The 1153433-nt window shown below is 35.7% G+C and overlaps 14 protein-coding genes and 6 non-coding genes across 47 annotated transcripts in view; 12 read left to right on the top strand and 8 right to left on the bottom strand.

Moving 5' to 3' along the window:
* The window catches only part of Sdb (SAXO downstream of blistered), a 288577-nt gene extending 191465 nt beyond the window's left edge, over positions 1 to 97112 (top strand). Inside the window, exons 1-4 of one of the 2 annotated variants that reach the window (XM_069816200.1) lie at positions 9176 to 9408; positions 69070 to 69312; positions 76586 to 79028; positions 82251 to 97112. In XM_069816200.1, coding sequence (XP_069672301.1) covers positions 9191 to 9408; positions 69070 to 69312; positions 76586 to 79028; positions 82251 to 95393 — 16047 coding nt within the window. In that variant the 5' untranslated portion in view covers positions 9176 to 9190 and the 3' untranslated portion in view covers positions 95394 to 97112. Of the gene's footprint in view, positions 1 to 9175; positions 9409 to 69069; positions 69313 to 76585; positions 79029 to 82250 lie in introns of those variants that run through there. The other variant, XM_069816199.1, reaches the window with a different exon arrangement.
* Positions 9953 to 10029, bottom strand: TRNAC-GCA (transfer RNA cysteine (anticodon GCA)). Its single transcript has one exon. It is a non-coding gene; the product is annotated as a tRNA-Cys (tRNA).
* Positions 97113 to 111893: 14781 nt separating the features above from the next.
* LOC138692705 (proton-coupled zinc antiporter SLC30A5-like) lies at positions 111894 to 162093 on the bottom strand. Of its 5 annotated transcripts, none has more exons than XM_069815851.1 (14): positions 161947 to 162093; positions 161487 to 161748; positions 132757 to 132974; positions 129906 to 130060; positions 128668 to 128835; positions 127712 to 127815; positions 127383 to 127570; positions 125192 to 125401; positions 123701 to 123857; positions 120832 to 121014; positions 119722 to 119828; positions 117951 to 118177; positions 115123 to 115251; positions 111894 to 112180 (listed from the first exon to the last, which is right to left on the bottom strand). In XM_069815851.1, the coding sequence occupies exons 2-14, from the start codon at positions 161675 to 161677 to the stop codon at positions 112019 to 112021; spliced, it is 2199 nt and encodes a 732-aa protein (XP_069671952.1). In that variant the 5' UTR covers positions 161678 to 161748; positions 161947 to 162093; the 3' UTR covers positions 111894 to 112018. The 5 variants fall into 5 exon arrangements, with proteins under 5 accessions (XP_069671952.1, XP_069671953.1, XP_069671954.1 ...); XM_069815852.1 differs by having other exon boundaries at positions 161886 to 162063; XM_069815853.1 differs by lacking the exon at positions 128668 to 128835.
* A 20811-nt stretch (positions 162094 to 182904) lies between these two features.
* On the bottom strand, positions 182905 to 391543 carry Crtc (CREB-regulated transcription coactivator). Of its 5 annotated transcripts, none has more exons than XM_069815533.1 (13): positions 391073 to 391539; positions 367176 to 367277; positions 264175 to 264445; positions 257232 to 257358; positions 255048 to 255198; positions 252722 to 252952; positions 242600 to 242653; positions 239161 to 239520; positions 232641 to 232727; positions 226529 to 226714; positions 196661 to 196729; positions 194207 to 194411; positions 182905 to 191236 (listed from the first exon to the last, which is right to left on the bottom strand). In XM_069815533.1, exons 1-13 carry the CDS (start codon positions 391184 to 391186, stop codon positions 191010 to 191012), a joined length of 2184 nt encoding a protein of 727 aa, XP_069671634.1. In that variant the 5' UTR covers positions 391187 to 391539; the 3' UTR covers positions 182905 to 191009. The 5 variants fall into 5 exon arrangements, with proteins under 5 accessions (XP_069671634.1, XP_069671635.1, XP_069671637.1 ...); XM_069815534.1 differs by having other exon boundaries at positions 252722 to 252931; positions 391073 to 391537; XM_069815536.1 differs by lacking the exon at positions 232641 to 232727 and having other exon boundaries at positions 391073 to 391543.
* A 13500-nt stretch (positions 391544 to 405043) lies between these two features.
* Positions 405044 to 491746, bottom strand: LOC138692804 (zinc finger protein 501-like). 5 transcript variants are annotated; one of them, XR_011330135.1, is made up of 6 exons: positions 491572 to 491745; positions 482491 to 482716; positions 476815 to 477023; positions 472036 to 472418; positions 409491 to 409625; positions 405044 to 406353 (listed from the first exon to the last, which is right to left on the bottom strand). XR_011330135.1 is itself a non-coding variant. In XM_069816024.1 (5 exons), exons 2-5 carry the CDS (start codon positions 482675 to 482677, stop codon positions 456477 to 456479), a joined length of 1047 nt encoding a protein of 348 aa, XP_069672125.1. In that variant the 5' UTR covers positions 482678 to 482716; positions 491273 to 491744; the 3' UTR covers positions 449302 to 456476. The 5 variants fall into 5 exon arrangements, 4 of the variants coding, with proteins under 4 accessions (XP_069672126.1, XP_069672125.1, XP_069672124.1 ...); XM_069816024.1 differs by lacking the exons at positions 405044 to 406353; positions 409491 to 409625 and adding an exon at positions 449302 to 456744 and having other exon boundaries at positions 491273 to 491744; XM_069816023.1 differs by lacking the exons at positions 405044 to 406353; positions 409491 to 409625 and adding an exon at positions 449302 to 456744 and having other exon boundaries at positions 491572 to 491743.
* On the top strand, positions 421468 to 445075 carry LOC138692803 (coiled-coil domain-containing protein 112-like). Of its 3 annotated transcripts, none has more exons than XM_069816021.1 (11): positions 421468 to 421605; positions 423176 to 423493; positions 426287 to 426390; positions 427782 to 427857; positions 429142 to 429301; positions 430238 to 430385; positions 433600 to 433820; positions 434024 to 434119; positions 436529 to 436671; positions 441042 to 441284; positions 444858 to 445075. In XM_069816021.1, exons 2-11 carry the CDS (start codon positions 423282 to 423284, stop codon positions 444889 to 444891), a joined length of 1437 nt encoding a protein of 478 aa, XP_069672122.1. In that variant the 5' UTR covers positions 421468 to 421605; positions 423176 to 423281; the 3' UTR covers positions 444892 to 445075. The 3 variants fall into 3 exon arrangements, with proteins under 3 accessions (XP_069672122.1, XP_069672123.1, XP_069672121.1); XM_069816020.1 differs by lacking the exon at positions 421468 to 421605 and adding an exon at positions 421635 to 421951; XM_069816022.1 differs by lacking the exons at positions 421468 to 421605; positions 441042 to 441284 and adding an exon at positions 421632 to 421951.
* Positions 491747 to 492068: 322 nt separating the features above from the next.
* Positions 492069 to 530602, top strand: Fcp1 (RNA polymerase II subunit A C-terminal domain phosphatase Fcp1). Of its 2 annotated transcripts, none has more exons than XM_069816281.1 (9): positions 492069 to 492302; positions 498795 to 498951; positions 501806 to 501931; positions 504015 to 504259; positions 508507 to 508700; positions 511937 to 512834; positions 520225 to 520553; positions 527131 to 527428; positions 528738 to 530602. In XM_069816281.1, the coding sequence occupies exons 1-8, from the start codon at positions 492082 to 492084 to the stop codon at positions 527406 to 527408; spliced, it is 2448 nt and encodes an 815-aa protein (XP_069672382.1). In that variant the 5' UTR covers positions 492069 to 492081; the 3' UTR covers positions 527409 to 527428; positions 528738 to 530602. The 2 variants fall into 2 exon arrangements, with proteins under 2 accessions (XP_069672382.1, XP_069672383.1); XM_069816282.1 differs by having other exon boundaries at positions 508555 to 508700; positions 528738 to 528874.
* A 4895-nt stretch (positions 530603 to 535497) lies between these two features.
* Positions 535498 to 543618, top strand: LOC138693134 (ras-like GTP-binding protein RHO). Its single transcript, XM_069816788.1, has 2 exons — positions 535498 to 536683; positions 543455 to 543618. Exon 1 carries the CDS (start codon positions 535551 to 535553, stop codon positions 536133 to 536135), a length of 585 nt encoding a protein of 194 aa, XP_069672889.1. The 5' UTR covers positions 535498 to 535550; the 3' UTR covers positions 536136 to 536683; positions 543455 to 543618.
* An 11738-nt stretch (positions 543619 to 555356) lies between these two features.
* On the bottom strand, positions 555357 to 560047 carry mRpS17 (mitochondrial ribosomal protein S17). The gene is made up of 3 exons (XM_069817458.1): positions 559780 to 560047; positions 557587 to 557780; positions 555357 to 555593 (listed from the first exon to the last, which is right to left on the bottom strand). Exons 1-3 carry the CDS (start codon positions 559897 to 559899, stop codon positions 555425 to 555427), a joined length of 483 nt encoding a protein of 160 aa, XP_069673559.1. The 5' UTR covers positions 559900 to 560047; the 3' UTR covers positions 555357 to 555424.
* Positions 560048 to 560336: 289 nt separating this feature from the next.
* On the top strand, positions 560337 to 564291 carry LOC138693471 (ras-like GTP-binding protein Rho1). The gene has a single exon (XM_069817457.1). The coding sequence runs from the start codon at positions 560446 to 560448 to the stop codon at positions 561022 to 561024; it is 579 nt and encodes a 192-aa protein (XP_069673558.1). The 5' UTR covers positions 560337 to 560445; the 3' UTR covers positions 561025 to 564291.
* Positions 564292 to 567091: 2800 nt separating this feature from the next.
* LOC138693469 (trans-1,2-dihydrobenzene-1,2-diol dehydrogenase-like) lies at positions 567092 to 583960 on the bottom strand. Of its 5 annotated transcripts, none has more exons than XM_069817455.1 (6): positions 583827 to 583960; positions 579856 to 580058; positions 576462 to 576753; positions 573731 to 573980; positions 569686 to 569836; positions 567092 to 567282 (listed from the first exon to the last, which is right to left on the bottom strand). In XM_069817455.1, exons 2-6 carry the CDS (start codon positions 580055 to 580057, stop codon positions 567176 to 567178), a joined length of 1002 nt encoding a protein of 333 aa, XP_069673556.1. In that variant the 5' UTR covers position 580058; positions 583827 to 583960; the 3' UTR covers positions 567092 to 567175. The 5 variants fall into 5 exon arrangements, with proteins under 5 accessions (XP_069673556.1, XP_069673553.1, XP_069673555.1 ...); XM_069817452.1 differs by having other exon boundaries at positions 579856 to 580097; positions 583827 to 583940; XM_069817454.1 differs by lacking the exon at positions 583827 to 583960 and adding an exon at positions 581807 to 582005.
* A 2604-nt stretch (positions 583961 to 586564) lies between these two features.
* On the bottom strand, positions 586565 to 598230 carry LOC138693470 (trans-1,2-dihydrobenzene-1,2-diol dehydrogenase-like). Its single transcript, XM_069817456.1, has 6 exons — positions 598110 to 598230; positions 594615 to 594816; positions 593613 to 593904; positions 591583 to 591832; positions 587240 to 587390; positions 586565 to 587036 (listed from the first exon to the last, which is right to left on the bottom strand). The coding sequence occupies exons 2-6, from the start codon at positions 594814 to 594816 to the stop codon at positions 586933 to 586935; spliced, it is 999 nt and encodes a 332-aa protein (XP_069673557.1). The 5' UTR covers positions 598110 to 598230; the 3' UTR covers positions 586565 to 586932.
* A 10144-nt stretch (positions 598231 to 608374) lies between these two features.
* Positions 608375 to 624930, bottom strand: LOC138692916 (trans-1,2-dihydrobenzene-1,2-diol dehydrogenase-like). Of its 2 annotated transcripts, none has more exons than XM_069816268.1 (6): positions 624797 to 624930; positions 620760 to 620961; positions 616281 to 616572; positions 612420 to 612669; positions 612192 to 612342; positions 608375 to 609561 (listed from the first exon to the last, which is right to left on the bottom strand). In XM_069816268.1, the coding sequence occupies exons 2-6, from the start codon at positions 620959 to 620961 to the stop codon at positions 609458 to 609460; spliced, it is 999 nt and encodes a 332-aa protein (XP_069672369.1). In that variant the 5' UTR covers positions 624797 to 624930; the 3' UTR covers positions 608375 to 609457. The 2 variants fall into 2 exon arrangements, with proteins under 2 accessions (XP_069672369.1, XP_069672370.1); XM_069816269.1 differs by lacking the exon at positions 624797 to 624930 and adding an exon at positions 622873 to 623013.
* On the top strand, positions 624892 to 812167 carry Arf6 (ADP-ribosylation factor 6). Of its 4 annotated transcripts, XR_011330160.1 has the most exons (6): positions 724882 to 724974; positions 779406 to 779512; positions 780292 to 780395; positions 780491 to 780689; positions 788932 to 806669; positions 807262 to 812167. XR_011330160.1 is itself a non-coding variant. In XM_069816271.1 (5 exons), exons 2-5 carry the CDS (start codon positions 779431 to 779433, stop codon positions 789072 to 789074), a joined length of 528 nt encoding a protein of 175 aa, XP_069672372.1. In that variant the 5' UTR covers positions 624892 to 625025; positions 779406 to 779430; the 3' UTR covers positions 789075 to 812167. The 4 variants fall into 4 exon arrangements, 3 of the variants coding, with proteins under 3 accessions (XP_069672372.1, XP_069672371.1, XP_069672373.1); XM_069816271.1 differs by lacking the exon at positions 724882 to 724974 and adding an exon at positions 624892 to 625025 and having other exon boundaries at positions 788932 to 812167; XM_069816270.1 differs by having other exon boundaries at positions 788932 to 812167.
* TRNAC-GCA (transfer RNA cysteine (anticodon GCA)) lies at positions 730828 to 730900 on the top strand. The gene has a single exon. It is a non-coding gene; the product is annotated as a tRNA-Cys (tRNA).
* A 15871-nt stretch (positions 812168 to 828038) lies between the features above and the next one.
* LOC138692920 (uncharacterized) lies at positions 828039 to 1101860 on the top strand. Of its 4 annotated transcripts, none has more exons than XM_069816276.1 (13): positions 828039 to 828197; positions 1028538 to 1028629; positions 1068469 to 1068748; positions 1072302 to 1072492; positions 1075008 to 1075242; positions 1076360 to 1076583; positions 1081181 to 1081574; positions 1083189 to 1083551; positions 1085143 to 1085483; positions 1088183 to 1088776; positions 1090524 to 1090808; positions 1096199 to 1096322; positions 1097548 to 1101860. In XM_069816276.1, the coding sequence occupies exons 3-13, from the start codon at positions 1068497 to 1068499 to the stop codon at positions 1097671 to 1097673; spliced, it is 3129 nt and encodes a 1042-aa protein (XP_069672377.1). In that variant the 5' UTR covers positions 828039 to 828197; positions 1028538 to 1028629; positions 1068469 to 1068496; the 3' UTR covers positions 1097674 to 1101860. The 4 variants fall into 4 exon arrangements, 3 of the variants coding, with proteins under 3 accessions (XP_069672377.1, XP_069672375.1, XP_069672376.1); XR_011330161.1 differs by lacking the exon at positions 1097548 to 1101860 and adding an exon at positions 1094414 to 1094499 and having other exon boundaries at positions 828040 to 828197; positions 1088174 to 1088776; XM_069816274.1 differs by having other exon boundaries at positions 828040 to 828197; positions 1088174 to 1088776.
* Positions 901005 to 901145, top strand: LOC138693541 (U4 spliceosomal RNA). The gene has a single exon (XR_011330370.1). It is a non-coding gene; the product is annotated as a U4 spliceosomal RNA (small nuclear RNA).
* A 30775-nt stretch (positions 1101861 to 1132635) lies between the features above and the next one.
* Positions 1132636 to 1132707, top strand: TRNAD-GUC (transfer RNA aspartic acid (anticodon GUC)). Its single transcript has one exon. It is a non-coding gene; the product is annotated as a tRNA-Asp (tRNA).
* A 212-nt stretch (positions 1132708 to 1132919) lies between these two features.
* Positions 1132920 to 1132991, top strand: TRNAD-GUC (transfer RNA aspartic acid (anticodon GUC)). The gene has a single exon. It is a non-coding gene; the product is annotated as a tRNA-Asp (tRNA).
* A 213-nt stretch (positions 1132992 to 1133204) lies between these two features.
* On the top strand, positions 1133205 to 1133276 carry TRNAD-GUC (transfer RNA aspartic acid (anticodon GUC)). The gene has a single exon. It is a non-coding gene; the product is annotated as a tRNA-Asp (tRNA).
* The last annotated feature ends 20157 nt before the right edge of the window (positions 1133277 to 1153433 follow it).

The following is a 1153433-nucleotide window of genomic DNA, read 5'->3' as shown; positions in this document are numbered from 1 at the left end:
CCTGCATACTCAGGAGGCCCTTGCCTTTCACGGGATTTCGCGGCTACTTTTCCTTCATGGTAGTAGAATTTTTTGTTGTACTCTATCAAAGGAATAAGCTGTTAAAAATCCGCATAGTTACATTGCGTCCACTCTGTATGCAAATGCATGTTTTGTTTGCTCTCACCCATGATATTCAAAATGGGACTAAAGTGTGTTTCACGATCTAAATCCGTATGTGAAGTTTCTCAGTATATGTTTCGACTGTTGTGGCATATTACAGGAATACGGCTTAAACATGCATTTTTAAAAATAAATATGAACAAACATATTTTAACACATTGCCTTTCGATAGCATCTAGTTTGTGAGATCATAAACATAGGGCGAACATTGCGTCACCACCCTACCATGTATTGTCTGGATCAGCTTAGAAGCGAGCTATCAGCGTGAGTGTAGGTCTAAGCGTAAAGGAGGCCACTAATTCCAGTCGCAAAGTGCCAGATCGGAAATATGTCTGTATTAATTTGAATTTATATTAAATAAGCAACACTGGAATTGCTTCTAATCCAAAAGATCAAGATGACATCACAAGGACAAGTATGCGTCAAGAAGAAATTTGCAGAACAGTAGCTGCTAGATGAAAAATATGTCACATATCATTTTACCTAGAAGAAGCTTTAGATATGACTTTGCTAGAAGGAAGGCAGTCGCCCGCGCACTATGAAATTACTGGATAACTCACTTGAAAGGTTGGCACCCCTGTGGTCAGCAAAATTGAATGTAAATACTACAAGTGTCAGTTTCGTACCAACTTTATCTTCTTGTCACATGTGAAAGATTTTTGTATATTTTGTTCTCTCATATTGATTAACATGAATCATTACGTTAGCAGTTTCAATTACATTCATCCCTACAGTAACATTACTTACTTACTTACTTACTGGCTTTTAAGGAACCCTTAATATTTTAGGAGAAAAATTCGCTCCGGGGCCGGGGATCGAACCCGAGTCCTTGGTTCTACGTACCAAGCGCTCTGACCACTGAGCTACGCCGAATTCAATCCACAGCACCGGATCGAATCCTCCTCCTTCGCTATTCCCTTTGTGGCCTACTCCAAGGCATATATATGTTGACGTGTATCCAATGTCAACTGCCATTATACTAGGAGCGCACTCAGCTGAGTGACTTGTTGGCCGGGAATCCGCAGTTGTTATGCACTGCTAGCTGAGAGAATATTATAGATATATTAATATGTCCTACAGAGTTGTCATTCTTTCGGTTCCAGTGGTCAGAATGATAACCACCAAACAACGGATAATCGTTATTTAGCACAATTATCTTTTTGTTTGACTCATCATTAGCCAGATGTCGTTCCTGTTAATAGACTAAATTATATCTGGGATTAATACGTAAAGACAAGGACTAACAGATATATTCTGTAGGACCAAAATTAATCTTTACGTAGACCAGGACTAACAAACTGACAGCACTTTAGCTGTATGTCTCATGTTGCTTTCTATCGGAGTATCCTTCCATTAGAAGGCTAAAATTTAGGACCAGACGGTATTTCGGTACTCTTTTCTCATTGCAAATGAATTAAGAGATTTAACAGGACTTGAGAATTGATCAGATACACGAGAATTAGTTGCTAGGCGTCAGTTGAAGAGGATAGTTCATGGAACTGCTTGAGTTGATTGATAACAAGGAGATCAGCGGAAATGTTGAGGTCTGTAATGAGTAATAGCATTTTGCCACGAACACTTACAAAGAATCTAGCAGCTTAACAAAGGTGAATGACAAGATGCGGTATCGCGCGAGTTCATGCAATAATATTGCAGTGTGTTCTCGTTTCAGTAATATTTTACTCAATTATTATTTCATGTTATATACAGGGTTAACTAAATAAAAGTGTGACATATTTGCACACGAAGCAATATTGGCCAAAAGTAGAAGAAAAGTTCCTCATGAACATATGTCCGGAAACAAATACATGTTCAGCTATGGGCAGGGTTGCCAGACGTTCTGGATTTTCCAGGATTGTTCTGGATTTTAATGGTGTGTCCTGTATTGAGTTATATTTGTCCCGGAATATTAAAAAGAATTGGACAAATACTACAATTTTTTGCTCATTTCTATAACATTATTTTAAAAATTCCCTATTCATTTTTTCAAAACCCTGTTCAACCTACATTAAACGTCGTCGTCAACATCATCTGGCGCCTCCTATCGGATTGCATTGAAATAAAAATGATAACGCTATACTATTATGTATTAGGTATTATACAGTAACTTTATTCTGGACTCTCTTTGGAAGTTGGTTTATAATTAATAGAACTTACACACTGTATCATGCATTTCTTCTGTATAGATCAGGCTGTAATATGACAATTTTTTCAGACTTTATTAATACGAGTATTTTAAAGGACATTTCATAATCTAGGAAAAATGTAATAAAGTTAAACGTTTAGGCCATATATAAATAGTTATAGTTGAAATGCATAAATACATTAAATACATAACGAATAAAATCAGTTGTAGTTACGTTAAGGTATGCAGTATCATCACCTGTCCTGGATTCCTGATGAGAGAATCTGGCAAAACTTGCTATGGGCCATATTGTATTGTAGCCTATTATCCTTTCTGTTGAGTAGTCACTATAGGAGGTGATGCTCTATGTACTAGCTATCACGCATGTCGCATATTCTTCAGCCCTATGTCTCAGAAAATCATGTACTCTTGCAAACACATTGGGCTGCTCTCGGATTTCTGACATGCATTGTAGACACGCCCTGCAATGTTTGTACCTTGTCGATGTGTGTGACACATGTCTTTGTCTCCATAGCCAAAAATCCAAAGGATTAAGGTAAGGTGATCGGGGAGGTCATGCTACTGGACCTCCTCGATCAATCCATCGGTCATTAAATGTATGAGTTAGGAATTGTCGCACAATGTGTAGAAAATGGGGTGGTGCCGTATCATATATGAACCACACCCGTTAGTGCACGGCAGAGGTAAACACAAGCAGTAAGAAAAGGATTAATAAACTCACGCAGAAAGACAGCGTACACTACTAAATATTTTACACGAGGAAGAAGTTATTTTGGAAGATAGTATATTAAATTTGGGCCCCATGTTTACGAGACTGTTTACTTTTGTTGAGGAATGCTGCCCACCCTCAAAACATACGAATCTTTGTTTTGTGTTTTTAAACTAATAGCCCACAATAAAGAATGGACTATATCTCAACAGATATTTGTTTTTGGATATTTTATGTTCATGGGAACTTTTAATCTTGCTTTGGCCAGTATTACCTGCTATCAAATATGCCATACTTTCATTTAAACACTTGGTATATGGAGTTTTATGAATATAATTAAACATATAGGCTAATTATGTTTCTTTACATATTTTGCTTCCCCTATTTTACCCATTTGGAAACCTATGCGGGGAAGGGGAGGGAGAATATTTTCTATGAATTGGCACTAGAAATATCCACACATTGCGAGCCTCCCTGGATGTGAGATTGGCACAAAACAGAGCCACTGCAGAGACATCATAGGACAATCACAAGACAGCTTACAACCACGCAGTCCCGTAGACGGAAGATAAATTTCTTGCACTGCCCACGGACCACTTGGAAGGACAGTATGTACGCTACTGAAGGGTTCAAGGATTTATAATTTTACTAACTTACAACTTACGGATTTGAATTTTGAGTGAAGAATACAAAATGATAGCTGGACTACCTGATACTACGGGTTACGCCATTTATGCATACGGAAGGCAGAGCTGTCACCTTTGTTAGCATAGGTATTGAAAGGAGATGTTTCTCATCACCACATTCAGGCCACCTTTACCCCTATAAACTCAATTTTATAAGAGTCTTAGTTACTCTGAGAAGTTCTGTAAGTTATGTCGGGATGAAAATCCTACCTCCATATGGCATTTAACCCGGGATTTTGTTATCTGTAGACTGTTGCTCTAACGACAGACACTCTGTTTATTGGTATAGTTAGACAAAAATAAGCACTCTAGGTTACCATGTTTTCATTATATACGAAATTCACGGGTTTAAGTCCTGACGATAGCAATGAATTCATAAGAGAGAATGAAAATCCTTAGCATTACTTTCTACGTGATTTCGTTTTCTAGATTTTCGGCATGTGAAACAATCCTAAACTCTGCCCTTGAATGAAAACTGTCCAGGCAAAATTTACCGACCAACTGTTTCTCGCATCTCCAAGTTCACTACTGTGTTAAAGCCTAGATCATATATACCCAGATTGCTCGGGTTTTGACGGTAACAACTTCTATCAGGTTTACTATGCTGCCATCTAGCTGTTACATAAGGAGTCACGTCATAACTCCCATTTGAATTGCATTAGCAACTGTACTGCCATCTCGTGTTCGTTTACGGCGGACGGGTGGCGAACCTGGCGGTTGTTCTCTTCAAAGTGCTACTGATTTTAACATTGGGATAAGCAATCTGTTACATATATGATGTAGGGTTAAAGCGGCAGATGTCCATCATAAGTGTCACTATATTTTTCAATAGAAAATCATGGACCTGACTGGGACTTGAACTAGAACCATCTTCGTAACAGTCTGATGGTCTGTTTTCTAGACTCTAGACCTTACAGCCACTGCAGGAGCTATTAGCACTTACAATGGACTGATGAGTTAACAGCAGTGCAAGCAGATAATGTGTACGAAACTCCATGTTCGTATTGTAATGGACATAATTTATTCGTCTGGACGCTTCAAATCAATTGTCCGACGCGATGCAGTGAAGTCCTACTGACCGTGTGATTGCAGATTGTTATCCGCGTACAAGTGATCATGGACTGATATATACGTAAGTGTATTGAGCTGCAGCCAGTTTTATATTTGAATACACATCCAGAATCTCATTTATTTAGAACTGTATTAAATATTGATTTGTCAGGAGTTTTCAGAATTATCATTCCAGAGAGAGAAGCTTTTTTCTGTTATCTGTTTGCTTATGTATTTATTTTATATTGTACGCCATTTTGGAAAACAAACAAATGAAGACGTCCATCAGACTTCATAATACAATATCAAAATAATTGTTTTAGTGCATGTGAATATCGGAGCCTTCTGTCCCATCAAAAAAAGATATCATATTTAATGTTTCATATTTCAGCGGTGTATTTCTAGATAATTCAACATCGATACCAGACTACATAAGCACATTATACAGCCTATGCAAAAGTTCGTAGAGTTTTTTCGCTGTGACGAAAGCTTTTGTTTGAGATGAATAGAAGACAGAATTTAATCAGTAATACATTCTCCTACATTATCTATGACTCTCTGCCAATGCTGGGATAGTTTTTCTATTCCGCATCTGAAAAACTCTGCTGGGTTGAAGTTAAAAATTTCATAAAGCTAAGTTTGTAAAGCTTCTTCGTCATCAAAGAAGTTACCTTGAAGGCTGTTGAATAGAGAACGGAAAAGATGGACATCTGAGGGCGCAAGATCGGGAGAAATTAGGGGCTGTGCAATGTTAGCGAAGTGCGGGCATCGTATTGCAGTAGCACTTGAGGCAGTCTTTCTGGTCGTTTTTCTTCAATTGCGGCCGCAATGCTTCTGAGTTGTTTGACAGTCAATGTCAGTAGTTATGGTTACATTCTTTGGAAGCAATTCCTAGTATATGATGCCTTCTTTTCTGCGCTAGACGTATACCATTATCTTCTGTGGATGGACACTAATTTTTGTAAGGAATACAAATCTGGCTTTCAGATAGAAGCTCCCTGTGAAGCAGGCTTGAATAATTTCAAGTGAAAAATTATTCCGATGCCGTGTATCGATCCCGGGACCCTTCGCTTAGTGCACGAATGCTCTACCGACTGAGCTACCCCAGGAACTATACACCGTCACAATTCTTCCTTTTATATCCACACAACTCAAATGGGCTGACAAGACGCCAGAAACCCAACTTTGAGTGCACACAATTCTGTGTGACTTAAATTGTGGCTTTCTGTTAACGTGCCTACAGTAACGAATATATTATACATATATGGTACGTTAACAGCCACAATTTAAGTCACACAGAATTGTGTGCATTCAAAGTTGGGTTTCTGGCGTCTTGTCAGCCCATTTGAGTTGTGTGGATATAAAGGGAAGAATTGTGACGGTGTCGTGTATAGCCTAGTTCCTTGGGTAGCTCAGTCGGTAGAGCATTCATGCGCTAAGCGAAGGGTCCCGGGATCGATTCCCTTGAAATTATTTTGTAAGGAATGTTGTATGTTGAAATGACAGAACCATTTTCTTGTAGTGCTTTCTCTGATGGCATTCTCTCAGTACAGGGCACAAATGTTTCGAGCCGCCTCCGCTGCCTTTGCTCCTTCTTTAAACTCAAAAAGAAGAATATGGCGTGTGGCGGTATAACGATGAGTCTCAGATCCCATGTTGTCTGACAAAATATTTGCCTTGACCTCCCCAATTATCTCTCATAGTTTGCGTATTATTCTGAACTACCCTGTGTATTTTAGTCTACAAAATAACGATATTATTCAGAGTGAAGTAGATAATTATGAAACGCAACGATTTTATAATGCGATATTCCTTCATAATTAAGGAACCAGATTATAGTGTATGGTTGGCTGTATCGTTGTGAACACTTTGCTGAGAAGCCCATCATTGAAAAATATTCACACGCAAGATAGTCCGTCGCTCTTGCTCGAGGCAGCTTCTGAAGGATACCTGCATTGAATCAGGTCATTACCACACTTTATTCAAGGTCATGACGCATATGTTTGCGAGATGTTGTTAGTTTTCATAAAAATCCTCGACAAGTAACTTCCATTAAATAGTTCTACTTGTTAGTGTGCATTGCAATTTCCTTATACCAATACTATTACGTAATTATATACCGTCCCATTATACCCCGATATACGTGACTGAAGACCATATAAATGGATTTAACGTACGAAAATTTAAATTATGGTTTATTTAACGACGCTCGCAACTGCCGAGATTATATCAGCACACTTAAATGCCATCGACTTGTGCCGGGATCGAACCCGCAACCTCGAACACAGAAGGACAGCGCTATACCGACTACGCTACCCAGGCCGACTTAACGTACGAATATAACATATAGTTAGGTTTTCCTGAAATAATCTTCAATTATTTCGACGTACGTTTTCATTCACAAATGCATTGAATTATCGTGTAAAACTGTAATAAAGTACAACCATTGAATATTGTTTCAAGAACTTTTTAATAGGCATTTCAAGGCATTACTTGACACGAATCACAGTTAGAAAATATGAAATTTTACCACACACAACATCATCAGTACCATTATCATTATCATTATCATCATCATCAATATTATTATTATTATTATTATTATTATTATTATTATTATTATCATCATTATCATCATCATCATTATTAGGCCTACTTCTGAACGAATTTCTAGCTGCTAACAAACAGAGGTTTAGGACTTTATAAAATCCAATTTAGGACTTTTAGGAGTTTATGTAGTAGGCCTACAATTAACAATTAATAACTTTAATAATTTTAGTAGGCCCTAAATATTCCATTTCAGGTGGAATTTATGAACTGAAGAATGAAATTCTATCAGTGAAAGAGATTGATTGCTGATTGGCCAGTTTCATTTCGCACGATGGGGGTTCATTGACACGAAAACTAATTTGTAAGCTATCGCCTAACCTAAACACCTCTTGTATGCTAGGATGGACTCTTCCAAACGAAATTCGGTTCCAGGTAATTAGGTAAAATCTTTTTCCCTCACCTTCCTAAGACCAATATGGAACGAAATTTCCAGACCAGTACTTGTAAGATTTTTTTTTTTAATTCCATTTTCGTAGTCTTTTGGCAATTTTTAATTTGGTATTTTTATTTTAAATATACGCAAAATACTAAAACGGCGCTTTTGAAACACGAACATAGTTTTTAGGCATGTATACGAGTTTATGGTTCATTTAAGCGTTTTAGATCTGTAGAATTTTAATAGGGGGATCCTGTGTACATTAAACATAGATATAGCTTGATAACATATAGGCTACGACTATGACAAAAACAAAATAGCGGAACTATGTAAAAACCTATTCCCTATTTATTACTATTATATTACCATTATCATTAGTATTATTATTCTTATTATTATATTATTATTATTATTATTATCATTATTATTATTATTATTACTGATGCTTTTAGCTCCTGCACATCTTTATTCACATTCCTAACATTATAAATAAAATTATAAGCCAAGCCAGGTATTCAGAGTATGTAGTTAGCATGGTGCAGAGTCATTGCTTGAAACCATATGACCTTATGACAAACGACATAGACTATAGGGTGCTATTCACAGACATTTCGCTAGCCCTCACTACGAGCGTGCTAAACTAGCCCCGGCTATCGACTGGTTACTTGTGCAGGATTCATATCATATCATATCATATCATATCATATCGCTAACACTGGTTTATGAATACGAAAAACGTTAGTTCGCTGATCATCCACCGGAAGACCGCGCTAAGAATATCTGTGAATACGGCCCTTAATGTTTTAGGACGAAAGACAAAATATATGTACAGCCTCGGTCCGCTAAATTTGTTATTCGTCATGCTCTCCCTGCAAATGAGGAAAGTGTTTCAATCTGCAAGGATTTTCAAATTTTTTTCTTATTTTTTATTTACTGCATTTACTTATTTGTGTTCTACTTGATCAAGATTAAAAGATTGATCTATTATAAAAGAATAGGCCTACTAGCAGAAAATGAAATGCATATAGTTTAATTAAGTTATTTTCGTCAATTCTCCGTGCTTTTAAAATAGCCATTTGTGTGAAAACACGGAAGACACGTTGTTAATAGTCACAAAACACGCGGTGGCATGTCTACGATTTAAAGTTTAAAAATTCACGCACTTCCCACCTCCTCGTTTGAGATTCTGATCATTACAAGCGCGTTGCCATTGTTTTGTGTAAGCCTGTAGAGAGACTTGAAGAGTCTTTGCTGCGGGGTAAACCGGGAATATCACAGCTGTTCGCATGGGGGCCGCAGCCCCCCAGTACGCAGGCCCGGTATCGATAGAGCGGGGCCCACCGCACATCCTCGCAGCTCTTGTGTCCAGTCTTCCCTGCCGGCAAGAGGACATACCTCGCAGTCCATAGAAGCCACTGCAGTGGGAAATAGCTCCCGGCCCGGACAGGCCAATGGCGCTGGTGTGCACGACCTCGTCAGCCGCGGGCCATCCTCCACGGTTTGTCCACCATCTCTTCTCGGTGTCTCCTGAGAATGGACCCACGACCATCGTGACGGTAGCGGAGAACTGTTACTTGTACGATTGTTATCCTGGTGTGCCAACCGCGATGCCGCCTCTAGTGGAGGTGCGACGCATTCCTCAACATCGATCTTCCAACGCTAGTCAGTGGTGAGCCATGCTAACATTTTTTCCCTTCCCAAGTGCACGCAAAGAACTTATCACGTGTTATAAGCGGCATGAAAATATATTTATATTACACGATTTTAGATCTTAACCGGGTCAAGGCCGTAATGTGGAAACCACGTGGAAATGTCGATTCATGTGACAGTTACGTTCTTTTAACTTGTAAGTCGGTACAGTGCGTATGAAAAATTAATCTGTTCATGTTTCATTATGTATATGAGCAATGGCAGTTCTGGATTTGGTTTATTTTTAACCAGTCATTTTCAACGGCTTATTCTATAACACAGTAATTTTCCTTCTGTCTTCTTTATCATATTTTACCTCCTACTTTTGTACCAATTTACACATTCATGAGTTGTAAGGGAGGATATAACTTGGTTTGTTTAATTACATATATATATATATATATATATATATATATATATATATATATCAAATATGAATGAGGTCTCGCCCACCTCATTGAATATTACACGACTAGTCTTAACTAGTCAGTTGTATTATTACTGATAAATACGAGAAAAATTCGTACCGGCACCGGGAATCGAACCCAGGACCTCTCAGCTTTGCGCGCTGAGCGCTCTTTACCAACTGAGCCATGCCGGGACACGATATATATACATACATGCAGGATGAACAGTAAGTAATATCATTCATTTCAGGGGGTTATTCTTTGACATATTTTAAACAAAAAAGTTTAATACAATTTTGCTCGTTTTTGCTTCCTTTCCAAGATAAAAATTGTTTTATATGAAACATTTCATAGCGTGTTTTGCGAAATCCATTGATTTAATTCCGAATATGCTCAGTCAATTTAAGAGATCAGTGTGTAATGATAATAAATGTATAAAAGAATTTTAGTTTTGTCCTTTAAATATGCAGAAATCTTATCCGAACAAATGTAATATTTTAAAATTATTTTTCAGAACGAAAAGTTACATTTATTGGGATAAAATTTCTGCACATTTAAAGGACAGAACTAAAATTCTTTCATCATTTATCATCATAATACGCTGCTGTCTTAAATTGACCAAGCATATTGGAAATTAAATAAAAAAAATACGCTATGAAATGTTTCATATAAAACAATTTTTGTCTCAAAAAGGAAGCAAAAACGAACAAAAATGTATTAAACAGTTTTGTTTGAAATATATCGAAGAATAACCCTCTGAAATTAATGACTTTACTTACGGTTCATCGTATATATATATATATATATATATATATATATATATATATATATATATATATATACATACATATATACATATATATATACACACACACACACACACACACACACACACACACACAAAATCAAATGTTAGAGAAAAGCCCTTCCATACCGAAATGAGTTGGATTGATTTTCTTACATTCAGAACTGTGTAGTGCTCGGGAAAAGTGGCACAAGTCAAAAATGTTAATTTTACAAAAGAAGGAAAAAAACTGTCTTCACAGTGGTTTATGTCGATTTTATTTTCTTCTGTATGAATTATTATAATGGGAGAAATACTTATGTCTCTTTTCCCAAGCGAGCAGATGTTCCGTAAGTTGTCAAATTAATAAAAAATGTTTGTGGAAACTGAATTATGCCACTTTTCCCAAGCACTGCAGAACTTTTAATACCGAAAGTACAGTGATTAAAAAATAAATCCGATATAGTTATTTGTTAAGAGTATTGTGCTTCATTGTAAAATGGTAATTATTGATAACTAGCTTTGAATATCTGCCTACCAATAGCTTCAGATCCGTAACGAATTAACTATTCAACAAAAGATTTTCAAAAGATCGTGCGACTTCCTTGGTCTTTGTTAAAAGAAGTATAAAAATACACTGCTAACAGAATTTTCATATAGGCCTATTATTGTTTTGCGTTATATAAAATACCGGTAATTAAATTCATCTACAGAGGAATAGTGTTGCTTATTTTTAGTATAGCCTATGTTCCCACACGTGTTACTATAGCCAGGCCCGGCCCTAGGAATTGCGGGGCCCAATTCTAAAAATTATTTGGGGGCCCCATGTTCACACTCAAGGTCTGCAGAATCTATACCGGTAAACGTAGTTCAATACAGACTTATGTCTTTATTATACAAAGAAATGAATTAAGATATGCATTTAGAAAGTATATGCGATTTAATGCAAAGTATACGTACAAAATAACTACGTTGATTAGGCCTATCTTTAGATAGTGCAAATAGATAGTAATTCGTATGTTTTATTGACTATATAGTTATTTACATCGCTGTCTACGCTCCATGCATCGCTTCGTCTCTCCATGGGTTAAATTAAAGCCACCTAGTTGATGTTAGCTACTCTTGGGATAAGGGTTGTAAGAATGATCAAACTAGCGGTGGAATAGTCGCGCGCACCCTACTTTCTGGTGACGTAATTTATGTATTACCGAAATTTAAAATTGTTCCTGTTCTCCGTGAAACGACAATATTATGGTGTTAGGTGTAGGTGTAGATTGAAGTAGTTATCCCGACTGAGACAAATCGGCCCGATCAGCTTAAAGCCGACCCTGACTGCAGCCTAAGAAAAGTACTATTAGAAAAGTAGACGGAGTTTTACAGCGGCCATATGATAGTTTCATGCATTTAACGCTTTACTCGTAAGGAGCTAGCTCAAATATTTTGAGTTCCATCCAAAAGCTTGCAGCAAAATTTTAAGAAATCGGTTCGGCTACAGAAATGAGTACCGTACTAGAAACATTTACGGCTGACATCCCTACTGTTACTCAGTTCCCATTGTCTCATGAGGTGGGATTCGTAACATTCCTCTATCCTAAGGGGTTTTCGGGACCTCTAGTGAGATAGCTTTGTCATTGGTTCTGTTACTGATGCAAATAAATCAGAAGATCTCCAAAGTGGTGAATTTTTGCTCGTAGATTTTCACACATATAATATATGCGTGTAAAAACCATTACCTTTCCTAATAGGCATGTAAAACTATTTATTTTCCTAAACAGAAACTGATAAAACACAGTTCAATAACACTTAACATTTTAGGAGAAAAATTCGCTCCGGCGCCGGGCATCGAACCCGGGTCCTTGGTTCTACGTACCAAGCGCTCTGACCACTGAGCTAATATACAGTTCATTAAACTTTAGCATGTGGTTTCGAACAAACTCATTATTGTGACAACTTTAAATTGATTATTTAGCGACACTGTGACTCCCACTTTGAGAGAGGAACAGAGATTAAGGGTGTTTTAAATTAGGTTTTTAGGAAAATATTTGGTGCTAAAAGGGATGAAGTTACAGGAGAATGGAGAAAGTTACACAACGCAGAACTGCATGCATTGTATTCTTCACCTGATATAATTAAGAACATTAAATCCAGACGTTTGAGATGGGCAGGGCATGTAGCACGTATGGGCGAATCAGAAATGCATATAGAATATTAGTTGGGAGGCCGGAGGGAAAAAGACCTTTGGGGAGGCCGAGACGTAGATGGGGGGATATTATTAAAACGGATTTGAGGGAGGTGGGTTATGATGCTAGAGACTGGATTAATCTTGCACAGGATAGGAACCGATGGCGGGCTTATATGAGTTCGGCAATGAACCTGCGGGTTCCTTAAAAACCATCTGTAAGTAAGTAAGTAAGTAAGCGACACTGTATCAATTGCTATGTTATTTAGCGTCGGAGAAATTCGTAATAGCGTATTTTGATAAGATGAGATGGTGGATCCACCATGGATTATCTAACGTTCTCCCTACAGTTAGGAAAAATCTAGGAAAAACGCAGCCAAGTAATCAGCTCAAACGGGATTTGAACCCATGTCCGAGCATAATCTTGGATTACGAGACCGATCCCTTACTTCTGAATTACATCGGGTGCTCTATGACAATTAAATATTACATTTGAAGGAAATCCAGGTTTTCAAGATCGCATGTAATTTTGTAAATATTTCCAGTATATTCCTCTTGCAACATGTTTTCTATTCTTACATTAAATTTAACATGTTAATTTCTGTTATATTACTGTATTTCTCACTCTGTGTATAAAGCAACGCCATACAATACGCATCAAATTACGAGCCAATAACGGGGAGTTCATTGCCCAACCCGGCCACGGATCGAATTGTTGCCAGCAAGCTTTTGTCGATAACGCTCAAGGACATGTTCTTCCTAGGAAACAGCTCAAATCACTACTGACAACTTATCTTGTTGGATAAGAACTCTTAGTAAGGTCAGGCCCAAGCAATATAAATGCAATAATTAAACATTTACTAAAATTTATTTATGGTATCTAAGGGACTCCTTGGGGAAAGGCGAATCCATCGCACTACGACCATCCCACCTGGAAACTGAATTGTGTTAACCCTCTTAGCTAGGCGTATTCTCATTCACACCAGCTGACTACACTAAGGTCTGCTGCGTATCCAGGTCCTGTGTAGGCAGCCCCACACGGCCTTAGGCCACCCCTTCCATGCGTCGCCAGTCGGCGATTGAAGAATGCTATGAAATTGGAACAAAGTCGACAGTTGAATGAATGACAGGAAGAACATTAAAGACGTACGCGAAAACGCGTCCTTTGGCAAGGGAGTTTGGAGCTGAGAAAACTGAATATGTAAGCTCCAAACCTGTTGGCCACTTGTCTCACTGCGAGTTTCGCTGTTTCACTGAAAGAACTCTAGAGAATTTTGAAGAGGAAAGCCGAAAATTGACGTAATCTAATAGTTACCACATAAGGGGGGAGAGGAGAGAAGCATGATAGAACAGCATCAGGACAAGGAACGCCGAAAGATGTAAAAAGCCTGCACATTGAAAGGTTTGGAGGCCTTTCACTGTGCGATTGGAACTCGAGTAAACTCGCCCAAAAAGTGAAGGCAATATGCGAAATCCAACGCTCCTATTTCGAAGGCTTTAATTTGGAAAAATGCTCAACTTTTGTGGGGAGAAGGATGTAGGTTCGAGGCCCAATTCTTTTAGGGCTTATCCCGACATTTTTCTTAGCGCCTTAGGAAAACCATGGAAAAATCATAGGCAGGATGAGTTGTCTCAATTTAGGAGAATAGCCAATTGGTTCTTTGGTGAGTTTACTGAACTAGGTTTCAATCGACCCTTGGGGCATTAATTGGAAATTGTAGGTGTTCTTATAGAATGATGTGAATGCTTATAGCCTATACTGAGGAAACGGGAGAGCCGCAAGGAAAATTCGAACTGCGGTCTTGTCCGCCACAAGTGTGACAGGCCGAAAGTCTGGCACTAAGCCATCGCGGAGATGAAAGGACTCTCCTTTTGAATGTGTTTTCTACATATTGTTATTATTGTTTGTATGGCTTCGTATACAAATACTCTAGTGGCATCGATACCAATTTCAGGCATCCTCACTGCTTATCGCGTGTTTCCTAAAAGTATTTTTATTAAATTCTTTTGCTGGTTGATAACTAAGGTGGGGCGTCGTCGTGCTCAAAGATAACGTCTTCAATGTCATGATTCTCTAATTCTGGTATCTCAATCTATTCTAGTAAAGTGCATTAATCGCTACTGTAACTCTATGCCAGTCCTTAATTCCTTTAAGAAGTACGGTCCCATGATAAAATATGATGAGAAACCTCACGAAACAGTAACTTTCACACCATGGAGTCCATGTTGAACGACAGTATTCGGATCCTGAAGTTACGGGTATTAGCATCTGTGTATAATTCTAAATGCACCTCGCCGTTCACAGTATCTCATATTACCCTATTTCTGCTAATGTTTATAAAGCGATGTTGATCGGTATCGCTTTGCCGGTCGTCTGCAAGTGGTTTACATATACCTTCGAGGGCTAAAAAAATAATACATTTTCTTATATTCATTTAATATAAGAATTGTAAGATATCTATAAAATTGGCCAATTTAGGCTATGCATTAAAATGTTCTACAATGAATTGACTTCAGCTCCAACATCTGTAAGTTTGTTGCTCGTTTACTCTAAACTACATTATTCTAACTTCAATCCATATTAACTTCGCCAATTTTTAACATATCTACACGAAACTTCGCATGCTTGTTTCTTTGGATATTATAAAGGAGATGACCAAAATCATGCTCATAATATCGTTAGTTAAAAAGAAACTAATTATATACATTGAACATTTCATGTAGGCCTATCAGAAAATAAATTTCATGGTCATTTCTGGTGGAGCTACAAGAAGCTAGTATGCCATCCTTTTCATGTGCAAGATAGCTACTAATTAAAAAAGAATTCTTAAAAAATATTTCAAAGTTGTAGAATTCTGAAGGATTAACTATTTTTAGGATATTGCGTGCAGTCTATATATATATATATATATATATATATATATATATATATATATATATATATAGAGACACACACACAGTATAGTAACTCTTTCTAAAATATGAATGTGTTCTTGATCAGAAAGAAACAAATGTAATCTATGCATAATGTCAGATAAAATTGACTTAATGGTGATGAGAGAAAAATAACTTTTGCATAATTTTATGCTATAATGTGCCCTTCTGTGCAAAACATTGTCACTTCATAAAGATACGGTTTCAGCTACCGTACCATTTTTGCATTACATATCGGTATTTCATATTCGTAATTTTCTGAACTTCTTATATAATTATCACAGAACTTACATTGTGTTACATAGATTTTGTGTGCCAAAATGTTTTTCTAGTCACAGAACAAATTTCCGAAATGATGTTCGATTACGATTTCAGATCCCAAACATGTACGAGTACCCACAGTTGTAAATTTTCTCAATACTGATTAAAATGAGTTTTAATAATTATTTTGAGGAACAACAACAACAACAATAATAATAATAATAATAATAATAATAATAATAACAATAATAATAACACATTTCACGTTATCTAATCTTCGTTGAACGTAAAAATTAATTTGTAACACTGTCTGTTCTCCGGGACTGAGAGTAGGAAAGGAAACGCCTTAATAGGAAGCACCGTTAATCATATTATGTTAAAATACACAATTGAGGACGTCCGTGGAATAAGAGTGTAACCAAAAAATGTATAATACATGTTTCAGGCGACAGGAAAATAATTTCAGGAGCATATTTAGTTAAGATTATATTTACTAACAGAACCATTCTACTAATCAAGAATACAAGTTTATTCAGGTATTGCGCGCAATCATTTATTGTCGTAAATAAATGCTTGAAAATTACTTTTTTGCGTGATTTTTTTACAGCCATTGTTGTTAGAATTCCCACATAGAAACTTGTTGCTAGGGAAACCATTCTTCATAACAAACCTATACTGAAATGGATCCATTACAGTGCACTTATTGTTAGTACTTATTTACCATTACAATATACTTTGCGAAGGTTTCGGAATAATATTGCTCTAAATTTTCAATGCAAAATATATTGTATTTGCAATTTTAAAAATATGATCCTGCAAAAACTGTTGTACAGTACACGTTTGTGAAGTGCATTACAAAACTGAGGAAAAGTTCGTAAAAAAACACTTTCCAACCTTGTATCGTAATATACCATTTCCACCTAAGTCACATAATTATTTCATTAATTTGATGTTACATCCGTTTTCCGGAGAGATCTTCAATTGTAGGCTACACATACACAAAATAAATACTAAATACCTCCTTCGAACACCAGGGCACAATAGATCACTTCAAAACAAGCATAAACAAATTGTAACTCACCCTACACCTTAGTTTTCCCACATGTCATACAGGGAAACTTGGACTTTGCTAGTAACAAAGAAGTAGGCACGGTTTAAGTTCATACTGTACGTCTCACACATCCTCGCCGACTGTACCACTCCAAAAGCACTCTCTCGTACCTCGAAGCACCATGCACGAGTATAGGGCATATCGACCCCTGCGGTGACTACGTGGTTTAGAGTTTTTCCAGAACATCAGTCTGTCATGCAGGTGATCCGGGTTCGAAACCCAGTCAGGCCTGGAACTTTTTCTTTAAAAAATCCAGAGTGACTTTGGCGGATTAGGTCACAAGTAGGATTTTTCCCTGGGTTCCACAACAAAAGCATCGACATCATTCCGTCAATTTCCCTCCATTCTATTATATTCATCATTATTTCTTTGATCAACAATCGGCAAAGTGAGGAGGATGCTGTTCAGGAGCATGTGAGGAGCATCGTTTCAAAACGTATTAAGTCCCCCAGTGGACGAAATTAAATTTGTTACTTTGTATTTATTTATCTTTCATGCTGTGAAGTCTGATGGTTCCAAGTCGTCATATTTGTAAACTGTGAAACCAGTACTTAAAAATGGTTTTGTGTAGTGTTTTGAAAACTTGTCCGGTTTACGAGTAATCCAGTTTTTCGTCGTTCGTGTAAAAAAATTGTAAGTTGCACATAATACGTTTTGAAACGATGCTCCTCATGTAAAATTGCCTGCAATGCATCCTGGACACGACAAACCTTAGGACTGTCGACCGGTGTGGATGAGAATGCATCTAGCCGAGGTTTAGTACTGTAATGGACCAGAGAATGGTCTAAATGATGAATCGTCATAATTCCACCCATGTATTTCAATCAATCACTTAATCCATCGAGAATATATGCAGAAGGATGGTGACGGTAACTCACCACACAGAATATTGTTCTTTGTCAGCAGAATCGCCTGTTCTGTTGTATTTCCTTCAGAGTTCAAGCTTCTTACCTCATTCGAGTGAGCTGGATATTCACATTATCTCATAATTATCTTCAGTTTCATATTGCTGTGTCCATCATGATATACAAGTTGAACCGTAAGTAATATCATTAATTTCAGAGGGTTATTCTTTAAGATATTTCAAACAAAAAAATTTAATACAATTTTATTCGCTTTTGCTTTCTTTTCGAGAAGAAATTGTTTTATACGAAACATTTCATAGCGGGTTTGGGGAAAGACTTTGAATTAATTTCCAATATGCTTAGTCAGTTTAAGAGAGCAGTGTATTATCACAGTCTAGTATATACAGTCACGAAGCTTGAGTTGTGAGGTTGCTAGGAACAATTGACTGTGCCAGTACTATTTCGCATTGTCTGTAATGAAGCGATATTAACGACCCTAGTGGTTAGCAACTATCCATGTATTCATATTTACTACGTATTGAGCTTCGTGACTGTACATACTAGACTGTGGTATTATGATAACTGATTGAAAGAATTTTAATTTTGTCCTTCAAATTTCTGTACATCTAAAGGATAAAACTAAAATTCTTTCAATCATTTTATTAACATAATACATTGCTCTCTTAAATTGACTAAGTATGTTGGGAATTAAATCAATGGCTTTCCCAGTAAACGCTATCAAATGTTTCTTATAAAACAATTTTTATCACGAAAAGGAAGCAAAGCGAGAAAATTGTATTAAACCTTTTTGTTTGAAGTAACTTAAAGAATAACCCCTTAACATTAATTGCATTACTTACGGTTCACTCTACATATTATAGATATATACACACACGCACCCACGCATACACACACGGATTTAATCGGCCATATTGAATTTAGCGGTTAAGACAACATTTTACACTGCTACAAGAAACTTCATTGTAATAAAATGTACGCGTTATTCATCGTTTATGTAGTGATGCATAATCGTGTTAATTCCACGATACAGTAGTTCCAAGATTGTTTTTCTGTAATGTTGGAAGATTTTCAAAAACAAGTACCAAGTTTGAGACGAAATAACGACAAGGCGAGTGAGTGAGTGAGTGAGTGAGTGAGTGAGTGAGTGAGTGAGTGAGTGAGTGAGTGAGTGAGTGAGTTACAGTAATTATATCGTTTCGGTCCTCGTTCTCGAAGATAAAATGAACATGAACCTCCTTCTGTTTTCGAGATAATGAAATCAGCGAGCTATAGCTATCTCCCCAGTTTGGGTCTCCATTTTTTCAATTTTAGATAAGACTTAAAAGACGTGGAACAGCTTGTGGATTTTCAGGTTGTTTCTAAAATATGAATTGATGACATTTTTTTTTATTTCTGGAGCCTGTACATTCTTCAGCCCTCGATACAATGCAGACTATTAATAATTGCACATCTTGATTACACAACTTTTAACACTATATCACTTACACTACACATTAGAAATTGAAAACCCACAACAACAACACACATACACAACACATCCAATCACCCAACACAACACAAACAAGCTGCATTCAGAACAATGGTACACAGACTACTCAACATACCAATGAATCGACATGATTACAAAGAAGAGCTAAACAGAATAAAATACATAGCACAATAAAACGGATACAACCCCAACATAATAGACAACATAATACGAAAAGCAAAACATAATCACAAAAAAATAAGAATACAACACAAACAGAAGAACACAAGAAATACATCACACTAACATACGAAAACAAAAGCACACACAAGATTGCAACATCATTCAAGAAATTAAATTACAACATCGGATACAGAAGAAATAATACTCTACAAAAACATCTCAACACACAAACAACACAAACAAACAAATACAACAACACAGGCGGTATACAAACTCAAATGTAACACCTGCAACCAGGCAGATCATTTCAAACACGTTACAAAGAACACATCACAGCCATAATAAAATTACAAAACACTTCCACATATGCAGAACACATCACAAATGCTAACCACACCTACAGAGATATCAACAAAGACATGGAAATTCTACACATCCAACCAAAAAGCCAGAAACTAAACACACTAGAACAATACGAAATATACAAACACACAAAAACACATCCAAATGAAATTCTCAACACACAACTCAATTTCAGAACACACACACTCTTTGACTCCACATTACACTACACAAACACACCCCACAGGAAACAAAACAAAAAAGGCGCCAAGACCAGCAACAACCAGTTCTGAAGATGGCAATAGCAGGCCGAAACATGTTAACAAGTTAACATAACATTTAACACGTGAAAGGCATAATACGTTTTCCGAAATATTAACAATTCTGCCCGCCACTACATTTTATATTTTTTCTCTTTTCTGCCTGTCAGAGACCCCTGCAGTCTCACAAGACGATGTCCTCCAGATACCAATGCAATCTCAATTGACATAGTCCTAAGAGACGTTTATCCATAAAGAAGAAAGCTGATGTGTCGATAAACGTTTGGCCAAAATTTTACCTCAACTCCTTTTATTCAGGAATAATGCTCTTTTGGCTCCCCATGAATCGTACGAAACGCAAGACTGGCTTTACTTCTCTTCCGTTGAAGCCATTTTAAGGATTTTGTTTGTCCATAAAAAAATTAATGCTTGGCAAATCCCTGTTTCACTGGCAGGCATGATAATTACTAGACCTCCAAGAATGAACTATCTCATTGTGTAATACTAGGAAAATTAAGAGACAGGACATTTAAATTCACGTTAAAACATCATCATTGTTTGCGGAAATTCAGACATCCAAATGACACAAAAATCATCGTGCTGTGAGGTCTACTATTTGTGGCTGTAGCATGTAGTAGCCGAACAGCTTGGAGACCTATATAATATGTTCATGACATGAAACCAACCAGTATCCATGAATGACTAAGCTTATTGTTTATTTATATGTTGATGGCCTTCAGATAATCAATAGAACACGTCAAAATAGATTCAGCTGACATCTGTCAAACCCTTCTATCAAGGTTAACGCACTCGATCGCCATAAATACAACTAAATGGAGAAGAACAATCTTCAGCTTTTATCGAATTAAAGTTCCTTCAGGATTAATTTGGCAAAATACCAAGTTAATTTCAGTCATATGATGATGTGCATGACAAATAACCAATCACCTCCAACTACTTCTGAATCACGATGTCCTACTCATTGCAACTTCGAAACTGAACATTGGCTTGTCAGTAACGAAGCAGCTTTCCTGGTATAAACCATTTTAAAACGAGCTATTTTAGCAAGATTATGAAGTAATTTGTCTTTAATTTAGACCCGGTATATTGATCGACATGCTGTTATTCTACTCAATTACGTGGTAGGGCACGTGATGCTTAAAACTGTCTAATACTCATTTAACAGGCTGAGTGAGCTCCGGAAATTATTAGAAAGAGAAAAATTGCTTTCTTGCTTTCTTTCAGTATTAATCTGAACCATGACAGTACATATTCCACCAGCTCGGACTCATTATTATTATTATTATACAAGTAGTAACGTTTCCGCCTGTAAATCCAGTGGATCTCCAAAGGGCTTTGGGCAATGAAGAACAAGACTCCGATATGTCAGCTGAGGTAAATCCTAAACGGGTCATTCCATGGGGGGGGAAAAAAAAAAAAAAAAAAAGGTATGTTTTTAAACCATGATGTCTCAAAAGTTAAAAATATTATAGGAGGTTATTTTGTATGTTCTAAATATGAATTTCAAGCAATACTATATTAATATTGCATCCTTCATACTTTGGCAGATCAGAATTTAAAATATTGGTTTAACAAAGAACACGGTTTCATTCATTGAAGATGGAAAAATGATTCCAATGCAATTCGAAAAAGGAGAGCCTTATTTATAAATGTCCTCAAAATGAAAAAAATATATAATTTTTTAATTAGTTACCCACCGTAAAATAATTTTAAAAAATATAGAACACAAAATGCAATTCATTTTTACAGACAAAAAACATGTGTTTAATTCTATAGGGCATATTGATTCCACTGTGAAAATTTCATAATGTTGACTTAAATATCATGTCAGTTTTTAATAAAAATAACTCACCGGAACAAAGGAGCTCAGCAGGTAGGCTCTCCCGTCGTACAGAATGTTGCGCGATCAAGGCCAGGGAGACAGAAGTTTGAGGTTACTCATCGTTATGAAGTCTTGCGAACGCTTCAACCGCCGCACATAGCAAGCGATTTTCAACTGTCGGAACAAAAATTAATTATTTTATTAATTTAATTATTCACAGGTTTTTTTAGATAACGTCATAAAACTCGGGAAATGGATTAGGAATAAGATTTTCTTTAATATGAATGAAATTCGCATGAATTTAATTTCTTGCATTCGAATATAGAACTATTTATTTTTTTCAATGAGATGTTTTTATGATAATTCCTTAATATTATTTCGGATTAGCCTTTAAGGTATTAAAATATGGTTATTCAGGTTTACAACGACGTCTGTTTAGTTTTTGTTGACACTTCATATAGGGTGTCTAGAATATTTTAAATGATGGATAACATGTAACTGCAACTCATTTTTCAGTCATCCGTATGACTAAAATATTAATGATATGGCGGTCATAGTTGGCAGTTCAATTTATTTTCATAATAACATTATTATATTAAAAGCCCAAAAAAAAATCATGACATAGCTGACACATTCTTAAAATTTTGTATTGAATGGACCAAATATTAACACAGTAAAGAAGATGGAAATTTAATCAATGATATATAAGTGTTAAAAGTGTATATAGAAAAATGAAGAAGATTTTTATGTTCTTGTCGGCGTATTTATTCGCATTTGTGACCCGATTTTAGTCAGAAATTTTAATGCTATTTTCCACGTCTTCATCCAGTCAAAATCCTCATCAATTTAAATATCACGTATAGGCTCCATAAATCAAATTAACTAATAATAGGCTTTAGGCTATACTTTGCGAATTTGACGTAAATTTAAACTTGTATTAATTAACATTAATTCCTGAATTATGGCCACTAACCAACACGAGCTGCATTGCACTTCCTTGACCTACTTTCCTTGCGTAACTTTATTGACTGCATTTATTCATGTCCACCAGGCCGGACAGAAGTAGCACACACTTCTGATCTGATAAATCTCATGCTCAGAGCTCAGTCCTGTCGTCCCGTCAGAGATCTGAATTGCAAATGAGCCGTGCAATCCGGCACGACAACAAACCTGACTATGACCACAGAAACAATTTCTAATTAAAACCCAATGTAACGGCAGATTTGTTTCCTAATTACTATTCTGACACATACAACATAGAATTATTATAGGATTTTCATAAAGACATACGAAAAATTGACATATGAGTTTCTGCATTCTTAAATTTCGCGTATTTCTCCCTTAAATTCGAGAGACTAGTAATCACTAAGAAATAGTAATGGTAATTTCTAATGTTCTCATTAACCTGCTCTACACAGGGTAAAAATTGGTAATACTGTAATACGAGTAATATTGTGATAGTTCTTTTTCAGAATTTCTTACAATTTTACTGAGCGAGAGAAGAACCGGTTTTGTGCAGCAACTTGTCCACGAACATTCCCTTAATACGTTGAAGCCAAAAAAAAATCTTCCTCTCGCTCAGTAAAATTGTAACAAATTCTCAAAAAGAACTATCACAATACTACTCGTATCACAGTATTACCAAACTTTATTCTATTTGGGCAGATGGCATAGCTAATTTTGCTAATCGCCCAGCAAGCGATTTGTAATTCAGTGTCGTTTTTAACTTACCTTTATAGATAATATTAACGAACAGAGCGATGTGGCTCAGTAGTAAAACACTGGACTCGTTTTCGGAAGGTCTCGGAATCAGATCCGGAGTGAGTCAATCTTTTCGGGGTTTTTAGTGGTTTCCTAGATCATAAAATAAGTAGCAGGGTCCAGTTTCACTACAAACAAAGATACCGATACTGAGTATTGCACATGGTGGATGTTTGCAAATATGGGCACTAGATGACAATATCTATGTAGGGTGGCCAGACGTTCTCTTTTTCGCAAAGAGGTCCTCATTTTTCCTTCTCGGTGCTCTGTCCGCGAACCAGTTTTTAATTTTGCAAAATGTCCTCCTTTTTGTTCTCTAAACATAGCACCATCAAAATATGTGTGTGTATTCTGTACTGACGCCTTCGCAGTTTATAATAATTCCATAACAATTCTTTCGGTTCTTTTCGATGTACAGTAGTGGCAAAGAAAACCGGCCCAACCCTTGTAGCTGATTTCAGAGCCTTGTTCACTCCAGAGCACGATAGACTAGTAACTAAGACTTTCATGGTTCGAATCCTGCCTGGGAAGGAAACTTTTTTTTTGTTCCTTATTCAAATTTATTCTTAATACTTTTCGATTGCTGGTAAAATTCATGGTCTGGGAATAATAAGTTCATTAAGTAGTAAAATATCGCTGCAATCGAAAAGTATTGGGAATAAATTTGAATAAGGAACAAAAAAAAAAGTTTCCTTGCCAGACAGGATTCGAACCACGAAAGCTTTAGATACCAGTCTGTCGTGCTCTGAGTGAACAAGGCTCTGAAATCAGCTACAAGGATCGGTCCGTTTTTTTTTTTACCACCACTGTACAACACTACTGTTGATAACAGAATCTGTAAAATTATTCTATTGCTGGTAAATATAATTCTAAGCAATTTTCATGTAAATTATTTTGTAAGTATCTATCAGAGAAACCTAAACTCTTACAAGGTATATCGTTCTCAGGGAAGTTTCAATGAACTTGGTACCTTTTGTTGTTTTTTTTTATATTCGTAAAATGTCCAGAGTGCTTAAAATCATTGCATTATTATTGTCCATATACTGTATTTTGATATTGCTAAATGATATTATTTTGTTATCATATCTACTTCGTCATTACTTCCATTACGTTGGTCCTCCTACTATCCTCTTTTCCACATGAGAGCATAATCTCGTCACCCATTAAATTTTATTATTTCAGACTTATACGAGTATGTGAATGATTTTTATACTATTTCTTTGGCAATAGTTTGATTTACTTCTTACTAGTCGTACTCTTTTTGATTTTGTTCGCGGACGGAACGGTAGATGCCAGCAACCTAATGTACCATTGCATATGACAGTCGTAATATGACAATAATAAATCTAAAATAAAAACTATATGTAATCTTTCAGGGCCGGCGTCAATGGGGTGAGAGTTTCCAGACTAAGAGGCGGTATTCTACTGGCGATGTTACGTTCAGACGTTTCGTCTACAAGTTTACAGATTTATCCCGGATGACTCTCATCCCAGTGTACGAAATATTAGGGAATAGGTTACCCCTTCAGGAATATAAAAACCTTCCACTGAAAGGTTGTTTATGAACACGAAAATTCAATTCGAGCACTACTTATCGTCGCTTTCAGACGGCCCCAAGGGAACTTACTTTCTGGGGGGTCCTCGTAATAAAATTGTGCTCGAATGGCCAACATTTGTATAAGCATTTGTTATGATATTATTAACATGCTTGAAGAAAAAAAATTTCTTATCTGCCCCCATTAGAATGAAGTTTTTTTATCGAATTATATAGACGTGGACCATAATTTGTCGTTTTGTATTAAAATCATGTGGTTGAGCTACAAAATTAATTCGATTTGTATAATAAAATTTCATTAAAGAGTGCTAGTATTTATAAATTTGGTCAATGCTAAAAACATTAAATTTGGAATAGAACAAACTTGGTGAACAATCCAGTCGTCTTTTCAAACAACTTTTGATTATACGTTTTTGTAACAGAAAATATAGAGCTTCAGATCTCCAGATCATTATAATGATATTGGTCCTCATTTCAAACTTTGTTTTTGCTCTACTCAAAACTTTCAATTTATCACTTATACCCTTTAAACCGCGCACCATATCATCCATTTATGTGTCTATATCTTACTCGTTATGTATGACGTAGTTTATAGAGTTTTCTGTTCGCTGCCTTCCCCAGCTGTATATGCAATTTTTCTCCCATAATCTGTATATTTATGTGCATTTGGAGCTTGAATTTTTCCAGACGGCTTTTCTATCGGGACGGAAACAAAGGTATTGAGAAGCACACCGTGGCATGCATACATACATAGTACACTCCAATGGCGCTCCTATGCACTATTGATATGGCTCAATCCCCCCGCTCGTATATGCCAACCTGCAGATATTCCCTTGAAAATAGAATCTGAAGGGGCGAAGCGTAAAGTGGATGTCGTCCCCTGTTACAGTTCATCCCAAGAAAACTGACGTCGATATGTACCGCAAACTACAGTCTTGTTGCGAGTTTGACGCCACAATGCACATTTCTCTTAGATATTTAGGGACATTGTAGTTATGATTGTGGATTTAGTGGCTGTTCACAACTTCGGTAAATCACGTTGACTCGAAATGTGGGAAATTAAGAAGTGAAAAAAGGAAAATGGGAAAGACAAGACGGATGATAGATAAATATGTGAATGAAATAAATTTGTAATTAGATAGGTGAGTAAGTAGCTGGATAAAGTAAGGTGAAAAATGTCATCATCATCATCATCATCATCCTTCACGAATTAGGCCTCTGTAGACCTGTTTCGGCCCCATCTAGCAGTCTTCTTAACGGTCTTCCTGGTCGACGATGTCCTCTAGGTTTATATTGCATCATAATTTTTGGGATTCTTGAATTTTCCATTCTTCTTACATGATCTAGCCAATTGAATTTGTATCTGGTGATTTTTTCTTCTACTGACTCTATTTCTAATTGTTCTAAAATTTCTTCATTCCTTTTTCGGTCTAAAAGAGTATATCCTGCTGTTCTCCTGAAAAATTTCATTTCCGTTGCTTTGATTCTGTTCATGTCTTTTTTCTTTAATGTCCAAATCTCGCTTCCGTATAGAAGGGTGGGTAATGCTAGTGTATTATATATTTTTATTCTTGTAGATTTTTGTACTAATTTAGCTTTTAATGTATTGTTTATTATTCCTAGAATTTGTGTAAATTTGGTAATTTTCTTGTTCACATCTTTTTCATTTTGATAAGATATTTCACAACCCAGATAATTGAAATTTTGCACTTGTTCGAGGCATTGGTTATTGTGTATTATCTTACTTCTCACTGGGTCTTGTCCTAAAAATGCCATTACTTTTGATTTTTGTGCTGAAATTTCCATCCCAAAATCTTTTAATATTTCATTTAATGTATACAATCCTCTTTGTAAATTATCCTCTGAATTGGAAATTATGACATGATCATCGGCATAGAATAAGGTATTTAATGTTAGAGCACTGGTTATTTTGATTCCTGATGTGTAGATTTGGTTCCATTTTAAAATAATTTCATTTATATAAATATTAAATAAAGTTGGTGATAGTGGACAACCTTGTCGAACTCCATTATTAACTAATTTTCTTTCGGATATACAGTTATTTATTTTGACACTTATTTTGCTGTCCGTGTAGATTTCTATGTACAAAGACAAATTTATACCGAATCGTGCTTTCAGCGCATGCATGACTTTAAAAAAAAAGCAGGAAAAAGGTCACGGCGCAAAAAAAAAAATATTAGTTACAAGAAATTGACACGTCTTTTTTATTATACTTTTCGTAGGTTTGACAACAGTTGAGTTCCTTTGTCATTATGGCTAATATTATTGTCATTTATAGCTATATTCTTTATTTTTTATTCGAAAGTCACCATTGACCATGCATGTGGATAAGTTTAATTTTCGTATTCTGGATTATGCACAAGAAAGGAATTATTTATAAATCCAAAACAAAGACATTAATTTTGATTTAATTGATGCAGTGCACGGTGGAAATGGATAAAATGTAACTTTTTTTGCACGATCGTGTTTTTGCTGTATTTACAGCTGTTGTTGTCAGGCCTTGAGAGTCAGAATTCCCACACAGAAACTTGTTGCTAGGAAAACCTTTCTTCATAACATAAAACTATACTGAAATAGACTCATTACAGTGCACGTCTTATTATTACTTAGTTACCATTACAGTGCAATTTTGCGAAGGCTTTTGAATAATATTGCTCTAAATTTTCAATGCACTATATACAATGTTGTATAATACAAATTTGTGAAGTGCATTACAAAATCTCGGAAATTGAAAAACTCGCTCTGCTCGTTTTTCAAACTTATCCTCGATTTTGTAAAAGCGTGTCGTAATACAGTATTTCACAAGTTTACATGAAAGAGCTGTACGTAAGCTGTAATCATTTATAATATTCTTATATGTATGAAACTCTGCTTCAAAAGTGGTTCGCTCACGAGTACTAAAAAATATTTTCACAAGGAATCTAATGTGCAACAATGATACGCTCGTCCACTAAAGATAATGAGATGACTATACCTGGCTTTGCCTGATGTGGCGTGGGGATTAATAAATTTCGCAACGAAAAATAAAAAGGGATATACCAGCACGTAGAATATGCCACCCAGTTCCGGGAATAAGACACTACAGTTGTGTTGGTTTGAACATTGCATTCTTGTTTCGGTTTACAAATGAAGAGTATGAGTCTATAGTAGAGAAATAATTAATGAAGGACATACAGTATATTTTGTCTTCATATGAAGCGACATTCCGAATTTAATGCCAGCTAACACAACACATTTTTCACCATAATTCAGTCAAAGTGCCGTGTGTGTCTATTATCACTTTAATATTGCATAATGCAGAACTAGTGATTATAAATCAAAGGAGTATTTGCGTAGATCTATAGCTGCTCTCGCTGCCGAGATATGACAGAGAGTTAGAGCGGCACGGCAAATTTTATATGCAGCTTCGGCGCCCTCGTCCGTAGCGAAGGGAGGTGGAGTCATCGAACGTAGTCACACAAGTTACATTGTTCATGGGTTAAGTACTAGTAACATATGAAATTGTTTTTTCATTCACCATTGATCCCAGAACAGGTGCCTATACTGTATACGGGCAAAGTCTTATACAACATCAAAAGGAACATCCAGTAGAGATTTATCATTTGTAATGATACCAACGAGTAGAATATCCCTTCCTTTTTCATTTAAAGACGAAGATAAGAACCAATCTTCGAAACATCGTGTCTCTGTATATCACTATCAGTTAAAACACTGAATCACTGAATCCTTGTTCTATAGGCATGCTATAGAGTTTTTTTGGAAACTCTCCGATAAACTACATGATGAGACGTTATGAAGGCGCATCCAAGCAGGGAGGAAGATCTCCATGCACTCGTGAACTCAGCACTAACGCTCCGACCGCCTTTTTACCCTGTATTCAATTTGGTAGGTGGCTAAGTGAACCTATTCTGGAAGTTCGGTGACGAAAAAATTTTCGTCACCATTCGGAATCGACACAGTTGAAGGTTTCCCAAAATCTAGATCTCGACTTAGGCAGAGAATAAGATAAATAATGTAAAACTTCAGCCCGAATAACTGAGCTGGATATTAAACTTCACAACTTTGAAATTATGAAGATTTAACACTTGTTTTTGATGTCTTAAGAGGTCTTTAAATATCGAGAGACGGCAATCGTATTAGGTTCCAAGTTTGCTCACTTACCTAGTAGTTTAATAGTTATATCACTCCCTTATATAGCAGTCTGAGGCAGTTTGCTTGCAGGTTTCTGTAGGAAACTTCGATCCACGCTACATTATCACAGCCTGCTTTACGGTGAGCGAAGTACACTCGTACCTTCTCTGTAATGTAATTTCTTGAACTCTTTATAGTACGATATTTTGTATGTATCAAATAATCGACTAGAAACGACGAGAACATGACCAAAGCAAAGCAACATATTATATTGAACTTAAAATGAAGAGAAATATTTTAATGTAATATGTTTATCGGCAACCAGGCTATGTTCAGTGAAACTGAAGACGTACGCCAAATGGCTTCCGACTTAACAAGGAAGGTTCACCAAGTGATAATGGATTTTCAGACCGATTTTTCCCCCATACGTTTCATTTGTAATAAGAGACCTCCCTATTCATTTCTACACCCTGAGAAGACCTAGTCTTCGAGATACCGTATAATTTTTCAAAATAATCGCTTGACACTCATAAGTAAGTCTCATATTCCATTGCCATCGTGAAGAAGAAAATGTTTAAGGCCCCAAATGTTTATGTATTGCCCTCAAAATGAGGGAAGCTTATGAAAACTCACCTCTCAAGTTGTTTCAAAAGTATACTTTCCAATTTTGTCAGTGATCATAGCATTCTTTTTGTAGACTCGTGGACCAGAAGATAAAACCACAGTCACGAAGCTCAATACGAAGGGAATATGCATCCATAGATAGTTACTAACCACTAGGATCGCTACTATCGCCTCATCACAGACAATGCGAAATAATACCGGCATAGTCTATTGTTTCTAGTACCCTCAACAACTCAAGCTTCGTGACTGTATATACTAGACTGTGGTAAAACTGTAAAATATTAACAATTTCAAAGCACACAACTCCGATTGTTCAGCCTCTTTAGGCGTTGGAAGAATTTCATTCGGAAGTTCTCTGATAGTATTTTGTTACTTGGCACGAATATTATGTTACTTCAGAAACATAATGTGATAAAATTGCAGTCCGTAACACATAATCAGTTTTCATCTCCTAGATATATGAATATGTTTAAATAACTTACGGCTAGCATAAAGCTGGGCGCCTTGGCAAAAAAAAACCCGATAAATTCGTCACTACTGTAGAATTCTGTTTTCATTTCACGTTGATATGCAGAACTACTCTAAAGCTGACTGTGAGAAACTTGTTTTTCTTAAATGTTCGCGGTGCAAAGTTCCACGGTTTTTTCAGTATTTTTACAACGATTTCCATTACTATGATCAGTACAGTGAGTAACTTCAGGTACGCTTACATTTCCTTATCATTTCTTCATAGACTATTCTAAAGTAAATTTCATGAATATTATAATCTGATGTTATTTTCATAACTTATACTATTTAAGGAGATTTTGATAGTATGGTATGCAGCTAGATGACATTTATTGCCTGATTGTCTAGCACATAGAACTGTTGTATTAACTGTTATAGCTCCCGATTGAAAATTTAAAAAAAAAAAATCATCTCGAAAACTAGGCCTCCAGGAGTAGAAATTTAGAGCAAGGTTTCTCACTTCAAATAGAACATATGGAAGGGAAATCGTTGTGAAAATTCATTATCACTTGGCGAGTCTTTCTTGTTAGTCTGGAAAAATGTATTCCTGCGATAGGCTCTTTCGAAACGAAACCCATGGCAATTCAAAGAACAAACAATTCGCTTTACACTGTAAATTGTCACAAAATAAAATTATTGAGCACTTCCTCAACTTCAACTGTTTGTAACACAATTTGGCGGTTTCACCACCAATGTTAGGTAGATTTCTCTTGACTGATGTTACTTAATAGCCGTCAATTTTATGACAGTTAAAATCAACGTCAGTCAACAAATATTCGATAACCCGTCAGTTCTATGATTCCTTGGTACAAACATAGAGTACTTAAGAATGTCATTCATTTTCTGTAGTAGCAAAGGTTATGATACGAAAACTGTCCTAATTCGTCAATTGAAGAAACGTCTTCATATCATATTTATTGGAAATAGATCCTTAATTTTTGTCAACAACACGACTGTGAAAATGATTATGATTAAAAAAAACATAAATATGAGATATAAAGGAAAAGCGATATAATTTCAAGCTTGAATTCGACAGCAATAAAAAAAATAATGTAAAATAAAAGAACTGATTGTGAAACAGTTAAATACAAGCAACATGGACGGAAAGACGTTGGACCCGGATTCATTTCGCTGGTATTATCACCTCCATCTCACTCAGACGCTAGGTAACCATAGCAGTTGATAAAGCGTCGTCAAATAAAGAAAAAAATCCTCTAAATTATAGCACAGACCACCATTGACTATAACTATGAAATATAAATTAAATTGTATATAGAGTGATGAACTTAAAAATAAAAAACAGCGTCGTAATACGACTGAAATTCCCAATGATGACCTACAGCTGTCAGAATTGTTCGATGAATGGAAACAATAGCAGATCTTCTTCTTCTTTGTTTTCTTCCAGCCAAATATCAGACCAAGTGATCCGTTACGGGCTTATGTCACCTCTTAACCGGACAGCCAATAGAATGATACCGCAGAATGTTCTCGGGGGTTCTTCCTCTATCCATTCTCTCTATGTGGTCCTCCAATGTTTTCTTAATTTCCCAATGTACTGTAGATCCGGTTGTCTTTATTTCTTTCACGATGTCCTTGTTCCTCTTGAGAATAGCAGAATATTGTACTTCTTTCAGAATCATGAGAACAGTGTAGAAACTTTAGAAACGAATTGAACATTTTCAACGCCACTGGGAAAATATGAGCTACAAAGCTAAATGGTTCAAGATTAAGGATGCTATTCATAGACATTTCGCAGCACGCGCTACGAGCGTACTAAGCTAGCCCCGGCTATCCACTGGTTACTAGTACAGAATTCAAATCATATCCTATCGCTAACACTGGTTTATGAATACGAAAAACGCTGATCATCCACTCGGAAGCCCGCGCTAAAAATGTCTATGAATACGGCCCAAAGTTACTACTCACTAAAGGACGGAGATGAGATAATAGAACTCTCCTGAACCTGCTCTCTTGTTATTAATTGTATCGTAAATTACTGTAATAAATAGGGAGCGGATTTTTATGTGCTACAAAATTTAAATATATTTATTTTCTATGTGCTGAAAAGTACGAAAATATTTGCTAAAAATAAAAAAAATAAAAACATTTTTTTTTTAAATATGACAAAATACTTTACTTAGTTTGAAAAAAAAATGTTACTAGGTACTCACCAACCACACTTGAGTGCTAGTAGTTGGCCGAGAATTGCAGTGAACAACAAAGGTCATCTCCAAATTCTCCATCACAAATGCATGCCGATTATCTCTGAACAACGACTTATACTGTGAAAACGATCTTTACACATCACTGGACGTCAGACTTGCATATTTAAAGAGAGGAATGTCACAAACACAAATACCGTCAACTTCACCTACAGGCATATCCTCCAATACTTGAGCAACTTCACACATTTTTTATATCCACTGTTTTTCCCAAACACATTCTGGAATTTGTCCTTTAGTAATTGTGCTTCTGAACCTGATAGCGAGTCTAGTTTAATTTCCACGGCACGCACCTCCCTGTTTCAGACAACAGGTTTTTGGATGTTTCGAGTTTTTTTATGGTGTCACACAAAAAGCTTAAATTTGCTAATAGGAAAGCCAAATCGTTTTTTAAATAACCATCTTTCAGTATATCTTGAAGGATATCGATTGGCGAAGCCCGATAACAGGGAATCACAACAAGCTACTGCCTTACTTGAGGGACATGAGCGAGAGGCGAGAGATTTGTTTAAATTAAATAATGTTCATACCCAGCTCTTATCTGTTGTGTTTCACAAACAAAGCGTGGAATGAAATCATCTTCAGCAACAATAAACATTCCTAATTATGTGTTACAAGATCTCTCCTTGTCCATGTTAATTTATTCTCTAATAATAACACTGATATTCTGCCTAGCAGTTCTCAGAACTTGTGGCGATACTATTACGAAAATGAATTGCGGATACATCACACAGCGCTTAGAAACACGAAACAACCAAGAATTCTTAAAAAAGATAACGTACTTATGAGTGATATAATTGATTTAGTTTTAAAATATTTAAAAGTTCTTGTAAAAATTATTTAAGTAAAAAAAACTCCAAGATTAATGTGTTTATAATAGATTTCCTGAAAATATGTATTTACATAATTTTTGTGAAAATATGTGTTTTTATGTGAAATAAAATTCGGGTTTTAAACTTGAAACTTCATGTTCGGAATTTTTAACTTTGTTGATTGTGTTTTATCACGCGCAAAAGGAATATTTAATTGCATAGGAATCCGCTCCTTAGTAATAAATTATAGCGAAAACATGTTCTGCATTAGTAATTGAAGAGGTGAGAATGATATAGTCCTAATCCACACAGACAAAATTTTACAGGAGAGCGTATTGAAAGTCTAGAGTTCAATGCTATTAGATGTGGTTTCAGGATTTCTTCGGCGTATACTTACGTCATTTGTTGAGTGATTTTTATAATATCTTACTAATAGCTGCCTCATATGCAATAAGAAGTGAATTCGCACAAAAAAAAAAAAAAACATTTTTGTTAAAATTGTGGCTTTGGGCTATCTCATTTTCACCCCTTCAATTGTTAAAACAAATATATAGCTCGACAAAATTGAGCTCTTTTTGCGGTAATACGCCTCTATACTCCGGGTCAGCTTACTTAATACGCTAAGGGTGAAACCTAACCATTTTTTCCCTATTATTACATACGCTAGTGGATTACAGTGATTTTTAGCTCTCAGGTTGAATTTTCTTTTACCAACCTCGTTTCGAATTTCGGATACTGACAAATGCTCTGGCAGTTATTTTCTAACTGTTATGTTGGCATCAATATGTTATGTTGGCAGTAAAGTAAATTGTTGAGAATGCAAATACTTAGGCTTGTGAATTAATAATTAATTAGTAATACCGGTATTAATATTAATATCAATACACAACTCAGTTCTGTTTCGTAGTGATTCCAATTCAACTCTATATTCAGCTAAGTGTAATTAAATAAGAAATAACTTATGGACCTACTTGGTATGAAATATGCATGTAAATATATTGACATTTTAATGAAATTCTTTCGTGTTTAGATTTTTATTAAAATATCCAAGAGAGGAAATAGCATGTTGGCGACTTCTCCAAGAAAGAAAGTGCTTGAAAGTACTTTAAGTAAGCTATACTTTTTAAAGTGGTGTTCTGTTTTCTTAATTCGTACCAATCATTTCACGTAATCAAACTACATTTTTAGGTTAGGTCTCGTGAATCGTAAACTGTTTAGTGAAAACAATGAATTTCATGTTGCCAGACAAAATAAATTTTAATATTAGATCATACTAATCCTAATTACCAATATAATATGCAACAATTCCAGAAGGAAAATATACTATTTCATAAATTATTGAATCATGTAGAAAACACCTCGCAACATAATGATGAGATGTGGTATATAAATAAGTAAGACATGTAGTTATTGTTAATTACTGTATTATTATTATTATTATTATTAGGTTATATTATTATTACTATTATTATTATTATTATTATTATTATTATTATTATTATTATTATTATTATTATTATTACAGTACGTAGCATTGTGATTTTTCCCTCTTTGGTGATAACTGCTATTAGTTGGCAACACTGAAGAGACGGCCAAATTAGACTTTTAGGGCCGTATTCATAGACATTTTTAGCGTGGGTTTCCGGTGGATGATCAGCGTTTTTCGTATTCATAAACCAGTTGTTAGCGATAGGATATGATTTGAATTCTGTACAAGTAACCAGTGGATAACCGGGGCTAGCTTAGTACTCTCGTAGCGCGTGCTGCGAAATGTCTATGAATAGCACCCTAGGAACTACACTTACGTGATCCTACTATATACTTCGCATACTTTTACTTCCGTTAATGATTTCTTCACCCTAACATTTTCCAGAACTGCATCCTTGTAATCAGGACATGACTGTACATCCAGCGGGCGTACTCTCCGCCAAAATACGAGTATATTCTCTCAATTTTCGAGATCCTGTACGACCTTGACCCGCAGCACTGCAAAATGGCAGTTTCTGCCGCGTCAGAGTGTAGACAGAGGAGAGGGTTTCTACACACTAATTACACCTCCTATTAAGGCAAATGTTCTGCTGCAATGTTGCACAGAAGTCAGTAAAGGAAATTAAAATACTCCGCAAGAGTACAAAGTATAGTTCAATTAAACATGGCGCCGTCCGCAGTGCGTAATCCTTAGCCAGTTTTTAGGCAAATAACAGCTGTAAACTGTAGGCCTGAATGTGTTTAAAATGTTTCCACACTACAATTATTTAATATAAACTTTTGTATTATAAAATTGTTTAAAATAGTTTCTGATCTCAACGAACGTCTTAATTCTGTGGTGTTCGGATAAAGGGGGATAAGTCGTTTCTTTGTGCAGATGGAATTTTATTCCCCAGATGAACACAAATTATACAAGTGAAACTGCAAAAATCAAAAGAATACTAACAGTTGTGTTTTATTTGTGTAGAAAATTATATGCAATAAGAGTTCCAAATTTAATTTTCATTTATCTCCAAACTCGTTTTTATGACTTACCTCCCTTTACCCAAACAACACAGAATTTTGAACTTACTTCTTACCGGAAAATATAGCCCATACTGCAGTAAACAAAAAAATATTTTAGAGAATTGTACACAGTTCATTGAAAGTGTACAAATTTTCAACTGTAAAATCAGATATGACTATTTTAATTACATACGAGTGAAATAACTCGATACATTTTATTAAGCTAGCTATTAACAAACACAAAGTCACCGGCGTAATTCACGCGGTAGCGCGTTTGCCTACTGATCGGGAGTTGCGTTTGGGCATGGGTTCGATTCCCACTTGGGTTGATTACTTGGTTGGGTTTTTCCCGAGGTTTTACCAACCGTAAGGCAAATGTCGGGTTATCTTTGTCGAATCCTCGGCCTCATCTCGCCAAATGCCATCTTGCTATCATCAATTCCATCGACGCTAAATAACCTAGCAGTTGATACAGCGTCGTTAAATAACCAAGTTAAAAAAAACACACAAACTAACCTACCCAGATATAACTAAATATTATTAATCTAATTCAACCCAACCAGAAAAAAGAGTAAAAATAAGGCAGTATAAGGTAATAGCTGCACCAGTTTAATTATATAGCAACGATAGCAGTTATATTATCATCATCATCATCATCATTATTATTATTATTATTATTATTATTATTATTATTATTATTATTATTATTATTATTATTACAATATCTAGGAAAACATAGACTAAACCGTAAAGTCGAAACAGACAACATACCTATCCACGAAGCGAAGAATAAATAGAATGCAATTCCACAAGCGCCCTACCTGTCTGTCTTGTACGATAAGATTTAAAATCTATACGCCCGTACCATGGTACAAGATGGTTCGCTGTCAAAGTGAAGGTTTCGGGCGTCTATTAATTTATACATATCACAATTTTATGTTAAATGGTTACAAAAGTAATGTATCTGAGTGAGCCAGATATTCCAAATGCCTGTGGCTCTACGCTGAAAAAATAAACATGTCTGCAAAAATTAATTAAATCGTTTCCTCCACACCATTGTTCCTGTTCTGTTGTCCGTGAAGGTCGTTTAAGTGGTCGGCAGCTACTTATCGGGCAATAAAAATGTAATACTGAAGGTTAGTAATTTTACGAGAGAATTAAACTTTAAGTTTAAAAGTAAACGATAGAAAAACGCTGAAAAAATATTACCTTTATCCTTACTCATAGTCAAATCATTGTTCATTTATCTTCTATAGTACTGTATGTGTGTTATTGTTTGTATACATCTGAAGTCTCATTGATAATTGATCCTACCATAAGGATTGAAACGGGGAGTAGCCAGCCGGAGGATGTCAATCAAGAAAAGATCAATATTTATCTACCAACAGTTGATTACTTCAAAGCAAAATACGAGCTTGAAAACATTGAGGTGATTGTTCTTCTTATTGGAGCTCGTGGTGTGATTCCTAAGATCTTTGAAAGCTTCAGGAAGACTTTTGAACTACCACAGACACTTACTACTGACATCATAAATTCAGTTTTGAAAAGCTCTTGCCAAATTCTGAGTCATCATATTCACTCTGTTTAATTTATTTTTCTTCACTTTATAATTCATATTCAACAAATTTATGTAAACATTTAATACTGTAAAATTCATATAGGAGAGTATGCTGAGCCCTTCTGTGCTACCTCCAATGGGAGGCAGTTAACAATTTAAATTTTATATAGTGAATCAGCGATGTAGGGGAAGTCCATACCTGTGGAGTAACGGTCAGCGCGTCTGGCCGCGAAACCAGGTAGCCCGGGTTCGATTCCCGGTCGGGGCAAGTTACTTGGTTGAGGCTTTTTCCGGGGTTTTCCCTCAACCCAAGATGAGCAAATGCTGGGTAACTTTCGGTGCTGGACCCCGGACTCAATTCACCGGCATTATCACCTTCATCTCATTCAGACGCTAAATAACCTAGATGTTGATACAGCGTCGTAAAATAACCCAATAAAATATAAAAAAAAATGTAGGGGAAAAGGAACTGGCCACCCTACTCCATTATCTCCTGGCCTAGTTGCCTCATGAGTGATGACTTGTGGGGTCCAGACCTGTCTTCGGACAGTTGACTAAACAAGAACAGTATGTGTGTTAATCTATTCGGCGACCTAGCTTTGATTCTCATTCTATACAAGAACACTCCACATGTCAACACGTAACACAAAATCCTTCCTGGTCCAATCACTGAGTGGTCCTATATTCGCGCCGGAAAATGAGGCACGCCCGACAACGTGTGGAGCAATGGCAGATTACGTGAATTAACATACATAACTATTTTAAACCAACACTCTAATCATGAAGCAACGAATGCATGCGGGATTTGTGCAAGAATGTGCTTACATTTTGAAGCATCAACTTCAGGTAACGGATTGCTTCTTACGGATTAAGAACTGGGGACGTGCACGTGATTACCGCGGCCGATCTATCATTCGAGGAATGTTAAGATTTAGATGTTGTGTTATAGCCAGTGCCAGCGTTTTTGGCGCGTGTCCTTGAGTAAAAAGCCAGTCAGTGAGCACTTGTTGCCAGTGCAGCTGAGAACGGTACTACTCAACACGTCACGTCAGCAATCTGCCCACTGCGTCAAGGGCAAGACACTCGTACGTCGCGTTTCTGGGATGTTTCCTTGAGTACACTGTCCAGTCATTGGCATCTGTTCCACTTCAGCTGAGAGTGGTACCACCTCCTAAATAGGTGTGACATCAGCAATCTGCCAATCATAGTTGTCAGCTTTCTCGCCCACATTTCGTTGCAAAGATAAGATACTCGCTCTCAGCGTTCCCATTACTTATTTCATACGCCAGAAACGGTGGCACTGGCTGTACCTGACGGCTAAAATGCACAGAAGCTCCGACTTGAAACACAGTGAGCTCTATACTGTTTCTCTACATCCATTACGAATAGTGCTGCCCTCACACGATATCAGAAGAGCGACATGTACTATTCCTTTGTATGTAGCCAATAGTAGCCTACCTAGCAATTTGTCGTTCTTTCTTGCAATTTATAAGGCTTATACGTAATATTCAAACAGCTGTATATGCACACTAATTGAAAATTGGACACATGTTTATATGAAATAAGTTACTCAGAATAGTCCATATTGCCACTCCCTTAATATATTTACCATTCCTCCTGAATCACTCTGTATTTTCTACCCTCTTCATGTGAAATACCAATTATTAAGATTTCTTTTTTGACATCAGAATGAGATATTCAGAACTATAACGCTATATCATTTATTCTGTTATTTGTTGCTTTCATTTTGAATGTCACTAGATTACTTCTTTGCTACTACTGTTTCTTTTCTCGACTGAAAAAACTTGACGTGATGAAGGAAAATAAAATTATACACCGCGAGAGTTATTCGAAATAGAAGTTCAAAATGCTTAACACGCCACATCTGTCAAAAAGTGAAAGGTAACAAACGCATGGCAGAGACGCAAGACAACCAATTTGCTGTAACTGCTGATCGACACAGCATATTGTATGACTGACTAAACAATGCCGTGCAATAATCATCATTCGTGAGGTGCCATTCAAACTGCGTGGGCAGTTGAATGCTTCCTGGGTCGACGGCCACCTCTAAGGATTGTATTGTTCGCATTTCATTCAGACTACAGCATTTGTAATCCTGAGAGTCTTATTCTTTATATACCCTAATTGTATTAAATATGGTATCATATCATTATCAACTTTACGGACTAAATATTTCAATTTGTACCAATCTCACAATTGAATTATAATTAAATACTCAGAATTTTCTTACGAGTTTCAGGATTTTGCTTTGTATTACGGTCCGGAAATGACCGAGTCGAAAGTTACAAGCAAAAATAGTTCTGTGGAAATGAAATAATTTTATTCCTCTGTACACCTTATTTATGTGTATTTATCTGTACATCTTACACATACTGTATTCATCTGACGTTGTTTACGTCATCTACTTACAGTATTCCATTCAATGCGCTGTCTGAGGGATGGGGACAGGAAACTACACTAAAGCAATGCAGATAGCGGAATGTGTAACGGACATGGTCGGTCCTGATATGCACGTCTGTAGACAGCAGTGTATGTGTACAAGTTGCAGTGTCCAGTCGATCAGTCCTAGTGAAATGAAGAGCGGAATAAGCAGACCTGATTTTCGAATACGGATGAGCCAATGGGAACAGTAGACAAGCTCACAGATTGTAACGGGACAAGTATCCACGTAGGAAACATTCGGCCCATACCATTTTTCCACGACTGTTCAAAAAGTTAAGGGAAGGAGGGCACGTGGTGCCAAATTACAATTCCATTTCCACACAACTATTTTTGCTTATAACTTTCGACTCAGTCGTTTCCGGACCATGGTTCCTTATCTCAAATTGATACATGTGCCCTTCGCCATCATCCCTGAAAGTTTGTAACACTACCTCGGAAACACCCTGTATATGTGATGTCAAAATTTACATCCCTATAATGTGGGCCACACAATTTTGTATCCGGTGCCACTATTACATTCATTACAGATGTACTTTTTGTAGACGCTCTTATAATTTAGATTCATATCTCTTACTTACATTCCCTCGTTATTGTAACCTCGTCTTTCCCTTACACTCATTCATATTTACTACAATCTCTTATTTTTGTCCTCATCTAAATTGATCAGTATTCCCACCTTTAAAATCTAACGACTTACTTTAGATCATTCAAAATTGATACTTTTACAACTCCTTTCTTGATTTCCAGGTCACTTATATCGAACACACTCTGTTTCTAATAAAGATGGGTAGAAAAAGCTGAAACAGTTTATTTGAAACTGTTTCACAACAAACTGTTTCGTATCGAAACAGTGTCGTGATATAACCTGTTCCAACTGTTCCAGAGTGTTACACTAGTCCAGTGATCACTTCAACGTTCCACATTGTTCCAAGAGATAAACAGTTCAATTTCTAAACAGTTTTCGTCTTCTTTGTGTCTGCAAAGGTCACGTGTAGCGCTATCATTAACCGCCAATCGAAAGTAGATATACTATTATCCATATTCCACACTGCCTTCGTGCAACAGTAGCTTATATAGCATCGCGCAATTTAATTGTACGAATCAAATTCCCTAAGGCCTAATAAATATATTATTAATTATTAGCTGTCCATTGATGGAGAATATGTTCATGGTACCCTAACATAATGTTAATTATTAATATACCGCGAAAATTATCATCGGCTAATGTCATCGTTATTAAACTCTCCTAGGGCTATATGCGTTATTTTTACTAAAATCTATTTATTTTGAATTGTAGTTATTTACTGTACACTTAACAGTAACCTACGAAAAAGGCTTTCGTTCTCATAATACACTGAACAGCTGATTTTTTTATTATCCAATTTAATAAGCCCTATTTCACCCTGAGGTATACTAGGGTTATAGTTGGCATCAAATACCTATTTTACAACCAATAAACAATAGTAAAGTTGTAATATAAAATAGTGGTCACAGTTACAATTCACATGATTTAAAGGTGATTCAAGGCCTTTGAAACAAGTTCCCGAAGCAGATCAGAGGTTGAAACCAAAACGTCTTTGATTGAAACAGTTGGCACTCATGTTGTAAGAATATTCTTATAAAACTGTTATTTTGGAACAGCTTCGTTCATGAAACAGTTACAGTCGAAACTATTTCTTAAAAAGAACAGTTTATCCCATCTCTAGTTTCTAATAATACTTATCCCTAATCCTTCCTACGTCACTATCCATTCGGACCGTTATTATGTCTATTTCTTCAGTGCATTGCATTTTCTATATCATTTATTTTCTATATGCTATGTCTCACTATCCTGGCCAGCCTCCGCCACCATCCTCCTCGCCTATTTTCATTTCCTCTACCTTCTAACTTATCTTCCTACTAAACTTCTCAAATGTATTATTTAATCTACATACTCTCTTCAATCATCACTGGACCAGACACATTCACTTCACCCACTTCCGTCATTCATCTTCTTTTTCCTTCTCTTCACATATTCTTTATTCTATGCTATAAAGTAAATGTAAGAATATTATGGAACGAATAAATCTATCTATCTATCTATCTATCTATCTATCTATCTATCTATCTATCTATCTATCTATCTATCTATCTATCTATCTATCTATCTATCTATCTATCTATCTATCTATCTATCTATCTATCTATCTAATTACCTACCTACCTAATTACCTATCTATCTATCTATCTATCTATCTATCTATCTATCTATCTATCTATCTATCTATCTATCTATCTATCTATCTATCTATCTATCTATCTATCTATCTATCTATCTATCTATCTATCTATCTATCTATCTATCTATCTATCTATCTGTCTATTTATCTATCTATCTAATTACCTACCTACCTAATTACCTACCTATCTATCTATCTATCTATCTATCTATCTATCTATCTATCTATCTATCTATCTATCTATCTATCTATCTCCCCATTTCAGCCCTTGCACTCAGAGAAACACTTTCACTTCCCCTCTCGGCACTGACCTTCCTTCCCCCTAAGCTAGTTAATTCACTTCTCCAATTACTTGAATTTTTGCTCGTGTCACCAAACTTCATTGCACTTGTAGTACTTAATCCGCTCTTATTTGATTTCTTCACATATGGTTTCTTCTTACGTATTCTTGATCTCAGCATTTCCTGGTACTGTGTTGCTTCCTCCGGCACAAAGTGGGTATTCTGAAATTCAGCAAATTCTCCGTCGTCTATACATATCTCGTCAACGGTCTTGTTATGATAGTTACTGACTAGTGTAATATATACATAGTTTGTCGGCGATGTATGCACTGGAGAGAAAAAAAACTGGCCATCCTACCCCATATCTCTTGGTCTAGTTGCCTTATAAGTGGTGCCTTCTTGGTATCACTTGTGAAATTCAGACCTGTCTTGGGACAGTTGACTAAACAAAAATTTAATAATTATTTAAATATACGAAAATCAAAGGTCATTGTGTTTAAAAAGAAAAGGTGTAAAACTTAGGAAAGAAGAAAACTGGTTCTTAGGTAAAGGTTGTGTGATGAATCTTTTCTCACTGTGAAAAGAGAGAGAAAGGAGATATATCTTACTCCGTCTGTGTCGTTATGGCGATGGGGTAGTGGAGCGGTGCTGTCTATCCATCCAGTGGCGGAAGGGACTAGTTGATACATTCTGTAGCGCAATATAAAATTACAAAATATCTCTCTTCGCACTGTGTAGTTCCGTCACTGAGCTTGTCTTTCAAGAAACTGAGTTCCGGTAGCCTGTACAATGACAAGGTTTTGAAAGGAATCCTGAAAATTTACAACCCTCCTATAATCTCCACCCTCATTTGAAGGGACTTGGTTTTATTGCTACTGAGACAAGATAAACCTTACCAGGTATAGTATTGCTTTGGAATGTGTAAATTAAATCAATTATTTAGCCGGGAGTAATACCTGATTCACAGGGGAAATGAAATGAAATGAACAACTCCATAAAGCAACTTTGAACAGTGATCATGCATTGTTATCAATAAATATGTGCCTAATAAAACACCAAACCTCGAAATAAAAACTATCAATAACATATAAAGTTCACTGATAGAATCCAGAATGTTCTGCGGCATTGAGATATAGGGGCACTAAAATAGTAGTGGGGAGAAAATTTATCAAGGCCATATCATAAGCAAATCTTATGCATTGTATTCTTTTTTTTCTACTATCTCATGTTCTGAAAACAGTTCTTCACTAAATTTTCTACGCATAACAATTCTCCAAGTAGATGTTGAACAGGGTAGATGATAAGGGGAATTCTTGTCGTACTCCTCTCCCTATTTCACTTGCTTTAGACATTTCTTCTCCTATCCTTACTTTGACTCGTCGTTTCATATAAAGATTACTGAATTGAATTGAATTGAATTGAATTGAATTGAATTGAATTGAATTGAAAGAGGAGAATTTGGAGGACAAATTTAAAAGGTACGCAAAACGCGTCCTTGCAAGGGGTTCGGGGCTGTAAGAAACTAAATATGTGAGCTCCAAGTCTGTTGGCCACTAGTCTCACTCCGGGTTACGCTGCTCCACTGAAGGAGTTCTAGAAAATTTTGAAGGGGGAAAAACCGAAAATGGACGTAACCTCTTAGGTACCACATACGCGAGGGGACGGAAATGTGATCGAAGTGATCACGGGACGGACGAGGAAGAAATGGCTGGTGTAAATCTGCAAATTGAAATGAACTGTGTCATTTCGCAGTGCAGGAGGAGTCGAGAAGACTCTGTCGTCTGTTGTTCGATGACAAGGCAGGTGAAGACCTCCTCTCTTTTCAATCCACACCTATTTTCTTCAGGCATAACTAATTGTTCTTGATCTATAATAAGTATTAGAGTTTATTATTATCATTATCATTATTATTATTATTATTATTATTATTATCTCATCATTTTCAGAAAATATCATATACTTACATGGAGTCTTAAGAAAATACAGTAGCTACGTGTTTTTTAGCAACAGAGAACAAAATTAAATGAAAACAAGATCCCTTATGCATTTTGGCATGTCTCGTAATGCATTTATGCGTTGCAAAATTCCGAATTTTTAGCATAATTAGTATTTTATTTGTTTAGCGAAACAGCTTGAATAATCCAAAGATTAACGATTTCTGAGTAACGCCTTCAAGAGGATGGTAGTGAAGAGAACGGTAGAAGAGTTGTAATTGTCCCCGAATATGACCATCTTGGTCTCTTACTATACAGAAAAATAAATCAATAAGACTTGAGTGTAAGTTTAAGAATTCCATAAATCAGAAAGTAAAGACCACTACTTCTTTCTGAGGGTAGTTTAAGCTTGTAGGTGTTTAAATGTTGTATTACAAAGAAAAAAAACATGCATATTAATGTACGATCCATTGAACTAAAAGAATTGCATAGGCGTTTTCATTCAGTACCATATTCATTCCATATGTCACCTGCAACTATATTTGTTCTTAATTCCAAACTCTCTGTATGTAAAATATCAACTAACAGAGTACTTATTTAAATAATTATTGTACTACAATCATAAGTACTCCCCACTGTGATTTTATGTGTGAGAAAGTGAAAATGTTATACTGTACTATTGATTTTAACGTCCCCTCTTTGAATGCGACCACTTTACAAAAGGTTCTCTCTCTCCGCGTGGGGAAAGAGTTCACCTTGGTACAGAGCTGTTCGGCGCAAGTTTCTAAAGTGTTTCCAACGGGGGAAATATTTTACAAATCATAATATTTATGTCTGCATTTCCATTTACTTCAGCCCCATTTCCTCCTATGAAACGGAATTTTGCTAACATATATATGAGGAAGCATTTAGATAGCTTATGAAGCAAAATTATCGGATTTATTAAATTATGACTCTAGAAGAACAGTAAATTTTAAATACGAAGTTTTATCGCGCCGCCCAGTATCTCTCGGTTTTTGCAGTACATGGCGTTTGGTAACATGCCAGAACCTTGGCTCACGCCTCGGATAGTTCTATTGTCTCCACTGTGAATGAGTGGAAACAGGTCGACCGCATTTATGGACAACTGAAGACGCAGGAGGCAACCCACATTTTAATTAACACATCTGTAAACGTGACTTATAAGGCATATGGCTAAAGCACACTAGAGTCAAGCAGAGTGAAATGTAGATCTGTAAAGTCATAACACCGAAAACGTTCAATCTTTATAAGGAACTCTGATTGAAATGTCAGAATCCTGCTTGCTTTGACACATGCGTTAACATTTCGTCTTGTCTGGTGATCCTGTAGACTTCAGAACTTTACTGTTATAGCGACTTTCCTTATAACGACATCCAGTTTTCAGATAAATATTTGAATATCACTTCTTTTCTTCCTTGAAAATTCGCTTTTCCAAGTTATTGAAGCAAACGTTCGAAGTCATATCTGAGCACAAAAGAAATTAGGCAGTGTAAAATGGCTTCTAGAGAACAAAATCAGATGTGTGCTACTATTGTATATGTTATACAGTGTGTTCGCTTCCCCCTGATGAACAGAAAGCACGCGGAGCAGCAATAATACAGCCTACCAACGTGCTGCCACCCGTGCTTAAGAATCACTAAACAACTGTAAATCATTTTGCAGTCAGCTGATCTAATTGCGTTCTATTTCCACACATACTTTACTGAAGCGCTTTAAAAAAACGCCTCCAGGCCACGCGTGGTGGTTTCCGTGAGCAATCAGTTTACGCTTGTAAATTTTATCAGAAGATGTCAAGAATGCATCAATGCAGATGGACACCACTTTCAGCATCTTTTGTAGCAAGGTTAGCACTCAAGTGATAACAATAAATGAGTAGGATAAGCTTGAGGATTGATACACGTCGCTAACTAATGCTCCGCGCTTGCTGGACGGCCGCAGGGGGAAGCGAACGCACTGTATAATGTGGTCCAACAATGAATTTGGAATCGTTTTAGGAGTCCACTTAAAAACCATTTATTTAGAGACGTATTTTTTGGTAATAGCGATACGCGAGAAATTTTGCACGATTACTTTCATTGTTACATTTACCTTATATGGCATATTTAAGTAAAACAAGCTCGCGAAATTTGGATTACTGTGCGAAATATACCCCATCTATCGCAAAAATTACGAAATATGAACCAAAATGTTATTCACTGTTGTTAAAAAACATGTTTGTTACTTTTGTTTCAGTCAACTTGTCAATCGTTAGGTAACGCCAAAATTTTTGTAGTTCTCTATGGATACTGTGTGTACTTATTTTTATTATCTCTATGGCTACCGAAAGAACATCGATTTCTGTTATCGACATACAACATTCTTCAATCTTTGCTGCAGTACACTGCCTGCTGGATCGCATCCTATAGCTGCGTAAGGCGAATGACAGTTAATCTATGGCGAAATCTCGGCTCATGTCGCCAAATACCATCTCACTATCACCAATTCCATGGACGCTAAATAACCCAGTAGTTGATATAGCGACGTTAAAATAACGAAGTACAAAAATATTAGACATTACAGCATAATCTTGTAAACAAAATAATCTGATATAGCCAGCATGAAATAGGTAAAAGACGATACATTGGAATATGTGCATGTGCATGTATTATACAGAATTTCGTGGAATTTTCCGCTTTGCTTGTTCCCTTGAACGTATCTGTTGGAAAGCTATGTGAGTTATCTAAACAAATAGTCTTGTTACATTACTGTACGCAAATACGAATGATTCCAAACAAGGCACTCATTGCACATGTGCTAGGTACTGTATATGTTTGTCTACTGTCACTCGCTTCATTTTACACTGAAGCTGACAGCTTAAGTTAAAGCTCCACTATATAGGCTACATTATGTCTTCATTATACCACTTTTCATGCGACCTAGTTCATGGAGGTCGTGCCTTTTTAGCCGCCCAGAACAACACAAGCGATTCGAGCTTAAGCAATGTTGCCTAGTTGTAATGTTAAGATTCAGTCGCTGTTACTTATGGCAAGTTAAATATTGCATGCACCGAGATAAAATATTGTAACCACGAAGAAGATGAGAAGTATGAAAAACATTATAGAAAACCAAAACAAAATCAGGAACACACAAACAAGTTAAAAGGAAATTAAATTAAGAGTCGCCCGAAAACAAAAACCTTTTAACCGTAGGCCTACAATATGTCGCAAATAAAGCGTAGGTTAATAAAAAAAATACTGATACAGATGTTATATTTATTCCCATTAACTCTTCAAAACTGACATAGTGCTAATATTATTTCTATTTTACTGGTTCTCGAATGCTCCAACATTGCTTTTTGTAATTGTAAGCAATTTTATCAACAGTAATCTCACTAGAGGTTTCGATTTATCTAGAGAAAATGAAAACTCGAGTGGGATTTAATTGATATTACATGATTAGAAGAAAGTATATAAAGATCGGATAAACTCATGCCGAACCCTCGGATTGACCTCGTAAACACTTCGCTATCAATTTCACCGAGGCTTATTACCTCACAAGTGTTAGGATCGTTAAATAACCGATTAAATAATAATAATAATAATAATAATAATAATAATAATAATTGTCCTTGCAGGTATTAGGCCTAGTGGCCTGTTACGGTCTCCGTCCATCTTTTCAGGGTCCGTCCCAAAGATCGTCTTCCATGTGGTATATAGCGGAGAATTTGTCTTGGGAGTCTGGAACGGTCCATCCTATTGACATGGTTAAGCCATTTTTGTCTATAGTGGTTGAGATGTTCATAAATAGGTGTAATTTTCAATTACAAACAACTTTCAATATAATAATAATAATAATAATAATAATAATAATAATAACAATAATAATAATAATCAGGGAAAGGATTTATATGTAAATACATATTTACTTATAAAGCTAATATAATTTATATTTTGCATTATCTTTATGTTTCACAATGTGTAGGGTTGAAAAATCCTACTTTTATTTTCCATATTTTTCCATATTTTAGAGTTTAGTACATATTTTCGTTAATTTCCATATATTTTCCATATTTCATATAAAACAGTCCATATTATATTAGGTTTAACAATAAAACAAAACAAAATTCCATTAACTTTTAAAAATACATTTCAACAATAGAGATTTAAACACATGTTCAGTAATCCCTTTAACATCAGAGTTATTTGAAAATTAGCAGTCCTATCAACAATGGGAAAGTAAGTTACAAAACTGTATTAATTTAATTTAAAATTTTTAACAGACTTCAGTTGTGCAGCTCAACAGTTAAATGCCAGTCAGAGTACACATAGGTTCAGTTTTGTAAATCATACTATAAAGACGGTAAATATGCCAAAAGTACGTCATTCAGTCAATTTAAAATCAAAACTAACAAGTTACATTTCAGAATTTAAAGAAGATGGTTTATCAACTGACAATAAAATATTATTTTGTAATTTGTGTCAGTGTGCAGTATCATCTACACAAAAGTTCCTGGTGCAACAACACATTACAACTAGTAAACATCAGGCCAACAAACAACTAAATTCCAAGCAGAGACAATTGTTTTTAACACAACCAACAACATCGAATGTAAGATCTGAGTTTAACATCGACCTGTGCCGTTCTCTCATCTCTGCTGATATTCCTCTCTACAAACTAAAGAATAAGGTCTTCAGGGAATTCCTTGAAAAATATACTCAACATACAATCCCGGATGAGTCAACACTTAGGAAGACGTATGCTCCATCCATCTACGATGAGACAATACAGAAGATAAGAGATGAAATTAAAGATAGTTCAATTTGGGTTTCCATTGATGAGACTCCCGACAAAGAAGGTAGACTTGTTGGTAATGTAGTTATCGGTTTGTTAAGTGAACAATATTCTGAACGAATTCTTTTACATTGTGATGTTCTAGAAAAGTGCAATAACAAAACTATAGTTAAACTGTTCAACGAAGCTATGGGTATCCTGTGGCCAAAGGGTATTATGTACGATAATGTGTTATTCTTTATTAGCGATGCTGCCCCTTATATGGTCAAAGCTGGACAAGCATTATCTGTTGTATATCCTAAATTGACTCATTTTACTTGTGTGGCGCATGCATTTCATCGTGTGGCAGAAGTGGTCAGAGACAATTTCCCTAAAGTAGATTTGTTGATTTCATCAGTGAAAAAAGTATTTCTCAAAGCTCCCAGTAGAGTTAACGTGTTGAAAGAAATGTACCCTGAAATTCCATTGCCACCAAAGCCAATTTTAACTAGATGGGGTACATGGCTAGAAGCAGTTGAATATTATGCTGAACATATAGACTCTATTAACAATGTTCTCCTTGCATTGGACTCTGAAGATGCAGTCTCAATTGATACTGCGAAAACAGTTACCTGTGACCTAAGTGTGAAGAATGACTTAGCTCACATTCAGCATACATTTTCATGCATCATAAAAACGCTCAAAAGTCTCCAAAATAGGCACCTTTCACTATCTGAAAGTTTTGAAATTATAAATAGTACTGTGGAACAACTGAATCGTGGTAGAGGTAAAGTTGCAGATGCAGTAAGAGCTAAGGTGGACACTGTACTTTCAAAAAACCCTGGATATGAAGAACTACAAAAGGTTGTTGCTGTGATGAGTGGTGAATCAACAGTGAAGATTAACTTGGACTTATCCCCAGCAGACATTGTGAAATTGAATTATGTACCAGTTACTTCTTGTGACGTCGAACGCTCTTTTAGTCAGTATAAATCTATCCTCAGAGACAATAGAAGAAGATTCACTTTTCAGCACTTGAAAGAAATGTTTGTAACCTATTGTTATGGTAACAGACAATAAAAATTGTGTTTTGTTGAAACTACATTGGAAGATAAGGTACGTCCATTATATTTTTTGTTTAGTTTGATTAAAATGTACCAATATTTAACGTACATAGTCATTTTTTTATAATTTTAAGTCCATATTTAATTCCATATTTTGGTAAAAATCCATATTTAATTCCATATTTTGGTAAAAATAACTACATATATATTTACATATTTCATATATTTTTAGTCCATATAAATCCGTTCCCTGATAATAATAATAAATTAAGTACGAGTAGTAACTAGACTAGACGGCATTTCGGAAGGCGGTCGGCTGATATATGCGCCGTAGCATTTCTGGCATGTGAAGTCACAAGTTTGTATAGTAGAAGCAATCGGAATCAGTCTGTAACTAGTACTTCCCGAGTTCGTTTGTTCACGTGTGAGTGCTTCAATACATTGAATAAGTAAAACTAACATTTACTATGTGGTGTGTAAGATAAATAAATGGAAGGAGAGACTTAAAAAGACAAGTACTGCACAGGCAGGGATAGAAAATAGTGTTTAAAGTGTATAATTATTTTAAAAAACGTTGACGAGCAGAACGCTGCCGGCCATCTTGATGCTGGCTGCAACGTTGTCAACGCGCAAGAAACGACTGTAGAAGCATGTGGTGTGGGATTGAGAACCATGCAAAGAATATTGTTAGTGAAGGAAAGAGGGTTTGTTTGGTGTCATGCTTACAGTAATCAACGGCTAAGGTCATTACTGTCTTTTGATCATTTAAATTCTCTCCTACGCTATTTTTATTGCACGTGCGCGTGAAATACGATATGGCAATGTTGTACGCTGCCTTGCTCCCACTATCTGTCTCTCTCGACGCAAACGCTAGAAGACTACCGCCTTCCAAATTGCCGTAGACTCTAGAAATGTAAAAACAATGCGCAACTGAAGATGGATCAGAGAGTAACTTGTGCAAGAAGTGTAAGCCTACAATATAAGATATCCAGAAAATAATATTTTGATATCTGACAATATTCGAAATTTATTATAATTCAAGTATGACAATTAAGGCCGGTTCACAATAAGCCGGGAAAGGAAACGACAACGAGAACGAGAACGAAAATAATGTAAATGCATTTATTTTAACAATATTTTCGTTCTCGTTTTCGTTCCCGGTTTATTGTGAATAATGTTAAATACATTTATTTTAAAAATATTTCCGTTCTCGTTCTCGTTGTCGTTTTCGTTCTCGGTTTATTGTGAATCAGCCTTTAAACTGAAATTTTCCCCCAAAAATCTCTGTTAAATATTTACTGTTGTTTACCACATTATACGTATTATCTATGCAAAACATTAAAAAATGGATTGTATACTGGAATAGAAGTACTGTACATAATAAGTATATATGTATTGACAGGCGAAGCAGACAAGATATTGAAGTTTTGGGATAAACTCGACGAAATGACACGTAGCATAAAAATGTTTTAGATAAATAGAATCCAGAAAGCAACAAATGCATACCGCACTAAAATATCCAAATACAGCGACGAAATTATACGTGAATGAAAAATGGCCAACGAATGTTGCTGCAGCCCTGCATTAGCTCCTTTTCGTGCTGTAAATATTTTACATGGATCTCCAAGGTTTACTTTACCCCCGCAGAAGTCATGCTAAATATTTTATCGCCCTTTAAATCGCTGATTCAATGATTTATTGAAACCCGTGAACTTAGGATGTGTTAAGAGTCAAAAGAGTGTCAACTAATAGTGATAATAATAATAATAATAATAATAATAATAATAATAATAATAATAATAACCAAATTCAGTAATTTATTTCTTTATAACATATTAAATATTTGAAGGAGGAACACAATTTAACGAAGGTCAATTTACTTCCAGATTTCTATGTCCCCATCTTTGCCCTGCACTAATCATATTAACAATCCTCTCAGCAATAACTGATTAACAAGGAACCCAGATTACTTTAAATCACGATTATCAGCTACTACAAATGAGGGGTATTTATGAGAAATATAAGAATGGATTCGAAATGGAATTTCTATGGCGATTCCTTTATTAGTGCATTAAAGACAACTTCGTTTCAAAATGTTCTTGTCGTTAATGTGAAATAACTATGTTTTAATGTCATTCTTGTCGCGTTTTATAGTAACGAAATAAAAACTTGTGTCTCCAAACATGGAATTATCAACATTTTAACAAGTATCGTTCTAGAAGTCCTTGGTTTTAACTGCCGCCCTAAATGATTCGAGTAGGCTATCCATTGCTTTAGATTTTCTGGTATACGCTTTCTCTATAAAGGGCATTAAAGCATAAAATAATGTAGACTACCTCTCAAACATTTATAGTTTATTGAATTTATTTTACTGCAAGTGCTGTTTTCGTACAATGTTCTCCTTCAAACCAAAACCTCATTCTCATTTCTATTACGTCATAACCTAATCGATGTCGTAGGTAGTAGAATTGAACATATCTATATGCGTCTTCTCTGAGTTCGTTTTCAAAGGCTAGTAGGCCTACTTCTTGAAAATGCTTTTATCAGATTTCGTGGCAAGCTGCACTTATAGAGGTGCTTTCATATGTATGGCTTGTAATGTCTGCTTCCTAGTGACAGCATAATTTATGTGAAGGTTAGTCATCTCCAACTTGGAATCGATTTCTTTGTCTTGTACGACACTAAACTCTAGGACTTGTAGAACACGACAGAAGAAAGCAATTCCTGAAGTTAGCTCACTGTATTTGAGTGTCGTCCTCTGTGACTGTAAAGGTAGCGTTTTCAGTAGCGTTTTGTTCGGTTTTCGTCAGTATTCTCCTGGTACTGTATTTGTTTGTGTTATCTTGAACGGTGGCCTTAAGATTTACAGACCGCATGCCCAGTGAGCCCACTAACGTATGAATGCTTTATAGCAAAACTCTCACTAATTAGGAACTAAACCTGCAAAAGACACAGGAGAAAATAGCAATACAAGTTAATATGAGAAATGGACAGAAAAAAATTACAAAAATCTTACCTTGTAACGCTGCAGTAAATATCCTTGGAAAGAAACTTAAAACACGTAATTCTGATATACTCTTGTGTGATTGTTCCGACTTCACTCTTTCTTTCAGTTTTCCGCCGTTGCAACACACCAATCATTTTCACATTAGTGTATTCTTGGAATTCAACTAAAGGTTTACGTAGCGCACAAACTGAAGGATTATTGTGACTATTACTACGACATACTACTTTTGACCAATAAAACGGTACGAAAGGCCGACCTGGATGGCTCTATCGCTTGGTCCAAAAGGTTGTGGGTTCGAGTCCCGCCTTGGGCATGGGTGTTGTGTACGTACTAGTTTAAGAAAGCGGGAAAACAGAAAAAGAGAAACGAAAAAAAAAGAAAGAAAATAAGAAAAAGAAAAAAAATATATATATTAAAAAAATTAATAAAGGATGTGTTTCAACCAATCATGGCTGTTTATCGCTACAACTTTATCACTTCCCTACCATTTGTTTATTTTTATCACTTCCCTAGCTTGCGTTTATTTTTATTACTTCCCTAGCATTTGTTTCTTTGTTTGCCAACATTTCAAACTGCAAATTCTTTACGGTACTATAAAACATGATTTGCGATCGTCATTTGTTTCCCGCATAGATAGTCAACTGAAAATGGTGAAGCTAACATTAGTGAAATATAATTTTATTAAGTTAATTAATATATATTTTGTTGTATTACAGTACTTTATTTCTTCTAACCTTTATATACTCGTACTTTCCTCTGTTTTTTATCATTGCCCCATCATTTGTTTCTTTGTTTGCCAACTTTGCTTCAACTGATTTAGCGGGCACACTGAGACACGGGAGAGTGAAGGGGGACATAACCGGTTACAGCAGCGCAGCGCAAGGCCAAGCAAATCCCCGCCAACCGGCCACGCGTCCAAATGAAGTCACTGTACATTAAGGGCCTTATTCATAGACATTCTTAGCGCGGGCTTCCGGTGGATGATCAACGAACTAACGTTTTTCGTATTCATAAACCAGTGTTAGCGATATGATATGATATGATATGATATGATATGATATGATATGATATGATATGATATGATATGATATGATATATGATATGATATATGATATGATATGATATGATATATGATATATGATATATGATATATGATATATGATATATGATATGATATGATATGATATGATATGATATGATATGATATATGATATGATATGAATCCCGTACAAGTAACCAGTCGATAGCCGGGGCTAGTTTAGCACTCTCATGGCTAGCGCGGGCTAGCGAAATGTCTATGAATAGCACCCTTATTGTCGAAATGTTATGTTTTATTTAACGACGCTCGCAACTGCTGAGGTCATATCAGTGTCGCCAGTGTTCCGCAATTTTGTCCGCTGGAGTTCTTTTACATGCCAGTAAATCTAATGATATGAGCCTGTCGCATTTAAACACACTTAAATGCCATCGACCTCACCCGGGATAGAACCTGCAACCTCGGGCATAGAATGCCAGCGCTATACCAACTGAGCTAACCAGGCCGACTTTATTGTCGATATAATACAGAAAAATAAAGTATGGTTGAACACTTATTAGGTTACAAAAGCACCAAGAATTTCATGATGTAAAAATGGCGAACCAGAGATTAATTTCAAACATAAACCGTCCTGGATTCGTTGCTTTTATATTCACTTTGCAAGCAATAGGAACAATTTAGCGGTACGACTGTGCGAAGTGAAATCTGCGTGTTCTAACTTCCACACAAGGAAATACATGTTCTATGCCCTTATGTGCTGCGAGTTCAAAATCTAATATACCTGTCCATATATTTGCGTAGCAGCCCGCAGTGTTTGTAAGTAACAAACAAGAAATGAGTGTAAACATTTGTTATCCTTGAAGACATGAATTGTTACATTTGTTAAGAAAAATCCTGAGCAGCCATAAAACTAGCCTTGTCCTAAAACATATTTTTGCATATAATTTCCACTTATTTTCACATGTAAAGTCAACTGTATTATTTGCTCCAATATGACAAAATTAATTTAACCTCCGATATTGCTACGCACCACACACGGAACTGATGTCTAATTTACGTTGCATTATTTCATAATAAAATGAAACTGAGATATGGTAAAACTTTACAAATACAGGGTGAATCGTAACACTAGTCTCATTAATTTCAGGAGGTTATTCTTTGAGATATTTCAAACAGAAAAGTTCAGTTAAATTTTGCTCGTTTTTTTTTTTGCATCCTTTTCGAGATAAAAATTGTTTTACATTAAACATTTCATACGTGTTCTGGGAAAAACAATTTATTTAATGCCCAAGTTGCTCAGTCAATTTAAGAGTGCAGTGTATTATGATAATAAATGACTGAAATAATTTTAGTTTTTGTCCTTTAAAGTGCAGAAATTTGATCCGAACAAATGTAACTTTTAGTTCTGCAAATTAATTTTACAATGTTACACTTGTTCGGATCAAATTTCTTTACATTTCGCGAGTTTGGTTTGACAAGGTTCTAACTGACAAAATCGGTGAAATTGAGATTATGTACTCATAACCTTTCATTCAATCAGATCTTTATAGGAAACTGACTTTTATTGTTATCTGTTAACAAACAAAGAAATTAGTACTGTGCCATAGTTCTATCTGCAGCGAAATTGGTTATTTTTTTAATCTGACAAGGTTGTAACTACAAAACCATAGCTCATTTTTTTGGTCTGCAGTTTTGGCGGTTTAAAAGCGCATTCCTGTTACTGAAACGTTCTTGGTTATCTACTCATTGTTGGATACTCGTATAAATTTTGAAAGACAAAACTAGAATTATTTTAATCATTTATTATCATAATACACTGCTGTCTTAAATTGACTGAGCATATTGGAAATTAAATCAATAATGGTTTTCCCAAAACACGCTATGAAATGTTACATATAAAACAATTTTTATCTTGAAAAGGAAGCAAAAACGATAAAAATTGTATTAAGCCTTTTTTAACTATATCTCAAATAGTAACCCTGGAATTAATGACATTACTTACCTGTGTACATATACCTGTAATAATAAATTATGCTAGTTAGTTTCCGTGAGGTCAAGAATCAGTGACAAGTTACATTTGCTTTGTTCAGACTTTTGATACTCGTATGCTTTGCATATTTGGTGCACAAAGAGATTTACACTGGATCTAAAAAAAGGAATGCTTTCCCGCACAGTGCATAATAATGGTGGTACCATTGGGTTACGTGATGATTTCGTGTGAAAATTTCTGAAAAATCATTGGTCGGTTATTTAAGAAATGAATGTTTTTGGGGGCGGATTGGGTAGGTTTATAGCTTTCGCAGTAATTTTGAGGTTATTTTCAATTTTATTTAAGTAGGTTTTTCCTTCCATGTGTGGTGCATAGCGGAATCGATGATTCTTCCAAAATTGTTCACCCGTATTAATCACTGCACTAAGACTATTTAATTGAAGTATAGGTTCTTCAGTGGTTTTGGGATCAGGAGGAAGAGATTCCCTTACGTTTTCCGTAAATGTTTTTACAGAAAGTTCTAAGTTACTAGGGTGTCACAGATTCGTTTTTTTTTCTTCCCCCCCCCCCTCAATTCATTTCTAATGTCCCCCCCTCCCCGAAAATGAATCTTTGACCTTACGCGTGCACTTTTGTACGTGAATAATGCCATATTTTTATTGCACTCTGAATTTTGTCTCCACTATTGTGAGTACCTTTTGTTTCGACATTTTCTTTTAACCTTGTGGTATGCCTTAATCGTTGTCTTACAATTTTTAACGATAAGCATCACCATGAAATGTCACTACACCTTAATGACTACTGTTTCCGATATTTAAAGTTATTGTAAAAGTGTAATCATTTTTTTATTCGTTGAAAAATTCATAAAATCAAATTTCACAAACAAATGTAAATGTAAATGTCCGATTATATTAAGGAGTCCTCTGAAGTTAAATATTTAGGCATAATTTAGGACTCAACACATTAATTACCTTTGTAATTACGTAAAATAATATTTTATTTTATTTTATTGAGGAATTACTTGTCAATAAGTTTTTTACGCACAATATAATTAACTTCATTTGAATCGATAATTATGTATGGAATTATAGGATGGGGTAGCTTATTTAAAACCAATTTTAATCCACTTTATTTATTACAGAAGAAAATAATTAAAATATGTCTTCATAAACCTATTGATTTTCCACATCAAAAATTGCTTTCAGGCTAATGTTCTTAATATAAAACAAATTTATTATATTGTATTAATAAAATTCATACATAAAAATCGAAATAATTTTGAATTGTATTCTCATACAGTAGTTATGAAACGAAAGGTATGAATTCTTTAAGCTTGTTTGAACCAAAATGCAACACTGCTACAGTATTTAATCATAGTAGTAATTTAGGTCCAAGAAAATATAACAAATTCATATTTATATCTTAATCTTGTCAATTCTAATAGTTTTAGTATTAAATTAAAAAGTTATGGATTTTATAAATAATGAAAAATTGTAAATTTATATTTATATATTCTTATTGTGTAATAGACATAAGACAAATAGTATTATATACTTAATTTAAATTCAGGAATCCGCCCCTGACCACGAGTTCCACTCTTTCAGGGGTGAGCTGAAGTTTTATCTGTTTATATTATATTTTATGTTACAATTATTAGCAAAATAAATACGAATAAAAATACAAGAAAATAATCTTAGAAATACCAATCCTACAAAAAAAAAATAGTATTAAAATGAAAGGTTAAAAATATGAAGTAAGACATTTACTCACCTCCGATCGGTACAAGTCACTAGGTTAAAAAAAATGGTTTGCTGCTACGAGATACGATTACTGTCTGCCTGGTAGGAGACAGTTATTGAGTTTTATGCAGTGTTGCCACGTCCGTTCCCTTCTCGAGCTAGCAGACGGTTTGAGATTTTTGTCAACTGTCCTGGTTTATATGGATTTTTACATTTGTGTGTGTGTGTGTTTTTTATATGGGCGTTACAGTAACTTTTACCCTCAAGAAAGAACCGGTACTCAATTTGACAGGAAGCCGAGTGGGCCCCAGAACCGTTCTGGAAGTTTTGACAAGAAAAATCCTGCCTCAACCCGGGATTGAATCCGGAACCTTCTAATCCGTACCCAGTTGCTCTACCAATTGAGATAGCCAGTCGCCAATATTAGTACGTAGTACGAAATTTTTAGGTTACTACACTGTCATAGATGTAGAAACAGCCAGCATTTCGGGGCTACATATCGACTAGAATTAAGTCCAGTAAACATTATTATCAATGCCTAGGATAAATTAGTGAATCAAGAATACAAATGGTCATTCTGCTTTAGTATGTGCAGAAACAATACTGGGTGTTCATTTCAAAGTGTGTCATGACGTCACTGTTGTTGGGTCACCGATTTGAAGCGAGTTTCAGTTTATATGTTAGAGAAGTTGCCTATTATTTAAGGCGTTCTTCAATCTGAACTTGAGAACGTGTACGCTGTACGGTATAACTTGAACGTCGTAGCAACAGATGGCGGTCTGTACGGTCTGTGTGCTACCATAACCTCTTTCGAACTGTGTTTTGCGCCGGCAAGTCGTACGCAGGGTATTTGTTATCATCGGTTGCGTACGGTAACATTCCACAACACAAATCAAATGCTCCGTGTCCATGTTGACCGTCGAAGTTAATGTCAACAAATACGTAAGTAATCTTCTTAACCCTCTCCCCATATCCCGACAGTACGTATTTCCAAACAGTTCACATTCCTGCCACTACCGGCGTTACCGTACGAATCGGCACGTACTCTTCAGAATGAACGCCGTACTTGCTAGCCAACTTCTCTGCCTCTTAGATTATACACCTGAGCTGCGGAAGTGTAGGAAGATTGAATTCTCTAGGCTCATCAGCTAGCCACATGACGGCATACAGCGAGCCAAGACACATTTTGAACTGAACACCCAGTATTGCCCATACTGTACGTATATTAGTGCTGAGGTCATAACTAGCGTGTGTCAGCATTCTAGACGATGTTCTCCACAGCCCACATCAATTTCACCTTCACCTACTTACGGTCAGTTCAGCTCTAGCGATAATAATCGGCCTCCAAGTTAAGAAAGAGAAATGTTAAAAAACAGGAGTATGAAGTCTTAAAGACTTCTGTTTTATTGTTGCTTTTAATTTTAACCAACTTCTTGTACGAAATAGAGGTGCGTGTTTGTGGATACAATAAAAAAAAAGCTTTAATAGCAGTGAATGAGCACATTAGAGACGAAGACAGAGTTCAGATCCCGGTTGATCCAAGTATAATTTGCAGTGGATAGAGATGATGGGAGACTTTTTCTCGCGGTACTCCATTTTTTCCTGTCATACTACATCGCATCTTTACAATTCATCATTATCTGTCTTGTCATTGCAGAAATCAAAGGCAAACTAGTGCTCCGTATCATCCACCAAGGCGATCAACTACTACAAGTGGAGCCTCTAGGGGAATTTTCTTGAAATAATAACCGCACAAAAGAAAACTCATCTTACCCGTCTGTCCTCCTCCACACTCTATACAAGGAATGAAAGTGCAGCTAAACTTTTTTCAGAACAATATCGTTTCTCTTCACTTTGTCGTAATGTTCATAAGTCTACCCCATACAAAGCACTTCACTAGTCTCTTCCATTGTTCTTTTTCCAAAGGTACGCAGAAGATGCTCCTTTTTCTATTTAAAGTTTCCATTATCATTACTATCCTTCTTTTGACTTCCAGATAGCAGCCCATTTTACTAATTACAGTACACCCCAAGTATTTGAAGCTGTCCACTTGTTCCACTGCCTCATTTTGAATTCGCACGTTTACTTCTTTATGTTTCTTCCAATAACCATGGTGTTTGTCTTGTTTGCATTTATCTTCATCTCATACTGCTCACAGCTATCACTTAGCTCCAGTACCATATCCCTTAGTATCGTCTCCTCTTCTGCTAACGCCATATCATAAATAAATCTTATGTACAATAATTATTCTTGTCCACACCTGTGGAGTAACGGTTAGCGTGTCTGGCCGCGAAACCAGGTGGCCCGGGTTCGATTCCCGGTCGGGGAAAGTTACCTGGTTGAGGTTTTCTCCGGGGTTTTCCCTCAACCCAATATGAGCAAATGCTGGGTAACTTTCGGTGCTGGACCCCGGAACATGAGCATTAACATACACTCACCCCTAGTACACAACATAACTCTCCACAGATATACATAATGCATAACGTGGCCCGTCGAAGTGGTGTGCAATTTGAAAATGTGTCACAGTCCTGCCATCTATCCACAGTATGCGGAACTCGAATCATGCAAAGTGAATTGGATAGGCATTAGATACACATATTATTAAAATATGTTCATTTGCGTGACTATTAATCGCTACATTTCAAATTAAATCGCTTTAAACCACAAACATACCACAACTGAAGCGGATTCTAATCGGTAAGAAGAGAGACGGTGCAATAAAAAGCCTTTAATAACCTCATCTTGTAACAGGTGTAGTCTAAGTATAACTTATAACTGTCTTCACGGGCTCGATGGTTCACTTGGCCCTCAAAAATGGGGACTAATCCACTAGTTATTCACGGCGAAAACAGCAAAACAATCACAAAGACTAACTGCTTTACTGCCGGAGCACGATACGGTATCACGTCACGCGATTCAGAACTTCACTCAAGTTTTCGCATCAGGCAAATACAAGCGCGGCTCTGCACGACGAAAGGGTCCATTGATATGCACCATGTCACAGTGGAATCTCTATTCTGTTGTTAGTGTTTAGTTGGTATCTGTTTAAAACTGTGAAGATTTGTCAGAAATCGTGAAGTGGTGAAACGAAAATAATGGAACATTGGTAGAGTGAGAATGGCAGGGAAAAAATGCTAAGTAGCCTATAGGGCAATGATGTCAAAGCAAGCGTATTTTTCTGACCTTGACGTCGTGCGCGGGTATCAAGCGCCGGTATGGCATAGTTGCGCCCCGAAGAAATCAGGTAGCAGATGGGACATGGCATAGTTGCGCCCCGAAGAAATCAGGTAGCAGGATGGACATGGCATAGTTGCGCCCCGATGGGCATAGTACACACGAAAGTGATTGTCATAAAATAAATAAATTACTTAAAAATATTACAGTGATAGCTGCATTGAAATCAGGTAGGCCTAGCGTATGATCAATTTTGTTATTTAAAATAACACTTTTTTATTGATCACACACAATAAATGAACTGCATTTTTTGTTTGTACATCGATATCTTAACCCTACGGTACAGGGTTTCGAAAATTGAAACTAAGAACCATTATCAATTAACTCTTCACCCTTTTCACTAAACTTAACATTCATTTTAAATTAACCTCACTATACGCCACAGACAGTGTGAAAATCACTAATAAAATATCAAGACTGCTAAGGCCCCATATTCCAACGGCTCACTCATTTGAATATGTCAGTTAATAAAGTACTGCCAATTTCATGGTGTTCATTTTAACGGTAGGCTATCGATAATCACTGCATAAAGAGTAGAAAAACAATTAATAAAGTACTGCCAACTTCATGGTGTTCATTTTAACGGTAGGCTATCGATAATCACTGCATAAACAGTAGAAAAACAGTTAATAAAATACTGCCAACTCCATGGTGTTCATTTTAACGGTACCGATAATGAATATAAATCGAATAAGAAATCAATAAGGTTAGTTGATTACGAGGCTCGAGTTTCCGTTGTGTCTTTTTCTCTACCTGTTTCATCGGGGCGCAACTATGCCATGCCTTTTTCTCTACCTGATGGGAACGGGGCGCAATTATGCCCACAAAACAGGGACCCTTTTTTATATGCTGCATTTTATCTGACCGTGTGGCGCAACTATGCCCTGCCCTCAAGGCTAGGTATGGAAGGAGCAAGGTTTGTGTGTATGAGTAAGAAGCCTGTTGGATTAAGAAAACAGTGGTGTACAAACTTCAAACAGAACGTCAAATTTTATGTCGTTATTTTATATGGTTATTGCTGTTTGATATTATCTATATTGTCTGTAAAACAAGTACTAAGACCAGTTTCTTAGTATTGCAGTTAATAACATATTAAAGAGTTAAGAAGGAATATTCACACAAATTTCATAGTAGTAAAACTATACTATATTAAGTGAATGAAACATCATTCATAAAAAGTGATATCCCAAAGAAAGAGATTGAGTATGACATGATAAGTTTGAATTGATATTGATGATATCTTTAGCCTCATAAAAGTAATCAAGGAACTAATAAAAACAATATTATAGTACAAAGGAAAGTTACCTACAGTAGGTATATGTTTCAACTGTAACTAATATTACGTAACAAAACTCTTATCGCATTATGCTTTTAAGGTGATATTGGTGAGCAACTTCCTATCTTCAGATTATTAAATTATTTTCTCAAAATCTGCTGAAGCTATAGAGCTCACGTTTTTACAACACATGGGCACGTATCGTTTATTTATGATGTAACAGTAGTTGCTTTGTTAATTCATTTTCTTACAGACATTTTCCATGCGAATATTTTCAAAATTTCCAATACGTATCTTCAGTAATACATATTTACGATATATTAGATTTACGAAAACATTGTTTCAGTACCTGTAAGGCTATTAAATAAACACATCAGAAAATTTCACCTTTCTGTAAAAAGTTGAGAAAATACTGCTTTTGAATAAAAAGGAAATTCGTGAAAAATGAGCATTAATATTGAAACTTAAATTCTTATAATGCACTTATACTTCTCAGACAAATCTAAAAATTAACATGGGTACAGTTTCAATAAGTTCTCTTTCCTTTATCCATTGAATCAATGCTGGCCATCCCTGTATATAGCTCGACCAAGCGGCATATACTACCTCTTTCGTCTGTCTCTTTCCGTTTCCCTGTAAAGCGTTTGGGCTCTCCTGAGCTCTAAAGCGCGCACTTGCGCTTATAGGCATCTTTTGACATGACTGCTATAAGGATATAATTTGCTCCACGGCAGAATTTATTGTGCTCAGCACAAATATGACAACATCCGTCAGAGATCTAAGCACAGGTGTGGGAAACTCGTATTGTAAACAGAGTAGTCAGCATGAGTATCAGTGCTCGTAGGGAAAGGATAATTCTTTAGGATTACACACGAGACATGGACAATGTAGGAATTCCCCTGGTGAGGGATCAACTTGACGCAAGGATCACCTCCTAAAGACAACACGAACCCCTATATAGACAACGGACAGAAGGTTGGGGGTAGATGGAAATTAAATTCAAATTCGGCATTGAAAAAAAAAACTCACACTCAGATTGGCTGGCCTTGGGATTTGAACTCGGACCTTCCGAATTCGAGACCATACCGCCTCGACCATCCCGCTCGGTGTCTGAAAATTAAGGACTTGAAATACAGGTATTGCCAGAATGAACATATAACGGGAGGTTATTACGCTGTGCAACGGAGCGCGTATGAAATGCAAGGCAGACGCTGATAAGCTACCGGCGAATGCCGCACGAGCCGTGAGTGAAATCCCGCAGTACGATAATCTCCCTGTATTTTACAAAAGAATGCTTGTATTTTATATACGCAGAGATAATATGGGGCTCTCAGACGATCAATATTAGTCAAAATTGCAATATTGTCACTATTATTGAAAGTGTGCTGAAGTAGATTGACCGGTTTAGTGAAATGACCTTTCACTATAACTGGTTCTCAGTGGCGATTCCTCGGGGGAGGGAAGGGAGGAACGTCCTCCTCACATTTTTCTTTTTTTGAAAGTAAATACCAAATGAAATATATGCCTTGAAATTCGAGGAAGATTCGATAATTTTTAAGTTCACAGCTATGAGAAAACCTCGATTGATCGAGTTTTAAACCACGCGCACTCATGTGCTGCTAGAAAACTGTGAGAAGGATGCGAGATTGTTTGTGTGGAGGAAAGTCAATCCATTCCTCCTTTGCTGTAGGTAACACACATAGACAACAGCGCGCTAGCGGCCAGAGAAAGAAAGAGGGTTTTAAAGCAAGTAAATGAACGGATAGGGAGGAGACCCACCTCTGAATCAGCGCATGGCGGGAAATAGAAACCGACTGGTCGTGCAGCAAGCTCGCTACCGCTGCCATCTAACGATGCTGCATTCAACCAGACTATAACACGGCATCTAGGAGGAGACACAATAAAAACAGTTTTAACGCAAAGCTATGAAAGACACCATATAAACTTTTTTTTTTAATTATAAATAAAAATATATTATTCATTCCACTTTATATAAGCTATATTCATGGTTTGAAACTTTCGAGGATATCTGAAAGTTGAAGTTGGATTTATATAAAACAAAAAGGAAGTAGTTAGTTCTACGTTAGTATCGCAGATCTTTTCGGCCTCTGAAATTCACTTCCATTCATTGTCTACTAGGACAACAGCCAAGTTGTCAATTTGTACAAATACATTTGAAATTGAAGGTACTGCAAACTACATTATTTTAACATAAAAAATTAATCGGCCAAGGGCAGCTTTGAACAATAATGGTAGTATGACTTTACAAGAACTGACATTCTTCAAAAGCATGTGATACTGAACTTGTAAAATGTACACAGACTCGTAGTGGGTGCAGTGTTCTCGCTTTTCTAACAGATTATTTCCCATTCCCATTGACATTCTTCAAAAGGATGTGATACTGAACTTGTAAAATGTACATGTGGCAACACAACCATGTGAGTGGGTGCAGTGTTCTCGCTTTCCTAACAGATATTTCTCATTCCCATTTCCGTAAAACGGTTCCGGTTACGTGTTAGTGGCTGTTCTTTTCCAACACGTGTGATGCTGTAGTGTGTGCGAAAAATGCTGCGAGGTTGTGAATTTCCTTGTAATTGTTAATTTGTGCAATTATTCAACAATGAATGGAATTGAAAACATTATTATATTTTGGACAATTTAGGAAACTCAGTTTACAAAAACAGATTATTGCTATACAAAAGGGAAGGCCAACCCTAACACTACCTGTTCTTACATGTATGCATGTACCTAGGCTAATTTGTAGCTTGTTTCTCTCAAGAAGGTGTCATTTTGCGCTGTTAGCCGCCACTGCTGGTTCTACTATACTTAGTTCCGTAATGTCTGACAGAAGACGTAAACATTTCGGCAGAGAGAGGGAGAAGTATATTTGCCGAGATCTCATTCCACGCTTATCTTGAAGTTGGGTGGTCTGAAGCGTTCTACCCCCGCCCAACATCGAGACAAGCGTGGACTGAGACTTTTGCCATTGGTTGAATACAGTGCTGTCATGGTAATTTTTTTTCTTGGCCATACGCCCCAACCCGTGTTTTCTCCTTTGAAATATATTTTACTCTCCTCTCTCTATCTCTCCGACTGTCATTTAATGATGTTTTAATATTAAAGAAATAAATTGTTTTGCTTTACATTATTGTACAACAAGTTTTATTTAAAGAATATATCATGTAGCACCACCATAGATGCACACTTGTCTCGATAAGTCTTGGAGTGTGTATTTGTAGCACTTCTTGTTTTTCAACCATTATTTTATATGATTCTGGATTCCAGTGCTGCAGAGGTGGACAATTTTTGTTTATGAACATGAAACAAAATGCATGAGGAACAGCAAGAAATGATCTTAAGAACTGTACAGATCTCCGCTTACAAAACTTAGGTACCCATATGCCGTATGGGTCCATACGGACAAAATTTTCTTTTCCCCATATGATTAATTAAAAAAATTGTAATTTCCCATACGATGTATGGCCCCTTATGACCTCTATGACAGCATTGGTGAATAGCAATTGTACAGGGACATCATTTTATTTTTACTAACATTTTTAATATTAACCTGGCTATACCTTTGGTTGAGAACCGGAAACACCGTTTGCTACCCCCTTCCACGACTGGAGTTCCATGACGCTGGCGTAAAATACAAACAAATCACTTTACTAAGTACAGGAGGGAAGAAAAGTAGTTCATCCATTTACTAAACTAGGAAATATCGCAATTTTGAGTTTGATAATTTTCATTAGGTTTTTGGTTAATCAAAATACAGTACAGTATTAACAATAAGTGTTTTTACTCACGAACTGAGTTATCTATGCGAACGTATTCATTATGCAGTGTATATTATACTGTGTACAGCACATTAGCGTACGATATAGAGAATGAAGTTAAATTGAAAAATAATGATAATATGGATATTTAAACACTTTTTGAAAATGGTGGCCGTTCATTTCGATACAGGCTTCAGTTCTTTTGTCCATATTATCGTACTATAGACTATTGCATCTAATTCCAATTACCAGTTTCGTCCTTCGTACTAGTAACTCGTGTTGAAATAATTCTGTACCTACTCTATAAAAGAGTACCTTACGTACTATAAATTCAGCCTTCACTTCTGCCCGACCCGCACAGATAAAATTACTCAGACATGCTATCTACTCTCCGTCCAAGTGGTTATGTCGCAGGGTCGTAGAACGGGGGCAAATCACGTAATCAGTTAATTACTTAACGAGGCCCTTTTATTTAAGTTATTTTAAACAGTTGTATAATATTACGTATACATCCAATTCCTAACAGAAATTAATGTTTTCAGAAAAGAGCTAAGAGAGCCCAGCCACTAGCCTTTACAGAGGGGCGAGCAGAAGCAGGTGGGGGAGATCGGGATGCGACTTAGGTGAACGGACAACAATATCTGTGCGAAAATATGATTCAATATTGAAAGCTCTTTCGTCACTGGAAAACGCGAACATATTTCTGGAACATACTATACTCACTAACTCAGTACTGTTTACTATATGCGGCCTTGGTTCTGTGTGGAGAACAGTTGGAACTTCATTAGTAGAAGGGGTAGAAGTGAAGTACATTCGAAAACTCAGGTACAATAAAAATTGAAGTAAAAATAAAATGATGTCCCTGTACTTTTCTCCTCTGCCGGCAATATTTACTTTGCCTGTCAGACATTATGGAACGAAGTATAAGTCTAACAGTTCTTTGAAACACGTGCTAGTCATGCGAAAATAACTTGAGAATGTTTGGAGTGGTTATACGAACTTCTTTTAAGAAATTGACGTGGGGAAAGGTGTTTCTCCTTTAAACCAGTCCCTACTTCATACTCTGTTTTTTTTTTCTTTGGTAATTTTAATGCTAAATCCAAAACAAAAACTGCACAATCTTTCTTTTGATCTAATACTGTTGAATTCCAGCCAGAAACTAAATAATCTATACTAATAATAAATCTGTAGCCGAAATTTTTCTGGTAATTTTCGATTTTCCAAAAATAATTCGTCCTAACATATATAATTAACCACCCTGAAACCGAAAATCGCTTTTTTGAAATTTTTGTTTGTTTGTATGTCTGTCTGTCTGTCTGTATGTTTGTTACCTTTTCAGGCGATAATGGCTGAACGGATTTCGATGAAAATTGGAATATAAATTAAGTTCGTTGTAACTTAGATTTTAGGCTATATGGCATTCAAAATACATTATTTAAAAGGGGGAGGGTTATAAGGGGGCCTGAATTAAATAAATCGAAATATCTCGCTTATTCTTGATTTTTGTGAAAAATGTTACATAACAAAAGTTTCTTTAAAAATAATTTGCGGTAAGTTTTATTCCTTGAAAAATTTTGATAGGACTGATATTTAATGAGATAAATGAGTTTTAAAATTAAAATAACTGCCATCTAAGGCAGTGTAATGAATTAAAAAACAAATGACTTCGTCTATAAGGGGCCTTGGACAGCAACAATCGAAAGCTATGAAAGATACCCTACAGAGAATGTTTCTGTGTTTGTATGAAGTAATATCGGAAGCTAAATTAACCGATTTGTATAATTAATTATTATTTCACCATTGGAAAGTGTAGTTTCTCTAGATGGACATAAGGCTATAATGTTATTACAGTAACAGTATAATATAATATAATTTATAATGTAATGTAATATTATATAATATAATTTAAGTTATTTGAAGGGTTCAGAACCATAGTGGGCCAAGCGCCATTTACTGAATACGTAGAAAACAAGGGTTAAAATGAAGTTATTACCATAATTAAATGGAAACATATAACAAGTAAAATAAATATACACATTAAATCTAAATGATGTCAATGTTCATTAAACTATGATTGCATGTAATAAAAATTAAGAAACATGTTAAAGGAATTGTCACTGCACCAAATGAGTGATCTCTGGACAAAAATGATCGCATTTTAATTATTTGGATGCAATTTAAATTAAGTAACATAGGCTATTAAACGATTTATCCTTCTATCAAACACGAATGTTCACTGGATCAAATGTTCTATTTTAATTATGTAATTACTTTATATTTATTTCTAACGGGTGCAGCGGAGCGCACGGGTACGGCTAGTATTATCAATAAAGATATTGATCGTATGAGGCCAATGCAGTTTGTCAATATTCATTAACTGCATTGACAATATTGATCGTCTGATAGTCCCTTAAGACTATTTTCGTGGTAATTCATTGCCTCATAGAAGGAATTCACTGCATAATAATTATTTACGTCATCTGCTAGATTGACAAGTGTACTTATATTGATGCTCGTACTTACTTTGCAGCCGCCATCGATGTACGCACCGACAACAAGCACAGGGCGCACCCTTCGACGTGCAGTCAGACGCCGGGCTGAGTGGAATAACATCCCAGTCACATGCCGCGTACCACGCGTACTCCCCAGACGAGGTGCAGCGCCCCAAACTGCATCGTCTACACACCGCTCTGGACTTGCCCGACGGACAAATTGATACTGTGTCCGCCTATCGGGCAGATTATGACGAGAAGCATGCGGAGAGACAGACCAGGTACGTCTGCAATGCAAAGCGCATAGCCTACTTTAATTAAGAATAATTCTGAAACAAAATAGTGCGACAATTAAAAGGTTCCCTTTTTTTTATTAACATAAACTCGTTCTTCATTCTATATTTTGTGCATCTGTGTTTGTGTATATTATTTAGCTTATTCTTAAATCATCTAAATATATAATTTGAACTGGTAATGGAAATTACGGGAAAACGGCTGAACGGATTTTAATAAATGTTCCCTCATTTTGAAGCTTGGAACACAAAGTTTTTCAGAAAAATAGTAGTTTTCAGTGAAATGTCAATTTTTCAACATAATTTTCCTATTTTCCAAAATCCATCTGTCGTCAGTTTTGAGAACTAGCTAATTGCATTTCAGAATAAAACAAAACACACACTACAGTAAACAATATTACACGAAGGCCATGATCTGCAAGAATGCTGACATATTTAGAGCTCAAATTAAATTGGTTATTAAAAACTTAACTTACTAAAAATCATTTACAGGTCCGATTCTGTGGTGTGTAATTTTCTGGGTACAGCTATGTATTGGATATTAAAAACTACAAAATTTGAGGTGGTTTGATGACATTATTACCGTTAGAAATGAAATATTATTGTAGTTAATGCCGTGATGTCACTATTTTTCATTAATTATACATATTAATGCTATATTGATGATATGAAAATGAAACGTTTTGGGGTTATATAAGTAGATGTAGAGAATATCTTAAATTAGATTTTTCATTTCTATATTTTACCGAGTGGCGGCTGTATTATATATATATATATATATATATATATATATATATATATATATATATATATATATATATATATAGTATATGTTACTGAAAGCTATAAAACTTACGTAAGATGATAATATTATTAAAAATCAAATATTTTTATAGTTATTAATCAAGTGGAGTTGGGTCTTTTTCATATATTTAATGGCGGTGTGGTGTAGATATTTAAATGCGTGGTTCTCTTCAGTATTGGCTCGAGAGTATCTTTCATTATTATGGAAGCAAATAACTTTTAGAATGTCTGGTATTCTTCATTGAAAATAAATCTGAAAAATGTTTATTTGAACGTCTAATGAACTTAGTTTGCAGCATTTGCTGCACAAGCCACTAGTCTAAATATATAATTTGAACTGGTATTGGAAATTACGGGAAAACGGCTGAACGGATTTTAATGAAAGACCTGTCATTTTGAAGCTTGGCATCCAAGGATTTTCAGAAAAATAGCAACTTTCAGTGAAGTATTAGTTTTCCTACATAATTTTCCTATTTTCCAAAATCCATCTTTCGTCAGTTTTGAGAACTAATTATTTGCATTTCAGTATAAAACAAAACACAAACTACAGTAAACAATAGGCTATTACACAATTACACGAAGGCCATGACCTGCAGGATTGCTGACATATTTAGAGTTAAAATTTAATTTTAAAATTTCAAGACTTGCTAAAAGTAATTTACAGGTCTGATTCTGCGGTGTGTAATTTTCTGAGTACAGCTATTATGACTTTGTTGTATTTGAGGCTATAAAATCTTTTGTTTTAAACTAGGATTATTGGATATTAAAATCTACAAAACCTGAGGTGGTTTGATTACATTATTACGATTAGAAATGAAATATTATTACAGTTAATGTCATGACGTGACTATTTTTCATTAATTATACATATTAATGCTATATTGATGATATGAAAGTGAAACGTTTTGGGGTTATGTAAGTAGATGCAGATAATATCTTAAATTAAATCTTCATTTCTATAATTTACTGAGTGGCGGCCATATATATGTACTGTATATAAAACTACAAAACGTACGTAAGATAATAATATTGCTATTAAAAATCAAATATTTTTATAGTTATTAATCAAGTGGCATTGGGTCTTTTTCATATATTTAATGGCGGTGTGGTGTAGATATTTAAATGCGTCATTCTCTTCAATATTGGCTCGAGAGAGCGCAAAAATTACAGTTCTTAAGGAAAGACCAAAAGGTATTAGTTACTGATAAAATAAGAAGCCTACAAAATTATGTAGTCTCCCGATCATTTCAGCAAGATATCTTAGCAGGATAAAATGATTTTACCCTCTGCATTTCAAGCTCTACATGCAGCAGCTAAGCCAAGATTCTATGTGTATTGTTCGAAAGCATAGCAAACCTGACTTTTTTTAACTTTCCCCTATAATCCACAATGACCTGAAATAGCTATTGCTTTACTCCCACATGAAAAACCCACTGATCGTCCTGACATTGTTACTTGCGTTTTCGCGTTGAAACTCAAAAACTGAAGATGGATAGGTTGAAGAAAAAGTATTTGGCATAAAAAAAACATTCAGAGGGAGTATGTTTCATTATTGCGACAGCAAATAACTTTCAAAATGTCTGGTATTCTTAAAAAAAAATAAGTCTGAAAAATTTTTATTTGAACGTCTGACGAACTTAGTATGCAGCATTTGCTGCACAAGCCACTAATTTCCTATAATTTCGTTACTCATTTGTTTTATTCTAATGAAACTTGTATGTCTAATAACAAATGAATCCTATAGTTCCAAAACCTGCCTTCTCCTCAGAAATCAGAAAATGAGTTAGCAATGCTAGTGCATTCCATATTATAATATCTGATCCGATTTAAAATTGTGATGAAAAATTTAGTTTTATTCCACCAGATGCCTTATCCTCAATAGAATTTTTCCAAACTTGCCTACTCCAGGCTCATTTCAAAGCTCCCTCATTTCCATAAATGTTGGCCTTAACTCCGCCAGAGTAAGTAAATAAATAAATAAATAAATAAATAAATAAATAAATAAATCAGTAAATAGGTAAATAAGTAAGGGATATATTCATAGACATTCTTAGCGCGGGCATCCGGTGGATGATCAGCGAACTAACGTTTTTCGTATTCATAAACCAGTGTTAGTGATATGATAGGGCTAGCGAAATGTCTATGCATAGCACCCTAAATAACTAAGTAAGTACATAAGTAAATAAATAAATAAGTAAATAAATAAATAAATAAATAAGTAAATAAATAAATCCGCAGATTACTATGCTACATATACATGAGGAGTTACCGCCACTTACGGAGCATATTTCCAAAGTTATTTTGAGCATAAAACGTCATATAAACATGGGTCCTGTTCTTAATATTTTCAAAATTACCGGTACAAAAATTTGAAGTTGTTTGTAAAACACCATTTTTCTTCAGTTTTAAGAGTAAATGAATATTACAAATACAGAATGAACTATTCACAAGTATAATTTCTTTAATTGGCTAGTGTTTTGAAACTAAAAGCGTGTCGCTAATTCCATAGTTGCTTCTTACATTTTTTTTTATTTTTATTTTTAACTAAAAAAATTACAATTTTCTTACGGACTTATCACGACAATTGTTACAAATCATACCAGTTTTATAAATTCTTTAAGACTGTACATTAGAATGCAAAATTGAACTGTAAAGAATCAAATTTCTAGAAGTCGTATGATTTGTAATAATTGTTGTGATAAGTGCGTAAGAATAATGTAATTTTGTAGTTAAAAACTGGTAAAAAAAATCTGTACGAAGCTACTAAGGAATTGAGTTGAGAGCTGAGGCTTGACAGGGTCTTTTATACTACAGAGAAAACGGAAACTTCCCAATGAAGTTCGGTCAGAGATGATATCAGATTGACCTTATAAAGTCGGATATGCCATGTATTCTATAATAACGACCTTTTCAGATAGATTCCTTAATCATTTCTTGTAGATGATTTTCGCGTACTGAGTTTTTCAGCAGTTTGTTGTACTGTGGGTTAATTGAGCCGTTCAGAGCAAAAGTGGTGTAAGTCATTGTTGGGTAATGAGGTTTAAAGTAAACATTCTGTAAAATACAGCGCAAAGTAGCAATTAATATGTCCTTCTTGCTATCCACTGACTACTAATGGTTTAAATAAATTGAATATTAATTGTTACTTTGCGCTGTATTTTACAGAATGTTTACTTTAACCCTCATTACCCATTTTCGACTTACATCACTTTTGCTCTGAACGGCTCAATTGTTACTCGCAAAAGTTAGGCCTACACACAAAAGTCTCGGTCAACCCCGAGTCATGGTATTTTTATTATACTGTTCTCCTTATGGATACCAGTTTTAACCTTCTAGTTTTAATCGTAAGTTCCTACATCAGTTCCAAAACTTTCCAAATCCTGATGTGTTTATTCAAAATGTTGTGTTATCCAATAGTCCATTCCAAAATATGTCTTCTCCATATTTAATTTCTATCGTATGTCTACATTATTGATATTACCCGCATTTTTACTTACAAAATAATATTTGTTTTTAATATTACATCTTTCAAAACAACAAAGTCCTTTATTAAGGTTCAGCAGAAAATATGGCTAAACAGTTTTTTTAATACCTGAAAAATTGAAAAAGTGGACAAGGCAGGTTTTGGAACTCTAGGACTCAAATTTCTTGTTTCTACTGCCCTCCTTATCTCTTCCTTCACATGCCTGAATACCTTACATTTGATTATTATTAGGCTTGTAATGTTGGTGACCGATAGGGTGCGTTACGATGGTTTCCAGTTGTCTATCCGTTCACCAGTCAGTCTTCAGCATGCATAAACAGTTTATCTGCTGAATACTCTGTTCGCCAGTCACTACCGTAGCATGCGTAAACAATGTACCTGCTGAATAATAATGCCGAAGTTTGAAGGTTCTCAGTCGAATATTTTTGCAGTGGAATTTGGCGAGTGTTTTGAAGTGAATGACGGGAACATTACATGTAAATTATGTAATATAAACTTACGAGGTGACAAGCGATATTATATACAGAGACATTGTAGCACAAGAAAAGAAAAAAGGAAGCTCAAACCTATGAATAATTATATGATAATTCTTCTGCACATAACGAAAGGTACGTAAAAATATATTTGTAATGCTATGTAGCGTATATTTACTTTCAGAGCTGCCCAGATTTATTTATGAAGATTGATAATACTGTGATACGCGTAATATTGTGATAGTTCTGTTTGAGAATTTATTACAATTTTACTGAGTGAGAAAATGGCTGGTTTTGTGCAGCAGCTTCTCCATGAATATTCTCTTAATACGTTGACGCAAAAAAAAAATCGATCTTCCTCTCGCTCAGTAAAATTGTAATAAATTCTCAGCAAGAATTATCACAATATTACTCACATCACAATATTACCAATCTTTACCCTATGTGCACCTTGATATTCGCGTAATCGATCGCAGAACCAAGTCAATGTCCTCGTACTAGCTCACGACCCCGGCCTATGAACCGTGCTGCAGTCATCTTGTGTAATCGGTCCCCAATATTACAAGCCTAGTGATTATATTATACTGCTGTCTTAGGAACTCGATCGTATGCCATGCTCTATGTTCTTTCCAGACAAAATATTTTTCCCTCACATTTCAAATACAGTTCTTTTTTATTACGTAGACTAACGGTCGTCAATATCTGATAGGGTACCGTCATTTTAATTAAATATACAGTATATTATTATATTGCCTCTATGATTATGACTAGACTTCGTGGAATTCCCACGAGAATCGTAAGGTTTACTACGCACTCGGTATAGACTGTATGAGAAGGAGACGTGCAACGGATGGAGTATGCCTCTGATGTAAACACTGAGCAGTATACTGCGGTTACAATAAAACCTGTATCCTGCATTCAAGAAATATATGGAATGATCTTTGAAGTAGGAAATGTCTAAACATGTAAATACACAATTATTTTATAGTGAGATATATTAACTCTTAAAATGTAATGTAATATACTCACATCATCCTTGAATATGTGCATTGCAGTGAAGAGTTACGTACATTTTGAGCGACTGCAAAGTGAACCTCCTCCGATGGTCACTCAAACAGTTCTTATTTTGGGAAAATGTACGTTCAACATCACACGATATAATAGGTGCATATTTGAAGAACGGAAATCACTACTTTTTAGTACACCAACTTCAGACGTCTTGTCGTGACCTGATAGTACATAATTTATAATACGAAGTTGTGAATAGGCAGAATTTTTACCAATAATGTTTTTCTCAACTTATATTTTACTTTTTCTGAAATTAGTGAATTGTTATTTTGGATAACGGCTTGTGATACTTTATACATTATATTAAGGGCTTCTGAGAGTTGTAGTTTAGACGATTCTAGCAGGGTGATGCTTTTGGACACGATTGTAAAATTAGAATCAATGAACAGAGTATCTTCCAATAGCTGTTTAGAACGCAATGATTTTACAGCTGCAACAGCGGAACTGTCTGTGCTATCCAAAGCATCAATTACCTCCATTATTTTGCCGTAATAGTCTGCATCATAATTAACAGCATCAAACCACGTTTCCCAACGGGTCAGGACTGGCTGCGGGGGTAAGGATATTCCAGGGGCAATTGTTTGGAACAGCAACACTCTCATTGTAGTATGTTTGATTGAATTCTTGTCTGCACTGAACAACCACAGTAATGCAAAAACAAGTGCTTACATAGGTATACATTAGCTGTAGCTGCTCCATCTATTTGAACCGGTCACAACTCTTAATATGAACTGCTTATACTACGAGACCGGGCGGTCGCTCACCTCCTCTATACTACCGTACATCGGCAACCTGATTGCATGCTGCGTGTGGCAATTCAACGAAGTCTAATTATGACGATAATAATAATCACCATCACCGCTACTTCGAGCCGTTCCGATCCCCAGTCTTGCGAGAAATATGCCTCAAGAAATGATAGTCGTAAGTGGGACATGAATCCAACATGGTGCAAGGCTGATAAATGACGTATATCGCCCAGTACAGTTAAAACTGTAAAAACTTGTATTTCTCTGCAGAAAATAAAACCCGGGTACTTATATGAGATTTTTTTTTTATTTTACATTAAAATAAGTTAACTCTTAAGGCTGATTCACAATAAACCGAGAACGAAAACGAGAACGAGAACGGAAATATTTTTAAAATAAATGTATTTAACATTATTCAGAATAAACCGGGAACGAAAACGAGAACGAGCATATTGTTAAAATAAATGTATTTACACTATTTTCGTTCTCGTTCTCGTTCTCGTTGTCGTTTCCTTTCCCGGTTTATTGTGAACCGGCCTTTACTCTCCTCGTTTCATATTTCGTATACCTTCCGTCTGATTCCTTGCCATTTTAATGCTGGAAATTACTTTAATTGTATTTCTTATCAGTAAGTAATATTGTGTTTGAAATGCATCGGAAGTTAATTTTATTATAATTTGTTTTAGGTACAGGTACGAAGACCATCTTCATCTGGAAGGAGATTTCCAAGGTTCTCCTCACACTAGAGAGGACTTCAAACCAGTAAGAGGAGAAAGAGCTCCAGTGGTTAGACACGAAGACCATCTGAAGCTTGAAGGCGAATTTAGCGGTCAGAGTCATCTTCGAGAAGAATTTCAAGTAGTGCGTGGTGAAAGGGCTGAGATTCGTCGTCATGAAGACCATCTCCGTCTAGAAGGGGAATTCCAGGCTTCACCTCACACTAGAGAAGATTTCAAACCAGTACGAGGGGAAAGAGCACCTATAGTCAGGCATGAAGACCATTTGAAACTTGAAGGTGACTTCACTGGTCAAAGCCACCTTCGAGAAGAGTTTCAGGTAGTGCGTGGTGAAAGAGCAGAGATTCGTCGCCATGAGGACCACCTTCGCCTAGAAGGAGAATTTCAAGCATCTCCCCACACAAGAGAAGACTACAAGCCTGTGAGAGGAGAAAGGGCTCCCATAGTGAAGCATGAAGATCACCTGAAACTCGAAGGCGACTTCACTGGTCAAAGTCGTCTTCAAGAAGAATTTCAAGTTGTTAAGGGAGAAAGGGCTGAGATTCGACGTCATGAGGACCATCTGCGCTTAGAGGGTGAATTCACGGGTCAGAGTCACAACAAGGAAGAATACAAAATTGTACGAGGAGAACGGGCAGATGTGACTAGACGTTCAGACAACTTGAAACTGGAAGGCGAGTTTACAGGTCAGAGAAGGAATGAGTTCAATGCAGTACGAGGCGAGCGGGCTGAGATCAGAAAACATGAAGATCATCTTAAATTGGATGGAGAATTTATTGGGGAGAGACGAGATGAATACACTGTGATTCGAGGAGAACGTGCCGAAATCAGGAAACATGAGGATCACCTGAGGCTGGAAGGTGACTTCACAGGAGTGAGGCGAGATGAATACACAGCTATGATAGGTGAACGAGCCCCTATTAAGAAACCAGAGGACAATCTAAGACCAGAAGGCGATTTTACAGGAAAGAAAAAAGATGACTTTCCTGTGGTGAGAGGAGAAAGATCACCCATGAGAAAACCGGAAGATAATCTCAAGCCAGAAGGAGATTTCGAGAGGCCTCATCCTTCAAAATACGGCCCAGGAGAGAGAGCTGACATTGTTAAGCACCCAGACAACTTGAAACTCGATGGTGACTTCGACAGACCACAACCTACACCATATGGACCAGGAGAAAGGGCTGATATCATCAAACATCCTGATAACCTTAAGTTGGAAGGTGATTTCGACAGACCGCAATTATCAAAGTTTGGTCCTGGTGAAAGAGTAGAGGTAAAAAAGCCAAGAGATAATCTGAAACCCGAAGGAGATTTCGAAGGATCTCCACGGTCTAGAGACGACTTCAAGCCCACTAAAGGAGATCGAGCAAGTGTTAAAAAGCCACAAGACAACCTTAGGCCTGAAGGTGAATTTGAAGGAAGCCCTAAATCTAGAGATGACTTTCAGCCAACTAGAGGCGACAGAGCAGACGTTAAAAAACCTAAGGACAATCTTCGTCCTGAAGGAGAATTCGAAGGAAAACCCAGATCCAGGGACGATTATCAACCTTCCACAATCCAGCGCCCTACAGCTACAAAACCTAAGGACAACCTTCGTCCTGAAGGGGATTTCGAAGGCACTCCTAAATCTAAAGATGATTTCAAGCCGTTTAGGGGTGAACGTGCTGATGTTAAGAAACCAAAAGATAATTTGCGCCCCGAAGGTGAATTTCAAGGCAGTCCTAAATCAAAAGATGATTACCAACCAACTCGTGGTGACAGAGTTGATGTTAAGAAACCTAAAGATAATCTTAAGCCTGAAGGAGATTTTATAGGACAAAAGAGAGAAGAATTCACTGCCGTAAAAGGTGAAAGAGCAACAATAAAGAAACCAGAAGATAACTTAAAACCGGAAGGAGATTTTACAGGAAAGAAAAAAGACGAATTTACAGCAACAGTGGGAGAAAGGGCACCAATAAGAAAACCTGAAGATAACTTGAAACCAGAAGGAGAATTCATAGGGCGAAAGCGTGACGAATTCACAGCCACAAAAGGTGAACGATCGCCCATCAAAAAACCAGAAGATAATTTAAAACCAGAAGGAGATTTCATCGGAGAAAGAAAGAATGAATTCACTGTTGTTAAAGGAGACAGAGCCGATATTAAAAAACCAGATGACAACTTGAAACCTGGTGGTGAATTTACTGGTCAACGCAAGACTGTTACTGAGTTTACTGGTGAACCAGGTGAGCGCCCACCACTTATAAGGCGCAACACTTGGACAAAACTGGAGGGAGAAATGTTTTCAGAGACCACAAGCCGCAGCGAATTTCGGGAATTCCAGGTTGTAGAACGCACTGAAAAGGTTCGTCGGCGCAGTGACAACCTCATTGTTGGTGGAGGAGAATTTCAGGTAAGTCATGTAATTGAAACAGAAATAAGAATACTGCAATATCCCATGATTTCATCACTAGTCCTAATTATGAGTAATTTCCTTTCTAATAAAGTAAAAAACTTGTTACAGGAAACATAACCGAATTAAATAAAAAAAATATTCATAAACTTAAGCTAGCGGTAGTAACATTTCATCATATTAATAGTAAAGACTGTAATTCTAGTTTCAATAAAACATTAAATTCGTTTATTAACAACAAAAGCCGCCCTAAATAAGGGTTCATAGATCGGCCTACTAATCCATTCACAATGAACAATGGTTAAAAACAATTACATTGAATAAATTATTTCATCACACAGTTACTCTGAAATGACTGAAAACAACTCAGTGCCTGAAAACATCTCATTGCCTTCTTGAAGTAGCTGCAATTATTTTTATTGTCTTGTTAAATTCATATACTTCTACTAGTTACATTCTTGATTTCCCAGGTATAAGTTATAATCTAAACTATAAGTAATTAATATTAATTTGTGATTGTGATGTCGAACCTTAATTAATAAGATTATATTTTTAATCCTAGAGTCGCGTCGCTATTATTTCCGCCGTGGCTCCTTCTCTTTGCTTACGCCTTAGGAAGTGAAGACTCTGTAAAGACTAAGTAGGTATTGTCGTTCGCCATTTTAATTCCTTCGTTGCCAGAAGAGGACGCTATTTGCCGCACCGTTAAACATTATCATGTCGTAGCTCCTATGATGATAAATCAATCGCACTGTAATTTTTAGTATTCATAGATAAATGTCTAAGGAAATCATAGAAACAAATTCGAAATCAAAATCTTTTTTGGAAAGTGAGAAAAAAATACTAACTTCGAAGTGACCTGTTCTAAATATACATTGGCACCCTCAAAAGTTTATAAGCGACAAACTTTTTTCACTTTAGATGGGGGGGGGGGGGGTCAAAGCGAGAAAAATGTTTACAAAAAGAATGAAAATTACTTTTAAATGTGGTTTCTATTCGGAATCTATACTAGTTTTCGAGTTACTGCGAGTTAAACAAATGCAAGTTTGTGTATAGCGGACTTACGTATGCAGAGTGGCAACTTTTGTCTGGTAGAACTGCGGATTCTTATAGAAATCATCGCGGCGATTTCAAATTTGTTTTCAAAATGTTTCCATTGCTTAAGATTTTCGATTTAATCGTGAGTTTGAAATTTAATTATAATATTTCTGTTACATAATTAACATTTATGCCGATTAAACACAAGTATGACATACTTTGAAATTCAGAAAAATTAAAAGAATAGTAGTCATAGTAGTCTTTAAATTTATTGGTATTACTATCAACATTATTATTATTATCATCATCATCATCATCATCATCATCATTTCATGGGATGAAGCTCTCTTGTTTCACTTTCCTTACCTAGCAGAAGAGCTAATCCACTCCAAACTGATAAAGATTTGGCATTGTTATCTCCGACTTTCTTTTTTAACTTTTTTGGACACGTTTAACACTTTACTGAGTCTTCGGCTCAGATGAAAGGTAAAAATATATTTATTAATATGGGATTAATATCCAATAGAATATGGAAATATGACTGCATTTATTCGGCAGCGTTAAGTGTTTCTGGGTTTCTCTTTCACTCAGTCAGATTTACAATAAATACAATACAGAAGTTATAATAATAATAATAATAATAATAATAATAATAATAATAATGCCAGATAAAGTCAAATTAAGTGCTTGTGACCTTCTCTTCCACTCAAATTATTATTATTATTATTATTATTATTATTATTATTATTATTATTATTATACTTGTATTTTTTGTAGATCTGGTTGAGTGAAATGTTAAATGTTATGGTTTATTTAACGACGCTCGCAACTGCCAAGATTATATCAGCGTCGCAGGTGTGCCGGAATTTTGTCCCACAGGAGTTCTTTTATATGCCAGTAAATCTACTGACATGAGCCTGTCACATTTAAGCACACTTAAATGGCATCGACCTGGCCTGGGATCGAACCCGCAACCTCGGGTATAGAAGGCCAGCGCTGTACCAACTGCGCAAACTAGGTCGACTGGTTGAGTGAAAGGGAAGGCCACAGGCACTTAACGCTGCCGAATAAATGCATACATATTCCTATATTTTTGTTGTATATAAATCCCCATATTAATAAATATGCTGTATTTTTACCTTTCGTCTGAGCCCAAGACTCAGTAAAGTGTCAAACGTATTCGAAAAAGTTAAAAGAAAGAAAGTCGGAGATAACAATGTCAAATCTTGATCAGTTTAGAGTGGATTATCTCTTCTGCTAGGGAAGGAAAGTAAAACAAGAGAAGTTCATTCCATGAAATAATAATAATAATAATAATAATAATAATAATAATAATAATAGTGACAGTAATACCAATAATAAATTTAAAGACTAGCCTACTATGACATACTTTTCATTTCTTTGAATACTAGTATTTAATTAGTATAGATGTTATTTATTTCATAGAAATATTTTAATTAAAATTCAAAATTCATGATCAACTCGAAAATCTTAAGTAATATAAACACTTAGAAAACTAATTTTAAATCTCCGCGATGATTTCTTTGAGAGTCCGCAGTTCTAATAGACAGAAGTTGTAACTCTGCATACGGAGGTCCGTCAGGCAAAAACTGCTTAACTCGCAGTGACTCGGAAACGAGTAAATATTTTGAGTAGCAGCCACTTTTAAAAGTAATTTCCATTCTTTCTAAATATTTTTCTCGCTTTAACCCGATCTAACGTGAAAAATAAAAAAAAAACTTTGTCTCTTATTAACTTTTAAGGGTGTCAATATCTATTTTGAATGGGTAACTTCGAAGTTAGTATTTCTTTTCTCATTTTCCAAAAAAAAGATTTTGATTTCGAATTTGTTTCTGTGCTTTCATAAGACATTTATCTATGAACCCTAAAAATTACAGTCCGATTGATTCACTCTCATAGGAGCTACAACATGATAATATTTAACGGTGCGGAAAATAGTGTCCTCGTCTGTTTGCTGCGAATGACGAAACAACCAAAATGGCAGACAATTTATTATATCCAGTATTTATCGATCCTTAGGAAGTGCATAACGTCATCAACAAGACACACGCGTTTAAATGAAGCCGATCTGCAACGTGATTGGCTGCCGGAAATAAGAGCGACGCGACTATAAAAACTATTACCAACAAAGTTAATATATAACATTACCTAAATGTTTTATAGGGAACCTCCCACATAAAAGAAGATTTCAAGGCTGTGACTCCTGATAAGGCAGTCATAAAACGACATCCTGACAACCTGCATGTCCCAGAAGGAGAGTTTGTGAGCTCTACCCGAAACCGTGATGACTATCCCGAACGATGGGCCGTCAAGCCCGAACAACCTCGCCGACATCGAGACAATCTTATAACCACTGGAGGTGATTTCCAGGGAGTGTCCAGTTCCAAAGAGGCTTATCAAGCTCACCAAGTTACCTCTAGAGCTGAAGTGAAAAAACAAGTTGACAATTTAACTACTGAAGGCACTATGATGTTTGAATCTTCCTCTAAAGCAGAATTTACTGAGAAGACTGGCAGACGAGAGAAATCTGAACGTCGTCGCACGTGGACAAAACAAGATGGAGAGATGTATTTTGAGACGACTAATACAGAGGAATATCAAAAGCCAACAACTCGTGAAGAAATTCAACGTGTAATCCACAGAGATAATTTACGTGTGGATGAAGGGACCTTTGAAGATCGCGTCACCACTTCTCAGGAAGTTTATCGTACGTTTCACGATCAGGATGTAAGACAAATACAAAAGCGTTACAGAGACAATCTAACCATCGAAGGAACGTTCGAAGGCACTCCAAAATCAAAAGAAGATTTCCAGCCCCTAAAAGCTGAGAAGGTGACTGTAAAGAAACCGAAAGATAATCTGAAACCGGAAGGAGATTTTGAAGGAAAGCCTCGATCTAGAGACGATTTCAAACCGACAGTCGGAGATCGACCAACTCCCACCAAACCAAAAGATAACTTAAAACCTGAAGGTGATTTCGAAGGATCTCCAAGATCAAGAGATGATTTCCAACCAACTAAAGGTGAGAGAGCAGACGTTAAAAAGCCAAAAGACAATTTACGACCAGAAGGCAATTTCCAAGGTTCTCCAAGTTCAAGAGATGATTTTCAACCCACTAAGGGCGATCGAGCACCAGTAAAAAAGCCCAAAGATAACTTACGACCCGAAGGAGAGTTTGAAAAACCCCACAAGAAGAAGTATCAACCAGGCGATCGTGCAGAAATTGTTAAACACCCAGACAATCTGAAGCTCGAAGGTGATTTTGATAGACCACAGACATCCTCAGTCGGTCCGGGAGAGCGCTCACCTGTCAAGAAACCAAAAGATAATCTGAAACCTGAGGGTGATTTCGAAGGATCGCCAAGATCAAGAGACGATTATAAACCATGCAAAGGAGAGCGGTCGGACGTTAGGAAACCAGAAGACAATTTAAGGCCTGAAGGAGAATTTGAAGGGAGACCCAAGTCACGTGACGATTACAAACCAACAACAGGAGAAAGAGCTGATGTTAAAAAACCTCAGGATAATCTCAGGCCGGAAGGGAACTTTGAAGGTAGACCGAGATCAAGAGATGATTTTAAACCTACGAAAGGAGACCGCGCAGATGTAAAGAAACCGAAAGATAATCTTAGAACTGAGGGTGATTTCGAAGGTATCCCACGATCAAAGGATGATTATCAACCTACAAAAGGCGACCGTGCCGATGTCAAGAAACCAAGAGACAATCTTCGACCCGAAGGCGATTTCGAGGGTACACCGAGATCACGAGATGATTTCCGACCGGCAAGAGGAGAAAGAGCGGATGTCAAGAAACCTAAGGATAATTTACGACCAGAAGGAGAATTTGAAAGACCTCAACCCGAGAAATACGGGCCAGGTGAAAGAGCCGATATTGTCAAACATCCAGATAACATCAGACTGGAAGGTGATTTTGATCGACCGGAGAAACGGAAATTCCAACCAGCAGAACGCCCCGATGTTAAGAAACCACAAGATAATCTCAAACCGGAAGGAGATTTCGAAGGTAGACCGAAATCAAGGGAAGACTACAGACCCACAAAGGGAGAACGTGCTGATGTCAAGAAACCTACGGACAACCTCCGCCCTGAAGGTGACTTTGAAGGAACTCCTAGATCAAGAGATGATTACCAACCAACTAGAGGTGAAAGGGCTGATGTCAAAAAACCGAAAGATAATCTGAGACCCGAAGGTGAATTTGAAGGTACACCTAGAACGCGAGACGATTTCAAACCTGCAAAGGGAGACCGTGCTGATGTTAGAAAACCGAAAGATAACCTTCGTCCGGAAGGTGAATTTGAGGGTACCCCGAGATCCAGAGATGATTTCCAACCCACGAAAGGAGATCGAGCCGACATCAAGAAACCTAAGGATAACTTACGACCAGAAGGTGAATTTGAGAGGCCACAACCGCACAAATACGGTCCTGGTGAAAGAGCAGATATTGTTAAACATCCAGACAATATTAAACTGGAGGGTGACTTTGATCGTCCAGAGAAACCTAAGTTCCAACCCGGGGAGCGCCCAGACGTCAGAAAACCACAAGATAATCTCAGACCTGAAGGAGATTTTGAAGCTTCGCCAAAATCAAGAGACGACTACAGACCCGCCAAAGGAGATCGTGCAGACGTACGTAAGCCCGTAGATAATTTACGTCCGGAGGGAGAATTCGAAGGAACGCCAAGATCAAGAGATGACTATCAACCCACCAGAGGAGACAGAGCAGACGTTAAGAGGCCACAAGATAATCTCCGAACTGAGGGAGAATTTGAAGGTACGCCCAGAACTCGAGACGACTATAGACCAACTAAAGGAGACAGAGCAGATGTTAGAAAACCTAAAGACAATCTTAGACCTGAAGGTGAATTCGAAGGCACACCAAGGTCCAAAGACGATTTCCGCCCTACCAGAGGAGAACGAGCAGATATCAAGAAACCTCAGGATAATTTACGTCCTGAAGGAGAATTTGAAAGACCTCAGCCCCAAAAGTACGGTCCTGGTGAGAGGCCAGATATTGTTAGGCATCCAGATAATATCAGACTAGACGGTGATTTCGATCGTCCCGAGAAACGGAAATTCCAACCAGCAGAACGTCCAGACGTCAAGAAACCACAAGACAATCTGCGCCCGGAAGGTGAGTTTGAAGGGAGACCGAAATCTAGGGACGATTACAGACCCACAAGAGGTGATCGCGCTGATGTCAAGAAACCTACTGATAACCTACGCCCTGAAGGGGAATTTGAAGGAACTCCGAGATCGAGGGACGATTATCAACCTGCCAGAGGAGAAAGAGCTGATGTTAGGAGACCACAAGATAATCTAAGACCGGAAGGTGAGTTCGAAGGTACACCCAGAACGCGAGACGACTACAAACCCACTAAGGGAGACCGTGCGGACGTTAGAAAACCTAAAGACAATCTTCGACCCGAAGGCGATTTCGAGGGCACACCAAGATCACGAGATGATTTCCGACCGGCAAGAGGAGAAAGAGCGGATGTCAAGAAACCTAAGGATAATTTACGACCAGAAGGAGAGTTTGAAAGACCTCAACCCGAGAAGTACGGGCCAGGTGAAAGAGCCGATATTGTCAAACATCCAGATAACATCAGACTGGAAGGTGATTTTGATCGACCGGAGAAACGGAAATTCCAACCAGCAGAACGCCCCGATGTTAAGAAACCACAAGATAATCTCAAACCGGAAGGAGATTTCGAAGGTAGACCGAAATCAAGGGAAGACTACAGACCCACAAAGGGAGAACGTGCTGATGTCAAGAAACCTACGGACAACCTCCGCCCTGAAGGTGACTTTGAAGGAACTCCTAGATCAAGAGATGATTACCAACCAACTAGAGGTGAAAGGGCTGATGTCAAAAAACCGAAAGATAATCTGAGACCCGAAGGTGAATTTGAAGGTACACCTAGAACGCGAGACGATTTCAAACCTGCAAAGGGAGACCGTGCTGATGTTAGAAAACCGAAAGATAACCTTCGTCCGGAAGGTGAATTTGAGGGTACCCCGAGATCCAGAGATGATTTCCAACCCACGAAAGGAGATCGAGCCGACATCAAGAAACCTAAGGATAACTTACGACCAGAAGGTGAATTTGAGAGGCCACAACCGCACAAATACGGTCCTGGTGAAAGAGCAGATATTGTTAAACATCCAGACAATATTAAACTGGAGGGTGACTTTGATCGTCCAGAGAAACCTAAGTTCCAACCCGGGGAGCGCCCAGACGTCAGAAAACCACAAGATAATCTCAGACCTGAAGGAGATTTTGAAGCTACGCCAAAATCAAGAGACGACTACAGACCCACCAAAGGAGATCGTGCAGACGTACGTAAGCCCGTAGATAATTTACGTCCGGAGGGAGAATTCGAAGGAACGCCAAGATCAAGAGATGACTATCAACCCACCAGAGGAGACAGAGCAGACGTTAAGAGGCCACAAGATAATCTCCGAACTGAGGGAGAATTTGAAGGTACGCCCAGAACTCGAGACGACTATAGACCAACTAAAGGAGACAGAGCAGATGTTAGAAAACCTAAAGACAATCTTAGACCTGAAGGTGAATTCGAAGGCACACCAAGGTCCAAAGACGATTTCCGCCCTACCAGAGGAGAACGAGCAGATATCAAGAAACCTCAGGATAATTTACGTCCTGAAGGAGAATTTGAAAGACCTCAGCCCCAAAAGTACGGTCCTGGTGAGAGGCCAGATATTGTTAGGCATCCAGATAATATCAGACTAGACGGTGATTTCGATCGTCCCGAGAAACGGAAATTCCAACCAGCAGAACGTCCAGACGTCAAGAAACCACAAGACAATCTGCGCCCGGAAGGTGAGTTTGAAGGGAGACCGAAATCTAGGGACGATTACAGACCCACAAGAGGTGATCGCGTTGATGTCAAGAAACCTACTGATAACCTACGCCCTGAAGGGGAATTTGAAGGAACTCCGAGATCGAGGGACGATTATCAACATGCCAGAGGAGAAAGAGCTGATGTTAGGAGACCACAAGATAATCTAAGACCGGAAGGTGAGTTCGAAGGTACACCCAGAACGCGGGACGACTACAAACCCACTAAGGGAGACCGTGCGGACGTTAGAAAACCTAAAGACAATCTTCGACCCGAAGGCGATTTCGAGGGCACACCAAGATCACGAGATGATTTCCGACCGGCAAGAGGAGAAAGAGCGGATGTCAAGAAACCTAAGGATAATTTACGACCAGAAGGAGAGTTTGAAAGACCTCAACCCGAGAAGTACGGGCCAGGTGAAAGAGCCGATATTGTCAAACATCCAGATAACATCAGACTGGAAGGTGATTTTGATCGACCGGAGAAACGGAAATTCCAACCAGCAGAACGCCCCGATGTTAAGAAACCACAAGATAATCTCAAACCGGAAGGAGATTTCGAAGGTAGACCGAAATCAAGGGAAGACTACAGACCCACAAAGGGAGAACGTGCTGATGTCAAGAAACCTACGGACAACCTCCGCCCTGAAGGTGACTTTGAAGGAACTCCTAGATCAAGAGATGATTACCAACCAACTAGAGGTGAAAGGGCTGATGTCAAAAAACCGAAAGATAATCTGAGACCCGAAGGTGAATTTGAAGGTACACCTAGAACGCGAGACGATTTCAAACCTGCAAAGGGAGACCGTGCTGATGTTAGAAAACCGAAAGATAACCTTCGTCCGGAAGGTGAATTTGAGGGTACCCCGAGATCCAGAGATGATTTCCAACCCACGAAAGGAGATCGAGCCGACATCAAGAAACCTAAGGATAACTTACGACCAGAAGGTGAATTTGAGAGGCCACAACCGCACAAATACGGTCCTGGTGAAAGAGCAGATATTGTTAAACATCCAGACAATATTAAACTGGAGGGTGACTTTGATCGTCCAGAGAAACCTAAGTTCCAACCCGGGGAGCGCCCAGACGTCAGAAAACCACAAGATAATCTCAGACCTGAAGGAGATTTTGAAGCTACGCCAAAATCAAGAGACGACTACAGACCCACCAAAGGAGATCGTGCAGACGTACGTAAGCCCGTAGATAATTTACGTCCGGAGGGAGAATTCGAAGGAACGCCAAGATCAAGAGATGACTATCAACCCACCAGAGGAGACAGAGCAGACGTTAAGAGGCCACAAGATAATCTCCGAACTGAGGGAGAATTTGAAGGTACGCCCAGAACTCGAGACGACTATAGACCAACTAAAGGAGACAGAGCAGATGTTAGAAAACCTAAAGACAATCTTAGACCTGAAGGTGAATTCGAAGGCACACCAAGGTCCAAAGACGATTTCCGCCCTACCAGAGGAGAACGAGCAGATATCAAGAAACCTCAGGATAATTTACGTCCTGAAGGAGAATTTGAAAGACCTCAGCCCCAAAAGTACGGTCCTGGTGAGAGGCCAGATATTGTTAGGCATCCAGATAATATCAGACTAGACGGTGATTTCGATCGTCCCGAGAAACGGAAATTCCAACCAGCAGAACGTCCAGACGTCAAGAAACCACAAGACAATCTGCGCCCGGAAGGTGAGTTTGAAGGGAGACCGAAATCTAGGGACGATTACAGACCCACAAGAGGTGATCGCGCTGATGTCAAGAAACCTACTGATAACCTACGCCCTGAAGGGGAATTTGAAGGAACTCCGAGATCGAGGGACGATTATCAACCTGCCAGAGGAGAAAGAGCTGATGTTAGGAGACCACAAGATAATCTAAGACCGGAAGGTGAGTTCGAAGGTACACCCAGAACGCGGGACGACTACAAACCCACTAAGGGAGACCGTGCGGACGTTAGAAAACCTAAAGACAATCTTCGACCCGAAGGCGATTTCGAGGGCACACCAAGATCACGAGATGATTTCCGACCGGCAAGAGGAGAAAGAGCGGATGTCAAGAAACCTAAGGATAATTTACGACCAGAAGGAGAGTTTGAAAGACCTCAACCCGAGAAGTACGGGCCAGGTGAAAGAGCCGATATTGTCAAACATCCAGATAACATCAGACTGGAAGGTGATTTTGATCGACCGGAGAAACGGAAATTCCAACCAGCAGAACGCCCCGATGTTAAGAAACCACAAGATAATCTCAAACCGGAAGGAGATTTCGAAGGTAGACCGAAATCAAGGGAAGACTACAGACCCACAAAGGGAGATCGTGCTGATGTCAAGAAACCTACGGACAACCTCCGCCCTGAAGGTGACTTTGAAGGAACTCCTAGATCAAGAGATGATTACCAACCAACTAGAGGTGAAAGGGCTGATGTCAAAAAACCGAAAGATAATCTGAGACCCGAAGGTGAATTTGAAGGTACACCTAGAACGCGAGACGATTTCAAACCTGCAAAGGGAGACCGTGCTGATGTTAGAAAACCGAAAGATAACCTTCGTCCGGAAGGTGAATTTGAGGGTACCCCGAGATCCAGAGATGATTTCCAACCCACGAAAGGAGATCGAGCCGACATCAAGAAACCTAAGGATAACTTACGACCAGAAGGTGAATTTGAGAGGCCACAACCGCACAAATACGGTCCTGGTGAAAGAGCAGATATTGTTAAACATCCAGACAATATTAAACTGGAGGGTGACTTTGATCGCCCAGAGAAACCTAAGTTCCAACCCGGAGAGCGCCCAGACGTCAGAAAACCACAAGATAATCTCAGACCTGAAGGAGATTTTGAAGCTTCGCCAAAATCAAGAGACGACTACAGACCCACCAAAGGAGATCGTGCAGACGTACGTAAGCCTGTGGATAATTTACGTCCTGAAGGCGAATTTGAGAGACCTCAACCTGGTAAATACGGTCCTGGTGAACGAGCAGATATTGTAAAACATCCAGATAACTTGAAATTAGAAGGTGATTTTGATCGTCCATTGAAAAATCGATTTAGTCCTGCAGATCGTGTTGACGTGAAGAAGCCGAAAGATAATCTAAGACCGGAAGGGGAGTTTGGAGGATCACCAAGAAGCAGAGATGATTTTAAACCTACGAGAGGTGAACGCGCTGACGTCAAAAAACCAATTGATAATTTGAAACCAGAGGGCGAGTTTGATAACCGAAGATCCAGAGATGACTTCACGCCAGTTAAAGGTGAACGTGCTCCTATTAAGAAGCATGTCGATAATCTAATTATCGAAGGCGATTTTGTTGACAGTAGGAGCAGAGATGACTTTAGAATTGTTAAAGGCGAACGTGCAGAAATTCGTAAGCAGAATGACAACTTGCGGTTGGAAGGAGATGTAGAAATTTATCGCTCAAGAGATGACTATTCTGCTACCAACACTGAACGTGTTGAAATTAAGCGCTATGAAGATAATCTGAAGCTGGAGGGTGAATTTGTTGACATGAGGACAAGAGATGATTACAAAGTTGTGGTCGGTGAAAAGTCAGAACTAAAGAAATATGTTGATAATCTTAAGCCAGAAGGTGAGTTTGGTGGCCCACGCTCAAGAGATGACTTTTCTCCCGTGAAAGGTGAAAGACCTAGGCAAGTCCGCCATCCGGACAATCTAAAACTGGAAGGTGATTTCAGTGATCAACACCCTCGAGAGGACTTCAGGCCAGTAAGAGGTGAGAGGGCGGAAATTGTAAAACATAAAGACAACCTCAAACTTGAAGGTGAATTTATAGACAACCGATCAAGAAACGAATATAATACAACAATTATTGAGAGAACTCAAATCACTAAACATGAAGACAATTTGAAAATGGAAGGAGAGTTCCATGTGGAAAGATCACGAGATGACTTTACAGGAGTTAAAGGAGAAAGAGCACCGGTTAATGTCCATAAAGACAATCTCAAAGTCGAAGGGGACTTTGTAGAATACCGAACTCGTGATGACTACAAAGCTGTGACAGGAGAACGTGCAGAAATAGTTAAACATGAAGACAATTTGAAACTCACAGACTCAGAGTTCATACGAATAAGAACTAGAGATGACTATCAGGCTGTGCCTATTGAACGCGTTCAACCGAAGAAGCACCCAGATAATCTTAAAGTTGAAGGTGACTTCGAAGGTAGTCCGCGATCGAAAGAAGATTTTAGACCAGTACGAGGTGAACGAGCAGAGATAACCAAGCATGAAGACCATCTCAAAATGGAGGGAGAGTGGGAAATGCGAAGGTCTCGTGATGATTACACAGTCGTGAGAGGTGAAAGGTTTGAAGTGAAGAGACACGAAGACAACCTTCGTGTAGAAGGTGAATTCGTTGATCGTCGAACTAGGGATGATTTCAAGCCTGTGAGAGGCGAACGTCCGGAAGTTAAAAAGTATCCTGATAATCTTAAACCGGAAGGTGATTTTGTAGGTTCTCGCACGAGCGATGATTTCCAACCCAGAAGGAGTGAGCGTGTGACACCAGTAAAACATCCAGATAACTTGAAGATTGAAGGGGAATTTACAAGGCCAGAAGAAAAGAAACCAGTCAAAGGAGAGAGAGCTGAAATTAAAAAACATCCAGATAATTTGAAACCAGAAGGTGACTTTGGAGGTCCACGATCACGTGAAGATTTTACCCCCAGTAAAGGAGAAAGACCTTCGCCAATTAGACATCCGGACAATTTGAAACTCGAAGGAACGTTTGAAAGACCTCTGCATGAGAAGATAGGACCCGGCGACAGAGCTGATATAGTAAAACACCCAGATAACTTGAAGCCCGAGGGAGATTTCGGAGGTCGAAGATCTCGTGATGATTTCACACCTGGAAAAGGCGAGAGACCTTCTCCTGTTAAACATCCTGACAATTTGAAACTAGAAGGAGACTTTGAAAGACCATCAGAACAAAGAGTTAGTCCAGGTGAACGTGCCAGCATTGTTAAACATCCTGATAATTTAAAACTAGAAGGAGAGTTTGAAAGACGTCCAAAACAAAGAGTTGGACCAGGTGAACGTGCGAGTATCGTTAAACATCCAGATAATTTGAAACTGGAAGGTACATTTGAAAAACGACCAGAACAAAGAGTTGGACCAGGTGAACGTGCGAGTATTGTTAAACATCCAGATAACTTGAAACTGGAAGGCGATTTTGAAAGACCTTCAGAACAGAGAGTTGGTCCAGGGGAACGTGCCAGCATTGTTAAACATCCTGATAACTTGAAACTTGAAGGAGAGTTTGAAAGACGTCCAGAACAAAGAGTTGGCCCAGGTGAACGCGCGAGCATTGTTAAACATCCAGATAATCTTAAACCTGAGGGTGAATTCGCAGGTCGTCGAAGCAGGGACGATTTCACTCCTACTAAAGGTGAGAGACCAAAGCAGGTCAGACATCCTGACAATTTGAAACTGGATGGCGATTTCGATAGACCCGTTGGTGCGAAACCAGGACCTGGAGACCGTGCTGATGTTGTTAAACACCCAGATAATCTTAAACTTGAAGGAGAATTTGGTGGCCCCAGAACAAGGGATGATTTTCAGCCAAAGAGAGCTGAAAAACAAAGTCCCGTGAAACCAACCGATAATCTTAAGATGGAAGGTGAGTTCAGTGATCATCGTCCACGTAATGATTTCAAACCATTGAAAGGAGAACGGACACCAGTCATTAGACACGAAGATAATCTTAAAGTACAAGGAGAATTCAAAGGAAGTCCTACATCGAAAGATGACTTCAAATCTGTTCGTGGTGAGCGTAGTGAGATAAAGAGATATGAAGACAATTTGAAAATTGAAGGCACATTTGACGATAGGAGGTCCCGAGATGATTATACTGTTGTAAAAGGTGAAAGAGTGGAGATTAAACGACATGAGGACAATCTGAAGATGGAAGGCAACTTTGAAGATTACAGATCCAGAAATGATTATACTGTAGTGAAAGGGGAACGGGCAGACATAAAGAAGCATAAAGATAACCTCATAGTTGAAGGTGATATTGTTTATTCTAGGTCAAGAGATGACTACGTCACGACAAGAGGAGAAAGGACAGAAATAACTAAACATGAAGATAACCTAAAAATGGAGGGAAGATTTGAAGATATGACCATCAAAAATGACTACACTGTAGTGAAAGGTGAAAGAGCCGAAATAAAACGTTATGAAGACAACTTGAAAATTGAAGGCACTTTTGAAGACAGGCGAAGTAGAGATGACTTCACTGTAGTAAAAGGGGAGAGAGTTACGATAAAGAAACACGAAGACAATCTTAAAGTAGGAGGTACATTCGAAGGTAAGAGGACTCGGGATGATTACAAAGTAACGCGAGGGGAGAGAGCTGAGATCAAGAAACATGTTGATAATCTCAAGATAGAAGGGAGCTTTGATGGCAGTCCTAGATCTAAAGACGACTACAAACCAACGAAAGGAGAACGAGCAGAAGTCAAAAAGCATCAAGATAACCTTAAAGTTGAAGGTAATATAGAAGTACACAGATCTAGGGATGATTATCGTGCTGTGACTGGAGAAAAGATGGAAATTAAAAAGTATGAAGATAATCTTAAGATAGAAGGTGATTTCATAGACAGTCGCTCAAGGGACGACTATAAGTCTTCTGGAGTGGGCGATAGATTACCTATCAAGAAACATCCTGATAACTTGAAAGTCGAAGGTGACTTCGGTGGCCCACGTTCTCGAGATGACTACCAACCAGGTAAAGGAGAGAGACCAGGAATGAAGAAACATCCTGATAACCTACGAGTTGAGGGCGAATTTCAAGGAAGTCCTAGATCCAAAGAGGATTTCAAACCTGGAAGGGGAGAAAGAGCAAATATGAAGAAACCTCAAGATAATCTTAAAATTGGAGGTGACTTTCAGGGCGTCTCATCGCAGAAGACACAATTCAAGGAAGTTAAGGGTGAAAGAGCAGAAATTAAGAAACATACTGATACTCTGACTACAGGAAGTGGCACAATGGAAATAAAAACTACCAACAAGGACATGTTCCAGCCACAGAAAAAGGATTCTTCACCTGCAGCAGGAAGATCAACTGGTACATTCAATAGGAGACGGCACATGGAGTCCCAGATATCCCTCGGAGATGATAAAATCGCCATGACAACCACAAGTAAGAAAAATTTCAATGCTGTTAGTACATCATCACAAGAAGATAGGAACCGTAAGCAGAGTCAAGATACAAAGAAGTCAACTGTTACCACGAAGGAAACAAAAACACTTGCTGATGGAACTATAGTGACAGTCACTAGAGAGGTGACCAATGTCGCTACAGGACAAGAGACAAAGACAACTGGATCTAAATCTCTTCAACAACAAAAAGTTACTCAATCTACGAGTGATACATCATCCAAACAAATTGCCTCTGGGACTATGATATGCGATTCAAAGAAATCAGATGTGACTTCGAAACAAATTAACATCGCTGACTCTTCAAAATCAAGTCAGATTTCAACGGCTGATTTCTCCCAGAAAAATATTCATTCAAGTCAACTGCATACTTCTGTTGATTCAAAAAGCCAGTCTACAAACATACAATCTGCCACATTTGACAGAAAGCATTCAAAAACTCATGCTAGCAGTAGCGAATTCCGGCAAGCCATGAGTGGTGACAGTGTTGTGCAAACTACCGTCACTGACTCTGGAACCAAGTCTGGTACCCACCACAGAAAGAGTGTTATAACTTCTTCATCTGCAGACGTAAGTAATGCCGTTCTTCACCGAAAGAGTGTGACAACCTCAACGGAGGCTTTGCATACGATTTCTTCAGCCGCATCAGCTCAAAGGAAAAGCATTTCAAATCTCTGTGAGACAGGTCAATACATCAGCAACTCTTCACAGAGTCATGATAGAAGAAGTCTGAGTGCATTACATAGACAAGGTGTCTCTCCTGGAGAAGTGGCATACCAGCAACGAAGCGGTCATGACATGTCCACAATCTTATCTTCATCTGATCATCATCAGAGTCATCAGGGAGCAGTTCGAAGAAGTTCAGCATGGTCATCTTCATCCATTCAGCAGCAGCAGCAACAACAGCAACAGCAGCAGCATTCGCGCACGGAGAGAATTGTGAGAAGAGACAATCTGTCTGTTGGAGGTGGAACATTCCATGGTCAGAGTGAAGCAAAAGCATATGGTAACTTCCACTCAAGCACAGCTAAAACTGAGCATGTTACGCACACTCGACGTTCCAACGCATCTCATATAATGCTTGGAGATCATTCCACTTCCTCTACCCAAACTGCTTCCTCCTACAAAAAAGAATTTGTTCCGAGAGTCACAGGACCCTGCCCAGCAACATTACTTGAAGCAAAGGAGCCTCCATTTAAACATACAAGAGACACACAAAAACATCGTTTCTATCTGCCTGTTGTCTCGAACTGAACTATTTTAAAGCTGCCCAAACATAATATATAGAGCCTAGTTTCTCTTGTAGAATTCTTAAATTTACGCTCTCATATCATAACATATTATACTTAATTTTTATAGTTGTAAACTAATCCTTGTATCAGGCATACGAAAAATAAATTCCCTTTTACTCACAGCATCGGTAAGCTACAAGGGAATATTACAGCAAGACTTCCAAACTTGCAAATGATTAAATTTCTTAATACTGGCCTAAATGCAGCTTCATCTAGACATTGTAATACTTTAGACTGAATTACAATACGGTGGTTCCCAAGTCTTATGTAATTTGCAGAACACACAAATGCCAAGATGTTTTCCACAGCTAAAACTATTATTACCCAGTACATTAACATAAACAATATTAGTAGTCACAACATTGTAAGCTGCAGTTAGAATTCATAGCATAATTGCACGCGACCGAAAATAAACAACAAAATTTTTAAAAATGTGAAGAAGAAGAAGTAAATTCAATAACTGCTGTTCTTACACTGTGATTGGTTGTTTTATACAGTTCCAGGAAATGTAACAATTCTCCTCGTCACATAAATTAATTCATCTCATAGAAAATAAATTATTTGCAAAATTTCTTCTAATAAATTCAACTTATGATTTAAAAAATACAAACAACAATGGTAACACTATTGCAGGCGTCCGAACACTAATAATATAGAACTGATAGCTTTTTCAAGTTTAAGATATTTTAACCTCGTTTTTCTTGTGAAAGGAGGAAGATATACTGCCATTTGAGAGTCTGGAAATCTGTGTGTTCTGCTAGTGCACAAATTGGGTTCCACATGTTATATTACCTAATGTGATGAAGTTGTTATCTGTTTAAGTATAACAGTATGTTTGCTAGAAACTTGGACTGTTTCCCTTTCATTTCATAAAAATCGGTATATTTCCCTCATTGATGCCTGATACCTTCAATTGTCTATAAAACCCATGGTAAATCTGTGATAGAAAGCATACCGTCCCTTGTGTTTTGTTTGATATATGCCTTGAATTTTAGACAATGTTAAAGATGTTATAAATTCGAAATATGATGTATGTAGTGAAATTTTTATCCTTACAACAATGAAAGCAATATATTTTAATAACAAAAGGTAAAGTTGGTTGTGGGGGGAGGGGGGGAATAATATTAAGACGCTTTTGAAACTTTACACCTGTAGGATTCGATTTGTAGCGTATGTGTGGGGTTGAGTGATTTCTATACAAATTTGTAAGGTAAATATGTTCCTGAATTTAGCATGAAAATTTTTTATACATAATTATATATTATTATGCTTGAAATCATGTAAGAATTACACAGAGACTTTCAATTATTATATTAACTGGACATGGATTCTATTCTGTGACAGAAGAAATCTGTTTTATAAAAAACACAAAAACAACAATTTACTGGATATATACTCAGACCCACGATTTTATATCGTGCAAATAACACTGTGTAATTCTTTCACTAATATTATTAGTCCATTTTGTTACTCACCATTTATACACAGTTCTGTTTTATTATTTATGCTTCAGGTGACTGTTTTGATACTGTGCACTTTTATGTTAACAATTTAATTTTAAACATTTTTATCAGTTTTGCAAAATTTCAATGTAAAGCACTCACTACTAATGTTTACACCATTATATATCTGCTTCCATAGTGCCTGAGACTGTTAAAATGAAATAAAGTAACGTAAATTATGTTATTGTTTTTATTTCTAATCCTTTGGTTATATATCACCTAGATATCACTCAGTATCCATGTACTGTACCACATTTATGCTTCTTTAATCTATGCACACGTGCACTATTTTATTGTAAGTTTTTAACCACACAAGGCATACAAATAGAAAGATTCCAATTACCATCTCACCTCATCTGACCTACTACGTTCTATGAAAGTAGAACTTACGTCAGGTCTTTACAATTGTACGCAATGATACTCAACATTGAAAATTACATCCATGACTCTCAGTTACATCATCTTCTGTATTACTATGATCTTTTTTTTTATTACAGAGTAATGGCAGGGCCCGTGACAGTTTTTACATTTAATTTATTTGATAGTGGTGGCATTAATGCTTTAGTTTAGGCTTATTTACAATGTTACTCTCCAGGATCAAAGTGGTAACACAAAGTTACTGGTATCTAATTATTAAATTAACTTCTATATAAAAAGTACTGGTAGGGTTATTTTACATACATCCTTATTCTTATTGCTAGCATTACGCAAACATACATACTAATATGAAATTATGTACTTAGTTCATTATTTCATATAAATTATGTAGGAATTCAGTTTTTACTTTCATCATACCTGAGATGTTAACTGAATAAATTTGTTACTTTTATCGATTCAAAATCGCTCATATCAGTATGGCACTGATACTCCACACTCATTAAGGACAAATATACGATTAAAACCTAAGAATATGATATCCTGACATTTCAACATATCTTTAAAAGAGGAAAAGACCTTCGTAATTTGTTGAATGTAATGCAATTTTTAAATGATTTGTTAAAATCACCGAAATCTCAAATTCAACTTCAATGATTGAATTCCCTCGATCACAATAAGATGAATGCTTCTCATTCTTTTGAATTATATACCAGTACCCAACTTTCTATATATAAAATCTACACTGACCATTCCACACTGTTAATGATGAACATACATATGGAAATAACTATTTTTCTGACTAAACTTAGGTCTAACATTACAGTTTTTAATATATTTTTAAATAAAACACATTCTTAGCAGAATATATCTTTTGAATCTCAATAATTACCAGTACCGGTACCATACTTATTTAATGAAGTCACATTTGTGGTCCATAATGTACATGGAAATTGTCTGTTTTATTAGTACATATCATGTACGGTATATATGCTAAAATGTACCGGTACTGTGGATGAGCTGTATTTCATTTTGTATACAATCCTTTCACTTTGGCTGTAATTTTCAGAACTCATTAGTGCCACCACACCAATAGTAAAGCAATTTAAAGACTGTTACTTGCTTATTATTGCTTTTCAAATAACTGAGAGACAAAATTGAAATTAAAGCATGACACTTCCCAGTAAGATCAAATGCTTACAGGTAAAGTGTATGCAGCCGGTTTGCTCGACTTAATATACTCTTACATAAAAAGAAAATCAATACCGGTAGCCTACATTACCTCAAGTGTTGAAACCATGTGTTGATACTTATGGTTCCTCTTTTATGTAATTAATACAATACGACATACAGGTCTCAAAGAGAAGAAAAAAATATGGTCTTTGTATCACATTGTACTTAATATATTACCGGTATGTAGGCCTATTACCTAAGACACCAATTACACTCAATCAGGGGCGTCATTTCAGGTTTCGCTTGGAGAGAAGCAAGAATTTTTAGGCAAGACGTTATGGGATTATTGTGTGGTGTTCTCTCTCACTATTTCCCCTGAAATGAACTACTGTACTTTTCATATTTGATAAAAAAAAATTAAATCAAGATATCAAATACTGCTCTGAACATATTTTTAAAGTTCATTATTTTTTCTCCATTTCGTAAATATTTTTTTAATTAGTAGCCTATATTTTAAGCCACAAATAGGGTTGACATCATGGCTTATTTTTTTAGCCTCTTATCCTACTTACAATACTTACATACATAGTGTTCTGTCCAAGGACAGGTATTTCACTGCAAACCCAGCAATCTCCAATCTTTCCTATTTCCTGCCTTATGATCTCCGCATATGATCCATATATCTTAATATCGTCTATCATCTGATATCTTCTTCTGCCCCTAACTCTTCTCCCGTTCATCATTCCTTCCAGTGCATCCTTCAGTAGCCAGTTTCTTCTCAGCCAGTGACCCAACCAATTCCTTTTTCTCTTTCTGATTAGTTTCAGCATCATTCTTTCTTCACCCCCTCTTTCCAACACAGCTTCATTTCTTATTCTGTCTGTCCATTTCACATGCTCCATTCTTCTCAATATCCACATTTCAAATGCTTCTATTTGCTTCTCTTCACTTCGTCGTAATGCCCATGTTTCTGCCCCATATAATTTCACACAAAGCACTTCACTAATCTCTTCCTTAATTATTTTTCCAGTGGTCCACAGAAGACACTCCTTTTCCTATTAAAAGCTTCCTTTGTCATTGCTATCCTCCTTTCGACTTCCTGGCAGCATGTTACTACTTATAGTACACCCCAAGTATTTTAAGCTGTCCACTTTTATCCTACTTCTACGTACGTAATTTACGTACACTTTCTGTTAGTATGATATAGGTGCTAACAAATTAACACAAATTTTATTGACAAATAAATTTCGATTTCAATTACTGGAAATAAACAAGTTATATTTTTATTGACAGTAGGTTACAATCACTAATATAGGAAAGGCTTCATTTGAGGAAAGTCATTAGTTTTGTCTTTTATTTCCTAGGTGTGTATAAAAGTGAATATTGAAATATTAAAAGTAACCTATGTTTTCTTTAATAGTAATTACTACTCAATTACCATATTTCAGTTTTGTAATCTTAAACTCAAAGGTGGGAGATAAATTTCAAAGTGAGGGTGGCTGGGGAGTAAAATCTGAAATGCAATTAAGCCTGGTTTCAGACTTACCCCGCAATATCTAAATTGACGTGTTTTTTTGTTTAAATTGAATTCAATTTAAATAATTTGTTATTTAGACTCGGAAGTTTTGAAATGGAAGCCCTGTATATAATATACAGTATAGGAGCATTATGTTATACTCTAACGTCTTTCATTATAATTTGTGTGTCATGGTACATCAACACCAAGTTACATGCTACGGTTAGTAAAAGCACTTTTTCTCACACTGAAGCACTTCTACAAGCTCAGAATATTAGCACTGCAGTTCACAGCAACAGCTTCATCTGGACACATACGTTTACCAGAGCATTTTGTGTTACAGAGACATGGATTTTCCACTTGCATTTTCAACACAATAAGTCAGCTACTGCTTATGATTAGTTTAAATATTTTGTAACTAGGATTCTCATCCATACCGCTCCACTGTAACCAAATGTTTCAGTAACCAATTGCTCACATTTGGGAATATTACACCCTTAAGTACCGATATCTGAATGCCCAGGTTATGAACATAGGCCTATGATATATTGTATTGTCAGACCATCGGATGTATGCCCCTTCAGCGCTGTCGTCGTTCTTGGAAAAGTTAATGCCTCTACTCACCCCATTCCACCCATTTCTCTCCCACTACGTCAAACAGCAGGCCACGAACCTTGCCGAATAGGGATGTTGCCAAACTTCCGTCAAACACTGTCATGTCTCTTGAATATTGCTTATAATACTGTAAGGTTAATTATTACTTATTCATAATTTAATTTGAGTAGGTCTAATGACGCTGATTGACTTATGCAAAGTGCTGTTACTTGCTTAAAATATTTCTTTCACCACTCCGTGCTACAGTATGCATGTTGAGTTGACAACACTGGACTGCAAGTGCAAATAAACTGTCCCGCAAGAAAGCTCAAAATTGTGAGTAGTGAGGGGCAGAAAGGGAGAGGGATAGAAAAGAGAGAAATAGGAATACAGAGGGAGAAATGAATTGCCGAGGCTGAAAAGGAATTAAGGTTCAGTTCGCATATCTTACGGGGGCACAGATCCGATGGTCAGACTATAGTAACATTTTTTTCCCAGAATCCTCTGTTTAGGTCTATATTTCTCGTGAAGTACTTTGTTCAGTATTGCCTTACAAATAATATTTTCATTAGCTTAATATTCAGAATTTTATCGCTCAAGACTATCATGACAGCAGTTCGTAGCTTCCATTACCTCCTTATTGAAGCTACTAAATTATCGGTACAAAGGAAAAATTCCGTAACAAAATCCACATGAAATGAAAAACTATTCTTGGGTATCAAATAATTGAATAGTTAGTTAATGTCAGTACATTACAAGATAATGATGGGCAGAGTTGCCAGACATCCTGGATTTCCCAGGTTTGTTTTGGATTTTAATGGTGTGTCTTGTGTCCTGGATTGAGTTTATTTGTCCTGGAATTTAAAAAAATGGGAAAATGCAATCTTTTACTCATTTCTATAAAATTATTTTTAAAATTCCTTATTATTTTTTTAAGATCCTGTCCAGCCTATGTTGAATGTCATCATCACCGACTGGTGCCTATCAGCCTCCATTGAAATAAAATTGATACTATCATAGTATGTATTAGATGTTACCGCATACAGTACTTTTTATTCTTTACTATCTTTCGAAGTTGATTTATTGTTGATAGTATTTAAAGACTGTATTGTCGCACATTTTTTCTGTAATATGGTATTATTTTTCCAGACTATATAAAAAATTCAAACGAAATTTCATAATCTAGCAAAAATGTAACAAAATTAAAACCTTACGCCCCATATAAATTAGTTTAAATACATAAAATCAGTTGTATTGCAAATTTAACTATTAATTCAAATGTTTAGTGACGATAAAGTACGCAGAATCATCATCTGTCCTGAATTCCTGATGAGAGAATCTAGCAACCCTGATGATGAAGAGAGAAAAGCAAGCATTTTCCATATAAAATATGGTGACCAGATTCCCAAAATAAAAAAACGGGACACTTATTAAAGTTGACATGAATCAACATTTTGTCTAAATATTCATTATTATTTGTGTTTATATAAGGTCATGAGCAATAAGGTCCAGTTTTATTTATTTTAAAGTAATAAATACTACACTGTTTACAATAACTAGGATATAGGCCTAATAATTATACATAATAGAGTAGCATGGATACTTAACTTAAATCATTGTTAACCATTTTTTATACTGCAACTAGTTTGGATTAGTTAGGTTAACTTATCTGTTCAAAAATATTTCAGGTTAATTGGACCTTACATTATAACCATGTCACTGTATTCTGAACTTGTTTCATAACAAAATTTTTGCCTCATATTACCTTTTAACTACTGTATTTTAACATTCTACATGAAGATGAACTGTACAATCAGCATCATATTTCTTTGATGAGTGAATTTGCCCTAGAAGTGTTGGCCTTTCCTTCAGGAAACTATAAAAGTCCATGCAAAACACATTTTATGATTAACATGGTCTTTACTGAATTCATTACAGTGACATCTGATGGGAACAATATAGAATTAATCAATGTTTTACGTGATTATTTAATAAAATAAAAGAAAAAGAAATATTTCAACAATAATTTAAGGAAACGGGATTCCATTTAAAAAACGGGACATTTGGCATCCCGAGCATACTTTTCTTGGGACATGGGACAAGAGAGTGAAAAAAGGAACAATTCCGTTAAAAACGGTCACTCTAATATAAAATCAAATTTGGAAATCATTTACATGTGTTTCTCAAGCCACAGTGTGAATCTTCGTTCCACTGTTCAGGTGCGGTATAGTCTGAATACTATATAACACAAGACAATATTAAAGGACAGACTTTGAAGCACAAACTTTGATTGCATTTCAGTCAATGACACTAGAGACCAAATCTACCAACGGACAGATGGAAAGTTCTCACATGTTTGTGACTGGAACCAGAAAAGAGTTGTTGTTTTCTAATGTCAGGCATTTGACAATAAAGTCATTTGGCTCTTGCACTCCAATATTTTTCAAAGATATTGTCATGGTCAGCCACTGAAGCAAAGATTTTGAGGTGTTCCGAATCCATTTCTTGATTTGAATTGCACAATGGTCTGATATATTCCAATTCTATGCAGGTGTTTGGCCAAACAATCATGGCCTGTTGCCAATCTAAATGCAACTACAGTCGATTTTCGTGGTAAATCGGGAATTAACTGTGGATTATGATTTAGAGAGTTCCATTTCTTCCCTTGAGATTGTGTTATCAAATTTTGTTTGTTGAAGTCTAAGTATGTAAATTTAATAAATCTTTTCACAGAGTAATACGTAGATTTAGTAACAGGTCTGTAAGTAGCAATGCTGCCCTTCTTTGCTAAAGCATCCGCATTCTCGTTTTCCAGGATTCCACAATGGGATGGTATCCATTGGAATACAATTCTTTTATTGAGTGTTATTAACTGAGAGGGCATTTTAGTTATTTCTACTGTTTGAGATGAAGGTGTGTGTCTAGAGACTAGAGACTGTTGACAGAATAGAATAGCTTTGGAGTCTGACAATATAACTGCATTCTTAAATTTATTGATGTGGCATAGAAGATTTCTGAGACTTTCACTTATTGCAGTGATTTCTCCATCAAAACTTGTTGTTCCATATCCAAGAGATCTTAAAGTGAGAAGAGACACCACGTAACACCTGCACCTGCTCCTTGTTCCCTGGACATCAAGGATCCGTTGGTGTATAAATGAAGCCAGTTTTGTGGAGGGTACCTAATATGAATTGTTTCTAAAGACAATTGTTTCATTATTTCATTGCTTACTTCTGATTTCAGTTTTTCTTCTGTTAAATTTAGATAATACTCTATATTTAATAGAGTTAAAGAGTTTGGTTTAATTTGTAAGTTTTCTCTTAAATTCGGAATGTTGATTTTCTGTTTTAATTCTTGAACGATGAATATGAAACTTTTTTGAGTTTTTAATCTATAGAGTGGACTGTATGAATGCCAATTGTTTCCTGGTAATCTGATAAGTTTTTCATATTGGATCAGTGCTTTTTCTTCTATTGTCATTTTGATGCTGGTAATATTAGTGAGGAATCTCATAGAGTCTATTGGAGTTGTTTTGATTTCATCAGTAACAAAGTTAGATGAAGGGGATTATTAGGTAGATTATAGGCACTGTAAATTTTTAAATGTTGTTGATTTTTCCATACTTCAATTCTTATTAGTTCTAATTTGTCTAATTTGTCTTTTATGATTTGGAAATTTGTAATTAATTTCTTTGATATACCTGCGAGAATTCCACTACTGATCTGTTTACCTTTGGGTAAGAGTTTCATACTAAAACCTTTAAAATCAAAATATTTTAATTGGTCAGCATTAATTAAGGTTTGCTTCTTGAATAATGAAGATGTCTACATTATTATCTGAAAGTATATAGGCTAGTTCAGTCTTCTTAGCTGATGTTATACCACCAGCATTCCATTATAAGATGTTTAGTTGATTCTGTACCATTAAAGTAGTCCCCGCCCAGAGATCCGATTGGGGGACTATTTTACCTCCGGATAATTTTACCTTAATGGTACTCATTTCATATTGGAGTGGTTAAATGGCAAGTTGTAGCCGATTTAAGTGAACACCATATTTTAACGTTTTGGTGGCTACTTCATCCACACATAATCCCCAGAATATCTGGAGGACCACACCTGCTCTTGGTCGACGGGTCTACTAGACTTAGTTGGGAGATCTTGTTGATCACCAGCTTTCCCTACTTAAGCCACTGGAGAACGATTTTAGTGCCATAGCAGGTCAGCACTAGGAACAGAAAAGTAGAAAGGGTAGGAAGGAAAGTGAAATGAATACCATCCTCGAATGCTCTAATACCATCGGGGTCGAAGAAAGTAAGAGTTCAGTCAGAGGACTGGATAGGAAAGGGTAAAGAGGGAATTAGATATTGAATGGAGGAAAATTATACCAAATTCGGTCATTAACTCATCAAGCTGACCAGTGCTAATTGATGAGTAGCCCCTCCTTTTAGTTCAGCTTGTAAAATTATGCTTACTAACAGCTGCACCACGGGAAGGTAAGGATGGGACATTGGGTATTTGTCCAGGTTGGTTCCTTAAAGCCTTCAATGGAAAGGAATAATGGCTCTGCTCCCTGTATTCGACAAATACCCTTTTGCAGCCAGAAAGAGTTAATTCTACTTTCCTTGCATGGGATGGTTGCATGTACCAAATATTCAAAGAAATTTACATACAAGGTTTGAGATATTAACGGAGGTTTGATTGCAATATACCGGTACCATAGTTTCTTGTCATTATACTATCTCATGCATTTTGGGAAGTGCTACTAGTTCCATCATAAAACCATTGCACAGAGTAATCTAGTTAGTGTAACATTAAACTAATGGAACAATGTCTATGTAGTTTATAAATATTTATTTGTAAATAAGTCATCCAGCATTTCCAATATAGGAACTCTTTTATCATATCATATGGTGAATACAGTGGTTGTGCCAGTCTTTTTAATTTGGAAGGAAGTGAGCATTCGAAAGATCAGAACTTATTCAAGGTGAGCATCCCTCTGTTCTTTTGCTCCTTACCATTGAAATTGTTTCAGTGTAGGCTGGATCATGATTATTACCGATCAAGGCAAATGTGTCTAATATCAGTATTAGTAATGATTAATATAAGATTAATTTTCCATTTAAATATCGTACTAAAAAGACAGAGAAACAAAGATCAGAAAGCTAAAATAACGAGTGACCCAAAAGTTGGTATAAAGTTAGAAGCCAGACAGTATGTAGGCCTACTTGTCTGTCTGCATTTTTCATATAGTCTGTAGGCAGTAGGCATAGACAGACAGAGGCAGTGATGTTGAACCACTTGTTAAATTTGTCGCAGTTCACACAGAACTGGTTGTTAAATTTAATATAAGTTTAAGGCTCAACTCACACGGACCACAGCACAACCACACCACAACCACAAAATAGTGGTACACTTGTGGGTGGTCAGGAATTAGTGGGGAATTAATATGGAAACATATGATGATAACTCATACGGACCACAAACTGAAGTCATTGTCGACGTCTGTGCTCGTGAGTGATCGGTATCACCCACAAAACAACATCAGAATTGTCGCTGTCAGTGGTCGAGCGCAAATCACACAGTGCACCAGATCGACCACTCGCTGCCGACACTGTACCTTTGGAAATGACAGATGCTTTACACCGTATCCTTGGAAATGCTTTCTTGGCAAAGAGGCTTAATTCATACGGACCACAACTTTACGATTATTTTGCAATTTTGTGCTGTGAGAGGTTAATAATTAATATGGAAACAGATAATAGTAACACACGGACCAGAAACTGAAGTCATTGTCGACGTCTGTCGCAATGAGTGGTCGGTATCACCCACAGAGCAACCACACAAAAACTGTAAAATAATCGCAAATTTGTGGTCCGTGTGAGTTGAGCCTACATATTAGCTTTTTACCGAACAAAATCCACTCGCAAAACCTGCACCTAGAAACTGGATCACCTGGTCTTAATTTATGCGTCACTATAACTTTATAGGGTTTTAGTTTTAATAATTTTGTTATTTTCTGAACCGAAATGTAGGAAATTCCTTTTTGTTAAGAAAGCTGACTAAGATTTTTAGCAGAATTATCCAGTCCAAATGCAATGTTATCTAAAGTTTCCCCAATAACCATTCGAGGCATAAAATTGAGTCTTTTGTCTATAACACTTCTTGTTTACCGAAGTTTGTCAAATAAACTATGAACATTTGAATGACTTGAAACATCAACACCAGAAAACTGTCTCTCAAAACGCCTTAATATTTCTCAAGCAGACTAACTTGCACTGAAGGGAGACAAACACGCTCTACTAATTGAAAATTATCTTAATCGGTTTGCTGATGTAGGCCAGGCACGAAAGATTATTAGAACGTAATTGGTGTGGCTCAAACAAAGATTATTTGTTATCTGCCACACACAGCTATTTTTCAGATGTCGCCCAATACATGGAAGATGACAACATGTGTATCGAGAGCAAAAGCACTGTGTTGTGGACCAGGTCCTGGCTGAATTCCTATACATTTACTTATGTATATCTATTTTCATTGATAATTCACATGGTGATTGAATTTGAGTCATTTCCTAAGTAATGAGCAGCCAGGTTACATGAGTCATTAAATGCCAGGGCTAAGTGGCAAAGAAATAGAGGAATTATATATTGTAAGAATACTACGGCATAATTTCTACTGTGGTACATGACAGGACATATCGTAAGGTTTCAATCAATACAACGTTATGAACTACAATACCATAACAAAAATTTTGGATTCCATTACACAGTACATGACCAAAGAAAGAATTAAGGCATTCTGAAAGCAATGCTATGATACAATTTAAACATTATGAAACAGAACTATTTATTCCTTATTACTCTTCTCATTTATGAAAATGAACTCTCAAATTTTTACAGTTTTAAAAGCGGAGTACAAATTTACTAGATCTTTCTTTGGAGATCGTCATAGTTTTACAATAATATAGCAATCTTTGGTACTCCGTTTATCTGACTAATAAGTTGCCAATCAGTGGTCTGCGAATCTAGGAAGGTTGTCATCAATTCAAGAAGGACACGAAGAAAAGCAACAATGAATATTATAGTTGTGAACCTAAAAATGTAATTTTCCCCCTTAAATAAGATAGGAATTATTAGTGCTCCATTTGTCTGTAACAAAAAATTGCGCAATAGAGCATATTTCCTATCCTAGTTATGGTTACATTCACTTGGTAAATCATAAGCTTATATCTGTCATTTTACTAACAATGTATTTCGTAATAAGGAAGATATACTTCAGAGATGGATTCATGATTTATATAATATTTTCCTCAATATCGCTTTATCTCCAAGTTAGATATGTTTCTGTGTTCCATAAATCATATGCTTCATTTTTTACAAAGTGCTCAAAATGAGTTCCTTGCACCTTTACACAAGCCCTGTGATGCCTCATCTTTGACTATCTAATCTGTTAAAAAATTACTGATGTCATATTCACTGACAACCTTATTCAATATGCTATTGAAGCATTTCAATGCTCTCTGTTGGTGTTGAGGCTAAATGATGTGTCCTCCACGACCAACTCTATTCTGGCTGGGAGATTCAATGTTTAAGATAAAATATTAATGACTTGCTGAACGAAATACCACTTGGTGCACATAATTTATAAAGGGTGATTCACAAAGATCGTACAATACTCTAAGGACTGATTTCTGACAAAATTGTGATGAAAAAGTTCATAGTAAAACCTTGGTTTGCGAGTGTTTTGCAAAACGAGTGAATAATGAGGAAACATTTTTGTTTGATAAACGAGCTATGTTTTGCAATACGAGCAGCACGATTTGTACGTAGCCACCAACGTGCTGATGGATCTGCATTGCGAGCAACAAGAGGCAATGGAGGGGATCTTGTCTGAGGAGGAAGAGGAGAAAAGAGCAGACGAATTCCTCACTTCAAATGAGACTAAAGAGGTGTGTGAAAGGTGGGAAGCAGTATACAAAATTTTGTTCAAATTCACCACCCTGATAACATTTTAGCAGTGTGTGATAAATCTGTTTAATGACAACGCTTCCGCAAAATCCTCAAAACGAGGCAAAAACAGATGTCATTGGATAGTTTCTTAGTCAAAGTAAAAGATTCCAGTCAGTCAAGAAGTCAGAAGTGATTCCGTTAGTAATAGTGAAAATATTTGCTTTACATGTTCAAGAAGTTTACTAAGCAGTAAAACAGGTGAAAGATAAACAAAATACAGTAAAGTATTTTGTGTTGAACTATTGTATTGAATTTTACCTAAATTATACTGTATTTTATATCAAATCAGCCCCATTCCCAGGGTTATTTTGAAGTTTTATAACAAGTTGTTTTTTATGGTGATGGGTTGTTAGCCTTCGCCCAAGCCCCAAGTTGGAGGATCATCCCTCATAGGCTGTCTGTGACTGCTTATTCAATATATTCGCAGCTACCCTCCATATCTGGAGGCCATCTTCTCCCAAAAAACCTGAAAGTTAGAATTTATATAACAGTTATATTACTGGTTGTTCTTTATGGTTGTGAAACTAGGACTCTCACTTTGAGAGAGGAACAGAGGTTAAGGGTGTTTGAGAAAAAGGTGCTTAGGAAAATATTTGTAGCTAAGAGAGATGAAGTTACAGGAGAATGGAGAAAGTTACACAATGCAGAACTGCATGCATTGTATTTTTCACCTGACATAATTAGGAACATTAAACCCAGAAGTCTGAGATGGACAGGGCATGTAGCACGTATGGGCGAATCCAGAAATGCATATAGAGTGTTAGTTGGGAGGCCGGAGGGAAAAAGACCTTCGGGGAAGCCAAGACGTAGATGGGAGGATAGAATTAAAATGAATTTGAAGGAGGTGGGATATGATTGTAGAGACTGGATTAATCTTGCACAGGATAGGAACCGATGGTGGGCTTATGTGAAGGTGGCAATGAAACTTCGGCTTCCTTAAAAGCCATAAGTAAGTATAAGTATTTTATATCAAATAAAAGGTTGTGAAACGAATTAATTTGAGTTTGCATTGTTTTTACAGAGAAAGTCGCTTTGATATGCGAGTGTTTTGAAAAGAGCACATTTTCGAAATTAATTATGCTTGTAATCCAAGGTTTTACTACATATCATAATTTTAAAACTGAACTGAAATTTGAACATGGACGTGGAAGTTATGAAGGTATGAGTACAGTTACCAAATAATCATGAGAAAAAATGACAAATTTGTTAAAAAGCAGGACACAAAAAACATTTGTAAAGGTCCTAAATCTTACAACTTTTTAAAAATAAAACAGCCACATTAAGATGCAAAATTGGCATTACATGTTGTTTTATGTAGGCTTATAATAAATACTTATCTGTAAAACAAAAGAAATTTATAAAAACACAGTTAACACAAAAATCAGTACAAATTACAATACTTGTACAACACCTTTTAGTGCCAGCATTGTAGGAAGAAGCAATCAATGAGAATTTCAAGATATTTTCTTTTAAAAAATTTTACATATAATTAACAAAACTATTTCACTATCAGATTTTTTCTGACAGATAACTAATAAAAATTCTGAGGCCTTCATTATACTCGGAAGATAATTTTTTTTTTTTTCCACATTTTAACTGCTAATAAAAAAATTGAAATTGTAGCTAATATAAACCCTGGCACTATACAGGTTAATTGACTGACATAAAATCATTCATAGTTTGAAAGTCACTGTTGTTTTGCGCCTATCTCTAGATATTAATATATTCAAGGACTAATTATACTAAATTGCTAACTTGTTACTGTGTCTAAATCTTCAAGATCTTAGATTCTATGATTAGTACTTTTCATAAAAATACGGAGTTTTCAAAAATAAACATGGACAGAGGACAGACCTTCAAAATATGAGCATGTCCTGCTAAATACGAATGTCTGGTAACCCAGGGTATAAGCATTTAAGTATCGACAAAAATGGTAATGGATTGTTTATAAAGTACATTCACATTATTGCTCACCAGAAAAATTTATATTAAAGCTGGTTTTCAAAGATCCCACCTTCTACAGTTATGCACGTAGTCATCCAAGAGTGAACTGTGCGCGTCAATGTAGTAAGTACACAAGTAATAATTCAAACAAAATTGTCAACAATGGATCCAATTCGCAGTTCGTTGTGAATTTTTACGGAATATTCTGTCCATTTTTCCAAGCAGTGTGAGTTGTTCACAGTACAGTATAATTACTTCTAAATGCTCGAGGGAAGTTCACAAGAATCTACAATACAGAAACACGAACATGATTATTTCCGAAACTATTCAAAATGGGACACATGTATATATGAACTTTTTTCTTCACAATGATATCAGGAATCTATTCCTAGAATATTGCACGATCTTCTTTAATCACCCTGTATACACCTTGGTACTGTTGTTTGTTGTTTAGTCAACTGTCCAAAGATAGGTTGGAACCTCATAAGTGATACCAATTAGGCATCATTCATGAGGCAACTAAGCCAGAAGATAGAGTAGGGTGACCTGTTCCTTTCTCCCTCCATACCATGATACTACTACTCATTATTTTAGTTGGGCTACTAGAGATTTTTTTAATAAGTGACACCTAAATAAATGGACTGAGTTGTTGTTGTTTAGTCAACTGTCCGAAGACAGGTTTGAACCTCATAAGTGACACCAATAAGGCAACTAAGCAAGGAGATAATGGGGTAGAGTGGCTAGTTCTTTTCTCCCTATGGACTGAAGGAGATTTTATTAACTTTCCTCCACGCACCGCGGACTTCAATCCACTTCACTTTTACTTGAAGGGTCATCTTAAATCTATTGTTTATGCAAAACCAATTGAGGACCGTGAAATGGTGCAACAACATGTTGAACAATGTTGCTAATGAATTTGACAAACATCTGGGAATTACTGAACAGGTGAGGAGATTTATGATGAAACGTTGCAGGACTTACACATTTCGGGAATAAGTTATAAGTTTCTGTCTGTTTAGTTAGTTTCTGAATCAGTCTCTGAAGAGAACCCATGTTATGAAAACACAATGTGCCTGTCGTGTGAGAGAGAGAGAAAGTGATTGAATGGGTATTGAGTGAGTGAGTTTTATATTCATGAAAAATTTAACTATGGTATGAGTCGTGGTTATAATCATTATCATCAGCATCATCATCAAACAAATCAAGGACATATTATAATCATGTGACACCATATTTCCAGCAGTACATAAATGACTTTTTATACATATTCTGCATATATTAACTAAAAAAGTACTCTGCATAGGTGTCACTAGTTGATAACAATGTGTGATGTAGAAACTAGAGTAAGACTTTATATTGTAAAAAAATGTTTATTACTTCTTGTGTAGTAAAGACAATAAAGAATAAGTTGATATAATACATTCATAAATATTACACAACAAAAATTATTCCACAGTCCTTGTTGCAAATACATATCAAATGGCCTTCACCATTATCAAAGAATTTCTTCCTTCAACACTAAACCCAAAATCTGCCTTTAACTGAGAACTCAGTCCTGTCATATGTGTGAAATACTGCTCTTTCTCCACCTGGACGTTGAACTGGTAGAAGCCAATCTCTTTGAAGATTGCCGTTACCTGAAATAATACTGTCAGGTAAGTGTTTCATATGAATCCACTGATCACAATAAACTGTATGCATATTATATCATCAAAAAAAAAAATATGAAATATGTAGAACAGTGTATGCCTTTAACAATAATATTATAACTATAATATATTTTGTCTGACGCTTTTCCAATTTGCCACAGGCTAAAGCAATTCACCTTTACTTTTTAACTTTTCTCTAGAATATATCATTAGGAAAGTCCAGGAAAACGAGGAGGGTTTGGAATTGAACGGGTTACATCAGCTGCTTGTTTATGAGGATGACGTGAATGTTTGGAGAAAATCCACAAACAATTAGGGAATTTTACTTGAAGCAAGTAAGGAGCTAGGTTTGGAAATAAACCCTGAAAAAATAAAGTATATGAATATGTCTCGTAACCAGAACATAGTACGAAATGTAAATATAAAAATTGGAAATTTATCCTTTTGTAAAGGTGGAAAAATTCAAGTATCTTGAAGCAACAATACAAAATAAATGAACTCGAGGGAAAATTAAATGCAGAATAAACATGGGAAATGCCTGTTATTATTCGGTTATCATCCAGTCTGCTCACGAAATATCTAAACGTTAGAATTTATAAAACTGTTATATTACTGGTTGTTCTGTATGGCTGTGAAACTTGGGACTCTCACTTTGAGAGAGGAATAGAGGTTAAGGGTATTCGAGAATAAGGTGCTTAGGAAAATATTTGGGGTTATGGGGGATGAAGTTACAAGAGAATGGAGAAAGTTACACAACGTAGAACTGCATGCATTGTATTCTTCACCTGAAATAATTAAGAACATTAAATCCAGACGTTTCAAATGGGCAGGGCATGTAGTAGCTATTTATGGGTGACTCTAGGAATGCATATAGAGTGTTACTTGGAAGACCTGAGGGAAAAAGACTTTTGGGGAGGCCAAGGCGTAGATGGGAGGATAATATTTAAATAGATTTGAGGGAGGTGGGATATGATAGTAGAGACTGGATTGATCTTGCTCAGGATAGGGACCGATGGCGGGCTTATGTGAGGGTGGCAATGAACCTCCAGGTTCTTTAAAAGCCATTTGTAAGTAAGTATAATATTTCATTATCGTCACTACTATTCCAAGGGTAATGTTTCGATCTGTTCTATCTGCAAATAATTTTAAATTTGATCATATCATCATTTCTTGGGTTATCCTACTAATCTTTCACCTTTCTGGGGCAAAGTAATATGCAGCTATGGTTTTACATATATTATGCATATATTTTAATTACTTTTTGCATTTTAGTTCTTTTCTAACAGCTTCACTTCTTCTCCTGTCCATATAATTTGCTATATACCCAGTGATTTAGTTGAAAAAATATATTTACAGGAATTTACCTTAGCAATTCAGCAATCATGAAATTCACTCCTACTGGGTATCAAGTTCAACATCCTTATGTTTCCGACATGCATACATTTTTATTTTCTGGAACAGCATTCCGATACATTCCGGTCCAGCTAAACCATTGTATACACCTCAAGAATTTTATTTCTACCAGTAAGCTTACAATTCTTTCTTGTTCTTTTGTTAATATACTTCAGTTTCAATTGTATATAATAAAGTCATCATCTTATACAAATTCAGCACGGTTTTCTTACGAACCTTTCTTTCTAACGTAAAGATTAAAGGTATTCAATTTATTTTCTACATAATCCAAATACATGAATGCATTTACTTGCTCTCAAATTTCCATATGTATTTCAATATTAAATCTTGGCTGGTGGCATCCGAGAACAGGGCTGCCAACTGTCAGTGTTTTCTAAGGTTTGTCAACTTGTCAGTGTGCAGTACCTGTTTATCAGGTTTTTTCACAAGTGTTGTGCCAATCTCTATTTTGTATTATTCGATTTATTTCAATTTTCAATTTACATTTTTATAGACACGACAAAATAAAACTCAATTTCGTTCCTCAATGAAGATAGACAGAATTCTCTCTTCTATTGTTTGTTGCAAATTAAACTATGAGGGAAATGCCATGAACAAATGTTTGATGAAAAATATTTTAATAAAGCCAGACATACCACTAAAGAGTATAATAAAAGTAATTCATAGTAATCTGGCTGTATTTATTGTGTTTTCACATTTTCAAAGCTGAATAACTTATTATTGTATGTATGGTAATGTAATTTATAATTTTATCTTACAAAAATAATAATTAGTGATGTCAGTTTATTTTTGTTGTTAGCTTTCTTGAACACGAATACCAGCTTATTCCAGAATTTTAATTTGGCAGCCCTGCGAGAAACATAATTGTTTTTGTTTCATCTATAAATATTTTCGTATTAAAATTAACTTGTTAATTTAATTTAAACAAACTAATTAATTTTCTCTTCAATTAATAACCACTTCATCGCCCATAAATAATAATAAACTTGTGAAAATTATCGATAAAAGAGGGAGCAAGCATTGGTGCGTTGTTAATACAAGGTATAGACCAGCGTGTCAGACAGAGACTAAACGGAGCGGAGCGCTCCACTAGACCGGTTGCGTGCTCCAGTGTTTCCACAGACATAAGCAAGTTCACGCTCCGATCTAGCTCCACAACTGGTTTTGGAGCTTACAACTCTGACACTACTGGTATAGACAGTACTTTTTCCATTGTTGTTAATGAATGATTAACAAGGAATTCATAACGTTTCGAAGATTGGCTCTATCTTTGACTTTAGGCGAAAAAGAGGGGATAGGAGGTGAAGAGGTATGAAGATGTAGCCAATCTTCGAAACATGTGAATTCCTTATTGAATAACAACAGTAGAAAACATTCTACCTATACCTTCTCGTAGTAAAAAATATGTAGTTAATATTAAATTGTTTTATTGTTTTCAACTAAATTTAAGCAATTTCATGTGTATTTATGAATTAAAAAAAAAAGGCGAACGAGAACTCCCACTCTTCAGCACATACCTCCTGAATAATTTTCTGTTCGCTGGCTTCTGGTAAAGCCTGCACATGAATAGAACCAATGATCATGTCTGAGGAATGTTGCCAAAAATGCGGCTGACGAATTCCAATAACACCTTCCAGTGCAGACACCTACAAAAACAAAATAAACTCCCACTTAGACAAATCTTTACTCTAAAACAGTTTGAATCAACAATTCTGCAAATTCATGAAACTATAATTTCTACAGAGAAAAGTACAAGTTCCAACACCCAGTAGAATACTCAAAATCCACTGAGAGATAATAGTACATTATGCAATTAGTAATTAAGACGCTCGTATGAAAATTATGAAACTCACGCTCGTTTCATAAACATACTCGCGTCTTAGTTACTACCATTAAAGGCAAGTTTCATACGACTTTTTTTGCTCGACCATATTTCTAACTTGAAATTATTCATAAGTATTCATGTTATTCTTATCTGACTGGGGGGCAGAACTGACCTTGTGCAATATCTCGTAAATTGTGAGATGTGCGCAGACGCGAAAGTATTGATTTTTTCCGAGACACAAATGTCATTGACCTTGATATAATCTAGAGAGTAAAATAAACATTAATCTTGATACAACCTTGAAAATGATTTAGACATTGAAAAACGAGATGACAAATTGAATTTATTTGAATATTATTTACAATTAACGCTAATTATTATAGTAACAGAACATAACCTTCTGCAGCAGTATTGGATTTCCAGCCTCCGTGACGTGTCGCTGGTTGTCTTTCGATTGCATATCCGAGAATAATTTATTATAATTATAATAATAAGCGATATTTGCGCTTTCATATTGCTACAATGGTGCTTTCTGATTGGTGGAACACCTAAGCTTTAATGAATAGGTGTACTTTAATGAGGTCCATTAAAGGGCTGCTACCAGGTGTATAATTACTACATTTCGGCATGGTCGAGCATAAAAGAAAATATGAAACTAGAAATATCTCCATCTGAAAAATGTTATTATAATTGTACGTAATTCATAAATATCAGAGTATGTTATCTGTCAGTGACATATTCAGAAATAATATGATTTTTATTCATACAATAATTGTTATGGTTTATTTTTCTCATTTGTTTTTGTTTTTTCTAAACACAACTTTTTTCATAGGAGTCAAATGTTATTTTTAAATTGCTGGATAAAATTAAAAATAATATTGTATTAAAGAAATACTGATGTGCAACATACAATAGAAACAAATCGTAAATACAACAGATGTGAAAGTCATTTACACAGTGTTGTAAAGTTGTGACGACATATTTAAAACTGGTTAGCTATTGTTTGATGTTATGTAGACCACGTTACATCTGTCTGATGAATGTAATAAAAATATGAAATAGCAAAGTCCTTAAACATAAATATTTAGAACACATTTGATTAGAGTTAATAATTAGCAAGCCACTGTACTGTCTATATCTAATGTAGGCTTGGACAAAACTAAACACTTCACCATATAAATTTAATTACTTTTGCATATTTATAATGGTGTAACTAACACAGTCAAGTACTCGCCATTCCAGTGAAGAAAAATGTAAAGACTAAAGAGGTAATGTAGAGACTCTTTCTTATCAGTCTATCAGAGCAAAGTCATTTTATATGCCGTAAATCTATGAAATGGATCTCCCAGCAGAAAGCCATGCTAAGGTTTTATCACCCTTTAAAATCCATTGCCCTCCACTAAGTTTGAACTCGCTATTATAGGACCACCAAGGACGACACAATTTATTGTCAAAATTTTAAACACAGTGAAACCTCTCCTTACGGACACCCCCAAGATACGGACACTCCTCAAATATGGACAGATTTTTATGTTTTAACTGAAATAATATAGAAATAATGATAAATTTAACTCTCCTTCACGGACACTCTCAGACACGGGCAAGGACAGCTGTTTCACAGTCCTAAAGCCTCTTGACTGCGGACAGACCTTGGTTTTCAAGACCTAATGTGTTACAAAAATGGAAAATTTAGTTTTGAGAACTGTACAGAAATTCCTTAACATGAAAGAAGACAATAAGGGTCTCGTAGGCTACCACTAACCCAGCCGGCTACCCCTTGTTAACTGGAAGTGATGGATAAACAGAGTCATAAAATTTAACCTGTCTGATGGGTCTAAGATTCCCGCTATCGTGAAATTGTATTCGACACATGATTGGGTTAGTAGGACTTTTCTTTTCTCTTCAATCAGTTGTTCGGTTTCGAGAGACATGGCACCTGAATGTAAAGGTTAAGTTGAAAACTGTAAATTACAGTACTGCATAACTGTAGACATAGAATAAAATTGCATGGCACAGTACTGTATTTTCCTCTTTCAATCTTATCTACTGTAGTTCAAAGTTACTGTAGTATACTGCATTTAGAATTAAACTACAGTAATACAGTTCATTTAAAACGTGAAGGGATACATAATGCATATTATAAATTTACTGTTAGAATGGGGAGCCTCCCTCCCAATAAAGGACACCTCCCAGATGCGGACAGATTGTTACATCCCTTCGATATCCGTAAATGAGAGGTTTCACTGTAAACGTGTCTATCCCTATTAAGTTCAGGTTCAGCCTGGCTTACTGTTGAGACAGGTTCTTTAGATCCGTAAACAACCTGTAGTACTTAGTAGGGATATTCACTGCATTAGCTTTTAGCTCCTACCCCTGCAATGCAGCACCTTTGAACGTAGTAAGTTTTATTTTGGAGCTATGAGGCTCACCATGAATGAGAAATTGAAATAAGGCTGGCTGTTCACACATACGGGACCACTGAGAAGTTTCAGTGACACAATACATATTACAGTATACAACCTTGCTTAGAGCTGCTGGTAGTCTGTCTTGCACTCTCAGAGGCGTTCGTAGCAGAAGTACAAGTGCCGAATTCTTCAGGAGAGGCAGTACACTCATAAATATCAAGATGGCTATAAACATGGAACACAATGGATCTGCTATATACCAGCCAAACTGTTCAATAAGGATAGATGATACGATAACTCCAACACTGCCCAATGTATCAGCCATTACATGAAGAAAAACACCTGTAACAATAACGAGTATTAGGTTGGTGCATAAGTTCGTAGCGTTTTTTCTGTACTTTCATTCATTTAATGACACAGCTACCATAGCGACGAAATGCTGCACCAACCTAATATATTGTACTATTTTGGTAGGTTATTTAAAGATAATAATATCAACTGACTGTGAGGTTATCTAGCATTGGTGGAATTGAAGAGATGGAGTCCATTTTCTCTAAAAATGTAGATGATCGGGTTTGATACTGGGATACTCATATATTATTATTTCCGTTACGGAAAATATATGCCAACATTGCCTTCATACGTACTTATTTAATTCTTAGTAACCACACACTAAATAGACAATATACGAGGCGCGTTCATAAAGTAACTTTCCCACTCGTCCCACAGCTAGCAAACCATATGTTGCGCGAAGCAACTGCATGTACGTGATAGAGTAATGTCCTGGGATGGCGCATGCGCTAGCGGAACTTCCCAAGTGTTCTCAGTAGCTTCGTTTCATTGGTTGAAGATGGACGTTCCTATTCCAGCTCCCGCCGAGTATGAAGTGTGCTCAGTGGAATGCACAGGGCATAGCGCTGATTGAAATTTATCGTCAGCTGTGCCAGGTCTATGGGCCTAACGTCATGAGCAAGCAGATGGTGCCTTGCTCCACAAGGTCGTCTGTGATGATGGTTGGCCTCCCACTGCGCTCCTCGTCATGCACATTTTGGCGTCCTGCAGCAGCAACGCACCATCTGCTTGCTCATGACGTTAGACCCATAGACCTGGCACAGATGATAAATTTCAATCAGCGCTATGCCCTGTGCATTCAAAAACTTTATCACTTAGCGCACTTCACATATGGGAGCTAGAACAGGAACGTCCATCTTCAACCAATGAAACGAAGCTCTGAGAGCACTCGGGAAGTTCCGCTAGCGCATGCACCATGCTAGGACATTACTCTATCACGTACACGCAGTCGCTTCGCGCAACATATGGTTTGCTAGCTGTGGGACAAGTGGGAAAGTTACTTTATGGACGCGCCTCATATTATGTAACAGACCACTTAAATACTGTAGTTTCTAGAAGAGGAAGCCACTGGAATGATTTTAGTATGGAGTAATGAGGAGGGCTTCTTTCCTGAGCTTTCAGGTTCGAAATTCGCTTGGGAAAATTTCCTGGTTAGGATTTTCCTCACTTATTCAATTTCAAAGCAAATATCAAATGGTACCATGGCGAATGACCAGACTATTTTGTTACCACTAATTACATAGACACTAGATAGCATCGAGATGATACAGCTTCGCCAAAAAACTGATTAAGAATAGCAGGTAAGAACCTGATTTCTTTATGTTTTATATAAAACAGAATTTTAAATGCTTATGCATTGACGGTTCAAATAAAATTATATGGAACTTCTCTAAAGAAAAGGAATCATAATTAGACAGTATATAGAGAATAATAAAAAGTAAGATAAGTACATTATACATACATTTCAATAACACATACTGATACTATTTTAATCAAGAAACTTATAATAATTTAAGGATGACGATTTACTTTACCTTCCATGTTTGCATTGTGTGAATGCCCGTGTGCTCCTACAGAATGACTGTGGCCGTAACTAGGACCATGTTCATGACTGTGATTATGCCCATGACTATGACTGTGCCTAGAACAAGTAGTATGCGAGAATTATATGAACACTCTGGTACACTTGGAGTTACAATCGTTCGTCTTTATGTGTGTGATACATGGAAAGTAAGAAAACAAGTATAAAAAAAAAGCTACATTCATTTGTAAACAAATTTCTTCCTCCTTCAGTGAAGCTATTTTCTTCCTGTCCCACAACCAATATTTTCCACATAACCTATGGGTCGAGTGGCATTCTCAAGCACACTTCATTCACATATGGTACTTGTCATGTAAGAATTGTTTTATGTTGTTGTTTTCTAATGCCAGGCGTTTGACAATAAAGTCATTTGACCTCTTGCACTTCAATATTTTTCAAAGATATTATCATGGCCAGCCACTGAAGCACAGATTTTGAGGTGTTCCGAATCCATTTCTTGGTTTGAGTTGCACAATGGGCAAAAATTTTAAATTTTTTTTCAAAACGAAAAGTTACATATTTTGTTCAGATCAAATTTCTGCACATTTAAAGGATAAACATAAAATTCTTTCAATCATTTATTATTATAATACACTGCTCTTTTAAAGTGACTGAGCATATTGGGAATTAAATCAATGGCTTTCCCAAAATATGCTATGTAATGTTTCATATAAAACAATTTTTATCTCGAAAAGGAAGGAATTGTATTAAACTTTTTGTTTGAAATATCGCAAAGAATAACCCCCCTGAAATTAATGACATTACTTACGGTTTACCCAGTATACAGCATAATTATATTTTTTAACAATTACCTATTGCCTTCTTTGCAAATATGAATTATATTAAGAAGACTTTTCTTTTAAGTGAGTGAGTTGTACAGCGTATACATTAGAGATTGCTAGAAGTTCTCCTTCACCAATTTCGATCTTAAACAAATGCTACATGTTGTGGAGGGGAGGAACTTAACAGAAATTTTTGTCCCAAATCCATCATTGTACTGTGAATAGCTTTTTGTTGCACTATTAAGAGGATACAGGATAACTGAAATATTTAAATTACATACCTAAATGCTAGAATTCCGACTAGATTAACACATAATCCACCAACTGAAACCACCAACAATCTTTGTGTGCTGATATGAGGAGGATCCAATAAACGGCTCACAGCTTCAGAGAAAACAAATAATGAAATTACCATCAAGAAGAGACCATTAACGAATCCAGACAAGTCTTCTACTCGACCATACCTACAAAGACAATGAAATATGTAAATAATTTTGTAACATTTTTATCAACACAAAAATTAATTTTCAGTATTTCATAAATCAAAGAACCAGCCTTTAATTATTATTTATTCTTTTAATTATTTACTTCCTATTATGATAATAAAACTAATGTTCATGGAGACTATTAAAAGCCAAAATGTAAAATAAAAATTATTAATTACACTTTTCAATATTGTGGGTGTAGTAATTGTACGTGGAACATTTTCAAAATGTAATTATAATAGGAAGTCTACTTATAGTCTCTCAGACCTTTTCAGAAAAGCATATGAATATACTAAAACATTTGAAAATTAACGGCAACACCATAATTTTTTTAAAGTTAAATCCACTAGAAAGATTTTAACACTTCAGAACTTAAATGTAGTCTTCTGCCATGTCAAAGACACGTTGACAAACATGTGGAAGACAGCATAGGCCTATTCATCTGCTCCATCATTTTGTGATAGTTATTTCACAGACTGCTCTAAAGCTGTTGGGATTTCTCTTTAAAACCATGTGTCCCACTGTGTTTCTTTAATTTTTGGTAATCACATGGACTCACGTCCGGTGAATATGATGGATGTTCAAGAACTTTCCAATTCCACTTTTCCAACAGACTGGTCACTGAGATAATATGAACATCCTGTTTGTATCTACTGGATGCCCTTCCTTTTTGAAAGACGTTCTCTCATCTGGTAACAATCCAGTACGGCAGAGCTTCCTTCAGACAAGTTTCTTTCATGTATTTTTGCCATGAGCAAAAACACCACTGTTTGTACTTATTAAATATTCCTTTAAAGCAGTACTAATTACTGTGTTTAAGAAAATCTCTACCATAAAATTTATGACATTTTGCATATAACTTCTGTGTTCAACAATGATTGCTCTATCACATACTATAAGTTTCTGATGGTCAAAAGTAGAATACGGTAACAGATTCTTAGCAATAAGCCAATAATTTTCAAATGCTTTACAGCAGTGGTCGACAAAGATTACGTCATATAAAATGCAGCCCGCAATATACAGCAAAGGGGAAGGTGGGAGGGGGAGGATACCCAAACTGCCAAATTGCTTAACTTTGAATGAACAAGTGATGGCTAAAGGGAGGGAGATCATAACTTACCCTTACGCCCTGCTTGTGTATTGAAGGGTTGACTCGCGAGTCAAGAAATGCTGACCACTGCTCTGCAGTCTATATAAAACTAGAAAGGTACTGAAGTTCAGTGGCTTCAAGGCGTCACCATGGTAACCGCTCAAACCAGCCAATCAGAGTCCATGCTGACTGGTCGGCATTGCCGAAAGTTTCACAGCAAGCACGTGGTAGCAAGATGATATTTTAAGAGACAAAGATCGGCCTCTTATTTCCGTACAACAGGTGATAAACTGAACTGTAGAGACATTCAAAATAGAAAAGATCACCGTTGTCAAAACAGGAAAGGAGAAATTCAAGTTGAATGAAGAAAAGAATGAGCTTTCCCGATTTGAAACCTCGGGAAAGAAAAGGTCAAACGACAAATTTAGATTCTATCCAGGAGGAAGAAATTCGATGGCATGCATATTTATATTACGACAGGAGGATCCTACATTTGAAAAAGCTGCGAGATGCAGATCTCTTCCATAAGGTGTTAAATGAAGAAAACTGACATTGTCTTTGCTACTTCTTGCCATTCCTCGTGATTCTGTAAAACAAGCTTCCACTTGAGTATAAATTAACTAGGAAAGACAATATATTGCCTGCGTGAATTTTTTAAATTACTGTTCATATTTTTAGGAATATAACTTCATTTAATGATATGATCATGAAGGGACTCATTTATTATCCATCTTTTAGGATCGTCATCTTTTGCCCTATTTTCGTCATCAGGATGAACTGAACTAGGCCTAATTGTTTCCACGACATTATTACTGATACAACTATCTGAAACACCTGGCTCAGTTAAACCACATGCCCCGCCGCATATTTTCTGTACTGTTCGCCACATTATGACACTCTGATGTATGTAGGCCCAACATTTCTCTACAATACATTATAGTCCATGGGACTAAAAACTGCATCTTTCCTTTATAACTTTAAATTTATTAACATGAAATCTGGATTGTGGTTTATACTATATATTTCTTGCACACTATATACCATATTTGCATTCACTCATACTTTTATTATTATTATTATTATTATTATTATTATTATTATTATTATTATTATTATTATTATTATTATTATTATTATTTAGTTGGTTATTTAACGACGCTGTATGAACTACTAGGTTATTTAGCGTCGATGGTATTTGGCGAGATGAGGCCGAGGATTCGCCATAGATTACCTGGCATTCACCTTATGGTTGGGGAAAACTTCGGAAAAAACCCAACCAGGTAATCAGCCCAAGCGGGGACCGAACTCGCGCCCGAGCGTATTATTATTATTATTATTATTATTAGTCTAGTCAAAGAGTACCATATGATACATATTTACAAGTTTACCGAGTTTGTGACAGCTGCTCAGTTCCGACACCGCAAGCAGCCGATGCAAACAGATACACCACACAACTTTATAACGTTGCTCCCTTCCCTGTATGAGAAAGAGAACTTTCAATACCTTTCTAGTTTTATATAGACTATAGTAATAAATATTTTTTTTTTTACATAAAAGATTTTATAGACTTCTTACCCATATGAGAAAGTTTTGGAAGGCTTCCAGCGTGCCATGACAGAGGCAAGTAGACCCATAATTAGAGCAGAACAATCAAATAGCATATGGAAACCATCTGATATAAGACCGAGGCTATTGGTCCATATGCCATATAGGAACTCTATGGCCGTGAAACCTGTTGAAATTCCAGATTTCATAAAACAATAACATCTCAATTTTTTTAATTCAAAACACTTTGTGTAAAAAATTAACCGAGAAAACAAGGAAGGAATCACAAATAATACTGTATTTTATAAGACTATGGCAGTAGCAATATTGTTGCTGTACGCAAGAGAGATTTTAACAGCGAACTTCTTATTAAATGGATAAATAGGTCCCTAAAAATGCATATATAAAAGAAAAACACGGATAATTGGAAATACATAAATTTATCAGTAATTGACACTTCCATTAAGAAGGGAAATACACACTGCATTACATTTAATACTCAGTTTGCTTTTGCTTTCAATTTATATTCGCTCTTATAACTGTTCTCAAAATTATCATCATCATCATCATATCCCTCACGTATTAGACCCTACAGGATCTGTTACGGTCTCATGCAATTATAAGATTTTTATTTGCAGTAAATCATAATTCTGTTGTTGATTTCAGTCAGTCAGTCAGTGAATAAATAAATGAATCAATCGATCAACCAATAAATCATAAAAATCTTTGTCTTGCTGCTTCAATCAAGTTTCCCTTTCCTCTGTTCTTTGAAATGCTTCATTCTATTGAGCATGTCTTTGATCAAACAAACACATATTAATTATTTCCAAAAATGATCAGATAAATTGGCTAGCACACACTGAATATGAACATTAATAAAAATATGAACTCATATATGGAAAATACATAAACTGGATAATTTGGACACAGATAACCGAAAACATTGTCGTTGTCATCAATATCATCATCATCCCCATCGTCATCACCATCAACATCCTCACTGTCACTATCCCACCACTCACTACGTTAGTGTCTGCCTGAGTGGTTATGTCGCATCTCTGTTTCCCCACCCATTTCTGTTGCGCTGTGTAGGTTTGTGGCTGGGCTGTCTTAGCTATTTACTGAAAATATTTGCTGTTCGCAAGTGAGACTTCTACATAATATTACACAACTGTTTAAAATAGCTTAAAGAAAAGGGCCCCTTGCAAAGAATTACCGCTGATAGGATGGAAAGAGGGATGCAGATAGATAAAGAAAGAGACGAAAAAGAGGAACAATATTTTTGTACAAATCCTGAAAAGTGGAATTAATATAATAAAACCAGTTTTGAAAATATGTAATGATCTACTCAAGACTGAACTTAATATTCTTATACACGTACCAAAAACAATATTCATTCTGTGTTGCAGAAATTAGAAGCAATAAATATAATAACATCCAAAAAGTATTCAAAGGTTATTAAAATCTTACATAACATAGACAATTAATATATAAAAGAATGCAATTAGTATTTTAACTTACTCAAATTTAAGCAAAGGAAGTAGAAGATCCGTCTGCTGTTATGGTCCATCAGTATCTGTTTCAAGAATGAACTCGCCACCATTAAAACTGATCGCGAGGTTTGGTGCAAAGCACTGTTGGTAAAATTGTACAAAGGAAGACCTGTGGCAGAATAACCTATAAATGAACCTCTTGCTCCTCCTTTTGTAGTAGATGTAAGACCTAGAGAAGCTAAACAGAATATAAATGTGACAACGTAGTCCATTAGTATTCGTTTTATAAAGAATGAGAACATGAGATCTAGAAGAAATATATTTCTTAATTTATCATGTTTATAGTTTTATATTTACAACAAAGATGAATGAAACATTACATAAACATGAAATTAATACTGAGTAATCCAGTCAGTAAATCGACCACCATGAATATAGGTTAATATATGCTAGCAACGCAAATTTCTCATTATTGTTAATGCACTGCAACAGCATCTGATTTCATATGTACAGATACTTGCCCCAGATAAGCAAGTAGATGCTAAAAGCATCGATCCTCTTGTTCTAGACATTTTTAGCATCAGGAAATGAAACTAAGCATCAGTTGCTGTAGTTCATTTGAGAAATTATTATGATGAACATCTCGATCCAGGGGCGTAATTACAGGGTGGGTGGACTGGCAAATATCCAGAGGCCTACAAGGTGAAGGAGGCCATTCTATTATTATTATGTGAATAAATGTGCGATTGCTTCTTGAACTTTGCTTCTGTCAAGCCAAAGTATGCATCATTAGACAAATATGAGTGCCCAGATACAAAGTGCTAAGTGAGGTAAGACTTGCTTCACTTGTCATCACACAAAATGATAATCTGTTTCAGTATTCTGGTAAAGTGCTGTCATCTATTGTCAAACCATAAAATAATAGATTCATTTAATTATTCATTTAGAAAGATCTTACACTGCTATACCTATTAAATCTTAAATTTGCAAATGTTTAATTTTTGGACTTGCACCACTTATATTTCCAGCACCTCATAAATACAGAGTGAATAAAAAATACTGGGACAAACTTTGGAGGTGGGTTCCTCATACCAAAACAAGGAAAAAAAGTCATATAAACATATGTCCGGAATAGCCTGGTTTATGAGTTATGATTGAAAAATTACGTTTCGAGGTACACACCAACAACATACAGACCCAGAAACAAAATTTGGGCCACCTGAATTTTAATTCTGGGTCTGTCCATTGGTTACAATTATGTATGGACTGGTAATGTAGATGACTGTCTGATAGATCCATATGTTCTGCCATAACATCTCAGAGGCGATGTCTACAGGGATTTAATTGTGAACATTCTTCCAGACCTAATACAGAATGTGCCCATGGCAACACGAGCAAACATGTGGTTTATGCATGATGGGGCTCCACCACATTTTAGTTGCATTGTTCAAGCTCCACTTGCTAATATCTATCATGACCGATGGATTGGTAAGGGAGGATCAGTTCCATGACCTGCATGTTTGTTCAATCTGAATCCTTTGGAATTTTATCTGTAGGGACACCTCAAAGTCCCAGTGTATGCAACGGACATTCACAATAAAGAGAGACACTTCATCGACGTGTTGTACAAGCCTGCGACACCATTCTACACGTAATGGGATCTTTGAAAGGGTAAGACAGTCCATGTTTCGACGTGTCCATGCATTTGTAGAAGCAGGTGGAGCACATTTTGAACATTTCCTGAGTTGACAATGTTTCATTGTATGTAAATGTAGTCCATATGAAACACTATACTTTGTACTTTGAATAACTCATAAACTGGGCATTTCCCGACATATATTTATATGACATTTTTTCTCATTTTGATGTGAGGAACCCGCCCATAATGTTTGTCCCAGTATTTTTTATTCATCCTGTATGACCACTGGCTGAGAAGAAACTGCCTACTGAAGGATGCACTGGAAGGAATGGTGAACGGGAGAAGAGTTTGAGGCAGAAGATATCAAATGATAGACAACATTAAGATATATGGATCATATGAGGAGACAAAGAGGAAGGCAGGAAATAGGAAGGATTGAAGAATGCTAGGTTTGCAGTGAAAGACCTGCCCTTGGGTAGAACAATGAATGAATGAATATATGCATATATACATTTCTGCATTCCCATATGGTTGTCAAGGAAATACAGTATTTACTTTTTCTCGATACAGTCCAACTTACCTAGAATGAACAGTCCACATGCAAAAATGCTTCCTCCAGACATTGTATGTTCCTCTATTGGAGTAGAAAACAAATCTTCGTCGATATCATTTCTTTGAAAAGACAACGATTGCCACAACATTGCGGCTATCAAAGCCCATATAAACAGTGAAATAGAACCAATTCTTGCAACTCGGGGCACATCCAGCCTACAGGGAAGGTAGAAAAAATGTAATTCTAATCTTCACACTATCAATTCCGTAATGTTGTCCAGATTCAATTTTCAACTGGATAAAATTCACGGAATCTAAACAAAATCATATTATATCTTGATTAGGCATTAATCTTACCTTTGAATGCATACAACATCCACGTAGTAATTGATTACAAATATTAATGTAGCAACTATAAGAAAGTGAAAAATCATTGATGGAAAGGACATAGTTCCTTTTACCTGTAAAAATAAATACCCTTATAATTATATTAGCATTTTGAAAAAACTAACAAAAAAAATAAATTATATATGCAAGTGCCAACAATTTTTAAGTGGAAAAGACTAAAATACTGAATTTAAATTTGTTTTTCAAATACTCAAAAATAACCATGTGAATTTCCAATATAAAAAGCGAACACGTTTTCACGTTGTTACAAGTACAGTATTTATTTATATAATCTTACAATCTAACTAAATGTATGTTATAGTATTGGTCATTCGCATTACGAAAACTAAAGCTAAACCCTATAAACATTTGCTTATGGTACTGTCATCATTTACTTCTAATGACAAATAGATTCCAGTTTAGGAGTTTACGAGTGAAGTAACTGTGGTTCTGCAGATGAATTGTGAAGTTCATGGATTTTTGTAGTTGAACAACTATGAATACGGATATATATTCTAGTTCTCATTGTGAGTATATTGTACTTTCCAACCATCTCTGCCCTTTTCGCGCTGTGTACAATGCTACAATCAGTCGCATATTTACAGTATCTCGAGTAATACTATAGATTAGACTAGATTAGACTAGACTAGACTAGACTAGACTAGACTAGATTAGACTAGATTGCATTAAATTACATCTTTATTAACAGATAGGCCTAGAATTATAAGCATTTATGGCATTGTATAGATATAAGTGACAGTGAAAGTTTCTGATCATTTACTATATTATCAGTATCATTATAGTACAATGATGTTTAAAATTAAATATATCGTGATTGTACTCATAATATCTTTTTGAATTCATCTGCACAAATCTGCCTGGTAGTAATTTTATTATAACAGAAATGTTCGTATCTATATTCTCACCTGAGTGAATACTATTATAATCATCCATGGGAAAAGTAATAATCCTTCAAACAATGTTACAAGAGAATGTAGTCTCTTCAGACCTCCAACATCTGCTGCAATACGCTTTCCAATAGCATTCACACCAACTTGTATGAACAGTAAGAGAAACAGCAACATCACGCCAAGCTATACAAAAGTGGAATAAAGTGTGAAGCAACATTTTAGTACAGTATTTGAATTCTGTAAAGCAGCTACAAACAGTGGTTCAATAGACATGTTGCTGGTACAATATTTTATACTTTATGACGGAAAGTAGCAAGTGCAAAGTTCTGAATTGATTGTAATACACGATTAAGAAGAAAAACATTTATTCATTCTATTGAAACAAATAAATGAAGCTGCTTGTGATCAACAAGTTGCTTTAAGACACAGCTGACATGTACGTACCTAAATGCCCACAACTTACCAATTGTTATAAGTGTCAGATAAGTGTACAACCAATCTGTGCCTTTCCGACTTTAAGGACATATCAGATAATAGGCATTTTTTCTTTTACTTCTAGACTAGGGTGTTATTTTAAAATCATAAGCCTATAAAATAAATGTGAAAATCACTTCAAATGGCAAATGTAATCAGATTCTTCAATTAATATATCTACAAGGGCTATCCGGAAACTAACTTCTATTCTCATGTGGCACGCCAACTTTTGTCAATTGTTCTACTTCTACGTCACAGGTGCTATGGTAGACAGGAACTGGACTAAAGAAAATCAGACTCAAAGACATGCAATAACCCGCTTCGCGATACATGGTTTTCACCATAAGTTGTGCAAGATAAAAAGTTACCACGAACCGTGTGAAAGTTGTGTATGTGAATTGTGCAATTTAAAATGTGAAAGATACCATCTAACAAAGTGCAAGAATAACGATAAGACGCTAAATGAATATGCTAAGAACTGACCTAAACAAGATCTCAAATGCCTTATCAGGCGCACCTTTATTATTATTATTATTATTATTATTATTATTATTATTATTATTATATTTATAAAACACTGCGATAAATGTCTCAATTTGTCCCGACATTATATTGAAAAACAACTTGATGTTGTAGTTTCAAATTTTGTAAAATAAAAAGTCTGCAACTGCACTGATGTCTTTTAATGACGTAAAGAATGTTACTTTCTGGATAGTCTTTGTATTATTTAAAAAAATAGAATGTTAAGTTAGAGATTTCAGATATGAAGGTAACATTACTTTATGATCTGCAAAACCCAACCAAGAGCTGATACTGGAAAATAAATGACTGTCCCCTGGATGCTGTTGTCCTTCATCATGATCAATGAACAGCAGCGATACAACAGCACAAAGAAATAACATGGTTCCACGGTACACAGCTGGAGAACCCAGACCTGAAAACAATAACGCTTAAAATAAGAAAATTTTTAATTTGAAACTTTCACTATTATAATTTCTTATATTTTCTGAGTAATTGTATGTACAAACTTGCACATAAATATACTTTAATATTAAAACTTTGAGTAAAATAAAAAAATTGCAAATATAATATTTCAATAGAATACTATTTAAGTTTATACATTTTCTACTTTCATTATCATATTATTCGACATCCTGGAAGGTACAGGTTACCAGCATAGCTCAGACAGCTTGTGCATTTGTCTGTTGAACCAGAGTTGCATTCGGGTATTTGTTTGATTCCAGCTTGGGCTGATTATCTGGTTAGGTTTTTTCCTCAGTTTTCTCCAACCATGAGCCAAATGCCAAGTAATCTATGGTGAATGCTCGGCTCATCTCACCCAATAACATCTTGCTATCACCAATTCTATCAATGCTAAACAACCTAGTAGTTGATAGTGTCCGTAAATAACCAATTCAAAAAATCCTTGAAGGTAAATTGATTGTTATGCTAGTCATTAGAGCTGAAGTTTACAGTTGTTGACCTGGGCGAGGATGATTGGATTTTTAAGACACAATAAGAGTCCTCTGAATGGCTTACTTCATAGAGGAAGTTAAGATTGGGAGGGAGTGTCATAGATTTACTGTGAGTAAAAAGAACGTTACACCTAACTGAGAGATACAAGCACAATAAAGAGGCATTTACTAAAAGAGTAGACGTCACATTTTTTGCTAATTTAACTTTTTACTGAGTTGTGGAACTTTACATCATTCATTCAGCTTTCTCCAATCTTTCCTATTTTCTGCCTTCCTCTTTGTTTCTTTATATGATCCATATATCTTAATGTCATCTATCATCTGATATCTTCTTCTACCCCGAACTCTTCTCCCGTTCACCATTCCTTCCAGTGCATCCTTCAGTAGGCAGTTTCTTCTCAGCCAGTGACCCAACCAATTCCTTTTCCTCTTCCTGATCAGTTCAGCATCATTCTTTCTTCACCCACTCCTTCCAACACAGCTTCATTACTTATTCTATCTGTACACTTCACATGTTCCATTCTTCTCCATATCTACATTTCAAATACTTCTATTCACTTCTCTTCACTTCGTCGTAATGTCCATGTTTCTGCCCCATACAATCCCACATTCCATACAAAGCACCTCACTAGTCTCTTCCTTAATTATTTTTCCAGAGGTCCGCAGAAGATGCTCCTTTTTCTATTAAAAGCTTCCTTGGTCATTGCTATCCTCCTTTTTTACTTCCTGGCAGCAGCTCATGTTACTGCTTATAGTACACCCCAAGTATTTGAAGCTGTCCACTTGCTCTACTGCCTCATTTAGAATTCGCAAGTTTATCTTCTGTATTTTTCTTTCTATGACCATGCTTTTCGTCTTATTTGCATTTATCTTCATCCCATACTGCTCATAGCTGTCATTTAGCTCCAGTAGCATATCCTTTAGCATCATTTCCTCTTCTGCTAACAACGCCAATCTTATGCAGTTCATTCTTCTTCCTCCTACTAACACTCCTCCCATGATAGCCATGTCATTTATTAAAAGTATAGTGAAGCATTCATTCAATTTGAGTACCTATAATACCAAACCAACAACTTAATCTACCTGAGTCTGTGCCCAATTCTTCTGGTAAGATACCTCTAAATCTAAAGATTGCAAAAGCAAATGATATTCTTAAGATTATTTAGCATGTTTCAGAAATCAGTCAGGAATTTTATGATGACATTCCAGGAGGGACCTCTGATCTTACAAAAAAAGACATTGATTGAAATAAAAAAACTCCATGTTTGCATGACTTCAAGTTTTCCAGTCATTGATTCCCGCAAAACTATCACTAAGCTCCATACTATATTATTTTTTTTTAAGTTTACATGTGTTATTGTAAACAATAAAATAGTTTGTTTGTACATTTGAGGTAAAACAATAAAACACTGTTTGAATGTAAATAAATTTGAATATTTCGTTGAAAAATTGTTAAAAGAACACATGTCCACAGGTTTCAATACTTATCAGTATTACATTAGTGTATTATTTTGCATTTTATAAGAGATTTTACTTTGAAAGCTGCAAATGTCAACAACAATGTCATTATTTGCAACAGAAAATTAGAGAAGACACATAATTATAATTTGAAAGGAAAGCAGTTTTTTGTTAATTCCCTAAAGTTCACTCACATAAACATTTATCCTTTTAATAAACAGGCTATCTATTATTTATCGTTCTTTTCCTCACAAATTTCTTTCCTTTTCAGGCTAGATCTCTGACAGGTAAAACAGGAAACAGGTCTCAACAAAAAATGGCAAAAATTCGTAGAATCCCAGTAATTGCATGAAATGTTTAAGTGATTGATGCTTGTGTGATTGTGTAGATTTGGATGTTTGTAGGTTATGATGTATTTGAAATAAATTAAAGATGTATGTTACATTATTAAGTTATTTAATTTATGTCCTTTATACTATGTTGCGGATTACATCAGCCTGGTCCTTCTGCTGCTAAGGAAAAATGATATGTTGCAGGTTCAGTAGCACACTCTTGCTAAGGAGCAAGATGAACGTAGAGTATTGCAGAAATGATACCGGTAACATATTTTTCCCAAATAGGTTCCCACTTAAACATTCCACATTAAAGAATAAGTTCCTCTCTAAAGCAGTGTAAATTTACATGCTAAAATACGTACCAGAGAACAAAGTTCCAATGCCAGCTACAACTGCAAAATCGTAGTGCTGAGTGATGAGGATAGTACGAAATGGCCCACACAGGCTTAAACCATAGAACCACAATATGCTTTGCACTGTTCTTAAAACAGAAAATTGTAGTACTCGAAACCATTGTGCTTGTGATACCGTATGTCCAACTGAGAATGGTTTTTGAATGTACATAAGAATACCACCAGCTCTGAAATTTTAAAATAAATTGGAAAGGATCAATTATTTATTGTAATACATAAAAATATGCAGCAAAAAATAATTCTCACGAAATTTAACAAAATACACTAACAAGGAACAGTTGCCACACTGATGTCACAGATATGTTTAGGAATTTTTTTAGTGGACATGTAGGCCTACTGGTTTTCTCTTCCATAAGATCTGGCTCTCCAGAGAGAAAAAAAAGGGGGTAAATTTTTCGATTTTTAAGCACATTGAAAATGGTACATCCTTTAATTCTTGGAGATTGTTTTGCATAACAGTGCATTAAAAAGTTAGTTACAGTGACCACAGTTTGTTTTGCATAATAGTGCATTAAAAATTACAGGTTAGTTACAGTGACCACAGTTTGTTTGCATAATAGTGAATTAAAAATTACAGATTAGTTACAGTGACCTCAGTTAATGCAACACTTTGGTTACAGTGATAGTCATTAAGTAGTACTTTTTTTTCTGTATTACACGAATGTGATGTATAATTTTTATAAAAATTAATTTTTAAAAAGTACAGTAACTTTTTATAGCAACCATTTTCAGTTACTGTGATGAAACCATTTTACGAACCAAGAACTGGAATTCTAAGAAAAGAGAGTGGAGTGTGAGGTAGGTCATACTCGTTCTTCTGTCTGGAAATAACCCTTTAAGAACAATAGCAGGCCCAATTGTGTACTGAACTATAATCCAGATATTCAAATCAGACTCAAAACTTCAAGCATTCAGTTTGCAAACAGGCGTCACATACAGGTCAATGATGCAATATCCTAAGAAAATAAAAGTTCTAAGTTACTTACTTAAAAATGGCTTTTATAGAACCCGGAGGTTCATTGCCACCCTCACATAAGCCTGTCATTGGTCCCTATCCTGAAAAAAATTAATCCAGTCCCTACCATCACATCCCACCTCCATCAAATCAATTTTAATATTATCCTCACAACTAAGTCTCGGCCTCCCCAAAGGTCTTTCTCTCTCAAGTCTCCCAACTAACACTCTATATGCATTTCTGGATTCACCCATACGTGCTACATGTCCTGCCCATCTCAAACATCTAGATTTAACATTCCTAATTATATTAGGTGACGGATACAATGCATACAGTTCTGCGTTATGTAACTTTTTCCATTCTCCTGTAACTTCATTCCTCTTAGCTCCAAATATTTCCCTAAGCACCTTATTCTCGAACACCCTTAACCTCTATTCCTCTCTCAAAGTGAGAGTCCAAGTTTCACAACCATACAGGACAACTGGTAGTAGGCCTATAACTGTTTTATAAATTCTAACTTTCAGTTTTTTTACATCTATTGGTAATATGTCATTCCCATTTAACCTAACCTCCTTTAGTCTCACAAAGCCTATTTTATATCTAACTAGTTCTTTTGCTACTAATGTTACCGGTACCCCTCATGTTCTATGAAGACTTGTGACATTCAAGTACCAAATATAAAAGTTCTAAGTGTAAAAGATAATGTTATAAAAAATCGAGAATAATAGGAAGAAAGCTGATGTGTGTCGTAAACTTGGTTTGATTAAAGAAGAATTTTACTGAGAATGATTTACAGATGCAGTATTTTGCAAAACTGAAGCAGAAAAAAAAATAGATTTCTTCAACCTTACTATGTATTTCGCTATTTTCTGCAATCCATTAAAGTACTTTTCAATATATAACAAAACCAGCAAAATGGCGTAAAGTACTGTCTTTATTCGAATATAATACGCACATCCATTTTTTAATCCTAAAATCCACAAAAAGAAATATTGGCGAATATAATACGCACCTGTGCTAAAAACCACTAAAGATTAAAATTATAATTCTATTTCAAAATAAATTATAAAGACACTTTATCTCTAGACGTAAGTCACAATCATCTTCACTGTTTTGCAGTATCAGAACTGAAACTTCCGGCCAACAATTCTAGGTTGATGTCAGAACGTAACTAACAATGACTAATGCCATGCCACCCTTTCATCAGTAATTATTGATAAATTTGTTTGGTTTATTTAAAGAGGCGCTATTGTTAAAAGTTATATGTATACATAAAACCTCAGAAAAAAAAAGTGTCATTGCCGTAGTTTAAAATAAGATTCGAATTAATAATGATTGTTGTCAAAAACTGAAATGAAATTACGAATGAAAAGTGCGCAAAAGACGAGAAAACACGAGCCTGCAATGGCAGTTTCTGTCAGTGGTTTCCCAGCAACTATCTCGTAGCATAGTTTTAATTTAAATTTGAGTTTGAATGTTTGCATGCGAACAAAATACGCACCCCAATTTTCAAGTTGACAACTCCTAAATATAAATAAATATACAGAGTGAACAATAAGTATGGAATATTGCTAATAACTTCTTAAACTTTAATTTTACAAGAAAAAAAAGTTTTATACAAAAGCTCTTGGAGATGAACCATACAATATGATACCACTGTTCGAAAAAAAATTAGTTATTCAGTTATACAGAGTGAAAGTGGCTGGTCTCTTGAGCAGTGAAAATTTTCTAAGTCACTTCGGGTGACAGTGGCGTAGCGTCAATGTAAGCTAAAAAGCTCAGCTTCCCCAGTTAATAATAATTTCATAACGAACCTGCAGTTTATGAACAAAATTATTTATTAATTTTAATACAATTTTTATTTACGCGTTAAATATTGTGATGCGGCAGCTCAGGATGATTTGTGATGCAGCAGTAAACATGAAGCCTGCACACATCAGCTTCCAATCCCCTCATTTTTCTGTGTAACCCACCCCGCAGATTTTCCATCTCTTTCTAACAAACTACCCTGGTTGCAAGGCTCGCAAGAAGCTAGCTTTAACATGGAAAAGAATTTAGTTTCCGAGTTATCCCTTTCGTGAGTTGTGTTTAGTTAAAGTATTAGTGTGCATTGTGGCTGATATAATAAATAATGAGTGAAATAACTGTTGCTGACACTAATTTACTTGAATTTTTAGGACAATTCTATTGTCAAGACTGACTTATGAACAAAAGTGTGATTTAAAAAACAAACAACCGACTCCCTTGCTGTCAGTGAAGGACACAACCAAGACAGACGCATACTTACGTAGTTACTAACTGTATTTATTGACCGTTAATATTGTGATTTCTCTAAATATGACAGAGAGTGAGCTAGTGTTAAATTATACCTATATGTGTCTATTTGTTAGAGATATGTGTAAACCATGAAATCATAATTTACTACATACCATTTGAGGTGATGTCTTATTGGTGTTACTTACGAGGTTCCAACCAATCTTCGGACTGCTGACTTGATATTGACTACTATTTACTTTAAGACTATATTTTTCCAATACGTTATTTCATATGTACGTGGAAGACAATTTGAGTTAGCTTCCCCTGCTCAAAATTTCATGCTACACCACTGTTGGGTGAACGTGCAGTTCACTACCATAAACCTCCATGTGCCACTTTAGTTAACTCCATAATACAAGGCACTGATTTAGGCTACCTCCACAGCATGCTTCGAATCTCCGTAGAGAATTTTTTGTTTTGTCCCTTCTTCTATTTTTTATAACTCCTTTTAGTATAATATAATCAAATAATTTTGCTTATGTTAATTCATATTACTTACAGATAATTACAAAATTGGTGAAAATTTGTGGTTATATTCCAGGAAATCAGAATATATTTTGTCATCAGAATTATGGTTTTTCTTCTTGTTTACAATTACTACGTTTAGGCCCTGATGATTACAGATTTTAGTATAATAAGCATATTCCCTATAGCACAACTTGCAAATTAATTATTGCCAATTATTTAACTGTCAACATTTTTACTGAATGTTCCTTAGGCAATAGAGTGTAGAGCAGCAGGGATTAATAAAATAATTAACCTCCACAGCATGCTTGGCGTGGAGCAGTGGTTAAGCTAATTAATTTCTATGCAGACAGTTCGAGTTCGAATCTCTGTACCAAATTTTTTGTTTTGTCCTTTCTTTTATTTTTTACAATTCCTTTTAGTGTAGCCTAATATAATCAAATAACTTTACTTATGTTAATTCATGTTACTTACAGATAATTACAAAATTGGTGAAAATTTGTGGTTATGATTCCAGGAAATCAGGATATATTTTGTCATCAGAATTATGGTTTTTCTTCTTGTTTACAATTACTACCAGTACGTTTAGGCCCTGACGATTACAGATTTAGATTAGTATACTAATCATATTCCCTGTAGCACAACTTGCAAATTAATTATTGCCAATTATTTAATCGTCAAAATATTTACTGAATGTTCCTTAGGCAATAGAGTGTAAAGCAGCAGGGATTAATAAAATAATTAACCTCCACAGCCTGCTTGGCGTGGAGCAGTGGTTAAGCTGCTTAACTTTTATGCAGACAGTTCGAGTTCGAATCTCTGTAGTGAATTTTTTGTTTTGTCCTTTCTTTTATTTTTTTATAACTCTTTTTAATGTAATATAATCAAATAATTTTGCTTATGTTAATTCATGTTACTTACAGATAATTATAAAATTGGTGAAAATTTGTGGTTATACAGTAATTTCAGGAAATCAGGATATATTCTGTCATCAGAATTATGGTTTTTCTTCTTGTTTACAATTACAATGTTTAGGTCCTCATGATTACGGATTTAGATTAGTACAATAATCATATTCCCTGCAGCACAACTTGCAAATTAATTATTGCCAATTATTTAACCATCAACATATTTACTGAATGTTCCTTAGGCAATAGAGTGTAAAGCAGCAGGGATTAATAAAATAATTAACATAGCATTTTACTATGAAAACCCCTAATTGTCGTCTTTAGTGTTACTTCCATCTAGCATCAAAAGTTTCTATTAACACGAAAAAAATAATAAAGTGAAAAGTATTCTAAGGATTAAAAAAATAACGAAAACCTGTTATATTTTCACTGATGCATTTAAAAGGCAAAAAAAAAAAAAAAAAAAAGTTTAGTAACTCCACGAAGATTTGAACTTGCAATCTCACGAACTCTTAGCTAATGCTCTACCAACTACGCTAACAGTTTTACTGCAGTCAGAATGCCATTGTAACGAGTAATGGTCGTATTCCACTTGAGAACCTGTTATACAGTATATAGTGTTTGTATTATAATATTCACTGTTTAAACACTCTGATGATCTGTCTGTTTTAAATCTCGTATATGAATTATTTTCTCGGAAGATTTTAGTCATTAACAATTGTGTTCTCCTCTGAACAAAGCTTGGCTGTCCCGAGTCCTCATGGAAATATCCGATTCGAACTTAGTCTCTCAGACACCGGCCATTTTCATTCTGACCAAGTGTACAGTAAATTTTATTTTTTAAATGGGACCCTATATTAAAATTTACATATTCTGAGTCTCCATTAAATTTTACGTATGGGTGTGTAGAAATTTTACCCATTCACCCGTTTCATGTCTTTTAACTATTTATTAAACTTGTTTTGTGGACATCAAACTTGAGACAAATAAGTATGTAAAATCATATTGAGTAGGTCATAAAAGTAAACAAAACACTATGACTAACCAAGCCTTAACATAGATGCTCAAAATGATAACCATTCACAGCCAAACAATGTCCCAGTCTATCACAAAAACAGTCTACTGTAGATATGAGATGGAACAGGTCAGTCATGTAACTGTGAGAAAGACAATGGACAGTGATTCGTCCGTCAGATGGGGACGTTAAGCCTGGTGGCACCCTTAGTGCTATTCAACAGGAGTAGGCTATGTGCCAGCACAGGGTTTCCCCTTCTCTCTTCCTCACCTTCATCATCATCCTCACCCATCCCCTACACTACACTTACAGGAACACATACACTCACCTAGTACACCTGGGCTAAACGTGTGATGGTTCTTTTCTCTCGATATGTAAGTTTTCATGGGCGACTAGATCTTTGCTTGTTTCGTGTGGATCCTTGTTCTCTGTGTTTATGTATTATAGATCTTACAATAAAGAAGCTTATAGAAAGTATTCTACCTATCTCTCTGTAACTTTTTCCTTGTGAGTGCAGTAACACAACTTTATCTCGAACAGAGGATGAATTTCACCTTTCTTCAGTCACATGTTGACAGTACTGAGCACTACCACACCATACAACTGACTGGTAAATAACCCTTAGTGAAGGTACAGAAACATGACCTTGTTTTTAATGCAATTTAAATGACAGAAACATACAATTATGCCACTGTGCCAATAATTTTTTGGTGATTCTAATATTGTATTTTAATTTCTAGAAAGTTTATCCTGTCATTGAATAATTTCGTAATTAAAATCGTTTAACTAACTTAACTTTGTCCATATATATACAGACGTGGACAAATTATTAGACTAAATTAATTATATGTACAACAAAGCTGTATTTATCGGCAGAAATAATGAACAAAAATGTATTTTGCACAGAAAAAATGGACAGAAAATTTAATCTGAAGATTACTAATATTTTGTGAACATTCCCTTATTCTTTATTAACACGTTGATTTTGATACAGACGCTGGAAACCAAAGTTTGACACTTTCTTTGAATATCAGCATCATTTAGCCAGATATCAGACAGTGCTTAAATGAGTCCATGTTTTGTTGTAAGCCTCTTTTTGTTCACTTTCTTCTTCGGTATAGATCACAGATTTTCATTTTTGTTCATGTCCGATCTTCTTGCAGGCCGTGGAAGAACACACAGTTGAATATCTTCTGCAGTATATAATTAAAACATCAGTAGTACCAACACAGCCAGGCAAGAGGGATAATTTGTAGAAACAAAAGCCGCCCTAAATAAGGGTTCGATAGATCAGCCTACTAATCAATTCATAAGGAATAATAAGTAAACAAAACAATTTTGTGACACTTGGAAAGAAAAAGAAAAAACATTAAGATAAGAAAACGTAGGAAATCATTTACAATAAAAATTTTGTTGGGTACAAATGATTACTAATTATAGCTAAGGATGATTTTAACACGAGAGATCCTATGGCATCAATCGTTGCATCAGAAATTTTATATTGTTTAAGTTGATTTAAAGTTTCACGTGGGATTGTGCCACGGGCACAGAACATGAGCCCACAAACTGTCCAATGTGTAATGTGGTATTGTGCTCCAAGATGCTGACAACAAGGCTCATATATGACTTGTTTTTCACGACACACCTCTTGTGGCTGTTGCTCATGCATCTCAAAATGGATTGTGGGATCAAGAATGACACCCTTATCCTTCTGCCGATCAATTATGATGATATCAGCCTGTCTAGTAGAGCCATCAGAAGAGACGCAACCAACCTCCTCATAAACCTCATAGGAAGCATTCTGACGGATTGAAGCTGCGATGAGAGAACGAACCGTATTATGTCTGTTGATTCGGAGCAATTCTCCATGACAGCAAAAACCCAAGACGTGAGGAAGCGTTTCTTGCTCGTCGCATCTTCTGCAACGGGTTGAGTCAAGAGTTCTACCAGGGAGAGTACGTACTTAACCATTGAAAAAATATACTAGAATATGTAAACAATCATGTTTACAACAATAGAGACTCTGTGAATTATACTGATAGTTGATATGACGAATTATATTATGTTTCCGAGAAAAATGTTTTAGTCTAATAATTTGTCCACGTCTGTATGTATATATATATATATATATATATATATATATATATATATATATTGCATTTTCAATTGTCTTAAATTGAACCCAGTACTACAACAAAATGGGGTGTGTTAATAGTTTTTCGAGCCTGTGGTTAATGAAGTTTGTTCAATTACATTGTGTAGTTAATTTTTATTTTCAATTTTTTTATATCTAATACAGCTTGGAACTTGAACTTCGTAAGTGGCCATTCTCTTAAAACATACAATGTGTAAAATATATGGATTGAAATAATAACAGTAAGTAAACATAGTAAGTAACAAAAAAAAAAAAAAATCTGTATCAAAAGTGTTTTGCAAGTGCTTCACATTATCAGTTATATAGCAAAGAAAAAGTATTGAGATTCAGCAGAAATTAAATTTCGAAACGTGTTTTTGAAAATGCCATCCAATTGTTTATCTATTCATCATCTATTCACTGATGTACAGTGATTTCTCCTAACTATTTGACGAATTTTGCTCATATTCAGCATATATCGGACAATTTAGCTGAGAATGATGGGCATGAAATATTTTTCTTAAAAATTAAGAGGTGTCTATTTGAAATCAAAAGCACAAAATCACGAACTCAAAATTGGTTCTAATGATTTTATTTATATTTTGATTCCTGCATAAGAAGACATAAAATAAGCTTCCATTATGTCCCCAGACACATGTTTCAGAGGAAGTAATTATTTCTATTTTTCATTGTGAATATTGTCAGAGTCAAACTGGGTAGTCACTACCCTTCATGAAGGGCATCCCATTGTTATAGGATTAAGGGATTAAGTACAGCTTACAGCAGTAAAATTTTGGAAATATTCAACATTTTTTTCCTCCATTACTGTATCTTGTACAATAATGAAAATTAGTATGTGTAAAACACTGTCCTTCTGCTATACGAAAAAAAAAAAAAATATTTTTACGATTTAAAAAAATTATCTACATTTCATTTTTCAAAATTCAGTTCACTGTGCAGTGATAGATCATGTCATATCTACAATATGATGCAAGATCATTTCTCTACCTTTGATAGATTGTCTGATAAAAAAAATTCATTTTAAAAAATGATCAAATATCAGTATTTCCTTCTAACACAAAATAAAAAAAATATGATTTATTAAGGAATGTAGTGGAAAGAGCATGATATTGTAAACAAGAGTTTCAACAATAAAATAAAAAAGGTAGAACATGAAAAAGTTAACAAGTTTGTGAGTTATGAGGGAAACGCTTCATCAATGCACAGAAAATTGGCATCATTTTTAATTTTGAAAATATATATATAATTTTTCTTTAAATCGTAAAAATATTTTTTTTCGTACAGCAGAAGGGCAGTGTTTTGCACATACCAATTTTCATTATTGTACAAGATACAGTAATGGAGGAAAAAAATGTCAAATATTTCCAAAAATTTTATTGCTGTAAGCTATACATAACCCCTTAATGCATTTGTTACATGTGAGTAAACAAAAGCAAAGTCTAAATGTATTTAAATGTTAATAACACTTTTAACCCAATCAATACATATTTAAATTTCCTACACTAAGATTTAAATGCCTGGACTGTGGATGACTGTACAGTGTGCTGTAAAAAATTTATAAAAAAATAAATATACAAGATTTTGATAATGAATTTATCACAAGCTACACTTAAAGTATATACTTACTGAGTCTTATTAAGATTCTTTGGTGTGATATTGCACAACCACAACTTGACAAGTGAGGTGATTGGGTCAAATGACATTTTTAATAAGCATAAAAATATTATTATAAATAATTAAAATACATGTATATGTAGAATTATTTTACGTAAATGTGTATACTTAAATCGTAAAGTCAAATGTCTTAATTTTGGAACTACAGCGAATGAATTTTCTGTCAAAGTAAGAGAAGAAAAGTTTATCTTCTTATTTGTTTACATATTAAACGGCTTCATTTAAATATGTTTCTTGAATAATAATAGGTCATAAAAATGAACTATAAACAGCAATCATTCACAACATAAACAGAAGTGAATTGTTTAAAAACGTGTAAAATATATAAGGAAAGTTTTTATATTTTATGCTCTTCTTTTCCACAATTTAATATAATTCACTACGAATTCAGTCACTTTATGTCTCAAGAAAACAATGGGATAGCAAGATAACTAGTTTCTAAATAATGGTCCTCAAACTGTTTTGTAGAATATTTCTATGAAAGATTCCATCGTCTATAGGAATTTTTCCGTTACAATCAAACTGCTGGAACAAAAAATAAAAAAAAAAGATATATATATATATATATACTTACCACATTTACTCACATAATTTCACTTCTTTTTCCTAAATATTCTGAGACGAAAAATCAAGGAGAGAAAATTATGCGAGGACTAGAAATATCGAGAATAATCTAAATAACAACAAACAATTTATGCGCTAATGAAATCATTGTTTAGTACTAAATTTCTACAAATATGTACATATACAATTTGAGTAATTATGAACAATTTTGAACTTTTCTTTGTTCTAGTGTATGTCGGTTCTATGCAATTAGCTGACCTTGACTAATCTCAGATCATCCTGTTAAACTTTGTGCGTAAAATTTTATAAAAATTAATTTACTATGTAAAGAAAATAAAAGTTCAATTATTTTACACTCCACTACTTTCAATAGACAATAAATCCAGATCATCATCGACGTCGTCAGCAGTGTTGCCAGACTAGCAACACAAAAATTCACCCACATAACAACCAAATACCACACACGGCTTTAGAATAATTTTTTGTGTACTATAATCCTGCAGACTATATACACATTTTAATTAATTTACTGTACTTACAAAGCTTTCTGCAGCCAATGCTGGCTTAGTGTTCCTTCAACATTCACACTATTATTGTTACAGTATTGTATAAAAGTTGTTTAGTGTTTAAATTTATGCATGTATTATGCATATAGTTATCTATTTATAATTTGTTTAAATACAGTGTATATTAAGCAATTTAATCTTAGGTAACAGAAAATATATTTGTTAAGGGTAGTACATGGAGCAGATTAGAGAGAGAGAGGGAAAACCAGACAAGTGATTGAGCTTATTGTTATTTTCTCCCCCAACCTCTCAATATGACCCATAGCCACTACAATCGTGATCTAATAGAGATTGAGAAGGCCACTGTCCATAGAGGTAAAAATTTGTTCTCCAAGCCGACACCATCTCCCTCAAGTTCACTGTCAGGCAGTTTCAGCACAGTCCTTGACCAGTGTCCAGTATTTCCTTATCACTCAAAACTTTGAAACCCGGGAGAAAGTCCATTAAAAAAGTCAAAAACCTTCAAATAGAATGCCAAAATCTAAACTACCCCTACAAATTAAGGGCGATTTAGATAATCCACTCATGACTCTTTGAGAGTTAACTGTACTGGAAGTTTTATGTGCACATTTATTTGTTTAGTTAACTCAAAAATTTAGTGGGCCTAGCTGTGAAAATTCCACATTCTACACAATTCTCCACACAGCAACCAAAATTTCACACATTTTGTGGAATTCAACACAGTTTGGCAATAGTGGTTGTCAGAGCAATCACAGACTTTTCATTATAAAAGGGATGAATAATGACCTTGGGTTTCCCCATCATTTTTTCGATATTTTGAATCTTCTAAGATGCTCCTGAAGAGAAAAGGATCCAATTTTGTTTAATATCGGGGGGGGGGGGGGAGAAATCTATGTATTGTGAGTCCCTATCAGCATGGCATGGCACGACCTCAGTTGCGGATAGAGGTGACTGTCTCGTGGAGTGTATCTGCGAATATATTGAAAAAGCAGTCGCAGACAGCTAATAAGGGTGGTCCTCCAGCTTGTGGGTTGGACGAAGGGCTAAAAGTCCATCACTATAAAAAAGAGCTTGTTATAAAACCCCAACATAAACCTCAGAATGGGACTGATTCATTACCGTGACAACAGCAAAGGGATAAGGTTATGTGATTTGGTACTTGGAATGCCATGAGTCCTTACAAAACAGAAGAAGCAAAAGAACTTGCTACACAGAATAGACTTTGTGGGAGTACAGGAGGTTAGGTTAGATGGGAATGGCATATCACCAGTAGGAGATTACTTGTACTATGGGGAAGGAAACAATCACCAATTAGGAACAGGACCCCTTATTCATAATAGAATAAAATCAGCAGTAAAAAAGGTCGAATTTATCAGTGACAGGTTATCGTATTTAGTACTTAAGGGTAAATAGTGCGATATCATAGTTATACATGCTCACACCAATACAAAAGAGAAAGACGATCATATAAACATAGCTTCTATGAGGAACTGGAACACACTTTTGATCAGTTAGCTAGATATCACATGACAATTTTATTGGGGGATTTCAATGCTAAAGTAAGACAAGAGGATATTTTGAAATTGAATATTGGAAAAAAGAGCTTACATGTAACTAGTAATAATAATGGAGTTAGGTTAGTCAAATTCAATTGTGAAAAGTACAACATTCCCGCATTAGGCTTCTCCAAATGTATTGACACACATAGTTACACAATGCAGAACTGCATACACCTTGTATTCTTCACTTAACATAATTAGGAACATTAAATTCAGATGTTCGAGATGGGCAGGGCATGTAGTATGTATGGGTGAATCCAGAAATGTTAGTTGGAAGATCTGGGGAAAAAAGACCTTTGAAGAGGCCAAAACGTAGATGAGAGGAAAACATTAAAATGGATTTGAGAGAGATGGGATATGATGCTAGGGACTGAATTAATCTTGCACAAGATAGGAACTGGCGGACTTATGTAAGGGCGGCAATGAACCCCTGGGTTCTTTAAAAGCCATTTGTAAGTAAGGGGAGAAATTATTTTTGTATTTTGTATTTATTTATTTAACCTGGTAGAGATAAGGCCGTCAGGCCTTCTCTGCCCCTCTACCAGGGGATTACAACTATAACATGAACAATAAGAAATTATGCGAGGAAAATAAAATTCTGAAAAACATGTCCTAAAAATCTTGGGAGATTAAGAGTGGAGAATTACTCGATGGAGGAAATTATGTAAGTAAACATGGTGTAAGTTATTGTTTAATTGTACTTGTGAGAAGCAGAAGCAACACTGTTAGTTTACAAACATCAATGCAAGCAGTTTATGACCCGAACAGAATACAGGTCTATTATAGGAGAACACAACACAAAAATAGAAACTGAATCAGTCATACATTAATGGTGATATTAATTAAGAGACATTTAGTGAAAATGCAGCCCTGTTCGATTCAAAACACACTTGTAAACAAAAGACAACTGCAACAATGATGTCACTGAGCCTGTCTATTAGTTATTAATGACTGTGATACAGATGACTGTTGTCATGGAAAGTGCAACTAGCAAAACTAGTGACATCAAACCTCATCAGTTTGAACCTGAGAAATAATAATTTAATAATTAATAATTTATTTATTTAATCTGGCAGAGCTAAGGCCAGTAGGCCTTCTCTTCCGCCCACCCAGACTCTAATTCTAATTGAATACAATTGGTTACATAGAAAGACAGTTTTATTAACAATGAGAGTGAAAATGATTTTGAAATCATAGTAATAGATAGGGCAGGTAAAAAATCTTGGTGTAAATGTTCACACTATGGGGAAATGAATTCTGATACAGTGTGTGTACAGTTTTCTTCCTTCATCAACCTGTTTAGTAATTTATCACATATAGATCTCCCTAACTCACCCTTTATCATACATACCCTTTTGCACTAGTTGAAAGCCCACTATAGCACCTATATGCAAATCCAAGGCACAGTACGTCATATACTTGACAGAATACTAGGGTGAGTCATACTGTCCATTCCCTGCTAACCAAATATCATTCCCAGAATTCTTCATACATTCTCTTTTTCCTTTTCTGTCATTTATCTACAGATGCTTAATTACTGAAGCAGAGAACTTATTTAAAATCTGATCAAATACTGTTCCAGAAATCATTGTCATGTTAATAGACCTACAGAAAGATCAAAATGATGTAAAAAGAATACCAGAAAGCAGCAATGCAGATGCAATAAATGTATTTCCTTCCATTGTTTGCCCTTCATGAGCTGAGACATAAAAGCATAAATATTACCATATTCACAAAAAGTTTTAACATGCAGCATTGTACCCCTCGTATAATGCTTTAGCCTACAGTTTTAATGTTATGCCTACATACAGTACAACACAAATCTCGAACAGTACTATCAGACTACTCCAATTCATGATAAAATAATCATGTAATGCCACAGTTTCATTTCTTCATTACTTGGTACATAATCATTATCTAAATTCGTCTCGTTTGTAACTGAATCACTGTAAGGCACTGAGAATGGAAATTCTGCTTAATAGTGAAACTCATTTCACACTGTATTTCTGTTCGACACACACACAGCAGGGAGTTCATCTATGTCTTCTATAGTTTTTTCTTCGTTATCTAAAATCTGTTGGACTAACTCCATTCTCTGCTTTATTTTATATTTCTCAGATCGCATCTGTTTTGTTCATGATCCATCACAACGATTTGAAGCAGTGTATAGACCCAGATTTTAGTCCAGGACTATACAGTTTTTCATCTTTCATTAATTTCATTTTTAATAATCGGGACTGGTCAAAGTCATTTTCTGTTAAATGTAACGAACATTATCTACCTCCAGGGCCAGGATTAAAATTTTTCTTTTTGCAGTATTCCCTCCATTTTCGAAACCATGTTGGTGAGGAATTACAATTAGGACATCTATGAAGGAATATTCCCAGCTGTTTTCTTATCAGGGCTGTTGGTATTATAACAATCAAAAGCACTACAAGAAGGCATATTAAATTAATACTAATTCTAACTTAATGAAATTAAACTCTCGGTAATAAAAAAATTCTGAATTAATACACTCACACACGTGCATATGGTAAACAAGCAATAATGATAGCCATAGACTATTAGCTCAATGATGTCACACAAACATTTTTATAGCTGATTGCAAAAGAACGTGGTGGAAGAAGAAAGAAATGGAGTCATTTTGAATATATTTAACAGGAAACTTTCATTTAATAATAGGATGTTATTTTGTGTCATGTTCCTCTTTAAGGGAACTCTTGCATAGCAATTATTAGGTGTGGAGAAAAGAAGTACTACTCCTTTGATGCCAAACCTGAAACTGTTGAAGTTTTATTAAATTAAATATTTTTGAGTAAAGAATTCTTGAGAATTACTACTCTGTGCTGTATTATTATTTTTCATTATAATTAGAACTGGCATACAAATTTTTAAAATTATATTATAAGCCAATGTACATAGGTACATCATTTTTAAAAAGTGCATATGATACACAATTTATTCCATGAGGTGGTACATTTTTTGTAATTTAATATTGTTCAGTTTTTTAATTCACGTTGATTAAATCATAACCAAAGAAAATTAATCACTACAATAACATTTTTATAAGAAAGGGATACGTGTATAATAGTGTGAAAGTGGTCTCAGTAAAATTTACAAAACTGTGTTCTTCGATCTGTGTAATTACAAATGAAATTCTGTTCAATTTACAATATTTTAGTGTATTATATCATACTTCCATACTATTTACAATGTTCACTGCAACATCAACACTATACACTTTTTCAATTCAATCACTGTTTAATTGTGAGTCTTTGATATCTTTCAGTAATTGCAATTACATTTTCTTACAGAAATGTGTAATTTGTAATAAAATTATATTCTACAGACGACAAGAATAGAATGAAAAGCTATGTATAAGTAAAAACATTAACTGTAAAGTCTTCCAGTAGCCCCACCAGAAATAGGTTTACATTACACCATATGAATGTGTGCATATTTTCAACGTTCACAAAATTAACAAAAGAATATACAGCCTTTGAAAAACAATTTAACTTGTTTCACATATATGTCCATCAATAAACAATAGTAACACAAAAAGGAAAGTCTTACTGTTCTATATGAGACTGTCTTTCATATAAAAATAATATGAAAGCCTATTTATCACTTTTACACTGTATTTCACAGATGCCAAATCCTAAATGAGCCTTAAAATGTATAATAGCACCTCTTACAAACCTCCAGTAGAACTCGTAGGGCCGTATTCATAGACATTTTTAGCACAGGTTTTCGGTGGATTATCAGCGTTTTTCGTATTCTTAAACCAGTGTTAGCGATAGGATATGATTTGAATTCTGTACTAGTAACCAGTGGATAGCCGGGGCTAGTTTAGTACGCTCGTAGCGCGTGCTGCAAAATGTCTATGAATACCACCCTTAATTTCCTATCGTTAGTTAGCCTACATCTGCTTATTCAGACTTGCCTATACGTCACTGTCTAAATCACGAATCTTAAAAGGCTCACGTAGACTGTGTGTCATTACTCTGACCATCTCCTTTTGCTGCGACTAACAGGGCTTCTATGAGTGTCTGAACGGAACTGTTGTTAGTATCACCACCCGCTCCTCCATCATCCGTCAACATAATGCTTATCACTTTAGAAGGCTCCTCATCTTCTTCATTAACATACTGCACAGTTGCACTATCACCTTCTCCTGCAGATGCAATGGCATCTTGTACTTCTACCACCTGTTCTTGGATATCTGTTGAACAATCCATCACTGTAGCAGCTTCTGAGTCACTTAAACCAGATTCTGGGAAGTCCTGTGTCTCGATGACAATAGACTGTTGATCTTGTGGTTCTTCAGCTTCTACAATCTGAAGCACATTGTGAGAACTTACAACATGAAGCAGGTTTGGTGCGAGTTGTCGCAACCTTGGCTGTACTTGTGAAATAGCCTGCAAATTACTGCTTTCTGTTGTAGAACCATCAAACTGAATTACAACTGCTTCTATACCACCTCCCTCAGCCTGGTTGACTACTCTGGTGTAAGATGGAACATTTCCCGTTATTTTGGGTCTTCCTATTTTCATCAAATTCGATAAATTTAAATTTTTAACGCTGATTAACTTTATTCCCTCCTGTTTCGAAATGTTATTAACAAATGGTAATGTAACATCGGAGTTGATCACGTCTTCCACCACATTATCCTTGTTCTCCACAGACTTGACAGCAGTGGTGGCTGCAGCACAGTCTTGACTAGGATCATCGACAGCGGCTTCATCTTCCACAAGTAATGTTTTGGTTAAGGTTCTCAAACGATCTTCACCTTCGTCTTCTTCTCCTATTCTTTCAATATTATTTTCATCTAAGTCCAAACCTCCAGGAACTGGATGGATGAACCTTACATGATTTTCCCAGTACTCACGCTTTCCAAATTTGAAACCGCACACTCCACACACATAAAATAGTTTCTTATCATGATTCATAAGATGCCACCGAAGATTTTTCTTATCTCCAAAAGCCCGCTGGCAACGGCAACACTTAAAAGGTTTCTGTTTATTATGCACAATACGTACATGGCGTTCAACATCACCTTTTCTTGTAAACCTTGCCTCACAAACTTCACATCCAAAGGGTTTTTCTCCAGTATGTGTTCGTAAATGCTGCCGAAATGAAGAAGGCTTCAACAGTTTATGACACTCATTACACTCAATTTTATCATCTGGGCTTAATTGACTCAATTTTTGAATTGCATCTTGACTTAGACGACCCTTTTTGTACCTGCGCTTCAATTTCAGCAAGGTTGCATCTTTATCCAACCCATCTCGATCATCCTCATAAACAACTTCTTCATCAATGTCCCCATGCACACTCACGTCCATCTGCACCTCTAATCCTTCCTCAGTATCTGACTCAGGTTCCAGATGAATCCCATCTTCGGGTAAGTTCTCTTTCTCTCCTTCTGGTAGAGATGTTACTTCTTCTTCTTGCAAACCCGTTATCTCATCTGCAGCAAGTACAGTTTCCAGTTTGATTCGTTTTACTATACAATCCACATTTGCAACTTCTTCTTCACAGGCTACAGTCATGACAGGTTCATTTTTTGAACAGATTTCTCCCACAGCCTTCGTTGTTTCTGTACCTTCTAAGAAATCAGCTTTAAATCTCTTAACAACTCTCCTATCTTTTAAATCCATAAGTCTAATGGAAGGATCCGAAAAATCCGGTTCTTGATTCTGGTTCGTATGAATTTTTTTTGGCCTACCACGTGGTCTTCTTTCTGTACACACATTAATCTTCGTATCAGGCTTTCCAGTTGCATCTACCAGTTCAGTCACCACAACCATGTGCTCCTTTACTGGTTTAGAAGTAGGAGGCTCCAAATGGGTACCAATTTTAGAAAAGTAATACTCAAAATCCTCATCCAATCTTTTCTTTGCTATTTTTCTACGAAGACCATAACCTCCGTTAGATCGTTTCTGTCTGGAACTCATGGTACAGTAAGCCTGCCTGATCCTTAGCTCCCTTCACAACCTACAATCAAAGAAAGAGAGCTGATTCAATATAAGTATCGATATAAACAAGTAAACACATACTTTGAAACATTAAATTTCGCCCTACAACACATACAAATGATTGTATGTTTTTTTATGTAAAAGAAGTTATATAAAAATCATATGGCAAATTAATAAAAGTGCCGACTTGTTAACTGTTGAAATTTGAACTGTTTACAGACAACTGTTTTCATGAAAGTACAGTCCTACCCTGACAAATATGTATATCAGACACACAAAACGTTAACACTGTTTAATATATAAAAAAAGTTTTACTCGTGTTTCATTTGTTAATGAATTGAAAATATAATCAAAATACGAAACAAATTACAATGAGATTCGAGACACAAAAATCTAGATAATTCTCGAAAGGAAAGGGAATTCAGGATATTGGGTAAAAAAAAAAGTTGCATTGATTTCAAAATATTCCTAACCATACATTATCCTGAATTATTCGAAATATGCCTATGTACTGTATATAAAACACGTCGGAAAAGAGTAGTGAAGTCCAGTTACTGGAGTACACAGTCCACTAGATGTTCTATCAACATTCAACAATGTAATCTGTAAACATTATGAACAAAAATTTGAATCAACTCCCTTTCTCCTGCGGTTGATAAGTTATGTTCTTCTACCATGTATTAGGGAACAACTCTAAATACTAATACAATCTATAATAATAAAATCACATCATAAATAATGTTCTGTAACCACTTGCTTATAATTACAACTGGTATGTATTATGATGATATTGTTGCACCAGCCAAATTTTTATTACAAGAATGAAATAATTAACAACACATAAAACACTGAAGTGATAATTTATTTGATAGGTATTTATGATTCTATATTTTCAAGTTTAAAGGAATGGATAAATGATAAACTACTGGTACAATCTACGAAATATACTAAATAATAATTTGGACACAAGCGCAATCAATATATTGGAAACATGGTTCATCAATCCCCTAACTCGAAGCATGTAAGAAATAAATTATGTATGTAACGATGCCGATCTTCTCCAAGATGTATATTTTCAAAACATAACTACATTATGAGTACATGATTAAAAGAGAAATAAATTGCATCAATTTAACATACATCATATCAGTAGGCCTACTCTTTAGACTGGCAAAAAAAATAATAAAATCTGCTCCATCAACAGACTCTAATAACGACAATTAGAGAGATCAATAATATTATCGATGATGGTGTCATCATAACATACCAACAAAATAATAAGCCATTTAAGATACTGAAAAACACACGAAAATTAAAAAATTATGTTCACACTATGCCAATTTTTCTCAATTAATCCCCCCCTCCCTTTTGATTATAATAATAAGTGAAAAAACTATTACGTTCATAGATTTCATATTAATTTTAATTTTCAGAAACTGATTCGAAAAGAACAATTTACTAGCTGCTCAAGAAATTAAATATGCCTACTGCTACGAAGCATCAAAATTCTAGTGCCCTATTACAGTAAACCTTCAATTATTATTGTTAATTTGCTGTACAAAACTGAGGCGATTATTGATATGACAATAATTGAATCATTTAAACTCATTATAGCAACTATTCATTCATTCATAAAATCTTGCCACATATAAACGTCTTTTTTTTTTGGTTAAACTCTGAACAAAACTGTTTATTACAAGATAATCACAGTGATTTAATTTATTAAAACATTATTACTCTTCCATGTGGAAATGAAATCTGGACTTCAAAACGAAGCAAATCAATAATTACAACAGCAGAAATATCATCTAAGAAAAGAGCTATATACACATGGCAGGATCACAACACTATGAAGATAACTGCAAAAAACTAAAAACCGAATCCATATTGAAAACAAATGTAGAAATACAGACATAACTGTACCCAACAAAATACGCATGGAGAACAGACAGAAGCACAATTCCATATTTAATTCTCAAATATGTGCCATAGGATAGAAGAAGTCAAAGGCCTCTAAAAAGACTTCTGAATGACAGGCCAAAACAGGTCACATGGCCCTACTCCATAACAGTATGATGATGATGATGATGATGATGATGATGATGATGATGATGATGATGATGATGATGCAGAAGAAGAAGACGACGATAATGATGGTGAAAAAAATTGATGAATTCATCACATCTCATATATAAAACTTCAACACAAAAAATGTAATAAATGTTGTAACATTAAATCAACACCAAAATGCTTGCTTGCCGAGAAATTAAAATTAACAGCTGACACTCTCTTAAATGTCTAAGTCATTAGTACAAGGGACCTAGAACATTCGGGAAAGTGTCTAAATGCTCGAGTTAGTGCAAATCTTAATTAACAAGGAGAAATATACTGGTATATGATCCAGCAAAAACGATTTCTAAAATTTTGATGATAATCAAATTTAACTGTATTAAATATCGAACAACTTTTCGCATAAACAATGAATAACTGAATCTCCACTGCATATTATACTTCACATCATCACTTGTGTTGGGCCTTGGCATCTTCAACAGTCCTCTTCCAAGAATCCTGTTCCTGAGTTTTCCATCTCCAATTTCGAATACCTATTTTGTTCAAATCAACCGTTATACCAACTAACCATCTCAATTTTGGTTGTGCAGGTTTTCGTTGGCCCCACATCTCACTGAACAAGAGTCTTGGGAATATCTCTTTTGTTCATCCTCACTGTGTCCCAACCATCTTAAGTATTAATTTCTTTAATCTGACAGAATTAAGGCCATATGGCCTACTCTTCCATTCTACCAGATAGCACATTGAAATACAAAAAATACAAACACTGACAAAAATAATACAAATTAAATTAAAGCTTTATACAGAGTCGACAGGATCAAAGAACATTATCGAGCACTAAAGCTAATACAAGAAAAAAATAGTTAAAATAACAGTAATAGCAATGAGATGATGATGATGATGATGATGATGATGAGGGTAAAATTGAAAACAGCATAGTTACAGTATTTATCATATGTTATGGATTAAGCCAAAGTTGCAAAACCTGACAGGTGTTTAACAAGCAATTTCATGAACTATAATGTGATTAATTTAAATTTGAATTTTGATATTGTCCGACAATCTCTGGCAAGGTCAGGGAGAGAATTCCAGAGGTGTAGAATCGATATGCTGAAAGATGATGAGCAGAAGAATGTTCTGTGCAGAGGAATAGAGAGAAATACATGTTCCGAGTTCAAGGTAGTGAAAGGTAAACAAAATGAGATGCTAGGTAAGAAGGTGTGGATGATTTTAAATAGTTATAAGAGGGAGTTGAAGAGTCTTCTTTCTATAAGTGGATTCCAAGACAACAGTTCTAGTGACGGTGTTACATGATCAAATTGTCTAATGTTACACGAAACGAACGCAAATATTGTGAACATGCTGTAGTCTGTAAATAAAACGAGATGCTAGGTAAGAAGATGTGGAGGTGTGGAAGATTTTAAACAGTAATAAGAGGGAATTTAAGAGCCTTCTTTCTATAAGTGGATTCCAAGACATCAGTTCTAGTGATGGTGTTACATGATCAAAATTTCTAATGTTACAAACGAAACAAACGCAGATATTGTAAACACGCTGTAGTCTGTGAGCAAGATCAATATTTAGATTCGTGAATAGAGAATCGAATAATTGAAGTGGAACATCACTAAAGTTTGAATGAGATTCTTTTTGAAGCTAAGAGGTAATGGGGAATTTATGGCAGCAACTAGACCTATATTATATTCATTACACATATAATATTATAGTACAACTCATTATTATAGCTCCTTTTCCATATGCCATTTTCTTCCACTTTGAACATAGTCTAAGTTCTGCATATACATATGAGTACATTCAAGAGAAACATTCGTCATTATTACGAAACAACATGTCTTCTTCAAGTTCAACCATCGCTTCTCACGATCACTGAGCAAGAAAGGATATAGTTGCATGTTAAATATTTTAAGATTGCCTCAAGAATTTGTATAACACAGCATTTTTACTTCAAATAATGCCATTACATTATCTCAAACAGAGTGTCAAAAAATCTTTCAGAATAAATGTTTATTATTTTCAAACATATTTGTAGAAATATTCTCAAGAGAATCTTCTGCAGGTCTAAACTAAGTTGTGTTGAAATGAGTTCAGAAAAATTAAATTATGTAAAAGATTAAACTGGGATAGGCAATTGCAAATGTACGAATGTAGCCTCACATCTATGTCCCTTTTGAAAGTAGCATGAAAAATAAACAGAGTACAGACAAGACACAGGTCGGTATAGTTTGACTATGATGCAAGTTCCTTTCTGTGGTACAGTTAATCGGGAGAATTACTAACAAGACAACAGAACTATCTAATTTTATATGGTTTACCTAATTCACAGATTTTTTTTCCGCATCCTTTCTCGTCTGCAATAGTTCTTCTTCTACTACACTATTGCAACCAATTGTTGGAAAGTTACAATTTTTCAGAATAAAGAAAGACAGGCCTATATTTTTTTTCCTCAATACTATGAAAAACAAAAAATCTTATAATACCAGTTAAACTTTTAGCAAACCAGCAAAATCTTTGTTTACTGAATATCTTCACATAGACATTCATACAGTTCTGAGCTACATTTTGCTGCAATGAAGTTTTACCGAAGTACTAAAACATATGAAGGGTTCACAGAAAGAACATGCAAAGTCATTTGTCTTAAATTTTTCAGGGAAGCATTTCTTAACTTTAATACACTGCTAAAACATTATTAATTTACATATAATTTAGTTTAAGTTACCATGTCACAATGCAGGGTTTTTGCCATTCTGATTTCCCAGGAAATAAAAAGTGATTTAGCATGTTCTTTCTGTGGACCCTTCATATGTCTAATCTTACATTTAGATTTATCACCGAAGAATAATCGTGGATAAAAATTATGTACCTTATTTAGATTCAGTGTAATGAAAAATAATATGGTTTCAATATTTCTGTCTCTGACTTATTTATTATAATGTGAAGCAAAAAATTATTTTGTTAATGCATTTCAAATAAATAAGTCGGAGGCAGAAGTATTGAGGCCATATTATTTTTCATTGTCATCATCATCATCATCATCATCTTCATCACGGCATAAGTCTTGTGGCTCGTTCCGTCTTCAAGAAAACTGATCCGACCATCTCATCCTTGGCCTGCCGTCATTTCTTCTGCCTACAGGTTTATACTAATACTAATTTTCTAATTAACTGACCAGCCTCATGGTCTAGTGGTCAGAGCTTCTGGCTATAGTTCATGAGGTCCCGGGTTCGATTCCCGGTTAGAGCACAGGAATTTTTCCTTAAAGGGGATTATTCCTGTGTTCGTCCATGATCTGGAATTTAGGTTAAGTTTAGATTTAAGACCTCTCCTGGCACCACATTATCATAATCATCCTATCACATCATCGGGGTACTGTAACTCCGCCTTCCAGGTGCCCCAACCTCAGAAGTGGGTTACAACTAAGCCATGGCCAGGAGAGAAGACCAGAAATGTCGAAAAGACAACCTGGTGGCATTGGATAAAAAAAAAAAAAAAAAAAAAAAAAACATTTAGATAGTTACATATTAAATGCAGCATACTTTTCAGAGCTGTAAGTTTACTGATTGATACATGAATTCGACTTGTTAAAACTCATAATTTAAATTTAATGGTATGGTAATTCTTTACAATTGCGTTACCAAAGGAAAGTAAATATCCATATCCATATCCACCTACCGACCAAAATGCGTATATGCATGGCAGATCAAAAGCCTAAACTAATCAGACCTAACGTGTCACTGATACTCGACCTTACGAAAACTTGTTACCTATGTACAGTACAAGGAAAAAAGTAATGGCCGAATCTTGATAGCAGTCCTTCTGTATGTACACATTAAATTTCGCAAGACTGTCCACAAGTAGTATATACTGGGTAAACCGTAAGTAATGTTTCAGGGGTTATTCTTTGAGTCATTTCAAGCAAAAAAGTTTAATAGAATTTTTCTTGTTTTTGGTTCCTTTTCGGGATAAAAATTGTTTTATGTGAAACATTTCACAGTGTGTTATGAGAAAGCCATTGACTGAATTCCCAATATGCTCAGTCAATTTGAGAGAGCAGTGTATTATGTTAATAAATTATTGAAAAAAATTTATTTTTGTCCTTGAAATGTGCAGAAATTTAATCCAAACAAATGTAACTTTTAGTTCTGCAAAGGAATTTTAAAATGTTGCTTTGTTCAGATGAAATTTCTGCACATTCAAAGGATAAAACTAAAATTCTTTCAATAATTTATTAATTATTATCATAATACACTGCTTTCTTAAATTGACTGAGAATATTTGGAATTATATCAATGGCTTTCCCAAACATGCTATGAAATGTGTCCTATAAAACAATTTTTATTTCGAAAAGAAGCAAAAACAGCAAAATTCTATTACTATCATGTACCAAAGTACATTTGATATTTTCGTGCAGGAATTCTGCATTGCCATGTGGTGAAGAATAGGTAGAACAGAGAAAAATTCCTTCGGGCATCAGGATTCGAACCCAGGTTTTCAGCTCTATGTGCTGACGCTTTATCTACTAAGCCACACCGGATTCAAATTCCGATACCGGATTGAATTCTTCTCAGTTTTTTAATATCATTATGTACTTCGGTACAGTGAACCTCTATACATAGTGTTGGACATTGTGCCACTGACACATACTCTGTAAAACAGTACCTACATGAAGGTAGGCCACCAAAGGGGAACAGAGAGGTAGAACTTAAAAAATGAGAAAGATTCAATCCGGCATCGAAATTTGAATCTGGTGTGGCTTAGTATATAAAGTGTCAGCACATACAGCTGAAAACCCGAGTTCGAATCCCGGTGCCGGAGAGATTTTTTCTCGGTTCTACCCATTCTTCACCACAGAGCAAATTCTATTACTTTTTTTGTTTGAAATGTCTCGAAGAATAACCCCCTGAAATTAGTGACAGTACTTACGATTCACTCTAAATATTTGTTTACTGCACATTGCACTGCGTTGTGCTTGGAACTTACTACAATTTGGTAGCCCATCTCTGGAAATGTACCTACCAAGAAGTTTACATGCAAGGTATCCAATCCTGCCGGCTGCCACGTTCGCAGCAACTTTTCACCCTTATTCCAGTGTGAAATTTATCAATGTCTTTCATTTACAGTATGACTGACTCGACTAGAAGTAGGGTTGCTAGGTGTCCAGTTTTCACAGATCTTGGGCAAACATACTTTTGTCCTGCCTATACAGAGCTTGAAAGACTGCAATTGCAACCTTCCCACCACTGAGCTACCAGCCACAGACATGTGTAGTTCCACAAGAAATGGAAGAATAATGTCGCAAAGAACACAAATGAATCGAATGGTTTTCGCCTCAACAATATAAACGAATACAGTGCTGACAACGCGCCTGTGAATTATAGCAAGAACAATTACGTTTTTAAGTTACTTAAAAAGGAAAATCCGTTCTGAAAGAAAACTGCAACTGCCACATAATCAACAACACCATCCATTGTGACTCAAAAGATCTGATACTGAAGAGTTTGGGTTGTCAGTATCAAATGTTTAATTGCTGAAAAATGTTCTTGACTTTGTCAATATGGAGTTCAAGGGAATACTCGACACGTCCATACATGATGGTTGTCTCTGCTTCCTGCAATCAGGAGAATTATACACTGCTGGTTTACCATCAAATCATACTTTTTGTAAAAGGGTGAAGAAGACTGTTCAAGATTAATCTGGCAATTTGTAGTGCCAAATGGAGAACATGAACATTTCCTGTAGCACATCTTGCCTCTGAAACAGCTGTTAGAAAACTTGAACTTGAGATCAAAGTGAACTTTTCTGAAAGTTGCGTTGAATTTTTCAATTTTCTTCAAGAAAAAACTGTGAAAAGGACCGATATCAAACATTTTACATCTAATATAAAATCACTGTGCAGAACGACGTTCAAGACAGAGAGATTTGAAGAAAAATAAATTGTCTGGCCTTAATTAAGAATGATCACTAGGATCCAGAAATTAATAGCAAATAAAATGAATTAAAGATGAATATTGTTATAAAAATAAATTGTAATAATTAAGCACCACTGATATCAACTAGCCTATAAAATAAAATCTCAAAAGATAACCTTAAAATTAAACTTATAAATAAAAGATTTTAGTTAAAATTAGCATATGGTATATCGGGAATTTTAAAGATATGATGGAAAAGTATGATGTTATGGAAGAGAGAGGGGCCAATGTCTGATTTAAGTTTCTTTATGAGCTAGATGGGTTAATTGAGGGGATATCTAAGTGACATTAAGTCGAGGAATGTGACAAGGTTAGTGGGTCAGTTGAGGGGAATATTAAAGTGATATGAGGCCAAAGAATTGTATGACATCATAAATTTCCACCGTATCTTTAAAATTACCGGTATATCCTTAATTAAGACCTTCTGAGTGGTATAAATGAAATTGTATAATCTTCAGGGAATCTAAGAATTTGGATGATGATTTTTTAATTTGAAAATATGGTATTGATAATTGTTGTAAAAAAATTATATGCAAATTTTGGTAAAGAACCCCGAGCACCAAAAAGTAAAGTAAACCTGTTACTGGCCAATTGAAGAGAGGGAAGTTATCTTGGCACTAAGGTAGGGAATGCAAGACTCATAAGGCATTGTGTTTGGTGGAGGGAAATAATATTTTGTGAGGAGGGAGATGAGTAAGTATGGATTCAATATAGGCTATGCTGAAAACTGAAAAAATTACATAACTTATGTTAATTTGTTATTCCAGGGAATGCCTCAATTCTAAATATACATACATGGAAACACAAAAGTTGTTGTTTTCTAATGCCAGGCATTTGACAACAAAGACATTCGACCTCTTGCACTCCAATATTTTTCAAAGATATTGTCATGGTTAGCCACTGACGCACAGATTTTGAGATGTTCTGAATCCATTTCCTGATTTGAGTTGCACAATGGACAGTTAGGAGACTGATATATTCCAATTCTATGCAGATGCTTGACCAAACAGTCATGGCCTGTTGCCAATCTAGGAAACACAAAAGTGAGTGAGTATATAACAACATTTTCTTAGTAGATATTCTTATTTTTACATTAACTCTATTGACTGAAGTTATTAATAATAACACTTTAAAATTACTTTCATGTTTAAGAGGGAAATCCTGAACTGTCTTATTGATTGTTTTGACTTGTGAGATCGCATAAAGTAGACTGAATTTAAAAAAAATTTGTTTATTCCTTGGTCCTTGTGGATGAGAGGTTTGTCCAGCCCAGCAGTCATTTCTACCTTTCAATGGTAACGCAACTGTAAAGAAACCTTTTATAATGATTTAATAACCTTTTATAAGTGATTAAGTTTAAGTATACTCCATTATAGAATTTAAACATTTTAATATTCATATGACTCAGGTACTGGAGCAGGTGGTAACTTGCAAATTGTTTTCGGTGATGTCGGAAGTCAAAATCCGCCATTACACTACCTTATTACAGACCAATACTGACATCACAAAACAAAAAAATCACCAGCCTTTGCCCAAAGGTAGAAAATCCTCCACAGATTCGTATATGCAAGGCATAACAAAAGTCAAGTTTAAACTAACCTAATCTGCTACAGATTCGTAGAGACACAGCGTGAGTGTACACTAGCGTGAAACTTTGTTATGTCACCAAAGTCCCTGGTATGACTGAAGAGAGAGCTCTAAGCACTTGAAGATGTATAAGCGAAATATGTTAGTACGAAGGGAACTAACTCAGCACTAGTTTAGCCAATCTGTGTCCTGATCCAAGAGTACAAACGAAAAGGAACGACACAGAATTAATCTCAATCATCATTGAGATTAATTCTGTGTCGTTACCCTTCAATGGATCCCCTCACATTGTGGAATTTCTAGCAATGAAACTGCAAACATGCTTGCCAAAAAAGGATCTCTTATTAATCAACAACAAAAAACGATAATTAGCAAGAGATCGCTGGTTACAAGGTATATGTGACAAAGTTAGCGCGTTAGTTGTGGGGATTTCTACTGTAAGTGACGTGAGGCCGAGGAATATGTGAAAAGATTTCAATTATCTTAATTCCTTGATTTCACGTCACTTAGATATCCCCTCAACTAACCCACTAACCTTGCCACATAACTCTTAAAATTACCAAAAAAAAAACAATCCATGTGACTTACACCTCAATTAAACGACATAAAATTGAAGAATGAGTTCAAAATAAAGTATTCCATGTAAATTAGCAGTTAGATTATCTACTGGACATGACTGTCTTGCCAAGCGTCTCCATAGAATTTATATCTTCCCTTTTCCCATTCTTTGTAACCACTCTAGAGAAGAAATGCACGAACAACACCTTGAAGTCTGTGCAGAAGTTGAAAGAGAAACACAGCACACACAATATAATACTCATTTTCCTTTCAATTAGGAGCTTCTTACCTCACAACCCTTTCAACAAATTATGTAAGCCTATGAACTATGGTAATTTTTAATACATGTGTAGGCTATACTTACATGAACTTGAGCAGACATACAAGTGGAACAATATTTGCAACATTCAGCAAGTCATATGCCACGAAAATTCCCACACACAGCAAAGCTTTGCAGCATATGAGAAGAGAAATGTACCATGTCTGCTTTGATGATGGATAAATGGCTCTTGATGTAGTAGTATCATTTATGTATCTTGCAGGAATGCCTTTCATAATCTAATGTTATGAATGACAAATGTTTATGTTACACACTTCAAAATTACAACTCCGCACAGTACCGAAATCTGAAAACAAAGTTTAAAATTAAAAGTGAATTCACTATCATCGGCCGGCATTGAGTAAATCTTAAATATGCGTAATAGTAATATAACAACATATTTAACATGCAGATTTATGTCTAGAATTTCACTGTTATAAGTACCTCTTAAAAATATGAAATTACTCAGTGTGAGTCAACGTTAATGTTATGTAAAAGTACTCACATAATTTGAACAAAATAAAATCAGATATACAATAATTTTATTACAAATATCATTTCATAGATTTCATATGACCTCACAACGCATGACCGCCATCTTGCTGCATGCTTGTATTACATTATAAACATTAAATATGGCGGAATTGCGTTTTTTTTTCGTTTCGAACATTTCCTAAAATTTTCACAAATAGTGTTGAATTACAAATTCTCTCTTTTTCTTTGTTATGAGGTTGTGACATCTTACAAAAGTACATCGTTGCATGATATTCAGGAATATATTATACAAACAAGGAAGTAAAAAAAAAAGAAGATAAACGAAGTACAGCAGTGCTGCCAGATGGAGGGAAATTTCTCACATTCCGGGGAAAAACTGATGTCATGGGTGAAAACTACAACGTCTTTGGTGAAAAGGGGGGGGGGAATTGTGTTAAATAGGGAATTTCTAGCATTTTAGCAATGTCGAGTTTCATCTTGATCACAATTGATCATTTAGCAATATTTTATTTATTTTTTAGCATTTCCCAACTAGACTTCAGAATTACTGTCTTCGCGCTACGAGTTGGCGCGGGGAGTAGAGATAGGCGGGACGGGGGAACTTTACGCTACACTCTGACCTGAAAACTTCGTCCACTTACTTGGCTACAAGGGAACGGAGTCAGACATAAAAGATTCCGCATCTTCGGTGCTGTCGCTATGACTATCATCACATTTTTCAAAATTTCTGGAGTATGATCTGTCCATGATAATCGTCTGTTTATGTTCCAGCCGTGTATATTAATTCGAATCTCTCAACAAAGCCATCAGCCCCACCGCCCCCATCCTCATGGACAACAATGAGTGTTCTGGACACATTTACGGTAGTCAAAACTCCCGTAACATTTTTATCGTGCCAGAACTAGGGAAACGTTAAATTGGTAGGCCTATCTATTCGCATTTAGTCCAGATATAAAATCGGTTTTTCCATTTTCCTAAGCTTTCTTATTTGCTGTAGATATCTTCACGTATTCTAATTTACAGTGTTTTCCTCAATTTTTTTTGCTGCACACTTCTTCCACCTGAAATCCTTTTTCTTCAGTATTCGTCTTAATGTTGTCTTTCATTTCAAATCAATTTTCTCTTGTAAAAGGGTAGACGTTTGTTGCAGCTTGGTACTATTTTTTTACTTATTATTTAACGACACTGTAATAACTACTAGCTTCTTCAGTGTCGATTGAATTGATGATGGCGAGATGGTATTTGACGAAATGAAACCAAGGATTCGCCATAGATTACCTGACATTCGCCTTCCGCTTGGGAAAACCTCGGAAAAAACCCAACCAGGTAGTCAGCGCAAACGGGAATCGAACTCACTCCTGAGCACAACTGCAGATCAGTAGGCAAACGCGCTACCTCCTGAGCTACGCCGGTGGCCCTCTTTCTTTCTCAAATAAAAATTCTCAATTATATCTTTTTTGTCAATCTCCCGTCGAAGTCATCTACATTTGCGTTTCGGTAGTCTGGACGTTTACATTTTTTTTCTCCCTCAGGTGTCGACAACGCACTTTCTTCTATGCAGTCTTTCATTTCATTCCTTATACGCTGTATTGTTCTTGTGGATAGATTAGAGTACTTTTCTACCTTTGCTGTAGGTTTCGTAAGAGGAATGCAAAGGCACTGTTGTTCTTTTCTTCATCACAGAATTATTTTGCACTTCTAATAATATTCCTTTCTTCGCTATAGATTGTCAATCCTTGTTTCCTCTTTGTCGACATATTTACAATAAACAAAAAACTGCTATAAACCTAAATAACAGTATATAATAACATAAATTCTATTAACTATATTATTATAAACACTATTAACACGAAAAGCAAAGGATAACTAAAGCAATACAAGATTTGTGGTATACTGAAAACAATAGTCTTGTTAAAACTAATAAAACACTACAGTAAAAACCCCACTATTATTTTCACAAAATCGCAAAGATTCATAGACACGTGCAGTAGATGTTTGTGAAACAGGAATGTTGCAGTGAACAGCGCGGTGCGCACGCGCGACTGTTTCCCCTCCGCCCCGTCTAAGTACTTCAGCCGCCTTCTCCTGGCGTGACAACAGTAGTATCAATATTGAACCACAGTCTACTATACACAGTCACGAAGGTTGAGTTTTGAGGGTGCTAGAAACAATAGACTGTGACGGTACTACTTTGCATTGCCTGTAATGAGGCGATATTAGCGATCCTAGTGGTAAGCAACTACCTAATGTTTGCATATTTACTACGTATTGAGCTCGCAACTGTATATATACTAGACTGTGATTGAACATTGTGTGATCTACATAAAGATTAATTTTTGGTCCTACAGAATGTATCTGTTTTGGTAACAATGATTATTAGAGGAGAAAAAATCGCCCTGGCGCCGGGATCGAACCCGGGTTCTTGGTTTTTTATGTACCAAATGCTCTAACCATTGAGCTACGCTGAAGTTCAATTCATAGCACCGGATCGAATCCCCCTCCTCTAGTAGTGTTTTTCCCTTTGTGGGCTGACTCCAAGTTCGACATATATGTTAAGTCGACTGTCATTATACAAGGAGCGCACTCAATTGAGAGACTTGGTGGCCGGGATTCCACAGTAATATGGACTGTTGGGCGAAGAATCTACGTAAAGATTAATTTTTGGTCCTACAGAATATATCTGTTATGGTAACAATGATTGTTACCAAGGGTCCGGGTTCGATTCCTGGCGAAAGAGCGGATATAAGGCAGTCAGAGTGCGGTATCACCTCATTCTAGTGCAGAGGGCTAGAATGTCGGCGGAATTGTGGTTTAAACCCTTCCCCTTTTTTTCTCGAAAATCAGAAAGTGTTCGCGATTGCCATTTTGATGCTATCGTGTAAGAAGATCTTGAAAACATGGAGCTCTATCTCCATAGTTCCTGTACTCCCTCATGGAGTGCAAGGGGACATACAAAATGTTTCTATACAGAATTCATATTTTTCTCTTCTTATTGTTCTTCCATTATAAGTTCTTTCCATCACTGGAAAATTTACCTTAAATAAACATGTTAACATGTTAAGAATCTATAAAAAAACAAACTTGAAAATTCGCCATCTACAAGCTGTATAAGCATGTAAGAAATTTCAAAAGTTGAAATCCACTTAGGCCTACAAATATAAGAAAATTATTAAGAAATTCTGATCTTTTACAACTCCTTCCATTAAAATCCACATTACACCAATAAAAATGCCAAAGTACGACTCATGTCAATTACAGGACTTATTGTCAACATCCACCATGGTTTATGCAGTGTTTTTCTTCTTCTTCTATCTTTTATTTGGTTGATATATCGGTTATTTAGCATTGCTGGGATTCGCCATAGATTACCTAACATTTGCCTTACGGTTGGGGAAACCTCGGAAAAAATCCAACCAGATAATCAGCCCAATCAGGAATCGAACCTACACCTGAGCGCAACTCCAGATCAGCAGGCAAGCGCCTTAGCTGATCGGGTTATGCCAGTAACTGAGTTTCTTCTTGTTAATATGGTATTTCCTTTATGCAAATCATTGGATAATGTTTGCATTTGCAATTATAATTTCAGTCCTTACTACTGAAAAGTACTTCCAACACAACTTTAATTTTGTGAAAAATATTAACACAAAGACTGGCAGCATGCTGCATCAGATATCCTGAGACAATGTATGATGCAGTATGCTGCCGGCCTTAGAAGTACAGTCGAAAGCGTATATAGCGACATTGCTTTTCACGACGTATTGGCTGTAACAGCAAAACCTGTCCCGTCTGAATCCTATATAAACACTGCAGGTATTTAAAAAATCGCTTATTACAAATCATCGTATAAAACGACGTATTTTTATCACATTTTCGGAGAAATTTATCGGGTGTAATGTACAATGTTGATTTTTGTTTGTTACTTATTTGGGGATTATTGACAACAATGTAACGCTTATTTTCAAACCCTTGCTTTCAGTTAGATTATAGATTTCAAATCAGTATGTCTGTTAAACAGTCAAGGCAAGCATCGCTGGGAAAATGTCGCAAAAGAAAAGATAGCCAACTGGCTGTAAATTCATCCCAAATACCTTCGTTTCTTGTATACCCAACGGATAATTTTCTCAGACAATAATGACTTTAATGACAAAACCCAGTGGTACCACTGTCATTTTGCATCATGCAAGACAGCAAATCACTTTCTATCTATCTACTGTAAGTACCAAAAAGCGTATAGCCTATACTTGTATAAAGCATACCAAAAGCTGAACAAACCAAACCTAACCTGTCACTGATCCTCAATCTTAAGAATACTCGCGCCTTGTAACCTTCACACAAAGCAGGTTCTTCTTAGATAGCCACTCGTCTGTTCACCTTTAAATTTCAGTGTCTTATCTGAGGTCATATTGTAAAACAAGCCAGTTTCATCTGCGTTGAATATATCATCTGTGTTCAAAAAGAGACTATTTTCTCTCTATTCTTCCAAATTGTAGAAATCGTTTAGTGTGATATACCCAATTTCTTCGCGATCCTGACATTTGTTTCCCTATTTTCTAATTGCCATATTATGTGTGACTTTTCATTAACAATGGAAGTGTGCAGCCTAAAATTTACAGACTGAAATTAAAAAAAAAAAAAAAAACAGTTTGTGTGACTATCGCTATAATGACCGTGAACTGGCGGTCCCTTCAGAGTCGTTATAACTGGTTTTGACTGTATTACAAATGTCCCTGAACAGTTTAGCCTAACAAGTGACTAGGCCTATAACTTCATAGGTGACTTCTCCTTCAACTACACTGACTCTCTGTTTATTTCAAGTTTTAAGATATGTTACCACCAAATCTACATAATGACAGATATGGAATTTATTGAAATATCATGTACAGTTTACCATTAAAAGTCAAGGTACATCCATGTAGTAACATTTGGATCATGCCTTAAACTACCTCGTAACGACCACGATTATTTAGAATTAAGAAAATAAATTTGATGTAATATGTTTAATTGGTAGTCTTCAGAATATGGTAACAATACATGTTGGGTATAACAAAATGCACAGATGATAAAATATGGTCATAATAAATATTTATAATTGACCATTCGTAAAATTGGAGACATAAAAGGAAGAGATGGACGTTTGACAATATTGATTAGTACTTCAGTTGTTTTTGGAATATCCATAACATATTGAATTATGTTATTATATACATAATATCCCTATAGACACATTCAGCAGGAAGTTAAAATATTATGGAACAGGATGAGACTGAAAAGATTTCATACCTGCCAAAAGCAATAATTCGTATAAATTTCAATTATGATAATAAAAACATAACCGACTCAAATTCTACAGAAATTTTTCAAATCTTACAAGGTGAAAGGACATCTCCCTTGAGGAGTAGCAACCTAAGACCGAATTATTAATGGTGGAAGAATTTTATTACTTTATGTACCGGTACTCTTTTTAAATTCATTTATACAGGTATAATACACTAATATTCTGGACGAAAATTACCGGTATATTAATATAGCGAAGTTGTTCCTGCAATAACTCCTATGTGACATACTTATCGATTTTCAGATTTTTGTTCTATTAAATAACTTAAATAATGATACAACAAATAATAAAATCTCCTATATGTAATTATATTTCTTTCTTTCGAAAATGTAAGAATTCACAATCTCCTATGTACCACTGTCATAGAATGAATAAATGTGTTTTTGCTTCCTACTGAAAAACTTTATATTTTGCACATAGGAGTTATTGCAGGAACGACGACTATATGCTTTGTTTCAAAACCATTACAGTAACAGCCAACAGTACCATCAGTATTACTTACCATATACAGTATTCTTCCACATTGTGATTGTTTGTACACAACAGGTCCCAAAAGCGAGTGATTTTGTTGGTTCTGAATATATTCCAGTTTTGTTCCACTTCATATTCAATGGAAGTATTTATGTTATAACGAAACCACATTCGCTTTTTTTTCAATCTACAGAGAGAAATGCATGGAAGTCCTTCCACACTTTGACCATCCACGAACCTATTTAGAAGAGAAAAGTGATGACAATTTTCTAGGTGTAGACTTGTAGCCCAGAGATAAGCTGTCATCAGATCATTTATTCAGTGAGTCTTGCCAATGATGGGCATCTCTGGCTAGCACCAGTACATGATTATCAGCATTACACAAATTGTAATCTAGCTACTATTACCTTACCGTCGCGAGGGGTGACTTTGTGCCATTTGCGAAAAACTTATGGAAGTATTCTTTAAGACCGTGACAAGGTTTTAAAGTCTACTTCCTTACGTTTAGTAGTCTTTAAAACCTTGTGACGGTTTTAAAGACTACTTCCTTACGTCTTTTTATGAAATGCGCGAATGGCACAAAGTCACCCCGCTCGACGGTACGTCATACTTTTCTGGTTAATGCAGCAGTAATTATATCACGCTAATAATGTTTTCAATTTAAACTGGAAAAGAAATATAAAGAACTTCCTGAATTCCAATTGAAATTAGTTACTTCATCACTTTCTATCACTTTGCAGATTACATTTGAATCCTGAATTGTAATATGAATCTATTATTTATTTTATAAATTCATTAAAGAACTTTATTAAATTTAAGTACTGCCTGAGATTTTAAAGCTCAGAATTGCCCAACAGTAATATCCAAACATTTATATCCTTTATGAAACTCTACAAAGCAGCAGGCAGAATATATCAGGACCAGACTGACCAATTTTATACCTTGTTACTAAAGTCACATCAAAAACTTTTTTCTTGCATTTTTAACTATGTCCTGATTGTACCATGGCAGTGTAAAATATTACCATGGCAAGAAAAACTTACGATTAAGCAAAGCTTGCATGGTATACGGTAATAAAAAAAACAAGGTGCAATAAAAATGTAAGGAAACAAATTGCTGCTGCTGCTATAAATAGACACTGAAAAATCACTTCTAAGATTTTGCTTTTGTTTTTTTCAATAGGCCTATATAGGACTGAAGCTATTTAAGTGCATCTGATTTTATAAATGATAACTTCCCTGTCATAACTTTCATCATTTTCCAAACTAATGCCTTCACAAATTGGTGCTTTGGTTTTTGCATGTCACCTTGGAAACTTCTGGCTTACTTCCACTTGCTTACAGTAGTCTAAGGAACTGAAGCAACTCTCAACCGCAACCCAACTCTACTTCAACGTGACTACAGTTGCTATTAATACAGCGATGCGAACAAGATGCATACATTCCACTCTTTCGATCTCAACTCAAGTGCGATTTCAGTTCATCAACTGAGTTGTTAGCACTGGGTGTGTTGTGTATTTTGGTGACTGTAGTTGACAATTGTTGTTTGTATGTACAAAATGTCATGCTCACAAGCTAAAAATGATATCGAATTTGCAGTCACTAAACTCGAAGTTGCTCTTGTGCTATCAGACATGAATCTTCAACACAATTAAGCTGCAACTACAACTCAATTTCTATTTATTTGTAGTTGACAGTTACTCCAGTGAGAAACCTCCCTTAGGGCTTGTGAGCCCTGGACTAATGAGGAAAGCAATGTATTTAAGTCCCTCACTCAATTCTAAATAATATCATAGATCAGTGGTTCCAAAACTTTTTGAAGGTGCGACCCACTCTTGGGCGAGACTTTTGTATGCGACCCCCACTACCAAACTGGTAGAGTACTTAATCCCAATAGAAAAATACAAATCCTTGTAAAATCGAAAACAACGATGTTACTCAAAATTAATGGATACCACCCAAAGAGCGACTAAACAGAACATAATGCAATAATGACACGAAATATTACATGAACATCATTTCTAGTAGCCTACTTTGCTGATATTTTCGAACACTTCAACAGTAGTTTGCAAGGCCAACATGTTTGAATATGCAATTTAGTTTGCACAATTCTAAACAACAGTTTTTTTTAGTATATTCAGAAAGATACTCAAAACAATACCACAGATACATACTATATCCATTTTTAGATATTTGTGTTCAACTGGCTGGGGGGAAAAAAAAGAAAAAGGAAAAATTAATTTAAATATGTACGTACCTATTAATAGAATGTTGAAAGTAGGGTTTTCCGCAATGTAGACTAGTTTTGGATCAAAAGAATTCATGAATACCTATAGCTTGCAAAAGAAGCTCTTAAATTTTTTTTATAATATTTGCAACCTCATATTTATGCAAAATATGCTTCTCGTCTATGATTGTCACCAAAACAAAGACGAGAAATCTTGTTGAACTTCAAAGTGATCCATTATGTGTGTATTGAACACAAAATCCAGATTTGAGAGCTACTTTTTGAAGAAGAGGCACATTTGTCACATTAATAAAATTATTTTTTACTTCAGTGTATTACTGAAACTTTTTTTAAATTTTTGTGTTAAATGTTGTTTATGTATACGATACATACATAAATGTTTGTTAATAAGGCATTTTTTGTTTTATTTTGGAAATCACCTCGCGACCCCTCTCAGCTACGAACCACTGTCTTAGATGATTGCCCTGCAGCTGTTAAACCATATTTCTGATAGTGCTCCTTATGTGCTACTTATTAGGTCACGTCCATTTTTGGCTATTTTTTTTATAAAATTTCTTCAATGAAATGGCAATGAACAGATTTAAGATAAGTGGCCTACCAGCTTGGAACTCACATAGTTTCTTCTCTATAAACCCAAAACCTCTTACAATGATACACAATTTCATACCTTTTTATTGGTTTTCTTCCCTTTATCCTCATCTCATTTGACTGAAATAATTCTTCAGAATGAAGAGAGGCACTGATGTCTCTAATGGTGAAGCCAATGTTCGTCCTAACATCAGAAAAATATAACTATTGACTGTAGGACATGAGACAAATTTATTGAAAAAAAAAATATATTTTATTGGGTATTTAGAATGATTGTTTTTTTTCAGCATTTCCTGGTAGGATCAACAAAGACATTCCTGGAGTCTGGTAGTCTGGCAATGTCAATAATTCCATATTTGAGAATGAGCTAACACCTTATGATAGAATACTGACTGGTGTAATTGTTTTTTTCGTCGACAGAAATGGCAAGTAAACTTTGCCTACAGATGCCTTATTCAGAATTCTCTTCTTTACTATGAATTTCTACTGTCCTTAAAATCTCGTCACATTTGACTATATTCAGGGAGAGCAAGCATCCAGTTTTTGGACATGTCCTCCACGCATTTAAAATTTTGACAAAATGTCTGAGATTTTATAAAATATGACTATTATTAAAAACTTAACTCTTCGTAACTCGGTTATTTGTTGCTTTAAACATGGTACTAATTTATTTCGTGGTGGATATGTATAATGTTCTATAGAAGTTGTCTATATGTCAAAGAATATTCTTCAAATTTTGTTTTGATCTCCATTGGTAATATTGTCCCAGAACTTCCATTTTGTATGGCAATGTTCAGTATTCTTGCCCATGAAAGTCAATTACTTAGCAGAATTAGAAGATAATGGTCAGACAGAAGGTTGTAAATCTTTTGTTCACGAGATATTGGCAATATATACAGTAAATCTTGTATTAATTACTTGGATAAATGGGCAATACATTTGCAAAAATTCTGTATTAAGTGGATAATATTTTTTTTTAAATTGAGAATCGAGATATATTATCAGATCAAAAATAGATCTTTGGCAACATTTATGAGGACATCTTGTCCTCCAAAGGCATTTCTGGTCACCCTGGTCATGTTTGAACTTCCAAAGCTCTGACCTAATGGTAATCAACCACTTGACCACTGAAGAAGACTATTTAGACATGATTTAATTCGAACTTCGTGATATTTTTCCTGAAATAAAAACGAGAGTTACATATGGCCATATTCTCCTAGCACATGGCTAAAGCCAATGGGTGCTATTCATAGACAATTCGCTAGACCGGGCTACGAGCGTGCTAAACTAGCCCCAGCTATCGACTGGTTACTTGTACAGGATTCATATGATATCATATTGCTAACAATGATTTATGAATACGGAAAATGTTAGTTCGCTGATCATCCACCGGAAAACCGCACTAAGAATGTCAATGAATATGGCCCAATGTGTTTAAAAATAATAAATACTGATGAGAAGTGTCATTGCTATCCTCATTTAGGTTAACAGTAAGGTAAATATAAGAGTAATTACCTAATGGAAGACAGAACAATGCTAATGAGTTGGTTATTATCATTATAATTTTGTGTTTCGTTCAATTGATAAAATCACAGTATGATAGTATGAGTTAAGTTTTTATCTTGTCTGACTATAGTCTATTGTAAGTTATACTTAATGAACTCAAATACCTTCCCATTTTCATATCTGTTATACAATTGTTTCACTACATTTGCAAACTAAATAAGGTGTTACATGACTTCTATTCGCACTGTAGGTTGAATTTAATGCAATATTATTTTTAATAGGAATTCGGATTTTTATTTCATTAAGTGATTGTGGTCATTCATAATATTTAAATAAACTCCTTCTTCAATAGATCAAAGAAATCAAAATATGGATAATATAATAATTATAGTACATACACAACCCTCCAAATTAAAATTCTATTTTTGAGCACCACAACAGCTTGCAAGTAGGCAGTGTACCAGCAAAGATCATTGCTCCACTTGCAAAACATGGTTGTATAACTGTTGAAGAAATACAGACAAGGTTTTTTTTTACCCCTTAAGATGAGACAGGGGATCTATCAAATCCCTATAATTGCGTTAAAAGTTTATGCTGTTCGGGACTGTTATTGTGAGAATGGTTGGGATTGTAAGGATGTTCGGGATTTGAAATAAAATTTTGATATTTCATTTCATTTTTGTCTTTATACTACCAATATTTGAATTTAACAAGCTGGTGCCTTCTCGTTAATTACTTCATAATTGCTTCCTCATTCCACGAGGTTAGTCCCGACACAACAATTAGGGTTGCTGGTATTCCAATTTAGGCAGGATTCTCCCAATTTCCCTTGTAGAATCCTGATTAAAACTAGTCACGATGGGTAAAAACCCCAAATTTTACAGATATTGAAACATATTTAAACAAATCAGCCTGTATTTCCAATTCTCCAATATTTTGATTTATATTCATAGTGTTCTGTCCAAGGGCAAGTTTTCACTGCAAACCCAGCATTCTCCAATCTTTCCTATTTTCTGCCTTCCTCGTAGATTCCACATACAATCCATGCATCTTAATGTAAAAATTTGAGTTATTATTTCTAGTAACAGTAGGCCTATAAGTTCGTAATAACAACGTATCTTAACACTTAGTTGCACTTCAATCTTTCCATATATTAAGTTTACTGTTGGCAGTCATTCCAGTATGGAGAGAGCAGTGCAAGCTGCGAGGCTTGTAACATAAGCCTCTGAAGGCATGGCTACAACCTTGACTTGCAAGCTTGAGGGGGGGACTGGGGAGGGGGTATTGATTTGGTACATCTCTGTACGAAACAAGGCTAACCTCCTGTTACAATATTACGTCCCGCTATATTGGTGTTCTCTGAAAGCACTGCGTTGAGTTTAGTTAAATCAAAAGTGCATGTGCGTGTGCGTTACATATTAATTTTACGTAAAATGGATCATATTGAGAAAGCATTGTCTTTATTTGTAGAAATAAAAGGAGAAACCGTTTTTAAGTTGGACATATAAAACAAAATGGGCTTACAAAGATAGGAGATCGACATCACATTTGCATATTAAAATAGCGAATGGAGGAAGACAAAACAGAAATTTTCAATTTTCATGGTATAAGAAATATCCTTGGCTAACAGGGTGCTCTGAGACAAATAAGTTAGAATGTTTTACCTGTATTCTGTTTGGGGGTGAAAATGACTGCTGATCATTTTCTTGTGGGGTCTGTGTCACAAAAAATTTTGTGAGAAAAGCCGATAAACATATGCTCTATAAAAAGATACAACGTAAGCAGATTTTTTTCAGACTACCCAGTATTTACACCTTACCTTTATCACTGATCTGATATGATATATTTTTCTGCCCCGAACTTTTCTTCTGTTCACCATTCCTTCGAAAGCATCCTTAAGTAGGCAGTTTCTTCTTAGCCAGTGACCTGGCCAATTAATTTTTTTCTTTCTGATCAGTTTCAGCTTTATTCTTTCTTTATCCACTCTTTCTAGCACAGCTTCATTTCTTATTCTGTTTATCCATTTCACACACTCCATACTTCTCCATAGCCATATTTCTAATGCTTCTAGTCATTTCCCTTCACTTCGTCGTAATGTCCATGTTTCTGTTCCATACAACTTCACACTCCATACAAGCACTTCACTAGTCTCTTCCTTGGTTCTTTTTCCAGAGGTCCACAGAAGATGCTCCTTTTTCTATTAAAAGCTTCCTTTGTCATTGATATCCTCCTTTTGACTTCCTGGCAGTAGCTCATGTTACACCCCAAGTATTTGAAGCTGTCCACTTGTTCCACTGCCTCATTTCGAATTTGCATGTTTACCTACTTCAGTCCTCTTCCGATAACCATGGTCTTCATCTTCTTTGCATTTATCTTCATCCCATACTGACCATAGCGGTTATTTATCTCCAGTAGCATATCCCTTAGTATCGTCTCCTCTTCTGCTAACAAAGCCATATAGCAAATCTTGTGCACTTTATTCATCTTCCTCCTACGATCACCCTCCCATGTTCTGTAAACAGTTCTTCACTAAATCCTCCAAGTAGATGCTGAACAGGGTAGGTGATAAAGGGCATCCTTGTTGTACTTCTCTCCCCATTTCTTTATTCCACTTCCCTTTGATATTTATTCTCCTAACCTGACTTTGACTTGTTATTTCATATAAAGATTACATGATAGCTTCTTCTCTTTCCAATCCACACCTATTTTCTTCAGGATCCCCTTAAGTTTATTCCACTCAAATGGTAACATTGGAAGAGAGGTACAGTAAACATTACATCGTTGCCTTTGACTTTAAATATAAAGATTTCTTCTATTATATGGTGACATTGGATTTGACACTGATAAGATACAGCAATTTAGTTAAGCAATCCTACTTGCAAGACAATACTTCCCCAAGTTCTATCGCAGTGATGGTTGAAACCATTTCAGAACTAGTATCTAATTGCTGTTCTCCCAGTTAATAAACAGTGTGTATTTTAAGTGCGTTCAGTGGCAAAAATGATAGCGTTTTTGACAAACATTACATATTACTTGTGTTTTACAGTTTAATTAACTATTTTTAATCATGGATTCTTCATGAGATAGTGGAACTACTGCAATGCCAATTCCGAAAAAGAAACAAAAGTTGCAAAGTAAATTTAATAGTGAATGGGAAGGGAAGAAGCTAGTGAAGAGGTTGTAAAGCGAGCAGAAGTAGCAATAAGGTGAGCTTGACTTCTGTTTCATCTCTATATGTTTCTTCTTTTAAAAATTATTATAATACTGTGATTATGACTTCACTTTTTGTCATCTTAAAGGAAGCTTATTATTGTGTGGGCTAACACTGCTTAAAAGAAGACGACTAGAACTCATATCATAAAATCTTGATAATTTCTTAACATAACTTCTATCTCGATTTTGCTCAATTGATAGTCAAAATGATTCACACACCAATATGACGCCAATAAGTTGTTTGAAGTTGTAATTAATAATAATTATATATCATTACAGAGAATTGGATTAATTTGGAAATTAATAAAACTGTTAAATATAGAATGGCAAATAATTTAATGACCACATTTAAATATAAAGTTTCGTGTGTACTAACTTTTTTCTTTTCTTTTTTTTTTTCTCAAGTAAATATGAAGATCAATCACTGTTAAATTTATTGAAGTAACATGGAAATGTGGAATGCACAATAGCGAGCAGCAATAATTGAAATTTTATTTTGCTAACAATTACTCAATCATAGCTGCTCAAAAAAGGTTCCATGCTATGTTTGCCAGGAGTGTATATCCTTCTCAAAAATCAATTTTGCAATTTGTTGAATTTCACAGAAACAGTGGAAATGTAACCGATACTAAATGTATGGATAGGCAGAGATTAGTACACAATGAAGAAACCATTGAAAGAGTGAGAACTGCAATCACTTAGAGCACAATGAAATCTGCAAGAAGGTTATCATAAGAACTTGATAAAAACTTCAGATGTACCAGAAGTTGAAACCAGCAGATTGGCAAAGTTCAATGTCATTTGGTGCTATGTCACACTATGATTGAATTCAGACTGCTAATCCAAATTTTGAAGAGAGTTTCATAAGGTCTGATGAAGTACACTTCCACTTATCTGGGTGATGAATAAACAAAATGTGCGAATATGGACTGGAATATATCCATGTGAAATTTATGAATGTCCTTTCCATAGTGCGTAAGTTACTGAACCTTCTTTGAGCAGTGATGATTGAATAATTGTTAGCAAAATAAAATTTTATTATTGCTGCTTGCTGATGAACTGAAAAAAAATCAGTACACATGAAATTTCAAATTTAAATGTGGTTATTAATTAATACTTGTCACTCTGTACTTTAGATTTAGACAATGTTAAATTAACTATTTCGTCTTTATACTCCGCACATTTATTGATCACCCACATTTGTGTATAAATAATAATTTTTGGTTAAATTAAAATTAGGTTGAATATATTTTTTTTAACCAATGCCACCAGATTGAGTTAAGCTTTTACATTTACTGTACAGACCCAGAAACAAAATTTGGACCACCATATAACTGGAACTTGGAAAATTCAGGTGACCTAATTTTTTTTTCTGTGTCTGTACATACTCCGGTCTGAGTAGAACAGGATGACTCTTATCATTTCCATGATGTATTGTGCTTAGTTGATGTCATTATAATAACAGAAAATTATCAGATTTCTCTAATTTCTCTAATGTCAAGTCCATAAAAGTTCCACATTAAAATTGCCTGCAAGAAATGTTCTCTACCTGCATTTAAGCATAACTTGCTACATTTTGGTTTTGGTAGAATTCTATATGTCGTCATGTTGAGATGTAACGATATCAGAGAATTTTCTCTTAAAAATTCTTTTTTCTCTCTCCAGTGATTCAGTTTTCACATGAGGGTCATACATAATATGTGCCATACTGAAACAATGTTTGCCTGGAGAAGAAGTTGACGTGACATTTATTTTTCTGAAGCAGGTTGAACTTCTGCTCTTGAATTGATGCCTGCCTATGCTGGCATATTACACTAAACCAGTGGTGACCAACTCAGCTGCTCTTATGAAACACTTTATGTGCTCACGAGCAAAAAAGAGCAATGTTGGTATTGCAAGCATTAGGATGATATGCTCTTGCATACTGCTCGTGTACAGCAAAGAGTGCTCTTGCATAAAGAGCATGGGTTGGTCATCACTGCACTAAACCAAACCTAGGTGTATTTCTCACCCACACTGGCTTACTGCACTAAGGCATGCTATGAATCCGGTTCCACATGGAGGTGACTTCACATACCGTCTGGAACACTCTTCTCTGCACATCAACTGATGATTGGAAAAATGCTAATGAAATGGAGTGAAAAAATGTTGACAGAAAAATGTCGAGCCTATATATGGGAAATAGCCACCATGGTGGTCTAGTGGCTAGAGCACTGGACTTACAATCTTGTGGAGCTGGATTCGATCTCCAGCATATCCTCGATTTGTAACTTGTGTTGGGCAAGTCCATGGTCCAGGTAACACAGGAATTTCTCCAGGACCTCTGATTCCCCTGCAGCATCCCAACAAATCTCCATCATCTCATCTCAACATGGGTGTAGCATAGACCAGTCTCCTATGACGCACCCTGGACAACAACTCTGTCAGTAACTTGGTCTACACAACTGACTTCATAAGAGTGAATGACAGAGTGTCAAGTGCCCGTCATTATAAAAAAAAATTTTGGGAAATGGGAGAATGCCAAGAAAAATCTGAACTGCAACCTAGTCTGCCATGGGTGTCACTATGGATTTTTCAATGAAAAATTCCGGGCTTGACTGAGGCTCGAACCTAGACTGCCTGAGCAATAGGCCAAATGTCTAGAACACACAGCCACTGCAGGTGCTTAACAATGTGCTGATTTTTCTGAGAAGTATGATTCAGATATGTTTTACTACCTAAAGGTAGCAGCATGTTTCCTGGAGAGAGGGAGAGTCTCCACTGCTATGTGGTCTGCTTGCAGGCTGTGTTTCAGCTTAATAGTGGCACGTACGAGGGTGGACCCAAAAGTAACCAGAACTGAACTGTTGCGTGTGCATGCTTTGTAGTTACGAGTTGTGCTGTTAGGTGGTGTTAGTTTGCAGTCTCCCGCGACCGTTAGTGAGGTGGCGTCAGTCTGAGTTAAGTGGTTTGTTTGTGGTGCTGTGTTGTTTGCGTTCCTGTTTCAACTGTTTGGCGATTAGTGAGATGGCCGACCACAAGGAACAAAGAGTGTGTGTGAAATTTTGTTTTCTGTTAGGGAAAACTGCAGCCGATACTGTTGGGATGCTTCGGCAAGCCTTTAATGATGATGCTTTGGGGAAATCACAGGTCTACGAGTGGTTTTCCCATTTCAAATCTGTCAACATGTCAACTGAAGACGTGCCACGCCCCGGGCACCCTTCAACAGGAAGAAATGACGAACATTGCCAAAATCAAACGTGCAATTGATGAAGATCGTCGAAAGACCATTGACGAAGTTTTTGAGGAAATGAACCTGTCATGGAGCATGGTCCTGCGAATTTTAACCGAAGATATGCACATGAGACGGGTGTCTGCAAACTTTGTTCCTCGCTTGGTCACAGATGACCAAAGAGAAAACCACGTGAGAGTTTGCTGTGACTTGAAGAGTGAAGTGCAGAATGATCCAAATTTTCTTAAAAGAATTGTGACTGGGGATGAGTCTTGGTGTTATGGGTGCGATCCAAAATCAAAGCAAGCATCGAGCCAGTGGAAAACTCCGAATTCACCACGATCCAAGAAAGCACGTCAAGTGTGATCCAATGTTGATTTGTTTTTTTGATGTGAATGGTGTTGTCCACAAAGAGTTCGTTCTGCCAGGACAAACAGTGAACCAACATTTCTACTTGGATGTGTTATGAAGATTACAAGAGAGTGTGCGACGAAAACGGCCCAAAATGTGGAGAAATAGGACCTGGTTGCTTCACCACGACAATGCTCTAGCCCACACAGCTCTGAAAGTCCGACAGTTTTTGACGAACAACAACATGGTGTTTGTGCCTCATCCACCCTACTCACCTGATCTGGCTCTGTCGGACTTTTTTTTTTTTTGTTTCCACAGATGAAGAAATGTCTGAAAGGAAAGTGTACAGTGATGTGGATGACGTCAATGAAAACACGCTAATGGCTTTGAACAGTATCCTGCCTCAAGAGTTCCAGCACTGTTTTCAGCAGTGGAAAAAGCGTTGGGACAAGTGCATTAATGCACATGGACAATACTTTGAAGGGGACTAAAGTACTGTGAATGTAGAGTTCAATTTAAAAAAAAAAATCTGGTTATTTTTGGATCCTCCCTCGTATTTTCTTTAATTCCTTAAAACTATATCACCTAGTTAGACTGGTCTTAGATATATTCAAGCATTACCTCTTTTTAAATAATACTACAATATCCCAGATGTTAGACTATTAAGGTTAAAAACTGTACTCAAGATTTACCAGAAAAATCATTTAATGAAAATGGTATAGTAATAGTCTGTGTGGATGATAGGTAAATATGTTCCATTATGAGCAGCACACTTAACAATACTGTACAAAGTTAGAACAATATCAGACTGTACAAATCAGTTAAGGGGGGGAAGATAAGGTTATTCCAGCAAAATACATTGAGAAGTACTGCACTGGTTTCCTACTAACTACACAGCCCAAGTAGCCACAAAGAAACAAGAGTTGTTAGTAGCTAACAAAATTAGTATTTTATCATGTAACGACTGTAAAAAGATCTAGTAAAATGTATCAAATATATTGAAATTGTGCAATTACTTGAAATTGTAAAGAACAGGAAACTCTGCCCAGCGACAGTTTTAATGCCTTAATAATAATGATGATTTAGTGCTTACAAAGTACAAGTGAACAAGCCCATCCAGTTGGTCATGCCACTTACTTGTGGAAAAATATTGTTATCTATTTGTGACTAGTGCTTAGGCCCTCCAAGTTTTGGAATAAAAAAAATGCATTAAATATAACTGCACCCAGGTTAGATATGAAATTATAAACTTTCTAATTATTGATACATACTAATCCCAGTTATTACGGGAGATGAAGCAGCTACATACAATGGAGTATTGATATATTGAACCACTCAGATGTGTCTGAAATTAAAATTTAAATCTGATTCTCATTTACAACAACCTTGTACTGGCTAGTTTAATTTACTGTGAAATATAAAAATTGTAACAATAATACAATATTAATTTTTTTAAGCTGATCAACTTGTTAACCCACTGGAACACTATGCAAAGTTTTGACGTCACAATTCTGAATGTATTTCAGAAAATAATCATTGAACACTTTTCAACGCATATTTATCCAAATATATATAATGGGTATAGTATTTACAGTCTTGAACAAGTGATACTGAAATATTTTGAGAAACACAATCAAATCTTCCATTAAATGTAAATCTTCAAGAGGTGGAGAAAAAATGTGTGTACATCAAGAAAAATGTAAATTAAAGATTAAAGGAAAGTTAAGTGAAGAGCAACTTTTTGAGAGGAGTTTGGATTGAGCTTTTTTCTTCAGCTATAGATTTCACGACATTTAAAATGTTGCAACTACTTTCGTCTTCAAGTAAAAAAACACAGGGAGAATGAGTAGAATATTTCCTCCTCCTCCTCCTCCTCCTCATCCGAAGACGAAGTAGATTCAATTTGAAATATCGTGATCTCTATATGTTACTATGGTCCATCCAAAATGATTACCGCTCTTAATGTAAACAAATGCGCATGCTACAGTCAATCGTGATTGGTTGCAGTCCTAAGTTCAACTGCTGGTTGTCATATGCGTGAAAGTAAACATTTACACTAAAATTAAATTGAATTCTTAGTTTTAAACAAGTTTTGCATAAAATAAATAAACGAATAAATGAACAAGACAGAAAGCTTTGTATCCTCTGTGACTTATTCCCATGACAGAAAGGCATCAATGTTAAGTATCTTTCCAGGAGTATGATACAAAGATAAGCAGAGAAAAAGAGACATTCTGGAGCATATGTGACAGAACTATGCGTGATAAAATGAAACCAGAACAGCCACAACATTACTCAAATTCGTGTACACAAATTCACCTTTTAAACATTGTGGGACAAAAACATTCAATCTTCAAGTACAAGTGACTATAAACAAAATGATATGACTGGTGTACGCGAATTTTTACATTGTGTGAATTTTTCTGGGCTGATATAAAACTTTTTTTTGTCACTTGTAGGCAACCCTTTGTGAAACAATCCTCAGTCCTGGATGAGGGGGGAAATATTGTGACCTATGTTGCAGTTATTTGTGAGATTTTCAAGTACCTGAAGGATTTTTAGATAAACTCATTACCACTACTGTTGTATGTGATAGAAATTTACAATAGAAATAGATTATTTAGTGAATGATTATTTGAGCACATTGTCTGTAACAGCTGACTTGAAGTGGAATAACAAAGAAGGTATTACATAAGAATAACTCAACCATAAATTTATTAATGCGCAATAATACTAAATTTCTTTGTTGAACTTGAGGGCGGTAGTAATTTTTCGAGACAATAGCAATGGGAAAAGTTTAATCCAAATCCCATTTGAAAAATCAATCAAAGCTTCTTCTTACATTCAAAACAAATAGCTTTCTTGGTAATTCTATAAATACACATAATCTCTGAGAGCATATATGAATTACAAGAAATTAAAATTCTGAATATGATGGGGAACGCAAATATTATCTATTCATTGCTATGTAGAATACTAAATGGACATCAAAGTGCACTAATGGGTTAATCTCACTGATTTAACTGCTATTATAATTATTTGCGTTTAAAACCAGGTTGTCCTACAGAAATTTCCAACCATTAATTGAAATGGATATTATATCACTGATATGTAAGTGAAAATATCTCTTACAGGAAATCAAGGTGTGCATTTCAATTTTTAATTTAATGATCTTTTATATGATGAATATTCTTATGAAAACTTAAATCAGTAAGTACAAGGATGTAAGGATATATGTAGTGTTGTTTCAAGTTTCTGGTAGATCTAAGTAACTACTTGAAAACATAAACAGTGAAAAAACTCCTCCAAAGTATCATTCAAGGTAATATTATTTTAAAAACTTTCTTAACTTTTGTACTCACACATCGTACGAAACATAAAAAAATTGTCATTATGCACAATACCTAACAATATAATCTACACACTATCATTTTAATCAACCAAACATTTGGTGGAGGTGTGACTTTCGTGAATAGTTAGGTGTATGGAGAGTGGTTTTGAAAATGATCATGATTACAGTGACATGTTAGTGATGATGATGATGATGATGATGATGATGATGATGATGATGATGATGATGATGATGATCCTTTAGAGGAAAAAAAAAACATTTTTGCCTGGCTGACTATATTGTATATGGACCCTTATGGTTTGCACAAGCCCTTTTACAAAATTAGATTCAAATAAAAGACTAAAAACAACAACAATGGCTTCATTAAAGCATGCTATGTGACATATCCAATTAAATTCACAAGGTCTATAATATATTTATATGTATATATATATATATATAGTTCTGTAAAAATTGTACAACTAAATATTCATTTAACTAATATGTACAATAAGAATGGGTGTCTTTTCACCTTTAATAACAACAGCTAGGAGTAACATTTTTATGTACCCATCAAACACCCTGGCCCAATCATGCATGCACAACATTCACTCCGTGTGAACAAGAAACAATTTCTCTTTAAAGCATTTGAACCATGTAGTAACACGTACTTTCTGTGAAGTACTATGCTGATAGAGACTGAATGAAGACAAAGTCTAATTAACAATTCATATTATGCCAAATGGTTTAACATCATTGTAACAATTGAGATCTGATGCTTTCCTTTAATCGGTTCACATGCCTAAACACTGGAAGTATAGACACTATTTCTTCTGAAAGAATTATGTTGACATGTAAGTGATGAGCAACATTAACAAAAAATAAACAAGTTTCGTAACAAATTTTAAAAACCTTTATAGTGACAAATAATGGGAATGTAAACAAGGGAGAAAAAAATGCTGCCATTGCCACTTTGTAATATTCAAAATCGTGTTGATTATTTTTCCAAATGGCAATAACATCAAGAATACATACATAAAAGAAATGGAAAACTGAAATTCAAAGACAAATGGAAGGGTGTTACATCACTGTTTTGTCAACATTACCTTACAAGAAGAAGAAATAGATAAATTTAAATATTCTCAGTTACGTTGTTAAATGTACATAATAAATAAGACTTCTTTACTGGTAAAAAAGATAGGGAAATGACGAAAGAAACTATTCAATACAAGTAACAGAGAGCAATAATAATGCTTTCTTTAAACTATTTCTTATATATCAGATTTGTACAATTCTATCAACCTCAAATATATTTAATACAATAATTTTAAAAAAAAATCACAACACTGCCAATTTATTCCTCTTGAACCAGCCACAGAGACGTCACGAACCAGTCGATATTGAACTATGACTGTGGTCAACAAGCAACACTTGAAAGTTGCAAGGGAAGGCTATTCAAGATATGCTAAGAACCTGTGCTGTTCTAATATCTCGATAAAGGTTCTTTCATAAGTATTTCATAATAACATAATTTATGGTGGTATCCTGCTCAACATTAAAATTTATTAAAAATTTAACATTTCTTTCAATAAAATATGTCCAAATACAACACACATAAAACTCAACTTGAAAACAACATAACAAAACTTATGAAGTGGAGGAGGGGGAAGTGGCACCAAGTTTCAACTAACTATTAATGAAAAAATATCCCTGAACAAATGAAGGGAATACAAGCCTGTAACAATATCCTTTCAGTAAATAATATACTTAAGCCAAAGTCTCAAATATTTGTTTACAGAGATGTTTGTCATTCATTGTGAATATTCGATTTAAACCAAATTAAATTTATTTGTAAATGTACAAACCGTACTATGATGCCTCATTAAGAACTGTCAATTTGAACAGTTCAATTTTGTAATATAAGTTAAAAGTGTAAAATTCCACAGATATGGAGTAATTTCAGCATATATAAAAAAAATGAATTAAGTATTTTTAATATTTCCATACTTATTTTATATGTATATATGTACATATGCACTTACACTGCATGTACATATATTTCTTTCTAAGAACTTATCAAAAACATTTAGCACTCATGGCTTTATTTATAAATTAGAATCTCTCTTTAAATCTTGCAATTATCTCCACATGTATCTGAATACTATAGCTTACAGGTAATAGAGACTATATTTTATGCAATATACTTTATATAACAGTTATAAAGTAGTTAAATTTGTGCGTTCTTTGTATGTATGTGACTACAGCCTATTGCACATTACTTTCGGGACATTAATAATAAAAGAGTTCCATTGCCAGTCACAAAACATATATAGAATCTCTCAAAAAAGTGTGCGGCTGTTAGAAAGATTTGAACTTCTCTCATGTTTACAGAAAGAAGCATAGTTAAAATCCATGTAACTGGGGGGAGGGTCTTAGCTTTCCACATCATATATATTCTAATTAACTTACAACCCACCAAGCAACAGCGATCACAAAGTTCTTGCAACAAATACTGCACATCCTTACAATTCTTTGACACACACTTATTAAGTACTGATGGATCTACCATCTTTACATGCTACTAATTTCTCTCCTTCCCCTGCAACATTAGACTTTATTCGTCTCCCTCCCCCTCACTCTGTATCACGGCAGTGCACTAGAAATGTCAGATGACCAGAATATCATAATAGGTAGTGTTATAGGATATAAAGTAACAGTAGTTCTTTAGAACATGAACAGCAAACTTAAGAAAGAGTACCACTAAAATTAAATTATTTAGAAGGTGATACACTACTACAATTATTCTTCCATTAACATTCCCCTAAATCCACTCGTGGGATGTATGATTCATCCAGCAGGCACCATTATTATGTATAACAAAGTCAGTCACAATAGTTTTTTTTAAGACAGTAAATTTTGGGACAGAGGTAGTGAAACAAAAGTTAAAATATTCTGTTGTTAGAAATAAATTAACTATACGAGAAATTAATGATATTCTGAATGTGCGTTGTTTGCCAGATTAAGCAAAACTACAAAGTAAATGTTACTGTTATGGGCTCACAGAGTTGGACAATTTGCTACAAGCAGTAATGTACTCCACTAATACTCGTAAATAAATTACAAAAGATGCAGTCTTATGGCTGAATGACTTGGTAATCCGTTTATCAATGAAAATTACATTGAAAATAAAAATTTAAGTACAGTATTCAAATTAGAGCATTTTGTGTGAATATGTGATTTGATTTCGGAATGTTTTTCAGAAATTACCATAAAACTAAATTAAAATTGTAATGTAGCATATTGCTGCCAGAATGACGAGAAAAATCTCCGTTCAAATCCCAGCGATTGTAAAGGGAAATTTTTTATGAATAAAGTGTATTGGGGTATTTTATCATAGTATTTTCATTACTCTCATCAATACTCCAACATAACTTTGCTAACACCACCGAAAATAATCATTACCATATCTACGAATTATAGAAACCAAAACTGATAAACCCAAAGCACCTCCATCTGATGATTCATTTATTATTAAGATTCAGTTAATAAAACCATTTGTTGAAATACTTTCAATTATGATGGGTATAAATCTGTAATTTGCTCTGCAGATTTCAGAACATTGACCATATAATATATCAGGTCGATTAATTAAAAATCTCACTTGGAGATGTGTTCAGTCCTGACAGCCAGCGCACTGTATTATCAGACTTATAAATGAGCATCATTTATGACTAGCTCACTTCAATTTAATATAAATTTAAGAGAGAAATATAAAAATCATGGAATAAATGATAAAAAATGAAATCTAAGTAAATAATTGATCAGAAAAATAAATTATAGTCAGAAAATCAAAACTGACTAGAAAGAGAGGTGGCCAAGAATAAATGACATTGCCACAGTAACTTCCTAACATTATCCATCAAATTAGAACATTTTTGGCTCTACTACATTTTCATCTATATATTGTAGTATCTGTAAGCAGTAACAGACCATTTCAACATACAAAATGTTATGAAATAATGTAATGTTGGTTGGTTGGTTGGTAGCCAATGCTCTGGTATTATGGCAATGAAGCCATCAGCCGTCTTGCAGTCCAGTATATGTAATGTAAAATATATCATCTTCGAAAATTTACTTCAGCTCACACTTTCATTTTCATTATAGAAAACAATGAAATTGGCGTGACTTTATCACAGTTTTTATGAAACATTTAACTGAATTTATGCACTACCGACAAGAATCATCCTCATTTCATTTTATAGTGACCATAGAAAGTAAAATTAACACAGAAACGTGCATACTGTATTTAATTACAAATATGTTTTCATATCTTGACAATATTTCAGAGTAATAATCATGTCTTTTTATCTGAAGTCTGATTAGTGTAGTATGTTACTAGTCAGTGATGTATGCAAGAGAGGGAAAGGAACTGGCCAAGCTACTCCATTATCTCCTGACTTAGTTGCCTCATGAGTGATTTCTTATTGATATTACTTATGAGTTGCCAACTTTTTTTTAAGAAAATACGGGAGATAAGGAATCTACAAAATTTCATATAGAAAATAAACAAATTATTCGGTTCAGTTACTGAAAAACAACTTTATTCTACACTTCGGCAGCTAGGCTTAAATTAGGAGTATTTTGAGACGGATTTTGCCTCGCATAATAGTCGAAGTTGACTGTAGTTTGCAGCTCTGGTTTGATTAGATGTGTTGTGCTCCTATTTCGAACATCTATTCAATTATTATTCATGAGATGAAACGTCCTCTTTGTACGAGCATTACTAGTTGGTATGCTTAGAACAAAAGTAGTAAGTTTATCCAAATTTATAATATTAACATGGTTTGATTTTAAATGGGTGAGCACTAAAACCTATTTCCGCCAAGCATTACTTTCTATAAAGGCTGCAGATTTTAATGCATTTCTTGAGCAACAAAATTCAATGTATAAATCATCACCATTCACGGCAAAATTAAATGTTTACAATTACAATTTTTACACTATGCAAAAATAAGGGAGAAAAATGCTCGAAGAGAAGAAAAATACGAGAGCCTAGAGTCTGTTAAAAATTGGAGACAAATACAGGAGAACACGGGATATACAGAAGAGTTGGCAACCCTACTTATGAGGTTCAAACATGTCTTCGGACAGTTGGCTAAATAATGTCTTTAATATGATATGTCAACCAATTTGTGACAATCTTATTATGACAAAAACGACAAAAATCGAAGCTGTGCTATATAGCCTTACTCAACAGTTTTCAAAGTATGTATGTATGTATGTATGTATGTATGTATGTATGTATGTATGTATGTATGTATGTATGTATGTATGTATGTATGTATGTATGTATGCATGCATGCATGCATGCATGCATGCATTATTTCAAATTAAGTAATACACTCTTCGAAATAACATATATCACCAACAAAAGTAACAATTATAAGAATCTGTGACAAGTTTGAAGTCGATGGAACAGTGCAAGATGTGAAGAATGGATAATACTGAAGAAAGAGAACTTTGATGACAAAGAAAGTGTTGTTGTAATGATGCACACTTTCACATGATAGAGAAATCTGTGAGGCAATATTCTCATGAAACTAGTATCAATAAAGCCAGTGTTAAAATAATTTTTCAGCCTCAGAAATGGAAGCCTAACATTCCGAGATTTCTCCAAAACTACATGAAAACAACCCAGACAGGCGACTTCAATTCTGTTCGTGATTCATCAACATGTGTGAAACAAGGGAAGGTTCTCAAGATTCAATTGTTTGGACAAATGAATTCACGTTTAAACTTAATGAAACAATTAACCGATATAACTGCGTATACTGGGCTAACAAAGCCCACACATCATTGAAGAAGAGCACATTAATCTACCAGGACTATCAGTATAGTGTGGTCTGTCTTTTAGAGGGATGATTGGGCTGTACTTCTTCAAAGTGACTGCCACAGTTGTCTCTTACCTACAAATGTTGCAAACCATCGTTCCTGGCCTTAATGACCTTTTTAACAATGAAGATACATATTACTTTAAACAGGATGGGGTACCACCTCACTTTCAACTCAATGTGAGGAATTTTATCAATCGTGCATTCCCTGAGAGATGGATAGGATGAAAAGGGAGTGCTGTGAAGTACCCACCTCAATCTTCGAATTTAACCCCCATGGACTTTTACTCTAGGGGGGTTGTAAAAAACCAGTGTACACCGTAAAACCACGAACACTGCAGGACCTGAGAGAACAAATTGAACATGCCTATAATGCTATTCCATTAGCAACAATACTGTCAGTATGTTACTTTGTTCTCCGTTTCCATCAACAATGCATTGGAGCAGAAGGTGGCCATTTTGAACATTCAGTCTTAAGGTACACAACACCACAGAAACTGTATATCTACTTGTTTAATTAACGAAATATATTGTTTCAAAGAGTGTATATATTAATTTGAGACAGCTGGTATATTGTTGGAGTCTGATTACAAATTTGGAGCCTCTGATTACAAATTATTTTATTTTATTCTTTTCCTCAATTTTTGTCTGTCTGGGCATAATTTCAGTTTTTCTGTTTCCCTCCATAATTGATGTATAAATTTCCTTTATCCAAATGTCAAGTGGTCTTCCCTTTTTCCTTCGTTCAAGTAGTATCCATTCTATGATTCTCTTTGGTGACTTTTCATCTATCATCCTTTTTCTGTACTCATACAATTATAACTGTTTTTGTTGAATAAAATCAATAATTGAATTTTGAACACTCGTCTTTTTATTTTTTTCCTGTTGAGATATTCTTGCAGAACATCTCCAAAAGTCTATCTGTTCTGTCATTAATTTTTCTATTAACTGTGATTTCATATTCCATACTTCTAATCCGTATATTTAACTTTTACGTGATAATAAACGAGGGATCTTACCCTGATAAGTCCATAACATAGAACTATGTATTATTTGTTATGGAAAGTATCCTCTTCACAAATTTGTCATTGATAAATTAAAACTCTGTTGTCCGTTTGATTTTATTTGATTTCCAATGATACCAAATTTGTGCTTTTAAACCATATACCCTATGGCACGTATATATAAAGATGTGAGATATCCTGCAACTCTATAATTTAAATACTTGTCTACTTAAATGCCTCTTTGTTTTAGAAAAGAAGGCACACTTTGTAATGAAATTAATGATTTCATGGTCTCTAGGATATGACGACATTATAAAGTTTAGATCATTCTCAGCAGGGGATTTAATCCCCATGGACTTTTACTCTAGGGGAGAAATAAAAATGTAAAGTAGTAGTAGTAGTAATAATAATAATAATAATAATAATAATAATAATAATAATAATAATAATAATAATAATTTAGAAACTCTATAAACATTAATTATGTCTATATGAAAGTAATCTGACAATTAAGCAGCAACAAAATTTTAATACTTCTTTACTTCAATTGAAATGTTTATCACGGTTTATGTTGCTTAATTATCGACTCTTCGAGAAAAAAGGACTTTATTACTTACTACAGCCAACTGAATGAATTCTGAAAGGAGAGCTGAATCTTGTAAGATCGAGGTTTCAGCGATTTGCTTAATTTTTTTTTTTTTTTTTTTTTTCCTGTTATTGAGATGTAAAATGATACTGGTAACATCATTTGCCTCCATACACTGCATCTTTTCTGTACTGCATAACAATTGTAATGCACACAGTTTAAGAATCTTTACTCCAATTTGTCCCAAACTGTAAACCTACTTATGGATACAGTAAATACAATTCCAAATGATATATCTGAATCATTGAGAACTTTGAGCATATTGTAAAATTATAATGAGAGTGCTCAATGAGAGTTCGTTCTAGATGTGGAAATTATGTCAATAATTAATTCGTGATGAAACAAGGTAACTTGCTCTAACTAAAACTGTAAGCCAATAATTATTGTCTCATTTACAATTCAAATCTGAGTTAGAGAATATTAAGTATTCAAAACTAAACAAAATTCTACAACAAATACTTAACAAAGTTCCTCTTACAACGGGAACTATTAGTACATTAAATGATTCGTAATGTATTATTCTTGATAAGAATTGCATTGTATTTAGGTACTTTTTTGGTGACATGCTTTGATTTTAAATTACCACTTCTCTGCTTCTAAAGCATTACAATTATCAGTCGTCATTATCTTAAAAAAAAATTAAAAGTCCTACTATCAAGCAAACAACCACATGTTGGCACACACAGCAGAACCCATTTCAGTAGGAACATCAATCAGAAACCAATTTACATTCTTCTTTATATTACAATGAACTTATTAAAACACACCTTATGATTTGAAAATGGAGAAAAAATACTCCATGTGTTGTACATACACAGAAAATGTTAAAACAAACCCCCGACGAGTGGTTTATAATTCTTTTGTTTTAACAAAGGACAGGCTTCTTGGAAAAAAAAAATCATGGTATACATAGAAAGTACACAAAATATGTGCCTTAAAATACTGCCATAAGGCATTGCAAGACAAAGTTGGTGGTGGTTTAAGGAAAGGAATGTTAATATCAAAAAGTGGATGAATTTTTTTTGTTTTCTTTTTTTATTTCCATGCTGTATACTCAAAAATATGCGCTGAACGGCTCTTCGACTTGAAGGGTCCGTAATTCTAGGCATGGCAGCAGGTGCTTTCCAGTTCATCCAGACTTGTGGGCAACAAACACTATGAATGGCACACAATGGAACTGCACTCACCATGGACACACAACACTCTTGTTGGCTGGTTGGTCTGGTCATGGGGCAAACAAACCTTGACTTGGTCCGGCACTCTGGCCGTCATGTTGCTACTACAACTTATCTAAGCGAAAATTGTCTTCTGTTGCAGGGTCTGTTATAACATTCATCTCCGGGTCTGTCAACATCTGCAGACCATCAAAGTCGATAGGATCGAGACCCTCCCTCAGCATTTCATCTGAAGGGAGGAGGTCAGTGTCAAATGAGCCTGACATTGCTGAACCCAAGTCTTTGACAAATTCATGCCGTGAAAGGTCTTCTCCCGTGCTTGAAGAGAAATCTGAAATTCCAAAACAAAACATATTACAAAAGATGAGGGTCTCTTTTCTCACTGTCTTTACAGTAATCTGGCCAGACTAAAATAGCAAGAAGTAAGAATAACTTTTTATAAGATAATATATTTCTTGATGTCGGCAAGGCATTTGAAAACATTGGTCACCTGCATATTCAGAAGACACTTGAACATGCTTCTATGTCACAACAGCTTAGACATATAATAATGGCTCTACAAATGGGCAACTCAACAGTCATAAAATGTAATGGTCAGCAAACTGCACTAATTGAATTTAAGAGGAGAGTAATGCAGATTGCACCACTATTAGCAGTAATCTATAATATAGTGACGGATTTTATTTTGGAGCTATCACAGCTATAGAGCTGTGACGGAGATATCACAAAATATGGTCGCCAAAAAGTACGATTATCAACTGGTTAAAGATCTACCTAACTTACAGTGCTTGGATGATCTCGTTATCCTTGCAAATAACATTGAAAATGTATTGCTACTTATTGACACAGCCCTCCAACGTTTAAAAGAATTTGGCTTAACATTGAATGCCTTTGAGTCAGTTGCCTTAAATATAATTAATGGAAAACTTGATGGTTCCACCTTTGTCCATTAACGCTAATTGTGAAATCCACTCCCTACAACATAATGACACAGTTCGATATTTGGAGTAAACTTCTCTGACCAAATAATATTTAACGAACACAAAACAGCATATGAACTAAAATGAAGTCTGAATCTTCTTGTCAGTAGCCCTCTACTTAAACCAGAACAAAAAATTACAGTCATTCATCAGTTCATTACACCATCTCTGATCTATCGCTTTCAAAATTATAACAAACTGAAAATACCATAAGCGTTCCTAATTACTCTTGACAAGATGATAAAGAGTTCTATAACAGAAATTTTGCACATTCCAACAGATACACCATATGCCATGCTTTACTCTTCAAAAAAGATCAAAGACCTCTGAGTTTACAGAACTCAATGGGAAGCTGTATGTTGTGATTCCTTTATTATGCTCCTTGCGAGGCTGCCTCAACTCTTCCTTATTCTCTAATTTCGCCCGCCACATGGTAAATCTTAGAGAGCTGCCTTCTACCCTCGCCGCCCTTGTTGAGCAAGGGGAGTACGGCCGGCCACCCAGGAAGAAGAAACACATTACTCGTAATGACCGGCTACCTTTTCCCCCACCGATATTGCATCACCCTGCCAGTGCAGCCCACACAAGTAGTTCACTTTAAATCCGCAAGAGAGCAGTCAGGCGAGACAAGTATCGTAAGTGGAGAAAATGCGCCAATGTGACGTCACTAGTCACGTGACTGGGGGAGGGGAGAGCCATCCAAGTCACTACTATAAAAGCTCGTGTCTACCGCGCTAGAGATCAGAGTTCCTCTCATCTTCAAACCAACAACTTCTCTTCTCTCCTGATCGCTTCAATCCCTCACAATTCTCTCCTACACTATTCCTGGCTTCGACTCTTTACACTCACCCTGGCTTGCTCAACCCTAGTCCTTCTTTCAAACCCCATGCAGCGGTTGGAGTTGCAAGCTCGATAGGTGAAGGTACCTAGTTCACACCTCCCTCTTACTCGTCATAGTCTTTCTTTCGAGCAAGTTTCGTTTCAGACACTCCTGTTACCTCTAACTTCTTATATCTACCGTCCTTGCTCCATTGACTTCGAAAAAAAAAACCATACATGAACCAACAATATCATACTTCCAACAAAAATATAACAATGACAACTTCTCCGTCATTGGGTTGATGACTGGAAGCCATGGCACCATTGCAAGACAGTTTTTAAATTTCAATAAAAATTTCTCCATTCCAAAGAAAATTTGTTTAGATGTAGCCCTTCTTGCTTTGAAAGGTTCTACAGAAATATTAAACAAACATTTATACAATATGAACTGAAGACCAAATTATAGTCCTATTATCATCATTTTTCTCATAATATCATGTATTGCCGTAAGTATTGAACCTTTGTTACTGTTACAACTTTGTGTCAAGAAATTAAAATTTGTACAGTATTCTTTGTCATTTAGGCAGTCTGCTATCGTAAGAGGAATGTTCATATATACAACATTATATTTAAATAAGTGAACTAGTCTTCAGTACTTTTAAATTCAATCTAACAAAAATGGTGTCATGATATGAAAGTACTATAAAACAGAACTGTTGATATAATAATGCAAATTTATATCAAGAAAATAAAATAGATTAACGTTATACATCTTGATTACACACGTTTTACACATTGTATCACTTCTTAAGAATATAAGGTTAATAACAAATTTTCACGTGTTAAAATGAAAACTAAATTGTAAATTACCTAGTTGACTAGTTTTCATTTTAACACGTGAAAGTTTGTTATTAATCACAGGAATTTTTCTTTAAAAGGGGAATGTTCCTGTGTTTGTTCATGATCTGGAAATTAGGTTAAGCTTAGGTTTAAGATCTCTCTTGGCACTTCAGAATAATCTTACTGTAATATCATCGGGGCAGCGTAACTCCGCTTTCCAGGCACTCCAACCTCAGAAGTGGGTTACAAATAAGCCATTGCCAGGAGAGACCAGAAATGTCAAATGTCAACCTGGTGGCATTGGGGGGGGGGGGAAGTTTGTTATTAATACTACATATTCTTCTTCTTCTTCTTCTTCTTCTTAAGGCACTACAACTTCAAAATTGAATGTCTTGATCTTCTCAACAATTTTTCTTCCAGGAACTTCTATTTTGTACGACCATCATCCAATCCATGATTCTTAGCTTCCTCAAATCATTCACAATATCATCTTCCCAGCGGCTTTCTGGTCTATCCACTGCTCTAGTTCGCAGGAGTTCTTAAGATTAACATTATCTTAAATTTCAGACCTCAGAATTTTCCATAATTTTATATAAACATAGACGAAATAAAATCACAATTTCCACTTCCTGTATATTCTAATATGCAAAAGACAACAATACCTGTAAGAATGATGTCTGGAATACTGGAGGGAGTGTTGGGAGTTTGCGGAGTCGTCTGCTGTGTGCTGCCTCCACTGGGATTGATGCTCACTGGACGGTTGTACTGCAGCTGTGATGGGGATTGGCTATAGTAACCTGGGTCCGTTGACAACTCCTGAGTTCCAACTTGGGATAATCCATCCTCTGGACTGCCATGACTAACAGCCTATAACAATGAAGGACTCTACATTACAGAGATCCCAACAGGGACACAGTTAACCTACCTCAGATTATGGTCTTCTACTAAGGAATATAGAGCAGACATTGGCAAAAATGTAATCATGATCTCTGGCAATAGTGATGTCGCAGGGCAGCACAGTAGACTATCTTGTTTCACACCCTCCCTTCCATCCAACTCCCCTATAACTCCAGTACACAAGCATCTATCAGTGGCAGGTTATCTGCTTAGATTTAAATGGCTTCTTTCTCAAAACCTACAACATCTGTTCGAAAACGTATGTTTAAGAAAGAGTTGGAGATATAGTATTTGTTATGCACATGGTGACAATTGCAATGCCTCATGTATTCTAAAATTATAATAGGCACTTGTTAATCAAACATAGGATGACATCATAACACATGCCATAATGATTATCACGAAATCATAGATACACATGAGCATATCCAATCTAATTGTTAATGGGAATATATGTAATAGAAAATAAGGATAAAAATAATTTTCTTTTCGTAGAGCTGGATAGGGCAAAGCAATTGCAACATTTAAAAAAACAACATTTAAATAATAATGCCAGTACTAAAATATGATGAAACAAGATTTGGGTGTAAGAAAAGTCCATAAAAGTTATGTTATTGCTTTGAAAATCCCAAAATTATTGAAGTGCAATAATGGAGAGTTCATTCAAACATGCCTGAAATAACTTGCTAATATTATTTGACCAGAATAATTTGATGTTTTTAAAAGTATGAAATTATCCACACAGACAATACAAAGGAGGGTAAGGAACACAAACACTAGCTGAACGAGAAATAAAATCAAAGATATATCAATTTGTGGTTTATTCTCTCGCTTTAAATAAAAACACAGATATTGATACAGTAGAAATGGTAATTTTCATCTATGGAGCTGCGAAGGATCTCTCCATATAAGAGTATTTGCTCGATATCCTTCCACTTAAAGGAAATACAACAGGAGAGTTATTTCACGCATGAAGAAAATGTGTAGAATAAAAGAATCTAAATACAAAGCAATGTGTATCTTAGTAACAGACAGATCTCGAAATATGCCTTCAAAATGTCTGCTAGGTGGACTGAGGTGTTATTTGAGATAGCTGGAAATAAGTGAGAACATAAAATGATTCCACTGTATAACACATCAGACTGAGTTAGATTTATTTAAAATGCTCTTCATAGAAAAATATCTATAGGCGTATCTTATGTCACCTGCCGCTACTTGTTCTACATTGAATATATTTCCGAACATTTTCTAAACGAAAACTTATAAAATCTAAACAAAGATCATGACTAACAGACGAAAATTTACGAATTATATTACGAGTAGTAAATTGTTACGTATTTTCCTAGGTTGTGGCAGAGTATAAATTAGGGTGAAAAAAAAATAATTTGTCCATCTATAAATCATTAATGTGTAGTCTATGTCAGATGCTCGTGTTCAGAGTCTGCCACTGGGGTCCAAACGGAGTGCTCTATACTCCTCTATTGATAATACATCATTTGTATTGTGGCTTGCATCCAGTGACGTCATCGTGAGTGCAAATTTGCCGATGGTTGATCCAAAGACTGAATGCTAGTATTTCTATGTGCTTTGTGGTGAACAAATTCGCTATTTTTCATTTTATACAAGTATTGCTTGTGTCATTCCATTGCGTGGTCTAGTGGTTACTATGCTCGTTGTTAGATCCAAAGTCGTGGATCCAAATCCTATAGAAAACAATGAATATGTAACCAATGCTAAAAATCCTTTGGAGGTGAAGTAACATTGGAGGTTCTGTATCATAGATTCGTAACATATAAAGGACAATGTTCCAGATTGAAAGGACTCCAAGCAGAAATATCAGTCAGCTATTTCCTACCCTACATGTGTTGTGACCAAACATTTCTATGTTTTCATGTTTTGATTAGTCTGTAGGTATCTTTGGAGAACAATGTCTTGCAAGAATGCGGAGATCTCAAAGAAACCACGAAAGAAGTAGAAAATATAATGGCAGGTACAATAAACCAACACGCTGCAGTGAACCAAGGGATAAATAGTATATTGACTCTTAAAATATGATAAAGAACTCATTGCACCAAAACTTCCTTATACTCATCTATAGCTTTCATAGTATTACCAAACAAAGAATTAACTTCATACCACTTTGTTGATACGGTAGCCATAAAGCATGAAAAGAGCACACAATGCAAATGAATATAATATTTTCAAAATGTGTTACTTACTTGTGAATAGTGTGTAGCATTATTTTGTGAACCTATGTAATTCATACTTGTAGACACTGGGTTGTCCATCTGTAAAAAAAAAAAAAATAATACTAAAGTATTCTATCCATAAAATTTATCTCCGATTCAATGTCTTTATTAAATTGAATTGAAAAACAATAATTGTTTAGAAAATAAAAATAACACGTTCGCTACCATAGCTGGCCATGGTCAAATCTTCCCACCAGTTGGCTCCAATGTCCAACTAATTGTCAAGAAGACTGACGATCTCTGTTTTGTAAATGCCACATTGTCCTTACAAGAACCAACGTAAGTTAGTTTCTATTGCAGTTTAAACTACAAACGCAATGTCTAAACACTAATTAGAATTTCGTAACAGGTAGCTTTAAATAATTATCTTCCTCACTGAACTGCAAAACAATGGCAATTCCAGATGTGAAATTGTAGTGTACTCAGCTTGAAATACAGTAATCAATGAAGTCTGATAAAATTATCCATATATTATCTAAACTCCCTCTTTAATTGTAATTTGATGTTAATTTATGTTTCATATAATTAATGTTTAACACAAGTCTTCAAAAACTTACTAACTAAACGAAGCCCAAAATTTTGAGTGGATTCAGAAAAAAGGCTGGGAGAAATCCCCTTCCTACACTTATTAACTGGAGTTACCACTGATTAAGAGGTGCTTTGTGCAAGTGCAAGGAAGCGAACATGTTTGGCCAATTTAATAATCTAACTGTTGTATCCTGAGATTTAAAATTTGTTTAAATTCACTTCATATTTATACATGACAATTATAATAAAAGTACTGAAAATAATATAAAGTAAATAATTACATCACATAATACAAGGAGAGGTGGATTTCAATCAGGCTGGGTGTAGGCAATACTATGTGTTCGACCTCACACATACCAACTTCCTAAAGAAAAGTAATTCCAAAACTTTTACCAATAAAAATATAAAAACCATGCTTTCTGCCACATTCAAAACAACTTAGGGCTAATTTGTACTAGAACAACTTCTTCACATCAGTAACTACCATTCAAGTAGTACATGCTGTATTTGTCTGCAACTGAACATATTTTTCAAATGTCCAAATTAAAATTGTTAAAAAATTTTCTAAGAGTAATTATATTTGTATAATATAAATAAGCACTGGAAATTAGTATATGTATACAATATTCTGATATATGTACAAAGATAATATAGGTTAAACCATAAATTATGATACACTAAGTTAAAAACAGATGCTACAATTACAATTATTATTATTAGAGCCATGGATGATCCTGTAAGAAAGTTACAATAAAACTGAAAGAATGGTGGATTTCGAATACAAAAAACCATTAAGATATATCATTTATAGGACATAAAATAATTCTGGTGTAAAAAAGAGAGAGAGAGAACTTGAAAAGGAAATTGGGAAAGGACGATGTGATTTGTATAAAAAATCGATTCAACACGAAGGATCTCGAGTAAAATAACTAGTAAAAAGAATATTAACTTAACATATACTGATTTCAATTGTGATTTATTAATAAGTAAAATATTTCGAATTTGTGTAAAGCAGGCATTATTCTTTTTTTGGACAATTCTTTTACACGAATTTGATAACAGTAAAGAGACTAATGGCTGCTAGTGATTTTATTGCTATTCTAAGGTGGACAGTTTGAAGAAGAGCAGTTTCGTTTCAGGAAGGGAAAAGGTACGAGAGATGCAAATTGGACTGCCATGAACAATCAGCAAAAGATACCTCGAAAAGAATAAAGAAGTATGTATATGGGATTTGTGGACCTAGAAAAGGCATTTGACAGAGTGGATTTGAATAAGCTGATGAGAATTCTGAAGAAAATTGGTGTGGATTAGAAAGAGAGAAGGCTGTTTTGTAACCTTATGTAACAATGAGTGAAAGTCGGAACAGAAGAAGAAATGTCGGAAGGAAGTGACAAGGATTCAGTGAAGAACTGTTTTCAGAACATGGGAGAGGTGATAGTAGGAGGAAGACGACTAAAGTGCATTGAATTTGCTGATGATATGGTGTTGTTAACAGAAGAAGAAACGATACTAAGGGATATGCTATTGGAGCTAAATGACAGCTGTGAGCAGTATTGGGTGAAGATAAATGCAAACAACATGAAGACCATGGTTATCGGAAAAAAAAATAAAGGAGATATAAACATGCGAATTCGAAACAAGGCAGTGGAACAAGTGGACAGCTTCAAATACCTGGAGTGTACTATAAGCAGTAATATGAGCTGCTGACAGGAAGAGCAATGGTAAAGGTAGCTCTTAATAGAAAAAGAAGCATCTTCTGGAAAAAATACTAAGGAAGAGACTAGTGAAGCACTAGTGTGGAATGTGGCATGGCACAGGGCACAAACATGGACATGGACATTACGATGAAGTGGAGAGAAGAGCCTAGAAGCATTTGAAATGTGGATATGGAGAAGAATGGAGTGTGGGAAATGGACAGACAGAATAAGAAATGAAGCTGTGCTGGAAAGAGTGGGTGAAGAAAGAATGGTGCTGAAACTGACCAGGAAGAGAAAAAGGAAATGGTTGGGTCACTGGCTGAGAAGAAACTGTCTACTGAAGGATGCAATGGAAGGAATGGTGAACGGGAGAAGAAGATATCAAATGACAGACCACATTAAGATATATGGATCATATGTGGAGACAAAGAGATAGACAGAAAATATGAAAAATTGGAAAATGCTGCATTTGCAGTGAAAGACCTGCCCTTGGGCACAAAATTATGAATGAATGAATGAATATATGTACCTTTAATTATTAAAATTTCCCTCACATACAATATGAAATCTGGTAATTTATAGTTTGTTTCTAACATTGAATATGAATAGTAGTTTGAAATATAGGATCCACTCTTACATAATGTGTCTGTTTTCACACCATCAACAGAGTCAATTTTCCAGTACGAACATAGCACAAATATTTCTGTACAGAACTACAAACAATGGTTAACTATAATTTTATTGTTCTTGTAAATGAATCACTATTCTTTATGAATGTAATATATTAAGATGAAAGGTGTCCATATACACAACACTGAGGTGCAAGGCAGATAGAGCTCCCATGCTTTTTTTTTTTCCGACCTCGAAACTAGAAAATAAAAGTAGCCAGCACCTTGCCTGCTCCAGACACTTTTTACTCTAGGGAAGAGTTGATATTCAATTTTATGGGGATGAGTGGAACCTAGAGTCTTGTGGAAGTTATGAGATGAACAGTGTAAGATAGTAAGATCGGAACTTCTGTTTCAAGTCAGCTGTCTACAACACTTAGTTTATATAGAGAATTGCTGTAACTGACAATTGCAAGACCAATGTAACATGACAACTGTGATGCAGAAGACGTATTGAGGATGAATGTCTGAGGTCAAAAGCAGTACCTGTATGTCTATGAAACTTATTTTATGTCGAATATACTAATTCTGCTCTTGAGAACATAGGACTATTAATAGTTACAAAACGGTTTATCTTAATGATTTATTTTGTACATGTAAGTTTGCTAAAAGTTCTCAGGGTAAGATATTTTCTGAAACTGAAAACATAAGCTAGTGATCCAAAAACTTCAGCATAACACAAATGCTATAATGATTAAGGAAAACAATGTCGAAATTTTTATAAAAATAAATGATTATACAGTGCTTGGAAAGAAAAGAGCAAAGGGATAATGCTTATGCTTTCTTTATACGAAATTATGCAATATCTCATATTGCAGGTTCACACAATACATGTTATTTTAATGGGTCTTTTTAAGTGGGTATCATAGAACACCCTAAAAATCTCGTCAGTGATTCTACACCATTCTAAGTTACTCCAGAAACTTCGACTCTGCTATAAATTCTGGTTGAAGTAAAATTAAGTTGAAAGTATAATGTTCAGCAACAAAAAATACGTGGACATGATCTTCATTTACAGGGAGATACAATGGAATGCAGTGAAAGTATCGCAATTAATTCTCACAATACATTACTCCATCATTACACATGTTCAAACACAAACACACAACTTTACCATTTTAGTTTGTTAGATGCAATATGCTAGAGAGGTGTTGTAAATGCATTGCGGAATGAGACCAGTATTTTGAGGGTGTGTTATAAACTGGTTGTACTTTCAACACCAACACTTTATAATACCAATACTTATAAATATATAAATAGTTAGAAGATGTATTATAAATGGTTGTACTTTCAACGCTATTACCTTAAATACTTATAAAAAAAATAAAAACAAAAAGTAGGAGAGAAAAGGTTGTACTGGGAACTAGAAAAGAACATAATGCAAACGTCAAAATACTTTTCATTAGAAACAGACATTTTGACTGACAGACTGACAGACAGACAGACAGACACAGACAGACAGACACAGACAGACAGACAGACAGACAGACAGACAAAATAAAATTATTAAGCCACATGAGAACCATTTCAATCCTAATATTTCAGAATACCATGGGTAATATGCACAACCAATATTTATCATGTACAGTACCAGAAAAAAGTAATGGACCAACACTTGGAAGTCATTTCATAGTGCTATTCACACAATAGCATCTGTAAGGAGATCGACATGCCTCTCAGGAGTATTGCCTTTTGTTTCATCTCAGTAGCTTAGATGACTACCTGTGTGCCTGTCATGCAGAAGGAAGTGAGTTTCAGCCTCATCCCAGCGAGTTTTTTTTTTTTTTTGTTTTAATTTCCTGAATAACGTTAAAATGGAGTTTTACAATCTTGGGGCTGGTATTTTAATTCCTTTAATTACTGCCCAACTCGTATGGGTTATTATTAAAAATGCCACTTTCGGAGATATATTTAGGTTTAGGGTGTAGATTATGTGGAGAGTGCTATTACATGTCTGGTGAGGACAAAGTAGTTTTCCTGGAAGGAAAGAACAAATCAAATTATATAGTGTTTAAAAAATTGGACTGAAACTAATGGAACTCTTAGGAAAATTTTAGCTAAGAACGGTCAGTGGTTGAACTGTACTGTAACTTTCCCGAAAATCTGTTAAATGCAATTAGACCTTGTAAAATAACAGTATCTTATCCTGAATTGATACCTGGTCCCAGCAGAGAAACGTCCTAGGGAACTGTTTGAGGAGAGCAGCAAGAATTCTAAGAGACTAAAAGCGGAGGCATTATTAGTAGGTATGAACAGACTGAAACTAACTTATTCTGATTGGAATAGCGTTAAAGTGGAGTTTAAGAGAACTTCTTTTTTGTTGTTTTGTTTGAGGAAGATAAACTATCTTCCAATGAATAGTTTTTTTTTTGCCAGGTCAAGCCTAACAATAACTTATAGCATTGGGTAGTAACTATTCCACTTTTTGTTAAAAAAAATTAACGTTATTCGGAGGGGGGAGGGGGGAATTCACTGGAATAAGGCTAGAACCCACTACCCTATGCATGACACAGAGACGTGAGTTATTTGAGCTATTGAGATGAGACAGAAGGCCTCACTTCTGCACGGCATGGTAATATTGTCATGAAGGTCCAAATTTCGATTTTACTGCACGATTTATACAATATATTTATCTATTATTTACAACAAATTCATTTTCTTCGTATTTTTTCAAGTGTGTTTCAGAACAGGCCATAACAACACTCGAAGTAGAACGAATGCAATAACTCCATTAGCAATAGTTTGTATATCTGTGCTCTAGGACTTAGAATATTCAAGCAGCCCATTACATTTTTCTGATACTGTACATGATATGTTACTAAGAAACTGTGTTAGATCAAGATGTTAAAATATTTAGTTGAGAAGAGGTGGAAGGATGATTTTTAAAACCTGAATACATGTTTAAGATTAATTATTGCAAAATTACAAAATCAAATTGTTTGCAATTGAGTACTTACATTATTACAATAAATATTACAAAACAAATAAATAAAATACCAATATGTTACGGGATGATTATTAACCTATAGGAATATTTATTTGTAACTTTTTCCGCTGCTCAACTGCACCAACCTGAAAAGGAGTGCAGCAGTGATATTCTTTTGTTACACAAACATTTTAAATGCTTCCATAACTACATATACTATATGAATCCACTTTCTTACCAAACCAGATGCTTGGCAGACCAAAGATAGGAAAGTACAGCTCATTCATACAACGTTCTATTTAAGCTTAAATTAGCAGGTATTGAATGTCCTTTCCTTGCTCTAGTAGAGAACTCATAATTCCAGTAATTAAAAATGTGGTATGTCAAGTGTTAACTGATTTTATGACAGACATTTTATTTACTCTTTTATAAAAATTTCACGCATTTATAATAGAGTTAGACACATGGTTTAGCTGAGTGGCTAAAGCATTGGCTTTCAACATTCGTAACCCTGGTTCGATTCCTGATGGGTCCAAGTGAAATTTGTGGTGGACAAAGGCGGTGTTTGGTGGTAGGTTTTCGCGGGGTACACATATTTGAAGGTTCAGAACCATAGTGGGCCAAGCGCCATTTGCTAAAATCTAGAAAACAAGGGTTAAAATGAAGTTATTACCATAATTTAATGGAAACATATAGCAAGTAAAATAAAGTATGCACATTAAAACTAATTGGCCCACTATGGCTCTGAACCCTTAATTTCCTCTACCAGCAATCCACTATTGCTCCATTAATTATAATCATGCATTGTTATGTAATTTGTCTCTCAAGGTGCACCAAAGCAATGCCATCAGCAGCTAAAAAAACTACAGCTTTGGTGCGTCACCTAGTGTGCAAAAAATGACCAATAAGTGGACAAAATTGATTTTTTTGACTTATCAAATTCAGTATATAATGTCACAAACTGTACGAAGCATTACGAAAAGATAGTGAGAGATCATTTTCTCGAGATTTTATTGGTTAAACATTGTCATTGCCATATGTTCGTGATTGTGATCTCACTGCTCAGTAGTAGTGGTGAGTGCATTCTTTCAAGTGGTGTTAGTGGTTAACTGTTTGTGATGTTTCTCATTAGGTATGAAATTTGAAGGTATACATTTTAATATTTTTCTTCATTTGTTTTTATAAGTATATTAACATCGTACTATGCAGTTAATACATTAAGAAAGAAATGTCGCATATTTTAAAAAATCACGAATTTTAAACACACTTATAAAATGAGTTTTGCTGGTCATGAAACTGTTTTCTTCTTTTGTTATATTGCGATATCAATACCGTTGATAAATTCAGTTTAAGTTGTCGCAAAAGTTTGTGAATGTAACTGATATTAATTATTATTTTCAGTGACATGGCTTTCAATTTTCCGGCAGCAACTTCCCCCCCCCACCCCCCCAGAGGAAAACAGAGTCACGAAACTACGAACTTTCCAATTTATTTTCAGAGTGTTAGAATATAAAGATGTTCCAAGTGATATATTGAGCATAAAATTAAAACAGTCTGAGATATTATCTTACAATATCACAGGGATATGGACAAAATACGAAAGGAATAAAAGCAGGTTCCAAAACAATAATGCCAACTGGCTTAGTCATGAATTTCATCTTCCAGAAGAAGTTAACAATATTTTGTTCCTGTGTCTGAAGATGAGGTAAATGGTTCGAACAGAGATGGTAAAAAAAAAAATAAATAAAAATAAAAAAAGAGTGAAAGTAGCAGGTAGAAGTAAGGAAAGATAACTTCAAAATTTACTGAAAACTATTAGTTGTAGAAAATTTCGTTTGCGGTGAAGACAACTTTGTGTGCTGCAGGAAAAAGAGATGCAGCGGATCTTGCAAAAGAGCTAACAGAGGAATCTGCACAATAAGCTACAAGAATTAAGGCAGCTAGACAAGCTCTGTCTTTTTTTTTTTTTCAGCCTACACTATATACTGATGAAGAACCTCTTTCCTCCCCCAGACATGGGAATTACTATTCTATTCACCAGTACAAATCGATGTAATTGGAAGCCAAAAAAAATGAAGTAAAATAAATTTTCACATTTATCCACTCTATCATAAACCTCAAAATTTAAACGCTACGTTATCCATCTTCTGACGCTATTTTTGTAACAGAAATATAAACAGAAGTGATGCTAAAGCAACTTTTAGACCACACTACTCAGTGCATTGCCAAAGTCCAGGTTTGGTTTATAGAGATAAACAGACGAACAGTAAATATGCAGACTCATTAAATAATAATTATTATTCAAAGGAAAATATATGTTAGTTTGCCTTATAAGAGAGAGCCCAAATAACTTCCTAGTGTATTAATATAATGTGTAAGTTATTTTCATTCTTATAAATTAATGTTGCAGCAAAAATAAGTTACTTGAAAAATAACAGTTATTGGCTTTAAGCAACCAGTTACTTTCCACAAAAATGGTTAAAATAAGCACATAGGCTATCTATAAATTAATTTATATATATACACAATTGGTCAGACCGTGAATTTCAATATTACATTTAGGCTCATAGTATCAAGTACGTCAAAAAATTGAATTGAAAAGAATGGAGTTATGATAGGATTCAAAAGTTCATTATGAATAAATTACAGACCTGAGAGGGGGGGGGGGATAGCCAAATGGAAATAGAATCAATAATAGGAGCAGCAACAGGCCATTGTGTCTGAAGCTTTAAGAAGAAGAATCTAAATATGTTGAAACCAGCTAATTCTCATAAAACAAAAAATACTTAATTGCTTTATAGTTGTGAACTCACATCAATTTTTTGTCGCAATATATTCTAGTGGTAAAGAAAATAGTTATTATACCCTTATCTTTAGAGAGTGATATCAGATTTACATAAAAATTGAAAATCCTCCACGATATAATTATTTTGAATCTAACAAGTAATTTTCGCTTAATATGTACAGTTCCCCAAAGAAAGGGTGGGCTGACTCTTTGTAGTGAAAAGTCTATGGTTATAGTGTGATTCACACAATAATATTCTTCAGTATTTCAGGATGGCACCTGCCTGTGGCGAGACCAAAAGATTGGATAAATGCTTGTTTCTCCATTTAGATCTCCATTGCAACCAATTTTTTTAACATTTAGGTAGAAATATTTTTTTCGAAGTAATGCTAGTGTCTTAAAAAAAAAAGTGGAAGAAAATCGAATAATTTATGCCCAAAAACTGTGGGTTATTAACCCAATTGCCTCGTTTGATGAGCTGTGGTCGTGCGAGATTTACCACTGCAAAATATCTTAGTAAGACATTGTAATCAGTAAGCACATATTTTCGTCACAGCCTCTGATAAATTGTGCATCGAAAATCTTGCGTAGCTACTTTTTTGTCAATTTTTTACAGCACATTGCATATTTATCCCCAAATTGAACATTTAAATCTGAGCATACGGAATTTCAAAATTTAAATACGAGTCCATTGGGTTAAGAGATTCAACCTAAAGAAAAATGAAGTTAAATTTTTCCTTTCTCAAAACAAAATAAAGAGAAACAAAAACACTAATGCAAAAGAAAGAAAGGAAGAAAAAATGAGATCTGTGAACCTAATATCTCATCCACATGCCACCAGCCTCTATGAAAGCCCTGATTCGATCAGGCACAGAGACTACAAAATTGCAGAAAAAGTTCCAATCCTCGAAGAGATCCTCCTAAGTTTCTAGAACTTGAGCCCACAATTCATCTCGGTCTCTAGGGCTTTTTCTTTGCTCAAATTGGGTTCTACGCATCATTTTCAATTACGTCCATGCATATTCTTTAAGACTGCAATCAGGTGACTTCATAGGCCAGTGAATGAGTTCGAACTCAGGCCTCCTCTGAAACAATGTTTGAACACTACTGGCATGGGTACATAGATGGTTATCCTGCTGGAACAGTATCATTCCTTTGAGATAATATTCTTGTGTGAAAGGAAGGAATATATTTTCGAGAAAGTATTCTTATGTTTATGCATTAAACCGGACATTGATGTATTCTAGAAATCTGCGCCTTCTTAAGACATCTACCCTTAACACGAGATACTAAAGTGATCCGATCTTGTATGTCAGTTCACAAAGCGAGCATCATATTGGAGGCCATCCTCACGACATACATTGACAGGACCTTTGTAATCATTCGAGATGGTTGTTTCGTCTCTACAAGTCCTAAATGCAGCTCCTCAAATGACTGCTCAGAGTTTGTAAACTCAAGCTAGACGCAACCTTAGACTAATCACAGTTTGTGAACACAAGCTAGACGCAACCTTCGATCGATCACAGTTTGTGAACTCAAGCTAGACGCAACCTTCGATTGATCACAGTTTGTGAACTCAAGCTAGACGCAACCTTAGACTAATCACAGTTTGTGAACACAAGCTAGACACAACCTCGATTGATCACAGTTTGTGAACTCAAGCTAGACGCAACCTTCGATTGATCACAGTTTGTGAACTCAAGCTATACGCAACCTTCAACTCATATGCATTCCTAAAGGGGTCCCTCGGAAAGCTCTGAATAAGGCAGTGTCTTCTCTTGGTGAAGAAATCTGTGGACTTCCAGGAATAGGGCAAATCCTGATCTCATCAAGATTTACGAAACAATTAGCCCATCTCTTGGCCATGGTCAGAGGTACTCCAACCAACATCCCAAACCCGAAGTATATATTCCTTAACAAAAAATGATCCTTCTGCATGGCATAATAATGAATTCTAATTTTTTACCAATTTAATGCAAAAATAGTAGAAATATGTTAGAACTATACTGCTCATTATTTTTTATTTATACCATGAATATGTGGGTACCAGAATATGTTTTCCACGCCAGAGAACTGGATTCCATTTTCAATAAGTCCTAGTAGAATTTGTGGTGGACAAAGAAAGTGCTAAGCACATTTTGTCGAGACATTTCCATTTCACAAATTTTCCATCAGTATCAGGCATAATATGAAAGAAATCATATTGTCACTATCTTGTGTTTCTAGATCTGATGGTTGATTGTAAGAACAGTACCTATTTCTATTATTGTTATTGTTATTATTATTATTATTATTATTATTATTATTATTATTACAAGAGAGATAAGCCCTTTTTCTTTTTACAAATGTTGTTGTTTGTTGTTGTTTTCTAATGCCAGGCATTTGACAACAAAGTCATTTGACCTCTTGCACTCCAATATTTTTCAAAGATATTATCATGACCAGCCACTGAAGCACAGATTCTGAGGTGTTCCGAATCCATTTCTTGGTTTGAGTTGCACAATGGACAGTTAGGGGACTGATATATTCCAATTCTATGCAGGTATTTGGCCAAACAATCATGGCCTGTTGCCAATCTAAATGCAGCTACAGACGATTTTTGTGGTACATCGGGAATTAACTGTGGATTTTGATGCAGAGAGTTCCATTTTTTCCCTTGGGATTGAGTTATCAAATTTTGTTTGTTGAAGTCTAAGTATGTAGATTTAATAAATCTCTTCACAGAGTAATATGTAGATTTAGTAACAGGTCTGTAAGTAGCAGTGCTGCCCTTCTTTGCTAAAGCACCCGCATTCTCGTTTCCCAGGATTCCACAATGGGATGGCATCCATTGGAATACAATTCTTTTATTGAATGATATTAATTGAGAGAGCATTTTAGTTATTTCTGCTGTTTGAGATGAAGGTGTGTGTTTGGAGACGATTGATAGAATAGCTGCTTTGGAGTCTGACAATATAACTGTATTCCTAAATTTATTGATGTGGCATAGAAGATTCCTGAGGCATTCACTTATTGCAATGATTTCACCATCAAAACTTGTTGTTCCATATCCAAGAGATCTATAAAGTGAGACGAGACAGCAAGTAAAACACCTGCACCGGCATCTTGTTCTCTGGAGATCAAGGATCCGTCGGTGTATAAATGAAGCCAGTTTTGTGGAGGGTACCTAATATTAATTGTCTCTAAAGACAATTGTTTCAGTATTTCAGTGTTTACTTCTGATTTCAGTATTTCTTCTGTTAAATTTAGATTATATTCTATATTTAATAGAGTTAAAGGGTTTGGTTTAATTTGTAAGTTTTCTTTTAAATTCGGGATATAGAGTTTCTGTTGTAATTCTTGAACAATGGATAGGAAACTTTTTTGAGTTTTCAATCTACAGAGAGGACTGTATGAATCCCAATTGTTTCCTGGTAATCTGATAAGTTTTTCATATTTCATTACAAATGTATGATAGGGTTAACAGATACAAATAACTAAACAGGACAGTCGATAGTCTTCCTTAGATTGAAGAATATTACTCCCTACAAAGTCTTAAAAATATCGGAGGTAAATTTGTGACACTCTTTTAAGCAACATTTTTTTTTAGGAATACTTTTATTATTGGTGGTGTGAAAGTTACATTAACATGCTGAAATGGGTTTCTAGGTTTCTAGCCTTCTTGAGTTCTTGTAATGGACATTCAAATACGAAGTATGTGGTCAATTGCTTGTATGGGGTGCTCACATGGACATGAAGAGCCTTCTGGTAAATCAATTTTGAAACATTCAAAATATAAATTGAATTTTCCGTGTCCAGTCACAAATTGTGTGAATATGTATGATGGTTTAGAGTTCAAATTATTAAGGTCACTAATGGACTTAATACACTGTGGGAGTAGTTTCCTAGAAAACCCGCGAACACAGGAAACGTAAATAGGCCTACACATCCAATGGTCCAAAGAGAAAAAAAAAGGTAGCAAGATTCCTCCAGGACACTATTCACTATTTACTTTTGATACTTATCACCATAAATTCGTTATTTCGTGTACCATTCCTGTATAACAGTACATTATGCAACGAGCCTATAATGATAGTAATTAAGACGCAAGTATGGTTATTTATGAAACGAGCACAAGCGAGTTTCATAATATTCATATGAGCATCTTAATTACCATTATAGGCAAGTTTCATACGACTTTTTATGCTCGACCATATTTCTAACTTGAAATTATTCAGATGTATACATTTTATTTGTATCTGACAAGATCAGAAGTGACCTTGTTCTAGGTCGTGAATTGTGAGATGTGCGCAGACACGAAAGTACTGATTTTTTCCGAGAAACAATAATGTCATTGACCTTGATGTAATCCCGTTAAACTTGATATAACCTTGATTATTGAATTCGACATTGAAAAACGAGATAAGAAATTGAATTTATTTGAATATTATTTACAATTAACGCTGATTATTATAGTAACAGAACATAACCCTCTGCGACAGTATTGGATTTCCAGCCTCCATGACTTTTCGCTAATTCTCTTTCGATTGCATATCCGAGAATAATCAATACTTGCGGTTTTATAACGGTACAAAGCTGACTTGTCATTGGCTGAACACCTGTACTTTAATGAGTAGGTGTACTTTAATGACATGCATTAAAGGACTGCTACCAGGTGTATAATTACTACATTTCGGCATGGTCGAACATAAATGTATTTTATGTACTTTTACAACGAAAATAGTAGCTACATAATAGTCTCTCTCATTACTCATGCACACGCAAACATACACATATTACAAAAAAGACTGATCACAGCCTTGTTTTGCTAACACGCACACTTGCAATATGTCTCGATAGCATTAATTACAATAATAATAAACAATAGCACACACTGCAAATTATGGATTAAAAGACGCTCGAAAACACTTGTTAATACAAGAGTCGTGAAAACAATGAAACAATCTCTGTAACGTTGCATGATAAGTGTCATGTGGGATTGTATGAGTCAAATTCAACTTTTGTAAAATCTAAATATTTGCTCTATCCGAAAAAAATATATGTATGTAACTTTCGGTCAATTAAAAAGATAGTAGTAATTACTCCAGCAAGTACTGGAAGTGATAATCACAATAAGAATAATGCTGTAATAATACTTTCCCTGCTGAGTATGGCTGTAAATAGCCACAAGATGGACTTCCCATGAATGAACGATCCCACAAACATGGAACACGCGAATAGCTAGGATTGACTGTCTTGTAACATCCATAACCATGAATGTAGTCTTTTAAAGAAAGAGGCCAGGAAACAAAATGAAATTCTGCACTTGTGTGTGCTTTGATAAAAAGCAGCTCTTCTACACATTACAGTTTCTTGATATTCTGCCTTGGCTGTGTACTTTGTATGTATAATGTATTAAGATAGTTAAGTACAATATCAAATTGCTTAAAAAAAAAGTATTACGAAATATTATTATTATGATGTTGAAAAAAAATTTCAGAATATTATCTAGCACTGGAAATATGAGAGACGATTGTTCAAAGGGAGTTATTTACATTATATATGGACTCAACGTAGGCAGAGAGAAAAGGAAAACTTACAATGTACAGAAATAAAAATAGTTCTGTTTAATATCACAACAATGGGAACAAGGAAATGTAATAGCAAAATCAAATGATAGTGCTCTTTACAACTATATAAAATATTTACACAACAGTAACACAAAGAGAATGAGCTCCCACTTAGAAGCAAAATTATCTCAAAACAATTATTCTAACTGAATAATTTTAAACTATCTATACAGAAATTCAGTTTTGAGTAATATGGTTTTAAGTGGGATTATTTACTGAATTCAGAATACTAAAAGTTGACTTGCAGAAAAAGAAAGTCTTCCATAGCACAAAGCAGTCTCAAAATTTTTACAATAGAAATCAAGCTGAATCCTAACATACAGACAAATAACGTTTTCAAATACAGCCCTCTCTCTATATTAACAAGTAAGCAGATAATACGTTCATTGACCTTTTCTTTATCCAGTCTACAATTTTGTGAACATATCAGAATTTCCTATCCTCAATGTATGGCTTTAAAAAAGTTTTGAGATTTTTTTTTTTTTTTTTTTTTTTTTTGATTCACTGTTGAAAGCAAGATTTGGAATCATATGCATGTAAGTTACTATCTTTTTTAAAGAAAATGATTCCCTCAAAAATGTATGGTACTAGTACTAATCACAATCATATATACAGAACTACTTGTCTACATTTATAGTGAAAATTATGACAAATTGAAAGTGAAAAAATGCTCAGACAATTATATCTACTTATATGGAATGACCAAATAAAAACATTATTCTTTTACAAATATAAAAATCATGCACTGAGTTAGCAAGAAACACTTAGAAGTACAACAAAATAAAAACCAATGAGTATAGTTTGGATAAGTCAAAATGCAGTAGCTAAATTCATCTGTCGCTGCAGCTTGGATGCCTGCAAATTCTGTACGTTTCTTTGTGCTAGCTGGAACACATGCATCTCCTTTACGAAAGAAAAGAAATGTGTTGCAACTGCTTATAAATAACAGCATTTGTACGATTCAAGACCAATTTTCTAGTACAAGCCAGTCTCCCAATGATTATTTAATAGGAATAATACAACCCACTTCTTATAACGGATCAAAAGAACTTGCAATTTTATTGAAAAATAAGCAAAATAATGGCATGAAGAAAGTAATATTCTACAAGTGATCCTTCTTACACAGTTCTTGTAAATAATCACAGGCATTAACATATAAAAGTTGTCGATTACAATGGACAGGCCACAAAACTGTTTGAAAGACATGGATTAAATGATGATATATGTGATGAATAATTTTATTATGTTAAGACTATACCTATATTTTATTCTCAAAACAGAGAAATTAAGTCACTGTCATTGGATATCCAGACAAAATTTAAAAAAAGCACAACAGACTATGTGCAATGAACTACAGACTTTTTAAATTAAGACATAATAGAAGAAAACCAACTTGCTTTGAATGGACCCTAATAAGAAGTGCTCAACAGGTAAAATCTTAAAAATGCATTAGGAAGAAGAAAGAAGAATATGGAAAGATGATACAAATTCTTAGTAAGCAAATTAAATTTAAATGTTTACACCATGGTGATGATGAATATAACATTTTCACTATTATTGAGAAAGAATTCCTTATCGAGTGTACTATGGATTGATTAATTTTATTATACAGAAGAAAGTTTCTATTTAAAAATAAGATTCAATTATGATGAAATACGAGAATCATTTGTAAAAACTGTGAATATCTAACCACAACATAAAAGATAAAAAATATTTAAGATAAAACGGTTAATTTTTTTCAAGCCTGCCTGCTTAGATAACATTCACTTTACCTTACTAAAATGAATATAAAATTTGTGTGTATCTTGATAATTACCTATCATACGAAATGCCATAACTGGCACAATATGAAAAAAATTTTGCCAAAACATGAAACTATGAAATAAATATTCAATGCTAAAATATCTTCTTTCCTAAACCATTTCACCAAGCAGGATTACATCATTATTTATAAAACGAGTCTTTATAGATAATATAGTTTTGTCTCTATTTATTATGCTACAGAATAAAATACAATAAATTGGCATAACTGAACAGTTTTTTTCAGCATCACCAAATCCTTACTTGAATGCAAGAACTAGGTACAGTAACTCAATTTTTTATACTGATGAAATTAAAATTAAATTATGGTTTATTTAATGACACTCAAAACTGCAGAGGTTATATCAGCTTCACTGGTGTGTCGGAATTTTGTTCTGTAGGAGTTCTTTTACATGCCAGTAAATCTACTGACATGAGCATGTCGCATTTAAACACAATTAAATGCCATCGACCTGGGCTGGGATCGAACCTGAAACCTTGAGCATAGAAGGCCAGCGCTATACCAACTATGCTACCCAGGCCGACTATACTGAAGAGAACAGAAAAGTTGTTACATTGACTGGATTCAATACTGGTTACAATATAACTTTTCTGCATTTTCTGGCAAAATATCACACCTTCTGTCAGTTAATAATGTCTTGTACAATGAAAAATTCATTAAGTTGCAAAGGAGGATAAATCAGTAGGCAGCAAAACTGATGAATGAAACCAGTTTAAAACATTAATTTACACGCATGTAAGTAAACATGATAAAACTAAAACGTTTCACTGGATTCGAAAGACTAGCAAAGGTGGAACAGAAACCACTTATTTTGTTCTGACTTTTCAAATTCATTGACGCTACGAGTTCTATGGCTGTAAAGGGGAATTTGAAGATTCACTTGCTCTTGAGAATCCCATAATGTTGGTGAATTGGGTAGTTTGGGTTTTGAGATGTTTCTGGAAAACATTTCTATTATCTCCTTATAATATCTGAAAAGCCCAATTTAGTGGTAGTTATAGAAATATTAACAGAGGGGAAAAAAGTCGTGCAAAATGTGAAGATTTTTATGAAAAAAATGAAACTTTTACCAAAATATTATGAAATATGAAAATATTTTTGGCATTAATTGCATTCTACATATAGTGAATTGTGAAAATCCTTGTTCCCATACTGCTAGCAGGAATGGTTTAGAATATTAAATTTCATATTTTACCAGTCACTAGTGATAACCTTAATTATTCTACTAAAGTCAATTATGAAATAAATATGATTACCATATTCACGTACATTTAAAAAATGGATCTGGAAGTTAAAATGTACATCAAGGTACTCAGGAGAAGATGGGTTTTATTAAATCCCCTTTAGCTTATTTTGTTGTCCACTTGATGATGATGATGATGATGATGATGATAATGATGATGATGATGAGGAGGAGGAGGAGGAGGAGGAGAAGGAGAAGGAAAAGGAGAATTCCATTACTGTAAAGCCCCAATAACTGACATATATATAGTATTACTGTAGACAAGTTTTTTAGATGCGAATTCCAGAGTACTAATCACTACTATTATGATGGTAAGCTTCTTTAACATTCATGGTTTTTTTGGCAGAAGTCTTGTATTTCAGCCTAATGCAATCACACCGTTGTCTCTGACCACAACTACACTGAGGACAGTGTATTTTGTCTTTATAAAGTCCGATTTGCTTGCTATCTTTTTGTAGACTTTTAATTTTCTCTTGGATTTTAAGCAGAAAACTATTAACTATAACCAAAATATCATTATAGACTATCAAAAGTTACAACAGACTCACAATGGTAAGAACAAGACGAAAAACACTGACCCTATAAAGAATTCTCAATGACAATTAAGTACTTAAAAAATCACTTTAACTAGAAAGGCGAGGGCATTATCATATTACTGATGTACGAAAAAATAAGATATTAACACTTACTCTGGAAACGTGTGATGAGTTTCGGAAACAAGAGAAGACGTAAATACAATACCAATCACATAGAGAGATTCAAAATGTTTTATTTCAAAATTAATCGACACACTGCATTTACTTGTTACAGTCACGTTAATGTATTCTATAAATTATTGTAGAAAAACATAGTCATTGATATTCTACTCAATACCTAACCAGAAAAATGGTCATGAATCATTAACAGCTTGCTATGTAATAAAATGATGCACTACACTCTTCAGCATACAACAGATAAAGGATTTGCTAAAAATGAGAGTTCATATTAAGACATGCATAATAAATAATTATAATGTTTGGTGGCGGACAATCACCTGAAGTTCCGCACTCCAACTGCAACTAGTCTCCACTAAGCTGTGAACAAGCTGGCACCAATCCTTGCATGTTGCCAAAAGGGAATTACGGGTATAAATTTCTTTCTTCCAATATATATTCCTCTTAAGTATAACTTACATTATCATCACTGACTGATTGAGAATTGTAATAAATCATTACAAAATAAAGTGGGATGAATTGTAAATGTGTCCCGGTAATTTCAGTTTTTATAAACTTATCGAAATATCTAGGAGAAAAATTTTTAAAAGTTTCCATATTATGTGAAGATTTCAATTTCCAGAATGACAGTTCTGGGAATACGGTTGTAAAATGTTAAGAAAAGTGCCAAAATATTATGAAATTAATGTGAATGATGAATATTTAAGAACATTCACGATTGAAGCTAACCCATTCATGAATGTACGATAAAATGACTTTTAAAAAAGACGAACAAATGATACAAGCAACGTTGTGCTTATTTTAATATATTTTTGTTACTATAACATAAAGCATAAAAGTTACTTGAGGTGAATACAAAAGGATTATGAAAATACATTTATATAGACAAAAAATAAACTTCTCAAGAATGATGGAATGATACGATAAAATATATCACATAGGTAATTCAATATAATGTCATTTATTTCAGTTCACCTACAACTAAGTGAAATGAACTCTGACGTAAAATGAATGTTGTAACCCAATATTTCTAGTTAATTCCTATTAAAGGAAAAGTTTCCACCTGGTTTGTTTGTTTAGTGACCTGTCCGAAGACAGGTCTGAACCTCACAAGTGACACCAAGAAGGTACCCTTTATGAGACAACTAGGCCAAGAGATAATGGGTAGGTTGGCCAGTTTCTTTCCCCCTCCATTTCATACATCACCGACTAGCTACATATTACACTAGTCAGACTTCAGATGCACCTTATAATACTGTAATTTGAATTTTAATGTGGTACTTTTGGCACTGAACCATTTGATATAGGAATCAACTAACCTTCTTCCATTAATAAGTATCACTGACATGGTGCAATAAAATATATCTGCCAATGACACTCATTATTACTGTAGATAGGGTCACAATCGTAAATGATAACTCTGATTTTGTATTCCATCGTTGATATTTATACTATTCATATATGTACATTCAACCAAATATTCTTTTATTGTGTCCACATAGACAATACGAAATAGACATCACTTTCTTTAGTCAAAAATACTTCTTGTCCGAAACATTGCTTCTTAGTTGATTTTCTATTGTACTAGAAAACAAGTGGAAATATATGAGATTGTAAAATTCATTACTTAAGAAATCTATTCACATTCATATTAAGTAATTCATCACTAAACTTTCAACATAGAAACAAAATAAAATGTATTACTAAATCAAACTACTGTATTTAGATATATAAATTTCGGCAAAGTAATAATGCGAATTAAAAAAAAAAAAACATGATACTGATGTTAAGTTTCAAAAAAGTTTGACAACAAAAATTCTAACAGACAAGTGGTTTTAAAAAGGTCACTGTACAGAAAAAGAAGAGCTGAAATGTAACGTTTATTTTGGAATGAAACTTATTTCTGATAGTAAAATCTAAAGAATACTGTATAAAGTAACATACCCAAATACATATTTGAAAAATAAAACAATAAAGAGCACTTATAAATAGAAGGAAACTCAAAATCATAAAACAAGCTAGATAAAGCATTCAATACTCACCACGCCCTGGAAGCAAAAGGGATAAAAAATTAACCATGTGATATTTTTTCTTTAATATGCTATTTCAAATACAAATACTTATGCATAGAGTTTAAATGTGCAAAATATCTATAGTTCTTGTTGGTTTCAATTTTTAATGTTTAATTAATTTGAGTTTAGTTAGACATAACTATGCATGCCACTCTTATAAAACGCTGTTTATTGCAAATATTTTTTTAAAGTTACATTTTATTTCTTATAGTAGAATATATTTAATTGTCTCGCCAACAGAAGTAAAATCCTGAAAATAGAGAGAAGAAACATACACCTTGTTCTTTGCCAAATTTTTAAACAAAAATTCATGAATGCAACGACATTAAAATTGGAAAGCCAATGTCAATGGTAAAAAGTGACAAATCAATTATTTTCTATCATCAAACTCCACGATAACTGCTTCCTTTTTTTTGGAACTTTCTCAGATTTTCACACTAAACTGAACTACATTCATACTAAATTTTTTCATGATTACCATTGAATACGAGTGCATACATAACAAAGCACAAAGAAACTAATAATATTTAATTAATTAAATGTTCAGAACATTGGATTTTTTCCATTTGTTTTCTAATATGACAGTAAACATCTGTGATGTTATTGATACGTTTATTGGAAATGATGATACAGTAACTTTGCTGTTTAGTATGTGCTGCAAGTCCAAAGTTGAATCTTCTTCTCTGCAGAGAATACATTTTTGGTGATGTATAAATTCCAATTCTGAAGAGATGCACTGCCAGTCATGTCCAATTATTAGTCTGAAGATAACCATTGCTGTTCTTGGAGAATTAGAAATCAAAATTTTATTTTATTAATTCTTTTTTTTTTTAATTTCGCACCAAGATTTATTTTCACTAACTTTCTTTTGTATTATTTAATAATATTAGTTTATAATTTTTCTTTATTAATAATTTTGCTGACTAATACAAAGTTCAGAATGAAATCTTTGTTGGATAGTGGTTCTTTCTTTACCAAAAAATCTGCATCTTCATTTCCTTCCAATCCATAATGAGGAGGTATCCTTTGTAAAGTGACTGGTTTTGTAGAAACTCAAAACAGCAAATTTCCTATAATGTTTTTATCCTTCCTTACTTTAAAACAAAAATTATAAATTGAATGCTATATGTGCTTACATTTTTTCTTTCTTTACTTTTGTAGAAGTATAATATAAACATTAGAGTTGTCGATTTAATTGATTAATTCACCGGTCAGCATTTCATGTGGCAAGCAGCAGCTTACGTCATACTTTTGCAGGGGCAGTTCCAGGATAGACAAGTAGTTGTAACTGGTGATCAGCATGTCTGTTTCCAAACCATTAAACGTAAAGAGTGCAGCAAAATCTAAAATTTGTAGAAGAATGGGAAGAGAAATTCTTTTGTTGTGCACAGGAAGAAAATGTAATATGTTTGCTATGTTCTAAACTACTTAAAGGGTTTCATATTACCACCATAAAGAGACATTATACAAAACTCCATTGTCACGTGTACTTTACCATAATATTAATACTGATTAAGAAAAAAATGTTGCTGAATATCATTTTTTGATATAACATTTTGAAACTTTGCAAAAAAAAGCCTAAATAAGGGAAAATTGCTCAGATTAAAAAAATTCCCGAAAATTCACTACAATTCAAAATATCCACTCCTTGGTCATTTTGTGCTAGGTTTATTTCAATGATTGATTCGACATATATGTGGGCAATTTAAAAAAAAAAAATGAAGCATGTTAAATTTAAAGCGCGCTCCCAATTGACAGACCAACATTTATTTGAGCAATTACAAGTTGCAACTCTCTCTCCACCAGCCTACTGCTTTCTACACTCATGTTGCAAGGTGGACTGCGTTTCATATGACATTTTGCTGATGATTGGATTAATTGAACCAATTAACCAATTAATTTTAAATCTGATTAACTCAGCCAATGTGTTTTAATCCATCAATCAAACTGATAGAAATTATCGTGTGGTAAAGGAAACGTAACTGCCTTGTGAAGTCTGTCTAGTACAAAATCTGTGTATTATTAAGCTATGATTTACAGATCATTAATGTAAAGTGATGTTCTTATCTTCTTGCTTTAGAAAGCTAAAAGCAATAATATTGTAAGTACACCTACGTATAAATACCTCCTTAATAGCTTTTTTTCTTTGAAAACATGGCTTAGGCAGCCATTAACTTTCACAAATTACGGAAAAGACGTAAGTATATTGTATTTTATTTGTCGACATGTCTTTTGTCAAAACAACCACCCGAAGTACCTGGGTTTGTAGCTGGAAGAAGGTTAATGATCCGACTAATGGTATTTCTTGAAATTGAATTCTTTCATTTCATCACATGCACTTGACTTTGCCCATTAGTCGTTTATGAAACTGTTAAAGCACAGTTTTCGGTGGCTTTAGATTATCAGTTCACTTTCAAAAATTGTGCATGATTTCTGGTCAGTATATTCAGTGTTATATATATATACTGACCAGAAATCATGCACAATTTTTGTAACTAAAGTTCATAAATATATATATATATATATATATATATATATATATATATTTATGAACTTTAGTTACAAATATGACTTATGAACTATTGCATGAAAACTTGGCGAAAGTTTCGGATTTAAATTAAGCAAGTGTGGAAAGGTGACAAACAGAAAAACAGTGTTCTGTAAGAAATGCGAAACATCGTTCATTTATAGTAGAAACACAAGTGCAGTCCCCAACATCATTTTAAACATGTTCATCCTTTCCAAGGTGAATCTACATCTACTATCATTGCCATTAATTCTTTCAGATAATTTTCTCAATCAATGTTAAAGTGCCTAATAATGAAGCCTGTATCCTATGTTAAACTGAAATTAACGAATAAAACTGTGGAATATTATCAACATATTGACGTGTTTGGTTGAAGCAAAGATATGTGACTAAGTGTAAACTGAAAATTTTTTTTTTTCAAACTTATTGCATACATCATCAGTGTCAACTGCTTCTTAATAATTATAATTATTTGTAATGAATATCAATACAATTAAAAAATATTGGTAAAAATATGTTTTCTTCTTTATAACATAAGGAATTTTTATAAAATTATATTAGTGTTTTTGTTCAAACTTAAAAACACTGTTTAAAATCGATTAAAGGCATCTGATTAACTGTTCAAAATGTTCAGTCTATCGACAGCTCTAATAAAAAATACTTGAAATAACTGTTCTGTCTCCTTGTAAATAACGAAAGTCATCACATTATAATAATTTACAAATTCTGATACATTTAATTTACGATTAAAATCAGTTTGTTTTGGGAGTTCTGACAGAAATGATGGTTCTAGTGTCTTGTTTTCATGGGCATGTTGGTATGCATATGGGTGCAAGAGGCAAGGAAGGAGGCAACAGCCATATAACCTCTCATCCAGTGTTAAGTTTCGAAACCTGTTGTTAACAGTTTCACAGCAAAACAGCAGTGTGCCTTAAATTTTGTCATGCAAACATAAAATAGTGAAAAATACATACTCGAAAGAATTAGCCATACATTGCTGCCCTTAATGTTTAATTATTTTTTGTGATAGTAAAATGCACCTACTGTACATTAGAGGTGGGGTGTGACAGCATTTTTCCGTCCCAGCTCTGAACTGTGACAGCTCCAGAAAATCACTGTGATAGTAATAGCAATTTTGTCACAGTGTGATTTTTGTGTTTGGATGATTCTTGGTGATTGCAAATGTTGTAATGCCCTGGCATTCACAAAGTCATTCATTAAAGATGATGGCAGGCAATACATGCCACATTCCAAGGGTAATGTCATCAGTCATAATGTAAAAGTTTAGGTTTAAGTGTACAATACTGGAGCGAGTGTATGGTACTGTGTGACACAGTAGTCACAGGCATTGTAGAACACACAGCTTTCTTGAAAATAATACCATAATAGAAAAAAGAAAATAAAATACAGATCTAAAGATTGGAATATAATAAAAGCAACTCAGTCAGTACAAACAGTTAACAGAGAAAACGTACGGAAGAATACAACATATGAAATGTAACAGAATAAAAAAAATATATATTACATAACAATCGCAGAGAAAAGGGCTTAAATAAATGAAAAGAATCTAAATTGAAAAAATGCAATTTTAGTTTATTTTTGAAACTAGATAATGTCCAACAGTCTCTGACATGTGGTGGTAGAGAGTTCCAGAGATGAGCTGCAGGGATGGTGAAAGATGAAGAGTAGGAGGATGTTCTGTGTTTAGGCTCATTCAGACATGGTTTCTTGTAAATAGTTCCCTTAATCTATCACAGAATATTTCAATATCTGCTAATTTCGTCACTATACAATTTTGTATATATTTCTTTTTCTTCCTTTTCCTTTTTTTCCCTTTTTTTATCACCAGATGAATTTATTACCATACTCATTTTATTGTGGATTTTATTTAAATTTCGTTTCCCCCCCCCCCCCCCATTTTCTGCATTCCACCATGCAATCTTCCTTACTTGATGGCTTTCCAAAGTTCTGGAGTGAAGTAACATATAAATAAACAATAACAGCATTGGGAATTTCCTAATTGGTGGTTTCAATGACAATGAAAAAGAACTGGAAGAAATTCTCATTTTATGAAGATGATTTGGACAAGGAGAGGCTATTTTTACACAGGGACATTAGATATTATTAGATATTGCAAGATCAAAACTGCACCACATCACAGATTTTCAGACTGTTTTTTTTATCTCCTTCGGAAAGAAGCTTTTCTTTGTGACATGCTGTCAGAACTTGTCAAGTTCATGAGACTAGTTCTTACAATACCAGTGTCTACCTCTACTGCTGAGCGATCATTCTCCTCTCTCTGTAGACTTAAATCCTACACTAGTTCTACCATGGGTCAACAATGAATGAATGATGTAGCTATAATTCGTTCCCACAGAGAAGAAGCTTTGCATTTAGATTTGGATGAAATAGCAAATGAGTTCATCACTAGAAATTAAATTCGCAGGCAGATTTTTGCTATGAAAACATAATTCGCAAAAGAGCCACCCTTCTGTGCTACAATATGTTATGATTTTATTAATCCTCATGAAAAATGGTAGTCTTGTTAATATAGAAATAATTATTGATTAAACAGACTATGAACAGAGTGTTTATGTTTACTATTAACAACGTCATTTGTTGTAATGAAGAAGGACTTTCAATAGTTTCAACATAAATTATATTAAATTTGAATGTGGTTTCCCTTTTCTGAGTGAGCACCCCCAATAAATTTTGCAAGTTGACGCCTATGCCTTCTGACCTGCAGTTGTCTTGACTATGGAACTGTCATATAATTTACGTACATCAGTCACCTTGGCTAAGAATCACATATTGGTCAGAGGTGGTGACTTCTCAGAGCTGTGATTTTGAAACTGTAGTCACAGTCAGAACCAGTGACAAAATCATAGGTCTTTAAATCACACCCCATCACTACTGTACATTAGAATTTGTAAGGGGAAAAAGGTTTAGCAAAGCCGAGACAATTGACAGTCACGTAAAAATGCAATCTCCTCCCTTGTTCTCTTTGTGTTTCTCGTGTTCCCCTTGTTCTTGTCTTCGCTTTTTACTGCTTATACTTCCTTTTCTCTCCTAGCATTCCCCTTGTTCTCCCCATCTTCCCGTTATCATTGTATTCTTCTGGTTCTCCTTATATACTACCCGTTTAATTTCTCGCACCATTCACAGTAGTTCTATATAAAGATAAGCAGCATAGTAAAGCTATGCACCTATTGACAGGTGATCACACTCACATGTAGTTGTACGTAAAGATATGCAGCATAGTAAAGCTAATGCACCTGTCGATTTTGTTGTTTATTCAGAAGGGAAAACTTTACAAAAGCTAGTTCAGCAAAGAAACTGGATCACATAAGATAAAGGAAGCAGTAACTGGAGTAATTAATAACAAAAGTATTTATTCTTAATTATTTGTTAAAAAAATAAGGAAAATATTTACAGCACAATAGAAGTATAATGCTGCTGCTTCTGGCCAGGGTCTTACTTCTGTTCCTTGGACTGTACATAGAAATCCTCATTTCTCATTTATAAGGTTCAATCCAAACAATTCCCCTATTACTATATATGTGTACTTTTAGTTTTATGAACCTTCAAGTATCAAAGAAAATTTTCCTAACAATAATTTTGTTCATCATAAATCTCATATGTAAAGCAAAATTCAAAAGATATGAACCGAAGGCTTACATGTGCAGAAAACAAAAACTGTCATCGATTCTAACACCTAATGAGTGCAAGGTATTGGATAAGTTTTTTTTCCAGTCTGTCTATTACTTGTTGATCACTATAAAGTGTTGCAATGTTTGTGATAATCTGTCTCTTCTCTTGCTTAAACATTTTGCTAGCACAAAGCAAACTAATTAGGATAATATACAGTGCGTCCGTAGCTCAGCCGGACCGCCAAGGCCATGGAAATTATAACACGAAATTATGAGCTACAGCTGTGTAATTCCAGGTGACCACAAGTCAATTATTGTACTCATCTACTCACCTCTTTAAAATAAATACTCATTTTATTTTATTCTTCACCCAGTCCAAGGCCGCTGTGGAACGGTCCAGCCAAGCTACAAACGCACTGTACATACCATCAATTGAAGTAGTTTTTACCAATCAAAACAATCTTGTCTCTGTGAATTTAGTTTCAAGTGAATGGTGCTCTTGTATTTACAATATTCCTGTACAATATTGTACTGTTCTTCTTCTTGTATAAAAATATTGAAAAGAGATGGAACAGTCTCTTAAGATGAAAGCAGAGAGTGGTACAAAGTTATCTCAACTAGTAAAATATTATTCCATTATTGATTTAAACAGTTTATGAACAGTGAAACTCACGAGTCTCAATGCAGGACAACTGAGGAAGTAGCAGCAGTCACTGGAGTGAGTTAGTTTGTGTTGAGTGATTATAAATATCTCTTAGAAAGAAATCTGAGACATGCCACCATGTTTCAGGCTTTAACTCAGAGCTCTCTACTGGCAGAGATACGAAACTCGCGTCACTAAAAGCAGGAAGTTCACTGAATGCAATGTACTATCACTAATATTTTTAACTATATTCACAGCAGCAAAAAAAAAGGAGACATTACTTTTCAGCATACTCTCGTATGTTAGATATTCAAAATATGATGAAATGGAGATTTTGATAACTGTTCCAGACAGCAAGGGCACCGAACATACTGATTAGTGGCATTGTTTTGAGTGAGAAAGATTTAAACATGACAGACATGCTAGGCATTGAGAACTTTGTTGCTTCTAATGGCTGGATAGATTGCTTCAAGAAATGGTACAATGTTGTATATAGGGCAGTATGTGGGGAATCCAACAGTGTAGATGAAGATACAGTTTCTCACTGGAAGGGCACGAAAATTCGCGAGTTAATGAGGGGATACGACCTGAAAGACATTTTCAATATCGACAAAACGAGTCTGTTTTTCAACCTTCTATCCAACAGAACTCTGTCGATGAAAGGTGACCGTGCCATGGAGGCAAGCATAGTAAAGTTCATCTAACAGTGATGTTTTGGGTAAATGCTGATGTAACTGAGAAGCTATGTCCATATGTATTGGGAAAGCAAAAAAGCCACGCTGCTTTACAAATGTTAAAATCCTACCAACTACATATGAGAACAATGGTAAGGTATGGATGATCTCTGAATTATTTTCTAAGCAGTTTACATGTCCTCAATGCAAAAATGGGGACACACAATAGAAAGATTCTGCTTATTATTGATCAGTGTCCTGTCCATCCTCAAATTTTGCACCTAAGGAATATTCAGTTGGAATTTTTGCCAGCCAACTGTACAAGCAAATTGCAGCCTTTGGATTTAGGCATTATTCATGCTTTCAAGGCAAATTACAGGAAGAGTCTGGTGTAGAGGGCTTTAACCTACATGGAGTGCGGCAAGGATGTGAAAGATATTAAGGTCTCAGTGTTAGATGCCCTCCATTTTATAGGAAAGGCATGGGGGGATGTGAAGCAGTTGAGCATTATCAACTGCTTCCAAAAAGCTGGCATCTTTTCAAAAATGAATGAAAAAATTATTGTGGAAGAAGAGGAAGCAGGCCTACTTGAAAACGCAGACTGGGAAATTCTTGAGCCAGATGCAACATTTTCAGATTTCAAATCATAGATGATGATGTCTTGACAATAGAAGAACAGTTGTTGGAAGAAATCGTTGACCATTTTCAAACTGACATTGTAAATGGTGGTGGTGGTGGTGGTGGTGGTGGTGATGACGATGATGATGATGATGGATGATGATGATGAAAAAAACAATTATGGTTTATTTAATGACGCTCGCAACTGCAGAGGTTATATCAGCATCGCCAGTGTGCCGGAATATTTGTCCTGCAGGAGTTCTTTTACATGCCAGTAAATCTACTGACATGAGCCTGTCACATTTAAACACACTTAAATGCCATCAACCTGGGCCGGAATCGAACCCGCAACCTCGAGCATAGAAGGCCAGTGCTATATCAATTACACTACTGAGGCTGACGATGGTGATGATGATAATTGTGATGTTATTCCCACAAGTGGAGAGGCAGTTGCAGCTTTAGGAATACTGTGGAAATATCTTTCTGCTGCCGATGATGATGACACTATTTTTTGAGAATCTGTATGAAATCGAAAAACAAATAGAATCACTGCAAAAAAAAAAAAAATATCAGACTTCTTCACAAGAAAAAACTAATGAAAAAATGTAAATTCATTCTATGGATGAGTTTGTATCAAATAAATAAGTTATTGTAGTTTTATAATACCACTAAACTGTTTCCCTCAATTTACACTTTCCCTCAAATTACACTATTTTTTGCTGGTTCCTTGAAAAGTGTGAAAGAGGGGTTTCTACTGTAGATTGATTGAAAGTATTATTTCTCACTTGCTTTTCACTTTTTTTTCCATTTTCATTTGTCAACTCTCTAGATGAGAGCTTCTAAACAAGTCAGTCAGTATACATTTACTGCTGTTCGTCCCTAAGTCGCAAGCCATTTTGAAAGGAGCTTTCCTTTAGTACTTTATCTATCTATATCCGCGTATAGTAAAAACTAGTGTGTCGTTCAAACTTCTCTTCTTCGTACCCATTCTGCACATGGACCTCGGTCTATGTCTTTTGAAAATTGTTCTACCAGGTATTCAACGCGAGGCACATAATAAGAAATTACGAAGTTAATAGTTTATTATTGCGAGGTCAAAATTTGGCATTTTAAATTCATCTAACTTCTGTCTTCTTAAAATCAAAAATGTGTCATAGAAAACATATTTTAATATCATTTTAAGAAGAATATATTACAATAATAAAGATATGAAGATATGTAAGTAATGGTTTAAAAAAATGAAAGTTCTTAATTAAATACGAAAACTGAGAATAAGGAAAGAAACAATATTAAATCATCATCATTATTATTATCTTCACTCTAATAACTTTCTCTTTGATAGTCAGTTGAATTAGCTATTATGGTACTGGATTTGAGTTTTATTAAGTGTGTGATTAGTACAGGTAATTTCTAATTTATTTTCTTATTCGAGATTAATTATCTAAAAATGTGTACTTAAACAGAATGTGATCAAGCTGAACTGATCTTAATTGATTTAATCTCAAGTGTAAAGTGAAATGCATTTAATAATTGAATACTTCTAGTTTGTGGAATTATGGATTTAGACTACATCATATTTAAACTAAGATTCCATAACAACCGTGTGCTGAAGTGCTCAACATCCATGTAGTATCAACACAAGTAGAATAACAATGTAACTCACCATAGTAAACTGTTCGAAGTGCTGCTGAAGAGCATTTGCCTGTGCCTGACTGATGTAGTAATTGTTATGGTCTGCAAATGGACTTGTTGTGGGTCCAATGCCTGGAGAACTGGCAGGGGAAACAGGACTTTGGGGACCACTGTGACTTGTATCACCAGGACTCCCACTACGGTACACTAAAGAACCCTGAAACCACAAAAATGAACAATAATGTAAATACAATGCAATTTTCATCATGCTCTCATCCTTGACTACATATTTATAATGAGCTCTTACAACCAATGAAACATACTTGGAGTATTACCTATAGCATCAACAAAGATGACTATGACCATTTTTATATTTATTTCTTTGCAAATGCTCGCAAATTACATTAAAACCATGCAGTTTACAATACACTTTCATAATATTATTTCCCCTCTTATTTTTTTCAGCTAGCTGGTCGAATAAAATGTTTACAATGTAACAGAGGATATAATATGTATTACTATATTATTTGGAAGAGCCAAATACAGCCTCATAAAGAAGTAACGATGAAGTATAAAATTAGTGGAATGATGTTGGAGAAAACGGGAGTGCATTGACAAAAACCTATGGTATCATCTACATCCGCCACAAATTCCATTCGTCTATCTCGGATTTTAACCTAGGTCTCTACCATGGAAAGTTGATGATCTATGTAATTATGTATGCTATCAAGATACGAGGGTCAAATACAAAAGTAAAGACAACTGCTCTCCCATCCCCGAAAATGCGGGAACACTGAAAATCTAGTTTATACGTTTGGAAACATATGACATGTAATTCTTATTGTTACAGTTGCATCACTGTTATTTCCGGTGTGGCTCCTCCTCTTTACTTATGGTCTAGGAAGTGTAGGCTCTATAAAGCCTAGGTAGGTATAATCGTTCGCCATTTTAATTCTTTCATTGCTGGTTGCGGTTAGCAGACGACGCTATATGCCGCATTGTTAAACATTATCATGTCGTAGTTCCTATGATAATCACACTGTAATTTTTAGGATTCATAGATAAATGTCTAAGGAAAGAAAGATTGAAATGGAACCTTGTATTTCTCAAATAACGTGAAATTCTGGCAAATATATTAATAGGAGCAAAAATAACGAATATTATAAATATTCTGTGTGTTAAAGGTACATGAAAAGTATAATCCATTTCAATAAAAAAACTCATTTTCACCAAAAATGTCCGATAGAATCTTGACTCTCTCAGTCTATGATTTTGTAAATACTGAAAGCAGCGCGAGAATTTCTATAATAAGCAATCATCCATCCTTTCTCCTTCAACAGATAAAAACTGAGTTATCAGTTCGCCACAAAGCAAAATTGCTCCTTTCTTTAACTTGCCGTAACTCACAAACATGTAAAGATCTTGAGTAGCAGCCACTTTTGCAAATTTCTGTCACTTTGACACCCCATCTAATGTGAAAAATAAAAAAAGTTTGTCACTTATTAACTTTTGAGGATGTCAATGTCTATTTTGACTGGGTCACTTCGAAGTTAGTAATTTTTTTCTCACTCTCCAAAAAAGATTTCGATTTCTATGTTTTCCCTAGACATTTATCTATGAATCCTAAAAATTACAGCACAATTGACTGACTCTCCTAGGAACTACGACATGATAATGCTTAATAGTGTGGTGGAGATAATTTTCGTCTGCTTGCTGTGAAAGAACCAAAATGGCGGATGATTATATTCAGTGTTTATAGAACCTTAGGAAGTGCATAACATCATCAGTAGCAAATGGCAAGATGCAGAAGTTTAAATGTAGCTGACCTGCAACGTGATTGGCTGCCGGGAATAAGAGCAACGTGATATAGCACTAAATGTGTACAGAAGCTACTGGTAGGGGAAACAAAAACACGCAATTTCAAATCGTGTTTTTTGTGATGGGCAGAATACAGAGTGAACATGGAACTAACAGTAGAGCACAACATTACAAAACATACGAACAAAACATCGATACAAAATATTAACAGCTAACAACCTTCTAAGCATGTCAATGTTACATTTATTACTGTTAGTTTTATGTCTTGAGCCACTGTGAAAAGAGCTTTCCTCCAGCACTTTATCTCCATTCGCGTCTTTGAAAATAGTATAATATATATTTCACACAATTCATCATAAAGAATGAAGATTTATTAAAATGTACATAATTTTATACCAAACAATGCCACAATAGCAAAACCTTCAAAACTGTCTTCTATACTGTTCAAAGTTTTCTGCCAATGACTGACCGAACAGTTAATACCACTGGCCACACGTGATTTACTAATCTGTGTCACCTCTTATCAAACCACTGTCAATACCATGTAAGCATTATCGTGTAGGATTAAAGCACTGTCCACCAGTTCTGAACGTTTCTCCCAAATTGCACGATGTAAACAGTACTAGAAAAAATGACAACCATTTACAATCACAGTGTGACCTTCACAAATAGGTTGACATTAAAGATCACCTTTCTTCTTATGAACATGCCAAAGTAATGACCTCTACAGATAATACATTTTGTCAAATCTTGCCTCATCATGGTGACTATGGATGACACCATTTGGAGGACTTCATTTGTATGTGCTCCTCTGCATTTCATTGATTACAATAATCTGATTTAATATGTTGCTCACTTAGTGAACAAATTGCTCCAGAGTGGTACATGTCTTACAGTGAATCTACTACTGTATCTCATTTCAATGATGTGGCAACTACCCTACAGCTATCTTTCACATTTTGAAGTCCTGTCAATGCTTGGCTTCATTCAAATGATTTATTACAGCTACGAACATTTTTGTATGAATTAAATTAATTAATTATGTTTTATTTAACAACGCTCGCAACTGCCAAGGTTATATCAGCATCGCCAGTGTGCTGGAATTTTGTTCCACAGGAGTTCTTTTAAATCCCAGTAAATCTACTAACATGAGCCTGTCACATTCAAGCACACTTAAATGCCATCGACCTGGGCCGGGATCGAATCCACAACTTCGAGCACAGAAGGCCAGAGCATGTCAGCAGTTGACAATTAGAGCCCTGCATTTACTAATTTTGCTTAAGCATGAGAAAGCAATCATGTAGTTGGCTATTAGACCACTAGATGCTGTGAGTGTGCTTGACACTTTATCGCTCACTACAAAACTTAGATTGGGTGATGCTTGAGATGAGTGAAACACACTTGTTGACAATTGCCCCAGTAAATATGGATGAGGGTTCACTTCTGTGGAGTGTGATGTTTGTTTTTTGCTACCCTGTTCTCTTTCCTATATTCCTTTTATTGATTATTTTTTGGTGCTTGATCCTTTGTGATTTCTTTCTTTTCTTATGCAGTTTTTTTTTCCTAATACATGGCTCTCTCTGTTTTCTGTTTTTCCCGTCAGGTTTTCTGTTCTATTTATTTTATGTACTGGAAAGTGACATTACCTTTGTGTACGAGATTCACCTTCCCATTGGTTGGTTTTAAATTTCTAACAGTTCTTGTGTTTACTTGGGTGAGGCATTCAGCCCTGCTGGGGGGTCAGATTCCTATCAGCCGAGAGGAAACATCGGCAGCCAGCCATGAATGGAGATCGCTAGGCAATCGTGAGTGGAGTTGGCTTACCTACCAGGGATGCGAGCAGGGCTCAACTGGCGTAGCTTGGTGAAAGTCACCATTCATCGTGAGTTACAGTAGTAGCAGCTGACCAAGATTCAATGCTCGTCGAGCTGATTTCTGCTTTTCGTCTGTATATGAGCACTCTCTGCTACTGATTTAAGTGATTGGTGATGTGGCCCCACCATTTTGGCGTGTTTGCTAGCTCTACATGTCCATGTCTGGCATATAGTAGTTATTGTTCATATTTATGGTTTGTAAAGTGCAGGACGTTGTAAGTTTTAGGAAAGTAGTCTGAGTATTACAGGAGGAGGAGAAGTAGCTTATTTTACGATGCTGTATCAATATCTTAGGTTATTAGAGTCTGAATGAGATGAAGATGATAATGCCAGTGAAATGAGTCCAGGGCCCAGCACCGAAAGTTACCCAGCATTTGCTCAAATTGGGTTGAGGAAAAACTCCGGAAAACCTCAACCAGGTAACTTGCCCTGACTAGGATTCGAACCCAGACCACCTGGTTTCACGGCCAGATGCGCTGTTACTCCACAGATGTGGACCGAGTATTACAGGCTAAGTAAGGTTGACTATATGGTTTTTCATAAGAAACTCAGTGTGGCCCGATCACTTTATATGAGAACTGTACAGTGAAGATTAATGTTATCACTCTGTTTTGGTGATTTAAGAGTGAGGTCCTTTATATAGTGGTAGAGTGTGAGCTATATTTTCGCCTTTTGCTCGGCATATTATGACAGTTGGTTTTCGGAATATGTAAGCTTTGGTTATTATTTTCATATTTGTATTGTGGGCCTGGTAGACCATGATATTTTATGTGTGTTTTTATCCCACTGTTGAGAAAGGTATAGAGTCATGGAGGTCTCAGCCTGTGGTTTTAAGAGTTACCACATTCTTTTTATGGCACTGGATGTTCTGTTTGTATGACTTAAGACATTTCTGTTTGTTACTTATATTAATAAATCGTAATGTGTAAGGCAAATGTAATTGTAAATTATTTCCTATTATCCAACAAGGCTTTCCAGACATTATCCAAGGTTTAGGTACTTTATATGGGGAATGGAGACCCAATACGTCACAGAAGTAATGGTTAGCATGCCTGACTGTGAAACGAGTAGGTCCAGGTTCAAATCTTGGTTGGGACAAGTTACTTGGTTGGAGTTTTTTCCGAGGTTTTCTCCCTCAATCACTTGGAGCAGAATTGCGGGTAACTTTCGGAGTTTGCCTTTATTAACTTCAACTTCATATATAATTTCAATCATTTCAGGCCAACCAGGACATGGTACCGTGATTTACCTGGGAGAAACGGGATGTAATGATGTATAATATCTTCACAATAATGCATTAAAAGCATTTTATCTTCGACCTCGTTTGCACAGCTGTATGTAAATAGGACATATTATTGTTACTTTCTTAATCTAAATTTTTTGGAGTGAGGCACATAAAGTCCCATATGATGCAGAACTACATCTAATATCGGATGTTTCTGTGGTGATGTTACAAATTTTCAGGGAAGATGGAGAAGGCCAAAAGCATCAATTTGAGATAAGGAATCTCTGTCTGGAAATGCCTCAGTCGAAAGTTATAAACCAAAGCTATTGTTCGAAGTTGCAGGAGATATAATAGTAATAGAAGGGTAGAAAACTCTGGCAATATGTAAGCGTACATCACAAGGGGTTGAGAAAAGTAAACTTCATTAATGCACTGTAGATGATGTGATTTGTATTTTGATGTGGTTAGTCCTGGGGTATGAGTGTTTAGAATATAGTCTGTGTTTACATGTTGTAGAGTGCAATTGATCAGTCTGAGTAAAATGGAGTATACAGCTGCGGAAATTGCAGATGTAGGAGACATCCAGCTGATATCATGATTACAATATTTTTTCAATGGTTATGGGAAATGAGGCAATTTCCACCACAATTCCTCGACAGAAAAGGAGAAAGAATTGTACAGATTCCCTATTTCAAAGAAGCAATCATGATGAGGCACCAGTTCATTTTGCATATGGTACTCGTGAATAAATCAGATGTATCCTGAAAAGTAGATAAGAGGAGATCCTGTTTCTTAACAACCAACTAATTCGCTTGATCTGACCCCAATTGTCATATAAAAAGTATTGTCTACGAGACACCTGTAGAAAATAGAGAGGCCTCCTAGCAAGAATCCTAGTTGCTTGTGACATCGTTAGAATGACTCCAGGGATAGATTGAGTGTGACAAAGCTTATTACTGTGTTGTTTTGGGGACATCAGCTGAAAAACTGTTGTAGCTTGAAGGTAATTAAATCTACAAGTTTTCTTATTCTTTTTAATAGGTATTCCAAAATGGTTTTGTTTTATAGCTTTCGACTGAGACATTTCCAGAATGGGGTTCCTTATCTCAAATTGACGCTTTTGTCCTTCTCCATCTTCCCTGAAAGTTTGTAACATCACCACAGAAACATTCTGTATAATACTTTGTATATTTATAGCATCAGTTGTTATTAAGCTTATTACTGACCTGTACAAGTAAGCCAGGGGATGTCTGAGGACTAGGCCTACTGAGGGGCTGTGGACTTCGATACGTGCTCAAAGAATTCAAGTGTTGCTGAAACATCAAACATTTCTATTCATGGAGAAAGTGTATGAGAGCAGGACTGCTGGTAATATCTACATAACTTACTACCAATCAACTGCTCTTAAACACATTCTTCATGGAACTAATATCAGACCACATAAACATATCAATTATGGAAGCCCAGATAATTCAAATGGTTAAGTGACAAACAGAAATTTGATTCTGGATTAAGTATTAAAAAAACCCTCTTTTTCGTTACTTCTAAAAGAGCTCTGGGGGTTCCACACAGTCTTTGATCTTATGAGTTCATCTGGCATAAAGTGAACACAGCACAATGCCAACTACACACTTCCTTTTAGTGCCAAGGTTACAAATGCATGGGAGTATTACCACCATTGTTTCTTCCCTCCCCTTCCTATTCTGAACATGGGATACTTTTACCTTACACATTAGTCATCTCATTTCTATTCATCTCATTTCCCCTTCCTATTCTGAACATGGGATACTTTTACCTTACACATTAGTCATCTCATTTCTATTCATCTCATTTCCCCTTGCTATTCTGAACATGGGATACTTTTACCTTACACATTAGTCATCTCATTTCTATTCATCTCATTTCCCCTTCCTATTCTGAACATGGGATACTTTCACCTTACACATTAGTCATCTCATTTCTATTCATCTCATTTCCCCTTCCTATTCTGAACATGGGATACTTTTACCTTACACATTAGTCATCTCATTTCTAGAACAGAATATGAGAGTAAATAAAGAAATTTAATTTAATATCAATTAACCAACACAGATAAAAACAGCCTCTTGTCCATATCGCCTAACACCATCAATATTATCCGATTCACGTTCTAAATAACTATATTTATGTAGCAATTAACTAATTTATATCAATTTTTTTGGATGAAATCAGCATCATTATGTAGGTCTACAACAATGCCAGCTGTGAAATAATTTTGAAATTAATACAAAACGAATCCTAGGCAGAATATGAGTATAAATTTATTTCATTTGTATCCTGACTGGACTAATACCAATAAACTAAACGTATGTAAAAAAACATTCAATAGGACATAAAGTTAAGTTTGATAGTAACAATTAAATGATCATCCAAGTTTAAAGTATTATCTCCAACACAAATACATTTATAATTTCTTGTGGAAGCTTACAGTAAGTGCCCCTTATTTATATGTACGACATACTAAAGATCATAATTTTTGTTTCCCCGTCTCAGCAACCTACTGGACACAAAATATCATCACTTATATTGTAAGTTACTTAGTTCTCCACGTGTTACAATTAATTTATAGACTGATATGTTTATATGGTCTAATGCTAATGCATTCTACACAAACTGCTACATTACCAACATCAAGCAAGTTACATATACAACAGCAAAACAAAACTGCTTTCAAACGAAGTTATTAAAAACTATCTGCATTAAGACATAATGTAAAAGAACTTTGCATACCTGGTCATAATAACTTTGACTAACAGAATTAGTAACAATGAACATTTTCAGTAATGTTATCAGTAGAGCTAGGATTTATATGTGGTAAGAGTTAAAAATGACGCCGAGTATAGCTGAGTCGATGTGATCCCGGTTAAGAAGGTTTCAAGCCTAGATGACAAGACTCGAAATGCAAGAAAGATCACAAGGACTAGACAACAGCTTTTAAACCCCCACTGCTTTGTAAGTGGTGGTTAAGAGGATTAAAGATCCTTATGCTAAGTAATGGAAGTACTGAATGACAAGAATGGCAAGTATAAGAAGTGGAAATATCATTGCATGGCTTGCATGTTTATAAACTATACTGACTAAAAGTATTAGCTTTTACTACATACGAATCCTAGCTCTAGTTATCAGTCACTATTAAACAACCATCACAAAAATCAATGCGAATATAATGGTCTGATATAAATTTATTGGCACAGAAATATCATTAAATTAATCGTCAATACTTCATTTTAAGATTACCTATTACATATAAGTGCATCAGAGGTTGCAAGAAATAATGAAATGTGTACCATAACCTCTCCTACTAAATCCCATCCTCACCTTTCTGCGGTAAAAAGTGTTTTTAACAAACAAGTTTCTGGGGATCAACTCACGGCAATATAACTGTTCCATAAAACGTGGAGGAAATGTCATTTCAGCATGCTGACCTGCCATGGCATGCATAAGCGTCATCTATGTGGTGAAGAAGGGATATGGTTGATGAAATTGTCTGACAATTTTTCCAGCTAGGCATATGGACCTGCTAACCAATAGCAGATATGGTCCTCCAAACAGTTTGGGGGTTGTGTGTAGGCAATATAACCATCATAATAAAAAATATAGTGCCTACATTAAAACAGTTATATTTTTTTCCTAAAATTTTATAAAAGATTTCTTTATGAAAGAAAATGTAGTGTTTATATTTTAAAATGCATAAATTGTAAATTTAAACATAATTTAACCATTCTCCTATATTAGGAAGAAAGAAAGTCAATGGCTCTATTGACAAGAATGCAGCATTAGTTAAAAGCACATATTAGAAGAATTTAAACATTTGCTATATACTACTTCAATTATTTTTACCTTTTCATTAATATTGGGTATAACAGAAAGTATTATGATACTGTAAAAAATTATTTCGAGATTTTCACAGAAATACAAGTTCTCAGCTTCTCTAACAACGACAAAAATGCTTCTGGGCAACACAGAACGTTTTGTACACAGTGATTTCTATAGACAGACAGATTTCGTTATAATCAACACCTGTAAGCCAATTAACCCAGGAATGATGCACCTGAAATATGGAATTTTCACTTAAAAAAAAAAAAAAAAAAAAAAAGAAAAAAAAAGAAGAAAAAAAAAGAAAAAAAAAAGAAAGAAAAAAGAAAACTAATTTTTTTGGGCAGGAATAATATTAAAATGGATTTGAGGGAGGTGGGATGTAGTGCTAGGGACTGGATTAATCTTGCTCAAGATAGGGACCGATGGTGGGCTTATGTGAGGGTGGCAGTGAACCTCCAGGTTCCTTAAAAGCCACAAGTAAGTAAGGGAGAAGAGGACAAGATGGCAATTTATTCAAAATTGGTTCTGACAATTTCTTTCATGGGTGTCTTTCTTAAATAAAATAACGTGATACATGAAATAATATAAGCAATATGTGTCCAAAAACTTTCAGATAACAATTTAACTTTTATATAAATCGCAAATATACTACCGGTTACCTTAAACTGTGTGACTCTAAAAATAATTTAAAAGCCAGAAACACGAAAAAACTATTCCTGGTGAATATTTGTAAAAACATTATTTCCTCTTCATGTGTTGCAATTTAGCTGAAAAGACCTTGTACACGTAACTGTCCCTAATAACATATTACTCTGCAATATGCAGTTACTTGGAAGTGTTGGTTACTTGGAAGTATTAACTTAGAATCTCGTATATTTTAATACTTTTCAATACCGATTTTTGTTAAATAGAAAATATTATTAAACATTATTATAATACGAATATACATTTATGCAAAATTAATTACATACATCTCTTCACCGTACAATTTACAAATGAAGTTATAGCTCATATTTTTACAGTACAGGAAATACCTTTTGAGTGCAATGCAGGTAACTTCATTTGAGAGGCACAAAAATGATTTAATTTATGTTGTTTTTGTTGTTGTTAACTAATGCTGAGTTCTTGGCAATGAAGCCAGTAACTCTCTTACTCTCCAATATTTATTTAATTTATGCAAGTCTTTTAAAATGATAATACAAGAAATTAATTATGAAGAAGAATATCACTGTTAATATGGAAGAGCTGAAATGTTGAAAAATGCGTGAAACATATAGTGAGAAAATATGTCACCTTCATGGTTTTCTTATATTGTTGTATTCCTCTCAGAGACATTCACCTTGATGTGGTGAGGTGTATTAAACTTGTTTGTTCGCAAACAAGGAACTAAAAAGTGCCTAAGGAAGCTGCAGTAACACCAATGCAGCCCCACTATATTCTCTAGATTTAGAATATTATCGCATTATCAACAATGTTTAATACTGTCTTTTTATCATACTTGTGCTTCACATAATTACATTACTAAAACTTAAAATGATGTCTTATTTCTTTCCCGACACACTGATTACCAGTTCACTGCATTAAAAGTCATTAAAAACACGCCAGAGTAATAATTGCAATCAATAATACTGCATTAAAAATTACTCTATTTTTATAAAGCTCAATTTCATTTTTTTTTTTTGTATAATTTAGGTATATATCAGTAAATTACATATATTGCAAAGTTCTATTTCATTGTCTTAAGTTCAGAATAAAACATTAAATTCTGCAGCATACAAATTTCAGAATTAATAAAAGCAATAACAATACCTACACAAAATGCTCAAATTAAACTCATAAACTTGCACATCTATACTTTAACAGCTAATAATATGAATTTTATCAGAACTTCTACACATTATATTAACTTCATGTAATAAACATCTAAACCATATTATTAACATCATTTACAAGTTAACATATCAAACAGCTCTAATACAACATTTAATAAAGAACATTTTTCCACAGTAAAATACTGTTACAATTGTCTTCTGTAACATTTTAGAGTTTATAAATGCATAAATAATATTTATTTTGATTTTAAAAAATTAACTGCAGTATTAATATGTCAGCTTGAGTCACACGCATATCAATCAATGAAGAATACTATCAACAAGAATACTTTGAGTTCTAGACACAGCTGTGGTGGGACCTCAAAACATAATTCTTGATCAGTGCAGTGTAAAGAATCTTCTTTTACTTTTTGCTGGAAAATGTCCTGATAAAAGAGGAAAATTATGATGTGCTAACAGTATGTCCTGAAATAGATACGTGATTAAAAATGTAAATGCAGTTGTTCCAACAAAAGAACAAGATTTTCTGCTTAAATGATAGAGGAGCTTTGAAGTCAATGACAAAAGAGGTCATGTGTCTATTCAGAAACGTAAAGGAGAAAATCTTGTCCGGCTTTTACTGATGTGCCCATCATCCAGCTGTAAGGCAGAAAGAAGCTTCAGTGCACTATACAGACTCAAGATTTCATAAATCAGGGCTGAAAAATACTTACTGGGATATATTATGATTTCAATTAAGTGTAATGCAAAACCAAAAAAGTACGCAAGTTTCAGGAGGATAAACTGTGTGGTTTGGAGGAAACCCGAGTGCCCCCCTCACCCCAATAATCAGACACTAGTAATTTCAAGGGCGGAAAAGGCACTAATGTTCACGAAAAAATCTTTCAGTAACCCTTGTTTTGAACTGTATTTAATATTTGTAAATAATCAACTGTGTATGTTTGAAGAAACAGTAACTTTTATTGAACAGGATGACATAACAGCCACAGAAGTTTCACTGCACATTTCCTCTTTAACAAGGAAAGTGAAAGGGAGGCAAGAGGAGCAGTTCTTTACTACTGAAATAAAAAATTGCTTGCTAGATTTAGAAGAGTCTGGTGACATAAAAAGGAAGAATAATTCCTTCTATGGCTGACACATTTTATAATGTATGTCTAGAATACTTAACAGAAATGGAAACATTGTTATGGAGGGCAGAAAATTTTCAGTGGATTCTTCTTCTCAGTGTACCAACATGGTCAGATATTCAAAGTAGCATTACTACGATTCCAGAGAAATTACTAAAGACTCACATCATATATTTTGCCTACAACAAATACGACACTGCCACCATCACCAAGATTCGAACCCACATCCACAGTCATCCTAAGTCAATACTCTGTCAACTGAGGTACCAAGGAAGTGCAACTACTATTATTACTGTACTATTGCTGAAGTTCAATGACAATTTCAGAAGTTATCCCTTTTCTTCCCTAATGTAGTAGCAGAAATTTGTTAAGCTCACCCCTGTCCTTTGTTCTGGTCTGATGGTTGGACACTAAAATGATGCTTCATCATTTCGGTGTTAGTGCTGTATTTTCTCTGTAATATTTTTATTATTATTATTATTATTATTATTATTATTATTATTATTATTATTATTATTATTATTATTTCTATAATATACTTCAATGCATGATAAGAGAGTTTGTATTTTGTAATGAAGGATGTATTTCTTTTTCTATCAGATAGTATGTGCAAGTGTTCCCTAAAAGGTATATATGTCATCATATCCATTGAAAGTTTATTTTTCTGTTCTGAGCTGTTACCTTCATTTTCATGCTTCAAATTTCTATTACCGTTTTCTTAAATGGAAATTCATTTGAGGTCTGTGACAAAATAACAGTATTTTATTGTAACTGACTGAACTACAGAAGCATTAATAATTAATAACAAGTTACAAGAAGGAGCAAAAAGTAGCAAATCCTTCAAAACAGTTACTCAACATAATGCTGTTGCTAAATAGCAAACGTTGATCTTCCATGAATCATGCTTTTAAGAGTATCAGTCTACTTACAGTTGAGATGTTTTGCGAGTTTGAGATCAGACTTGGGCTGCATTGTGATGGTGGTTGTGTCTGTTGTTGTTGTTGCTGCTGCTGCTGTTGCTGCTGCGTTTGTTGCGTGGTTGTGGTTGTTGTTGGTGGTGGAGGTGAATGTTGCGTCTGTTGAACAGATTGTGGTTGTGGCTGATGACTCTGTACTTGCTGTTGTGGCGATGAAGATTGAGGTTGTGGTTGTTGTTGCTGCTGTTGTTGAGGATGATGTTGCGGTTGCTGTTGCGGGTGCTGATGCGTTTGTTGTGGTTGTGGTTGCTGCTGATAAACATATTGGTTCTGTGGAAAATTTTCAAGTCCACTATTTTCCAGGGTTACACCCTAAGGAGAAAGTTCAAGAAAAGAAGACAGTTAATTATTTTATATAATTAATTTCCTCAGCAAAATATATGAATACTCTTCATTAATAATTCTTTGTATTTTAATAAAATGATACACTTACGAGGAACTCCTTAGTTTTCAGTATGTAAAACAAATTCAGCATGGCATATATATATATATATATATATATATATATATATATATATATATATATATATATGTCTACGTATTTACTCAATCACAAATTTAATCTGTCTGCCCAATTTGCAACAAATATAAGATAACTTTTGTTCTTCAAATTAATTTAATGAACTAATTACTTGTCCTGCATCAAATTATATGGTAAGATGGCAACATGTACAGTATCAAATATTTAATTCTACAACAGTCGGTTCTTTCATTTCGAAATAGAGGAAAAATTGCAGAAATAAAATACCTTTAAAATATTAGAAATTATTAAAAATTACTTTAGCTTTCAAAACACTGTTGTTCATATACAGATTTCAATAAATAAGTTGCAGTCTTTTTAGTACAAAACATTAAAATGTTATCCAAACTGTGCACAAGTTCTTTCCTGTTTTAAAAAATAGCCTTCTTTATGATATAAATAATGGTACTATAACTTACAATTATTCATTGTAGAACATGAGATACAAACGAAATAATAATTACGAAGCTCATACCAGTGCATTGCAGGCAAAAGGCAAAAATTTAATATAGGAGCAGCTTAAGAAAATCAGTTTACAGAGTCCAAATATCCAAGGAACCTAAAATGCTCTCAATATGTTTATATATAATTCAAATTCATGTTTTCAATAACGAGTTAAAATGTTATAATAAAATTAATATCACACAGTGATGCTTTCCAACATAGTATATAACATTAACTTGTTTAATATCACAGTTTATTTCACAGCACTTCATGCAGTGATCTGGATTATGCACATTCCCTATGTTATGCTGTGCTAAGAGAGTAAAGTGATAACTTTGTGCATATTTCTTACACTGTGCATACTGCATGGATGATAAGGATAATAGGTGTAAGGCAGAATTAAGTCATCCGCACTTAGGCCATTCTGGAAGAGCCATAGTGCTATTTGCAAATTTTGACGTGGATGAAAAACACTGGGCATATTTCTTTCATATTTACTATTAGAGAACAATGTAAAGTTCTCATACTTCTTTGTACACTTCACACATTAAATAATAAAACTGTTCAGTATGATTTGAGGCTTTCATTATGTATAACGTGGTGCGAGCTTTTTAGATTTTTCTGTCATATCATAGATTTAATGAGATAATGACATCCAACACTTCAGAATTAAATGTCAGCACCATTATCAGAGAAAACAGTTGAAGAATGAAGCCTGCCTGTTGCGTTCATTAGCCTCCAGGACTAGTTACAACTTACAGGTTCCTCTTTTTCACTGATTTTCTTGATGGAGCCAACCTACATGAAGTGAGCTGTCTTAGAAATCTCATTGTTTTTCCAAATCCACAATCATCCTATATGAATAAATAATGAAAATGAAAGAAGTAACAAAGAATTGCCCATACTTCTTGATACCACACACCCAGATGTCTAGCAATTTATTTGAAATAGTCTAATTTTTCGGGAGAGAGAGAAACAAACAAACAATTTTTTAAGCAAATGTTCTGACATATCACACTTCTTGTATATATGCATGAAATGATGTTAAAATGAACAAAATTTATCCTACAAGTAAAAGAAATACTAGAAAGTTTTATTTTCCTAAAAGATCTATGTATGAATATTTTGTAGCAACTCATTACTTCTTTTATTTCTCACAAAACTGGAACATAAAACGAAAATGAAATAAAACAAGAAGTTAATAAAAGTATTGTGTTAACTAATATTAATTAGTAATACTCCATTCTGTACCTTCTTGTACTTAACAAGTATTACATTTCATGTAACTGAGAAACACATAAAAAATTCTTACAGTGTAAACAACATTTCTATAGAATTGGTATTTTCCGGGCTAGAGGGCCGTGGTCTGTTGGTAATGCAACCAAACGCTTCGTCCACTACTCCGGTGGACATAATGCCTGGGAATAAAACTGTCTTCAATACCATATTACTGATAATTACAATTTCTTTACTATCAAAATCTGTATTTTTATTAGAAAAAATATGAACTGTTAATGTTATTTCTTTAAAGATGCAGCACATGTACTGCTTTGTACAAGAATACATAGTTACGAAAATTGCTATCTACAGTACTGTTAGTCATATAATAATCTCAGTTATGAAAAATTGAATTCTGATTCTAATGCTAATAGTAAAGCTACATTACAAAATTTGGTTGTACATACCTGAATTCTGTTCAACATGCTGACATGACCATCAATAATATACAGTAAAACTTCAAATACAAATATGTTTTAAAAGGTTTATACAGCAGTATTATTTGGTGACCTTGTTTTCTATATTAAAGTAATACAACTTCAGTTTTTAGTTACATCTTGTTAACTCTACCGTTTTTGTTCTTGAATATCTTATTCTCATTCAAAATATCATTTTTTCTTTCTGAAATTATCTAAATGGTTTATCAGTGCTACTTCTGCCAAGCTTTCATTTTGGTTTCTTAGAATTATCTCAAGTACCAAAAGCATTCATGTTTTTAAATCAAAACAACATAACATTTTCAATAAAACTGTTAATGGAAAACAGAAAAATTTAAGTATGTCTACCTTTTTGTGGACTAGAGGATAATGTAGGAATCCAGCTGCAAATCTTATCTATCCCACTTATTTTCCAAAAATTATGGTCACCTTATATTTCGAATTAAAGATTTCAATTACCATATTACATTATAACTGTGGAATCAAAGATTCTCATTTCTCCTAGCATAATAACTGACAGAATCTTCACGGAGGTTTTACTGTACATAATAATACTTAATGTTGCAAAAGCAGTGAAGTTAAAAGAAATAAACTTGCTCAATACTACCAATTAATATATTTATTACATAATTCATTCACTTGCAACTGTGAATTATATCACGTGATTCATTCACTTGCAATTGTGAATTATTTCGCTCATGCATTAACTAACCTTGCATGTATGAAGGTACCTTGAGTTCATAAGAGATGGCACTGAAAGATGGTTCTGAAACAAACATGAAAGAACAGAACAAAATACATAAAACTAACTACAAAAATAAAATACAAATTACACATGCAAAAATTAAATTGAGAAAATAAAATTATTAAGATGGTGAGAACAAGAGAAAAACCATTTAATGAACATAATATCTTCTCCAAGATTAGAATACAAAGAATTACAATTAATTACAGTAAACCCTCTTTCCATTATGCTATAAAATGTACGAATAAAGTAACAAATAATAAAATACTTTACCAAAAGCACTTAGCTGCTCATCCGATTTTCAACTGATTCTTTTAGTTATATTTAAAAGAAAAATTTCATATGTTCTCCTATACCCATTTCCTGATGAAAGAAACTACTGTACATACTGTAACCATTTTTCCATTTCCAATTTGAGATGAGCTACAAAAAATAACCTCTTTTTACTGACAGAACGAAATAATACACTTTCCAACAGTTTATTGTACTTTATTTAGTATGTTATTTAATCTTGTTTGTTTACTTTAGAATTAACGATTTCCCTACATGAGAAAACATTACTCAGTATAAGGTGGTATGACGATTACAATCTGCCAATCAAAAGAAATGGATGGAAGGAAGAAATAATTAAAAGTGAGATTGAGACATATCTATTGTATTCAAGATACCCACACAGGCCCATTGTGGTGTTTCCAGAAATTAATTTTAACGAGAGAAATGACTGGTGAATTTTACCGTAACTAATTCAGGGAGAAAAGATCATAATTTAATTTAAATGGAGCCACTGCAGCTATAGTAACAATAACAGGTATAATCAAATGATTTCGTAATGAAAGTGAGTTACTACATAATAAGTATCAATATCAATTGATGAATTTTCTTACGTGGGTGAAAACCAACAAGTAATTTCTTATTAAAGAGTCAAGTGATTTAGAATACTCCTTTTATGTATTATAAAACTATGACATGGAAAAGCAAGCTTTAATTCTCTCCTAAAGGAAATAATACTAATGATTTCAACACTCTTGAATATCTATCACTCTCAGTCAGGTATGAGCCTACAGAATTTGGATTAAATGGCAAACATGGTAACCATTCAACCACAGACAGCTGACTACTAGTAGAAACTGAACACCATGTGTCTGAAAGGAGACAGAGAGAAACGAATGATTTATCACTCTCAAGGAAAGAACCAACAGAGCACTAATTTGATAAGAGTTTGAATGGGTTCTAGTAAAACAAAATCGTTTGTGTGTACCTAAAATCAAAACTATAATATGAGTGAAATAAACATAGACCCAAATTAATAAGTAACAACTGTTCCTGGTTGTTTACGTCTTACCAAACAGATTTTCTTTTTCTTATTGCACACAATTAATACAAGTTTGCTGGGTTGTTCTTTAACTACAAAGCTTGAAAAATAAAGAGGATAGTTTTCAGGACAAAAAGTATGTTAAATATAAATCACAAAGTTATCCAAGTTCTGAAGAAATGGTGAAGATATAGCAAAAAGAATCAAACAGAAATACACTGATCAATAACTCAGTTTTATATAAACTAATATTGTAGTTGATAGTGCTGAGAAATTTTAAGCAAGCAACATTTTGTAACATTGTTTGTACGAAATTCAGAACAGCAGTGACTGGTATAGTACAAGAGGAAAATGAAGAACTTCTTAACAATCCTTATGTACATATTTCTGATTTTTTTTTTAATCTCGCACCATGTTGAATACCATGAAAGCCTTAAATCGTACTTTAAAACATCAGTAAATTACATGACTATTGTACCTTCATACAAATAGAAAATGCTGTAATTTCTTTCGATACCTCTGACAGATTTTAATGTACTTATATATGCTTAATTCGTCTAAAATTAATCAATGTGAACAAGTAGTCCCCATAACTTGTTCTATAATGCACAAGGGGAGAAAAAAGAAGAAGAAGAACTCTTCTAATAGAATAAAACTGTACTCTGCGAGATGATTTATATGAGAGTTGAGTACATTAACTACAAAACAAGGCGATGACAAGGATATAATATAATTTTCAGATTAAAATTATTCAATTCATTACAATTTATTAACTCAATTCGACTTTTTACTCATGTTTCGACCATCATTCTTAAATTAAATTACTGAGGGTTTACTGTAATAATAAAAATAAAGGTTAATTGAATGAAAGCCCTCTTTACTACTCTGCTTAAAACTTAGAAGTGACATCAATTACAATTCCACCACAATATGTTATTGTTAGTTCATTATATTGTCCTGTTAAGTGATGATTAACAGAAAGTTAAAAGTGGCTACATAAACTGCAGTGATGTTATGTGTGTGTTGCTTAAAATACAATGCATGACAAAGAGTTCCTCAAGGCTATACCACAGAATTACCTGCAGAATCACGTTGCTGCAGAGTCAACTGCAGAATTTCATGTACCACATTTGTTAAGACTACTACAACTACTACTTGCTTTTTAGTACACCAAGCAAAACCATGCCATGTTGCAATATTTCCATAGACAAACTTCTTTTTCCGCATATTATCTACTAGATCGCTGCAATTGATGGATACGCTAATTCATTTTCCCAAACAAAAGCCACAAATCAAACAAACTCATAATATGTTTCAAATGTTCCCCATTTCTAGATACACACGTAAATCATGCAAAATTCGTCCCACATTTATTGCTTAATCAGTTTAGACACATAAAACTTCAGTTACGAGAAACTACAGTAGATGACATGACAAAATCTATGTATAGATTAGAATGTTAACATTATGCTATCACATTATTTACTTCAATCACCTAATTGTTATGTATTCGTAAATATGTTCGCTTTCTGCTTCTGTGATATCATCACAGTTATTCAGGCTTCATTTTCAAACTCAGGCATTTTTACAGCTTATTTCTTAGAACATTCACTATATAGCTTCTATGGAGATACTTTCCTGAGAAGATGGTACTTTGCAGTAGTTTCACGTGTCTATTGACATAGTAATAAAAAATTATAAACATGGTGAGCAAAATAAAAGTACCAAGCTACACCACCATCTCTGTCCACCTCAAATTCCATTTGGATTTATTAAGATTTGAATTCCAATGTTCAACATGGACAGCCAATTATCTAGTCATTTTGTAAACAATGCATATAATATAAAACACCACTACTTTTCCAAAATCGATTGCCTTGACTTAGTTTCTCATTATTCATCAAATCCATGGCCTGCTAATAAGTCTCTTCAATTTGAATTTAATATCCAAGTAAATTTAATGTGATAGAAAATATTACTATAACTATAAATACATCCAGTAGATAAAATTTTTTTAAATTATTGTTTTTATAATTGTTATTTTTTCATCTTTAAGGCAAGAAATGTGACTGCAGAAAGCACAAAGATTTTCCCTCAAAGTGAACACTTTCTGATTTCACGGAAAGGGATTTAAATTGTAAAAGTAACTACTTCAACAGAAACAGACGTAGTATGGCTTGAAATTTATTGAAAATTAAACTAATATGGTGATATGGAAAATACAAAATTTCAATGTCTATGCATCTGAACAAAAATACGCTTATTAACTGCTTATCATACACACATTCCAAGACTTATTTACATATACATGGGGATTCAACATGATGTTTCATTTCATTCTGCCAAGCCAACATTGCTTGGTCAAGACATATCAGTTTATTTTCCACGTATCCAACTAGCATGTCTATAGGGAAATGAAATCACAGTAAACATGATGAGGTTTCCAAGCTGTTTTATATACCACATAAATCACAGAACAATCACGTTTTTAGTGTGGTTGACAACTCGTTCATGAACACAGCATACATGTAATATCACTGAAGAATTACAAACACATTTAAGAATCTCTTGCACAAATTTCGACGATGGATAAAACACTACACATTTTCCCACCTTCATTCTCAGATAATACTGACCTGTTGTTATGATGATGCTACTGCTCAAATGCACTGCTTCGATTAAATGGTCATTATATGCTTGACATACTATTTGCAATGGCTCGAGAGTAGACTTTTTGTATTAACTTATTAACTGATGACTAGAGATAGGCAAAATATAAAATTTAATATTCTAAACCATTCCTGCTAGCTGTATGGGAACAAGAGATTTTCAAGATTCACGATGTGCAGATTGCAATTAACACAAAAAATGTTTTCATATTTCATAAAAATCTTCAGATATGCTCATATTTTGCACGATTTCCTCCTCCCCTCTTGTAGTGTCAATAAATTCGAGTAGTCAAAACAAAATAAGTGGTTCATATTCCATCTTTGCTCATTCTTTTGAATCCAGTAAAAAGTATTTTCATTGTTGCCATGTCTACTTTTATACCTATAAATTAATGTTTTAAATGGGTTTCAACCATCAATTTTGCTCTGTTCTTATATCTTCTCTTTTTGCAATTTCTTGGGGTTTTCATCGCACAAAACAATATTAACTAACAGAAGAAGTAATTTTTGCCAGAAAATATACAACAATTATTGATACTTCTGTTGTATGGTAGCCAGTGTTGAGTCCAGCCAATGTAAGATTTTTTTTTGTTCTCTTTGGTGTAAAAAATCGAGTTACCTCGTTCTTGCATTCAGATAAGGATTTGATTATGCCGACAAACTGTAAATTATTCAGATTTATTGTATTTTATTTGGTAGCATTTTAAATATTGACAAAAGTATTAATCTTTGAAAACTTATTTTGTAAATAGCAATGTAAACCTGCTTCAAATGCTTTAAGAACGAAGATATTTTAGTACTGAAATATTTCATATTTTACCAAAATAAATTTCAGATTTGCCAGTCTATACTGATAATATATGCATAGAATATATGCGATGACAGAGTTCACACACTCAGTTCCAACTTCAGCTACTGTAATAACTCAGAAGAAGATGAATGTAATAGCCAATTAATGTCTCGGACAAATACTCACATGCACACGCAGAGTACCTGCAAAGTGTACAAAAGGTATTCTAGAGGTCCAAAACACAACTACGTATGGCAACACAAAACATTTATTACATTCTATTTCTGATATTCTAGGGTGTACTGTTAGCCAAATGGAATTTGTGGTGAAGCAATAAGGTGTTCAGTGGTACTTTTTGCGAAATATTCCCATTTTCCCTACCAGCATTCCTCTTTTGCTCTATTAATAATTATAATCATCACATTGGTGTACTGCAGACCACTCCCAAGTGCACCAATGGCAACACTATATCGACAAAGAGTCTACAAGTAAGGTGTGTCCCTCCTGTGGAAGATCACATATCCACCATTGGGGGGGGGGGGGGGGGGGGGAACTAGTTTTTTTTTCAAAACAATTGAAACTGTATGAGAGTAAATAAATAATACAGTGTTATTCTTAGAGTTGTCAATGCAGTTCCTGTACACCAGTCCCCAGCATGCGACAGCATGAAAGTCGAGATCTGTGTGGAAATGTATAAATGGAGATGAAAAAATTTAGTTTGTATTTGCTACTTATGTTTACTTTTATATATTTATTTATCAAATGAAAAAAAGACTTTGTTTTCAACAATTCTGAAACATAATATTTTTCCCATATTTATGGATTTATGCGCACTACTCACTATCAGTAACTATCCTATTTGATAAGAAGTATCCTGACACCCCTTCTTAGGAAATCTATTCATATTTAAGGTTGGGTCTTATAGTTCTGGAGAATCTAAAATGACACTGACAATTTTGTGCTCCCAACTTTATTCGGGGCTCTCATCTTTATAAATGTGACAATGCTTCCCTTTCCATTCTCAAACTGAAATCTATGCAGGAATGGTTTGCTGGGATAGATGTTTGAAGAACTGAAATGGTTTATACAGGGAATCCTAGCATTTTAAGTAGCTTGGTGGCCATAGCACTGACTCAAATCTCGTAATTAACACATATGGGGGTAGCTCGACACAGGCTGTGAACTGGAACAAACTGTCAAATATCAATGTCCAAATTCACTATTGCTGTCCTGGAAGAAGGGAAAGCAATTTTCTTAGAAATTCTCCATAATCTATAGTAAAGCCTTTTATAAGAAACAGTGGAGAGCACATGAATGCATACTTTCGCTTACATAGTGTATGTCAACATTTCAGTAAAGAATGTAAACTGAACGTATAATGGTCGAGAATTTTGTCTCCTACCTTCAGAGTTCTATAACATTCTGTTCACTTTTTTTCTACAGGAAAATGAGATACAGATTATTATTTTCATTTACTTTGATTTTAAATTTCGAACCTCATAGATTACTTTCATTTGCCTTGATATTAAATTTTGAAACTCATAGAAGAGGAGACAATACTTAGGAATATGCTACTGGAGCTAAGTGACAGCTGTGAGTAGTATGGGATGAAGATAAATGCAAACAAGATGAAAACCATTGTTATCAGAAGAAAAATAAAGAAGGTAAACGTGCGAATTCGAAATAAGTCACTGGGACAAGTGGGCAGCTTCAAATATTTGGGTCTACTATAAGTAATAATACATGAGCTGCTGCTAGGAAGTCAAAAGGAGAATAGCAACGGCAAAGAAAGCTTTTAATGGAAAAAGGAGCACCTTCTGCGGACTTCTGGAAAAATGACTAAGGAAGAGATTAATGAAGTGATTTGTGTGGAGTGCAGCATTGTATGGACATTACGACTAGAAGCATTAGAAATGTGTATATGGAGAAGAATGGAGTTGTGAAATGGACAGCCAGAATAAGGAATGAAGCTGTGCTAGAAAGAGTGGGTGAAGAAAGAATAATAAATTCTTAAAGTGATCACGAAAACGAAAAGGAATTGGCTGAGTCACTGACTGAGAAGAAACTGCCTACTGAAGGATGCATTGGAAGGAATGTTGAATGGGAGAAAAGTCTGGGGCAGAAAAAGATATCACATGATAGACAACATTAAGATGGATGGTTCGTATGCAGAAGACTAAGAGGAAGGCAGAAAATAGGAAAAGATTAAAGAATGCTGGGTTTGCAGTGGAAGACCTGCTCTTCAGTAGAAAACTATGAATGAATGAATATCATAGTAGTCTACCATAAAGACGAAAAAATTATATGCTTACAGTTAAATACTTTTTTTTTCAGGGTGGATTCTTTGTGAAGAAAATAGAGGTCGGGGGGGGGGGGAGAAATGTTTCCATCCAGTTTTTTATTTTTTATTTTTTTTCTTTAAGCAGTGGAATCAATTCCGACTTTACAAGGGTACTGAACTATAAAAGAATCTGTCATGAACTGAGAAGGGAGATGTAAGTTCTTTACAGCCAACAAGCAAAAACAAATGATTCAATGTAGCAACAACAAATAATCCATTGTTGGGATGGTACTTTCCCCTTGCTCAATTGTCGCACATGTCACTCCCAAAAATAGTTCTAATTTGGGTAAAGTTGTCTTCAACTACTGTAATTTCTGAAAGCCCATTCACTATTTAACACCATTAAATTCTAAATAAGGAGAAAACAAGATTGAATTGTTTAGAAGAGGTGTTCATTGGAGTCTTTTCCACTGATGGTGATAAAAAAGACCAGGAAAATGAGCTGTCTGTAAAGACCCCAATAAGTAGGAACCCTTTCTCATCCCACATTTTGATAATTTGAAGACGAAGATAGAGCCAAACTTCGAAACGATGGATTTTCTTTTTTATAACCAATAATGGAAGAAGTCCAATTGTCGAAATTACTCGTACATTAATGGGCATTTTTTTCACATCATGTACCAGTATATTTCTTCTGAATGCGTGACATCACACTACATCCAGCATCGGGTCACTTGCCTGAGCGTTTCGTAATAAGTCACTGGCAGGCATGGAATTCAGAGATTCAGTCTTCATACCAGTAATTGATTGTTGACGAATTGAATCATATAAATAAAGTTTGTAGCTAGAGTGTTGGTTTTATTTTACGCAAAATAATTAAAAAAATTGCTATGATTGTGAAAAGAGTACAGAAGTGTTACTTCTTTAGAAGTTAAATTAAACATAATGTTTGTTTTTGAAGTAGGTAAATGAATTGCAGACACAACCTGTTCACACAAAATTCTACACACGAGTGTAACAAATATAAAAACTTGGTAAAATTAACAGTGTCTCAATAATTGAAGTAATGAAAGCTCCTGATGATCTTATTGTGAAAATGGAGCATTTACAAGGCGTGTTCTTAAAGTAAGTTCCAAAAGGGTGTAGTAAGTAAACGGGAAGATATTTACAAATCATTTTTGTTGCATTGTATTCCCCACACTTCAATTATTTCTCAACATAATCTCCACCATTATTGAGGCATTTATCGAGTCATGGAACGTCTTTCTATCTCCTCATTGAAGAATTTGCCCGCCTGCGATGCGAACCACTCCCGCACTGCTGTTTTCACTTCGTCACCATCAAAACGTTGACCACCGAGGAACTTCTTGAGGTGCAGGAAGAGATGAAAGTCACTCGGAGCCAAATCCGGGCTGTAGGAGGGATGGTCAATTTGTTCCCAGCCAAATTTCGAGATGAGATTTTGGGTGTCACGAGCTGTGTGTGGCCGAGCATTGTCATGAAGCAACACAACTCCATCCCACGTCTCTTGTTCTGAATTGCGTGACGGAGCTTCTTCAAGGTCTGACAATAGGTTTCTCTATTAATAGTTTCACCCCGAGGTAAGAATTCGATGAGAAGGACTCCTTTTCTATCCAAAAAAACAGTGCACATGATCTTGCGTGTTGACATGGTTTGTTTGAATTTCTTTTTCCTTGGCGATGCAGTGTGCCTCCATTCCATGGACTGCTGCTTCGATTCAGGTGTCATGTGAGACACCCAAGTCTCGTCACCTGTCACAATATGGTCGTGAGCACAATTTTCAATATCGTAATCGATCTGTCACAATTTTGTAGAGAACACACCGCGACATTTGTGGAAAATTCAAGGAAAGTGAAGAAATTCTGAACCTCCTGTCCTCATGAATTTTTTCATCAACAGCACGCACCAAATCGTCATTGATCAAAGATGGCCGACCGGTACGCTGCTCGTCATGCACAGAGACGCGGCCCTCGTTGAACTTCCTAACCCATCTTCTGACCATTCCATCACTAATGGCATCATTACCATACACCTCACAAAGTTGACGATGAATATCAGCTGGTTTGATGTTTTTGATGTTCCTCGCATTCAAGAAATGGATAACAGACCACATCTCACAGTCAGCGGGGTGCTCGATCACTTTAAACATTTCAACTGATCACAACTAACAACACACACGGACTGAAGCTCTCAAACTGCATGCACAGCTTGCCTGAGGACTGAAGAAGAAAACACACATGCGCAAAATAACAATTGCAGTGATGCTACAGTTATAATTGAAAACGGAACTTACTTTAAGAACACGCCTCGTACTAACATAGCACGCAATTTTACAATTTCTTTGTTAAGTCCAATAAGAATGATAATGATTTTGAACATATTTAAATGAAATGAATCCACCGTGATAATGTTAATGGATCGTACATCTTGTAATGCATAATTTTGTTTAAAGTTCTAACTTAACAGAAGGATCTTTGTACGAAGTTTCACTCATATTTTCAGAATGAGATGTCGCTTATAACGTGGATTTAAATGATTCAATTATTGACATTTCAGTAATTGCTGCAGTTTTCTGGAACAAATTAATGACAATAATCGAAGTCGCATCACATATTAAGTACAATTTACATAATGTACACTACTTTACTTTGTTGAATTCTGGAAGCTCAAATGTGAAATATTGAGATGCCATTCAAATCTTAAATATTAAAAAACATTGACAAAAAAACCTTAAGCTTCCCTTCACTTCATTAACGTAACTATAAAATCAATAAATCAATAATGGTGACGTTTGCATCTATAAAAATTGATTGTAAAATACAATACTGTCACTTATAACAATACACATTCTACATTTATAATTTCTCATTGCCTTCTGATAAGACTAATAATCCTATATTTAAATGCATTACGGAGTGAAAAAACACACTCAATACACAGAATGAAACACAATACACAATACATGCATAAACACCACTAAATACTTAAGGTTACAACCATATTCTCCAAAACTTACTGCTGTTTGTGAAAGTTGTGTGGGACTTTGGGGTCCACCAATCACCAAGTTCTGTATGTTTTGATGATACTGTCTCCGCCTTGTGCTAGGTGAGTGACCTGGACTGGGTCCTTGAGAGTCCTGGGGTGAACCTCCAAATGAAAACCTGCCCATTTGTCGGGAAGACAGACTGGTGGGAGAAAGCGTGGATGGACTAACAGCCTGAGGACTCTGCACCAGGAAATCAACCAGCTGTATTAACAAGTCATCATTGTGTAAAGTTTAAGTTTAAAGCATACATAATAATTTCACTTCTTACTTCCCAGATAATGTTTCTTTTAAGAAAGGTAAAAATGAACTTAAATTTAAATATGGATAATAATGTACATCAAATGTAAAAATTTTCTCACTGATGAGGAAAGCCAAAATGCAACTATCAAAATTTCGTTTCTTAAATCTAAATATAATGTTATTATACACACCCTTCATAACTTTTCTGGAAACAGAAACTAAAATTACTCTCAATTTTAAATAAGTTCTTATAAAATATAAATGAAAAATCATTTTAAACTAGGTATTTGTCACGTTAAGAAAAACTTAACTCTTAAATAAAATTGATTAAATATAAATAGCTGTCTACTTTTACTGAATACATCTTATCCAAATTTGAATATGTTTTAAATTGTAATTCAATCAAGAGCATTCCAAAAATAAGTTTACACGGCATTAATGCCACTAAAATTGAGGATGCACTGATAGGTTTCTTGCATACTTACTTGCTTATAAATGGCTTTTTAAGAACTGTGAGGTTCGTCGCCCTCATATAAGCCCGCCATCAGAACAAGATTTAACCAGACCCTAGCAACATATCCTAACTCTCTCAAATCTATTTTAATATCATCCTCCCATCTACGTCTCGGTCTCACCAAAGGTTTTCTTCCCTCAGGTCTTCCAACTGACACTCTATATGCATTTCTGGATTCACCCATATGTACTACATCCCCTGTCCATCTCAAACATCTGGACTTAATGTTCCTAATTATGTTAGGTGAAGAATACAATATGTGCAGTTCTGCATTGTGTAACTTTCTCCATCCTCCTGTAACTTCATTCCTCTTAGCTCCAAATATTTTCCTAAGCACCTTATTTTCCAATAGCCTTACCTTCTGTTCCTCTCTCAAAATGAGAGTCCAAGTTTCACAACTATAAGAACAACTGGTAATATAACTGTTTTATAAATTCTAACTTTCAGATTCTGAAAGCAGACTAGATGACAAAAGCTTCTCAACCGAATAATAGCAGGCATTTTCCATATTTATTATGCGTTTAATTTTCTCTACAGTGTCATTTATGCTTGTTACTGTTCCTCCAAGATATTTTAATTTTTCCACCTCTTCAAAGGATAAATTTTCAATTTTTATATTTCCATTTCGTACTACATTCTGGTCACGAGACATTATCATATACTTCGTTTTTTTCGGAATTTACTCATATGCCAGGTCTCGCCTCCTGAACTATACCGAGGACAAACTATACCGAGGACAAACTGTACCGAGGACAAACTGTACCGAGGACAAACTGTATGCATCCACTGCTCTGCTTGCACTGAGCCCACACCGTGCTCAATACCTGCACATAGCAGTACGCACAGCCAGTTGGTTGTCAGTTAATTAGAACATCATTCAGCAGTCACTAACAAAAGCTGATCACATTATTCTAGCAGGTGATTTTAACCCTAAGTCGGGAATAATCCTAATAAAGAAGTAATAGGTTCAAAAGTAGAAGAAATTCTAAACAAAATAGGAACATACTGATAAATTTCGCAGCTTTCAGTGAATTGAACATTACAAACGCCATTCTTCAAACATAAAAATATATGTAGTCTGAAAAAGAGACGCAATTCATAATAATTATAAACAAAAAACTTATACCTAGCACCTAAGAAGACCACAAAACAATGGAGAGACCAATCAGATAAGTCCTGAGATAGGGAAAGGTCAATGAGCCTACATCTTGAAGAAGAAAAAGAAGAAGATCTCATTCTTAAGACTTCTGCTCCCTGTTGCTGTTCTGAAAGTGAATGACTCGAACTGGAATTTGTGGTAGGCAAAAGTGTTTAGCACAGATTTTCGTGGAATATTGCCTGGCATTTTTCTTCTAGCATTCAATCATTCCTCCACTAATCACCATCACCATCACCATATAACAAAGATCTTCCTCGCATAGTCGAAGATGACAAAAGGATACACAATTTCAGTATATTATTTCTTGACGAAAATGCTTGAGGTCAGTTAAAAAACATTTTATGAGGATCTTCATAAGAAAGACTGTGACGCAGTAAACATACCGTACTATAAGGTGAACTGCTGGGGTCCTCCTGGTCCAAAGGTGTAGGCAGAGGTGATGGGAAGTGGAAACTAGTCAGGTCTGGCAAAGAGCCTGTGTTGTTGCCTATGGGTATCTGCACTGTTCCTGGCTCTTGCTGAGAAGGGTATATACTGAAAAAAATATTCCATACAACTCTTATTGTTAACAGAAAGTATAGTACAAGAAAGTCAACACTATAGAAATCTCATTAGAAATTAATTTTACTCATAAACTTACTTTAAAGTTAATTCTTTCCTGATCTGTTTAATAGTAATACACATAAATATATTTTGTTGACTGCCATTAGTGAGGTTCAGTGTGTGAGAGTCCGCATCAAACTGCATGAAAGGAATGACAAATAAACTGCCTATTTTCTATTTTCTGGCACAAAATACCACATTGAGAAGCTAATTTTAGTCAAGTTTGAGCATCAAGACTATAATACTTTTTGAGGCACTGAATTTAATACTTGCTGATATTTTCGAGAATATCACTCCTTTAAAATCCTCTTACTTTTGGATGGTTTTGTAAATAAAAACTTGAAGCAAAATTTTTAAGAATCACATAATGAAGGCAGTAAATGTTTAATTCAAATATTTGTTTTTAACATTGTGATCTTCCTTCCAACAAATTGGAAACTGCAAAAAATAACTTGATTTTTTTATAACTGTATAAAATAAGAGATATGTTTTATATGAGATGAATCTATGCATATTACTGTATAAACAGATTTAGGAAAGAAGTCATATTTTTAAGAGTTTGTTCTATATTTTAATAAAATCGCTAATATCCCAGTCCTTACACAATTCCTCGGTTTGGATATATACATTCATAGTCTTTGAATACACATATTAACATACACCTCTGCCCTCAACATGATCTGAACTCATTCAATCCAGTTTTTATAACCAGACCTTGAACCTAGTAGCCTGCATCATGTATTTATTACACACTTCTTTTGTTGTGCTACTCTCATATTGCAGTCGACACTTCATGCAGAACATTTGTTTTAATATCACCTGCTATAATAGTACCATTACCCCAGATGAGCAAATGCCAAGCATCAAGTTTTCTCTAACACTCGTCAGAGATAAATTTTGCGTTAAAGAAATTTTTAATTCTTAACTAATGATGTCTAAAATATATAGTATAATGCAAAATTAATTGTAACAAAACATTAATAAAACATTTAGATTTTACAAACAACTACCATTCATGCTCTTTAATACATACTTTAAATCCTGAATTGACAAACCTGTTATATTTTTACAACCTCTTTTAAACATACTTTTCAATTAGTTCTTCAGTACCTTCTTTGCACAAAAAATTCAAATCGCATCATCAGACACTTATGACTTATGAGTGGTTCGTGATTGCTTGCTCATTCTCGTGTTGATCCAAGAATATACCACAAGTAAAAGACCTTGATGTAAATAAACTATTCCAATCTTTCTATCTATTGCAACTTATGCTGTTCACTCTTATTTACATGACATGTATATTGTCATTCATCTTAGATGAAAAAAAGAACAGCTATCTTTTTTCACTGTTATTATTAAAGAGGTTGCAAAAGCATACAAGTGACTGCATAAGCTCATCAAGCTATAAAACATATTGTCCAGTTATTTAATATTCAAACTAAATAGCATGCAGTAGCACTAAAAATTATGAGTGTCAATGGAGGAAAACAATAAAAAATATGTATGAAGAAGCGTTATACTGTATGTAACAACATCAAAATATACTCCTTTTTATATTTATTTGAAGATAAACAGAAGATACAAAATATAAAAATGTTCTTATCGTTCAAATTACCATCTATCTGCACAAAATCTTTTACATTGTACACAAAAATTATCTACAAATCACGAAATGAACAATGCAATAACAATGTCACAGAAACTGGTACTGAATATTGCTAAACATAACTTAAGTTAAAAGAAATTGAACAATTCGACATTTATGAGAAGGCTAAAGAACTGTGAAAAAATTTCAAACTTACATGACAAAGTATGTGCAATTTCGTTGCATCATTTTTTCCCTGGCAAATTCAATAATTAGAAAAATTATTTCTAGCATATATAGACTATAGAATTTATTGCACCATTCTGTCATTTTTCTATACAAATATATAATTACAAACTTTAAGTTGTTAGAAACATACTTAATTCCTGGTACCCTCGGGACTTCACAGCATGATCTGGGCCTACCATCAGGAGAGGAACCCAACTGCTTCCTGTTCGGGTCAATTGTGTCAGATATCCCTATTCCTAGCAGCTGTCCATCTGTTACTGAAACATAAAAAAGACTGTCAGTAACTACAGGTACCTGGAACAAGAATCCCAGAAGTATAACTTAAATGTACATATTAGTTGTACAAGAAAGATAAAGATAAAGAGAAAGATAAAGATAGAGAGATAGAGAGAGAGAGAATAAGACGAAAAGGCAAAAGGGAGAAAAATAAATAAAGGGGGAGAGAAAATAAGAGGAGAAAAAAGAGGGTAAAATGGATATAAAGAAAAATGAGAGGATGAAAGACAGAAAGGAAGAAAAGAAAGGAAGTAAGGAAAGAAGAAACAGACTTAGACTGGTATTACACTATCAAAGTTCTTTGACGAAAGCATATAATAAAATATTTTACCAACGATCTGTGATAAAAGGATAGAATTTGAAGTATATTACACTCAAACTCTTTTATCATAGAGAACCTAAAATTAGATTGGAAATTTATCCTTTGAAAAGGTGGAAAAATTCAAGTACCTTGGAGCAACAGTAACAAATATAAATGACACTTGAGAGAAATTAAACACACAATAAATGTGGGATGTGCCTGTTATTATTAAGTTGAGAAGCTTTTATCACCCATCTATGCTCGAAAAAGCTGAAAGTTAGAATTTATAAAACAGCCAGAGGGAAAAAGACCTTTGGCGATGCCGAGACATAGATGGGAGGATGATATTAAAATATATTTAAGGGAGGTGGTATATGATGTTAGAGACTGGATTAATTTTGTTCAGGAGAGGGACCAATTGCGGGCTTATGTGAGGGCTACAATGAATCTCTGGGTTGCTTAAAAGTCATAAGAAAGTAAGTAAGTAAGTATGTACGAACGCTATATTACTGGTTGTTCTGTATGATTGTGAAACTTGGGCTCCCACTTTGAGAGAGGAACAGAGGTTAGAGTGTTCAATAATAAAGGTGCTTGGGAAAATATTTGGGCTATGAGGGAAGTCATAACTATTGATAGTGCTATCGATTATTGCCCAACATTAGTATAGCAGTTATAGTCTTTGTTATTTTGATATAGATTTCTCGTCTTTTATTTCTGTTTCTGTAGATCACGTGTCTTGTGTTATAAAACATTTAATTTGGTTCATATTCTCATATCAGCATTCTGGTCGTAGTAACAGTCCAACAATATTTACGTTCAGCCATAATGGTTTCAAGCTAGTCAGATCTTTTATAAAAATAACAAGATGCACATATACATTTTACAAAAGATCTTTTATCAATGAAATTTTTTATAAATGAAAACCCATTACAATGTCATATATTTTATAATATGTCTATATACCGTATTTTGCAAAAGATCTTTAACATATATCTTTGATAGTGTAATACCTGCCTTACAAATAGTTGAATCTGGAGAGATGGCTACTTTAGGCTACAATGGGGAAAGGAGTAATTAAAGGTGTGGTATGGCATGGTGATTAGCTGGTTCCTCAACAGTTCCATAACTGTACTATTCATTTCAAATTTGTTGCCTCTTACTTTCACGTCTATAGTATCTACTATTTCACTTGTAGTAAAGTGGTTTGTCTTGTGACTACCTTAATAGCGCACTGTAAAAATGCACCCTGTAGTTTCAAGTAGTCTGCAAAAACATCTACTGGTAATTTTACTTTGTGTCCTATTATTCCTATTATTCTGGTTCAAGATCTTTTTATGTGCTGTAAATCAGTGACACAGAACCTCGAGTCCTGTTTCCCTTTCAAAGCAAGGCATACTAAGTATATTATCACCCTTAAACTTCATCACTCTTGATTAAATCTGAACCTACGAACTTCAAGTCCTATTGTAAAAACCATAACACTGATTATAAATTTATTGATAAAATGGTTTCTTAAAAATAATTACTCAAAATAATTTGTTTTGTTATTCAAGCATACATTTGCTACAGTACTACAAAAAACAGAATTTCCATATTATAACAAAATTCCGTGTTCACTGATCTAAATTTAGCTTCCATTGAATTGTTAATACACAGGACTTGAAAATAAAAACCTCTAAAAATGTAGTTAATATATGGTTAACATTAATAAAATTGTTTCAGTAGCCACTGTTATATTAGATAAAAGTGAATGAGTAGCTAGTTTAATTTATGACAGATGAGTGGCTAGTTTAATTTATGACAGATGAGTGGCTAGTTTAATTTATGACAGATGAGTGGCTAGTTTAATTTATGACAGATGAGTGGCTAGTTTAATTTATGACAGATGAGTAGCTAGTTTAATTTATGACAGATGAGTGGCTAGTTTAATTTATGACAGATGAGTGGCTAGTTTAATTTATGACAGATGAGTGGCTAGTTTAATTTATGACAGATGAGTGGCTAGTTTAATTTATGACAGATGAGTGGCTAGTTTAATTTATGACAGATGAGTAGCTAGTTTAATTTATGACAGATGAGTGGCTAGTTTAATTTATGACAGATGAGTGGCTAGTTTAATTTATGACAGATGAGTGGCTAGTTTAATTTATGACAGATGAGTGGCTAGTTTAATTTATGACAGATGAGTGGCTAGTTTAATTTATGACAGATGAGTAGCTAGTTTAATTTATGACAGATGAGTGGCTAGTTTAATTTATGACAGATGAGTGGCTAGTTTAATTTATGACAGATGAGTGGCTAGTTTAATTTATGACAGATGAGTAGCTAGTTTAATTTATGACAGATGAGTGGCTAGTTTAATTTATGACAGATGAGTAGCTAGTTTAATTTATGACAGATGAGTGGCTAGTTTAATTTATGACAGATGAGTGGCTAGTTTAATTTGTGACAGAAAATTGCACTTTTGTAGTTCGACCATGCTTACTAGTAAAATTTTTGCCTGACTAATGGGCCACCAAAAATTTTGTAAAGCCTGTTAATACAGAAGTCTTTCTAACATTAATCCAACAACATGGCACGAAAACTACTTTTTTTGTTGTTTAATCTTCTCCTGTTGTAGGATCTACACACCAATGCCAGTAGAGGAGTGGATAATTCTATGGACCATACACACTACCCATCAACATATATGATAGGCCTTCCTAGCCTGGGATCAGCAGAGCATAGGGGCCTCCAAAGAGACAAACAGAACATTCACGAAGGACATCTATGTCTGAGGCAGAATTCGAACCTACGAACCTTCACATCTTGCTGCCTAAGGAGAACACACCTTTCGCTGCACAGCTATCAGGCCCGGCACAAAAAACTAAAATAAAAATCTAAATTTTTCTTCCAGAAGAATTTAATAAAAAATAACAGCAACATGTGGTAAAACATAACATAACATCCTGATTATGATTTGAGCAACACAAATATACAGAGCAGCATATGTGCAACTTCTTATGAACGTCATCAAGGATACAACAGTTGTGACACAAAGGAGTAGGGGATTTTGTACAAAAAAAAAAAAAACATATATACATATATAATACTATGAACATGTTCTGCCATATTTCATAAATGAAACAGAAAAACCTCAACCAATACGCTAATCAATTAAAATTAATGGTAAGATAGGACAATCCTTTATTTTTTTTTTACAGACGAATGAAGTATTGGTATGAATATTATTCAGAATATAATCACAGAGAAAAACTGTGAAATGAACGGTAAATGCTAAATCTTTCTTTGCAGTTTCTTACAACCTAATGACTAATCAAATCAAATAATGCAACAGGACTTAGTAGCAGAGGAATAGTGAAATAAAAATGATGACAATAAAGGAATTACTCAAAATCTGCCACGCAATTGTTCTGTCCATCACAAATTCTACTGAACCAGATGACTGACTGAGCTCCGACTGGTCTCAGTATGAGAATCGCAAGGGAAACTTAAGTAGTGTACAAATTCACTCACCAGACACACTGCTTATTACAAAACGTATAGTCACTCATCTCATAACTCTTAAGTTATCAGAGCTACAGGAAGGACAAGTAGTGTACTTTCCAGCTGGAGCAAGAGAAGCAGTGTTTCAAGAAGCAGTGACAATTACGAAAGTTATATTGCAGATAATATTCACGTGAATATTTTGCTCTGAGGCTCTAATATATCGAAATTGTAACAGGAAATGTAGAGAATTGAACTACACTCCAATGGCAGATGGCAGATACAGAAGAAAAGAATTTGACAATTTAGATTCACACAAATACACATGTAACCTACCCACATAATATTGGTAGACTGTGGTAGACTGAAAGGGGGGAGGGAACAAACAAACAAACAAACAAAACAAGAAACAGGACTTTATATAAAAAAAATCATAATTTTTAAAAGTGTTAAAATCATTAGAAAAGGTGTAATACATCTTATATAACTCAACGGTACCATTTCAGTGTTGGTTTTATGCAAAACCTTAACTTTTCAAATAATTCCAACACTTTTATAAAGTTTTATATATGAGGCGTTCAGAGCTAAAGTGGATCAAGTCACAATTTTTCATAAATTGAGTTTAATTCATTTTCTGATTATCTAAAGTTGGATCTTTTCCGAGTAGTAATGATCATGTCTTAATTCCAAGCATTCGCCAGTATGTGACACCAGTCACTTTTGGCTCAAATTATCTGTTCATGATTTTCTGAGCCATAGTGGATCAAGTCACTATAGTGTTGTATCAATTAACAACACACAATTGTTTATATTTTATAAATCTAGAATTTGAGAATGGAACAATAAAATGATTGCTAATCAAATTAGATAATCCACTAGAGCAAGTTAACTTTAAGTCCTATTATCTCAAAACTATGCCTAATGGACTTGATCCACTTTAGCTCTGAATGTCTCACATTATCTTGATAACAAGTAATAAAGCAAAAAACAGAGCGAGGGAGAGGGGGGCAGGGGAGGAGGAGTGGCAGGGGAGGGGAGAGGGAGCGACGGGGAGGGGAGGGAGAGAGAGGGGAGAGGGAGATGGGGAAGGAGAGAGGGGAGGGAGAGAAGGGGAGGGGGAAGGGATAGAGATGGGAGAGAGGGAGAGGAGGAGAGAGTGGGGGTTGCTGGAAGAAAATTAATGAAAAAAAGGGGGAGAAAAGGATGTGCTTAGAAGCAAGTTCAAGGGAAGTGATATCGGTACTTCAGGTCATTTGAGAGGTGACGGTGTGCGTTTGTGCTCAAGGCGAGTAACCTGGTTTGAATGTATGATTTGTTTAATACTTTAAGTCCAGATATATTTAAATATCCAGCATACCTCTGTGCTGGCACTTTTAAATGTCCCCATTAAGAACATTTTTCGTGAGGTGGCAGCATCTGACACAGGGATATCTATTATTTTACCATGAATATTACATGAAATGGAGTGTTAAATGGTTAAGAATTCACATATTACAGTTGGTTTTTTCGATTAAAAATTGCAAATTTGAACATGCATGTGGGATGTGGGCATATTAGTACTACCACTGGGTTCTCTGATTTACACGCCAGGTATACTAGTCCTACCACTGATTTGGAATGTCTGTGCATGGTTCTTTAAGAGATCATCAACAACAGCTCCAAGTTAAATAATGCAGGGAGCTCATTGAGACCAGTGATACTCCATTTCCTGAATTTTATTGCTAAGAGTGGTGAGACACGGTGTTTTCAATACTAACCCAAAACAAAATGTTCTCAAGCCAAAAAAACACTAATTATTGTCTACGATAGTGAGGGAATTGTACACAAAACTTCGTATCCAGGGGTCAAACAGTTACTGCTGTCTCTTATCTCGAAATTTTGAAAACTTTGCTTCAGAAAAGCTGTCGTCTCCAGTACTACAAGAAGGCAACTAGTTACTATTGTATGATAATGCATCAAGTCATAGACACTCACTGTGAAGAGAGATTTTGGCTATAAAATTTAATGCATTCATCAGACTTAACACAATATAATATTTCTGTTCCCAAAACTCACAGGCACAACTGAAAGGCTACATTTCAATGATGTGGACACTATTTAAGGACTGTAATGGGAACATTGAACAGATTTCCAGACATGGGCTTCCACCATTTCTTACAAATGCTTCATGATTATTATGTGTGGTGAGAAAGTGCAAGAGGAAGCTAATTTGAATAAACTATGATTGCATTGTACATACACTATTTTCTTTTGAAAACAGTCCCATCCTATAGTTTCCATACTGTGCATAAGCCTGGCTTTGAATTCTCCTGAACCAAAAAACTGTTTCTAAAGTATTTTTATCTGGCCCTACTTTTCTTAGGATATCCACATTTCTCTGAATTATTCTATAAATTCCACATTATCGACCGTTATAACAGAGGTAGGGCATGCAAAAGTAAACAATTTCTAATAGTGACCTCCTTTCAAATATTGTGATCACTGAAGGCATATTGCACCTCACTTATTATAATACTGTAAACTTTATTTTATTCCTTTGGCCATCTGTCGTCACAAGAGACATCCTGCAGAGATATTGCCACTTTAATAGAGACACTGGTCAACACGAGCATCTGCAAAGCACACGAACTTGGTGGTGTGCAGTAAAAAACATGTGGAAAGAAATTTTTGTGTAGGTGAGCTAGGGTTATTTTACCTAGAGTAAATCTATGGCATAGGATATCTACCTTTATTTTTCTCCTGAAAGAAGCTATGTTAAGGATTTTTATCATTCCTTAAAAATCCACTGCCTTCAGTTAAGTTTCAACACAACACTTGACATCTGGGTCTACAGATAAGGGTAATATAGTTAACCACTACATCATTGAAGACAACAAAGTCAGAGAAAGCCCAATGAACTTAAAAAAAAATACATACAGTAAGAATGGACTTAATTCTACTATGCCGTAAATAAGAAATTAACAAAAAAGAAATACAGAAGGATTTATTTATTTTGTTCTAAAATGCTTACCTCTTCTTTGTGAGCCAGGACTGTGCAAAGACGCATCATTTCCCATATTCATGGCACTCTGGTGCAATGCTGAATCCGAGTTTGTGCGTCTCCAACTAGTGTCTGGAGGGGGAGATAAGTATGGCCCACTACTGTATGGTGATGTATCTATTCTTTTATCATTTGGTCTTGATCGCATTGGACCCACTCCCACACTTCGAACCCGTTCACGGTAAACCATTGGACTGTCACTTCGTCCTGCTTGTATGTCTTCCAAGTTGCTCAAAGCACTCTGCAACACAAATTAATTATGACATGAATTAATATGCATAATGAACAAGGAATTTTAAACATTAATGCCTAACTACTTTTAGTATAAAATTAAACAGACACAAAGAGATGAAGGCTTTCCACATGCAGGTTATGATCTAAGGAAATTAAGTAGATTGCTCTGGTTTCCAAACATAAACCAAAAGAAAGTGAATTGTGAGCATCATGCTCCGGCCACTTTATCCTTAAAGACAGAGTTATCATTTGGTAGGACAACTGGACCCCAGAATTACCCTTGAGTAAGGTTTCCATAATTCTGGACACAAAAATACGGACATTTTTGTTTTCCCAAAAATTGGGGACATTATTTACATCAAAAATACTACCGGATACCTATTATATTGTACTGATACCTAAAAAAATTCACAGCAGAATTCTTGTCACATAATTTAATATTCTGATAGATATAAACAGTATTCTACTTCAGTAAAATAATACCACACTGTAAATCATCAGATTTTGGAGACTTTTTCTGAAAGAACATATCCATGGCTTTGCTCACACTAGAAGCTTCAGAAACTTTGCAGTGTTTCTGAATTTCCACATGCTTCTTTTATCGCTACGACCACCACATGCAATTGCAAACAGTGCACGTAACTTCATCATCATTGTAAATTGCGTTTCAGAATGGATAGTCTGTTTGTAGCTCACTTGAGAAGTTACACTTTCTTTTCGACATTATACCAGATTGAAATAAGATTTTCCACTGTTAAAACCATGCTCACCGACAACACAAAGAAAATGAGCCTACAACAGTACAAACCTAAGACTACATGTGCATTTAAGAAGCCAAGAAGTACAAAATTTTCAAGTAGCAGAGATATTAAATGAACATTAAATGTAGTCATTATATATAATCTGTGAATACAGCCCTTTAGTCTTTGATAGGCCATATATCTTCAAAATCAACATTTACAAAACAGTGGCTATTACACTGGTAACTATATAGTAGGTGCCACATATTAAAGGACGTAGGCCTAGCCTCTAATTATTATTAATCTCCTTTCCGAGGCCAAACCTGAAAATACGGACATTTCGTCATTTTTTTATTTATACGATACAGACAAGGACATGGATCGTAATATACAAAATGTCCATACAAAATACGGACGTATGGTAATCCTACCCTTGAAGTAATCAGAAAGACAAAGTTGTTTAAGTAGAGTTACATTACTAACTTAGCCATTTCAGTTTCTCATCTCTCTCTAAGAAAGGTAAATAAATACACAAAAATTTAAAACACAATAAAATTCTAATTTTGTTCCAGAATAGTTACTCAGACACATTATTAGTTGTCTTCAGACGAGAAATCCCAGTTTAACTCTGGAGAGTCTGAGCTGTATTTCTGAAGGGCGAATTCGGTGATGGGGAAGTATTTCTCGGAACATTATAGTTTCTCCAATTCTCTGTACATACTCGTATATTGTTTGTCACCATAACTATTCTGACAGATCCTGTTCACATCTAGTACCGGTACCTTCGGGAAAATTTAACCGAAAATTATGGTATGAAATACACAGAAAGAGTACACACGCACATAGAAAGCCATAAATGCAACACATACACACACATGCACGCGCACACAAAGAATACATACACAGTTATCCATTCAGTTATTTATTACAGAAGAGAAAGTGATAAGTGAAATAATATGGACAGTATGTCTCCACTGCGTTTAAATAATTATTATTTATTATTACATAATTATGACTCCAACTAAAAACTTACGCAAACAAACATTTTCAAGAGTTAAAAGATGTCTGCATGAAGTGTTTTGTAAGAATCAAGTACCGGTAATCTAGTTATAGAATTCTTACTTAGATGCGTAGTAAGATTTTATTTATGTCTTTTGAATGATAACTTTTGGAGAGATACTCTAGCCATGGACGTAAGGGTTTCCACTATTCTATCGACCTAAAAAACCAGAGAAAGATTTTAGAATTATCCTGTATCATAGTGGTATATTCGCACATTCCAAGATCGGACATACGGATATACAGGTGCGCGCCTTTGTTGGACACGGCTTCCTAGAGAGCTGAAGTTGGTACCAGTCTGCAATGCAGTTAAAAGCATTGGCAATCAGTATGGTGCGTTGGTCAAACCAACATCGGGCGTTTGTAACTGAAACGTTTTTCAAAAGTGGTGATAGTGTCATGGCAACATTTTGACATTGGTCGGAATGATAAAGTTCCGTCCCCGGAAGTCGATTACGAGATGGGTCCAGCAGTTCAGAGCAACAGCTTCTGCAGTAAACAAGAAGTCCCCTGGTAGGCCACGTACGGCTCGGATTGAAGTGTGCAACGAATGTAGCATCTGGATATGAAGTTCCATCCCTACAAGCTCCAAGTGTGCAACGATATTATTGCACAGAGACCTGCAGGCACGTCAAACTTTCTGTACACAGCTTCTGGAGATGTTCAACACTCAACCCGATTTTCTCAACAAGTTTATGACATCTGACGAGGCCCATTTTCACTTATCGGGCTATGTGAACAAGCAAAACTTTAGGTACTGTGCGCCTACCAATCTTAATCAGATTCACGAAAGACAACTTCATAGCGCAAAAGTTAATGTGCGGTGTGGCATGTCTGTGCAGAGTATTCTTGGTCCGTATTTTTTTAGAATGACGCAGGTGACAGTGTCACTACAACATCAGATCGATATGTTATGTTGCAACATTCGTAATGCAGTAAATGCGCCGTTAAAGCATCCATATGCAGTCGTAGTGGTTCCAACAGGACGGTACACTGCTAACACAGCCACATAGAATGTTTCCAGAGCATCTTGTTTCCCGCTTTGGTGATGTCAACTGGCCAGCCCGTTCGCCTGATTTATCGGCTTGTGATTATTTTCTTTGGGAATTCCTGAAATCCAAAGTGTATGCTAACAGGCCAACAACTATTCAGGACTTGAAAAAAACAACATTCACGCCGAAATCGAGGCCATAACAAGCGACACTCTTCGTAAGGTTATGGCGAATCTGTGTGTTCGTGCAGAAGATTGCACCGCCAACAATGGTGGACACCTGAAGGCCATAATTTACAAAAAGTGACATGTGTGATCAATTTGTATGAAGTGTTCTTTCGAACAGTGCACACTAAGATTGTGTAGCTGTATTTCTTCATGCTTAAATAAAGTGTGTAAAATGGGTCATTGTTTCTGTTGCACCCTGTACAAGTGATTACTTTTTCGCATACGAGCCGTGACTGTTGAAAATTTAATTCGTTTATATATATATTTCTCTCTCTCTCCCTCCCTTCCCCCCCCTCTCTCTCTCTATTATAAGATCTCTATGGCCGACAATATTACATTTTATCCTAATATAACGAATCATTACTTACACGATACAGCTACAGCAGTTGTGTGCAAGTGACTTCGAAATACAAGGTATGATAAAAAAAATAAAACGAGTCAAGCCGCCACTGCTCAAGAAATATAGCAGGAAAGATAATTTATGAGAGCGAAGTTATTTGCCCTCACTCCGTAGCTTGCCACCTAGTCATAACAGTTCTGCCTGAATATCAAGAGAGATATGCCCTCTTGCTGCATATCCAGTTGTCCATGAAAAAGGAAAGAATGTGGGTATGTTTTTTCATGTGATCACTGCTATCGGGATGTCCCAGTTCGAGTTTTGTTTCAAGCCTGGATAAAAGGCAGGAGAAAAGTATGAAAAATTGGTACCGGTAACTGCTTATGATAAAAATGCTCTGACCCGAAAAACAGTATTTAAGTGGTTTAGACGATTTAAGAATAGCAGATTTTCATCTGAAGATAATTCTGGTAGAGGATGACCATCAATTTTCGTAACTGACTACAACGTCGTGAAAATTCGTGACATTATTAGAGAAAACCGACGTCTCACTATACGATAAAATGCAGTAGGTACTAGTCTTTCTTACGGCTCAGTTCAATCGATCCTGACCGACAAGTTGAACATAAGACGAGACAGTGCCAAGTTCATTTCTAACTTCTTAACGATGACGAGAAAAAAAAATCGTCTCGGAATTTCTCAGTTGTTCGAACATGCGATACCAGATTCTGACTTCCAGTCTACTATAGTGATCGAGATGAATCTTGAGCCTACGGCTATGATCTAAAAACCAAAATCAAAAGATCTCAGTGGAAAGCTCCTTCCTCACAAAGGCCCAAGAAAGCTCGTCAATCGCGATCGAAGTGAAAATCATGCTTGTGTCATTTTTTTTAAATCAAAGGGTTGGTGCACTGGAAATTCGTTCCAACTGGCTCTTCTGTTAATGCTGCACGTTACTTGGAAATCTTGAAACTTCTAGAAGAGTGTAGTCCATCACAAGAGACCCGAAAAGAACATCAGATAGATACTTGATCCTTCATAATAATAATAATAATAATAATAATAATAATAATAATAATAATAATAATAATATGCTAAGTCACAATGCCTTGCCGATCATTCAAATTTTGGCTGAAAATAAATTTCAATGCTTCCCCAACCTCCTTATTCCCCAGACTTACCACATAGTGACTTCTGGCGGTTTTCTAGTTAAAAAGTATCATGAAAGGAAAACGTTTGACAATGTAACAAGAGTTTTAAAGAGATTCGATAAGCAGAAATTTTACGAGTGTTTCCTACATTGGCAGAACCACTGAAATGAGTGTGTGTACGCAGAAGGAGAGTATTCTTAAAGGGATTAAGTTGTAAAACTCTAATATGAAATATATGCCATAATTAGACAGATTCACCTTTATTATCACACCTCATATAAAAATTCACATTTCGAGCAATTGGTGCCAATCTTTAAATCCTCATTTCACATAGATAAAGTGAATTTATTGATTTTCGACAGTAACAAAATACTCTCGTGGATGGAAACATTACTCTTTTCCTAACAGACATAAACAAAGCAACAGTGACCACTGTCGATCAGAACGACTTCAAATCCCTTTATTACGTATGGTAATGTGGGAAACAGAATTACTTCCTCATTCTCAAACCTTGTTCTTCGCCTACAGTGTCTGTTCGATGAACATTAAATTCTCTGAGAAACATTTTAGAGACATGCCACTAATACTGCTTCATCTGCCACTTTATCTTAAGTAAAAATGTAAACCGATCAATTTACTCAGTAATTTAGTATAAATTGCGTATACAGGTGAAGAAAAAAAATGATAAATAAGATGCAAAAAAAGCAGGGGAAGCTGAAAATAATAATTTCTGCGAAAAATTTCGAAACAGATTTTGCTTTTTTCCTTTATGCTCGTGTGATGAGAATGTAACATTATGGTTACTCTATCTTTGGTAATTCAATGCGTAATATTGAATGAAAATAAAGCTACAAGTTACCTTTCCAAGTTAATGGCAATCTATGATACTTCTATTTAACTATTAGGAATGTAGCAATATTTAAAGAAAGAAAATATACATATTTATTTATTTAATAGATTTATTTCTACTGGCAGAGTTAATACCATAAAGCCTTCTCTTTCATTCAATCAGCATAAGAACAATAGCAAATATAAAAATGGCAGAAATACAAGAACAATATAGATAATAATAATAATAATAATAATAATAATAATAATAATAATAATAATAATAATAATAATAATAATAATAGCAAAATGAAGACAAGTTTAGTTACATGTAATTCTAAGAATCAAACAATTACAGCAATGTGAATCGAATTGCTAAAATAATAGAGAAATATATGTATATTAAAGAAGAAAATCACATATTAGAACAATTTTATATTTTAGAAAATCTCACAGTCTAAGCAGTCTATTTGATAACCGGGTTTTGAATTTAGTAAATGTCTAACAGCCCTTCTTAAGGTATGAGGTAGGGAGTTCCAATGACGAGAAATTGAAACGGTGAATGATGAGTATCGGTGTTATGAGGTATACTCAATGTGTCAGTGATATGAAATCAAGTATTTTGGTTATGATTGGAGCATAAATACGCAAGACGAGACGACAGATAACTTGAGGTTGAGGTGCGCAAAATTTGAAATAGAAGAGGACAGTGTAAAGTTCTGCGATCCTTGAGTCGAAGCCAAGATAAAGATTTAAAAAATGGCGAAGTAATTGTATCATCGGACAATGCACACATATATTACACACATATTATGAACATGTTGTATAGTCCATAAAATAACACAACTTGTTTTCACTGTTAAAACAGGATTGGTGGCATGAATCGCATAAAACGCATGATAGATCAATATAACAAACCAGTTGGAAAGAATTTAGTTCTCTCACCACTCTCTGAATGAACATTTTCGAACAAATTTTGCAGCCAGAATAGAGAGGAATATTATCACTGACATATACTGAGGTGTGATTGTAGAACTTTTCCAGGGATAGTTTTAGCAAAAATACTTCGAGTGAGGAGGTGGCTTGCATTTTTAGCTTTTATTCTGTGTCAGTATATCACCAGTAATATTGTATCACCAATACAGTACTGTATTAGAATTCATTTGTAAGTGGTTTCATTTTCGTATATGTTCGGGGGATACTTTTATTTCAACAACGGCAGGATGGGTAATTTATTTCTGCCCACATGCTAAAGCCTCAACTGTACTTCTCAAATGTCGATCATACAAAGCCACCCATCTAGAAATCGTTAATCAATGCGCCAATGTCAATCACTGTTTTCTTTTTTTTTTTTCCTTGGTTATTTAACGACGCTGTATTAACTACGAGGTTATTTAGTGTCGATGGAATTGGTGATAGCAAGATAGTATTTTGCGAGATGAGGCCGAGGACTCGCTAAACTATAATGACACTATGTTGAGGAGTAAAACACACTTTGATAAGGTAACTTCCTAATATTAGTAAGAGTATGTAACATTGTAGTTTTGCGTTTATTCTTCCTAAAAATATTACATTAAAATTTAAATTTATTGTTCCAAATCTGATGAAAACTGTAATGTTATAATGGTTGAAATCATGAACTTTCTATAATAAATTACTGTACTACCCCCCTTATGTAATCTAATTTGCTGGATTAAATACCAGATACACAGAACTTTATTTTATTTATTTATTTAATAATAACATATACATAAAAACGTTACATTAAAATACCCCAAAAGAGGAAAGCTCGTGTTCGGGGACAGTTCCGTTACATAGATACACATACTTTGTAGACAAAATACTTAAGAAAAAAGCTCACATAAAGATTATAATAAAATTAGTGAATAATAATACTAATAGTAACTGAGTGAAAAAAGAGACGATGTTTAGATTGATGGATTAATATTAAATTATTATTAGTAGTACAATTAGTGCAGGTCATGTTGATATAGTAACCAAGATAAGATAGAAAAATACACTTAGGATAGAAATAAACTTGTTTTACAATACATGGTACATAATAATATATACAGGGAAGTCTGTCATATAAATTTTTTAATTCTGGATCTGAAAATTTCATTGCTTAAAGTAGTCAATTCTGGATGAAATTTTATTATCGAATTATATAGCCGTGGACCATAATTTGTACTGTGTAGTAAAGCAGCAGATGTGAAATATTTAGGTTCAACTAATTTAAGAATTTCATTTCGTCTTGTATTATGAGCATGTGGCTGAGCTACAAATTTCATTCTATTTTTATGATAGAATTTCATTAAAGAGTATTTATAAATTTGGTCAATTCTAAAAACATTCAATTCAGAATGGATCAAATTTGTTGGATAATCCAGTCGCCTTTTCAAACAAATTTTGATTATACGTTTTTGCAACATAATCAGAGGAAAAAGAGCAGTTTTTGTAATGCCTCCCCATCCAATTATACCATATTGGATAACAGATTCAACTATAGCCAAATAAACCAAACGTAATACATGAGTAGGCAAGTAATGGCGAAGGTTTACAAATTTGTAAATTGTTTTACGTATCCTGTTACATGAACGTTTACATTTAAGCATCTTTAGTATAATTCTTACTTTTTAGTGTGTATGTACGGCATCTGTGGAGATGATGCTCGCCTCTAGAAACTTCCCACAAATTCCAAACACAAAGATATTTAATCCTTTATTGTGGGAAGTTGTTGGGGATGAAAGAGAAGACTTTTCTGATGATAATATAAAACCTCTAGACAAAACATTATGAAAATGCATCTGACAATCTACTGGGATCCAGAATATCTCAGAAACAGAAGTAATGTAAAAAAAAAAATACTCCTAGTTGACATCGAACTTGCGACCTTGCAGCCAATAATCCAATTAAGCAAGCAGTATAACGGGGAAAACTGCGTTTAACGAGAAGTTTAAATAGGTTAGAAACATAGTTTTAACGTTTATTACGCCTTCTATTGGAGATTTAAACAAAGGGAAGGAAATATATACAGAACTCGCATTGGAAAGACATATAGCTCCACTCCTTTGTCAGAAATCGAACACGGATCCAATAGATTTTAGTCGCAATAAAGTCACAATCGCAGGCCGAATATATGTATTATTAACTATATTTGCATATTATTACTGTAGACCAATTTCTTTATTTATACGGCCCATTTGTTTTGCAAGTGTAAATATGCTATCACTTCAACACACCACGTTATAATTATAACACTTGTGTTATTTACGAGTAGTACTGTTTTAGCTCTTAACTTAAATACGTAATTTACTGTCATTTAAAATCGATTATAGCATGCAATTTTGTTGTAAAAACTGACAGCACTGATTACGTTATTTCTAATATTAAGCTATTTAAGAAGACAAAATAATCACTGTTTCACACTAAAATGTATATTATTCTTTCCAATCAACCTTTTGAACTCACTGTCACATGATTTATTACGCACTGTAATGAAAATCATATATTCTTTCTCCTTTGGGCACCACGGTACCCTTCTTTTTCTCAGGCTTCTTACATACTTTTTTCACTTCGTAGTTGAATCAAGAATATATCACTGTATTGCTTCTTACATCGAACTTCCTTTCACGCCACACACTTCAATTCAAACAACACCAATATATTATGTTCATTTGCATAATAGTGCCTTTTATGAATGTTGCTTCGTATTACCTATTCATAAAAAAGGAGACAAGAAAGATAGCGGAAATTATAAAGGAATTAGTTTGTTAAATGCCAGTTATAAAATATATGCAAGATATTTACTACAAAAGTTAGATAAATTCTACAGAGACATTTTGGTTGAAGAACAGAACGGCTTCCGACGCGGCAGATCTTGTGCCGACGGCTATTTTACACTCAAATTACTTATCGAAAAGAACAGAGAATTCAATATAGAGACACATTTTGCTTTTATTGGTTTCGAAAAAGCCTTTGACACGTTAAACAGGATTAAATTGCTTGAAATTTTAAAGAATGATAATGTCTCTAATCAATTAATTACAGCAATAGTTAACATATACACAGCAAATTACATTGCAGTGCAAGTCGGAGATGAAATTACTGGCTGGAAACCAATTAACCGAGGAGTACGTCAAGGCTGCTGTTTATCTCCTACACTATTTATAATATATGTAAATGCATTAATACGAGAATGGAAACAGAAACACCATGGCAATATTTGTACCAACAGAAATTTAGATCTGGATGTGTTGCTATTTGCAGATGACATAGTGCTTTTTGCAGATACGGAAGATGGCTTACAACTATCTACTAATCAACTTCAACTCTTAGCCGAACAGTATGATATGAAAATCTCTTACAAGTAAAACGAAAGTTATGGCTTTTAAAGGAAGATTACCTGTTCGTAACAAAACCTGTGTTTATAATAAGATTGTTGAACAAGTTTCCTCATTCAAATACTTAGGATATCATGTTAGTTATGACAATCAAATTGATATATCACTTAAAATTCAAAATTATAAGTCCATAGGAACCATTAATAGAGTTTTTAAACCATCTTTAGTGCAAAGACATACAAGAATAAGAGCTTATAAAACCTTAACGAGACCGATGCTTACCTATGGGAGCGAAGCTTGGACTATATGTAAAAGAGACATAAGCAGAATAACAGCTAGCGAAATGAAGTTCATGAGAAGAACAGCTGGATACACAAAGTTAGACAAAAAGAAAAATGTAGATATCCTTCAAGAACTTCAAATCTCTTCGGTTATGGACCATGCAACTACATATAGAAATAATTGGTAGCAGCACCTTCAGCGCATGGGTCGATCCCGCATCCCTCGTCAGATTTTGAATTACCATCCAAGAGGAAAGAGATCTTTAGGAGACCGTAACAGGCTACTAGATCTAATACATGGGAGGAAGATGATGATGATGATGATGCTTCGTAGAATATATTATATTTTCACGTTAATTGTCTATTGAGAAGAAAATAAAAGAAAGCTATCGGTAATACGGTTTCATGGCATCGTACATGACAACTAATGTTTGGACTTTCCACTAAATCCTCCCTTTGTTACAATGAAATTTTCAACCCCAACTCTCGCTCGCTACAAGCTGGAGATCAAAATACTGAAAGAAAGGAAGGCAGAAGCAGCATGCTTGCAAACTGAAATCTAGTATATTTTTGTGTCAAATTGTGAAATGTTTCTATAGCTCCTTTTAAAACTGCAAGAAGAGATTTTGTGTCAAAACGGATTGAGGCAAAGGAATTTCTTAAGACAGACGATGATATAGTTTACCGTGATTGTTTTAATGAAGACGTAAGTACTTTCATATTTTGGGGAGCGCGATAGCATTGCGGTTAAGGCATAACGCTGCAAAGTCAGAAGGTCGCGGGTTCGTTTTCCGATGGGAAATGCAAAAGACTTACAATTCGATCTCACTTTGTCCCAAATTTCTTCCCTTAAAAGTATACACCTGTCACTTTCTTGTAAAGTAGAAAGAAAATTTCGTGTGTTCAAGAACGTTCTTCAGACAAACGCATGAGCTTATGTGAAGAAAATCTGAGAAATTAATTATAGTACGTTATTTCAAAATAGAATAAAAATGTAACATAATGTAGAACTCAAATTTCATAATGCATATTTTGTCAAATGATAATGCATGAGTGCACACACGTTTTAAGATTTGATAGTGCATGGAAATCCGGGCTTTATCTATTAATGACTATTAGAGGAGAAAAATTAGCTCCGGCGCCGGGGATCGAACTCGGGTCCTTGGTTCTACGTACCAAGAGCTCTAACCACTGAGCTACGCCGAAGTCCAATCCACAGCACCGGATCGAATCCCTCTCCTCTAGTGTTTTTCCCTTTGTGGCCTGACTCCAAGTTTCTCTCCTCTAATAATCATTGTTACCGTAACAGATATTATCTGTAGGGCCAAAAATTAATCTTTATGTAGAGTCTATTCATAAAGCTTTCAACTCGTTACATTAGACCCGAAACAGAGTCAGCCGGGAGGGGGCATGACTTTGGTGGATTAAAGTTTACCTTTTTACGGAGGGGAGGGGGCTCGAAGGCTTGCACCATAGCTCGAGGTTTATCATGCGTACCACTCCTTTCGTTGGAATGATTCCTGTAAGTATTGTGATTCAATGTTTCGTGCCATCTATCGATTCAGCTACAGAGCCTGCCCATCCAGAAAGAGGTTTTCCTGGATCTGACCTTAGGAAAGAGGAGACTGGAGATGTGAGTGTTCGTCGCCAACAGTCCCGACGGAGTTCGTGGCTCCTCCAACCCCTGAGAGTTACACAGCCTCCTCAGAACGATGTTACCTCTAGGCAAGTCAACGGTACTACATCCTGATGAATTGTGTTGATCTGGAAACGAATAATGACGAAATGTGCCCGAGGGTCCAACGCCGAAAACTACTCAGCATTTGCTTCGAATCGGTTGAGGAAAAACCCTCCCAACTAGGCAATTTGTCCTAAGCAGGATTCGAATCCGGACATGCTGACATTAATCCACACAGAGTTTATCCTTAAGTTAAACCGTGTTCACTCTTTCCCCCACTCCACACAAATACTGAAAAGTGTAGCTAAAACTTCTTTCAGAATACATGCAATCTCATTTTACTTACTACTACTAACAACCAAGCAATCCTTCATTTGATTCCCGACATGGGAGGAGAGTATCTCAATTTTTAAGAAAATGGATATTTGTTGTCTTGTACGTACTTGTACTGTGATGTCTCCACGGTGACCTTATACTGTGCTGACTACAGGTCTGCAATGTAGTACGGTATGTCTAGTGTTGGATAAAAAATGTATCCTCTCCTAAACAGCATTAGCTTGCAAGTCGGTATAAAAGGACGAGGTAACACAAAAAAATAAAGGAAGAAGTATTTAGTTCGCAACTTGTTCTTACTAATTTTCAAAGATTCTCTTAATGTTATGCATAAACAGACAATATCCAAGTTTTAATTTGTTCCCTTGTCATTACACTTTACCTTAATATATGTTTACTTTTGTTGAAGTTTAGGTAATGCGCAATGGAAGATGAATCATAGTAACATCTCAACATTACTAGTACTGAGTCAAAATATTTGCCTTGACTACTAATAATCTGCTCCATAACAATTTTCAATGGTGGGGACACATACATACATACATACATACATACATACATACATACATACATACATACATACATACACACTGACGATGAGTCAGGAGAAGACGAGCGCGGAGTGAGGAAAAAGGGTAGTTAATAGAGAATGTTACAAAAGTACAAGTATTGCACATGTTGTCGTAACGTTATCTATTAACCACCCTTTTTCCTCACCCTGCGCTCGTTTTCCCCTGAGTCAACAGCTACATACGTAAGTGTTCTGCCCATGGGCAAATCTTTCACTGCAAACTCAGCATTCTCCAATCTTTCCTATTTTCTGCCTTCCTCTTAGTTTCCGCATATGATCTCTTTCCAACATAACTTCAGTCTTATATTTGTTTTTTCTTGGGTAAGATAAATGCGGGAGCTTTCCGTTGCTTTCCGCACATTACTCTCTCTTTCGCATCTTTAAAGATCCCAGAGGGCCCCAGCGTGGAGGTGAGAAGGGTGGATTTGACTAATTAGGCCCTCCGGACTTCATCGAAATTCACCGCAAGGGTTAAATATCAGTTATATCAGGGTTTTTGACCCGATCAGAGACCAGGAAATCCCAAGGTGGGGACAAAACGAAGGATAAATGCCAAAATCTACTCACTTGAATACCTTCTCCACAAATTAAAAATGTTTGCGCGGTCAATGAAACAAATCAAACTGGTGGCCTGTATGACAAGCGATAATTCAGCGGCCAGCGGATCCTCAAAGTTTATGTTATTTTTAAATATTATGCAATTCCAGCTTCTGGTATTAAATTTGTGTTTGCATATTTCATTTTAAAAGTTATTAAATACACACATATAAACAAACAGTTCCATTTCTCATAAATATTCTCTTCTTCATTTATAACGTATTTACAGACTAATTAATGTTATTTTTCTTCGATTTTGTTGAAATAATACATGGCAATCCTAGAAAAAAGAAATGTTAGTTTCTGTAACTTATCAACCAATGGAAAAAAAATACAAATCATGAACTTTCGAGTGTACTAGTATATCTAACCGGAAAGAGTAGGCTACTGTATTACAGTATTATTTTTCTGTACGTATTGCGTTTGTGGCCTCCCAACATGGTACCGTACGTGGGCTCTGTGTGGTTATGCGGCCCTCGATTTTTTAGAGTTCGATAACCCTGCATTAGTCCACATATGACCACTAAAATATTGTTCGATGATTTAGGTTTATTTTAGCTGTTCTGAACTAAAATAGCATAGTTAACTTTGAAATTGTTTTAAAAAATCGCATTGAAAAAAAAAACTATTTTTTCCAACAGCTATCGTCAAAGTTGTATGTATGCCTGTATTGTAATTCAGAACGACGTACAAATATAATAAACACTTCAAACAATCGCTAATATCTACAGTGAATACAAACGACTATAAACAAAACATAGGACCCCAATAATGAATACAAATGAAGCATCCGGCAACATCCGATTCAGTCCTATCGGCCACTTCAATTTTAAACGCTATGTGTAGCTTGTTCGTACTTCCGTTCCAACTTAGACGAAACCTACAGACATTCAGATATCTACACATCAAGGTCTAAAGAGTGATACATAGCGTCTTCTTCTTTCACCTTGTTGAATCCGCCCGAGGTGATAAACTGATACATTCCTGTACGAATTGAATATTATGGTAGCGAAGCTGGAAGCAATCACCAAACTGTATCTCATGGTTGATTGCCATCACGGGTAACGTAAACCCATCATCATGCTAACAATATTGCTTGCCGCGACTTCTCTAGTATTACAGAAATGGAGATAAAATGTCACACATACATACAGTTTGGGCTATTCGAGCGACTGAGACTTGGCTTAATACACCTGACCCAGAGTTCAATTCCCGTAGCCAACTTTTGTAAGTTTTCGTTCACTTTATTCCTCTTGTAACGGTTTTTTTTTACACCAGTATCTTGAGACTGATTACAAGCTCCTATTGGAATTTTTTAAACGATATCATTTCTATAGCTATCCGGTTGACTGCCCTAATAAAATTATTAACTTGAGACAGGGGACAGAAAAAAGTTTTATGAAATCACAACCTACCTACAAGAATTGGGTCACCTGGCCCGTTTCATTCTCACTTTTGTTAGGTCTATGAACCAGTGTTAGATTTGCACAAGTAACGGCACTAATTATTGATCAGAATCAACAGGATACAATGTCAATTGCCAGTGACAACGCAGGTGAAACACAAGTACTTTTTAGAGAATTTTTATATGAACTGCATTTGCAATCCATAATTGCGCTACTAAGAAGTAATAGGAATCCACACAAAACTTGGCATCCAGTACTAACTGCTAAATATATATATTTTTTTCTCAAAGGACAGCAATAATCGTATTTCCTTTTCCAATGTCGGCGATTGTCAAATACTGTGTTACACCCTTGTTGCAGGGAAGCAGAAGTACCACATTATCGTGTTCGATGTAGGTCACTTTTAACAATTTTTACACTATTCACCGACTATAAAATACAGATTTCTGAAAAAAAAATGTTAATGTGCTGGATCTTTTTTAGTATCTATTCATCGTCAGTACATACGAATTATTAAAAATGTGTTCTTATATGAGTTATAAGAATGTTGTTCACAGTGTTCTTAAATACTGTGTGAAGTTTGCTTCTGCAAAATCGTAAGTAGGCCTACACTTCCTCCCCATACCGCTCAGTATTAATATGTAGTACAAGTTTCCTTTTACCCTTAATATAGCAGTGAAATGGATTAATTCACAGTCCCTATACCTATATAAAATTCTCTGAAAGATGTAGATACAAATCATAAACAGAACAAATCATAAATAGTATGCTTATACTGATGTGGTGCAAAAGCCTAAAACCTCGCAACACATTTCATTTTTCATCATGATCTAAACATTTCAACTGTGAAAGAAGAAATCTCTAAGTTCAGTAAAAAATACCTGCACCGATTAAATCAACATCCGAATCAATACGCATTAAATTTGCTGGATAATAGTCAAACAATAAGAAGACTTAAAAGGATCAACGCTCTTGACCTTCCATTCATTTTTACTACAGCTATTTGAAACATTGTTATTTTTCTTTTGAAGTTTTGGATAACATCTCTATTCGTGTCATATTCTTTTGTAATATTTATTTGTCTATTGTAGACAGATTGTAAACATGACATAAGTGTTAAATTTAAAAAAAATTGCATTTGATATGCAAATGGTCTGAAGTTTGTTAGCCTACACTTGGAGTGCGGAAGAAGAAAAGAAAATGTAGTTATTCTACGGTAACAATGTGATTCGTAGTATGTATATTTAGAACAACATTTACAGAGAATGAACTTCGAAGGACACGCATAACGATGGCCTTCACGGTTTATACTTCTCTCAAAATAAATGTCATCTGTTCAACCATTAAACTCCAATGTTTTGGATAGAAAGCAAAGAAGCTTGTGAGAAAAAAAGCGGTATGAAAACCAAGAGCAAGTGAAAAATAAATGCCAAATTGATTGAATTTCGTGTTATTTAAAGATATAATCATAAAAAAGAGAAAAGTATAAAACACAGTTTTCAGCATATGTGATACCGAAAATGTGGCTTTTAGCATGTTGTGTACAGCGATTTCTCCTGAACAATTTATTGGACAGATGTAGTTTATATTTAGTACCCATTTTATAGGTATAATATGAGTCAATTGAATCGTGGGTCTAGAGTTGCCAACTTTTTTTGAAGAAAATAGCGGGAGACTAAGGAATCGTCAAAATTTCACATATAAAATAGACAAATTATTCATTTCAGTTACTAAAAAGCAACTTTATTCTACACTTCGGCAGCTAGGCTTAAATTAAGAGTATTTTGAGACAGATTTTGTCTCGCGTAATAGTTGAATTCGACTGCAGTTTTTAGCTCTGATTTGATTAAATGTGTCGTGCTCATTTTTCGAATATCTGTCCATTTATTGTTCATGAGCTGAAATAACCTCTTTGTATGAGCATTAGGCCTACTACTTGGTTTCCTTAGAACAAAACTTGCCAGTTTTTCCAAATTTTTAACATTAACACGGTTTGATTTTAGAGAGGTGGGCACTAAAGCATTACTTTCTATAAAGACTGCAGATTTTAATGCTTCTCTTGAACAACAAAATTCATCATATAAACAATCATCATTCACGGCAAAATCAAATTTTTAGAATAAAAATGTTCACATTATGCAAAAAAAATTGGGAGAAAAATGCTCGAAGAGAATAATACGGGAGCCGGGAGACTGTTAAAAATTAGGACAAATACGTGAGATCCCGGAAAATACGGGAGGGTTGGCAACCCTACGTAGGTCATACGCATGGAATACTGCACAATCATTTGATCATATTAATGTCTTTTACTTTAAAAACCAGCTATTTATTAACAATCGGTTATAGCGATTTTTATTACATTTTAATGTGATAAAACCGATAGAATACAACGACAAAACAGTTTGTCACAGAGAAATCATTTATTTACATTTTTACTTCAATCGGAAATGAGACAAGAATTTGACGACTGAAAATAATATCTATATACACTGCAACATTTTCGCAACCATTTTCATCTCGAATACGGAGCAAACAAGAAACAAAGCATTATATTATAAGAATTACTCCAAAAACGCCTTGAATCAGTAATTTCAAAGCTTTAAAGATATATGTAAGACAGGATATTTTCCCCGAAAAATTAACATAACCACATCCAATAGACTTGGCTTGGCTTTTTATGTGTACACTTAAGCACGGTTTGGCCCATTGTACATCCAATAGGAAAGTACAGCACTGTATTTTTCCGTATTTTTCTGTAGATGAAGTCCCAGGTATAATCTTCGAAATATTTCATTTCCACAGATAATTTAAATGCTAGACAAGAGAGCAGAACAATTTGCACAGTAAATTATTTAATCTATTTATGTTTCCTAAACGACAGTTAAAAAAAATTATAAACGGGACTAACACTGGCAGCAAGCAAGGTGACTCGGTGATAAAACATTGGACTTGCATTCCGGAAGTCCCGGGTTCAAAGTCCGAGGCCGGTCAATTTGGCGCGGGATATTTTAGTGGTTTCATCGATCACAAAATATCTAGGAATCTCGTTATTTAAACAGGTGTGGTTCCCATTTCCACTACGAACCTACAGGTCATATTAAATTTCTAATTATAACGTCAGCAGCCGAGCAAAGACCTCGCAGATAAAGAGACTATAAATAAAATCGATTTAACAAAAATATCGGCAACGTAATAAAAGAACTGAATTATTGTGAAATGTGTGACAAAAGCTGGCAAAGTATGAGTCATCTTTATGACACAGATTTTATCAATTGCATTCATTAACACCAACCACTTCTTTGTCGGTGTTATTCTTGGCACAATGCGGAGGAAAAAATGCTACATTTCCAGGAACATGACATCACTAACTCCTTTACTTTTTCCTCCAGGTCATATATCCCTAATACAAGCCATGAAGGCCCACAGGGTAGCATAAGGTTAGACAATCGGGATTAGAAGCAGTAGGGAAGCCAGTTTTGTGTGTTTGGCGCCTTTATTTACAAGAAAATACCCCTGGACTTTCTTTCCTTGGCTTATCGAGGGCGAAGTCCGGGGAGGGTCCTTGCCTTACGTTTGTTTTGGCCCAATATGCGCCCTATATATGCGACGATTGTGCAAGTCTGTCAGGTGGACCCAGTGGTATTCACGAATACGATGCTCACAAGTGGGCCATGCTGTCTCAGCCCTGACAGAGCCAGATCCCTTCTTTGGACGAGTAGTCTGATAAGCGACAGGGCCCAGAGCCCCAAACTCTTCTTGTATGAGTAACAGAAACCCGTACTACCCAAGACTTCACCCCAGACTAGATTTAATTATTTCAGATGATAGATGAAATGAGGGGAAGATGGAGAGGTTGATGGAATGGTAGAGGGAAACGGGAGTATCTCGAGGAAAACCCTCTGCAACGTCTGCTTTGTCCATTACAAACTCCATCACGAACTGATCGGGGATCGGACCCGGGTCGCGTGGGAGATCAGCTCGCTAGCGCTCGTGGTTGGTACTATTGTATTTCTGTTAGAGGCGAAGTAAATGCGACCGAAAGGATTAGGTCTATGGAGAAAATCCATGATCCCATTGGCAGGGACGTCGCTAGGGGGGGTGCGAAAGGGTGCACAAGCACCCCATAAAAATCGGAGCACCCCTTTCCGCACCCCAAAGGACAATTTATTAAAAAAATACTAGACATAAGTTATTTTGAAGAACAAAAACAAACAAAATTACTTGGATGTGAGAACAACAACAACAACAACAATAATAATAATAATAATAATAATAATAATAATAATAATAATAATAATAATAATACGTAGTAATATTAATAAACAAATGTATAGTATGCGCGCAAGTGCATGAGAAAATATTTTGGATTTTTTATGTACATTTTTACAACTCATACCCCATCCGCACCCCCCTTGTCCTGATCCTGGCGACGTCACTGCCCATTGGGAAAGGAATCCGCGACCTTGCGGCTTACAACGCAAAGTCTTAACCGCGACGCTACAGTCCCCCTTCCCCAGTTCAATATATTCAAAGAAGTTTTTTAGTACCTATACACAGAAATAGAAATCATGGCAACAAGGCAATCAAAAGTTCCGTACACGTTACTCAAGGTACTACCGTATATTACAAATAAGAAAGGCAATTTGGATCATAAAACACGTAACGTCTTTTGAACTTACTTTTGCTCCTGTAGTTTAATTTAAAATTGGAGAACAGATTTTTATATAATTATATAATTATTCGTGTTTAAAGTTTTTCCGAAAGTATACAAATCAAAGATCACACAAATAATAATTTAAATTACTATATCTCGTAACTGCCATACAACGGAATCTTCGGGAAACGAACTATTTCAAATTCAATGAAGATGTCTGTTCTTTTAAAAGAGTAGCAGCAATGTCACATTATATTATATACATGTTTTATACATATACTGTATATTTTAATGCTTTGTTATGCTTTTGAGTAAAGAGCAGCACAGCCCAAGATTTGCAAAGAGCATTTAATGGGAAGAAAAGGTAACATGTTAAATTAGTAGATTTTACGTAGTTTTTAAATCAAAATATGAACCTTCATTACGAGTCTATGAGTCTATTTGCTTGACTAATGACTCGTAGCTTAGTCCGTAGAGAAAATGTGTTCCTAATATCCAAAGCTATAGCACCCAGCTTACATTACGTGTTCCACCCAACGCCGGCACATCATCAACATCGCCGCAGCCATCAACGTTACATTCAAGGTCTTCAAACAACTCTCGCATTCCTGTTTTGATCTTTAAGCTTTTTATACTGTATGTTTTTAAATCTTGTTTTCCTTGAATGGCTTGCAACCTAAAATTTTCTCATGCCCCCCTTCCCTTCTCCTCCCTTCCCTGTCTAAATATATTTTACTACTTATCACGTGCGACAAAAAGGGATTTGGTCTCGTAATAACACAAAGACATGAATACCAATTACAATAAAACATCGTATCTGTTTTAGGTTATAGGCCTATACCAACAATACTCTTGGGACCTATTACACGTTTATGTATATAGACTGTCTTTTCATGTTAAAGGTGATCCATAACTATAATTTCTTCGGAGTCCAGCTCAATCGAAATTTAAAACATCAAATTATCACCCAGTAATCATAAAAAAAAACCACAACACACAGCTGGCGGCACATTGAAGAAAATGATAAATTAGGAGTGACAAATTGGAGTCTTGAAACAAGAAAACACGGCATTTCAAAGCTGTCAACATTCTGAAAAAATCCAAAAGTGTAAACATGTGGATAACTCAGAGAATTAATTACAAAAAATAACCTACTTTTGATGAGTGAAAACATTTACTGATCTCATATTCTTAACTACTGTAAGAACTACTGCAACATTTTATCAAAAGCAGTTGCAAAAGAGGCAAAAATTTAAATAATTTTAAATATGGTTTATTTAACGACGCTCGCAACTGCCGAGGTTATATCAGCGTCGTCAGTGTGCCGGAATTTTGCCTCGCAGGAGTTTTTCATATGCCAGTAAATCTACTGACGAGAGCCTACCGCATTTAAGCACCACTTAAATGACATCGACCTGGGCCGGGATCGAACCAGCAACCTCGAGCACAGATGGCCAGAGGCAAAAAGAATACATTTGAATAGCAAAATAAAAAAACTCAGATAAAATTAAAAATCAAATCGGTCGACATTCATTCATTCATTCATTCATTCTTAGTTTTCTGCCCAACGGCAGGTCTTTCACTGCAAACCCAGCATTCTCCAGTCTTTCCTATTTTCTGCCTTCCTCTTTGTCTCCGCATATGATCCATATATCTTAATGTCGTCTATCATCTGATATCTTCTTCTGCCCCGAATTCTTCTCTCCGTTTACCATTCCCTTCCAATGCTTCCTTCAGTAGGCAGTTTCTTCTCAACCAGTGACCTAACCAATTCCTTTTCCTTTTTCTGATCCAAAAATATCCAAAGATGTCGATATCCAAAGAATGAAAATATTTATTTCATTAAAATCAATGATTATAAATTAGAAGATCCAAATTCCATGGCAAATTCCTTCAACTACTTCTATATAGGCTACATATCATTGGAAACTTAAACATTCAAGAGTATGCATAAAACGCTGGAATTTAAAATATACATTTAACACTGAATTCCCACTACTGCAGCAGAAATTATGTACCGGTATGTTTTAAAACATCTAAAAACAAATACTTCGTATGGTTATGATGAAATACCAAGTTAAGTTGTAAAAGTCTGTTCTGAAATAATTTCTCGCCCTTAAAGTTATTTATGCAATTTATTAATGCAATATGGTATTTTCCCCATAAAGACTGACTCAAATACTCAATAATAAAACGAATAAACAAAAAGGGAGATAAATCTCCTATTGCCAATTGTAGACTCATCGTTTTTTACATTTTTAACATTTTGAACGATGTTTGAGAGAGTTGTGTATAACAGATTATATCAATATTTGGAATGCATCAGTTTCGATTTATAAAACAAAAATCGACAAAGAATGCAGTTTTTATGTTGGTAGATTAAGTATTGAATTCTTTAAATTCGAAATTAGTTGATGCAGTGATATTTTATGATTTAGCTGAAGCATTTGACTGTACACATCACAATATAATGTAAACAAATTAAAGTTTCATTATGTTATAGATGAGACCTTAGGTTCGTTAACATCTTACTTAGCAAATAGAAAAAAATTATCAAGTGGAAAACAAAAAGTGGAAATAAATGTATCAAATAGTTCCAAAGCTACTCATTCACAATTTAGAAATATTAAATATGGAGTTCTCCAGGAATCAATTTTATGTCCAGTTTCCAGTTAACAATTCAGCCACAACCATAAACAATTTAACTCAGGTAATCTTATTTGGAGATGACACAAGTGTGATCATCCCAGGTAAACAATATGATGAATTTACAAATACTTCTAATACAATGTTATGTCTAATTAATTAATGGTTTAGTGCAAAGGAACTAGAACTTAATGTAAGTAAAACCAGAACAATCAAATTGAGTACACATAACAGTGGTCAATTTTCATTCATTCATTCATAGTTTTTTTGCCCAAGAGCAGGTCTTTCACTGCAAACCCAGCATTTTCCAATTTTTTTTTCCCTATTTTCAGCCTTTCTTAGTCTCCGCGTAGAATCCATATATCTTAACGTGTTGTATCATCTGATATCTTCTTCTGCCCCGAATGCTTCTCTTGTTCACTATTCCTTCCATTGCATCCTTCAGTACGCTGTTTCTTCTTAGCCAGTGACGTAGCCAGCTTTTTTTCTCTTCCTGATCAGTTTTAGTATTATTCTTTTTCGCCCACTCTTTCTAGCATACAATCAGTCTATCCATTCCACATGCTTCATTTTTCTCTCTATCCACATTTCAAATAAATCTATACTAATAATAAATCTGTAGCCGAAATTTTTCTGGTAATTTTCGATTTTACAAAAATAATTGGTCCTAACATATATAATTAACCACCCTGAAACCGAAAATCGCTTTTTTGAAATTTTTGTTTGTATGTCTGTCTGTATGTTTGTTACCTTTTCACGCGATAATGGCTGAACCGATTTCTATGAAAATTGGAATATAAATTAAGTTCGTTGTAACTTAGATTTTAGGCTATATGGCATTCAAAATACATTATTTAAAAGGGGGGTTATAAGGGGCCCTGAATTAAATAAATCGAAATATCTCGCTTATTATTGATTTGTGTGAAAAATGTTACATAACAAAAATTTCTTTAAAAATCATTTCCGATAAGTTTTATTCTTTGAAAAATTGTGATAGGACTGATATTTAATGAGATAAATGTGTTTCAAAATTAAAATAACTGCCATCTAAGGCGGTGTAATGAAAGAAATAAATGAATTCGTCTATAAGGGGCCTTGGTCAACAACAATCGAAAGCTATGAATCATAGCCTACAGACAATGTTTCTGTGTTTGTATGAAGTAATATCGGAAGCTAAATTAACCGATTTGTGTAATTAATTATTATTTTACCGTTGGAAAGTGTTGTTTCTCTATATGGACATAATGCTATAATGTCATTACAGTAACTTCGGAGTGAATTGAGGACAGGTAAGATTTAAATAGCTTCTTATGCACAAACAACTTGATAGGCTATTCTGTGTATTCGTTTCCTGTATTTCTCAAAATAATGTTTATCTCAGAGAATTAACGAACCACAAGAGTGTATTGACTTAATATGCAGTAATAATATGTTAGCTTAGCATTCCATTATTTTATAATCCAAATTTTAACTATGCTCAATTGAATCGTGTTAAAATACATAAAATACATATGCATTAAATGCAAAAAAAAAAAAAAATTGGGTAATGAGCCAAGCAGATTATGTTGCGCTGTTGTAAAATAAAATTTGTTCCTCCTGAGATTCAAGAGCCCCCATAACAAATTAAAAACTTACTTATCGGTGTACATCCGTTATCAACACATTTTAATATAATATAATATAATATAATATAATATAATATAATATAATATAATATAATATAATATAATATAATATAATATAATATAATATAATATAATATAATATAATATAATTTAAGTTATTTAAGTTATTTGAAGGGTTCAGAACCATAGTGGCCCATGCGCCATTTACTGAATACGTAGAATACAAGGGTTAAAATTAAGTTATTATCATAATTCAATGGAAACATATAGCAAGTAAAATAAAGTATACACATTAAATCTAAATGATATGTCAGTTTTCATTAAAGTATGGATGCATGTAATAAAAATTAAGAAACATGTTAAAGGAATTGTCACTGCACCAAATGAGTGCTCTCTGGACCAAAATGATCGCATTTTAATTATTTAAATACAATTTAAATTAAGTAACATATTAAACGATTTATCCTTCTATCAAACACGAATCTTCCCTCGATCAAATGTCCTATTTTAATTATGTAATTACTTTATATTTATTTCTAACGGGTGCAGCGGAGCGCACGGGTACGGCTAGTAGCAAATAAATATCAACGCACATGACCTCACAATTACACAGAGCGTCCATAAAATGTTCCAACAAAATTTGGGAGATAATTTTACATACAAAAATGAAAAAAATGTTCACACAAATGTTCAACAGTACACAGTATAGGTAAGTTACACACATACAAACATATTGTATACAATCTTTGAGAGGTGGTTTTACAAATAAAAATAATGCAAAACTATCAAATACACACATTTCCAAACAGCAAGTGTAGACCTATTTGAGAACCAAGGACCTGGATTCGATCCCCGGCGCCGGAGTGAATTTTTCTCCTATAATAATCATTGTTACCATAACAGATATATTTTGTAGGACCAAAAATTAAAATTTTCCCAAACCATGACAATATCAGATAACCTATGGCGAATCCTCGGCCTCATCTCGTCAAATATCATCTCGATATCAATTTCATCGTTGTTCAATAACCTAGTACTTGATACAGCGTTGTTAAACAAGACTAAAAAAATAAGACTGCGTGGCAATTTTTGTCGAAGGCGCGCCAACACAAGGAATGTACAGGGACATCATTTTATTTTTACTTCAATTTTTATTATACCTGAGTTTTTAATGTACTTCACTCCCACCCCTTCTACTAACGAAGTTCAACCGTCCTCCACACAGATCCAAGACCGCATATACAGTCATAGTAGCCTTAAGGTCATAGTAAACAGTACGTTCCAAAAATATGTTCGCGTTTTCCAGTGACAAAAGAGCTTTCAATATTGAATCATTTTCGCACAGGTACTGTCGTCCATTTGCCTACGTCGTATCCCGGTTTCCCTCACCAGCTTTTATTCGCCAGCTAGTGGCTGGGCTGTCTTAGCTCTTTTCTGAGAACATTAATTTGTGTTAGGAATTGGACGTCTACGTAGTATTATACAACTGTTTAAAATAACTCAAATAAAAGGGCTTCGTTAAGTAATTAACTGTCACGTGATTTCCCTCCTTTCTACGACCCTACGACATAACCACTTGGACGGACAGTAGATAGTATGTCTGAGTAATTTTATCTTTTCGGATCGGGCAGAAGTGAAGATTGAATTTACAGTACGTAAGGTACTCTTTTATAGAGTAGGTACAGAATTATTTCAACATTAGTTACTAGTACGAAGAACGAAACTGGTAATTGGAATTAGGTACAATAGTCTATAGTGCGATAATATGCACATTAGAACTGCAGCCTGTATCGAAATGAACGGCCACCATTTAAAAAAAAAAAGTGTCTAAATATCCATATTATGATTATTTTTCAATTTAACTTCATTCTCTGTATTGTACGCTAATGTGCTGTAGACAGTATAATATACACTGCATAATGAATACGTCCACATGGACAGCTCAGTTCGTGAGTAAAAACACTCATTGTTAATACTGTACTGTATTTTGATTAAACAAAAACCTAATGAAAATGATTAAACTCAAAAGCGCAATATTTCCTAATTTACGTAAATGGATGAACTACTTTTCTTCCCTCCTATATCTAGTAAAGTGATTTGTTTGTATATTACGCCAGTATCATCGAACTCCAGTCGTGGAAGGGGGTAGTAAACGGCGTTGATCCAGAGGTATAGGGAAGTTAATATTAAAAATGTTAGTAAAAATAAAATGATGTCCCTGTACTACCACATATGATCTTTGTTCATTTCGCGAATGAACATTCGTTCTCACTACATGAAAGTTTATAGGTCTACTTCCGTTAACTGACGATCTTTCAGCCAGTCTCCTTCCAGGTACAGAGAATATTCAGAGCGATGATGTTACGATAATGAAGGAATATTAAAAAAAAGAGGAGGGGGGGACACAAGCAAACACAGAAAATCTTACCCACAGTTACCTTTGCCTACAATACATCTCACAAGATTTTGTGATCGAACCCCAGTGCCATTCGATGAGAAGCCATTAGAGAGAGAGAGAGAGAGATACGTAAATTTATGATTATATTTTCACTGTTAAGGATGGTGAAAGCACGAAGAATGAGAGTCGGCACACTGAACGCTAGCAGCAGCTTAGCTTGTTTGGTACAGATTCATTGTATGCGAGGTTATTGTAACTGATAGTAGAAAACACAACCAACCGTTGCTACTATGCATTACATAATCTAGTAACTACCCACAACACGACCTTCGGAAACGTAATTTATCTTAATAATGCACTGCTTTAGAATGAACTTATAGCATCGTCCTTAACCCACACCTCCTCAGTAATCAAAGTTGTATTATCTTCAGTAAGATAGATCGCATTCCAACACGTATTTCGTGCTCGGATACAATGTTTTTCTTTTTTTTAGAAATCAGTAAGTACGCTTATATTCCTTATCACGTCGAGTTAATACCACGCATAATATTAAGTTTTACGTTCGTGAAATCAAACCTGAAGCAGAAATGCATTTTTAGATGCGATAAACTTCAATATAGATTTCTTCGGAAAAGAAATAAAGCTGCGGTTCCCAATGTCGCAGATTTGTTCAAAGATTTTCAAATACTCGCCGATGTTTATATTATGTCCACATTTCGATTCTTTTCGGCCGATGTCAGGCTGACGCATTTTCTGCATCATGTCCGGCCTTCACTTAAGATAGAACTAATACAGGATATCGCTGCGATAACATACCAAATGAGTGTCACGAAGATACGTATAGTTTGTCTATATGAGTTACGTGTTTCGTAATAATTTAGTTTTTTTTTTTTTGCCAAGGTGAGAATGACATTACATATATATCCTTTTTTTTTAGTTAAAAAAGTATACCTACATAAGTCAAATAATTTATGTGCCTTTATGTGAGTTACGTGTTTCATAACAATTTAGTTCTTTTACCATTACATTACATGTGTATAGGGTGTCCCATTTATCTTGTGCACCTATTATAACTTTTTTGTTTGGATAAGTTTTGTTTTTGAGCGTTATGTTAGAATGAGGGGCTAACATGAGTGTGGGGATTTGGTGCATGTAACTACATTATGGTACAAAATACACATGACGTCATCAATTTTTCAAATAGCACTATACTTTAATCATGTTACACTGATTACACACATTACGACGAGTTCAAAAATGTATCACAATGTCACCTTCCTAATCAATAAAAACAACAAAACGAAACAAAAATGTACTCCCAATGTGATGTTATGCTTTTAGAGTCACAAAAGATGTTCCAAATGGTAACTATTCACATTAATGCACATTCGAAGGCGTTCCCCGAAAAACCGTATGACTGCCCGGCATGTTGCTGGCTGAATGGGCACACAAGCCTGTCGAATGCGTTGTTGCATGTCGTCTGGTGTCGACAGAATGTTCTGTCGATTGGCGACAGGTCTGGAGAACGTGCAGCCCACTGTATGTGGATTGTGGCGTCGACAGTTGTTGTGGTTTGTTTACATGTTAAGACAGGAAACATACAACACACGACGTGTACGGACGTCAGTCGTCTTTAGTTTTGTGTAAGTTAATGCACAAGATGAATGGGGCACCACAACAAACGGCACATTCTGATGGCATTCATTTTGAATTGTGTTGTTATTATTGATAGGGAAGGTGACATTGTGATTTATTTTTGAACTCATCTTAATGTGTGTAATCAATCTAACATGATTAAAGTATGTAGTGCTATTTGAAAAATTGATGACGTCACGTGTATCTTGTACCATAATGTAGTTACATGCACCAAATCTCTACACTCATGTTAGCCCCTCGTTCTAACATAACTCTCAAAAACAAGAATTCCAATACCTATCCAAACAAAAAAGTTATAATAGGTGCACAAGATAAATGGGACACTCTGTATCTTATTTTTTTAACTATCGTTAAAAACACACACATAATCAAATATTTCAGTAAGAACTGAAATAAAACGATAATTTGCGTTTGTCTGAATTGCGCACAAAACGGATAACTTTTGTTCCAAAGAAATAAAGAAAGACCGGTACAATTACAAATTTGTAAATTCCAAGTTTTAATTTAGGCCTAGATGTCATCAATTTTTCACAAATTCACATGAAATAGCTATTCGTATATTGTAATAACTTTTAATACTATTTTTCTGCCTAAGAAAATCTGCATTTAAGAGCGCAATAAATGTTAAAATATGTGCGTGGTTTGTAAGCATATATGTTCTAAAATATCCCTCCTTATAATTTTATCCATAGGGAGCTCAGAACTGACCAACAACCTCTTAAGGAGGTTCTCTTTACTGCGTCATCATTGTGCTTTTCATATTAAATAAAGATTCACTAATTTCCTACTAAAATTTGATTTATTTTATGTAGGCCTACATCATTTCCGGATAAATTTATTTATAAATACTAAATATGAATAAAATTCGTCCAACGTTTACGAGAAATCTCTGTACACAAACGGGATGACCGAGATCATCTTTTTGGCATCAGTGATGGTGAAAACGCGCATTTCCATGATAATCTCTAGGTCTTACATACATAGTTTTTAATATCGCAACAGAAAATTTCCTCTTTATACTTCGTGTAACGAGAAAGTAAAAAATCAAATCCATGCTTTGACGAAATTCAAACATACGACCTCCCACACTCAGCGAAAAGCAACGTATAAAATTCTTCCTGATCACATATTCAAACTTAAATCCTCCAGCAGTAAACAAAGCAGAGAAATTGGCCAACCGAGCGACTTTTTCCGGCTGACGTTACCGTTTAGTTCCAAAACACGCGTCTATAAAAAAAAATTAAATCCGTGGCGCGAAAGTCCATGAAGGGACAAGGCCGACCAGCCGGCCTCATGTCCACATGCCTCAGCAGAAGTAAAAGATCTTCCAACCACAACGGATATATCGTGTGGTTGGCACAATGATGAAGCCATTAAAGCCTTGGTTTTTCTGAACCGACGCATGCGAGGTGAGAGGCTCGTCTCGCACAAATCCGGACTACACGAGAGTTTCCGTGCAGTTCGTCTTCTTCCTCTGTCGTGGAATTGTGGCAGAAATAGTTCCGTTTCCCGTAACCGTTGGAAACATAGTATGAGCTGGAGTCTTCCACGTGGATAGGTGGTCCGATACAATCCTCCTGCGCCCCTACCGTTTCCATTTGCCCATAACACCGTATCTGCAAGATCCCGCAGCTGTATACAGTACAGTAGAACGCCAATTATCCGAACTCCAAATATCCGGATCACGTTTCAGGACTGTTTGAAATTGTTTATTCAAAGAAAGTTGCATATGTTTAGGTTTTTTTTATTTCGTGTACTGTACTACTATACATAAGTAAAGTTCTGTTCTGTATGGAATATGAAGAATTCTTATAATTTTAATCCACGTGCACTTTTAAACATGTAAGCACAGTCTACATTCTGAACATTCGTACCTCAGGACTGACTACGTCGAAATACAAATCATGTCATCTACAGTGCATTAGAGGAGTTTCCTTTCAACCGCTTGTGATGTACGCCTACATGTTGGCGGGGTTGCCTATTACTACTGTATTATACTTCCTGCAATCTAGAACGGTTTTTGTTTATTACTTTCGAGGAGACGTTTCCGGAAAAGGTTTTCTTATCATAATTTGATACTTCTGCCTTCTGCATCAAACCTGAAAGTTTGTAATAACACCATGGAAACACCCGGTATTCGTTTACTGGCATTGTAGTACACCTATTTAAGGAATTCATTTTATTTTTTAATTGGATGATTACAAATTTGTCTTTTCTAAAAAAATATTAGCGACAAACCTTTCATTACTTTCCATTCCTGAGAACGGAGTGTAATACTATCTATTCTATCAATCGCCAAGCAGAAAGACAAGGCAGATAAAATAAAGACGACTAAGACAGCACTAATAAACACCAACTTAACTTGAGTAAAACGAAAACATTGTAGCATTTTCACACATAAGTTGTTGATCTTTAACGCTAGACAATTGTAATACGGCACAGCCGAACAGCAAGCAATCCAGAGACCAAGCCCCTACTGTCTCGGCTGCGCGAAACGAGGAAACCGGGGAAAATTGAACGCTGCGCTTGCCGCCATATTGTTGGAGAGCAGACAAATAATAGCAGTGCGTAAATCACGCAATTTAACGCTGTGATGATCTAAAATTGACATATTATGGCCATTTTCGACGTTTAACGTAAAATTAGGACGAAATAAACATATTCAAAGTTTCATTGATATGTGTTAGAACATTAAAGAAAAGAAAATACGTATGCAGCAATTTATAGAAAACATACTGATACATCCATAAATAGGCCTACACAATACACATTATAGATTGTATAATTTTACGATAATCAGCAAATTGTTAGGTTTCAGAGAATCTAAAATTATATTAACATATTAACTCTTAGATCACAAGACATAAATATATGCACCTTGATTACACAAGTTCTTGTTATAATCAAATTCCTAAGTGAAATAAATATGCGATAATCAGTATAGACTTGTTGTTAAGTTTTAGAGAATCAAAAATGAATTATATTACCGGTACTTTTAGACCACAGGACATAGGTAATCTGGCAAAATATAATATGCGAAGGTAGCCAAATTACATTGAATTCATTCTTCAATTAATAAAGGGAGTGCTATCAATTATAAAAAGTATCGGTACCTAATACATTGCAAACAATAGGTAACGTGAAGACCTAAAAACTAAACAATCACTTTATGCAAGATAAAAAAAACACATACTTTTTATGTGTGGATTTTTTACATATTGTATTTTTATTAAAAAAAATAAAATAAATATATTATCATTGCTTGCGGAGTGATGGTACATAATTTTTATGCACATATGCAATATCAATAAGATGCCATTCCTTGCTTTTGTTAATAAAATATATCCGGCAAAATGTAAAAGAGTTATTTATAGGTGAAATCTGAATCATAAATTCACAAAGGAGGCTTAGCTATTATAGCTATTTATTTATTTATTTATTATCTGTATATTTATTTATCCATATATGGATCTTGACTGAAAGTTTATTATCTTGCAGATAAATTCATTTACATAATAAAAACAAAAAGTTATCTTTCCACTAATGTTTTAACATCTGATGTGTAAGTCTAAATAATTCACTCAGTGGGATTTCTCTACAGTCTGATATACTTGTACTAACAATTAAGTATTCTTTATTGTCGTAAACTACTGATTGATTTTTAATGATATTGATATTGTAACAACAGAGATAATATTATATCGTACCTTTTGCAAATAGCTTGGAAAATTAAACAGGGATGGTATTATCGCCGCGCTCTCATGGTTAACATTCGGCAGGTCTTTGAGCGGCCTCATGCGTTCGGCAGGTCTTTGAAATTTAATTGTATTATTGTTTTCAATTTCTTGTGTCGCCGCTCCAATCACTCGCCTCAATTTCAATAATGCAACCAATAAGCTGCTTCAATTATTATTAAATGACACTTACTTGTCTAATCCACGTAGACTAAACCCGAGGTTGCAATGTCTTGTGCTGAGGACGAACATTAAATTATTATTAAAGAGTTATTATTAAGAGTTAAGAAAGCCAACGTACTCGTATATGAAATAATAATAATAATAATAATAGCCATTTAACAATATAACAAACTAGTGCTTATTCTTATCGAGAAAGTAGACGTGACAACGTGACGCTTAGAGTGAAACCTACAGAGCAACAATCGGTCGGCAAAATTATTTTTTAAACCACACCGCACGTTATTGTATAATGCCGACATGTTAAGCATGAGTCCGCGGCGATAATATATCATCTTTCAAAATTATATTGCCATTACTTTCACACTATTCACTAAAAACACCCGAGACAAAACAAAGGACAAGTATGACAATCGTGTTTGCCGCTCTATTTCTACCAGTAGCATGGAGGCGTAAACATGCGCAGACTGGTTTCAATTTTGGACAGCACACCAGCGCTCTGTGTGAGTCTAGTATACTATTATAACGTCTTTGCCAGAGACCTAACCTGCTTAACTTTTTCTAGTCTCCAGGGACAATTGAAATTGAAATACCAAAATGTCAATTGTTTATGGTGATGGTTTATTTAACGGCGCTTTTAAAGGCAATTTTTTTTAGTTGGTTATTTAACGATGCTGTATGAATTACTCTATTTAGGGTCAATGGAATTTATGATAGCGAGATAGTATTTGGCGATATGAGGCCGAGGATTCGCCACAGATTACTTGATATTCGCCTTAAGGGTGGAAAAAGTCGGAAAAATCCAACCAGGTAATTACTCCAAACAAGAATCGAGCCCACCGTCGAGCGCAATTCCACATCGATAGGCAAGCAACCTCAACCGACTGAGCTACGCCAGTGACTAGGCCCTACTGCAGTTGTTCTTCATCGTCGAAATTCTATGAGGACGAAATGGCCAAAAAAATATATTTTTCTTGACCGGACTATTTCTGTATTCGCTAAACTGGAAAATACGTTGAATCCCAATCTATGAGATCTTAAGACAAACGATTTATGGATCATGTAGCAATGAAGTTGGCACCGAATCCTTTGTCTTCAGGTGTGGCACTATAGATATTTCAAAATAGACATATGAGCAGTTCTTGAACTAGGATCGTAAACAGACACGTCCACTTCATGGCAGACTGCTTGAAGGGGATGTAGTCCTATAACTGTTTCTAACAGTTCTACTTCATAACAAAACATTTTACTTATTCGCTACAAACATATTAGGCCTACACGTGACCAGGAGCTAACTTTGACCACGAGTCACGAGATACTGCTCGGAAATTTTCGCTTACACCCAAAATAGCAACCAGATTTCGCGGGCCCCCACTCGACAAGTTCATGCTTGCATCGTAGTCGTATATCCGACCGAACGAGACCACATTTATTTCAATCGCGTTATTAATCACGAAGTAACAATAGATCACTCTACAAACGTTACATCGCCGTTTCCGTTCTGGTATCCCATATTTCGCTCTGATTTTAAAAACGTATTCACAAGATCTTTCGTTTGGCACTAAAATCAGTGCGCTGGCACATCGGAGTCACGAGATATACGACCCAGAAATTTTTGCCCACGCCCAAAATGGCCGCCAGTCGCCGCGGTTCCCCACCCGCACCTCATCCATGCGCGGCGACAACGCAAGGTCATGCTTGCATCGTAGTCGTATACCCGATCGAAAGTGACATTTATTTCAATCGTGTTATTAGTCACGAAGTTATAGTGTCGGAATGGATCATCCTGCAAATGTTACATCACCAGAGCTCCCTTTTCCCTGTGACTTCTCAACAAATCTCCATCATCTCATCTCATCGCGGGTGTAGCGTACACCAACTTCCTATGACGCACTCTGGGCAACGACTCTATCAGTAAATTTGTTCACACAACTGGCTTCATATGGGTGAATGGCGAAAGTCAAGTACCCACTATTTGGAAACAAAAACAATTACATCACCAATCCACCCTGGGATCTCATACGTCGGTCTGATTTTAAAAACGTATTCAGGTCAAAAGTATTAACTTGTACGGGTACCCGTTCTCAGTCTCTTGTTACCATATAGTAGTTCGAGATTCAAAGTTTCTTCAATGCCTTATGATTGTCATAAGTAGGCTAAATTAAAACAGGAAGGCCTAAACATAATAAAAAAAGGTAAACCTGTATCTACACAGTTCAATTTTCCATGCGCGTACGCATGCACTCTGGCAAGAATACTGAAAGAACGAAGTTTAAAACGCGCGTTCGATCAATATTAAATATCAATCTTGCATATATTGCTTGAAAGCGTAAAGTTGAAAGAAAAGTTGAACAGTGTAGATGCACCTTATGAAAGATTAACTCACAAGTTGATCGGCTGTACACAAAGCGACACATAACTCACGTAAACTGACAAGATAAGTTTTTCTACAGTTTTTTGGTGATAATTTTAGAAACTTATCGCTAGCAGACATTTGCATGACAAATTCTAGTGAAATGTTCCGTTCTCCCTCTCCACCGACGCTGTACTTGCTACAACCTTTAACCCGCATTTTCTCTTGCCCATAGCACTTCCTCTTCTGTCAGTTCAAGAAATGAAAACCGATATTTTGCCTTTCCCCGACCTTGTAGCCTTAAACTTCCAGTGTGATAACACTGGCAAAAAGGGGTAACAGCACCCATCTTTCCCCCCACCTTTGTGGCGGCGGGGTAGCTCAGTTGGTAGAGCAATTATCAAATTGAGTAGGTACAATCCATTTCATAAATGCTGCCATGTTTTGAAATTCTGTTTTGTCAGTACTTCATCCCTCTCCCACTGCTATGCTTATTAAGATGTAGGCCTATATAAGAGACACATAGACAGGCATTCCTATGAGCAGTGGCGTCCCGCTGCATTTCAGTTGGCATACATCGCAAACGAGTTCTAATTGTTTAGCTGCTACTCTAGCATGAACTTACTTACTGGCTTTTAAGGAACCCGGAGATTCATTGCCGCCCTCACATAAGCCCGCCATTGGTCCCTATCTTGAGAAAGATTAATCCAGTCTCTATCATCATATCTCACCTCCCTCAAATCCATTTTAATATTATCTTCCCATCTACGTCTCGGCCTCTCTAAAGGTCTTTTTCCCTCCGGCCTCCCAACTAACACTCTATATGCATTTCTGGATTCGCCCATACGTGATACATGCCCTGCCCATCTCAAACGTCTGGATTTAATGTCCCTAATTATGTCAGGTGAAGAATACAATGCATGCAGTTCTGCGTTGTGTAACTTTCTCCATTCTCCTGTTCTCAAAACCTTATTACTTTGCTGTGGTCGTGCCAGAGAATCAGTCCCATTCCGGCTTATTTGAAGGATTCGTAACAAGCTGTTTTTTTACGGTGAAGGGTTGTTAGCCCTTCGCCCAACCCCCAAGCTGGAGGGCCACCCCTCATCGGCTGTCCACGACTGCTTATTCAATATATTCGCAGCTACCCTCCATATCTGGAGGCCGTCTCCTCGATCCGCAACCTGAGGACGCGCCATGCCGTGGTGATAGGGACCCACAATACATGGACTCTAGCATGAACACCATTGAAAACCAAAATACAATACAGACGATTCAAGTCGCACGTGTAGGGTAGTGGTAGAGGTAGAGGACGTAGTTTTGTTGTCAATGCGACTAAGGAACGTAACGGCATTAATGGAATCCAGTGCACCGAGTCGGAGCATGGTTCCGACCACAAACGTTTTCACGAATATGAAACACGAAGTTCCACTTCCATGCTGATGCATGAACGGGGTAAATCTACTTACGTATTTATGATTCTAGTTCACGAACTTCTCACGCCCGTACTTTTAAACATCTACAGTGCCACATGTGAAGATTTGGAATTCGATGTCAACTTCGAAAATTTTTCATGGCCTCGTGAAATGTTCACTGCAAGATCTTAGAGGTCAGTTCTCTTTGGATTATAATTTAATACAGTTTCTTTCTACGCCCGCGACAATCTTTACTGCAAATTACAGAGAGCATAACATGAAATACCCCAACAAAATGTGCATCAACATCACTTTTTCTCCCAAAACTTAACAGCCGATTGTCTATCCGTTCGGTTAACGGTGGTGTCATACACCATCAACACCGAAAAGAAGCCTTTCCCTGAAAAAAGGTAACGCTCTAAGGAAAACTTGCCTGAATTTCTCACCTGCTTTAAAATTAGAATGTTTTTGGCTTATTTATTATTTTTATTTTATTTGTTATTTTTGTTATAGTTGGAGTTGCTTTTCTGACTTTATTGGAACGTAAGGTTCTTGGGTATATTTATATTCGTAAAGATCCAAATAAGGTTGGTTTTACTGGTGTTCGCATATTGCCAATACGTTATGTCCTATGTTGTCTCAGGTGGAGAAACGGCGCTATGTTGGCCCCACGCTGTCTAGGATATAGGTCAAATAGATACGGAAACCTCGACACCGCAAAGTATAAGACTATAAACAAAGTACAAGACTATAAATGAACCAATTTCTGTTTTCTATTTATTACAAGAGAGAAACTGAAGGAAAAAAAATCAGTTCAGTAAGTATTCGCAACTCCCCCACCTCACACTCACGACAAGGTAATGGAAGTACACAGCCTTACAGCATACCACACTGTCGCTATACATAAACAAACATTATTGATCGCTTGGCGGGACAGTATATAACTCGGATCACATCCCCTCGATTGCTCTGCATCTACAGAATAAATTCGTGATTGTGTTAAGAAACACAAAGGAACGAAAATTACTCTCATTTGAACTAAGTTCAATACCATTCCAATGGTCTCAAGTTCGAATTCCTATGATTATGTAGGCTGATACTCGTTAGGGTTTGGGTGTGTTCCAAAGACTTACTGAAGCCCATACAGTTAGACGCTTCTAATTTAAAAGTGTCCAAGTTGCATTCCCGGCAGATTCCATGACATAATTTATGATCGAAAAACAACGGTGGAAGATTTCAACAAGAACTTCTGTGTAAACTGTCATCGTTTCATCGCTACTCTACACCACCACCAGCATATCATCATCATCATCATCGTCATCACCAACACCACCACTGGAAACGTTGTTCTTCGGATCAACACAACATTAACTTTCCCTTCAACCCCATCATCCCCCAACACCTTTAAAATGGAAACAAAACACATCAATATCACGTTCTTCAGTATTTCAACTGTAATATTACATTCTGGTTTAAATTTGTGCTTCTCCGTTTCATTTCTGCAAGGAATGCGAACATGAATATTTGTGCATATACTTTCGCATCTATCACCGATACTGACAAATAATCAAAGAACTTCAAGAGAGAGGTTTTTAAATTTAAATCTATGATGAAAGCACTATTCCCTTCTTAGCGACCCTTTGTCATTCGACACGGTAGAAGAATTTCTACAGTCGGAACTAATACAAGTACAAAACAACACATTAATCAGCTGTCGCGGTAAAGTAGGACTTGATTTATAAGAGATCTTATCAGACAAGCTTTCCCTCAAATGAGTTCATTTGCAAGACGTTTACTTTGTATGTCCGGCTCAACTATTCATGTGTGCAACTGTTTTCTAAAATGAAGAGTATTAAATATGAGTCGCGTGCTAACGTAATAGATTTTCACCTGGTTGGTTTAAGGGGAGACATCTCTCCAAATGCACTTACTTACGTACAAATGGCTTTTAAGGAACCCGAAGGTTCATCGGCGCCCTCACATAAGCCCGCCATCGGTCCCTATTCTGTGCAAGATTAATCCAGTCTCTATCATCATATCCCACCTCCCTCAAATCCATTTTAATATTATCCTCCCATCTACGTCTCGGCCTCCCCAAAGGTCTTTTTCCCTCCGGTCTCCCAACTAACACTCTATATGCATTTCTGGATTCGCCCATACGTGCTACATGCCCTGCCCATCTCAAACGTCTGGATGCACTATATATTTAATTTACTAATTTGGTCAACGATTTGAAATTTGGTATGGTTATTTAAAGTGAACTTATGTAGTTTGGGTCTTGATTACAATATCGTACCGTTTCAGGAATTCCAGCTATAAGCCGACCTATCCTAACCCGATATTACAGAAGATTACGAACATTTTCTCATGATCTGTTAGAGATATGGATCTAGAATTTTGTACACATCCGCCTTTTGGTATAGCTACCTAACATATCCCTGTAGACAGAATTTTAAAATACTATTGATTTTCATATACATTTTTCAAAATCTATTATTAAAAAATATAATTCCTTTATTTCAGTAAAGTAGCCTATTCTAAGTTAACACAAAAACAATCTTTCAACAGGAAAATTTGTGTTATTCGGTAATAAAGAGAACTGCAAACTTTCATTAACATACATACATACATACATACATACATACAGAGTAGAAGTGACATAACTCTGCCAATTTTCAAAGCAAATAGCTCATATTGTATGTAACAAAAAAGTGTAACACCATATTGGTGGAAAGTTCATAGTTTTCTAAGAAAAGGTGTATTTTCCAGCCTCGGTTACTATTGCGAGTAGGATAGTGACTGTCCATATCAGAAAATCCAATAAAGAATCATTATTCCTCTGGCGTATTTCCATAGTGTAAACGGTTTTCGTGTAAATTTAATTTAAAAACCACTGATTTCAAGCCACTGAACGATGAGAACAGATTGCAACGTTTAGTCAAAGAAGTTCACATAGGGAGATAGATCTGAGTTCGCTGATCTCTTACATCTGTATTAAGCCTACAAAAAGAGCAGTGTGTTAGCGGCGTTGTTGTCAGACTGCTGAAACTTCCAACTTAATTTTCTAATTAATTGTGCATTTAATCACAAAACTTAACATATATTTTATATTCATTTAAGTGTACCCACCGTCTTTTTCGATCTGCAGGGTTATAGAAAACGTAACTTTCGGAAACTGAAGCGTGAAGTTTAAAATTATAAAGAAGAGTGGCATGGCATCGTGGCATTTAATAATTTTGGGGGCACTTTCTGATGGAATTTCGAAATAAAATTTGGCAAACTAATCTTTAAGCATCAGAGAATAAAATAAAAATAAAACAAAAGAATCGAATTTTGACTATTTCCAATGACATCTCCTTAATACTAAGCTCGTGTGGTCTTCAACAAGAAACTCACAAACTCAGAAATCTTAAGCGCCATATAAATTACTCTAGTGTATTTATTATTTATTTCCACATGCAGGAGTCTGTAATAGGCTCACCAGCTTGCACAAATTACCCTTTCTGGTCTATATCTGGTTCACACTTGATCATTTTATTTTGTTATCGTTTTTATCGTTCTTTAGCGATATAAATAATATTCAAGTTATCATTTATATTCTATTATCGTTCTTTAGCGTTATAAATAACAATTAAGTTATCATTTTATTTTGTTATCGTTCGTTAGCGATATAAGTAATATATATTTTTAACTGCTGCAGATGATGATGATGATGATGATGATGATGATGAAGAAATGAGAAGATGGAGAGTGTTAGTTGTATCAGAGGAAAACAAAGTACTCCGAGAAAAAAAAAAACCTTTACTTTGTCCACCGCAAATTCTAACATGACCTAGCCGAGGATCCAATCCGGGCTGCCTGAATGAAAGACCAGAGCTCTAGCGCTGAGCCACAGAGAGGTTATATCTTTGGACCGAAACTAAACAGGCACATTGCAGTCCTTCTTGGAAATGCGGTCAGCAGGCACAGGGCCACAGCCGAGATAACGCATAACATAGGAAAAACACCTAGTGCCGTGGACCAAAGAAAAATCTAGTCCATTGTCCATATTCTTTTTAAATCACAGTGGCTGTGCACGAGCTAGTGATGCTGCGATGATGGCGAAATGAAAACTGGCCGAGGAAGCCGAAGAATTCGGTGAAAATCTGTCTCACAGTCGCTTTGGCACATAAATCATATGATAAACAGTCATTTTCTTTTAAAAATGTACATATTTGTAGACTACATGCTATATTAATACACCCACTTCAGAATTATTTCAGTCAACGAATATCCTAAAACAGCGTACTGCGTATCAGTGAGCACATCGTAACGAAATATATTTTTCCTATAATATATTTCAGTCCTTCTGAGTGGGGTTGTGGTTACACTTTACACTTACGTATCGCAGGTTCAAATTCATACTAAGACGATGAGTTATGGGGAAAAAAAAATTCGAAGTGAAGATTTTTCGAGGAGGAAAGTAAGGTTGGAGGTCATGTCACACTAAGTTATGTAATTTCAGAAAATCATGACTTCGAATGGTTAATTTCCAAAGGAAGACTCTCTAACCACCATTCCATCGTACATATAGAAATCTACCTTCACATGCAGATGGCTCTGTCGGCTAGCTCATGTAACTACTACGAGAGATGAACAATGTAAAAAGCTTCAAAATGTCATTCCGAATCCACAAATGTCTGAGGACTTTCGTGTAATTGAGTATATAGGCCTAAATAATTTTATAAGAGCGAGGAATAATACAGTGCGTTCGTAGCTCGGCCGGACCGTTATAACATAACCTAAGTAACATAAACAAGTGTTAGAAAAGTTTTAATTAAGGATGATGAAATAAACAAGAAAACTTTTAATTAAGGATGATGAAATAAAAAAATAAACATGAATAATTTTAAAAGGAACAATTCATTGAAAGTACAATTTTCAAATTTGAATGTTTTAGTGGTCCGGCCGAGCTACAAACGCACTGTATATAGCGTTTTCTTTCTCTTTCAATCACCTATTTAACGATACTACATCAACAACTAAGTTATTTAGCATCGATGGAACTAGTGATAGTGAGATGATATTTGGCGAGGTAAGGCTCAGAATTGGGTATGTAATTACCTGAATTTCTTGTTACAGTTGGGGAAAACCTTGAGGGAAAAAACCCAACTAAGTAATTCGACCAAGCGGGTATTGAACCCATGTTCGAGCACAGCTCCGGATAGACAGGCAAACGAGCTACAGTTGAGCTACGCCGATGACGTGGTGTTTTCTGAAAATGTAATCTATTAGAGGAAAATCTGCTGGTTCCATAAAACGGAGTTTAAAGGGCTGCCTTCGAAATATAACACCGAAAGTTGCAAATCAGGTCTTGAAGTTAATATATTTAAATGAATTGCTGTAAAACGTTACGCTGCTGACCTTTTCAAGGCCAGAATACTACGTGCATTCACAGACAAGGCACGTCCGAGGTATCTGGTACAAGTGAAGAGAAGGAAAAAAAATCACCCTCGCCAAATTTTCGTTATTTATAAGAATATAACAAACTGACAAATGAGTAAGTTTAGAGTGGTAACTGATAATATCTTATTATTTAGATTATTTCATCATTTTCAGAGTTTGACCTATGTATCTGTCTTTTCGTGCAGTTTGAACCATACACACTAAATCAGAGGCGGGCAAAAGTAAGGAGCAATTGACGCAACCTGTATGACAACAAAACGACAAGGTGGGGAGAACAAGAAATACAGCATTGATATCTATGGTTGATTTTGTTCTTCGCTTGGGGGGTTGCCTCACTTCACGGCGATCACAGAGTTTGTTTTGTGTAGTATAACACACATTTTGCTCGCCTGTGCACGACCGTGGTCTTCACACTGTCCAAGATTGTTCACACCATGACAGGCTATTTAAAATTGTATTTACACTCGTATATTCGACTCCTTTTCCCCCCGCTTCTTTTAATGTAAAAAAGTATGGAATATTATATGTGCATATGCAATAAACAAATTAAACGAATAAATAAAAAGCAGTAAGGAAATTAAGTTTTTAAGGTTACAGTAGGCCTAAATATAGAGATTAGTTTAAAAATGCCAATCTATTTTCTCCATGAAGTTAATCACATTCAATTTAAACGACACAAAATAACTCGCTCGCTTGTTGCTCATTTTTACATTCACGCTTGCCAATGATCTCTCCCTCTCTCTGAATGACTTATTCTGAAGTACAGTATGCGAAAACCGATACCATCAGTAGAAGAAATGGAATTTGTGTCTGTCTGTGCTGTGACAATTGAAGAACGGCACAGAGAATACGGAAAGTAGTTTGAGGATAAGCATACAAAGAGAGATAGATGTTCCTCTTTGTCAGCGCGGAAACAAATGGAAAAGTAACTGGATAACGGGACAGAGAAGGTTCCAGAAGCATGTTTTAATTTACAATCTTCCAATCAGAATTTGTGAATGATAATGTACACTACTGTGCAAGTTTTAGGTGGAATTCAGAATCTAGAATCTTGTATTATATATATATATACATACTAGGTTCAAAAAGTTCCCGGAATTTGCTAGCATCATAGAAACAACGTACCTTAAACACTATTCTACAGCATTTCCTTCAAAATAGTTGCCTTCCGCAACAACACACTTTTGCCAACGCGTGTAGAGTTCCTGGAAGCAGGCCTGGAAGCCATTTTGTGAAACCCGTCTTAGTGCTCTCGTCGCGTTTGCGATAACCTCTTCAGCATTGAATCTCCGTCCTTTCAGATGACTTTTCAGACGGGGAAACAGAAAGTAATCAGGTGGTGAGAGATCAGGAGAGTATGGTGGGTGATCCAAAGCAGTTATGTTGTGCCTGGCAAGAAAATTCTTTACAATAATTGCGCGATGAGCAGGTGCATTGTCATGCATAAGGAACCAGTTGTTTTCTACCCACTTTTCTGGACGTTTCCTTCTCACTGCGTCCCAGAGGCGACGGAGGGTTTCTACGTACAATTCTTTCGTTACAGTACGACCTTTTGGAATGAACTCATGGTGCATGAGACCCTGAGAGTCGAAGAAAACTTCCAACATAACTTTGCTTTAAGTGAGCTTAAATGCGACAGGCTCATGTTAGTAGATTTACTGGCATGAAAAAGAACTCCTGCGGGACAAAATTCCGGCACATCCGGCGATGCTGATATAACCTCTGCAGTTGCGAGCGTCGTTAAATAAAACATAACATTTAAAATAACTTTGCCTTTGGAAGTGTGCCTAGGAAATTTTTGCTTCCGAGGAGATGTTTTCGATTTCCACTCAGATGACTGTCGTTTAGGGACTGGGTCGTACAAGTAGCACCAGTTTCATTTTGTTTAAGAAATCACCATCTTCATCAGCCATACTGATCATGTCCCCAGCAAAACACAGAACTTGATGTTTGTACTTTGCTCTGTGGACATAATTACAAAATGCGACGAACAAACGAAACACTATGATAAACAATTGCCTACAACTCAAAACCAATAATTGCCATTATCAACAAACTTTAAGGAAATGACATCATGAATGTTACCAACAAAACAAATGTATAATATCCCTTGTTATATATTAATACGAAAAATGGTAGTAAAATTCCGGGAACTTTTTGAACCTAGTAGTATATATATATATATATATATATATATATATATATATATATATATATATATATATTGGGGGGGGGGTTTAATATGCGGATTTATTTTTATCATTTTGCTCTTAAAGTAGAATACGGTAATATGTTTAACAATCAATCACTGGTGTACGTTTTAACAGTAAAGTGTACGAAGATACAACAGATTTACATCAGAGATATCAATAAGTGGAATAAACAATGATTTTTCGCTCTTAAAATAGTTTTACTTTAAAAAATTCTGATAAATGTCAAATAATTTAACTTGTATTATGCAATTGCGTTTGCCGTAATTTCAGTGTCAAACTATAAGGGCTTTTTCCATGTTATTAGTTGGAAGTTACCTGAATCTTTCATTAAAAGTGCACTAAATCGTTCCATAGACAGCTTATTTTTAAATTTTAGTGCATATTTTTGAAAATAAAAAGCCAAAAGATAAACGTGACACTTTACAACAGGAAGAGGAAAAGAATATCGCAGAGCGCGATTAGAAAGAAGATCTTACTGATGGACGTACCACTTTAAAAAAGGAAGAGGAAAAAAATATCGTAGAGCACTATCAGAAAGAAGGTTTTACCGAGTTGATCACCGCAATCCGTACTAATTAAGGAAGCGAGCCTTTATACTGAGTGAAGGAAATTAGCTTGTCCAGAAGTCCTGGAAGGCAAGCAGATGCCAAAGATGTGAATTGTGTACGTTTAAATATGGAGATGTACAGAAATATATGGAGGGGTGAGTTATTCAAGTCCTTGGCCCATTCATTTTAGGCTTAGGCAAACCATAGACAGGATGAGATGTTTCAATTTAGAAGACTAGCAAATTGGCTAGGGGCTCCTAGTATACAAAATGGAAAAAGTAATAGAGATAGCCCACACTATTCTATATCACAATCATACTACTTTGTTACAAAAGGCATTCGGCTGGCCGGTTCATGAATACCTACAAGATGCAAATGATTCTTAAGACCGTTTTAACCAACGCCAATCAATTTACATATTATCCTAGTTTTCTAAAACTCGGTTAGTAACATTATCTCGCATAACACTCACTCATTTTGATCCTTAAAATTCTCATCTTGAAATCAGCATCAACTGTGTGGTACTGCTCGAAACGATGCAATCTTGGAAGAAAAGCTGACTAGCACCATACGAGTTCTTGATCACAGCAACAGTAAAAACAAATGAATATTAGTATTTCGACGGTATAGTTTAAATAAATAGTTTTACTACCATAAATAGCTATGAGCGTTGATGGAAAAAGAAAGAGGCCTAACATGACATACCAAGAGAAAGATCTGTTACTGGAACTCGTATGAAAACACATCAATGTAATTCAAAACAAACCCCCCCCCCAAAAAAAAATACTGACGGAGTTACAACTAAAATCATTGTAGTCATCACAATATGTAGCACGATCATTTACCGACCTAGGACGTTTCTTTCTGTATTCCTGGTGATATTCATCGTCACTATCATTTACCCTCATGTTTTCAGTTGTTTCAATCGCCTAAGTGCCAATTTTTTGCGTATCAGTCATCTTGAATAATCATATTTTACCGGTCAATCTTCCGCGGATAAAAAATAACTGAAATGTCACAAAATCGAGATAATTATGCTGGCGAAACACAAAATAAGCGTTACCATGGCTTTTTAATCCAAAAACCTGGGTAAAATATGGATAAAATAAATTATTATCGGCGTTGGTAAAAACGGCCCTAAGTCAAGAAATTTAATGACGGCACAGTAAATGGGATGACAGCCGCGCCTATAGATTGAGTGTACTATTATCTACACTTAAAATTCGGTTATGAGCTTCACCTCAACGTCAAATTTTCCTACTCGAAAGCTCTCTTGTTTTGTTCCCACTAGTATTCCCAATGTCATTACTCGATTACTGCCATATCATCGAATTAATTCTGAAAAATGTAAGGAGTTTAAAACGCCAGTTAAATAATAAACTCTACTCTAACACTGGTTCGAGAGAAGTTGAAATTCTTATTCCTCATAAATCTGGGCGCCATGCTTTCAAGACATTCTCTACTATGTATGCATTTGAGAAACGAGAGGTTTGGCTGTGTCCCCAGCGATGTACGACATCACATCTGTACGCGTACCTTTTGTGAGATGTTCTTGGAGTAACACTCTTCTTTTTTATTCGTGTTTTATGACGAATACCATTTCAAAACAGAAAGACGCTGCCAGAGATGACGAAATGGAATATGAAGACGGACATATGCAGAAGTAACTGCTCAATGTCAATATTGTACCAAGCTACGGAGGCACAGAATAGGATAATTGTGAGCGTCTAATAAAATTACAATGTATTGGAATATATTTATTAAAGGACGCGTTTAAGGAGATCACAAGAAGTGAAAAGTAACAAAAATTAACAAAAACGAAATAAAAATAAAGAAAGCTAAGGAAGAAAGAAAAAAAAAAAGAATGCATTATTATTCGACCTAAAATATAACTGATCAGGTAATAATTAACATAAAGTTAGCAGTTTAAACAGATAAAATGAAAGGAAAGAAGTAGAAGTAGAAGTAGAAGTAGAAGCAGAAGCAGCAGCAGTTGTAGTATATAAGATTTATTTAAAGACGCTTTCACATACAGTTGATTCATTAGTGAAATTGAACGTGAGCGAATTCTTTTTGGAGTCCTATAAGGAGGAGAGGTTCTTTTGCATGTTATAAATCTACGACACTGACCATACAGCTTCACTTTCCTCTCGGAGGAAGCCATGCTGATGATGTTGTCGCCTTTAAAATAGATTGCCCCCAGCCGGGTTTGAAACCGCGAAACTAGAATCCGACAGGCCAGCATGATAACTGCGAGACTACCAAAAACAATAACAAAACAAAGGAATAAAGAGGAAAATGTACCTATTACTATTCAACCTAGCGTGATAAGTGATAATAATTAACACTGAAGTTAGCCGTTTTGGTTAATTTTAAAATTATGTTGCACATAAGTGGATTTCACGAAGATTAGTCGTTTAGATATCCTATGTTAAATACAGAGTGTGCGTACTTTACATCAAACTATTTTGAAACCTTGCGACAGTAATCCTGGTAAAGATTTTATCCTTCTTGGAATGTTAAACTTAATGCAGGTATGAGGTCAACACGACATCGAGAAACGTAGATAAAGGGTAACTTAAAGGCAACAGATAAGCAGGATGCAAGCTTTTGTAATTTTCTGTAATAGTTCCGGTGAAAAGCGAACACTACTTCAAAAGAGTTTCTCCGTATACTAAAAAAATTGGTCGGGTGCAGGTGTATGTATTCAACATGGTTTGCATGACACGAATCATCATCATCATCATCATCATAATAAAAAGTTGAGTACTAGTACTTATGAATGGATGATTTAACGCAATATTTTGCAAATAATGACACGTGGGAAATATAATACACATTTTCTGTGCCTCTGCAAGAAACTTATATTGTTTGCAATTAATTTTAACTGCTATTTTCAAAATTATAACTTGTTAATAATAAAACAAAAAAAAAAACACAATAATCGTTAATTTGATCGAAGTCCTATTGGGGCATAATACAGTTTTTAAGAGAAAGTGTTAAGGAAAATAGGAAAAGCATTTAATTTCCGATACGTATATTTTACAGGCAGTAAGCTTAACTTCGTATCTGTAGAGACAAAGCAAACCGATAGAATTCCAGAACCACACCAATTAATTCCCTGATTTGATTTTCAATAACTTTTTAGCTCCTTATTTTTGCATAATATTATATTCTCCATAACTCCAAGACTGTTATCAAAACTGGTATTCCCCTGCAGTTCCATCTCCGAAGTAGCAGATGAGCAATCAGGTTTTATGATTCACAAATTACAGTGCTGAGTCGGAGAGTGTAGGTTTACATCGTTATTAAAGTCAAGGTCAATATCCGAGGTTCGAGACTCGTGAATTAAAAAATGTAATATTCTTAGCCTTCAAAATTAGTTTCGCTTGGAACGTTGTTTCTTGCAGATCACGACACAGAAACGGATTGATTTTATACTTCTGAAGACGTTAAGTAATATAAGACCCGAAGGGACTGGGAACTTAGCATCTGAGTTTGCTGACGAAAACATAGTGTATCTTTATTGAAACAAGACCAACCACAGCAACATTTTGCCACCAATGACAATTACAAACAAAGCATCTTAATTTAGCATCTATCGTAGGACACACTTTTAAAAATTGAAGTCAAAAGGTTAGGTTAGGTAGAGCCGAAAAGTATTTTTTAAGCGGTTCCGATCTCAGATGGGGCCATGAATTGCTCCACTCATCTAATCCTTCCAACTGCAGTATGGCCTTGCGGATTGCTCAGCCTCTAACAGAAATGAGTACTAGAGTATTTTCTTGGAGGTAAAGGCGGCGGGCATATAGGATTGACATCCCTACTGCTATTAATACCGATTGTCTGCATAGATGGGAACTTCAACTTCCCGCTATCTTATAGAGCCCCGTGGTCTCTAATGAGGTTGATTGACTTTATGGATGTTATATCTTCATTAGCTATATTTCACTTACTGTAGGTCTTTAAATATTTCGAATATTTCAGTTATATTTTATAGATATATCGGCATTAATATTTTTAAAAAGTAGTAGTCGTCGTGGCAGTAGCAGTAGCAGTAGCAGTAGTAGCAGCAGCAGACATAAAACTATCGCGAAGCATGCAATTCAAACTCGACAAGCTGTTTTCGACTTAAAGAGAAATGAATGGGCCTACATACTCAAGGTAATAACGTAACAAGACATTATTTCTACACTTTCTTCACAGGTGGAACATTTACCTTCTTGATACTTTTCTGCCAAAGGACAGATCTTTCACTGCAAACCCAACGTTCTCCAATATTCCCTACTTTTCGTCTTCCTCTTGTCTCTGCATACGAGCCATATAATGTTGCCATATGTGGACTGTTAACCCATTAATGAATTTCATAAACTACATGGCTATGAAGTAAACTACAGTATGGAGTAAAAAAAGGTAACAAAAACATCGAAATAAGATAAGTTGGTGTTTATGTTGATTTTGTTTAAGTGTTTAATGTTGTATGTTTACAGGTATAACTGCCGACTGAAGGATCACCATGCAGTACACATTACTAGAACGGATTTGGAGTTGGAGTATTACTTGAGTAGTTATGGTACCGTAAGAATTGACGGAACATCCTTCGCAGCGGTACGTCGTGTATTAGGTCACTGCCTTTCCTTTTCCTCCTAAAAATCCAGACCTGACAATAATTATGTGATGCGCTTCTGTGGGGATGTTTAAGGAAAAATGTTTCATTTCTGAATGTTAATCAAGTGGGGCGGCTGGGTAGCTCAGTTGGTAGAGCAGTTGGCTATGAACTGAAAGGTCCGGGGTTCGATCCTAGGTGGTGACAGGATTTTTTCTCGTTGCCAAACTTTCAGAACGGCCCCGAGGTTCACTCAACCTCCTATAAAATTGAGTACCGAGTCCTTCCCGGGGGTAAAAGGCGGTCAACGCGTGGTGCCGACCACATCACCTCATTCTAGTGCCGAGGTCATGGAAAGCATGGTGCTCTACCTCCATGCCCCCCCCAAGTGCCTTCATGGCATGTTACGGGGATACCTTTACCTTTTTTTTAAATGTTCAAGTGGAATATAAGACCTCAATTTTCTAAAAAGAAATTTAACACGGAACAGCTCACTATATATTTTATAAATGTGATAGAATGACTGACTTACTTACAAATGGCTTTTAAGGAACCCGCAGGCTCATTGCCGCCCTCACATAAGCCCGCCGTCAGTTCCTATCCTGTGCAAGATTAATCCAGTCCCTATCACCATATCCCACCTCCCTCAAATCCATTTTAATATTATCCTCCCATCTACGTCTCGACCTCCCCGAAGGTCTTTTTCCCTCCGGCCTCCCAACTAACACTCTATATGCATTTCTGGATTCGCCCATACGTGCTACGCCATGCCCATCTGAAACGTCTGGATTTAATATAACTTGTCACTGATAGATTCGACCTTTTTTACTGCTGATTTTATTCTTTTATGAACAAAGAATCCTGTTCCTAATTGGTGATTATTGTTTCCTTCCCCATAATACAACAAGTAATCTCCTATTTGTGATATGCCATTCCCATCTAACCTAACCTCTTGTACTCCCACGAAGTCTATTCTATATCTAGCTAGTTCTTTTGCTAATACTGTTACCCCTCCTGTTCTGTAAAGACTAGTTACGTTCCACGTACCAAATCTCATAACCTTATTTCTTTGCTGTGGTCATGCCAGAGAATCAGTGTCATTCCGAGGCTTATTGTATGGATTCGTAACAAGCTGTTTTTTTACGGTGATGGGTTGTTAGCCCTTCGCCCAACCCCCAAGCTGGAGGACCACCCCTTAATCGGCTGTCCTCGACTGCTTATTCAATATATTCGCAGCTACCCTCCATATCTGCAGGCCGTCTCCTCTATCCGCAACCTGAGGCCGCGCCAGGCCGTGGTGATAGGGACACACAATACATGGGATAGAATGACTTAACATAATTATTTATCTTGTTTTTATACACTTTTTGACTGCAAGTCAAGTATATGATACTTCCATGAAAGATATGAGTCAAATTCAAAGCCTAACACATTTACCAATTTTATTTCATTTATTACATCATTTAAACCGAGATGCAAAATATGAGTTGTGCCTTGATCGAATAAAACCATTAAATAAAAACCAGTGTATGTATGTATGTATGTATGTATGTATGCATGTATGTATGTATGTATGTATGTATGCATGCATGCAGTGTATTTCGTTATGGAGTCAACAGAATTTGTTTGAGTAACACAGAATACGCCTGTTTTTATTTTGCACAGTGTAAGCTGTAACAACAAACTGCGGTTGAACTGAAGTACACACTGCACGTTGCAGCAAATGGTCTCGTCGCAATTTCACAAGTCCCGGAACCTTGCGCAGAGTGGTTATGAGAAACGACAGCTTGCAACGGAGTTTAAGATCTTCCTCACACGTGATCTTCGTTGCCCGAGGTCAGGGACATTCAGGAACTAAACACAGTAGACAAGTGGCCTACATTTTAATCCCTCTCACGCGACGCGGTAAGGAAAACGCGATTATATATATCGACTACTCTATTACTAATAAATAGGCGTAGTAGAATAAACACGTGAACATCGAAGATTAGACTACTACGTGTATTATGGGGAAGAGGTCGAATATACGAGCGTGGAAGAGGGAACAAGCAGAATGTAAACACATTGCTCGGTATAGTAAGGTGACTCAGACAAAGACATACTTCACATTACAACTACTGTATTAAAAACTCGAATCTTCAAACTTTCCGTTTATATTAACCTATTATGTGCAAGTAAGAATTACGAAATATGTATTATTTACTTAAATAGTACATTCTGTATGTTGTTATAACTTACAATATACTCGTATTTGCAAAAACTTAAGATAACATAAAGACAATAAATATTATGTATAGTCTGACATTCTGAAAAGTAAAGCTCCTAGATTGTACCGATAATAATCCTTGTACTGAGAAAGCTTCTTTTTATATAAAATGTTTTGGTGCATATTTTGAATGCTTTGCATCAACTTGTGACAGTTTGCAGTTTAAAACATCTTGCACTTTACAAAGTTTAGAATAAGCGGGGTTGTTTTCAAAACACTTCCTAAGTTTTAATTTTATCTTTTTGCTGGAAGGATCATCAGAAGCTTCGTTAATTGTTAGCATACCACATTTCAACATTGAAAATTTCAAGAAGGATGACGTTTTTGTTAAACCTTGAAAATTATTTACTATGTACGAAATATTTTGGAAAATGTATCTTGAAGCCGAAGACAGCACGGTTACAGTGACAACATCATATTCACTATCAAAGCTATGAGATCATCCAAACCTTAAATCATTGCATCACAAGGCTGCATACTAACTGTCAGTACATTGTATTAACTCCTCCTATACCCCTATTACTTCCTAACCTGTAGTCAGTCTTGTGCTATATAATCTACTAGCCATACTACTCATAATTATATCCAGTTCTGGACTCGCGTAAGATAAATTCAGAAACTTGCTTGATTATGTAAATGATCAAGTCCTTCATATCGGCTGCAAATCTTTATTGCAAATGCGACTCGCCAATAAACTGACATTGTCAGTCATACTACCGGTTTCATCAACATCGTCAGATTCTGACGAACATAAGACAACAGTCTTCTATTTCCTAACGGTTCGCTATAACAAGAACTGTTTCATCAATATCGATCAATAATGCATTTGACGATTCTTTAGTACACGTGTTGATAATTTCTGAAGTTAAGTATCTATCATAAACACACAAATTAAACTTGATTGGTCGGTTTACTTGGCTTGGCTTTTCGAGGGCCGAACCCGGGAAGGATCCTCGCACTTCAGCAGGCTTTGGACCACTGTACGCTCCTATATATGCGATGATTGTCGTAGTCCGATAGATGGTCTGGGTGATACTCGTGAATCCGATGCCGACAGCTCTACCAACCTACCTCAGCCATGACAGAGCCAAGTCCCATCCTCAGACGAATCTGATTAGCTCGGAGCCCCACGCCCTTCCTATAACAGCATCGACAACCGTACAACCTCCAAGACTTCATTCCAACCCATTTTTAATTATTTCAGGTGCATCATAAAATGAGGGCGATATGGAGTGACAGAAACGGGAGTATCCCGGTGAAAAAAAAAAAAACCCTCTGTAGCGTCTGTTTTGTCTATCCTAAATTCCATCACGACCTCGGCGGGGTTCGGACACAGGCTGTCTAGATGGAAAACCAGAGTGCTAGCGCTGAGACACAGATGCGGCTATTGATCAGTTGCACTAAGGATAGTCTGCATATCAAACATTTATTGAAAGAACATATTTTTTGGTAGCAATATATGTCTGAAAATAAACATAATGGGAAATACTGGAGGCCGTAATTTCAACCTCGACGAGAAAACATTGATATGTTCCTCTTGAGAGTACAAGAGCAAAATTTAAATGAAGGAACTACTAAAATAAGATTAGATACAAAAAGAGTTTAAGTTAAAAAATAATGAAATGAACCTACTGTTTAATATCACGAACTGCAGTGCTATAAGTGACCGATTTCTATAGTTAAGATGTTATACTCTTTGTTGAATACTGTCCAGAATTTTTAATGCGATATGTCTTGACAGGTGATTTCGTAAGATGGGTTTGTCATAATCCAGCAAATAATTATGGGAAAAGGATATTCGAGTTTAGACAAATAATAGTACACTATATACAGTACGTGTAACAGTTATCTGTCATTCTACTAAAAGAAATTTACGAAATTTCTGCAACAGATTAGAAACATACATTTATTTTCACTGAAGATGCTAAAAATGACCAACTGTATTATGTGCCCTCATCGATTTAACGTCAATTAACTAACTTAATGAACGAATGCAATCTTCATATTCGATTACATAGCCGACTATTTTCAAAATGTTACGAACGCTGATTAAATAAAAACAAGCTCTCTCACATTTTTTTTTTTTTTTAAGTTATTGATTTGTTTATTTATTTATCAATTAAAATTTGACACCAGCGAATTTTATATCGATGACCTCAGAGGTTCTGAAATACAATAAAATGTTTTAAAAAATCTTGGAAAATAATACGAGGGGCGTTCAATAAGTAATTTTCCCGTAGCTATGAAATTCATTATTAATTTACACTCACCTACTTTACCCATCCTTTAACTCCAATCATAGCCTACTTCTCCACATAAGCACTTTCGATGTTGAGGCATTTGTCCCATCTGTGTACCAACTTCTTAATGCCCTCTTCAATGAACTATGACTTTGGCTGTATAAAAACGCCGCACTGCTGTTTTGACCTGTCCATCGTTCTGAAAACGGCAACGTTCCAACTCCTTCAGTGCGGGAAAAAGATGGAAGTCGCTAGGCGCCAAATCAGGGCTGTAAGGTGAGTTATCAAGGCGCTCCCCGTGATACAGTGCAATTTGGTGTTGGGTTTGGTTTGGTTTGCAGTATACGGTCAAGCGTTGTCATCAAGGTGGACACACCGGGAGGAATCCAGGGCGCTTGTGACGGATTGCAGATTTGAGACTTTGTAAGATTGTATAGTAACGATCAGCGTTTACTGCTGCTCTTGTTTCGAGAAATTAAAAAAAGAAGCCTCTGGGAGGTAACCTTGAACTTTTTTTTCTTACTGGGGAAGTACAATGTTTCCATTCCATGCTGGACTCCACTTTCGATTCAGAGATGTAATCATGTCATTATGATTCTCCTTCATGACGCCAGGCCTCATGTGGCAAACAGAACCGCCGCCCAACTGCAGTCAATCGGATGGGAGATTATGGAGCATCCATCGTAAAGTCCAAACCACGACCCCAGTGATTACCATGTGTTCACTCCACTGACGAAGTTCCAGGCAGGCCAGAGGTTCATTTTCGACAACGACCACGCGAAGTCCGCTGTTCGGCGGTGGTTCTGCGCTCGACCGGCCGAATTCTACAACAGTGGCATCTCCAAACTAATGGTGCGATGGAACTAATGCCTGAACCGCGGTGGTGACTATGTGGAAAAATAGTCAAGGTACTTAGAACAATGCCTTTATTTTTATTTCTCTATATGTTTATTATTGTGGCTGAAAAAAACAGGGGGGGGGGGCAAAGACTTTTCGATTCGCCTTCGTTTTATAAATTCTTTCAGTTTTTTTTAAAGCAGAATAACGTTAATATAAACGTAATTTTTGCAAGTAGATGTTACATTGTCTACTCTGCCGATATATTGTAAATGTGCAGCATTTATTTAGTTTTAAGAATTTTTTTTTATTTATTGTTTCAGCAAAAATACAGTATTATGTACGTAAAGATTAATTTCAGATCCTACAGAATTTATCTGTTATAATAGCAATATTATGGTTTTTAACCCGCTATGATCAACATTTTTACACGACTCTTCCATGAATTTATTTACCACTTTTCTGGTCCCATATATGAAAGTTAAGTAGTTTTGATCGTGCGATCGAATATCTCTGGCGTCATGTTGACCCACTTCACAAAGTTCTGCCATATTAATCTAGTGTCACAACGAAAAAGCTCTAATATACGAGTATGTGAGAAGTATGAAGGCACTAAAAACAAAATATTAACTTAATTCAAAATATTCCTTTCTAGATATTAAAATCAAATTTGTTCGAAATATTTACACTCCATAACGTATTTGTTTATAGGATCATGCAGATGGTAATAGCTGCATTACTTTTTTTTTTAACATAAATGGACCCTTGGTTTCCGAAGGAACTGGAATTTATAGCTCAGAATCGAATCGTGTCTCCTCAGTCCTTAATCAGATGCTCTATGAGTAGGCTATTTTAGTTCTCTTATAAGAATCCGTGTTTGAATTTCAAGATGAGTTGTTTCAAGAACGCAATGTTAACTTCCTTCTATACTTTCGATACCTGAGTGGCGCAGGAAGTCTGGATGAACTCAGTGTAAACGAAAAATGGTCGGTCTTCTGTAGCGTGAAGTTGTTTTAAGTGTCGTTCCGGTTAACGCGAAATTCACACGGAGGAATATTAAGCATCAAGGTTCGAAGATGAAATCAAGTCGTAGCAGCGACGTATCTGTATGTCACGAAACGACATATTCTCTACGAAGCCTTTATGGTTTAGCGATAAAGTTCTTTCTTCTCATTACAAAGACCAGGCTTCGAATCTATGTAAAACGCATGCGTGTAAACACAGCGCACACGATTATTCCCGAACTATTACGAGGTGGAACAGTTTCTGAACAGCGACCAATTTCCGTGTCAAAGGATGCACAACGTAGGCTATCTTAAGATACGAGAAGATAAGAGATTCTTAAGAGTATAACAAGAACAGCTTTCAGGCGTAATCGCAGCTATATCTAATGCACTTCTTACATTATCTCGCCGTTACAAGAGGTTTCATTAAATATGTTCAACATGTTGAGAAGACCGTGAACAAAATGTTTCGAGTGTAGTGTAGTATATGTATGTATTGCATGCATTGTATGTAATGTAATGTATATTAAATGTCTGTAGGGTGTATGTTTGCATATGTAACTAATTTTCTTTAATGTTTCAACTTTTTTATGAAATATTAATCATATAATAAAATATCCATCTACTGTATTACAGAAATAAAAGCAATTAAAAGAAATAAGTGTAGTTGCATTGCATACATGTAGATAATGCTTACCACAAGTAGAACAAATAACATAAATCACGAACAATTGTTACATAATTATAGTCTTTAGCACATATGTCTTCACATTATTTGCACTCTCACTATGTACATTAAAAAGATACATTAAGAAACTATTACATACATAAAACAGAAATACAAATTAAGGAATTTACCCCGTATGAGCACACGCTCGTGGTCGGGAATAAACTGACCTGTAGATAAGCAGAAAGAAGACAAAATAAACAAATTAATATAAGCAATAAAACAGCACAGATTACAATAACGAGAGGCCTATATGATAAAGAACAATTACAACTGAAAATATTTAACTGCAGAACTTATTCAGCGTAGAAATTCAGCACGGCCGAGAAATGGCCAACAAATGTTGCCTGGAACCCTTTAACCCTTTCTAAACCAAATTAAATTTACAAGCAATCCATGTTGAAACAAATAGCTGTATTAGGACCAATTCAGTGACCAAGTTACGGGAGTGGCAACATTTGAAACAAAACTATATTGATGAAAATGTATTGAAATAGAAGTTATCCAGCAAAATTTACCTTCATACGTAACACACAAGTATATAAATGCTATAAAGTTAATTATTGCCATATGGTATCTATAGGTAAGAAAGGGTTAACACGACAGGGTTATTTTATACACGGTATCCACAGCTTTACTTCCCTTCCGGAGGAAGCCATGCTAAGAATTTTATTTGTACATGTATGTGTGTGTACGTTTGCGTAGGAAGCAAGGTCATTGACTGGGACTGAAAAATAAAAAGGTTGAGAAAAGGATTGTAAATACACTGTTCAACATGATGATAGTGAGGTTTATAAACAGCCCTATATTCAGCTACAATGGACCATAAGGTAGCTTTCCTGTTCTGACAAGTCTAGCTCTTGATTCCGTAGACCAAGTGTTACAAAAACAACTTTGATGATTGAAAGCAATTCAGATTACTGATTATATTGGTACATACGGTTATTAAATTAACTAATTTAACAACACGTACTTGAACATTGCTCTCGGCTCTACAGCCCGGGAGATCCTTATCCAAAAATGAATATTTTTTTTCTCTACATAATAGGCCTACTAAATGAACATACGGTTGCATTCTTGTAACAAAGTTGGCACAATCATAGATCTTCTAATAATGCAACACATGGCAACATACTGATAACGGACAAATGTTCATTCCCTAGGAGTTGTCTGAACTACCACAGTAACTTCAAAGGAGAGCTAAAGCTATTCTTTAAATAATATGAGAACTATGGCCAGAAATCCCACAACTGCATCGCGGAAATTAAGTGATCGATTAAAACCGACGAATTGTTTATTCCTATATAAAGTAACTAAAATTCACAACTCTAAACGCAGAAAGTTCACTGTACCTATGATTATAAGAAACGCACTTCTATACAATTCACGTTCAAACAACAGTTCAACAGAAATCAATTAATACCGTGAAGGACAATTGATTTATCTTTAAGAAATTACGTCAAGAGAGAAGTCTCAAGACCCGTACTACTGCAAATTTGTCACTATGCCAACAAATGACGAACAGAACTCTGACGTCTTGAGATAACTTATCACTTGAGGGGATGATCTATTCAAGAAAATGACGAATTCTGCTTCATACGAACTGAATCCAATCGGCCAAAACGCGACTAATAGATTGACAACACTTCCTTACAAATAAATTCCGAGATATTATATCTATTAGAACAGAGAATGACTAAATTTTTGCAAGATAGTAAGTGATAAAAGAAACCTTACCTTACTCCTCTCTTAGATTCGGTTACGTAACAATAACTTTCTCTAGTAATGTATTGTATTGTGTTGTGTTGTACATACACAGTACTGCCTAGCATTAGGAGAAGCCCGCTATACAAAATGTGAAGCTCATTTTCAAATTGGTCAGTATGCAACTACTCATAAGCAGCTTCCTATGCACGGAACTCACGGTCACAGATTCGAATCCCTCTCAGGACTGTGTCTTCCAAAGTATGGGTTGAGAGGTCTTTGAGAGAGTGAGAGGCATTTTTTTTTAACTTTATTACCTATTTCTCTTACTACAATGATTTCTTTCGCAAATATATTCTATAATCGAGTATTCAATAACAGTTTTTGCGAGACGTAATCCTTGAAAAAGAAAATACGAAATTGGGTTTCCGTAACTTACAAACATAAACGTCTACTATACCACTTTATATATTCTCAACATAACATTATCATTCAGTTTGACTAATCATTTTAATTGCTGAACATCGAAATTTATTATTATTATTATTATTATTATTATTATTATTATTATTATTATTATTTGAAGGGTTCAGAGCCATAGTGGGCCAAACGCCATTTATTAAAAACAGAGAAAGCAAGGGTTAAAGTTAAGCGAATGCCCATTTTTAATATATGGCGCTTGGCCCACTATGGCTCTGAACCCTTCATTTGTAGGTTATGTAGACCTATATTACATTCATATAACCGACATGCTTGTAATTTATTATTATTATTATTATTATTATTATCATTATTATTATTAGTAGTAGTACTTATGTATATTACATTCATATAACTGACATGCTTGTAATTTATCTGAACGCAAATATTAAGAAGTAGGTCTCTCTATCTTTAAACATACTAACATTTTAATTAAATATTTACAAAGAGTACCATAGCCACAAACTCAGAGTCACGATATCTTGATATGTCCTGTGTTGTCTTATTTGGATATCCGGCATTACGCCAACCGTTCGTCCCAAGAATTCTACTGCCGTATACTCGTCTAGTTCGCACAGAGAAAAACTCCAGAGATGACCTCAAGTCAAGGGCCATTCCGGCTGCAGAGCCAAAGAAGAATGACTAGTTGCAAGGCGATTATTGCTATAAAATGTAGAATAATCCGTAACATGTAAGATCCACTTCAGAAACGAATTCAAGACCTAAAGACAAGAAAAACTTATGGCCCAATTGATATCAAATTACACCTGTATTCGTCATCCAGCAATAGAATGTTTATATTTAAAAGTTCTCAAAATTAGTTCCTTGTTCCTTAATACAAATCCTGCAACACTTCATCATTTATCTCCTCGACAGTTTAAAATTTGAGGTGTTTGTCGAATTTGCTGACAACAGTGCTCAACACGTTCGAACATTTTTAAGTATTCTTAATTGGCGCTGAGTTAGCTCTACATAGTGAAATGTGCCCATGGAAAGTGCAGGTCAAACGAATGCATTCATTTGGAAATCGCTCATACAAAAAATTTCCTAATAACTCGTTTGAAACAAGGTACAGCACTATCTCATATAGATAGACTGGTTATGGAGACCCGCTGTCTGGTCTGCACATTCCGGACTTTAAACTCAACGGAACAGCTTAAATTCATATACTGAACACAAACTACGAATGCTGAAATGTTCAAACATGCTGAATAAACTGCCAACAAATTTTACAAGTGGAATTCTTGAACAGATGAGTCTTACATATTCCGGGACTTGTACTGAGGAACAAGGAAGTCATTTTGGGCATTTTATTTACAGAAAAGCATATTATTATTAACTAGCTGTACCCGTGCGCTCCGCTGCACTTGTTAGAAATAAATATGAAGTAATTACATAACTAAAATAGGATATCTGGTCCAGGGAACATTCGTGTTTGATATAAAGATAAATCGTTTAATATGTCACTTAATTTAAATTTTATTTAAATAATTAAAATGCGATCATTTTGGTCCAGAGACCACTCATTTAGCGCAATAATAATTCCTTTAACATATTTCTTAATTGTTATTACATGCAAATAATTAAAATATGATCATTTGGTTCAGAGAACATCCGTTTTTGGTGCAATTTGGTCCTATCAAAATTTTGCTTGGAATGAAACTATCAGAAATCATTTTTAAAGAAACTTTTGTTATGCAACATTTTTCACAAAAATTAATAATAAGGGAGATATTTCGATTTATTTAATTCAAGCCCCCTTATAACCTATCTTTTAAATAAAGTATTTTGAATGCCATATAGCCTAAAATCTAAGTTACAACGAACTTAATTTATATTTCAATTTTCATATAAATCGGTTCAGCCATTATCGCGTGAAAAGGTAACAAACATCCAGACAGACAGACAGACAGACAATTATACATGTTAACACCAATTATTTTTGGAAAATCGAAAATTACCAGAAAAAATTTGGCTACATTTATTATTAGTATAGATTGGAATAGAAAATCAACTTCCAACTTGGAATCAAAGTGGTTTTGGATTATGAATCTGTCCGTGTACTGGTTCTCTTGCAAAATAACCCGTATGTATTATCCTAAAAGTAGTGTAACAATGTGATTAAAAGGGGGCAAATGAGAACCTTGATTTGGTACGAAGAGGAAATACGTCTATTTTCAAGAGTTGAGTCCTTTGGCCCGCTTTGTCTCATGATTATAAAACTATACTAGACATTCAAATGTAGTGGGACTTCTTAGCCCTAGATTAAGGTAAATAAGGTGAAAAGACCTAAGCCAACTAGTCTCTATAGTGATAATATATTCATTTCTGTCGCCTATCTGCTGTAATATATATCAAAAACTGTACCAATTGTGGTTGTTATTTAAATATTCAACTGCATGTCCACTGAAAATTTTATACGGTATGCTAGAAAAATAACACGAGTAGCTGGAATGTAGGAAACAAATTTGGAAAGATGCGGTTGTCAATTCTTTTACGCATAAACAATGCAGGGTGTATAAATTTGACAAACCAAATCTTACTTTATAATACAGTATAATTTGGTAAATAATTATTGTGTAATATTTCTGCAATGGTGCCGTGTAATATTTTTAAAATGATGCCATTTCATTCTGCAAATCCGTGCTAAAGCCAAAACATCTATTTTGAGTCCAAAAAAAAAGTGCAATAGCAATTAGATATATAAACAAACAAAAAATATTGATACCATTCAAAATTGGTAGCATTAAAAATTAGCGACGTCGAAACGAGTATCTCTTGCACCGTTTTCATCTTGACCCGAAACAGATACTTCCAGTCTGCTTTGATAGTACGTTCAACTCACAACGGAATTTGAATACATCAAGCCAAAACCTCTTTCTTTGGCAGGCAATACAGATTATTTACTAGGAAAGGGAGAAGGAAAGTGTGAGCTGCCAAAATAAAGTATAATTTAAAAAATACATATATTTTTTTAAATATAGGATGAAATGTTCCATTATAGTCCTACTAATCTCAAAGTAATCTTTCTATTCGTTAATGAAGACAGGACAGTTGCATCGCACTTTCTAAGAGTATATTATGTATCCTCACACCAGTCTGATCGGTAGGAGCATTTGGTTTCTGCGGAATTCGAAATGTTTCTTGCTTGGCTATAGAGCAGTGTCTACTGTTAATTATATGTTGTACTATATGTCAATAATAATCCATTATAACAAGGTCGAAGACAGCATATTTATATTGTATGTATTTTTGATCTAGAAGTTTAATTCATGATGAATCACGGAAACGGTGTCAAATATGTATCCACCAAAAAAAATTATATCCAAATGCAGATTTTCCGCTACTTTTTAAGCTGCTTTGGTTGCGTCTTGTTGTTCAAAATGGGAGCTAATTGAGATTACGTCTTCGTTCGTAGTACCTCCCACGTGTGCGGATATGTAGCCTAAGTGGGGGAAGGATTGATTTTGAAAGGTTCTCTTTTGAAACACGAAGGTAGACGTTTAATGTTAATGATCAAGAATAACAGTGTCCGCAGTTGAGAATAAATCTTAAGGAGAGGGAAAATTGCGTAATAACAGACGAATTTTATATACGGAGTGTCTAAAAAATAAACAGATACAATTTTATGAAATCTGCTTTAATTAAAAAAAGATAAACACACATATACAAAAGCAAAATATTTCAATCTTAAAACTGAAAGTTCTTGAGATTTCAAACATGATTTGTGATTAGACAGTGTGTTGGTGTACATCGTATGTACTCGATATTCCTGTAGTGTTTGGTCAGAAAATGATAACTCCAAAAATGGTCTTTTTTAGCTGAAAGATATAAAACAGTTCTCTTTCGTTTGGTATAGCCTTTATATATCCATCCAATCTTATGTTATTTTCATTCATATTTGTATGTAAACTAGTATTATGATTTGTATAGAAAAAAGTTAAAATAAAAATGCTTTTATCTCAAAACAGGCTTTTTGGAGTTATCATGTTTTGACCAAACACAACTTTACTACATGGATCGAAATGTTCAAATTCTATTGCCACGGAATCAGAGAACATTTTTCCATACACTGCCTAATCACTCTGAGTTAGGTTGAATCTGCATAATTTTACCTATTAAAAAAGATGGAAATCATCTGAGCGAAAAGAAACAAAATATCGGGAATGTTTTTCCTGCAAATAATGCATACCCTTTGCCTACTTTAGGCTTGTCAGAGGCTGTCTAACTTTCATTATTGCGACTGGGCTTTAACAAATTCACAAAAAAATAACTTGACTGTGGGGTTGTCACTGGCATAGTTCTTTACTCTGGGCTAATACCACAATTAATTTGTCGGTCTATTTTTCAGACACCCTGTATATACAAACAAATCAACGTTCAATTTATATAGAACCATTAACATTTAGTATACAAAGGAAGAGAGATGTTTCATGTCAAGATTGACAAGTAACAAGGATTCTCGATATCACTAAATGACAACACTGATCTGATTTCGCCTATCTGCTGTCACAGATATTGTAAATTCGTATGTGTATCGGAAGCAGAATAATTAAAATGACGATGCAGTAATGCGAAAGTTAACCTTAGCGCATAATCTCGACAGAAATAACATCACTGAATGAGAATACTCCATGATTAAATGAATTTCATGTTCTTTTCAAATACAGATACTATTCAGGTCTATAATTTTATTTTATTGGGTTATTTTACGACGCTGTATCAACATCTAGGTTATTTAGCTTCTGAATGAAATGAAGGTGATAATGCTGGTGAAATGAGTCCGGGGTCCAGCACCGAAAGTTACCCAGCATTTGCTTGTATTGGGCTGAGGGAAAACCCCGGAAAAAACCTCAACCAGGTAACTTGTCCCGACCGGGATTCGAACCCGGACCACCTGGTTTCACAGCCAGACGCGCTGACCGTTACTCCACAGGTGTGGACAGGTCTATAATACATTACCGCAACGGTGGATCAACGGTGAAAAACAATAGCAGGTTAAATCGCAATACTCGGTGAAAACTCGTCTTATAGTCGCACTGAGACATACTGTAAATCTATTACAATCTACTCGAGTTTGAATTTGATCCCTTTTCGAGACGATATTTGGAAGCTCTCATGCAGCCACAGTGAAAAAAAAATTGAAGTGGAAATTATAGTAATCAAAACTCGTCCCATAGTCGCTTTCAGATTATAAGCAACTAGAATTTGCTCGAATTCGAACAATTCGTGAAGAAGTTTGAAATGTACTACACCAGGTTATGTCTAGGAAGAGAGAAAAATCGTGAAAATTAACAATACACTGAGCGTTCCTACTGAATAGTAGATCAACTTTATAGAGCAGAGTTAACTCAGTCTGCAGAGTGTCGGACTATTTCCAAAAAAAGGAAGAGTTCAATCCCGGTTGGAGGTGGAATTTTTCATCTCGCCGTAACTTTCAGATTATTTCTGGGGTGTCTCCTACAAAACTGAGTACAGAATCCTTTCCGAGGAATAAAAGGCGATTGGAGCGAGATGCTGACCACATGACTTCTTCCTTGAGTAGAAATTCTGAAACCACGAAAGAGCTCTATTTCCCTACCTTCTATAGGCATATACATAAATGACGTGTATACACAAATTTACTCGTCTGTGATGTAATTTATAAGGAATAAGTAAACATTCACATCCTTACAGTGCTTCTAAAAAATTTAAGGAACCTCATTTAAAAACAACACGTTTGCGAATATAGGTTCATATGGGTCGTGAAGACATACACTTAACGGCAAAAAGAATGAGCCGGCGGCAATTTCTTAAGTTCCAGACATATAACATTGCGCATGCTCGTCTCGTCAAAGCCCTAGTTCACCAGGTAACAAATAATTAAACCATTGTTATAAAATCGAATGTAGGGTTGATTCTAGATTCATCAGGGTCTCTGAAGAGTGAAATAATGATAAAATTGATAAATACAAAATCAACCGAAGCGAATATAAACAGGAACACCACGTATTATGCCGAAACGACATCAACAGTCACAGTAGCGTAAGTCGTTACGGCATTGGTATATTGAACAAGTTGATAGTAGTAGCTCAAGGTTCGAATCTCCCCAATCTTCTTTTTTTTTTTAATTACAAATTTGCCATCATATATGTCTCGCAAAGCTATAATTATGTGGCGATATCTCTTAGAATATGCTCAAACTCTAATAAATAATAAACCTCCCACTCTCTTTCAAGCAATACTCCCATATGTTAATAAAACGTTCTGTCTCGTCATTACGCTTGAAGATGGCACAGAGACAATAACTCATTGTTCTAGTTCGCATAGGTTATTCTGCGTATGCTACTCTCCGACAGGACTTCGATTGGAGCAATGTCATTTTCTCCGACGAAGTAATTGTCTCCAGTAGCAACGATAGTCCTGTCCTAGTTTATCGTATGGATGGCCATCGATACGATGAATGCTTCGTGAGACGACTTAACAGGTCGGGTTGCGTGAGGGTCGCGTGTTGGGAGTGGATGTCATACGATGGGGCAGGACTTCTGGAACGCATCCACGGTCGATTTACGGCATAAGTCTAGGAACAAATTTTGGCAAATGTAATGATCCCTTCCGCTCGAAAACGATATCCAGAAGAAACACTTTTCTTCCAGCAGAATAGTCATCCGATACACACCGCCAACCGGATTCAAAGATGGTTTACGAGGAGGCGTGATGTCGATCCAGTCGACTGGCCTCCAAAACCACCAGATATGAATCCGATTCAAAATTTGTGGGCTGCAGTCAAAAGGATCCTACGCTCTAATTGGGCAGAACAACCACCCGTTTGGACACCTGAGGAATTGTGGGACAGAGTCTAGATCCGTGGGAGGAGGTGGCCAAGAATTTAGACCTGTGCCATAATCTTGTGGACTCCATGCCGCGCAGAATGAGGGCAGTTGTTGACGCAGGTAGTTTGTGGACGAGATACTAGTCCCCGCCACAGGCCCTTTTTCTTTTTTTTTTTTTAATATATTAACAAATTGTTTTTGTTTATTTAATTATTTGTGTTTGATATGCGTCCGGTTTTTTTAGGATGTGAAACAAGTATTTTTGTTTATACAGGCCAGCTCTCGCCTATTAATAGCCCACAGGTGGTGGGCAATAATATTTTTACAAGGCAGGCATAACGAAATTTGTTAACAAATGCCATTTCACATTTAAACTAATAAATTAATTAAAACTTAAAATTAAAAAAAATAATAATTTTATCGTACCGGGAGGCGAACTCACAACCTCTTGTACGAGCTTCTTATCAGACATCTTACCACTGGGCCACACACAGCTCGCAAGGTTTACTACATTATAGACGGACGACTTTCAATGAAGAGACACCTCAGCAATGCCTTGCAGTGGGTTCGTTTACACGAGTGAACCGCGCGATAGAACTTGGCATTTCTATCGACCAAGAGTCGGCCCATTCTTTTTGCCGTTAAGTGTATATTTTGAGACCTTTTGCAATTTTTTATGTGTTTTAGTTTCCGAGATATGTCAAAGTTTATGTTTATAGAAATTCCATATTTTTGTAAATATAACACGTCAGTTGATGTATTTATGAATGTTTATTAATCTAGAAAAGTCATTTTAAAATATGACATATATAACTTACGATAAAATGAGCACCCAAAATCTTTGTACTTTAATTTAGGCCTACACAAGTTGCAGGCAAAAATCCCTCTTTAAAATGGCTGGAAATTTTGTCAATACAGCATTTTTCTTATTTGAAGGAAATGGCGCATTGCTACCTGCTAACGGCAGAAGACTGGTTTCATCCCGCCTACTCCAAGAAACAAATTACATAACTTTTTGTTTCTGCAAACCTTATTAATTTTATCTTTTTTGTACAATTATTATTTAGAATATTGCACAACCTTTTCGCAATTTGCACAAATATAATTTTTAATTTATGCATTTTTGCAACATTTATTTTTTAGCTTAAATCTTGCTCGCCTACAGTATGTGTCGTAATCCTCTTTGTGCTGTGCCTGCTACCTACTTCCTAAAAATAGCAGAGGTTACATAGCAGAAAAGTAAAGAAACTGCACCTTTAGTCTACTGTAATTTCTACTTTCGTCATATCGTGCGGAATAACGGGCAAGAAATCAGTTTGTTAGTGCGAAGTGACAAATTGTGAAACTTTACAAAGACAGAAAAAATCAGAGTGAGAATGCGAAATTGTTGAATGTAAGTACGTTTTATGTTCAATTATAAAATATAAATCTGAATGAGTATCAACTCAGATGCAGAAAGGTGGGGGTTCGGTTGTAGTATGAGGGTGCATGAGTGACAAAGGTCTGGGTGAGCTTCGTTTTGTGGAAGGTATGGTAAACTTTGTAAAATATGTGGGTATTATGGAACGTAACATGCTCCCATCAAAAAAGAAATTGCAAGTCTAGTTTTTCAGGTAAAGCTCCCTGTGAAACAGATTTGAATAATTTCAAGGGAAAAATTCCCTTGAAATTATTAAAAAAGAAATTGTTTGAGAGACGATACACCTGGATGTTCTAGTAAGGCAACGCACCATGCCACAAATACAGGCACAGTATGGTCTGGCTCAGTGAATACACAGTCCGCCTATTCCCATGGCGTGCTCAATCTCCAGAATTCAATGTTATTGAGAACATTTGGGATCACTTGGAAAAATAACACGCAAGGAGAAGGTTGGATCGCAACAGACACTAAAAACGGAGTTACCAGCTAAAGCTTGCTGAAGAGGACTACTGTAAAGGAGAGTAAAGGAGCTTGTTGTCTCCAGCGAGGGTGAAGGAATGCTATCTTGCAAAGGATTGTCCATCTAAATACTGAAGAAAAAATATTATCTTGTAAAATTTAGATAAATATTACATATTTTCAATTTTTGTAATTCTGATCAAAATGTCAATAAATTGTTGAAATTTTGCTTCCCCTTGCATGATAGTAGCACAAACGTAAAATATTTTTATTGATTACTGATAGATCAGTCACATTTTCACTTCATTTTCATGCATAAAGGAAGAAATCATCAGAAATTTTGGTATATTTAATGAAAAATGCAACATTTTTAGAAACATCAAACTTACTATATCTCAAGAATGCATGCAGTTACACAGTTGTATCACTTGTATCCAAGCCCCCAGAACGTTTCTTGGGAAACCCATATGTTTTAAAAATTCATACATTTGATATTCACAAACATATTGTTTTTAAGAGGGGTGCATTAAACTTTTGAGAAACACTGTATATTTCAATAGTCTTCCATTTATTTATCACGTTAAGTTCTAAAAATTCTATCAATCTAGCGTATGTTCATTTCTGAAGAAACTTCATTTGCATTAAAACAGAGCAATATTTGTAATGTAATGCTTACTCTTCACCATCTCAATTCAAATAAGACCCCAGTGAACTCTTAGGTCTCTAACCATTTCTTTAAGGTCTTAATGAATTTCTACGCCTTATTTGAGTGCATGATAAAACTAATTTTGGTATTCGAAGAAGACCCACTCATTGCCATGAATGTGCATACCTTATTATTTTTTTAAATCAACTATCCGAAGACAGGCCTGAACCTCTAGTGATACCAACAAGGCACCACTTATGAGGCAACAAAGCCAGGACATAAGGGGGTAGTGTGGCTATTTTCTTTCCCCCTCTATTGCATACACCGCCGACTAGCTACATATTACACTATATTATTATTATTATTATTATTATTATTATTATTATTATTATTATTATTATTATTATTATTTGTGTTTCTTTCATTTGTGTTCCTACTTCGAATTTTGTAAACTTTATTTGATTCAAGTATGAAGCAGCCAGCCTTCTCCTACTCCACCCCTCTCCCTTTACTTGAACAGCCCTTGACATCTGGTTTTGCAATGGCCGGCTACACTTTCCCAGCCGAATGGCATCACCCTGCAGTGCCACCCTCAGACAAGTAGTTTCCGCTTCAACACGTGAGAGGACGCTTACGGAAGCGTCTTCGCTGCCCGACGTGATGTCAATAGTCGCGTGGGGTAGCACTGGCATATACGAGTAAATACAGCTCCGACGACTGAGACGACAGTGTATTCCAGAGTCCGGAAGCGCTCACAACTCCTCTCAATGTTAGCCTCTACTCCCTACCGTTCATCCGTCACACCTCTCGATGACCTGGTTGGCGAGTTGTTATAGCGCTGGCCTTCTATGCCCGAGGTTGCGGGTTCGATCGGGGCCAGGTCGATGGCATTTAAGTGTGCTTAAATGCGACAAGCTCATGTCAGTAGATTTACTGGCATGTAAAAGAACTCCTGCGGGACAAAATTCCGGCACATCCGGCGACGCTGATATAACCTCTGCAGTTGCGAGCGTCGTTAAATAAAACATAACATCTTTAACATCACACCTCTCCCCACATCGAAGTCTCAGTACAAAACTTCTGAATTAAAATTTTTTATCGCAATACTGATTTCTCTACCTCCAGAACCAGGGGAAAACATCTTATATTTGTCTTGTTATTTTTAATAAATAATGTCAAAACATTCATTTTTCTTCACCATGACAATACATCATTCCCATTTTGGCTTAGACCTTCTTGTTCCCATCACTCCCGCTTCCCCTCCTTTCACCTTGACACGCCAAAGGAACGCAACTGAGACCAGCGTATTATTATTATTATTATTATTATTATTATTATTATTATTATTATTATTATTATTATTATTATAGCCGAGCCGTGATTTATTCGGTTAGACAATGGTCTTTCGCCGAGGCAACCATAGTTCGATTCCCGGCAGTGCAATGGAACTTGTGGTAGATAAAGCGGCTCTGGGGCAGGTTTAAATTATTATGTAACACGCCATATAATGTGGCAATGTTTATCAGAAGAAAAACAGTTACTAGCGATTTGGGAAACGAAAATACATCTACTATATTACAAAACCATCGCAAACATATACGTTATAAGAGGCTCGCACTGTTAAATTATAAATCATGTGATACACCGTCACTATTACCCTATAAAATATTAAACATCCAATGAATACGTTACGCATCATTTGACACAGTTCAGAGCTGCCCTCGATCAATACTGGCATCAAAATGTTAATGTTAAGAACAAAGTAGCAGTTAATGCTTGGAAATTCATGAACATGTTAACAATTACTGATTTCATCAAAGGCTATTTCGTTAGCATTATATGCCGTACGGATGCATATCTAATCTTTCATTCTCACTCTCTTCTTTGTCATATTTTACATCGTCCTTTCGTACACACTTACAATCCAATGCTGTATAGAGGAGGGTATATATAATTTTGCCAACACTAGACAGGCACACCATGCGAGTTTCCTTGGTTCTATGATCAACATGACACATGGCCACCGCTGAGATAACATAGGATAAATCTCTTCCATTACCCATGCCAGAAATCGAACCATGGATCATAGGAAGGGCATATGCTATCTCATTTCACATATGAAGGGTTCAGAGGCATAGTGGGCCAAGCGCCATTTATTAAAAACGGAGAAAGCAAGGTTTAAAGTTAAGTGATTACCATAGTTTAATGAAGATTGAAATATCATTGAGTTTTAATGTGTATACTTTATATTACTTGCTATATGTTTCCATTGAATTAACGTAATAACTTCATTTTAACCCTTGTTTTCTAAGGTTTTAATAAATGGCGTTTGGGCCACTATGGTTCTGAACCCTTCATATCAGTTGCAGGTAACCGTAATTATTCGCTTCCTGTTCCTTTTTAAATTACAGACATTATATAGGGTGTGTGAGATTTGAAAGACCTAATGAAGCAGAAAAACAGAACAAAAAATCTTATAAAAATTGAATGCAATTAGTCAAATTACCAGAAATGTCCAAGAAGTTCTTATCATTGTCATGATCTAGATGTGTTTGGTATTTGAAATTTAGTCCACGCTTCTTTCTCTACATATCCACGTCCTATGGTTACACATTTCTCACATCTGCAGAACAATACTTTAATACCACTGCAAATCTGGAAGCAAACCAGGTGGCAACTTTAACAATTACTACCTGATCATTGGGAATCTTCTTCACCGTAAACGTTTCTTCATATTTGGAAACAGGAAAAAGTACGAAGTTTCCAGGTCAGGTCAGATGAGTATGGTGGGTGAGGTACAGATTCATAGCCACAATTGCGAAAAAAGAGACAGTTTCTGCAGGTCGATGTGCGAGTGCATTATCAGCTAGCGGCAACACATCTTCTGATAGCAACCTCGCCTTTTTCCTTTGACATCATCCTGTAGCTTTTGTAGTAAGCTAAGTTCCTATAGTATGCTCATGTAATTGTAGGCCGGTTTTGTAAGTAATCTCTCAATATTATACCCTTGTAATCCCAAAACACTGATAACATGACCTTGTTGGATGACTGTTGCACTTAGCCTTTTTTGGGGTGGGTGATGAGGGATGCTTTCATGTTTTACTCATTTCTTTAGTTTCAGATCATACAGATATGCCCAGCTTCCAACCATGGTCACTAATCTCTTCATGGGTTATTTGGGCATATTTCCCTTGAATATGGAGGAACCTAATCACGGCTCGATACTCAACTTTGTCCAGGATGACGCCTCCTCTAATTCTCTTGGCTCTAACTATAGTTTACTTCGCCCTACAACAATAACAATAGGCATGTAGGGGAGACTGTTGTACCTTTAGCATAGCGTACCTTTGAACATTTTTTGTTTTTTAATTTTTGCTGCTACCTAGAGGACTCAAAATGAAGTAGATTGTAGAGAAAGCCGCTAAGTAGCTCTGGTCGTAGTTTCAGTTTGATTTATTGCAAAGTGTGAGTTCCGTGGACAAAATAAGTTTTTTTAGTACCAAAAGTAATAATTTCGTTCATTGATGTATGTTTTCTAACACAAAACCAGATTGCATTTGTTAATATCTTTCAAGTACGGTGTGTTCCCTATCATCTGGTGAGTAATAACATATTTTAATTTCCATGATTTATTTGACTCTCTAGTTTTCGGAGCCATATTTGTTTAAACGTGCACCCTCTTGTACCTTTGAACACAAAACATCTTGTACCATGGAACGTGTTCCAAATTACACGATACTATCGGTTTTTGTTTTTCTTTTGTTTTAAGGTCATGTCACGAAGTAAGTCTGGAATTAAAGAGGTCCCCAATTGATTCGGATGCCTTGAAGAAAGCTGTTGAAGCAGTTATTGCTTCTCCAGGAAATAAAATCTAAATCAGAGAAGCCTCCTCTGTTTTATGATTACAAATACATTTTAAATATGATTGTCAGTTTTTACAGCTATATTCCCTGCTATATTCCATGTGTTCCACCTTACAAGAGTGTATGTTCCAAGGTTCATGATCCTGTTGTACCTTTGAACACATTACATATCCCTTCATTTTATTTTTTCAATCCTTAATAGATCTGTAAAACAGGAAAATACATACAGGAAGTTGTAAAGGAATCTTCAATAATTATTTCAAGCATTTTTTCATTTAAAAAATTTCATCTCACAAAGTTAAAAAAAAATAAAGTATGAAAAGTGTTTAAAGGTACAACACTCTCCCCTATATTACTAAGATATCCACCTATAAACCTGCAAAATTTTAGATCCCTACCACATCTAGATCACGGTGAGGATAAAAACCTTTTGAACATCCCTCGTACATTCATATGAGGGAACAAAAAATCCTTTATCGCACTTCTTGTGCCCTAAGATATTTAAGTTTTTTACTTTCTTATTAACCGATATATAATGAGAAAGTACCGCTACTGTATAAGGATGCCGCAAAAAAAATCGATTTCTATATTTAATAGAAGTATATTTATGTTTTCAGTCCCGCGCCGTGACGTAGTGGTCTAAGACATCACGCCTGGACTCGAGTTGCGGAATGCTCTCATAGGGAAGGAATTTTCTCATGAAATTTCAAACAGTGTATGAAACCGGTGTCCCTACTCAATATCGTGATGAATTTTGGGGGCTACAGTAGGACCAAAACCCGGTTCCCAAAACCAGATATAACGTCTAGGGAGAGAGGATCATCGGGCTGACCACATGATACTTCCGTTCTGGTTGGATGATCGTTCACCCTTCCTGAGACATGCGGATGTGAGACTGGTCGGTTTTGGCCCTTCTGGGGTTGTTCATATTACGGATTGCGAATTACACGTCTTCCGCTTCCATGATACTTAAAAAGTAGTTTCCGACACGCCGCCTGTTTGTGTACTGCGATTTCTCCGTAACTACTATTTTTAGCGGCAAATTCCTGCATATGACGAGAACCAATAAAAGATCACTGCAGCGTTGTAATATGCTGGCTTGTGCTAAAGAGTGTCATCTCGTGCGCGAGAAAGACAATACCAGAGCGAGGAGGAGATAACCATTTTCCGGCTTCGTTAACATTTATCATGTCGTAGCTCCTAATCAATCAAGCATATTTTAACTTTTATTAACTTTAATGATAGATCAAAGTCTAAGGAAAGCATAGAAAAAAAAATCGAAATTGAAATATTTTTTTTTTTAAAGAGAGAGAAAAAAATAGTAACTTCGAGGTTATCTGTTCAAAATAGACATTTACACCTTCAAAAGTTGGTAAGCGGCAAAGTTTTTTATTTTTCACTTTAGATGGGGGGGTCAAAGCTTTTAAAAGTTGACGCTATTCAAAATAGTTATTGGCTTCCGAGTTACGGCGAGTTAAACGAGCGTTTTCGCTTGGCGAAAGATTCAAGACTAAACCTTTTGTTTGTTAAAAGAGAAAGAACGCTAAGATGTTTAAAGAAACTCGTAAATTCTAAATATCAATACTGTCATGCGTGGCTGTTACCGTAAAATACAACTTTCTGTCTCTCTTGTATCACTACTACTAGATATACTTGCTTTATCCAACGGCATGGTGTAACATATATTCCTTCATATGAACGAGAAATGATCTGCTTCTTGTGCAATATATAAAAAACGAAGGGAGAATCATAAATATGTCGAGTGTGTTTTTCTTTTCTCTCAGATTATATTCGAACTCTACGCTATAACTTGTATCTTTATAATAATTGTACAGAGGAAACGGTTTGACCTAGCAATTCCGGTTTTTTTTTGGGGGGGGGGGGCATACTTAGAAATTAATTCTCTTCATATCTGGCAAGCTACTTAATTTCAGAATTAAATAAATGCCACACCGTCAATGTCCCCTTTGATATCAATATTCCTTTATTACGCAACGTTGCGCTCCTCTGATTCGCGGGAGTAGTGAAGCCATAAGGGCATATTATGCAGAAATTTGACGATGAGAATAGGCGAATTTTGTTCAATTCAACCCAAGATATGCAAATCAAATCAATAGTTTCTTAGGAAAAAATAATAATAAATTGAAAGGGGTTGGCAATATGTTCCCGCATCGTAAATTCTAAAGAAAATTATTACTTAAGTAATTATACATCGAATTAAACACTTGTCGGGAAAACCGGATCTCAAAAAATAAATATATATAAGGACCACTTTCAAAATTAACGTATTTAATGTAGAGAGATAAAAATGAGACCTCATATTTCTTTAAAAATATATCTACAGAATAATGTCTTCAACTGAAAACTTTAGACAAAAATTTTGGGCTTAAAGATAAATACACGAATTAATTTTTTAACTAACGTAAACTAGCAGTTACAGAAAAAGACCAAAATAAAACAACTATTCTTCTCTCATAACTTTACTTTTCTGCAGACTAACATGGGCACTCTGTCACATTCCTGTCTCCAATTATCATAATACTTTCATAGAAGGTAACAATTGGTAGGAAAAGACCATACGTTGCATATTACGTTTCGCAATCGTATGTAAGACACATTCATTTGTTTTAATTGTTCACGTTTTGTGTACTATTAATGCCCGGTACTTATGCAAATTGTCAAACACCAATGTACGGCGTGACGCCTGTATATACGGATTGTCTTGAACTTGTGGTAGGTCACGGTAGGTAGACGCTGCGATAACAGTGTTTACATAAATGTGCAGTACAGCTATGACTCACAGACAACACCGGTTACAATCTCTGCGCTATTGTGAAAATTCTGAAGGAGAAATTTTCGCGTGATTTTCAACTCGTCGTTATACAGTCATCCAATTTTGATAGACGCATTGCTGAACAGTTGTATGACATCTTTTTGCGTTATATAGAAGTGGACGGTGAAAGGAACTGGCCATCCTACCCCATTACTTCCTGGCCTAGTTGCCTCGTAAGTGGTGCCTTCTTAGTATCATTTCTGAGGTTCAGACTTTATACACACATTCCGGTACAATTCTCAGAAGCAACTAACTGTTGGGATGTTTTGTAGAACTAGCTTCCCATGCTGCGGTCGGAAAAGCAAGAAGTTGACCAGCGGCGGAATGATGCAAAGTTTCCTCGTAAAATGAAAGCACTGTAGTACATCCGATCGAATAAGAGCACAATTATTTCAATCGTGTTATGTCCTTCGAACTGGCGGCTCAAGGTCAAGCAATGGAATGCATTTTCCACGTGTGCTTACCCCAAACCTGGACCATTCTCCTTAACTAAAGTCAGCTGGGACAGTCGGAATTACCAGTGATTCAGTTCACAGTTTTCAGTTCAGTGACTCGTGCGTGGTTTGTACTTTTGATTTGCCAGTTCGAAATGCACAGATTATAATCACGAAGTTATGATGTCGAAATGGATCACCCTGCAAAGATTACATTCAAACCACTAATATTTGATTGAAAACACAAATACTCTCCTGTTGTATTATAAATTGGGGCAACGAGAAGCACAGATGCACAAGTAAAGCGAAGCTTGTATGGAATAAAAAAAGAATCTTATACAGTATATTATTTATGCACATTTTATTGAACGAGTATGTGCCGGCCTGGGTGGCGTAAGCAGAAGAGGCACGTTATGTCTCTACCGCTTGGTCCGGAGGATTGTGAGTCGAGTCTCGCCTCGGGCATGGGTGTTGTGTTAGTATTAGTTGAAGGAAAATAAAAAGGAACAGAAAAAAGAAGTCGACAGAAATTAAAAAAAAATTGAAAAAAAAAAAACAAGGTAGGCCTATGTGTTTGTGTTTTAATCAATACAGAAGACAATGAAATTCTGCGAATGTCATTAAAGTAACTTAACACGGGAAAGTACAGTAGAAGTACAGTCAGAAAAAAAATCGATCATCTTACTAACAACGTACACGTTGCAATTGTTAGCAATAATGAGTGTCGCTAACAAAATGTTTGTTCTAGATTCTGAGAATTATAAGGATCTATTCATTTTAACGTAAACTACATTCATCCTATTACATCCTCAAATCGTCATATTCTATCCTGATAGTACTGTCTTGTAACAGGTGTATGCAACAGTGAAAAGAACTTAGAATGTGACATTGCGAATTCAACCACTTCACTTTACTTTTCTAAAAGAAAGCTTCTAATACTCTCTATTAACGAATTTTTTTCGCTCACCACTGATCCTACTGACCGTAAAATAACGAAGAATCACTAAGCTGCTAAACAACAGATACTGGTCGAGTAATGGATGATAAAAACCACACTTCCTATACCTAGGCTATATCCAGAACAGTGGCTGTTCCCATCCGTTATTTCTCGAACTGCCAGGGTTGCGGATCATTAAGACTGGTTCCGAAAATGAAAAACTGAAACGAGAAAATTGTGCATCTCTGTATACCTTCTGGTGAAGAGACCGCCTGACTTGTAAACTATGGTTGTGATTCGCCTCAGGAGACAAATTCACAATCCCTGAAAAAGGATGCCACTAAAAGAGGCAGAGTTAGCCCTTGAAAATTAATAAAGTTACATGGCTATTTACCTCCAACCTTAACCTCTGCGGTGGCTGAATGGTCAGAACTTCAGATTGTCACGCAGACGGCCCGGATTCGATTCCCAGTCGGGTCTGCGATTTTTTTTAATCCATAGTAACACTTGTGGGGGACAAGGTCGCAGTTGGGGTTCTCCCCTAAATTAGGCATTTACATCATTCCGTCACAATTTCTCCATTCCATTATCATTCCGTAGCGTTCCCCGAACGTCGGTCGGCGACGCATGGAGGGGGTTGGTCTGGGGACGAGTGGGGTTGCCTGCTCGAAACCTGGACCAGAGAACTTTAGTGTGGTCGGCCGGTGTGGATTTGGGAATGCGTCACCAGAGGGCTAGCCCAATAGACCTGAATAAGGTCGCAGTGCTGGGCCATAGTGCCCCCCCTCCGTTAAATTCAATACCTCCAACCTTTGTATGTTAAAAGAGATACACAGTAAGTCCAGTAGACTTGGCTTGGCTTTTAGAGTGCTGGCCGCGGCACGGATTCATTGCACTTAGACTTGCAATGACCCCTGTGAGCCGTATTACATGCAATTCGAGAATCCGATGCTGACCTGCCTCAGCCCTGATAGAACCAGGTTCCATCCTTGGAAGAGTACCCGATAAGACCGAAGTCCGAAGTCCTTCCTATAACAGCATCAGAAACTCACACTACATCCAAGACTTTCTGTAGATGATAAACGACATAAAGGGAATTCCCGAGAAAAACTTTCTGCAACGTCCGCATTGTCCACCACATATTCCATCATGACCCGGTCAGGGATCCAACTCAGGCCGCTCGGATAAAGAGTAGCGCGCTAGCGTTTGAACTACAGACGCGGCCGTGTCCAGTAAGACTCATTCAAGGCTCATCCAACTCGTCTCTGGCTACATCCTTTTGTACTTTGCATGAAAATGGATACTTTAACCCTTTCCGCATGCACATCGCGAAGATCATAAACCAACATCCACTTTAAAGAGTTTCATTAGTCATGCGGTCAGCAAGCACAAGGCCACGCAAGACAACACGGAACAAAAACATGACAAAGGAAATACTCTCACTTCCTATGAGATGGAGTTAAAGTAGCGCTTCTTTGCCAGGAAATGAACCCAACATGGTCAATACTGCATTAAAATAGCAAGTGTTAGGTAAATTATGAAGTCGTTAAACATAATTTAACTACTTTAATGTTTTATTCATGAAAGATTCATAAAGCGCATTACTGGAGTGTATTATCAAATTCTCTATTACAATTAGTTATAAGTGCCAATTATCGATTTAGTTTAACATAAAATATATTAAACGGAATTTCAGAATGGAACCGAAGAAAAGTATGGTATGAATGTGTTAAGGTTCACCGTTTAAAAATAATGTATTCAGGCTCTTCGTTGTCTTTAACTCTGGAGGACTATTTTACTTAATATTCATGAATATGTTCTCTTAGAACATAGGCCTAGTATAATATTAATAAATATACTTTCACACAATAACAATATTATTATTATTAATATTTATTATTATTATTATTATTATTATTATTATTATTATTATTATTAATAGTAAATTTTGAGGAATATCACTTTTGTTGATGTACAGAATTTTGCAATATTCTTTTGAGAAAATTAACTCCGTATGTAGATGAAATTATTGGGGATCATCAGTGTGGTTTTAGGCGTAATAGATCTACTATTGATCAGATTTTTTGTATTCGACAGATATTGGAGAAAAAATTGGGAGTATAAGGGTACAGTAGGCTACATCAGTTATTCATAGATTTCAAAAAGGCATATACCTCTGTTAAGAGGGAAGTTTTTTATAATATTCTTATAGAAGTTGGTATTCCCAACAAACTAATTCAATTCATTAAAATGTGCCTCAGTGAAACGTACAGCAGAGTCCGTATAGGTCAGTTTCTGACAGATGCTTTTCCAATTCACTGTGTGCTAAAGCAAGGAGATGCACTATCATCTTTACTTTTTAACTTCGCTCTAGAAAATGTCATTAGCAAAATTCAGGATAACAGTGTGTTTGGAATTGAACGGGTAACGTCAGCTGCTTGTTTATGCGGATCTCATGAATATGTTAGGAGAAAATCCATAAACTATTAGGGAAAACACTGGAATTTTAATTGAAGCAAGTAAAGAGATAGATTTGGAAGTAAATCCCGAAAAGACTAAATATATGATTATGTCTCGTGACCAAAACATAGTACGAAATGGAAATATAAAAACTGGAAATATATCCTTTGTAAAGGTTGAAAAATGCAAATATCTTGGAGCAACAGTAACAGATATAAATGATACTCGGGAAGAAATTAAACACAAAATAAATATGGGAAATGCCTGTTATTATTCGGTTGAGAAGCTATTGTCATCCAGTCTGCACAGAAAAAACTGAAAGTTGGAATTTATAAAAGTTATGTTACCGGTTGTTCTGTATGGTTGTGAAACTTTTACTCTCACTTTGAGAGAGGAACAGAAGCTAAGGGTGTTTGAGAATAAGATGCTTAGAAAAATAATTGTGGCTAAGAGGGATGAAATTACGGGAGAATGGAGAAAGTTACACAACGCAGAACTGCACGCACTGTATTCTTTCTCTGACATAATCAGACGTCTGAGATGGGCAGGGCATGTAGCACGTATGGGCGAATCAGGAAGGCATACAGAGTGTTACTTTGGGAGGCCGGAGGAGAAAAAGACCTTTGGGGAAGTTAAATGTTATGTTTTATTTAACGACGCTCGCAACTGCAGAGGTTATATCAGCGTCGCCGGATGTGCCGGAATTTTGACCCGCAGGAGTTCTTTTACATGCCAGTAAATCTACTGACATGAGCCTGTCGCATTTAAGCACACTTAAATGCCATCGACCTGGCCCGGGTCTTTGGGGAAGTCAAGACATAAATGATAGGATAATATTAAAATGGATTTGAGGGATGTGGAATATGATGGTAGAGACTGGATTAATCTTGCTCAGGATAGGGGCCGATGGTGGGTTTATGTGAGGGTGGCAATGAACCTCCGGGTTCTCTAAAAGCCATAAGTAATAATAACAGTAGTAGTAGTAGTAGTAATAATAATAATAATAATAATAATAATAATATTAGCACAACATTTAAAATACTGATAATGTATTAAATTACATAAGTAGTTACAGTGTTCATGAGTGAGATAGTTATACACAATAGAAGTAATTTATTACAGTTATATGAACATGGAACATGAAGATGGAGGAGCATTCCTCCGAAACATGTCTGGTTTTTAACCGATTTTATTAATTTTATTCAATCATTAAAAAGTGTTCATATAACTGTAATAAATTACTTCTATTGTATATAACTGATAATGTAAATTGTATACAATTTTAATAATAACCCTCTTGACAAAATTCTGCTACTTTAAACTGAATGAAAGAATTTCCACGTGTCGGATACCCGCTTCAATGCCATTTTATCTCACTGACAACTGCCGCCAGTCTCGTCGTTCATTCGGCCTGTCGGCTGTCCTTGAGAATTCTGTCTTTCGATTATCGCTTTCCTCCGGAGCTCCGCATCCTTCCGTATACTCTCACTATCACCTACGGTAGTATCGGAGATCACCGGAGGAGAACTTCATTCGTAATATTCGATTCCTCCGTCAGTAGTATTCGTCCGCTAAGCAGCACTAATGCTGGGTAACTTTCGGCGCTGGACCCTGGACTCATTCCACTAGCATGATCACCTTCATTTCACTCAGAAGCTAGATAACTATCACAGTTGATAAAGTCTCGTAAATAAACAAATTAAAAAACTGAAGCTTTCAACAACTACAAATAATGTTATCAATGTTAAAACTGAACGTGGGAATGATATGACATACGAAATTTGTCTAGAGTCCATTATCAGTGGAAGTTTTTTTTATTTTTTTATTGTTATTTTTTTTACATACCGCAAATCTACGAAACGGATCTTACAACTTTGACTACTTTTCTCCCGGAGCAAACTACGCTCCGTATTTGTTCAATATCGTAACATTTCCTATATACTGTACGTCGTATATTACGGAAAGCGCATTTATCATGAAAACTGTGTCTGAATGCATACCTTCAGAGCGTCTATACCTACTATACGATCTCTTTACTTTTCAGGAAATATCCACACAATATTGAATTTATCACAACAAATTTTATTTAGAGTAGGTTTTGCTTTGATAAATAAGAACTGCACGCATGCACGCACGCACACACACGCTAAGATGAAGTGAAGATGTTTGACGAGAGTCAAGGATAGTTTCACTATTACGGAAGGCACTGTTCAAAATCACGTGGCAATATGCCAATGTGACCCTGGCGCACAGGAAATAAAACCATGCAGACTATAAAGTAAATACGACTACAAAGGAAACATATACATCTTTCTGCGTTTCTCCGCTTCGTATGCCACTTTATGAAGGATTAAAATGCCAAGTAGGGCTGTAAACTTGTCTTATTCAATGTTTATGGAAATCATAATCTTAAAACGTGTTTACATAAAACAAGCTGTTATTACAACTTTCAGCATAGAGAAAACTTCAACATAAATAAGTAAAAAATAAATCGGAAGCGTACAATAACAATACAATCAAAGGTAATGTTTAAAAATTAAAAACTTAAAAGAGCAGACATTATTTATCACAATGCCTGAGAGTAAAATTTACTTTGAGAGAGACAAATTGAACAGAGGATGGAACTGAAATGCCCGTTGTGCAGTTATTAGTAAACACGATCACCCAATCCTAAGCCATTCGATTTTTTCTGTCAGAACAATTATTTATGACTTTGATCTATTTAAGATTAATCAATGACACATTAGAGCAATACATTGAAAAGTCATCGAACTCATAAGCAACGAAGAATTTTTAAGAACGCGTGTTTCTCTGCGACAAAGAGCAGACTCGCATGGGATTACCTAGTATTCGGCTTATAGTTGGGTGAAAACCTCAGAACAAAACTGGTAATCAGCGTAAAAGAGATTCGATTCCACACCTCAGCGCAGTCTCGGAGCGGAAATAAACTCGCTAGTCTCTGAGCTATGCTGCTGACTAGATTTTTTTCACTGGGAGTTTTTAAAGTTTGTAATAAATATTGTCTGGCAGTAAAGTAGCCTATATACTAACTTCTTAGTACAAACACGAGTCCACACCTGTGGAGTAACGGTCAACGCGTCTGGCTGCGAAACCAGGTGGCCCGGGTTCGATTCCCGGTCGGGGCAAGTTACCTGGTTGAGGTTTTTTCCGGGGTGTTCCCTCAACCCAATATGAGCAAATGCTAGGTAACTTTCGGTGTTGGACCCCGGATTCATTTCACCGGCATTATCACCTTCATCTCATTCAGACGCTAAATAACCAGAGATGTTGATAAAGCGTCGTAAAATAACCTACTGAAATAAAAAATACAAACACGTACTTCCGATTAGCAATACTGAGGAACACCTATTTTATGGATATAAAATTCGTGGAGTAATATGGCATGTTCTGCGTCTCAAACTTCAAAATCTTCTATTTTTACTGTTACACTATTATCTTTACCATTACTGTATCATTATTTTCATTACTCATTATTATTATTATTATTATTATTATTATTATTACTCCTACTACTAGCACTATCATTTAAACGGTGCATTGTTCGATGAATGGTTAAGATATTAGAATTAACTTTCCATACAGTAGGCCTACCGGTACTATACTGGTTGTGTGAAACCTATTGGCCTTCTTAACTCCGCAAAAATAAAATAAAGTAAATAAATAAATATACAATTTAAATTCCGATAAAATACAGTACTGTAATGCTTCTTTTTCAACTAAAGAAACTGTTCGTAGATGATAAAATGATATGCGATAACAAGCGATGGTGGAATGAGAAAAAGGAGTAGGATGAAAGTGTTAAGGTATAAGGAAAAATAAGATTAACGTCATATCATCATTTCTGTCATGTAATAATGATATGCAGTCAACAGAAGAGAAAGGATAATTTTATAAAGAAATAGCCGCCCTAAATATGGGTTCGACAGATCGGCCTATTAATCAATTCACAATGAATAATGATTAAAAACAATTATGTGATAATTTGGAAGAAAAAAAACATTAAGATAAGGTAAATGATAAGAAAACGTAGGAAATCATTTTCTCTCCTTATATCGAAGTTTAAAACTCCTTACACACTTGCGTTTTCAACAGCGCTTCTCAGCCGCACTGCAAGCGTTGCAATAGCGTTTTTTAGCAGTGCTTCTCAATTGCGCTCCTAAGCATACAGTAGAATCCCGATTATCCGTCACCCTATTAACCGATTGTCGGATTATCCGACTTTTTTTCTAGCTCCTATTTTCTTTTTGCTGCAGAAAAAATATGAAGTACTGTAAGTTTTGTTTCTACAGAAGATTATTACAAGCCTTTACTCTAACTACAAAGTATGTAGTAGAAATGCTTCGCTGTCGGCAACAAACATAATTACTTGTAAAATAATCACTACTTGCTGCCAAAGAAATTACCCCAAGAATTTCCACAAACGCGTGTACAATTTATTCAGTCCTTATTCCTACTATTCGAATGGACATACTGTATAACGTCTATGCAAATGTCTTTCACAATTGTCAAAGAAAACGTATTGTGTTAATTATAAAAAAAATTACAAATAATTGAGAAGTTTGGGAAAGAAGAAATTGTGGTTAATGCTGCTTCAGAGTAGAAAATTGGCGTTACAACTGTACGCGATTTAAAAAAAAAAACAAGGATAAAAAGTATAATGTACAACACGAGACTTCACGTATTCCTATCTTTCCGCAGACAATCATCAAACATCAATCCTTAGCCCTTAAGCACCCGTCGTTGACAACCGAACGTTTAATGATCCACTACATAGCACGTTAACATAAGACCACAAAGGAAATTACGAAATTGTGAATTATGCACTTATTTTATAAACATTTTTATGATACGGATTATCCGATTTTTTCGATTAACCGTTCAGTCCACCCCCTTCATTACCATGTATAATAGAGGTTCTATTGTATTGTAGTACCACACCAGCGCAGCGCTTCCATTTTGCAAGTGGCTGAGAGGAAACTAGAAGCGCTGGAGTGGCGCTACAATAACAGCCCAGTTGAAAAGAACTGCTGAAAAACGCTATTGCAGCGCAACTAAAAACCTCTGCTGAAAAACGCGTGTAAGAAGCCTGAGATACGAAAGAGCAAAAGAATAAAGTAATAGAATATGACCATACGGAATTGAATCATTGGTTAATAAAGGCGATATCAAAGTAAAATTTATGATTATTAGATTCAACAGGAAAGTTCTAGATTGCCTTAAGGAGAGATCATTTAATAAAAATAGACCATACAGGAAAAGATTCAGTGTTGACAAGATATGGAAATATACTTAATCCTGAACAATAATATACAGGATGCACTTAAAATGTGGGGACAAACTCCAGTATTCATACCAGGAGCATGCAGAAATGGTATTCACGTATGGACAAGGGAATAGGAATGGTCAGGAAGCCACACGGATCTGCTACGGAAGATTCTCTCAGAGACAGCAACAGCATATTTGCAGCAGTTTCGTCGTCTATGTGAGACGAAGCCATTTGACCAAAAGCGAGCAGAGGGCGGCTGTATCAAGTTCGTACACCTGACTTGGAAGAACATGTTCTACAAAACGTTCTGAATAACCCCCGTGTAAACTTTAGGCATATGGCCCGCCAGCGTGGTGTAAGCCGGGCCATTCTAACAGCACTTTGCAACGTGCTTACGGAGTATATCTGCAACTGAAAACGAGCGTAAACACACTGATATCATTTGTTATGACTGGTATCATAAATAACAATATGGCCATCTTATCATGGAAAACATTAGTTTGCGGACATACGTTCATATGACCTTTTTTGTTTCTTCGCCTGTTTCTTAATTGGTTTATTTTACGACGCTTTATTAACTGCAATGGTTATCTAGCACCTGAATGAAATGAAGGTGATTTTGCCAGCGAAATGAGTCCATGGTTCAGCGTCAAAAGTTACCAAGCATCTGCTATTAATGGGTGGAGGGAAAATCCTGGAAAAAAAACCTCAATCGGGTAACTTGTCCCAACTAGGAGTTGAACTCGGGCCACCTCGCTTCACGGCCAGACGTGCTAATCGTACTCCACAACGGTGAATCTGACAAGAATCACCTCCTGAAGTTTGTCCCTAAAATGTATGTTCACTCTGTATAAACCGAATAGCGAATATCACTGATGATGATGATGATGATGATGATGACGATGATGACGACGACGACGACGATGTTGATAGTAATAATAATTATACCAATAATAAAACTGTAACCAATAATTTTCTGATAATTTTCGCAAAAATGTATAATTAACTATCCTGAGACCAAAAACCACATTTGTGAAATTTGTATGTTTGTTACCTTTCACGCGATAATGGCTGCACCGGTTTCTGTGAAAATTGGTATATAAATTAAGTTGTGTCCCACTTAGAATTTTGGCTATATAGCATTCAAAATACTTTCTTCAAAAAGTGGGTTACACAGGATCCTGAATTAGATAACTCAAAATATCTTGTTTATTACTGATTTTTTAGGAGAATGTTTCATAATGAAAGCGGCTTCAAAAAGTTTCCGACAAGTTTTATTCTATGTAAAATGTTGATAGGACTGATATTTAACGTGATATATGAATTTTAAAATAATAAGTTTTATATCACTGCCACCTCAATCAGGCTAAAACAGGGACATCATGTCATTTTTACTTCAATTTTTATTGTACCTGAGATTTTGAATGTACTTCTTTCCTTCTCTCCCACCCCTTCTACTAATGAAGTTAAACCGTCTTCCACACAGAACCAAGGCCGCATATATGCAGTCAAAGTCGCCTTACGGTCATAGCAAACAGTATTGAGTTAATGAGTATAGTACGTTCCAGAAATATGATCGCGTTTTCCAGTGAAGAAAGAGCATTCATTATTGAATCATATTTTCGCACAGATACTGTGCGTCCGTTTGCTTACGTCGCATCCCGGTTTCCCCCCACCCGCTTCTACTCACCCCTCTGTAAAGGCTAGTGGGTGGCTGTCTTAGCTCTTTTCTGAAAACATTTTCTATTAGGATTTGGACGTCTACGTAATATTATACAACTGTTTAAAATAACTTGAATAAAAGAGCCTCGTTAAGTGATTAACTGTCACGTGATTTTCCCCCCTTCTACGATCCTGGGACCTAAACATTTGAACGGATAGAAGATAGCATGTCTGAGTAATTTTATTTTATCTTTTTGGATCGGGTAGAAATGAAGATTGAATTTACAGCACGTAAGGTACTATTTTATAGGGTAAGTACAGAATTATTTAAACATGAGTTACTGGTACGAAGGGCGAAATTGAAATTTGGAATTAGATACATTAGTCTACAGTGAGATAACATGCACAAAAGAGCTGAAGCCTGTATCGAAATGAACGGCCACCATTTTCAAAAATGTGTTTAAATATCCATATTATGATTATTTTTCAATTTAAATTCACTCTCTATTGTATGCTAATGCACTAAAGACAGTATAATATACACTGCATAAGGAATACGTCCGAATGGATAGCTCAGTTCGTGAATAAAAACACGTATTGTTAATACTGTACTCTATTTTTATTAAAGAAAAATCTAATGAAAATTATCAAACTCAAAATCGTGATATTTCCTAATTTGCGTAAATGGATGAACTACTTTTCTTCCCTCCTATGTCTACTAAAGTGATTTGCTTGTATTTTACGCCCGTATCATCAAACTCCGGTCGTAGAAGGGGGTAGTAAACAGTGTTTCCGGTTCTCAACCGTTAATCCCAAAAGTATAGCCAGGTTAATATTAGAAATGTTAGTAAAAATAAAATGATTTCTCGGTATAATGAAGTGGAAACAAAAGACTCAGCGTTTATATAAGTCGGTCTTGCATAACAAACGAAAGATAATACTGACTTACTATTTTATACGAATGTAATATAATGTATTATGATAGGCATATACAAATGTTTATCAATATTAATATATAAAGAGAGAGTGTTTGTGTGTTTATATGAGGTAATCTCAGAGCCTATTTAATTGACTTCGATAATTCTTCCCCATTGGATAGTGTAGTTTCTCCAGATGGACATGGCTATATGCCATTAGGATAACTCCTGAGTGAATCGAGGACTGACAATAAATGAGCCATTAGGTAGGATTAAAACATCCTTACGCACACAAAAATTGATATACTGTCTAAATATCGTATTACTTATTAGTATAGATTACGTATTTCAGTGGGGCTACTTAAACTTTATTTGGGCCACATAAAATATTAATTTTATGCATTTCAATGTATTTGTATCCACAGAACATAATCGTATTTTTACGAGTTTTGTCGTAAAATACCTGTATTTTTCCTGGATCAAAAATAAAATTCATATGATCCTGTTTTAATTATTTGCATAATTATTATAACAACAATTACGAAACATATTAAAGAAATTATCCTTGCACCAAATGTGTCCTCTCTGGACTAAAATAATAGTAGGCCTATTTTAATTATTTAAATACTATTTCAATTAAGAAATATGTTAAACGATTTATCCTTGTACCAAAAATGGATGCTCCCTGTACCAAAAGTCCTATTTCAATTATGTAATTACTTTATAGTTTCTATCTGATATTGTATGAGGTTGTTATGACTGAGATACGTATTGTTAATTGGAGGTCATAAGTGATCGAGCATATATGGACTTGCATACAATGGGGGTGGAGATCGGGATTTGGTCGGCCCACAAGTCGTGCTAAATATGTTACTTTGCTAATTAATCCAATATGGAGTGTTGTGCATTATAGAGAACTGTTACCCACTAAGTATATAACCTTCTCAGTGACCATAGCGTGTCTCTACAGTGGTGTACTAGGTATTTAAATCTGAGGTTATTTTCAGTTATTTTAAGTACTTTTTTCTACCGTGTGTGATGTGGCGTGTGGAATTTGAATTCGATTTGTGCTTCGTTCATTTTAGTTGGTAAGTATAAATTGGACATTAATAAATTCGGGTAGTATTCTCTGAAAAAGGTTCTGACCGTTAACGTTAGGCAGATAGGCCTATTGCTTTTTATATAGTACTTCAAAATGCCAAAACAAAAGTCTCAGTTACCCTGAAACACTTCTAATTCAAGACAAAACAAAATTAGGAGATTTAATAAGAGTGAGGAAGAACGGGAGATTCGTTTACGAACTACCAATGGAATCATTTCAGCGGCTCGACCAAGGAAAACTAGCATCGAACACTTCGATCGACTTGCCGATAACAGAATTCGAACTTAGCAGGCTCGAGAAAGAGAAAACAGCGCTGAACGTTCTCAGAGAATTAACGAACAACGTGAATATATTGATTTAGTTAGCTTAGTATTCCATTATGATCTAAATATTGATTATGATCATTTGAATTGTGTTCAAATAGGTGAAACGAATAAACTATACATTAAATGCAAAGCAAAAAATGTAGTAATGAGTCAAACATTATGTTGCACTCTTGGAAAAGTTGTTCCTCCTGAGATTCAAAAGCCCCCCGCAACTAAATAACTTATTTTTAGGAATACATCCCTTATCAACACACGTTTTAAATAATATAAGACATTACAACACCTTATTTCAAGTGGCATCATTTGGTGCAAAAGAAATAACTTACATGAAGTCAATTTTATGCAAACATTTAAAGTTCAAACATAGGCTTACCATTTAATTGGAAGTCTTCTTTCAACTGAGAGTAATAACTCTCAATTCTTAGAAGTATATTCTGTTTCAGTCACTGAACAATTGTCTGTTAGGTCTAACAATAATACCAAGCTTTAAAGTAGAATTTGTTGAACAACTCCAGAAAGTATTGCTTGATAATGACAGTTACATTCACAGTTTTAAATAGAAGTTTGAAAATAATTCAGGAGCAAACCATTTACAACATAATAAGCTATGATTCACTAATTACAAAGCTGTATTTGAAAATATAATAGGCCTACATTTAAGTCAATTGTTTTTTCCTAACAAGTGCAGCGGAACGCACGGATAGGGCTAGTAATAATAATATACATGCTCAAAGAATGGAGAAATGTTGCATAATGTAAGAAAAATATGCAGCTGAAAGAAAACGTTTAGAAACAGGATTTCTTTCCTCCCTAAACTCAGAACTTGAGATACAAAATCTCATCACTAAAGCCCGGATTTCTAAGTAAAATACATATTCTTTTCCACACTTTTAAAGATAAGCAGAAAGGTTATACTTCGCAAGACACACCTAGATAAGCAGTTTTAACTATGTTTGTTAGTGCTTATAAATGCTTATTTCGCAGGAAAACGTTTTTGCTTACTTATTTCACAATTCTTAATTAAAACACCATATTTTACCCAAAACTGTAATTTTAAAAGTGTTTATTTCACTCTAGCCGTCAATTATCACTGATTCCCTTTTTTATTAGCTAAGAAACAATTAACTTCAATCGAATGCGTAAGAAAGCAATATTAGAGTATGACCCAGGATGTTGTGAAATAATACTGCGTAGTTCTAATGAGGAGAAAACCTTGGGATTCCCCGCCAAAACACTGTGTCAAATTTCTAAAAAGCTTTCTGATGAAGAAACAGATATTGAAGAGGAATTCCACCGAAGAACTGTGGTGCTTTTCACATGCGCCTGTGACGTCGAAAGAACATTTTCACTTTACAAATCATTCTTCACTGACAGACGCAGGAGCTTCACACAGGAAAATCTCAGGATGACCTTCCTTGTATACTGCAACAGCCTTCAATAAAGAGTTCTAACATCATATTTCCGTGTATTCGTTTTTGCTTATTTTGGTGCTTATTTTCACCATTTTTCGTGCTTATTTTACTGTTTCCGTGTATCGTTTTTGCTTATTTTCACCATTTTCGTGCTTATTTTACTGTTGATTGTGCTTAGAAATCCGGGCTTTACTCATTACAAAATATATGCATTCAGAATGCCAGGAAAATGCAATGTGAGAGGAAGAGACTGTGAAAAGATGTTATTGTTGTTTAGTTAACTGTCTGGAGACAGGTTTGAATCTCATACGTGACATCAATACGGCATCACTTATGAGGCAACTAAGCCACGAGATAACGGGGTAGAGTGGCCAGTTCCTTTCTCCCTCCATTGCATACATCGCTGACTAATCAGACTTCAGATGTATACAAACAATAATATTGTTCTTTCTCTGACACATCGTCAAGTGAGATGTACTGCCTGATAATAGAATGTACAGTACATTTCAGCCAGTACCCCAGGAGTAATGATGGAATTAAGACATGTAAAATCGTAACAGAAAGCTATTTATCATGCAATTTTTTTTTCACGCAGGGCACATCATATTTGTGCAGGTCAACAGTGAATTGGAATGAAATGAAATTCAGAGAGGGGTGGCATTACGACCCAGCACTGCGACTTTCCAAGATCTATTGTACTAGCCCCTCAAGCTAGGCGTAATCCCAAGCCCACACCGGCAGACTACACTAAGGTTCGTTGCGTAACCAGGTTTCGAGCATGCAATTCCTCGTCTTTAGGCCACCCAGCGTTTAGAGAATGCTATAAAATGAGAACGGAATGGAGACATGTTGACGAAATTATGTAATGTCTAATGTGGGAAAAGGGACAACCCCTGAGAAAAACCCCAACTGCGAACTTGTCCGCTACAAGTGTCACTATGGATTTTCCAATGAAAAATTCCAGGTCTCACAGGGAATCGAACCCGGACCGCCTGCGTGGTAGGCTAGTCTGACCACTCAGCCATCGCAGTGGCCAGATCAACATGGAAAATAGTCGTATCAGGGTGAAGTGTCGTCATTGGGTTCATACCGACTCCCTTCAAACTTAAGTATACATATCTCCACATTAGGCACACAAAAAAAATTAGCTACCCATATTAACTGTACGGGTACGGAAACTTACTTTAGGATTTCGCACGTACTAAGACACAAAGGCGCGTACTTGGAGAGATTGAGATGCCATCATCGTCCGTGAATGACTACGCAGTCGCGTAACATGCGAGATGACAATCACGCTTCGCCAGTTGCGTGAATACTTTCTACTCACGTTCGGAAACTATCAATTTTTCGTTAATGTTATTCAGACTTCGATTTCACAACCTTATAATCAGTATAGGGAGTTAATTGCCCATATTTTTGTAATTAAAACCACGAACAAATTTTCGCCGTTTGTAGACAAAAACTTTAATTACTAATAATACGATACAGTGCGAGTGAAACGCGCTGCGTTCCGCATCACATCTTCCATAATAACTCTTTAAATTATAACACTTAGGTATACACTACGTATACGCACATTAACAACACAAAGTAAACACACTTGAATATGCACACATGTCTATGTGAAATAATACCTAAGACACATATGTATGTTGTAATATTTACTTCAAACTTACACTTCGAACACTTATAAGAAGACCTACCATCTATTTAAAATTTCAATACTATTGAAATAATAATCATGGTCTCAGATATCTCCAAATTATAACACCTTCCTTGCTATTGCAGTTATGGTCCTTGTAAGGCTTAGTTCCAAATCTGAACTTGCGGTACATTATCCGGACACAGTGAAATTTTAGGAATTTGTGGACAAAACGACTCCATAGGATAATAATGAACAAATCCATGGCCGGAGCCATATCAGAATCTACGAATGTTCACCGTCAAAGTTGCGTATTAACCGTTGTGAACAGTAGTGGCAAAAAGAACCGGACCGACCCTTGTAGCTGATTTCAGAGCCTTGTTCACTCCAGAGCACGATAGACTGGTAACTAAGACTTTCGTGATTCGAATCCTGCCTGGGAAGGAAACTTTTTTTTGTTCCTTATTCAGATTTATTCCCAATACACTGCAGCCCGAATCTTATTGTGTTTACCACTCCTATTCTGTGAATGATTGGGTAGCCGAACGGCCGCGCACTTATACAAGTACAGCACGTCGCACCGTGAATTTACCCGGGCTATGGTATGAATGATAATTATGTGAATGAATGATGTCAAAATGAGTCCGATGTTCAACGCCGAAAGTTACCCAACAATTCTGCTTCAATTGGTTGAGGGAAAACCCCGGAAAACCCCACAACCAAGTTCGTTTCATGGTCAGACGCGCTAACCGTTACTCCACAGCGGTGGACTATCTCATACATTAATTCGCTTTCCTAAGTTATGCTGAGATTTACTGAAGTGTTTATTATTATTATTATTATTATTATTATTATTATTATTATTATTATTATTATTATTAAAAACGATCTGTTGTTTAGTCACGTGTCCCAAGACAGGTCTGAACCTCACAAGTGATACCAACAAGGCACCTCTTATGAGGCAACTAGGCCAGGAGATAATCGGGTAGGATGGCCAATTCCATTCCTCCTCCATTGCATACATCGCCTACTAGCTACATATTACACTAATTAGACTTCTGAAGTATACAATTCCTCTGACACATATCGTCAAGTGAGATGTATTGCCTGATAATAGATGCACGTATCGGCCAGAACTTCAGAGGTGTAAAAAGGATATTCCCTACTAAATTCCCATCTTCCGTATTTCATCTCTCGTAGGTTGACCTCTCTACATCCGCTCTGTGATTGTGAAGATTTTATTTATTTATTTATTCATTCGTTCATTTATTCATTCATTTATTCGTTTATTTATTTATTTTAGTTTCCCTCTTTTAAAATACATATGACTATTTTCCTTTCACTTCAGTCAATCAATGAATCAATCCTATTACAGGCCAGATCGGCCCAGAGGGTTGAGGGAGGTAAGGCTTCCATCTTTACAGACAATCGGCATTAATGACAGTAGGATGTCAGTCCTACGTCCCTGCAGCCTTTATCCCAAAGGAAATGACCCTGATACCCATTTTCCTTTGAGGCTAAATAAACTCAGGGCCATAGTACGGCCAGAAGGATTAAATCAATGGAGAATTTCACTTCAGAAATTAAATTTAATTTATTTTTATTACATTCTCGTTTATAATTTCTATCAATATGCATTATTTTTAACAATAAAATTTTATTTAAACAGTTATACGTTTCTCTTCTAAGTTTATGAATATTTCTGAAATGTGTCAGATTGGTTACAGTTTTTGGAAAGGAGCTTTTCTTAAGGCTAAAAAGCCGGCAAGATTAAAAATACAAATTAAAATTTTTAGTTACTCAATAATACATACCAGTATTGCAGAGTTATTACCGTATGAGTAGCTATATTTAGTGGATTAAATTAACAACAAAGTAATAACGTTTGAAACGAATTAAAATCAACATTAATAGACAAATTCTATTTCAAACAGGATGTTCACCTCAATACTGAACTTCGCAATTTAATTTATCATCAGAGTAAGTCTTATAATGCTACAATAAAATAATAACGCCGTTATCTAATCGTTAATCTATTTCCACGAGCATAAATTAACCGATTACAGTAATTTTAATTAATGACTTGCTCACCACACTGCTACATAGTCGCGCTACTTACGTGTAATGGTAGTTACAAATTTTAATAAGACAATAAGCATCCCATCCAGCGTGACTGAATGTGTATCTCTGTATCATAAGCAATGATCATGTGTTATGTTGACACGATGATGTCCCGCCATATCTGGATATCTTGTTTGCTTCAAAATCATCACAAAAGTGAGAAATACACTACGCAAAAGTTTTAGCCCTAAAGGTATTGAGGGTTGTAATTTTATTTTAATAGTAATATTTCTTTTTCTTGACACTTCAATCTCAAATGTATCTATTTATTTATTTACTTATTCTAGCGGAGTGAAAGCCAGTAAGTCTTCTCTTCCACACCACCACAAATACAAATGCAAGTTAAAATGGAGACAAAGAACTAAAAATAAACGAACAATTGATCTACAACAATAATGACAGAATTTAAGTGACATAATCCACAAAATAAGTAATGACAGCTTAATCAGAACTGTTAGATTTACATACTAGCAAATCAGAGATAAAAAGACTTAATAATATACAACACAATTTAATTATGAAAATTGATTAGACTGAAATACAAAGCATCATATCTAGCAACTTATTTAAACCCGAGTTCATGCAATGAAACACCTCTTTCTAATTTAATTTTAAATTGTGATAATGTCCGGCAATCCCCGACGTCATTAAGAAATGAATTCCAGAGACTTCCACAGAATGAAGATAAGTTTATTAATCACCAACTTATTAAAAATAAAAATATGGTCTCTTAAACTAATTCATATTAAACCAGCAATTACTTCCGATGATTGTAATTCGTTAAAAAAAATACTCATTTTTATGTTCACGTTTTAAATATTATGGAGCATAAAATTAACGCTAGAATTGCAAGATACGACGATTTACGTATTTCACACCAACATCAGTGATTTCTGCTTTATTACCCGAAAAAAATTTAATTCATGTAAATACCACTGTTTAAGTCACGTGGTTCACAGCTGTGCAAACACTAATGGGTAGCAGTCTGCAATGAAGCCATAAATAATTGCAGCACAGTCTCAATATCAGCACTAAGTTCTAAATAAAATGTCTCTACTATTTCATGGCGTAAATATCAAAGAAGTTTAGAGCCTTAAGAGAAGATTAAGGGCGTTGATTTACGAGGGTGAACAAACATGTCAAAGCATGTGGTCATTTAGGGTTTAGTTTTTACATGTTAAAAACATTAATGTGAAAACTTCTCAATACAACTCTGAAACTCAAAATTACTTAAACTGATAATATATTTCACTGAACAGTTATTCCAATTACAATTCTTACATGTATGCATGCACAGATGAACGTATGAAATTTAGGACACTGATAAGAGTTCTCTCAGAGAGGAATACATAGTTTGTTGCAAGAGTTAACAAATAAGCCAAATTTTGAAGACACATTACATGCATTGGTATTTATGAGTCCGACCTATATAGTTAAATTAAATCATGTATTATGAATCCAAACAAGCAAATTAACTTCCTTTTACAAACAATAAGTTCATTTCTAATAACAGAATTAGAACACATTTTCGGTATTAGGGTTGCTGAAAACATTTCCGCGAAATTTTCGAAATAACTTCTTGCAGCATCCAATACATTATCTCTATATTTCGTACAATGATAAAAAAATATTATTGTAGCCTACACTAAACAATAATAAAGTGAAAAATAATTAAATAAAATGCAATTTCGAAGATTTGGACTCGATCTCTTACACATATTAATTTACATCATAATCTGCTGTACAAAGAATCGTCCAGATGACTTAGCTATAGAAGATGACGCAGCCGTATCAGAAGACGAAAAAGATTTTCTATTCTAAGGGTAGAAGTTGAACTAGCACTTAGGGAAATGAAGAATGGCAAAACAACAGGAGTTGATGGAATCCTCAATGTATTAGTGAAATGCTTGGGTCGAAACAAGAAGGAAATTTTACCATTATACATCGAAATGTATGAGAAAGACGAATGGTCTAAAGATTTCACAACAGAGACAGTGTTGCTGCCAATACCGAGGAAAACTAATACTAAGAAATGTAACGAGTTCAGGACTATCAGCCTGATATCAACTCAGTGAAGATTCTCCTGCGAACACTGAATCGAGGTAAACTTGCGAATTCTAAATGATACAGTGGAACAAGTAGACAGCTTCAAATACTTGGGGTGTACCGATAGTAACGAAAGGTCTACGATGAGGTATGATTTTATTTATTATTTCAGAAGTATTCTTCTTCATTTCATTTTTCTGGGCATTCTTTCATAGAAGCTTATCTCCAACTATTGATATTGGTTCCTTATGACCCCCTATAGGAATTTACCCTTTCAATCCACTACAGATTCCACTATTAAATACAGCTATTAATAATATGAGCTGCTGCCAGGAAGTCAAAAGAAGGATACCAATGGTAAAGAAGCTTTTAATAGAAAAAGGAATATCTGCGAACCTCTGGAAAAAAAAAAAAAAAAACTAAGGAAGAGATTAGTGAACTGTTCTGTGTGGAGTCAGGCATTGTATGGGGCAGAAACAAGAACATTACGACGAAGTGAAGTGAAACAGCTGGAAGCATTTGAAATGTTAATATGGAGAAGAATGGAGTGTGTGATGTGCACAGAATAAGAAATGATGTGTGCTAGGAAGAGTAGGTGAAGAAAGAATAATTCTGAAACTTGTCAGGAAGAGAAAAAGAAACTGACTGGGCCTGTGCCTAAGAAGTAACTGACTACTGAAGGATACACTGGAAGGAAGGAATGGTGAATGGAAGAAAAGTTTGAGGCAGAAGAAGATATCAGATGACAGACAACATTAAGATACATGGATCATATACAGAGACTAAGAGGAAAGCAGAAAATAGGAAAGACTGAAGAATGCTAGGTTCGCAGTGAAAGACCTATCCATGGGCAGAACACTATGAATGAATGAAACTGCTGTGAAAGAGAGCTCTAACTGATGGATAGTCATGAACTGTAAAACAGTGTTTAAAACTAATTTTATCGTAAAAATTCTAACAATCTATATCAATAACCTCGTAGTTGAGTCTACTCTTCAAACTAAGTTTATAACGCAAATCTGGCTTTCAGGTAAAGCTCCCTGTGAAGCAGAGTTGAATAATTTCAAGGGAAAAATTGTTCCGGAGCCAGGTATTGATCCTGGGACCCTTTGCTTAGCGCACAAATGCTCTGGCACCTCGTCAGCCCACTTGAGTTGTGTGGATATAAAGGGAAAAATTGGGATGGTGTCGGGTGTAGTTCCTGGGTAGCTCAGTCAGTAGAGCATTTGTGCACTAAGCTAAGGGTCCTGGAATCGATACCCGGCCCCGGTACAATTTTTTCCCTTGAAATTAAGTTTATAACGGTTTCATTGAAAATGTTATGCACGTACTTCACAACTCGTTTCAAAGAAAATTATTCAAACTGTGATACATATCTGAAACAAAACAATAAAATGAACATAAATGATCAATTTTTATAAGTTTTCAGCTGGACAATAATTTATTTCTTTCTGATATATTTGTAGCTCATGTAATTGGTCTGATACAAAGCCTCTTCTTGTTCCAGAGTCCACAATATGCTATAGTGTGTTAGCAAGACTGAGCATTTGGCTTATGGTGTGAGGTGATGCAGAGTTCATAAAATTCCGTTTTTGTCTAAAATAAATTTTAATCGAATATGTTGAGATCTCAACCCAGATTCCAGGCATCGAAAGACAAAATAGAACATTCATCTTCGTAGTTAATCACTGTTGGTGCAACTATTTATTCTCCTGCATTTTACAAGTTTCAAAGTGATAAATTTACGTTGTGAATGTTTATATCCTAGGTGCTTCAAAGCGTGAACCTAACAACAGAGACAACACAATTCTCTCGTGAATTCACTCATGAATTAGTTTACCATCTTCAAAATAAGCAGCATTAATTCTTATACTGCCTTCATAAACTCTATTGCAATTCTGCTATTGAACGTGAAAATTAATAAACAAATGTTTTCATTGTTCTGTACTCGCACTCAACAGATTCAATATAATTATTTGAATGGTACCAATGTAAATTCAATTTTATCTTCATTATACAGAGTGTCTCACGTTGTCAGCAGCTATCAACTTCGTGTTTGTCGATTTATTTGTGCCATATCATTTTTTACATTTATATTTATGACGAAACTTACTTCAGTACTGGGGTTACTGGTTAACATGTATCAATGAATCATGCACGAACAAACATTACATCTTATGACACAAATTTACATCAAGACATGAAAGGAAAAGTGTATTAACAGACTCAACATTAAGTGAAAATATTGTTCTTCCGTTATTTAAATTAATGTTACTCAAAAAAGGTGTATCTTAGACTTTCTAATTGCTAATGACGTATGTACGTTATAAACTCACAAATGTTTCGAAGTTTGAATCTTTCTTCATCTTCTGGTGAACAAAGATCTGAAAGGGTAACTTGTTACGATAATTAAAAAAATGCATAAAATAAAATCCTACCTAAGTAGCCACTGTGTAATATGCAACGAACAAGACACAGTCATAAATAAGGACCATCTTCAAGAATGCAAAAACTAAATAAAGGTGCCAGAAGACAAATTAAGTAAATCTTCAGTCCAACCAACTATATTTAAAAAAACTACGAGATCAAAAAAAAATTATTACGTGGGAAAAAAAAATTATTACGTGGGAAAAAAAAAAAGAAAGAATTATCAGGTAAAACAAAACTGAAAAGATGTATGGAATAGGGCATCAAAATACAATGGAAGTAAAAAAGTAGCTGACCGTCAACCATCAAAATAATATAAAACATAGCATATGTAAATCGTAAAAAAAAAAAGAACAATTACAGATTTTTCTGCCATTAGCTGCTCAATAAGATTAACAAAAGACGAAGTTATTCAACCACATGTTTCATTCAAAGCTCAGTGACTTCGTTTACAAAAGGTGCCAGGAAGGTTGGACCAGGCTGGCTTAATTGGATATCTGAACAGGCCATGTTTCAGTTCTTTATACCGTGTGACACAAAAGTCACTTGGGGAAAACAATTATCATTCCTGAAGTGATAAATATAGACCCAACAAATTATTTTCTTTGGAACAAATCTCTTAGTGATCACATTCTACCATAAAGCACAACATTATTACATTACATTATCCTAACATGAGCTGCTGTCAAGAAGTCAAAAGAAGGACAGCAATTGCAAAGGAAACTTTTAATAGAAAAAGGAATAGCTGCGAACCTCTCGAAAAAAGAACTAAGGAGACTAGTGAAGAGCTTTGTGTGGAGTGTGGCATTGTATGGGGGCAGCAGAAACATGGACATTACGATAAAGTGAAGAGAAACGAATGAAAGCATTTGAAATGTGGACATAGAGAAGAATGGAGCATATAAAATGGACAGACAGAATAAGAAATGAAGCTATACTAGGAAGACTGGATGAAGAAAGAATAATGCTGAAATTTGTCAGGAAGAGAAAAAGAAATTAACTGGATCACTAGCTAAGAAGAAACTGCCTACTGAATGAAACACTGGAAGGAATGGTGAATGAAAGAAAGTTCGGAGCAGAAGAAATCAGATGATAGACAGTAATAAAAGATACATGGATCGCAAAGCAGAAACTTAAGAAGAAGGCAGAAAATAGTAAAGATTTGAAAATGCTGAGTTTGAAGTGAAAGACCTGCTCTTGGGCAAAACATTATGAATGAATGAACCCTTGAGTAAACATGACTAAATCTGTATGTAAATATTACTATTTTTTTATTTTACGATGCTCTATCAATTGCTATGATTATCTAGCATCTGAGTGAGATAAAGATGATAATGACAACAAAATAAGTCCAAGGTCCAATGTCGAAAGTTACCCAGCATTTGCTCTTAATAGGTTGAGAAAAACCCTGGAAATAACCTCGACCAGGATTTGAACCCGGGCCCACTCGTTTCACAGCCAGATGTGCTAATTGTTATTCCACAGTGGTGGACCAAGATTACTGTAAAACTGCACAGTGCACTATCTCAAATATTCAAAGTGTGTTCCATTTACTTGAAAATCAGTTATTGCCTCACTCGATCCTGACATTTCTTAGGCACTCTTAAAAGTGTTGCTTGTGGAATGTGTTGATAATATGGGTGATTCATTGTTTCAATTCATCTATATAGATGAAAGCTATCTGAAAAAACATGCTGCTTTACATATACTCAAAGGAAAAAAAATCTAAAGATGTGAGGTCTGGGGACAGTGGAGGCCATGACTGAGATCCACCTCTTCCAAAGCAGTGCACACTAAACATGTTATTTAATGTCAGCATAATGTGCTATGCCCCCATATAGCTGAAATTACATTCTCATTGGGATCGATGTTATCCGGCTAATTGGCTATGGTTTGTTGAAGCTGTTGTTACCATATGTTTCGTCTGCTACTCCGGAAGATATCTGTGTGGCACATGGGAGCGCAAAGATCTCCTTAGTGTGCTGGGACTGGTTGCCTTATAGTATTTAAGATCAGGATGGATCAAGGCTCACCATTGTCGCCACAGTCCGCACCGGTGGTCGGAGTGTTGTGATTGGCTACCATCATGTTCGGCTGTTGGAAGAATGGCTTAATGCGTGTGTTTCTCAGGGCCAGGTACCATGCTTGATTAACTTTAAAGTCTTCTTCCTTCCGATTGAAGTTGTTCTTGTGCTTGTAGACTTCAATGGTCTATCTATGTAATCTGGCATAGAAGTATGGAATGCTGCTCAGGATGTCAATGTCCTCGAACCTGATGTTGTGCTCCCCCTCTTGATACACGTGTTCAGCTACTGCTGACTTATCTATGTGGCCTAGGTGGCAGTTTCTTCTGTGTTCAGTAATCCAGGTCCTGAAACTACATTGAGTCGTCCCTATGTATATACTGACAAGCAAACATTCTGATGGGGGCAGATAAAAAAGTTAAATTTTTTTCTTCCACCATGTTAATAATGTCAAAAGAATTGCTTATACAAATTTTGGCCATTCGAGCGCAATTACGAGGTTGTCCAGAAAGTGATTTTCCCTGGGGCCGTTTACAGAAAAAAGCACAATTTCATGGAAAGATTAATTGAAAGAGATACAGCAGTGTTTGCAATATTTGTCAACATATCCCCCACTGGAATTGAGACATTTGTATCCTTGTGTTGTAAAAGTCAGAGATCGGACCCAGCATTTGACAGCACCTCTCTGCTGATCCCATGATATGACATATGTCTCAATTCTGGTGGGACTATGTTGAAAAATAGCTCAACAATTGCTGTGTTTGTTCCAAAAAATTTTCCTTATGAAATTGTGATTTCTTTCAGTTAACGGTCCCTGGCAAAAAAAAAATAACTTTATCTGCCCCCATCAGAATGTTTGCTTGTGAGCTACAAGAGCACAGAATTCTATATACTCCAGTAGTCGATATCGGTCATGATTGTCCTTGACCGAACGTAACCAACTGCGCATCTGTTTCATTGGAAGGAAGACTGTCTCTACATCGTATTGTTTTAGTGGCTTACTGATGCGATCTGTAACCTGTTTAAAGGAAGAACCACCATGCCTCTCTTGGTATGGCCTTGACTCGAATTGAGTGGTGTATGCCTTCTAGGTTTCAAGGCTTTTCTGATCTCTCTTGTGGTATAGCCATTAGCCTCCATAGACATAAGATGGCCGATTTCTTGATCAAGGTGTTGTGGATCGAAAATTCGCTTGACTCAGTTGAACAAATTTTTCATCATTGCCCACTTCTGTCTGGTGTGATGGTTAGAGTCTTTGTGTAAATAGCGATCTGTGTGCGTGGGTTTCCTGTAAACTTTGTGACCGAGGAAACCATTCTCCTTTCTGCTGACTAATACATCCATGAAGGGCAACTGATCATCATTCTCTGTTTCCATAGTGAATTGGATCTGTTTAGGATGGCTGTTGAGGTGAATTAAGAAGTCCTTCAAGGCTTGTCTTCCATGGTTCCAGATCACGAACGTGTCGTCATGTATTTAAACCAGCAGGCAGGTTTAAGTACCGCAGATTTCAAGGTTGCTTCTTCAAAGAATTCCATATAGAAATTGGCGATAACAAGGCTAAGCAGGCTCCCCATAGCCACTCCACCTGTCTGTAGAAAACCTGATTCCATTGGAAATACGTGGTTATCAACACGTGGCAGAACAGAGCCACAAAGTTCTCTTTTTCGGACTATTATTATTTTTTTCCAGTTCGAACTATTTTTCATATGAAATGCCGCAAAAACATCAATGTATACCATCCAACCAATTTTCATTAAAGTAACTATCCAAAAAAAAAAAAAAAAAAAAAAAAAATCAAGAAGTCTAATTATCTTCTGCTCTTATTAAAAGTTCATATTTATGCCACAATTAATTACATTAATTTCCAATAATTGAATATCCCCCAGAATAAGGGTTCCCCTATGTACTTAGATCCTTATTCCAAGGAGGGGGGGGGGAGATATTAAAAAATACAGCACGAATTTCCAATATAATTCTTATCAATAGTGAGACTATTATTAACTGTATTCTGGATGTATGGTCCCAGAATTAGTATATCAGAGAAGTCTGCATTTTACACTAATTTATATTTTTATACACTGCCTAACAAGCACACAAATAGAGAATATATGTTATCCAAATTCTGAAAGTCTGACAATCTGCATATTTATATCATTTTTTCATCGCTTACCACTATATTAAAATTAGTATTTTTTTAATAATCATCTCTGTCTTGTCAGTTCTCAGGATAGGCCACTTGTCAGTTTTCTCTTTTCTATTACTTTCCTTTTCATTTGTTACACTTTGCTAATTTCTGCCAAGAGAATTTCTTTGGAATAAAGTTTACCTCCCAGAAATGTTTTCCTCCAAAATGACAAATGTCACTCAAAATGGTTGGTCACTACATGTAGAATATTATTATTATTATCATTATTATTATTAGGTTATTTTACAATGCTTTATCAACATCTTAGGTTATTTAGTGTCTGAATGAGATCAAGGTGATAATGCTGGTGAAATGAGTCCGGGGTCCAGCACTGATAGTTACCCAGCATTTGCTTGTATTGGGTTGAGAGAAAACCTCAGAAAAAACCTCAACCAGGTAACTTGCCCCAACCGGGAATCGAATCCGGGCCACCTGGTTTCGCGGCCAGACGCGCTAATCGTTACTGCACAGGTGTGGACTACATATTGTACAAGTTCTATATAAATATAAGATAAAAGTCTATCAATTTTATCAGAGTTCCTACTTCTGAGCATTTTGATTTATTCTTGCCAATCTCATTCCACTGTGACTACATTCAAGTATTTATTTTATTTCGCTAACAAATAGTTCTCAGCATTAAAAAATGATACTTCATGAGGAAAAATAATAAAAGGTGTTTACATAGATTTGTTATATATAATACCTGTGTATTAATATACTGAAGCTTTAAAACATAGGCCTATTTAGGGTTCACTTAGATTTTACTACAGATTGACAAATTTATTTTGTATTATTATCTGGCATTATACAGAGTGTTCCGAAATTCGTGCACATGGGCTACATTGTGTGAATACTGCATGGAAATGGAGACGAAAATGTGAGTGGCAAAATTTCTTGGGAATAATTTTTAACTGAACAATTGGACAACTCTGTATAAAATAGAATGTCTTATTAGTCTACTGCAATGTAATGTTTACTGTGTGTGTCAATGTAACTAACCAGGAATAAAATGACAAAAAAAAATAGAAAAAAATACTACGAAGTTACGAAGGAACATACTGCAACTCAGAAATAATTCGTATCTTAAAGAAAGATAATTAAAATAAAACTAAAAAATAATAAAAAAAACCAGGAAGGTGATTTGAATCATGAACATTTAGTTTTAAAGTAATGTGTGAATAGCATGAGTTATGATTACAGAAGTAGTATTGCAAAATACAGTGTTGCCACATTGTGCAATTAAAATTCTTTGGGCAAAATTTTGTCACAAACATTTTCTCTTAATTTTCATCCAAGACTCATACTATGTTGTCCGTGTGTGCGAATTTTGGGACATTCTGTAGTTTACTACAATTCAATATCAGTGGCTTATGGTTAAATGCTATTTTCACTATTCTAATTTAAATAAAGACACAATAAAAACGTACAAATGATAATTAAATAAGCAGCTATTATATATTGCTTGAATGTACAAACTTCTAACAAATAATATTAATTGCATTCTGACAGCTTTCATTTACTTACAACTTAATAGAATCATTAGACGAAAGAGAACACAACCACACATCAAAATTGTATGTATCTTATTATGTCTCATCGTCTGAAAATGCTGCTATAATGTGATTAATGTGCAAGTGTAATGATAAAAAATTGTTATCAGAAAACAGAGTGGTTGATAACCAAAAAAAGTAAATAATATTGTTTTGGTAAGCCACAATTTATAGGGTGCGTAGCATGAATAATTCAGTAACTAAATAATAAAGGCAAAAAATTCTACTATTTCAGCATGAGCTACAATGTCTAAGTTGTACATGTATAGGTATATTTAAATGCTTGTAATAGAAATTATATTTTAAAGGTGGTCCGTTATCAATGCTTTTCTGCATTTTACATGAGTTTCTTTTAAATATATGAAAATATATTTAAACATTATAATAAACAATAATGATTGTATGAACTAATGAATCTAACACTGCCTTTCTTTTCTCAAAAACTCACAAGAATTTGCACAATTAGCAAAGATAAATCAATCTCTGAATGTGTATGATATAAAAGATAATGGAAGAAATATATCACATAGTCTTGTAACTGTAAGAGTTAATTTGAATTAAGTATTAATAACAATTTACATCATAAACTATAATTTTACTTTTCTACACTTTCATTTGTTGTAACTAATTTTAACTGCAATGTAATGGAAGAAAGTTTCAATTAGTTAATAAGTTTGATGGCGATCTATGATTACTAATTCTTTAAATTGAAATAAACTTTAAGAATAATTTCCCATTGGAATAGAAATGACTCAATATGTTGAAGCAATTTATACAATAGCCAAGCTTCATACAGTGTCGACAGTAAAAGCGTTTTTGGCAACGTGAAACATGAATATCGTGCAACATCTAGTATGGGCAAATAGCAGGCAAAGTACAGCACACCATTTACCCCTACCTTCAAATCTACCGAGTTACTGCCTATGTGGTTCACATTGGGCAGCGACCCGCCTCGGTAGGAGCCAAGAGATTGGTTAATGAGAAGATGCTGCTTAGGCACCTAGAACACAAGAGCACACACAACTACTGAAAAGCACAAGCCCAATGCAAAGGCAGAAGGATCCCAACTAACATTAGCCAAGATGCAATATAAACCCTCTGTCCTCTACATTATACACTTAGGCATCCAGAATCAGATGTGAACAGCAACAAGATCTAGAAGATACCAAAACAGGGCTTAATTTCTAAAGGTATGGGAACTGGAACAAGCCGTACACCTTGAACCAAAAGCCAATACTGAATTACAACATGCATGACAATTTCAAATCTCATATTGGTGCAAAGAAAAAATCAATTCTGGGCGAAATATTAATTTCTCATGCAGTTACTATTTATTTATTTTCATTCCAAATTGTTCCCAGATGAAATTAAGCTCTGAAGAAGAATAGAAAATTATATTACATAAAACCTACTAACCAGAATAATTATAAATGGCATAACAGTTGACAATAAAAGCAAGAAAATACAACTGTGTCCCAATTACCGTAACTACACTAAAATATCTTAAAGTGAATTTCTAAAAAATACATACACATGATTACTTAAATTTAATAATCTTGCTTGCAATTCACACAAGTCCTTGTCTAAATTCAAGGAGCACTCCAATACAAAATACTAGTTAACTTTTTCTTTACACACACTGTAACATCTGTGGTCATATCACGTCTTATGATCTATGGGTATACCAGTAGGCTATTGTCACTATTATTGAGTTTCTCTTTTCTATTAATTAAAATTCTTCTAAGTATAGACAAATTGTAATAATAATTTTTACAGTATGTAATTAAAATAAATTAAACATTTATGTTAAATTTTGTGGAATGACCCCAGAGTAAGAGTATGTACCCTTTCTAGGTGTGCTGAAGAAATTTTTTATAAAAAATATATATATTTGTTCTAGCAATAAATGTATTATTATTATTATTATTATTATTATTATTATTATTATTATTATTATTATTATTATCATCATCATCATCATCATTATTATTATTTAAAATAACATATTATACTTGAATGGTATGTCAACAAAAATTACGATACATTCTGAAACCATGTAAACATATTCTCAAATATAGAATAAATGATTTTAAAAATTTAAACATGTACCAGTACAATTTTATTCCAGTACTATCAAACTATGTGCTATATGTTTAATCAAATGACAAACTACTGTAGTAAGATGGAAAATGTAACCATTAGTCAATTATTTTATTTTCTTAAGTAAGCTAATGCATTACACAGAAGTTGAATAAAGCTCAATATTGAAGAATAAAGAATTAAGAAAACAATCAACTGACAAAATTTGCTCTAATTCTTCTTCTAATATACGAATATACGAACCTTTATAGAAAAAAATATGTATAATGCTACCACAAAAAAAAAAAAGTGTTTACCAGTATGAATTATGGAGGCAAATGAGTGCAATTTTTTTACGAATGAAAATGGTTGATTCTGTTAACATAATATCCAGTCCTAAGAAATTGAACTATGCACTTTTATCAATTCATCTAATGTTACAAATCTTAATCTACACCTATTTCAGTGCATATTATTTGACTTCTAAATTCTTCTCTATTAAAATTTTGCATTCAACTAGCTAATAAAGTACAAGCAAAATGTCTAACCATGCACCAAGAAAGATTTATATAGCAAGTCAAATGATGTTAATAACATAAGTCATAATCATACAAGTGTTAAATACATTACTCAGCCATTTTATTCATTTTTATATCTGCCGCTAGGAAATATATGCATTTCTGTCCATTTAAATTAAAATTTACATTAAAACAATGTTAAAAAATTGATATCTACCTTCCTCTTAATTCTGTAGGCCTGATAAAGCACAATGGATATTCTGGAATATAGGCCTATATACATCTGAAATAGGCTTCCTCTGAGAAGGGAATAAAGCGGTCAGTACATCATCATACTACAGAATGTCCTAAAATAATGTTTACACTCTTTGGACTTCAATACCAGAGAAACTATTAAAGACAGCCTGATTCAACTGTTTGTGGTTGAAGCTGTAATGACTAGGTAAGTCGAGTGTGTAGGAGTACATATAGCCATTCTGCTGTTTTTAGTTTAGTTGCAGCCTGCTAGGCAGTAGGAATTAGTGTAGACAAAATGGCTGACGCGAACAAGTTTCTTCTGAGCAACGTAAGTGGATTTTTAAGTGTTTTTGAAAATGCGAGAACATGACAGGGGTGCAGAGATGATGGAAGACAAAATTCAAAACTGTACCATTATCACATGTAACAATTACGAGATTAAGCGACAAGTTAGAGAGGAAAGGAATTGTGTGTGATGTGAACAAGAAGAGAACGAAAACAAAAATATGCAAACAATGTTGCAAACTTTCACAAGATCCCCAAGGAAGTCCAAACAGCAAGCTTCGCATGGGTCAAGTGTAAGTACATCACGTGTACATGACATTATAATGCAATCAAAGTGGAGGCCCTACATTCCCAGATATGAATAAGGATGACTGAGATAGGAGTCTTGAATTTTGTGAGTGGTTTGTAAACAAGTGCAACAATGAACATTTTACTGATTTGAGTTTTTAGTCTGATGAGACAACTTTAAAACTGAATGGAGCTCTCAATCAACACACTGTGTACTGGATCAATGCAAATCCCCACAATGTGGAAGAACGAGTAATTAATCTTCCTGAGTTAACAATGTGGTGCTGTATGTCTGCCAGAGGGCTTCTGGAACCATTCTTCTTTAAAGGAACAGCTGCAGGTAAAAGATACTTTAGGAAGGGATTGTGTCAGCTGTTCACAACTCTACCCAGATGAAGACTGATTTTTCCAGCAGGATAGTGTACAGCCACATTACCATCAAGACGTACAGGCTCTCCTGGATGAAACATTAGTTGGCAGGTGAATAGGCCGACAAGGAAGTGTCTATTATCCAACCAGATCTCCCGATTTAACACCATTAGATTTCTATCTGTGGGGAATTCTGAAGAAGTGTGTACACCATAAAGCCACTGGCACTCGATATGATGAGAGATGCGATTGTGACTACCTATGAATCCATTCCAATGGAAATCATATCTGCTGTTTGTTGATGTTCTACAGTGTTGCAGACGACACATTGCTGCCAATGGCAGCCACTTTGAACACTTGTAACTTTAAAGGTTAGTGATATGAAAAGGGTCGTGCTTTCTGTTATTTATGTTCTAGTTATTAATGTTCAAAGAGTGTAAACATTATTTTGGGACACACTGTATTTCAGTCGCATATAACAATCCTTACAACATCCAACAGATTTGTAAAGTAGGGAGAAAAAAAGACATGTATTGCAGATCTATAGTGCAGATAAACCTGACTGTTAACTTGCAAATATGCACTCTAGAATCTTAAAATAGGAACAATGTGAATACTAATCTGCTACTCATTCTTTTGTCACGGGTAAAAAATTCCACCTAACGAGACAGGACAAACATATGTTATCAAACTAACAATCAAATAATAAAAAAATGACGCATATATTGAAAATATGACGGGGAAATACAGAATAACAGAACCAATTACCTGAAAAATGTTCGATTCCTACAGACTTTGTTAATGTTAGTATACCTTATTGCATTTGGCACATGAAGGAAGCATATATTATTTATAGGAAAATGCTTCTAAATACATTAAGACATTTTAGTTGTCAGTAGTGGATATGTTAAGGAATGTAAAATAAATATATAAAAATTCCATTCACAATGCTGACTACAAAAGCACATGCCTATTACAACAACTGCAGAAAATTATTTTATGTTCACGTTTGCTAAATAGAATTTATTACCAGTGATGAAGACAAGTAAGTAATATATCTTCTATTTCTAAAGCACAAGAAAGAATCTATTTATAATGTTGCTATCTCATTAACTACTACACCACTGTCGACAAATGTTAATTGCTGGCTTCTGTGTCATTGTAGCAATTACATCATTAGCTTAGAAAGAGTTCTCAATTAGTAATTTCAAAGAACTGTTTTGATGTAACAAATATGAAGTGATCTACAACTTCCATGAATACAAATGAAGATAAAGTGTGAAGAATACTTAATGTCACTTTCTGTAATGTTGCGATAATCTCCGGTCAATGGAAACATTAAATATTCTTCTCCCTGCGGTGACCAACTTTCAAAGTGGCTTTTCATATGGCTCAGGTAATTTTTCGGTTCCTTACTTTAAGCTCGTGATAGTGTTCATGCTAAGCCAGTAAGTGGCAGCATCAGTTCCCTTTGCGTAGAAAGTGGACATGAAGCACTTTTCCTGCTTGATCTTTAAACATAAATTGAAAAGCTAAATAATAAGAAATTCTGTACATTCAGCTCTGGCTTAAACTCCTGCAAAGACTTTCACACCCAAAATTAAACAAAGCACATTTTATCAGTATTCAGAAAGGAAGATACAAGAAATAAACTTAATTCATTTATTGATATATTATATTTCTATCTTTTCAGTTATATGTATATTATTAATATTAATAAAAGGGGGGATAAGAATCATATTTGGGTTTGTCTATTTATTTGCCTTCATTCTTCTTAATAAAATCAATACAGATATATCAAAGCAAAGAAAAACTCATTTTGAAGTACAGTTGACTGTTACTAAAATATTATAGGCCTCTATATTGATACTAAAGTCAGAGGGAAGTGGAACAGGGAGAGAAATATGACAAGAAAGCCCTTTATCACCTACCTTGTTCAACATTTACTTGGAGGATTTAGTGAAAAACTGCTTTCGGAACATGGAAGAGGAGGAAGAACAAAGTCGTAATATTTGTTGATGATAGGTATTGTTAGCAGAAAAGGAGATGGTACTAAAAACATGCTACTGGAGCTAAATGATAGCTGTCAGCAGTATGGGACGAAGATAAATGCAAATAAGACGTTATTGAAAGAAAAATAAAGAAGGTAAAAGCGCGAATTCGAAATGAGGCAGAACAACAAGTGGACAGCTTCAAATACTTGGGAAGTACAATAAGTAGTAACATGAGCTGCTGCCAGGAAGTCAAAATGAGAATACCAATGGCAAAGAAAGCTTTAACATAAAACGGATCATTTTCTGCAGAGCCCTGGAAAAAGAACTGAGGAAGAGACCAGTGAAGTTTTTGTGTAAAGTGAGGCATTACATGAGCTAGAAACATGGACATTACGACAAAGTGAAGAGAAACGACTAGAAGCATTTGAAATGTGGATATGGAGAAGAAAGAAGGATGTGAAATGGACAAAATAAGAAATGAAACTGTCCTAGAAAGAATGGGTGAAGAAAAAATAATGCTGGAATTGATCAGGAAGAGAAAAAGAAATTGGCTGGGTCACTGGATTAGAAGAAACTGCCTATTGAAGGATATACTGGAAGAAATGGTGAATTTTGGAACAGAAGAAGATGTCAGATGATAGACAACATTATGATAATTATATGAATCATATGCGAAGTCTAAGAGGAAGGCAGAAAAGAGGGAAGATTAGAGAATGCTGGGTTTGCAGTGAAAGACCTACCCCTGAGCAAAAAACTATCTTGCTTCACTTTGAAGAGATGCTTAACATCCATAATAAAGCAAGGAAGATACTAAACTTTCAGATATTGAACAATATTATTTCAATTGTATGTAATGTACGGTACGGTACGAAAAGAATGAGAGCAATATCAGTAAAGTAAAAATGCTCTTAAAATATGTATCATAAGACTATTTCATGCAAATTACTTCAGATCAAGCTATGAAAGATTTGATCATTCTAGAAAGTAATGTTACAAAATGAATCTGGCTCGTTAAAGTAAACACACAACTAAAGAGTATTATACTGAAATATTTAATGCAAGGTATTTCAATGTTTCAGCTTCAAAATTAACATTTGCGAAAGTTAAAGTCTTGTAATAAAGTATAAAGGTCTGGAATTTGATACAAGTCATTTCAAATTTGAAATAAATCTAAAATACAAAAGTATTACTCTAAAATAATTAACATTAAGAATTCTGGCACCTCTGTATTGAAATAATCATATTCACAAAAACAGATCAAATTTATCATATTGGACACAGGATCAGACAATCCTGAAACTATTATGTTGCTCAATTTTCAACCCTCAGATTTTTTGGGGGTGGAGATAATGGTCAGTACTTGACTTCGTCATTCACCCATATGAATCCAGTTGTGTAGACAAATTTACTGACAGAGTTGTTGCCCAAAGCTGCTCTATGCTACACCCACAATGAGATGGAATGATGGAGATTTGTTGGGATGCCAAAGAGGAACTGGAGCTCCAAGAGAGAACCCATGTGTTACCTGGACCACAGGCTTGCCCAACACAAGTCATAAATCGGGAATATGCCAGGGATCGCACCCAGAACACAGGATGAGTCCAGCACTCTAGCCATTGGACCAACATGATGGCTCTCTTAAATGTATAAAATTAAAAATATCTAAATTCTTAGCCTCTTATTTTACTTCTAAATAACGAATTGTACATAATTAGCCAAATACATAGAATTATCAGCTGAAGACTACAGTTCAAATGCTGATAAGCTCAAATGGAACTTATGATAGTGTTGGGGCAGGTCTTCTAAAAGTACTTCCGTTTTTCCTGCTATCAATCCACTACTCTTCAAAATTCAAACTAATCCTTATTATCCGTGCATTGTACCACCTTCCACAAGATACCAACTTCATTAGTTCCATGTGGTGATGACCAAAATCTCTGAGACCTGGACATCTAAATATTCGGATATGACGCCACACAAGCAAGCACAATTACTGAACTATGTAGAAATAGAAGTTCCATGCAATTGTACTGAAATTACCATATCCACGAACATTACGTCATTTAGTATGTAGTTCTTAAAATTGAGCTAGATTCAACAAGAATATTAATTAGGCTTGAACAATTTAATACAAGGGCTGGATAAAAAGTTATGGCAACACTGCTGTCACATGACGATGGTGCATTCGAGAGCTGCCAGCAGTGTGGACATGAACAAGGACTGTTAGATGAGTTAGTACAGCCAGCGGCGACAGTACTCTGTCAATCTACTGCAGTGTGTAGAATGTTTACTTTCATAGGGATAGTGCGAGTGCCCTAAGACCATGTTTACAAAACTAGAGCAACGTTCCTGCATCAAAATTGAAGTGGCAAGAGGTCGTAGTGCACAAGAATATTTTCAGGGACTGTGTGAATCACTACCATCTTCGTCCAGCACTCAGGAGAAAACGACGACACTTGGTGGTACAGAACCCCATCATTCTTCATGACAACGCAAGAGTCACACCGCTGTTGCTGTTAAGGACCTTTTACACCACTGGCAATGGAAGATTCTGTAACATCCACCATAGTCATCCAATACGAGTCCATGAGATTACTATCTCTTCGCCAAAGTGAAAGAAACACTGTGAGGGATCCGGTACAATACCAGAGATGAACTTATTCGTACTATAGGGCAGTCAATACGGAACATCAACAAACATGGATGCGCTGATGGTATACGATGCCTTCCAAACATTTGGCAAAAAGTGATGAATAAGGGGGGCGACTATATTGAAGGTACATAAATGTTGTACCCTTGTGAATAAAACCATATCAGAATTATCGAACTCTTGCCATTACTTTTTATCCAACCTTTGTATAAATATTAAATATAAAGCATAGGCTTATATTGATTACTGAGTTACAATGTGCACAATATTCAATGAAGTAGTCACACACATATTATTGTAAAAATATTTCAAATGTGTCAAAATGTCCGTTTTTGTTGAAATCAGGGGATAATTTTTTTTAACTTTTACTGTTACAATAATGTTACAAATAAGTTACATGTGACACGAGATTTCACTCCCATGGTGACTAGGTTGTAATGAAGATTGAGATTTTGATCTCTACAACGTTTCTCCCTGAGCTTTAAGGTCCATCCCCAGGGTAGTGTCACAAATATCTCAGAGGTTTTTCTACTCTGTTAGGTCCATTATCTGAGATAGCCATGCATAAAGGTAACACAGAATTAGCAACTCTTTCAGCTCTGAAGCAACACTAACTCGAGGATGAAACCTGCATGCAGTTTCGAAACATTAGAAAAAATGTCCATGACTGCAAAACAAAAAAAAAAAAGTCATCAAAATTAAAGAATGAATTTTGCATAAACACAATTTAAATATCAGTCTAGTATTACTGTGTGAATGAGACCAATTTAAGAGTCTAAGTTCAAACTGATTACTAATAAATATAAAAAGACCAAGTAAACATGACATGGAATAAACTAAAATGTCTGCTTCAAGTCTATACAAAATTACTCCAAATTAATCATCATGAAAGGCACATACAGAAGCAACACATCTCACTTAATCTCAGTTGACTTGCTAATTGAATGAAAAATATACTTCATTCTATACACGAATGTAAACTATAAATGCGCAACAAGTGATTCTGCAATTCTCTGGGCCAGTGATTCCCAAACTTTCTGATTGAGCAACCCACTTTTGGGCGAGATTTGTATTTGCGACCCCCTTCCCCTCACCTACAGGTTCTTCACCCCATTCAAAAAATACAAATCCCTATAAACAACTATAATTGTGTGTATGTATATAGTTTGAGTATGTTTAGTATGTATAATTTATCTGTTTAATCTATATAGTTTTGTGTGTTTAGTTTGTATAGTTTGCTTATGTGTTTAGTTTGTAAGTGTATAGTGTAAGCTCTATTGGACTGGCTCCCCAAGCATAGTAGACATTCAGTTCACCCTACACTACTGTAGGAGGCTGTTGCCCTTATGGGATTTCAGGCTTTTCATATTTCGTATGTATATATGTATGTATGTATATATGTATGTATGTATGCATGCATGCATGTATAATTTTACTCAAAATCTATGGATACCACCGCAAGTACGATTTTAAACAACAGCTTTTTGAGTATTTTCCGAAAGAAACTCGAAACAATTACGACAGCCACAGATGGATACTGAATCAGCTTTTAGACAGTTGCGTTCAAATGGCTGAAATAAAAAATAAATAAAAAAATAAAAACTTAAAGGGAAAAATTCATTGAAATACGTATCTCCTGATGAAATGTTGAAACTATAGCTTTTTTTTTCACAGATAATAGACAAGTTTTGTATGAAAATAATACCTCGAGCTTGCAAAATATTTCTTAAATTTTTTATAACATTTGCAACATCATATTTATGCAAAATAAATGTATCATATATGGTTGCCATTAAAACGACAGTGATAAATCTCCTTGAACTTGAAAATGATATCACTGTGTGTGTATCTAATACGTGGTCCAGATTTGAAAATCTACTTTCTGAAAAACAGCACATTTATCACATTAATTATTTTTTACTTTACAACTACCGAAATATTTATTTTTTATTTTTATTTTTATGTTAAGCATTGTTTATGTTTGTGTTTCTAAATACAAAATAAATGTATGTTCATCAGACGTTTTTGTATTATTTTGCAAATCATCTCGCGACCCTCCACCCCCCCGGTTCTTAGGGAGTCGCGACCCCCCACTTTGGGAACCACTGCTCAGGCTGAAGTAGAGGTATTATTTACATCCACTCAAATATCATATGTCGTATATCTTCACAGGAACTAAAAGACAATCAAATGTCCCTTCAAAAGCAGAAAATAGCTTAACACAATATATTTGCACACACTAACAAAAACAAAGCAAACCTATCCCATTACAGGGCCCAGGAGGCACTTAAGGTGGTGAATTTGTTAAGGTTTCCACCTCACGAGATTATCAGCACTGAATAGCAGTTGGCTCTCCTATGTAATGGCTTCTTTACCTCCAAGGAAATATACTTGGTACCCGGTACTCATTTCTGTTTGGCTTGGCTTGACTTCGCTTTTCGAGAGCTAGACCAAGAATGGGTCCTGCACTTACACTTACTTCGGCCCACTGTGCACCCTATATATGCGATGACTGTCCAAGACCGACAGGTGACATTCCTGAATCCGATTCTGACAGGTGGATCATCCTGTCTTAGCCCTGCCAGAGCCAGATCCCATCCAAAAACAATAAGCCCCAAGACCCAGAATCCCAAGTTCTTGCAATATCGACATAAAAAATTTGCACTACCCAAAGACTTCACCCAAGTCATTTTTAACTAGTACAGATGACAGATGAAGTAAGGAAATATGGAAAGGTATGGTGGAATGATAGAGGGACATGGGAGTACCACTGACCCCCACAAATTCCATTACAATCTGGCCAGAGATCAAACTCAGACTACCTGGATGGAAGACGAACGTGCTAGCATTTCTGGTAGAGGCTGAGTCAACATCAGGGCCATTGTGTGGCTGGAAGAATTAGATCAATTGAGAAAATTCACGAGATTGCATCAAGATTCGATTCAGTGTACATATTTCAGTGTTCAATCAAGTTCAAATAAGTGGAGACTGAATTTTTTGTGTACTGGTAACAAAAGTTCAAATGTACAACTGAAGTAACTTAAAGAGTCCTTCTTTCTTTTTGTTCTAGTTAACCTCCTCCTTTTCTACTGACTTAGAAGCCACTGTGGTGTTGGGAAGGCTATACAGCTATGGACCAACACTTGACAAGCGCACATTGAGGGCCTGCCTAGTCGTGTAATCAGCATGGGCAGGGCTACTAAGACAACAGAGGACAGCACATGACAAGAGACGAACACCCAATTCCAGGAATGGAAGATAAATCTCTTCCATGGCCCACACCAAGAACTGAATCAGGGCTAATTTAACAGCACGCAATTAAAATAATATATCAATAGTAACAAATTTGTTACTTTTCCCAGAAATTTCTATTAAGCAACTTTTAATCAAAATAAATTCTGGGTTAAGTTGGAACATTTCACGAAAACAGATGAGGAATATGTCTTGAACATACAGTGGAAAATCAAGAGAAATTATGGATTTGTTTTCCCTCTAATGGGGAAGGCAATAATAAGACGTCAGTCATGCATCTGAAAAATTTAAGGAAAAACCTTAAGACATACAAATTCAGAGAGACGTTAATATCTTCTATAAACAATAAGCACAGTGAATCACATCCTGTTGAACTTCCTGAATAGACTAGCTACAAGGAAGAGATCTATCATTAATTTTTCCCCAGTACAAATTTTATTTCCACAATAAGGAAAAATACCCAATAAAAGATTGAACTTGGGCCATTCCAGTATACAACCAACATTTTCTTCTACTTCTTATGTGCTTATGTACACATTATGGGTATTGAATTTTCCATTGCTAAAATATGCAAATGGAACTCCAGTGATACTTTTCTGACCTTCTACCAATACTGCACAAGTGTTTATGTGAAATGCACCTCACATCACTATTATATATGTTAACACAGAGAGCAGAAATATGTTTTAGTCTTAGGCAATGAAATCGCGCAAATGGATAAATTGTTTCTAAAAAGAAAAGATCATATGAGGATTACAAGACAGAATTATATAAAAAGAAAGGAACAAAGAAGGAAAATAAAATAAATACATGGTACAGGGAAGGACTGTATACTAGAAGTAAATGCCAATGTGCATTTCACAGATCAGAGAATTCTTTCACTAATCTTCAACATGTCTCTTCAGTTTACTGATAAATGTGCCAAGTTCCTAATTCTACCATAATTTTTCACTTCGTTTGTGCGCACATAATAACAATTAATTTCTATGGCTTACATTCCTTCTTGTAATTTCTTTACTGTTCGTGTCTCACATTCACGTAAAAGATAAATTTGTATCTTTTCGAGTTTATATATAGATTGTATATACTGGATCTTTACTATTAAAAAAAAAGTGGGGAATTTCACTTGAAAGCCAAAATTATTTTTCAGCTTAAATCTTAAAATCACACACCACTTACTGTGATGAAGCTTTTTGTGCAAATTGTTTCCATTTTCTTAATTATACGGATAGGAACATTTATTGAGAACCGCGGCAGGGTCATTCCATGATTTCGCAACATTTTGCTTTTTTTTTTTTTTTCATCTTTCTGCATTGGTAACATGTTATATATAATTTTAAAATTAAATTATTGAAAAATCTGAACTTGACAACATTGATTTATTTAAGACTGTCATTTTCATACTAATCGACAATGAAACATGTTGACTACGAAAGGAAGAAATAGTAATATTTTTGCATCATTTTAGGTCATGAAAAAGGGAGCTAAACATTATACACTTATTGTAACTTGAAATTTATCATATAATATGGATGTCATTGAGAGCATAATAGTACATTATGCAACGAGCCTATAATGATAGTAATTAAGAATCTAGTATGGATATTTATGAAACGAGCGCAAGCAAGTTTCATAATTTTCATACGAGCTTCTTAATTACCATTATAGGCGAGTTTCATACGACTTTTTATGCTCGACCATATTTCTAACTTGAAATTACCGGTATTCAGATGTATACATTTTATTTGTATCTGACAAGATCGGAAGTGACCTTGTTCTAGGTCGTGAATTGTGAGATGTGCGCAGAAGCGAAAGTATTGATTTTTTCTGAGGAACAATAATGTCATTGACCTTGACGTAGTCCCGTTAAACTTGATAATATTATAATATTATAACCTTGATTATTGAATTCGACATTGAAAAACGAGATGACAAATTGAATTTATTTGAATATTATTTACAATTAACGCTAATTATTATGGTAACAGAACATAACCTTCTGCGACAGTATTGAATTTCCAGCCTCCGTGACTTTTCGCTAATTCTCTTTCGATTGCATATCCGAGAATAATCGATACTTGCGGTTTTATAACGGTACAAAGCTGACTTGTCATTGGCTGAACACATGTAAGCTGAGTTATCATTGGCTGAAGACCTGTACTTTAATGAGTAGGTGTACTTTAATGACATGCATTAAAGGACTGCTACCAGATGTATAATTAGTACATTTCGGCATGGTCGAGCATAAAGCATATTTTCAACATTTATGGAGCACATATAACCCATGTTATGCTTTTGAAAACAGGTAGTGGCAATGGATGTTACATTAGTCATGAAAAACTGAAATTTTTCCAATTTTCGAAAAAAGTAAAAGTGAAATTGAAAAATGAAGTCTATAAAAGTTAGACCAATAGCAGAAAGAACAACTCTGTTAATGAAACTTGCTTCGAAAATTTCGCGTGAATTCTACTAAAAAAGCTGTGACTAACCTAACTTCAGATGCGTGACTAATGTAACCTTAACTGCGTGACCAATGTAGACCTAAGTTGTGGGCTTAGTGAACAATACTTGGTGTGCTAGTCAAAAATTGTAATTTTCTTCGACATTTGAGTTGGATGGTTAATATTAATAATATTTATTTCAGCTGTCAGAGATAAGACTTTCTCTTACATTCATTCTTTCAAGTAGACACATAAAGTTATATTTGAATTAAAAATATAACATGCCTATTATTAAAAAGTTGTAACAATAATAGTAAATGTTAAGCATTATAATTAGCTACTCAATATAGGTCGAAATGTTACGTTGATACAGAAGATAAGAAAGACAGTAGTCCTAATTTTATTACCGTAATAGGAATCTCGTTATCTAAAAGAAAATCCTGCTTCAATTATTTGCATGATTCTACATTTAAGTCAGTGTAATTCTTTACAATTTCGTTACTAAAGGAAGGTGGATATCTGTTCATAACCACCTATCAACCAAAATGCGTATATATCCTAGAAGGCTAACCAAATCTCAACTAACCACACCTAACCTGTCACTGATACCAGACATTACAGAAACTCGCTTTCTCTTTCTCTATGTGCCACCACTTTCACACCAATTTTTCATCCTTATTTCAGTGCGAAATTGGTACTGCTGCTCAATCTTTCATCTATTTACAGTACATAATATTTCATATTATGACGACTAGATGCCAAGTATGTAAATACATGCTACCTTTCTTTGATAACACAATTTTAAAGAAATACCTTAAGTCAGTATTAATATTATTTAATAAACATAAATATAACTCGCATATAATAAATATAGCTCACAAAGATCCCTAAAAATTTAGTATTAAGTTATTACCTACTTTTTCCATTTTATACCAGAGCATTTCCCTATTAATTGAATTGAATGCTTTTCTAAACCTATAAAGCACCAGTACATATTCAATATAGGCTATTTTTAGAATTCAGATATTATTTGTCATTAACATACCTTGGACAACTTGGAAGCTTCAATGAAAAATTATTGTACAACAACCAGCTTGCTTGGTACACTGATATTGGGTGATTGGTATGTTATGTCGTATGAAAGCAAGCACTATCCACATGAAGACACAATAATAACTGATCTTATCCAGAAGGAAGTGAGGGTTTTAGTGAGGATTGGCTGTAAAACGTATTTCAAGTGGACTCAGTCAAAGGATACATTATTTTATAAAGAAGAAAACATTATAAAAAAAAGTGAATCTTCCAATAGTTGCAGACGTTATTTTATATTTATTGATGAAATTTAAATAGGTATTATGCATTTTTGTTGTGTTATTTGTCTTCAGTCATTTTCTATCATTTAGAAAAGTAATTTATAGCATATTAAATGATCTTACGATACATTTTAAGTGTTATTTCAGAGTGCAGTGCAGATGTTACATTAGTCACAACACCTAAGTCAGAATATATTTTTTTTATTGTCTTATAATTTGCTTCATGTTTTAAGTCTAGGTATTAAATTCATTACTGAAAAAGTCAGTACTAATTTCAACAATATACACCATTATCTTTTTGTTACTGAACTTTTCCACTGTAATAAGCATGGCATAAAATGTTATATTTGACATATTAATAAAATGGTTAAGTTAAATTAAATTAATTTTTTTTTCCGCATTGTTGACTGTGTCTATAGCTTGAACTATATTCATAGATTGTTATTAAACAGTTAAAAGTGTTTATCCTTTATAAAATCGGTGTATATATAATCCCTTATCTCTTGAATGAACATTTCAGACATTTCAGTTTGTTACGTTAGTCACCATGGAATGACCCAGTAGCAAATGCCTGTTACCTGGCTGAGGAGCAGCTAGGCACTCTAGGCGCTAATACAAGGCGTGGGTGAGTACACACAGGCACATTACAACACATCTTTGCTATCTACATATCTGTTGCTACTAACAATCAATATTTTCAATTACAAACAGCTCTTTCAAAACTTCTGAAAAATTGTGACACACTGGCACTGTCAGTTATCTTTAATGTGAACAAGTCAGTGGCAGCTCGTGTGTTATTAAATTGGGGGTTCACAATGGTATATGAATAATAAAGAATAACTGTCTAAATGTTGTCCATTTCTTACATACCTTTAATTTCCAATAATTTAAGACAAATATTTTCAAAACATTGGAAATGAAAATAATTTTAAAAAGGTATGACACTAAATTTAAATAATAAATATGAGGACTACTACACGGAAAAATTAAATTATTGTAGTAACAATGAGCAAAAGCTTGCAAATCTCTAGAAACAAAAAAAAGTCGCAGGGAACCAAATATGATGAATACGGGGGATGAGGAACGAAGATCATCTTATTACAGATGCAAAACTGGCGTGCTGCAAGAGCTCTGTGAGCTGGTGCATTGTCGTCATGGAGCATCCATTTGTTCTCTGTCCAGAGTTGTGGTTGTTCATGTTCAAAATGGACGTATCATTATGCACAATTTGTCGAATTTTTTCGACATTTTCGACAGTGTGATCAGCCTGGCCTCTCGTCGTCCTCCAGCAATGTTCTTCCATTTCTGAAACGCAAATGCCACTCAAAACACCTCGCCTGATTCACTGCTTCATTCCCGTATGCTTACTTAACTTTCCATAGGTTTCAGTTGCCGATTTCCCGAAGAATTTGATGTTGGCAATCTACTCCAGTTTTGACTCCACTGTGATTTCGCAAATGTGCAGATGCACGTGCTAACAAAACCTGTGTAACATAGGTCTCAAGAAAGATAGCGCTTTGAAACTTTGTGTCACATCTCTTCAAAGTCGTCTAGTAGCACTGCTGTGTGAACGTGTCAATCACGTGATCCCTTTGCCCACAACAGACACAGTATCAGAATTTAATGATCACACCTCGTAATATAGCTAATATTGATATTGGTGTTCCTCAAGGTTCGGTTATTGGCCCATTGCTTTTTCCTGATTATGATTAATGATATACCTTTTAATCTTAACTGTGATTCAATTTTGTTTCCTGATATGTCCCAGTTTTCCTCTATGCATAACATTGACGATTTAAACCTTTTCCTGGAAACTTCTTTACATAATGCAGCTATCTGGTTTCGGTCTAATAGATTTAAACTTAATAGTAATAAAACTCAACATTTATTATTTACTTTGAAGCATGTACCTGTTGAACTTGTGACAGAAGTTAAGCTACTTTGAATTATTGGACACTAAACTGACCTGGGATGGACATGTTAATGATGTGTGTAATAGATTATCTCGTGTTTTATATTTATTATGTCATCTAAAATCTAAAGTATCAAAAGAATATCTTCAACAACGTTATTTTGCTTTCTTCCATAGTATAACTTATGGTAGTACACACATTTGGAGCAATAGTGCCAATGTTGACAAAATTTTTATTCTTCAAAAGGTCATACGTATTGTTTCCAGTTCCTCTTATGTAGCACACTGTCGCCCTTTACTCAAAGATCTTAACATTCTCACAGTTGTTTATCAGTATATATTTAATTGTTCTGTCTTACTAAAATTAATTAAATTGAATGTAATATAGCTTGTGAAGATATTTTCTTTGACTTATACATGACTGTCACACTTTTAACTACCTACTATCAAACGCAAGTTCAAATAATTTAATTATATTAGTGACATTGTCTACAAAATTATATCATTATTTAAAGAACATAAAAATTAGTAAAGAAAAACTGCAATCACACCAGATATTCAAATTTAAAAAATTTCATCCAGAGAAGCGGTGTCTGTGTTTCCACATTGGATGGCTATTCCTATTCGTTTCCGTAGACAATTGGTGCAGTGAGGGTCTCCAGTAACAGTCACCAAACTTCTACCAATTTCGGAAACCAGGTCTTTTGCTTCTTTACACCAGGAGCTTATTGTTTCAACAGCAAAGATGATGAAGATGTAATTGTCAACTAGATGTACATATTTATGCAATTCTTCTGCAGAGCTTGCGATTTTAGAAGCTGACGGCAAGTGCAATGGTGCTAAGGTATCCATGCATGTCGTATCCCACATTAGCGATTTTCCTCTGCTCCATAGGACCAAGGTTAATCCATTAGGGCGCTTTCCATCCGTGCAACTAATCCCAGTGGATTCTAAAATAGCAGGGATACCAGAAGATGTTAATGCTCTCTTGATTATGTCGTTAATTGTTGAATGTCTAAAAAAAAAGTCCCTTACTCTTGACACAACTCAGAGCATGATGACTTTAAGTGTCGAAAACTTCCCCACATACACATTTATGTAATTGGCAGATTTTGCATCCAAGACATAGAGCGACTGTAGTCTTAACAGATTTGTTATCCATCAGTGTTCCAATATTTGGGGAAGGTAGAGCTTGTAGTCAGGAACCCGCTTCTTTTTCTTGTAGAGCCAAATGTCGAGCTTGGTCTGTTTCTGATGTACAAGATGTTACAAGAGATTCTAAGATGTACCTAATAATAATTACATATTATCATCCCAACAATTCTGGATGTCTGAATGAGCTGGCAGATTAGAGATCCTGGATATATCATTCCAAATATCCAAAGCCTCCAGTAAATAGCAGATTTCGACCTCATCACTGAATGAAGGGAAAATAGATTTGGTGATATCGAAAACTCCATATGCAGAAGTCAAGAATGCCGGTATACAGATGTCACTGAGTTTTCTAATACCGAGACCTACAAGTCTGATAGGAAGACAAGCTTGTGTCCAACTTCTGTTCTCAAGTGTAGTATTGAGAATAGTTTCTAAACATTGTCGAATTATATCGTCTGATTGTTGGAGGAATACTGGAAACAGCCACAATGGAGTTGTCCTCATGAAATAGGTGAGTTTAGGAATTACGAAACAGTTTTTAAGAAGAAAATATGACATGTGAGGATTAAGAGACAATAGACGATCAAATAGCATTTTCAAAGCCAATAATTTCTGTTCAGCAATAGTTTCGACTCCTTCCAAGAAAACAGGAGAACCAAGGATGGTTAGATCAGACTTGGAAATTATCTTAATACCTGGTGCAACTGCTTGAAAAGCTGATACGGTTAAACGAGCATTGAGCGACTTCCGCCGATTTTGAAATTGATACCGATGCACTTAGGTTAGGTTAGTTTAGGCTTTTATTATCCTGTCAAGATGAAGGTAAAAGCGATTGAGTGTGATTTTTTGTTTTCTATGTTGGCAGTTCAAGTGCATCGGTGTCTTCCAAAATCGGCGGAAGTCGCTCAACGCTCGATTCACCGCAGATACTACTGCCTCATTCCTTTCAGAGCAGAAATAAAGTTCGCACTTATTTGAGTTGATTTCCAATCCAATGTTAGAACAAAGATCAATTATATTCTGAAGGTCAGCAAGAACAACATTAGGATCTCCACCTAAAGTTCCACTATCCAAATAAAAGAGGTTCAGTACACTCTTCAGATCTGTTATGACTGGATGTACTGCAAGACTGAAAAGCATTGGACCAACAGTATCTCCTTGTTGACAGCCAGTTGATGACATAATTTCAGAACCGAAAAATAAATGTAAAGGATGCTTATACGACTGCCAAATGAAAGCAGAAAGCTGAGGAAGCTTATCTTTGATAGCATGCAATATAACATCTCTCTCAATACAATTAAACGCATTTTAAGTCGATTTTAAATAGAATCTTATTACTGTTCGCATATCTGTTCAAAAATGTATGCACGGAATGAATAATAGCCTCACAGCCTTGTGGAATGTCGAATCCAAGTTGATGTGAACGAAAATATTCACCAATTTCCTCTTTTACACTGATGTAGGCTAATTTAGCTACTAATCTTCGAAAGGTGTTGCCAATGGCTATGGGGTGCACCGCACCATCCTTTTTGTCAGTTGCTAACAATGATGCACCATAGAAGTCTGGGCAAATTTCTGGATTTAATTTCCCACTCAACACGAAATTGCAGAGGTTAGTTAAAGATGTAAGTAATCTCTTTCCGGAATCACCAGCTGACACAGACACAAGATTCTTAAGATGCTGCGGACATATGCTGTCTATTCCAGAAGCAGAACCGTGTGGGAAGTATTTCAATCCTGCCTTTATAGTGTCTTCAGGTATAACTTAGACAAATACTGACCATTAGGGTCTGGAGGATCAGGGAAGGACGACGGTCTCCAAGGAGATGGGTGTTTTTCTAATAAAGCTTGATACGTAGCATGGGTATAGTCCGCTACTCCTAAATCAGATGAAAGAATCCAAACTGCTCCACGTATATCTCCTTCAGCCACTTTTGTTTCTATATAGCATACCTGGAAGAATTTTGTATTTCTCTTATTGGAAGGATAGATCAATTGAAAATCTCTTAAATTGTCTTTAATCTCGGATACAAGAGATTCCTTTCCATGTTTCTCTGGGACCTTAAGGGCAATATAGGCGAAAAACGTAAAAAATTTGGCCAACTTTCTTCCGTATTCTGAGAAATACATTTGTCAATTGTTGTAGATAGCCGATCTGCTGCGAAAATTCTTGCACCTTTGAGAATTCTCTTCAAAACACTTGTTTTTTCTTTCAATTAATTAGCTTCGAATTGAAGTCATCTTGTGAGGTACCGACGCAAGGAGTTAAAGTCGTTAACAAATGGTATTTTGGGATGGGTTCTGGACCAATCAATTCGCAGACCTTTAAAACCCTTGAAATATCTGCCGATTTCATCAGGACAAAGTGGGCATGAGACAGATTCAGCAACAGCAATGGAAAGATTTTGATTATCGACTCGTAAACTGCAGGAACAACATAACTTAACCACTGAGAATTAGTTTCACCAAGTGCTGTGATATCATCACTACATATGCCAACACATTCATCATGAAACCAAAACTTACATCCATTGCAAAACATTAATACTCTGTCTTTTAGATCGTCGGAGTTGTAGTGGAGATAACAAGGAAGAGTTTCCTTATCTTTCACCATCTAATAAAACCGTAAAAATCCGTTAAATTAATGTAGAAATACCTGGTTACTATGCTGGATGTAAACCACCACGATAAGCTCCAAATGAATAAATTCGAAATTAACATAGAAAGCTCTAAGACTTCTTGTCACTAACACTTACAGATATGTGACAAGTTATTTTCTAAATGTGAAAGCAGTAAAAACTTAGTTTCCAATATTTTTTTCTTATAATATGGTATTTAAATCAATAGACAATATCCAACTATGATATCTCAAGTCATGGCCTCCAATAGATGTCAAATAGTGTGTGTTTTCTGAAATTGAGCCGTGTGTTGACGATTTGATGCGGATGTGTTTTTGTGTGTCTGTATTTTGTATCTGACTCCACATTACACTACACAAACGAACCCCCACAGGGAATTGATTCAGAAGGTGCAAAGACCACTAAGTTCTGAAGATGAGCCCCAGGCCGAAACTAATCAACAAGGTAATCTAATTAACACGTGAAAGTATATATATATATATATATATACCGTATATATACTTTATATCCCGGAGTAATATAGGCTAATTAGTGTTAAAAGTTGTGTAATCAAAATGTATGTCTGTTACACTTTGTCAATACTGGCAGCCTTTAAATGAAGGAAGTTTCAGTCCTAATAATTAAAATTATCGGAAATTACCAAATTATCATACTCGCAAACAAAATATTATAAAACAAAAGCTGAACATGGATTATAATTTTTAAATGCCTAAATTAAAATAATGACAATACACATTAGCCTGGATAGAACTAACTCATGGAGTAGTGATAATGAGACAATGATAGTGAATGGAAGTCATGGTGATACGGCCAACAAGAATACCCCGAAAAAATCTGTCCCAACAATGTATTCGTCAATCACAAATTCCCCTCGGACCTGAACTGGTTTTAACCCAGGTTTCCAGTGTGAGAAGCAGATCTGCTGGCCATTCAGCTAATAGTGCACCCTCCCGTGCACTGGGGCATTATTTCTTTCCTCCTTTCCATGATCTCTTCTTTTTAACGTTATTCAGTTTAAAATAAAGTATTTGTTCATGCAAAAAGTGTTAATTTTAACCTGACATTTCTCATAATATTAACTTGCACTTTGTTTACTTACTGTTACTAGATCCTATGTACTTTGAGTAAAATTATTTCTACTTATCTTTCTGCACATAAAATTCTATTACAATATCTTACTGGACTCTCATGTATGTAAATACACAAATAATTTCAAGGCTTAAGAAGAAATGTAAACCTGAAAATCTAATCAAATATTCTGCTTTTCTCTATAGCACGTGATGCTGAAATTTCCAACTTGAAGTTTTCTAAGTTATCTGGTGCAGGAATTTGTGACAGGTTAGGTTAGATTAGATTAGCATAGATTAGGCTTTTCGTATGTCTTATATATACGAACCTGTAAGAGATTAAGTTAGGTTAGTTTAGGTTTTTGATAGCTATGCTTTGCATATACGAATCTGTGGCAGGTTAGGTTAGTTTAGGCTTTGTTGTATGCTTTGTTATATACTAAGTGAAGTGAAATGCGAGTTTCGCTTTATATTTTGAAGTGTTCCATCTCTTTATTTCACGTGTTAAATAATCACTTTTAGGTTATCTACAGCGATCCAATTTTCACCTATCTTCTGACATGTTTTCAAGTCAACTGACGTCCTATACGAATTCTTCACATTCCAAACTATCTTCCCTCTGAAAATTTGATCATTTTTCCATTTTTACGTCAAAAAAACCTTCAGTTTCGCATGCTATAAAAACCCCAAATAGCCTATTCTCTTAATAATTTGAACATTGTAGGCCCTATATACAGTGAGGTATTAAACCGAACTAAACTTTATAATGCTACTGCGAAATATTCGTTACCTTTGTGCCCACGAAATCCAACAGAATACAGTAAATATTTTTATAGCTAATCTTGAATGGTAAAACAAAAGCAGCAGGAAATTACATATACATATTCCACACACGAAAGTAATTAACTTTAAACTCCCATGTAATGAAGGTCTAAATAAACAGTTGTATTTTAATTTAAGTACATTCCATACAGCAATTTCAGTAATTAATATATAAAAAGATACTTCAATGAAATGGACCGAAAAAATGACAAAGTTCCTGTGACAATATGAGAGACTGAAATTTGGCATATTTATGAAAATGAAATAACTGGATAGGCCTATGTAATTTTATACGGAGAAATTAGAAAAAAAGGAATTTCAAAATTAGTATCACAGACAGAATCTCTTCTCCCCCAAAATAAAATATACTCACACTAGTCCTAATACAGTAGGGATATAAAAGTCGCATCTTATGGGTACGAATTTAAAATTAAGAACATTATCGGCAATAATAATCTTTAATTAACATTAATAACAAACTGGCAATAAGCTTCAGTGAATTTAAGGACTACAACACATTATGATTGTGCAAAAGTAAGATGACTAAATTTATAGGCCTACTGTTCAATAAAGAATAAGAAATGTCAGAATTAATAACATAGGCCTAAATATAGTCCACAACAAAAAATTATTTCCCAAAGTAAAATACTTGCACTATCAATGCATTAAGTTAGGCCTATTGTTTTTGTGTAAACACATTTGCAATTAAAGTCATTAGCAATTCATTTAGGCTTCTTATCCTTGCTAATGTTTAACAATCAACAAACAGCTTAGAAAATGGTAAACCATATTCCTTACTAAAAGGTACGACGACATACTACGTAAAGTGTATAATTTAGATAGGCTACAATTATCATTTGAGATATTAACTGTACGTTACAAATTATCTTTATAAAAAACGTAATTTAAAACTCAAGCTACACATTAAGTTATATTCATCACTTTTATTCATTTGCCTAATTCTTTAACCGCTGACCAATATTATGTGCATAGGTCTACCTGGAAGACACAAAAATAAACCAAATAAGGAGCTAAAGTTTAAATTCAGTTATAATAATTGTTCTATTATGCTACCTAAAACGTTAGTCTTTAAATAATATTTGGATGTGAAATAACTAAGTGATTTGTTAATACAAAGTCATTGCCCTAGCGAACAACTTGATAAGAGTCATAATATCCGAACTGTCATCTAGACAACAAATGACAGTTATCCATTTGGAAGCAAAAACCCGAGAGAAGTTTGTAGCGAGAGAAAACAGAGCCAAACAGACTTCCTATATAATAATAATGTTATATTTTCAGTTCCCTTAGTCTTGAACTTGAGCAGGCAAAAGCAAAATACCTGACCTTGACTACTGTTTATCAACAACTCAGATACACAAATAAAAACTATATAAAAAAACTAATATCCATTATCACATAATGTTTAAAATTATATTATTGCAATAAAAGAACATGTATAAAATCAAAACAAACAGGGCAGTTAAAATAAATAGTTCCTCTAAACATGGGTCTCACACAGGTGTCATTTCCGTGGTTTATTAATACTTGAACATTAAGTCACCTATATAATCAAGATAATAGAGACCATTGACTTCAAATACAATACATCTATTAATATTGTTCATTAGTTCATCTACCCAATTAATACCACATTTTTTAAACAAATATAACTTGAAGCAAAAACTTAGGCTAGTTTCCTTGGTGGCTTGTTTATGTTAGGACAAGAACAATGACTTGCGCCCTAAAAACAATCAATGTCGCCATTGCTTACTTTACTAGTTGCATCTGACACTTCCCGCATGATCTTTTCGAAGGCAGCTGTTTCTTCTGCTTGCTTCTGATTGTGTAACGCAATCTTCTCACTAAATTTTCTTGGGTTCGCCATGATGGCTGCTTTAGTTTTGACTTGCAAGGCAAGGCAAATAGCCAATGAAAACCTATTGACACAGATCTCCACGCTATCTGTTGGTACAGTTTCATGAACATGGCCCACTCTAACACTTTAACCACTACAGGAAATGTTTCCTTAGGTCTGTACGACTTTAATTACAGAAATCACAACTAGAAATTAACATAATTACGAAATGTTCACACACGTAATTATTGGAGACACAATGCACTTAATCTCACAGTATCAGTCTAAGTCGAACGCTATAAGTAGCAGTACGAGTTACATAATATTATTTCTAACCATACAGTATACATGTACAGTACATAATATATGACATCACACACCAGCATGCGCAGATATACGAAGTGATAAAATATAGCGTGCGGATGTATATGGAAACTCATTGCTCCACCCTGCGATTCTATAGGGATGTTAAAAATCAGTTAATAAATAATTAACTCGTACTATACCAGTAACGTTTAATAATACATGTATAATGAACATACACAATTTCTTACATTTCACATAAAAATTAAAGAAGTACCAGTACAACATGGTAGTACACAGGAAAGTAGTTTTTTCCAATAAACTGGTTACTCATTTTTCATCCCCTCTCTTCCGCCCTTCGTGAATGGATCTATTACGCTTAGGGTTCGATGTTCAATATTTACTTGTACCCACATAACTGGAGCAACAAAATAACTTACACATTTCCAAGCTCTTGTTGTTACAAAACATATTATGTTTGGCTCACTGTAGAATTTGATTTTTCGCAGACTTTTTTCCTATTCAAAATAGTGCTATTACCATAACAATAAATAATAGGCCCTAAAACTACAAATCTGCATTTCAACTACCAGTACTTTCATGACAAACTTACAATTCAGTATCGGTACTCATTCACAGTCAATTTTAACGAAAGTGTTTCACTATTTCACTGCGATATCTATTCAGTATTTCAGCATCAATACATAGCATTTATAAATTATATTTATGTTTGTTACCGTTTAGGTTTTTATTTATTCTCAGGCCAGTTTCGGTTGCCCACTTCGCTAGATCGTTAAAGGCTTCTTGGAGGTGACTTTGAGATTCGGAGAGAATTAATATTTGAGGAGAAAAATTCGCTCCGGCGCCGAGGATCGAACCCGGGTCCTTGGTTCTACGTACCAAGCGCTCTGACCACTGAGCTACGCCGAATTCAATCCACAGCACCGGATCGAATCTTCCTCCTTCAGTGTTTCCCTTTGTGGCTTGACTCCAAGTTAGGCATATTATGTTGTCGTATATGTCTAGTGTCAACTGCCATTATACTAGGAGCGCACTCAGTTGAGTGACTTATTTGGCCGGGATTCCGCAATTATGATGCACTACTGGCTATGAGAATATTATGGATTTTTTTAATTTGTCCTACAGAATAATCTCTGTAATGTTGACAATTAATATTTGAGAAGAAAAATTCGCTCCAGCGCCGGGGATCGAGCCCGGGTCCTTGGTTCTACTACCAAGCGCTCTGACCCCTGAGCTACGCCAAATTGTCAACATTACAGACATTATTCTGTAGAACAAATTAATAAATCCATAATATTCTCATAGCTAGTAATGCATCATAACTGTAGAATCCCGGCCAGATAAGTCACTCAACTGAATGGGCTCCTAGTATAATGGCAGTTGACACTAGACATATACGTCAACATAATATGCCTAACTTGGAGTCAGGCCACAAAGGGAAACACTGAAGGAGGAAGATTCGATCCGGTGCTGTGGATTGAATTCGGCGTAGCTCAGTGGTCAGAGCGCTTCGTACGTAGAACCGAGGACCCGGGTTCGATCCCCGGCGCCGGAGCGAATTTTTATCCTCAAATATTAATTGTCAACATTACAGAGATTATTCTGTAGGACAAATTAATAAATCCATAATATTCGGAGAGAATTGCCATGTCGTCCGCGTACACGAACACTTTTACCTTCTCCATTCACACAGCCTTGATGTCGTCCATGGTTGAAGAACAATGGACTAAAGGTAAGATATCGATGGTTTGTTTTATGGGTTTGAATGTTGTCAGGTTGTCGTTCACTTGCATGTAGTTTGTGGATATAATAGCCTATCTTTTATTAATGTAGAGATATAGTGTTTGGCTCCTATGGTATCGGTTAGCTTTTGTACCATTTTCCAGAAGATCAAAGGCTTTTGTGAAGTTCACAAAGGTACATATCATTCTTCCTTTCTGACATTTGAGTGCCTCGAATACATCGTTTAGTACGCATTGCACAGCTTGGAGGAATGATCGTCCTTCTCTGAAGCCGAATTGTTCCTCTGGTATCCTATTGTCGGTCAACTTGGTTAGTCTCTTGGTGAGGAGTTTGCTGGAAACCTTGAAAGAAGTGCATTCTAAGGTGATTCCTCTAAATGCATTCATATCACCTACGTCATATTTCCCTTTGTACATCACTTTCATAGTGGAGGTCCTCCATCTTTCTAGTATGGTGCTGAGATGCATTTATTGAATAGCCCTGTCCACGCTTCTGCGAGTACCGTATATGTAGTGATGCTTTTAGATGCTTGTTGCAGATATTATCTGGTCCCACTGCTTTGTTGTTTCTTGTCGTACGGATAGCTTTCGTCATATTTCTTCTACTGCGAATTCCAATGTGTGGCTCGGGGGTTTTTGCCGTCACGCATTTGTTCTTGTGTCTGTCTGTGGGAGGAGACCGCGGAAGTGTTCTTCCCACTTTTGGATGGGTATGTCCCTCGAGAAACGTGATGTTCTGCATCTTAGGTCCTTGAAGGGAGCGTTCTCTGCGTCTGTTAGGAGCCTGTTTCCTCCTGTGCCATATATTGGTTCCTGGTTTCTTTGAGCACCGTCTTGTATGCTTTGTATTATGTAGTGAGGGTACACTGGTGTTCAAAGGTATCTGACCTACGATTTTATGATCGTGTAAGCGAACTTTCTAGCAACGGATAAGTCTGAACCAAAGTTATAAGAAAATGACAAACTTTGAAATAGTTCCGCTATTTCTCAATAGATGACCTATTTTTTAGGACGGATAAAAAAGTATTTGGGAGAATATGGATGTAGATTAAGTATAAATTATTCTCATAATTGACATTATCAGTGGTTACCCGTTAAATCTAACGTTTTTACGCAATGTTTAGAGGGGGATGAAATTTTGAATTTAATAATGCGGGTATATTTATGTACTATTGGCGACACTGACTATTATCTTCGCCATCTATTCATAGAAATAATAATTAAAGAAGAGACACTTACACGAACAAGTTATCAAACACTATCGATTAGTGAGGTCAGATACCTTTGAGCGTCAGTGTACACTGGGTTGGCGCTTAGCCACGTGGAAAAAATTTAAAGACACACCCTAGAATTGTTACACTTAATGATAAAATAATTCCCTAAAAAAGGGGAGGAATTGGCTAATAAGACGTGACGCATTTGAATTAAAGTTTTTAGCATTTCTTTAAGTTTCTATATTCATACATCTTGATTACACAACTTTTAACACTATATCACTTCGGAATATGTATTATACGTCTTTCTCGTGTTAAATTTTACCGTATCTGGTTAACATGTTTCAGCCTGTTATGGGCCATCTTCAGAACTGTTTCAATTCAATAACTCAGTTCTAAAGATGGCCCATAACAGGCTGAAACATGTTAACCAGATACGGTAAAATTTAACACGAGAAAGACATATACAGTAGGTAATACATAATCCGAAGTTCTATATTCAACCAGAAGTGAAATACTTATAACTGTTTTGTGTTATTCTTCACCATTAATGCTTCTATTGTTCTTAAAAGTCCTTAAATGAAGTTGATTTCTTCACATCTGAATATTGATGCCGATATTTGGACAAAGTTTGCAGAATAAAATGTTTTTCTTCTTTTGTTGTAGTCTGTCATCAGTTTCACTTTCTGTTCTGCCGCATCATTTACAGTTCTTAAAAATATTTTGTGACATGTTGCCCTTCCTGAAAAAGCTCGATACTTTCCCATTCTGATGGATATTTTTCCAAGAAGTCAGAATTTACTGAAAACCATTCAAAAAATGTCCTTGAATCTTGAGAAATAAAGTTTTTGCTATTTACTTCTAGACTTTCTGATCATTTCATAGCATCAGTATTTTAGAGTCAACTAAAACATATTTATTTTAGATCAACTTTCCTGGAATAAATAGAGAATATCTCTCCCTAATTTCTGTTAAAGTACCTAACACACAAGCACTTTGAAAACGACCTGTGTTTGTTGCCACTGTATCAAAATAGAGCATTTGCCCTTTTTCAGTGATTTTCCACTTTTCTAGTAATTGATACACTGCATCATTTGGTGTTGTCCACTACCCAAAGCAATTACAGGTATCCCTATTGTTTCATTGCAACGTAGATTTCTGAGCATTGCAAGAATGTTATATTTTATGAATTTAATACAGTGCAGGTGGAAACTAGATATTATTAATTGGCTGTAGAATTTTTAATATTGATGGAACCATAATGAAAATAGTGTGTACATATAGATCATTAAATAGGGTTTGAGCTTTTGCACGTCCGTAATACAGATGGTAGCCGTGAGAGGTGGTTCGTGCAACAATAGCAATGATGGTCGATCACCTGTATATTTGCCAGCAAGCACAGATTGCTGCACGGTATGAAGTGTGGAATTCCGTTGTTCTAGTTCAGAGATGATGGCATGCAGTGAAAGGAAGGAATGTCAAAATCCTTCCAGAGACAATAAAGAATTGGAAGCATGGATTCGGGGCATTATCATCAATGCCCTCACGAGACTTCCTCCAGAAGAGTGTAGATTCTATTACTGGTCGCTTGAGGAAATTGGTGAAGCCACAGGTGCCTACGTTTAATTTTGAGATATGCATAATATTCTCATTTAACAAGGTACACATGAAATAAATTTCAATACTTTAGTGTTGTAAATATAGAATTTATACGCATTTTTCAATATCTAGTATATATGTAGCGCTTCTTTTGTTTCCATCGGGTGTAGAGGTTTTGTTAGTAGTGTGAGCTGTTCTTTGTGAAATGAAATGAAGCAGCAAAGGCGTAGTTGTAAAAACTCTCCGAATATACAGGGTGCGTCAGAAAAAACGGATGGATTTCACAGGGCAAGAAAATTTTAAGGATTCATCAAATCAAAAATGTATTGTTATCAACGGACTCACCAATACATGCAATTTATTTATGAAATACATCATCCATATAATGTCCTTGGCTTTCGATACAGGCAACGAGGTGTTTTCTGAAGTTTGCCATCACTTTCACAATCATAGCCGCGATTTCTTTACGAATCTCTGTCTTTCGTTCGTCCAGTGTATGTGGTCGATGTTTAAAAATTTTCGCCTCTCAATAGCCCCAAAGAAAGAAGTCTCAGGGCGCGAGATCTGGCGAACGTGCAGGCCAAGGAATGTCGCCACAATGCGAGATGATGTGCCTGGAAAGATCTCTTGTAGGAGATTTATTGTTTGACACACGGAGTGAGTAGTCCCATCTTGTTGAAACCAAATGTCCTCAGCCTCAACAGTAAGCTTGTTCAAACTTGGTTGCAGGAAAATTGTTAACGTAACGAGCACCTGTAATGGTTACTGTTCGGCCGTCGTCATCCTAAAAAAAATAAGGCCCCCAAACACCAAATTCTGCTACAGCACACCAAACTGTAACTCTGTCACTGTGAAGAGATTTCTTTTGCAATTCATTAGGATTGGTTCCTACCCAATAACAAAAATTCTGTTTATTGACACAGCTGGAGAGGTGAAAATGGGCTTCGTTTTTTTTATTTTATTTTATTGGGTTATTTTACGACGCTGTATCAACATCTAGGTTATTTAGCGTCTGAATGAAATGAAGGTGATAATGCCAGTGAAATGAGTCCGGGGTCCAGCACCGAAAGTTATCCAGCAAAAAAATGAGCTTCGTCACTGGTCAAAAGAATGGTGGTAGGAGTCACGTTCGTGATAATATGCCAACAATAATCAACATGGTTCTTCCAATCTCCTGCATTAAGTTGTTGCACAGTTGTCATCTTTAAAAATTGTGAAAATTAAGGTCTAAATGCAAAATGCGTCTTACTGTAATGTCGGACAATCTCAGTGCAGTAGCATGTTTGCAGGCTGATCGTTGAGGTGTCCGGACAACCGACTGTCTTACTGTGTCCACATTTGCAAGTATACACGCGCTCCATGGTTGTCCAGGTGATTTATTCTTTAATGTTGAACCTGTAGTACGAAATGAAGCCACCCACTGCAAAATTGTATTCCGAGTTGAAATCCTAGTGTGATGTCCAATCTCGAAATGAGTCCTGAGTGGTGATCACAGACTCTTCATTTTTAAAAAAATGTCTCTGCGATGAATGCACGTCGTACACAAGACACTCCATGTTCTCAACTGAAACTGCATTCTCTCGCTGACCTAACAGTCGCAGTTCTAACCACTCTATCCCTTCCCTCACTGAGTATCGATAGTTTGAAATCCATCTGTTCTTTCTGATGCATCCTTCATTTTGTTACATATGTGGTAAGTGCCTAAATCTAAATTTAGTCTATACATTCATACGAACTACTTAGAATTCTCATGGCACTTGTTGCAATTGATATGTAACCTGAAATGGTACATAACACATACGAGTGTGCAATTATCAATTTCGCCAAAAAAAAAAAAAGGCCACTTAGCACCTTTGATATTTTAAGACTACAATTCATGGCATTTCTGCAGGTTTTTGAGATGTTTAAAAACTTGTGTTCCAAACATTGCATTCTATAAACAGAAGACTAAAAATAATTTAGTCTCCTACTACCTAGCACAAACAAAGGATTGTGCTGACATTTTTTTAAAATAACGTTTACATTGTTTTGTCATAGAACAAGAGTAATATTTAATGGAATTAGTTGTCCTACTGAAATAATTTTTAGTTTTCACTGTAGTCTCTATTAGTGAAGGGCTTTTTTCTTCTTCTTCAGTAAAGGTGTTGTTGTTTTCTAATGCCAGGCATTTGACAATAAAGTCATTTGACCTCTTGCACTCCAATATTTTTCAAAGATATTGTCATGGTTAGCCACTGTCGCACAGATTTTGAGGTGTACAGTGCTACTAAAGGACTTAGGCACAAATAGCCCATTGTGCACCCCATAAACTGTAAATTAACCCAGGAGTCTGCAGTGGATGACCAACTTTGTGATGCAACTGGGTTTTATTTCTTGAAATTCTTTGAGAGACAGCATGTGTTTCCCGAGATATTGTTGCCTGAATGACTGTTGCGGCTTAAACCTGGATAATCCAGCAAAATGTGACGTGAGGATCAACATCCATCCCACATGTCTTACAAGTTGGGAGTGAAGGGCTTTAAAAGTGATACTCTTCAACTATGCACTTGCATGCATTACTCACAATTCGTAGCCATTTCACCATGACAAGACTACATGTTTTCACAGTATAAATTCACCAAAGCATTCTTACTAACTTCTTACAGGACAGCTTTGAGCAGTCACATGTTGCGTTTGGTTTACACTTTCTCAAAACTTGCCAACCACCCTCACATGAGAACTATGAGAAAAGGTTTAGAAAAGAATTAACCAAATTTCTACATACTCATACCTTCTACACAACTGATGAATTGTTTATGCTTGTGAATTGAATTAGTCTACTTAAAATGACATGTACAATTTTATATATATATATATATATATATATATATATATATATATATATATATATATATAATTTTAATGTACCGAAGTACATATGATATTTCCATGCAGATATTCTGCGTCATCATGCGATGAAAGAGTAATGGAATGGAGAGCTGAAAACCCAGGTTCAAATCCCAGCGCCGGAGAGAATTTTTCTCCGTTCCATTACTCTTTCATCGTACAATTTTATAAAGCCCAACTAAAATATGTTTTTGTATTGACTTAATCTGTTGTTTAGCATAACTGATGAATTGTATGTGCTGTAAATTGAACAGTATACTGTATAGGTCAACTGATGAATTTTTTAAGCTTATAAATTGAATTAATCTACTTCATATGAATTGTACCATTTTGTATAGCTTAACGAAAATAAGTTTGTAAATTGAACTAATTTGATTGTATATGTTTGTATAGTTTGGCTGATGAATTGTATATGCTTTTAAAATGAATACTAGTCTGTATAGCTCTACTGATGAATTGTATATGCTGTAAATTGAATGATAGTCTGTATAGCTCAATTGATGAATTGTATATGCTGCAAATTGTGTAGTAGTCGGTACAGCTCAACTGATGAATTGTTTATGATTATAAATTGAATTAATCTGCTTACTTTGTATTGTATATGTCTGTATAGTTTTGGCCGATGAATTGTATATGCTTTAAATTGAATAGTAATCTGTATAGCTCTATTGATAAATTGTTTGTGTTTGTAATTTGAAGTAGTTTGCATGATATGTATTATCAATTTCTGTATATCACAACTGATTCAATTGTTTATGCCTTAAATTTAATTAACTTACTTGTTTTGCAGTGGCGTAGCATGAAATTTTGGGCACGGGAAGCTAACTCAAGTTGTCTTTCATGCGATATGAGAAAACGTATTACAAAAATATAGTCTTAAAGTAAATAGTAGTCAATTTCAAGTCAGCAATCGAAGATTGGTTGGAACCTTGTAAGTAACACAAATAAGGCATGATCTCAAATGGCACGTAGTAAAATATGATTTCACGGTTTACACATATCTCTAACAAATAGACACGTATACGTATAACATTAGCTCACTCCCTGTCATAGTTAGAGGAATCACAACATTAACGGTCAGTAGATACAGTACGTAAGTATGCGTCTGTCTTTTGGTTGTGTCCTTCATTGACAGCAAGGGAGTCGGTCATTTGTTTTTTAAATCACACTTTTGTACGTAAGTCAGTCTTGATAATAGAATTGTCCTAAAAAATTCAAGTAAATTGGTGTCAGGAACTGTTATTTCACTCATTATTTATTATATCAGCCACAATGCACACTAACACTTCAACTGAACACAACTGACGAAAAGGAATAACTCGGAAACTACTTATTTTCAATGTCAAAGCTAGCTTCTTGTGAGCCTTGCGACCAGGATAGTTTAGTTAGAAAGAGATGGAAAATCTGCGGGGTGGGTTACACAGAAGAATGAGTGTAAGAAACCAGTCTGCATGGAAGCTGGTGTGTGCAGGCTTCTTGTTTACTGCTGCATCACAAATCATCCTGAGCTGCTGCATCACAATATTTAATGCGTAAATATAAATTCTATTAAAATTAATAAATAATTTTGTCCATAAACTGCAGGTTTATTATGAAATTATTATTAACTGGGGAAGCTGAGCTTTTTAGCTTACATTGACGCTACGCCACTGTTGTTTTGTTTTATACATATAGCTCAACTGATGAATGATCATTTGCGTTTGTAAATTTAATAATCTGATTGGCTATGTATTGTATATTTTTAGTAGAGCCATCGATGTAGCTCAGTCGGCAGACTAGCTGGGCTGCTGATCCGGAGCTGCGTTCGGGCTTGGGTTGGATCCCCCTTTGGTCTCATTGAATGGTTTCTTCAGAGGTTTTCCCCAGTCGTGGGACTGAAGCCGGATGGTCTATGGCGAGTCCTCGGCATCACTTCATTTCAACCCTTTGATTTAATTACTTGGTTGGGTTTTTCCGAGATTTTCCCAACCAAAAGGCAAATGCCGGGTAATCTTTTGGCGAATCCTCGGACTTCACCTCATCATTGTAGAAAATTACTAAATTGTAAAACTGTAAAAATTGTAATTGTAATATTGTAAAATTTTGACTTGTTCTACATCTTAAAACTTCATTGCTCATGTAAGATCTATGGAATATAAAAATGAATGAATGAATAGGCACATAGCAAGAGTAATGCCGGTTCATAAATACACTTAAAATCTGCTTACTATTGTAACACGACGACTTCAAGTTAAACTGTGCTCTACTTGACATAACTAAGACGTTTCTAGTACCTAACTCTGAACAATGATTACATGGATGCCATGCTCCTGGTGAAACTCTCGCTAGACTATTAACATTGTGCAGTGTTACTGTGTTGCAAGATAGCAGATATAGTTTAATAAATAGCTGAGAACTAGACACAAATTAACCATTTTCTTTAAAAATAGGCTCTCATTGAGAATAACCCTCTTCTTCCCCATTATAATTAATGTACTAATTATGTTTACCACATCTAGCTCAGTCAGCTGATGACTTTCTCATAAAGTTAAGGAGTACAATCCCTGTTAGATATGTCATATTTGTGATGAACAAAGATAATAGGTACGGGATAGTTTCTTCCTCCATAATTCAATTTCCTCTGTAATTCTCATTTGATCACTGTGTCATACTTTTTTCTCTTCCTCCTCCTCAATTTCATCAGCAAGCACTGTCTAAGAAAGGATGTGAATTCCATAGCACTGGTTCTGTGACTATAATTGCTGCAATGTTTTGCTTAACTCTCTGTCAGAGCAGATAGAATAGAAAGTGACGTTACTTCCTCTTGTTCAGTGGTTTGTCGCCAAGTGGCGCTAGCTTTGTTTTCTGACTGCACTTTCAGAAGCGCTATTCCGGCAAATGCAAAAGGTATTTGAAACCCATTAGATAAGAATGTATTATAGAGTAGTCTGTTACAATATTTTACTTATATTTAAAAAATGTAATATTACTACCTTAGCAAATTGTGAGTTATATAATACACCACTGAATAGTAAATATAACAATCAACCGAAAATAGGATCATTCTGCCGGCTTTAGCCAGAAGTATGCAAAAAACTACAGCTTCACAAAAATGAAAATTTTTGTGGCATTATAAATTATGCATTGACATGAAATTATAGTTTTTTTTATACACAAGAAAGAATATAATATAATAAATGAGACAATATATTTTCACTAACAGTTTTGATCTACTATTTACTTATTAGTATGCAGTTGTATCTGGTTTATACGTAATTCGGGGGGAACAAGAATAAGAAATATTATGTGCAACTCAGACTTACAAATTAAGCTTCTATGTTAATGCAAGTTTCGATTTTCTGACATATCTAGGTTATTTTGTGTTTTGTAAAATTAGTGACACTGTATTAACTAGCTGTGTGCTACTTATTGGAGAATATTAAATTAACAACTTTTCCATGAGATCTATTACTTTCTCATATGCTCGATTAGAAACCTCTTGGTCCACACCTGTGGAGTAACGGTTAGCACGTCTGGCTGAGAAACCAGGTGGCCCGGGTTCGATTCCCAGTCGGGGCAAGTTGCCTGGTTGAGGTTTTTCCGGGGTTTTCCCTCAACCCAATATGAGCAAATGTTGGGTAACTTTCGGTGCTGGACCCTGGACTCATTTCATCAGCATTATCACCTTCATCTCATTCAGACGCTAAATAATCTAAGATGTTGATAAAGCATCGTAAAATAACCTACTAAAATAAAATAAAAAGGAACCTCTTATGATGTGGAACATAATAAACAAATGTAATGCAATTGTAAGCTGTACATACAAATTATACTGTACTTGTGTTACTGAAATAACTTTTACGTTAATTACGACTGAAGTGCTATTATTAAAAATAAAATAATTAATAATTAAATATGTACATTTAATGAAGTAGAAGCTAGATACTTGGGTTCAATTAGAAGTTCACAATTATCACTTGAATACAGCACATTTTTAACTGGTACATAGATGGAAAAATGTTCAGATGTAAAAAGTTTATGGTGATCATCACAAGATAATCATTTTCTGATTTCGAAATGTCACTCTAGAGAATCCTGGTTAAATTTTTTCTGTCAGAATGTATTTAAATCTACTATTCCACAAGAATTAATATTTTTCGTGAGTGCTCTGAATTGTCACTCTATAAATAATTCAAGGGTTCTTTCTTAGGCAAACATGTTCTTTGTATTGCCAATTACGTGTAATACATTTTATAAAATCGTGTAATGCTAGAATCCTTTGTACAGGGCAGAGAAGGGAGTCGAGTTCAGTGTATCTGCAAGGTCGTTCTTTCACCTTGTGAATTCTTCTGTAGTTTCACTTCCCTCGAACCGATCACAGTTTATGGCTCTAAAAATGTATCAATTTTGACAAACTCGCACTAAACAGCTGAAATGCTGGTTTGGCGTTCATTTGCTGGAATGAATTATGGCCAATGTAACTAGATATAATTTTGGACATCCAGGTATAGAGTAATGGCACATACATGCACACGAGCGCAAGAGTAGCTAAGGTGTTCTGATTTTCGGGTGTCAAGCCCAATTCTTTTTTTTTTACTTGGTTATTTAACGATGATGTATCAACTACTGGGTTATTTAGTTTAGATGGAATTAGTCATAGCCAGACGGTATTTAATGGTTATTAGAGAAGAAAAATTCGTTCTGGTGCCAGGGATGAACCCAGGTCCTTGGTTCTATGTACCAAGCACTCTAACCACTGAGCTATGCCGAAGTTTAATCCACAGCACCAGACCGAATCATTGTTACCATAAGAGATATATTCTGTAGGACCAAAAATTAATCTTTACTTAGATTTAGTGCATAATACTGTGGAATCCCGGCAATCAAGTCACTCAATTGAGTGTGCGCCACGTATAATGGCAATTGACTTAATATATGAAGAGTTCACTGCAAAAAGGGAGAATGTCGAATGTAGCATTTTGCAGGAAATGCAATTTAAACTGTGACATTCCTACTCTTTGTGTGGTATATCAATTCTTCAACATGATGTAGATCTGAAACGATCATCTTTCTTGCAGTGCGACAAAGTGTATTATATTCTATTCCTTTTGATCTATAGTACTGAACCTTCATCTCATTTTTCACAAATTTACGACATTCCCCCTTTTTGCAGTAGACTCTTCATATGTCAACATATATGTCGAACATGGAGTAAGGTAACAAAGGAAAAACATTAGAGAGGAATTCGGTCTGGTGCTGTGGACTGAACTTCGGCGTAGCTCAGTGGTTAGAACGCTTGGTATGTAGAACCAAGGATCCGGGTTCGATCCCTGGCGCCGAAGCGAATTTTTCTCCTCTAATAACCATTGTTGCCATAACAGATATATTCTGTAGGACCAAAAATTAATCTTTACTCAGAAGGTATTTGGTAAGGATACATTGTTATGAGAAAGGATTGATGTCCTCTTGCTTGGAGATTTTCTCTTCTTTTCATTTTTTAAGGTATCGAGACAAGTTCGGAAAAATATGTGGTATGGCAATCGGTTTTGGTCGCCAGGTCTTCCGTGGAAGTTCTACCTCTTTACCATCAATAATAAATTTATCGGCTCTTACTATCAAAACTGCAGAAAAATGGATAACACAGATATAGGAACGCGCATGCAGTTTTCTGTCTTCCGGAATTGCTCTACACCACTTCTGAAAAACAGCCTAGTCTTTGGGTGGAAAAAAGAAATGTCTTAATTCCTTACAGAATAATAACCAGATTTGCACCAAGAACAAAACAATTAGGCATATTACTACTTTTTCACATAACCGGCACAATAAAAATCAGCCGAACACTACAAGAAATATCTCCTTAATTTCATAGAGCTAGTTCTACCTGCTCTGTCCACAGCATGAAGAGGAAAACAGCAGTCTTTAAACGATCATCACACCAATGTTTCGCTCAGTTGCTGTGGTGACCCCAGTGGGGTTTAAAAGTCCCATTACACTCTTGCCGAATTACCTCACTTTCTATTCTAAATGCTCTGTCTCTGTACTTACTTTATAGTGAAAATGAATTACGGAAAAATTATGAAAATAACAGAAAGGAAAATAAGAGTACCTCTCAATTAAACTTTCCATCTTAAACTCATTGTGAAATAAACCTGGGCATGGAAAATGGAAAGAAATTTAGTCATCCAATCAGTAATTTTCCCACCATATCATGACGGTGTAGTTTTATGTTGAATAGAAGTCAATGAAAACAAACATTTCTACACTTAAATTTGCAAGATCTGTAATTACTTCAATATAAGTTACAGAATGGTATATATATCACAGAAATTTTACACATAAAAGTTATTTACATTTATATAATATACTATTTAGTAACTTCATGTTATTCTTTAGCTTCATCTATACCTATTATACACAAATTGCTATAAGGAACTCAAAAAGAAATGTACAGGTTCTTAATAAATAACAGTGAAAAGTTCAAAGTAATACAATAATATACTGTTTCTAAAACACCCCAAAACAACAAAACCCTCCAGTTTAACAATAAAGAAGAAAATACAGATTATATTTTCTTGTCTTTACATTTTTTTTCATGCTTCTGTAAATTACTTTTCTGTGTATATGATTTCTTGCAATTCTGGCATGAGTAAGGTTTTTCTTTGCAATGAACAGCTTCATGTTTAGTCAAGTTATTTTGTTGTGTAAAAGTTTTAAGACACTGCTTACACGAATATGGTTTGATACCTGTATGGACTCGTTCATGTTTATCAAGATTACTCTGTTGGGCGAATGCTTTACAACAAAATCTACAGCGGTAAGGTCTTTCACCTGTGTGTGTACGTTCATGTTTAAGCAAATTGGCTCTTTGTGAGAAAGCCTTCGTGCAGTAGTTGCAAGCATATGGACGCTCTCCAGTGTGTATTCGTTGGTGCTTAGACAGATTGGCCTGCTGTGCAAATGCCTTTGGACATACGTTGCACTGAAAGGGACGTTCTCCCGTATGTATTCGTACGTGCTTCCATAAATTAGACTGCTGAGTAAATGCTTTCAAACAAATCTCACATCGGTATGGTCGCTCCCCTGTATGGATGCGTTCATGTGTTGACAGATTTACTTGTTGTGTAAATCTCTTATAGCAAATTCTACAATAGAACTGCCCTTTTCCTTTGTTGGAAAGTGACTGAAGATCTATATAATCATCGATGTTACTTTCTAAAGTAATACTTGTGGAATGATTAGAATTTTCATCTGCTAATTCTCCTCTCGAAGTGTCACTCCTAATATCAACATCAACAACTACCTCTACTTCTTCAATTCTAGTTTCAGCCCTACACTCTTCTTTCACTTCACCTGTAAAGTTTTTTGTATCACCTGTAATAAATGGAAAGCTGGCTGACTGACGACTTCCCTCAGCGATGTATCTATAAAACACGCCGTCCTTGAGAACAACATTCTGTAAGAAAGAATATTTTTAGTAATCATGGATAAAAATATTTTTTGCTGTAATACAACTGTCATGGATAAAAGTTTAACACATAACATGCCACAATTGTCAATGTGAATGTACATACTGTATAATTATTCAGAAAATCATAATCATCATCATTCACATCCCACTCTCACCTCTGCCATCAATATTGCTAACATAACCATTACCAGAATCACCACCACCATCACCACCACCTTACTTCCTGGACAGCCCTCATGCATAGTTATAAAAGATCACTTACTCATTTAATAATAATAATCCGTGGCACTACAGCCCACAAAGGGCCAAGACCGACCAGCCGGCTGCTGGCCTCACGGCCACATGCTGAAGCAGAGGTGGACGATCATCCAACCAGAATGGAGGTATCGTGTGGTTAGCACGATGAGCCCCCCAGCCATTATAGCTGGTTTGCGTAACTGAATTTCGCTACCTATCGTAGCTCCCCAAGTGCATCACGATGCTGGGTGGGCACCAGTCCCATACACTGGCCGAAATTTCATGAGAAAATTTCTTCCCCATGAGGACTCGAACCAGCGCGCATTCCGTAACATGAGTCCAGGCAGGATGCCTTAGACCATGACGCCAGTGTGGGACTACTCATTTAATAGGTAAGTCTATTTATTTTGAAGCACAAGCAACAACAGCCATTGTAAAAGTTGCATAGTGCATACATCATACAGTGTGATATGTGGAAACAAAAGTGCCTACATACCATTGATATAATGAAGGATCTGGATAGCTGTGATATTTCCAACTCTACATTCCTTGCTCCAAATACTTGTAGCCTTGCCTGTGCCTACAGCTAGCATCATATGCCGATTTTCTATATAGGCTAATGAAGAAGGGCGAAACCTCTATGGAATATAAAGTACATATGCCTTCACGTGTTAATTAACTAGGTTATTTTATTGACTAGTTAATTAACACGTGAAAGCATATACAGTGTGTCCCAAATTGATGTACACAATCTTTGAAATATATTTTACAGCAAAGAAATGAGATAGAAATACGATTTTTGCGGTTTATGATTCAGAAGGCAGCGGAAAGCATGGAAACATGTTCATCTGTTTATAAACAAACATGGCGGTGCAATTATCGTTCGATGGACATGAGTGGATACTGAAATGTTATTGGAAAGTGGAGAATGTTGTTGAGGTTCAACAACGTTGGAGGGTTGAATTTGGAACACAACCACCAACAAGGTTAACTATCACAAGAATCTGAGACAAGTTTGAAGTTGACGCAATGGTGCAAGATGTGTTGAAAGGGTGGTGCAGAAGAAAGAGAAGTTCCATCGATAATGAGAGTGTTGATGCAGTCATGCAGGCTTTTGCACAATCCTTAAAGAAGTCAATGAGGCAATGTTCTTGTGAGATTGGTATCAGCAAATCCAGTGTTTATGGAATTTTGCGAGCTCAAAAATGGAAGCCTTACATTCTGAGACTTGTCCACGCACTAAATGGGGATGGCCCAGAGATGGATGCAGTTTCTGCCTCGATCTCCGGATTTAACCCCTCCAGACTTCTACCTATGGGGAGCTCTAAAGGACACAGTGTATGCCACAAAACCACAAACACTGGAGGAACTGACAGTTGAGATTGAACATCCCTGTAATGATATTCCATTAGCAACAATCCAGTTGGTATGTCACTCTGTTGTACATCGTTATTGGGAGTGTACTATGGCAGAAGGGGCCATTTAGAACATGTACGGGCTTAAGGAATACAAAACCGCAAAAATCATATTTGTCTCATCTCGTTGCTGAGAAATAGTGTTTCAAAATGTATATACATTAATTTGGGACACTCTGTACATACTTTATATTCCGAAGTGATATAGTCTTAAAAGTTGTGTAATCAAAATGTATAACACTATGCCTACTCTTAATTTTGTATGCCTACTTTAATATTGTGGTTTTTTTAAAATACCCGTATATTTTATTTTAGATATCCTGGATACATACCTGGTACAGACCCATTTTAAACTTAAACTGGAGTCTGAATGGATACACATGGAACCATACTTTGTAGATTATTACTATTACTATCACTATTATTATTATTATTATTATTATTATTATTAATTTCTCTGTATTAGGAATTTCAGTTAATTGCAAACATCATTTTAAAAGTTTGGTTAGGAAAATAAACGTCAGTATCCTGATGTTGTTTTATACCGGTACCGGATACTTATTATTTTCAACTTCTATTTACTTATTTTACAGGACCTGTTCTTGGGCAGAAAACTGTGAATGAATGAATACCGGTACTTCATTAGCTTAACTTCTCTTATTAGTTAGAACTTTTTCATTACCGGTATCACGTTTCAGAAAAGTCGTATATTTACTTATTTATGGTACTTCTCCAAGTATAAAATGTGTGTATCCAATGTCCACCCACTTCACTTGCGTGATTCGGGTTCCGTATGCTGCGAATAGATGGCATAACTGTGACCCATTTTCTAGTTGTACACCACTTCAGCAGGTCACACTGCACATGATGTGTATCTGTGGAGAGTTATGTCGTGTACTAGGGTGAGTGTATGTGTAAGTGTTCGTGTAAGTGTAGTGTCTGGAATGAATGATGATGATGAAGATGAGGAAGGGAGAAGGGAAAACCCGGTGCCAGCACGTAGCCTACTCCTGTCGAATAGCACCAAGGGGGCCACCAGGCTTAACGTCCCCATCCGACGGACGAATCACTATCAACAGTGACATATGCTTTCTCTTCATATGCACTGTGGAGAGATTTGGGATTTAACCCAGGCATATTGATGCACAATCTAGTGATTAGAAGTTGTGCACCACCATCTCTCTTAGTCCTGAGGTAGAAATTTTGTATTAAAATTTCTGACCCCGCCAGGAATCAAACCTGGACTGGCTAGTCTGGAGGCAGATACTCTATCACAGAGCTAACTCGGTGGACCCGAATAAAATGTAAAAAAAAAAAGGAAAAGTGGTAGCTCAGTTTACTGTGAGACAATGAACTGGAACAATTTTCAGTAATTTAACTCATTCAGTTTATTTGTATGAAATCGAAAGGAAAACAAAAGAACTGTAGAAAGGTAACAAATATTAGCAAATAACTTTACTTCTTACTTACATCCATAGCATTGGCCATCTTCCCTGGAATAAGGCCCAGATAATGATACATGGGTAGATGTACAGGAATTTCATTCTTATTATTATTATTACTCATTTTATTGCTGCATTAGTTGTAAATTACTAAACCATACACCTGTAAACAAAAGATACCAGCTGTAGATTATCTATAAAAAGAGCGGTCATTCCTGTTTACGAAATATTTAATTCTCAACTTTCCATTCCTATATATATATATATATATATATATATATATATATATATATATATATATATATATATATATATATATATATATAGTAAAACCCTGCTTAAGCGAACTTTGCTTAACTGAAACAGCGAAGTAAAAGTACATACCATATTTTTAGGGCCATAACACAGACTTAAATTAATGCTCATTAAGGACTGCAGTAGGTAGGAAAATCTGCCTTTCCACATCCTCAGCTCATAGATGTACATTGGTCCCATCAAATTAAAGTTATTCTTTGTTTACGTACCTTTCATCTACCCCCTTCCCCAAATTGTGGAACCAGTTATGCCTGCATGACAGGTGACAACTGATTCCATCAGTGGTGTTATTCAAGAAGTTTAACAGCCAGTCCTCTCATGTGTACCTATGTTAAAATGTTATGTTTTATTTAACGACACTCGCAACTGCTGAGGTTATATCAGCATAGCCAGTGTGCTGGAATTTTGTCCCGCAGGAGTTCTTTTACATGCCAGTAAATATACTGACATGAGCCTGTCGTATTTTAGCACACTTAAATGCCATTGAACTGGGCTGGGATCGAACCCGCAACCTCGGGCATAGAAGGCCAGCGCTATACCAACTGCACCATACTACCTATGTTAAACATATATGGTATATGTCCGTGGTAATTGCAAATATTACCTAGAAATAATTTAACAACCAGTTCGTCCGAATATCACCACTGGATTCCATGTATATTCACTTGTAATGCTGTAGGTGTTAAGCAGTTGTTAGTGCATATTGTGTTAAATTATTTTATCAAGTATGTACTTTTACGATGTCAAGAAAATGTGTGATTATGGTGATCAAACAAAAACCTGAAGCTGTGGGATGAGCGGAAAATGACGCAATATTTTAAAACATCGCAGCAGATTACAGAGTTGGCATCTCAACAGTCTCGAATTGGATTAGATCGAAATAAAAAAACTTCTACCAAACTACAGAACTATGAATGAAGCTCAGCTGAAAAAAATTAATGGAGCAGTATTTCTCTAGCTTACCCAAGAAAATGCAATGGGGATACCATTATCTAGACCTATAATTAAAAAAAAAAAGGCTAAATAAGCAGAGATGTTAGAGGAAGGTAGAAAAGATTTCAATGTCTGTCCCGGCTGGTTAGATAGATTTAAAAATAGATATGGCACATGTCAGCTACATCTAAGTAAAGAGAGTAATTATGTATTATAATGAAGTACATGCTTTTGCTTTATACTGTTATATGTATTAGTACTGTAGGGTCTTTCTTTCACAACGAAAACAGTTCCTATGAATTATCAAAAAACATGTCCTCCGAAATGGTTCATATACAGAATGTAATGAAAAAAATGGGCAAAACTTCGGATATGGATTTCTCATATGTATAGAAGAGAAAATTGTTACTCTATATCAACATGAGTCCGGAAATGCTTGTTTATGAGTTGGGCTTACAAGTAGGATCATAGTGTAATCCATAAGTTTGTTTGTTGAAATTATTATTATGCACTCTGTCTGCATTTCTCTAGATGAACTATTTAAAATGTCGAGCTTCTGCCTGAATACAGGCTATAATTCGTAGTCTCATCAAGATGAGAATATGCTTAGCCTCCATACTGACCAGATCTCAACCCATTGCACTTCCTGTTTTTGGAGGCACTTAAAGTCGTTGGTGTATTATTCAACTCCTGTAGATACTCTCCATCAGAGGATTTCAAAGGGTTTGAGACAATAACAACTATGCCAGGAATTTGGGAGCATGTTCGGATCTCGATGAGATAACGAGCTACAGCCTGTACTGAGGCAGAAAGTGGACATTTTGAATAGTTAATCTGAAGAAATGTAAACAAAAGGCATTAAAATAATTTCAGCAAACAAATGTATTGGAATGCACTATGATCATACTTCTAAGCTGTACTTAGAAACCAAGCATTTTTGGATGCATGTTGATATAAACATCGTTTCTTCTATACGTATGAGGAATCAACATCTGAAGTTTTGTCCACTATTTTCGTTACACTCATTACAATAAAAGCATGAAATTACTTAAATCTCTTTAATTAACGAGTTTTCTGTAATAAACATTGATGTTATAATTCATTCTAAGATTCACTCAACTCATTCTACAAGTACCCTAGCTTGCCGTTATATGCACCAACTCTACAAGCATAGCTCATAGCTAGTGCCAAGAAGTTAGACCACTTAGTTTATCGGATACTATCCAGACAGTGGAGAATTGTTGGGATGTCACAGAACAATTGGAGTACCCACAGAAAACTCCTGTGTTGCCTTGATCATTTTTTTATTTCATTGGGTTATTTTGCGACGCTGTATCAATTTCTAGGTTATTTAGCGTCTGAATGAAATGAAGATGATAATGCCGGTGAAATGAGTCCGGGGTCCAGCACCGAAAGTTACCCAGCATTTACTCACATTGGGTTGAGGGAAAACCCCGGAAAAAACCTCAACCAGGTAACTTGCCCCGACCGGGGTTCGAACCCGGGCCACCTGGTTTCACGGCCAGACGCGCTGACCGTTACTCCACAGGTGTGGACGCCTTGATCATAGGCTTGCACAATATGAGTTATAAATTCAAGGCAGATTGACCAGGATTTGAACCCAGGCCCTCTGGCTTATAAGCCCAGTACATTAGCAATGAGCACACTGGCGGTTTTCTTCTACACAAACTTTTATTCTGATAACCCTATCCTTCTCTACCATCCTATCAGAGGAGGTAATGAATTTCTCTTTACATGTTTTGTCAAAACTGAGTGTTACGAAGGTCTTACTATATATGTTTTGCATATTTCCAAACCATTAATTTTCTTTATTATGTTGCGAATGATATTACCATATACAGTTTATTATTTTAGCTATCATTCAAAAGATATGCCTAAATGGAATCGTATAATATGCATCTAAACAAAAAGATGAACTTCCGTTCTAAGATTGCACACAAAATACATACTCTTTAATGCCAAAATTAAGACATAGACTACAAAGTTTAAGTATATACTGGGTGCTTCAGACCACCCGTATCAGCCTTTTTTCTCGAAAATTATATGATATTGATTGTTCATAAAAAAAATTTGATAACCAAAACCTATGTAAAGAATCTATTGGTGGTAGTACCATTTCCCGTAACAAACCGGAAGTAGGAGTACCTGTGGTCAACTTCGAAATTTCAAATGAGAACATGGGTCATTGAAGGTAATATTGGAAACTACTTAAAAGAAAAAAAAAAAAAAGATGAACTCAAAATTGTAAATGTCTCTGAGTTCAGGTGATTGGACAAATGCTGCACAATACCTAGTACTCAGCAATCAGTTATTCTTATTGCAGATGAGCGCATATGAATTCAAAGTAGGGTTTAAAACATGAAGTATAGTGTAGAACAATGTGTGTTATTAATGAATACTTTTGCTAAGTGTAGGTCATATTGTGAGTGTAGATTAAAATTTTTGGGAAAGTTTCTTAGTATAAACATTCCAAACGAGTCAACGGTAGAGATTTTCTAAGATTTTGCACTTCTGCTTCGGTGTTGGACAAGAAAGCAAATAGAAGAGCTATTTTAACAGAATAGAAATTAGACGAAACTGGATCACCATTAGAAAGAAGTTCAAGGAAATCTCTCAATTGTCTCATAGCACAGTATATAATATCTTAGCACAGAGTTCAGTTTCATGTGGATCCGCACATACAGCAATAAAATGATTGAAACTGTGATTGTATAAGATCTTGGTGATTCAAAGAGGCAATAGCAAAGCTAGAATTGTTTTGTAATTACTGGTTCTATACGTTTGTTATTCTTTTCGTTTGTTTTATTATACTTTGTGTGGTGATTTTAATATACTTAGTATATATAATATTACTTCTGATGAGAAAATTTAGTTAAATAATAACATTATCTTGTCAAGATAAAATTATTCATGTGAACATTATGGATTATGAATCCAGAATTTATATTTTTACTCACAAAGCCTATTTAGATTTATCGGGATATGTAAATTCCTAAAACAATTGTTACTGGAGTTCTGAAGCACCCCATCAGTTGCATAAGTACCCATTATTTATTTATCTATTAAATTTTCCAAGTACTTGGAGGACTATCTTACAGGAAGTATGCTAGGGCTGTAGTTAGTTCAATTCTACATAAACACCACATTGTCTTAATAAGAAGAAAAACAGTAATTATCAACATTAGTATCACAAAGTACTATTACAATGTTCTATATAATTTGGAGTGCATGGTAGCATCGCAATTAAGGCAAATACTTCAAAGTTGGAAGGTCGCAGTTTCGATTCCCAATGGAGTCATGGATTTTCTCCATTGATCTAATCCTTCCAACTGTACTGTGTTCCTGAGTTTACTCAGCCTATAATAGAAATGAGTACAAGGATCATTTCCTTGCGGGTATAAGTGGCAGGCACGTAGGATTGCCGTTAATGCCAATTGTCTGTAAAGGTGAAGCTAGCTATATATATATATATATATATATATATATATATATATATATATATATACAGAGTGGAAGTGAAATAGCCTTGCAGATTTTCAGAGCGAATAGCTCATGTTGTATGTAACAAAAATCTACATCATATTGGTGGACAGTTAATAGTTTTTTCAGAAAAATTTTTTTTTTTTCCTCAAATGTTTAACACCCTCTTATTCGCTAACTTTTGTGAGTAGGATCATGACTTTTGTCCATATCGATAGGAAAACTAATAAAGAATAATTTATCTCTCTGGCGTATTTCAATAGTGTGAACGGTTTTTGTGTAAATTTAATTTTAAAAACCTCTAAATTCAAGCCACTTTATGATGTGAGTTGATTCCAAAACAGCGCCAGAGAACAGCTCAGCTAGCGAGACACGCCGAGTTCGTTGACCACTTACATCTTTGTCACAAGAAGAGTGTGTTAGCGGTGATGTTGCCAGACTGCTGAAACTTCAAACTTAATTTTCTAATTAACCGAGCATTTAATTACAAAAAGTAATATAGGTTTTACATTCATTTTAGTGTATTCTATCATCCCTTTCAATCTGCAAGGTTATTTCACTTCCACCTGTGTGTGTGTGTGTGTGTGTCTATATATATATATATATATATATATATATATAAATCACAAATAGACTATGTTCTTGGTCTCGCCATCATCTTCTTGGTCTTTCCAAATCTTGCTTGCCTCTGGGTTGATACTGAAAAGCAAAGATGGGGAGGTGATCTGGGTCCTTTTGGCTGATGTGTTCTTTCCAACATAACTGATAATTGCAAATATCAATAATGTTGCTAACATTTAATTTTTCCCTATTAGTTACGCTTCTCTATCTAATCATAATTTACAAACTTTACAAGTTCTGCAAGACAGCACAATTTTTGTAGTACTTCTAACAATGGGGCCTTAAAAAGCGATTACGTCGTACATTCATTCAAATAGAATTGTAAAATGTATCTTTTGCGTTCATGCATTGGTCAGTCAAGAATAACATGGCTAAGCAGTCTATAAAGGATGTTTGCATGAACATGATGAATAGTCATTCGGTGAATTGATGTGAAATCGTTCAAAGTAATGTTTAAATTTGTCATGTTCTGTCATGAACCATCAGTACATAAGAGGGTTCAAAATATTTCGATAATACTCTGGTTTTCACTGTTGGAAAAAATAATTTTATGGTTTGACCATTAACACTGTTTTCATAGAATACACTCCATTCACTCGTTAACTGGGATTTTAATTTGGATTTGAATAAAGAAACTGGACAGCCGATGTCTTCAATTACAATGTCGGAGGATGCTGCAGCTCTGGAAAATTATTCTGCTATTTTGTGCTCCTTATTCCCTTCATGATCTTGTACCCATCCAAGACATACATGTATGTCAAATTCAGAGATAGTTTTTCTAATTACCAGTGCAATTGGATGTAGATTAGTGAGATCATACTTCTCATTCACTGCACTGAGTGCTGATTGAGTCACAGATAATGGATGCACTGCCCCCCTTCTAATACTCTGTATCACCACTTTCTTTAGTGCCAGTAGCTCCACTTGGATTATTGTAGAAGTCAGGAGGGAGTCTATGTTGAACATTTGACACTATGAAATTATCAGTAAAGATCACGACAGCACTTCTGAGAGTTGCAGGTCTCTGGTTTGGTCTAGGTGTCCAGGAGCTATTAATATATTCATGAGACTGTGTGCAGTCTGGATATATGAAGTTCTGGTGGAAGGCAGCAGTGATAAATTCAGGGGGTGACCTGGGAATAATTTCCCCTCCTGAAAACTTCAGACTTTTTTAAACTAAAAATTATAACTTATAGACTATTATATTTGAATCTGATGTGACTTTTCAGAAGATAAAATAAATTGTATTATGTAGATTTTAGAAAAAGGAGCATCTTCTGCGGATATCTGGAAAAAGAACTAAGGAAGAGACTAGTGAAGTATTTTGTGTGAAGTGTGGCATTGTATGGGGAAGAAACATGGACATTATGACGAAGTGAAGAGAAGCAACTAGAAGCATTTGAAATGTGAATATGGAGAAGAAAGGATCATGTGAAATGGACAGACAGAATAAGAAATGAAGCTGTGTTGGAAAGAGTGGGTGAAGAAAGAATGATGCTGAAACTGATCAGGAAGAGAAAAGGAATTGGTTAGATCACTGGCTAAGAAGAAACTGCTTACTGAAGGATGCACTGGAAGGAATGGTGAACGGAAGAAGAGTTCAGGGCAGAAGATGAAATGATATGTAGACAACATTAAGTTATATGGATCATATAAGGAGATTAAGAGGATGGCAGAAAACAGGAAAGATGGAGAATGCTGGGTTTGAAGTGAAATACAGAACATTTATGTATGTATATTTTCAGATATTTATATCTTCCTTGAAGGTTGGTTGTCTGCCAGCCAATCTTGAAATCATCTGAATTCTCAATCTTGATTATCACTGTTAACCCTTTGCGGTCGGATTTAAATACCGCAGTCAGTCTGCGCGAAAAATTTGTCGGATGCTTCCCGCCATGGGACTGCAATGTGGATATTGCAGGGGCGGATGTCACCCGAGATGGGTCACGGATTTAAATATTGCAGTCACTTTGCGCGAGAAATGTGTCGGATGCTGCTCGCCATGGGATGCAACGCGGATATTGCAGTGGCGGATGTCATCCAACATGGGACTCAAAAGGGTTAAGTAGTGAAATGTGATGTGTTTTTATTGGTATTGCTTGCAGTGTTAGTCTTGTTTAGCAAATATAATAATTTTGTTTGCTAAAATAGTTATGCAGGGTGTATCTATATATGTGTCCATAAATGTGGGAGCGTATTCCTGACACCAAACCATAACAAAAAGTTCCTATGAACATGGATCCACAAACCCTTCGTTAGGGAGTTATGGGTTTACTGATAATGGTACATGTGATACATTTAACAATACACATTTACAAAAATTTCTCAAAGGACCTACTCCTGCTTCGACGCATGCCCTGAGTCTGCATTCCATGCTTCGCGGTACTGTGCAAATGCCCTGGGGTGTTACGGATTTGATTGAATCCATTTTGGAGACGCTCCCTCAGAACATCGATTATTACGCAAGGCAGCACTTCAGCGAGATCATCTCTGATTACAGCACAGCACATAATGAGCAGCTCGCGTACATGGTTCTACAGCTTGTATCTCACCAACACTAAAGGTGACTTACAGTTCTACCACTCTGAAGGTAACAACTTGCTGCCCCCCAACTCTCACAAACGGTTTATGAGGAGTTACTATGCAAGTCATGTTTAATTTAAATTAGTTTTAAGTGAAATGTTACAATTCAGAAAACAATAAATTACTGGAATCAAAATACATGCATCTTACTTGTGAATTATAAAGATTTCCTCCACACTTTCTTCACAGAGAAAACATTGATAATGTCATCAAAGTCGATCTGATGAAGCACATCAGACTCGATGCAAAGAAATATATTCAAACTTATCCATTGTTGAAACAAAATTGATTTGCGAAAGGGAGGCTGTGGTTTATTTTTAAGCATTGGTTTTGTTGATGGTACAATTATTACGAGTATTTCTTACTTCGATAGGAAGTATAAAGTAAATTGAAAAATAAACTCAAACTCTTTGCAGAATAAACCTTTCATATCAAACTATAATAGTGCACATGTTGGAAAGTGATTAAACAGTAATTTTGACGATATATTGTATTGGAAATGTTACTGAGAATTCTGGTTACTGTTCACAATGATAATATAATAAATACATCCGAATTTGATTTTCAACAATGCATTCTTGTTTATACAAGCAGTTTCACAGTATAATAATGTGATACCGGCATTACAATATAACTATGCAGCTGCCACAATCACGACAATGCGATAACAAAACAATATCTGACTTCCACAAAGTGTTCAAGAACAAACTTCAGGAAAGATTTACCAACTAGTGTTTTAAAAACAAATTTCACTGGGGGGGGGGGGGGGGGAGGAAGAGAGAGAGAGAGAGAGAGAGAGAGAGAGAGAGAGAGAAAATGCCGCCGCCCTAGGCAACTGCCTAGGTTGCCTAGACCTAAATCTGGCACTGACAATAGGTCTTCTATATATAGATTTTATGGGCATATAATCAATTCACTATTCTGAATATTAATGATGGCCATTATGATGAAAGTCTATCAAAAATGGTCTGGTTATACCATTACCGGTACTATGAATATTATTAGATCAACGAATATATTCATAAAATATTTGCTATTTTCAAGCTGTGTGATTACCCAAAGTAAAATGCTTCTTTTATTTCCGGTAGAATACTTATTTTTTCGCTCCAAGTATGGACACTTCTTCCAGAATCTGTGTTGAAACAAAATTTGGCTGGATTTAAAATGCTGCTTACAAGACTACGGGGCACAGTCCAATGTTGTTAGTAGTTAGGCTATGCACCAATGTAACTTGTGTGATCACACCCAATGATGCCACATCCCCTCGCTATGGACATGAAAGTGTCAAAGTTATGCATAAAATTAGCCATATCACGTACACTTTCAGTAATATCTTGGCATCAATAGCAGATACAGAACTATGCGACCACTCGTTTGTTTGTAATCACAAGTTCTGCAATATTAAAGTGATACTAGACATGTACGATACATTTTGAGTGAAAAATTTGGGCCAATCTTCGATATCACCCCACACATACACACAGAGACTGACATCTGATTTAGGTTTCTTTATGGGTTAGATATCGATAGGTTAAATGAGGAGTAGTTAAGTGACATTAAGCCGAGAAATGTGACAAGGTTAGTGGGTTAGTTGAGGGAATTATTTAAGTCAGTGGTTCTTAACCTAAGGTACATGTACTACTATTGGTATGTGAGCCACTACTGGGTGGTACTTCAACAATGTGTGAAATAAAAATATGAATTATCATAAAATATAAAAATATACCAGTTTTCAAAGTTTCAAACAATGAAAAAGTTAAGTAAAATGATTTCAATAATGTGTCACTTGGATTACTAACCCATTTTCTATTAACGACATCTTGCCAGAATCCTTAACTACTTCTGAGAAAGACGAGCTCTCTTGTGACGAAAAGTCTGTAGCAAGTGTTCAAGAGAATGGATTTAATAGACTTTTGGTTGGAAAGAGGAAATTAATACTCTCTCATCTCAGAAAAAGCTGTAAAACTTTTTATGGTGTTCAGTACTACTTATTTTTGTGAATGTGGGTTTTCTTCTCTAATTTATTTTTAAAATAAGTACAGGAATAAATTGAACGTTGAATCTGATTTAAGATTCAAATTAACTCAGCTGAAACCTAGCAAAAAGAAGTAGACTTTTGCTTTACAAGCACAATCTTCACACACAGGAACTGTGTTTATTTGTTACAGATTCTAGCATCAGCAGGGATACGATGTGCTTATGATGTAATTTTTAGTAGGCCTATTATTTACTTTTATATAACAAATAGAGTTTAAATGTATATGTATTTTTCCGTATATTTCATGGAACACTCCATTAAATAATTTTAAGAGTACCGGTACTGGTAACTATTACTTAGTCCACCACTGTGGAGTAACAGTACGTCTGGCCCAAAAAAAAAAAAAAAAAAAAAACCGAACGGGCCCGGGTTCAAATCCTGGTTGGAGTTTTTTCTGGGGTTTAACCTCAACCAATCGAAGCAGAATTGCTGGGTAACTTTCGGCATTGGACCTCAGACTCATTTCGCCATCATTAATTCACATATCATCATCATCCATATAATAGTCCGGGTTCAGTTCATAGTGCGGCCATTCAGCTACCCAATCATTCACAGAACAGGAGTGGTAAGCACAATAAGCCTCAGGCTGCAGTGCAAGCCTTCAGGTCCCTCCTACGTAAAAAAAAACTATTAATTAAACACGCATAAATAAAGCAATCAATTACTGGCATTGGAGCATAGAAATGCAAATTAGAACCCTGGGTGCAACACACCGAGTTTTCCCATAATAAATTTGGTTAGTGATTAAAAATAGTGATACCACAGTCTAGGATGGTACTTCATTGAAAAAGGTTGAGAACCGTTGATTTAAGTGACATGAGGTCGAGGCATGTGAAAATTATTTAAGTACGTTTTCTTTCCTGTGTGAAGTCTGGGGGATACCGAAGTTTCAAATAAAATATTGAAACTACCCACAACTGTAGTTTCTTTCCCGAAACTGGGTGACGTATTCTACGTACAGGCACATCCCTAATACATCACAGAATTTTTTTGTTACTACTTTGTATATGGTAATTACAGTAATATTGATTTCTACCCATCATGGAAAGCGCAAGAGACCCCAGTCCAAGGTTGAGTCAGGCCTACTTGTTTAAATAAAAAAAAAAAAAATACAGTATACAAAATAGCTCATTCTAAATTAACTGTACTTAATTAACAAAATAATTGTTTGGATGTTTCCTATATATCAGTATGCTATCATTTCAGTTTGGCATAGGCTCTAAACTATTTTTTCAATTCCAATATTATAAAATAACTAGTGTGCTTTTAGTATTTCGGAAGAGCTCATGAATTCTATTGCTTTTATAGCCGCTAACATTAAAATACTTCTCGCACCCTACATAAATTCAACTGAACAACAGAAATCAGGTATGCATTCTTTGGTACAATCTTATTCCTTCACGATCAACATTTAGCCCATTACCTACTTCTTCTTCTGCTTCTTGCTGATGTTTTCTTCTCTTATCTTGTATGCTACAAATATGCAAATACCAATATGGCGGTGTTGATGACATTTACTAACAAAGTAAAGGCCCTCACAGACGCTCAGCTTAACTACGCAAATGAAACTTCTAAAACAACTGTGAAAAACAGAATAATGATGCAAGTTTGTTTTTCCATCAGGTTCATTCTTCATGCTCGAAGTATTCATCAGTTTCTTCGATAGTTTTTGTTCTTAGCAACGAGTTGGTTCTTAGTGTTCTCGTTCAAATAAAAAGAGCGGCAATTAGAGACTGCATCTACACGGTTCAATTTTCCATGCGCGTACACATGTAATCGGACAAGAATATTGAAAGAATCAAGTTTAAAACACGCGTTCAATTAAGATACATGAAGATTCTGTGTCTACATTTTGCGCCGTTTTGAACGCTTTATACTGATAATATAGTTGTCATAAACTGCGCAGTTCGTCTGTTCGTGTATGGGGCTCTCAATATCGGAGTAACTTTATGAGGAAACCTACAGACGCAGACTCCGAAATGAAGTGGTACTGCTATTAATTCAACGCAGTATTTAATATAATTTATTTTATTTCGTATTTTTAATGACATTAAAATAGAATAAATTAATCAAGTTAATAAAATGCTGTACTTATGAATAATCGCACGTAAGCTGATAGAATAACAGCAACGAAAGCAAAGAAAAGCGAAAGGTAGATGTTTATTTTTTTATTTTTTATTTATTGTCGCTTTAACTTATACAAAAGTCATATCGCGACACAAACTAGATTTTTATTGTTTAGGAGATAAAAATGTGATTTTAGATATAATAGCGATGAACTGATGAATGATATTTTGGTGTAATATTTGAATTTAAAACAAAACTGTACGAGTTTATATACTTCTAGCTATGAACAACAGAACAATGCAATTATTTGCATATTGATACACTGTTTCAGTTTCACTCTGCAGCCCGTTAAACGTGCAATAGAAGAGTTTCACATGTGTATCAATTTATTAGCATTGATATGTTTTTTTTTTTTTTTTGTGAAATTTGAGGTACAGTATATTTTTGCAGGATCCCAGGATAAATCGCAATATAGCGAACACCAGTAGGGGAAGTTATCCCCACCCACATGAAATGTGTATTCGACACAATACTCGCCTGTCACGTAGAGTGTCTGATGAGCTAGTAGGGGAAAAGTGGAAGGGATCGTGGGCAGAGCTTCTACGTTCGCTATATGGCGATTTGCCCGGATCCCATAATATTACAATTATTATAGCACGCATTGGGTATTATAAATAAGAGAAAACCTCATCTGAGCCATTCCATGTATTAGGAACAGAAAAAAAACTACATTTTTATGGCTTGAATTTACGGTGAAACTAGCGCACAGTTAGTTCTAGTGATTTCGGAAGTGAACATCCTCTATTACATTACCGTATTGCGACAATTACTGACATTACAAAACAATAAATCACTAGCCTTTGCCCAGCATTTGAAAATCCTGTACAGATTCGTATATGCAAGGCATAACAAAAACCTAACCTAGCCTAGCCTAGCCTAGCCTAGCCTAACCTAACCTAATATAACATAACACAGATTCGTATATGCAAGACATAGCGTGAGTGTCTAACGTGAAATTTTGGTAATGTTACCAAAGGTATGTTGGTATGACTGAGGAGAGAGCTCTAAACACTTGAAGGTGTATAAGCAGAGTACGAGGAATTACTTCTGTGCTAAATTAGCCAAATACAGTGCGTTCGTAACTCAGCCGGACTGGAATAAGACTAGAACCTTAGGTCAGGTCACCAGTCCATAGCCCATAGAAAGCCTTGTGAGAGCTTTGTATTGTACTCACTTCTAAAAATATCTGATTATTAGTTCTATATTAGAATGACATATAATAGGCTACATGTCAAGCAGTGTATTCTACGGAACAGTCTGGCCAAGCTACGAATCCACTGTATATTTATTAACAAATACAAAAAAGGTTTCAAAACAGCACTCGAAACTAGTATTTTCCAATATAATCTAGGTAATGGAGCGAAATTCTTAAATGCATAGGCCTATCTAATTTTATTAAATTAAATTCTCTCTTCTCCCTGCTAAAAAGTTAAATCAAAATTACATCAGAAAATAGGACTCTGAATGAAAGTGCATTAAAGAATTACCCTCCTTCTTCATTGATGTCATTACTGTACATAAAGAGGAGATAAATTCGTTTCTCTTCATTTGTTAATATAGGTAGTATTGTTTATTATTACATTTACTTGTTTCAGATAATGATGTGATCATTTATAGAAGAATCTCCCACGGCTGTTTATGAAATACCTCACTGTAGCCTAGGTACATTACCGTAATTAGAGAAAGTAGAACACTGCTATCATGGTTGAAAATATGGGTACATCATCATACATAGATAAGTGCAGGATTGATGAAATGAGCAAGTCAGCTTTCATTGCTCGAGCTACAAGATTAAAAATGCAACAAGAGCACCTTGATAAGGCACAATTGAATGCAGTCAAGAGTATGAAGTGTTTAGAACAGCATATTGTTCACGAGATTGTACAAATGTATAAAGACACAGAAAAACAAAGGTAAAATAGATTTACAAAGAGCTCAGATTTGTATGAAAACATAAAGAGCTAAATATACATGCAAGTCCTCTGATTGAGGTTCTGGCTGATATGTACAATAAGGTTAAAAAAGAATGGGCCGGCGACAAATGTCTAACACCAGAAACATAACAGTGTGCATGCCCGTCTCTTTGAAACTCCAGTTCACAAGATGACACAATTAAACCATGTACCTAAATATGCTGTATTTTGTTCTAAAATATGTTATAAATTAAATTAAAACAAAGGGTTGATTCTAGCCGCAACAGGGCCTCTGGGGAGTGAAATAGCAATAAAATTGGTAAATACTAAATCAATCGAACGGGGTACAAAATTTATCGAACGAAAATGAACGAGAAAGCTACGTAATATGCTGGTTTAAAGTAGGCCTATGAGCCATTGTAATATAGGTGGCTTAAGCATGTGTCTAAACCAGACAGTATTGGTTGTAGGAGGTTCGAATTTGCATTAGTCTTAATTTTTTACATTACAAATTTACCATAATAAGTTTTTATAAACACCATTTATATTAGTACCAAGTGGCAACATCTCCTGGAGGTCAATTGAATGTTTAGTAAAAAGCATAACCCTCCCCTGGGCAACACTCCTGTCTGTTAATAAAACTGTCTGTCTGCATTTATGTCTGATTTATAGCTTTTAAAAATATGTTTAACTACAACATTAAAACATGTTACCATTGTAAACATAGAATTTAGTTCTGTATGTTTTAATAATGGCAATATTGAAGTGATACTGTTTACCATTCTTCAGTTCATATTGGAGTTTGGCTTTCTGTATTGTCCAGTTCCGAGTTGGCCATGCATCTCTACAAGGGAAGAGGATGCCATCTTAATCAGAGAAGTTTTTTTTTTTTTTTTTTAGTAGATTATTTTATACCACTTTATCAACATCGTAGGTTATTTAGCATCTGAATGAGATAATGCTGGTGAATGAGTCTGGGGCCCAGCACAGATAGTTACTCAGCATTTGCTCATATTGGGTTGAGGGAAAACCCCGGAAAAAATCTCAACCAGATAACTTGTCCCGACTGGGAATCGAACTCGGGCCACCTGATTTCGCGGCCAGACTCTCTAACCATTACTCCAAAAGTGTGGACAATCAGAGAAGTTGACAACAACCCTTTTCGAAGTGCTTTTGAATTGAAGATGGCATCCAACTTCCCTGGTTCCCCACTAACCGTAAGGAGACGTTTTAGAGAGCGTGGCATAAGGTCTTGTCGAACTGCGACGAAAGAACATTTGAAAATGGATCATGTCATGGACCATCTAGCTAATGCTACTATCCAGCAGGACTTTGACTGGAGAAATGAAATGTCCGACGAGGTAGTTGTCTCCAGTAGCACTTATGGTCCTGCCTGTATGTATGTCATGGATGACCACCGATACGATGAATGCTTTGTGGTACTTCACAGGTTGGGTCGCGTGAGCATTGCGTGTTGGAGTTGGGTGTCACACTGGGGCAGGGCCTCTAGAACGCATCCATGGTCGGTTTACGGCAGATGTATATGAATACATTTTGGCAAATGTAATGATTTCTTTCGCCCGAGAATGGTATCCAGACGGAACATTTGTGTTTCAGCAGGACAACCACCCGGTACACACCGCCAATCACATTTAAATATAGTTTATGAAGAGGCCTGATGTCGACCTGCTCTAATGGCCTCCAAATTCACCTGGTATGAATCCAAATGAAAATGTATGGCATAGATTGAAAAGGATCCTATGTTGTACTTTGGCAGAACCACCCTGAACAGCAGACGAATTGAGAGACAGATGCGTGGTAGGAGGTGGCCACGGATGTAGACCTATTCTATAATCTTGTGGACTTTATGCTGCACAGAATGAGTTGTTGATGCAGGTGGTTTGTGGACGAAAGGCCTTTTTTTTGTTTATATATGTTTTTTGCATACATTTTGTTTATTTGTATTTGATGTGCTTCTGATTGTTGAGGAAGCAAAGTATTAATTTTGTATACAGGCCACGAATGATGTTTGCAAGACATGCATAACCAAGTTTATTAACAAATTCGACTAACACTTGTCATTAAAAATACCCACAAAATAATACAATAAAAAAATCAACCCTGCCGGGAAGCGAACTTACAACCTCTGATTCCGAAATCAGAAACCTTACCCCTACATTACACCACCTCGTAGCACTTGCTCCATTGTAGATGGATCTCTATCAAAGACTCAACTGGAACAAACATCACAGCATTGCCTTCGAACGCGGTGAGTTTACTCGTGTGAACCTGACTTAGGAACTTTACATTTAAACTACCAAGTGTCGGCCCATTTTTTTTAAACCCAATTGTACATCTCTTATCAGGTAGTACATCTCACTTGACGACGTGTGTCAGAGGAAGAACAAATTGTATACATCTGAAGTCTGATTAGCCTAATGTAATATGCAACTAGTCGGTGATGTATGCAATAGAGGGGAGAAAGGAACTGGCCACCCTGCCCCATTATCTCCCTGGTTTAGTTGCCTCATAAGTGGTGCCTTATTGGTATCACTTGTGAGGTTCAGATCTGTCCTCGGACAGTTGACTGAACAACAACATATAAATGCAGTTATACATATATTACTGTATATACTAAACAAAATGTTTATACTTATATTGATTACCTATGTAGAATGATTATCTCTGTTCAGTACGTGAGAAAGGTCATCTTAAGGTTTTCTTAAAAGTACTCCTGTTGCTGAAGATTATGGAATTTAATATTAACCAGAATGATATCAATTTTTTTTACAGGTTGCAGGAAAATTTACAACTTCGACAGACACTGTCGTTAGTATTGCATTCTTTGAAAGAACTGAAAAGTGATGTAGGAAATGAGGACAAACTTAGACATCTTGGTAAGTACATGTAAAATTTGTAGCTATTATTATTATTATTATTATTATTATTACTGTTACTATTATTGCTACTATTGTTATTACAGTATTACTACTAGTCCACTGCTGTGGAGTAATGGTTAGCACATCTGGCCATGAAACAAGTGGCCCAGGTTCAAATCCTGGTTGGGGTTTTTTCCGGGATTTTCCCTCAACCAATTGAAGCAGAATTGCTGGGTAACTTTCGGTGTTGGACCTCGGACTCATTTCGCCATCATTAATCCACATATCATCATAACTGGCCACTCTACCCCATTATCTCCTGGCCTAGTTGCCTCATAAGTGGTGTCTTCTTGGTATCACTTGTGAGTTCAGACCTGACCTTCTGACAGTTGACTAAACAACAACATCCATACAATAGTCCAGGTTAAATTCATGGTGTGGCATGTTGTACTTGTGTAAGAGCACTGCCATTCAGCTACCCAATCATTCACAAAATAGGAGTGGTAAGCACAATAAGCCTCAGGCCGCAGTGTAAATCTTCGGATTTCTCCTCCGTACAAGAGAGAAAAAAATTACTACTCTATTAGTATTATTACTTCTACTATTATTATTGTTATTACTATTATTATTATTATTATTATTATTATTATTATTATTATTATTATTATTACTGTCATTATCATCATCATCATCATCATCACAAACAAGTATAAGGTCCAAGGTCTGTAACGGTCTTGTGAGTCATTCTATTAGTATTATTATTATTATTATTATTATTATTATTATTATTATTATTATTATTATTGCAGTTATTGTAACTTGAATAGATTCACATTAATTATATTGCAAAAAATTACAGAACATTTTTATTTTGTATTTCTGTTTGTCATTTTTTCTGTAGGAACCATAAAAAAATGTATGCATTTTTCATAACTATAGATCTGTTTGTTTTGTGCTCCATATGTTAAATTTATATTTTAGGAGGTTATACGAGTATATTGACATTTTAATGCTAAAATTATAGATTTTTATGTTTGTGTGTTCTCAGATTTACTTTCGTGATTTGTATAGGACCTTTGACTTTTAATAAAAAAATATTTTTTTTTCTTGTCTTCCCCATTCTTTTTATACGTATTAACAATTATTTCTATGTTCTGTTATTCTTGCCTCCACTTCATTTTCAGATCTTATTTAATTCCTTAATTTGGTTTGTGCTCTTTTCCTTGTTATCCAGAAATTGCGGCATTAGCAGCCAGATTTAATTTCATTAGACTGTAGGGTTATTTATTTGGTTGCTTATTTATTTACTTTTGCCACGTTAGCGAAACTGCTAGCATAACTATAACTTTTGACGTGATATATGTAAGTTAATGTCTACTTACAAAATAATTTAAATGCGTGTCTTTCAGATATAGAACATTATAGAAGCAAAGTTTTTGAGCTCGAGAAGAAAATTAGAACATTCAATGAGGCTAGTGATAACAGGTATGTAAACATAGAATATAAATATTTAATAAAATACAAAGAAAATGTGAGATTATATTCTAATTTTTCCATGTTAAAATCTCTGATATAAACTACCACTTACTTTTATACATAAACCATGAGAATTTTATCTAGTACAAAGCCCTTAGAAATTTGCAGTTATTCGCATTATTTGTCTCGCCAAAGCTTCCAAAAGAGCCCTGGGACTTACCTAGCTTCCTATAACATCAAGTTCTGTGTGTTTCCCTGGGGTAAAAAAAGTGGCTGGAGCATGGTGTTGACCACTGTCTAATGACGTAATCCAGAAAGCATGGGAATCTATATCCCTGCTTCTGCTAGCCTCAATGGCGCACACATGGATTCTTTTCTTTTAAAATATTTCAGATATTTTTGTGATTTTATTTAGGAACAAGTAAATGAAATTTCTATTAATTTGAGAAAAATTCGTTCCGGCACTGGGAATCGAACCCGGGACCTCTCACCTCTGCACGCTGAGCGCTCTTTCCAATTGATATCAATGTTAACAGTATTCAGAAACTGTTGTTGAATATGGCCATAAAGTCATATGTGCTCCTGCATATATGACTTATATGTCTAAAGTGCAGGTAGTAGGCCATTGATATAATGAGGAGAGTTTGGCCGGCACTGTGAATCGTTTCCTGCCATAGCTCAGTTGGAAAGAGCGCTCAGCATACAGAGCTGAGAGGTCCCAGTTTCGATTCCCAGTGCCGGAACGAATTTTTCTCAAATTAATAATATCTACATGTTGACTGTCCTGCGCCGTGGCGTCACGGTCTAAGGCATCCTGCCTAGGACTCGCGTTACGGAATGCACGCTGGTTCGAGTCCTCGTGGGAGAAGAAATTTTCTCATGAAATTTCGGCCAATGTATGGGACCGGTGCCCACCCAGCATCGTGATGCACTTGGGGAGCTACGATAGGTAGCGAAATCCGGTTGCGAATGTCAGCTATAATGGCTGGGGGGATCATCGTGCTAACCACACGATACCTCCATTTTGGTTGGATGATCGTCCACCTCTGCTTCGGCATGTGGGCGTGAGGCCAGCAGCTGGCTGGTCGGTCTAGGCCCTTCACGGGCTGTAGCACCACGGATTATTATTATTACATGTTGACTACTAACACAAACTACAGTAGTAGTCTTGATTATTCAATGAGGATGGCGAGATCTCATATATGAATATGTGTATATAAATGAGATTTCTTGCATATTTTTTTGTTGTATAATTATGAATACTTATCAGAACTTAATATGAGTATATGGCAGATTTCAGAAATTAATAGAGGAAGAATGGGCATTGTCTAACGAAATTCAGATGTTAGAACATAAATACAACTGGAGCCAAGATATTAACACGTCTATGCTGAAACCTCCAGTTCGAAGTTCCTCGAAATCTTATACCTCCAATAATGATAACACAAGAGAGGTGAGAAACAAATTTTTATTTGGCTTTAGATGCTCACAATAGTACCTATTAATTACACATTTTCTTAAGACACATCTGAATACCAGTGTATCTACTACTACTTCTGCTACTGTCGCATGATGGTTTTTTAAAGATAGAAACGATTTTATACATCTTGACTACACAATTTTTAACACTATATCACTCGGAATATAAAGATTATATTGCTTTCACGTGTTAAATACTAGGTTTATTGGCAAGTTAGTTTGTTTCTATTGTTCATTTATGCTCTGCTTCTGATGCATTGTTGGATACACTGATAGAATAGCAGTCTGTTACAGTTAGATTAGGTGTTTAAAGAAAGTCCAGTCCTATTTAGTTTTCTGTGTAACTTCATCGAAATAACTTATCTGGTCTTTCTTTCACCATCCTTAGCAACCTAAACAATGATTTTATTCAAGCAGTGAATTAAGTTTTTAATTCACAGCAGTGAATTAAAATGTTTTCCATGGCAACTAACAAATCAGCAACAATAAAATCCATACATTCATTCATTTATAACTTCTTCACAAACAACACAATACAAAGAAAAGGCGTAAAATTTAAAATTAAATTTAGATACCAGCAATAAATGAAATAATGTATAGCTCACGAAAGTAAACAGATTTTATGCGCTTGTAAAAATTATCACCTTCTGTTTCGCCTCAGGCGCTGAACTTTTCACTTGCAGTAAAATCTAATTTTACTCTGTTGTACTATAAATTACTATTTTATAATATCCTGTGAAGAATAAAAGCACGTCCTGGCTTTTTTATTTTATATTGGTCACACAAGTTATTTGATCCAAGTAGAGGAATTTCGGAGGAAGGATCTCGAATGGCTTTCTATCATATCATGGTTGAAAAATAGTTCTAATAGTACAAGAAATTGCCTCTGAATTATTTATTTTCTATTTAGGAAGTTTCAGCTTTCCAAAACTTCCTACGAGAAACTGGAGGTCACACTGGTGGTTGGGATGAAGATGACCACCTTTTATTTTTACGATTTCGTAATAAACACAAAGGAAAAGTAACTTTTTTGAGCTCCCTGAAACAGCAGCTTCCAGGTAAATTTGTATAAAACGTTTCTATACCTTCAACAAATGAAACAACATACCAGTATTGTTTTTGTAAAACCACATCAAAAATTACTTAAAGTGCAGAATATTTTATGTTGTAGATTCCTTTCGAGATAGATGTATGGTAAATGATAATGGGTTGACCTATTCATTTATTCATTCATTCATAGTGTTCTGCCCAAGAGCAGGTCTTTCACTGCAAACCCAGCATTCTCCATCTTTCCTATTTTCTCCTCCCTCTTTGTCTCTTCATGTGACCCATTTAATGTCTTCTATCATCTGACATCTTCTGCTCCAAACTCTTCTCCCGTTCACCATTCTTTCCGTGACCCAGCCAATTCCTTTTCCTCTTTATAATCAGTTTCAGTATCATGCTTTCTTCATCCACTCTTTCAAACACAGATTCGTTTCTTATTCTGTCTGTCCATTTCACACACTCCATCCTTCTCCATATCCACATTTCAAATGCTTTTAGTCGCTTCTCTTCACTTCGTCTTAATGTTTATGTTTCTGCCCCATACAATGCTACACTCCACACAAAGCACTTCACTGGTCTCTTCCTTAGTTCTTTCTTCAGAGGTCCGCAGAAGATGCTCCTTTTTCTATTAAAAGCTTCCTTTCCTATTGCTAATCTCCTTTTGACTTCTTGGCATCAGCTCATGTTACTGCATATAGTACACCCCAAGTATTTGAAGCTGTCCACTTGCTCTACTGCCTCATTTAGAATTCGCAAGTTTACCTTCTTTATTTTTCTTCCTATGACCATGGTCTTCGTCTTGTTGGCATTTATCTTCATTCCATACTGCTCACAGCTGTCATTTAGCTCCAGTGGCATATGCCTTAGTATCATCTCCTCTTCTCCTAACAACGCCATATCATCAGCAAATCTTATACACTTTATTCTTCTTCCTCCTACATAGCATTCCTCCCATGTTCTGAAAACAGTTCTTCACTAAATCCTCCGAGTAGATGTTAAACAGGATAGGTGATAAAGGGCATCCTTGTCGTCCTCCTCTCCCTATTTCACTTCCTTCAGACATTTCTTCTCCTATCCTGACTTTGACTCGTTGTTTCATATAAAGGTTACTGAACAGCCTCCTCTCTTTCCAATCCACGTCAATTTTCTTTAGGATCCCCATCAGTTTATTCCAATCCACTCTGTCAAACACCTTTTCTAGGTCCACAAATACTATATACACTTCTTTATTCTTCTCTAGGTATCTTTCGTCGATTGTTCGTAGCAGTCTAATTGCATCTCTAGTACCTCTTCCCTTCCTGAAGCCAAACTGCTCTTAGTCCAACTGTTCTTCCATCTTAGAATATAAACATCGATTCACTATTCGTAGAAGAACTTTTGCTGAGTGTGATATCAGGCTGATAGTCCTGAACTCCTTACATTTCTTGGCATTATTTTTCTTCGGTATTGGAATCAACACTGTCTCCGTAAAATCTTCAGGCCAGTCGCCTTTCTCATATATTTCGTTGCATAATGATAGAATTTGCTTCTTGTCTTCACCCAAGCATTTCATAGTTCAATGGGGATTCAATCAACTCCTTTTGCTTTCTCATTCTTTATTTCCCTAAACGCTAGTTCAACTTTTTCCCTTAAAATAGGAAATCCTTTCTCGTCTTCTGATACAACTCTTTCGTCTTCTATAATCAAGTCATCTGGACGATTCCTTGTCTCATATAACTCTTCTAGATATTTCATCCATCTGTTCAGTATTTTTGGTCTGTCTGTTATTTCATTTCCGATTTCGTCCTTTATCAACCACATGACTTTGCTTTTCTTATTTGTGAAGTCCAAACATTTTACTTCGCGGTACATTAAATCATATCTTCCTTTTACTGTAGATCCTCATTTTCTTTTTCATCCAGTCTTCTTTCGTTTATCAGTTTCTCTTCGTAGTTCGTTGTTAAGTTTCCTGTAGTTTCTTTTACCTTCTTCTGAGTTGATGTTTTTCCATTTTCTCCTTTCCTCCATCTTCTCCAACATTTTCCCTGTGACCCAAGATTTCTTCATTCTCATACCTTCTGTGTATCCTATTGTTTTTTCTGCTGTTGTCTGTATACACCTTTTTTAATGAGTCTAGTACTTATTACTATTCTCAGGATTCAAATTTTCTTCTTTCCTCTTCATTCTTCAGTTTTTCCATGTTTAATTTTTTCGTCACTTGTCTTCCTCTGATCTTCTTCAGACGAATATCTACTTCGCCTATCAGGAGACCATGATCTGAGTTCAATATCGGCTCCTCGCATTTTTTAAGCAATTTCAGAATCTTTCCTGTATCAGTATGTAATCTGGTATCTGCTTTCGTCCCTTGGGCATGTCCATGTGTATCTTCTTCGTTTATGTTGTTGGAATAATGTATTTCCAACAATCATTGCATGTCTTCTACAGAAATTTACCAAAGATTCTCCTCTGTCATTTCTTCTTCTCAATCCATATTTTCCAACTGTCCTTCCTTTTTGATCTTCTCCTATAACTGTGTTCCAGTCGCCCATTATATTTACGCATGCTCCTTTCTTCTCCTTCTCAACTATCTCTTCTATCTTGTAATAGCGTTCTTCTACTTCGTCTGCTAATCCACTATGTGGCATATAAACTTGCACTAGCACTAAGTCCATTTTCTTGCCTTGTGGCTTGACCTATATTACACCACAGATAGTAGTAACTCTGTGTGATTCACAATTAAATTTATTTACAATTTAGTTTAAAAAGTCCATTTCCAATTTCACATTATTCACTATCCTCTCCGTTTCCTCTGCTTTCTTATTTCCCTTCTTCCTTCCTCTTTCCCATTCTCCATTCTTCCTTCTTTCTCTCCATTTCTTCCTCTCTCGCTGTGGCCATTTTTCTTCTTCCTCTCCTCCCCCCATTCACGTTTCTCATCCTTTACTTCTCTACTTCTTTCTTTCTTCTTCCCGTTCTATTTCTTAGCTCTTTTTTATTACTTCTCTCTCACATTCTTTCTTTCTCTCTCTATTCGATTTTTCTGCTATTTCTTTTTTCCACCTTTTCATTTGTCTCCCTGGCCTCCCTTTCTTTTCTTCTTTTCCTTTGCAATATTTCAAAGGACATCAAAATAGATACTGACTAAAATAGTAGGTAAAACATATTTTTCTTAGTCATAATCAAATTGAAAGTTGATCTTTTTTTATAGCTGCAGCATGTATGATTTGTACGTTGTTTCTCGTGCAGATATCTCAGCTGATGAAATGTTACTGCATGAGGATTGGTATCAGAAATATGAGACTCTGAAAGCTAATCAAAAGCAAGCCATTCAAGAATGGAGATCAGTAAAGGATAAAAACGCCCATCCAAGTATTACCAACTCTGAGGCATCGGAAATAAACTACAGAAATAAAGTAGAATACCAGGAGGATACTGAAGAGAAGAAACAAAAAATTGTTGAATGGAAGGTAGTTTTTAATTTTTAATAGTATTACCCAGTTTTACAAAAGCTATTGCTGTTTTCTGTGAATATATCTTCCTTCAGATAAGGACAGTTTGTGTTCTAACCCAAGTCTTTTATGAAGTTCTGTGTTTTATATAATGATAATCAGAGTGCAATACAAATCAGTTACTGATATTTAAATATTAATTATTATACATTTCTTTGTAGAGGACATTACGACTGAAAAAAGAATTAGAGGACAAAAAGCAGTGGGAAGAGAAGCAAAAAGAATTAGAACGAGAGCAAAGAAAAAAAGAAAGACAGGTAAATTGCACGTAATTTAATTTTAAATTGTGAATTCTTGACATAACCATCTTCAAAATAAATTCCTTCAAAAGTCACAGTAAATGATCCATTTCCTCCTTTTGTTTTCTTCTTCATTTTATTTCCTCTTCTAATTCGTTCTCCTTCCTTTTGACTCCATTTAATCATTTCTCCTCCATTTTTTCTTTATTTTTCTCTATTGCCATTGCTTTATGCTTTAATTTTAACTCTTTACTCAGTTTATTTTTTCCTTCTTTTTTTCTTTTCATATTTCGTTCTTTCCTTTTGTTTACATATATATTTTTTTCTTTTGCATTGTTTCTTCCTTTCCATCATTTACTCTCCTTTTTTCTTACAATATTTTTTCCATCACTTTCTTTCTCAGTTAAATTTTCACGTGAATATGTCTTTGTTCGAGGTATAATTGATGATAAAATCTAACATTTTTAGTGCAACACAAAATTCAAGAACTCTCCACTAGATGCTGCACATGCCAAAGTGTATGCTGTCATCTGTCACATGTTGCGCAATCTACTTGCGACTTAATAAGCAAAGAAAAGAAACTTAAGTTGTATTCTTAATAACCATGAATACCGGTATTAAATAATAAAAAATAACAAAATACAAAACAAAGACATTGTCATGCAATCATCGGGATTCTGTAAATTCCCTATTACTTTTTTTCTTCATTTTGTCGTTCTTCTTTCTTTTCTTTCATAAAGTCACCTTACAAGCTGAAACTCGCAGTACAATGTCTGCACAACATGTCTGAATAGCTGATTGTTCATACGAAATCACAATACTTTATTCCCTATATTTACTATAGGTCTGATGAGGTCCATTCAGAATGTAAATTTTTTGAGACTGTAGTTAAACAAGAGCCTGTTTTAATGTGTGAAGGAATTTCAAATGCTGTAATTATTACAACTTTGACCATGCAAAGTAGTCTGTGTCATTGTATTCTGGTCTTCTCTATACTAATACAGTATAACATAAAATATTATAATTATTACATAGGAAAAAACACTTAAAGTGAATATAGGAATATAGAAATAATCTCTGTCTATATAATGTAACTTCCAAAAACTATGAAAAACATTTGAAAATTGGAAAAGGCCAATGCAAAATCAAGTTACCAACCAAACAATTTATTTTTACTAATGGTGGATACTGGACTATTCGTTATTTACCCATATGAAGCCAGTTGTGCAGACCAATGTGCCATAGGAGGTTGATCTATGCTACACCTATGATGAGATGAGATGATGGTGGAAGTCTGTTGGGATGCCACAGGGGAACTGGAGCTCCCGGAGAAACCCCTCTGTTACCTGAACCATAGGCTTGCCCAACACAAGTCATAAATCCATTATCCTTCGTACTTCCCAGTATTTTGATATGTATATAAGTTTAAAGAACTTGGCAGGTCTCTATGTGGCTCATATCTTTCTCTACATCTTGCTAACATAGGAGACAATATGGTATGGTTGTTATACCAATTCTTTAGAAATGTTTACTTAAACAATCATGCCCAATGATCAACCTAAACATAGCTACTGCTGATTTTCGTGGTGTTCCAGGTTATTAGTTTGGGATCTTTGAGAAATTTCTTCCAGTTTGAATTTTAAAATAAAGTGAAGTGAAGTGAAATGAATATAAAAATTTCTTAAAACAACAATACAGTGCCCACTAGAAGTGCATAGAACATTTGAGGAAAAAGGGAATTTGGATACAATGAAAAATATTTATTTATTATCTGTTATTCAACGAATGTATAAACTATTAGATTATTTAGCATCAACAGAATTTGATGATAGCGAGAAGGTGTTTGGCAAGATGAGGCCGAGAATTCGTTGTGTAATTACCTGATATTCGTCTAACAGTTGGAGAAAATACTGGTAAAAACCTCAACCAGACTCAAGTAAGAATCGAACATAGTCCTGGCCACAGCTCTGGATCAGCTATGCTGGTAGCCAATGGAAAAGATAACCGCACAACATTTTAGTCAAAGAAACTCAAACAAGTCGGAGAATGTAGGCAGTTTGCAGCAGGTTTGAAAAATTCAGCATCCATTCTCATATAATTTTATGTTATATGAACTCGTCATTTGTAATTTGTTTATAAGTTAATGGGAGAATTCAGATCGATTTGATAGCCAATGCTTACCCCAGGCTCTCTTTTTACATTAACGCCACATGGTCAAGAAAACGAACAGGTATTTTGCTGCATGACAGTCAAATGTTGGTTTGAAACATATGAGACATTGCATGTCACGCAATGTAAAGACCTTCCTACATTTCTCCAGCCTTTTATGTACTAAATTGTTAATGTACTAACACAAATACATCGAGTTTTATCAGGAGTGCCTCGCATTTAGAATATTAATTCCGTGTATATTGTTATTTGTTTCAGGCATTGAAGAAGCTAGAAGTTGAACGGTATAAACAGGAGAAGATGACGCAACAGCACACTAAGATATTGATAAAACAGCTGAAGGAACTGCGTGATATGGAAGAGAGAGCTGCAGAGGCAAACATCTTGCGCAAGGCCTTCAGGTACAACAAATAATTAATGAAAGCTGGTTTCTGAAATTTAGTAGGTAGGGATATGGTGATAAGTACAGCTCCTAGTGGGAAGTTATTGAATTAATGATTGGAGTCAGAGGATCAATTCCCAAAGAGACACTTGACTTCCTGTCAAAAATTAAAACGCCTATTGCTGTTATTCAGGTCCTAGCTGACTTCGTATTGAAGAACTCGGAATTATTAGACATCACTTATATTTTGTTATATCTTCGTTATTCTCCTAAAATGTTGTATGTATAGTTATTTCTGGTGGTATGGAAGAGATGGCCTGATAGCCTTAACTTCACCAGAATAAATAACATTATATACTGTATATACATGTATGTATGTATATATATAAAAGCCGCTAAATTCCTATAGCTTCAATCAATCACTTTAGCAGAATGTAGAATAGGAGATAATTACATTAGAAAAGTGGGTTACTATTATTGGTTTTTCCTCACAAGCTGTTCTAACAAAGGGGTCGGAACTAATATAAATATTCAACAAAAGGCTCGCGCAAGCCCTTTCGAGCTCCTTCCCTTAAAGTACATCCCTGAGAGCATGTGAAGAAATGAGACCGAGATCCAGCGTCGAAAGGTACTCAGCAATTCTGTTTCAATTGATTGAGGCAAAACATCGGAAAAAACCCCATCCAGGTAACTTGTCCCAACCAGCATTTGAACACGGGCCCATTCATTTCGCAGACATGCTAAATGTTACTGTCAGTGGTGAACCAATCCATGCACTTACATTTACAATCCCATTCCTACCTTCCCATGGTGCAGCTGTTAGTAAGCATAATTTTACAAGCTGAACTAAAGGGAGGGGCTACTCATCAATTAGCACTGGTCAGCTTGATGAGTTAATGACTGAATTTGGTATAATTTTCCTCTATTCAATACCTAATTCCCTCTTTACCCTTTCCTATCCAGTCCTCTGACTGAACTCTTACTTTCTTCGACCCCGATGGCATTAGAGCATTCGAGGCCTAGGGGTTCATTTCCCTTTCCTTCCTCTTCTTTCTACTTTTCTGTTCCTAGTGCTGACCTGCTATGGCACTAAAATCGTCCTCCAGTGGCTTAAGGAGGGAAAGCTGGTGATCAACAAGATCCCCCAGCTAAGTCCAATGGATCTGTCGACCAACAGCAGGTGTGGTCCTCCAGACATTCTGGGGGTTGTGTGTGAATGAAGTAGCCACCAAAACGTTAAAATATGGTGTTCACTTAAATCGGCTACAACTTGCCATTTAACTTATCTGTGCTTCAGTGGCTGGCCATGATAATATCTTTGAAAAATATTGGAGTGCAAGAGGTCAAATGACTTTATTGTCAAACGCCTGGCATTAGAAAACAACAACAACAACATTATTTACAATTGAGAGTGTAGATAGTATACAGGACAACCCAACTTTACATCCAATTATTACACATAAATGGTATTATATGAGAGGATCAAATTAGAATGAAACAGTAGTACAGTCATTAGGATGGTCTGCACTGCCCTCACAAATATATAATTTGGCATCCTACCACACTGCTCTCGAATTACCGCTTCTAAAGTAATCACATCCCGAGCTTTCCAGGTGTACACCTTTTTTTAAGGTATCTCCATAGAAAAAAGTCCAATGGTGTTAAATCTGGGCTTCTTGCAGACCACTTGACTTTCCCAGCGCTCAATGACCCATCCAAGGAATGCATTGGTAAGCCATTCCTGTGTTATCAATGCAAAATGGAGCAGTGCACCATCATGCATGAAGTGCACAATGTCAGCATCATCCCAGGGAGATATGATGGGAAGGACAAAATTCTCCAGCATGTCCACGTATCTCTCGACATTCATTGTGTTGTGAAGGATGTACAGGCTGATGAGTGTATATTTCATCATGAATGCCACACCACAAGGTGACTGAAGACTTTGACTGTAATTTTTCAATCGTGAAGTCTGGATTTATTTCTCTGAGTTACCAGTAATGGCAGTTATGACAGTTGACAATATGCCAACATGGAATACGACCTTGTCTGACCATAGAATGTGTCATAAAATGTCTGGTTCCTCTTGATTCCACAATAGTAGGGACTCTGCAAACTCCATCCTGGCCACCGGCGTGGCTCAGACGGTTAAGGCGCTTGCCTGCTGGTCTGAAGTTGCGCTCGGGCGCGGGTTCGATCCCCGCTTGGGCTGATTACCTGGTTGGGTTTTTTCCGAGGTTTTCCCCAACCGTAAGGTGAATGCCAGGTAATCTATGGCGAATCCTCGGCCTCATCTCGCCAAATACCATCTCGCTATCACCAATCTCATCGACGCTAAATAACCTAGTAGTTGATACAGCGTCGTTAAATAACCAACTAAAAAAAAAAAAACTCCATTCTGACATCACAGTCCTCACATGACAGAGCTTGCACAAAGTGAGGTTTCCATGGGCACCATTTCACTTCCTTAACTGCTGCAACGACCTATAGTATACACCAGATTCTCGCTGGTACTAACAAATGAATTTCTTAGGATTTCTCTGGAAGGACTCATCAGTGGCAGCTTTGGCCTCCTCTGTGATAATTGGTTTTGGTTGCCCTGTGCTCTTTTTACTGATTAACTGAACCAGTGTGCATCAAGTTGGTGTGAAGTTTCTTCGTGGTTTTGTGATCCAACATCGCATTTCTTTCCTTCACCATCCTCCACCATCTCTGCCACATTTGAGTAGCAATTCGGGTACGATTATACACAGACAGTCTTGTCACCACAGTTATTCCTTCACTATTTGTTTCTTTATATAAAACATTTTCCAGTAAATTTTCTGATTAAATGCACATGTTTCGGACTGCACTAAGAATAAAATTAAATAAAGCTTCATATGTGCTTCAAATGATATGGAACACAGTACATTTTAGCTGTAGAATGGGTCACTTAACCTGATGCTTACGCTTCTACCACAGTCTAGTACATACAGTCACGAAGCTCAATATGTAGGAATATGCATCCAATGACAGTTGAACTTTAGTTGCTAGCCATTAGGATCGCTACTATTGCACAGTCTATTGTTCCTAGTACTCTCAGTTGCTAACCGCTTGGAGCAGTGTGTCGCGAGAAATACAAAAAATCACCTCAAGCTTCGTGACTGTATGTACTAGACTGTGCTACTACAGTGCAATAAAAAGTTGGATATAAATATGGATCGCCCTGTATAATCAAGTGGGCATAAGGGGCAAGAGGAAGGATATTATATCGTAGAAAACTTTATTGATATGTTTGGGTAGCAGGTGGTTATGATTATATCACGAATTATATTGTGGCACCCGTCTGGATTGTTCTGGTCGCATCAGGGAGTTGCACGCGCATCCAGCGAGAAGAAAGGCATGGGGAAACGGAAACACGAATCCTTGACGCTAGCCGCAGTACGGAGCAAGGGAGGGAGAAAAGCTACTGTGGCTGGGCGGAAGTAAGGAAGCATCGAGACGCGGATCTCTCTCGAAGATTCTGTAAGCCACGCAAATTGAAGATCCCAGGAGTTATGGTGTAATAAATAAAAGTGCTAGAATCAATCTTGGGAAGTCAATCTACAAGTGAGTCTTTGAGCAAGCAAGGAAGCCAGCCTTCGAGAGCATCTGGAAGACTGGAGTTCGACGATGTGCAGAGAACCACAACTGGGAAGACCTGAATTCGACGTGTTGTGGACCATAGCCAGAAGACCGGGGTTCGACGTGCAGTGAACTTGAGTGAGTCCATAACTGTGGCAGTGTCCAGGTGAGTGCGATGTATCCAGAAGACCGGAGTTCGATGTGCAGTGAACTTGAACAGTGAGCTAGAAGAACTAGCCAAGGCAAATCGCCTGTGAACTGAGAACTGACAGTTTTGTTCTGCACATAGTGCATTGTAAACATGAATTGAAATTAGGAGTACATTGTTGTTCTTCTCAATAATACACGTCCTGTATTACCATTGTCGTCGTGTGGAGTGCAATAACGACTATTATGTTGCTGTGTTGAGTGGAATACCTATTGTTGTAGGGTGAATTATTAAGAATAAAAGTCACATTGTTATCGGGTGCGAGGTGGTGAAAGAGAATAAAAGTTACAATATAATTAATATAACTTCGTTCCCACGAAATCATGTGATAACAAGGCAAACTCAGTTGTTTTATAAATGATAAATGTTGTCAACTCATGAAACCATAAATGGAAAAGAATAAAATCCCAATATTTTGGGAAAAAAAAAAAAACTGTATAAATGTAGGTCCCGCGAGACATAGCTATAGGTGGGACATGGGATAAAACTCTCAAGATCGGTATAGTCCAACAAAAATTAAGATATTTGGGATCCCTAGTGTACAATGACTCTTGAAATTACATTTTTTTTTATTTTAGAGACCAGGACAAATTGTTTCTTGCTCGACAACAAAACCGACGAGAATTGAAGATATTGAAAAAGGAGCAGAAACGAAAACAGCTTCCAAATGTGAAGGAGGAGATAAATGTGAGCAGAGATCCCAAAAGGCTTCTGAGACCAACAGCAGCATGGCGTGAGCACTGCAAACAAACGCCCAAAACAAGCTCAAGTGCCAGCAGCCTTGTAATGCCTGTACTTCACCTCAGGAATATGCCCCATCTGTGAGTAAGACAAGGGAATCTTTCAAATTGAATCTATAGTCAGGCAACTTACATTTCAAAGTGCACAGAAACCAAATGCTCCTGCCAGTCAGACTGGAGTGGGGATTAAGTCATTTGTCTTGAGTCTCTTGAGGAGTGCAGATCTGCTCCTGTGAAGTAGTTTACTCTAGGCAGTGTAATATAGCATTGTTATTCCTACTACGTTAGCACATTTCAAGTCAATCTTAAAGTGTAAAATGGCCTACTTCTCTGTCATGCTTCTCGTTATCAGTTAGTTAGTGGGTGTGGAACAATGATGTCATGTGCTACTCGAGAATAGAAGAACTATGTTTTGAATGTTGCTTGGCTATAGTTTACTTCATTGCAACTTAAGATCAGAACAAAATGACACAGTATCACTTCACTTGATGCTGGACACAGTTTGATGGTATGATGTGTTATGGTCTACATTATGTAATACGTGTAGGATCATTGAGCTACCTTGAAATTTTAACGTGGTTGAGAAATGGTCAGTGTATTTTACCAGGAGAACCCCTCATTTAAGGACATTCCTTTGTGTCATAAATTTACGTCACAAACATTCCAGCTTTACTTCCATTTTGAAATGAGCCAAATTAAAGAATTTATCACTCTTAGAAGTCTGTCTTCTCTGACCAGGTAGGAATCATCAGTGATGGTCGTCATCACTATACTACCGAGCATTACTTCACAAGTGGTGTTGGCATATTTAAAACTGAACTGTTATTGAACAAATTAGACTTAACAGATGACTGTTGGGGAAAAAGCAATAGGTTTATATATAATTAGATGCTGATGCTGATGATGATGATGATGATGATGTTGATGCTATATAATAGTCTTTTCTGAATTTAAACTTTTAAGTATGCCTTTTAAATTTAATAATTTTTAGTGATACATAATATGTATTCTGAAGTTCTAACTGTGAACTGAAGAAAGAACTGTTTGTAAACAGGAATATTACATTAAATTTTAAAAACTAATTAAGTAGTACGACTTTTCATGTAAACAGATCATATTAATTTAAAAATTATATTACATAGAAATTTTCGTGAATGTGAAATCATATCATGAATTTTGGAATAATGCAACACTTAACAAGTAACACACAACACATACTAAACTGTATCAGCTGTTTAAAAATGGGCTTCTGCAATAAACCATCAGATGTCATGGGAAAATTACAAGGAAGCAGTCTCGTGAACATAATTTAAGTTATAAAGATATAAGAAACATATAGGCATATACGAGATACATTAAAGTTCTAAAGTTTTCTAATTTTTTTCTCAGGACTGGAAGCAGATAGAAACATGCGAGAGCTTATAAGACGTGGAAACTTTTTGTAAATGCGTAACATAGATGGCAGCATGATGCAGCTCACAAAACTCTAGTGGCTGCAGCGAGAGTTGGAAGGTGTTTTCGATAATTCAAATAGCGATGTCCTCATTAAAAGACCAGCATGTTATCATCTGGTTTCTCCACTTGCATGGTGTGACACCTATCGACATTCATTGTCAGTTGAGTGAGACATGCGGTATGGTATCATGGATGTGAAAAATATGCGTTTGTGAGTGAGACAGTTCAAAGAAGGCCGAATGTCATGTGACAATGAACTGAAAGAGTCTCAGCCATGCACCAGCTGGACCAACAACAGGATTGTACTAGTGGAGCAAGTGTAGCCATCACATTCATGACTCCAGACTAGCAGGAAAGAAATGGGGATGCTCTAGGAATACTTTGAACACTACATACAAAATGTTTATACAGCCAGTGCTGACATACTGCGGAGAAATTTTAATTACTTCACCTTTCATAAACGAAATAGAATATGTTCAAAACCAAGCTCTCAGACTCATTACTGGTGGAATCAAAACAACTCCAATAGATTCTATGAAATTCCTCACTAATATTAACAGCAACAAAATTACAATAGAAGAAAAAGCACTGATTCAATATGAAAAACTTATTAGATTACCAGGAAACAATTGGCATTCATACAGTCCTCTCTGTAGATTGAAAACTCAAAAACGTTTCACATCCATTGTTCAAGAATTAAAACAGAAAATCAATATCCCGAATTTAAAAGAAAACCTACAAATTAAACCAAACCCTTTAACTCTATTAAATATAGAATATAATCTAAATTTAACAGAAGAAATACTAAAATCAGAAGTAAACACTGAAATACTAAAACAATTGTCTTTAGAGACAATTAATATTAGGTACCCTCCACAAAACTGGCTTCATTTATACACTGACGGATCCTTGATCTCCAGAGAACAAGGTGCCAGTGCAGGTGTTACGTGCTGTCTCTTCTCACTTTATAGATCTCTTGGGTATGGAACAACAAGTTTTGATGGAGAAATCATTGTAATAAGTGAAAGTCTCAGGAATCTTCTATGCCACATCAATAAATTAAAAAATGCAGTTATATTTTCAGACTCCAAAGCAGCTATTCTATCAATAGTCTCTAAACACACACCTTCATCTCAAACAGCAGAAATAACTAAAATGCTCTCTCAATTAATATCACTCAATAAAAGAATTGTATTCCAATGGATACTATCCCATTGTGGAATCCTGGGAAATGAGAATGCGGATGCTTTAGCAAAGAAGGGCAGCACTGCTATTTACAGACCTGTTACTAAATCTACGTATTACTCTGTGAAAAGATTTATTAAATCTACATACTTAGACTTCAACAAACAAACTTTGATAACACAATCTCAAGGGAAAAAATGGAACTCTCCGCATCAAAATCCACAGTTAATTCCCGATTTACCACGAAAATCGTCTGTAGCTGCATTTAGATTGGCAACAGGCCATGATTGTTTGGCCAAACACCTGCATAGAATTGGAATATATCAGTCCCCTAACTGCCCATTGTGCAACTCAAACCAAGAAATGGATTCGGAACACCTCAAAATCTGTGCTTCAGTGGCTGCCCATGATAATATCTTTGAAAAATATTGGAGTGCAAGAGGTCAAATGACTTTATTGTCTAACGCCTGGCATTAGAAAACAACAACATTCATGACTCCATCACCACATGTCTCACTCATCCGACTTTGAATATCGTTGGGTGTCATGCCACACAAGTGGAGAAATCAGATGATAACATGCTGGCCTTATAATGAGAACGTCGCCATTTGAAGTATCGAAAACACCTAACTCCCATAATCCAGCAATACTGTTGCTATTTAGAACTTTGCATTTTTGCAGATGGTTCTTGTGTGGCATTACATTTGGATATCATGCTTTATTTGAATGTACGCAGTTTATCTTGCATGTATGTTCTGCTAGACATTAATGGCCTGTTTCATGCTGAAGAGAGAAATTCTTGTGCTTCTTGGAATGTTTAGCATCTCAGTACTGTTCTTAATATCACATTCATCTTATTATTTTAATAAATATGGAAAGAGAACATCATTGTAATTTACCTCTCATTATTTCAAACCAACTGCCACTGGAAACAGAGAATTTGATGATTGTAGATGAACTAGTAGTTTGTTTGAAACATTTAAGATAATTATATCTTGCTCTTTTTTCTTCCAGACAAGTACCCACCTGGAGAAAAGGGTTAACTTGATGGCATGTTGTACACAAACACTTTGGAATCCACTGCCATATCGTCATATCTGCACATATAATGGATTATTTGAAATCCACTATTTGTAAATCTGAATATGATATTTTTGTAATGTATTTTTACCATTTTTATACAAAGTATATTGTATCTTAAGAGATGGATAATAAATACAGGGATTGACGGCTTTGTGATATTTCCATACATATTATGTGTGACGATATGTTTCCAAGATTGACATCCCTTCCCTATGAATGCAAAGAAATGGACACAACATGTTGGGGTCCTTACAACAAACTATAAGGTTCGTGAGTAAATAAAGTCTATCCAACTTTATTCTAGCCTGATCAAAGTCTATCCAACCTTGGAAACAGGAAGATTCTTTCCACTTTCTTAAATAAATAATTCACTAGTTATGTGAAAAATCACTTGTTATTGTCCACTTTGGAATGCACTGTTGCAGGGTCGTCGAAATGGGGGAAATCACATGACAGTTACTTAATGGCCCTTTTCTTTAATTTTCTCCCTCGTGGGTACTCGTCGTTGTGAGGGGGCTTAAACTTGTTTAAGCTAACAAGTAACAAAGAGGTACCCATAGAAGCTGCATTAACACCAACGTAGTCCCACTATATTTTTTACCCCTCATTTCTCGTGAAAAACAACAACTAAATAGACTACAGTGGACTTTATGTTGTCAGCAAACAGCTGGATACATTAAGAAGATTGATTTCTTTAATTTTTTTTTAAACAGTTGTATAATATTACACGGACTTCTAATTCAGTACAACAAATATTTTCAGGAAAGAGCCTAACAGTCATTAGCCTTTACAGAGGGGCCAGCAGAAACTGGTGAGGGAGACCAAGATACGACATAACCATTTGGATGGACAGCACACTGTAGTGCTGAGAGAAGGCAGGAATACCATCCATTAGATTTGACTTGCCATGGGATATGAATGGATAATGATAATGAATAAATCTGTTCGGATGAAATAAATTCTACAGCTAATATTGGATGTTTAAAAAGTTTATCAGAGGGCAGAAAAATTCTTGTTTTTATGCTCATTTATTTATTATTAGGTTCTAGTGACCTAAAACATCTCCCATCTACGATTCTATAGCCTTTCCCCTATTCTTCTCTATTCTCCCATACCCCACCTTCCAATCCACTTTGTCTCAGTGTTTTAAAAATTACTTGAGCTCATGTCAGTTTTGGTCTTCTCCCCTCTTCATTTTTCCACAACTGAAATCCATTCAAACACCTTCTTAGGCAATCTATCTCCTGTCATCCCTTTTATATGATCAAACCATCTTAATTATTTTGTTTTGATAGATTGTACAAGCGATTCTTGCACTTTCATTTTCTCTCTTACATTATATAATTACTCCAACCTATAAATGCTCCTGTCTTAATTGGTAACATTATTTATTCCATCACTTAAAAAAGTAATCCCTATGAAAAAAAAAAAAATTAAGAATACAGAACTATGTAGTTTCGAATATTTACATACCAGTAATCAAACAATCAATCTTCTTAATGTATCCTGCTGTTTGCTGACAACATAAAGTCCACTGTAGTCAATTCAGTTTTTGTTTTTCATGAGAAACAGGCGGTATTTTGATCAGTGTTCATTATAAATACCTCTTGCTAGTAGCCAGAGTTGGGGTATAATCAATATATACTGCAGGACTGTATCTTCTGCAACTGGTACTGATGATTCCAATTTACTTCTTTTGTGGTTTATGGATGGACAGGATAGAACAATGTGTTCCAGATCTTCATCATGATTATTACATCACAGACAAATAAGATTATCAGAAAGGTGAAATTGGTGTAGGTACAACTGTGTGACAATGTGACCTGTTCTGGCTCTTGTTAAAAATGTTTGAACATATCTGGGCAAGTTTTTGTACATTTCTAGGTCATTTGGTTTCTTTTGTACGGACTGTAAAATTTTTCCTTTGTCAGAAGAGAGCCAATTGTTGATCCATAGGTTTATAAAATGAGACTTTGCTGAAGCAAAGGCACTGGATAGAGATATCACTTGAAGTGGTCTTGGTTGAAAATATGTTGCCTGTTTTGCAATGTTACCGACTTTTTCGTTTCCAGGTATACCACAGTGACAAAGTATCCAATGAAATGCTATTTCCTTTTGGAGTTTTTATTAGTTTACCTGAATTGGAATAATTCTGTGTGCGTATAGGTTTGGTACGTCATCATCATCTTCATCACGGCATAAGCCTTGTGGCTCGTTCCGTCTTCAAGAAAACTGATCCGACCATCTCATCCGTGGCCTGCCGACATTTCTTCTACCTACAGGTTTATATTTATTTATTATTTGTGGTATACGATCTTCATCCATTCTTTGTATATGATCTTGCCATCTTTGTCTGTATTCAATGATTGTTTCATTTAGACTCTGAATTTCCAATTCTTTTCTAATATCTTCATTCCTCTTTTTATCTATGAGTCTATAACCTGCCACCTGTCTCAAAAATTTCATCTCAGCAGCCTCTATTTTCTTCTGTTGTGAGATAGTCAAGACCCAACTTTCACACCCATAAAGCAAGGTTGGGATCGCCATTACTTTGTAAAGTTTTAACAGTGTTGCCCTATTACAATTTTTAAAAGTTCTTTTTATTGTACCACATAGTGTTTGGAATTTGTTTAATTTATTTTGCACATCTCTATTGCCAGTATATGACACAATGTAACCAAGATAATTAAAATCACTTTGTTGTTGGATGGGTTTATTATTTATGCAAATTTTTGCTCTTAACAGATCTTGGTACGTATTTGATTATATTAAATATAGCCCCTTTGGAGGAAGGGGAGGGAGGGAGGAAGGCAGGGAGGGAGGGAGGGAGGGAGAGAGAGAGAGAGAGAGAGAGAATAACCAAAACCACTTCTTCAAATATCAGAGTTGCTGAAAACATCTATTTAAGTGAAATCTTAGAACTGATTTTTTTTTTCAGCGCCATGGTGATTTTTACTTTTTATTTATACTTTGTATAATGGGAATAAAATAGCATTTGAAGCCGTTAATTTCAAATTCCAATGCATATATAATGGAATACAAAAGAATGACTGTCACAGTTCAACAAGAGATTACAAAACTAAATGGAGGCCAACCATTTACATATAAAGTAATGAATATTAGTTTGAATATTATAAGTATTATCAATTCAATACATTAAAGTGAAAGTGATAATATTTATGGATTATACTGCACATGCCAATTGAAGGGTTCAGAACCATAGCGGGCCAAGCGCCATTTACTAAAACCATAGAAAACAAGGGTTAAAATGAAGTTATTACCATAATTCAATGGAAACATATAGCAAGTAATATAAAGTATACACATTAAAACTAAATGATATGTAAATCTTCACTAAACTATGGTATTCACTTAACTTTAACCCTTGCTTTCTCAGTTTTTAATAAATGGCGCTTGACCCACTATGGCTCTGAACCCTTCAATTAAGTCTGTAATGCTTTTTACGTGGCTTAATTCATACATCTCATCTTTTTCTTGGACTGCAATATTTTGTCTGGGTATATGTAATTTTTATATTACCACCACTAACAGTGACTGAGTCTTAACAAAACAAGTAGGCAGCATTGCTTATGCCCAAATGTTTTGTGTTGCTTTAGGCAGCTAAAAAGCTGCGCCCTTTAGGAACTAAGTCCCATGAAGAGATGGATGGTACATTAAAAACTCTTAAAAACAAGAAATATCTCCAAATAATAATAACCTAAACATAGATTTATTTAAATATGCACCAGACTTTTAAGCCAAGACCTTCAGAAACTATGAATATATGCCAGTCAAGGCAAATAGAAGAATGGGGGGGGGGGGTTTGAAGTTATTAATGGGAAAACTACGAATGTCATTTAAATAGAGCATATAAAATGTAGGCAAAAATTACAACTAGACACCTGAACTAAATGATCGAAGCAGTACTGAAAGAATAATAATCCATGGCGCTACAGCCCACTAAGGGCCAAGACTGACCAGCCGGCTGCTGGCCTCACGGCCACATGCTGAAGCAGAGGTGGACGATCATCCAACCAGAATGGAGGTATCGTGTAGTTAGCACGATGAGCCCCCCAGCCGTTACAACTGGTTTGCGTAACCGGATTTTGCTACCTATCGTAGCTCCCCAAGTGCATCACAATGCCAGGTGGGCACTGGTCCCACACACTGGCCGAAATTTCATGAGAAAATTTCTTCCCCCACGAGGACTCGAACCAGCGCGCATTCCGTAACGCAAGTCCTAGGCAGGATGCCTTAGACCACGACGCCACAGCACGGGACATTGGAAGAATAAAAACATAAATTTAAGAAAGGAAGATCGTGCTATGACTATGTATTTCAGTTAAATGTAACACAAAAACAAAGAGACATTAACTTAGCAACCACATTTCATTTATTGACTATGCATAAGAACTTGACAGAGTACTGTAAATAATAACAGTAGAGAATAATGAAAAGCAACTATATACATAAAACTTAATTAAAACATTTAAAACTGTACATAAGAAAATCCCATCAGCCTTAATAAGAACAGAGAGCAAGCTAAGTGAACTTCTTTATCAAGGTAGACATATATTTCTCAGTCACCTACACTTTTTAGAATATAGAGTGGACCAAGAGTCTCGATCCCTTTTTCACAAAAATAGTAACATTTTCGTTCTGTTTCAGAATAATTAAGAAGTGTGCTTACTTTTGAATGAGTAGTGTTGTTTCTGCATGAATGTAACGATTGACCTATGAACAAGTGCGGCATAAGTTCGAACGAAAATTAAAAACACCAGTACCTATTAGAGCTGATAAGAGACTTCCGTGGATGACATCCAAAGTATTCAGCAAGTGATTGAATGAAGTTCACATGTACATATTCACTCACTGTTTAAGTAACAAACTTGGTATTGTTAAAACAACAGTTTCGAGAGTTCTGTGTTTTACACTTCACAAACGTGCTTACCATCTCCAAATGCCACACCATTTACAAAATGAAGATTATACTACCAGTGAAGCTATGTGCCATGATCTTGAGGCTGTTGCTAATGAAAATCTGATGGAATACATCCTTATCAGTAATAAGGCCACATTCCATTTAATGTACAGCTAGGTCTAACAACAAAAATTTATGATCTATTTATGTTTATGGAATGCACAGTTACTGGGGTATCCTATTAGACATTTTACAGCAATTCTTGAAGCTACAACTTGATCAGAATGGTGTTTTGAATTCTGCAGTCTCTCAGAAGAATGGTACACCATCACATGTTGTGCATGACTAACTCAATGAAACATTTCAGAATCGTTGGAGGCACAGCTACACCAATATTCTGGGTGTCATGTTCACTAGACCTAACCTACTGGATTTTTTTTGCCTCAGCTTGAGTTTATCAAGTTCAAGATGTACACTGAGCTACAAAAGAAATGCCGAGTCGAAGTCGCTATCGATTTGAAATATCGTGTTATGAGGACTTTGCTATAGGCCTATATTATACGAACACATCTGAATTTTCTAAAGAGAAATGTGTAGTTAATTCAATTTCCAGTTCTGTATCTGTATTTATAATAAAATTTTATATTTATATTTATCATAAAACTGATAAATTTTTTTGTTAATACAATATGAAACGTAACTGGCCATATATATATATATCGATTGTAACAATGACAGCATCCATGGATAAGGAGGGTTGTGGAATACCATATAAACTGCAGTTTCACTACTTTCGTGTAATATTATTATTAACATTGTAAAATAAAAGTATATGAATAATTTAAAACCAATTCATATTAAATAACAACGTGAACATGTTATAAAAATCGTATTTATATGTTTTTAAAAAAACTAATTTCAGGAAAATAGCTTTCCACCTCGCCATGTTTGCTAAATCCTCGGAAAACAATATAATTTCGTATTGGCATTTCTTTTGCAGCCCACTGTACAAGGCAAAGATTTGTGACCTTCAGCAATTACAGGAACGAATTAATGATGCAGCAGTAGCTATTACACCACACATGCTTCATGCTGTTTTCAGAGAGGTGGTGCATCACTGGTAGCAGTATCTTGAAATGGAAGGGAGCCAAGTTCAACTGTATTGTATATGTTACATATCGATGGTCTAGATCTAATATCACATGACATAAAATTATTTATACATTCTATCTATTTGAACCACCGAAAAGTACAATAAACAGTGGTTCAAATGGATAGAATGTATAAATAATAAAAGTTTTACGTCTCTCCTGAAAATTTTGAAAAAAAAAAAAAAAAAAAAAAAAGACATGCATAGTATTAGGTCTAGGCCATCGATATGAATGTGACCAATAGTAACATTCAGTAATCTTTGTGAAGATATTCAGAAAAATGGATTGAGACTTCTGGTCCATTCTGTACATACTGACACATTTCAAGAATGGGAGACGCAGCTACAAATACAAGGATCGTTCAAAAGTAATGCCCCACATTTTTTTCTCAATCATTAACAAAGCTAGAAAAGTGCATTTTTGTATGCTTGAAACCTGATGTTTCTTCCACTGTCATTTCGACAGATGGTGGAGTTATAGTGAACTGTTAAAATGGCGTCTCTGCAGTGAGCTGTGAGAGTTTGGGTGTCAGGAAATACAGAAACCGAGATCTGCCGCATGATGGATGTCATTATCCGTGTGGATCAGCACATCACAACACGACAAATGGCCCTACAGCTAATGGTAAGCATTGAGAGTGCTTGTTCAATTATTGAGGCTCTTGGTTATTCAAAAGTGTGCTCGAAATGGGTTCCACGAAATCTCACCATAGTCCACAAGCTGCAGAGGAAAACCATTTCTTTTGAATTGTTGGAGTGCTTTGAAGCCAAAGAGGAGGCCTTTTGTTCCCGATCATTACAGACGACTAAACTTGGGTCCATAATTTTGAGCAGGAAACAAAAGGGCATCTTCTTCAATCGCTCAGAAAGAAGAAATTGAAGACAGCCCCTCTGCAAGTAAAGTCACGGTTACTGTCTTTTGTGATTGTTAAGGAGTCATTCTTGTGGATATGATGCCAAGAGGAGCAACCATTAATTCAGAGCTGTACATCAATGCCCTGAACAAGCTCAAGAAAATGTTTTAAACGAGTTTGGCCTAGCAAGAACCCAGCAGAAATGTTTCTCCAGCAGACAATGCAACCCTCACACAAGTCTGCGAACACATCAGTAAAATGGGTTGGAAAGTGTTGCTCCATCCACCCTACAGCACAGATCTGTCACTGTCAGACTTCCATCTCTGTGAATCTCTTAAAGATGTTTTACGTGAAACTAATTTTGAAAGTGACAAGAGCATAACTGATGCAGTGGGGAAGAGGTTATGCACACAGGACCAAGAGCTGGTACTGGCAAAAAATACATGCACTTATTCCATGCTGGTATAAGGCCATACAATGTGATGAAGAGTTTGTATAAAAATAGTTTCATTTACATTGTCACCAAGCTTCAACAATTTTCATTAAATATGAGAAAAAAATGTGGGGCATTACTTTTTGAATGACCCTCGTAAATGTTAAACTAGGTGTTTTGAATTTATATACAATATTATTTGCTGATGATTAGGTAATCCTAGCAAAGAGCTGTTCATTTGTACAATAAAATAAGAAAAAATATGATGGAAATATCATAGATATACATCAAGCTAAACTAAAAACTATTGTAAACAATTAAATATTGCGCAAATATAGTTTTACATATTTAAGTTGTGGCATGCCATATAGATATATGATCATTATTTTAATTAAAAAGTCGAACAGGTCCAAAGCATTTGTGGTATTTTTACAAGGTCCCTTAAAAACAAGATTAGAAGATACAATGTTATTAAAATTATATACAGTATAACGACTGCTGTCTCAATTCTGATGTACGAATGTAAGAACTGGACAATGACTAAAACAGATAACAAAATAGTGGAAAATGCAAGAATGCAGTTCCTGACCTAGGTATTAAAAAGAAATTTTAAATAATCAATCTAAATCATAAAATTGTTGAAACATATGAAGTTAGCTGGTACCAACACATCAAATGTATTGCTACAGAAGAGTAACCAATAGAATAATGCAGTTTAAACCATCGGTAGTTAAGAAGGAAAGCCTCTTTGTGAGATGGAACAGATTAACTAGCCTATTTTGTGGAATAAGATGATGAATCAATGTGATCAACAATTAAGTATGCAGACGACGTTTGAACAGGTAAAAAAAAAAAGAATAGGTATATTAATATGGCAGGTGCAGTATTAAAAACAGTCATGTTTGTGAATGCTAGATAAAAATGAAGGAAAATTGCAAAAGATCGATAGTTACGAGGGAAGGCCTCTTTGTGAGATGGAACAGATTAACTAGTCTATTTTGTGGAATAAGATGATGAATAAATGAGATCAACAATTAAGTATGTAGATGACGTTGGAACAGGAAAAAAGGAATAGAATAGGTATATTACTATGCCAGGTGCAGTATTAAAAACAATCATGTTTGTGAATGCTAGATAAAAATGAAGGAAAATTGCGAAAGATGCTCCACTGTCTAAGCAACATAACAAAGGGCTATAAAATGGAAAATGACAAAAACGATGGCTTTTAATGTACAGTTCCAGTTAAATAAAATTCATTATAGATAATACTCGTACAATTATAAAGTTAGCATCCTAATTCAATTAATTAGAGTCAAACATCCATATATTAGTAATTTTATATCAATGTAAAGTTAAGAAAGTTACATTAGAGGAACTTTCTAAGACGAACAATAAAAAACAAAGCAAGAAAAAGATAAATAATAATGAAGTTATATCAATCTAAGATAGTGCCCAGCACTATATATGTCTCATAAGCATAACAAGAAAACACAGACACTATGTATACTTGGTAATGGCCATAAATTATTTATGTTCACTATTTTAATTTCCACAATAAAGAAGTCTACAAAAGAAATAGGTAATTGTGGGACGTCCAATAGATACAATGTCCATTTCTGAGTAAGGCCATTCATAAAAAATATATAGGTATAAAACAACAATATTACGTTGAATATGTAAAAAGAGATTTGTTTTAAGAAAATCATATAAATTTTACAACTTCGTAGCAGCTTCATATCTTCATAAAGCTTGACACAATAGCTGATGTCAACTCAGTCAGCTAAGGTGCTGATCCAGAGTTGTGCTCAGGTGCAGGTTAGATTCATGCTAGGGTTGATTACCTGGTTGGATTTTCTCTGAGGTTTTTCCCCAACTGTAAGGCAAATTTCAGGTAATCTATGGCGAATCTTCGGCCTCATTTTGCCAAATATCATCTCACTATCACCAATCCCATCGACGCTAAATAACCTCGTAGTTCATACAGCGTCATAATTCTGAACAAGAGCATTTGCTCTACTTGTCGTAAATTAGGACATATGACTTTTTAATGGGGTGTCTTACATTTTGGTGGCCTCTAACAAGCTGCATAATGACAATTTCGTCATTCCTTTGATCTTTCCTAATGAACTCCATAGTAGTCACAAGTTGTGTGCGACAATTTTACACTGAAATCTACTATGCCAACTTTCAACAGCATTTGTCAGTGCATTGATGACCTGTTTAAATTTAAATTTGATCATAAACATTCCATATTTCAAGTATAAATCTACATGACCTTGTTCTTCCTCTTTCCCTGGCTTATGTTCCTCTTACACAGTTTCTTTCCATGTAAAACGCTAATTACATTATATCGGGTTCAATGGTGTGTGTAACACGAATAAGACAGTGATCAGTTTTCAAACATACATTTTTGTAAAAACAGACATGACACTCATCTTTTATCACATGTAGGCCCCTAAGTGGTCATTGTAGAATATGGACATTGCACTAGTGGACGTGACAGCTGTAGACCAAAACAGAAAATGACTTAGAGTGGACTTCACACTAAATACAATGGCGAAAAGAATGTGTGGATATATAATTATTGGACGTTGTGTCTGTGGATAATGTGTCTTGCAACCACAAGCGCACTTGCTGAATACAAGCTGCCATTTCTTAGATCTAACTAGTTATGCAATGTCAAATGAGAAAAAATATACTGAACTACGAAAAGAACGGGAAGCAAAACACTGAACGAAACTAACTTACTAATACACAAGTAAGAAATTAGAAATACCATGAAGAAGGAAGAGTCAATAGCACAATCCACAAAGCAGCCTTAATGTAACAACTGGAGAGGAAGAAAGGTTGGAAAGACTACCAAAGAGGTAGTTTGGAGCTGGAATGAATTAATAATGTTCAAGATGGACCAGGAGGAGGAGAAAAAAAAACAGTCTGTCCCATTTAACTTGCTTTGCAAAGAATAATTTTCTCTAGGTATAATACATTATCAAGACTGCCATTAGATATGAGGTGTGGGGGTTAAAACCTAGCCAAGGGTAAGCTTAATGAATTTTAAGAAGGACAAAAATCCTTAACATGGTTTCCTTCAGAAGGGAAGTAAACCTGAAGACTCATGTCGCAGATTTTCTATGTCAAAGTATGGAACAATAATAGTAGCCTAAGTACATGTGGATTTGTCCCACCCTTCATCTGTAATCCATATTTAGTGACAGAGCAGGTGTGAATCCTGACAAGTTGTATTTTGCTCTACTCAAGTATCATTAGTATATATAACATGCAGTGAGAGTGGAGTAAATATTCTTCGAATTCTGTTTAGTCGAATCAGATTTTATTTTACTCTAAGAATGAATTGGTAAAGTTTTACAAGTACTGACTTCACAGTAAACAACTTGCAACTGTAATCAAAACGTCTTTATAAGGTACAGCACTTGTAAACAAACATGCCACTACACAGTAAATAGCTTTGTACCATCTTCACTTTCTTCAAATTCTGTTTATTGCCAAAGATTTATTTTACACTGAGAATGCGTTGGTAAATTTTTACAGGTACTGGCACTGACTTCATACTAAACATGAAGTATTTCACAAATATCATAAAAACATCTTTATAAGGTACACCACATGTAAACTTCACAGTACACATTAAAATTGCACTCAATACTTTCTAAATGTAGGTCTTCATAATTGAAATACCTTAGAAAAAGTTCTGAATTTAAAATCTCACTTTTTTTTTTACACTTATTTAAATAGTTAAATATATAGAGAGTTGCTATACAGATCAGTACAATGTAGTAATGTTTCATCAGTTTAATGACAGTAGAGTTGAGTGCCTATCCCAAGTAAGCTAAGAGGTAAAAGGTGCAGTGGGACTGGTCTACGTAGAGAAGCCAGTATATGACCACCTGGCATCTGCCAACAGATTTTGTTAGGTAGAGGTTGGAGTGGAACTGGTCTACATAGCAACTCTACAATTTTCAAAGATAAAAAAAAAAGTTACGTAAAATTTGGAATAGTTTAAGTTGTGAAATAATTTAGAACACTGTCCATTGCACACTTATATAAAATTGGCCAAAACCTCAATAAAAGTACATTAAAAAAAAAAGTAAATAATTTCAGCCATTTCAACTATTGACTATACAGCATCACTGCCAGTTTGTGAGATGTCCCAATGTAGCATGATGTAGATTCGTCAATCTGGTTGCATACCCAATGTTGGAATACAGCTGTTTATTAATGTTGTTCCATCATACAGAAAACTGAGAATAAGTCTGACAACTTTTTCAGATGTGGCTCTGAATTTTGTTTCATTGGTGACCATAAGAGTTGGTGTTTTAATCTTAATCAGCTGGCAGCATGCGACATTGATGCTAGACATGGTAGATATTTGCTCAAGCAGAAAATCGTAGAACTTCTTCACTTCTTCAAATGAAGCATAGTCTAAATTGCTGTCATGGATGCTACAACATAAATCACAAAGGAATTTCATTGGACATGTAAATATACAGAATTAAACATACATTACATATATCTTCCAACTCAATATCCTGGAATGAATGAACCATGTACAAATACCATGGAAACTGCTCTTTTGATTTATGCAATTTTATATTGGGTTGCCTATTTAATCTTTCTGGATAGGATGCACAATATGTATAATTGTAGACCTAAATGCTCAGACCTTTACAGTTAGGGTTGCAACTCTCCCATATTTCCCGGGATCTCCCATATTTGCTCCTAATTTTTAACAGTCTCTCGCTTCTGTATTTTTCTCCCTTATTTTTGCAATGTAAAAATCATTATTCTAAACATTTGATTTTGCTGTGAATGATGACTGTTTACATGATGAATTTTGTTGTTCAAGAGATGCATTGAATTGTGCAGTCTTTTCGGAAGGTAATGCTTGCCGGAAATGGGTTTTAATGCTCACCTGTTTAAAACCAAACAATATTAATATTATAATTTTGAAAAAAACTGGCTAGTTTTGTGCTATGGATACCAAGCAGTAATGCTCATACAAAGAGGATGTTTTATCTCATGAACAATAATTTAGACAGATGTTCGAAACAAGAGTACGACACATCTAATCAAATCAGAGCTGCCGACTGCAATTGACTTCAACTATTACGCGAGACAAAATTTGTTTCAAAATACTCTTAATTTGAGCCTAGCTGTTGAAGTGTAGATCTGTAGAATAAAGTTGCTTTTTAGTAACTGAACTGAATAATTTGTCAGTTTTCTATGTGAAATTTTGTAGATTTCTTAATCTCCCATAAAAAAAAAAAAACAATCCTATTTACAGTCAGTTTTGCAAATATTAATTTTCCAAAGCAATATGTAACTATGGTGAAATTCCCTTTTATCGAAAGAATCTCTGTGGGACTAGTTACGTTTTCCTTAAATGCAGGTTTTTCATTTAATATGAGCAAGGAAGAGCTAAGAGAGGGGGGGGGGGGGGAAACCTAGGCTACTAAACTAAAATATATTTACATATTCTTAATCTCCAATAAATTACTATTAACAATCAAGCAGTACAATATTTTTACAAATCTTAACATGCTTTTAATTACTTTAATTACTCATAAATTTACAATCTCCATGAGAAAACAAAAACATTTCTACAAGCTTACTTTCAGCCGAGGTATTGATGCATGCTACTGATTAATTCAATTTGTAATAGGCCTGATCTGAATGAAGGGTGGGAAAGCAACGGTGAATTTTTCAAAAGTTGAGCAGTTTGGACATTTTCCATTGCTAATTGTCAAAATTATAACTAGAGACGAGAATTTCATGCACTATAAAACAGGAGCGAATGCTAGTCACAAAAGTTAGACTTCCTCTTTTATTCATAGGGGAAGATGCGAGGATATAATAATTCATAATTATTAATAAAAATAATTAGACCCACATAACCTAAATAATTTATTTTATAATTATGAAATCATTATGAGTCATGGATCATATTCGCTTATCAGATGTAGAAGTTCGATATAATATAACAAACATGACCAACAAAACAGTTTATTTAGTTTTTTTCGACCCTGCCAACCAATGCATATTGTTGTATTGAGCTGCACTGAACGAGCGCACATATTCTCTATAATGTCTGTCTGCTCTTGAATAGTCCTTCGGGAAAATGGATTTAATAATTCCGAACTCATTGCAATACTTCAAATTAATGTTTAAGAATTAATAATACATGCAGCAGCTAACACATGCATTCCGCTCATGCAATTACACTGCACTCGCAAATCACAGTACATTCCCGCTGTCTGTGTAATGTTAAGTAGTCGTTGGTGTAGCTCTCAGACCAGAGCTTCAAAAGAAGCATGTGCGCCTAGGACGGACTAAGGAGGAAGGCACTTGCACGCGCATCATATTCTTGTTATTTCTATGTCTTTCCTGTAGCTCTGAGAAAAGAGCAACCGTTGCGATACTTGCGGTGTGCAACCTGCGGATGGTAGCCTATTGCACCTATACAATGTTCCAAAAATCAAAATAAATTTTAATATACGTAATCCCATTTTGAGAAATACACATTCTACAAAAATATTGGGCTTGCGCAGCAAGCATAGCATGCCCTGAGAAATCGCTCCTGCTATAAAATCCCAAAATATGCATGCATTCATGTCCTATAAAACTATGTAACATGCACGATCAAGCAAAAAATACATTAAAATATGCACTTTCATTTGTGTTCCAAATTTCTTATGTCACTTCACTTTTTTCTTTGTTGCACAGTTAACAACTAACAACATTTCTAAATTGGTTTCTGTGAGGTTCCTGCACTTGTCAGTTAATATGTTTCTGCAGCCATAGAATGACCTCTCTACATCGAAAAAAGTTATGGGTACAAACTTGAATGAAAATTTTTCTATTTTTCTTTTTTCTTTTCCTTCTTCAATCCTGACTCCTGACGCTAAAATAAGGGACATAAATATCGAGAAACTGAAATTAAAACATGCATTTAAACTGAAGATAATGTATACGGTATTATATGCATGATTAACCAAAAATTGCTTAAATATGCATATTTTTGTCCCCAAAAAGGCCAAAACATGCAAATATGCACGGAAAAAATACACTATTTGGAACCAGAAAGTAATGAAATGAATAAGTACTAAGTTTGAGCTATGTCCTATGTTCTCGTCTTTAATTATAACACAACATTTCGAGGAGTGGATCTCTCTTTATTTTCAGGTGAAAACTTACTGTGGGGATCTTTACTGTATCCTATCCGACTGATCCAGGATCGAAACGTTGTTATAATTTTGACAATTAGTCAAACTGCTCAACCATTATGTAATAAGCCTGCAACTGATTTTATTCATTTTATGTATTTCAACTAAATCATTGTCAGCAAATTCCATTTAGGCGTTAACAAACTCTAAAGCAACAGCTACATCACCAGGTAGACGATCAGTAAAGACTTCACCCCAAGGCCAAGTCAGCAAAGTATCAAATGACAGCAGAGGTGGCGACCTTGGAGGTGGAAGGCAGAAGTGGAGAGAGAAGAATGCTGAATGAACGAAAGAAGATAGTGTGAAATACGAAGTGAAATAAGTACTGGGAGTAAAAGGAGAAGCATTGAGAGTGTAAATCGTGTTAGGAGTGCAAAACGAGTGGCAGTAGGGAAGAAAAAACAGTCTATAATCTGAGGAAATGGTGCATCTGTGGGTTCAAATAATAGCAGGCTTAGTTATAGAATGGAAAAATGACGTTATAGAATTGTTTTGTTTAAAGAGTGGATTCTAAGACCATGTTATAAATAAAGTCAAACCAATGTTCTAGGGACAAGAGCTAATGTAATGTGTAAAAGTGTTTAATTTAATAATAGGTTATGTTTTTACTGAAATAGTCAACAAGGGTTAGCTCTTTTATATTAAATAGGTTTACATGGATTATTATCCTCTGATTGAGGTTCTGACTGATATGTACATATATTATTAGCCAGTACATCTCATTTAATGATATGTGTCAGAGGAAGAACAATTGTTTGTATGCATCTAAAGTCTGACTAGTGTAATATGTAGCTAGTCGGCAATATATGCAATGGAGGGGGAAAGGAACAAGCCACCCACCCTACCCCATTATCTCCTAGCCTAGTTGCCTGATAAGTGGTGCTTTCTTGGTATCAATTGTGAAGTTCATACCTGTCTTCAGACAACAAATGTATTATGTTATTTACAAGAAGGAAGTATTTAGTTAATTATTAAAAGGGGAATGCAGTTGAATGAGAAAACTAGTAGGAATAGTCTTTAAGTGTAGCTGAGAATAAGAGAAGTGAAGTCAGATAAGAAGAGGATAAATTAGACGGAGGGTTAAGTGAAAGTGAAGGGACATGAAAGACATAGTAAGAACAGGTTTTTAAGGTCACAATATGTCTGTGTTTTAAGCTGTAGTGTAAGTAAGGGACTGCTGACCCAAATACAGAAATTCGAAGGGTCAGCAGAACCGATTACATTGAGAAATATATGTGTCATATATCATATCATTATTTCAACTTAGTATATAGGGCCTAAACTTTTAATTTTGTTACATTTTAGCTAGATTATGAAACTTCCTTCGAATTATTGATAAAGTCTGGAAAAATGTCATATTACAGCCTGATCTATACAGAAAAAATGAATGATACAGTGCTTACGTTAGTTCCTAAGAATAATAAATCAACTTCCAAAGAGAGTACAGAATAAAGATACTGTATAATACGTAATACATACTATAGTATTAGTGTTTTTATTTCAATACAACCAGTGGCATAACAAAGAAAGGTTGGGCCCCTCTGCAAAGTTTAATTAGGGCCCCTACCAAAACGATTCATTTTCAAGCATATGGGTTCAATAGCATGTCTCTGACTGCAGGAAATATCAAATTTGATAGGCTGACAGGACCTATTTGCCTGTATTATTATTATTAGTACATAGTAGTAGTAGTAGTAGTAGTACAGGGAATTAGAAAATAAAGTATTATTTCCTAGATACACTGCTTACCTCCAAAATCTGACCCACTGTAATATGTAGAATCCTTAAAGCTCATTGGAAGCAGCGAAGATGCCAAATATTGTTTGAGGCAAAAGTTTCCACTACTTCACTCACGTCAATTCTTCGTGTTCTCTCACACTCAATACTTAAAATACTGAGTTCACTTAAGCACGCTTGTGACATTGTGCTATGTAAATATGTTATTAGTTTTAATTTTGAAAAGGATCGCTCAGTTGACGCAACAGTTACAGGTAGAGAGAGAAACAAAATGAAAGCTGTGCAAACGTCTGGTACACTTGGTGCCAAAACGTAATTTTCGATTAGCAAGAGGTGTACCAATTCTCGAACTGACATTTTGTCTTTTATCTCGTTTTTTAATGCACTTTTGAAGCACTGTAACTAAAATGAGAAATCTTCTGTTAAGTCTTCAACATACTGTATTGATAAATGTTGTGCTTTACTATGCAATTCTTCGTCTTTTGCAATAGATACTGTGGGGTTAGCACACTGAACAAATCACTTAAATATTTCATAGAATTGAACCTAATTTTGATTTGATTAAAATTGATATCTAATGTCATGTTAAACACATTTACTTGAAAATATTTTTCAGGATCTGATAGACGTTCATTTTGAACCAGTTCATCAAAATGCCTCTTAGTTTTGCAGAATCTCTTTGTTTTCTAATTTGGCGTCAACTTCCCATTGTTCTGCAAGAAACATGCTGGACAACAGCGCTTCCTGGAAATTATTTCTGTGGTCATTTATCAAATTCGCAGTAGTTTGAAGTAACACTGAAGCTCGGGAAAGATCAAGGTCGTTAGATTGCAGTAATTTTGATACCAAATTAACAGCTTCAAGTATTTTGGAATGCAGGGCAACTTGAAAAACAAATTCAAATTTTTTCCATTTTTTTTAAGAGCACTGACGTCATTACAGTCCTTGATATTTTTTTTATTCTAACACTATTGCAGTTAGTGCTTTCATAACATCCAAATAACCATGCTTTAGAGCGTTTATTGAGTCGAATATTGATGACCAACGTGTAGGACAAGGCTTTTTTAAAGAGTATGAAGCTAATGATAACATTTCCCATCACTTTGTACTTTGACTGAAAAATGAAGTCTTTCAAATATTAAAAAAAAACAAAAATCTTACTTTCAGATACATTTGTAACACAGTCATTTAGAACTAGATTCAAATTATGTGTGGCACAGTGAACATATTTAGCTGTTTTCTGTTTTTGTTCAATCTTTGATTTTACTCCGTTATAGGTCCCGGACATATTCGCTGCACCGTCATAACCTTGGCCACGGCATTTGGCTGAGATACACTTTTCATCCATTCAATTTAGGATTTCGGCTTCCAATGACACAGCAGTATGGTCTTTTATCTCTTTGAATCATAAGAAGCTTTCATTTATTTTTATTGCGCAAGGTTTTCTAAAAGAATTTTTAACTACATGAGCATATCTGAAAATTTGACTTAATTTAACTTTTTTTGCTCACATCTTGTGTAGTACCCACAATTATAGAAAAAAAAATTGTGCAGACTTGATTTCATTCTCTACTTTCTGTGATAACAGCTGAATTAATTCATTTTGGATTTTTGGACTGAGGTATTTTTCAGATGCTTTCAGTCCATGTACATGCTGCTGTAACATCGGATCATACTTAGACAATAAGTCCATAATAGCTCAAAGCTTTCCACTGTGAGTTTTTCCTAATTCTTCTCTATGACCTCGTAAAGCTAGGTTAGATACTGATAATGTGATGATATTAATTATGCGATCAAGAATTTGTTTCCATATGTTAATTTCTTCCTTTAATTCACATTCCAGAATAGAATCTACTATTTCTTTTCTTTTCTTTTCCAGACATTATAAACAACACATCCCTCTAGATGGGAATGAGATATTTCGTGTGTTAAAATTTTTTTTGATAAGCTCTGCCAATCATAAACGCCCTTTATCCAGGCAAATTGAAAAGATGTTGAACTCCTGTTAGCAAATAATCAGCATAGTTCACAATAAATAAAGTATCCTTTTCTACAATAACAGAGCTATTCTCTTGTCTTTTTAACCCAGATTTTGTTAATTTTTCATAGTAATTAATGGAGAAACATCTATTATTTTGCTTAGGATCCTTTGGAAATGGACCTTGGGGTTTGCAAGGCTCATGCCGTATAACAAACTCCTTTGTCTCGTCATTTAAAATATCTGGAAAATTGGCAAGATCAGTAGGAAATTCCTCTCTAGTACTAGTAGTATCATCAAAAGAAATACTTACATTCTGCTGTGCGCTATTACTTCCATTCTCAATTTCAGTAGAAATATCAGGCTTACCAGTATCAAAATTCACACACTCTTCATCTTCACTAAACTTCACTGTACCACAACTTGAATTTGCATTACTGTCATTTGTTCTTAGAGAAACAGATGACCTATTGAACATGGGCTATTACAATTTTCATTTATTATTTCGGAATTAGTATTAAAGAAAAATCTATTTTTACTAATGTTGAAACTGATCTTTCAATCTCTCTCATTTTTCTCCGTTTCTGTGCACCACTCAAATATTTATAACTAGATTTAAATAGCTTCATTTCGAAAAGAAGAAAAAAATTGAATTGTAAGAACTAGGCTATTTTTAGCCTAATATTGTAAGCGACACGAGACCAGAATCAAACACTATATTTCACTTTACCACAATACTAGACTTGATATAATATCTAAGCGACACTGCATCTGCCTCAATTGCATTAATATAACTTAAGTACATGCATTGTTGGCAGCACAGTGACAAACAACAGGCTGCGAGGTCCTCAGTTATGCCACTGAAAACAACTCGAATGGAGGTGCCAGGCAGTGTTGACAATGATGTAAAACATAGGTTGAATAAAGTTTTGAAAAAATGAATAAGGAATTTTTACAATAATTTTTATAGAAATAAGCAAAAAATTGTATTTTTCCAATCTCTTTGACAAATGTAACTCAATCCAGGACATACCATTAAAATCCAGAAAAATCCTGGGAAATACAGAACGTCTGGCAACCCTGGCATGACCATACGTAGTATAGTATGTGTTTTAATACCCGGCTGAGTCCACCGCTGTGGAGCAACAGTTAGTGTGCCTGATCGTGAAATGAGCAGGCCTGGATTCAAATCCTGGTTGGGATAAGTTACTTGGTTGAGTTTTTTTCCGCAGTTTTCCCTCAACCCATTAAGAACAAATGCTAGGTAACTTTCGAAACTGGACTAATTTCGCTGGCATTATAATCTTTATCTCATTCAGATGCCAGATAACCTTAGCAATTGATAAAGCATTGTAAAATAACCAATTAAAAAAATACTCAGCTGAACGATGCTTTCCTTTTTTGTTTGTTTATTGATTAGGCTTTCTTAGATGCTGCTCAAATCACAAGGAGTGATAATATATGTCTACCATAATGCATCAATATTTTTAATTGACATGCCAATATCAATTCCACGTGGAGTACATAACAACATTATCATATTTCGAGTTGATTGATGACGACAAAAAAAGGTTAGTAATTTTAATTTCAATTTTAATCGAAAGTCATCTTATAGCTTAAAATTTATTCACTGTGAATGGTGGTGGTCAGGTGGTAGAAATCAATGTATTGATGTCTTGATATCAGTATAAAAATATCTGTAACTAGGAATAATCTTCATAACGAAAATATGACAATACACCTTGACATTACTAGTATTGATTTTTACAAAAAAGATATATCCAACATGTAGCCTGCTGCTAGGATATTAATTCCATGATTTTACTATACGAAAATCTATCACAAACATTTGGATTAGGTTCGGATTTCGTTAAAAGGAGTTGTGAATTCGCAAATCCATTCAAATGTATTCCTTAAGAAGGAGGAATTGTTCTTAAAGTAGGCTTTCTTAAAAGTAGCAATCAACTACACTGCTTTTATGGTAGTTCTGCTGGCATTTTTTAAATAATTCCTTAAGAATGGAAATGTCTTAAAATGTTAAAACGAGACTTTATTGGATAATCTAATCAATAGGGATCAGAAGTTTAGGAAAATGCCTATTTTGTTTGAATGTACGTGTTTTAAGGCTGTTAATTTATGTATATGAATCACGAAAAGTCTAATGTTGTGGTGAAGTTTTATATTGCCTATGTTTGCCTTTTTTGTTTTTATTTGTTCTTTTTTCCCTTTTCTGTATAGGCATATATAGTTAACACTCGTTATTAATTTTTTTGCTTGAAACTGAAAAAAACTGAGTTCTTATAGTACACAAAGATTTCGGATACCTATTGTGATGGAATTCTTAAGATCGTCTACCTAACTACGGTACCATCCATCCCATCGTTCATACCGACCAGTCACCGTCTTGAGTTCAGATAATGGTTTACTTTATTATCTACCCTTCTTCTGCATAACATAGACGATGTATCTGCTTGAAGCACAGTCTAGGATTATCTTTGTATTTAGAGAGAAGTTACTTGACACTCCCCTACCCCCTGAGACTACTGTTACGAGATGGGGGACATGGTTGAGAGCAGTAAAATACTATGTGAATAACTTTGAATAAATAAAACTAATTGTTAAGGAATTTTCAGAGAATGATTCTCTGTCAATCAAAGAAGCTCAGTGTGTGTTTCAAGAAAAAGGACTTAAAGAAGACTTAGCATATATTGATGCGCATTTCTCTTTTGTAGCAGATATCATTCAACAACTGGAATCCAGCAGTCTGTAATTTTGTGAATCCATGTCCCTGTTTTTGAATGCAAAGAACAGATTATGTGTAGCTCCTGGCAAGTATGCTGCTCAAATATATGAGAAGCTAAAAAGTGTTCTTTCAAGATCCTGGATATGAAACCATTAATTCTGTGTATAAAGTTCTAAGTGGTGAGCTTCCTGAGGGGTTTAATGTAGCCAGGATGGTACTATAAAAGCACATTCCAGTCACTTCAGTGCATATTGAGAGATCCTTTTCGGCATATAAACAGATTTTGTCCAATAGACATCACAACAGCGAGTGTTTTAATCTTGAAAAGTTGCTTGTTGTGTACTGTCATTCAAATTATGAACATGGAGACGAATAAGTGAACAGTAAATTAAACATTCTGTAGGACAAATACCACTTATCTAATTTTTTTTAAGTGGTCATGCAGTGTTATCACAGTCTAGTATATACGGTCACGAAGCTCAATACATAGTAAATATGCATCCATAGATAGTTGCTAACCACTAGGATCGCTACTATCGCCTCATTACAGAGAATGCGAAATAGTACCTGCACAGTCTATTGTTCCTAGTACCCTCATAAACTCAAGCTTCGTGACTGTTTATACTAGACTGGGGTGTTATGTTAATTTGCTGTGTATACATAATGAACAAAAAAACGAATACTGGCATTTAATTAAAACATCGTGTAAAGAAATAGCAAAAATTAATTATTGTGTGTGGAATAAATTTTCAGTGGTTAATTTTCCATAAATTTTTATTTTTTGTACCTTTTAGGTGCCTGAAATACAATTTTTAGTGCCTTTTTTAGGAGCCTAAAACACCATTTTTAGTGCCTTAACTTCCGATCCCTACTAATCAATATGAATGCGTCATTGAAAATACACTTAAAAGGAGGAAGAAAAAAAAATTAAAGTCATTTACAGACAGATGCTTAGAAGAAACAACAAGAAACAAACAAAATGTCGGAAAAGTTTCTTCACAAAGCTAATTTAAAATGAAAGTAAACTACACTCAGTAACAAAAAAAAGTAAGTAACTTTAATTTAATTATAAAGTATAAGATAATTTTTTGTAAGGACCTGGAATGTAATATGTTACAACAATGTCCAGTAAAATTTCAGAAGAGTGGTATGTTGTAACAATTTCCCTTGAGACAACAATCAGTATATTTGAATGATACTGACTTCATATTTTTCCATATGCTGATGTAATGTAATGAGCAGCCACGGCAGTCTAGTGGCTAGAGCACTGCACTTATAATCCTGTGGATCCAGGTTTGATCAATGGCTTACCACCAACTTATAGCTTGTGTTGGGCAAGCTCGTGGTCCAAGTAACACAGGGGAGAGGGGAGGGGAGAGGATGTTTTCTCTGGGAGTTCTGGTTCCCTGTGGCATCTCAAAATCTCCATCATAATATCATTATGGGTGTAGCGTAGACTAGCCTCTTATGGAGCTCTCTGGGCAATAACTCTGTCAGTAAACTGGTCTAAACAACTGGCTTCATATAGGTGAATGACAAACAGTGTTTGTGTTGTCCATCCTTCACTTTCTGACTCTCGGTTCCATCTACACAAGCAAGTTTGTCTGATTATTTTGTTGGGGTGATGGGAGGAATTAAATAATTCTGTTTAATGTTCTTCTGTTTGCTTATGATAACTCATAATGTTGAGGAGGGTATCTTAAGAGACTTGGCAACTTGCTTTTACGATAAAGATTTATTCTTATCATATTTATTAATGATGTCAATTTTCTTACCAGTTGAAAATGCTCTTTACTTCTCACTTACACTTCAGAAATTAAACAATTACACAATCATAACTTCTTACGAGCACTATGTCACAGTAACCACTGACGAGTTATTGATTTAACTTCCAAGCAAACTGCAGGTTTATTCTCTAGCATTGTTTATGTTAAGGCCTGCTACATTCAACTTCCGACTTAATCTTCTTAATGCTGACATACAACTTACGGCAGTGTAAATGAAAATATCATTTTGTAAGCTGCTTTGTTAAAAATTTAAAAGGAATTACAGTTGTCATAAATCAATTAACAAATGCACTTTCATTTTGTTAGAATGCAGCATAAAACGTGTACCTGAACATTCCTTTGACCCTCCGCCCTGAGGGGAAACTTTCAAGGTCAGTTTGCCTACTGTCTATTAAAAGGAATCCCTTCTTAGAATATGCGGGCAACTGAAACAAAATTACTTCCACAGAGCTTCATCACCGAGGTTTTCTTCAAACAAAAGCAATGAAATGCAAGTGCTCTAGGCGAAAATTCTACATAGGCTCATATAGAATAGTACAAGGGACCGGAGAATGAGAACTCATTACGCAGGAAAGTCTTAAAGGCATGTTGGGTCCGGTAAGTATAAAATAAGTAGCTATCAAATATGTGTAGGTTTATTACAGTCAAATTACTTATCAATAGTACACACGTTGAACCATTACAATATTACATGAAATGGTATATAAAAGTTTTTGACAAACGTTTTCGCCATAACCATGGCATCTTCAGGTCATATTAGAATTTAATAAATTTCTCTTACATTACCCCATTATACTTTTACAGGGCTTTGATTTCATACGCCCATAAAACAGCAGCACAAGCGCTCTACATTCTGTAGCATGTTTCGTTATTTTGGGAACTGCATCTGCATGTATTTGAAGATTGTTATGCTTTTACTCTACTTCTTTGTACACTTATCAATTAGTACAGTGTTAATTGCCTATGCTATGTTCTTCATGGTGTTATTTTCATGCTACATGTAATAGTTTTTAATGGCATATGTTCTAACCGCCTACCATACCATTTTTTAAACTTTTAACGATTGTTTTAACTTGAATATTTTTATGTGTTCATCATGTGTTACAGTGTTTTTTTCTAATATGACCTGAAGATGCCATGGTTATGGCGAAAACATTGTCAAAAATATTTATATACCATTTCATGTAATATTGTAATGGTTCAACGTGTGTACTATTGATAAGTAATTTGACTGTAACAAACCTACACATATTTGATACTTAGGAATGTCTTACTTAAAGTTTTGGTACAGTATATCTAAGAAAAAATAAATACACATCACATGTAGAAGACCATTCTCACTTCTCAAGTTTCATTGTTATTTCCTTGTATATCATTTAGTACTGTCGTTTAGAATGATAACTCTGAATTCACTCCAATCCTAAGCTCAAATATGTTACAATTTTATTTATTTTATTTTAACTTATTTGTTTATTTAAGCATGCTTTATAATAACATAATTTATAGGTATCACCAGCATTTTTTAAGATTGACCTTTAATCAACTCTCCAATTAGCAAGTCTCTTATCTTATCAGGCTTTGGTTGCAGTAACCCTCTCTCCCCCATCCCATCATCCTGATGGTTCATTAACACCTAGGTAATAGACTCACATCTATGTTCCTTTTATAAAATATTTTTATTCATATAGAACGCTGGTGATATCTATACAAGACATCCTAGTTGTTGAAACAGTAGACCAGTATGTTATAACGACTTCCTGCTGACAAGCTCTATAAATTATTCATGCAAAAGTATTGATACAGAATCTTTCTGTGTTATAGGCCTATTTATACCAGAATATATAGGAAGTATGCCCATTCAGGAATCTCATCCTGCATGCAATTCTTTCCCTTAAAGATAAAGAATGGCATGCAAAAACAGAAAAACCAAGAAACTCTGACAGTGTTCATTCTCAAATTTCACTCAAAAGTATTTCAACATGGGTCTGCATTTGGAAAGCTCTTAACTTTCAGCTGATAATATGCTATGTAGTAATGTTATTTGTTATACATGGATTATTCAATAATTAGTTGCAACATTTGAATTAACAACAAAGAAAACATTTTTGGAACAGTCACATTGCCTCAATGACGATCTTTTGTCAATTAATAATTGGGCAAGAAAATTTGGGCTAAATATCAATCCAGATAAAACCCAAGCCATTACTATGAACACCCTTCAGCCTGTCTCTCTCAACAACAAAATAATTCCTTTCAGTGCTACTGTAAAAAACCTCGGCATCTATTTCGACTCTAATATGAACTGGAATACGCAAATCAGATATATCTGTAGAAAAGTTTTCTCTATCATGCATTTTTTGAAACGCCTGAAAAATTTCCTTCCTACTAAACTAAAACAAATTCTAGTACAGACCCTTGTAATGCCTCACTTTGACTATTATGATGTTTTATATAGTGACCTAAGTGCTGAACTTTCGCAAAAACTTCAACGTGTACATAATGTCTGCGTCCGATTTATTTTCAATATCCGCCGACATGATCACATATCGGAATATTTTCTACGACTCTCCTGGCTCCGCTTGCAAGATCGACGATTAGTACATTCTCTTTGCCTGCTATATCGAATTATACATGATTCCACACCCAACTACCTTGCCTCTCGGTTTACTCTCCTAGCTTCACATCATAATCGTAATATACGTTCACAGCACAATCTGTTGCTATCAATACCACGTCATCAGACATCTCTGTACTCAAGTTCTTTCTCAATAGAAATGGCCCGCTCATGGAATTTGCTGCCGCTGGAAATCAGGGGTAGTCTTAGTCCCCAGTTGTTTAAAATTAGGTTGTTTAGAAATATTTTAAATGCACAGAACTAGTTTTTAGGTATAATTTTTATTTATTATTATTATTATTATCATTATTTTACACAGTCATTACTTTATTTTTCCATTAACACTAATATCTAGGTAATTGTAATTGTCTCAATGTAACACGTGCTGTGCTGATCATACTAATTGTACTATTCCTTTAGTTGTGAGATTATATTCATATGTATTAATTATTTTTTTTTCTTTTAACTTAATACTTCTATACTAGAATGTATTTTTCTGTTTGTGATTATGTATTCAGTCTCTTTTTTTATTACATATATATTTTTTTTTATTATTGTTATTTCAAAGTTAATACTGATTGTGTATATGTATTCAATCTCTCTTTTCTACTTAATTATGTTTATTATTATTTTAAGTTCATATTTGTATACAGGTATGTATTTTTTCTGTATGTGATTTGATCCTGGTTGAGTGGACGAAAAGGCCTGATGGCCTTAACTCTGCCAGGGAAAATAAAACTATTATTATTATTATTATTATTGCAGTGCTCAGAAGTAATCTCCTTCAACATGAAGAACCTGCCTCCACACCTCAGGGAGACGACGGATGCCATCCACAGCGTCTTGTTGTACTAATCTTCGAACAGACTGCTCTACTGCTGCTATAATTGTCTGTCTGGTTCTAAAGTGAACTCCTAACTGTTAATTCAAAATCATATGGACTCGTATCTGGAGAGTATGGAGGATGCTCCAGAACTTCCCAGTTCCATCTACAAAGTAAATTAATCACAGGGGCAGCTATGTGAGAGTGAACACCATCATGTAGCACAATAGGATGAGAATTCAGGAGATTTGGATGTTTATGGCACACCGCTGGTTGTAAATGGTGCTCCAGAAAGTAACTGTACTATGCACCATTCACACGATTTCTGACAGGAACTGAATGAGTGAGAAGGATTCTATCAAAATTATAACCAACAACGAAGTTCTTCCAGCAGCACTTTTACAGCATTCACTTGCTGATTAAGGTTTGCCAGCTCCACGTTTTTTATGAACATCTTCCCTCCCACTGTGAAATGCATGCACCCACCTAGCCATGGTATGACATGGTGAAGTCTCTCTACCACAAGCTTCCAGTAATGCTGTATGGCATTGTCGAGCATTCTTGTCTCTTGAAATCTGAATTTCAATGAAGCATCTTTGTTCGTATTTGCTTAACATTTTAGAGCGCTACAGATAACAGTCTACAAATTAAACTCACTACAAATATCTTACAAATGAGATTATTGTCTTCAAACTCACAGATAACACACATCAGATGCTCTTCTTTCTCATTGTTATCAGCTTGCATCATTTACCGCTGATAGCGCCACACACAAACATTGTTGCCACTAATTATTGAATGACACATGTATTATCTGTTGTTACTTACCACTTCCAAAGAATCTTCAGAGATGCGAGTGGCAGCTTGAAGTTTATGACGTTTTTCACTGACAACCGTGGTGCAGTGAAGACCATCTCCATTACGGCAGCTTGTCTTCCTCTAGCTACTTCCTCAGACTGAAGTGCACATATCCAAGTCAAATCCTCTTGTGTTAGTGTGAATGGAACAATAACGCACTCAAAGAACTTCTGAAGAATGTTATGTACTGAATTAATAATCCCCACCCTTCCTTTGCACAACAGTACTGGTAAATGAACAGATGAGTTTTCTTGCATCGTTGCTGGTGCGCCTCTACACACCAAGAAGCCAAGATAATATGTACGTGTATCTGTATTCCTGCTGTTCATCTGTCTCTTGGCATTCACAGTAATCTGAAAGCAATGTCATTACAATACAGTTAACTTTTAGCTTTTAGTATATCCAAAAAACCCACTTGGAATTTAGACCCAAAACTTGTATGAAATCTCAATGTATCAATTGAATCGGTCGGAGCTAAAAGGAACTAAGTCAAAATATACACTTTTTTGGGTTATGCAATCATTTGAACAACAAATGTCATGCACATCGAATGGTGGAAGAAGGAACTAAGTCAGACTTGTAAATGTTCTTTGGTCTTCTATAACATAAAAATATTAATACAGTGGAACCCTGATTATCCGTCACCCTATTAACCGATCAGCGGATTATCCGACCGTCTTTCTGTCGCTCTTTTCTTTCTTTCTTTCTTTTTTCTTTCTTCACTGCGGAAATAAACATGTAAGAAATTTAGTACTATACCTTATGTTAGCACCTATTTTCTCTAGACTGTATCATTACAAATCTTTACTCTTACATAGTATTACTGCAGATAATAAAAACAGTTACTTGAAGGTGCTTTTCCCAGCTTGTAAAATAGTCCCAAGAATTTCTGCACAATAGCTATATAGCAAACCTGTGCAGCACTCAGTCCTTGTTCTACTTTCGAATGCACGTACTTTATAACTTCTATGTAAAATATCTTCCACGAATGTCAAAAGTGGTTTGCTAAGTTTCGAAATAAAATGCAAATAATTGAAAGGTTTGGAAAAAGAGAAACCGTAGCTCATTTCGCATCAGAATATATGATTGGCGTTATAATGTGCGCGATTTAATGAAAAATAATGATAAAGTGTATAACTAACCGGCATGTAGATCTACAAAAGGAGCTCTCTACTATTCCTATCCTTCCGCAAACAACCACCATAAGGAATTTCCTTGGCCCTTATAAACCCGTCGCTAACAACCAGAATTAAAATAGTGAACTTCTCATCCACTATCTAGCATGCTAAACACAGCACTATGGACGAAATTATGAGACTGTAGTATGGACTTCTGAAAATATTTTATGGTACGGATTATCCGATTTGTTCGATTAACTGTCCAGTCCACCCCCTTCATTACCACGGATAATAGAGGTTCTACTGTATAGTGAAATGTTGTTTACTTCTTGTGAAAAGTGACTTAGTTCCTTTTAGCTTCGACTGATTCAATTTGAGTATTTATTATTATGCACTATTATTTTTCCTTCCTCATCTTAGAAAGATTTCATTCACTCATTGAGATATACCCTAATTTGATATTTTGTTTTTTCGTTCTGGTATTACAAAGTGAGAATCTAATGGTGTGGTGATGCTACTTAAGATATCACATCAGAGAAATATACATATCCTTGGAAAGATTCGAACCTACAAAAATTACTTCTATAAAGCATCAAAGTTTTGTATTAACCACTGCTTATACAAATGTATAACAGAATCTCTAATTCTTCACTTTAATTGTTATACATTTCTTTAGCGCTTTGCATTCTTCATGTAAATATATTATTTTTAATTTTATAAAATGAAATAAAATGATCATTACACATATAACTTATAGCAATAAATATGGATAAACACATTTTCATATTATATATGATGATTGCCGAAAATGTACAAACAGGCAAAACTGAAAATAGATGTGCATGGGAAGAGAGGAGACTATTCTCTAACCCTTATATGAAACAATGAGTCAAAGTCAGGATAGGAGAAGAAATGTCAAAGAGAAGTGAAATAGGGAGAGAAATATGACAAGGATGCCTTAATACCTACCCTGTTAAACATCTACTTGGAGGATCTAATGACGAACTGTTTTCAAAACACAGGAGGGGTGATAGTAGGAGGAAGATAATTAAAGTGCGTAAGATTTGCTGATGATATGGAGCTGTTAGCAGAAGAGGAGATGATACTAAGGGATATGCTACTGGAGCTAAATGACAGCTATGAGCAGTATAGGTTGGAGATAAAATGCAAAGACAAAGGCCATGGTTACTTACTTACGGCTTTTAAGGAACCCGCAGGTTCACTGCTGCCCTCACATAAGCCCATCATCGATCCCTATCCTGTGTAAGATTAATCCAGTCTCTATCATCATATCCTTCCTCCCTCAAATCCATTTTAATATTATTCCCCCATCTATGTCTCGGCCTCCCTAAAGGTCTTTTTCCCTCTGGCCTCCCAACTAACCCTCTATATGCATTTCTGGATTCGCCCATACATGCTACATGCCCTGCCCATCTCAAACGTCTGGATTTAATGATCCTAATTATGTCAGGTGAAGAATACAATGCATGAAGTTCTATGTTGTGTAACTTTCTCCATTCTCCTGTAACTTCATCCTTCTTAGCCCCAAATATTTTCCTAAGAACCTTATTCTCAAACACCCTTAATCTCTGTTCCTCTCTCAAAATGAGAGCCCAAGTTTCACAATCACACAGAATAACTGGTAATATAACTGTTTTATAAATTCTAACTTTCAGATTTTTTTGACAGCAGACTAGATGACAAAAGCTTCTCAACTGAGTAATAACAAGCATTGCCAATACTTATTCTGCGTTTAATTTCCTCCCAATTGTCATTTATAATTGTTATGATTGCTCCAAGATATTTAAAATTTTCCACCTCTTCGAAGAATAAATTTCCAATTTTTATATTTCCATTTCGTACAATTTTCATCTTTATCATATACTTTATCTTTTCGGGATTTACTTATAAACCTATCGCTTTACTTACTTCAAGTAAAATTTCAGTTTTTCTCTAATAGTTTGTGGATTTTCTCCTAACATATTCACGTCATCCACATAGACAAGAAGCTGATGCAACCTGTTCAATTTCAAACCTTCTCTGTTATCATGAACTTTCCTAATGGCATATTCTAGAACAAAGTTAAAAAGTAAAGGTGACAGTGCATCTTCTTGCTTTAGTCCACAGTGAATTGGAGAGCATCCAACAAAAACTGGCCTATACAGACTCTGCTGTACATTTCACTGAGACACATTTTAATTAATCGAACTGGTTTCTTGGGAATATCAACTTCTATAAGAATATTATATAAAACGTCTCTCTTAACAGAATCATATGCCTTTTTGGAATCTATGAATAACTGATGTAGGCCTACTGTACCCTTATATTCCCATTTTTTATCAAATATCTGTCGAATGCATAAAATCTTATCAATAGTCGATCTATTACACCTAAAACCACACTGACAATCCCCAATAATTTCATTTACATACGGAATTAATCTTCTGAATAGAATATTGGACAAAATTTTGTATGTCAACAAAAGTGACATTCTCGAAGAGTTACTACAGTTAGGCTTGTCCCCCTTCTTAAAAATAGGTACAATTATGGACTCTTTCCATTGTTCTGGTACAATTTCCTTTTCTCAAATAGCAAGTACAAGCTTATAAATTTCACTAGATAATGCGCTTTCACCCTCTTGTATTAATTATTGGAAGAAAACTAAATGAGGCAGTGGCAGTGGAACAAGTGGACAGCTTCAAATATATGGGGTGTACTATAAGTCATAATACAAGTATCAGCTGCTGCCAGGAAGTCAAAAGGAGGGTAGCAATGGCACATAGTAAGCCATGTCCTATGGGCAAACCTTTTCTTAAGGGCAGTTACCTTATGATTAATATATAGAAAAAGGAGCATCTTCTGTGGACCTCCAGATAAAGAAACAAAAAAGCGACTAGTGAAGTGTTTTGTGTAGTGTGTGGCATTGCATGGGGCAGAAACATGGACATTACAACGAAATAAAGTGAAATGATTAGAAGCACTTAAAATAAGGATATGGAGAAGAATGGAGCATGTAAAATGGACAGACAGAATAAGAAACGAAGCTGTGCTAGAAAGAAAAATGCTGACACTGATCAGGAATAGAAAAAGAAACTGGCTGAGTGACTGGCTAAGAAGAAACTGGCTGAGTGACTGGCTAAGAAGAAACTGGCTGAGTGACTGGCTAAGAAGAAACTGCTTACTGAAGGATGCACTGGAAGGAATAGTGAATGGAAGAAAAATTCGAGGAAGAAGATGATGTCAGATGATAGACAACATTAAGATACATGGATCATATGTGGAGCCTAAGAGGAAGGTGGAAAATAGGAAAGATGGATTTGCAGTGACACTATGAATGAATGAATAACCATGTCATCATGTTCAGGAAAGCTAGAAATGTGTTTAATTTAACTTAAGTTTGTAAAACGAGATGAGGATAAAAATATGACATGCTATACAAATCCGAATCCTTATCATCATCATCATCATCATCATCATCATCATCATCATCATCATCATCATCATCGGCTGCAAAAACTATTTGCATCTCTGATAAGCTAAAAACTAACTAACCTTCACACTCTCTCATACATCACTGATTTAAAATATTTAAATATATGTACCAAGGTTTAGAGCAGTCACATATACTTACTCTAACTGCTTCATTATCATGCTCTGTCGCACTGATGCCTTCTGCCACTGAAAAGTTAACGTCATAATGCAGCTCCATTTTAGCTTGAGGAAGATTTACAGTAAGATTTTCCTTCATTTTGCGGCTGTACTGTTTCAGTCGGATTCTGCTGTACTCGAAATTGTGCATGGGAGACACACGAAACACTGTCCATGTTTCACCAGTAAGATCTGCAAGCAACAATCAATTTTCATGTGGTCTATTACTTCTCAGTTCATATTACATTCAGGTTCGAATGTAATAGAAATTCTTTAGCACAGCAAACAAGCCAATCACCAGGTTTTACTTCAGAAGCCAGAAGGAAGTGCGTAAGTCCAAAATCTCCATTCTGAGATATGGTGAGATGAATGTTTCATTTTACATACAGCTTTATGACTTACATCCTTTGAATATCAAACTATATACACAACTATCCATCCATGGAATTCGGGAATACCAACATCAAAACAAACATAGAATAATATATCTATGAATCAACCATAACCTGAAAATCCATGTTTTGGCACATACTTCCTTTTGTCTTCTGACACAAGTGGTAATCTATGATAGTTTTCAAGTTTTGAATTAGAGGGGAGTTGCAAGTACAGTGTTGCACTGTGTGAGAATGGAACATATCATTCACATTTCTGATACAAAATGTCTTCTGCAAGCAATAAATTGACAATATGATCTCAGAAATAATGTAGAAAGACTTAAGTTTCAATGTGGCCCAGTCATAAGTTTGTTAAATTATTAATTATTCTGATCCTACTGTTGAATTATATCCAAATCTTCTGTAATACTTGTGCTCTAAATACCGTACATACTGGTGACAACCTTAACCCAATCGCCTCGTTTAACGAGCTGTGGTCATGAGAGATTTACAACACCAAAATAATTTATTACGGCATCTTAATCAGTAAGTACATACTTTCAGCATTGCCTCTTATCAATTGTGCATAAAAAACTTGAGTAGTTTTTTTTTTACCAATTTCTTTTCATCACACTGTAAATTCATCCGCAACCTGGACATTAAATCTGAGTGCAGGGAATTTAAGTAATTTAAATGCGATTCCATGGATGGTCAGTCACTATCACTCTCACAGCTCCCTTCATAAGTGTTGAAAGGAAAAGTCAAGAGGGTTATAAATCTGTGACGTCACCAAGGAAACACTATACTCACTGTCAACCCTCAGCTTGCACATTCTAGCGATAACCAAGTGATTTAAAGACTTAGATTTATATATTTGTTTGGGTCACAAACACACTGGAGGAGTGAAGGCCTAGAGATAGAACTACCACTTCAATATCCCATCTTTTTTTTAATTCATGATCGTTTACTTTCCAAATTCTTATAGAAATATAAAAACTATTATGAATGCTTCATTGCACCTACTTGCTTTGTATCTCTAACCTTTGTAGAATATTTTGGTCCGATTTTAAAGAAAGTTATTGACAAATACGCATTGCACAATAGGTACATTTAGTTTATTTTACATGTCAAATTCTGTTTCCGAGCCTCAAAATATATATGTATTTTTTTATCCAATGCCCCAGGTTGTCTTTTCAACATTTCTGGTCTTCTCTCCTGGCTGTGGCTTAATTGTAACCCACTTCTGAGATTGGGGTGCCTGGAAGGCGGAGTTACATTACCCCGATGATGTGATAGGATGATTATGATAATGTAGTGCCAGGAGAGGTCTTAAATCTAATATTAATTAATTATATTAAAGCAGTGTTCAATAAATAAAAACACTGGTGAACAAAAGAATTTAAATCACACATGCAAAATGTATTAAATTTCCCTTAATAACACAGGAGTAGAGTGTGCGCTAAAACTAATTAATATTAATTGCAGCCCTCACATAAGCCCGCCATCAATCCCTATCCTGAGCAAGATTAATCCAGTCTCTATCAATATATCCCACCTCTCTCAAATCCATTTTAATATTATCCTCCCATCTACGTCTCGGCCTCCCCAAAGGTCTTTTTTCCTCCGGCTTCCAAACTAACACTCTATATGCATTTCTGGATTCATCCATACGTGTTACATGCCCTGTTCATCTCAAACATCTGGATTTAATGTTCCTAATTATGTCAGGTGAAGAATACAATGCATACAGTTCTGCGTTGTGTAACTTTCTCCACTCTCTTGTATCTTCATCCCTCATAGCCCCAAATATTTTCCTAAGAACCTTATTCTCAAACACCCTTAATCTCTGTTCCTCTCTCAGAGTCCAAGTTTCACAACCATACAGAACAACTGGTAATATAACTATTTTATAAATTCTAACTTTCAGATTATTTGACAGCAGACTAGATGACAGAAGCTTCTCAACCGAATAATAACATGCATTACCCATATTTATTCTCCGTTTAATTTCCTCCCAAGTGTCATTTATACTCGTATTTGTTACTATTGCTCCAAGATATTTGAATTTTTCCACCTCTTCGAAGTATAAATTTCCAATTTTTATATTTCCATTTCGTACAATATTATGGACACAGTACAGTATACAGTAATAAACAAACCGACCTACTAACTATGCATGAAACCTCAATGCAATACTATGGCCCAGAACCTTGTGTTGGCATCCCTAAGTGTATAATCAAACAGACTCTAAAGAACTTGATGAAAGGATTACTAAGAGCCTGGAGATCTACAACAGCTATGAGACAGGTTAATTTATTGGAGAACCAAAACTCGACTCAACTAAACAATTCCAGGCCTTGGAAAGAAGAATTCTAGGATGAGATGGATGACCGAACTTTGACTGGATATTGCATCTAAATAAGCAACTACACTTATTGGGCATTAGGGATGACCCAATTTGTAGGAAATGTGACATGGTGGCTGAGCCATCACCTCACATTTTGCTGGATTGTCCTGGTCTAAGCCAAACCAAGGTTCATTGTCTCGGAAAACATAAACAGTATTGTCTCCCAAGGAATTTAAGGAAATTAAACCCAGTATCATAGCAAGGTTGATGTTGCATTGCAGTCTTGTGGATTTATTTCCAGCAGGGTGCACAATGGACCACTTGTGCCTAAGTACTACAGTTGAAATATACACCCTTAAATCAGAAGAAAAAGAAATATCATTGGACAAGCTCTCAAGCCACAATCCACCTGTCTTGCATACTATAAAAAAGACAGTGAACTGAACCACTTTAATGTTGTTTTCATTTCTGACTGCCTGAAGCATAACACAGATGTTTATATATTTCAAAATAAACTCATCACACTCCTTACTACAATAACTGAAAATCTTAAAGTATACTACTTCTCAGATAGTAGTGTTGCCCAATGTGAAGAGAACGAAAACTTTCTGAATCTCATGGCAAGTGTGCGTGTGATGGATTAGGAGGGACAGACAAATGACTTGCTACAAAAGCAAATCTCCAATGTTCTTATAATAATAATCAGATTTCGATTCCGAGAGAGCTCTTTGAATTTTAAAACATTCAAATGAGGGTAACCATTTTGAACATACAACTATTTATGATCACTTTATCAGGAAAAGAAAATTAATCTCTCATTTTCAAGATGGAACAAAAAAATAACTGGGACACACAAGTGTCTCTGTTTAGTTCCAAGATCAAGCTCTGAGGTTGCATGCAAGTTTTGTTCACGCAGCAATATAGAAGAAACACATTAGTTTCTCAACGTGCCCTTCTTCTTAAATCTTCTGCAGCTCCTGCTGTTTCTTTGGGTTATATACCAGCTGAGTATAATGGTGTGCATGGTGATTGGCATGTATTGTTGGTATACATGAGAATGAAGCTAAACTCAAAGTCAACTCTCTACATCCCAGAGGACCATCTCTCCCTCGTTCACATTCCCAAGCATTCCTGACATACAGGACATCCCAGCAAGTGCAATGCTTAAAAAATATAACCTAGCAGTGTAAATTTTCAGTAATAATGGCAATGTGAGATCATCTTATGGTGAGTAATTTGCAATTCCAAGTTCTTAAAAATCTAATCAAGGTTTATTGTCTGTAAATATTGTCTTCAGTTCATAGAAGTGAGAAAAAAATTAAGTGAATTACAAAATAAAAAATAGACCTTAAAAATAATCATCATTTGCCTACTTGCATGTTGACATTTAAGTTATTGCAGCCACAATGCAAAAAGTAAAATTTTATTTTTAATTGTGATTTCAATGATATTCCACGATGAAATTTTAGTCTCATTCACAAATAATGTCTCTTTAACCTATAGCTTTTTCATAAAATTAAAAATAGTATTTTAAAATTAAAAAAAGTGAACATTTTGAAAAGCAAACAATTAGACTCCCCCTTCTTTCAGGGTTGTATTAAATATCAAATTAAAGCCAAGTAAAAGAACTTTAAAATGAATCCTAGATGAGCTTACTAGCATTAATAGTTTCATAAATACTGAATATTTTGTAAACCTTGTTCACTGAAAAGTTGACATTTTATTGAAGGTTCAATACGTTTGCATCACTGTAAACGAACTTATCACAATTTTCTCACTACCACAATACATTTAACTTCTTATTGTACTATATATGGGATATTTAATACATTAACGCATTGATTATATTGCACAAAATGCACTTCAAGGACAAAATGTAAAAATAGTGTTTCGAATGAGTCGCCATTCTTGATATGCTTACCGCTTCAGCCACTAGGTGGCTCATGGCTCGGCATAGCAGGGACGGCAACAATACAAACAAAATAGATTAGGAACTGTGTATATGTGTGTAGTATTATGTGAGAGGTTAGGTTAGGTGTATATTATGTGAGAGATTAGGTTAGGTTGGGTATGTAGTATTATGTGAGAGATGTTAGATTAGGTTAGGTGTGTAGTAGGCCTATTATGTGAGAGATTTGTTTGATATCACATCCCGCGCAGGTGACACTGAAAATTCCATCATTTTCTACTTCATATTACGTCGCATTAAGAAAATATGGTGGTCTTCTTCAATCATTAAATATGATACCTACCTAAGCTTAATTACCTTAAAGGTAGTCAAAACAACCACGTGACTGAACCATCATGTCTCAGATTTTTATATCTGTCATGTGAGTTTGGCCTGTGGAGCATATTACACGACGAATTTCGTATATAAATAAGGTATGTATTTGGGACAGATCGGGTGGGGTGGGTATACAACTCTAATAGAAATCACATCCAATTTCCACTACTCCGTACTATAAATCGTAGAGATTTTCAAGATATTTTAGGAATGTTTTCTAGTGGCGCATACATACTGAACCTTCATTGGTTTCTTTCTTTTTTTTTCCTTCTTCTGATTTTCACAAATTAATTTCAGAAAAACTGTCAACCCAAAAAATTTATAATTCTGTATTTTTAATATGCTCCACAGGCAGAACTCACATGTCAAATATAAAAATCTGAGACATGATGGTTTGGTCAACTGGTTGTTTTGACCTGTAAAGTAATTAATTAGATCTAGGTAGGTATCATAAACCAAATTATTTTATTCTTTAGTAGCTACTTATGTTAACATCGTATCCAAAGCATACAATTTGATGAACATGTAGGCTGAGTGGTACAAATTGCATAAGATGTGTTAGAGACACTAAGAACTCAAGGATACTGAAGAATCACATATTCGATAGCCTGGCAACATTTGTCTTCCTTCCTATATTTAAGATTACCTACTCACCTTGAAGTTCATCCTCTACTTCATCACTGACGTCTGCGCTAAAATAAAGTCTCTCTGGCAGAAATGTGTAGGAGATACTGTCATCTTCATTTTCGCTTCTTCTTCTTTTGTTTCTGATTCCGTATACACTTCCTGGTGTGTGTGGTTTTGTGGATCGTCGCTTTCTTTTCGAATAAGGCGTCGACATCACATTCACAGTAGTACATCATTGGTAGCCCTAGATCATCTTTGAAAAAAGAAAGGTAAGCATTTACTTTCATTTAGTATCTATCCATTTTGAAACAGCTATAATGATTCACGGTAATGTGTACTTTCTGAGAATAAGCACAGCTAACAATAGAATATGAGTCATTCCATGTCAATTCATCCAGAAAATTCTGAAAATGTCATCCTGTCGGGGATTTTTAGAAATATGTGTTGAATTGTGCTACAAGCATATCTATGGACAGTCTTACAATTTGAATGAATTTTACGGATTGGTTGCAGAGTAGTGACTATTAGAAGTTACAGACTTAGGATTGAAAATTGTTACATGTTAACACTCAAAATGTTCTGTACATTCTACAGTTTTTGAGCTAGACATTTGATCTTTTGAAATGAAACTGTAGAATGACAGTCTTCTGAATCAGACATGTAGTTTGCTAATCGAGTTCGTAGTTTATGCAGTCAGTCTGTGTACGTAAAATTTAATTGCGAATGTTCACAATTTTTTTTTTCATATTGCCACACCTTCAAATACCATGAAACGTTTATGGAATAATTATGGACTCAAGGTTTTAACAGGAAAAAAATTGTTTTTGGAGAAACAATGGGTAGTATTAGAATAGTATATTTTCAGTAGAAGGGAAAATGTTGGTTGCTACTGTCATAGTTTCATGTAAGTTATCATTCTCTTTAGGTAAATTTGAAGGTCATTGAAGCAGTTTACAGAACAGTCTCTTTTGCTCTGATATTTGTACACAAGCCAAACACTCGGCAGGATTGCCAATTTATTTCTCAAATTGTTTAAAAGCCAAGATGTCAGATAATGGGTTTAATATATGAAGTGAAAATTTAATATATGTTATAAATGTATATTATATGTCTAAAAACCTATATTTTACAACATATAACAATATATGATTATTCTGTCAGTAAATACACAACTCAACTCAATTGAACAGATTACAATATCTGTTTGTTCACTTTTAGGTAAATAAGATAGAAGGTAGTAGTTGTCCTTGCATTCTGGGAAGCTTTCTTGGGGACGAATGCAGTGGTGGTTTGAAGGTATCAAATATATTGAAGAACAGGAATTTATACCCTGGTATAGTCATGTCCAGTCCATACCTCTAGATAGCTCCACTATTTATTAAAAAACACAGACAAATATCTATGCTGATTCACACTCCATCAAAGGTTATGCTGACATTTTCAACATTCACAAGAGTCCAATTAAATCAGCCTTATGTGAAATAACATTGGAAGAAGCAAAGGAATTAAGAGATAGTGGATTAGCTGTGACTCCTGGGGAGAAGTTCTGTCCAACATGTAGGAAACGCTTGTGTGAAGTTCAAATTTGATTCAAGAATCACCAAGTAAACTGAACACCAGTTTACTTCAGTTAGACATATCCCCTATACAACTGTACTCAGCTATTAGGCATAGCTGATTGGTTGCAGCTAAGTGAAAGTTTCAATCAGCAGCACAAGCACTTCAAACTAATATCAGTAAAATTTATGATACTGAATTAACAACGAACCAGAAGAGAACATGCAAGAGAAAGCACAACATTTTGATGAGTTAACAGGGCAAATTGAATATAGAATTAAACATGTCAACATCCTTGAAGGAATCCAACTACTTACACTGGTACCACTGTCGTGGCCTAGAAATAAAGTTAGTGAAATGTTTGACATTTCTGAGTAAATGATACACCAGGGACATTCACTAGTGATTGAGAAAGGTATTCTAGCACTGCCCGAAACAAGGAAAGGGAAGAAGCTATCAGAAGAGACAACCAAGAATAATGCCCGGAATGAAAGACGAAGTAAGTATAAGTAAAAATGTTTATGAATAAAAATGGCTTATTTTAAACAATGTCTCAGAGCTGCATTCTTTGTTCAAGACAACATTCCCTCACAACAAGATAGGTTTATCTAAATTTGCAATCCTCAGACCTAACGAGTATGTGCTTGCAGGATCCTCAGGTGCACATGCAGTCTGTGTGTGTACAATTCACCAGAATGTTCAGTTGCTTCTGGAAAGTATTCATATGAAAGGAACTGACCATGATCTGATTAAACTAATACTTAATTCGTGACACATAACAGAATTTGCATGCTACGTCTTTGTGAAAAGTAGCCTAGCAATCTTGTCCTAAAAAAACATATCCAACAACAATACCCAGATGACGTTGATCCTGATGAACCAATCCAGTACAGACAATGAGTAAATGTTAAAGTAAGCACTTTCTCTGAATTTTGTTATTTACTAATGGTCAATTCCATTGTGACGGGTGTTACTTTCAGAAAGAGATTCTTCGAAATTTAACTGGAATACAATAATTAATAAAATATTTTTACTAGTTCTTTTGTACTCCAATGAATCTCCACTTCTTGCTTGTCAGACACAACTAATTGTTTTTTTTTCTAACCATTATTTGTCAGGTGATATAAGTGAAATAAACAATGTGACGGGTGTAACGTAAAAAATACATGCATAAATTAATTATACAGTTTAACTGATAACTCTGTGAAGTTCACAGTTTGAATTAATTGTGTTACCTATTTTCAGTGAGAGGAAAGTTCAAGGAATCGAGTGATATAATGGATGTAATTAAAATATTAAGCCTTGCACTTACAATTTAATTAATCTTATGTGATGGGTGTTACTTAATAATGTGACGGGTGTTACTTGCCTGAAGAAATTTCACATTTGGTTTTTTTTTTTTTTTTTTTTTTTTTTTTTTTGGTTCAAATCATAGAACATACATTTTCTGTAGTTCACTACATAGGCTTAAGAGTACTGGTAGCCTAATATCAACGGTAGACATATGTTTTCAAAGTGTGCAATTTTTTTTAAGTTAACTTTCACTTAGTAAATTACAAATATGATGTTGACAGGTTCACAATTGTACTTCTGACGCTCTAAAGTAAATTAATACAAATATTTAATAGAAACAATAAAAAATAGTCATAAAATCAAAATAGTGTGGCTAGAAAAACAGACTCGCTTTTGATATTAAATTGTTCCTAACATAAATTTACTTTTTAGTATATATGCTCACTTCAACAAATGCTAAATATAAATTTATATTTCTCACAATGAAATTTAATAAATTTTACTAAAACTGTAATTACAAAACGAAATGCAACAACTTAAGCAGCATCATACTCAGAGCTGTCTCAATTTTTACTATTTGGACAGCTTTTCTTAGTGACTGGAATTTCGTACACAGGTGAATCACTGAAAATAATAGTGTTTATTAATGCAGCTTTTCTTGCCCTTTAGTTTCAAACTTTCAGTTTTGTTTTCTTACTGTGAGCAGTAAGTTTTTTTCTTGATAGCTTCTTTGTTCTCCTAAGCTTTTCCCTCTCTCTCTCCTTCTGCAAATAGTCTTGGGTAGAGATATCATAAAAATGAGTTTGGAGATAAATGAAAATTAAACTTGGAACTCTTACTGAAAATACTTTTCTACACAAAACACATCAACTGCTAGTAGGTATTCTTTTCATTTTTGCACACTCACTTGTATAATTTAACTTGTGTGTTCATCTGGGGAACAAAATTCTATCTGCACAAAAAATTACTTATCCCCCTTTACTCAAACACCACAGAATTTTATCTTTATTTAATTTTCTTCGCCTACGGCATTCAGGTTGCCTCTCAGCTGCTGATTTCCCCATTCTGCAATTAAATATATACGGTATCCAGCTATCTCAAAACGTTAAAATAAATAATTGCATGGTTAACATGCAGCTTCGTGTATCCCAAAAATGCTGCAGCTTAATCTACATTTATTTTTTGGTTATGCTAGAGTGCTTTCAGAATAAGAAGGCATATAAGGTGGAGCTAATTCAGGCCGGTCTATGTCAACTAGCCAGTGACAGTGAAGCGGTGTTGCCTAGTTAAATCGTCGCGAAGTCTTGCTGAAGCGTCGCGTATTAGTTTCTTTCTTGCGCACACAATAGGCCTACTTATGGCTAGGAATGAATTTTAAGCTATGACATTCGATAGAGCTCCGAATTCTGAATCCAACAGTACAAGAATGGCAATTGTATGTCAACTGGTTCGCGTGTTATCGCTTTAAGACTAAACAGAGATATCCAACCTACAGCATAGAACATATTTTGCTCTGAATTCCGTCTCTGTAAACGAAGATAGAATCTGTTTATTTTCAAATTCAGATGTGGACTGTTTCCTCTTGTGTGATGTGTAACTTACCGTAACAATGTCTCTTGAAGGGATTGCAATTGGCTCTGGAGTTTCTTCTATTATACGCAAAGGGATAGTCCAACACTCACAAGCGAGGAGTATGGTATTTTTGTATATAATTTTTTTAAAGGACTAACTTATGATTCAGTGCATGTCAGTTCTTCACGAACAAAGAATCTGACTGCAGAGGCGTGCGGCTTAGAAGTGCATACGTTATCTCATATTCTCGGACAGGACAAAGAGAGAATTAAAATAGGTGGTATACTTGAATTTACCTCTCCTGGAAAATAACGCAAAACAAACGTGTTAATTATCTGTACAATTTTCATAACCATGTATTACTTCATCGTACGATATTTTAAATACATTAGTAGTATGTGTTAGCAGTGCCATTATAATAGAAAGTGGAAAGAAGAAGAAAGCTGAAAATAATCATAGATACGATTTTCACTTTTAATTGGAATATTATACATGGTATAAGACGAAATATTGCATAAACATGAGATATTTGGATGATATTGTAAACATAAACACTCCTGCCTCTTTTTCCATGAATTATACGAAGAGCATTAACAACATTCTTCCTTAAGAGCATTAGAAAACTTTATAAAATGAAGCACATTAACTACATTTCACTTTTGAATTAAATACAGGCATGCCAGGAACGAGGAGATTTTATAATTTCAAAACTCAATTTCTATTTTAAAAACCTTTCGTTATATATATTACACTTTATACGATTTTTTCTAATATACAATTTTATCTTCAATATATTAACAATATTATTGGATTACAGTTTTCATATTCGCTACAACTACCTTCACTCGTAGGTTTATATTGCCACAGGCCAGAGTGATAGGACATAGAATCCTGGACTTCTAGGTAGGTATAAGCTTGAGGATTAAATTAAATTAGATAGGCTTGATTTAATAAAGTAAAAGAAAGTAATCTTCAGTTTCAATATGAGTACTGAATTAGGCCTACATATGAACAGATATGCTTATATTCTTATAGCCGGATTCTTAGCCAGAATATGGCACACTGGACCTCTAGATATGTAAAAATTATATGATAAAATAAAATTAGATAGACTTAGTTTATCAGAGAAAAATAAAATAATCTACAGTTTCAGCATGAGTACTGAATTATATATGAACACACATTATGATTACGTTGCATTATAGCCAGATTCGTAACCAGAATGTAGAACCCTGGACCCCTAGGTATGTATAAGCTAGAGAATTAAATTAAATTATATAGGCTTCATTTAACGGAGGAAAAATAAAATACTTTCCAACTTCAATACTAAATTACGTATCTACAGATATGTTTTCGTTTTGTTATCACTAGATTCTTAGGCTGCTCCTACAAACAAACTGTACCTTATCTTTCCTCGGAGAAATAAACAATAATAAATTCAGCTTTGCTGTACAAGGAAGTCTGAGTAAGAACTAAAACATTCTTTCTCAGACATTAGCAAAGTAAATTTCTACATATCTGTCACTTTATTTCGCAAGTCAATGACTCCAAGAGCTACTGGTCTATGAAGCGAAGAAGTTATAAAAATTGAGATGAGAATTACTTCAGTAAAAGTAATTATATTTAAACATTACACACAATGAAGAAACAGGTCTCGACCTGCTCGCTCATCGAGAGGGCTGCAACTGATATGTTCTGTCCTTATCTGTTGTCTGTCTTCCACGTCTCGTGCACCGTGCACTGTGTGACAACGTCGAACTGTTGCTAGCACTCAATTGGCTTAGGCCATATGCCTTCTTATTCTGAAACCGCTATAGTGATTAATATCTTCAGTAATTCATTCCTTGTTAAGTAAGCAAGAAATAATGTTACAGAATAGAAAAGTACTATGATCAACTAAATTAGAACATAAGTATATTTACCTTTGTAGCCTATAATTTTTAAGTAAATCAGAACTTTCGACCAAACATTCAGCTTAATGTAAATTTGGTGGGAAATCTTTCAGACAAGTAAGCTTTTGGAGGAAACAGATATTGACGACTGTTGATAACTTAAACTTCAGATTTACCAACATTTGAAACCTATTTAAGTACTGGTAATGTGTTGTGGGAACTACTTGCAATAAATCAAAATACAGAATTCCTGTGTTCTCCGTGCTCTAATTTTGTAACACCCGTCACATTAAAACACTTGTTATTTTTAGTTTAAAAAAGAAATTAAAACATACTGTACTTTTGGCATCATATTTTGGCTTAGCTATCAAAAATTGGTGCCTTCAGGACAAAAACTGAGAGCAAGAGAGTAATTTTAAGCATATTCTGTGACGGGTGTTACAAAAAAACACTTATTTTTAAAATAGCAAATTTTTAAACTCACTGACATTCATAAAAGTAAATTGATACTGATTTTAAAGTCTTCTCTGTTAATAGAATTACAACAGACAACAGCCTTGTTTATTAATTTTAAGTTATGGTTTGGCAACAAACTGCCAAAGTAAATTTGACAGATCAAAAGTACACACTAAAAATATTCACTTCAGATGTATGTAAAAAAAGATGAATTAAATAAATCGAACTTCTCTGCTAATTTCTAAAAATATGAACTTTCCTGAAGAAAATGATATAAAGAACACATACTGAACACGAAATTTAATTTTAACTTCAATGTCCAACCTATCGTGGAATTGACCTAATACAGGAATTTGAGAAACTCATTCTACATTCATTTATAGCAAAAACACAGTGTTCTTACTTGAAAATGTTAAAAGAGAGCCTGGATAATGAATCAGCTATCATTTTATTCGATTTCAGTGAAAACTAGTTTTATGATTCAAAACGAGGCCCAAGGGTTTCATTGGAACACACGTAACTATACACTATATTACTAGAAAGATGAAAGACTTCATTCAAAGTGCTTGTGCCTAATTTCTGATGACATGGATCATGATGTATCTTTCGATTGCCAAACTCAAAAGATCATAATCAATTTCTTAAAAACAGAGCTCTCGCTTTCATATGTTAAAACTGTATAATACTTCTCAGATAGATATTTGTGCTGCAGAGTACAAGAACCACAAGAATTTTATTAATATAGGCCTACGTAATCATGAAGCAGAATTTTGTATGAAATGTAAATGGTATTTTTTGCTACTAGCCATGGAAAATCTCCTTGTGATGAAATTAGGGGTACTTTGAAAAGGATGGTCATTGAAGCCAGTTTACAAAGGCCATTTAATGAACAAATAACCATTGCATCACAAGTATTCAACTTTTCTAAGGAGAATTTCAAGGAGATTACTGTGTTTTTTGTATAAAAAAGAGTGAATGGTTCAAGTCTGAAATGATCTCACTGAACAGTTTGAAAATGCAAAAACCATTCCTGGGACATGCTGCATGCATCAATTTATGCCTTTATCTATATGAAATTGGAGCAAAGCGATTAAGTTCTGATACGGACTACAGTGTGATATTTGACCTATTTAAACCTGCTGTGAATCCAAATTTCAAGGAAAATTCTTATGTTGCTTGTGTGTATGAATCTTTGCAGTACCGTATGTGGATTTTATTAAAAAGATAATTATGAAGAAGGTGATCCTACAATAAAATTCATGCATCCACATGAGTCCTCTCCATCATTTTACTGGCCTGACAATGACAGTTGTGAAGTTCCATTTTCAAACATTTTGTGCCAACCTGTCAGCCACAGGAAGGATCTATACTTTATATACCAAGATTCTTACAAGAGAACTGAAGCCAAACTGTCTCAGTTGTAAAAAGTTACGATTTATGCACATTTTGCGAAATGTTGTGGCTTAGACTTCTATATTTCTCTGCCAAAAAGTAAGTTATCATTTCCCCATTATAAATTTTTGTTTGCAGATAGCACTGTGTTCTCATTATTATACACAATTTTCAGCATTTTAAGGTGTGACACTTCGAAAAAAAAATTAATTTCCAATAAACGAAAAAAAAATAAAAATAAAAATAAAGGTAAAAGCGTCATACAATAAATAAATGTGCAATTTTTTTTTTTTTAATTCCCAATGTAAATCTTAGTTACAGAACAAGTTTAATAAAAATCCAATGTTTACATTGGAAACTATGGCGTTATTTGTAATTTTTTCAACTGCTAACATGCGACTACATTATATTACTATTTTCTGCTTCAACGACTTCACGGATTTCAATGCAATTTTAAAGGAAGCGATTCACTGAGATATGTAACACATATGCAAAGTCTAAGCAAAATTAGAAACAGTGGGTGACATGATCTGGATGAATTGACATGGAATGACCCATATGAAATAATGCAATTGTAGTAGGTAGTGGCAATAAAATAAGATTAAGTAATAACACTTAATAATAACACAGAAATAACAAAAATTTACCTAGTGTGAACACAGATGCGTATGACAATAATTATCCTTCAGTTCAAGAGTATGCATTAACTGTTTTATCCACTTGTATACATTCTGAATGCTATTACCACATTCTCAACATTTGAGCATGACAAGCAAATATTTGGCATTTTGTAAACTCTTACAACACTAAAACTGTTACAATTTATGTGTACTTGGCTGTACTTATAATTGATAAAATGTAGGTTATGTTAATTCTTAAAACATACTCAAAATTGGTAAACCTTCCATGATAATTTGCACAATCAATAGTGAATAAAGTTACTCACAAATTAAAAGTAATAAAATCACCAATTTAACTGGGCATTTCACTCCAAAACTTAAAAGCTACATTATAAAACACGCCTGGAAAAAAAGAAAACTCCTCAGATCTTCAAGACATCTTATATACACGAATCCAAATTTAAAACATGCACCGGTTTGTCGGTTGAACAACAACAAATTCCATGATTGGGTAATTTTGCGACTGCTCATTAATCTACCAATCCAGTTACTGGTAACACAAACTTTCGGAATATTCTCATTGCAACCAAAACAAAATTTTTCTCTCATAGGAGGGATATTTTTGTAACATTTATATTTAAATATTTTACAGACACATTATACCGTTGTTGACTATATAAAATTGTATAAGGAACCAAATACATATATTGCATATTATGAATATAGTATTCTCTTACATTTATTCTTAGTTTGTTATATATTTTTACATAAAAGGGAAATTTTTATGTTCATGAAATGTGAAATTATTGGTACCCGTGTGTCCACTTCCGGTCAATATGGGCGCTAAAGTTGTAGAAATTGTTCTTCCTACAGGAAAATCGGCCAAAATTTTAAAATGGAAAGTCAAGGAGGGAACTATAGTGTCTATCGGACGTGTAATATTGTTATACGACATAAATCCAAACAATGGGAAAGAAGAACAAAAGAAATTAAAAGCAACTCAAGTTGGAACAGTGCGCAAGCTGTTGGCTAAGGAAGGTGAAATTGTTCATCCAGGGTACGTAGCAGAGATGCGTTCATTGGATGCGCATTACGTCACTCAAGGATATCCTCCTCCCCTCTCTTTTCGATTTATGTAGGCCTATGTACCCCATGTAAACATAATCTATTAATGGTAGTTGATGATGTATTTATTAAACTAATAAATGGTTAAAGTATTTACAAACTCGTATAAAACATTAAGACAAGACTAAATGCGTAATGTTATTAACATTGTTACATAAGTATAAGATACCGGTACGAGTTAATAATTCCCAATATTTATTGTAGGATACTGGCTTACAGGTTGAATTATAAAGATGTACTATACTGTAATTAAATTACTCCCAAGTTAAAACTATTGGTTAAAGCTTCAATTTTCCGTAGTTTCCTTCCCCCACTCACAGAATCTCAGTATTATAGACATGCAGACTTGAGAGAGAACTTCAGTACATGTTGGACGATCTGTATGGATCATAACCATCTTAAATTAATAAACTATGTACATACACTTGGCAGCATTGCTACTTCAGCGTATAGTAGTCCGATTGCAGAAAACTTACCAGAAGACACATTTACGAAATATTCCAGAATTAGGGAATATAGCCTAAGCACAAAACCTGTATTTATGTTATGTACATTTGCGGGTAGACTATTAGTAATCAAACTATAGCTATAGTTAATTTAATAAAGATATTTCTACAACACACTACACAATAAAATGAAAACATAAAACAAAAATAATGGTTCATCTTTCTTTCTTTGGTTTACATTAAAATATTAACTAATTTTTTTTTAGAAAAACATTGACATTAAAAATCAGTAGCCTGTAGGCTAGCTGAAGTCAACCATTAGACCTATCAAATTACGTGGACTATAGCCTATTACTCTACTAATAGGCCTACTACTAATAATAATGAAGAGGTTTAAAAGAAAATTGTATTAGACAATAATTTTAAATTTACATCACCTTAAATTAAGCATAAATATGTAATTGAATTGATTGATAAATTTCAAAAAGGGTAATTATGTTTGCAAACACACAAAAATTTGTGAATTATTACATTACATTGTTGCTCATGTATACTGTTCATCTACCAAAACATTGTTAGATTTCAAACTAAACTCTGCCAATTGAATAAGAAGCACATCTGTCAGATCATTTAAAGGACTCTCACTGCTTTTTAAATCTACTTTTAAAGTTAGGTTGTTATAAAATCACAATTCTACTTAGACCTACTACCTTTTTGTCACTATCAACTTACTGTTTCACTGACAACATAATTTAATTGTATAACCACACAGAATCATCATTTCGTTTAAAGAACCATTTTCACATACTTAAATTTGCAGAGAACTCTTCCCCAAAGCTATTACTACACCTATTTTCAGTACTTGTTCTTCTTTTTCCTTATTTAGTTTTTCTTTGGTCTCTCTTCTAGAATTTGGGTTAGGTCTATGTTTTTCATTCTGGAATTTACGAGGCACGGCATTGTTTCAAAGTTTAGAATACCAGTACCTAAGAAGTAATTTCATAAGTGTGCCATCAGGTTGTTTGAAGTTGTCGTAAAAATGACACATTTTTCGTGGTTGATGCACACAGCTGAAGAAGGGGTAGAAGTCCAATCTTTCCGAGATACTGAACGATTCCATGCTACTCTTCTGTTTTCATCTTTGGGGAATGAAAAGTTATTACATGCATGCCTGATTTTAATGTAGCCTACTATCGTAGTTAGACACTTGCATTTGGGAACACAGCATCGTTTAGGCATCTAAAATAAATAATTAAACTGTAACGATACAAATATGTACGTCTAAAATGAAATGTCAAAGTTCTTGGATTGGGCAAGTTAAATATAAAAGATGATTAAAGTAATTCTTACCATTAAATTTTTCCCGTAATATAGTAAAAAAGCCTGCAGCTCTTAAAATCAATATCCACCCTTCAAAACTACCATGATCTTCGATTATCCTCCCACACTTGACTTTAAACTCCAGCTTGGAGTCTTGACTCAGTCAGCCACAACGTTGCCAATTCTAACAACAGCAAGCTGTGTATGGATTTATGCAATCTCTTACATTCTTTTAAATGGCTTTTAGAGAACCTGTAGGTTTGTTGCCACTCTCACATAAGTCCGCCATTAGTCCGTATCCTGAGCTAGATTAATCCAGCCCTTGTCATCATATCCCACCTCCCTCAAATCCATTTTAATGTTACCTTTCCATCTACGTCTCGGTTTCCCCATAGGTCTTCCAACTAATACTCTATATGCATTTCTGAAGTCAGCCATACATGCTACATGCCCTGCCCATCTCAAACATCTGGATTTAATGTTCCTAATTATATTAGGTGACAAATACAATGTCCTGTGTTATGTAACTTTCTCCATTCTCCTGTAACTTCATCCCTCTTAGCCCCAAATATTTTCCTAAGCACCTTATTCTCGAACACTCAACCTCTATTCCTCACAAAGTGAGAGTCCAAGTTTCACAACCATACAGAACAACCAGTATTGTAAACCAGGGTTACTTTGACTCACTGAAATACATTTTTAAATGTTCTTTTGCTGGTTTCTTGTAAATATTTCAGAGATAAAGCTGCAAATTTCATATGCAAATGCGGGAACATTTCTTAAAAGCATTGCAAAAATCATAATATTCACTGATAATAGTACATGTAGTAAAACTTAGTTCAAAGCTGTGGCCCAAAGTTATCTGGCACATCTTTGACCCACCTATGTTTTCTCATATATAACCATAGTGAAATTAAACTGGGCCAATGTAATACAGCAGCTGGGAAATTAAACTACAATCTGGCAATAATAGCCTACTCTTAAAAATAAGTCTGTCTGAAGCCTGAATGGTATTTATTTTGAGACAAATATTTAAACCTTTCCAACGTTTTATGCTACAAATTCTTGCTTACAAGTAATGTTTACAATACAATGTCTAAAATGGTATGGCACACAAAGATAAATTATACTGATAAGGCTGTAGAACAAAACAAAAACAAAACAAAACTACAGATCTTTTATATTCAGTTGACGTTTTGAACACTGAGAAAATCCCTCTTCAATTGTTTTTTTTTTTTTTTTTTTTTTTTTTTGGAGGGGGATTATTTTCTTGATAACATCCTTTCACTGGTAAAATAAAGTGTTCTTCTGTTGGGGTCATACCCAATACCGATCAGAAGCACTTGCATGCATACAGTCAGCATAAATTCCATTTCCTTCCATTTTAGTGTTAACAGCTGGATATAACTGGCTTTTCCAAGTTATACACAGTTTTCAACAGCCAATGATTGGGTATTTTAATTTTAATGGTCTGACATCGCCTACTAACAGTTACAATGAAAGAAAACTTAGTGTTAGGGATTACTTTGAACAGGGCCAATGTAGCCCCTATCCATGTGAATAGATACTATTTATTTTTAGATAGAAAACACTGTCAAGGGATTTTACAATCATTTTTATGAAAATGTTTACATTCTAAGTGGAATCCATTTTCAGAAATTGAATTCAATGACTGTTTTACTTTTAGTGGCAAGAATGATTTTTCAGCCTATCGTGCAAACAAACGAGAACTGACATGAGAAAGTCATATACTTCCAAAATATAATTATTTTCCCTTTAAGCAGTTTAGATTTTAGTGTGGAAGACGAATATTATTGAATGAAAAAACCTAAGATACAATTTTAAGAACTCATTTAAAAGACCTTATTATCATTGGTACAGATTTAGATGTCTGGAACAGAAAATATGATTTCACAGCTGGGAACATACTGATTAGTCTTTCCAAAGCAGGAAATAAGCTTAACCAATTTTCAGTCATGTAGAAAGATCACGAAGACAGTGTGTGAGCACATCTTAGAAATGACTTCCCAGAACAATAATACATATTTTAAAAATGAGCCATGGTTGTTCAAATGCAGAAGAGGCCAGTGTTAATAAATTTTTAAAAGCATTACAATGACCAATAACAGATGCAACTGTTTTAATCCATAATATGAGTAATGCAAATTTATTTTTAAGTCAGCATTTATAAATGAAAAATGCCAGTCATTTTGTAATATTTTAAAATGCCTGCTGAATGGGATAAAATGACAAAAAAGGAGGATATGCCTCCATGGATGGTAACCCTATGTATATGGCACATATTAGTGGTAGTGTGTGATTGTGGGGATCATGTTGCACTGTATTTTATCCTTCTCCGGTGTATATTTCCGTAAATATTGCGTGTTTAAAAGTTTGGTTAGGTTAGATGAGGTGATAGCTAATTGACGTGAGGCCGAGGTATGTGACGAGGTTAGAGTGGGTTAGATGAGGGAATAGCTAAATGACGTGAGGGCGAGGATTGTGACAAGGTTAGAGTGGGTTAGGTTAGATTAGGGATAGCTGACAGGGGACCGAGGACTCTGACAAGGTTATAGTTATTTATTATTGCTTTCCACTCAATTCTAGTAGTCTGTACATATTCTTTAAGTCAATTCAAGAAGTTCTAAATACATTTCGTCGAGAAAACACACCGTCAGTTAGTGCAAATAAGCTTAATTATCAATTATTTGTTTGCACATCTGCAGTACACGCCAATTATGCTACATTACTGTTGGAACTTAAATCTACAATGCATCTTCACCATCATGCCTGTGATGACTGACCGGCAGCGTGCCCAGTGGGAGACCATGCTTCTACCGCTGGGTGGCAAGTGTTCTTGTGTAACTTAACTCGAGAAAACTTACAGTGGAACTTTATGCACAATATCTGATTCTTTGGTGATCAATATCTGGCATTCTGTGATGCCGCATGTCCATGCAGATGAACTCAAGCCTCATCATAAAAAAAATCAATCAGGGATCAAGTTCTTCATTATTTACTTTTTCTAACACATAATTATAAAAATTAAGCCTGCGATTGTAATCTTGCGGTTGTAATTCATGACATGATGAAATTCTATATGGTTTTAGTTTCAATAATTTTGTTGCCAATCACGCAGATGCTTTAGAAACCCTGTCTGCTGTGCTAAACATCTTAAAGACTTGCGTGGGCTATGCTCTAATGTTGTACCAATTTCATCCAGTTTTTCTTCCATAAGAACACGGTGCTTTTGTCGTCTTTTTCTGTCATTTACAGAACCTCTTTCATTGAATCTATTAAATAACCTTAATATTGTTTTTCTAGAGGCTGCTCGCCTGTCAGGAAATTCACGTCTGAATTTTTGCCTTGTTGAAGCACACGATTTTCTATTCTTTATGTATGTGTTGTATATGTAAATACGTTCCCTTAATGAATATCTGTTTACCACAATCTGTTCTCCATCTCAGCTAAACGAATACTGCCGGGGGCCAAGTTACAGATGAACTGTTTTATTTATAAACGTAATATTCATATGAATGGGAATGATCTTGACTAGCTGCGTCAGCATAATGTCATCTTGGCGGCAGAAGCGTGGCCTCCCACCGGGCACATGGCTGCAATCATCGTGGACCTGATGGTGAAGACGCACTGTATTATGTAGTCCTGGGGTCTTACACTAAAAATATTGCTCTACTATTGAACTATACACATCACTATTAACTCCAAGATGCAGTTACATTAACTAGTCTACACTGTATACAGTAATTAAAATATTCAGTAGACAAAGGCAACACATGGGATTCCTTTGTACTTTTAGTAAGCTAGAAGACGACTAAGCTCATGCTTTTTTTTTTTTTAAAGTGAAATAATGCAGTGGCTTAGCCATAACAACGTAAACAAAACCTAGTATAGGCAGGTCAAGTTCTGGAATCCTCTTCCTCTACCTTCAAAGTAGCAGTGAATGTCGTTCTCTTACCGATGCATATATAATCTATCTCTTCATCAACCTTTCCTAGCCTTATCACTAATGTCAGGCCCATTTTGTCTTCGAAGGGAATTTATATTTGACTGCCCACTTACATTGAAAAATTAAGAGAGAAATTCTAGTAACAATTGGGAGGTGAAATAGCATAGTCAATAGAATGACTGACTGCAAATGAAGAGTTCACATGACCAATCAGTCTATCTGTTGGAGACATACTCACATTCTGAGACTCTTTAACCGCTGTTATATTAATACCTTCCCTTCTCGTATGCCTACGTGACTTGTAACAGGAAATATCTTTATATTATTAATTTATTTTTATCTACTACACAGCCTTGGATACACTCCAGCCTAGAGTCCTTTTAATTCCACAAATCTATGACTCATGGCTCTTGGCCGTACTTCTTTCCACATGAAACTTCTTTAAGATTATCAATATTTTTAAAATGGTGTACCTGTTGCTGAGTCTAATCCCATGAACTTTAGATCTAATGGCAAGTATTAATTTCATCTCAAGTTAATTATTGACCACAACATGTCATATTACTGGTAGCTTTCTCATAAATGACTAAATCAATTCATTGAGATTATTGTTAGGCCTAAGTAAGTCACGACCAATTTATGTTTGTCTTTTTGTAATTGTAACACTACTATCTGAAATGTCTTTGCTTAGTGATGTCCTCTTGGAGCTGGAGGAATGCACGCACCCAACAGTGATGAAGGATATGTGTGCAGAGTGTGGGGCAGATCTACGCAAAGAGGAATGTGTCTTGCAGAATGCTTCCATCCCTATGGTACATAGCATCCCAGAACTCAAAGTCAGCAAGGAGGTCTGTGTTGTTTACATTTACTTCTTTATATCTGTGTCTGTACAGTCTGAATCCAAGACAGTATCAGCAATGAAATTTCAAAGAAATTGAATTTGCCCCATGTTATGTTCAAAAAAGGATAAACTATGTAATAATTTAAGAAAGGGTATAGCCACCGAAGTAGCTTAGGTGGCAGGCATGTTCCCTTGCTGATCTGGGTTTGATTTCCGTTTGTGCTGATTACCTGATTGGGTTTTTTCCGAGGTTTTTTCTAATGTTAAGGTTAATATCAGATAATCTATGGCGAATCCTTGGCCCCATCTCACTATCCCCAATTCCATCAATGCTAAGTGACTTAGTAGTTGATATGGCAACTTTAAATAACAAACCAATAGAAGAAAAGAACCATTGTCATTACTTCCAAGTATTAGTCAGATCAGAGTATCTGTTTAGACATTCAGACATCATACTTTATTGTTGTGTTAAGACTTGGATGTAATAATGGTGATAGTTTAATTTACTAGTCTGACCTAATATTTTGGGTTTGCCTTGCGATACAGAATAGCTCACAATAAAATTTAAAATGAAAAATTATGTAAGAGATTAAGACATATAAGAAAAAACAGAACCTAGTATAATTTAAATTGCGTGTACACCATAAAGATGCTGGTGAAATATCGCTACAGAAAATTTTATTATGGTGGTGACAATGAAGAGATCTCTCTTCAGCTTGTAAAACTCCCCACTTTACAAAAGTTTTCGGAATGGTACCTTCCACTCCGAAGAAGAGACCAGTACAGTAACTGTGATTTTTTCAATGTTGTATTTCGCTGATAGGTACTGAATCGTGGGCTCATAGATTTTCTTTTTCTCTTCGTTCACTTCAGATGGTTGAGTGGCTGAGATTTCAAATCTGATCATAGGATCAATTATTTCGGCTGTTTGTTTATTTCTATTTATAGCTATGATATCGACTCTGCAATTGCTCCCACCATCAGCAATACAATGAACTTTCTCGTGGACTGCTAGTTTGGATCGAAGTGCATCTGCGATCATAGAATGTATGGTGTTGTGACATTTTATTCTGAGTACTTCTCCCTGTGAACAACTCCCAAGCACATGTGGTAAAGTTTCATACTCACTGCATTGCCTTCAGTGGGTTGTGCCTATAGAGTGACCAGGAAGAGAACATACTGGTGCCACCATTGCAGTCATTTTTAGCATTTCTCTCCACTCAGAACTTGATAATCCTTCATGCTTGATGATCCACGAGTTGGCTGCAGGTACTTCTTCAAACAATACAACTCCTTTTCCTTTCTGGGGGTATGCACACCAGGTTTTAAATTCATGTTGCCTTAATTGTTTCACGGATCCTGTAGCCTCATCTATGCTCACTTGCAATTCCGACAAGCAACAGCTTCTTATAGTTTTGTAGTCTCGTACAGCATTAATGTGCTGGTCATTTAGGTTTTCTAGCTTAGTACTGATGTTGAGTTGCTGCAGATAGGGTTCCCATGTAACGCGCATCACTGACAATCCTTTATATTTGGTACTTGTATACAGCATGCTATTAGGAGTGTCACCTGGTAATTGTTATATTTATTTTGCTGCACTTTAATCATATTGTCAGCTTTAATGAGGAATTTTTGGGGATCAGATCCACAGATGCAGTTTGAAATGAATATATTAAAGTTGGGCCGATGAACTGGTTTAAGACAACTAATTTTTGTTGTGGCTGAAGCAAATGACTTGATGTTAGTTTGTTGAGGTCCTTCTTTAATTATATTATATTGAAAATTACGAAAAATTTCATTGCCAATTATTGTTATTTTACAGAATGTTAATTGTTCATTTTGTTTCTGATTCTAAGGCCATGGATCATTGGCACAGAGATAAGATTGGTTACCACCCGACTGTGCGTGTTTATTTTGCTGGTTTGTTGACATTAGAGCTGCGTCACTAAAGTTCATTCGATAGATACATAGTCCAAGCTTATACAGCGTAACAATTTTGGTACGAACTTCTTACCTCTGGTCATAACCATTTGTGTCAGAAAAATTGTGTTCAGAAAGAGACCCTGTAAGATGATGGGTGCAGGTTCGATTCCGCTTGGGCTAATTACCTGCTTGGGTTTTTCCGAATGTCAGATAATCTATGGCAAATTCTTGGCCTCATCTTACCAAATATCGTCTCGCTATCACCAATTCCACCAATGCTAAATAATCTCGTAGTTGATACAGTATCGTTAAATAACCAAGTAAGAAGAAGATGATGTAAGATCTTGTTCATGATTAGAAGTAATTTGAGACTGAAGCAACATTCATGAACTTTGTTCATCTAGATGCCAGTGTTATAATATTTGAGGTAGAAGATATTGACGACGTTTTAGATCTTAAGATGACTGAAATGGAGATAGATACTGGAGGTCAGCTGAAGAAGATAATGAAATTCCTGTGTCAACCAACAAGAAAGCAATGGAAACTTTTACAATACCAAGGATCTACTTATCAAGTGTAATTTACTGTTAATAAGTTTGTGATAATTTATACAAAATTGAACTAATGGAGGAACTGATTAGACAGAAAAAGTGCAGAGGAAAATATCTGATATTTTTAATGAAAGTTGACTACTTATCTGCACTGACAATTGTATAGGTATGGTTTTATGTATGTGTATATGTATAATTTATTTATTTAATGCAAGTGCTCTTGAATTCATCATTAACCACAACAATGACAAAGAATAAAATATTCTGAAGCACAAAGATTAATTATATATTAAATACAGTAAAATTAATTAAAAACTCAAATTGGCTGGTATTTGAAGGCAATCATCGTTTTTATAAGAAATTACATTGGTATATGTATGATTTCAGCAAGCTCAGATTTTGGGAAAGGCAGATGAAGAGCGTTTGCTGAAGGATAGGAAGCTTGTTTTACTAGTGGATCTGGACCAAACTCTCATCCACACAACAAATGACAACATTCCACCGAACTTGAAGGTAAAGTCTTGCTGTTGCATTTCTATGTGATTATACATAACATGATGCATTATACAAGTGACCAGCTGATAATTGAATGAGTAATTGTAGTGCACAGGTAGAAATCTTAATTGATTTATAGAGGGTAAAAGATGTTATTTAATAGTTCATGAAAGTAAACATTAAAAGAATTCAATCAAGAAAATTCAAGTAACAGAACAAAATAATGGTGAGTGTACCACTGAAGCAAGGTCTAATATATTTTTAAAGTGTGAGTTGGCTGGGGGTTTTGAAACTTGACAAAATTCGCAACAAAAAGTAGAAATATTTGAGGACATATGCCTAGCTCTTTCGTCATTTATGAATTACCTAATTTCGAGCTCACCATTTTAATTTCAAATAAAGACATGTTAATTTATTATTATTATTATTAATATTAAGTATCAAGATAACCCTAATTTACCAAGCGGTATGCTAAGGTTTTAGATTAGTTATATACTATGTATATAAATATACTTCTTATTGTATGTACACAAGCAATGGTGAAAGATAGCTCTACAGTTTTTTAAAGATATATTTTAATAAATTTACAAATTCTCTGTAGCAACACGGTTTTTGGATCACTTTATATAGTGGAGTGCTGTATCTCGGTGTTACATTCCAGGAGATGTGTCTTTAGTTCATAGTATAATAATGGAATAGTCAAACAGAAAGTGTTTCACACTGTGAAGGTCTTCGTGGCAGGAACAAGTCGATGTCTGCTGGTATGTTGAATTTGTCGAAGTAAGTTCCAAATTTTCCATGTCCAGAAAGAAACTGCATTGATATGTAAGTAGGTGTGAAGTAATGGCTTTTGAGTTGGTCGTAGATTGTTGGGAAATAGGTGTCTCTTGTTAATCTTCCGATTTGCTTGTTGTCCATCTATTATTCCGGATGTGCAGATGAATCTGTTGTCTTATTTGTTTAGTGATATGTGATATGGGTTGTAGAGTGTAGGTAGGAGTTTCACTGCTGGAAGCTGCTGCTTTGGCTAACTTATCAACTCTTTCATTTCCTCTTACACCATTGTGTCCACAGACCCAAGTGAGGCACATATGGTGTGAGTACTTTTGAAGTAATTCCCTTGCCTCTATCGCTAATAAGTGAAGGTTATACTTGTCAGCGATGCAGTGAAGGGCAGCTTGGGAGTCACTAAATATGTGCACTGTGTTTTCGTTGTTAATACACCATTTTAAAGCTTCATTTAATAAAAATTATTAAACTTCATGTGCATCATTTCCAGATATATTGACTCACAGATACTGGATGTGAATAAACTCTGTCCAATAGTTAAAGAGAAATTACTGTATATAGACGGATATGCAGACAGCATACTTATAACCTCTTTTTCGGTATCAGAGATGCTGATGACGTTCATTTAGTAAAAATCTCGTAATCGATTTTTTTTTTTGTGGCATTGGCATTTTTATGTATCTTTATTCTTGTTTATAATGAGAAAGTAAGAGAAAACAAAATAAAAAGGTACGAATTAGATGGTCTCCAACTCGGAGACTCCATTGCCATATGAACTATTGCAGATACCCGGCAGAAGTGGCAGATACATAAAAGAAGAGAGAGCAGATCGCAACTTTGCTATTAATTATTTGACACCTTTTGAAAGTTGAATAGTTTTGCTAGTATATTGTACATCATTTTACATTAACTTCATTGTCAAACAGAAACACCAATATTGGTGATTCCATAAGTTTATCATCCCTTTCTCAGTTGCTTTCAGTGGAAAATATTCTATAAGTTTGTTGCTAGAATTTTGTGATAACGTACATAGTGCATACACTTGATCTTTCCACTCTCAGCATCGTGCACTATTGCAAGCATGGAAAGATAAAATGTGTGCACTGTATATAATTGTGTACTATGATATATGACACTCTAACTTTAACTATTATTTGGCGTACATATAAGCTGGAAGAATGTGCTAGTACATTTAAATTCCTTTACAAATAGAAGATAAAAGGATTTTAAAACACTAGTATTTCAGGGACAAAGTTTAAGTACCAAGTGCAACAAGTTAAACAGTTATTAACAATGCAACTGATATTTGCAGGATGTGTACCACTTCCGCCTGTATGGTCCAGGGTCACCATGGTACCACACGCGCCTGCGGCCAGGCACGCAAAAGTTTCTGAACGAGATGAGTCGCTACTATGAGTTACACATCTGCACATTTGGGGCACGCAACTATGCACATATGATAGCACTGTTTCTTGATCAGGATGGCAAGTTCTTCTCGCATCGTATCCTGTCCCGAGACGAGTGTTTCAACCCCAACTCCAAGACTGCCAATCTCACGTAAGTAAATGAGTGCATACAAGCAGAGGAAATGTTTGGCGAAAAATTCCAAAATACTGCTGTCAGCTGGAGGGAAATAAAGTTGGGAATCCTGTATCATATTAAGTGTGTAATAAATGAAACAGACTTTCGTGTTCATAGCTAGTTTAACCAATTATCAACAAGACATGTTGGCAAATGTCAAATGTTCAACCATTGTCAAAGAGCATACTTTTATTTCATCGGTGTTTATAAACTTAGACATTCATTAAATTGATCATTAAATTTAAATAATGGATTTTTCTCTAATTGAGTTGATTTTTGCCAAAACATTGAAGTAGTATTACACATTTGGCGATCTTCAATGTACTGGATGAAAATAAATACAGTGTAACTTTGTTTTAATGTTCCTGTTTTGAAGGAATGATTACAGAAGTCCCAGCAGAAACACTAACATAAACACAATGTAATTGATTCCCACTTTTAAGGATCCCCACTTTAAGGAAAATCCTGCCTTTAAAGAATACATTTGAATGGATATGTGTATGCACAAACCGTTTTAATTACATTCTGAACTTATTCCAAATGTTTGAGATTGATTTCTCTATAAAGCACAGTCATACAACTGCGGTACTAGCAACAGTACAATTGATAGTATATATCAGTATCAAAACAACAGTAACAAATATAATGATACTCGGGAGGAAATTAAACACAGAATAAATATGGAAAATGCCTGTTATTATTCTGTTGAGAAGCTTTAAACATCCAGTCTGCTGTAAAAAAATCTGGAAGGTAGAATTTATAAAAAAGTTATATTACCAGTTGTTCTGTGTGATTGTGAAACTTGGGCTCTCACTTTGAGAGAGGAACATAGATTAAGGGTGTTTGAGAATAAGGTTCTTAGGAAAATATTTGGGGCTAAGAGGGATGAAGTTACAGGAGAATGGAGAAAGTTACACAACACAGAACTGCATGCATTGTATTCTTCACCTGACATAATTAGAATCATTAAATCCAGACGTTTGAGATGGGCAGGACATGTAGCATGTATGGGCGAATCCAGAAATGCTTACAGAGTATTAGTTGGGAGGCCGGAGGGAAAAAGACCTTTGGGGAGGCCGAGACTTAGTTGAGAAGATAATATTAAAATGGATCTGAGAGAAGTGGGATATGATGATAGAAACTGGATTAATCTTGCTCAGGATAGGGACCAATGGCGGGCTTATGTGAGGGCGGCAATGAACCTCCGGGTTCCTTAAAAGCCAGTTAAGTAAGTAAGTATCATATTGTGTATTTGCAAAAATTTGTTAATGTTTATTTCCGAATGGTAAATTTAATAGGTATTAAGAATATGTAAATATAATGTACAAAGTGGCCTAAAAGTCCCACATCAATGGATACATTACAATATCATATGTTTTCAATGTGATCCCCACCAATACCAAAACATAACTGTAAGTCTGTATCTACTGTATGTTCCTATTTCGTATCACGTCCAATGAAATGTCATGACATGCTTCAGCATTTCTCTTCCGCAGATGGTGCCTGTCCCTGATCTTCACAGAGTACACTTTCGATTTCAGGTAGCCTCATAAGGCAAAATCCAGTGGATTTAAGTCAGATGATAGAGGAGCCCATTCAGCTGATTTTCTGCGACCACTCCAGTGCGAGAAGAATAAAAAAATCATTACAGACCTTCCCATTGGTGCAGGACTTATGGGTCACCTTGTAATTAAACAGCCTCAGGGTATTTTAATTGCTACTCTCAGCCGTCCATAGCTTATATATTAAGTGAAAATCCCCTTTTAAGAGAATTAGTATTTCAGAAAAAAATAATTAGTACCCCAGAGAATCGTTACAAAGGGGTTTTAGTGTACTGTATTCATAACATTTTATATAAATTAAGTTTTTTTTTTTAAATAAAATGGCAAATAATTTTATATTGAAGTGATGTATCTGGAGAGTATAGAAATACATGATCGAATGTACTTTACCAAAAAGGTAATGATGGCTATTACTTTCTGCATAATGATTAGCTCACATTACATGTAAAAATCATCTGTCTAAGCAAGTTATTTTGGACAATATTTAACAAAAGCTGTTTGCCTGCTGATCTGGAGTTGCACTTGAGCGTGGGTTCAATTCCTGTTTGAGCTGATCACCTGATTGGTTTTTTCCTAGGTTTTCTTCAGTTGTAAAGCGAATGTCAGGTAATCTCATGGCAAATTCTCGGCCTCCTCTCGAAAATACCATCTCACTGTCATAAATTCTATTGACGTTAAATAATCTAGTAGTTGACACAGTGTCTTTAAATAACAGGATTAAAAAAAAAAAAACTGAAATATTGTAGCTGTGTAAATTGGTCACATAGTAGTTCACAAAAATTTATATTCACTTTCTCAGAATTTAAACAACATATTTTTTTCCCTTCCCTGTTAGTCTGTTAAATGTTTTATATAAATTATGTGTTTGTACTAGTACCATGCTTGAAATTATGTGTCTTTCCGTTTGTATATTCTTTTTCGTTATTTTCTGTCATATATATTTTCAATTGTATTGTTGCCAAAAATAATGCACGTATTTCTTATGTCCAACAAAATATGTATTAAGATATGCTTGACCGATTTGGACTCCTCTATGTCATAACTTTTGCTTCTACAAAAGATGTGCGACCTTCATAATATGTATATGAACTAAGGAATAGTCGAACTGAATTATAGATTACTTGTTAATGAAATGGTTAGTATTTTAATTACGCATTATATACGAAATTCTAAAACATATCCTTCGATATTGGTTGCATACAGAGACTATTTTTATGTGCGTAAGATTTATGGCTTAAATGGTGCCCTCCAGCATTTAAAAAATATAAATATTATGAAAATTCCTTAATAATACCTAGTATCGTAGTTGCCCCACAAATCTTTGTGCTTATTGTATCATTGGTCAGTAACTGATTACAAATGCAATAAAGTGAACAGATCACAGTCTAAAGTATAATACAGTGAAACCTGTTCAAATTGGGACCTGAATCCTGTCTATTTTGGAACAGTTTATTGGTCCCAGGGAAACTCGTATGTATTATGTGCAATTTTCCCTGAATAAAACAGAAAGTGTCCGAAGCGAAAATGGAAACTGTCTGCTACTATTAAAAATGGAAATAATATTTTGAACACACTACTTTAATGTACACTATATTTTAAACAGTGTGTAATTTAAAGGAATGTACGAAATATGTAGGTTACTAAGATAAAAACAAGTTTTCTTTGCAAAATTTTAGAATGTGCGAAGATGTGTTGGCCTTGTCGTCATAAATTTTATTACTCTGTTGACTAAACAGACGAGTCACTTCAAAGATATTCCATGCTTCACACTCGTGTATTGTCATAGCTGGGCAGAACACAACTGTAGTGATTTTGTCGTAAAGAAAAGTCGCTTAAAAATGTGGCATTATCATTAAATGATGAAGTAAAGTTATCAAATTAAAAAGAAAAATGAGAAATGAAGTATATGGGAAGTTCAGTTGTGGAAAACTCAGGCTATGACACATTAAAAAGTAAAAATGGCCAATAATGGTGACATAAAAAGGAAATAGAAAGCAGCTGGTTATGTGGAAATAAATTAACTGTTGTGAAGTGGGCTCTTCATGTCCTTTCAAAGAACATACCAATTTCTGAATCTATTTTGTAAAGCAAGCCCTTAAACTAGCAAAGAAATTAAATAAACCAGAATTGAAGGCTTCTTCTAATGGGTGGCTCATAGTCGAATTGAATAATGTGCAGTGATATACAGTACATTATTATAATATAGTGTTAGATATTAAATTTCATGTGATTAGTAAATTTTAGTAGTGTTTCATGAGCTAGTTATGATTACATTTATAAAATGCGATTTTTAAGAAGATATGCCAATGGATTAAGCAACAGAAAGCTGATTTAATGTGAGTAGTGTTAAACAGAATATTTTGTACTTTTTGCAGTTTGTGGCATGCCATTTTGTTTTTATTTAAACAAATGATAAAATATTCCTTTTTAAGTTTATACCTGAATAATACGGAAACCTGTCAACAACGGGAAAAAAATAAGACCATGTCACTTCGTCTTGAACAGGTTTCACTGTATCTGTATGATTTCAAAACAATGCAAGAATATTCATCTAATATCCTTCTCATCTGAGGATGTTTATCATTCTTTTCCTGGTTTGAGCCTTAAAACCTTAGTTCAAGTGGAAGCTTGCTTGAGTCATTGTTCTTTTATGCCTGGCAGGGCTCTGTTTCCTTGTGGAGATAACTTGGTGTGTATCATTGACGACAGAGAGGATGTGTGGAACTTCGCCCCCAACCTGGTCCATGTGAAGCCATACCACTTCTTCCAACATACTGGTGACATCAATGCACCACCAGGCCTTGCCAAGTGCGAGAATGACGACAAAGAGGGTTTTGACTTCACCAAGATGTCAGGTGACATTGTCATATATATTTTTCTTTAGTATTAATGTTCGCAACCTGTGCAGATTTAAATTCGTGAAGTGTAGTTAACTTTGTTTAAATGTTACTAAATTCGATGATATAACAAATTTTATGCTCGACCATGCCGAAATGTAGTAATTATACACCTGGTAGCAGCCCTTTAATGGACCTCATTAAAGTACACCTATTCATTAAAGTTAAGGTGTTCCACCAATCAGAAAATACCATTGTAGCAATATGAAAGCGCAAGTATCGATTATTCTATTCTATTCATTGAAACGTCACGGAGGCTGGAAATCCATTACTGTCGCAGAAGGTTATGTTGAAGAATCGACCCAAAATAAAATTGAAATCTCAAATACAATATTAAACTCAGTCGAAAAAAATAACGCACAAATTAACATTAATTCACCGTCATCTTCCAGCCTTTCACAAAGCACATTCCCGCAAATTCATTTCACCAAGTGCACAATAAATCACCTATATTTAAAATAAAGTCAGTTCTGTTACTATAATAATTAGCGTTAATTGTAAATAATATTCAAATAAATTCAATTTGTCATCTCGTTTTTCAATGTCTAATTCAGTTTCAAGGTTATATCAAGATTAATGTTTATTTTACTCTCTAGATTATATCAAGGTCAATGTCGACATTTGTTTTTCGGAAAAAATCAATACTTTCGCGTCTGCGCACATCTCACAATTTACGAGGTATTGCACAATGCCAGCTCCGCTCCTCAGTCAGATAAGAATAACATGAATACTTATGAATAATTTCACGTTAGAAATATGGTCGAGCATAAAAAGTCGTATGAAACTTGACTATAATGGTAATTACGCTCGTATGAAAATTATGAAACTTGCTTGCGCTCATTTCATAAACATACTCGCGTCTTAAATACTACCATTATAGGCTCGTTGCATAATGTACTATTATCTCACTATACATATTTCACTTGTTGACCACTTTGGAGTAGTAGTCAGCTTTTCTGACTGTGAAACTAGTTGACCTGGTTGGGACAAGTTGTTTGGTTGAGGTTTTTTTCCAGAATTTTCCCTCAACCCATGAAGAGCAAATCCTGGGTAACTTCTGGCATTAGACCCTGGGTTCATTTCACTGTCATTGTTACCTTCATCTTCATCCATCTTGCCTACTTCCATACTCATATGTCATCCTGTTTTGCAGTGCTATAAGAATCCGACCTACTGGATGCCCCAACCTCAGAACAGGATTCTTCATTACAATCGCCAAAAAGCAGGCAGAGGTGCAAGTGGCTACATGTGAAGTGCAGCATTAGTAAATAAGGAAATAAAAATTTATTTCAGTTATCAGAAATGTTTAAATATAAAAATTTAGTGACAAGTGACGGAAATAGAATTCATTGTTCTGCTAGTGCACAGTATACAGTTCCAATATATGACATAGTGAGATTGTGAAAGGGAAGGAGTTGTAATAATAATAAAACTAAATCTTCTTGTCTTTGCTCTCTTTCCAGAGCCTTTCACCCCATCTCCGTCTTCCTTCAATCTCTCTCTCCTACCTTTGCATCTCCCCTCCTTTATAACTCCTACATCCATCTCATTCCCAATGTCTTTTCTTCCAATTCCACTCTGTTCTCCATGTCCCCTCTTCTTTTTTATGCCCATTTTTCTCTATTTATTTTTTCTTTCCCCATTTCAATCCCTTTCTGTTTCCCTTTTCTTCTTTTCCTGCCTACTTCCCTTATCTTTTTCCTCCTCTTTATCCCTTCTTATTTCATCCCTATCCCACTCTTTCTTCATCTCCCTTTTCCGTTCCTATTTTTTTTCTCTTTTTATCACCTCTCTTTGCTCACATCTTTCCTTCTTCCTATTTCATCACATCTTCCCTAACTGTTCTAATTTTTCATAGTTAGTTCTCTCTCTGCTCTCAAACTCTTCTCTTTCCTATCGTTTTTTCTAACTCCTTCCTTTACAGTCTAAACTCCCTCTTTTTTCTCTCTTACATTATTCTTCTTACGTATTTTCCTTCGCTACCTACCATTTGTCCCTTTTCTGCTTACACTTTCTCTTTATCCTTTTGTATTCCACTCTTCATCCTCCATTCTTCCCTCTGCCCCCTTTTTCTTCTTCTTTCTGAAAGATTGATTTACAAAATTTATAAGGTGTCTTGCCAGTAGTGGCGGAGCTTGGTTTTGTTGCGCTTCCCTGCTGCTTAAAAAATTACGATCCCTTTAACTCCCCCCTCCACTTAGCCCTCAAGTTATCATGGCACTTCATTGTTAAGAAACTTACACTTTTTTAATGTAGAGGGTTGTATTATTTATTTTATACATAAGTATGGTTTTAATACAAAAGTCAAAGAAATGCTTAAAACTTATTGTTCTTTACGAAAGAATCTAAACCTTCTTTACTCGGCACTTTGATGCTGCAAATTAATCGATAATCAGCTTAAAATTTGTCTCCTGAACTATGTTGTTTTCAATGCTCAAAATAAGAAGTCCATTGAGTCGCTCCTGTGACATACTTCTAAGGCAGCTCTTAATTGGCTCCAGTTTTGAGAATGATCTCTCAGCCGTCGCACTCGTCACAGGCAATGTAGTAAATAAAATGTAAGCTGTACAAATGTCAGGGAAACTGGCGGACAAAGTTGAATTTCGACATATAATGGCTGATATTTATGGCGTTTTTTATTTCCTTTCTCAGAATTAAATGGAAGCTAACCATTTGTTGAGGGAAAGAATCCCTTAGATCTCTATTATATTGGTAACTTTAACATTTTGACAAGTGTCTGAAGGACTCAAAACGTTGTTTCATTCGGGAAATTGAAAGGTCCAACACTTTAAAATAAACCATTTTTTATTGCGCCCACAAACCTCTTGCGCCCTGCCCCTGCTTGCTAGACTCTTCAAGTGAATTGAATGCATTAGTGGACGAAGAAATTAGGTAACATTTTTATGAAAATTGAGTTTTCTTATTGAATGAAGGTGATATGTAGTGATCATTCACATTGCACCTTATTTCAGTTTGTCTTGTCACAGAATATAGAAATAGAAAGAGGATGAAGGAGTATGTTATACATGCAAGTATGTTTTTTATGAATGAAAGTGTTATTTGTCTATGGTAATATTTGTAACATAAACTCCTTCATCCACTTATGCCTTCAATTCTTTCTGTACTTTTTTGTCCTGTCCCCATAAGCATAAGTCACTTGCACATGAGACTAATGATAACTTTTATATTTACAGACGTGAAGGAAAAAGAATCTGTGAAATGTAAAGTGAAGGAGAATGGTGAAATGAAGACCTCTGAAAAGCAAGAGAAAGAAAGTGAACAATGTGACAGTGAAAAAAGTGAGGAGAGTAAGATAGGGGCAGATGCGTGTGTGATGCAGGAGACAGTGGCGCTGTCTGGTGAAGAGGCTGCAGAACGGACAGGGGGGGAGCAGAACACTGAGGTGGAGGTTGAGACCAGTGCAGCAGTGAAGGACAGTGAACCACGTGAGGACACGAATGTGGATGAGTCACCAGCAGGAGACCTGACAGGCGATCTGGAGATTTCAGACGAGGAAGCAAGTCAGCAGAACAAGGCAGACAAGTCCAGTAACGGTACAACAGAAGAAAAGTTGACAGAGCCGTCAAGTGGAGAAGGAGGTTGTGAAAAGGAAGCAAGTGGGGGCAAAGAAGAGAATAAGGGTGGAGGGACAGTGAGTGTGGGAAAGGAGGGAGGGGAGGAGGACTTAATCGAGGTTGAAGATGGTGATGATTACTTGTTGTACCTGGAAGAGATTCTCAAGACAGTGCACAAAGCTTTCTATCAATTATATGACGAGCTGGACGGCAAGGTGCCAGACTTGAAGGTAGTGATTCCATATGTGCGGCTCAAGGTGCTTGCAGGCACCAGTTTGGTATTTAGTGGACTTGTTCCCACGCACACGCCTCTTGAGAAGAGCAGGGCATATCAGGTAGCCCGCTCCATGGGTGCGCAAGTCACACAGGACCTGACTTCTGAAACTACACATCTCGTTGCAGTTCGACCTGGTACAGCCAAGGTGAATGCAGCACGACGAGCTGGCCGTAACATATTTATTGTGACTCCGGACTGGCTCTGGTGCTGTGGAGAACGGTGGGAGAAGGTAGACGAACGGTTAGTGTTGATGTGACGTGGATAGTAGTACAGAGATATTTCTAAATCACATTGCTTGTTAAATGGGTCACCAATTAGCTGAATTGAATAGCCTTCTTTCGGACTAAAATTTTTCTCTTGTTATGTCCCAAACTTTTGATATGTATTCCTGACTTACCATCATCCACATCACAGATCAGATCTGTTGACATATATTGTTACAAATAGTTTCAGCATACTTCTTATTGGCAGGTCTTTAATCTTTCTTTCACGAAATAATTTGCTCTTATGAGTGTCATTGGATGCTGAAATCAGAATATTTGTGTCATATATACAGTGTTTCAGGAGGAATATTAAATATTTTTGTATGTTGTAGCATCGATATTTCTGAGTACAAAGGGTTCGTATAGCCAGTTGATTGGAATTTTGTAGGTGGGTAAATGATAATCACCCAGTAATTCCATTACTACTGTTCACCTGCAATGGTATTAACACCCATAATTTGATTCAGTGGTCCAACAAAAATTCACATGCCACTGTAGAACAAATTACCGTAAGTTCCATCTAAACATGTGATTCAGTATGATCTACAATCACTTGAATGGCCCACTGTGTTACCAAATCATCTTATAAGGCACATTTATGTACCATTCTGCAAAACAAACTTTCACTATTATTGAAGGAGGTTCCCTTGGTTACTAGAGTCTTTCAGAATGTTGAAGCTCCTGCACATCACAGCAGTAACACTTTCTGTGAATGATAGATCGGCTGCAGTGGTCTCGTTCGTTGGCCATCAAGATCTCCACATTTCACTCCCTTAGATTTCGGTTTGTGGGAATAATGAGGAATACAAAGGAAAGCTAAATACAAGATACAATTTGATTGATAGTGTTGCTGTGAACAAAAGGTCCAGATGATCTCATAAGAAAATGTAGGTCTACTATTACCACAAGCGTTGCAAAGTTCATTAATGTTGGCAATGGACAAAATTCCAATCAACTGGCTTCATCTCTTGCTTGAATGTGTTGCAGTTCCTGTATGTGAAATGGATAATGAGCCTTGCTCAAGTATTGTTCGCCATACTGTTACATGTGGAACATTGATATGTATAAAATTCTACATGCGCTTATAGTAGGACTACAGACTGCTAACTGAAGAATGTGTTCTACTTCATAATTCATGTGAACATTCTGACGTAGTTTGATTGCTAAGAATAGTACTAGTCTTAACGTAATATGCAGTAGACACAAGCATACACTTTTGAACCTGGTAATTTGAGCATAGGAAAACATTGATAGCAGTGGCATAGCATCAGGGGAGACAGGGTAGACGTTGTGTACCCAAAAGTTACGAAATAATTCATACTACATGTATCTATTATATAATTTTCTTATATATATTCTTTTTGAATTTCTAAACATATTTCTTTTAACTTCTGATAAAGTTAATAAAGTTGTGCATAATCTATTTTAGACACCTCAGAAATAAGTTTCCTGCGGCCATGGTGGATACTGCATGTGGGGTAGACAGAACACGATTTGTCTCTTCTGTCTGCTTCAGTTTCTCGTAGCTGCACCAGAGTACCTACTATGGCTTCACTTTAAAAACGTGCGCATGCAGGACCATCTTCTTCCCTCAAACACAGCCTGCTTGCACTATAGTGATACGTTTTTCCTTGTGCTGCAGTTTTTAACATTCTTTATCAAGCATGGAAGAGATCAGGTGATGATCGACATGAAAAATGTGATTTGATTCTGTTAGTTTTCTTAAAAGCAATTTGTCTTTAACACTGAGCAGAAGCTGAACTTAAGTCTAAAATTAATAGACAGTCCTCAGTTAAATTTGTCCCAAAAAGACAGAAATGTGACTAGAAAATGTTAAAGTACTTGATACTCTAAATGTAGATGGCTATGTGGTTCTGGGCAAGTGAAGAAACTTGGAGTTGTACTGTATTTCTGCTGTAAAACACTTAGAAGCAAAAGCTATAAAGTATGCAGGGAGAAATACATATTAAAAAATGCAGAAGTGTTCCACATGTTGGGAAGAAACAATAGAACACTGGAGGAAACATCATGCTTAGAAGCTGTAAGACATAATGAAAATGTGACACGGAATAAACGAAGATTTGGTCACACTGTTGATGTAGTATGACACTTCGGACAGCAAGAATAAATTAGCCTTTAGATGAAATCAAGAAGCTCAAGAATCAATGAGTAAATACAGTTATTTAAAAATCCTAGACTTAATAGCAATAGAAGAAGTTTTCCATAAAAGACCAACTTGAAAGCAGTTCTGTTTTTAAAGGCACATCTCCAGATATTCAGAAAGATTTGATCTACTCTGTCACTAATGCTTTAAGGGAAAATATATTATTGCTCTCGAAATGAGTTAGATATTTTGCGTCTATCTGTACTTTTATGTTATGCTTCACCACTGATTGACAGTACTCTACAAACAGGAACAATAGCACTTTCATTATAAAAACCGTAAATGAACACTATTAAATTAGGTACTGAAAGAACTTATTTTAGGCACCTAAAACACATTTTTAGGACCTAAAAATCCGCGATCTATTTATCACTATCAACAAAACACGAAATACTGTAATCTTTCCCCACCATAGAAAGCCTTAGTCCCTGAATTTTAAAAACATCAGCTAAACCAACATTATATGACACACCCTCCAACCTAATTTCCCATTTTGAACCATAAGCCATAATTTTCTTTCAATTTTTGAAGCCACTGCTCTCTGTTCCAATATACAGGAAATTTTTCAGAATCTAAATCTGCTGTTTCAGAAACACTGAAAAACTAATTCTGAAATATGAACTGCTCTCTTACTGATATGTGCAATTCAAATGTCAGTTTTTCCTTTTTGAATTACAAACCATTCTAGCATGTTTATTTTTGCAGTTGAACTACTTAATATCGTGTTCCTTTAAAATCTGGCATCCAGAATTTACAATAATGAAAACATAGGAAATAGAAAATTAATTTTAAAACAATACACTTTCCTTTATCAGATGACGTAAATATGTTAGGAGAAAACGATTAGGGAAAACACGGGAATTTTACTTGAAGCAAGTAAAGCGATAAATTTTGAAGTAAATCTCGAGAAGACGACGTATATGATTGTCTCGTGACCTGAATATTGTATGAAATGGAAATATAAACATTGGAGATTTATCCTTCGAAGAGGTGGAAAAATTCAAATATCTTGGAGCAACAGTAACAAATATAAATGACACTCAGGAGGAAATTAAATGCAGAATAAATATGAGAAATGCTTGTTATTATTCGGTTGAAAAGCTTTTGTCATCTAGTCTGCTGCCAAAAAATCTGAAAGTTAGAATTTATAAAACAGTTACATTATTGGTTGTTCTGTATGGTTGTGAAACTACTCTCACTTTGAGAGAGGAACAGAGATTAAGGATGTTTGAGAATAAGATTCTTAGGAAAATATTTAGGACTAAGAGGGATGAAGTTATAGGAGAATGTAGGAAGTTACACAACGCAAAACTGGACGCATTGTATTCTTCACCTGACATAATTAGGAACATTAAATCCAGATGTTGGAGATGGGCAGGACATGTAGCACATATGGGCGAATCTAGAAATGCATATAGAGTGTTAGTTGGGAGGCCAGAGGGAAAAGGACTTTTGGAGAGGCCGAGACGTAGATGGGAGGATAATATTAAAATGGATCTGAGGGAGGTGGGATATGATGATAGAAACTGGATTAATCTTGCACAGGATAGGGACCGGTGGCCGACTTATGTGAGAGTGGCAATGAACCTCCGAGTTCCCTAAAAGCCATTTGTAAGTAAATAAGTAGTAACACTTTCCTTTATGGATAAAAATCGCGCTACTAGGGCACACAACTATCTTACTTAACGAATTCTATCTCAGCAGTTTGGAGACAACAATGGAAATCAAAGCTAACCTGTCTATCACTCAACTATAGTCTGTCAAAAAAGTTGTGTGAATTATGTTTTGGATAAATAAAGCATTTAAGCAGGAGATAAGAGCTTAGTTGCAGCATGACATTATTATTATTATTATTATTATTATTATTATTATTATTATTATTATTATTATTTTAATTGGTTATTTTTAACATAGCATATTGGTATGAAATTTCTTAAATAAGAAATGCCGGTATGCAATTTGTTGGTGTAGAGAAGTGCCGTTATGACATACTGACATATACTGGTACATTTCGAGCACTGATCATTGGCCAATAAGCCGTCACGATCAGTTGTAATCTGTGCATTTATTTACATTAAGAACAGTAGTTGCTTTATATAAGCATAGCATTTATTAGAAGTACAGTCTTACAAGAATATAATATTGTTGAGGTTATTAAGTTCTTAGTTAAGAACTAGTGATGTCAAATACATGAATAGCCATTGAAATTAAATTGCATATGATAATTTCCTAGCGGTGAAATATCTGTGCGTTTATTGAACATTCACGTAGCCTACAAGACAGTATTCACAATTGCTGTATCCTCTTTACTTGAAACGTGTCGGTCACAAAGTTATTTTGATCAGGCCATAAGTACATTGGACCAACTAATACAAAAACCAAGTTTTACCTGTCTGCTAAAATTAGTTCAATCTACCCATACTATAAAGTTATACAGCATTACCAATTTCAAAGTAGGAACTATTTCCAAGAATCTGAATTAGGTAAATCATGTGCGTTACTGACTCCTTTTTTTCACTTATAGTTCATTTTTACTGTACAAGATATTTTATTATTAATTTTTTTAAATAAGTAGTCTTTCCAATATTCAATGCATTATTTCAGAAGAATATTGTAAATTTGCTGTGCAAAAGTAAGCATTTGCTATATCAAGTATCTAAATAAAATTGGAAATTTAGTTTCACAGACTTATGTATTGTGTAAATACGATCTTCTAAAGGATGGAAATCATCTACTGAGCTGTGAAACTCTTCCAAAGTTATGAATAAAAATTATACATTTGGTCGTTCTTAACATTTGATAGAAAATACATGCCTATCATTAAATACTAAACATTATGATGTCTATTCTTGTAGCTACTGTCAAAATCAGGGTGAAGAATTTGAAATGACTGTAGGAATTCCATAAATTATACCTTTTTTTTTTTTTAAGATGGGACATGACAGTAGCGTTGCGATCGGAAAAACAACTGAATGTCACATAGCATGGTAGGCCTGTTGCTATGGTTATAACGGTTGAGTTGGAGGTTACAGTTTCCACATGGCGAGTGCTTAATAGCTCTCTTGGTGATATTTATTGTGCACAAAATTGATATGTTTCGTCTTCGATTCTCTGTCGAATTTTGTATTGTTTTTTTTACCTTCAAGTCAGTTAATGTTTTAATCTAACGTCAGTTGCTAGCTTCCATCAGCTGACAGCATGGTAGTTCATATTGACAACATAGCACTGTAGTTCCAAGCTCGGCCACTTAACTGTCATGTCCCATCTTTCAAAAAAACAGGTATAAGTGTAAACAATATTCATTGAAATTTTAAGAAACCTAAAGATCCATCAACAGAATTAGAATTACTTTATCCCTATGTGGCTAAATATTGTTAAGAACAAAAGAATGGTGAGTGCAAATGTGTGAACATCATTTTGTTGAAATATAAAAGATGCAAGGCACAATTTAGCAGAAATTAATAGAGTTTTACAGTACTAATGACGTATCATGATGCATCATGTAACTCGGTAGATATTGAAAGGTCTTTCTTTCTGTAAATTAGTTTTGTCAAGCAAAAGTCACAAGTTTGAGAGTAAAAGACATTAGAAATTGTAGAGTCTTTTTTTTTCTTTCCATATATCAATATTATGAAGTGCATTAAAACTTCATTTTTAGTGCCTAAACATTCGATACCTAGTTATAAACACTGCTCAGCTCTTCTGGATTGTTTCATTCCAAATAGCTGACTGTTAGACATAAACCAACCAAACAGCCAGCCAGTCACATTAAACTACGACCATATGTGCTTCTTAAAATAGGTATTTGCATTTTCTGTTGATAATCACATCCAACATTGCACCACATTGGCTGTACAACTTTACTTGTTTCATTTTATGAATTATTATAGTAAATAGAAGAATGGTAGCTAGAAAGAAATGGGAGTATCTCAAGAAAACCTGTACTATAACACCTTGTTTCTTTTGCCTTCATATTATATGTTTGGTGTTTCACATACTCGTTGTCTATTAGGCATAGAATGAAAAGAAATTTTGAATGATCGATCGTTCATCCTATGTTAAAATCATTTGCACTATATTCCTGTTTATCTTCCACGACGTATTTCACTTTCAGTTTTCCTTTATGTGGGTATTTATTTGATGATTTAAACATGTGAAAACCCCATTCTTCTGTTATACACTTTACTTGAAAAGTTATTGTTATTTAATTTAATTTAATTAATTTATTTAATACTTTACACTTGAGGTACATTAGGCATTGCAGCCCGAAAGAGCAGAAGCTCGTCCTCGGGCGCAGTTCAGATCAGTTATACAAAATATATCACAAAATTAAGAGAGTTCATTGAGCACAATAACATTAATAAATGGTAAAATACATACAGCATGTAATAATAGGGTCTATATACAAATAGAAAATACAAAAGTACATAAATATTAGAGTATCAATTTTTAACTCAAAGAGCTTAAACAATTAATAATTAGTCTGATTTGTTTCTTAAATCTATATGTGTTAAGTGTACTTAGCTCAGGGTAAGCTCTAATTAAAGCATTATATATTTTGAACATGGGTTTCAAATTTGAAAAGCCAGTACTCCAGCTGTAGCATAATGATGATCTCATCTTATTGTATCATACTTGATAACTTAGTTTTTGGCGCCCATTATGGATATAGTAAGTATTTTGCATTAAAGATTATTGTGAGTTACAGTGGAATGCCTGTCATCTACTCATTCAATCAATTGTAGTATGTTAATTAAAATTCAATATAAACTCAAAAGTTAAAGAAAATCACTATTATACAGTAGTGCACTAACCAGCGAGATGTCTCAAATTTATTCTCAAATATGTACAAACTTGTGTTCACCTTTTCGAGAGATAGATCCAAGAAAAGGATCCAGCAGTCACGCCAGACAACAGCATATAATCAGTCATCTGAATTCCAGTTAATGTGTTAAGTCCCTTATGTTTCCATGTCTCTTGTTTATTGTATTCTTCAGTAAATTTGAATTGGAGAATCTGAAATGAAAAGCCGACATCCAGGTCATTTACTAACTATGACTTCAGATTATAGACTGCTAGATCAAATAAAAGATTCAGGTAAATGTACAAAATAGGTAACCGAAATAATGAGGAAATATTGATGTCAATTCAGAAGCTCATTTTGTGTCTGAATTTTAGTCATTGCAGTGTTAAATACTTACAGATTGTACCCTTTGGTGCGGGGTGGAAGTGCAAACAGACATCCACCTGCACACTGCGGCAGTCCTGAACATGTTTCCTCACATCAGCAGCCAGCAGCACGGCAACGCACACCCAGTGGACGGTTCATGGACACAATCAATCCTCTGATGTCATTTTCGTCCGAGGACATTGCCAACATGGATCGGGAGGTGGAAGATATCTTCAATGAGTCAGAGAGTGAAGGCGAGCAGGAAAAGACAGAACCCCAGCAACCACCAGTAGTTAAGCAGAAGCTGCAGAACACGGAATCAGGCGATGAGTCCAGCAGTAGCTCTGCAGACTCACTATCATGTAAGTCAGACATGCCAGTCAATCTGAATCAAATCATTTACATTGTAACGTCTTCTTTCTAAGTCCCTTAAATAATAAGAATAATGTTTATTGCCAGAAAAATACAATACAAAGAAATTGTAAATTTACAAAATTCTAGCACTCCCCTGAAAGAGTAAATGCTACTACTATCTTTTGGATAATCTTTTATTTTTTTTTTCTCCTTGACTGCCAGAGACCTCAAGGATTACTACGTTGAACTGGAGCCAAGTCTGGACACCAGCGATATTTGTGTAATTTAAATTATGGTTTATTTAACGACGTTCGCAACTGCAGAGGTTATATCAGTATCACCGGTGTGCCGGAATTTTGTCCTGCAGGAGTTCTTTTACATGCCAGTAAATCTACTGACATGAGCCTGTCGCATTTAAACACACATATGCCATCGACCTGGGACGGAATCGAACTCGCAACCTCGAGCACAGAAGGCCAATGCTATACCAGCTACGCTACCAAGGCCGACGATATTTGTGTAATTGACATAGATTCAAAACCGGAGATTTTTGCATGTTATTACTATCATTTTTAAGTTATCATCATTAATTATTTTATCTTGTTCTCTATTAAAACCAAAGATATACCTAACCAAATAAAAATAACAAAGTAAAACATTAGTAATTATAAATGCCTGCCTTATTATTCATATTTTTAAAGCTCCTTTCTATATCCAGAAGAGATCAGTTTTCCAGAATCATTTTGTAGGAACCTTGACAGTTCATTTTTAAGTTCATTTGGACATAAATCTGGGCCTTTACAAGTTACACTGATATTCTATTTTTGTCATCTGACCATAATGCTTTCATTACACTAAACACTTGTCTGATGTGCGCATTACTGACTGGAATAGTGAGCACATGCTGCATTATTTTGAATAGGCTTGGTATATATACTTCCTCAGAAAACATACTCCTTCGGTTTATAACAATTATTATCCTTCTTATCAGGCGTTGATATTACATATTTCAAAGCAGAAAACTCATTATACAATTAATTTCAAGTTTCTTCCCCACCTCAAATCATTAAATTAAAATAGCTTTGGTTGATATAAATCGAGCACAGACACACATTGTCATTGTCACTAAAATTATACCACTTATTATGGTATTATAGTAATTTGTCGTAAACCACTGCGCACTTTTCACTAGAATATGCTTTTCTGTTGTGGAAAGTATATCCTCTTTTTCCAATTATATGATTGCTTTGCAAAAGAAAGTTAAAGTTTCATTTAAAAAACACAAAAAGTGCTCTGGTATTTAAATTAATTTCCAAATAAGGAAATGTATTTTTTCTTTACCTCATTCTAAACAATACATATTCAAAGCCCGTCATCTTTTAACAAGATGCTCAATAGCTGGCTTCAAAGACAACTATTGCAAACAATATGTAGTATTTCACTGTAAAGCTGCATTGACACGATACGAGTACAATCAGACCGAGTTTGCTTGAATGGTCACTCGAATGCCACTCATATCATAGCAACAGATAATACTAGTGCACTTGGAAGCTGACATCCGACACAAGTTGACTAGGATCATGCTCAGTTTTTACGATACAAGTATGAATTAAAAATGGTGACTGATAGCGGAGCGTTGAAAGATCACACTCAAGAAAATGGACAGAGTCTGAAACAGTACAATTAGTCGAGTTGTATAAAACAGAAGAAGTGATATGGAACTTAAGACTGCCTGAATACAAAAACAAGGACTTGCAGGCCCTTACAGTAAAGCATAAACCTCAAGAAGAAAATTGTAGATTAGGTTTAGCGCCAAAATATATTTAATACTAATTATTAAGTACTTTGTTTATTTTACTATCCACATGTACAATACAAAATTACCCTTTCCTTACCTTTTCAAGTGACTGGGTTCAATCAGAAAACTTGAATAATGTAAAATTAATTATCCTAACACAACACGTGTAAGCTGTGCAAACACTTCCATGACTCAAGGGTAGACCTACACTAAAAATAAAGATTCCACAGAAAAATAACAATTAATACATCACATATTCATTATATATGAGGTCTCGCCTACCTCATTGAATATTACACGACTATTATGAAGTAGCCACTGTGTATTATCATCATTTAATTCGAGAAAAATTCGTTCCTGGGTTTGATTCCCGGTGCCGGAACGAATTTTTCTCGAATTAAATGAAAATAACAATTTCTGTACAGCGCATGCATTATGTCCTGACACTCCCCCACTCTTCCTACAGAGCTGTGCACGAAATCAGATGAGTCTACTTACGAATTATAGGGGAATGGGTTTGTCTTTGCCTTGAACTCGGTAGACACACACCCAACCTTCCCTTCTATTCCTACCCCCTCCATTGAAACGATATTCCCCTACTGCACATCATGAGTGTCTTGACAAAATGCATGAGCTGTAGCTGCTAGGTTTGGATTCATTTTACAGAGGAATCCATGTAGATATCATTAAGCTTCAAAACTTTAGTCATAACAAGTTCTTGATTGGAGATATAACCACATAAGAAGAAGAATCCGTGGTGCTATAGCCCATGAAGGGCCCAGACCGACCAGCCGGCTGCTGGCCTCACATCCACATGCCGAAGCAGAGGTGGACGATCATCCAATCAGAATGGAGGTATCATGTGGTTAGCATGATGATCCCCCCAGCCATTATAGCTGGCTTTTGCAACTGGATTTCACTACCTATTGCAGCTCCCCAAGTGCATCACAATGCTGGGTGGGCACTAGTCCCATACACTGGCCGAAATTTCATGAGAAAATTTCTTCCCCCATGAGAACTCGAACCAGCGCGCATTCCGTAATGCGAGTTCTAGGCAGAATGCCTTAGACCACTACGCCAAGGCGCCGGACGACATAACCACATACCTATGTAATAATTAATTTCTCTTGAACTGTAGCTTTTGAGGACATACAGTGTATAACGTTTCATGTGTCATTTCATTTTATGTAAGATGGAAATTTTTACAGCCTATTTTAAGTAAATAGTCATTTCGTGTTTTTTTTTTTATTTCCAAATAAAGACACATTAATTTTTAATAAAAAAGGATTAGGGAACCTTGGTTCTAGGTTTAATGTTCAATTAGTATGTAGATGCACCCAATTTGTCACTGCTTAAAATCCAGTTGTGGCTGTTACTTCTTCTGTTTGCTATACAGGGAAGAGTTTGGTGTATTTCTAGCTTCTTTATTAATGTGTCTACAACAGTTCCAATTCCCTGCAGGACGAGATCTGCCATTTTTAAAATGAACTGATTGGCGATACATGTCAACCACTTCTAGAAGTGTGCTCGTATGAGCTTGCTCTTATGAGAATATTTAGTATGATTGCACTTGTATCATGTCAACGCAGTTTAATCATGCTGAGCAAATTCACAAAATGACCTCATTTCCTTGGAATTTTTAGAAGATGGAGAATTGTCTCAATAGATTTTAAGAGCATGGGATTCCATGTCGTATTTTGAATCCATATTTAGCACATTTATGTAATATGTGACAACAGTTGGCTTTAATCAAGTTGATGTTTCCTTCTTTCAATCTAGTATTATCGTCCTGTTCATTACGTTAACATGTGAGCTGCTTTTTTTTTTCTATGCCAATAGAGTAACAAGGAGGTGGGGACCAATAATGAGCATAGAAATCTTTTAACTTGCTAACATTAATCTATTGTATATACCATAATTTAACAGAAGCATTGTCCAGTGAATGTGAAACTACATTGTTACACTTAAATCATTTTCGAATAAAATAGATTTTATTTTATTTGAAATTCCCTCAACGAATTTGTTTGTATCTTCCTATAAATGAAGAATTTCGTTATACTTTCCCTTATCTTTGGTGAAGTGAGTTACAACTAATGGAAAGATTTAAGAATGGATTAATTTTTCATTTGCTTGCTAACACTTTCTTTGTGTCTATCTGACTGCAAATGTTCATTTATTGCCTTAACATCGTCATATTTAACAGTAAATGAGATACCATATATTCTGCATTTGTGCATAAACTCATCATTATTACCTTCTAGTAATCACTTCTATAGTTCTTGTCCCGTAACCATTCATTATGGAAAAAACTTAGATATCACCTTTTCCTTTTCACTTATATTCACTGAACCATTAGCATTATTATATTATAATGGTACAGATACCATAGTTAGCATATATAATTAATAGTGCTGTCGATCAATCTAAATATTTAATCGAGTTGAAAAAATGTTTTAGTATACTGTAATACACAGTTATTGTTAAATTTAACTTGTGGTCGGTGATAAGCATAAGTATTAAATGTTATATATCTGTATAGTATTGCCTATTGTATCATTACATTACAAAACAACTATTTTAATTGCTTACTAACATATTTATTATGAGGCTTATAAATTTATTGTGTCAATTTCTTCGGGAATTTTTTAGACAAACATAACTAACAAAAAGTATGAAGACTCACCTAGTTAATACTGCTTCATAGCCACCGGCATGGCTCAGTCGATTAAGGTGCTTGCTTGCCGGTCTGAAGTTGCGCACGGGCGCAGATTCGATCCCCACTTGGGCTGATTACCTGGTTGGGTTTTTTCTGAGGTTTTCCCCAACTGTAAGATGAATGCCAGGTAATCTATGGCGAATCCTCGGCCTCATCTCGCCAAATATATATCATCTCGCTATCACCAATCTCATCTACACTAAATAACCTAGTAGTTGATACAGCGCCGTTAAATAACCCACTAAAATAAATAAAATAAAAAAATACTGCTTCATCCATGATTTTAAACACGTGAGTGCATTCACATGCTCCGAATTAAGTGCTGCTCTGTGTTTAGTAACAAAGTTTCCTGCATCACTAAACACGAAAAAAACTTTTTTTCTGTCAAGCACTTCTCCACAATTGTTCAATTTAAATCCAAACATTTCACCGAGTTTACCTCTCAAATTCTCATATGACATAATGGAGTTTACACTTTTCACACACCACAGGAAACTGATTTTTTTCTTAATCAAACTAAACACACAACCGTCATATACAAACTCAGTACAGAAACTGCAAGCACCTGCAAAAGTACAGCGGTCAAAACAGAAGATTGGCCCTATTATAATCCGAATTACCAGATTTTAGAAAAAGTAGAAGATAGTTACGCTGTCACTTGCACACAGTGTAAACATGGCTATTTTATAAGGAATGAGGAGGAAGACGAATCCCAGAAACGTATGTATTTCATATGCTAGGAAGATGAGCTGACAACAAGGTGGAAGTTTTCTTGGAAAACCATAAAACTTATAAGGGTTTCGCATTGTGTTTCAACTTTCAATAGAGGTAGACTAGGTCACTGTCCTCATATCTCTATCTCTTTCTGAAGCGTTATGCAAAGATTTTCTGTATGCCACCTGGTTTACAGTTAGAAAATAACAGTACTATTGTGCATTTAAGTAAGCAGTTTCCGAGAGAGAAACATTGTCGGAATTTTTAGTATGAGTTTGTATTAACAGAATAATAATTAATATCAACTACAACCGATTAATTTTAATTGATCGATTAATTGATTAAATCCCACAACACTAATAATTAATAATAACATAATAACTTTAGGTAATGCAATATAATATTTAAGTTAAGCCTGTAAACTGAGCTCATTAACCCATAGACCTTAAGCATATATTCCAAATCCAGCACTCCAGGCAGCACCTGAAGATCTAGCAACCCTTGAGACCTCTCTGATTACATGTGATACTTGCTGCTGTTCTATGCAGGTCGTGAAAGTTCGGCTGATGATGCACGTCCTGGCCAGGCAAACATCGTGATCACTCCTGAACTTATTGCGCAAGTTAATGAACATGTGAAAACAGACCATTGAACAATAATAAACATTCAGTGTGAACAGTTGCAGGTGACAATTTGGGATATGGGAGAGTTGCGTGTAATGGGTGCCAGAATTGTTGTCAGATGTGCAAATGACACTGTAACTATGCCTAATACTGCAGTATTTGCAGTGATATTACAGTGTCCCAATGTCTCTTAAAAGGTTAGTTTTGTTAGATGAAATCTGGTGTCATTTCGAATACGAAACAAAACATTCCAACATGCAATGAAAACTCCAGTATCTCTCCCCCATAAAAGTTCAGAGTTACACTAACAGCAGAGAAGATCTTCTTTGTGGCTATTAGGAACTCTAGTGACCTTTTCACTTGACCATGCTACATAGTAGAGAATAATGATTACAATGTTAAATTTGTTGTGAGAGAGAAACACTTGGTCAATTTTGCCTGATGCTTTCGAATTCATTGAGTTCTCTTATGTATTATCAGTTTAGAATATAGAATCTTCAGATTCATATTCTTCATAAAAAGAAACAATGATAAAGATTTTTTATTACACTTAACAAACTTTTGTCCTTGGTTGGATTTCAACCTGCAAACTTCGAAATTGAGACTGGCATGGTAAATTTAGAAATGCTTTAAGACTTGATTGAAAAACCCAAAAATCGTCGTCACAGCTCAACCAGTGTGAAAGTCTGAAATCTGTATGTGTGTATATATCGTATTGTGACATATTTGCATAGGTGAACATCCACATGGCTGGGGTAAGAAAGGTCCAACAAAACGCAAACGCATTGGAGCAGGGACGGCCACAGAATCTGATGGTGAGGAAGATGACGAGGAGGATGACATGCCCAGTGCCAAATTCCGTCGTGGAGAAGCGCTACCCAGTGACCTGGACCTCGGGGAGGAAGAAGACAGCTGTGGCAGTGATGAACCTCCAGATGACATTGATGATGGTGATTGGAACATGATGGGTGCCGCCCTTGAACGAGAATTCCTATCAGGCAATGGCGACTGAAATCACGCCACTCTACACAGGTGAGCATTATCATTGATCAGTTAACTGAACTTTTGGTGCACACACAAAGAAAAGACTTCCTGCATATAGGCAGATAGAAATTAGAAAGACATGTATCAGAACAGATAATCCCGTCAGTTTCTCCAAATATTCTTATTGCTTAAAGTTTAATTTTTATTTTTTTATGGCATTCATTATTAAATTGTAGTAGTAAAAGAAAATGTTATAATTTTATAGGTGAAAAGGTGAATACAGATATAAAATTAAAATAAAAACTTCTAAATAAAAAATAAAATTGAAGATATACAGTCGACTCCCATTAATTCGCGGTAATTAATGCACGAACTTTCGCGGAATATCGAAAATCGCGAATTATCAGCAAAATTTTTTATTATTTAAATTTCAGTTAAAGTTACTCTCATGGTCATATATGAGTAAAAATAGGAATGTGATATATGAGTGTTATGAATGAACACTGATTTAGATAATTTAATTCGAAGAGGAGATATTGTAAGACCTGTATTAAAGCACAAAGAATTAAATGGTTTAGTCATTAATAAAAGTGAGTCTCCTTTTTCCTTTTATATTAATTTTACTATTCATTATGACTAAGATGTAAGTTACGTCAAGCCGACCACATCCAGTTGGTGATGCCAGCTCGCTGTAGATGGTACAAATAATTTATACCAAAAGAAAGCAGAGAGCGCTGTAACCTGCACAATCAACATCGAGCAGCCTGCTGTGTCTATGTGAGAGCAGGACAGTAGAAACAACTACTGTATATGACTCTACTCCCCTGTAACTATGACAACAGCAGTTCAACCAAAAAGATGAAAAGATAACTGTTAATTTAATAATCTAAATATTCATTGTTAGAAAGCATGAATTGTAATAATATTATTTAAATTTAAATTTCGATTTTCAAATGTGACTGTAATGAGTCTGATTTCAATTATTCCACCTTCGTTTTAAGAGCTGAGAGTGAAAAAGAAGTTGGATGATCAGAGATGAGATAGAGGAAGTGTCTGTCAAAATAATTAAATTCTTGATGAGAGTAGCTGGAAAAGACTAGCTATGAAGATAAAAGAATGGAGAAAATTTTTAAAGAAAGACAGATTTTCTTGAGCCAATATTGATTATTTTATTTTTAAATCAGTTATAAATGCTGTCTCTCGCTAGTTGTCAACAATCAATACTGACTTGACTGTAAGTAGGGAATCTGCTGTCTCTGTGTGTGTGCATCCTTTCTCATGATCTCATGCAAATTAGTGAGTTTACTATCGAAATTTTGACAAATGTACTATAACCGATTTATTTGTTTGCTTGCAGGGTGTCTGATGTCGAAGAGTACAAGTAATGCGACTGGTTCCAAACCCTCCCACTTCTCCTCCTTCCCATGTCAGTCAGAATCTGATCTCTGTTGTGTGGTAGGTGCAGGTTGTGACAGAAATGGCTCTCTAGTTTTTTAACATATTAATTCCTGGATACACAATCAGTAGTTCCAGATTATGTTTACAGTGATATGTGACGTCCAGTACAGTGAGGAAGGAAAGTCGCTTCACACTGGAGGGAATGGAGTGTACGTGCTAGCAACATTAGTTATGTTGGTAGCCCAAACTCCTGCTTGTAATAACAGCATACTCAGTTATACAACCCCACTGAAAGACATGTCATTGACCCGGTCCACTGCTGCCAACTGAAATACTTTCTCTAACAGCAGAGTATTACTCACCTCAGTGCAAAAAGACTTCCCTTCTGCACTGTATTTTAAATTGAGTCGAGGCTAACCTCAGGTTGATCCTCTTACTGCCATTGAGAGAGTTAAATAACATCACAGGATTCTTGTACAGTCCCTTTGTCCCACTCTTTAGCATGATTGCCCAAGAAATTCTGCTTATTAACATTGTACAGTTGGCCAAAACAGTGTTCCCACAATATCAGAATTTCTGGGATGATTGAAGCTGGATTTCTTTCTCCTACAAAAGAATGTTAACAGTGAATTCAAGAGGCAGAAATTACCAGAACGTGTCAGCTGAAAGAAAATAAGAGAGAGAAAAGTATTTTTGACGTTAGGAATTTTCCTGGATCTTTTAGTCCATCTGGTCCACACCTGGTAGTGCTTGTGTTACAGCAAAAAACTTCTAAACAGAAATAAAGAATCCAACACATATTTCTAACTCACTGGAAATGCTTTACAAATTGCATAATAATATGTATTTAATTATTTCTTACAAAACCACATTCCAATCTGAATCTGTTCCTCAGACTATTTATGAAAACCAGGTGCAATGTTGCTGATATCTTATACTGCAACGAAACTTCATACATTTTCTCCTCGTTCTTTGTTTCAAAGTTGATGTTTCGGACATGATACTATTATTTTTGGGCACATTTGTGTGAATATTTGCAATTAATGAATTTTTTTATTGGCTACAGTAAAATTAAATTGCGAAAAACAGCATATTTGTAGTCCTTATTTTGGCTTCAGGTTATCACTTATTTCCTAGATATTCTTTATTAATTAATTTATTTATTGAAAGAAAAACTGCCACATGTGTACCTGCAGCAAAAGATGTGAAATGTGGTAGAGGATTGTTGCAAGTTATTTCAAGAATGACATAGAAACCAACAGTGGAATTTGAAATGGCAAACTATTTTAAATAGATTTCGAGAATATTGAAATAAATTATTTTTTTAAAGGCTAAACCTCTATTTCCAGAGCTCAGGATACGAAATTATTTTTAATCATAGCCTTACATTTGCTTGCAATTGGCAATAAGCTCTTGTAGTTAGTGTTAAATTTCAGTCACGAAGATTTCATAACTTTCAGAATGTTGACTGTATTATCAAACAATAGTTCTTTTTATATATCTGAGCCTGGAAATACTTCCACTGAAGTCAGCTTTTTAAAATGACTCGACTCTTATATCGTTCTTTGATATAATATGAAGAATGCAGAAAGGATACAGATTTTATGTTTGGAGTGGGCAACCCTTACCAAAGTATTATTTACAATATGAAGTTGAGGATTACCTGTCAAATAGAAGCAGTACTTACATTGAAGACAAGCATAATATTTTGTTTATCAAAGTGGTATTGTTTTGTTAATTACCTATTTTGTCTTGTACATTTTTGGTAATACATGCTGTTAATATCTTTATGAACATCAACAATAATAAAAAAACTGGAAATCAGTACGTTTTTCAAGTTGTATGGGAACACATTTGTATTATCCAATTGTAACAGTGTTTTATTTGCAATAGCAAAATGAAATCTCATTATGAAGTATTTCTCGCATATAATATCAGTATGTACATGCCACTGCGCTATATAGGAGCAAGGAAGTAAAGCTCCCTATATTTTCTGCATTGTGGCATTAGAAGAAGATGTCACCAGTACTACAGTTCGACAACCTTCAACCATGTAAAAAATTCAGTCATTGTTGGATACACACTTTTAACACTAGCCTTTGCTTCGGATAATGAAGAATATCACTTCGAAACTGGTCAGCCAGGTAATTTTCTAATGTTAAACACAGTAAAGAAGTTATAAAGTTAATCAGTGATTAGATACGGAAGCCAGCATGCTAAGTTGCTGACCACCAGATTTGTTTATTGCATTAATGGTTGTCTGATTCATTTCTACATTTAATACTTCATAAATGTCTCTGTTGCTTATTTAGCCACCATTAATGCTATATAGGAGCAAGGAAGTAAAGCTCCCTATATTTTCTGCATTGTGGCATTAGAAGAAGATGTCACCAGTACTACAGTTCGACAACCTTCAACCATGTAAAAAAATTCAGTCATTGTTGGATACACACTTTTAACACTAGCCTTGGCTTCGGATAATGAAGAATATCACTTCGAAACTGGTCAGCCTGGTAATTTTCTAATGTTAAACACAGTAAAGCAGTTATAAAGTTAATCAGTGATTAGATACGGAAGCCAGCATGCTAAGTTGCTGACCACCAGATTTTTTTATTGCATTAATGGTTATCTGATTCATTTCTACATTTAATACTTCATAAATGTCTCTGTTGCTTATTTAGCCACCTGTGAATTTTTTTCAATCTGTTATCTAATGACTTTGTATCAACTGCTGAGTTAGCTAGTATAATGAAATTTGTGATAGGGAAGTAGTTCTTAATAATGTGTGTCCTAAGATTCGCTTTGGAATTACTTGACATTTGCCTTATAGAAACCAACCTGATGATCAGCTCAAGTGGGATTAGAACCCAAGCTACAGCACAACTTCAGAACAGGAGCTTCACTCATTCCTCAACTACATTGGTGGCTCTTGGTGAAATGATTTTGGGAGAAGTCTTTTTCAGGGATAAAGTGGCGAAAGCTTGGAACCTAACCTTTCACCTCGTTCTAACTTTGTGATTACGAAGGCAAGGTCCTCATGTGTAATGCCTTCATGGTTTACATCAGGGGTGTAGTCTTAACTAAAATAGTATCCGGGTGGATCGCAAAAAGTTTATTATTATTATTATTATTATTATTATTATTATTATTCAACCAGTCAAGATGCTCTTCAAGAAACCATGTGTAAACCGTGTCTTTATAGTGACTTCGTATTAGGCAGATATGATTAGTGCTGTTGATCAATCAAAATATTTAATCGAGTTTTGATCAACTTGAAAAAAATGTTTTAATATACTGTAATACACAATTATTGTTAAATTTAACTTGTGTTCGGTGATAAGCATAAGTATTAAAATATGTTGTATATCTGTATATATTGCATTGTTATATTACAAAAAAAAACTATTTTAATTACTTACTAACATATTTATTATGAGGGTTATAATTTATTCTGTCAGTTTCTCCGGGAATTTTTGAGACAAACATAAATAGCAAAAAGTATGAAGACTCACCTAGTTAATACTGCTTCATCCATGATTTTAAACATGTGAGTCCATTCATATTCTCCGAATTAAGTGCCGTTCTACATTTAGTAACAATGTTTCCTGCATCACTAAACACGAAAAAATTCTTTTTCTCTCAAGTACTTCACTATCGTTCAATTTACATCCAAATGTTTCACCGAGTTTACCTTTCAAATTCTCATATGATATAATGGAGTTTACACTTTCCACAAACTTCAGAAAACTGATGTTTTTCCTTTATCAAACTAAACATACAACCTTCCTATACAAACTCAGTACAGAAACTGCAACTGTAGAGCTACAGCGGTTGAAACAGAAGACTGACCCTATTGTAACTGAATTACCAGATTTTAGAAAGAGAAGAAGATAGTTACGCTCTCACTTACGCACAGTGTAGACATGGCTATTTTATAAGGGATGAGGGGAACAAATCCCAGAAAAGTATGTATTTCTTATGCTAGGAAGATGAGCTGACAACAAGATGGAAGTTTTCTTGGAAAACCATAAAACTTAATAAGGGTTTCGCATCGTGTTTCAACTTTCAACAGAGGTAGACTAGGTCACTTTCCTCATCTCCATCTCTGTCTGAAGTGTTTGTGCAAAGATTTTCCCTACGCTACCTGGTTTACAGTTAGAAAATAACAGTACTATTGTGCTTTTAAGCAAGCAATTTCTGAGAAAGAAATATTGTCGGAATTTTTAGTATGAGTTTGTATTAACAAAATAATAATTAATATCAACTACAACTGATTCATTTTAATCGACTCGATTAAATATTTTTATCGATTAAATCCCACAACACTAGTTATTATGTTCTTAACTTACGCCTATATACAATACTATATACGGTATCATCATTTTATTATTGAATTACATCATTCATCTACAGTAGTATTGTATTACCCCATTATGTAATGCGTCAAAGACAATTAGAGTACTGATATGTACTTAATTCTTTCGAAAAAAATAAAGTTTTTTATAGTGTTTTCCTGGTGTGTGAACCTTTACAATAAATAATCACATTTTCAAGACAATTTAAATATGAATTTACACTGAATGACAAATCATCAGAACAAGAGCTTTCTGATTAACACTTATTGTAATGAAAATCACAGTCTCAGAGACTTCAATGCACCAACGAAAATAAATGACCAGCAAAAATCTTCAGACTTACAGCTGACTGGGAAAAGTGTTTGAGAAAGCGAGTACCTATAAGAAAAGATAGAGTATTGTAACTGTATGTAAGCTTAACTGCGCAGGTAAAGTGCCAAATAAGAGGTTAAGGTGTTGTATGTAGGCTTAAGTGCGCTGGTAAATAATATATTATTATTATTATTATTTATTTATTTATTTGTAATGCCGCTATTATTGTACATACTACTAATCCATATTAAAATACAAATCACTGATTAACTTTACAACTTCTTTACTGTGTTAACTCTTTAGAAAATTACCTAGCTCTGGCTGACTAGTGTATGTATTACAATGACTAGGATTTGGACAATGAAGGATAACACTTCGAAACTAGTCAGCCAGGTAATTTCCTAAAAAGTTAACACAGTAAAGAAGTTGTAAAGTTAATCAGTGATTATAAAAGTGTTAAAAGTTTATATAGAATAATGAAGTAAAATACAAAGTTGAGTAAGAAATAAGTAAAACAATTAATATTTTAAAAAGTAAAAATAAAAAAGCAGGGTCCTCCCAGGTTAAAAAAAAAAAAGAATACTGGAGCAATGCCCTGGCATGACTACACTCCTGGTTTACATGTGAAGTATACTCAATATTGGTGTCGATGGTGTAAAAATGATTTTGTGGCAATTCTATTACCAACTGAAAAAGTATATATTAGTAGTTCTCTCCACGCCTTTGATCCACTGAGAATTTCAATTGTGGCACCAGGAATGGGGCTTCGGAGGTTAACTCATGCCGTATTTTGACAATCTCTCCACTTTGTACAAATATTGAAATATGAAACTTTTACCAAAACAATATAAACTCAATTTATACGGTATACAATAGGCCTATAGCTTTGTCATTTAGCTTACCAATGTTTTATAAGAATTACTTTATACTTATGTTTTCTCTTGATTTTAGCTTTAGTTTCCCACCCTTCTCCATGGTTAGATGTGCAAATAGAAAATGATTAGTGTGCTGGCTGGCTTTTTAAGGGCATGACCCAGGATTAATCCATGGACTTAAAGGGTTACAATGGCTCATTGTACACTCTATACTGTATATGCGATGATTGGCCAAGCCTAACAGATTGCCTAAGTGGTATTCGTGAATCTGATGATGACAGGCAGGGTAGTCTGCATCAGCCTGATAGAGTCAGTTCCCAGAGTCCCAAACCATTAGAACTATATCATCATTAGAGGCCCATACCCATACTACCACCAAAACTTCACTACATACTATTTTTACTATTGTGGATGATAGATGAAACGAGGGGGTGATGGAGAGCATTGGTGGAATAAAAGAAGTGTTAAACGTATCTAATCAAGATGTATAAAAGAAAGAAGCTGGAATACCCTAAGAAAACCTTTTGCAACGTTTTTTATCCACCATAAATTACATCACGACTATGCTAGAGGTCGAATCTAGACCATCCAGATGGAAGATTCAGTCAATAGTATGCTAATCAGTAATAGAATATAATATTAGAAATGTGGCATAACTTAAGAAAGTCAATATGAATAAAATGAGTATTTTATTATACATTTATTAATGTTCTCTCCATTTCGAAGATCATAGCTGTACCAAACCCAGTTTACATAACATCGTCAAATTGCTTCATTTAGACCGTCAGATAATAAAGTAACATAAAATTGTTAAACTAAATTATTATGATTGAAGCTGTTCGTTTCTTTGTTTCATTAGTCTAGTATAATTTTAACGTTTTATAAAAGTATATAGTTAAAGCTCTCATCATTATTATTATTATTATCATCAGAATAATTTTTACGATTTTTGACACTTGTTTCGCGCCTCTGTTTAAATTCACGTCGAAGCAGTTGGCGACCATGTTGCACAGTGTGTGACGTCATGAACACAAGCCCAATCATAACCCGGAATTGAACGTCTTTTCTAGTTTTATTGTTACACTTGTGGTATCCTTGTTGAAGAGCCTGAAGCAACCTGCAGTTGACCTGCGATTGGGAGATCGGAGCAGTGAGACCGATCAATACAGAGGTATGCAAGTATAAATCTGAGGTGGTACGTGAAGCGAACGGTAATTACAAATAGATTAAATGATGTCGGCAATACGGAAAAAATTAGTCATTGTAGGAGACGGTGCATGTGGTAAGACTTGTCTTCTCACCGTTTTTAGCAAGGACAGGTTTCCAGATTTGTATATCCCTACAATTTTTGAGAGTACAGTAGCAGATATAGAAGTGGATGGAAATCGAGTGGAATTGGCGCTGTGGGATACCGCAGGACAAGAGGATTATGACAGGTTACGACCGTTATCTTACCCAGATACAGATGTTATCTTAATGTGTTTCTCTATAGACTCTCCAGATTCACTTCATAACATTCATAAAAAGTGGACTCCAGAGGTTAAACATTTCTGTCCCAATGTACCCATCATCTTAGTCGGTAATAAGAAGGACTTGAGAAATGATCCCACTATTATATCAGAACTGGGAAAGATGAAACAGAGCCCCGTAAACACAACGGATGGTAAAGCGATGGCTGACAAAATTAATGCATTTGATTTCTTGGAATGTTCTGCAAAGAATATGGAAGGTGTCCGCGAAGTTTTTGAAACTGCAACAAGAGCCGCCCTCCAGGTGAACAAGAAAAAAAAGAAAGGTTGCTGTGGTGTGCTGTAATGCGAAGATAAAGCGGTGTGGCCAGATGGTCTGCCATCCGTTGTTTCGGGTTAGCCGCCCGGGCACGAATGGAGCCCAAATTTGTGTGTTAAGCATTGCGTGTTGCTTCGTATATTGTGCATTGCGTTGCAACCTTTGTTCTTTCACTCTGCATACCATTAACATTTTAAGCTGCGTTAATGAGTGAGTTTCAATGGGGAGTTTAACTTCAGTTTCAGACGATTAACAAACGTGAACTCGCAACTCAACGATACAATCGGCCTGTCCAAGTTTTAACATGTAAATCAACGAGGTTAGCACAAGAATTTTAATAGCACTGGTAGCAACTGAATTATCCGTATTTTTTACAGAATAAAGTTAGCAGCATTTAGCGTGCTTCCAGGCAGTGTGACAGCCAGCAAAACAAGGAAGATGGCAGTTGCGATCTCGGGAATGTCTTGTTGCATTGTGCCAAGGAAATTTTGTCCTTTTGTCAAGATGAATAAATGTTTCCAACTTTTTGGTACCCACCTGCATCAGCTGTTTGCAGTCTGGAATTTTATATACAAGTGAGTACCGTATTCATTCATTCAGACTTCTGCCAAAGAGCAGGTCTTTCACTGCAAACCCAGCTTTCTCCAATCTTTCCTAATTTCTGCCTTCCTCTTTGTCTCCTCATATGATCCATATCTTAATGTCGTCCATCATCTGATATCTTCTTCTGCCCCAAACTTCTCCCTTTCACCAATCCTTCCAATTCATCCTTCAGTAGGTAGTTTTTCTCAGTCAATGGCTTAACGAATTCCTATTCCTCTTCCTGATCAGTTTCAGCATTATTCTTTCTTCACCCCACTCTTTCCAACACAGCTTTATTTCTTATTCTGTCTGTCCACACGTTCTAGTCTTCTCCATATTGACAATTCTATTCGCTTCTCTTCATCTCGTCGTAATGTCCATGTTTCTGCCCCCATACAAAGCATTTCATTAGTTCCTTCCTTAGTTCTTTTTCCGTTGCTTTCCGCACACCACTCTCTCTCTTTCCCAGCATAAAATATCCCAGGGAGCCCAACATGGAGATGAGGAGAGTGGATTTGGCTAATTAGGTCCTCCGGACATCACCGAAATTCACGGCAACGGTTAAATATCAGTTCTATTAGGGTTTTTGACCCGATCAGAGACCGATAAATCCCAATTAGCCTTTGCCCCCACAAGTCAGTATGTAGGCCTGTAATTTAACAATTGATACATGAAACCATTATCTTACTCTGCAGGCCTACTCTCTCTATTAGTAAGGCTAGGAGACGTAATTAGTTATTTAAGCAATAATTAATCAAAGATTAGGTTATAATATGTTTAGGTTTATAGTGTAAAACTGGTCTATGTGCAACGACCCCTCCTAGCAAATTATCTTTTTTTTTTAATTCCAAACAGGCTACTACATTTGAATATATAGTAATTCTCCAGAAGAACTACACTAAGGACGAACATCGTGATGCACTTGGAGAGCTACGATAGGTATAGTGAAAATCCAGTTTCGCAAACCAGCTATAACGGCTGGGGGGGATCATCGTACTAACCACACAATACCTTCATTCTGGTTGGATGATCGTCCACCTCTGCTTCGGCAGCCAGCTGGTCGGTCTTGGCCCTTTATGGGCTGTAGCACCATGGATTTACTTTTTCCCTTCCCCCTCTACTAATTACCAACATAACATGAGAGATCAATGATGAGTTTCTAGGAAAATCAGTTTCCATATATTGCATCCTGGATCTCTCAAGTGTTATATTGGTAACAAGGGGGGAGGAGAGGCAACAACAGTGCATTAGAATAGACAGGGAGTTTTTATGCAGACCAGTTCCACTCCAACCTCTCCCTGCCCTGTCATATGAGCTGACAGAACATGACTACTGGCCACCGGTATAACTCGGTTGACACTCATGCCTCCCGATCCGGAGTTGCACTCGGGCGCAGGTTCGATTCCCGGTTGGCTGATTACCTGGTTGGGTTTTTTCCAACTGTAAGGCGAATGTCTGATAATCTAGGGCGAATCCTCGGCTTCATCTCACCAAATACCATCTTGCTATCTTCAATCTCATCTATGCTAAAGTCACCCTGGGTGGCAGAGTTGGTATAGTTCTGGCCTTCTGTGCCCAAGGTTCTGGGTTCGATCCTGGCCCAGGTCGATGGCATTTAAGTGTGCTTACATGCTACAGGATCATGTCACTAGATTTAGTGGCACGTAAAAGAACTGCTGCAGACCAAAATTCTGGCACACCAGCAATGCTGATATAACCTCTGCAGTTGCAACCATCGTTAAATAAACCATAATTTTTTTTTTCGATGCTAAATAACCTAGTAGTCGATATGGCGTCTTTAAATAACCAACTTAAAAAGAAAACATGACTACCTGAGACCAGTCTACAAGGAATGCACTGTACAGAGTAGTATTAATCATGTTAAAAGTAAAGTCGGTGTTAGCTGCATGTGGCTACAGTTCTAGTGCGCTAGCCTTCCATCCAGGTGGCCTGGGTTCGATCCCGATCAGATCTGAGTGGAATTTGTAGTGGACGAAACAGACGCAGAGGGTTTTCTTCGGGTACTTCCATTTCCCTCTTTCATTCCACCATCATTCTCCACTTCTTCCTCATTTCATCTATTGTCTGTACTAGTAAAAATAGGCTAGGATGATGTTTGGGGATAATACGGGTTTCCAATGCTGGTCTACGTTGTAAGGGCTTGGGGCTCTGGGTTCAGGCTTGTGAGTAGACGATTGAACCTTACCTGCAGGCTCGGGAAGGATGGCCTGCCTGTCACCATTGGATTCACGAATGCCACCTGGTCAATCTGTTGGAGTTAGACAATCATTGCATATAGGAGGTACAATGGCCTTAATTGGCCTAATTGCAAGGATCTAGCAGTAACCCAAACTACTAGTATCTATGCTGTACGAGATGTGTAAATAAAGTAATGATACTGATTTTTTTTACCTGTTTTATTCCAACAACATTACAATTGAACATTGTCCCTTTCAAAGTAATTGCCATGGGAAACCACACAGTTTTGGAGACTGTTCTTTCACTCCTCATAGCTGTGCTGGAACTTGGATAATGGAATAGCCTTCAGGTGGTTGGTTCCAGTCGTTTGAATGTTGTCCAGGGCCCCAAAATGACGTCCTTTGATGTGTGTTTTCAATCTCAGAAAAAGGAAAAAGTCACAAGGACTCAGTCGGGGAAATAAGGAGGCTGAGAAGCCATAGGGATGTTCTCTCCATCTTCCTTTTGATACCAAGAGTAAAGAACCTAACTTATTTCTTTAAACAGGTTTTTGTTATCTGTCAAATATATAGACACTGAAGAAAACAGCCTTTCTACATTTGCATTGTGGCTGGGAATACAAAAAAAAATAATTCTACTATTTTCAATAGTTCTGAGTGACAATGAGTTGTTTGAGAATTATTGAAGTAATTGCACCAAATATCATTTGTGAGTTTTTTGTCATTTGAGATTTGTTGATATATCAATGCTGGGAGGCAATGATTATAGTTGAAATTTTTCTCCCATTCCCCAAAAAAAAAAAAAAAAAAGGATGAGCTTATTTGCCGAAATTTCCAAAAATCCACAAGGACTTTTTTTCTAATAAAAGAGGATATGTCCGGGAAAAGAGGACATAATGCTGTGACCATAGGAAGGTCCTGAATTTAGTCTCGGGTGATGGTGGAATTTTTCTTGTTACCAAAGCTTCCATGGAGCTTTACCTCCATGCCCCTCATATGCCTTCATAGCGTGTAAAGTGTATACTCTTACACATCTGGATTCTTATTATATGAACTTCGAGATTTTATGATTTGTATCTAATAAAAGGGACATAGCAATAACTCTCCTCTGCATATCTCCATGATTCATTCGCCTTTGTTTACACAATCAAGACCTCTGTGAACATAACGTTTGAACCTCTTTGTTGTGATGTGCAGTTTTATGTCATGATATGTTTACAGTTAACTGCTAAAAATAAAGTAATGGTATCATCCTATTCTGTCTTTGATCAAGAGCCAAGGGAAGACGAGTTAAAACATCAGGGATACAGACTTCGTGTTCTACTCCTTTAATTACCTCTTTCTCCTTTTTTTCCTCTCTCTCTCTCTCTCTCTCTTCTTTTTCACTATCTCTCTCTCTCTCAAAAAAAAAAAAAAAGAAAGAAAGAAAACAGATTGAAGTTATGTGATAAATATATTACTTATATGGAAGTTTACTTGATTAAGAAAAGATAATTTACTTAGATTTATAGAAAGCCTGCATTACTTAATTTAAAATACAATCACTAACTTTACATAGTAGCTACTTTAGTTAAGTATCTTCCTACTCAGCTACATATGTAGTGATTTACATATTTGGCTCGAAAAAAAAAAAGTCATTATTATTATCATTAATCGAATGTTATGGAATATGTGAAAGAAAATATCGAGCACATCATATCACTGGTCACCAGTTTGGAGTAATGGTTTGGATCTCAAGACGAAGATTTGTGTTCGGTACATTACAGGCTGTACTATGCTTTTTGATTGTAATGCTCGGATTCAGTCCGATTTTGTTCTGATATTCATTCCCCTTGCAAAGAACAGTTAAATTCTTTAATTTTTTTACAATTTTTTACAAAATTAAGGAATATAACTATTCTTGGTAAAGGGAATGTATATCAGAACAAAATCGGAATGAATCCGAGCATTACAATCAAAAAGCATAGTACAACCCATAATGTACCAAACACAAATCTTCGTTTTGAGACCCAAATCATTACTACTGGGACTTGCAGCAACAAGAAACTTCTACATTACAACTGATGATGTTACTGTTGGAAAATGGCATGCATTGTCTGCATCATCTTTAATGAATGACTCTGTGAATACCAAGGTGTTACAACATTCACAATTGTCAAGAACCATCCAAACACAAAAATAACACAGTGACAAAATCACTGTTATTTATCACAGCGAGTTTTCCAGAGCTGTCACAGTTGGAAGCTGTGACGGCAAAATGTTGTCACACACCACCTCTATGCTCTTGACAGCATTTGAAACATAAAAAAGGTCATATGAACATAATTATGATTATTATCAATATTTATGGAACTACAATTGTTCGAATCGTAAGGAAACAGAAGTGGTTGTAAGCAGAATTAAAGGAAATGAATTAAAAATACACGAAGAGATTATTTAAAAAATGTGCTATTAAACAGAAAAAAAGAGCATTCTTCAGTTTGAAAGCACATTTTCAAATATTTCTCCTCTACTTCAATACACTTAGCTGCATATTTATGAATCACACACATAGCATTTCGTAGCTTGGCACAGCATGAGCAGAGCTGCGTTCACAATACGGAAAATAATTTGTTCTCATTTTTGTGTACTGCTGCTACATGAGACAAGTGAGGAAGGCACCATCATGTTGATAATACATGTCGTCTGGTCTCTAAAATGACCTCTTCTAATGTAACACAGCGAAATGGGGATGTTAGGTCTACTTATTGACAGTTTATAAAACCAGACCTGGCCTATCCTACCCCTCTCCCTATACTTCATATCACAGCAGAACCAATTCTCTTAAGTGCAGACCCTACTGTTTGTATTAAGATGGAAACATGTTACAGGCCTGGTTCACAATATGGTGTATGGATTTTTACAAATGAATAAAAAAAAGAACTAATTGTAATTGAATTCGTGTTCATATAACATGTGTATATATATATATATATATATATATATATATATATATATATATATATATACAGTACATACATTCATACATACAATAATAGAATGGAAAACTTAAATGGATTGCAAACGTGCAAATACTCGTTTAAAAATAACAGCTGGTATCCAACAATCATAATAGAGCCAAGGCATACTAGCTGACAGACAGTCTCATATCCATCTACCTCAGCAGAAGTAAACAATCATTTTACGAGTATGGAATAACATGTGGTCAGCATGTTGATCTCCAGCCATTAAGCTGCTTTGCTAGACAATATTGATCTACTCATTGTCTTTACAATGCTGGGTGGGCATTGGTTCAATATATTAGTCGAATTTTCATGAGAAAATTTCCTCGCACATGAAGACTGAATCAGTGTGCATTCTTAATTGCCAGCCAGAGTATGATTTTTTTTGACGACGTAGCCACAACACAGAACTTAATGTGTCTTTTTAAATATCAACTCGTGTTGCTTGGTTGTCGTTACTGTAAACCAGTGCTTTTCATCTTTACGACTTTCAAGGCCTAAGCAGAATTCATATTAAAAACATAATTATTTCGCTCACCGCTATGGAATAACTGTTGACTTGCCTGACCATGAAACGAGCAGGCCCAGATTAAAATCCCGATTGGAACAAGTTACCTGGTTGGGGTTTTTTCCGAGATTTTCCTTCAACCATTTGAAGCAGAATTGCCGGGTAACTTGGACCTCGGACTCATTTCGCTTTCATTAGGATCATTTCATTAATCATCTTCAATAGTTACAGGTTGACCAGGAGAATGTGAAGGAAGTGCTTCCGGGATCCGCTTACAGATGGCATCTGTCTGCAGGAGCTGCACATACCCCAGAGAAGCCTCAGAGACTTCAACAAGCGGACTCCAATTTAATTGGGGAGTGTAGCTCCCTCAGACAGATGGCACCTTGGTGGATCGTGTAATCGATGGTGGCATGTCCCTCTGGTTAAGGATGCAGCAGATTCACAGGGAGGTGGAGCTATGGTCTCCTGTCACACCTGGAATTGATACGATGGCACCAAGCAGTGAATCATATGCTTGAAAAAAAAAAAAAGAAACCCTAAGGACTTCAAAAATCATTCCAATATAAGAAATTTCACAATAAGCCTAAAGACTGTGGTGCTTGCAGGGAAACACATTTATTTTTTCCATGATGAAACCTACAACAAAAAGGTGCTGGAAAACCATTCCAACACATTACGCCAGAAAAAAGCTCTGCTGTAAACTATGAAATATGATGTTATCCACAACCGAGATCACATGACGAGTTTTCTATTGAAATATTCTCTGTTAATTTCAGCTGAAAGGAACATTAGTGCCCCATGCCTTAAAATTTTTCCATATTAGCTACATACATTACATGTAAATTTTCTTTCATCCTTTATGCTTTTTTTTTTTAAAAGATTAATGATTTAAGTTGCAGTAATTGCTCTTTTTCCAAATAATGATGCACCAGTATTTTGTGTATGTGTGATTAGAACCTCTTTTTTTACGGAAAGAAATGCTTTGGAAGCACTATTGAGTATGACCCAGTTTTTCACAGATTATAGCAGTTGTATGGCTTTCTTTTGTTTCAGATTCTTTTTTATCTCAGAAGAGAAGAATAAATGCCGAGTTGTGCAGGCACAGCTGGTGTTTTCAAGACTGTTGTGTTCATCTGAAACGAAATTGTTGTTTCTGATCTTACTAATTGTTCTTGTAAATTTTAAAAAATATATGTTAATAAAATTTATATATTTAATTAATATTGCTTTATTTGCTGGAACGTTTTTTCGTTATTTTTTCACTGGGTTTAATATGCCTTTTTGCTTTTGTATGTCATCTTTATTTCTGTACTTGCGTTACTGAAAATGAAAAAATTTTGGTGCACAGTGTACAGTTATTTTTTACTTACAACATATACGTATGAAAACAGAGAGTTGGTAACTTGTATCGAAAATGTTAGTTCTGTTGTTAACAGAAATCTTGGATAGACAATTTTTTGGACAAATCTGAAATATTTCGTTTGTCACATCATATTAATGCTATGAAATATGAGTAGGTACCTCACGAACTACTGCACGAAAATTTGTGTTGCTTATAAAATTAAAAACGATTTCAATAAAAATTGAGGTAGGGAGTCATAAATGTCTGTTTTTTGTATCCACAGAAAGACATGTCTTATTTCAGATTAACAGAACGATTGTTATCTTTCCTGTATTTAGGATATAATATCGGCACAGAAGTGGTTGAGTTAATCTCTGTGGCATCTTCAGCCTGACTGCGGAAGTGGTTAAGAGGTGATTGTCGAGTTGAAAGTCGAATTCTGTTTTTCCGGTAGGCTCTTTTTATGACACTGTATTTTTTGCTGTAACTACGATGTATTACCATAATAGAATATGTTAGGTGCCTTGGAATTCTGCATAAATTTAATTTAAAAATAGATTTGCAGTAAATCTGTTCTACAGTCATCTTTTTTTCTTCATTCTCTGATAGGCCTATATGACTTATTTTAAACACAATGTATTTTGTAAGCCTGAATCATCTGTTGCCTTCAGTGAAATAGATTTAACCATTTGTAACAACCTGTGCGAAAATTAATATTTTCCTTGGGATAAATTTCGTTCTTTTACTTTTTCATTGTATTAAAAATAAAGAACAATTTAATTTGCATATTTTCATGTGCACTTTCAGCATCTCCTGGAAAAAAGAATACATTTTGTGAATAGGATGTGAATAACGGGCATGATGGAGAGATAGATCCATATCTTACTTTCTCCTCCAACAAGACTTGGTTCTATCTCCATAGCTTCGTAAATTCACAAAATTACCACTACTAGCCCATTATTACGAGGTTCTCCTATATGGTGTGGGCCGTGCAGTGTACCATACCATGAATGGGGAAAGAATTGTTAGACAATTTTTTTTTCCAAGAAAGAATGCTGATGTCTTTATTATTATTATTATTATTATTATTATTATTATTATTATTAATTAATTAATTTTTTTTTTTAAGTTAAGCGAGATTGAAGGAAACTAAGAATTCTATTCAACTGGATTTTGCCACTGCTTATACGAGTGTTTCCCTACAACAAATTAGTACTGTTTCAGGCAGGAATGTAGTCATAAATAAAGTACTTGCTTTTGTTGAATTATTTACTGAGGGTTTGAGGAAAGATGTATTGAACTCATAAAGAAAAATCAAAAATAAAAATCTCAGTGGTAGCAATTGCTATCACTGGCTACTCCCTGTGGGTGCCCTTGATTGAGAGTAAATATGTCGGCTGCTATAGTAACTAACATGTTCTATCATTTGCTACTGTTGCTTATATACCTGCTGCCATTTGCGCTGCATGTGCCTTGGCATTGTGAATTTTTTTCTCTTCAATTTCACTCGCGAATTTCTCTAATTTAACGTGTTAACTGCTGTTGCTCAATTGAGATTAGATCCTGGTTTGTATCGAATCGTTTGACAACTGCGAACGTTCTATCTCTTCACATTCGAAGGGTACACAGGAAAAACGAACAATGTCACATTGCTGTTAAGGGTGATGTCATTATCGAATTCGCTGTATTACTACAAACTTTAATGTTATTTTTACCAAAAGTGGTAAAGGAGAATTAAAATCACGGATACACTCATCATTTCCTTCATTTCAAGTAGAAACATCAATAAATTTTGCAGTAATATACTGAAATAGATCACTATCTCACCTTTAATGGAAATGTGACATTGTTCGTTTTTCCCGTGTACCCTTCACAAGTTACACTGCCTCAGCTTGCACACGACCCTCCAATTTGTGCATCAATTTATCCCCTTGTATCACTATATGACATCACCCCCCCCCCCTCTAATTCGTAGCTAACTCTCCCAATTCCAGGTCACGTTGGTTACATTGATCCTTAATATCTGAGTGGATTATCACATACATTAGAATATGTCGTGTAATTTAGAAATTCTAGGCGCAACAAAACTCGCCTGAAAATATGTCAGTCAATTACCAGAGATGGCACCCAAATACTGGAGCGAACTTATAGACGTATTCTCGTCAAAAGTGACAGAAATTTCTATAATTTCAATGAGTTAAACGTTTATGCTCTCCGTTGGATGTTGTGGTATTTATAAGGATTATGAGAATGAAATAAATTTAATGCGATTTATACGGTACTTATGTTTTATTATTAATGATTATTTTTCCTTCATTTCTTTATTGAATATAGCCTATGCCCTATTTACAATGGTATTACTGTATTCTATCTTAAATGGTTTGTTAGCCGTTCGTATGGATCTGTGATACGAGAAATAAGGAATGTAATTTATGCAGGAAAGTAAGTCTTCTCTTGAGCAAACATCCTTATCAATGCAAGAGTTTGAACCATTGTTGAGCAAGTAATGTCAGATGTTGAAATTTCCGTGACTTTTTTCCAGTTGACTCAAGGATAAAGTTTTACGCAAAAAAAAAAAAACTATACCTCCAAATTCGGATTTATGAAAGAGTCTGCGAAACTGAATGCTATCTTATGGGGTGCGATAATTGAATATGAAGGAACATTATCTAATCAATACGTACTGTTTCTGTTTAACGTTTCTTATTAATATACTTTTTTATTTCGCCAATCATTGCTCTTAGATGAAGAAAGTTGTTCTTACTTCGTATCATGATCAAAAACACGCGCGTGAGAAACTTTTTTGTCGTTTTCTAGTGACAAAATGCAAAATCCTTTAAATAAATAAGCGTAGGATTCGGTTTTACAATAAAAGTTTGAGTTGATCGAAAATATGAACGCTTGAAATAAAAGGTACACAAAATATTGTTACCTACTGTAAATATGATTATTAGAGATTATTATCAGGACGTGCAGGGAAATTTTTCACTGACTTTCGTTATTGCCTAAATTGCTGGTTATAGATGTTTTAAACCGTAAATTATAATATAATTACGTGTGTGTACCGAGAAAATGGTTTGTCATTGTGTAAAACTTTTTCTGTTAACTTTCAAGTTTCTGTTTGTAATATATATTATATTTGTGGTGTCCGTTATTTTAGTTTTTCTTTTATATTTTTGGGAAAGAGGACCCTAGATTCATAATGACGATAGCGAAATTTGCCGTGTGAATTTCTGTAATACCCATGATGTGTGCTTCTAATGTGATTTACTTGTAGCACCAATAAGAATTTATTTTCGTCGGTATCAAGAATAACTCTGGAGTCTTCGTAATTTCCAGTCATGCCATGGCTATAAGGTAAGAAAATATGGATAATGTTTTAAATGTATAGGTTCTGTCAAAGGTAGTACGTGTGGCAAGTTCAATATGTAATTTAGCGATTCACAACAATGTAATCAGTAAGGGCAATGTGGATGTAGGCTATTTGCTTTCTCTTCGCGGGTGGTGTAGGGCTGTATGACAGCCTTCTTGTGTAGGGCCTATAAATTTCAAAAAATATATTTTACATCACGCAATAAGCCAGGTCGACGTTGAAAAAACCTATTTCTGTGGTAAAAGTCTTATCTAAAATCCGAATGAATGACTTGAGCTGTTGTTGCTCCAACGGGAAAGCGTGACTACAGTGATTATGGGTGATGGAAAAAATGAAAATATTGTTTATCAGAAGTCTTTTTATACAAATCATTTTTATTTCAGTTTCTGTCTCAGACTGCAATCACAGTCTACTATATACAGTCACGAAGCTTGAGTTTTGAGGGCGCTAGAAACAATAGACTGTGACTGTACTATTTTGCATTACCTGTAATGAGGCGATATTAGCGATCCTAGTGGTGAGCAACTACCTAATGTTTGCATATTTACTACGTATTGAGCTTCGCGACTGTATATACTAGGCTGTGCTGCAATGCTGTCAAGTGTCATGGGTTAGAAACACACTTGTTAAAACTTTACTTACTTACGATTGGAAACAGTGACAGTAGCTTTATTGTGAATTAGCAATCTCACATTTTGAGCATTAAGCTACTGTTGTCACGCCAGGAGAAGGCGGCTGAAGTACGTAGACGGGGCAGAGGGGAAACAGTCGCGCATGCGCACCGCGCTGTTCACTGCAATATTCCTGTTTCACAAACATCTACTGCACGTGTCTATGAATCTTTGCGACTTTGTGTTAATAATAGTGGGGTTTTTACTGTAGTGTTTTATTAGTTCAACAAGACAATTGTTTTCAGTATACCACAAATCTTGTATTGCTTTAGTTATCCTTTGCTTTTCGTGTTGATAATAATATAGTTAATAGAATTTATGTTATTGTATACTGTTATTTAGGTTTATAGCAGTTCTTTGTTTATTGTAAATATGTCGACAAAGAGGAAACAAGGATTGACAATCTATAGTGAAGAAAGGAATATTATTAGAAGTGCAAAATAATTCTGTGATGAAGAAAAACAACAACAGTGCCTTTTCATTCCTCTTACGAAACCTACAGCAAAGGTAGAAAAGTACTCTAATCTATCCACAAGAATAATACAGCGTATAAGGAATTAAATGAAAGACTGCACAAAAGAAAGTGCGTTGTCGACACCTGAGGGAGAAAAAAAATGTAAACGTCCAGACTACCGAAACGCAAATGTAGATGACTTCGACGGGAGATTGACAAAAAAGATATAATTGAGAATTTTTATTTGAAAAAGAAAGAGGGCCACCGGCGTAGCTCAGGAGGTAGCGCGTTTGCCTGCTGATCTGCAGTTGTGCTCGGGAGTGAGTTCGATTCCCGTTTGCGCTGACTACCTGGTTGGGTTTTTTCCGAGGTTTTCCCAAGCGGAAGGCGAATGTCAGGTAATCTATGGCGAATCCTTGGTTTCATTTCGCCAAATACCATCTCGCCATCATCAATTCAATCGACACTGAAGAAGCTAGTAGTTATTACAGTGTCGTTAAATAACAAGTAAAAAAGTTGTACCAAGCTGCAACAAACGTCTACCCTTTTACAAGAGAAAATTGATTTGAAATGAAAGACAACATTAAGACGAATACTGAAGAAAACGGATTTCAGGTGGAAGAAGTGTGCAGCAAAAAAAATTGAGGAAAACACTGTAAATTAGAATACGTGAAGATATCTACAGCAAATAAGAAAGCTTAGGAAAGTGGAAAAACCGATTTTGTATCTGGACGAAATGCGGATAGATAGGCCTACCAATTTAACGTTTCCCAAGTTCTGGCACGATAAAAATGTTACGGGAGTTTTGACTACCGTAAATGTGTCCAGAACACTCATTGTTGTTCATCAGGATGGGGGCGGTGGGGCTAATGGCTTTGTTGAGAGATTCGAATTAATATACACGGCTGAAACATAAACAGACGATTATCATGGACAGATCATACTCCAGAAATTTTGAAAAATGTGATAATGATAGTCATAGCGACAGCACCGAAGATGCTGAATCTTTTATGTCTGACTCCGTTCCCTTGTAGCCAAGTAAGTGGACGAAGTTTTCAGGTCAGAGTGTAGCGTAAAGTTCCCCCGTCCCGCCTATCTACTCCCCGCGCCAACTCGTAGTGCGAAGACAGTAAGAAGTCAACCCTTAAAATATGTGGTAAATTACGTCACAAGCTCTAAGAAGTACGGAAATTATGTAAAATTGTTAGAGCTTCATGATGGGAGGTGAAGAATGCATAACAAGTGAAGCAGGAAATCTGTAGAGCACACAATAAAACTGAAACTAAGCTGATAGAGTACAAATATACCTATATAGCCACCTTAGTAACCTATGATGACAGAGAAGTCTGGTTTGAATCCCGCAGATGACAATCATATTTGTGGTAGGCAAAACCAAGGTTCCTTAAGAGTTTTTCTCAGTGTTATTCCAGTTTCCTTCATGTTCTTAGTCCGTTATTCAACAACTCTATTAACTGCTAGATTATATAGTGTTGATGGAAATTGGTGATAGCAAGATGAGGCCGAGGATTCACCTTGGTATTGTCTGTATTCGCCTTTAGTTGGGAAAAATCTCTGAAAAACTCAATCATGTACCGTAATCAGTCCAAGTGGGAAGTGAACCCAATCCTAAGCACAGCTCAGGATTAGCAGGCAAATGCGTCTGAGCCCTATGCCACCCCTCTATCACTCCCCATTTCAGTATTCAGTATCATCAATAGTAGGCCTATTCATCCAGAATAGTATGGCTTGATGTAGCTACTGTGACTGACATGCAGATGGCATCAGTTTGAGGAGACAATACTTTTCATTGTAGTGAAAGGGTAAGTATTTTAGTGGGCTCTATTGGAGCCTTAAGTCTACATGGCTGAACCGACAGATGGCACCATATAACTGAGTCATAATATCTACAAAGAAAGCAGCAGTTAAGATATCAACAGCCATTCCTAAAGGCCGGTGCAGACCAGATGCTATGCTATACAGCGCTATGCTTTTGTGTGATATAGGTAGCGATAAGATACGAACATGCGCACACCAAATGCTATAATAATGTTTCATCAGTGACATTTTCTACAAGGTGACCAAGAGAACGGATCCAGAGGTATTTTTATTATTTACATTGGTTTTGCAACAGAAGCGGAAGAGCTTAATTCATTAAATAACTGTACGGAAGAATTTCATAATTTGTATCATGATCTAGAAAATGACGAGGAAAACTTTTAAGAATACTTTCGTTTAACAAAAGCACAGTTTCAAGAGATCTTACAGCTCATTCAAGAGGAGTACAAAAGAAAGACACTAACTATGGAAAAGCAAAGTCTTCTGAAGAAAGAATTGCGGTTTAAGATAAATGTCATATGTAATCCTATTTTAATTTTACTCTTTCACTGCTGGAGAATTATTTTTCCAAACGTCCTTTACAATGATTTATACCTTCATTTTTTGGACCAGATATTTAACCAACTTTTTTAAGAATTTATTGATGCAATTTTACATTAATTAATAACTAGAGCCCGGATTTTTATGTAATATCAAACTGAGAAATATGTACATAAATATATAGTAAAATATGTAATATGAAATAATTTCACTCACCAGTCGTCGTCCTTATAATAGTTATTGCTCCCATTTCTTCAGAATGTGCTCCGGAATAGTTGTTTCCGATTGTTAACTATAGTTTGATATTTTAAGCACTGCGCAAATTTCACTGTCACAGTTTTCATAATATTTTCAGAGTATTTGAAAAGTTGTTCGTAATACACGTATAATGTTGCATAAGCTGCTATAACTTTATATATACATAGACAAACAACACAACAAATCAATTTCTTTATCAATCAGTCAATCTTCCTAATGTATCCAGCTATTTGCTGACAACATAAAGTTCACTATAGTCCACTGTAGTCTATTCAGTTGTTGTTTTTCACGAGAAATGAGGGGTATTTTGATCGGTGTTCATTATAGATGCCTGTTGCTAGTAGCCAGAGTTGCGGTGTAGTCAATATATACTGCAGGGTTGTGTCTTCTGCAACTGGTACTGATGATTTTAATTTACTTCTTTTGTGGTTTATGGATGGACAGTATAGAAGAATGTGTTCCATTTCTTCATCATGATTATTACACCACAGACAAGTAGGATTATCAGAAATGTGAAATCAGTGTAGGTACAATTGAGTGACAGTGTGACCTGTTCTGGCTCTTGTTAAAAATATTTGAACATGCTGGGCAAGTTTTTGTACATTTCCAGGTCATTTGGTTTCTTTTGTACAGACTGTAAAATTTTTCCTTTGTCAGAAGAGAGCCAATTGTTGATCCATAGGTTTGTAAAATGAGACTTTGCTGAAGCAAAAGCACTGGATAGAGATATCACTTGAAGAGGTCTTGGTTGCAAATATGTTGCCTGTTTTGCAATATTATCGACTTTCTCGTTTCCAGGTATGCCACAATGACTAGGTATCCATTGAAATGTTATTTCCTGTTGGAGTTCTTTTAGTTTACTTAGTTGTTTCTGAAGTGGAATAATTCTATGTGCATATAGGTTTGGTACATATTTAATTATATTAAATATAGCCCCCATGGAGTCAGTAGGAAAGTCCTGAACATTCGAAAGAAATATAAAGAATCTTCTCTGGAAGCCAACCAAACTGCTTGTAATATATGCAAGTGAGCACTCCATTTTAGGTTTCCTGAAAGCAGCTTGAACTTCACGCACTGAAAGAGCAGACTGTGACATTTCAACTACAGACTTTACTGATTCAAAATGTTCAGTGTAGAAGTTCACGGCTCGTATCCAAGTATCCCACCTCGTAAGTACTGGCTCTGGAGGCAGAAGCACATCAGACAATTGCTGTTTGTAACACCGAACTCTTTGAGGAGCTTTCACAAAAACCTTTTTTGTGGATGAAATAAGTTTATTAACTTATTGTTTTCTTTCGGCATGTTGACTGCCTTATTGAAGACAGACCTGAACTGTGTGTTAGGATTCAATGCACTGATTTATAGTCCATATGCAACTACACTGTTGCGAGTTGCTTGCTAACTCTAGGTAAACATACGCAGTAATAACTGAACATTGTTTTCATTATTGTATTTGCAAATTTACTAATTAATCGGCGGCCGGGTAGCTCAGTTGGTAGAGCAGCTGGTTACGGACTGAAAGGTCCGGGGTTCGATCCCAGGTGGTGACAGGATTTTTTCTCGTTGCCAAACTTTCAGAACGGCCCCGAGGTTCACTCAGCCTCCTATAAAATTGAGTACCGGGTCTTTCCCGGGGGTAAAAGGCGGTCAGAGCGTGGTGCCGACCACACCACCTCATTCTAGTGCCGAGGTCACGGAAAGCATGGGGCTCTACCTCCATGCCCCCCAAGTGCCTTCATGGCATGTTACGGGGATACCTTTACCTTTACCTTTTTACCTTTTTACTAATTAATCACATGATTGCACACAATTGCATTAGTGTTGTAATCGGAACTCATTTGTTAATAATTACAGCAATTCTATTTTTTTCCCTTAGTGTTGCGATATATTGTCAATTTATGTAACAGTTGATCATTCTGTGATTTATAAAATATTAGAACACCGCATCTGTGGCTCAAGTACTAGCATGCTGGTCTTTCATCCAGGTGGCCTGTTTTGATCTTCGGTCAGGTTGTGATGGAATTCATGGCGGAAAAAGCAGACGTTGTAGAGGGTTTTTCTTGGGGTACTCCTGTTTCTCTTTTCATTTTTTGATACTTCAGGTATCAAATTGTACACAATCATATTTTTTACCATTTATAAACTATTATTAGCCAGCAGTCCAAAGATTGGTTGAAACCTTTCTAGGCGACGCCAATAAGGTATCACTCATAAGGCCTTGGGACTCTGGGCCATGGGACTTACCAGGCTACTCCTGGTTTTGTCAGGGCTGAAGCAGGATGACCTACCAGTCAGCATCGGATTCACGAATGACGCCCAAACCACCTGTAGGACATCACGTATATAGGGTGCACAATGGGTCAAAAGCAAGCCTAAGTGCAAGGTCCCATTCCAGGCCCATGCTCTTGAAAAGGCAAACCAAGCCAAAATATTCAAACGACTCGAAATAAATGGAAAGTAAAGAAATGGAGAATGGTTACGCTTTTGTTTTACTTGCTAACATGCATCTTATTTATTGAGAAGCAAGAGGTTCTGCTTAACAGCTGATGGAGTCTCCAACTCCAGCAATTTCTGTAAAAAATGTGCAATTTTTCATTTACTGCATCTTCATTTGTGGAAGTTTCTTGCCTTTAATAGTACATTATGCAATGAGCCTATAATGATAGTAATTAAGAAGCGAGTATGGATGTTTATGAAACGAGTGCAAGCGAGTTTCATAATTTTCATACGAGCTTCTTAATTACCATTATAGGCGAGTTTCATACGACTTTTTATGCTCGACCATATTTCTAACTTGAAATTATTCAGATGTATACATTTTATTTGTATCTGACAAGATCGGAAGTGACCTTGTTCTAGGTCGTGAATTGTGAGATGTGCGCAGACGCGAAAGTATTGATGTTTTCCGAAAAACAATAATGTCATTGACCTTGATGTAATCCTGTTAAACTTGGTATAACCTTGATTATTGAATTCGACATTGAAAAACGAGATGACAAATTGAATTTATTTGAATATTATTTACAATTAACGCTAATTATTATAGTAACAGAACATAACCTTCTGCGACAGTATTGGATTTCCAGCCTCCGTGACTTTTTGCTAATTCTCTTTCGATTGCATATCCGAGAATAATCGATACTTGCGGTTTTATAACGGTACAAAGCTGACTTGTCATTGGCTGGAAACACCTGTACTTTAATGACAAGCATTAAAGGACTGCTACCAGGTGTATAATTACTATATTTCGGCATGGTCGAGCATAAAATATAATTGCATACTGCAGTTCATTTGAAGCATTTACAAGCAAATGCACATGTTGTACATTACAAATTGTATTTAATTATTGTAATCACGATTTGTAACAGAAACGATTAAAAAGTTAGTAACAAGACTCAAAAAAAGATACATACCAGTACTATTCTTTCATCAAATTCTAATACCATGTCTACTATGTCTGAAAACGTTACAGAAGTGCACAGCATTCAAATGTAACCCATTTAAAGAAAGTACATTGCAGTATTAGTGACTGACATCACTGAAAGACAGTTTCTGCTATTGTTGCATATAATTTCAAATGGTAAAGTCAGTGGCATGCATAACCTATGGAGATTTTACACCATAACATGGAAAATTTGGATCCATAGGTCATGGGTTCCATATCTCAAGTTGCTTGTCTAGAACTCCTCTATACTCAGTGAAAAATATTGGGGCATTGTTCATTAACACCTTGTACACACATATACTTTTTTTGTCTGCATGCACGCACACACACACATACCCAGTGCACGCATATGATCAATATGGTAACCATCTTCAACAAGGCACAGTCGGCAGAGTGCTGGCCTTCTGTGTCCGAGGTTGCAGGTTCAATCCTGGTCCAGGTCGATGGCATTTAAGTGTGCTTAAATGTGACAGATTTACTGGCATGTAAAAGAACTCCTGCGGGACAACACTCTGGTACACCGGCGACACTGACATAACCTCGACAGTTGCGAGTGTCATTAGATAAACCATAATTATGTATTATAACAAGGCACATGTTCAGATGACGCTTTTAGAGGACTGTGTCTTGCCATCAGTTCCGAATGAGGATGGCAAGTTCCCTACAATGTTTCAGCAGAATGATGCCCCACAGCATTATGGATTAATCGTACGTCAGTGGCTGGATGACCAGTTTCCAGGGAGGGGAATAGGTCGGCCCCATTGAGTGCCTCAAAAGGTCCCCTGACCTAACACCAATGGATTAATTCCTATGAGGTCACCTCAAGGCAATGTTTTATTCCACCAAGATTCTTGACACTATTTGCAAGGGAGAATAATGGAATGTGCCACGCAAATACAACCAGCCACAATAATCAGTGTCCTGAAGAACTGGGAGCATCATCTGAATATGTGCCTTGCTGAAGAAATGTAATATCGAACTTACATGAATGGTAAGGTAAAATCGTGAGCTTGTTAAAATAAGTACTACACACGGATATAAGATATGCTACATGTATTTGAAAGTGCAAATAAATTTATTACATATTTCACAGCAGAACTATAATCACACTGCATATGGTTGATCGTCATTTTCAAACACATGATATTTAATGTACGTTTCTCTGTGTGTGAAGTCTTTCTTATCCTCTTGCCAGCCTCTCTTAGGTGCCTTTTCGTATTTGAATGCACCCTCTGACTCTCCGAACAGTTTCCTTTCTTCATCCATGTGTTCCCTGAAACACAGAGTGTGCAATTCAAAAGTGTTTTCAGTTTGCCAGCCAGAAGTGATGAATAGATGAAGAATAATTTATTCACCTCTACATCTACTCATTCCTTATTCTTGTCTATGTTAACAGTCATCGAAAAGCACATTTTTGCTGTGAAAATGTACTTTCCTCGTACTATTGTCATGACGTCATATCATATGCCAGTTACAATGAGAGGACTCCTGAGATAGGAACATAATCCACATCTATACTGACATGGTAGGCTTGTCAGACATACAGTTTTACCCAGAACTATGCAGAATTTTTTCGTTTTGTATAGTGAAAATCTTTAACTGTATGCCAAATATGAAGTATTAAGACTTACAGCATAAAATAAGTGACATGTTTTTTGGCTATAAGGTATAACAGTAAATTGGATGGCCTCTATCCAAGTGAAAAAAAAAATTATGATTAGATGAATATAGAAACATATGAAGTGTATCTAAAACATTTAAATAAGGGTCTGAATTTGGCGATAACGTTTTACCCTTGATGAATCTCATATCCCTTGAAGAAAAATGCCAGTTTCAAAAAATTTTTAGGATCAGCTGAGTCATTCTGAATACTGATGATCACTTTAATATAGATATATATTTAGAACTCACTGTGGTTTCTACCAGTTTATAATTAAAACTCGTTTTCTTAAATTTTGTGACTTGGCCGGTTTTGATACTAATGCCCCATGTACAGTATAGAGGGTATGACGCATGCACACAGATGTATCTTCCCTTTCCACACACACAGGTGAATTATGAGTGCCAGTAATCCCAGATCTCTGTCCACCAGAAATGCCAATATCAACTGCCTGGGACTTGAACCTGGTCTGCTACATTTAAAGCCAATGTGCTAGTCATTTGGTTAACCTAAATGCATGTGAATTCTGTAATTAAGTAACAGAGGCTATAATGAGGCATGATGGAATGATTTACAATTCATTTTTATATTTTCAGATGTGCCTAGTAATATAATAAAATAAGTATATATAAATTTCAATCATAAGACACATCTGTTTTGCAAATGTTTATTTGCTATATGAATATGGAATATATTAACGTTTTCGCCTTATTGGGCATCATCAGATATAATAAAATATGTAATCTGAACCTTGATCAAACTGAGCAAATAACAAATGAGCACTGTATTATACATGGTGTTGGATCTTCATGAGCTTTATGTATAAAACTATAAATAAAATGAAGGATAATTAATTTCAATGTGATGCTAACTTTTAAATTGAAATTGATTGTGTATACATATAACTCATGTTACAGTATGAATACAAATTAATCAATTAGAATTGTACGATTTATCAATGATGTTAAAAAAAATTATGAATAAAATGAATATATTAGCTTAAAAATTAATTAAATTCACATTGTTCGAAGAATGTCTTAGGGTACTATATACAATATTGATGTTGTGTTGTGACTGATGGATCTTATGTTGTCGATTGGTTGTAATTATACATGTAGAATTTCAATCGTGTACTGAAAAACAAAGGTGGGGAGAATCAAAGTTGTAAATCGTAATAGTTATACTTGATATAAGCATTAATTAATAGTCGAAATAGAGAAGATGTAAAGTTATTTATTTTAGAGATGGATGTAATAAATTTTTATAAGATTACTTACGTATACGTTCGCAAAACAGATGTGTCTTATGATTGAAATTTATATATACTTATTTTATTATGATGGAATGAGAATATTGAAAACATAAATATCTGGAGAACACCTGCTGTCACAACCATTTTGCCCCTTCACAAATTTGCTAGGGATCGAACCCTGTGCCACTGGTAAGAAGCCGACAACCTTTTTCTCCAAATGAATGTTGCTATTACTCTTAAATTAGTTATAGACTAGTTATCAAACGATAATAACTTTTTCAGTGACAATTTCCAATGAATTGGAAGTTCTTACATAGTGTATTGTTACTGTACTCATAGAACACTATCTTATACCTGTACTTGTCGACCACAACTTTCTTGCCAGTGATGGGGTCTGTGATGTCTCCAAGCGGGTGCACAACCTCCAACACTTTGTGTGTGATGAGTCGCGTTAGTTTCTCTGGCAACTGTTGTATCAGCACCAGATCGCCTGTCTTGCAGATCTTCTCTGGATCATGTGCGTAGTAGAATTCGTATTCCTTGAAATACTGCACATAACAAATAATAACAAATAACCTTAAGCATTCCTTGCTCTTATTGAATATTTTAGATTTATTATAATTTACAAATAATCGTGTACATTTCTTAATTTCGTGGCATTTAATTCATAGCCTATAGTAAAATTTAGGAAGCAAAGGCTAATTGGGATTAGGTCGAAAACCCTGACAGAACTGATATTTAACTCCTGCGGTGAATTTCGGAGGGCCTAATTAGTCAAATTCAATCTTCTCACCTCCATGCTGGAGTCCCCTGGAATCTTTTAAGATGCGAAAAAGAGAGTGATGTGCGGAAAGCAACGGGAAGCTACCACATTTATCTTTCCCAAAAAAACTGCAAACATGGAAATGGTGACCGGGAGAAGAGTTCGGGACACAAGAAGATATCAAGTGATAGATGACATTAAGGGGAGACTCCACTGAAAATCATGAAAACTTTCCAAAAAAATATTTATTGGCTATTTCACGTTTTTAGAATGTATATTTTCATACCTCAAAAGATTTAGTTCAATTCTGATTAGAAATACGTTCATTTTTTTAATGAAGGCTGTAAGGGAGTGTGGCGTGGCTGTCAAAATAATTTTTTATCAAAGAATTCTACTTTACAGATTTCTGATTACACATCTTGTAACTTTTTGTTCTAAAGTTGGCTTCCTGAAGTTACTAGATGACTGTAGTGGAGGAGAATTTTAGTAGGTATAATAAACATTGATTTTACTTTCAGATCCATTTTTCCACAAGTTTATTATTTTTTTTTATTTAACACCAACTTTTTATGCCAAATATTAATCAATCTGGATGAAATTTTTACTGCAAGTATTTATGAGATAGCTACATATTTTTATGCATATATTTTGTAAGAAATGCTGTTAGTTTATTTTATTAATATTTTTTCATGAATTATAGGAAAAAATAACATATTCAAAATTTAAAAAATTGTTTTGAAAATGAATAAATGAGATATTTCATGAAATGAATGCATAGAAATGTTTCTCTATGTCTTGTGAATGTAACATAAAAATAAAAGGAAGTTTAATAATTGAGATCTTCTACTAAAAACTTGGGTTTGAAAATATTTCTAAAAAAAAAAAAAAATCAAAAGCCAAAAACATTTGGGAGTTCAAAATTTGTAATTAATTTTGTTAGGCCTAGTTCTTTACATAGTAAACATGCTCTCAAAAGTTGGTTGGAAAAAAGAAAATGATTAAGGAAAAACTTGTCCTTTTTAGTGGAGGGTTCCCTTAAAATATATAATCATATGCGAAGACTAAGAGAAAGGCAGAAAATAGGAAAAATTGGAGAATGCTGGGATTGCAGTGAAATCCCTTAGGCAAAAACAATGAATGAATAGTAAAATTTAAGCTTATATCCCTTGAGTGCAATCAGTTTCCATTGTCAGAAACACAGACTTTTAATAACAATCTGACTTGGCCTGACCTCAGCATTTATTGGGTTGACTCCTTCATGCTGATAGTAATACGGTAGTGTTAATATTATTGTCCTCGCTGTCACAATACATATACATCAGATGATTATAACAATGAATAGGAGCTGCAACAATGTGTTTGCACCGAAGAGATATTCAATAATACATATTAATCATCCATTCCCCAACAAAGCGATAGTGTAAATATTCATACAAGATATGTCTGCGAAATTCTTTCAATCCAAATGCACTCAAGAAGAAACAGGCATAGTGAACCACGATAGTGTGTGCTTAAAATCTCATAAATTCACGGAACTACCTCAGCGCTAGTTTCACCTATCCCTAACCTGTATTCATTATACCAGCGTTTGACTTGCTTATAGGCTTATATATGAAGTATATACATAATTAGAATGCTTACCATCAAATTTTCATCCAGTTTTAAACAATATATCCTAATCTTATATATGCATTATGCTTTACCGACGATACGCAGACCTAACAAAACAACGTAAGTTGGGCACAATATGTATATAATAGTATATTCGTAATTAGAATGCTTACCATCAATAAATTTTCATCCAGTTTCAATCGATTTACTCTAATCTTAGATGCATTATGCTTCACTGACGGTACGCATTGACCTAACAACAAAAATGTTTTGCTTGCTTTCTGAAGTGCCATTTTTACATAATCTGATTCGGCAGTTATTATAACCTCAAAATTGGCACTTTCCTTCGGTTATACCAACGCAGATGTTTATTTTGTTTTGTTCAGGGAAACCAACATTATACCAGAAAATCCCTTTGGTTGACATTGGTAATGAGGTGAATCATATGCCCTCTGGCTAAACTGAAAGATCGTTGGCAATGACGTAATTCGGTAGGTGTGGCTCCATTTCAAGTGACTACCATTTTATGAATTTATCATCTTAAAATGTGGCGTCAGGATCGGCAACATAAGCAAATAAATATGCTATTTATTGCATTGTGAGGGTTTAAATAAATGTTTGGAAAGCACACATTTTATATGTACATAAAATTATAAGATATAAAATTTATTAACACATTTAATGTGAAAATAATGCATTTTGCTTTATTTCATTTTTGACGTTTCAAGACCATATGTTGGTTATCCTGTCAAGGCCGAACTAGAAGCCTGGAGATTCTGAGTGAATAGTTTTGAGATAGAAGGAACTTTTATTTCATACATTTGAGAAAGATAGTAATAATGGCTGCTATTAGGAAGAAGCTTGTAATTGTTGGAGATGGTGCTTGTGGTAAAACTTGTCTTCTGATTGTATTCAGCAAGGATCAGTTCCCAGAAGTGTATGTACCTACTGTCTTCGAAAACTATGTAGCTGACATAGAAGTGGACGGAAAACAAGTTGAATTGGCTTTGTGGGACACTGCAGGTCAGGAAGATTACGATAGATTGCGACCACTTTCCTATCCCGACACTGATGTTATCCTTATGTGCTTCTCCATTGATTCACCAGATTCCTTGGAAAATATTCCCGAAAAGTGGACACCTGAAGTTAAACATTTTTGTCCTAATGTACCAATAATTCTGGTTGGGAATAAGAAAGATTTGCGAAATGATCCCAACACCATAAAGGAACTGGGAAAAATGAAGCAGGAACCTGTGAAACCAGCAGAAGGTAGGGCAATGGCAGAGAAGATCAACGCTTTTGCATATTTGGAATGTTCAGCCAAGAGCAAGGAAGGTGTACGAGAAGTATTTGAAACTGCAACAAGGGCCGCTCTTCAGGTGAAAAAGAAGAAGAACAGCCGGTGTCGGCTCTTCTAATACATCTGGAATCCAGTTCCGGGGGCATCAAAGCGACCCCTTGGTGATAGTGAATTCTATGGCAGGGCATAATAACCGGCCCACAATTATGGGAAGATCATCATTAATAATCATTTTATGGACCTTGATTCAAATGGCCCTGTGTTGATTCGAACACAGTTTTTAATCCTTTGTGGTCTGCAGCAGTGGATGTTGTGCTTGAGATACATGCGCACATTAATTTCAGTCATTTTATTGTATCTTATGTTTATCTTTTTCTGTTGTCAATCTGTTATCAAGTTGGTCTAACAAAATTTTCAACTGGTAGTTTGAAAGGTAATAGATTGGTTGTATTTGCAATTTTTGTGAAGTAGTATATTCAGAATTATTGATAATTTTCAGTTTTACTTCACTCTTTAACACTTCCTTTTGAGTTTCTAATAATCATGCAGATTCGTTTTTTTATTAGCTGTAAAGGCGTTTATGCAGTGTTGCCCAGAGTAATTGAACAAGTTAAAAACAACAGTTTTATACTTAACAGAACTTGTGACTTAAAGTATATCTATGAAGTGTGATTATATATGCAGATGTTAGATTGTTGCACTCGAGTAACAACCTCAGAAGAGAAGTTTCTATACTCCTAATAGCTTGTCATAATTTGTAATTATCTCATGATGACTGGTAACATTGCCCTTTCCATAAGTGGATGTAGGTTATCAATTAAATGAAAAAGTTTAAATACAAAAGCGGATTACATGATTACCAGGTCAATTTGTTCGGTCTCTGATCAGTGCATTTGCAGTTTTGCAAGAGAGACATTTATGGAGAGATCAATTGTACCTTGAATGTTTTATTGCATAGAATAGTGACTGTGAGTTAGACGTGTGTTGTCTAAATCTTTTATAAAAAAAAAAACTTTCTGATATGAGTAGCAAGACTAATTCTTATACCAAGTGGTAATAAATACAAAGACTATAAAATCAGTGACCTTGAGTGTAATATTCTTTGTTGCTGTTGCAGGGGGAGAAGGTAGAAGTTATTACTAAAACTTGGCTCCCTTTCTTCTCTCCTTACATATTGTGAGAATAGACTTCGTGAAAATTAAGTCTTTGGGACCTGATGCTTGTTGGATGGCTTCTCGTCCCTTTCTCTACTAATATTAAAAAGCAAGACTTTTCTATAACAATATTGTCATTATTTATAGCCATTTTTCAAGGGATTAAGCTGTAATTTGGCTCAATTCACGATTTGACAAGTTGAGCCAGCTAATACACTTATGACATTATAAAGTATAATGAAATGTTTCTTCCAGCAGTGAACAGGCTTGAAATTTTGTTTAGTCTGCATTCCATTTCTCTGATGGGTGTTCCTTCTTTTCCACTATTGGTACTGTTATCATATTAAACTGGTTTTCTGCTATGTTACATAAAACGTACATGTAATAGGCTACTATAATATTGAAACTTTCTGTTGTTTTCTATTTGTGCTTTTCTGACATCGAATTAATGTCACCTTTATGATAGGGATGGGCAAACGTGAGACATTTTCTGAAGCACATTGATACTGCCTCTAGTATAAGTAAGAATGGTATTGAATGAATATCGCGAAGCATGCTGGCTTATTTGAGTCACATTGACCCCATGTCTGCTTTGTTGTTTAGTCAACTTTCCGAAGACAGGTCTGAACTTCAATGATGTTTAAAATTGAGCGGTATAAACAGAATATTTGAAAGCACGATTGACTGATGTATGATATTGGTAACTAGGTGGGCGTATTATCACTAGAAGTGCAAGCATGTTTAATTCAAATATTAAATATTTAAAAATGTGTTTGGAAGATAGGCTATTTTATAAATGTAAACATTAAGGTCACATTCTCTAGATCTTTCATGAATCTGTTTACTTTCATTGTTAGCTTCCTCCTGCTTCACAGATCATGGGAGTGAACAGACAGTAATGTACTGGTACGTACAATATTTTGTTATGTATTTGCTTCTGTGTCAATTTAACTAGTGCAGAATCTCACTGACGGAGAGTATGCGGGCATTGATTAGAATCTCAGAGAAGAATTTTTTTACACTAAACGAGACTGATGGATGATATGCTAGCTATTATAATTACAGTATTTTTTTTTTCAAAAATTTTGAGATAGTGATATTAACCAAAAGAAGATTCATAAATTACAATGGATGTATTTTAAATTTATTAAAATAGTAAAAGTATTTATAATAATATATGTCAGACTTTTATACCCTGTTTCACTACACACTTGTTAGTAATCTGTGGTATAGTACAGAATTGTTAACAAGCAAACACAAAGCATATGGCTCTATCTTGGTGTCTTAGTTCTCTTCTCTCATCGTGCCTCCACTAACAGTGATATTGTTTCATTGAAATATTCATGATCTTTCATCTTATGAATAAGGGATTCTAATGTGAGATAAATTATGATGGAATGCAGACGTGGTGAGTTTGTTGATAATTTCGAGAAGATTTAAAACCTCGATTACTGCAGAAGAATATTGAGCGGAGTTTTCTCATTGATTACCGAGTACTTGCATGTAGCTCCGTAGAGTTCTGGCTGTGATTTATTTAAAAAAGATAATGGCAGTTGACAGCTTAATCCCTGCTTCTTTTGAACTAATGATGGAATTCAATGATACCATCACAGCAACACAGTTCGCTTGAATTTCTGGCACTGGTACTTTTTTCTTATATTAATCTAGTTTCAAGATATATTCAGATCAAATACATTTATTTTTATTTATTTTTTATTAGAGTTCGTTATAACTGTTAGCACTATTACAGATATTTTCAGTATATTTTGCACGGCTGTATTGAAGTAGATAATTAACAGTAGACTATTCACAATAGCATCTGTTTTTGTATATCATATTTTAGTTTCTAACTGGCAGGATATAGCATTAGGATAGCCAGTTAACTTTTAATAGATTGCTTTTTTTCTTTTTTAATTTATTGCCGAAAATCGTTAACTTACCTGTGGTCAAATTAATATTTTATTGGTGCTAGGTAAATGTTAGGAAAGTTGAAACAAATTAGAAATTTTTAAAATATGAAATAACAAGTATAAACTGAAAAGATGTTAAATATCCTAGCACTGAGGCAAGTGAAACTGTTCCATCTGAATTTATTGAAGTATATTTCCGTAATACAGTATGTCCGTGTCCTCAGTTTGAAATGATTATGTTTTATTTTACTTAGTTTTGAGAATATGTAAACATAATTGTTGAATTCCATAAAAGAAGCATTAAATATTATATCTATAGGATTATCAGTAGTTTTCTTTTAACATGTTAAATTTGACTCCTAGTATATTAAATATTTCCTATCACAAACCAAGGATTCCGTGTTCTATGATTGTACACATCATTGTATTATGATTTCATGATGTGGAGAATATGTAAATCTTTTAGATGTCTCTTTGTTTACATAGTTTGAAAACTGAAGAATTGAATTATGACTTATGTTTTTACAAGATTGTAAATGTGAACTCATCAAAGACTTTATATTGTCTTAATGCTAGGTTCATCAGAGTTTCGCAAATTTACCTTTACTTTTCGAAAGAAAGAGAAACATTGAGTGTGAGCAATTTCATTGGCAATAAGTGAACTACAGTAAAACTTCTGTTAACCGAAATAAAGAGGGCTGATCCCATTTCGGATAATAAATGTATACCCCCCCCCCCTTTTTTTTTTTTAGAGTTATAGAGTTAGAAACTGACTCACAAGTTTGTATATGAAAGCATCACATGATTTTAAAAAAAATTATACAATACATACAGTAGGTTCGACATTACCAAATCTAAACATTGATTCTTCACTATTTCTTTAAGAAAAAGTCGGAAACTTCCTTTTGGATTTCTTTTGTTCACATCTTTTTCTGATAGCATTGTCATGCCTGCTTAGTGCTAAGGGTGGATTTAGCTGGCTTTCGTAAAAAAGTAGGATGTGTCGTCTGTCTTTGGAACTGCTTCTACTTTGCCCCTATAATTTACGCATACAAACAAAAGGGACAACATGAGAAATGAAGTTATTAGACAGACATTAGAAGTTCAAAATTTGTATACATTTCAGAACACGGTTACCTTCCTTCCCCTCTTTCCGCAACATTCTAGTCTTGTGCACACAAAATAAATTATTGGCACTGATAAGTGCCTTTTTGTAAGCATGATGATGCGCATTCAACAAACACAGACATTGTTTTTTTTTTTTTAAGATAATTATTGGCAGTGAGGTACTGTATACTGATGTTTTCCCCAAAAATTAAAAGATACAATATTGAAAATTAGATTAAAATGGTCATTTGAAAAGGATGAATGAAAGAAGAATATCAAGAAGGGCATTGGAAATGAAAGTCAAAGATGTAAGAATATTAGGAAGAACCTGGACTAGATGGTTAGATCAAGTACACAATAGATTTAAAAAAGAGAGGCTATGATTGGGGAAGAATACAAGAGGAGGAATTGTGGCAAGACGGGACTTTGGGGAGGAGGCTCTACAACTGAGTGGAAATGCCTACTGATACTGATTATGAATTTACCCATAAAGTGTTGAAATTAAAAATAAAGGCTAAACTAGTGCAGAGTTAGTTCCCTTCGTACTGTTATACTTCAAGTGATTGGAGCTCTCTCTTCAGTCACACCAGCGTGACATTACAAAAATTTTACGCTACTGTACATCTATGCTGTACATTGCATATAGGTTAGTTTAGGCTTTTGTTATACCTTGCATATATGTATCTGTGCAGGATTTTCAAACACTGAGTAAAGGCTTGTGATTTTTTGTTTTGTGATGTCAACATTGGTCTGTAATGCGGTAGTATAATGAAGGATTTTCACTTCCGAAATCACCAGAAGTAACTGTTCCACCAAAATAAATATAATGGATAATTATGTAGTAAGCATCGACCAGGCCACCATCTTTCCACAACAGGTACAGAGCACATACTTTCCCTTGTTAGATTGTAAAGAGGCTGAAAATATGTCACTCATAGGAAATGTTGAAATTTGAATTTATAAATATATATATATATATATATATATATAAATTATATTTGGTAAGTATATGTCCTGGACCTCTATTGTGGGAAAATGGGCTGGCCAATGCTTCCTACATTATAACTATAAAATGAGTGTACTGTATGTTATAAGGAAAGTTTGTAGTTCATAACTACAGTACACATTGTAACTTTGGAATTTTCGTATAAAAATTCAGTTACATGACTTAAACATTTCGGTTAACCTGGTTTTCGATGAATGAAGGTTTTACCACAGTTTACTATATACAGTCACGAAGCTCAATATGTAGGGAATATGCATCCATAGATAGTTGCTAATCACTAGGATCGCTAATATCGCTTCATCACAGACAATGCGAAATAGTACTGGCACAATCTATTGTTCCTAGTACCCTCAACAACTCAAGCTTCGTGACTGTATATACTAGACTGTGGTTTTACTGTATTGTCATCAAGTTCGCCTTACTATCTGCAATATCTTATATCCATCTGTCTATAATAACAGTGATACATCGGGTGACGTGAATAAAAACGTGAGTAAACTCAGGAGTCAGATGTAGTGAGTGAATTGAGTGCAGCATCGTTCCCAATCTTCCACTTAAGTTCCATGTGATTAAAACTCTTGTTGAATGAAAGAGACTCGGTCACATAGAGTGAGTGTTTGCCACCTCTGATCTTGCACTGGTCTTGCATTTGTATAAGTATTCTGGCTATCTTGGGGATTTAAAACCCTAAACATGGCTCATGCCATATGCTTGAAGACATGTATGAAGCATGTAATGAACATGTGAATGAATGGAAGGAGAAACATTAAAAGGTACGCGAAAAGCGTTCTTTGAAGAGAGTTTGGAGTGAGAAAACCTGAAGTATGTGAGCTCCAAGCCTTTTGGTCACTTGTCTCCGAGTTTCGCTGTTGCACTGAACAAACTCTAAGAGAATTTTTAAGGGGAAAGCCGAAAATGGACGTAACCTAATAACTACCACATAAGGAGGGGGAGGGAAGAGGAGCATGACAGCAGGACAAGGAATGCTGACTTATTTTTGTACACATCTTTTCTCGTTTGTAATTAATTTATTTCCTTCTTTGTGAATGATAATGGAATACCATTACAACATGCCATAAAAGTACAATCAGATCAGATGTCTTGTAGGTACTTCACTCCAACTTGCTTCCTTAGAATATCCTCAAGCTCAGATATGACCATGCTTTCTTTATGAGTCATTTTGGGACTCTCCAGTAATCCTGAGGAAAAGAAATATTAGAATATTATGGATGGAATCAATGAAGAATAACTGTTGAAAACATGTATTGTGAAGTAACAAAGTGCACAACTACTATTGCCTACTAAATATTCAAGACTTGAGTAATCTCCAAAGTTTTAGTCTCCATAGTTTTAGCGATACAAAAGGAGAGTAGATCAGTTTCTATATATAACAGATACCTGCTGTAGCAATACAAAATTTTTATAATAATGAGTGTAATTGATATGGAGCTTCCGGGCTAAGATGCCGTGGTCTACTGGTGTGATATTCCCAGACGCTTCGTCTACACTGCGGCAGATATCTTCAGTGGTGAGGTATCCTAGGTCTAAGTCTTCTGCTAAGGGTACTACCTGTGGCAACTGATCTTAGCACATTGTGGTCACCAATGTGGTTACTGCTAGTTATTCATAAATAAATCCACAATATTAACACTACCATTCTTGATCTTGCATAAACATTTTACGTATAGATATTTAAACTTGATCAGGAATGTTGGAAAAAACCTAGATATTCGAGAATATTCTTTCTTTTTTTTCTTCTTCAAAAAGAGAGTACTCCACTCAAATTTCACTGGCTATTTCTTGCCCTACTTTTCAAGTAGATCATTTTATTAAAGGTAATAAATAATATCTTAAAGATGCACCCACTTCAGAAATGAAATTTTCTATACTTCCCACCTGGCAGAAGTCAGGGGAGTCTTCTCTGACCATCCCTGGCAGTGTTACCAATAATCATTAATCATATACATGAACTTCGACTCTTGTCTTCCTGAAGAGAGGAAGGGCCTGAAGGCCTTGAATGGTCTAATTGTGCTTTAACACTACTTTGCTTAGGAATGTTGTTGAAATCGGAAAAGCTACTTTCTTTATAGATAACTTGACTCAGCTATGTGGTGTTATCTATTGATTCAGCCATGAAGACTCAAGGTTCCAGTGAATTTCTTTCACCCCTCTCCTTCTGAAAGCGTACTATGCCTCAGACTGATGCCATCTGTATGCCAGTCACAATACTAACATCATGCCACAATGTTTTGGTTAATGAATATTTAAATGGAAAATAATAATATTAAACTGCCCCCATTGAGGGTAGCCCTTACAGACTCAGTATATCCTCAAAAAAAATTATTATACATATGTACAAAGAAAAGGGCGTGAAAAATTACAATTGCTATTAATGTGGCACAGTGGAATGATGGAGAGAAATGGAAGAACCCCGAGAAAATCCCTCAGAAACTTTGGCATTTTCCACCACAAATACAATTTCATCACCAGATTCGAACCTGGATACGAAATCATCGTAAACCAATGCTTTAACAACTGAGGTGTCAAAGTGCGACTCTTATCTTATAATAATTGCCTAGGGCGGCAGTTTTTCTCTCTCTTTTCCTTTTTTATTTCCTTTTCTCTTTCTCTCTCTCTCTCTCTGTCTCTCTTCCACTTTACAGTGAAATTTGTTGGCAAATATTTTCTGAAATTTGTTCTTGAACACCTTGTGGAAGTCGAATATTGTTTATTTCTCGCATTGTCATGGTAGTGGCGAGAGTAAAAAGAAAGTGTGCAGCTGCATAATTATATTGTAAAGTGGGTATGGTATCACGTTATTATACTATGAAACTGCTTAAATTTAACTGCTCATAATTATAAACAAGAATGCATTGTTGAGAATCAAATTGGATGTGTGTTTATTATTTATCGTTATGAATAGTAATCACAACTCTCGGTTACATTTCCAATTTAATATATCGTCAACAATACAATTTAATCACTTTCCAGCATGTGCACTACCGTATATAATTCGATATGAAAGGTTTATTCTGCAAAGAGTTGGAGTTTATTTTTCAATGTACCGGTACTCTATACTTCCTATCGAATTAAGAAATACTCTTAATAATTACACAACCAACAAAACCAATGTTTAGAAATAAATCATAGCCTGCCTTTCACAAATCAATTTTGTTTCAACAATGAATATGTTTTTTTGCATCGAGTCTGATCTGATGTGCTTCATCAATGACATCATCAGTGCTTTCTCTGTGAAGAAAGTGCGAAGGAAATCTTTACTGCAAGTAATATGCATGTATTTTGATTCCAGTAATTTATTGTTTTCTGAATTGTAACATTTCATTTAAGACTAATTTAAACTAAACATGACTTGTACAATAACTGCTCATGAACTGTTTGTGGAAGTTGGGAGCGGCAAATTTTAGCACTGCCTAGTGGCAGCATTATACCTAAATCCGGCCCTATAATTACTGTATATAAAATTTGAGTTTAGGAGGCCAACTACATAAAACAACGTGAAGTGAAACATAAGATGTAAGACCCAGTTGATACTGCTTTTATCATTATAGAAACCTTCAGTTTTAAAGAATTGCTGTGCTTACCTTTCTTAAGGCAGTCTCTGACTTCATTTGCCTCATACACCAGTCCAATACTGTTCAGGTAATTGAATTTGTGTGATGTTTTAGGTAGTGGCAATTGTATTGTCTTGTCCAGTATTACTACTTCACTTGGACTCCAAAAGGGGTAAGGTACCTGAAGATATAAATATTTTAATGATTGTTAAGAAATTGTTCTTGTCTCCTAAGTTATATTTGGAACTCAATTCCACACGGACAATCATCCATGCTGTAGGGGAGATTCAAATCCATGACCATAACTTACCTTAGACACAGCAATAAACATTAGTTGTACATTGTTTTTATCTGGAAGACACTCACATGAAGTGCTGTTTTTAAGAGAAATATCCTAATTCTTTAGATAAAACTAGCATACACCCTCCTGCACTTCTTATGGATTCTATGCTTATTTAAAAAAATTGAGTTTTTGTACCTATTATGCTCTTCGCAACATTTCATTTATTTTATCATGTTTCAAATTATATTACTGCTTATCATTTATTTTCTGCAATTACCGGTAGAATTTGAAAGAAATACATACATAAATTAAATAATTTACTATCTACCTGCCAAAATAGAAGATGATGATATACTTTTATTTTCTGGATTGTACACAAAAGACATTCTTCATAATCCAAAAAAAGAAGATTTTGATCTCTTACAAATTGTAGAGCGTAAGTAGATTATGTGAGCAGTACTGTCATTTAAACAGAAGTTTTATTAAGGGAACACTCATTGGAAGAAAAGTGTCATAGAAATGAAAAATTAAATTTCTACACCAATTTACGTGACAGAACTAAATCAATACGCAGAATTCTTCCCCTATTCATTGAGAAGTCACAATCAAATGCACAAAGCCAAAAAATAAAAAATGATAATTAAAAGTGATATTTCAATTAATGATTGATTAAAAATTGAAATATTTTTTATTTTGAAAAGTATTGAATCTAATGAGCTGAGATTTTGCGTGTTACTTTCCATGTGTATATTAAACTTTTTCTCCAAATTTGAAAAAGATTGGTCAAATAGGAAAAAAGTTCCAAAATATAGTTGAGTGTCCCCTTAATTCTAGTTAGTACTTCTATAGAAATTCACCCACGCATAATATGGAAAATTTGTAATTGCAATTCTTTCTCCTTCCTTGCCTGTATATCCATCGGATTGGAATGGGTAGAAACTTTGATTGAAATATCACCAAATAGTGAAATAATAATTTGTTGTTGTTTAGTCAACTGTCCGAAGAAAGGTCTGAACCTCACAAGTGATATCAACAAAGCACCACTTATGAGGCAACTAGGCCAGGAGATAATGGGGTAGGGTGGTCAGTTCCTTTCCTCCTCCATTGCATACATCACTGACTAGCTACATATTACACTAATCAGACTTCAGATGTATACAAACAATTGTTCTTCCTCTGACACATATTATCAAGTGAGATGTACTGTCTGATAATAGATAATTAGAGACCGGATTTGTAGGTTTTTACCTATTTTTTTTTTCCTTGCTTCTGAACTCCTAATTTCTTCAATACTTTTCGGAATCATGATCTTAGAAGTCGTATATGTGAATTCTGCTGAACCTAAAAGAACCTAAATTGGACCTTAGTACCTAAAAAAACCTAAATATTGTTGATAAGCGTTATCCTGTATTTACTGCGTTATATATTGATTTTTTTTTTTTATTTTGAGAGAAATATCAATACATTTCGAGAAAGAGAGGAAAAACATTCTCGATGTGGAGGAGGCTCCCTCAATCCCTAAGACAAAATCTGCACTTAGCAGTGGCAACATCTATGGCTCCCTTACTTTCCTCAAGTCACATTTCAGTGACCTTCCAAAATATATCGATACTTGGAATCTTCGTCGCTACAACTGAAAGATGCAATTCGTGTCATTGACTTGCTTCTACAGAAACAAGTACTAGGACCTGTGGGTGAAGCTGCCACATTAAAACTGAAGAAAGTATTGCAGAGGAATCCAGGGTTTGAAAAAATGAAAAATGTGTGCTCCATTCTACAGGGGGAAAGCTTCAATTGTCAACTACTGTGAGTACCTGATGCAGTGGCAGTGATGAAATTTGTACCTCTGACGTTATGTGCATCAAAAGAACCATTTCGTCCTTCAAATGTATTTTGAGAGACAACAGAAAAAACTTCTCAGTCGAGAATCTTGAAAAGTATTTGGTCATATATTGGAACCAGGAACAGTGCCAGTAAATAATGTTGTTTTGTTGGTTTGTTACAATTTAAAATAATTCTTGATCAAGTTTGAACAAATTGAATTCAAAAGTTGTCTGCGTACTGTACCTTTTATCTATTGAAAATTGAAATTTATGTAGTTATATCAAGGTAACTTATATTATAGTCCCGTCGCTCTAATTTCCGGCAGCCAATCGCGTTGCAGATCGGCTACATTTAAACGTGTGAGTCTTGTGACTCACTCATGAAGGTGTTATTCATTTCTTAAGGCTCGATAAATACTTAATATAATCGCTCGCCATTTTGGCTCTTTCGTTGGCATTCGCAGAAAGCACACAAAGAAGTTATTTGCAGCTCAATTATTTGCTGAATTATAGTGCGTTTGATTTATTATTATAGGATCTACGACATGATAATGTTTAACGGTGTGGCAAATAGATTCCTCGTATGGTAGCTCGGCAACGAAAGGACAAAAATAGCGAACGATACTACCTACCTAGACTTTATAGAGCCTTCACTTCCTAAGACGTAAGCAAAGAGAAGGGGTCATGCCGGGAATAACAGCGTCGCGACTATAAATAAAATGTTAATTATTGTTGCAGTAATTTATTCAAACTACAAATAATGTTAAAGGGGAAGGAGCAAAAATTTCGAATCTTACAAGTTTTGATTAATGGTTTGGTTCTTGAAAAAGTCAGTTTCGTGGTCCATGTTGCCTTAATGAATATAATATATTTATTTTTTTTAGAATAACTGTAAGGATGCATTTTTAACGATCTGGCAGTTTTTGCGACCCCTTTCATAGATTGGACATAAAACCTAAAAAACCTATTTCACCTATTCCAAAAACCTAAAATGGTCTTTTTAAAAACCTAAAAATCTGGTCCCTCTACTATTATAGTGATTTCATTTCTCTAAGAAAATCATTTTTCCTTGCACATTAGCTGTATCATTTATCAGTTTATTCTTAAAAAAAAAAAAAAAAAAAGCAATGACGAGAATAATCTGATTTGATTGAGAGTGAATCGTCACATGTTTTTGATTCCATATAAAAATGAATTTTTCTTACTCAAATTAAGCTATATTTAATATGCATATCGCAGGGTAAATTTGTTCATAATAAAATTTAGTTTGTCAGATTTTTAATACTGGAACCAGTATTAATTTTATTTCTAGCACAAACAAGAAATTCCATAGTTTAGAAGAAATTGCTGCATAGAGATAGACAGACAGACAGACTGCATGCTCCAAACCTCTTTCTAGTACCTTCTACATAGGTAGAATGCTATTTAGTGATATCGGCATAACAATTTTGTTTATGGTTTGTTGTAGTCGTAATAATTTTTTGCATGTACCATTCTGAAATCGAGATGTCAAGACTATTTTACCATTAACTTTAGTGTAGTTAATAAGGAAGGAAAAAAAAAAAAAGAGAGAGACTAAGTAATATATTAAACATCCTCCACCTCTTCTTGTTGTCAATCCCTCCCAACAATGCTGAAGAGGATTCAATACTATAAGTCAACCATTCCTTTTGTTTTAAAAACAGGCATTTCACTTTGACGTTAATTTTGGTGAAACTAAAATACAGTATTATTAGAATAATTTCGATAAATATCTAACAAGTCCATCAAAAATCAAACCAAAACAATTTTGTGTCAAACTAATAATGAGAAAGAAGAAAGTGCAATGTTCAGTATACTATCTATGAGAAGAAGACACTTTTATTGTAATATTGTTGAAAATTTGTTTTTCCTTGGGATGAAATATATTTCTACTGGTCTGTAAATATATAGATCAATATTTCTTATTGCTAGACTTCCCTGCTCCTACCTTGGCAGAGCCCTTTGTTCCAAGCACAATGGCCTCATTGGGCAGTGAGACGTTTGTGTTAATAGACAAGGTTGCTGTCTTGCCATCATTGTAATTGAGTATTGCAGCAGCATCAGAATCAACACCTTGCGAATTGAGATGGCCAAGAGCAACTATATGATCTGGGAGTCTCGCTCCAAACACCATGACTGCAAACTGGAGACAATACACTCCCATGTCCATAATGGCTCCTCCTCCGAGATCTTTCTGCCTGTTGATAGAGATAAAAAGTGGAATTCTCAATAAGATGTTGCCATGCTTCAGAGAACTTCATTTATCGAAGGAAAGAATAGATTGGGTTATATCAGGGCCGTTGTGTGAAGTGTGCCTCTCACAGTACATTGCGATTTCAGTGGCCTCGCACCTTACTTTCAATAATGAATGAATTAATAGATATAAAAATTCTTAAATTCATAAAATTAAGACGAAAAGAATGATTACACGCGAACTGTCTTTTTAAAATAAATCATGAGTAGAACACATCAGACCATCAGAAAGATGATGTGAAATAGCAATAATTTGGTAAGAAGTGGCAAGTATCAAGACCAATTTGTTGTAAACGAGAAAATCAGTAAATCAATTCTGGTTCCCAAAATAAAATTATTGAAACAATGAAATTAGCACTTTTATGTCATTCTTTTGCTTGAAATTTACATTTTGATGATTCACATACTGCGTTGTACTATCCTATGAGAAAATCTTATTTAATTAACAAAAGTAAGTATTTCTGTAAAATCGAATGTGCATTTTAAAAGTCTAGAGGATGAGATAAGTTTCTGAAGTTTGAATCTAGGCTTAAAAAAATCAAAGAAAAATGAAAAACGATAAGCATTTTTACAAAGTCAGAAAAGTGATTTTGAGAAATTTTTAATAATTATCTTTCTCGCTTTCTTCCCTCTCTAAAATTTAATGACTATACCAGTACCACGAAATACATAAAATACACAGGGCACAATGCCTTACCAGTATGGCTGGTACTGTAATTGAAGTCAAACTGCTATAAAGCCAGATTTATAGGCCTGTCAGCATGCAGTCATGTAACCATGATGTTGGATTAAATCGATTCATTTTAGGCTTAGCCTCATGCCATCTTGTCCATCTCTGAATACATAATGTTTCTATTCTGGTTGTGTTGCTTGTATAAATTCTCAAGACCTTCGCATTAATGCAAGAATAGTCTCATTATTCCTATATAAGTCCTACATGTGTATATATACTTTGGTCATTATGTCATTAGAAATCTTAGCATTCTTACAGATCTGTAGAGATTAAACTATGTTGATGAGAAATTATTGTTAAAATGTTTACATTTTGAAGTTCTGTCTTATGGAGACAGTGATCGTTTCTTCTCCTTCAAGTAACATGTCATTGGCCTAGACTTTTGGCTATCACTTTCGCAAATTTATCTCAGTTTTCAGCAAGTCGAAAAAGTTGTTCTGCATTCTATATTTCCGTCCAGGTACGCATTTTCTTCCTTCCTTCCACCTTGCCATTCGTACCAATACTCATTTTGTAGAACACGATAATGATCATTATGCAGATAAGCCCCAAATATGAAATATTTCTACAGTCAATTGTTGTTAACAATAATTCATGATCTGTGTTCGTTCTTCGTTGACTGAACAACAACAACCCTCTTTTCATGCGCATCCACGAATTGTCCTTCCTCTGACACAAATCACCAAGCGAGATATACTCTCTGATAATAGATGTATCAGCCAGAACCTCAATTAGAGGTAAACATTTTAAAAATTAGTACCGTAATTCTATTCTGCATTTTACCTAAGTTATCTCAACATTCGGATCTAGTTTTTCTTTAAAGATTTACGTTCTACACACTGGGCACTCTAACAACTGAGCTACTCCAAGGCTCAATCCACAGCACAGTCACCTTAGTGGCCTTACTGCATGTTCGACATATATTGACACATATATTAAGTCAGCTGTTATCACACAAGGAGTGCACTCATTTGAGTGACTTGGTGGCTGGGACTCCACAGTATATATACACTGTTGGGCAAATGATCTATGTAAAGATCAAGTTTTATGGGCCTACAGAATTATCTGTTATTGTTACCATTGGTTATTAATGAAGAAAAATTCGCTTTGGCTCGAGATTCGATCTGGTGCTGTGAATTAAACCTCGGAGTAGCTCAGTGGTTAGAGCACCCAGTGTGTAGAACTGGTGACCCAGGTTCGATCCCCAGTGTCAGAGCGAATTTTTCTTCATTAATAACCAATGCATACCTGATTTTATTTTCAGTTTTGTGTTTATTTTGATACCACAGTTCAGATGTTCTAAATCTTCTTTGAATATTCTGTCAGAATAAGTAATTAAATAAATGTGAAGTAGTATGCAGCTCTGTGCGATGCTTTTCTGTGTTTCAGTAGCTTCTTTTTCTAATCTTTTATGTATTTTATATTTGTAACACAAACCCCAACCCCTCTTTTACTTCCTTCCTGAAGGAAAGATTTTTATTTGTATTAAAAAAGATTCGAGTCACTAATCAAATTGTAAAAAAATATACTTAAGAACATTTAAATTTCTAAAATAACAAAGGTAAAAAAGTCTTAAAATAACAATACAAATCCAGACTTGGCTAGGTTTGTTCTTACGAATCTTAAATCTTACAGCAAATTTGAGCACTGAAAGTGGCATACCACGATATTAGTGTATGTTACTACGTCTTACTTGATTCTGTCCATGTCTTGTATGGGTGCTCCGAGGTTCACAATGACTTGACGTACATCACCCAGCGTTCCTGCCTCTAATTCCTTCCTGAGGACATCATAGGCAGGGAAACATCGTGACCATACGGCCTCCATGAGGAACAGCTTCTTCTGTTTGGCAAGAGTCACCAGCTCTTTAGTCTCTTTGAGGTTCATCGTCAATGGTTTCTCACACAAGACATGCTTTCCTGCTTCCAGCATCAGCTTGCTAATCGACAGGTGCTGCGGGTGAATAGCGCCAATGTACACCACATCTGTGCACAGCCGTCAGTTTTATTAAAAATTACCTTTTTTTTTTTTTAAGTCCTGAATTAGTACAGCAACGTTAACATGCAGGATTATTCATGAATCGGAATGATGCCAAAACAGAATGTTCATTTTTAAATCTTTGTAGTGTTTTGTTTACAGAATTGTTCACTTAACTTTACAGTCTCTTATTATTTCCATAAAAGTCAAGAATTTAATACACTGCTCACAGATATTTACATGCTTGAATGAGCATGTAGAATGACACCCTAAAATCTAAAATACGGTAACAGAACTAATATTAGGATTATCTGGGCTAGAGGGCTGTGATCTGTTGGTAATGCAACCAAACGTTTCGTCCTTTACTCTGGTGGACATCTTCAGTGGCATGGTACATGGGAGCAGAGAGATCTGCTTTGTGTACCAAGGATGACTGGTACTGGGACTGGTAGCACGTCAATATTTGAGGTGTAGGAAATTAGAAGAGCCTTAAAACCAAGAAGGCAAACACCATCTGATCCGAGCCAAGGCCAAACCATGAGAGGCATGGTTTTCCTCCCGTACTACAGACAAGTTACAGACTGTATCAGCAAGATACTACAGCAACACAACGTAGAGACTATCTTCACACCTACTAGGCACTAGGCAGACTCGCAATTGGTTACGGTTGGCTAAGGACAAACATGACCAACTTTCATCAACTGGAGTATACAGAATCCCGTGCTCCTGTGAGTCAATGTATATAGGTACAACACAGCTTAGCTTCAAGACCCGAATCATCGAGCATAGAAGGAACTGTCGTCTAGGTCACATGGATGTCAGCCATAGCCGAACATGCATTCAAAAAGGAGGATCACAACATCAGGTTCGAGGACACCGACATCCTGAGCAGTATGCCACACTTTTATGCCCGGTTACATTGGGAAGTGATTGAAACATACAAACACAAAAACAACTTTAATCGTAAGGAAGAAGGACTTAAGGTCAACAAAGCATGGTGCCTGGCCCTGAGAAGCACATACACACCAAACCTTTCTCCGACAATTGGACACTATGATAGCCAATCAGAACACTAAAGCCATGGTGCGGACTGTGGCGATAGTGACCAGCCACAACACTCACACACCTCAAATATTGACGTGCTATCAGTCCCAATACCAGTCATCCTTGGTACACACAGCAGATCTCTCCGTTTCCATGTACCACACCACTGAAGAGTTCACCGGAGTAGGTAGTGGACGAAACGTTTGGTTGCATTAGCAACAGACCACGGACCTCTAGCCTGGATAATACCAATCCTAATGACGCCAGCTATGAAAGCCTACATTTCATGATCTAATATTATCTAAAACGGAAAGATAATAAATTATTCGTAAGTGACACATATATGTTTTAAGGAGAAAGTGAAAATAAGAGGACATATATTTATTTATTTACTTATTTGATTCATTCTATTTATTTATCTATCTATTTACTCATTTATTCTTTTAACTATTTACACACTCACTCATTTACTTATTTATTTTATGTATTTGTTTGTTTCTTTGTTTGTTCATTTGTTCGTTCAAAACATAACTTATACATATAGCAAACTTACAAGGTACTAAGCCCGTAAATACGTATGAAATAAGCATTTCTTAACTACGACAGTAATTTAATAACCCGAAAACAGAAACACATCAAGTTAGTGGTAAATTAATGAGACACAATGAACAGAAGTGTTCAGTATGGTATTACATGCCAGACATACTTCTGTGTTACAGAAAGAGTAATACTAATAGTTTCTTATTAAAGATGATGTAAATACTTACAATCGAGTGACACAAATAATAAGTACCAGTACCAGTAATAAAAATATACGAACTACATTTAAACCACTGCTGAACCTATCACATTAGTACTGGTACTGGTATCTTTAGAAACAGTCGTCTTAGTGCTCTCTGTATTACACTGATGATATTTATGGAAATGTATGGTTCAGAAAATTGAAAAAAATGTTCTTAATACAGTTTCTTTATCTATTTATAATTAGGTCTTGAGAAACATTAAATGGGTAAATATTTACAAAGACCAGGAAGTCCAGGCAATGGAAAGGGCCACCCTACCCCAATATCTCCTGGCCTAGTTGCTTTATGAGTGATGCCTTATTGGTGTCACTTGTGAGGTTCAAACCTGTCTCCGGACAGTTGACTAAACAACAACAACAACCAAAATGTTAAGCTGAAGTTGTTCTGATTTGAATAATAAGCTATTTTTGCGCTGAGCTTTGGAAAATGAATGCAAATTAAGTTTTTATTTGGTTATATTTCATGTGTTAGCCGTCATGGTGGTCTAGTGGCTAGAGCGCAAAATTTATAATCCTGTGGATCCAGGTTCGATCCCTAGTATACCTCCGATTTAAAACTTGTGTTGGGCAAGCCCGTGGTTCATGTAACACAGAGGTTTTCTCTTGGAGTTCCAGTTCACCTATGGCATCCCAGAAAATCTACATCATCTCACCCCACCCCACCCCACTCCACCCCACCCCATCCTATCCCGTCTCGTCTCATCTAGGGTGTAGCTTGGACCACCCTCCTAAGGCTCACTCGGGGCAACGACTCTGTCAGTAAATTGGTCTACACAAATGGCTTCATAGGGTGAGTGACGAACAGTCAAATACCCGCCATTTGTTAAAAAATTTGTGTTAAAAAAGATTAAATTAAATTGTCATATTATCGCGGTGTTTTTTTGTCTACATGTACCAAATAAACTACCTTTTACAACTTAATGGATATGTCCAAGTTTTTTTGTGAGTTTGTATCGTTTATTTATTTATTTGTTTGTTTGTTTGATTGTTTGTTTGTGTGTTTGTTTGTTTGTTTGTTTATTTATTTATTTATTTATTCTGGTGTAGTTAAGGCCATCAGGCCTTCTCTTCCACAACACCAGGAATACAAATACAATAATAGAAATAAACATAAAAAAATACACTATATACTATATCGTTGTATTCATTCAGAGAAAAGTAACAGTAGTAGACCAGATTTTGATCATGATGATTATAATTTTATTGTCATAATTATCATCATATGCTTTTTATTGATTTAGCAGAAGTTGTAATACATTCTTACCAATGTTGGGATCATTAGCCAGGTCCTGGTACGAACCATAAGCGGCAGGTATGTTGTGATCATCAGCGAATTCCTTGGCTCTGTCGAGCTGTCTGGCTGCCACTGCCACAACTTTGTGTTCGTTAGATGGCAGAGTCCTTAGTGCGGCTACGAAATCATGGCTGATCATTCCAGCACTCGCAATTCCCCACCTCGTGGCCATTCTTCAGCGTGGAAAGTACAAACTCAATGTAATGGGATATCTGACAATAAAAATTATATTTATGTGAGTATTGGTATTAAGAACGTAAAATTTCTCATACACAGAATGAAGCAATTACACTAGATTTAACAAAATATCTGTCTGAATGGTAGTATCGTGTTCACATTATCTACAGTATACCTACTTAAGCTGTACAATTGATGGAAATCAAAAATCTTCTTTTTTTGGGTTTATGAAGATTGTCTTTGTGTGCAATCCAGAAAACAAAAGAGTATTTTCTATTTTAGCATATAGTAAATTATTTCATTTAAGTTTGCATTTCTTTCAGTAATTGCAGAAAATAAACTATAAGCAGTAAAATCACTTGCAGCATGATAAAGAAGTAAACTGTTGAAAAACACATATGTAAAAAAAACTCATTTTTTACTGAGGATAGAATCGATAAGAAGAGTCAATTCACCTAGGTATAATCACATGAAATGTAGTCATATTATTTTAAATAATTACGAGTTTTTATTTAAAAAGACACAAAAAAGCCAATTTACGAGAAGTCGACTATACCGGCAATGATAGTTTCATGAAATAGTTTCTTACACAAGAATAGGCCTATGTAGTACCGGTACCGGCAAATGAAATGTTATACACAGTATTTATGTCTCAGAAACATTTTCTGAGAGAAACTGATTGTTAGTTACAGTACATCCCCGATCAAAATCTCTACACAAGAATTTGGGACTTCAAGATACCTGCAGTACATGGATTATTTCCTAAAATTAATGAAACTGCGGAGATTAAGAAAATGAAGCGAGACAGAAACTGTATTTTTTCATGAAAACTTAACTTTCCATATTTTTACACACAAAATCTTCAACAACTGACTGGTGTTGTTGGGATAGGTCTTTTAACCAGTGACAGGTAACGTGAAGTCATAAAACTAACCTCTTGAATTCTGAGGGAGAGGGGAAACTATTTGAAACTCTAGTCTTGTTAGTCCCATCCTAATATTTATGAAGAACGAAGCAAATTCAGTTATATCGTATGTCTCCAAAACCAGAACCAATTGATGAATATACTGCCACATTCGTGATCAGTGGCCCAAATTTAGTCAAGATGGATTACTTTCGTCTCCGAAGTATTGTTCACTAGTGTAATAATGTTATCTATTCTTTTACTACCTTTTGGTTTTCTTCTGGTGGAACTTCGGCACCTTTTTGTTGTATTTTTCATGGGACCGAGAATGTGTTAATAATTTGGTTTTAACGTAATTTTCATAATCTCTCTTTTGACTCTTGAAAGTCTTGGACGAAAAGGAGATTAAAAACAACAAAATTTCCGTGAACTGGATAGTAATCATCTCCCCATCCGCCATAGTATATTCTACACTGAGTTCCACTACGGTACCTTTTTCTCGAGAAGAAAAGCACTGATTATTATTATTATTATTATTATTATTATTATTATTATTATTATTATTATTATTATTATTATTATTATTATTATTATTATTATTAATACTACTGCAACTACCGGTAATAATAATAATAATAATAATAATAATAATAATAATAATAATAATAATAATAGTAGTAGTAGTAGTAGTAATAATAATAATAATAATAATAATAATAATAATAACAATAACACTAATAATATTAATAATAATGATAATAATAATGATTATAAATAATAATAATAATAATAATAATAATAATAATAATAATAATAATAATAATGATAATAGCAACTTACATGTCAGTGAATGGGTGTTATAAACCATTCAGTCGTCGTTACATAAGTTTATATAACTGCACTCAGTGACAAGTAACATCTTATCTTGTATTGCTGTTACATCATCAGTGTGAAAGATCAACTAGCTATTATTTTTATTTAGTTCGAATCTTCAATTCTTCAGTACCTAGCAATATTTTGAGATGCACTAAAAATACGTAGGACATTCATGCATTTGTTAAGGTCAGAAAAGATTAGATTAGATTAGATTAGATTAAACTGACAATATATTTGTGTTACAGCCCCCTCCATTCTATAGTGAATAAAGGCCCAATATGCGAATCTTCTAAGATAAAATGTTTAAATTGTTATGTGCTTTATAATTTTATAGTAAAATTGAAATCGTAAGAATTGGAAGCTGCTTTCTATATTTTTAATATAAAAATTCAATAATTGCTGTTATGTTTTTTGTAAGAATGTATTTCTAATCGTGGGTTCGCGATATTATCATTAAATCAATTATCCCAATCTAGGAGCAAGTCTACTGAAGCAGCTGATTACTTTACCATTTTTATGTCATCTTTGGTGCTCCAAGTGGAATCTACTATACACTAATAGTGGTGGTGGTGGTGGTGGTGGTGATGGTGGTGGTGGTGGCAGTGGTGGTGGCGGTGGTGGCGGTGGTGACGGTGGTGGAGTAAATAAAAATGAGAGTATCCACAAAAACTTTTCCTATCCAGTCTTTGCCCATCACCAGTTTTATTTTCTTTGAATACCTACGTAATAAAAACTAAATAGTTTACTTATGGATATATAATATAATATAGATCTTTCATAAGTCCGTGAAACATTTTAGAGATTCACCACAAAATAAATTACGCAATGGATGATGGTAATTCTTATGCCGATTGAAAGAGCAACTCTCCAAGTTTTTTTAAAGGAAAAGCCCGCTCTCGTAGTTGCCATAGTTTGCCGCTAGGATACAGTAGAAAATATGGCATTCAGTAAACATGAGCAATCATTTTGTGTGTTGCAATTTCTACTCAAAAGCCTCGTCCATTATAACTGTACAGCTATTATTTCGAGTAGGATTCCAGAGCATATGCACAGAACAAGGAGATGACGCGTTAATGCCGTGACCACCTCGGTCCCCGGATTTAACCCCGTGACTTTTTCTTGTTGCAGTTTGTGACGGATAAGACTGTCTTTGTGTCTCTGCTGTCACTAATCTTCAACCATATCACCACTTGCCTATGATCGACTGTTACATGCTGACACACACCAGGGTTATTATGGATTATCAGTTATCACTAAACCTATTTTTTCAGTAGGGATAAACTAAAAATAGTTAAATATCTTCACATTTTATATAAAATATGGATGTTTGAAAGCAGTTTTATGGTGCCTAAAAATGCCTCTTTTGCCCATTGAGACCTATTTTTAAGGTTTTAGAGCCTAAAATTGCCTATTTCTATTTGTTACTTATATGTTTTTTTAAATTTCGTGCAGCAACAAAAGAGAAAGTTTTGAATGTCATGGGGTGGTCACATAAAAATTCATGTACAAAAGACCTTGAGAGAGAACAAAAAATAAGAAAACCATCTATTTCTAAACATGCTGTACTTACAAGTGATTTTTGTTGAATTACTAGTATTTATTGATAAATGATAATTATTTGTTGGCGTCAGTACTACAAGTTCAGAACTTTCTACTAGATCTATGGACTGTTAAAACCATTAATATAAAATCTGATGGATTTGATCTTTCAAGGGAGTAATTTTCCGATGTTAATACTGCACTGGAAATAAAAACGATTTTGAATGATGAATAAATGGTGAAATAATGGCAGAGGAAACGGTACTGTATTTCCACGAAAAATTTTTCTGTTCTCCACAGATTTCACCTGGATTTACCGGAATTTGAATTTGACTTCCCAGAGAGGAGAGGAAAGCCAATGCTCTAGCGTTCTAGCCATTTGGCTAATGATGCACATATCATAGTTATTCCAAAGTATACCAGCAGAATTATAAAAGAATTTTACCTGTTATTTGAAATCTCGTAGCGCCCATTCAGTATTCAGTATTAATTTGTGAAATCTGAAATACGGTATGCAATTTGTTGATAAGTTATCACATAAGTTCCTAATAAACAAATATAGTACGATCTCTCGAGTTGTGAATTTTTCAGATTTTTTTTTTCAACTTTTATCTCAGTGACTGAGATATGAACTGCTTTAGATAACAACTGTAACAAAATATTTTCTACATGGCGATATGGTAGGCCTACCATAATATGAACATATATTAGATGACAGTTCTCCAACTTTTGTGATGATTTACTTTCTATTATTATACCAAGTATAAAATACTACCAGTAGGCCTATATTACATGTTTTCAGCATCCCTTTTACCAAAGGAAATATTTGTAATATGCTGTCTGTATGTCTTATGTAGAACGATTTTCTCCTAAACTAATGGATGGATTTTTTCATCATCAATGCCTACAAAAAACTAATTCATCTGGAAATGATGCACATGAAATACATTTTTTTTACTAAAACGGTAACTTACTGGGTCTTTATTTGGAGGGGGGAGGGAGCAGAAATGGTGATTTACTCGAACGATATTTTTATTGAATATTTTCCTCACACAAGATAAAGTGGTAGGCATATCCAGAATTGATTGTTTCGGAGAAACTGTGACAAATAAACTTATGCATCTGATTGAACATTTCTTTAGATAAAAATCTTATTGTTATATCTGAAATATTTATACAAATTCCTAAAATTAATGTTTTTTTTTTTTTTTTCGGTGCCCCGACTCTATGAGCAGATTCATAGATGTCGCTAATGACGAGAAAATAAACCTTTTAGTTCGTCAGAAACTATCGAGATTGCACCACAAGTAGTGGTGGATCTACATTACACTCGTACTGAATACTAAACACTGAAGTGAAAGATGATGGAAAATCATTGGGATGTCACAGGAGAACCAGAGTACCCGGAGAAAACCCAGTGTTGTTTTGACTGCTGGCATGCCCAACACAAGTTATAAATTCAGAGTGCAATGGGATTAGAACTTGAAGCCCCCGACTGACCATTGTGGCGATCCTAAAAAATGAATGTAACCCTAACCATTACATAAATAGAGAGTTTTTTTTTTTGTAAAATGTAATTATTACAGATGTACAGTAAGTGTGTACGTCTTTAATTGAAAACTTCTTCATGCACATGTTTCAGGTTTAAAGGAATTTAAATAGATTATTTTTAATTCAAGTAACACTAACCATTAAAAGAGCAGTAATTTAAAAATCATTTATTTTTTTTGTAGAAACTTTCTTTCTTTTCTGACGAAATTTCAAATGTATAGGCCTACTTTTCATCGCAAATAATTTAAAAGTTAAGTAGAATTATCCAACATTGGCATTACAAGTGATTATATCCTCTTCAAAAATCGTCATTCAGCTTTAAAGGCTGGTAAGTCACAAATAATTCTGTAGCGCTCGGGAAAAGTGGCACAAGTCAAAAATGTTCATTTTACAGAAAGAAAAAACTGTCTTCACACTAGTTTATGTCGATTTGATTTTCTTCTGTATGAATTATTCTAATTTTGAGAAATACTTATGTCTCTTTTCCCAAACGAGCAGATGTTCCGTAAGTTGTCAATAAATTAATAAAACATTTTTGTGGAAACTGACTTATGCCACTTTTCCCAAGCTCTGCAGAATTGATAATAGGCCAGTCCTAATGTTTTACAACTTTCGCTCGAGCCAGTTTATGTTCATAGTATTATTAGGTACTTGACAAATACCGGTAAGTAATGTATGGTACTTAATGTGTCATTATAAACCATTAACATAGTTAGGCTGACCAGATTTTTTATGGTCCAGCAGGGGACATCAGCAATTTCAAGAAAAACCACAAACGTTTACCTAGTCTCCTCTCCATTGAAATGTTGCAGAAAATACATGTAACAGTAAATATAATGATAGAACTTCGCATACTAAATTTGTAGAATATCTTACCTTTTTAATTAAATATTTTGGATTAACTCATCTGAAACTAAACATATTTTTATTTTACAGATGTGACAGATGTGTATGAAAGGATATCATGTACCATAAAAAAATTGAAAAAAATTAGAAACCTTGACTTTGCCTTGTGAGTAAAATTTTTCCCTGACGATGTTTTATGTTGAAAATCAAGATACAACATTCATAATTTTAATTAATAAATCAAATGAGATCTCCATCTATCTTCTGTTAGCTTCAGCTGTTATAAAAAAGATTCATAAGCCTATTAGTCTCTAATGCACTGCTTAATTATCTTGAAGCATTGAAAGGCCAAGAGAAAAAGTTTACAACAGAATTAATAAGATTTCTCCACATTCATACCTTCTACTCATCTGATGGATTATTTTTATTCTTCATTCCTGGTTACACTCTTTTAACACGTATGTATACTTGTCGCGTTTGTTGCTGCTGCTTCGTACTTACAATATTTGCTGTAGGATCCAATGAAGTTAGTCTCCTCGGTAGATAATATGGTACAATAGTGTCCTTTCTGCATTGATAAATTATGTAGCCTAATTGTGAATTACAGAGAAACTATGATAGCAACGAAAGCAGGAGTAACCTAAGAAAATCTGTCCCCTTACCATTTTTATCCACCATAAATTTCGCTTGGTCTGTTGAGATTTGAGTCTGAGTTTTCAATATGGAAAGCCAATGCTGTACTTATATTCGTGTAATGGTGCATTTGTAACAAATTTTCGGAAAGCATTATTATAATTTCCTTTTTATTAGCGACATGTTTGATATGAAGAATTTTCTTGTGTGTCTCTGTAAGAGATTGAAAGTTTTTATTTGCACTGTCGACAGTTAATTGTAAATTGACATGTTAATATGGAGAATCTTCTTGTGTGTCTCTGTAAGAGATTGAAAGTTTTTATTTGCACTGTCGACAGTTAATTGGTTACTGGTATTGATTTAAACAACTGAAGTTCATACCAGTGTTTGATACCTATTAATTGTCACGTCAGTCAGTTTATACACAGCAGTAATGCTTTCACAAGATTGGATTCAGGTAGTGAGTAATACAATTAATGAGCATTGTTCATTGAGTATTTGTTGAGGTTGCAATTTCTTGATTAATCCTGGTTGTACACAACACCGACCTGTCTTCTGATTTCATCCTGCAGAGTGGCTAGAACCAAACTTTCAGCGTGGCTTATCTTTGGGCTCTCCAATAGACCTATAAAAATGGATGCTTATTATAATGATTTTTATTGTGATTATGATAATATGATAGTAATTATGATTATAATTTCTGTGTATTTGACTGAAAAGAGCATTACTGCAACATTATTTCCACATCCTACTTTAATTCTTTTTCTATTTCAGTAATGTTAACAAATGTTTGAGAATGATAAATAATGAGGAAATTCTTTTGATTACCTTCTCCAATGCAACGCCGCACTTCCATTGCTTCATATCTTAGGCCAGCACTATTTGGGAAGAAGAATGGTTTAGACGCAGTCGGAAGATGAAACTCACTCTTCTTTTCTGGCGTTGTTATGACAGTTGGACACCAGAAAGGCGAAGAAACCTGTACCATTAAAAAATTGTGTTTCGTCATCAGTTTTCCATAATTGTTTCTTGTAAAAAGTGGAGATTCGTTTATGAGAAAAAGTTATCATTTCTTACACATTTCTTTGATTTTCATAAGATTCAGTATGGTTGTAAACTACAACAAAGTTTCAGACTATACATTCACTACATTGATTTTTTTAGTTTCTTTCCTATCGAAAAAAGAATGCCCATTATACTAAGTTACCAGACAGTCCCCGAATTTTGCTTTCTGTCCCCGGACAAAGTTCGTCCCTGGAATGTCCCTGGATTTAATATTTTTCTCTAGATATCACCGGATTTTCATTATAGATTATTAATATGATTTAATACTTTAAATGATCCTTGCATATTGCTATGATAAATTTTGCTAATGCAATTTTGCCGCTTTTTCATGATGCCATAATTATTAAAACTGAATGTGAGGACGTAACACTACAGTCAAGTCTTCCGTTGTTATCGAAGTTAATTTAAAAAATTTAACTTCAAGGAAAAAGATAAATTTATTCCATCACCAATCAAGTAACTTTTGGGCATTTTTAGAAGAAGTGGCTCTTATTTCACAACAGAATTCTTAGTGTCTCTCGTGAATTTTATGAAAATGCTGTTGAATACCCCAGTGCCTGAGTTACTCATTCACAAGATAAGACATTTACGAAATGTACGGTATTTATATTTCTGAGACTCCTCTAGAAAGAGAAAAATTTGAAGAGACAGAACATTATTTTTCTTCAAATGTAGATGGACTTGACCTGGTTAAAGATAATTTGCTTTATGAAATTTCTTGAATGAAAGAAATATGTGACTTGAGAAAAATGGCAAATTGGAATGAAGAAAATGCTATTCATTGCTCAAAATGGAGTGAAATTTTTTATTATTTTTTTTTGAGAACACGATTCCCTATGGACAACTTAAGAAGTTGATTGGACTATCTCTGTGTCGTGGAAGTAATGCTTCAGTGGAAAGAGTATCTTCAATGAACGTGTTGTGGACATTCCAGAAATTGAGAATGAGTTTAGAAATTGTTAGTGCCTTGTTTGCTATCTTAACCAACTTTAACTTCACCTGTCAGGAATTTGCTAAAAATTGGGATCTAGAGAATACGGTACCGTACCTGCTTAAAAAAATGAATTCTTCTGAAAAAAAATAGTAGTTTAGTAAATTGATTAAGTAGGCCTATAAGTATTTTAATTCTTTAAATTGTGTAAAAACAATATAAGTGAAAGGCAAATTATATATATCTATATCTGTCCCTGGAAATTGTGAAAAAAAATCTGGTAACCTTACTTTTACTATTCATCATTGTCTTCAGTATTTGTCTTTACTTTTTTATAACAGAAAAATATGTAACAGCTAACATAGTGACCATCAGACTATTGATGACGACTTCAGTTTTATAGGTTCTACACTCTGTGTTCTCACAGACATGTCTGTAAATTAGGAAAGTTTGGTGATAAATGACCAGTCATTTTATCCTGGGCCTTCTCATTCAGTGATTCAAGGGCACGGTTCTTTTCATTAATCGATTATTTAACAACGCTATATCAGACTGCGCTGTTACCTAGCACTGGTGAAATTGCTAATAGCGAGATGGGTCAAGAGAATTCGCCATGGAATTTTCTGACCTTCATCTTACAGTTGAAAACCCTAGGAGAAAAACCCAACCAGGTAATGAGCCCAAGCGGAATTCGAACCCAAGCTCGAGAATAGACTCTGAGCATGATTCCCACTTGCTAACCTCTAGACCACACTTATGCTCCAAGGTTCTTTTATGTGCCAAAATCTACATTTCTTTATCTTTCCTTTGAAGAAAACCATATTAAGAATTTTTCATCATCATCATCATCATCATCATCATCATCATCATCATCATCATCATCATCATCATCATCATCATCATCATCATCATCATCATCATCATCATCATCCAACAATTAGCCTGTTTCGATCTTGTTGTTCATCGAAAATTCTTCTTAAAGAGCAACTTTGGTTCCATTTTGATCACGGTAAAGGTAGATACTTAAAATTAAATTTGGTACCGGTACTGGTAACTATTCCTCGTCATTCTTTCAACATGTACTGTCAGTCCACATGGTCATGTCGCAAGACAGTTGAGGCGAGAGAAATCACGTGACAGTTATTTACTTAACAAGATACTTTTCTCTAAATTATTTTAAACAGTTGTACAATATTATGTAGACTTCCAATTCCATACAGCAAATATGTTTAGGAAAAAGCTTAACAGCACAGCCACTAGCTTTTACCGAGAAGCCAGCAGAAATGAGTAGGAGGGAACTGAGATGCGACATAACCATTCAGTCAGACAATAGTTGTAGTATCCATCTCTTCCTGTACTGATGGATTCTTTTTTTTCAAGGCTGGTTCGATTTTAAGCTCTGATAATATATCTTCGTTTGTTTTATGGTTTCTCTGTTCTGTTCTTCCACATGAATTTAATCTCTGCTGAAATGGTAAAGGATTTAGATCTCATATCCGTGCAGTAGTGTTGTTATTGCCAAAGTGTTATACCGGTATACTTTTAATCTTATGTGTTTCTGAACATGGGAAAGTTTTAGGGCTTTATTAAATACAGTGAAACCTCTCCTTACGGACACCCCCAAGATACGGACACTCCTCATATACAGACAGATTTTTATGTCCAACTGAAATAATGGTAAATTTAACTCTCGTTTACAGACACTCTCAGACATGGACACGGGTATCTGTCTCACAGTCCTAAAGCTTGCTTTACCTCCTGACTGCGGACAGAACTTGGATTTCAAGACCTAATGTACTAAAAAAATGGAAAATTTAGCTTTGAGAACTGTACAGAAATTTCTTAACATGAAAGAAGATAATACTGTTAGCTGGTGAAATGCCTTAACATGAAAGAAGACAATGGGTCTTGCAGGCTACTGCTAGCCCAGCCGGCTGCCCCTTATTAGCTGGAAGCGGGTGGATAAACAAAGTCATAAAATTTGACCTATCTGATGGGTCCAAGGATTCTGCGATCGTGAAATTGTGACACATGATAGGGTTAGTAAGATTATTCTCTTCACTTTGATCAGTTGGTCTGTTTCGAGAGACATGGCACCTAAACGTAAAGGTTTGAGAATCCGCGAAAAAGTTGGTGTTGACGACAGTTTGTTGGATATAAGTGAGATTGTGAAGGATGTAAGGGCAACATAATCTAACAATGAGTGTACCGGTGATAGTGATAGTGAGAGTTAGGGAGAAGGTGAAAAAAGATGATGATTTGATCTCTGAAAATTCTATAACAAACTATAAATCAGCTTATCAGACAGTTGAGGCATTGAAGAAATTTGTGATCGATCATAGTGATACTGAAGATCTTCAATTGATACAAAAGTTGCAGGCTACTTTTGAACAGAAAATAGTTAGTGCAAGGTGTGCTCGACAAAGTAGCCTGACTGACTTTTTTAAGAAAACTTCGTAATGCTGTAGGTCTACTACACATTATTCGTAAGTTGAAAACTGTAAATTACTGTACTGCATAACTGCAGACCTAGAATAAAAATTGCATGGCACAGTACCGGTACTGTATTTTCCTTTTTTGGTATTATCTACTGTAGTTCAAAGTTGCAAGGAATTTACTGTAGTATACTGTATTTAGAATTAAATTACAGTAATACATTTCATTTAAAGCGTGAAGGGATACATAATGCATATTATAAATTTACTGTTAGATTGGGGAGCTTCCCTCCCAATAAAGGACACCTCCAAGATGCAGGCAGATTGTTATGTCCCTTTGATATCTGTAAATGAGAGGTTTCACTGTATTCCAGTTATTTGAAGAAATTTTATGTTTATTAAGAATATTTATTGTCCTTAAATAGCTTAAATATCTGATGCTCTAGACCCACATTCGAAGTCAGTGAACTCTGATCTAATGTCGAGCATAATAACTTCTCAGCCATAGAGTTAGTTAGTGGAGTTTAAAAAGGGCGTGTCAGCTACTCTGGCTATTTGCGCCTTTATTTCAGCCGTAGAAAACAACCTTTTATAGTCATTAGTTGAGATAAAAATTGAGTTGCCAAATCGAACTTATTTTGTTTCTTAAATAAGAAGCTCTTAAAATCCCTGTTTGCTATTAATACGAAAAATGAAGATTTTGTTTTGATTATCTACATTTTCTTGATTTTGGTACTTGCCTTGATGATGCCTTTTGTTCCCACAACATACGCGTTGTTCGGGAGCTGTACCTTCCCGTGTGTCGTGAGTGTTGCTGTCTTGCCTCCCTGGTACTTGAGGATGATACTGCTGCTATAATCAACGCCGTTCTCGTTAATTTGTCCAGCTGCCACCACATTTTCAGGTGGCGAAGGACCGAACACCAATTGAGCAAACTGGAGAACATAAACTCCGAGGTTGAGAATGTTTCCTCCACCCATTTCTTTCAGTCTGAAAAACGTAAACCTCCGCTGAAACTGTATGTCAAATTGATTCACAATGGCAAAAGTAGAGATTTATGAAGTCTAGAGATTATCCATTACCGGTATCTTGTGTTTGCTCTGTGCTGTCCTGCATATGTATATGACCAAAAACTAGGTTTTGTGAATTTAGTTGATATGTTGATGAATGATATTTGCAGGAAATCAAATACGCGTTCTCAATACTTGAAGAAAGAATGAGATGAAAAAGGAAAAAAAAAGGAAGATGAAGAGGACAGTAAAGGGAAGAAGGAAACGAAAAACAAGATGGGAAAGAATAAGATGATGAATATGAATGAGGAAGATAAATAAAGAGAAGGAAATGAGGGATGAGAATAATAATAATAATAATAATAATAATAATAATAATAATAATAATAATAATAATAACAACAACAACAACAACAATAAGATATGGAAGATGAAGAAGAACAGGAAAAGAGTTAAAATGAAGAAATGGGCAAGAAAAAGGAATGTAAGATGAGAACAAATGGAAATAGACAAAGAAAAAGACTAAAACATTATTATTATTATTATTATTATTATTATTATTATTATTATTATTATTATTATTATTATTATTATTATTATTATGTTCATCATCATCATTATCATCATCGTCACCATCATCATTATTTAACATATGATATGACAGAAGCTACATAATGGTCATATTGACAGAAACAATATTATTACAATCTTCGAATGTAGACTTTCACGGTCGGCGTCAATGGAGTGAGTGTTTTCTGGACTAAGAGGCCGTAGTCTACTCTCTCTCTCGTATGTTACGTTCAGAGATCTCCTTAGTGTGCCAGGGATGACTAGACACTATGCCCTCGAGTGTCATCCCTGGCACACTGAAGAGATCACTACATTCTCAAGTACCTCACCACTGAAGATGTCTACCACAGTTGTAGACAAAACGTCCGGACGTAACATCACTAGTAGACTACAGTCTCTTAGCCCGGAAAACACTCACCCCAATAATATTACAAGTTAAAAGGGTCTCGAATTAATTTTAGTTAGGTACTACTTTGCAACTGATATCTCTATGCCTGATATTATTTTAGAGACTCGTCAGTTGTAAAACTAGCTGATGTACAGATATCAACTTTGAACTCCTAACGATTAGAAACAAACGAGGTTGTTTGGAAAGTTCATAGCCTGACATAGAAATTAAAGTAGGATTATTCTGAAACACTCTTTATTTCATAACATAATTCCCCCTGAGATTCACACACTTAGTAGAGCTATTCAAGGTCTCGATATTGCTCGCCCATTTGTATGGTACTGAATAAGACAGTCTCGGTTCATTTGGACTAACTCGCTCGGAAAGCCCTTGGGAGTTTCAGACGCGTGGACAGTATGGACAGTTTGGGACCCAAACAAACTCAGAAACTCGCTCCCCCATTAACTCATTTTCTATCATTTAATGGCTTTATTGCCAAGTCAGTTGCTTACAGAATAAAAACAAGAATATCAAATCACTCCAGCTTTATAAAAAATTCCGGTTTTCTGTATGCTTTATTTAAACAATACAACCCTTAAATTGGCAAAACTTCATTTCTCATACTAGTTTATTAAACCGTGTCAGACTGTAAAGAAAACAACTATCGCAATCTTCAGAACTAGTGAGATCCTTACCTGTTTCCAATCTTAAATGTTAAAAGTGTGTTGTGTGTAATCAAGAAGTATGGAAATTTTGTCTCGTAGTAGCCAACCATTTCCAATGAAATTATAAAGCTACGTACTTGACCCTGTCGACATGTGCGTTAAGGACGCCCAGATTGGCAATGACCTGGAGCACCTCTCCCACAGTCCCTGCTTCCAGCTCCTTCCTGAGGACGTCGTAGACTGGGAAGCATCGAGACCAAATGGCCTCCATGAGGAACAGCTTCTTCTGCTTGGCCAGGGCCACAAGCTCTTTGGTCTGTTTGAGGTTCAGGGTGAGGGGTTTCTCACACAAAATGTGCTTTCCTGCCTTCAGCATCAACTTTCCCACCTCAAAATGCTGAGTGTTGATGTTGCCGATGTACACCACCTCTATAAAATACAAGCACATTCACCTCTTTTAATATAATAGTAGAATTAATTGAGATTATTCTAAGAATAATTTCCCTGTTGTCCTGAAATTGATGACTGAGGAACTCACTCTTGTTTTTGTTGAATGTCTTATTATTATTAATAACACTAAATGTGTAAGGTAAATATGTATAAGGGTTAATTTTTCTTCTATTTCTTCAAGCCAATGATCTTGACATTGACTTCTATAATCGTATATTTTATAGCTGAAATTGAGACTTTTTGTTAATTCCGTAAATCTTATTTTTATTTGTTGGCCTTTCTCTTCGTACAGATTGATTGAATGCAATCTACTTCACTGTCTTCATGTCACCCAAGTTTCATTTCTATAGGATATTGCAATCATCTTAAAGAACTTTTAATGTGATTTCTTTTCTTACATATTTTAATATTTTTTTAGTACAGGTATCAAACGTCATCAAATAATTGTGCTGAGTATTTATTGTTGTTTATAATCACTTAGTATCAATAGATCTACAGATTGATTGATAGGCGGCCAATAATTACTGTTCCCTTATATATTTATTATTTTTATATATAATAAATTACTGTGACATGTTTTGTTGGATATGTACCAGTAGCACCATGTAATATTGGTATGGATTACTATTCTCTTTACCTCTCGGTACACGGCCATTGTATTTATTAATAAATGTTTTTTCCGTACTCACCCACATTTGGGTCCCTTGCCAGTTCTTCATACGAGCCATATGCTTTTGGGATCTTGTGTTCGGATGCAAACTGTTCAGCTCTCTCGAGCTGTTGGGCTGCAACGGCGATAACTTGATGCTCATCTGATGGCAATGTGCTCAAAGCTGTCACAAAGTCATGACTTATTTTACCAGCACTGACAATTCCCCAATGGGTGGCCATCTGGAGAAAGAAATTATAACAATCTTCATTTCATTATTATATTATTAATTACGTCATCCTTCTCTTCTCTTTTGCCTCCTTTCCTTTGACATCATCATCATCATCATCATCATCATCATCATCATCATCATCATCATCATCATCCACCACCACCACTACTGCCATCCAATATCAACATCGTTATCATCATGGCCATTGTTATGATATTCAGTACAGTAACTTAATTATGATTTAGATCAGAGTACCCATTCTCGCTCCAAAAATAAAATTATTGGTCTACCTATCTCATTTTGAGTCCTCTCATATCTCTCCTCATACTACTGTAGGTATGGAGTCTAAAATCAGTTTTACGCATTATCCTTTCAGATTCTCTGTTTCTGATTCTCCCATTTACTTCTTATGTGTTCTATAAATATGTGCCTCATTTTCCATTTTGTCTGTGATTTTGATAATTCGTATTTCTGTAGTCTGTCATTAATTTGGCTTATTGTTTATAGCAATATAAATTTATGTGATTATTACAGTTTCATGAAATTTCATAAAAGTCGGTATGACAAAGATAATTTCAGAACTTCAAATTGGGATTTTTATTGCGAGAAGACAGACGACTGTGTTAATGGCGATGTTGCCAGACTACTGAAACTTCCAATTTAATTTTCTAATTAACCGTGCATTTAATCACAAAACATAACGTCCCTTTAAATCTGCAGGGTTATTTCACTTCCACTCTGTATACAGAGTGTTCTATAAATGCAATCTCATAGAGAACATCATTATTGCTGGTAAAATAACAGAGTGTGTTATATGGATGAAATTAATTTGGCGTAACAGTGTACAGGAGAAGGTAGAATTTGCAATACTGTATGCGTCTGGTCTTTGCTAATGATAGACTAACTGACAGGTACCTGTAAAATTCACTCTTGTCATTTCGACAGCTCGTGAACTGGACAACGTTCTGTGGGTGAATGTGTATGCCGTAGTGGGAGTATCTTAAAGTAAGTTCCTTGAGAACTTCAATTGTTAATAAGAGCAGTGTTATATAATATAATATTTGGGAAAATAACTATAAGTAGCAGTACTGGTACCCTATGGTTAGTAGAAAAGATTGCAAATGTAATTGAAGTGTCAGGGACTTATTATTTTGTGAACCGAGTAATTTAACATAAAAAATAATCTGATCCCTACAAAAGTTTGTCAAAGAACTACATGAAGACGTTTCAGAACACTGAGTTTAATTTTGTGAATGGCTTACATCATATGGAAACTTTGTAACCGATATGTTTGGTGATGAGGTATCTTTTCACTTAGATGGACATATAAACTAACATGACCAAGACACTGTGTAATGGCCACAGGAAAATGCTCAAGTTGCAGTTGATGACCATTGTCAAATTAGTCCAGGAAAATCATGTGGTGAATGATACATGGAGACATTCTTTTGGGACCAATATTCCTGGAAGGAGTGGTGACTGGGAAACAGTATTTTCATTTATCATTTTGCCCGAGGAGTGGAATGGCTGAAGTTCTTGCCAGATGATGAATTGGACGTAGGGGATCAATTGAATGACCACTCAATTCATCAGTCTTCAGGCTTCTAGATTTCTATCTATGTGATAATCTGAAACAGTTTTGTATATTATACATCCAATTACCATTGTTGGAGATGTTGATAAAGCGTCGTAAAATAACCTACTAAAATAAATAAATAAATAAATAAATAAAGTATATCATTGTTGGCCATATCATAAGCACGGACCCATCCCCTCGCATTGAGAAATTGATGGTAGCAAACTAATGAGAGAGCAGATTTCTTAGCCAAAAAGGAAACCAAAATTACATCAACAGCAGTGCCTACACTTGAAATGAATTTTTTTAAAAGGGCGTAAGTCATAATTTTTGACATTTTCATTTTTATCGTAGTTTCGAAAGTACATCGATAAACTCGTCTTTGCTTGTTAGTTGGCTTGTTAGAGGCAAGTTAAAAATCGCAATTTATTTTAATTGGTCAGTAATCAATGACAAGAATTGTTTTAAAACTCTTCAATTGGCAGTGGTGACTGAGTGCGAACAGCTGAAAACAGAAGAAACATTACAAAAAAACTGCTGTTTCTGAAGAAAGAGGGAATAAACGAAGAAGTGAGATAATCAATTCTGCCGTGTGTAGCCTCTTCCACTTTGAGTATAAACATGACAGAGTTGGGTACATCAAAGTATCTAGTAGTATCAATGAATTAGTAAGCCACGCATTCTTCATGGCACTTTTGCGAGAATCTGGTCTTCCACCAACAAGCCCAGTCTATCCAGCATGAAAAATGTCAATAAAACAGAAAGAAGTGCAAGACATGGAAAAAATGAAGCAGTAGGCCCTATGTCTCAAGTGAACATACAGCATTTTATGAAGAACTTTTCAACTGGCCTACAGACAGTAATGCAACATATAATGACTGAAAAACAGTATATCCCAAGTGAAAAGACTGATTTCTTTTCATCAGTGCTTATATATTTTTTCGTTTATAATAAATTATACTAGATTTTTGCTAATCCGGCCCTCAGTAGTCCAGCCTCTCAATTATCCGGCCTCCTTCTAATGTAGGCCTACTTCCTATCACTTCTACTTCCCAATTCTCTGAACCATGAAGTTCTAAAGATATCGGCAGTGTTATGTTTTTGTTTAATTAATCATTTCGTTTTTTACGCACTGAAATTATAATCGACATGAAACTAAGAAATAATGTTATGTTGTTTGTGAATAAGTTGTTATTTCCTTATGTAGGTACCGGTATGTTTTTAGTCACTTAATATCTGACACCAAAGATGTATAAAAGTGTATTGATATTTCTAAAATGTGTAATGTAGATTCTGGTATTGTAATTGTAAAGAGTCTGTATGTATGTACACAACACAACCAATACCAACGTATAAAAAAATGAAACAAATTCTGTTAATATAATTGTTCCCTCTATTTATACTTGAATCCTGAATAACTTACATACGGTACCTTTTTTTTTTTTAATTTCATCTGCCTATTTCAAATAATATTTCTTCAGTTAATAAGATTCATAAACTGTTACATTACTGGTACACATTTTTTCAAGTGCATAACTCCTTTATCCATGATAAACTTTCTTAAAATGTTGACTTTAAAGAAAACATAAGAGATCGCAACAGTAGGTGGCCCATTATTTAAGAAAATATAAACAGATTGTATGACAATAAAACTGAAATAAGTAGAACTAGAAACAGGCATATTCATCAAGAAATTCCTAAACCTTCAGGCATATGTGAGAACTCACCTCTAAGACTGATGACAGAGAACCTGCAATCTAATCAGCAGATGTGAGATTGCTCCGATTTTGTTTGTGTCTTGCATAACAAGTCTTGCGAAGGTCAAGTTTATATCTCCGTCTGGCTACATTCGTAACACATGTTTAATTCTGGGGTATTATGTTACTCGGTCATAAATTATAAGCAAAAACAAACTCTTAAAATCTGATCATCTAGATATTAAAATGCTTCTTTTTATTCCTCTTTTTAAGAAAGCACATTATTTGGAAACACAATGTCATAATGAGTTTGTATTTGTTTTTTGCGCTGCATTAACCATTCTCTATTGTAGGTAGGTATATAAATGTTTTCCACTTTTATCTTATGTTTATGTTCACTGTCCAGTTCTAAAGTAAGGAAAGTAAAAGAGCATTATAAGACAAAATACGCCTCACATGCAGCTAAAAGGCCAAACAGATGCAGAATGTTAGAGCTCCTTTTATAATATCTGCACTAAGAGGAGGTCTGTGTTTAGTACGTATTGCACTTCCACCACTCCTAACCTGCACTTTGTTAATATGAGGTTTAATCGATCAGAGTCATTTTGAAAATTACAGTTAAGAGAATAATTGTAGCATGATCTAGCTCTTATATATAAGGCAGTGTTTCTCAAACTTGTGTTGCTACCTCCAGGGGGGTCGTGGTTAGGCTGACCAGACGTCCCCGGTTTTGAGTTGCTGTCCCCAGGGAGCAAATCGCGGGTGCTCGTGTAAAAGGGGGGTTAAGTCAAATTGCAAGGTATGTAAACTTCTCTCCTTTGGTACTGAACAAAATTCCTTTGTCACAAAATACGGAGCACTGTAACTGCATCATAGATGGAAGAATGACTTAACCCCTTTAACAGAAAAGAAAAGTAATTGTGGATAGTTCAAATCTGTACTTATTCCAGTTTAGCCAAATCATACTTAACCCCCTTTACACGAGCACCCGCGAAATGTCCCCAGAAGCTTTGATTTTGTTTCAATAACATTTTACTGGAACTGCTGCGATTCATGCACATTTTTTAACGGTTCTCAGTAGTCAGTATACTCCATTTTATTTCATGGAGTGCAGTTTCATAGAAAGGACTTTGCTGACAGACCTTCTACTGCTCCCTACTAATTGGTTGTCATAAATAAATGTCTTCCTTACTGTGACGGAAATCTTGTCTTCTCCTGTTAGTAACCAATCACAACCCTCGTTTAGAAGAATTGACAGGCTCCCATCAAATCCACGTAGAGGCAGAGTTGCCGCATCTTTTCCGAATTCCAAGAATCCCGTCAGTCTCACTTTCTCATTTCGAGGGTCACCAGTATTGTGGCAACTGTGCAATGTTGGGACGAGGGGACAGGATGGAATTGTCAGAGGTATTTGCATAGGAAGTCATAAATCTGTAAGTGGGTGTTCAAAGGAGTCACTGAACTGCATTCCATGAAATAAAATGGAGGTTATCAGACAAAAGAACCAGCGAACATGGTATGAGACATTCTGCACTCTTTGAGAAAAATATAGCAGCTTTGTCTGTTTTTCAACATTTAAAAAAAAAATTCCATTTCATTTGAAAATCTTCTCAAAATAGTGTCATTAATCATGTCTTCCAGTCAGTAATTCATCAGTCGAAAGACTTTTCTCCACAATGAACTCAATCTTGACTCATCGAAAGTCAAGAATGAAGTTAAAACAGTTACAGCTTTGTTACAAGTGAAAACAAACTGTCATTTCTCATGTGGAAAACTTAGTGTGAAGCTGTATGGGAATGAACATATCCTTAAAAAGATACATTCTTCAGACAAATACTTGTAAAATGTGTTAGAGTTCAGTGTGTACAATATTATGTGAAAGACTTTCATGCATGCATCAGTACTGAAATTGAATTTATTCTTAGTGGCTATGATTATGTATAGGAGTTATGTGTGTTTATGGATTTAATTAAAAAAGTTAAGATATTCTACAAATTTAGTGTATGAAGTTCTATCATTGTATTTACTGTTACATGTATTTTCTGCAACATTTCAACAGAGAGTGACTAGGTAATGTTTGTGGTTTTTCTTGAAATTGCCGATGTCCCCTGTTGGACCATAAAAAATCTGGTCAGCCTAGTCGTGGTGCTAAGTCAATGGGGTACTGTAGCGAAATAAAAATAATTTAACATGTACACAATACCGCAATTGAAACATAATTTCTGAGAAAAATGTACAAATATATTAAAAACAGATTTGTTAGATACAAGATTGTTAAAACACATTTTTATTAAACCTACATTTGCTTGGATTTTACAATGGCTGGACCACATAGGCACAGTTTGACTCTTTATGCGCCCTTATATGCGATGATTGTCCAAGTCTGACAGGTAGCCTGGGTGGAATTCGTGAATCTGACGCTGACAGGTGGGCCAACCTACCTCAGCCTAGAGCCAGGTCCTGCTTCACGAACGAGTAGCTTGATGAGCTCCAGAGTCCTGGGGCCCCAAGTTTTTCCTGATCAGCTGATGCTGACAGGTGGGCCATCCTGCCTCAGCCCCTGATAGAACCAGGTCCAGTCTAAATGCTAGTAATCTGGGCCCGGAACCCCAAGCCCTTCCTATATCAGCATCAGAAACCCGTACTACCCCCAAGACTTCACTGCAGCCCTATTTTTACTATTGCGGATGATAAATGAAATGAGGGGGGAAGTGGAGAGTGTTGGTGGAATGATAGAGGGCAACAGGAATGCCCCAAGAAAACCCTTTGCAACGTCTGCTTTGTCCACCACAAATTCCATCATGACCTGGCTGGAGATTGAACCCGGGCAGCCTAGATGGAAGACCAACGCTAAAACTTATGCAGTTCAAAATTAAATTTTTTGACGTGGAACTACGTCTTTCTCCTCACTAGATATGGGGAAGAGGGGTTACTTGAATCACTTCATAAAGAAAGGGCTTCAGTCCAGTTTAGCTAAGTTGTGAGAAATGGAGAAAAACTCTGTCCAGACTGATGCCTCTTCCTTTACAAAACGCTCACATTCCGAACACAATATCACGATGAAAGAAATGTTGGACTGGTTTCTTTTCTTGATAAAATGATGTGTTGAGCATTCAAGATGGGAAATTCAATGTTAACTCAATTTCGAAAAAAATGTGACTGATGCCCTTTCTTTATGAAGCGATTCACTTGGTAATTAACTGTCACATGAAAATGCAACCCCCTCTTGCTGCTACTGCTCACAAATAAAAATACACAGAGAGATCCCTTGCACTTCTTGTTTCATTATTTCTCGAAACACCCACACATAGTTCTATGTAAAGATATTGAGCATAATAAAGCTATGCACCTGTCGATTTTTATGTATGTGATGGATGCATTTTCACAAGAGAATTTGATTGTCAGGATAAAATTGTAAACCTCGGAAAGCTGAACTATATACGTAACGTTATCATAAATTAATGAGATTGCAGTGAATTTTCTTATTTAAAAGTTTGCCCATATGTGGATTTACATTAGAAACACAAAAGCAAATTTTTTCAAGTGATAACAGACGATTGCTGTATTTAGTTTTTAATGCTACTATAGAGAAAAAACTCTTTACACATAGGTAAGACGTGGTGAAAGGGATTAATATTTTCAAGGTTTCTGTGATTAGCAAGCCAAAATTATGTAAATCTTCCAATGTAAATTGCAATTGTCTTATCAGCTGATAGTTCGATGACTTGGTTGTGGGTAACTGGAAACTGGTAACTTTGCAGCTGCAACAACGCTTTCATACTGAATAGAAGTGAGTGAATACACTGTGCCTTGTTATCCATAGCATATCAGCTATCCAATAAGAAACAAGCAAAGCATCGATATTAGAAGATATTCTGTTGTTACTACACGAATTTTAAGTACGTTTTTCGTAAAAACTATTAACTTTAGGACTTTTTTTTTCATGTTGTGATGCATACTATGATCCCTCAAAATATTAGACCTTTTTTAAATACTCTGTAAATTATCTTGTAAAAAAATCTGTGAATGAAATTTGTTGGTCGTGAAAAAAAATTTGATCAGTTCATCTAGCAGTTCAAAAAATGTAATCAACAATTTTCCTCACAATAACTATCTGACAGCAGTGTGAAAAAGGATAATTTTATTTGCGACCACTTCATTGTAAAGTCTAGCAAACATCTGAATAAAATTTGAGTTACTTTCATATGTATTTCAAATTTATATTATTTTCCTATCAGTAGTGTAAGAATTTTCAGTATTAATACCAATGTACTTTGTTTGTTTATGGGTGTTTCTTACACTACTTTCCATAAAGTACTGTGTTACTGTATTGTTAGTTTGCTAAAATTATTAGAGGGCAAAACACTTATGTCAGATTATTTTGATATTGTGACTCATAATACCACATTAACACATAATTTTTATGTTACATAAAAGTGCAGCCTTTATGCAACATATTACAGAAATAAAATATCACTATTTTTCTTCCTGAATTTTTGTTTTCTATTTTGTAAAGCCTTAAATATCTCGAAATATTCAAACAGTAACTTAAGTTGATTGACTTCTAAGCAATTCATATATTTTGGCTGCATGAAATACTGAAGTCTAAATAACTGAATGTCAAGGCCTGTTGTATGATTTTATTGTCACATTTCTTTAATTTCATCAGAACCAAATAGCAGTTCTCAAACTGTTAGTACCAGACTCCACCCAATTTATGGCACTGGAAGAAGGAAAATTTTAAGGTATCTTCTTCATTTTCATATGACCTAGACAAAGAATTAGAAGTGACTTGTAGGTGTTTCTTCAGGTTACTGTAATCTGTCCCTGTCACATTTATTCATCTTACACTGTACATGGTAAAATAAAGGATTTATTGTAGCTTCCTGAGTGTCAAAAATAAGAATATTTTGTAATATATATGAATGAACAACAATTTTATTAACTTCATTTTCGTATTATATAATCCATAATTGTTTATCTATAGGTATCATTTAATTATTTGTATATCTTTAAATGTTACAAAATAGTATAGCATCTTTATATGAACATGAAACCAAAATTGTCCGATATAATATAAATATCACATTAATATGTGAATATTAAAAGGCATTGTTTGACGTTACATAGATCTCTATACCGCACATATCATACCATCAACTACACAATATATTAAATAAATACGAATCAGCTATTTCCATACATAATCAATTTGCAGTTATCTATTTTAATAGAACACAAGAGAAGAGAAGACTTGGTCTATAAGAGAAAGTTGATCCATATTAACAACAACTGTGTTATCATTGTGACTAGAAAGATAAGTAGAATATTTTAAAGCTCTGTCCCAGTGAGAGACAAATATAACTCAATAATGATAAAAGGTCTTGTAACTGAGCTACGAACTTCTCTGTTGAGTTTGAGGCATCAACAAAAATAAATTTATTCTCCTGCTCTTGTCAATGTAGACAGCACAAGCAAGAATCATTGGAATGTTTTCATATTATTATACAACTAGTCTGTCATTAGATTTGGTCCGATAATCTACAAATATTATTTTCCTGTGCTCATATATAGATAACGTTTTCTTATTCTTAATATATAAAAAGTGGAACCCATCATAGTCAGCAGAAATTCTCATATCTATAGATTTCCATTAATGCCTATTTACAGAGAAATGTAATAAGGTGATGGCAAGCTATCCAGTATTGTTGGTTTGAAGTGCCTCCCAATATGGTCAGTGAAGGTACGGTCACACATCGCTACTTTTGCAGTGCAACTTTTGTACTGCAGCTGCAAAAGTTGCGTGTCGTGTTCACACATAAGCCAAAAGTAGCGCGCTGCACACTACTTTTCGTGCTGCGCAACCCGAGTGCTGCAAAAGTTGCAACTGGAGGTTGCGAGTCTGTTCACACACAAGGCGCTACTTTTGCAGCCGCAGTCATGCTGCAGGTTTCCATCTCCGTGTTGACTTCTCAATATACATTTTGTGGTTATGTTCGCATTATTAAGAAACTCATGCGAAAGCTTCCTTATCTATTATTTGCTTTTCTGTCGTATCTAGTATTCAGAAATTGGCATTATTTTTACTATAAGCTTTTAAAAACGCCTATATACTTAAATGATAACCAACAGTATATTCATGTAATCAATGTTGGCAACCCTCCTGTTTGGAACTATGCTACGGAAAATTTAAAAATGAATTATATCGTCAGCAATTATGCTCAGACTGTGTTGTGTATTTAATAATTGTTACAAATAATTTATTTTCATCACATTTAACATTAAAATATATCCAAACAATAAAAGTATCATTGGCACATTTGGGTGGTAATACTGGTTGCAACCGCAGCAAAAGTTTCAACAAAATCGATATAAAAAATGCTGCAGGTGCAACCCTGAGAACCCTGTTCACACGCCGCTACTTTTAAGCTGCGCGCAGCATGGAAAAGTAGCGGGCAGCAGGTTCGGCAGCCGCTACTTTTCGGGTTGCACCGTTGTTCACACGTCGCAGTACAAGAGTTGCGCAGTTTTTTGTACTGCATCGCTACAAAAGTAGCGACGTGTGACCGTACCTTCAGACTTCCTAAACTCTGCCAGTGTGGCAATGTTAAATCCTATTTCTATGATGAAGAACTCAGAAGACGAATAGTATCCATCTGATGATAGAATAATAGATGATGACTAGTAAGAGTTGAATTTTTTGCAATTGGAGAGAAAGTCAGAAAATTTTTTTTTTGGAATCCTCTCATTCAGAAAGGCTCTTTTAAATGCTTTAAATCTATGACACGAAACCTCTGGCTTTAATTTTCTTCCGAAAGAAACCATAGTAAGAACTTTTGAACCTATAGCAAGCAAGCATGATGAAAACTAGACTACTGAAAGTGAACACTATGCATTGTAAATATTTGTAACTAAATTCTCGTTTTAACATAAAAAAGCATTTCATTTTGAATATTTATATGTTAATTCATACTTACACACTTTTGAAACACAGAACCAATAAAATAACACTAACATAATCTGATACATAAACATTCTCCTTGTTTATACTAGTTTCTGAAGAGATAAGGCAGGAGTGGAATTTTTCTCTTACTTCTACATCACTTTACATTAAGTCTGTCGAAACAACTTGCATGTGCACACATATGTGAAGTCCATATTTGAACTTGCTTGTATGGTATGCATGTTAAATTAGTGTATATGAATCCTTGTCATTCACTCTCAATCATTTTAAAAGATTTCAATTTATATCAGTTTTTTATCACTTGAAAGAACTGGCAATGTGGAATATGTGTCAGGGGACGAAGGATAACAGAGTTGCTGCTGGAATCTATGGCATGAGATCTAGGAAAGACATTAAACTCAATCTTGAGGAGTTTCTCATTCATTGCATTCCAGCCAGAAGGCATTGTAATAGAAGCCTGTTTCGTAAGAATATGAGAACAGCCTATATAACTCATCTGGGCGTCTGACATAGCTGACAATGAGACAACCGACTTCATGGCAAAGGATGTGCCTGGAAATATGCCTGTTGAACCAGAATAAATGTAGTTTGAGATGCTCTGCAGTGAAGAAATGGGAGAAATGGAGTATGCTCATACTGAATATCTTGTATGGGCATAAGACATTACAAGGGAATGGCTACAGAATCTTTTTAAGTATACCACAAAGCAGGCCTTTGTTTTGGAGCCCCATTTGAGAACTGGAGTGTATTTGTTGATGATGTAATGTATCCCTACAAAACATATGCACAGGTTAGAAACAGGCTTTGTCAGACAGAAGAAGATGTGAGTGAATGCGATTCATTAAGTCTCAGGAGATATCAATTGTTTGACATAATAAATCTGCGTCAGAGAATAAAGGACTGTGAATCACCTTCTGAAATTGAATAAAAGTTTGAAGGCTTTGTAACTCCACCCTTTTCATCTTAGGGCACATTACGACTGAAGTGTTCAGGACTAATGTAATCCATCTCTAATTTCTCATTGTGATTCTAACAGGGAGCAGATACGTGCTTTTAAAATTACAGTACTGTAATATCGACGAGCCAGTTCAAAAGGGAAATAACTCAAAATGTAAAGTTTTGAAAGAAACTGCATTTTAAATTTTCATGTTGCTGTGAAAAATACAACCCATCACCGTAAAAAACAGCTTGTTATGAATCCATACAATAAGCCTTTTCGGGCTTATGTGAGGGTGGCAATGAACCTGCGGGTTCCTTGAAAGCCATTTGTAAGTAAGTAACTATACATAAAACATCATGACTAGGATTTGGAGTAATTTCAGTGATCTTTGGATTGAAACAGCAATATGAAACTTTAAAATGCAGTTTTCTTAAAACTTTAAATTTTGTGTTGTTTCCCTTTTGAACTGGCCTGTCAGTATTAACACTGCAGTACTTGGATTTATTCTACTCAGACTGTCATATTAGGCCACTTAAAAGGACAACAATATACTAGAATTGGCAGAGCTAACTGATGTCTTGGGAAGGGTCAGGAAGGGTGAGTTGAACTAATCCTATGACACAGACACTTGTAGAACAGCATTTCCTCTTTATTTCCTCCCCCTCCCTCACCAGGACATCTGGAAAGGTTGTCAGTGGTGGATGTTATTACAACTATGTGTTAACAACATTTTTCAGTGTAGTTTGAGAAGGCCTTTATAATAATTTTATAATTAAAATGTTAGAAGTATTGTGCTTTATATTAGGCCTACTTGTCCTAGTGTTTGTGATTCTTGGTGTAGGAACAAGAGGAAAGCCACTACAGTCTGATGCCAGGGAAATAGTGTGCAATGTACATAAGTTTTTCGTGGAGGAGTATGATGCTTTGAAAGTCGGAAACCCTACAATAAACATAGTCGAAGTAGCAAAGCAAACTCCTGCTGCGTGTGGAGTATCTGAACGCACTGTTTACCGTATCCTAAATGAAAAGAGAGAAGCAGATGAATCAGGAAAAAAAGTGTCAACTCCGGGCAAAAAGCGGCCGAAAAGAACTCCCACAAAAACTAATATACTGTAGACTCATTCACTGCGGCCGCCATCAAGAGACAGATTTACTCCTTCTGCAAGACTGATTTTAGTCCGAGTGTGGAAGATATTCGTGATGCTCTCGATAAGTCTGGGCTATTTTATGGCAGCAAATGATCGGTGCGGTAAAGACTAAAAAAACTTAATTTCCGTCACGCTAAGAATAACTTCGGACGGAAGCTTCTGACAGAGAAACCCGATATAATTGCTAAGCAATTCCAATTATTAAGGAGGATGCGCGACTTAAGAATAATGGCCGCCCTATCGTTTACCTAGACGAAACATGGATAAACATTAATCACACGAAGAGCAAAATTTTGATTTGTGACGATGGTGACATTCCTCTGAACGTGCTCTTAGGAAAAGGGGGACGATTTATTATTGTGCATGCTGGATCATCCTGTGGATTTATGCCAGGAGCCTATCACAGTTTTAAGTCAAGAAATGAACGCTGTTAATTTCAAACATTGGTTCGAAAAGAAACTCCTTCCGAACATTCCACAAAACAGCATCATTGTAATGGACAACGCCTCTTACATTCTGTACAGCTTCCACTTTTGCATCTTCTAAATCAGACATGCGATCTTAGTTACGTCAGAACAACATAGACTACGACCCAAAGGCGACAAAAATCGTATTGTACGACATAATAAAATTTTAAAAAGGAGAAAATGGTAAGGTACAAACTGGATACCTCAGCTCAAAGTGAACCACACTGGCGTACCGTAGTGCAACTGCCACCATACCACTGTAATTTTAGTGTCATTGAGTTCATCTGGACACAAGTGACAAATGATGTCGCTAAATATAATGTATCTTTCAAATCCAGTGAAGTCATAAAATTATTTGAAGAAGCGTTGTCCAAGTTCACGCCAGAGAATTGGAAAAATGCGTGTGAACATGTTAAAAAGGAAGAGGATTTTTTATTGGGAAAGGGATGGAATGATTGACAAAGTGGTGGATCGTTTCGTAATAAGTTTGGACTCTGATAGTGATGACGATGACGGTGACGACAACATGGAAGTAGAAGTAGAAGAATCCGCCACTGCACATACAAATAGTTTTATGGAGAGTGTCTGTCTCTTGCCACCATCCCTCCCCCGTAGATGTCCGGTCAGCCACTGAGTGAGTGAGAGGTAAGAAATATATCTTTCTCTGTCTAAATTTCTCTGCCAACTAAAGAATTCTATACTATAGAGATTTAGGGACCAAAGGACAAAGCTGGCGAAGAATATTATCTGCTTTTCTGTGGGATTAATTTTTACCATTGACTCTATATAGATTTATTTACAGTAAATTACAAAAAGAAGCACTGTCAGCTCATGTCGAGATTAGAAATACGTAATAATCACATAACCAAATAACTTTATGTGATTGTTATATACAATTATATATTTCCTAGTTGGTTATATTTTACCTACACATTTACAGTAATGATCTGTAATTATGTTACATTTCTTGATTGTTATTTCCTAGTGTGATAAACATATTTAAGTTACTTGTAGAACAAATGAATATAAACTTTTAATCTAAATTTCTACATATTCTGGTGTTGAATTAGTTTATGTATATAAAGTTACACTGACACCAAATTCGGCAGTGCATGAATAGGTTGTTAAAAAATAGTCTAGAACTTTCAGTTATACACAACAGATCATTCTCACATGGCACCAGAGAACTACAAAATCCTTAACATGTAGTCCTTACATCACAAACTTTTTTTTTTCAAAAGAGATTATATAAAAAATGACTAATTTCACCTTAAATTATACCATAATTATGTCACTTTAACATAATTATATTTTCAACTCATACACAGGAAAGAGGTTTTCAGTTACGAGATATTTCACAGAAAAATGGTACCAGTAATTTACATTATTTTTAATATTGTTATACATTTTATATAAGCGAATATGTAACATTTAAACAATATGTGAAAAACTGAATGCTATGGAGCATGGTTTATGAGCTTGAATCTGCCATATGACTAACATTTTCTAATCACACACATTTTCATTATGTACTACTGATGTATTGAAATTCTTCCTTCTGCACCATGATTCTCTCACATTAAGTTCTGTACTTGTCAGTTACATTCGGTATATATTAGGATAGCTATCTCTCGCAACATACAACATATTCCATCCTGGGAAAAGGCTTTCTTTCGAATAATTCCCTTTCTTAGTGGAAGTATAACGAAAACGTCTTCCTGTAGATAAACCACTATGTCTTCCTACATTTCATCTTGACAATACAATGTCCCATACAGTACAAACATAACATCAGAAAACAGAGTGGTAGTTAAAGAGTTAAATGTATTGTTCTATTGCTATCATAAGCGCAGGCCCCGCTAGTCTTGATCGTATACAACACCAAGTTGTCTTCTGATTTCGTCTTCTAGCTGTGCCAGAATGATGCTGTCCTCGTGTGTGATCTTTGGACTCTCCAGCAGATCTGCAACAATCATAAATTTTACAGTCAATGTTACCAACATAAATATCTCTCACTCATCTTCAACTATCTTTATCTGCATATGAAAAAAAGTTTTCATATCATCACAGAATTACACCTTTCCTAACTTACGAAAGAAATTACTGTCAATGTCGTCGTAAGTGATCAAGTAAACTTTTACAGCAATATAAATTCTTTGATAGCTTTCTTCATAGCAGAAGTAAGCCCATCGATCCTGTATTTTAGATTAAGGTAGGGCCGTAGGTACATAAAATAATCGTGTTCGTGAATTAGTGGACTTAATGTAAACTTTACCCACCACTTTTCGCCCATATAAAACAGTTAACTCTACTAATCACAATTTTCGCCTATTATCTTATTTCAAAGGTAATATAATATATGGTAAATTTCGTCTATGTCAAGCTATCATAATTCTAGAATGGTTCTAGATAATGACAAAATATGGAAATATTGAAAATCATTCAATACAGGTTTGCTACCTGTCTTAGATTCGGCGGGATTATTCCAGAAATATGTGGCTTGAACTATATTCTGTCCTAGTTACTACAGGATGATGCTTCGCCTGCCAAAATGTGTTTTAGAAACAAAAACACAACTATAAAAATTGATTCCCTTTGTTATACTGGAATTTTTCTTGTTGCCAAACTTCCAGACTGGATTGTCCCAATCTGTCCTCAACAACACTGGTAGAGAAGTATTGGGAAGCAAGAGAGAAGATGATGGCCCTCCAAATATAAAATTTGTTACTCTTCCTTTCATGTTATATATCTATTTATGTACTCTTTTCACTGTTTGTTTGTACATTTGTTTATTTGTTTCTATGAATATTGCATGTTGCCATTAGCACTTTGGCTAAAGATAAACTCTAAAGCCCTGCATTAAAGATAATTTGTATAAACAAAAGCCGCCCTAAATAAGGGTTCGATAGATCGGCCTACTAATCAATTCATAAAGAATAATAAGTAAACAAAACAATTTTGTGACACTTGGAAAGAAAAAGAAAAAACATTAAGATAAATCAATCATTTACAATAAAAATTTTGTTGGGTACAAATGATTACTAATTATAGCTAAGGATGATTTTAACACGTGAGATCCTATGGCATCAATCGTTGCATCAGAAATTTTGTATTGTTTAAGTTGATTTAAAGTTTCACGTGGGATCGTGCCACGGGCACCGAACATGAGCCCAAAAACTGTCCAATGTGTAATGTGGTATTGTGCTCCAAGATGCTGACAACAAGGCTCATATATGACTTGTTTTTCACGACACACCTCTTGTGGCTGTTGCTCATGCATCTCAAAACGGATTATGGGATCAAGAATGACACCCTTATCCTTCTGCCGATCAATTATGATGATATCAGCCCATCTAGTAGAGCCATCAGAAGAGACGCAACCAACCTCCTCATAAACCTCATAGGAAGCATTCTGACGGATTGAAGCTGCGATGAGAGAATGAACCATATTATGTCTGTTGATTCGGAGCAATTCTCCATGATGGCAGAAAATAAAATAAAAAAAATAACTTCCAGAAATGCCCTAGGGTCCACTCAGCCTCCTGCCAAATTAAGTAGTGTGTATTACCCGGGAATAAAAAGGAGATCAGAATGGACTTACTGATAACAGTATACTCAGGCCATCATAACCTTGCACTTGACAATTATTTGCATTGGCAATTCTTCCTATAAAAAAGTTGAAAAACGATGTGCAGTAGCGTTCTGAACCAATCAGAATGCAGCATTTTGTATCAGCTGCTCATGCTGCTACACATAACACTGCTGTGTTGTCGGTTTCCTACATACTGTGTGCGTAACGTGTGTTAGTCTTACAGTTAGTTATAAATAATTTGTAGCACTTCTATGAAATGTCACAAAAAATACATTGTTAAGAAAATGGTAACTCATGTAGTGAGAATCCTTTTTGTTAGCCGTCAGAATTGGTGCAAATGACTCGTCAATTTTACGAGCAGCAGAAGGAATTTCTTCATATAGGCGTCCTCCATTTCTACAGATTATGTAATACAGCAGACATAAAAAGCTTTAAGTCTATTTAAGAGGATAGTAATAAAAATGGAGTTACATAATAATTACCATTTGATTTAATAGATTAACAGCTGGGGGGGATCATTGTGCTAACCACACGATACCTCCATTCTCGTTGGATGATCGTCCACCTCTGCTTCGGCGTGTGGACGTGAGACCAGCAGCCGGCTGGTCGGGTGTGGCTCTTCATGGGCTGTTGTGCCTCGGATTATTTATTTTTTATTATTAATGGAGCAGAATAGCAAACTCTGCGTAAGTTAAGGCAGCTGTTGTACAGTGAGTGGTCATTGTCGCAACATCGTATTTCTCACTACTAACATTACGTAAAGCTGTCAGGTGCAAGGTTACAACGGCCTAGGTATACAGTACATTATTCAAGTGCTAATGTCATGAAGGTATGGAGATTCCTCTACATCCCCCATGGGACTTCTTTTTTATATCATTATTTAATATAATTAATATTCTGAAACACTTAATCTGTAACAACATGCTATCCACACATGCAGTGACATGTTGATGATGATTATGACAATGACAATTGTGATGATGGTAATAAAATTGTCAAACCTTGTCTGAGACAACGTCGTACTTCCATTGCCTCGTAACGCAAACCAGCACTGTTGGTAAAGTTGAAAGGCTTTGATGCAGTTGGCAGAATAAACTCTTTCGTCTTCTCAGGTGTCGTTATCGTGGTGGGACACCAAAATGGCTCAATGACCTGCAAGAGCCACAACACATTTTATTGCACAGATCATCGATATTCAATATAGAGGCAGATGTTGGATTTGCACTCACTTTGATAGTGCCCTTGGTCCCGATGACATAGGCTTCATTTGGCAGTTTCACTTTGCTGTGTGTGTTAAGAGTTGCAGTCTTTCCTCCCTTGTATTTGAGGGTGACACTGGTGCTTGTATCTACTCCATTCTCATTCAGGTATCCCTGTGCCACAACACTTTCTGGAGCCGATGGTCCGAAAACCAATTGCGCGAACTGGAGGACATATACACCCAAGTCCAACGTGGTACCTCCTCCCAGCTCCTTCAGTCTGCAACCAGTCATACGTCCATAAATATGAACACAATAAACTCAGTATTTCGTTAAGTACAATAACAACAGTGTAAAATAAGAGAGTAAATTTTGCATACACTGATACTGTTTGTTTATAAATTAATATTAAAACCGGGGGGGGGGGGGAGAAGGAGATTTACATTTCAATTACAGTGAAAACTGTTCAAGACGGAAGTGACATGGTCCTAATTTTTTTTCCATTGTGGACAAGTTTCCGTATTATTCAGGTGTGACATTAAAATGGAATATTTTGTCATTCATATACATGAAAAACAAAATGGCATGTCCCAAACTGCAATAAGTACAAAATATTCCATTTAACACTCATCACATTAAATCAGCTTTCTGTCGCTTATTACGTTGGTGAATCATCTTGATTAAAATCTCATTTTCTGTATAAATATTATCGTAACTCACTCATTAGTCATTAAACATTACTAAAGTTTACTAATCTCATATTTAATATCTAACACTACACTCTAATACTGTACTGCATATCACTGCACATTATTACTTAATTGGACTAGGAGCCATCTATTAGAAGCCTTGAATTCTGGCTTATTTCATTTCTTTCCCAGTTCAATAGCTTGCTTTGCAGAACAGATCCAGAAATTGGCTTGTTCTTTGAAAGGTCATGAAGAACCCACTCTCACAATAGTTCATTTATTTTCACATAAACAATTGCTTTCTGGTTCCTTTTGTGTCACCAATATTGGTCACGTGCCACTAACTCATTATGATCTTTATTTTTTAAAGTGTCACACCTGAGTTTTCCACAACTGTACTTCAACATTAATTCACATAGACTTTGTTTCTAATTTTCCTTTATCTCGATAACTTTTACTTCATCACTTAATGTTAATGCCGCATTTTATGCAACTTTTTTTTTTACCTGGAAATCACTACACTTGCGCTCTGTTTAGCTACGACAGTACACGGGTGTGAAGCATTGAAAATCTTTCAAGGGACTCGTCTGCCTAGTCAACAGGGTAATAAAATTTATGACCGACAGGCCAACACACCCTCGTACTCTCTAGAATTTTGCAAAGAAAACTTGTTTTTATCTTAGTGCCCTACATATTTCGTATATTTCTTGAAGTTACACGCTGTTTCAAAATATAGTTACAAAATATAGTGTGTCCAAAATATTGTTTCCGTTTTGAACAGTAGCAGACAGTTTCCGTTTCCGCATTGGACAGTTTCCGTTTTATTCAGGAAAAATTACACATAATACATACAAATTTTGCCGGGACCAATAAATTGTTCCGAAATAGACAGGATTCTGGATTATTCAGGTTCCGATTTGAACAGGTTTCACTGTACTATATTTTGTGGTTAGACATATATCTTCACCTGAATTCTGTAAGAAGAGCTGTTGACAATGTGCAATAGACCTAGTGAATGTTTCCAGCATTTCTGTCGACCAACCATGGCAGATGTCTCCTGCTACTGTCACTGTTTGCATCCATAAACTCATGGCTCTTCACTTATGTAATATCACATCATTCACAGAACCTGTTTCATTAATCCTAATCACTGAATTTAATATTGTTTTTCTACATGGAACTAGGAAATTGGGAAATTTACATCTTAAGTTTTCCCTTGTTCTACAACACAATTTCTTTTTCCACATATCAAGTCTTAGATAAAAAATGACCAGCTACCATACACTAAGTCCCGTTTGGAAGACTTCAGTTGATTCCATGAGACTTTAGGTTTACACGTGAAGGAATTTCTTATGCATAACTCCACTCTGTTTTTTCTTTGTTTTGTTTGTCACTTTTTCTGTCTGTTTACAGGTCAAGTATTATAAATAATCTATGTAATCTATGGCGAAGAGTCGTGTGAACCAGATGCTGCTCAAAGTGGACTTACACAAATTCACGCTACAGGAGAGCAGTTATTTTTTGTGTCTAAGACTGTATATTCTCAAAAAGTGTACACGTTCACGTACTGAATATGTAACCAATGCAAAAAAACAGCACAAGATAATAAACTGCACTTATTCTTAGCTGAGTCATTCCTTGTGTTTATTGCTGCCTATCAAAGTTAGACTACTGACTGGGACAGCTAATTTTGCGGGACAGGGATTCACCAACCATGCAGCTTCCACATGTTGATCTCTATTTCTCTTTACCTCATTCCCCCTCTCTTACCACCACAAAAAGAGCTTATGCCTAAAGGATAACATAAACACCAGTCAGGAGTGACGAGTAAGCTAAGAAAAAGATACTAAATTCAGTGAATAGGTTTAATGAAACAGGTTCTGCAAATGATATGATGTGAATTGAATAACTCTTCTCGGGTTCTCAGCCAGGTGAGTTGGAGATTAGCTTCCAAGCTTTCGATGGCTAGCTCTGCCATCTTCTTCACTGAAGAATATCAAACGCCGGGAAAGCCTCAAGTCATACATCGTGATGTGAATTGTATATCACACAAGATGGGTAACACTTCCAGCAGCTACTGTGAGGGGGATTGAGGGTGCATACCGAATGTAACATAGTATATAAGTTTTAATCTGACGAAGTGCTATGAGTTCGTGAATGCAAGCAGTGGTGGTAGGAGGGGGACCTGCCATTGGTTGGCCTACAGAAACATTGGGAACGTTCATTGGAACTCACTGTATTTTACGTCCATGAATATTTGAAATGGTTTTGTTTATTCCCTGAAATATCAACAAAAGAATAAAGAAAAATAAAAAAGAGCATTAAACTTATACCGATTTGTCCAGGTTGAACACATGGTCCTGGAAATGTGATGGGATAGAAAATCCTGACATTGGTGAATTATCAAGTTGGTATTTGGCTTGCCAATCGTAAATAGCACCATTCTACATCATATGTTATAATTTTCGGTCATTTTACATTACATTACATTAAGTATATCATAATCCTGACGAGTAAGCAATGCAAGCTCTGTAGACCATTCCCTTTTGCACTTGATTAGTCAGAAGCAAAATTGCCTAGCATTCGCATTACTCTTAGGCCTCAATCACTGTAACCTGTTTAAGAAGAACTATACTGTCGACTTCGATGTGTCCGCTAATGATAAAAACAACATTTTCGAACAAAGGTTTATTATACAAAATGACTTGTCTTCATCATGTCAATGCTTTTTTCCTTCATTTTATATATATAATTTTTCAATTAAAGATTTCCTGAACTAGGTATTAGATAGGACAGATGATAGGAAGTAGTACTTTGAAGTAGAAACACTTATATCTCAATAAATAAAAAAATGACATCTTAAAGCAATCTAACAAAAGATAACATTATTTATAATTAAGTTTATCATAGCATTAGAGCATTAAAAACGCCTTTCCTTAGTCACAAAGTATTCTAATAGTTTTCATGTTAAATAAAATATATCCAATAAATAAATAAATAAATAAATAAATATATATATATATATATATATATATATATATATATATATATATAAAATGAAAATATTTCGATTAAAAAGACTCTATAAATAATGCAAGTTTCTCATTCTGACTGTACATGAGTTCATTCTCAGTAAACCATACATTCAATTTACGATGAAATAAAACTCATGCTCTTTTCACCCTACAAAATAAAAACATACCTTAGCCTGTCGATTTCGTCTATGACAACGCCGAAGCTAACAATGACCTGCAGCACCTCTCCCACTGTCCCTGCTTCCAACTCCTTTCTCAAGGCCTCATAGGCAGGGAAACAGCGTGACCACACAGCCTCCATAAGGAACAGCTTCTTCTGCTTGGCCAAACTGACCAGCTCTTTGGTCTGCTTAAGGTTGAGTGTAAGGGGCTTCTCGCACAATACATGCTTCCCTGCCTCCAGCATCAGCTTGGCGATGTCAAAGTGCATCGTGTTGATGGTGCCAATGTATACCACCTCTGCAAGTCCACCAATCCCCAATACAGTTATTTAGAAATAAAACAGAACCAGAATGGGAGAGGTTAGCCTTGAGCACTTCAGCCTCAATGAACCCATCTATTACATCAAGAGGTGGGCTACTTAGCCCTGAAATTTAATCAGTTTCAGTAGCTCTCTCACAATTTCTTTTAATGGTGTTCTATGCCCCTAACTTATGATTCCAAATGATCTATTCTTCTTAGACTCAGTGGCGGCTGCTGGAGGGAACTCTAGGCCATAGTTTTCCTGTGGAAATAATATAAAATGCTTCTTTATTTTCACTGACCCAACAAGTTTTGAGGCCACCGGCATGACTCAGTTGGTTAAGATGCTTGCCTGCCGGTTTGAAGTTGCACTCGGGCGCGGGTTCAATCTCTGCTTGGGCTGATTACCTGGTTGGGTTTTTTCCGAGGTTTTCCATAACCGCAAGGTGAATGCCAGGTAATCTATGGCGAATCTTCAGCCTCATCTCGCCAAATACCATCTCACTATCACCAATCTCATCGACGCTAAATAACCTACTAGTTGATACAACATCGTTAAATAACCAACTTAAAAAAATATATAAGTTTTCATTTATTACTTGACATGTGATATATCAGTTCAATCAGTGTCCGATTTTCCATTCTAAAATTATAATGCTTCTATTTGACATTTTGATAATTCATAACTGAACTTCTTCGTGGCTCAACTGTTTAACGAGCCACCATGGTTAATACTTAAATACCAGTAGTCACACTCATAGATTACATGTTAGATAATAGCCCATCATAGGCTAAAGTTATTTAGTTACGATACAAACATCTGAAATACGTATATGTAATCTGCTGTGAGAAGACCATACAACATATGGTTTAAAGTTAGCTATTACATTTCCTTGAGTTGTATTTTGAAGATCCACGTTGTGACAGAAGCATGCTTATACTGGCATAAATGTGATTCTGAATAAGCAGACTAGAATACGATGGTGATTGGAAGACTCTAAGAACATCACTAAGCAAATCTTGGCACGAAAAAAAAAAATAAAATAAAGTTGAGAATTGTTATAGATTTATTGATGTGCAACCTTAGAAAATACATGCACAAGATGGGATTCCTTGCTGCAAATCTCAAGTGTAGACTTTCTGGACTAGAAGAAGAAACTTGCAAAGTAATTATGAAAAAGATTTGTTATGTTTTAGGAGATATCAATTGTTTAGCATGGGGATTCTTTACCTTTTTTTAGCAAAGACCCAAAATTGATTAGCGATCAATTGTGCAACCCATGGGTCTATTTTGAAGTTAAACAATGCTAATGTAATAGTATCGTACAAATAAGTGTAGAATTTTTTTATTATTATATAGAATTTTAATATTTTCTAACAAGGAATTGTAATATGTAACTGTAATCTCATAGTGGGAAGGTATGAGCAATAACATATAGCAGGATAAATAATATGTAATAAGAGGCCTAAATGAATATTCAAGCCTTTTATAAAATAAAATGTCATCACTAATTATTCATATTAGTTCAGTGCGATCCTTGGCCTAGTGCTGAAAGTTCTTCAAACCATGGTTGCATCTTTGAAAGGCAGCATCTCAAGACATGTTCAGATTATGGCTTCTGATCTTAGTTTTCGTGACAGAAAGTGTCAAAAAGCCAGCTTCACGTATATAGGTAGTCGAAAATAGAAGTAACACTTTTATAACTTCATTGCCTAAATTAGGTTTTTGTTTCTTCAGCTTTATCCAAAATGAATATCATGACACCATTTGGTTTTGAAAACTGTAACGCAAGGCTTCATCACTTTGGACTTCAATGAACTCTTCCTGGAGACTAACAATGTCTAGATAAAGTCTTTCGGCAAGTCTTCAACGTCAATGTCAAACAGATTGCAGACCCAACTGTATTTGGCAGTATCTTCTTAAATGTAGCGATCAAACTCAAAATTTATTTTCTGAAGATGCCCAATTATTACATTTTTAACTTCAGCTAGTTCAATGTTTTCGTCAGCAGGTTTAAGTTAGGAAAGAAACCACTTTATTTTCTTCTATTTGCTTTTCCCACAGTTTCAACTCTGGTTTGGATATTGTCAATTTCTCTGTTAGGCCAACCACATTAAGTTACGCAAATGTATATGAAAGATAAGCTAATTTCAATATCTACTTTTGGTTAGAAAACTGGGAAGTCAAATGAAAATTCTTTTCGGACAAAGATACGAGGTTCATCCAGAAAGTATTTTCCAATGGCCGATAAAGAACACAAAAACATCAGTACGGAAGAAATACTTATTGCACTATTTACAGAGATTCACTGACTACTTCTCAACATAGTCACCACTGTTATTGAGGCATTTATTGTACCGGTGCACCAATGTTTGTATGTCCGTGTCATAGGAGTCTGCCGCCAATGACCTTTAGATGTGAGAAATAATGGGTTCCTTAGATGTGCTCAAGGTTAACCTAACTCATTTTTAATTGTATTTTATTTTATGCCATAAAAGCCCTCTCGTAATACACTACAAAACCAAACACCATGACAGCTTAAAAAAATGCGAACACATAAACACAAAAACATATACCGGTACAGGTGAGAAGAGAGAGAGAGAGAGAGAGAGAGAGAGAGAGGGAGGGAGAGAATAGAGAGAGAGAGGGAGAGAATGGAGAGAGAGAGAGAGAGAGCATGTGTTTCAATAGTAGTAAATATTTTTGTATATTGTAGTATCGATTGGAAGCATGTGGATGTGAGGCCAGCAGTCAGCTGGTCAGTCCTGGCTCTCAATGAGTTGTTGCACAGCGGATGAATTAAGTTAGTATCAATAATTCATCATATAACATGTGTTCAATGATTAAAGGATGTGAAGATATTTGATAATTGAATCTGCTGCGTAAAAAGCTATTATGAGATATATTAAAGACAGACTGACAGAACACAAATAATTAACAATTCATAGTTGGAAAATCCTACTGCCAACTTCATTACATTTTAAAACTCTGAATTCGTCTTAACACTCTTTATGAGGACAACACTATCAATAATTTGAGTGATGAAATCATCTCTTGTATTTGCCTAATCAAGTGATTTTTTTATCATACCACACCAGGTGTTACAAAAGATCAATGTTGGAAATTTGTTTTTACAGAACTATGTAAATTTTTGTTGGACCGCCAATGTGAGTGAAGAGTGTTTTTTTGATACTGTCATAGATGAAGGTAACTTAATTGGTGAACAATATTAATGGATTACTTGACGATCAGCATTTATCTGCTGACAAATTTCAATTGACTCACTTCATCTCCTGTTTGAAGGTGTTACACTCACTGTATTTTTTTTTAATTATACAAAACTTTATTACATCATTAAGATATTTACAGTTTTACAAATGAACATAATATATATAAATAATACATTAAAAACAGGTATTGCGGTTGCAATCCAATTATTGTCCTCATAAATAGTAGAATTTCTCATTAAAATTTTTCATTGAAGCAATATGTGAATATTTTTGCTTATGAATTATAAACATACCCTCCTCACAGATGTCACCTGAGCAGCTTTTAAAGAATTATATGAAAGGTGTTTCAGAGAGAATAGTAGGTCTAAATATTTTTACATATCATCGTTGTTCCTGCAATAACTCCTATGTGCAAAATATACAATTTTTCAGTAGGAAGAAAAAATACATTTATACATTCTATGGCAAATATGTGATAGTAACGTTTCATTTCGGCACAATTTTCAAAGTTAAAATTTGTTAACTAGTGTTATTAGAAATAAACAAACAAAAAAGTAATATTACTAATGGACTTTAAGTGAAATGTCATTCTCACATTTAGTGTGAAACTTGTTGCTGAATCTTAGTAGCTATGTCATTTATGTTAGGTTGTTCATAACTTGTTGTCTTCAGTAACACACAAGTTGCACTTAGGTCTCAACTAAAAAGGTTTCTAACTGTTGACTTCACAAAGTTAATACCACACTTAAATTGGCACATTCGTCACAAAAGGTTCGCCATCCATGGCATAGGAACTTCCTGTATGTTTCTTATAAGATGTCAGGTTGTGTTTATTTCAGAAAATATAATGGCCTTGGACCTTATACTACTTGTTTGGATGATTATAATGATGATGATGATGATGTAATGGACAGTGTGGACAGTAATCAAGAACAAGAACAATCTTAACTTACCGATATCAGAGTTTTTTGCAAGTTCGTCATATGAACCATATGCATGTGGAATATTGTGTTCTGATGCAAACGTTTTTGCTCTGCTGAGCTGTTGAGCTGCAACAGCGACAACTTGATGCTCATCAGATGACAGTGTGCTCAGTGCCGTCACGAAATCATGGCTTATCTTGCCTGCGCTGGCTATGCCCCATCGAGTAGCCATCTGAAATAAAGCAAAGTTTTTTTTACACTCCACAGAATGTAGAATCGTAGTTCACTTGTATGTAGATAGTCACCAGTTTTAAAATAACATTATAACAGTTTTGGGTTCTGAAAAGTATTTTAATTTTTCTTGAGACTAAAAAGAAAGAAATGAACTACACTTTATTTCACTTCATGTAGACTGCCGAGACAAAAGGGGAACCAAATTCTCTATGATTTTTCTTTATGTGTACCTACATGGAAAATCTTCATGCAGAGAAGCTTAATATTATTGTTCCCATAACTGTACGAAAACGTTTACAACTGCACACATTAAGATATATAGTGTAAACACCGAAATAAATCATTTGGCTTGTAAAATGTGAACCCTGTTCAGAGCTTAAACACAGACATGAAGAATCGGACCATTTTAGTCAAATACAAATAAACCTAGTTTAGAAATTGTTAATGTTGTTCCTTCTCATACAGATATTAAATATATATTTCACTGGTTTGTGAGTATGCAACAACTTCCAGAGAGAGAGATAAAGATGATAGCCTGAGGATTATTGTCAAAATGCGTAATACAGTGCTTTATGCAGATATAATTATTAATGCAACAAATATAATAGGTTGATTTATTTATTCCAGTACGTACTTCTAATGAAGTTTCAGAACTGCACAATTTTTTTTCGGGATCACTGTCACAAACAATGTTTTTGATGGTTAAGTACCAGTAAGTTGTTTGTAAATTGATCTTTCCTAGTGCTCATTAACAATTCCAATCTTAAAAATCAGCTACAAGGTTGTTTACCTACGCACATCAGGTGATCTTTTGTGTTAACTCATCTATTCCGAGGTGCTAGATGCAAGAAAGAAACTTTATTAAAATCAGAACTCAATATATTTTCTCTGTTGAAATCATTTTCCCTTTGATTCCAAATACACCATACAGTTCTTATAAGTTTATTCCACCCAAAACAAACATGACGAAGAAAATAATAATAATAATAATAATAATAATAATAATAATAATAATAATAATAATAATAATAATAATAATAATAATTTTATTTTTATTTATTTATTTACTTATATTTAATGTGCTGTACAACAGCCAGTGGCCAATAATAATAATATATATTTTAAATATATCATCAATCAGTTTTTGTTATTTTTTCTATAATTCCAAGGCAGCCTGAGGGTACAAAGTTAAGAAAAACGTATTTTAGGGGTTACGCTAGCAAACAAGATTGAATACCACTGGTATAAAGTACATAAATATATAGTCACATTAACTTTTACATATATAAGATTGTATACAATTAGAAAAAATATCATTTGAAGCATTGTGTTCAGTTTCTTTTGTTTGTTTTTTTTTTTTTTAATTTTTCTCACACTTCTGATATTAGCTTTAGTAATTTATTGTAACTGCAAGCATGTAATCAGTACTCAATTACAAACAAATTAATTAAATTACAGGTAACACTAAAAAATGAACTGATCAACACAAACACGAAACAGCCCATTGAATGACCAACTTTAACAATGTTGAAACTGCTTCAGAATTCACTGTTGTGGTCTATCGAACCACAGACAAAATGAGCATTCGTTTTATGTGACTGCTGCAATGGTTCGAATTTGTTATTATAAAGTGATTTTGAAGTCCTTTCATCTCATTAAAATAAATTATAAATTTGAAATTTTGGTCACATAGAATGGTAAAAATTATACTACGTACCTCTCCAATATTTTAGGAGGGAAAATTTACATTATTAAATTCTCTAATTTTTGGGGGGTAAATCTTGTTCCTAACCCCTGCCCATTGTTGCACTATTGAAATAGTGTGTGTTGTTCAATTAATAATAATAATACTCATGATAATAAATTATTACAAGCAAGGAATATTCTCGTTTCAGAGCACTGGAATTACCTCTGATGTCAATGTTCCTTGGTAGCACAGCTTTGACTAGAAGATTATGCGAATTATGTTATGTAACTCGTGATACCAGAATCATCTACACAGATAATATGTATTTCTGCTTCCACATTGACAACACGTGATTCAAATTCAGACAAACATGATAACATTTCAATTATGCTATTAGGACAAAATATATTTTAAACACATGTATACACACAAAGATTCACTGTGTACTTAAAAAAAAACAGTGAGGTCGAAGACTTGTTCCTTTTTTCATGTGCATACATTTTTTTTTTTTTTTTTTTTTTTTGCATGTTAGAGAAGCATAGATGGTTATTACTTTAGCAGAATGAAACTCTGTATTTACAGTTCTATAACACACTTTTGAATATGTGTGTTTCAAAACGTTTGGAAATTATTAATGTATAATTAATACCCTATTTAAAACAACAGGCAATAATATATCATTTCTGAAATCAATTATGATTAAACAATTTAATTTATATTTAATATTTTTGTTACGAAATGTTTCTGCATGCGAGAACTGTTGGCCATTTGAAACATTAAAACTCCTATATGTACTACTACGTGCCGACTCCGGGGTGGGGGCGAGCAACGCTCATTTGGATAAGGGATGAAAAAGTTCTTTTGTCCAGTGATTTTTTTTTAATAATGTCCGAACATATTGAGTGAAATTCGTACCGGTAAGTAACTTGTAACAGTTAATCAGTTATAATAGACTTTTAATTTCTTATTGTAGTTAATATGTCGCTTGAATTCTGCAACAGTCGCCTTTGAATGTAACATAGGCTAAACATGAGCAGAACTTAATAACTTGAGGCTAAGTGTAGTAGCTGAGTAGGTATCACATGAGTATAAATACATAGATAATAATAATAATAATAATGATGATGCAGAGGTGAACGATCATCCAACCAAAACTGAGGTATCGTATGGTTAGCACGATGATCCCCCAGCCAATTATAGCTGCCTTGTGGAACCGGATTTTGCTGTAGGTATCTATCTTAGTTCTCCAAATTCATCACGATGCTAAGTGGGCACAGGTCCCATACATTGGCCGAAATTTAATGAGAAATAAATACATACAGGCCTACCATCTGATAACTCATGCATCCTTTCCTGTTCCCGTATTTAAAATCAAAAGTAGGTGCTTATGCGAATGTCAGGTAATCTATAGCTACAGCAGACACGCGCACAGGTGCGTGAACATTATAGGCTACATATTGTGTTCATAGGCTGACTGACACTGAATTCATGATGTGAAATTGTTAAAGTTAATTTTGTATTCTTTGGTTGTATAAATTACATCATAACTCTATAAAAATGAAGTGAATATACTGTAAATACAGTTTTATATGCACATAAATGTAAACTTATTTTGTTGCAATAACTCATGTGAAAATGTTTGTAATTATATTTTTTTACATAATTTAGATATGGTGTATCGTATTCTTCTGTAATCCCGATATTATTTTATGTGGTAGAATTTTTTTTGTATTATAATGTTACTACTTCAGTTGTAATGTTGCTTGTAAACGAATTACCTACGTACTTTTGTAAATTATGCAGTACAGTAGGAGACTTCACATGAACGTGCACGTGCGGGTACACGTTTCACTAATTTAATAACAAAGTTAAATGTAACATTTGCTTCTACGAGGGAGTAATGTCTCAGCGTTATATATAAGCTAAATTGAAATCATTTTATGCCTTTTTATGTGGAATCAAAGGTGGAACTGTAACTAAACTACATAATATAACGCACCGGCCGCATCACTTGCGCATATCTCCATATTTGAATTTATATAATATTTTAAGCATTTAAAGTAGTTTCTAGTGGTATACAAGGGATCACTTAATGTAGTGAACCAATTTTGTGAATTATTTAATAATATACTCTGTGAATACATACCGGCAAATCAGATTTTTAAATATGAACAATTTATAGTAAAAATTGAGACAACGTGTCACTTCGATGTCTAACAGACAGTACTCTCATCTATCGGTGATGTTTCAAACTGCTATTTCAAAATTCTCCCTGCTGGGGGCAGCTATGTTTGCAGCAGGAATGGCAGGGATGGAGTGTTTTAGTGTGAGGGCGTTTAGGATGTAAATTTCTTGAAGTCTGTAAATGTTTAGAGGTAAGGATTGATATTTGAATTCGTATTTAGCATGCGTAGCGTAAGATCCTTAAAATATAAGTGAATAAGTTGAAATTTTTGTGATGAAAGAGTATCGTGTGCATTTCCCCATTGATTCACTTTCCGTTAGGTGACCGCCATGATCGGGAATGTGTGAATGACTAATAGCGGTATCTTGGAATAATCCGAGTGTCATACTGAAGGGGGCGTTTTAAATTAATGTACATATACGTATAGTATTTCATTAACAATATGGGCCATCATTGTGATCCGTCCATTCCATACATAAATTTTATTAATTGTTTAAAAACGTTACGACCAGATGGGTGCTGCCCAAGTATTGGTGAAAGTTAGTGGAAGCAAAGTGTAATTTGAAGTCTCTTGACTTGTCTTGGAATTTGTTTCTTGTGAATATCCATTGTGTTGACTAGTTTTCAATGAATGAAGGTTCGTGAGAGAGTAAATTGAACTAGGTCGAACCTTGTTGCTTGTGTCAAGTTGTTATTTTTGTATGAAAATGAAGTTTTCAGGTTATGAGCCTGCTGTCTGTTATGAAGTTTAACAAAAGTAATGATTTCATGTGAATATGCGTGTATTTGTTACAGTGTAATTGTAAAAATAGAGGACTAATATATGAGAAGTTATCATCCATAACCTTGAACGTACCAGCTTCTGAGTTACGGATATGTTATTTATGATTTCTGTATTTAGTTCTTGTTTTGACAGATGTTACGTTATAAGTCTGTATCTCAAAAACATTTTATAGAAGACAAACGAGAAGTTTTAAGTAGTTGATTCGAAAGAAAAACTATTGAATTATCAGTTGTAGTGCAAAAATTGAGGATACACTGAAATTCACAACTAATATATTATTAGATAGGTTAGGCTATCATTTTTGCAGGAAAATTATAACAGTTTCAATGTCTGCAATATATTTGTAATAATTGTATTTTTACTTACGTTTTGAAAGTACCCCTATACCAGTTGTTACGGGTTAGTATTTTCCAGCATACCTGTATCCAGAAATTTTGTAATACTGTACTGGCAAAAATAAACTGCAATTAGGTTCTTACACATATTGTAGGTTATCTTCTCATATGATATCAAAATCTAACATTTAAAATAAAATTAAATGATTATGGGTAACTTATTAACAATAATTTTGATAGACCTAAATTCACCTATTAAGTATGAGTTGACTGATGATTTTGACACGTGTACAGACAAATCAAGAAGACTTGCATTCATTTCTGAATGGAAAAAAAAAAAAAAAACACGTTCTTTTGAGAACTAACTTAAATGCATGTCAGTTGTAGACCTAATCGTAATCAGACATTATTTTTAGTATTATTTAGGCCTAAAACATAAACGTGATAAGTACCGGGAGTAAAAATTAAGTTCGTAATTATTTGCTTTAGCTATACTGTTCATATCGACTATTTCTGCACTTCTTCCTGTGTGACTGTCATCCAACTTTGTTTCAGACTACTCCTTACTCTTCGGAAGTTAAGTTAGGTTAGATTGGGTTAGGTTAGTTATGTTATTTACTTATATGTTAAACGACGCCATGTCACAAACACAATGCACTATGTGAATGATGCTACACTTACCTCACTGTTGTGTAGATGTCTCAAGTTTGTCCCCACCCTAAACCCTCTGTTCCAAGTCTCTCCCTTCATTTTCTCTAGGGGCATATTGGGCACGTCATCAATTAGCCTACGGTATCGCTAAAGTAAATAATTACGTTTAAGAACATATTCCTTTCCGTCAGTTTGTCGAGAATCCTGCGTGTCGTTTTGTAGTTATGGGTAGTGTACTGTTGAAATCAAGTGGTTATGTTTTGTTATTATATAGCCTATCTATTTATTATTTAAGTAACGCTTTCTGTTTACTAATTATTTTAACTTTTGTGAGATTGGTTGGTGCTACTGTTAGATTAATTTGCATACGTCAGACTGTCACATTTCAATCTTATTGGCCTATCATTTGTCATGTGGTATCTTCTCCAAATAAATTCATTTTATTTGAGTTGCGAATATCTAAGTATCTTTTCGTTATATAATTTTTTAACTTTTTAAGTGAAGAACATTCATTAAGTCTTCTTAAAGCTCTTTTGTCAGATACCGAATAGATCCATCTGGAGAAATATTATTCTAAAATTTATGGGTAAGCCTACACTCTTAAACTATAGGAAACGACATCACCCTTAGGTGAAATATATGAAACAAATAAGTCGCATGTAATCTTAGAATTGGTGTCAGTGTTGGAATCTGGCAGTGTGCTTGAAGATTAGCTATAGTTCACAAAATTTAAACTAACCTGATTGCTGGTATTATTTTATTAATTATACTTAATCTCAAGTATGTTAATAGCCTATGAGAATGTTCATTCATCTGTCGACAAAGATGTGTAGCATACCACTGCTGTCTTACTGAGTTTATTACCTTGTTTGTATAGCCTATGTATGTTTCCTGTTTTCATTAATGCTAATGTTATTCCTTTCGGGAACTGAGTTTACTCTTATAAGAGAACTGTTGATGTGCTCATATTGAAACCTTTCATTGTATTGCTCATATACTGTAGATTAACAAAGGAGATACACATATAAAAAAAACTGCGTCTGTAAAATTGACTAAAATATTACCGAAAAATTGAGTAGGCCTACCTCTGAGCCATCAGTAAGTGGTACTTATTCACCTGTCACAGCACGTCATGTGACAGAAATTCACACATAAAGGCTTCTCAACCACTCTGTTTAAGTATACGCTGGTGTTTCTTAATGCAGTATTTAAGTAAGTTCTCACATCTTTACAGTTAATTCGGGCAGTTAATTTTTTATATTTGTATATCTGTTGTGGAGATGTAACTATGTGCTCAGTTTGAGTGGAAGTTTCACATGAACCAGTAACAGTTCCCATGAGCAGAGTTACAAACTTTAGGCTGGAAGAGCCCAGATTCAGAACCAGATAGGCTTGATTTTTCATTCTGCATGATCATTTCTACCTTCTATAAAAATTGAGTAGGTCTAATTTGTCTTCACTTCACTGGAAGTAAAGTATAGAGTATGGTGCTGACCACATTACCGCATCTTGTCCGGAGGCTTAGAAAGCATTGGAGCTCCATTTTCAGGTAAATCTCTATAAGTACTGATTTTGTCCTTTCGAAAAAAAAATTCCAAAAACCCCCGATTTTTACCCCAAAAATTAATACACTTAGAAAAAATGAGCGGAAAGCTTTAAAATTTCGAAAAAAATTCAAGAGAAAAAAATCAGAAAACTTCCAATTTTCACAAGTATCTTCAAAAATAAAATAAAAAAAAAAACACACAAAAGTACAAAAACAAAAAATAAATTTTAATGCTTTCCTCTCATTTTTTCTAAGTGCATTAATTTTTAGGGCAAAAATCGGGGAGTTTTGGAATGTTTTTTGTCAGGACAGAACCAGTAATTAGGCCTACTTACAGGCCTAGATATTTACCCAGATTTCCAATCTGCCTTCAAACTTGAGCCACAATTTTCACATACGTATTTATCACACAAAACAACATGACGAAAGAAAAACCCACGCAATTCTTCTTCATCCTTACATAACCATATAAATTCCATAGCACATATACTGCAATCTCCACAGAAATCACTATCACGAGACGTAGAAGTACATGCTCCTTCATACTGTTCTCCTTCCATCACCAGAACTAATGTCAAAGTGACAGAGTCAAAAGGAAAACAACCAATATCGAACTGTTACATCATCAAATATCGACTTATACACATCTAGCTCGCGATAGAATCTTGCACGGACTAGTTAATAAAAACCTGAACTAACCAAATCTAACCTTCGTATATGCAAGATGTGTAACCACAGCACGAAGGAAATTGCTTGATTTAATCTGAAATGTATACGCGAAAATAAATTCACGTAGTAAATATCACACCACCCCGACACTCCGTGACAAGTCACCACATGTATCACAGCAAAACTGTTCCTGTTCTCTTATAAACATAAAAACAAAATGGCTCACCACCACTTCCAATCGGCCGATATCCATAAGTACGTAAACATAATAAATCTAACTATGATTCTTTTCCGTTCACTTTTTCTAAGTGCTTCCACATTAGAAATAATAATGATAAACTTTTAAAACATTAAATTCATAAAACACCAAAACAAGTACTCAGATAATTACTCATTTGGTATTTTCCTGCCCTATGTACACGTAATTGTATATGGATATCTTGCCTTTTGTCAGTTCTCTTAGTCACACTACATTAACAGCACAATAAAACTCTTACAGTAAACTGGCACTAATTAAGCTTATCAGATACATTGCTGATGGGCTGACTACTGGTTGCTATAGCCTGGTTCATGAGGACATAGGGCCAGAATTAAGGACTCCTATTGGTTCCAACTACCTGCCATTGTCTTGACCTGCTCCATGTAAACAGTAGGTAGGTTAAATTTTGTCATTTTCTCTCTCAGGCTTCATTAACATGTCTTCTGGGTTGTCCTCTTTCTCAGGCTCTTGTGTGTTGCATTCGAAAGTGTCCCTGTATATTTCTTCAGTAGGTAACCTTCTGTAGCTTGTGGTCAAACCATCTCCATATCCTCTTCAAAATCTCCAAGTCCATGGGCCTCTGTTAGATAACCAGTTGTTCAGTCACTAAATACGAGCTGATGGACTGAGGTAGAAGAAATAGCACATGGAATTAGTAATAGATTTCCTTCTTACGGAAATGTTGAGAAAAATAATCAGGGCTGTCTCTTGTCTTTCGTACTAACTTGAAATGTGCAAGAAAAGCAAGAGAGGTGTTTGATCTTCAGGAAGGAGGGATGCTTGACTCTCAGCTTTTGACAGATGCATTTGTGATCACATTAAGATACTCTCTTCGACAATTACCCTACATTCTGATCTAGTGAAAATAGTATGGCTTGACATGTTTAGAATTTATTGTCCAGTTTCAGTCTGTTCATAGGAAGTAGAGTAAAAGGTTTGTACAATGGGGAAACTGGATTGTCTTTGTTGTTAGAACAATAGATTGTAGACATGGCAAGATGGGAATTGTTTTTCATACTGTAACTTCGAGAATAGCTCTGGATTTCACCCATTCTCCTATACAAATTGAGTGTACTGGGTATTTTTAGGGTGAAAGGTAGTCAGAGTATCAGAGTATGGAATGGATCATATCTGCTTCATGTGCCAAGATCGAGAAAACAAAGAAACTACCTTTCTGCTTCTTGTGTTTCTCATTGGTGTGTATTCTGATATTTTAACTTGAATTCTGTATGCATTTTTATTTGTTGACAGGTTAAACAAGATTTGGAACAAGTGCACAATACTGGAGCCGCTAGATTTTCACATATGCCAGATATGCATTAATTCAAGTGTATTACGGGATGGGGAATAAAAACTCTTATCTTTTATCTACCATTTTCCTATTTTTCTCCGTCTCTTCTTACTTTCTACTACCTTCACTGCAATTTTATATCAACACACACACACACACACACATATATATATATATATATATATATATATTTTAATTATAATTAATTACCATGCTAGAATCACCAGGAATTGATCCAGAAACCTTCTGTTTAGTAGTCTTTCATCGTAACTAATTGATCACAAAATTGCTAACAAATTCGACGTTAAAATTCTTTACAAGACATACTTTCAGTGGTGTATGCAGAATTTTATTGATGGGGGTGGGGGGAGGAGTCATTAATATTGTTTACAATTTATATTATCGGTATTTTAAATTTTGTGTATTATTATTATTATTATTATTATTATTATTATTATTATTATTATTATTATTTACCTCTGATTGAGGTTCTGACTGATATATACATCTAATATCAGGCAGTACAACTCGACGGTGTCAGAGGAAGAACAAATTGTTTGTCTACATCTGAAGTCTGATTAGTGTAACATGTATGCAATGGAGGAGAAAAGGAACTGGCAACCCTACACCATTATCTCCTGGACTAGTTGCCTCATATTGTAAGTGGTGCATTGTTGTATCACTTGTGAGGTTCAGACTTTTGGACAGTTGACTGAACTATTATTATTATTATTATTATTATGTTACGGTATATTCATTAATATTATGCTATGTTCTAATAGAACATATTCATGAATATCCATATAAAATCTTTGAAACATAATTTTTTCACACCCATCCAATTCTTAACAAATTTTAACTTGTTTAATGTTGTATAATAAAAAATGCTTGCGTTATTATTACACTTACACAAAAAGTTTATATTGAAAATATGGACTGTTAAATGCACAAAATGTTAAACATTTCACAATGAAGTCAGAATTCAAACTAACGAACTGGTGAATACCCTTCTTAAAATGAGTTTAAAATCGACAATGCACAATATTTAACATCTCCATTGCAGAACTGTCAAAACAATCTTTTCAATAAGTTTCACAAGTTAAAGTTTATATTGTGTCAGCTTCATTTTATTACAATGTCGGTACTATGCGGTAGGTTTCTCTATAATAAAGATAGCATTGCTGTAATTTGAACGTGCCTGAACACTAAGCACAGGGATTATATTGAAGAAGTTGTAGGAGGACTATGCTTTATGTCAGTGTAGATTTTGTTACTCTGACAGTGAAAAATTATAAAAGGGGAAACAATTATGGAAAAAAATTCTTAAATGTAAATATAACATTAAAAAAAGTTCTAGGGGCAGGAAGTTCAAACCGGGTAACCCTCTCCCCCCTTGCATACGCTCTTGTATACCTTCGATAATGCATTTCAACTGTCATGTAATACTGAAATGATTTCAATTCAAAATTTTCAAATGATATTTGTTATAAGTTGTTAGTTTTTTATTACTTCAAAACTTCATATTGACAATTCAACAGTACAAATGAAGACAGCGATTTAGATATAAGATTTGTACTAAAATTAATTATTATGTATATATTTATGTATGATACTGCAGGGGGCAAGCCTCCTGCTAAGCGTCAATATATATTCGCTATAATCCTTCTATATTATGCCTAAACCGTCAAAAACCAATATAGTGCATAACATAGATACAAGTGTCAGGGTTAACAGTAATGCCTATAAGATGTAAGAGTAGTCCAGAAGTGGCAGATGTGAACAACTGAAGATTTCTACACAATTGTGATAAGTCCACTCTGGTATTGTGCACTTGAGTCCAAGATTTAAATTCTATTAGAAGTGCAGATAATTATTTTCTTTAAGAATGGAAAAGAGGGAAGATTGGGTTTGCAGTGAAGGATCTTCCCTTTGGCAGAAACTGTGAATGAATGAAATGAAAGATTGTAGAGATTTTTTTTTAATTTGGCTGCAATTTTTCTGTGTTTACACTTCTTTAACATTGTCTTAGTGGCCTTACTTTACATCATTCTCACGACACTTTATTTTTAAAATTTGTCAGTAATGTTTTCACCAGATTTTGCCTTCATACCCATTATACTGTATTTTGTATAGGGATTTTTTCCTTCTTCCTGTCATTCTTACCAAAGTTATCTTAATCTCTTATTTTAGGATGTTTTTGTTCTTATGTTCATACTTAATATTATTGCTTTCGTAAATGGCATAGCCTAACTTACTTTTGGGAAAGAAGTTTAATAACAATAACAATAATAATAATAATAATAATAATAATAATAATAATAATACTTGGCTGCTGCATGAGTCAGAGCTGTGGGATCAATATAATTTCATAATTATTATCGAAACCACTTACTCAGTGACTAAAATATAAAACTACAGGACAAGTCAAACTTAAGGGACTATCACTCCTGATTGATATCTACCAAACATCACCAGTTCTCGCAGATAACTTTTTGCCATTTCATGGCACTACAGCCTGGCAAGTGATCTTTTGCTATCAGAGTGATGGTGATAATCAAGCTAATCATGTTTACTAGATTGTTTATGATTCATTTATTAATCACAAGAAATTCATAGGATTGCACAATGTTTGGGTGATATACTATTAAATGCAAGAACAATGTAATGTAACTGATTATGAGAAACGCAGAATGAGTTGTTGGTTACCACTAGCCTAGATAATATATAACAGATAGCTCATCCCTATGTTAAAATCGGTAGCACTTTGAAGAGAACAGACACCAGTCCACCGTAAACGAACACGAGATGGCAGTGCAGTCGGTAATGCAATTCAAATTGGAGTTGTGACGTGACTCCTTATGTAACAACTAGATGGCAGCATAGTAATCTTGACAAAAGTTATTACCGTCAAAGCCTATAAGGCCGAGCAATCTGGGTATAATATGATCTAGGCCACTAGTCAACAGACATGCACTGGGGCTTAAAAGGGGGACGTTGAGAGGAAGGGGACTTCGGAAGCAGAGCTTCTCAGTACACAAATATAAAACAAGAAAGAGAGCCGTGACTTAGGCTATTGATGAAGTGTAGATCTACAGAGTCTGATTCATGAAGGATACAGAAGTAGGCAGATTTACAATTTGTGATCGAAAAGGTATATCCAGTGTTTACATGCATGCTATGCCCAATTTACACTTCTGTATATTGGCGCACTAATAGTCACCTAGTCCAAGGACAAATTTAGGAGAGTGCAAGTGAAATTTGTTCTGAGATGTTGGGGTAAGTTTTCTCAGGATACTTTGCTCTTGATATTACTCAAATCAAGGTGTCCACTTGTAACGAAAGACACGAAAATAATCGAAAGGTAACTAATTTATGATGAAAGTAACAAATTTAAAGGATTGGAATGATAGAGGGTAACGAAATTACTTATATTGTACTGCTTCATTTATTTAATCTTGGTGGCATTGCCTGAGCTGTGGTGATAGGTAGTCAGTGAGGGGGTGGATTTTAGCATATTCGCATGTTTTATTCCTTAGTTGCAAATCATATGCTGCTACTATATAAAAGAACTTCAAATTATTTCTAACCAAAGGTCAAGATTTGATAATGCATATATGTGCATATTTAAGGGGTTAATGTATGTGCCTTTAGCGCATATAAAAGCATATTTTGTTATTTTTTTAGCAATGTGTTGCTTCAACCAAGATTAAGAATACGGAAAATCCGAAAAATGGAATGCAGAAGAAAGTCAGACAGTAAGTGTTCATAGGCTTCTTTGCACTCGATAAATTCGAATTTCGGCACTTGTCAACAATAATATAGGCACGATAATGCAGTTTTCTGCTTTTTACTTACCAATGTGCAAATCAGAATATTTCATTTTATTATAGTGGCAGGTCTTAGAAACTTCGACAGTGTGTAGAGTACATTGTATTTTAGAACAGCTTAGCTGCAAGAAAATGATCAATTTTGAATTATTTTTATCAAAGATGCCCAACAAAAAATATGATAGATGTGTACTGCTTAAGCAGTGGATTGAAGGATACTCAACTTTAGCAACTAACGGTGTCTAAACATTCTTATATGTCACCGGCGTAGCTCGGTCAGTTAAGGTGCTTGCCTGTCGATCCAGAGTTGCACTCGGGCGGGGTTCGATTCTCGCTTGGGCTGATTACCTGGTTGGGTTTTTTCCGAGGTTTTCCCCAACCATAAGGCAAATGTCAGGTAATCTATGGCGAATCCTGTGCTTCATCTCGCTATCACCAATTCCATCGACGCTAAATGACCTTGTAGTTGATACACCGTCGTTAAATAACCAAGTAAAAAAAACATTCTTATATATAAACAAAAACCATCAATAATAGAATTTTTTTTTTTTTTTTTCAATTTTAAGAGTGCATATTTTGTTACTTTTAGCGTATATATCATGGTTTTAAGTGAATTCATGTTTTGCCGTTTTTAGTGCATATTGTAGCTTTTTAAACAGCAACAATGTGGTTTTTAATTATTACTTTTAATCACACACCCGTCAACAATGGGTATTCCACTCAACACTGCAATACAGTAGTCGTTATTGCACTCTACAGAACGACAATGACTATTCACGTGGATTATTGAGAACAACAATGTACTCCTAATCTCAACTAATGTTCACAAAGCACTATTTACAAAACAAAACTCTCAGTTGATCAGTTCACAGTTCGTTCGCCTTGTCTAGTTCTTCTAGCTCACTCACTCAAGTTCACGGTACGTCGAACCCCAAGCCTTCCAGGTAACAGTTCACTGCACTTCGAACCGAAGACTTTCAGATACAATTCACTGCACTTTGAACCCAAGACTTCAGGATACGCCGCACTGACCTGGACGCTGCCACAGTTGCGGACCTACTCAAGTTCATTGCACCCCGAACTCAGATCCACTGTATACATCTCCGCTAACTAGCTCTGTCGCAGCTGACTGGCTAAACTAAACTGACTCGTTTTTGTGGCTCACTTGCCCCTTTTATTTATTAGATCACACATTCTCGAATGTACTGCGTCGCGTAGCTTCTACGAAACGTCAACAGGATTGCGCCTCTAGAGACTTCTCCTGCTTTCTCCGCTCAGTCGCATTCGCTTTTCTTCCCCTCTCACTTCGCACAGCAGCTAGCGTCTCGTAGTTTTCCCTCTCCTAGCACCGCGTCCCAGTGCCCACCGAAGCTCGAGCCTCGCCTTCCTGCGCCCTCTCTCCGCCGGACGCGCGCGTAGACTCCCGAGGCAACGAGAATCTTCCAGCACGGTTACCACATTATGAATCCGCCCCGTAGTCATTACATATGCGAATCTTATACAGTCTAGAATTCTATAAGGCTGGGAGAGAAGTTGGCTGCGCTTCCATTGAACTGAAGATCAGAGAACTTAAAAAACAAGCCTTCTTCTTCTGATTTAAGGATATTAAACTATAGCACTTAGGCACAAAAGACCTGTTGTGTACCTCATAATCTGGAAATCAACCTAGAAGACCGCAGTGCGACACAAGCCTTGTGATACAACTGTGATTTCCCGAAATTCCTCAGGAGACAGTATATGTTTCCCGAGATAATTATGCCACGTTTGGCTTAAAACTGGGCAATCCAGCAATATGTGAGGTGATGACTCTACCTCCATCTCACATTTCCTACAAATTGGGTCGTTACTAAGGTCCAAAATGTGAAGGTGCTTATTTATATGGCAATGTCTAGTTTAAAGCCCAGTAACCTATCGTAGAATTCTCCTATCCAAGGCAGGAGTTTAGTTTTGGTTCTGCGATAGGAAGTTTAGCGTGTTTCATAGGTGTTGCAGATTTCCAGGCTCCTAGTAGTTCTTTCATCATATTCTTCTTTAGAGCCTGTTTGATTACGTATAAACTTAGAGATGCCAACTCAAGGTTCTGGACCATAGCATTGGATTGAGGTTCCATGCTTGGCCAATAGGTCGGCTTGTTCATTACCGTACACTCCACTGTGTCCGGGGACCCAGATGAGTTGTGCTTTATTTCTTCTGGATAGAGTTTCCAGGGTAGTTCTGCATTCTTTAACCAACCTGGAGTCGATTTAGTGCACCCAATGCAACCTGGCTATCAGAGCAAAAGGAAACAAGTGTGATGACAGATCGTAAGATGACTGAAATGTGTTTGTTTTTTCATTGTGCCTAAAATAATTATTAAGTTGTGGTAACTAAAAAGTAACTAATTATTTTTGTTTCACATTTTCGGTAGACAGCCCGTCAAATTCTCTATTATATCGTCATGAATCTATGAGATGTGTCTGACTTTGCCAATCAAAATTATGTCGTCCTGTGTTTCATTTATGGGCAGCCATTTTAGTTGAAAACAGGTTAAGAAAGAAATAGGAAAAAAAAAAAAAATACACACACTCCTTGATCTTTCCTTTTCTCTCTATGTAAAAAAAAAAATCAATCATCGGTGTACTGATGTTAGCTGTTGCACTAATGGCAACCTCTCTGTGAAAGATGTTGAAAGTGCAATAATAATAAGTAGAATTTGTTTTAGTTGAAATGTGAGTAGGCTAATTCTTAATAATAGCGCGATCTTGGAGGTTATTGGACTTCAAATGTAACAATTGTAATCTCTTTGTGCATAATGTACTGCGTGAGAGTTCTTAAACCTTGTCTTGTAATATAAGTGGCCAGGAATAGCGTTTTTAAAGTTAAACATATTTTCAAGGCTACATAGGCACTGTTGCGAATTCTGTGTAAACATATTTTCAAGGCTACACAGCCACTGTTGCGAATTCTGTCTGACCTAGTACTTATATTTGTATGAAACTAACCACTGTTATACTACATTTTAGTGGAGTTCAGCTGTGACTAGGCGTGAGTTTGTGGGATGGTGAAGATAACATCTATGAGGTATTTTGTTGACATTGTAGGTTTCTTCATGTTTTTTTCTTTCCGTTCTTGCTTCACAGTCGCTAGTTTATCTCGGTTTGAAATGGTAGTATATTTAAAGTAATCATATAACATTTAAGTTATAGTGTGAAAGCAACCCTTACGTTAATATCAGAAAACTTGTAAAATAGTCAATCAGAACTTAGTTTATTTACGATATGAAATTTCTTTGAATTTTGTTAAGCAGAATTTTTTAATTTTTAAAAATATTTTATACAAAGTGTAGTGAGAAAGTATTGTAATATCGAAAAAAAATAATTTCGGTATATTTGGGAAAACATATGAAGCGTACTAGTGTAACTCTGAAAGTATTGAGAATATAACCCATGTTTATATGAAATTTTTGCTCAAAATGTCTTCGAGGGTATCCTCCGTAAGTGGCGGTAACTGGTCGTGAATCATCCTATATACATATATACGTGTTCTGCCCATGAACAGGTCTTTCACTGCAAAGCCAGAATTCTTCAATCTTTCCTATTTTCTGCCTTTTAATCTCCGCATATGATCCACATATCTTAATGTCGTCTATCACCTGATATTTTCTTCTGCCTCGAACTCTTCTCCACACCTTATATATATATATATATATATATATATATATATATATATATATATATATATTTCTCCGAATTAAGCAACTATGGAAAGGAGCTTGACGAATCTTTGAAATAATGTAAATGTTCATTTAGAATACAACAGACTTCCATCTAAAGTCCACTTCGTGTAAGGTTTGCTTTCCTAAAGAGACTATAATTTCATTATAATAATAGAAAACCTTGAGATTTTCGTTCTTTGAACTAAAATTATCTTTTTTTCCGAAACTGTGAAAATTTTGGGATTTGGCAAGTATTTTTTAGACAGTGTTTGCGTACATTTAACACAAGGTTACTTGTTAATGTGTAAAAAATGCGTAATGAGAAAGTATGTGTCCTTTACATGACACCGATTTTTTGTGAATATTAAAGTGTACTGTGACAACGAACAATATACGCGAATCCAGTTGTTGGAATATATTAGTCATAAATTCACTTGAAACTAGTGCCATCGAATATCAAAATAACTTACTATTGATTGCTATTAAGTTAATATAAGTATATGGCGAAATTGTTATGCTTTCGTACCTATTTCAAGGTTTTTTAATGGTAGGTCTTTCGTCTGCATGCAGCTTTTAGGTTTTTTATTTCAACGTAAAGAATTATCCATACAATTGCTTCATCTGACGTGAGAGACATTTCTTTTATCCAATTACTTGAACACAGATAAAATTATGTATAATTTTCCCAGTTCATAACACAGTAAACTAGCCTGTTGCACGCTATTGTACGCGGGAAGTGGGTTATATATTTTGTTTTATGTTTGGTCAAGATAAGCAGTGTTGTATTAACAGATATTGCTTTATGAAAGAGGAGATGTGGTTGAGTGGGAAGCTGTAAAAGCCTGTGTTTTCACATATTTTGTAGATATTTACCCTAAGGGAAGAAAACAGAGATGGCAGCTCCAGTTGTAGCTGCGTTTGCGTGCGTGCGAAATTCACGTGAGTGTTCAGTTCTCGCATGTGTTTGCGACTATTCGAATTCCTACTAAATTAATTTTGATAACCATATTGTACATTTTTTGAGTTTGTTAATGAAGTAAATTTTATTTGGTGCTACGAAATAAAAATAGAAAGTGATTATAACAATGAATATAAAGCATATTTATATAGAGATGCGACTATTAACTTAGTGCAGGCGTTCTCAACCTGGTGAGCACGAGCACCATTGTGAAAAAAATATAATAGAAAAAAAGATAATTTTCATTAGTTTTAATAATTTAACAAAAATTTTGGTCTTGTAAACCAAATATAAGGAACACCTTTTAAAACTTCAGAAAAAAGACTACATCTTTTCTGTTTTAATGACATTTGGTGCTCTTGTGATGTGAGTAAAAATGTGCTCGCGAGCACGAATGCTCCTAATGTTCTCCTTTCAATGTATCTTCGTCGTACAGCCGGAACAAATAATGTTCCTATCTAGAGGCGGCCAGTCCTTATGTGCTACAGTGCAATGATAATTTTTGCTCAAATGTATTTGTAATATACCATAATATTTGATCTGTCATTTGAACTATTTCACGTGGTTAGTTCATGACGCGTTATTAGAGTATTTAGTCTTCGCTCTTCGGTGCCTCAGGGGGTTCGTTGTGCTACTCAGAACTTTACATGAGAATGTAGACAATTATGCGCATGTGCGAAGCTGAAATCACTGCTCTGATTGGCTATTTTTACGCGGGAAAGTGCTGTAGTCAGCTTCAGCACGACATAGCTTGGAGATTGCAAAAGTAAAGCGTAACGAAAGAATGCTTGTTTGTGGAAGAACTCGGAACTATTGGTGTTTGGTAATTCAAATATCCGACTGCTGTTGCCATCTATCTGTGAGGTTCCTCCTAAATCAGCCAGCAAGCGACGGAAAACGGAATCTCAGAAAATTGAAGCCAAGGAAGTATGTGACCGTATAATTCAGAAAGCTATCCACCGTTTCCAGTCTTTAAGCTACCTAGACGCAACAAAATTGTTAAACAGCAAAATGTTTGACAATTTTTCGCATAAATTTCCTGAACGCGAACTTGAGGTTGCTGTCAACAGCTATCTGTACTGAACAAAAGAGGGTTAAAGACACAACTTAGAGTTCTATACGGAAAAGACCGAACTTCCGAAATATAGATGGCTGTTCAATTGTTACAATACATGGTGTCCAACAATTTACAGGGTCCATTCTGTGAAGTACGAAGTTGTTAAATATTTTGGTTACAACACCAATGACCACTGCTGAGCCAGAAAGATGTTTTTTCTTGCTTGAAACGCATACTTAAAAATGTTTTTATGGAACACTATGTCCCAGGATCGTCTCACTGCTTTTGCAATTCTGTCAACAGAATAGAGTGTGATGTCCAAGATGGAGGGGTTTAACACCAGGGTAATTGATAAGTTCTGCAGTAGGAAGGAACGTCTTATGGACTTCATATTTCGTCACTAGGCGAGTCTCAAATTAAGATAAATACTTATAAGTGTGTACAGTAGGCCGACATAGAGATTGTAGCACACTCATCATTTTGACCACTAGCCGCTACTGTACCTATCCATTCATTATACTATTTTAACAGCCTAATAGACCTTTCCGTATTTCATTATGTACAATATAATCCCTTTGAATTCAGTGTAAGCTTAGTCAGAAAAATCAAAATCATTCAGGAGAGTAAGATTGCTGCTCGTGAGGAACTTGAATTGACAGACCTCTAGTCCTCAGCGCTGAAATATCTGTTTTAAAAGGAGAAATTCCTGGCCTTTGGGAAGCAGAAGATACAAAAAGGTTCCAAATACTACGGAATGTTTGTCTCAAATGTGTATGTTCGAGACGACCCGCCTATGCAAGAAAACTTTCTCACTTATGAAATACCTCAGTAAGAAAGGACTTTCACGATTTCACATCTAAGCGACCTCCCCTAGAGCATGGCTGAAATTTGGAATAACATTCAAGTTCAAGAGTCTCATTACCTGGCGAGTATTTTAAAAATGTATCCTTTATCTGATATTTTATTTATTTATACAATATATTAAACCTATTCGACTTCATGATGCTCGCTCACTTAGTATTGCCTGTGGGCGGTGCTCACAATCTTAAAGAGATTGAGAATCCCTGACATAGTGTATGGAGTGTAGGGATCTCGTCTTTAGCAGAGCATAGAGCTCTGATCTTCCATCAGTCCGGGTTCGATTCTCAGCCTGATCGAGGTGGAATTTGTGGTGGAAAAAGCCGACATTCCAGAGTTTTTTTCCTTCCGCTTCCCTCAGTCATTCCACCAGCATATTCCTCATTTTATCTGTCATCTACTGAACTTAAAAATTGGCTGGTGAATGAAGTCTTGAGAGTACTGCGATTTCCGATGCTGATTTTGGATTTAAGATCTTGGTTCTTTGGGCCTTAGGACTTACAAGGTACAAGTTCGTAGCGGTTTTTCGCTGTGGCAGAAGTTTTTAAGGAGAATGGAGGACAGCAATTATTCAATAATATATTCTCGTACATTATCTATGACTCTTCCACTGTTGGGGTAGTTTTTCGATTCCGCGTCTGAAGAAATCTACTGGTTTAGAGTTAAAGTAGTCGTTACGTCAAGTTTATAAAGGATCTTCGTTATCAAAGGAGTTTCCTTGAAGAATGTTGGAAAGAGAATATAAAATGTGAAAATTTAATGTAAAATCGGAAGAATATGGGGGATGTGGAATCACTTCCCAACTAAGCTCTTGGATAGCTGCTTTCGTCATGTTAGCGGAGTGCTGGTGTGCATTATCGTGTTGCAGCAGTACTTTATGCAGTTTCTCGGTCGTTTTTCTTCAGTTGCGGCCGCAAAGGTGTCCGAGTTGTTTGCAATAAATGTCGGCATTTAAGATTACATTTCTGGGAAGCAATTCCTAGTATATAACGCATTCTTTATCCCATCAGACTCATAACAAAATATTCTATGGATGGACACTAACTTTGATATAGAATGTTGTGTGTTGAAACGACAGAACCATTTTCTTACAGTGCTTTCTTCAATGGCATTCCCCCCCGAACACGGTCTAAATGTTTTGAGCTGCCTTTGCTCCTCTATTAATTTCAAACAAAAGAATATGCCGGAAGTGTTTGTTTTTTCCTCTCTTGAAACTCTCATTTTCTCTAGCTCACAAATAGCACAGCCTTTTTTCAGATTCGCAGAATTCAAGGCGTATTTACAACCACAACACTCCAAATAACAAAAATGACAAATGATTATCTTCTAACAACGCAGTGTTGTGACGAACAAAAACGCTACGAACATACGCATCAACCTAAATAGATGTATGCAAGTAGATGTATGCCATTAATTTGTACAGATTCACATAGGGACACTATTGTATTTTGTAATTACATCTCATACTATTTTTCAATTTACGAAAATCGACATTTAAAGCTATATACTTGATAAAATGTGTTTTATGAATAAGGACCGAATTTGTAGGTTTTTATCTATTTTTTCCTTGCTTCGGAACTCCCAATTTCTTCAACACTTTCCGAATCATGATCATAGGAATCTTATTATGTGAATTCTATTGAACCTAAAAAACCTAAATCATTGTTGATAAGCGTTAACCTGTATTTACTACGTTTTATATATATATATATATATATATATATATATATATATATATATATATATATAAAATTTTAGATAAATATACATTTCGAGAGAGAGGAAAAAACACACTCGACGTGGAGGAGGCTGCCTCAATCCCTAAGGCAAAATCTGTACTTATTGTTAGCAGTGACAACATCTATGGCTCTCTTGCTTTCCTTAGGGCACATTTCAGTGACCTTCCAAAATATATTCAGTACTTGGAATCTTCGTCGCTACAACTGCAAGATGCAATTGGTGTCATTGACTCGCTTCTACACAAATAAGTACCAGGACCCGTGGGTGAAGCCGTCACATTAAAACTGAAGAAAGTATTGCAGAGGAATCTAGAGTTTGAAAAAATGAAATATATGTGCTCCATTCTCCAGGGGGAAAGCTTCAATTGTTAGTTACCGTGGGTACCTGCTGCAGTGGCAGCGATGAAATTTGAAACTTTGACGTCATGTGCGTCAAAAGAATCTTCAAATGTATTTGAGAGACAATAGATTCTCAGTCGAGAATCTTTAGAAGTATTTGGTCATATATTGGAACCAGGAACAGTACCAGTAAATAATGTTGTTTTGTTGGTTTGTTACTTTTTCAAATAATTCTTGATCAAGTTTGAACAAATTTAATTCAAAAGTTGAGTGTGTACTGTACCTTTTATCTATTGCAAATTGAAATTTATGTAGTTATATCAAGGCATCCATGTATTGTGGGTCCCTATCACCACGGCATGGCGCGTCCTCAGGTTGCGGATCGAGGAGATGGCCTCCAGATATGGAGGGTAGCTGTGAATATATTGAATAAGCAGTCGCGGACAGCCGATGAGGGTTGGTCCTCCAGCTTGGGGGTTGGGCGAAGGGCTAACAATCCATCACCGTAAAAAAACAGCTTGTTACGAAACCTCAAAATAAGCCTCGGAATGGGACTGATTCTCTGGCACGACCACAGCAAAGGAATAAGGTTATGAGATTTGGTACTTGGAATGTTACAAGTCTATATATCCAGACGTTTGAGGTGGGCAGGACATGTAGCACGTATGGGCGAATCCAGAAATGCATATAGAGTGTTAGTTGGGAGGCCGGAGGGAAAAAGACCTTTGGAGGCCGAGACGTAAATGGGAAGATAATATTAAAATGGATTTGAGGAGGTGGGATATGATGATAAGGACTGGATTAATCTTGCTCAGGATAGGGACCAATGGTGGGCTTATGTGATGGCGGCAATGAACCTCCGGGTTCCTTAAAAGCCAGTAAGTAAGCATATCAAGGCAAATTATATTATATAAAATGTTAATAGTTACAATAATTTATTCAAACTATAATTAATGTTAAAGGGAAAGGAGCAAAATTTTCGAATCTTATAAATTTTGATAAATAGTTTGGTTCTTGAAAAGATCAATCTCGTGGTCGGTCCATGTTGCCTTAATAAATAAATAAATATATATATATATATATATATATATATATATATATATATATATATATTTTTTTTAAGAATAATTGTAAGAACACATTTTTAACGATCTGGCAGTTTTTACGACCCCTTTCACAGGTTGGACATAAAACCTAAAAAACCTATTTCACTTATTCCAAAAAACCTAAAATGGTCTCTTTAAAAACCTAAAAATCCGGTCCCTATTTTTGAGATTGTTAACGCATTTCTTTGTTTTATATGAATAATTATTGTAAGACCTTGTTATGTGTGAATAAATTTCTGTGACTCCTAATACAAATAGTAATAATAAAAAAATCTGACTACGTTGTTCACCGTGAAAGTCTCAAATTACAATTTCCATAGACATAAGAGTGATTTACGACCAGCCTTTGATCAACGATTTTTACAATTCGTGAATGCCGGCCTACCTGCCCAGTATTCTGGTTGGACCAGTTTACTATTTAAATAGCAGTCGTAGAGCATCAAGTAACAAGTGATGAAGCTATAGACATAGTCAAATAAACATGCATATAAAAAACTAAAAAATATTTATAGATGAATCAAAGAATCCATTGACATTATAAAATAGATTCAAAATTAACCATTGCTTAAGAGATCTTTGTAACCTAGTAATTGATACAACTAAAAAAAAAAAAGAAGACCTTTCGAAAGCTTTATCGTTAATTGTATGAGCCTCACGTGGAAGTTATTGAACATTGATATTGCAATGAAATTAAAGGTACGCTTACTTGGATTTAGTTAGACTACGAATGGGTTCAAGCAAATAAAAATTCTTTCTAGTGTTGTATTGATGTACTGTATGTCGGCCAATTTATTGTAATCACTCAAATGTAATTTGACCTTCATAAAACATTTACAGTAAATATAAATATATTAGTTATAGTAAAATTTCTTCTTCATTAAAAAAGATAGGCAATGTACATATTAACGTGAACCAGTCAAAATAGGAGTAGCTTGTTTTTTGTATTCAAAGAACTTTTTAAATACCACTACCGTTTTCCCAAATAATTCAAAATACTATTGAAGAGTGCATGATAAGTTATTTCCACATATTATTGTTAGGCAATAGATTTATTTTCACTCATTATTAGATAATAGATTTTTAAATGGTTTAATAGGTAGGCCTAATTAATACTGGAAAGTCTAGAACTCCAGACCAAACAATCGATGTGAGACTTCCACGTCAATTTAGAGTCCTACATAATACCTAGAAGTTTTAACATGTTGAAAATTATCATTAAGATTTTTTTAGTGAAAATAAAATCTGTTGAGTTTTGGTAGAGTTAAGGTAAAAACTATTTACTTCAAACCATTTAGAAGCTTGGTTAAATTCGGAAGAGAGAATAGAAATAACTATTTGTACGTACAGCAGTTTCTCTCTTACTATACTGTTTTCGCTGTAAGAAAAATCCTAATGTAAACACAAGCACGTGGCTGTCATACCCGTGATTGGCTCCCAGTCGAAACACTCACTTGACGCAGGAAAATATAGCTCGTATTTGGAAACCATAATCTTGTATTATTTGTAAATAAAAAATTGAATTCTAGTTGTTAAATACGATGAAATATTTAACTTCACTCATATGTAAAACGCTATGTAAAAGAAAAGCTACTTTTATATTTTGTTATGTACTATGAATGCGGATGAATACCAACAGTAATACCGAGGTAGTCTGTTCTTGTAACAAGCTGGCGTCACTTGAGCTCGTACCGTAGTTCACGTAAGCACGTGGTACTGAAGTATGGCTTCTGTATCCTCAACTGTCCAATGTGAAGACGTAAGACTTAAAAAATAATTTAATTACTGTAATTATAAAGTAAATGTTTCCTAAGCAAACGAATGCATAGTAGTGAGGTTAGGCCTACTTGATGAGTAACGGGAAATGTTTAACATGGAACAGAATGTACAACAGTAGGCGGGAACATGTACTGAGAATCTATGGCGCCAAATAATGGCCAATGAAGCCTCACTTCAGTCACGTGCTGTTGTTTACATTAGGATTTTTCTTACAGCGAAAAGATTATAGTGAACATTTTTTTCGCTTAGCTCCATTCCATTTGTCAGTTTATTCCACTTAAAATATTCTTATGGGTCGTCACTGGATGTTTTTGAGTTCCAATAAAGACTCATTTTTCAAATAATTTTAGTTCTTATGCATCATTTAGGGATCAATTGATTTACAAATACTGAATCTGAACAAAATCCAACCAAGGCTAAGGCGAAATCGCTATACTATACAGGCAGACAGATGGCATGCCCAAATCACTATCAGGAATACTGAAGCGTATATTTCCATGAAAATTGAAATTTTTTGTAGCATACAGTACGTCTTGTTATACTTCATCTAATAAGAAAGTGAAAACATACCCTAAAACTCCATATCGTATGTTTTGACGTATGCAAATACCCTACTCTAAAGGATAGATCTAATCATTTTAGATTTGTATGACTTTTCGTTCAAAATCAATATAATGAATTGATCACTGTTTGCCATGGTTGTCCAGATTGTTTTGAAATGAGTTTATTAAAATTATGGCATAAAAACTGGAAAGTGGTCAATTTTTACCCAACCCTTAACTGGGCCATTGGAGAGCAGCCGGGCTTCATACACAACAGAGTAGGGGACCCTTCAGGTCGTGTTGTATTGCCCTAAAGATGGAACCTGTTTGCAGTACCGAAACGTTGAAGATGTTGACTTCAGCGTATGATGGAATACTCAGAAATCTGCGTCTAAATGCATATGTCTTCATCGGATCATCACAGAAAATGTAGACCGTACTCGCCTTGAATGCTATCCTGGAGCCTGTTCCGAATTCAGGGCCCTTCAAAAGTTCGTATAATGCATTACAGCCAGGAACTGGTTGCCATGGGCACATTCTATCATGATTTACTATGCTTTGATAATAAGAATGAGCAGTTCTGTATGCGAGTGGAATATATTTGAAATGAATTAACCGAGGTCAAAGTCTTCATTGTAGCGTCTTGGTTTACGTCACAACATCGTCATGAACAGTGCACCTGATATTTTTTGTAAGGAACATTGTGATCGCAATCGAATAAATAAGACTTTAAACGTTATCTATCTCTCTCTATAGACAGCGATTTCCCGTTGATGAATTTTGTTAATATAAGAATAAATTTATCCGAGATATGCAAACACAAGTGTTTTGTATGTGAGACAATTTCGTGGATGACAGTTATTAATCTGGAGGAACCATTTTTATCAACGTAGTTTCAGTTAATAGTGTTATATAACGAAAAAAAAAACGGTGTCCTGAAGATGGCACACAACTTGCAATCTCTGTGCATTTTGCAACAATTCTGTTCATTTTCATATTAACAGTGATATATTGTACAGTGTGATTAAAAATAACACCGACAATTGTTCAGGATAGCAAACTGTTCGTTATTGAAGACAGGACCCATGTCCGGGAATTCATGGTTTGGCTACAATGGGGCGTCAAAGTTAGTTCTGATTGGTGTCCTTGAAGTTACGCAATCCATTAGCCACCAGCACAAGGTGTATGGACTAACTGTGCCTGAGCGACATCACTCTATAGTCCATGCTCTACATTCCATGTGGGTCGTTTGTGATATGTTCCAGTAACATTGTTGACATCAGTAAGACATGTATCAGTAAACAGCTACAGAAATGGTTGATATGCTGCTTGCATAGGGAAAATGGATGACATTGGTAGAAGAGTACATGTTCCATGGCCATTAAGGTCACCAGATCTTATACCTCTTGGCTATTTTGTTTGGGATACTATGAAGGGTATGGTGTACGAGATTCCTGTAACATCAGAGGAGAATCTTATCTCACGAATTCACGCAGCGATTGAAATACTCAACACACAACCGCACATCTTTGGCCTGTGCATCAATCCCTGCACCGCAGATGTACGCTCTATAGGCCAAATCGAGTTGGAGATTGATAAATCGATCCCCTTTTGTAATTTAATGAATGATGCGATTCTCTTGTTAGGTTGGTGGAGGTTTCTTGACAAAATGTGAAACGCACGCCCATCACCAATCTGAAGCGTTGCCGTACTTTGATGCCCCACATCGTCCAAACTACGTATTTCCGGATATGGGTCCAGAGACCTGCACAACGGTCCAGCCCATGGGCTGCTTCCGCACTGGATCGCACTGGGCTTCACAGCAGTGTTGCCAACACATAAATTGTATCCCAATCAGTATAACACCTGGAAATCCGCCAGAATCCGTCAACACAACTTACATATTTGATTAAAATAATCATTTGTTAACATCTAACTTGATTACGAGGAAATCTGAAACAGGGGATTCTGTAGTACGGAACAGGCAGGGCTGTTCAAATAAAAAGTAAAATCTCCCAAAAATTAAACTATTAAAAATGACAGCAGCTAAAAATGTCAAAAGACTGTGTAAATCGTAATTTCCGCCAGAAAATTCGTCACCCATCAAAGCCATTTTTTCTCGTCCGCTATGTTGAAATTCCGTCAATTTTGACAGAATTTCCGTCTAGTTGGCAACACTCCTTTAAAGTCTCGCACGGAACAAGCCCGTCACGTCACAGCGCTGTACTGGAGGACTGGTAGACCACGGCATCTCAGCCCGGAAAACCTTTATCACAGACAATGGCCGTAAAGCCTACATGCTAAAATACAGTCTCTCCGTGTATGTTCTGATAATATTGCAGAATTCCTTCTCTTTACAAAGGCAGCCTGTAAAATTTAGAAAATATTGATGACTCTCTTTCCCCGTTTACGCTTCAGATTTTATCGACGCTAGATAACCGTGCTGTTGATACGATATCGTCCGATTAAAATAGCACACGGTTGAAATATCCCACAAAACATGTTGACTGTGAAATGTTACACACTGCGAACGACAAGAAGTTACGGCATTATAGTTTAATGGTTATTATTATTATTATTATTATTATTATTATTATTATTATTATTATTATTATTAATGTCAATGATAAATTAAAACTTGGGGTTTATCTTCCAAATGAGATTCGCTCATTCCTAATTCTCTTTTAGTTCAGTGAAATAGTCCCTAGTTTCATTTATGAAATTTAAACGTTGTGTGATGAAACCACAGAGATCTAGGAGACTGCATTTCTGTGTTTGTTCCCCCCCTCTCTTTCTCTCTCTCCCTTCTCTTCCTTTCTTACATTTCTCTCTTCTCTTTCTACTTCTCTCCCGAATCGCGGATTAAACCAGATATATGCACAGTGTTGCCAACTTCAGCGACAAGTCGCTAACTCTAGGAACACCTTGAGGATTTCGGGAAAAATAAGTTACAGATACGTTCTTTGACCTCTTCTTCATTTTCTGATACTTCTGCCTGAGTGACACAAAATTTTTTATGCTTGGAATATTTTCTTCAGCAAAATTAAAACGATTTTCTCTTTAAGAATTTTTTTATCATGTGGTCTTTGATTGCTTTGGCTATAAGCTACTTGTTGTGTCACCTGCACCAGTCACATGGACTTAGTTGTGATTGATGGCAAAGAAATTTCGCTTCAATCTGAAAACCATTTTTATGATTCAGTACATTGCCAAAATTTTTCCTGTTTCAATATCGTGATGTAGCTTCATCAGTGTAGTAAATGATTCTTTTATTGTTATAAATTGTTTTAATGTAATTTTTAAAGCATTCTGAAAGGCATAAGATGTGCTTGTGTTGTGTGACATGCAGTCGTTAATAATGCACAAAGCAAGACTTTTTGGTTGAGATGGAGTTTCAGGTTGATACATAATACACTGCAACAGACTATAGTGTAACCTGAGCATTGGCTCAATGATAATGTTGTACTGCATCTTGAACAAAAGATAAGTAATTTTCTGCAACATTTTTAAATTTCGCTCCCATAAACTGAGCTTTGTTTTCAAGTTCTTGATCATAACATCTATTTTATCGCAAAAATGGCAAGTGTCACTTCCTGGAGGTTCATATCCGATATAAATTCCTGGTTAAATGTGTCGTGATAACAATGCTCTGTAACAGCCTGAAGTTCGGGACAATGTTCTTTTAGCCATTCAACTTAGAGTGAATACAGCGAGTGTATGTTGAGTCCCACAGGGAGATACTTCCGGTAGGAACTTTCTGCAAGGCTGTAATGGCTAGAAACAGCAAGGACAGAATGTGTTTCAAAACTCTTGATCAACTTTCGAGACCTATTTGATAAACATTTGAAACCGATTTTATTTCCTGGTTCTTTTTTTTCCTCTTAAATCTGTACCAGTTGTTCCATTTGAACTCACCTTATCCAAAAGAGTGCGAACACGCTTCACACTAATACCATGTATATTGTAAAAAGCTTTAGACATCTGGTTTTACAGGATGACACTACAAAATATTGTATGTACGTCTAAACGTTCGGCTTGGTCGATTTTTAACGTAGAATCTCTCTACGTCTGTACTTTATACAATCTTCGGTAAGTGGACGCTTTGCGCATCGTAATCCGCGATCTTTCAGAATTCGTAAAAAAATATTACGAACTCTTTATACTACCTTTTCAAAGCATCCGCGTTCACATGACGATCCAAGTTGACGAGCAGGCACAACTCTCGTTGTTTTCCTTGATCCTGACCATTTCGTTTCTTTTAACTGATATTTGACAACCACTTTTCAGGTTTCATAGTTATTTTTCTGCACTCTTCCACACTTACCAATATCCTCCTGAGTTCGAGACATTTGTTGTTTTATTTTTAAAGTTATTTATAATTTCTACACTTAAAAAAAAAGTCACTGAAATGAGGAAAAAATTCTGAAAAAGTTCTGCAGGTTACAGTTACGGTACACATGCAGGCACATTATACTAGACTTCGGGTTTTTGCACATACATCTTATATCATAATCATATATGAAGTATATTATAGTATACTATACTCTCAGGCCTCAGGAGGCTATGCACATTCAATACAAAAACTCTTCACATAGGTAAACAATATACAGGCAATGTAAAATAACACAGTATTCTCATTGATATATATTGAAATAGGCACTCGTCGGCTCAAGCGGCCTTAGGGATGGGGATGGGGTGGGTGTACTCGGAAACAACACAGATGCTGTTGAGTTTGCCCTTCATACTCGCAGCCATATAACTCAAAATATTTGCTCGACTTCAATCCTCATCATCGAAAGGAAAGAAGTGTAAATTAAATAAAGTTGCCTCACATTATTGTTCTTCATGACTCATAATATAATTAACGAAAAAACAAATTGTTCAGTATTGAGTTCGCTCTTTATTTTCGAAACGCCTCAATTTTACAAATTGTGATCAAGATAAGTTAACATTATCGAAAATGTTATTGTAATTTCATCAAAATTAAAAATTATACTGGCTTTCTGTGCTCGAGGTTGGGCGTTCGATCTCAGCCCAGGTTGATGGCATTTAAGTGTGTTTAAATGCGACAGGCTTATGTCAGTAGATTTAATGGCATGTAAAAGAACTCCTGCGGGATAAAATTCCGGCACACCGGCGACGCTGATATAACCTGTGCAGTTGCAAGTGTCGTTAAATAAACTATATATATATTTTTTAAATAAATCAAAACATTAATAAATTTTATAGTCATATTTAGGTTATTTTGGTCAATTTAATCCGACAACCTAGTTAACTATTGTCATATCGTTGCAGTATTACGCATATGGCCATTTTGAATATTCCGAATGAAAGGAGATAATGTTATTTCTAACATATTGTACAAATTTTGTGATATAATAGTAGGTAATTTTGATGCTGGGGTGTTGTACTTGGGATATCTAGAAAATATGAAGGGTTTCATACCAGACATAACTAATCCACATGAAGTAATTTCGAAGATATGCAATGTTTAATTTCAACTGCGAACAATTAAATCTATACATATATTTTTAAACTTAATCTCACAATTGCAGCCTTTAGCAGTTAAGGAAACGTTATTCATGCTTACAATAAGGTAGATTAAGATAAGGAGGTGTGATTAAGATAAGAAACGTAATTTGTGATATTGTGGGATGGGATAGTCACGCCTGGGTTGAAATCCTTCATATAGGCCTATGACTTAAGTAACAATTTTATTAATGTTTTATATCCAGATACTCCGTAGTACGATTGACCAGTCACAACGCTTCTACGAAATAGGCATGGGCATGTTAAATACCCACACATGAAGTGAAAATTGTCAGCTTTACAGATTGTCCGTTGATCGAGATTGACGAAACATTTAATATTTTACTGAGATGTTAGCAAATTTATAGTTAATTTAACATAATATTCGTCAAACAAAATCTGACTGTGACGAAATAAAACTGGAGAAAAAGGTTGTGTTAACGTTTATTTAATTTCGGTGAACCATACTATTCGGGGTATATTAGTGCTGCTGGTACTTTAACAGCACGAATACAGTTACAATACGCAAATTAAGATTTCTGAAATCCAGTTGTCAACAGGCTTTGCTCGATAAAAGGCGAGGTTGATTTATTTACAGGCGTCATTTCTTTAGGTACATGCCAGACATCAACGATCACATTAAGTAGATCACTTTGTTTACAGTTTCCTCTATTCAGTATAATTTCATTGAGGTCATTGTACGATTTTGTCACAATGAGTTACAATAATGAAATCTGCTATGTAAGGCCTATATGTAGAGAGAAAATTCCGCTCACGTGTTGTCTCGCTGGGCTGTAACTATTATAATTATAATTATAATTATTATTATTATTATTATTATTATTATTATTATTATTATTATTATTATTGGTGCATGAGTTCGTAGCGTTTTTCGTTGCTATGGTAGCTGTGTCACTATGGTACCACAGTCTATCTAGTATATACAGTCTCGAAGCTCAATACGTAGGGAATATGTATCCATAGATAGTTGCTAACCACTAGGATCGCTACTATCGCTTAATCACAGGCAAGCAAAGTAGTACCTGCACAGTCTATTGTTCCTAGTACCCTCACAACTCAAGCTTCGTGACTATATACTAGCCTGTGATAGTACTATTAAATGAATGAAAGTAAAGGAAAACGCTATGAACTTATGCACCAATCCAATATTATTACCACCACTACTACTACTACTACTACTACTTCTACTACTACTACTACTACTACTACTACTACTACTACTACTACTACTACTACTACTACTACTACTACTACTACTACTACTACTACTACTGCTCTACTGCCACTATTACTACTGGCCACAGTCGAAAATAACAGAAACAAGTTACAAAGTTGAACATTTAATTTAGTTTAAACATTGTAAATTTTCTTCAGCTCTGTAGACAGCATGATGGAAATAGCAAGTACCCAAGTTACTAAAATGATAATGCACTAATATGCAGTGACCATTGATGTGTGAAGTGTAATTTTTCCGACCATTGTTTAATAAACAACATTATTTCATGGTCGATGTATAACAATTCTTTATTATTTCTCGCAGTTATGTAGGCCTATGATTCGACTATATGGTTTCATTAGATTTTCAATACATCAGTATTTATTGGTGATCCTAAGATAAGTCCTTCCACATTTATTGTGACCTAGAGTGAGAAAAGTGTCGTAACATTCGGCTTTGAATGTACAGCGATCCCCCCCCCCCCACCTCTCCCTTCTTCTCAAGCACACTTAAGTATTGTTCTTCTCCCATTCGGTTTAACCCTGTTCGGATGTGTTAGGGATGCTTTGTGAAAGCTCTCAGACAACTCGGATTTCAGTTGTTTGTTCTTCAGTTATTATTTTAATGTTTGCTTCTCTCCACTGTTTATTAAATTCGCTTCTTCGGTCGTAATATGATAACCATATCATTTCCTTTAATTTTACTGTTAGTAGGCTATGTGGGTCATTCGCCTGTTGTTCACATAACACTATGAGCACGAAAATAATAATAATAATAATAATAATGATAATAATAATAATAATAAATAATTATTATTATAACAATAATAAAAAATAAAATTAGTATAATTACAACCGCTGTGATGTATCAGTCTTGGCACAGTCTCTCTTGGATGAATCACAACAGAGGAATTTATCACATTCTACTGCAAGGAACTTCCTCACTATACCACAATGTCATGCTTGTAGGACTAAAAGTCTTTGAACTGATATAAGCTAAGTCGATATGACATTTCTGTAGATGTTAAAAAAAAAAAAACTACACTTTCCACTGATATGTTGTTGCTGTTTTAAGGGATTCAATTTTCCATTATGTTTTTCGCTTCTGTGGCTAAATATTTGTATATTACAGATTTATAAGTTTTATTTTTATTTATCATTAAAATAATTCCCACTACTTTATTTTCATGGTCAATTTCAGCTTTACATTGCTAAAAATTATATTCCAATCCTAGAAAAATTATATATATATATATATATATATATATATATATATATATATGTATATATATTCCTTTCAATTTGTTAAAAAATTTGAAGCAAAGTCGTCCCATTGGTTTTCGCCTTACTGGAATTTTCTTAGTAGCTTCTTTATTTCTTTCGCTCTGATGATTTTACCAATAATAAAATTAATCGATGTTCTTCATTGCGGTTTCGTAACATCAGATTCTTTATAATATAATATAGGCTAGACAACTTTAAGATACATGGATCGTATGCGGAGACTAAGAGGAAAGCGGAAAATAGGAAAGATTGGAGAATGCTGGGTTTGCAGTGAAATATCTGTTGAATAGAACAGTATGAATGTAATATAATATCTTCTTCTTCAGCCTCTCACGTATTAGGCTATTCGGCCTGTTACGGTCTTTCGCCAGCATTTAAGTGACCTTTCCTGCTCTTAACGATGGAAGTTCAGAAGTTGACGGAGTAGGCTATACTGTATCGGTCCATTCTTTGGACATGTTTCCAATTATTCCTGTATAATAATAATAATAATAATAATAATAATAATAATAATAATAATGTAATATTATTGGGACTACCGGCGGTCAGCGGGGGTGTGAGTCTACCAGCGGGTGGAGGGGTCGAGGGACTACCAGCGGGCGGTGCGGTCGAAGACCTATCCGCGGGCAGCGTAGACCTGCAGTGACGGCGAGGTGCCACGGGGATTCAGAATGTTCAAGTAAGGACAGGCCTACTAAGACTACTGCAGGTTAATTGCCGAAGTATTAGAAATAAACTTATTCCGTTTTGGTACTTGGTCGATGTTTATAATCCAGATGTAATAATTGGGACGGAATCATGGCTTAGGGAAGACATAAATGACTGAAATTTTTAGGTCGGATTATAGAGTCTTCAGAAAGGATAGAAGTGACAAGGGAGGGGGAGTTTTCGTTTGTACTAAGATAGAAATAAGTAGCAATCTTCTGTGGATACATGAGGAAGTTGAAATATTGAATGTTCAGATAAGAAATGGGCGGGAAACCTTAGATGTAATAGCATGTTACAGACCACCCAGTGAATTAAACAATTTAACTTTGCACAAACTAAATGAATATCTTAATACAGTATCAGAAGACCGAAACGTAGTAATTGCTGGGGATCTAAACCTCCCGAAAATTAACTGGAACGGGATTTCAGATACCAATTCAGATGCACAGACCCTTGTTAATGAATTGATCTGGCGTAAAGATTTCAAGCAGGTAGTAAATGGTCCGACGCGTGACAATGCCCTCTTAGATGTTTACCTACTAACACCTGTCTCTCTCTTTGTCAACTCTGAAAGTCTTCATAAAATAAGTGATCACAATAGCGTCTTATTAGAAATCTTCTGGGAAAACACAGTAAATCCGAGGTCAAGTCCACTGTCTGTCTGGAATTTTAACAAAACCGATGTCCATGAATTACAAACGTTTCTACGACAAAAGCATGATGACTTTCTAAGGACTGAAGGAAATATGGAAAATGTGTGGCATAAATTTAAGTGTATAATTTTCGAGGCATTAGTAAAATGTGTACCTTCTAAAATAATTAAGAAAAATCCGGACCCAGAATATTACACTAATTATATTCGCTACTTAAAGAAAAAGACAAGGCGCGCATTTAGCAAACGTAAACGGAGCCATGAGCATTGGGAAAAATATATCGAATTAATTAAGAAACTTGAGTGTGAAAAAAGGTTAGCTCAGGAAAATTTTCTAAAAACTATTTTAAAAGAAGATGAAAGTAACAATTGGAGACAGTTTTATAATTATGTACGCAGGAGAAAAGGGAAAAATGAAGGAGTAGTGCTTTTACGAAATCAGAACGGAGAAAGTATAACTGATGACAAAGAAAAGGCCGACTTATTAAATTCCTATTTCATTTCGGTTTTCAATAATAATAATAATAATAATAATAATAATAATAATAATAATAATAATCCCGCTGATAGGAGTGGTTGTGTCACAGACTGTGAATGTGAACCAAATTCGACTTTCAAAATAACTTCCAAAGGGGTTAGAGAGAGAATAACGAAATTGAAAAATCGGAAGTCTCGAGGACCAGATAGTATTGCTACAGAGATTCTTAAATTAGGTTCCGAGGCCATAATTCCATACTTAATGCGTATATTTCATGTTTCCATAAACAATGCAGCTATTCCATGTGACTGGAAATCAGCTATAGTGGTACCCATACATAAAGGTGGAAATAAATTAGATGTCGGAAACTACAGACCGATTAGCCTTACATCTGTCGTATGTAAAGTCATGGAGCATTTGATATCGGATTATATTCGTCATGTTCTAAATGCGAAAGACTGGTTTTACAACCGCCAGCATAGTTTTAGGGAAGGCTTCTCATGTGATAGTCAAATTACGTCGCTGATTCAGGATCTAGCTGAAGAGGTAGATAGAGGCGGAAGAATCGATGCAGTTGTGATTGACTTTTCGAAAGCATTTGATTTGGCGCCACATGACATATTAATAGATAAGTTAAGTAGGCTAGGAATAGATAAAAGAGTGGTGCTATGGATCCAAGAATTCTTAAAAGGTAGAACCCAGAGAGTTAGAGTAGGTCATGAAATATCGGAAATTGGAAATATAAGTTCAGGGGTGCCACAGGGCAGCGTTCTGGGTCCATTACTCTTTATAATATACGTAAATGACCTATGCCAGAATATTACATCAAATGTGAGGCTATTTGCAGACGACTGCATTATCTATAGAAAGATTAGAAATAATTCAGATGTAGAGTCTATTCAAACAGACTTGAATAACATTTACAACTGGGCGTTAAAGCATAGGATGAAAATAAATGGTTCTAAAAGTAAATCTATAACATTTTGTAAAACCCGAGAGGAGACTAGTCTTAATTACGAATTCAGTGGTGTTGTAATTCCGCAAGAACAATGTTGTAAATACCTAGGAATGTATTTAAACTCCAAACTTTCTTGGGGAGAGCATGTTGATAATGTTAAAGGCAAAGCATGGAGGGCACTTCACTTTATTATGAGAATCTTGAGAAAGGCTAGCCCCAAATCGAGGGAAATAGCATATCTAACATTAGTGCGACCGTTAATGGAATACGGAACTACGTGTTGGGATCCCTATAGAATATATCAGATAAATTCCTTAGAAAGAATACAGTATAGGGCAGCTAAATTTGTTAAAGGTAAAAGAGAAGATGGGAACGATACGATAAAAGAACTTAAATGGGAAACTTTGGAAAACAGACGTAGGAAAACTAGAATAACATCATTGTATAGAGCACATCTAGGTCAGAAAGCATGGGTAGACATAACGGCTCGGTTAGAAAAGCCAACGTACTATGGTAGGAACGATCATGATTTTAAAATCAAATGTAGGAAAAAACGGATGTAGGTAAATTCTCATTTTTAAATAGAACTATAAATGATTGGAATGACCTACCTGCAGCGGTCTTTGAGGGCTGTCCTTCCTTAAGGAGATTCAAGAATAATTTAAAGAGTTGTGTATAAAGTGAAAATTAAAATTAAGGTGACATTCAACATTTAATTTTTTAAGGTGACATGTATTTATCTAGCCTGACGAGTTTACTTCCTTGGTTTGAATTGTAAATTATTTAAAAATAGCGTGTAAGAGGGCCTTAGACTAGAAATGTTTAGTTTAAATGTAGTTCTGTTTATAAGTATGCATAAGAATGCAATTATTTGACTTATTTGAACTGTTGTATCAGTGAAGCGAGGTGAGTCAGTGAAGTTATGGTTTTACAGTGCAGTGAACAGTTCCGATCAGTGATAATTTATAGCGTCAATGAAATGTGTTCTATAGTGTCAGTGAAATGTGTTACAGAGTGTCAGTGAAATGTGTGCTAAAGTGTCAGTGAAATGCGTCATAGTGCCACTACAGGGAATGAGATGAGAGTAAAGTGAAAGACTATTGAAACTTATGTAGGACCTATACATAATTATGTAGGTTGTGTTGTAAAATTAGGTGTTTTATTTTATGTTTTATTATTATTGTGTTAAATTGTATTGTGTATTCTTATTGTATTGTGTATAAAATTGTATATGTGTTGTAAATTGTATTATGTATTGTAAATTTTATTGTGTATAGCTTATCATTTTAACTGTGTATTGTTAATATTGTATATACCACTGCCACCGGGTGCTTGCCCACTTGCAGTGTAAATAAATACATACATACATACATACATACATACATACATACATATTCATTCATTCATTCATTCATTCATTCATTCATCATACATAGTTTTATGCTCAAGAACAAGTCTTTCATTGCAGACTCAACATTCTCTAATCATTTTTATTTTCTGCCTCCATCTTAGTCTTCCCATATGATGCATATATCTTAATGTCGTCTATCATCATTCTGATATCTTCTTCTGCCACGAATTTTCTTCCATTTATCATGCCTTACAGTGCATTCTTCAGTAGACAGTTTGTTCTCAGCCAATGACCCAACTAATTCTTTTTTCTATTCCTGCTCAATTTCAGCATTATTCTTTCTTCGGTCATTCTTTCCAACACAGCTTCATTTTTTATCCTGTCTGTCCATTAATGTAATATAACGATCTGCGTTTATAGGTTAGGTAACTTAGGAAATCAGTCCACAAATTATAAATATACTTAATATAGTTATTTATAATTAAGTAAAATAAATTATCCGTGTAGACGCCGTTGAGGTGTACAGGAAGCAAGAAGATGAAGCTAGATTCGGAAAATGAAAAATTCCGCATTCATCTGACTTTGATTCTGCGCTCTTTCATCACGTAATCTGTCGATGGAAAAAACTCCAAAATAATAGTAATAATAATAATAATAACGATAATAATAATAAATTAATAATGTGTATGTATAGAGCTATTCTACGAAAAACTAAAAAAAATAATGAAATTGCAGGTTTGTTCCCTATAAATTAACATATGATGAGAACGAATACATATAAACTAACAAGTAATTCTGTAATAATTAAATTAAAAACGAATGAGTAACGAAATAAATATGTAAATGAGGATTGTTCTTGGTCTTGATACGAAGTCTGACGCAGAGCTTCCGGGTACTTTTCCCTGCGCACTTTCTCCCCGAGAGATCGGCGTATGGTTCCGCGTCCGACTGCTAATGAATGGGTGAGCTTCACCTGACGGAGATTTGCTCGAGCACTAGTTCGGGATTGACGTTTCGCAAAAGGACAGAGTTGCCAGGTAGTGTCTAGGCGCGCGGTCTTTGAGTTGGGTTGCACATTGTGAGTGCTGTAAACTATAAAGAAAAATGCAAATCTAGTCTTTCAGATGAAGCTCCCTGTAAAGCAGCTCAGTTGGCAGAGCGCTGGTACGTTCAACCAGAGGTCCCGGGATCGATACCTGGCCCAGGAACAATTTTTTCCTTGAAATTATTCATATAAAGAAAAATCATTCTCCGTAAATTATGATAGAGGACGTTAGTTTACTTACTAACATAGTTTTTATGACATTGGTGACAATATCAATAACAACCTTGGCAATGGAATGCAGCTTTTCCTTTGATACATTCACGTAACTGTCGATACCGAAGTAGTTTCAAATTCTTGTATAGAAACATAAAGTCGTCCTCTGCAGTACAGTGTTGCCTCTTGCGTTCAGTGTTGCCAACTTCAATTTGCGAGAAAACACGGCACGCTTATAAAATTTCACCAAATATGTCATAAAACCCACAAGAGTTTCGTTCCTGTAGATTTTTTATGCACTTAATTGTTAAATAATGCGCAGATAAGATACAGCATAATAGTATGAATAATAATAATTAAAAATTATAACATACACCACTTCGTCTTAGTGCAGCCCTAATTTCAAAATTTACTGATATTCCCATCCTGTTTCTTATTTTGGTTTTATGATAATACTTTGAATCCACTTCTGAATTTCACCAAGCAAGACATAGACCCTAACATTAATGGCGCGAACTCGATAATTCTTTTAACGGGTTTTTATTTGATATCTCTTTGTACTGGAAAACTTTACAAGTAGTAGTAATGATGAAATTTTTTCGTTTCGTTAAGTTCATCACGCGCTACTATACTTAAAAGTTTTCAGTAACATTTTGGGTTGTATTGAATTAAAAAAACCTTAATTTGTTGTAGAACATAATGTAAATGTCTAGCAACATTTTTCAGTATTTCCATACATTCATAAAGTCTTTTTAGCAGTTGCTTGATTGGAGGAACAACGCGCCCGTCCTCGAGTTAATTTCTCACTTTGTGTATTACGACTGTGTTCTGTTTTCAGTTCCAGCCATTGGGTTATACGGTTAACTGCAGAGTACATTGATAGACATCTAATATTGCAAGACAAGTATTTTGAAAAAATAATGGCCATCATCGAAAGAGTCGTGCTTTATAGGCTATCTGCCTTAAAGAAGTGTTTGAGAATTATTGCAAAATCACTAAACATTTCCAATGACTTAAAAATAAACTAGGTATCCCACTACCTATCGCTTAATGAATTTTAGCCATCGATAGAGGACCAAAAAAAAATAGATTTAGTGGGTAAACCACAGTGTTGGCAACAGTGCTTGCGACTACGTGGCAGTAATTTAGACTCCAGCGAAGAAAGGATTCCTTCTATAAAGACTGGAGAGTGTGTTTTCTCGTGCAGTGAACTTCGTCATACTGGTAATAACATTATTCTATGGTAGATAGATTGACGTACTCTAAATATACGACACTGGGCTTTTTACTTCCTTTTCACAAAATATCATACCAAGACTGTTATTCATACAAATCTTGTTACTTTGGTCACTTGAATTTTGTTTTTGAGGTCGGCCACTGTAAAAAATCATTCATATGATAAAATAGAACAGAGATCGTTAATTCACAGTAATTCTTATCTCCGGTACAATAAGAAGGAGAAACTGCCGAATCGTACCATCTTTCGCCAGGAGGCAACTTAATGCGCGAAGCACGTTCTGCGGAACAAGTGAGTATGGTATTCCTTGGAGATGATAGTTTTCAGCTAGGCATCGAACAAAACAAATATAACCTACGACAGTTGTATTGTGATTAAAATTCATATTCTTAGATCCGTTTCATTTTGTAAATCTAGGATCGAAGTAGTTTTGAATTTAATGTATTTTTGACATGAGATGCCCAGAATCAAAATTCTTGGCGGAAAAGATGCGGTGAAGTTGCTTTACATATAATTCAATGCTGACATGATTTTTATTCAAAGTTTGCTAGATCCCTTTGAAAATAGTAGACAATAATCTGAGATAGTTTCAGTAACTGCTATATAGATTTAACTGGATTTTCTCCATTGTTAGTTTCAAAACCCGCTAAATCCATTTCAGCCAATCAATGTAGGATTGCATTGCCTAAGCCTGCAGTCGGCTGTTGATTCATTTTCATGGTTAAGCAGCTGCTGTTCAAACATTAATAAATAATTTTTGTTATTTCTTCTTAAATAGTGATTGAAGTTATGGATACAATGAGCAAGAGCACAAAATGAAAATATGACTGGAATGTGCTGTAAGTGGTTACTCACTGAACCTTATGCAAATATTGATAAAATTGAAATTATATTTCCTGTAGTCGGACACTTGTTTCTTTCTCCCAATAGCGTATTCAGAGTAAGTGATTGTAGATTCTCAAGAATATAAGAACATATTTGGCAAGTATGGAAAAGTCTTTAACCTCGGCGAAGACGTACCTCTTCGAGACTGGAAGAAAAAAGTCAGGCAAAATATTAAACACTCCTGAAAACTGGCACATCAAATTCAGTCCCATTTTAAGATCTGTATTGAAAGAACATACTCGTATAACAGTGCAAGGTGAGATTAACTATAAATCATACACAGTGTACCAAAGGTAGTAACAAGAAAAACAGAAGAATTTCGATTATTCATCCTGATATTCTAAGTCTTGAAGTTCCTCTGAAAAATACCTGAAATAAGAGATGTGACCAAACTTTTGGAGAAGCACTTTTGAATTAGTTGGCATGTTTTATGTGGAGATCACAAATTCAAGTAATGTCATTGAAGATGATGAAATTATTCATCTTGAAGAAGAGGAATATGACAGTACAGTTTTTATATATTATTAACTCCGTATTCTAAATTGATACTGATTTGTAGATGGCATTCTTTATGAAAGTAAAGTTAATATTTTATATTATGACGTAAACATATAACTACTTTCTGTCTCGTTTTCATTTGTTACACAATTTACTATTGTTAGAATTAAAATAATATCTTGCTCTTTTCCACATTTTTATGTTCGAAAATAATTTCCTTACTTTCAAAAACTTCTAAATCGACTTAAACTTCAAAAACAAGTCCAAATTAAATCTTAAAAACATATTATTTTCCGCGAAGAACGCGATTACATTTAATTATAGGAAACTGTTTCATAAAATCATTACTTATATTCCAAGAACGTTTGTTCATGTAGAGAACGTTTTCTTTATTTTCCCGATAACTTAGGTTTTTGGACTTTGCAGGTTTTGATTCAAGACACCCTACATATTCTGTACCTGTAAGTTTTTATCAAAAACGTTTTGTACATCAGACAACACTAATTATTTTTCTTTGACGTTCGTGTCGAAGAAAGCGAATCAAAAGAGTCCAAATTACCCTGACAAAGTTATCTTTCTTTGCGTACTCAAATAAGAGAGAATCGACTTATGAAAATTATAATTTAACTGCTTTTATGTTGCAAGTCTTGAATACAGTAAGGCCAGATTCGTGTTGTGTGCGAGCGTGCATGCCGCCAACATGTTTCCAATCACGGATTGACCTCATTCGCGTGTCCTGAGAGCTCTTGAGTAGCCGACGATCAGAGGTGCTATCATTCATCAAATTGCCTCGGTTTGAGATGTGTAGATGCACTTTTTATTGTTGACAGGTCGAATCCAATTGCATTAGGTCTATCTTGCAGACAGAAGACTGACACGTTTGTTTTTCTTCTAGTATCTGAATTCTAGTTTGTAAGAATGGAAATCCCCTGCGGTGGCTGTGTGGTCCCCGGCCAGCCTGAGATTTTTCATTGAAAAATGATTACATGATATGTTGTACGAAAATTATTCACATCTATTATTTATTTTTTATTTTAGTAGGTTATTTTACGACGCTTTATCAACAGCTTAGGTTATTTAGCGTCTGAATGAGATGAAGGTGATGATGCCGGTGAAATGAGTTGGGGGTCCAGCACCGAAAGTTACCCAGCATTTGCTCATATTGGGTTGAGGGAAAACCCCGGGAAAACCCTCAACCAGGTAACTTTCCCCGACCGGGAATCGAACCCGGGCCACCTGGTTTCGCGGCCAGACACGCTAACCGTTACTCCCCAGGTGTGGACCATATCTATTAAATACATAATCAATATGAAAACATAGGGACACTTCTGGAGTGCACATTTTCTCTTACTGATCAAAACCTTCTTCTGAGTTATATGTGTTGTGGCAAGGTCAGGTGGCGTTATGAGATGATGATAGAAAATGAGAAAAATTGTGGGGAAGAAATGGGAGTAGCCTACCCCCAAGATAACTTACCGACGGCTATGTACACAACTTTGATTTGCACTCGCTGGAGTTTGAACCAGATATCGTACACTTTAGCCATTCGACTAACGGTGTACCGGTTATATATCTTAAATGAATTTAGTTGTCATATGCATTATACTCAACTCGCCTTGTAGCCTACTTTTTACACGTGTGTGTAGCTATATATATGGTTTCAAACTTAATGGTCGTGGTAATTCGATTGTATGGAGAAAGTCTTTCAGTTAGTTAATGATCTATGCACTGCGGATTTTCTTGCATTCACTATTATACATAATTTTTCGTGCAGAAATACCATATTTCGTCTCTACAAATCTGTCTACACAGTTTTCCCAGTATTGACCACATATAAAAAAAAAAAAAGCGATTTTGGAATCTAGTCATGTCCCGAAGGCTTGGATTTCGGTTTTGCGGCGATGCTTTCGCAGAAAGCTCTGTATGACATATGATTTATCTTTCTCCTTCCACAATTTTAGCTTCTCGATTTAAGATTGCGGAGAGTTTTTTTTATCTCAGCGAGCTAGCAAGGTTTTGAATTGCGTTGTAATACGAGATGCTTTGCATTGCACCAAATAGTATAAAATAGAATAATGATATTACTGTGCTACCAAGTAAATGTCAAATAAAATTGTAGTTTAATGTATTTACTTTTTCGTTACACAAAGTAAAGAGAGAGAATTGTGTTACTGTAAAGCGACTTTTCACTTGAGTACAAGTGTTCTTCATCCCCGAGGCCGGAAAAGTGATTTTTGTGTGAAGCACTTTATTAATTATTTTTGTCAGATTTTGTTCATATTCAGTGTCAGCGAATGAGCTTGAAAGAACACACGTCTGGGTCACGAAAAGATTTGTGGTGGACAAAGCGGACGCGAAGGTTTTTTTTTTTTTTCGGGGTTCTTCCGTTTACCCTCCTCAACACCATCATTCCACCAAACTCATCGATCATTCTCAGTCTACGAGATTCCGACCCAGGCTTCCAGAACAAATAAAAATGCCTAAAAGGTGTACACTTTTGTGTATAGTAAAGAGTATTAAAGAAAACACATAAAATATACCGTAATGCACCTGAAATTGTATCTACATGAATTACTTAAACAATGCACAGCAGTTTAGAGCAGAGATTCCCAAACTTTTTGAAGCCGTGACCCACTTTTGGGCGAGACTTTTGTTTACGACCCCCTACTGCCATACCGGTTCTTGACCCCATTCTTAAAATACAAGTTGTGTAAAATTACAAACAAGATTTTATTTTCAAAACCATTGGGTACCACTCAAAGTACGATTTTAAACAACAGCTTTTTGAGTATTTTCCGGAAAAGAAAAAAAAAACTGGAAACAGTTACGACTCTTAAAGATAAATTGTTTTTTTTAGACAGTTTTGTTCAACTGACAGAAATTAAAAAAAAATCATATGAGGGAAAAATTCATTAAATTATAATGGAATGTTGAAACCAGACTTTTTTTTTTTTTTTTTTTTTTTTTCGCAAAGCAGAAACCAGTTTTACAGTATATCAAAAGAATAGGCCTACCTCGAGCTTGCAAAAGAAGCTCTTAATTTTTTTAGAACATTTGCGACCTTATATTTATACAAAATAAGTTTCTTGTCTATAATTGTCATCAAATAAAAGCGAAAAATCTCCTTGAGCTTAAAAATGATATCACTGCGTGTGTAACATATGCTTATTCTTACTCTCTGGGGGGGGGGGGGGGAAAGAAGGCAATTTTATACATTGATTATTCCTTACTTTTTAAGTACTGAAACATATTTTTAGTTTTATGTCAAACATTGTTTATGTTTGTAAATACAAATAAATTTATATTAATAAGGCGTTTTTTTGTGTTATTTTATAAATCATCTTGCGACCCCCCTGATATCTTTACACAACCTCCCACACTTCGGGAACCACTGATTTAGAGGATATAGGAAAAAGTGATGTAGGTGCCATAAGAAGTGACATTTTCTACAGGATGTTGTATTTTAAACGAAATTATCTCACAGACACAATGAACATTGGCAAAAAGTTGCGGGGTGGTTACGGAGTAAATGAATGAGTGTCGACGTAGAGAATATGTATCAGAGATTTCTGAGCTAAGAGGGAGAGAGGAATATACAAGAATTATAATCTTGACAAATTGCCAGCTTCCATAAAACAGTGGTTTTCTTAGTTTTTGCTCAAAACGTATCAGTGGCAGAGTGAAAGTTAGAATTTGTGCCAACGGCTATGGGTGCAGTCTGCCTTTTTTTTTTTCTTTTTTTTTTTTTTTTTGTCGACATTGCTGGGGGCGGTACGGTATTGCAATTTAGGAATAATCAAGTGAGTGTGTCTTCTTTTCGTTTCGAAAACTCTATTTATAACTCTAGTGACAACTAGTTTCTCCAGTGTTGCGGTTACAACTCCGCCGTTGTCACACTCAACGTTGACGTTAAGTCGATAGTATTATGCTCATTGTTTAATTTTTAAGGCAACTGGGTCAGTGAGTCTGCTCTCTGCAGCTTAGTTCGTACTAATTCACTGTAATCGGAATTTATATCTGGCACGGAAAACTTACTTTACTTTTCAGCTACCGTGTCATATATTCTGACGAAATTTTAAAAATTTTCACACAGTTGCCCTTACTACACAGTTTTTTTTTATATCACCAAAATAATGTGTAGTCTATAATGGATGCATTTGATTACGAATTTACAAGTCAGGAGGTATTTAGATGAAATGCTTGCTATCTAATAAGAAACTGGTAATAAACCTATGTCGAAATCTCCCCACAAACTGTAGATAGACAAATATGACAAAATTAGCTACCGCTACTAAGGATATGAACACTTTCTCGGAATGTAACATGACACAGTGATTAGTATTGAGATGGAGTAGTTGATTTGGCTAAGCTGTCACGTGACTTGTGAGATGACATTTGTACTCAACGCATTTCGTCAGTTAAGAGACCACTGTCTGCGTACTTAAAGCTGGGAACTCTGATCTCGGGTATCGAACGTTAGACCTTTTGAATGCTAAGCTAGTATGTGAATAAACTGGCATTATTAAGTAAAAATTGTTCCATCAAAATGTCTAAAAAGATTTTTTTTTACTCTTTTTCACTTGAGAACTTACGCTACTTAATCATTCTGACCTCGTCTTTAAACGTCAGATCTTGTCAACAGATATTCTAGATCAGGGTTTTTCGAAACTGAAGGGTTCAAAACTTGGACCCAAATTCTTTTACCTTAGATTTGTCGTTTGATATTTCAGAAATTATTTTTCAATCTATTCGTTACTCGTGTCTTACAGTTTTTGTCACTGTACATTTTCGAACGTTTCGTTTTAGTAGGGAATATACATTTTAAAATATGTGCTTTGCGGTTCATATACTAAAAAATATTTGTATTGCCTGTGATCATGGGCATGAATGTGTAGCTGAATGTCTTTAGCGCCGGTTTTTAAGGCTCAGAGATTCGAGCTTATTCTGGCGCAATAGCAAAAGAAAACTGCTTCTCTGAACCATCTTCCTCAGGAAACCAATCGTGGTATCCATACGGATCTAATAACAGTAACCAAGTACTCGTACATAGCGCTTGAATATTCGGCTGTGTTGCCACTTAATAATTCTGTTATGCGGCTTACATGCTATGAATTGGACATCCCTGCTCTGTATGATAAAGACTACATTTATTCACGTTGATTATTCACCGGCGTGGTGACGGAATTCGAGCTCCACCCCTTTGGTGCAGAGAAAGTCTGCGTGAAGTATTTCATTCGACCATTGTTTTCATGCGTTAGTAATGAAATTGGTTGTGATATACGAAACAATTGCCCGTCTTGTTAAAAAAAATAAACGTTTTCATTTATTTCTCATCTTGAGTTTCCTTGCTCTTCTAGAATAAACAAAACCATTTTCCTTTTATGAATATTTTAAGCTACGAATGTTTCTTTCAGTCTGACAATGAGTTTCTTATATTTACATCAAATAGCGTCTTTGAATCGCATATAAACGACGTTTTTACGTAATATCTGCTCGTTATTTTACGTAGCGTCCACAACTGTACTGTTATGTAGGCTCTTCATGTTTGAAATAATAAATTAATAAGCCACGTTTATGCTCTATGTCTGCAGTTTGTAATCACAGTATCATTCATCTTTGATGCTGCAGAGTGTTCGCTATGAAGCCTTCATAGCTGGTTGGACGTTATTTCGTCCCATCTATATATTTCGTCGTTGTTCCTGCAATAACTCCTATGTGCAAAATATAAAATTGTTCAGTAGGAAGAGAAACATTTATTCATCCTATGGTAGCAGTACATAGGAGACTGTGAATTCTTACATTTTCGAAACAAAGAAATATAATTACATACAGGAGATTTTATTTGGTGTATCACTATTTAAGGTATTTAATAGCGCAAAAATCTGAAAATCGATAAATATGTCACATAGGAGTTATTGCAGGAACGACGACGATTTGTTAGATCATGTACAGCCTTTCATTCAAAACTGTGTTTCATGTTTTGATGGCATTTGATGTTTTGTAAGTCGGTTAATCCAGAAAGTGTGCATATGAAATGCAAGACTTTTAATTCGAAAAACAGCGTTACAATAAGTAGGCCTATGTAAAACTCCTATAAAACAACAAGAATTACTCGAAATATGAAATTCTCTAAGTTTTTCTCTTGCATAAATATGACAGTCGTACATCACTAGGAATTGTGTCTTCAGAGCAGCAGTATTTTTTTTTCAGAAACTTTTAATTAAACAACCTCAGAATGGAAGAGAATATAGTAATTGTATTAAAGGAATTTTAATACAACGTAATGTAAAGTTAGATTACACAAGATTATCATAGCGTGTCTAATTCAGGAGATAACTTACAAACAGGAATACTTACTCTTGGACAATATTTTGAAAGTGCTCTGCCACAAAATTACAGTAAATAGTCTCTTGGGACGAACGATAAAAATACGATAGGCCTAATTGATAATAATATATTAGAACAGACGTGTTTTAACTATCTGGGATGCAATTATATGAGAGTGAAAATAATTTTCAAACTACGATTATTATGTTCAAGCTAAGAAGAACTGTATATATGCTTCTGTATGGCAGTGTAATTCGTAGGAATCACCGGAAACAGTACTTAGGATCTACGACGAAGACAGGAGAGGTGAGGCCTCTCAGAAAAACAACTGGATCGACTTTGTTAGGTCTAAGACGAAATTACGTAAGTTCTAGAGGAAATGGAAATCACACCCATTCTCGACAATTAAATACAAATGAAATCTGGTACGATATGTTGCATGAATGAGTACACATTTTGTATACAAATTTTGTATCGCCGACCGAGAAGTAAAATAAGATTTAAAAGAATTTCTGATATATTTAAAAAAATATACATGTTCTGTAGTTCGCTCGCTGACACCAACACTCAACAGCTTATATTTCAATTTTATATATATTTGCAACACAGTAGTGGTAAAGATAGAAATTGAATACTCTTGGTAATGATTATAACAGTTTTAATAATAATAATAATAATAATAATAATAATAATAATAATAATAATAATAATAATGTAAAGGTATCCCCTTTACATGCCATGAAGGCATTTAGAGGGAATGGAGGTAGAGCCCCATGCTTTCTTGACCTCGGCACTAGTGTGGTCGGCACCACGCTCTAACCGCCTTTTACCCCTGGAAAGACCCGATATTTAATAATAACAGTAATAATAATAATAATAATAATCATCATCATCATCATCATCCTTCACGAATTAGGCCTCTGTAGACCTGTTTCGGCCCCATCTAGCAATCTTCTAAAAGGTCTTCCTGGTCGACGATGTCCTCTAGGTTTATATTGTATCATAATTTTTGGGATTCTTGCATTTTCCATTCTTCTTACATGATCTAGCCAATTCAATTTGTATCTGCTGATTTTTTCTTCTACTGACTTTACTTCTAATTGTTCTAAAATTTCTTCATTCCTTTTTCGGTCTAAAAGAGTATATCCTGCTGTCCTGAAAAATTTCATTTCCGTTGCTTTGATTCTGTTCATGTCTTTTTTTCTTTAATGTCCAAATCTCGCTTCCGTATAAAAGGGAGGGTAATGCTAGTGTATTATATATTTTTATTCTTGTAGATTTTTGTACTAATTTAGCTTTTAATGTAGTGTTTATTATTCCTAGAATTTGTGTAAATTTGGTAATTTTTTTGTTCACATTTTTTTCATTTTGATAAGATATTTCACAACCCAGATAATTGAAATTTTGTACTTGTTCGAGGCATTGGCTATTGTGTATTATCTTACTTCTGACTGGGTCTTGTCCTAAAAATGCCATTACTTTTGATTTTTGTGCTGAAATTTCCATCCCAAAATCTTTTTGATTTGGGTTCATAAATAAATAAAAAACAAAATAATACTAGTACTAATAATAAATAATTAATAATACGTATTTTTTTTTTATTTTATTGGGTTATTTTACGTCGCTGTATCAACATCTAGGTTATTTACCGTCTGAATGATATGGAGGTGATAATGCCGGTGAAATGAGTCCGGGGTCCAGCACCGAAAGTTACCCAGCATTTGCTCGCATTGGGTTGAGGGAAAACCCCGGAAAAAACCTCAACCAGGTAACTTTCCCCGACCGGGATTCGAACCCGGGCCACCTGGTTTCGCAGCCAGACGCGCTGACCGTTACTCCACAGGTGTGGACAATAATACGTAATAACCCAACGTTGTGTCCGGCTTGAGTTTGAATACCGTTTGGGCTGATTATTTGGCTAGATTTATTTTAAGGGTTTCTCCAACTGAACTGTAAACGAATGCCAGGTCATCTCAAGGTGAATATCAAAATAATATTAAGCCAGATTATCTCGCAACCATGATAGTCATTGAATGACCTCTTACGAACCAACATTTGATTTCAAGGAATATACTCTTCAGCTCGTTCGCTCCTGGGCCTTAGAGAATAGTGAACCAAGACTAGAGCTTCACAGTGCAGAACGAACTCAAGACGAAGAGCAAACCCTTCCCTATAGTGTGGAGGTATGCTTTCTGCCGTACTAGTAACAATTTAAATTATAATAGTAATATAATCTTAGTACTGTTACCTCCTATTAGATGCTGGTTGTATTTTTGTCTTGTGATAATTTCGTATATTATTTAAGGTGTGATCTATTGCCAAGTTGACCATATGATCAGCTAGTTCCATTAAACGATGACTTTACTTGTTTTCAGTATTTAAACGTCTAAACCGTAAGCAACGTGTTGTAACCTACAGTCGAAACTGTTGCTACTGTTTAAAGATTAAAAGTTTGTTCAGCACTTTAAGATTCGTACAAGTAGAAATTTTGGGTATCATTGAACTGTAATAAAAGTAAATGTTTAACACACGAAGTCATTATTGGTCTGCAACGCGAAATTTAACTTCTGGTTCAGCAAGTTAAGTTTTGCTGCACTATCCGCAAGAACATGTAGCCGATATCTCTAGCAGGCGAATTTGGCACGAGAAATCCCATTGAAATTTTTCCATTATCCCATAATATGTCAGCTCTGTTCTCGCTATAGTCCGGATCACGTTATTTTAATACTGTAATGGTGAAACCTAACCAATCGTCCCCTATTAGCCTACTACATATGCTAGTGGATTATAGTGATTTTCTAGCTCCCAGGTTGAATTTTCTTTTACCAACTTTGTTTCGAGTTTTGGATACTGTCAAATGCTACAACTGGCAGTTGTTTTCTAACTTATGTTGGCAGGAACAATTTCGGTTTGCAGTAAAGGAAACGGATGAAAATGCAAGCAAGTAGCCTAAATACATTTTTAGGTTAGGTCACATGAATCGTAAACTGTTTAGTCAAAGCAATGAATTTCATGTTCCCAGACAAAATAGATTTTAATATTAGATCATACTAATCACCAACATAATATGCGAGAAGTCCGGGAGGAAAATATACTATTTCATAAATTATTGAACCATTTACGAAACATCTCGCAAACTAAAGATGAGATGTGGTAAATAAGCAAGACATTGTTATTGTTAATATTATATTATATTATTATTATTATTATTATTATTATTATTATTATTATTATTATATCAGTACGTAGCGTTGTGATTTTACTCTCTTTGGTGATATCTGATATTAGTTGGCAACGCTGAAGAGACGGCCAAATTAGACTTTTAGGAACTACTCTTACGAGATCCGATCCCTACTATACTAGAGGTCTGCACGGATCAAAATTTTAAGTCCAGGTCCTTTCAGCTCTGAATTCCCGAACTCGTCTCCAACCCGAGATTATTTTAAAATGTGATATCCGGGTCCGCCCGTAATTTAAAAACATCCGAAGGAGCCCAGTGAAGACTAAAATTAAGAGATTAATGTTTACCGAATTCACTCGTGTTATAATTGACATTCAATTAATAAAACATGCGGATTGAATATTTGTCACCTGGAGGCATAAGACAAATGTTTCCAGTAAGTCTCGATTGCAGGCGTATAACAAAAGATTTTCCGTTTCTTCATTTTTGCGATGAAATATTATTAACAAGTAATTTATTAAAATTAGCATTATATCAAATTGAGTGCTGAGTTCTTCTCGGGGATAAAAAGGTGATCGGAGCGTGTCGACCATACAATCTCATTATAGTGCCGACGTGATGAAAGCACGCAGCTCTACCTCCATGCCTCTCAAGCACCTTCTTGGCTGTAAAGGGTTACCTTTATATTATTTGTTAAAAAAATGCTATTACGGCACGAGAGAAAGGGCCATCAGATATTTTGTTCTTGTTACAAATGCCCCATCTGAGCCCAAGAAATCCTTAGAGATTTCTGTCCGAACCTTGTCCAAGGGCCAGGCCGAGTTCTTGAGTCCAAAGAACGTCTTCCTATTTCGTCGGCTTAAAGACAGGAAACTGGTATCATGTTGGTTCTCATCCCGCAATATAATCTCGACGGGCCTTAGTAGCCAAACCTTACAAGTAGATGATGATGATGATGATGATGATAATAATAATAATAATAATAATAATAATAATAATAATAATAGTTTTTCCAGTAGTTGGTACTTTACTTTTGCGTAGCACTGCTCAGAGTGCACCAAAGTAGATTGTCTACACCACATGATGATTATGATGATTAAGGGAGGAATGCCGGTAGGGATAACGAGAGTACCCGCGAAAACTACCACCGTATTTGTCCACAAATTCCAAATGGATCCACCGGGATTCGAACTCAGACTACCAGCGTGAAAAGCCGACGCTCTAACCGTTCGAGTAACGCGCAATAATAATAATAATAATAATAATAATAATAATAATAATAATAATATAATAATAATAATTGGAATAACGATATTAACAAATATGGCAGTCGTAATATTGACGTTGAAATTTCACTCAAAGTTTAATACAGACACCAATATGCAAAGTCCGCAGTTCCTTGAAGAATTGCTGCTGCGTGTTGCTTGGTGTAAACTTGACCTGGAAGGCGAGATATCCACATCCGCCAGTGGGTGGAAGATAAAGGGCGTTGCTCGTTTTGTCATACCGGAGCGCAGTTGATTAGCTAACTCAGTTTGGTGTATTCTCCCCCTTTTAATTATTACGAACATAATTGTAATATTATGGCTTTGTTATTAACCGATCGTGGATATCCTATCGTAGATTATATTACAAGAAAAAGAACGTTGTTTCATTTTCTTCCCATGGGCATTGAGCGTATTCATTTTTCCTATCCGGCTGTAACATTGAATGTAAACCACTTAACTAAAGGACCCTACTATGTAAATATCTGCTAGAATTCCTGAGAGGTCATAAAGTGACATGTTTGAAGAGTGCTGAGTGTAACGACTGTCTTTGTCATATTTTTAAAGTTGCTATATATAAACTTTTTGGGTGCAGAGTCTGAAATCCTCTCTTGGTAATAATATTATCCGATCGTATTTGTAAAAAATTTATCAAACGAATGGTAAACAGTATCAGCCGTCAAGAAGGAATTTCTGATATAGGCTATCAGCAACTTTGCCGAAGGCAACCGCATATTGCCTACTTGCATCGCATCAAAATCTGTGATTAAATTGTAGACGTTTTAATAGATCATTTTGCTTTAACGAAGCATTGCACAGACTGAGTTTAGCTGATAATTCTGTCACAGGTGCAAGTTAGAAAGCGAAACTGCAGAACACGTGCAGTGTCACTGTCCTGTTCTCTCGTCTTGGACGGCTTGAGAAACTGTTAAGGAGTTAGTACTGCTAACTTAGCAGAATGGACTCATGGGAGCATAGATGTGCTTGGGCTTACCTCATTACCCACCCTCTGCAGTCCAATCCTCACTCGATGATGCTTACAGCCTATGAAGAGCCTTGGCTTTAACCCTTGTCTGGGTTTGAAGATGTTATGATTCACGATAATATCCGTGAAAACTCCGTCATTATCGAACACAGTATTGAGCGGTTTTTGACATGCTGTCTGCGTGCATTCTTTGCCCCCAAAACAAAGAACAAACTTTATTCGTATTCAAAACCTATAATACAACAAAACAGTAATTCTTGCGTAGATATTATCCCGTGAAGAATATTATATATATATATATAAGTGAAAAACAAAATGGACTTTATTCAAAATCAGTCCTGGCGATATTCTTCTTCTTAACATTGATGTATTGACAGCTAGGTATTAATTTATTAAATTGTGCTTTTATTTGAGGTGAAGAGCAGTTCAAATAATTTGCGAGGAGATTGAAATTATAACACATGATAAAGATATGCGTAAGTTTTTATTTTCATTCCTTGCGTCCCTCAGTGAATAGAAGAATTCTAATTAAATTGCAGACATGCAATACAATGGAGAAGAGATAGGACTGTAATAGTGCAAAAAATGGATATCCAGTAGAACAAGCTAAATATCCCAAACTTTAACATAGTATCAGCTGTAAAAATTAATAATAATAATGGGTACAGCGTTAGCAAGAGTGTTACAGCGTGATTTCCATACAGAAAATCTGGGTTCAAATTCCGTTGAAATCAATGTAGTTTAAGCGCTTGTTTCTTTAAAATTATGGAAATGGATTTTTTCAGCAGCATCACAGTTTATAACTTGTGTAAGGGAATATCGAAAGAAAAAGAATGAAAGGAAAAAGTGAATGTGCATAAGATTATTAGACTCTACGCAAGTCTCGTGTGTATGAGATGTTGCCGAAGTGCCACGGCGACTTGCCCGCTCTATTTTCGTGTGCTTCTCTGACAAGGATCACGTTATGAATGTGGTACAAAGGAAGATGTAGAAGGTCGAATTCGGGACTGGCGAATACATATCAGATATGAGAGTGCCTTTGTATGCTGATCGCACAAAAGGAATGCGTTTGAATTCGGTTCTGAGTGCTCAATAGTGCAGTAATTAAAGTGGGAACGTGGCTGATGGTATGCGGTTGAATCGTCTTCTCAAAATGTGAAGGTTAAAGTGGTAATGTACCCGTAATCATTCAGTTAACTACTCCTGTGCAAAGCCTTCGAGTTATAATACTGTTAAAAGTTCTGGAAACCTGTTGTGCAGTCTCTTTTGACTATTTTGTAGAAAGCACAACCATATCTTGGTCAGCTGACATCTCAATAAGAGGAACCGGATTCGATTCCGGACGAATTCTTTGTAATATATGATAGACAGAGCGTCTGCGAAGCAAGTTTTATGCCAAGATTTTTATTTTATTTGTGTCTATTTCATCATTAATTTATAATTTCAATATATCGTCGTCTCTAAACAATCTGTGTACTTCATTAGTACGACTTTACACTAAAATTCTTACTAATACTTTTAAGGGATTGAAACTGAGTCCCTGTGTGAAAAGTCGATAGATTGAGACGGCTAGGCTGTGCAGTGTTTAAAATGTGTAAAATAATCGTTTCGTATCTTGTGTTGTGTGAATATGAAACCAGATATATGTGCGCGCGCGCGCGCGTGATAGAACAGAATTCTAAAAAGATTATAAATGAAGTTATTTAAACGGAACAGTATTCAGTCTTGGGTATGGCTGAAAATGTTGGAATAATACTACTTTCAGACAGATAGACATATCTTATTTCGGATATCTGACGGCTGTTACTAAAAGGAACCAGGGTTTGATCCTGTTTGTAATAGATTAGGGCACGTTTTCTCTCCATACTTCGGTTTCACGTGTAATTATTTCACTGTCACTGTTCTATTACCCTCCCATCATTCTAAATAGTCCCTGTAGCTTAAAAGAGTTGCCAGCTACACACAATTTTAATTTGAAGTTCGATTTGCTTAGTGGTTGGTTAGAACACACACCGAATAGGAAGGTAGGATTAAGTGATGAATAGAGTAGATGAGTATGCCTTGTAAGTGGTTAGGATTAACGATAGATGTGGATAGATTGGTAGGCATTGATTGGTGGTTGGATGATCGATGGATTCGTAATAGGTCGCGTGAATCGATTTCATGTGTGACATATTATAATTTTTATTTCTAATGCTTCAGAGAAATATATAGGCATACAATACTCTTGTCCGTTATATTTAGTCTTCTGGATAGCTATTTTACGTGTCATAAATCTAAGTAGTAAACCGTGCTTTACTGTCTTTCATCGTTTATAAAAATATTTCTTGTTCCTATGACGAACACGGAACCATTAGATCATGGAGTATGAAGTATGACTTCTAATATTGTAGACGGCGAATCCTGTGTTTCGTGAACAGATTTAGTAAGTCTATCTTATCTTCTTGCCACACTGTTAGCACGAGATAACTAATGACGTGCATTGCGGTACGATTAACGCACCGTACGCTAATAGCCCACATAAGTTTATTGAATTTACGCACCAGTTCATCTGCGTGAGCTTATACTAGTCCATTTAACATAGGCTACACTTGGGTCGTACTGTAGGCCTTCAAACTGTATAAATAGGGATTTGATCTAGATTGTTGAAGTACGGTACTAATAAACGATCCAGTTGACTGATCTTCATTTCTTATTGTTGTTGTAATAGTTGCAAGCAAACATGGTAAAGTTTGACTTGTATATTATATGGACAGTTCGACTCCCACCTCGGGCATGGATATTTGTACCTTGTGTCATGTTGTCATAAGCTCGACATTATACTGATGATGTCACAGAAGAGTTGAAACTGAGAACATTCGGCTCCTTGACTCCCCTCTCCTCTATGTGAAAGGGAAAGACTGAAAGTAGGTAATGTATCTTCATGCGATGTCATTCATCGCTAGATGCTTGTCATGAGTTAATGTTTTACTTCTAATTTCTAAGAGTTCTACCGAGAACTAGTTTTCTAGCCGAGTTTTAGAGGTGACAGAGGACGATAAAAACCCCAGGATTGCTTCTTTCGGAAGATAACTCTTCCCCCCCCCCCCTGATAGTAGGTTTGAGGAAAAATTTGCCGGCCATTTCTCTCGCACTGAATTTAACACTGAGTAATCTGTGCAGTTGAAAACGTCGTTAAATAAGATACTACTGCTACTATAATTGACATTATTATTGTTATTATTGCTGTTATCATCATCGTCGTCGTCTTGTAGCCGTGTACACCATATGCATGTCACAGGTTAGAATTCAAATCATTCATGGTTTCTTGTGTAAATTAAGTGAATATTTTATAGAGTCTATCTTAAGGGACACATCGCCGCGCCTTCCAATCAGCCGCCGTCTGCACTAGTTGCACAGTAAATAATGCACGGACGTTTGAATTTTAGGCGCTAGGTCGCTTGTGTCAGCGGATCGATGACACAGTCCTCCTAAATGTGACAGTCGTCTCTGGTTTCTGTGTCCACATACGTTTGACATGTATATTATCAAAGTTAGCTACTATATAACGATTGGAATTCGATGGCAGGTCCCATGAGATTTGTTACTAACAAAGTGTTTGTGAGGCAGATTTTCCCATAGTGTTTCGATTTCTTCTGTCATTCTCGTTCTATTATCGCTGTATAATTTTACTTCCTATTGAGTATGCTCTGAAGTTGTAACGGGATGTTAAATGATTACCGTAAGCTAGCAGAGCTACTGGGTTAACTCCTTTTGTGACGTAGGCCTATAACCGGAAACGTGATCTTATCAAATATATTTAATAACAATTATTGCTACCATTCCTTGTGATGCAGCTTATTGTTCTTAACATTAAGTGGCATTTCTCATTGTCCGCAGTTGCTGTACTGACTTCTGTCCTGCGGTCCGCATGATAGTCGCAAAATCTTTTGGACGGTTTCTCATTCATTACTACTAAATTTTACTGATAATGAATATACATGTATATTTGTTTATTTTCGTCTAATTATTCTTTATTGTAAACCATAAAGCCAGTAAATTATGACAAATATGGAATTTATTGGTGAAGGTGTCTCTTGTAGCTTCACCAATAAATTCCATATTTGTCATAATTTATTGACTTTATGGTTTACAAGAAAGGTTAGGTAATTAGACGGAAATATATATATATATATATATATATATATATATATATATATATATATATATATATACGCGTATATTCATTCTCAATATTTACACTTACCGTACCAATATATCATTGAAATTGCTAAATTTTACGTTGTATTTATCAGCTAACTATAGGGGAGAGTCGGGTAGTATCGGACATCGGGTAATATCGGGCAGTGAGTTTCTTTCATCTACCACACGATGATGGTACCTGATTGACATGGTTACGTTTCTGTGATGTCGCATAGAGAAACGTAACCATGTCATTCAGGTACTACCATATGGTGGTAGATGAAAGAAACGCACTGTCCGATACTACCCGACTCTCCCCTATCACCTGAAGATGACTTGAAGGCTACACGGGAATAACGATCAAGGTCCATTTTAGAAAGTTTCGAGAAAAACGAATTTTAAAGTTTAAGCACTTAATACTTTATGTGTGTATTTAATAGAAATTGACGGAGTGGAATGCCAAGAACGATTATTTCTTATTACTAGCTAGACCACATGATAGTACTTCCTTTCCACTATAAGATAGCATTATTAACTCAATTTCGATTTTTGATGGACCTTGATGGTTTTTCCCGTGTACCCTTCTTATATAAAAATACGAAAATATTCGTGATACATAATATAATATTTTAATTGACGTAACAGAATTTATTTCTGCTTTTCACACTTAGATAAGTGATAGACTGAAAATTGTACAAAACTATTTTATATTACAATTTGAACTTATCTGAATTTTCAACATGACATTTAAATTGTCAATGATGAGTCGATGCAATCAATGTATGCAACGAGCTGGGTGGGCGCCATGTTGAGAACCGCCTTTAAACCACAAGCGAGTCGCCTTGGGTAGCGTAGTCGGTATAGCGCTGGCCTTCTATGCTCGAGGTTGCGGGTTTGATCCCGGTCCAGGTCAATGGCATTTAAGTGTGTTTAAATGCGACAGGCTCGTATCAGATTTACTGGCATGTAAAAGAACTCCTGCTGGACAAAATTCCGGCACACCGGCGACGCTGATATAACCTCTGCAGTTGCGAGCGTCGTTAAATAAACCATAATTAAACCATAGTGATGTACTGTATGTACTCGTACATTAATTTTGTAAACATGTACTGACATGTAATCATTTGTAATTTGTGTAGTACATTTTTTATTGAAAACATGTACGCACTTGTGACTTGTAAATAGAGGAGAGCTGAAAAGAGTCACCTCAACAAAACAGTAATTATTTCATCGTTCTACGCATCCCACACTGCAAACGAGAAGAAACTAATTGAATAATAGTCATGGGTGAAACTGTTTTCAGGGTTATGTAGCTTTGTACTGGAGCGTTGCAGGATATGGGTTTATAAGTCAGAATGCTTCCTATGAGGTTTACGAGGAGGTTGGTTGCGTCTCTTCTGATGGTTCTATTAGGCGTGCTGATATCGTAATTGTTCGGCAGAAGGATAAGGGTGTCATTCTTGATCCCACAATCCGTTTCGAGATGCATGAGCAACAGCCACAGGAGGTGTATCGTGAAAAACAAGTCATATGTGAGCCTTGTTGTCAGCATCTCGGAGCACAATACCACATCACACATTGGACAGTTTTTGGGCTCATGTTCGGTGCCAAGGGCGCAAATAGCCATAGTAGCTGACGTGCCCTTTTTAAACCCTACTACTATTACTGTCCGGTGCCCGTGGCGCGATCCCACGAGAAACTTGAAATCAGCTTAAACAATTTAAAATTTCTGATGCAACGATTGATGTCATAGGATCTCATGTGTTAAAATCATCCTTAGTTATAATTAGTAATAATTTGTACCCAAGAAACTTCTATTGTAAATGATTTCCTATGTTTTCTTATCATATATTTTAATTTTTGTTTTATTTCAAATTGTCACATACATAATTGTTTTTAATAATTGTTCATTCTGAATTGGTTAGTGGGCCGATCTACTGAAACTTTATTTAGGACGGCTTTTGTTGATACAAAATATATATTGTTCTATTTGACACCACCTTATCACGCCTCTAAGTTCGTCACACACTCACCCGAACACCCTGTATAATAAACGATTGAACAAAATAATTCTATAAATACATTGTTATATTAACCTTAACGATCCTAACCTCACTCTTTTTTTTATTTATACATTTCACAGTGGATATGATTGAGTTACTACAATAATAGACTAATATCATTCATTTAAAATTTAACTCGAAATCAATAATTAATTACTATTATTGAAGTATGGTGCAATTACTGCAGTACCGGTAACATTTATTTACAAAATTAACTGGATGTACCGTAATCATTGTACTTGTGGCTTTGCAGTTGTTTCGTGTTGCAGAGAGTCAATCACCTTCGTTGGCTGATTCACCGGTTAATGAACGGTTCACCCACTGAAATGATCGTAATTTTTTAATCACCGGTGGTAAGAAATCGCTGTTAGTGGTTTTTCTTCCATTTTGATCGTGAACCAACACTAAATAGACACAAGTAGCTGTATTTCAGGTCATGCGGCCAGCATGGCGCAATATCATCGCTTAAGATAGCAAAGACAAACATATCCAATACCAATACCTGTGGAGGTACTGTATATTAATAAAAATGACATAACAATAAGATGTGTGTGTCATTTCTGTGTTTGGGTAAAGGGCGATAAGTCATAAAAATGAATTTGGAGATAAATGAAAATTAAACTTGGAACCCTTATTGGGAATAATTTTCTACACAAATAAAACACATCAACTGTAAATATTCTTTTGATTTTTACACACTTGTATAATTTAACTTGTGTGTTCTTCTGGGTAACAAAATTTCATCTACACAAAAAATGACGTCCCCTCTTTACCCCAGCACCACAGATTTGTCCTATGTTACATATGCACCGCTAAGTTCATTTTGAACCCTGTGTAGTTGGGTTATAGCTGCCTTTCCGCGCGTATACGGACGATTGTAGCGGCCCTCGGCGCTCAGACTCTGAATTATGCAGGGGCTGATGCTAATCCTCCCTCAGCTGATGAGGTAAAGTGGACCTTCGTGAGTGGAAATTAATCAAGACTTCCTATTTTGGAACTGGGGCGGAGTCTTGCAGCCTGGAAGTGCATTCTGAGGACAGAGATAAAACTTATGATTAATAATACCTATATAATTTGAGTTGACTATTAACCATTTTTTTGTGTGGAAAATTTGAGCTACATAACCGGCTTATCGTGAAAAAGTCTCAACTTTCTCGGTATACTCCGGTTTCATGGTTTCATGCACCTTTAGAGTATCAACTCTTTATAATTAATATTGCCTTTACAGAAATCAGCGGGAAACTACTGCATTGTATCATGTCTTCAGTGTAAATCCATAGGAGTGTGATCAGACAAGGCTCAATTCGCCACTACTGTACGTCAAAGTGAAAGAAGCTTCGCACCGAAGAAGTACGTGTACGCTCACCAATAAGAGGAGAAAGAGACTGTGAGACAGATTTTCTTGGAGCAATCGATCTTCCTTCACTTGTCGGCCATTTAGTTGGGTTTAGCCAGTGTTATTGATCAAATGTCTTCACCCCCTGGTTTTCCTCATCTTTTTCTCTACCGATATCGTTCTGTTCGTATTCTCTCTTCTGCACATATTTTTCTTTTGTTCATTTCCTCGTCTCTTTTTATCTTCTGGGCCTCTTTTTCCTATTATTTTTCCTTCTTTGCTCCATCTTTTCTTCTTCCCTTGCCTCCATCCTCTTTGTTGGTCCTCGGTGAGCTAGTGTTACTATTCTTGTCATTGAATTCGAGGTTCGCGAGTTCAAACCCAGGCAAGGGCGATAAAATTGGAATGGAAGCGAATCTGAGAGACCCATGTCGTACGTTTGCTTTACGGAAAAAAAATTCCTTGAATAAGAAGACTCCAGGCCAGGGATACAGAACTGGCGAGAGAGGGGTGGAAAGCATGGGAAAAGCGTTGGTTCCCCGTCCACAGGCGTTGAATGATGTATCTGTGGCCCGTACGCAATCACATCGAATCCCCTCCTCTACCAAGTCAATGAAGGGAGGGTGGAAGGAAGGGATGAGTGACGTAACGCCGCAATTGTCGCCCAGTTCTGCAAGCCTGCTCTAGGCAAAATTCATCTGCCATTTCTCTCCCGTGTCAATTTGGAGGTAGTATAGATGGGTATAATTACCATAAGAGCACGTCGATTCGTCCCACTCTTCAACGCAATATTGCACCTTCCCTTTCTGTTTCTACTGCTACTCTTCTTTTCTTCCAATTGAATGGATACTCGCAAAAACGGGCTAAACATCATTTTTGGAAATATTGGAGAAAAAAGGACTTTTGAATTCATAAAGATTTGTTTTCCTTTGCATTAATATTTTGATATTAAATAAAGAAGATCTTATTTCCTTCCCATTAATATTTTTGTTTTTACTCGAATTAAAAAAAAAACATTTTTTTCTCCATTATTAGCAAATGATGGTTAGTCCGTTTTTACGGCACCCATTCTATTGTTCCACATACTTTCTAACTTGAAGTTAGATCCAGCCTTAAGAAACAGACTTGAACCTTAGATCCCTGAATACAGGTGTACCAGCTCTGTGCGTTTGTGCGTGAGGTCGGACTAATTTCGCAAGAGCGCCGTTAGTCGTTGGTTGCGGCCATTCAACTCCGGTTGCGGAGCAGCTCTGTTTATGTTTCGATTGTTCAGTGCGTCCTTCACGAGAACCTGACCTGACCGACATTTCTATCACAGATGAGTCTGTGTAGTTACTCGTGTCCTGTAGTTTTTGTGTGTATGGCGTTTGGTAATGCGATAATTGCAAGATATTGTGCTATTAATGATGGAAACTTAATATCCTCATGATGCATTTCACGTTAACGGGCTTCCTTCAAGGAAATTCAATTAACGGAATGCGTGATGTTTGTCTTTGTGTTCTTTTAATTTTGAGTACGTTAACCAAATCTGACTAAACTTTGTGTGCATATAGGCATATCGTACTTTATAATAATAATAATAATAATAATAATTATTATTATTATTATTATTATTATTATTGGTGGTGGTGGTGGCCGTAGTCGTGGTGGTGGTAAAAGGTAAAGGTATCCCCGTCACACGTCATGAAGACACTTGGGGGACATGGAGGTAGAGCCCCAGTGAGTCATTAATCTTCGGCCAATATATGAGATCGCTGCCCACACGGAATTGTGATGAATTTGGGGAGCAATAGTAGGTCTAAGTAGCTAATTCCGGTTTCGTAAGTCACCTACAAGGGCCGGGAAGGGGGGAGGAGAAAATTATCGTGCTAACCATACATTACCCTCGTACTGGTTGAGTGATCATTCACATCTGCTGAGGCACGTTGGCGTGAGGTCAGCAGTCGCCAAGGATGTAGTGGTGGTGGTGGTGGTGGTGGTGGTGGTGGTGGTGGTGGTGGTGATACATTTTACGAGACTTAGGGGAACGGAGGGTTGTACCGCTCAGAGGGCAATCGCGCTCATGCTAATATATCTCCTTGGTTTAAATTTTGAAGAGCTCAGGAGGTGATGCTATTTTGCGGACACTGTACTAAGTGCATAGTAGTTGAATGGTTACCGTGGGAAGGCACATTTCTTTGTTGTGAACGAGAATATTTTTGTTAGTATTTTGTTATAAGAACACGCATATTTCAAACTGAAGTTATGTGAACAAATATCCTTTTACATTATTAACAATTAATATGTTTATGTAGGGGATAAAGTCAGCTTCACATTGACATATTTATAAACATCTGTAATAAGCTTCTTTCGTCGCTACATGTTAAGATTTTCAATATTGCTACGGAGGGTTGTGGCGCTCAAGTGAGCGGTATTGCCCTCCAGCTGAGGTTATTTCCTTGTAGAAAACAGTCCATTTAAGCCTATATTCTTATATTACTGCAATAAAATGTTATTTAAAGCATACAATATGTTAAATATTATTATGCTTTCTATTTTAACGAAGTGCGATGTCTCTATTCATTCTATTATTAATTAATTTCGTAATTAGACTATTAACAGATGCCGAAAAAAAGAGAAAGGTGTACAAATAAGGCAGCATGGACAATTGAGACCATGAAAACAGCTTTTAGAGGAGTTTCTTCAGGAACATCAATTCGGCAATCACCTCGGCAATTCAATATCTCTTTCAGCACACTTAAGGACAGAGTAAAAGCGGGAAAGCCTTATGCCCCCTCTTTAGGTGTTTTCAGTGAGGAACAAGAAAATGAAACTGAAGAGTATGTTTTGACGGTTTCTAGATTATATTTTGATATTACAGCTTCCGAGCTCAAAAAGATAGTTTTGAATATGCAGAAAAACATGAAATAAAAAACAATTTTTCCAGAGACAAAAGGGAAGCTGGAAAAGATTGGTTTTATGGTTTCCTAAGACGGCATCCAAAATTGAGCTTAAGGAAACCTGAAGCAAAAGGCGTTAACCGTATTCTGGCATTTGATGAGGATGAAATTCAACGAGCCTATAGCAATCTTGAATCACTGTTTTCAAAATTCAACTTTCCAGCCACGAGGATCTACAATGTAGACGAGACGGAGGTCTCAACTCTCCCTATTCCTTCGCGCATTATTGCATCTAAAGGGACGACACAAGTTGGCGCCATTACCAGCTGGGAGAGGGGTAAGAATATTACGGTCTGTTGTGCAGTTAGTGCTGCGGGACATTACATTCCCCCGATGTTTATCTTCCCGCGCCAACGAATGTCACCTCAGCTACGTGTGATGGACCTGCAGGAGAACTGTGCTCTAAAAATGGGTGGATGACGTCTGAACTTTTCACAGTCTGGTTACAACACTTTGCAAAGAAAACCAGTGCTTCCATCGATAACCCTGTTCTCCTTATAATGGACAACCACAGCAGTCACACATCACTTTCTTCATATTCCTTTTGGAAAGAGAAAGGCATCCACATCATTTCAATATCTCCCACAGATTGCAGCCCCTTGACCTCACCTTCTGTGGACCATTAAAATCATCGTTCAACAAAGAATGCGAAACTTTCTTGAAGACTCGTGCAGCTCAAAAAATTACTCCATACGACATTGCAAGCTTTTCAATCAAGCATATGGTAGAGTTTCTTCTATGGAAAAAGCGACCAATGGATTCAAAAGAAGTGGCATTTGGCCCTTGAACCCAAATGTTTACTCAGATGAAGATGTTATGGCTGCAATGAATTTGAGCCCACCAGGTGAAGATTCAGTTCTTTCATTGATTGACGACGAAAATCAGATTGAAGGAACAAGTCAGCAACTAGTATCAACCAGTGTGAAGGCAATATGTCACAAGACTGTACCCACAATATCTTCTGTACAGCCGACGACCTCTCAAATTCCATCGCATCCTTCTGCATTAAAACAAATCAAAATAGAAAATCAATACCAATCACCCAAATATCACCTATTCCTGGCCCCTCAAAAACCACCAGTGAAAGAAGATCCGGCAATACCAAACAGCATTCTGAGATACTTACAGCATCACCGATGAAGGAAAAACTATAAGTCTTAGAGAAGCGCAAAGCTGACAAACATAAGACTAAGAAGTCTGAAAAACCAAAATCAACCATTGCTCCTTTATCAAAGATCAGGGCAAAGAAAATTAAAAAACATAAGAAAGCTATTCGAAAGTACATCAGAAGATGAACTGGATGAAGATGATTTGTGTGACGATGATGAATTAGATGATATTAATCCAAACACACTTCTTCCAGAAGTGGAAGAGACTTGCGCTGTGTGTGGAGAATTCGGTGAAGATGGTGAAGTGTGGTGTCGGTGTACTGTATGTGCAAACTGGACACATAAGGAATGCAGTGGGGTTGATCGATCACATAATTATAAATGCGATCACTGCACCCAAATACGCGTGAATGTTATTTACTATGTTGAGCGCCATTGCCCTACAGTGTCGGGCAATACCGCTCATTACTCATTTTCATTATTTTCCTAATAGTTCCCTAAATATAATATTTTCTTAAGTAATACTATTTCAGATGTAAAGAAGACTATTTCATGTCTGCATTTTGTGAATGAAGTATTAAGATTGACCATTGTTTTGAAAACAAATAATGGTTTTCCTAAGGTGAGCGCCAATACCCTTCCTTCCCCTATTTGTTGACGAGCAAGGGTAATCATCGGTCGATTGAATTTGAATTCTTACTGGCCAGTGATTTTAAAGTGAAAATATTAATTTATAGAAAAACGAAGACAATGGCTTAGTATGATTCTGGCGTAAATAGCTAAAATTATAAAGTAAGTACAGTTTATTGTAAGTAAGAAAATATATATATATATATATATATATATATATATAAACTGCCTGCTGAAGGATGCACTGAAAGGAATGGTGAACGGGAAAAGACTTCGGGGCAGAAGAAGGTATCAAATAATAGACGACATTAAGATATATTATGGATCATATGCGGAGAATAAGAGGGATGCAGAAAATAGGAAATACTGGGGATTGCTGGGTTTGCAGTGAAAGACCTGCCCTTATATACAGTATATATATATATATATTATATAAAATGGCGTTTAAGGAACCCGGAGGTTCATTGTCGCCTTCACATAAGTCCGCCATCGGTCCCTATCCTCAGCAAGATTAATCCAGTCCCGATCATCATATCCCACCTCTCTCAAATCTATTTTAATATTGTCCTCCCATCTACGTTTCGGTCTCCCCAAAGATCTTTTCCCCTCAGTTCTTCCAACTAGCACTCTATATGCATTTCTGGATTCACCCACACGTGCTACATGCCCTGCACATCTCAAACTCATTCCGAGGCTTATTTTTGGGGTTTCGTAACAAGCTTTTTTTACGGTGATGGGTTGTTAGCCCTTCGTCCAACCCCAAAGCTGGAGGACCACCCATTATCGGCTGTCCGTGACTGCTTATTCAATATATTCGCAGCTACCCTCCATATCCGAAGGCCGCCTCCTGTATCAGTGACCTGAGGATGCGCCATGCCGTGGTGATGGGGATTCATAATTCAGTATTAAAATGAAGTAGGGGTATGGAACGACATAGAATGGTTTCTGATCTTACCAGGGATTGGATGAAACCCTGTTAAGAACTAATCTACCGTGTTTTCAAAATTTAGCTTCTACAGAATCTGTAAAATTGCCGGAAAAATGAGACACTAGGCCACTGCATTACTTCTTGTTCAACCTTCATTTTCGTTATTGTGCCTATTTTAGAAGAGAATTATCTTCTTGAAGGTATGTTGCAACGAATAATGTGTCAGACCTCAGGCAAAAGGTAGAACGTTCGAGTCCGTGGTGATGGTATTTTTTTTAAATACCAATGCCTCTTATTTTATTGATGCGATCTCTAAATTCTTTCTTTTTGAGCCACCGAAATACATATTGCATTTATTTAATTATGTTTTCGGCAAGAGTATGCTGTGCAGTAGCGTCTACTAGCCACTGGTTCAGTACAGTTCACTTACGATCAAGTCAGTCGTATTGAACTCCTATGGAGCTCAGGTATTTGTTAGAAACGTGCTGACCTTTGGTAGCATAGGTGACGAGTTCATGACCTTTTTGTGTTCTGTGTTATTATTTTCATGTATTTTGTCTTATTTTAAATTGTGTGGAATTCGTAACTTGTGCAGAGTAGGCGTAATGTATATGCATTTCTAAAAATATAAGCTTTCTTCGCCCTTCGAAATAATAATTGTCATTATTACATACTGGCTTTTTAATGTGACAACACACGTTTAAAGTTACATACCGTAAATTAAAAAAAAAAAAAAAAAAGTACCCGCTAAAGTTTCAACGTTACACTTCATCCTCTGACAGAAACCATTTACATTGGTTACCGATTGTGCCACAGAGACATAATATCGTATCCGACACATTTCCAAATGTACCGCTATGCCATGTGCAGGTTCAGTCAGTGGTGTACTGGTCCATAAATATTTCACGAAATATATGCCAGTTTGAACTCACAGACCCCTAGTTCCCCATCTCAAAATACTTACCTATGACCCCTCCACAATTCTTTAAATTTCTTCGGTTGAATTCTGAACTTCATTGATTTTAACAACAGAATCTTTAGGTTGTAAGTAACCAAGTAGAAATTTGAATAACGATTTAGCTGGAAAAAAAAAGTCTGAAGTTTGAATGTCATTATGGTAAAATTATTGGGTATTTAGTCATATGAGTGGTAAGATATCGACGTGAAGAACAAACCGAAAAAAAAAAAAATCCTTTGTCATTTCTTCGAAAAACTCTTCAGTTGTGTAATAACGTACAAAATCTAACTAAAAACGCAGTTACAGTGTAACGGAAATTTAATCAGTTAATTTTGTACGTTATTACACAAATGAAGCGTTCTTCGAAAAAATGACAAACGAATATTTTTTTTTCGGCTTGTTCTTCGCGTTGATGTATTACCACTCGTATGTCTCAATACCCAATCGTTTTTCCATAAATGGGATTCAAACTTCAGACACATTATTTTTTTCGGCTAAACCGTTATTCAAATACCAAAATGACATTTTACTTTTTGGTTACTTACAACCTAAAGATTATGTTCTTAAAATTAATTATACCCCTTTCACCCTATATAACATCCCTAGTTTATGTGAATTTTTGCAAACTCAAATACATCTATATATACATGTGTTGGTACAAAACTGATGTCTCCTTTTTTTTCCCCTCCAAAACTTGGCAACCCATAATGTTGTGTCATTTAGTGACCACAGAAGTCTCTAGTTTAACCATATGGAGCGACAGTGTGATACATCACATGGAAGTGAAACTATAGCTGTTCAGAGTGGCGAATGTTTCCGATATCCTTACAAAACAAAGAGATGTGATTAAATTCCTGACTGTGGAGTAAATTAGTTCATTTGAGGTCCATAATCGCCTAAGAAATGTGTATCGTGCGTGAAGGTGCTTTAGGTTTATCTATTTTAGTTTCTATAATTCGTAGTTATGGTAATGATTATTTCCAATCATATGTTATGTTGCAATGCTAAAGTTTTTAATATATTTAATTTTTTTAATCCCTTTATGTTTGTTGAGTAGTTCTTGATGAATAATTCAATCATTAATATTTCTTTTATGTTTTTTATTTATATTTTCTATACCTGGTTTATTTTGTTGGGGTTGCCAGTAGATATTAGTACAGTTAGACCCTTGACGAGACACTTCGAAAGCGGAGAAACGAAAATAGTTGAAACAAACCTCGAAGTGGCCGGCCAGCAACGGCAGTGACAGAATGCAACAAGGGTCGAATCAACGCACTCATCAAAGATGATCTCAATATCACAACACGTGAACTGTGTGATGCAGTAGGGGAGAGTCGGGTAGTATCGGACAGTGCGTTTCTTTCATCTACCACCATATGGTAGTACCTGAATGACATGGTTACGTTTCTCTATGCGACATCACAGAAACGTAACCATGTCAATCATGTACTATCATCGAGTGGTAGATGAAAGAAACTCACTGTCCGATATTACCCGATGTCCGATACTACCCGACTCTCCCCTAAGCATAAAAAAACAGTTTTGTTAGCCATCAATAAGGAACTTCGTTACAAAACGTTTGCTCCTGGTGGATACTGAAAATGCTGACAGAAGAGGAAAAATAGGCCCGGAAAGACGTTGGTTTGGAGCTTCTGGAGCGTTATGCAAATGAGGGGGATATTTTTCTATTGTGCATCGTTACAGGGGGCCTGTTATTATGAGCTGAAACGAAGTGTTCGTGCTGACTCCAGAATTGCAATAGGGATTTTTACCGGGATGGAATACAGAGTCTTTCACAGATGACGCAAGCGCGTAGAAAATGACGGCGAATACATAGACAAATAATATGTTTATGAAATACGTAGGAATACTTTACTTACATGTCATAAAAGTAGCAATTGAAGTTTTTGAGATGAAAAATTAGTAGGCAAAACTTTCGTACCGATATAATATTGATGTCTTATAGCACTTTCTGGGTTTATAAAGAAATTACTTTTTTGTGCAGTGCAGAAGACGAAGGTTCATGTTATTTCGATGATGCACTGTAAAATTATAAATAATGTCTGTTGAATGATTGTAATAGGTAGAGGGCCATGTCCGACAAGCCACTGCTCGCCTTATTAGAGGCGAATGGTCATCCGTTACGGGGGTAACATGTGGTTAGCACGATGATACTCTAGCTCTTACAGCTGACTTTCGAAACTGGATTTTGTTTCTTACTGTAGTTGTCACGATGTAATGTCATGTGATGAAAGCACTGAATTACTGCGAAACTCGTATTGTGTCATTTTCATGACACCGACCATTTTTTTATGTATTTGTTTATTTACTGATCAGTTTAGACGTGACTTAGAAACTAGCACGTGAACATTTCGTTGCAGCGAATTGCGATTTTTGGCAAAGACTCTGCGACTTCTTCCGCCGAATGTGCCAAGTATGTGTGACGGTTGAGTAAGCATTATGGAACAGCGAATCGGTTTATTTATGTGCTCATTTATTTCTTTGGCTGGTCCAACCTCGCGAAAGGAAGAAGACATCTTTCCGTCCAATTAGTCACTATATGACTCTTCCAAAATGTTTATACATTTACTCTTTATAGGCCTATATATTAGGACTTGATCATTCTTGCAGACGCTCCGTTCTAACTTCGGGATAGCTACTTTATGTAGCGGACTATGTGTTGCCTACTCTGTTTTCTTCAGCGGCACCTTTGTAATGCCTGCAGGTTCCTGTAAATTTGTTGTAAGTACTCAATCCACATTAGCACACAGCTTATGTTGAAGATACTAAATATTGCGCAGTATATTTGTAGAAAAGTAGAATATTGTACATTGAAAGAAATATCAGTGATAGTCTTTCTCAAGAAGTGAAATAAGGTGATTATAATGTATCTAAAATGTACATGTGATAATCTTCCCTAACGTTTCATTTTGTTTTATTTATTTACTTAGTGATTTATTTGTTTATTTATGTATAATTTCAGCTCGGTTTAGTGTGTTATATCCTGTTGCACCAACGCAGGGATGGGTATAACGGAGGGGAGGTAAATGTGATCCAGTTCACCCCGTCCACAATATTTCGGACGTGTTTACATCACATGAACTTGGCTCTCTTCCGCTTAGGGCTGTACAAAACTAATGCGGCATGCCATTACATTAATTATTCCAAATCAAGTGAAATATGTAATATAAGCATTCATACGGTAACTATGGTTTAGCACTCATGAGGATCACCTATACTGTTTGGTCAGGACGAGTCTGTCTATATTAGGATAATAGACTGTTAGACGTGTACGCGCAATATTTTTCATGAGGTTCATTTTAGAAAAAAAAAAATGTTCGCAGCGTAAGTGGATTCAAAGATTGCCAGCATCTTAGCTGCGAAATTACATAAATTAGGAGACTTGTCGTTAGGTAAATAATTCATACAATTCCTTGCTGGTTTTACCTGGCATTTGAAGATCGGACTGCATTTTCAACTAGTAGTGATTGTAAATTGTCTTTTCCATTAACACATTATTCTTGTAGATTCTTGAAAATGTTCTCACTATTTTAACTTGCACAACAAATTACATAAAGATAACACATTGCTTTATCGAATGTAACAACTATTTTATTAATATAAACCATTTTTAACAATCCCGTTTAAACTCATACCTATAATATGCAAATCTGGCTTTCAGGTATAGCTCCCTGTCACACAGAATATGTGTGCACTCAAAGTTGGGTTCTGGCGTCTTGTCAGCTCATTTGAGTTGTGTGGATATGAAGGAAAAATTGTGACGGTGTTGTGTATAGTTCCTGGGGTAGCTCAGTCGGTAGAGCATTCGTGCGCTAAGCAAAGGGTCCCCAGATCGATACCCGGCCCCGGAACATTTTTTTCTTGAAATTATTCTTACCTATAAGTTTGTTCGCCAAAATCTTTCTTACGTTCAAGAGCGAAGGGCCATCTGATATTATGTTTTATATAAATCTCAACTGAACAATTGAGGTATTGAATTTTAGCTTTATTCATAATAACAACGAAGTCTTGTTCTCATGTTTCTTTGAAATTAAAGCGAAATTTACAATTTATTCGCCATATTCCACCCCTTTACACATCCCTTCTTAAAACGCTATGATACCGAGCTGAACCTCTGCTTGCTGTACGTATATGAAGACAGGTAGAATATTTGTGGAGGGAGAAATAAGGGGGTGGTGTAGAGTAAAGTTGCCTATTTCCGTGATACCCCTTGTCCCGTGATACTTTATTTTAAATTGAATGTCAGTCAAATCTTTGCCGTTCGACCATAGCGCCAGACATCTTTCTCGAAAGATTGAATCTTTCGCCTACTTTTGAGACATCGTGAACTTCCTAGCAAGGTACCCAACCCCATGACATTCAGTGAAAAAAAAAAATCACGGAATTAAGAGTATCACAGAATTAGGCAACTTTACCCTATACAGTGCCCGCGCGGGAACATTGTGCCCATTCCTGTACCAGTGGGACAAGACAGCACGTAAATGAGTCATTTTTTTCAACGCAGTTGGATAATTCTGAATTTGAGAACAGAAAGATATCTAAAAGAAGATTGTGGACATGTCATTTAGCGAAATTAAAAAAAATGTAAAAATAGAAAACATGTCTTTCATATGTCATCTGACGTTCTTCAACTTAAGAGATTAGGGTTCAGTCTCTGAGAAAAAATTGTGTGAGGTTTGTGGTAGACGCAATTTCTGTGGACCAAGTTTTCGTAGACCTTTATTAATATTGAATATAAATAACTCCTATGCAAGTATGAGTAATAAATTCACTACGTTTCGTCTCTTCTCGAGTGTTTTCGAGAAACTGGAAGTTTTGCTGCAATAGTATGTTGTTGGCGGCCATGCCAGCGGAGTTAATCCGATAAGATTGTGCTAATCAATCAGCCACCGCTGATGGGGATTGAGTTAGATAGTGGCATTGTGTAGATAAACCACACCCCCTGCGCTTCCCCGTCTACCTCGCATGCAGCTTTTTAAGAGGAAGGTCCAGTCTCTCACGTTCTTGAACAGTACACTATTCATGTATGAATGAAAATTGTGTAGAATTTGATTTTTACCTTTTCTGAATACGTCTATATTATTTTTTTTACTAATTGTTTTAACCCTTTCTAGCCCAATGATTCCATATGGCATCATACACTTTACCTGCTCTGAGAATGCATGTAAAATGCCAAATGACTCCATATGTTATCATAGCCATATTCTTAGTTATTTTTAAGATAGCTGGCACCCCTGAAATCCCGAAACAAAACACTATCGGGCAGCGTTTCTCCTTCATGTGAAAAAAAAAAAAAATATTTTTTTCAGTTTAATTTGGGCTGGAAAGGGTTAATATTCTGTTGTTAGTGTGTGTGAAGATTATTCGTTTTGAAAAGAATTCACAGGGCATTGTTTATAACTTATAATTTCACTTGTCTTAGACTAATGTTTTAAGAATTGTTCAGTTGTTTGTATTTTTTCTACTGGTCATCAGAGAACTACTGGTGGTACACACCTGTAAAGTAACGGTTAGCGCGTCTGGCCGCGAAACCAGATGGCCCGATTCGATTCCCGATTGGGACAAGTTACCTGGTTGAGGTTTTTCCGGGGTTTTCCCTCAACCCAGTATGAGCAAATGCTGGGTAACTTTCAGTGCTGGACCCCAGACTCATTTCACCGGCATTATCACCTTCATCTCATTCAGACGCTAAATAACTTAAGATGTTGATAAAGCGTCGTAAAATAGCCTACTAAAAAAAAGAACTACTGGTTACCATGCTTTGCATTAGATTCGAGTTCGCGGATTTAAATTACTCGCCCGAGAAGGTTGGACTTTTAATAGCTGTGAACATTTTTATCGTGGTTTTCTTCCAAAAGGAAATAAAGTTGGAATTTATGGCACGAGGCAAACATTACCGGTTTGTCCACGTCAAAATGAGCTCACAGTAATTATAGTAATTTAGCAATTATTTCTTATGAGAAAAATATAGTAACATTGTTAAGGGAAAGTCGGATATGATGATATAAATTCCAGAAAGATTTGCCAGCAACAACCAGGAAGGCCAGTGGCCTTATTTGATATTTTTTTAAGATTCGTTCTGCAGTTGTGAGTGCGAAGTAATATAACACATTGTTCTCTTATAACTTCTCCGCCGTCTAACTTCTTTTGTGTGAGGAGTTATCACAAGCTTATCGGTCTCTTGTTAGTGCTCAGTGTTGTGATGCCCGCATGGCAGCCATCACGTGATTTGAGGATTTCCATCGTCGTGACTCACGCGTTGCGTGTCCTCGTGCGGTCGTTGGATCGAACTCCGGAGTCGGTCACCTCTTAGCCCATACCGCAATTCTCTGGAAGTTTACGAATTCGTCACAGCTTCCATTGGAATCGAAATTGCAATGCACATGTAAACTCTAAACTACATCAACGAGCGTTCAGATTTCTGCCTATTACCCTGATGTGTTTGTTTGATTTCCTCACTTTTCAGGTAATGCAACATTATTTCTTCAAATGCACCAGAGTTACATGTCTTTCAAAGGTATTTCTCGTTGTCCAATTGTCATGACCCTTCCTCATCACGATCCCACAATGATGATAATAATAATAATAATAATAATAATAATAATAATATTATTATTATTATTATTATTATTATTATTATTATTATTATTATTATTATTATTAAAATGGATTTGAGGGAGGTGGGATATGATGATAGAGACTGGATTAATCTTGCACAGGATAGGGACCGCTGGCGGGCTTATGTTAGGGCGGCAATGAACCTTCGGGTTCCTTAAAAGCCATTTGTAAGTAAGTAAGTAATAATAATAATAATAATAATAATAATAATAATGACAATTCAGATAACTAAGTCCTCCTATATTACGTTGTGTTTATGTAGTTAGGCTAAGTGAGATTAATATCTTAAGTGGGATTCATACGGTGAAATTAGAACGTAAAGGTTTAAATAATAATAATAATAATAATAATAATAATAATAATAATAATAATAATAATAATAATAGGCTAATAATAATAATAATAATGATAATAATAAAAAAATGCCAATTCAAGTAACTAAGTCCTCCTCTTAGTAAGTAGTCCTTAAGTAGTTAGCGGTTAAGTGAGATTAATTTCTTAAGTGTGGTTCATACAGTGAAATTAGAACATAAAGGTTATATAATAATAATAATAATAATAATAATAATAATAATAATAATAATGCTGGAAAGGCAAGGAAATGTCAGAAGCCTGTGCATGTTTTTGAAGATCACTCGGAAACAGTGTGAAAATGTCAACATTAATTTGTGTAAATGAGTTTTCGAAAAATACGAAGTATTGTGGAGAATCTTCAGTTGTCATTGAAGTATATGAATAAAATTAAACCGTTTTGGATTTAGCGTTTAAAAATTCATGAAAAATATGAAATAGTAGCAGAAGTGTAATAATAATATCATCGAAATTGTGCCTTCAAGCTATTAGTAACCTATTTAGTCAGCATAAAAGTTATAAAAATCGCGAACACATAGAACTCGGCGAAGAAGTTTAAACAGATCGATAAATCCTGTAGAGTACACGTAGAGGGTGATCCAGTAAAAGCGTGTAACAATTAAACAGGAAATAGAGGATGCTCGACTGAACATTTTGAAATAAGGAACTTGGGGTTTGCGAAGTCAGATTAAGGAGATATGAGCTGTGACTATCGCTTACTGTTTTCCATATTAAGTACATTTGTTATTTATATTTTTAAAACATTGTCATATTTACAAATCTTAGTTTACAATATATTGTACATGTTGTGATTAACGTTTCGAATGATACGAAAAGTTCTGTCGTTGACTCGTTATGTTTTGTAATGTGACATTGTAAATACAATACATAGACAGTTAATCAGTTTATTGTCAAGAACTTCAGACTCCTGAAATTATAAGATAGAATCACCTTGTGGACGATAGGTCAACAAACAAAACATGATGGATTGCTTGCATGTAAACAATAAATCTAAACAGTAAATGCAGATGATAAATATGAATTTAAATTTATAATACTAAATGTAAATACTAGTCTAAATGTTGGTGGCCGTCAATTCCAGCACCTGTTGCGAGGTACAGAATTGTACCTTGTTAACTCAGATTTGTAAATGAATTGAACATTATTATAAAATGTAAATAATAAGTGAAATAAAAATCTTTTTTTTTTCCTAGCATATGCCGAAAATATATATTTACCTTAGTACCCCCTAACTGCAATGAAATTAGCCTATGTGAGAAGTAACAAAAGCTATAATAATTAATGCTGTGTATAAAGTAAATGATTATTATTGTACATACAGTAGTAATAGATGCAATAATAATAATAATAATAATAATAATAATATATTTTATTTATTTATTTATTATTAATATTTGTGTGCTGAACAACAGCCAGAGGCCAATTATAGTTCAGCACAATACACAAACAGAAGATACAAAGGTACAAAAACAAATAAATAATATCTTAAATAAACAAAAACATACATAAATAAAATAGATAACAAGAACAGTAAATACTAATAATCAAAACGAAACTATACCTTAAAAGGATCTAAATTTTGCCCATGCAAATTGGCATATTTTATGCATCTACAGACTGGAGAAAGTGATTTAGAATTTCTGTTATAAAAAAATTTTAGAATTCTTAAACCTTTTGTAGGAATACGAAGGCTGATGTTGTTTATGATAGACTCACAATCAATATCACCATTGATAACTTTGCAAAGAAATTGATAATCAAGATTTTGACGTCTAGAATAAAGGCTACAACAGTTAAAATATTTACAGGTAATCTCATAGTTAAAGTCAGAGGAATTGGGTATAAATCGAAAAGCACATAAGGAAATAAATTTTCTGTGAATATTTTCCAATTTAACCGAATCTGTTGAAGTAATGGAATTCCAGGCTACAGATGCATATTCAAGTTTAGATCGAACCAAAGTAAAGTATAGAATTAATAGTGACTCTGGAGTAGAAAAAGAATAAATTGTAGACCTTATTAAACCAAGCATTCTTATTGAATGATTATAAATATATTGAACATGATCGTGAAAGTATAATTTAGAATCGAGTAGTACACCAAGATCTTTAATAGAATTTTTCCTAATAATACAGACGTTGTTAAGAGAATAGTTAAATTTTATGGAAGTAGTTTTTCGTGAGTACGAAATGACAAAAGTTTTTCTTTCATTAATTTTCATTCCATTATTGTCAGACCAAAGTTCAATAGAGTTAATATCATTTTGAAGAGTTTGGCAATCGGCAGGACTATTTATTGAGCGAAAGATTTTGAGATCATCAGCAAATAACAGGTAGTTTGAACTTATTCTTTTACATATGTCATCTATAAATAATAAAAACAATAGAGGGCCCAATGTAGATCCTTGGGGAACTCCAATAATAATAATAATAATAATAATAATAATAATAATAATAATAGTAATAATAATAATAATAATAACAATAATAATAATAATAATAATAATAATAATAACAATATAAATTATGTAATGTTATTGAAGCAAGGAAAATCAAGTGTTGATATTGTAAAAAATATATAGGCCTATATGTATATGACGTAAACTGCATTATCGACAAGTAGTGTATAATACTTATTTGTCCGATTCCACAATTTTTCTCGTTACCATAATGTAAATACTCGGTCACAATATGATAACACGCTAGAAATACCACTCCACACATCATCTCTTTATTCTTCATCTTTCACTCTTGCTACTTCTCGTCACTGGAATTCTCTGCCGCCTGAAGTCAAGGGCTGCCGAACTTTAATTTCTTTTAAATGTAAATTAGAAAAATATCTTATGAGTTGCCAGACCTAACGCATTTCAGATATTTAATGCAATGTATTCCACTATATTTATTTTTATTTTTTGTTTCTTATTTTTATTGTGTAATCATGTAAATTGTGCTTATTTATCACTTAACACCAATATGTATCCTTCTGTGTTGTTTGTTATTATTATTAGTCTTTTTTTTTATTGTGTACATTTTATTGAATTGTCGGTTTCTGGTTTAATTATGTGAATCCTACTTAGGCCTACTTGTAATCTAATACTAATATGTATTCCAATGTGTTTATTTTTATTTTTACTGTGTACATTTTTTTATTGAATTATCGGCTTCTGTTTTTGTGTGATTCGTATTTGATTCTAACAACATTAATATGTATTCCATTATGTTTATTTTTATGCTATGAGGTAAATTTTTATGTAACTACCTCTTTTGATCTCATTATATACCTAAATCGTATCACTATGTAATTACTTAATTCCTATCCAGTTATATGTTCAACTATGTAAGCAAGTTTTAATCCTGGTTGAGTGTAAGAGAAGGTCTTACGGCCTTAACTCTGCCAGGTTAAATGAAGCCATTATTATTATTATTGAATAAATATGTCAAGATTTTTACATACGTTGTCAGTTGGATGCGTACCCCTTGAGACAACCCCACGGACCTCTGGGGATACGTGTACCATAGATTGAATACCACAGTTCTAGAACATCCCTTATTTTTGCACGCTTTTACTGAATCACATTGTATGTACCGTAATGATTCCAGCTGTTAAGTCTCATTACCTTAGCCTTTAATTAATGATGTTAATATCATTCTGTAACAGAGAAAGTAGTGGCGCTGGTGGTGGTGGTGGTGGTGGTGGTGGTGGTGGTGGTGGTGGTGGTGGTGGTGGTGGTGGTGGTGGTGGTGGTGGTGGTGGTGGTGGTGAGCAGCAGCAGTAGCAGCAACGCATTCGGCATTATCACAAAATGAAAAAGATAAGTTCGTTCTCATTGGTTTAGTGATTACCTTATAGCCGTTGTAATCGAAGTTCCCGTGTTCAAATCCAACATTGGATTTTAAAGAACGATAAAATCCCTAGCATGTCGTATTCCAAGAGGGAGATAAAGGTGGGTGTTCCTTGTCGTGATTCACGGCACATAAAAAAAATTCTATGGGCTCCGGACAAAATTGCTGCCATTCCTCTTGACTTTGAATTTCGTCGTTGAATAATCACCACAGTTGAAAGTGTCGTTAAATAAAATGTGCTGCTACTGAAGATAGGTCCCGAAGTAATGCCAGAGACTCTCTAAGTATGTCTTGATTACAGAAAGATATAATAAATAATTTGAAGAGTTCCTTAAAAAGAGAGGAAGGGGGAGAGGTAGGAATGTGGCAAGTGTTAGATTTTCAGAAGTGATATTTCATTTTGGGATGTTGATGTAGATAAAGTTCTGTGAATTAGAAGTGTTTGATTTATGTAAAAAAAATTGTGAGAACAGTTTTAAATACTTGCTAAATTTAAAAGGATATCTTGTAGGATTTTCCCCGCGATATTTCAATTATTTAATCACGTGAAATACGTATCGCAAAGTCTGTTCCTGATTACATCAGTGGCAAGATACGAAAATTCCTATTCTATATATACACGAAAATTCCTATTCTATATATACTAGAAGTCATTTTCTATTGGGTAAGTTGTTAGAGCTTGATAAACACCGTGCGTGCGTGCATGTGAGATGACAAAGCCGTGCCTACCTGGTACTCCATGTGGTCTTGTGTTCATGATCATACTCTCTGATATTAAAAATATTCCAATTATATTAACTACAAGAATACTTTTCACACAAGAAATCACCTGGTTTTAATGTTGAATATAGAAGTGGTAATTTTGCCTTATTTATTTATTTATTTATTTATTTATTTATTTATTTATTTATTTATTTATTTATTTATTGACTGAGTATGCTAGTTTCCTGAAGTTGAAACACTTGACCTCTTTTTGTCCCACGGCAGTTGCTTTTTTAAGTATGGCATCTGACTCGTCATTAGCCTTGCTCGTTTCGTTCCGCCTTGTTTTTTTTTACTTGGTTATTTAACGACACTGTATCAACTACGAGGTTATCTAGCGTCGATGGTATTGGTGATAGCGAGATGGTATTTGGCGAGATGAGGCCGAGGATTCACCATAGATTTCCTGACATTTGCCTTACGGTTGGGAAAAACCTCGGAAAAACCCAACCATGTAATCAGTCCAAGCGGGAATCGAACCCGCTCCCGAACGCAACTCCGAATCGGCAGGCAAGCGCCTTAACTGACAGAGCTACGCCGGTGACTCCCGCCTTGTTTGTTGTTATTATTATTATTATTATTATTATTATTATTATTATTATTATTATTATTATTATTATTATTATTATTATTATTATTATAGTGATTCTTATCATGTTGTCCTAGGTAAGCTAGTGGTTTCCAACCCTTGGATCTACTATTCATGTGAAAACAAAATGCTCGCAGGCGGCGTTCGTCAAGTGATAAGAGATGTGAACAGGCCGAAGCTTAAAATATTTTCTGAGTAGCGTGTAGTAGCTGAGATTAGGCAGTTGAGACGCACAGCATCTCATCCGTGTCCTTGTGAGTGTCGAGATGAGAATCAATACGGTGACGTCACTCCTTCCCACGTGGTCCGTGTGTCTGGCTGAGCCGGAAATGTCGTCACCGCATACTTCTTTCCACAAGAACGATTTGCATCCGGATGAAAACAAAATAAAACTGTTCTTTGTGTTAATAACACTGTAGCGTGTCATCGACTCTGTGCTCATGCAAAAGTGTTAGATTTCCGGAAGATTCTGTGACATTTGTTATTGACAGAGGGGCTGCTGGAGGTTTTCTCCGAAAACTTCATGTATTTTGTATCTTTGTTAGTTCATTGCTCTGTAATCACTATAACGGTTCACTTCCTATCAGTACCCTCTGAAGCTTAGTGTGGTTATGTGTTACGTATTCCAATTGATAACGAGAAAGGATTGCTATACTTGAAAACTTAGTGAATAGAAATAAATGTAAATTAAGTTGGTAGTGTTTAATCTGAGACAACTCAATCATTAATCATTTCTGGATATTAGTATCTGGAGGAACCGAGGAAGTACTATGCACGAGGAGCAAAATGAGAAGGGAGTCGAAGATAACAAATGAAAGAATGAGGAAGAAATGGGAGAAAAGAAATGAAGTGAAAGAAAGAGTAGGTGACGGAATGAATTTTGCAATATTATAGTTACACTAGCATTGCTGTTTGTTCTATAATATGAATGAGAAGACAAAATTCAGACACCAAATTAAATTTACTGAAGTTGTAATGAATACACAGAATTGGTGCAATTTCGAAATGAAATAAACATTTAATTGAACATAGAGAAGTAAGAAATTGAAATATGTCTATACGATAAAAGTAGAATTCTCCGAAGATGATATAAACCAAGTAGTTCAATGAATACTAGTTAGATGCAAAACAACTCGTTCATTAATCGTTTATGAATGTTAATATCTAAAGGAACCGAGAGGGAGGGAGAGAATGAAAAGTAATACGAATGAAGATAGTAAATAAATGAGGATGAAAGGAAAGAGAAGAGGGGAAGAAAAGGAAGGTGACAAAATCAATTTTGCAATATTATGGTTACACCAGCGTTGCTACTTGTTCAGAAATATAAAGGGAAAAAAAGAGATAAATTAAGTTTACTGAATGTGTAATGAATGCACAGAATTGGTATTATTTCGAAATGGAATTAGCACTTAGTTGGAAATAGAGAAGAAAGGAATTAGAAGAACATGTATTTTCAGTGAAAAGTAAAATTCTCCAAGGATATCTTAAACCGAATACTTCAACGAACACTTGTTAATTGTAAAACTCAATAATTCCCTTATAAATCGGAACACACTGTACTTAAGTCGTGATGTCAAGCAAATAGGAACAACAAGAGGTGAAGAATAGTATAAATAAGAGCCACCGGCATAATCTAGGGCTAGCGTGTGGAACTCATGCTTCAAGGCTGCGTTCTGGCTTGTGCTGAGTACCTGGTGTAGGTTTTTCCCGAGAGTTTTCTCAACTGTAAGGCGAACGTGAGATAATCGCAAAGTGAATCCTCAAACTTACACTGCTACAATATCATCACCGACATTAGATAACCGCCCATTTGATACAGCGCCGTTAAGAAACCAATTAAAGAAAGATGAATAAGAAAAAAAAAGGAGTATTAAAAATAAGAAGTTAAAATTAAGAAGAAAAAAGATATAAAAAAAAAAAAAAAAAGGTGTCGGAAAGTGTAAACTTAGGTAGGATAGGGCACAGCATATTGGAAGCAGGGTGTATGCAGGCCGTGCAGCAGTGTTTCCACTCAGGTGATCACCGACATTTCGTGGTGGTATCAGCGGAATAAAACGTCCCCTCGCAGGGCGTGGTTCCCTGTCCGTGGATGTGATAGAGTAGTCCCCAGGTAGGATGTCCGACCGTCTCGAACCCTAGCCCCCCAATGCATCGACTTCGGTTTGGAAACGGTCAGTGCTGTGTGATATGAGTTACTGTAAGATAGGAGGCATGCATTTTTTGTGCTGCGCGTTTGTACATATGAAAAATTGGTTTTAAAATTTCTTTTTAAAATATATTTCAAGCGAAAAAATCGGTTATATGATTTAGAGATAATGGAGTAATAATGGAAAGATAATGCTCTAAAAATTAAAGTGAACTATTTAATATTTGTGATGTACAAGCAATTGGAAGGCGTTTCCTATGAGTACTAATTCCTCCATTCTTTCTTGCTACATTATCATCGTATTTTACCATTTATTGTCATAAGATCCACCGCCCCGCCTCTTTTTTTCTACGAAGGTTATCTTGACATGGAAATTAAACTAGGATTATTTCTAAACATAATCTCCCTCGAGATTCACACATGGTTCACTGGTGCTACAATGCTGCCAAACCCTTCTTGTACACAGATCTCTCGAGGTCTGCAAAAAACCCTCTTGTTGCTGCGATAACCTCTTCATTTGACGGAAAATTCTTCCCAGCCAAGCGAGTTTTGAGTTTTGGGAAAAGAAAGAAGTCTGAAGGTGTGAGATCTGGTGAGTGGGAAGGGGGGGGGGTTGCGGCAACAATTCGAACCATAGTTCGTGTAGTTTAGCAACCGCGATTGCAGACGTGTCTGCAGGTGCATTGTCATGATGAAACAATACTTTCTTCTTGGCTTTACCTGGCCTCTTGTCGTTAATTTTCCCTTTCAGGAAATTGCAGGATATTTGAATAATATTTTCCAGTTATTGTTCTCCCCTTTACTAGATAATTAATCATGACTTTACCCTTAGATGTCTTAATTCGGACGCCGTGACTTTTCTATTCGATTAAACAGATTTTGCTTTCTTTGGAGGCGGAGAATCACTGTTCTTCCATTATTTCGACTGCTGTTTTGTCTCTGATATGTAGTAGTGGATCCAGGTTTCATCAGTGGTCACAAACCGCCTCAAAAATCGGCCAGACAATCCCTCGAAATTTGACATCGGACGTGCTTTCGTTCCGGTTAACAAAAGCGGAACCCACCTTGCGGTGACCTTAGACATGCCCAAGACTTTGACTAAGATGTGGCGCACCCTTTCAGTTGAGATACGCATAACCTCGCTAATTTCCCGCACTTTGTCGACGGTCATTAAACACCATATCATGGATTATTTCTACGATTTCTTCACTTGTTTCGGTCACTGGACCTCCATGCAAGGGTCATCTTCCACACACTATCGACCATGTAACACCCATGTCTATTTTAATTTCTGTTGGACTCATTCTCTTTTTTTTATGAAATATTAAATGACAGAACGAAGTTCGATATTTTCCATTTTTGCCAATCTGTTAGACACATTAACTTCAAAATTAAACAACACAAAATATATTCAACAGAAAATTATGATTTTTTTCGTGCTTGAACTAATGCAAAATGGCCGCTAACAATGGCGGCATTGTTGACACGTTTTCTGTGCCATCACTTCGTACATAATCTCCATCTTCGTCTTTTTTCTTCTCCTTTATCTTCAAAATTTCTCCGTCTTGTTTCTACTTTTTCTCTTCAGCTGTTGCATCAGGGTTTGTGGCCTTATGACCAATTCCAAGAATGTGTATACATTTTGTGAAATGCATGGAAATCATTTGATGTACTCGCTATGAATGTAAGCATACGAAGACGACTGCATATTATATAATTACAAGCTTTCAGAAATATCTCCATTTAAATGTATTCGTAAGGATGCGTGCCTGAATGCCTCCTTAAGTGACAAGCTAAATAACAAACCGCTCGTTTCTTGAAGGGTACTGCCAATCAAGACCGTTTTTGCAACCTCTGGTAGATGTAATAACGGGATTCGAACTGATGGCAAAGGAAACACCTGTTCTTAGACCTTAGCAACACCTGTTGTGCAAGGCATGACTTCATATTGTGTGAATTACACGCCCCCATGCTGGGATCCAAGTACGTTTCCATGTTATTAGAAACGCGTGGAAGCTACTTGGGAGATTGAGATTTAATATGGCAGTAATGTAATGATAGTGGAATAGGATACTCGTAGCATGCGGAGGGAACCTGTCTCATCCACAATGTAAAGTTGAGAGTGAACGTGTTGACATGAAAAAAACATGTCATTAAATGCGACCATTTATAATTACAGATCATGTATTTTATCTCTGCCTCTGTGCAACATCACATTTGGGATGGGGATGTGAGGCGATGGGAAGAAAGTTCAATACGCTGACGCTCACATTGTAAGATGAGCCACTTGAAATTTAATCGCTACAGACCGGCAGAGATATTATCTGTTACTGTAATATTGACGTAAAATTAACTCTCAATAACAGACGTGCGGTCTGTGATACCGCTATTGTATTAGTATTGTTGTCGGCACAAGAATAAAACAATGGATGTGAAATTTAATAATTTGGGTGGTGTTCTTTTACATCTCTTCGCTTAATTTAAAAAGCAGAGATGTAATATACTGCAATATTTTATGTAGAAAATCATAAATGCTTAATGTTGTGACAACTACTGCTTGGAAATAAATGAGTAGGCGTACGCGTATAGACGCATCTATCAAAACTCAGTATGTATTAAAGTTAAGTTTTGAATGAAATTAGCTGAATAATATATGAAATTGAAATAATATATTTGAAAGCAAAAAAATATAAATATTCAAAACACTGCCTACTTTATATACAGTACACTTTCGATGGGCAATCATTGTTGATCACTCTCAAGGACGAAATCTTATTCATCTGCAGAGTCAACTTCACTATCCTCATCCTCCGTCCACTCAAGCACTAAAGTTTTGTGTAGAATTCTTTGCGAGAACGGAGAAAAACAGTTCACTTACACAGACGTGCGGTCTACGAGACCGATTAACAGTATACTATGTGTAATATCTCCAGTATTACACGAAATAATTGAGTATCACCCTAAATCATATATAGGCTACATATGTGATCTGGGGTACCACTGAGAGAACTGCGCCACCGGATTCCCTCCAGAAAGTACACAAGCGTTCACATTACTAAAAGTGGCGGGAACAGGTTCATTTCCACATTAAACATTTTGCAGCTAGAGAAGTGACACGGCAATTCAAGATTGAGGACCGAATCGCTTAGACAAAGAGAAACACGATAAGTTGACTTCATTTGGTGAAAGATAAATTTCTTTCATCGCAATGAGCTGCACTGTAAAACTTGTTCGTAGTATCAGTAACATCCGTTTAGGCCTATCACTAGTCGACTTCATGATACAGGTAGTGCACAAAACCTTGCTTCGTCAGCACAAAGTTGATTCCATCAGTGGAAATTGTCATTCGAGAACTAATAGAATTATTTCTTACGAGTATTTTTCTGATTACGTAATTTTTTACGATATTTTAGAATAGATTTTCATGGAGATTATGAATAGACAAGAAGTTTAGGGTTTTATACCGTATACTTGGACGTAGTACATCAATGTTTTGGAACTTTTGCAGTTTTCATAATGAGATCTGATGGATCCTCTATTTTGCACAATGAATCCAACATGGCGACTAGGCTATCACGTCTGTACTTTAGAACAGGGTTCTTAACCTTTTTTGACCAAGACCCTAAGTTAACTGGACGATAAACTTGCGCGACCCTGGGCCTATTTTGAAGTTAAACGGTGCTATTGTAATAAAAACAAGTAAACAGCATTTTTTTTTGTTTATTTAGCTGTTTTCTAAACATCATCTACGATTTTCTAAGAAAATCAGTAAAGTCATGGCTAGCGTCTTTGTGGGAAAACAATTTCATTGACAATTTCCCTAACTGTCCTCCTCTCGATACAATAGAAAACTAAACATATTGTACCTTGTTTTTTGTTTTCTTGCGTTATGAACGTATTTATGAGAACAGTGACTCGCCGATTAGGATTAATTTTCATACCAAATAGTAAAACATAGGGTGTACAAAAATACAGAACAAGTTTTTAATTTCTTTCAGCATTATATAAATACAAGTAGTTTTTGATAAAGTTTTGAGATATTGCTGTCTGTTTCCGCGTGGGAAAGATTTCGCAATATACGGAATAAATAACACTGTGATACCTATTCTATCCGTAGGAATTAATTTGTTCACGTTGCAGAAGTTTCCTCCTTTTACAAATTTTATTGGGTATGTACGTACATACATACATACATACATACATACATACATACATACAAGGCCTATTCCTTTTTGAGATTAAGGATCTTATGTAATTCGAAATCCTTGTTGTGTGCCGGAATGTGTTACAGTACTGGTTGACAAAGTCTGGCATTTCTCACGGGGCTATATTAATAAAGAGATAGTGTGTTGTCAGAGCACATGGGAGCACTCTGGACCAATACATTCGTTGTCGACTCAAGTTCATTTGGACTCCAGGGTTTTAACTAGAGTCTTTGACGTTTGTAACGGTGAATTTGTAGTTGTAAGCAACAAAAATGTTGCATAAAATGCCTTATATTTTCGATAAAAATTGCAAATTTAATAGTACATTATGCAACGAGCCTATAATGAAGGTAATTAAGAAGTGAGTATGGTGATTTATGAAACGAGCGCAAGCGAGTTTCATAATTTTCATACGAGCTTCTTAATTACCATTATAGGCGAGTTTCATACGACTTTTTATGCTCGACCATATTTCTAACTTGATATTATTAATTTTAATTGTATCTGACCTTCAGCAGTGTTCCGTATGTTGTGAGATGTGCGCAGACGCGAAAGTATTGATTTTTTCCGAGGAACAGATATCCACATTGACCTTGCTAGGCCATAAGAACCTACAGAGATAACATTGAAATTAAATTAGACATTGAAAAACGAGATGACAAATTGAATTTATTTGAATATTATTTACAATTAACGCTAATTATTATAGTAACAGAACATAACCTTTTGCGACAGTATTGGATTTCCAGCCTCCGTGACTTTTCGCTAAATTCTCTTTCGATTGCATATCCGAGAATAATCGATACTTGCGGTTTTATAACGGTAGAAAGCTGACCTGTCATTGGCTGAACAGTTGTAACCTGAGTCGTCATTGGCTGAAAGACCTGACCTTTAATGAGTAGGTGTACTTTAATGACATGCATTAAAGGTCTGCTACCAGGTGTATAATTACTACGTTTCGGCATGGTCGAGCATAAAAATATTTGCACAACTAATTAGAAATGAGAAAACTTGTTACATCCTGTGTATAATAAATTTTCTGCGTTAGATAGTACGAGTAGCTAAAGTTTATAAATCATTCGGGCAACTATTTGAGCTGTACATAAATTTTGTGTATTAAGGAATAATTCCATTTATATAGCATCAATATCATCATCATCATCATCATCATCATCATCATCATCATAATCACCCATTGTAATTCTATCATTTATTACCCTATTCAGTTATTCAATAAAGATTCTCTTCTTAAAGATCCCCACTATTTCCGATGTGCTTGACATACAGTAGTTTACATTGAGGTTAGGAATGCAGCTTGTGAACTGTTGTGTCCAAATAGATCAGTCTGGCACTGATTCAGGGGCGGAAAGAGCAGGGTTCAAACGCTACAGATATCGACGGTTTCCAGTAACTGAGACCGAGTTTTGAAGTAGTAATTAGTTTGTACAAGCGTAGCTAATTCGTTTCCAGGCTAGCAGTTCGTAATTTTGTTTCATTATGGCGTCATAGCAGTGTCGGTCTCTGCTTTTGTTTGAAAGATAAGGGAATCGATACTTGAGTCACAAATTAATGATTATCTGGAATACAGAGGCTGTGATATGGTTATAAAGATTTCTCTTTGATTTTTGTCTAACCTTAAACGATCAAAAAGTTCATTTTTCGTCAAGGACTTGGATATTATTTCACTTTGGCAGGTACTTTGTGTTATTTTTTTAGTTGTACTTATGTCGCCTAGAAAAAATCTTGCTAATGTTGAATTAGTTGTGGAATCAGAGTCCTCTCCGAGTACACAACCACCACAAAAATCCAATTCTTTGAGATGTTGGAGATTTGTTGCTGATGACCATGAAATAAAGTGGTGTGGAAATGAAGATACTGGTAAACATGTTTTAATGCCAAACAGTTAATTATTAACAGCCCTTGAAAATAGTTGACATTTCCTTTTGTCAAGACACGGCCGCGGGAGAGAGGGGGGGGGGGAAGCTTCTTAAAACAAAAACATATCTCACCCGTTCCTGTAATTTAATGTATGATACATATTTATTACCACGTATTTGACCATTTCTTCTTTTTTCATTTTCTTTCTATTTTTGAGAGGAGGAGTCAACCCATTCGCCACGTAGTAAGCTTCTTACGCGCGTCACTCATGTAAGTAGTGGGTGAACTTCACAGTGATAACTGGTTGCAAGTGATAACATTAGCAGCTACTAGTCTAAAACTGGCCCAGATTTGATTTTCGACAAGGAAGTGAAACTTTTTCTTCGATACGGATTTTCTGCAGGCGGAATGTTTATCCTTTATCTTGTGTTTGTACTATGTTGTCTTAAGCCAGAGACGGGGAACTCATGTTGTCAACAGCAACTGAGATAACGGAAGCAGCTAAGCTCTCCGAGAGAAGCTGTTCACCATCGCTGTAAGCGGTAGTCATGTACGAAGCCTAGCATTTATAATTAGGCAATTTCCGTTATTTGTAAACGTTTAGTACCCTTTAAGAAGCTGAACAAAACAAGCATGTTCAATAGGAAGAAGTATCGCTTGCTTGTAGTGATAAAAGTAACCCTTTACATAAAATTAAGGCGCAAGAGGGAGCATGGAGGTACTGAGGTAGGGATTCATGATTTCATAACCTCGGCACTAGAATAAGGTGATGTGGTCGGCACCAACTCCGATCGTCTTTTACCCCAGGTAAATTTGACAGGAAGCTGAGTGGACCCAGAGTCCGTTATAGAAGTTTTGTCAAGAAAAAAGTCCGCCACCTTCCGGGTAGCTTTCAGTCTGTAGTCAGTTGCTCTATCAGCTGACCTTCCCGGCTGCCACCACTCTTGTGAAGCTTGACATTGATGATAAAATAATGACCCTAATATAATAATAATAATAATGCTGTTTCTGCCCCGCCCTCTTTTGAAGATTTTGAACCGACACTAGACAATCGCATTTACTGGATCTGCCTGATCATAGGATCAGCGTAATGCTAGGCCATGGTTTAAGGCGTGACAGACACAAGATAAGGGACATCAATATCACAAACTTTTGAGGAGGGATATTTTGCTCTAAAGGAGTATGATTTTTATACGCAGACCAGTAATCAAGCAAAGGCAAGTTATTTTGCAGTTCATATCACCTGGAACCACTGGACAAATTCAGCTTTTGATATTTTTTTTCCATACCTATAAAACATATTATCGCACCATCTGCAGCTACGCCTTAAAGGATAGCCAGTTTCATGATAAAATCCACGACAGACTGTTTCGCATTCGGTTGCATGCCATCACATTCCATCAGTTCTCGTCACCACGTTATGCCAATGATTCTATATACATTCTTTAAGAGTGGCTACCTAGCTGAACGTCTTGAACGGTTTGTAACTCCCAAGAAGTTCGCCTTCGATCTTGATGGTGCGAACCTTTGTGATCACTGTGGCGCGTCATTTTTCATTCGATGCTCATTGTGTAAGTTAATGGTTTGTTTTGAACATTTCTTGAATGTCGACGATGTCCATTTTGTGAAGTGTAATACATGCATCCCATAGAGGGTTGATCTCTGCACCTCCGGACACTCATTTTCTATCGCCCTCCTGATGCAAATGGTGGTCATTAGCATCTAATATTTTTCCTGTCATAATGTTAACACAACACTTTCAAATGAGCCTTACTAGAGGTTGAACTTGCGACCTCGCACTCAAGGGATTACTTGTGAGACTTTTATTTTGGCTTTTTCATGCATAGCACATGCCTGGCTACCTAACACTAACATATAGAATCTTTTTTTTCAGAGAATACTACTCGAAATTATTAATGTCCAACTTATACTTACCCATTAAATGAACGAAACGCAAATCGAATTCAAAACCCCACATGCAGTACTGCTCCTCTATCAGGTAGCGGAGCCTGGATGCCGTCTGCCATGATTCTAGGTATAGTAAGGCACGACTACGCGGTGTCACCTACAGAGAGTTCGCTTATATAATATTGTAGTCGACCGATCGTCGCGCGACCGGCACGAAGGCCTAGCAATACGCGGCAAGCCATCTCCCGCATGCTCGGCAGTCCATTTCTGTGTCTCTCTAGGATTGGTTATGTTGATGTTAAATTGCGTGTTACTCTTCTGATTTTGGTGGTGAAATGTTTAGATTAGCTATTCACATGTCATCACAGAAATTTACATTAGTGCAAAGGATTTACATGGTAGAGACTTACCTGAAAAAAAGAGTGATTGCAGAAAGGTACAAACGTGAATAATCTTTCCATTCGGGTGAAACCGCAATCTACGGACAAGACATTCAGCATGCCCATAACTTATTCTATATCCGAGATGGTGAAAACATTATTTGCGCGAAAATCTCGACATCTGTTTGTTACAGCATCGTGCAATACTTTGCACTTCAAACTTGTTATAATGAAGTAACATTTGGCTATTACATCCGAATGACTCCATATACAAAAAATCCGACGAGAACGGAATTAAATGCGTTGGTTATAGAGTTGGTAGCCCAGTGAGGGCATTGGTAATTTTATTATTTTATTGTGATTTAAACAAATCTTGGGCCCACCCTTCATATCATATCTTTATTGTAGTTGCGTTTCTTCTGAACTGCAAGCTGTTTTTCGGATGTCTGTCGAAGATAGGCTCCAGAAGTATTATTTAGACTACTTCTATGGCGGTTGCAAGTAATACTACAGTCTATCTAGTATTTACAGTTACGAAGCTTGAGTTTTGAGGGTGCTAGGAACAATAGACTGTGCCGGTACTATTTCACATTTTCTGTAATGAGGCGATAATAGCGATCCTAGTGGTAAGCAACTATCTATGGATGCATAATATTTACTACGTATTGAGCTTCGTGACTGTATATACTAGGCTGTGGTAATACTGTGTTTTATACTTCCCTTTTTTTGCCTACCTTTCAGATAAAAAATAACGTTATTAGTAAAGTTCTGACGCCACACATTCGATTTTCCTCATTTTCTATTTGCAGAGTCTTCTCTTGTCTTTCAGTTATTGCCTGTCTCCTACTGTCTCTTGGTTACTTATCTTCGTACGCCAAAATCTGTGTATTAGTGATGACATTCCCTATGGTGTGACATGGGACAACTCCGCAGCTCATTAACATAGCTCTTCTTGTGTCGGTTTGTATCGCATCAGGATGCTTGTTGCGTGGCCTTAATTTTACAAAATATGGACCGCTCACTTGCACAGCAAAAACTTTGGTAAAGTCTGAAAGCGCTTAGCCAGTGAATATTGATCAAGCTACTGTGTCCTTTACAGGGCACCCGCAAAACAAGTCTCTCTGGCGGGACACTTGATAAAACAACCAGGTTTCAGATCAAAACTTTTAAAACATAATTTTGATTGTAAATTATTTCTCCCTTTTTAACAATAGAGACTGTTCAGAGACAATATGTTGAGGGTTAATTGAGCGGTTGTGTCGCCCTCGGTAGCGTAGTTGGTACAGCGCTGGCCTTCTATGCTCGAGGTTGCGGCTTCGATCCCGGCCGAGATCGCTGGTATTTAAGTGTGTTTAAATGCGACAGGCTCATGTCAGTCGATTTACTGGCATGTAAAAGAACTCCTGCGGGACAAAAATCCCTTCCTGAATTAATCCCTTTCCAAAGTTTTTATGGCCATCAAACATACATTACCCTTATCCCATGTGAATACACAAAGTTCAAATGTGCAGAATTAATTAACTTATATATGTAATAATAAATATTAAACTGTAATGTTTTTATAGCGAGTATTTTGAAATGACATGTAGTCGTTTTCAATCGAGCGGGACATTTCTTGTTTGTCGTGACGAATTTTAAGAAAGTTGGCATTGTCTGAATTCTTTTGTTTCTCTCCATTCGTTAGTAAGTGTGACGCGAATAGCAGTTAATCCCACTTAATTGGAGCGGAGCCACACCTACATGGAGATTCCAGGAATTACCATTGTCATTTAATTTCTAGTTAAACGTAACGTTTGTTTCGTAACGCAGGAATGCGTAAGCTTGCAGAAGTCACTCTCGTATCTTCTCGGCATGCCGCATGCAAACTTGGTGTGTTGTGAACATGACACTAGTTCGTGCCTGTGTATGTATGTGTGTGTTCATGTGTCAGGGTGATTTTGAGCAGTAAAATGAGTTTGCTTTAGCACTGATGTTAGGTATAAACCAAATAAACATCCGTCGACCTTGATGATGCAAACTACATGACTTTGAATTCCGTCTAGTACATATACTTTGTCCATTCTTATTAAGACATCTTACATTATCGTAGGTGGAGGCCCGCCTCCACGCTAACTTAACGTGATTAAAGTCTTATTTTTTGTTCCTGTGTATTAAAAAATGTTCGACATGAAAACTTTTGAGAGTCAACCCCTCTGTGTATAGACCTATTTATATGTTGACGTTCCATGTGGCTGGTCAGGTGTGAAGTCCTTAAATATGTAAGAAAATATCAGAGTTCTAGCTGACAAAGTCTGGTGCTGATAGTCTACTAATAAAATTATCGGGAATGTGGTACTTACTTACAGGCTTTTAAGGAACCCGGAGGTTCATTGCCGCCCTTACATAAGCCCGCCATTGGTCCCTATCCTGAACAAGAGTAATCCAGTCTCTATCTTCATATCCCACCTCCCTCAAATCCATTTTAATATTATCTTCCCATCTACGTCTCGGTCTCCCCAAAAGTCTTTTTCCCTCCGACTTTCCAACTAACACTCTATATGCATTTCTGGATTCGCCCATACGTGCTACATGCCCTGCCAATCTCAAACGTCTGGATCTAATGTTCCTAATTATGTCAGGTGAGGAATACAATGCGTGCAGGTCTGTATTGTGTAACTTTCTCCATTCTCCTGTAACTTCATCCCTCTTAGCCCCAAATATTTTTCTAAGCACTTTATTCTCAAACATCCTTAACCTAAGTTCCTCTCTCAAAGTGAGAGCCCAAGTTTCACAACCATACAGAACAATGTACCGTAACTGTTTTATAAATTCTGACTTTCAGATATTTTGACAGCAGACTGGCTGATAAAAGCTTCTCAACCGAATAATAACAGGCATTTCCCATATTTATTCTGTGTTTAATTTCCTCCGGAGTATCATTTATATTTGTTACTGTTGCTCCCAGGTATTTGAATTTTTCCACCTCTTCAAAGGATAAATTTCCAATTTTTATATTTCCATTTCGTACAATATTCCCGTCACGAGCCATAATCATATACTTTGTCTTTTCGGGATTTACTTCCAAACCTATCTCTTTACTTGCTTCAAGTAAAATTCCCGTATTTTTCCTAATCGTTTGTGGATTTTCTCCTAACATATTCACGTCATCCGCATAGACAAGAAGCTGATGTAACCCGTTCAATTCCAAACCCTCTCTGTTACCCTGGACTTTCCTAATGGCATACTCTAGAGCAAAGTTAAAAAGTGAAGTTGATAGTGCATCTCCTCTGCTTTAGCCCACAGTGAATTGGAAACGCATCCGACAGAAACTGATCTATATTGACTCTGCTGTACGTTTCACTGAGACACATTTTAATTAATCGAACTAGTTTCTTGGGAATACCAAATTCAATAAGAATATCGTATAAAACGTCTCTCTTAACCGAGTCAGATGCCTTTTTGAAATCTATGAATAACTGATGCACTGTACCCTTATACTCCCATGGTACTACAAATAATTCTTCCCCACACCGTCGAATGCCCATGCGTTACACTTAGTCCTTTTTTCTCCATTAACAATCTTTTTTGCTTATTTAATTTTTGTAGTAACTGATATAAAATTATTTTTTAAAATGGCGTTGTTGGCTCTTGTGATGTATTCTAACAACATTTCACTTTGATAAATCCCCATTGAATAGTACTTGTAAGTATGAAGTATACGGTAAAAATATTCCATTGAAGCCGTTGTTTGTTTAGAAGAAAAACTTAAATACATATGGTGGGTGGTTACAGTGTTTGTAGTACTCTTCATTTTAGGTTGCGAAACAGCTTTCTTGCATATTAAGCAGAGAGTTTATACTCTAGTCATTTTAAAGTACTTAAAAGTGAGGCCATCGATCTTGCATATTGGCCATATTGAGGTTCACAGGAAGTTCGAGTGTTCTGCAGTCACTGTCTTCTCCGACGCGTCTTGCGATAATTGGAATTCATGTCAAATCTCCGCCACACACATTCCTGCATGACTCTGGAATCTGTAGTCTGTCACTCAGTCGAATGGCCGTGTTGAATTCTTGCCTCTTTATTTTATTTTTTATCAAACGTTCCAATGTTCACATCTTCTAGCCGTGATGTAGACAAAGGTTGACACAATTCTGACATTGCGTTGTACTCTTAATCGCGTATTTGAATCCCGCCCAGAGCACGGATGTTAAATCTTTTCACATTTTTACGTATGTTCACCTTACACTTTACTGATTATGTAACATTGTTAAACCCTTGTTATTTTAATCTCTATCGTGGATTTGAATCTCGGCCAGTGCGTGGATGTTAATTTTTTATTTAGATCATCATCATCATCATCATCATCATCATCATCATCATCATCATCATCGGAGTTGGAGTTTTGCCACCAGCGTAGCTCTGTCGGCTAAGGCACTTGCTGCCGATCCGAAGTTGAGCTCGGGCGCGGGTTCGATTCCCGCTTGGGCTGATTACCTGGTTGGGTTTTTTTCCGAGGTTTTCCCCAATCGTAAGGCAAATGTCAGGTAATGTATGACGATTCCTCGGCCTCATCTCGCCAAATATCATCTCACTATCACCAATTCCATCGACGCTAAATAACCTCGTAGTTGATACAGCGTCGTTAAATAACAAAGTAAATAAATCATCGGAGTTTTAAGGTTGTGAAGTCTCGTATACGTTGCGTTTTATTATTTTGTAAATATCTAATTGTGTGTCATTGTTGTCCCATTTCTATTCCTTTGGCATGTAATAGGTGCTAGGGTTTTCAGTTTCTTCGGGAGAATATATATAGCGAAGAAGCCACCGGCGTGGCTCAGTCGGTTAAGACACTTGCCTGCCACTCTGAAGTTGCGCTCGGGCGTGGGTTCAATCCCTGCTTGGGCTGCTTACCTGGTTGGGCTTTTCCGAGGTTTTCCCCAACCGTAAGATGAATCCCAGGTAATCTGTGGTGAATCCTCGGCCTCATCTCGCCAAATAACATCTCGCTGTCACCAATCTCATCGACTCTAAATAACCTCGTAGTTGATACAGCGTCGTTAAATAACCAACTAAAAAAATATATCGCAAAGAATATATTTTATTACTAGAACTTTGCACTGAAGAAAACGTTTTGCGATCTCTTGTCTGTGCTTTTATATTCGGCAAATGAGATTATTATAATCCTGCCAGTCTCCAATGGCTCTTTTCGACTGACATCTTTATATTGGGATAAGTTACCTATTAAGAGCTTCTTTTGAATTTTTTTATAGTTTACCAATCTTTTGACCTTTGGATGTCGAGGGCCTTAATATTTATTGTTATTTTAGTGATGTCATGTATTTTTAGGTAGAAACCGGCTATTGCATGGTAAAGCCACTCTGTCTACAGCGAGGTTTAAAAGAAGCTTTTAGTATTCATTTTAAGGCGTTGATATGTCAGGTCACTGACCTACACAACTCTCATAAACACTTTCAGTAGTATTCAAATTTGAAAATACAGTATTCACTTCTTAAATATAGCACCCTTGGCCCTCGCATTTCATATGCGCGGCCTTCTTACAGATGTGTGGTTGGACTCCAACACAATACACGCAGCCCTGGATTCGATTCCCAGAACTATTGAGGATTTCCACGCTTACCGCTACAGTCCACCCCGGCGGTTCTCGAGATTTTTACAGCAACATTGTCGCTTTTGAAGTACCTACTCTCTCCCGCTACTCGAAATTCTTTTCTGTCTACCGTTTCTTACAACCCTCTCACGACATCCACTCTGCCCTCTCAAACCTTCGAAAACTCTTTCCGGAGCACTTTAACTGTTAGGCGAGCAGTAATAGATCTTAGTGCCTTTGTACAATTTCTAATAGTATGCAAGAGTGAAAGAAAGTACATCGCTGTGGAGTAACGGTTAACATGTTGACCGTGAAACGAGCGGGCCCAGGTTCATATCCTGGTTGGGACAAGTTACATGGTTGAAGTTTTTTTCCGGCGGTTTCCCTCAACACATTAAGAACAAATGTTGGGTAATTTTGGCGCTGAACCGTGGACACATTTCGCTGGCATTATCTATCACCATTTTACTCTGACGCTAGGTGATTATAGCAGTTGATAAAGTGTCGTAAAATAAATCAATTATTAAAAAAGAGCAAAAGAAGCTGCCGTTAATTGGATAGAGAAAAGATGAAACTCGTTAGTCTAACCCTCAGGGGTGTCCTCTATGTTGGATGAACAGTAGTTACACATCGTGCTCAAAGTTTTCGAGGCAGTCCGGCCTTCCATCCAGGATTAAGTTAACCTCATAGGTAGGGGCCAACTTTTTTTAAGGAAATACGGGAGATTAAGGAATCGACGAAATTTCACATAGAAAATTTTCAATTCAGTTACCGAAAAACAACTTTATTCTACACTTCGCCAGCTAGGCTTAAATTAAGAGTATTTTGAGAGAGATTTTGTCTCGCGTAATAGTTAAAATCGACTGAAGGGTGCAGCTCCTATTTAATTAGATATCTCGTGCTCCTGTTTTGAACATTTGTCTAATTATTGTTCGAGATAAAACATCCTCTTTGTATGAACATTACTGCTTGGTGTGCTTGAACAAAACTAACCAGTTTTTATTTGTGTATAATTTTAATATTGTTTCATTTTAAACAGGTGAGCACTAAAATCCATTTCTGGCAAGCATTACCTCCTACAAAGAATGCATATTTTAATGTTTTTTTTTTTGAACAACAAAATTCATCATATAAACAATCATTTATCGCAAAATCAAATGTTTAAAATAATCATTTCTATATTATGCAAAAATGAGGGAGAAAAATGCTCGAAAAGAAGAAAAATACGGAAGCCGGTATACTTAAAAATTAAGGGCAAATACGGGAGATCCCGGGAAATACAAGAGGTTTGGCAACCCTACTTATAGGTGATGTTCTTTTCGGCCTAAAATTGTGAGTACCTTAAGTGAAATAATGACTTTCAATTGAGGAAAGTGGCCAACCATTTCTCCCTCATCCCTATTGATTCCCAATTTGTTCTTATTGTGAGAAGTACCAGTGTTCTTCGTTGTTGTGGTAGTAGAAGAGTAAACGACTCTCGAGCCTAAGCTTGCTACCCGCGGTACACATTACCGCCCTTGTATTGTTTTATTTTCCACAATGGAATAGTTATCGACGCTCGCTTTTACGACCACTTAAACGAAACTTGAGAAACCTGTGCACCACTCCGCCTTGTATAAAGGAAAATCAGATCAGAATTACATTTCCGAAACGCTATACAGGCGTATCTTGGCGACTATAAAACACACCAAACTCTTGGAATTTGAACGGATGTATTTTATTTGTGTTGTGTTTGCATAAAAAATAACGGTAGAATGCAAGAAAACATCATACTGCTCATATCTGTCCGCCTACCATTAACATTTTACTTTGTACTCGTAATTTGATTACAAGAATCCGGATAGCCTATGTAGGCAGACAAATACTGAAACGTTCACATAGCATAAAAATTTACTAACATAAGCACTATACATATTTAGTTAAAGCAATAACATTATTTTAAGGTGATAGACATCACACCATTAAGTACGATTTGAGATCCACAATGTCAACATGATGCAAGATTTTTTTGGATTTTTGCACTGTGTTATTGATGCAGAAAAATTCAACGTCGCCACCGAGATGGTCTAGATTCAGCGAGCTGAACTCTTGCTTCAAGACTGCTTTCGGACGTTGTTTCGAATGCCTCTTGAACTGAATACGTGTTTGGGGTTTCATCCCTCTTTTCCTTAGGTTCCCTCAACTATAAGACGAATATCAGGTAAGCTCATGAGAATCCTGAGACTCATCTCTCCGAAAAACCATCTCACTATTACTAATTCCATCGACGCTAGAAAAATTAGTACTTGGTGTAATGTCGTTAATTAGCGGATTAAAAAAAATCCATTATCCGGGAAGACAAAAAAGGGAGACCCTATCTGGTGGATCCATTACCAAGAGCTGCTCTCCATTGTTGGCCTTAGTAAAGGTAAAGATAAAGTATTCCCATACATACCATGAGGCACATGGTGGCATGAAGGTAGAGTGTCGTGCATTCTTCCACCTAGGCATTAGAATGAGATGACCGCCTTTTTTACCCCCGAGAAAGACCTTGTGCTCAATTTAATAGGTTGAGTGAATCTCGGGGCCATTCTAGAAATTTTGGTCATGAGAAAATCCCGCCATCTTTCGGGATCGAACTCCGAACCTTCCAGTCGTAGCCGGGTGCTCTGCCAACTGAGTTACCTGGCCGCCGTTGGCCTTAATAAGGTAGGCCTATGCAATAAATTGGTTCCCTTAATGCTATGTGATGGTGGTGTCGATACGTAGCTCCAAAATGTCTAATCTTTCATTTTATAAGTTGTATAAAAACACAAACATCTTGTATCTCCACAATGCTAATGAATTTACAGCGTTCTTTAACTATGCAGTGAAAATCATTCTTAGATTTTCCTCGGTGAATTTGCTGCCTGTCGCTGACAGGTTTTTTGTAGAGTAAAAATTTTCTTTAATGTTCTGTGTTACAAGATGTTATCGGTATACCAGATTACAGAAACGAAAAGTGGTGGGTTTGAACGTTTGCGAAAGCATAAACTACTTATATGATATGATTATCTATTTTCTTCCATTGCTCATGTCCATAAAACAAAATGCATTTTCTAAATAAATTCTCAGAAATATGCATCATCTTGTAAAAAAAAAAAAGATAACTTTCTATGCAGTGTAAGAAATGCGACTGAGTTAATTCTAAAAATCAATAAAAATTATATTCAAAATCAATTTTGTTTATTCGAAAATTTTTAGTAGGTTATTTTACGACGCTTTATCAACATCTGAGGTTATTTAGCGTCTAAATGAGATGAAGGTGATAATGCCGGTGAAATGAGTCCGGGGTCCAACACCCAAAGTTACCCATCATTTGCTCATATTAGGTTGAGGGAAAACCCCGGAAAAAACCTCAATCAGGTAACTTGCCCCTACCGGGTATCGAACCCGGGCCACCTGGTTTCGCGGCCAGACGCGCTAATCGTTACTCCACAGGTGTGGACGCTTTATTCGAAATACATTTCTTTAGCTTCGATGCGAGTGGCACGATCAACTATGGACTGGGAAGATTTGTTGCGGTCCTGTTTTGAAACAGCTCATGTCCACATTTTGAATGGACTCTGTGTCATCGAAACGTCTTCTTTTCAGCGGAAGCTTTACTTTTCAGAAATAGAAAGAAGATTGCAGGGCTCCAAGTCTGGATAACATGGTGATTGAGCAGTATAGACATATTTGTTTTCGGGTCAGAAACTTCTGGATAGCTGCCGCCCTATGAGCAAAAACCGGTGTCTGGTTCTCCATATCGTAGCCTCACACGACCAATTCGCTTCCACAGTCGTTCCCAAACTCTCAGATAGGCCTACTTACTCTCCGTTGACAGTCTGAGTAAAAGGGACAAATTCTGATGGAAAAGTCTATTTTCCGAATTTCCTTTAGGCACTTCATTTCAGGGTAAATGTGATAGCACAATTTTCTATCGCCTATCACGTTTGATTCCAAGAATTTTGTGCTTCTTCTACTCGTAACAGTTCCAACTACTTTTTTTGGCTAGATATTCAATGCGATCATGTTGCTGATCTTTAAAACTGTGAAGAACAAACACGTGTGTAGTTTTTTCTTGCATCTAAGTAAATCTTAGATTAAATCTTGCCTGTGGTTTTCTTGTCCACATAGGAATCACCTTTGGGTATTTTCGTAATTTCAGCGTTCAGTTTGCACAGCTAGTGTCGCTGACTTTTTTTTTATTAATTATTCTTCGTTTCGGATTGAAATTGGGCGCCGTAATCTTGATTAATCTTGTAGATCTTCTCGGTCTTCTTGAAAGGAACACTTCAACAGAACATGTATTCATGGGACAAATGGGGCTTGTAATTATTACCGTCTCATATGCACTTTTTGACGATATTTTACTCAGGTTGCAGCCGCCAAATTACTCTTCAAGGAACGGCCACCCATATAAATTGAGGGAAATGAGACATAGGACGGACACTGGAAAGTTTTCTTTTCTCAACCGTACTATCAGGGACTCGAATGCTTTACCTGCAGACTTACTAAAGGCTTTACCAATAACCAAAAATGTATTTAAAAATATACTTAAGAACTTTACTAATAGACGGTAGTATATTATACACACTAGTTAAAGTGTGTAATTGATGTTTTGTTATTTGAAGTATTGTATTAGGACCAGCTCACCTAATGAGTGAAGTCTACTGAGCCAAGCCCTGTCAATCAGGAGGCCTTTGCCCTTACGGGATCTAGCAGGCTAAATTTATTTATTTCTTTATTATCAGTGTAGAAGTGTGTTGTGTAAGTGAAGTGTGTTTGTGTCAGTGAATTTTTATAGTTTATAGTGGTAGTGCAAAGTATTTGAACAGCGAAATGTTTTTGAAGTGTTAGTGAAATTAGGATAGTATCAGTGAAATGTGTCGCAGTTCTAGTGCAGTGAGTGAGTTGACAGAGAAATAAGTGTAGTGCTGAAAGGCACTTGTGCAAGTGTGAATATATCATAATCGTGAGTTTTAGTTCGAACTTAGGGTTAATATACAAATTAGATTTACTTTAAGTGTTATTTTAAGGGATCGTGCTTCATTTAATTTGGGATGCTTATTATTATTATTATTATTATTATTATTATTATTATTATTATTATTATTATTATTAATTGTATTTTTTATTAATTGTTTATTATTAATTGTCATTATTGAGTGTAATTAGTTACCACTGCCACCGGGTATTTACCCATTTGCAGTGTGAATACATACATACATACATACATACATACATACATACATACAGACGTGGACAAATTATTAGCAAAACTGACGATTTTTATGGTATAATTTTACCAAATTAGACTTTTCAATTTTGACTCCAGTTGACATTTTTACATATTTCTGAGTACTATAATCATAAAAATGCCAATAGTAGTCTAAATCGAAAAGTCAAATTTTGTAAAAATATGTCACAAAAATCGTACATTTTGCTAATAATTTGTCCACGTCTGTACATACATACATACATACATACATACATACATACATACATACATACATGCATACTGTACATACCTCATTATTATTCATATTCATCGATGAAGACAGAACTGTTACTGGATACCACTATTGCGTATATTGCATAATGTTGCATGCTACATGCACTTCGCATATAAATCCGAGCTTTGTTCATTACACTTTGTGTTAGTTGTATTATGAGATACTGGAGGGCGAAAGCACTGAAGTTGTCATATGAATAGCATAGTGGAGTTTCCACTTTTGTTTCTAGCCGTAATTCAGTTATCTGACAACTTTACACCAGAGAGAACTGAAATTTAATCCCAAGCAGATCCCGTGAGATTTGTAGTGAGGAAAGTGGCTGGAAGGCAGATTTTTCTGTGTCCTTTGGTTTTTCTCTGGCATTTCTTAGTAGGCCTACTTTATTTCTGCATGTTCCTATGCTATAGGCTTACTATAGTATTTGGATAGACTGTAGTCGTAATTGAAAAGCCTTAAGAACATAATTGTGGATCTGTCGTTTCATTTTCATACATTATAACATTTATACTGTTCAGCTTTACTCGATGTATTAAATTGTATATTCACAATCAGAATTTCGTTTCCCTTTCTTGCTGGTACCAATTTACTTACTGCAATAAGACAAAAAATCGATTTCGGAATACACCGGGTGATTCATTAAAAGCGTGCAAAAATTACGACAAGGTAACATCTGAAAGTGTTGCAGATGCATCTTAAGATGCCACTAGAGAATCGATCGATGCTGTTTAGAAGTCGCTGATAGGCCTACTTTAGTTTCATAAGTCGATACGATTCTATATAACTTATACGTACGGGCATCAATGCATGCCTATATATATATATATATATATATATATATATATATATATATATATATATATATATATATATTGTACATTCATGCACACATACGCACGAATATCCGTTTATATTTATTGTATAGTAAAACGAAGTTTAAGTTAGATGCTTCTTCTGTGTCCCAAGTGATTCTTGTATGAAATGACAGCAACGAAGAGCGACTGAAACGTGGCGTTCGTGACGTCACAATTGTCAACTTCTTGTCATGTTTAAACTTCAGTTCTGCTATGGGACGTCATTTCTTGCTTTGTAAATTACGGATGTGATGTACAGCCGAGTGCGTTGCTGTTGCCAATCACATTTATTGAAGAGAAATTACGAAATCCAAAGAACAAGTTTGAAATCCCAAGTCGTTTTCACGGCTTTTAAATGGTACATTAATTATAAAAAAAAATCTTTTAAATGGTATATTAATTATATAAAAAACTAAATGTCTGTGAAAGAAATGTGTATGTGGAAGAAAAAGAGAGAGTGGAAATAATTAATATGTATATTTATATTCAAATGTTAAAATCATAAAACATTTTTTTGAACATATTAAAATGAAGTTACTCGTAAAATTGTAACAAATTTTAAAAAATCTTATTGTGTAATTGTTTACATAGCTATACATGTTTCGAAGCTTGCTCCCTCATCTACAGTAGCCTGAACAACTTTGTAAAAGAAAAAAACTTACGTATATTGAATCTATTGAAATTATAAATAAAATAACATATCTATAATGAAGAGTGAAATAGAGTATTACATCAGTGTAAACATACTGATGTGCAATGTATTATTATGTTTATATCTACTTATAAAAAGTCCCAATATATGTAACTTAGCAGTCAGGAAATTTACAACTTTGCTGAGTTTGTGAACATCATGAAAATTTGAGTTTATTAGAATGCGCAGATCTGAGATGGGCGGTTTGGGTATGTTTCCTGTAAATTTTAAATTACAAATTTTGTTATTTCTTATTATAGTCAAATCTAGAAAATTTAATTTATGTTTTTTCATCTTTTTTTGGTAAACTGTAGGCCTATTTTGGAATGTAATTTTTTGATATTATCTAATAGGGCGTGTGGTGTGGTATGTTGGTACATTATAAAGGTATTGTCGGCATGTCGTAACCATTTGGCGATACTTTGTTTATTGGAGTTAATAAAATTACTCTCCAAGTTATTTAAAAAAAATATGTCTGTCATTATGCTAGAAAGGAGTGAACCATCATTTTGTCTGCAAAATTTATTATTGAAAGTGACATAATTTTTATTGTTATACTGTGTATATTTCAATTTTGCTTATATTTTGATCTTCTAAATTGGATTTATATTTATGGTTTCATTAACAGAAATATTACTGTACATATTAACGACATCAAATGAAACAAATCTGCATTTTTCATGTATTTGATTCTCCCGTAAAATTTTAATCAAAAGGGTATTGTTTCTTATGTTGTAATATATATTAAATTTAAACTCTTTTTTAAATATGTTAGTAGAAATTTGTATGAAAAGAAGGAACTAAATGAGGAAAGAAGAAAGAAAGGGAAACATAAACAGCGCATTACGAATATTTTTTGCTTTGTAAATTTCGTAACAGTATACCCTACACGGCTGAAATGTTTAATTTATAAATTACTCTCACAGAAGTTAACTTTTTCTAACGTCTGGAATTTTTACGAAATTTTCCGAAATTAAATGCCAGTATTACCAGGTTTGGACTTTTTAAAGGTTTTTGCAATAAACACATTATGGAATATCTACGCAAGCTAGCTTAAGGTTTAATTTCCGGCAGATACTGATAAATGTGAGGTGGATATAGTGGCTGTAGGCAGACTTTTTATGAGTTTTGTTCCACAGTTCCTCCATATTAACATATATATCTTTAATAGGATGTTCGAGTAACAGCAAGTAGATCACCCTGAATTTAACAGACCTTGCACCAAAATTCTAAGATAATGCTTATTTAAAGAATTGTTTCTTTTGTTTCAGGTAAGTGAAGAAATGATAGCCTGTCTGGCCCGGACAACACCGAATAGACATATGATATGTACATCTTTTCGCTTCAGACTGAAGTAGGTCCAAGGTGCGAGACATTTAAAATTCTCTTCCTTCCAAAATTATTATTTATTTATTTATTTATTTATTTATTTATTTATTTATTTATTTATTTTTTTGTAACTCTGCGTGAGAAAGGATGTAAACTTTGAAGACGACTGACTCATTGTCGAAGTGGGAACGGCTTTATCTTTCGGCAAATGTCGAAAGGTGTAAATATGCTCGTTTGTGATATCATACGATGTGTTCAACATTTCGTCACGGCTCGGAACAGCGTTTAATACCTATGTAGGTGACGCACTTCGATCGTTCTTTGACTCGCAGGTCTAAAAACGACACAATAAGTTAGTCACCTTTCCGGTAGGATTTTTTGGTAGACTGAGACGGTAATTGTGTAGTTTTCCCTAGGTATTTCCAATTTTCCTGGCTCATTCAACCAATTCTGTTTACGTTCTCATGACATAAAAGTAGAGAGAAGGTATTGTGGCGCTGCAGAAAATCGATTTTGAGATTTTCACTGAAATGTCCATTTTCGTAATTCCTGATATCGAGAAGGTGGTTTTGAGCGTTCCGTCTTTCTGTTAGACGAACTTGTTCATATTCATTGTTCACGAGTCATGTATTAGAAATAAACAGGAAATATTAATATTTTTAAAAATTAATGCATCATTGTTTGAAAAGAAAACACATCAATCACATGGTTCAAATCAAATCATAGTAAATTGGCAAGGTTTATAAAGAAATAGAAGTATGTTTTACGAAGAGAAAGTAGGCTAATTGAAGATCTCTTTTCAAAGGGGCTAAGTGCCAATTTTTCGAATTTCATTTTATTCAGTCTAAGGAAAGTATATCTATATGAGCATATCATGCTAAATAGGAACTTTCGTAGTTCAACTTAAGCGACTCATTCGTGCGGCTAAAGTTGGTGTCGGAGGTATTTCAACATGCATTTGGCAGTATGTTTTTCATCAGTATCTTAGAAACTTGTTTTTGGCTTTTAGCCCCTTTGGAAGGATGGGTCATATACAGAATTATTTCTGATGCCGAGTAGCTCAGTTGGTATAGAAACTGACTACGGACTGAGAGGTCTCGGATTTAATCCCGGGTGGTGGCGGGATTTTATTCATTGTCAAAACTTACAGAACGATCCCGAATCCACTCAGACCCCTATCAAATTGAATAACGAGTATTTTCTTGAGGTAAAAGATGGTCGGAGCGTGGTGCCGACCAGATCACCTCATTCTAGTGCCTAGGTCATAAAAGCATAGGGTTCTTACCTCAATATCCCCCATGCGGCTTCATAACGTGTAAAGGGGATATTTGTACCTTCAGAATTATTTTTACTGCTCTTATAGTTCGTTTTTACCCTGCCAATTTGTTAAGAAAGGTTTCTCGTTCTTAAACGATTTGCGGTCACTAGTTAAAATCCCATTTTTTATGCGTGAGTGAATTTCCACAGAAACATATTATTGCCGAAGCAAAGAAATGTCATTATAAACTATAAATATTTTTATTATCGATATAACTTTAAATGTCAATTTTTGTGTGTAAAATATTAGGAAACATTTTAACGTTCGAATAACTATTTTATGTTTATTTGTGACAAAAATATTTCTTGCAATATCTTAGACCAGTGGGCGGGAAAGATAACCGTATAAATGCAACCCGCAATACACAGCAAAGGGGAAAGTAGTAGGGGAGGATACCCGAACTACTTAACGCTGAGTGAATAAGTGATGGCTAAGGGGATGGAGATCATGTCTTATCCCTCCGCTCTAAGCTGTTGACTCGCAAGTCAAGAAATGCCGATCACTATCTTAGACATACTTGTCTGAAATTACTTTACCGCTGTCCAGTGAGCGCGCTGTTGTTTGTTGACATCTGTGTAAATAAATGTAAATAATAAATCATATACATTACTTAGGTAACGAACAACGTTACTCGAAAATGAAACTGATAGATTAGCTAGGATTTGGGAGTAGGATCAGTTTAGCGTGAAGATACACTCATTGTGCCTACTTCTTTAACATTTCTATGACCTAATTAAGCAACCATGAAACCTTAATATCACAAACAAAATTTCTTATTAAAATGACTTTGAAAATTAATATCAAAAGATGACTCACAATTTTTTAGATGGAATTCTCTTTCTTGAATTTATATGAAACACATCATAATTAAATTACATGCCAGGACCCTCTTCTAATTCACAAAGCCTCTACTTATGTTAGAGTATCGGTAGTAGGCTAGCGTTATTTTAAGCCTGTATTTCTGAGGATGCAGTACCCAGTCTGGAATTCACCCTTTTCAGAGTCAGTTCACACATACTGATGTTCTACGAAATGAAGCATCGATCTCTACTCAGATGTAACCACTAATTCTAAAACATTGAGAAATTAAATTTTAAATACGAGTACATATCTATTGATATTATTTAAAGTGCATTAGAAACTTTAGTTCTATGAATCACACACAAAAGGCAGAAAATATAATAACTTTTTGACTTTATTTATCAGTGATGCCGTTTAAATAGATTATGTAATAATTGTTTTGCGCAAATGGACATAAAAAGCTATTCGTATATTGTAATAATTTCTAATATTTTTTTTCTTTAAAAATCAGCATATGAAAGTTACAGAAATAGTAAAAAAAGAAAAAAAAACCGGTAACTAATTTATGTTATTCTAGACACGTTCCTTATAAAATAATCACCAGTACTTTCAGACCGTTATAAATCCAATTGCTATTATCCACGTATAACAGCGTGATATTATAAAAATCTGCTTGTCGTTTAAGAATGCGGATGATAAGTACTTAGTTAAATCGCAAAGAAAACCAGAAAATTATCTTAGGAATAATATTTTCGTTTGATACGAACTTAACTTTTCATTTATCAGTTTAGTTTTCTCATATCCCACTATCAGTCCTTCGTCCCTCAGTATTCATTATCATCATTACAGTAACATTAACCAAAACAGTGTCTGTGTGTGATGTAATATTGTGAATGGCGTACAGATGACAGCAGTCAGAAGGCGTGGTAAAGAAAACTTTTATAAATAATACTTAAAGATTACTTAAATCTTCAATGTTACGCTCTTATAACATAAGCTATTCAAATTTAAATAATTAACAGATATAACAACAATTCATGTTACAAAAAATTTATAAGAAAGAATTTCAAATTATATTATCATCACCGTCCTCGGAGCCGGTGAATTGAAAGGACATACTGATGGTCCTTTACCGGAACAGATGACACCACATAGCTCAGTTATACGATGTATACGAAAAAAGCGACCTTTCGGGCTTCAGCAAACATTGAGCAAAGGAGTGGTAAAGCACAATAAGCCTATTAGAGGCTACAGTGCTAGAGCGATAGAGACAGTGCTAGAGCGATAGAGATATAAGCCCACATTGCCTTAATCTGGCTTCGGAAACCCCAAGTTCCCTATCTCAAAATGATCAGTAGAAAATTCCCTGTTTCCTACTTAATTTTTTTCGCTCTTTACTGAATCACCCGGTATATTCAATTCGTAAGGATAAGGTAACTTACTCATATGTCCCACTGTGCATTTCCAAATTCACAGATATCAATTCATTTAATATTCGTCCACTGCAATTGAAATGATTGCGCAGGCCTATCCGACATACAGTTAAGCAAACTGAGGTTGATTCCCGACAGGGAAGAGAAGGTTATCTCCAATAAAGAAAACTAGATTCGTGTCCTGATATTATGTTTGACCTGTGTTGTCTTAGGCAGTGACTTTGTGGCATTCTAATTACATGGACAAGGAGATTCATTTGCTACTAGTGAATGTCTAATATTGTTTACGTTCGATCACACATATTCAATAATAATAGCGTACAACATTGTGGAGTAACAGCATTGAAGACCGTGAAACGAGTAGGCCCGGGTTCAGATCCCGGTTGGAACAGGTTACCTGGTTGAGATTTTTCCGTAGTTTACCTCAACCAATTTGCTCTGTTGGGTAACTGTAGGCGCTGGACTCTCGACTGTTTCCTGGCGTTATCACCTTCATCTCATCCAGACGCTAAATAACCACAGCAGTTGTTAAACCGTCGTAAAATAACCAATCAAAATAATAGCCTCACCTAGCGAGTTGGCTCAGACGGTAGCATTTGAGACTCGCATTCTGGAGATCTCGGGTTCAAACCCCGTTGCCTACCAATCTGACTAGAGCTTTTCATAGTTTCAGCTACAGAGGCAAATGTAAATTTGAATGCAGTGATTCATGACCGCCTCAGTCACCAATATCATAAACATTAATCAAAATCTAAAATCCTACTTGTATACTCACAGATCCTAAACACTCTATATGACCACATATGTTAAAGCGTGTATAATTAAACTTAAATAAAAAATAATAGCCTCATTGCTTGTAGAAGCTGAATGAATCAGTAATCTGTACGTAATCTGATAAATAAATACAAGAAATAGGCTAATAAATCGACGCATTCTTACTCCAGAATCCCAAATCACAAAATTAATGTCCCGGAGATCGAACTCGCTCCCCTCTTGTCAGAGCCAAAAGTTAATTAATCGAGGGATATTTTTTATTCTTAGACGCAGACACGGAGTCATCAGTAAGTTAATAATTCTATCACGGTGAAACTTCTTGAACAATGCATGTTTGAAGTGCTTCATAAAAATGAGCCGATCAGAGATAAAGTAGTATCAGCGTTTGCCATAACGACTAAAGCAGTGCGATCGTCGGTTATTGTCACACGGACCCACGTGTAATTCAATGCTCATGTGCGGCAGCCATACGCCTGCAGCCTCCAGATCAGATTACCTGCTATACACAGGTGTCGGAGAAGTTGCATCGGCTGTGGAATTGTGATAAGAGGACAAAAACTTCGTGATAGCGTATTCACATAATCTACTGGTTTCTTTGATCTAAGAAATTACGTATTATTATTATACTTTATCCCAATCCGTCCTCACTTATTATCAACAATATTAACGATACGTTTTGTACATATTTACAAATCAAGCTGTCGCAAGTACGATTTCGGTCTCGGAATCCTATGTCTAGACTGTAATAATTTCTTAATCAGTGTATTTCCCTATGCACACATCATGGCCTGGAGTGTGACTAGTGAATATCTAGTTTTGACGAAGTATCATGTCAGATAGTTACTTTTATCTATTAGTGGGGCAGGTTGATTGGTTTTCAGCCTGCCGGAAAAAAAATCTAGGGTTTTATTATTACATATTTATATTTCAACACAATCCTCCTCAAATAAAATTAAGCTTTTTGTTTTGTTTTCTGAAACGAATCATTCACTGCTTTCATCACGTCATTAATGGTCTCGAATTCCCTTCCAAGTATTGTTTGGAACTGAAAATAGTCCGATGGAGCCAAATCTTGGGAATATGGTGAAACAAAAGTTCAAACTTAGTCTTGCATTATGCAAATCTGGCTTTCAGGTAGAAGCTCCCTGTGAAGCAGGTTTGAATAACGTTAACAGAAAGCCACAATTTATGTCACACAAAATTGTGTGCACTCAAAAGTTGGGTTACTGGCGCCTTGTCAGCCCATTTGAGTTGTGTGGATATAAAGGGAAGAATTGTGACGATGTCGTGTGTGGTTCCTGGGGTAGCTCAGTTGGTAGATCATTCGTGCGCTAAGCGAAGAGTCCCGGGATCGATACCCGACCTCGGAACAATTTTTCCCTTGAAATTATTCAAACCTGCTTCACAGGGAGCTTCTACCTGAAAGCCAGATTTGCATAATATATTCGTTACTGTAGATACGTTAACATAAAGCCACAATTTAAGTCACACAGGATTGTGTGCACTCAAAAGTTGGGTTACTGGCGTCTTGTCAGCCCATTTGAGTTGTGTGTCGTGTATGGTTCCGGGGTAGCTCAGTCGGTAGAGCATTCGTGCGCAAAGCGAAGGGTCCCGGGATCGATACCCGGCCCCGGAACAATTTTTCCATTGAAATTATTCATAGTCTTGCATTGTCACATAAGTTGCAAAATCCCTGTTAAGGATGATTCTTTTGCTCAACCTCGACTCTTGAGCTTCAGTTCTTTCTACAGTCGTGTTAGAAGGTTAGAATAGTATCCGCTGTTGATAATGACACCAGGTTCCAGGAAATCAACAATGATAATTTCTTCTGCAGCCCAAAGGAAAAAAAAAAGTCATAACTTACCCTGCTGATTACTGCACTAGAAATATTTTGGAGTAAGAGAAGGGGGATGTCTTGTTTCTCTGTTCAGGATCGATGCGATGTGGTGAATTCATGTGTCGTCCACAGTTACGTGTCTTCTCAAAAACTTTGTTTAATCTTATCTTCTGGATAATCTTGAGGCATCATTTTATATTTTTCTGCTTTTAATCAGCAGTAAATGGTTTAGGGACCCATCTAACGTAGAATAAAATAGCTACAGATTTGAACATGTTTAACAATACATATAACAGACAAGCCAGAAAATACTATTGGTCATGACATCAATCCCCACTTGTTACGATCTCGAAGCTTATCAACCCCGATTCCTACTACAATGGCAGTTGCAAAAATAAATTAATTTGATTCTTGAAACCATTTTCATGTTTTTAAACTTTCGAGATAAAGGTTATATATATTCTGTGTAGGAATGATTCGGGAGTTATGAAAGCCGCTAATTGGAAATCGAATTGGCTGAAAGAGCTGGAAAGTGAAATAAACAGATTAGGTCTAAATTGGCTATGGAGAGAACTAGGGTCTATAAACACGAAAACTATTGGAAGAATAGATAGTGAAAGAGAGGGCAAACGAAATTTCAAGACAAGATATTTTTAGTAATATGAAAGATCTAGGATCACTAAAATATTATAGGGAGGTGAAGCAGTTTTGGGAACAGAAAGAATATGTTAGACTAAATTCAAGGGAAGAGAGAACGGGAATGGCATGGTGGAGACTCAAGAATAGGAGAGGGAACGTAGAGAAGGATAAAAGTCCTTTGTGTGGACTAGCTGAAGACGCAATGCATATTGCGTTAAAGTGCCAGGCAACGAATGATTTGAGAAACAGTTGGGTGGATAAAAAATTTCTACAAATAAACGCTATAGTAGCTTACAAAATGAATGGTCACCTAAACGCAAGCAATCTGCATAAATTAGGAACATTTCTGTTTAGAGTTAAAATTAGATGGGAAGAGAAAGTCAAAGCTCTAACGGAGATGGAATTATAAATGTTAAGTAGTTACATGATAAGAAACTACGAAGAGTAGTTAATGAAGTAATAGAATAATTCTTAAGAGAGTAGGAGTTTTAAATAAAAGAGGTATACTTATTAGTTGATTATTATTATTACTTTTATCATTATTATTATTATTTTTATTATTAGTAGTAGTAGTATTATTATTGTAAACAGAGGATACTTATAAGTTCAAATGTATTAATTCTTTATTGTATTTGTATAGAGAGTGATGGCGGATTAAGAACTGGAATACATCTAATCCGCCATGACGTGAACAATGATTGATGAAATAAATAAATTACTTCTGGGCAAAGTAAATCTGTTATATTGTAGAAATTCCGCGTTAAAAATCTGTGCCCATTTCCGTTATATTTCCAATTGTTGTTCGTCCAACAGTAATAAAACTGAATGAGTCTTGTAAAAGGAGCGGTTTCAGTGTGAAACCACCGTAACTCAATGCGTAGGGCTAGTCTAATTAAGCGGAACTTGATGAGCGCATCCCGTCCGATGTCGTCAGCCACTTCTTCCGGGAAGCGGCAAGGACGTTTCATAGTCGGCGATTTCCGTGTTTGTTGTGTTCGGAGAAAGTTACAGGATCATCCATCTGGAAGCATGAAAATAAAACATCTTAGATGATCATGAAGATGGAGATAATGGCTCTCTGTCACAGTAGTTCATCTCTCTTCTCACCAAATTTGAGCTGTGTGCATGGCTACTATGTGTAATTTAATTGTGAGATTAATGTATAATCAGTCGGTCTCTATATAGGCTATATACTATTTTAAGTAAACATTCAATTTGTGTTTATTAATGTGTAAACATTTTACAGTGTTCTTGCTTTCTAATTCTGTGTCTGTTTATGCTAATATTTGTGGCTTCATGCATAAGCACTTTTTATCGAGTTAGTAGATATATAAATGCAAAGGTAGGTTAATAATAATGATAATAATAATAATAATAATAATAATAATAATATAATAATAATTCTGAAGAAGTGTAACTTGGACTTCACCCGTGGCTGGTGTCGTAAGTTATACGAGCACTCTCAACGATTCTGAGATTGGGTCTGCCTTCGAAAAGTTGTGTGTTCACTATCTATGAAAACGATCCAAACCAGATCTTTCTTTAGTAATCCGCCTTTGCTTCCTTATCATGCTGAATAGTATCTCTGGATGACAGCATTTAAATATCCGTTCTGTGTCTGTGTGAGATTTTAAGGTCTCCAGAAATAGAAATTTAGCTAGTAATTTATTTAGCTAGTAAGCTAGAAATAGAATCTATTAGTTAAAATAAATGTACTTCTCTGTATATAGATCTGATTTATAAGAATAATTTTATTGATTTTGAAACGTTTCAAGTTTTGTTGGCAAAACAGACGTAATAAAGTCTGTTATTCTTGCTGATGTAGTTTTGAGAAAGTGTTTAATTATACGAGTAAAGTAGCATGTTTTGAATGCATATAAAACAACAATGCTACATTTAAGCTTATCTGGTAACTAGTTTGTGGCGAGTGGGTGGGCGTTTTCCATGACATATACATGTCTGTATCAAACGCCATTGTAATATGAAAGTTTCCAATATTTTCAACCAGTTTCGGCACAATTTGCTAATCCCATCTTCAATAAAAATGTGAAAGAAATATGTTGCCTATAATGCTAACGAGTGTAACGAACCTTTGGATGAAATTCCATCCTGCACTTATTGAAAGAAACCAAAATGTTTGTCCCAGCGTGCGTCCGCCATAACTGTTCTTCATATTAAACTCTTAAAGACACAAGTTTTTTTTGTTACGTTTTCATAGGTCATTATCTATACAATTCAACACACGTGATGTAATCTGAAAGTGATGAAAAGGAACAATGCTTGAAGATCGTTGTTGCTATGTTACTTGGCAGAATGACGGGTGTTCAATTAAAAAACCGCAGTTCGATCGAAAGAGCGAATTTTATATTCGTTCTCAAGCACATGTAGGTATCACTTATTTAGTCATCCATTTATTTATTTATTTATATATTACAAACATTGCAAACGTAAATATTGTTCTTTCTCTTTCTCTTGACCCTGCACACGTTAGGTCAAATGGTTCATTGCGATTCCTTTCTGTGATCTTCAATACCTTTTTTTTTTTCTTTCGTGTTTTATATATGAATACGTATCGTGGTGAATGCACAACTAGAGCGCCGACTTTCTTCGTTGGGAACCGAGTTCACCTTTTTCACAATTCAAGTGCAGTTTTATGTATGAAAATGGTGTCAAGGTGAGTTTTCTGTAGGTACTTCCGTTTTCACCATAATTATTTCACCAAAATGGGACACTGCTGCATCCACCATATTTTCAAAAGTGAGATTATCTATATTAGTTCTATACGTCTGAGTCAGTGTGGCACAATTTTAAGAAGTGCGGTGCTTTTCTGTTGTATTGTGTTCATTTTGTTTATTTATTATTTTCATTGTGTTAAGTAAGCATTAGTTTCGTGCAGTCCGCTATTGCGACAGTATGCTTTGCTTTCCGAATTTTTTCAGAAAAAGTAAACGTACGCAGTTCTTATACGAGTATTGTTTCAGAATCTGCAAGCTCATAACCAGATGTGATGGCAATGCTGTTTCATATGATCTGATATGATATTTATTTCTACAACTCTTATTTGGATATGGGTCGCCACCACATGTCTGCATTCGGGTTCCACATAACCTTCTAATTACAATTTCAACACTTTTTTTTTGTCTATTTACATTGAAGTATTTCCTCTCCTCCTAACATTTAAAATTTCCCTGATTGTACACTATCCTTTACGAACACATCCTATATTAGTAACCTTTCACTTTTATCTCCAATTTACAGTCACTTTCAATTTTCCTACATCAGCTCCTTTATCGTCCATTACTTCTCTGATCACTAGTTCACTTATTCATTTATTCACTTTATGCTCCGATTGCTATTACATATATAAATTTAGGTATTTTCATCTTTGACTTGGAAAAATGTCGTGTGAACAATTGGATGTCATGAGAGGGACTTGACACAGTTCCTAACGGGGTGGAAAAATATACCCGCCTTGGTCCCTAATCTACACACCAATTCGGTCAGCATTTACCGGAAGTGTGTCGTTAAGTAAAACAAATGAAGGACTCTTGTCGAGTTGTACTGGCTTAGATTTTGAAATGGGACAAGGACGGAAGCTATTCGTAGAATAGGCCTCGGCAAGAATACAGGTCACGATGTAGGAGGTATAGTTAGCTCAGTAGTTAGAGAATGGAAAATTGAGTACAAGAGTTTCCATATACTGTACACAGCAAGGACAGAGTTGAAACCCTCTGGACCTCGTTACCAAAAGAGACGATGTCGGCACAACGCACAGTGGTTCGTTTTTCTGATTTCCTAGCCAGAACCTCTAGGGACGTTTTAATTAATTTGAACGTAACAAAGTCGTAAGAAATTGCAAAAATTATTATTAAGAATGAAACATCAAGTAAATGCACATAAATAGCTATAGTAAATGCTTTTTGTAATGGATGATCATTTTATATTATTTCTAAGAGTGTTCAAAGTTATTGTCTATTTTACCTATATACAGGGTGAACCGTAATTAATGTCATTAATTTCAAAGGGTTATGCCTTGAGATATTCCAAACAAAAAAGTTTAATACAATTTTGCTCGTGTTTGCTTCCTTTTCGAGAAAAAAAAAAAACATTTTATATGAAAAATTTCATAGTGCATTTCGGGAAAGCTATTACATTAATTTCCAATATGTTCAGTCAGTTTAAGAGACCAGTTTATTATGATAATAAGTGATTGAAAGAATATTAGTTTTTCCTTCAAATGTGCAGAAATTTGATCTGAACTAATGTAACTTTACGTTCTGAAGAGGAATTTTAAAATGTCACATTTGTTCGGATCAAATCTATGCATATTTAAAGAATAAAACTAAAATTCCTTCATTCATTTATTATCATAATACCTTGCTTTCTTGAAGTGACTGAGCATATTGAGAAACTTCACAGGACCGATAACTTTTAACCTCTGTGAATCCGCCGCTTTCACATTTTCGACCACAATTAACATGATTATATTATTTATTTTTTCCAGAATACCTGTGGCATTGGGACTTCGTTTTTCTTATTATTAGGCATCTCATCATCATCATCTATTCAGGCAAAATGTTTAAATGCTCTTCAGAAGGCTTACGCTTAACAATATTGCAACTGTGTTATAAAATATGGCAGGAGATTCGTAGTTTCTGTAATTGCGTGGAACGTTTTAATTGGTTAATGGTTGTGTGGTTGTGTAGGTTTGAATATAGAGCAAGATGCTCGTAGAGTTTTACAGAAATGGCAACGACATTTTTCTTCCCTAATAGGTAGGTACTCACTTAAGCGTTCTACGTTATTATTATTATTATTATTATTATTATTGCTATAATTTTCAGTACGTACTTAATAGTTTTAATGTCAGCACATTGGTATGAAGCGACATCACTAATTTACCTACTACTGGCATTAACATTCCTTTCTTTTTTTTTTTCTTGATCTGGTTAGTATTAAAATCCTTCCTAATGAAAAAGCACTCCCCCCCTCCCGGTATGGTTCTACAGTTTTTTTTCGGAAAAATTATGAATGTAGGCCTAATTACATATAATTTTCTGAATTACTGAAATTTGTTTGCTGTTATTCTCATCTATAAATTATTATTCTTTAAAACCCTCGGGGCTTTTGCTGTTGGCGATACTCGTTTGAGTTTTCGATGAACATTTAACATTTTCAGGTGAGTAGATTCCCTATTCATGTAATTACCATGCCCAAAAATCATCTCTCGCAGCAACACAATATACAAGACAAGAGGTACAAAAGTATTTAGTCCGCCTTCATGCTGAGAATCGAACTCCAAATCGGCTGATATGTAGTCAGAAATGATATCACCATGTAATTCATTAAAAACGTCCAATACTAGTTTCAAGTGATTTTGGTTCGTAATTACGATTTGAGTCATGGTGGCAAAAAAAAAAAAACACGCACACAGACGCAACTTCGAAAATGATCTTGTCTTTCGTTTGAAATCTGAGAAACTCTACTCCTGCGCATAGTAATGCGGAGGAAGTAAAAAATGTCTTGGAAATGTTGCGACTTTTAAAGATGAATGATTGGAAAATCTTTTCATCCCACACGTTGCGTTGTTGGCAGACAAACCGGATTAGACCTTCCGAAGTGTGATTCACGGTGTCAGGCGGGTCTCGTCTGCTGTTCAAACCGGTATTAAAGATCCAAGCGCCTATGTCTACATGGTCAGTGATTACTTCCATGAAACCAATGCACACTGCTTTTGTGTGTTGGCATAGTGACGAAGTGACGAGTATCGCACCGTGTATATTGATCTGGTGACCTGACCTGATGCAACGTGTAGAGAGGAACACTACTTAATGAACAGAACGTTCCCTTCTCCTCTTTGACCGAAGCGCTGTCTAGCCTCTTCCGTTCTCGTTCCTAACTTTTGTGAAGCGTTCGTAGAAAGTTTGCCGTCTAATGATATTCTCTGATTCCCCAAATTATTTATTCATCTGTAAATTAATTTACTTCTTCTTGTAGTCTCCCCTCTTACCCCTTTCTTTGCTGTTACTCCCATCATTCGTACGTACGGTACATACATACATACATACATACATACATACATACATACATACATACATACATACATACATACATACATACATACATACATACGCCTACTGCCATCCCTGAAAAATCAGACGTCGATGTCAACTCCATGTAACTTATTATTCCATGAAGTCTTGGTCCATAGAACTTGTACGTGGTTCCATGGAGTTTCTCTCTAGAGAGGATAGACCTAAGGTAGCCTTACAATAGTTTTTCGATCTTTGCTTCGTGTTATTGATGTCGAAACATCCAAATATAATGCGCATTTGTTGTTATTGGAAAAGGAGGACGAAGCTTTTGAAAAGCGTTGGCTATAGCCTACAGTAAGACTTCGGGCTACTATCAAATAGGCCTAGAGCATGGGTGTCCAAACACCTATAGAACTAGGAGATATTGTATGTCAAGCATGCTCTGCTGTCAATAACTTTCCATATAAAATAGAAAAAACGACCTTAAAGAATATGCGCTACGGGTTGCTTACGCCAGGGGTTACTTCGTATGAGTTTCGGACATCTATGACCTAGAGGTGGTCTTTTTTTTTTTTTTTTTTGTACTTTATTCTGTGACTCCTATAACCTCACCCTTCTTAACCCGACACACACACACACACACACACACACACACACACACACACACACACACACACACACAAGGTATGACTCGACATTTGCAGTGCTCTAAAATGGTCAGTTTTGTCATTTTTTTTAATTTGATGTTTTTTTGTCTTTAGGTTTAAAATGGTAGGCCCTATTTGTTTCATGTAAATCTGATAAATAGTTTTCGAAAAGTAAACGTTTTAGTACAACGCTGCAGTTTTAAATAGCCCATGTAGACTATCCTTAAACTCCAGCCCATATTTCCTGATTTTACGAAACACTGATAAACTTAAACATTCATAGTTCTAAAACTATTTAACATATTGATGTGGTTCATTTTTAAACTAAACTTTACTATCAGACTAGAGCTTGAACGTCTCAGAACATAATCCTAACTTTCTATTCTATAGGTGAATTTATGACATTCAACAACGCTGCATGAATTTCTATCTGTATAATATAATATTTCAACTAGGCTGTGATTATGAATTAAGACTTTGTAGTACTATTAAGATTTTTTGACATGTTCCCTATTCTAGCTGTGAAACGATGTACGAATACCATGAAATGTAAATAAATGCAAAGAATACTAACTTTCTATGAAATTAATTAGCGAGTATTAATAATAAAATACATAAGTTAACATTTTTAACAGTAAGCAAGTTATAATCTAAGTCTAGTAATTTTTTATACTTGAAACACTAGTCACTTGAGCTATTTTACTATAGGCCCTGCAGAACTTTCGTCCACTAATAAAAAAATAATACTGAACCTATCTTGGTTGCAACATAAATTAGAACAGTTGAAAAGAATGGCTATACTAAAAATGACTTTGTGTTGTTACAGGATAATAACCTACATTGTAACAGAACTGATTTATTTCAGTGTAGTTTGTATAAATGTTCTGCGTGGTAAATTTATATATATATATATATATATATATATATATATATATATATATGCTACAGGTGGAACCTCTAAGAGTGATTCATAAGGGTCAAGTCATAGGTTTACCTTAAGGTGGAAAATATCTGTGATAACGAATGTAATGAATAAAGATCCCGTTTCCTTGCCGCCGATGCATAGCTGCGACACGTTAGAACGTTCTCTGCCTATGATACAGTGCAGAAAGCAAAGAGTCTGCCACATATAAGCCTATTAATTATGAACTGTTGAGAAGTGGTGGAACGATGGGAAGGAAAATAGACACATACAAAAATTGTTCTTTCGTACAGTTAATTTAGACACCATATGCCTTTGTGTCGTCTTAGTCGGGTTGTATCCTAGCTCACTGAGAATCGTGTTTGTGGAGCAATAGTTAACTCAGATAAATCAGATCAAGATTTTGTTGGACATGCCCAATCCAATTATGATAATTACTATTCATCTTTCCAACATCTTCGCTTAGCAGTAGTTTGACAGCTCAATCAGGTAAAGCAAATCTTTTCTAGGTTTGCTGAATATCGACCGTCCCAAGTAGGCCTACTTGTTATGTCTACTTCCAGCAACTTTGTACATCAGTATAATCAGTCAGCTATAGCAGATTGTTCATGATTTGCTGTAGGCCTACATCATACACTCAGCTGTTAATCAAACATGTTGACTTAGCAATAATAGCTCATTAACCTTCCATCTGTACTGGACAGAGTAGCCGTGAGGCAGGCATATATTTTCCAAATATTTCGCTTTCTTATACCTACCACTATTCATCGTTCCACTATCACCTTATCGATATCTCTCCTGCCAGTCTCGGTAGTTCTTTTTGCGACGTTACGTCAGTACCTGGTACTGACATCGGCACGCGCGTTAAGTGAAGACGTGGGTTGACTCCTGATAGAGCAGTTGTCCCGCGTTATTGAGCCACGGGCTCTGGCTCTATTGTAAAGACAGCGCCATTTCGACGCCAATGGGCGCACCCCCACATCTAAGCTTTTACCACCCCGTCGCCCTTTTCTCGGGTTTCATTCTCAAACAATCTCCACTCATGAGCTCGCAGGCCGATATGGAACGTCGCGCGCGTGGCCTAACTTTACTGTTCGTATAAGAGAAACATCTTTAGCCTATGCTGCAGTATCCAAGAGTAAGTGTGCCTCCTTAAAATAAATCTGTTTCTTTAATGAAATTTTCATCTGTGCTTTATTTAGTGTTTGCTATTAATATGCCTAATGGTACGATAATTTTTGTATTTTCGTAACTGTGTCATTCCATTTTTTACACCTCGCTTATTTCTGATTAGAATTGTCTTGTCATTGACATTTCGTTGAAACGGGTAATTCAAGGCGAGTTCAGAATATCAAATTCTACATGTTAACCAGAAAAAAAATTAATTTTTTATGCGGGATGGGCATGGAATGGGATTTAGGGAGGGGAGCACTATGGCCCAGCACTGCGAGCTGTTACGCTAACCCTCAAGCTAGGCGCATTCCCAAACCCACACCGATTAACTGCACTAAGGTTCGCTGCGTACCCAGGTTTCGAACAGGCAACTCCACTCGCCCTTAGGCCAGCCCCCTCCGTGTATCGCTAGCCGGCGATGGAGGAATGCTATGGAATGGTGACTAAATGGAGAAATTGTAACGAAATGATGAAGATACCTAATGTGAGGAAAAACGAGAGAACCCCGAGAAAAACCCAAACTGCGACCTTGTCCGCCACAAATGTCACTATGCATTTGTCGTGGATTTTTCAATGAAAAATGGGTAGCGCGATGGGCATACACTACAGGTAATAGCCATCGTTAGATTGACACATCCAGTATATGCAATAACATCCAATATAAAAAATATAATTCACAGAGTTCGTATACGCTAGAATGTCAAAGAGATTGGCGCTTCTTCCCAGCAGTCACTTCCTAACATAAACTTAGACCTAGTATGTTCTCAAATTCTTTGCAGTTCACGTGACTTACGTTCACGACAATGCTAGTTGCGGGAAAAGGAAACGGTATTATTTTATGCATAGGGTTTTTTTTACTTGATAATTTAACAGAGCTGTATCATCTATTAAGCGTCGATGGGAATTGGTGATAACGAGATGGTATTTGGCGAGATGAAACCGAGGATTCACCATAGATTACTTGACATTCGCCTAACGGTTTGAGAAAACTCGGAATCGAACCCACTCCCGAACGCAACTCCTGATCAGCAGGAAAACGCGCTACTGCCTGAGCTACGCCGTTAGCCCATACGAGTGGTCCACCGCTATGGAGTAACAGTAAATCTGACTGTGGAACGAGCGGGCCCGAGTTCAAATCCTGGTTGGGACAAGTTACGTAGTTCGGCTTTTTTCCGAAGTTCTCCCTCAACCAATATAAGAAGAATTGCTGAATAACTTTCAGCGTTGAACTCCGCTCATTTCGCCATCATTTCTTCACATAGGATCATTATCATTACCATAGCCTAGATTGAATTCACGTGCAGCGTGCTTTGTACGTACAGGAGCGCGACCGTTCGGCAACAAAATTAATATCATTCGCAGAATAGGAGTGATAAGCAAAGTAAGCCTTAGGCTGCGGTGCAAGCCTTCGGGCCCTTTCTCTGCAAACCATAAAAAATACACGGGTGTGCATCATCGTTGTAAGAGCCTTATATTATAGCCTACTTTGTTCTAGCTACAGCTAAAGAACTATTGCAACACAACTCCCCAACATTTCTATTTTCAACAGTGAATTGTCAGTAATAATGTGAAGAACTGAATCGGCCAAAGGACTCCAGCTTTGAAAGCAGATTATTATTATTATTATTATTATTATTATTATTATTATTATTATTATTATTATTAATCCACTGCGGGCTAAAGCAAAAACCTTTACTTTTTAACTTCGCTCTAGAATATGCCATTAGGAAAGTTCAGGATAACAGACAGGGTTTGGAATTGAATGTCTATGCGGATGTCGTGAATATTTTAGGAGAAAATCTACAAACGATTAGGAAAAACACGGACATTTTACTTGAAGCAAGTAAAGCGATAGGTTTGGAAGTAAATCCCGAAAAGACAAAGTATGTGATTGTGTCTCGTGACCAAAATATTGTACGAAATGGAAATATAAAAATTGGAGATTTATCCTTCGAAGAGGTGGAAAAATTCAAATATCTTGGAGCAACAGTAACAAATATAAATGACACTCGGGAGGAAATTAAACGCAGAATAAATATGGGAAATGCCTGTTATTATTCGGTTGAGAAGCTCTTATCATCCAGTCTGCTGTCCAAAAATCTGAAAGTTAGAATTTATAAAACAGTTATATTACCGGTTGTTCTGTATGGTTGTGAAACTTGGACTCTCACTCTGAGAGAGGAACATAGGTTAAGGATGTTTGAGAGTAAGGTTCTTAGGAAAATATTTGGGGCTAAGCGGGATGAAGTTACAGGAGAATGGAGAAAGTTACACAATGCAGAACTGCACGCATTGTATCCTTTACCTGACATAATTAGGAACATTAAATCCTGACGTTTGAGATGGGCAGGGCATGTAGCACGTAAGGGCGAATCCAGAAATGCATATAGAGTGTTAGTTGGGAAACCGGAGGGAAAAAGACCTTTGGGGAGGCCGAGACATAGCTGGGAGGATAATATTAAAATGGATGTGAGGGAGATGGGGTGTGATGGTAGGGACTGGATTAATCTTGCTCAGGATAGGGACCGATGGCGGGCTTATGTGAGGGGACAATGAACCTTCGGGTCCCTTAAAAGCCATTTGTAAGTATTATTATTATTATTATTATTATTATTATTATTATTATTATTATTATTATTATTGTTATTATTATTATCGTCATCTTATGTTGGCTTCCTTTCACGGAGTGCATAAGAGTTTAGTTCCCATTAGTCTTGTTCTGTGTATCGTTTTGTATTGTTTCATATTTTATTGTGAGATATTTGGTAGATGTTAATAATACAAGAAGTTTGCTTTCTTTGCAAAATAATTTACTTTTACGTTATAATAGTAAACAACTTGAGCTTTCTCGTGATGGCAACACTGAAGCACTGTGTTGGCGGCATTGTATGCATGTGAACATCCCCTTCCTTTTGTGCAACACGTTTTAAATTAACAGTTTGTTATAAGTTAAATCTGCGATACGAAGCCGGTCGGGGGCCACACTGCAGCTTATCTGATTCGTGCTGCAGGTAATTACAGGGCTTCCATTCCTGTTATGTACGAGGGAAATTTTACTAAAGGGAGGAATTAAGGCTGTATATATTGTAGACCTGTTACTCCTGTAGGTAGTGGAATAAATATAGCAGAAAAGTATGCTTCTTTTACGGAAATATTTACAAGGCGAAAATTGAAATTGTTCCATGAAAAGGATTTCACAGCTCTTCTTGCTGGTGAATGGAAACAAGGAAAAGGAAGAAGTGGGGGGAAAAGGGGTATTAATCTAATAATAGGTGCAATGAGCCTGAATTAACTTTTTCAGCCCTTGATATGCTTTATGCTTTGTCTTAATAGCTATCCAAGAAGCTTGTTCGATGGCAGTTCCCGTTATAGTGTTAAAATTTTTACAAATTAATGTGCATACATTGGCTAAAATATACATTGTAGGTCTACATAAAACGTTTAAATATTTATATGTTTTGAGCGTATGTGGCTCGTAGTGTCTGACTTACATCAGCGGACCTGAAAATAATTTGGGATGGCTGCACTGTGAACTCACCCACTCCAGTTAAGCAACTAACCACAATAATAAAGAATCGCTGATCATTAAACTAATGTTTTTGGTAGGTACTGTAAAATTCTGAGTGATGGAATCACAAAAATGTCGCTTTCAGTACACCAATTCACAAGAGTGGTTGTTTCCATCCCTAATTTTTTATTTGAACAAGCCGCCAGAATGTATATTCCAGTCATTGACAGTAAATACGAAGAAGACTTACATCAATTCTTCAATAAAATGATGTGGAATTGGCCAATATAAGTAATACATTCGTAATTGTCATTTACTGTTTTACCTTGTCTTAAACATTGGACGTTTTGGCCCATGTCTTTCTCATGCTTTTGAGGATATTTGTACCAACTTTAAAATATTCACAAGACTCCTGTGTAATGTCATTAACATGGCTGAAGTTCACCTCTACGACCACAAGACATGCACGAGGAACGACACAGACCTCTTCCCTAGGGAAGATAAATAATCACTTTTGTAGCTACAGTCCAACCTGGTTTCGTTTATTTAATTGCTCTCCCAGTGTAAATGTTCAAATAACCTTATTTTGGCCCTTTGACTCGCTTTACGTTTCTATATCCATTTAATTTAAGGCCCTTTGTGACGTACATTATAGAAATAATCATGGGTAACCAAAGTCTAAAGAATACTTAACTGTCAAATAACTACCTATTTCAACGTAAATTTATCATTGACCTTTAATAAAGTACTTCAGTTTTAGTACGACAGTTTCTGGTTTTACACCATAGCCTATACCTAAATACAGGGTGATTAAAAAAAGTTAACACTTATATGGGGGATATAAATATCAAGATATTGTGATTAAAACACGGTTATGTATTACACAACTGCCATCATTGGGTCTCCACTTGTTCTCCACCGTAGTCAGCACATTTCTGGAACCTTTTCCATGTGGTCCCTAGAGCCAGGTTGCACATTTCGGGAGGAATTGTTGTAATGCTCTTCATTATTCTCCCTTGCAGATCTAGCACATTACGTGGCTTGATTGCATATACTCTATCTTTCAGCATACCCCACAGTCAGAAATCGTAGGGCGTAAGATCTGGCGAACGTGCTGGCCATTGCAGGGGTCCTATTCTATCAATCCTTCGTCGTTGAAATGTGTCAAGATATGTACGGACAACCCGAGCGAAGTGCGGTGGAGCACCATCCATCTGAATGTATCCATTCTGCAGGAATTGTAATGATAGGTGGTCCTCTACGTAGTTTTGCATCATAACCATGTCAGCACCAGTAATAATGTCTTTTGGGAAGAAGTATGCCCCTACCAACTTTGCTGCAATTATCCACACAAGCAGTAACACGAGCTACTTTGTCTGCAGGAGGTAGGGCTTGTACAACCTGCATATGATATGGTTGCATTCCAAGATCCTTGTTTAAGATTTTCCATACCGTTGACTGGGGGAGGCCACTCTCTGCGCTGTATCGTCTTGTTGATTTTCCTGAACTACGCAAGAAAGTCTCTTGCTCAGCAACTATGTTACAGAGGGATCGCCCCGTTCGTGTTCGACCGGTGTTTCCTGTGTAATTGTCAGCAACTAAGTCTGTTCTGACAAACTTGTCATAAATCCGGTAGATGGTTAATCTGGATGGTGGAACACAAATGAAGTAGGCTTCATATCTGGTGCGAACCATTGTGGGAGACTGAAACACCTCCGTCCATGCGGCAACCTTTCGTTTTTGCTCCAAACTCAGTCGTATAGCCATTTCTACAAAAACAAAGTAGGCTAAGTCATAATTATAAACTTAGTCACCCATATGTGTCAACATTTTTTTTAATCATCCTGTATTTCGTAACTACTTCCATGTTTCACCATGGTAGCATAGTATTAGATCTGAAAGATTGCCTACTCTCTCTATTATGTCTGGGTAAATACCCACAGATTTGTTAGTAGGTTTGTTATCCTGATAAAAGAACTAGCAAGTACAGAGCGTTCAGCTCGACTTTCGGCGGGAACACGCTCACCATACATGCTTGCGTTCATGATTCCATGACCTTGATATGTCACTTCATACTATGCTCAAGGCCAGAATAGACATGTTTAGGTCAGTTTATTTTCAGCTTTCAGTAAAGTGCAAGTTCGTGTGTGCCTGTGTAGGTTTGTGATCATTAAATTTTCCGGTAGTTCATTCATATACCATTACACAAATCCATACTAGAATATAATTTTTATGTACAGACCCAGAAGAAAAATTTGGGCCATCTGAATTTTGTTTCTGTGTCTGTACGAGTATGAACTTAGAGAATGTTTAAGAACAGATTGTAAGCATTACGGAAATACGTAGAACGTGGGAATATAGACGGATACCAATTTGAACAACTCCATTAACACATGTTAGTAGGCCTACTCATAAAATAAAAATGTAATTGTGTGCATGCTATTGATAAATAAAAGTTACACAAAGTGGGACAAAAAAAAAAAGGTAACCGAACTAGTGTCACTGATTAAGAACAACAAATTCCATGTGTTTGATGATGTTAGATACAATATAGGAGCACTGTTCAGGGGTTATATCTTCCATCACTGAGTCCATATTCACGCGTAGTTGTTGCAGAGATCGTAGTACGGGTGTGAAACATTGTTCCTTTAATACCCCCACAGAAACACCTCACATATCTAGGAGGAAAAGGAAAGGCAGCAATCATATCTAATGTCACGGTACACAAATTTAAAACTCAAAACTTTAAATCTAAACACAATTACTGTGAAAATAAAAATCTATCTAGGCTTTTATGTACATTCACCAAAAATTCATATGTATTATATATAGGCCTACTGCAGTTCGCTAGAAGTCTAGAATAGAGGGTTAGTAGTGTATTAGTTAATATTTTAGTCATCTTGACCACAGAATTTGTAACAATCTTGGACCACATACAAACGAATACAGCCTGGGAAAGGGAAGGGAGATGAAAGGTTGAAGGAGGAATGTGTAAGTAGGTAGATGTATTTATTTCGTGAGTGATTGATACGTAAAGACACGTTAGTAAGTTTGGTCTGTGTGTTTGTATTGTCCTTGGGTGTAAGTTAGATTTAGATAGATGTGTTAGAAGGGAGACTAGTGCATCTACAAAAAATCCCCTGTGAATATTTCCTTACAGGTCAATAGAGGTCACTTCATTGTAGAATAGTGAAAGACGTTTGCAAATCTGAAATACAGTATATTTCTGCTTAAATTTGAAAGAGTTCCCTGAAGTGCATTCTCCTTATGTTGCTACGAGAAAAATAGTGAAGTTGTAATTCTGGTTGAAGGATGCTCGTGTCTAATGGAAATATTTAAGAGGTGAAAGTTGAAATATAGAGGGACCTCACAATTCGTGCTCATGAATAAAATGAGGAGAAACGAGAGAGGAAGATGCGTACGAAACTTCGGAGCTTCTGAGAGTGTAATATTAACTAAGTTACTCCTGCCATGAACTTCTTCCTTAAAAAATATGGTCCCTAATTCAGTCCTTTAGCTTGTAGCTATTCACCAGACGGACGGAATATCGAACTCATGCAGATTCGCTGACAAGAAGAGAATTTTAATTACAAATATGATATTCCAATGAAAACTGTAGGACACTGGTCGTCAGCACTCGCTGAAATGGGTAAAGGGTAAGCGGAGCGACGTATTGTGCACCGTCGTGCAGTAGGAAAGAGGTATAGAGCATACCCGCCAGCAACTACGAAAGGACCATAGTGCAAGTGTCTTCTCCGCGGGTAAGAGATGCTAGCCCGAGGGTGCAGTGTGCTGAGGATCACTGCTGTAGGACATTGTTGACAGAGGAGTTGCAGTGACTGTATCTTTCTTTACTCTTTTTGTTAGTTGTGTACTCCTGTAACCAAGATGTTTGAATCGTATATTGTTTAAGCTCTATAGCTTGGTATAATTCTGATTACATTTTACTTTTCTAGTTTCCACCTCTTGTGAGATTCGTCCCGTAGAAAGTGCCGGTAGAACATTTTTCCCATCGAATACTTCTGTTAGACGCTCCGTTAGCCAAAGGGCTCCGTGCTGTAAAACCTATATCTTTGCAAATGTGAATCGTTAGTGGACAGAGGTAATGTAGACAGATTTTCGTTTTTTTTTTTTTTTTCGTTTTTTCTTTAATTGTATAATATCTCCACAATTAATAATCACTGCCACCGCTTGTGTATTAGCAACGGCAACAACTGCATCATACCAAGACAAACTCTTCGGGATCCCTGCCCAACTACAGGAATCCTTAGATTGGGCGTCAACACGTGAGAAGATATGACACCATAAATTTTGTTTATTTCATACATTTTACCGTTGATCCATTCTTTTCTTAGCGTCCCATCGACTTGTATATTTTCTAAGGAGATAGTAAAGCAAATGATTGCAACTGAAAGCGTGTCTGAAGCGAAGGAAGCGACAGTCTTATTGCTCAACGTGCTGCAAAAGATGTTTCTGTCGTGATGTAATTCGTTTGAAATCGTGACATAAGCAGCTAATTCGAATGAAAGTATTAAATTATTTCGTGAGAAGATTGCAAAGGTTGCATAGATAAGATAAATTCTTGTAATCGATTTTCAGATAAAGTGCATTGAAATCATTAGGCCTAAGTGTTGACACCCGATATGGAGAAAAGTGAACTCGTTTCACATTATATCAAAGTTTTAGTCTAAATTAAACTAATATGCTTTTTAAATGAAGCTTTACTTACCTAAGTATATGAGGTACGTATTTTTAATTTATTGTTCAGTTACAGTCTGTTAGTTTCTTTGTATCCTTATGCCCAAAATAATTAATTCGATGAAACTTGTCTAAAAAATGTGTAAGTATGCAAGAGTTGGACTCTTTCTCGTTAATCAAAATATTGCGATGATGTAAAAATCGATTTCGATATTGTGGCGAAAATACACGTTTTCCATATTCCTGATGTCGAAAATGTGGTTTTGAATTTTCCACCTGTCTGTCTGGCCATATACGCACAGCAATATCTTCTAAACTAGTGAATTTTTATTCATATTCAATAGACTATCTCTGAGGCAGTACATCTAGGGATTATGCAAGTAACATTTGTCGTCCCTTAAAATTCATGGCTCTCGGTCGGGCTATAAAGCACGGAGGGCGACCTTCTCTTTGTGAACTCGTCTCATTTTTATAATATTAATATCCCTTGCCTAATATTTTGTAACATTTCATATCACTTTTAAATGCCGATTTCCGTAAATATAAAAATACAAGGGAGAGTCAGTAAATTGCTAATTGAAGTACCGGTAGCGACCTATATTTTTTAATGAGACACCTGCAGCTATCGCCACTATATGACAGTATTATCGATGTTCACACAAGCGATACAAAGGTTCAGCATTTGGAAGTTGGCGGCACCTCTCACGAGTATATAATTCATTCGCGACTTGATCCGAGCATTGATGTACGCTTTGTCTCGTGCTGGTAATGATGCACTGAAGACTTACCTATGACTATACAGACTAGCATTATCGCCCCTTTCATCCTGTCTGCGCGAATCAATTCGCCAATCTGTTGCGCATTTGTCTCCGTGACAATCTCCACTGACCTACAGACACACTGCTCGATACTTGTCCACCCTTCAGAGAACTACACCTCGTTGTAGACAGCTTAAGAATGCTCACCATATACGAGCTGCATTTCTTCATGAATTTCTTTTGCTGCCAGAGCTTCTGCCTATAAAAATCGCACAACGGGCGCTGCGGTACACTAGTGCAGAGGTTCCGTTACCTTGCAACTGCTGCTTCTTTGTTTCGCTTGTGCGCACATCGATCACCTTGACGCTCGGATAATATTGTCTTCTAAGAGTGATTGCTTCAGGCGCCTTACTATAAAATGTAGTTCGGATAGGCTATTTCGTTTCCGATTAAAAATGTTTAGTTAATAAATTAAATTTGATATGATCTAACAATTGTAATAATTGTTGAAGTCAATATTGAATAAATTACCACTTCGATTTGAGACTTACTGTCTCGCCTTTATATTTTTTAGAAACGGTTATGCTATTCTAATAGATATTTTACATACATTTGTAAAAATTTAATTTACAACAGTCTACAGTATTTAAAAAGTGCAATTTATGAATGCAGTTAAATTCTTAATTTTTGCATGATAGAGAACGCAATTTGCATGTAATCCAGAGAACAAGAGTAATCTTATTTGGTTGCACTTGAAAGGATTTCTTTAGATAATATCTTTTGAATAATAATTCAAGAAAATAAAATATATAAACCTTAATATCATTTGCACATTATAAAGAAAATGAAATGTTGCGAGACAAATAAAACGTAGTGGAAAGTATATGATGTTCCATCGTCGTAACAGTCATTTTTTATATTTAAAAAAAATTGAAATCTCTCTCTCTCTCTTTTATTTTTAAAGTCATATGCAGGAAATTGTATATTTATTGTTATACTTTCCTTGTAACGAATTTTGATGATGTTACATATTTTAAGAAATGATCACAATCACATTCTATTTGTTTAGAAATATTTCGTATATCAGGCCTACATTATTTGCAATAATGCATTGCATTTTGTGTAACGTGCAGTTTTATTTTATATTTTTTGTTAATAAATACAACGATTTTTTAAACACTGCTACCAGATCTATATTGGCTTTTATGTTGTAATACCTAAAAATTTAGACGCCTGCTCTAACCGCAATAATCCCTGTGGTGAAATGCTTTTTGGAACTTTCTCTGAATGGATCCCATTGAATTTGACTTCTTGAGAAGACATACAATGTAGCAATTCCCAGTTGCTAAAGCACCAATGAGATACATGAATATGAGGCATAGAGGAATAGTTGAAAATTTGCAAAGGAAACTGAAGAATCCCAAGAAAAACTGTAAACCTATACCAGTAGCGTCTTTGTGTGTGAAGAATTCCACTTCGACTGGTAGGAATTCAAACATGAGTTTACAGCATGGAAAACCAGTGATAAAGCTGTTCATTTGATGGTGTGCACTTTTAGTTTCTTGTAATGAGCTACAACAAATTGTGTGTTTTTTTTTAATTATTTGTGTTTTAAATAGATTGTAATTATGATTTGTATGAATAAGCGCTTTTTGCGTTATAATTGAATTACGTGTCGTCACTAGACGTACAGTATCAGCAACGTCCATAATATTATTCGGTTTGTGTAATTAGGGACAGTGTTGATTGTAAAATCATTAACTATTAGCGGTATGTGATTTTTTAGCACAAAGGTAGTCACATTACTGAGCAGAATATTTTCATTATTGATGACACGCTAAACTGCTGACTGGAAAATCAAACACACGGCTGTTATACACACTGACAAGGTTGAATTTTCGGAGAAGAAAGTAGAAGTGGAATTATTTGCTGTGTAACCTATTTCTAATTGCAGTTTCTTGTAATTATCATGTTTACTTCCTTGGATGAATATGCGTGAGAGTATAAGTGATGAGCAGCCTAATTCTATAACAAGATTAGGTCTATGAGGAAAAGAAAATTATCATGGTCATTGTCTTTGTGGTGGTAGTGGTAATGGTAATGGTTATAGAAAACAGAAAAGAGAGAGGGAGAAGGTAAAAGAAAGAATAAGAAGGAAAGAAGCAGATAAGAGATTAAGGAAAAGGAGGAATTTTTTTTAATTCGTAATCGCAGATATTGTTAATTGATTTGCTTTTATTTCTTCATACCGTGTGTTTATTTTACATACATTTACTGTATACGTACAGTAGTGGCAAAAGAACCGGATCGACCCTTGTAACTGATTTCAGAGCCTTGTTCACTCCAGAGCACGATAGACTGGTAACTAAGACTTTCGTGGTTCGAATCCTGCCTGGGAAGGAAACTTTTTTGTTCCGTATTCAAATTTATTCCCAATACTTTTCGATTTCTGGTAAAATTAATGTTCTGGGAATAATAAGTTAATTAAGTAGTAAAATATCGCTGCAATCGAAAAGTATTGGGAATAAATTTGAATAAAGAACAAAAAAGTTTCCTTCCCAGGCAGGATTTGAACCACGAAAGTCTTAGTTACAGGCTATCGTGCTCTGGAGTGAACAAGGCTCTGAAATCAGCTACAAGGGTCGGTCCGGTTTTTTTTTTTTGCAACTACTGTACATTTATTATATACATAGCTATAAAAATGCATACATACATACATACAGATTATTTAGTTCTGACAGCTCAGCGATACGAAAGAGGGAAGTAAGGAAGTAATAGGAGTAGTGGGGAGAGATTCGGAGTAGAGGTAAGGGTGAGCGATCAGTAAAGAAATGCAGTACAGCTTAACTGCCGCTCTACGGCACGCGATACATCCGATCGCTCTGAATGCAAGCGATTGACTAACCCGATCACCCCTTGGCATAACGTAATGGACTAGCCTGACCCAGGCGCACATTGTCGGCGACTGTCGGGACTAAATAAATAATCGTGCTTTGCATACATACGAGGGTAAGTTTCATAAGTCATGGCAACTATGTTATATCAGCCGATAAAGCTACAGTAATGAAAACCTACTAGATGCGTTTGAAGCTCACTATAATGTGCTTTGCAATGATAGTACCAAATGGGGTCCGGGCACAGGAGCCAACGGGCAGAGGGGCATTCGAAAAATGCGTAAATTGCTTTATTGTATACAAAAGGAAACAAAGTACATTACATACAACTAACACCCTTCAAAACAGTCCCCCAAGGCATCCACACATCTTCGTCAATGATGGGGAAGGCGATGAATACCATCGGCTGTGTGTGATTCATCAATGTGTACCACCTGTTGTCGAAACGCTGTTAAGATGGTCTCCTTGTCTGCAAAGTTCTTCACACGCAGTGGCTTCTTCAGTTGGTTTTTCAGAACCGACGCATGCGAGTTGCGAGGCCCGCCTCGCACAAATCCGTATTATACGAGAGATAGTGAGTGGTAACTGCGAGGTACACAGACCTCGCACCTCGCAGTTGTAGAAACCACTCACTATTTCTCGTATAGTCCGGATTTGTGCGGCCTCGCACCTTGCAACTCGCATGCGTCGGTTCAGAAAAACCAAGGCTTAAAGGGAAAGTTAAGTAATACTATAGTTGTTACCGTACCAAATAGTGGGGAAAAGCTCCTCGCTGCTCTGGTGACGAGTTTATTTTGCTGGAGTCCCAGGCTCTCATCATGGACTCCCGTGCGATGCGCTGTTATGTCATATTTGATTTGATTTCTTTTCCTCCTCATTTTCCCATACTTTAAGTTTCTCTCTTCTCTTTTTCGTTTTAGGGAAAGCAACCACGTGAATTAAGTGTCATTCATGTACGTTGTTTGCCGATTGCAGTGAAGCGCCTGTCAACACGTGACGATGCAGGCCTGACACTTGTCGAAGCAAATAATATGAAAAATTACAGCAGTCTTCTTCTTCTTCTTCTTCTTCTTCTTCTTCTTCTTCTTCTTCTTCTTCTTCAGGAATTGGACTCATCGGTCTGCATTGGCTCCAGACAAACTGATGATGTTTCCTAAGAACTAACCTTATTACAATGCTATGCAATGTTATTACATTCTTGTCATTTCTCTTGTTTAATTACAATAGTAACACTGATGGTACATGTAAGTAATCTCTTTTTTCCCCCCATTTCCGTCTTTCATTTTTCCGTCAAAATTGATCTTAAAAATCTCATTCATTTCTCTTGTTTAATTAATAACATTAATGGTACGTTTAGATAGTCTCTTCTCCCCCACTTCCGCCTTTCATTTTTCCGTCAAAATTGATCTTAAAAATCTCATTTTAAACACAAAAGTCCTTTTTCTACTACCGACTGTGAATGTCCAACTTTGTCTACATGAAGTGAGAACAATTTGAAAACGTGAATTGACAAACATCCTTAGTCCAAAGTTTACCAGATTTCACTTTTTACCTGACATATGTTATGTTTTGCTTAGGCTAGCATCCTGTAAAAAAGAATAACCAATCTGACTCTAAGTTTGTGTTTTTTAATCATACAAATACTGATTTGAATACTCATATTGCAAGCCCATATGGCTTCTTTGCTCTCTGAAAGGTTTACTTCAATGGACTTGGGATGTTTGTCAATTCAGTTATTTAATTGGAAAGGAAAACTTAGTTTTAACCGACACAAGCTTCACGACCCGTCATCAAAAATATCCAACCCTGGTTTAATTTCGGACTGAGAAGTGAAAATTTATATTCAGTCCTTAGGGATTGGGTTTGTGTCCCTTGATTTGTTCCTCTCCTGTCTCAAGCAGTGGCTTTGTGTCAGGCTGACCACATAGTCAGAATGTTTCGCTGCTTGTGCATATCTGTGTTGATTTCGATTCCCGCGTTAGTCACGAAGGAATTTGTGGTGGACAAAGTGGACGCGAGGGGTTTTTCTTGGGGTTCTCCCGTTCCCTCTCACCGTTATCATCATTCCACCATACTCCACAATAACCCCCACTTTGCGAGGTCTCGAGCCAGATCTCCAGAACAAATAAAAAATGGCTAAAAATTGTACACATTGTGTTTAGTAAAGACGAAAAAAATAATCTAAACAAACTTGTTTACAAAAAACTTAATGACTCCCTGGTCATAATGATGATGGTAGTAGTAGTAATAATAATAATAATAATAATAATAATAATAATAATAATAATAACCTCTGATTGAGGTTATGACTGACATGCACATCTACAGTACATATTATCAAGCAGTACATCTCACTTGATATAAGTTAATATGTCAGAGGAAGAGAATTTGTTGTGCACATCTTAAGTCTAGTGAAATTTGTTACTATTGTGATCTATGTAATGGAGTGGAAAAGGAACTGGCCAACCTATCTCATCTCCTTATATGCCTTGTTGGTATCACGAGGTTCCAACTGTCTTCAGATAGTTTACTAAATAATAATAATAATAATAATAATAATAATAATAATAATAATAATAATAATAATAATAATAAACCTAATACAGCATGCAGTCTTTCAGCCGATTCTTCCCAAATAATTTAAAAAAAAAACTAGTTTCTTTCTTGGATCTTCCAGTTCATCATCCTCCTTCTGGCACGTACTTGGTACAGTTATTGTTTTACATGCATGTCATGCATTCATTTATTCTAATTTTTCTGTTTTAGTATTGCTTTACTATTTAGTTACCGATATGCTTTCATTTTTTTCCTAATATTTTCATTGCCTGTGCTTCGACTGATACATTTTTCCGTGCCATTGTACCTAATTAGCACGGGAATAGTCATAACGTCTATAAACTTTCTCAGTGTTTCTTTAGAATTTTTGTTGTATGTATAATGTCCTTAGATATTTAAATTTGCGAAGAAGGGCCCTAAAATTGCCAGTGTTTTCCCTTTTTCAATATTGAGAGAAAGTGTTTTGATACAAAATAAATAATTTATTTCGTTTCTTGCGAATCAGGTACGACACAAGGAATGTTTTTGGCTTGCTTTCTGTCCATCTATGATTTTCTTCTTATGCAGTACATACAAGTCAAATCATGCGGAAAGTGAGCATATTGAAATATGATTTTCGTTTAATATATTCTGAAAATAGGCTGTAACGAATTTTTTTATTTTTTTTTTTTTGCCCTCGTTGCTTAAATAGCGTAAAATAACACAATGTGTTTCCAAAAATCTTAGGTTCAAAATAATGTACCTAGAAAAGATTGCCACAGTCTAGATTTCTGGGTCAGCAAGCTTGTTACTGTGTGTGGTTGATTTCTGGGGTAGAGTTAGAGCTGGTCGAGGACGTCAGCTATGGAAAATTTTTGTTTTCAAATTAAGGGATATGAAGATTATGGTTGTGAATAATATTATAATATAATATGTATTTTATGTAAATGTGTTGTGCTTATTTATATTATATAAATTGTATGATGAATTGTATGATTTAAGGGTAGTCTGTACACCGAATTTTGACAAAAAAATTAAATTTTGGTTTTTATCGGTTTTCCGTAGTTTAATATGTATAAAATGATATTATTTTATTTCTTCTAATTGTTAGCTTTTAGCTCTATCTTCAGCAAAAGCAAAAAAAAAAAAAAAAAAAAAAAAAAAGAATAAATAAAAAATAAAATAATAATAATAATAATAATAATAATAATAATAATTTGTAGTAATACTTAATGCAAAAAATGTTATCAGTGATTTTTTTGTCAACCACTTAGTGGAATTTTAAATGTATTTAGTCCATTCTATACATAAAAGTGTGTTACATATGCCCTATTTTCCTACATTTGTATCTTTTATCACTTCTGAGAAAAGTGCTCCTAAAATTACGATGTTATTTTTATTAATTCTCAAACCTACAAACCTTTATCAGAAATACAGATTACAATTCAGTATGTGACAATACAAACATTCTTTACTAACTACTTCCCAAGAATATGATGCTCTAGCGATGCTGTTTGGATGTATGGTTAGAATTTTGATTTATAAGATCAGAATTTCGGGTTCAATACCTCTCGTAGGTGTTATAATAGTTTCTTTTTTTCCGTCAGTTAATTACATATTACATAAAGTTAAGGAAATTCTGAACTCGTAAAGTAATTTTTGTAAAAATTTCTAATGTCTAACCATTCACTCAGATTCACTAGATGACTAGAGCATTACGCTACTGCAAGGAACATCAGTAAAGTTAAGTTTCAGTATTGCCATAACCTCGATTTTAATATATTATATATATATATGTATATATATATATATATATATATATATATATATATATATATCTGTGTTGTGTGTATGCATATGCAAGATTGGGAACTTATGTGAATAGAAAAGTATTCTTGATTTTCGCCAGAATCACATGGGGTACTCATTGGCCACTATTTTTCCCTCACTTTATATGTATATGTTTGCATATGTAAAGTAGACTCTTTTAACCAAGAAGAGGTACGAGTGCTCAGAAACTGAAAGAGAAAGGTCTTGCGACATCCATTCTAGAGATGCAGGGAGTGGTTCTCCACTGAGGTGGAATTTGCTCCGTAGATTCATTTAGCTGCTCTCTTTGTTAACGTAATTACACCATGCCGATATCTCGCCGCGGTCACCCCAGCGTGTCTCCGCAGAATGGCCTCTGCGTCACACTCCGCCTGAGATATATTTGCTCGTATTTTTTTCGAGGAGCGTCGACGTCGGAACGTTACAGCTATGTTCTGGAAATTTGTGCCGTCGTTGTGAATTTCTCTCTCTGTTAAATCGCCATTGTGTGACGGTCAACTAAATTGCATTTAATGCTTTGAGTTGTGATTGTAGTAGAAATGAAACATTCAGCACCTTGTATGTACCCAGACCTATTCTTTTGTGTAAATAATATTAGTGTTAAACACGTCCGTATATGTAGCAGAAAGGCCTTCGAAATTTTTCATCTCATTAGAATAAATAACAAGCTTGAAATTTTGGGCATAACGAAAGGTAAGAATTATACATATAGGCCTATCTTTCTAACAATTTAGAATAGTAAAAACCATATGTGACCTATCGAGCAGCCAATTTTCGCTTCATACGATAAAATTGGGTTGCTATAACTTTGTATTTCATTTGTTTCTGTTCTTTTTTTTTTGGCTATCTTTTTTTTCCTATTATTATTATTATTATTATTATTATTATTATTATTATTATTATTATTATTATTATTATTATTATTATTATTATTATTCAACTGCTTTACTTCGTTATTTTTCTGGCCTTTCACATAGAAATTAGGTATTTGAAGATGGCACTTATATTGATTTTACGTTTTACGCGTCTAACAACATTTCAGTTTTCTTTATCGTGTTCCAAATGACGTTACTAGTCATAAGTTTTCTTTAACTCTTATTCAAATGTAAAATTAATGTCGTTTACTATGCACTCAAATTTAAGAAGATAAACTATCGTTTTCTGGATTGCACACAGAAGGCATTCTTCATAATTAAAATGATAGGCATTTAATTTCATTTATATTATATTATATTGTATTATTTTCATCAGTGTTCGTATTTCTTTTTTGAATTTATATGTGCTATCTGATAGGATGGAAGAGGAGGCCCTATGGCCTTAATCCGGTCAGATCAAATAAATTATTAAATAAATAAAAGTTACGGTTTAAATAGCTAGATATATGAAATTAAGTTTGCACATATTCATATCAAATAGCTATTTATAATTTATAATGGCGAAGGAATATGCTTCTGAAGCTAAATGACAGCTGTAAGCAGTATGGGATGAAGATCGATGCAAACAAGACGAAGACCATGGTTATCGAAAGTAAAATAAAGAAAGCTAACGTGTGAATTCGAAAGAGGCAGTGGAACAAGTGGACAGCTTCAAATACATGAGTTGCTACCTGGAAGTCAAAATGAGGATAGCAACGACAAAGGAAGGTTTTAATAGAAAAAGAGGTCTGCGGACCTCTGGAAAAAGAACTAAGGAAGAGACTAGTGAAGTGCTTTGTGTAGAGTGTGGCACTCTATGGGTCAGAAAGATGGACATTATGACGAAGTGAAGAGAAACGACTAGAAACAAGCGATTTAAATGTGAATATGGAGAAGAATGGAGCGTGTGAAATGGTCAGATAGAATAAACATGTATGTAGATTTTTGTAAAATAATAATAATAATAATAATAATAATAATAATAATAATAATAATAATAATAATGATACAGTAAGCAAAATATGCCCATATACGAGTACAAACCTTGTAAAAGGATTGATACTGATGGACAGTGTGTCAAAATGTGATACGTAACAAATTCGAACACATATAACCACAATGCCACACCAACTTTTCAGGTGATTGATCACTCATTGTCAGTCTAAATGCAAGTCGGGACTTCGATCAACTTTTCACGTTTCGTGTCTGCTCGCGGAAGCAAAGTTGGATGACAAATGACTGAATAGGACTTCATTGACATCTCAGAGTGGTTTGCGAGGTCCAGACGCGACTGTCAGCTGTCAGCTTTTCATCTAAGAGTCCTGCGGTTCGATTTCTGAGTTTGTGGGGAATAAAGTGCTTTATGCAGGAGATTTAATGCTTCTACAACTAGTTGAAAGTCTTCATCTAATTGAGATATGATTAGGTGTATGTTGTGTAACGAAATGTTTACCACGTTAAAACATCGCAGTGTTTTCATTTCTCCTCCTTCCCCGGTCTGTGTATCCTCTCGTGTAACTGGTGAAATAAGATTGCCGAAGTATGTGCCGGTGGGCAGGGCTGCTGGATTATATCTAAAGACAAACTATGTACTTAATCATATTTTATGCAATCATGCCTTATTGTTATAACGTTGAAGATAATACATAAATTCATGTTCACAGTCACCATCATTGTCATCATCTCCTCCTCTTCCTGTTTCTTCTTCTTCTTCTTCAAAATACGTTCGTTCAGGATTTTGAACCCATAGAAATCCACGACCAGCATGAGTTCTTGGCCCTTATGGTCAGTATGACACAAGATCACCGCGTAAGGTAATTGGGAAATGAAGACACTGTATGCCTATTAAGAAGTTCTTTTGAGCTACATAATACATTTACTTCAATTTTACCAAATAGGGGTAAAATATTCGTGTCTTTATGCCTGTCAACTTCTGTAGCCTACATTTTACTTTCCCGGTTTCCATTACCTACCTTATGAAATATATTTTATGTTAAAAATAAATATGAATAACATTTTGTCGAGTTTTTACATGATTAGAGTAATTATTTCAGGGACACAAAATATTCGCCATAGAATTAATTATAGCTCATTGATTCAGACTTAATTTCTGTCTGTGAAGTACAGTATTCGTGTACATTTTCATCAATTTAAGGAACTGTCATTTTAAGAAATCTCCCACTTACATTGAGTGTATATTACAGAGTGGGGGAAAATGCAGAATAATTGAGCACATGTTGATTGTAACAGCCACGACAAAAGGAAAACAAAATAACAACATCGCGCATTATAGAAGATAATCAACAATCATATGCGAAAGAAATTAAAAAAAAATCACTGTGACATTTGAAGCACGTGAGAAACTAAAATTTAAATATGACACTTGATACTTTGAAAACATGCATTTTTAGTAAGTAACAAAAACGTATTGTGTATTATATACACATATTCTTGTTCAAAGAGATACACAGAATTAATTTTGACCATTTTATACTTCCGAATTACCCGAGTACAACTCGAAAGAAGACAGAGACACGACCCCAATTATACACCAGAAGTGCGACTCGAGTCTGCTGTTTTTGAAGCAGTTGATTTCATTCCCATATTAATATTTCAGTAAATAGCCTAAAAACAAAATACTTGAACATTTTTTCTCCTTGTTGGTGATTATAAAAATATTAGAGAATTGGTGAAATCTTCAACGCAGAAACTAGAGTGAACAAAACAATAGTCACATACAAGCTTGGGCTATCTTGCAATCTCTTTAGAACAGGTGGTTTGAATTGTTACGTAAGCAGGGAAGTGATGATCAGTATGACTAATGTGCTTGAAATTTGAACCAAACGAGATAAACGTTTCGCGTGCAGTTCGTACAGTGAGGTCCAGTGCTGCACGCGCAATTCCTGGAAATTGGCTCTGGTATGAACGGTGAGTCTTGTTAAAGAGGAGAAGAAAGCAGTGGCACAACGGGGGGGATAAATAGTATGGTTTTTACCCTTCTAAATTGTTAAAAAGATAGGCCTATATGTATAATTCTTACCTTTCTTTATGCTCAAAATTTCAAGCTTGTTATTTATTCTAATGAGGTGAAAAATTTCGGAGTCACTTCATTATAATGATACAAGTAACAAAATTCAAATCATTGTGACAATCACTCGGAACGAATGCTCTTTTTGTCTTTCCAAAACATTACAATGAATTCAGAAGCAGTGTCAACATTGCCGAAGTCGTGCTTAACGTGCTGTTTCGTATTTTGCGTGCTCATTAATTTGCTAGTGCTATAATTTAATTAACATGTTCTATAGTGCAAGATTTTGGTTTTTTATTTATCGATCGAAGTACGTGTATTACGAGTACTAATATTAAGCTGTTGATATAAAGAGGTATGTTATGTCACTAATTCCAAGGTCGCAATATTTAAATACTCTTCACCTCCTTAATATTAGAGTTGAGTATTTTGTAACCGATTACCAATTATATGTTTATTCACTATTAGTAAAGCTATTATTACAAATGTGGAAAACATAAAATAGTATATTTAACATAGTGTTTCAAGTATATTTTTTATTCACCTAAGTGAACTTTACAACAAATTATCATTTAACATGTTTCAAAAATATTTATCTCAAATTAAATTTATATGTAAATTAACTTTTTTTTTTCATAATTCAAATTTTCTCTAACTCCCTATTACAGTTATGGTAAGAAAATTTCACACACAAAATTCTTACCATCACTCCCCAAACAAATTACGTTGTTGCGCTACTACAGCGGTGCATATTCAAGCCTGTACAGGCTGAAGCACATGGCAGGCAAATTGCTCTGCGGGCGGGTTAACTTTCTTTCCTTACAAGATCGCACCGAAAGAGGGTAACGGTGCAAAGGTTGTCCATGCATACGTTAAGTAGAGCAGCGACGTATAGACAAAGGAGTAGACATACCAGTACTGTCTGTAATGCGTGGAAAATATTGCTTTGTTTAGAAATGCAGTATTCAAAGACGCTAAATGGAAGTGATTCAACACAAATTAGAGCATTTTGTCGCCCCCATTCCGCAAATCCAGGAAATTTTCCTCCAGAATTGCAGATAAAATTAATTATTTTTCACATACTTCACTGCTGAAATGACAAGGACTTCTTTAGGCTTTATTAATTCTCTAAACTATGAACTGTGTCGGATGATTCGTAAATTTGCAGCGAAAATTAGTCTATTACGATTTTCAGCAGCACATATGTACTGATAGGTTTTTATGAACCTAAGAAAGCCAAGATTAAAGACCGTAGAAATCAGGTCAGTCATTATCTAGTGAAAAGGTAACAAACATACAGACAGACAGACAAACAAACAAAAATAAAAAAAAATGTGATTTTTCGGTCTAAAAGTAGTTAATTATACATGTTTACACCAATTATTTTTGTAAAATCTAAAATTACCAGAAAAATTTTGGTTACGTTTTTATTATTAGTGGAGAAGATTAGCTCCACATGTAGATGAAATTATTGGGGATCATCAGTGTGGTTTTAGGCGTAATAGATCGACTATTGATCAGATTTTTTTTTATATTTGACTGATATTGGAAAAAAAAATGGGAGTATAAGGGTACAGTACATCAGTTATTCATAGATTTCAAAAAGGCATATGACTCGGTTAAGAGAGAAGTTTTATATGATATTCTTATTGAATTTGGTATTCCCAAGAAACTAGTTCGATTAATTAAAAAGTGCCTAGTGAAACGTACAGCAGAGTCCGTATAGGTTAGTTTCTGTTGGATGCTTTTCCAATTCACTGTGGTCTAAAGCAAGAAGATACACTATCACCTTTACATTTTAACTTTGCTCTATAGTATGCCATTAGGAAAGTCCAGAATAACAGAGAGGGTTTGTAATTGAATAGGTTACATCAGCTTCTTGTCTATGCTGATGACGTGAATATGGTAGGAGAAAATCAACAAACGATTAAAGAAAACACGAGAATTTTGCTTGAAGCAAATTAAGAGATAGGTTTGGAAGTAAATCCCGAAAAGACGAAGTATATGATTATGTCTCGTGACCAAAATATTGTACGAAATGGAAATATAAAAATTAGAAGTTTATCCTTGGATGAGGTGGAAAAATTCAAATATCTTGGAGCAACAATAACAAATATAAATGACACTCGGGAGGAAATTAAACGCATAATAAATCTAGGAAATACCTATTATTATTATTAGGTTGAGAAACTTTCGTCAACCAGTCTGCTGTCAAAAAATCTGAAAGTTACAGTTTATAAAACAGCTATATTACCGGTTGTTCTTTACGATTGTGAAAGTTGGACTCAAGTTCAGTAACAGAGGTTAAGGGTGTTTGAGAATAAGGTGCTTAGGAAAATGTTTGGGGTTAAGAGAGATGAAGTTAAAGGAGAATGGAGGAAGTTACACAACGCAGAACTGCACGCATTGTATTCTTCACCTGACATAATTAGGAACATTAAATCCAGACGTTTGGGATGGGCAGTGCATGTAGCACGTATGGGCAAATCGAAAAATGCATATAGTGTGTTAGTTGGGAGGTTGGAGGGAAAAAGACTTTTGGGGAGGCCGAGACGTAGATGGGAGGTTAATATTAAAATGGATTTGAGGAAGGTGGGGTATGATTGTAGAGACTGGATTAATCTTGCTCAGGACAGAAACCGATGGCGGGCTTATGTGAGGTTGGCAGTGAACCTTCGGGTTCCTTAAAAGCCAAAGTAAGTACGTATAGATTACTTTTGATATGTCTTTGTTAGTAATGAGGAGGAAAGAAATAACGGAGAGGAAAAAGATGAGAGAAATAAACAAAAAAAAAAAAACACGTAGGAAGCAAAAAATTACTAGAAGCATGCTTGAGAAGATAATAAATAGGTTACTGGCGTGGTGAAGGGGTTGAGAGTGGGATTCGTCCGAGACTGCTTTCGGATGTGGGCTTAATGTCCACTGAATTCATTACTTGGTTGGATTTCTTCCGAGGTTTTCCTCAACATTTTTAAGGCGGATGTCAAGTAATCTGGTGACGAGTCCTGGAACTCATCTCGTAAAAAATAACACGTCGCTTTTACCAATTCCGTCGAAGTTGGATAATAGCATAGTTGATTTTGTCACAGTCTAGTATAGTCACGAAGCTTGAGTTTATGAAGATACTAGGAACAATAGACTGTGCAGGTACTATTTCGCATCGTCTGTAATGAGGCGATAGTAGCGATCCTAGTTGTTAGCAACTATCTATGGATGCATATTTACTACGTATTGTGCTTCGTGACTGTATATACTAGACTGTGGTACTGCTTCGTTAAATAAAACATAAAAAACATGATAATGAAAAAGAGAAGAAGCAGAATGGAAGAACAGCTGAAAAGTAGATGGCTATGGTGATGATGTACCGTATTTGAATTGGCCATGACCGCCTTTCCTGCAATTCCAAGTTTCCTTCTATTTCATGTGTCTCTTACTGACGGTCCTCAACTAGGGGCTCAAGCGAAATCCAAAAGAAAAAAGTCTGTTTCAGAACTTCGTAAAGACGGTCGCATTCCGAGTGATCCTACACAACTCTGGCTTAATGGCTAATGACTACATGACGTCGCGTATTACAAGGATGGAATACAGATTAGAAATTTAAACAGCACTGCTCTCATTCCAGAATTCAAAGGAAAGCTTTACCGTCACTATTTTATGTGTGACTGTTGAAATCTTGTAGCCACTATATTTCTCAGTCTTTAAGCAATGTTCTTCTGTCTCGAAATAGAGGATTTTTTAAATCGCGACTGGTACTGTTAGTACAATTGGCCTGCTACCTACATATCCTGCAGATTTACATCATATCATATTTTTATTAATTACAAACAATTTTTAAACTTAATCTGTGTTGAACTTGTGTTTTTAATATTTAAAATGGACCTTGGCCATACGTTAATACCTCTATTTTCCGAAGTTCTTCGCTTTCTTATTACTATTTTTACTTTCTTATTGTAAGAAGTCTGAAGGTGAAGTATTGTGATGCTGCAAAGATCACCAAAAAGTGATTTTGAACTTGTCTGTATCTGTCTCTCTGTATACAGCGAATTATCCTAAACTTTTGGACGGATATTGTTCGTATTCCGTATCTACGAGTTAATCAAGCGGCAGAGTTGCAAATGAAAATTTATTTTTAGTTAAATATTTATGTTTATTGTGAATCAACATTGTACAATGACGTTCTACACCGAATCCAGCGATTATCTTCGTGATTTCCTGTATTACATAAAATAAACTGACAAATGAAACTGTATAGTTAGTATCAACGGAAGAGCGATTTCCTAAGATAAATTAATCATATATACTGCTTTATTTCTAGTTTTCCTTTGTTATTTCCTTCTTAAGAAATTTTACCGCCTCCATCTTAGAGGAATCACCAGTCATCGCGCAACACAACGTGACATGCAGGTAAACGCGAATCATGTTTCTCAGGGTTAGCTGTCATTATTTTCTAAATATCTCATGTTTATACGTGGAAGAATAGGCCTATAAAAAGGAAGGAATTAATTTCGCAACTTCTCTTCAGTGGTCTGATTACATAGTACTGATAATATTCTTTTAAATGAAAGGGTTACACTAAGATCCTCATTGTCGACTAGTGCAGAGCGCTTAGTATCTTTCGAAACCGTAAAGGTCCGCTCCCACTTAGCGGGATCGAATCGGACAGAATTTCTCTTCCCAATGTATTTAAATGGAAGATAACAAAAAGCGGCGAATCGAACAGAACAGAATTCATGAGCTAGAATATTTATTCCACTGCCGATGCCGGAATAGAATTTCTTGTTTCGGGTATGATCGTAAGTTCTCGTGAAGCCTTCGTGAAAAAACAAATGAACCACATCCATTCTTGGGGGCTTAATTTGTTTACTATTGAAAGTTATTGCTGAAGTTGTACGTATACAAACATCCCAATGTAATATGAACGAAGAAAAATAGATACATTTTGTGTAGAATTATCCTATTTTGTTTTGTATGACAAAACACAAGAAGTACTATTCGGTTCGATTCCACTAGATGTGAGTGACAGCAGACTTTTCGACTCGATTCGATTTGGTCGATTCCGCTAAGTGGGAACGGGCCTTAACACTTCGTTCTGTGCGTGTACTACTGTATATCCCACGTTGCAACTGGGAAAAGGGAGCCGATGTCGGCATTAATAATAGTATGTAACTGTTTTTACTTAAAGCATACATTTGTTATTTAAAAATGATTATTATCATGTGCACTAACTTGTGATACAAGAATTGTTGAAAATTACTTCCCTAATCAGCGACACATTCTCGACATCTGCGTAGAAAGTTCCTGTTAACATGCTCAAGTTCCTCAGATGTGATTAAAACACTTTCCCGAATGATATATATATATATATATATATATATATATATATATATATATTTAGTTTCTCTGTTGCTTCGCCTCGTTTCACACAAACTTTACATTCGTGCCAAAAATATAATCTTTGCGAACTTGTATCATAAACAACTACACTGCCGAGCAAAAAAAAAACTCAACACTTGAATAAATTTGAAATATCAATCCGTAATACAAATTATAACATTTCTGTATGCTTCTATGGACCTGTTTGTGTTAAGCAAGTGTTAATTCATGTTTTGGGAAGAAAAGTATACCCATTGGGTCGTTTGTGCCACCCTCTTTGCCACTTCCTGTCCCGTACTGTATATTTATTGCTGTGCCATTAAAATTTACAACCCTATACCCAAGCAGCTAAAACAGAGTTACTACACTATAGTTTTCATTTTTTTTTTTTGCTTATAATGGCATTCTGTGATATTGAACTCAGTTTTAAACAACATGTAAGAAAGTTAAGATGACGTTAAGCCCCATGAACGCCGCTAGAGCAGTTGCGTTGGTAGAGGATGACCGCAGTTTACGTTATGTGTCTCAGGTGTTGCATACAACTCCTTCGATGGTTTCACGTACAGTGCAAAGGTACAAGGAACTTGGTTCATATTCTCGAAGACCGAGAAGAAAAGGTCAACTTCTTGCTATAGATGACCAGTTCTTACGCCTTCAAGTGCTGCGTAACCGCCACACCACTGCGGTCGAAGCCAGAAATCGACTAGACCAAGTGCGAGATGTGAATATCAGTGAGTGGACTGTGAGGAGGAGGTTACATGATGCTGGCCTGATCTCCAGAAGATTTGCCCTTGGCCCAGAACTTACAAGACAACATCGTCAAGCTCGCTTACAATTTTCAAGGGAACATCAGGAATGGGCTGACAAACAGTGGGGAACAGTTTTGTCCTCAGATGAGTTCCGATTTTGCCTCTGATCCTAAGATGGAAGAGAAAGAGTGTGGAGGACAGGAGAAAGGTATTTTCCATGCAACTTTTCATCAAGAACAGCATTTCAGGGCGGTTCAATGATGGTGTGGACAGACATCAGTTTGACTGTACAAACGAACCTTGTTTTGTGGAAGATGGGTTTCTTACTGCCCATCGCTACATTGAAGAAATTTTTGGGCAACATGTTCTTCCTTTTGCATCATTTATTGGTGACAATTTCGTGCTCATGCAGGACAATACACGTCCTCGCGTGGCGCGATACGTCCTCCAGTACCTCAATGAAATAGGGATCCAACTCATGAAATGGCCATCACGCAGTCCGGATCTTTACCCAATTGATCATCTGTGGGACATTTTTGGAAGGAGTGTCCGTCAACATGCTCCAGATACTCTTCAAGAGCTACGGGGCCATGTATGCAACACCTGAGCCACATAATGTATGCTTCGGTCATCTTTTTCCAACATGACTGCTCTAGCGGCGTTCTCGGGGCTTAAGGGCATCTTAACTCTCTTAAATGTTGTTTAAAACTGAGTTCAATATCACAGAATTCCATTAAACACAAAAAAAGAAAACAATAGTGTTGTAACTTTGTTCTAGCTGCTTGTGTTTACGGTTGTAAATTTTAATGGCACAGCAATAAATATAGGGTGAGGGACAAGAAATGGAAACGAGGGTGTTACAAATTACCCAATGAATATATTCACCTTCCCAAAACATGAATTAACACTTGCCTACCATAAACAAGTCCATAGAAGCACACAGTAATGTTATAATTTGTATTATGTTTTGATATTTCAAATTTATTCAAGTGTTGCGTTTTTTTTTTTTTTTTTTTTTTTTTGCTCGGCAGTGTATTAACTTTTCTTAACACATTTTCAGTTGATACTACTCCTGGGCTAACCACATGATACCTCCATTCTGGTTGGATGATCGTCCACCTCTGCTTCGGCTTGTGGATGTGAGGCTAGCCGGCTGGTCGGTCATAATCCTTTATGGACTGTCGTGCCTCATATGATGATGATGATTTATTACTACTACTACTACTACTGCTACTAATGCTACTACTACTACTACTACTACTACTACTACTACTACTACTACTACTACTACTACTACTACTACCGTCTCATTTGTCAGTTTATTCTACATAATAAAAAATTGTCGGGAAATTCTTAAAGTAAAGTGTTATTGTGTTTTTTTTATTTCAAACAGTCCATTAATGTTTTACCAAAATTATTACATTTCGTGTACATAATTCCTAGATATAAATTTACTCGTAGAATATGAATAAAATCCGTCCGATAGTTCAAAAGAAATCGCTGTCCATAGAAAGATGGCATGCCAGAATATTTTTCAGTGACAGGGTTGCAGAAAGCGTGTATTTCCACCAAAGTCTGTAAATCTGTTTTGTGCAGCTTCACAATACTTTTTCTCTTCATACTTTGTGCAATGAAAAGTAAAATTTGCAAGTGTAATACGTCGTGTTTAATCACTCCCACATTTAATTGCCCTTTATGCTATGGGAAGAGTCTGCCTGTTTGTATGTTTTTTTTTTTCAAGCCTGCTCTATTTGGCAGATGCTAATAGCAGAAGTAGGTTAACGGACGTCGATCGTTGCACTACTGTGATGCTTTTTTGTACGATAATTGATCCACGCCGCTCGACGAAATGAGAGTTGCAGGGGCGGAGAAGAGTAGGGAGCCTCCCTCTTTCGTGATTACAGCGGCGTAATGAATTACTGATAACTTATCGGCGCCGCCATTCATGAAGTGGTCAGCGGCCGGAAACCTCTTGTGTAGTAGTGTAGTACTAGGAAACTGGACTTCGCATGCGCGAGCACAGAGAACAATACTTTTATAGCTTCGAGGATCGTAGACATAACATGGCCTACTGTACATCGTGATTTCTCGAAGGATATGTTTACACCGGGACTTTTTTTTTTAACCTTTCTTGTTCTTGAATATTTTTCTGTGATCTTTAACAAAATCACGTATCTGCTAGCTCCTGCGATGTTTGTTAACGTTTCCAACAGCGCATGTGTGGTAACAGACGGAATCAGTTTTTATCGATAAAAGAACTCGGTGATAATTGTTATTAGTTATCTGTTCCAGCCATACCATTTAAAATGTGCGCAAGCTGATATAATACGAAAAGGACAGTAACTGTCACCACTTAATGGATGTGTCAGCTGGTAGGTCTGTAACTGAAGTGGGTTTACGGTAGTTTACTTACAAACTGATAGCCGAAAATAAGCATGTCACGAAAAGTGTGGTAATGGAAGATAATGCAAAGGCGAACTGAAACTTTAGGAAAGGGCTTCTGGCTGAGTTAACACTCTATGTAGTATTTACGAATTTTGCTTATTTATTTTTAAATTTTATTAACAGTAATTAGACTCTGAATATATTGTATGTATTAAAAATTCATTGTCAAAAGGATAAATTTGTAAGATATTACACAGACTGCTAGCTCAGCTATAAAACCTTTTCCAAATGTAATTCTAGTTATTATTAGGTTGGTGCGTAATTCCGTAGCGATTTTTCATAAGTTTATTAAACGAATCAGATATACATAAGAGAGAAGTTAATCATAAACAATATTCTCCTTCACTATTTATCTGTGTTTGTCAACACTGGAGTAGTTTTTCGATTCCGCGCTTGTAGAAATCGCGTGGTTTTGAGTTAAAGAAGTCATCAAGCCATGTTCGGAGCGCATTTTCATCCGGAAAGGAAGTACTAGCAGACAAATGCAATTATTTTCTTTATTCTTTTACAGAGGAGGGACCCGAAGGCTTGCTTCGCAGCCTGAGGCTTATTATGCTTACCACTCCCTTTTCGTGAATGATATTTGTCGCCGAAAGGCATGCTGAACCGTGAATTTAACCCAGGCTACGGTAATGAATGATACTAATGATATGTTAATAAATTATCACCAAATGATTTTCGAGATCCAACGCCGAAAGTTAGTTCAGGAAAAACCTCGGGGGTGGGGGGGGGTGAGATGGACTCATCCAGGTAACGTGTTCCAACCAGGATTTGAACCCGGACTCGCTCTTTCATGGTTAGACATGCTAATCATTACTCCACAGCGGTGGACTTAAGGAACGGAAATTGGATTTATGGTTCTTTCAGTTGCAGACTATCCTTTTCTTTTTACCCCTCAACAATAGTGAGTCACCGTTTGAGACAGGGCAGTTAGACATAACAAGACATTTAAGGTAGACGAATATATGTTTGTTGGTCGAGATTTATAGAAATATGTTTAAGACTGTAGATAATGGATGTAGTTCAGATTGTAGATGGAGCGTGAGACAATCCCATGACCACTGATTGGGGGGTGGGGCGAGAAGTGGCCAGTAAATTTTTCCTGGAACCCTCTCGTTCACTGATATAGTTCTTTCACGTTCCGTAGATTTACAACACGGTATCCCGAGGATTAATTTCCTTCCAAAAGAAATCATTCTAAGGATTTTTTTCTTTATTTACCTTATGTTCCGCCCTGTTTGAACCCATGAATCTAATGACAAGTACAATAACCAATATACCACCGTAATTCATGTGACGCTGTCTTTTCTCAACTGCAGAAGGTATTCGCAGATCAGTGTTGCCAACATATACGTTGAATCCCCGTCAGTCTAACACCTGGAAATTCGTCAGAATCCGTCAAAATAAAAAAAAAAGATCCACTCAATATATCTATATACAAATAAAAAGCCAATTTTAACACAACTCGCTCATCAATTTTGATTAAAATAATAATTCGTCAACCTTTGACTTGATTACGAGGAAATCTGAAACAGGGGATTCTTCAACATGGTACGGCACAGGCAGGGCTGTTCAAAGAAAAAGTAAAATCCCTAAAAATTAAACAGTTAAAATGACAGCAGCTAAAAGAGTCAAAAGACGATGTAAATCGTAAATTTCGCCAGATGATCCGTCACCCGTCAAAGCCATTCTTTTTCCGCCCGCTACGTTGAAATTCCGTCAGTTTTGACCCAATTTCCGTCCAGTTGGCAACACTGTCGCAGATTAGATTATGAAGTCATTGTGGAAGAGTGTAAATGGGTAGAAGTCGAGGTATTCAGAGCAACTTTGCCCCATATTATATTAGTTTACCATTAGCCTCTGTCCTGGATCGATTTCTGGATCTCTTTGATGAGAAGACATTAGTTAATTGAGCCAGGACAAACGGATTTGTGTAGGAAGATCTCTAAGTGGCACAACAATGGCGGTTAAAGCTTTTGCACAGAGGTCTGTGTTGGTCCAGTTATTCTCTGAAATAGTCGAGAGGTCAAGGTCGTGGCCGCGGGCGCTTACAAACAGTGCTCAAGGCACCCACCAACAGAAGTAGCACGACAGATATTGAAAAGTTGAATGTCTTGGAGAATACACGCAGAACTCTACGTTGTCATAAGTCAGTACAGATATTGCGTTTGAAATTATCAGAATTACATCCGGTACGAGTACATCCATAAGCGCATCAACCTGTGACCTGGTTGATGCCTGCACGCGAAAGGTACCCGAAAATGTTTGTCAAATCTCAAATTTAATGGAATATGAAGGCGAGGGGAAAAACATATATGTGATGTTGGATTTTGAGTTCTTTTCATTATCATATATACTCAACCCTGGTTGTGATTTGAGACTTTCGCGGAGTTCAACGCACTACGAACTTATTTGGGTATTTTCACCTTGTCGTAGGTGTAAAGACATTCAACGTTTCAGAGCTACATAATTGGTTCTATTATCTTAGAAAGAAGGTACTTTACCTGTTGGATCCATTGCTACGAATAAATTATTCTCCAGGATTGGACATGAAACGCAATATGAGTTTTTTTATTTAAGAGAGAAGAGGCTATCGGAAGAAATTGCCACAACTAGCTTTCAGAAACATAGCTGGCGGTCTTTTTGAGGACCACAGAAAATATTCAGGTTTGTGAGAGGAAAGAAATAAAACCAAATTCGGATCAAGTAATAATGCGAAAGCTATGACATTGAAAGAGTTTACATTTGTTTTAACTGAATTCCATGTGGGTCAAAAATATTTGTTGTTTGGAGTCAGTAGGTTTCGTGGTTCAAATCTGACTGAGGGCGATGGATTTTGAAAGGCAATAAATTCCTTAGCGTGGTTTCTTTCGAGAATTAAATAAACACCCTGTGTTGTACGGTACGATTATTTAGTCCTGACAGTCGCCGGCCATGTGCGCCTGGGTCAGGCGAGTCCATTTAGTTACGCCAAGGGGTGTTTGGGTTAGTTACTCGCTTGCCTTCGAAACGATCGGATGTCATGCGTGCGGTAGATCGGAATGTTTCTGGTACATTTAAGCTATACTGCATTCCTTTACCGACCGCTCGCCCTTATCTCTACTCTGTAGCTCTCCCCACTACTGTATTACTTCCCCTCTTTCGCGTCGCCGAGCTGTCAGGACTAAATAATCAACCCTGCCCTTATAAGAGGACACCAGGCAGCATTTTTTACTATATCTCGCCACGTTGAATTTCGGCGTTGAACAATATCTGTAGTTGAATGCTCCTTTTTATTTACTACTACTACTACTACCACCACCACCACCACCACCACCACCACCACCACCACCGCCACCAACACCACCACCACCACCACCACCACCGCCACCAACACCACCACCACCACCACCACCACCACCACTACCTAACCTGACGCTTTTTAACATAATTCACTGAAAGTAATGAATGGCGTTTCTCTCTTGCGTGTAAAATCGAGCCGTTCCGTACCATTCTCCGAATTTAGTTTTTGCAATGTCAGTCCTCTCACATTACGATGCCGTAGTAACTTGAAAATGGCCTAGAAGTCGATGTTGTGAAAGTCTAGTTAGAATTCCTAAACTCTTCCTGTGTCAGTCAAGAGTATTCCAACAAATTCTAAAGAAATATCACCTCCCTTTCTCGAGCCATTGGAATACACTGATACTGTCAAAAGTTTACTCAAGTTTCAAGCTATATGGCATTCGAAGTGCACTTGGGAAAGATAAGAAAAGAAGTGGGTGTATCAGAATAAGCGTGCTTAAGATAGAAGTCGAAACGATTCGAGCAAATTGTTGTTGGAAGCATCATCTACCAGGATTTCTGCTTTCGTCACTGGAAAATCGCCTATATGCATCTTTATCAAAGAGAGAAAAAAAGTGGGTGCATTCACAATGTTATCAGACTTCATTGTATTGCTTCTTCAGCATAGATAATATAGCTACTACTTGTAGTAAGAATTTCTACAAATTACATATTTAATGGATCATTTTCCCTCGCTGTCGGTCTGAAATCATTTTGTTCAAATATCTAAGCACAATTTCTGTCTTACTTTGTGATTTGTTATTCAATACTGTTTCCTGCACCTTCCAACTGCAACTACGAGAAAAATTTCATCTGCAGAAGATACGATTTTTTCTTCCTTTTTATGTACTAAAATTTCATAGAATCTTAAGTGTCATTCTGTTGTGAGGGAGTGTGCTTCTGAAACATATTATTATTATTATTATTATTATTATTATTATTATTATTATTATTATTATTATTATTATCGTTAGTGGCGGCGTGTACGTTTAATATCTGATCTTTTTTTTTTTTTACAATATAATAACCCTGTAAATGTGCCTGCGTTGAAAGTAGATGTTGTTAGTTTCTAAACATGCGTTATTGATCTCTTTAAAAGTCATAGTTACTGTATTTTGGGATTGTGAAGGGGTCCTTCTTATGGGTGTGATGCCAGGAGGAGTAACCATTAACTCAGAAGCATACATCAACACCCTGAACAAGCTCGAAAGTTTTTCGGCGAGTTCGGCTTGGCAAGAATCCAGCAGAAATGTTGCTCCAGCATGATAATGCATGTCCCCACACAAGTCGCGAACCCAGGAACACATCATCAAAATGGGTTGCCCAATCCACCCTACAGCCCAGATCTGTCATCATGAGACTTCTGTCTCTTTGGGTCTCTTAAAGATGCTTTGCATAGAACTCATTTTGAAAGTGACAACAGCGTAATTGATGCAGTGAGTAACTACTAGCTATGCATGCAGGACAAGAGCTGGTATTGGCAAGGAATATATGCACTTGTTCCATGCTGGCGTAAGGCCGTATAACATGATAGAGACTTTGTGGGAAAATAGTTTCATTTACATTGTCCCAAACAGCAATAATATTCATTACTTGTTTCTGTGTTCGCTTTAACACTATTCTTATTATAAAAAAATACAAAAGTTTCTTAAAAATTAAAACTAAAAAAAAAGTGTTAAAACTGTTTAAAAAGATAATATACCTTGTTGACAGATGGTACTGTTTCGACACCGTCTGTAAGTAAGGTATATTACCTATTTTAATAGTTTTAACACTTTTTAAACTTTTAAATTTTCATTAAACATATTCTGAGAAAAATGTAGGACATGACTCTCGTACTCGTACTTTTAAAAAGTAACACAAACTTAGTCCGCATTAGTGTGCAGATGTACAGTACTGTATATCGTAATTACAGAAATTGTAGAACACTAAGTTGTAGCATATCTCTGATGTTTACACTTGCTGCCAAAAAACTTTTGTGGCTTGTACATAGTCAGAAACAAGTTTCACTGTCTTCATTACCGTGCTGAAAAGTTGAGCATCATTATCCCCTGTGAAACCTGATTGACTAAGGTTATTAGGTTATGTGGAGAGCAGTTAATGGAGAGCATCGAAGCAGTGGAATAGGGGGATGGAAAGATGTCTAATGAGTCACAGATCCACACTTCACTTCAATTACATTAACTCCCCCCAGGTCTTTATTCCCCTCGTACTGTGTTGGAAAGACTCTGCGTGTGTGCCAGTCAACATTAGCATCAAACAGCCTGATACATGTACATATGTCAGTTCACATCTAGTAGTAGGCTACAGATTATGCAAATTTAATAACAGAACAAAAAAGTGAAAAAAAAAAACCCTCAGTCTCTCATGGCTGATAACAGCTTCCTTTTACGTTATACACAATAATAATCGCCCGTCAATTTATCTGTATTATTATTATTATTATTATTATTATTATTATTATTATTATTATTATTATTAAAACCTCAAGTCACACCCATTTTCATTCTATATTACAGTACGTCTATTGCATTAATGAATTTCCGTACAATGACATTTATTATTGCGTGTTGGTGCTTTTGTATCCTGATTAATAATACGTGACTTTTAAGGAACGCGGAGGTTCATTGCCGCCTTCACACAAGCCCGCGATCAGTCCCTATCATGAGCAAGATTAATTCAGTCCCTACCATCATATCCCAACTTCCTAAAATCCATTTTAATATTATCCTCCCATCTACGTCTTGGCCTTCCCAAAGGTCTTTTCTCCTCAGATCTTCCAACTAACACTCTGTACTCATTTCTGGATTCACTCATACGTTACTACATTCCATGCCCATCTCAAATGTTTTAATGTTCCTAATTATGTTAGGTGAAGAATACAACGTGTGTGCATTCTGCTTTGTGTAACTTTCTCCTGTAACTTCATCCCTCTTAGCCGCAAATATTTTCCTAAATACCTTATTCTCGAACACCCTTAACCTTTATATTACAATTTTGAAGTCCCATGTTCCATGTTATTACGGAGAATTATATGATTAACTTCGTTTTCCACAAATATTTTTTTTTATTTTCTTATAATGAATTTATTATTTTTTATTTTACTAGACTATTAGGCCTATACTCCTTACCGTCATTTCTGACTCTATAGCTCTATATGGTCCTTGGTCTTCTTCGAATGTGTTTTCCGATTTCCTGTATTTATGTCAATTTCCTCCTTATCTGGTACATTAAAACCCACAATTACATGTTTGCCACCATTATTCTCCATTCCGTGTAGTTCCGAATAGGATCTGAGAAATCTATATTCGTTATGGATTATTATTATTATTATTATTATTATTATTATTATTATTATTATTATTCACACATGCGGCAAAGGTTAATTGAGATTTCTCGATCGAGTCAAAAACCCCGATACAGCTGATATTTAACCCTTACGGCGAATTTCGGTGATGTCAGCAGGGCCTGATTAGTTAAATCCACTCTTCCCACTTCCACGCTGGAGCCCCCTGGGATCTTTTAAGATGCGAAAGAGAGAGTGGTGTGCATAAAGCAATGGGAAGCTACCATATTTATCTTTCCCAAGAAAAACTACAAACATGCCATGAGTCTTTCCACAGTAAAATATTCTGGACGTAAACTATCCCCCCATCCGGATTCCCGGCGATGGGAATACTGGGGAAGGACACATGACATGGCTGTTACGTGGAGACTAAGAGGAAGGCAGAAAATAGGAAAGATTGGAGAATGCTGGGTTTACAGTTGAAGACCTGCGTTGGGCAGAAAACTGTGAATGAAATGATGGTACATATAATTATGCTCTATAGCAGCGGTCATCAAAACACTGCACGCTCTGGCTAGCGTCTCTCTCTTACCGGCGGAAAAGACACAGCCCTAGCATGCAATCGTCGCTTCTGGCGGGTATGCTGTCTCTCTATCCCTTGTGCACGACGGAGCAGAGTTCCTTACTCTTCATGCACTCTACCCATTTCAGTGAGTGCTGACGACCACTGCTCTATAGTATGTATGTTTAATCAGCAGTCCGAAGACTGGTTAGAACTTCATAACTCATAAATGACACCAATAAGTCATCACTCATGAGACAACTAAGCCAGGAGATAATGGGGTATGGTGGCCAGTTCTTTCTCCCCCCCCCCATTGCATATATCGCTGACTAGTAACATATTTCACTAATCAGACATAAGATACAGGTCTTGTACAAATTATGCACTATAAATCAGTTAACGGCCATATTACGAATTTTACTCGTTGTACAGTATTTATACATTGCTTTAGCACATGCTTTAAAGTTCGTTAATGCCTAATTTTCTGTGCTATTTAAATATCCTCTCATGATGCATCTAGGGCAACATTATGGCGTATTACTCCTAAAGGGAACGCTAGAGTGGAATACGCAAAGTCAAGTGTTTGTTAATGGATTAAAAAGAATAGTTTATGAGCTTAACTCTTGATTTTGTGATACGCAAACAAATGGTCAGCTGTGATGGTCGCATTAAAGGAAACATCACGTCCTAAAGAGATGAACCATTCTGTAATGACAATGACTTAAATTGAAGTTAAATGTTGAAATCTTTTAATTCCTTTCTAACGCATTTGTCTGTGAAGCATTCACTTTTATTTGTCGCTGGCTTGTGCCTTGATTGAAATACTGTAAAATAGGAAGAGAAGCAAACAGGAAGAGAGAGGATGCAAAATCTCCATTTTTTTTTTTTTTTCGATCTCGTCAATTTCTTCATCTGAGAACATTTCCTCGGAGATACGAACTCTGACTGCAGCAAATTAAAACATAAATACAGAGAGTTCAGCTCGGTTCTCGTCTGGGAACACTACATTATACATGTTTATTTTGTTGGCGTAGACTGCTTTTTGTCGATCCAACCTTCAACGTGTTTTTACTCATATAGCTTTGATTAATAATAAATACTAATCTGTGTTACAGGAGTTCAAAATGGTATTAATTTGCATTCACATATTTCTGACATCTTTTTATGAAATTGTTGTTCACACCCTAAAAACCCTAAATAGAGCATGCAGGAATAACACTCATACTTAGACATACTTATGCAATATGAGAAGAGAAATTGCAAGCATTACAAAAATAGAACTCTTATATGTGAACAACAATTTCATCAAAAGATGTCAGAATATGTGAATGTAGACGGATTTCACTTTGAACACTTCCTGTAACACAGGTTAGTACTCATTATGAAATAAAAGTATTCTGTGCATTATATTATAAATTAAATCAAAGTTATATGGATAAAAATTCGTGGGAGTTACAGATCTATAATGATGCAGTATATGCCAACAATGCAAGTATGTCTGATGCGCGTGTTCCCGGCCAGGAGACGAGCTGAATACACTATTGAAAACATATAACATAGGATGGGAAGAAAAACGAATAAGAAAAGTTTGTAAAATCGTGCATACGTTGATAAAAAAAAATTAAAAAATTCCTCAACATTTTTCAGTTTTTTCTAAGATGTAAACTCTAACCTTAACAAATGAATAAGTAAAACGCAAATACTTTAATCCAATTTGTGTCATTCCCAATTCTGCGAATAATGTAATACTCTCTGCAAGAACTGCTAACAACCTACAAACGTTCTAAGCAACTACAAAAATATTGGACTGTCAATATGAACAAGACTCGTCATGACAAATAGTCAGATATGACCCATCAGGGTTAATTCAGTTGAGTTAAAATTCGTGTAGAGCATGCCTACCTGACTCAGTTGCCTTCCAGCAAAGCATGGACAAAGAACTAAAAATAAAAGTGGCCTTAGCATGGAAAACATTTTCATTCTTAAAATTCATCCTACTGGACAACACTTTAAACTGCAAAATTAAATTTGAAGCATTATAAATCTGCATTCTACCAGAATTTCTGTATGGCTGCCAAACCTGGTGCCTGATAGATACTACTCAACAGAAAGCCCTCAAAGTACACCAGAAAAAATGGAAAATAAAATCTTAGGAGTAAACCTCGAAGATGGAGTTCCTACTGCAAGGGTAAGGGAGATTGCAAGTACAGATGATACAGGTCAATGTACTGCTAACTTAAAATAAAAATTGGGAGGTCACGTAGTGAGATAAGACAGCTGGTGGGCACAGTTTTCTACCAGGTGGGACCTTCACATCAGCAATAGGAATCGAAATATACCAAGAACCAGATGGACTGATTCTTTCAAGAAACTCGCCAGAGTGCATTGGTCCAGTGCAGCAAGGATTCAGAATTGATGGAGAAGCCTACTAAAAACATAAACCTAGTTACTGTTAAATAGGAAGAAAAATATAGACTAGTAACTATTTTAAAATGCATGACCATCATATTACACTGTTACTGTATATATCATCATTGTACATCTATTATCCAAATTGTCCTAATTTGTATGTAATGTAAGAATGTGAATGTGATTGTATTTGTGAGTGATAACAGCATTAACATGAATGTAGCTCGTGTGATTAACTCAACAGGTGAGACTCTAAAACGAGCTCTCCCTTCTTAGAATTCCTTAGCTCTTAATGGTATATAGAAGGTTACTTCATTTAATTCATTCATTCATTCATAATTTATTTATTACCCATTACCCCATCACTCTTGCTTCATGTTTTCAGAATCAACAAATTTAAATAAATAAAAGACAGCCGAATACTCGAGACTGCACTGTAGCTGATGCTGAAAATTTTCGTTAAAATTCATTCAATTTCGGAAAATTTAAATCCTTTTTATCCTTAAATAAATTAATTTATAAACACGTAATTGCAGTGTGAGGGTATTAAACAATTCTTTTTCTTTCATATGTTTCAGGACCTGCAGGGCGCACTGGGCCGAGATGGGCAAGCTTTTATCGAAGATTTTTGGAAATAAGGAGATGAGGATACTCATGTTGGGGCTAGATGCAGCAGGGAAGACTAGTATCCTTCCATTTTTATCATAGACACATACACTTTGCTTCTCAAATTGTCCAGTAATGGATGTTCAAGCCAGTAGTATCTCAGTTTTTACTTATTGAGTTGTTTACATAGTTTTTATAATGACATTTGTTCTGTGATAACGTTGTTATCTCCATGTACAACCCTTTATGCTGGAGGACCATGATGAATATGGACTACCTTCTCTTAGGGAGACTATTTCCATCACAACCTGATAAAATCTCTGCCCCACAAGCAAACCAGCTGAGCCTCAGATTTTAAATGAAGTGTGCTTCTTGTCCTTTTTCCTCAACAGTTCATTAGATTGACTTCAGCAGAGATTTTTAACTTCGACTAAGATAAGCAGCAATTTAGGAAGTGATAAAAATTTTTTTGGATGTGTCACTTGTGAACCTACATGGAAGCCACAAGTCTCTCCTCAACACAGAAAACTTTCATATTTGCCTCCCCATCTTGTACTCTTGAAATGGCTGGGAATTTTCGTGTGTTACTGTTTCCCTCAGGTCTGCTAGATGTTCCTGCCATGATCATACCTCGAAATATGCCTGCCAGATGTCATACAAATATCACGATACAACAGTGAGTGTATACAGGCACACCGACACCTTTTTCATGCACAGATTTGTTTTACTTTGTTTGTTTATAGTCTTGAATTTTGTATGTAGTGAAAGAGACAGACAGACCGAATTGGAAAGAGAGACAGTAGAATTAAAATGAAATTATGTACACACATTAATTTATTTCCTTAACACTGTGTTCAGCAATTTTGTACAAACTGAAATTAGGTCAATCGGTAACAACGATACCAACTGTAGGATTTAATGTAGAAACAGTAACATATAAGAATGTTAAATTTAATGTCTGGGTGAGTATATCTTGCTAGATTGTCTTAGTCTTTGTTGATTATGTATACTGATACATGGATTGTCCTGTACGAGATGTATGTGATTGTCCCTGTAGGATGTGGGTGGGCAGGACAAGATCCGGCCACTTTGGCGGCACTACTACACAGGGACACAGGGCCTCATCTTTGTAGTAGACTGTGCAGACAGGGATCGCATTGACGAGGCTAGGCAAGAACTTCACAGGATAATCAACGACCGTGAGATGAGGGACGCCATCATACTCATCTTTGCCAACAAGCAGGACCTTCCTGATGGTGTGTAAAGCATTGACAGCAGAACTCAAATGTTTAACAGAATAAAGACAGTCCATGAAGCCTTTGCGAGAATATTTAGTAATGGTGATAGACAGTAAATTCCATCTCTTTCATCATCCTACATACCCCATTCCAGAAACTGAATCCTTCCAGCCAACCAGAGAATGAAACAATCAATTTACTAAGCCTGCCAAGCTCGCCAACCAACTAACTATTCAAGCAACCTACATACAAGCCAACAAATTTATTAGCTTACTAATTTACTTATAAACGAACCAATCAACATACATACCAACTTGCCAATACACAAACCAACCCAACCAACTGACAAACCAGCTAACAAGTTAGCTAAAGAACCAACAAACTGCGCGGCTTTTGCTATATTATTATTATTATTATTATTATTATTATTATTATTATTATTATTATTATTATTATTATTATTATTATTATTATTAAATATAGCATGGAATATTATATATATATATACATATATATATATATATATATATATATATATATATATATACACGGAATTAAAATTTGGAGCGAGTCTTGATGGGAGTCCACAATTTCACATGACTGTAGCATATATACATATATACAAGGGCTCTTGTTTACTGCAGATGCGCGAAACTTATACAATAAGGGAGCTCCAAATTTTATTTTCATATCTATACAAAGTGGATTTGTATATGAGTTGCAAAAATTTCATGGTCTGGTCTGCTAATCTGTGGTCAAGCCTGCTGTGGCCCAGTTCTTGCCCATGCACAGCTTTTTCATAGAGAGAACTGTTGCGGAACACTTTAATCTTTAAACACCACTCTAGGAAGGGGATTTTTTCTTTTATGAAGTCGCCATTTCTGACTTATTTTGATGTGCGATATGAGGTATATTTTCTCTCCTTATGCAGTGATTTTCCATCACAGGTATAGTTCCTTTTTCTAAGTTGACTAAGAGTTGCTGCCAGAACCACTTCTCACATGTTATACAATGTTAAAGTTGAAATATACCGTCTATACTTATCTAGATATACTAGATATACTAGATAAGTATAGACGGTATATTTCAACTTTAACATTGTATTACAACTTGCTTATCGGATAAATCATACAACATGAAATCACTTCTCACATGTTTCGGTTAGCCATGTTTCACTCTCCATTTCATTGCGGTAATTGCCAGAGTCCTTTTTTACTATAATACCAATTTAGCATTTGGAACAAATCTGGACGGACTCACCTTCAGCATGCAAAATCACAAAACGAAGGCTCCAAGCAGTTGGACCCTTCAACATTTTCATTTGTCTGTAACCATATTGTTACATAATATCATTCCTCTTGATCAGCAGTACTTTGTTTCCTTGTTTCATAAATTAAAACCCCTTTTTCTTAGGCAACTGGTAAAATATAAAGTGTCTGAAGTGGGATAAGTTGTCACTATTAACTTCATTTGAAATATTGTACTTTTTGTCGTAGGTGAAACATTCATCAGTAAAAATGAATTTTTTTGTGGTTTAAACAACTGATAAATCGTCATATATTATTTCTTTACTCAGTTTATACTGAATCATGGTTCTCTTAATTTTTTCTGGTATCATATATTGTTTTAACCCTTCTTCTTCCCATGTAAAATAATACACGAATTATAACTACAAAGAGTACACTAAAACTTGGGTGGTAGTTTCATGTGACAATTTATTGAGGCACTGCGAATATTAGGAGTAAACTCGTAAAATACAAGTTTCGATATTCACAGTGCCTCAGTTGCCCCACTCCTATGTAATGGGACGAATAGGACATTTAATCCTGATGATGACAAGTCTTGATGAAAGAATTAAATTACAAGTACATGCGGTTAGCAAAGAACTTATTACTAGAACCTGAATTTATATGTACTGAAAGTTAATGTTTTTACTTAGTATAATTTATAAAAATACAAGCCATGCCCTACACTTCTTTTATATGGCATTCTTGTCATTCAGTATTTCCCTTTGGTTCCAGTCTTTAATCCACCTAATCACCACTTACAAATCAATGTGTGGCCATATAAATTCCAACTGTATTCATTATTCATACCTTTATGATTTTAGTACAAGAACAGTGCTATGTCAATGATCAAAATAAATGTTCCAAATTCTCGAAAACTGTAGAGTAAGTATATGATCAGGTATTTATTATATAGCATTTAAATCATAACTTGGAAAGAAAAAAAAAAAGCGAATACAATTACTGCTCACTGCACATTGTCAGATCAATTTCAAAAGAAAATAAAGATGTCAATCTTCTGCATCTTTAAACAAAACTGGAGAACTCAGTTTCAGAACAGTAACTTGTTTCTCATCGTAGTTAGTGTCATCTTGTGCAGGAAAGAAAATTTAAAACATGCTTGCTATTTACACATGAATTGTATGTCAAAATGATTGTCTTACTAATGACTACGACTGTTCCTACATAGCATAAAACTAACTTCTGCATACAAAATATAGCTAGCACAAAGTCATTTATTTCAGTTTTGAAAACACTGTCCATTTCCTAATTTCCTCCAGTGCCACATTACTGACAAAATTGCTTCTATCTCAGTCACTATCACCTTCGTCAAATGAAACAACCAGAGATCATCACAAAGATTTCAATCCTTTTTTCTTCTTCTGCAAATAAACTGGCTTTGTTTTTTCTTTGTGTTTGCATCCTCATTTTTTATTTTGCTTCCGCTTCAGTTGCTGCCTTCTCAGAAGCACTTTATAAAATTCTGGTGTGCCCTTTAGTTTTTCATGCAGTTAAATTTTTCATGAAATAGTAATATGATCAATTTATTTGCTCTTGCTCAACATTCTGTTAAACTGATTGTTATTTACCCTGTGGAAATTCATTTCATATAATTGTACAGTCTTATAACAATTTGTCGGGCTTTTCTCATGTTGTTAAGGTGAATGTACAAAATATAAAATAAGCAGGAACAAAATGCTTCTTTTCTTGAAATGAGGGAGAAGTCAAAATCTTTCTCAAAAGTATTGGTCAAATAACTTAAATATATATCTTTCTGGCAGTTCTCTCTCTTAAGTATCTGCTCTTCTTGTATAGATTCTCCAGTAATACCTGACAACAAGTGGCAAAAAGGATAAATTGACAACATCAATCAATTCATTAAGTTGAGTTGAAAAACAAAAACTGCTATGGATACTTTCTAAAATTACATTTTCGACACAGATATGTTGTTAATCCAGCAGTAGACGATATTGTTAGACAGTGATACTGTATTGACCTTTTTGTGAAAGATTCTCCAAAGATATACTGCACTATATGATTTACGCACAGTCATACTGCATCTTCTGTGATCAAATGAAATTTTGCAATTTTAGCAATCCTGTAGCTAATGTGATAAGATGCTTTGTTACTGTTTTCAGCAGGCACCAAAAGAAGTTAATCCGTGTTTGCACTCGTTAGCTTTTTGTGTAAAAAAAATCAACGAAATTGTTTACATTCATGGGGTATCATGTTTCTAAATGGTGCCCAAGTAGAGACAGTTTCAGAGTATTGTTAGCAAGATTGAAATCACAAACACACTGTGGTCATTGACAGCCCTTGTTGTCTGTATAAGTAAATCAAAATGTAATATACTTATCATTGTTCTTCCTTTTATTAACATATGACTGATCTTGGTTGAATTGACACACATCACTAGAAGTTCTCTATATCACTCAGTGAACTTGACACACTAACTACCGAATTTGCTACTCTATATTCATGTTTCAAACTACTTTTTAATCACTTGTCCATTTCAGATGAGGATGAATAGGACTTTATTCGAATGATTCTGATGGACAATTGCCAATCAAAAGCAGGCAAGCAGAAGTACTGTTGAAAATATATAATTATTTTTTGTGAATTGTTATTTTAAACTGGACTTACAGTTGTTTCTGTTTAGAAATTTGTGATTAATTCGTCATCATTCTGTCAGATAGAGTTTAACTGTTTCCACAGGAAAGCCTGAAGTTCAGAAATTAATACATAAACATTTCACTTGAAGCCCAGCTCAAAATGCAATTGAAGAATGTGATATCAAAATGTGTTTAGTCCATTTTTATGAAAGAACTGGGCTAGTTTTTTAATCCACCATTCTGTGGACTGAGCAAGTTTTCAAGTGACATCCACAATAACACAAACTCTAAAAAGAAACTTAAAATATAATGATAAAGGTCTCAAAAAATCATACATGTACAAATCATGAAAATGGCCAAATGGACTGAGCAAGTTTTGGGATCGCATTCTTCATTTGTTTTTATAGTCTTCTCCTATCACATCTTGTATGCTCTGTGAACTTTCTTCCACTGGTTTCCTAGTGATCTTATCAAGAGGTACTTTCATGAGTCAAAATAGTGAACTGCTTATTTTCAGTTGTCACATATCTTTTCACTTCAGTCCAGATGAACTCAACAGCATTAAAATGACAATGGTATGAGGACAGAGTGATTACTTCATGAACAAGCCTTAACAACTAGTTCTTTGATGACATAACAAGGAATCTAGATTTGTGTTGCAAGACAAGTTGCAATAGCTTCACTTTTTTTAAAGTGCCTCCGAAAAAAGGATATTATGACAGGTCAGCCATTGTACTGTGTCACATTTATTTTATTCTAGTTGAAATGTGATGTTCACTTACTGAATGGTAAGTGCATTGTTCATAATAACTCAGTATCGGTATATTTTCCAAATTTTGAAGGAGCGAATCTCGAAATTGGACTACATTTTTTAGAAAGGAACTAATCACATGATCCTCAAAGTGAGAAAAATGCAATTTAAAGCTAAACGTAAGTAATAAATTCACAAGCAAATATAACTACATACTTACTGCTTTAACTAAAAATCATATTATAGGACATATCTTTGATAAAAATATTGAGCCTTGTAATTATTTAAATATTGATATTACATTTATGTATGGGTTGGGGCCTGTCTGCAGAATGTGGTCCAATTATATCAGAGAATTTCGTGATTCATTTCCTTGCAGTAATTTCTATTTTCCTGATTTAAACAGAAGTATGCAATTTGGTATAAACCACTAGAATTTCCTGTATATAATAAAAAAAATCCTTCCCCTTCTTACCAGTTATCACTACCATTACTCCCTCTTCCCAATCCTGGCTTACAGTATGACCAGCATTATCCCAACTTTTATTGAGTTATACAATTTAGTCTACATTTTCTCTCTGTACTTGCTATAATAAACATCTGCATTTCCATCCCACTACCAATCCCAACAAGATCTTAGGACTGGTAACCTTTTCATACAAAAGATCCAAGTCTTTCACTGTAGTAAAAGGTGAAGATCAGTGTAATGTTCTGTTCTCCGATATTATGCACAAAAATTCCAATGAATTGAATCTTCTTGGAACAGCAGCTTCTCCTTCCTAATGGAACTTTTCCGTACAGATATACACTAGGGAATTCTTACTTTTCAAGGCAGCAGCAGTTCTCGAAAATTGTTTGTTGGTGTGAGTTGTCCTTCATTGTTTCCTTTCCTTTTCAAAGTATTAAGGTAGTGAACACACGAACTACCATGTTTGACATTGTGAAACCCATTGTATTCTATTGAGAAAAACAAAACACTGGAATAAATATGTCATTTAAAAGTCACTTCAAACTTCAATTCATTATAAAATATAAATATAATATTTGAGGCAGAAAAGAAAACTGTCATTGTGTAGAGCAAACATTGGAGTCTTTCATCTTTTGCATTTCCATATTTTCCGTATACCATTTTGTTGATTAAAACATTAATTATTCTATTAATACTGTTGCATGAATTTTTTAATTTCAAGCCATGGTTCTATCAGGTAGTTGATATAGTTAGTCCAATGTTATTATAGAGCAGTAGGGAATCTTTCTTAAGGTGGGAGAAAATTTATAACACTTAACGATTTAAGAGAAGGTCCATGTTTCATTTGTAAATACAGGGATTTAGTCAGGAGGTTTGAGGACACTGGTTCTGTTGCTGATAAGAAAAAATTTGAAAGATCAAATGTAATCAGTGATGCCATTGCCACAGAGGTGGTCCAGACAAGTAATGAAATAAGTAAAAATAATTATTATGGAATTAACAGTGTTAGTGAGGTGTTCTGGAATCTTGAAATTAGTTATATCACAGTTTAGAAAAATCTAAGAAAACATTTGTAGCCCATATCCATATAAACTAAAACCAGTGTTCATGCTCATAAAAAGTGATAAGTAGAAAATATATTATTTTGCTTCATTTGTTCTAGCAGAGATTTAATTTAATAAAGCACACTTCTTTTTTAATGGTGGGGCAACAAACGTCATTGCAGAATTTGGTCTGAAATTGACCCTCAGGTTTTAATTCAGCAAGGTCTTCATGACTTGAAAGTCACTGTGTGCGCAGCTTTATATTCTTTCATATTCATATTCTATGTCAAATGGGATGATTATATTTCTTTGGAGAAGACAATATTGGAATAATATAAATTGTCACAGTAAATGGGGAATGTTAATACAGTATGCTACAGAACTTTGTCACTCTTAGGCTGAGGAATCACAACCTGGAAAACATAATCTTATGCAAGATGACACGCTGTCCCACATCTATACACATCTGCAAAACAATTAATTACATGATTCTTTGGTTATTATATTGTCAGTATATGCGCTCCATGATCTTCAGATCTCAGTCTGGCTTGGTTGTGAGGTTACCATGAAGAAAGAGTTTCCGTGGTATGTTGTCTGCAAAATGCGTGCATTGTGTCGCAGAAAGAATGGTGTTTGTTGAACAAGAGACATGCGAACATATTCTCAATGTTTTGTGAAAACTAAATCCCATTGTTTGCCCGATACAGTAATATTTACTGCCAAGATGATCTAGTTACTATAACGCTGGACTTATAATCTTGTGGACGTGGGTTCGATCCCCGGTACCCCCGATTTATAACTTGTGTGGACAAGCCTGTGGTCCAGGTAACACCGGGGTTTTCTCTGGGAACTTCGATTCTGCTGTGGCATCCCAACAAATCTCCATAATCTTCTCATCTCATCACGGGTGTAGTGTAGACCAGCCTCATGGCACACTCTGGGCAATGACTCTGTCAGTAAATTAGTCTACACAACTGGCTTCATATGGGTGGATGATGTAAGTCAATTACCCGCCATTATTAATATATATATATATATATATATATATATATATATATAATGATTTAAAGTTTGAAGTGACTTGAATGACCTTACATATATATATATCACACTTGTCTAAAATATTCACTATAACAGTATTATATTACATTCATTTAAGTAATTATCACGAAAACAAACGATATGAGACCACTGATACAACTAGGCAACTGTTAAAAGCTACAGGCAGACGAAATATGTGCGGAATTAAACAAGGAACATCAGGCTACACTGTGCAGTTGCCATGGTAACAAATTGAACCTGATATGTCAAATGGGATGAACATCTTGTCAATGTAGAGGAGATTTTCCCTTTTGTAGCAACTGTTAATCACAAATTTATTTTAATCAGACAATGGAGTATTATACTTCAGAAAGAAGTATCAGCAAAGAATATTTACAATGTTGTCATATCGTGAATTTTAATCCTCATTTCTGTGCCACCTATCTTTACTTTGTACATTACATAAATATTTATTTATTCATTCATATTTTTCTGCCCAAAGGCAGGTCCTTTACTGCAAACTCAGCATTCTCCATTCTTACTATCCACATTTCAATAATGCTTCAGTAACTTCACTTCGCCATAATGTACATGTTTCTGGTTCATACAGTTTCACACTCCACATAGTCACTAGTCTCTTCCATAGTTCTTTTTCCGAAGGTCTGTAGAAAATGCTCCTTTTCCTATTAAACGCTCTCTTTGACATTGCTCTCCTTTTGACTTCTTGACAGCAGCTCATGTTACTACTTATGTATGTATACCGCAAGTATTTGAAGTTGTCCACTTGTTCCATTGCATCATTTCGGATTCGCACGTTTACCTTCTTTATTTTTCTTCTGATAACATTGGTATTCGTCTTGTTTGCATTTATGTTCATTCCACTGTTCACAGGTGTCATTTAGCTCCAGTAGCATATTCATATTCTTCTAACAACACTATATCATAAGCAAATCTTACACACTTTATTATTCTTCCTTGTATTATCACCTACATAGATATATGGTTTTGTAATTTAAAGACTGCATGAAATTCACTTTTTATCTTGGTTATATTGGCAGCCATGAAGCCTCATGAGATCCAGGAGAAGCTGGGGTTGACGCGGATACGTGACCGTAACTGGTATGTCCAGCCATCGTGTGCGACGACAGGTGACGGCCTATATGAGGGACTGACATGGCTCACGTCCAACCACAAGTTATGAACCTGCTAGAAGTGGCTGCCACCGGGTGCCTCGCGTGCGTGCGGTCGCAAGAGACTGATTGTTGCGATTGTGGGTGCAGTGTGTGTCGGTGGCAAGCTTGTGGGACTTGAGTTCCTTGCGAGGGTGGGACCTCTGCATCTGACGACGCTCATCGTTCTGTTACATCTGTTGTAAAATTCTTTTTAAAAAGTCGTAAAAATTTGTAGGAATTAATACATTACACAGGAAAAGAGACAGCCAAACATGAATCAAAAAAGAAAAAGAAAAAAAGAAAAAAATGTTGAACTTGAATAATACTATGGAATCAGCTTGAGAGGAAGATAGTTGCTTGCACACGTAGAAGTGAGGGCGCGAGGATGCAAGGATGTTGGAAGTAGAGTCACTTGTCACAGCTTTCTTACTTTTAAATTTAATTTTGGTCTTATACGTACAAATGCTTGTAATAAGATCCCCTACATTCCCCCTTCCCTCTCCTTTCAATTTGGGGGGTAGAATCCTTTGTTTAGCTAATTAATCTCCTTACTCGTGTAGGTATTTTGGTTCTGAACTTTTATTTTTCTGCTGAAACTCAAAATTCACCATCAGGAGTATAAGTTGATTTCAGTTAGTTACTCATGGATAGCCTTTTGTCCATTTAGTACTTCTTCTTTTGTTACCCAGTACATTAATATTCGTAGAATGGTCGAATAAACGATGGACTCACGTAGATGCATCATGTGTATATAAATCCTTTTATTTTTATTAAGGGTTGTATACATTTTGAGTAAATTTTATTTTCTTTTTCAAAGTGAAGTAATATTTATGTTTATGAATCATTCCCTTTTCCCGTATGACTGGAATATAGAATTGCTATTTTAAAAGGAAATAAATTACAGTATATGAAAACAGGGGTGCAAAAATGTTAGTGTCTTTGTGGTGTCTGAATAATAAATACATTGTGATCTTCTTGTAAGAGATTGGTGTGTTTATTACTGGCCTCGTTGCAGCTCCTGCATTCAATTTACCAATCTCTTCAAGTAGTTACGTAACCTGTATGAATCTTATCTGATATTGTGTTAAGCATGAAGTTTAAAAAGGAAATACTAGTTATAATTTTAGAAAGGTAACAAATTTAACTATATTGTTAATGTAAATGCTTCATTTGTCAAATTAGTGAAGGTCATTAATAGAAGAATACAGTTAACCCTAATAACATTATATAAATTTAGATAAAATTTGTGTTTCACACAAAAATTATCATTCCATTTTCATAAAAAGACATTAGAAGAGAAAAGAAGACATTTTGATGCTCATAAAAAATGACTTGAGGGGATTATTGGCTGGAAACAATTGTCATTTTGTTCCCTTGTCAAGTAAACACCTATTTCTTTTGTTTCCCTAAGTCACACCTACCTGTACCTGAACTGTTGAATATATTCATGTTTAGTATGAGTGTTGTAAACATTCTGAGCCAGAAGTTGCTGATATTTATGTGAGAAACTGAAATTAAACTGACATTTTTGGAAACTAAACTTCCATCATGCATTTCAAATCTCTTTCTTTGGTATATTGTGATCTCACCTTTTCTGTTTGTTATTGGAGTGTGTTTATAGCCTAATAGTTATCAGTGAAATATCAATTACGAACTTATTTCTTCAATGCATTAATTTATCTTTTGCCTGTGGGCCACCACAAAAAGTGCTTGACATTAAGAAGGCTGCATTAAAAATCTTACGAAACCATACATTATATGATTTCAATTCTATACACCCCCCCACCCCCCCCCCCGTCCCAGATATAATTCTAATTGAAAACTTTATAAAGTAAACTTACAAGCAATCAAATAATCTCATCTGTAAATCCTAACGCACACAATGAACCAGCTTCATTTAAATGTCCCAGTAATAGATCTAGAGTAAAGGACACTTGCTGTTTGCTTCATGGATCATTGCACTATGATGTACCTTCGGCTTGATTACTGACAGAATGTACCTGTGTTACAGGTAGGATCGTTGGTACTTAAATCGTACTTTATGTCTGTCTGAAGGAAATTTGTGGTATCAGTGCTTTTTAAAAGTGGCATTTGGATTAGGTGATTCTCCTTCTTTCTAGAGTGGCCATTAATAATATGCTTCTCAGTAGGGCACAAAAATCTGAATGAAATTTGTGGTACCAGTGCTTTTTAAAAGTGGCATTTGTATTAGGTAATTCTTCTTTCTTTCTAGAGTGCCTGTTAATAATACACTTATCAATAGGGCACAAAAATAATCTCACAACTTGCAAATATACCACAGATTTCCACATTTCTGTTTTAAATTATAAATTATTATTTGTTCATTTGAGGAAAGTAGTAATATGTATATTTCGTTTCAGATTAACTAACCTGATTGTCCTTAATAATTTTAGTTTTCATACATTAACCTGGGAAAACCTCTTGATGGCTCGAAACATGGAGTGCATTGTGTCTATCTAGATGCTAAATTAAATGTTGAATTCAAATAAATCTCATTTGGATTTGAAAGTTATAAAGTTTGGAAGTATTTTCTGCTTGAAGAATTGACAGTGAACCTGCGAGCAATCCCAAATTGTAAATACTTATTTTTGGCTCGTCCAGAATATTTGTTGCTTGGTAACATTTATTTGGAATATTGATTATTACTTTTAGGACACTTATTGTCTTTGTCTTACATTGGAGAAGAGATACAATTAAACATACAATTGATCAGAAATTTACTTTAAATTAATGTTGCTAATGAGAAAAAGTAAAGAAAACAGAGATAATGTAACTTGTTGTAAACTACATAAAGTTAAGCTGTTATGCTATCATGTTAGTTGGTTCATATATCTCGTATTTGTAAAAATTTGTTAATGCAAACTATAATTTCTCTTAATATACAAAAAATTAATTTAGTTTCTTTGCCATCATTAAAATGCTTCTTCACTTATTTTGATGAACTAATGTAAAGATGTAAATATACGAAACTGCGTTCCTCATTTGTATGATGCTTCTGATCTATAATAAGTTGGTAATTTCGAACAGTTGGCCTGGGTAGCATAGTCGGTATAGCGCTGGCCTTGTGTGCTCGGGTTGCGGGTTCGATCTCGGCCCAGGTCGATGGCATTTAAGTGTGCTTAAATGCGACAGGCTCGAGTCAGTAGATTTACTGGCATGTAAAAAAAATCCTGTGATACAAAATTCCGGCATACTGGCGAAGCTGATATAACCTCGGCAATTGCGAGCGTCATTAAATAAACCACAATTTGTAATTTCGAACATATGGAATTCTGGTTTCACATCAGATGTGAATAATATTCGACAGAGTAAAATATGTATTCTGGTAACTACCCGAAATGTGTATAAAATATTGCTGCACAATCAAGTTAACAGATGATATGTTCTAATATTGTTTAATTCAATGTAAAATTGTGTTTTTTTTTTTTATTTTATTCTACGTCGATTAAAGGAAGAAATGTTTGTTTAGCCACAAGTTTATGTAAACTTAATGGAAAGAAGTCAAATTCTGTGCTCTTAACTCAGGACTTAAAATTGGTTATAAATGCGATTTTTCGTCTCTTACTGTAGGTACTGTTAAAGTTGTACTTAAATTTGTTGCTTTATATGGGAAAATTATATTTTCTTGTGCAACTTTTGTCTTCATTGTCATTATCATATAAGCTCCCCTTGACAATATTAACTATAATTTATTACCAAACTGCCTTTCACTGAAGGTAATCCTAAGACTCAGTATATTCATAATTATTTTGGTATAGAAACACAATAACAGTACTATAATCAAATTCAATCAATATTCCTCAACTTGGTGAAGTTTTCAAAGAGAAAGAATGTTAAACAGTTAAGGTGGTTAAGGCGTGTCATTTAAATGTCTGATAAGAAATTGGTTTACATAAACCGAAATTTACAGTAGATTATGACCATACAGCAGATTTTCGGTCCCTACACAGTGACAAGACATCACGTCCCTAGATGTACAGAAGGAGCTTAGCACTGAGTTCAGTGACTTCCCTGCAATTGATGTGCACGTAACATTCAGTACCGGGACCGAAAATCTGCTGTCTGATTATGATTTACAATTTAAGATCATGAAAATTTGCAGCAAAATAAAAAAAAAAGTGAAGATAAAATACATTAAAGATGAAATGAGAAAATTCAATTTGTACATTGATTGAATTGAAGTACAAGCGTCTCCATAAAACCTAGAGAACTCTTCAATCCTAGAATAGAAATTTCCTTTATTGTTGTTTAGACTTGAAATTTATGATTGAATGACACATATTTTTTTCTTATGGTCCCTCTTGTACCCACCATTAAATTGATGATCCCTGAGTGTATGTGATTTGTAATAATAGTTGGTTGGTTCATAAATTGCCCTTTTCTCTTGATTAATCTCCTTGGATTGGTTCTGATGCTTCTTGATCTGATGGTTGGGTCGAGGATATAACCTTTTGTCTCTCCAGGCTTAAATTCTTTAATGTCAATACACGGAAGACATCAGTTGTCAGTTATTTTATGAACTTCTTCATAGGTAGTGTAGCCATTGGACTTCAGATATGTTGCGATTGCAGACCTGATCTTGTGATGCCTGCTGTTACGAAGAGTTTTGCCAAATGGACGTGAACCCAAAACATGAGCCAAAGTTTCAACCTCACTGTGGTATCACCTACAGTGGTTATTGTCTTGAGTTCTGTCTGGAACAGAATGTATGGGTTTTACTGGTCTTCTTCAGTGCATCTTTCCACTCGGGAGCTAGAAAGGCCTCTATGATGTCTGATACAGCTGTTTACGAGAGTAAAGTCTTGATAGAAGCTTGCTCCCTTTATCTTTTTGTGGAAGTTGACATTTTTTGTCTTTATCTCTTTGTGGAAGTTGACATTTTTTATTAAATTCTTTAATACGCGAAATTTGAGTTTTCTTGAGTCAATTAGTTCTCTTTTGTTCTTAATTGTGTCTGGCGAGATCAAAGTGCTATCCAAAGATAACTTTCTGAGGTTAGTTTTGAGAAAAAAATCTGTATGAATATAATTATGTGTAATGCATGATCTGTTCAGTATCTTTGGAAGCAAATTTTAGAATTAGTTTCAAGGAAGCATTAACTTCAATGTGCTAAGCTGTTACATTAATATTCATTCATTTAATTTGCAGTATGTAACAGAATTATTGAATTCTAAATATATATTGATGTTTGATATGGACACAAAAGAGGATATTGTTTTTACGATATAATATGGATAAATTTTTCAAGAGGTCGTGTTGTTTTTTTCTCACCTGCTTTGTTTTATGCTTAAGAAGCCTGTTGATGAATTCCTGTCAGCTTAATGTAGCAAGCTACATTTCATAACATTGGAAATAAAGAATCTGCTCTACATTATTCTATGTTTACATAAGTAGACTAAAGAGAGAATTCATTTTTGCGTCTATTTCAATGTTTATTTCGTAAAATTGAAATAACGCTTCATGCCTATTTAGAATATAGCATCTCTTCTTTATTGTTGTGAGTTAACAGATATAAACTGAAAACAAGTAGAGTGAAGAAAAAAAAAAATCCTTTAACCTGTTTGGTATTAGTTAACTTGTAAAGGAAGGTGATTCTTGTTTGTATTTCGGCTGGCATCATAAATTCAGAGACTTCTTCGACAAAATGTCTTCTTTTCTTATGCCATTGCATCGTTTAACCTATATTTTGGTTTTTTAATTCAGTCTTATTACCATAGATAAAAGCATTAAGTATCAAGTTTAACAGCACATAGTATTTCTCCCTTATTTAGGAAGTGTTAAGATGAATCTGAATGTGATTTTTGCACCCCTGAAAAGTGAACATTTTACTGCCATATTTGTAACATATGGTTTGGCCTTGTTGAACAATGACATGATGATCGTTGGTCAGTATTTATATTAGCAGCATAAATGACAGACCGGTTGAGATGTGATTGTATGTACATAAATTATATATAAAATGGCTTGGCTATCTTGTTGGGACAAATCTGCACAATATTGTTCTTATTATTATTTAAAAAAGAGGATGGATGATGTGGTATGAACAAGACACAGTTTTGACCTGTTTAAAAGTGGTGTGATTATTTTTATTATTAATTATTATTATAATTATTATTATTATAAAATGTGGACCAGCCTGTTGATGAAATGAAGCAAGGAGAATAATACCAATGTGATTCAAATGAAGTGCTGCCCTTATTGTTTCCTTTGCATGTTCAGGATTTGGGATATGGCCAATCGGGTTTCCATGTTTTGTCGTATCTAATCAGGAACGTCAAATAAAACTTGAAACCAACACCTAATCAGCTGATATGGGTTAGTGTGATACAAGTGTGATATATGTAACAGCTATGTGCATTTAAAGGAAATTATTTGAATTCTTTCACCGAAACGATTTCTTTGTATCCTCAGTCTTCTAATCTGTTTTCATGTCATGTGACTTGTCAGTCATGAAGCCCCTACTATGTTCTGGAGGATATATCATATTATAGTGTTGGTCAGCATGACTAAACACTTCCTCACAGAATAGTGCAAAGAGGTGATAAATAGAGGTGTGAAAGTATAGCATTAATTTTTGTATTTATAGCAAAAATGTTTTTAAAAAAACTCATTTTTTTTATAATATTAATTATTTAAAGAAATGGTGTTTATTAGCTAATACCTGTTTTGTTGTTTTATGTATTTGAGAGGGGTAAATGAAAATGAGGTATATAGCCTACATGGTAATGACATATCTGATCAATATTTCAATATTCCGTTAAATAATAGATTCAGTTTTGTTGCCAAAAAAAAAAAAAAGATCCAAAAAGAAAAGTATATAAATGCACGTTGACTATGACACATTTTGCTGTAACAGTATAACACTGAATGAAAGTATTTGTTTTAATTCAGTGGCAACCGCAATTTTAAAATCAACAGCCGAAATACTGCAAACAGCTGATGCTTCCCTTAACTTCTGCCCACGAACAATAACCATGTCCATGTCAGAGAGTATCAGAGTTATACTCTTTGGTCCATGTACCTGTAGCAGATGAAAGCAAAAATCTGTAGTGCGCATGCATGGCTCAGGGTATGCTAGAGTCCATACAAATGGAGTTCCTGGTCATGTTCTCAAGAATGAAATAAAATCTGAAAAATATATTCCAATTGAAAAAAAAAAAAAATACACATTTTTTTGAAGTCGCTTGTATTTTGCTGAAAATACAATTTATCACTGTACTATCCATTTATAGCATTAATTCGCAATAATGAAATTGGCTTCAAAAGGTTGCAATTATGATGAAATGTAAAGAAAACTGAGAAAAAAAGGATTAAAAAGCACAGTTGTTATTTTTATCGCAATTGCAATATTTTCATGCCTCTAGTGATAAGGAAAATTGGTGGAATGATGGCATGGGAAATGTGAATACCACGGTAAAACCTGCCCAACATTTTTATTTGTCCACTGCAAATTTCACTTGTATTTGCCAGGAGGTGAATCTAGAAAATATGATTAGCTAACCATTCACTTACAATTCATCCAGTTACTTTTTTTTAATATCAGTAATTTCTCTAAACAACTAATAATTATGTATAATTTGAGACTTCCACGTTGTTCATTGAGATGAGGGATTTTTGGGTTATTGCGTCATATTATAAATGCAGAAACATCCGTTTTAGAGCCATGTATTAGAACCATCATCAGGGAAGGAACCTTCCCTGATTATGCAGCTGATACATGGCTCCAAATTATTGGCTGTTATTGTAATAACTATGTCGTTACTGAGACTGGAGTAGTGGAGTGAAATTGCCTTCTTTTTTCACTTCACAAGAAGTCCTTATAATAAGATATTAAAGTTTGTGAGTAGCATATGAATACTCAGAAGTCTGCTGTGTTGGATCCAATGAATTTAGAATATACTTTATTTTATCTTTTTTTGTCTTATGTGTTATGTGATACTGAATTACATAAGATTAAGATATTGGTTTCAGTTGCGAATTTGGAACTCTATTCTTTTAGTAAGCTTGTGCTATGACACATTCACTACCAGGGACATGTTACATAATTTTATTCTTTATCTTTTTCAGAAGTTCATGTGGTTATGTATGATGTTAACTAATACTGAACCTACAGACTTCTTTAATTCTGTTGAATGATATTTCATCATCTTTGGCAGTGAATGTGAAAGGATTTTGCTTTGGGATGTGTGTTTTCAGAAGACAGTAAGTAATGTTTAACTCCAGTCCAAAATACGACATAGTCGAAACGTGTTTAACTTCAAAGAAATGGAAAACTTACTTACAGTGGAGAAGATGGTGAACTGGGAGGAAGATAAACAGTGGACATAGCCTGTTTGGAGGTACAGTTTCTCGGATCTAGTTGAGAAGTAAAGGTGAAGAAGTATGATTGTCATGGCAGTAGTGAAATTTAAATAAATAATTTAAAAGGAAATAAATAGGTTTATAATTGGTCAAGATTTCTGTCTCAATAATTATTGAATGAATACTGAATCATGATCATATCAGTTGTGTTGGGCCACATAGTGGTTTTCAGATTAGGGTACACAAACAACACAAAGATATGTTGGAGTGGATTTTCTTCTTCTTTGCTACGAATTTTAAATTACTGCATGCAATCTATTTCACATATTTTTCATTCCAATATTTAATTGTTCTGACAGATGTTAAATTTACATAGCCTACTTAAAATGAATCAGTAATTAGACGTCATGTTTAAAAAAAAAGTTTGAGGAGTACTGGAACAGTAAACCATGTTAGTTGAATTGGATAAGTTGTTTTTAGATTAATTTAAGTTCTATTCTTTGCAGAACTATGGTTTTGTAACCCTGATCACCAGATGTTTATAGCAAAATATCCCCAAGGATCATTATGTCTAATGAAGTGACGACTATGAAACTGGACTTTCCTGCTACATTCAAGAACTGAAAAAAAGATGGCTGGCATATAAAAATGAATATGGTGTTCTGTAGAGTTGTCAACATATACTTAAGAAAATGTACATTTGGAAATTTTGTATCATGTTGCCATAGGAACCACATTTCACATCTCTTGAGCTTCATATCGTGATTCTAAAGGGACAGTTTTAATTGGTAACCTTGAAAATTGTCTTAATTAAAGAGAACTGAATAATCTGTAGCATATTACACAGGTTGTAACTTTAATAGTGGCAACTATTTATTTATTATGAATATACAAGTGATACATAGTCCTTCAATGTAATAACCAGCATTGTCTACAACTCGTTGCCAGCAATGTGGAAGTCGTATCCCTGTAGCAGCTCCTCTTCTATTCATGTTTCTGATGGACCACCCTACTGCCTGCAGAATATCGGAACATTCCAGAATCGAACATCACGAAGTGGTTCCTTCATCTTTCGGATTAAGTCATAATCACAGGGGCTTAAGTCTGGTGAATGTGGTGGATGGAAAAGCACTTTCCACCCCCAGAGACGGTACAAATCAACTACAGGTTGTGCCATGTGCGCCCTTGCGTTATCCTGCAAAATGATGGGAGGGTTCTGCAAAACATGTGGGCGCAACGCTGGTATCAAATTATGCTCCAAAAATGGCGGAAATACTGTGCATTAACATTCTGTCTTTGCGGGACGGTATGTGTTAGGATGACGCCTTCACAGTCGTATACAACAATCAGCATAACTTTCACATTTGTAGGGGTACGACACACCACTGTTTTGCGTGATGACCTGTAATGACGCCACTCATTTGATTGGCACTTAAGTAGAGGTTCATATGACCTGGCCCATGTCTCATCAAGCGCGACAATACACTGTAAGAAGGCATCTTCACGATCATAACGCTCCAAGTGATTTTAATTAGTGTCCTATTGTATCCATCGCTTCATCCATTGCTGTGTCTCCGTCAAATCCCAGGGAACCCATCGAGATGCAATTTTTCTCATTTTTAGGTGATTCTTTAGAATACGAAACACAGTCATATGCGATATTCCTATCTCCTGGGCTAACTCACGTACCGTCTGTCGTCGATTGTTTTCTAATAGTGCGGAAACAAATTGCACTTCCTCGTCACTAACACTCGGACGGCCTGGCCGAGCCATGTTTTCCACGCAGTCATGCCCCTCGTTGAAGGTTTGAACCCACCTCGCCACAGTGCTGTATGGTAAAGTCGTCTCTCCACATGCCTCAACAAGACCATCATGAGGTCATGACGTCGTGCTGTACGACCATGGGCAGATTGAATTTTCAGCCAAGATCGCTGTTTCTGCTTTGTAAACATGGCGAAACACAACCGCTTAGAGCTGTAACTAACAGGAGACTAACTTCAACTCTTCACAGCGCATGCACTGTGCGTCGGATGAAAGAGTCCTTTTAGGGGGAAGGAGGGCAGATATAGATTAACATGTGATAGAAGTGACAACAATTAACTCCGTCTCGTTTCGCTTTTACAGCAGTGTTGCCACTGTTAAAGTTACACCCCATGTATATGCAGCTTTCATTACTGTTACACTCTCGCCATATAAAATCTATAAGCTGTATTGTGTTCCTGCAAAGATTAGATTTTGAAATTTTTTTACGAAAATACACAAATAATAAAAAATGTGTTATGGTGATTTTCTTATTTAAAGTTAGGTCTTACAATTAATTGCATAGTACACACACACAGTTAACATTAGTCAAGCAATTAATTTTGCTTCTTGATGAGCTTATCCAGGTGCTCAATGATTAGCATTAGAAACTTCCAGTTACAGAGACGTGAGATATCACATGAGCTCACATACTAATAAATGCATGCAGGGAATGTTTAACATTTTAATGCAGCAACGCATTGAAATGTAAGGAGAGAATAAATGCTGACACCATTCTTCAACTCTTTTGTTTCCATAACTTCACATTCCATAAATCTTACTCAGAAATTTATATTTCTCCATTATATAAAATTCGTCCACAAATCCGACATCATTTAGTATTTTATTACTATTAACTTCGTTCACTTTAGAATGGTCCCAATTTAAACACAAATTTTATCCATCTGCCAAAAACCAGACACCAGGCCAATACTGTATTTGTGCAATTATAATACTTTTTTTTTTTTTTTTTTACAAAGTATCATCTAGAAAACTGGGATGTGTATTATATTCAATCACGTATTATATTCGCATGCAAATACTCAGACTTGAACCAATTTAAATTAACACTCATTTTATGCTGATGGAAACGGCCATTGCAGGTTCGTGTGTTCTAGTCTTTTGTGCACTTTTCATTCGTAATTTAATTTCCATTTTACAACAGTAATTATTAATACGAATATTATTTTTAAGAAAGGTAATGACTTAATGACGCTTTTTTCTGTGATTTTGTGTACAGTGAAATCTCGATACAGTGAAACCACAAGGACTAGGAAGAAAAATGTTGTTGTAGAGGAATTTATTGTTTCATCGAGAATTTACAAAGAAAAAATGCATGATATTTGGAACTGTACTGTATAAGGGACCACTTCTATAATTTATGTACATTGATTATTTAAGAGTTTTAGTATTTAATAAATTGTGATAAAAACTAGTATTTGTTAGCATAAAAAATATATTACAGAGAAAATAATGCAATTGTATTTTAACATTGTAGAGGGTATTGTTGTATATCGGTAATTGTTGTATGGAGATTTCACTGTATACAACTTTCAATAATTATGCGTCTTTAAATAAGCCAAAATGTCCCGACAATAAAATTACTGAGAAAAGAGTGGCATGACATTAGTCCTTGTCAATGCTCTGACATCAACCCAGACCTGTTGACTGGAAGTTCCAGTTTTGATACTGCAAGTGAGGATGAATGTGATGTATGGTAAAGCTAGAGATAAGGGTGCCTTGAAACCTTGTCCTGATAATATAATTTCAGTCTTGAATGATTTTTAGCACAGGTACATATTATATATTTTTTTCTTTATTTTACGATAAAAAGATTGGGTTATGTATTAAAGTAATGTTGTGATTAAATACTAGGGCTTAAAGTCTTCTTGTTTAACTTTGAAGTAGTTTTATGATGTTGCTGGGATATTCTGAAAGAAAACGTTAGTGTAAAAACCACCCTAATAATTATTTTCAGACCCTTAACGCTTTTGTTGTTTTGTTACCATTACCACTCTCACATCTATTACAAGCTTTGTTAACATTTATTGCACCATGTGTTTGGGGAATGGCTTGTGATTTTGAAGTTAACTGGCGAAGAGACGTGTTTTGTTCATTGTTTGGCGCAGTTACGAAGAAATTTTCATATGATCAACATGCTATTAAACCTGGAAACCTTTGCAAGAGCTGCTGCATTAACTGAAGAAGGAAGGTCTTATTGCTATGTAACGGAGAGGCTTGGAGATCAATTGGAAGCATTCATAGAGCTGCGAGATGCCGCCCTGTCTAAAACCGACTCCATCAAGACTGTCAATTGGAAGACTTGCCACAGGACCCCTGTTCATTCAGCAACATCATGCTGCAAGACTTGAGTTCACTCATCAACATGTCAACTAGATGTTAGAACAGTGATCTGATGTCTTGTTTACAGATGAGTCTAGGTTTGCCTACTTTCTCCAGATGGATGGGAGAGAATGTGGAAAGCGCTAATCTTCTTGTACCTTCTCTCATAGAGTGCCTTTTTGAGGAGGTTCCATCATGGTCTGGACGGAATCAGTATACAAGAAAAGACAGACCTGGTATTCGTTGAGCATGGTGTCCTCAGTGCTGACCACTATGTGGAAGAAACTCTTATGAACCACGTTATGCCTTTTGGATCTTTCATTGGGAACAACTTTATTCTAATGCAGGATAATGTCTGTCCTCATGTAGCACAATGTGTCATCAACTTTCTCCAAGAGGTGGGGATTCAGAGAATGGACTGACCAAAACACAGTCCAGATCTGAATCCCATAGAGAACGTATGGTCTTCAGAGGTGTTCCAATTTCATTAAAGTTGGCATTATCTGTCTTGTCTTGGGTAATCTAGCAATACTCTGTTACTTTGGTTTATAAATTAATTTCGTTGTTTAGTCTCTCTTCCATTCATAGAATGTGTTACAGTCATTCTCGTTTCTGTTGTATCTTTCTCTTTAAATTTGTATAATGTTTCATCATCATCTTCCTAACAGGCAATAGTCCTAAAAGGAACTGTTTCAGTGTACAAAATTATCCTTTGTATAATATTTTAATTACTTAAAAATGTATAAAAATGGTTATTAAGCACGTGACCTGTCAGTCCACAATGAACTGCTGATCTCAAAAATGCAATTTTAGTCATTTCTAGCTAATATGTATGTAGTGGTTCAGCACCCATTTTTTGGATTTATAATTATGTCAGTATTGGATTGTAAATGTTAAATGAAATGTTACTTCATTTTCTTCTAAATTCATATGGTTAAGTGTTGGTGGATTTTCCTGCATATTGAATTTTATTTGGTATACTTGTTACATCTAGATTATGGCTATGGAAATGTTACTTTCACGACTTACGTGATTTTATTCCTATTGGTAATTAGACAGATGCATGTCTAAATAAAAACAATTTTCAAGTGCTGCGAAGTAGAACCTGGGTTTGCAAACAGAAATATTATTTCTCAAAAATAATTTTCTAACTTTACAAACAAAATTGTGTAGTTCTTTCATAATATATAGAGTAAAATTCACTGTTTTTTTTAATTCCAAGTTTCAATTAACTGTATCTTTCACGTGAACTATTATAAGAAGTTACGTAGTTGCAATAATGTTTAATGGCTCGGGAATTATAAAAAAGGAAAAATAATACATTCTCCAAATTTTCCTTTCAGAAAGGTCGAGATGAAATGTAATGTTAAACCTTATTGTGCTAGATTGGTGACAGCGAGGTGATATTTTAGCGAGATAAGATCGAGGATTCGCCATAGATTACCTCACATTCGCCTTACAGTTGGAGAAAACCTCGAAAAAAACCCAACCAGGTAATCAGGCCAAGCGGAGATCGAACCTGTGCCCGAACACAACACTGAATCGGCAGACATGTGCCTTAACCAACCAAGCTATGCTGGTGGCTAGTCCAGTACTCCCAGATTGTATTGTTTTCATTACAAAGTGATAGAAACAGACTTAAGAAGTGCATTTTGGAGCTTATATTATAGTCAGCTGTCAGATTTCACCAAAATAACAGGGAATTGAATTCATGCAGATGCTGAGATTAATTTGGTACAAAATAGTGCTATGGAATAGAGTTTCTCCACGTGCATTTTTGTATTTTCTGATGTTATTCCATTCTTTCGTTATTATTTTGCCATCAGCTCTTATAGCCCAATAAAATACAGTACCTGGAGACAAAATCCAAGTGTAACCACTTTATCTTCAATGGTCGTATTTGCAGCCTTCATATCTTAATCAGTTTTAGAAACTAACTCATAAGCCTTTTCAGTGGTATTTTGTACCTTGGATTTATGAACAATTCCTATCTTCTGATGGTAACTGAATTCCACTTAACGTTTACATACCAGGTAGTTTAATCTTACAGTTCAAGACCAAATCCCGGTTAGTAATCTAAATAATTTATATAGAAATAAATACCTATCTCTTCAAAGGGCACCCAATTTGATTTTGAGCTTAGAACTTGTACCAAGTGTAAAGTAATGTTACCAGTACTTCATTCAGTTGATGCATTCTGTACAGTTCTACATCAAAAGCTAATGATAATATGCAATCTTAAAGGTGAAACCAATTTCGAAATGTTGGAAAATTTACAAGTCAAGAGACAGTGGAAATCCCCAGAACCACATCACAATATAGGTATGTTAGAGTCCTGCTGGATGTCTTTTTATTTAGTAAAATAGTAATGACTGCCAGGTAATTGACCCTGTTGGGGTATGGTGACTCCCAGTTCATCTTCCACAAACAACAATGAGAAAATGTGTGCTCAAGTGATACAAATGTGGCACTGTCCTGCTATTGCTAAACTGAATGACAGCACAAAGATTTTTAATTGAAGTATAAAGTAGTTAGTTTTTTCGAAAACTTAATTCTTGGCCTCTATCATTTTTTCACAATCTTGTGTTCATGGAAGGAAGAATTGGAATTTCATGTGGAAGCCATTATGTTATCTGTAATATACATGATACTTCTGTTACTAATGGTGAGATTACTGTTCCAACAAGTGCTTACATAAAGCTCGTTCCAAAGGCTTAATTTAATTAATACGTAAACAGTGGGCCATATTAAGGAGTTCTGATATCATTTCATAATAAAGTAGAGCTTCGATTATCAACGCCTTCGACTTCTGTCGTTTCTACTAACTGTTGTTCACTATTTAATAATACCATTACATTTGATTATGGTTAAATCCTACTAATCGTCATATTTGTCAGATTGTATGTCAGCACATTCTTAACATTCGCACACTCTTGAACTTCCAATCACGTGCCTGAGTGTTATGTTTTGTAGGCCAATTTCTTAGGATGTAGTTATCTAAGAATGTGTCATTAATATAAAAGTCGGGAAATGAACATGGCCTCCCATCAAAAGATGCAATTCAGTGTTATAACTTGTAATCTAAGGAAATATGTTTACATGTAGAAGCTTTATTTTTTTAATCACTTGTTGCTGTAACGTGGGTTTAAATGATTAATTATCGTAATTTCTGTTGCAGTTTTTTAGAGCAATAAATGACGATAATCGAAGCTCCACTGTGATACATTTCATGGTGAATATTTGTATTTTACTGAGTTTTCATTATGTGTATTGGAATCAGTAAGAGAGACAGTACGAAATCGTGTTAATTGTATATTTTCATATTTATTTATTTCCGCGACCTGTTATGAAGTTTGCATTTTATACACCTTATTGTGTGCTAAAAATATATCAAAGCTGATTTTGTAAATATTAGTAAAGGTCTCAAAGATTTTGCATGAACAATCAAAGTTTAAAGATTGGTAAGAAAGTATAACATAAGACATAAGAAGAAATGTGAAGTCAGAAATAATACAATAAGGAAATATAAATTTTTAAAAAGAGTGAACCTAAAACATAATTTGATAGCACTTCCCCTTTCCACATATATATCCCTTTATTAAAATATATGAAGAAAATTGATACAGTCATTACAGATTCTAGTGACTGAATTTGAATGAAATCAATTTGTAAGGCCATGGCCCTACTGTATTCTGCAGGACGGCTAAGAAGACATCCTTAAATGAAAAATGTCAAAGTATACTCTTTTATCTTCACATTGTCGTAATTCATTATTTCTATTTCTTTGTAATATAAGGAACAGAATATACAGTAAAACATTTTGATATATTATGTACGTTTATTGCGGGAATATTTTTATTGCAGTTTTATCACAACTTTCTCTCTCTTTCTTTCTTTCTTTTTTTTTTTTTTTTTTTTTTTTTTTTTTTTTTTTTTTTTTTTTTTTTTTAAGAAAATCAGATTTTCACTTTGTTGTGAAACTAGTACGTAAGTTTGTGTTAATGAAAGTATGCATTATTATTTATGATTATTTTGAATTAAATTGCGAAGTCTTAATAGTGAATGTAAACTTCTTTGAAGTTTAAAGCTAGATCGAATGCATACTTTACATAAGGAATAACAAGAGAATAATAATAGTACTGGATTTACTTTAGTGTTATTTCAATTACATTTTGATATAATGTGTAAAATGTCGACAATATTTTAACAGTATTGGCAATTTTTTACCCTTGTCTGCACAAGGGAACTTAACATTTGCCAACTGTTTATGCTGACTGTTTGTTGATGTTAGACGAACCTAGCAGATGCTGGCGCTGGAAATAAATCAGTATTTATGCTACTGTACCATGACGCCTTAATGAATCCTCCCATATTTTGAGAGTAGCTTACATTTGGTTCATTGTCTATCTACCTTTCTAATGAACATTCCCATTATAAATCTAGCTTTTTTTTTCCTACAGTTTTCTTAGATTGCATACTGTTGTATTTTCTTGTGACTGCTTTGCATTACAGCAACAGGTGTTACATGATGTTAGTGAAGTTGAACGAAGTGGTGCATCTTGAAAAAGCCACAATGTAGGAGGTAGTAACTTAGAATGACTACAGTGTAAGGTGGAATATCTCTCAATAAAACATTCACTGCCATGCTTTGGAAATGCCAGTTACTTTTATGAGCCAACTGTATTAATAGCCATCGCCAAAATTTGTTTTGAGTAAGGTTGGAAAATAATATGTAAAGGAATACGGATTTTACAGTGCATTCTTTGCGTCTACAGAATTGGAGTTACGTTTTTCTCTCAAGAACATTTATTGAAATAAAATTATACATTGTTATGATTCAGCATTGTAAGTTGTCCTCAGTGGTTGAGCAGTTACTGTGTTCCATGTTAGATCGAAGATATGTTCTGCTAGTTATCATCCTTGCCTTAAATGCTATCATAAGAGTAATGAATTTTGTGTTAAAGGTGTCTCCACCTCAGAAATAGAATTCATCACACAGCAGACTAGCAGAATCCAGGAAGATCCATTTGTTCTTACCTGGAGGGATTGGCAACCATTCAACCAAATCTAAGACTCCTGTTGAAAAACCTGGCCATGGGAGATAAATTCTTTGCATGTCTTCCTTCAGAAGGGAAGAGCTGCGATTGTAGATGTTCTGAGTAAGCTATTGGTTGCCATGTTTGTCATTAGACCTGAGGTGCTCAAGTTGAAACTCAAGGCAATAAGAAGTAAGGGAAGTGAAAACTGGGAGGCCATTTTTATAGATGTACAAAACCCAAACTCTTGAGTCAGAGGGCTGAGAGCTCCAGGTATAAATGTACAATGTACTCGCTGTTTCTCGCCTGCATGAAAAGCCTAACAGACTCTTGAATCTCTTGAGTTATTAGTTTTCATATTTCCTTATGTTTTCAATTTTCGTTCCATAAATAAAGTTACACATCATTGATTTAATAATTTTAACACTCCATCATAAGGAACTTTTAGTATAACATTTATCCCTTTAATAAACTTTTAGTTCCATATTAAAAATAGTATTTTGTTAGAGAAAAACAAATTAAGGAAAAAATACATGAACGAAACATTATCACTCTGTGTACTGCACTATGTTAACATACTGATGTTGATAAAGAGTCCATTGTTTTGTATATTGGTGGTTTCATGAAATGGCCATTGTATGAATTATGTTAGTTTAATAATGGACAGGTGAAAGAAACTTCTTGAATGTGAGATTAATCATTGATTTGTCAACAGGGATATGGAAATTCCAGCCCATGGGCCATTTGCAGCCTGTAAGACAATTTTTATGGTCTGCCAAGAGGAAAGAATATTATCGACCACAATCAAAATATGAGAGAGGCAACTTACAAACTGCAGCTATATCCATTTTATTGGAACATAGATTTAATTATATATGTTCTTTAAACATAATTTTTCGTAATAAATAGTATTATTTCAATATATATTGCTTTTTTATTTTTGTAGTAGTCTGTAGAGTACGTTTTCCAACTGTGGCTAAAGTAGTTGTACTGGCAGAGTGGTATGTGGTGCTACATTTGTATTATCGTCTCACTCAGATGGTTAACTTCGGCAAGTCAAAGAGTAATTGTTGGCTGTACTGCAGTCAAACACAAACACAGGCTGTGTTGTCACGTTTACTAGTTTGTTTCAGTAGTGTAAGTAAAGTATGACTGTACTGTATGTCCCCCCATTAATTAATTACTGGTATATTATTATTTATCGGTGTATTAACCTGATTATCAGATGCGTCATTTCTCATATTTACATTATCATTTAGTTAAGTAATTATAGAGTACTTTTATTTTAATGACAAATGGAACTAAGTAATAGTGTTACCTGCTGAAATCAACAAGCTGACAGGATATTCAAAATATATTGCCTGTGAATACATGCCTATTATTAGCAGTGGCGAAGCGTCAGGGTAGGCAGGGTAAGCTGAGCTTTCCCAAACATTTTCAAAGAAGGGACAAGATCAATTTAGAATTTAGTAAATTAAAACAGGAGTGTTTCCACGTTTCATTTACCTTTCAGCGTCGTAAAGCACTGCCTAGATCACTATTTCTGAACCCCAGCTTATCCAAAAATTGTGTCACGCTTCACTACTGATTATTAGCTTTCTGATAGATAACACTTAACCCAATCATCCATGCTGCCATTACTGTCTTCCACATGTAAGATGATCTGGTCAGTATCATGTGTATTGTCTCATTCCATGTACTACCTCTGTACCTTTATGGTGTATTGCACATAGCTTTCCTGAATATCATCCACACATTTTCGCAAAGCACTGCAAACACTGTCACTAAATGAGAGGGGTCACATTCTTCATGTTTAAGATGCGCCCACATTAACTCGATTGAATTTAAGCACCAGCGATATGGTGGCAATCTTAAAACCCCATGACCACGAGATCATACTTTTTTGTCGATTACAAATTATTTCTCTATATTAACCTCTTTTATTGAGACTGGAGTTGGAACCTGAATATCGTATTTCTTCATGAATTTAATGACTTCTTTCTTTTTGGTGTACTTAGTTGGAATCTTTACCTTCAATCTAGAGTGATACTAGAATTATCTAGTGCAGTTACGAACCTTCTGGGCAGGAAATTTTCTAGTAGTATGTGCTGAAACCATTTTTCAAATATGTTGGCATTCATCACATGTGGAGTTTTCTCTCAACCCATTAAGAGTAAATGTGCAATGGAGAGGTGAAAGGAACTGACCACCCTACCCCATTATGTCCTGGCCTAGTTGCCTCATAAGTAGTGTCATATTGGTATCATTTGTTAGGTTCAAACCTGCCTTCAGACACTTGGCCAAACAACAACATACACACAATGTATAACCTCCTGTGACCTTTATTCAGACACTTCGGGGATGATTTGTGTCGGTCACTTTTCCTACTGCTCCCAATAGTATGAGAACCTCTGTCATCGTTGCTAGAAGCATTGGCACTATGATTGTCACGGTTACTTTCCCAGAGCCATCACATGTCGATCCAATACACAGTACACTTATTGTTTGAGTAAATGGGTAAATAAATAAAAGAAAATAATAGATAAATAAGTATAATAAATACTACTGTAACACGGATTTTGTACCTCTAAGCAAGCTCACAATATTTTCTGAACTGAACTATAAATACAGCAATAAGAGATACAGTATTGTAACCTTGACTTATACTCCATGTGGTAAAATCTGATTTGTGCAGCAAATAAACAAACACGTTTGAGTGGTGTAAGTTTGAATATCAAAGGGTTGTCAGTGTTAAACATGTGAGTGGAACGATTATACTTACAATGTACGTCATTGACTGTGGCTGTCTTGTGTGTTAGCTTTAATAGGAAAATACATATTTTTAAATGTTACAATTATTTTCTGGGCAGAGGCATAATAATTGTCAGTTATTTGAGCTAAATATAAAGAGAGGAAAACAAAATAATTTATTTTCCTGTTAAATGTTTGAAGATGTGAATGCAAAAGTGTATAATTTGTTCAATAATATGCAGTAAAACTCGTTAATACGCTCCCGCTTATAATTCTGTCCTATTCTTAAGCTCTTTTTACACGGTTCCTGGACATATCATATACATATATTATAATCCTGCATAATTTTACTCTCATAACGTTTCCAAATCCTGCTTGTATTGCTTTTTGGGGATCGGAAGTGAGTAAAAAATTCTAAATAATTTATTAAATGGCGATCTTACTCGTGTTAATTATGTAAGCCTGTGTGGCTTACAGCTTACATAATTAACACGAGTAAGATCACCATTTAATCAATTATTTATATTCAAGTGTTAAAAGTAGTGTACGGAAGATTCAACATGGATAAAAAATTCTGTATAGATTGCGAAACCTATTGTTTTAGAAGCTTGGTGAAGAAATATGTTACCACAGTCTACTATATACAGTCGCGAAGCTCAATATGTAGTAAAAATGCAAACCATGGATAGTTGCCCAACACTAGGATCGCTACTATCGCCTCATCATCACAGATCTCTCCTAGCAGATGACAAAATATGTTACACTTTCGTTGTCGTGTTCTTTTGGAAAAATTAGCACCTTCCTTCCATTATTGAAATATTAAATGGATAAAGTTAATTTATTATGTTAATGAAGTATATTAAATTCCACCATAAACTCGATACCTGCAAGAAATAGGTTAATATTATTTTGTTTGTGCAAAACGAACTGAAATGTACTATAATCGCTTCACTCATTCGAGTTTATAGCGATAATGAACTATGAAACCAATAAATATTAATTTGCATTTCCCTTTACAACAATAATAATGGAAATATGAATTAATGAGAGTAACTTACGTGTACCGGTACTTGTAGTGTAGGCTTACGTAGTTAACAAAGTGGGATGAGGTTAAGCAATAATAATCACATCACAATTGGAAATAAAACGTGATCAATAAATTTTATTGTAACAGAATTACTTTTTCTACGTCTCTAGTAAAGTAACAAATAAAAATAACAACCAAATTAACAGCTATAATTAAAAACATATCCTTTGAAAAAAAAAAGAAGTAGGTCTGTAGCTGATACAGACGTAGAATTAGTGCAGAGCTTTTGTTTCTCAGCTGCAGGTAATAACAGAACAGGTTTATTTGAAACATCAAATAAAGTTGGAACTGCATTCCAGATTAATTTATTTTTGTTTTCATTCATAAATTGTGTGTTTTCGAAATGAAGAGAGCAAAACTTTATATTATTATAAAGATATGCTTCATCCTTTGTCATTAGATCTACCCTCCTGCTGTTTATTAACCACTTTTTGCATCTAGAAGTAAAATAAGAAATAGATGTTAGGATTTTTCTTCACGAGCATCAATGCGAAATACGCAACGACCTAGCACTCGATGGAAATACGACTCAGTCCACTCTAAATCCAAAGTCGACCGTAGACAGTCTATTGTTTCTAGTTGCTAACCGCTTGGAGCGCTTTATCGCGAGATTTGCAAAAAATCACCTCAAGCTTCGCGACTGTATATAGTAGACTGTGATGTTACTGTGACTGTACTGAGGGTCATTGCATCACGAGTGCAAGAAGGAAATTTACCCTCTACCTGAAGAAGGGCTATCAGAAGTTGTACTTATCAGTATTTGCCTTTGTATGCAAGGATTTTAACACTTAAAAACTTTCTGTCAATACTTTTCTGTCCTTTCTGTAAAATTTAGTCATCCTTTGAATTCTGTGAAGTGTGCAGTAAGTTTGATAGTGCAAAATGGCAAAGTGGAAATCTTGTCTATAAGTGAAAAATTACATTAGTGTTGCTCCTAGTGGTGTATCAAGTGAAATTCTTTGTAGTTATTTGAACCACATAGAAAATGTTATTCATAATAGCAATACGAAACACATAGCAATGAAATATTTTTTCTTTTGAAAGAGTTATTTGCATTTTACACTGGAACTAATGCACAATATAATATGTTTCCTATGACGTGGTGTCTAAATTGTTTTCCACATTTCATAAATCATTTTCCATCTGTAGTGCTGTCCCAGTTATTACACTTTAAGGCCACAGTTCTGTAACGAGCGTATTAACAGGATTATACTGTATATACAATATTGAAGTACCAGTAAATGTCACTTCAGATGAAAGTTGGAAATAAAGTATTGACTTTTAAAATGCGTTTCATTTAGTAAATTATGTGTGAGTAATTCGAATATGCAAAAAATGCATTTGTTAATGGAGTATTTTATGACAGTAATTTTTGAGCCAGTACTCAATAACTGTAAAAGAGAAGGAATGAGTTGAAAATTCGCCGGGATCTTGTGCATGTCTGAGAGGTTTGAGAGAGTGGTTTGTGTGACACAGTCTTGCTTGCTGTGTGTATGTGTGTGTATATATATAAATATTTGCTAAGTGGAGATTAACACTCCATCCCTCCTCCCGAGTTTTTTAGAACTTGTATAAAAGTAAACTGTCCCTGCAATTCAACAATACTTTCATTGTGAAATGGCCCATAATTGTAAATAAGAGAATAAATGCAGGAATATAAAAGTGATGAAATGTTTTTGTTATTTGTCATAAAGAAATTGCTACCGTTGAATCAGAGTTTTGTGCTTGTCTTGTAATTGAATCTCTAAGATTTGCCAAATAAAATACTTTAATCTTTACTAAATATGCGTTCTTCATTCTGTTATTTTTTTACTTGCATAAGATACAGGATTAGTGTTTATTTCAGAAATAAATGCTGTGGTAAACTTTATTGTCAAGCGGTACATTTTATTTCTTTCTTTTGCGACCTATTTTGGTACTGGTATTTTATTATAATTATTTGTTATTGCTATTTGAATTTGTTAATTGGACATTAAAATAATAAAAAGGTATGACAGCACCAGTGTTATTGTGTGCCTCTGTTTTTTTTTTTAAACAGGATTGCGAAAAAAATTGTGGAATTACACGACTAGATAAGAAAAGAATTCATGAAGAACAAAACTTTTTTTTTTTGTGACTGATGAAATACAGAAATGTGGGAAGGACATAGTGAAAGAATACCTGAAGGTGGTACTTCGAAATTTATAATCAACAATGGATTGTTGGAAGGAAAAATATTAGCAGAGAAGGAAAATATGGTTTGGAACAGTTATAACTATCAGAATTTAAGAGGAACTGGAATATGCCTATTATTATTATTATTATTATTATTATTATTATTATTATTATTATTATTATTATTATTATTATTGATCCAGACGTTTGAGATGGTCAGGGCATGTAGCACATATGGGCGAATCCAGAAATGCATATAGAGTGTTAGTTGGGAGACCGGAGGCAGAGCGAGTAGAAGAGAAAGTGACTTTACTTCCTTTAGTTCAGTGGTTCGTCGCCGAGTGGTGCTAGCTCTGTTTTCCGTCCCCAGTTTCAGGATCGCTATTCAAGCGAATGCAAAAGGTTTTTAAAAATAACCCATTAGATAAGAATGTATTGTAGAGTACTTTGTTACAATATTTTACTTGTTTAAAAATGTAATATTACTACACGGTAACAGGGAAACTAATTTTCTGGATTCACTACCAAGACTCCAGACTGGTACAAATGTTCAAAAGTCTTTCACCACATTGAACACTCTGAAAAACACAAATCACACCTAAAATGTATGGTAGATCTTTATTTAAACAATTTCTCCATTTAAATCAGATAAATATTTCTCTTCTCGTTAGCCTGATTTATGCTGTATTATCAGTAAGTTCTCGTACTACACTGAAGGTTTGATGAAGTCCATGTGGATGTTGTTCGTGATGGTTATGTCCTCATGTGGGAGGGACATATTTCGATGTTCTCTGGGCTCCGCAGGATTTTTAGTCTTTAAGATTGCTCTGATGATCTGAAAACATTGAATGATGGTTGGTTTTAGTTTCAATGCATAGATTCTAGGTTTATACCAGGAAGAGGAAAAGGAATTGGTTGGGTCACTGGCTGAGAAGAAACTGCCTGTTGAAGGAAGCACTGGAAGGAATGGTGAACGGAAAAAGAGTTTGCGGCAGAAGAGATATCAGATGGTAGATGACATTAAGATATATGAATCATATGCAGAGACAAAGGAAGGCAGAAAATAGAAAAGATTGGAGAAAGCTGAGTTTGCAGTGAAAGACCTACCCTTGGGCAGAATACTATGAATGAATGAATAAATTATTTTCTTCTTAAGCCTGCAAACTTTTAAGGAATGGGTGGTCATTAGAATGTACTCCATGATGTGAGAAAAGGCTTTTTAAATATGTAACAATAGTCGAAAAATTTTTACTGAAAGAGAATGCTAGGTTAGAATAATTTTCCATCTTTATTGAGAAGACTGTATCTGAGGTGGGAAAATTATAACCAAGACTTTAGCAGCATAAATTAAATTGAATCATATTAGTTATACGAAACCCTCTATAGACTAGTATTGCCTTAAAGTAACACTCCATTTTTTATTATTAAGTTCTTCTATATGATACTCATATTGCTCATTTGATGCATTTACATAATGCATTCGTTAATTTTATACTATACCGGTTCTGAGATCATTAAAAATGTTATTTTTTGAATCGCATATTAATGAATTGAAAAGGTTAGTGAAAAAAGGGGGTTACTCCAATTTTTTATTTTCTTCTACAATAATTTAATAAAGGAGCAAAATGCTTCTACTGCAGTCTTACAAACCTCATCAGCTTCCATGTATGCTATAAACCGTTTATTTTACATGGGCCCTCCCCATCCTTTACAACTATGTTGGTCACTCATGACTGACTTGCCTTAGGCTGCACAGCTATCAAAATCCTTTCTGACAGGAATTCAACACTAGGCTAAATTGACAGATCAAAAGTGGCATAAGCTGCATAAAAATTCGATCAGTGGAGGTTAATTGTGATTGATAACTTGAAATAAATTAATCTCTTATTCACTTTGTTTCTTCGAAAGAATTTCTTTATTGTCCCATACAATTCACAATAAAACAAACCTGGCTTCACCTTCCCTCGATGTATCACTGGTGCGATTGGTAGTTGCCACTGACTGGCTCATTGTATTGTTAAATTCCTGTAACAGTTAAGACATCATGAACAGAGTTACAGATTTAACACAAAATGGAAACAGTAGAACGAAAATATGCGGACAAATTAAGTCTGAACATGTCACTGATATACAACTCATCAGAATAGTTTGTTATGAATAATTTCAAGGAAAAATTGTTCTGGGGCCGGGTATCAATCCCGGGACCCTTCTCTTAGCACGCGAACACTCTACCGACTGAGCTACCCCAGAAACTATTAACGACACCGTCACAATTTTTCCTTCCCCTCCCCCCCCTGGGGTAGCTCAGTTGGTAGAGCTTTTGTGCGCTAAGCGAAGGGTCCCGGGATCGATACCCGGCCCCGGAACAATTTTTCCTTGAAATTATTCAAACCTGCTTTACAGGGAGCTACTATCTGAAAACCAGATTTGTATAGTAGCCTAGTTTGTTATGTTTGAATGTGTGGCGAAAGCTATATGATTAAAATGAACCTTGTTTTTTGTGCAAGATTCATTCTCTTAATCTGCGTTCATCTCAAGTAGATGGTCAGATAATGGGTATGCTTTGGAGACAAGTTTCACTTAGTACGGCATCATTCAAAAAGTGACATGAGCAAGTAATAGCTCGCTTAGTGATGATTTGGCACTTCAGCTCTTGGCAATAAAATTTTGTGATTTTATTATACATTACATTACAGGGTTAATTTATTGGCCTACCTTATAATAAGTGCTGGAATTGTTGACCATCCCCTCTAATGCACATTTCACATCTTTTGAAAAGATTTCTATACCTATGCTGCATATCGTACCTATCAACAGACTGTGTAAAGATTAATTTTTTGGTCCTCAGAATTAACAAACATAAAGGTTTTAAAAAAATTAAATATATTAAAAACTTTAAAATGTACCATAATATATGATTGAAAATAATCATTTCCATATTCTCTACCTGGATTTATAGTTGGTCTACCAAACAATATTGATATATTCTGAGTCTTAATGAACTACAGTCATAGGTTACATGCCATGTAGTCTTTGTTTAGGGGTTTCATCATAAGAGTCTTGGCCTGTGCATTGATTTATTGGGACACAGTGCTCTGATGCTTCATTGATAATATTGTCAAAGGAAAATAAGGGAAGGTCTCTGCTAATGTTATATTTGTTTACCACTGTCTCATTTCAGTATCATCAGAATTTAATTTCAAAGGCATATTGGTTCCGTTAAGTTCAATGTTAATTGAAAAATGAGTTCTATTCAGTCAATACTTAACATAAAACACAATTAAACATGTTATAATAACATTTACACAGATTTAAAAACAAACGTTTTCGCCAATTTTGATTGGCATCTTCAAGTCGTGTAGGTCGAATGGAACATGTTATATATATATATATATAAAAAAAAAAGTGAACACTTGGTATATGACGTTAAAAACCAAAGTTACAACTGTAATATCACTTAAAAACAGAGAATAGAATATAGCAAAAAGCCTCCACGATGTGTGAAGAATCACTGTGTTGAAAGAGGCATGTGTGAACCAAGGAAACAGCAGGTTATTAAAACTTTTGAGAACATCTTCGTGAATTGCACTACTACTATTGTAAAGTATGAGTGTATCATCTACACTCATACTTTACAATAGTAGTAGTGCAATTCACGAAGATGTTCTCAAAAGTTTTAATAACCTGCTGTTTCCTTGGTTCACACATGCCTCTTTCAACACAGTGATTCTGCACTACTACTATTGTAAAGTATGAGTGTAGATGATACACTCATACTTTACAATAGTAGTAGTGCAATTCACGAAGATGTTCTCAAAAGTTTTAATAACCTGCTGTTTCCTTGGTTCACACATGCCTCTTTCAACACAGTGATTCTTCACACATCGTGGAGGCTTTTTGCTATATTCTATTCTCTGTTTTTAAGTGATATTACAGTTGTAACTTTGGTTTTTAACGTCATATACCAAGTGTTCACTTTTTTTTTTATATATATAACATGTTCCTTTCGACCTACACGACCTGAAGATGCCAATCAAAATTGGCGAAAACGTTTGTTTTTAAATCTGTGTAAATGTTATTATAACATGTTTAATTGTGTTTTATGTTAAGTATTGACTGAATAGAACTCATTTTTCAATTATCAGAATTTAAAGTCACATTTTCTTTGTAAAAATTTAGTGTATTAGCTATTAATCTCTCAGATATGTAGTATCATTAGTATTGTATCTAGAAAATCATAGCAGCTATAGCTTCAGTATTCATACAGAACAGTCCTCGCACTGCACCAAAAGCAGTGTGTTGGCATCATCTGTTATGAACTGCTCTGTATCAGCTTGTTGTGTCGATAGCTGTCCAATTGTGACGCAGAACATGGCCTGACTCCTGTGCACAATGTTCTCTTTGTTCAAGTCGTCATCACTCAGCTGCTTGAAATGGACTTCCTTCTGATGTTCATGCTCGTTGTCTGTCAGTGACACAGACGAAGGAGGACAAATCACCTATCGTCAGAGTCAATGTACAGATCTATTAGAAACCAGTCATAGATCAGTGAGGTAGCTGACAGGTTTCATATTTAAGGGACCGAGGTTTGATTTCTCGTATAGTAAATACTTTGTTGTAGGGAAAGTGAGTGTGTTTTTCATTTTCATTTCATTTATTTTATTCCATAGACCTTACATTAGCATTCAAGCGGTTGGTCAATACCTCGAGCTGAGCACACTCATCGATGACCTCCTTCTCAGGCACAGCAGGATGCAAGAAGGAACAGTGGGGACCGTGGAAACGCATGTGCTTATGGAAGAAATGTTCCAACTTGCATTGCGTGAAGACCTCTTTCTGTTTGAGTTTGGTGAGTTCTGGCCGATGTATGTTCCAAAAAGAGTTCCTGCAGTTGAAGTACCCTCCATCTTGTTCAGATGACACTCTTGGACTATCTGCAACATAAAAACATCCTATAAACCATGCACATATTGAAATTAATTCAAAATCAGTCTTCTTGATGTATCCAGCTGGGTGCTGATAAAGTCTACTGTAACCTTCAGTTAGGGTTTCTTCTACCAAATGAGGGGTACTTTGATCAATGTTCATTATTGACACATACTACCAGTAGGCACAGTTGAGGTGTGGTCAATATGTGTTGCAGAGCTAAGTCTTGTACAACTGGTAGTGATGACTTTAACTGATTCTATTAGGATTTATGGACGTGCAGTATAAAAGAATGTGTTCCAGATTTCCATGGCCATTATTACACCATAGACAATGGCTATCAGAAACATGACTATCAGAAAGGTGAAATCGGTGTATGTTTAACTTTGTGACAATATGGATTGTTCTTGCTCTTGTTAAAATTGTTTGAATATATCTTGGCCAGTGATGGATAAATTTCTGGGAACTTTGCCATCAGAAATATTTCTGGAACACCAAAATGGAAAAGATTGTTAAAATTAATTGGTGTTATTGAAATCACAGGCTTTTTTCATATGTAAAACACAGAAAACCATGAAATGTGAACAAAAAGATCTTATCTTTCTTTAACAATTGAGGCTATCGCCTTATCCAAAATTAAAAAAAAAATGAGTTACATATGGGATGTTGTACTTCTTCCAGCTCTCTATCTACTGATATAGTCAGTCTGTGCAAATCTTGTCTAATTCCTCTTCCATAGAGCTCAGAAAATTACTATTAAATGCAGAACTGACCATATCCATAACGGCTTTTCCTGTTTTCTGACAAATCACTTTACCTGGATAAGGCGAGTTTTGCATTTGATCGCCTCAATTATTAACTTATAAACAACTTTACAAAAAATTTCCTTTTTTCAATTGATCAAGAATTTTATTGGAATGAAAATATAGAAAGTAATACATAAAAAATAATATAGAGGTCAGTCTAAAAGATCCCTCAACATTAGACGTCGGCAAAATGGTTACCCTGATGACAAGAGTTGTAATGTCATTGAATGGAACCTGCTAAATGTAGGGCGTATCAGTGAGAAAGAAGGGACATTAATCTTTCACTGGTATTATACATGTCACATTCTTCAAATTTTGCTAAACTATTCATAATTTATATAATATGAGTATTTACGTTGAAAAACAAATTCTTTCATTTTACCTGAATTTTTACTGTGCCACAAACATCTAAAATGTCATTTTCACAGACAACTACTAGCAATATTGCACGTAAGCTTTCATCTGTTTAAGCGAAATTCTTTTTTAGATCTTACAATTTTAAGTTTTGAAAAAAAATTGTTCACAATTGCAAACATAACTACAATGTTGGCAGCAAATGAGCACAAAAAGGAAGATACTTTGCTTTTGAAAGTACTATTTTAAATAAATATAAACTCGATAAAATGATTGCATTATGTATTCAAATATGTCAGTCTGTAAATCCACTACTATAACTGACTCATTCATTTATAAAGTCAACAGGGTAAACATCATCAATCTTCCAGTAGAAATCAGGAATAATCATGTGATTATTGTCAGTAGGTGTACTCTCTACTTTCTGTGTTTCCCTTGAGTTTAACTTGTAACATTTGCAAAAGTGAGGAAAATTAAGAATATTAATAAAAATTCCCAGCCTGAGAATATTTCCAAATGAATTTCTTTCCAACACTAGTCTTAGAAACATTTTGTTTAAAGATCATTTGATTTCTATTGTATGTCCTGTAAAATGTTGTCTTTGTCAGAAGAGTCGATTAAAGCAAAAGCATTGGATAAAGATGTCATTTACAAATGTCTTTGTTGTAAATGTGTTGCCTATTTCACATTGTTATCAACTTTGTTATATGATGTATACAGTACTACAGTGTCGTATACACTGACATATCATTTTCTTTCTGAGATTCTTGAGTTTATTAAGTTGTTGTACGTATTAAAAATGGAAACAGGACAAAAAGGATTTTAGATCAGAGCAGTACATTATACAACGAACAGTATCATCACCACTCTACCATGGTCGCTACAAAATCAGTGAGAGTGATAATTATGAATTGCTGACAAATGCTGAAATTGTGGTAGAGAAATGGAATTATTCCGAAAAGATCTGCCCAATATTGTCTTTCTCAATTGTAATTCCATTTAATCTCGCCATGGTCTCAGTGTGGATCTCCAGATTGAAAGCCAACACTGTAGGAGTCCAGGCTAGAACTTGAGAAACTTGAGCTAACTGCACCACTAAATTATTTTTTAATAATGCACTGACCATTCCGACCTTCTGAGGTGTGTTTGATGGAGATGGCAGAGAGGCCCATATTTACCAGCTCCTTAGTGATGTGCATCTCATTGCCATTGTAGCAAGGGACAATGGAAGGGAAATGGTTGTCATCTCCCTGCAAATTGATGAAGCTTTATCAGATAAAGTGTCAATCATAAAAGTAAACTTAATGGTAAATGATAAGCACAGTACCGTCATTTGTATTGTATGTTTGGTCTAGGAAAAATACTCATCTTTTATGAAAACCCTTGTTTTTTTTAGACGAGTATTTTCACTGGAACAAAAATAAAGTACAAATGGAGTACTGATAAATTAAAATTAGTACAGTATTTTACTGTTGATCAAATTCGTGATAAAACTAACTCTTCTTCTGTATGTGTTCCATCTACCCAGTCCTGCAATAAGTTCTGTCCCTAAGTTTGAGTTGTTGCCAGAACATATTAATTTGGCACACCTGCAGCTTGGCGTGCACCAGAGTGGCATTACACTTTCAGCTCCTGCATGCATGCAGTTCATGGCCAGATGCCGCTTAGTTAAGATGGAGTGGGGAATAAAGGAGAATCGCATCGCAGTGATGCGCTACACAAGTGTAGCAAGACTCCAGTAGAGATTTTCACCTTGTTGTGACAGTTGAAAATAATGAAGAAATTTGTGTATCGATGTATCAAACGATAAACAAATACTTTTTCTTATAATGACAAAAGCTAGAAGCAGTCAGTCCCCAAGACCAGGACACCAGCAGCCATCAAAGCTGTTGTCGAGAGAATTCGGAAAAATCCGCACCGCAAGCAAAAAAAAATGGCATAGGAAATTAACATTGCTCCGCGAACGATGTCACGCATAATAAAAGAAGACCTTGGACTTTCAGCACCGGATAGCGACTGACAACAACTTTAAGGCAAATAAAAGTCACAAGAGCCAAGAGACTTCTGGAGCAGCACGCGAATGACAGTCACCTCCAAATTCTCTTTACAGATGAGAAAATGTTCACCGTGGACGAAAAACTAAACTGCCAGAATGATCGAGGGTATGCTCACACCACTCAGGAAGTAGCTGCGAAATGTTCGAAAGTGGAAAGAGGTTGGTAGGGGTGGTGGCATATGACAGCATCACATCACAGCATTTCTGCGAACGGGATAAAAACACATGCCACCAACTACAAAACCGACATTCTGAAAAAGGTTGTGAAGCCCCTGAACACCACCTTGTTCACGGGAAAGCGCTGGATATTTCAACAGGACTCTGCACCCGCCCATAAGGTAAAGTCTACCAACATTCGTTGGAGAGCAACACTCCTGACTTTATCGCTGCTAGCGATTGATCCTCTAGAAACCCCAACCTAAATCCACTGGACTATTGCTTGTGGGATATTTTAGAAGGGAAGGACTGCAATATCAAGTCCCTAAAGGCAGATTTGGTGATGGCAGGCTCAACATCTCTAGACATCATGTGTGCCACTATAGATGGTGGCTGGAGCATTTGAAGATATGTGTCAATGCAAAAGGTGGACATTTTGAGTAATTTGTGTATTGTATACTCTGTGTAGTCTCTAATGAATAAATTACATATATACATTTATTGTAGTTGTCATTTCTGTATACAGTAGGGGCCTCTGTATGAGTCCACACCTGTAACGGTTAGCGCGTCTAGCCGCGAAACCAGGTGGCCCGGGTTCGATTCCTGGTCGGGGCAAGTTACCTGGTTGAGGTTCTTTCCGGGGTTTTCCCTCAACCCAATATGAGCAAATGCTGGGTAACTTTCGGTGTTGGACCCCGGACTCATTTCACCGGCATTATCACCTTCATCTCATTCAAATGCTAAATAACCTAAGATGTTGATAAAGCGTCGTAAAATAACCTACCTCTGTATGACGAAAGAACTTACGGCAAGACTAGGTATACTATGTACGTTTATCATTAGAACTGTTCCTTTACAAAAAGAACTGGGTAAGCTAAAAAAGCTATATTATAAAACACTATATTATTTCGGTGCATAGGCTTACGTAGCCATTATGGTGTATTTGGAAATGACAATACAAACAATAAGGACGTCATGACAGAAAAGGCAGTGAGACGAAACTGACAGATTATACTGCGCAACTTATATGCGTTTGTCAAAACACTAATCTCACAGCAATCCTGTATGTAGTTGCTGATACTTTACAAATAAAAATAGTATGCTTCTGTTAGGGACTGATAACTAAAGTTCTAGGTAATGAAAATAATTTCTTTGAGATATTTAAAATGAAGTTGACTTATAAACTTACGCAAATAAATATTACCGGTATTTCTTTTTACATTCAGTATAATTTATGAGCTCTTGTGCATTCTTCTGTATTGAAATTCATAATAGGTTATTTTAAAAATCATATGATACTAGTAATGCTGTACTACCATAATAGTATTAATACCTCAGTTAAATCTGTCGCATAAACGGCATCTCTAATGTTATTGAGCGCCTGGTTATCTGATGTGACTTCAACCACAACCATGTTTGTCTGTAACTATGGATACCTGTAGTTAAAAAATTTGCCAAAGATATGATTATGTACATTGTTCGAACAGACAAAATTAATTATTATGATAAATAATATACTATTCAACAGTCTGTTTAGAGTTGTTAATGTAAATTTTTATTCATTTTATTACCATTTTGCAATTAATTCTTTAAATGAGTTACAAAAAGTAATTTACTTCAAGGCCTATGCTTGCTTTTGACATTCATTTAGCGTACACACATAAATAGAATATAATTTAATAAAGTAAAATTAAATATTATAAGTTTCTACACTAAGACACAATTCTGGAATAAACATAATGTAATTAGACCGAATCAAATTATGTGTTGTAAGTTATGTTGTTAAATAAATGACATATTATATTTTATCCTGTTTTTAAGATTATATACTGTAATATAATATTTTACAGTGCCAATGTGATGAAGCTAAATCTGGTTGATATGTAAACTTATACAAATTAATCAATGAAGTCACTGGAAGTTCTTTCTATGTACATACTACTTGAGGTTTTATTAATCTTCGGTTATAAATTATACTAAAAAATACACTAAATTACATTAATTTTTGGGTAATCTCAATTTTATGTATCTTTTTTTTTCTGTGAAGAAATGTTAGTTAATATAAACTATGGTGGTTTTCTTCCTCTTTTAAGAATAATAATAATAATAATAATAATAATAATAATTTATTTATTTATTTAATCTGGCAGAGCTAAGGCCAGTAGGCCTTCTCTTCCGCCCAGCCAGACTCTAATTCTAATTAAATACATTTGCTTACATAGTTATTACATTAATATCTAGATCATAAAACAACATGAAAGTAAATGATGAAAATTGGATAACTAATGTTAGTGTGACAATAATAAACACTGGTAAGAAATAGTTATAATAATAATGATAATAATAATAACAATAATAATAATAATAATGGTAATTATAATAGTAATAATAATAATAATAATGAGATAATTTATATATTTATCTGTGATATATATAACCATTAAACACTGAGAAACCTGAAACAGCTATTATTGTTGACAATAATTGTTAGAAAAATATCTCGTTAACCTATTCTTAAATTGATTTGATGTCTGACAGTCCCTGACATTACTTGGTAGGGAATTCCAAAGTCGAGGAACAGCCACAGTGAAAGAAGATGAATATGAGGATGTTCGGTGGGAGGGAATGGATAATATTGAGGAGTGTTGTGATCGTGTGTCTAGGTTATGATGGGTGGATAAATTTTGAAAACGAGACGCAAGATAGACAGGAGTGGAGAAATGTAATATGTGAAAGAGAAGGGAAAGACAGTGGATTTTCCTACGATCTTCTAGACGAAGCCAGGACAACATTTCGAGGGATGGTGTTACGTGATCAGCCCGGCGAATATTGCAGACGAAACGGACGCACATATTATGAACACGTTGTAGTCTCTGCGCCGAAGTAACGCTTAGGTCAGTAAGCAGAATATCACAGTAATCGAAGTGGGGCATCACGAGTGTTTGCACTAACATTTTTTTCATGGAAAGGGGTAGAAAATTCTTCAATCGTCTAAACGAGTGGATTAATGAAAATACCTTTTTGCAGGTTTCTGCAACTTGAATGTTCCAATTTAAACTTTTATCCATATAAATACCTAGATTCTTTACTGATTCACTGAACGGAATTTCGGTGCCGTGTATTTTAATCTGGGACAAATTTGGTATGGTAATAGTGCTTAACAAACGTGAATGGCCCACAATGATTGACTGTGATTTTTCTGGATTTAGTTTAAGTCGGAATTTCCGTATCCATGTGCAGATTGAGTTCAGGTCGTCATTAATTTTAGTTATTGCATCATTTATTTCGTCAGTGTGGAATTTTATGTATATTTGAAGGTCGTCTGCATAGAGATGGTGTCGGCAGTACTTTAGAGATTCTGATATGTCGTTGATATAAATTGTAAATAGTAAAGGGCCAAGAACTGATCCCTGTGGGATCCCTGACCTTACGGCCTGCCAAGGGGAAGAACGACTTCCAGCTATCACACTTTGTTGGCGGCCATTAAGGTAAGAGTCAAACCACAGGACAACGTGCTCTTCTAGGTGTAGTCTTCTGAGTTTACATATTAATAAGTCAATGTCTACAGAATCGAAGGCTTTGCTGAAGTCAAGTAAAGTCATTATTGTCAATTTACGTTTGTCCCGGGCCTCGCGTAGGTCTTCCGTGATTTTAAGTAATGCTGTACTTGTGTTATGTCCGGCTCTGAAACCTGATTGATAAGAGTCGAGAAGTTTGTATTTGTTTAAGTATTCTGTCAGTTGCTTGTGTACAATGCGCTCCAATGCTTTAGATAGGGCAGGTAGGATGCCGATAGGTCTGTAGTCGTTATAAGATGTCGGTGTTTTGGTCTTGGGAATTGGGTGGACAAAAGCGAGTTTCCATTGCTGTGGGTAAGTCGAAGTCATAATTGAGGCATTGAAAATGTGGGTCACAGTCGGTAGTATTACGTCTATGATTTTGTTTAATAACGAAATATTGACGTGGTCTGGTCCTTCTGCTTTAGTTGTGATTCGTTTCAGGGCTTTCTTTACTCCAGATTGCGTAATATACCAAAAGTGAAATTTTTCCCTTGAGGGGTTGGTCCGTAGGTTTAAGAGTTCATCGATTGTCTGTTGTTTGTCAATGGGGCTAAGGGTTATAGTGTGAGTTTTCGTAAAGTGGTCATTGAGCCGTTCCAGTGAGATTGAGTTGCCGTCTACCTGGATCTTTGTCTGTCTTAATCCCATTGTCTGCACATGTTTCCAAAGCGTGGAGGGGCTAGTTCCTGGTTCAATAAGGCTGTATGCATGTCGGATTTTAGCATTCCTAACAGTCTGGCTGGTTCTGTTTCTCAGTTGCTTGTACCTGTTAAAATTAGTTTCGTTTTTGTCTCGTCTATATTTTCGATATGCCGAATCTCGTTCAGCCATCATGTTGCGTATGTCAGCAGTCATCCACGGCGCAGGCAGTCTTCTCACACGTCTAGTTTTTAGAGGAGCATGTCGGTCATACAAGTCTATAATAAAGTTATTTAGCTGTTCTATCTTCTCGTCCACAGTTCGCAACTTCCATATTGCATCCCAGGGTATACGTAATGCGTCTTCTATTAAAGCAGAATTGTCAATACGTTTTAGGTCTCTATAAGTAGCTATTTTGGTTGTCAATTTGGGACACTGCAATGCGTATATTACATATATTATATCGTGGGAAGATATTCCAGACGCAGGTAGCTGTCCATGTGAGAGAACTTTGGCAGGATTATTGGTGATGATTAAGTCAAGGAGCGTTTCTGAGTAGGCGGTATGATGAGTGGGTTCAAGTGGAAGGATAGTCATATCACAAGCATGGAACATTGTCTTTAGTTGTGTCGTCTGTATTGAGTCAGAATAGAACTACGTTAAAGTTGAACTAACACTTATTTTCAACAACCTGTGATACATGTATGTCTCTTCAATTTGAAATAAAACTATTTAGTTTAATTTACATTTACCATACTCAATTCCTATATAGTTTCAAGTTTTTAATTTAATTGTTTAATGTGTATTCCAGTTTAAATCCTGTACATTTTAAATTTGTGTACACAAATTTATAAATTTTGTTGTTCCTGTTGTTGAGAAAGTAAATGATCTTTCATTCTCTTAACATACGAATTAGTTATACTATGCATTTATGGTTCTCAAATAAACAGATATTTTTTCTGTTCAGAATGAAAACACGCTGTAGTTTTTAAATTCGTACATTTACACAAATAGAATCACTGCATAATGTATACATCTTGTCCAAAATCCAGAAATCATTCCCGATGATCCACGAAAAATCATTGTTGTCCCTTTTCGTCTGTTAACTGGTTATGACTGCCAGATAAAATATCTAGCCCGTGACTGAGTTAAGTTTTATGCAGAGCAGTAAAAATATTGTGAACCTATCTGGATGTGTGTGTACAATCTTGGCACAGGAGTCATGTAATGTAGCTTACTGTTACAAAATACTGGAGAGGAAGACTAAATGTCATCAGTATTCAACACAGCACATTGAACAACTTTAATAACTTGTATCTTAATGTTAATAATGTTCTGTTCTTTATAAAATACCCTTGTTGGTACTGAAATACATCAGTACTTTTAGACAGCTGAAGACATAAAATGTCTTAATGATAGTATGATTTCTTCTTCTTCTTCTTCTTCTTCTTCTTCTTCTTCTTCTTCTTCTTCTTCTTCTTCTTCTTTTTCAAATTCCAGCAAGTAGCCTACTACAGACATTAACTTTTAGAAAGCTTAAGGCATAAATAATGTATTTGAAGTTGTTGTTTAGTCAACTGTGCGAAGACAGGTTTGAACCTTACAAGTGACACTAATAAGGCATCACTCATGAGGTAACTAGGCCTGGATTTAATAGGGTAGGATGGCCAGTTCTTTCCCTCTCCATTGCATACATCGCTGACTAGTTACATATTACACTAATCAAACTTCAGATGTACTGTATACAAACAATATTGTTCTTTCTCTGACACATCGTCAAGTGAGATGTACTGCTTGATAACAAATGTACAGTCTTAGAAAAAAGAAGACTAAAAGGCTGGTCCACAATATACCGGAAACGGCAACGAGAACGAGAATGGAAATAATGTTAAAATAAATGTATTTAAATGTGAGCATTCACAATAGTTAATTGTGAATGCTCACATATAAATACATTTATTTTAACAATGTTTCCGTTCTAGTTCTCGTTGTCGTTTCCGTTCTCGGTTTTTTGTGAATCAGCTTTAAGTGATGAACATATCCAGGTCATCCCATCTGGACTCAACACCAAAATTATACTGGAAAGGGAGAAGGTGAATAGAGGCCATCCAAGAGCCTGTGCAATAGAAACTTCTACCACAGTCTAGTATATATAGTCACGAAGCTTGAGTTATGAGGGTGCTAGGAACAAGAGACTGTGCCGGTACTATTTCGCATTGTCTGTAATGAGGCGTTATTAGCGATCCTAGTGGTTAGCAACTATCTATGGATGCATATTTACTACGTATAGAGCTTCGTGACTGTATATACTAGACTGTGGTAGCACACGAAGCTGCTACCACAGTCTAGTATATACAGTCATGAACTCAATACGTAGGGAATATGCTTCCATAGATAGTTGCTAACCACTAGGATCGCTACTATCGCCTCATCACAGACAATGTGAAATAGTACTGGTAGTCTATTGTTCCTAGTACGCTACCCTCAACAACTCAAGCTTCGTAACTGTATATACTAGACTGTGCTGCTACTACTATGATTATGATGGTGGTGGTGGTATTATGAATTCATTTACAATTATTAGCCTATTGCTAATTTTATATATATATATATATATATATATATAATATTTTAAAATATTTTTGTTTAGCTGAACAGTAAAACAAAGAACTGAATGATTATTTACGAGAGAGAGGAGGGAGGGAAACAAATGTTTTGAAATCCTGAGTATGAGTCTAATTCACATAATAAGAAAGTGAGTTATTAACCGAATATTGTCTGCATTCAAATCTGGCGCTTCAGTCGCATGCAATAACGTAGCTCGTTGTTTCACATTTGCTTTCTCCATGTGCAAGCGGCCTACAGCAATGGTGAACTTTCTGCACTGAGTTCACCTGTGTCCGTGTTCTCCATGGCGGGAGAGAGAGAGAAAGAGTGTAGAGGAGAGACAGAGAAGGATACTGAGAGAGAGAGAGAGAGAGCGAGAGAGAGAGGCCAGGGGCCTCATTCAGACGCGTTTCACGATACGTGGTGTAGTGTAGTGAGTACGAGGGCTTCTGTCAGTGTACTGGTTCACAAACGGGACACAAGAGGCAACAATTGTGCATTTCGAGTTGGATTAACCTCATTGTCCTTCAAGTGTTGATGGTGTTTTTGCACTTGGTAAGTTTAAAGTTGTGGCTATCAAAGTTTATAGCTCTAGATTTGTTATTGCAGAAGAATTTCGTGCACCATATGACGACGCTACATGCGATTTAGACAGGTGTACAATGTTGATTAAACGCGGGAATTTGTCACTTTTGTGCAATGTCTACGTGTAAAATCCGAGAAAACACGGAACTGTGATTCTGTTACGAACAATAAACAGTCATTTTTTCTGTTACGTGAGGGGAAGCGAGCGTTTATCATGAATGAATAGCAACAGGTGTGCTGCAAGTTTTTCGCACTAACGAATTCTCGAATTTTTGCGATTCCTACGTCATGGAATGGAAAAATTCGAATAAAAGTGAATTTCATGAATGTAATTACAAGTATTTGGAAACGTGTAGGTTAGACTCAATATGCCTACCAATTTCATTGTCGTGAATTATTTATTTTAGTGATTTTCCATTTATGATTTCTGTAAGCAATTCCGTAACTATAGGCCTATGCTTAGGTCTACGTTTTTCACAGTGACATGAAACACGCATCATTATTGGGTGCATGCTTAATGGATAATGGCGAAAAAATATTAATAGAAATTAAAAAAATGCGGACTATTCCGTCTTCTATGTCCACTACACATAATTTCATCAGATAAATCATAACACACGCAAAAGCAGTAAATGAAACGATTTAAAATTATAGCATGCATTTGTTTATAATATATTTAGTGATAACTAAGATATCGTTTAGCCCTTAAAAAGTAAGAAAGATTTCTGTATTTTTAGTGACGGTGGTTATTTCTTGTAACCTATCTAAAGTATCTGATAAACTGGAAATTAGTTGCGTAAATATTACCGACTGTTGTTCATTTTTTATTATTTTCAGTTTGCATGATTCGTCAACAATGGTCATTGTACGAATGGCGTAATTATAAATAATAGCTAGATAGGCCTGTATTCCTCAAAGGTAAGATAGTGCAAATACTGTATAATGCGATACACCATTGTATTGGCTGTATAGTGTTGTCTCATGTTTAGCAAAAAAGCTTATTGTGGGCACGAAAGCGAGGGTGATGATTGGAGCACGTTATCACGTATCGTGAACACGCGGGTGGTTGTTTGGTGTTGGTGAAAATACGCATCGTATTGACATGCGAGTTCGTTGTTCCACTTTTGAGATGTTTCCTTGCGGGGTTAACACCCGTGGATGTTTGCATTGCCGGCCGGTCATGCAGGCTGCGTTGCAGTTTCTCAACCGCTGGAGCATTGTGAAAGAAGCGTGGACGCTCTTCCGCAGAAGGTTAAAGCCATCGCTGCCGATTCTGCCCACTCATCGCTGGATTTCTTTAATTAAACCGATCAAGTTCATTGATTTTTTTTTTTCCTCCTTTAAATCAAATGCAGCGTCAAGGTTCAGAACACGCTGAGAGACGGGTATTTAGTTCTATCGCTTTGATCTACACCCGATACATAGTCGAGCTACTACCGGTATTTATTACATATCAAAATATGATAAGCACAGTACTGCCATTTCGTCTCACTTGCCCTTAAACCTTTTTATCACAAATCTGGTCACGGTAAAATACTAATTTATCAGCCTACTCCATTTATATTTTATTTTTAGTCCAGGAAAAAGTACTCACCTAAAGGAGAAGTGTTTTCGTAAAATACGAGTATTTTTCGAGGACCAAAAATACAGTACAGTTAACGGTACGGTGCTTATCATTACCGTTATTTTTAACACTCACACTTTATCTGATAAAGCTTCATAAAATAATATTATCTGAAGAGTAGTAATTTACATTATTGTTTGTGCTTATAACATTATTCCTAGGATTTCACGGAGTTTATCTTTTTCCAAAACTATATGGTACAATAGTTTTCCTTTGCTTTCTGCACCAATAAATAATAGGAGTAATTATCACTCTGGGGAAATGGAAGTATACTGAGGAAATTTGCTCAAAACCGACTTTATTTGCTGTAATCCCACCTGATCTTACCAGGATTAGAATTCGGATATTCTGTGCGGAAAGCCGAGAGGAATTTAAATATAAAGGAAGGTGTGAGCACCACAAAAGAAAAAAATAATGAATTGAAATTATCTCTGATAGTCTGATAATGTAGGCTAGAGAATGTGTGTGTAATCAAAGGTGGTGATAGAAACTATTGGAATGGGTGCTGGCGTAAAGAAGGAAGAGAAGACGCCAGAGAATTGAGCTCTGTGGTCTACTGATTGTCATATTAGCTGTAGAATCAGAGGTTAGCGGGTTCAAATCCGGCCGAGGGGGATTGATTTTAAAGGCAATAAAATCTTTAGCATAGGTCCGGTAGGGAAGTAAAGACGTGAATCCCTTGTCATGGATATAGGACGCGCGAAAGAATCTTGTTTCTGAGAGAGGGATCCAAGCAATATTTGTCAGCCATTACTCGCCCACGTTGAATTTCGACGCTGAATATCTCTAGAGGAGATAGCATTGTTAAATAAAGTATTGCAACTGTTACGATATCCTGGTAGAGATAGAGTAAAAGAAACTGAGAAGATCTATCCTAAAAACGTAAAGAAGGACTGGGGGAATAAATGTTTTTGAAAAGTAGGGTTCGGGAAGTGATGTATTCCGCATTCAAACAGCAATATTGTCTGAATTGCAGTTGCTAAACTGGGGTGAAAGTACGCGGGTTTTGTGCTGTCATTTTATCTGAATATGAACTGTGCTCTTCATATCCCTCAAATTTCAGAGCGGTTATGAAATCAAAGGGGTGTTCGCTGAAGAATGTCAATTTGTGTCCTGTGTAATAAAAAGAATACTTAGCTTAAGGGAGATTAATTACACATTGTATCCTAAAATTTTAAATAAAGTAATATTTAAACGACTGAATTCGTCATCTTATCATACTTCCCATTTGGAGATACGCACCATCCAATTTACTGTATACGAAGTTTACCGTATGGAATATTTGGACTGTGGGTGGAGAGCGGGACAAGCCCCACTTAAGCCACCCATCTGGGTCCCAAATTTTGACATGGCCGGGAAATGATCGATATAAATTTCGACTGGAACTCTTTCATTCATAGACGAGGTTTTTTTTTTACGTGGCAGACCTAAATATACGATACTTTACTTCCATTCCAAAGGCAGCAGCCATACCAAGGATTTTTATCGCCCTAAAATCCATTCCCCTTGTTTGGATTTGAACCCATGAACTTAGGCATAGTAACCAATGTCTGTTTGCTATAACTAAAACGTTAGTGTCGTATGAAGTCTTTTCCTGTCGACGTATTATGTAGCAATTACAGTTACAATTATCTCTATCCGGATTTCGAACTTAAATGCAATCTTCCCATTCAGAAATATCCACGCCCACGACTGGCTCGCCATTCCAGACATGCCGCGGCGACTTCCGTGATATTTCTCGTGTTACGCTTCGCTGAGTATGCAGACAAGTCGGGACTGACGTCTGTCACAGTAAAGTGTTTTTCCTAATCAGAAATATTTAAGACGAAGATTACACTTTTTAAAATTCTTAAGTAACTTTATTATATAAGTAATAAAGTGCAGTTTTGCTCATATAAGCAAAAGAAGATTATATTAATAATAAGTACCGATATTCGGGGAGCTACTAGTGATAGTAGCAACTTCGTACCTTATTTCAAAGCCTTAAGTCCAAATGTCTTTCTCTTTTTAGTTTCTCATTGGTGTGTCTGGAGGATGATTACGTGTTAGTCCAAAGTTAACCAAGTTAACCTCCGGAAAGTGTATGTAACTGTGAACATGAGGAACTATATAGTAGTTTCGAAATTCACAAAATGTATGATGAGAAAGTACTGTATATATCTTTATGGCAGGGATATTTCTGTATTTTGGTGATTTTTTACTAGTATAATTTTATGACTAAATAATTTGTAAATCGCAGAAGCGATTGACCTGTATTATTTTACATGTGTATGTGTGTTTAACACAAAGTGATATGGCGAAAATCCTTTTCTGTATGTAGACCAGAGTTTCCAACTCGAGTTTTAAGTACCTGCTATGAAACGGTGCAGAAGTCGCTAAATTGCTATATTGTCAGTGTAACATGCAATTAAAGCCGCTATGAGTGCTAAAAATACCCGCTAAATCCCTATACTAGCAATACAAATTTAATACATTTTATTCGCTAAATTAATACTAAAAAAACGTCAGATATAGCGGAAAAACAGCTGAATTGGCAACATTGATGTAGATCGTATTTGAGCATACATACAATTTCTAGAAGGTAAGGGTGAGATTGTGAGATTAATGGAACCGCCGAAGGTGGAGTTTAGTCTCGATAGATGACTTAAGTTAATTAATGATCACCATCCCCAAATATCAGCTGATCTCATCAGCCTGGCGTCCAGAGACTGGCACCGTGTTCATTTCTCGTACGAGTATATTATAGGCCTACTAGCGAGTTTTGTCAGAGCGCGTTCATCTGTCACTATTCTAGGAGCATTCTCGTTTGCCAGAGGATCTCGCTTACTGTGTATCTTCGACTGGCACTACACGTTTGTGAGCGTTTTGCAGAGGAGAAGTAGTCTGGCTGGTCATCTCCATCCGGCATCACCGAAGCTCGTATACCTTATCCTGAAATCACATCTTTTGATCACATGATATGAAGTGACGAGAAAAATAATTTGAAAAAGGGACAGTCTGTGGAGGGATTTTGTATACTTGAGGGAAATGGGAAGACTCTAGTAAAATCTTCACCTAACCTGTTCATCGCGAGTAGTAAAATCTTCATTGCACTTTAGACAGTGCTGGCGATCGAATCTGAGATAGTGGAAGCGCGTTCTTACTTGCTTTTCGTAGCTGTTTTTGAACTATTTCTTTTTCTGTCTTGGATTGCATCATTGTTTTCTCACATAGAATATATGCAATTAAAAATGGACAGGGGATTTATGGAAATCCCAATGATTGCATGAAACGTCTGTACTGGAATTAAAGTAATGGAATGCAATATTTATTTATTTCAAATTGCAGTGTATTTTATTTGATATTCAAGCATACACATAACTCATATAATTACCCAATATTTCCATGACTGTGTGGAAAACCGATTACGAAAATGGGAGGAAGAACTATTAAAAGGTAAGCGATTGCGCGTCCTTTGCAAGGAAATTTGGGGCAGTGAGGAAGTATCGGTATCTATGTAAGTTCGAAACCTGTTGGTCACTTATCTCTCTCCGTTTTCACCGATCCATATGAAGGATTGGTTGGTTTTTTTAACGATGCTGTATTAACTACGAGGTTATTTAGCGTCGATGAGATTGTTGAGAGCGAGATGGTATTTAGCGAGATGAGGCCGAGGATTCGCCATAGATTACCTGGCATTCACCTTACAGTTGGGGAAAACCTTGAAAAAAAACCCAACCAGGTAATCAGCCCAAGTGAGGATCGAACTTCAGATCGCCAGGCAAGCGCCTTAACCGACTGAGCCACGCCGGTGACCATGTGAGGGAACTTATGAGAATTTTGAAGGAGGAAAGAAGCAGGCACTTTTAATGTCAATGGGAGAAGAAACATTCAAAAGGTACGTGAAAACGCGTTCTTGCAAGGGAGTTTAGGGCTGAGAAAAACTGATTATGTGAGCTCCAAGCCTGTTGGTCACTTGTCTTACTCCAAGTTTCGCCTTTCCATACAAGGAACTTTAGAAAATGTTGAAGGGAAAGCCGAAAATGATCTTAACCTAATAATTACCACATGACGGGTAGAGGGGGGGGGGGAAGCATGACAACATCGTGAAGACAGGAACGCCGAAAAATGTGGAAATGTCGTAGTCCTCGCAAGAAAAGGGTTCCGAGACCTTGCAAAGAGCCGAAGCTTGTATGGGGAGGGAGATATAGGCTCATCCCGACATTTGTCTTAGGGCTTTAGGAAAATCACGGAAAAACCACAGACAGGATGAGTTGTCTCAATTTAGGAAACTTGCCAATTGACTCTTCGGTCATGAAGAAAGAAATTCTCGATGTATATTAACCAGCGAATAGGGATTATAAAGAATGGACACTGAGCGAATTTTCCTGTGTTTTGTTTCTCTGTGCGCCAGCGGTTAGTTCCACTTTTAAGCGCTAGAGGTTAGTGTAATCGGGCATACGCTAAGATGATAATTGAGAACAGAGTTGAGACACAGAATCCAAACATCGCCAACCTTATTGCATAATCCTGTAACGCTTTGCTTCAAATAAATTCAAGTTAACAGCTTTTCCCTATTTCTCAGTGACAAACTAGCTGTAATAATAATATTTTATATTTCAGATATCATAAATTATATTATAAAATAATATAATACATTATAAAATTAAGTATCGAATTCGTTTAATATTTGTATATAATATAATATAGGTATATGGTTTTACTTCTCGTAAGAGTTTTGTTTTTCCATTTTCAGCGCTATCAAATCATTACATATTTTAATTGTTGTTGGGGTCAACGTCTCAACTCTCATTATAAAGGAACTCTAGAGTCTAGACTTACAGTTAATGACAGATTTATTATTTTATGGATCCAATTTATTTTATTTGAGTACCTAATGTACCTAGATGTATTAATTATATGTGTTATATTTCCGCTGTATCGACTGCTAGCTGGTGTGATGTCAGCGCCAACTCTAGGGAGAAAGCAGAATCTGACGCTCTAGCTGGCTTGAAGGTCATTGAAATCGGTCCGGCTACATCAAAGGTACCGACGCGAAGTGTCCATTCTTTATAATCCCTATTCGCTGTATTAACCCTTAAATTAGCGAAACTTCATTTCTCACACTAGGTTATTAAACCATGTCGGACTGTAAAGAAAACAACTATCGCATTGTCCATATTTTATATGAATTGGGGATTGCAGAAACAGCACATGTCATGAAAACTAAATTTTGTGCGAGATCGTGCGTATTTGCTTGGTTTCCGCACAAAACCAATCCGCGGAAAGTCTAAAATTCCACATTCAGTATTCCCAACCTAACACACATAACAATTTTCCTCTTCTTACCGCTTAAGTGACACATTGAATTTACTGCTTTAGGCTTTTAACATATTATTATTTTTAGAGACGTTCAATATAGTAATAATTATAAATTGGAAACTTACCACTGTAATTTCACCTAAATTGCACTGTTAATTATTGTTTTTAAATATTTGCAAAAATTAAGTAAACTCTACAACTCCACTAAAGTTACTGCATTCGTGATGCAAGTAACATTAAGGAAGCCGTGAAAAAAATCAACAAGATTCCAGACTCATCATAGACTGGGGGGAAAAAAAGGCAGACGTATATCACGGCCTGCTGGAGTATAGTAAACACAGAAAACATTTTAAAGCAACAATGTTGAAGATAGATATTTTTGTTTTGCAAATTTGCCGTCATTGAACAGAAACCAAGATGGAGATTTCATTGCAACTAATTAGGAATTCCTCTTCCAGGTATGTAATAAACGATCTTCGCACAAAATAATGTACGATACACGAGCGGTATGTTTTCTTTCAATTCTCGGAAATTAAAAAAGCTCAACTAAGTTTCGCTTTTTCAAACTTTTCCTCGAACATGAAAACTTCAACATACCGCTCTTATAACGCATATTACTATTTCAGTAGACACGAAAAACGGTATTGCTGGTGATAGATCACATCATTGGTTATAGTACTGGCTTCTTCAGACAGAAGCCTAATATGTGTCGCTTTATACCAAATTTATTGGAATCTAATGAATTGTTAATGATAGAAATCAATATATATTAGCTTGGTATGTGGTCTTTCTGCAAGGAATCAAAATTGTAGTATAATAATTTCAGTTCAACTAAAGTTTATTTGTCAAATTAGGGATATAATATATGCATAGGCCTACTGTGTACTTAATACATAGCCTAAGTTCAACATATAAATGAACTTATTTTTCCACAATAGGCTGAAAAATATTATTATAAAATTCTTGATATTCATGTGGTCTGTAACGCATTAGTTTGCGTATATCGTCAAGTTTCTCTCTTTGAATTGGCACGATTTCGTCTGGATATGCCAATGAAGGAGGTAAATATGGTATTCTCCTTTGTACTTACAAGCAAACATTCTCATGGGGGCAGATAAAAAAATTAATCTTTTTTCTTCCATCATTTTAATAATGTCAAAAGAAGTGCTTACACAAATTTTGGCCACTCGAGCGCAATTACGAGGGCCGTAAAAATAAATTTCACTGAGGCCATTTACAGAAAGAGAACAAAATTTCATGGAAAGTTTTATTGGAACAGATATAGCAATTGTTGAGTTATTTTTCAACGTATTCACCACAAGAATTGTGACATTTGTCATTCAGTGGGATCAATTTTTGTATCCTTGTGTCGTAGATGTCTGCCGTCTGGAATCGGAACCAATGTGTCGCCACATGTCTTTGACATGAGTTGTTTCTGCTCGCTTCCAGGATTTCATAGGTCTCCAAATGTGAGACGGCTGTACTAACATGTGGTTTCTGCATGAAATGATAGCCCTATATCAACAGTCCATGAAATTCGAATTTATTTCCCCACAAATAGTGACATGTGCTGTCTCTGCAATCCCTGATTCATATGTTGTACAATATTATAGTATTGTGAAATTTTAATTTTCCTACCAATTTTTTTTCTATTGTTCTATTAAAATTATAGCATATAGCCTATTAACCTGTTGTATCCTATAGGATATTTTGCGAATTTAAGAGTTAAATAGAGAATGGAGCGAGACCGCGTGAAAAACCACTTAGCTACACTTGTTCCCACGGTAAACTTTTCATATCAAACGTTACAATTATTGTTCTCTTTTGTATTTTCAATATACGTATTTCACACCAAAAATATTTCACTGCTGTTCACTCATCTTGACATTTGTCTGAATTAGGCTTACATGTTCGTCAGTATATAAAGCAGTATAAGTAATATAGCGCAATGTTTCTTTAGTATATGGAATTAAATAGTCGTGTCGGCAATTTACGACATTATTGTTTTGTTTGGCTCGGAGTTGCTGTTAGCGTTATTGTAGCTTGTGTGCTAGTTTCATGTTGGTTGGTGAATTGCAAGGCAAGGCTGCGGTATTTTAAAACATGCCAAGCTTAGTAGTTAGTGGTTACTTAATGCAACTATTTGCAATACAATTGAAGGTAAGACTAGCTTCGACGTATAATGAAAATGTCGCTGCGCAGTACACGTGAGTATGAAACAAGTTTTTGTACATTCACGTCCAATATAAATTATGTCCATCTTCTTGAAGCCTTGAAACTTGTCACTTGAGATCCTACTTCCATATACGATAGTGCAGAGAAAGTACGGATTATTTTAGTAGTTTTATGATGCTGATTCTGATTACTCAGGCTTAGGTGCCAACTTTAGGATTTCCGTGGTTGCTTGCTTTATAGAGTAAGAATTTTACAGTACTGAACTCCAGTAACAATTAAATTTATAATTGCAGATTTCAACTGAGATAAGCGTTTGAACATTCCACCAGTTATTTGTTTATTAACGCTTGTTGTAAATGACTTGTTGATTACATTTAGGTATGGACAATCTACTAAGATGAATAAGGAAGCTTTACCTGAAAGATTAGATTTGCAATCTACTAAGATGTGTCTGAAAGTGACTTCCAGACATTTTCCATCTAGGATAGTCGGAGCAGAAAATGAAACTTGGAATATGGATATACATAGACTGTTTCATGTATTGGTGAGATTACCTGCAAGATAGTTTTCCCGTCACTGTAATTTTCCGAATTATTTGAGACTTTTCGTTTCGGTGAATGGTCATTTATTGAAGACAAAACGTCCGGATTATTACCACTGAATTTTCTAGCATCGAAGTTATGAAGTATGGAATCTGTAACTCTTGTCACATCCTGTGTTTTCACATGTTTTTTTTCTCGTACTATACGAACTTATTGTGATGCTATAAAAAATCGATTTCTAGTTTTTCCCTGAGGTAGCCTACACCAAACTGATTCCAAAGAAGTGGTTTTCAGTACGCCTAAACTCTTCATCTGCCCGACTTTTCTTATAAACTACTGAACAAATTTTGCTGATATTGAACAGCTACGGGTCATTTCATCGGGTAATTATGTATTTTAAATGTAATACGAATTTTACTTCATTACTTCGTAGTTTTACTTGAAAATGATGTAAAATTATTTGAAACTCACGTACAATGGGACACAATGGTAATTTACTGAAAATCATCTCTATTTCTTCTTGATTTTTATTAAGGAGACTAGATAGAATACAGTGGCTTACATTAAAAAAATTCTTTTTACTGATTTATGTACGGTACTTTAAAATTAATATTCCAAAATATCAGCGTTCAACTCTTCCGTCAAGTATTATTTTTAATAGTTCTGTAATTATGCAAGTTACACTTCGGTTACATCTCCTCTTTTGACCTAATTTTCTCCTTTCGGCATTTTCAAGCTTTGAGTACACTCAATGTGAAACCTATTCCAAAAAGAAACTTATTTTTTTACCACATATTGCCATAGTTTTGTCCTTTGCAGTAAATGTAAAATTATGAGAATTGGAAAAAAAAATCGGGCAGAAAGAAATATTAATTATAAAAAATGATGCCAAATTTTGGACATTGAGGAAAAAAAATCAGGGGGAAAGTATCATGAGAGTAAAACCAACTTAAATGTTTTAATGAACAGAGAAAGCAATGAACTACAACCTGTAAAAAAATTCAGCTCTGTATCTTCAATTGTTTAGGAGTTGAGAGTACCGAAAAATTGAAAATTTAACATTGTCAAGCTAGGAGATAACCGGTCCCCTTAAAGAAATAGTGCCGGATAAAACAATGTAGCTTACAGCTCCAAAAATTTTACTGCTGTAAGCTGTATCTTAACCCCTTAAAGAGTTTCGCCACTGCAGACTTCTAGTATTTGTACGAATATTCATAGACTAATGTATTTTGTACGACGAGTCAAAAAGTCATTTTTTTAAACGCGAAATGATATTGAATTTATTTTTTTTGGTGCGAAATGATACTGAAATTAACCAAGTTTTTATAACAGAAATGTAAGATTTTTATTCACCATGAAGTAGGATTCCTAGTGATGGATAAATGAAAGGAAGGGTTAGTAAAAGGACTTTGTTAGTGAATTCACGAAAGAAAAGAATCTCTTAAATATTTACTCGGAAAGATTTTGACGAATATTTATCTAAACCAGTTATCACCTTAATTGCTGTGTAATGTGTTTAGCGAGAAAGTATCACACATTTATTGACATCGCTTGTTGATTTAGTAATGTCTACCTGTCTTCATAAAACGAAAGAAGGGTAATTAATATACAGCCGTGGATGTAAGTGTCGCTTCATCTCGAAGGACCTGCCCCAGTGTCGTATTTCACTGATGCCAGCGCACCGGTCTCGAATTGATGTCGCCGCTCTCATTCATGGTGATCGAGAAAGTGGAAGCGATTAGTGACCACAGCTTTCCATGCGTCTGCGTACACGCAGCACCGCTACAGGCAATGTTAAGACCTACGTGCACCTGTAACACTTCGTCCTGCCTATAACAATAATTTCTTTCTTCACTATAGTTTGCGGAATTACTCATTTACTGTGTACCTATGCTGGTGTTCAGTTAAGAAAGTTCAGTAAATATTGAGGCGATGATAGTTAATTAGCCTACCATTTTAAACTACGAATACAATTCAGAGACCTCGGGGTGATCGTATGGTGATATAGTGATAATGAAGTCCTGATGCAGTGAGAATGGTAATGTCCTACGAATTCTGTAACCGTCGTTCAGCACTGAAATAACTATTCACTGCTTCTATGAATTTTTTGTTATTTATTTACGTACAATATCACATCTCACAACAGCACAAAAATACGATTTCAGAATGACGATTTTCTACTTTGTTATAGCAACACCTGCGTGGATATTATTATAAATTAGTTTAAATATTATGCATAAACAGTAACAAATAAACGAGTCCGGGAAATAATGCGGAATTATTTCAGTCTAAAAATCATTAGGGAGTCTGTAAAGTAGTTCAGGTATGGCAGTGCCTAAGAACTAAAGATGAACAAAACTTACTGCCGCTCTCGCTCGCTGTGTTCATTGCTTTGTCTTTCGAGTCTCGACTTGACTCGTCATTCTCGTGCGCTTCGAGTCTCGCTCATAATATTCTCGAAATAGCATTTGGTCGGCGTGGAAAGATTTCTTAACTTTGAATAACATACATCATTGAAATAAATAACATTATAAATGTTTAAATGAGACAAAAAGACAAAACAGAACAGTATCTTAGTTATCAAAATGTTCTGGTTCTATTATACTGTACGATATTACCTATGGTTATATAAATAGAAAAAAAAATCCTCAAATAAATTTGCATTTCTAAGAAACATAAAACATAACATTAATATCTTTTTACTTGAGATTGCACATTTGAGCTTAAACATATGAAAATAAAATTCCTAACCTTTTAATAAGGGCCTAGTAATTAAATAAGCACTGAGGAACGGATTATTATACACTGAAAGGCAGAGATGTTTCAAATAGACTGCTTGATTGTTTATACATATATAACAGTTGTCAAAACAGATAAAAGTTCAGTCAGGTATAAACAACTGTGGCGATTCAAGGCTGACTTCGGGACTCATAAATATCGAGTCTCAGAACACTCACAACCAGTCTTTACGTCAAAGACGCGACGGAATACAACATTGTCGTGCGGGTTTTCGGCTTTGCGGGCGCTGTTAGTCTCGCTTTCTCGATCGTTGTTCATCTCTACTAAGAACGTACTGTATTGCGTCGCAGGTTGATTCCGGTGGACAGGGTTTCCTATTCAAATGTTGTACCACACGAAATCTTGTGCATGCTACCGAGTTTTTATAAAAAATTGTTAATCGTTTCGTAGTAATATTTTCTAGTATACAAATATCCTTCCGTAAAACTTAAATCTTTATAATCGGAAAACTCTCGAATTTTGACATTAGTCCATTACGAAGCATATGAAGGGTTCAGAGCCATAGTGGGCCAAGCGCCATATATTAAAAACGGAGAAAACAAGGGTTAAAATTAAGTGATTACCATAATTCAATGAAACATATAGCAGATAATATAAAGTAGCCTATGTATATTAAAACTAAATGGTATGTCAATGTTCATTAAACTATGGTATTCACTTAACTTTAACCCTTGATTTCTCAGTTTTTAATAAATGGCGCTTGGCCCACTATGACTCTGAACTCTTCATATAAGGGGCCGCACGTTGTGCAGGGGATAAAATTGCATCCGTTTTGTGAGAAGTCAGTTTACTGAACGTAGTTGGACCTATAACTGAGTAGAATATACATGTTTGGTATTTTCGCAGTGCCGAAGAGTACCAGCTGCTGAGAAAATTTAATTGACTTGATTGACTCTGGTCTAGAGTCACCGCGGAGAGTTGAGTACTTGGAATGATGTTCTTACATATAACGGCTGGGCGGGAGACGGACCTTGGCACGGATCTGAACTCGTTATGGGAGGAATATTTTAATTGTGCGGGTAACTTTCGCTCCGAATACCATTTCATTTGCTGGGGCTTCACATAGGTATGGAGCAGTTCTGTTCTGTTACATAGGCTCTGATCCTGTTTTCTCTTTCCATCAAGTTTTGATTTATTATTAATTTCTTCCATTTAAATAATTGACTTTAATGAACCTAGTACTATATATTATTCCCATCCCATCCCATCCCATCCCATCCCATCCCATCCCATCCCATCCCATCCCATCCCATCCCATCCCATCCCATCCCATCCCATCCCATCCCATCCCATCCCATCCCATCCCATCCCATCCCATCTCGTCTAGCTCATCCCGCCCCGTGATCTATCGGCGCAGTAAAACGAGCGACTTTAGGATAAGTTTTCTCTAAGTGCTTCAAATTCTCGTGCTATTCCATCATTTTTAACGTACTGTATTTCTCATTATTTTCTTTATTTATAGCACTTTAACTGCATGATGATTGCGCGAATGTCAACATTGTTGTTGATACACTGAAATATTGCCGTCTATCGGCAAGACTATGAGCCTTATGCTACTAGTGCTACTTGTGCAATCAGTAGAGAGAATGAGATCTTGCTAAAGTGATTAAAGGGAACCAATCCGGCATTTGCCTGGTTAGATTCTTAGTTATTTTACGATTGAGGAAACCCCTAAAAGATCCAGATCAAATTGACCGGCCTCGGGATTTAAACTCAAGACCTCTCGAATGCAAGTCCATTTTTTTAGCACTGAGCCACCTCGCTTATAATCGATTTTGAAAATTTTGTTTTAATTGGAGATTTACCTTATATAGAGTGCCTTTCATCGCAATAAGAAATAATTGGTAGTTATGGATGACCGATGGAATGTGTTCATTACGTAAACAAGGTCGTGCTAAGCTTTTCTGTGGCTGGAGACAACAGCACAGCAAAAAGTGGAAGCCTGCGGTGAAAGCTGAGAATGCGCGAAGCGAACGCAAGCAAAACACTGCAAACAGTTTCACACAACTATTCAAGTTAAAAGAGAGAACGAAGGTATCTGAAGTAACAAGATATGAACTCGAGATTTCTAGTACATAGCCTAATTTCAAGAGGAAAATTAAAATGTGTTTCTATCAATCCTTTTCTTATTGCACGATTGACAATTTGTCTTTATATTCTTCGCAATTTTTTCTACCTGGCACTAGATGAAAACATGAAAGAGTAATTTTATTAATTGTTGAGATACAGTCTGACAAGATGAAACATACACGTATAGCCTATCTGTGAGTCGGAATTCGAACTTTGGGGCGATGGTGTCAAGTCAACGTTTGGATAAGCGGATTATCTATGAAACGTGAGAGCGGCATGGAGCTCGCGGGTCGCGAAGCGTGTGCTTCCGTCCGGCAACAAAATTTCGCGGTTAAACTCGCGGCACTAGAATGACTAACAAAATACTAATTATGCTTTTTTTTAAGTTATGTACTCTCCCATATCATGCACCCATGTCTACCTAAGTCCTGAACGCACGCGTTTGTCGGTGATTGTATACGGTCTGTTAGGAAAGGAATGTTGAAATGGAAAATCATAGGCCTAATTACGATATATTCCTCAAGGAGTGTTCATTTACGATTCGATTCATATGTGCGTACTGAATGTGCTCGTCCTGTCAAGACATTTCTTCCAAGAGAAATTCCCAGGTGTTCAAGTAGTGTTCCTTAATATTTGAATATTTTTCTTTGTGTCTCGATGAAAATTACTGAAGGAATTTACGCGAAATGGACATTCCTACTATTGTACAAAATCTGCTATGTAAGCTTAATTCATCTGTTCATTATATAGGGCTGTTACTGTGATTTTCTTGAGAAAAATGATAATTTTTGGGTTTTTGATCGTGTGTTGAGATTTGACATCTCCAACGGTTTGTAACTGTGTACAAGGTTCATAATCAACGTAATGTTGCCTAAGACCTGGAGGATCACATTCTCTGTTGAGTCTGTTATGCTTGATTAGCGTAAATTTACTACATAGATATAGATTTATTCAACAATTACACATAGGCTACATATTACAAATACAGAATTTACCCTTGAATGAAGTTCACAAGTCTTTTGATCATACGTGCCTCACAAATAACTAGAATAATTGAGTTGACAAAATAGGCCTATAACGGGCGCATCCGAGTAGAGTAGACGATTCTTAGATAATGGCCAATGTTATCTTGATGATGAAACGTACAGAAATAGTTATTGGAACATTGGAGATATGGAACATCAACACATGATTGAAAATCCAAAATAACGATCCTTCTGAACCGATAGACTTGTCAATATCTTTGGTGGACATATGGTGACTTTTCACAAGAAAGAATCGAGTTAGATCATAGGCTGGAAACATTACAGGAAAGCTTTCCTCTAAATACTCCAGCAGTTTCATTGTATCCAGTTGTATCATCATCATCATCATCATCATCATCTTCTTCTTCTTCTTCTTCTTCTTCTTCTTCTTCTTCTTCTTCTTCTTCTTCTTCTTCTTCTTCTTCTTCTCAGCGATATCGAATAACATTTCATTCTTGCGTTGTGTAATAAAACAATAAACAAAAGGCGTTACCCACATGTTTAGTAGGCCTACAAGTACATCGGCTTTCCACTCCACTTCTTTGTCTTCTCATTATTACCGCCCTCTGAGCATCAGTATAAAAGGCCACCAGTGTGAGCTAGGAGTGAAGAGGGGATTCATGCTTGGAGCTGTGCTCGGACATGCGTTCGAATTGCGTTTGGTCTAGTTACCTGAGTGGTTCTTTCAACTACAAGGCGAAGAGAGAATCCTTGAGCTCATATTGTCTAAATTGCTATCGCCAATTCCTTTGACGCTAGATAATCGCAAGATTGATAAAGTGTAATTAAATAATAGCACAATACTAATACGTTTTTACTAGTCGGTACAATTATTCAAGCGATAAAACACCATGCATATAATTGAAACCCTTACTTAAAGAGTATATTGTAAATTACGATTTATCTTTATAGGGAAGAGTATTACATACCTAACATGTCTTTGCTAGTAAGTAGAGTGATTATTCAAGTAGCCTAATAGTACAACTATTTTAAGTGTATAAGTAGATGTTTATTTAATGAACCCTTTGAATTACACATCTGAGAAAGTCTACTCTTTATCATCTTTCTGTAAAAATCTATTCTGTTGAATATTTTCATATAATTTGGGATTTGAATTTCTTTGATCTACACTGGACGAACTCATGGCGATATTCACGCACGACGTTGCATCTAGACTAACAAGGAAACTTTCCTGAAATCTTCCTTCAAAAGTCGTACAGGGGTAATACTGTGAAAGTAGTTATTCATACTAATAATAGTTAGTTGCCAGCACGAATCGTAAGGCACGAAAAGAAGCATTTGTGTACTGAGGTTTCATGCAGGCAACCCCATATATTCCTAAGCGAGCTTTTCGCCTATAAGTGGTTGGAGAAATGCTATGAATATGATAATAGAATGAAGATAGGTCAGAATGATGTCTGTCATAGAGAGACGGGAGAAGTACGAGAACATTTTCAACTTAATCTTGTCGACTCAATGTCACTATGGATTTTTTAATGAATCCGGACCTCCTGCATGACAGGCTGATGGTCTAGACCAGTGATATTCAATCTTTTTTGCTAGCATACCCCAAAAATACATTTTCTTTTACCATCGTACCCCCAAACTGCAGTGGAGTTATATAAAAATAACAGAAGCCTATGATTGATTTATGCAAAGTAAATAAATAGTTAAATAATAATAATAATAATAATAATAATAATAATAATAATAATAATAATAATAATAATTGTTATTATTATACATACAGTAGTAGTTATTGATGTAATGGTAATAGTAATGAATTATGTAAAATGTTATTGAAATAAGAAAAAACCAAGAATTGATAAAGTAAAGGAAAATACGTAAACTGCAGTAATTATGAAGAAATATAATAAAATAAATGTCAGCATTTTTACATGCGTAGTCAATGGCTAGATTGAATACCATTGGTCTAGATTACACAGCCATCACATGAACTTCCAAACCTATTTGTAATGTTATCTATAATGTACCTCTTAAAATAGTAGGCCTATAAATCTTTAAGGAACCTAATGTTTGAATACATGGCATTCCGATATTTGTTAGGTAGTCATTTGTTTGCCTGCTCCTTAGTTCTCATTTCTATCGCTACACGTGCAAAAGGAGCTTTTTTTGTTCACCGTCAGGGACGCAATAAAATAAAATAAAATTAAAATAAATAAATAAAAATATAAAATAAAATGTAATTAAATTAAACTAAATTAAATTATAAATAAATTAAAAATAAATAACATAAAATTAAATTAAATTAAAAGTAAATTAAATTAAAATAAATGAAATTATTTTTGTGTAATTTCTTTACACTATTTATCCCTTATAAACTTTAAAAAGGAGTTTGGCCCTAATGTTGTGGAAGGTTCCTTTATAAGTCAATACACGGTGTCGAATTGGCATTGGATAAATATCCATTCTGTAAGACAGATGCGAGCTCACGATTGTAGTTTACAAGCAACGTTAAAATTGTGTCTTAACAGGCCTGTTAACTACATCAGTTTACTTGAGCTGAATACATGACAAGGTTAAAGAACACGCGCAGTGATATTGCAAAAGTGTCCATAGAAGGAATGTAATGTTTCTGTGAGTTCCACATATTTTCGCACGAACGAATTCTTGCAGTATCATCCACGGTGCTTGTCCTCGTGGATTCCATTCGTACACCACTCCTGGATCTAGTCCGAACGTCCTTCGCTCTTTGCCGGTGGGCAGACCCTGAATACAAGTTGCAAAACAAGTAATGAGGAGATTTCAATGCTGGTGTAAGCAGGTAACTGTAAACCACTCGAAATGAACGGTGATAAATCACCACTTGCCGCGACTTAGCGGTCGCGAACTTGCTGTGTCATCTCGAGTACCCTGCAGAGAGGTCTCATGTTCGACTCTGGTTGCATGCTGTGTGTGTTTGTGAAATTTATTCTCGAAATGAAGATAGAATCCTCGTGCTCTCAATTTCCTGATTATCTTGTTGGGTTGATACGCCGAAGAACTTAACAACTACACTCTCGCATTATCACTGTGAAGAAGTGAATATTGAAAAAATACTGTTGAAGCACTTTTCGGAGGCGAAATCTGACATCTTCGAAAAATTAAAATTTCAAGCTTACTGCTTGAATCATGAGTTGCATAAACTTTAAATGTTGCGGATTTTGACCATTATCGTCTAAGATAGGTATAACAGTAATAAGAATTTCTGTAGGCTTTATGCTTAATATAAGGTTAACTGTATTGAGTTACTCTTTATTTAAACATCTGAAAAGAGTGAGAGTTTCTTCATTGAGTCGTCCTGGTTATCATGATTGTCATTGGACCCGAAGCTGACGTGCTCGAAACCTGACCAAGAAAGATACATTTTTAAGAAGCATATAAATCTTTAGCATGGCTTCTTTCGAAGTGAAAGTAAAACTGGAGAATTCGTGTCATAAATTTACTCTTCGTAAAGGGACATTGTTCCTGAATGAGAGAGCTTCAGGAAAAATTGTTCCTGAGTGAAAGAGCTTCAGGAAAATTTAAGCATAATTCTGCAAGTTCCTTGCCCAAAGTCATAGTGGCGAAGAGAAAAGTTGTTTCAGGGCTGTTCGCCCACTGGAGCGCGGCACGGCGAGACGAAGAGAAGCCCTCGTGACATAGGTGCATGCGAACAAATAATTTTCTGCACTCCATGTAAGCACTACAGTATGCAGTTTATCACTGTGGAAGTAGGTTGCTTTAAAGAATAGTGATTGAATTGCGAGTGCAGTTGTTACAAATACCAATGACAGTTCTAGTTCATCAGGCGAAGAAGTATATGTGCTTACAAGCAAAGATTCTCATAGGGGCAGATAACAAAGTTATTTTTTTCTTCCACAATGTTAACAATATCGAAACAAGTGCTTACACAAATTTTGGCCACTCGAACGCAATTACAAGGGTTGTAAAAATAAGTTTCCCTGAGGTCCTTTACAGAAAAAAAAAAAAAACAAAATGTCATGAAAATATTTATTGGAACAGATACAGGAATTGTTGAGATATTTTTCAAAATATTCCCCACCGAATTGAGACATTTGTCATACCGTGGGATCAACTTCGTAGCCTGTGTCGTAGGAGTCTGCCATCTGGGATCGGAAGCAGTATGTGACAGCCGTTTACATCTCTATGTCGATCCCATCGTATGACAAATTTCTCAATTCCAGTGGGGAATACTCGTATGTTGAAAAATAGCTCAACAGTTGTTGTATCTGTTTCAATAATTTTTTTCTATGAAATTGTGTTTTCTTTATTTCAGAGAAACTTATTTTTTAACGGCTCTCGTAATTGCGTTCGAGTGGCCAAAATTTGTATAAGCACTTGTCTTGACATTGTTAACATGGTGGAAGAGAAAAAACAACATTTTTATCTGCCCCCCCCCCCCCCATCAGAATGTTTTCTTGTTAGTCTTATTGCCAGTATGAAGGAAGAAGAAAAAAAAGACTAAACGAAAAGTTTGAATTTATGAAGTAAATACAAAAAGGAATGCTTTTGTTAATTCCATCAAATAAAGACTTCAAAAGACGGCCGGCAGCAGATACACGCAATAACCACACACAACAATAACTAAAATACTACCTTTTATCACGTGGTACATTCTCTATGTAGCGGAAGTTCATCCGATAAATAAACGAAAGTGTCCGAAAGGTGACAAAGGTGACAGTTTTGGTTCTTCTCTTCTCCTGCCCACTACTCGTTGGTACGTTGCGAAGTGAGGCGCCGGGAAGCGACGTTACCTAGTTACTCTTGAGACTTCTCTAGATACAACTTCTCGCTTCGCCTACACGCGTCGCTTCAGTAGATGGGCTCCCATTTGATTACATATAATTTTCTCTGAAGAAAGAAATTTTCTTCTCATCGCTGCGGCTCAGTGGCGAATATCTTAGGGCCAGTAGGGGTGATAGATACTCGTGGATTTATCCCACCTTTCGCCCATGAGCCATCCACTCACGCGATTGAGATACACAGAAGGGAGGAAGGTAAGCAGCTTCAGCTCCCATTTTTATAACTCGACACTAAAAGGAGATCATGTGAACATCACTCTGGTGACATGTAACTTTCGAAAGAGGCCAGGTACTCACTTTTACATGTTGCTGAGCGCACTCCGGATGTTCTGAAAATTACGATGTTGTTTTCGTGCATGTGTGTACCTATCTATACGCACAACGGGAACGAAGGTCCTTCTGCATGAATACCGTTTAGATAGATACCTTATGTTACAACCCCAGGAAGTAGCGGTAAGACGAATAATTTAAAGTCCACGGGTTGCTTTCGAGCACTGGGGATATCGCAGGCCGCTAACGGTCACCAGATAACACAACGGAACGCCAATTATACACTAGCATGATCATCCTCGGTGCTGTAGTGTTTCATTTCAAGACATCCCTCTCCTAGCACGGTGGAATTTCTCCCATATGTCAGCGAGTGTTGCTTATGAACTATTCCGTCGAGATAGTAGTCTGCCTGTTCATCTCCGTGCCTTACACTTTTATTCTGAAACCATGCATTTATTATATGAAATGAAGAGAAGAGTAAAATGAAATGAAGGGTGCTGTTGAACGAAATTTGTGAAGCTGAGAGAAATGGGAGAAACTCTGGAGGAAGTCTTATCCTCTGATTTTGCCTACACATTCAGCGCTGAGGGTATAATCTGACTTTTGGAATCATAAGCCCATGTTCTAGCATTGAATTACTGTAGAGACTTTACCTGATTTCAAATCGAGGTTATTCCAGCTGTAGTCTTTTAAAATCTTGACGAAATATCCAAGTGATATCCTGTGAACATTCAATATTTAAGGAAATATCATTGAATCATAAAAATGCTTATTTTCTAATGCACCATACATCTTTCCAAGTCGAAGAGTTGAAATTAAATACAAGAGGAAATGCAATTTTAAGATATAGGCCTAAGTGGTGTTGCGCTCATGTAGGCTCTACTTTATGCTGTATTATTATGTTTGTCGAAACTGCAACAGGCTGGCCGCAGCTTACGCAATGGCTATGACATAGCTTTAATATTTTAAAACCACGGTCGTGGGAACGAATCCCGCCTAGGGCATGGATGTTTACTAGTTGCCTTTGTGACGATTTGTTGGATCTATAACATTAGTTGGAGAATCGTGGTGTCCACCCGACGTCACGGGAGTCTCGTTACGTTGTGGACTCAAGATTTTTCGAAGATTGTAAGCGCCATATTCAGACAAAAATTTTGACGTGAAAACTTTGTAAAGAAAATGAAAACATGAGTTCTGACATGCAATCTAGAAGCTCGAAGTGTAGACATTGGAAATGCAGGTTGTACCCCACCTTAAATTGTTGCGTACAGTTTAGGAATGTACTTTATAGCTAGATGTGTGGCCGTTTACGTTAACAGACAGTAAGTTGCAGGACGACATCGACTGAGAGAGAAATGCAAACACTGTTAAGATCTCCCGTTGAATTTGAACGGGCACGCAATAAATAAGCTGTTACTTAACTGTTCTTCCCGAGAGAATTACGAGAGGGTCCACCATCGATCTGAGTTGAGCGACATCTTGGAACTTACACAGAAACACAGAGAAAAATCCTTAGAATTGAACAGTTGTGGAAATAAGTTAAATTTCCATGGGTACGTTTCTAATTGTATTATATGTCAAACTTTATTTTAATGGATGAAATTGACGAAAAAGTAAATTGGTTGTACCATTTCAGCCTTTACAAAACATTATTTTTCCTCCCTCTTTGCCAAACATTGGACATAAATCAGTACGTAGCGCGTCTGTTGCAACTTGGTTCACATCCCTTACTCAGACACAGACTTCTTTCAACAGTGTGGTATTCATTGTGTTTTCTGATAATCAACTCATCATAAGTTGTTCATCCAACTTCATTCAGTATTTTGCTTTGCATGGCGCTACAGCTACTCGGCATGGGCGCCAACTGCATGGATTTTAGCCGTTACTTGATTTGTAGTCTGTCGCCGTATAGATTAATAAAGTTGGTTTCCTGGAAAAGGTGGATCAGTGTAATAATTTCCCGTTGGTTCTACCCTGGTAATAATGAGTGTTACGAATTATGGAGAAATTATGAAATACAGCAGGGGAACTGGATACTACTACAAAATCTCGTCTTAATCCACTAGAAATTCAACTTAAGTTTCGTTGGGGTTGAACTCGGATCTCAGACGTAGAAAGCCGATGCATTAGTTATATATGTATATGTGGTAAAATTTTCGGTCTGCTTTTCTGAAAAAAAAATATATATATATATTTTTTTTTCAAATCACAGTATGATAACATTACTTTGACTGTATAATATATTGAAATAAGTAAAAATTAGCATATCATATTTATTATGAGGTTCGTAATTCCTGCATCTTAAAATTTATAAATGGAATAATTTGTAATTTTCAGTCATCTAATGCACCTCTGTTAATTTCAATATTAATTCAGTAGCTTACAAATTAATTCAGAAACAGGTTCACTTGTTTGAGATTCGCACAACCGATGTTGCAGTGTTTTGTTTTGTTGCCATGGCAATAAAAGTGTAAGCTCCGAGTATGTAGACTGCATCGCCAGTTTTCTTCCCATTGTTTAATTTCTTTCAATTATCGCGCTCCATTTCCCGGGAAGACTTTCCAGGCGTGCAAAGCCAGAGCGCATCCATCCGGGGTCGCATTGCAAACCTTATTGTGTACACATCGAACCCAACTGACCGGGATTCTATCCCTAGAGATAAACTTTCGGGGTTCCTAAGGCAATTCGTCCCACCAATGAAATAAGTATGGTAATCCTTGAAATTTGCGCCATCTCCTGAATATTCAGATGTAGCACGATACAAAAATAGACCTACTGTGAATGAACGAAGACGGAAAGGAAGTGTTACTTGTAATGTGAATTATGGGTTTCTGGGAAGAATAAAATTGTGAGTGACGCGTGATAGAATTATTAATTTCGAGCCAGATCAGAGGCATCAGGTGGAATGGAGACATCTATCTTCAGTTATATCATTATTCATTCAGTGTTCTGCCCAAGGGCAGGTCTTTCACTGCAAACCCAGCTTTCTCCAATCTTTCCTATTTTCTGCCTTACTCTTTGTCTCCTCATATGTTCTTCTGCCCCGAACTCTTCTCCCGTTCACCATTTCTTTCAGTGCATCTTTCAGTAGGCAGTTTCTTCTCAGCCACTGACCCAACCAATTCCTTTTCCTCTTCCTGATCAGTTTCAGCATCATTCTTTCTTCACCCATTTTTTCCAACACAGCTTCATTTCTTATTCTGTCTGTCTACTTCACACGTTCCATTCTTCTCCATATCCACATTTCGCTTCTCTTCACTTCGTCGTAATGTCCATGTTTCTGTCCCATACAATGACACACTCCATACAGAGCACTTCACTAGTCTCTTCCTTAGTTCTTTTTCCGGAGGTCCGCAGAAGGTGTTCCTTTTTCTAATAAAAGCTTCCTTGATCATTGCTATCCTTCTTTTGACTTCCTAGCAGCAGCTAATGTTACTGCTTATAGTACGCCATAAGTATTTGAAGCTGTCCACTTGCTCTACTGCCTCATTTAGAATTCGCAAGTTTACCTTCTCTATTTTTCTTCCTATGACCATGGTCTTCGTCTTACTTGCATTTATCTTCATCCCATACTGCTCACAGCTGTCATTTAGCATATCCCTTAGTATCATCTCCTCTTCTGCTAATAACGCCATATCATCAGCAAATCTTAAGCACTTTATTATTCTTCTTCCTACTATTACTCCTCTCATGTTCTTTACTAAATCCTCCAAGTAGATGTTGAGCAGTGTAGGTGATAAAGTTATATAAAAAGTATCTCAGACATCTTCAGGCAGAATACTAATGTTTCTTATGATCCCCATAGGATTGTGTGTGTATGGGGACCATTAGAGATAGCAGATTTTCACAATCACGATAAATATGAAATGTGCCCAAATGCATTTTAAAATAAGTATAGTTTTGTTTAAAGCATGGTAAGTATATTCGATAAAATGCGAAATTGAATACAAAATGTGAAATGTATGTGTTTATGCGAAGTAAGAGCAAAATTACATTTTATGAGACATTTTTGTGTTTTTTTAATTAGACTCTATCTAAAGACCCCGTCACATACAGGTTCTTATATTTTGTCAAACAGTTTAATCATCCCTTCAGATTAGCTTTTACATTATGAGTAGCACATGAATGTGATCTACATGATAACCCCTTTGTTATCTGTACCATTATATCGAGTTTTCAACTAATTTTTTGGTGCTGGTGATTGAATATTGGCTGCCCATGCGATTTCTTTAGGTCCAGTTTTCATTCACAAAGAAATTGTATATGGTAACGAGTGATTGTGATTAACAAGATGGGTCGGGGTAAAATCACACCACATCTTTTGGTATGTTTCTAAATGTTCGCAATTTCACTGTAAATTTATATGTTCCTTTACTTATTATTTTCAAGATTTTAAACTGGAAATGCATCTGTTAACATATTGATGATATTGCATTTCTACCACCAAACATTTCCATTAAAAATGTCCCATCCAAAAACAGTAATAAAATGCTAGATTTAAACATAAAAGTTGCCATAAAATGCTAAATTTTATTTTTAAAGTGTTAAATTTGTAATTTTGAGTTGCTAAAATCTAGCATCTATCAAGATTCTGTTTCGCAATATTAAATGGATAATTACTATATCATTTTGGAAGATTGTTGTACTGTGAATAGCGAATATTACACCAATATTTTGAAAAAAAGAAAGCAAGGCGTCTGTTATAACATTCATACGCATTGTTTCCATATTACCGTCGAATGTATTGGGCAACTAACTGGAAGATAGCTTCTTCTTCTTCTTCTTCTTCTTCTTCTTCTTCTTCTTCTTCTTCTTCTTCTTCGAGACAACGCTCATACTCATTGTTTCCAAGCCACCGGCGTGGCTCAGTCGGTTAAGGCACTTGCTTACCTGTCTGAAGTTGCGCTCGGGCGCGGGTTCGATCCCCGCTTGGGCTGATTACTGGTTGAGTTTATTTTCTGAGGTTTTCCCCAACCGTAAGGTGAAAGCCAGGTAATCTATGGCGAATCCTCGGCCTCATTTCGCCAAATACCATCTCGCTATCACTAATCTCATCGATGCTAAATAATCTCGTAGTTGATACAGTGTCGTTAAATAACGAACTAAAAAACTCATTGTTTCCATACCACCGTCGAATGCACTGGGCAAAAACTGGGAGAAGCTTCTTCTTCTTCTTCTGCTGGATAACGCTCATACTGTTTCTATACCATCGTCGAATACTTTGGGCTGGGAGATTCTACCACATCCTCCTTAAAATTCATATTTCGCACCATCAAACTATGACATGTTTGGTGCCATGAATGACAGCCTCAGAGGGATCAAAGTTGGTGATAATGATCAAGTAAAACATAGAATCAGTATAAGGATTTTATCCTCTAAAAGAATCGGAAAGCTTACATGTGTATGTATACTTGTAGGGGGGAATATATTGTAAAGTGACAGAAATTTCAGGTATTAAATAAATAATATGTACGAACTGAATTGTTTTAATTTGCCTCTTTATTTATTGAGTGACCTAGTACACGTAGAAAACGAGTCCTTGATTTAAGCTTAATGCTGTGATTCTCTTGCGAAAGAAGGTTGTTTCTCGTAATGAACAAGTAGGAATTTAATGTGTGGAAATGCACTTGCAGTTTTATCCACAGTCTGTAATATAAACGAGGGGCAAGTCACACGCTTCTGTTGAAATAAAACTACTACAATAGCGCTATCTATCGTTGGAATGCGGGATTATGAGTCTTTTATTTGTGACTTCGACCTTGATATATACAAGGCACGTGGAATACAGTGCGAATTCCACGCGACTTACCTGTACACGCAGACTTTCATCTTGCAGGTAATATTCCATCTTGCGTCGAGAAGTCAGGACTTGACAAATCAACAAAATGAAAAGTTATAATAAGAAACCACAACTTTATCTTGCAATGTTGAATTCAGAAATTCAAGAAGTGGAGAACTGAGTATAAATTACACGACAAAAATGTCTTAAAAAATAAATTAATAGTCTATATTTAAATGACAATACCTAAAATCAGTTTTAGGCATGCGCACAGAAATTTATCCTAAGCTACTGGACGGAGTTTATACATTGTCAGTAAATACGAGTCAATTTATCTAGAAATAATGCACCTGGAATATAATGCTTTACAGTAAAAAATTCATGAGACTTTACTTGAAATCAGAAACACACGATGGTGATCCATTTCAAACCTCAGTAGCTAATTTCCTTTGTAATTTTCTTAATCACATGAAAAATGTCAAATTAGACCATGTAGTGTCGACGAAAAAATGTTTTTGAAAGAAATTGAATACTATATAACGATTACTTCTGTTGCCTCTACAAGTGTTCTGAATTCTTTGTGGGAACTTATTTCACGGAATAGGCCTATATTGTGATGAAAGTGATACAAATTTTATTGGAGTAATAATTAACCGTAAAACAACATTTATTCAGTTTGATCAATTATGCTGGGCCAGATAGATACCAAGAATAAAGTTATATAATTTATTTTCGATTTATTGTTTTAGAATTGTTTCTATTTTTTATTGAAATACAGGATAATAGATAGTTAACAGCCATACTAATTTATGTGCCGTTAACTCTAGCGCATACGTACCCTACGTAACAATACGTATAAAGAGCATTTCAGAGTAAGCGATGTCCACCATTGAATGTTAAATATTCATTCATTCATAATGTTCTGCCCCAGGGCAGGTCTTTTACTGCAAACCCAGCATTCTACAATCTTTCTTATTTTCCACCTTCCTCTTAGTCTCCGCATACGATCCATGTATTTCAATGTTGTCTATCATCTGATATCTTCTTCTACTTCGAACTTTTCTTCCATTCACCTTTCCTTCCAGTGCATCTTTCAGTAGTCAGTTTCTTCTTAGTCAGTGACCGAGCCAATTTCTTTTTCTCTTTTTGAACAGTTCCAGCATTATTCTTTCTTCATCCACTGTTCCTAGGACAGCTTCATTTTTTATTCTGTCAGTCCCTTTCACACGCTCCATTCTTCTCCATATCCACATTTCAAATGCTTCTAATCGTTTCTCTTCACTTCGTCGTAGTTTCTGTTTCTGACCCACTACAAAGCCACATTCCACACAAAGCACTTCATTAGTCTCTTCCTTAGTTCTTTTTCCAGAGATTCGCAAAAGGTGCTTTTTTGTTTTGAAAGTTTCCCTTGCTATTGCTATCCTTCTTTTGACTTCCTGGCAGCAGCTCATGTTACTATCTCAAGTATTTGAATCTGTCCACTTGTTTCACTGCCTCATTTCGAATTCGTAAGTTTGCCTTCTTTAACTTTCTTCTGATAACCATGGTCTTCGTCTTGTTTGCATTTATCTTCATCCCATTCTGCTCACAGCTACCATTTAGTTCCAGTAGCATATCCCTTACTATCGTCTCCTCTTCTGCTAACAACACCATATCATCAGCAAATGTTTATGCATTTTATTTTTCTTCCTCCTATTATCACCCCTCCCATGTTCTAAAAACAGTTGTTCACTAAATCCTCCAAGTAGATGTTGAACAGGGTTGATGATAAAAGGCATTCTTGTAGTATTGTTGTTCCTACTTTTAAAATATTTGGTACTTAATTTGCTTAATTGTGTCTCATTCTCTGAATGTTGACTATTGTGGAATCACTTTTTTACTACTCTTTTCACTTTTATTCTTTCAACTTACTACGACAAACTTTATTATTTTTCTTTTCTCATGGCACATCAGCGAGCGGATCATTCGCGGCACACCGGTTGAAAATAGCTGGCTAGCTTAAAACTGATATGTAATTACTTGAATCAGGTACTGTTGTATGTTCAACTATGTAAGCAAGTTTTACTCCTGGTTGAGTGTAAGAAAAGGCCGTATGGCAGGTTAAATAAAACCATTATTATTATTATTATTATTATTATTATTATTATTATTATTATTATTATTATTATTAATATTTACCTTTCTTCATCATCTGCTTTTCGAAAAAATAGAGCACCACTTTTTTTTTTCTTTGCGTGAAGCCGAATCGGCCGTCTGCCATGGTGCGTTTTTTTTTTTTTTTTTTTTGCGTCTTATCCAAAGATTTGTAGATTACAGTATTGTAAATGACTCATAGATCTGTTATAAGAGACACCGGAGTTCCCCAGGCTCTTGCTTGCCTAACGGAAACATGATGACTATGTAGATCTGTGAAGTAAGGAAGGCGATCACTGGAAGTTTGGTATACGGATTTGATAGCTGGAGAGGAATGTGTGGTGTGTCGCGAATAGTAGCATAATGGACGCGCAATTCCTTCCATCACAGGTACACAGCTCATTTGAGGTGAAGTGCTTAGGGATGCTCCATGTTCTGCTGATAACTGTAGGGGGGGTGTTGATGACCTAAAAATATACTTAAAATGATCATTAAAATGCCTTTAAATAATGGAAAAACGACATAAAATTAAAAGAAAATGACATTTAAATATTATTCACCGTACTCGCACCACAACTTCTTAAAAATTAGTCATCTTGTTTCAATAACTGCCCTGTAAATCTCGGAGAGAGTAGGCAACTTTCTGGAAATTGGCTAAGATAAAGGAAAAGAGACCTTCTTCTCCGTCTCCTCCTCCTTTCGCACTTCACTTTTGTTACCAGATCTTCCAGATGAGGGAATGTGAATGACAAAACAAATTGTGGGCGCAGCGTGCATTCTTGCAATCTTTGTGTTAAAAATACTGTCTACTACAGTACACATCCCTTCCGAACCATGTTGGGGACACAACGTCCAGTCCAGGACACGGTGAAAGTTTCCTCCCTTCCAAACATAAATTCTAAAGACATCGTCGTACCGACAAAAGAACAGTAGCGGTCAAAGTCCTCACTTAAACTAAGCTGCTGTCAAGCATTTTGTATTACTTCCGTTATGTGAAGTGAAACCTTCATTGGAATGAGGGATGGACTTTAGAGTTTGTTCCAAATTATAAAACTCAATCTTCACTGTTATTCACTTATTCAGTAGAAAATGATTTAACAGACCTATCGGTAAATAAGAAAGTAAAATGCGTTCCAAATGATCTAAAAATTCTTCAAAGTGTTAAAAATGACCAAAAAATGCCGAAAAAAAAATAAAAATGACCTATTAGTTAAAAAACGTTCAAAAATACAAAAAGTGCAGTATTAGAAATTATTTTTTTACGTTGATATTAACATAGAAAGGATTTCTATATTAATAGGCATCGTCCTAATGTGAAAAATAAGAAGATGACTTTTCATCAACATCCGCCCCCTACAGTGATAAGCATCTGTGTACCTTCACCACTTATACTTTGTTATAAGTTAAAGTAGGCCACATAGACTTTTCCTGAATAGACCCCAATTACAAAAGGTCAACACGACGTAGATCCTCCGTCTAGGACAACATAGAACAATAAATTGACAACAAACAAACATCCATACTCTAGGCGGGATCCGAAACTATGGCGGAGTCCTGAGCGCGGTGCATATCATGGCCATAACAAACAACATTACAGTAAGAGAATATAGAAAGGGAGAACGAGCGAAGGAAAAAAGGCTAAAAAACAGTAGGAAGAGAAACCATGAGAAGGGAACTAGAATGCGGCTCCTTCCCATTCACTCGAGAGAGATCGGATACAACCTGCTGATGTCTTCAGTTCGAGGTCAGCTGGAGAGTGGCCAAACGCAGGGGTGTGGTCTGCAGGCTGTGTCTCCCGAGGAACTCACAGATATGAGTTCCAGAGCCGTATTTGCGGTGTTGAAACGCAGCTTTATTGCGTCAGAACACTCCTGCGGTTGGGAGTATTGTTTGTATTGTGCAAGTGGGTACAGCGTTCAGTTATACAACAAATATTTATTTCTGTAGCCGGTGTTAAAACACTGTTCTTATGTTGTTGGTATTTGAACACACTTTAAAGCTTGTTCGTTACTGTTCATTAGGCAGAGTTGCTCTGTACACTAAGGCTGGTACGAAGACCGTAACTATGAAAATGAACATTTCGTTAACATTATTTTTATTCTCAAGGAAATACATGTGAAAGATTACTATACTAAACTGTTATCTTTGTGTTCTGTGCAATTTTACGGTTCGTTTCCAAGCTGGGAAAGAAGTCTTATAAAATAATAATGCGGGTATTGTCTGTGGGTATGCCTGTGACTCCCTTTAACGACTTCTTAGTGAAAACTAATTTTCATCAAATTCGCAATCCTTAAAGCAAACCTCAACGCTACAAGGATTATATCATGAGGGTACTTCATTTAATTTCGGACTGTTACACAGCGTCGTGAACACCGTTTTCAACATTTCAAGTATAATATTACTACTATTATGTCGTGATGATGTGACTATCGTCACCTTCTCACTAGCACCTTATCATCATAATTTCATAATTACTTCACCACCTTATCACCTTCACTAACACTATCAATATTCATTCATTCATACATTGTTCTGTCCAAGGGCAGGTCTTTCACTGCAAACTCAACTTTCTCTAATCTTTCCTATTTTCTGCCTTCCTCTTTGTCTCCTCATATGATACATATCGTCGGTTTCTTGGTAAAAGCGACCAAGTCCAAAATATAAAGTTGTTTGGAAAAGGCATTTAAAGGTTTAGTGATCCATGCTAAGGTAACTGTACTTCTTTAGATATTAGTAATAAGTTATTTTGAAGGTAAATGTGCTATATTATTAGTTTTTAATATAAAATTATGTCTTAAATTTTCATAATGCTTGGAAACCTTGGAATGTGACTTGGTCACTTTTACCAAGAAACCGACGATATATATCTTAATGTCGTCTGTTGTCTGATACCTTCTTCTGCCCCGAACTCTTTACCCGTTCACCATTCCTTACAGTGCATCATTCAGTCGGCAGTTTCTTCTCAGCCAGTGACCCAACCAATTCCTTTTCCTCTTCCTGATCAGTTTCAGCATCATTCTTTCTTCACCCACTCATTCCAACACAGCTTCATTTCTTATTCTGTCAGTCCATTTCACATGTTCCATTCTTCTCCATATTCACATTTCCAAAGCTTCTAATCGCTTCTCTTCACTTCGTCGTAATGTCCATGTTTCTGCCCCATACAATGACATACTCCATACAAAGTACTTCACTAGTCTCTTCCTTTTTCTATTAAAGGCTTCCTTGTTCATTGCTATCCTCCTTTTGACTTCTTGGCAGCAGCTCATGTTATTGCTTGTAGTACAGCCCAAGTATTTGAAACTGTCCACTTGCTCTGCTGCCTCATTTAGAATTCGCAAATTTACCTTCGTTATTTTTTCTTCCTATGACTATGGTCTTCGTCTTATTTGCATCCAGCTTCATCCTATACTGCTCACAGCTGTCATTTAGCTCCAGTAGCATATTCATTTGTATCACTTTCTCTTCTGCTAACAACGCCATATCATCAGCAAATCTTATGCACTTTATTCTTCCTCCTCCTACTATCACTCCTCCCATGTTCTGAAAACAGTTCTTCACTAATTCCTCCAAGTAGATGTTGAACAGGGTAGGTAATAAACGACGTCCTTGACGTACTCATCCCAATTTCACTTCCTTCAGACATTTCTTCTCCTATCCTGACTTTGATTCATTGTTTCATATAAAGATTACTGAACAGGCTTCTCTCTTTCCAATCCACGCCAATTTTCTTTCGGATCCCCATCAGTTTATTCCAATTTAGTCTGTCAGAAGTCTTTTCTAGGTCCACAAATACTACATACACTTCTTTATTCTTATCTAGGTATCTTTCGCTGATTGTTCGTAGCAGTCCAATTGCATCTCTCGTACCTTTTCCCTTCCTGAACTCAAACTGCTCTTCTTCCAACGTAAGCATGCTTCATTTTTATGAATTGATGCTTTATTATCGTTTTAAATATGGCTGTCATTATCAAAGTTAAGATGTACCAAGCTTAGGTATAAAGTTTCTTTTTCTTTTAATGCCGTTTGGTTTATGATTGTCCTATTTAATATCGCCACCACCACAATAATAATAATAACAATAATAATAATAATAATAATAATAATAATAATAATAATAATCATCATCATCATCATCATTTTCAGAATCATCACTATCATTACCATCTTATCACCGTCAATATTACAATATCATTATCATAATCACAAACTATACCTCATTATCACCACGTTATGATCATCACCATAAAATCATCGTCGTCGTTACCATCCTACATCATCATCATCATCATAGTTGTCACAATTACGATCGTTACCTTATTACTAGACATCGGATTTTTAGGCACTAAAAATTGCAGTTTTAGGCGCCTAAAATAAGCTCAAAATTTGTAAAATTAGGCTCTATTTTAATGAAAATAGGCATTTTAGGCACATCAAGGTATCATACTTATTTCTTTCACAGAAATTTTTAGTTATACACTAAAATACGCACAAAAAAGTATGTTTAAACATTAAAAAAGAATACTATATTATATTTATAAAGAGAGCTGCACAAATTTAATATATTGAAACTAATGAAATAATGATTATTGATATCAAGATTACTCATTTTAAGTTATTGAAATTCAGTTCCATGCTCAGACTTTATTATAATTATCTGCACAGTACACCACCAGAATTTTTTCTAAATTTTCCACAGTTAACCTTTGCCTTTTGTCACTGAGAATCATTTTGAAAGCAGAAAAACTTCTTTCAACCGAAACTGATGTGAGAGGCGCAAATTTTAAATTAGGTACAATAGAAACATCAAAACTTACTGGAACATTTATACCTAATCCTAATTGTTGTATTGCCGTATTTCTATCACAAAGTTAGTGGGTTCGAACAATCAAAATTTTAATGACCTGCAAATACTTTAACTATCGGAATTTAAAAGGTTAAAGTGTAGTGGTCTTAAAAAGAATTATACCTCAGGATAGCTCAGTCAATGTATAAATATTATAGGCCTACTCATTAAAATTAATAGAATTTATATATTTCAACTATTGTTACATACCTGTTTGCTACAAATCTTGCAGAATATTATTTTTCCATCATAAGTGAATTCTGAATATTCTGTTAGCCATTGCCGGATCAATGTAGATTTTGCACTTATATTTTTCGGCATTATCGCGTTAAACTTCACAGGAAAACGTCCTACCGCTCAAAACTTCTCAACACAAATAAGGTGAGGGAAAGAGCAACTGTTAACGAGCATTCAAATGAACCGTTGTTATTGAGATTCAATTGGACAAAAATACAAAGTTCCACTTATTGTTGCATTTCCTGGTAGTGTTAACACTAGGAGGGCCATTCTTTTAAATATTTTGTAACGGTTTACCCTACTAATTCGCAGTTTTACGACTTTTCATAAATATTTCAAAAACACTCTTTCTCCAAAAATTGTGATTTGATGACACTCTGAAGGGCAGTACAGCTAATCGGTTTCAGACCGAAAACAGTCATTTTTATAGTATAGTATATCTCTGAATCGGTAGCAGCACATGTTGTGATTGTTGCCTGCTTCAAAACTAAGGTTGGTTCTTTATCGGCATTTATGCCTCCAAACATGTTAAATTCGGTGAAATCTATTGCGAGTGTCGTGAGATTCAAAACATTTTGTTTCCTTTATCAATGGTTTCATGGCCGGTGTGAAGCAAACTTTCCACTTTTTAAATGCCTTAAATTTCGCAGTGAATGCATGTATAAATTATAAAAAGTAAGAGTAAAATGCGAAACTTTACAGTGTGTTAGGCATTTTAGGCGAATATTAACAAATTAGGCTCTAATAACCGTTTTAGGGCATTTTAGGGCACTATAAAACTCTTTGAATACCTTTCAATTTCCATGAAACACAAATATTAATAATTATTTTTACTTTTCTCCTCAAGAAACAAAATAGGCATTTGCCCTAGAATCCGATGTCTGCTTATTACTACCGTCCTATTACCATCATTGACACCGTTATCAACCTTACCATTTCATTATTACTTTCATTAATACCATATCACCATTTCATTATCATCTTCACCACCACCATAACTGTCTCATAATTGATATCTCCATCTCATCATTACTGTCTCATCCTTATCATAATCTCAGATCAACATTAAAAGTAGAAGCCGAGTATCATTTTTTTCAGTGACCAAATTCGAGGCAGTGGTGTAAGAATGAAGGCCTGGAGACACGGTTAAGTGCTCTGAAGCGAGCAGTACATCCCCAATCCTCGGGTCAGGACACACCCGGTATAAGTGTGCCAGAGCCGACTGTTCTCACTCAATTAAGTGGTCCACATCATCGGCCGAACGAGAGCGCTTGGATGAATTTACCGACGGCACACATCCAGCCGCCGCTTACTAATTTGTAACAAATAAGCAATTCAAGAAACCCACTTTCCATTCCACTGGACTCTAAACCTTCCTCTTAACAAAGCACCTAACGTCAACGCATAATATATGTCTGTTAATTAAAAATACATCCTATAGCTACAGTATGCAACTATCACCATCAGCAGAACCAAAGATAATGTTGTCTAGTCGGTCAGTTTCGACTGAACATGATTGATGTGGTTGCGGAATTTTCTCGTAAAATCCTGGAATAATAATGGAACTTTGGTACTAAAGATAAAGATGAATATAAAGATAAAGATCGGCCTATTTATGACCTTGTAGGGCAATGGCCTCCTGTTAAGGGTGTAGCTCTTATATACCTAAAACGGCGAGCTACTCCGCGTTAATGTATCTACGAGTATAATATTATCAACTGATAGTAGATACAATTAAAATTGATGGCCGTAGATGAATGCTACCATTGAACATAGTAATGTACTGCAAACAAAGAAATAAACACAAAAATAGATCTAACGTCAATTTAAATCAGTAAGTACTACAGGTATTTATTTTAAAATCGTTTATTTAAAGACGCTTTACCAACTGCGAAATTTTCTAACGTCGGAGAAATTCGTGATAGCGAGATAGTACTCGTATTTTAAATAAGACCGAGAATTCGCCATGAATTAGGCCAAAATCTTCCTCCTGTCGTGCTGATAACTCTTTACAAACAGTAACAGTCAGGTTGTACACTGTAATGTAAAACTAACTTGAGACATTCAGTTTGCAAACAGATGTTACATACAATACAGTGGAGCAAGGAGTAAAAAAAATTTGAAGTGTGGAAGATAAAAATTAATGTTATGAATCAAATCGAGAGTGGTGAAAATAAAGCTGGTTTGTGCCGTGAATTTAGTGTGGTTCAAGAAGAATTGAGAATGGATTACACGTGCAGCATTCTGCAAAACGAAAGTAGAAGCAATTATAGATTTATTCAACGCGTGTTCTTAGTTTTATTTTGAGTACTGTATGCATTTTAATTTCCTTACATTATAATGTTTTACTCAGTATTTAAATATTTTCTTCAACCCATTACAGTATTTTGATTTTTAAAAATAACAAAATAGAAACAAGAACGATGTAAAGTATTCCAAAAGCTTACAGTACTATAGGCCTATATAAAATTACAAATTAAATTATAGTAGTGTACAAAATGCGTAATATTATGACTGTATTTCTTCTTTGAATGTTATTTCTTGTATTTACTTTTTCTTATACAGTAGAACCCCTATTATCCGTGATAATAAAGGGGGTGGCCTGAACGGTAATCGGATAATCCGTACCATAAAATATTTTCGTAAATTTAGTGAATAATGCTTACACTTTCGTGAGTTCTTCTGTGGTCTTGTATTGAACACGCTAGATCAGTGGTGTCAGAGTTGTAAGCTCCGAAACCGGTGTGGTGCTAGAGACGTCCAGTCGGAGCGTGAACTTGCTTATGTCTGTGGAAGCACCGGAGCACGCAACGAGTTATAGTGGAGCGCTCCGCTCCGTTTAGGCTGTGTCTGACAACGCTGCGCTAGATAGATGACAACTTTACTGATATAAGTCTGGTTGTTAAGAACGGGATTTTAGGAGACAAGGAAATTTCTTGTAATGGCTATCTGTGAAAAGATAGGAATAGTGGAGGTCTCTTACCGTAGGTTAACATATAATTTATATACATCATTCTTGATTTTTATTAAATTGCACACGGTTGTGACTCCAATCTCGTATTCTGAGATGAGCCACTGTTTCTCGTTTCCCGAAACCACTCTGTTATTTGCAGTTTTTATACTTAGCACAACACGATTTCTTTTGATACTCGTGGAAGACATTTTATATAGAAGTTATACAGCACGACAACCCGAACAGTAGACATACTGTGTAAGGGTAAAGTCCTATAATAACCCTCTCTAGAAAAAGTAACTTGCTAATATAATGTACAATAGCATACTCCATATATTTCTGTAGGAAAAGAAGCGAGAGAAAGACAGTCGGATAATCCACCATTGGTTAATAGGGTGACGGATAATCGGGGTTCTACTGTAGTGACATTTGTTTGTATAAACATAATTTATTTTAGTCCCTTCGATGACATTATAACCAACTTGAACTGTAGTTTTATGCTTTTGAAATTTCTGAGTAAAAAATATTATATTTCTTGTGCATAATTTGCAGTTATATTCATTTGTAGGCACTGAGTATGAACAAAATACGTTCAATAGCTTGGAAAAAAGAATCCCTTTACACGAACAGACAAACAGACGGCATGCCGAAACTTTATTATAGCCTACATATATATTTTTTTTCAGTGATACTGAAGATATGCATCTCCATGAAAATTTCGGGATTAATTTTTTACGTGTTGCAATACTTTCTCTGTGTACTTTTTGTAATTAGAAAATAAAAAGATAATGGAATACCTAATTCTTATCTGAGGAAAATAAATCTCTATTTTCGTATGGAATTCGAAGCTCTTGTTTGCTGCAAGATAAAGGAAGAAGAAAGGTGTAAAAAGAAAAAAAATGAACGGGTAAATGTTCTGATATGTATACAGGTAGTAGTAAACAACCTGATATATGGAAATATCTGTGAATATAGCTCACGATAATAGACAACCTTTCACTGGAATTTAAACCTGCCTGAAGAAACTAATCTTTTACTACTTTTTACGTCGGAAATAAACACAGTTTAAGTCACAGGGAAACAGTTTTCCAAGAAACAACAGTACATACGCTGAAGGCGTGCATCCAGTCCCGTAATCACACCCGAGTAGCTAGCTGTAATCTGATTGCGTCATCTGCATATTATGGAAACGGAGTTAATAAATAGGTGTTGTACTTTCTGCATAGAGAATTCCGCTAGCAGATAAACAGGACAACGCAAATTACACGTACTTTCTGAATTTGCATTGACAAACAAACCGCCCGAAAATTTGCATCGAACGAAAGAGTGGGAGAGACGCATAACGAATTAATGTATCTGTAAAGTATCTCTCGTATCCGAATAGTGTGTGCAAAAGTGTTATAAGAGAAACTGCCGAACTTGTTACAATGTCAACCTGTCAAGTAGCGCTCCTGCCAAAGTATGTACCTGACAGATGATAGGCCAAGAATGTTGTTGGAGTAATTAGCAATAATCAATGAACATAATCCGTTTAGGAAACATTTATAAACCTTACGATGCTTTCGAGAAAATTTCACACGTTGCTTATGTAAACTATCTGAGGAGAATGCAAAACTTAGACGAATAAACTTGTAACCACTGCACAAAAACAAGATTTATTGAACGCACAGGTGAGCTCTCGTACCGATAAGCTGGAAGACAAATACAGATAAAAATCTATATGCAATAGTTTACATGTTGCAAATATGTTTCTAACAGAATCTCACAAACGACTTTTGCAACACCAAAATCTTTCCTTATTTTTATATCATCATCATAAACAACACGATTTAGGTCTCGTGGCTTGTTCCGGTTCCACAGAGTTTTATTGTTTAAAATGTTTCTATTTGAAGTCTGTAAGAAGCTGCTAAAATAAAATTCTCTTGAAACTATGGCTCTAACATTTTTTTAACGTTAAACCCGTCGTCTTCCTTCTGGTTTATAATAATATAGTTTCTGTGGTAATCTTGGAGATTCTTTACGTTAATATTATGTTCTTTACAGTGATTTTTATAATCTCCAATAATAGAATTAAGACTATATAAATGTAATTCTTTTCGAATTTCTTGACTGGCTTACTTTTATGATGTCATAACCAAATATTCACCCCAGGGATCCCCGTGGCTATTTGCTTTGTAAAACTTTCGCCGTATCAGAGAAGTTTCCTGTTGACCCAGTGGTAAAGATGATTGCGCATTATGAAGGAATGTTGGCAGAGGACGCGGAAGTACGACCATGATCTAAAGCCTTTGTTTTTCTGAATCGACGCATGCGACGTGTGAGGTGCGAGGCCCGCCTCACACAAATCCGGATTACACGAGAGATGTTGAGTGGTTTCTATGGCTGCGAGGTGCGCAGACTTCGCAACTCGCAGTTATAGAAACTACTCACTATCTCTCGTGTAGTCCGGATTTGTGCAAGGCGGCCTCGCGCCTCACACGTCGCTTGCATCTATTTAGAAAAACCAAGGCTTTACTTCTATTTGGGATGCGTGAGATTATAAAATACCAGTGATAATTTTTCAATAGACAGGTACAGTATATGAATGAAAAATTTTCAGACTCCTAAAATGCTATTTTTGTTGGGTCATACAAAAGTACCTATTTAATTTACGTTTAAAATTGACTTCATATAAAGTTACCAAAAGATGTATGCACGCAGTAGCAACATGAAACGCGTGTTAATGTGTAATTTGTGATATTAATTTACTCTTAAGCGCTCATTTCTGTAATTATTATGTTCAGCTTTCTGCACAGAGATGAAAGTGAGTTCTCTGCGTTTAGAAATTGTCAACGTCTTCATGTATGAATCATAGGTTGGAAAGAGACATTGTTATTATCTAACCACAGGGAATATTAATGATCGGGTTGGAGAAAGAGAACTCAAGTAATATGGTGATATGAAGTGAGCGTCTGATAATAGATCAAATGTCTAAATAATTAGACAACCAAAGAAGGTACGTTAATAATAACATCGCTGGCTGAAAGTGGCAAAAGAAAGTTACAAACCAACCAACAAAAATACATTTTTTTTTTTTTTTTTTTTTTTTAATTTTGTGACAATTCTTCAAGACCATAAACGTAGGCCCTAATTGGGTCATTCTCTGAATAAGGTACAAAACTGAAGAACAAAATGAGATTTATGATAAAAGTACAAAAATGTTAAGTACTGGTCAGACGTCTTTATTAATATAAGCTTAACTTAACACCTCTAGATAACTGACCAAGTTTTTGAAATTTTGTTACTTAAATATTAGGCATTTTATGTTTTCAGTTGTCCACGGAGTGGACGTGTGTTTCAACGGAGGGTATCTTCTTCACTGCTGTTGCAGTTATGCAGTCATGGCGATCTGTTTTATATTGTTAAGGGGAAGTGTTTCTGTGAGATGGAGGAAGAAACCTAGAAATGGTTAAGTAGTAGTAAATTCGACAAAATTACTGGCATCACATTAATTATGAATAGGGGAAAGGTAATCAATAGTACATAAAGCAAAGTATAATTATTGCAATAAGAACTTCTAAAGAATAATTGCATTAACAATACTTCATAAATTTATAGCTTAATGTAAAAAGGATACGATATATCACGTAAAAAACTGTATCACGAATTCTGTCATTTAGGAACATTTTCTGTGATGTTAGTGTGCGCAAATAGTTTAAGTAACGGTATTTTTTAATTATTTTTCCACTCAGAAGTTTTAAGTATAGACTTCTTAACTTTCCGTGATTTATGTTCATTAAAATTCTCCTGTATTTGCTTGCCAATAACTTCCGCAAACAACAATTGTCTGTATGCTAGATGTTCACTGTTTTTATCTTGACTATGCAGCAGTCAGCGGGCTTTCCTTCTTGGGCTTTCCTGTAGGACTTGCTTACTTTTCTCTAACCGACTCCATCTCTTTTTATACTTTTCTACTCTTGCGTTAGTTCTTCTATTTATCTCCTCCAATTTCTTTATCTTTTGCTGTAGCTTGTATCTATTTCTTCTGACCATTCTCTTCCCTCTCTCAGACCCATTTCTTTGTAGTGTCTCTTCACTGTTAGTCCTTTTCAAGGAAGGTGTACCTGGTGGTGTATTTTCGTCTACATACTGTTCCACATTCTCTTGTTCTCTTTTCTTCTTACAATTTCCTTTTGCCTTCTCTTTCCAAACTTTCCTTACTGCCCTCTTTTCACGGTCGTTCACTTTGTCAATGGTCTTTATCTTTCCAGAAGCCTTTCTTTGATTATAGCATTCTCTCTGTTTTCTTTTAGACTCTTCATAAAGGATAGGGTTTTCACGTACCTTTTGTCTAGATCAGGCCTGCACAAACAGCGCTCAACGAGCGCGCGCGCTCCTTCCGAGCGGGAGAGCGGTGTTTACCGCTCGCCGAAACGGAGAGGAAAATACGTCAGAATGACATAGACTTGCTATAGTTAGAGGAGAGGGAAACGACCACTCAGTTATCTAGTGTAGTGCAGTGTGTAGCCCTATTCTCAGTAACTGTTTCACGTTCCTTACCTACTGCTACAGTACAGTATGGAGGAATCTAAAAGACGGAACATAACATTTAACGATTTACAGCTCGAACTTATCGATCTTCGTTGTGACCTAAGGGCTAAAGATCGTCTGAATAATACTACTAGCCTGGTTGAGTTTTACAAGATTAAACATTAGCAATAATATCCACGACTACACAGGCTGGCTGTGAAAATGATTGCTATGTTTGGCTCAACATTTATATTTGTGAGCAACTGTTTTCTATAATCAACTTTAATAAAGGCAGACATCGAACTTCTGTAACTGATGTTTCATTATGATCAGTAGGCTACTGTTCCTTTCAGCTGCCAACAGCATAAAACCTCGTTTTCATGTACTGATAAATAAAAATATAACAAAATGATATTGCACATTTAAGTAGCCATAGAATTTCTATTATTTCTGTAAAATAAATATTTCTTTATTAATTAATAATAGTCCAAGATAGTTTTGCAAACACTGAACGGGAATTCATTTCATGAACCTCTTAATAGTACTTCCTTTTGTGTACATTTTGTACGAGATCCACTCCTTCTTCCAGTCCACCCTTATACAGAGCGCAGCTAATATCTGCATTCCGCTCGTGAGCTGTGAGCCGGCTCGGAGAGCGCAAACCTTGTGCAGGCCTGGTCTAGATCATCTCCTACTAAGTATTTCCTGTTCTCTTCTCTTATGAATTTGAGCATCCGGCTATTTAGGCTTTTTCTTTTTTGTTAGTGTCATTGTTCTATAAAAATCAAGAAAACCAAAACTATAGATAAAATATTTAGACTATACATAATTCTAAGCACAAATTTAAATTAATTTCAAACTTGTTTACCCTCCGTGTACAGTATTATCCTCCGTAGGACAGCTTATTCCACGGAGGAGACAAAATTACGCATTTCATTTTTTCATTGCTTCAGTTTTGAGGTTATAACATTGGTAGCTTTCATACATTTGAATTTCATTCTAACACACACGCAGAATTAGACTAAAACATTTAATGAGTGGTTCCTACCTTAATTATTGTGACCACGGAGTATACAGGAAGAACTTTGCGAAACTCAAATGATAATTTAGATTTAACATCCACAACACAAGATACACTGGTGAAAACAAGCTTTGATTGTTAAATAATATGGTTTCCTTTCTCATTAATTCCAGAGGCACACACTGCGGGCTGCTGCACTTTATGAAGATTTTACCACACTTTTATAGTTCTCCATGGAGGGAGATTCAGTTTCCTAGAGACAAACTTTTAAATTCAATAACTTTGTTCAATTTTTGAAAAGGCGAAATCTTTTTAATGAAAATTTGACACACAACAATGCCCAGATTCTTACAAATCGGGTGTAGGTACAGTCCACGGAGGGGACATTATTACTGTTTGGATGGCCTAAATATACTGCAAATGAAGACATATTCAGTAACATTTTCCATAATCCCTCGCTTCTTAGTGGCTTAATTTAATAATTATTTTAAAAGGTCAACATTATATTTTTCTGTAATTGTTATTAGACGGTGACAATAAATACTACCTTATTCAGAGAATGATCCAATTAAGATAGTAGGAATAAACTGTAAGTACAATAGACAGATATGAAGTGAATTTTAACTAGAGAAACACCTACCATATGTTACTAACGCCTCCAGCTACTGTCATTTTAGACTCCGGTGTGACCAAGGCTAACGAGCGTTACTTGAACACACTTAAGCTCACTACCTTGTGAGTTTTTCGGAGGTTTTCCGTAGCTGTAAAGTGAATGTCAGATAATCCAACTACAGACGTTTATATGTATAAACGAGGGCGCGAAGTAGCGTCGCGGTTAAAGCGTTGCGCTGCAAGCTAAAAGGTAATAGGTTCTATTCTTTATCGGGTTATTTTCTCCATTGATTTAATCTTTCCGATCGCACTATGATTAGGCAGTTTACTCAGCTTATAACATAAATGAGTATCAAATGTATTTCCTTGGGAGCAAAGGTGACCGATTGTTCCCCGAGTTGCGAGCCATTTTAAGAGCTTTTTGGGACCTCTAAAGTGATACCTGTCTCACTTTTGCAGACAAACTTTATTAAATAAATAATCGTGTATTATTAGTATTATTATTAAATCTCCAATTGCAATAACGTTACTGCACAGATGTAATTTATCTCTGCCGGTGACTGATCGTTGAGTTTCGTTGAGTTTCAAGTGCCTTATCTTGATCGTGGGCGTCAGAGTGCAAAAATGCAAAACAAAAATTATTTGGTTGCCTTCATTCTAACACTATGGCCACTGCTTGCCTGAGAGTTCAGACATACTTTTGCTCACAGATTAGTACAACCTCTTCCCCCCCTTCGTAAATTGTGACGTTGCACAGAGGCAGAGAGAGAATAAACGATTAGTACAATCTGTATGTTGAGGGTGTTTGCGCATTGGTGCTGGAGATTACCACCTTAGTATCAGTTTTGTTGCTATTTCATGATACAATTTTACTTATTAAAATATATTTAGAATAAATAATGTATGTAAGTCGTTTGATAAGCGTTAAAGAAAATTAACTATTCCTACATTATAAAGATACTGAATAGTTGCGAAATGCGTAACACTAATGTTTTATATAATGATTAAAGTTATCATCATCATCATCATTGGCGCTACAGCCCTTGGTGGGCCTGGGCCTCCCTTAGTAATTGTCGCCATCCGTCTCTATCTTGTGTAGCAGCCTTCCAATTCTTGCACCCCAACTTTCTGGCATCCTCTTCCACTCCATCAATCCACCGCAAGTGCGGTCGACCTCGTCTTCTCTGACCTCCCGGATTTGTTATTACAATTTTTTTTTACAAGGTTCACTTAGGTACATACGTATTACATGTCCTGCCCACCTCAGTCTGCTTGTTTTAACTGTATTGATTATATTTGGCTCTCCTAGAAGTCTGTATAATTCATAGTTGCATCTCCTCCTCCAGAGACCTTCCTCAAATGTTGGGCCATAGATCCTTCGCAGAATCTTTCTTTCGAAAATCTCCATGCTAAAAGTTATAGTCTCTTAAAATTATCGTCTATATACGTTCATATCTCAAAGTTTATTTATTATTCTTAAGGTTCAACATTCTCTTCCGTAAAACTAATGTCTGTAAAGATATGAACAATATTTACGAATTCAAGTGAATTATTTGATACAATTGTATATTTATTCTAAAAAGTAGTTTGTTTAGCTAAAATATTTCTTTACTATTACATTGTAAGCTGTAATTAATGCCATATTTAAATTCAGTTTTATATACAGGTGTACTCGATGGGACTTGGAAGTATTATAGCACTTGCGTAGCGGTTGAAAGCTGTTTTCGAATTCAAGAAGTACTGGTGGAGGGACCCATTGGCTTTCCTTTTGAACGCATTGTGCAAATATTATATAACACCTTCACGAGGATTAGAAACGTGCTGAACAGGTATCATGGGAATCCGTGACGCCTACTTCCCATTCGACGCTTTCGTTTCAATCCGCTCACTATTCGTCTTCCTATTCTCCTTTCTGGGAAAAGCTAACAAACGTTGAATAGAAAACCGGTAGAGTATGGCAGTCTTGAAGAGCTGTGAAATATTGCTTTGTATAAATACAGTGATGTATTTCGTTGAGGTCTCCCACAGTATTGCGAACAAAAAACTGCGGAAGCAAGGTTTTCGTTGCCACTGAATTTTGCAATAAACATTTGTTTATTTTATAGGAATTTATTGCTTATAATTATAAATATACGTAGGCCTATTTATATGAATCCAATAAGGTATAAGATTCGATTTTCGCGGGTTCAAATAATATTGCAGGTGCTGGATCACCACCACCACCACCATTATCGTGAAGGGAAGGGGGAACTTTAACGTAGCATTGATCAAATGGGATGCGCTGCTTCTATAGGTACTTAGTCCACAACTGTAGAGTAACGGTCAGCGCGTCTGGCCGCGAAACCAGGTGGCCCGAGTTCGAATCCCGATCGGGGCAAGTTACCTGGTTGAGGTTTTTTCCGGGGTTTTCCCTCAACCCAATACGAGCAAATGCTGGCTAACTTTCGGTGCTGGACCCCGGACTCATTTCACCGGCATTATCACCTTCATATCATTCAGACGCTAAATAACCTGGATGTTGATACAGCGTCGTAAAATAACCAAATAAAATAAATCTATAGGTACTTGTATTGGCGGATCCATCTTCATTTGCTTTTGGATTTTAGAAGGTTTCAGGAAATGCTTCGATTGATTCGATGTAGGATAATATTTCTGAAACTGGGTTCCCCGTATGTTTTTGGCTCGTCAAACATCTCACTTAAGATAAATTGAATAATCAATAGTATAAAGTTGCCTAATGTCTTGATATCCCTAATTCCGTGATACGTTTTTTTTCACTGACTCACGGGATTGGGTATCTTGCTTGAAAGTTCACCGATGTTTCAAAAGTAGCTGGAAGATGCACTCTTTCGAGAAAGATGTCTGGCGCTATGATCGAACAGCAAAGCTTTGAGTGACATTCAGTTTAAAAAAAAGTATCACGGGATTATTGGTATCACGGCATTAGGCAACACCCTACTTAACTACTATGCTATAATGCTAATTTAGGCTTGTATAGGCAATATTTAAATTAGTTAAATTAGTAGAATATTAAGTATTTACCTTGTGCTGACGTTATTTCGCAGGAATCCTGATATATTTTTCTGCTATAGAAGTAAGACAAGTGCTCGTATACACGTCATTAAGACGTTCAACAGCCAAGAAGTAAAGTTTCTGTGCTTTTAAACCTTGCCCCTAGAAGGAGATGATGCTGTCAGCATTTCTCTCTAGCCATCTTTTACCGCTGTTTAGTCTTGGTATTCAGATTTATAGGAGGTTGAGTAAGATTAAAATTGTTTGAAAGTACAAAGAAGGTCAAGCCTTGTCAAGCGTAAGATGTCTAAGAAAGGAAGATACACAAAAAAGGTTAAATAAGAAAAAGAAATAAATAAGGAATGGGAGAAAAATAACGAAGAAGAAAAAAAGAAGAAACAAGAAAAAGGAAAGAAGAATAATAAAGGAAAAATGAAGAATGAAAGAGGGGAAGGGATGCGAAAAGAAAGGAGCAAGGAAGAAAAAACAATATTCTCTTATTTTTTAACAAAATTTTTATATACTACTTAAAAACACTGCTATTTGAGCGGTTCAGACAGGGCAATGCAATAGTAGGTACTTATATAATAGGCCTGCACAAGGTTTGCGCTCTCCGAGCCGGCTCACAGCTCATGGGCGGAATGCAGATATTAGCTGCGCTCTGTATAGGGTAGACTGGAAGAAGAGGTGATCTCGTACAAAATATACACAAAAGGAAATACAGTACTAGTAAGAGTGTTTATAAAATGAATTCCCGTTCAGTGTTTGCAAAACTATCTTGGACTATTGTTAATTAATAAAGAAATATTTATTTTACAGAAATAATAGACATTCTATAGCTACTTAAATGTACAATATCATTTCGTTATATTTTTATTTATCAGTACATGAAAACGAGGTTTTATGCTGTTGGCAGCTGAAAAGAACAGTTGCCTACTGATCGTAATGAAACATCAGTTACAGATGTTCGATGTTAGCCTTTATTAAAGTTGATTGTAGAAAACAGATGCTCACAATTATAAATGTTGAGCCAAACATAGCAATTATTTTCACAGCTAACCTGTGTAGTCGTGGATATTATTGCTAATGTTTAGTCTTGTAAAACTCAACCAGGCTAGTAGTATTATTCAAACGATCTTTAGCCCTTAGGTCACATTGAAGATCAATAAGTTCGAGCTGTAAATCGTTAAATGTTAAATGTTATGTTCCGTCTTTTAGATTCCTCCATACTGTACTGTAGCAGTAGGTAAGGAACGTGAAACAGTTACTGAGAATAGGGCTACACACTGCACTCCACTAGATAGCTGAGTGGTCTTTTCCCTCTCCTCTACCTATAGCAAGTCTATGTCATTCTGACGTATTTTCCTCTCCGTTTCGGCGAGCGGTAAAAAGAGCTCTCCCGCTCGTTTAGCTCTGTTTGTGCAGGTATGTTTAAATAAGTTTATTACCCAGTAGTAACGTTTTCTGCCTCAACTCGGCATAAGTCTCGTATAAAAATTATACACGGTTTATTAGTAATACCTTAAATTTTTTGACTTCAGAATATATTTCACATATAGAAATTATTAAATTATCTCTTTTTCTTTTCTTATGTTTATTGGGTTCTAGTAATATTTCATCAGGCGTTCCTCGGCTGTTTCCATGAGGTTTATAATGTAGATTTATTGTATGTGGAATAAAATTCTAGAATCATCTATCGAAGATGTATGTACCATAATAATAATAATAATAATAATAATAATAATAATAATAATAATAATAATAATAATAATAATATACTATATTCTTGTTCTAATGAAATCATCTCAATTCCCATTGAGAACTCTGTTTCGAGAACTATTTTATGTCCATAATCGCATGAAACTTTCGAGAGGGCTTTCTAAGAAAATTAAAATGTTTTAAGAAACACTGCTGTCGAAGGAAGGCTCGGATTTTACTTCCAAACTTGTGGGCCCGAGGGGATGCGAGCTCGCGACACGCTCGGGCGAGTCCAGACACCTGTAGAGGGCTGCGAACGGATTGGGAACACGTGTCCCTACGAGTGGATCCCTGTGTTCGTGAAACCATGTCAGAGAAAGCAGCCGCCCGCCTGGCAACTTCTTGATTGTTTATGCGTTGGAAAAGTCAAGGCCCCATTCATCTCATGGCGACCTTGATGCACATGCGTGTTTTTTTTTTTTTTTTTTGGCATTGTTGATAATTTCTTGGGCTATAATGTGGGACTAGTTCGCAATCAGTTCACGTTGCAGTTCTACAAAGAATACAAAGAAATTGAGCTGTTTTGTTCCGTTTCCTATGGTCGGATGGTATTCACTTTCTGTATGAAGCTGAGTACAAGATTTTGACTGATGAGTTATCAATAAATTGTTGTAGGTTTCGAAAAAAAAATGTTTTAACTTTTTGCTAAAGCTTGTATATTCTGCAATAGAAGTATATGTACTGTACATGTTGAATAGACATGAGATTTATAATCAGAATAACAAACATTAACATCAATATATTATTTTGAATCTGCGAAATGAGATCTCTGAAGTCATTTGCTGAGTTCACTTTCTCGGTCTTCTTAAAAACACGTAGGCCTACAATAAGCCTTCCGGTATAAAAATAGTTGAATATATAGAGCACATAATTTAAATTACTGTAAAAAATCACAAGTACGGACACATATGGGAAACGAATAACAATAGACTTCAAATAAATTACGGTAGTTCTTTTTTAATTAATAGATCTAATTATAATCATGAGATTACTATAATAATAATAATAATAATAATAATAATAATAATAATAATCCAAGGCACGACAGCCCATGAAGGACCATGACCTACCAGCCGGCTGCTGGCCTCACGTTCACATGGCGAAGCAGAGGTGACGATCATTCAGCCAGATTGGAGGTATCGTGTGGTATCGTGTGGTTAGCACGATGATCCCCCAGTCGTTATAGCTGACTTTCGTAACCGGATTTCGTTATTTATCGTAGTTCCCCAAGTGTATCACGATGCTGGGTGGGCACCGGCCCTATACACTGGTCGAAATCTCATGAGAAAATTTCTTCCCCCGTTAGGATCACAACCAGCGCGCATTTCGTAACGCGAGTCCTAGACTGGATGCCTTAGACCACGACGCCACGGCACTGAGAGTCCGAAAGCAAATTGGATAATTTTTTATCTTGTAAGTAAATGAAACAGACCAAAAATTTTAGCTGTTATATAAAAAAACGGAAATAATATTGTAATATGTTCCGTTTGTGTGCAGTCCGTATTCTCATTTATTTTAATTCAATTTTTTTCTTTAGAGTTTGTCGTGGCTGAGAGAATGAAAATAGTAGACTATTTGGGCTAATTTTATTTAAAGACTAGCCTATATAAGGTTATCTGGCGTCAATAGAATTGGTGATAGATGGTATTTTGACATGATGAATTATTAAAGGATTTCGCTGAAGGATTACTGTGTATTTGTTTTAGAGTTCGGGAAATGCTCCAAAGAAAGTGATCAGAGTAACCCCGTAGAGGGATTCGAACCCACGCACGAGTGTAACCTCGTTACCATTAAGCCTAGCACCAGACCGGTATTTTTAGGATAGGCCTATTGTTTCTGAAATTTGTAATATGTGTACACTTGACATTTATGAAGGAAATACAAAATTCAGTCGTCAAAGTAGATTTCATTTAAGATCCTTATTTCACACTTTAATTTTATTAACCGCTTAATATAAAATTTACATTTCACATCCATGTGGAAAAACATACACTATTTTGTTGTAAATTGAGACATCGCTTAACATAGGCCGAAATAGCAGGCAGAGTTTCTCACGTCCGAAATAAACTGGCTTAGAATTTGATGTTACATCATTGATAAGGTTTAGTCATTTGTAACCAGAAAAACGAGTTGGATAATCTTTTCTTCCTTATCTACCTGAATACGGAGTTAAACACAACCTTTGAAAATCTGTGATTTTTTATTAGCCACTAGTAACAGAAAAAATTAACTGTAATACTGTTCTCATAAAAAGAAAACTTATTCAGCTAGTTACAGTAATTATGTGGTCGAAATATACAAAATGGCAAAAAATGGAATTCTCGATCATGATGAGTTCAAATCCAGCATAAAACGTAAAGGCTCCTATGCTTTCTTGACTTCGACATGAAGTGATATGGCCAGCACTAAGCTCCCGCTGCGTTTTACCCCCTGAAAAAGCCGGTGCTCAAATGAACAGAAAGCTGAGTACACCTCGGAGTCATTCTGGAGGTTACGAACAGAACAATCCCGGTACCACACGGGCTGGAACCTAGGATTTTTTTAGCCTGTAGCCCTTTGCTCTACCAACTGAACTACTGCGACACCAAATACATAATTGGATATGGAAAATTTTTCTTTACAATAATGTAGCGTCCTGTGTTCTATTATACAATAATGTAGTATTCTGTGTTCTACTACTGGAGGCTCAACATCGTGCTAACCTCACGTTACTGAAGTCCTGTTCTGTGAAGGTCTAAAAGTGTGTTAGATCTAAAAAATATCTAGACGTGAACTTGTCCAAAACCGTTCATTGGCAGTAAACACCGTATCCTAATAAGTTACATTTGTAAGATTCACGTATGTGCCACTGAGCGTATGGGAAGCATGGAAGTAGATCTTGTATGCTGTCAGAACCTAGACTATAGAAAATGATATCATTAATAAGTTGCGACCGCCTTTCCCCTCGGTACAAAATTTCATAGTAGTCCATGCGGTTGTGCTGAAAATTACGGCGAGATAAAAAAAATATGTTTTCACCTGAGCTCGAATTCAGAGTCTTTCTTATAATAATCTGTCGACAGAACTAACTCGATTCCAGAATTATTCATTATAGTAATTAAACTCAGAGTAAGCAATAATAAAACTTGATAATGATTTTTATATTATCTACCTAAAGTAATCACTTGCATTAAAATCGATCCGAATTAGAGCATAAGGTATGTTTATTTATCCTGTAACAAAGAATTTACGTAGTGTATATTTAAATTTCGCAGTTAAACATAAAGAAACTTTTAATAGAAAAAGCATCTTCTGCGGACCTCTGGAAAAAGATATAAGGAAGAGCTAGTGAAGTGCTTTGTATGGAGTGTAGCATTGTATGGGCAGAAACATGGACATTACGACGAAGTGAAGAGAAGTGACTATGGTCCCTCCCAGGAATCTGTAAAGTGACTTGGCGCATATGGGGGCGGAGTCTATCTGTGCCGGAGTTATTGCGGGCAGCATCAGCTCGAGACTGCTAAGGGGTAAGATGCTCGTGGTAGAGTGTTTAGATAGAAGTGATCCCCTCCCTGCAAGCAATTGGTAGCTTCGTACAACCAATGCCTCCCCCCAGAGCGGTCATTGGTCCTAGCTCACCCATATACCACTTGAGCAGAGGTCTTATTTCGTCTTTCTACTCTACAATCCCTGGGACGGACCATAGAAGCATTTGAAATGTGGATATGGAGAAGGATTGAGCGTAAGAAATAGACAGACAGAATGAGAAACGAAGCTGTGTTGGAAAGAGGGTGAAGAAAGAATGATGCTAAACTGATCAGAAAGAGAAAAAGGATTTGGCTGGATCACTGGCTGAAAAGAAACTGCTTTCTGAAAGATGCACTGGAAGGAATGATGAACGGGAGTAGAGTTCGGGGCAGAAGATATCAGATGATAGACGACATTAAGATATGTGGATCATATGCGGAGACAAAGAGGAAGGCAGAAAATAGGAAAGACTGAAGAATGCTGGACTTGCAGTGAAAGACCTGCCTTTGTGCAGAACACTATGAATGAATATATTAATATTAAAATTGTAATTCTAACCTATTTTATTTTCGTGCCAGGTGAATTGGAGGCAGAGTGCAGAAAAAAAAATGTAGAGTTGAGAAGAGTGGAGCAGATTGTGCGTCTCTGATGAATTGTGTATGTGGAAACAAGCGCGACACTCTCGTCGTTTGTTTTTGTGTCGAGTGCAAGACTTAACCTCTTGATGTTATCGAAGTCTGCTTCCACGTTACTTGAAAACTTGCTTCTCTTCTTCACGTTGAAAATGCATATAGTTGATGGTCGTTACTGCAATCGCTTTTGAGCCCGTTGCCTTGAATACGCTACTTAACTGAGTCTTCGGCGAATGGAAATTGCAATGTTATCTTGGTGTACTATTTCCCGAACGGTTAAGGTGTCGGTTTTTCGTGCTGGAGGCTTGAGTTCTAGTGGATTTTGTGTTGAAAATTACATTGGTGAAGGGGTTCAAGGGTATACGCATCTCCTTTCTCTTTATTCCGTCATTTCTTGAAATTTCAAAGTTATCCTTATAGACATTGCAATAACAAACTGAAATTACTGCTCTGTGTAATCATTAGAGTCCTGCGTTTGATTACCTATAGTCACCAAGCAAGCCGCAACAGTGTAGTTGCGTATGGGGTGTAGATCAGTGGCATTGAACACTACACACGCGCGCGAGTTCAGTTCTGCCTTCAGTAAGCAAGGCAGTCAACATGCTGAAACATAAGAAGATGTAAATAGTTTTGATTTTACTGTGATTTATTGTATTATTGTAATTTCCAACACCTATTTATTTATTTACTTGTTTACTTACTTATTCATGCTTACTGTATTATTTCTTTATTTACTTATATACTGTATTTATCTATATTAAAGATATGCAGGCCTACAGTAGTGGCAATAAAAACCGGACCGACCCTTGTAACTGATTTCAGAGTCTTGTTCACTCCAGAGCACGATAGACTGGTAAGCAAGACTTTCGTGGTTCGGATCCTGCCTGAGAAGGAAACGTTTTTTTTTTTTTTTTTTTTTTTTTCCTTATTCAAATTTATTCCCAATACTTTTCGATTGCAGCGATATTTTAGTACTTAATTAACTTATTATTCCCAGAACATGAATTTTACCAGCTTATTTTCTAATGGCTTTCGAAATGGGCTACGTCAGCAGTCGAAACTACAACAATTTCAATAGATTACTCGCTATCTTGTGAATGCGGCCGTGGCATGCGCAGTGGCTCATTTTGGGGACTTTGATTATTCCGTCGGTCCGGTTTTTTTTGCCACTACTATACATACATAGTCTGTGTCCAATTACAATGTTCACATGTAAAACAAGTATTCATAATAATTAATTTCTACAATCTGGTAAGAGACGGTAATAGGTGAAGACAAAAAGAACTCTGCAAACATTTCTAAATGAACTTAAGTTGAAACATCAGGGACGAAATATATTTCATAAATTTCAATATGAAGTCATTTTCAATTGTGAATATTCAATTTTCAATTCTTTCAATCACTTGTCATATTATTTATTTCTAACTAATTTTCACGTTAATAGAATATATGTTTCTTTTAAAAGTGAAATTTAAATATTCAAAACTCTGTAAATAGGACAAAGAATAATGAGCATTGGTTTTTACTCTTTGGCTGAAAAATATATTGAAACAGAAAGTATCTAGAATCTAGATGCGTTTTATTTATCGTGAGAATAATCTTCTGTTGTTTATAAAGTGGCTTTAAATACATATTTAGTTTGTTTATAAATCCATGTGAGTACGTGAGTAGGTACTATTCTCACAGACACACGAATAAGCAGATCAGATGTGAACACACGAAACAGAGCGGGGATACAGTCTCTGAAGGACAATTATATTTTTATTACTTTACTGGCATTAATATAGCACAACGTACAGTATTTAAAGTAGTTAAAATCAAAACTAGAAGGGTTAGTTAATTTTGAAAGTTAAATGAATATGCATGCAAATACTAGCTATGACTGGAATCTCATTATAACTACTTTTCTATTTAAACATATCGTTAAAGTTTCAAGCCTCTTTTCCGGTACTTTCAGACACATTTGTACTTATTTTACTTACTTGATGTAGGCTACATAATATTCGCCGGCATGGCTTAGTGGATACCGCATGAGCTTCCCAGTCAAGTGGTCCGTGGTACGATTCCCGACGTGGAAGAAGCTTTATCTTCATTCCACAGAATTGGATGTTTGTTCCTTGTCTTGTATTTGTCCTGAGACGTATTTGATGTGGCCCCCCCATCGCACTGATCACACGGTCAAGGGAAGCTCTCTTGTAAGAGCGTCTATTATTAGTCGAAAGAAAGGTCAAAACATCTAGTGAAGTCGCCTTGGTTGGCGCAGTTGGTATAGCGCTGGTCTTTTATGCCAGAGGTTGCGGGCTCGATCCCGGTCCAGGTCGATGGAATTTAATTGTGCTTAAATACGACAGGCTCATATCAGTAGATTTACTGGCATGTAAAAGAACTGCGGGACAAAATTCCCGCACACCGGCGACGCTGATATAACCTCGGCAGTTGCGAGCGTCGTTAAATAAAACATAACATTTAACATCTAGTGAAGCGCCTCAAGAAAAAAAGAAAATGTAGTTAAATTAGGAATTGTACGAACTGTTTTGTTTGCACTCTAACAAGATAATTATATATACAGCTTCTCCGATACTTTATAAATATGTGCTCCAATATTATTAACGTTACATAAATAATAATTTATATAAATGCAACTAAGTTGATAAACGCTTGGAAACCACTATTTTAATAACTGAGTTAAATGAAAATAATTACTCAATTAAAGATATATTATTATTCCCCCTCCAGCCATTTATTTTCAGCTTTTAGTTAAAATTCTAGTAATTTGAGTTTATTAGAAGACGTTGAAACTGTGTTATGACGGTAATGATGGAATAGTGAAATGAGAATGGACGGTATTTGAACTGTTGTCGTTAGTTGATTGCCGTCGCCTGTATTTCACGCAACTGGTCTAACTGGTGGCGACTGTCACTCTGTGTTTACGCATCTCGAACCTGTCCATTTTCACCGCGTAATTTCACCCACTAATGATATCATCCACACAATTTCTCCCCGATTCATGGCGCGTTCCAAACAAGTTCACCTTGCAGTGAATGAGGTTGGAATTCGTATGAAACTCTCAGAATAAATCAATAATAACATAGCTTGTCACATCATAGAAATAACTTACTTGTTGTAGCCTGTATAGGAATGAATAATGCCACGATTAGATAGCTAATGAGAATCGCTTTGCCTTATTCGAAGTGCATTCTTCTAACATGTGGGAAAAAGAGAGGCCAGACGAATACAGACTGGAAAGATACGTAGTTGTTTTGGAATAATTCGCATAGGCCTATATTTTGTCACGGCGTTTTGAACGGTTCCCAATGTTATCGAAATTAAATCGTACTTATGATTTTCTTATCCACATCGATATCATCTGCCAACATTCTCAAAGATAATGTCCAATTTGCACCCCCATCACTCACATTTCTGGTTAGTTTTTCATTTCTAATGACTTAGTCTTGAATCATATTCTAGATATCCTGGACCTTCTTCGTAAAGAGCAATCGGCGGGACAAACATTTGTCTTCATGAGCTTTTTGTATTAACATTACTTTATTAAAACACTTTTTCCAACTTTTACACGAAACTTAGCTTCATTTTTATTTTGTGAGAACAGTGTTTATATGCCTGTTTGTCTAACACGAGGACCCAAGAGCCTTTGTATTCAGGGATATGGCTTTTTTTAGTTACTTGTAGATTTACGATACGAGATCCTCTACTTTACTTCATTTCAAAGGAAGACAGATCATTAGGTTCTTCCATTTGGTCCCTCCACTTCATTCCACCTTACTTTGTTGCCTTAAGTCTCTGTCCATCTTATGTATTCTGTTTCATGTCAGTGCAGACTGGTTTCCGAAACAATCTGATTAGAAGGCGTGAGATAAAGTAGGTACTGAGATTTGAACCGACGCTTCTTTTGATATGGGGTAACTATGAGAACGCTCTGCCTACATCGTCACACGGCATGCAGACTCCGTCCCAATTTGAAGCAGCAACGGGTGTGCCAAAAGCTATAGTTACAGCCCTTACTGCCATTCAGCAAAACGTTGTAATAACTTCAGAAAAAGTACTTACCTAATAAAATATTTTTAATTGAATTCTACGTTTAAACAGAAATCAAGTTCGACATCCTATAGTTCGACTACTTACGTAGGAGAATTAGACACGCCCCTATACGGGCACTAAGAAATGGGTTTGCCATTTGAATGGGAATTGGTTCTGTGTCTTGTAGTGATGCTTTTGTAGATGGAAAACAGGATATTTTATTGATTAGGACATCCATATTGATCACTGATTTTAAGTTAATGAACTCTTCTTTTTCTATTTGAAAATTGTGCCGTTTGTGAGACGGAACTGTCGAAACCCACTGTGGTACTAGAAGTGCATACACAAGTCTAGGGGCGGGCAGGAAATGCAAGTACAGTACTGTATTCGTTGATGGGTAACCAATAAGAATTTATATTCATTTCACCTGCACACCCACTACCCTTATTGGACTGAATTTTCAATTCCGTTGTGTCGAACTTAGGAGAGTCCACTGTTCTCGTATACAGTTATACTCGTATAGCCTACGTCTTTTAAAACAAAAGTAGTCATATTATCTCTGTACTATAATAATAATAATAATAATAATAATAATAATAATAATAATAATAATAATAATATTATAATAATAATAATAATAATAATAATAATAATAATAATAAGCTAGTTATGGTATAGGCCTATGCAAAGTTTAAATGAAAACTTATTGAAGCGTTAATATCACTGTTTTGTAATACAGTAGTATGGATTATTCTCAGTTGTGAATGTGATATCTAGCTCTGCTCTTAACACGAATTTATTTCCTTAATTATATTAATCAACTAATCCACTTCTATCTTCACTTACTATCTATTTATTTTTTATCCTGTCATTTTTTGCAGCCACACATCCATCAATATATTTTTATAGTTCTTTTCTCGTTCTTACATTTCTACTTTCCTTCAGCTTTTTTTTTTTTTTGTAGAAATTGATTCGTGCTTTCTTTATCCTTTATTACCTTCTTCCTATGTTTCTTCTTTTCTTTATATAATTGTTCCACTATATTTTTTCTCATTATTTCTTATATTTGCTCAAAATTAGTATTATTTCATTGTTCCTTGCTTCTTTCGTCTTTCCGGGCGAGCTGATTACCTGGTTGGTTTTATACGAGGTTTTCCCCAACCGTAAGACAAATGTGAGGTAATCTATTGCGAATTCTAGGCCTCGTCTTGCCAAATATCATCTCGCTATCACCAATCTCATCGACGCTAAATAACCTCGTAGTTCATATGGCGCCGTTAAATAAGGAAGAAAAAGAGTATGTTTTTTTCCTTTGTTTATTTCGTAATTTTGTTTTCTCTCTTTCTTCCATTTCCTCATTCTTTGCATTCTTTTCGTCTATTATCGTTATTCTTGCTTCTTTCTTTTATTTGTCCATTTTCATTAGTATTTTCTTTCTTGACTTTTATTTTTCTCATCTTTTTAATATGTCCTTATTTTCCTACATCTGTTATTAACTTATCATTTTAGTTTATTTTGTTTCATTAATTATTTCCTTCTTTATATTTCATTCTGTTTATTTTTTTTTTCCTTTCTTCTCTTATCCCTACCCTTTTCCATTGCCTTTATTTTTTTATTTTCTTTCATTCATTCATTTCTTACTTGCCTGTCTTCCAATCGTCGATGGAGTATTATGATAGGACATAGAGGGGTTGGAATCCTGACCCCCTTAGTAAGTGACTCAGTGCTGGTGCGTGTGCCCCCCCTCTCACGCACTGCGGTTGCATTGTTCACGCTGAACAATGGGAGGAAAACCTCAACTTCCTGCGTAGTGATGCTGAACAGTTAGGTGACATTCTCCACGCTCTGTGAGCGAAGATCTGCAAGCAGTAGGTCTATACTCGATTGGGCGCAGCAAGGCGGCATCCTGGTCGTCTCATAGTTCACGCATTCTTGCGCGATTTTCCGTGTCTCGTGATAGAAAGTGGGCGGACCACTTACCGAATGACTGATGTGTCGGATTTTCACGCTTGAGGTAATAGTAATTCTGCATTTGACTAAACTACAGAGAATATTCAGTGTCTGAGATGATATACGGTGGAAATCAAATATTGGTTGGTATACTTAGTAAAAGCCTTTTTCAACCGCTTTTTTTTTTACAGAATCTGATGGGAATCAATCCCGTTCAATCTGTCAATAGCTCATCCAGTTTACTGATATGTAGCTTCTCTTCTTAGGAACCGCACTTCGATCCCGAGCACGTTCTATGAGATGTATAAAAGGATTTCTGAGAAATTGTTCATCTGAGTACTTTGATTTTCACTAAATTATCCTTTCTCCATTGCTCCATTCAAACCGTATCATCAATTCATAATCTCTAATAGACCTACGTAGTTAAAAGGTATAGGGTATTTCAGAAGTCAGTTCAAACATTAAACCGATATAAATATTATAATGTTTGAGATAGGGAAAAAACAAAAACATCACAGTGTTGGGCAAACAACGGGGCTTACAAAACATTGGGAAGCTGTCCGCAGTTCTCTTGTTAAACGTACAGCATTCTGTCTGCGACACCATGTACAGCATTTTGCAGATAATACCTTGGAATATTGGCAATTTCTTGCGATATGGCATCTTTCAGTTGCAGTAGGGTTGTTGGGTGTGTCAATAAATTTCGTTCTTTAAGGTAACTCCACAACCAGAAGTCGGCCGGGTTGAAATCTGGAGATCGCAGAGGCCACATTGTTGGAAAGTGCCTACTGATGACACGATCGCCAAACATCTGCGTAATTCATTGTTTTGCAGAGATAAAGATGTGCGGTGGAAAGTCATCTTGCATGAAGATTATGTTTTCCATATCGTGATTCCTCAGTCTAGGGATGACGAAGTTCTGTAATATGCTGTAGTAGCGCTCGCCGTTTACTGTAACAGTCTGTCTTATTCCATTATTGTCCACACCTGTGAAGTAACGGTTGCGCGTCTGGCCGGGAAACCAGGTGGCCCGGGTTCGATTCCCAGGCGGAGCAAGTTACCTGGTTGAGGATTTTCCGGGGTTTTCCCTCAACCCAATATGAGCAAATGCTGGGTATCTTTCGGTACTGGATTCCGGACTCATTTCATCGGCATTATCACCTTCATCTCATTCAGACGCTAAATAACCTAAGATGTTGATAAAGCCTCGTAAAATAACCTTACTAAAAATTAATGGTGGAGTTAACACGCGTAATTGAGGTTCGTTTTCCGACCAAAGTCATCAGTAGGCACTTTTCAACAATGTGGCCTCCGCGATCTCCAAATTTCAATCCAGCCGACTTTTGGTTGTGGGGTTACCTTAAAGCACGAGTTTTCCTGACACATCCAACAACCCTACTGAAACTGAAATATGCAATCTCGCAAGAAATTGCCAATATTCCAAGACATTATCTGCAAAATGCTGTGCATGGTGTCGCAGACAGAATACTGTACGCTGAACAAGAGAACGGCGGACATCTTCCCAATGTTTTGTAAACCCCGTTGTTTGCCCAACAATGTGATGTTTTTATTTTTTCCCTGTCTCAAATATTGTAATATTTATAGCGGTTTAATGTTTCAACTGACTTTTGAAATACCCTATATATCAAATAATTAGGTATTTTAGAAATAGACTTTTGGGCGTTTCACCGTGTCCTGGAACTTAACATTTCCAACGTTTCGGAACAACAATACATATTGATTCCGTCATCAGGGAAAATAGGTGTGGCCAGAGTGGTCGCCTACTCCGTTGGGCTCCTTATATCTGGCTACTCCAGACAACCGAGTTTTTCGATTTGTTCCATGTAGAACAGATATGCCCAGCGCGGGCAATTCTAGCCTTTAAACGAGGTGCAAATATATTCGATGGTGTTCGGGTAAAGAAGGTTGTCATTTTTTGTGCAAATGGAGTTTTGTTCCCGAGGTGAATACACAAGTTAAATTTTACAAATGGGTGTCTTTTATTTGTGTAGAAAATTATCTACAAAAGAGTCCGAAGTTTAATTTTTATTTACCTCAAAACTCATTTTTATGACATCTCTCTTTACGCAAACACCACCGTACTTTACGTCACCGTTGCACCTCGATGAAAGGCTAGAATTGCCCACTCTGGGCATGCATGTTGTAGAAACTGGATATAATAAGATATAAAGGAGAACCCATAGCTACAATATCTGTATGCTCATAGTAATTCCTCTTAAACGGTGGGGGGAGGGGAAGAGATCAAGGCACGATGAAATAGTTTAATTATATTATGATCGAAGACATTTTCTAGTAACTTCATAGTTTTCTGGAAGGAAACTTTGGCAAATAGTGATATAACATCAAAATTAAGTAGTAGATCTGGTTGTTTGATTTCTTTATAGATTCGATGTCTCAATGAATGATTGTGAATTTTTCACGTGGTATGGTGAGTTTCCCACATAAATTTTGAGTTTATTGCAAAGGGATTTAGCTAGGTCATAATGGAATTTACGATGTGACTAAGTGGCGCCCTTCTTCATAGATTGCTGGGATTTCAGTCAGTCTTGGGGGAAAAGATTTATTGAGAATAATTTTCTTAATTTCTTCTGGTATGTTTATTTATTTTATGAGTGATATAGTTTTCCTTTCTTTTTAATTATTTGTAGGTGGAGTTTGCCAAAGATTCGATACTTTTTCGACAGGATCAGTTGCCTGAAGTAGGCAGGCATAATGAGCCCACAGAATAGGCGACCCCTAAGAGTCAAAATATGTCTAGTGACGTCCAAATAAGTTTCTTTATTGACTCCTTTACCGTGTGTTGGATGCCCGTAATTTTCAACTGGCTACGGTTCTTCGTTAGAGATGTTAGCATAACAGAATCGTGGCACCCCTGCGCAATTATGCAGCAGCAGTAGCACCGTTACACTGCAAGCAGGCCGTGAATCTTCTGCCCTGCCGGCTAGGCTGTCCGGGATACACCGGGCATATAGCATGCCTCGTAATAAAGGTGGTAACCCAAGTTCTGTCTCCGATGTTGGCCACACTGAATTACGCTTCTCCTCATCTTACTCCCCGCAGGCAAATATCAGTAACTGATGTAGTCTAAATATATATTTTTTTCATTTTTTAATTCTCTATTCTTCATTTGTTTCATTCTATTCGTCTTTTCTTTATTTATTTCGTTCCTTCTTCCTTCATCTCCTCCGTTGTATTCGTTCTTCCTTTATCTCGCTCTTCTTTTCTTTATTTGGTTTCTGCTATCCCGAAATTCGTTTGTTAAACATTGCGATATTTTAATACAGTACCGGTATTTCGCATAATGAGAAAGTAAACAATCCTGTTTCTTTCTTGCAGTCTACGAGATTACCGCCGGACCGTAATCGAAATCGTTGACGGGAGCGGCACAGGTGCTTTCACCCCCCTCTGAGTGACAGATGTTTCCAGGACACTCATATTAACAGTGAGAGCCACTTGTAGATCTTGTACGGCTTTTCGTGTGCTCAGCTCGTTTCAGACAAAAGTGGCATAAACGACGTTACAACGCAAACATCTAGGAGAGAAGTTCTGTAATTTACATCATAATATATATTCGTATTCAATGTCGCAGACGTTTTGGAGATACAGTACTTATACATTCTCAAGTTCGGCACACCACCCCTAGGATCGTTGTGCCGTATGTAAGTTGCTGAATTCGCATATAGATCTATTAGGTTTTGCGTGCTTGGCATACACCGAACACTTAGGCGTTTATGTCAACTTCAGGATTTCCCGTGGTTGCTTTTTTCATACAGATCCCGTTGAAACTACTGCAGTGATAAGGGTGATTATAAATTGGGGAGAAATTGTGAAACGATATTAGAGAAAATGGGAGTTCTAAAAAAACTTAAACAACACCGCTTTGCCAGTTACAAATTTAATTTAAATTCTTGGGGATTTGAACTCGGGCACCAGTGTGGAAAGTCGGCGCTCTGGTCATGTTAATATTGTTAAAAATTATTATTATTATTCACTTTATTTGAAATCTTAGAGTTTCTAGTTAGATATGACAGAATGATGACAGGAGAAATGGGATTATGAAGAAATGTTGGAATGTTGCAGGGGAAGTTGGGTTATAAAGACGTGAAGGAATGTTGCAGGGGAAATGAGGTTATGAGGAAATGGTATAATGGTTGCAGGGGACATGGAATTACGAAGAAATGGCGAAATTATTATAAGATAAATGGGATTACGAAGAAATGGTGGAATTGTTGCAGGAGAAATGGACTTATGAAGAAATGACGGAAGGATGACGGGAAATGAGATTGTGAAGAAATAGGCTAATGGACTGATGGGAAGACGAATGTGATCAATTTTGTTAGGAAGTTTATCCCAACATCGTCCTTGTCCACTACAAATTCCACTTAATTTGAACCTGAAACTCCAAGCATGGAAGTTGCTTCCTTTCCATTTCACGTGTGCTTATTCAGGTGTTTGATAATTCGTCTCTTTCCTTCATTTAAGAAGCCTGGCTTACCTTTCTTTCCATTTGTCTCTCACAGGGTGATTTTATTGCGGTACCTAAACGTTTTATCCGAGAGAAAGGAAATAGAACAAGCAATATTCTCGTTTCCCGGCTACCTATTTCTGAGAACTAAGGAATTACATATTTTGTGGCTATGTAGTTTCGGACTGTGTTAGGTACTAGGTTACTTGTGGGCTGATAAGTTGAATAGTATTTATTAAAGAAATTAAGAAGTAGGACCTAATAAATTTAGCACTTAACTGAATATATGAATCAGTAAATATGTATATTCTTTTTAATTACTTATGATAATTAATAGGCTACAGAATAAGCAAACGGAAAACCCACGAACATAAGCAATAACGTATGTGCCTAAGTATTATAATTGAAATATACACCCTTAAATCAGAAGAAGAAGCAATGAAGTGTGTACCTGGAGCGTATTCCACCATCAAACTTTGCAACTATAAACAATAATGTATGTGCCTAAGTGTTATAATTGAAATATACACTCTTAAATCAGAAGAAGAAGCAATGAACTTTTGAAAAGTGAAAAGTCTTTCTCTTTCTCCATGAATTGTAGACTTTCCACTTTTCATTTCAAAGTCTTTGCATATTAGTAATCATTGCAACTTCATGTTGCTGAGCTCCATTTCCTAGATAAAGAACATATAATTATGAGCAGGTACGTTACGGTAGTTTCAAGTTTACTGTCCGTTCGCAGTCACTACTGTAGCGTGCGTAAACAGTGTATACCTGCTGAATAATAATGCCTAAAGTTAAAAGTTCTCACTTGCAGCGGAATTTGGCGAGTGTTTTGAAGTGAATGACGGGAAAATTATATGTAAATTATGTAATACAAACACACGAGGTGACAAACGATTTTATATACAGATACATTGTAGCACAAGAAAACATACGGAACAGCTCAAATTGATAGCCAATAAAAAACAGACTAAATACTAACAATTCCTTTTTGAATATGCAATCGAAAATTTTCCTGGTTTTGTGCGAGATGATGGTGGCTGCAGACATACCGTTATCTAAAATAAACAATCCTCGCTTTAAACATTTTATAGAAAAATATACAAATAAAAAAACTCCCATGCCATGTAACATTGCAGCAAACGTATTTAAAACTATGTTAAGACTAACATTAAGTATAATAAGACAGACCGTTGCAGAAAATAAAGTCTTTGTAATGCTATGTAGCTCATATTTACTTTTAGAGCTGTCCAGATTTGTTTATGTTCACATTGTTATTCCAGTAATCGATTGCAGAACCAAGCCAATGTCCCCGGCCTATGTACCATGTTTCAGTCAACATTTGTAGTCGGTCCCCAACATTACAAGCCTGATTATAAGCCATTTATTGTTCTTTAGATGAAAGTTAGGTCTAAACTTCTTGTTTTTGGTTTTAGAATAGGCCCAGTCATACACTGTTTTTTTTTTTTAATTCTTCGTCACTTGAATCACTCAATAATAAATTTTTCCTTCTTATAATAATTATTTTCTATATTATTTTGAATCCAAAGCAAAAGCATACTGAATGTAATAAATTTAATCTTAACCTCCTCAGTCCTGGGGAGAATTTTGAGATTAAAAAATCTGTGAAATTTTAATGTAGTGTTGCAAATAGACTATGTACTGATGAAAAAATTAGGAGAAAAATATTCAAGTAATGAAAGTAACTCAAAACTGATGTATCCTATAGGAGACCATGGGACTCAGTGTATTGTAAATTAATTACATTAACTCTAGTCTGATTGAATATTCAGTTTTTTTTATAATATATGATACAAAATAACAGTTTTTACTTTAAAATCTAGAAGCTTGACGTCTACCATAGGAGACACAATGTGTATCTCAATTTTAGTAATATTGTACAAATTTTAAGGCATGAATCTGATTATGCCACCAAACAGAACAGTGTTTTATTTACCTCATTCAATATAATATTTATTTAATTTGTTAATATTATCAACAATCCAGTGATTTACATGCATGCATGCGTTCCATCTCCTTCTTTCCAGAAATAGCCATCTTGGAGCATGTGTGGCTGGTATATAAGTTAATTAATTTGATTGAATTCATATTTAGGTGGTGCCGCCGTCTCTTCTAAACATCCTCAACTAGTTTCAAGAAAATTTAAAACATTCTTCTTGAGATGGTGGGATTTTAAAAAAGTACTGTTTAATGTATCCCATAAGAGACGCTAGGCCTGAGGATGTTAATGGCAGAGAGACTTGGTTCTCTGCAAAAACCCCATTCACTTTTCAAAATTATTGCAATGGTGGAACAAAAGTAATAATACAGTTTTAAAGTTCCTGTACTTTTCCTTTTCATTTTACACTATGAGAACCAGCTTTGAAAAGTTTAATAGTGGAATAGGCCTCAGATTTAGTTCACGTGTAATTTCCTTTAAACAGCTGTGTGAATTTCTGTTCTATCTCGAAGCATTATTGTGAAAACGTACAGTCTTGGACACACGCTTAAAAGTAAACAACATGTTGAGTATGTGATCGCAGACGATTTATTTAATCGGCCAACAACTTGTTTATAACACACGCTGTGCAGACTTTCTTTTCGCAAAAAGTACTTCGACGTGCCTAGTATGTAAGACGTGCTGTCCTTAACTAAGCATGAGTCCACATGAGGGCATAGTATCACGCGACAGTAATGATTGCTTTGTCTCTGGACAGCACTGTTGCGTGAGAACAGCTCGTGTGATTAACGTGGCTTCTGAATTTTCTAACCTAATGTTTTGTTTTGTATCTCAATCACCGACGTAGTTCAGACACGCTGATTTTATTTATATATTTTCGTTGTCACTGTCTACAGCATGGGTGTCCAAACGCCCATAGAACCAGGAGATGTACGTCAAGCATGCTCTGCTAAGGTCAATAACTTTCCATATAAAATAGGAAAAACGACCTTAAAGAATATGCGCTGCGGGTTGCTTACGCCAAGGGTTACCTCGTACGAGTTACAATTGGACATCTATGGTCTACACTAGCATTTAAATGGTTGTCGTATCATTCATAATCACGTTGTGTATCTCTTTTTCATCAAATCAAAAAATCTACGGAACAATCCTGTATACTTTATAGATGATATTTATAGATAATATATTCCTAGGCACAAGAGTTACCGATCGAGCAATACAAGATTTGCAAAATCTGACTGACCTGTGCATTTTAACCACGCGAAGACACTGGCAGGGTACCAAAGAGTGAAATACAAACTTTTTAGCAGTGAAGATTACTCCCCTGGTGCCAGTGTTGCGCGCAGCACTTGGTTGCGATGGTAACGGTAGGACACGCATCCAAGTGCAGCGCAGAGAGAGGTCACGCTGGACGCTAGTCACTTGTCTTAGTGACCCGGGCACTTTTCACTTTCACGGTTCGGAAGGACCCTTCGCCGTCGAAATCTTTCCCATTTCTTTCTTGGCTCCAACTTTTTACTTTCTCATTATACGAAGTGGAAACAAAAAGTGTTAGGCCATTTATTCTGGGGGGGGGGGAAAAAAAAAAAAAAAAAAAGTTTCCAGACTTTTTACGAAAATACTATTTTTTCACCATTTCTGATACCGAAATAGGCTATTTATGGTGCAAATTATGAAACTGCCACTTCATGTAGTAAGTAGGGATGCTTGCGAAACGAGGCCGCTAGGCTGAATGTAGCGAACCTACAAACAAAATAACATCACTTTTAACGTGTAGGCCAAATCATACATTATTTTAGAAGCCATTGTTATAGGTATGCCATGATTCGTTTGTAAACTCTTTTAACGAACTGAAAATGATTTTTAGTGACACAAGATTGGAAAAAAGCGTTTTGTGTAATATTAAAAAAATAATAATGCTTCAGGAAACCAGAAAGTAGAAGAAATTTAAAAAGATTGTAATTGGAATAAATTCAGAATCCAATGGTGTTTAGTCAAAACATAACTAAAAAAAAAAAATGTTTTGAGATACAGGCTTTTATATTTTCAATTTTCCTATACAAATCATAATTATAGTTTACATACAAATGTGAATGAAAATAACATAAGATTAGATGGAGATATCATGGCTATACCAAACCCCAGATCACATATATAACAGATTGCTCATCCCTATGTTAAAATCGGTAGCACTTTGAAGAGAACAACCGCTAGGATCGCCACCCGTCGCCGTAAACGAACACGAGATGGCAGTACAGTCGCTAATGCAATTCAAATGGGAGTTATGACGTGACTCCTTATGTAACAACTAGATGGGAGCGTAGTAAACCTGACAAAAGTTGTTACCGTCAAAGCCTATAAAGCCGAGCAATCTGGGTATTGTATATATGATTTAGGACCAAACAAAAGAGGACTGTTTTTTATATAGGGCTGCGCTTTCAGCTGTAAAAGGCCATTTTTGGAGTTACGTTCTGACCAAACACCACAGAATTATTATCTGTAAAATCATGTCAGAAATATGCCATAGCATGCAATAGATCCATTGAAAGGCGTACACGAAAAAAAAAAGAGGAATGAACTGTTGAAAGTTTTTACTTTTAACACGCCTTCTCTTAATAGTCTATTTTAACATGATCGTATACTGTTAACAGGCCTACTTTTAACAATGGACGTCAAAAAAATCGTTTCGACGTACTATCTGTTTCTCCCAACTATTGCTTGGAATTCATTCATAGGCCTATCACATATCTACCGGCGGATCCATTCGGGAATGACGCATAGAAAGATAACTATAAAATTAGTGTATTCTGCATCACAGGTTTCTGGCCTGGAAGCTGGATTCCCATTAGTCAGACAGACAACTTGAAGCCTTGTGTAACTCAGATCTCATCGCCTCGTTATTTGAAAGAAGTTAAAATTTATACAACGGAAAGATAAGATTGATTGTACGAGATTCATCACTGTCACATTGTGTTAATGTTCACGATAGTGAAATAACAGAATACAATATAACATACACTGAAAGAGCCACCGGCGTGGCTCAGTCGGTTAAGGCGCTCGCCTGCCGGTCTGAAGTTGCGCTCGGGCGCGGGTTCGATCCCCGCTTGGGCTGATTACCTGGTTGGGTTTTTTCCGAGGTTTTCCCCAACCGTAAAGTGAATACCAGGTAATCTATGGCGAATCCTCGGCCTCATCCCGCCAAATACCATCTCGCTATCATCAATTTCATCGACGCTAAATAACCTCTTAGTTGATACAGCGTCGTTAAATAACCAACTAAAAAAAATACACTGAAAGGATATTCAATAGGAGAGCATGGTGCTTCGAGTCTGGGCTCAGGCGTGCGTGCGAGTCCCGCTTAAGACCTACCTGTTATGTTCGTGAGCAGGACTGGATAATAACTCTTGGTAACGAATTCAACAGAAACTAGAATCTGTCTGTTGGATTTATCAGGAGTGGTGAAAAGCTCTTGGTAACGGATCTAACACATAAGTTTCCCATTTCTTAACCACTGTAATGATAGAGCCGATAGCTCTGCAACTTCGGAGTGTTTCTGAATCTGTAATACGGCGCAGTATCCGAAAATTCTCTTGCATAGTGCTGAACACCATGAAAGTCTTAAATCATAATTCAAAGTTGAACTTTTTGAAAATAAAACTTATCAAGATGAAAGAGAGCTCAGACTTCGCAGAACATTAGCTGGATATATATATATATATATATATATATATAACATTTCTTCCTTTTCCTTTATGAAATATGGTCTAGGCTCGTATTCTGTTCCATCTTTGGCCTTTCAGAACTTCGTTTTGTAGACGGTCTATAATAAGAGCTTTTTAAAAATACACATCTGACATTATGCTAACAAGACACATCCATTGGGATTATATTCTTCTTTTAACTCCTTGGACTACGGACTCTGTTATTTTTAGTTCGGTCAGTGTATCCAGATTTCTTATACTTTTCTAATATATGCGTCTTTTACTGTCCGTTGTGATTTCATTTGTAATGCTTCTGTTCTGGTTACATCTTTGTTTCGATGAGTCGATATATATATATATATATATATATATATATATATATATATATATATATATACCTGCTGAATCTTCTGACCCTGCGGATTGGTAACTAGGAAAACCTGCATTTTACAAAGGATACGAAATACAGATGCTCACAAGTGACTCGCCGCATTCACCAGAGACGTTCACAATGATCAAAATACGGACTTTCTGCAAGTGAAATGCCTAGTACCTTTATCTAGTTTCTAGTGCGTACAGCTGTCAAAAAAAAAAAAAAAAGTGGTCGCACTCGTGAACTAAGTCCACTTCGGATCACGGTGATGTTATGCGATGCTCACGCTTGTAAAAGCAGTTTCGGAACTATGGAATCATTCGCTATCTGCGTCTCGTAGAGTAGTGGTAGAGTGCTCGCTTGCTCGCTTAATGGTTCGAAAGTTACGAGTCCACGCCTTATTCAAGTTATCATTTTATTTTGTTATAATTTTTAGCGATATAAATAATATTCAATTTAGCATTTATATTCTGCTATCGTTCTTTAGAGATGTAAATAATATTGAAGTTATCATTTAAATTTTGCTATCGTTCTTTAGCGTTGTAAATAAATTCAAGTTATCATTTATATTCTGTTATAGTTCTTTAGCGTTATAAATAATATTCAAGTTACCATTTATATTCTGTTATCGTTCTTTAGCGATGTAAATAATATTCAAGTTATCATTTATATTCTGTTATAGTTCTTTAGCGTTATAAATAATATTTAAGTTATAATTTATATTCTGTTATCGTTCGTTAGCGAAATAAATAATATTCAAGTTACCATTTATATTCTGTTATCGTTTTTAGCTATATAAATAATATTCAAGTTATCATTTATATTCTGTTATGTACTTTATCGATATAAATAATGTAAATTTAATGCTAGATTTGGAAAAATACAGTTGCATAATACTAGTGTTGGTTTTTTCCTTATATTAATACATTATACTATCCTGTAACACAATAAAATGAAAAGGAGAGACGAGGATTTGAGCCTGAGATGTTGATATCTGAATTCAGACGTTCTTCCAACTAAGCCACGGGTGCACAAGTAAAGAAGCATAATAATATGCGGTAAAATTAGCCCAATCCCCCTCCAAGACGTCCTGATGATATATGAAAGCTCGTCCAGGACATGTCCATTCGACTGCAAAATGTGATCGAGATTGGAGGAAGATGGACTAAATATTCAATCGTGGCTTTTGGTTTGGTTTTTTAAACTTTTTATTGTTTGAATTTTCTAAAGCAGACGCAAGTATGCTTGTTTTTTTTAGTTGGTTGTTTAACGATGCTGTATCAACTACTAGGTTATTTAGCGTCGATGGTATTGATGATGGCTAGATGATGCCGAGGATTCGCCATAGATTATCTGACATTCGCCTTACGGTTGGGGAAAACCTCGGAAAAAAACCAACCAAATAATCAGCTTAAGCGGGAATCGTACACGCGTCCGAGCGCAACTCCGGATTGGCAGGCAAGCGCCTTAGCGAACTAAGCTACGGCGGTGGCTAGTATGCTTATTTTGTTTATGCCACGAAAGATATTTTTGTTGAGTATAAAATTTTTCTTTCTTTATTTCCATTTGTAGCCATAATGTCACAATAAATAATGATAAGGTCATGGCATAATGCATTCATGAATCTGATGTTAATTAGGCCTACTAAAACAGTCATAAAATATATTTTCTCTCTATTTAAAAAAAACATAAAAAGCACTCGGTGGTGTGCGATCGCAAGACTTCACGAAGACCAGCCCACAACGCTACCATTACGCTACAAGTGTAACACGTGTAATACTTTAATTACAGCTGTATTAGCAGGCATCGTAGTCCAACAACACATAACATCGCCTGTCTCCGAATTGTAGCGGAGAAACTCGAAGGAAACATAGTATCTAGAGGGCGGCCACTTTTTCTTTTGACAGCTGGTACATTTGATCAAAATGAAAGTGGCCGGTCTCTCGAGCAACGAAAATTTTCTAAGTTCCATCGGGTGAGCGCACAGTAAACCTCCATGCACCGCTTTAGTTAACCCCATAATACAAGGTGCTGATTTTGGCTACCTCCACAGCATGCTTCGAATCCCCGTAGTGAATTTTTTGTTTTGTCCTTTTTATTTATACAACTCCTTTTAGTGTAATATAATCAAATAATTTTGCTCATGTAAATTCATTTTACTTACTGATAATTACAAAATTGGTGAAAATTTGTGGTTATAATTCCAGGAAATCAGGATAGCCTATATTCTGTCATCAGAATTATGGTTTTTCTTCTTGTTTACAATTACTACGTTTAGGCCCTGATGATCACGGATTTAGATTAGTATAATAATCATATTCCCTGCAGCACAACTTGCAAATTAATTATTGTCTGTTATTTAACCGTCATCATATTATTTACTCGATGTTCCTTAGGCAATAGAGTGTAAAGCAGCAGGGCTTAATACAATAATTAACACAGAATTTTAATACCTCCACAGCATGCTTGGCGTGGAGCAGTGGTTAAGCTACTTAACTTTTATGCAGGCAGTTCGAATTTGAATCTCCGTAGTGAATTTTTTGTTATGTCCTTTCTTTTATTTTTTAGAACTCCTTTTAGTGTAATATACTCAAATAATTTTGCTTATGTTAATTCATGTTACTTAAAGATAATTATAAAATTGGTTAAAAATTTGTGATTATAATTGAACGGTTGGATGGAAAAGAGGCCTCAGGTCACTCAGACCCTTTTTGTGTAAAATGTTTTTTCGGAGTCCTTAGGGTTTGAAATACGTGCCTTAGAAATTTCATGAACGTAACATTAATATTGCCAGTGTTAGAGCTGTGTGAATAAATGTTGATAAATGTGGAGACATCAGCTGTCAAACCTCCAAACACATTGTGGCTGTGTGAAACGTGTAACGTGTCACTAGTTGTGTTTAAGACGTTCTACCAAAAGTCTCGAAGCAACTGTCATACAAATGGAAGGTTAAAGTTAAGTGATACTGTTCCTGTTACACCCAAGAAAAAAACTCAAATTTGATAAGATACGAGATGTCACAAGTCTTTATGAGTTTTTGAAAGAAGATGAAGTAGCTGGTTTGAATAAAAGTTTAAGAACACCACTGAGGAACCAGGAGCATGGCAAGAACTTCAGGAACAAGATGAAAACTTATCAGTTGAAGCAAGTGAGGACATTGTAGACAGTTTATTAAGTGATGTGATTGAGATATGTTTAATCAGAATTTTTTTGAAATATTAAGTTCCTTTCTATTATATTATATTTTCATTAAATTATGAGGAAAAGCATATAATTTTCTGTGCATAGGCAGTGTAATAATAAAATAATAAACTGAGTTTATATTGAGTTCCTTTGTATTCTGTTGTATTTTCATTACATTATGCAAAAAAGCACATAATTTTCTATCCATAATAATAAATAATAAATTGAGTTTATATTTTATTTTCTGTTTTTAAGAAAAAAGGCCTGAGAGAGCCAATTTTCAAGCACCAATAACTTTTAAATCAATCAGCTGAACACAGATTTTCTTCTAAAATATTATTTAAACGTTGCAAATTCTTTTACCAAAAGCATAGAGTGTTATTTTGTACAGTTAAGAGAAAGGGACCAGTACTTTAAAATGTTTAAAGGACTTTTTCTCAAAACGCCATTTTCTCACTGAGGCCCTTTTTCCATCCAACCGTTCAATTCCAGGAAATCAGGATATATTTTTTCATCAGTTTTTACTTTTATCAATAGATGGCAAAGATAATAGTCAGTGTAGCCAATCGTACTATATATATTCAGTATTTTATTTACCTCTGCTGATTGTAAAACAACATTAGGTTCAACTGAAAATCTCTGATATTGTTAATTATGAGAATAATTTATGCTTAATGTACATCATCATTTTCCGCGACACTTTTTAATCGGCCAATAATGGTGTCACCTATTGAGAATAATAGCGCAACTATTTCAAAACTTGTCAATTTGTTATATATTTTGGTTGTGACTTCTCCCGTAGTTAGAAAGTTCGCTTGCACGATCATAAATATCAGATATCTTTGAACCCCAGTGTACACTCACAGTTGGTTATTTAACTACGCTGTATCAACTACTTGTTTATATACCGTTGATGAAATTGTTGATAGCGAGATGGTCATTTGGCGAGATGAGACCGAGGTTTCGCCATAGATTACATGACATTGGTCTTACAGTTGGAGAAAACGTCGGATAAAACCTAACTAAGTAATTAGCCCAAGCGAAAATGGAACGAATGTGATAAATCCGATTTCAATTATTCAGTTCTTGACGGATTACAGAAGAATGATAAAATTGCATAAATGCCAAAGTATGGTGTCCTCTTCCTGCATTCAACCACGCAGCAACGAGACAATCATGAACCCATTCATTCACGAGAGGGGAGGCTTGGTGTTTCGCTTTATGGCCAATAGATGGCACTGTGTGGAAATTACATGAAAACTTACAATAATTATTATTTATTGAGTAAGGAACTGTTTTAATTGTCCAAATTTCATTCAATGGTTGTACAATATTATTCTAAGGAAATTATAAATTTATTGGACACCTTTTCCTTTCTTTCTTTCTTTTAAAGTATGAAAATAATGGAATTATACCTTGCTAACGATATGTTGATCCTTTTCTATAAGTAGGATGCTGAAAAACTCATATGTTAGCTTTGCGCAGTGGCAATATCGTAACCAATGAGGTTTATCCGAGGTGCGATTATTGCTAGTTGAAAACTTATACCAATACCCCGCCAGATCGACGTGAAATATCGTCGATTTCGGCAATTTTTGAAAGCTCCTACGGGAGCAAGTAATTATGTTTGTAGTTGTAGGATTCAGAGACCGTTGGTATGGTGATTGATCATAGGTGGGCAACTCGTGCTCTCAAAGTGTCAACACAACCTCTTTGGTAGAACGAACTCGGTACTGGCTGTAGTGTTTGTATGCAAGGGACAAGTTTGTTCGTTTCTGCTATGAGTGGCGGCTCGTTTTAAGTGAAAAAACAAAACAATTCTCAGATCATTTCACTTCAGTGATGAGTCGAAAGGGGAAGATTTTTTTATTAAGAACGGGAGTAAAGCTTGTATTAGGTCCTATTACACTTTTTTTACACATGACATTTTATGTTACAAATAAGCATAGTGAAGATTTTAATAAAGAAATACCGTCTAGATCTGCTTTAGAATAGCTTAAGGTAAAAATAGGATATCAACAAGGTGAGACTGATATCAAATATCGTTAGCACATTGTGCTTGCGAGTTACAGACATAATGATTGACTAGTTAAGAGCATTTATGGATAAATTTGAAATGTGGCAGTATCATGTAGCACATACACAACTTCAGTTTTTTAAACTATAAAATATCTTTAAGAGCGATAAGAAAATCATCTTATCAAATATAAGACCCTACTTCAAGACCTACAGCACAGTTCACTGGTAAGTGAGAATTGAGAAGGTATGGAGATTTTTCTGAAATTCTTTTGGCTCACAGCCGATAGAAAATCCTGAAGGTTTATAGCTTGAATTGATAAATCTACAGAACAGCATGCCACTCAGATTCCGGTGAAATCAGGAATCGAACTGTTCGGAATGCTACCTAAGTCAGAATTTCCACATATACTCTTTGCTTCCACATTATGTGCTTGAGGCAGAGTTTAATCCAAGAAAGAAGTGTAAAAACTCTCAATATACAGAAATTGCTCAGAAGTAAGTTTATTTCTTTTGCCGTGACATGTAAAAATTACTTCTTTGAATTTGTGATTGTTTGAGACTATTACCTTTCTGAGAACAGAGGAATGCTCCTTAATGAATAAATACTTGTAAATTCTCGCGTTCTATGTTTAAAATGAGACATAAAGTGATCAAGACATCCCATAACATTAGATTTAATCAAGAATGCCTCAAACGAGACGTAATACCCAATTACATACACATAAACATAAAAAACAATTCATACCCAGCACAGAAAACAAAAGCTACAGCAGAGAAAATCTACATACAAAACAATATAAAATATTTACATCACATGAAAAACAAACACAATACAAATGCATATAAGACATATTTGCAGTTAACAAAAATAGTACATCATATACAATTAGAGGAAATTATTTTACATACGAACAAAGTAATAGCACAAATAAGTGATAAGATAAAGAAACGACATAGAAACAAACTGGCAACATAAACAAAAAACCAAATACAACACCACACACAAATTCCATCCTAAGATATTCAACAATACCAACGTAACATTTAACCAAAATGAAAGGAAATTACTTGAAAAAGGACTAAAACATAACCTACAATATAACAAGACACCAAGAACACAACAAATGCAAATGATCATCAATGCAGAAACAGCAATTCAAAACACACAACCACAACACCAAGAATACATCCGACAAGATTTATTAAGAAACATAGATAAAATAAACAAACCTTTAACCGATAAGCACGAAATTAAAACAATAAAGACATTAAGAGAGAAACAACAAGCACACAATTTGACATTTGTAAAAGCTGATAAGGGTAATTGCACTGTAATAATGAATGCTCAAGACATGAATGATAAAATTAACACATTTTTTTCACGAAAATAACATTACAGAAATAAAAATAGATCCAACAACAAAATATCAAACAATAGTCAAAAATACAATAAATCAAAACACTCACATCATACCTAACAACAAAAAACAACAATTGAAACAAATTAAACCTCACGCACCTAAACTAAAAGCATTACCAAAAATTCACAAACAAAATATACCAATCAGGCCTCTTATTAACTACAAGAATGCACCAGCATACAAATTAGCGAAATATATAGACAACATTATAAGAAATAGTATACAATTTGAAAACCCAACAACAATAATCAACACCATAGACTTAGTTAACAAAATAAAACACAAACACATTCCACACAATACAACATTAGCATCATTTGACATCGTAAATCTATATACAAACATACCAGTAACAGAAACACTAGAAATACTTCGGGAAATGCTTATCAAAAATAACATACCACAGACTCATATTAACGAAATTTTACACATCACAGAAATTATTACTAAACAAAATTATTTCACACATAACAATAAATACTATACACAAACTGAAGGATTACCAATGGGTTCACCTATATCAAGTATATTAGCTGAAATCTTTATTCACAACATAGAACAAACACACATACTAAATACCGACAACAACAAACACGCAGAGAAAATAATGTACTGGCATCGATATGTAGATGACATAATAGTCTTATATAATGGAAACAAAAGACAAATAGAAAACCTACATCAACAACTCAACAAAATACACCCCAAATTAAAATATACAGTAGAAATGGAACATAAGCAAGCTATAAACTTCTTAGACATCACAATAACCAAAACAAATAACAGACACGAATTCAAAATATATAGGAAACCCACTACAACCACAATACATATACACAATTCATCAAATCATCCCATACAACATAAACATGCAGCTTTCCGTACAATGACACACAGATTAATTAATATACCAATGAACAATGACAACTACACTGAAGAATTAAACACAATAAAATATATAGCACAAGACAATGGATACAACCCTAACATAATAGACACACTAATAAAAAAAGGCAAAACAAAAACAGACCAAACCAACACAAACAGCACGCGAGAATAAATACATAACATTAACATATCACAATACGAATACCCACAAAATCGCAACTTCATTCAGAAAACTAAAGTACAAAATTGCATACAAAACAAATAATACAACATAGAAATACTTAAATAACCACACTAAACATTCAAATATATATAATTCAACTGGAGTTTATAAATTAAAATGCAATAGTTGCCCACATTTTTACATAGGACAGACAGAAAGATCCTTTCATACAAGATACAACGAACATATTAAAGCTATAACCAAACCTTACATTACATCAAATTATGCAGATCACATTATCGACAATAATCATGACTACAATAATATAGAAACAGATATGGAAATTTTACACATCACACCAAAAAGTTTACAGTTAAATATCCTAGAACAATACGAAATATATAAGAATACAATAGCACACCCACATTACATACTTAATACGCAACTACAGTTCAATACGCACACATTGTTTGACATCATAATACGTCATAACATACAGACAGCCAACCCCCACCATAGGAACAACACACCCCCAACCCTAGCATCGACAACTGCACATCGCAGAGCCAAAATCAGCAGTGGTTCAAGAGACACTGAAGACGACGACAAATAGCGTCGAAACGGGCCGTCTGTCGAAGGTAAATACCTTTTTAAACAATTTTAACACTTTTAACGTGTGACAGTGTACATTTTATGTTATTAACAAATAGTGTAATAATAAATAAGTGTTGCAGCTATATTTCTTGTATCTTGAAAAGGTTGTATTCAGTTTGTATTTCTAGTACTAAACTAATTTACAAAGTTTGGAAATAATGTAGTTTTGTTATGTGTGTTTAGGTACAGTCTGTCTAAAATTACTATAATTGTTGTACCATGCGTCATTCTGAAATTCAAATCATGAGTAGATATCACGACCACCTGCATGAGCCGCCAGAGCACATCGTGGCAATGAACTGCTTCTGCAGCGAAACTACAAACAATTTGTAACTGCTGCGGCTGGCTCCGTCTGTCTTTCTATCTTTCAAGGTTTTTTTCAACACTTTGTGAGCATGAGTTGCCCATCCATTAACAAGAAGCTAATTTTACAAATGGAAATAATTACCTTGAACTTACAACATTTTACCCATAACCTACATGGTCGTTTATGCTGTATTTGCTTCATTTGTTCACTTTTAAAAGTACATGTTCATTTAGTTTACAATAAACCTTACCATACCATATGATATCAAACCATACAATGTCATACACCGCTCACTAGTAGGTTAACATTTTACACTTATCACACTTCAGATGTGTACAAATAATTATTCTTCCTCTGACACATACCGTTAAGTGAGATGTACTGCCTGATAATAGATGTACATATCAACCAGAATCTCAGAGTATACTTATGTTTTGTTAAATATTTGTTAAATACAATTATTAGTCACCGACGTACCTCAGTCGGCTAAGGTACTTACCTGCCGATCCGAAAATGCGTTCGGGCATGAGTTTGATTCCCGTTTGTTCTGATTACCTTGGTGGAGTTTTTTCGAAGCTTTTTCCAACTGTAAGGCGAATGTCATGTAGTCTATGGCGAATTCTTGGTCTCATATCGCCAAATATCATCTCGCTATGACCAGTCCCATCGACGCTTAATAACCGATTAGTTGATACAGCGTCGTTAAATAACCAACTAAAATATCATTGATAAGATATTAAAAATGTAAATTAAAATATACGAATTAAATTCAAATTGCGGTGATTAAGGGAAAGGCAGAAAATTGGAAAGATGGAGAATGCTCGGTTTGCAGTGAAATACCTGCCTTTGGACAGAACACTCTGGCTGAATGAATGAATGAATGAATTAATTAATTAATTAATTAATTAATTAAATACTACACATAATAAATGTATTATTATGGCTATTATTTTTTTTTAAATTAATTGATTCTCAGTACATTTTCACATAATTTCTATTCTTATTCGGTGTTTAAGTGGCTTTGTTTTGCCACCACACAGCAATATTTTGGTTATTCATCATTACATTTACAATTTAATTTTCTCACATTTGAATAATAAAATCAGCTAATATTTTGCGTTACGCGCATGCTAACTTTGGGGAATGTGTTCCTGTGATTAGCCGCATCTGTAAGCTACAGGATTGTTTTTAATTTCTTGCGGCTTACCAATTGATAGGAAGATTGCCAGTGATTGTTTCCACTACCAATGCAACTATTTTTTTTAAGTTACGATAATATTATAGCTGAATACACAACAAACTCAGCATTAACACTGCCTATCATTGTAACCTAAATGCATTGTTCTAATGTTACTATGGAAACCATTTCCAAAATGAAATAAAGCAACTACACGTTTACAATATTCATTGCATAGATGTCATCTTAATATGAGTATAGTTATTTCGCTGATGCATTTTAGGTACTAATAAAGTAAGTAGACTAATAATTAAGTATACTTAAATAAAAACAATATAAAATAGACGTATATAACCCATAGCTTGCAAACACAATCCAGAAAAATACCAACACATTCTGAAAAAACAGACCGGTGCTAGTTGTAGGCCTATTTCTCTTAAAGCTATATTGATATGTATGGAAGGGTGAGAAAATAATCTTTGTCATTATTTTACATTGAATTATTTTTATACCTGACAGTTTGTTATCTCTGCGAGCAACAACTTAAACAGCAGATTTGTTTTTAGACTTCGCGTCCTGACTAGATTCACCTACCCACAAATATGTGAAACGCTTATGTAGATGTACATTTCATAAGTATGCGTAGGTGGAGACGAGTTACGGTTTGATTCACAGTGATCTGCCTCTCTAAAGGGAAATAAATTCTAAACACCTCGGAATACAAGCCACTTTCTTGCGCACAACGAATTCAGCAGTAAGTTGCGCGTGTTCCTGATTAATTTTGTGATTTACCCAATTCGTTTTAACAAACTTGATCCATTCCGAATTTAATGTTTTTAATATTAACCAAATTTATAAATACTCTTCAGTGAAATATCTGTGATGAAAATCTAGTTAATTTTGTAGCTCAAACCCATGAAATAAAATTATTACTTTACTTGAACCTTAAGTCTTCACATCGAATGTTTTACTATATATCTGTAGTACAAATTATGGAACACGTCTGTATAATTCGGTAATAAAACTTCAGTCAGAATTGGCTACTTGTAGTTGTGAAATTTTCAATTCCAGACTAAATGGTCATAGGACAGAGTTCCCAGGTTTATATTATGTAGACCTGTCATGTATTGTAAAGGAAGTTTATTTGTTCCCTAAGTAAATTATATTATTTCTGTCAATTTTACGTTTTTTTTATCATATCAATATGTTTTCCTGCTAATGACACTAATAATAATAATAATAATAATAATAATAATAATAATAATAATAATACTACTACTACTACTACTACTACTACTACTACTACTACTACTAATAATAATAATAATAATAATAATAATAATAATAATAATAATGATACTGAAAATGATAATTTTATTTAATTATTTATTTACTATTATTTATTGTGCTGTACAAGAGCCAGAGGGCAAAAACAGTTCAGCACAAAGCATAATTACAATATGATATAATAATAATAATAATAATAATAATAATAATAATAAAAATTTTAATAATAATCATAATCTGTCACCATTCTCAAATCATCTTTCCTTCACTCCGAAATTATCTCAATTATTACTACTATTATTGCTATTAATTTTATTATCATCATATTTATGCAGTCTACTTGTTAAATATCTTATTCTGGTGCTTAAATGATAGTCTAAAAAGTCTGTATTTTGTGAATTTTGTGTTTTTTTGTCTATCTACTCCTCTCTAGAATTTGATCCTGGTATTATAATTTTGAATTTTATTTTATAAACAACAAAGATATTTATTTATACGAATTATGTAAAATTAGTTTTTAATACCAGTATAATTTGAAAATAATATATATATATATATATATTTGTATAATAAATACAAAATTATTTACATTGTAGCATGTTTCTGCTATGAAGAATGACACCAGGTTGATAGATTTCCTACTTGAGCTGTTACTTTTGCAATGTCTGACTAAATTGTAGATAGTCCTGTCGCAAGGCGGAATTCACGTTAAGTTTACTTATAGGCAATATTTTGAATAATTTCAAGGGAAAAATTTTAAATTCTTCCCTTGAAATTATTCAAATCTGCTTTACAGGGAGCTTCACCTGAAAGACTAGATTTGAAGGCAATATTTTGTTCTTCGAGAAAATAAAAGTAGGAAATGTACACCCTCAAAATATGTTCAAGTGCAGTAAAAACTGTTTTATTGCTATTCGGGAAACATTGGAATTGATGAGTCATGCATACAACCAAATTTGGAATCGACTCTTTTTAGGAAACACGATTTTTAAGCAAGAATCAGAAAATATTTCTGATTCTTCTTCTTTGACAGACGAACTATTTTTGTCACCAAGAATGGACTCTTTTTCTGTTCCAGAAAAGAATATATTTCCTGAATGTCAATCATAATTAGTGATATTTTTATTTACAATGATATTCGGTGTGAGTTGGCCATCCTTTGTAGCTAATAAGTCACTTAGAGTGGCAAATGAATGAAACACTTACTTGATAACTCATGGATTTATCACTTTTTCAGCGTCATCATAAATTGTGAATAGCCTATTCTTAAACGTACACCATGAGGACACTATATTAAAGAGTTTTAAAAAGTATAATTATAGTAAGATTGGAAGAGGAAATATGAAAACAAGACGTTCAGTATCCATTCTTGATAAGTTCTGGGTCTATAGCGTCTAAGGTAAGCAAAAGATATTCCTACAGTGTGAGAAAAGAACGAGGGAACATGATAAGTTTAAGAATAATTAAATAACATGTGATACATCGATTTGTGTATTGGCATATTACTTTCGTCCACTAGACCATGGAAACTTTTATTAATAAGTAAACCTGTGATTTTGGGGTAATTGCCAATTTTGTTCCTTAAGCATTTATTAAAATACTTAAAATCTGTATGTTTGATGGAAAACCATGAAGGTTGGTAGAATTTTGTAGTTCCTTAATTGCCCTTTTTGGATCTTTCGTTCTTTCTCGATTCCAATTCGAGAAACATTGAAATTGATGGGTCATTCATACAACAAAATTTGGAATCGACTCTTTATAGGAAAGACGATTTTTAAGCAAGAATCAGAAAATAATTGTTACAGCTCCACTTCTTCTTTGACGGACAAACTATTTTTTTCACCAAGAATTGATTCTTTTTCTGTTCCAGAATGTAATACATTTCCTGAATGTTAATCTTAAATAATGATATTTTTTTTTACTTACAATGATATTCGGTGAGAGATGGCCATAATTTGAAGCTAAAAAGTCACTTAGAGTGGCAAATGAATGAAACACTTACTTGATAACTCTTGGATTTATCACTTTTTCAGCGTCATCATAAATTGTGAATAGCCTATTCTTAAACGTACACCATGAGGACACTATATTAAAGAGTTTTAAAAAATATAATTATAGTAAGATTGGAAGAGGAAATATGAAAACGAGACGTTCAGTATCCATTCTTGAAAAGTTCTACGTCTGTAGCGTCTAAGGTAAGCAAAAGATATTCCTACGGTGTGAGAAAAAATGAGGGAACATGATAAATTTAAGAATAATTAAATAACATGTAATACATCGATTTGTGTATTGGCATATTACTTTCTTCCACTAGACCACGGAAACTTTTATTAATAAGTAAACCTGTGATTTTGAGGTAATTGCCAATTTTGTTCCTTAAGCATTTATTAAAATACTTAAAATCTGTATGTCTGATGGAAAACCATGAAGGCTGGTAGAGTTTTGTAGTCCCTTAACTGCCCTCTTTGGATCTTTCGTTCTTTCTCGATTCCAATTCGAGAAACATTGAAATTGATGGGTCATTCATGCAACAAAATTTGGAATCGACTCTTTGTAGTAAAAAACACGATTTTTAAACAAGAATCATAAAATAATTGTTACAGCCCTTCTTCTTCTTTGACGGACGAACTATTTTTTTCACCAAGAATTGATTCTTTTTCTGTTCCAGAATGTAATACATTTCCTGAATGTTAATCTTAAATAATGATATTTTTTACTTACAATGATATTCGGTGAGAGATGGCCATCATTTGAAGCTAAAAAGTCACTTAGAGTGGCAAATGAATGAAACACTTACTTGATAACTCTTGGATTTATCACTTTTTCAGCGTCATCATAAATTGTGAATAGCCTATTCTTAAACGTACATCATGAGGACATCATATTAAAGAGTTTTAAAAAGTATAATTATAGTAAGATTGGAAGAGGAAATATGAAAACTAGACGTTCAGTATCCATTCTTGAAAAATTCTACGTCTGTAGCGTCTAAGGTAAGCAAAAGATATTCCTACGGTGTGAGAAAAGAACGAGGGAACATGATAAATTTAAGAATAATTAAATAACATGTAATACATCGATTTGTGTAGCCTATTGGCATATTACTTTCGCTCACTAGACCATGGAAACGTTTATTAATAAGTAAACCTGTGATGTTGGGGTAATTGCCAATTTTGTCCCTTAAGCAGTTATTTAAATACTTAAAATCTGTATCTTTCATGGAAAACCGTGAAGTTTGGTTGAGATTTGTGGTGCTTTAAATATCTTTTTTTTTTAGGGTTTTCGTTCTTACTCGATTCAATTCGAGGAACATTGGAATTGTTGGGTCATGCGTACAACCATATTTGGAATAGACTTTTTGTAGGAAATATGATTTTTTTTCGAGAAATTAAAATTACCGCTTCACTAAAGTTTGGCCCTCTATCAAACTATCCAACACCGTTTCATGCACTAACACCTATCTGAATGTATTTTATACTACCATATCGTAATGTGAGAATTACCTACCTAATTTCAGAATTGAAGGACATACATTTCCTGCACTAAAAAAAAAACAATTGAAGAGGATGGTGGTAAAGAAACAATGCAGCACTACTTTCCCACATTAGAACACTTTGCTTTATAAATGGCATTTTAAACTATATTAATGCAATCAGATTACAGCGACTCAAATTTACCCAGCATTTCAATAAATACACAAATAATATAGAACATTTCATTTATTTGATTTTACTGGGAAATGCGCCAATATAACGTTTTCTGTAATATTAGTTACGTTTTTGTTGCAAGATGAAACTGTGAGCAATAATTATTGATATTCCCTCATAAGTTTGTCTAAATTTTTCAAGGAGCAGTTTGTTTCTCACATTGTCCGCTGCTTCAGCGATCATTTACTATTCATCAGATAACTAGCCATAATAATTTGCGGCATTTTTCGTAATCTTCAAACAAACTTGAAGCAAAAACAACAATTGTTAATTTCGTAACGATTTGGCTTAGACTAAATAAAAGTTATCTGCCCATGGGATGGTAACAAACTAACAAATGCTCGTCTATTGGCTTCTCCTAGCAATGTGGGATTTTAAACGGAATATTATAACATTATCTACTATGTACTTTTATATTTTAATTTTATGGTAGTATTAAAAATAGTGTGAAACCTGCAATTCTCGGTAAAACTTTGGTTGTAACCAGTGACACTGAGATGTGTAATTGATGCATTTTTACGCTAGTACTACAATATTCTATCAACTGTTCTCTGTTGTAACTTGCGAATTAGGCCTACTTTATGACTTTCTTGTAATATGAAGACATCTATTCGTTCTCCTGTATTTACACTTAAGGGAAAAGAAACAATGCTGAATGAAACAGAGTAGACTAGAATAAATCCAAAAAAATGTCTTTCGAAGAGCTATATGATGGGGCGAGAATATTATAATTCTAAGCCAAGAAGACAATCTTTCACAAGGGGACGTATTAAATGTTTAGTGTCATTAGATGCAGTACGTTCATAATTTCTTCAGCGTATACTTCAGTTATTTCTTGGATAAATTTTGTAATATTTTACTAATAGCTTCCACATATTATGTGTAAGAAATTTACTCTCACAAAAAGTATATTTGTAAAAAATGTTGCTTTAGACTATCCCATTCTCACATCTCCAATTATCTACAAGATTTCATAGACGCTTCGTGCCGATAAGTAAACAATGTTCTTAAATCCTCAGGATTCTCGATCTGAAGTGGCAGAAAGACAGTAACATTGTTCAAGTTGAGTTATCCTTTGCCTTCGGGTCTCTGCATTCATTCATGAGGGATTGAAGTCAAGAAAGAAATTCGGTTTTGTAAGTAAAAGAATTTATAAAATGTAATCGGGAATAAGTTTGTAAAAGTTTACCTAAAATAATTAATATTTCAATAGCTGAGTACCATGGTTCTTGTGAAAGTATATCTGAAAACTAGACATAGAAAAGGATGTAAGTGCCAATATCGTTTAAAGTTATTTAAGAAATAAATAAATAAAACTATGATCCTGGCACAATCCACTAAGAAAAATTATGTCTTATTATATTTTATTTATTCCTAATTTCTCCTATATATATGCAGAACGTATGTTACTACATTACTAGTTACACAAGGAAGCTCTCTTTTCTGCGGTTTGTGTCTTTGGTACTTACAGACTTTTTATGCCCAGTCTTCAACCCTCTTATTTACACGGTATTAAATTATAAATTCGTATTCACGCCACAGGCGTAGCTTTGTCGGCTAAGGCGTTTTCCTGCAGATCCGGAGTTGAGTTCTGGCGCGGTTTCGATTCCCGCTTGGGCTGATTACCTGGTTGGGTTTTTCCGAGGACTTCTCCAACCGTAAGGCAAATGTCAGGTAATCTATGTCGAATCCTCGGCCTCATCTCGCCAAATACTATTTGGCTATCACCAATCCCATCGACGCTAAATAGCCTCGTAGGTGATACAGCGTCGTTAAATAACCAAATAAATACGCATTCAATCGATAGGGGAGAGTCGGGTAGTATCGGACATCGGGTAATATCGGACAGTGAGTTTCTTTCATCTACCACACGATAGTACCTGATTGACATGGTTACGTTTCTGTGATGTCGCATAGAGAAACGTAACCATGTCATTCAGGTACTACCATATGGTGGTAGATGAAAGAAACGCACTGTCCGATACTACCCGACTCTCCCCTACATATTTTTTTACAATTTAATCGCAAGTTAAGCTTTTTAGCTGTCCGCCTTTATTTGATGTAAAATGTGATCAAAGAATTTTTAAGTTATACGTGGTATTTAAGTAATTATTATGTGTCATAAGTATCTTTTATTTTTTGTTCTTTTTAGTGGAAAGCTGTTGATGAACAAAGCTATTCCTCTCACACTTTTCTCAAGTTAGCTTATTGTAAGGCTAAATGGAATGATTTTCATGGATTACTTAACCAGTGAAAAAAGGGAAGCTGAGATATTCAGAAGAAAAGGGGAAGAAGATAATGAAAAGCAAGATGTGGAGCAGGAAAATAATAACGTTGTCAAAGAGGAGTAGAAGCATCAGCAAAGGTGCACATGTAAGTAGGCGATGAGACAGTGGAGTAACAAAAGCAAGAAGAGAAGTATATTTAAGCGGGGAATGAGAGGAGTGAATAGCAGAAGCAGGTACCGAAGCGAAAGCTTTGGAATAGAAAGATCACATTGATCATAAAGTGAAGCACCAGAAGAAAGGGAAAGGAGATAAAGAAAAGCAAGATGTGGGCGCAGAAAAATAATAATGTTGTGAAAGAGGAGTAGAAGCATCAGCAAAGATGCATTGTAAGTAGGGGATGAGAGAGTTGAGTAACAAGCAGGCAGAGAAGTATATTTACGCTGGGAATGAGAGGGGTGAATAGCAGAAGCAGGTAGAGAAGCGAAAGCTTTGGAATAGAAAGACCACAGTGATCATAAAGTGAAGCACCAGAAGAAAGGGGAAGGAGATAAAGAAAAGCAAGATGTGGGCGAAGAAAAATAATAATGATGTGAAAGAGGAGTAGAAGCATCAGCAAAGATGCAATGTAAGTAGGGGATGAGAGAGTGGAGTAACAAAAGCAGGAAGAGAAGTATATTTAAGCGGGGAATGAGAGGGGTGAATAGCAGAAGCAGGTACAGAAGCGAAAGCTTTAGGATAGAAAGACCATAGTGATCATAAAGTGAAGCGCCAGAAGCAGGAAAAGAACCAAAAACGGCGAAGAAAAAAGGGACAATGCTAGGTACCATAAGCAGAAGAAAGAGGTAGACAACCGAAAGCGGCGGAGGATAAATTGGGCAATGCTCAATAAGGGAAACATCAGAAGGAGGTATACAACCAAATGCGGTAAAGCATAAAGGAGGCAATGCTCAGCAAGAGATAGACCAGAAGAAGTAGGACAAGCAAAACGGCGGAGCTAAAAGGGGGCAATGCTCAGCAATAGATAGACCAGAAGGAGGCGGACAAGCAAAAGCGGCGGAGCATAAAGTGGGCAATGCTCAGCAATAGATAGACCAGAAGGAGGACAAGCAAAAGCGGTGGAGCGTAAAGTGGGCAATGCTCAGCAATAGATAGACCAGAAGGAGGCGGACAAGCAAAAGCGGCGGAGCATAAAGTGGGCAATGCTCAGCAATAGATAGACCAGAAGGAGGAGGACAAGCAAAAGCGGTGGAGCGTAAAGTGGGCAATGCTCAGCAATAGATAGACCAGAAGGAGGCGGACAAGCAAAAGCGGCGGAGCATAAAGTGGGCAATGCTCAGCAATAGATAGACCAGAAGGAGGCGGACAAGCAAAAGCGGCGGAGCGTAGTGTGGGAAATGCTCAGCAATAGATAGACCAGAAGGAGGAGGACAAGCAAAAGCGGCGGATCTAAAAGGGGGCAATGCTCAGCAAGAGATAGACCAGAAGGAGGAGGACAAGCAAAAGCGGCGGAGCATAAAGGATGAATGCTCAGCAAGAGATAGACCAGAAGAAGTAGGACAAGCAAAACGGCGGAGCTAAAAGCGGGCAATGCTCAGCAATAGATAGACCAGAAGGAGGCGGACAAGCAAAAGCGGCGGAGCATAAAGTGGGCAATGCTCAGCAATAGATAGACCAGAAGGAGGCGGACAAGCAAAAGCGGCGGAGCATAAAGTGGGCAATGCTCAGCAATAGATAGACCAGAAGGAGGAGGACAAGCAAAAGCGGCGGAGCGTAAAGTGGGCAATGCTCAGCAATAAATAGACCAGAAGGAGGCGGACAAGCAAAAGCGGCGGAGCGTAAAGTGGGCAATGCTCAGCAACAGATAGACCAGAAGGAGGCGGAGAAGCAAAAGCGGCGGAGCGTAAAGTGGGCAATGCTCAGCAATAGATAGACCAGAAGGAGGACAAGCAAAAGCGGCGGAGCGTAAAGTGGGCAGTGCTCAGCAATAGATAGACCAGAAGGAGGAGGACAAGCAAAAGCGGCGGAGCGTAAAGTGGGCAATGCTTAGCAATAGATAGACCAGAAGGAGGCGGACAAGCAAAAGCGGCGGAGCGTAAAGTGGGCAATGCTCAGCAATAGATAGACCAGAAGGAGGCGGACAAGCAAAAGCGGCGGAGCGTAAAGTGGGCAATGCTCGGCAATAGATAGACCAGAAGGAGGAAGACAAGCAAAAGCGGCGGAGCGTAAAGTGGGCAATGCTCAGCAATAGATAGACCAGAAGGAGGAGGACAAGCAAAAGCGGCGGATCTAAAAGGGGGCAATGCTCAGCAAGAGATAGACCAGAAGGAGGAGGACAAGCGAAAGCGGCGGATCTAAAAGGGGGCAATGCTCAGCAAGAGATAGACCAGAAGGAGGGGGATAAGCAAACGCGGAGCATAAAGGGAGCAATGCTCAGCAAGAGATAGACCAGAAGGAGGAGGACAAGCAAACGCGGAGCATAAAGGGAGCAGTGCTCAGCAATAGATAGACCAGAAGGAGCAGGGCAAGCAAACGCGGCGGAGCATAAAGGGAGCGATGCTCAGCAAGAGATAGACCAGAAGAAGGAAGACAAGCAAACGCGGAGCATAAAGGGAGCAATGCTCAGCAAGAGATAGACCAGAAGGAGCAGGGCAAGCAAAAGCGGCGGAGCATAAAGGGAGCGATGCTCAATAAGAGGATAAGGAGCAGGCAGACAACGAGAAGCGGTGGACCACTGAATGTGTTTTGAGCAGTAGTAGAAAGTTGAGCAGTATTCTGAGTAAATTGAATTGGATAAGGGAAAATTTTTTTTGGCTACACAAGTACATAATATCTTGAAATTGTACTTTATTTTACAAGAAGTCTGTTAAAATTATGATAAATGTGATCATATTGCAATGATCTTTCTGAACTATAAACTGTGTCCTAAATCTCGAGACTTTATTTCATCTAGTACATTGTTATCTTATGTGTTTTATTTTGACAATATAAAACATAATGGGTGCTATTCATAGACATTTCGCTAGCCCGCACTACGAGCGTGCTAAACTAGCCCCGGCTATCGACTGATTACTTGTACAGTATTCATGATTATCATATCGCTAACACTGGTTTATGAATACGAAAAACGTTAGTTCGCTGATCATCCACCGGAAGCCCGCGCTAAGAATGTCTATGAATACGGCCCATAAATTTTTCGTTTCGTTCATCATGGTCTTGTTCTGAATTAAATGTTGGAGTTATGGACTGTAAAAGCATTTGCGTAGAATTGCTAAATTTTTACATAATTTCACTATAGAAACACATTTAAGATTACATAAAAAAAAATCTGTTCATAAATATCATTGCATTAAAAATGCACCTGAAGACAACTAATTTTTATTCGGTAACGTTTGTCTAAACAAAATATAGACCTGTCTTCGGACAGTTGACTGAACAACAACAACAACAACAACAACGCTGGATCTGGATTCTTTTCTCCGAATTATCACTTTCATCTCATTCAAACACTAGATAAGCATAGCAGTTGATAGAGCGTCGTAAAATAACCATTAAAAATTGAAACGAAACGTATAATTTAAGCGCCATATTCCACAATTTTGTACATTCCTAATAAGAATGCTTTAGTACAGAGTTCAACCTCTGCTTACATTTACGCACAAACAGAGAGGTAGAATATTTGTAGAGGGAGAAATAGAGGTGGGTATATACAGTGCCCGTAAGGGAACGTAGTGCCTATGGCTGCTCTAAAACACCTGCAAGGAAAACTGAACCTTGAGGCAAAGTAAATGAAGCTGACAGTTCATCCTTTAATGGAGTGTATGCAACCCAAATGACATTGCAGTTATGTGGGATTGAAGTCTTGCATAATCCACCATATTCATCAGATGGCTCCAAATTTTTTTTTTTTTTTTTCACAAACCTCAAACAGGACATGAAAGGAAAGAAATGGTAGAGCCATAATGGACTGCGGGCAGCAGTGAATGACTGCTTGCCATAAAAAAAATTCTACAGTTTGAAGGGAGATAGAAAAGCTTTCGGGCCGTGCAAGTAAGTGTAAACCCCATTTCAGTTTGGTTGATAGGCTTTCCCCTCTACTCACACTCTCTACCATCAGTGAAGGGGAAGATGCTACTGTCCATCTTACTAACGTTCGAGTAATTGACTTTCAACACAGTGACAAAATTTTATTATTGAAAATGTTTACCGGTAATCTATATTTCGAAAGCCTATACTAAGCGTTAATATTTCATTTTATTACTATTTATATCAACTGGTACATTAAAAAGCTACTGAGAGCAGAAGATAAATGTTTTCTTCACCACTAATTGCTACTCTATAGCATACACAACGGGACAATCTACTCTGTGTCACTCCCCTCTGACAATACAAACTAACATTTCTTAATTTAATTTATTATTAGTTGGAAATATTATAAGAACGACACTAAAATATACACAAACATGTAATTCTCAAACTTGTGTCACTGTTTTTTATATTCACTTATGTACTTTATTTAATATTTTATTTTCTTGTGTGTACAACTTGGAGGGTGCAGGTATAAGAGGTAACAGCTACCGTTCTGTTACTCACGGACTCTGGGCAAGTAGAAGGGGAAAGAAATGCCTTCGCATCCTCTCAACTTGTATGAAATGTCGTGTAGTGAGTTAAGGGAGGGTTATGTTGAAAAATAAACAACTGTCAATGAAATCTTGTAGTATTTTCCGACGGGCTAAAACCTTGTCAACCCAGTTTCGTATAATAAGTGAACTTCAGAGGCGCCCCGTTTCTATGAAGTCCTATCGGAATCAGTCGGTGGGTTTGAAAATCGTTGCAGACCTAGTTAGTCTAATTCATTTACACATACACGGAAATACAGAGTGAACCGTAAGTAATGTCATTAATTTCAGGGGGCTATTCTTTGAGATATTTCAAACAAAAAATTTCAGTACAGTTTTTCGCGGTTTTGCTTCCTTTTCCAGATAATTTTTTTTTTATATTAAACATTTCCTAACGTATTTTTGGAAAGACATTTATTTAATTGCCAATACGCTCAATCAATTTAAGAGAGCAGTGTATTATGATGACTATTTCGTTTATATGACGTCATTCCATTTTAGACCAATGAAGTGTAATGAAATTTTGAATTCCAACCAATCACAGTCAGACTTTGCGATAATTTTTGCAGCTAGATTTATCGCTATCAATTTATCGCATGGTCGTTCTTTTGTTTAGTCGTTGTCGCCAACTGTTTCCCCGTAAATTGATGATCATGAATACATTAAGATGCAACTACACGGTTAAACTTTTATTTCAACTTTAAAGCAATGAATGCAAGATTGATATTTAATATTAATTAATATATTGACGCAGTGAAGACGACGTTCAAAACGGCGCACCATTTAGACACAAAATCTTCATGCATCTTAATTGAACGTACCTTTTAAACTTGATTCTTTCAATATTCTTCCCAGATTGCACGCATACGCGATTGGAATATTGAACTGTGTAGATGCAACTTTAGTTCCGTTACACACCACAGCGAGAATGCGTTTGTCGAGCTATAAAAAATGCTTTCGTGTAGCACTGATTGTAATGGTCGAAATAAGACACAGCTGAGATTGGTCCTGCTTCCACAGGTAACATAACCTATCATCGCATATCAAACCCAATGACCTTGCATAGTAATAACAAGGTCTTTTGATCAAACTGCCTTCCGTATGGCTTAATAAAATTCGTGTTTTAATTAGGCCTATCTATACAGAGATGGCTTCACTGTGTAGCAACATGTCTCGCTGTGAATACATAAGCATTGGTATATAGCTGTCCCCACTGTTACTGTTAAGTTAAATTATGATTTCAACAGATAATGAAAAATAATGTATTTATGTTATAATAATAAGAGAAAAGTGCAGTACATGTAATTAACATTGTTAAACCTGTATTTCGCAATTGGCATTACTGAATAATAACATCGAATTTCTTTATTGCAGTAATCGATATTCATCTACGAGTATTTCAACTTCACAATGTCTGAATAGGTTAAGTATTCGTTAATAAACAATTATTAACATTTTGTGATCGAATTTTAGGGATATATTATTTACAATATTATTTTATTCACAAAATAGTCCTAATAAATGCCACTCGAGGTCTGAGATTTCCCAGATAAATCCACTCGCTTCGCTCGTGGATTTATCGGCGAATCTCAGACCTCTCGTGACATTATTACAGATAAATGATTGACCGAATTTTGGGTTTGTCCTTTAACCCTCGCAACTTGGCTGCTCTAGAATTTCGTACTGTTTTATCTGAGCTCTATTTGATCCCAAGAAAATTTGTTGTTACTAACTAGTACAGTTTATAGGGTAATGTATTTATACATATTTTTATATACAATATAAGCAAATTGAAAACGTTTAATGCACCTATAATTTATTCACTATGTTTAAACAATTAATTAATTTAATTAGTTTAGTGGTAAACAAATTAATATGTTCATATAATTAGGTCACTATGGATACATACATTCAAGTTCCATAAATATTTTAATTTATTAAGTCTGTTATGGTTTTTTTCTTTTTGCGATTTTCCAACACTTTGTTATTTTGGACGTGTCCCTTTTGCAAGTCGACGACATGTGATTGAATAACATAATCTCATTTTTATTGTAATAATATATATATATATATATATATATATATATATATATATATTAGGGGCTCACAACCAGAGTGGATAAGTCCACCAGTGATGATCAGTTTGTGCATTAATATAATCTCGGATGAAGAAAACTTAGATTTATTCATTGCCACAACAAACCAAGTCCATAACTCATTTGTTACTCCACAGAGAGCAGCATTTCCTATGGAAGGTGAATGTTGCTAAGCGTGAGCCTGAAACTTTAAGACTCGATTTCTGAAAAATTATTCCAGAAGGATTTTGTCCACTCTTGTTGTGAACTCATATAAAATCATATAGATTTGTAAGTACGCTTCGGTTTACAAGCAAAGTACATTAAGTCAAAAATATTACTTCTGAGAAAAAGGCGATTATTATAATACACATTATAATGCATAATGTGTATAAACTTAGATTTTCAAAACTAAATGAAACAACTTACAAAAAATAATATTTTGGGGATTCAAGTTTTTCAATCATGGTTCACGTTACATTACCTCTTTCATTTTGCTATTGCTCTAATAGATGTGTGTCTGCAATTCCGAAAATAGTGTGGTTTCGAGTTCCTATAAATTTTTTCTCCTGCTATTAGAATAGTATAATGAAATAGAAGGTATTAGAATTTAATTGGTGAACGGAACCAACCATTAAATTCTACATGCTTTGCAATAGATAACATTTCTAGGAATGTAGAACAAATGTTTAGGTCAAGCACACCAATTAACGTCTCCAAATAACTCTTCACTGATTGCGTATTTCTTCCGTTTTCGAGATTCCGTCTCTGACGGTGGATAGCAGGAATCGTCCTATATATTTATTACAAACATTTTAAACTAAATTACTCTAAACTTCTTGCTTTAAATGCTGATACACATTGACATTTTATTTTACAAGGTTATCCTTCTATATTTCAAATAAATCTTCATTTTTACTTCCTATGTTTCACCTATTCGTATAATTATTAATTGTCTCGGAACCTCAAGTGACCACCATTCCTTTAGCTATAGCCTGTAAGTAGAAATATCTTACAAACTGTTGGGGCTTTCAAGGTTTTTTTCCTCTTGTATTATTATTGTTATCGTGAAGTTCTGCATTATTACAGTTTGGAAACGTAACGGACCAAAGGGGCATATTTACAGAATATGTAACGTTCATGAGGCTATGAACAGTTAGCATGCACCAAAAAATGTAGTATATCTTATAAAAATGCAGACTGTGATAACAAAATAATAATAATAGGTTAATAATTATGGCTCGTTATGTCCCCAATCTTGTGAATATCATGAACCAATATTAGACATTATCGGTAATAATAATAATAATAATAATAATAATAATAATAATAATAATAATAATAATAATAATAATAATAATGCGTTTTTGTGAATTTTTTTACTCTTATTTGCACATTAAATAGTAATTAAAATTTTACGCTATGGAAATTACAGGATTGAAAGTAACAGCGATTCATATTCATATGTGAGTGGCGATGCGGTTCGGAATGTTGCAGTACGGTTCACTTTCCTCGTCGCCTAGAAAGCGCTCAACTCCCAGGCACGTCAATTAGTCAATTCTCCTGTACAACTCTCACCGCTCCGATATGGGAACGCCGCCTTTGTTGTCATGGGAACGCGGTGTGCGATACTGTGAATGGGGCCACACAGGGTCTCGAAACCTGTCCCACCAGCTCCTGGCTTCATACCGTGCGGTATTTAGTGTGATCTTTCATAGTTTGCTCAGTTCTCGCCGCAGTTGCGAATAGCTTGCAATTATACTTTATACTGATTTCCCATTAACCTTTTCGTTATTATTATTATTATTATTATTATTATTATTATTATTATTATTATTATTATTATTATTTATTATTATTATTATTATTATTATTATTATTATTATTATTATTATTATTATTATTATTATTACTATTGTTATATTTTTTACTCGATGGTACAAAAATTCAGAAACAAATATTTTTTTAGCCAATTTAGAAGAATGTGTTCCTAACCAATAATAATAATACATATTTGTCTTCACTGAATCTTTTGTATGTATCCTACGCTGATATTTAGAGAATACGTCGTGGGTTAGAAATGTTCTAGATTTTGACGGTTATTGTCTGCAGTTTTACTTGCAATTCGAATTTGTTTACAAGTTTATTTTGGCGTGAAATGTATATAGGCTATTCAACCTACATGGAGAGAGAAATTTTGACATGAAAGGTTAATGTTATGTTTTATTTAACGACGCCCGCAACTCCAGAGGTTATATCAGCGTCGCCGGATGTGCCGGAATTTTGTCCCGCAGGAGTTCTTTTACATGCCAGTAAATCTACCGACATGAGCCTGTCACATTTAAGCACACTTAAATGCCATCGACCTGGCCCGGGATCGAACCCACAACCTTGGGCATAGAAAGCCAGCGCTGTACCAACTCGCCAGGTCGACGACATGAAAGGTTTACTTTGACGACACTCGTGGTATCATGGAAACAAGTGTAAGATGAGCTTTGTGTCTCGTGGTTTTCCACGCGGTTTGCCTCGCTTCATTCTTCATTTAATGTGCCTCGATGTTTTCCACACGCTTCTCTCCCTCATGTGAGGCGCGTAGTTGCAAAATCAGACACATAAGTTTTTTTTTCGAAAATGAGTTAATGTTATATTTCATATCTTCATATGATTCTACAACTGCTATAGCACTGTTACGCTCCAAAGTCAGATACATCACATGGATTTGTATGATGAAGGAATAGTATTGGTTGCAAATCCTTGGTTCCTTACAAACGTTTTTCCTTTATACTGAAAAATTATGTTTTAGTGATGTATCTGATTTTTCAACTAAACGCCTCATGTGATAGCTCTTAAATTACGTCCATTTTCGGCTGTTTGTCTTACAAATTCTGTTACGTTCTTTCAACGGAACGGTGAAAACTGAGTGAGACAAATGACCAACAGGATTGGCGCTCACATAGATTCTTCCTTACAGCCCCAAATTCCCTTACAAAGACGTACAATCAGGTACCTTTTAATTATCTCACCTTCCTTTTCCCCCTTTTTCATTGCGTTATTGCGCTGTTATAGAAGGTTCGTCTCGCTCCATTATTGAATAGGATGTACTCATCCTGCCTGTGATAGTACCTACTAATTTAATCCTTAAATAAATCATTACCTAACCTAAAATTTACATGCTAAGAATAAAGAGATTTCACGCAATCGAATGGATTTAATAAATCCCCTGTTACTTTTTTCTGTCAGCATAGGCTATATTGTGTCACTCTGTTTATAGGCATAATAATAATCACTAGTCTACAGTTACTTCTGCTTGCTCCAAGATTTTCAGAATTTCTCGTGAAGATTTGTAATATGTTTTCTTCTTCTGTCCAGGATTAGGAATGAGAATCTACTAGATATGTTTAGTTAACAATTTGTCAATGTTGAAAGAGTTAGATCGTAAATGATAAATGAAGACTGGACATAAAAAGGCTCTAAGTTCCAAAGAGACAAACCGTAGAAAACAGAGCTTTCTTGTGCGACTAGTAGGCCTAATGTAATATCATAAGTTTTGCACATCCTCTGGAGAAGCTAGGGCCTAAATAAAATTACAATGGGACTTATAATAGCTTTTCTTAGAGGAGTGAACTAGGAACATACATTTTTTAAACTAATTTTCAACAATATTGACAGTTACAGCCTTTTTTATTCCAGACTTCAAATATAAAGTAAGAATATGTAATAATATAAAATTATAAATTGTTTTACAATTTAAAATTTAAATGTTTGAAGATATCATCTTCATGGACAGTTCTGAATTAGGTCCTGTTCTGGTTCTTGGGCTTTCGAGTGATATGATTGTCGCCTGGATTGGTTCTCTGCCTTAAGTTTAGTTGTGGGACTGAGTCTAATTCTAGACTTACGTCGGGGGCAGGATTTCCTCAGTATCTCGTTATATCCAGTGAGTCGGTCGCCAAAGCCTCGCTTGAAGATAACAATATATTAAAAACGTCTAATACTATGTTTAATACTAAACGTCATTATGTTAAAATTTCCTTGCTTGGGTTTTTCTACAGCTATTTCGTTATGCATTAATATTAGCCTACGTCAGGACTGGGCATCGGGAGCGGATCCAGACTCTAAACGGGTACGCTTAATATTCATCCATCCCTGAATCAACGCTGCGCGGTGTTCGGCGGGGAAGAAAGGGGAAGAAGAGAAATCTTATAGCTCCCCGTGAGAGAGTAGAATCCGCTCTTGCTGCCCAGCCCTGGTCTACGTTATAACTTGGGAGTATTGTGTCATACAAATTTTGCGTATGATTCTCAACTTGAAATTATTTTTATGTGGATTTCGTTTGTTTCTTTCACATATTTTATTTTTCAACAAATCATTATCACTATTATTATTATTATTATTATTATTATTATTATTATTATTACTATTATTATTATTCTGATAGCTGCAAGCGCATATCTTCAACTTTTCATGAAAACCATTGTCATGGATTCAAAATTTAGGGTTACCAGGTTTTCAGATTGTAAATAAGGGACACTTGGAACATTTAAGTTGAGAAGAATATGAGAAAATATCCGCCACTGGATTTTATATATGTATAGTATACATATATACAGGGTGTTTCCGGGCTAGTGTTACTAACTTTCAGGGATGATGGGAAAGGGCAAATGTATCAATTCGAGGTAAGGAACACTGGTCCGGAAATGACTGAGTCGAAAGTTATAAGCAAAAATAGTTCTGTGGAAATGAAATAATTTTATTCTTCTGTACACCTTATTTATGTATATTTATCTGTACATCTTACACATACTGTATTCATCTGACGTTGTTTACGTTGTCTACCTACAGTATTCCGTTCAGTGCACTGTCTGAAAGATGGGGAAAGGAAACTACACTAAAGCAATGCAGATGGCGTAATGTGTAACGGACATGGTCGGTCCTGATATGCACGTCTGTAGACAGCAATGTATGTGTACAAGTTGCAGTGTCCAGTCGATCATTTCTAGTGAAATGGAGGAGTACACGAGAGCGGAATATGCAGACCTGATTTTCGAATACGGATGAGCCAATGGGAACAGTAGACAAGCTCACAGGTTGTATCGAGACAAGTACCCACGTAGGAGACATCCGATCCATACTATCTTTCCACGACTGTTCCAAAAGTTAAGGGAAGGAGGGCACGTGGTGCCAAATTACAATTTAATTTCCACACAACTATTTTTGCTTATAACTTTCGACTCAGTCATTTCCGGACCAGCGTTCCTTATCTCAAATTGATACATGTGCCCTTCTCCATCATTCCTGAAAGTTAGTAACACCAGCCCGGAAACACCCTGTATATATATAAATATAAATGTACTCAGGCCTATACAGCCTATTGTATTGAGTATGGTAGACCTAAGTCATCTGCATAGATGAGAAATACAATCGGACCAACCATAAATCACGCGGACTGATTCTGAAAATGTATGCAGTGATTTTCTTTTGGACTTGTCAGGATGGTTGTTATTCGTGGCATCACGCCATCTCACCAGCTGATGCGTCATCCTGATGGCGGGGTTTCAGTTCCCTGCAGACACGCCCGTCCAGATAACTGTCCTAATATGCAGACCAAGTGGGCGGCGTTGGTTGCACACTGTACCGCCATCTCCCACACCTTCGTAATCACGTAAATCTGTCAAATATGTGTCTTGTATAGTGTGGTTCACGATTTCTTTTACCCTACATTATAAATATTAATACGCAAATAACATCGTCTACAGTATCAACATCTATCAAAGATAGGTGACAACTAATTACTATCACATAATAGGGTATATGACGATATATATTTTTTGCAGCGCTGCTGGTTATAGGCCTATTCATATTAGTCGAATTGTTACCATGCTCTCTAGAGAGACGAATTTCTAGGATTCAAACGAGACCTGTACGGTGGAGTTTAAAGGGCGAAGCAGTTATGCCGTCTTTGCTTGGTTATATACATGATACGTGTTATAAGTTAATGCAGAATGTGCACTTATAAATAAATCTAGCACTGTCATTGTCAGAAGCCTTACTGCAAAAAAGTGTTTCGAAAATGAAAACGCTTACTTCCGCGTAAAAATTTCTGCAGCTACGAATATAATATGCATCTTGTTTACTAGTGGAGATGTTAGCAACTGACAAAACATAGCCAATTTGCATTGTGAAGTTACACTCATGCGGTGGCTGAATGGTCTAAATAATGTCTGTCACTTAGGCGGACTGGGCTCGAGTCCCGGATAGATCTGTTTTTTTTCTCACGACAAATCTATAGTGACGCTTGTGGAGGACAAGGTCGCAGTTGGCGTTTACTTTGGGAGTTCTCTCGTTTCCCTATGTTAGGCATTAATTTCTTTCGTCCGAACTCCATTCCATTGTACTTCCATAGCGATTCCCGAATCGCCTTCTGGTAACCCGCGAGGCGGCTGTCTAAGGACGAAAAGGATTGCGTGCTGCCAATCTGAACTTAGTCAGCTGGTATAGGTTGGGAATGCGTCTGGAGGTTTAGAACGTAGATCTACAAGGTCACGATGCTGGGACTTAGTTAGGCCCTAATTGCCTCTAAATAGTATCACAGTCTACTATATACAGTCACGAAGCTCAATACGTAGTAAATATGCATCCATAGATAGTTGCTAAACCACTAGGATCGCTAATATCGCCTCATTACAGACAATGCGAAATAGTACCGGCACAGTCTATTGTTCCTAGCACCCTCACAACTCAAGCTTCGTGACTGTATATACTAGACTGTGGTAGTATCATTATCGTCAGTAACCGCCCTGGTAGTTCAATTATCAGAAGACTGTAGATTTGGGTTTCGAATCCTGCTGTGGCGTAGTCGTTGTTTGATGGACAAAGACAAGAATCGTAAGGGTTCGTCTTGAGGTTCTCCCGTTTCCCTCAATCATTCTACCGTCGTTTTACGTTTCAACATATAGACCTATTATCGTTTCAATAATATTCACGCCAAATGGTGCGGCGTGTTGGCGTACAGATGTCAGAGGTCTGAGTTAAGGCATAGTACGTTTTCGGAGGCGGGTAAAACGGTACTCTAGAGCAGAAGTGTCGGACTGAAGCAAGCGCAACTCCTGATCGGCAGGCAAGCGCCTTAGCCGACTGAGCTACGCCGGTAACTAGGGAAATGTTAAGAAATGTAATGTATTTCGCTATAACGAAGTAATTTCAGAGGTCCCTAGGTTTTCGTTATACTGTCATTTTACTATATAAGCAAGAAAAGGTAGCATTCACAGTAAGAGAAGTTTACATAAGGAATAACCAATTTTATTGTTAAGTATTATTTTAAACTTTCACGATGATCAACATAGTGCGAAGTTTTTGGATATTTGCATCGCGTTCTACGTGCAGACACATCCAAAGTTTCGGAGCTACATGTCGACTTCATCATCCGGAAAAATAGGAAAAGGGAAAGTGGAAACCTATCTGTTGGATCCATGACGAACAACTATTCGCCAATTTTGGTAGCGGATCCAAGAGGTATGTTACCTTCCCTGATGATGGAACCGACACGTTGCTCCAAAGTTTTGGATGTCCCATCTACGTCACGTTTCATGTACCCAAGAACATCGCACGAATTGTGTTGGTTCTAGAGTATATTATCGACTGGATACAATTCTGGAAAAGAATCGGTTATGCAAATCTAGTCTTTCAGGTAAAGCTCCCTGTGAAGCAGATTTGAATAATTTCAAGAGAAAAATTGTTCCGGGGCCGGGTATCGATCCCGGGACCTCTGGTTGAACGTACCAGCGCTCTCTCAACTGAGCTACCCGGGAACTCCACCCGACATCTCAACTTTTCCCTTTATATCCACACAACTAGCGTGGGCTGACGAAACGCCAGAGACCCACATCGAGTGCACACAATCTCTGTGTGACTTGGAATTGTGGTTTTCTGTTAACGTACACAGTGACGTATATATTATGCAAATCTAGTATTTCAGGTAAAGCTCCCTGTGAAGCAGATTTGAATAATTTCAAGGGAAAAATTGTTCCGGGGTCGGGTATCGATGTGGGTCTCTGGCGTTTCGTCAGCCCACGCGAGTTGTGTGGATATAAAGGGAAAAGTTGAGACGGTGTCGGGTGGAGTTCCCGGGTAGCTCAGTTGGAGAGCGCTGGTATGTTCAACCAGAGGTCCCGGGATCGATACCCGGCCCCGGAACAATTTTTCCCTTGAAATTATTCAGAATCGGTTATGTCTATAGCCTATGTCATGCTAGTTAAGTTTCGTTGACTCATTGAATTTGGCCACTAATTCAATCTTTCAGGATAATTTTATCAGCGCTCTTTATTTTGTTATATGTTCAACGGCTAAAAACATTGGAAATGTAGTCGCACGTTAATCTCGTGCTTGGCTTCAATTTTCGATCTTACAGCGTCATTCTTGTTTTGTGATTAGCTACATTATTTAATTAGACATAAACTTGAACTTGTACGATAGAAGTTATCAAGCTTCTAATAAAATTTTACGTTGTTACGGTTGCGTCTGCTGGAACCTATTGTGAATGGTCGTATGTAATAGAAGGCTTCTTAACTTTCATGCCAGTGTTATGATTTAGTCAACTCTGCATCTTAGACAAGGCCTAACGGTAAATACTCTGTACTCTGTCAATGTTAAGCTGATAATTATCGTAATTGCAGTAGTAGTCGTGATGCAGTTCTGTGTGCACAATGCAGCTGACTTTGCTCTCTCTTCGGTCATGCTTTCTGGTCGTGAATGTCTCACAGCTGATAGCTTCATCAAAGTTGACAAGTGCCTCGCGCCTCGCGCTCTATTTCTGCAGAACTTGTTCATGTCTCCGGCACGCGCTCCTTGTCGTTTCACGAGATTTCCGGTTCAAACAGGGATACATTAATCATTCGTAGCAAATTATTATCAAGAGCACCTTCCATTAAAATATAATCTTGGAGTGTTTAGTTGGCAGATCAACTCAAGCATATCAGGTTTTAATCTTCGTCCAATTTTCGTCGCTCTTATATTCATTGCTATCACGCTTATCGTCTTCACTGACAAAATTTTGATCTTAATCTTCTTTAAAATCTTCATATTATTATTATTATTATTATTATTATTATTATTATTATTATTATTATTATTATTATTATTATTATTAATTTAATATTCTGCCGAAGGGCAGGTCTTTCACTGCATACCCAGCATTCTCCAATCTTTCCTATTTTATGCCTTCCTCTTCCTTTCCTCATATGATCCATCGTCTATGATCTGATATTTTCTTCTACCCGAACTCTTTTTCCGTTCACCATTCCTTCCAGTGCATCCTTCAGTCGGCAGTTTCTTCTCAGCCAGTGACCCAACCAATTCCTTTTCCTCTTCCTGATCAGTTTCAGCATCATTCTTTTTAACTCACTCTTTCCAACACGGCTTCATTTCTTATTCTGTCTGTTCACTTCATACGTTCCATTCTTCTCCATATCCACATTTCAAATGCTTCTATTCGCTTCTCTTCACTTCGTCGTAATGTCCATGTTTCTGCCCCATACAATGCCACACTCCATACAAAGCACTGTACTAGTCTCTTCCTTAGTTTTTTGTCCAGAGGTCCGCAGAAAATGCTCCTTTTTTCTATTAAAAGCTTCCTTTTGACTCCCTGGCATTATTATTATTATTATTATTATTATTATTATTATTATTATTATTATTATTATTATTATTGTATTGTATTGTATTGTAGTCGTCCTAAAGTTATATTTGGCTTATCGCTATTCGATATCACAATAATATAAATAAATAAATTAATTAATTAATTAAATAAGTAAATAAAATTATTATTAATCTTTTCAGTATTGCTGTGAACTTAGTCATTATTATTTAGTGGGTTATTTAATAACATTTTGTCAACTGTGACTTTATCTATAGTCGCGACGCTGTTATTCCCGGCGTGACTCCTCCTCTTTGCTTACGTCTTAGGAAGTGAAGGCTCTATAAAGCCTAGGTAGGTAGTATCGTTCGCCATTTTTGTTCTTTCGTTGCCGAGCTATCAGACGAGGAATCTATTTGCCACACCGTTAAACATTATCATGTCGTAGCTCCTATGATTATAAATCAAACGCACTGTAATTCAACAAATAACTGAGTGGCAAATAACGTCCTCGTGTGCTTTCTGCGAACGCCAACAGAAGAGCCAAAATGACGGGTGATTATATTAAGTATTTATCGAGCCTTAGGAAATGCATAACGTTATCATCAGCGAATCACAAGACGCACACGTTTAAATGTAGCCGACCTGCAACGTGATTGGCTGCCGAAAATAAGAGCGACGGGACTATAACTATTCGTGAATCCGATTCTGATAGGTGGTCCATCCTACCTCAACCATTAGAGTGCCAGGTCCCCCCCTCAGATCAATACCTGATAACTGATAAGCCTCAGACCCTTTCCATATCAGTATCGGAAACCCGTACTACTCCAAGTCTTCATCCCAACCTATTTTTAACTTGCGTGGTATGATAGATGAAATGTGGTGAGTAATGATAAAAGGGAAACTGGAGTGCTCCGAGAATAACCCTCTCTAACGTCTGCTTTGTCCCCCACAAATTGCATTACGATCTGGCCGGGTATCGAACGCGGCCAACTGGGTGGAGGACCAACGCGCCAGCGCTTGAGTCACAGACACCCATAAAAAACCTAAGAAAAGGTTTAAAACCTGCATTTTAGTAGTCTTTTTGTCAGGTAGGCTGCTGGAACTGAGTGCTTGACACAGCTTTCAGTTACTTCTGTAGCACGAAACATTCGCTCTTTGACCTTTTTTATCATACTGGCAGAGAGGGAAGGAAAATATTCGACGAGAGTACAAAATACTGTAGTTTATAGCAGTTACTGATCAAGTTTAACTGAGATTTACAATTATTAATGCCAAGCCGCTTCTACTGTAGCGTGTAGTTGTGACTTGGCTAGCGAAAAGCTACGTGTATGAAGAGAAAAGTTGTTGAAGTACTAATAGAATGTGAATGTGACATTCCACTTAGTTTATCAGATCTATTTTTATGCCATACAATATTTGTAGTGGCAGCTAGATTTTAGGATTACATTTCTTTTACGTACATTATTACTATTTACCCGTGAGAAAATTTGCCATTGGTGGTTTCGATCCTAAGTTATGGAAGATTATTCTGCGATACCAAATATAATTATTTATTTACAGCAATTAATTTCTATTGAAAAGACAGATTTCAATCCCAGATATCAAATCTTAATTTAATTTTCTTATTCATTGCTACAACATGCACTACGTCATTCGTCAAACCCATCGTTGAAAGGAAGAAGTTTGCATGCCGTTATGAAAGTGTTTGGTGATATTATTAAGATTGCATTAGTAATCACGTTGTAGATACTTTTGTAAAGTTAAATTAAAAAGTATAGCAGGTATTTAAATTTTATTGTATTTAATTTATGAAGAGGCCACCGTTCTATTATTAATAGCTAACGTAGTACAGTAGAGCGTCTCGTTTAGGCACAGTGAAAACGTAAACAAAGTGCAGGTAACGTGTGTGGGGGGGGGGGAGGACGAGTCGTACGATAAACACGAGGGATGCACAAGGTTTTAGTTACAACATTTATGGCGGAGCATTAATGGAAATTATATTTTCCAAAAACATAAAACAAAAGAACACAAATTATATAACGTTATCATATACACATTTTAACAAACAAGCAATTGTAACGTTGAAATAATTCAATATACCAAATCAAATTTTGCTACTTATATGATGTTGCTTTCAAGCAGCATTTTTTAAGGTCATGAATTTCATTCTCTGTATGACTAACACAATATCACCGTACAGTACCTGAATAAATTGAACTTTGAGAAGAGATAATTGTGTTTAGGAAATAGTGTTTTCACTTCAGACCAATGTAGTCTACTGTAGTTATGTTAATTCGGCCACAAGAGGCGGTGATATTATGTTAGTCATACAGAGAATTAAATTCGTGACCGTAAAAATGCTGCTTGAAAGCAATATCACATAAGTAGCAAAATTTGATTTGTTATGTTGGTCGGAGGGAAAAGGCACATAAGTAAAAAAAGTCGATTTTTCTGTTGTACTTAATCACATAAGTCAAGTATCTTTTATAATTTTTGAAATAATAAAATGTCTTGTATGTTAAATTGAAAAGGGTCGTACTTTAATCAACATTCATGAATTTCATTATTATACTTGTATTCAGTTAAATGTAAATTAAAAAAAAAATGCCTCTCCTGAAATATTCTTTTTTTTTCCACTTATGTGCCTTTTTCCGCCGACCAAAGAAATGGTTTGTTTGTTAAAATGTGAATATGATAACGTTATGCAATTTGTGTGTTTCTGGGAAATATAATTTCAATTAATGCTCCGCCAGCAATGTTGCAACTAAAACCTTGTGCATCCTCGTGTTTATCGTACGGCTCGTCCTCCCCCCACACGTTACCTGCCTTTTGTTTACATTTTCACTGTGCCTAAACGAGACGCTCTACTGTAGTGCGTTTCCCTGCTAATCCGGAACTGCGCCCTTGAGTGGGTTGGATTTTTCAGAGACTTTTACCCAACTGTAAGAAGAATGTCAGATAATGACATGTCGAATCCTCGGCCTCATCTCGCCAAACATTATCTCGCTATCACCAATTCCATCGACATTAAGTTGTTATAGAATTGTTAAATAACAGAACAAGAACTTACTAAGAGATATGAACATGCATGTTTCTACAATTTTAGTACAATAAATAAATTTAATGTTGTTCCGTTGTTCCGTCAATGACTTAACATATTATACATAAGGTATAAAACCTTTATATTACATATTTAATTGTTGGTATTAACGTTTTTGTCGCTACATGCGACATCATCAGATACCATAATTGCATTCATAATATAATAACCTCTGTTTATATACCCTTGATATCAAAAAGTTAAAAGCTTAAACTAATATGCACAAATAGATATAAAATTACAAGTCTTCATGATTTAAAACAAAATTAAATTTTGAGAATAATATCATGCTAATATACTAAATATAAGATTTATTTACAATATAGATTTTACTGTTGTGTCATACAAATTTACTGTGAGTATAGCCTATTGAAGTAACCATTTGAGCCTAATATTATATTGATAAGTTTATGTCGATTCACAGGTATTAAATTTGTGTTAAAATTAAAATTACAATTCAAGCTTTGATGCGTTTGTTGGAGAAGACCATTAATGTTGATAATAATAAGAGTAACGTGTCAAATGAAATGTTTCCTGTTGTAAACGTATTCTTCTATATTGAAATTAGTAGCGTGGGATTGAATGCTATAAACGTATTCGAGACTTATTTAACTTCAGTCTTCGATCTAGGAGGAGTGTTGTATAACATTATGACGCTAGAAGATATCCAAAATAATACTTGTATTGAAGGAAGATGCCCTCAATCTAAAAGTGATGTGGAATGTTACATGCTGCGAAGTTAGTGTTTTTATAGAGTTTACAAGACGGTGTATTTATATGTTGACTAGACGAGAGCTATGTGGTGAATGAATTGTAAAATTACATTTTTTAGATTATAAAATTGCTGATCCTGTTGATAATTTCCGCTTTAATTTTAGTCGTTTCACCTGCAGCAGGAATTCCCTGTAAGTGATAGTTGTTCCCACAGAGGCTAGTGAAATCTGCAGGTCATTTATTTGCTATTGGAGACAAATGTAGGGAGCGCCGCGGGAAAGTCGACTTTGATGAGATGGCAGAGGTCAAGCACCTGCCGGTCCGCCTCCTTCTCGGTCGTCGCCGTCTTTGCCGAAGGACGCCGCTCGCGTTATGCTTGGCTTCAGATCTCGAAAATAGCAACACAGCACTTACAGCTCTGCTCATATTACTGTGTCCAGTTCCAGCTGCTGGTCACTATGAAGCCCCTGCTGTTGTGCTCGTTGGCAAGACCAAACACTTCTTCAAGTGAGACGACAGAGAGAAATGACATACCGGTAGTTATGGAAATAAGACTGCCGAGAAATTTTATATACTATCTACATATAGCACAAAATATAGTAAAACCTGCCGAAACGATCACCTCAATTCAGCGGCCACCTCAGTAAACGGTCATTTTTACTTCCTGATTTTATGAAGAACGAAAATATAGCAAAAATTACATTTGAGATTTACATTCTTTAACATTCTCGTTACTGGCACAGTGGTTTTGACATTCCATCTGTCTGTGTACAACGATTTATGTTATGGAATGGAATTTAACTGAGGGGGGCACGGATGGCCCAGCACTGCGACCTGTTGAGATCTATTGCGCTAACTTTCGATATGGAATGAGTTGCGTGCCAAAGATCCCCTACGCGCACCAACCCAACCACATGACTCCCTTAACGATCGGTCCCTATAGCCGACAGAAATCCATATACCATTCCTACTTGGGAAACTTCCCTCAAGGCCCCCCTGTCGGCCCGAGGCGAAACTCCTCCCCCGAGTAGATCCGCCTCGGGTGCCATTGCAGAAGCCATCCAACATCGCTGAACTACATTCCACGGAGGCCAGTCGAGAGAGCCAGTAGTTTCGGGAGGCCTCCGGTAGAGTGATCTGAAAAACCAGAAACGGGATGATGAGGAAAGGATGATGGGGGAGGAAAGGAAGTGGCGAAGATGAGTGGGGTTGCAATCGCCTGATAAAGTTATCTGATATTCATCCATAGGAGTTAGACTCGCTAACCCCTCAGCCACAATGGTGGACTATGTTATACTATTAAACAGAAGTTACTCATATTCATTACCTAAAGTCAATTTACCTCGAATAATGGATATGCAAAAAATTAATTTTTAGTGAAAAATTAATTTTTTCTTGAATAATTTCAAAAGAAAAATGTTCCGGGGCCGGATACCGATCCCGGGACCTGTGGCTGAGCACACCAACACTCTACCGACTGAACTATCTGGGAACTTCACCCGACATCGTTCCTTGAAATTTATTCAAGTCTGCTTCACAGGGATCTTTACCCGAAAGTTAGATTTGCATAATACAGGCCTACACGTTACTGTACGTACGTTAACAGAAAACCACAATTTTAAGTCACACATAGTTTGTGTGCACTCGATGTGGGTTTCTGGCGTCTTGTCAGCCCACTCAAGGTATGTGGATATAAAGGAAAAATTGAGATGGTGTCGGGTGAAGTTCCTCCTTTGAAATTATTCAAATCTGTTTCACAGGGAGCTAGATTTGCTTGATCTGAACCAAAGGATGGGAAGAATATCCCATTTGTTGGGGTCGTCACAAATGGTGAAGTCCAACATTTCTGGGCGAGATATATTCAACTTTTGTAACGTTATCTTGTATATTCTTCATTAGCAACAACAAATTGAAGCTTCCACCCTCATGAATAGGGCCTAATCCATATTTATTTCTCTATAGTTTCTTTTTTTAACTAATGGCGGGTACTTGACTGTTCGTCATTCATCTTATATGGAGCCAGTTATGTAGACCAATTTACCGATAGAGTCGTTGCGCAAGGTGCGCCATAGGAGGCTGGTCTACGCTACACCCACGATGAGATGAGATGATGGAGATTTGCTGGATGCCACAGGAAAACCGGAACTCTCGGAGAAATCGTCTGTGCGAACCCTCTCCCATGTGTTACCTGGACCACGGGCTTGCTCAACACAAGTTATAAATCGGGGTACATCGGGGATTGAACCCGAGTCCACAGGATTATAAGTCCAATGCTGTAACCACTAGACCAGGGTTGGGCAGCAAGAGGAGATTCTACTCTTTTACGGTTACGGTGAGCCATATGATTTCTCTTCATCCCCTTTCTTCCCCGCCGAACACCGCGCAGCGTTGATTTAGTGACGGATGAATATTAAGCTTCCCCGTTTAGAGTCTGGATCCGCTCCCGATGCCCAGCCCTGCTCTAGACCACCATGGTGGCTTATTCTCCATACTTTAGAAAGAGCAGTTTTCGTATACCAAAATGTCTTCACTTCAATTTAGCGGTCACCTGTGTAAATTGCCATTTGTCCAAAGACGTTACATACGTATGTAGTTCATCAGAACGAGTTGTGGTGGTCACTGAGGATGGTTTACATTATATAATTGGTAAAGATGATGGATAACGCGCGAATTTATTATTATTATTATTATTGTTATTATTATTATTAAATAAGTATTATTAATATTTTTATATCTCTGTAGTGTTTACTAGCTCGTGTTTTAAGAACTCGAAGGTTTTCCGGTATCTGCGGAGATGTCGTGCTCTTACATAGTTACGTAACGTGCGGAAATGTGTCGCCTGTCAGATGTTTCTTTCGTGTGCAGAAGTGCAAATTCCCTGAGTTTGATAATAATAAATTCCAATATTTGAGAGGGAGGGAGAGAGAGAGAGAGAGAGAGAGAGAGAGAGAGAGAGAGAGAGAGAGAGAGAGAGAGAGAGAGAGAGAAAAGCATATACGGTAAATGCACCATTAAATCAAGCGTTATGAAATGTATAATAAGGAATTTGATAGGCATGTATGAAAAAGTTGAAGGAAACAAGAAATGTAGGACTTATGTAACATTATATTTCCGGGAAGTGCTGAGAACTGATCATATGCATATGAATACAGTGAGCTGAAGCAGTAACATATTCAAACAAAAATTCTTGTGAAGTCATGTCGATTTCAGACAGGGGAGTGGAAATATATATCCCCCGCTCCAGGGGGAGTGGATGTATTCCGTTTGTGTTTGACCTATGTTGTCTTAAATGTTGCCTTGACAGTACTGAAGATCGCTATTTATCTGAAGAAGTATGTTCCGCAATAAAATGTAGACTATATATGGTGTGCAATCTCAGCAACATTAATAATAATAATAATAATAATAATAATAATAATAATAATAATAATAAATGTTCGGCAAAGTTCAGGGGTAACGAGCTGGACTTATGATCCTAGACTGTGCTCGAGAGTGGGAGTAGGTTCAAATGGCGATCTGATTAATTACGTATCAGGGGTTTTCCGATATTTTCCTAAACTGTAAAGCGAATGTCAGATAATGACATGAGGAATTCTCGGTATCATCTCTCCAAATTGTCATCTCACCATCACCACTTCCATCGATGGTACATAACGTCACAGTGGACACAGCTTCGTTAAATAACCTATAAAATAGCAAAGATAGGGGTATATAGTCTATAAGTATCTTAATTGCAGCAGTATCAGGTTTTGAACGTGATGGACACAAGTAAGAACTTGCGTGGTCATTTACGACTGCAGTTGTGTCAGTGGACCAGAACACTACCGTATTTAGTGCGATTGATTGAGGTGAGTCGAATGTGGGGCGTGAAATTTAAACTTGTGTCAGTTGTAATTGCAAATCTTGTGTGTAAGTACATCAACCTCTGTTAAAAACGCAGTAATCATAGGTTACGAAACAACGGTTATACAGTAACCTTAGTTAAAATGTAATTTATTTAATTTATTTCTGTGCACCATTCATAATCACCGGTTACTTAAACATGGTTAGCTGACATCTCACTTAACCAACGTAAAGTCTATGATGGTACATTATTTCTACAAAATGATTAAAGCATCCATACTTCTACAAAGATAATAGTCAACGTCTAAAAACGACTGTGCTTACTCCGTTCTACATCGAAACGAACGTGTCTTATATTTTCGCGTTGCATTTCTGTTTGCGTTTGGGTGCTTTTATGTTGGGGGTTACATCTCTTTGCTTTTTAGTGCTGACGAACTTCCGGCGCTGGACCCTGGACTCATTTCGCTGGCATTATGACCTTCATTTCACACAGACGTTAGATAACCACCGAAGCTGATAAAACGTCGTAAAATAAACCAATTAAAATAATAATAATAATAATAATAATAATAATAATAATTATTCATGCTTTAGGGATTTTCTGCCTGCAGCAACTAGACCTACATTTGATCGCTCCATCCTTCAGAAGGCCTCCCTAAGTTTCTCTTTTTGGTGGGCTTATATTGCCAGAACTTAAATTCTGATCTAGGACTGATCATCCTGTTCATGCGCTCGGTCCTTTTGCCTTTCAGTTTTTAATAATAATAATAATAATAATAATAATAATAATAATAATAGTTACAGAACTTTCGTTCCTTAGGAGACAGAAAATATCTACCTGTAAATATAATTTGTGCGAGATCGTGCGTATTTGCTTGGTTTCCGCACAAAATCAATCCGCGGAAAGTATAAAATTCCACATTCAGTATTCCCAACCTAACACACATAACAATTTCCCTCTTCTTACCGCTTAAGTGACATATTGATTTTACTGCTTTAGGCTTTTAACATATTATTTTTAGAGACGTTCAATATAGTAATAATTCTAAATTGGAAACTTACCACTGTAATTTCACCTAAATTGCACTGTTAATTATTGTTTTTAAATATTTGCAAAAATTAAGTAAACTCTACAACTCCACTAAAGTTACTGCATTCGTGATGCATGTAACATTAAGGAAGCCGTTTGTTTTAAGTTCGCATTTATAGACTGGGGGAAAAAAAAGACACGTATATCACGGCCTGCTGGAGTATAGTAAACACAGAAAACATTTTAAAGCAACAATGTTGAAGATAGATATTTTTGTTTTGAAAATTTGCCGTCATTGAACAGAAACCAAGATGGAGATTTCATTGCAACTAATTAGAAATTCCTCTTTCAGGTATGTAATAAACGATCTTCGCACAAAATAATGTACGATACACGAGCGGTATGTTTTCTTTCAATTCTCGGAAATTAAAAAAGCTCAACTACGTTTCGCTTTTTCAAACTCTTCCTCGAACATGAAAGCTTCAAAATACCGCTCTTGTAACGCATATTACTGTTCTGGACGAGTGGCAGCTTTTGTGTTTTACTTGTGTACAGTACCTGCAGTGCGGTTTCTTTTCTCGTCGGCAGATAAGCATTCGCTTCATTGTGATTCGTTACTTGTGTGGTATTTCAAGTAGTAGCAGACGCGCTCCGCCGACGGCGATGTTGGCGTCCTAATTTCGAGACAGCTGGTCCGCCCATCATACCCCCGAGGCACCGTCACTCTTCAGCTATCACTACTTTCATAGCTTCGAACCCCAGGTTCCACACCCGTCACCGCGTGCTTTCTCTGACTTTGCACGTGGATTACGAGTTCGAGTTCAGGTGATGGCAGATATTTTTTTCAATTCATATTTATTATGGAGTTCTTAATTTTGTCACATGAGATTGGTTAGAAATAAGACGCAAGGAGTTTCATTTTAAATAGAACTTTCATTTTTAAATAGAACTCCATTTTTAAATAGAACTTTCATTTTTAAATAGAACTTCACATTTTTAAATAGAACTTCATTTTTAAATAGAACTTACATTTTTAAATAGAACTTCATTTTTAAATAGAACTATAAATGATTGGAATGACCTACCTGCAGCGGTCTTTGAGGGCTGTCCTTCCTTAAGGAGATTCAAGAATAATTTAAAAAGTTGTATATAAAGTGAAAATTAAAATTAAGGTGACGTTCAACATTTAATTTTTTTAAGGTGACATGTATTTATCTAGGCTGACGAGTTTACTTCCTTGGTTTGAATTGTAAATTATTTAAAACTAGCGTGTAAGAGGGCCTTAGACTAGAAATGTTTAGTTTAAATGTAGTTCTGTTTATAAGTATGCATAAGGATGTAATTATTTGACTTATTTGAACTGCTGTATCAGTGAAGCGAGGTGAGTCAGTGAAGTTATGGTTTTACAGTGCAGTGAACAATTCCGATCAGTGATAATTTATAGCGTCAATGAAATGTGTTCTATAGTGTCAGTGAAATGTGTTACAGAGTGTCAGTGAAATGTGTGCTAAAGTGTCAGTGAAATGCGTTATAGTGCCACTACAGGGAATGAGATGAGAGTAAAGTGAAAGACTATTGAAACTTATGTAGGACCTATAGATAATTATGTCGGTTGTATTGTAAAATTAGGTATTTTATTTTATGTTTTATTATTATTGTGTTAAATTGTATTGTGTATTATTATTGTATTGTGTGTAAAATTGTATATGTGTTGTAAAATTGTATTGTGTATTGTAAATTTTATTGTGTATTGGTTATCATTTTATTGTGTATTGTTAATATTGTATATACCTCTGCCACCTGGTGCTTGCCCACTTGCAGTGTAAATAAATACATACATACACAGTTTAGTTCTGTCCAGGACACATGTAGAATTAATGATGCAATTTTACCACTATATGTACAATGTGCTGAAGAATTTTTAGAACATATTTTATATCATTTACAAACATAGCTGAAATAGCAATGCAATACCAAAGGGAATGAGAATAATATAATAGGGAAATGTCTAGCACTCATGTAAGACTACATTTAATTACGTGCCAAAAGGGAAGGCAGCAGTTGTAAGACAAATACGGTGGTGAACCAAAATTGTAATATTACATGCAGATCAAGAGGATTAACCCATGAAGCTGATGATGATAGTAAACATTATTTTATTCTAAGTTGATATCTTACTATTTTCTCGATCTGACGCTAGACAAACAGCGAGTAGAATTATAATCATATAATACATACAAGTAGTGTAGAAAAACTCAATAAATAGGTATTATTTTTATTACCATCCAGCTTTCGGTTTTAGAGGACGTCCTTTAATCCAACCGTAATCTGATTTGCAGGTCTAATTTCAATAAAAAAATTACTCTCTTTTATTTGCGGTACCTATGGAGATCAGTCTATTTTTCTTGTTATGGATTTTTTATGTTATTATTGTCTGGGAATCTTTAAGTTTGTCTTTATTAAATTCTTGATATTTTCAATATTCATTTGGCTATTAATTCTAAAAAGACTACATTTATACAATTCTAAATTTCTTATTTTATAATCTTTCGTAGTGATATATAAGTGCCGCAATTATAGTCAACGTTTTGTATATTGTACTCTTATTATATGGGTGTAAATCTTCTGCGATTTGGAAATGCTAGTTATGTCTGTAACTTAGAGATACTTGTTTAAATTTATTGTATTTTTTATTTTTATGAGATAATGAATATCAGCAATAATAAAAATAATGGGATTAAAACATAGAGTATAAGCGAAGAAAAGCTATCGATACTTTCCAGAGAAAAAATTTTGTAAGAATACAATGAATTCGGTTGCGAAGAATATTTGAGTAGAACATCATCATCATCATCATCATCATCATCATCATCATCATCATCATCATCATCATCATCAACATCATCATCATCATCTCATCATCATAATCATGATTATTATTATTATTATTATTATTATTATTATTATTATTATTATTATTATTATTATTATTGCGAATCCTTGAACTGTTAGCAAACATCACTTTACATCATTGACAAGTTTAAAAGGGATCTTTGTAATATGGTGGAAAAAATAGTGAATTTTCACAACATTTTCTTTTGCTTTAAAATACATGGGCTCTATGTGAAAATATATTAGGTATACTCGTATATAACATTTAATGCGCATTTATGACCTTGTCAACTGCTGCGACGCCATTTTTAAAGCTGTGGTGCACGGAGTTGTCGAAGGAAAGGATGGTTAAATATGGTGAAAAATCAGAATTTTTAAAAAACAAAATTGCTTTAAATAATCTTTGATATGTGAAAAATACTGTGTTACATAAAATGTAATGCTCATTTATGGCTTTGTTAGCTATTGTGACTCCATTTTTAAAGCTTTGATGCATAGGGCTTTTAAATTATGCTGAACTGTAACTTCAGTTTTTTGCTTTATTCCATAGAGAAAGGTATGTTTGTTATGTATCTTCGGAATTATTGATGCTACATGCATGGTGTGTGATATAGCTACATTCTTCAAGATATCAGAAAACTAGAAATTCGTTATTTTGTTGAATTTTTAAAATATCTCTCCATATTTCTCTAGAAGTTTACCTCTAAAATTATTTCTTAAAATGTAATCGTTTATCTTAAATTTTTAAAAGCCAACATTAAAATTATGTTCCAGACATTTTAAAGAATATGATTTTAAGAGTAAAATGTCAAAGTGATTTTTAATTTATGTTTAAAAATGACTGGGATATATCTATGTTAGTGAATTACTCTATCCTGGTACTTACCGGTATTTAAAAATTTGGGTTGCAATTGTTTTTAAACTAATCTCGAATTTAAGTTGTTTCTATATACAAAAAAGAAAATGAAAAAAGTGCATTAATTCGGAAAAACATTCAAATTGTACCATCATCTCCCCTTAAGACACATGAGCTTTTGACTTCTACACTAAAGATTTCATCTTTGACGTTGATTCTTTTGTTTCTTGTTGGTTGCTGGATGATTAAACTGTGTCAGATGGACGGTCTCTCAATTGTACTCATTTCCTAGCAACGCGCTACAACAAACAGTTGAAGGTAATCAATCACTTGACTTGGTTAGGTTTCCATGAACAACTCGTCAGTTCAATTGGTGTCTACATCGTGATTGCGGAGAACCAGAGGTCAGGTGTTCGAGACCCGGCGGAAGCGGCGCGTGACGGAGCGGACAATTTGGAAATCGTGCCAGAGCGAGTGAAGACGCTTCAGCGCGTGCTGCAGGTGCGGCGACTGCGCCTCATTCTCACGGCGCTGGGAAGATCGCAGTGAAAGTTGCCGGCCGACCGACCCGACCCGACCCCAACAGGCGGCCTTGTGTGTTGCCATCGCTTTCAATCGTTTCTTCTTTCTGTATTTTCCTTCATTCTTTCTTTCTTCATTGCTTCCTTCAATTCCTTCTTCGTGTATTTCTTCTTTTCATTTTCCTTTTCTATGTTTCTCCCTTTTCTTATTTTCTTTACTTCTTTATGTTGTTTCATTTGTATCTCTTTCTTTTTATGCACTACTTGTTTTTCTTCTTTTCTGTCTTTCTTTTCTTCTTGCGCTATCTAATTTTCTTTTATTCCCTCTTCATTTTATTTTTTTGTGACTTATGTAGGTCTACTTCTTTTCTTTCCTTCATCGTGCTTTCATATTTCTTTGTTTCTTGCCTTTGTACTCTATTCATTCTTCCTTCCCATCTTTCTGGCATTTATTTTTTATACTTATATTTTTTCGTATTCCGTTTTTCTTTTCTCATTTTCTTTCTCTTTTTATTTCATTTTTCTTATTTTTTCCTTTGCAATTTTGCTTAGGCTTTCTGCTGATTTATTATTTTCTTTAATTCTCCCAGTCATTTCCATCTCTACTGTCATGCTTTTTATTTCTTGTTTTCTTTTCTTGTTCTTTTTATTTCATCTTATCTTTGTTTCATCCTGGTTCTGTATTTCATCTTTTCTGTAATTTTGTTGTTCATTGCACTATAAACAATAACATGAGCTGCTACCAGGAGGTCAAAAGAAGGGTAGCTATGGCAAATGAAGCTTTTAATAGAAAAACCAACATCTTCTGCGGGCCACTGGAAAAATAAATAGGGAAGAGACTAGTGAAGTGCTTTGTGTGAAGTGTGGCATTGTATGGGATAGAAACATAGACATTACGACGAAATGAAGAGAAGCGACTAGAGGCAATTGAAATGTGGGTATGGAGAAGAATGAAGCGTGTGAAGTGGACAGACAGAATAAGAAATGAAGCTGTGTTGGAAAGAGTGGGAGAAGAAAGAATGATGCTGAAACTGATCAGGAAGAGGAAAATGAATTGATTGAGTCACTGGCTGAGAAGAAACAGCCTATTGAAGGATGCACTGGAAGGAATGGTGAACGGGAGAAGAGTTCGGGGAAGAAGAAATCAGAGGATAGACGACATTAAGATATGTGGATCATATGTGGAGACTAAGAGGAAGGCAGAAAATAGGAAATATTGGAGAATGCAGTGAAAGATCTGCCCTTGCATAGAAACCTATTAATAAGAATTAATTAATTAATCCTTATTAATTTACTTTCTTTCTTCCTCTGTATATTTCTTTCCTACTACTTTCCTTATTTCTTATTTGCTTTCAGTCTTTCTATATTTCTTTTTTCCATCTTTCTACTTTTTTTATTTCGTTTTTCATTTCGTAATCTTTCCTGACTTAGTTATATGATTATTCAATACCTTTCATTTTGCTTTTCTTTTTATCCGTCAATTTCTCTTTTCTTTTATTTGTTTTTTTATATTTCCCCTTCGTCCTCTCAAGTTCGAAGTGTTTAGTCAGTAGTACACTAACTCCCCTGTATTTAAACTCTGCCCTTCAGACGACTTTGCCACCATAGGCTATTGTTACGATAACTCTCAATGGCCGTGATCCAGTTGTTCTGTGACAAAATGCTTTAGTGGTGTTGTAACTAACGTCCCTTGATAGTTTGTTTATCATATTGTGAAATACAATGTGTACCGTTACATGACTCCTAAATAAAAATGTCACGTAGTAAGAAAGAAACAAATGGAATGGTTTCGTAAAATGTTAGTGAAAAACAATAATAATACCAATAATAATAGCTCCTGTGTTATATCGTTGTAATACATTGCAATAGGCCTAGTTTAAAACACTATGATAGTAGTAGAACCCAATGCTATGGATTACAAGTGACAAGAAAACCTGTGCATATGTGCCACTCTCACGGACCAATTGAGCCGTTCAGAGAAAACGTGGTGTAAGTCAAAATTGGGGTAATGAGGTTTAAAGTAAAAATTCTGTAAAATACAGCGCAAAGTAGCAATTAATATGTCCTTCGTGCTACCCACTGACTACTAATAGTTTAAATAAATTGAATATTAATTGCTACTTTGCGCTGTATCTTACAGAATGTTTACTTTAACCCTCATTAGCCATTTTTGACTTACACCACTTCTGCTCTGAACGGCTCAATTGTACTTACTGTGCTAAAATAATTTAGGATCGCCTTTAGATTAGTTGAAGAATACTTATTACTGCTGTGTGAATACTCCAGGCGATCATGTTGCACAAACAGATATATTTTGTGGAAAGTTAGAACAAATGTCTCACACAAACGAGTTTCGGATTCAGTGTCGTACAAGAATGTTGGCGTTCATAAAACTGGTTACCAGGCAATTTGCCTTTCTGATTTCGAGCTGTTTGGTTGCCAACGCTGTAATTTCGGAAGCTTTATTACGCTATAGAATTCTGCTGACATTTCCTGTAAGCTGGAATTGCGAATATTTCCTCAGAAATTTTGAACAAGTTTCGATGAAAATGTTCATCACAAAAGGCCCCGGAGTCACTAACATTAAGGCGGAAATGGTCGAAATAGAGGCAATTTAATTACCTTTTTAGGAATTATTTGTTATTAGTAATTTAGAAATTTATTCGAAACTGCGATTATCGTAGCCTAGAGACTTCTTAGCTCAGTAGTGTCATCTAACATTCATAAGAAGCCAAAGTCTTTAAATTAATTTTAGTCGAACGTTTATCGGTTAAAGTGTAGAGATCTTTCCTCAGTGTTGCATTATGTTGGAAATTTCTTTATATGCCATTTAATGCCGTTAGGCTACATCAACTGCGTTATTATTCTGTGTCGATGGAATTGGTGATCGCAAAATGAGCCGAGTAATTCGCCATAGTACTCATCTTACAGTTAGGAAAAGTCTCGGAAAGAAATCCAACCAGATAATAGTTTACGTTCCTGAGTCCTGGAAGTATACTATACTATACCATACTTCATAAATGATTATGATATAAGGTTTATGTGCAGAGAACCGAAGTGTAATATAATATACCTGCATTTGTGCCTAAATGTAACTGTAACCTGTAGAATTTTTTCAGCATTTTTCCTCATGTGGGTGACTTTTCTTTTTTTGAAATGTAGAATTATATTAACACTTTAAAAATAAAACAACGAATATCTCAGGACTCAGGAGACTAATTGTATGTAGGATTCGAATCCACACTCGAGCACAGATCCGCTCCACGAGTCCCTTTTGCTACATCTGAAACATATGAGTGGCTGTAGGAAGTTCGCTGTCATGCTGACTCCGCGGATGTCTTGTCTTGCATACGTCCAATATTTACTTACTTGCTTACAAATGGCTTTTAAGGAACCCGCAGGTTCATTGCCGCCCTCACATAAGCCCGCCATCGGTCCCTATCTTGTGCAAGATTAATCCAGTCTCCAGCATCATATCCCACCTCCTTCAAATCTATTTTAATATTATCCTCCCAAAAGTTATTTTTCCCTCCGGCCTCCCAACTAACACTCTATATGCATTTCTGGATTCATTCATATGTGCTACATGCCTTGCCTATCTCAAACGTCTGGATTTAATGTTCCTAATTATGTCAGGTGAAGAATACAATGCGTGCAGTTCTGAGTTGTGTAACTTTCTCCATTCTCCTGTAACTTCATCCCTCTTAGCCCCAAATATTATCGTAACAACCTTATTCTCAAACACCCTTAATCTCTGTTCCTCTCTCAAAGTGAGAGTCCAAGTTTCACAACCATACAGAACAACCAGTAATATACTCGTAACTGTTTTACAAATTCTAACTTTCAGATTCTTGACAGCAGTCTAGATGACAAAAGCTTCTCAACCGAATAATAACAGTCATTTTCCACATTTATTCTGTGTTTAATTTCCTCCCTAGTCCCATTTATATTTGTTACTGTTGCTTCAAGATATTTGAATTTTTCAACCTCTTCGAAGAATAAATCTCCAATTTTTATGTTTACATTTCGTACAATATTCTGGTCACGAGACATAATCATATACTTTGTCTCTTCGGGATTTACTTCCAAACCTATCGCTTTACTTGCTTCAAGTAAAATGTCCGTGTTTTCCCTAATCGTTTGTGAATTTTCTCCTAACATATTCACGTCATCCGCATAGACAAGAAGCTGATGTAACCCGTTCAATATATGTCCAATATTAGCCGAAAAAATGTTAAAAATGAACTATGTACTGAATACTACATACGAGTACCTATTAATAATAAAGTTTTGACTGATAACTTCAAGTTTTTGTCATTCTCAGCGAGGTAAAGTGAATTCTTATACCAGAAAACGACTGAGGGAAGTTTTCGAAGTACTTCCGTTGACCCTGCAATAATTCTACCAGTTCCTCTATTAGCATCACATTAACATCGTACTGTCACATATCCTCGCACCAAGCACGTGAGCTGAAAACAAAATAGATACAAAAATGTTTGCTTTACAACATTGGAGAAGAAAGTAAGTAGACTATAGAAACAGTTACGATGTTTTCAGGTCTTCGAGTTCCCTTCCTTGTGATAATTAACTTGAATTTTAAAACAGGTACAGTACATAATATGTAAACGACAGAAACAGTGAAAACCAACCGACGTCCTGTTTCCTGGGTTCCGACTGCCTTTCTCCGAATCACTGAAAACGTGAAATTGAGGTAATCATTACTGTCTGCTAATCTCCATCTAGCTGTTCCTCAGCAATGCCTCAATAATGACAGTAGGCCTATATCAAAGGAATGCAGGGTAATAGGAGAAATACCATATTTACTCTTCAAGTACTGAAATATAGAGCTACAGATAAAATTACATGCTGAGGAACTCTTGACTGGAATTTCATCCACCATGTGATCGAACACGTAATTACAATTACTCACGATATAGCCTAATTGACATTACGGTACTGAACAGAAACAAGTGTTTGTATTAGAGATGGGCTTAAACTGTTCTTTTTAAGAAACAGTTTCGACTGTAACTGTTTCATGAATGAAACTGTTCCAAAATAACAGTTTCAAAGAAAAATGAAACTGTTCCAAAATAACAGTTTCAAAGAAACACTTTCATAAGAATATGTTTACGTCAGTGCCAACTGTTCCAACTGTTTCAAATTCTCATCTGTTTCAGGGACATGTTTCAAAGTCCTTGAATCATTTAGATCAGCTGTTCAGTGTATTATGACGAAAGTCATTTTTCGTAGGTTACTATTAAAGAGTATAGTAAATAACTACAGTTAAAAATGAATCGATTTTATTAAAAATAACGCATATAACCAACCCTAGGAGAATTTAATAATTATATTATCCGACAATATTTTTTTTATATTATTAATTAACACCATATCAGTGCACCATAATTATATTCTCATTCATTGGGCAGCTAATAATTATTAATATCGGATTTATTAGGGAATTTGATTCGTACAATAAATTGCGCGGTACTACATACACGAAAGGCTTGGGACAGTTTCATGGAGGCTGTAAGATGACTATGAGCAGACTGTGAGCTCATACTGTTGCACGAAGGCCGTGTGGAAAATCTACATTGTATCTACTTTCGATTGGAGGTTGATGATAGTGTTACACGTGACCTTTACAGAAAGCAAATAGGAGGGAAACTGTTCAGAAATTCAACTGTTTATCTCTTGGAACCATGTGGAAAGTTGAAGAGAACACTGGAGTAGTGTAACACTCTTTGGAACAGTTGGAACATGTTATTTCACGAATCGTACTGAAACAGTTTCAAAAGACTGTTCCAGCAATTTTTACCCATCTCTAGTTTGTATGTGTGTGCGGAGACGATCAGATAAAAGAAATTCCTTTTGCGTGTAGTCCGTTTTTTTAGGTCCATTGTGGATCCAATCCCACGAGTTAGGGATGAGATAAAAATAAATTCTACAGGTGGCCTTAGACGCGGAAATACAGCAGAGATAACACAGGCATCGGTCACTAGATAATACAAACAACCACCGAACACTAGCGCTACACCATATAGGTTGACTGGACTAGCATGAACAATTGAATATTCTTGTAATAGATATATAAATGTATAGATGTATTTATCGTATAGGTCTTAGGACATGGAGCATGGAGGAAAAACTGAAGAACCCACACCACAAATACAACTCCGCCATCGCCGAGATTGAAACTGGAGTCCATGCGGTCGTAGTAAGGCAGAGCCCGCCAACTGAACTATCAAAATAGCTAAATTCTTCCGATGCTAGCTATTATTGCCACAAAGTGTCCTTCCAGCATTACGAATATATCTCGGAAATACTAGCGGGCGTCGTCCATTGAAATCATAGTCGTGAACATGTTACAGAGAAGCAGAAAACTGTTGGTCATCTCCACTCGGCATCACTGAAGATCGTACTCCTAACCCTGAAACCATATTTCTAATGTCATGAAATAATATGAATTAAGAAAAGATTAAGATTAAATGGAGAGTATTGGTGGAAAGAAGTTTGTAATGTTTAATTTTGAGCGAAGCAGAACCTCGGGAACAAATTCCCATGCCCTCATCTCATCCGCTGCAAGTATGTCTCCATTCAACATCAGGGTTAAAACCCGAATTCGCGGAATGATGAGCCCGGAAAAATATCGAAATCTACTAACTTGAACGTCCTTGACCTCGACAAACTGATTCTGCTTCACTAGGATTTCAACCTGAGTATTCGACATGAAGTCATAATATCAACAAGCGAAACAAATGAGTACAAGAAATATGGGGAAAAGACTAGCGCCTCTCACTTGCAAAAATGTGTGTTGAAAGTTCTTCGTGAAATCGCCCTGTTGCTTTGTTGATTGTTTGCCGGACCTGCTTGTTTTAACAATTTTGAACAACATGTGAATTGTAGAAAGCGAGGATCGTAAATTTAGCTGCCCGAACGCGACCTGTCATGCTCGAAATGCTTTTTCCGCTTGTGTTGCTCACCCGGTGTCATCCCCCCTTCCCGTACGTTTCACTTTCTCAGCACTTTCAGCTGTCGTATGTATCAAGAAGGCCGTGGAAAAAACATACAGAAACAATCGCTACATGTACGACATGCGGTTGTACCCGTTGTGGCCACTTCGCAGTGGAGACCACTAAGAACAAATTCTATCTTTTGTATTTTTATTATTAGGAAATGCCATTTTTTTGCCATTGTTTGATTGTATTGAGTATAGGGCTTACGGATTCAGTGGCCCAGTATGAAGACGGTTGATCCCATAGTCATAATAAGGAACAGCACTGTTTTAAATTCTTGTAATTTTTACGAATTTATTCTTATTCCTATTTTGCATTTTTACCGCATGATTTATAACGCAGAGTCTGTCTAGCTATATTTATTTCTTCCTTTCGTTGTGTTTTAACCGCTTATTCTTGTATTCTCTTGTCTTCAAGTTATGTTGTTTGCAGTTTTTATTATATATTTTATACAAGCTTGTCTACATTTCACCGTTCAGGTTCTCAAATTTTCGTTTCGAAGCAGTATGTTACACACGAACGTACATATAAATTATAAAACAATGCACATACATACATACATACATACATACATACATACATACATACATACATACATACATACATACATACATACATACATACAGTACATATTAACAATTGTAATGGTCTTTTTTAATTTGTAAATGGAAAAATAGAATAGGCTATAAAATAGTATTGTGCATTGTATTTAAAAGTTTCAACAGCAGCATAGATTTTGACACGTTGTAAATAGTAAATTTAAGGAAAGTAGAATAGGCTAGCAATAATGCGTATACATTGTATTCGAAAGAGTTAGCAATATTGTAATGTGTAGGCTAATCTATTAGCATGTAGTATTGCATTTGTGTAATAGAACATGCTTGTAAAGAAGGATAAAAATACATACATACATGCATACATACGTACATACATACATACATATGTAGGTGCATAATATGTCTGTTGTATGTTTAGTCGGCGCTGCGGTTCGAAGACTAATTGGAACCTCATAAGTGAAACGCTAAGGTATCACTCATGAGGAAACTAAGCCAGGAGATAATGGGGCAGGATTGCCAGTTCCTTTCCCCCATTGCATACATCGTTGACTCTAGTAACATAGTTTACTAATCAGGCTTGAGATGTAAGCAACAGTCCACACCTGTGGAGTAACGGTTAGCGCGTCTAGCCGCGAAACCAGGTGGCACGGGTTCGATTCCCGGTCGGGGCAAGTTACCTGGTTGAGATTTTTTCCGGAGTTTTCCAATATAAGCAAATGCTAGGTAACTATCTATGATTGACCCCGGACTCATTTCACCGGCATTATCATCTTCATCTCATTCAGACGCTAAATAAACTAAGATGTTGATAAAGCGTCGTAAAATAACCTAATAAAATAAAAAATGTATGCAACAATTATTCTTTGTCTGGCACATGTCAAGTGAGATGTAGGCTACTGTCTAATTATAGATGTATCAATCAACCTTTATCAGAAGGAACATATGTATTGTGCGTACGTGTGTAAATGTACTCTTACACAAAACAGTCGGGTTCCGTAGTGTATTTTCATCCAAAAATCAGTAGTACAATTTCCTTTGAACGTGAAGTAGGTTTTCTTAGATTCTTTTGTTCCCCTGTTTTTTGAATTCAAGTATTGTTTCATTATGAATTCAAGAACCTCCTTTTTACTCTGCATTATTAGAAGTAAATGACTTCATAATTAATAAAGGCCTATTTAAAATATTAAAATTGTGTTCTTAATTATTAGTATTTATAATTGAAGGGCGCACAGAAACGTCGCAGAAGGTCGCAGGTTCGATTCCCTATGGGGTAAATAGATTTTCTCCATTGATCCAATCCTAGCGGCCGTACTATAGCCCCGGAATTCACTTCTCATCCAACATAAGTGGATTAAAGTTGGGAAGCACATAAGTCTGATATCTTTACTGCTACTAATGTCCTAATGACGATTGTCTGCAAAAGCATGTGCATTTTAACTCACACAATCCTGTGGGCCTCATGGCCTATAATAAGTAGGCCTACAACTTTTTTTAAGTAGGAATAACTTTTCCTTTTAGAATTGGACAGTGGAGGTGTCGTAAGTGAAGAGGAAATTTTTCGTAATATTTGCTGTTGTTAATGGACAAAAATATTTTCGAAAATGACCAAAGAAACTATAGCTTATGTGCCTTCAAAATCTGTTAGGAACAAGGGATTATGGTATGTCTTGTAAGGCCTACCTATTTCTGAAACTGAGAGAAAAAGTTTAACTTTGGCAATACGGAAACGAGGCTAAACACTATATTGGCCTTGACGCTGTTAGAAGTGTGGGAAGCACGGCGCTTCCTCGTGTTCCGGTCCACAGCGGCGCCCACCGGAGCGCGGACGACTGGACACACTAATGATGCTCTGGCCGGCCATTTTTTTTATAAACACGCTCAGTTGATTAGGTACGTCGAAACAGACAACTATGACTTTCTTTTCCGGTATCCAAAGTTGGCACAATATATTGATAGTGTGATGGGTCAGAATACAGACACAGTGTTGTTAATTGAAGTCATCATTCTGAAGAAAAAAATAAGATTAATAAGAATAATTTCGAGGGAAAAATTGTTCCGGGGCCGGGCATCGATCACGAGACCTTTGGTTAAACGTACTAAAGGTCTCGGCCCCGGAACAATTTTTCCCTCGAAATTATTCAATCAACTTTACAGGGAGTTATACCTGAAAGCTTGATTTGCAAGATTAATAAGTTTAAATTTCGTCTTATAACAGACATTATATAGGCAAATATAAACAGAATAAACAACGCTCGCAATTTGTGGGAAATAGCGAAGAAATTCTTGTTAATATGTTTTGGCTTCAGTAGGAATTGTTAGGCGAGATTGCTCTGGGTTGGGTTAGAATATAATGGATTAATTTGGTTTAGGTTTAGTTAGCTTATGCTTGGTAAAGTTCTCTTTAATTTCCTTCTGTAATAACACTGAACAACAAGAATTTTACTTCGACTTAAAACAATGTGTCTCATAGGTTTCGTGTGCGCTGAATCCGAAAATGCATCTCGTTTCTTGGTATCACGTAAGGTTTTTAAGATATGCTATGATTTCACTTTTCTATGAGCGCTCTTCCAGGGAACATCTGGCGCTGGTTGGGGGTTGCAAACCAAAACGAAAGCTAATGTATTTTATTCCCGTTTTCTTATGGTTGTTGACATGTTCTTTTGTAGTTCTAATAAATAAACGGATATTAGTCCCTTCTATTCAGTAAATTTCATAACAGTTCAAAGTGAGGTCTTCACAATGAACAAAAAAAAAATGGTATGGTTTTCAGTATTTAAAAGAAAAGTTTACCAATTTGAGTGAAGGCGAATTAAAAGAGGGCATTTTCATCGGTCCACAAATTCACAAAGTTTTGGCTGACTCTTTGTTTGATTTATTTAATTTTATTTAAGTAGGTTATTTTACGACGCTGTATAAACATCTTTGGTTATCTAGCGTCTGAATGAGATGAAGGTGATAATGTCGGTGAAATGAGTCCAGGGTCCAGCACCGAAAGTTACCCAGCATTTGCTCACATTGGGTGGAGGGAAAACCCCGGAAAAAACCTCAACCAGGTAACTTGTCCCGACCGGGAATCGAACCCGGGCCACCTGGTTTCGCGGCCAGACGCGCTAGCCGTTACTCTGCAGGTGTGGACTCTTTGTTTGAGAAACAACTCTCCGTTACAGAAAAAATGCCATAGCGCCCTTTCAAAGATGTTTGCTAAAATTTCCTTGGAAATTCTAGGGCAGACAACTACATCGAATTTGTTGAAACCATGTTAAGTGCATATGAGAAAAAGTCTCTCAAGAATACACTTTTTCCATTCTCATTTGGATTTCTTTTCTCCTAACCTTGGAGCGGTAAGCGACCAGCATGAGGAAAGATTTCATCAAGAACTATCTGAAATGAAAAGACGATATAAAGGAAAATCATCATCCAGCATGCTTGCAGACTATTGTTGGTTCCTTGTAATAGACAGTCCCGGGCTTAGTTATAAACGGAAGCCATCCAGAAAATCTTTTTAAATGATAAGTTCAAATTCTCATTCTACATATGAAATTTTTTATTGTTGTGTGTTTTGAGTTTTGAACTATATAACATCATTTTTGTATCCAGTACACATTTTTCAAGTATTGTGAGGCATTTTGAATCCCTAGTCTGTTGTAATTTTATCAGTAGCAGTGAAAAACAATAAAAATAAAAAGTTTTTTCATAAAAAATTTAATTAACTTTCCCCAGAAAATGGTACGTGATGAAGCAATTTGGATTTTAAATTCAGATTTAGGGCACACGTATTAGTAGCCTAATATTCACCTATTTTTATTTCGGAACAAGACAAAAAGTAAAAATTTGTTGTTCAGTGTAATTAAAATAAAATAAGGGTAAAGTTACACAGTGAAGGATTAGGATATCTACTTAAAATTACACAAACTAACAACGAACATAAAATTCTGGAAGTACTTGCAGTACTTACGCTACATGCATTCACATGAAATATGGATTATAAAACTAATTAAAATAATGCTACATAACATTATGGCGTACGTTAGAGTAGATTATTATGGCATGTTGAATTTTTTCAACAACTTAGAGATTTCCGTGGAAATACATCACTAACAGCTTTTTGGCATGTATTCTATGTGAATTTAAATCGACAAAGTTGCTTAGCAGTTGCCATAACAGCGGTGCCCTTTTTCTGCCATGTGATTGGCCGAAACTGTCACTGTTGGATTTTTAATCCGGCTATACAATGTTATGAGAGGAAATAATAATTCTCTTGTAATATTCATCCAGCTATTATTGACATATTAGTGGAAAGTCGTTATTGAGTAGATGATTAGACTCCTGCAAGTTAGGCAAAAGGCGAGCTAACATCACGCTTAAAACCAAAGCTTCCCTGCGTATTAAACTCTTTTAGAGTGGCTGCCCTATCCCCTGGTAATTCACCGTTTAGATTTAGAACTTCAACTTTTTTATTCTACAGAGGACATGGACGCGCAACCCAACGTAGAGGCCTTCCTGGGTACAACGAGGTTGTTACTCCTCTCCCTGTTCCTTTCACAAGCTGGCGGCAGCGGAAGTTAAAAAACTAAGTCGAAAATCATAACGAGAAAGTTGGTATAATTTTGTGTGCATACTTGAAAAAGACGCCCACGAAATACAAGATTAGCATAAAAGCTAATTAAACTCCTCAATCAAAGCGAAAGAGATAGAACATATATAAAAGTAAAATATTTTAATAGTCTTTCCATCATGAGCCATTTATAATAAGTAATACAAAGTCCTACTTCTAAAAGTAATATTTCGAGTAGATTATCATCTGGTGGTGAAAATCTGAACGTAATATGTCTGTATTTTCTCGAGGAGAAATGCCCATCTTTAAGTACTTTTAAGTAGGCCTATTGAAAAATTAGCTAAATTCTGTATTTTTTCTTGGCAATGAATAAATCTGTAGCTTTGAAAATTTATATGCTGAATATACACTACTTTTGCGATTACACCCAGTTTAGATGATATTATGCCCGAAGCTCGCAAAATATGAAACACTACAAATTAAAATTTCACTTTCCTCATTGCGGAAAGTATTGGAAGTTATTAATTCCAGTACAGTAAATACAATAAAAAATGTTTAATGGAACGTGGTGACATTTTTTTCCGCCGCAACAAATTTTTAAAAATAACTGTACAGTGTTTTCAGATTTAGTGAAACTATTAGGCCTACAGCTGCGGATTATTAGAAATACAAAATGGAGCCCGTAACTTTTGTCTATTCAAACGGTTTACCTGAAAACTCAAACGGTTTTTTAAGATATTGCAGTGAAAATTTGCGTGAAATTAAATTTTATGCTTGTGAACAAACTTACTTAACACCTATAGTTTATTAAAAAAACATTTTTGACCTAGTAAATTAAAAAAATAACTTCAAAATATAAATTAAAATAAAAAAAGTATTTCTAACGAATATATTTAAAATATTGTTAGTCATGTTGTTTATATGACATTCAGAAATAAATATAAATGAGAATCACTCAGAAATACTGATATGTTTGTGGAAATTATCAGGGAAACGGCATTTCAATGCACAAAATGTAACTGCCATTTTGAATTGCTAATTACTCGTAACGGTAATAGATATACTAAATCTTAAAATAGCATATATTACAGAAATGGCGTGTACTCAGCATATATAATTTGAAAGTTAAAGATGTATTCATTGCTGAGAAAAATAAATTGCATTTCACCATTTTTTAATACTTTAAAGTACTTAAAGATGTATGTTCCCCCTTAAGTGAATTCCTTCGGTTTTAATCTATTTTGTATTTTGAACATATATTACATTGGGACACGAATGTTTCTTTACTTTAATTTTGCCCTAATTCAGTTTTTCAAATTTAATCTTCGAAAGCTATGATTCTTTAATTTTGTACAAATGACATTATGTTTGTTTTGATAGTAAACCATTAGATTGTGTGTATTTTTGTTAGTCTGTAAGAGAAATACTATCATACAATATACCTATAGACTATCAGATGATTATTTATTATTATTATTATTATTATTATTATTATTATTATTATTATTATTATTATTATTATTAGTACTGTACCTTATTAGTTTCTTCGTTATACGCCTACCAGCATTATTATGCATTGGCGCTCGGCGAGACTGTAGAAAACACAAAAAATTTGAAGGGAACAAACATGTTTTAATTTAATTGATCTCGAGTAATATATTAGTACTTACCCCATTCTCTAATAATGGCTATTAATAGTTTTATTTAAAAAAATAGAAACCTAACCCACTATGTACTGTAAGAGATCAAATTTTTGTAAACTACTGTACTATATCTCTACTCCAGATTTGGGAAGTATTAGTTTATCTTAAAATTATTTGCAATAATTATGAATATTTTCTTCAATGTTTACATAATTGTGTAAACATCACCATGATAAAATGTAAATTGGCGACGTTCATATTCTTTTTCTTGCAAACATCGCAATATTAATGACTGTGCAATCAGGATAATCGTGGCTGCCAATATTGTTAAACAAGTGTATCGTAAGAACTTTTAATTTGAAACTTGTGTAGTGTTATGCATATGCTTGGATAGGAGTTCGTTTTCTTGTTGACAAACAGCCGAAATTAAATAACTATTGTTTTATTTTTCAGGTGAGTACCGTTGCTGCCGATGTTGCTAAGAGATCCATGCCTGTTTCTTATTCTGTAAGGAAACAGTTGAAGCTAAGGTAAATCGTCTTTGTTATATTTTTATTCGCCTATGATCTTTCACAATAAGAATCAATTTGCACGAACTTAACGTATCAGTCTGGGTAAATGATGGCACATCCTTGGCCAAACGACTATTGCGTAGCTTATCCACAGTGGAGACTCGAATTGAAATCTCAGCTAGTTCAAAGGGACAGATACAATTTTGAGACTGATTTCCTTGGGATACTTTCGTTTCTTCTGCCGTAATTCTACTAATCTTTTCATCGTTTATCATCCATAAAATGGAATACCACAGTGATGAGGCCACGGATAAGATAATCAATGGCAGACGCAATAATCACTTATACATAAGTGGTAATTCTAACGTGAAACGTCTATATTCGACCTACAAGAACAGAAAAATTGTGACGATTTGACAAGAAAGGTTTACTCTGACGTCACTCGTGGTACCATGGAAACAGAAGAGTGTGATGAACTTCGTGCCACAGTCTAGTATATACAGTCACGAAGCTCAATACGTAGTAAATATGCATCCATAGATAGTTGCTAACCACTAGGATCACTTATATCGCCTCATTACAGACAATGCGAAATAGTGCCGGCAAATCTATTGTTTCTATCACCCTCACAACTTAAGCTTCGTGACTGCATATACTAGAGTGTGTTCGTGTCTTGTGGCTTTCCTCGCGGTTCGTCTCGCTCCGTTCTCAATTTAATGTGCTTCGACATTTTCCACTCGATTATCTCAAAGCCGAAAATGGACGTAACCTAATAAGTACTAAGTACATGAGGGAAAGAATCGTGTGGAATTCAGAGGGCTAAGGCATAAGTCATGACAGCTATTTTTTTGTGATCAAGTGCGGTTCGAAATTTTGAGATATGCAAATGATAGGGCGGGATGTGTATGCTAGTAGGGTAGGGATCAAACATTAGACGGAATTCAAATTCCACTCGATTTTCTCCTTCATGTAGTAGTTACTAGGTTAAGTCCATTTTCGACTTTTTCCCTTAAAAATTGTCCAAGTTCTTTAAACGGAAGAGTGACAAATGGGCTTGGAGCTCACATAGATTCCTCCTTATAGCCCCAGATTTCCTTGCAAGAAGCGATCTAATTATTGGATAAGATAAACAGTTTTGACTGTGATAGTATTTATGTAAACCTTAAATCCATCCTTATCTAACGTAAAAATTACATACCAAGAGTAAAGACGTTTAAGGGAATGCAAAGAATTTTATAAATCCTCTGTTGCTTTTAAAATTCACTCAACGACGCTGTATCATGTGCGAGGTTTTCTAGTATAGGCTGAATTGGCGACATCGAGATGAACTACAGAATTCGGCCAGGGATTTCTGGACATTTACCTTGCAACTGGGGTAAAACCTCGGGATAAGTCCAACCAGATAATCTTATCAAGTTGGATTCGAAATCTCAGCCCCTAGCTGCTAGATCACTCTTGCGGCTCGTAAGATGACTTGTGTATCTTATTCATTCGTATTTGGAATAAGTCACGTACATTTGCACAACAATACGATTATTGTTTTTAATAATCATGCTCTTTATTTCGACCATTTAAATATTTTACTGTCACTTTCTACGAGGCATACAGGGAAAGTATTACGATTATGATGCTTCGAAGTCCACCGTTGTGACTGAGGGGTTAGCGAGTCTAACTTCGAACGCAGCGGTCCCGGGTTCGATTCCCGGTCAGGACGAGTTGCCTGGGTGAGGTTTTTTCGGGTTTTTTTTCTCACTCCTATGGATGAATATCAGGTAACTTTATCAGGCAATTGGAACCCCACTCATCTTCGCCACTTCCTTTCCTCCCCCATCATCCTTTCCTCATCATCATTCCTCATATTCTTCAGAAACCACAACAAGAAAAAGTCACACGGAGTTAAATCCGGTGATCGTGGTGGCCACTTCATTAACGCGCCATCTCGTCCTATGCGTTCGATCCATCTCTGTGGCAAATTTTGATTAAGATGCTCTCACACGTTGTGATAGTGACAGGGAGATCCATCTTCCTGAGAGAGATGTAATCATTGCTGTCTTCCTTCAGCTAAGGCATCAGCCAGTTTTATAACATGTCCAAGTTAATCATCCCAGTGACGGTGGGCTCTACAATGAGAAATGGCCCATACACCTTCTCTTTCGAACTCATACAGAAGACATTCACCTTAGGTGAGTCTCAACATGCTCTATGACTACGCGGGAAATTTCAGTTCCCCATATGCACAAATTGTGCCGATTCACTTTTCCGGAGAGATGAAAAGTTGCTTCGTCGCGATGAGCAAGTCAGCGAAACCGTCTACTTCAAATCTTTGACGAGGTCCTTGCATATTGTAACATACAAAACGATTGCTCACGTTCAGTAAACGTCCTTTTGCCATTATTGATAACTATTGCCACCTAGCGATAAATCATGGCAACTAAGAGCGGGCTTTTCTTATTAAAAAAACTTGAAGAGTTTCTCTCTCTATCGGCATGTCAATTACCATGATATGTTGCGAACTTTATTTGTTATTAAACTTCAAAATGTTTCACGGACTTATGAATGACCCTCTATAACACAAATAATAAAATATAAATATCTTGAAGTATTCATGCAAATAGTACATACATTTTTTATGTCCACTTAAGAATGTGAAATATCATTCAGTATTATGAATGAAGCAATGACAAAGAAAAAAAATGCCTTCATCTACAATGAGCAAGTAATCTTGTCTTCATAAGAATGTACGGCAACAGCTTGCAGTTTTTTATCTACACTAGTTCATTATGTCAAACCATGGCTTTGTGGAGGGAGCAGGAAGAGTAACAAATGACACATCATGTGCCAAACGTGAGACTGAAAATAACAGGTACAGTATGAAACGGCGTGATATACTGATATAAGATGAATACTCTCTACAGTTATTTTTCCAACTTAAGCACTGTTAGATAGTTGAGAAAGGATGCTTGAATTAAGGTACCCTTAGCTGAAAGCAGGGACAATTGCTAAGATTCCTGGAAGAACTTGAATTGAAGCCAATATCAAACGAAATGGTTTTTTTTTGTAGCGTTATAACTTCCAGCCTCCTATAAAATTGAGTACCTACTCATTCTTAACTGTAAAAGACGGCCGAAGCTTTGTGCTTATTGAAGCATTTCATTTTCTTTATCTTTAAACAGTACAAGTGAAATTATGTAGTGACTTTAATATAGAATTAATTAAAATAAATCGTAAAACAAGAGTGTGTAATATTGAAACAGTAGAATTTGCTATGTCTTTGACATGAATTGACTACAATATTAGATAACGCAAGAGATGAATATGTGAATACTGGTTGATAGTAAAACTTAACGTCATGAACGTTAAGCTCAACAAATATATTTTTCATAAGCAATCAAAGTCCAACAATACCTCGCTTAGACTCACAGGGCCATATTCATAGACATTCTTAGCGCGGGCTTCCGATGGATGATCAGCGAACTAACGTTTTTCCTATTCATAAACCAGTATTAGCGATGTGATATGATATGAATCCTGTACAAGTAATCAGTCGATAACCGGGGCTAGTTTAGCACGCTCGTAGCGCGGGCTAGCGAAATGTCTATGAATAGCACCTACAGTGACTTAATGACTCAAACATGAGATTGCTTTTCAAGTTACCGAGTGAGAAAATTTTAAAAGCATTTATGGTCTTTAGATAGGCGACAGATGGTGAATACGATTTAACAAACACCGTAAGAAATCCTCAATAATGAAGGCCACGCAAAATTTTCTAAGTGCTAAAGAGGACATATTTATCATTTCATTATTTAATAAACATAAAGGGATTAGAATTTAAATATATATTAAACATTTTAACATTGTAACTAGTGCATATAGGAATAATGTGAGAAGGTGACCCCCAAGAAAGTATAGCATACTGGAATTGCGTATGGGGGAATGTGGATGGTTAAAGAAGAGATGAATATGATAATTAATTGTAGAAGGATGTGAGAATAATGAAAATCAGAAGGCGGTGGAAAGAGGTAAAAGTGGAAAATTTAGTACGTGAGAGGAAATTTGTAGTTATCAAAATAAAACATTGGTGTGCATTATACTGTTTAAGATGTCTGGTTCTGGTAAGATATAATAATCGGTTTAGTTGGAAAGAAACTAGTTAATATAGGCCTAAAAGCAAAGTGAGAATTACCATGTGCGATGAAGTTCCATTATCGTGCGATGTACAGATTCTTTATTTTATCTCTGCCTCTGTGCAACGTCAAGTTTGCGGTGAAGTAGAAGAGAAACGGCAAAAGTTGTAATGCTTCTTAATACGTTGACGCTCACGACTGATAAGCCACTTGAAATTTAACGGTTATTGGCCGGCAGGGATATAGCCTACTGAAACATCTGTAAACGTTCCATTTAATTGAGAGGTGCCTGGTGAAAACATTATGCCACGAGCCAGTACCAAATACTTTTAATTTTCTTGAATTTATTATTTTTTGCTTTTCTTCCTTTTTACCACATAATTTATAACAGAAACTTTTTAGATATCGTTATTTCTTCCATTCATTATATTTTAATTGCGAATTGTTCTTTTTTGTCATTAAGTTGTAGGCTACTGTTTACAGTTTCTTATTCCTTCATTGAATTATCTATATTTTACCCACCATTACTACTACTACTACTCGAAAGTACTTGCATTATGTCCGTAGCCGCGTGGTTTAAGTCGTCATGCCTTGGACTAGTTTTACGAAGTAAGTGCTGATTTGAGTCTTCTTGTGGAATTTCGACCAATGTATGGGACCGGTGCTCATCTAGCATCGTGATGAATTTGGGGAGCAACGATAGGTACCGGTAACGAAATCTTGTTTGGAAAATCAGCTACAACGGCTGGGAGGATAATCGTACTGACCACACGATACCGCTATGCTGGTTAACCTCTACTGACAGTGAGGCAAATGGACGTGAGACTGTCAGTCGATTGGTTGTCCTTGACCCTCCTTGGACTGCGCAGCAGATTTGTATGGGTAATATGTGCAAACCATAAATACCCACTCAACTCGATAAATCACAGTCTCCTCTGAGACAAACTGCAAGCGAGATCTACACAGACTAGAACCGGAAATCGAATTGATAAAACAGATTCAGACTTCATATAATGTACTTAGTTTTTGTAAGGAACTGAGGCGGAAGATTCGAAGCCGCGTACGATCCACACGCGAGATTTATTTAGAGCTGCGATCCAATTTACTTAATTGCATGTATGAAAAATTAATTATCTCTGTCTCACTTTTAATGACAGTTTTCTTTGTTTCCCTGCTGCGTTCGTGACTGCTCAGTGATGTAACAATTATGTCAAGGTGGCGTAATGCGACACTCCATATTTATTTCTCTCAGCCGCATGTGAACCTCTATAATTCACGATGTGAGTCGTTCGCTTCTTGCCTTTCTATTACTTTCGGTACTTTTAAAGACTTTAAGAGATATGAGTCGCTGCTGCTTGATAACGTGCAGGAATGTAGGCTGTCACGCATGCCATATAGTTAGGGAATCAAAACGCAGTTTTACACGAAATGTGTTGATAGTATCTTTTGGGATGACTATGCTAGGTACTGCCACTGTTGTGTATATGATTTTTTTAAGGGAATCAGTCAATTAACGTAAATTTTAGGAAAACAAGAAAAAACAGGCGGAAGTAAGTGAGATTGGAGACAAATCCACAAAGTAAGTATGTTTTGATTTCTTTTTCATTTGTATATCAGTATGATATGCATTTTTGTTGATACTTATTAGGATTTTTGTGTTAGTTTGGAAAAACTACGAAAGAGTAGACTCCCGCGGGAATTTTACGTTCATTAACAAAGAACGCTTCGGACTATTCGAGGTGAATTCTAGCTCCACAAATTACTTTCCTGTCTATAACTTTTACTTCCCAACAGAGAGTTACGGGCATCTCTTCTTTTTCGGAAATGCCCTGTTTTCGTAACTGTTTAGACTTTTTTACACCCTTATGCTGTACTGTTTCATTGTTTGTTTAGTCGGTTGTTTAACGACGCTTTTGAACTACTGCATTATTTACAAGGTGCAATCAATATATTTCCGAACTGCACTTGTAGGCTATTTATTGTACTGTTAAACATACATGCGCGTGCCACGAAAGATCATTGCTTCCATGGCTGTTGAGTCGGTCCATCAAATATTGTCAAATAGTCTTTAAGAACTGAGCTTCTACACGTGATTTTGTGCAAACATGTCAAGGATCTATTGCGATTTTTGCTGGAATTTCTCCATATACGCCTCATTGCTAGTCTTCTTCTCTGCCTTTCAAGTGATTCATTTAATATAAATTGCAGATGTTTCCCTGGTTCTAGATAACTTCTCCGTTTAGTATGTCGTGTGTGTTGCCTGCATTCAGGGCAGTCCGGAAATTTATTGAGTGTACCTTGTAGAATTGGTGATAGCATGATGGTATTTAGCGAGATGAACCAGAGTATTTGCTGTACGATTACTTTACATTCGCCTTACAGTTGGGCAAAACCTCGGAAAAAACCAACCAGATTATGACCAACCAAGAATCGAATCCACGCCCGAGCACAACCCCGGAATAACAAGCAAAAACGCTCTACCGTCTGACAAACAAACATTCTGATAGGGGCAGATAAAAAAGTTATTTTTTTTCTTTCGTCATGTTAATAATGTCAAAAGACGGGCTTGTACAAATTTTAACTACTCGATCGCAATTACGAGGACCGTAAAAAATAAGTTTCGCCAGAGGCCGTTAACAGAAAGAAAACACGATTTAATTGGAAAAATTTATTGGAACAGACACAGCAATTGTTGAGCTATTTTTCAACATATTCCCTACCGGAATTGAGACATTTATCATATGCGATCGACCGAGAGGTGCAGACAGCTGTCAAACGCTGGTTCCGATCCCAGGCGGCTGACTTCTACGACGCAAGAATATAAAAATTGATCCCAGGGTATGAGAAATGCTTCAATTCCTCTGGGGAGCATGTTGACAAATAGCGCAAGAATTGCTGTATCTGTTTCAATAAATCTTTCCATGCAATTGTGCTTTTTTCTGTAAACGACCCAGGGAAAATCATTTTCTGGAAGGCCTCGTAATTGTGATCGAGTGGCCAAAATTTGTATAAGCACTTCTTTTGACATTATCAACATGGTGGAAGAAAAAAATTAACTTTTTTATCAGCCCCCATAAGAATGTTTACTTGTGAGCTACGCCGGCGCCATGGCTTATTTCATTGTCCATTGAAGTGTCACTAGATCTGTCAGACGTCGAATCCTGGTCCTTTGATTACACGTCGTTAGCACACCAAGATTTGGCTCGGCTGGCCTTCTCAAATGGATGACGAGGTGGTGCACAGTCAGACACTGAAACTCTGTCAGTGACTGTTAGAATGCTAAAAACCGGAGTGCCAGAGCAGCTATGGCAATGTAATCGCTGCAATCACGAACCACGAGTCACGACGAAGTCACCATTCTGCGTGCAACAGATCACATCCAGCTGCGACATTACAGGTAATGACATGGTTACTACGTCACGAAGCACGCTTTATCAACCTAGCGGCATTTAGTGTCGCTAGTCACACCTCATCAGTCCCCTTTACTCACTGACGTGCGTGAGATCTTTATGTGGGATTTCAGAGCCGTGACTCAGTCAGGCACTATATTCTTCTTCCTTTGCTCCGTCTCCATTAAGGTCTAACAGTACGTTCATTTAAATCTAGCTATGTCGTACGGAATACTTTTTTACTTTCCCATTTTGGATCTCTCTCAATGTTTTCCCAGAATTAAGTCGCTCACGAGCCCGTGTATTCATGAGATTCTTTGTTCCAGTATGTAATTGTACTCATCGGCCATTGTTTTAAAGAACCCGGTAATATCATCTGCAACAAGAAAAACATGTACAGAGTAAAGAGGTAGGAGGTAATGGGATTTTGGTACACTCTGTACGATGTATGAAAGAGAAACTGTTATGATGCTGTAAAAATGTTTAGAAATTTTCGCGGAAGTACACGTTTTCAATATTCCTTATAATGAAAAAGTGGTTTCTGGCATGCCATCTCTGTACAACGATTTCTCCTAAACTATCGGACGGATATTTTGTTCTTATTGAGTATCTAATGCCTAGAAACAGGTTTCGCTTAGTACGGCGCCGTTCGACAAGTGGCATAGGTAAATAACTGCCCGCTTAGAGGTTATTCAGCGAGCCAGCTTTCGGCAATAAAATCCCGCGACTTACACACACACATTACATATCTCATTACATATCTATTGGCTTACCTTATAATAAGTCCTCTAACTATCGATTATCCTTTCTAATACACATTTTACATATTTTGAAAAGATTCCTAGATACAAGGGGCAATCAATAAGTTTCCGGACTGTCTTGAATGTAGGCAACACACAGAACATAGGAAACGGAGAAGTTATCTAAAACCAGGGAAACGCCTGCAATCTATACTAAATGCATCACTTGAAAGGTAAAGAAGAAGACTAGCCATGAGGAGAGATTCCAGGAAAAATTGCAATAGGTCCTTTACATGTTTGCACAAAATCACATGTAGAAGCTCAGTTCTTAAAGACTGGTCTATATCTGTCGCTGTTTGATAGACTTACTCAACAGACATGAACGCAATGATCTTTAGTGGCACGCTCATATAGGCCTATGTTTAACGGTACAATAAATACAAGTGCAGTTCGGAAATACATTGAGCAAATTAGATGTAGTCTCTATCATTAGAATTGAACTCCAGGCACACGGTCCGCTTCATTCAATTTGTCAACGGTTAACACTGTAGTTTGAACAATTTCGTAATTTTCCAAGCTGATATCTTATACCTGCCTGTTGGTCTAACTTTCTTATCGATTTCGTGGAAGACTACTTTAGTCTAGAGCAGCGTTTCTCAAACTATGGTCCGCGGACCATCTGTGGTTCTCGAGGTCTGCCTTTGTGGTCCTTCAAAAAAGACAGAAGAAAAAATAAAATTCAAACGAATTGCGTATCACACTATAGCTTAAAATCTCAGAGTTTAGAAATTACAAGTGGCAATCGAATTTCATTTTTTCTCCTAGTACTGCATTTTATGAAATTTATTACCCTAACCGTCTATCGACTTCCCACTCTACTCTCAGCAGCAAAAGAGGGATTTAAAGCACTATATACATGGGTTTCTTGACATCTTTCCCCTGCACATCTGGCGCCGCGTCTGTAACCCAGCCAGGGACTACCCGAATTCATAACAGAGGACCAAAGTACCGAACCTTAATTCAATTTTAAAATATAAGTATACTTGTATTAAAATATGCTACGAAAATGATAAATTTGCTTTCGAAGGGAACAAGAGTAAGGTGGTCCGCGGAACTGTTATGACTTTAAAAAGTGGTAAGTGGTCCCCAGTTCAAAAAAGTTTGAGAAACGCTGGTCTAGAGCCTATGTTGTAGAACTTTTACTTAGTTACAACGCGATTTATGCGCCGTACTTTTAAAATTAAGAATGAGCTAGTTTCTCTCACTATTTTTTACTAAATTCTGGGTTGTTGAATCAGATGGTTGTCGAATGCCAGAATATTTACATAGAAATGTAACACGGCACTTTCTAAACGATTTATTTGTAATTTACGTTGGATTTGTTGTTGGTATAATGTCGTGGTAAATATAAAAAACAATATCACGAAATTAGCCATGTCACGTAATTAGCTAAGTTTGTCCTATATTCACTTATGGGACTTGTGTAACAAGTTAAACAATGTATATTTAAATAGATCTTGGTCACACTTTCAGTACTGTTACACCGTATGCGGAAAACGAACACTATTAATCTTTTTATTTTCCAGGTTCTTTGTAAGAGGTAGACTACTCGAAGCTGTTTTCAAGTTCACGGACACAGTTCGACATGAAAATGAACTACGCACGCATTCCGTGTTCAATCCTTAGGGCACGTACAAAGTGTTCCGTTCGAGGGCACAGATTCCCTCTCGTATTAAATATTTCCAGAAATAAAAATCGAGAGAATTCAAGTTTGACGGTCGTGCCAGGCATTGCAGCATCATGTCTGTATTCAGCACAGGACAATGGTCCGTTTTCAGAGCTTACCATGGGTATATTAACACAGTGATGGGTGTAAGTGCAGAAAGTATTATGTTGAAAAATATATTTCATTATATTTTCGCGGGGTTACATCTTTTTAGCATCCTTAAAATCTAAAAAGTAGTTTTAGCCATGTAATCTTTCTACCTGTCCGTCCGCTCGTTTTTATACAGCCTGATTTTGTTCGTATGTATGAGTCAGTTTATAAGAGGATGTATTGTATGGAATATAATTTTGAATAGCTCCATATATGAACTTGAAGGTACAAAATGGTAATGAACTCCAAAATGATTTAACGTTTTTTTCTTTTAATTTCGTTTCTTACGTATGATGAAGAAGTAAATCCAGTAATCTGCAAGATATATTTCCATACTCCTGGTGTTCGAAAAAATTTAATTTTATATCCAGAATTATTTACACGTTTCTTGCAAATTCTTTACCTCCAAAAGCCCACAAGCTTCATCAGGTCAAACCAAGTAATCACCAAGTAATTTGTCGCTGGTATAATTAAAATTAAAATTATAATAGAATATAGTTTATCTACAATTAATTTAGGTGCTGTTACCGCTCGGTACCCTTTTTCAAGGACAGCTATCCTTTTTGGATTCTTCTCTCTTTAGTGAAGAGAACTTCATTGTAATGGAATTAACAACCCTTGTCTTAAACATCTGCTACTCTTGAGTGAACCACTGACTTTGTGTGTAATCCAGAAAACTAATGTTCATTTTCTTTGGATTCATATGGAAGATTTTTATTTATGTGTCTTTTGAATATTTATTAAAAACAAACTATACAGTTTCTACCAAAAGTTTAAGGACACCTCTTCAAAATGATGTTTTACGCCTGTCCCTATACTTACGTGAAACAATCTGATATTTATACAGGGATCAAATACGTGTGAAAAATGATATTTTATACTGCAAACCTAATCTCTCTATCTTCTAAAGTGTGGAATATACAGCAATTATTCTGTTATGAAAATGTATTTAAAAAATTAAATTTTTCGTATGAAAAAAATAATTGCTCCAGAATTAATGTACTTAGATCAATGGATTTTGTGATAGAGTTAGACATATCTGAAGGGCTTCTTGTGTAATTATTACTTTTTGGTTAAAAAAAATGACACATCGTTCACCCATTGAAATCCAGACTTTTTTATATAAAAAATGTCATTTTCTAAAGTTCTCCTGAGTTTGAAATTCGTGGCACATTGACCCTGCAGCGCCACTGCTACGAGTATAAATTATAACCTTGGGAATTGGTAACGTTGGTCAATCAACTTATTCCCTCCATTTTTAGCAGCTGTGAAAGGATTAGATTTCTTCCTTGAAAAAAAAAAAAAACTGAAAATGGGCAGAAATTCAATGAGTGTGGACGTGAAGTGGTAGATTTTGGATGTGAAAAAATGGTTTGAGATAATATCCCTAAATTCAATGATCTAAGTACACCCATTCTGAGGTAATTAACTTTTTCCTACAAAAAGTGTAATTTTTCAATCAGTTTTCATTACAGAAAAGTTCATTTTTCACAGGAATTTGGTCTCTATATGTGTGTGTGTATCCAATGCCCACCCACTTCACTTGCGTGATTCGAGTTCCGCATACTGCGGATAGATGACAGAACTTGTGACCCATTTTCTAGGTGTACACCACTTCGACGAGTCACACTGTACACGATGTGTATCTGTGGAGAGTTATGTCGTGTACTAGGGTGAGTGTATGTGTAAGTATTCGTGTAAGTGTAGTATCTGGAAATGAGTGATGATGATGAAGATGATGAGGAAGGAGGAAGGGGAAACCCGGTGCCGGCACGTAGCCTACTCCTGTCGAATAGTACCAAGGCGGCCGCCAGGCTTAACGTCCCCATTTGATGGACGAATCACTATCAACAGTGGCATGTGCATTCTCCTCATATGCACTGCGGAGAGATTTGGGATTTAACCCAGGCATATTGGTGCACAATCTAGTGATTAGAAATTGTGCACCGCCTAGTCCCGAGGTAGAATTTTTATATTAAAATCTCTGACCCTGCCGGGAATCGAACCCGGACCGGCTAGTTTGGAGGCAGACACATTACCACAGAGCTAACTCGGCGGACTCTGATTTCTATATAAACATCAAGGTTTTTGATATAAGCATAAGGGGTGACCTTAAACTTGTGGTAGAAACTGTAATCATTAACATTGCTCACAACTAGCAAACGAATCGAAATTCATTCATTCATTCATTCATACATTCATTCATTCATTCAGTGTTCTGTCCAAGGGCAGGTCTTTCACTGCAAACCCAGGTTTCTCCAATCCTATTTTCTACCTTCCTCTTTGTCTCCTCATATGATCCATATATCTTATTGTCGTCTATCATCTGATATCTTCTTCTGCCCCGAACTATTCTCCCGTTCACTTCCTAATCAGTTTCAGCATCATTCTTTCTTCACCCACTCTTTCCAACACAGCTTCATTTCTTATTCGGCCTGTCCACTTCACACGTTCCATTTTTCTCCATATCCACATTTCAAATGCTTCTATTCGCTTCTCTTCACTTCGTCGTAATGTCCCATACAATGCCACACTCCATACAAAGCACTTCACTAGTCTCTTCTTTAGTATAAAACGTATAATGAGAAATTATTATGTATCAATTTCGTGATAAAGCTTAGTGTATTTCATATGCATCATAAGCCACCGGCGTGGCTCAGTCGGTTAAGGCGCTTGCCTGCCGGTCTGAAGTTGCGTTCGGGCGCGGGTTCGATCCCCGCTTGGGCTGATTACCTGGTTGGGTTTTTTCCGAGGTTTTCCCCATCCGTAATGTGAATGCAAGGTAATCTATGGCGAATCCTCGGCCTCATCTCGCCAAATATCACCTCGCTATCACCAATCTCATCGACACTAAATAACCTAGTAGTTGATACAGCGTCGTTAAATAACCAACTTAAAAAAATTCATATGCATCATTGTCACATAAACTAATATTGTGGATACTGAATATTATGTATTAACAAACCGCCCAGTAATTTAGGAGAAATCGCTGTAGCTATATACCAGTGGTCGTCAGCACTCGCTGAAACGGGTAACGGGTAAGAAGTGGATCTGAAAATGCATCGTCGTGCAGAAGGGAGAGGGAAAGGCTTAACAGCCAGTAGCCACGGATGCACGCTAGTGCCTCTCTTATCCGCGGGTAAAAGACGCTAGCCCGAAGGTGCACTGTGTTGATGACCGCTGCTATATACTATACATACGGGCAGTTGGTATTATAAGATTATTCATGAAGTATGACCCCCACTTTAGGAATCAATTCTGTAGGTCATTTTTACATAAAAAGTCACATGAATATAGGTCGATGATCAATATTTAAGGAACTGCTGCTGTTAGAATCATAATGAAGTAGAAACTGTTGTGGGCAAAATTAAAAATACATAAAAAGATTATTAAAAAATTCTGTACTGAACAGAAAATAAGCATACCTCAGTTTGAATGCAGATTTTCATATTTTCCTCTTTCCACCTCAACGCACTTGTCCGCACAGATGTGAATCACACACGTAGCATTTGGCAGCTCGGCATAGCTTACGAGCTCAGCTGCATTCACATTACGGGCAAGTAATTGGTTTAAACCTACTTTTGTAAGTGAGCTGTTACTGCGCGAGAAAAGTGAGGGAGCGCACCAAAATGTTTATAATAAATTCATCATCCTCTTCCAATGTAACATTGATAAATGTGGATATTAGGTCTACTCATCAACAGCTGATGTCACCAGATCTGACCTATCCTACTCCTCTCCCGTGCTTCACGTCACAACGGAACCCCACTCCCTTTAGTGCAGGTTCCACTATTTATATGAAGACGAAAACATGTTATAAGCATAGTTCACAGTAGAACGCATGGATTTCTACAAGTAAAAAACTAATGATAATTTGACTCTTGTACATATGACATTTTTGTTCTCAAAATAACATCTAGATCTGATTCCTAAAGCGCAGATCATACTTCATGAATCACCCTGTTTAGGCTATTGTTTAACGAGAAAGTAAAGAGAGTAAGGAGGTAAAGTGACAACAGACCATAACTAGTCTAGCAAGCCATGAAGTGAAGAGGTGACCACAAGTAGGACGTTCGACTAGTAATTTTATTTTAATTAAATTGGTAAAACGTCGACGAGTAAACAATAAGACAACGACTTGTTCAGTTTTTATCATCGTACCCTAAAGGACTCGTTAACAATGTGCGTGTTTGATATTGCTGCTGCCACTCACCTGCGCGTCCTGTTTCGTCGCGGGCGGGCGGACGAAGGATCCGTAACTGTACTGCGTGCTGCTGGTCGGTCGGGGGTCAAGCTGCGCAGGTCATAGCGGGTCTGACATGCGCGAAAACCGCTTCGATGGAATTCAGTGTTCCTGAAGTCTTCTTAACTTTTGATAACATCTGCCTCACATAGTGTACTGGGCATTAACTACCTCTAGGATTGTACGAAAACAAAATAAGTGGAAGTGCGTTTAAGTGTGGAAATAGTAAAAGCTGAACTTTGAAAAGTATGTCTATTTTAGTGAATTAAAATACCTTACTCTTACAAACGCAGATAAGTCGAGTTCGATTCCCGATAAGAGACTGATTTCCCGTCGCTTGTCTTATGTTACTTCAAGTAATTATCTTACGAGTTAACTGGCTAAACGGCTAGGGCAGCGTTCCTCAAGCTTGTTTGAAGTGGGGACCACTTTTTTAAGTCAGAACAGTTCGCGGACTACCTTACTCTTGTTCCCTTCGAAAGCAAATTTATCACTTTTGTAGCATATTTTAATACCAATATACTTATATTTTGAAATAGAATTAATTGATTATAATACTTTTCTATTTATATTTTTTGTAGCCAATCACAAGTAACTTATAACAAATTCTGTGCCTTGTTGATTTATCGCTTGCCTGTTAGCAGTTGTTTGAAATCCTTCTTATATGGTACACGCTAGTAGTTGTCCATGTCTCTGTTAAATAGTGCCCATTATAAATAATGGAAAATTGGCTTCGATCCGGAATTTTGAAAGGAAAGGAACATGACTTTTAGGCAGTGCTAATAGTTCAGAAGCTGTGTGTGAAGAAATATATTAATTATAGCTCCATTGAAGAAATATTTAGTCCTAATGGTAGCTATTCAAAGAAAAAATACTTTCGTAAATATGACAAGAGTTATTTGGAACTTGGATTTACATGGTGTGGCAATGGGAGTGAACCAAAACCTCGGTGCGTTGTTTGTTACGAAGTGCTTTCAAACGAGTGTATGAAACCCGCGAAATTGAAACGGCACTTAGAGAAAAAACTCGCAAGTGTAAAAAGTAAACCTGTCGGATTTTAAAATAAGCGGAGTCTAAAATTCCTTATATCGTCATCTGGAAAAACAAATAAAAAATGTAATGCAGAAACATACCCAATTTTGAACAAATAAAGATGCAATTTGGCACGTTCTATTATTGGTGTACGCCGTACAGTACGTTCCCATTTCAATGTGCAGACTGGGTGTCGGCAAAACTATTAAGAAAGTCATCAATACAAGAAAACGTTCGGTACTTTGGTCCTCTGTTATGAGTTCGGGTGGTCCCTGGCTGGGTTAGAGGCTCGGCGCCAAATGTACAGGGAAAAGATGGCGAGAAACGCCACGTTAATAGTGCTTTAAATCTCTCTTTTGTTGCGGAGAGTAGAGTGGGAAGTGGGTAGACGGGTAGGGTAAGAAATTTCATAAAATATTAGTACTGGGAGAAAAAGTGTGCCATGTGTCTTTTCCAAACTCTGAGATTTTCAGCCATAGTGTGATACACAATTCGTTTGAATTTTATTTTTTCTTCTGTCTTTTTTGAAGGACCACAAGGGCAGAACTCGAGGACCACAGGTGGTCCGCGGGCCATAGTTTGAGAAGCCCTGGGCTAGGGTATTCGGAAAATGCCCTTCAGGATGTAAAATACGAGACAGAGATTAAGACACATGCAGTCGGAATAGAAACAATCCCCTAATTCATCCTGTGGGTTTTCTCTGAATTCTCCTATTTCTTCCGTAAAGGCATCAACGTAATTTCTTCCGATCTCCATTCCGTCACCATTTCATAGCATTCCCCGAATTACGGTTGAGGACGCAGGGTGGAGGCTGGTCTAGAGACGAGTGGCTTGTCTGCAATGGATAAGCAGCGAACTCTACCTATAGGCCTAGTCAGCCGGTGTGAGTTAAAAATGCTACTAACTTGAGGATTAGCGGATTAGAACTTCTAAAGTCGCAGTGCTGGGTCGCTGTGCCCACATCCCGAAATTCAGTTCAAAATCCTGTAACTCACAAATATTCCCAGAAGTCAAATGGAACATATTTTATTTCTGGAGGGTAGCTGGCGTGTTTGTTTTTGAGAGCAAGATTCGGGATGAATCCATGCACTTTGATTCATAGTGGCTCATTGTGCACACTACATATGTTATGATTGTTACAATCCGACAGGTGAACTGAGTGACATTCGTGAATTCAACGTTGACAGGTGAGCTATCCTGCCTTAGCCCAGACTCTGTCAGAGTACCTGATAAGTTCCAGGACCCGGAGCCCCAAGCCCTTAAAAGCTGTATCAGTATCAGAGACCCGTATTATTTCCAAGACTTAAAACCCCAGCATATTTTTAAGTATTATCTGTGCATTTCGAACTGACGGTTCAAAGTCAAGTAATGGACTGCATTTTCCACGTGTGCTTACTCCTTTCCTGGACCATTCTCCTTAACTAAAGTCAGTTGGGACAGCCGGAATTACCAGTGCTTCAGTTCACAGTTCTTAATTCAGTGACTCGTATGTGTTTGTACTTTCGTACGTTTGTACGTGACCTTGAGCCGCCAGTTCGAAATGGACAAATAATAGTGTACACATCTCTGTATAATTTTGAGCACTGATGACGTCAGTGGACTTTATAATTAAAGAACGGACGCTTGTATATGACAAACTATAGCAATGAATCACATACCTCTTCTGGTACAACTGGTATGTTACATCTAAGTCTAGAAATCAGCGTGGTATCGAAGGGTATCGACAACACCATTTCATTACAATTTTTCTGCTTTCAGTTTATTTGAAATAGATGCCAGTTGCGTATGTAATCGTGACGTAAGATATTGAAACTCTTTTTGAGTAATTACAGCGCACAATCCTTTCTATTCCGACAAAATTTCGAAGATTGTTGATAACGCCATTCGATTACTATTCTTATGTTTGGGGCTAATTCGAAATATAAATACTAGGTGTCACTTGCACATGTAAGCCATAACGTAAAGTAAAGGAATTATTTCTGGCCAATTACAGCGTAGCCTACATCTTTCGTCGCCATAGTGTTCACGTTCACACGAACAAAATCTTGAAAAGTATAATAACGCCATTCGATTATTAAACCTGTCTACTATATTCCGCGTCTTATCTGTGTGATCTAAAACAGTCTTTTTTGCTAGCTACCCCCAAAATACATTTTTTACCTTCGAACCCCAAACTACATTGAAGTTACGGTATATTATATAACAAAATAATATGACTGATGTATGAAAAATAAATATTATTATTATTATTATTATTATTATTATTATTATTATTATTATTATTATTATTATTATTATTATTATTATTATTATTATTATACGAATTAGAGCAAGTGGATAGCTTCAAATACTTGGGGTGTATTATAAGCAGTAACATGAGCTGCTGCCAAGAAGTCAAGAGGAGAATAGCAATGGCAAAGGAAGCTTTTAATAGAAAATGGAGCATGTTCTGCGGACCTCTGGAGAAGGAACTAAGGAAGACACTAGTGAAGTGCTTCGTGTAGAGTGTAGGTTTATATGGGGTAGAAACATGGACATTACGACAAAGTGAAGAGAAGCGACTAGAAGCATTTGAAGTGTGGATATGGAGATTAAGAAACGTAGCTGTGTTGGGAAGAGTGGATGAAGAAAGAATGATGCTGAAACTGATCAGAAAAGGGGAAAAGGAATTGGCAGGGTCACTACTTGAGAAGAAACTGACTTCTGAAGGATGCACTGGAAGGAATGGTGAACGGGAGAAGAGTTCGTGGCAGAAGAAGGTATTAGATGATAAACAACATTAAGATATATGGATCATATGAGGAGACATAGAGGAAGGCAGAAAATAGGAAAGCTGGAGAATGCTGGATTTGCAATGAAAGACTTGCCCTTTGTAGAACACATGAATGAATGACATACGATAGTTATTGATGCGATAGTAATAGTAATTATTATCTGAAATGTTATTGAAGCAAGGAAAAAACCGTTGATATTGTAAAATAAAATATGTAAACCGCAACAATTATCAACAAATATAATAAAATAAATGTCAACATTTTTACATATGTAGTCAGTGGAATGTGTACCCCTTTGAGTACGCGTACCATCACTGGTCTAAAACATCATGCCCAGGGTAGGTATTTAAGGAGATTAATTTTATCATTTGTGTTTTTAATACCGGTGTCGGCGGAGATTGTTGGAGATTGATTAGTACTCTTGGCGGGGATTAATGGAAATTTTGGAAAATACAGTTATTTTGGAATTGGAGTATGAACTCATTATGAATATTACTTTCCAAATAATTAACATTAAATGTTCGTTGGATTCTGATAAATGTGCGGTATAGCCAATAGACAATATTTGTTTGATTGAGACAGTATTTAAGACACATTTATTAAAAACGAAAAAAAAAACTTGCAGCCCTCAAATTAACTCTTTCAAATTATTAGTGAAATGTTGAAGGCTCCGTCTTTTGAATTCACTAATGTAATCAGAACACCTGGAATACCATGTAATGTAGCATAATTGGATATGTAACGAATTCAAGTGGGGAGAAAAAAAAAAAACTCAGAATAAGAAATTCGCTATAAAACGATGCAATAGTAATAATTCGCGAATGTGTTCATATTTCGCTATTAGAACTCTATTTCGCGATTTGTCGCGATTGTTTTATCCGCTTATTATTAATTAGAATCACTTAGTTCGTAAAGATTAGTAAAAATTAGTGCTGTAGATCGATCAAAATATTTAATCGATTAACGATTTGAATTTAATCGATTAATCGAGCTTTGATCGATTTGAAAATAGTTTTAATATATTGTAATAAACAATTATTGTTAAGTTTAATTTGTGTTTGGTGATAAGCGTAAGTATAAAATGTAGTACTTACATATGTGTATACAGTATCGTTGTATTACAAAACAATACTATTTATTAGTGCCTATGTAGGCTTATAATTTATTAATTCTCATAGGCCTATGACATTATGGAGTTCTTACTTTTTTCACAGACTACAGAAATCTGATTTTTTTCTTTAGCAAACTAAATACACAAGCTTCATCTAGAAACTCAGTACTGTAAAGAAACTGCAACAGAGCAGCAGACTGGCCGCTATTGTAACCGGGTTACAAAATTTTAGAAAGAGAAGAAGATAGTTACTCTGTCACTTGCACACAGTGTGTCATGGCTAAGGGATGAGGGGCGAATTCCAGAAAAGTATGTATTTCATATGCTAAGAAGACGAGCTGACAAACTTAATAACGGTTTCGCATTGTGTTTAAAATTTCAATAGGAGTAGACCAGGTCACTGTCATCATAACATAATCTCTTTCTGAAGTGTTTCTGCAAAGATTTGCTCTATGCTATCTGCTTTGAAATTACAAAATAACGGTAACTTATTATCGTGTTTGAAGTAAGCAATTTCTGAGAGACGAATATTTTTGGAATTTTTACTTGCATTAACAAAATAATAATTAATATCAAGTACAACCGATTAATTTTAATCGACTTGATTATCCGATTAAATATTTTTCATCGCTTAATCTTACAATATAAATTGATCGGTCAATCGATTAAATCCCACGACACTAGTAAAAATCTATTGTATATCTATTAGGCCTATGTCGTGATTTTCGCGATCTCCATAAATTCCCGGCCCTGATCATGCCTTAAGCTAGCGTTACGGAATGAGCGTTGGTTCGATTCTTCATGAGAGAAGACATTTTTCTCATGTAATTTCGGCTAGTATATGGAACCAGAGACAACTAGCAGATTGTTGGGCTGTCACGTAACGTATTTTTTTCTGGTGTACTCAACGGCTAACGATTTAACGTTTTGTGAAAATCAGAGTTATGGATTTAATTCCCACTTAAATGTGGTTGTTTGTTCATTGTATCATATTATGACACTTTGTACTGTCTTGGGTGGAGGAGACCTGACGCCATGCTGACACCAGATTACAAGAGACTCAGCATGTATTGGTAGCCCTATGTAAAGTCCCGAGATAGTCTCTAGATTTATACCAAGGCTATCCAAGAGCTCTTCAGTGTATTGGAGAAAAGAGAAGAACGAAAAAAAGAAGAAAAAATCAAGAAAAGACAGTTCTTAATAGAGGACAGATGTAACAAATGAAAGCGTTCAGAATCAATTTGGCGACCTTTTCATATTGAGTTTGGGTGCATGACTTCTAAAGTTACGGCCATATAAAAGATCTACTCGTATTTTCATTTCTTTACTTTCTATAAATCAATAATGTAGTAATTGATGGACACATGCTTCAAGAGCATATTCGACTCCTTAGTATAACGAACAGGCATGTATTGATTTCACATTGTTTTGTTGTTGTTAAAGTTTCGCCGTTTGAAAAAAGTGAGATATTTCTTTCTGTAGAATGGACATAAAAATATCTCACTGTATTTCTTTATCCTTCCCGCTCTAATGCTTGAGTTAGCCGCCTTACTGGCTCACGGATAGCGCGAGACTTTCATGCAAGCGAGTCCGGTTTCATTCCTCGGCTCCGATGGTCATGACATTCGTGGTGAAAGAAACTAAGGTTGCGTGGGTTCTTCTCGAGGTTTTCTGGGTTTTTTCCTTATCATTTTACCAACACACCAGTGGCGTAGCATGAAATTTTTAGCAGGGGAAGCTAACTCAAGTTGTCTTTCATGTACATATGAGAAAACGTATTACAAAAATATAGTCTTAAAATAAATAATAGTCTATGTCAAGTCAGCAGTCCGAAGATTGGTTGGAACCTCGTAACACCAATAAGGCATGACCTCAAATGGTACCGGTACGTAGTAAAATATGATTTCAGTTTCACGGTTTACACATATCTCTAACAAATAGACACGGTCATTTGTTTTTTAATTCGCACTTTTGTTCGTAAGTCAGTCTTGATAATAGAATTGTCCTAAAAAAATTCAAGTAAATTGGTGTCAGGAACTGTTATTTCACCCATTATTTATTATATCAGCCACAATGCACACTAACACTTCAACTGAATACAACTCAAGAAAGGGGTAACTCGGAAAATAAATTATTTTCAATGTAAAAGCTAGCTTCTTGCGAGCTTTGCGACCAGGGCAGTTTAGTTAGAAAGGGATGGAAAATCTGCGGGGTGGGTTACACAGAAGAATGAGTGAAAGAAACCAGTCTGCTTGGAAGCTGGTTTGTGAAGGCTTCTTGTTTACTGCTGCATCACGAATCATCTTGAGCTGCCGCATCACAATATTTAACGCATAAATATAAACTCTATTAAAATTAATAAATAATTTTGTTCATAAACTGCAGGTTTATTATGAAATTATTATTAACTGGGGAAGCTGAGCTTTTTAGCTTGAATTGACGCTACGCCACTGCAACACACTATACATTCCCTTCGTTATCACCTTCGGGTTGAAGATATGATATTTTGTACTGTCCGTCTGACTATACGTAAGTGCAAGATAAAACTTTTTATATTAAATATGTAATTTTAGAAATTGTATTAATAATTATACAAATCTGGCTTTCAAGTAGAAGCTCCCTGTGAAGCAGGCTTGAATAATTTCAAGGGAAAAAATTGTTCCGGGGCCGGGCATCGATCCCTTGGAATTATTCAAGCCTGCTTCACAGGCAGCTTCTACCTCAAAGCCAGATTTGTATAATATATTCGGAATGGCTGGTTCACAATAAACCGGGAACGGAAGCGGCAACGAGAACGGAAAATTGTTAAAATAAATGTATTTAAATGTGGGGTGCTGCGACTTGTGACGGGGGGGGGTAGATTTGCGGTGGATTTGCTTGCTTTTTCCACTCTGGAATTAATCCCATCCGAGCTTTGCCAGTCTTATTAGGTACACAGGATGCCTTTCTTGGAAATAACGAAACCACGTTTTTTGCAGGCTCCTATGATTTTCACGTAACTGTACTTGGCATCAGAAAGGGTTGTTATCTACCCCTCCCAAAAAGGCTCGATTTTCTTGGGCATTGGTACTGTGATACACCGTGCACTCTGATTATGAAATCACTCACTACTGGTCTGTCACCTCTTGCCGCAATTCAGCTGTCGGTGTGATTCCTGACGCACATAACGTCATTCAAATTCGTTATCAGAGATCGGAAACAACCCTGTATAATTATAATAATTATTATCACTACAATCATTATTATAATAATCTATCATCAGTATCCTAATCTTTTGCCAGCTATTCAACCAAGTGACCTATTCATTAGTATCGGTATTGATTTCGTAAAGATAGTGATATCCACACCTGTGGAGTAACGGTTAGCGCGTCTGGATGCGAAACCAGGTGGCTCGGGTTCGATTCCCGGTCGGGGCAAGTTACCTGGTTGAGGTTTTTTCCGGGGTTTTCCCTCAACCCAATATGATCAAGTGCTGGGTAAATTTAGGTGCTGACCCCGGACTTATTTCACCGGCATTATCACCTTCATCTCATTCAGACGCTAAATAACCTAAGATGTTGATAAAGCGTCGTAAAATAACCTATTAAAATAAAAAATAAGTAAAGATACTGGCAATAACTTTGTAGTACTGTAGGTTACAGTGTCATTGCTATTTTGGTCGCTTATATCTTTTTTTTTTCCCCGTTAACAGAGAATGCGTCTGTAACTTGAATATTCCGAAAGAGCAACATTATTTGTTAATTATGGCAGTCATTTGTTGAACTGTTCTTCATTTATTTGTGCAAGTAAGCCATCAGTATCGCTGGTGCTGTCATCTGTCATTGTGACAGAGCACTAACCCGGAACCGTCACGTCTGTTACGGGTGCTTCTGATCCCAGTCTCGGCGATTTTCCGTCTCCTTTTGATAGAGTGGACGTGCCACAGTTATGCAGTTTGAAAAAACATAGACTGACGTGCAGTATTCGTCCTCTTCTATGGCTCAAGTGGCAACGTGCCCAGCTATAGAAATGTCAAGGAAGGGAAAATTAACCTCCCTTTAATAATGACCAGGTAGGATATGACCTTTGTTTATCTTGTTTTACGTTTATTCTGAGTTGTTTTAAGCATGGTATGCTGACCATATAACCAAGGAGTTTCTCTATTTGTGAATGGCTAATGTCGGTTCAAATTCTTTCAGATGTGTGTGCATCTATGCCTACCCACTTCACTTTACGTGATTCGGGTTCCGCATACTGCGGATAGATGGCAGGACTGTGACCCATTTTCAAATTGCACACCACTTCTGCGGGCCACGTTATGCATGATGTGTATCTGAGAAGAGTTATGTCTTGTACTAGGGTGAGTGTATATTGGCTGCGTTCAGCCGGGACAGCGCTGAGGTAGCGCTGAAATAGCGACAGCACTGAACGCCTTGCTGGCCGACAGCGCTGAAATAGAGGCCGCCATTTTTCGTAGCAAAATTTTTTTTCGCTGCAAGCCTGCTGCTAGCCAGCGAAAGTGGAGGGGGTAGACATCAACCAAAGGTGCCGGAGTAGACAGAACAATGGCGTGTTTCTTTGTAAACACAGCGGACATTTTCTGTCTGGTCGTTCAGCCACTAACAGCTGCTGTAACTCAGCAAAAATGAATCGCTACCACAGCGCTGTCCCGGCTGAACGCAGCCATTAAGTGATCGTGTAAGTGTAGAGTAGAAAATGATTGAGGATAATAATGATGAAGGTGAGGAAGGGACAAGGGAAAACCCGGTGCCGGTACGTAGCCTACTCCTGTCGAATAGCACCAAGGGGGCCGCCAGTCTTAATGTCCCCATCCGACGGACGAATCACTATCAACAGTGACATATGGCTTCCCTTCATATGCACTGCGGAGAGATTTGGGATTTAACCCAGGCATATTGGTTTTAGTGATTAGAAGTTGTACACCGCCAGCTCTCCTAGTCCCGAGGTAGAAATTTTACAAGAAAATTTCTTACCCGTGCTGGCTAGTCTGGAGGCAGACACGCTACCACAGAGCTAACTCGGTGGACATTCTTTCATATGTTATAGTATGAATAGATTACATGGAGTGTGGAATATAAAATCCCAACGAAAGCTATGAACTATTCCAAGTGAATTGATATTTGTCAAAAGGGAGGGAAATCACATTTTTTCAAAATGTATTTTTTTATTTAAATGTGTTCTCTTACCATAGACGCATCAATTTATGTTAAAAGAACTAAAAAAAAAAAAACAGTAAAATGGTTAAAATGCAACATCACATTTTATAATTTATGTTAAAAGTGCGAATGTCCTTGTCAGTTTTTTGTCTATCCTGTAAAATTTGTATTTTTGGATTTCCGCCCTTTTAAAAAATAGTGATTCTCATTTATCTCAGGAAATAATGTTTACTTCGATGAACTGTGCAGTTTATTGTATGTAATAAAAAATCATGAAAAAATCGTCTAACATTATTTGTAATAAGTAATCTTTGTTTCTATTTTTTAATAAAGATTCATTATTCTTCATATGGAAGAGCATTATTTTTAACATAGACCTACTATATCATTCCGACGGAGACGACTTTTGTGCGAGATCGTGCGTATTTGCTTGGTTTCCGCACAAAACCAATTCGCGGAAAGTCTAAAATTCCACATTCAGTATTCCCAACCTAACATACATAACAATTTCCCTCTTCTTACCGCTTGAGTGACAAATTGATTTTACTGCTTTAGGCTTTTAACATAGGCTATTATTTTTAGAGACGTTCAATATAGTAATAATTATAAATTTGAAACTTACCACTGCAATTTCACCTAAATTGCAATGTTAATTATTGTTTTTAAATATTTGCAAAAATTAAGTAAACTCTACAACTCCACTAAAGTTACTGCATTCGTGATGCAAGTAACATTAAGGAAGCCGTGAAAAAATCAACAAGATTCCATAGACTGGGGGGGGAAAAAAAGGCAGACGTATATCACGGCCTGTTGGAGTATACTAAACGCAGAAAACATTTTGAAGCAACAATGTTGAAGATAGATATTTTTATTTTGGAAATTTGCCGTCATTGAACAGAAACCAAGATGGAGATTTCATTGCAACTAATTAGAAATTTCTCTTTCAGGTATGTAATAAACGATCTTCGCACAAAATAATGTACGATACACGAGCGGTATGTTTTCTTTCAATTCTCGGAAATTAAAAAAGCTCAACTACGTTTCGCTTTTTCAAACTTTTCCTCGAACATGAAAACTTCAACATACCGCTCTTGTAACGCATATTACTATTTCCTATCAAGAATTCTGAAAACTTGTATTTAAGTGAATATTTCTAAATTAATTTTTTTGCAACGTTACAATACTTTCTCTTTATGATGGTATTATGAAAATGAATAAACCTGTGGATGTGTGGCACATTTGTCAGTATGACAAGGAAGTGCGCTCTGTGCCTGGTGAAGTCCGTCCATACTTTGTTTCCATGCTCTGTATTTGAAGCGATATCTTTATCGACCACATCTCCAAGAAATAACAATAGAGAAACTGTTATAGGAAATCCGGGAACTGAGATATTGTAAAACGTTGCGACGGCGTAGGCAACTGTTTTATCGTACGAACAATGGACGATCGAGTGCTGTAACTATGGATGTTGTCTCAGATCGTGATTTGGGCCGTGCCGCAGAAAGAGTTGAACACACTGATACAAAATGGCGCCATTAAAGCGAATTTTACGAGAAGTCCTAACTGTTTTTAGAGATAAAAATACGTGTTTCAATAGTTTTATATTCTTTCCTGGAAACTCTGTTGCAGTAAAGAGATTTGAAGGATTTAAATATTCTTTATGCATATAAAAATGGTGCAGCAGACACCGTTAGCGGCTAAAACACCGACTTTCTACTCCACAGCCCTAGGCATAGGTCTTGGCGAATCCAGAGGAGGTTTTGGTTATAATTTTGCTTTTTCCGCTATCATTTGCAATTATTTATTCACGCTGAAGTTGCCATCCACTCCAGTTTTAAATAAAATATCCTGCATGCTTGATTTGGTCTACAACATTTCTGATTGCAACAAAATTAAAGCAATTAACTTCTGATAAACTCTCGTTTCAATCAATAATCAATCAATCAATCAATCAATCAATCAATCAATCAAACTCCTGTATCTCCTCATGAGGATCATAGGGCATTCACAAAGTGCCTCCATCGGACCCTATTTGCAGCCAACTTCTTCACTTCGCTCCATGTTTTCCCCTCCCTAGCAATTTCCTCCAAAACTGTTCTATTCCATGTATTTTTGGCCTTCCTCTTGTTCTACTACCCTGGGGGTGCCAATCCAAAGCCATTCTTTCTACTGCTCCAGCTTCTTTCCTGATTATGTGCCCTATCCAATTCCACTTTCGTCTTTTGATTTCTATTGTGATTTCTTTCTGATTTGTTATCTTCCATAGTTCTGGGTTTGCGATTATACCTGGGCATCTAATTTTTAAAATTCTTCTTAAACATCTATTAACAAACGTTTGCAGTTTATTTTGTATAATTTTACTTGTTTTCCATGTCTCACAGCCATATAATAAGATTTCACATTACTGTTAAAGATTTTAATTTTTGTAGATCTAGATATAGACTAATATAAGATTTCCATATTGGGTACAACTGGACAAATGTACTATTTGCATTTTTATAAACTCTCGTTTAGCTAGTAGAAAATAAAATTGAGGCATCTGATATCGATCATCTGAGAGTAAGATGAAGGAAAATGTGCGGTAATCAAATTTCTTTTATTGCTAAACGTCATCTTTATTAATATCTGATACTTCTTCATTATAATCAATCACGAATTATACCTTAAGCCTTGGTTCGACCTTATTCGGTTTTCTTTTCAAGGATCTTCCTTTCCGTATGTAACATTTTCGTTTGCATTATATTCGTACTTTATTCGTGCATTATATTTTGGGAATTCTGTTCTACTTATTTTCGAAATACGTGGTAATAGATTGCACCATGTATTCGCCATTAATATTTTTGTAGCTGTACTTAATAGTATAATGGAGGAGGAAAGACCTGTCCTGTGACCTTATCATGTGCCGTGGTTATATGAAAGGCTTAGAGCCATAATGGGCCAAGCACTATTTATTAAAAACGGGGAAGTCAAGGGTTAAAGTTAAGTGAATACCGTAGTTAAATGAATATTGACATACCATTTAGTTTTAATATGCATACTTTATATTACCTGCTATATGTTTCATTGAATTATGTAATCACTTAATTTTAACCCTTGTTTTCTCCGTTTTTAATATATGGCGCTTGGCCCACTATGGCTCTGAATCCTTCATATCACCAATGGGTATGGAGGGGGAAAATAGGTTTTAGTCTGAGATGAGCTTCTGTGTCGGTAGATTCATATAATATTGGCCATCATGAAACAAACTCTCTTTCTGATAGCTCATTATTTCCCCTATCGCACAGCTGACATGCCAGGTCTCGCCTCCTCATCTATACACACTAGAACCATGCAGAAAAGTGGTTATACGGTCAAGATTCGCTTATCCTTGGGAAGACTCGAACGCTGTACCGGTTCCGGATCTTTTTGCCGGTCTATATGACATATGTAGGCCCATATCTCACCTTACCAAGCATACAGTGCGTGTACACTTGTCATCACATAGCGTCTGTCATGATGCCATTTTTCATATCCTAATCCCAAACAAGATCTTCTTAAATAAATTAACTGCACCGAAAGGAGAGGAATTTTTCAAATATTAAATATATTTTATATAATTATTTCTCGAATTGAATTCCCATCAATATTTTAGACATCTGTAACCTATATTTCTCTCGTTTCGTAGTTTAGTAGGAAAATTAAAAATATTCTTAGTATAGCGTACTAGTATTCATATGCACTTACGAGAAAAACAAAAAGATGACCAATTAAATAAGTGGCAGTGCTGATATTCTAATAACTTGGTGAAAGTAAATCGCATTAAACAAAAACCACTAACAGATGGAAATAGACTTTCTTTTACAATTGAATTTTATTCTCCAGAAACATGATCGCAACTGTTCAATGGTTTGAAATGGATAGTATAGTTGATCATTAGTAGATCGGTAACGCGGTCTCGATCTGTCTGTGGCGGTTTTTAATAACATAACATACCGGCTTTACTAAAATAACGTTCACTAGGCGCGCTTGTTGCTGGAATACACAAGTTATGTCTTGCAACTTGCGATAACTCTGGCAGATCTTTCTTAGATTGCAATTTTGTAGAGATAATATTCTGTAAATACTCCTGTCACAATTGTCTGTCAACGTATGCATTTGCCGCTTCATCTTGCGTAAAATGTCTCCGAAAAAGAAAATTAAATTTTAAGTTTTTACTTTAAGAGAATTAATGTAACATACATCGTTGCCAAATTTGAACACATCACGTCGTGCTGAAACCAGTTGAAGGTGTCGGGAGCGGATACGCACATGTCCGTCAGCATTCCTACAATGCGGAAATGTTGCAGGGTCCCGCCGCAACCACTTCTGAGCAGGCTATGTCCAGTCGCAACTCCGATGAACAAATAACGCAGTTAATCGGGTTCAGGAGGTTGCTCCTTGCTTGTATGATGTGATACAGGAAAACACGGATGTTAATGCCAACTTCATGGGTGGCTGGGCGGATTGATTATATAGATGAAGGATGGAACAAACCCACCTGCACTTAAATTACATATAGTTATGAGCCCACTGGGTTATCTTCAGATTGAGTTTTGACATGACAGATAAATTTTACCTGCCGTAAACCTATGACACGGGCCTTTCCTTCTAATGCAGACCTGCACAAGGTTTGCGCTCTCCGAGCCGGCTCACAGCTCATGAGCGGAATGCAGATATTAGCTGCGCTCTGTATAAGGGTGGACTGGAAGAAGGGGGTGATCTCGTACAAAATATACACAAAATGAAATACAGTACTAGTAAGAGTGTTTATAAAATGAATTCCCGTTCAGTGTTTGCAAAACTAAAATATCTTGGACTATTATTAATTAATAAAGAAATGTTTATTTTACTGAAATAATAGAAATTCTATAGCTACTTAAATGAACAATATAATTTTGTTATATTTTTATTTATCAGTAGCCTACATCAAAACGGGGTTTTATGCTGTTGGCAGCTGAAAGGAACAGTAGCCTACTGATCGTAATGAAACATCACTTACAGATGTTCGATATCTGCCTTTATTAAAGTTGATTATAGAAAACATTTGCTCACAAATATAAATGTTGAGCCAAACATAGCAATCATTTTCACAGCCAGCCTGTATAGTCGTGGATATTATTGCTAATGTTTAGTCTTGTAAAACTCAACCAGGCTGGTAGTATTATTCAAACGATCTTTAGCGCTTAGGTCACATTGAAGATCAATAAGTTCGAGCTGTAAATCGTTAAATGTTAAATGTTATGTTCCGTCTTTTGGATTCCTCCATACTGTACTGTAGCAGTAGATAAGCAACGTGAAACAGTTACTGAGAATAGGCCTACACACTGCACTCCACTAGATAAATGAGTGGTCGTTTCCTCTCCTCTACCTATAGCAAGTCTATGTCATTCTGACGTATCTTCCTTTCCGTTTCGGCGAGCGGTAAACACAGCGCTGTTTGTGCAGGTATGTTCTAAAGTATCTATTAAGATGCAGTGATTTCCAGTAGTTACTAACTTGTGATCATTGTAGTTAGCCTTGACTGGCTGACTCTTCGTAGGCCGGATCCGGAATGGATCATATAGTCTAAACGTATATTGGTCCATTGTGTCCCCTATGTAAATGGTGATTTTTTCCAATCCGACAGATGGTCAGGAGGGTGGCATCTTGAATCCAATGCTGATTGCTGGGCTATCCTGCCTCATCCCTGACAGAGCAGGCCTCATCCCCAGAGAAGTATTTGATACTGCCCGGAGGCCCAAGTCTTTCCTGTATCATCATCAGAAGCCTGAACTACCCCCAAGACTTAACCCCATCCCATTGTGAATGATACGTAAAATTCTAGGGAGGTGGAGAGAGTTGGTGGAATAATGAAAATGAGAAAGAGGCGTACCCCGAGAAAAACCCTCTGTAACACCTGCTTTTCCATCACAGATTCCATTATGACTTCACTGGACCGCCTGGATACAAGACCAGCGTGGTTGCACTGAGTCACAGATGTTGTTAAAACTATGATTTTCTTCAAATTTTCTCACTTAATTACCTCGATAATGTCTTAAAGTAGCCACAGTCCCTTCCTTTAAAATCCACTGACGATGACTTCTCTGAAATTAAAAATCTTCTGTAAATGTTAAATTGGAGGCTTTAAAATATTCTTGATTCGTGGAGCCCTTCTTATCTGAGAAATTATTTTACATTGCCCTTAAGTCAAGTAAATACTATGGGCCTATACATAAAAGTTCCAATACTAGAAATATTACAACGAAAAGTATAAATAATTCTGCATATAATAATTAATCTTAATTCTCTCAGGAAAAAGTTTTTCCATTGTCGTATTTGTCAGTGTAATCTGCACGTTAAAAAATCGCGAAGAAAATTGTTGACTTTGGTTTGGGATGGCTCGCTATTTTTTATTTCGAATAAAACTGTATGAAACTTTGACAAAAATTGTTACATTTCATATGCATCTTTTTGGGAAAGTTGACTCGTAGATACTGAATTTGAACAAAATCCGCTCACCAATTTGAACCCGAACCGACCCGTTCGCGCAAAGCATCCAAAGAAGCCTCGGTGAAAGCTAAAATTGGGAGATTAAGTTAATAATGTTTACCAAATTTACTCATGTTACAATAATGCAGTTGAGGTAAAGACAATCTTAGGCTGAGAAATAAACACATCAATAAGTAAATAAAAAAATATACTGAATTTTGATATGAAATATCGTATTAAGATTAAATCGGTGATTTTTTTAATATATCTAAAAAAATTTTAATTTTAAGCTGTGCTTTTAGAGACTGTTAAATATTGTCATGTATTTTTTTTAATAAATGCATCTTCCGTCTTGAAATGATTTGCTCAAAGTTGTAGCAGATCCGTAAGTTGCAAAAAATTAAGGTCATATTGGTTACGTTCTTTTTCAGTCTTTTTTCTTCTTTTTCCTTCAGAATTCTTTATAAGCGAATTCCTAACTGTGACAATTGGTTTATGGCCTTGTCTTAAAGCTCATGGATTGGTCAGTGATCACTTGCAAGTAAATTACGTAGAATAGCGCATAAGTTATCTTTGATTCTTAATTCGCAATCGTTCGATCAATCAAGAAACAAATTGATCGCTCAGTTATGAATGAGACAGTCCAAAGCCACACTTTTAACAAAAATGATTTTTATGAGAGTTCATTTCTTACACATATTGGGAAGCTATTAGTAAAATATTATAAAAATTACTTAACAAATGACGTACGCCGAAGAAATCATAATACCACACGTAATAGCATTTGACTCTAAACCTTTAATACGCTCTCCTGTAAAATTTTGTCTTTGTGGCTTAGGACTACAGTTCTCACCTCTATAAATTAATCAGTTCATTCATATATCTAGCCATTATTTATATATGTGCATTGTTTTAAGGTTTACCCAATTTATATTATTGTCAGTGCGAACTTGAGTCTTACCTTCGCCTGTGTGTTGACACATGGTGTGACCCATGTACCGTTCGGTTGCCTGGGGCGAGCAACATTAGTTATTTATTACGCTTGACTGAATGAATGTGTGCAAGGGGAAATCAAAGTAGAATGCGTTGCTATACGTATAGTAGTTGCAAGACAAGAGCAACAAAAGAATAGAGTAGATTCTTCGACCGCAACGATTCATTACCAATTAATGTTAAAGGGCCTTTAAGAAAAATTAGTTTTTTTTTTGTTCAAATGAAAAATATAGTGATAGATATTTCACACTTCATATGACTTAAAAAGATAGGAAGAGTATACCTGAATATTTGTGGTTGTTATGTTTAAGATTTGAGCAATGGTATGGTACTCCCAGATTAAAAGACATGAGCAAATTAAAAGAAAAGGAAGAAAAGTAAAATTGATAAAGACTTTTTCTTCAGGATACAGAAAAGTAGAGACTAAGTTAAGAGACACAGATACGTATTCCAAAATAATTTAAAATATTTAGCTTAAATGATAGCATAAAATAAGAGGTATTTTGACAAATCATATACAGAGAATGACATTTTGAAAACTATTTAAACTTAAAAGCTACGCACATATGAACTAGAGATGAACAACGATCGAGAAAGCGAGACTAACAGCGCCCGAAAAGCCGCAAACCGCACGACAGTGTTGTATTACTTCTCGTCCTTGACGTAAAGATGCTTGTGAGTGTTCCGAGACTCGATATTGATGACTTCCGAAGTCCCGAAGTCAAGCAGCCTTGAATCGCCACAGTTGTTTATACCAGACTAAACTTTTATCTACTTTGGCAACTGTTATGTATGTATAAATAATCAAGTAGCCTACTTGAAACATTTCTATCTTTCATTGTATAATAATCCGTTCCCCAGTCTTTATTTAATTACTAGGCCCTTATTAAAAGGCTAGGAATTTTCTTTTCATATGTTTAAGATCAAGTGTGCAATCTCAAGTAAAAAGATATTAATGTTATGTTTTATATTTCTTAGAAATGCAAATTTATTTGAGAATTGTTTTTTTTCTATTTATATAACTTTAGGTAATATAGTATAATAGAACCAGAACATTTTGATAATTAAGATACTGTTCTGTTTTGTCTTTTTGTCTCATTTAAACATTTATAATGTTATTTATTTCAATGATGTATGTTATTCAAAGTTAAGAAATCTTTCCACGCCGACCAAATGCTATTTCGAGAATGATGAGCGAGACTTGAAGCGCACGAGAATGATGAGTCGAGACTCGAAAGACAAATGCAACGAACACAGCGAGCGAGAGCGGCAGTTAGTTTTGTTCATCTCTAATATGAACCATCTAGTAAAAAAGTAAAATTGAATTAAAAGATAAGTAATACTACAGGGAATAAATAGGCCTACCTAACGCACGAAAGATAAGATTGATAACGATGATGATTATACGTTGAAATAGAGCGTAGCAAGTGTTTGTAAAATGTTGTACGCCCGCATTGAACCAGGAAGCTCCTGGGTAACCTGGCAACGATTGTCATGCCAGTCTCGAAAGGTCACGAGCACATCGGGCTGACTTTATGTGAATTTATCGCGGAGAACATTAGAACGCAGCCTATGGCATTCCTTCACGCGTCCATGCGAAATACTTTCCGCCGCAGATCTCTGTTACTTCCAAGTCAGTACAGTGATGCTTATAGTAGTCTATAAAACTTATTTGGACATTTTATCTTATTTTTATTTTAAATTATATGCAAAATACTAAAATCGCTTTTCAGGCACAAAAATAGTTTTAAGCATTTATAAGAGTTTATGGTTCATTTAGGCGTTTTAGTCCTATATAATTTTAATAGAGGGATACTATGTAAATGAAACGTAGAGATACGTAAATAATATACCTCTAGAACGTACCTAGCAAACAAAATAGGTAAGGAACTAGAAATTCGTTCCCTATTTATAAGAGTAAGAAGCTCTACACCACGGATAGTGGCTATCTGGATTGATCTGATGGAGTATGGGGAGTTTTGGTACTTGGAAAATTTCGTAACGCTAAGTAGAAACAATTCTATATACTCGTATAAAATTCATTTCTCAATCTATTTGCATTTATATATTCTTCTTGTGTAACAAATAAATCAAGGACTCGTTTAATACAATTTCGTATTCAACTCCATTTTATGGTATTTATTTAAAATAAATATAGGATAAATTAGATATTTAAATATGAAAACTATCGTCTAATATTTTAGAATAAATCGCTGTACACATACGTATGGACAGATAGGCAAACGGAAGACTCGAAACGACGTTTTAGATCTTGTTATTCATCCCGTCACTACGAACGGAGATGTCGCTATTAACTAGAAGCGTACACCAGTTAGTTCCTCAGAGACTATCCAGAGGGCACCACAAACGGTGGATCTGCAATACACCCGTAATGAATAATTATAACCAGAGACCGGAACTTTGGCAGAATGTCTTTTTAAATCTATCTTTATTTTGAAAGTAAATCTGTACTAATTATAACTTTGTGATTGAAACGTCACAGTTTTATGTTGCCCTTTCTGCCTTTTTAAATATAAATGCCTAATTTACAAAATAAATGCTTTTTTTGCCTTTATTTGATTATTTATCTATTATTTATTAATCTATTGTTAAAATTGCCTACAGGTATATTTTAATTTATTTATATAACCACTACAATGAAAATAACTTCACCGAATGTATATTACTGCCTGTCAGTCAGTTCATATTATTCTCTTTGCAACAATGAGTGCTGCCGTGCAAAAATGTATAACAGTAATCGTTTTAATTATCGTTTGTGTTTATTTGACAAGGCAACAATGACTGCGGGTCTAACGTTATTTTTAACGGTTATTTTTCATTGCGACGTACTTGTAGCTAGCTAAATATTTCATATCGCAACATATTAGTACAACCAAACACAAAAATGCACTTTCCAAGGCTACTGGGAAGAAGATTTCTTTGCTTCCAACAGTAATTGCAACATCGAGTCGAAAATCTCAATTTGCATTCGACTTGTGTAAAGCTTTTCTTGCTGCCCTTTGTGGAAGGTGCAAGGTTGTGGGTCTAGTGCAAGGTTTTTGTAATCGCCTTTTATTGCGTATTTTAGCTATTAATAATGCTTTTTTGCCTGCCTATTTTAGCTATTTATGATGCCTTTTTGCCTGCCTATTTTAGCTATTTATGATGCCTTTTTGCCTGCCTATTTTAATGATTCATAATGCCTAAACTTCTTGTCTCTGATTATAACCATCCTAGTGGATACAAGTTCGATTCTCGTGATAGAAATATATGTTTACTTCTCTTCCTATGTTATTATTATTATTATTATTATTATTATTATTATTATTATTATTATTATTATAAGCGATGACATTAACCATGTTGACCACATCATCAGATAGTTTGGTTAATTGTGAATATCTAGTGAGTTTCAAAATCTAGAAACAATATTCTCTGCGCTTTCTCATGCAAAATGTCGTCTACTAGCGATAAATTGACAACTTGTTTTCGGAAACAGAGTAGCTGAAGTTAGCTTGCCACATCCCGTGAATTAAATGTCGATTTTCGGGTTAGCAATTAGTTCACATCTTCTCAAATTTTTACCACTATTGCTGTTAATTATACCCAAACATACCGTTCTGCAGTCGGGTATAACATACTATGATGTTCGATGTCTACGGTCATACCAGGAATTTGATAAAGCAACACTTTGAACTCACCCATTCTGCTATTGTGTGAGAGTGAGTAAAAGAATGCCCTGCTACCCTGCTATTAATAATGAAAAAATTTAATTCATCACGTGAGATTGAAGCCAGTTGGGCAGCTTAGTCCTTAATTATACACAGTTAAAATTCTACGGAGTATTAAAACTGTAGTGGCATTTCATGATGTGATGCTGGAGCCGATCGCATGGCGAGCTGCAACAATGTTGTAAATATGTGTATCACGTGACAGTTGCTGCGGCAATGTAAAGGATAGAAGGCGGGGCGCCGCGACCTGCGGGGTCTCCCAGAAAGAAAGTTGCCGCGATGTAGGTCGTCTCGACTTAGGACACGTGTACCGTGCACATGACCATCCATTCCCGTGTACCAACAGGTAAGGACATTTTTGTGAGACTGCAAAAAATTTTTATTTTGAAATTGTCTCATGTTGTAAACATTCCTGTTATTGCAAGGTTAACAGAACGACTGGATCAGGAATGAGATAACCCGAACCGGCAATTCATAAGCGACCTACGAGATGACTACTTTTTGTGACTCATTGGGAAGTAAAGAATGTTGTTTTATTGATCATAATCGTATCACCAAAAACAATATAAAAGCTGATATAGGGTAAACTGCAGTGGTTCCCAACCTTTTTGACCGACGACACACTTTACTGAACGCCCACGATATCGCGACATACTCATTTGTTTTTATTAATAATAATAATAATAATAATAATAATAATAATAATAATAATAATAATAATAATATAATAATAATAACAACAACAACAACAACAACAACCAGTGCTTTTCTTCTGGAGAAAAAGATGGTGGAACTCTGTGTAGAATATTTTATAGCAGACGGGGAGATGATTACTGTTCACTGCACGGGAATTTTGTCGTTTTTAACCTCCTTTTCATCCAACTAAGACTTTCAAGATCTAAGCGGAATTCAAAGAAAAATTATATTAAAAACGTAGATATTCACATATATTTCTGTTCCATGATGAAGAATGAAACAAAAAGTGCCGAAACGCCGTTCCAGCGCGTTCCGTCAGAAAAAAGCACTGGTAACTTCTAGGCCTATGTAGTGTCGTACATCCAGTGTTGTAGATAGGTCGATGTTCACACGCAATCGAAAATTCTAAAAGAAAACAAGCAGCAACTTGATTGGCATTAGAAAAAAAAAACAAAGATATGTGTAAAAAAAACCCCAACCTATCTACGCTGGATGTCCTATAAAAGATATTTATTTTCGTTTTTGAAAACTCACCTATTTGATTAATGTGAAGTCTGCGCTTTGTGACTTGCACAGAGTTTCTCTATATGTGGCCTTATGGTTGATAGGTCAACACGTAAATCAACTTCAAGATGCAGCAGTCTGTTCCTTTGTTTAGATTTCACTATTTTTATGGTAGAAAATGCTGATTCACACAAGTATGACGTTGAAAACGGCAGTTCTAAATGCGTTTTTAATTTATTCGGCACCATCAACTGATTTGACAGAACATTTCCGTATATAAGACACTCGGGATTTTGTTTATATTCATCTCCACGCCACGTAAAACCAAGTATTCATCACAATATTAACGAAACGCAGGGAATTTTCGCTCACATTATTCGAATTAGAACTACTGTCATCTAACTCAGAATTTGATTCGGATTGTCTTTTTCGAATTAAAAAATTGTCCATGATAAAATATAAATAAATCATTTTTGATAAAATAGTCGCACTATCACCAGCTCACACGTATATACTGAAACTGACCAATATGTTTGGACAATTCTAAACTCTGTTTATTACTAAGTGGGAAGAATAAACGAATTACTAAGCATTGTTGCAGGTGTTCACATTCATTCGAATTATCACCAGGCAGAAAAATTAAACTGAGCATTGTTGCAGATGTCTGAAAATAAAATTTACCATATCAAAGACTTCGTAGTAAAATATAAAGAGACTTTCTGTATGGCATAAAATTTATTTTTCAATTCCAAAATTTCACGACACACTACATGAGGCTGCGCGGCACACCTTAATACGTTTACTCAAAAAACCGATCTTCCTCTCGCTCAGTAAAATTGTAAAAAATTCTCGAAAAGAACTATCATAATATTATTAATATCACAATATTACCAACCTTTACCCTACTCATTAACTTAAAAAATCGCAATAACAGATTTACTGTAGCTGGATAAAATGTATAGTTACCCAAAGAAAGATTGGGTCGTTGGAATATTCAAAGTCTCAGATACAAGACACTATGTATGAACAGAGATACACACGATAAAGCATAACTGAGTTACTTCAATTTACTCTATTTAGTGTGTTGTTGAAACTTGTCCCGAAACTTACTTCAGAAATAGCAAGAAAACCGTTCTTTCATTCACAGTTTTCTACCCAGTGCAGGTCTTTTATTTGGAAATCCAGCATTCTCCAATCTTTCCTATTTTCTGTCTTCCTCTTAGTCTCTGCATATGATCCATATATCTTAATGTCCTTTATCATCTGATATCTTCTTCCGTTCACCATTCCTTCCAGTGCACCCTTCAGTAGGAAGTTTTTCTTTTCAGCCAGTGACCCAATCAATTCCTTTTTCTCTTCTTGATCAGTTAATGTGTTGTAAATATTGGCTAAATATTACAGAAATTTATTCTTATTAAATTTCAGTCTAATTTTTTTATGAGTTTCGAAACGGTGCAGGTAGCAAAAAGGTAGTTGTTTAGTTATGAGTTAAATGAAAAAAAGTTTATTTTGTTTGCAACAAAGGAAATGAACTGACCACAGATAATTTGTTTCACTTCTGTTTTTATTCCCTTCCCTACGGTAAATTAAACGTAGAAAATTTTCATTTTATTGCTTTAGTTTAACAATATGATTTAACAAGTAATAATAATTAATGATAATTAGGTCTTACATTGGCATCGTAAATGGGATGGTTTTTCTTTTTAACAATAACAATGAAATGTAAAATGTTTTTAACAAGAAACACTAAGGAATTAAACAACAACTACATTTAAATATTAACTGTATGAGCTACCGACATGAGTTGGAGAGAGAAACTTTTGTGGTCTCACCGCAAGCAGGTGCCGTTCCAAAATACTGACTGAGAATGTTATCATGTGAATCGCGCTATAGAACATACACTGTCCACCATCACGAGTCGACCTATTCTTCCTTTGGGGAAGAGTATGTAGAAGCAACAGCGTTCACAGCTTCAGTACGTTGCTAAAAATGTAATGTAAGAATGTAGTACTGTTTACACTTGCAAATCATCCGCGTATCTTAATTTTGGTGGTATATTAAAAAAGAGAGAGAACAAAAGTAATTTAATTTATTTTTCTTAAATAATGCATTATACCATGTTAGTTCTTGCGGAAACTGAATCCATTGCTCTTAAAAGAATCTTGAGTTCCACCTCCTGTTTGCCTTGAACCCTACCACTCCTAGATCCTTGACTATTGAAAAGTCTCAACGTTCATATTTCACTAATAATAGCAAAGCCCAGCTGTCTCTTATCGTTCATATCACGCAACTTTATTTCTACTTCTGGAAACTTCAGTGTCTGTCTACAAAAGCTCTGCGATTACTATTTGTTGAAGGCGCAGTTTATAAACGCGCCAGTCATGGGTACAGATTTCACCCACGTCGTATTTACTTCCTGCTGCTCAATTGCTGTTTTTTCAGCATATTCTATTAATGTTAGTTTTTCATTTCTTCTAGTTTTTCCTTTGCCATGAGAAAGCAAAAAGTTGGTGGATATCCTGAGCAAAGTATACGTAGTATTGAGTCTTCCCCTCTTCACCACAAATTTCATCGACGCTAGAAAACTTCGCATTAAATAAACCTCCGTTAAATAAGCGATTAAAATAATTATACTCTTATATAGTTATTATGAAATAATCAATCTTTATGGCTTAACAAAATGTACAAGAAACAAGTTACATATCACTGTTTTTTTTATATATTTACTTTTAATTTTCAAAACGTTTTCACCCTCCAAAGAGGTATCATCAGGCATTAAATAATATATGATATTATGACTTATGTCACGCTGTATAATACTTATTGCTTTTAACATTCATGTGTATAACCACAATATGACATTCTCACGCACACAGGTTATTCTCGTATCAACACAATACACATTTTTGTACATCTTTCTACCCATTTGATTTTAGATATTTGTATATTATTTCATACCTGATGATGCCCCTTTGGAGGGTGAATATGTTTGAAAATGTAAATTAAAAGTAAATGTATAAAAAACAGTGATATGTAACTTGTTTTTTATACATTATGTTAAGCCATAAAGATTGATTATTTCATAATAACGATATAAGTAAGAATAGTAATTGGCTTAGAGGATCATTAAAATCAAAATGAATTGTTAATTAAAATAATTATGATCATCATCGTCGTCGTCATCTGTAAAAGATTAAGTCAATAACGGACAGTGAGTTCTGGTGAACAAGTGCAGCTTTTGTTGCACACTTGAAGGCCAGACAACAAACCGGCAATCGTGTGGCGACCGACCTCTGACTTGGCAGTGGCGTATAGATAGTGTTGTATGTCTACGCCACGCTGTTGAGAGCTGTTTAATGGATAGTCACGATGTTGGAGTCAGCGAGTTCCCTTAAGAGAATATCATCTTCCCTCGCTCTTTATTTCAAAAGATGGTGGGAGGAATTACATCTCTTCATAGAACATGACAGAATCACGATTCCAAGATATTAAACTTCTTGAAATACACATCAAAATATTTGCAACATCTTTTTTTAATTCATTGGTAACTCTGTAGCATCTCCTACTGTTTTCTGGCTGTGCTGATGACGTTACATGTCAATAATGCGATGTTGAATCATATGTTCAGGTTTGTGCTCAGCGACAGTCCGGTATTGTAGTTTATATTTTGAAGATTAGTTAATTAATAACCTGGAACACTCGCAATCACACTCACAGTGATAAAAATTTCAGACTCTAGACACCCAGGAAACTTTTCTTCTTCAAAGAAAATTCCCCGAGAACCGAGCCCGGGATCTCCAGATCTGGAACTCAACATGCTGACCACCAGACCACGGGGGCAGTCAAAACATTCTTTAACATGAGTTAAAATGACTTGCTGTGAAAATCTTGTCGCTATTTAGTTTGACAATGAGAAATATTATTTAGTTGGAATTTATAAAACAGTTATATTACTGTTGTTCTTTATGAATGTGAAACTTGGGCTCTCACTTTGAGAGAGGAACAGAGATTAAGGGTGTTTGAGAATAAGGTTCTCATGAAAATATTTGTGGCTAATAGGGATGAAGTTACAGGAGAATGGAGAAAGTTACACAACGCAGAACTGCACGCATTGTATTCTTCACGTGACATAATTAGGAACATTAAATCTAGACGTTTGAGATGAGCAGGGCATGTAGTACGTATGGGCGAATCCAGAAATGCATATAGAGTATTAGTTGGGAGGTCGGAGAGAAAAAGACCTTTGGGGAGGCCGAGACGTAGATGGGAGGATAATATTAAAATGGATTTGATGGAGGTGGGATATGATGGTAGAGACTGGATTAATCTTGCGCAGGATAGGGACCGATGAGGACGACAGTGAACCTCCGGGTTCCTTAAAAGCCATTTGTAAGTAATAATAATAATAATAATAATAATAATAATAATAATAATAATAGTACTTACTTACTTACTGGCTTTTAAGGAACCCGGAGGTTCATTGCCGCCCTCACATAAGCCCGCCATTGGTCCCTATCCTGAGCAAGATTAATCCAGTCTCTACCATCATATCCTACCTCCCTCAAATCTATTTTAATATTATCTTCCCATCTACGTCTCGGCCTTCCCAAAGGTCTTTTACCCTCCGGCCTCCCAACTAACACTCTATATGCATTTCTGGATTCGCCCATACGTGCTACATGTCCTGCCCATCTCAAACGTGTGGATTTTATGGTCCTAATTATGTCAGGTGAAGTATACAATGCGTGCAGCTCTGTGTTGTGTAACTTTCTAATAATAATAATAATAATAATAATAATAATAATAATAATAATAATAATAATAATAATAAGTTTATTGCTAGAAATATGTACAAACAAACAAAATATTACAAAAAACTGATCTTAGTGAACATAATTCGAAATTTGCTTAACTGTTCACTATTCTCAATCAGTTACATCAAATAAAGCACTAGGAACACTGTGAATAATGTCACTAATGAATACTAGTTTTCAATTTTTGGACTGACGAAAAAAATGGTTCTATGGACGAAAGTACAATAGTGGGTAAAATATTGACGAACTGAGGGAGAACGAAACAAGTCACTGGCTTTCTCATGCAAAATGTCATCTGCAACATGTTTTCGGGGACATTGTAGCCAAAGCTTGTGATGCAGAACTGTGCTCCAATTGAAGCACACGTTATAACCCGGAACACGTAACTGATCCCTTTCCTTCAACTCTCGCGTCATTGTAGGGGAAGGGGAGAGGAGAAGAGAGAACAGTGTGTTTGCCAAATGTCACATAAACGTCACTGAACGCTCTGGCCTTATGGATGGGGGAACGAACTCTTTCCCCATGTTTCCACCCTGGCTTAGGGGTCTCCACAGGACAGAACATTAACGAAGGACATTAATCCATGCTGGAGGCAGATTCGAACTCATGAACCTTCGGACCGCGCTGCCTAAGCGATACGTGGGTTAGACAAATGAAGAATACGGATGCACCATTTGCAAGAAGTGTTCGTGATAGTCAACCATAATTTATATCCGCTGCATGAATGTATATGTTTTATAATTCCTATTTGAATGACCAGATCTCTTCCAGTTCGTCCAGTAACCATATAGCGTGTTTTCTACACACTTATTTCAAACTCTATTATAAACTTCAATCAATGTATTACTAATTATTTTTAAATATTGAAATTAAACGCTTTTATTGAAGAGTTAACAATGAATCATTTTACATAAATTATAGAACTGGGAATGGAATTTAACTGAGGGGACACGGATGGCCCAGCACTGTGACCTGTTGATATCTATTGCGCTAACCCTCGATATAGAATGAGTTGCGTGCCACAGATCCTCTACGCGCACCGACCTAACCACATGACTCTCTTAACGACCGGTCCCTACAGCCGACAGAATCCATATACTATTCCTGCTTCGGCAAATTCCCTCAAGGCCCCCCTGTCGGTCCGAGGCGAAACTCCTCCCCCGAGTAGGTCCGCCTCGGGTTCTTGTTTCAGAAGCCATCCAACATCGCTTAACTACATTCCACGGAGGCCGGTCGAGAGAGCCAGTAGTTCTGGGAGGCCGCGTGTAGAGTGATCTGAAAAACCAGAAACGGGATGGTGAGGAAAGGATGATGGGGAGGAAAGGAAGTGGCGAAGATGAGTGAGATTCCAATCGCCTGATAAAGTTACCTGATATTCATCCATAGGAGTGAGAGAAAAACCCCGAAAAAACTTCACCGCGGCAACTCGTTCTGACCGTGAATCGAACCCGGGGCCGCTGGGTTCGGACTTAGACTCGCTAACCCCTCAGCACAACGATGGACTATAGAACTGGGAAGTTTTATTACACTTGATTTGTTGAGTTAAAAATAACTATGATAAGAATTATATTCTACATTTAGACTTGTCTTATTTAAATAAATACTGGAATGCTTGAATATTTTGATTTTGTTAATATTTCCTTCATATGCAAATATTACATTCAGTAGGCTACAAAGTGCAGTCATTACAGTGATATCTTATGTTCAGGAATGAAGTATAAATAGAAAGACGTGTAAAGCAATGTCAATGAAAAGGTAACACGCTATTAGCTATTGAAAAGTAATTAATTTCCCTTTGCGTTTGTGCCATAAAACAGTCATCCCTACTCTTGAAAAGAAACTGTCTCGAAGTTGATATTTTCAGTACGAATAGTACGTCACTGCAAATATTATTTCCCATTCTCTGCACACAGACCTTGTTTCCTTACTCACTGTGCACACGGCAATCACATGTGCAGATGAGTTGGCCGTCGCTGCATTAGGCTGATGCATAGTCAGCTTCTCCGTCTTTTAATCCTGTTTCACTGGTAAGTCAGGGCTTTGTTTTGGTACTTTTACATTTCCCATTTTATTTTTGTGTGCACTTAAATTCTCATTTTAATATTTTCTAACATTAAAGCTTAGATTTATTTACATCGCTGGACGAAGATTGCCGGTAACCGGTGGTCTACAGTGTAGTCTGCACGGTCGTGTGGTTGTCTTATTCTGGCAGTCAATGTCCAAGAGAAAAATAATGTTTCCTTTATTTTCATTTGCAATAGTCAGAGAAACTTAGTATTTGACTTACTTGTTACCGGTAGTTGTTATGTGTCTACTCTTTCGTTAGTTATCTGCGAGTTTGTTTCCTTGGTTGCTGAAGTGGGCTTTAAGCCATATAAATTCTATTGTCCACTTTGTTTCCTTGGTTGCTGAAGTGGGCCGTAAGCCATATAAATTCTATTGTCCACTTTGTTTCCTTGGTTGCTGAAGTGGGCCTTAAGCCATATAAATCCTATTGTCGAGTTTGTTTCCTTGGTTGCTGAAGTGGGCCTTAAGCCATATAAATTCTATTGTCGACTTTGTTTCCTTGGTTGCTGAAGTGGGCCTTAAGCCATATAAATTCTATTGTCGACTTTGTTTCCTTGGTTGCTGAAGTGGGCCTTAAGCCATATAAATTCTATTGTCGAGTTTGTTTCCTTGGTTGCTGAAGTGGGCCTTAAGCCATATAAATCCTATTGTCGAGTTTGTTTCCTTGGTTGCTGAAGTGGGCCTTAAGCCATATAAATTCTATTGTCGACTTTGTTTCCTTGGTTGCTGAAGTGGGCCTTAAGCCATATAAATTCTATTGTCGAGTTTGTTTCCTTGGTTGCTGAAGTGGGCCTTAAGCCATATAAATTCTATTGTCGAGTTTGTTTCCTTGGTTGCTGAAGTGGGCCTTAAACCATATAAATTCTATTGTCGAGTTTGTTTCCTTGGTTGCTGAAGTGGGCCTTAAGCCATATAAATTCTATTGTCGAGTTTGTTTCCTTTGTTGCTGAAGTGGGCTTTAAGCCATATAAATTCTATTGTCGACTTTGTTTCCTTGGTTGCTGAAGTGGGCCTTAAGCCGTATAAATTCTATTGTCGAGTTTGTTTCCTTGGTTGCTGAAGTGGGCCTTAAGCCATATAAATTCTATTGTCGAGTTTGTTTCCTTGGTTGCTGAAGTGGGCCTTAAGCCATATAAATTCTATTGTCGAGTTTGTTTCCTTGGTTGCTGAAGTGGGCTTTAAGCCATATAAATTCTATTGTCGAGTTTGTTTCCTTGGTTGCTGAAGTGGGCCTTAAGCCATATAAATTCTATTGTCGAGTTTGTTTCCTTGGTTGCTGAAGTGGGCCTTAAGCCATATAAATCCTATTGTCGAGTTTGTTTCCTTGGTTGCTGAAGTGGGCCTTAAGCCATATAAATTCTATTGTCGAGTTTGTTTCCTTGGTTGCTGAAGTGGGCCTTAAGCCATATAAATCCTATTGTCGAGTTTGTTTCCTTGGTTGCTGAAGTGGGCCTTAAGCCATATAAATCCTATTGTCGAGTTTGTTTCCTTGGTTGCTGAAGTGGGCCTTAAGCCATATAAATCCTATTGTCGAGTTTGTTTCCTTGGTTGCTGAAGTGGGCCTTAAGCCATATAAATTCTATTGTCGACTTTGTTTCCTTGGTTGCTGAAGTGGGCCTTAAGCCATATAAATTCTATTGTCGAGTTTGTTTCCTTGGTTGCTGAAGTGGGCCTTAAGCCATATAAATTCTATTGTCGAGTTTGTTTCCTTGGTTGCTGAAGTGGGCTTTAAGCCATATAAATTCTATTGTCGACTTTGTTTCCTTGGTTGCTGAAGTGGGCCTTAAGCCGTATAAATTCTATTGTCGAGTTTGTTTCCTTGGTTGCTGAAGTGGGCCTTAAGCCATATAAATTCTATTGTCGAGTTTGTTTCCTTGGTTGCTGAAGTGGGCCTTAAGCCATATAAATTCTATTGTCGAGTTTGTTTCCTTGGTTGCTGAAGTGGGCTTTAAGCCATATAAATTCTATTGTCGAGTTTGTTTCCTTGGTTGCTTAAGTGGGCCTTAAGCCATATAAATTCTATTGTCGAGTTTGTTTCCTTGGTTGCTGAAGTGGGCCTTAAGCCATATAAATCCTATTGTCGAGTTTGTTTCCTTGGTTGCTGAAGTGGGCCTTAAGCCATATAAATTCTATTGTCGAGTTTGTTTCCTTGGTTGCTGAAGTGGGCCTTAAGCCATATAAATCCTATTGTCGAGTTTGTTTCCTTGGTTGCTGAAGTGGGCCTTAAGCCATATAAATCCTATTGTCGAGTTTGTTTCCTTGGTTGCTGAAGTGGGCCTTAAGCCATATAAATCCTATTGTCGAGTTTGTTTCCTTGGTTGCTGAAGTGGGCCTTAAGCCATATAAATTCTATTGTCGACTTTGTTTCCTTGGTTGCTGAAGTGGGCCTTAAGCCATATAAATTCTATTGTCGAGTTTGTTTCCTTGGTTGCTGAAGTGGGCCTTAAGCCATATAAATTCTATTGTCGACTTTGTTTCCTTGGTTGCTGAAGTGGGCCTTAAGCCATATAAATTCTATTGTCGACTTTGTTTCCTTGGTTGCTGAAGTGGGCCTTAAGCCATATAAATTCTATTATCGAGTTTGTTTCCTTGGTTGCTGAAGTGGGCCTTAAGCCATATAAATTCTATTGTCGAGTTTGTTTCCTTGGTTGCTGAAGTGGGCCTTAAGCCATATAAATTCTATTGTCGAGTTTGTTTCCTTGGTTGCTGAAGTGGGCCTTAAGCCATATAAATTCTATTGTCGAGTTTGTTTCCTTGGTTGCTGAAGTGGGCCTTAAGCCATATAAATTCTATTGTCGAGTTTGTTTCCTTGGTTGCTGAAGTGGGCTCTAAGCCATATAAATCCTATTGTCGAGTTTGTTTCCTTGGTTGCTGAAGTGGGCCTTAAGCCATATAAATTCTATTATCGAGTTTGTTTCCTTGGTTGCTGAAGTGGGCCTTAAGCCATATAAATCCTATTGTCGACTTTGTTTCCTTGGTTGCTGAAGTGGGCCTTAAGCCATATAAATTCTATTATCGAGTTTGTTTCCTTGGTTGCTGAAGTGGGCCTTAAGCCATATAAATTCTATTGTCGAGTTTGTTTCCTTGGTTGCTGAAGTGGGCCTTAAGCCATATAAATTCTATTGTCGAGTTTGTTTCCTTGGTTGCTGAAGTGGGCCTTAAGCCATTTAAATTCTATTATCGAGTTGTTTTTGCAGGGTTACTTACATGTATCTACCTAATCTCTTCTATGAGTCACTTTTGACTTTAATGTTTGACTCCATTGTTAAATAAATGGTTGCTGTTCTGGGTTTGTTACTGTGTATGTTTAGCGTTTCTAATGCCTAGTTTTACAGTATTTACAGATAACGTTATTGAAATATTAATGTTTCGTATTGTAAATATAATGATAAACCCTTATATAAAAGCTAATATTACTATTCTTATTTTTGTAGGAAGTTGTTGTCACATAAATTTTCTTCGGAGGACGTTTTTGTAGTAATCGAAACTCACGTTGTAAAGGACAGAGTAAATCTATACATTTTCTTTCGGCATTTCCTTTCGCTCATGGAAAAAATAAGAAACATTTCGTTTGTGAATTATTATTATTATTATTATAACATCAGTAATGTAGCAAACAACTGTTTATCCTACAGCGCTAAAACATGACCATGGCCTTCTTCGAACATGGCCTTTTATAAATGATTTGTACACGATGCTAAATTGCTTCAGAATCAATCAGCAGCGATGATCAACGAAAACAGTGATCTGCTGTAGCATTCATTGATGTAAATGAAACAAGCTCATTAATTATAATGGGAACATTACTTACGTAATCTTATAAGGCTAGAGTATCCGACAGTTTATGTAAATGGGAAACATGTTCCCAAGTGTTGCAACTCTCCACACTACTATCGGGTTCGAAGATGTGATCTCTAGCAGACGACATTAGACTACTAATTTTGATAGCGAGGATATAATTATAATACAATTATTAGTTTATTAGTTTTATTACACAATTCATTAAACAATTAAAACAACGTAATATTAGAGTATACTTGAATTATATAATCATATCCGTTTTTCCTGTAGTAGGGTTAAGGTTATTAATATACTGATACGAGTAATATTGTGACAGTTCTTTTTGAAAATTTATTACGGTACAATTTTACTGAGCGAGAGAAGGACCTGTTTTGTGCGGAAACTTGTCCACGAATATTCCCTTAATATGTTGACGCAAAAAACCGATCTTCCTCTCGCTCAGTAAAATTTTAATAAATTCTCAAAGGAACTATCACATTATTACCAAGCTTTACCCTAAAGATAGTAAAAAAAGAAAAATGGGAAGTCCTTTAACTGTTAAGAGTTAAGTTATAGTAAAATAATAATACAGATTTGTTCATAAAAATTGGGTTTATTCAGGCATAAGCCAGTTTAAAATTAATCAGATATTGTCGCCATTATTTTCCTTTGTCATTAGTAGCCTTTGTTCTAGGAAATGGACAATATTGAAAATATCGTTTTTGCGTAATATCTTGATTTTTTTTAGACTTCCACAATAATGACAACTGGCATGGTCCATATTTCAATATATTATTTAGTTGTGAATTTTCTTACTGCACTGTAACAATCTCTATTACTTTCGTAGAAGGACTGTGTAAGGCCGTTGTATTGTAGCATGAATTTGTAGGAAGTCACACATTAACTCTTTCAAGAATAGCTTGGATTGCTGTTTATTTATTTCACTTGCCTTAACAACAATATTGGAACAATCGAAACAAGTTTCTGTGACAATATTTCCTGACTACTGAATAATTCTATATATCTGAGATAAAAACATGTATGTATGTATGTATGTATGTATGTATGTATGTATGTATGTATGTATGTATGTATGTATGTATGTATGTATGTATGTATGTATGTATGTATGTATGTATGTATGTATGTATGTATGTATGTATGTATTCACACTGCAATGGGTATATACCCGGTGGCAGTGGTAACTAATTACACTCAATAATGACAATAATAAACGTGTTAATTGAAAATACAATTAATAATAATACTAGCTCAGTTGGTAGAGCAGCTTGCTACGGACTGGAAGGTCCGGGGTTCGATCCCAGGTGGTGACAGGATTTTTTCTCGTTGCCAAACTTTCAGAACGGTCCCGAGGTTCACTCAGCCTCCTATAAAATTGAGTACCGGGTCTTTCCCGGGGGTAAAAGGCGGCCAGAGCGTGTTGCCGACCACACCACCTCATTCTAGTGCCGAGGTCATGGAAAGCATGGGGCTCTACCTCCATGCCCCCCAAGTGCCTTCATGGCATGTTATGGGGATACCTTTACCTTTTACCTTACTAATAATTAATACTAACAATAATTAATAATAATAATGATAATAATAATAATAATAACAACAACAACAGGGAATATCCTAAATTAAATGAAGCACGATCACTTAAAATAACATTTAAAATAAATCTAATTTGTATCTTAAACCTAAGTTCGAACTAAAACCCACGAGTATCAAATGTTCATATTTGCATAAGTACCTTTCAACATTACACTCATTTCGCTGTCAACTCACTCACTGCACTGGAACTACGACACATTTCACTGATTCTATCCTGATTTCACTAACACTTGAAAAACATTTCACTGTTCAAATACTTTGCACTGCCACTATAAACTATAAAGCTTCACTGATAGGAACACGTTTCACTTACACAACACACTTCACTGACACAACACACTTCACTGACACAACATAATTCTTCACTGATACAACACTTCAATAACAAAATATCATTTACACCCTTTAAATACTGTGTATAATTACCGTCTATTAGTAAAGTCCTTAAGCCTATTTTTAAATACATTTTTGGTTGTTGGTAAAGCCTTTAGTAAGTCTGCGGGTAAAGCATTCCAGTTCCTGATAGTACGATTGAGAAAAGAAAACTTTCCAGAGGCCGTCCTCTGTCTTCTTTCCTTCAATTTATATGAGTGGTCGTTCCTTGAAGAGTTTAACATGAGTTAAGGGACAATAATAACTGGTAAAAATGACATCCTTTTTTTGAAGAAGAATGTAATGATAATAATGATGATGGTAATAATAACTTAATAATAATAATAATAATAATAATAATAATAATTATTATTATTATTATTATTATTATAGTAGTTATATATTATTATTATTATTATTATTATTATTATTATTATTTGCGTGATTCAATTGTGTAGTTTTACTTTCAAATTTAATTAAGTCCAAGCCATTCATTTAGTCATAGTTTTCTGTGCAAGGGCAGGTTCTTCACTGCAAACTTAACGTTCTCCAGTCTCCCCTCTTACAAATTCCAAAATGATAGGTAATTATTTATACAGTTTATATGTACATTTATCGGCTTCAGAATTCGTCTGAATCGCCGTAATGCTTCGCAAACAAGCTAAAATTTGTAACTATTCTATATGGAGTATTTTCATGCATTACCTTTTGTAACTTTGTACGCCCCTATGCCTATCTTAATAACTTAATTGGTACAGTCTGGATTGTATTTCCTTTCTTTTGTGGTTATTCATGGCTCTCACACATTTCTTTTTTTTTAATGTAAGGAAGGATTAAGTAAATTTCATACCAACATTTACCTCTGAAACTAGCAACATTGCGGTTAGACGTTCATTAGAAACAAGGCCATGGCCTCCCTTGAAGATGTAATAGTTCATCATAATTAAAGGGTTCGCTTTTCGAAGACGTTGAGTTCAAGCAGACAACATTGTTCATAATATTCGGAGGATTGAAAAGTGGTTGAATGCTCGGATGTTTATCCTATATAAAAAAATATATAAAATTTTAATAGAGTAAAGTTGCCTAACTCCGTGATACCCCTAATCCCATGATACTTTTTTCACTAAATGTCACGTGGTTGGGTATCTTGCTAGGAAGTTCACCGATGTCTCAAAAGTAGGCGAAAGACGCACTGTTTCGAGAAAGATGTCTGAACGGCAAAGCTTTGACTGACATCCAATTGAAAAAGGTATCACGGGATTAGGAGTATCACGGAAATAGGCAATTTTACCCTATATATTTCACAAATATAGACGAAATTTCTTTTCTGAATTACCCATATCATTAAGAAGAAATTGAAATGTTTGTTTCTTGTGCAAGATTTTTTTTTTTGTACCGAGTCTTAGATGTAGAGACATAGGCTATAATGTTTCGGAGCTGAATGTCGGCTTCATCATAAAGTAAGAAAAAGTGAACGGAGTAACCTGTTTGTTGGATTCTTTACTGGAGTTCTAGAGAATAACTGTTGGTAGCTGATTCAACATAGACCCCTCAGTCTAGTATATACAGTCACGAAGCTCAATACGCAGTAAATATGCATCCATAGACAGTTGCTAACCACTAGGATCGCTAATATCGCCTCATTACAGACAATGTGAAATAGCCTCGGCACAGTCTATTGTTCCTAGCACCCTCACAACTCAAGCTGCGTGACTGTACATGCTAGACTGTGATAGACCCCATACGTTTCACCCATTCCTCTTTCCCCATCTTCTCTGACGATGGAACCGATATGTAGTACGAAAATTTGGATCCTCTCTCTCTCCATCTAGTGTACAGTGACAATATCCCCTCCTTTTCACCCAAAAAAAAAAAAAAAAAAACCTCGCACCACGTGAAATTCTCAAATCATAATAAAATCTCTATTTCCTCCAGGTACGTCATTTATGAGGAAGGAAATCAAAGCTTATCTTCTCTGAATGTTAGTAACACTCACAGACAGACCGTTTAATAGCCTATTGATTAACGGAAATGATGTATTTCTATATCTTAGATAAGCGCTGCTGTCGTCCGAGCATATATGAGGAATCCTTCCTATTGTTTTCCTCCTATTTCCAGTTGTATTGTGAGTCTGTACATACACAAAGGATAGGAACAATGATAATGATTGCCGATCATCCACCGTAACGCTTCACAAACAAGCTAAAATTTGTAACTATATGTTATTCCATATGGAGTATTTTCATGCATTACCTTTCCTAACTTTGTATGCCCCTATGCCTATGTTAATAACTTAATTGGTACAGATTGGATTGTATTTCCTTTCTTTTGTGGTTATTCATGGCTCTCACACATTTCTTTTTTTAAATGTCAGGATTAAGTAAATTTCATATCGACATTTATCTCTGAAGCTAGCAACATTGCGGTTAGACGTTCATTAGAAACAAGGCCATGGCCTCCCTTACGCGAAGCGATGAAAGTACCATCAGATCTTTCAGAACGTGCTCGGACTCTCAGGTAGACGACAAGCAAAGATGTGGAGCGGATGTCGGCGGGGACGGGGGAATCAGATCTGAACGGGCTCCACGGGGAGGGAAATTTAAACGACGCTTTAGGGAATTTCGGGTCTGGTCACGTGAATGGGATAATTTAGATCTTTTTTTTTTTTAATAAAAAGAGTTTGGAATCTCCAGACATCAAACTGCTTTACATTTTTTCCACTTGTAAACTCGTTCTCACTGGATTTGATAATGATCTCTCAGTTCGTATTATATTGCCGCGAGACACAGTAAACAAACTTCTAGGTGTGTTGCTTTGTGGGAGCCGAGAAATCATCACAGCAATCGAATTCGTCCGTTAGATCATTTGAGTTCACATTCACACAGTCTCTTTATTTTATTAAGGCCCGATTGTATAAACCATTTAATCTTAGATCAGAAGTTAAATTGATCCTTGTTTCAGCTGAACTTGGAATTTTGTGTTGTATAAAGTCTAATCTGAGATTAATTTGTCTCAAACTAAAGTCAACTTTGACTGTAGAAATTTCTCCAATTAAGTTAGATGATCCAAGTTCAGTTATTTCTTTTCTGTTTGAAATATACGAGTGACAGATTGTGCAAATAAAATATCCATTATTATTAATATCAATAGATATAATAGATACATTTATATATATTTCTTTCAATTTCTTGCCTTAATACACAAACAATCTTATATTTTATAAGGCTCTATCGTGTTCAGCAGTATCAAATAACATAACCTATAATTATATTATGTTTATAACAACCATTAATTATTAATGGATATGATAGGTACATTCATAAATTTTCAATTTACTGTATTACTAAACGAAAATTGTCGTTTTATAAAGCTTTATTATGTTTAGCAGTATCAAACACCATAACATGTTAACAACTCGGAGAACAGTCAACCAAGAAGGTTGTCCGCCATTATTTACATTGCACAAAAAACCACTGTCTCCAACAGAGTATACGGAAAGTCGCCAAAAAGTAGTTGTAAAGTCGCTAGATTTCTCATTATCAACAAAGAAAGATTAAATTTTGTCACTATTGGGGTGCTAAAAAGGTCACTAAATCCCTATTTAAGCAATATAAAAGTTAAAAAAAATTGTTGTTGAAAAAGAGTTAAAGTCGCTAGATTGGCAACACTGAACAAATCTGTATAACATGGTCCGCGCATCACGTATTTCACCTGTTTATGCGATGTTGCCAGATCCTTTTCATGTGAACTTAGATTGCATTTGAACCAAGGTAATTTGATCGCAGAAAAGTTTTATACAATAGAAGAAGTGTCTGAACTCGGTTCACTTTTCGATCTACGATCAAAGTTGATCTTTAGTCAGGGAGTTTTATACAATTGGGCCTAAATAGGTTATCTAACGATGCTATGTCAATTGCGACGTTATTTAGCGTCGGTGGAATTGATGAAAGCGATATAGGATTTTGGCAGAATGAGGCTAAATATTCTCACTGTGATTACCTTACAGTTGGGGAAAAATATGGGAGAAAATACCAACCATTAATCAGCACAAGCATTATTTGAACCCAGGTCCAAGCGCAGCCCGGGAAATGAGGCTCATTCCCTACCCGTAGACATTACCAGCAGCAAATGTTTCTTTGAAGAACTCCCCAGTAGCCTGTCAAAACCTTCATTTACGTATTTTTGAAGCGAAACTTTTTAGGCAGAGTACGCATCGAACGCCGTAAAACGAAATTCTGTGACAAACGTTTTAGAGGGCTTTGCGGGTTGTTGCTACGAGATTGTGTACGTTGCTATGTTATCACTTATCACGTAAATAAAATTGTCGATGTCTTAGGTTTTCCACCAATTTAAAGAAATTAGTGCATAAATTAAAAGGAATGGGGATGCTGTCGGGCAGTGCATCTTCTTTGTAGTGTTGTGATGTTAAACAGTCAAAACCAATGTGTGAAATCACAATTTTTTAAATATAGATGCTATGGCTCATGTTTTCAATGTACCATGTAAGTTACTAGGCATGTTTTTAGAAAGTACTTCAGAGCCTGTTTCGAAATTTAAAGCCTTAAAAAAAGTGGAAAACTTTTTCATTATTATTATTATTATTATTATTATTATTATTATTATTACTACTACTACTACTACTACTACTACTACTACTACTACTACTACTACTACTACTACTACTACTGCTACTAATTATATATTTGGGCAATGTGAAGGAGGACTATAAAAATTTTAGAAATTTATGATAACTGGAAAATCGTTTGTCAGGATAGGGTGCAGTGGTATTATATTGTAAATTCAGCACCCAAGAGCTTTTATAGCTTATAAAGCTTTGTAATAATGATAATAATATAATAATAATAATAATAATAATAATAATAATAATAATAATTAGTACCTTTACATAGGGGCGTACGCCAAGGGGGGTTACTGGGTTTGCACCCCTTTGAATTAAAAAATATATTACATATTTAGATTTGGGTACTTTTTTTTATCCATAATCGTTTTCTCTCTTTAATTTTTGACTGCCAGAGTAACAAAATCTACATCGATATAAAATATAGTCCTATCCCTCCTTCAATATAATCCGTTAGAATTATAACAATGCTACCTCTATTATAGAGACGCCGACCGCCTAGTACCAACCTTGTAATAAAATGAAGCTGCCAGAATATGAAATTTAACTTGTAAAACATATTGAAAAGGTTGTTTTGATAGTTCTGCAGTGCAGATGTTAAATGTTGTGCATTGTCTATTTTAAACTAATTTTAAGAACGGTATTTATCCGTTCGTTAGTTTGAGTTCTGGCTTTATTGTGAAACGTTGAAACGTTCATTTAACGTCTTGTGCATTTGACAGTTCAAGTTTTGAATAGAAATATATAATATAAAATAATATTAATAAATATACCGTAACATAATAATAATATTAACATTAATAATAATAATAATAATAATAATAATACGCAAAATTTAAAATATCGATAATGTAAATTGTAAACAATTTTAATAATGACCTCCACCTTGACGAAATTCTGCGTACGTCACTGCCCTCACAATATCTGATTAGGTGGAATCCGCATACCTGTGAAACAAAGAAAGAAGAAGGAAAGAAAAAGCTTGTATTAAAATACAGATCTTTATTGAAATACGTACGCAAGGCAATCGCGGCCCCAGGATTGGGAACTAAACTAGCTTCGAATTCGGTCTGCGACTAGAGGAAAGCGGCGACAGAGATGACAAAGTGGAGATTTGACACGATTTCTTTCCGCACCAACACTAATTGTAATAGTCTGTGTGTTCCGCGACCTACACTAACTTGTCACGCGTGAGGACGCCAGTGGCGTTGCAAACTGCAACATTGAAGTGATTGCTACATTAATCTGTGCCTTGGGCTGCAGAATAACAAACTCTTCTTGTGCCGGTACTCCTCTTTCTTATTCTAGTTTCTTCCTTCCTAATGCCTTTTCCATTTCTCCCACTTAGTTTGATTCCTTCCCTCCTTCCTCTTATTCTCACAATTTTCTTGTTTTTCTTAGTCTGTTATTCGTTTCTTTTTCCCATTTTGTTTGTTCTCCTTCTTCCTTTCTCTTCATTTCTCCCTCTTTTCTTTTCCATTCTTCCGTCCCTCTTTATTTCCATCTTCTTTTATCCTTCTTATTATTGGATCCAGCGCGGAAAATTAGCTAGTTTAATGGGTTGAGGAGAAACTCCGGAAAAACCTCAACCAGGTAATTTGTCCCAACCAGGATTTGAACCCGGGCCCGTTCGTTTTACGGTCAGATTGTTAGCCGTTACTCCACAGCGGTGAACTTGAAGGGATGTCGGCTGACCAAAGAATAACTGAGATTGTTGAAGTCCATATAGGCCTAGGTTGCATTCACGGTTTACGTGAATGGTGATGATGATGATGATTATGATGATGATGATGATGATGATGATGATGGCGGCGGTTGTGGTATTGATGGTGACGATGATTGAGTCGTAGACTGTTAGAATGACGACGTAGGAAGCCTGGAAACCATTGGACTACTATTATAGATGGCGTTCTTCCTAATCTTGCCATAAATGTGGAAGAATTCGCCACTGACAAGAGAAGACGCGATGGCTGGCAAGCCCACTAACCTTGTTTTGAGCAGTTATCTAGTACGACATCTCTTCGATCGGCATTGTTACGTAAGGTCGCTTGGTTACCGTCGAACATGTGACGGTCGCACGATTCATCCTGGTTACATGTTGCCATATGTGTGAGCAGTTGTCAGCTGTAGTTGTTTGCAGACGATTTTACACACCAGCGGACGCGTCTGTATTAACAGACGTCCTCGTCATCTTGTTTGTAATGATGATGGACAACGTTTGTAGTTTGTTTCTGAAATAATTGCTGAATGAATCGAATGTTTGTCTTAGGATTTTTATATAATGTTATTTAAACCAAATAAATTACAAACAGTACCAGACTGAGGGTTTATAAAAATTTATAGCGGATCGGCATGTAAATAATTTATGTTAGAAAATGATATCCCGGTCTTGTGTAAACGATACGAACCCGGATTACTCTCGGTAGAAAACTTGAGAATATATTGTACATATGTAGGTACCGTACAATGGTTGACCGCAAGAAAAATGAGATAATCTTCTTTCTTCCGTTACTACTTCTCTTTTCATGTTATCCTTTCGATTCATTCTTCACACATTAGAAAGTGTTATCAATTTCGCATAAATTACTGTTATCTTTTGCAGGTCTTCCTCAGATCCCAGTTATGGACAGTAACTTTTCGGAGGTAACCCCTGGGATTCCCGTGGTAATCTCCTCCGTGTAACGTTCAACGTAAAGAATTATGAACCCGGATAGGAATATGATATCGTGCATTAGTTTCCGTTTCTGCCAGCGATGAATGAAGGGATGAATTATAGGTTTTTTTTTTCTTTTAAACTGTGGGGAAATTGGATGTTAATTACACTGGTCAACAAAATTAAACATATTTTTTGTTAAAAGACAAAGAATGGGCCATTCTTACAGAATTTTTCATGCTGATTTTAGATCTGTTCTCAAAATTTTTCTATCACCCAGGGTATTTGAGTAATTATATGAAATGTACTTCAGACTTTTCTAGTATTGATATCTTGTAACATTTTACCTAAAATCATATTTACCTAAAATGTGTGTGAAATAGATTTTAGGCTATACTTGGCTTGAGAAACATCTCTTTTGAGTGTCCAGCAGTAGTCTGACAGAATATTTGGGCTCCATTTTTTCTGGTAGCGCCTTTACATTTCAGAAAAATTCTGATGAAAACGCTCCCCATGTTCGTCGCTCACTACCCGAAGGTTTTGAGGAAAAAAATAGAAGATAATCCAAGAAATTATTTTGAGAGATACATGACACCCCATCACGTTATAGTTCTGAATCAGCTCGCTGATAAGTTCTCTGTAATCTTCTGATCTGTGGTTCCTAGAAAGTACCAGTCTATTGAATGATCCTTAAGTTCCCGGTATATCATTGGAACTGGAAAAGGCATATGACGGGATCCTTTTAGCCAACCAGTTAGGCTAATGGAATTACATGGTGCACAAGAAATTTCAGGGGCCCAGTTCCTGTCCTCATCTAATTTGCTATCAAAAGAATACTCGTAAGCTCTTTTAACTAGTGTAGTAAAATTCACCTGTGTGCCTTCAAAGTTAATTAATCACAAACGTAACAAAAATTATGTGTTATTTACACAGTATTTCGAGGTATGTTTCACTTTATAAGATACTTTTACCACACTTAAAGATAGAAAAAAAAAAAAAAAACATGGATTATGAAACTTCTTTCACAATTGTAAGTTCCAACTCAACTGAGAATTAATATTGACTCTCACAGCCTTATGAGGAATAACATTACTGTATTTTTATGAATTCTGACTTCACAGGCAACAGTGATCTAAAGTTGTAGGTCAATTATTAAAGCAATAAAATGAAATATTTGAAATATTTTCTTTCCATTAGTATGTTAAGGACTGAATATAGCAATAAAAATAAATCAATTTTCCTAAAATTACAAAAAAAAAAAAATGGTGGGTGATAGAAACATTCTGACTTCATTTTTAGAATCAGCAGATGACATTACATGAAACATGAATTGTAGGCCTGCAGTTAACAAAATCATTGTTGACTAGTGTTATTGTACCAATGCACTTGATTAGAACCAGGTACCCAGTTTTGAAGCAGTTATCTCTGAGGACTAGCAGAATATTTAATACCCCTGTTAAAAGCTTTACGTTCAACTACAATTGCAGGGTGAGAATGAGACAAGACCATGTGCACTCTGACTACCTACAAGGATCATAACGCTATCTTCAAAGTTGAATTTTGACTTGGGCTGGAAATGATCGGTAGGTTTTTCCTGGGGTCCCTTCATTCAGTGACAGGGTTCTCATAGTGCTGTCAGTATATATGACACAGGTCTTCCAACTTTATTTATTTATTTATTTATTTACTTATTTATTTACTCTGGTGGAGTTAAGGCCATCAGGCCTTCTCTTCCACATCACCAGAAATGCAATACAACTACAAGAAAAATTATACATCAATGCAATTAATCTACAGTAATAATGAGTGACAATGAATATGACATAAAAAAACAACTGAACATACAAGTAGAAATTTAAAATAGTAAAAATTAGTCTAACATATTAAATGATGCAAAAAAAGAACAAACAAAAAGTAAAATCATATACAACAATACAGACACAAAATAACAGTGTCACTCAGCATCATTGTTATTAACCAAGGGACAATAAACTGTTCTAGTATCTTGGCACAAAGACAAGAGAAAAGATTGATCCAACAAAAATAAATTATTACCAAAATACTAAAGATAAAAACTTCGGCATAAATCTAGCAACTTCTCTGAAATGGATTTCGTGAGATAAAACATGCTTTTAAACTGTGACAGTGTCCGGCAATCTTACTTTACTGTCCCTCCGAACAAAGCCATGCTCAGTCTTGGCCGAGTTTGTGTTCATCGATGTTGCGAGTGTTTTGAATTTCAGGATAAATTGTGGGATAATAAAGAAAACGTAAGTATCCCAAGAAAACCTATAGCAACACTGTTTATTTCTATAAATTCCATTTGGTCCCAACGGGGTTCTCAGCGCCGAAGATAAGCGCCCTAACTATTTGGACGAGTTCGTAGTAAACAGTGAAAAACTAATAGTAAAATGCAACGAAGTTTATTACGATTAGCTGAAATAAAATGTTTTCTTATGCATTATCCGCTGTATAAGGATTGCTGTCAATCAAGAAGCCATTTCTGTAGTGTTCTTCGTCTCGACATTATGGCGCGTTAGTCAGGTGTCACCGGAAGTTACAACAATGTATTGCAAATATGGCGACGTTGCGTCACCGCTCGTTGCAAATAATTGTTCTGCGTTTCTCTTATTATAATGCCAGTCACATATCTGCAGAGTACTTGTGATTCATACTGATTGACCGGAACACGTTGCAAGCGACACGTAATAGTAAGACAGAACCAAAGGAAATTATTTAAATAATAAAAAAAAAATGTAACAGACAATGCAGTGAAGTAACGTCTCGTTTATCCGAGTTGATGTAGAAAAAGAGTTGTGAGGATTTTCGAAAAACACGATACTGGTAATTGTTTTATGTTAGAATCGTTTTATACTGTTTTTCAATTGCGAAAATTTACGTAAAACCAAACAACTGCAATTTGTAAAGACTGTAAGAACTAGTTTTTTTTTTCTCTTGTACGGAGGAGGGACTCGAAGGCTTGCACTGCAGCCTGAGGCTTATTGTGCTTACCACTCCTATTCTGTGAATGACTGGGTAGCCGAAGGGCCGCGCTCTTGTACACTGGCGTTCAAAGATATCTGACCTCCAATTTTCTGATCGTTTAAGAGAACTTTCTAACCACGGAAAAAGTCAGAACCAAAGATATAACAAATTGATAAACTTTGAAATAGTTCCGCTGGTTCCCAATAGGTGATACTATTATTGAGACGGATACAAATGTATTTGGGAAAATAGTGATGTAGATTAAGCATAAATTATTCTCATAATTGACAGTATCAGCGGTTTCTCGTTAAATCTAGTGTTTTTCACAATCATTGGAGGAGGATGAAATTTTGAATTTTATAATGCGGGTATATTTATGTACTATTGGCAACACTGAATGTTACCTTCGTCATATATTCATAGAAGTTATAATTAAAGAAGCGACATTTACACGAAGAAGTTATCGAAGACTATCTATTAGTGGGATCAGGTATCTTTGAACGTCAGTGTACATAACCTTCTTAGGAAGGCTGTTTTAGGTATTAGGCATTAAAAGATGATGTAATTGTTGTAAAAGAACCTCGAGCACTCGCGATCAACCGAGTAAATGTTTCAACCGACCGGTTATAAATTCTCGACTGCATACGCTCGAGCTGCCTTCTTCACAACGGAGGACTGATCGGCGAGTTCGGTCGGCTGTTTTCAAGAAAATGCAGTGGTTTATTGGTGGATTGATCGTGGGGAACAGGAGTACCCCGTAAAAAAAACCTTCTGCAATCTCTGCTTTGCTCAACACAAATTCCAACACGACTTGGCCGGAAATCGAATCCAGGCCGCCTGGATGGAAGACCAATGCGCTAGCCCTTGAGCACAGACACGATGTTACCTCCGCGATGTGAATTGCCAGCAGAATATTATTATGCTTACTGGTAATGTTGATAATTGAGCCGTTCAGAGCAGAAGTGGTGTAAGTCAAATTTGGGTAAAGAGGTTTAAAGTAAAAATTCTGTAAAATACAACGCAAAGTAGCAATTAATATGTCCTTCGTGCTATCTACTTACTACTAATAGTTTAAATAAATTGAATATTAATTGCTACTTTGCGCTCTATGTTACAGAATTTTTACTTTAAACCTCATTACCCAAATTTGACTTACACCACTTCTGCTCTGAACGGCTCAATTAAGCTTATTATTATATTTCATGTGACTTTGGTCTTTCGTGTTAAATGTATAGTAAATAAAATGCTTAAAGCGCTGCAACGTTTGTATTATTATTACGAGTATTATTATTATTGTTATTATTATTATTATTATTATTATTTACTTACTTACAAATGGCTTTTAAGGAACCCGAAGGTTCATTGCCGCCCTCACATAAGCCCGCCAGCGGTCCCTATCCTGTGCAAGATTAATCCAGTCTCTATCATCATACCCTACCTCCCTCAAATCCATTTTAATATTATCCTCCCATCTACGTCTCGGCCTCCCTAAAGGTCTTTTTCCCTCCGGTCTCCCAACTAACACTCTATATGCATTTCTGGATTCGCCCATACGTGCTACATGCCCTGCCCATCTCAAACGTCTGGATTTTAAGTTCCTAATTATGTCAGGTGAAGAATACAATGCGTGCAGTTCTGTGTTGTGTAACTTTCTCCATTCTCCTGTAACTTCATCCCTCTTAGCCCCAAATATTTTCCTAAGCACCTTATTCTCAAACACCCTTAACCTATGTTCCTCTCTCAGAGTGAGAGTCCAAGTTTCACAACCATATAGAAGAACCGGTAATATAACTGTTTTATAAATTCTAACTTTCAGATTTTTGGACAGCAGACTGGATGATAAGAGCTTCTCAACCGAATAATAACACGCATTTCCCATATTTATTCTGCGTTTAATTTCCTCCCGAGTGTCATTTGTATTTGTTACTGTTGCTCCAAGATATTTGAATTTTTCCACCTCTTCGAAGGATAAATCTCCAATTTTTATATTTCCATTTCGTACAATATTCCCGTCACGAGACATAATCATATACTTTATCTTTTCGGGATTTACTTCCAAACCGACCGCTTTACTTGCTTCAAGTAAAATTTCCGTGTTTTCCCTAATCGTTTGTGTATTTTCTCCTAACATATTCACGTCATCCGCATAGACAAGAAGCTGATGTAACCTGTTCAATTCCAAACCCTGCCTGTTATTATTATTATTATTATTATTATTATTATTATTATTATTATTATTATTATTATTATTATTATTATTATCATCATCATCAATCTATTATATTAATAACTTACAGCAAAATTAATTGTTTAAAATTAAAGGCGTATCATACAACATTGGAAGAGTGAAATTACGCTTTCGCTTTATTCCTACTTCAAACGAGAACTGAAAAACTAACGCTCCTATAGATGGATTTGACGTCGGTTTTGGGATTATCATCGCGTAAATTAACATGACAACGGAGGCCGTGGGAAACGTGCTTAAAGTGCTGTTCGTAATAGTTTTGGAAGACACATGAGCTGTCAGGTTGCGGTTGAATCTGTGTCGCCAAAATGACCTCATGCCCAATGCAATTACGTTATAACATTGGTGAAAGCGTTGCTTGGCACCATGGCGTAATATTTGATTGTTGTGCAGGAATGTATTATTACGCCGCCCGGTCCGATATTAATTGTTACCATGCAGATTTCACCCATCGCTGACTTCTTGACAGACATCTGTTGCAAGTCTTGCGCCAGGGGATCCATAGTCAACAGTAAGTTTGTGCACTTCATTTCTGAAAGTCTGTATTGTTTGGATGGAAAAAAAAATATATTCCAATTTTCAGTGGAATTAACATTGTATCTTTTCTCTTCACTTCTATGCCTTTTGTTTTTTGCTTATTTTCACTTGAATAAACGGGTATACAGTATTGTGAATTCAGCGGTTTTCCCGCTAGATCTGGTGTTTTTCTGTGTTAGTTTAGCTGATAAAATTATGAAATTTGTATTGCTGATATAGGGATTTAGCGGGTATTTTTAGCTCTCACAGCGAGAAAATAATATCACTTTACGTTGAAAATATAGAAATTTAGCAGTTTCTGCAATGTTTCATAGCGGGTTTTTAAGAATGGAGTTGGCAACACTGCGGGTACATTATTGAGACTATAAGAAGTTTTTTTTAGTTGGATATTTAACGACGTTGTGTCAACTACGAGGTTATTTAGAGTCGATGAGATTGGTGATAGAGAGATGGGAGTTGGCGAGATGAGGCTGAGGATTCGCCATAGATTACCTGGCATTTACCTTACGGTTGGGGAAAACCTCGGAAAAAACCCAACCAGGTAATCAGTTCAAGCAGGGATCGAACCCGCGCCCGAGCGCAACTTCAGGTCGACAGGCAAGCTCCTTAACCGACTGAGCCACGCCGATAGCTTATAAGCAGTTAATTGAAGAATTAGGAACTATACAAGCTTGTGGAAGAAAGTCCTAGATCTTTTTCTATACTTTTATTACATATAAATCCCCATAACAATAGTAAATACTATATTTTTACCTTTAATCTGAGTCCGAAACTAAATAATGTGATTGATTATAGCCGGAGATAGTTGATCGAAGGAAGTGGTGCACGCGATTGAAATATTAATTTTTATAGAGAAAAATATAATATACACAGGTTAAATTTATTTTAGTGTTGCACATGTCCGAAAATGTATAAAAGAATCAGAGTTAGCAATATCAAATCTTGATCTTTTGGAGTGGAATGGCTCTTCTGCTAAAACAAGAAAATGAAACAGGACAGCTTCATTCCATAAAATAATAATAATAATAATAATAATAATAATAATAATAATGATAATAATAATAAAATAATAATAATGATAATAATAATAATAATAATAATAATAATAATAATAATAGCTTGTATGTAGAGTAAAGTTGACTAATGCCGTGATACGTTTTTTAAACTGAATGACAGTCAAAACTTTGCCGTTCAATCATAGCGCCAGATATCTTTCTCGAAAGAGTGCATCTTTCACCTACTTTTGAGACATCGATGAACTTTCAAGCAAAATACCCAATCCCGTGATAATCAGTGATAAAAATGTATCACGGAATTATGGGTATCACGGAATTAGGCAACTTTACCCTATATCATTAGAATTTTTCGAAACGATGCAAGAATAGAAAATAAACGTTAATATGTACCGTATTAGCGAGAACTTGATCTCTACCAAACAGATATGTCCAGATTACAAAGTTCAGAAATGATATTCTTAAGAGAAACAAAGTTTTGCGCAAGATGCCTTTGAATACCGTAACAACTGAGTATATAATAGGAAAAATGTAGAAAAGATACTACCGGAACAGGTGCTGCGCTACAAGTGGGACGACTGATTTCATTAACTGGAGGGAAACATACTGCGAAGACGGAACGTGGCTGTTATCTGAAGTCGAAATTGGCCACAACAAGATGAGTCCGGGGCTTCCCATGGGATTACCGTACCTGATATTAGCCTTACAGTTGAAGAAAACGTCTGAAAAGACTCAACTAGATAATCATCCCAAGCCCGAGCGCGGTCTTAGAACACGAGTCCCGTTCGCTACTGTTAGACCACGCTAATGACCTGTGTTGCTGCCATCAGACCTAGTTTAATGCCGAGGTCTCGATGAACAATTTTTGAAGCGTTATTCTGTAAGTTCAGATATTCATGCTGTGCTAATATCTTGCACCCAGATGTTACACGCTGCTTAGATTGATACTCGTATGTTTCATTTGCACATGCGGCGTTCGTTTGATGTTTTCTCCTTCATTATATGTTTCTTTTACGATCTTGTAAGTATCAGCTGGTCATACTTAACTATTGCAAAACCTTCTATTTCTAGATATGATGTCCCGTTTTGAATCACTGTATACCCTGTTAGTGATTTACGTCTTCACCATACATAAGCTTTTTTTTGGAGTTGCGTGTCACGCCGTTGTTATTTATTTCGTCTTGGAGTGTTATTATTTAAGGATTAGCGGTACTATTTCTCATAAAGATACACTAAATCGTATCTCTTAGTCAATTAGTTGCTTCCTACCAAAAGGACTGATCAATTCTCAATGGATCTTATGGCTAGAACGTTCGCAATATGTGTATCTATATAGACTATTGTATATTTATTAATCTTCAACCATTGTCAGTGAATGCAAGCCTCTTCCAATTCTTTCTGTCTAAAAACCTTATTTTCCTATTGGACTCCGTCAACATCTTCGATTTTATCTGCTCACTTAATGTGTGGTCCTTTTCTTGGTCTCTCGATGTCCCTTGTAACCCAGCGAAGAATTTCTATTGACCATTTCTTAACTGCTCTCCTTACTAAAGATATGCAGAATAGTAATAAGATTATTCACTTGTTGACAGGTGTTTTGTAGTTAACAGCCTATAATTTATGTATCCCTGGAAACACTATATCCTATTGGCTATTATGCCTGTTCTCATATTTTTACTTTACATCCTGATTTTTGTTTCAGAAATTGTTACGTCTTTCTCCTGTATATAGACTACATCTGCGTTAAGGAACGACTGGACAGTAAATTTTTCCTTAAGATTTTTCAATCAGAGATAGATTCTCGTATGTTTCGTACATCTGCAGCATGTGATCAACATCTTTACTTCCCTTATGAAAGAAGTCAGAGCCACCTGCGTGATTTAAGAAAGACGAGTGGCATTTGTGCTTCCAGGTTGCTCTCAGGTGTGAGATCAAATTCACTTGAACTGATTACCTTGTTGAGTTTTTACCCCAATTGTAAGCCGAAGATAAGGTAATTCCATGGAGAATCCTCAGATTGCACAATGGACACCATAAGATGTAACACTGGAAAAGAACGAGACATCAATGGCCTAAATGGGATTCAAATCCTGACCACAAGTTCTACGCAGTATCAAAGCCACGCCTTAATTTTTGCGAACTCCACGTCCTATTGGAATACCGAGCAGAATAGTCAAGGAATCGCGCTATATCTGTGTTAACGACGCAGTGGAGGTGGGGCTTTGTTAAATATTTTGAATTTAATAGACATATGATGTCAGAATGTCGAACAGCGATAATTTAGAACACAACACCGGAGTTCTCAAGTTATTTTGTAACAATTATGACCTCCAGCTGTAGAACCTTTCTCCTGATTGTATGAAAATTGGAATTTATCTCACAGTCCAGACCGAGGAGGAAGTTTCACAATGGAGGAACACAATTATAAGTGTTATACCGCCGAGTTAGATTCCGGATATGTACAGTTTCGTTTGGAAAACTTGATTGAAGATGGAGACTCGAACGGGAGAGTAGGACAGTAACCTTAAATACAGATGCTTTCTTTCTCAAGGAACGTATTGGTGCGATAGATCACATGATCCTTCACATAGTGTTGTCGAGTTGTGGGGGAATATTTAAAACAATTGATGTAATAAATTTTGTCTACATAAACCGAATTATTAAATTTCTCGTTTCTGTGTATATGATAATGGGGCTCAAATCTGTACTGAAATAGTAGCACTTTTATATTGCAAAACGATACCCTGGGATGCAGGTGCATGTTGCTATCTCTAGCTATGTATATATTTGCTATATTTCTTTTAGTAGGCCTATTTGATAGATATTTGCCATATTTCTTTTAGTAGGCCTACTTGATAGTGAACTATGTAGACTAAACACATAAAATAAATCTAGTGTACTTCCAATACATTTTCCTTACTTAAGTTTGTATCACTGGCTTACGATGACTTCGGACCCAGGTTCGAATCTCAGAAATGGAGGAGTCATATACGTGGTGGTCAAAACCAAAATTCCGTAGGTTTTTTCACGGGATTCTGCCGTTTCCTTTTCATTATTAGTCTGTATAGTTACTCTCCAGTTCAATATCCATTATCATTTCAATAGTATTCAAATCATTCTTAAAACGATGCTTCGTGACAATTATAGTGCAGTATTATGAATGATGTATAGCTACATGACATCGATCTGGAGAGTAATATGCTTTCGGGTGCAATAGGACAATCTAGTGGGACTCCACCGAAACTTTAAGACATCCAGGCTAAATCGACATATGATACTACACAGCTGAGTCACTATGTCTGCAAAAGCGCGATTTGGACTTCAAAAATAATTTCCATCATTGGAACGGTAAGCCACAATAAGTTCACTAGAGCCTGCAGTGTCAACGTCCCTTTTGTTCTTCATACCTTCATACCAAAGAAGGAAAACAGTTATTAAAATCAGAAACGTCGAGACCAGTGTCCCTCGCATCTTTCATTTCTTCGGCAGTGCAGGCATTTCCGTTTGTTGAATTGCATCTTGCAATTACAGATCTACACGCGGGTTAGGTTAGTTAGCCCTGATCGTTTAAACCTCAATGGATCCTTTCGTCTGCTCATAAAATCGGTGTTAACCTAATTTATAGTCTTTCCACACGTTTTAACGATCCCCGTAAAAGTTCTGACACATTTTTTCTTCAGGGACAGGGTTACTTTATGTTGTGAATATACTATACGGGACCACCAGTTTTATATCTCTTCCGAAGGAAGTAATTTTAATAATAGTGGGAGATTTTTACTTAGAATATGTCTTTCCCCACATGGAGTATGGGCACCCGTTCCTTGCTTCGTGGTGAAACGAAATGTGGCAAAATTTCAAATGAGCCCAGACAAATGTTAATGTTATTAGCAGATAACCCATGTACCATTGTAACTTGTGTGACCACGTCCAATGAAGCCACTTCTCCTTGGTACGGACATGAAGGCGCGGAAGTTGCTTATACAATTAACCGTGCTTCGCGGCCTCTTTCAGTGATATCTCGGCATCGAAAACATCTACGGATTTGTGAAACCACTCACTTTATTTGTAATCATGACTTCTGCAATATTTAAGCGATAATACGATACACTTTAAGTGAACCATGGTGAAGAATTTGTTGTGAACTGGGACTAATCTCTGAATGTCGCTTCGTATGAAGAGAAGATATATTTCATTCCTTTCATTAATTGCTTCTTTTGTTATATACCCGTAGTCTCCATTTATAAACTGAAGCAAAAATGAAACACTCAAACCAACACATTCATTCCCGAAACTGGGTGACCTTTTCTACGTGCCGGTGTATCCCTGATACAGCGCACGATTTTTTAACATTTATGTACCTTGTCACTGATGTAAAAAAAAGTCCAGCATTTCGGAGTTACTTATATGCTTTATCATTATGCGTTGAGTTTTTGCACCGTGTCATGGGTGCAGAAACCAAACAATCTTGCACCATGTTGAACACCGTAAAATTATACTTAACTAAATGTTAAGAATTTTTATCGCCTTAACGCTCAGTCGAGTTTGTACCCAGCAACCTCTAATAGCAAGCGTGATTACCACTCGGCGATTTTCAAACGCCTTTAAAAACATTAGAAATGTATCTTTACATCCTTGTAATGAAAATGTGGCCTTAAGTGACACCCCTTGGAACGTGTGGTCCATCAGTCCCGTCTTCTAGCAGCAGAAATTTACTGTTTTGCGATTATAGAGATAGGAAGGCCATATTCCTTTTTGCTCTTATTGTTGTCAGTTGCCTTCGGGTTCATTTTTTTACGTTGTTATATCCGATAATATCTGTTAATCAAAATTCCAAGCATGGCCTTCTGAAGGTTACACAGCGAGCTCCACGCGGCAAGCGGATGCTCAGAAGCGCGCGCATCACAACGAATTGAGAAGCCCACGAACACAGGAAATAATTATTTACAAGCGGAGATAGACGCATTGCAATTTGCAGTTCGTGTCTGTAATCGAAGCTACCTTCTTCCTAGTCAGAGCTATATTCACAATGAGAATTAAACGTGAATACAAATGTGACATGAAGTTGGAAGTAGGGTATTTTATGATTTCGGTTGACATTTAGTTTCTCTTACACGGGGTAATTTGGATTTATGCATACACTAGGCCTACAATATTGGTGGTCATTTGTAATAAAACTAACAAATATTTAATGGAATGATAGTTTACTAAGCACCGCCTTTAAGCTCTTATGTACTCTGACCTCACATAACCTAACCCAATTACTTGAATTTAAAGGTGATGTTGGATATCAGATAGCCTAAGTGTAGTGAAGTTATATCAAATAAATCAGTGTTTTATTGTTTCATTCAGTCACTTATCATTTATCAATAGCAGAAAAAGATTCTGTTACATCAAAAGTACAATGGTTAAAAATCACGAATATTTTCGACTTTCATAAATGTCATGTGTCCGCAATGTAACGCCGGGATGAGAAGGCCACATCGTCGGGGAACTCTCAATATACATCATTTACAAAACGCCTCTCACCACGGCGAACAGGCTGAGACTTCTTCACAACTCACCTCATATAGCCTTCCAAGGCCAACAATCTTAAAAAACATTTTAAAATGATTTTAATTCTATATTTTAAGCACACTGCATGTGCCTTAATATATTATATCACAATTATGATTAATGGAAGTTTCTCTAATCTGTATTTTATTTTAAAACCATGTATGTTATTTCACCAATTCATGTAAAGCACACATGGTGAGATTAGTTATAAGTGTTTTACTGTATTTAAATATTCACCTAGTCTTCAAATATTGTTTGTCAAAAATCACCTGAAGATGACTTCTATGAAAGTCTAAAATATTCGTGATTTTTAACCATTGTACTTTTGATGTAACAGAATCTTTTTCTGCTATTGATAAATGATAAGTGACTGACTGAAACAATAAAACACTGATTTATTTGATATAGCCCAATTACGTTCACTAAATATTTTCGACTTACAACCAAACATTCTGATGGGAGCAGAAAAAAAAAAGTTATTTTTTTCTTCCAGCATGTCAATTAATGTCAAAACAAGTGCTTGTACAAATTTTGGCCATTCGAGCGCAATTACGAGGGCCGTAAAAGTAAGTTTCCCTGGAACCGTTTACAGAAAGAAAAGAATTTCATGGGAAAGATTTATTGAAACAAATACAAAAACTGTTGAGCTATTTTTCAACATATTCCCCACTGGAATTGAGACATTTGTCATGCCATGATACCAACAGAGAGGTGTAGACGACTGTCATACACTGATTCCGATCCCAGGCGGCAGATTTCTACAACACAGGGATACAAAAGTTGATCCCTCAGTATGACAAATGTCTCAATTCCGGCGGGGAATATGTTGAAAAATAGCTCAACAATTACTGTGTTCCAATAAATCTTTTCATGACATTGTGTTTTCTTTCTGTAAACGGTCTCAGGGAAACATTTCTTAGAGCCTTCGTAATTGCGTTCGAGTGGCCAAAATTTGTATAAGCACTTGTTTTGACACTATTAACATGATGGAAGAAAAAAAACGTAACTTTTTTTTTATCTGCCCCCATGAGAATGTTTGCTTGTTAGTATTTTTCTTTATTACCATGTCATATATCTTTGTTAGATTTAGCAATACGAAGCTGCATTGATAAATTGTTAGCCTAACATGGAAAAAGTTACTGTACCTCAAAACGAATGTATATTTATTCAACTTAATCATTTTTCAACTCTCTGCGCTTAACATAACGGTCATAAAGTAATTCTAAGTCTTTAAAAATTGTCTTGATGCAAAATAATACATATTACAAGCATTACATAGGCCTATTAAATAGAGACATATGAAACATTTTATAAAAGTAATATACTGAATCGATCCCGGCCCATATCAATGGCATTTAAGTATGCTTAAATGCGACAAGCTTATGTCAATATATTTACTGACATATAAAAGAACTTCTGCGCGACAAAATTCCGGCACACCGGCGACGCTCATATAACCTCGGCAGTTGCGAGAGTCGTTAAATAAACCACAATTTAAATTTTTCAGGATTTTATTTCTGTCTCCTGAAATGTGTCAAGTATCGATGAAGTCCAAATATGGTCTTAGACCAAAACCATACAAGAAATGTAAGCTTTGCTAAAAGTAATTATTTACTTTATTCACATGTTTCTTTACTGCGCAATTTATAAAATATTTAGAGTTTTGTTTCTGTCTTTTGTAAATATGTCAATTGTTGAAATGCAAAGATTGACCAAGATAGTGTGAGAGTTGTAAGCTTCGCTAAAGGAATTTATTTGGTATTTGTTTATTATTTATTCGTTAATTTATAATTTATATCAAATATTTTTCTGCCTTCTGAAATGTGTCAAGTCTCGATGAAGTCCAAATATGGACTTAGACCAAGACAGCGTGACAGATATAGTCCTAAACTTCTCTAAAAGAATATATTTATTTACATTCTGATTTTTTATAAACATTTATTTATTTACTTTCTGATTTATAGTTTATTTAGAATTCTGTTTCCGTTTTCTGATAATATCCCAAGTCTGAAAGAAGTGCAAACAGAAAATTAACCAGTTTAGTGTGGGAGATCTGAGTTTCTCAAAGACTATTAATTAATCTGTTCAATAACTTATAACGATTTATTAAACATTTCATTTGTATCTCAGTCTTTGCTCAGTTCAAGTAGCTGATCAGAAATGAAAACTTTCTTATGTGTCTGGTAATTTATTGTGCTGGCATGCAGAGCCAGGTACTTCCTCACGAGACGAAGCAATTAAAATGATGTATAGCATGTAGTGAATTTGCGGAAGGGGAAACGGAAGTACACCGAGAAACCCAACCTCTAAATACTGTCTCTCACCACAAATTTTATGTATTTCACCGGTATTTGAACCCGGAACTCTCGACTACACAATGAGTTTATAGAAACATGTACGAGTACTATGGAGACAAAGTTACGGTTCTGAATTTACATACTGATGGCGCCTTTATCCTCTGTTGCAGGTTGTCATGATGCAGAGGTCGGATGCAGAGCCTCTCTCACGCTCGCAGCGGACTGTCGCACACTGAGGAGGGCAGTGCCTGTTACTTTTCAGGTAATGTGAACTATTCTTATGGTCCTTCCAGTCAGCGAATTGAATTAGCATCTTGGTTTCCATGTTGTCTTTCTCTGAGTGGTCACGTTAGTATTGCAATGTTTCTAGGCTGAAATTCTTTTCGTTCTTTGCTCTGACCCCCCCCCCCCTTTTTATTTTTGCTCTTCAACTTCCACAGGCCGTGGTTGTACGGCCTATTCAGCTATAATCGAGTCTTTAAATTTTCATATAGGGTGTCACAACAAAAAACGCCGGATTTAATAATGTGAATAAATGCAATGAAAACAGATAACAAATCAGATAGCAGTGGCGCGAACCCAGGAATAACAAGACATTGTTGGAACATTGCGCCATTGCCTTTGGCGGCGCTGTTATCTATTTTGTTATCTGTTTTGTTGCGTTTATTCACCTTATTAAATCCGGCTTTCTTGTTGGGACTTTACAATACGTATGGGATTTAAAGATTAGACTTAAGCTCATCTTAGTTATAGATGTAGCAAGCTATTTTTCTACAACAAAAGGACTATTTAAGATGACATTGTCGTCATGTCATTGCTATTATCATGATCAGTTGAATTTCCTTTGCCAGGAGTGACGTAGCCGAACGGATAGTGATGTAGACTAGTATCCGTGAGGACCGCATTCGAATTTCCATAACGAATAAATTGACCTCTCCACACATAGAATAGAGAGAACAGTTTAGAAATGTAGCAATAAGTATATGCTGTCATTGATGAAAAATGTGTTTCTTGGCACACTCTATAGGGTAAACATTGGTAATTTCGTGACAGTGGTTATTTCGTGATACTTTTTCTTTGCTCTTTTGTGAACTAACCAATGGTGTTACGAGATCCAAATTTCCGCCAAGGGATTGCATATGTTGTCCATTTTCCAGAAATATACAGCTAAGCTTTGTGTGACTATTGTAGTTGCTTCATTGAGCTTTTATGTTTGGAGAGAGCAAGTTTGCGTCGACTTCTCAGGCATACAAATTTTGTGGATGTTTGTAGTTACATTACAGGCTTATTACTAAAGGTAAGCATATGATATTTGGTACAAAGATTTATTGTATCTTCATCAAATTTTAGGAAATGTTTTTGGAATTTTAGATACATCTGTAGTCGCCATATAGGCTTAGCTTTACTGATAGAAATCTTAGCTGTTCGAGGCGAAATTTTGTTGAGTATTAAGTGTTACAATTTTTAAAATAGTATAAAATGTATTACAATAGGAATTTTAGAAATCTGAAGACAAGATGTGATAACAAAAAAGAAAACGGAGACGCAGTTGGTTCAGTGTAGCTTCTGTTTGATTTGTTATCATGCTAAGTGTCAAAGATAAGTGCTAGATGACTTGCAAGAATTGTGACAGAAGATGGAACATGGCTCCATCATTTTGGACCGGAGACAGAGGCAGACAATGGAGTGGCATCATGCAAATTCACCAAAGAAATAGAAATTCAAAAGTACACCTTCGGCAGGAAACGTTATGACTACTGTGTTTTTCGATTCAGAAGGACTCTTGCTTATGGACATCATGCCACACGGAACCACCATTAATTCTGACGGGTATGTTGCAACTCTCAAGAAACTTCAAGTTCGACTGAGTCGTGTTGGACGACATCGGGAGAAGGAGGATGTTCTGCTATTGTACGACAACGCACAGCCATATGTCAGTCACAAGACCACAGACCAGATCAGAAAATTCGGATAGACAACACTGAAACTTCCGCCTTACAGTCCTGAACTGGCACCGTGCGATTACCATCTCTTTGGTAAACTGAAGGATCCCTTCGCGGAACGAGGTTAGAAGATGACTCCCTTGTGCACGCTGCTAAAGAGTGGCTCAGACGTGTTGGTCCAGACTTTTACCGTGCTGGTCTACAGGCCCTCGTTCCTAGGTTACGTAAGGCAGGGATTATGTGGAAAAGTGACATTTTGTTCCTTAAGGATGCATCTACAATATAAATATAATTTTTAAACAAACGTTATGCACTGCTTTTGGAGTTACCCTAGTAATATATGTAGGCTATAGCTTAAGAATGGGAGTCCGTAATAAAAATGTTCACCCTTTCAGGGCAAAGAAGTTCCCTTTTCAATTTCAATTTTACTTTGATTTCATTCTTATTATGTGTTGATATGTATTTCTATGTTTTATTGCTATGAATATTAGACGGAATTACTATGTTTGAAGTCTTGTAACAATAAATGAGAATTTAATTTGACTTTAATGAATTTTTCCACAATTCTTCTACCTCTCACGAAATTATCAATGCAATATCACGAAATTACCAAGGTTATCACGAAATAACCAACTTTTCAGCTTAAGTTGTAAAAGTGGTTTTTGGTACATATTCAAGAACGTATCCAATCTTTTATGTCTCCAGATTTGTACAGCAAGTTATCGTCTTTTAGATGAAAAAATCGGAATAAGGATATATTTACACATTTGCATTTTAAATTAGTTTTCATGAAATTATCACGAAATTACCAATGTTTACCCTATACATTAGGATGTAAATTTTTTAAATGATGTGCAATATATTAAGCGATATGCATGTAATAAATATAGCATTTAGCACCTTTAATAATCGTTTACTTTATAAAGTTATTAACAATATTCCATACTAATTATTGTTCACTCTGTATATATAGGCCTAGGCTATATTAGTACATTATGCAACGAGCCTATAATGATAGTAATTAAGAAGCGAGTATGGATGTTTATGAAACGAGCGCAAGCGAGTTTCATAATTTTCATACGAGCTTCTTAATTACCATTATAGGCGAGTTTCATACGACTTTTTATGCTCGACCATATTTCTAACTTGAAATGATTCATATTATTTGTATCTAACTAATCTTGAGCAATACCTCGTAAACTGTGAGATGTGCGCAGACGCGAAAGTATTGATTTTTTCCGAGGAACAGATGTCCACATTGACCTTGATAGCCTATAAGAACCTACAGAGTAAACTAAATATTAACTTTGATATAACATTGAAATTAAATTAGACATTGAAAAACGAGATGACAAGTTGAATTTATTTGAATATTATTTACAATTAACGCTAATTATTATAGTAACAGAACATAACCTTCTGCGACAGTATTGGATTTCCAGCCTCCGTGACTTTTCGCTAATTCTCTTTCGATTGCATATCCGAGAATAATCGATACTTGCGGTTTTATAACGGTACAAAGCTGACTTGTCATTGGCTGAGGTTTTATAACGGTACAAATCTGACTTGTCATTGGCTGAACACCTGTACTTTAATGAGTAGGTGTACTTTAATGACATGCATTAAAGGACTGCTACCAGGTGTATAATTACTACATTTCGGCATGGTCGAGCATAAAATATATTATACTACTACCTCTTTTTAACCGTAACAACGCTTTTTAGTTCTTGTAGGCATTCTGATTATTATATTGTGTTTCTGTTTTGTGAAGGATTTTTAGATAAGGGCGCAAATAGCCATAGTAGCTGACGTTCCTTTTTTAAACTCCACTAACTATATTATACTTATGTAATTATAGGCTTACTAAATGTAGAATCTGCTAAGGAAACAGTTTCTCTTTATTAAACTGTACACATATGGATGGTATCTGATATAAGCAATAAAAAAGATTTCTAACGAGAAATTCCAAATTGTAGAATTTGATACACCTCCACAAATGCTATTGCTTTGTTTTTTGGGTTTGCTTTGCAAATGTTTTGAAGTAGTACCATCTACTCAGCAAAATTGTCAATTGCTTTTGCTTTGTCTTTTGGCTTACTCCTTTTGATTTTATTTTTGCAATATTTCTGACAAGATTACCGTTCCACGAGGACTTCGTCGTGCTGATAAGAACTGAATAGTTCGAAACCGGAGATACGCAAATTGAGTAAAATAATATCGTCCTATTTTGTGTATCACGGGCTAAAAGCCTTTGGAAAATCCCAAGACTGCAAAGTCTAATACCAAATGCAGTCAAAGAATTAAACCTTTGGCAGTGATCCGCGAAAACACAAACTTGTTTTAAAGAGTGTAAACTCTGTAATTTTGTGTTTTCTCTGTTTCGGCTTCAGTTCGCATCTTCAGCTAGAGAAGTGTGATAGATAACTCTAGGACAGAGTGGAGAAGGAAAGATATCTAACAAGAAATTCCAAATTGTAGAATAAAAGAAGTTTGACAAACAGCAATCTTGATTCAGTAGCCTATTCCAAATTAATTTTTTTAATTCGTTGTTGGAGCTTGATGCCACAACCTTAAGAACTTATTTTTCTTCTACTATAAAGCGATACAATTTTGCAAACTAAATTTAAAGTTTTCCCTGATACAAAAGTTCAGCTTTTACTATTTCCACACTTCAAGGATTCCTCTCATCATTGCATAAGTTATTCATGATACTGAACGCACGCTTCACAAAAGCATTGCTAATAGGAACTACCATTCTTATTTGTGGAGATTTCTCTGAGGCACCCTTATCTGAAAATATTTACACCCATTTTACAACACTTGTCAAATGTTCATCTTTCACAAAGAAAGAAGCCATTTCATCACAGAGCGTATCTTCATCTACTTGAAGCTCTAGTTTTTGTCCAATACTTAACATTAGTGTGGTTTTAGGCGTAATAGATCGACTATTGATCAGATTTTTTGTATTCGACAGATATTGGAGAAAAAATGGGAGTATAAGGGTACAGTACATCAGTTATTCATAGATTTCAAAAAGGCGTATGACTCGGTTAAGAGAGAAGTTTTATATAATATTCTTATTGAATTTAGTATTCCCAAGAAACTAGTTCGATTAATTAAAATGTGTCTTAGTGAAACTTACAGCAGAGTCCGTATAGGCCAGTTTCTATCTGATGCTTTTCCAATTCACTGCGGGCTAAAGCAGGGAGATGCACTATCACCTTTACTTTTTAACTTCGCTCTAGAATATGCCATTAGGAAAGTTCAGGATAACACAGAGGGTTTGGAATTGAACGGGTTACATCAGCTTCTTGTGTATGCGGATGACGTGAATATGTTAGGAGAAAATCCACAAACGATTAGGGAAAACACGGAAATTCTAGTTGAAGCAAATAAAGAGATAGGGTTGGAAGTAAATCCCGAAAAGACTAAGTATATGATTATGTCACGTGATCAGAATATTGTACGAAATGGAACTATAAAAGTTGGAGATTTATCCTTCGAAGAGGTGGAAAAATTCAAATATCTTGGAGCAACAGTAACAAATATAAATGACACTCAGGAGGAAATTAAACGCAGAATAAATATGGGAAATGACTGTTATTATTCGGTTGAGAAGCTTTTGTCATCTAGTCTGCTGTCAAAAAATCTGAAAGTCAGAATTTATAAAACAGTTATATTACCGGTTGTTCTGTATGGCTGTGAAACTTGGACTCTCACTTTGAGAGAGGAACAGAGATTAAGGGTTTTTGAGAATAAGGTTCCTAGGAAAATATTTGGGGCTAAGAGGGATGAAGTTGCAGGAGAATGAAGAAAGTTACACAACGCAGAGCTGCACGCATTGCATCCTTCACCTGACATAATTAGGAGCATTAAATCCAGACGTTTGAGATGGGCAGGGCATGTAGCACGTATGGGCGAATCCAGAAATGCATATAGAGTGTTAGTTGGGAGGCCAGAGGGGAAAATACCTTTGGGGAGGCCGAGACGTAGATGGGAGGATAATATTAAAATGGATTTGAGGGAGGTGGAATATGATGGTAGAGACTGGATTAATCTTGCTCATGATAGGGACCAATGGCGGGCTTATGTGAGGGCGGCAATGAACCTCCGGGTTCCTTAAAAGCCAGTACATTTCTTCCACTTTTGTGGTAGAACCATCAAGTTAAGGCTGAAAAATACTTGAAAATTCCCAACCGTATCTTTAGCTGCTCTGAGTTAAAGGGTAAAATGTCTCATGAAACAGAGAAAAATCTCTTTTAGCCTATTTGATAAAAGCTGTTATCACAAGTCCTTAAACTCATTTGATAAAATGACCGGCCACGAATAGGGCCGGTAAGAGGTTAATACCGGCCACCGACCTTGTGTTGAGATCCACCAAAACTTCCTGCCGGGCCGGTGAAATACCGGTTAGTTGGCAACCCCTATTGACACTCAACCCTAGACCTTTCAGTCCGTTAAGTATATCATCATTGATTTTATGAAACCTCCTATGTGACTTCACAGCAAATAATTTTTCAGGAGGAAGAAAAAATTAATTAAAAATCAATGAGTCTACATAATATGAAGTAATTCTATATAAAATGTTGGTGAATATGATGAACATAAATGACATCATCGAGTATCAAGCTAGGCCTATTGATTTTCCTTCCACCAGAAAAATTATTTTCTGTAAAGTCACATAAGTTTCGTAAAATCAACGACGATATGTAGTATAACGAAAAAGGTAAAAATAATATGGATACCTTACCGACATTCTTAGCTTATAGTCTAATTAGTGTAATATATTACTAGTCAGCGATGTATGCAATGGGTGGGAAAATGAACTGGCTACCCTATTCCGCTATCTCCTAGCGGGCAGGGCATGGTTGCGCCCCACGGTCAGATAAAATGCAGCAGATAAAAAAGGGTCCCTGTTTTGTGGGCATAGTTGCTCCCCGTTCCCATCAGGTAGAGAAAAGGGCATGGCATAGTTGCGCCCCGATGAAATTGGTAGAGAAAAAGACACTACGGAAACTCGAGCCTCGTAATCAACCAATCTTATTGATTTCTTATTCGATTTAATATTCATTATTGATACCGTTAAAATGAACACCATGAAGTTGGCAGTATTTTATTAACCGTTTTTCTACTGTTTATGCAGTGATTATCGATAGCCTACCGTTAAAATGAACACCATGAAGTTGGCAGTACTTTATTAACTGTTTTTCTACTATTTATGCAGTGATTATCAATAGTCTGCCGTTAAAATGAACACCATGAAGTTGGCAGTACTTTATTAACTGACATATTCAGATGAGTGAGCCGTTGGAATATGGGAGCTTAGCAGTCTTTGACATTTTATTAATGATTTTCACACCGTCTGTGGCGTATAGTGGGGTTAATTTAAAATGAACGTTAAGTTTAATGAAAAGGGTAAAGAGTTAATAATTCACAATGGTTCTAAGTTTCAATTTTCGAAACCTTGTACCGTAGGGTTAAGATATCGATGTACAAACAAAAAATGCAGTTCATTTATTGTGTGTGATCGATAAAAAAGTGTTATTTTAAGTAGTAAAATTGATCATATGCTAGGCCTACCTGATTTCAATGCAGCTATCACTGTAATATTTGTAAGTAATTTGTTTATATTATGACAATCACTTTCGTGTGTACTATGCCCATCGGGGCGCAACTATGCCATGTCCATTCTGTTACCTGATTTCTTCGGGGCGCAACTATGCCATGTACCTTCTGCTATACCTTATTTCTTCGGGGCGCAATTATGCCATGCCTAGGCCTCCCAATTGACCGCGGAGCGCAACTATGCCATACCGCTCCTAGCTTAGTTGCCTCATGAGTGTTACCTTATTGGTGTCATTTATAGGTTCGGACCTGTCTCCGGACAGTTGACAAAACAACAAATAGTGTGGAAAGCGTTGACGAATAACTTTATGTAAAACGACGAGGTATGCCACTTCAACTCGCGGCGGCCAGCGCGTTGATCTCTGTGCCGGCATGCGTGGCGGAACGGCGAATTGGAAAGTTACTACACGTGTTTTGTCGTCTAGATAAAAGTGCTTAATCGAGGCGCGGGCATAAAAAATAACAACGTTCCGCATGTTGCGAGGAATTGCACACTTCCTGTTCCGCGCTTGCAAACCGCAAACTACGGGCCGCAGGGTGCACGTCGGGATCTCGGGTTCAGTATGAGCAGGGTGGAAATCAATAAGTATATTGTCCTTGTGCCTTTTTCAAAGTATTTCCTGAAGCTAGCGAAGTGTTCTTTTCATTGTAAACACAAATATTTGTACATATTTCCAACCCGTGGCACGACGACCTTGCTGACACGTAAGGTATTCGCGAAGATTTGCAGTGTTTGCATAAAACAGTAGGCCACCCACTACAGTGTGCTGATGACTCAGCTGTTGATTTTAGTGAAACAATGTAAGTAACAAACTTCTAGTATTTACGTAACACCAGTTCCCGAAATGTGACGTCAGTGATCCAAGTAGCAGATAAATAAGGATCGATTTTGCCTTGAATAAGTTTTGAGAACATAACGGTTTTTTTTTGTCAGCTTGCTTTCTTGCTTATATGGTGCCTACCGCTAATATTGAGGTGTTCGTACAAACTTTAAGAAAACGATACGATGTAGTAATTTTCCGTTCCTACTGTATCGTGTGGAGCTTAATTATTAATGATTAGGGCTCGGATTTTGAAATATGGCTCAGAACAAATTAAATATTTTCCAAAAATTAGTTAGAAACCTCATTTTATTCACCATTCTATAATTTTTTTATAATATTAACACAGTTTAGTATATACAGTTGCGAAGCTCAATACTTACTAAATATGCAAACATAGAAATATGCATCCAAAGATAGTTGCTAGCCTTATCACAGACTCTTTTCCTAGCAGACGATAAAATGTATTGTACTTTTGATATCGTGTTCTTTTAAAAAATCAACACCTTCCTTCCACTATTGAAATACGAAATATATAAGGTTATATATATATATTATTTTCATGAAGTATATATTATATTTTATAAACTCGCCTTCCTGGATCTTTCGGAAGAAGAATAACTCTGACCTCTTTTTCTTAGAATTTATAGTGCTACAAACGTCTCCTTGTCCCATATTATTATTCAAATTCTTGTATTGTAGCCATTTACAGTTATTACAACCGATAACGAACATTTCACAGTTTACACAAATTTTCACAATAATGCCTTTTTGATCTAGACCAGGCCGTAATATATGTTCGGGTTTTCTATTTCAGTGTATGGAGCTCAGTGAATTATTATATTATAAATTTATTGCGTATCATAGCTAAGTTTTATTCAGTGTAATGTGTCCATAAGTTCCCTTTACTTCTTGTTGCATAATAGCCTATGTTGCAGAAATAATTACTTACAAAACTGTGTTATTTTAATGTGAAGAGAATTTTACATGTTAACATAATCTTTCGCATCAACATTTTAAGTTTAGAATGGAAGCTATTTTGAGGTTTAATTAAAAATAATTTATATTGTGATTTAATATAGCACATCTACCTTCCTTAATAAAGACAGAAAATTTATCATACCACTCATATGAAATTAGTGTACGTACGATTGTTACTTCGTCTCTTAGGTAGTAGATAAATACAATAATTCAATACTCAATTGTAGTATTAAAATACAGACAAATTGAATGTGCGTAGTATCATACATGGCATTATGCTTAATTATAATGTATAATTGCGAATTTAGGAATATAAGATATAGTAAACATAACCTATAATATTTCCATATGAATGGCAGGGTATTGGAGACCACTAAAATTAGACAGAAAGGGGCAACTGGGACAGTAAACATAACCTATGATTTCAACATATCTAAATATCTGTGCGGTGCAACTGAAAATGATTGAATCGTGCATAAATGAATGTACAAGAATTTCGCAATATTTAATCGAAATAAAGGTAGGTATTACACATACGAACAACGTAATTTTCACACCAAAAATAATATTTCATCTTAACTCGCAAAGTGATTTATGTCTGAAGTGTCTCATAATCATTGTTTTAAATTTTATTAATGCAATTACACTACATTTTAGAGAAATATATGTTACTCTTTATGCATTCCAACTAATTTATATCAGGTTAAGCGAGTTACATGGTCTGCCTTACGGCCTGTATTAAATCACAATGGCAGTGACACAGTCTATTGTTCCTAGTACTCACAGCGCTCCAAGCGGCTAGCAACTATCGCGAGAAATGCAAAAAATCACCCCAAGCTTCGCAACTGTATATACTAAACTGTGATATTAACTCCTTTTATTGGCCATAGAGGACTGTCCATCCTGTAAAAATAGAAGGAGAGGAAAAGAAGTGAAAAATTGCCAACGTCTTCCTTCTCTTAGATTAATTTTTTATTGCTATGTCAACAGGATCACTGATTGTTTATGAATTACTACCTGACAACAACGTGGTTGAAACCTCTTAAGCGTCACATGTTTGGAAGTACCGGTAGTGAAGGGAATAAATGTTAGACCGACCCTAGCGTTATCCGAAAAACTCTTATGTGCGACTATTAGCCAATCCAGTCTCATTCTTTCGGACATATGGCTACTTATAGTCGAACAGGAAATCAAGAAAATTCAAGAAAAATGCATGAAGTAACATCACTAGAAAGCAATAGTAATTTGTTTCCGATACCACTAGATGGCAGTAGTAGTTTAATTGTTCCCCGCTCATTAATTTATTTTCTATTGTTTCATCATTTCACTATTTTCACTCTTGATTACTAGTGCCTATTATTCCTTGTCTTTGGTGTTATTATTCTATATATTAGTTTAGTTACAATCACGGAATTATTCTTTTTATTCTTCTTTTCATTCTCTATAATTCATGTTACAACAGCTTATGATATCGTGTGTTCCGTCTTTATATTTCGCACCGATGTGACGGTTCTCGATAGAACAAATCTTACGCTGCTTTCAAAAATCTATTTTAGCATGTAAATTACAAATATAATTTCTCAGCCTTAAATAGGCAATATACACCGTGTTCCGCTTATAAGTATAACAAAAGAAATAGCTATAACTTCTGAATTAATACAAGTATATAGTTGAAACCAACTGCTACAAAGAATGAAAACTGGGAATTTTTGTTACCTTATGTTCCATAAACCTCAACATGGCTTCCATTGGTGGCACGGGAAATATCCAACCGGTATTCAACCTCGACCCAAGTGTTATGAAGCATCTGTGGTGTAACATTGTTGACAGCAGCATAAATTCTTTCTTGTAAGTCTGCCAAATCACGTACTGGCGTCCTGTAGACCTGGTCCTTAACAAACCCCCACAGGAAAAAATCAGGTGGTGTTAGATCTGGTGATCTGGCAGGCCATGTGATGTACGGTGATCCTCTTCCGATCCATCTTGCAGGGAATTGTTCGTCTAAGAATGTGCGAACCATGTTGGCAAAGTGTGGTGGAGCCCCATCTTGCTGGAAAATTGCTCCATCTGGGAGTTGTGGCACAGCATACAGTTGCAACATATCCAGGTACGTGTTTGCAGTGACTGTCTTTTCAGCAAAGAAATAGGGACCAATGATTCTGTCACGCATGATCCCACACCAAACATTCCATTTAGGGGAATCCCGTTGGTGTTCAATTACGACACTTGGATTTTCCGACCCCCAGATGCGACAATTGTGTCGGTTTACTTTTCCACTGACGTGGAAGGTTGCCTCATCTGAGAAACAGACTCGAGTTAGAAATGTGTCGTCATCGTCCACTTTATCCAACATTGTTTCTGCAAAGCGTTTTCGTTCCAGTTTATCATTCGGCGTAATCATCTGATGAAGTTGCAGCTTGTACGCTCGCAAACGCAATCTTTTATGAAGCACTGTATGCACTGTTGTTGGTGGGATGTTCAACTGCACACTAGCCTGTCGAATGGATTTCCGCGGGCTTCTCTGAAATGCCTCGCGAATGCGTTCGACATTTTCGTCAGACACTTTACGCTTGGAATGTTTACCTGCATTAGACAACAAACTTCCTGTTTCTCTGAGCTGCCTATCCCATTTCATTATTGAGACGTACGTCGGTACAGCTTCCCTCGGTCTAAGATTGTACTGACGGCGAAACAAGCGCTGTACACGAATTATGGATCTATGTTCTGCTAATGACAGCACACAAAAGGCTTTCTGCTGTGGCGTCCACATGCTGACTGACTAAAGATACGATACGAATTCTCTTATTTAATGATCTGCGCATGCGTGAGTCTTCTAAAAATAAGTAACAACAATGGATTAAAACTTCCCAATTTCCTCTTTACAATGGTACCAATCTTAACCCATTTGCATGCATTGTTATGAAATTATAACTATTTCTTTTATTATACTTATAAGCGGAACACGGTGTATACAAAATCTCTTCACCAACACATCAAACACGAATAACATAACACTTGAGAAACTAATCATCTATTACAACAACCCACAACAACATAACCACTAACAACAAAAGCTGTAGTTTGCCAATACGGAGTTGCCGCAACCTCCAAAGAGAGGCGATGGTGGACCATATTAACACTCAAGCTATCTGTCTAACCGGCGATATACCAAATAAAATCAAAGTAACAGCAACAATTGACAATTGACATTTATGTCAGCACATGCCACATATATTTTTGTACACACGAAAGAATGTACACGACAACTGAAGAGGGCAAATAATAAGACCTTAAAACAGCCGCCATTAATATGTATGTATGAATGTATGTATTAATGGCAATAAAGCCTTTGAATTTGCAAATTTATATTTTGCTGTCTTCGATCAATCAGACAGGCTAGCTGTTTGTAACGATCCCCACAGTAGGTTTTCACCTGACGATGAAGAGAGATCCACTCTTCGAAACGTTGTGCTACAATTTTTGAAAATTAGCAATGGAAAACGTCCAAACAGCTCAACCATTGAGCTATTCACCGTTGCTCTCCCCCCCCCCCCCTACATTCAGATCACTAATTAACTAATTATTGCTTTTATTTCTCACATAATTCTCCCAATTTTTATTACTGTAATTATAGTAATTTTATTATTCTAAATAAAAATATACATGCAAGGGACAACCCTTGAAATACACATTTATGCAAAATGAAGTTGGCTTCATCCGAACGTAAAAAGCATGATCGACATGATCCTATTTTACTTCTTTAATACGCCAAATCAATAAAAACATGCAATTGCATGAAGTTCCGTGGTCTAATGATGATTATAATTGTGCCGATGACATCTCAACAGTACCGTATCTGAAGCAGACAGTATTTACCTGCAATATCTTTGCAGCTGAATTAACTTTCGACTCTTAGCAGATCCTATCGGATTTGCCGTGGTCGAAAGGCATTGCAACAAGTTATCAAGTTTCCTCCGGGAAATTCTCTTGTCACTATGACTCCGCTGCGCCGTACCAGCATTTCACCCGCTGTGAATGTCTTGAATGAAGAGCTGCAACATCGAAAGCCTCCCCGAGGCAGTGGGACCGGGCTGGTCTCGTTGATTGAGTCCGCTTTCTCGTGCCCGCACCGTGGTTCCTGCGTGTGCCAGCTATCACTCATTCTCCACTCACCTGACGTGTGTAGCCTCATTTCTGCGGCCTGATCAATTCTCAGACATAGGCGCAAGAATTCAGACACGTTCGTTTCCTACTCTGAAGTCACTGTTTCGGCTTATACTGTACTTCCCTCTTCCTTCTTTTACTTCTGCTCTAAGCGGTCATTTGTACCTTGTCACTATCCTTTTCTTCTTCTTAACCCTGCCTTCTTTTCTCTCTCAACTAAACTTTCGTTTTTTTTTTCTGTTCCTCTTCTATCTCTCTATCTCTTGGTGTGTTTTAATTTCTTGTCCTCTTATCACAGCCTGGGTACTCGTTCTAAAAATGACCCTTTATTATCTATGCCTTGCGATGAAACAGCTCACTATTCCTCCTTTTTCACAGTATCAGCAATTCGTTTCTGGAACTCCCTACCCAGCTCCCTCAGGAACTGTCGAACGATATTGCAATTTAAAAGTAAATTATTTAAACACGTGACCAGTATTCATGTTTAATTCTCCTTTGTGTGTATGTGTTTATATATATGTAATTTTCCTCAGTGTTGTATAGTTATAATTTACTTTGAATTTGTTTTTCTTGTAATTTGTAATATTGGTTCACTTACCTCTTGCATATTCATTGAATGTAACTTCGAGCTTTATATTATTTTGTAATTATTATTTAGTATGTTTGCATTAATTTACTCAACTTGTGCTTGTATGACTGTATAATTTTTTATTAGTGTTCTTTAAATATTAGTAAAATTGTATCAGCTTCTTTTGTTTCTGGCTAAATGGAAGAGAAGGCCTGATGGCCTTAACTTCGCCAGAATAATAAATAAATAATAATAATAATAATAATAATAATAATAATAATTATTATTATTATTATTATTATTATTATTATATTCTTCCTTTTTACATTTTCTTATATTCTGCCTGTTTTTCTCATATTTGTCTGCCAGTTCATCATCTTCCTTTCCAATCTTCCTGTTCTACCTTCTTATCATTATTTTTCACCACCTACCTCTCGATGCTATTACTTCTTCTTTTCCTTCTCTACTTGTGTTTCTCTTGTTCTCTTCCTTCTTCACCTTCCTTTCATCTCCCTATTCTTCCTTCTTTTTTTCTCACCACCAGCTTCTCATACTATTACTTCTTCTTTTCCTACCCATTCTCTTCTTTTGCTTCTCACACATACATTTTCTTCTCTTTTCAACTCTCCCTCTACTTCCTCCGTTGTTTTTTCACTATCTACTTCTCATATTGTAAACATAAAATATGCGCAGAATTATTATAATGTAGCCTATATGGAGCAAATTTCAATTCGTTAGAGTGATTTATATAGAACTAACACATTCCTTTCTTTCTTTCTTTCTTTCTTTCTTTCTTTCTTTCTTTCTTTCTTTCTTTCTTTCTTTCTTTCTTTCTTTCAAAACGAATGATGCTAGCCGCAATTTGTTATACCTCAAATGTAGAGTGTCTTTGGAAGATTACTAACCTCTATAGCAAATGTTGAAAATTATTTATTCGGCTGGAAATTCACTTAATGACCAATTTTTAACGTCAAATTAAGCAGGAGTTTTGATTCCCTATCACGAGATGCGCAGGTGTTTATTCTTGTTCCTTATTGTTGGCAGCTGTTTTCGACATTTTGTTTTAGTCAATGAAAATGCATTACGCATTAAATCAACGGCTCTTCCTTGTGAAGCAATACTGGATTACGAATTCAATTACAGCTACTCAAAGAGGATACAAGAGAGAATTTGGTGTTCGTAGTCCCTTCCAAATAAACTCAATACTGGGGCTGATAAACAAATTGAAAACTACGGGATCTCTAAAAGAATAATAATTTTTATGACAATAAATACAGTATTTATACAGAATAAAGAATAAACATCTGCGCATCTCGTGACAGGGAATCAAAACTCCTGCTTAATTTGACGTTAAAAACGGGTCATTAAGTGAATTTCCAGCCGAATAAATAAAGAATTTTCAACATTTGCTATAGAGTTTCGTAATCTCCCAAAGATATTCTACATTTGAGACATAACAAATTGTGGCTAGCATCATTCATTAAGAAAGAAAGAAAGAAAGAAAGAAAGAAAGAAAGAAAGAAAGAAATATGTTAGTTCCATATAAATCACTCTGTAGTTTCTGGTTAATACAAACAACTATGAAATTCATTGCTATGATGTAGCGCTATAACGTCTAAGCACGAAAGTAACAAGCCTGGGATAAAACTAGGTTAGAACAAGTTAACTGGAAAAAAAAAGATGATACCTTAAGATAATATATAAAATTATTCCTAATTGCCTTTGTGATTTCAGTTTGTTGTTTTTTCCTACTTTTTTCATTCAGATGATTACACATATAGAGAGTACCTTTGTCTTGCAGAATTAACGATAACTAATTTTCAGTTTCACTTTTTAGAGGTGGGTGAATTTTAACACAAACGATTTACATTAGAAGTTTATATGAATGGCAGAATTGTTCGCTTACACCTACTTAAACGTACAATAAAAGTGAAGTCATGTATCTTACTTTTTGGAATGTTATTATAAAACAATTTTTTTGTGGAAAATCTTGAAAACCAAAGATTATATTCTTATTTAGGTATGTACTTGGTAAATGATTTCATTTATATATGTATTTTAAATTATATTTCAAGAAAATAAAACATGAACTGTAGTATCATACGCGACATCATAAAGGAACTGCGTAAAGCTTATGTTGAGGAATGTATGATTTGTCGTCTTCTTGACACTTTTTTCAGAAGAAAGGTAATATGTGAAATATTCTGTGTAAAATTTGGTTAAGTCTAACCGTGCGGTACCGCTAATCTCCTGAAAGGGTGTGGTTATCCTTCGATTGCGTCATTATAACAGGGAAAAAATCTGCCAGACCTTTCATTACGACTACTACATTGTTAGAAACCGAAACAAGACAACAACGCCCAGCGTAAAAATTTGCCCTTTATACGACTGTCTTCCTACAGCAGTGGACAAAACACAACTGAAAAAAGATTGTGCGTTGTTTTGGTATCAGAAGCAAAATATTTGATTCCAGGTTGACGATTAAATGTGGAAAATGAAAAGATAAATGTTAATGCCCAGGGGAATATAACTTACTTTCAGATATTTACATGAAAAATGTATCCAGTCGCCCTTATGTAGCCTACCGCTTGATTTATGTTGGCCACCTTTTTCTGTTTCGAAATATAGCTTGTTCTTGTCTGCAAGAACAACGGGTTTTTAAGACATGATGAAAGTATTTAGTATGGCTTTCTTCGAAAGGCAAATAACGCTATGGAGTACGAACCTGGTAATTGGAATTACGTACAATAGTCTATAGTGCGATAATATGCAAAAAAGAACTGAAGTCTGTATCGAAATGAACGGCCACCATTTTCAAAAATGTGTTTAAATATCCATATTATGATCATTTTTCAATTTAACTTTATTCTCTATATTGTACGCTTATGTGTTGTATAATATACACTGCATAATGAATACGTCCGCATGGAAAGCTCAGTTCGTGAGTAAAAACACTTATTGTTAATACTGTACTGTATTTTGATTAAACAAAAACCTAATGAAAATTATCAAACTCAAAATCGCGATATTTCCTAGTTTACGTAAATGGATGAAGTACTTTTCTTCCCTCCTATACCTAGTAAAGTGATTTGTTTGTATATTACGCCAGTATCATCGAACTCCAGTCGTGGTAGGGGGTAGCAAACGGTGTTTCCGGTTCTTAATCGTTGATCCAAAGGCATAGCCAGGTTAATATTAGAAATGTTAGTAAAAATAAAGTGATGTCCCTGTATATATACCGTTTCAAAAGTGATGGTAAAAATTTAGTGATGAGAAGAAAAAACGTATATTCTGATTGAGGTACTGGCTGATACGTAGCCTACATCTATTATGAGGCAGTACGTCTCACTTGACGATATGTGTCGGAGGAAGAACAATTATGCATCTGAAGTCTCTTTTATAGAGTAAGTACAGAATTATTTCAACATGAATTACTGATACGAAGTACCCTTGTATGGGTATAATATTACGTAGACGTCCAATTCCTAACAGAAATTAATGTTCTCAGAAAAGATCTAAGACAGCCCAGCCACTAGCATTTACAGAGAGGCGAATAGAAGCAGGTGGGAGAAACTGGGATGCGACGTAGGCAAATGGAAAATGATGCGATATTGAAAGCTCTTTCGTCACTGGAAAGCGCGAACATATTTTTGGAACGTACTGTTTACTATGACCGTAAGGCTACTATGACTGTATATGCGGTCTTGGATCTGTGTGGAGGACGGTTGTACTTCATTAGTAGAAGGGGTGGGAGTGAAGTACATTAAAAGATTCAGGTACGATAAAAATTGAAGTAAAAACAGACTGATGTCCCTGTATAAATATATAATTCATTCTTTCTCAAAACAGGAATACTTGAACATTCTTCCTTTTTTCAAGCAGCGACTGAATTGTAATCACAGTATTTGTGTTTTTTTCATCTTTTCGTCCAAGAATTGCGTCCTCGTTTCCTTTTATCACTATGAGAACTCTGCAGGGACACCAATCATTCGCAAAGAGTAGGAATCTTGAATCGCATTGATAGGAAAACTACCACTTGAGGCGTGGAACATAATAGAAAGGACACACCTGTCTCTTCGAGTGAAATAAAACTGCATTTACCTTACTTAGAATCAAACCCGGGTCACATAAACTACCGCTGGGTAATTGTATTCGTTTGAAATGTAATTTTGAGGCCAGTCTCTGCGCCTGAGGGCGGTCGGAAGCCTGTGCTATGTTGTGCGACCTACTCCCGCGGTCGTTTATGATACTGTCAGCCAATAAAACGCTTCCTATTGGAGATGCTTTCAGTTACAGGTGCGAATATGAAGGCGGTAGTGGCCTGTTTAAAAGCACTTTCTTGAAAGTTCCTAGAAATATTAGGGAAAATCACGATCTCTAGGGTTAAACAGCTCCTGTGAGCTTAACCTCGTAAGGATTTTACTTAGCTTGAATTGTTATGCTCAAGAGATCATTTTAGAAAGGGGTTTGTAGGATAAGAAACACTTCGCCTGCCCATCAATGCAAGTGGAGCTGAGAGAGAAAGCAGTCGCAGGCATTTATATAACTCATTCATATGAATACTGACGCTCTTAAAAGAACGACCGAAGAGGTAAATATTATATGCATATGTACATGTCTTACCAAGGTAATACATACACTTTAATGAAGGCTAATATGGTATAATAATTACCTGTAACTATACGCGTTACAAAGACATCACGTATAAATAGCTTCGTGAAGATCAACAACGTATCATTCGACCGTTACTTAAGGCACATGGCTGACAAGCAAGTTAACTTACTTTCGATACACCCCTGCGTGGACTAAACCACCGGACTGTTACGCGGGTGGTCTGGCTTCGAGTCCTGGTCAGACCTAATGTATGTATGTTATGTATGTATTTATTAACACTACAATTGCGTATACACCCGGTGGTAGTGATATATAATATACAATAATTACAATTACATGAAATAAAATAAAATAAACGTAAATGAAATAAAAAAATAAAATAAACGTAAATCTGTAAATAGTAGATGCAATAAACCTAGGACTATAAATAAAAACTATTCTATAATAATGCCTACGCCAAGCAAAAGTAAATCTAACTTATAAGTACTTCTGTTTTACCCAACTATTACCAATTTAAGTAATTACATATCACCTTAATTAATTACATACGAACTTAATTGCATATCATCTTAATTAATTACATAGCACCTTAATTTATTTACATATCAACTAAATTACGTATCATCTTAATTAATTACATATCAACTTAATTAATTATATATCAAATCAATTAATTACATGACACAACTTAAATAATTACACTGCACCTCCAATTAAATTTTCAGTCTAATCTTCTCAACCTTTCCTTAAATGTATTGATTTTGAGAGGACCACCCTGAAAGATTGCCGCAGGAAGCTGTTTCAATCTACAATTGTGCGGTTAACAAAGGAAAATTTTGCCACGTCCGTTCTTTGTTTTCTACATTTAAACTTCCTAATATGATCAGTCCTTCCTAAGTATGGTGGTGTTGCTAATCTAGCATTGATATCGGTCCATGCTTTGTGTCCCATTTGTGCCTTGAACAATGCGGTGAGTCTGGTTTTTCGTCACCTTGACTTGAGAAGTTCCCACCCTAAGTCTTTTACTATCTCCTCACCATGTCCCTTCCCCATTTTGACATATTTTGCTGCCTTGCGTTGGACCTTTTCTATTGAATCGATTTGGTTTTGTCTGTACGGATCCCAACCTACTGCTCCATATACTGTTTTGCATTGAAAAATCCATAGTGACACCTGGTGGAAAAAGTCAGAATTGGGATTTTTTCTCGGAGGTTTCCCGTTTACCCGTGTTAGGCATCTACATTACTCCTTTAAGATCTTCATGTTATTACAATTTCATAGCATTCACTGATCGTTGGCTGACGAAGGATAGAGGAGGTTGGTTCGGGCACGAGTGTGGTTGCTTGTTCACAGCCCAAATACACAGCAACCCGTAGCGTAGTCAATTGATATGGGTTGGGAATGCGCTTAGCTGAGGAGCTAATACAATATACCAGAAATAATCTCCGTGATGGATTATACACCTAACCTCCCTGATAAGAAATAATATCTGTATTATTTATTCAAAGTGTCAAAAGGACGTCTTTCACTGCAAACCCTGTATTCTCCAATTTTTCCTATTTTCCACCTTCCTTTTAGTCTCCGCATATGACCCATATATTATTTTAATGTTGTTTATCAGCTGATATCGTCTTCTGTCCCGACGTTTCTCCCGTTCATAATTTCTTCCAGTGCATCCTTCAGTAGGCAGTTTCTTCTCAGCCAGTGAACCTGATCAGTTTCAGCATCATTCTTTCTTCACCACTCTTTCTAACACAGCGTCATTTCTTATTCTGTCTATTTCACACACCTCATTATTAATCTCCATATCCACAGTTCAAATGCTTCCAGTCGTTTCTCTTCACTTCGTGTTAATGCTCATGTTTGTGCCTCCCCCACACAATGCCACACTCCATGCAAAGCACTTAACTAGTCTTTTCCTTAGTTCTTTTTCCAGAATATTCTGACAAGGGAAACTTTTCATTGCCCCCCTCCAGATTTTAACAAATGATAGCTTATTTTTATTGTTTTGGGAGACCTGAATCAGAATATAAAATCAAAACATGCCGAAGTTGTTATTAAAATGGCTTAAATAACGTTATAAGACTCATGAAACAGTTGTATGTGAATGTGTAATGGGCATGAAAGGGGTTTTGAAGGACATCGAGTTAGCTCAACAGATAGCGTGTTCAGTTGTTAAGCAGGCGACCCGTGTTCGAGTCGAATATACGTTTTGTCCTTTTTTTCTTATAATAATGTTTTATTTTCTTGTGTAATGTTTTTATTAATTTTTATTTTTTTTATTATTGTAATCTAATGGCAAAAAGGCAGATATTACTCTAAAATAATAAAATAAAAGTGTTTCTTACTTATTTTCTTGCGAACAAAACAGCTTAACTCTGCACTAGTTTGCAGAAATCACGAGCTATGTTTAACGGATACATCTAGCTATCAAAAAGTCTCCAGTTCCAGATGTAATGCACCTTGCGTAATGTAAACAAACCACGTAGATGCACAGCAAGAACCTTCTTGTTCGTTCTGCTAGAACCAACTGACGAGGAATCTGTTTATTTCTATCGGTATTCAGAAGTCCTGCCCTCTATATGGTTTTGTGTTAAAATAAAAAAGTAACTGGGAACCTAACCCAAAACTTTTACTTAAAGACGTGCCACTAACCGGTTGAGCTACGCAAACGATGGTATAATTCTGAAATATTGCAGTATGTCCATGTAGTGACTTTTAACTAGGATTTACGCCCTTTAGAAGCAACTTCGGCACATTATTCTCGTTTCCGTGATCTTCGAAATGAGCTATGTTCAATTAAAATGTGAGAGGGGTGTGTTGAAAAGTTTCCCTTGTGAGTACAGATTGGAATTCCGTGATCAGCAGGTACTGGTATTATAGCTTGGCTTGGATTTTCGAAAGCCGGATCAGGGACCTATCCATTTACCGAAGACACTCTTTGGTCTTACATATGCCACGAATATCCAAGTCCGACGGGTAGTGTAGGTGGCATTATTGAATCCGATGCTGGCAGGCTGCTTAAACTCTGAAATATACAGTCCAATCTCCACATGAAATACACATGATAAACCCTGGAGCCCGAAGCCCCAAGCCTTTAAATTCTCTATTATTAGCATCAGAGACCCATACTAGCATTAAGACTTCACCCCAGCCTGTTCTTAACTAAAACCAGGTGGCCCGGGTTCGATTCCCGGTTAGGCAAGTTACCTGGTCGAGGTTTTTTCCGGTGTTTTCCCTCAACCCAATATGAGCAAATGCTAGGTAACTTTCGGTGCTGGACCCCGGACTCATTTCACTGGCATTATTACCTTCATCTCATTCAGACGCTTAATAATAATAATAATAATAATAATAATAATAATAATAATAATAATAATAATAATAATAATAATAATAATAATCATAATAATAATGATTTATTTAACCTGACAGAGTTAAGGCCATACGGCCTTCTCTAACACAACCAGGAGTAAAACTGCGTTACAAAAAACACTACAAATTTATGAAGTACACTACAATTTTACACACAAAACTGAATAAGATAATAATAATATAATGTAAACAACAAATAAGTAGAAATCAGACATAATATATAACATATAGAAAGAAAGGAAAAAGCATGATAAAGTGTGAACAGTAGGTCAAAATAAATTAGACATACAAAGTATAAAAAAATAAGAGAATTATTGATGATGATGATGATGATGATGATGATGATAATAATAAATAATAATAATAATAATAATAATAATAATAATAATTTATTTAACCTGGCAGAGTTAAGGTCATACGGCCTTCTCTAATACAACCAGGAGTAAAACTACGTTAATAAAAACCACTACAAATTTATGAAGTACACTACAATTTTACACACAAAACTGAATAAGATAATAATAATAATATAATGTAAACAACAAATAAGTAGAAATCAGACATAATATATAACATATAGAAAGAAAGGAAAAAGCATGATAAAGTGTGAACAGCAGGTCAAAATAAATGAGACATACAAAGTATAAAAAAAGAGAATTAATAATAATAATAATAATAATAATAATACTAATAATGATAATAATAGTAGTAATAAAATAGTGAAATACAAAGCATAAATGAATACAATATTTTTAGGTACACACAGTAAGGAAAATTATAATTATATATAGCTCAAGTTATCGCATTATAGATATACTGTTATCGAGAAATATGAAAACAAAAAGATAAAATAAGTTAAATATCACTAGAACATAAAAAAATGCAATACAACACTTGTCATAATAGTAAGTTAGTTTGGCAACTCGTCATAAGATAATTTTCTAACTTGGATTTGAAACTTGGATAACCTAAGATGTTGATGTCGTAAAATAACCTACTAAAATAAAAATATTCTTAACTAGTGCATGGCCTATAATAGATTAAATGAGCCACCGACGTAACTCAATGGGCTAAGGCGCTTGTCTGCCGATCCGGGGTTGCGATCGGGTGCGGATTCCATCCTCGCTTGGGCTGATTATCTGGTTGGGTTTTTTTAGAGGTTTTCCCCAACTGTAAAGCAAATCCTCGGCCTCATCTTCCAAATACCATCTCGTTATCACAAGTCCCTTCGACGCAATATAACGTACTAGTTGATACAACGTCGTTAAATAACCAACTAAAAAAAATAGCTGAAATGAGAGCGATGTAGAAAGTGTTGTAATGAAAGAGGAAAATGGGACTACCCCGAAGAAACCTCTGCAAGGTCTAGTTTGTCCATTACGACCGGCGCGGAATCAAACTCGGGCAGCCTACATGAAATACCAGCCACAAACTCGGGTACCGTTACTATGAAAAGATACACTCATTAAAATGAATAATTGTTGTTGCTAAGACAATCCTGCCATTGAGTCAAATACTGAAATGTTTTCTTTGTGTAGTTGTAACCTATTAATCTATTCGTCTGAAGATCTTCTACAGCCCCTCACTGAAATATGAAATATGTACGGCGTCATTTTATTCCCGAAAAATATGCTCGCGATTATTTATTCAGTTTTTAAAATTCATTGAAGCATGGTTTCACCGCACGCTGCACTGCCAGACTGAGTCAGTGCCAAGAGTCTTGAGGTACGCGATCTCTAAACCCACATAAAGCGAAGCATCCGGGGCAAAATTCTCAATTGTTGTGCTTGGCAAGAGGCCTGCTTGAATAATTTGCAGATCTTGAGGACACATGAACGCTCACTTGTCTTCCACTGTGCCATCTCTCGACATCGATGCTGCTTGCTCTCCACCGGTACGTGTATACATTGTTATTGTTGTTATTTTTCTTGTTTTAAATTATTATTTTAATGAAAGAAAGAAATTTGCTTGGAAGTTCAGGAGACAACAATCTTCTGATGCTTTCCGTAATTAATAGCAATTGTGTTTCAATATGTTTACGATATTGTGACTCTGAACTTCCTCAGTGTTACAGAGGTAGGATTACTAGTCTTAGCAGGTGTCTGCTTTTTATTGAGAGCTTAATAATTATTGTTTTCTCCACTTGTTTTATACTTAACTAACGTTTTTGTAGTAATGTCTCCGTGTAATGTAAATTCATGTTAATTAATATCAATATGACTTTGGAAAACGTATTATATATCTTTCATGTGTTAAATTTTATGTTACCTTGTTAACATGTTTCGGCCTTCATCAGAACTCTTTGTTGCTGGTCTTGGCGCCTTTTGTTTTATTTCCGTGGGGGTGTATTTGTATAGTGTAATGTGGAGTCAAAGAGTGTGTGTGTTCTGAAATTGAGTTGTGTGTTGAGAATTTCATTTGCATGTGTTTTTGTGTGTTTGTATATTTCGTATTGTTTTAGTGTGTTTAGTTTCTGGCTTTTTGGATGGATGTGTAGAATTTCCATGTCTGTGTTGATATCTCTGTATGTGTAGGTAGCATTTGTGATGTATTCTGCATATGTGGAGGTGTCTTGTAATTTTGTTGTGACTGTGCTGTGTTCTTTGTAACTTGTTTGAAATGATCTGCCTGTCTACTATGCAGACGTTGTTGCAGGTGTTACATTTGAGTTTATATACGCCTGTGTGGTTAACAAAATTACAAAACACTTTCACATATGCAGAACACATCACAAATGCTAACCACACATACAGAGACATCAACACAGACATGGAAATTGTACACAGTCAACCAAAAAGCCAGAAACTAAACACACTAGAACAATACGAAATACACAAACACAAAAAACACATCCAAATAAAACTCTCAACACATAACTCAATTTCAGAACACACACATTCTTTGACTTCACATTACACTACACAAACACAGGAAACAAAACAAAAGGCGCCAAGACCAGCAACAACCAGTTCTGATGATGGCCGATAACAGGCCGAAACATGTTAACAAGTGTAACATAAAATTTAGCACGTGAAAGACATAATAAGTTTTCCAAAGTGATATAGTGTTAAAATTGTGTAATCAAGATGTATAATATCAATAGTTAAAATTTGGCTTTTACCCCATAATCATTGCCAGGAATATTCGTAAATTGGTGAGTAAACACACAACTTTTCATGAACGGGACGAAGAATCATTTTCCAATAATTTCCTTGACATTTGTAATTCAATAAGTCACTTTTTTTTTAAACTTCCATTATATTATCTATATAATACAAAATATACAGAATTAAAATGTGAATACAATATATTACAAATAGAGACAGACGAACTTTGCCCATGCACTTCAATTCTTCTAGGCTATTTCAATTTTACTCTAGCAGTAGGCCTATCCTTATACAATCTTATCATCATTCTATTCACTATGAATACCTATGCTAGGGCTTCACAAATGCTCAAAATTGCACGCGCGCAAATAACCGTGCAACGATGCAACGAGGTAAAGAGTACTGCTGTGAGGTATCCAAATAACATCTTCCGTGATTATTGCAGTATGTCTAGGGGGCGGAAGTAGACGGCGGAGCCTGAGTCGAGAGGTTACGCAGTATAGCGATCGATATTTTTTTGTTTTAAACCTTCAGAATAGTGTTGTTTAGATAAATAAAAATACGTTTGCTATGTTTGGTTAGGCTACATTAGATAAATAAAATCTTAGATTGGCACAACATGTACAGATAATTGTGTGGTATCGATCACTCAACGGAACTTAACTTTGTTTACTTGAAGTTTTACTCAACTTGTATATGTGAACAATTTTTTTCTGTCCTCAAATGTACAAAAACAAAATTGCGGTCAAGTATTTCAGATGCTAATTTAAACCATATTCTTAGGGTTTCTGTCAGTCGTACTAATGCCTCTGATATGACTGGTATCATCGCAAAAAAACAATGAAAGAAACATCAATAGGCTACGTTTTATGTTAAGTGTTAGTTATGTTTCTTTCAATTAAAAAAACATTCAAGTTACCTCTTCACACTTCCTGTCAGATATTACTTAATAAAAACAAAAATGGTAAATAAATATGTAACTTACATTTAGTTATTTCGCCGTCACGTATGCAGTTTGCACTGACACCCCCTCAGTATTGTCTTGTTAATGCACGTGCAAAGTGCATTGCGCAGTGCAGTGCACTCTGTGAAGCTCTGACCTATGCTATTAGATGGAAATTTGCTCTTTCAGGGGAGTGCTAGAATTTTGTTAATTTAAACTTTTTCTATCATATTTTTTGGCAATAAACAATATAATGTGACTTTACAGTATATGGAATATTATCCGAAATCGAAGGCACATTTCAATTCCTGTGAATTTAAGGGAGTTTTTTTGTTTAAAAAGTGGATTTGACAGCGGTAATATTTTTGCTTAAAGGAACTAAGAGTATTATATCTGCATTTTTCTCTGTTTTGACATGATTTCGGTTAATTTTTAGACGTAATGCTATGTTACACACCGCCATACTATTTGCAAGAGCGTTGACTTCCCACGCTGGAGACCCGAGTTTAAATTCCATTGAGTTCGAGTACAATTTATGGCAGGTCTACAGCAGTGAAGTATTTTTGGGGAGTTTTCCCTGTTTTATAATTCTACCATTCTGCTGTCATTAATAATGTTACCACGGATGCTTTAGAACTATATTACTGCATTGTATTATCTATTTTAAAAAAGATCAAATACATAGGACCCTCGTCGGCCTGGTTGGCGCAGTTGATATAGCGCTGGCCTTCTATGCCTGAAGTTGCGGGTTCGATCCCGGGCCAGGTTGATGGCATTTAAGTGTGCTTAAATGTGACAGGTTCATGTCAGTAGATTTACTGGTATGTAAAAGAACTTCTGCGGGACAAAATTCCGGCACACCGGCGACGCTGATATAACCTCGGTAGTTGCGAGCGTCGTTAAATAAAACATTAACATAGGACCCGTATAGCGAACGTTTTGCGGAGCATTTAACCATGGAAATCTCTAAGTAGTCGCTAATACCTGAGTCTCCGTATATGGCTGAATCCAAACAAGCAATGCAATACTGAATGAGTGTTTTTGGATTTGCTTAGTCACATGCACCGCTCGTGTGTCATCTGTTCTGGAGTCTCGCAGCTGTTGGTTGTCACGATAACAAATAATTGAATAACTGTTATTGCGTAAAAATTGTAACTGTTGATACAGGCTGACCTTCAGTTTACACGTCATGGTAATATAATCGTAATAAATTTTCTATAAGTGCCATTTTTATACAAAGACGTCTGGCGAAAGAGTTAGGCCTACACAATTTTTTTTGCAGAATTAGAGAATGTGAGACATATTCACTTTGCAAAGAGTTGGAAAAGAAAATTATGCCAAACTCTTCTTTTTTCAGTTTGTTGATATTTTTACATTTATTAACTAAAGAACCAGACTAATGCTGAAGTTCATCAGCAAATTTTTCTAAAATAGGCACTTTGATACGTTATGTCTCAGGTTTTCTACAGGAATTAGGGGTTACATTATACAGTGCAAATGATTGGCGTTTATTTGTAGACAGTTCTAAGCGGAATCTGAAGTGTGTTCTATTACATAATGGCATAGTAACAAATGTGTTATATAGCAATCAGTTTATGACTGTATTTGTTTCCGTTTGTACCACTAAAGAAATTTAGACTATATTGCAATTTAATGTTTATTAATCAACTAATTTATGACTGTATGTGTTTCAGTTTGCAATACTGAAGAAATTTAGAATATATTGCAATTTAATCTTTAATTCCCAGCTAATTTAAGACAATTTAATCAAATATCTCTCCACATACTCTATGAGGTAAATGAGAAAAAAATGAAAATGAAAATTTTGACTTATGTCGATTGCAAAAAAAAAACACGTCTTTCAGAAAAAACTAATCTCAGATCTGAAATCAGCACCCACAAATTAGTTAATAACAGCTGTTGTTAGAAATGCAACAAAAAATTTGTTGGCCAGTGTAATTTTTAAGTAAAACACGAACTTTGTGGAGTATTTTCATTAAATTTTTCATATTAAATGTCATTCCAAAATCAACTGTAGTCATTAGTAACTTAAAAGTAGGCATGCTTAATGTCTATAGTCTATACTCTTGTGATCATATGTGAAACAATTAATGAAAATTCATGCTGCGTGGGCTAGATATGATTGTTTTAGTTTCAAAAGTCATTCTATGGTTCACTCCATAGACAAGTACAGTGAGGGACATAATTGTTGAGCGGTTCATAAGAGGCTAGATACAGAAAAGCGAAGCTAATATCTCTTCATCACATGAACCGTAACTTTCGGCTTGGAGCATGCGCAATGTGGCTTTGTTTGACTTAGGGCCGATTGTATAAACCATTTAATCTTAGATCAGAGGTTAAATTGATCCTCGTTCTAGCTGAACTTGGAATTTTGTGTTGTATAAAGTCTAATCTGAGATTAATTTGTCTTAAACTAAAGTCAACTTTGACCGAAGAAATTTATCCGATTAAGTTAGATGATCCAAGTTCAGTTATTTCTTTTCTGTTTGAAATATACGAGTGACAGATTGTACAAATGAAATATCCATTATTATTATTATTATTATTATTATTATTATTATTATTATTATTATTATTATTATTATTAATAGATATGGTAGGTACATTATATATATATATATATTTTTTTTTTCAATTTCTTGCCTTAATACACAAACATTCTTATATTTTATAAGGCTCTATCGTGTTCAGCAGTATCAAATAACATAACCTATAATTATATTATGTTTATAACCATTAATTATTAATGGATATGATAGGTACATTCATAAATTTTCAATTAGCTGTATTACTAAACGAAAATTGTCGTTTTGTAAAGCTTTATTATGTTTAGCAGTATCAAACACCATAACATGATGATAATGTGGAGAACAGTCAACCTTCTTCTTATTGTCCGCCATTATTTACAAAGTACAAAACAAACCAGTGTCTCCAACAGAGTGTGCGGAAAGTCGCCAAAAAGTAGTTGAAAAGTTGCTATATTTCTCATTATCAACAAAGAAAGATTAAATTTTGTCACTTTGGGGTGCTAATAAGGTATCTAAATTCCTATTTAAGCAATATAAAAGTTAAAAGAAATTGTCGTTGAAAAAAAGTTAAAGTCGCTAGATTGGCAACACTGAACAAACCTGTACAACATGGTCCGCGCATCACATACTTCACCTATTTATGCGATATTGCCAAATCCTTTTCACGTGAAAGTAGATTGCATTTGAACCAAGGTAATTTGATCGCAGAAAAGTTTTATACAATAGAAGAAGTGTTTGAACTCGGTTCACTTTCCGATCTTCGATCAAAGTTGATCTTTAGTCAGGGAGTTTTATACAATTGGACTTTAAAATAATGCTCGAACCGCTGAACTATTATGTCCCTCATTGTATATCAGCTAATACTACTCGGGTCACTTAAAGTACGCCTCCGTCTAGCATCGATGTACGATCGTAAGCATTTCAAGAGAAAACAGTAGGCCTATACTTGTCATCTCCACTCGACATAATCAAAATTCGTACACCACCCTGCAACCATATTTTTGGCAATATCAGATTATATCAAATAAGAAAAACAAGTAAGTTAAGATTTAGAATACAGTATTTGTGGAATGAAATTTGTAACGTCGCATCGAGGAAACGGGGGTACCCCGAAGAAAGCCTTCCTACTCTTATATTGTGCACGACAAGTATCATTTCAGTCAGCGCCGAGGATCGAACCAGTGTTTTTGGAATAATAAACTTTCGCTCTAACACTGAGGTACTAGGGTAACATTTATCATAATTATTTAGTTTCTCGGACAATGTACAAATTTGTAAATCCGCGTACAGATAAGAATCCTGATTTCGAAGTGAAGATTGTGTTGTTCACTTGTTTCATTCAAGACAGAGACGAAGCGACGTAACGGCATCGCGCATCACATGTGAGAGAAGAGCGGATTTCACTTGTTTCCTCACACGGGGCCGCCATTGTGCGAGGAACAATGCGTGTAGAAAGTGCACAGATAAGACGATCCAGCCCGCGGCCTACTTGGCGTATCGGCCGGCTCCTTTCATTAGCACAGATCGGGATGTATTGCAGAAGGAGGTTATGACGGGTCGCATACTGCATCCAGGGGACGTGCATAATAAATAATAGAACATTAGTCAGCCATTAACTTATGTAGAATATGAAAAAAAAAAAAAAAGATACATTCATTCATTCATTCATTCATTCATTCATTCATTCATTCATTTATAGTGTTCTGCCCAAGCGTAAGTCTTTCCTATTTTCTGCCTTCCCCTTTGTCTCCGAGTATGATCCATAGGCCCTTTTTATGGAGAAAGTTACACAACGCAGAACTGCACGCTTGTAGACTATTCTTCACCTGACATAATTAGGAACATTAAATGCAGACGTTTGAGATGGGCAGAGCATGTAGCACGTATGGGCGAGTCCAGAAATGCATAATTGAGCCGTTCAGAGCAAAAGTGGTGTAAGTCAAAATTGGGTAATGAGGTATAAAGTAAAAAGTCTGTAACATATAGAGCAAAATAGCAATTAATATGACCTTCTTGCTAGCCATTGACTACTAATAGTTTAAGTAAGTTGAATATTAATTGTTACTTTGCGGCGTATTTTACAGAATGTTTACTTTAACTCTCATTACCCACTTCTGCTCTGAACGGCTCAATTATAGAGTGTTAGTTGGGAGACCGGAGGAAAAAAAGACCTTTGGGGAGGCCGAGACGTAGATGGGAGGATAAATTAAAATGGATTTGAGGGAGGTTGGATATGATGGTAGGGACTGGATTAATCTTGCTTAGGATAGGGACCGGTGGCGGGCTTATGTGAGGGCGGCAATAAACCTGCGGGTTCCTTAAAAGCCATAAGTAAGTAATATTTGAAATCTCTATGTATACTGCAGCATGATATAGAAAGTATTTGTCTACAAATTCTTAAGGACTCTATACTTATACTAAATATTCATTTGTATTCTACATATTAATGTGATAGTATCAAAATGTTATAGCAATTTTTATAGTTAGTAATACTAGTTTCCAAATTAGTACAGTTTTCATGTTAATTAAATTAAATTCTTGTATGTGTGTAATCTGGATCTGAATGATCACCTGGTTTGTCAAGCAGATGTATCCCTTTCCGTATGAGGAATTATTATTTATTAAGAAATTAAAAGTAGACGAGAGACGCGAGAAGAAAACAAATGGAGAGAAAACAAACTAAAATACACAGAAAAAATCAAAAGGGATGGAGAAGAGAGAATAGAGGAAAAAGGAAAGAAAAATGCAGGCAAAATTACATATTTGACAAGAAGGAACAAAAGTATAAAAATAAGCTCTCTGTTTCTCTCCCACAGCATAAATGTTGTATACAGGTTTCGTAACTATAGTCGTACATTTATTGCATTTTTACGTTGAGATTTTATCACTTTCTCTTTTTTATGACCACTCGGAATATATGCTTTCCGGCCATTTGTTTACTTTGAGATTGTCGTAAAATGTTCAGCAAGGCTGTGGAAAGAATTCGGACTTCTTCATTCCTTTTGCAAGGGAAGGAGTATAAAGATCTTGTTCATGCGTATAAGACAAGATAGCCTATTAGCTTACATGGCATGAGACTGACATGTGCGCTGTAATGTCTTTTTTTGGTCTGAAATAATATGTTGTCAAATACGTCTTCAATGCTAAAATGCTGAATAAATATTTATCTTCTTATAGATAACTGTTGTTACATGCGCAAGATAACTTTATCGTGTGACAAATATTTGCATTAATTATTCATTGCCAAGTGGCAGGATGACTATTGGTCTATTAATAAAATACGTAAATACAACTGAAGCTTTAAGTTTTACGTCATAGCATTTCTTTACATATTCAACAAATTATAACTTACGTACAAATACAATACCGGATGGTACAATAAGAGATTCAACGTAGGAATGTTAAAACTTATGCCCTATACAGGGTGAACCGTAAGTAATATAATTAATTTCAGGGGGTTATTCTGTGACATATTTAAAAAAAAAAAACGTTTAATACAATTTTGATCGTTTTTGCTTCCTTTTCGAGATAAAAATTGCTTTATATGAAACATTCATAGCGTGTTTTGGGAAATCCATTGATTGAACTCCTAATATGCTCAGTCAATTTAAGAGAGCAGTGTATTATGATAAGCTTTTGTCATCTAGTCTGCTGTCAAAAAATCTGAAAGTTAGAATTTATAAAACAGTTATATTACCGGTTGTTCTGTATGGCTGTGAAACTTGGACTCTCACTTTGAGAGAGGAACAGAGATTAAGGGTTTTTGAGAATAAGGTTCTTAGGAAAATATTTGGGGCTAAGAGGGATGAAGTTACAGGAGAATGGAGAAAGTTACACAACGCAGAGCTGCACGCATTGTATCCTTCACCTGACATAATTAGGAACATTAAATCCAGACGTTTGAGATGGGCAGGGCATGTAGCACGTATGGGCGAATCCAGAAATGCATATAGAGTGTTAGTTGGGAGGCCAGAGGGAAAAAGATCTTTGGGGAGGCCGAGACGTAGATGGGAAGATAATATTAAAATGGATTTGAGGGAGGTGGGATATGATGGTAGAGACTGGATTAATCTTGCTCAGGATAGGGACCAATGGCGGGCTTATGTGAGGGCGGCAATGAACTTCCGGGTTCCTTAAAAGCCAGTAAGTAAGTGTATTATGATAATAAATGATTGAAAAAATTTTAGTCTTTTCCTTTAAATAAAAATTTGATTCGAACAAATGTAACATTGAATATTTCATTTGCAGAACGAAAAGTTGTATTTGTTCAGGTCAAATTTCTGCATATTTAAGGGACAAAACTAAAATTCTTTCAATCATTTATTGTCATAAGACACTGCTCTCTTAAACTGACTGAGCATATTGGAATTCATTCAATGGCTATGATATGTTTTATACAAAACAATTTTTATCTCGAAAAGGAAGCAAAAACGGGTAACATTTTATTAAAGTTTTTCGTTTGAAATATCTCATAGAATAACCACCTGAAATTAATGACATTATGGTTCACTCTGTGTAGGATCTGTTGAATTAGTAAATACTCTGGGAAAATTTATTGAAGTTTTTGTAGACGCATAAGCTCTATATCCATCCGCTTCATTCATTTTTATTCTACGTAGTATAAAAAATCAAAAAAGTTAATAAAATTAATTAAATTAATATATTTAATTTAAAATTAATACATTATTGTAACCACTACAACTACACCCATCTATGATGCATTCTAATCACATTAGGTTATGATTGTTAAAACAATTGAATGCAATTAAGGAAATACATTATTTATAATTGATAGGCTTAATAACTTTACTAATAGCCTATGACTTAGAATATAGAGATTATATGACCTTCAGCCAAAATGTATCTCAAATTCAATTAGTCTGCATTTTAATAATCTTGAGCTGTTAAACACGAAAATTGCCTCCATTTTACTTGAATGGTTCTTCCTTGTAAGCTACAAAGGCAAGTGATTTCACTCAATTTTAATAATTTTGTACGTCTTTCCCCGCACCGATTATGGCCATCCCTTTCCGGAATCAGTGATGAAACAAAAATGCTGACTGCAACAACGCTAAGAACCACAATCGAATACTAATGCTATAGTAATAGGCTGTGAACCACTGTAACTTGTGTGAACATGCCCAATGACTTCACCTTCCTTCACTACGGACATGGGGCCGCCGAAGTTGCGTATTAAATTAGCCGTGCCATGCGACTTCTCTCAGTAAACGTTCGGCCATTTATCCATGGTTCGACATCAAGAGCAGCTACAGAACTGTACGACCACATTCAAACCAACACAACTGTAGTTTCATTACCGAAACTGAAAGACGTATTCTACCTACTGGTGTATCCCTGATAAAGCGCAGAATTTTTTTAGCGCCAGTCTATTATTGGGAATGCTACGAGTTTTATTGCACTATCTAGGGCTAGCACTACCCCTTGTTTGGCTTGGCTTTGAACGGATCCATGCACCTGCCTTATACTGTTTATGCGATGATTAATCAAGTCCAACGGATAGCCTAGGTGGTGGTATTAATGAACTCGATGCTGACAGGCAGGCCATCCTGCCTCACCCAGACACGTTCCATCCCCCAGTGTAGTACCTGATAAATTCCAGAGCCTGGAACTCCAGTTATTGTCAGTTGATTTTGATAAAAACACAGTTTATTTTGTGTAATTTTCTAAATTTAATCAATAAGGATAATTTCTGTTCTCTCTTGAAGGGTATATACCATTTTAAAATAATTTAATAAACAAACACAACTATTACATGAAATGCTCAATAGACTTTGCAACTTAATTCTCTTCAACTCTAATCAACAATAACAACAATCCAGGTTGCCAGGCGACGATAGAAAACAAAAGGTGCGAAAATAAATTAATGATATGTATAAACAATATTATTGAATACTCTTTCAGATTTAAGTATCACAAGATAGGGGTGCCATTTGGAATTTCAAAGTGGGAATGGCTGGGGGAGAGAGGGTGAAACTTAGTAATCAATTAAGAATGGTTTTAAACTTCCTCCTCAATTTCTAAATTGATGTGTTCTTTGTTTAATTAAATCCTATTTAAATCCGTGTTGTCCAAGAAGTATGTTAGGAGTTAAACAGGAAATAGTGACTCACCACAGTGCTCTGAGTTTAAGAATGATTTTCTTAATTACGTGGTACCAGCTTTGCCGCAGAAATTCAGATCTTAGATTCTTTATTGATAATTTGAACTGGAAATGGGACATTGGACTGTATGGATTTTGTACATGTAGCAATATGTCTATAAAAGTTTCAAGAGACGGTTTTAGGAAATGAAGATAAAAGAGAAAGTTTTTAAGACATGTAAACTTCGTATCCATTCCCTGGATAGCTTCCAGATAAGGAATTTATTTTTTTGAGATAATTAATTTTTAAGTAACAGGTCACATCGGACTCAGGGATGTCATTTCAATCTTTACTTGGAGAGGTGGGGGACAAAATGTTTCGGGAAGATCTTACAGGGTACCGTCAACGGGAGTAACATTAGCCCATGTAGGATAACTTTGGCCCAACAAAGAATATATATTTGAATTATTATATCTGTCACAAAATACTGGCTGAAGCTGCCACGTACACAGTACAGTTTAAACTACCATATTTTGTAGGAGATATAAAAATTCAAATATATATTCTCTGTTAGGCCAGAGTTACCCTTAAGGACCAAAGTTACCCCCGTTGACGGTATATCTCGTGGCGTACTCTCTCCGTATTTTCTCGGAAATTAACAATTTTCCGTACCATAAACTGTGTGTAAACTTGATCATAAAATCATTTAAACTATATCACATATACTGAATATATTTTTAAGTTCATTATCTTTTCTAAATTTTTAAAATATATATATATATATATTTTTTTTTTTTGTTTTTAGTCACAAATAGGGCTGATATCAAGGTTTAATTTTTTTTTAATTTTCTTTTGTGGTTAAGTGTACCCCACAGATTTACAGATTTCATACATAGGCCTAGTTATAACTTTTTATCCTACATAGAGATACTTAATTAAATATGCACTTGCTGTTAATGAGAGGTAAGTACGAATAAATGAACACGTAGTAGGCTCTACTACTCAATTATTATTTTTTTTTTAATCTTAAACTCAGAGGGGGCGGGGCACTTGTCCTACTCTGCACCTCCAAAATGACGCCTCTGAACTTTGCGGACTCAACATTAGACTTTATTATCTGTTCCTCGTCATCGTATTTCTTCCTATTCATCCTCTTTCACGGTATCAATTTGTCGCCTATGGAACGCCTTACCTCGTCAAGTCAGGGATTGCCGAACAGTTAATCACTTAAATTAAGAAATTAAAATTACATACTTTTACACGTAATTGATTTGTCAGTGTTAGCCTAATTTAATAGATTATTCTATGTGTTTGTATAAATTGTCACTTAGGCCTATTATAAAGTGGAAGTAGGATATAAATTGTAATTACTTAATTATGTATCATGTTTAGCCAATATTTCATTATACAGTATGTAAGCTCCTTCAAGTGCATGATAACGATTTTGTATTTAAATATTACTACGTTTTATTGTTTCAATGTATATTTCACATCTGGTAGTATGGAATAGAAGGCCTCATGGCCTTAACTCTACCAGAATAAATAAATAAATAAATAAGTACATACATGCATGAATAAATAAGTAACATAAATAAATAAGATATGGCATACATTCTTCCTTTTTTAAACCAATAAGGAAGCATACAAAATCTCATCTGTATTTTAATAGTAGTAAGTTATACTAGAGCCAGGGCATCCTCATCGTCTGAAAAATTAAATTACGAAAGCTGTGAGACGCGCAAGTGTCGCAAGGGTTTTTGACTATTCAGTATGCTTTGCTCACGTCATGTCCGCGTCATGTCTCCGACAGACGTCCGAGCCAAGTCCTATCTACGTCTTGTCTGTGTGAATTGCGCCTTATCGGATCCATGCCTTTTGAAGAAATATTGTAGGCCTAGATATACGCAGGAACTTGGGAGCAGTTAGTCGCTGCTTTGCCGTCAGGGAGTAGCACTGTCTGCAACTTCATTGGTGGCTCTGACTCATCAAGTCATCAAGAGACTCGCGGTCATCTTAGAGAAGGTTATCCGGTGTACTCGCTTCGGCCGGCAACTGCTGTTATTAATATATTCATTGACACTATATCCATTGCAAAATATATATTGAAGCAGAGAAAATTTTAAATAGCCTTGGAAACTGAACTCTGCCCTACTGGTAGACTGACGTGTTAATACTGTTACCTGAACGTGGATTTTGTTTCCCTATTATTTCCTTTTGATCATAATTTTTTAGTTTATCAATAGGTACTTATCCTTATCATTGGTGCGGTAGCGAAACGGGATGCAGCATTGTGTAAATCGTCCATTATTTGATTGCCTCTGATCGCAGTGGCGATTGTGTTGTGTTTACGTCAGCTGTACAGTTATTACTGGAAGCAGTGACGTGGAGAAAGATTAGCTAAATAAATACAGTTAGGCCTCTTGGCATTTGGCTTGAATCAATATTTTCGCTAACTATCCCAGTGGATCAAAATAAGTCTATCTTTTTCAAGCTACCTATAGGTACCTACCTATAGCCTTGGTTTTTCTGAACCGACGCATGCGACGTGCGAGGTGCGAGGCCCGACTCGCACAAATCCGGAATACACGAGAGATAGTGAGTGGTTTCTATAACAGCGAGATGAGAGGTCTGCGCACCTCGCAGCTGTAGAAACCACTCACTATCTCTCGTGTAGTCCGGATTTGTGCGCGGCGGGCCTCGCACCTCGCACGTCGCATGCGTCGGTTCAGAAAAACCAAGGCTTATCACGGAATTCGATTGCGTCACAAAAGTAACTCTTTTGTCTGCCATGCTCACTAAAATAATGGTTGGCTTACACCATTGTACATATAGCAAATGAAAAAAATACCAGCCTGAGTATTCGATTATAGGGTAAACTTCAATACTACTAAATGTTTGATGATGATAATGGTGGTAGTGATAGTAGTGGTTAGGGTAGTGATAGTAGTGGTGGTGAGTAATACCCGGATTCTTAGGTTCGAAACTATTCTATTTTTATATTTTTCGCCTCAAAATTGCAGTTTGCCTTCTCGTTTCCCTTTAAAAAAAAAAAAAAAAAAAAAAAAAAAAAAAAAAAAAAAAAAGCTAAATTGATACGACCTGGAAAGATCTAATTTTGGAGGAGGGATCTAAACATTCGGATTCATTATTTGGAACCTATAAAATCATAATTATTCGTTTCATTGTTTTTGCTAATGTTTTTCTCACTCACTAAATTAATTAATTGGAGAGTAAGGCAGTATGGTGTGAGTTTTTTTTTTTGGGGGGGGGGGAGTATTTGCACCGTAACCTGGATGTAGAAATAGCCAACATTTCGAACCTACATGTTGACTCCAACATCAAGGAAGATAGAGAAAATGTAAAAGGGAAAAACCTGTTGGATCCGTTACCAATAACTATTCTTTATGACTGAATGTCGTGCTAATGCGGGATAACTAGACCTATATGTAATGGTGAGAAACAGATTCTTGAATTAATCAAATATATAAATTTAATCACAGCAATAAAAGAACAATTGAGTACTTTTATCGGTCAAAACAATGCTAATCAGCATATTAATGGACTGAGTAATTTCTATTTAAGTTATCTTAACTACTTGCAAGAAATTGAATTCTTAGAAGCATGTGCCGGAAATTGTAATTAACAGTAATTATCCGTGTTGTTACCATTTTAGGTTTTTTTTTTTTTTTTTTTTTTAGTATTAAAGCGAGCAATAAAATTGTCTACCCTGAACGAAGGCTGAGTTACCAACCAAATAATAGGAACGCAAAAGCAAATTAAATTCTTAAACCAACAAATATAATAGTTTCTGTTTAGCCACCAGGTGATGTGCTTTTGTTAGAAGAAATAATAATAATAATAATAATAATAATAATAATAATAATAATAATAATAATAATACTTACTTCTGACGCAATTACGTAATGTGATTTTTTGTCGCGTTCTTTTTTTCCCTTCTAGCAAATAGTGGACACTGTAAAGCAGGATGGTTCTTTCCGGAGGCCGCCTGAAAGAGCCGTTATAGTCCAGTTGTAAGGAGACTGGTTGCTACTGGATGACCGGGGTTCAGTCACCGACAGATTTTCCTCCTCAGTAAGAGCCCGCAGGCTTCCCTACTTGGTTTCGGGATTTTCAGTGTTGCGTTGTAAATATGCTTAGTTCTTCTTAAGGTCGCAAAATTTAAACAACTTTTGTCGCAACTTTTGTATGGTTTCTTTTTTAATATGAATAGGTACACATTTTCCTGTAGAAGAATTTGTGTACTGAATTTCCCAGAACTTTCTAAGAAATTATACAATTTTAATAATTTATGTTAATGGACGATATCTTGAACTGTGTTTTATAATCAAGTATTTTAACCAATTTAACGAATAAAATACTAAAAGTACGGATGAAGGAAACAAAGCATATGCGGTACCGTGCTGAAAGGTTCTGATTTTAACCTAAAAAAATGACCACTTAGACAACCACCACCATGATCGAGAGATAGCGAGTGCAACTCGTAATTCTATGCTACTTTCGGGTGTGAATTTGAATTCTGCTTGGGCTGATTAAGGTTTGGCTTTCTGTTGAGTTTTTATCCAACTGCAATACGAATTTTAGGTAACCTCATAGCGAATCTTCGGACTTCCCTCTAGGAATACCATAATTATCATTTAAACCAGTTCCATTGTCGCTAGATAACATTATAATATACATATGCATACCTATTGTTCTACCAAATGGCAGATCTTCCACTGTATACCCAGCATTCTCCAGTCGTTCCTATTTTCTGTCTTTCCCTTACTCTCCGCATATGATCCATTTATCTTAATATCGTCTATCATCTGGTATCTTCTTCTGCCCCGAATTCTTCTCTCGTTTACCATTTCTTCTAGTGCATCCTTCAGTAGCCAGTGACCCAACCAATTCCTTTTTCTCTTCCTGATCAATTTCAGCATTATTCTTTCTTCACCCATCCTTTCCATCACAGCTTCATTTCTCATTGTGTTCATTTCACATGTTCCATCCTTCTCTATATCCACATTTCAAATACTTTTAGTCGCTTCTCTTCACTTCGTCGTAATGTCCATAGTGTAATTAAATAATATAGGTATTAAAAACAATCACTTTCTTCCATTACATCCCTTTCTCTAATTGTTATTTTAACCGTAATCATTATTGTCGTGATATTCATTATTATCCTCATCGGCATCATTCTACAGTTATAGTAGGCCTACTACCGGTAATGTTTAATATCACTTGTAGTTCAAAACTTCATGAAGTACAACGAAACACTATATAATATAATATAATATTACTGTGTTGCAGGCATGAGGGGCGAGGCCCGTGCAGCACCATGGGCAACTCCTCCTCCTCTCAGGCTGTCCACCGGCGCTCCGAGGAGCAGCAAGGCTGGGCTAACTCGTACCCCAGGGACCCGCGCGGTGCCCGGGGCGTGAAAGCGCCCCAAAACAAAGTACTGCCGGAGCGCATCCCGGGACAGAGGCTCCGCGTTACGGACAATGGCGCCATCCTTCAGAACGGTGGCACTATCAGCGGACGGCGCCAAACCATCTCCCTGGGCGAGCAATACAGCAAGCATGACAAGGTACAGTACGTCAAGTGTCCCGTTCACAAGGAAATTAACTGTAAACACAAGAACAGGAATGACTGCGTAGGCTACAGCATAAGGACGTCTCTATTCTAAGAAATGGCGAATGGTTTCAGAGAAATATTTCTTCCTTTATGACTATGCATTATTATTCTTTTCTTTTGCCAGTCGTCAGTATAAAAAACATGTATCAGTAAGGTCATTCATAAATAACAGTTTGGGAATTAATTCCCTTCCCCTTTTCAAAAGAAAGTTAAAGAAATTAAAATAAAACTTCACGCGCAAAAAAGTAAGTTAATATAGTCCGCTGACGTTAAAAAATATCTGACCTCCGATTTTATGATTAGACTATGTAAGCGAACTTTCTACTCACGGGATAAGTCATAACCAAAGGTACAAACAACTGACAAACTTTGAAATAGTTTCGCTAGCTGTTGTCAATAAGTGGCACCATTATTGGGACGGTGAAAAAGTGTCGGGGAAAATGATTATGTCGATTAAGCATAAATTATTCTCATAATTGGTAATATCAGCAGTTTCCAGTTAAACCCAGTGTTGTTTCACAATCAAATAGAGGGGGATGAAAAATTGAATTCTATAGTGCAGATGTATTTATGTACTATTGGCAAAACTGACTTATCTTCGCCATCTGTTCACAGAAGTAATAACTAAAGAAGCCACACTTACACCAACAAATTATCGATCACTTTCGATTTGTAGGGTCAGATATCTTTGAATGTTAGCGTACTAAAGTAATTATTTACATATTATGGATCAAATACAAGGGCTATTTATAAAGTAACTTTCGTTTAATTGTAACAAAAATGGCAGTATAGCTACGGGATTTGTTTACAACAATTTGAAACTGCAAACTTTGATTTATCTTTCTACATAGTTCCCGACTATATTGAGACTCGTATTATAACGTTTAACGAGATTTTGAATATCGTAGTTATAAAAAAAAGTCTCTCGCCTGTGACTGAAGACAACCTATGATGCTGGACTGAAACTCTTCGTCATCGTCAACGTACTGTCATCCAAGTCATTTCTTCATATGCATGAAAAGATGGTAAACACTAGGCGCCAAATCAGAGTTGAGTGGATGGTGATCAAACTCTTTCCAGTGGAAATTTTGCAGTTCCGACACAGTACGGTGAGCAGTATGCGGACGGACGTTGCCGTGCAAAAAGCACCCCAAATCGCAACTTTATGGATTTCGTCACAAGAAATCGTTCTTATCATCGAGCATATTTCATAGCTGGCGGAATTCTCAATATTTTGAACACGCGTAGCACTGCGAGTAACAGCCGCACGAATTGAATAACGCAACATTCGCTATAAAGACGGCGTCGCCATGTCGATTACTGTGCGCCCTATATGAAAACTGAGGTTATGAATAATCCTCGTAATAGTGTATTGGACAGCGACATAGCTCAGGGGTTAACGAGGTGTACCCGTGATCCGAGACAACGCACAAATGTGAGTTCGAATCCCGCTTAGGTTGTTAGTTATCAGAGGCTTTCCTCTAATTGTTAGGCGAATATCGGATATTTCTTGGCGAATCCTCGGACTCAACTTGCGAAATATTATGTTCATATCAACAATTACATAGGCTAAACGCTAGATAACAGCTCACTTGATACAGTGTTTCTCTGGGCAGTAACTTTTGGTTTGTAATATATTGTTCATTCTCCAAACATTATTATTTTTTGTATCTTTCGTTTTTTGAGTCACTTTCAATTCTACTAGAATAATGTAATTTCTCTTTTGACTGGGGTAATTTGGACAATCACTTATACTTTTCTTTCAATATCTATTTTATTTCTTTTATAAACAAAGCATAGGCTAGGTACTTGTATTGGTTGTTGTCAGTCCTAGACCTGAAGGATATGTGGAGAGAGATATTTACCTATAATGCGTGGGCCTCTTCGCAGCAAATTCATGTTTTTGAAATTGATTTAAAACGAACAAGCCATCAACCCTTCCCCCTTTACTTCTTATTTCTCGGAATACATCTGTACCTCTCAGTCTCAACCCTCATGCCCATAGCTTGTGTCCACGTCTATTAGAAATCTCTTTATGCTGTACCCATTGAAATGACTTGCACAGGGTGGAAATCTCCCTAGTATGGGTGTATGATGTAGGATGTATGGACTAAAAGAAAAGACCGTTAGTTGTATGAATGAAATAATTCATGGAATCTTAGAAGATGTTTGGTATCTTAAATCCGGTGCAAAGTATGATCTACTGGCAGAAGAAATTTAAGCTTCTGAAGCTGATTGAGGAATTAATTCTGTCCCTTTCATATACTATACAAGATTACAAGAGACAGCCACAACGTGCCTTTTGGGCTGAAATGCACTTCTGATATTTATTTACTATTACTATTAAGGAATTTCTATTAAGCAATTTCTAGAATACAATACTTTTCTTTCATTCAAACGAACTTCTCTTCACTGTTCTATACCAGCAGCAACTTAGTTTCTAGTGCTGCTTATGATTAGGTTTTCTCCGGAGCGGTTGTTTTCGCGCTTTCAATCGGAGACCTCCGGTTACCTCCGATTGATGCCGCGCAGGTTGTATATGTGCTGTGGCGCAGACATACACTTTCCGATGAGCATTCCTTTAATCGGATCAGGTAGTGATTCGAGTCCGCTGACGTCTGCGTATCTTTTAAAATAAGTTGTAATTTGTTGTTGTTTAATCTCTCTTTTATGTTAATCTCTCTCTTTTTCTTCGGCTCTTTTTTTTTTTTTGTGTTGCTTAAAGTGCTACGTTAGCTGACAGATTTTTTTTCTAGTTTTGAAATTCATAGTATACTGTTGTTCACATTCGGTTATATTGTAATTTCAGTTTTCATCATCGCCCTTCATACTTAGAAACAGTAAAACAAAACTCTTGTTTAAATAATGCTGTTAAGTACCGTACCATATTATAGGGTACCGTACTTTCGGTAACTCTAATCTTCACTTGTGCTCAGTCCACACAGATAAATTCAGTTATGCTACACACCATACCTGTGTGAAAATAAACTTCAATAATATAAGCTTTTTCTTCTATAGAAAATGCAAAATATTTCTGAAACGCACTGTACTCTGTACTGTTTATTTCACTGCTAGCCACAGCGGCCGTAAGTTTGTGTGACTGCCGTTAGCAAGGACATTAGCGAAAGGGGTGTGAGTCAAGTACATTTAGAAACGCAGGTACAATAAAAATTGAAAAAAAAAATGATGTCCCTGTATATAGCATATTTCGCATACGGTGTTTCATTACTGAAAATTGAGAGATTTTTCGCGGACAAAGCAACTATCATTGCCGATACGCGGCGAATTTTTAGGCTGTAGCTTAGTTAAAAATGACATTGTATTTGTCAGTCTAAAATCTCTTTTCATTCTGATCTAATTAGCCTAAGTATTTCATGTACTTATATTTTTCCAATACAAACTTTAATGACGTTATCACATTTTTACAGACTTACGATTTAATTAAAATGTATTAAAATATACACTCAATGTTCACATTAATGAAATTATTGAATTTTATTTTCCAGAGTCCTCCGGGTGCAGGGGGACGCGTGTATCGGTCTCGGAGCACATCAACACACCAACACCCCCGACAACCTCAACCCACTGTGAATGGAGGGGGCAGTGAGGGCATGGGGAAGCGCTTTGGAAGCGAGCCTGATCTGAGGTTCCCCCACACCAACCACACAGACAGCCCGGCTAAACAGCGCATATCCAGGTAGAGCTGAGACGAGATGTTATGGCACCAACATGCGCGAAGTTTTAAATTGCCGGCCAGCAGGGTAGAGGAGTGGGGGTTGTTTGGGTTACGGTTCTCAAGCTCAGAGCGGCAGGCATATCCGTTTCATCTCTTTCCAAAAACATTCGTCTTACCTTAGTATCACCACTTTCCTACTCAAGAGTCCGAAGATACCTAATGGAATTACGCCCGCTATTCCATCTTTATATTCTTATTCTCCGTCCGAATCAGACGACTGATCTGTGCTGGAATCAGATATCCCTAAGTTTATGGAAATGTTCTCCAAAATACTGTCCATCACGTGCTCACTTTCAATGTAATTGTTCTCTACTTTCTTCACATAATCATAAACCGATATCCATTCTTGGAAGAAGCGATTGCAGAGTCGTCCTCTGCTTATGCGTAGCGTAGAAATTATAAATGAGTCTTCTTATGACTTCCTCATCAAAACTGTCTACAGCTGCAACAATCTTCTTCTTCGGCTGTGATTTTTCCGGACTGGAGAAAGATCTGCTGTTTCTGCCTCAATATTTTCCCCTTCTTTCCTGATTCTTGCCAAGGTTCGCTTTGAAATACCAGTGGCAGCCAGTACCCTTGCACACACGCTTTTCAATGGAATTGGTATTCCGTTTACAGCCTCTTCTGACATGAATTTCCATACATTGTATGCTATTTCATGTCCTTGACTATGAACTACTCTATGATTTCACACCTTAGACAATGCCACAATGACGACGCTCAGAAGGACAATGTTTTCAGTATTAGCAATAGCGGTAGTAGCAGAACGATCTGAACACTCGGAATGCTAGTAACCAACTGACCCAACACCCCTCCAGTTGATTATGAGGGCGAGTCCAAGCAAACGAACTAAAATGCGTCCCTCGCGCCGATGCCATAACTTCTCGTCCGGGCTCTAGATTATTTAACGCCGTTTCATACAAAGCCATTTAGCAGCGCTTTCAAGTGGCGCTGCTCTACGGCTCAAACGCTCCATCGATTAGCACACCTCATTAACTTCCGAAACTATCAGTGCGCTGATGAACTTGTGGCGGCGATCATCAGCCACCGAACGTCATAGTAGCATGGTTAGTACGTCATGTGTAATCGCCACCATTTAAATCAATGTTCTGTTAGCTGTAACATTGCTGAGAAGAGTCAAGGGAACCAAAATCATCGAATGAAAATCACCCTTAAAGGTTGTTTATGGAGAGGTACTGCAGATGAAAAGTTTTGTAGAAAATATATTTATGCAACTACGAATTTCACAGAAAACGTCTTCCAAAAACAGCTTAAAATCTGTATTTGTGTAGCGTAATTTTGTCGGCTGGTCGGTCTTGGCCCATCGTGGGCTGTAGCGCCACGGATTATTATCTTAGATTGTTATTTTATAAAGAAGCTCTTTTGTGCATTCTATAAAACGATAGGTAGTCTAATTCATATTTTCGGGGCGTATATGAAAATATTTAACTTGTTTATGTCCTTTGAATGATAGTTCGAGAAAATAAATAAATTGATAATAATAATAATAATAATAATAGTCTGTATTAAACACGAATATGTACAACTTTTTTAATGTTCTGAAATCGCGCAAAATGAGGTTGATCGTGGAGTAGTGGTGAACGGGAGAACTCCTAGGAAAGCCTGTCGCATTCGTTTAGTCCATCAGAAATTCCTTCGTAACCTAGACGGGGATCGAACCCTGGTCGCCATGGTAGAAAGTATAGAGGATAACCACTCTGCCACGGGCGACATCGAGAAAGTAAATACTGGGTGTTCAGTTCAAAGTGTGTCATGGCTCGCTGTATGCCGTCATGTGGCTAGCCGATGAGCCTAGAGAAATCAATCTTCCTACACTTCCGCAAAGGCGAATTACCTATTTGGCAGAGAAGTTGCCTGGCAAGTACGGCGTTCATTCTGAAGATTACGTATCGATACGTACGGTAACGCCGGTAGTGGCAGGAATGTGAACTGTTTAGAAACACGTAGTCTACTGAGGTGAGTTTTTTTCTTACTGTCGGGATATGGGGAGAGAGTCAAGACGATTACTTACGTATTCATAGACATTAACTTCGATGGTCAACATGGACACGGAGTATTTGATTTGTGTTGTGGAATGTTGCCGTACGCAACCGATGATAACAAATGCCCTGCGTACGACTTGCCCGCCCAAAACAGTTCGAAAGAGGTTATGGTAGCACACAGACCGTACAGACCGCCATCTGTTGCTACGACGTTGAAGTTATACCGTACACGTTCTTAAGTTCAGATTGAACGCCTTGAATATAGGCAACTTCTCTGACATAAAAGCTGAAACTCTCTTCAAAACGCTGACTCACAACAGTGCCGTCATGACACACTTTGAAATGAACACTCAGTATAAACAGTAGTAATATCATTCGCAGCATGATAAAAGAACTGAATTGTTGCGAAATACGTACGTAAAACTATAATGAAAAAGTATTGTCATGTTCGTGCTTTTGTGACGTTGATTCAGGTCTCGCAAGAAGTACAAGGCACCTGCGCCTCCCCCCGAGTCTCAGGGGCAGGATAGTTCGTCGCCGGACTCGTGCCGCTGGGACACGCTGGATCCTCCCGCACGTCGCGCTCGCCTCTTTAAGACGCGTGCTGAGACCAAGAAGAATGCCAGCAACGCTAACAAACGCCTGCAGGAGCAAGAAGTGGCGCAGCCTCCCACTCTGCAACGGAGCCTCTCATCCCCCGAATTTCAGGTCAGAATGAACTAATCCACGTAAGCTAATTACAGGGTTTTATTTAGTTTCTTATTGAGCCACTCAGTTATCACTAGGGCTAGGATATTGATGACCTATAAATCATAAAAAAATGTCCTAAAAACAATGTATTTATGACCTAAAAATCTTTAAAAAATACCCTTAAAATGCCCTAAAAATTGATCTTACATTCTAAAATAGTAGGAAAAGGAGTTTTGTGCTACTTAATATTTAGGCTAGTAATTAAATTAAATTCTAGTACCAACATTTAAGTTTATTTAATTTTACATAATTTTTTCTAAGTGGTACAATTTAATTAATTATTTTATCTGATGTAGTTTCTATGTAGCCCATCACAAAGCCACTCTTATACAGAATTAGCAAATATAGAGGAGTCTATATTGAAGGGATGGTTGGACTGATCCATTACATGGGGTGTACTACGTTAAAAGGACAATATTTTTTGTAGAAAAACGATTAAAATATTATACAAAATAATGGGTATTAGCCACCGGCGTAGCTGGATTGGTTAAGGTGCTTGCCTGCCGATCCGGAGTTGCACTCGGGCGCAGGTTCGATTTCCGTTGGGGCTGATTATCTGGTTGGGTTTTTTCCGAGGTTTTTCCCAACCGTAAGGCAAATGTCAGGTAATCTATGGCGAATCCTCGGCCTCATCTCGCCAAATATCATATCACTATCACCAACTCCATCGACGCTAAATAACCTCTTAGTTGGCACAGCGTCGTTAAATAACCAAGTAAAAAATAAAGGACAAAATATGTAGACAGAATATCAAAGGAAATAAACATTATTTTCTATTAATAATGGGGATTTGTGGCCAAAATTAAATGAAAATGCTTCAAAAATGTCCGAATAACACAAAACATGCTCTTATGAGTTGAAACAGGCAAAAAAATGCAAAAAAATGCCCTAAGAAATATGTCTTAAAACACTCAGTTTATCACATAACATATAAATACTAAAGCGGCTATGCTTCTGGCTTACTAGAAAAAAGATCCAATTTCATCAAAATCCTAGCCCTAGTTATCACTGATCTTTCTCACCTCCATCAGGCTTGCTCATGGAATGGTTATTCTAAATATCATGCGAATTGCAGGCAGAGCTACTTCAAGCTGCTCGCAGACTGCGATCCGGACCACCTGCAGGGGCTCTGCGAGAGGGGCCTGTGGGAGAGGCTGCTGTGCGTGGAGAAGGCTCGGGCAGGGAGTCTACCACGACGCCAGAGCCTCCTCCTCCCCGCCGGACTGTGAACCCGGCCCCTCAGCTGCCACCGCGCAAGAAGCCGGAGTCAAGGAAGACCCCAGGGGCGCACTGGGAAATGTGAGTTGAAAACATCATACACAGGAAGAGAGTGGTATTCATAATTTAATTGTGTTGCAGTATTTTACCTGCTCCCGAATTACATTTCCCTTTTATTGACGTTCGATACAATACAGCTTTATGTTCATCCTGGTTGTTTTAAGGGGAGAATGTAGGTATCGGTAGGTCCCTATCTCCGCCATGTTAAATTGGTGCACTTTAAGTAACTTTTTCTCTGAATGTATTTAAGGTTGAATCATGCAATATTGCACACTAGTAGACAAGAATGTTTTTAATCATCCTTGGATTTTTCAGATTATAATGTTAGAAATATTGAGATTTTTCACCAAACATACCTACATTCTCCCCTTAAGCAATTGATTTCCTCCATGATTATCCACATAACCAAGGTACCTGTTTATATTGAATAAATATAGAGTTTGTACGTATCCCTGAATTGTATATGGTTAGATGACGGTAAAATAATAAGTTATAGAATAAAAACAATGCAATATAAATTACATAATCATATTTTCCTCTATCAGCTACTACATCAGCTACCTGATGGTCTCACCTTAATTCCATGGTCTAGAGGAAAATCTTTAATTTGGGACTCCACTTGCATTGACACTCTAGCTCCATCTCACTTGCCGAATACCTCCAGACGCGCAGCATCTGCTGCTGAATTAGCCGTGAAGAAGAAGGTCAATAAATATGCTCATCTTTTAGACAATTATATCTTTGTCCCCTTTGCTGTGGAGACCTTCGGTCCTTGGAGTCATGACGCTAAAGTTTTGGTATCTCAAATCGGCCAAATTTTGATTTCCATTACTGGTGATCGTCGTTGCACTACTTATTTGCGTCAACGTTTAAGTATTGCAATTCAACGTGGAAATGCAATGAGCGTTTTGGGTACTCTTCCTCCTGAGTCCAGTCCTTTGGACGAACTCATATATATATATATATATATATATATATATATATATATATATATATATATATATATATATAATACCATTTAAGCATGCGTTAGATACATTAAAATTGGTAAAATTGGCTAGTCTGACAATATTTATCAGTATAAATATTAAGGAGAACTGTGTGAAGATATGGAAATTTCGTTAAACATGTAACATTTAAGAAGAAATATAAATTTTCCATGTCAGGAATAAATTGCGTATCCAGTTCATTAAGCACTTAGCTACAGCAGAGGACACTCTGAACAAATGACCTCAAGAAATTAAATACTGAACCCGAAATGTAGACTTCGTGCACTAGAAAAAGAGATCGTCTGACATGTAAGCTATGTATCTAAGATATTATCACTGTTTGATATCATAAGACCAGAACAGAGAATACCACCAAAAGAGATTTATCAGCTTTTGAAACAGATCAAAATTTCAAGACTGTTTAACTTCGTTCTTTTGACGTAAAAGAATATTTTAATAGTGTGTTCGAAAAATCTGAAAGCAATGGTAAGTATTTAACTTCTGTATGTAAAGTATGTATATGTGTGTGTGCGTGCGTGAAAAACACAAATACAATAATTATGAAAATGTTAATAACAATAACGACAAAAGAATAGAGAATCTTTCGTCGTGAAATTGAGGGATAGACTCTGAGGAAGTGTTGGACGAGTGATAATTTGGTAAGACTGTGACAATTATGTTAATGATATAGTGCGTGAATACTCATAAAACAAATATTAAAATAATAAAATAACAATAAATATAAAGAAGCATATGCATCTTCAGTCGAGCAATAATTTCGTTCAAGGAACTGCTGATAATCAGAATGAGTTTCTACTGTAGCACACCACATTGGTATTACGTTATTGCTTAAAGCCCTGGAAATGCTACATTATCCATTGGAGATATCATTTGTGGTATCGAGAAATTAATTAGAGAATTATTCCTGAAGAGACAGCTGAGGAATTAGATAGGAAAATGTAAGAATTTATAAAAACTCTTAAAAAAAACCCAAAATTAGTATTATCCAATTCTGAACAAAAGTACCCTTCTTTCTTTGAGATAGAATAAAGATATCTTGATGTACATAACAAACAAAGACGATGCCATCTTATACTCAACTCAAACTCTAAGGGTCGATTTCTAAAACACGGACGAAATCGTGGTTCCAAACCTCGGCTTTTAAACCGCGATCGAGGTCTGAATCCTTATGCGATTTCTAAAACGAAGTCGAGACGCTGCTTGAGAAGAAACCGAGGTTCGTGGGTTTTATATATGGCAACGCAGCTAAGAATCGATTTTTATTCCTGTACACAGTCGATATTAGAAATAAATGAACATCGGGATTAATATTTTTATTAAAAATTGCAGTAAGTAACGTTCTTTTGTTCTCAGCTAAGGTATTGTTATATTTATGGAATATACGTGCGTTTCAAATACTAGCATTACTTAGTATTTAATAGGGAACGGATTTTTAGGTACCAGAAATGATATTACCGAAACAATTAGCACAAGTCGGGCGTTTATGTTTTAGTTTATCCTTTGTTCACAACAACTAATAATAATAATAATAATAATAATAATAATAATAATAATAATAATAATAATAATAATAATTTATTATAATGACAACTACTACCAACATTAACAACCTGAAAACCCGGTTCTAAGGAATTAATAACGTAGGCCTAAATATTAATTGGTTTAAAATTCCAATTGAAACTAAAATGTAGTATGGCTCTGTTTTCACATATAATAGGCTAGTACTACGTGGAAAGCCCCAGTATCATAAAACTTAAAATAAGAAGACAAAATCACGTTTGCTTCATATTCTTGTAGGCCCACAACATTTTCGAGTATTAAATGAAATGTCCAAAACTACTATAAAGAGTAAGAATTAAGGTATAGCCTATCGTCCTCTAGGCATAAAGGTATAATTAATATAAAATATTATATCTTACTTCCCTGAAAGCAACAAGAAGATGTAAAAAATTGTCAACCTGTCGCCTCTTGCATTTCGTTGCAGATTATTATTTAGTATTCTTGCTATATTTTACATTGATTTCTTCGAAAATCGAAATATTCGCCTGAAATTATCGTCGTTACATAGGATTATTATTCTCTCTCATCACTCTAATCCGGAGATTTGATACTCGTAGACACAAATTTTCCTTTGATAATCATCCAGCTGATCTACTATCTCCATCTTGTTACATGAAGCCATGGTTTTAAACCTGCCCCAGTCGTGGTCTCTGCTTCAGACCATGGTTTCGAGCCATGGCTCAGAAAAATGAAAAAGACCTCGTTTTATAAATCCAAACGCGGTTTAAAGCCATGGTCATGGTCTAGATCTCGTTTTAGAAATCGACCCTAAAGGTCCCTATAAACGCAAAAACTTATCTGCACAGACTTAACTCCAGGATGTATGTCTGGTTTGGATGATTGTGATACACGCTCAGACTTATCTTCTAGACTTATAGTTCATCAACAAGTCGTAAGAGATCGTTGAAATTAATTATTTCCTGTGGAGAAATATGATTACTCAAGAAATATTATTCCTCCATGGTTCTGCATTTATTTGTTTGCCATTCCTTAACACCATTCTTAAACAGCATCTCTGCAGTTTTACTGTTATAAGTGTTATAAACGAACATTCCTATAAATTCTAAGAGAGATATATGAGAATAGTTTCTCAAATCTGTACTTTCACAGCTTGCTGCTATTTCATTACAGAGAACTGCTTAAAGCGAAACAATGAAATCTCGACCATATGCTCGCAGTATCGTGTTTGTTTCTGTGTTTACATTTTCTTCCGATTAATTTGGAGAGCGTTAAAATCGGAAAATTTCAAGCAGTCGTAATACTTTTCGCCCTTACACGTGGAGATTTGCATGTGGATTTAGGTTTGTGCAGACTTACCTCCAAGTAAGTATTTGCGTATGTGGGGCCTTTCACATTGGAAAAGTACCTATCACATCTGTTGTCTGATCCAACTTGCAAGAAATGGAATACGTACTAACAAAGTCGCCATAACATACGAACAGAGTAGGCGTCTCTTCAGGTCTAATATTATACCCTTGGCTTAGTTTTCGAGGATCAGATCCAGGATGGATCTTTGCACTTAGGCATTCAGTGGTACATTGTACGCTGTATATATATGATGGTTTTCAAATCCGATGGCATCCCAAGGCATGAAATCGGCTGAAATTTACAGACATCTTCAAGCACACTATGGCTACGGTAGTGAGGCACTCAGCCGCAGTAAGACATATGAATGGTGTAAATATTTTATGGAGTGATGATTTCGACAGTGGTGGTGGTCAGCCCATAGCAATTATTAATTATTCCTCAGAACATTCAGCGTGTGGAATGCGTGATCCCGGAAAATCGGCAGATTACTTATCTTCTAGGAAGCGATGTCAACAAAACGGAGTAAGGTGAAGTGTTCTTACAGCTTTCGTGGGCAGTCCCTCGCACTCTCCTTTGTAATTTCACTTTAGGCCTATGGTGCTTGTTTTTAGAAGATTGCTATGTGAATTATATTGAATTTGACAGTGGTAATGGCTTTCTGCCTTATGTTGGTGAGTGTTTGTTAAATAAATAATATCCTAATCTATATCCACATTAATTTGAACGTTATCTTTGATCAGCATCCCGCCAGCAGGTGGGCCTGTGCAGGAACGGCGGCATGGAGGCAGGGATGTGCCGGTGAAGACGTTCTACTTTGGCATGGAGCAGGGCGAGCGTGAAGCGGTGGACCGTTTTGCAGCCAGCCTGCGCGTGCCGGCTAGTCTATCCAGCGACGAGCCCGAAGACGAGGTGGAGAGTGGGCGTGGAGGCATCGCACTGCAACTGCGCCCCACACTGCCCAAGAAGCAGTTGGAGATTCCTCGCTTCTCCCCCACTGCTGCCTGGCGCCTGCTGTCACAGTTGGATGCTCATGCACCCTCCACGTCTCCTGCTCTCACTGACGATGGCTCGGTGCTACTTGAGGAGCGGATTCAGCGACTGGCGCGCCCCGTGGCACCACCCCCGCCCCAGCAGGTATGCCTGGCAATGAAGACATGGTAGTATTCAAAATGTAACGATTTTTTTCAGTTACATGATAATGGCGTATTAGTGTACTGTACTGAGAATTTCGGAGATAACCAGGTATTCAACAGATTAATAAAATCTAGTACAGTACCTAGAATGCACATCATCGTAGTATACTGATAGTAATGATAATGCATGTAAGATGGAATAGAGGAAATAGTGTTACAATGCTATGCTTACAAAATAAAAGTAGACAAATTACTGTTTCCAAATGTATAAACTAATGTTTATACTACAACTGTTATACGGAAGCCAAAAAGAACTGAAGTACTTACCTGTTTTGTTCTGCCAAATACGCACCTCTGTAGATTTGTGATTGCACCAGAAATAGCAAAGGAATCGGTAACACTACGACATATTGATACGGTGGCACAATCAGGGGATCCAGGTTCAAATTCCACTCTACGCTGAATTTATAACTTGTGCTGAGTAAGCCCATGGTCCTGGCAACATAGGAGTTTTCTCAAGGTACTCCAGTCCAACAATTCCTCATTATCACTGTTCACTGCGAGTGTAATGTAGATCCACTGCCTGTGGTGTACTCTGGATAGTCTCTGACAAAATTAGTGGTCTATGCTTCTCGGTACTAGCTCATGGAGTCAGAAAAAGGACAAGTTAAGAGCCCTGCTATTGGACCGAAAGAAAAAAACGGTAACACTATGAAGAGACAATAATATCATGGTAGTAAAATATTTGAAGAAACGTGCATTAAACTTAACAATTTTTCTACAGAATGATTTACATTGTACAGTACACTTGAATCAGTGATAAATAAAACGGCTTTGAGCAGGTTTACTCCTTGTATTTCGTTTTCATTCCATTATTCCTTCATTATGTGCACCACTGTGGAGTAACGGTGAGCACGTCTGACTGTGAAACGAGCGGTCCTAGGTTCAAAGCCTGGTTGGGACAAGTTACCTGGTTGGAACAAGTTACTGGTTTGAGTTTTTTCATCATCTTCCTTATCGTCGTCATCATCATCATCATCACCGTCATCATAATTATTATCATTCATACCATAGCCTGGGTTAAGTTCACAGTGTGGTGTGCTGTATTTGTACAAGAGTGCAGCGTTCGGATATATAGTCCATGTTGAATCTTTCGTACACTACTTTTAACACTTAAATATAAATGATTGATTAAATGGCAATCTTACTCGTGTTAATTATGTAAGCATGTGCGGCTTACAGCTGTTTCGGTGCTACTTCACACCATCCTCAGAGCCTTCTGTGTCTCGGCGTCATCTCAACTTACAGCGAAATTGAGATGACGCCAAGACACAGAAGGCTCTGAGGATGGCGTGAAGTAGCACCGAAACAGCTGTAAGCCGCACATGCTTACATAATTAACACGCGTAAGATCGCCATTTAATCAATTATTGATATATAGTTGTTCACAGAATAGGATTGGTAAGCACAATAAGCCTCAGACTGCAGTGTAAGCCTTCGGGTCCCTCTCCATACAAGAGAAAAAATATCCTTTATTATAACATATTATCATCTCATCATCTCTGAATGGAGTATGGGTTGCAGAGCAAATGCTCACTTTGTATCTGTGCTACAGGTGCTGCAGCAGCAGGCGCCTCGCAGCAGCCATGATAAGTCGGGGGACTCTGGCATATCGGGGGATGCAAGTCCAGGTGGAATGCACGAGGATTCTTCAGAGGCGCCAGCTCCTCTTTGCAGGAAACCAGCGCCCCCTGCAGGGCCCACACGTCCGCTGGTGGTGGCGTGGACTCCGCAGCAAGACTTGGAGGAGGAGGAATCGAGCTCTGATGGTGGTGTGGATGTGCCGGCACCCACTGGCACGGGCGTGGTACAGCCCAAATTCTCGCCACGTTCCCATGTGTTCTCCCTATCACTCCCTCGCGACGACAGACTCTGCCTCTCTTTGTATGCTGACAACGTGGACGTCATTGCTCCTAAGGTAGTGAATTAATATGATTTAATCATTTGATAACAGAATGAGTGTGTGTGTGAATGGCTCAGTGAAAAGTAAACATTTTTAAGCAAATAGTTTATAATTCGGAAGCTGTCAGTAGGGCTTCCCCCTGCAGGCCAATCAGAGCTAGTTCCTAGTTCCGACTATCTGTCGTGTTCTGGTTGGTCGAAGCATGTTGGCCAATCAGGAGCTAGTTCCTAGTCCCGACCTGCCTGCCATGTTTTGGTTGGTCGAAGCATGTTGATGGCAGGTTTCCATGCTGTACTCAGCTGTAGATCCCATATCTGTTGAAATTGTTGCCATCTAGCTGGATTTCGATGGCTTTCTTGATGACCCGGTCTCAATAACCAGATGCCTTGTTCAAGACAGTGGTGGTGTCAAAATGTATCTTGTGGCCCGTTTCCAAGTTGTGTTGTGCTACAGCACACTTTTCGGGGTAATACAGTCTTGTGCTACATTAATGTTCCTTGCAGCGTTCCATAACATTGCGTCCCATCTCCCCAATATAGGGAAGATGTGTAAATGGATGCGTTGAAAATTAAATTAATAATTCAATGAATAGATAAAATACTGGACGAATTAGTAAATGAATTAATGAATAAGGAAGATGAATGAATTAGAAAATGTGATTTGATTCGTGCATGCTCGCGTTACATGCATATGTGTGTGTGCTACCCATGGACAATATGATTTGATTTTAAAGTTAGCTACATATGTATGAAAGTCCAATCATTGGCAAAGAGTATATTCCGTCGATGCTGCTTCCACCTACAGGCAAAATACTTGAGAAAGGCGTCAAATCAGATAATTTCAAAATATCGGGCATACAAGTTACGAAAAAGAGGACATTTCCTGATTTTTTAAAAATCTACTTGGACCCCAGACAAAGGCCTAAAAAGGAGGATATGTCCGGACAAAAGAGGACGTCTGGTCACCCTAGTAACCAAAAGCTTTCGAAACTTAGAAAATTCACAACAAAAAGTAGAAATAATTTTGCATATAATAATTTTCATTTAGCCAAATATTTCTCTGTCGATACTAATAAATAGAACTGCTTCATTTGTCAGTTTATTCTACGTAATACAGATAATCGCGAAGAAAATCGCATGACAACTTTTGAAGTGGAGTGACATTGTGTGTTTTGGATTTCAAATAAAAATCCACAAAAGTTACTAAGTTACCAGTATGTCTCATTTGTGTTATTTAATTTGTAGATACTGAATATGAACGTAATCCATTCAGTAGTTTATGAGAAATCGCTATGCACAGCAGGGCAGACAGACAGCATGTCTAAAACTACTCTTTTATGTCAGTAATGCTGAAAACGTGTATTTCCGCGAAAATCCCCAAATTCATTTTTTGCAGCATTACAATACATTCGCCTTGTATTTTGCATAATGAGAAAATACACACAAAGACATTGGAGACGTAGTCGTACATTAACGGACGTACAAACTAAGATCAAAAAGTCGCTTTTAGAATGAAGGATGCTGAAAATGGTTTCTGTTCAAACATCGAAATCTGTTTTCGTAACATGGCAATCAGAACTAAAACCGCGTCATGGTTTGTGTTGCAGCTGCAGGACCGGCGAGAGGTGCCACCCTCGTTCAACAGCCTCAAAAAGCTACGACGCTCTGTCTCGGGAGTGCTTGGGGCAGCACTGGGTGGCGGGAGTCCTACCAAAGGGGAGCCCTTGGACGAGAATTGGCTGCTGAGTCGCAGCGTGCCAAACTCGCTACATCTGGAGACCACGTGGGGTACAAGGCACCCCAGCACGAGTAGCCCGTCCTCCCCTGATCATGACGTGCGCCCCTCGTTCTCATATCTGCAGTCTGGTGGACACGTCATGTACCTGCCTGAGTACCAGTCTCGTCGCCGCACCTCGCCTGAGGAACTCACAGCGTTTGGGAGGGACAGGTGTGTATCACAACTCTCTGTCAGTGGTAACAGCTCTTACTTGGTCTATGTCCATTGTTCTTGAAGTGAAAAGTTGCTGACAGAAATAAGGGCAAGAAATTGCATACCGTAATTTAAAAGCACTTTTCTGCTTTTCTGAACCTCTGGTCTTCTACTTTTTTTCCTCCTCCCCCTCCTTTCTCTTCTCTTTCTCCTCGTCTTGAATAAAGCTGTTAGGTTGTTATTAAGAGTGTTATGGACTCATACAATCCGTCCTGCAATAATCTGCTTGTACTTCTCCTTGGCAGTTTTCACATTCGTTTTAAGGTTTTGAAATAAAAATGGACGTTTTAATTAAATTTCTTAATCAATCACTATTCTAGTTAGGCTACTCTGCTAACTTTACTATGGAGACTTTTATTCTTTTTTTAAGTTTTTATTCTTCTTCTTCTTCCTCCTCCTCTTCTTCTTCTTCTTCTTCTTCTTCTTCTTCTTCTTCTTCTTCTTCTTCTTCTTCCTCCTCCTCCTCCTCTTCTTCTTCTTCCTCCTCCTCCTCTTCTTCTTCTTCTTCTTCTTCTTCTTCTTCCAATCCCTGATGCTGTTAGGCACCTCTCTCTGTCCATCTTTTCCAAATCTCTCTATGTTTACACATTTTCTTTATTTCAACCACTATCTTTCCACGTTGTTGTACTGTTTCCTCTACAGTATTTTCCCACTTAAATCTTGGTCTACCTCTTCCTATCCTTCTTTCCACTCGCATCTCCATTACCTGTTTAACTTTCTTTTCCTCTGTCTTTCTATACGCATGTCCAAACCACTTTAGTTGCTTTTCTTCTATATTCTCTGTTATGGATTTCTTTAGTTTTACCTCTTCTCTTACTTTTTCGTTTCTTATTCGATCCCTTCTAGTTTTTCCTATCGTTCTCTGGAGATACTTCATTTCCATAGCAGTTAGCTTGCTTTTGTATTTGTCAGTTAGTGGCACACTTTCTGTTCCATATTGATTTTATTATTGAATTATATTTGCATTTTACTCGTGATATTAATATCTTTTTTCCAACTATTGTGTTGCTTATTTGGTAATAGGCTGTTGTTGTATTTTTAATTCTATTTAGTATCTCTTGTTCTGTTATTCCATTACTGCTGATAATAGTACCTAAATACTTATAACTTTCTACTCTTTCCAGTATTTGATCGTTGCATATAATATTTAATTCTTCATTATGTTTATTTTCTTTATATATCCTCATGGTCTTACTCTTATTAATATTTATCAGCATCCCTTTTCTTAATAGTTCTTCATTCCATTCAATTATCATGTTTTGTGGTCTTTGTTGTGTGTCTGCTATTAATACAATGTCATCTGCATACAGTAGTGTTTGGAGATAAATTGGTCGTAACCTCCAATGTTACCTCGAAAATTCGTTGTGGCCATGTTCAGATTGGTTACTGGTTACGATTGCCTCAGTAAACGTCTTCTTCAAATCGGCTTATTGACTTCCCATAAATGCCTGTTGTGCATAAAGGAAGAGGATATTGCGAGTCTTTTGAGAGTTGTGTGGATCTTACATCCAAATATTGGGAAGCAAGAAGGAAGATAACTTCATTGTTAAATCCTGATCATTAGATACATGCACACGCATTTTTTACAAAATAATATAATATTTTATAAAGAATCACTGTACACAGACAGACATATCTAACACCGATTTTTGGTATCAGTGATGTTGTAAATGTGTGCCTGTATTTCCATGAGAATCTCGAAGTCAATTATTTGCAGCACCACAATACTTGCTCTTCATGTTTCGTATTATAAGAAAGGAAAAATAAATATTACCATAAAGCCATAGATTTGATGATGACGATGATAATGATAAACAAACGACAGTCTATGGGTGGCCATGGCTATCATCCTACTGCTGGCCTCATGTCCACATGACTCAGAAAATGTTAACTTTTATCCTGCCAGTATGTAGCTAGCATGGTGATCTCCCCATCTGTTACAGGTGGCTTGTGAAACCAGATTTCATTTCTCACTCCCAGTAGCTCCCAAACTGGATGGACAATGGTCCCATACACTAGCCTAAATTTCATGATAAATTTTCTTCTCCAATCAGGACTCGAACTAGTGCGCTCATTCCATAACTTTATTTCAAGGTACGAAGTCCTAGACCATGTAGGTATGGCATGTGATAATGAGACAGTGCAATTATGGCACGTGAAGATGATGATGATGATGATGATGATGATGATGAAATTCATGCATTTCCAGGTATTAGACCAGGTGGGCCATTACGCTGTCATGCCATCTTTCCTGCAAACTTCCCAGACTTATTCTTCCATTAGAAATATGATTTAAAATTTGTTTAGGTTTGTAATTTTATCCATTCTTTAATGGAAATGTCTCCAATTATTGCAGTGATTTTGTGATTGTTTTATATGAAACATTTCATAGCGTGTTTTCGGAAAGCCATTGATTTAATTTCCAATATGCTCAGTCAATTTAAGAAAGAATTGTATTATGATAATAAATGATTGAAGGAATTTTAGTTTTGTCCTTTAAATGTGCAGAAGTTTGATCCGAACAAATGTAAATTTTCGCTCTACAAAGGAATTTTAAAATGATCCACCCTACTGTGCATGCTATGTGAAAATTATTTTGACCTCATTTCGATAAATGTTCCGATTTTCATTTTGCTGCCTTGTGTCAGGTCATATAGCACGGGTGTGGCAGCCAGGAACCTTCGTTCAGCTGTTCCGCTGTCCAAATCATGTGACAACATCTCGGCTGTGTCTGAGATGCGGCAGCTGGGCCGCACGCCATCGCCAGAGTGTCGGCCCGAGGTAGAGGTGCCAACCACGACGCCTACACCACCACCTGACAAGGATGCAGCTGGTGGCAAGCGCAGCAAGGGCCGGCGCTTCACATTCCAGAGCACAGTACGGCAGATTGAGCGGCGGCGCCTGGCAGAGAAGCTGTCGCGTGAGGCAGAGTTGAAGGAGCGTCAGCGCCTGGGTGAGCTGGAGGCCATGCGACGCGTCGAGGAGGAGTTCCAGCGCAAGCGTGCGCGAGAGAAGGCCAACATCCGCCAGCAGCTGCGCCTCTTCAGTCTCGACGAGCAGCTCTACTCCTCACTGCCCGCTGGCTGGGGTGATGCGCGTGCTGACCCTGATGGTGCGCCATCCTCCACGCCCTCTCCCGCCTCTGGGGCATCCTCAGGTCCCCCTAAGACTCCAAGACAGCCAGTATCCACTCAGGTGCTCTCAGAGTTCCGACAACCCAGCAGGGATTACCGCGAGTACCGCCAGTCCAGGTTAGTATGAGCGGCAGTTTTTACTTTACAAGAGAACCATTTAAAGTCAAGTTGAATCCCACCTCCTCTACCTTCAAAGTTTGTAAAGGGGGAAATAATACTGTAAAAACAAGCGACTTACAAAAATGCAGCTGCCAATAAAATCTGTAAGACAAAAAATATATTTAAAATAGAGTGCGAACTGTCCTTTTGTACTGTATTAGAATTTGAACAATCTATGTACAATATTATAACAACAATACCGAAGTTAACCGAAGAAATAGGTGAAGAACCTCAAGCTGCGAACACAATAGTTAGGGCTTCCACCTCGCCTTTATTTCCCGAGATTTCCTGTATTTTTCTGGGTGTTCTTTGTTCCATGTAATTAATAATCATTCCATGTAATGTAATTAATATCCTATTCCATGTATATAATAAGTTATAATAATATTAAAAAATCAGTGTCTACTATGAACTATGTTTTGTGTTATCTGCCAGCAACAATCCATACACAATGAATGTTCTTTTTAATAAGAAAATCTGCTCAGCTGACATCAGCAACAAATCATCGAAAATTTTGGTACCTAATAAATTTATAAAATAAAAACAAAACAAAAAAGTATTCAAGTATAATTTTCCAGAATTAGAGTGAAAGTTCAGCTTAAAATATTTATTTTATAATTCATTTTGGTTTTAAGATAAATCTATTCAATATGATAAATTTATTTTAAATGCTCAATCAATATGATTTATCTATTTGCAAATGTTATTATTTCATTTTGAATCTTGCGTACACTACTTTTAACACTTGAATATAATTAATTGATTAACTAGTGGACTTACTAGTGTTAATTATGTAAGATTTGTCCGGCTTACAGCTGTTTCAGTGCTTCACGCACCATCCTCAGAGCCTACTCTGTAAGTAGTACACTGGTAAGTCCACTAGTTAATCAATTAATTGTTATTATTTGCTATTACATCTTAAATAGAACGTTTTCGCCTATATGGCATCATCAGATATTTAAAAATTGACGAAATCTAAACTTAATCCACTGAATTATACAAAGTAATATGCATAACAAAGTTCATTGATTTTATCATGAGTTTTATGTAGTGGAAAAATTATTGGTAGAAAATGTTCAATTTTGAATTTGTGTAATTTGTTTTGCCGAAAAATAAAGTATGAAATTTAAGATTGTGGATATAAATATTAATACATATAACTCATGTTACATTATTTGTTAAATGCCACTTATTATAAAAATAAAATAGTTAAAATTGATAAAATTTATAAAATGTTATATTTTGTGTCTAGATAAGAACAGATCACATAGAGCTATGCAATTATTACGATGTAGTCAAATGGTGTATGTTTATGCAATACATTTGGATCTTCTGTGGTGATCGATCGTCGAGTTCTTTCCACTACATAAAACTCATGATAAAATCAATCAACATTGTTATGCATGTTACTTTGTACAATTCAATGGATTAAATTTAGATTTCGTCAATTTTTAAATATCTGATGATTCCATATAGGCGAAAACGTTAATATCTATTTAAGATGTAATAGCAAATAATAAAATTTGCAAATAGATAAATCATATTGATTGTGCTTTTAAAATAAATTTATCATATTAAAATACTTACTCTAAATAAGGTACTTATTCTTCAGCTAATTTGGTCTAATGCCAAATTTTTGTGTAGTAGCATTTAGTACTAATCTAGCTTTGCAGCCTACCAGCAATATCTTGTACCCTGTTGCCAGGTACCTGGACTCTGGCCCTGAGTCATTGCTGTCTCATGCTGAATCGAAGCGAGCCACTGTGCACCATCCACAGGTAGTGTACGACATGCCCAAGAGCACACAGGTGTACGTGGCACCACGCCAACAGGGCGAAAATGAGGCCTCTACACCCCGCTCCTCCTCATCTGACAATTATCGGAGGGACTTTGCCCATGGCACGAGACCTGGACGCTCACTGGCTAGCTCTGATTCAGAGCTGTCGCAGCCTGCTACGCGACCTGTGTCCCGGCACCAGCACCGCAGCAGGTACGTGGCTCTACAGCTTTCAGTCACAGCAGTGGACTGCATGCCTAATACTGGATAGTGGCTGTCATTTTTTCTGGGGCCCAATTTCATTACAGTACAAGTTATTGACAACATGTAAAAATGTTCAGTAATTCTAATGAGAGTTCACTTTTATATCTATCTGCAAACAGAAAATTGAGAATTACAGGCAAATATTTTAGGATTAATGGGTTATTATTACAAGCAAGACTGCATAGTTAGTTAGTACATAAAATTTCCGCTCAGACTGTGATAATGTCATAAAAAACTCAATACTATCAATAATGGTAAATCTGCCATAATGGTAATCACCATTATGTGAACCATCAGGTTTTTATAGTAGGTACTGGAGTCAAAGGTGCTATGTATTATTCTAACATCATGTGACTCAGTACCGGTACGTCACTGAAAGGAAAGTATTGAGTAGATAGCCTATTTTCTGTGTATAAAGATAGTATATCAGATAGGAATCGCAGTTAAGTCAGTACATCTTTACAAGCGCAACAGTTTAAATTTGCAGTTGTAAGTTATGCACATTTCAAGGAGGAAAAATTATTTAATAAGAGGTTATATATTTAACTGACATTTTTATAATTTAAATTTAGATAAACGAGAAAATCAGAAATGAAAGTTAATTAACATATGACACGCGAGAAAGTAAGTTTCCCTGGGGCCGTTTAGAGAAAGAAAACACAATTTCATGGAAGGATTTATTGGAACAGATACAGCAATTGTTGAGCTAGTTTTCAACATATTCCCCATCAGAATTGAGACATTTGTCTTAGCATGGGATCAACTTTTGCATCCCGTGTCATAGAAGTCTGCCGCCTGGGATCGGAACCAGTGTGTAACAGCTGTCTTCACCTCTCTGTTACTGTGAAAATGCTGACCAGACAGGAATTTCTTGAGGCGTAAGAAAGATGGTAATCACTCGGCCACATATGGCTCGGCTCACAACAGATCTTCTGCAGGAGTTCTGCTGGGAGGTGTTTCAACATCCACCCTACAGCCCGGATCTTGATCCCAGCGATTAACATTTTTTCTTGGACCTTAAGAAATTCCTGTCTGGTCATCATTTTCACAGTGACAGGAGGTGCAGATGGCTGTCACACACTGGTTCTAATCCCAGGCTGCAGACTTCTACGGCATAAGGATACAAATATCTCATTTCCGGTGTGAAATATGTTAAAAAATAGTTCAACAATTGCTGTATCTGTTCCAATAAATCCTCCCATGAAATTGTGTTTTCTTTCTCTAAATGGCCCCAGGGAAACTTACTTTCTGGACACGCCTCGTAGTATGACAGATAAATTAAATGGTTTTCAACTTAATGCAGTACAAATATCGAGAGATGTGGACAGTGAGTGGAATATAAAATACCACTTCTTATATTTGAATCCGAAATTGGGATATATGGGCTTACACAAAAAGAACTTAGCAGAATTCATGCTGCAGAATGAAATTTTTGCTTGGAATTTTGAGAAAATCAAAAGGAACAGAATAAGAAATGAGAAAATTAGAGATATTGTAATATGGGAAAACATTAAAACTTGTTAGACTAACAACTTTTAATTATGGTACGTACTATGTTAATTATTGAAACTTATGGAGGCACTATACTGGTACCTGGCATAATGTTGGCCATTTTCAAACAGTCTAGTTCTTATATAGTTATTGTATGACTATGGTAGGTGTATAATATCGTTAAATGTTAATGAATGGAATTTAACTTCAGACAAATTTTATTACTAGATATCATAGGAGTTCAGAAAATTTCGTTCAAAGGCTAATATGTTTGGACTATATATATATATATATATATATATATACTCAATTAATATCACTCAATAAAAGAATTGTACTCCAATGGATACCATCGCATTGTGGAATCCTGGGAAACGAGAATGCGGATGCTTTAGCAAAGAAGGGCAGCACTGCTACTTACAGACCTGTTACTAAATCTACATATTACTCTGTGAAAAGATTTATTAAATCTACATACTTAGACTTCAACAAACAAAATTTGATAACACAATCTCAAGGAAAAAAATGAAACTCTCTGCATCATAATCCACAGTTAATTCCCGATTTACCACAAAAATCGTCTGTAGCTGCATTTAGATTGGCAACAGGCCATGATTGTCTGGCCAAACACCTGCATAGAATTGGAATATATCAGTCGTAACTGCCCATTGTGCAACTCAAACCAAGAAATGGATTCGGAACACCTCAAAATCTGTGCTTCAGTGGCTGGCCATGATAATATCTTTGAAAAATATTGGAGTGCAAGAAGTCAAATGACTTTATTGTCAAACGCCTGGCATTAGAAAACAACAACAACATATTTTTTAAATAACGTATAGTTACAAAGGCAGTAAAAGTCATTATGCTCATAGCTTAAGAATACATTCTTTTGTTTTGTCAGTTTTTTGCACATATTATGATAATTACAAAATTCACGTAAGGTCTGTGAATCAGTTATGTGTATTTTATCCTGTTGCCATTACAGAGAAACTCCACTCATATTTTCATAATTCATGTAACAAACATTTAGGTAGTTACTGTAAATAAAGAGCAAATGTTGACCATAATTATTATGATTCTGTAAAAAGATTTACTTTTGGCTATATTTAATTTATTTGTACATAGATTTCTCAAATTTTAATTAATACAATTGCACATCAGCTCACTGCCTGCAAAATTGAATGGAATTTCATTTACTCTTTTTGCTGAAAGGCCAGTATTCTGAAGTCCTATGTTTTGTTAAATTACTGTCGTTTTTAGGAAATTTTCGTACTGGTACATGGGAAATTAGGAAAAGCAATTGAAAATAAGAGTAAACAATATGCCTAACATTGAAATGCCAGAAAATAAATAATGGTATCGAAATAACATAGAAATATAGCATTGGGTCTTAGTCTTCTTTTCTTTTTGTCAAGTTTATTTATACACGCTTTAACATCTGTTGTCATATTGCGTATTAGGATCTGTGGGTACGCCGTTATTACTATTGTTGAGTTCCTGTTTCTACTGTGTGTCATAGATGGCTTATGTTCATGTAACTGATTTTAGATTTTTATTAATGTTTATCATATTGGTGATTGAGGCAGTGATGAAACATGGTATGAATTTCCAATCTGGCATTTACATTTCTGATTGAAGGAAACCATGAAAAACCCCGGTCAGATTGGTCAGGCACAGGTTTGAACCCGGGACCACCTGAATGCAAGTTGACTCAAACGCTACCATTTGAGCCAACTCGCTCAGTGGGTCTGAGTCTTGTTTTATGCCTTACGTTTATCATAGTTTTGACATTCAGTACAGCCACAATCGACTTTCACAAATCCTTGAGATAAGGAATTCAGGTTTGCTCTGTGAACTATATAGTGAAGAAGTTGTTATCCACAAAAAAAATATTTTTAACTCTATTTCTCACTTTGTAGATAAATTATTTTAAGCAGATAACTTATTAACTTATTAATATCCTAACATGGTGGCAGTGAAAAGTGTTTACAGCACTAAAGGAGGTGCTGCAGCTTCCATTAACGTTGGGTGCAGAGTTACTAACTGACCTCGTGTTGTCGCAGGGTATAACAGTGGTGGCAGTGGCTGCCTAACTTAATCTAGTCATCACACTACTAACATCATCTCACGGAATTTCCACGCTACACAGGTTGGTACAACAAATACTTTTGTTTATTTGTTGAAGCCTTGGTTTCAACTGTCTCATTTATCTGAGTAAGAGCTGAAGAATATTGTATGAAACTGAGTTAACCCTTTCATTCTACACAAGCTACACAGTGCTGTTTAAATGATAGGCTTAGTTACAAATATGTCTTGGCTCTGCGATTGTAATACTCTATTACAATCACAGATCAGAATAAATAGAACAATTGTGCCATTAACAGTCAATAAAATGGTGAATTCAAGGGGTGGCTGGAGGTGGAAATTCTTCTCCCTAGGGCAGGGCTGGGCACCAAGAGCAAATTCTACTCTCTCATAGGGAGCCATATGACTTCTCTTCAACCCCTTTCTTCCCCGCCGAACAACCCGCAGCGTTGATGCCATGGCGGATGAATATTAAGCATCCCTGTTTAGAGTTTGGATTCGCTCCTGATGCCCAGCCCTGCCCTAGGGCAAGTTCCTCCCTTCCTCTTCCCATGGAGATAATTATAATGAATTGAAATGAAGTGGTCAGCACCACGCTCCAGCCATCCTTTATCTTTGTAATTCATTCATTTATTTTATTCCATAGATCTTACATGAGCAATGAAGCTTTGAGATGTGGAACATGTCAACATTTTACAATATTACAATTACAATTTTTACAAATTTTTATAGTTTTACAATTTAGTAATTTTCTACAATTTTTACAATTTTGTACAATTTGGACATGTTAGTCCAAACTTATAAGAGATTAAGTGGGACCATAACCAGTCTGGAAAATATGAATAGAAGAAACATTTCATTTCTGTCTGAGTTTCAATCCTGTTTCATCCAGTCTTTAGTCTGGCACTACCAAAAGAGCTAACTCGGTAGGAGTATGTCGTGAACAGCTATTGGATAAGCAACTGCCTGTATGTAGGCAGTGAGAGTCCAGATGATGCTTGGATACAGGAGATGCTTACCTAAATCTACGTCACCACACGCCACTGCAACTTGGCTTCTATTATTTCATTACAAAGCAACAAAATATTCAAGTCTAGTGACAGTCGTGAGGAAGAGAGTATAAAACACATATTCTAGTCAAACAAAAATGAGATTCCTGTTAGAATCTGAAGCATTTCTTCTTTCACTTTGTAGGAAAGTATATGAATTCTTGTTTTGGTAGTTTTTGTGTAATACATTAAGAAGTATCTTTGATATCAAGTAATGAATGTTGCAGTAGGTGCTAAAAATTTAGTTCCAACATATGACTAAGAATAATCTATTGGAAGGATTTTGTTTATACTCACTATGAGAAATATAAGTACCAAAATCTTAGAGTACGGTACTTTTACATTCTTAGTGCCTTATTGGTGTCACTTATGAGGTTCCAACTAGTCTTCGGACTGCTGACTAAACACATACCACTGCAGTTCCAATTGAGGCCAGATTAGACATATGCCAATGTAGGGTTATTTCTTTTTTGCTGTTATTTGTACTTAAGAAAGAAGTAATAGCAATAATCAGGTTACAAAAAAATATACTACTATATATACACCCGATTTAAGAAAGCCAACAACAGTGAAGGAGGAAGAACTGTCAACATGTGGAAATTTAACCAGGAATAGAAAATATCTGACAGTTTTATACAGAGATACCAGAACATATGTTATTTAAAATCGCAAATATGACGCCAGTGAAATTATGAATATTTCATGTTCTTACAGGTCGGCCAGCCCTGCTTCCGGTTGTCGCAGTGCATACTCCAGTTTGGAAGAGGTGTGCAGGATTGAAGAGAAAAAAACATCAGCATACGAAGATGATGTAACAAACAGCCCTCATTTAGCAGAGGTACACATAGACTTTCTATACCCAGCATTTCAGTTGGGTATAAAGAACATTTCACAGAAAATATTTATTGTATTATTATTATTATTACTATTATTATTATTATTATTATTATTATTATTATTATTATTATTATTATTATTATTATTATTATTGATGTACCTCTGACTGAGGTTCTGGCTGATATGTAGGTACATCTGTTATCAAACAGTATATCTGACTTGACTATTTGTGTCAGAGAAAAAACAATTGTTTGTATACTTGTATACATCTGAAGTCTGATTAGTGTAATATGTTACTAGTCAGCAATGTACGGTATGCAGTGGAGGGGGAATAAACTGGTCACTCTACTCCAGTATCTCCTGGCTTAGTTGCCTCATGCCTTATTGGTGTCGCTTATGAGGTTCAAACCTGTCTTTGGACAGTTGAGTAAACAACAATATTGATGTAAAGAAGTTGAGTTATTGAAGGGAAAATATTTAGATTGGCTATTTCTTTGCTGTTAAAATATTAACAAACATGACGTTCCGAACCTTTGATTTACCTTCGTCTCAAGGAAAATGTTTCTAATAATAAATATTAGCATTGATTAACATATGATTCATTTTTCATTTGCGCATCACCTAGACGCAAAATAAAAATGAAGTACTGTAGTTGGAGTTGAAATTTAAAGAGAATTTAACAACCGAAACATGAACATTGTTAGTTTGTGCACAACGATAAAAGGAAATGTTAAGTATAACTGGTGAGGAAAAATTGTGATCTAATTGTAACAAAATTATTACAGTAATGCCTTGAGTAAATGGTGTTGGAAATACTCGGGTCTTCAGATAAATAAAATTATTCATTGAAGACTGATGCAAATAAGTCAGTTGAATGGATAACACAAATGGGTCTGCCAAGTGCTGTCACCATTTGTGACGGCTTGATTGAATAAAATTAACTTTCCTTCTCATTTTTACTTGATGATGAATTGATGATGAAAGTGGATTCAATCTTGGAGACAATAGGTATTCCATATTTCGTCAGCAGTAGGTAAAGTCAAATCAAAATCTCTTTTCTTCAATCTTTTAACAGTTTTAATGATCTAGGTATTGGTAATGCTTCCTTAAAACATCACCTCTATAAGAATACTTTTAATTTCCTCTAAAAGTTGAGCATTCCATACACTAGAGATGGTCTACGCAGATTTCGGTATTATGATGGCTTCCATTTTTTGTTATTACAGGCCTCTGCAAGTCGATTCAGTCTGACCACTGTGCAGCCATTCGTCCGGAACAGCAAGGGCTACCGACCCATCGTGTTCAACCCTGGGACACCCACGTCCCACAATGTTGCTCAAACTGTTAGCTAGAACATTATGCTCTCAGACTATGTGAGTGCCGAGTTTCGAACCAGTGATCATGAAGTGTCTTCGTCCTCATTACCATGTTCTCCCTGTCACACATAATTGATTTTGCTCTGTGAAGGATTGCCAACTTAAAGTCATAAAGATTAACATTTCAGCAAAGACATTTTTGTGATAGATAGAGAAGAAGTAAATAGTGTTAGATTTGTTCAGTCTTCCACAATCTGTTATTTTTTTTAGGCTATCAAATACATATTATCTTATTCTAAAAGTAAAAACTATGTTATATATTTTTCATAGCATTGAGACTGAAATCTGAGCATACATATTGTGTGTGTATTTTTATAATTTTAGAGTTATGCATTTAAAAGTGTAGCTTCTTACGAATCACTTAATATTAATACTCGTGACTATTTATTTAATTCAGAGAAACTCTACATCAGTTGAAAAGGTATCGTTTACTGTTTTTAATAGTACTTGTTAAACACAAAGTAAAGTGATTGAACATGTCGAAAGTAATGTGATCAGGAGAATCTCTACAGAGGGTCTAACCTCACACTTCAAGAAAAAACTCAAGCAGTCCTTTCCTGTCATAAATTTGCCCATGACATATAGTTCGACTGAAGTTAACTAACTAATCTGTTGAATAGGTATCAAATTTTAACATAGCACTTAAATTCATAGATTGTCTATCTGGCAATGTAAGTTATCAATCTAAGAACATACGAAAGAATCCATCAATTTTGGAAAGTAGGAAACTATAAGAATTAGATACCGTAAAAAAAAGTAATTTTACAGTCTATTCCATCTCATATAGGACTTATGGGCAACGAAATGGCAGAATCACTGACAACAGGGACCAACATTTACCAAAAGCAACAGAAAATAGCAACAATCTATAATATAAAACAGGAAATTGAGTTGTACACTGGGGTTAATTAGTAATTCCAGTACATTTTATATCACACTAAATTTTTATCGTTTCATGAGCACTTTGGTAAATAAACAAAAGAAATAACAATATTGACCATTTGAGACTGTTCAACATGTTTGCTGACGCTTATTTTCCACTCAAATTTTTAGTGAAGTTACATCATCATTTCAATTTACAAATATTTTATTATATTGTAACATTTATTTCCTTCTTATCATTGTTTTGTTATTTTAGTTGATGTTCCATCTTTTATTTTTATAATTTTTAACATATTGCCATTACAATAATAATATTACAAATATATTTTATTAATTATTATGAAGAGAAATATAAAAAAAAAACAAAGAAAAATAATAATTGAAATGAAGTTGGGATGTAAGCTAATCACGTTTCAGATGATTTTTCAGAATTAATTAAAAAAATTATTGGGATTTCTAATGAATGCCAGTATATGTAGGTAGAAAATGACTGAGTGAAACAAAAATTTAAACAACAACAAATGGCCCAACACAAATTTACATAACAAAATTTTTCACATGCCTCTGATTGAGGTTCTTGCTGGTATGTACATTTATTATCAGGCAGTAGGCCTACATCTCACTTGACGATATGTGTCAGAGGAAAAACAATTGTTTGTATACATCTGAAGTCTGATTAGTGTAATATGTAGCTAATCGGCGATGTATGCAATGGAGGGGGAAAAGAACTGACCACCATACACCCTACCCCATTATCTTCTGGCCTAGTTGCCTCATAAGTGGTGCCTTGTTGGTATCACTTATGAGGTTAAAACCTGTCTTGAGACAGTTGACTAAACAACAATCTTTCACACTTTACTACGAAAAAACCTGTCTTCCAAACAACAATCTTTCACACTATACCACGAAAAAAACAAGTGCAAAATTCATATTTTATATGAGACTTAATGGTCTAGCATATCATTTACATCTTACATTTACATATTACAACTTTATATAAAAAAGAGAAATAAAGTGGAAGATACAATTTTGTACTGGGAAATAAGAGGAAAATGATATAATAGTCAACTACCTGCCTTGGAAAGAGACAGATAATTTTGTAAAAGGTTAATCTGAACTCTAGCATTAGGAGAATCATAAACAAATTTGCAATTTAAACAATTCGAATTGTATCATGTTGAACTAAAAGTGCTCATATCATTGTGTGATAGACTTCAGCCATACAAGTCTGTTAGCCTATGTGTGTGGCCCTTACAAACAGATTGAATTATAGCTTTATGTGTATTGATTTTTCACTGTAATACTCCTTTTTTTATTTGTAGAATTTTAAATTTATTCTTTTCATTATTGGAATGTTGCTAATTCTTTTATTTATCTTATTAAATGAGAAATAGATGTCAGTTCGATACTTGTTTGGTTGCAAATGTACTATAATTCCTTCTTGCATTACAATATTTTCCAAGATTTTCTGAAAAGCAGTAGTTCAGCTAAACAGTCGTATCCAGTGCATAACCTGAATTTTTCTATAATTGCTTTCCAGAAAAACTGTATAATTCATTCATTTAGTGTTTTGCCCAAGGGGAGGTCTTTCTCTGCAAACCCAGCTTTCTCCAATCTTTCCTATTTTCTGCCTTCCTCTTTGTCTCCTCATATGATCCATGCTCTATAATTATGCCTGACTTTCCTTATTCATGCCTTTATTTCAGTCCAAATATATCGTGAAAAAATAATATTTTATATTGTAAAACAGCTCATATGACTTAACAGATACTGTAATCTAAAAAAAGTTGGCAGCCCTTTCAGTGAGAATGTCATAAACTTGATGCCATGCAGGTGATGTTGTAAATCGTATAACTTCAAGAAATTGGTAATAATGAACCAGGAGACTAAAGGATCTACTGTCTCAACAAAGCTAAAACTATTGGAGTCCTTATGCTGTTCTCGTAACAGGGAGCACTCTTGCTGGTAGATTTGGCTTCTTCAGAAATGGATTTCACATATTCCAGCATGGAGATACCAGTCGTAAAAGTACTGCATAACCCCTCTCTTACAGAGCATTTCGACATGGAATGGTAATTGAGGACGTGTGTGTTAATGTAAACCTTCAATAAATCCGTCCTGTTATTAACATTTCTATTACTTAAAGCTTAGGAATTTGATGAATATGAAAATCATTCAATGATGAAAAGATTCACAAACTTTTACTAGAAAGATAGTGGAATTTTTTGGATTTAAGCTAAATTGTTAGGGTATTGCAAAATTAACAATTTGAATCCAAATTTTAGTACACTAAAACTGTATCTAAGATAATGGAAAAATTCTTAAAATTACTTTAATTTGTGTACTAATTATTCTTTTACTCGAAATTACTTTCTTATTGATCATAAAAATTATCACTGAATTCAGTAGGGATAAATTTTGTGCTTCATTATTAAGCCTTTTATAGATCATTAGAAATCATTAAAAGAAATACTATTTTTTCATGGTTTGACCATATTGTTATACAATTAACTGCTAAAAAAAATGTGCATATACTACTAGTTATTTATTACTTTGAAAGTAGAAATCAATTTTACTATCACAGTCTGATTCTCCACTGATATATTCAGGTACATATTTGGCAAGTGTACCAAATTTCAGGTGTCATTTTGACAGTTAATTCCTTTATCATATTCCTAAACAGTGAACCTTGTTCTTTGTGTCCATTTCTTAAAAGGCATGTGTTCTTGTATACATAGCTTTGTATTTTTAATTAATTTTATTTCTGAGTGAGATAAAACTTTGTACTTATCATTAGAGGCTTAATAATACTGGTATAAGAAACACAAAAGGCTCAAGTGCAATGATATTGCAACAAAGATTGTCTAAAAATCTTGTGTTTTTAATATTAATACCAAAACACGTGAGAAAATGTTACTTAGTGCCAACAAAATAAAATGAGTGTTGCAAAGCAGATGTTTATCTTCAGCTTTTGGCGTTCTCATGTGCTATTGGACCCATGAACTCCTGAATCTTCTCCAATATTTGCCAAATGTCAAAGGCACAAATTCGAATTCTAACTTGTATAACAAATACTCCTGAACAATGTGAGTATCTCTCAGGGTTTGGGTATATTAACAAGTGCAATAATGTTATTGCTGTTAAAGTTGTATTATTATAGTTAGGAAAGGAATGTTTTATAAATGATGTACTATACTTTATAATTAAATAGCAGATTATAATAATATAGTGTGTGTTAACAATATGTACAGAAGTGTCTTGTAAATACAATTTGTTAGGGATGCAAGGCGTTTTTATCTTTACCTTGTTCATTCCGCCAAGAGGGTATATCAATGAAATTGTGATGTTGGAGAATTTTACACAATGCATTTTGTGACATTTTGCTCTTTTAGTAATTTTTGTGTTGTTTCGAATGTCTAATCATAATTTTGCAGGGAAACATCAGTATCTTCGCTATACTTATTTACTGAAACTACATTTCATTATTAGACACACGAATTAGTATGACCAATCTAGTGCTATCATTCAGAATGCAGAAGATAACTGACAACAAAATATTTTCTTTGACTGAATAAGAAACATGCATTACGTTTTTATTTTTAAATGTACTCTGAAGTCCTTAGGTATGAGAGAAATAAATATACATAGGCTACTTTAATGAAAATATCCTTACTGCAAATAATCTACATAAGGTATTTTGCCATTCTGTTAGATATCTGAAAACATGCATGACGGTGCAGCACGCTTTCGGTTCTGCAGGTACAGCCAACTAGAACTTCTTTCTAGGTGGTTATGGTTCAGGCTATACTCGTTGTTTAGGCCTATTTATTAAAACAATTAGTTGTACTAATGACAGTCCCATGCTGTGGCATCGCGGTCTAAGGCATCCTGCCTAGGATTCGCATTACGGAATATGCACAGCTTCGAGTCCTCATGGGGGAAGAAATTTTCTCATGAAATTTCGGCCAGTGTATGGGACCAGTGCCCACCTAGCATTGTGATGCAGTTGGGGAGCTATGATATGTAGCAAAAATCCGGTTTCGCAAACCAGTTATAACGGCTGGGAGGATCATCGTGCTAACCACACGATACCTCCATACTGGTTGGATGATCGTCCACCTCTGCTTCGGCATGTGGACGTGAGGCCAGCAGCCGGCTGGTCGGTCTTGGCCCTTCATGGGCTGTAGCGCCATGGATTTACTTTTGCTAATGAAAAATTGATAAATAAGTCAGAGAAAAGTGATAAAATATTTGTTTCTTAAACAACTTGATGAACTAGTCACGTGACAAATTTCACAAGCAAGGTGGAAAATCTAGGATAACTTTGTACGGCAAGCAATTAAGAAGCGAAAAAGGAAAAGGAAAAAAAAAAAAAGTGTTAATATGGATGAATCTTCAGGAATCCTATGTTTCTCCCTGTGACTAAAGGTGTGTGACCTGCTCGATAAAAACAACATTTTACACTCATTTTTTATATCATTCATTCATTCATTCACAATAAAAACAGAGAATGTAGTGATGCCTTGCTTAAATCACACAGTGAAACCTCTCACTTATGTACACTTGGTAAAATGAAAGTTTCCGGTCTCTTGAGCAGTGAAAATTTTCGAAGTCCCTTTGGGTGAGCACGCAGTTCACTACTGTGAACCTCCTTGCACAGCTTTACTTAACTTCATAATACAAGGTGCTGATTTGAGCTACCTCCACAGCATGCTTCGAATCTCCATAGAGAATTTTTGTGTTTTATCCTTTCTTTTATTATTTACAACTCGTTTTAGTGTAATAAAGTCAAATAATTTTGCTTATGTTACTTACAGATAATTACAAAATTGGTGAAAATTTGTTGTTATAATTCAAGGAAATCAGGATTTATTTTGTCATCAGAATTATGGTTTTTCTTCTTGTTTACAATTACTACGTTTAGGCCCTGATGATCCTGGATTTAGGTTAGTATAATAATCATAATTTGCAAATTAATTATTGCCAATTATTTAACCGTCAACATATTTACTGAATGTTCCTTAGGCAGCAGGGATTAATAAAATAATTAACACAGCATTTTAATACCTCCACAGCATGCTTGGCGTGAAGCAGTGGTTAAGCTACTTAACTTCTATGCAGACAGTTCGAGTTCGAAATTCAATAGTGAATTTTTTGTTTTGTCATTTTTTTTTATTTTTTATAACTCGTTTTAGTGTAGGTAATGTAGTCAAATAATTTTGTTTATGTTACTTACAGATGATTACAAAATTTGTTGAAAATTTGTGGTTATAATTCCAGGAAATCAGGATATATTTTGTCATCAGAATTATGGGTTTTCTTCTTGTTTACAATTACTACATTTAGGCCCTGATGATCACGGGTTTAGATTAGTATAATAACATTGAACAACAAGAATTTTGCTCCAACTTAAAACAATGTGTCCCATATGGTTTGATGTGCGTTGAATCCGTAAATGCATTTATTTTTCTTCGTATCATATAAGGTTTTTAAGATATACTATGATTTCACTTTTCAATATGCTTTCTCCCAGGAAACATCTGGCACAGGTTGGGATTTGAACCAAAACAGAAGCTAATGCATTTTATGAATTTATGACCTATTTCCGGTTTCTTATGGTTGTTGGCATGTTCTTTCGTACTTTTAATAAATAAACAGATATTGGTCCCTTCTATTCAGTAAATTTCATAACAGTTCAAAGTGAGGTCTATGCAATGAACAAAGGGTGTGGTTTTCATTATTTAAAAGAAAAGTTTACCAGTTTGTGTGAAGGCAAATTAAAAGAGGGCATTTACATCGGTCCAAAAATTCGTAAAGTTATTGCTGACTCTTTTTGAGGAAAAATTGTCCGTTACAGAAAAAAATTCATGGCGCGCTTTCAAAGATGTTTGCTCAAATTTCATTGGAAACTCTAGGGCAGACAACTACATCGAACTTGTGGACACCATGTTGAGTACATATGAGAAAATGGGGTGTAATATGTCTCTCAAAATACACTTTTTACATTCTCATTTGGATTTCCTTCCTCCTAACCTTGGAGTGGTGAGCGACGAGCATAGGAAAAAATTTCATCAAGAAATATCTGAAATGGTAAGGCGATATAAAGGAAGATCATCCAGTATGCTTGCAGACTATTGTTGGTTCCTTGTAAAAGACATTATTGGATCTAATTATAAACGGAAGTCATCCAGAAAATCATTTTAAGTGATAAGTTCAAATTCCGATATTTTTCTCATACACAAAATATTTTTATTGTTGTGTTTTTTTTTTTTTAAACTATGCAACATCATTTTTGTATCCAGTACACATATTTCGAGTATTATGAGACATTTTGAATCCCTAGTCTGTTGTAATTTTATCAGTTTCAGTGAAAAATAATAAAAAAGGAAGCTTTTCATAAACAAATTAAATCCACTTTCCCCGGAAAATGGTACATGATGGGGCAATTTGAATTTTAAATTCAGATTTAGGGCATACATATTAGTAATATTCACCTATTTTTATATTGGAGCAAGACAAAAAGTATACATTAATTGTTGTTGAAATGGACCTGTATTTCCTAATAAGGTTAATAGTAAATGTCCAGCTGTAACCATATTCCCTGTAGTACAACTTGCAAATTAATTATTGACATTTATTTAACCGCCAACATATTTACTGAATGTTCCTTAGGCAATAGAGTGCAAAGCAGCAGAGATCAATAAAATAATTAACACAGCATTTTAATATGAAAGCCCCTAATTGTCGTCTTTAGTGTTACTTCCATCTAGCGTCAACAGTTTCTATTCACACGAAAAAAATAATAAAGCGAAAAGTATTCTAAGGATAAAAAAATGACGAAAACCTTTTATATTTTTACAGATGCATTTAAAAGGCAAAAAAAAAAAAAAAAAAGTTTAATGGCTCCACAAAGATAGCTATAGCTATACGCCGCTCCTACATGTAACCAGAACAAGCAACGTAGCATGCTGTGAATTTGTTCGTAGGTCTCACAGTCTAGTATATACAGTCACGAAGCTCAGTATGTAGGGAATATGCATCCATAGATAGTTGCTAACCACTAGGATCGCTACTATCGCCTCATCACAGACAATGCGAAATAGTACCTGCATAGTCTATTGTTCCTAGTATCCTTACAACTCAAGCTTCGTGACTATATACTAGACTGTAGTAGGCCTCCTGTACGTACCGGAATGCAACTACCACACTGCAGAAGTTTTGACCTTCAAATCATGTCTGTGACCTTGTGTATTTGAGAGGGGGTTGCAGCGGTACTGTGAGTTGTGTGTTAAGCCTTGTTCCCACGGGGTGTCGCGGCGTGTGGCTTGGCAAACCTCGAGCCGCTCGAGGTCGCTTGTGGTCTGTCGAATTCCGACCATGCACCGTTCCCAAGACAGACGCGTGGCTTGGCAAATCTCGAGTGGACCACTTCTCCATTTCCAGACGTTCTTCAGTTTCATTTGTTTCGTTGTTCTTTAATTTTAATTCTTTTTTGGTTAATGGAAATAATTTTCAATAAAAATTAATAAAGTTTATGAATCGTGGTCCTCCAGCTTGGTTGGGGATCATCAGTGCGGTTTTCGGCGTAATAGATCGACTATTGATCAGATTTTTTGTATTCGACTGATAATGGAGAAAAAATGGGAGTATAAGGGTACAGTACATCAGTTATTCATGGATTTCAAAAAGGCATATGACTCGGTTAAGAGGGAAGTATTATATGATATTCTTATTGAACTTGGTATTCCCAAAAAACTAGTTCGATTAATTAAAATGTGTCTCAGTGAAACATACAGCAGAGTCCGTATAGGTCAGTTTCTATCTGATGCTTTTCCAATTCACTGCGGCCTAAAGCAGGGAGATACACTATCACCTTTACTTTTTAACTTCGCTTTAGAATATGCCATTAGGAAAGTTCAGGATAACAGGCAGGGTTTGGAATTGAACGGGTTACATCAGCTTCTTGTCTATGCGGATGACGTGAATATGTTAGGAGAAAATACACAAACGATTAGGAAAAACACGGAAATTTTACTTGAAGCAAGTAAAGCGATCGGTTTGGAAGTAAATCCTGAAAAGACAAAGTATATGATTATGTCTCGTGACCAGAATATTATACGAAATGGAAATATAAAAATTGGAGATTTATCCTTCGAAGAGGTGGAAAAATTCAAATATCTTGGAGCAACAGTAACAGATATAAATTGCACTCGGGAGGAAATTAAACGCAGAATAAATATGGGAAATGCGTGTTATTATTCGGTTGAGAAGCTCTTATCATCCAGTCTGCTGTCCAAAAATCTGAAAGTTAGAATTTATAAAACAGTTATATTACCGGTTCTTCTGTATGGTTGTGAAACTTGGACTCTCACTCTGAGAGAGGAACATAGGTTAAGGGTGTTTGAGAATAAAGTGCTTAGGAAAATATTTGGGGCTAAGCGGGATGAAATTACAGGAGAATGGAGAAAGTTACACAACGCAGAACTGCACACATTGTATTCTTCACCTGACATAATTAGGAACATTAAATCCAGACGTTTGAGATGGGCAGGACATGTAGCACGTATGGGCGAATCCAGAAATGCATATAGAGTGTTAGTTGGGATACCGGAGGGAAAAAGACCTTTAGGGAGGCCGAGACGTAGATGGGAGGATAATATTAAAATGGATTTGAGGGAGGTGGGATATGATGATAGAGATTTGATTAATCTTGCACAGGATAGGGACCGATGGCGGGCTTATGTGAGGGCGGCAATGAACCTTCGGGTTCCTTAAAAGCCATTTGTAAGTAAGTAAGTAAGTAAAGTTTATGAATCGGACAGTGACGAGGAAGTAGACATTAATTTATGCAAATGTTGTTACAGTATCTACGAATAACTACTTCAAAAATAAAAATGTAAATAAATGAAAAGTGAAATAATATATCAATGGGTGATCGGCAGAACATCTTAAGCGCCACTTTTTAAAAAGTGCGTTTTTTACGTAATGAAGAGGGAAAACCATGATGCACAGCCTGACAAAACGGCGTAAGCGAGTCTTTAACATCGAATGAGAAAACAAGAAGTACATTTTATCTTAACTGTTTAAGAATTATTTTAGTGACCAACAAATCGTCTTAAGACATGCCCAGTTCCCAAATAATCGTCGTATCTTTTGTTACCAAGTGACTCATAAGTAGACATCGGATTTTTAGGCACTAAAAATTGCAGTTTTAGGCGCCTAAAATAAGCTCAAAATTTGTAAAATTAGGCTCTATTTTAATGAAAATAGGCATTTTAGGCACATCAAGGTATCATACTTATTTCTTTCACTGAAAGTTTTAGTTATACACTAAAATACGCACAAAAAAGTATGTTTAAACATTAAAAAAGAATACTATATTATATTTATAAACAGAGCTGCACAAATTTAATATATTGAAACTAATGAAATAATGATTATTGATATCAAGATTACTCATTTTAAGTTATTGAAATTCAGTTCCATGCTCAGACTTTATTATAATTATCTGCACAGTACACCACCAGAATTTTTTCTAAATTCTCCACAGTTAACCTTTGCCTTTTGTCACTGAGAATCATTTTGAAAGCAGAAAAACTTCTTTCAACCGAAACTGATGTGAGAGGCGCAAATTTTAAATTAGGTACAATAGAAACATCAATACTTACTGGAACATTTACACTTTCCCCCGATATCACTCTTGATACTTTTTCCAACAATGAAAATCCTACATTCTTATTTAATACGTTGTCCCACTTATTTTTAACTTTTTTCCCAGTTTCGCCCAAAGCAGAATGTATGTTCACTTGAACTTCCTTTACTACTGCTATTTGGCTACAAAGAGATTGTTTTTCACGTTCTAATTGTTCAATGCTTGCAGGTATGAAAGAAAAGTTTGATGTTATGTAGGCAATATTGTTTTTCACTCGTGAGTCATTCAGACAATCTTTCACTGCTTTCACACACGCTGCACTATCAGTTTCAGGTAATTTATCAATAACTGTGACCACTTCTTTAAAATACTTAGAATAATACACCACTGACTGAATCCAGGTTCCCCATCGTGAAACAACCGGCTGAGGTGGGAGTGGGATATCTGGAAAGTTCTCTCTGAATATTGAAATCCTGGATGGGGCTTTACAAAAACATTTTTTTGTGTTAGAAATAAACGAAATGACAAGAGGAAATTCATTCCGGATTGTTTCAGAAACCCTGTGAAGGCCATGTGCTAGACAGGTTACATGCGTGAGGTTAGGATAAAATGTTTTAAGAAGTGGAGCTGCAGCAACCATGTATGAGGCAGCATCAGTACAAAACAACAGAACTTTAGAATCGTCTATATTACCTGAGTATAAAGACTGTAGGCCTTTATTTACAAAATAAGCAATGGCTTGGCTATTCACTTTCGAAAGTTCCTTAACACATACGAGGTGTGGAATCGAAGGTCCATCAGGACTAAGTTTTCCTACTACCATATTTGCTATATACCTATTCATAGGATCTGAGGTTTCATCCACAGAGACCCATATGTAAGAATCACCTATATCCTCCCGAATGGAAGCTAAAGTTTCATTGTATATTCTGTCTAAGTAATTTTTTCTTAGGGTCGACTCAGATGGGATATTTTGTTTGCAGTATTTTTGTAAAAACTTTCTTAAAACCGGATTTTCAATTGCATTCCAGGGAATGTTAGCAGCAACAAACGCTCTGGTTAAATCAGCATAGAAATTGCTGCTGAGATTGGATGAAGTAGGCTGTGTTAGTAAAGTTTGTTGCAGTTGATTTTTCTGCTGAGCTTTAGCCTTATGAGCCGCTCCTTGCACATGCTGCTTTAGGTGGCACTTCTTTTCTTGCGAAATCTAAAAATGTAAAGTAAACTGAATTAAAATAAAATCCTAATTGTTGTATTGTCGTATTTCTATCACAAAGTTAGTGGGTTCTAACAATCAAAATTTTAATGACCTGCAAATACTTTAACTATCGTAATTTAAAAGGTTAAAGTGTAGTGGTCTTAAAAAGAATTATACCTCAGGATAGCTCAGTCAATGTATAAATATTATAGGCCTACTCATTAAAATTAATAGAATTTATATATTTCAATTATTGTTACATACCTGTTTGCTACAAATCTTGCAGAATATTATTTTTCCATCATAAGTGAATTCTGAATATTCTGTTAGCCATTGCCGGATCAATGTAGATTTTGCACTTATATTTTTCGGCATTATCGCGTTAAACTTCACAGGAAAACGTCCTGCCGCTCAAAACTTCTCAACACAAATAAGGTGAGGGAAAGAGCAACTGTTAACGAGCATTCAAATGAACCGTTGTTATTGAGATTCAATTGGACAAAAATACAAAGTTCCACTTATTGTTGCATTTCCTGGTAGTGTTAACACTAGGAGGGCCATTCTTTTAAATATTTTGTAACGGTTTACCCTACTAATTCGCAGTTTTACGACTTTTCATAAATATTTCAAAAACACTCTTTCTCCAAAAATTGTGATTTTATGACACTCTGAAGGGCAGTACAGCTAATCGGTTTCAGACCGAAAGCAGTCATTTTTATAGTATAGTATATCTCTGAATCGGTAGCAGCACATGTTGTGATTGTTGCCTGCTTCAAAACTGAGGTTGGTTCTTTGTCGGCATTTATGCCTCCAAACATGTTAAATTCGGTGAAATCTATTGCGAGTGTCGTGAGATTCAAAACATTTTGTTTCCTTTATCAATGGTTTCATGGCCGGTGTGAAGCAAACTTTCCACTTTTTTAATGCCTTAAATTTCGGAGTGAATGCATGTATAAATTATAAAAAGTAAGAGTAAAATGCGAAACTTTACAGTGAGTTAGGCATTTTTAGGCGAATATTAACAAATTAGGCTCTAATAACCGTTTTAGGGCATTTTAGGGCACTATAAAACTCTTTGAATACCTTTCAATTTCCATGAAACACAAATATTAATAATTATTTTTACTTTTCTCCTAAAGAAACAAAATAGGCATTTGCCCTAGAATCCGATGTCTGCTCATAAGATAAGAAATTCTGGCTACTAAGATAAAATTTATGGTTGTTAAGATATTTATTTCGGGTCCTATTCCTATCAATAGAGGATAAGCTAATCAACTTTTTTTCTGTTTACAGTTCACAATAATTCATTACAGAAATTATAAATCATTGTGAATTTAGTTTAATTTTACGTACAAGCAGAATGGTATTAAAACAGCAATAGAAACTGTACAATAATGATTATTTAAACTCTTTTGCGCTTTTTCTCTTAACTAGTTATTCAGTGCAGGTGTTCTTGTCGTAATCACTGAACGTCTGTTGTTGTAATATACCACGCACGAATAAAATCAGCACAGTAGTTTGCTTACTATGCTATTGGAATCAGTGCAGTTTGTGACTAAAATGACTAAAGTATTAACTTTCCTAGGTAGAGGAAAATTCCTCGTCACTTTGTCTTGACAGAACAAGAAAACAGCAGACTATCAAAGTCATTTGAGTATGTGATAATAACCTTCAAAGATGTGGAAATTAAAGTTTGTCAGAAATGTTTGCTGGCCACACTAAACATTTCCCAGATGACTCTTCGCTACATCAGAGTTCAGTCAAATGATTTTAATTTTTTGCGGATAAGATGTTTTAACAAATAGCCATTGGTATATAAAAACCCAGTGGCGGCTCGTGAACTTGTGGATTGGGGGAGCTGCAGTAGATTTTGGTACATACAAATTTCACTTCTTGATATCATTACTAATAAGTATAGCACAAAAATAAATGCACTACATATCGAAAAATCAAAACTTCCTGACTTAGTTGGGAGATGTCTGTGGCATCATTTGCCATAATCGCTAAAAAAACTGATACCATCGATTTCAGTCTGAATTTCAAATCGGCAGACACTCAACATGCAATCTACCAGTTCATCCTGAATTGTTTTAGAATTACCTTTAAACAGTGGCATGTTCCAAATGAGTTGTGAGAGACTCGTTTAGATTAGGGCTTACTCACGAAATACACCAGAGTTCTTCGAATCGTTTTTTCATCTTGTCCCGTAAGGAGAAGTTCATATTGGCCACAAAATTTGATACAATCAATATTTTTTAAAATAATTTCACGATTTTTTCTCATTTCTTGATTATGTTTGAGAATGTTTGTTCTGTTCAATTCACTTAGTTGCGCAGCAATATCAGTTTTTCCTAACATAGCCAATGAAACAACATTTTTCAGGTGAGACTGCGAAGTTTCGTGCTTTTTAATTTTAGGGGCAAATGTCCTAAATGTGTCACACCACTCCTAGTCTATGCAGTATCACCAGCGAAGAGGAGGCAAGGAAAACAAAATACAGATTTTTTTTTTGTTCACATCCACGTAACCACAAATTCTTAGCGTAAATTTCATTGTTATACTTCCTTACATATATGCACTATTTCGGCTGGATGAAGCTTGAGTAAGCTTTAAGTCGGGTAACGGACGACCCTGTAATTTCACTTCATTACATCAATAATCTCCGCGAGGGAAAGTTGAGAAAAATAAAATTAATATTCTGTAATTCACACACTCTCATGCTTGCACATTTGCACTGGTTAAGTTACGGTACTAAGACGTCACACCAAAGCAACACTCAGATATACTGATGGTCAACAATATTATAAAACTGGAAAAGAAGTCTCTTTCGTATTTTACGTGCTATATCAAAAGGATTCTACTCGTGCAATCATTTTGAGTTAAGGCAAATCCTAAGGTTCTACTGGAGACTGGATATATAGCCTACGTAAACAATAAGACAAAAAAGAATATTAATTTCGTTATATTAACTCGATAAGATTCTACAACAATAAGTATGTGAAGAGAAAATAAAAATGTTGTCATTAAGTTTCAAGGGAATAGAGAATCCATTTGACGTAGCATTACAATAGCGACGTGGGAGTGGAGGAAAGAGCTTCCCTTACAGCCTGGCTCTGCAAGCCATTGCAGCGAAATATGGGTTTTAACAGCGGCAGTTTCCCTCTGCTTCCCTTCACCTATCTACCCCCTGACCAAGCAAGACACACTCTCTATGAGCTGCCCACCCTGCAGATCCCAGGACGACTTTGAATGCAGTGTCAATTCCAATACAGTCTACGCGCAAAAAGATTATGCATAAGATAATAGTAGGTACACATTACCGGCCAGATGAAATATAAAGCAATTTACCAATAAAAGCTGTAACAATTCTTCTACAAATTAAAACAAATATTATTATTATTTTCCTGTCAAAGCAGGGAGTGCTGCAGCTCCGCAGCTCTTATGGACGAGCCGCCCCTGTAAAAACCTATGTTTCGTCTTTCCATATCATCAATAAGAACTATTACGAGTATTTAATAAGAAATTATCATAAGCGCTTCTTACCTCTTGGTGTGTAAATAGTGTGCAAAAATAACGCCATTTTGTCGTACGCGAACCATTCTGGCTTATATAATTCGATAGTTCGAACCCCACTTCTTGTATTGTTTTTTATTTTCATTGCCAATTTCCTGTAAGTAGCCATCAGATGTTCCTTCTTCTTTTTTAGCTCTTTCAAAAAACACTCAATGCTTACTTAAATTACTTTGAATTCGTTCCAAGCATCATAAACCTGGTTCCTATCTTCATGGTGTTGATTTTGTGGATTCCATATTCTCTACACAATCCACAACAGGCCGTCGGAACGGGTGCACGAGCCGCACTCAGGCTTGTCGTCCGTCGATCCACAAGCCTTTGATGTCCGAGCATTTACCGACATTTCACGGGAAAGGTCGAGCCACCTCGCGCAATAACGCGTCTTTACGTTCCCACGGCGCGAGGATTGACTAACTTCAGACCAGGTTCGACAAGCCACGCGCCGTGGGAACAGGGCTTTAGTGTCTTCTGATGAATCATGTGGAAGTGGTGTTATACTGTAAGTTTTGAAGAACAGTAGAAGTGATATGATATTCAATTTAGTTTGGACGCGTGTATAAGAATTATTATATGTTTGTGCGTAATCCTAATTCGGGTATTTGAAAGTATTCGCTTCTCTTTTCACTATTTGAGTTTCTAAAAATGAGATCTAATAATCCTGTTAATGTAATATACATTCTAAAGAATCTAATCGATTCAAAATACAGTGAACTATAGGAAGACGGTATTGCTGATCAGACTTTAGCTTATGAACTATCTGATCTGATTCAGGATAAATATCAATATAGAGGTGCAGTTGTGATGTATAACTCATTAGATGTAGATAGTGCATCTGACAGTGAAAACAGTGATAAACTTGTGAATTCCGATGACACAGATACACCTTCATCAACAAGTGAGTATAAAATTTCATATCCAGTTAAAGCACAGACATTCGGCGTAAATGGGGTCGGTGGGCTTGCAACTCATCCCATACAGCGTATTCCGAATCTCACCGGACCGGTGGCATCAATGACGTCACGTTGCAGCGAAATCAGGAACAAAACTGCTGGAAGGATCGATGGCTGTCATGGCGACTGTACAAGTTGTTGTCTGTGCTACGCTAGCAAAATTTTGCGAAATTTTCGTACTCCCATCTCGTTCAAAGAAAAGATAGCAAAAAACAATTTATTTCTTGAACCGGTAGTAATAACGGGTCCGTTGACATGTTCGCTCATAAGCCATTAACATATTGTTTTTACGTTGTGCTCATTACAAATAATACAGCAGAACTAAAGCAGAACACACCGCCATGACACAACAGTGCACGATGTTATTCGTCTGCTAATTCCCGCCCTATACAAGAACCAATCAGATTCACTGATGGCGGCTGATGGAGACTGCCACCACCTCTGCAAGTTGATGGCACCGGTGCGACATCAATGACGTCATCGGTGGAATTCGGAACACCATGATGCCTTCGGATTGCTCACCGGTGAGATTCGGAATACGCTCATAGACATCAGGTCGCGGTACACAGGGATGTTCCCCTCCCGCGCTCATAGAGAGAGAAAAAAATCAAAACCAAGCGTAATATTAAAATAGATGTAATAGTGTGCTTGTCAATATTAAAATATGTTAAATACATGAAACATTACAATAAAACAGTATAGGCCTATAGCCCTACTGAGTAGTGAAGAGTGTGTGCATCACAAATATATACAAGATAATTAAACAAGTAAGATAAAACTTACGATGTTTCATTTTATTAATGATCATATGACAGTTAGGCTACATGGAATATGTGTGTATAGATGCCATAAAATGAGTTAATATCATATGGCTCATATATATAAATAACAAAATGATGAAACTTTTACACAGTAAAATGTGTGCACTACACAAAGTTAACTAGATAATAATACTGGTTCCGTATTGTGTTAACATACGGACAATGACTTGATGAAGATCTTGAATGTTACACAATCTTCGTTAAACGAAGCAGAGACGAAGGCGCTCGTAACTGTGTGTGCCTTGGGTCTGAAATGAATATGTAATCTACAGTATTTTGGTAGGAATTTAAGAAAGCGTAAGACAAAATGGACAGTACATGTTGATTGGTCAATTTTAAAGAAGTACTAAACTTACGGAACAGACGTTGAAACTGATGGATCCGGTATTTTTTTTTTTTTTTTATTTCTCTCAGTGATCTCGAAGAAATTAGTTATTCCGCGCTAAGTATCTTGTTTTGCCCAACTCTCTCCTAATTATTTAAATTACTGTACACAAAATGACACAAATGCATGACTGTATGTAGCTTAATTGCTACAAGTACATTTATAGTAGAAAAGTCCGCCGATCCGGTTCGATTCCCGGCGGGGAAAATTTCTACCTCCACTATGGGCGCAGGCAGTGAGCTTCAGACAGGCAGTGAAGCTTTGTAAGTTGGGGAGAACAGTAACAGAGCGGACTGCATTACGGCGCCAGTTCTGGCGGGACGTTTCTCCGTCGTCAGGAAAAGCCAGGTCGGGGTTCCGACACAGATATTGTCATTCGTATCTACTACTGTACTGGCGGAGTACGCTCCCTATTTCAACAGCCAGTTGCTTTGGGAATTGAGCAGGTAAGAGTTCCAGTTTTCTTCTCTACATACGGCTGCGGTCACATTGGAGGCACGCTTGGGCAAGTAAAATGGAAGCGCCTGCTTGCCCAAGCGTGCCTGAAGAAACAAAAGTCGTGAATGTCTGTCACACTGGAAGCAAGTTACAAGGGCAAGCTTGTGCACGCTTGTTCACCCGTCTCCGCCGATCAAATAAATTTGTTTTTTCCAGCACGCTTGTCTGTGTGATGTGATATTTCTAGCTGTTTTTGTGAGTGATTTTTTCCACAATGGATGTTGAAATACTAATACCATGTATTCAAGAAAGAAGGGCAATCTGGGATGCATCTTGTAAGGATATTCTAAAATAAATAAAGAATAACTCTGGCTGTTTAAGAAGATCGGGAAAAATTCCTCTCCGTCCTTAAAATATTCGTTCATCCATTCGTCCCTTAATGCATCCTCTTCTATCATTTAAAACTTCAACACTCCATTTTCCAACACTAAATGCTCTTTATCCTAGGAATCCATTTCGACAACTAGATTGGAAGTGGAAGAGGTTACTTGCATCCAATGTGGCCACACTTACAGAGCAAGCTTCTAGGCACTCTTGGGCACGCACGTGTGGTTACGTGGCTCCTAGGACAGATAGCGTTGAGACTCTATGGACGGACTTGCTTATATTTTACAAGGTTGTATTGCTAGTTCTAGAACAGCGGTGACCAAAGCGGGTGTCGTGATTACATCGTGTAATCACAGACATTCAAACGGGTACGAGGAGTTTCCTGTACATTGCTGTGCGTTTCATTCACGTACTGAAAACAAGCAGTGGCGGTATCATGTCGCTCTACAAACTCTGTCTCTACAAGCAGTAGAGGTGGTTTCTTAAAGAATGAGAAGGAGAAATCTTTTGTTGTTCTGTCGGACAAAATATAATATGTTTACTTTGCTCAACGGTTCAATTAGGAGTGTATAGAAACATTAATTGCCATGCTGAATAATGTATTATTATTAATATTACTGACCACTAAGTATGTGTTTCTATAATTCTTCTGTACGTGCATGAATATTGATATTTTTAGATCTTCTCCCTAGAAGGATAAAATTATTAGGTTTTATCTCAATTTTAATCTTAAGATGAGGGTAACTATTTATTACTTATTATTTTGTAGCAAACTGATTGAATATTATGTGCCAACGAACTGTTAAACGTCAGGAATTGACATGTCTTAAATCATAGACAGGAAGAGAAAGATGAGATAAATAAATGTAAGGAAATCAGCTACTTAATGGAGTTTGAAATATATCGTACTCTAAAGCCTTTTATTAGAACAGAATTTTTCAAAAGAGTAATGATTAAAATAGCTCAAATAGCTAACTTGAACATAAAAAGTTTTTAATTTTGAAAAACTACAAATTTCTCGACCAAGTATCGACAGAAGAATTTAGAAAATTCCTGATCATATTCAAGAGGAAGGTTAAAAAAAGGAAACAAGAAAAATAGTATATTATTCACTGGCTCTTGATGACAGAAGTGACATTACTGATACAGCAAAGCTTGAGATTTCTATCCGCGGAATTGATCAAGATGTTAGTACAGGAACCACCACTGGTTGTAGTTTTCATGCCAAGTACTTTTCCTCCGTCTCCTTACTTCATAGGCTGTCTGTCGCATGTAATCACTGCAGCTCGAGTTTTGGTCACCGCTGTTCTAGAAAGACCCTTTAGGTCAGTGTTTTTGGTGTATAGAGATTCTTGGTTTCATCATCACGTCACTCATGTATGTATCGCTCCGTCGCAGATATTGTAATCTGTGTCATTAGCTTCATCCCCTGCTATTTATGTACTGTCTGTCTCAGGTGATGATTGATTTACTGACTTTATTTGTACACGTACTAGACTTGTTCAGCCACTAGGTTATGTCATATTTTTGTGTGTCTTCAGCACTACGCCTCAGTTTCCAGTACTTTCAGTATTTTCCAAAGTGTGGAATTTATTACCTTGTTACTTCATCATCATCATCATCATCATCATCATCATTATCACGGCATAAGCCTTGTGGCTCGTTCCGTCTTCAAGAAAACTGATCCGACCATCTCATCTGTGGCTGCCGACATTTCTTCTACCAACAGGTTTATACTTACATATTATTTGTGGTATACGACCTTCACCCATTCTTTGTATATGATCTTGCCATCTTTGTCTGTAATCAACTAGACTCTGAATTTCCAATTCTTTTCTAATATCTCCATTCCTCTTTTTATCTATGACTCCATAACCTGCCACCTGTCTCAAAAATTTCATCTCAGCAGCCTCTCTTTTCTTCTGTTGTGAGATAGTCAAGACCCAACTTTCACATCCATAAAGCAAGGTTGGGATCGCCATTACTTTGTAAAGTTTTAACAGTGTTGCTCTATTATAATTTTTGAAAGTTCTTTTTATTGTACCACATAGTGCTTGGAATTTGTTTAATTTATTTTGCACATCTATATTGCCGGTATATGACACAATGTAACCAAGATAATTAAAATAATTTTGTTGTTGGATGGGCTTATTATTTATGCAAATTTTTGCTCTTAACACATCTGTTCCTCTAAGAGCCATTATTTTCATTTTTTCATATGAGATTTGAAGATTATATTCACTTAATCATTCTAATTATAAGTCATTTTGTTATGTAGTTATTAGTAATATTCTCTACTCTTGTTATTGTTTATAGAGTTTATTAAATTGTTAATCCGATGGTGACTTTTCTTTGAAGATAATGTTAGAGGCAACAAAAAATATCCTATACGCCAGTGATCCATTGTCCTCCTGAGTTTTTCCCAGGCACTACCGACACTACAACGTAAACGTCTCAATTATCAGCCATGACAAGATGAAAACATCAACAAATAAGTTCACACCATAAGCTTCATGAACGATATTATCCTCCAAATTTTGACGATACATTAATAATGCTCACTGTTAAGAAATAGAATTCTGTGGTACGTCTGCAGCACTTGTAGACTATCACCCTGCACGCAATACTATCCTTTGTAACAGAAGAGGAATTCGAGGCCTCTGAGTGGAACCTCGAGATTAAGGGCCACTTTACGATGGCGCAGGTGTCCCCTGTCGTTTTTCTGACGGTGTGAAAGGCACACAAGCGACCCCACCCTATACAATTAATGGCGAGGGGTGCAGTAACAACACATCTCCCACGAAGTAGGGTGACCGAGAAAATGGCAAAGATAAATATAAATGAAGTGGAAACGAAATGTCGTCACTCAGGGAGGCAGGTTTCTTTCCAACAGCGGCCTAAGTGACAACACGCAAGCATGAGTTCGCTGGAATTACACCACTACCCATCAAACTGCCAATCAGAATAATATATTCCACAATACCCCAATTATATGATGATGGTAATATAATAATAATAATAATAATAATAATAATAATAATAATAATAATAATAATAATAATAACAACAACAACAACAAAGTCACCGGCGCACGTCAGTCGACAGAGGCGTTTATCTTCTGATCTGAAGTTGCGCTCGTTCGATTTCCACTTGGGCTGATTATCTGATTGTGTTTTTTTTTCGATATTTTCCCCAATTGTAAGGGGAGATTCTGGTAATCTATGGCGAATTCTCGGCCTCATCTCACCACATACTATTTCACTATCACCAATCCCATCGACGCTAAATAACCTAGTAGTTGATACAGCGTCGTTAAATAAGCAACTAAAAAAAGTTGAAAAGTAATGCATACCAGTTCCCTACTACTACGTACCTGTGTGTGCGTGCGTGCGTGCGCGCGCGCGCGTGTGCCTGCCTGCCTGAATGTATGTATTTTTATTTCATTGAGTTATTTTACGACACTGTATCAACATCTAGGTTATTTATTTTAGCATCTGAATGAAATGAAGGTGATAATGCCGGTGAAATGAGTCCGGGGTCCAGCACCGAAAGTTACCCAGCATTTGCTCGTATTTGGCTGAGGGAAAAACCCCGGAAAGAACCTCAACCAGGTAACTTGCCCCGACCGGGATTCGAACCCGGGCCAGCTGGATTCGCGGCCAGACGCGCTGACCGTTACTCCACAGGTGTGGACTGTATGTATGTATGTATGTATGTATGTATGTATGTATGTATGTATGTATGTATGTATGTATGTACACTGCAATTGGGTTTACATACGGTGGTAGTGATATACATGCTGTAAGGGGTATAAGTGCCATTATTGTAACTGATGATTATTCATGTCATAAGGAAGAAAAAAGTCCTTACAATAAAATTTTTTTTCTAACTGCAATATTTAACTAATTATTAAAGTTTACAATAATAGACGTTTTGCAACGTTGCTGGATAGGGAGAAGTGGGTTCATAAGAACACATACAGCTCAAGCGGATACAGACATACCGGTATACACCAACTTACTGTTATTACTAATACTACTGCTACTATTACTATTTCTATCACTATTGCTACTGGTACTACCACTGTTACTCCTACTCCTACTTCTACTGTTACTGTTATTACTACTGTTACTACTACAATTACTACTGCTACGAATATAATTGCTACTGCTACTACTACTACTTCTATTGTTACTGCTACCACTACTATTGTTACAACTATTGCTGCTGCTGCTACTAGCCCTACTACTATTGATACTGTTGTTGCTACTGCTTTTAATATTACTATTGCTACTACTACTACTACTACTATTACTTCTATTGTTACTGCTACCACTACTATTGTTACTATTATTGCTGCTGCTGCTGCTACTAGCCCTACTACTACTGATACTGTTATTGCTACTGCTTTTAATATTACTATTGCTACTGGCTACTACTACTACTACTACTACTACTAAGCTTACTACTGCTACCGAATTGGGCAACTGGTCAGTTCAAGCACTATTACTGTACACATATTACACAAATAATAATAAAACTATCGGACCTTGATAGTGTAGTTGTAGTAGATGCAAAGCCGGCCTGTTGAAAGTACATTCTTCATTATTACTACGCTACTACTAGACTGCTGGATTTTAATTACAGATTACTCTGATGCGGCGTTCTTCATGTACTTATGCACTGCTCCGTGAGATGGCGGGTCGGAACAGAATCAGATCGAGCTGGGAAAGAAACTAGAATGTCATCAGATATAGCTAAATCTCATGTATGAAGATTGAGAAGCAGATCCTATGGATGAAACTGTCTTTTGCAGGAATTGAGATTGCGTAAACTCCATTTGGCTTCCCCAATAAAGTACAGTTAACCGCAGTGCTAGAAGGGCTTATGTCCTCTTCTTGTTTACAAATTCTACATAAATCGCCCCTCAGTTCACAGCCCATTTTATCCAACGCAGTAATCTTGTATTACTGGTTACACTGCCGTTTATAGTCGGCAGTTTGAAATTCATTGAAGGATTTTAAGAGTGGAGGCAGCGAAATACACAGAACATTGGCCACCGACATATGTGCGAAGCGCTCACTACAGCACCGATTGCTGCGAACAACTCTGAGGCATACGAGGAAATAAAGTGGGAATAAAGAAAAGAAATAAACGAGCTGAAGGGATAAAAGGAAATTGAATGAAATAAAGGTAGAGAACTCTTGAGGTGAGACTTTATCAGGATTTGTCGATGCTACACTTTCTTACTTATTGGCTTTTAAGGAATCCGGAGGTTCATTGCCGCCCTCACATAGCCCGTCATAGGTCCCTATTCTGAGCAAGATCAATCCAGTCTCTATCATCGTATCCCACCTCCCTCAAATCCATTTTAATATTATCTTCCCATCTACGTCTCGGCCTCCCCAAAGGTATTTTTCCCTCCGGCCTCCCAACTAACACTCTATATGCATTTCTGGATTCGCCCATACGTGCTACATGCCCTGCCCATCTCAAACGTTTCGATTTAATGTTCCTAATTATGTCAGGTGAAGAATACAATGCGTGCAGTTCTGTGTTGTCGATGCTACACACTGATTCTAAAATTTAAGTTTTGGTACTTGATCAACTGATACTATTTTCCTAGAGGTGAAATACAATGTACTGAAGAAAAGTATATTAGTTTTCGTAATTCCTGTCTTGACCTCCCATTTTAAATACACACATTAATCTGGAGAGACAACTATTAATGAGATGATGTCGAAACATTCCCTTAAACTGCTCATATTAATTTTAAAGGAGTAAAAACTAGTGGAATATTGCAACAAGAAACAACGATGAATACTTGGAGAGAATGGTGGAGTTGCTATCATCTGAATCCCGAGATATGCGCGATAAATTCCTAAACTCAACGCGCTTCGCCAGCTGATTTATCATTGTCTACTGAAGACTGAGGGGTAATCAATTTTTTGATAATCTTTTATTCAAACATTGATTTCACAACCTGAAACTTAGTATATTTGTCTCTTGGTGACGGAGATAAAATAATGTTTCCAGTTTGAAGGGAAGTATCGGCATGAGTTCATTAATAGTTTCCTTGTCAGTCGATGAAATTGAATGGTACTGATGACCAATAGTAAAATGAGATTGGAAGAGAAATGTTAAGAGAATGCCTTCCAGTGCTATTCTGCACTTTATATAGTTCATAATTAGTTAGAGAATTAGTCAATTGACTGACTAACAATGAATAAATTCAAATCCCAGCTTGATTGATTAACAGATTGATTGGCTGGACGATGAGATTGATGAAATTGAATTATGAGTGACCGTGACCGATTGACTATTTGATCTAACTAGCATACTGACTGGTTTCCAGACTGACAAATTGGCAGGCTGGATGAATGATCGGCTTACTGAATAAGAAACAGGTCTAGTTCAGTGATACAATTTGTTTTCTTTTGTTACGGAGGAAGGCCCTAAAGCTTGCACCTCAGCCTGAAGCTTACTGTGCTGACCTCACCCTTAGATAGGAATGATTGTTTGAAGTCCGCAGGACAGTATTCCTGTAAGTATTATGGTGCCATCTATCGATTTAGCTAAACATTACCCTGATCCGATGGAGTCCGTTCCTCTAACAAACATACTGTCGGTGACTCAGGAGAAGACGAGAGCGGACTGAGGAGGAAGGGATGTGAACAGGTAGCGTAAGACAACACGTGCAATATTTGTACTGCAGTAAGCGGAAACATTAGGTCTCCTTCTGTTCAACTTAGCTTTAATTTCCATACGCATTGTTACTCATGTTTCCTGCACGAGTAATAACCTGGCTACTGGGATGCTTATCTGAGCGATGTTTATAATAATCAGCAGCGATAGTCAAGAACGTCACATTCTTTCCGCTCGTCTTCTCCTGAGTAACGGACAGTACATTCTCATGGGGCAGATAAAGAAGTAATTTTTTTCCTTCCACCATGTTAATAATCTCAAAACATGTGCCGATACAAATTTTAGCCACTCGAGCGCAATTACTAGGGCCGGAAAGAAAGTAAGTAACCGTGGGGCCGTTTACAGAAAGAAAGCCCAATTTCATGGAAAGATTCATTGGAACAAATACAGCAATAATTGTTGAGCTATTTTTTAACATATTCCCCACTGGAACTGAGACACTTGTCATACCATGGGATCAACTTTTGTATTCCTATGTCGTACAAGTCTACCGCCTGGGATCAGAACAACTGTATGACAGTCATCTGCACCTCTCTGTTGATCCCACGGAATGAAAAGTCTCAATTCCAGTGGGGTATATCTTGAAAAATAGCTCAACAATTGCTGTATCTGTGCCAATAAATCTGTCCATGAAATTGTGTTTTTTCTGTAAACGGTCCCAAGGTTACTTACTTTCTGGACGGCCTTCGTAATTGCGCTCGAATGGACAAAATTTGTATAGCACTTGTTTTGACTTTATTAAGACGGTGGAAGAAAAAAAATAACTTTTTTATCTGCCCTCATGAGAATGTTTCCTTGTAAGAGTTCTTAATCTCTCATATCGTAGCCATCTGTATGCGTATCTCATTACTACATCCTGCTGCATTCTATATTGACCTGAAGATAACTCTTCTCTAAGCCCGGATCATATAATTATAGGCTACATATATGTGATCAAGGTTTACAGTATCATGATTCACTATTTGGTACCATCTATCGATTCAGCAGCACATCACCCAGATTCGACAGAATCCACTTACGAAGGTCCTCCGTCCACCTGGGACTTCTGCAACTTTCTCAGATAGATGTCATCTGCATGAAAATCACGGTACTACAACTGCTGCATCCTCGGTCGATCTGAAACTATTGAAAGTTGATAGATGAAGTTGAATTTAATGAAAGTGAAATGAGTCCGAGGTCCAACGCCGAAAGTTGTCCAGCAATTCTGCTTCATTTGGTTGAGGGAGAAACCCTCAGGAAAAACCGAAAAAGATTTATACTACCCAGAATCTGAATTTGGGGTCGCTAGTTTCATAGTCAGATATGATAGTCTATAACTATGGACTTATGACTGAATTACTGTGTTATTATTAACTAGATGACTTACTGACTGAGTGACTGATTGCCTGACGGATTGTCTGACTTACTTAGGGCTGCCTGACTACTTGACTAGGAGATTGACTGACTGACTTAGTGACCGGCTGTCTGGTTTGTCGATTAACGTACTGAACTACAAGGAGTACTCAGTAAGTTTCCGGATTGGCCTGAATGTAGGCACCACACAGGATATAGGAAACGGAGAAGTTATCTAGAACCAGGGAAACGCGTGTATTGAAAGGCATAGAAGAAGACTAGCGGTAAGGCGCATATAGAGAGATTCCACGAAAAATCGCAGTAGGTCCTTGACATGTTTTCACAAAATCACGTTTAGAAGTTTAGTTCTTAACCCTTAAATTGGCAAAGTATCCTATAGGATAGAACAGGTTAATAGGCTGTAATCTAATAGAACAATAGGAAAAAAATTGATAGGAAAATTAAAATTTTACAATACTATCTATATATATAATTTGAACTGGTAATGGAAATTACGGGAAAACGGCTGAACGGATTTTAATAAATGGCCCCTCATTTTGAAGCTTGGAACCCATAGTTTTTCGGAAAAGTAGTAGTTTTCAGTGAAATGTCAATTTTCCTACATAATTTTCCTATTTTCCAAAATCCATCTGTTGTCAGTTTTGAGAACTAATTTTATCGAATCACGGCCGACTTGATTGAATTTCAGAACAAAACACAAACTATAATAAACAATAGGCTATTACCTGCAGGATTGCCGACATATTTAGAGCTCAATTCAATTTGTTATTAAAAACTGATTCTGCAGTGTATAACAATTATCTGAGTACAGCTGTGTATTGGATATTCAAATCTACGAAACTTGAGGTGGTTTGATGACATTATTATCATTAGAAATTAAATATTATTATAATTAAGATCATGATGCATCTATTTTTCATTAATTGTACATAATATTGATGCTATATTGATGACATGAAAGTGAAACTTTTGAGGTTATGTAAGTAGATGTAGAGAATATCTTAATTTAGATCTTCATTTCTATAATTTACTGAGTGGCTGCTATATATAACTACAAAACTTATGTAAGATAATAATATTGTAATTAAAAATCAAATATTTTTTAGCCCAGTGGGGTTGGGTCTTTTTCATATACTTAATGGTGGTGTAGTGTAGATATGGATGTGTGTCACTGTCTTCAGTATTGGCTCGACAGAGCACAAAAATTACAGTTCCTAAGGAAAGATCAAAAGGTATTACTTACTGATAAAATAAGAGGCTTAGAAAATTTTGTAGTCTCCACATCATTTCACCAAGATCTCTTAGTAGGATAAAATGATTTTACGCTCTACATTTCAAGTTCTACATGCAGCAGCTATACGAAAATGCTATTGTTCGAAAGCTTAGCAAATCTGACATTTTTTTAACTTTCGCCTACAATCCACAATGACCTGAAATAGCTACTGCTATCGTCCTGACATTGATACTTGCGTTTTCGCGTTGAAACTCAAAAACTGAAGGTGGATAGGTTCAAGAGAAAGTATTTGGCCTAAAAAAATCCATTCAGTGGGAGTATGTTTCATTATTATGGAAGCAAATAACTATTAAAAAGACAAGTATTCTTCATTGAAAATAAATCTGAAAAATTTTTATTTGAACGTCTAACGAACTTAATTTGCAGCATATAAAATATGGACATTGCGATAGTTGTTTTCTTTACAGTCCGACAAGATTGAATAAACTAGTGTGAGAAATGAAGTTTTGCCAAATACCAGGAAGCTGTAATGCTAGCAGCATTGACGTGAGTGCGAAATATCATGGACTTTACATCTAGCGGAGCGGCGTGGAATTACATCCACAAATACAAATATTAATTCAATAGTACCGTATTTAATGTAACATATTTTATATCAAATCTGCATATTATGAGAAATATTGCGTATTTTTTCTTTGCTTTAATGAGATAAAATTAATTCTGACATTAAGAATGAATTTACAATAACGCTTTATATACACATTGCTGATAACTGCAAAGATAAAAATGGTAGTAATCTGATGCTTGTAATAATTAGTAAAGGCATGTGGACAACAATAAAACTTAATTTGCTAAAACCTTAAAATTTCCAATATATTTTAACTTCTATTCATTTATTAGGCTTAAATAAAAAAAGCTGATTTTTATTGTTCCATGAACACAGAGATAAAGACATTAGGCCTAATAAAGAATTTTATTGGCTCACGTTTTATGAACTCTCGGAAATCGAAAGTACGATTTTGAGCAATTTGTAATACTGTAATTGTAGCAATTATAAATAGCACATATACACCCTGACATTTTAACACAGCACCAATTAATAAAACTATTAACTAGCCCAGCAACAATATACATTGGAGTTGATGACAGCTTGTTTCGCGGGTATCTCCACACCGGCCGCCTAGATAGCAGCATCAGCGTCGTTCGCGCACAGAATTGCTAGCTGTCCGGTATTATTATAGCACAAGCCCTTAGAAAAAGATCCTTCGAGGTCCATGAAGAGATGCACTGCGTTGCGTCTGAAGGTGGCGGAATTAGAAGAGCGGACATCGTGGCTCTAGACAAGACTAATAGTAAAGGCTTTATACTAGACCCAACTGTTAGATTTGAGATGAGCCAGACCCAACCATCTGAGGTCAACAAAGAGAAACAACAAATTTATGAGCCTACTATTCCGTATTTTCGAGAAAAATATCAGATGGAAGGCACCTGGGAAGTACATGGTTTAATGATCGGAGCGAGGGGCACCATCCCACGATCAACTGTAAACACTATCAAAACATTTGGAATCCATGACATCATTCCAAAAATAATTACTTCTAGCATTAAAGGGTCTGTGGCGATTCTGAAAAATCATTTATAGGGAATATCATAATCCCCCCCCCCCTCTTTCTATCCGTTAGTGTGTGATTGTTGCAATATATGTAAAAATTTATTATTTCTTAAATTTAAGCTCCTAGTTCACATTTCAATTTGACTCATCTATTTTACTGTAATCGTTATTATTCTTATATGTGTGTTATTCTGTGTTTTTGGCAACCCAGGATGCCTGGGAAGGCTATTTTTTGGGTTATTTTACGACGCTTTATCAACATCTAGGTTATTTAGCGTCTGAATGAAATAATGCCGGTGAAATGAGTCCGGGGTCCAGCACCGAAAGTTACCCAGCATTTGCTCGTATTGGATTGAGGGGAAAACCCCGGGAAAAACCTCAACCAGGTAACTTGCTCCGACCGGGAATCGAACCTGGGCCACCTGGTTTCGCGGCCAGACGCGCTGGCTGTTACTCCACAGGTGTTGACGACTATTTCTTGGAAATAAATTATATATAAGGTATTTGGTTTTGCCAATTTAAGGGTTAAAGACAATCTGGTGCTGTTTGAGAGACTGACTCAACAGACATGGCAACAATGATCTTCAGTAACATAGGCATGTATGTTTAACTATACAATAAAATACAAGCGAGTGTAGTTCGGAAATTTATTGATTGCACCTTGTACATGTGACTGCTCCCGTGAATGTTTGGTATGAAATGAAATTGGACCCGTGTGACTTCATAAGTTGGTAGATAAATACTTAAGAAAATTAAATTAAGAGCCAGATACCATGAAAAAAAAAAGTATGTTGGAATGTGCGTAGTTGGAGCCAGCGCGATAACAGCGTCCGATAACTGGGAGCAATATAAACCACAAAGTTAACAGCTTCAATTCGATAATTGGAAATTAATTCCATTGCCATGGAAACTATCTGCCAGCTGCGGATGCCTTCTCCCACTTCAATTTCAATTTTCGAACTGAAAATAAAAGAATGTAATTACACAAAAGTTTTATCTCTGTAATTAATTTCGTGATACCGGAATTCCGAGCTCAGCGCTGTGGAGGTCATAATTACATGACGTCATTATACCCGGCTTTAAGGGTATATTGTACATTATGTTATAAGCTGCTATGAATCCAACAATGTGGGATAAGAACGTTAAGCTATCTGATTTATTAAAAATCTAACTAAAAAATCGGTAAAGCAACCACAGCATGACTTTGTGCGAGCGGTTAATTCCAATGCACAGACACGTCCACATTGAAATCAGAAAATAAGAGTAGCTTAGCATTGGAGTTCTTTCATTTTCGGTGATGAAAGAATGTCACGTTTTGGGGGTTAGCTCTACTTTCGTTTCCAAATTAATACAAAAGGGAGGGGGGAGGTCGAGAATGGTATCCTGATGACTAAATATAGGCCTACGTGAATTCCCGCCTATATTGAAGACTTAACAGTAAGAGAAATCCGAATTTGGGAATCAGATCAGTTTTAAAAGCACGTACTTCAGTGTTATCATTCATGGTGTTAGTGATCTACGTGAGTTATACCTACTTATCTTTTACAGTATTCTGCCTACTACCTGCTAACATTGCAGTAATGTTTATAGTCTATTACTTAGCAGTCAGTCCACAAACTGTATTAATATTGTAATTAGAGGAGAAAAATTAGCTCTGGCACCGGGGATCGAACCCGGGTCCTTGGTTCTACGTACCAAGCGCTCTAACCATTGAGCTACGCCGAAGTTCAATCCACAGCACCGGATCGAATTCACCTCCTCTAGTGTTTTTCCCTTTGTGGCCTTACTCCAAGTTCGACATGTAGGCCCATGTTGACATATTTCGAGTCAACTGCCATTATACAAGGAGCGCACTCAATTGAGAATAGTAGCGAATTTTTCTCTCTAATTACAATAATTGTTACCATAACAGATAAATTATTTAGGACCAAAAGTTAATCTTTACGTGTATTAATATTGTTTTATATTTAATTTATCTAAAGTTATGCAATATTTGTTGAAAGAAAAGCCTCTTCCCAACCTTTTTTCATAAAAATAGGCATGTGACAATTTAGTACAGGAATTCAGAAATTCAAATAATTTAAATTAGGTTGACACTAATAATTTCGAGGGAAAAATTGTTCCGAACCCGGGACTTTTGACTGAGCGCGCCAACGCCCTTCAGACTGAGCTACCTAGGAACTTTACCTGGGTAGCTCAGTCGGTAGAGCGCTGGCGCGCTTAGCCAAAGGTCCCGTGTTCGATTGCCCTGGAGCAATTTTTCCTTCGAAATTATTCAAGTCACCTTCATAGGGAGCTATACTTGAAAGTTAGATTTGTATAGGTTGACACTAGTTCGATCTATTTCAAATGTTGTTAGACTCGTACTTAGTACAGTAGTGGCGAAAAAAACCGGACCGACCCTTGTAGCTGATTTCAGAGCCTTGTTCACTCCAGAGCACGATAGATTGGTAACTGAGACTTTCGTGGTTCGAATCCTGCCTGGGAAGGAAACTTTTTTTGTTCCTTATTCAAATTTATTCCCAATACTTTTCGATTTCTGGTAATATTCATGTTCTGGGAATAATAAGTTAATTAAAGAGTAAAATATCGCTACATTAGAAAAGTATTGGGAATAAACTTGAATAAGGAACAAAAAAAAGTTTCCTTCCCAGGCAGGATTCGAACCACGAAAGTCTCAGTTACCAATCTATCGTGCTCTGGAGTGAACAAGGGTCGGTCCGGTTTTTTTTCGCCACTACTGTACATTTACGATGTAAAATTGTATTATGAAACGAACATTAATATAATAGATGGAAATACCTAGCGAAGGAAATATTATACAGTATTTGCTATATATTTCAGAACTTCAGCTGACTAGAACATATCGTAAGTAAATCCCTTAACCAAGGTTATCTCACTGATGTCACAACCGTTGTCATTGTCTTGTCATGTTCCAAATCGTTTTAGAATCCTAGTAGAAGATGATTATTACTTTTTCCAATAATTGAGTACGATTGAAGTTTTTCATGCATTAAAAATCGATATTCACTATTATTTTACACAGCTCGTATCTCACATCTTTGCATGATATAAGGCTATCACTATAATTTAGAGCAAATCACTCGCTGTATGACTAATACAGATCTTCACAAAACGTCACGATCAAACTTATCAGCATGGATGTATTATTAATAGGACGCGAAACTCATTGACTTTCCCTTTTCAAATTTCAGAGATGATAGTATATAAATTGATCTAGCTGCCACTTGTTTTGTGTAAGAATAACAAACTACTTGATATGTCTAGCAGCACACCAAGTGGCAAAATTATAATTATGTGCATAAGAAATTTTCCCCTTCCTACTTTTGAAACCTTGTAATTTAATTTAAAGTAAATAATTTACATTTTTATTCGTCCCCCTTCCACTGAAAATGTGTATTGGACCCAATATGAAGTTGGTAGAATGTGAGGATTCTGATATGCAGCCTAACTGAGAAAACACGTGTTATAGTTTATACTACCTTGTAACACAATTTATTTAAATACATTTAAAATGGACAATAAAAATGGCTAGACAATTAAATTACCTTTCATTACTTCCTACTTTACATTATATTACATTTAACAACAGTAGGCCTGTTTTAATAATTCATCTAAGGTTCACAAAACATAATTATTTTTTAACATATATTTCACAAACACATATAGTCTACCACTTTTCCTAGATTTTTCTGCACATTTCTTCTAACCATCTTGCATATTTCATGATAAGGATAACGGGATATTGCCATGATGCAGTTCTAACATTCACCACCTACAACACCGGGTTACAGATGACTTGTTTATTTCTTCCTTTCCAAAATAGATGGAGCTGATCGCAGTTTCGCATCCTATCATTCACTATTCATCCGTGTTATCAATATTGTTTTTTCTTTCTCTCGCGGAACTGTACTTGCAGGGAGTTCTAAATTTTTATTGTATTCTTTATACCGTAGCTTTAAATAAATCATTAGCAATATCCTATTCTGTACAATACTTTGTACACTGAATTTGACGTCTTTCTGTTTCCCTTCTCTTCTTATGCCCGTCCAAAAATTTGTGAACATGCCAAAAAATGTTTTTAATATACGAGCAAATAGATTTATTATTTTCTCTTAGGCGTAGTCGTAGGCTTATGTAGTTGCTGGATGGATTTGATTATCTCTATGAACCGCAGCCCAAATAACGTGGGATAAATGGGATTATTACAAATTTTATTTAATTATATGTGGTATGTTTGTTATAGCTGTGAAATAACACTATATGTGCAGAATCATTTTATATTTCACCACATAAATGTTCTATGTGCTTCCTGAATTACTGTGTAAACATGTAAGCGATACTTAAATTTCTCCCATGTACAATATTAATATCGGTACTTCGACTCGGGCAGCCATCTTTGGAAGATTTGATTTTGTAGCTCTGCCAGAGATTGTGGCATTGGTGGAATGTACATATCGTCGTTGTTCCTGCAATAACTTCTATGTGCAAAATGTAAAATTTTTCAGTAGGAAGAAAAAACACATTTATTTATCCTATGGCAACCGTACATAGGAGACTGTGAATTCTTATATTTTCGAAACAAAGAAATATAATTACATATAAGAGATTTTATTATTTGCTGTATCACTATTTAAGTTATTTAATAGAGCAAAAATCTGATAATCGATAAATATGTCACATAGGAGTTATTGCAGGAACAACGACGATATAATCCTTGACTAACTTCCAAAAGAGGAAACGATGGGATGTCAGGTTTGTTGAGCCTGGCGGCCAAGGAGTCTGGCCATTTCGTCCTATTCAGTTTCCCAGTAGCTAATCATTAAGGTTGGGATGAAGTAGCTCTATCAGGATAGGCATCCTTGGTCCTTGCGTTTTGTTTAAAAACATTAATAGTTGTTGCGTGTCCCCCAGCCGACAGTACTGACGACGTATATTCAGTTCCTATCGACTGTACTGTCCATTAACTGATGTTTTAACTAGGGGTGGGGAGCGCTCTTCCCAGCAGGTAGAATTTTAGTTAGTGGAAGGGGGTAGTGTTTACTTAGACTGAAGCAAGTCAAGGCTCTATTCTATACAGCTATACAGTCTATCCTGATACAGCTACTTTATCAGAGTCTTACTAATCATTAATGAAGTCGCTCACTTCTAAATCAAAATGTGACGGTACCGGTACCCCACCCTACTGAAAAATTAAGAAAGTTCTCCTTCAACTGAGGTCACAACCGGTCCTTCAACATGTCCACTGTCCAGGTAAACAATGCCAATAATGTTTCTCTCCAAAAAGAAAAATGGTTATAAATATTGTCCTTTGAAAGACTGCAAAACACTTTCACTTTTGGTGAATCACACACAAATTCCACATTAGGATATGGATTCTCGCTTCTCCAGATCCTCAAATTTTGTTTGTTTACTTTTCTACAACAGTGAATAGTTGTTACCTCGGCGCTAAACACAAAGAACGATTCTAAGATTTCTTCTCTTACCGAAATGTTGATAAAGTTTTCAGAGGTCTCTTCATATTGCGCAAATCAAGATTTCAGGTATAACTCCCTGTAAAGTTGATTTGAATAATTTCGAGGGAAAAATTGTTCCGGAGCCGGGTATCGAACCCGGGACCTTTGGTTTGACGTTAGTGTGCACTCGAAGTTGGTTGCTTGACGGTTGTCAGCCCACTTTGAGGTCTGTGGATATAGAGGGAAGGATTGGATCGGTGTCGGTTAGAGTTCCCGAGTAGCTCAGTGGTAGAGCGTTGGTACGTCAAACCAAAGGTCCCGGGTTCGATACCCGGCTCCGGAACAATTTTTCCCTCGAAATTATTCAAATCAACTTTACAGGGATTTATACCTGAAATCTTGATTTGCATAATACACGTCACTGTTCGTTAACAGAAAACCACAATTTAAGTCACACGGAGTTAGTGTGCACTCGAAGTTGGTTGCTTGACGGTTGTCAGCCAATTTGAGGTCTGTGGATATAGAGGGAAGGATTGGATCGGTGTCGGTTAGAGTTCCCGAGTAGCTCAGTGGTAGAGCGTTGGTACGTCAAACCAAAGGTCCCGGGTTCGATACCCGGCTCCGGAACAATTTTTCCCTCGAAATTATTCAAATCAACTTTACAGGGAGTTATACCTGAAATCTTGATTTGCATAATACACGTCACTGTTCGTTAACAGAAAACCACAATTTAAGTCACACGGAGTTAGTGTGCACTCGAAGTTGGTTGCTTGACGGTTGTCAGCCCACTTTGAGGTCTGTGGATATAGAGGGAAGGATTGGATCGGTGTCGGTTAGAGTTCCCGAGTAGCTCAGTGGTAGAGCGTTGGTACGTCAAACCAAAGGTCCCGGGTTCGATACCCGGCCCCGGAACAATTTTTCCCTCGAAATTATTCGTCTCTTCATATTGTCTTCTTCAAATAGTGGTTGCAACAACTTAATTTGTAAATTAAGGAGAAACCTCCACATCTTTGTTCTTACTATCCCGAGTTCTCTACTGGCTCCTGTAGTTTACTTGTGAGGACTTCGGAAAAATGATTCCCTAATTTGGTCCATATCCAGATCAGCAGAAGACGGCAGTCCAGAACTTTTGCCTTTGCAGATAAACCTTTGTTTATAATGTTATACCAACGTCGGATTGACTTCTTGTCGATACCAAATGTCGTTCGGAAACGACGCTAAAGTGAGTCACTGATTCGGTCTCGGCAAACAACAAACAGTAATGAGCTTTTTATTGTTGAGTCGCCATTTTACATTGTAGCACCGCAGTGACCAAGAAGACAACTACAACATGCTTTGTTGACTCTGCAGTTGTTCATTTGTATGTTCAAATTATATTATTTCATTGCTTTTATTTGTCTGGATATTTGTGTAAAGAAAATTGAAAACCTGAATTGACAAACATCCCGAGTACATTGAAATAAATTGTTCAGAAGTGCAAGAAAACTACGTATCGTAGATTATTATGATGTACCGAAGTACATATGATATTTCCGTGCGGAAATTCTGCGTCATCATATAATGATTGATGAGTGGAACGGAGAAAAATTCTCTCCGGCACCGAGATTTGAACCCGGGTTTTCAGCTCTACGTGCTGACGCTCTAGCCACTAAGCCACACCGGATTTCCATCTCGATGTTGGATCGAATCCTCTCAGTTTAAGTTCCACATCTTGGGTTCCCTCTAGTGGCCTATCCTCATGCACTGCGTCATAGATGTATGACAGTGGCACAATGTCCACACATGTGCAGAGGTGCACTCGTTATAAGTGACTAAGTGGCCGGGATCCGACGGAATAAGCGCAGTCTTAAATCACTGAGGGCCGTATTCATAGACATTTTTAGCGCGGGTTTCCGGTGGATGATCAGCTTTTTTCGTATTCATAAACCAGTGTTAGCGATAGGATAGGATTTGAATTCTGTACAAGTAACCAGTGGATAGCCGGGGCTAGCTTAGTACGCTCGTAGCGCGTGCTGCGAAATGTCTATGAATAGCACCCTAAGTGATTATTGTTTCGCATATCATATATTATTACGATGTACCGAAGTACATATGATATTTCCGTGCAGAAATTCCGGTGTGGCTTAGTGGATAGAGCGTCAGCACTTAGAGCTGGAAATTCAGGTTCAAATCTCGGTGGCGGAGAGAATTTTTCTCCGTTCCACTCGTCAATCATTACGTATCGTAGGCTTGCAATTTAAGATTATTGATAAATATAAAAAAAATAATAAATAAAGGTTTAGAGTCGGACTTGGGAGTTTTTTTTTTTTTTTTTGCTCGATGGTAGCTAATGCAAAACACAATATATGTCAGATAAAAAGTCAAATTCTGTAAACTTTGGACTTGGAATATTCGTAAATTCAGGTTTTCAATTGTAATCGTCTCATTCATTTTGAACCATGTCGTATGAACAGTATTATCATTATCTCTTTGGTAAGGGAACTGATTTGTTGGAAAGCGCTTAAAATATGTTACGAGAAAGTATGTGTCATCTTTATAACACTCATTTCTTAAAATAATCATAATATTTGAAATTATTTCGCCATATACTGGTGTGTATTCTTTAACTGCTTCGAAGAATGTGTTGGTGGCCTATCATATGGAACACACACACTCTGTAAAGACACATCGTTATCGGCGACATGAAGTATTCGTTCTTAATCTTACAAGACACCTTGGAACTCAGTTTTACTAAGGTCCTTATTCTATTGAATCTACTGTAGAAGTAAATTGACTACTAACATAACTAGAATTTATGTTGCCCTAAGCCTGGCTACAATAAGTGCTTAAACATATACAGTATATTGAATGAAAGTAAAGCCATACTCGTGAAGGGATAAAGGCTCGCAATTCTGAGATCGTAATCAGATTCTGTACAGCCCTTTCGTCCTTGAGTTGTACCCCTGTCTTCAAATCGACAATACAGTATGAAGTTAGGCAGGAATCCTCCCCAAAGCAGTAATGGGGCAGGGATAGGGGGTGGACTTACCAAAAAATAAGAGGAAGGGAGTAATGGAACTCGGGAGCGTTACCATGGTAACACTCTGCGGTACAGTCTGTCAAGAGAGCGACGCTGTACAGTGACAGCTTTGAGTGTTTTCGTGACGGTACCCGTATTCATTTTTCAATAGTTTCCTGTCTGCAGCGTAGTTGGGGACAAGCTCGTAATTAGTGTTGCATCCCTTAAAGCAACAATGGTAGGTGATAATTGATCCGAAATAAAACTATGTTCTCACATTATGTTCAGTTATTATAAAGGTCGACTGTCTTATTTTAAAAATAGCAATTTTTTACAATATGAAGACTATACAGGATGAACTGTAATGTCATTAATTTCAGAGGGTTATCCTGTGATATATTTAAAAAAAAAGTTTCATACAATTTTGCTCGTTTTTGCTTCTTTTCGAGATAAAATTGTTTTATAAGAAACATTTCATAGTGTGTTTTGGGAAATCCATTAATTTAGTTCCCAATATCATAATAATAATAATAATAATAATAATAATAATAATAATAATAATAATAATAATAATAATAATAATATGTGAGGGCGGCAATGAACTTCCGGGTTCTTTAAAAGCCAGTAAGTAAGTAAGTAAGTAAGTAAGTAAGTAAGTAAGTAAGTAAGTAAGTAAGTAAGTAAGTAAGTAAGTAAGTAAGTAAGTACTAATAATAATAATAATAATAATAATAATAACAATAATAATAATAATAATAATAATAATAATAATTATAATCCAAGACACGATAACCCATGAAGGACCATGACCTATCAGGCGGCTGCTGGCCTCACGTCCACATGTTGAAGCAGAGGTGGACGATCATCCATCCAGAATGGGGGTATCGTGTGGTTAGCACGATGATCCCCCCCAGCCGTTATAGTTGGCTTTCGTAACCGGATTTCGCTACCTATCTTAGCTCCCCAAGTGCATCACGATGCTGGGTGGGCACCGGTCCCGTACACTATCCGAAATTTCATGAGAAAATTTCTTCCCCCATGAGGACTCGAACCAGCATGCATTCCGTAACGCGAGTCCAAGACAGGATGACTGAGACCACGACGCCACTAATCCCCAATATGCTCAGTAAATTTAAGAGAACAGTGTGTTATGAAAATGAATTATTGAAAGAATATCAGCTTTGTCTTTTAAATGTGCAGAAAATTTGATATAAGCCAATGTAACATTTTAAAATTTCTTTGCAGAAGAAAAGTTACATTTGTTCGGATCAAAATTCTGCATATTTAAAGTACAAATCTGCAATTCTTTCAATCATTTATTACCATAATACACTGATTTTTTAAATTGATTGAGCATTAAATCAATTTTTAGGAGGTTTTATCAACATCTTAGGTTACTTAACGTCTGAATGAGGTGAAGTTGATAATGCCGGTGAAATGAGTCCGGGGTCCAGCACCGAAAGTTACCCAGCATTTGCTCATATTCGGTTGAGGGAAAACCCCGGAGAAAACCTCAACCATGTAACTTGTCCCGACCGGGAATCGAAACCGTGCCACCTGATTTCGCAACCAGACATCCTAATCGTTTACTCCATAGTTGTGGACGGAATTAAATCAATGTCTTTACCAAAGCACGCTACGAAATATTTCATATAACACAATTTTTATCTCGAAAAGGAAGAAAAGACCAGCAAAATTGCATTAAACTTTTTTGTTTGAAATATCTCGAAGAATAACCCTCTGAAATTAATGACATTACTTACACTTCATCCTGTATACTTTTTAGTGTTGCATCACTTCTATTGGTCGAATATTTTCTTGATAGAGATCTGATAGCGAAATAATACCCCTTGAGGTGTTAGATTAGTGACTGATCTTTCTAGGTTTTCTCTGAAGTTGACTGGAGCAACTTAAAGAGCTGTGTTATTTTCAGATTCACTTGTCAGTAAGGCCGAACAAAAAGATGGTGTCCTTTATTTTCGCAGAAGATATATTCTTTCCCTACACTTATACATCTTTTCTTCATTGGTGTTACATAGGATACAGGAAGGTGTATTGAATACGTATTCCTGTTCGGTGTAGATGGCTTGATAAAGTCATGGCCTGTCATCAATATAAACAAAGTAACAATAGATTTTCGTGGTGCTTGTGGAATTTCTTCAGGATTTCTTTTAAAATACATTAGATTGCTGGATTAATTATGCCAATAGTTAAAAATATAAATGACAGTCGAGAGGAAATTAAACGCAGAATAAATATGGGAAATGGTTGTTATTAATAGTTTGAGAAACTTTTATCATCCAGTCTGCTCTCCAAAAAGCTGAAAGTTACAATTTATAAAACAGTTATACTACCGGTTGTCCTTATGGTTGTGAAACTTGGACTCTCACTTTGAGAGAGGAACAGAGGTTAAGGGTGCTTAGGAAAATATTTTGGGCTAAGAGGGATAAAGTTACTGGTGAATGGAAAAAGTTACACAACGCAGAACTGCACGCATTGTATTCTTTACGTGACATAATTAAGAACATTAAATCCAGTCGTTTGAGATGGGTAGGGCATGTAGCACGTATGGGTGAATCCAGAAATGTATTAGTTGGAAGATCTGAGGGAAAAGACCTTTGGAGGGGCCGAGACGTAGGTGGGAGGATAATATTAAAATGGACTTGAGAGAGGTGGGATATAATGGTAGGGACTGAATTAACCTTGCTGAGGTTAGGGACCGATGGCGGGCTTATGTGAGGGCGGCAATGAACCTCCGGGTTCCTTAAAAGCCATTTGTAAGTAAGTAAGTAGTTTAAACGAGTCTAGTTGCCTTAAGATACCTGAAATTATTTCTGTTGCTGAGAATTACTGAGTTTGTTTTGTACATTTGTTTGATATCCTTTAATTCAGCAGTGTTGATTTTATATTCATAATTGGATTGCACTGCACTGTGTTGTAAATAGTATTTTTGTATAATAATTTTAGTTATTCTGTTTATATAGGGCCTAATTTAAATTTATTATGGTATTTCGTATGATCTGTTTTCTTTTATATTAACATAATTTGGTTTATTTAACATTTTGATGAATTTTGAGGAAGCGTTTATAACTGCAATATCTGAAAAGCACTTCGCAGCCGAGGGCCGATTTCCGGATCTTCCGAATACGAAGCGAGCACGCTCTGCTATGCAAGCCTGTTCAGCACATTGTATTGTCCGACAGTCATACAAGATCAAGTGACAGACCCGCAGGTATTTCATTACAACTTGGATAATTAGTGCGTCTGATGCAGCCATTGTACGCTTCATTATTCAATGCCCACAACGTGAAAGGATGCCCCAGGCCAGTCAGGTAGAGACAGTAGCTGACAATTTCAGAATACCCTTTCCGTTGCAGATTTCATGAGTCCGCGGACAAAAATATGTATTGTACGAAACATTTATGCTAGGTATTTAATTTGGTAATTTATTAATTGACTATACAATTAATATACAATTGCATTATGAATGCTAGTCAGTGACGATACAGAGGCAAGAGAGTGATGCACTTATAATGTTATGACGTTATGAGAACAACCTAAGTACTCGTAGGAAACTTCTATAGTATCTACAGTGTCTTTTTGTCCACAAAACGTCTCTATGGGCCGTATTCATAGACATTTTTAGCGCGGGTTTCCGGTGGATGATCAGCGTTTTTCGTATTCATAAACCAGTGTTAGCAATAGGATATGATTTGAATTCTGTACAAGTAACCAGTGGATAGCCGGGGCTAGCTTAGTACGCTCGTAGCGCGTGTTGCGAAATATCTATGAGTAGCACCCTTAGAATTTGCTTGATAGAACTACCGTATTCATTTGTACTTAAAAATTAAGTGCGTTTACTTGGCATTGTCAAGAATAAGTTTTGCTTTATTAATTAAAAATACGTTTCTCTCGTTCTCTATATTTTTCTGTGCGAGACTTACAGTTAATAAATAATTATTCAACTACTTTTTTTATAAACTGTGGAAAATAAAATAGTCGAGATAAGGTTAATGTGTTGCAAGAATGAAATTAATATATCAAATTAAAGCGAAGTACTTAGAGAAAAACTTATGTCACAGTCTTTTGTACAAATGCGGGGTCTTTAAGGAATTTCCTATCCTTTTTATAAGATGTTATGCTGAGTTGCGATTTTGCCTATTTCATTTCAAAATAACCACACGAAAGTCGAATCAATTGACACTGTCATGCTTTCGGATAGAGGCCGGATATATTATAGGTATACAGTATACAAATAATTCATATAAACATACCTGTATGTAGATAGATGGTGGATGGATGAGTTAGTGGGAAGTTTGGTAAATTATATTGTGCGGCCAAGGAACGAGCCATATCTGAAGCAGGTCGCTGCTGTAGGTTTGTTGTCCTCACTTTGTGTTAAAATACAAACCTACCAATATTCATGCATAATGCAAAAGGCCTCCCAATTATCTCGCAACTTCCGCTCTTCCGCATTGACACAATAATCTCCGGGATTTAGAGATGATCGCATAAATTTCGTGTTTAATGTTGTTTTTGTCCCATTGATATTATTATTATTATTATTATTATTATTATTATTATTATTATTATTATTATTATTACAAAGGGCATTCCCTACGAATTTTATCTTTCGTAGATTGGCAAGTCTGATGTTACTGTACATGCCCTTTGCGATTGTCAAGAATGATGTAAGATGTCAAGTTCAGTATTTCGCCAATACGGCTAAGCGCTTGGTCGCACTATAGATGTAGTTAAATATGCATAAATAACATTATATAGGCCTAAATGTAGCTAGAGGATGGATAGATATGTGAATACTGTAGGTAGATAGGTGGATGAATGCCCATGGATGTGTCATGGATTAACAGGCGTAAGGATGAGTCAATGAGAGAGAATATACAAATGGATGAAGATATAATCAGAGTTGGCCGCGTATATTGCATTATTCATATTTTACGTAAATTACACGTAATTTATATAGCGTAGAAAAACCAATTTTTACACTGTTTTCTACGACGTAATAAATTAATTTATAGGAAGTAAATTAATAAAAAGCCATGACAGTAGGCCTACAATTGACAAGCATTTATTTTAAATGGTTTCATTTATAACCACAGAAATTAAAATAATTTGAGTGATAATTTAGAAGTGTGTAGTAAACTTCAAAGTTGTCGCCTCTGGGAAAGTGTCGATAGAGAGTTCACAAAAGAACAACAATTTTTGTGTTTCCCTTTCAATATTGACCTTTGCGAACAGAACTTCTTCGGTCAGCGGATAAAGGAAAATTAACGAAGTCGACATTACTCACAAAGAACTATCCATAAAAATATAAAGAGTCCGGCAAAAATATGAAGACAGAAGACGCCGATGGGAACCGTGGAAAACAGTGACAAAATGCACATGATATTGTCGGCAACCTTTGATGACTAATACACTCGGGTTCTGTATCGGCGCAGCAAGTAGCTGAGCAACACACGGGAACACTGTGTGGTGTCGGCTTGTCGTTTCAAAGGATACCAGTAGAAGGAATGAAGAGTTACTATGAAGAGCTCGAATGATTTATCACAAGTAATGCACGCTGGTAGACTGGGAACTCGAGTAACAAATTAATTAAATTTATTTACTTTATGTATTACAGCAAGTTTTTAATTGATTACATTTTTTACATTTTACGCGTCGTGTAGAAATTAATTTTTACGCGTAATTTCCCAACTCTGGCGGTATTAGACTAATAGACAGGTAGTTAAGTAAGTGTGCACTGTGTCCTTAAAGTTCCAGTACCATTATAATTAATCATTGCTCAGAAACCACATGACATAGATTAATACGGTTTTTTGCAACATGTTCTACATCTCTCAAAGTTTTGTTTACATTTTTTTTTTCAGATTTTAATTAAACGACAATGACGACACCAGTGGAGAAGGCCGAATGTGTGTGGTGGTATGTCGAGTGTAAATAACCAATAACCGTTCAGGGACAATTCCGCCGGCAATATAGAAGAAATCCTGCATCCAAATCCACCATAATGAGATGGGTGACTAACTTTCAACAGACTAGTAGCGTTAACGACCTGCTACGGAGTGAACGACAGTTGTGACTCAGCAAACTGTCGACAATATGCAAGTTGTCCACACCTGTGGAGTAATGGTTAGCGCGTCTGGCCGCGAAACCAGGTGGACCGGGTTCGATTCCCGGTTGAGGTTTTTCCCGGGGGTCTCCTTCAACCGAATATGAGCAAATGCTGGGTAACTATCTGTGCTGGATCCCGGATTCATTTCACCAGCATTATCACCCTCATCTCATTCAGACGCTAAATAACCTAAAAGCGTCGTAAAATAACCTACTAAAAATATGCAAGTTGCATTTCAACTTAGCCCTCAGAAGCTGATCCGTAGTGCTTCACGGAAACTGCATATACCTCAATCAACCGCCCATAAGGTCCTCCATAAGCGGCTACATCTTCAAGTCTATAAATTGCAAATTACACTCAGTATACCACCACACACCTTGGGCCTTCTCCACTAGTGTCGTCATTGTCTTTTAATTAAAATATGCAAAAAGAATGAAAAGAAAACTTTGAGAGATGTAGACATGTTGCAAAAAACCGTATTGTTTTATGTCATGTGGTTTCTGAGCAATGATTAATTATAATGGTACTGGAACTTTATGAACATGGTGTACAAGTAGATAGGAAAATACTGTTCTTCAACCAGGAGATCAACCGTGAAAGGAATGTGCTTACTATTGCCTCATCTATGGGAACGAAGTAGATAAATAGGCCTAATATTACCGTTATAACGCCAGTTTAAAAACCATGCGCTCTCCTGCATATGTTATTTCCTGTATGAAGAGATTGAAAGACCAGGAGATTAACTGTGATCTAATTTTGTAACTAGGGTAGTATCAATATGTCTGTATCAATGTTATGGTTTGTGCTGTGAGAGCTAGCCAATAGAGATAAGAGTGTGTGACCTTATGAAATCTTATGACATCAACATTCATTCACAGCATTACCTCCCTTCGTCTCATCCGACGGAAACTTTCTCGTGGTTGGAGCACAGTAGATAAGAGACTGGACAGATTGGTAGGTAGGGAGGTAAGTGTTTGGACAGACAGACGGTCGGGCGGATGGATAGATTGGTACTGTGCTCCAACCACGAGAAAGTCTCTGCCGGATGAGACGAAGGAGGGTAATGCTGTGAATGAATGTTGATGTCATAAGATGTCATAAGGTCACACACGTGGATACTCTTATTTCTATTGGCTAGCTCTCACAGCACAAACCATAACATTGATACAAGTATATTGATACTACTCTAGTTACAAAATTAGATCACAGTTAATCTCCTGGTCTTTTAATCTCTTCATACAGGAAATAATATATGCAGGAGAACGCATGGTTTTTAAACTGGCGTTATAACGGTAATATTATTTATCTACTTCGTTCCAATAGATGAGGCAATAGTAAGCACATTCCTTTCACGGTTGATCTCCTGGTTGGAGAACAGTATAGGTCTCGCAAGCAGGGATTACCGACAACAGGAATGCGAACGAAACAATTCGTAAAGGAAGAGCGAGCGACAAGAAAGGTCACGAGATAACTTGAATGATATTCAAGAGTACAGTCGAAAGAGAAACGACATGGATAGAATCAGTCTTGCATTGTGATAGTTACATGATGGTTTTAGTTTCAGTTTCACTGCATGTGAATACGTGTCTTGTTCCAAGTGCGTTTATTTTATTATGTAGTGATGGAGCGTTTCCGTCGCAGAGTATAATTATTTTATTCGTAAACATAATGTTGCGCGTTTAGTTCGCTTCGAATTTTTCTCTTGCTACGCTCTTTATTTCCACAGACGATGTCCCCATCTGTTCATCTTCTTGGAAGAGGCAGTACTTCCGTCGGCTCGTACCTCTCGCTCCCTCGGCGTGCCTACATATACAGGTCAAAACAAACAGCGACACTACCACTGTTTTTCGGTAATCGTTCCTTGCGCGAGCTACAAAGACAGGCAGATAGAGATATAAATACAGAGACAGGCAGACGAATGTATCTACAGAATGACTGATGGACAAACAGAAGTATTGGCGAGTAGATAGATGAAATGGTTAGATGGATACATAATTATAGGAATAGAGAATTTGTTGGTTAGTTAGTTGTTTTGTCATTTATCAACCCATTTAAACTGTAGATAAAGTTATGATATTGAGATAATGAAACATGGTGGAGTATAGAGAAGAGCGAAACACGTGGAGAAAATCAGCCCAACATTTGTTACGTAAACCACAGGCTACTCATTAGATACGTCGAGGTTCGTTTCCCAGTCTTACTGGTGGAAAGTTTTAGCTGAATCAAACAGGGATACAAGAGCCGTAAAAGAATACAGAACTTAAGCAATGGAAGCTGCACTGTACCTCACGCTCGGCGCGGCGTGAGCCTTCATAGGAAACTTGAAAAAAGTTCGCGGGCTGCCGCGTTATCTTATTGATGTGGCGACTATTGTTGAAGAAGTTCGGGCGCCTCGAGAAATTCTGTTAGAACTTTGTCAATAAGATTTTGTTTGTGCCGGGACAGCTTGATGGATTGCACCGCTCCGTGATGGATGACGCCCGGTTCGACCCCCGTCGTCTTCTTCCTTTATAAAAATAAATTGAACCGGGGCACAATTGCATGTCATGCGGTGTGCCCCAAATCTGCAACTCCTAATCAAAGTGGGTTCGAAATTTAAAGCAAGAGTGTCTTTAAGGACATTGTTTTTAACCCATTTCCATTACAAAAGAATTCTTCAGGTAAGACATTTCAGTTCCCGGGAAGCTTTATGTATCTGGGCTTGTATCTATTATACGAGGCACTAATATGAGGAAATTTCTTCCCGAAATAGGTGAAACATACTGAGTTTGGTAGTGATTTATTAATATTTTACATATGAGAGTATTATTGACGTTTTTCATTGTTTTGTTTCTGGATATGACAATGTTTCATTTTGTAGAATGAGGCCAAAAATCTATCTTAAAAGTTTACTTTCGAAAGTGAGGAAATTGAGAGATATTAGTGGATTGTAATTACATATTGTATATCTAAGAAGAAGAGCTCTTTCCTATGAGTTCAGTCATCGGAACCGAAAGGGGTAAAATTTGGACTGCAATCGTAACGAATAACAGAAATAATTCTGTGCATAATTATTTATTTCTCTTAGGAAATGGTTTATTGCTTAATGCAAATGTTATTAGGCTATTTCATTTGTTAGTACAGACATATCATGGTTTAATTATCATTTTACATACCTTTCCCCGATTTTGGCTGGCGTCTCGCGGAAGGGGCTCATCTAAGAACGATAGGGATTGCCTGCTCGAAACCTCAAAACTCACTGAATCTTGGCATAGTGTGGGTTGAGAATGTGTCTGTAGTCCGCACAATGTAAGTGAAGTACTAAGTTGCAACTTTCAATTTCTCCTCCCATTACTCCTAATAATGTTAGTAATAAATGCGCAGCAATTATATTGGTTATTAGAGGAGAAAAATTCGCTCCGGCACCGGGGATCGAACCCGGGTCCTTGGTTCTACATACCAAGCGCTCTAACCACTGAGCTACGCCGAAGTTCAATCCACAGCACCGGATAGAATCTTCCCTCCTCTAATGTGTCCCTTTGTGGCCTTGCTCCATGTTCGGCATATATGTTGACATTTATTAAGTCAACTGCCATTATACAAGGAGCGCACTCAATTGAGTGACTTGGTGGCCGGGATTCCACAGTATATGCATTGTTGGGAGAAGAATCTATACGTAAAGGTTAATTTTTGGCCCTACAGAATTTATCTGGTATGGTAACAATGGTTATTAGAGGAGAACTTCGGCGTAGCTCAGTGGTTAGAGCGCTTGGTACGTAGAACCAAGGACCCGGGTTCGATCACCGTCACCGGAGCGAATTTTTCTCCTCTAATAACCATTGTTACCATAACAGATAAATTCTGTAGGACCAAGAATTAATCTTTACGTATAAATTATATTGGCTGCTAATCGAGCAGGTCGAATTGTATTTCTAATTATTTCAATATTCGTAAATTATATTAAACTTGGTGGAGTTTTTTGTGGAACAAGATGGGGAAATATGTTGAGTATTATTGATATTTACACTCTCACCTGCTTAAATTTAGTTATTTTCTAGCTGTTAGGTTAACTTCACTGCTGGCAACACTTCCTGGAACATACGCATGTTACAGATATCGATAGTTAGTCATTTTGTTAGTTGTCGTTTAGTCAACTGTCCGAAGGCAAATTGGAACCTGATAAGTGATACCAACAAAGCACCACTCATTAGGCAACTAAGCTAGGAGATAATGGGATAGGGTGGCAGCAGGAATACAGTAATAACATTATGAACACTCTCACTATTATGAATCTTATAATGCTCACCAAATCTAGGAAGTTGGTACCGAAACTGTTAAGTTGTGTGAGATTGAACCATATTTCTACCGAATGAAAAGTAGTATCGCAGCTCTCAATGTCAGTGAACCAGAACGACAAACATGTACGGCCGGGTGGTAACCAAACTTGTGCTCCAATCGTCCACGGTCTTAGAACAAGAAAAAAGTTAACGAATAATATAAAAAGACAATAATTTGTAATTACAAACTTCGTAACTCCAAATCTAAAATAGTTTACCCATATATATAAAAATAACATACAAAGTATACAATTATGATCCTATGATTCAGTTCACGGTGCGGCGTGCTGTACTTTTCATTTGTATGTATTTATTTACACTGAAGTGGGCAAGCACCCGGTGGCAGTGGTATATACAATATTAACAATACACAATAAAATGATAACCAATACACAATAAAATTTACAATACACAATACAATTTTACAACACATATACAATTTTGTACACAATACAATAAGAATACACAATACAATTTAACACAATAATAATAAAACATAAAATAAAATACCTAATTTTACAATACAACCTACATAATTATGTATAGGTCCTACATAAGTTTCAATAGTCAGACATAAGTTTCAATAGTACAAGAGCGCGACAGTTCGGCTAATCAATCATTCACAGAATAGGAGTGGTAAGCACAATAAGCCTCAGACTACAGTGTAAGTGTTTGGGACTCTCCTCCGTACAAGAGGAAAAAAAATTTCTCACCTCACTTGTTTCCTTAGCTACTTAACACATTACTAGTGTGCTTACTAATAGCTTTTGTAGAGTAATGGATTCCTTCACATCAAGTTATACTCTGCCTTCACATTGCTACTTCATCTTCTTTTCCCATCTAATTTTATCTCTGAACAGAAATTTGCCTGAATTATTTTGCTTCTAAATTTTTAACGGCCCACTTGTCTAGTTTCAAAAATAAATTAAAATTGCACTTTTTCAATTCAGATTCTTTTCAGTTATAAGCATTTTTTCTCTGCGATAGTTTTGTAAAAATATAGGCTATATACTTCTTTCCTTCTTTTTCCCTTTTTGTTCTCTTTATCAGCCGATGAATTTATTATCATAGCCTTTTTATTGTGAATTTTATTTAATTTTGGTATTTCTTTTTCTTTTTTATTATTATTGTATTACATTCCATTTTGTTATATTCTTTCTTACGTTTTCCATATTAACCATTTGTACTAAATGAGTTGCTTTTACTATACAGTATTCCAATGTATTTTACTTTCTTTTTTTCTATTATGGTATTATTTTCATGTTGTTTAGTGTCGATTTTATTATGCTATTATTATTATTATTATTATTATTATTATTATTATTATTATTATTATTATTGTTATTATTTATTTATTTATTTATTTTTGTAATATGTTAGTATTCTGTTCTTTAACTTTTTGTTAAATTTTAACTGCTTGTATAATTTGTGACCTGGTTGAGTGTAAGAGAAGGCCCTATGGCCTTAACTCTGCCAGTATAAATAAAGAATTATTATTATTATTATTATTATTATTATTATTATTATTATTATTATTAGTTTTTAAAAGCTATCTTCTCATTCATCTTCAAAAAATTACTCTTTATTTCACTAATTCTCAGGTCATTTGTTGCTATGCATTTCAGGAGACTCCTTCATATAGCAAGTTGTATGTGAAGTTATTGTGTTCATCACATCATATAATACAACTTCGTGAAACAGTGTAGCACGTTCAAGGTTGGTAGCATTGAAGTGCCAGCTTTTTTGATCTTTGGTACCTCACCATATTATAGTTTTGACTTATAGTTGGGAATCAGGGCGAAAGTTCGCTTAGACGCTTAGATGGACATAGCTCTACGTTTCGCTTTCCCTCTTCAAGATAATAATACTAATGATACATACTGTAACGCTTGGGTTGGCATTAAGGTAGGGTAAATCTTCCTGCCATTTCATTTTTATAGATCCCATATAACTTATATGAATTATGTTCAACCTGGATCGAAAATGACTTTAGACATTCCATGACCAGTTTCGATCGTACTCTGTCGAAGGATTGCATAATGCTTCTTGAAAAATATTGTGTATAGGCGAGGAAAATTAGGTTAAAATAAGAAATACTGTTGTCATATTGGTTTGTGGTCGTTAAACCGAAGAAAAATAAGCTAAACGTTTTACTCAGAGGTGGGCGTGTTATAGTGTTCGGAAGAAACGGCAGTTGATACGAGTGGTTACACGTGTATTAATTTCAGCATCAAAAGTCCTTGCAGGATTGCTACGACTTGGATTTAATTTCATTGGCTTTCCTAATTGTAATTGGACTAGAGGCAATTTCCTTTATGTAACTGTGTTTTCGTATCCTAGCAACTGGTCTGAACTCCAGTTAGGCAGCGGAGCCTTCGGATTAATTGTAATTAATATAATTCACATAAAGTTGAATGAGTTTGTATCAACATAACATTAAATCGTTCCAACTTTTGATAACTCCTAATTGGCTCTAACTCGTGGTACTGAATTTCAACAATATAACCAACTACTTGTTCAGATAACATCAGCAAGTTACACGGACCTGACTGAAATTTCGGAACACAGAACAAAAGAATAATATTCTCTGGAATATTCTCAATGTGATGTAAATTTTTAATGATAATTGAACGGTATCCTTTGCTTTAAAATTTAATCTATTTTTTTGTAATGAAAATGTGGCATTGATATAAACAGTAATTATAAAGATTTGAGGGGCTTGGTATCAAAGTTGGACAACTCCACTTTTGCTTTTTATTTATTTATTTATGTATTTATGTATTTATTTATTTATTTATTTAACCTGGTAGAGATAAGGCCATGAGGCCTTCTCTTCCCCTCTACCGGGGGATTACAACTACAATATTAAGAATGCAATTACAATTATAATTACAATTAATATTAAATTTACAAATACAATAACAATCAAAGTACTAAAAGATTAACTGAATAATAAAATCTAGACAGTTTATTGTAAAAGTCAAGAAGAGAGAAGCATTTCTTTTATTGATTAAGTAAAAATTAAACCTACTCTACATAGTAATAAAATGCTTTTGAACGCTGCTAAATTCCGACAGTATCTGATGTCACTGGATAGGATATTCCGCAAGCGCGAGAGCGAGATTGTGTATGATGATGAATACGATGATGTCTTATGTATTGGTATGGCTAGTATGCGGCTATTTTGTTTGCGTGTGAAGAGATTATGATATGATGACAGGTAACTGAAACGGGAGGCAAGGTAGGTAGGTGTAGAAGTGTGAAGGACTTGAAAAAGGAGAACGAGAGAATGAAAATTTTTACGTTCGTTAGCCAGTTAGCCAGTTTAGAGTTTGGAAGGATGGGGTAATTTGGTCAGCGCGACGGACATCGCAGACGAAGCGAACACAAGAATTATGAACACGTTGTAATTTTTGCGACTGGTTGACACTGAGGTCAGTCAGTCGAAAATCACAATAATTGAAGTGGGTCATTACTAGTATTTCCACTAGTATTTTCTTGAGTGATAGCGGAAGGAATTTTCGAATGCTGTTTAAGGAATGTAGTATGGAAAGCATTTTTTTTTTGGTAATATGGGTTACTTGGTTATTCTAGTTTAAATGCGTATCAAAGTAAATTCCAAGGTTTTTAACACAGGAAGCAAAAGGGATTATTTACAGGAGAGGCGAAAAATTATATCCTACATTTTTTAAAACATTCTCATGGGTCATAGAAGTACTTTTCAGTCTCAAAATGTGATTAAAATTAATATTCAGGTCGAAATTAAAGTTGTTTAAAAACTAAGTCATGGAATTGTCTGGTTTTAAAACCAAGTGAAGTCATATTTAAAGTGGAGTTGTCTGTTTTTGAAACGAAACGAAGCCATATTTAAAGTGATATTATCTACTTTTGAATCGAAGTGCCTTCTAACTCTGTTTCAAAGCAAATTTACATAAAACAGTAGCCTACTTATTCATCCACATGTTGGATTAGCGATGCGTGATGGGAAAAGGTGGCTACTAAAGGAATTGTTCTTATTTAAAACCAGGCCACAGTGGAATTGTATACATTTTGATTCTAAAGCGCACAATTAAGTGCTATTTTCGCTTTGTTCTGTCCGTTTTTGAACCTAAACAGTTCCTGAATCACATTCAGCACACAAAATTCTATGAGAAACAATCAATATTTCGAAACTGACAAAAATGGAGTTGTCTAACTTTGATACTATGCTCCTCAATTAAATCCAATGTACAATATTATAGACAGAATAATAAAATGTCTCTGAAATAATATGGAGAAACAAATCTTGGTCGAAGACAAAAAATTCGAACATTGTCCAAACACTCGGAGTTAACTTAAAGTGTAAACAATGATGATCCTAGATGAGTGAATGTGAAGCGACACTTTGAAGTGAAAGAATTATGAAACGTACGATAAAGAAATGACAACGATTCGAACCGCAGTAGACATGAGTTCGATATTTGAAAATAAGATAAAATAGAACAGAATAAATAAAATAAAATACAGATGACCGGATAGTCAATTTGTATTTGAATTTTTTCGATTTTGCGAATGAATTTCTCTTATTCTTGTGGTGATAATGAAGCTTGATGTGGGCGTTGTAAGAACATATTTAATGGTTCTTTAACCTTAACTGTCTTGTAAGTATAGTTCATTCAGTATCGTAAGCGACATTGCAGCTGGCGTTAATCCTCTGACAGCAACTGGTATAGTTCGAGTGTCTATGTTGGAGTGCGAAGTTATAGCTTGAGTTTACAAACATCAGGCTTGTCCAGACAAAAAATGTCTTTCACTTTAGAACGTAATGGAGTGATGGCATTTTGGAGACCTTGGGACTCGTCATGTCCACAACGGATTCAGTTTGGTCCTTAAAATGTTAAATGTTATGTTTTATTTAACGACGCTCGCAATTTCCGAGGTTATATCAGCGTCGCCGGTGTGCCGGAATTTTGTCCCGCAGGAGTTCTTTTACATGCCAGTAAATCTACTGACATAAGCCTGTCGCATTTAAGCGCACTTAAATGCCATCGGCCTGGGCCGCAATCGAACCCGCAACCTCAGGCACAGAAGGCCAACGCTATATCAACTGCGCCACCCGGGCGCGATTGTTGCACATTAACATTTAACGAGTGGGCTGCCACGTATTGTGTCCTGAGCATTTTGTTTGAAGCTGTGCCACTCTTTCTCAGTGTACGCCTTGTGCGCCTTGAGCTTTTATGGTTGCATTTGACCCAATAAGTTTGCATGTTACAGTTTTCAGTGCGAAGGATATAAAGCAACGTAAATTTGCACGAAAAATAAATACTAAAGCGTGCGATGACTCATTTATAAGTTGTGTTAGTATTCGTGTGAGATATGTTGCCTCTTCGCTCATATTTAATACAGAAGGTCCCAAGTTGAAGATGCCCAACTTAGGAATTCCTGAACACAATTCCTAAAGGAATCATAGTTTATCGTCCATATTTTTCATCTTGCATTGTCGTAACATATTTACTTTGAGATATGTAAACTAGGCAGGGCGCGGTTAGCATTATGCAATCCTTCGATAGACTACGATCGAAACTGGTCATGAAATGTCTAAAGTCATTTTCGATCAAGGTTGAACATAATTCATATAAGTTATATGAGATCTATAAAAATGAAATGGTAGGAAGATTTAGCCTATCTTAATGCCAACACAAGCGTTACAGTATGTATCATTACTACGAGTATTATCTTGAAGAGGGAAAGCGAAACGTAGCGCTATGTCCGGGCCTGTCCGTAAGTAGGGGAAATATGACGTCAGCCTCACTCCACTTCTATTGGTGATGATCGACTTCCGCGTACAGTTGTTTATATTCTTTGGCCGTCAAAGGTCCATCAGTGGCGAAATGTAATTTTCAAAAAGGACTGTAATAAATTCATTGTTTTTATAATGCGTTATCTCGTTTCAAGGTTTACAATTATGCTAGATTTCCTGTCGGTAGTTTCTTTGAGATTTCTTTGCACCTAACCTGTTTAGATTAAATTAGATCCATCATGAGTTTATTTTCTGGAAGTAGCAGGCATAATGGGTATAGAGGGAGAATATAGGTTTTAGTCTGGGATGAACTTTCGTATCGGTAGATTCGTATACTATTAACATCATGAAACAACTCTCTTTCTGATAGCTCATTCCTTGCCCTCTCGCACAGCTCACATGGGATCGACAGAGAGGTGCAGATGGCTGCCACACATTGGTTCCGACCCCAGACAGCAGACTCCTAAGATACAGGGATACAAAAGTTGATCCCATGTTATGACCAATGTCTCAATTCGGGTGGGAAATATGTTGAAAAATAGCTCAACAATTGCTGTATATGTTCCAGTAAATCTTTCCATGAAATTGTGTCTTCTTTTTGTTATCGGCCTCAGGAAAACTTATTTCTTTACGGCCCTCGTAATTGTACTCGAGTGCCCAAAATTTGTATAAGCACTTGTTTTAACTTTATTAACATGGTGGAAGAAAAAATTAACTTTTTTATCTGCCCCTTGAGAATGTTTGCTTGTTCGTTATGCGCACCTAATTTTGTCAGTTTTCATTACACGACATCTGAGACTACACAAGGAAAAAAAGAGACTTCTACCTCGTCCTACAAATATTGTAGATCAACTTTTTTCCCCGGAAACTGAATAAAGTTACGGAATTCCATAAAAGTAAAGCCAGTAAGTAAAAAGAAATCTAAGTAAAGAATTTTTCGACCTGAAAGGTCTGAACAAAAATTGTACGCATTAATAATTTAAAATTTCAACGTTTCCAAAGGAAAAAATCATGCAAAAGAGTCACATTAAAATGATCAAACTTGGCATGTTGATTCTGCTGCCGCACCAGGGAGAAATGACATTTTTGTATTCAGATTTTTGTTATTTTTTACATCCCTGGACGTCAAGCAGTTGATCGGCGAACTCGTTGGCCTATTTAGAGAAGTTTCGGAAAATGACGGTTTTCCCGTCAAACAGGTGTCTTCCTATCACTATACAACAGAGTGATTAAGAAACCTGCTTAAGCACTGGAAACTGAATAACCGACCGATCAACTAACCAACCAGCAGACAGACAAACCGACCAACATATCGACTGATCTATTTACCCACTAAACAATTAACCGATTGATCGACCAATCGACTTAATGACCTGCAGATCGACTCATAACCCATATTAAATTACCTACACGCATATAAATTCAAATTCAAATGTAAAAGTAACTAAAACGACACCCAGAATTGCAGGTGTTCGTGCACAAGTCATGCAGGCATACAAAAGATTCCCAGAGCTCGCATGCTTTCGTCGCTGGAAGGTGATATGGTCAGCATCATTCTCCAGTTACTTTATTATCTCCTAATTCAATTTTAACTTTCTGAGTCCTGAGATATTTATTGTTTAATCTTTAAAGTTCAATATAATTCTGCACTTCAAAAAATAAACACTGATATGAGGAAAAATGCTGAAAAAATTCTGCAGATTACAGTTAGGACACAAATGTAGGCATATTATACTATACCTTTGGTCTCTGCACATACATCTTATATCATAATCAGGTATGAAGTATGATACAATCAGGGGTGGGCGAGTAAATTACCTGTACTATTTTATGTGTAATTTAC

The sequence above is a fragment of the Periplaneta americana genome, chromosome 17 (assembly GCF_040183065.1).
Source record: "Periplaneta americana isolate PAMFEO1 chromosome 17, P.americana_PAMFEO1_priV1, whole genome shotgun sequence".
NCBI lineage: Eukaryota > Metazoa > Arthropoda > Insecta > Blattodea > Blattidae > Periplaneta > Periplaneta americana.
The sequence above is the reverse complement of the archived record's forward strand: the minus strand, read 5'-3'. Positions and strand labels throughout refer to the sequence as shown.

Bases quoted from the DNA above. Each gene is read 5' to 3' on its own strand.
- mRpS17 (XM_069817458.1), bottom strand. From the start codon at position 559,899: ATGGCACTTCAGAAAGCAAGCAAAACATTTTTGTTGTTAGGTCAATGC. The intron at 557,781-559,779 runs GTAAGCATTCTA...TGTTATGTGCAG, and splicing joins TGGATGAAAATTTATTGATG to TATTTCAAGGAATACGAATT. The intron at 555,594-557,586 runs GTATAAGATAGT...TCTGTGTTTCAG, and splicing joins GTTGTGGTCGACAAGTACAG to GGAACACATGGATGAAGAAA.
- LOC138693470 (XM_069817456.1), bottom strand. From the start codon at position 594,816: ATGGCCACCCATTGGGGAATTGTCAGTGCTGGTAAAATAAGTCATGAC. The intron at 591,833-593,612 runs GTACGTAGCTTT...TACGTTTTTCAG, and splicing joins GCACATGTCGACAGGGTCAA to ACTGAAAGAAATGGGTGGAG. The intron at 587,391-591,582 runs GCAAGTACCAAA...TTAATGGTACAG, and splicing joins GAACAAAAGGCATCATCAAG to GTTTCTTCGCCTTTCTGGTG.
- Fcp1 (XM_069816281.1), top strand. From the start codon at position 492,082: ATGGGCGCTAAAGTTGTAGAAATTGTTCTTCCTACAGGAAAATCGGCC. The intron at 492,303-498,794 runs GTACGTAGCAGA...GTCTTTGCTTAG, and splicing joins GGTGAAATTGTTCATCCAGG to TGATGTCCTCTTGGAGCTGG. The intron at 504,260-508,506 runs GTAAGTAAATGA...TATGCCTGGCAG, and splicing joins TCCAAGACTGCCAATCTCAC to GGCTCTGTTTCCTTGTGGAG.
- Crtc (XM_069815533.1), bottom strand. From the start codon at position 391,186: ATGGCGAACCCAAGAAAATTTAGTGAGAAGATTGCGTTACACAATCAG. The intron at 367,278-391,072 runs GTAAGCAATGGC...CTTGTGTTCTAG, and splicing joins TGTCAGATGCAACTAGTAAA to GTGCCTAAGCAGCATCTTCT. The intron at 239,521-242,599 runs GTTAGTTAATGC...CTTTCTCCTTAG, and splicing joins GGTACCTTCATACATGCAAG to GGTGTAACCCTGGAAAATAG.
- LOC138692916 (XM_069816268.1), bottom strand. From the start codon at position 620,961: ATGGCTACTCGATGGGGCATAGCCAGCGCAGGCAAGATAAGCCATGAT. The intron at 612,343-612,419 runs GTGAGTGCAAAT...TGGCTCTTGCAG, and splicing joins GGACCAAGGGCACTATCAAA to GTCATTGAGCCATTTTGGTG. The intron at 609,562-612,191 runs GTTTGACAATTT...TGATTGTTGCAG, and splicing joins ACGACGTTGTCTCAGACAAG to ATCTGCTGGAGAGTCCAAAG.
- LOC138692804 (XM_069816024.1), bottom strand. From the start codon at position 482,677: ATGTCGACGCCTTATTCGAAAAGAAAGCGACGATCCACAAAACCACAC. The intron at 472,419-476,814 runs GTAAGTATATGT...CATTGCTTTCAG, and splicing joins ATGATAATGAAGCAGTTAGA to ATTACTGTGAATGCCAAGAG. The intron at 456,745-472,035 runs GTAAGTAACAAC...TTTATGTTGTAG, and splicing joins CTGAAGATTCTTTGGAAGTG to CATCCATGACAGCAATTTAG.
- LOC138692920 (XM_069816274.1), top strand. From the start codon at position 1,068,497: ATGGGCAACTCCTCCTCCTCTCAGGCTGTCCACCGGCGCTCCGAGGAG. The intron at 1,083,552-1,085,142 runs GTAGTGAATTAA...TTTGTGTTGCAG, and splicing joins TGGACGTCATTGCTCCTAAG to CTGCAGGACCGGCGAGAGGT. The intron at 1,088,777-1,090,523 runs GTTAGTATGAGC...CCCTGTTGCCAG, and splicing joins CGCGAGTACCGCCAGTCCAG to GTACCTGGACTCTGGCCCTG.
- Arf6 (XM_069816270.1), top strand. From the start codon at position 724,937: ATGTACATCTTTTCGCTTCAGACTGAAGTAGGTCCAAG. The intron at 780,396-780,490 runs GTGAGTATATCT...TTGTCCCTGTAG, and splicing joins ATGTTAAATTTAATGTCTGG to GATGTGGGTGGGCAGGACAA. The intron at 780,690-788,931 runs GTGTGTAAAGCA...TTATATTGGCAG, and splicing joins CAAGCAGGACCTTCCTGATG to CCATGAAGCCTCATGAGATC.
- LOC138692803 (XM_069816021.1), top strand. From the start codon at position 423,282: ATGGTTGAAAATATGGGTACATCATCATACATAGATAAGTGCAGGATT. The intron at 429,302-430,237 runs GTGAGAAACAAA...TTTTCTATTTAG, and splicing joins ATAATGATAACACAAGAGAG to GAAGTTTCAGCTTTCCAAAA. The intron at 441,285-444,857 runs GTGAGTAAGACA...TTTTTCTTCCAG, and splicing joins CTCAGGAATATGCCCCATCT to ACAAGTACCCACCTGGAGAA.
- LOC138693134 (XM_069816788.1), top strand. From the start codon at position 535,551: ATGATGTCGGCAATACGGAAAAAATTAGTCATTGTAGGAGACGGTGCA.
- LOC138693471 (XM_069817457.1), top strand. From the start codon at position 560,446: ATGGCTGCTATTAGGAAGAAGCTTGTAATTGTTGGAGATGGTGCTTGT.
- LOC138693469 (XM_069817455.1), bottom strand. From the start codon at position 580,057: ATGGCCACGAGGTGGGGAATTGCGAGTGCTGGAATGATCAGCCATGAT. The intron at 569,837-573,730 runs GTAGGAGCAGGG...TTATATCTTCAG, and splicing joins GAACAAAGGGCTCTGCCAAG to GTACCTTACCCCTTTTGGAG. The intron at 567,283-569,685 runs GTAAGCACAGCA...TCTTTTCCTCAG, and splicing joins CAGAGACTGCCTTAAGAAAG to GATTACTGGAGAGTCCCAAA.
- LOC138692705 (XM_069815851.1), bottom strand. From the start codon at position 161,677: ATGAAAGGCATTCCTGCAAGATACATAAATGATACTACTACATCAAGA. The intron at 123,858-125,191 runs GTAAGTTAAAAT...GAATTTCAACAG, and splicing joins CTTCCTTTGCTTAAATTTGA to GTTTCACGGCCATAGAGTTC. The intron at 121,015-123,700 runs GTAAGAAGTCTA...TTGTCTTTGTAG, and splicing joins TCCAAAACTTTCTCATATGG to GTATGGTCGAGTAGAAGACT.